Genomic DNA, 1,138,103 nt, shown 5'->3' on the forward strand with positions numbered 1-1,138,103 from the left:
GCCATGTGGGTACGGGGACCCTAACCCCGGTCCTCATCAAGAGAAGGAAGAGCGGTTCATTGCTGGGTCACCTCTCCAAGCCACTACACTTTCTTTAGAGAGAAAACAAGCATATACGTGTAGTGCATGTATCGCTATGGAAAGACAGTCGCAGCCTAGTATGATGGCGAAGTTAAAAAGCCATCAGGCTGACTTCAAAGTTTGAAACAGATCTGTAAGCGGAACCGCGGAGCTATCTGTGGGTGTCCCCGGGACCCACACTTCCACCTTCTTAGGTAACCGAATCGGTGAGGACGGCTGAGAGCGCCTCAGGCCTCCGCTAATATTATCTTGGTTTCTGTTCTTACTGATTTCTGAGATCTCCCGAATAGAAGCCTAAGACTTGGGTGTCCTGGCAACGCCCGACGCGATGCGCGGAGTGGAGCCCCGAGCACCTAACTCGGGAGTGAGTGCGACTTCCAAGTGCACTCGGGAGAGGAGCCGGGGCCGGGGAGCGAGCGGGAAGACGACGGCTGCGCTCCCTGGTCCCCCGTGCCGGAGAGGCGAGGGTGGGCGGCCGGGGACCGCCTGCGGGGACAGGGCGGGGGAGCAGGCGCCAGTCCCGCCGAGCGCGCCCGAGGTTGGGGGTGGTGGCGGCGGGAGGGGACACCGGGGAAGGGGGGCCCGAGGCCTCGGCGGGGCGGGCGGAGGCCGTGCCCTCCAGGCGGTGACTTCAGCGGCCGGCGGGAGCCAGGAACCTGTGAGGTAACAATGGAAGGCTCCGCGTGGCCCGGGCCAGCGCGCGCGGGCGTGGTCGCTAGTAATAAGCAGTCGGGCCGAGCCGCCTCAAGACGCCGCGGGCGTCCCGGGCCGCTCGCCCCACCCCCCGGCCCCGGCGCCAGCCCAGCCCCCGGCCCTCCCGCGCCGAGCCGCGACCCCGGCCCCCCTAGGCTCGCCCGACCCAGCCGAGCTCCTCCGCGGCGCCCAGCGCGCAGGCGCCCGGCCCGCGGCCGTTGACTTTCAAAGGCCGCCCGCGCCCTCTCATTGGCCGAGGCGGCGCGGGCGAAAGCCGCTCGGAGGCGGCGGCGGCGGCGCCCGCAGGCTCCGCCCCTCCCGGGCCGCTGAAGACTCGGGCGAGCGGCTCGCACCGTCGCTCCAGGCTGCCCCGGAGCCTCCGCCGCGCGCGCCGTCGCCAGCCTCGCGGTGAGTACGCGCCGGCTGCGGTCGGGCCCCGACTGGGCGGCTGCGAGCCCGGCTGCCCGGCTGCGTCCGCCCGGGACCGGAGGAGCGGGAGGCGGGGCTGGACGCCGCGGCCGTTGCTCTCGTCCCACGCGCGCCGTGGGGAGCGGCGGCGCGGAGCTGCAGGCGGACTCTTGGCGGCCGCCAGTGGTGGCGGCCGGTGGGTGAGCCGAGCGGACCCCGCAGGACCAGGCGGGACGGTTGAAGCCGGGACATCCCGGAGGAGGGGCGGGGACGACTGCCATCTTGAGCTACTTCTTTGTTTGGGGTTCGTGTAGAGCTTCTGCCCATTTTACAGATGGGCACCTGCGTAGGTGAAATGGAGTCCCACGGCATCGCAGAGACAGGCGGGGGCGCGGGGGAGGCGCGTTGATGCCGATAACCTAGGTTCTTAGTTGCGAACTGGGGAAGTCGGTGCGCGCGGGTGTTTTTCGTGGTTTTGCTGCGTTTCAACAGCCCAGACTTTGTAGCTGGGCATGGTAGTGGACACCGGTAGTCCCAGCGCGGGAGGCAGAGCCAGGGTCCTTGTGAGTTCAAGGCCATCCTGGTAAACTAGCGAGTCCAGGTCCTCGGCGAGGGCAAACCTGGTCTAAGCCAAGCCACCAAGCCGAACCGTGAGTGTTTAGTTCCCGTCATTCCATTGGTTAAAACGGTCCAGACTCACAGATGCCTTATGTTGGAAAAAAGTCCTTTTGTGTGGCAAAATTGTTGGGGTTTTCCAGATGAAAGTTGTGTTCCCTGCAGGCTCTTGTGGCTGTTGGTGTCACTACTTTTCTACTAAACAAAAAATAGCCAGCCAACCATCGGGCTCTAGTGTAGATAAGCCGCAGAGTTCGTGAACAACCTTCCCGATGCAATTTTCCTCTCCTTTTTTTTTCTTCCAAAATCTGAAACATTGTTTTGATTTTAGAATAACAAAAGAACCAGGAAAAGTTGGAGAAGATAAAGTATATTCAGTATCCAGATCAGGAGATCAACAAGCCAGGTAAGCTCCGATAAGTTAGGTGTACATTTTTACAGTGTGTGGTCTGGGCTATGATGTAAAATTTAAAATATCCTGAAAAAAGATGTATAGTGGTGGTGTATAAAATTCTAACCATCGTATGGAGGAGGTGTAATGCGAGAAACAACTGTCATTTGACTTCAAAGACTTTCACCTTTTTTTCCCCCTTATTTATTATATATACAATGTTGTGCCTGCATGTCTCCCTGCAGGTCAGAAGAGGGCACCAGATCTCATTACAAATGGTTTTTGAGCCACCATTTGGTTGCTGGAAATTGAATTCAGGACCTCTGGAAGAGCAGTCAGTGCTCTTAACCTCTGAGCCATCTCTCCAACCCCTTGGGCTTTTTTTTTTTTTTTTTTTTTTCCCAAGGCAGGGTTTCTTGTGTAGCCCTGGCTGTCCCAGAACTTTTACTATAGACCAGGCTAGCCTCAAATTTAGAGCTCCACCTGCTTCTGCCTTCTGGAGTGCTGGGATTAAAGGTGCCACCAGTGCTTCTTCTTAAAAGATTTTCTTCTTTCGTATATGTGTTGGCAGGGTGGACTTGAGACAGGGTTTCTCTGTGTAACAGCCCTAGTGTCCTGGAACTTGCTTTGTAGTTTAGGGTGTCCTTGAACTCACAGAAATTCTCCTGTCGCAGGGTGGTGGTGGCGCACGCCTTTAATCCCAGCACTTGGGAGGCAGAGGCAGGCGGATCTCTGTGAGTTCGAGACCAGCCTGGTCTGCAAGAGCTAGTTCCAGGACAGGCTCCAAAACCACAGAGAAACCCTGTCTCGAAAAACCAAAAAAAAAAAAAAAAAAAAAAAAAAAAAGAAATTATCCCGTCTCTGCTGGGATAAAAGGTGCGTGCCATCACCACTGCCCTGCAAAATTTTCACTTTTATGTAAAGTTACAAGACTGCCTGTACATCTGAAGGCATGCACACAAATGGTGTGTGCACTTTATAATTTATACATTTGCAGACTGGATTTATTATTCAGGTTCCTTTCTGCCAGCATTAACATGCGTCTACATCCATTTCTTGTGACCCAAGGTACTGACTTTAGGAAATGTCTATATGGACTTTGTCTTTAGGTAATGTCTATATGGACTTTGTCTTTAGGTAATGTCTATATGGACTTTGTCTTTAGGTAATGTCTATATGGACTTTGTCTTTAGGAAATGTATATATGGCCGGGCGGTAGTGGCGCACGCTTTTAATCCCAGCACTCGGGAGGTAGAGGCAGGCAGATCTCTGTGAGTTCGAGGCCAGCCTGGTCTACAAGAGCTAGTTCCAGGACAGGCACCAAAGCTACAGAGAAACCCTGTCTCGAAAAACTAAAAAAAAAAAGGAAATGTCTATATGGACTTTGTCTTTAGGAAATGTCTATATGGACTTTGTCTTTAGGAAATGTCTATATGGACTTTGTCTTACTATTTTTTTTTTTTTTTTTTGTTTTTGTTTTTCGAGACAGGGTTTCTCTGTGGCTTTGGAGCCTGTCCTGGAACTAGCTCTGTAGACCAGGCTGGCCTCGAACTCACAGAGATCCGCCTACCTCTGCCTCCCAAGTGCTGGGATTAAAGGCGTGCGCCACCACCGCCCGGCTGGACTTTGTCTTTAGGAAATGTCTATATGGACTTTGTCTTTAGGAAATGTCTATATGGACTTTGTCTTTAGGAAATGTCTATATGGACTTTGTCTTTAGGAAATGTCTATATGGACTTTGTCTTTAGGAAATGTCTATATGGACTTTGTCTTTCAGCAGGTGTTTTCCATCAAATATATTTACACTTTGAAGATTTTTTTTTTTTTGGTTTTCAGGACAGGGTTCTTTGTGTAGCCTTGGCTGTCCTAGAATTAGCTCTGTAGACCAGGCTGACCCCAAACTCCCAGAGGCTTGCCCACTTCGGCACCCCAGGTGTTAGGGTTAAAGGGGTGTACTGGTTAATCGAAGCTGCTCTGAATTAAGTCTGTCATTTCACGAAGAGGTTTTATCAGTTAGGGCCACAGTGCTGTGAGGCCCTGGCAGGGTGGGGGCACCACCAGACTTTTTCCCAGACTTCTGGCTGACTCACCAGAAGGCCTGTGGCAACTAAGTCATTGAGCTCTGCAGTGCTAACTACATTTCTTCAGAGACTGTAAAGTATAATGTGGCGCTGTGCTGCAGTGCGGCTCAGCGCTCAGGAGTTTATAAAGTATTCATTTTTGGAAATTAGTTTCTTTTTAGTTTGTATTATTATCTTTGCAGGTTTTGGGGATCGTACTACATTGTCTTGAAATTTGCATACTTATTTGTATTCTGGTACAGATGAACTAGAAATTGTTTCATGACTTGAAGAACTTAGAGAACTTGCCTTGACCCTCCCTCCCCATTCTAACCTGTAAAATTTCCCACATTGTTTGCTTTATTGTCCGGGGTTAGTTTCAGTCATTTGAACGGGTTTGTTCAGTGGTTTGAACACTGAATTTGTGTAGATTGTGAGATATATTCGTGCAGAGATATGCAAGATACTCTCTAGTTTGGGCTCTCCCTGCTTTTGTTCTTTTTCTATGTATTTTTCCTCTTCTCAATGCATGCAGTGTTCTTTCTCTCTTGGTTAGGATTGTGTGTTAAAGTATTGCTTCATCACGATTTACCCCCAATTCAGGAATGCAGAGTGGCTGTTAGGTGTCTGAGGGTCATGCTTGCTGTGAAGTTGCTCCCGCTGCAGTTGTGGGTTTCGGGGTCTGAAGTGTCTTCACGTATTTGTTTACTGGTTTCTATTCCTTGTTAAGCATTAGGTTTAAATGTGCTGGCTCCTAACAGTACCAGATGACCTTGGAATGTTTAGGTAGTGGGAACTCTGAGGGCGAGAAGAAGAATCCTTTTTGCATTTTGTATGGCAGGAGTCACTATGTCTAATTCACATTCAAGAGGAGGGGAATTGGGGTACCCAAGGGGCTAGAGATTGTTGGTCATCCTAAAGAGATTACCAACACAGTAACTTTTTTTTTTTTTTTTTCCAAGACCGAGTTTATCTGTAGTTTTTGGAGCCTGTCCTGGAACTAGCTCTTGTAGACCAGGCTGGCCTCGAACTCTCAGAGATCCGCCTGCCTCTGCCTCCCGAGTGCTGTGATTAAAGGTGTGCGCCACCACCACCCGGCTACCTGCTTTTTTTTTTTAAATATTTATTTATTTATTATGTATACAATATTCTGTCTACATGTATGCCTGCAGGCTAGGCCAGAAGAGGGCACCAGACCCCATTTCAGATGGTTGTGAGCCACCATGTGGTTACTGGGAATTGAACTCAGGACCTTTGGAAGAGCGGGCAGTGCTCTTAACCTTTGAACCATCTCTCCAGCCCCCTGCTTTGTTTTTTAACTAGAGATTTTGCTAGTGTTTTTATAGTTAGATGTGAATAAGTCACACAGGTACCAGATTCTGGGGTAAAAACTTTTTCTTTTCTTGAATTTATGGATGCTTTGTAATATGTTTTTTTTTTGTTTTTGTTTTTGTTTTTGTTTTTCGAGACAGGGTTTCTCTGTGGCTTTGGAGCCTGTCCTGGAACTAGCTCTTGTAGACCAGGCTGGTCTCGAACTCACAGAGATCCGCCTACCTCTGCCTCCCAAGTGCTGGGATTAAAGGCGTGCGCCACCACCGCCCGGCTTTTGTAATATGTTTTAACAGTAGCATTCCTTGTTGCTTTGTGTGTATGATGGCTATCTGTTTTTGTATAACACTTTAAAGCTTGGCTAGCTATTTCCAAGACGGCCTTTTTACTAATATGTCTGGCATCTTAGTGCTGTTTTTGAAAGTCCAGGTAGCCTAGACTTGTTGTATAGCTGCTAGTTGTTAAGTGTGGTTTGAGTGGGATTAGGCATTTGACATGACACTTGGTCCCCAGTTGGTGGCGCTGTTGTAGAGATTATACAGCCTTGCTGGAGACCGTGTTAGTGGTGCTGGCTTTGAGAGCTGAAAGCTCACTTTTCAGTTCGCTCTGTCCCGTGCCTGCTGCTGTTAAACATCCCTTGGTTTTCTACTCCAGCCGCCCACTGCTGTGCTGTCCCACTGGCGTGGACTCTAACCCTCGAACTGTAAGCCATGGTAAACTGTCTTCTCTAAGTTGCCTTGGTCATAGTGTTTTATAACAACAGAAAAGGAACTGATAGACTTCTTAAGGCGTATATCCAGAAGTCAGAGCGTCGCTCAAAGCAGTCGTTTGACCTATACAAATTTTCTGGGGGTGGTGGTAGTGGTACACAGATTTCATCTCTTAAAAGGAGTAGCAGCTAGGTTATATTACAGAACAGCATGTATAAAGGGTAACTTTAGAAATTACTGTGTTCTTCAGGGTCCCATTTATATAGCTCAGGCTGGCCTCAAACTTTTAATCCTTCTGCCATATCGCATTGTTGATGTTTTCTTGGTTTGCATGGTACATTTCTGCCTGGCCACTTGTAGGATTGTCTCTCTTCTTTTAATCGTTTGTTACATTTTTAGCTGTATGCTGATTAAATAAAATAACTTAGCATTAAAAGTTGGTGGATACTTTTTTCTACTCCCTGTTCTTGTTCTTTAAAACCTATCATATTCATCTCCTAACATTGTTTTTTAGTTTTTACTTTTTTTTTTTTTTTTTGAGATAGGTTCTCTGCCTGTTCTGGAACTCACTGTGAGTCCAGGCTTGCCTTGAACTCGCCGAGAGTCCAACTGCTTCAGTTCCCCAAGTGCTTGGGATGAAAGACATGCAGCTGACTCTGCCCACCTTCACGCCGGAATTTCTAAATAATATGTTTATTTCTGATTTTCTAAATAATGTATGTAAGTTTCTTCCCCCATATTTTTGGGCTGTCAAGATGGCTCAGTGACTGAGTGCTTGTCGCATAAACCTAATTACCAGAATTTAATTATTGGAACCCATGGAAGAAATCGACAGCTGATTTCCGAAAGCTGTCCTCTGATCCCATGCTTACTGAGATGCACATGTATATGCGCATCCTCGCATCTGACTCACATTCAAGATAATAAACAGTTGACATTTTTATTGAGTATTGGCTTCTTTTCTTTTTTCTTTTTCTTTTCTTTCTCTCTCTTTTTTTTTTTTTTTTTTGAGGCAGGGTTTTTCTGTAGCCCTGGCTGCCCTGGAATTCACTCTGACAACCAGGGTGGCCTTAAACTCAGAGATCCCCTGCCTCTGCCTCCTGGGTGCGAGGATTACTGGTGGGCACCACTACACCCAGCTTTGACTTTACTAAGGGAAATTTTAGTGTCTCTCCCAACCCCCGGTCACCCCCAGTGTAATGTCAGTCTGGTAAATCAATATTTGGTATTGCTTCATTTTCTTGTAGAGTCCAGTGTTAAACCATTGATAGTTTGCTTGGAAACTTCTTAACAATTTAAAGGTTGAACTATTGGGTCATCATGGACTCTCAGAGGTCTTTGAGTGTTTGATGGTACGACTATGTTCGCCACCCTCCTAATTCTTGTAGAGTTGGTCTTTTTTTCACTTCTACCTCCATCTTGGTGTCTGAGTGCTTGCTTGGTTTATTGATATGTACTGTGTTCAGCTTTGCATGGCTTCTGGGGATCCAAACTCAGGTCCTCGAGCTTACATTGGTAAATGGTTTACCCACTGAATCATGTTCCAACCCTTCCCTAGATTTCTGTGAGAGATATAAAATAGAACTTTGAAGATTTAATAATAATAGAGGCTATTTAATGTGTAAGCAAACTAGTCCTAAAATCTAATGTCTTCCAGTTTTGCTACCTACACACCAAATAGCCAATGATACTAAATCTGGATCAAATGTATGTCCATTGCTTAAATTTTATTCCTTTCAAAGAACTATTCTGTATTCCTTCATTGTGTATTTTGACATCACTGGTACTCTGAGAAACATGTTTGTTATTCTTGGTAATTTTTGTATGACTTTAGCGCTCTCTGTGGGTGTGGGGTAAAGTTGTAAAGGCTTCTAGGCATGCGTTTACTCGCATTTCTCTTCAGTGGCTGTCGTCTCTGTACTGTTGCCCAATCATTAGTTTCCTGGAATCCTGTGCAGGTCAAGACTTAGTCTCTACATGCCACAACTTGGTAATTATGGATCCTGAATATTGTCAGTCAGACAATACAGGATATATTTCCTGATGGGCTCTTCATAAACTCTAACAGAGTTTATTATTAAAAAGCCCAGATTGCTTTTAAGACTGCTGTTTAGGTACTATTTCTGACCTAATGGGAGGCTTACATTCTAATATGTAATATGTTAAAGAAATTCTTCTAAAATCTCGTAAAGTGCTCAAAGTAAAAATGCCTCCATAGTTAAATTAAATTAAAAAGACACTTACTCTAGGGTATTAGCAGTCCCAGCAGTCTCACTGATGTTAGAGCTAAGGCTAAAACAAATGAAAGGTACTTTCAAATGCTATGGCTACAAACTTTCCTTGGTGATGACAGAATGCCAGACCTCAATGCATGCTTGCCCTGCTCTTATAAACTTCTGATCTGGAGCTAGTTTTATATAGGTTTTGTCAGCTTTTATAGTCTTTGTAAAGAACACCTAGGACTCAGGAGGCAGAGGCAAGTGGATCTCTGTGAGTTTGAGGCCAGCCTGGTCCAACCTGGTCTACACAGTGAGTTCCAGGACAGCCAAGCCTACATAGTAGAGAAACTTCATCTCAAAAAAACAAAAGAACATCTAGGATTTGTTTAAGGTTCTTTAAACAGCGATGTACTTGATTTTTCCCTGTCAGAGGCTAGACAGTTTTAAGGTTTATTGCTGCTGAGAACAATAAAAAGTAAAACTATAAAAGCAGGCTGCAGATCTTCCAGCTTCTGTTGGAAATATCAACAGCTTATGGATGTCACCCTCTGTCAAATGAGTTTCTGAACTATTGCTGGATTCCTTTTTCTGTTTTAGGGATATTCTTGAAATACATTTTTAAAAAGTTATTTTTAGTTATGTGTGTGTGTATGTTGTGGGGCAGGCATATAGAGGTACTAGGAAAGTGGATACTCTGGAGCTGGTTTCGTATGTGGTTGTGAGCTTCTTTATGTGCTGGGAGCTGAGTTCTGATCCTCTGGAAGAACAAGTTTGCAGTCATAACCACCAAGCCATCTCTTCAGCCTCTCAAACATTTTAAATGAGGAAATAGATGAATGGTATCCTTTGGTTTCTTTTCTCATTTATTTTAGATTCTCATTTTTTAGTCAGTACTTGTCACCATCATCAACTCTCATCTTTCACATCTATTTTTATTGTCAATGAACTTTTCCCTTTAAAATTTTCAAGTTAAAATGACTGCTTTAGAAAACCACAGTAAATGTTTGGATCTGGGGCTGTGTTAACTCATAAGGCCTTGAGTTTGATTATTAGCACCGCAAAAGGAAAAGAGAAAAATAGGAATTGCCGTATGCTGATCTTAATAGTAATTTCTAGGAAAGTTAAGAGTTTGTAAGAATTACTGAACCAGTTGTGATGCCTTGTGCCTGCAGCCCTACATTTATCTCAGCCCAAAAAAAAAAAAAAAACACACTTTTTCCCCTTTAAATTGAATAATTTTGCTAAGCCTAATGCTATATAAATATCTATTTAGTCTTGCCTAGTCATTAGTTTTTTATACATTACAGAGTGCCGTTTTACTTTAGTATCTTATAATGTAAAGACTTGCATATAGTAGTTGTAATTATTAAGTTGACTTCAACTGAATATTAGTCTTTGGTACAAAAAGTCAGTTTCACTAATTTCAAGGGCTTTTTTTTTTTTTTCTTTCTTTTAGGGGGGCAGGATTTCTCTGCTTTGGCTTTCCTGAAAACTAGCTCTGTAAACCAGGCTAGCCTAGAACTCAGAGATTTTCTGCCTCTGCCTCCCAAGTGCTGGGACTAAAGGTGTCCCCCACTTCTGCCCAGCAGTGGAATACTTTTAAGATTGTCCTCTTATTCAGTATGTATTAGGAGTTGAACTGCAAAGAGTCATCTAAAAATGCTTTTCTTTTAAATGGCAAATACTGCATTTAATTTGAAGGTCATGCCTAAAACCTTACATAGAATGCCAGATGTATGCTACATATACTTTTTTTTTGTCTTGACAGGAAATGCACAATTTTGAGGACGAGTTAACATGTCCCATTTGTTACAGTATTTTCGAAGATCCTCGAGTCCTACCATGCTCTCATACATTTTGTAGAAATTGTTTGGAAAATGTTCTTCAGGCAACTGGAAACTTTTATATATGGAGGCCTTTGCGAATTCCACTAAAGTGTCCTAACTGCAGAAGTATTATTGAAATTTCTTCAACTGGTATAGAATCCTTACCTGTAAATTTTGCATTGAGAGCAATTATTGAAAAGTACCAGCAAGAAGACCACCCAGATGTTGTCACCTGCCCTGAACACTACAGGCAGCCATTAAATGTTTATTGCCTACTAGATAAAAAATTAGTTTGTGGCCATTGTCTTACTATAGGCCAACATCATGGTCATCCTATAGATGACCTTCAAAGTGCCTATCTGAAAGAAAAGGATACACCTCAGAAGCTGTTTAAACAGTTAACCGACACACACTGGACAGACATCACCCGTCTTATTGAAAAGCTTGAAGAACAGAAGTGTCATTCTGAAAAAATGGTTCAAGGTGATAAGGAATTTGTTCTTCAGTATTTTAAGGAGCTTAGTGATACATTAGAACAGAAAAAGAAATTTTTTTTGGCAGCTCTCTGTGACGTTGGCAAGCTGATCAATCAAGAATACACTCCGCAGATTGAAAGGGTGAAGGAGATCAGAGAACAGCAGCTTGAGTTAATGACAGTGACTACATCTTTACAAGATGAGTCTCCACTTAAATTCCTAGAAAAAATTGATGATGTCCGCCAACGTGTGCAGATGTTGAAGCAGAGACCACTCCCTGAGGTCCAGCCTGTTGAGATTTATCCTCGAGTAAGCAAAGTATTAAAGGAAGAGTGGAGCAGAACAGAAATTGGACATATTAAGAAAGCTGTCATTCCTGAAATGAGAATTTCTTCAAAAAGGATGCCATGTTCCTGGCCTGACAAGGATGAAAAAGAACTCGAATTCTTTAAAATTTTAAATATTGCTGTAGTTTCACTGATTTCAGTGATATTAATGTTGATACTCTTTTTCAACCAACACATAATCACCTTCCTAAATGAAATCACTTCAATATGTTTCTCTGAGGTCTCTTTGTCTGTTTACCAAAGTTTATCTAATAACTTAAATGACTTAAAAAATATGGTACACTACACTTTATATTTGTTAAAGGAAATCATGTTGAAAATAGTTTCTCGTTGAAAACCCAAATGAACAGTTTTAAGTGGGCTTCTCCTGTTTAGCAGAGGCTAACCATTGCTAGATGGAAGTTGGGTAGCATAAGTAGCAAACTTACATAGAAATATGGTAAACCTTCCATGGTTGGATAGAAATGGTGCCAGAAATGATATATTATCTGAAAGATTATTCAAATCAAGTTAGAAAATTATTTTTGATTTGAACATTTTTTGGCTTGATAGTCAAAGTTTTAAATCTAACAAGCATATCTTTTTTTTTTTACTATAACATGCTACAGTAGCTTTACAGTTCTTTGTATGTGTAGATACTAGATTAGAAAAAATTGACAAGATCCTTGACCCACATATCTATCTTGATGTGATTTGAAGCTTTTCAGTGTATAGATGTAGGTGGGAAAAGTTTTAAGATTCAGGCTAGGATTGCTTAAACATCGTTTTGGTCAAACATAAATCAAAGAACATTCATTCCAAATAGAGCTTTTGGATAATGCCAAGTGTCTAGTACTTATTTTATATAAACTTTGATTGTGTTTAGAATTTGAGTTTAATGGCTAGAGAATCTCTTATGTCAGGGTCAGTCTGGATATTGTATTGACATCTCTAAAAACCAAACAAAAAGGTTAAAAACGAGGCGGAGCCTTGCCTTGTCTCCAGCACCAGAAAGCAAAACAATATATTTTGCATTTGTAGTGTTTTAATCTTGTTCTTACATAAAAAGTATATGAAACATGTATATTATGACAATCATGTAAACTATATCTTAAAATGGTCTCACTCTAAGTTGGCGATGGTGGCGCTCTCGGGAGGCAGAGGCAGGCGGATCTCTGAGTTTGAGACCAGCCTGGTCTACAGAGCTAGTTCCAGGACAGGCTCCAAAGCCACAGAGAAACCCTGTCTCAAAACCAAAAAAAAAAAAAAAAAAAAAGTCTCACTCTATAGCCCAAGTACTGGGAATTATGAGTTGCCATAATTAGATAATCTTAAAAGAGCTCAGTAAGGCAACCTTTAATTCCCTTAACAAGGACTAGCATGATGTTTGCAGTATAACTTTGGATCACTGTCACTAAAATACCCAAATGGGCTATTCTTGAATCCCTAGCTCTGGGGATTTCAAAGATCAGATTACAAAACGCTCAGTTTATCATTAGGTCCTGGAGAGATGGCTCTCCCTGAGGTTCTGTGTTTAGTTCCCAGCAGCTATATGGTGTGATCTCATGACCATGTATGAGATCTGGTGCTTTCTTCTGGCATGTAGGCATACATGCCAGCAGGATGCTGTATGCAAAATTTAATCATTAGGTCCACTTACTTAACAGATCAGATTTTACCCAGCATAATTATTATATACGGAGGCCATTTGGAAGATGGAGTGGAGGTGAGGGGGTACAGTGTTCAGTTTTTGACACATAGGTCACACTGAGTGCTATTTTTAAATGTAAATATTAGCAAAGAATGTTAGCTAAGACGTTTTTCAAGGGGCTACTAACTTCTTTGTACAGATGAGCAACAAACCAAAGTAATGCAGTGCCATATTAGGTGGGAGAATGTTCTCATCAGTGTTTATCATGCCTTAAAAGCTGCAGCAGGCCAAGACTGTTATTAACCGAAACTTACGTTCCAAACTAAACAAGCATATGCCGAGTATTACCTTAAAGCCTTGACAATTTTTAGTGCGCAACTGTTTTCTGGTAAGTTATTATATACTGTTTTATATCTTTACTATGAGGCGGAGATTGTACAAAAAACATTTGGAAATTCTGGGTTTTATGTGTAACAATATATTTGAATAAACTTGGTATTTTATTGAATGGCTTAGGAATTGGCTTTGGAATTTTTATACAGAAGTTAGCTCTCAACTCCACCTAGTTATTAAAATGTAATTTCATTCACTTTTATATTTGTAGCATGCTGCCGATTTGTAGTGCTTTATTATGAATCATGATAGGAAGCATTTGACTAATTCCTTAGAAACTGAATAAGGCAAATACTTGGAGACAGGAACTCACTAAGACCAGGCTTCTGACTGCTGGGATTAAAGGTGTATAGCATACCACCACACCTGATGATAGCTGACTTTAAATTCCAATTTATTTCTAATAGCATAATATTCTTTAGGCAATACAGTGAGTACATGATGGTTTTACGAGAGTTAGACACGGAAACATTTGCTTTTATGTTTGGGTTAGCCTATATAGGCAGCCCACAATCCTCAGTCATAATCTGGCCTGCCACCATTACCCCGGGATTGCATTACTTTTGTTTTTTCAAGACAGGGTTTCTCTGTATCTTTGGAGCCTGTCCTGGAACTACCTCTTGTAGACAGCCTAGCCTCGAACTCAGAAATTCGCCTGCCTCTGCCTCCAGAGTGCTGGGATTAAAGGCATATGCCACCACCATGGAACTCTTACCAATCAAAACAAAAAGAACCTGCAGCAGGAGAGTTGATCCTGTCCCCCACGGGAGAAATGGCCCCACCCCTCGCCAAAGGCATGGTAACTGGCCTTGATATCTTGTGCCTACCAGAGCTTGCTCTGCTTCTAGCCTGAGGAGGTAGTCCTAGTGGCTAAAGACTCAGCTACTGCCCAGACTCACATCCTTGGACTTGGGTTGACGTGTCCTAACTATGTCTGTGACCTTCTGGAGTGCTAGAAGGGACTGGTATGGCGGAATAGCCACAGGATCGGCCCCCCCTTCCCTGACAATAAGCAGGATGTCCAAAAGACATTCCAGTGAGGGTCCGGTGATGATGGTGTGCCAGAGACCTTGAGCTAGTGACTCATTGCAATGAACATTTTGTGGGTGGAGCTGATTGGGAAGTGTATACTTCCTGACACACCTTCCTGATGCCACTAGTATGAATTTTGAATAAGTGTTGGAAAGATGGAGAGGTAAGATGGTTACTTTTGTTTTAATTCTTGGGGGCATGCTGTCAATTTGCCAAGGAATTAAGGAATTGTTAAACCAGCCAGACTCATTTTTATAATATAGAAATGGATACAATTTGTTTTAGACATTATCAGTAGTAAAACAGAAACCACTTGTCACACAATGTATAAAAATGTACAACTTAAAATTCGTTACAGACAGAAACCTAGAAATAATAATCTAGGCAATTTAACTGTGAACAATCCTCAATATAAACAAGTTCAACAAAGTCCTTTAGATGCAATTTCTTTTGGGTTCACTGCAACACTTTTTGTAATATTGTATGTTTTGTAAATTCCAATAAGTCTATCTGAAATCTCAAACATATTATTCCGGAGAGAAATTATTATGAACTGGGCATTTTTGGTTTGCTCCTAAAAAGAAAAAGAAAGACAAATTACATAATAGGCAAATATTATTCCATAAAGTTTGTGTGCAGTAACTCTGACATGATTAACATGGGACAATGGCTAATTCATGAAAGCTGATTTTAATAATTTGGGTAAAATGAAAATCCTGATAGCAAGAAATAAAACAGAATTTCCAAAAATTTACTCACATATATGTAAAATGCAACAATTGACACATTTTTAAAATCCAGGGCTGCATCAATCTCATCCATGAAGTAGAGGGGAGTGGGTTTGTAGTGGTGAAGAGCAAACACTAAGGCCAATGAACTAAGGGTTTTCTCTCCTCCTGAAAGGTTAAAGATCTTCTTCCAACTTTTCTTAGGTGGTCGAACACTAAAATAATGAAGAAATGTTACTGAACTGCCTTGTAAAACTCAGGCTAAAACTCCTGAAGTGTTTCCTATAACTAACAACTACTTTTCCTTGCTAAATCTGTATGCTGCATTTCACAAATATTATTTAGATTTTGGCTTTTTGAACAGGGTGACCTCAGTATGTAATGGCCTTTTATTTTTCTTAAAACTTCTGATCCTCCTGCCTAAACCAAATGAGTGCTGGGATTACGTGTATACACCCACCCCATGGCCTGGCTGCTGGTCTTTTATTCCTAGTTTACAGAAATGTTATTGGAAGATGAACATGTTAGAAACAACTACCAGAATTTTTAAAGTTTTTGGACACAGGGTTTCTCTGTATAACCCTGGCTGTCCTGGAACTCAGTCTGTAGATTACACTGGCCCTAAACTCACAAAGATCTGCGTGCCTCTGCCTAATATTAAAGCCATGTGCCACCAGTTATCTACCAGAATTTTAAGATTAAAACAGTAAACTAGCTACTATTTGTTATTTTCTCTTAACCAATTTTGTAATAAATAAAACTATTGAGGGGGGTGTTAAAGAAAGCCTTTCTACTTTGTCATTTCACTGCTGTATAAACCTGGCTACCTGGCCTGTGAGTTTCTGTTTTGCTCCCATCTCCCTGTAGTGATAAGCCAGGATTATAAATGTTGGCATTATTGAATCTAGCATTGAATAAAATATTTTTAAAAGATGAATTAATGAACTAGTCATTGTACATATTTTATGATATAAACTCATAAGGTACATAAACAAGTTAGTACTTATCACCAAATAAAAGAAGTTATAGTTTCAACCTTCACACTTCCCTCACGAGAAATATTAATTCAGGAAACATGGAGGATTCAAATCTTACAAACCTGAACATGATTCCTTCAGAAAAAGGATCCAAACTATCCACAAGCTCGAGTTCAGCGTCCCCTCCCAAAGTAAGCATCTGATAGTTTTCCTTTAACTTATTTGTTATTACATAAAATCCTGCCATAAATTCATTGAGTCTCTGTTTCCGAAGATCTTCATAAGCCTGTCTAAAATTATCTCTTTCAGAAGTGATTTTGTCCAATTCTGCTACTCTTTGCAAATATAATTCTTCCTGTGAAGATTATAAAAAAAGTTTACACAAATCTGAGAATTAGCATTGCTCATTATGCAAAAACCAAAGGTCTTAATTTAAACTAGGCAAAATTCAATTCATTCATACCTTTTTTTTATATTCTGCTATGGCACCAAGATTTGGTTTCATTTCATGACACTGAGCTTCCAAAATTGCAATTTGATTTGTTATAGAATCTGGATTCTTGATTGCTTCAAGATCTTCTGGGCTTAGAACTGATACTGTTTCGACAGGATTATCTTCTATAGGATGCAATTTTATTTTTGAAATCTAAAGAGAATTAAGACATAAAAACAGGATGAATTTACTTTTACTTGTGTATGGGTGTATGTCACCTTTGTAGATGCCATAGATCCCAGAAGAGGGTATCAGATCCTGTGGAGTTGGTTTTAAGCCATTTGATACTGGTTTGAGGAAGCAAGCTGTGAGTCCTCTGTAAAAGCTGCAAGGACTAGTAACCAATGGGCTCTCTCCAGCTACAAGTTTATTAAGTCAAAACATGAACAATGACAGCTATAAAAACAATATCGGGCCGGGCGGTGGTGGTGCACGTCTTTAATCCCAGCACTCGGGAGGCAGAGGCAGGCGGATCTCTGAGTTCGAGACCAGCCTGGTCTACAGAGCTAGTAGTTCCAGGACAGGCTCCAAAGCCACAGAGAAACCCTGTCTCGAAAAACAAACAAACAAACAAACAAAAAACCCCCCCCCCAAAAAAACCAAAAAAAAAAAAAAAACCACACAACAATATTGGAATGAACCATGACTACTTTGCACATAAGCTCTGGGCTGAGAAGGTACTTGCTCTCTTCTAATGATTACTAATTTCTATGTATTAAATAATTCTAAATTGTCTATTAGATCCCTTATAAAAAAGTGATTATAGAATTAAGAATCACAGCATACACTTAAAAACCAGAGAAACACCTGTCCCCACAAAACAAAAAGCAATTTAAAAAAAAAAATGGTACCAGTGTTTCATCTGCATGTGTGCACGCGTGTGTGTGTATTTATATAATTAGACCACTTATGTGCCTGGTGTCCCTGGAGGACAGGAAAGGATGTTAGATTCCCTGGAACTAGAATTATATGGTTGTGATCTGCCATGTAGTGCTAAGAATTGAACCTGGGTCTTCTACAAGAGCGAGTGCTACTGAGCTATCTTTCGAGCCAACAGAAAAGGTTTAAAATCAATTAAATAGGAATAATCTCACCTCTTTTTGCCAGTATTTTATTTTAGAATTATGTTCAGCAATGTGGCCATCTATCTGCTCAAGTTTCAACTTAATACTAAGAGCATCTTTCTGAAGAGCATGTTCATTTTCTTGAATAACTTTAAGTTCCTGAAGTAGATTACGATGCTCTTTCTGGATTTCTGGCAATGACTCCTAAAAACCAAGAACAACTGTGACAAATACCATCTCTACAAGTGAAATAGGTTTTTTTTTTTTTACATTACATAGACATTGTTAGCAATTTTTCTTCATGCTTCACTTTAATAAAATTTGATTCACAGAAAGTTCTCATATTTTAAGTTAATAGTCACAAAAAATTTTAACTTACACAACACTTTAATTGCTTCAAATGACTTCTATCCTGTAAGGCAGAAATAGATCTTACCTCAGCAGCATTTGTTTTTTTTATGACTTCTTCTGCTTTGTCTTCAATAGCTTTTAGTTCTGCTTTTAAGTCATTTGTTTCTTTCTCGGTGTCTTTTATTTCTTTCTCTGTGCGGATGACAGAATCTTGCGCCTTTATAAGATTTCTAAAAAAGCAAACAACACAATTTATGATAATGTGATTTTAAAATTTGTGATTTACTGAACCATCTTAGGTTTCTCTGTTTATATAACTACTTACAGATGGTGTTGTATGTTTTATTAAAGATTTCCATAAGGTCTGTTCATGTAAGCTGCATTTTTGTTTTGTTTTGAGACAGGGTTTCTCTGTGTAGCTTGGCTGTCCTGGAACTAGCTCTGTACACCAGGATGGCCTCAAACTCACAGAGGTCTGCCTGCACCTGCCTCTGCCTCCCGAGTGCTGGGATTAAAGGCATGTGCCACCACTACCTGGCTTCATGTAAACGTGTGCATGAACACACAGAAATACAGCAATTTGCCTGACCCTGTCTTCTCTGGGATTACAAGGTATGTCACCATGTTCAGTTGGTTTAAAAGGAAACAACAGCAACAAAAAGCCAAAACAAACAAAAACTAAACCAAAAGATATTTCTTTTAAACAGACTTTCTGCTCCTAACAAATTTTTTTTCTAGTTTCTTACTTTTAGTCAAATAGATCAATATACAAATAAAGAAAATAAAAGATTTCTTTAGAGCTTTTCCTCATCACTTCTTGTTTATTAAGACCTAGCTCTACTTCTCTATGCCAGAGTAACTTAATGTCTATCCTTGATCTATTCTTGAACAACTGAGTTATGAATCATAACTCCAACTTTTCTAAGGCATACAACTGTTAACCAACTTGTTCTTTTTGAATGAGACAAACAATAAATCTTCATTTTCAGTTTTTTTTTTCCTTTCTCAAAGTGTCCAGACAGGGGTGGGGGCAGGCTGGGGAGGTACACATTCTACCTGTCAGCAGTCTTGATTGCTACTTGGGCTTTAGTAATAGCAGAAGCACATTCATCCAGCTGTTTGTTTATCATATCAAGTTTGTTTTGTTGGGCCTTGAGTTTTCGGTTGTTGATTTCTATGATGGTATCATGTAGTCGTTTAACCTCGGCTTCTACTTTACCAGCTTTCTCAGCCACAGCATCATATTCTAAAATTAAAAAATGACACAGCTGAATTCATTTTGTTAGTAATTATCACTTGTTGGATGTATAATACCCTAAGATCTTTCTCAGGTTTGGAGAAACTGGGTATTTTCTTTGGGTTAAATAAATAGTCCTCCACATTATTACAAAGTTAAGAAACAAGATGAATTGGTGGGTCTCCCCTGTTCCAAAAACACAGCCCAGGTTTACTTAGGTCAAATAAGCTAAAGTTAGCTGTGCAATGTGGAAGGCATAAAAACTGATTGGCTTTTGCTGGCAGTGATTGAGCCTGACGGTGTGGACTCTATTAGGTGGAGTACAAGCTGTTGCCAATTGCAGTGACACTTTCTCATTTGACAGACGGAATTTCAAGTGTAGAAAGAGCAGTAACATAGAATACACTGAAATACATGCTCAAAGGACTCTACGTGAGGTACAGAGACAGCTGCACGTTGCTTTCTTCAGCTTCTATTCTGACAGCTGCGAGTTCTAAGAAAAAGTCGAGGAAAGCATTTTTAGCTAAGTCTTCAAGTAACTAGCTTTACTGTTTACTTGCTGTGTGTTCTTGAGCAATTTACTTTCTTCAAATTCTCAGATTTCTCAATGTATTTTTTCCTTTTAAATTTTGTGGATGTGTCTTTTGCCTGCATGTCCCTAAATGTACCATGTATGCCTTCAGAGGTCAGAAGAGGGTAGTGGGCCCTCTTGAAACTAGAGTTACGAAAATTGAGCTTAGGTCCTCTGGAAGAACAATCAGTGCTCGAATCACTAGACCACCTCTCTAGCCCACACCTATTAATCTAATCGTGACGATCCTGAAGAAACTGAGCAGAAACATAAGGACCTGACTGGCACCAGAGCATGCTACTTACTCCCTTATTGCCACATGTCATGTGGCTGACCGTAGGCAAATTACACAAACCACTTAATGCATTATTTTCCTTATTTGTCACACAAACTTAGACTTGAATGAATTAAACAATATCAAAAGCTAACTTAAGCATATTGCCATGCGAGAGATTTAACTATAATTTATTATTCTACAAATTGTTTGATTATTGCAAATTAAAAAAATATTTTTGAACATACCTTTTTTGAAAGCACTGACATTTTCTTCTAGCAGTTTCTGTTTCTTTTTATCAGGGGCTGTAGTAAGCACATTAGCTTCCAGTTCTTTAATTTGTACAGTCAAATACTCTTCTTGCTCTGATAAACCCTATAAAAATAATTTAGCATTTATATGGTAAGTATTTTAAATTTGTAAGAGTAAATATTTCTTTGAACACTAAGTTTTAAAAAGACATTTAAGCTATCAAGAAAATGATAGAAAACAATATAAAACCTAAAATGATCAGTAAATAAAATGTGTACAAACTCATCACAAAGATAATGAGTTTGAATCAATATTTAGACAATTTGGTATGAGGCAAGAGGTGCTTAAAAACAATGAAACACAGCTAATGACAATTTCAGGAGCCACTTTAAAGAAATAATCAAATGTGTGTGTAAAGACCTAACTATAATCCCAGCACTCGAGAGAGAGCTCTGTGAGTGAGGCCAGCCTGGGCTACAGAGCTAGTTCTAGAACAGCTAGGGCTACACAAAGAAACCCTGTCTTGAGCTCTCCTCCATCCACCTCCCAAAAAAGAGAAAAGGAAAAACATGAATCATGGCAGAGAATCAAGTAAATTTAGATATTAAGCAAAGAAAAGTTAATGGCACTAAAAAGATGTATATTACTCTTTATACAAATATATAAATACATTGCATGCAATTAAATTATAAAAATTGAAGGTTATGCATCGTCGTTAAAAGCTGTAATTTAGGTATTTTCTGAATGCTGCTTTAAAAATAGAAACAACTGGCTGCTGGACATGAGGGTGCACACCTTCAATACTAGCACTCGGGCAGCAGAGGCAGATGGATCTCTATGAGTTCAAGGTCAGCCTGGACTGCGTAGTAAGTTGCAGGACAGCCACAAATACATAGTGAGAGACTCTATCTTCATAAAAACCAAAAGAGAAAAAAAAAAACAAAAAAAAACCTGGTATATAATTAAGAAAACATGCCACTTTTCAAGGAGTGAAGCTGTAACTGGTAATGAAGTTGCTAAAATTACATTGTAATTCTAGAGTGGAAAATAATAATCATCCTTTATATTTCAAAATTGGAAGCAAACCCAAAATGCATCTTCCCACTTGCTGATAGAAAATTCTAACAGTCTCAGCTAATACTTGAACACGAACATAAACACAGTACCTGGATGCTTGCAGCAAACTTTTCTAGTGTATTTCTCATTTCTCGTTCACTATGCCTTAACTTAACGACTGCTTCTTCATGTTGTACTTTCTGTTCTTGAATTTGCCTTGCTTGTTTAGAATGCCTTTCCAACTGAGATTCCATCTTTTTTACCTTCAAAAAAAAAAATTCAAGGGTCATTTTTAACAGAGTGATAGTTATACAGACATATGTATGCATTGGCATGCATATCTAGTATCAGAAGTCAACCTGTGGGAGTTGGTTCTTCTAGGGCTTGAACTCATGAAGTCAGGCTCTGCAGAAAGAGACTTTACCCTCTCAACCATTTTGCCTGCCCTCTTAAGAGGCAGTTTAAAGTTAGTTTACTCACAAAATGAAACAAACAAACAAACAAACAAAACACAGTGCTGGAGAGAGATGGCACAGCAGTTAAGAGCACTTCCTGTGAGCTAGAGTTTAATTCTCAGTCACTATATAATGGCTCACAATCTTCTTTAACTCCAGTTCCAGAGGACCCTATACCCTCTTGTGGCCTCCTGGGACACCAGGCACCCACATGGTAAATAGTCAGCAACACCCATATTCTCAAACAAACAAACAAACAAACAAACAAACAAACAAGAATACCCCAAATTCCAATCTTTTGGGTTTGGAGCCTGTCCTGGAACTAGCTCTTGTAGACCAGGCTGGTCTCGAACTCACAGAGATCTGCCCGCCTCTGCCTCCCAAGTGCTGGGATTAAAGGCGTGCGCCACCACTGCCCGGCTCCAATCATTTTTGTAAAAAATAATTTTTGTATATGTTATGCCCAAATTCGTGGGGTCTCAATAAAAGCCAACAAAGGAGACAGATTCCCATATGTAAAAACAAAGAGCCTTTATTTTAATCAAGTTTGCAAACTCTCGGTCTCTCTGCATGTCCAACTTATTGGAATAGCCGGAGAGCCCTGAGCTCAATTAGAATTGGGTTTTTATAGTAGTAAAGGTGGGGGTGAGGGGTCTCTGATGCTCAGGACCCCTGATTGGCTGACATTTATCTAGGGGTGTCATTGGTGAGGTATGTTGGCAGGTGATCCTATCTACAGTAGTTGGAATGTCAGGCATTTCCTTTGAATGGTCTGCTCTTGGGTGGGGGTCGGGTAATCTCAGTTTGTGGTGTTTTCCTGACACCAGGTATGGCTTCAGGGTAAACTACTGAGACTCAGGCCTCTTATTTAAATTCATGGCCAGAGTTCCAGGTGATAATGGTTGAAAGTAAAGAACTTCCTTTGGGTGACCTGCCCAGACTTAGATTATCATGGCTGGCCCCCCACAGTATACATGTTCAGAATATTGTATACATAATATATAAACAAATATATTTATATTTTATGGCCAGAAGGCACCAGATCTCATTACAGATGGTTGTGAGCCACCATGTGATTGCCGGGAACTGAACTCAGGACCTTTAGAACTGCTGTGTCATTTGTCTACCTCTCACAAACTTCTAACCTTAAAGACTAGAATAAAAGTCAGAAGTAGTGGTACAAAAGCGGATTCCCAGATACTTAGAAGGTTGAGAGGAAGATTATGAGCTTGAGGCCAGCCTAGCCTAACAAAATGAGACATGTAACCAAACAACCCCCAATACCAAAGCTTGAGACACAGTCACCTATATTTTAATGAAAACATAGCATTCAAATAATTTCAAAATATGGGGAGAAATTAACGCATATTTTGGAAAAAGAAATCCAGGCTAAGAGCACATTTTGGTGGCTGAGTTCATACCTCACAAAGGCTACTCCAATTACCTTACCACTAATCTGTACCTCCACATCTCCAAAGTGTTTAAAATAAAATTTAGAAACATGGATAAGAAGTCTTTGAAATACTTGAAGTATTTTGAAATTGAAAAACAAAACAGTAACTCTGCAAAGTAAATAATATTAAGTAATTGACTAAGTTATGAAAAATCTCTATATTAAAAGATTAACTAAAAAGATATGCACTTATTTTTATTTCTAATGGGATGCTAGGGATCAAACCTAGGGCCTTGGGCATGCTAAGCCTGCTCTACTACTCTGACACACCCTTTTTTAAGCACATACTTTTGAATTAATGTGTTTTGCACCCCAGAAAGCACTCAACAAAATAGTTGACATTTAAATAGAAAATCTGTTAAATCAATACTGGGTACAGTTTACAATAGGTAAATTCTGTCTGTTTTACACTGTGCTGACTGACCTCTTCTTCAGAGATTTCCACGATAACTGATGAACCCATTCTTCCTCTCATTACTTTGCTTCCACCGCCAGTCATTGTACCTGGGGAACATGGGAGAATTCAGTTTTAAATGTCTTACCAAAGATTAAAAAAAAAAAAAAAAGAAAAAAGACGGTAGAAATAAAAAAATTCCAACATACCCGACTGTTCTATGATTTGCCCCTGCAGAGTTACAACTCTCCATCGTCTATCTTTTTGATATGCTACTCTTGTAGCTTGATCCAAATTGTCAGCCACTAAGGTATCACGTAAAGCAAAGTAAAAAGCCTGGCGAATTTCCTCATTTTTTACTTTAACTAAGTCAAATAACCGAGGAGTATTTTCAGGAGTTTGAATTTTGGCCATTTTTTTGGCCCACACTGTCATCTAAAAGTTGGAAAAAAATTATGTAGTCTTCTAAGTATTATAATCCTAAATAAAATCTTATCATGCTTCTACATAAAATTCCCAAGTATTAATTTTATTTCTATACAGTAGCAATGAGCAACTTGATAACATAAACTTACCATTAAGCTAAAACATCAAAATGAATTAGACACCTAAATTTAAGAGCTAAAATCTATAAAACTCTCACAAACAGAGCTCTCATATAATCCCACCAGTTGGAAGGCAGAGAGAGGAGGACTGCTTCAAGTTCAAAGTCAGTCTGGGCTAGACACAAAGTCATTCAGGGATAAAGCAAGATCTTGTCTAAACACACCCAAGAAGCTAAAGAAAAATACTGTTAACTGGGCCATTTGTGCTTCAAAGTACACATTCAAGAAAGTGAAAATATGGCCGGGCGGTGGTGGCGCACGCCTTTAATCCCAGCACTTGGGAGGCAGAGGCAGGCGGATCTCTGTGAGTTCGAGACCAGCCTGGTCTACAAAGCTAGTTCCAGGACAGACTCCAAAACCACAGAGAAACCCTGTCTCAAAAAACCAAAAAAAAAAAAAAAAAAAAAAAAAAAAAAAGAAAGTGAAAATATAACCCACCAAATAGCAGATTTAAATTAAAAAAATTTAAAAGTAGGTATCCAACAAGAGACTTGTATACACTATTTTAAGAGTTTTTAACAATTCAATAAGACAAACCAATGAAAACAGGCAAAGACTTCAGTCATTTTTTTTCCAAGAAAGATAAACAAATGATTAATAAACACACAAAATATGTTCAACATTAGGGAAACACAAAAATAAAGTAGTTAGATACCACTTCACATCTATCAAGATGTGCTGTAATAAACAAGGCACACCAACAAACACTCCTTAGGTATCCCAACCCACATTCACAGAAAATCTTGTACACGAATCTTCACCACAGCATTATTGTTAAGTCAGCCAAAAAGGTATGAACAAACAACAGAAGGCCAAAAAAAAAAAAAAAAAAAGGTACCATGCTACAAAACAGATGAGTCTGAAAAATTATGCAAATGCATGTATGTGTAAAAGGCCCCATATTATGATCCCATTCAACCAATGCTCAGAATACATCCATAGAAACCAAAAGCAAATCAATGGTTTTGTTGAGGGTGGGCGAACTGATTGTTAATGCTTACAGAGCAATGAAAATAGTCTGGAATTATATTAAATGGCCATAGTCTAGCAAGTTGTAGATATAGTGAAAATAAATCTATACTTCACAATAGAATTACATAACATACCTTAATAAAGGTTCTATTAAGAAAACAGTGGTCACTGATGCCATTTAGAAACATACTAACAGGTGGTGGTGCATGCAATAATCCCTGTACTGGGAGGCAGACTGACCTCTGTGAGTTAGAGACTAGTTTGTTCTACGGAGCGAGTTATAGGATAGCCAGGGCCGTGCAGAGAAACCCTGTCTCAAACTCCTCCACACCCCACAAGAAACATCATACTTATAGTCATTCATTCACTGGACATCACTTTAACACTGGAATTTCTTTAGTACAGGCATCACGAAACTTATTTTTTTAACCTCCATCCATAATCATGTACACATAGAATATAAATTTCAAAACTTATCAGGGAGTAATTAAATAATGGCTAAGAAAAATCTAATATTCTAAGGGAAAAATATGGCACTTCAAAGTTAAATTATAGGAAACTTATTATAAATGCTTACCTTATCCAAACCTATAAAAGTTGCAACGCCAATATTATGTCTTTTAAGGAAGTTTACACATTCTTGGGCTGTATCAATAGAATCAACAACAATGTAGTCTAATGCATGGCAACAGGATGAAATAGCAATGTCATATTTTTCATCAATAGCTCCCAAGTCTCCCTAATAATTAAAAAAAATAGAAAATCAATTTATAAAGAATTAGGTAAAAAACAAAAAAGTACAAATCATTTCATTACTATTTGGATTTTGAACATTTTTTTTTTAAAAAAAGAATTTATTTTTATCTTATGTGCATTGGTGTTTGGCCTGTATGTGTGTCTGTGTGAGGGTGTCAGATTTTGGAGTTACAGACAGTTGTGAGCTGCCATGTGGGTGCTGGGACTCGAACTGGGGTTCTCTGGAAGAGCAGTCAGTGCTCTTAACCACTGAGCCATTTCTCCAGCTCCCTGAACATTCTTCTTTTCTGGTTTCTGCAACTGAAGACTACACGCAGGACCTTGTCCCACTGAACTGAGCTAAGCCCCCAAGCCCTTGAATGCTATTCTTAAACTATTTTTTCTTTCTTCTTCTTCTTCCTCCTCCTTCCCCTTCTTTTTCTTCAAGACAAAGTTTCTCTGTGGTAGTCTAGACTGTCCTGGAACTTGTTGGGTACACTAGGTTGGCCTTGAACTCACGAGGTCAGCCTGTCTCAGACTGCTGTACTAAAGGCATTTGCCATTGCCTGGCTTTTAAACTATTCTTAATGGAAGATTAAATAAGTATACTTGGTTTACAGAAGCATAAAAGGGGCCATAATGTTTCCTTCTCACCCCAACTTTTCCTTCCTTTCTATAGGACCAATACAGAAGTTACTGTGTGCCTTATAAGCAAGCATTCTACCACCAAGCTATAACCCAAGTCCTATAGTTTCTAATCTACCCTCGAGTGTTCATGGTTATGTGATGTGAATTTTTAATAGATACATGATATAAGAATTGTTTTATGCCATGAAAGCATATAATGTGGAGAGTCAAAGTTTCATATTGAAAGCTGCCTAGAATTAAGTATGTAGTTATGAATTTATCTCTTAGCTATTTTTTATTTGCTGTGAAGAACTACCACAGAAAAACTTTGTCTTGGAAAAAAAAAACCAAAAAGATAAAAAAGAAGAAGGGGAAGCAGGAGGAAGAAGAAGGAAAAAGATCTCTAGCAGCTTTCACTGAATAACTTTAGTTCTTCACAGCAAATAAACAGGACCAATCTGTTTAAGAAAGAAGCCACCTAATATTAGATATAGAAGTAACCATATTGGTTAAATTCCATTTGTCCTTCCAGATCATTTTGTCCCCCTTTCCAGAAGGCTGAGTAGGGAACTCAACAACTGGATATATGAGCTCAAGAAGTTTAAGTAAAGAGGTCTCAGTTATGGTTGAAGAGTTCTAAATTAGCTAGCTCACCTTTCCAAACCATAAACAAATTGTTAAATAAAATGTTATAAAACCTACAATTTTAGGTTTCATATTAAAATCTAAAATCAAATAAAGTATTTAATAAATATTAAATAAACATTTAATATTTACATTAAATCCTTATTTTTGTCTGGAGGTTCTAGCAGGGAAGCACAACTACGGCACATCCTCAACCAAAAAACCCAGTCCTCTTCTATTTGGATGGTCATTCTATTAGATTGTTTTGTGCAGCTTTAGGAAGGACATACTTGGTATGCTGAGGGAGAAATAGAGAATAGGCACAAGCCTGTTCAGCAAGATCAGCCAAACACCAATCCTGGTGATGAACGGGACAACAGATCTCAGCAATACTGCCTCACTATACAACTCTGGCCAGTCTAGAACTCAATATGTAGATCAGGCTGGCCTTGATCTCAGAGATCTGACTGCCTCTACCTCCCAAGTGTTGATATTAAAACATGTACCACCATCAAGACCAACTTCTAAATTATTATTTTTGAAAAAAACTTTTCTTGTATGATGGCAAATGCCCAGCTCTTAGGAAGTTGAGGCAAGAAGATCAGAAGTTCAAGGTCAACCTTAGCTACAGTGTTACTTTAAAGTCCATCTAAGCTACATGGAGTCCTGACTCAAAAATATTCTCAGGTTAGTTTTGGAAAGGCTGGGCAGGAGAGTAATGTATAACATGAATATAAACAGCTCAAAACTACATAAATAACGACAACAGACCTGTAAGGGCAAAATATTTTGTCTGTGCAGTCATGCCTTCAAGTAAAAACTGAACGTTATTTTAGGCAAAGTAACAATATATACTGAAGTCAAATTAAGAATATATTTTATAATGTCTTTTCTGAGTAAAATATAATCTACTTTACCAGTCTTCCATATATTCCTGGGATCCTGCCAGATTTTTTTTCTTGAATTATCGCATCAAGTACTTTCCCTCGACTTCGATTCATTGCTAAGGAACTCTTTGCTTCTTCAACTTTTTGGAAAAGATCATGAACCAAACTTTTCAAGTTTATTTCTTCTTGTGTTAGCTTCTGAAGTTCTTTTTCTTTCTAAAAGTGAGAACAAAATAAAACCTATAAGCATTCAATCTTAGATACACCCAATGACAGCAGAAAACTATAATGCTTCAACAATAAGAGAGGCCCAAAAATTGCATAATGGCACTCAGCTTTCATGTTGCTATTTTGGCCTGGCTTTGAAAATACAGATGAACCTTTCCTATTTTAAAAGAAATGAAAATTATTTGGGTCAGCATGAGGGAATCCAGCTTCTCTTAAAGTAGCTACAGGTATAAAAACCCCAGTCTGGCACCCCACAGGTGGAAGTTTCTACCAGTTCTCAAGTTCTGCCATAAACAAAACCAGATCCAGGTATGTGTAGCTGGGCAGTACCATTGTTATGTTATGGATGTTTGGCTAAGAAACAACAAAACAAAAAGGCAAGTTCCTAAATAGAGGTGGGAAAGATGATTGGGAGAGCTACTAACAGAGGAGCCACACACTCGGATACTTTAGTATCTCAATTTCCAATTTAGAAACCATCTTATCTATTTTCCCCATTCCTTATTAGATAGGCATAAAGTAAAAGCTCAAATTTTAGATAAAACAATCCAAAAAAAATTCACTAGATATAATTTAAATTACACTTAAAATTTATACATTAGGAAACTTTTGATTTTTTTGATGTGCAGATGTACATGCACATGAAATACTCATATACATAAAATAGATAAATCTTAAAACAAACAAGCTCAACTTGTTTTTTTTTTTTTTTAAAGATTTATTTATTTATTATGTATACAGTGTTCTGCCTGTGTGCATACCTGCACCCCAGAAGAGGGCACCAGATCTCATTACAGATAGTTGTGAGCCACCATGTGGTTGCTGGGAATTGAACTCAGGACCTCCGGAAGAATAGTCCATGTTCTTAGCCGCTGAGCCATCTCTCCAGCCCCTCAACTTGTTTTTAATTATGTATACCTGTGTGTGTGTGTGCCCCTGGAGTCCAGAAAAGTACTGGAACCCCTGGACCTAGAGTCACAGGCAGTCATGTACCATCTTATGTGGGTGATGGGGACTAGTCTTTTTAAAGAGCATCAAATCCGGTATCCATTAAGCCATTTCTCCAGTTCCTCAAATAATCACCTTGGCAGTATGAGGGTAAACTTTGTTAAGAAACTTTAAGGTTACAGGCGTAGTAACATTTCTAGTTTTAAGTGGTGCTGGTGGTCATGATCAGGGTTTCATGCTCCCAAGGCAAGTACTCTACCGACTGAACTACATACCCAGTCTGAGAAATCTGTTTAAAATTTTCCCATGGGATTGTGACAGCGGCTATTTATTGCTTGCTTTTGGAGACAGTATAGTTTGTTTCCCTGCATTCCTTTTTTGGGGGATGTATTAAGATGGAACCTGGGGTCATACGCATGCTCCAGAAGCTCTCTACCAGAGTTAATTATCAGTCTATTCAAACACTGAAATACTTTCTCATGGGAGATTATGCTGAAAAAAATTTCTATATGTCAATCACTTTAAACCTCAAAATTACAAACAAACAAAAACAAAAATTACACATATAACTGGGGTTGATAATGTTTAGATGAAATATAGAAGCAAAAATTTACCTCCTTTAATTCTTGTTGAGTCTGAGGGAGTTTTGTGTTTATTTCTCCAATGGCAGCTTTCCTTTCTTTGAGAGTCTCAGAAGCTGTAATTAAAGTTTCCTTTGCTTTACTTAGTTGAGACACCGCTGTATTATGTCGACTGAGATAGATATCAAGTTCTGACTGAGCGACTTCCATCTTTGAACGTGCTTCATTTACTGATTTGTTAAAACCCATAAGTTCCTTTTCTTGATCCTATGAGTTCATTAAATACAAAAATTTTTATTTTCAAGCTTAGACCAAAATGAAAATTATACTTCTTGAAATCAATTTATGAAAGTAAAGTCCATAAATATAGTAGGCATCGATAATTCTTGTAGGTGGAATAGATTAATATAGTCCATGTCTAGTTGTCATTGTACACTATTCTTTCCTAATTGATGTCATATGAGCTTTGAGAAGTGGGTATTAGCATGCTAATTTCAGAAATTAAAAGGTAATAATTAAGGAAAGCCTTGAACTTAAGTCTAGATTCCATACTGTTTCTACATTACCAGATATCAGAAAGTTTCCTCAAATGTATTTATGTTGAAAAAGTTTTCCCAGCACTCGGGAGGCAGAGGCAGGCGGATCTCTGTGAGTTCGAGGCCAGCCTGGTCTAGAAGAGCTAGTTCCAGGACAGGAACCAAAAAAGCTATGGAGAAACCCTGTCTCGAAAGAAAAAAAAAAATTTGTATCATTGTAATTTCATTCATAGCCTTATCAGTAACAAGGGTAAAAGATACACAGAAAAAAAAAAAAACCTCTAAATTAAATAAGAAAATATGGCTGCACAGAATGGCTATATGTCAAAGTATTAACTTCACGTTTTCTATCATAAATTCTTCATTTAACATTTATCTTTCAAAAAGAGAAAACAGAAAAGGAAAATAGTGTAGACTGAAATTTAAAATGTTAACCTAAAAGGTTCAACAGTTTGAGATACAGTCTTGCTACCTAACATAACTTTGCCTCTAACTCCCCTCCCCCCACCTCCAGATAGCTGACATTATAATATAGGCAAGGACCACTGCACTAGGCCAAAACGGCCAAAACTTATTTCCAGAAGCTCACCTTTGGATGTTACTGCAACAACAGTCGAGTTAGGAAAAGACACCAAAACCATCACTGACAAAGACTCTTACCTCCTTTTCTTTCTGAAGCCCTTGTGTTTCCTGTTTGAGGCTATCCATAACCTCTTTTAATTTCTTTTCTTCTTTCTCTTTTTCTTTCTCAAGAGAACTACTTTTAGTTGTTGTTTCATTTATGATATTCTTACTCTTGGCAGGTATACTTTTCAGCTCTTCAACCTGGGATTATAAAACAAATTAAGGCTATGGAAATATATTCCTGAGGGTACCCAATACTATTAAAATTTACCTAAAGAAGTATTTCTTAGGATCTCTATTATAGTTATCTGAAGACAACACAACAAATTATCTGTTTGCTCCCTTAACCCAATAGTAAGACATTTTTACGAACTTTAACCTTTCAGAGGTACTATGTAGAGTTACTATTTTATTTAAACACCTTCAGGTAGTGATCATACATCGACATTTTACTCCTAAAAACTAATGCCTCAGGGCTGGAGAGCTGGCTTGGCAGTTAACAGCACTTTCCGCTTTTCTGGATCTCAGTCCAGTTGCCTTACCCAGCTGCTCACAGCTGCCTGTAACCCCAGCTCGGGGCTCAGTACCTTTTCTGGCACTGTCACACTCACACATAATGAAAAGAAAAAAAATCTTAAAAAATAAAAAGCTAATGTCTTTATAGAATTTGAGCATTACTCCACATTATTTTTGTTTTTCACTATTACATAAAAACCTTTGTTAAGCTATAGTCCCGAAAAATCCAAAAAAAAAAAAATTCCAAAACAAACAAACAAAACAAAAAAACCCCCACAGAACTGTTGATTATGTAGATGACTATTATTATTGTAAGCTCTAAAACTTGCATTGTATAACATAACCCTTGGGACAAAATTGTGTTCAGACAAAATATAAACATCCCAATTTATTTTCTTAGGGAACCAAAGTCAAGCGAACTTGGGGAAAAAAAATTAAATCTGGTATTTAGACTTGAATAATTGATTTCTTCCAATACCTACCTTTTCTTTATCTTTTTGAAGTTGTTTCTCTAGCTTTTTGGCTTTACTTGTAGCATGTTTTAATTTTTCCCTAACTTGAACATCTTCTAAATCTAGCTGTGTAAATTTTTCTTTATTCTCTTCAATAAATTTTGTAGCTTTATTAAGTTTCCTATCAAAGAAAGTAAATTATTAGTCATAGATAGAAGTCTTTCTAGTATATTTCATCTATAGACATGTCAAGACTCTTATTAATTAAAATCCTAAAACTTCCAAGTTGACTTTCCCTGATAGCTGAAGACATTACATTTTTTTTTTTTTTAAGATCAGGAAAGCCATCTTGTGTTCCTTATGTCCAGCTATATAAGAATTTGCCCATAAAAATCCAGAAATGAGTGCCTGGTGGTGATGGTGCATACCTTTAATCCCAGCACTTGGGAGGCAGAGGTCTCCTGTGAGTTTGAGGCCAGCCTGGTCTACAGGAGTTAGTTCCATGACAGGCTCCAAAGCTACAGAGAAACCTTATCTTGAGAGCAAAAAATAAATGAAAATAAATAAAACTTACTTTAGGATACTATTGTCATTTGAAAGCTGGCACAAAATACAGCCATGATAATTTTTAAAGTCTACCTAAACAGAGCTAGTTCCAGGACGTGCTCCAAAGCCACAGAGAAATCCTGTCTCAAAAAAAAAACAAAAAACAAAAAAACACAAAACCAAAAAAAACCAACCAAACAACCCCCCCCCAAAAAAAAAGTCTACCTAAACAAACCAAAATTCTATTTCAAAACCAAATTTGCAAACTATTAGGGCTAATGGGTCAGGTAAAATGCATATGTTTTAGTTTTTTAAGGGGAAAGGCATTTCTTATTGTATGACTGTTGGGCACTCTGTAACAGTAAGTTAGGTACAGGGGGTGGTGGTGCCTAAAAGAGCTATTTACTGAGAAATGTATTACATTCAGACACAAGTGAAAAAAATGAATTTAAATACTTTTGGTATTTTCCCAAAGATTATTACTTTTCTATATCCTTTACAGCTGAATTCTTAGCTTTCATTTCATTTGAAAGCATATTGCTCTTCTCAGTGATTTCTTTAGTATCTTCATGAATTTTTTCCTTTTGGGTTTTCATTTCAGCAATTCTTTTTTGCAGATCATAACTAAAGGGGAAAATTAGAGAATGTAAAGTAACATTAATAAAATCAGCTGCTTCTAAAATATTCATCAATTTATAGCAAGCTAGGGCTATGGAAATGGGTTAAGGCTAGAGAGAATTTAGGAACAAATTGGTTCAGTCAATAAATTAGATCATTCAACACTGTATAGTAGTATTTCATGTTTTTGCTTTTCAAAGCTTCAGTTACTTGTGGTAGACTATCATCTGAATATATTAAATGATAAATTACAGAAATAAACAATTTTAAATTACACAGTGCCTATCATTATTAATCTTTGTTTTATTCAGTATACCAACAGGTGCATATCAACCTTATAGTCACTTAGTAGCCATAATGGTTATCAACTTAAGGTATCATTATGTTTATGTTCACTAACTCTCCTTATACTTCTTAATAATGCAAAGAGCATAAAACACGAAAGGAGGGGCTGAGGAGATGGTTCAATTAAGTGAGAACACTTGATTTTTAAGAATGAAGACCTGAGTATAAACTTCCTGCACCCAAGTAAACTGTACAGCACCATGACTAAGTGGGCTGTTTAACATGACCTTTGGGGGAGGGGTGGAGAGCATGGTAGTACAGAAGCAGAAAGAGGCGAATATCAAGAGCTTGGTGGCTAGCCTGCCTAGCTGGAACAGTGAGTTTCTGCCTTAGGGAACACCCTGCAAAGGAATGAAGTGGAGAGGGATAGAGGAAGACACTCCATATTTTGCTATGGCCTCTATATGTGCACACTTGTGCGTGTACGCACCCCCTCCCCCACCAAACTGTAAAAAAAAAAAAACCCACCCACAATTGATTGGGGAGATGGCTCAGGAGGTGAAGGTGCTTGCAGGACATAACTGCTACCTGAATTCGAACTCTGGAGCCACCTAGTGGAAGGAGAGAATTATCCCTAAAGTTGTCTTCCTACCCGGGGAGTTGGTGCTCACCTACCCTTGCACAGTAATAGTAGTAATTAAAACAGCAGCACCACATCCCAGATTACTCTGATGTTGTGGCACTGCTGAAGGACACCAATAGTATATATAAGGGTTTAGTACTACCTGTGGTTTCTGTTAGGTTCTGAATACTGTCCTTAAATGACAGGGCTACTATATGCAATGCACACGTGAACACACAAACACACAATCATTATTCATAACTGGCACGACTAAAATATGACATTAAAAATTTAGTACTTAGTGACTTTCAGAAAAATTTACATCGTCACAATCATCAAAGAAGGCTTTGATGCTTAGAAATTTATACAAAGTTGACCAGAGTACTTACATGTAATATTGACAGACATGATTCTTTTTTTTAAACATTTCATTTTCTAGGGTAAGGAACTCAATGGCTATGTTCTTCTCTCCTTCTAGGGCATCCTTTTCCTTTTCCACCATTTTAACTCTGTTTAACTACAAAATTTGAAGAGTCAAAACATATTTCATATATAAAATCAGTTTGGAACATAAACACCAAGTAAAATATCTCACCCAAAGGCTAGTATAAAAATAGAGGGTTCAGTAAAAACAAAAAAACCCCAAACATTTCTTCATGAATTATAAAAAGTATGTATTCAACTCAATAAATACAGTTGATCCATAAACAAGACATTCTCATTGGTAATAAATGTCTACTGGAAATTCATTTACCTTTTCTCCTCTGTTTTCATTTAATATTTCAACTCTCCGACATAAGACTTTAATAGGTTCATTTAGCCGTCCACAGCCAATTATATCTTCCAAATACTCAAGCATCCCCTCATCATGTTCAGTCTGGCCTTTTGGTTTCATCATAGCAATCTGTTCAACTTCACCCTTTAAGAGAGTCACATTCACACTCATTGTATATACGACAGCTAAATTTCTCCTGAAAGAAGAGGGTAATCTCAACTAAAATGATATTCTTCAGGCAGGTTAAGGATGTTTTATGCAAGGGTCTAAAACCCCTTTCATATATAAACTTATAAAATGACTGACAGTATATACCAGCACAAAGGCACCCTGTGCTGTAGTCTTAAGTAAACAAATGTTTCTGTTAAGCAAAATTTGAAAAGGTACATTACCAATTATCAATCTCTCATTGAAAAATAATTTTAAAAAATTCCCTTCATAGTTATATAAGGAAACCTGCCAGGGAGCTTATAGTTTCACTATCTATGTAGCTATCTAACTTCTCTATAACCCTAGTAGTAAGTCTAACAAGTGACCCACTTCATAAAAGATGACTAAAGCTTAATGTTTTGGTTTTTCTGAACTGAGAGTTTTAACTGGAAAACTAAATTATCTTTTTCTCTAAGCACCCTTACTACAGAGAGCAAACAGGACTATTATAGGCTACAGAGGAAAACTGTTTGTAATCAATATATGAACCTTGAACTATAATTAAAATCTCTGACTACCTAAAAAGAAGAATCTATAACCAACATCTAAGGTTGGTTCCCAGGTAACCAATTAATCTGAAAGTGAAGAAAATTCTGTAGAAAATTCTATTTGTTCTTTAAACATCTCAATAGCAAATAAACAGGCAAGTGGGGGAAAAATCCTATTTTTAGCTAAATGGTCAAGAAAAGAATTACATGTTGAGATATTTTAGTGATTCCCATTTTTGTAAGCATATGACTAAACCTTAAGAACTAGACTAAAACGTATTGAAGGAAAATAATTTAGTTTAACATTTTACGATCTGGTCATTACTGCAGTTTGCTGATTTTTAAGACAGGGTTTTAATATGTAGTGCAGGCTGGCCTTGAACTTGAAGAGCTCTACCTGTCACTGCCTCCCAAGAGCTATGGGATTAAAGGCTAACAGGTAGTTTTTTATACATCACCACAATGTTAGAACTTTGGTGATCCAGCACCACACGATCACCAAGTAGAGAGTGAAACTGTAAACCAAAATGCCTGTATTTATACTACTATTATATTACGTAGGTACTTATGCAGAGTACTTTCCCATCTAACCCTAATCAACAATTATATAGTGGTATATTACTTGTTTTAATAAATAAAGTTTGCCTGAAGATCAGTGCAAAGCAGTCACATCAGTCAGCCATACAGGCCAGGCAGTGGTTTGCACATACCATTAATCCCAGCAGCTATACTAGTTAGCTGTACAGGCTGGGCAGTGGTGGTACACGTCTTTAATTCCAGCACTAGAAAAGAATATAAGATGGGAGGAGACAGGTCTCACTTCCAGTCTCAATCTGAGAATTGAAAATAGACAATATTGCCCAGTTTTGGTCTGAGCTGAGGTAGAGTTAAGAGCCAGTGGTTGGCTGCTTTGCTTTTCTGGTCTTCGGGTTGAACCCCAATATCTGTCTCTAGATTTTTATTATTCGTGCTACACAATTATAAGTTTAGACAGGACCCATACCTGAAGTATGCCCAAAGCTTTGGATTATAGTATGAATTTCAGTCTTACTCAGAGTTATTTAGGCAAAGTTTATCAACAGTTGCACTGCTGGTATCTAGGCACAATGATTTTGCTGTGGTTATAGTGCTGCACGTTATAAAATGCTTAGTAGTACCCATGACTTATAAAATATAGTACCTGACTCAAGTTGAATTATCTAAATGTCTATTTAAAAATGAAGAAAAATAAGAAAAAAAATGCCAAAAGAACCCACATTTGAGTCAAATGACCACAAGATATTAAGTCTATATTTTTCAAAAAATCAAAACATGGGGTCCAGTAAAACCTGAGATTGGTTCCCAGCATCCTACATTTAAGTAGTATCATGTTTCCTGACCAAACTACTTTTATTTTATTTATTTATTTTTATCTATCTATCTATCTATCTATCTATCTATCTATCTATCTATCTATCTATCTATCTATCTATCTATTTATTTTGGTTTTTCGAGACAGGGTTTCTCTGTGGCTTTGGAGCCTGTCCTGGAACTAGCTCTTGTAGACCAGGCTGGTCTCGAACTCACAGAGATCCGCCTGCCTCTACCTCCCAAGTGCTGGGATTAAAGGCGTGCGCCACCACCGCCCAGCAAGGCAAACTACTTTTAGAAGGTGTCTATAGTTATTAGGAAGTAACCTAGCTTCAAAGAAAGCATGGTAGTCATTTTTATTATTGTTCCTTCTGAAATAAGATGGAGGATGTGGAGCTGATTTCTTCTCATGCTAATAAAGTTAAAGACAAGTTCATTTATGAATCCAAACAGTTCCAAGTCAAGTCTCAGGCAACAGTATGCTTTAGATTGTATTATATTGTATTACTGCTTTTGTTTTTCTTTGAGAAAGAGCCTCTCCTCTCTATGCAGCACTGGCTAGCCTTGAATTTACAGAAATTTGCTTGCCTTTGCCTCCTGAGTTTTAGGATTTAAGGAGAGCATGACCACACCCTACTACTGCATTCAGCCTAAAGACCAGTTATTGAGTGAATAAAGGACAACCAGTAAGCTTTTATTTATCTCTTTTAGGACTGTTGTGGCTTAAAAATATCATTTTATTATTTTATGTGTAGGTTGTAGTGCTGGCATATATGTCTATGTACCACATAAAGGTAGTACTCCCTTCTGTTAAGTCATCTCTCCAGTGCCTCTTTTCTCTCTCATTTTTTTGATTTTCAAAACAGGTTTTCAATATGTAACAGTCCTGGCTGTGCTGAAATTCGCTCTGTAGACGAGGCTGAACTTGAACTCACAGAGATCCACCTGCCTCTTCCTCCCTAGTACTGGGATTACAGGCATGTGCCACCACAGCCCCGCTCTGAAATAGTTTTTTTTTTTTAAAAAGGTTTTAAGTTGGGCATGTATGCCTATGTGCCCACATTAGTGCAGGTGTTTGTCTACACAGTTCAGAAGAGGATGCCGAATCCCCTGGAGCCAGTAACAGGCAGTTGTAAATTGGATGCTGGGCATCAATCTCAGGTTCTCTGCAACAAGAGTAACCACCCAAGATCTTTCGTCTCATTATCCAGAAAAAGTTTATAGCACTTGAACTTAAAAGGGCCACTCTCTCAAACCAAGGTTACAAATCTCATAGTAGTGCAATAGTGATATCTAAAAGACATTTCAAATTGTTATAACTGAAGCTGTTAAAATTTCACACACCCTCAATCATTGCTACTTTCTATAGCTTAAAAGCATACTGGACAGTTTGCTTTTTTTTTTTTGTTTGTTTGTTTTGTTTTTTTGGAGACAGGGTCGCTCTCTATAGGTCAAGAACTCAGAGATCAGTCTGCCTCTGACTTCTGAGAATAAACCCATGTGCCTGAACAAAATTTTCTTTTTTGAGACAGGGTTTCTCTGTGTAGACAAGACTGGCCTTGAACTCAGAGATCTTCCTGCTTCTGCTGTCTGCGTTCTGGAATTAAAGGCATGTGCCACAGCCACTATCATCCCAGTTCTGAACAAAATTTTACCCCCCCCCCCCCACGGTTGTATGAGAGTAGTGGGAATGGGTATACAGCTTAGTGGTAGAGTGCTTGCAGAAGGCCTTGCATTTGATCCCCAGCAACAGAAGGGGGAAAAATAAATTAGAAAGGTGCTTAAGCCCTAACTTAATGAAGGCTTTGCTGGGTATCAAGGATATTGTGATTCAGTTAAACCATTCTTTGAAAATCTTACTTACAGGCACTTAGAACTTAAGAATCTAAGAGAAAGTCGGCTATGGCAGCACACACCTGAAATGCCAGGACTTGGAAGTGAAATTAGTTCTTTTACTTTCATTAAAATGGGGAGGGGCTGGAGAGATGGCTTAGCATTTAAGAGCACTGACCGCTCTTCTAAAAGGACCCCGGCTCAATCCCCAGCCCTGACACTGCGGCTCACAACCATGCAGAACTATAGTTCTAGGGGTTCTGATGGCCTCTCCTGAGCATCTTGGCCCCAGCCACATATACAGTACACATGCATACACTCATACAAAATGTAAAATGCATACACTCATACACATGCAAAACACTCATACACATTAGATATCAAACCAGAGCCTCATGTGTGCTAGACAATCACTATCACCAAAGAATATTCTAATCCCTTGGGCTCTTTAAATTTTCTTTCCTAAATCATTTTAATTTTCCCTGCTATTTGCTACACTATAAGTTAACTTCTATCTTCCTCAAGTAGTTTATCCTAATTTATTTTTACAAGAGGACAAGTAACCAAATCCCCAAGGTTAATATCTGCCCAAAGTACAGAAGTAAAAAAAGAATGCTTTGTGGTTAGTTTTCTTATCTATTCTGGGTGCTTAGGGGCAGCTTCCTAGCTTGTTTTCCATAGTTGAGACACTGGGCCAGACACCTTTGGAAAACTGAAGTTATTACTAGTTAGTAAAAATATTTTTGGAACTTAAGTCATAGATTTGCCATTTTAGATTTCTTATTTCTACAGATTAAGAGATCACAACAAATAGTTTATATGCCATGCCATATACTGTAAAAGTATATGAAAAACATGAGTAATAACTTAGATCTAGGTTAATCAATTCTCCAGAGTAGAAAACATTAACAAAAAATTTTTTTTTTTTTTTGGTTTTTTCGAGACAGGGTTTCTCTGTGGTTTTAGAGCCTGTCCTGGAACTAGCTCTTGTAGACCAGGCTGGTCTCGAACTCACAGAGATCCGCCTGCCTCTGCCTCCCGAGTGCTGGGATTAAAGGCATGCGCCACCACCGAAAAATGTTTTATTTTGTAATATGAAGACAAAACACATACAGAAACTTTTGACAAACTCCAATTTCTGCTTTTTAAGGAATTTACAAAACCTCTCCCAATACACCCATTTATTAATGTAACCTTGAAAGGTAACAAGTCTAGGATTACCATTTCTCTAACTGGAATGGAGCAAAAGCATTAACTAATGGAGCAAACCAATCAAATCTAATTAAGTAATAGTCACCTATGAAATAATACAGACTAATAAAACCTTTCCTGTTTGGACTAATAGTCTTAAAACGTCACAAACTTTTCCAGTAAGATATAAAACTAAGCAAACCAATGGCCAGGCAACTGTAATTGACTACTTCTGCAGTAGACACACCCAGCAGCCTACCAGTCTCCAGGGAAAAGAAAGGGCTTTAACCACCTTCACATTAACCTTCACACACTCCTCAGAAACACATCAGAACGGTTACTGAAAATTTAAATGGATCTATATACTAGAAATGCTTACTTAAAAAAACAAATCCATAACACCAGAAAAGCTTTTAAAAACAATTTCTAAAATTTAGCGCATTTTAATATTAAAAAATTTGCTTTATCTAAATTATATTACAAGTGATGCAATCATCATTACTGTCCAGTCTGTATACTTATGTCTTGGATGCTGATCTTATGATACTGTGTCAATTTTCTCACCATCCTAACCAGGGGTAATTTTTAAGATAAATGTTAGTGATTGGAAGAATGAAATGGAAGCTATAATCTTACCTTCACAAGCTTTAAATCTATTATTAGTTTAAGAGTCAAATATTTTGGTAAAAAGCTAAGAAAAACTCACAAACACTACTTCCACTTTTCCTCAAATTTAAGTTCAATGTCCAGTTTTTTCTCCCTAAAAGGTAACTTGCTAAAGTTCTTATCTAAGTCCAACCAAATCAAACTGAATCTGTTAGTATTGTTTGGTAAATATAAAAATGTAAGGGTACATAAAAGGGTTCAGATAATGACAAATAAGCATCTTAAGGACTTCAGAAGCATATTTTTAAATATAAACTCGACACTTTGTAATTTATGTCTTTGGGAAGTTGCTTTATCACTTTTTTTCATTATCAATTTGTATAAATAAGCTGTATAAAAACTTTACCTAAAATATAGTTTATTTTGCACTGGCACAAAACTGATTATTTCAGGATAAAGTTAAGCAAATAGCAAAGAATAAACAAATGGTAAGTATAATTCTTTACAAAAATGTTACCATCATTAAATTTAGTATTATAAAGTAATACAAGTTGTTATTCATAGTTAATCAAGCTAAATTCCCAGATATGAAAATCCACAAAACAGAACAATTCATTTAAAAAAGAAAGCAAAACCAACCATGGCTTAAGACACATCTATATAAATTCAAATTTTATTTACATGCATGTGATTATTTTCAATATTTATTTTTAAGTGGTTCATTGAAGTATTGTAAATGCACTGTTCTGATAGTTAAGGGTAGTAAAAGTTATTCCAGAAAATTATTATTTGCCTTCTATACAATGTATGTTTACAATAAAAAAAATCCTTAGGAATATAGTTTAAAATGTGTGAAAAATTATATATATTATTAATGGGAACACTTAGTCCTCACAACAAAACATTTTGTATCAAATCAAAACTCCTAACTTACTTTAAAATCAGTAGCATATGATAGAACATATCAGTAGCTACCTCTACATAATAAGCAACATCTCTCTAAATTTTATATGCTCTTAGAAGCTTGGGAGAGAACAAAAGAATAAGATATTTTTAAATCAAAATAGGAATTTCATAATACCTAACAAAGGCATAGTTTCACCAAAGCAAACAAACCAACTAACCAAAACCCTACCACCACGAAAAAACAAACAAAAACCTAATCAACCAACAGCTCCTTTCCCCAGTGACAATATTTTCCTTGCAACAAGTTATACTAGCAGGACATACTTTTACTTACACATACTCCCAAAGAAAGGGGGGGGGGGATAGAAAAAAAAGAGACAAACAACAAAATGCAGGGTTTAATAAAAATTACCTTTAAATCAAAACAGGAATTTCAAATTAAAAATCAAATTAATACCAGACACTTAATTTTTATACTTTCTTTTAAAAAAGACTTCTCTAAGAGATGATACTAACATTACTGGTTTAAAAATCAGGCCACTGTAAACAAAAGAAGACCCATTTTAAGTAAACCTTTATTAACACTATAGATGTTAAAAATACTGTATTAGGAGTTCAGGGAAACTTGTTAAATATAAAGTATATAGTTTTTATGTTAGAGAAAAACGAGAATAAACAAAAAGGGCAGACTATTAAAAGATCTCATTTAAAATGTTATTTTAAAGGGAAATACAAACAGAAGTGATAGTTGCTGTATGCCTGTCACACTAAAGCAGCACAATAATATTGGTGTTTAATATTTATTTCACTACGCCAATATTTACGTGCTGCTAGAGCGGAACAAGTATGTCCAATATCAAAACATAAAATGAACATACAACGATAACCATAAAATTCTGAACGAATTTCCTTAAATTTCTAGAGCAGCAAATAATGATTCGCATCTTGACTACAGCATGTAAACCATGATGTGCTGCTACAGTACTTTAAGGCTCCAAACACAGGATTCAGTAAAGAGAAGAACATGCTTTCAAGCTTGATTACAAAACAAAAATTAAAAACCAAGAACCTTAGAAGTGTTTATTAACTTACCTGCAAGATTAAAAATCGATTATGGTCCAAGTCAATTCCATGGCTTCTCAGAAGATTTCCAACATCCTTAAATGTCCTCTTCTTCCCACTGATATGATAGACAGAAGTGTTATCTCTGTAGGCTGTTCTAGATACACAGAAGTTACTGTTAGGGATGACTTCATAATCATCCCCTTCCTGTTTTTGGAAAAACAAAACCAGAAAACAGTTGGTATTAAAGTCACAGGTCTGATCTCAATTTCATTTACTTTATACTGAAACTAATCCAATGGACTAAATATTTCTTAAATTAACAAATTCAGTCATACATGTATATAAAGAATTTAGTCCTTATTTCCCTGAATTAAGTTATGTACACAAACTGACAATTGCTCTAAAATTAAAAAAATAAAAACAAAAACATTGCTTTAGTGAGGACTAGATACTTCTCCAAGTCGTTCGGTTACTTTCTCAAAGATCTCTAAAACCAAAAAGCCAAAATCCAGCAAATAAAACTTTAGCTCCAAACAAGCCAAAAAAATATATTTGAATAAGAACCAAGGACAGTAGACAAAAGTCCGGACATATCTAAAACAACCCGACCTCACTCAAACTAATAACTATGCTGACTGGTTAAAAAGTTATACAGAAAGAGATGACTTAAGGAACATATTAAGGGAAAATACATTTTTGATGGTGGTCTTGTCGGGGAGAACAGGCTGTTAGTCGGGTTTAGTGGGGGTAGGGTGGTACAACACAAGATACCCCTTTGCACCTTCCTGAACAGCATCCCCTATCATCAACTGAAAGCAAAACAAACCGTAAAAAAAAAAAAACAAAAAAAACAAAGAAACTTCACAATTATATACCCAATAAAAGAAAGCAATTATCTATTTTAGCATAAGTTCTCTATTCTCTAACTCAGGTGCTCAACAGAATGCATTAAGAAGCAAAATTAAGATAGAAAAAAAAAAACCCACCACCTAAATTATCTAACCACTTCATCATGTGCATTTCCTTATTTTGTAGGTTCTTTTCAGTTGCTTTTTGAATCAACTGTCTAATATAATAAGTAAATAGATGAGAAAAACACCCACAGAACCATGTAAATAATCTGGTCATTATTTATAATTGTCTGCATCTAGAAAACAAAAATGCTAGCTTGGCCCCTACCACTTCAAAAAAGCATCACAGTAGTTCAAACCATAGAAAAGTTCTTTTATATCACACAGATACACACATTGCTATTAATAACAAATGTACATTGAAAGAATGGGAGTAGCAACTCAGTAAACCATTACATTTTAAAGATTAAAATGTTTATTCTAAAGCAATAAAAAGTGTAACTTTGAAAATCGAGTCTGTATTTATAGTGAATGAATGTTTATTTAGCACTCAGGGTTCCTCAAAAATCACTGTTTTCTTCCAAAAAGCTGAAGTAAATATGGTCACAGAAGCAATGTTTCTTTTGCTTTAATTATACACAAATAGTAAAGAAACAATTCAGGCCCACAATAACAAAATGTGCCCAGCTGTTTTTCTTGCTTGAAATTGCAAATAGAAAATAATTTCTTACCTTATCAATTATCTTTTGAAAATGAACTTCTACAGTACAACTCTGAATATCCTTATGTTCATCAGAATTATGTATCAATACTGACAGCTTTTTAGACCTTATTTTTTGTGCTCGATAGCCAAAGACAAAAAGCATGGAATCAATAACATTGGATTTTCCACTGCCATTTGGCCCAATAATACAGGAAAAGCGCTGCATAAAAATAATTTAAAAGTTTAAATTTAAGCAATCACATTAAAACTATTAATTTTAAACTACCCAATACCTTAATTTGTAGTAAAAAACTAGAGGCACTTAAAAGTTTTCATTCTTAGACTATACATGAGTTTTCTTCTTTTTTTCTCTTTAGAATTAAGCATAAGGAGAGCTCTCCAAGAATGAGAGTGAGCTGGTGCTCGGAGGGAAACCACGTACTCCAAAAATCCACTTTGAGTTTTCTTACAGCATGCTCTGCTCTAGCACAAGCTTTAGTATCTTCAATAAAACTATATTCAAATTCTAATTCCAACATTTTGCAGAAGGCCTTACAACAGCCAACGAGAAAACATTTCCTTCTAATAAAAACACAGATTCAACATGAAAACGTCATCACTAAAGAGATGAAAATATATCCGATGAAGAAAAACTAATTCCTGCTGTTGTATGTGTGTCTACTAGGGTGTGTGTGGCAGTGTAAAGAGTCAGGATAGATAGAAAACTGAAATATCTTACAATAAAAATGTATTATAAGTTCTTTAAAAGGGCAAATACCTTATGGAAAGGTCCCAGAATTTTCTCTCCAGCATAGGATTTGAAGTTTTGGTTTACAATATGGGTTATCATTAGACGAGGAGCTCCGGCTTCACTGGCCATTGCTGGAGGTGGGGGTGGAGGGATACTACTCAAAATCTCTTCTAAACTTCTGTTATCAAGTTCCTCCTCACCTGGAGTCTCTAGGTTAACGGAAAGGCAAAGAGGCGAAAGCCTACATTAGTGTAATTGGGTGGAGGTCTATTTAAAGAACGGAATCGAGGGATGCTACATATGAAACCCAGGAAACTATTGTCCACACAAATATCCTAAACTCACGGGGATGGATAATCTTTTAGCTTAGTTTTATGAAAAGTAAAATTCGTGAAAGAAATACCCCGTCATAAAATTCACTATATTTCCTAGAGGAGTAAAAACACCACACCATAAATATTCAAACCTGTGACTATCGCAGGGGTCCCTGTTTCCTATAGTAAACAGGAGACACAACCCAAACGATAGCAAATCCAACTGCACATGACTGAGCACTTCAGACAACTCACAAGCTCCAGTAACATGGTCACACGAGTTTCACAATGGCTCTTATTTTCTACACTCGGAATGCTACACGCTCTCTAATTTTTCTCTTAAAGGCAATCGAAGAGGCCCAGCTGTTTTTTTTCTTTTTCTTGCAGGGGACTGGCGTTCGGTTCCTAGCACCCACAATGAGCGGCTCACGACTGCTGAGCCTCGCCTATGTGCATATATTCCTCCCCCCCCCCCCCGCGACGCACTTTAAAAACTAAAAAATATTGCACCAAAAAGGGCAATCCAAGGCAGAGGCTGGAGCGCACAAACTCTGCATCACATTCAGTTCGGTTTAGGGGCGGAGAGGCGCTCAACAACTCTGGGCTGACCGTGCCGCTTTCAGCCAAATACAATAAAGATGTCAGTGCTACTCCCAAACATCACCGAAATCCACAACTCACTCCTGCCGCTCACCCTCATCCCTTCCAGAACCGTTACAGCAAAACTGCCTGGAATTCCTTTGAAAACCGCAGAGTGGCTTTCCGGAGCCGCACTTCTGGCAACACCGACCTTCCGACGTCAACCTGTCGCCCGCGCCCCGGCCACCCCAGCGGGTCCCCGCCGGTCACTCACCTGCAGCTGCAGCGCCGTCCGCTCCGCCGTCCGGTTGCTCCGGGCCCTCATCCCGGTGGTCGCCGTCCGGGGAAGGCGGAGGCTCTCCCTCCTGGCGGCAGACGGAGGGCTTGGTACCCTTCCGCCGCATCGTGGCTGCGGCAGGAGAGAGCCGGGAGTCGGGTCAGCTCCGCGGCTCGCCGAGGCCCCGCGGCCGCAGGACGGGCTCCGCCCGTGTCCCACCCCCACCCGCCAGCGCGTCCCCCGACCCCGCTAGCAGCAGGTAGCGGGTCCTCCGGAGAGCGGCTACCGCCACCACCGCGGGAGCCACCGGGCGGGACGGGGTCTCCGACGACCCAGGGAAGTGGGGAAACCTAGTTCAAGCCTGCAAACGCGTCCCCCGGCCCCGGGAAGCCATCTGATGACATTCCCACGCCGTCGGGGCTGGGGATGCTCGCGCTCCGAGTTACAGAGAAGAGTTCGTCACTAGAGCAGCCGCGACTGCCCGGCGGCGGACCCGTTACCCGCTCTCCTCTCCCCCAACCCCCGCCATTTAGGTCCGGACGCCCGGACAGTCGGGGGAGTCGAGGTCTCTTCTCCTCACCGTCCCAGCGGAAAGGCTGGAGTCCCCCGCCACACGCTGTCTGTTAAAGGGGACTCGGGCAGCGTCTGCCCGGGAAGGGTCAATTTCCGCGCCAGCGGGGGTCCATCCCTCCCGGGTTCGGGGTGGAGTCCCGCCCAACAGTCGAAACCGTGCCAAGTCCCCGGGAGAGGCTGTGCGGGACTGCGGTCCCCCTCGGAAGACGAGACGGGCAGGCCAGGGGGGGGACGCCCCGGCCCCGACGGGTTCGCAGCCTCCCCCAGGAGGAGGCGCCGGAGCCGCCGCCCGGCGGCCGAGGGGGAGGGGTGACAGGCAGCGGAGCTCCCCCAACCGCCTCCGCCGCACTCGGCCGCTCGGGCTCCAGGCCTGTGCCGCCGGGAGAACCGAGGGACAGCACGGTAAAGTGTGACAACCCGATCCGGGAGGGAACTCCTTTACCTGTCGGCGGCTGTGCTCCGAGCAGAAGGCTGCAAACCGTGCGACGGCCGCCCCCGCCCGCCCCCCGCCTCGCTCCTACCGGTGTCTCAGCTCCGGGTCCTTCACTCGAAAATGGCGCCTAAAATCCAAACTCGAACGGAAATTCGTTACAAATGCGCGCAATGGTTTCTGGGACCCGCGAATTTGAAAAAAAAAGTGCGGCGGGTCCCACCGCCGTCGCCGGGCCGTTCGTGCGCATGCGCGGGTCCGGCAGGGGAGGGGGGGGACAGTGGCGCGAGGGGGAGGTCGCGGCTGAGGAGGGACAGCGAGGAGAGTGGCGCCTCTCCTAGGGTCGCCCCCAGAAACAGAGCCGTGGGAACTACAGCCCTTTGCGTCGTTGGGACGACAGCATTTGGGAAACTGAGGAATTTTGATAAAAAGGAGAAAAAAAAACCCACCCAGCAGGGTTCCCCCCCCCCCACAACTGATGTCCAATGACAGCCTTCGGTGAGAGGGCGGGCTCACTCGGGGGCGGGGTCTAGGGCCCGCTCGGGTTTCTGCAACTGGCAAGTATCGCGGGAACAGGGAAGGAGTGGGGAACGCTTTCAGCGCTTAGAAATCACTATGGTGACGGGAAGGTCGGGAGGCTTCTTGGTAACTGAGAGCTCTGAGAGCAATCGCCGCCGCTTTCCGGGAACTTGAGGTAAATTTCTTCACCTCCAGAGCCTTCGAAGGAAGGGCTTGGAAGCGTGGCGGCCACTGGGACCTACCTTCCCCCACGCCGAAGTCACGAGCTTTGCGGAGGATCAGTTGTCCCCCATCTCCTTCCAGCCCGCAGGGCTCTCTCTGGGTGTAGATCTTGGGATGTGGAGTTTCCCGGGAAAGCGAGGAGACCGGGGTTAGTGAGTAATCTGGTGGTCCACGTATGAAGAGCTGTGGTTTGGGAACTGTTTTGTGTTAGTGTCACTAATGAAAGGTTTGGATTTAAAGTAATTATTTGGCCGACAGGGCTCTTAATGGGAGAAACGGTTTGCTCGTGTTAACTAGTTACCATTATGGTGGAATTAGTTCATAAATGCATTTCTGTGCCTTGCACTCTGAAAGGAATAGCCAGGATTATTAATCAGATGTAACAGTTCCTTTTCCCGGAGAACTAGTTTCGTTAATGGGCTTTTAACCTGAGTTTGAGGATAATGGTGATGGGGACATCGTTTCTAACTCCCCGAAAATTGAATATAAAGTTTTGTGTGTCTGTGCTTTGCTTTTCTGGAGAGTTAGTTTTTCTTTAATCTTGTAAAACTGTCCGACTCACCCCACCTCCATGTTAAAGAACCACAGATTGGTTTTACTGCCTTCAATATTTATACAGCAACTTTTAAATTCAGAACTGTTGGCCTCTCCTTTTCTCTTTACCCATTTAGGGTCTGGCCTATTAGAGCAGCAATAAGCCTGTTTTATGAATGAATTTATATTGTTGCTCTGAAATGTATTATGGCTCTTAGATGCATAAAACCTAGTTGCAGTGATTCTCAGAAAGTACTGGGGAGAATTCCCCCTCCCCACCCAAGTGTAAACGTTTGCTGGGGTTTGGAGATTGGTGTGGTTTGAATACACATTTACTTAATATTATAATGTACCTTTATATTTGTAGTTGAAAACAAATTTTCTTCATAGAACAAAAGTCACCAAAAAACTCAGTGAGTTTTTGGGGTGTGTGTGGAGGACTGGTAGGGATGACAAGAGGGTAAAGGGATTATCGTTAGGGGCTTCTGGACTCTTGTATTTTGGGGTGTTGTAAGATACCTACTATGAGAACGGTAGACTGGGCCAGGGTGGATGGTTCAGTGGTTAAAGGCACTTAATGTTCTTTCAGAGGACCCAGGTTCAGTCCCAGCACCCACACAGCTGCTTATAACCATCTGGATTTCCAGTTCTAGGGGATCCAGTGTCTTCTTCTGGCCTCCTCAGGCAAGAGGCATGCATGTAGTACACATACACACATGCAGATAAGACCGTCATACAAGTAAAATCACTATAATAAAAAGGTAGACTAGACCGCACTGAAAGGTGTGTGTGCTAGTCAGAGCAGAATTTAGTAGAAAAATACAAATGGAAAACAGGGAGACTGGAGAGATCATTCAGCAATAGGAGCACTTGCTGCTCTCGCAGAGGACCTGGCTTTGGTTCCCAGAACCCACATGGGGCAGTTCACACTTTCCTGTAATTCCAGTCCAGGGGATCTGATACCCTCTTCTGGACACCATCAATACTAGGCACACATACGTACATACATACATACATACTTACTTGCAGGCACTCATTATACACTCATTATACACATTAAAAAATAGAAAACAACCCCAAATTCTATTATTTCTTTGGCTATATGATTGGGCAGTTTCCTCACAAAGTATCTCTGGGAGAGTTTATTTATAAAACTCAACAGCTAATGTCTATCTCATCGAATTGTTTGTAATTGTTCATCTAGTACATATAAGTAATTGATACTGCAATGTGATGACATATTTAAAGTGTGTGCTAATTATCAATAATGCCATAGCAAATTTGAGGAAGAGTAGCTTATGAAGGATCTTGAAAGGCCAGTCAAGAGTATAGCTATAAACTGAGTGTGGTAGCCATTTCTGTAATTCCAGCACTTGGGAAAGGAGGCAGGAAGCTTGCTGTGAGTTTAGTCTACATAGTGAGTTGGAGCCAGTGCTATACAATGATGAGGGAGGGAAGAATGAGAAGGAAAACAAATGATTAACAAGTAACTGAGGTGGGAGTGGGATAGTTACAGGAAGAGATCAGTGATAGCTTTAGTTAGATTGTTATTAAACAGTCTTCACATGGCAGGTTAGGAGTGCCTATGCAATAGAAAGGAAAGAATTCAGTTATTTTATGCAGAATATTTTTTCTAGACAGAATATTGCTTTCTTATGGTTTGATGGTTGAGTATAAACCCTTAAAGACAGTCCGAAATCTTTAAAAATTTGTAACTGTAAACTTTAAATCATCTAGATATTGGCTAATAAGCATACATTTATTTGAATAATGCATATTTAGACACTATTGTGCAAAGTTACTGTTAACAGAGATAGGAATGAACATCCTGTTGATAATAACAGTCCGCTGAAGGATGTAGCTTGGTGATGATGTGCTTGTCTGGAATGACTGACATTTTGGGCTATATCCCCTAGCACAGGGGATTAACAAAGCTTTGTGGTATTGTAATCACACTGAAATGTTTACAGATCTCATCGCTGCAAAAATACCTCTGAGAAGATAGGAAGTAGAACAGTTATTTTCTGGAAACTTCACTTGGAAGATAGAATTGTGTCTTTTCCTGTGTGTTAATTATGGGAAGATATATCGAGGAAGAGAAAATAGGATCAGATAATTGGAATACTAGCCTAGTCTGGTGGCATTTGCCTGTAATCCTAACACTAGAGTGGCAGAGGCAAGACGATTGGGGTACAAGATCATTCTTGCCTACATAGCTAGTTTGAGGCCAGCCTGGGCTACATAAGGCTCTGTCTCAGAAACAAAAGTAAAAACGAAATAAAACAATGGAAAGGGAAAAATAGATAAGGATTTTATGGTTTAAATACAGAGAGGTTAGTACCACCGGAACAACTGAGGAAATGCCATCTTTAGAATGTAAAAAGAACAAAGTCATATCTCAGGCCTTCTTAGATGACAAGTGACAGATGACCCAATTGAAGGTCCTTGAGAAAAAATAAATTGTATCCTATAATTAGAAAAATTCTGTAAGCCAGCCCTAACCCCTTTCCTAGTATCCAGAAGGCCATGGATTCCACACATACACACACACAAACTCACACACACACACACGCACACCCCTTTGTAACAATTAGACACCAGAGTTTGGTTTCTTACTTGCTTTGCATTCTATTTTAGCAGTATAGCATTATGTTCATGGTGCTAGTTGGCACCTCCAGGCCCTCTGCTTCCTGGGATAAGATAGGTATAGTTACTAGAGCCGAAAACCTTGAAAGTTGAAGACCCAGGTAAGCTGAATTTTTCTTTCCATCTTTTATTTTAGAAGCAGTCTGGGCCACCTGTGAAATAGTGTCTGTACAGACAGACTAGAAGGCTCCAGTTGGCTTAAGTGTGGGTCTCCTGCGCTGGCTCTACTCCACCCACATTGAGTGGGTTTTCTATAGGTAATTTCCTTTTGTCTAGAAAAGAGTGAGTATATACTGGGGGACCAAAACAGTGGTTTCTGTTCAAATACATAGCAATTACTAAGTGCTTCCTACGTGTCGTGTGCTCTGTTGGGCATTTCATAAACACCTCATTATAACTGCTTATGGAGTAGGTTAAGCATGAGCACTCTTCCAGAGGTCCTGAGTTCAATGCCCAGCACCCACATGACTGCTCAAAACCATCTATCTGTAATGGGCTGGATGCCCTTTTCTGGTGGTAGATGTACTTTGCAATCAAAGTGCCCCAATAAATTAATAATAAGAAAATAAAATAGTTTCAAAAAAAGATTTATTTATTAATGTATAAAATGTTCTGCCCACATGTATGCTTGCACACCAGAAGGCGGCACTGGATCTCATTATGATGGTTGTGAGCCACCATGTGGTTGCTGGGAATTGTACTTGGGACCTGTGGAAGAGCAGCCAGTGCTCTTAACCTCTGAGTAATCTCTCCAGCTCCAATCAATAAATTTTAGAAAATGAAAAGGATCAAGTACAGAGATTAGTAATCTTATGAAATTTTTTTTTCTTTTTTCTCCCTCCCTCCCTCCCTTTCTTTCCTTTTTTGTTGATCATCTGTATCCCCTGCTATCTTTCTCCAACTTCAACTGGATCCATCCCCACATTCACCCTCCCAAGTACATGTTCTCCCCTCCTTTGATAACACACTGACTCTAATGCTGCATGGATGTGGGGCCGTCTACTAGAGAGCGTGGTCAGTCTACCAGGGACCACAGCCCTCAGGGAACTGACTACTCCAGATGCAGTCACTTGCAAATGGCTCCTTAGCTGGGGTGAGGGCTCATGGGCCCCCATGTTGGGATGTTGACTGTTTGGTCTTGTGAAGGCCCTCTGCAGGCCACCACAGATGCTTTGAGTTCACGAGTGCAGTGGCCCTGCTAGTCCGGAAGATCCTGTTTTGCCCCAGTTCTCTCTGACCTCTGACTCTTACAACCTTTCTGCCTTCCTTTTTTGATGTTCCCCGAGCCTTGGAAAGAGGGGGTGTTATTGGGTCATAATCTTATTACTCACGACACACACACACACACACACACACACACACACACACACACACTTGCCTGGTACCAAAAATGGGGGAAATAGTTATCACTTCTCTTTGGCCTGGACACTATTGGGGAACTTTATAGTCTAAATACTTGCATTTCCTTCTGGATTATGGAAATCCTATCCATTCTCTTGCCCCAGTCCTATTCATCGCTCCTGCCCCCATTTTTTCTTTCTTAAGTTTTATTTATTTATTTATTTATTTATTTATTTATTTTGTTTTTTTTTTCTGAGACAAGGTTTCTCTGTAACTTTGAAGCCTGTCCTGGCACTTGTTCTGTAGACCAGGCTGGCCTCGAACTCACAGAGATCTACCTGCCTCTGCCTCCTGAGTGCTAGGATTAAAGACCTCTGCCACCATGCCCTGCTCCCCCATTGTTTTTTATATTTACTTTATAGAACTCAGGTCAGAGTATGAAGCAAATAAGTTTTTAAAAAAAGTGTAAGTCAGATCATATCATTCCTTCAGTCACACCCCCTGTATTCAATCAGTTCATCAAGGAGAAAATGGAAGCTTTTGACTTTCCAGACGCTGATCCTTTCCTGATTGGCTGCTAATCTTGTCACTTTTGCTTTTGTGTTTTGAGTTGGCCTACAAAGTATAGTAGCTGGTGTGTTTAGAAGGCTCTGAAGGGGAAAGATCAGGGGCAAAATGATCAGTTCTGCCTTCTGTACCCCACTACTCAGACACCACTGGTTGGTCAGACCCTTCACATATTGAAAGAATGCATTCCGTCCTGGTCTGGAAGACGTGATGGCAGAGCAGCTTTGTTGTGCCACTGGCTAGGAAACAGAAAGGGGAGTGCAGACTCAGCTGGCTCTCTCCAGCATTTTTGTTTTTTAACCAGTTTGGGATCCAAGCCAGAACAAGGTGCCTCAAGCCTGTGTTCAGGGTAGGATTTCCTTCCTCAGCTAAACCCATGGAAACATCCTCACAGACACCTTTTGGTGTGAATCATTAATGCCCTAGGTGTTCCTTATTCCAGCCAAGTTGACTATTGAAATTTACCAGACACGTGAGCAGATAAAAAATACCTCAGTGTAGCATTCAGACTGTTCTGCACTTCTTCAAATAGGCTATTCACTAATATTCATTTCCTTTATTTTCTTATTCAATACTGTATCCAAGTGTACATGTCCTCCAGCTAAACGGAATATATAGGGAAAAATCGTTCTGAGCCAGGGAGACTCTTCCCTGTCTTAGGTCGTCATTCTCCTCTGACTCTTTGACTGGTGAACCATTAACAAAAACATACTGCTTTTACTGTGTAAAGGTTGATTTTGGTTTCTTCTGGTGAGGAAGTATCCTAACTATTATGGATGTAATTACATTTTGCCATTCCAAATATCTTTTGGATTTCTGATTGTAGTAGTATAATATGTAAATATCTTATCCATGGTTTGTCAATTCTAGAAGCAACAAGAATTCTGTAATTCTTTTGTACTTCTTTTAATTTGAATAAATATGAAGAACCAGGTCTTTATAAAATATTATCCCCCTTCTCCTTCTCATAATGATGAACCAGCCTGCCTCATCTTAGGTTTAAAAGCCATCTTATAGTAAAGACAAACTAGACTCATTGTTGTTTATGATTAAATTTGCTATTTAAGGATTGGGCTATGCCCCACCTGTAACCTTAACTACAAATGGTTCTGTACTGTCTGTTCAGGAAACGACAACCATGTCTATATTTCAAAAAGTTGTAATGACTATCTTGCAGCCCAACTTTTGTTTCAAAAGGTTGTTTGCTGTGGGATATTTGATTGCACTGTGAAAACTCCAACATTGTGTCAATAAAATTAACCTAGGATCAGGGCGCAGAACCAGCAACTAGTTGACAGGACCCAGGAATATGGACAGAGAGATGCACAGGAAGGAGTAGGGAGGGACTTAAAGATTTGTGGTCTTTTTGGTTTGGGGTGGTTGGAGAAATGCTTCTCTTGCTGGGTCTCTGGCCAAAAAGTCTTCTCTGATCTAGCAGGTTTTCACCCCAACATCTGACTCCTGAGTCTTTATTGGTACATAGAATGACAAAGACTTAGTGGCCTCTGCTTAAGCCAATGCCAGCACGAATCCTGCCAGGCCACAGTCTGAGCAACAAGGCGCTGACTGTGGGGATGTGGGGTACAGATGATAGTTAAAATATCAGTCGATTCAGGTGCGGCCACTAAATTGAAAGAAAACAGCAGTTGTTCTGACCACCTTGTGCTTACTGCTTGTTGTTATGTTCTGTAACTCAGCCTACTTTTCCCACCAAGACCCCCATGAAGAACTCCCCTACCCTGAGTTATAATACCAATTCTTGGCTTCGTTGTGATACCCACTGGCTTTCCTCCTCTTTCCAGGTATTAGAGGAATTGAAGATGCAGTTGTGTTCCGTAGGATGCAGTGGATGTTGGTGTGTGCATTCGTGTGCACGTGCATGTGTATGTGCACCATTGTTAATGTGGCTGTGTGTCTTCTTTTTATCTTTATAGTGGCTACAATCAAGTGGTATTTAAGATCTCTCTGGAACTGGAGACATGAGGCTAAAGATATCTCTCTTAAAAGAACCAAAGCATATCCTTTTAATACTGTAACCCTCACTGCATTCAGCTTGCTATGATACTGTCAAAGGTCTTCTTCTGCTTTTTTTTTGTCTACTTACTGGTTATTTTTCATTTCTTGAATGGTATTTTATAGACAAATTGCTTTCAAAATATTTAAGACCCCAATTACAGGTATTTCTCCAAAGTATACTATGAGCCCAAAGTCTTACTTTGAAATATTTACTGACATTTTTATTATTCTACTTCTTAAGTGTTTAAAAAATATCCTTTGTATAATCTAATATACTAAAAAGAATCTTTAACAAAATCTGAATAATTGGCCAGACAGTGGTGGTGCATGTCTTTAAGCCCAGCACTTGGGAGGCAGAGGCAGGTGGATTTCTGAGTTCAAGGCCAACATGGTCTATAGAATGAGTTCCAGGCCAGCCTGGGCCACACAGAGAAACCCTGTCTGGAGAAACAAAGAACAAACAACACAGAGTCTGACTAATGCGCTAATGTGATCTGACACGCATGTGCTCTTTTAGTTTTGCTTTATTTCTTTGTACTCTGAGAAAGTAGGGAAAGTCTGAAACAACTAGGGAAGTCTGAGCAATCAGTCCTTTATTACTTCACACAGGAAGGTGGCAGTCGTTAATCTTCCTTAGGTATATGACTCCTTTGTTTGTCAGAGATCCTTCTGTTAAGATGGATGTTAAGAAGGCAGGACTGGCCGACTCTTCTCCCTCTTAGTCCTTTCAGTCAGATCTCAAGCTGTTCCCTGGGGAGTCGATTGCAGCTTTGTGAGGGAATAAGCTCAACACGGTGTGAGACGTAAGTGTTTGGACAGGGAGAAATGCTGTGTCCAGGCACACAGTTCTGCCCGGGGAACCAGGCTGTCCTGAAAGGCATGTGGGATTTTCACTTACATTTTCATTCATTTAGGATGAATCAGAGACTTAAAAACCAAATGAAATGAAGAATTTGGGGATCGTATTTCATCTATCCCTATGCGTCTTGTAGGTGCAGTAAATTGTAACTGAATTGTTCTTGACTTCAGTGTCAGAATTATGGATTGTTGGAGTGGTGAGATGGTTCACGGGGTAAAGGTACCTGGCACCAAGCCCGATCTGAGCTCCATTCTTGGGGCTACATGGTGAAAGGAGAAAACTAATTCCTGCCAGATGTCCTGTGACCTTTATATAAGCATGGTGGCGGTGCACACACACACAATAACCCATAATAAATAGTAAATATAATGTAAAAGTTTAAAACACTGTATTGTCAATTAACCATAAATAACTAAGGCTGAGGATGTAGCCATCATACACTCAACCCTAGGTTTTCTCTTAGACCATAAGTGAAAACATAAAAATAGGTAACTAAAATGAAAGCAGGAGAAACAGTAAGACGGTAGTTCCAGCCATGGGCCTAGCATCTCTAGAGGATTACCATCGTAATATGTAACTGCACAAGACAGTTCACTGTTGGAGTTTAGTCTTTTTAAAAATTAATGTTTTTAACTTATTAAAGTAGTATGTGTTACCAGGCATTACATGCCTTTAATCTCAGCACTTGGGAGGCAGAGGCAAATGGGTCCAGCCTGATCTACATAGTAAGTTTTAGACCAGCCATGGCTACACAGGGAGACCTTGTCTGAGAAAGAGGGAGAGGGCTGGTGAGATGGCTCAGAGGCTAAGGGTAGTTACTGTTCTTGCAGAGGACCCAGCTCAATTCCCAGCACTCGGTGGCTCACAATCATCCATAACTCCATATCTTAGTTAGGGTTTGTTTCATCTTCCAGTTCCACATCACAGTCCATCACTAACGAAAGTCAGGGTTGAACTCAAACTGGAGGAGCCTGGAGGCAGGCGCTAATGTGGAGGCTATAGAGGGAGGCTGCTTGCTGATTGTCTCTCATGGCTTGCTTGGCATCCTTCCTATGGCACCCAGACCACCATCCCAGAGGTATCATTGCCCACAGTAAGCAGGGCCCTATATGTCATCCATCAAGAAAAACACATCACAGCCCAATCTGGTGGGTTATTTTCTCAGAATTTTGAAGTTCCTTCCTTCCAGATGACTCTAGCTATGTCAAATTGACATAGAATTAGCCAGCACACTCCAGTTCCAGTAGACCTGAAGCCCTCTTCTGACTTCCACAGGTATCAGGCATGTATATGGTGCACAGACATACATGCAAGCAAAACACTCATTCACATTAAATAAATCATACATGTTAGATAAATCGAAAACAATCTTAAAATTATAACAATATATATGCATTTTAATAACTTAAGTAATAAGATCTATCTATCTATCTATCTATCTATCTATCTATCTATCTATCTATCTATCTATCTATCTATGTATCGTTAGTCCCCCTTTCTTCCTGTCTATCTCTCAACATAATTTTCTACCTTTTGATTTTTTACTTATTGATTTTGAGTGTTTGTAGTATCTTTTGGCCATACTTAAGGAATATCTTCTATGACAAATTTTCTTCCCTTTCTGACTGACTTTCTTTGATTTCTATCCTTACAACTTGTTTGGGAGACTTTTTCCTTTATATGGAAAAAGAATTATTAAAAGTCACACAATGAGCTGGGTAGCGGTGGCACATGCTTTTAATCCCAGCACTCAGGAGGCAGAGGCAGGTGAATCTCTGTGAGTTCCAGGGCAGCCAGGGCTGTTACACAGAGAAACCCTGTCTAGGGGGGGAAAAAGCACACAATGAAAATAGACTTTTAGAAGCTAGAAACTATTCGGCTATTTTTTATGTCTCCTTAACCAAACACCACATCAAGAGTTAGTGAGCTGTGTGGGTTGGACGACCGCTGAGGAGCTGTACTCGTGCAGTGACGATCACCAGATAGTGAAGTGGAACCTGCTGACCAGTGAGACCAGCCTGATCGTAAAGCTGCCTGATGACATCTACCCCATAGATCTTCACTGGTTTCCCAAAAGCTTAGGCATGAAGAAACAGACTCAGGCAGAAAGTTTTGTCCTCACGAGTTCTGATGGTAAGTTTTGTTTGTTTGTTTGATGTGCCTTGGTATTTTGCCTGCATGTATGTCTATGTGAGGGTATTGGATCCTGGAGTTACAGACAGTTGTGAGCTGCGGTGTGGGTGCTGGGAATGGAATCCAGGTCCACTGGAAGAGCAGCCAGTGCTCTTAACCACTGAGTCATCCCTCCAGCCAGCCCTACGAGTGGCAAACTTTCAATGAATGTCCTATGCACATCTGTGTATTGAAGATATAGTCTAGTACTATGATTTGTGCCTGGGGTTGTTTTCCAAGACTGCTGTTTGATGTAGATAAACTGTCATCTGCACATTTTATTTCCCTGTATGACCTTGGTGATTTTGAAGGATTCAGGCCAGTTATTTTATAGAAAACTCCTTAACTTGACTTTTTCACTGTTTCTTTATGATTTGATTCAGCTTACAAGTTTTTAGTGGGAATACTGGGAGACTCATGGTGTTGATTTGACACGTTATTGTGGTGTTAATGCCGTACCCAAGAGCAAGTGCTTTCTAAGTTAATCTGTGATGTTACTATTTCTTCCCCAGCTTTTGATTTGTTCTACTTTATGCATATGAGTATTTTGCCTACATATATGTATGTGTACCACATGTATGCTTGATGCTTGCAGAGGTTAGACAAGGGTGTCCAATGTCTGTAACTGGAATTAAAGATGGTTGTGAACCAGCATGTGGATGCTGGTCTTCTGCAAGAGCAACAAGTGCTCTTAGCCGCTGAGCCATCTTCCAGCCTCTATGTTCTCCTTTTAATAGCTTATTTATAAAACATATTTTGAGACTACATAGACATAGTCTGTTTCTTAGACTTCCTCCCAGTTCTAAAAATCTACTGATGATTCTTGGCTAGATCATTTATCATTTAGAGAAGCTGCCGAATCATGCTTTTCTATCTCTATAATCCTGTCCCTTGTTAAATAGTTGGTATTCTGCTTCAAGGAAAAACTTTCTGTCCCATGGCCACTTGTCTTACTTGGTTAAATGTTAGGTTAGCCTCATAGAAGTTTATTTTATTTCATAAATATTCTATTATTATAATTTTTAATCTTGATTTTGAAATTGTCCCATATTTGGCCTCTGAGAGCCCCATCAGTGAAGCCAGCCACACTGATTTTTGTTTTTGCTTTGTACATGTATTCATCATTTCTTGAGTATTTCCTTACTGGCACAAGATGTCCCAAACTAATCTAGTTCTTAATCCCATTTTCTAAATTAGTCTTTTTCCAAACAGGCCTGTTTTTAGATGGTTAATGATATTTAAAAGCCAAGATAGGGACATTGCTAGCCGTATTTGTTCTAATGGGTGTGTCTCCTCTTCACACTCTTCATCAAACAGAACTAAGACATGGGATTACAAATGTATACTTAAAAAATTAGGGCCATTCAGTGGGTAAAGGCACTTGCTGCCAAGCCTGGTGGCCTGAATTCAATCCCTAGAACCCACATTGTGGGAAGGAGAAACTGACTTCTGCACGCTGTCCTCTGACCTCCACATGCATTCTTTGGTGCATGCTCCTTCCCCAATAAATAAATCAATGTAAAAACTTATTTTTAGATGCATGCCAGTAGCTAGTTCTCTATCTCTTTCTATCTAAACCTTGTATATATTTTGGTAACACCAATTCTAATTCAGTACCACAGGGTTTATTTTAGTTTTCCTTTTTCTGATACTTGGAAACATTGAGGAACTACAGTTATCATTGTCAGTATATACACTTATTTGTTTAATTCTGTAATAGGTAATTTTCAATGTTGTAATAAGAGCGGCAGGGCTGTGTCCCTGGCACCCGGCCGCCCGCATGGCTTAGCTTATGCCCCGAAATAATTACACGGAAACTGTATTCTTTTAATCACTGCCTGGCCCCTTAGTTCCAGTCTCTTATTGGCTAGCTTTTACATATTGATCTAACCCATTTCTGATATTCTGTGTAGTACCACGAGCTGGCTTACCAGGAAAGATCTTAACCTGCGTCTGTCTGGAGTGGGAGAATCATGGCGACTCCTGACTCGGCTTCTTTCTCCCAGCATTCTGTTCTGTCTACTCCGCCTACCTAATTTTCTGTCCTATTAAAGGGGCCAAGGCAGTTTCTTTATTACTTAACCAATGAAACAACAGATAGAAAGATGACCCACCTCCATCATTTCCCCTTTTTCTGTTTAAACAAAAAATGGCTTTCACTTTAACATAGTAAGATTACATATAACAAAATAGTTATCAAGCAAGAATTACAGTTATAATATTTATATCTATTTTATTATAACTAAGGAAAACTATAACTATCTATCCATTTTTTAACTCTATCAAAGACTCCAGAAGGATATAATATTACCTAAGTAAACAAGAAATCCAAAACTCTAGAAATGACAGAGACATCTCGCTGCCTGGACAATCACCCAAAGTTCTTTTGTACCGTGGGGCATCCATCTTTAGCCTTCAGGCCCATAGTATCCAGCAGACATTTTCATCAAGCAGGAAATTCCAAAGACAGTTTAGTCACTTTTTGCTGTGTCCTGTAGAATGTCTCGTAGACTCTTTTATGAATCAGGAACCCCAAAAGACCATCTCACCTTTAGGCAAGTTTAGCAGTCCTCTCTCTGTGGGTTCTCTGTGTCGTTTATGCATCAGTCCAGGCAAGAGCAGTTTCTTGCCCAAATGGCTATTAAACTCCATAAGGAGCCTCTTCGATGCCCATCTTCCTCTTGAAGTAGATTGGTGCTGTCAGGAGCAGATGTGTCTCATTGTCATAAAAAGCCCTAAGTTATTAAAACATTAAATGCCATATTCTGTAGCCTTTGAAAGATATGAAGAATGCCTATCTGAAATATATCTATGTACATCTAGAAAATCTAACTAACATGACTACAAGCTTGACAATTATCGATGATTATCCATTAACAACCTATATACATTACATTTTTTAATGAACTATACAATCACAATACCTTAATCAAGATTAGAAATATGCATACACATATAACAAAATTGACCTTTAAATCCACACCCAAGCAAATTATTCATATCTATATCATATCCCCCTTTAAATGTAAAAGAACATTTATAAACCATATTTGGGAACATGGGCGCAGTTTTTTTCTTTAAACTGTTTTCTGCTGAATGGGGGCGCTGTATTTAGATCTTTTATGGTGTAACCTGTGTGTCAGGGTCATCTCAGTCGGCAGTTGAATGAAGTAATTTTTTGAAGGTGTTTACAGCAACCTTTCAGGAGGGCGTGGTCTATCATACCATATCGGGATAGACGCAATCCACAGAGTCTCATCCTCTGTGAAAACAAAAGAAGACCCTCTCTAAAGCATCATATCCTTAGACCCATATTTTGAAATCATAATATCCTTATATCCATTTTGGTTTAGCTTGGCAGCCCATATAATGAAATGTCTCTCTGTACTTAGCTCCTTTACAGTCAAAAATTTTAAAGAAAACACAATAATACAAAGAATTTAGACTCTCTGTGAATTTTTTATTTTTACGTGGCTTATTTTTTTTTATTTTTTTTAATCTATAACTATCTGTACTCTGTCTCTTTAAAGACTTTACCCTTTTTTAAGACATTAACTTTATTTTTTATATATATATTTTTTCTCTCTCTCAAGCCTACGTACATTCATCCAACAGTGCCTGAATCAGTTCTATTGTGGCGACGAATAGGACAAAAAATTAGGTAGGCGGAGTAAACAGAACAGAATGCTGAAAAAAAAAAGCCGAGTCAAGGAGTCGCCATGATTCTCCCATTCCAGACAGACGCAGGTTAAGATCTTCCCTGGTAAGCCAGCTCATGGTGCTACACAGAATATTAGAAATGGGTTAGAGCAATATGTAAGAGCTAGCCAATAAAAGGCTGGAACTAATGGGCCAGGCAATGTTCAAAAAAATACAGTTTCCGTGTAATTATTTCGGGACATAAGCTAGCCATGCGGGCGGCCGGGTGCCGGGGACGCAGCCCTGCCGCTCATATTACAACATTTCAAAGTTAATAACCCAGACTCACTGTGTAACCTAGGCTGTTCTGGAATTCACTATCCTTCTGCCTCTGCCTCCTAAGTGCTGACATTACAGCTGTGTCCCAACATTTGTAGGGCATCTGTGATCTCTCAAAATGTGTTTTACATCTTTCAAATGTATTTAATTATTTTCTCATTTGTAATTAATTTGGATTAGTCCAAAAAAGTTAGAATTAATTTATCTTTTATTTAGTAAGAGATTACGTTTGTTATTTAGGGCTTAAGTATATTTTCAAATCCAAATCACCCATTTTTTTGCTTACTAAATGAAATGTACTATATGTGAATATCTATCATGTCACATTTTTTGCATCTTTTTTATTAGATTTGTGTTCCTTGAGATTAAGAATTACGACATTTTCTCTTATGCCTTTAGTGTCCAGTAACTAATTATTAGTTAACTCATGCTAATTAACCTATGGTGGTATATTATTTGTGACTTAATAAAGCTTTCCTGAAGATCAGAGGGCAAAGCAGCCACATTAATCAGCCATACATGCCAGGGAAAGGTGGCATACACCTTTAATTCCAGGACTTGGGAGACAGAGGCAGATGGATCTTTGTGAGCTCTAGGCTACACTGGGCTACACGAGATTGATACAGAAACAGATCCAGGTGGTGCTGGTTCACATCTTTAATCCCAGTTCTTGGGAGACACACACTTTTAATCCCAATACTAGGGAGGTGGAGACAGGAGTGACGTGGCTAGGGGAAGGGACAGGAACTCACTGGAGTGTGGAGTCTGAGGATTTGTGGAGACAGGATCTCACCTTTTCAGTCTGAAGGTTTGGTAGAGATAAAAGTTCTCCCTAGTGCTTGGCTGCTTTGCTTTTCTGATCCTCAGGTTGAACCCCAATATCTGCCTTGGGTTTTATTATTCATGCTACAGAACTCAACAGATGTTTTCGTATAAATTAATTTAATGGAGTAGGTTCTCACATGTAATTTCCTTTAGGTAAGTTTCATCTGATTTCCAAGTTAGGAAGAGTAGAGAAGAGTGTGGAAGCTCACTGCGGGGCCGTGCTTGCAGGAAGGTGGAATTACGAAGGAACGGCGCTGGTGACAGGTAAGTTCTCTGCACCCCTGTCTCTCCCATGTGCCGGGGTTAAGACCAGGCCCTCACATGCTAGGTAAGCATCTACTGCCTAGCGATAGCCTCCAGCTCCAGGATAACATTTGAAATGGGTTTGTAGAGAAAAGGTTTCCAAGAAAATATTTTCATTGTTCTAGTTTTGTTTCTATGCTGTGATAAAATATTGTGACCGAGAACAACATCTGGGAGCTGAGGGTCTAAGGGTTTGATTGAGGTTATGGGTCCAGATTTTAGTGTGTTTTAGTGGGGAAGTCAAGGTAGGAATTCAAGAAATTATATCCACAATCCAGAGCAGAGAGAAAGCTTTTTTTGCTGTTGGTAGTTCTGGGCCCAGCCATGAAGTGGTGCTGCCCACAGTGGGCTGGGTCTCCCCACATCGATGAACAGTCAAGATTGCCCTCACAGGCGTGACCCCCGGTCAGCTTGATCTAGATAAGTTTTCAGTGAGATTCTCTTCCCAGGTGGCTCTAGATGGGCAAGTCGACATTTAAAACTAACCACCCGTGCGTTTAGCAGTAGCCTTTTTCACCGTCTAGTAGCCACAGTTGTCACAGCACTAATTTAGACTGCTGTGTCAATGGCATCATTCAGAATATTTTATTTTTTCTTCATTTTCTATCTTGAGATAGTGTCTTAATACGTAGTACAGGCTGGCCTGGTATTCATTTTGTAGGTTAGTCTGGACTCCTCCTGCCTCAGCTTTGTGACTGTTGGAGCTATGGTACCATTATGTCCATTTCTTGAGTATCATATTGTTACTTTTATTTGTGACTTTTGGAATATGTTCTATCAAAGAAGGCTTTTAGGATCAAGTCCACGAGGTGTGGTGGCGCATGCCTGAGAGGCAGAGGCAGCTGGATCTGAGTTTGAAGCCAGCTTGATCTACAAAATGAACAGCCAGGGCTACATAGTGAGACCTTGTCTCGAAAAACTAAGAACAAACAAAACAAAACAAAAAGATCAAGTCCCTACAGTAAGTAACAGTTACAATTTTAGAAAATTCTGAAATTGAAAGTATTCTCCTATAACTTACCTTCATCTCGCTTCTCTCTCCCATTCCAGCTCTGCCCCAGGTAGGACTTACTGTTTTAGTCACCAACTGCTGCACTAGTTACTCAACACTTAAACAGCAAGCGTTGAATATGTGGCCATTTCCGTAGGTCTGGGAGCAGCTTTTGTGGGTGGGTATTTCGGCTTAGTGTGTCGTGAGGTTCCTTCAAGTTGTGACTTGTGGCTGCAGTAGAAGAACCCTCGACCACGCTGTGAGGTCTACTTCCAGCGTGGCTCACACACGGGTGTTAGCAGCAGGCCTTAGTTCTTCTCTAGCTTTGGCAAGAGACCTTAATTCCTTGCCACATGGGCAATTCCATAGGGGTAGAAGAATATTTTTATGACATGGTGTCTGGCTTCCCAGGGATCCAAAAATGAGCAGGTTAGAAGCCACTCTATCTTTTCTGACTCACCCTCCGAAATTATACTCTGCTGTTTCCACTGCACTGTGCTCGCTAGAAGCAACTCCCTAAGTACAGACCACACTGAGGGAGGGCGAGGGTAGGCTGCACCCCGTGAAGAAGGGAATAGCAAAGACTGCGCACACGGCTGTAGTCTATACTGTAGGGCTTCTCTAGGAGGGTCTGTTTTTTTAGTGACATGTTCTCTGTCTCACCTGTCCCTTTAACTTCTTTTCCTATGGCTTCTTTTTCAGCATATAAATGTATTTACATGTGAATTATTTTAAAAATTAGGGAATATGTCCTAGGCTAGAATGGAGTTCTGTAGTAGAGTATTCGCCTACTATGTGCAAGGTTCTAGGTTTGAGCTCTAGTAACACAAAAATAAAATGTAATAACTAATGAAAAAAAAATCCTGTTGGGTATAGTGGTGCACACCTTTAATCCCAGCACTTGGGGGCAGAGGCAGATGGATCTCTGTGAGGTCGAGGTCAGCCTGGACTGCGTAATGAGTTTTAGGGACAGCCAGAGCTACATAGTGAGACGCTGCCTTGAAAAAACTCAGAAAACAACCAAATCAAAACCAACCAACCAAACACAACTCCCTTTCTTAAATGACTCTCTATAGCACCAGGCTTTTCTCCCTCTTTCAGCTAAGATGGTCACTGTGGATTTCATTTCTTCTCGTTTCACTCATTCCTTCTGTTCCCTGGAGGTCAGCTGCAGTAGACGGGGCACTAAGAATACTCTCCCTGGAGGTCAGCTGCGGTAGGCAGGACACTGAGAATACTCTCCCTGGAGGTCAGCTGCGGTAGACGGGGCACTGAGAATACTCTCCCTGGAGGTCAGCTGCGGTAGGCAGGACACTGAGAATACTCTCCCTGGTGGTCAGCTGCGGTAGACAGTACACTGAGAATACTCTCCCTGGTGGTCAGCTGCGGTAGACTGTACACTGAGAATACTCTCCCTGGTGGTCAGCTGCGGTAGACTGTACACTGAGAATACTCTCTTTGGAATATTCTAAGTGGAGATTATAGTGAGAATGGAAGTAGTGTTTGAGTAATATATTCCTAAGTTTTAAGGAAAAATAAAATTTTGGCTATGGAAGTTAGGTTATGTTGATGAAAGTTTTTTCATGTAAGTTTTTAAAAATCTACTGCTAAGCCGGGCGATGGTGGCGCACGCCTTTAATCCCAGCACTCGGGAGGCAGAGGCAGGCGGATCTCTGTGAGTTCGAGACCAGCCTGGTCTACAAAGCTAGTTCCAGGACAGGCTCCAAAGCCACAGAGAAACCCTGTCTCGAAAAAAACCAAAAAAAAAAAAAAAAAAAAAAAAAAATCTACTGCTAAAACACACCCTTTTACACTTTGAATGAATTGTATCTGAATTTTAAACATTTAGATTTTTACTTCTATGTGCAAATGTAAACCTGAGATATTTTCTACAGATAATGTTTTTCCCTCCTTCACAGTTGGAGAAGATGGACAAGTGAAAATCTGGTCAAAGACGGGGATGCTTAGGTCAACATTAGCTCAGCAAGGTATGCTTTACAACTGGTCATTGAATTTCCAAGATTGTACAACACACGTGTCTCAACATTTTATATATTTATAGTCTAGTATAGGGCTAGAGAGATGGCTCAGAAGTTAAGAGCATTTGCTGCTCTTGCAGAAGACCTGGGCTCAATTCCCAGCACCCACATGGCAGCTCATAACTGTCTGTAACTTCAGTTCCAGGGAATCTGATATGCTCTTCTGATTTCCAAGTGCACTAGACATGCACATGGTCTACATATGTGCATGTAAATAGACAAAATATTCATACATATAAAATGCTAAAGTAAGTAAATCTAAGAAAATACTTTTTCCTTAAAAAAGAATCTACTATAGTGGTTGAAACTGACTTTGGTCACATTCAAAACCTGAATTCTCTTACTTCACTTGGGACTTAGGAACGATTTTTTAAAAAAGATTTACTTATGTTATGTATGTGAATGTTTTACTTACATGTTTGTCAGTGCACCACGTGCATGCCTGGTGCCTCTGGAGGTAAGAGGAGGGCAAGGGTGTCAGATACCCTGGAACCGGAGTTACTTGTGGGTGCTAGAACTTGAATGTGGGTCCTCTGCAAGAGCAACAAATACTCATAATGGTTGAGCCATCTCTCTAGTCCCTATACTTTTTTATTATTACATTTATGTATCCATTTATTTGTGGGTTCACATATCTTCACCCATGTGGCGGTTACAGATCAGTTTGTGGGAGTTAGTTTTCTCATTCACCGTGTAGATTCTAGGGATGGGACTCAGGTCACAGGCTTGGTGGCAGGTTTCTTTTCCTGCCAAGTCATCTCATTGACCCTGAACTCTCTTACTTTCTGTGATGCCTGATGGACCATGGTAATATTATTTAAATTAAAATACTTTTTTTTTTTTTTGGTTTTTTCGAGACAGGGTTTCTCTGTGGTTTTGGAGCCTCTCCTGGAACTAGCTCTTGTAGACCAGGCTGGTCTCGAACTCACAGAGATCCGCCTGCCTCTGCCTCCCAAGTGCTGGGATTAAAGGAGTGTGCCACCACCGCCTGGCATTAAAATACATTTAAAAAGCCAGGCATGGCGTGGTGGGCATTCTGGAGGCAGAAGGAGGTAGATCTCAAAGGTAGCTCTACATAGTGAGTTCCTGAATACGCAGAGCTACATTATTGACAAACACACTTTTTCTTTCTGTTAGTAAATCTATATAAAGGCAATTGTAGGCTAAATACTCTTCTTAAATGATTATGAAATATTTAGAGCATCTTATGCATAAGGAAGGTCTGGGTGTAGTGCTGCATGCCTGTAATCCTAACACTTAAGAGACAAAGGCAGGAAGATTGTGAATTTGAGGCCATCTTGAAATATATAGCAAGGATTTGTCTCAAAAATAGCTCATTGGTAGAACACTTACATAGTATGCAGAAGGCCTTGGGTTCACTCCATGGTACTGAAAAGAAAGGATAAACACCACATATGAGAAGATATTAAACATATTCTCTTCATTTTAAAGTCCCAATAGCCAGGCATAGTGAACCGTGCTCTCTCTCTCTCTCTCTCTCTCTCTCTCTCTCTCTCTCTCTCTCTCTTTAATTTAACTTCTTTCTTGATTCTTTTGGAGTTTCACACCATGCACCCCAATTTCACTTATCTTCAGGTCCCCCCATCCTCCCCTCACCTCTGCAGTGTGCCCCCCACAAAAGAAAACAAAGTAAGCAAGCAAATAAAAATAAGAGAACAACCTCCCCCCCCCAAAAAAAAAATCAAAAACTGCTTTGCTTCTCCTTCTTTCCCTCCTCTCCAACACCTCCTCATTCATCTTAGTGGCACTGGGGGCCTCAGTGTGGCATGTAGTATGTTCTTTTGATGTGGGATTTCCTCTGTGTGCTGTGAATACCACTGGTTAATGAAGGGAGCCTCAGTGTGGCATGTAGTATGTTCTTTTGATGTGGGATTTCCTCTGTGTGCTGTGAATACCACTGGTTAATGAAGCGGGCCTCAGTGTGGCATGTAGTATGTTCTTTTGATGTGGGATTCCCCTCTGTGTGCTGTGAATACCATTGGTTAATGAAGGGGGCCTCAGTGTGGCATGTAGTATGTTCTTTTTTTTTTTTTTTTTTTTTTTTTGGTTTTTCGAGACAGGGTTTCTCTGTGGCTTTGGAGCCTGTCCTGGAACTAGCTCTGTAGACCAGGCTGGTCTCGAACTCACAGAGATCCGCCTGCCTCTGCCTCCCAAGTGCTGTAGTATGTTCTTTTGATGTGGGATTCCCCTCTGTGTGCTGTGAATACCATTGGTTAATGAAGGAACTCTCTTGGCCTGTCATAGGGCAAAAGAGTAGAGCAAGGCAGGGAAAGCTAAACTGAATGCTGGGAGAAGGAAGGAAGAGTTTAGAGATGCCATGGAGCCTCCAGAGGAGAAAGATGCAAGCCGCCAGCTAGAACCTTGTCGGTAAGCCACGAGCCTCGTGGTAAAATATAAAATAATTGAAATGGGTTGATTTAATATGTAAGAGCTTGCTAGGAATATGCTAGAGTCATTGGTTAAGCAGTGTATTAATATAATACAGTTTCTGTATGGTTATTTTGAGTCTGGGCAGTGGGGAACGAACAAGCGGCCCTCCTTACAACACCCTTTTGTCCTATCAGCTTTACTAGCAAACGTTCATTGCAATGAGTCAGTGAACCATGCTTTTAATCCCAGTACTTGGAGCCTGAGACATGAGGATGCCCAATAGTCTGAGGCTTGTTCTAAGTAGCCAGTTCCTGTCTAGCCTGGCTATTCTGTCTCAAAACAACAACAAGAAGTCCCAGTAATTTGATAATATTAGCACACCTTGTAACTGATGTTCACCTGTGATTTCTATCCTGGTAAAGGGGAATAGGTAATGAGTGAAACTTGGTAATTGATACTGTTTAAAGGAATATCTCAGTATTCTGTGTGGGGAAAGGAGGGCAGTAATCAATATGGCGGCCGTTCCTGTTGGGGCTTAAATTGCATGTAAATTCTTATGATATAATAGACTAATGACCAAGAACACGAAACAGTCTTATGTTTACCTAAGCATGTATGAGCTGATCTTGCAGATGATTGTTCAGAATTGTAAAGTTATAGTATAGAGCATCTATAACTAATGCATTATAAAACTGGTGTTCACTCTGGGATTAATGTTAAAGTTACATTTGTTTAGTTCTTCATTAAACAAATGTTAACAGAAGTGATCAGAATTACTAAGAAGTCTTTTTCTTTTGAAGTAAAATCTTTTTACCCATATCTCTAAGTAGAATGTTCATTGATGAGTAAAACTTTTAGGATTCTTGGGAACAGTCATAGGTATGTTTCTGTTTTAAAGTTGTTTATTACTTCAGTAGTAAAGTGATGAAATATGTCTTTAGAGAGTAAGTCTTACTTTAGTGGGCACAATGTTTTTCTTTTGGCTTTATAGATTTTCTTTTTTTTTAATGCTGGAGCTGGAACTCCAATCAAGGCTTTGTAACTTCTTGGCAAGTACTACCACCATGCTACCTCTAGGTCTAGGCTCCATAGATTTCGTTATATCATGTCATCGAAGAGGGTGCCAGATCCCTTGGAACTGAAGTTACAAATGGTTGTGAGCCACCATGTGGGTGCTGGGAGCCAAACCCAGGTTTTCTGCTAATGGTCTTAACTACTGAGGCATTTCTTCAGCACCTTCCTGAGTGTTTTCTTTGCCACATATTATCCTTGAGTCTATTATTTTGTTGTTTCAAACTTTCTAAGTCTAAAGTCGGAACTTGGAATAAATTGCTTAATATTATTTATGAGAGGATAGTGATATAGAGCGATTTATTAGTTCTGTGCTGTGCTTTATATGTTAGGGATCTGGGAACTGAACTACTGCTTAGTTTACAAACAAGGAAATGTTTTAAATTAGTAATGGCACTATTCATCATCATTCTAAATAGCAATAATTTCTTTGGTATAAAAATGATTTTGAGAGCCAGGTGGTTGCAGAGGCAGAGGCAGGTGGATCTCTGAATTTGAGGCCAGCCTGGTCTATGCAGCAAGTTCTGGGACAGTTAGGACTACACAGAGAAACCCTGTTGGGAATGGGGGGGTGACGACGACTTTGAAAGTGTTAATCATTTTTGTCTTATTTAACCTTATTCTCATTTAAGGCTTATATTCATTATTAAATTGATAAATATTGTTATATTTTCCTATTTTAGTTATCCTGTAAATATTTCAATCGAATAATCTGCTTCTTTTTTTACATTTAATACTGCAGAACTGTGCATTTAATTCTTGATGTTTTAATTACTGGTGTACTTTTCTAGCAAGGCAGACTTTTCCTGTTTCATCTCTGGAAAAATCATTAGAGACATTAACTTGCCATAATGACCTATTCCAGAAGAAACAGGTCTTGATGACATCAAGTGAGTTAGAGACCAAATTTTGAGAACAGTTATGTCTAGACTACTTGTAGGTTAGGTGTTAATGTCTAAAATCAGAAAGTCAGGCAAGTCATCCTCCTTTACAAAAGGGTCTGGAAATTTGATACAGAAATATATTAAATCCAATTTACTCTAAAATTCAGAATTCTATCAACAGTGTTGAGAGTATCCTTGTTATTCCATCCACACATTTGTATTAATTACACTTCTTTCTTTTTAAAAAAGTTTATTCTCTGGCATATGTGCACACACATATGTGTATATATTACATTTATTTAGTATGTGTATATGTGTGTGGGTAAATGCATGCCATGGCACACATGTGGAGGTCAGACCTTAGCAGATGTGCAGGCCCCCAGGCCTTAGTAGACCCCCCACCCCCGCCAAGACCTTAGCACAACTGATGCCACATTGGAAGCATCGTTCAGGCCTTGGAGCTCAGCATGTAGGCTGCAACACCTGCCAGCAAGGAACAAAGGCTAAGTCAAGAATTCCAGGAAAGTCCCCAATATATTAACCCTGCCTTTTTGGCTTCTGTAGTTCCTTTTCTTACTAACTGAAATGCAGCAACCAGGATGTGGGTTTTGTGCATATAAGACAAAATTGGGGGGTTCGGGGCTGCATCGTCTAGGCATTCCCGTGAAGTCACCAGCCAGCAAGTCACCAGCCAGCAACAAAGACTTCCCCCTTTGGCTTTACGAGTGTCCGTGTGGTGGTCTCCGGTGTGCTAACCTCATGACTTACAAAAGTTGATTTCCCTTCCAGCACGTGGGTCCTGGGGTTCAAAATCAGGTCATCAGACTTGGTGGTGTGTGCATTTCCTATTTGTTGATGAAGAGAAATTAGTTCCTGAATTCATTTCTTTTTTTTCTTTTTTTTTTTTTTTTTTTTTTTTTTGAGGCAGAGTCACTCTACCCCCTGGCTGAAGCACAATTAATAAAAGTTCAGAGACAGAAATTTTGGTTCAGCCTGAAGGTCAGAAAAACGAAAGAGCCAGCCACTGTCTCTTACTTCTACCTCAGATACAAATGAAATGCCACTACACTGGCTCTCTTTGAACTCAGAGAGATCCTCCTGACTCTGAGTCTGGAGCATAGGGATTAAAAGTACATGCCACTATAGCTGGTCCTGTTTCATTTGTTGACTATTAGAGCTTTTCATGTATAAAGTTTATAACTACTAGGTCTTTGCATAGAAAATGATATTGAATATTAAAGATAATCCCAACTTGAGTGGGATGCAGTTAGACTTGGTTTAGAAATGATTTTCACTGGTGCCTATGAGGAGTTACCATCCTTGAGAAAAATACATTAAGTTGTGAATAATTACAATTGAGTCCTTTCTGTGCTGCGTTGTCTATTTTGATTATGGATTGAGATATTCAGTTAAATATGTAAGGACATTTCTTCCTATTTTCAAATAGAAGTGAAATAATAAAAGGTGGAACTGTATATGATGAAATTAGCCAAGATGTCTTGGGGTTAATGGAAATATGTTGAAGATCAGAAATAAAGGCTGAAATTTAACTTGGGAGTCAGGTAAAAGATGAAAGAAATTGGGAGGTAGGTGAGGATAAAAAGTGAAGAAAAAAATTCTTTTGTTTAAGCTTTTTTCCTGACCCAGTGACATTCATAAAGAAGATGTTGTCTTTTTTGGAATGAGTCCCTCTTGATTATCTATAGTTAGTTCATGTCTTCTATAAGTAGGACAAAAGGGAAAGTTGTTTATTGTTGTTGTTGTTATTATTATTATTATTATTGACAGAACCTTGCACAGGGACTCCAGCTTGTCTAGAATGCACTGTGCCGCAGTCCTGTGTCAACCTCTCCAGTGCTACTGGCATTGCAGGTGTGGGCCACTATTGTCCACGGGCAACTAAATCTTGAGTGCTTGCTGCAGTGAAGAGCAAAGGAAGCTACTGGTTGATTACTGCAGAACAAAGCCTTTGCTAGTCATTAACAGTGGTTAACAGACATTGTTTACTCAGTGCTGCACTTCATTCTAGTATTTCCATCCCTCTAACATCCTCACTGCATCGATTAGTGAGCATTTGTTTCTAATGCATCCTTTAGGAACAGAAAAGCAGCACTTGGACGTGATGCTGTTATGGTGTGAATGTGAAAAACATGTTACATTTGACCAGGTACTTCCTTAAAACAATCGAAATACACTTTCTCAACTTCCCTGTGGTTTAAAGTGCTTTCAGCGGGTTGAAAGAATTTAGAGAATTTGTTTTACAGAGAGATAAGGGTCTGACATTTAACACAACCCCAGGTGCGTGTGGTTTCTTAAAAAATGTCAAAAAGATCACATGACTTTTAGTGTAACGAGTCAGAAAAACAAGATGATCTTGAGTATTTTAATGATATGGAGCATAAATAAAAATTTTCTATATAAAAGGCCAGACATTATTAGAAAATGATTATGTGTTTCTGTTTTTGTTAATGATAAAATTAATCCTATTGTATAATTTACTAAATTCTTATTTTGAAATAATTCAGTCTGGTGCCTAGAGGTGTCATTTTTCTACTTTGTACTATGAAGTGCAGCACCAGGGATGGTTGGTGCTGTGCTCTGTAATCTGAAGTGCAACACCAGGGATGGTCGGTGCTGTGCTCTGTACTATGAAGTGCAGCACCAGGGATGGTCGGTGCTGTGCTCTGTAATCTGAAGTGCAGCACCAGGGATGGTTGGTGCTGTGCTCTGTAATCTGAAGTGCAACACCAGGGATGGTCGGTGCTGTGCTCTGTACTATGAAGTGCAGCACCAGGGATGGTCGGTGCTGTGCTCTGTAATCTGAAGTGCAGCTCTAGGGATGGTTGGTGCTGTGCTCTGTAATCTGAAGTGCAGCACCAGGGATGGTTGGTGCTGTGCTCTGTAATCTGAAGTGCAGCACCAGGGATGGTCGGTGCTGTGCTCTGTAATCTGAAGTGCAGCACCAGGGATGGTCGGTGCTGTGCTCTTTTGTGTTTTCTTGATGTAAAGCCCTGGCTGGCCTGGCCTTGCTCTCGGGGTGGCCTTGAACTTGGAGTAGTCCTCTTGTCGCAGCCTCTGAGGTGCTGGGATCTCACACATGCACTATTGCCTGACTAGTTTTTCTTTAATACATATACTTTTAACAGTAGTGTAAGTATTATGAATTTGTCTCATGCTAGTTGGAGGGATTCAGCATGAAGGAACCATTTTCTTTGTGAAGCTGATCATCTACCTTAATAAATGATCTTCATGCAGAGTGCCCAGATGGGATGTTCTGAGTGCCCACCCGACTGAAAGAATGTGGTATAAACCCTAACAGAGGGACTACTTGTTTCAGTTTTTAAGCTTGCTTTGTTTTATACTCGAAATCATGTTTCTGAAACACTATTATTTAAAAACTGTATAGCAGGAAATAAATGATCTTCTTGTCCTAACATAGTAGGCAGATGAGAGTTCTGAGAGAAGGTTTGAAAACAAGGAAATGGTGACACAGCCACCTCAAGAGGCCTCAATTCAGATGTTAAAGTGAAGAGGACAAAAACATCCCTGGCTCCTCATCCTACACCCCAGCTGTGCCTTTGACCACAACTAAAGGCCTAAAGTCACATCCTGTGTAACTCAATGGGAGCTGTTCTTACAGAATTGTTTCCTTGGGGCAGGTGTTTATCATTGGTTAGTGTATAACTCAGCAAAGTGTGCTTTTACTGAGTGTTGTGAATATTTGATAACAGAAATAAAAACAAATTAATTTCCCTTTTGCACAAAAATGTAACTATAATCATAGAAATTAGAAAGCATGTACCAGGTTACTATACTCCTAACTACATCATTTTTTTAATTGAAGAATTTTGAGAATTTTATACATGAGCACACTGTGTTTGCATCATTTCCCCCTTCTCCTATCCTCTTCTACTTCTCCCATGTCCCCTCTATCTTGAAGTCATAACCTATTCTATAAACATTGTTAATTTTGTTTTGTTATGTTTTGTTTGAAACGGTCTCACTATGTACCATTGGCTGGCATTGAACTTGATAAATAGATCAAGCTAGCCTTGAACTCACCTGCCAGAGTGGGAATAAAGACGTGTATCGCCACCATGCCTCATACTGTTGTTGTTTTTGTATAAAACCTATTGTTGTGTGTGTACACAGCCTCCTGAGTCCATTTAGTATTGCCAGCATGCACCTGTATTTAGGGCTGATCATTTGAGGTTGTATAACCTATCAGGGGGCTCATCCCTGCAGAAAATATCTGCTGTGATTCTTCCTGTATCAACCTCTCTAATGCTGGATTATAGGCATTAGCCCATCCAGCCTGGCTGGGAATCTGCTTTTGAATCCCAGGCCAAGTCCAGGTTACTCTTAGAGAGGAGGAGAGGGACCCTTTGAGTCTGATCCTCTCCTTGAGCTGAGTTTCATGGCTTGCTGCCATACTGACAAAACCCAGGTGCTGTTGACCAAGCAGGATTATTAGAGCTTTTATACCATTAAATGTAAGCTGTGGAAACCATCCTGAAGAGTTAGTATGAACAGGTGTAAACTAGACTATTCAATTGCTCACTTAGACACTTATTTGGGGAAAATGCACAAAATAAGTAGTGTATTAGTCTTAGTGAAATTCAATCCCTCTTGATTATAGCATGTTGAATTTTCTAAGTAATTAAATCATGCTGTGTAGTGGTGGTGCACACCTTTAATCCCAGCACTAGGGAGTCAGACACAGGTGGATCTCTGTGAATTCGAGGCCAGCCTGGTCTACAAAGCAAGTCCCAGGACAGCCAGGGCTACAAAGAAACTCTGTCTTGAAAAACCAACCAAACAAACAAATAAATCTTATTGATTGACCATGAATCGTCAAATTCAGATTTTATTTTCCTGGGAATGTAAATTTCTTTAACATTCATTCATTTGAAAGACCTGGATTAATCCAGACCCCTCTAGCAGGAAGAATAGAGCAAAAAATCTAGGTTAGCCGGTCCAGTGACTCTGTTCCAGGAACTAGCTGACCATAAAGTTAGATTATAATCTTGAGAAATGGGGAGTTAGCCCCTTGTGATTATCACTGGTGTTTTCAGAATTTTCCAATGACGCCCTCCCTACCCCCTTTGGGTTGTGGTTTCTTCCCCTAAATACTCCTTCTTCCAACTACTTGGGTCGAACTCCTCCACCCCTGCGTGGGAAATGAGTCTCAACCCAGGGTGCTGGTTCCTGTCAATAAACCTCATGTGATTGCAGCAAGGATGGTCTCTCCTGAGTTCTTGGGAGGTTGTGTTATCCCGAGAATTGGGTGAGAGTCTCCCTACTCCAGGGGTCTTTCACATTCATTCATTCATTTCTTCATAGAAGCCAAATGCTATAAAATATATATTTCTAGTTTTCAAAGGCTTGGTTTTATAATTATAAATGGGTAATGGTTCATGGATTAACTTTGATTATATAACTTTGATTAATTTTTCTAGTGACTAGGTAGCTAGACCAAGGCAAGGAGATTACAGTTTATTACTATATAACCAATCTTTCAATAAGTTTATATACAAATGTATATTGTGTGTGTGCGCGCACGCGTGTGATAAAATCTTACTATGTAACCTAGGCTGACCTATAACTCTGTGTAGTCCAGCATAGCTTCCAGTTTGTAATCTTCCTGTCTCAGCCTTCTGAGTGCTGAGATTATAGGCACACACCACTTACTTGGCTGTTATACTCATTTTTTAAAGTGAAGGTCACATAAAGCATAGATTTCTAGAAGATATTAGATATCCCAGAGAGTAATCCAGTTAAGAATACTGTCGCTACCAAGCATGATGGTGAACCGCCTCCCTGAACTTAGTGTTTAGGGGGCAAGTGCAGCAGGATCAGGAGTCTGAGGCCAGCCTGGCTGTATGGCAAGATCCTGTGTCACGAAGAAAGCGGGTAGGGTGGAGAGATGGTTCATTTGGTAAACTGCTTGTCACACAAAGGAAGACCTGAATTCTTATCTCTAACACCCTCATAGAGGAGCTGGGTGTGGTGGACGCCTGTAATCCCATCCCTGTGGATTCTCTGCCCAGGAGGATCCATGGCTCTTACTGGCCAGCCAGTTTAGCCAAATCAGTGGGCTCTAGCTTCAGTGAAAGACTGTGTGTTAGTCTTAGAAAACACGGTGGAGAACGATAACACATACTCAGTGTATATTTTATGTAGGAATATACCAGTCCACAGTGCATGCAGTCAGTAGGCAGAAGCACGTTGATCTCTGTGAGTTCGAGGCTGGCCTGGTCTACATAGGGAGTCTAGGATAGCCAGGGCTACACAAAGAAACCCTAAATATACTCAGACACACATATAAATAATGGTATATATAATTTAAATTTATTTATGGTGTTTACGTATATAATGAGTGTGTGTGTGAATTATATATTTACCTTGTACATCTAGGCAGTTTCAGCTACATTGGCTACTCATGGGAGGTGAAAAGCCATGAATTTTATAAAACCTTTATCCTATATTTTAATAGACTAGTATCTGGAATGTCTGAAAAATGTTGTATATTCTCAGCAAGATTTAAATTGGTTGAAAAATATTGTATCATTGGTAAGGTGGGGCACACTTGTAATCCCAGTGGAAAAGTCAGGAAGTGAGGCCAGTCTGGGCTACACAGGAGGCTCATTTCTCAAAAATATTACAAAGTTAACCAGACAAATTCAAAATATAAAGCCTGACAGTGGTGGCGCACGCCTTTAATCCCAGCACTTGGGAGGCAGAGGCAGGCGGATCTCTGTGAGTTCGAGACCAGCCTGGTCTACAAGCGCTAGTTCCAGGACAAGCTCCAAAGCTACAGAGAAACCCTGTCTCAAAAAAACCAAAAACCAACCAACCAAACAAACAAAAACAAATACAAAATATAGCTTGTCAGCGGCTCACAGTAAATCTTTAATATTTTTATTTAGAAATATTAGATCAGTTGTGATTCAGCCTCAGAGTATTCTCCAATATGAAAGGACTACTAAGGGGGAAATGAAAATAACACACAGATTCTTTATGCATCCTGTTTGAGATGGGGTTACTCCATAGCTCAGACCTTGAATTTAGGATTATCCTGCCTCAGTCTCCCTAGTATTCAGATTGCAGGCCTGTGCCACCATACCACGATTTTAATCCTCTTAACATTACGGTATTTTTTAAGGCCATGAAAATATACATTTATCATTTTCTCCTTTCTTTTCTGCAGGAATACCAGTATATTCAGTAGCATGGGGCCCCGATTCCGAAAAGGTTCTTTATACAGCAGGCAAGCAGCTCATCATTAAACCTCTTCAGCCAAATGCTAAAATTTTACAGGTATGTCTCCAGCCTTTGTAAGTTGCTATCTGGCGCCGTGTCCCTGAGAAGCTGGGTGGTTCTTGCAGTCCCCGCCTTCTGGTTAGTCCCCTGCCGGCCGGAGAGCTTTGCACTTGCAGTTTTATCAGACTTTCTTACAGATCAGTGAATCCGCGTTCACGTTTCCCAGAAGGCTCACGTTTCTGTTGTTTCAGCTCACGTTGGTCTAGTCAGTCCTGCAGGTGTGTTGAGTTACTGCGTTGGCCTGTGAGTCAGCACAGGTGAGCATCCTGCAGTTTACAGAGTTGGCCTCCTGTGTGTAGGTCTGAGACCAAACAAAGCGAAGTGAGACTCTTAAGAGTGCTTAGATCTTGCTTTTAATCATCATTATCTGTCAAACACTTGTGCTCTCTTGAAGGCCTGGCATTGTTTTAGTATTTTTTTAGAATGGTGGAGGAGTCAGTATAAGACTGAGAACCAATTATGTACATATAACGTTATGAATCATATAGAGAACATTTGGCATAAGGATAGATGCTGAGCTGACATTTGCTTGTGTGCTATTCAGAAAAGGAGGAAGTTTTTAGGGGCTAAATCTTAAAGAATAGGTGGGGAGGTGATCCTAAACCCAGGGAGTAGAAAAACACTGGTTATTTAAAAATGCGAGGAAAAGGGTTAAACAATCACCCCAAAGCAAGCAAAACAACCATGGCTGTTGAGACTGGTTGGGCAGGACCAAATGAAGGACACCCTTTAAGCTAGGATGCACAATTTAGTTATTGATTCTAGTACTGGAAGGCAGAATGGTCCCTTACATTTTGGTGAAGACATAGTGTGGTTTGGCTGTTGTCTTGGTTACTTTTCTGTTGGGGGCATAGCACAAAAATATTTGGTGAACCATAAAACAAAAATGAAACCCAGCAGGGCAAACTCCAACTCCTGTAGCCCCATGTCTGTTGTCTAAGGGCTTCGATGGCTTACATTTCTCTCTCTTGAGCTGGCTCTAGTCCTTCTCTGCAGCTCTGCTTGGCAGGTGTTTTGTGACTCTGGCGTCTCTACTGTCTTGTGGTCTCCAGTGCAAAGCAAGCTTCATCACAGCTTCATGGAGTAGCCTCTCGGGGCCTCCATACAGGCCCTGCCACATACCTGCCTCAGAGCTTTTCTTTAACCACAGAAGACATTCCCACAGCCCTTTGCTCCTGTACCCTTCAGGGCTCTAAAGCCAGAACTGTGTGGATAACATTGTCAAATTAAGCTGCTCTCGATTAAACTGCTGCAGGCGCCAGGTCAGGTCTTCACTTGCTTCCTCTGTGTGATGACAGAAAGTTTGAGTCTCTTTGCATATCAGCCTTCCTGTCTATGACAGTAATACCCGCTGACTAGATGGTTTGTGAGATCTGGTAATGTCTGGCATGTAGTAAGCACTTGATATTGAGTAGCTGTTACTGATGCTGTTACGTTGTCATGAACTAATATGTCTTCCTCCCCTTTTAATAAGCTAGAGAGCTCACATGAAAAAAGATGGAAAGGGGGCTGGAGCAGTGGCTCAGCCGTTAAGAGCACTGGAGGACCCAGATTAGATTCCCAGCACCCACATGGCTCACAACTGCTTGAAACTATAGTTCCAGGGAATCTGATGCCCTCTTCTGACCCCGAGGCATGCATGTGGTATCCAGACATACATGTAGGGAAATGCATATAAAATGATAAAATAAATTAAAAATGATTTTTAAAAGATATAAAGAACTTGGTGATGGAGATTGACAGCCTACATCAGGTGTAAGAGTGTTTTAAGAAATCTAAGTGTGGGGGCTGGAAAGATGGCTCAGCAGTTAAGCACATTTACTGCTCTTGTAGAGGATCCTGGCTCTGTTCCCAGCACCCACACAGCAGGTAGCATCTGTGGATTTGGTGCCTTCCTCTGGCTTCTATGGGTACCGCACACATGTAGTCCACATACCTGCGTGCAGGCAGTTGAACACACAGAATTAAAAACAAAAACAAAGAGCACCTGCTTTAGAAATTGGGTAAATGTAGATTTCAAGCAAAAAGAGGTTAAGGAAACTTTGATGTTACATACTATAATTTCTGTATAGACCACATGTGTTATTTCCCATCTGTCTTTCTGTCTATCAATTATTAATCAAAGTAGCCCACAGGCCTACAGACTACTCTACATTTTCTGAATGTAGGCTCCCTCTTCTCTTCAGGCTTGTATTAAACTGACAAAAAACTAACCAATAAATCTGCAATGAAATTAGGCAGCAAAAACAGGAACATGAAATCTTTTCATTTATACCTTTGGTTTATATTCAAGTGTGTTAAGACATCTGTAATTAGGTTTATATAAATGAAACTTTGAAACTATGTGCATCATCATAAAATGTACTTTAAGGCTTGCATATAGGCCAGAATAGAAGAGAAAGAAAATAAACCCATTATCACAGTTCACTGGAGCGAAAGAGGAGTTGGAGTATAATTAGAAATTTAATGCAAATTATCCATTCCTTTTGTAACTCTAAACTTGTAGCAATTCTCCAGGAGTATAAGCACATGCAGGTATGGATGGCCCATGAAAAGAAATGCAGTTTAGAATTGTAAGCCCCATTTCCACACACTCAGAATCCTGTTTTATATGAGGAAGCATATTTATTCATTCAGTATAAATATACTACGTGCCAGCTGTATGCCAGTATGCTGAGTATTGTATATTAAATAGATAGACCAGCATGTGTGAGGCCCTGGGTTTGATCACAGCATCACACACACAAAACAAGCAAGCAAACAAAATGTGTCCTCATTTTATTTTATAAGAAAGAGAAATAGAAGATGTTTTCTGCCATAAGGAGCTTGTTGTTCAAATGGATCTTAAATTTAAAAAAAAGCCTAATTACATGAATGGTAATAGCAGACAGGAACATGAATTACATTTAACAGTAATGCAGCCATGCTTATTGTCTACACAGGTTCTGTGTGACATATATATATATATCCATATATATGGATATGCATTCTATATGTCTCTATCATTTATGTTTAAGAGCAAGAAAACCATGCTTGTCTTATAGATTGCAAATTTCTGGGTAACTTGTATATGTCTGTCTGTAGGGATTTTGTATGTATAGAATATATTTTTATTACAGGAAGCATTTCATTATATAGTGAATCAGCAGAGGATTTGTGATATACTGTTGTGACATAGACCCATTAAAGTAAAGAGAATAAAGCTTAGGAGATGTGCAGGAAGAGAGAGAGAGAGAGAGAGAGAGAGAGAGAGAGAGAGAGAGAGAATATACTGAAGATGTTTATACAGTAGAGGTTGAAATAAAAGAACAAAACAGTCTGGCATATCCCTAACTGGTAAAGCGTATTTTATGTGTGAGGCCCCAGGATCAACTTCTAGCCCTTTCTTGAGTTTGTAGATAAAGCACGAAGACAGTATCACTGAAAGGACTAGCAGTACAAAGGAGATTTGAAGTCAGCTGATAGCTTAGATTATATCACTTTTATTCCAGCTTATTACGCTGAAGTCAAACTTGAAACAATTTAGCAGCAAGCAGTTTTCCCATTGGCGTCCAGGCAGCAGGGCAGATTCCTAGGATGTAAACTGTAATCTGAGTGTCAGTGGTGCCAGCTGCCTTCCTTATGTAAACTGGAACGAAGCAAGCCAATGAGGAGCTGCACAGTGACTATTGGAGCATGATAGGAACCCGTGAAAGGATGAGGAGGAAAAAGAAAGAGGTGACAAGCTGAGCATGACAGTGGTCTACAGTCACCCTAGCTACTAAGCAGGGTGTGGCAGGGGTACCACTTGCGTCTAGTAGTTTAGGCCAAGCTGAGCAACACAGTAAGACCCTCATCTCTTAAGAAAAACAAAACAAACCAAAAACAAAAAGAAAACAGAAAGCAGTTTTTTTTATAGAAAAAAATTTCACTTCTAAGGTTGTAATATCTTTCCCCTTCACAGTGGAAAGCCCATGAAGGCATTATTTTAAAAGTCGATTGGAACTCAGTCAATGACCTCATTTTATCTGCTGGTGAAGACTGTAAGTATAAGGTGTGTGTCTTAGCTTCATTCCCTGTTACAGTGCTAAAGCTTCCCGATAAACGCAGCTGTAAGAGGGCAAGGGTTTGTGTGTCGTACAGTGGTTGGTTACATCATTGTGGGGAAGGCAGGGCAGGGACTTGAAGCAGCTAGTCACACCAGCAGTCAAGAGCAGAGAGAGGATGCATGCATGCATGCTTGCATTCAGCTCATTCAGGCTTAACACTTAGAGTCCAGGACACAAACCCAGAGAGTCATGCTGCCCACGTGGGTGGGTCTTCCCTCTTCATTTGACATAATCAAGACAGAAGCCCACCAACATCCCCAGACCAACCTGGTAGACAGTCTTTTCTCACATGGCTCTATATTGTGTTGACAAATAAGACTGGCCATGATAATATATACTGTTTAGACTTAATGTCAGCTTCAAAGAATAAAGTTTAGGGGAAAAATGTTTAGCATATAAGACTATTCTCTTAGTCTTTTATCTGTAACAATTGAGCTAACTGGTTTTCAGCTTTAAGTGCTATTTAAAGTTCTCATAATAAAATTTCAATTTAATAAACAGCAACATCAGCTCAGCTCCTTTTCTGTGCTTCAATTTAAATCAGCTCATTTCTTTAGTCACTTAAAACTTGAAAACTCAGTCCGAGTAGCTTCTTAAATGTTAGTCCATCTCATTCAAAATACCTTGTGAGTGCTCAGATGTCTCCCCTTTCTGCAGTACTGGGACCATTGATAGGCTAGGCAAAAGGTACCCCTATTGCGGAATCCCTAGCTCCAACAGTAAAGTGTCGTGTAACTGTAGTCGCAGGGACTTCAAGTGAAATAAATGTTAGAGAAGTCAATAGAAATCTCATTTGGCAAAAAGAGATTCTAGGACGGGCCAGCCATCACCAGATTTTCCTATTAAACTTAAAGTACTTAAAATGGGTGGATGTCCTGTTTAATCCAGGGTTAGCAGTGTGAAATTCTTCTTTCTGAGGCATGTAAGTTTCCAGGAGTTCTGCGTTGTCCTCCTTGTATGACGGTAAAGTATCTAGGTGCTAATTCACTATGATCATGATTTCTTAGTCTTCACTTGATATTTTATTGGAGGACAATTTTTTTTGTAGTAATGTGGTGACATTATAAAACATGTAAAATGTTTGGTTTTGTAGGTTTGGGATAGTTATGGTCGCGTGCTATACAGTTCTCAGCCTCACGAGCACCCCATTACCTCAGTGGCCTGGGCTCCGGACGGAGAGTTGTTTGCCGTTGGATCCTTTCATACTTTACGCCTGTGTGATAAAACTGGGGTAAGTCGCAGCAGGAGTACTCCCAGAAGTGCACCGTAGATGTGGAGTTGAACCACACAGCCTTCCCCCTCTAGGAAAGCATTTGACTTAACCCCTCTTGTTTGTCTTGGTAAGGTGGTTCAGTCACTTCCTGATTATGAGATTAAACGGTTTGCAGCTGAAGAGTGGACATATTCTCTATTACTTATCTTTTGGAAATATTTGTTTTGAGCATGGCTCTGAAGGGTGTTCAGCTTTTTGCCCACTTCGTGTGGAAAGCACAGCTTTAAGTTTATTTTTGGTATCAATACGGTTCAAAAAAAATTTTAGTTGGGCATTTTTTGCAGGCATTAATAGGAAATTTAAAAATTGATTTTGTGCCAGGCACGATGGTGCACACCTTTAATCCCAATTCTTGTAAGGCAGAGGCAGGCAGATCTCTGTGAGTTGGAGGCCAGCTGTTATACACAGCAAGTTCCAGGCTAGCCAGGAAAAGTGAGGCCCTGTTTCTAAAAGTAAGCAAACAGACAAATCTCTAAAAGTCCCCAAAGGATATATATTTCTTAAGGATGTGTGTTTAGGGAGCTGGGGAGGTGACTTGGTTGGTCTGTTCCTGCTGCCCATACGTGGAGGTTTGCATTTGGATCCCTTACACACATATAAAAGCCAAGCATGGTGCACACTTCTGCCCAGTACTGGTGGGTGGTCTTGCCTCTGCCTCCTGGCTGCTGGGACAGGTTTGTGCTCACTTTTGTGGTGCAGGCACTTTGGCATGCTAGATAAGCACTCTGCTAACTGAACTGCAGCTCATGCCTCTGAAGGATTCCTCAGCATAGAATATTCTACCTGTGGGAATTTACCTTATGAAATACTTACTGTAAGTATATGAAGTATACGATGATGTTTGTATAACTTATCCCACATTTTATCATAGTATTATTCTAGCAAAATGCGGAGTAAATGACTGTGAGTAGTAAATTGATTGACAGCTGTTCTATTTTCCTAAAGTGCTTTGCCCTTAACTCTTTTTGTTTGCTTTTTTGCTTTGTTTTTATGTTATTTTGGAGACAGGGTTTCTCGGTGTAACGTGTCTGGCTGTCCTGGAACTTGCTTGGTAGACCAGGGTGGCCTTGAACTCACAGAGATCCACCTGCCTCTGCCTCCCAATTGCTGGGATTAAAGACGTGCACCGCCACTGCCCGGCTACCCTAAACTTTTTAAGAGTGGGAAAAAAAGAGTGTGCTCAATTATTAGGAGAGATTCCCATGAAAAGCCAGCTAGCCTTACTACCTGCCTCCTTCCCTCCCTTTGTCCCTCCCTTCGTCCCTCCCTTCGTCCCTCCCTTGATCCCTCCCTTGATCCCTTCCTTGATCCCTCCCTTCCTCCCTTCCTCCCTTCCTCCCTTCCTTCCTTCCTTCCTCAAATGGCTACCTCATAAAAAACAACCCATTAAGGTGAAGGGTAGCAGATGAAGCAGGTAATAGACAGTCCCCACCCCTACCTCCCCAAAAAAAAGAGCTAGGAAGGAGGAGAGAGGGAGCTAGATAAAGAATAAGGCTTTGGTGGGCTCTCATTTTCACTCAGGAATTCTTTATACAATACAAGACCAGGGTCAGACACACATTGGAAAACTCGGGAAGGCATTTAGCATCTGTCACTGGTGGCTCATGAGTGATGCATGAACAGAAGGAGAGGGCCAAATAAGAATTGCTGGTGGCATGGCTAGATGCTATAGGAGTGTCCCAGGCTCAGCCAACTGGCCAGGGGTGGTGAGTTGACTTTTTTTTTTGTTTGACTGTATCAGGTTGTTGAGTAAATGTTGAGTTATAGAACAAAGACTACATTACTATACAGGAGAGAAATAAGAAATAGTCTGTGGGAAGACAGTCTGGAAAAGTCACTAAGTGGGCAGGTGCCCAGACTGAGAGAAGAGTCTAATTTCCAGTTACCCACATGGTGGTATTCCGAATATCTAGTTAAAAAAAAAAAAAAAAAGATGGGCTGGAGAGATGGTTCAGCCGTTAAGAGTGTTGGCTGCTTTTCTAGAGGACCTGGGTTCAGTTCCCAACACCCACATGACAACTCACTGCTATTTATAACCCCAGCTCCTGGAGACCCGACATTCCCAGACTTGCATGCAGGCAAAACACCAATGCACATAAAAAAAGATACGAGGCACACTGAAGAGTGTAACACAGTGGCCCATTCATAGGGGGAAAGAAGTTGACAAAACCATTCCCAAGACATCAGACACTGAACCTGTTAGACAAAGACCATGCTCAAAATAATTAAGAACTATAATAAATAAACTGATTGTTTCGAGACAGGGTCCCATTGTGTAGCTCTTGTTGACCACACAAGACCAGGCCTCAAACTCAAAAGAAATCTGCCTACCACTGACCCCCACGTGCTAGGATTAAAGGCATGCACCACCATACCAATCAAAGGAATTATTTTAAAAGAACCTAATTGAAATTCTATAGTTAAAAATATGAGCAAGGTCTTAAAGAAATATAAACACTCCCAGAATGCCAAAATACCTTCTCTTTGGTAACAAGCCTCATGCATCTCAAATCTACAAAGCAGTACATTTTCACTCACAGAAAACATGTAAATGGACTTCCTTGAAGCACATGGATAGAGACACCAACCAGTGTAATCGTCTCAAGTATGACTTGACACTTTGACACTGTGGTTATGCATTCAGGAAAGTGTAAAATGTGCACCGAGAGGACTTAGCGGCTGATGGTCTTTGCTGCTGTCCTGATGGCCTGATTCTGATGCCAGACCCGCATGGCGGAAGGAGAGAACACACACAAATAAGTAAATAAATATAATAGAAGAATTAAGACTTAAGCTTGGAAAGAGCATTATTTTGACGATGTATATTTATTTATGTGTATGTCTGTGTGTGCCACATGTGCATGGGTGCCTGCAGAGGCCAGAGATGGGATTGGAGCTCCTGGAGCAGGACAGTTACAGACAGTTCTGAGTCACCCAGTGTGGGTGTTGAGCACTAAACTACAGTCACAGCGAGTGTTCTTAACCACCAAGGTATTTGTTCAGTCTGAGATAGCACTATTTTAAGTGAAACGATCCAAAAATAAATATGTAAGGAAAATGAGCACCACTGGATGATCAGTAAGCTAAAGCGTGGTCTAAAATCTAGACTCGTGGTGCCATATTTTTTTTCTAGGTTCTATAATAAACTTTATTTTTGTCTTTGATGTCTAAAAATGTGATTCAAATTAAGCATAGATATTTTAAGTAAATATTCAGAACATGTTAATGAATTCCACTACTTATTAAACAGAATAGGATTCAAGGAGAAAGACCTGAAGATGCAAGGTGCTTTTGGCTTCTTAGTTAATTGGTAATGTAGCATTTATGTATCAGTAGGGGGCACTGTTGGGTATGCAGAAGACAACTGTTTTGTAATTCTTGTTTTTTCTGTGAACATTTAGACTTTCTTCTGTTCTTTCCCTCATCCACTCAATTAAAATAAATTTAATAATTTGCTAGCTGCAGGAACTTAGTGTCTTATGTAACTTTTCATTGGCAATGATGCATATAAATTGCAATTTGAGCATATTAGAGGTAATATATGAGAATCCTAAACACTTGTCTTCCATAAGGAGCGTAGGAACTGCTTCTCCTGTCTCTTTATCTTAAGCAAAATTTATGAGCATGTAATTTTGTGAGTTGAAATTTTTGAACTAAGGCAAACAATTGTGCTTTTGAGGGTCCTTTCAGTGTGGTATATGTGTACAGGGAACATGCAGAAAGGATACAGTTGGCCTTGAGACTTGAGTCATTGTTTTACATTTAAATAAGTATTTCTCCGCTGGGAAATAACTTGAATGAGCAATTTCAGAGAACACAGGAAAATAGGTCTCATCTTTCAAAGGGATGCTTCAATACCATAGCATTTAAAAATTATTTATTTTTTGTGTATGGGTGTTTAGCTTACATTTGTGTTTGTTCTCCATATGCACCCATGATGCCCTTGGAGACACTGTGAGCACATTGTCCTCTGGAATTGGATTGGCAGAGGGCTGTGAGGGGCCAGTGAATTCTGCTCATTAGGCTTGGGTCCTCTGGATGAACACCCAGCGCTGAGCCCTCTCCACTGAGCCCTCTCCTTAGCCCCAATCTCGTAACCTTTTGTAGAGGCATCCTCAGCTACTTCAAAAAATATTGTGGTGTTCAATATGGCTGCTTACTTTATTTTAAAATTTAATTTAACTTTTATTTTGAAATTTAAATTACTCTTTAAAATTTTGCTTAATGTGGGCATAGCTTTGGCATATTTCTAGAGTTGTGGGGTCAAAACTCCAGTGGCAAAGGTACAAAATCAAAGACTTCTGACTTTTTCTTCCCCATGTATGAAGTCAGTGGTCAGGGCGGACGAGCATCTCTCCTCCACTAGCTCTGCTGTGCTGTGCTGTCTTCCCCTGCTCACTGGACATGCCACTTGTTTCTTCTTCTAAGTGCTAATTGTTTGTTTCATTGCCTTTTAATACAAGAAGCAAAACTGCCCAGGGCAAAACAAACATGAAAAAATCTCAAGCTGTATTGGAGCAATGTGGCTGATCCATGACTTTAGATTTCTACATTTTACTGCTGCTGTGTGCAAGAAGATGAAACCATTAAATAAAGAGAAGAACTGGTTGAGACGGTACAGGGATATCTTTTAGAGGTCCAGAGAACATTGTAGGCAGGCCTTAGGAGCCAAGAAACCTGAAAGCACTGTTGTCTCGTGTCTTTTATCTTGACTTCTGTGTGCATACCCAGAGTCTTTTATTTTCTTTCCCACTGACCTGGCTCACACCACCTCTTCCCCTCCGGTTTCCATGCTGAAAAGTGACTTAAGTGTACAACCCTTCCATTGAAGAGTGTAGGCTGCATCAAAAGGCCACGTCTGAATTTTGCATGTCCCCAGAGGAGAGATTGGTAGCCTGGTCTAGCGAAAGTAAAAGCGTGGGCCACCACACCTCCATGTGCAGAAAAATGATTGTATTTCATGTTTGAAGTTTACAGTTTTCACTTATTTTTTAAAAGATCTCTTGAAGTGTGTGTGTGTGTGTTGTGTCTGTGTGTATGTGTGCATTTGTGTGTGTGTGTGTGTGTGTGTGTTTTCTTTTCCTTCATGGTTGTTAGAGCGAAGCTGCAGCCAGTAGTGTCAGCTGCAGCCAGTAGTGCCAGCTGCAGCCAGTAGTGCTGCAATTTCTTGCGCCCTTTCTGTGGTTTTGGTCCTGGGGATTGAATGCAGGATCACACCTGTGCTGAGTAAGTGTCCTGCTGTTGAGCTTCATTCTCATCCCCAAATAATGAAACTTCTGGAAAGTAGTAACACGAGCCATGGCAGAAACACCCCGTAAAAGCACAGCAGCAAGCAAGACTTCATTTGATTATAAGGTTGGAAGAATGGGTAGAGAATATGGAAGTTCAGTCAAATAAATTAATCATTCTAGAGGAAATTATATTACATCTCAAAAGTAAAAATGAAATGTATTTGATGTAGTCTGCTAAAAATGATTGTTTTCTGAAATACACAGAGAAGATTCTACTGACTACTGATGTCTACATAGTTCCCTCAAGTCCAGGATGGGCTATAGACTACACTCTGGGGAAACAGGAAAACATAGGCTTGTGTACTTGATGCTTTCATGGTTTAGAATGCATAGCAGATGTTTTGCAATGTTTTTGTAGTGACATTCTCGAACTATTATAATCAGAACTTTAAAAAAAGATTATAGAAAACCTTCAAGTAAATGTCTTTTCCTACAGGATATTTTCCACATTATTACCTAAAAGTTAAAGTGGTTTGCTTTTTGGCAGTTCTTGAGCTATTTGATATACTGTTTTATTTTGTTTCTACTGTATACTTGAGAAAATTATGTCTGTATTTCATTATGCATGTTATAATTGTGTTCAGAAAAGCACCTTTAATAATTTCAGATAAAAGTACATTTTTTCGCCGGGCGGTGGTGCCTCCCAGCACTCGAGAGGCAGAGGCAGGCGGATCTCTGTGAGTTCGAGACCAGCCTGGTCTACAGAGCTAGTTCCAGGACAGGCTCCAAAACTACAGAGAAACCCTGTCTCGAAAAACCAAAAAAAAAAAAAAAGTACATTTTTTTCGTCTGGCCCAACAGACAAGGGCACTGAATTACAAGAGTAAACAAATTTTAGCATTCATCGTATCTCAGTCAACTTTAGAAGTTGTCTGTGTCTGTGGATTTTCATGCAGCAGCTCCTTTTAGATAGTGGTTCTCAGCTTTCCTAAGTCCACGACCATTTATTTACTACAGTGCCTCATGTTGTGAGGACCCCAACCATAATATTATTTTCATTGCTACTTCGTAACTGTAATTTTGCTGCTGTTATGAGTTGTAATGTAAATATATGATATGCAACCCCTGTGAAAGACCTGTTTGATCCCAGGGGGTTGCAATTCACAGGTTGAGAACCACTACTTTAAGTCATCAATATCTTCCCTAATGGAATTAGTGTGTTCCAAAGAGATATGTATTTTTACCATTAGCTTCACTGCAAAATATTTAAATTCTAAGAAATAAAACTATGAATGCCCCCAAAAGATACTCCTTCAATATCACCTTCGTATCTTAATATGTATATGTGTGTGCAATTTAAAAGTTCTCAGTGTTTTTTTTTTGTTTGTTTTTTGGTAATACATTTTTCTCCCTCCTCTTATTCCATCTAGTGGTCATATGCTTTAGAAAAACCCAACACAGGCAGCATATTTAATATCGCGTGGTCTATTGATGGCACTCAGATCGCTGGAGCCTGTGGAAATGGGCATGTTGTCTTTGCACACGTGGTAGAGCAGCGCTGGGAGTGGAAGAACTTTCAAGTGACACTAACAAAGAGAAGGACCATGCAGGTGAGAGCATGCTGCGAGCTGACTGAATCTGCCTCTTTCCTCTCTATAGAAACTATACTATACTAGACTCAACTTCTTCCAAGGTCTGTAAAGAGTTGTGTAGGGATTTTAATGGGGATTACATTGAATCTGTATATTGCTTTTGGTAAGATGGCCATTTTTGCTATGTTAACTCTACTGATTGATGTGCACGGGAGATCTTTCCATCTTCTGGTATCTTCTTCAATTCCTTTTTTCAAAGACTTGAAGTTCTTGACATACAGGTCTTGCGCTTGCTTGGTTAGCGTTACACCAAGGTATTATATTGCTCTCACTTCTTTTGATGTGTCTTCAGTGACATCCTTGCTTTCTGGTGGGACAAGATAGTTCAAGCCTCTTTTGTGTATTTCCTCAGGACAAAGTATAAGGTGATGTAAGCATCAAGAGATTAATTGAGAGCAGCCCTGCCCTGAGCAGAAAGGTGGGCACACCTTACGATACAGCACAGAGCAGCTTTGCTGTGGTTCTAAGATCGTGAGAGTGATTACCGTATACTCTCCATTTGCTCTTATGGAGCTGAGGTGCTGGTTTCAGTTTGGTCTGCTCTGCCGTAATTGGAGTCATCCATTTTCCCACGAAGGCCTGGCTTCTGTGAAGACTTGTTTGTATGGAGACTAAAGTTAGGTACTGCATACAATGATCATGACTTCTAGACAAAATGGATTTGATTTTCATAACTAAAAATAAATCATAAATTTAAACATACTAAAAGTCCATACTTTTAAGTATGTATTTTAGTACATACTTAAGGTTATAGAGATTTTATTTTTTTTTACTTTTTATTTGCTGTTCTTATCTCAAAAGAAAAATTTGATTCCCAAAGACATTAACAATCCTGCATATATAAAAATAACACCTTCTTCTTCTTCTTCTTCTTCTTCTTCTTCTTCTTCTTCTTCTTCTTCTTCTTCTTCTTCTTCTTCTTCTTCTTCTTCTTCTTCTTCTTCTTCTTCTCCTCCTCCTCCTCCTCCTCCTCCTCCTCCTCCTCCTCCTCCTCCTCCTCCTCTTCTTTCTTCTTTCTTCTTTTTAGATAGAGTTTCTCAGTGTAGCCCTGGCTGCCCTGGAACTCATTCTCTAGACCAGGCTGGCCTGAAATTCACAGAGATCTGCCTGCCTTTGCCTTTTGAGTGCTGGGATCAAAGGCATGCACCACCACCGCCCAGCCACATTATTCTTATAATATGTTATTAAGTTCTAATTAATATTTTTTGTACTTGAAAAAATATAACCATGCCCATATATGTAAACTCCCTTTCACTTTTGGATAGAAGATAATGTATTAAACATGCTACTCTGTATCTTTTATTGTTGCTTTACAGTTCTTCATTTTTTTCCCACTATACAGCATGTGTAAATTCACAGTGGTTTATTCAAGCTTCTGGCAGACATTTGGGCTGTCTCAAGTCTTTCGCTGTTATTGATAGTGCTGTTGTGAGTAGCCTGCACAGCTGCTTATGTAACTGTCAGTGTTGTAACCAAGAGTGCATGGGCATGCATATCCCATGTCATGATGATATTTGGGGAACACATATGTAGCAGCTGGCCAAGCTTTCAGGTTAACTTTTTGTATTTTATACCAAAACTTGGTAGCTTGTCAACAACAGTCTTTTTCCCTTATAGGGCTAGAGGCTGGGAAGTCCAAAGCCAAAATGCCAATAGACATAGTGTCCAAATAGGGTCCCTGCTCTCATTGCTGGAGCTTTGTAGCTGTGTCCTTACTGGAAAGTGGCAAGTGCCTCTTTTTTAAAGGCATAAATTGATTTCCTCAACACCCCATGAAAGGAGTTGAGGGGCCACCAACACTCAGAACACAGACATTTGAAGACATACGCAGAAGATGACTTCCTGTCATTGCACTGGTAGTTAGCGCTTCACGTTATTATTTTCATCTGAGGAAAGAGCATTTGGAAGAGGATTTAGAGTGGCTGGTTTGCAGGTGTCAGGCATTGCTTTTCCTGATTCCCCCACCGTGTGATGCGCCTGCCACCTTGTGCATCTTGTTCTCATCCACAGCTTAGAGAGCTTAGCTTACCCGCACTCTTTCCTGATTTATTGTTTGTTCCTCGACTTCAGTACTTTTGACCAATATGGCCAAATGCTAAAATCCTTGCAAATTTGTCTGTTATAAATGTTTGTAAGATTTTTTCTCACAATGGAATTTCATTCAGCTGTAAAGAAAATAAAATGATGAAATTTCCAGAAAGTGAAAATACTCTGCTGCTGTCAGCTCTTCCTAGAGCATCTTCTTCTCCAGAGGTTAGTGCCGACTGCGCAGACTCAGAACTTATGGGTGTAGGTGCATTAGCTCCCAGGGGGACTGACCAGCAGGGTACTAAAGATCAGAAGTGAAGAATGGACAAGTCGGCTCAAGATCCTGCTAACAGGGTGTGAGATAATGGTGTTGATGGGCTGATTGTCAGGATGCAGACAGTAATGGTGTTGATTGACTTCAGATAGGCAGCTCAGTAACTTAAAAACTGGATGTAAGGGGCAGTTAGTCCATGCAAGCTACGGCAGACTAAGGCAGCTTCAAGACCGCAGAGTGGGATTGCACTTTTTCCTAGTAAGTGTTTTGAATCTCCCCCTTCCAGTTGCTTCTTTTGTTGTTATTGTTCTTTGTTTTTGAGACAGGCTTTCTCTGTGTAGCCCTGGCCTTGAACTCCAAGGTCTCTGTGTGTCTACCTCCTGAGTGCAGGGATTTAAAGGCCTGCATCACCACGCTTGACTCCAGTTTGCTCCTTAACCTTCTTTCTTACCTGTTTCCATCTATGGAGGTACTTTCCTTTTTCTCTGCAGTTTGACTTCTTTACTGTACATTAAAAAACAAAACAAAACAATACCTCCTCCACTTTTAATCTTTGAAAGCAATTATATCTCTTTTTCTAGAACTTAAAACATGAAGTAAAATCTAACCAGAAAAGAGATATTCTTACTCTTTTGGACAGAAATCATATGGTCTCTTTCCAGCTTCTATAAGTCACCCTCCTCTAACTGCTTCTCACTGCTGGAGCATTTTTAACTTTATCCCATCCCTACATTGCTTAGTTTGGCATGAAGATTCAAAATCCTTATAGGTCTTTTCTATTTATTTCTAAGGAAATTTTTTGTATCTGTACTTTCATAGTTGACTTTTATATCAAAGTATATCAGTTTGTGCCTAGATGAATACTTTTTATATTCTTAGCTAATTAAGGGTTCGTTGAATTTTTGTGCATATTAAAATCTTACTAGCTTATCTAAAATTTGATTTTTTAAAAATGTTGATTTTTTTTTTCCTTTTCTTTCTGCTTAGGTTCGTAATGTTCTCAACGATGCCGTGGATTTACTGGAGTTCCGAGACAGAGTCATCAAAGCGTCTTTGAACCACGCACACTTAGTTGTTTCCACGTCTCTTCAGTGCTATGTGTTCTCGTAAGCATCTTACATTTCCTAAAAATCCAGAGTTTTTGTTTGAAACAGAGGTTTATTTTCAAGTTTTCATATCAATACCATTTGGTGTGACCTTTCTCAAAACTTTACTGATAAGCACCATATCTTAGACCAGGATATAAGGAAACACTCTGAGCTTATAATGAAAATAGATCTGATGAGGTTTGTGCTTCAAAGGTTAATACTCACTTCTGAAACTGGAACTATCTCATGGGATATGGTGTTTACTTACAGTTCCTAAGGCTTTGGTATAATCTGAACTCAAAGCCCAGGGCTTAGGACAGCCGAGGAGAGGAGCCAGCAGATTCACTGTAGCAGGATGACTAGCAGCTAAAGAGTTCAGTAAGGATATGGGGTTCTGGTAATCCTAAATGTTCGCTGATGGCCCAGAGCTGTTAGAATGTGAAAGTAAAATACATTCAGTGTCCTCCTTACTAGAGCAAAGAATGGGAATATGCTAAGAGCTTGGCTGAGAATTTGAAGCACACTTGGTATCAGGGTGGAAGCAGACAGACCTCATTCACGGGCTGTGATTACAATGATGTAGAAGCGTATGCTGTGACCGGTTGTAAGCTACCAGCGTGACTTTGCTGAATGGGAGAGGAGATGCCAGTCAGCATACACTGCTGCCACCATGTAGTTCACGTGGATGCTCATGTGTATCGTGTGTATAATACACTGGGGCAGATGAAGCTGGAGGGATAAATCCGAGCTTTTGTTACCTTTGTTTTGAATATAATTTGCCTATCATAGTAAATTTATATAATTTCATTTTGGGCAATGGCTATATTTAATAGTCAACTTCCAGCCAGATGGTGGTGGCACATGCCTTTAATCCCAGCACTTGGGAGGCAGGCAGATCTTTGTGAGTCTGAGGGCAGCCTGGTCTAGAAGAGCTAGTTCCAGGACATGCTACATAGCTACAGAGAAACCCTGTCTCAAAAAAACCAAAAAAGAAAAAAAAAGAGAGAGAGAAGGAATTATTTGTGCATCTACTCGTCACTTTATTGAGTAAGCATGATTACAGCTTACATTTACAGACTACTTTACAGAAATAAGTTTGTTTTAATCCAACAAAACACTAGAAGATCTATAGGAAGAATAATTATGTTCAATGTGTTATTTTTGGATTTGTGTGTATGGGGTTCTGGGGGATGACAGGGTCTTACTATGTAGATTTGGCTGACCTAGAACTCACTTTGCAGATCAGGCTAGCCTCAAGCTCAGAGCTCCACCTGCTTCTGCCTCTTGAGTGCTAGGGTCAAAGCTGTGTGCCACCATACCTAGTGCCATCATGCTATTACTACATTCTTTTGTTCAGTCCTGATCTATATCAGCAGCTTGTTAGACACCTCTCTAGCTCTTTATTATCTTCAACAAAGACTCTTAGTTTACAGAAGCCAAGCTTGTTAAAGTCATGTGACTGGGATGACGCAGCCCGATATTTAACCCAGATCTGCCTCACCCATCCTCAGCATGCCATGCTGCTGCTGCTTCTCGGAAGAGGAACTGTTAGATAGCCTGGCCAGACTCAGAGGTAATGGCCAGCAGAACAAAGGGCTAGCTCTTCGAAGTCCTAAGTTCATGAGCCGTAACTCCAGTGAGCACTTATTTATGGAAAGACTGTTGTACTAGTTGCTGGGGACACAAAATCTCTGCTTTTTAGTTGAGGATACATAAATGCGAGTGAATAATTTTAGAGTAATATGTCAGGTGGTTTAATAGAAATATGTATGTGACAATTTGTGAAATTAAACTTACCATTTAAGATGAGTAACTGCTTGCTTACTAAAATGTATTTAGTATTTGAAATGCTGATAAAATTTATTTTATTCATCTTTTAGTACGAAAAACTGGAATACACCACTTATATTTGACCTCAAAGAAGGAACTGTTAGTTTAATTCTCCAGGCTGAAAGGTAATTTGTTTATATCTTAACTGTTGGGTAGCTCATGCAGCAGTAAAACACTCTTTAAAACATCTTAAAGGACTGGAGAGATGATGAAGTGGCTGAGAGCACTGGCTGCTCTTGCCGGGACCTGTGTTCAGTCCCCAGCACCCACATGGTGGCTCGCACCATCTATAACTCCAGTTCTAGGGGCTCCGGTGTCCTCTGATGGCCTCCTTGGGAATTGCATGTGTGCCATACATTTATATACATGCAGGCAAAACATGAATATACCTAAGATAAAATTAACTTTTTTCAAGACAGTGTATATCTGTGTAGCAGCTCTGGCTGTCCTAGAACTCACTTTGTAGACCTGGCTGGCTTCAAACCCACAGTGATCCAATCATCTCTACCTCATGAGTGCTGGAATTGAAGGTATACGGAAAAATACATCTTTTAAAAAAAATCTCATGAAATGATGTGGTAGTCATTTGGGATCAGTCTGTTTCTATTATTTGTTTAAGAATTAAAAATAAAGTAGATCAGTGAAAAAGAAAAAAGCAAATGAACAGAAAGCAGGGGACCAAGCTAATTGTCCCATCAGTCTCTCATATTGATACGCTAATGTTACTTGTGTTGAACTTTTCATACATTTAAGATTAATATCTAATAAATTTCTTGATAATAAATTTAATATAATGGATATATAATCTACATGTTACTTTTAGTATCTTTTTAGAATATAAATTCTGAGAAGAAACTATTTTATGACTACTGATCTTTGCCAGTAAGCCACATTCATGTGGCGATACACAGATGAATGGAGATGGACTAGTTTAAGATATAAGAGTTAGCCAGAAATACGCTTAAGCTATTGGACAAACAGTATTGCAAATAATATAGCTTCTGTGTGGTCATTTCAGGGCTGAGCAGCCGAGAAACAAACAAACAGGCTCTTAGAATAATCCATGACTGGAAAACTTTGCCTTTGCATGGGGTTTCCTGCCCAAGAGAAGAAATGAGTTGAGGATTTTAGGAGATAGGCTTGTGATTTTGGCCATTTTTATTTTCTTTCCCCACCTGTATTTAAAAACAAAACAAAAAACCCATCAAACAAATCAAAACAAATCCTTTCATTTTTTAAACTATTTCAGTCTTCGTCTCTATACTTATTGCAGTTGTAGGATTTATCAAAGGATAAACTCTTCTTTAATAGAGAAATGAAAATACAGTTATCTTCCCGTTTGTTTCTCTCTTAGACATTTTCTCCTGGTGGATGGTGGTGGTATCTATTTGCACTCCTATGAAGGGCGCTTCATTTCTTCTCCAAAGTTTCCTGGGATGAGAACAGATATTCTGAATGCACAGACTGTGTCCCTGAGTAATGACACTGTAGCAATAAAAGACAAAGCTGATGAAAAGAGTAAGTCTAGCCTTGTACAGTCTCTCATGCCAACTTTTCATGCAGCTCATAATTCTGTAAAATTTTCATGAACTTTCATTCCTTCATCTCTTTCTCTTGTTTTAAAATGTGCACTGGTGTTTGGCCTGCATGTGTGTCTGTGTGAGGGTGTCAGATCTTGGTGTTACAGACAGTTGTGAGCTGCCATGTGGGTGCTGGGCATTGAACCTTTGTCCTCTGGAAGAACAGTCAGTGCTCTTAACTTCTGAGCCAAATCTCCAGCCTTCTTTATCTCTTAGTATGTTAGCATTATGTGGGAAAATTATGAATTCCATGATTTGTCCTAAACATGAGTTAAATAAGAACTAAAATTGTCATACTAACAGAATAACTATATGTTGTCTCAATATCTAAGACCAGTGATAAATAAATCTTTATATATTCATCAGGGAATTTTTTTCAAGATTATGGTTCTAAAATATGTATTGATTTTCAAGGTTTTCAACTTGTTTAACACTCCCTTTCTGTTTATTTAGTAATACTGTAAATGTTCCTCCTTGTGCCACGTATTTTATTTACATATTTTCAGCTAATACTTTAAGTCAATGAAGTAGAAGAAAGGTGTGAATACGTGATCAGCTGTTGGCTGTGGCTGTGCAGGGCACTACTGTGACAGCACAAACAAGCAGAGCGATTCTGGGGTGGGCTAACCAGCATGTTAGAGAAACCAAAGGCCACATCCTTGGGTCAGCATGAGCCAGGCTGTAGGAGAGGAGGGCGGAGAGATGGCAGACCCAGAGTCTCAACCCTACTGGGCACTCTGCCGCTGAGTTATACCTCCAGCCCCATTTCCTATTTTCATTTGTCATAACGCAGTGCTGGACTGAGGAGCTTTAGACATCATTCATCCTGCATTACTGAAACTTTACATCCGTTCTATCCCCTGCTTCTGGCAACTGCTGTGCTGCTATCTGCTTCTCTAAGAGTCATTGGGATAGGCCTCACACTGGGAGAACTGTGCACTACTTGGCTACCTTATTTCCCCTACCCTGTCTTCCAGATGTGCAGGGATTTCTTTTCTGTCTTTAATTCTTTTCTTTCTTTTTTGTTTGTTTTTTGTTTTAAAAAATTTATTTATTTTATGTATGTGAGTGTTTATCTGTATGTATGCCTTCATTTCAGAAGAGGGCATCAGATCCCACTGTAGATGGTTGTGAGCCACCATGTGGTTGCTGGGAATTGAACTCAGGACCCCTGCAAGAGCAGTAGTCAGTGCTCTTAACCACTATGCCATCTCTCCAGTCCCTGTTTTCTTCTTCTTCTTCTTCTTCTTCTTCTTCTTCTTCTTCTTCTTCTTCTTCTTCTTCTTCTTCTTCTTCTTCTTCTTCTTCTTCTTCTTCTTCCTCCTCCTCCTCCTCCTCCTCCTCCTCCTCCTCCTCCTCCTCCTCCTTCTTCTAAATAATCTCTCTCTCTCCCTCTCCTCCCCTCCCTTCCCTTCTGTCATGGGATCTGTCACTCACACCACATTTTCTTTATCTACTGATCAGACTAATTCCATATTATGGCTGTTGTGAGTAGTGACGCAATGGCTATGAGAATGCTAATGTTTCTTTGAGCTGCTGAGACCATTGCTTCTCACAAGTGGTATTAATTCTTAGCTCACTTGGAGTTCTATTTATAATCTTTTGAGATTCCTCCGTGCTGTTTTCTATGCAGCAACACCATTTTACATTACTAACAATTTTCAGTTTTCCCACATTTTCACCAGCATTTTTGTCTTAGTTATTGTGACTTTTATAATAGCCATTCCAACAGATGTGAAGTAGTATAGTGGTTTAGAATTTTAAAACATCGCAGTTTCTTTTCATAGAACTGTTGGCCCTAGAAAACGTCCTGTCTTAAAACCAACTCTTGATCTAGGGAAATTATTTAATCTTGACATATTTTCTGCATTTCTTCATGGGAGTTAAGTCTTTTAACTAATATTTAGGAGAATAAATCATTGCTAACAACCTTCAAAAAGAAAATTTCCTAAGAAATAATTCTAAAATAGTCATCTAATAGAAAGTAAGTATTTTATAAGCTGCATCTTATTTAGAGATGCACTAGCTCTGTCTACCTGCAGTAATAAATTACAAGACAGAAAGGTTTATTTGTGTTCACAGTACCAGAGGTTTTAGTCCATGGTCACTTGACCCTGTTGCTTTGGGCCTATGACAAGTCACAACATTATAGGAGGGAATGCATGGTAGAGCAAACCACTCATGCGTGGTGTCTGGAAGCCAAGAAAGAGGCAAGGACTAGGGTCCCACCATTCCCCACAGAGGCACATCCTTAACACCTGGCTTCCTTGTTAGACTCTAGCACCTCCTGTTGTAGGCTGGCAATCAAACTTCTTTTTCTTTTTATGTGCATAAGAACATATTTATTTGTTTTATTTACCAGATTCAAGTGAAAAATAAATTTCAAACTTAAAAAAACCAAACAAACAGATCCTGGGGTTCATTAGCCAGTCAGACTTCCTTCACACATGAAGCTTAAGAGTGTTTCATACATTTCAGTCTTTCCAAGTAGTCAGTGATTACCACTTCTTTTACCTTCAGACATAAGCTTTTATGTTTGGCCTTTAAAAAAAATATATTGTTGTTATTGAGCTATATATTTTTCTCCGCTCCTCTCCCCTTCTCTCCCCTCCCATTCTACCTTCTCCTATGGTACCCATGTTCCCAATTTACTCAGGAGATCTTGTCTTTTTCTAGGTAACAAGCTTCTGATTCCTTGCTTTGCTTCTGATTCCTTGCTTTGGGGAGCTTTGGGGAAACAGTTATGATCCAGTCCATAATAGCACTCATTTTTTTTCTCTAAGTTAGTTCTAAAAATTAGTAAGTTCACTGGAAATATGGAAGGCACAGTTCTGGAACCTTCCCTCGAGTTCAGGGAAGTTCTCGGGCTGAGAAGTGACTGAGCCCCCAAAGCATGTGTCTATAAAAGTATAGGCTGCTTATGACCTCCTATAGTTCTGAGGCAAGCCGGCCGATACTCTGTGAAGCTGGGAGCTGAGTGTTTTTCAAGGTCATCAGTTTGTAAAAACATAAATGATTTATGGAGTTTCTTAATTATTGGCAGTCCATTTCCTCCCAAACCTGATATACTGCAATTTTGTTCAAACTCTGAATATTCAGAATTCATACAACCCCCAAATTGAGGGTATTCTGCATGAGACTGCCATCACTTTCCCCATCAGCTGCTTGTTTTTCTGAACCTTGGGGATTTATCACATTGTGTGGCTGGCTAAATCATCAGCCACTCACTTGAACTCGGTCTCTAGACCCCTTCGTATTCATAGAAGCCAGGGACCTTAAAGCTCCGTCCTGTTAACTGCTGCTTGTGAACCCTTATCTTGTAGTAAAGAAAGTGCCCATGAGGAATCTGTTGTTCTAACATAGCAAAGAAACTTGTGTGTTCTGGAAAGGTTAAGGGGTTTTGAAGCTCCTAGCCAGGAACCCAGGATAAATTGCTTATTTTACCACATGAGTGTATAAGAGAAACAGCATATAGTACACTGTCTGGAATCATGGTAGGTAGGTACTTAATGCATATTTTCTTTTATGTATTACAGAGATTTAAATCAGAGATACCAGAATTTAATATTACATCTATATTTAGACTTGCCATGATAAACCTGTGGGCCATTAATCCTTAATCATTAATAACAGTTTTAATTAGGCAATATGTATTAGGAAAAATTTTAGTTCTACTATTTTCATAAAAAATGTTACCTCATTAATAATTAGAAATTTTGTGTCCTTTATTTTCTGGGCTAATAGGGGCTCTGTGATCCATAAAGTTAAATAATTTCTCCTAAGAATTATGGTAGTGCCACTGAAATTTACCAACAGTGGCTCTAATATAACACACTAATGTTCTGCTCTTTGTTTCAAGTAATCTTCCTCTTTGAAGCATCAACTGGAAAACCCTTAGGGGATGGGAAACTTCTTTCTCATAAGGTAATAAACATTTGCTGTGTTAGTATAAATGACCACTGTTTAGTTAATTCCCTTTTGAAATTAGTAGCTATCCTTTAAGGAAGAAAACAGGGTAATTTTATATTTAAAAATGAGTGTATATCCTACATGATTTCTCTAAAAGTGCCATAGCTGAAGACTAAGCCCGGGGAACCCTGACAGAGGACACTGGCAGGCGTGCCAAGTGAGCCAATGGTGTGGCGGGTGTCTGCCGATCAGACTGCCGCTCTTTCCAACGACATGTTCTGATAAAGATGTCTTTATGCGCTTGTGTGGTTTTCTTACTGACCTGTCGTTAGGCAACATTTTCTTTAGCTTTCAAGACTGTATTAGAGAGGGGAATTATTCTCTGTAAAAGTACAAAGCACCATGAATTGTAATGTGTGTATTGGATTTGGTTTTTAGTCTTAAGTAAAGGAGCACATTGTATTACAGTTATCTTTTTAACAAAAACCAAGTGATATTTCAGAGCATAAGGATGTTTTTAGTATTACTTAACAATTCTGATGAATTGTTACTTTATTTCCTCCTTTAGTCATGAGTTGTTTTACATTTATATAATGTATAAATTCATGTAAGTCGGAAATGTAAAATACATTAAAATGTGTGGTAAAACAATTTCTTCCTACCAAACTAGTTTTCAATATTCTCCCATATGAGTACCACCATCGCTAGTATTAGAGGCCACCAGCACTGGAATGTCTTTTCCCTCTGCTTACCAACAATGGAGCACATAGGTCTACGTTTTTTTTTTTTTCTTCACAGAAAGCCATATTTGGAGGTCCTTCCATATGGTTACATAACGTTCTTTCTCCCAACACCCATCATATAAGGTAACATTGTCCGGCAGTATCCGTTTATTTACTCTGCCAGCTGATGGGTGTCCAAGTTTCCAGTCTGGCTGGCCATAGTGCTTCCCCTCTGTCACCCCAGCACGGGACGTTAAAGGAGGACACAGGTTTAAGGCTTAAATCTATGTTCCCTGGGCTTAAAAAAATAGTTTAATAGGGACATTTTATTATTTCAGGTAGGTAATTGACATTAATTGATTTGTTTATTGTTGTAATATGAGCGGCGGGGCTGCGTCCCCGGCACCCAGCCGCCCACATGGCTAGCTTATGCCCCGAAATAATTACACGGAAACTGTATTCTTTTAATCACTGCCTGGCCCATTAGTTCCAGCCTCTTATTGGCTAGCTCTTACATATTGATCTAACCCATTTCTAATATTTTGTGTAGTACCACGAGCTGGCTTACCAGGAAAGATCTTAACCTGCGTCTGTCTGGAGTGGGAGAATCATGGCGACTCCTCACTCGGCTTCTTTCTCCCAGCATTCTGTTCTGTCTACTCCGCCTACCTAATTTTCTGTCCTATTAAAGGGGCCAAGGCAGTTTCTTTATTACTTAACCAATGAAACAACAGATAGAAAGATGACCCACCTCCATCATTTCCCCTTTTTCTGTTTAAACAAAAAAGAAAGGCTTTCACTTTAACATAGTAAGATTACATATAGCAAAACAGTTATCAAGCAAGAATTACAGTTATAATATTTATATATATTTTATCATAACTAAGGAAAACTATAACTATCTATCCATTCTTCAATTCCATCAAAGACTCCAGAAGGATATAATATTACCTAAGTAAACAAGAAATCCAAAACTCTAGAAATGACAGAGACATTTCGCTGCCTGGACAGTCACTCAAAGTTCTTTTGTGCTGTTGGGGCATCCATCTTCAGCCTTCAGGCCCATAGTTTCCAGCAGACATTTTCATGAAGCAGGAAAATTCCAAAGACAGTTCAGTCACTTTCTGCTGTGTCCTGCAGAATGTCTCGTAGACTCTTTCATGAACCAGGAACCCCAAAAGACCATCTCACCTTTAGGCAAGTTCAGCAGTCCTCTTTCTGCGGGTTCTTTGTGTCGTTTATGCATCAGTCCGGGCAAGAGCAGTTTCTTGCCCAAATGTCTATCAAACTCCATAAGGAGCCTCTTCGATGCCCATCATCCTCTTGAAGTAGATTGGTGCTGCCAGGAGCAGACGTGTCTCATTGTCATGAAAAGCCCTAAGTTATTAAAATTTTTTAAATGCCATATTCTGCAGTCTTTGAAAGATATGAAGAATGTCTATCTAACTGAAATATATATCTCTATATATCTAGAAAATCTAACATGACTACAAGCTTGACTTGTTGATTATCCATTAACCTATATTTCTTAATTATACATTATATTTTTAAATGAACTACAGAATCACAATACCTTAATCAAGATCAGAAATACATATACACATAACAAAATTGACCTTATAATCCATACCAATGCAAATTATTTATATCTATATCATATCCCCCTTTAAATGTAAAAGAACATTTATAAACCATATTTGGGAACATGGGCGCAGTTTTTCTCTCCAAACTGCTTCCTGCTGAATGGGGGCGCTGTTATTTGGGTCTTTTATGGGATAATCTGTCTGCTAGGTTCATCACAGTCGGCAGTTGAGCGAAGTAATTTTTTGAAGGTGTTCACAGCAACCTTTCAGGAGGGCGTGGTCTATCATACCATATCGGGATAGACGCAATCCACAGAGTCTCATCCTCTGTGAAAACAAAAGAAGACCCTCTCCAAAGCATCATATCCTTAGACCCATATTCTGAAATCATAATACCCTTATATCCATTCTGGTTTAGCTTGGCAGCCCATATAATGAAATGTCTCTCTGCAGTTAGCTCCTTTACAGTCAAAAATTTTAAAGAAAACACAATAATACAAAGAATCCAGACTCTCTGTGAATTTTCCATTTTTACGTGGCTTATTTTTCTTTATTTCTTTTAATCTATAACTATCTGTACTCTGTCTCTTTAAAGACTTTACCCTTTTTTAAGACATTAACTTTATTCTTTATATATATTTTTTCTCTCTCTCAAGCCTTCGTACATTCATCCAACAGTGTCTGAATCAGTTCTATTGTGAATCTGTAATTTTTTTACTATCCAGGAGCACTTTGTTTTGCGCTTTTAAATCGCTAAGCACTTAAGAATCTAAGCTGTGTCATTCCTAGGTCAAAAACAGGTACTGCCTGCTTGCCCCGCCCAGTCCAACATGGCGGAGCCGCTCGTGCCTCTGATTCTTGCACATTGCACCAGTAGCATGGTGGAGCTGCTTGTGCCTCTGAGCCGCAGCACAAAATGACTTCCTTTTAGGCACACAGTGAGTCTAGTTGCCATCAAACAAATCGTAGCACTTTACTCCAAATGCTCCATTCAAAAGCTCTGTCTCCCGCAGGAGTCAGACAGAGATTGCGATGGCGGCACAGCCCAGAAATGGCGGCATTTTAAAACAGCCAGTTTTTTCCTGTTGCTGAGTCAGGACAATTTCTTTGCCGCACGCAACCCACAAACAGCAAAAAGCTGTCTTAAATTCTCTCTGTGTCCTTTTTAAGCCCTCTCAGGTTTTACGTGGAGTTCATTAGCACGTTGGGTGCCACTCTGTTGTAATATGTGCGGCGGGGCTGCGTTCCACCACCCGGCTAGCTTTACCCGAAATAATTACACGGAAACTGTATTCTTTTAATCACTGCCTGGCCCATTAGTTCCAGCCTCTTATTGGCTAGCTCTTACATATTGATCTAACCCATTTCTAATATTTTGTGTAGTACCACGAGCTGGCTTACCAGGAAAGATCTTAACCTGCGTCTGTCTGGAGTGGGAGAATCATGGCGACTCCTCACTCGGCTTCTTTCTCCCAGCATTCTGTTCTGTCTACTCCGCCTACCTAATTTTCTGTCCTATTAAAGGGGCCAAGGCAGTTTCTTTATTACTTAACCAATGAAACAACAGATAGAAAGATGACCCACCTCCATCAGTTTATTGTTGTTTTGTTATGTTTTATTTTTTTTGCTCAATACTGTATCTCGCACTGTAGCCCTGGCTGGCCTCAGATTCATAATCCTCTGTCTCTGGCTCCTGAGTGCTAGGAGTATAGGCATTTGCCACCACAATTGGTTTAATTGATCTTTAAAAACAGAAATTGTACTGATAGTTAATTTAAATGGTCATATGCCAAACACTAAAATGAAGTCAATACTTACATACTTTTTGAAATTTTAGAATGAAATCTCAGAAATTGCTCTGGATCAAAAAGGACTTACCAATGACAGAAAAATTGCTTTCATTGATAAAAATAGAGACCTCTACATCACCTCAGTGAAACGATTTGGGAAAGAGGAACAGATTATTAAACTTGGTAAAGTAATTTTAATTATTCTCAGTTTTCTTAGACTGTCTATTATGTGCTAACTGCCTTTATAGTTGAATGAATGTATGAATTCTAGGCTGCATTTCTTCACTGCTTAGTAACTCGATTTTAATAGCAAATCTTAGTTCTGTGACTAAATCAGCATGGAAACACCAGGTGATTAAAGGCAGACGATTCTCGGTAGAACATTCAAGGATTTTCATGTCTGAGTTTTTGGTTTTTTTTTTTTTTTTTTTTTTTGGTTTTTCAAGACAGGGTTTCTCTGTGGTTTTGGAGCCTGTCCTGGAACTAGCTCTGTAGACCAGGCTGGTCTCGAACTCACCGAGATCCGCCTGCCTCTGCCTCCCAAGTGCTGGGATTAAAGGCGTGCGCCACCACCGCCCGGCCATGTCTGAGTTTTTGTGTCTGTTCACTGTTACACAGGCAGAATGTAGAGCTATGCCCATTCCACTAATTAGGATCTTGTTTGCCAGCTGTTTTTAAAGATAGATTCCAATATCTGTTGACACTAATGGACCATGACTGTTGTTTCTGAATTAAGGAACCATGGTGCATACATTGGCATGGTGTGATACGTGCAATATCCTTTGTGGACTTCAAGATACTCGATTCACGGTGTGGTATTACCCTAATACCATTTATGTGGACAGAGACATCCTGCCTAAAACGTTGTATGAACGAGATGCAAGGTAACGTGTAGCTCCGGATTCTGGGCGGTGAATGAAGCTCTAATTGCCATGCATTTTTCTGGGTGTGTTTTTAAAGTTTAATCAGAGTCAGCTAAATAAATTGTTCGGCTAAGCTGGTTTGTTAAGATTTAAGTGAAGGACTCAATTTGAAAATAAAATATGAACTACTTGTTCATCTTTTATAAACGAGTATAGTTTTCAAGCTCAGTCTTGTCTAGTGGTAGCTCAGGTGAGGCTCTTTGGTGTGACCTAGGGCTCTTTAGCCTGCGGTCTCCTCAGCTGACTATGTGGGTGATGATGAAGGTAGATTAAATGACAGTTGTTGAAAATCTGCACATTGAGTCTGTGCTTATGTTTCCCGGCCACCCAGACCCGAATAATCACACAGAAACTATGTTAATTACAACGCTGTTTGGCCAAGGACTCAAGCATATTTTAGCTACCTCATATCTTAAATTAACCCATTTCTATTTGTCTGTGTATCGCCATAAGGATATGGCCTACCAGTAAGGTTCTGGCATCTTTCTCCTTCAGCAACTAGATGGCATCTGCCTGACTCTGCCTTCTTTCTCCCTGCATTCAGTTTAGTTTTCCCTCCTACCTATATTCTACCTTGCCATAGGCCAAAATAGTTTCTTTATTAACAATGGTAATAAAATATATTCATAGCATGTAGAGGGAAATTCCACATCAAAAATCTTTTTTTTTCTTTTTTGTTTGCTTTCTTCATTTAAGAAATTTAAAATTTTACTTGCTTGCCCCAGTTCTCCCTACCTCCCCTTCTTCTGCCCTTCTCCCCACCTACCCCTATCCTACCACCCACCTACTCAGAGGAGGTAAGGCCTCCCTTGGGGAGTCAGCAAAGTCTGGTATACCAAGCTGAGGCAGGGCCAAGTCCCTCCGCCCTGTATCAAGGCAGAGCAAGGTATCCTACCATAGAGAATGGGCTTCAAAAAGCCAGTTCGTGCACCCAGGATATATCCTGATTCCACTGCCGCCCCAAAGATAATGAAAAATCTTTAAAAATAATAAAACTTATATGTATCAGGAAAATTGTTCCTACATTCTCAAGAGAAATTTTCTTATTCTCCACAAAAGCAGCAAGTTAGATTTCTCAGGTCTCAGCTTTACTTTGCTTTTCAAATCTGTTTTGAGTTTATTTTTAGTGTTTAAGTTCACAAACTATAATAACACCAGAAAAGCACCAAAACAAAAGTTTATTTTAAAAAGTATTTATAAATTAACTAGATATGGTGGTGCTTGCCTTTGATCCCAGCACTTGGGAGGCAGAGCAGGAGGATCTGTGTGAGTTCTAGCCCAGCCTGGTGAGCATAGGCCAGGCAAGGCTATACAGTAGGATTCTGTCTCAGGAAAACAACAAAAGTATTCCTGATTTAATGAAAATATATCCATCTCCTTACTTTAAGTTCATCTGGGTTTTTAAAAGTAGTTTATTTAACTTTATTTTATGTGCATTGGTGTGAAGGTGTCAGGTCCCCAGGAACTGGAGTTACAGACAGTTGTGAGCTGCCGTGTGGGTGCCGGGAATTGAACCTGAGTCCTCTGGGAGAGGACTCTTAATGACTAAACCATTTCTCCAGCCCCAAGTTCATCTGTTTTTACTTTGAGACAATTAATTTTTCCATTTTCCCTTTAAATATTTTCAAAACCAACAGCTAAGTTATTTGTTCTCATAATTTATCTTCAGATTTAAGGAAAGCTTCCTGTTACTAGAACAGTCCTTGAGACAGGCACCTTGGAAAAAGAAGTAGATATTTAGGGCAGCGTTTCAGAGGTTCTAGTCCTTGACAAGCGGCCCCATCGCTTTTAGGCCTGCGGCAATAGATTGCGTGTGGCAGGATTGGGTCCTGGGGCAGAGCTGCTCCCTCAAGGCTGGGAAGGAGGGAGTGGAAGGAGCTGGGTCCTAGGAGCTTTCACTGGCAGTGTCCTTCCTCCTGAGCACATCCCTGGGCTCCACTGCTGTCACACTGCACAGGGGAACATCCTTTACCACAGGGACCCAAACAGCCAAGGCTTGCTGCCAGTGCTATCAGGGGAGTAAATGAGTATGGAGTAGCTTTTGCCATTTTAGATTGTTGGTGTATTTCTATCATCTACATGTTATATTGAAATATTTATTTGAATATGCATTCTGTTTGGAGTTAAATGGGTGGGGTGAATTTTGAAGATTATATATGAGAGTTATTTTCCAAATTTAATACATGTAAAATTTTGCAAAACATAGTTTAAGTTTTTCGTTTGTTTTCAACAGCGAATACAGTAAAAACCCCCATATAGTGAGCTTTGTTGGAAATCAGGTGACTATAAGAAGAGCCGATGGCTCCCTGGTGCACGTGAGCATTTCTCCGTACCCTGCCATCCTCCATGAGTACGTGAGCAGCTCAAAATGGGAAGACGCTGTGAGGCTTTGTCGCTTTGTCAAGGTATCGTGCATGCTGTGGATATGTTCTGCTTTAGTTTCTTTAGAAAGACGAGTCCTAACAGCAGTGCAGGGCTGAGAGCCCTGTGAGCAGGACCATATCTTCTGTTAGCCGCCCGAACAGCTTGTGCATTACAGAGGAGCAGCGCTGCCTTGTCTTTGAAGAAGCTCTGACTAGATGGGTCCTTGCTCCACATGGCACATGGAGCCATTCAGCGACTCTTTCCTGACTTCCCTCCTCCCTGAGTAGAAGCTGGGTCAGACAGTCCTTGGCTTCCTCTGATAGCCCTTTTATAGCTTAGGAAGAATCTTTACCACACCTTTAATCCCAGCATTCCTGAGGCAGAGACGGGCGGGGTTTGAGGCCAGCATGGTCTACAGACCAAGTTCCAGGGCAGTCAGGTTTACACAGAGAAAATTGTCTTGAAAAAGACCAGCCAAAGAATCTTTGTTTTAGATCAACATTTCCTAACTTGGTTGTATCTGGTATCTTCTAAACATGTTTGGACACAACCCTTTTTATTGACTGTCGGGTAACAGCCCTTAGAATAGATGTTTTTCCTCATAGTGGCTTAGTGGTGGCGTCCTGTGAGACGCTCTCTATCCCTCTTATTCCCTCTAAGGTATAGTCCTTGTCCCTTCTTCAGCTCACCATCTTGAGTTATAAAGTAGAAAAGAAATCCTTAGTGACTAGAAATAAAAAAGCTTAGAGAATTTTGTTCAAAAGTTCTCTATCTGATGATAATGTTTTAAAGTAGAGACCCAGAGTGAATTTTGCTGGCCTTGAACTTGCTGCTCAGGCCAAACTGGCCTTGAACTGCCAGAGACTTGCTTTCTACTTCTGCCTCACAAGTGCTGAGATTAAAAGTGTGCTACCATGTCTGGCTTCTATAAAACTTTTTTATTATTAGTTTCTTTTCAATGCCATGTTTTATAATTTTTTATTGGTAAATTAATTACTCAGTTATATCACCATTAGAATTCAGACCATTGCTTATAGGTAGTTTGACTACCTATATAAGATACCTACTCTCATGTTTCACTGTAGGAGCAAAGCTTGTGGGCTTGCCTAGCGGCTATGGCAGTTGCTAATCGAGATATGATTACTGCGGAAATAGCCTATGCAGCAATTGGTGAAGTAAGTAAATCACGTTTATGTACATGCTTGTGAGTTTTTCTTAAGGTAATTTATTAGATTCATACTATTACTGACTTACAATATGTTTCTCATCCTTTTTTAGATTGATAAAGTTCGATACATCAATGCTATAAAAGATCTTCCATCTAAAGAGTCAAAAATGGCCCACATACTAATGTTTAGTGGGAACATACAGGAGGCTGAGACACTACTTCTCCAGGCTGGCCTCGTTTATCAGGCAATCCAGATCAACATTGATCTCTATAACTGGGAAAGGTAATAAGAACCCTTCCGCAGTTCCAAGACCCTTTTGACCTTCATGTGTTCTTCTGTCTGCAACTTAGATAATTATTGTTTCAAACTTAGATATGATTGTTTTCATATGCTACAAGAGAATGTGATCATTTTATATTTGTGAGTATTCTGTCTGGTGGATCTTAACATTTTCCACCCTGGAAAATGTCATTTGTGGAAATTAATCCTTCGTCTGAGGAAGAAAAGAGTCTTATGATGCCTCCGAAATGTATAATTTTAGTGCTGGGGAAGTGATACTATTAATAGATTTGGGAGGGAGGATCGTGCATCCGTGTCAGGCAGGTTAACTTTAAAAGGTGTATTATGAACTGGGCAGTATAATCAGCTGAGGACTTGAACTCTAAGGTGGGAAGTAGACTGGAGACTGAGAGCTCAGAGGCTAAGGGAGCAGTCGAAACAAAGATTCAGTCGACTGGAGAGTGTATACAGTGAAGCCATCTCAACTAGACTTGTGGGTAGATGAAAGAGAAACCTGATCCCATAAACCACAAGGGCTGGAAGGGTAGTGTGCTGAGAGGAAGGAAGAAAGGTTTGTAGTAGGGAGTGCTGAGAGGCAGCCTTCATCCCTGCTGAGAGTGCGCCAGGTGCCTCCTGTCACTCCCTTAGGTGCCCATCTCACAGTGAACATGACTGTTACTATGTGACCCAGAAATTTCTGTATCGTGAAACATACTTTCACATGTTCAAAGTGTCTTTTACTGGCTTGTCTTCCCTGGGCTCAAAACCCCCCACATATCTTCCTTTTTACCCCTTTTACTGAAAAGATCATTTTCTCACGTGATGTATCCTGAGTAGTCCCCCTCCCTCTGCTCCTCCCAGTTCCCCACCTGCCCTCCTACTGGAGCCATTTTGTTACTTCCCTCAGTGCAAGAGAACAGGCTTCTGTGAGATGATATTAAGATATAACAAGGTAAAATATAGCAAGATCAAACAAAAACTAGTGTACTAGAATTGGCACAGATGAACGGAGCCTGAGAAGGCACCGGGAACAGAGACCACTCATTCTCACACTCACAACTTCCGTAAACACTGAACTGGAAGCCATAACATACGCAGAGGACCTGGTACAGGCTCGTGCAGACCCTGTGCGTGCTGCCTCAGTCTCTGTGAGTTCACATGAGCCTTGCTCATGTTATTTAGAGGGTCTTATTTTCTTGGTGTCCTCCGTCCCCGCTGGTTCTTTTTTTTTTTTTGGTTTTTCGAGACAGGGTTTCTCTGTGGTTTTGGAGCCTGTCCTGGAACTAGCTCTTGTAGACCAGGCTGGTCTCGAACTCAACAGAGATCCGCCTGCCTCTGCCTCCCGAGTGCTGGGATTAAAGGCGTGCGCCACCACCGCCCAGCTTCCCATCTATTTTTTAACTTCAGTGATTTATAACTTGACAGAAGTTTCTGTCCTGCCCAGTGCTACAGCTGTTCAATCCCAAAGAAACACACAGAAGCTTATATTGATTATAATCTGCTTGACGTATTGCTCAGGCTTATTGCTAACTAGCTCTTACAGCTTAAATTAACCCATAATTCTTGTTTGTGTTTAGCCACATTGCTTGGTACCTTTTCTCAATAAGGCATTCTCATCCTGCTTCCTCTGTGTCTGGGTGGTGACTGTGTCTCTGCCTTTCCTCTTCCTAGAATTCTCCCAGTCTGGTCACCCACCTATATTTCCTGCCTAGCTACTGGTCAGTCAGCATTTTATTAAACCAATATGAATGACAAATCTTTAGAGTGTACAAGAGCATTCTCCCACAGCAATATCTCTCTTAGACTATAAACTCTGTAGTCATTCCATCTTTACATTTCCCTTGAATAGAAGAAACAAAATGTATTTTGCCAATTTTGTGATAAATATGCTATGATCTGTTTATGCTCTCATGCTATAACCATCTATATAATTCAGCTGATCTGCCTTTGTGCTTTATTTACATGAGTTTGTTACTATTGTATAGTGAATAGAAGATCAGGAAAAATGTTGGTTCTGGAAGAATGAATAACCTATTTAAATTTTAAGCTAATTAGTTTGGAAAGAGATAAGTTATGAGTAATATTATTGAACTATATTAAATAACTAACAGAACATTATACACCATTAGAATTCTGTGAAAAATATGGAAAACTGGTATTTAAAATGTTGTTTCCACCATCTTTTTTTGGTAGGGGAGCAGTTGAGATGGTCTTGCTGTATAGCCTATTTTTGCCTCAAGCTCGCAGCGGCCCTCCAAGAAACAATTTAGTAGAGAAAGTGATGTGTGTGTGTTTAGAAAAAGGGGTTTATTTGGCTTACATTTCCAAGTTACAGCTCATCATTTTGGGGAAGTGAAGGAAAATCTAAGCTCTGTTATTGTATCTGTAAGCCTAGGAGCAAAGCAAGAATAGACACGTTGCTTGCTTGCTTGCTGTTGTTCGTGCTCAGGCAGTTTCTTCACCTCTCTGCCCTTCAGGCCCAGCCAATAAAATGGTGCCACAAACATTCAGGCTCAGTCTTCCTACCTCAGGTAACAATTAAGAAAACCCCTGAGAGACGTACCCAAAGCCAACCTAATGCAGACAGTTCCTCATTTTAAAACTCTTCCAGGGTGATCCTAGGTTGTGTCAAGTTGACAACTAAGTAAAACACAGTAATCTTTTCTAAAATATCTTATTTTTACTTCATTTATATTTCTGATTTTTCTTAGGACTGGGCAGGTCTCACAAACACTGTAGCTGAGGTATGCTATCAAATGATGGTTAAAAAATGCTTAGGTATTGTGTATATAAAAGGAAAGGCTATTAGGGTATAAGTTATTTGTGTACTTTTAGCAGCAGAAAAAGCCCATATTTTTGTGGAGCATTGTGCAGGCTTGAACTCTACTTTGTGGTGGATTATTTGTTTTGTGGGAAGTATGACATAATGGTTTATCTGCATGAAAATCTTTTAAAGATTCATTTATTTTATGTATATGAATGCTCTATTTGCATGTATGCATTTATTCCACAAGAGGGCATCAGATTCCACTGTAGATGATTGTGAGCCACCATTTGGTTACTGGGAATTGAACTCAGGACCTCTGGAAGTACTCTTAGCCACTGAGTCATCTCTCCAGCCCTTATACAAAAATTTTGATCATTTCATTTAAATTGCCATTGTCAAGGTCATGAAGCCCTATAAGAGAGTAGGATTACAGGTGTAAAGTTCAAGGGCATTCCCAGACTTTGAAGTAAAGCTTTGAAGGGGTTGTCAGTCAGTAGAGGATGAGGCCATCTGCAGAGAGAGCAGAGAGGAGTGCAGCTCTACTAAGTGCCCACATTTTAGGGTTGCCTTAAGGAAAGGACTCAGTGCAGTTAGGAAGACAACTCACTTGGGAAAGTGCTTGTCCTTCAAGCGTGTGAGGTCCTGAGTTTGGATTCCAAATGCCCACATAAAAACTGGGTGGAGCAGCATGCCTGTAATCATGTTGGAGAGGTGGAGAAGGATGCTGGGGTTGCTGGCTGGCCAGCTTAGCTGTTGCAAGCCCATGTTCAGTGAGAAACCTCGTGTTTAAAAAGTAAGGTAGAGTGACAGACGAGTGGTCAGATCTAGCAAGATGCAAGATGTTTATAACATCCCCTCAGAAGAGGGAGCCAGAAGATGGGGAGAGCTGCTTCTGAATGCTCTCTTCTGGGCATGACCGTCACTGTATGTAATCTTGAACTCACAGCAGCTCTGGTTACTTGCCATATCAGCAATCAGGTGTGGCCCTTGTGGCCATACCTCTTCTTGCTCTAATATAGATTATTGAAAGATTCTGGGATATGGGGAGTCATTGAGTAATTCTCTACTCATGGTAACACCGAGGACCCTGGTTAAACTTAGTGCGTCATAAACACACACAAAAAGACATGAATGTGGGAAAGAGATTTGTAGGAGGGAAGGAGGGAGGGAGATGAGGGAGTGGAAGGTGAGAATAATAAGAATGCATTTCATACATGTTTGAAAATGTCAAAGAACAAATTTAACAAATTATACAAAACATTTTTTAAAAGTAGTATAGTGCAGACCATTTGAGGATGAGACCCAGTATCATACCTTCTGACTTACACACACACACACACACACACACACACACACACACACACACACACGAGACAATAATTGGGAGTAGCTCTTGATTTGTAGAATACTTGCCTAGTATATGCAAGGAAGAAAAAGAGTATTTAGGAAAATACATTGGGAGGAACCAAAAAGATGAAATTGAAAAAAATCCTTGTTATGGAAAAGCACAAAAAATAGTGTGATGAATACTATCAGTCAGCTTCAACACTGATTGAGTTCTGTGCCGTCTCCACATTCCCCCTTCTCTTACATTTATTTTAAGACAGACTATAATTATCACATTTTATCTATGTTTAAGGGTATCTCTAAAAGATTTTAGCAGCCATAATGCCACAATCATACTTAAAAATTATCAGCAATTATAGTGTTCTTATTTCTCTGTTACCTAATAAGTATTTTTTAAATTTTATTTTAATTGAGCTATACATTTTTCCTCAGTCCTCTTCCTTCCTTCCTTCCTTCCTTCCTTCCTTCCTTCCTTCCTTCCTTCCTTCCTTCCTTTCCTCTCTCTCCCTCTTGTTCCCCATGCTCCCAATTTATTCAGATTTTGTCTTTTTCTCCTTCCTAGGCATATCCATGTACATCTCTCTTAGGGTCTTCTTTGTTGTCTAGGTTCTCTGGGGTTGTGGACTATAGTTTGGTTATTCTTTTCTTTATGTCTAAAAGCCACTTATGAGTGAGAACATTATATTTGTCTTTCTGGGTCTGGGTTACTTTGCTCAGTATGTTTTTTTCTAGTTCCGTCCATTTGCCTGCAAATTTCAAGATGTATTATTTTGTACTACTGAGTAGTACTCCATTGTGTAAATGTACCACATTTTCTTTATCCATTCTTCAGTTGAGGGGCATCTAGGTTGTTTCTGGGTTCTGGCTATTACGAATAATGCTTCTATGACCATATTTGAGCAAATGTCCTTGTGATATGATTGAACATCCTTTGGGTATATGCCCAAAAGTGGTATTGCTGGGTCTTGGATAGATTGATTCCTAATTTTCTGAGAAATTGTCATATTTATTTCCAAAATGGTTGTTCAATTTGCACTCCCACCAGCAATGGAGGAGTGTTCCCCTTATTCCACATCCTCTCCAGCATAAGTTATCATCAGTTATATCAGTTTTTGATCTTGGGGCCATTTGGACAGGTTTAAGATGTTATCTCAGAGTTGTTTTGATTTGCATTTCTCAATGACTAAAGATGTTGAGCATTTCCTTAAGTATCTTTCAGCCATTTGAAATTCCTCTGTTGAGAGTTCTCTGTTTAAAAGGTCTGTACCCCATTTTTTAAATTTGATTATTTGGTATTTTGGTGTCCAGTTTCTTGAGTTCTTTGTATATTTTGGCGATCAGTCCTCTGTCAGATGTGGGGTTGGTGAAGATCTATTCCCATTTTGTAGGCTGCTGTTTTGTCTTGTTGGCCATGTCCTTTGCTAAAGAGCAAGAAGCTTCTCAGTTTCAGGAGGTACTATTTATTAATTGCTGCTCTCAGTGTCCATGCTATTGGAATTATATTTAGGAAGTGGTCTTCTGTGCCAATACATTTAAGGCTACTTCTCACTTTCTCACCTATGAGGTTCAGTGTGGTTGGTTCTGGGTTGGGGTCTTTGATCCATCTGAACTTGAGTTTTGTGCATGGTGATAGATTTGGATCTATTTGCATCTGTCTACATGTTGATATCCAGTCATACCAGCACCCTTTGTTGAAGATACTTTCTTTTTTCCATTTTATAATTTTAGCTTCTTTGTCAAAAACCAGGTATTCATAGGTGTGTGGGATGATATATGGGTCTTTGATTTGATTCCATTAGCCCACTATCTGTTTTTATGCCAATACCAACTGGTTTTCGTTACTGTGGCTCTATACAGAAAAGTTTGAAGTCAGGGATGGTGATGCCTCCAGAAGTTCCTTTATTGTGTAGGATTTTTTTGTCTATCTTGGGTTTTTTGTTTTTCCTTATGAAGTTGCGTATTTTTTCGAGGTCTGTGAAGAATTGCACTGGGATTTTGATGGGCATTGCATTGAGTCTGTAGATTGCTTTTGGTAAGATTGTCATTTTTACTATGTTAGTTCTACCTTCCCAAGGGCATGGAAGATCTTTCTATTTTCTGGTGTTTTCTTCCACTTCTTTCTTCGGAGATTTAAAGTTCTTTGTATTGTTTACTATTTTGTTAATTTTGGCTCTCAATTTGATTATTTCCTGTTGTCTAGACTTTCTGGGTGAGTTTGCTTCTTTTTGTTCCGGGGCTTTCAGGTGTTCTGTTAATTTGTTGGTGTGGGATTTTTCCAGCTTCTTTATGTAGGCATTTAGTGCTATGAACTTTCCTCTTAGCACCGCTTTCATTGTGTCCCCTAAGTTTGGGTAGATTGTCCAGTCTTGAACAATTTCTTTCGCCTGTTTGATTGCTTTTTCTTGGTTATGTTTAAGGGATTCATTGATTTCTTCCAATATTTTGGTTGTCCTTTCCTCCATTTCTTTAAGGGAATTTTTCAAATCCTCTTTAAGGACCTCAATCAGCTTCATGAAGTTATTTTTAAGGTTTCTTCTGCTTCATCTGCTTTGGGATGCTCAGGTCTTGCTGGTGTAGAACCACTACTTTCTGGTGGCACCGTGTTGCTCTTTATGTCGTTGAATATATTCTTGCACTGTTGCCTACCTATCTCTTCCTCCACTTGGAACACTTGGAGCCTGTGCTTCAGGGGTACCTTTTCCTCCAGCGGATGTAGCTGGGGGCTAGGGCTCTGTTAATTTCCCCTTCAGGTGTAGGCAGAGGAGAGCCTTTGGTGATTGTCTCTCCAGGTGCCTACAGGCCCAAGGCTCAAATGGTCGTTCCTTCTCGTGTTGGCAGGGCTCAGGCTCCAGTGGTCAGATTATTTCTGGAGGCCACTGCTGTTGGTGGCCCCGCACTGCTGCTCATGGTTCTCCTCTCTGCGGCCTGGGCTGGCCTGCCCGCTGTGCTGCTACTCACTCTTCTCCTCCTGGCGGTCTGGCCCAGCCCACCACGCAGCTGCTCTCACTTGAGAGGTACTTTTCAAGCACTGCTATGTTAAGACTTAAGTTTGTTCTAATTCAGCATCATGAATGGCTGGGTGTTCATGGTGATAATTAAGTTAGCAACAATCAAATGCTTGCACATTCCCTAGGGCTCTCTAATAAGTGTTTTATGGGTTGAATGGAGACCCAGAAAAGACCGCTATGTTGTGAGTAGTTGATGCATTCTTAGATAGGTTTTGTTTCTTTTTGTGTTTGCTTATAATTTCCACATTGAAGAAACCAGACCTTTAGAATTTCCCATCATCTCGACATTGTTGATTACATCATTTTGGGGACTGTCTCCTGAATTAGCTACAAATTGGTCATGAATCAAGAGCCTTAAACTTAGAGATTTAAGTTTATTTGGGGGATAGGGAGAGGGAGACTAAATACTGGTGATATGTCTTTCCACAGTGTCTGGGTCACCTGTGGTTTTCAGGAATCAGCAAGTGTTGATCAGCTCACTGCTAGATCTCTTAATTCTTGAATGATGGAAGTGTTGGGTGGTGTATTAGATTGCTTTTGAGGTCCCTGAACTCCCTCTGTTGAGACCATCTAGAGTGGGATAGGTTTTCATTCATTCGAGTGTTACTCTGCTTGAGAAGCATGCTCTTACTGGCTGTGCATCTGTTTTTCATAACCTGAATTCAGAGCCCAAAGACTTGTGGGTAGGCTTAGCTGTTTGGTGTCTACTTTGGACACTGAGTGTTAATGTTCTCTGAGAAACTGAAGTTAGGAGAGGAAGAAATGAATGCTCCAGGTAACCACATTGACCTTGTGTATAAGTGTTAATAGAATAATTTCTAATTGTCTGCCAGTTATATAAAGTGCTTTTGATTTGTTCAAGTTATGCAAAAGATCTTATTTAGAAGTTATCATATCTTTTTATATAACTTCTTCCTATTTAAAATACATGGACTTATTCCAGCCCTAGAATCTAATGTCACATTTGTTTGGTTGCCAAACCATTTTAAAACTAGAGACACACTGTTCCCAAAACCCTTATATAATTTGAAGTAAGTTCCCTCCTAAATGTGGTAGAGAATCATTTTTTACCCAGTGTGTATGCATTTAGAGATTACTTAAAATAGCACATATGTAAATCTTTTAGCCATTACTCTTCAAATAATTAATGCATGTTTTATTATTATAATAATGACAGGAATGTAGATAATACTCAGAACCTAACCTCAGAATACCCAATTAGACATTATATTGTCTTTTCTGCATGACTAAATGTATTGATGTTTGCATACCAAATTACTTCCTTAGAAGTTTTGAAAAGCCCCAGTACAGAACAGCTCCCTATGTATGTCTGCTTTTACTGTTGCAGGTAAGATGTTCCAACCCATCACTACTGTCAGAGCCAGTAGTGTGACTCACCAGAGTTTCCAGGGACACACAGCCCACAGGCTCAGGCTTGGGTAAATAGAGCTCTAGAAGGAACAAGGCACCTTGATTATCACTGCTCATCATAGAGCCTCTGTTACTTAATTGTTGCCTTTTGTTCTTCACTTCAGTCCCCATCTGCTTGGCTCGTTTTTCTCTGAAAGACTTAAAGTTGCAAAAACAGGAGAATTCTGGGAGTCCATGACAGTCGATCTCCTATTGCTGTGAAGAGACGCTGACCAGAGCAGCGCCTTTAAAAGACAACACTAAATGGGTCTTGCTTTCAGTTTCAGTTAGTCCATTTCATCATTGTGGGGAATGTGGTGGCATTCAGGCAGACATGGTGCAGGGGAAATAGTTGAGAATTCTACATTCAGACCCACAGGCAGCAGGAAGAGTGAGCCACTGGGCCTGGCTTGGACTCTTGAAACCTCAAAATCCATCCCCAGTGACACTTCCTCCAACAAGACCACACCCACTTCAACAAGGCCACCCCCCAATCCTTTCAATAGTGCATTCAGATCTGTGAACCTATGGGGCCATTCTCATTCAAACCACCGCAGTAATATATAGCGTATGTTGATTTGTTTTATAAGAAATCATGTTTCATCATCTTGGCTTTCCTATTTGTGGTATTACTGAGTTACATTCATATTTTTATATTGTCTTTGATAGCTCCTTCAATTGTCTACCAATTGTCAAAACACACAGTATTATCCAAAATACTTGAAAATCTTAAGAGTTTAGAGTAAATGTGTATGGGAGAGAGAAAGAAAGAGAGAGGGAGGGAGAGAGAGAGGTGGGAGAGTACACATGCCACCGTGCAAACATGGAGGTTAGAGGACCAGTTTGTGAAATTGGTTCTCTCTCTTCATCTTTATCTTGGTTGAAACACAGGTTGTCAGATTTTTATGGCTGAGACATCTTTCTGGCCCCCAAAATTCTTTCTGAAGATATTATTTAGTTTGGCTAATACTGAAGAGTCAGAAGTTATAAAATAGTAATGTCCAGTTTTATCTAAAATAACAGATCCATAATAGTTATATCAGATCAATTGTAATTGTCCTGATCATGTCATGGTGTAGGAGAACACCCGAGAGCTCGAGAATTGATGCCCTTTTGACTACTTTGGTGATGTTATCCATGCATGAAAACAAGAGTTAACAGTGTAGAGATGCGTGCTGCACTTCACTTTTCTTGACTTACGTCCTGAGTCATGCACAGGACTTTGACGAGGCTGAGGCCCGAGTCAAACATACATGGAATCCTGGGCTGAGACAATCTGTTTACCTCCTTGCCGGTTATCACCAGGATAAATATATCTCTTTGGTGTGATGCTACTGTTTTTAGTAATTCTTTTACAATTTAAATAAAGGCTTACCTTAAAATCGCATAGATACATTGGTTAAACTATAAAATTTCAATGACTTCTTAACATTTTCTTTAAGTTTTTAAAAATTAGTTGATTGATTGCTTTGTGACATGTACATAGGTGGAAGTCAGAAGACAACTTGGGGAAGTTGTTTTTTTCCATCATGTGGGTCCTATGAATTAAACTCAGGTCATTGGGCGTGGTGGCAAGTTCCTATACCTGCTAAGACACCTTGCCATCGTAGCATGGCATTTTCCAAGATTCAAATAGTAATAACATTTGTCGTACTGGTTTTAATATTAATTTTCTATTTTATATGATTTTAATTTTGATATAGTCGTCTCACGTTTTTTTCCATAAGCTTATTGTAGATTCATAAAAATATCATGTATTTACTTTTTATGATTTACCAAAATATTACTGTTTTACATACATGTACTCTGCAGTACTCAGCAAAGGAGATGGAGACTGTATAAGCTAGTTAGGGTCTGGGAGCACACCTCATAAGCAGTGCTGACACCGTAGTCTGCAGCAATGCACAGAGCACTATACTTTGTATTTGTACAAGAGCAGCATCTCGCCTGGGCTTTGAAAAGATACACAGATGGCTAAAGCAGAAGGCGGCTTTCCAGACTGTGGGGTAAACAGAGCAGTCGTTTGTCCTACCTCTAATTTCAAAACAGTGATATTGATAATCTGTGTAATTTCTCATTATAGGGCACTGGAGTTGGCTGTGAAATACAAAACTCATGTTGATACAGTTCTTGCTTATCGTCAAAAGTTTTTGGAGACATTTGGTAAACAGGAAACTAATAAACGATATTTGCAGTATGCAGAAGGTGTAAGTATTGCACCGTGTCTTATAATAGTATCTATGCTTTATATAAGACATTCATCTTATGACAGAGCCGTGTGATTCATACTCTAATTTCTAAAAGCATTATTTTTCTCTTGTGACATTGTCATTTTATTTTGTGATGATATGATTTAGTCTCTTTTTTTAGGCTCTTGACTGTTTGTTAACAGAATCTTACTTTGTAGTCTAAGCTGTAGTCTTGAAGCTCACTATCTAGCTGAAGATGGCATCTAAACTGGAGGACCTCTCTTGCCTCAATTTCCTGAAGGCTGGGATTATAAGCATGAGTCATTAGTCCCAGTGGTTTTGGTTTTTTTCTAGATGCTTTAGCTTTTATTTTCAACTTACATCAGTTTTTTATGATAACTTGTCTTGAGGTTGTATGTTATTTGATATTTTTAGATAAATAATACAGATGTCTAGGAAGAAAGCTAGCTCTTAAATTTGTTTCCCCCATTTGAAAAAACATAAAATACAGCCCTTCCTTTAGTGAAATCTTAATTTATTTATAAAATATTTTTATTTTAAGTTATGTGTCTATGTGTGAGTTTGTGCTCATGAGTGCAGTGCCTGCAGAGGAAGGGAGAGGGCATCAGATTCCCTGGAGCTGGCGTTCCAGGCAGTTGTGAGAGGCCCTGCATGGGTGCTAGGACCCAAACTTACACCTTCTGCAAGAGCATCAGGTGCCACTGAGCCATCTCCAGCTCAAATAGCAAAAACTTAGCATCCTTCTTTTCTTTCCTTTTTTTGCCTATGTAATTTATGTGAATTATGTAATTCAGCAATGTCTAAAGCACAATACCTCAGTTGTGTGTGGTAGCTCAGCCAGAGCAGCAGGGGTTTCTCCCTGTTCCTCTCCTTAAACTGTGCGACAGGTTTCTTTGACTCCCTTTGGTGTTCTAGTCTGCTTTTCTTCCTCACAGGTGCCATTTTGAAAGTTAACAAGAACAGCAGCAAAGTAACAAAACAGTATTTTTAAAAGAAAAAATGTGATTTTAAAATTTCTGAGTATTGGCAGGCAGTGGTGGCACATGCCTTTAATCCCAACACTTGGGAGGCAGAGACAGGTGAATCTCTGTGAGTTCGAGGCCAGCCTGGTCTACAAGAGCTAGTTCCAGGACGGCCAGGGCTGTTACACAGAGAAACCCTGTCTCAAAAAGAATTTTTTTTTCTGAGTATTGATATAAAAGTTAACCCTAGGAAAATAGCTTACATGGCTAACATCTACTTGCTGATTGCATGGTATCATTTGGGTTTATAGTCTAGTCATAATCTATTATCCATATTTATGTGTTTTACCAAAATTGTAGCCATATATACTATTTCAGAATGAAGAACTGCATAGATATGTCATTAACAGCATAAGGAAGAGTTCTGTTCTCTGCCCATTACAACAGAGCACAGGATAAAAGGATCGAAATTCTGCTGCACTAAAGACAACTCTTTTAAAAAAAGATTTTATTATTATTTATTTTATGATGATGATGGTGGTGGTGGTGGTGGTGGTGGTGGTGGTGGTGGTGGTGTGTGTGTGTGTGTGTCTGCATATGTGTGTGTATACAAGTGCTTGTGGAACCCAGAAGAGGGCATTGGAACCCCTGGAGCTGCAGTTGTGGGTTACTGTAGTCATGTAATGTGGGTGCTGGGAATTGAACTCTTAATTCTTGCCAGTGCAGAAAGCTCTCTTAGCTGCTGAGCCACCTCTCCAGCCTTCTGGAGACAACATAGAATCAGCTCAGAGATGGCACCAGAAAGAGGAATTTCCGGTCCTTGCTCCATTGGTTTGTTCCCATTTTGTTGCCTCTCCTTGGCTTCCTGTCTCTGGATCTAAAAGCTGCAATTCTTTGTCTTGTCATTTCCTTACAGTCTCTTGTTATAAGACGCTATATTAACCAGAGTTTTAAGCCACTGCTCTGAGTTACCTTTCACTGCGGTTCCCTGAGCCATGTCACTGCACACACTGATAAATTGGCTTGTTTCTCTCGTTTATCTGCCCGTTGCTCCCTGAATCTGTACCTCTGTGAATAGGAGAGCGGGGAAGAATTTGCACGTTCTGACATTCTCTGAAGTGGCTGAGGAGGGAGGGGCATTTGGAAGGGACAGAAACTGAAGAGAGGCAGGGTGGGTGCACTGTGATAGGAGAGATGTTAGTGGCGGCAGTAAACAAGGTCCCAAGAAGGCTCCAATGGTAAGGCCCCTTCTTCCCATCCGCTGTTACTAATTCATCTCTAAACCGTAGTGTCCGTTTTCTGGGCCATCAGCTTCTCTGACTGCTACATTTGAAAACACCAAGAAATTCATCAAGCCATTAGATGGCCATGTACCATGCTTTGTGCCTCACACTACAGTCTCCCCTGCATTCAAAAAACCTTTACCATGTGTGACATACACATTTAAAAAAATTGTTTATTATCTGTCTCTTTCACCATGATCTTTCGTTTTTATCACTCTATGCAGGTAGTTTTTTTTTTTAAACAAAACAAAACAAAACAAGTTTTAATCCTTTATTGAACCCTGTACTTAGGACAAGGCTTAACATAAGCAACTGTTAAATATTTATTGAACAGAGAGGACATATAGGATAAGAACTGAAGACAGCAGATAGTGTTTTAGTGAAGTTTCTAGGCCCACCAAGGATATGGTTCAGTAATGTAGCCCTTGCCTAGCATGTGTGAGGTGTTGGGCCTGATCACTGGCTCCGCAGTAAACGACGTTTTCTGAAGGGTGGCTGATGGGCATTCGTATTGCAGTGCTCTGGAGAGAGAATGGGAGTCCTGAGTGAGAATGAGCTGGAAGCGCTCAGAGACAGAATTAAGAAAGGCAGGAAGCCAAAGAGGATTTGAGTCTGTGATTACTGAAGGCAGTGTCCTAGAGGAGTCAAGACAAATGGACTCAGAGACCCGTGGGACGAGGTTAGCCAGGGGCAGAAGGAACACAGATGGGGTGAGGGTAAGTATAGGTCAGTTTATGAGGATGAAGACACGTGAATTCATGCCTGATTGCCATTTTATTCTCTGTTAAGTTAGGCAGCCAATCTCTACTAAGAGTAGGCTAGATGGGAACTGGACAGAGCTGTTAGCTATGGAGTTTCAAATGCTTTTATGTGACTGACCATTGACTAGGGATCAAAATAAGAGGGTCCAAACAATTTGACACTCCCTAGAGGAGAAAGTATGACTTTTGATGTAGAAGTCACTTGAAACTGTCCGAAAACAAGCACCTTTACCTTAAACATACTGTAAAAATATTCTTATTTAGGGCGAAATTATCCGTAGAACACAGACCTAAAGCTGGATAAACGCCAAGTGAGGTGAGTCAGTCAGCTTCTGCAGGAGACCCTCATGTACATTTCAGCAGTAGCTAGTAACGTCGCCGGTCAGTGACAGACGGACTGCTGCAGCACTGTGCAGTACTGTGACCGCCTAGAGAGCAAACAGAAGTCAGATTAAGGCGGGAAGAAGGCAAAGGTGGTCACCTAAGTTTGTCTTCAGGAAATGTGTGCATTGCCATTTAAAAATACCAAGTTGTGGCCTGATTGGAAGTCAGTCTTCCAATAATCTAATATCTGCACTGCTTTTCAGCAGGCTGCCATTGGATTCTTAGCACAGACGGTTATCTTCTAGGCTAAAAGAAATTCTATTAATTATTAACAAGTCCATCTGATATATTATAGATAAATATGGACAATTATTTTAAGGTCATCAAAATATCAACAAATTACTTATTGGAAATTTAGACATAGCATATTGGAACACGAAAGAACCAAATGGGCCAATCAACTACTAGCATAAAATAGGTATGCGGTTCTATTAAGGTCAAGCTAATCTCCAGTTTCTTCAGCTGAATCTTCTTGGGCAACAGCAACTGCTTTGGTCTAATTTCATGCTGTTTATCCCTATGTGGAGGTAAAAAGCCTCTTCATTTCTGACCAAGTTTTAGAGCTCTGGGTCTATTTCATAGTTTAAGCTTAGCCTAGGACCCAATTTTTCCTATGTTTTGTCTCAGAGGACACCCATTCCTAAATAAGTGATCTCCAGATTTGTTTAACAATGGATTCCTAAACAAATAAATATTCCTAAAGAAATAAATCTTCCCAAAGAACTTGCTTGTAGAACTCGGGCAGAGGAGTCCTTTCTTAACATCAAGTCTTAGGAACTTTGGAAAGGATAGGTCTAGGCCAGGTAGGCTTGCCCTCGTCATAGATAAAAGAAAAGCAAACATGGAAGTCTTTTCCGGCTCTCAGGTGTCCCCAGGCCTCCTCTGCTCCTCTGATGGCTTTCATCAGTTGGCGACTGCCCTCCTTCTGTCACTGTACAAGTGTGCAGTGCACCCACTCGTGGAGCAACCTTCCCTTGTCTTTCCTAGCAGCTGAGCTTCTGCCGGGAAACTCAGCTTCTGAGATATCCAGAGCAGAGCTGATGCAGTCACACCTTAGGTGCTGCCCTGCCCAGTTTGCTTTTGTTGGAGCAGAGCAGAGTGGCTCCTTTATGTTGTTCCTAAGCTCTAGTACAGAATGCTGCAGTGCTGTGAACTGTTCCCATGCACTTTGTAAAGAGCTGCACAGAATGGGGGTCTTGCCTGTGCTCTGGACACACTCTCCTGATCCTAAAGGAGCTCGTGGGTTTTCAGCATTGCTTCCCATTAACTTCTCATTATACCTTCTCTCTCTCTGTTTCAGGAGCCATATATTCTGTTTTGTTTACTCTGGGTTACTTTGGATTAAATGAAACATAAGATGTAAGCACGACTCTCCTTTCCCTTCTGTTGTAGCTCCAAATAGACTGGGAGAAAATCAAAGCGAAAATTGAGATGGAAATTACTAAGGAACGTGACCGATCGTCCAGCAGCCAGTCTGTCAAGAATGTGGGCTTAAAGCACTAAATGCCACGCTGACCTCTAAACTAGTTCAGAATAACCAAAGATGTGCATGTTTTGTTTGCTTTTTAAAAAAAGGCATAATTTTAAGGCTAGTGTTGTCTCTGAATGGTAGAGTCCTTGCCTAGCATGCATGAGGCCCTGGGTTTGATCCCGGCACTATCCATAAAAGGCATTATCTTTAAATTATTGTATGCACTGTCTGTGTATTTAGTACTGAAAGTACATTCAGGAAGATTAAGTACAAAATATTGATATAATTCCATCATTTATATTTTTCTAGTCTAATAATTAACAAAATATTCCTATATGCTTATCTATGCCCAAGTAATGTTGATTACATTCCAGTTTTTTATTTCTTTATTCCTGGTTCTTTAGTATGAATAGTTATTAATGCTTATAATAAAGCCTTGAGTTTTTTTTGCAATGTATGTTATTGTTATTTCTATTTGATCTATAAACTGTAAAGTATCTCACATATGTCATAAAATAAAAATACAAGAGGATGGTGTGAGGAGATGGTGCACTGCAGACACTTATACACACAGTCAAAGTTGAAAGAAAAGCGGGAACAACTCGGATGTCCGTCCGCTGGCAATTGCATGAAGCAGTGTGGTGTTCTCATGCAGTGGGGTTATGCTCTCACGACAAGATTGCACTGTGACACATGCAGCGCAGATGTGCCTTGGGAAATGTATTCTCTGTGAAGTGAACCTTCCACAGAAGTCAGTGCTGGGAGACTGACTTACACGGGGCGCCTACAGGAAGCAGGTTCTTCCAGGCAGAAAAGAGAAGGGGACTGGGACTGGGGAGGGCTGGGGTTTAGTTGTGTAATGTGTGCCGAGTTTCTATTTGGGGTGAGTAAGTTCTAGCAATGGATGATGATGATGTCTGCATAACATTGCAGACATTAATGAACCTCACTTCTCCTCGTAAAAGGGTTAAAATGATAAATTTTATTTATTTATTTATTTTTTTTACCACACTGAAAAAGAAGTGGGCAAATTTCCTTCATTCCTCTCAGACCTAGAGTTTGAATTTTCAACGCCAGCCTCAGTGGGTAAGCCTGTTTGGCTACCCTTAATCTAGCACATCCCAAATTGCTGTCCATCAAAGCTTTATAGCAGTGGCACGAGCGTCTCTCTGAGTGTCCCTGAACTTGGAACTGGTGTATTATGGAGCGCGTGCACATTCCCTGGGAAACACTGTCTCTTCCCCTCCATTGTAATTTCTCACGTAGGTGTCTTTCATAGAAATACTCCTTCCCAGTATGTTCCTGTTCTTTTATGAAATGCTGCACTGTTCAATTCTTGGTCCAGAACTTAGATACAAGAGTGTGTGTTCAGTTCATGTAATCTTAGGAATTTATTTATATGTTGTATATGTTTTCTACATTGTTAAGTTTCAGTGTAATGTTTAAAAAGAAAAAAATGGTTAAAAGGTTAAATTTTATGTTTAGTATATTTTACCACAATAAAATGTGAAAAATAACGAAGTAGGTCTATATTCTTTGATATTTTACAATTAATTCATTTTGACACTGACTACCTAGACTTAGCAACAGTCACCACAAAGACCATGAACCACAGCTGGATTGCCTTGAGTTTCTGGAGTCCCTGGGTACCTGCACTTGTGTCTGACATGGCTATACATTTAATAGAGTTGTTTATGGAACTCACCGGAAGTCTTTACTTGGGTTTTATTTAGAAGGATAAATGGAAATGTAAACAGGTTTGTTGAAGAGGCACATAGGGAAGGCCTGGGAAGAGGACGGTCACAAAGGAACTTGCACATCCTGACCTTGTGGAGTTCAGGAGACTGACCATCTTCTCCACTCATGAATGTATTCCACAGGAAGCTTCTTCCCCAAGTCTTGATGTCTTGGAGTGTTGTAGAATATTATTTTAAGATGTGTTATATTTGTTTATGCTGTGGAACATTTGTTTAATGATGCAAAGATATGTTGTATTTGTTTAACTCTGTGAAGTTGTGTTATTGTGCCTGTCTAAAACACCTGATTGGTCTAATAAAGAGCTGAACAGCCAATAGCAAGGCAGGAGAAAGGATAGACAGGACTGGCTGACAGAGAAAATAAATAGAAGAAAAAGGAAGGAAGAACAGGAACAAGGAGAGGAAATGCTAGCGGCCTACCATAGCCAGCCACGGAATAAGAATGGAAGTAAGGAAAGGAAAAAGCCCACAGTCAGAAGGTGGATGAGATACTTTAATTTAAGAAGTAAGGAAAGGAAAAAGTCCACAGTCAGAACGTGGATAAGATACTTTAATTTAAGAACTGGTTAGAAACAAACCAAGCTAAGGCCAGGCAGTCGTAAGTAATAATAAACCTCTGTGTGTGTTTTCTTTGGGAGCTGGATGGCAAGCCCCACAAAAGAACAAAGAGCCAAAAGAGTAAGAGTAAAAAACAACCAACATCATTGGGTTTCTGTTTTGTTTTTAAAGTCAACGAGTTCGACTATACACACCAAAATCATTAAAACATTGACTTCTGTCTTACACTTTATATTCCCCAAAATCAACTTGGGGAAGAAAAAGGCTATTTCAATTTTCATTTCACATCACAGTCCATTATTGAAGGAAGTCTTGTCAGGAACTCAAACATGGCAGGAATTTGTAGACAGGAGCTGATGCGGAGACCATCTGCTTACTGATGTTGCTTACTGGCTTGCTCCTCCTGGCTTGCTCAGCCTGCTTTTTTATAGCACCCCAGAACTAATTCCTCCTCAGGGGTTGTACCACCCACAATGAGCTTGGCTCTTTCATATCAATCACTGATTAAGAAAATGCACTACAGGCTTGCCAACAGGCCAATCTTCTGGAGGCATTTTCTCAATTGAGAATTCCTCTTTCCAAACAGCTGACTTGTGTCAACCTGACATAAACTTGCCAGGACAGCCATGCAGCTGAACTTCATCTCTAGGCCTCCACCTACTTCTTCCCTGTGGTTGAAAGTTCTGGCAACCATACCCCTTCTAGGTTCTTTTCCCCAAAGTCACCCCATTTATTATAACAGATACCCTTTTGTACAGGACAGTTTTGGGACTTTGGAAGTTCTGTGCCAGTTACCCCCTCAGGTAGATTCTTTATAGACCACTCCCTGGTCTTTGACATTGTATCTTTTATAGTAAGAAATAAAATTCATACCCTGATGAGCATAGCAGAAGCCACATTTGTAATTTCCCAGTGCAGATGACAGCATTGATATTGAACTCTTAACCAACCAGGCCGGTGTGAATCACCAATTGTACTGATACATGTAACTAAAGAAGATACTGGTGTATTACTGGAGCCCCAGCTAACCTCTGTTAGTATGCACCTTCATCATCATCTCAACGACCAACATGCCTCTCAGATAAATTCCCTCAGGCTTGCAAGCCACATTCGATCTCGTCAACTTCCAAAGTCAGGAGAGGTCTCAGCAGCACAAGGCCTCACCCCTTTGGCCATCAGGTATAGCTAAAACGAGACATGCCATGTCCACTAAGCTCCTTTTCTTGGCATTCTCTATAGTCACGGATTCAGTCCTGCTCTGTATCATCCATTTTCCACCTTTGGGAAGGACATTGACCACTGTTGCTGATGTAGATTATAAGCAATGATGCTGGCTGGGCAAGTGCTGCTCCCTCAGTCCACTCCATACAGTGTAAGATTCCTTGAGTAATCTTATGTGTAGAGTTATTGAGCTATTTCTATCCACAAACAGCACAGTACTTGTTAACCTATAGAGTGCCGTGGCTTCAACACCCTCTTCAAATCTCATGTTGAAATTTAATTGCCACAGTAAAAGTAGTAGGAGGTAGGACCTCTAAGAAGTGTTTAGGTCAGGAGGACCCTGCCCTCACAAATACACAAATCCACTTTAACAGGAGGGTGGAATTGTTAGAAAGGTTTTCTCCCACAGCACAGACTTGTGTTCCCTTGTTCTCACCTGGAGCACGATTGATATAAACTCAGAGACAGTTATTGGGGTCAGTCTGAAGATCAGAAAAGCAAAGCAGCCAGTCACTGGTTCTTACCTCAGCCTCAGTCCGAAAATGCAGGAAACCTCAGAATGAGACTGAGACTGAGAGCTGTCTCTTCCATTTTATAATCCTCTCTAGTTCTGGGATTAAGGGCATGCATCACCATTGCCTGGTTTCTATGGCAAGCTAGTGTGGCTACTGGGATTAAAGGTGTGTGTCATTGCTGCCTGGTCTGTAAGGCTGGCCAGTGTGTCTGTTTTACTTTGCTGATCCTCAAGCAAGCTTTATTTATTAAAATACAAATGAAATACCACTGCACTCACCCATGCTGTCTGTTTTCTTACGTGGCAGCCTTCCATCCAGTTAGAATGTAAAGAGAAGGACCTCACCAGATCCCAGCACCTTGATAGGAGACCCTTCAACCTCCAAAGTCATGAGAAAGACATTTCTTGGTAATTCACCCGTTCTGCAGTATTTTGTTATAGCAGCAAAGAACATATTAAGACAAACATGCACGCACACCTGTCAGATGTAAAGGGATTTAGATAACAAAGGTTTAAAGGCAGATTTCTTAGGGAGCAGCTCCTCTTCCATACGAGCAGCTGCAGCCCTGGTCCTGGCCACTGTGTGTGACAGTGTTCTGGGTTTTTTTTTTTTTTTTTTTTTGGCACAGTCTATGGTGGTTTGAAAGAAAATGGCCCCTTTGTAAGAGTTGCTGTGGTCATGGTGTCTCCACAGCCATAGAAACCCTAAGATAGATATTAATATAACTGATTTTGAAACCAAAGCCATAGAAACCTTCACAGTCCATTTAACATAAGCATTCTGAGCTGGACCTGTGGAAGCAGGGAGATTTCAAGGCTATCATGGGCTGCACAGCAAGGTCCAGAACAGCTTCACTACATCATGAGTTTGTCTCAATAAACTAAAAGCCAAAGCAAAGCTATGCCAGTTCCCCAGGGAGCTGATGCCAAGTACCCACAAAATGAGATGGTGTCTTCATTTAACACGTACTGATCTCACCCGCTTCTTGGTTTTGCACTGTTTGTGGAAAATCTTCTTGGTGAAGAGAGGCCTTACTAACCCTTTTGCTGTGCCGGGATAAGTTCTCTTGATATGGTAAGCAACCATGTTTTAGACTTCTCAAAGTCTGACCTTGGTTTAGGGTCTTAGTGTTCTCTTTACTCTCATTTTAACCATTATATATAGCAACAGGAAGTGATCGTGCACATGTAGGTGTTTCTTCTTTTGCACCTCCTTACATATCCAAACGTGCCACCTTCTCTAATGCTGAGTCTGCCACCAGTTTTCAGTTCCATTGATAAAATTACATTTTACCTTTATCAGTGGCTGTAACACAGTTGCATATCATGGATGACTAGTTTCCTTCTACGGTTTCATATGTAGAAATTTAATCCCTACTGTCCGGTATAGACAGTAACTATGTGCTATGGTTTGAAGGTCCCCAGAGGCTTCATGCATTGAAAATTAACCTCCATTGCTAGGTATTTAGAGGGCGAAAACCACCTAGCTGGTATTGACTAAGGGGGTTGGGAGGTAGGGTTAGATAAAGTCATTAAATGGCATCTTGGCGATGGGACAAAGCCTGGAGGACAAACACGTGCATGCGCACTTCCTATCATCACGTGCTGTGTGATGTCCTGTATGCCCTGGGGTTCACCCAGCTGGTTCATTGTCAGCTGTGAGCCCCGGAACCTCCAAGACTGGGAGCTGAGTAACCAGGTTGGGCTGGTGATTAGCAACAGAAAGTGGACTAACATGGTAACCATCTAGAAACAAAAGCTCCTCCTGCTATCCAAATTCAGCCTTTCTCTTTACCATTGGTATCATTATGAATTAGAACCACTTAAGCAAGTCCTTTCACGGCACAAATGTGTTCTAACCACAGTTTTCTGGCACCAGCTGCTGTCCTACAATTCAATTTTGATAGGAACCGTCAGCAAATTAGTGTCAGATCCCACAAGTTAAAGAGAGCGAGAGTGATTTCATGGAGCCCACCAAAACACTAGCCATACTTTGAGTTTTAGTATGCAAGATGCAGTTTGAGAATAACCAAAAGAGAGAAGTGCATCTGCTCAGTTCAGAGTGGGGTGGATGTGGGTGGGGGTGAGGATCAGGGTGAGACCCCACCCTTTCAGAGCTGCCGTGTCTTTCCTTGTGGAGTCTGCTGTTGTCTTTCCAGGACATCGGTGCATTTACCAACCCACCCCAAGTCCTCAGTCTGCTTCAGTTATTTCATCAGGGTTTCATTGCACAGGCATGACTAAATAACCCATTGACCAAATAAATGAATGCAATCTCCAAACCTATTTTGTCCCCAGAGTCCAGGTGACTGAGAGATCTAGCCGGCTGATCACGGAAGGGTACTTCAGGTGGCCAGCCCCATCTTGAAGCTGTCTAGAGGTCTCTTGAGTGTTCCTTATCATACTGCCAGAGTCATGCCTGTCACTCAGGATGTTCACCAGGACCAGATCTATTCTGTGTTGTATCAGAAAGCCATGTTCCCTGTCGTTTCAAACACTGTGTTTATAGGCGATTCTGTCTCACATTAAAAAAAGATACTTAAGTCAGGTGTGGCGGCACATTCTTAGAACTTTAGCACTTGGGAGGCAGAGGCAGAAGGAAGCTTGGTCTGCATAGAGAATTCAGGTCAGTCAGGGGTGAAGAATAAGATGCTGTCTCAAAATATGCAATAAAAGTAAAAACTAACCAAACACCCCACCACTCCACATTTATCACAGAAGCTTCTCAGTTGCTTCAACACTAAAACTTTTATCATTTTGATAGAATTTTTGTAGAGATATATATCAATATTTTGTGCATTTTATAAGCATAACAAGTGAAGAAGAATGAGAATGCCTGTCACTGGTCTCTGCTACAGACCAATGGTTCCAAAGTAATAATAGCATGGTGTATGGAATAGAACACATGTGTTAAGTTTATACCTGCTCAAGATTTTGCATATGTGCCTGCTGTGTGTGGTATTCACACATGTGCATGTGGATCCATGTGTGTGTGCATATGTGTGGAGGTCCAGCGTTGACACTCTTGTCTCTCCCTGTCTCTTCACCTTGATTGTTTCAGTCGGGGTTTCTCATTGAACTGGAAGCTCATCAGTTCAGCTAGGCTGGGCGGCTAGGGCGCTATAGGGATTCGTCTCTCTGTCTACCTTTGACCCCAAGGCTGGGTGACAGCACAGGCTACCACACCTGGCTTTTTCATACATACTGGTCAGAACTCAGGTCCTTGTACTTGCCTGGAAGGCACATTATGAGCGAGCTATCTCTCCAGCCTATGTTATGATAAGTTTCAAAGCACATATATTTTAGGACATGATTTATTATAGTAAAAAAATTGTTTAAGGGTATACTGAAGAAGATTTTCAAACTTCTCTTTGTATATACAGACCATGCATGCCTTTAGACAGGGGCTATTGCCCAGGGGCTATTGCCCGGCATGTGCAAGTCCACAAGTGAGATCCCCACTGCGACAAAAAGCAAACATCGAAAAGACACATTAAGCTTTTCTGAAAGCAAAGTACGTAAGCTATATAAATCCTATCCAGGACCACACTGTTCCTTAGGTCCATTTCCCTTAAAATCCTTATTAATAATGAAACGAAACAGAAGCATCGTGTACATACCGCAAAAAGATGTTATGCAATAAGAAAATAAACGGATTAGTACGCTTTGCTGAACAGTCCTTGTTGATCTGTAGAGAAGATTGTGGGAAATCGCTGGTCAGGGCTTAGCACCGTGTACTCAACACCAAAGAGAAGCTGACACCTCAGCTCTTTAGAGGAGACTCTCCCGCACCTTCCACTCTGGCCTGCACCGCTCCAGTAGCATCTATACACTGCTGGTAAATGACCATTTGGACTCCAAGACGTGTGCGACGTGCCTAACCTTTAACGGCCTCTGTCAAAGCCGTTTTTATTCTGCCTGCTTCTTCACTCTGTCCCCTCTATGTGGCTCAAACCGCTGGTGTATTGTCACCTTAGCGGTGCAGCCCTGTGTGCCACATGCTCACCATAACCTTCACGCAGTTCAAGTTTTCAGATATTCTCACACGTTCCAGATTATCTGAAACTCACTTGTACTATAATAATCCACAGCAAAACAAAACTTTTATGCAATGTCAATGGAAAAACAATATAATTTAATGACAATGACTTGCAATGCATTATTTTTCTTGTGAGTATAAAATGTCTCTATGCTTATCTTCATTTTGGGAGTATTACAATCAAAAGACAGAATTTAAACAAATTACTTCAGAAGTAGTTAAAACATTTGCCCAAAGGATATTTTTTTCCTCAAGCTGACCAGAGTTGTAGCAGAACTATTTGCAGTGAGCAAATAAATATATTTCCTTCTATAAGAAATCAGTGAATCAGAATTCATAAACCAAGAGGCTCCATACTTCTACCATAAAGTTAGATTGTATCTAGGTGTGGTGGCCCATGCCTATCCTAGCACAGGGGAGGCTGAGGCAGGGGCATTACAAGCATGAAGTCAACCTAATCTCTATAGTGAGACCTGTTTTAAAATAGAAAACAAAAGTTTAGTGGCACAAATGAATTTTTTAAATGCATTTTCTCTAGGAAGTGTTGAAAAGACAACAAAATATGATGTTGTTGGTTGGGCTGAAGGATCCAGGGTTAGAACTTCAGGACTGGATTATTCGCTTCTCTTGAGAAATGGCTTTCCTTTGGTCTGTGCCCATGGTACACCATTGGCCTACAGTGAGGATGTAAATTTGAGAAGCCCCATTCATGTGCTTACTGTAGAGATTTTTACACACGTTAGCCCTGACTCGACGGTGTCCTCTTTATGAGAACCTTCACAAGCTTTCCTACCCCCAGTTTCTAGCCCCCCGTGATTCTCCTCAAATACGAATCTGGGTTTCTTTGATGTGATCAGTGTTTTAAGTCTTTTAGCAGATAGGATTCTTTCTTTGTGTGTCCATCTAAAACATCCAGAGTCAAAGTGGAGCCCAACCTTCTAACTATGCTTCCCTTCACCTTAGATTTTATGTTGTTTTCAGGATGTCTTATCTAGAATGTGCTCTTTGTAAACACCCCTGTATCTATTCTATTGTAAGCTGTAGAAAGTGTGGATAAGTCAAAAAAGAGTAAATGAGTTTATCTTCTAATTTCTTTACAAGAATACTATTTCTACAAGTCCATCTCTTAACTGAAATAGTTATTTTCTCCTGGCAGCCAGCTAGTCTAACTGGACCTGTGCGTTGAGGAATGTGACAGTGGGCTGGACAGTGTCCTGGCTAGCTTGCTTTGTTTGCTTGTTTTTATCAACTTGACATACATTACAGTCATCTGGGAAGAAGGACCCTCAATTGAGAAACTGTTCTCATCAAACGGATTGCCTATGAACAAGTCAGTGGGGGGCATTTTTCTTTATTAATGATTGCTGTCCCACTGTGGGTGGTCCCACTCCTGGGCTGGTGGTCCTACACTATATAAAAAGCCAGCTAGGAGAGCCACGAGGAGGAAGCCAGAAAGCAGCTTTCCTCCATGGTTCTTGCCTCCACTCCTCCTGAGTTTCTGTCCCTATTTACCTCAGAGACTGACTGTGTTGGAGAGGACTTCTAGTCAAATAAACCCTTTTCTCTGCAAACTGCTTTGGTTGTGGTGTTTATTGTAGCAACAGAAAGCAAACTAAAACAAAGAGTTTGCATCAAAGTTAAGCCTATAAATTAAGAGTTGACACTAGCTTGTTCATTTTTTGAGACAGGGTTTCCTTGTAGCTTTTGGAGCCTGTCCTAGAACTAGCTCTTGTAGACCAGGCTGGCCTCAAACTCACAGAAATATGCGGTCCTCTGCCTTCCAAGTGCTGGGATTAAAGATGCACACTGCCCAACTCAAGAGATGACACTTTTAAGACCTAGAAAAATAACCAAAATTAATTTTGATCTGGTAACATCTTTGGTCGATAAGAAAAATAAAACTCATACAAATAGAAGAACAAATGAATATATCTGGAAGGTTCTAATTCCATTATCTCGTGAACTAAATATGACCAACAAAGAGGCAAAAGATAAAATCTTAATGAGATTATTAAAATTGTAAGATCATGTAGAAGCATAGAAACAGGCAGGGGTAATTTCTAGTCTAGCGAATTAAACAGATACTCGGAAAAGCTTTCTGAAGAACATGATGAAGTGTGCAAGAGACAGCAAGCATCCTAAATCAAGTTACTTTGGAGCTCTCTAGGCTTCATATAACAAACAGGAGGACGGGATCCTTTCTCCAGTGCAACAAATAGACTATTGGCAAGCCAAGGTGGTTTACTGTTACTTACATAAAACAGTATGCACCAAGGGAACCACAAAGCTGACTGAGAAAAACTGAGCAGAAAGATACATCAGTCTATGAAGAAGCAATATACATATATCTCTATTTGATAGTTTGGAAGCAAAATAAGGTCCCTGTTATGAAGAAAACGCAAAGATCAAATTCTTTCCCCCAACACAGCAAAGAACGTGTATTTGGAGCAAGATTGGGAGAAGTGCTGACCATCTTTTCCACCATCCCTAGGTGAAGGACAACAAAGAGACAGATGTCAGGGTGCATTGTGCTAGAAACACGAAGATCCCACTCACCCAGAGTGGCAGAGAGCGTTCTATACATAAAAATCAAAGAGGAAAAAAGTTTATAGCCCTTTAATGGATAAAGAGGAAAAACTTCTTGGCTCAAAGTACAAGCCTACAGAAGTCAGATGCAAAGAGTAAACAAAGAAAATTCTAGAAAGACTCTGATTTGTAAGAGTTCTGTACAAACGGTGCAGTGGTAACTAGAGTGCTGTTGGACCCTGTGGAAGGGCCTCTAAAGAAGCCTTCTAGAGACAGCTCAGAGCAAGCTAAGAGCACAGGGGAGAAGAGAGGAGTACGAGATACCAGAACAGTGGGGATATTTAACCCCATTTAACTAAGTTCAGGGGGATGCTGGTACTATTTAGATTACTGACACGCACTAAGTGTCGTACCCCACCATGATGTAATTTTTGTGACAAAATTAAAAGTAAATTTTGTAAGTAAAAGTATATAAATAATATCTGGTTCTATATGATTTTGTGAATAACCAAGGTACTGGTTTATTTAACAGCTGATTTTGACAGTGTTTTGAAAGGGAGTAAGTACCACAATTTCTCTGTGATTGACCACATGAAAGGAAGGGTTGTCTGTGCTACTGCTAATGGGGTTCTCGAGTCACTCTGGAGAGGCGGTTAAGGCTTGCTACTCAAAATCCAATGCACATCCCTGTTGCTCTCAACAAGGACGTCCGAGTTACTTTCAATTTATGAAAAGTCATTTCGGAATATTGTATAGATCTGAACATCATATTTGTGCTTACAATGTATCAGTTTCAGCACCAAATTGCTTATTAATTCCTCTCGAGAGAAGCGGTATACGAAAAAGGACATCAAGGTACTTAGCATATTGCCTTTTAAACCGTTGAGGGAGGCCATTTCCTTCGTAATCCCGTTGGCCTTTACAATTGAGTCTTCTTTTCCTTACATAGCACACCTTATGCCCTTTGGCAGAATTGTCAATGCAATTTTCCACGCTCGGAGCACCTTGCTTTTGCTGGATGTAGCTATTAATGGCTTTTTAAAACTCATTGTATCTCGAGAAGACATTTACCCTTTGGTTGTGATTCTCGAACTCCCATAACAAATTGCATTGCTGGTGATTACCCATGTACGCTATGTGTATGTAACACATTTGTTTATCTAGCATGTAAACTTCTGCATTCCAGATGAGCTACCGGTAATATTTGGAATTATTATTATTGATGAGAAGAAAAGGCCTGAGCCTTTTCTGGAAAACACAGCACTCATGGATATATTTGGCCAAGATATATACGGCCTAAAATTCAACTCATTTTTTGGTATTAATTGTATGGATAGCCACATGTAACACAAATTTTCCACATCTGAGTAACATAAATATATAATGCAGTGTAATTATGTTTGATTAAATCTTGTATTGTTTTCAATTAGTAGAATCTTAACTCCTAATGCTTTCTGTCTGTCAGTTGACAGTTTAAAATTGCTTTTAAGCAAGAGATACATATTTCATATTTTAATATGTTACTCTATAGTCATACACTAAATAAAATTGTACGAAGAGCCAGTTATGGTGGCTCACACCTACAATCTCAGGACTTGGGAGGGAGGGGCATAGTTGAGACCAGCCTTGATTGTAGAGCGAGTGAGTCCCAGATCAATGTGGATTACAAACTGAGATCCTGTCTTTAAAAAAAGGAAAAAAAAATACACAGAGAAATATTTTAGTGTTTTTTTTTTCTGTTTTAATGCACTTCAGATGGTTTTCTTCAATGATAGGGTCATTAGCTTTGAGAAGTTTAAAGCAAACCACCATTTATTATAATTCATACATTAAAAATATTTCCCAGGACATCAGACATTTTCAATCAGTCTTTAAAAGTTAAAAGTAATCAAATCTTTTTTTTTTAAAAAATACAAATCAGACACTTGAAGATTTTCTAGGCCTGCTCAGCTTCTTCATAGACCCAGTGAATAATCTCTCTTGACAATTGGTGCTGTTCATACTTCTCCAGGGAAAGTGACTGGCATTCCTTTCCACCCCTTCCACTCATGCTAGCGGTATGCTGTGATAGCTACGTGGCATACAATGTATACGTTGTACACTGATGATTCCACTATATGATGCATTAAAATGTGTCTTGTTACTTAAAGGGGATGTCCCAGAACTAGTAAAATGATACTGCTTAATTTTTAATAAAGATAGGTTGGACAAATCCTTCTTTGCACATTACTGCAAAGTTACAGGTCTAAATAAAAGTTACAATTCTGTTTTTTATGTTTGGAATCACGTTGCAGAAGTAAAACATAAAGAAGGACATACTGGCAAGCCATCTTGCTCCACGGTGTGTCATACATGTACCAATGGCCTTTTTACACAGAATTCCATGATACAGTTAAGACCCAGACTACACAATGTACACAGTTATTATAAAAGTTATGTATTATGCTTCGGTACTAAAAATAAACTATATTCTCAAATAGTGAAAATAAGATATCCTTCATGCTTTATGTCACATTTCCTGTTTGACCATCCCCCACACCTTTAATGGAATTATGTCCAACACCGTATTAAGCAATGGCAGATTGTGGGTGACTTCTTGATGGTTAACGGGTCTAAAACAGAACGGTGATTACCCTGCCAATTTGTTGAACTACCTTCCCGATGTGTTCAGGGCATGATAAAACATAAAAATAAAAGACAAACACCTTACTGACAAAACCCAAAAGTTCATCGGTACCAGATTACAAATCCGGTCTGGATTAATTAGTTGCTACATCTTGCTGCAACTAAACCTTTTATCCATGATGATATCCCTCCCCCCACTTAACTGTGAGCCATCAGCAGTGACTATTTGATTGGCTAGGAAGACACCAAAGGGTTTTCTGGGGTCTTTCTCAAGAAAGGGATCCCATCACAGACAAGCGCTGCCTCCACAAACCTCATGCAGCAGTCACTGGTCGTGGCCCAGAGCCAAAGACCTCACTTTCCAGTCCGGGGAGACTGGGACCCGTCCAAGCAGGAAGGCAAGGAATGGACCTGCGCTCCTTCCTTTTCGGACATAAAGCAAGCCGCGGGTCTACAGACACACCAAAGGTTAACGTGTTCTTTTGGATTGGAGAAGCAGGCACTTACAGTGAACACAAGGGGAGGCATTGGCAGAGGGCGGGGACGGGTGTCCAGGAGGAGCTGCTAGCTGGTCCAAAGCCGTCGCCCTCGCCGAGCTGCCAACCTTGAGCCCAAAGAAACATAGAAAAACACAGGATCCCCAGGGAGAGAGAGGGAGGGGACTGACCCCAACCCAGGCGCGGGGCTACAGGTTGTGCAGGGATACTAGGTATGGTCAGAGGCAGCCAGGGGCGACCGCCAACACACCAGCTGTTGCGTGCCACACGCAGCTCCCAGCCTTGTACGATCCCGTTGATCCCTGTGAGGCTCGGGCGTTCAGATGAGCGGGAAGCGGCCCTGGTCGCCGTCGGGGTCGCCGGCACTACCGCCTCGCGGATGCCCGAGAACCGACACAGGCAAAACGACCTCCGCAGGGTTGAGCTGCTGCAGCCTCATGGACTCCTCATAGGTGGGCAGGTATTTGACCTCCTCGTAGCTGGGCAGCTGAAGGAAGACCGGCGACACCACTCGCAGCTCGTGCTCGGAAACGCAGGCAGGAGGCAGGCGTCCCCCACCTCCTCGGCCCCGGCCGCCGCCACTGTCCAGCAGTGAGTCCTGCGAGCCCGCGGCCACTTCATCGCGCAATAGAGCAGGCGAGTCGTCGTCGTCGTGTGGCCCCGCGGTCCCCGGCGGCCCGGATCCCCCGGCAGGCCCGGGTCGTGCCTGCCCAGGACGCGCCTGGCCACGCGGGTACCTGCGTGGGCTGGGACAGATGATGCGCTGCAGGAAGTAGCCGATGGCGAAAAGCACCAGCAGGATGAGCAGCCCAGAAAGCTTGCGGACGAACCAGCCCACGTTGTCCAGGAAGGCGTGGAGCGGCAGCTTGCAGCAGCGCACGGCCGTGGCGTTGGCCGAGTCGCAGCAGCGCTCCCGCTCGCCACATGCCAGCTCCGCGCAGCCCCCGCTGCCCCGCGAGGGCGCCACTAGCGCCAGCGCGAGCAGCAGTAGCAGCGGTAGCAGTGGCGGTGGCGCTGGAGCCATCGACAGGCCCTCGGCCGTGACCCCCGGGCCCCACATGGCCGGTGCAGAGATCTCCGCCGGCGTCCGGGACCGCGAGGATCGGAGCTGGGCGCTGCGATGGGTCCCGCGCGCGCCACCTCCCGCGGCCCGGCTACCTGCGGCCCGAGCGGTGCTCAGTTGGCCACGCTGGGGCGGGAGGAGGAGCCCGGGGCGCGCTGAGGCTGCGGGAGGCGGCTGTTGCTCACCGCCGAAGCCACCTCGGGAGCTCTCCCGTGACCTCGAGTTGGGGTGCCGAGCTGCCTGGGCGCTGGGGTCCCGGGCGAAGCGTGCGGAGTCGCGGGGATCAGCAGAGATGGCCTGTGCGGGGTCGCTCTGGGCATCTCGGCCGTCGCCCGCCGCGCTCTTCCTCCGGCGCCGGGGAACCCCGCGGCGCTGGAAGGGTTAAGGCTGAGTGAGCTCTCAGCCCCGGAGCCCCTTGATCTTGATTAATTCAGCCGGCGCGCTCTTCCCCGCCAGACGGGCGGGGCGCTCTCTCACTAGCGTAGGTGTCTCAGTTTTAAGTGATTGGATTTCCCCAGGAATATTATTTAAATTGACTCGCGACCGGGTTTCGCTTATCATCTTTCTTGTGATCTTTCTGATTAAAAATGGATGATGGCCATTAATGGCCAGTGCAGCCCGATTGCTGCCCTAGTGCTCCGGGGTGGGAACTGCTGGATGACAGGTAGGTCCAGGTTGTTGGGGAGCCGGGACCCTAAGAAACTCCAGACAGGTAAGAATTCTTCGGAGAGGTTCAAGTTACAGCCTCAGAAGTAGCCCCAGAGGGACAGAGATGCACTCTGTTGAGATGAGCCCAGCTCGCTGAGAAGGGAGAAGACCCTTGTTTCTCAGAGGCTTACTCGACCCAGCCCTCCGCTCCGCCATGCCCAGACTGGAGGGCAGGGATTTGAGCTGCAGGGTGCAAAGAGCCCTCTCCTGCAGCATAAATAACTGATCCGGAGGGGAGCGGTAAGCGGCTGGCCAAGTTCCTGAGCAGAACGTGAAGGAAGGTCTTTTTCAAGGTTATTCGTGTTTGTAAAGTCTGACTTTAGAGGACATCGGCGCGTTTCCACTTAGTACTTGGATCAGTTTACCTTAGTGCCACCAACCGCTGGGAAAGTCTCAGGGCACCCAGACCCATGGGGCACATCGGTAGGGTGGTGGATCACCCTGAAGAAGCCACTTTGATGGAGGCAGTATACAAAAGGCATCACTTACACAGGAGGGACTCCCTGAAGAGAAAAAACTAATGCGGGGAAATTTCAAGGTCGTTGTGAGAAAAAAGAAAAAAAGTCAAAGAACGTACAGACTTAGCTCTGATCCAAGCTTTCTCTCCTGAAAAGAGAAACAAACCCAGACTGGGATGCGTAGGGGCTGGGTCAATGGAGATGGGCCGCGGCCCTGCCTACAGGAAGACTTTCCTAGAACTTCTTTTGGTGGGAACACCTTGCTTTGCTTCAACTCCAAAATGATGCTTTCTCTTCCGGGAGAAGTGTCTAAGTATCACTAAGACAAGAGTGTGTCCTTGAGCACAGAGTTTTTTTTTTTTTTTTTTTTTTTTAAGCTTTTGTGAAGTCAAAGCATTTCTCAGGCCGTACTCCACGGGGAGTACTGAACTAGTCTGTAAAGCTTAGTTCACAATGCTGTCAACGATAGCCAGGCAGGGAGATAGAAGAGATCACCGCGGGTTGTGCTGGTTTCTGTTCCCCGTCCTCTTGCCGAACTGACATTGAAAATGTATACTAAGTGTGTTCTGTATTCAGGGAGCCCTGCTGGATGCTCACCATAATTGATAAAATACGTTTAAAAAACAATACCTCCCAAGAATGGAGTGACCCCAGTTCTGCATACCGCTTTCAACTGAACAGAGCCAGGATGAGATTCACGGAGAGAACAAATGCCAAATGTCTTCCTTCTTCGTGCCTTTCCCAAAACAAAAATAAAACTGGTGCAGTTCAGATAGTCTCAGGGCTAAGGGAAACCTCTGGCTTGAGATGGACGGGGAGTACAAAATGAGAGGAATGCAAGTTGTCCCTCTAGGCTTTTAGAATCCGAGGTCTCGGGATTTCTGCTGGGCATAGCAGAAGCAATGGCAGAAGGAGCGGGTGCTGATGATGAGGAAGGAGGGTGGCTGCTTGGTGTTGATTTAAAACAAAAGCATTAAATTTTAAGTTACATTTTATGTATTTATTTTGGGGAAAAGGGTATGTTTTATATAGTTTTTTGGGGGAAGGGGTCTATTCTCTCCTTCACTCATGTAGGTCCCAGGAATCAAATTCACGTCTCTGGCCTGGTCAGCAGACACTTTATAGTTTGAGCCATCTCCCTGGTTCCTAAACAACAGCATAAATTGTTTCTGTCTTCTTTTAATGAGTTAGAATTTGTCTGCAGAATTTTAGGGCACAGTTAAAGAACATAGGGCCTGGCATACAATAAAACATTGAGAGGCCTCGCTTACACGAAAGCAAAGAATGAACCCTGGGAAGTGAGTGTGGGATGGAGTTTTTATTTTTGCTTTCCAAACTGATCGTTCCCAAAGCACCACCCATGAGACTCCTCTACAGGAGCTGCTGCCTCTTTAGTCTCTCAGCGCTCACTGTTGCTTAGTCCGTCGTTATCTGTGGTGTAATTTATCGCGTGCAACCCTTTCAAGGGAAGAAAAGAAATCCTAGCACCTGTAAAGTCTCGCAAGAGCGTTGTTCATTACTCAGATTCTCTTTTTAAAAAAGTGTATCTAACGTATAACTAGAGTAAGCCGTTTAGTGAGGAAGACAGAAGTTAATTACACGTTCCATAGGAAAGAGTACATCTTGTTATGGTTTGCGCCTGATTGTGTTACTCAGCGCATAGGAGAAGGGGGAAAACAGATAGCAAAAGGTGACTGTGGTGGTTTGAATGGAACTGGGCCTCATAAACTCATAGGAAGTGGCACTATTAGGAGGTGTGGTCTTGGTGGAGGAGGTGGGGTCTTGGTGGAGGAGGTGTGGTCTTGTTGGAGGAAGTATGTCACTACAGGGGCGGGCTTTGAGGTCTCTTCTGCTCAAGCTTTGCTCGGTGTGATTGAGTCCACTTCCTGATGCCTGCAAGAGGTAGGACTCTAAGCTCCTCCAGGACCACATCTACCTGCACACCACCATGCTTGCTGTCATGCTCGCCAGTGTGACGATCATGAATGGAACTTCTGAAACTTTTAAGTGAGCCCCTTCAATTAAATGTTCTCCTTAAAAAGGTTTACATGGTCTCAATGTCTCTTCCCAGCAATAGAAACCCTAAGACAGTGGCTGTCTTAGGTGTGCTGGAATGTAGCTCGCTAAAAACTAAGAACATTGTGGGCTGGGGAGATGACTCAGTTGGTGAAATTATTCCTGTGAGAGCATGAGAAACTGAGTTTGGATCCCCTGCAGCCATGTAAAAAGCTGGGTGGCACAGCACATGTCTGAGGAGGTGGAGGAAGGCAGAGCCCACGGTTTGCTAGGCAGCTGCGTAGCCTAATTAGTGAGCTATGGGTTTAGCAAGAGCCTCTCCAAAAATAAGGTGGCAAACTACTAGGGAAGACACTTGATGTCAACCTATGGCTTACACATGCGTACACACGCATGTATACTTACAAATGCATGTGCACACAAACAGACACACACACACACACACACTTAAGTTAAGAACATGAACTGAGCTACTCGCAGTGGTATACGTGTTCCTGGAAGCTGTCCTGATAGTTTGAGACAAACCAAGTGTATCCAAGCATGAAACCCCTTCCAGCACATCACACTGGGGCAGAAGGACACATTTCCTCCCTTCTGTCTGCTGACTAGGGGCTCTTGCCTTCAGGCCAGAGACACAACCACCCTAACCTTTTCATGTCCCTTCTTCAAAATGGGCAGTTAGGAAGTGTCAACGATCCTGTCTGTAAGAAGTTCTTAGCATATGCAACGTGGTCCTTCCTATTGATATTACATTACTGAAATTGATTTATTAAATACCCCCTTTTGTGGAGTCCCTTCACCTGTAATAAGTTAATTAAGGGTTTTATGTATATTTGCATAAATGTGCCTTCCTAGAAGTGATTTGTGACCTGAGATGATCTGCATTGGAGGTTTTTTTTTTTTTAATTTTATCATATTTCTTCCATCACTACTCAGTAAATATTTAATGTGGGCCCTTCTCTGAGCTAGACACTCCGTCCCGCTCTGGGATGTTATGAAATCAAACCCTTCTCTGTCCTCTGGGAGCTTAATGGAGAGGGGTGAGGGCACAACAGAAAACAGTCACAATGATGAATCGACATCCCATTGATGAAGGCCTATGATGGGAAAGTTCAATGCTCTCAAGGTTTTTACCCAGGCCTGTTATGGGACCATTGGCTTGGAAGACCTCTCCAGAAAAGACCTCTATAAAACAGGACAAAAAAGCAGGAGGCAGCAATCTCTAGGCAAAGGAAACTTTATAAAGAGACATCTCCAGGGTGGCAAGATCCTTCATCTGCCATCTCTTAGGTCTGGAAAAGGCAGTGTGGCTTCTGCTGCAGCATTTGCCGCTATAGATAGGTTTCAAGCAGCTGAAGCCTCCCTACAACCAGCCTTCTTCCCTCCAGTGGTCTAGGAGGTAATTATTGTCTTTGGTTCCCTTGAAACCAGGAAGGAGATCACAGGATTTCCTGTACTTCCTGTCATCCCACCCTTCACTCAGGTAGAATTCAGATTTCCTCTTTCAAGGTTGCAAACTCCCAACCTGCCGACAAAAGGCTTCCTCGGGCCACATGCTAGGAGAAAAAATCAAAGTCACAGGTTTTGGCTCTTCTTTTCAAATAATGTGCAAAGGGAAAAGGGGTTTTTCCTCCAGGATTGAAGCCAGTAACAAAGGGTCGAGAAATTACAGGCCCCTAGGAACATAAGGGTCTCACTGTGTAACCACGGGTCAGCCTTAAATTCACGTTTGTATTTGGTTTTACAATTTTCCAGAGAATTTTCATGTACGTTAGTTTGTTTCTCTGCTTATTTAATGTCTATGAGATAAGTAGGTTATTATTATCCTTTCACAACATAGGTTAAACCATCTGCATAGGACTGGGGATGTAGCTCATTGGCAAAGTAGCTGCTTAGCATGTGCAAGGCCCACTCCAGTCACTAGAACCAGAGACAGACAGATGGACAGACAGACGCACATCTGAATCACAGAATAAGTTAGTGGTAGTTCTGAAAGCGAAACCCAAAGCCAATCAGGCTAAGTCTAGCTAAAATGGCGGTGTGGGCATCTCGGCCCCTGTTGAGTTGGACCAGTGTCCACAGGAGATTGTTCCTCACAGTCCCTGAAGCATGGAAAAGATGAGTCCTAAGACTAGCAAGGAAGCTGGGCATGGTCTCCTTTAATCCCAGCCCTCAGAGGCAGGTGGATCTCTGAGTTCGAGGCCAGCCTGGTCTACAGATCGAGCTCTACAACATCCGGGGCTAGGCAGAGAGACCCTGTCTTGAAAACAAAACAAAAGAAAGATAGACTCATGAGGATGAAGCTGGGATTAGTCTAGACCATGAATATAAAATTCTTCTAAAGAAATAAAATGTTTATTTCTGTCATTTTATGGCCACTTTTAGTAACCCGTTACTAATGCTGTAGGTAACAGTGTGAGGTCTTAGCTGTTTTTGTTTTTATGTCTGTAAACAAATTCTCTTCTCCATTAAAATTGATCCTGAACAACGAACCAAGTCACCTGTTGCTAATCCATACAAAATTATATATGCTTCTGAAAATAAGGATATGCTGAGTTCGAAAACAAATGAATATACAATATTATTTACTAATGACTTAAATTTCTACGTTTATTATATATTTGTTTTATAATTGTAGGCATTGAACCTAGGGCTTTGTGCATGCTAGGCAAGAATTCTACCTCTGAGCTCAATTACCAGCTCTGAATTTTTAAAGACAGACTTATTTATTATTTTATGTGTTTGTGCATGTACCTGAGTGTATGGATGTGCAACACAGGTATGCAGGTGATTAGAAAGTCTGCAAAAAGTTCCCAGCATCCCTAGCACTGAAGCCACGTGATGTGGGTGCCGGGAATTGAACCTGGTTCCGCTGAGGGAGCAGCGAGTACTCTGAACTGCTGGGCCATCTTTCCAGACTCCAGCTCCGAGTCTTGGCTCTGTAATAATTTATCGGTTAATTTATCATAGCAAATGTAGAAGAGGTTAATAATGTTCATGTTATTGCTGACACTATGAAAACTAAACCATAAATATTATGAGAAATAGTAGGCCCTGGATGTCTGAAATGAGAATTCCGATTCTGATGGCTGAATGAGTTTCTCTCTCATGCTGATTTTCAATTGTTAGCCTGTTGAAGCTGGAATGTATTTTTTCAGAGACTGATGGAGGAGCCAGGTGCTCACATTGGCAGAAAAATCATATAGCATGAAATTATTTCTTCTTATGAGGTGAAACATTTTTATGCTCCATTATTTTCAATTGAAGCTGGTAATATACTTTTGCCTCCTTATAACAAGGGGAAATTGCTTGTTACATCCCACCCTGCGCAGTCCTTGTCAACCTGGGTGCACCATGCAGTGACAGCTCAGGCTCTGCCCCATGCCCAGGCTGTGGATTTACAACAGCACTGGTGGCCTCACTCTGAGCTTGCCGTGTATCCTCATTGCTGGGACATAACATCAGTCAAACAGCCTAAGAGGGGAAGGATTTACTGTCTCATGTTTTGAAAGTTTCAGTTCATAGTCTTTGGTGATGATGCAGAACATGATGGTGAGAACCCAAGGCATGGTGGACAGGAAGCAGAGAGAGAGGGATTCAGAACAAGATGCAGTCACCATGATGTGCCACTTCCTCCAGGTAGGCTCGACCTCCCAAAGCTTTCACGGTCTCTCAAAATTGCTCCACAGGCTGGGGACTTCAATCCTTCAAGACAGGATCCTTTTGCGGGGCAGACCGTGTATGTGAACGTATCAAGGACTGTGGTCCATCTAGCCAGCGTACTTCTCCCTGGGCTGAACATAATGAATAATGTCTTAAAAGATTGTGAATCTACCCCAACTGGTGTAGGAAGCCCTTCTGTATATGTGTTGCTTTTATTGGGTACTGAATAAAGAAGCCATGTAGTCCCTGGAAACAGGCACACCACACCGGAGCCTTGCCAGTAAGCCACAGCCATGTGATGATACACAGATTAATAAAAATGGGTTAACTTAAGATGTAAGAGCTAGCCAATAAGAAGCTAGAGCTAATAGGTCTAGCAGTGATTTAATTAGTAGTTCCTGTGTGCTTATTTTGGTCTGGGCAGCCGGGAAAGAACAAGTGGCCTCTGCCTACACCACATATTTGAAAATTCTGCTAGCAATTCCCATTGGAGGTATATCCCATTATGGGTCTGAAAAAGCACCTCAAATATACTCTTGATCTTCCTTTCCCTTCCTCTTCTATTCCTTTCAGCACCCTGGCTTCCGTAAGTGGCTACCTGCTACACCTGCTCCATGCCTCGTTCTGAAATGTCACATAGCTTTCTCTGTGAGTGCCGAGTTCTCCTCCCCTGTCCCTGCAGGTCTGATGCCATCTCCTCCCCAAAGCCTCACTCATCCTAGTTCTACCTTCCCCAGCCGGAAGCTGTGCTTCTCTCTTCATGGAATCCTCCAGTACCATCTGTCTCCTCAGGGAGTCATCTTCCACCTCCTCTTTCTGGTGGGCATGTGCACATGTAACCTTTGGAGCTTGAGAAATAGACTTCTTCTATCAGAAATGTGTTCTATTAGAAATTCATGAGGCAAAGTGCTCAGATGGTCTGCAGACACCACCTTAGACCTCATTGTTAGAGTAGTCTTTTAGCGATAAGACTGCTGGACACAGGGCATAGGCCCAAAGTGCCCTTCTTTCTCACAGGCATTACCCAGGCATGTAGAGACCCCTCCCCCCAGCTGAAATGAAGGCAGCATATCCATGAATGGCCAGGAGGACACAGACTGTCACAGCCACACTTTCCCAGACCCTTTGCCAAGTTGTTTATCATTGCCACAGAAAACATTTTTTATGGAATTTGCCTATATTTACAAAATTGGGTTTTCAGTATGTATTTCCTCACATGTAACAAAAATTCTATGGCTCTAATACCTGCAAAATGCAGTGGTTTTTTTCCCCCTGTGGTTTCTTCTTTCAAACACAAAGTGGATTTCTGCCATGCTCCAGAGACCTGGGATTTGGAGAGTGAGCATTAAATTAGCCCGTGATTTGCCTCCTGGAGGCCCAGGTGCTCCAGCTCCTAGAAGATGAAAACTTCATGTTAATGCTGTCAGCACCTGAGCCAGGCTTGAAGGCTTTGTTTTTGGATTTCTTAATCTCTTCAGCTCAGCCCTCTATCGAAGGGTGGCTCAACCTCGGAGGGTACGCTTGTCCGTGGGTAGAATTCCGGCCATGTTCTGCCCGTGAGATGGTGGAAGGCAGACCAGGGAGGGTCCTAACAGCTCCCATGTGGCTCTCTCTAGGCTAGTGGATGTCCTGGATTCTGCAGGAACCCCACCCCAAGACCAGGACCTTCCTTCTTCCAATTGGTGGCAGTCTCAAGGCCGCCTATCTTTCCCTGGCAGGTTCTTAGCACTTCTTGTAACCATTCTCTTGTTCATTTATTTGTTGGGACTCTACATTAATTACTTGTCTTGGTGCTGTGATAAATTCCCGGCAAAAAGCAATTTAAGGGAGAAGTTGGAGAGTACAGTCTGTCATGATGGGGAAGCATCGCCACTGGAGCTTGAGGCATTGGCCCTATCACGTCCTCCAGTCAGGGAGCAGAGAATAGCTAACGCTGGCACTCACTCATGGTCTCCTTTTCATTCAGTCCAGGACTCCAGCTCACAGGGTGGAGGCACCCAAGTCAATGAACCTAATCTAGATAACCCATGAGAGACACGCCCAGAGTCGTGTGCTCCAGTGAGTCCGGATCCCATCAGACCGGCAGTCAAGAGTAGCGGGCACAGATTCTGACTGAGGCAGTGCCGCTGAAGCATCTGGAATGCAGACATTTTCGAGACAGGGTTTTTCTGTAGCTTGGAGCCTATCCTGGAGCTAGCTCTTGTAGTCCAGGTTGACCTTGAGCTAACAGAGAGCTGCCTGCCTCTGCCTCCGGAAAGCTGGCTGGGATTAAAGGCGTGCGCCACCACCTCTGGTTTTATCTTCGGATTCTGCAAACTTCCCGGAACGTTTTTTCCCTTCCCCTGTCAACAAGGTGGAAAGCTGACTGTAGATACTGGCCACAACACACAGTCGCCTCACTAGCTCTGTGACGTTGGGCACTTGGTCTCTAGGTTTGCAATCTTAATCTGTGAAATAGAGAGCCCGCGCTGTGTGCCTTATGGAGATGTGAGGATTAGGCAGATGGATTCTTACCAAGAGCTAAGAGCACCCCTGGGCATGGCAGCTCACTGTGAGTGTTAGCCAGTAATTACTATTCAGCCACAGAGAGTATGTATCCTCTCCTGACTTGGCTGTTATTTTGACTCTTAAAATGGTGAGTTACAAAAGTAATTTTTCTTAGGCTGCCCATCAATTAGATTTGGATCTTGTCTATCTGAATCAGCTACGGAACTCATTAATTTTGTAAAATGTAATATTTGGCTCTCAGGCTTATCACGGGCAATACTCTAAGAATTAGCAACGCGTGTCTTTTACAGTGTTTGAGAAATGGTTGGTGGTACTGGGTCTCCTATGAAATTCTCCTTTTAAGTGATTTCCTTTAGAATTCTAAGCCCTAACACTGTTTTCCTTACGCACCTGTGGACACTTGATCATCATGGTAATTGTGTAAATGTTTGTGAATCCCATTCTGTTTCAGTCACTAGAAAATGTAGAACTAAATTTAAGGTTATAATATTTATGCTGGGCATTCTTTTTTATATTTATTCTTCCACTTGAATAGGACCTTGGTTTTCTTACTCTGTTGATCGGTTGATGATTGATTGATTGAAGCAGGGACTCACGTATCACAGGCTGGTCGCAAACCTGCTATGGAACTGAAGATGGCCTTGAACTTCTGATCTTCCACCTCCCAAGTTCTGGGATTATAGTCGTGCAGCACCATGCCTGGTTTCTACGGTGCTGGGGATGGAACCTGGGGTGTCGTGTGTGTTACGGAAGCATTCTACCAACTAAGCTGTAATCTTGATTTCTTTATTCCATTCCTTATTTGTATTTTGCCACTTATATTCAGGTTATGATTCTTTGTGATAAGGTATAATGTAAATAACACTAAATCTGTAGGATTTTCAGAACGTGTTATAAATTTTCTTTACCATCAGAGTCCTTTCAGAATACAATCTCAACGCAAAAAAATAGTTACCTTCTTCGTGACCTTTCCTCCGCTTCACGTGTTCTGGCTTGCGCAAGTGTTTTGGCCACGTGTTGGTGATTTTGTTTCCGAATCAATTGTAATAGCCTTTACCAAACTTTCAGAAGGCATGAATTCCGTGATATGCTATTCTTGTTTAGAAAAAAAATGGTCTGTGGTCAAGGCAGCTTGGGAAGTGCCCAGTGAACTTAATTACCTCATCGTTTTCTAGAACCTTTATTTTCTTAAGGAATACTGCGGTTCTCTAAGGGGAAACGAAGTAGGGTAGCATTTAAGTGACCAGGAAACTCCCCACCCCCTGCCTCCTCTGAAAGTTTTTCTTCCCCAAAATTCCAATTAGACTTTGAGTCTGCAGGGCTCTCTACCGTGGGGCTAACACTGTTAAGGTTTGGCTCATCCAGGCTGGCGCTTGTTCATGAAGTCCATAGGAGAAGAAAAGGGGTGTTGTTAGGGTTGGAATGTGAAATGTCCCCCGGAGTCTCATGGTTTTGACTTGTCCGCAGTTACTAGGACCTGTTTTGGGAGAGTCGTGAGACCCTTTGCAGGAGGGGTCTCACTGCAGGTAGTGAGGTAGTTTTAACAGGCCTTGAGATTTTACCCTGCTTCCTGCCAGGTCTCAATTTCCTGGTCCAGGGACTGCTCCAGCCGTGAACTGTTTCCACCGCCACGCTCTCCACATGGCAATGGGCTATACTCTCCAGCGGGACACCCAGATAAACTCTCCTTTAAAAGCTGTGGATTGTTGGGTATTGGTATTCAGCAGTGAGGAAAGGAATAAATGAAATTGCTTGCCCTCAGGAGTGTTCCTAAGGTGAGGAATTGTAAAGACACTTGAATTAATTTAAAGAAAAGGATTATACGCTAGGCAGTGGTGGCACACACTGTTAATCCCAGCACTTGGGAGGCAGAGACAGGCTGATCTCCAAGTTCCTGGTCTACAGAGCTACTCAAAGAAACCCTGTCTCGAAAAACAAGAACAAAAAAATTATAATGGTAAAAGTCAATTGTTTGAAAGTAAATGCACACTTTAAATGAAGAACCTCCACTGTTTTTGCCTAAAATCTACTAGTCTAGGCAGAGATAAAAATACAGAGGCCTCACCATTCATGGGATACATCAGCTGTTGCTATTAGACAGCCATAGTTTAGTGTTAGACAGAGCCAGGTTACATATGAGTCCGGGGGGGGGGGCACGACTTAGAGAGATTAACTGAGATTTCTTTGACTGACATGTTTGGGAAATGAAAGAAATTACTTTAGGCACATTTCTGTATATATAACCCTCAAACACCAGACACAATTTTATTAAGATTGTCAAGTCTAATCTCTAACCAAGTTGTTCAGAAAGACATTTCACCTTGATTTCATTTCTGTTTAAAGCAGAATGAAAAAAGATACCACCAAGTGAACCGCGTAGGTTGAGCATTGCGCCTGACTTTGACTCCACAGCGTAGCAGTGCAGCGCCAGCATTCTAAATTCCTCTTTTATAAGATGAACAGTCTCACAAAGTTGACAGCCTCTTTTTAAAAATTATTCATTTATTTTTATCTACATGTACGTGTGAGGTTTTATGCACTGTGCGTGCTACAGAGGACAGAAGAGGGTGTTAGATCCCCCTGAACTGAAGGTAGATGGTTGTGAGCTACCACAGAGTGCTAGGAACCAATAGAGCCTCTGGAAAAGCAGCCGTTGCTCTTAGCCTCTGAGCCATCTCTCCTGCTCCAGCTGACAACCTCCTGCAGCATAGGCTACCCGTCATAGTAAATACTTTGTTTCATGCAAAGTATTTACAAAGTCTTTGCATGTATATCACCTCCTCATTGCAATGGCAAGAGGGACCAAGAGAGCCTTGGTAGGCCCAGTTTGGCAGGTATAAGGCTAAGAGTTAAAGCCATGAACTCAGATAGATCTGATCTTTAAATTTAGTTCTGACACCACCTCTATGACCTTGGTCAGGTCACCTAGATGCTTTGAGTCTCCCTTCTGTTCCCTGTGAAGTGAGAGTAATAATAAAATCTAATTTATAAGACTTTTATGAGGCTTAAACCAGAATCCAAAGATCTTGGTGCACAGTAAGTGCTCAGTTAATTCATTATTGTAGAGAATTTAGAAGAAAATGAGATTCAAGAAGTGTCCTCTATTCAAGGTGACAGAAACAGGGGGAGCTATAATTCCGACTGTAGTGTTCTTATTCACAGTAGGAAAATCTTAGGGGCCCTGTGCTGGGTCAGCTGTGAGTCTGGGGTATCACTGCTGGCTCTGCTCAACAATACTCTAGGGCCAGCTCGACTGCTGCACCAGGAAAGAATTGTGTGTGTGTGTGTGTGAATGAGTGTGCGTGTGTGTCTGAGTGGTAGTTACAAGTTAAAACCCAAGTGTGGTCACTTAGGATGAGCTCGGGGCAATGGTTCCTAATCACTGGGAGAAGTGTGTCCACAGAGATAGCCTTCATACAGGGAGCAGGGGGATGTTAGCTCTGGCTGAGGCGTCCTCGTCCTCGTGGGTTAAGCCCCTGCTCTGCAGCGATTTGGAGTGGGCCCAGTACATACCCAGCAGGGTAGAGGTGCAGATAAGCTGTGTTTTACTCCCTCTATTCAGATGTAAAGGAAGAAGTAGAAAGGTCTTCTCACACTCAGTATCTTTTTAACAATCATGTTTATAAGCTTTATCTACATAATCCAAAATAAAATATTTAAGCTCCTTAATAGGCTCTTAGAAGCAAAGATTTGGCAAGCTCTTCGGAGTATGTTTACTGCCTTGGGTTTGTAGTTACAGTAAGCCAATATGTATTTTTAGGTGGAACTTGAAGTTTACACTTACATATTAGATCCATAAAAGAACACCAGAGAATAAGATATTCCCAGGATGCCCCACTCACATTTGCTATTCACTACCATTAATTGGGACTAACAAAAGCATCGGATACTGTAGAACTGATATCTTGGACTCTGTGAGGCTGGGGAAAAGGGAGGGGCCCCTGGGGAGGAGGCTGGTCCCAGCATAGAGGTGAGAATGGAAGGCTGAGGAGGAGTCAGGAAAAGGACAGGCCTGTGGGTGGTTGTAAAGTGTAACAGATCTGATGATCAAGCAAGTACACCTACAATAGCTGGGTGTGATGGGCACTTGTTATTCCAGCACGTGGGGAGCCAGGCAGGGACACAGCCGTGGGCTGAGTTGCAGATATACTGGGCTACAGAGTAAAATACTGAAATAAAAATGAAATAAGGGAGACAGAATAGACACAGCTACCAGCCAGGTATCAGAGCACATGTACTATACAACTGAGTAGGTGGTGCTTTTCTCAGATCTATGGTAATATGCATATACACTTGCCTCTTGACTCACCTCTAGGGAAAACTGTGGCTATCTTTGATATGCTCCATTTTACGTGGTTGTGGTTTTGTTTTGAGACAAGGTCTTACCTTGTAACTTAGGCTGGCCTTGAACCCAGAATGTTTCTGCCCAGCCCCCCAGTGCTGGGGTCATAGGTGAGTGCCACCAGACTCATAACCTCTCTCTCTTCTGCTTTTCCCTTTGAACCAAAAGAGCACAACAGGGATGAATAGCAACAACTTTCAAGGTTAGGCTATGAAATACAACATGGCTTTCATGACCCCTTTCTTTCCCTCCCCTCCCCTTCTTCCGCACCTCCATCTTTCTCCTTCTCCATCTTGATAGGACATAGAGAGAGACCACATGTAGATGGTATAATTGGCAGACCCACTCAGGTTGTTAATCCATATCCTGTATCTTGTGAGTTAACGAGCCTGCCAAAGATTCCTGCTCTCATGTCCTTGCTGAGGTCCCTGGGGAACAGCCATATAACACTGTCCCTATGCTCCCTTTCAGTCCAGAAAGAAAAAGAAAAGGAACCTTACAGCATTGAAAGGTCTGAACATCTAAACACAGAAGCAAAGCAAAGACATAACTGCTGAGCTGACCATAGATGATGCTCACGATTAAGATAGTGCCAGTTGTCAACTTGACTGAGTCATCTGGAGAGAGACATATCTTGGTGACATTAATTGATTTGGAAAGGCCCCTCTTTAATTGTAGGAAGGATCTCTCCCTCTGGGAAGAGAGTCCAGGCAACCAAGGAATGGAATAAGTGGCTACTATTATTTCAAGGTGATTTGTTATAAAACCACAGGACTCAGAGGGAGATCTCTTATTCCAGCTACATATGAGAACTCATAAGGCCATCAAGTGTGCCCTGTGACCATCTGTTCAGGTATATCAGCTTTGTCTTCTGTTCAATTGTCACTGCTCAAGAAGCTGTCCCAAGCACGGCACCACCAACTGTCTCAACTGCAGTGGGCACAATCAGAGCCAGCTCTGGCTTGTTGCGACCATCACCTGCAGCAGAACTGTGCTCAGCTTTGCAAATCAGCGGGAGAGAAACTGAAAGAGGAACAGCAAGGGTGGTGAGCCCCTGCTCTGCATGGATAAGGGCTTTCTGGGGCCCTTTGTATACAGAGCTGGTGGCATGTAGACGACTTCTAAACAGGAAGAAGAAGAACAAAATTGAAAACGCACACACCAGTTTTTAAAATGGTGTCTGCCATTGCCTTAAGAGAGTCACACCCAAGCCATGCTTTATATTACAAGGAGGTGAAGATGTCCCCACTACCAGTTTGTAAGGAACTGGATGTGGAGTTTGATAGGTGATTCTTTTCTCCCAAACCAGATGGAGGGACTGGCTTAAAAACAGAAACGTTGCGTATCATACAGCTTGTGAAGTTCCCGTTGTATGCTTCCTGGGGCCAATTTTATCGAGGCTCGAGAAGAATGTGCATGACTGTGGGACTACGCCTGACCCAGAATGAGGGTCTCACAGAAGATAAGGAACATTTGAGAGTGTTCAGATGAAGTGAGGACGGAACTGAGACTTAGACACAATCCTGTCAGACTCCCAAGCACCTCCTGGTCTCTAGGGCAAGCTGTCATTCCCGGTCATCCCCATCACAGTTAGCACTACTCCCATGATGCCCCAGCACCCCATGGCACTGGCCTCTTGTAGGAAGTTAAGGCCTACCAGGCCAAGAGGAGCCAGGCTGGAGTCTGCCTGGTGCTGCCAGAGGGCCTGGTTGTGCCTAGCCAGTGCATGGCAATCATGTAGTGCTGCCTGAGGGCCTAGCCACAGGCATCAGCAGAGGTCCTGACTGTGCCTAGCCAATGAGGGGCGACTGCGACCAGGCAATGTCACTGGATCGGAACACCTGGGTGCTGGTATATGGATTTTCCCCCATTGTTAAATAAAGGAGTCTGCTGTATCCCTTTCACCGGATTTCTGATGTCTGTCTGTTGATGTCACACCTTCACACCTCCTCCCCCAAGGAAGATGTTAGGGCCTACCTACAGCCTCTGACACTTGCTATAACCATACATTTGAGTAAAGATATGATATGCAGTGATGTCTAGTGAGAGGGCCTTTATGAGGATGAGGAGGTGGCTCAGCAGTCAAGAGCACTGTCTACTCTGTCCGAGAACCCACATTTGTTTCCAAGTACCCACATAATGGCTAATAAGCATCTGTAGCTCCAGGGCCAGGAAATCTGCTGCTCCTCTGACCTTTGCGGGTTATGCATGTGCATAAGTGCACAGACATATAGGAAGGCAGAGTACCCAGACTCATTAGATGAAAATAGAATCGTAAAACAAATTTTTAGAAAGAGGGCCTTGCCTTGCTGATATCATAGTGGCTCAACTGTGATGGTGATCATTTGTTTACCTTGTACCACTGATATACAGTGCATTGGGGGATCTATACACCATGACCTATAAACTCCAGGTTCCATATGAAATTACAAGGGCATAACATGATTATGGACCAGCTGTGAGATTCAGTAGCAGTTGTTAGAACTCAGTGTTTTATGATCTCCAACTATTGTGCCAATCTAAAACAAAAATAATTTGAATAATTGTTGGAAATATAACCTATATAAGTTAATGTGATTTCTTTTTTAAAAAAAAATTTAGTGTGTGTGTGTGTGTGTGTGTGTGTGTGTGTGTGAATATCACAGGTTCTTTGGCATGTATGTGGAGGTCAGAGGACAACTTGTGGTGATCAGCTCTCTCCCACCACCATGTGGGTCCCAGGGATCAAACTCAGGTGACCAGGCTTGGTGGCAAACATTTTATCTGCTAAACCATCTCACCAGCCATAGTAAACGCAATTGATTTAGGTTTTAGATATGTTGGATAGGGGCATCTCATCCCCAGCTTTCGGCTAGAAAAAAAAGGCCATGAGTTCATACTTTAAAGAAAAAGAAGAGAAACAAGAATTTTATATTTTCTTTAAGTTTTCACTCATGAGACAGTGTTAGGCCGGGAAGCAGTCGATCATAACTCAAGCTATTTGGTGTAATTATCCTTCATCTGCTAATTTCTAGGAAGGGAAAGATATGATTTAAATGTACTTCCGCACAGCTGTTGATTGGGCATAATGGCATAGTAATCACGGGACTGCTGATAGAGTGGAGTTAATGTTGGAACATCATTGTCTGACGAACCAAGGGCTCCAAAGCAGAAACAACATCCAGCTAACCAGCGATTCCCCACACACACTTTCTCTTTGTCTGTACTTCAAAGTCAATTAAACAGAGCAAACAAAAGCCAGTTAATTACATCAATTTTGAGGTCAGCTCCAACAACCTAAATCTCTATGACAAACAAACCACAATTTTAAAAGCTGTTTTTTTTTAAATCAATACATAGACAACAATCATAATAAGAGAAGCTGCAAGACATTTACCAATACATCAATAAATTCCAAACAAGTCTTGTGCTTTGATGGCCCCTTCTGCTCCCAGATGAAAACCTCCCCATTCCAGGCAGGCTCAGTGACTGTGACCCAGGGAAGCTGCAGCTTGGCAGCCATTAAAGTCCTCCAAGGAATGACACTTGGCAAATGTCTCAACATAACTGGAAAGCAGATGAATGTGCTCACAAATGGGACAGCACCTGGTTTCAGACCTCAGGGGTGGACACAAGAGGAGGCTCTTTGGAATGCTTAATAACACAGCTGTGGTCATTCTTTGTAACCCAGAAGTTTTCCTTTCTCTTCTCAATGATCAACCTCTTCTTCCTTACCACGTTGTTGCCATTGGTGGACAGATGAGTCCTGAAGAAAAGATGTCACCTCTTTGAATCCACATCTTTCTTGCTGCTTCCATTTCTCTTACTAGTGCCATGTGGATGGTGGGGACGTGGGGGCTGGGGAACACTTCCTGCTTCTGAAAGGACTATAAATGTGTTTCTTTTGGTTTAAGTACAAATGTATTTTTAGTGCAACGGCCATTTTCAAACAAAGAAGCTTGTCTCTAAGGCTCCGTGTTGTAAGGCTGAGGTGGTCTTGAGAAGGGGCCATGTTTATGGTCAACGCCTTATTGGTTCCACATCTTCGGCAGCATGCACGAGGGATGCCATCCAGGTAGGGGCCGAAACAAGTGCAGCGATTACCCACCTCATGGTTCCAGGCAGAGAGCAGGGTAGATGCCACTGGCTAAGATGTCTCCAGAAGTCGAGGCCTTTCTTTCTATTCTAAGACAGTCATTCACCCACTTTACCGAAACACGGCTCTGTAGCTCCAGCTACATCTGTGCTTCAGACGTGAGCTCACAAAGGGCGAAGGCTAAGGTGAAGGGCCAGATGCTGGCCATGCTGGATCCCCTTTAAAAGGCCTTCTCAGACCTCTAACCGGTAAACTCCACTTATATTCCACTGTTCAGTGTGGGCTCCTTACATATAAGGAAGAACAGAGCAATGCATGTTTTGGTTGTCTAGCTTTTTAGGAAAAGAGAAAGGAAAACTGGGCTTGGGTGACCTTTTTGTAGCTGTGTGTGTCATATATCCCATGTGTGGACATGCCTCACTGTTCATTACAGCACCCCGGGGAGTATTCGAAATGATGGTCAGGTAACCCTTGGGCCAATTAAAGCAGGTCACTGGGTAGGACACAACATGGGTCATTTAAAAAGGATCTTTAGGCAGCTTCAGTACATAGCTGAGGGCTAGAATTTCTCTCTAAATGCTGCCTCAAGTAGTAATTCTGACCCAGTTCTCATTGGAAACCAGAGATGCATTAAAAAGTGCTAGCGAGGGAAGGAGGGGTCTTATTGATTAGAGAAAAAGAAATGCAGATGGTGAAGTCCAAAGTGAGGCAAGAGGGCACCCTCCCTACCTCCCACAAGCGGTGGCAGTCAGCCCTTGGGCCTTTTCCATCACTCCCAGGCAAAGGTGGGTCTGGGGAGGATCTCGCCTTGATCCAGCCTGCAGTCAAGGTTGAACAGAGCAGATAACCTGGTTCTACAGGCTCAACTCCTCCACGCCAGTGACGACGCTCAGCCAAGATCCTATTTGGGACAAGTGGGTAATTTAAATGTCTGTTTAATCCCAAGCCACTTTTGACTGAATAGGATGCTTAGGGTTTGAATGCCAGGGCGCTCTCTACCCAAGTCCCTCTGCCTAAACTGCAGACATTAGATCCACTGGCTGGGCAGCTGCCAAAAAGCCCAGTGCTAAAACGCCCTCACTCTTCTGGGAGCTTGGTTATTTTGAAGCCAAACAGCTGGTCTGTCTGAGTCCCTGGTGGTGTCAATTAGCATGGGATTTTCCAGACTCTTGGCGCTGAGCATCCATCCAGACGGAAGCTTGAGGAGGTGGAAGGACTTGTCCAAGGTCACCCGAGCTATTGATTTCAGCATTGGGATACCAGCACCAACCTTGAAATGAAATAGAATGGGTGTTTCGTGTGAAGCAGAAATTAAACACATGTGCCCAAAGACACATCAGTATCTAATTACTGCTCTCAACCTTTCAAGGCCCCAAAGGAGGCCCATCTTGCAGGAGTAACTCAGCAAGCAAAGGGAAATATAGCCGCCGCATACTTTCTGTCTCAGCCAGAGCTGTGTACTACACAGAAGCCCCAGCAGCATCTCCCGCAGCCTGGGTTCCCCCAGATGCTCGGCTGAGCAGATGCCTGCAAGCCTCTGCTCCACTGCCCAGTATTTAGAATGCCTCGACAGGGTTGCATGCATTCCAAGCGAGGCAACAAGAACTCAACCATCTTTGGGATTTATGTGGAAAGGACTGGTGGTAGCTGAAGTCATGCACAGACTAATGAGCGCTTACGGTAATGGGCTCTTCGAGTTCAGTGTCGTAAGCTCTCTAGGTGACTGCAAAATGATTGATTCTGAAGATGAACACTGAAGAAATACATTGATTCCTCTGAAGTAAGAGGACCATTAATTCTTGACCTTAGTATCTCTAAAATGTTTTAAAAGAAGTTGACTTAGCAGTTACTTCGTTTTATGGAATTAACTCTTACTTTTCCTCCTTCTTTGGTTAAATTATCTTTTGGGAGGCCTAGCCAACAAACTTCATAAGTCCCAGGAAAATAAGATAGAGCCAGCTATTAATCATGATGTCCCTTAACGCCTTACATGCACGTGAACTTGAGGTTGAAGTCCTAGCAGGTGAGTCAGGTGTGATGGGGTGAATCTCTGAAAGCTTAGAAAAACCTCCCAGCTACCCTGGAAATGGATGGAGCCCTTGGTCTAAGGAGAGCTCCTTGCTGAGGTTGGCAGACTCAGCGGCTGCCTGGTGTAAACTCCCCGAGAGACACACTTGTTGCTTGGGTCATGCACTTTCAGCTGAGGTAGCGGGAGGCTTTGCTTTATTGGCTGTAGTGACTCCCTCAAGGCTGACCCTGAGGGAGTTCTGGTGATGAGTTTAGCCTCTATTCCTTCTTATGTTTTTTAAAGATTTATTTATTTTATGTATATAGGTGTTCTATCTGTATGTATGACTTTATGCCTGAAGAAGAGGGCATCAGATCACTCTACAGATGGTTGTGAGCCACCATGTGGTTGCTGGGAATTGAACTCAGGTCCTCCGGAAGAGCAGCCAGTGCTCTTAACCACTGAGTCATCTCTCCAGCCCCCTATTCCTTCTTCTTGAGAATGTCTTCGTTCATTGCATATTTACTGAAACAGTACCTCCTGGTTGTCTGCAGAGGTTAACACTTGCCCGTTCTGTGTCAGTAAACAATTGGAGGCTCACATGCCATCTCTCTCTCTCTCTCTCTCTCTCTCTCTCTCTCTCTCTCTCTCTCTCTCTCTCACACACACACACACACACACACACACACACACAGAGTTACAAGTCAAATGGACAAACTGTTCAAGATGATAAAGACATGTTCTAGAGCTCTTTGAGCCCTGTATTGAAAGTTGATGGTGTGTGGTTCGCACCCTCATCCTCAGCCCTGGTCCCTTCTCAACTGTCCAGTAAGTGGGAGAACACTACCAGTAGGAATTGCCATTTGGCTACCAGTTGAGCCCTGTTAAGCATCTTGCCTTGGGGAAGAGGTGCATGTGAGCCTTAGAAGTGGGTTTAGGGCTATTTAGTCAGGAAATTTCTGACTCCCGGGTACCATTTGGAAGGAAAGGCAGAGCTCTGGATGGGCACATTCCCTTAGCCTTGTAATTCCTCAGCTCTGAGAAGCCCTCTGGGCATTACTTCAGGGTTGAGCAAAGTGGTCCCAGCTTCCTCCATCTGCGCATGGGGCTGTGTGACAGGCTGGGAGGTCTCTTTAAATACCCAAGATGCTTTTTGTTTCAATCACGGGGAATGCTTTATTGATTCTCAAATAAACTGTCATTTTCTAGAACAGACTCAAACCAGCTCCTAGGTTGGCTCTTGATGCCCTTGTCATGTCCCATCTATCCTGGGAGATTACTCTATTGGCAGGACAGAGGACGTGGCAGGCTGTGGAGCTGATTCAGTCTGGACAGAGTGTCTCCTCTGCAGCCTCTCTTCCTCACCCATAAGCGAAGTCCAATCTCCTCAGAATGTTCCTGATCCAAGGTTCTGAGCAATGACAAAGATACCATGCCAGGGATTCAAACCAAGATGTCAACCCTCTGCTTGGTCCAAAATAGTGTAATTCCACCAAACACAAACTTGCCAGGTTCAGCAGTGAAACTGTTAGCCCAGCCACCCTGCCTAGGACGCTGCCTAGCAAGAAGAAACAGGAGGCTGACCTCCGAGCATGTGGCTTCTGTCTAGTCTATTGTTCTTCCTCTGCCTTCTGAGTTGCCTGTCAACTTCAGTTCAGAGTGAGGGCAAACATCTCCACAATATCTTTGACATCTTTAGAAGGTCTTAAGTTAAAGAATTTCTTAATGGACTGGGCATGTAGCATTTGCCTAGCACACTCAAGACCCCGGGTTTGATCTCCCAGCACTATAGAACACACCACAAAAATCCATCTTTCTGGGAATTATATAACAGCAATGGTGATGTCAACAATAGCAATAATGTCCCCGTGTTGGGCATTTACCATATTCCAGTACACACACTGAATACCTAATTTCATAGCCACCCTACAAGAAGGTATTATTAGCATATTATTTCCAGGAGACCTTTTTAAAACTTCCAATGTTTGTGCTCAAACGTAGGGCCTCATGGTGCAAAGCATGTATGACATGGCATGGCATGATGGTATAGCACAGCACGGCACGGCACAGCACAGCACAGCACGGCACAGCGCAGTATGGCATAGCACAGCACGGCACAGCAAGCACGGCACGGCACAGCACGGCACGGCACGGCACAGCACAGCACAGCACGGCACAGCGCAGTATGGCATAGCACAGCACGGCACAGCACAGCACGGCACAGCGCAGTATGGCATAGCACAGCACGGCACAGCACAGCACGGCACAGCATGGCATGGCACGGCACGGTACGGCACAGCACGGCACGGCACGGCACAGCACGGCACAGCGCAGTATGGCATAACATGGCACAGCACGGCAGGCAAGACCTCTGTTGCTGATCTACAACCTAGTCCAGGAAAAGTAATCTTTTTTCTAAAGTTTTGTGTTTAACTACATTTATTCATGTGTATAGGTGATGCCCACATGGCATGTACGCATGTGGCGGTCAACAGACAACTATGGGAGTTCTCTACTTCCACTATGTGAGCCCTGAGAATCAAACTTAGGTCATCAGGCTAGGCGCCAAGAGTCTTTCTTTGCTGAGCTGTCTCGCCAGTCTCAGGAAAATAAATATTAAAAGAGATTAAGCAGCATCCCCAAGGTCGTGCATTTAAGATTTGAACCAAGGTTTGTGTGACTCTAATGTGAGTTTCCTAATCATTGTGACCTAGAACCTGCAATTGCCCAAGGCTTTCTCCCAACGGCTTTCAACATTTCTTTGCAGGAAAGACATCACCCGTCAACTCAATGGAGAGAAACATGGTTCCAGGCTAGAGGCATTTATTTCTCCTATCTCTGGACTTAGAGGGGTGCAGCAGCTCCGGCCTCCGGCACTGGCCTCACACAGGTCACATGGTGGAGGAGGCTGCTACTTCTGTTGAATGTAGGTGCCTTTCACTCTGACTTCCTCTTTTCCTGGCCGTTTTCCTTCACGTGTCTTAGGAACCTGTGTCAGCTCTTTAGGGTACTTTAATATGCTGGATGCCCAAGTCTGGACTCTTCCGGTTTTGCGATGTGACATCTGCCAGGCTTTTCCTTTTGAATAGCATCCACTCCGTTGATGACCTCAGCGTTTCCCATGTATGTGGTCAACAGGAGACAGGTTTTCTAGGAGTCACAGAGCTGAGGGAACCAAAAGAACTATCTGGAGAAGGGAGCTCCTGAAGCTACATTTAGGCCGGGCCCTGTTTGCTGAAGCCGGAGAAAAGACACTGGGGCTGGGATGGGGGTGAGGGCAGGGGAGTGGGCCGGAAGTGGGGGTATGAGGGTGGCTGAGGAAGGCTGGGACAGCAGGAATGAGGTAAGAAGTGGGGCAACGGCTGGGGAAGGGCTTTAAACTTGAGCCTCCTGTCAAATTCACAAGTGCAGAGCATTGCTATCCGCAGTGCCAGCAACAAATGAAGGAAGACAGACCAGGCAAGATGTTGGATAGCTGGGAGTTGCCATGACTCTGCCCCCTATAGCTGAAATTCTGCTGTCCATCCCAATGCCTTCCTCCTTCCCACAATTCTACACTGATAGGCTGAAATCATTCCACAACTCCTGGGCAAGGCTGCCAACCCTGATGAGCTGTAACTTTGACCAGGGCTTTTAAGAGTGTACTCTCTGAGTCTAGAGGAAGCAGGAGGGTGCTGGGTCCTCGGCGTGGGCCCTGAGAGGAAGCTGTAAGAGCAAAGGGCAGGGCTCTGGGCCTATTGTGCTCCCCAGGCTAGCTCTTGATGGACAGCTGCACTAATTGCAGATTATGTTGCTGATGCATTATCCATATGGCTCAATTGATAATGTTTTGGCAGCTAAATGCTTTCTAACTAAAGACTCCCAAGGTGAAGGTAACCAATTAGGAAACAGCATCCGTGGAAACACACCCTCCTACTGTCTGTGGGCATGGATATGTGTGGGGGTCAGTGTTGGTCAGTGCTCTGTGCTATATAAAGTCTGTGAACCCACATTTCATTGTAGTCCTGACCTGTCTGTCCCCAGGGCTCTCTTGGAGGGACTTCTCTGCTTCCTGCCTCCCAAAGCCCTGTGCTCAGCATTAAACTTTGGCAATAGAGTCGAAAGGGTTTATTCCCATTATTTAAGAGCTTTCTTCTTTTGGGTCCAGACTCACATAGTCATGTGTTAGTGTTTACATGTGAACTGTGAAATACTTGTCATTCATTCATTCATTCATTCATTCATGCATTTATCCTGTTTCTACTCAAGCTAAAGACTGCCTAGTCCACAGCTCAACAGTTTGGCACATTTTCTGGGGTATTTGCTCAAGACAAGCGAGTGGATATGTTTACAAAAAAACACCTGGATGGAGTCTTTTTTTAAAAAAATAAAGATTTATTTTATTTTAAGTCATGTGTACATGTTTGTGCCTCCGTGGGATTATGTGCATGTGGGAATGCAGGTGTCAGTAGGGGTCAGAGAGAGCAATGCAACCCGTAAATCTGGAGTTACAGATGAGTTGATGTGGGTGCTGGGAACTGAACTCTGGCCCACTGCAAGAGCAACAAGTGCCCCTAATTGCTAAGCCATCTCTCCAGCCCACGCATGGGAATGTTATGGAAGATTACGTATAATGGTCTCAAGTCAGAAACACACTCAAGACTATTAAGGTGAACAGACACACGGACACTGTGACCATACAGCATCACACCAGCAGATGAAGGCAACAAACTGCCAGCAATGTGGCTGCACGGGTGAATCTCTGCCACGGTGTTGAACAAAATAATCCAGATGCTGATGACTGCATAGACTTGACTACACACCAAGTTCAAAGCCGGTGAATCAGACTGCTCTAAGTCAGAGTGCTGATCACCCCCAAGGCCGTTGGTTATTGACTGAACAACGAATGAACAAAATAACTTCTGGTTCTGCCCTGGCTTGTCTCCTGCTTAGATGCAGGCTTTCTTTGAACAAGGTTCTAGAAATTTTAATAAGCTTATTTTCAACAATGGCTCTACTGTAAGGTACTGTTGCCTCTGTACCATGGGGTAATCTTCAGGGCAAACACTTCGGTCCAAACACTCACAAAGCCAAAGTCGCAGTTTGTCACTATGTGGTTGAGGGAGATCTCAGTCTCATGTGTCTGATGCCTGAGTTGGGGGGATTTGAACACAGACCAACAGCCCAGAGCACTGGCATTATCTCTCCAATAGCTTGGATATTCTCCATGCATGGCAGACTCAGAGAAGCTGGGCTGTCCTATGTGGCAGTGGGTATACCAACGGTACATCACAAGGCTCCTAAACCAACCAGAAAGGGGAAGTTGAGACAGTGAAGAGGTTCTCCCTGAGAAGAGAACAGAATTGTGTCTGATCCAGGAGCTTGGAAGATACGGAAGCATGAGTTTGGGAGGAGGGTAGAGAGAAGAGTCTAGCACTTCATATTCAGTATAGTAACCAGCATTTGAAGCCAGGCCCTACTCTGATTCAGGCATACTCATGTTTGGCAGCTGTGTTAGTTAGGGATTCTATTGCTTTTAAGAGACACCATGACCATGGCAACTCTTATAAGGAAAACATTTAAGTGGGGTTAACCTACAGCTTCTGAGGTTCAGTCCATCATGGCAGGACATGGTGGCATGCAGGCAGACATGGGGCTGGAGAAGGAGCTGAGAGTTTTACACGTTTATTCACAGGCATCAAGAAGAGACTGCATGCTGCACTGGGCATGCTTGAGCATATAAGACCTCAAAGCCTGCCACACAGTGACACGCTTCCCCCAACAAGGTCATACACACTCCAAAAAAGCCACACCTCCTAATAGTGCCCTTTGGGGGCTATTTTCTTTCAAACCACTGCATGGCCAGAGGAAACTACCAATAGATAGGCTAAGTTTTCATGAGTACATGCTGGCTGACTAAATGAAAGACATCCCAGGAGGCAGTTTAGGATGTCTGGTGTGGTGTTAGGGGCAACAGAATCAATTAGGCCTCTCAAGGTAAAGTTTTTCATCTATTTATTACTACTGCATATTTGTGCATGTGTATCCATGCACGCACACACATGTGTATGCACATGTGTATTCACCAATCTGATCACAGGAGAAAGCCAATTCAGGTACCCTCTCCACTATTGCTAGGAGTCTTAGCTGGGGTCATGTTGGCGGAGGCTGCTTGTTCGTTTTCTGGCTGCAATACTGTTTGGTCAATGGCTTAAGCGTATTTCTGGCTTACTCTTATATCTTAAATTAACCCATTTGTGTTAATCTGTGTATCGCCACGTGGCAGTGGCTTACTGGCAAGGTTCCATCATATCTGTCTCTGGCAGCAGCTACATGGCATCTCTATGACTCTGCCTTCTTCCTCCCAGCATTCAGTTTAGTTTTCCCACCTAGCTCTATTCTGATAAGCCACTGGGAGAAAGAGATTTATTCATTAACCGATAAAAGCAACACATATACAGACGGACTTCCCACACCACCTATTCTTCTCTTAGTGTGCAACAGTTCTCCCCTGCCCTCCTTGCAAATCTACAGTGAGCCCAGCTCTAATTACAGGCCACAGTGACAGGTGAAAAGAATGGAACTCTCCATAGAGACTAAGATCTGTGTGTGGGAAGTCCTTCACATTCCCTAATTAGAGTGCTAGGCCCCCAGTGGCATCACCTTCCTCCCCACCAATGCTCTCAGCATTAGCTAACCATGTGCAATCACACAGATTAAGTAACTACCTTGTAAAATCCAGCGCCAAGGGAAGTCCTTTCTGTTGTCTGTGGACTTTGAAACTCGGGTTCTACTAAGAACTCCAACTGTCCCAGCTTTATGACCACATTTCTATAGCAACCTCTTCAGGCTCCTGCAAACTAAGCCATCAGGCACTGTGGCTCCACCAGAGGCGTGGGTGGCGTGCTTAGCACCTGACCTTTAAGTGCCATCACCTGTCCCCTGCCGTGTTTAAACTTGCCCATTTGTTACCAGCCAAGAGCAGGAACAGAGCTTAAAAGGTTATTTGGCAGCAGCTGTAACACATAGCTCAGTTTGTCCTGGTAAAAAATCGATTGAGTATCATAAATCAGCATGACAGAGGAAGGACCGTGGACTTGAGGAGATTTCTCATCTGTTGAGAAATACATTTGAATTTTTACATTTGCCTTGTGGCTCCTACTCTGTTCACATGGGCCTTTGTTCATGCTGAACAGCAGTGTGGACTCCAGACAGGGTGGATCTAACTTCCAGAATCTGTCTCCCCTTGAAATGCTGGAGTACCTGGTCCCCCTGGTCCCTAGCTGTCAATAACAGTGTACTCTCTTGCATGGTGATGCTTGTAGTTCTGCCCTCTTGCATGGTGTGGCTCTGACATGTTTTCATACTGTTGCTTGCTTTCTTCCCCTCTGGGATAAAAACTACATATAATGACATACACAGATTCTGTATGTATTCAATAAGACTGGTCAGTGTTAATCTTAAAGGTGAGCTATTATTTCCAAGCACAAGGTGATTAGTCTTTGTTTAGCTTAAGTTTGATAAATCAGTCATGAAAAACAGATATGAAAACTAGATGTCCATCAGCTGTCCTTTTGCTCTCTATCTTGATATCAAGTGCATTTCTCAAGGACGCGGGATCTACACGCATCCTTCTGAGAGCACCTTTACAACGAGATGGCAGCTCTATTTCAACACTGCATGGCTGTATGATCGATAGAGTCACTCCTGTGCAATCTCCAAATAAATGTTTACCACCTGCTGAGTGTAGCCTATGAAAACTTTAAAAAATGGAAAACACAGCTATACACTTGGCTTCTAAGCTTCGCATGCTGAAAAGGCTCATACTCATGGACGAAGGGTGTTTCTTTGTGACTCAAAAACCTCCCATCTCTGGCTAGAAACCAATTTAGAAGCAAGATGACTCTGCAAGTCAAAACTGAACAAAAGGGGATGGGAAACATTTTGCTGTAAGCAAGTATTTTCTTTCACGCCTTGAAGAAAGGCAATTTCAGCACTCGTATAAGATTGTGGTATTTTTTCTCTCGCAGAATATGCCTTTTTTTTTTTTAACCTAACAAGTTGGAGAGTGTCTAAAAGCAAATTTAATGACCTAACTTTATTAAAATTTGAAAAATACTGCAATGAAATCACGTCAATGTCATGGAGACTGTCAAATTTCCCAGACTCCAGTCTTGGGCCTGCCGTTTAATGTCTTCATTAATGAGTATATGCAGAACTAATCAGGAGGATAATGCGAACTGTCAATAATAAGTTTCTTGTCATTGTAAGAACTATTCAGTGTAAAATAATCAGTGTGTGTATGCACACTTGCTGCGAAAGCATACCACATGATAACATATGACACATGATAAAAACCGCACACATGTAGAATTCCTGAAATGTATAAAATGAGTTCTTACATTTATAAGGTGGGAAAACCTCAGGAAAATGAGTTGATGTAGTAACAATCAAAAGGCATTCATTTCTACAATGGTCAGGACTTCCAGACCAGAGTTTAAGGGGTGGCATTGCTCAGGCTGTGGTGATGCTATCACCATGGATGTTGCAGAGATCATTTCACTTCTGATATTTATAACTTAGCACTGCCTCTTTCTATTATTTATATTTAAATATAGAAAGAAATCTTTTCCTGTTCCTCTTCCTTTGGATTTTTCTTTTTCAACACCCACACAAAACCATGAGTCATAAATGAGACTATGAGAATGGATGGTCCCCATCACCCGGGAACACATGCTGGCTACCCACATGAACTCAGATGTCCCAACTGTCAAGGTGGGTAAAAACTGCTGACACAGTTTCTATGTGAGCACCATTCAGTAAATCCAGACGTTGTAAAAGTGACACATTACTCTCATTCAACAAAATACATTTATACACATGCACACTTTTCCCCTGAACTTTCACATAAATACTGCAGAACGTATGTAACTAACAGATGGAATAAGAGGTCCAGCTTCTGGTCTTAGCTTTCTAATTCCTGGTTAGCTGATCTAGGTATAGCCACGTATAAGACAAACATTAGCCGGGCGGTGGTGGTGCACGCCTTTAATCCCAGCACTTGGGAGGCAGAGGCAGGCGGATCTCTGGGAGTTCAAGGCCAGCCTGGTCTATAAGAGCTAGTTCTGGGACTGGCACCAAAGCTACAGAGAAACCTGGTCTTGAAAAACCAAAAAAAAAAAAAAAAAAAAAAAAAAGATAGACATGTCTGTTTGTTTCCTGTACGTGGTTGCAAACAGAGCCTGGTTTGATAAAATACATAAAGTATTTTGTGAACTGTATCGTTAAGTTTAAGATATGGCTATTACGAATAATGCTGCTATGAACATAGTTGAGCAAATGTCCTTCTAGTGGTATGAGTGTGCATCCTTTGGGTATCTGCTCAAGAGTGGTATTGCTGGGTCTTGAGGTAGATTGATCCCCAGTTTTCTGAGAAACCGCCATACTGATTTCCAAAGTGGCTGTACAAGTTTATAGTCCCACCAGCAATGGAAGAGTGTTCCCTTACTCCACATCCTCTTCAGTATAAGCCGTCATCAGTGTTTTTGATCTTAGCCATTTTGACCATGTAAGATGGTATCTCAGAGTTGTTTTGAATTGTATTTCTCTGATGGCTAAGGATGTTGAGCAATTCCTTCAGTGCCTTTGGGCTATTTGAGATTCTTCTATTAGAATTCTCTGTTTAGATCTATACCCCATTTTTAAATTGGACTATTTGATACTTTGATGTCTAGTTTCTTGAGTTCATTGGATATTTTGGAAATCAGCCCTCTGCCAGATGTGGGATTGGTGAAGATTTTTTTCCCATTCTGTAGGCTGCGTTTTAATCTTATTGACTGAGTCCTTTGCCTTACAGAAGCTTCTCAGTTTCAGGAGGTCCCATTTATTAATTGTTGATCTCAGTGTCTGTGATACTTGTGTTATATTCAGGAAGTGGTCTCCTGTGCTAATGCATCTGAAGCTATTTCCCACTTTCTCTTCTATGAGGTTCAATTTGGCTGGATTTTTGTTGAGGTCTTTGATCCATTTGGACTTGAGTTTTGTGTGTGCGTATAGATATGGATCTATTTGCATTCTTCTAGATGTTGATGAACCTGGAAACAACCTAGATATTCCTCAGTCAAAGACTGGATAAAGAAAACATGGTACATTTACACACTGGAGTACTAGTCAGTGGCAAAAAAAAAATTGATATCTTGAAATTTGCATGCAAATGGGTATAAAAAATATCCTGAGTGAGGTAACCCGGACCCAGAAAGACAAACACGGCATGTACTCACTCATAAGTGGATATTAGACATAAAAGCAAAGGACAACCAACCTACAGTTCACAACCCCAGAAAAGCAAGGAAACAAAGAGAACCCAAAGAGAGACATACATGGATCCCCCAGGATGGCGAATAAACAAAATCTCTTGAGTAAAGTGGGAGTGTGGGGGAGGGGGAGGGTTGGAGGGGAGTTGAGAAGGGAGAAGGGGAGGGGAAGGAGAACAGGAGGGATTGGGAAGGTTAAATTGGGGGAAGGACAGACGGAGAGAAAGGAAAGAGATATCTTGGTAGAGGGACTCATTACGAGAAACCTGGCTGTAGGGATTTTCCCAGGAATCCACGAGAAAGACCCCAACTAAGAATCTAAGCAATAGTGGAGAGGGTGCCTGAACTGCCCTTCCCCTGTGATCAGACTGATGACCACCTTAATTGTCATCATAGAACCTTTACCCAGAAACCGATGGGAGCAGATGCAGAGATCCACAACCAAGATCCTGGACCAAGCTCCCGGAGTTCAGTCATAGAGAGAGGGGAACGATAATATGAGCAAATGGATCAAGACCACAATGGGAAAACCCACAGAGGCAGCTGACCCGAGCTAGTGGGAGCTCACTGACTCTGGACTGACAACTGGGGAACCTGCATAGGACTGAACTAGGCCCACTGAATGTGGGTGACAGTTGTGTGGCTTGGGCAGTCTGTGGGGCCACTGTCCATGGAACCAGTATTTATCCTTAGTGCATAAACTGGCTTTTTGAAGCCCATACCCTATGGAGAAATACCTTGCTCAGCCTGGATATGGGGAGGAGGGCCTTTGTCCAGCCTCAAATGATGTGACAGACTCTGTTGACGCCTCATGGAAGGCCTCACCCTCTCTAAAGAATGGATGGGGGTGGAGTGGGGGGTAAGGTGAGGGGAAGGGAGCAGGAGGAGAGGAGGGAGAAGGAACTGGAATTGGGATGAAAAATAAAAAAGATGGTTTTTATTGTTTTTAAAGTGTAAGACACGTATTACTGTTTCTTAAGTGATTGTAGAGGCAGAAGAATGACCAAGCAGAGGACTGAGCAGACAAGTGGGTTATTTTTGCCGGCTACTTCAAGCATAATTCATGCTAAACTTCGTCCCTAGGGATCTGATAATAAATTAAGTTCTATAATACCAAAAGACATAATTGATCAATGTAAGTTAAGTCCAATCCAACCTGAATGATCCAACGATGAGTTAAGTACCAAATGTCCAGGACAGAGAGATCCATCACTTTCTGAACTCAGTTTACAGAGACTCAGGAGAGAGCGCCCCTGTCAAGCTTCATTACCATCACTCTGAGTGATTTATGAACAGTTTGTGCAAATGATATGCTCCAGGCTTCATGATGATCTCTGCTTTGGGGATGGGCAAATCAAATTCTTAAATTACATTGAAACGTGATCAGACGTGATTACATGCTGCTATTATTGCATTGGGATAAAGAATTTTGGGTGTTTTTTTTTTTTTTGGGGGGGGGAACCTTTTGGTTGCTTTTTTTTTGCTTTTTTGCTTTTTTTTTTTTTTTTTTTTTTTTATTGAGACAGGGTTTCTCTATGTAGTCCTGGCTATCCTGAAGTTCACTATGTAGCCCGCCCTGCCTCTGCCCTTCTGAGTACTGGGATTAAAGGCCCATGCCACCACACCTGGCTTAGGGCAAGGGTTGTTAGAGCATTTGAATTGCTTTTGTAAATGTTTTTAGAATAAAACTATTGACTGAGCTGGGTTGGCCATTTGTAGGACTGAAGTTGTAAAACATTTTAAAAATCAAGGGATGATAATATAAATGGTGAAGATTCCAACAGTATTAAAGATTATATAATGAAAAATTCATCTTTAATCTCAAAGGACCTAATTTTCTTACTTTTGAGAACATACTTTTACCAATCTGGTGTGCATGTGTGCCTACATACTTAAATATTTGCAAATGTGTGTGTTTATATATTATAGAGGCTACTGTGGCAATACTCTTTCTCTCCCCCCCTTACCTTCTCTCATTTGATTTTTGATACTTTATCTTATTCTGCTGCAAAGACTAACTCGGGCCTCACTCTGTAGCTCAGTCTGGCCTTAAATATAATCATCCTCCTGTGTCAACATCTCAAGTTATGGGATCACAGCATGAGCAACTTTGCCAGCTCTGCACACAGTTTTTTCATATATATGAAACACTATATATATATATATATATAATTGTATATGTAAATATAATATAATTTATATATAAAACCGTGTATCTTGGGGTTGTTCTACAATAATTTCTATAGATTTGGGTCTATATTTTTAATAGATTCATGGTACTTTATTCCATATTTGAAATTAGTGTAATTTATTTAACCAGTGTTTTATTTTTGGATAGTACTTTGTTACTTCCAATAAGGCTAAATCTTTGTGTATATTTATCAATACAATATTTAAAAATATGAATTGATATTCTCTGATTTTATAAATACAAACACAGGCATAGTAAAATTAAGGGATTATCCACTACCATTTTTAAAGTCTGAGAAGCCCTCCGAATAACTTCTTAACCAAATGCAAAAGCAGGATTGAATGCCATAGTTTTGATAAATTTGACCTTGCACTTATGAACATTTGGATATTGTGCCTGGCCATTCAAAAACGAATTATTTTGTAATTAACATCACAGGAAACTCCAGGATTTAGGCAGAAACATATGTCTCTTTAAAAGAAAAATCAAAACAACAAACCAAAGTTACCTTTTAGCAAGGGAAATAGGAAGAGAATTGATTTGTGAACTCAAATGTCCTAGCATTTTTCTGCTTGGACTTGCTGTTGGGAATGGTCTTCAGGCAGCCCTGGAGAGGTTCTAATTTCACAAAAATGGTGCTCCATGGAGGCCTGTTGTTTTGTGTTGTTTATTTTGTTGTTGTTGTTGTTGTTGTTTCTAGCTCTTAGGAAGGAACCGTAGTCCTCCAAAGAAAACTGGGATGGAGAGGGCCTTCATAGGATCCTCCTCTGCAGGTTGCTTGTCTGGGGACCCTGGAGACCCACAGCCGCGGGAGAAACAGGACTTTATGATGTGTCCATGGAACATGCTTCCTGGAACTGTCCCCACACTCGGATCTCGTCCGAGCCGGTCCCTGGCATCCCGAAGGACTGTTGGGCATCTCTCCTCCTCTGCAGCCCAGCACACCCCCATTTCCCCCATCAGCTTCTGCATCACTCTCACGGCCCTTTAACTCAGACATTGTTTATCCGCCTTTCAGGGAGAGAACGGTATTGTCACGACTGGGTGTAATTCGGGGTGATAGCCGCGCTGACCGGCTGTGCTAGTGGGTGTATGAAAGCCTGTCTCTGATCCTGCTGCGTCAGAATCAGTGCCCCCATCTGGAAATCCTGTGCACCCACGTTTCTGGAAGAGACAGACAACGGCAGTGGGGCATGAAATGGATGTGAATCACTGTGACATTTGTGGACCGCTGTAAAGATATCAGCTTCCTAGCGATTATTTATCTTATCTCTGCTGCTTTTACGGCTCAGTACGTCCCAAGGCCTGATGGGAAGGGAGTTCATTGGAGATGGATTGCACTAACCAGCTTCTCGGCTTCTCGTTCTCTCTGCAACCCAGCCAGTTTCTTTCTTAATGATCCCAATTCCTTTCACGGCCTTAATGACTGCATTTCTTTCTACCACGGAGAGAGACTCGGGGGATGGGGAATTTTTATGGATTTTCCCCCCTTTGGCCATCGTTCCAAGCGATAATGCCTATTAGGCTTTTGTTAAAATTCTTTCAAGGAAGATTTCTAACGTCCCTGCTTGCCAATGTCCTGTTGGCCCGGAGGCTGCATCGTGAGCCAGCCAGTCATAAAATCCCGCTGCCAGGAACCCAGGCTGCAGCTGACAGGCTTGGGGAGCAGAGCCACGCTTCAGGCTGCATCTTCTCTGTCCCATCGCTGACGGACCTCGTCTCTTCTCCCTGCCGAGGCAATACATTGTTTTCTTATGATATCGAAAACAAATTAGTGCTAATAAATAATTCAAACAACTCAGTGTAATTTAGGCAGCCAAAAAGTCACCCGATTCCTTCTTCACAACACTGTTGGGAGCTTGTGGGCTGTTCCTCCAGCTTTCTCTCTGTGCTTCCTCAATCCGTGACAGTCGTCTTAAATTTAGAATCAAATCAGACTTAGTTCTGCGTGTCTCATTTTCACTTCAGTCACATGTGGGACTTTCTCCCCTCCTTGAAATTTGTCTCATTCTTGTTGAAGACTGCACGGTACTTCAGAGATTGGATCACACTTTAATTAGACTTCTATGAGCGTCTTTGCGGTCCTTGTAATGTTTTAATATGGCCGCCATAAGGATTTTGTTCCTGTTTCTTTGAAGGAGTGTAGTAATGTTTTGGCTGGGGAAGTTACTGGGATTTTCAGCCCATTCCTCTTGATTAATCTTAAAATCCGAGCTGTGAAATGAAAGAGTGGGTCGTATTTATTATTAGAGCAACTCGCGCCGAGACAAGGCAGTCTGTCATGCCAAAGCATGTCAGTCAGAGGCGTGGACTGTTGTTCGCACCTACAGCGGGCTCCCATGGTCGTGGAGAGAACATTTCAGAAGTCTCCTGGCTTACTTCCAGGGTCTCTCGTTAACAGAGAAAGTGGATCTGAGGTAGCAGGACAGTGCTGCCCCTGGCCTGGCGTGAGTCCATTCATAATTACGATCCATACCACAAGGCAGAGCCGGAGCCTGGTCTCTGCAGCAGGAAGGCCTCATTCCACACGCTCGCCCTACCGCTTGGTTAGCCTAGCTTTCAGTGTGTGGAACGGGAACCCCTAGATAGCTGCAGAGAGGCCCCTGGAGCTGCCTGGGTCATCGGCATTGGCGGCAGTCCTTGAGACATGGTGACTAGCCATAAAATCGACACCATTTCTGACTCAGGCACAGCCTGGTCACTTCTCACGCATATAATCCTCAACAAGCAAGGCATTGCCGTCCTTCATTGCAAGTGGGGACACGGAGCCTGCAGAGCCCACATGGCTGATTAAGGTCTTTCTGCCAACTATGAGGAGATGTCCTCACTGCTATGCCTTATGGGAAGGGGTCCCAGGCTGCTCCAGGAGGGCTGTGACAAGAGGATTTCATGATTTTTCACCAATATACATGGTGGATTGCCCAGAAACTATTTAAAATTGTCCTACTGAGATGGCTCAGTCAGTAAAGTGGCTGCCATACAAGACCTAAGTTTAGATCTTTGGCACCCATGTTAAAAAAAGCTAGATGTGTTGGCCTAGGGCTATAAACCTAGTATGGGCCAGAGACAGATATCTCAGGACCCCACTGGCTAGGTAGTCTAACCTAATTGGTGAACTCTGGGTTCAGTGAGAGATCCTGTCTCAAAAGATAAAGTAGAGAGGGATAGTGGAAGACACCCAACATAAGCCTCTGACTGCCACACATATGCAAATGCTCAAGAATGCCATCATACGACAGCATACACACACACATGCACACACATGCACACACATGCATACACATGCACACACATGCACACACATGCACACACATGCATTATACCATTGACAGTACAAGAGCAAGCAGGGTGGAAGGGAAAAGAATGGGATTACCATGCCTCTGAGCGTGCTTTTTCCCTATCGTTTTGACTTTTGAATTTCCCTCATTTTGAAACAAACTGAAGAATCAAATTAAACAAACCAAGAATAATAATTAGTATATCAATATAAGTTATCACTGCATATTGATAGCTTGGAGCCAGGCTTGGTGACATATGCTTGTAATCTCTGCTGGGAGGCAGAGGCAGGAGGATCATCGGAACTGGAGGGCAGAGCATGAGTTTGTCTTGAAAATCCAAGGGAAGGGAACCAGATGGGGGAGAAATAAATTTATAGCGTGAAAATAAAGGTACAGATAACTTTTTAGCACAAACTTTCAGATGTATATTCTCAGTGGAGCATATTCTAAGGTGGCAAAAATGTTCTGGACCTAACAGTAACTTTGTGGTTAAAATGGCGCTGATAATGAAATTCTAGGCAGTCTTTATGCATTATCAGACAGAAGAAGTGAATGAACATATTTTTTATGAGTGAAGGGTGACATAGGGACAGAGACAGAGTTTGGAGAATGGGTAGAAGAACCCTGCACCATTGGATCTGAATCGGAGGAATCCATATAAATGCCTGCGGGTGAGATAGAGGGGGCGTGGCAGAGGGATGTTTCCTTGTCTGCCCACCAATAGAGACTAGAAGCAAGGATGGGCTTGACTAGACATGAGCACATCAAAGCACCTGGACTGGGTTCTGCATCCCATGCCCCATTGAAGGGATCAGTGTTCCCAGAATGGCAGAATCTGTCATGAACAGGAAAAACACAAATCCAGCTGGGATTAAAGGTGTGTGCCTACAATGGAGATAATGGTGTTTCAGCATATAGACAATTCTGAGGCGATTTCAGGATAAAGTGTTATATTTACCACAGTTTACTTTCAACTGATTTAACAGAAAAGAAACAAATGTCTGTTAACTTTTTTTTGAATCCTAGCAAGTTTTGAATCTATCTATGGGTATAGCAGCAGCTTGAGTGTTTATCTTCTCCCAAACTCATTTAGAAACTTAATTGCCATTGTTGCAACATGAAAAGGAGGGACTTTTGGTGTACACCTTTAATTCCAGTACGAGGGAGGCTAAAGGAGGTGGATCTCTGTGAGTTCAAGGCAGCCTCGCCTATAATGAGTTACAGGCCAGGCATAGCTAAAAGACCTTGTTTCAAAAACAAAAGCCAATTGGACTTGAGTTTTGTGCATGGTGATAGATATGGATCTATTTTCATTCTTCTACACGTTGACAACCAGTTCTGCCAGCACCATTTGTTGAAGATGCTCTCTTTTTTCCATTGAATACTTTTAGCTCCTTTATCAAAAATTAGGTGTTCATAAGTTTGTGGGTTAAAATCAGGGTCTTCTACTCGGTTCCATTGGTCGACTTCTCTGTTTTTATGCCAATACCAAACTGTTTTCAATACTGAGGCTCTGTAATAGAGTTTGAGGTCAGGGATGGTAATGCCTCCAGACGATCCTTTATTATATAAGATTGTTTTGGCTATCCTGGGTTTTTTGTTTCTCCATATAAAGTTGATTATTGTCCTCTCAAGATCTGTGAAGAATTTTGATGGGATTTTAATGGGGATTGCATTGAATCTATAAATTGCCCTTGGTAGAATTGCCATGTTTACTATGTTGATCCTCCCTATCCAAGAGCAAGGGAGATCCTTCCATTTTCTGGTATCCTCCTCAATTTCTTTCTTCATTGACTTAAAGTTCTTGTCAAATAGATCCTTTACTTCCTTGGTTAGGGTTACCCCAAGATATTTTATGCTATTTGTGGCTATCGTGAAGGGTGATGCTTCTCTCTGAACACACTGAACCTGATAGAAGAAAAAGTTGGAAGTACTCTACAACATATGGGTACAGGAGATCACTTCCTACGTTTATCCCCAGCAGCACAGACATTAAGGGCAACATTGAATAAATGGGACCTCCTGAAACTGAGTAGCTTCTGTAAAGCAAAGGACACTGTCACTAAGACAAAAAGGCAACCCACTGACTGGGAGAAGATCTTCACCAACCCTGCAACAGACAAAGGTCTGATCACCAAAATATATAAAGAACTCAAGAAACTAAACTTTAAAATGCTAATGAACCCAATAAAAAAATGGGGCACTGATCTGAACAGAGAATTCTCAACAGAAGAAATTCAAATGGCCAAAAGACACCTAAGGTCATGCTCAACCTCCTTAGCGATAAGGGAAATGCAAATTAAAACAACTTTGAGATACCATCTTACACCTGTCAGAATGGCTAAAATCAAGAACACCAATGATAGCCTTTGCTGGAGAGGTTGTGGAGAAAGAGGCACACTCATTCATTGCTGGTGGGAATGCAAACTTGTGCAACCACTTTGGAAATCAGTGTGGCGATTTCTCAGGAAATTTGGGATCAACCTACCCCAAGATCCAGTAATACCACTATTGGGAATATACCCAAGAGATGCCACATCAAATGACAAAAGTATCTGTTCAACTATGTTCATAGCAGCATTGTTTGTAATAGCCAAAACCTGGAAACAACCTAGATGCCCTTCAATGGAGGAATGGATGAAGAAAGTGTGGAATATATACATATTAGAGTACTACTCAGCAGTAAAAAACAATGACTTCTCGAATTTTGCGTGCAAATGGATGGAAATAGAAAACACTATCCTGAGTGAGGTATCCCAGACTCAAAAAGAGGAACATGGGATGTACTCACTCATAATCGGTTTCTAGCCATAAAATAAAAGACATTAAGCATATAATGTGTGATCCTATAGAAGCTAAATAAGAAAGTGAACCCAAAGAAAATCATATAGTCATCCGCATGGAGAGGGGGAAGTAGACAAGATTCCAGGGCAAAAACTGGGAACTTGCGGGTGAGGTGGCATGGGGCAAAGGGGAAATGGGATGAGAAATATGAGAAGGGGAGGATGGGAGGAGCTCGGAGGATTGGGATGGTTGGGATATAGGAAGGATGGATACGGGAGCAGCGAAGTATATATCCTATCTAAGGGAGCCATCTTAGGGTTGGCAAGAGACTTGACTCTTGAGGGGTTCGCAGGTGTCCAGGAATATGTCCCCAGCTGGTACCTTGGGCAACTAAGGAGAGGGAACCTGAAATGACCCTATCCTATACTGATGAATATCTTGCATATCACCTTAGAACCTTCATCTGGCGATGGATCGAGGTAGAGACAGAGTCTCAATTTGGAGCAACGGTCTGAGCTCTTAAGGTCCAAATGAGGAGCAGAAGGAGGGAGAACATGAGCAAAAAATCAGGACCACGAGGGATGCACCCACCCACTGTGACAGTGGAACTGATTTATTGGGAGCCCACCAAGGCCAGCTGGTCTGGGACTGAATAAGCATGGATTGAAACTGGACTCTCTGAGCATGGCGGTCAATGAAGACTGATGAGAAGCCAAGGACAATGGCACTAGGTTTCGATCCTAATACATGAACTGGCTTTGTGGGAGCTTAGCCTGTTTGGACGCTCACATTTCTGGACGTAGATAGAAGGACCTTGGTCTTCCCGCAGGGCAGGGAATTTGGACTGCTCTTCAGTAACGAGAGGGAGGGGGAATGGAGTGGGGGGAGGAGAAGAGGAGTGGGGATAGGGGGAGGGAAGTGGGGGGAGGGCAATATTTGGGAGGAGGGGAGGGAAATGGGAAATGGGGAGCAGGTGGAAATTTTAATTAAAAAAGAATAAAAATAAATAAATAAGTAAAAAAAAACAAAAACAAAAACAAAAACAAAAACAAAAGCCAAGAAGTGGGACCTTTAGTTAGGCTGTGGAGGTGTAGCTCTCATTAACATATTAGTGTTATTTTCACGGAAATAGATTCATCATCCCAGCAACAAATTCCTTATAAAACATTGTTTCCTGTGCTTTTTGTGGTTTTCCTCCACTCTAGCTCTTCCAGCCTACCCTTTACCATCCTGGGCTACTGAGCCCGTCCATTTCCTCTGGTGAGAGTTACCCAGTCTCAGGTATTGTTAGAGCAGAACAAAGCAGACTAGAACAGGCCCATGGGACAGGGAAGGACATGTCCTTTCTCCTCCTCTGTCTCCTTCCTACGGTGAAAAACTTCCCACCTAAAACAAACCACAAACCTTAACTTGAACTTTGCACTGTTTCTCTCCGTTCTGACTTACTAGTCCCACCTTCATGAGACTGTCCTGATGTGACCCCCTAGTTCAGAGTCTTGTCTCTCGCCTGATTCTATGAGTTCTTTGTAGACACAACTGTTCAGATCCCGAACTCTATGTTATGGGCATCTTGTTCCCACACTGCTTTGCTGTAATACTGGAGAGCCTGGCCTGGGTCTCTTTGCTCTGTCCTTCCAGCTTCATGAAGAACTTGCTGGGGTCTGGATCCCAAAGTGTGAGTTTTCAAGGTGGTTGTTTTTATTTTCCTGGAGCTGTCTTCCCTTGTTTCTTCTTGGGTGGTGTATCCCATTCAGTTCTAAGAACTCCATGTGCAATTCCTTAGAAGCCTTCTCTCAGGCCGTCTCTAGGAACATCCTTATCTACACCCATGTAAAAGTTTTTTCCACACCAACCATAACCAGTTGATCTTCCAAGTCTCTTCTTCCTTGTCAAACCTCGAGTCACATCTAAACCTCTTGAGTGTCTTCCTCCGTGTGCCTTTCTTTCATAATTCACTTAATGACAATACCTCAAACCCAGGCAGGTTTTTGAATACTTTTTTGAGACAAGGTCTTGCTGCGTGGCCCTGGCTGGCCTAGAACTCACAATAGACTGGTTGACCTAAATTTGGTGATCCTCCTGCCTCTGCATTCCTGAGTGCTGACAGTACATTCCATGCCACCATGCTGAACCCAAGAAGAGCTCTTGATGAAGCCATTGATGTTAGCATCCATCCAGAATTACATTCTGGTTTTCTTTAGTGGCGGGAGCAATGTGGAGAAGGGTCCTCAGGAAGCAGACCTTGATCTACTAGTTGTATCAGAGAGGTGGCGTTTGTGGAGAGAAATGGTGTGTGTGTATGTGTGTATGTGTGTGTATATGTGCATGTGTGTGTATGTGTGTATATGTGCATATGTGTGTGTATGTGTGTATGTATGTGTATGTGTGTGTATATGTGCATATGTGTGTATGTGTATATATGTGCATATGTATGTGTGTGTACGTGTGCGTATGTTTGTGTGTGTATATGTATGTGTATGTTTGTGTCTGTATGTGTGTGTCTCAGTCAGAAGTTGAAGTCACATGTCCTCTTTGATCACCCTCCACCTTACTTTTTGAGGTGAGCAATTGAGGGGGGCATCTTGGAAGAGGAGCTGGGTCATGCCTAGCTTCTTACGCTCCTGTGGTACACGGGCAGTGTGTGCTTATTCATATGCAGGAAAACCTGACTTCTCACTGTGCCAGATAACAAAGGGTTTGCATTTTTGCCAGTGGCGCCACTCCCAGGCAGTTCCATTGTCCTGTCCTTCAAGATCTTGAAATCTGGCAGTGACAGATTTCAGTGGTTATCTTTGGGGGATGACCGTTCTCTTGGCTGTTATTTTCAAAGCATGGAGATTTCATCTAGATTACAGATTGGCTTCGGTGACTTTTCCTTCATGACCAGTTTATAATTTTCAAAATTCTCTGCCTGGCTTCACACCAGCGCTGGCAGATTCCACCCTGTCTGTCTCACCTGGTAGCGAATGAATCGGGGTTCCTGAGTAGTTTAAACCATCATGGCTAATTGTAAATTCAGCATAGTCACTGGGTCATTCCTTTCCTTTAACTCCATAGACAACCTTCCCCCTTGTTTCCCCCATCAGAGTGCACAGAGGAATATGCTCTTGTGCTTTGTCCTTAATCTGGGTCGTTGAGTCTGTTCACGCACACTGTAGGTCCTTCCCAAACCTTAGTTTGTTTTGTTGTCTTGAATGAAGTAGGTGCTTCAGTGGAATCTGTCACTTGGTTCTTGCTCAGGTTCATAGCTATGGTGAAACACGACAAGCCTGGCCAGTGAGCAATAACCAGCATGGAGTTTTCATCCTGCAGTTCTTAAATCGCTTCAAATTCTGTCTCCAGGTCAATCACTCAATGTAATAGTAGCAGTGGGGTCCATGTGGTTAGGGATCACAGAGAACGAAACAACACAAAATTAAGTTCAGCACAAGAGAGAGTGATGTATAAAGGAGCAGTAAGCCCAAGACGAGTGAAGCCGCCCATGACATTGAAGGGCCTACTGTAATCTTTTTTCAATTTATTCATGGGGATGCTCAGACATATGTATAATATATTTTTATCATGTCCACTCCTTACTTCTTATTCCAGCTCCTTCCACCATGTTCCATATTCCTCTCCCAACTCTTAAGTCCCCTTCCCCACAGCACACTTAGTGCTGCTCATACACTCAACTGGAGAACTGTTGACATGCCAGGAATCGTTCTCTGGAAAACCAGCTCTCTCTCCTCCAGCAGTCTTTAACAATAACTTCTCAGCTAGGGGTGAGACTTTGTTAGCCCCTCCCCTGCCCACACTGCCATGGTCTTGTGCAGGTCTTATTCAGACAATGACAGCTAGTTGAGCTCATGAGTTGAGCACCCTGTTATATCTGTAAAACACTATTGAGCACGCCTCCTCAACCTCCGGCTCAACCTCTTCTGCTTCTCAGCCTTCTGCTCCCTCTTTCTGGATGTTGCCTGAGATTTAAGGGGGCAGGGTATGATATAGATGTCTTGTGTGTGGCCGAACACTCCATAGTCACTTCTGATCTGCACTCTGATCTTGTGTGAGTCTCTGTATTAACCGCTGTCTATTGCTGATGAGGGTTGAGATAAGTATTTAGGAGGCGGGTTCCTTCTACGTCCACTTAAACTAGTAGTAGAAGTTTCTTCTTTAGGGTCCAAGAACTCACTAGCTTTGGGTTCTTGGCCAGGCTTATAGTTCCAGAAGGATTATAATCTAAAGTAACAATAAAAGGCCCAGGACAGTAGGTACACAGTTAGCCAGTGTATGGAGTATTTTGCATTGTTCATAATAGCATATTCCATGCTTATATAAAGCCTGTGATGTTGTACTTTGTTTACATCAGCATGATACCACCATACGAGAAATGCATTTCACTACATGGCTCTGACATTTTACATCTCCAATGTAATCTTCTGTGACCATCACTAACCAGGACATCACTTTCAATTAATCAATATAACTTTAAAATAATAGGTTGCTTAATAGTTGCCTTATAAGAGCTGGAAAGATGGCTCAGAAGGTAAAGGTGATTGCTGCCAAGCTTGATGACCTGAATTTAATCCCTGGGACCCATATGGTGGAAGAAATGAACTATCACAAGTTATCCTTTGATCTACACAGGCCTGCTGGAGGATTGTGTGATCCCCCACAATAATAAGTAATGATAAATGTAAAAGATACAAGTAGCTCACACAGTCTCTGAAAATGAGATAGTAGCTGCCATGCTCCCAGCATACTCCTCCTTGCCTTTTAATGAACTACTATGCAGTTTAATTCAGGATCGGATCCCGCTGTGGCAACGAAGAGTCATGCGGGACACTGGGGATGGTGAAGGTGCGGATGGGATACAGCTGAGGCATCAGCTCCCTGAAAGAGGAAACAGGTAGCAAAAAGGAGGCTGGCATCCTGAAACAGATCCTACAAGGCTGGCCTACTAGGCAACTGGGCATCCATGATGAGCGATGGTCTTTGAATCGCGAGGGAAGGCAGTCTCAGGGCATCCTAAATTCCAGAGTTGCCACGGTAACTGCTTGAGAATCTCTGAGCTCTGAGAGGCCGGTTCTAGGTGGGGCTGCCTAGGAAGGCTGAGAGGACTCTGGAGTGGAGCTGGCTTGGAGAGGCAGCAGGATCTGATAATGATGCTGCTCTCAGAAGTGCAGATACGTGATTGGAAAAAGCTGCCCTGAGAGAGCTTAGCCTTGTTAACTAATGAGCCTCATGGAGATGAGATTCTAGAATTCAGGGAAGGAAAAATGTGGATAAGGAGAGTTTGGAAACCCCACGTTTGTTTTCCCTTGTAGTTTTGTTAGATAAATGCAAGTACCTTAATGAGTGGTGTGTGTGTGCGTGCATGTGTGTTTATGTGTGTGTGTGTGTGTGTGTGTTTGTGTGTGAAGGTCAGAAGCCAGTGTTGGGCATCCTCCCTAGTTGTTCTCCTCTCTCAGATAACCTGGAGAGCATCAGCTCAGCTAGACAGGTTGGCCAGCAAGCTCCAGGTATCCTCCCGTTTCTGCCTCCCCAGCACAGGGACTACAGGGGCACACTGCCACATTCAGTTGTTTTTTTGTTTGTTGTTTGTTTTCGAGACCGGGTTTCTCTGTAGCTTTGGAGCCTGTCCTGGAAGTAGCTCTTGTAGACCAGGCTGGCCCCAAACTCACAGAGATCTGCCTGCCTCTGCCTCCCGAGAGCTGGGATTAAAGGCGTGTGCCACTACCGCCTGGCTCACACTCAGTTTTTTAATCTGGATGAGGGTTCTGAAGTCTGGTGTGGCAAACCCTTTACCAATAGAGCCATCGCCATAGTCCTGATTTTCTGATCCCTTCAGACACATCCTCCCTGAGCAGCTGTCTCCTAAGGTTATTCTCACTCCCAGAGAAGGAACCAGAAGCACAGAAAGGCTCATAATGTGCCCAAGGTCCAGAGCTTGAGAGTGTGGGATTGGATTCATCATGAATTCTCATCTGTGATGTAGACACTGCCTGCTCTGCTTTGGCGTTAGCAAGAATGAGGTGGGATAAGTGCCTTCTGTCTCCATCCCAGACTACCTGGACCATGGAAATTCTCTATGCTGAGTCTATCAGGTGAGCCACTAAGCAATGACAAACAAAAATGCGTGGCTTTACCCTCCCAGAATATGTTGTTGGCCTGTAAGTCCTTACTCTACATGGGTGGGTTTGTGGCATGAGCAGTCAGCATAGGGACACTGGGGTGTGACCCCATGGAGAGCAAAGGCCTTGTCTTAGTTTGCAGAAAGCAGGTACTAATGTGGACATTAATTGCAAAAAGGCATTATCTGGAGTCTTTAGAGAGATGAATGTCTAAGACAATGAGTGGATCCATGACCTAAGATCATTCTTAATGGAGCAAGGTATTCATCTGGCCCCACTGAAGTTCTTAAAATCAAAATGAAATTATGGCTAGACCACATTGATGGGTTTCTTGCCAAGTCGCACCTCCAGAAGGGATTCGGCTGACCTGCAGGATCTCAGTTTGCTAAGGTCATCCGTCTCAGGGGGACACAGAGGAAGGATGTGACAACAATATATGAGACCTCAGGACCTTCAGGCTGTCTTCCCTGATGGGGAAGAAAATATGTTTATTGTTTCTCATATTGTAACTGGTTTAAGAAGAATCAAGGGGCTAGAAAGGTGGCTTAGCAGTTAAGGGTGTTTACTGCTCCTTCAAGGGACTTGGGTTCAGTTCCCAGCATCCACATTGGGCAGTTCACAACTGCTTTTAACTCCAGTTTTAGGTCTCTGTCAGTCCCTGCATGCATGTGGTGCGTGCAAGTGCACACACACACATACATGCACACATGCACACTCATGCATGCACACATAAATAAATACACAAATCTTAAAAGCAGAATTGAATCAGAAGGGAATGCTTTATTTCTAGGGTAGACTTTGCAAATGACATCTATTTTATTTAACCTCTTAGCTTCTGTTCCCTGTTCTTGCAGCTTCAATATATCCTCTTCAAGCACATACAATCCACTGAGTATCCAGCTCAAATTCCATTGAGCTGAATGAACAAAGAAGCAAGGAGAAGGGTGTGCCATGTGACAATTCAACAATCATAAGGTAGATGGATTTTCAGGCCATTTGAGGTACTGAAAGGAGTGAGATTTGTCAGAGCTTAGGTAACAATACCCTCAAAGCACTCAACCTTGGACAGTTAAGTACTTTGAATTAGAAGAGATTAGAAGCTTCAAAGACAAAGTGAGGAATAGAAACAGAATTTCATTTCCCCAAGGATGTCCATAGAAACTAGAATGTCACCCTACCACTAGAAGGTTCTCAAAGCTACCTACCACAGCCAGTCACAAAGCCTGGAAATGTCACTCATCTCCTTTCTTTTCTTCTCTCTCAAAGATTCTCATTCCAGAGGGGTTCTTCTCCATACCTAGGAGGATTATAGTTCAGGGGGGCTTAATACTGCAAAATATGCCCCTTTATCTAGTGACACATTCTCAAAGCCGTCCATTTGCTTTAGAATCTCAGGCTAAAGGTAGACCATTTTCCCTGGATCTTTAGATCGTCCTTTCTGGAGTCTTCTGGATCATATCATTCATCCTGACTTTTTCTTATTAATCTTTGTTACAGGAATGTTGGTTGTGACCCTTGGTGGGTGAGAACAGGAATTGTCCCTTCTGCTCCTGATTACAGAGGGGCTGTCATTGTTGATAGGTTGAGACATGATTCTGGCAAGGAATAGCTGGGATGGGAGTATGGACAAGATCACAGGAGAAAGAGATAGGAACTGGGAGGGTGGGGCTTTAGGAGAGTCATCATGTCAGATCAAATTCCCAAGAGAGGAGCAATGTGACAGGAAGCTTGATGTGGGAGTCCCCTCTGTATGCTGTGAATATATTTTATTACCATTAATAAAGAAGCTGCTTTGGCTTATGGAAGGGCAGAATAAAGTCAGGTGAGAAATCTGAAAAGAGATATATAGAGAGAGTAGCTGCAGTCAGAGAGACCCCATGTAGCTGCTGAAGGAGAGAGAAATGCCAGAACCTTACTGATAAGCCACAACCTTGTGCTGATGCACAGATTAATAGAAATGGGTTAATTTAAGATGTAAGAGCTAGCTAGGAATATACCTAAGCTATTGGCCAAACAGTGTTGTAATGAATATAGTTTCTGTGTCATTATTTGGGTCTGGGCAGCTAGGAAATGAATGAGCAGGCTCTGTTTACAGAAGCTGATAGCTAATGGGTGGTGGAGGGTTGGTGGGGGTGGTGGAGGGTTTGTGGGGGTAGTGGAGGGTTGGTGGGGGTAGTGGAGCTGGACAGTCAGCAACATTTACACCTGCGGAAGAGGTGGAGCTAGTGGAGCAGCAGCTGCCAGCAACAGAAGCAGCAGTAGCCCAAAACGGGGAGGGGGCCGTGGATGTTGGTTCCTGAGCCATGGCATCAGGAACAGCGACATAGTATAGCACAGCCGTCAGGGCAAGAGGAACAGCGGAAGCAGAGAGAGCGAGAGCGAGAGAGGCAGATGTACAGAGGCTACAAAGAGAGAAGAGAAACAGCCCTGGTCACTGGAGAATCCAGAGAGCTGGAACTCGAAGGTCTCAGACTCTGCAGACCAGGGAACCGTCATGTTGGCCCTTGTCATAGGCTTGCAGCAATAGACAGAACTAGGAGAGATGGTCTTTGCCAACCCACGGTTTCTGTCTGGGTAGAGGTAAAGGACTTCAGCCAGCTGACTGTAACATACGTACAGGCAAGAACAGCACAGTGCTTTAAATCAAATGGATGAGACCATTTTATACATAAGTTCTTTATGGCTCAGTTTTATCCATTAACAACATGCTTAGTATACATTGCACACATATGTAAGCCATCTCATTCTTGGGGACAGCATTTTCTGTGTACACAGTTCATCTATCCCCTGTTGTTGGACACGCATTTCTGCTTTTGGCCTTACAAACCATGTTCAGAGAACATCCCGAAGTCTAAGTTTTGGTTTACTTCCCTTTGATGTGGTTAAACTCACTCATGAGCTCTATTAGTATTGTTAAAATAGTAAGACTTTATTATCACAGAGTGAAGGAGAATCACGCAGAAGTTTCTGGGACTGAATCTACGTTGTGTAGCCTAAGCACTTTAAATCTTTGACTTTACAAGGGAGTTATCACCTTCTCGCTCTTCAAAGTAGATGTCCAGCCTGTCTCTTGGCCCACAGCTGCTCCCCAAATTGCATGGCACTGGCTTGTCATCATTTGGAGATTTTTTTTCCTCTTCCTCCTCCTCCTCCTCCTCCTCCTCCTCCTCCTCCTCCTCCTCCTCCTCCTCCTCCTCCTCCTCCTCCTCCTCCTCCTCCTCCTCCTCCTCCTCCTCTTCTTCTTCTTCTTCTTCTTCTTCTTCTTCTTCTTCTTCTTCTTCTTCTTTTCAAGACAGGGTTTCTCAGTGTAGCTTTGGTGTCTGTCCTGGTACTTTCTCTGTAGCCCAGGCTGGTCTTGAACTCACCGAGATCCATCTGCCTTTGTCCCTCGAGTGCTGGCATTAAAAGTATGCATCACCACCACCTGACTTTGGAAAAATTTCATCTACTGTATCTTTAAGGATTATTTTCTGCTTAATTCTTTCCTTTCCCTTCTGGGACTCCTAAAGTATTTCCCTGGGCCTTTTGATATTTTGATATTGTCCCATAAGGCTCCAAGAGTTCATTAAGTTTTTACATTTTCCTCCTGTTCTTTAAACTGAATGCTTTTCAACGATAAATATTCAAGTTCATTGGCTTTTCCACCATCATTACCATTCTGCTAGGAAATTTAATTTAAGTTTTTGAGATAGGGTCTTCTCAGAGATCCAGACAACCTTGGACTCTCAAATCTCCTTCCTCGGCCTCCCAAGCACTGGGACTGTAGGTAGGTATTCTCACCACACTCGGCTTGAAAATTTAACTTTAATGTAAAGTTTATTCTTCTAGTGATTTTTACATTTCAGATTGTTGTTTGTGCATTTTTTTTTTTGATTTTCAAGACAGGGTTTCTCTGTAGTTTTTGGTGCCTGTCCTGGAACTAGCTCTTGTAGACCAGGCTGGCATCGAATTCCCAGAGATCCGCCTGCCTCTGCCTCCCGAGTGCTGGGATTGTTTGTGTACTTCTGTTGCTATTCTTATTATTCTTTTGAGAGTTCTCAGTTGTGCCTTTACTGGGGAAATGTGCTACTCTATTTTGTTGGGCAGAATGGATGCTTTTAAATCCTTGGCTGCTCAGTCTATCTTATGGCAATGCTGGTGTTGGTATCCTCTGATTGGCTTTCCCCTTGAGACTGGATAATAATTTTCTCGCTTTTTAAATGTCAAGTAATCATCTTGAAATTGTGGTGTGCGTTTTATGTTGTTTAGTCTTTGAAATCTGTTATAGAGTTTAGAGTTTTCATAATTTTGTATTTGAAGGCAATTAACTTAATTGGACTGAAGCAGAAACCTGCCTTTTCATCCAGTTCTGCGTCTTCAAGTGGGTGTAACACACAACCCGAGACTTCTTGCTGAAAACGGGCAACAGGAAGGGGACACAGGAGAGGGGGGCTGGGAATGAATATGGTCAGAATACATTATTTACATGTATGGAAATGTCAACATGAAACTTATTATTATGCATAATTAATATAGCATAAAATGTAAGTTTTTCCTGGCTGGTTCATCAGTTCATTCTACTTTGTGCTCTTTCTAGCATGGCTTTCCTGGCTTCCTTTGTTAGTCTAAACTCTGCTATCCCAGCTTTTAAGTAACTATACTATCTTTTCAGATTTTATTCCATCTCCTGAATTTCTTTGAGTTTTGTTTTTCCATGAGTTCATATCAAGTCTTTGGAGCACAGAGAGGAACTTGGCTGAGTTTCTTCTGTTTCTGAAGTGGGCTGTCTGCTGTGCACCTTTAATTTGTCTTTCCCCACCCAGCCCTACAGGCTTGAACTGAATCCTGGTGTCAAGTCTCAAGGTACCCCAGAGGAGGATAGGATGTCACGGGTGATCTGCAGACCCTGGAGCACACAGGCTGAGACTGAAATCTCCTCTCTATCACATACCACATACTCTGCCACTGTGACCCTGGACAAATAGATTTCTATCTCTTGCAGAGCTGTTGTAGGAGTTAAGTGTGGACTACCGTGCCTTGTGCACAGTACTCAATATATATGGAAGAAAGATAACCCTTATTACCTGAGTAAGGGAGCAAGGGGCTGGAGATTGAAACACACAAAGACACACAGACAGAGACACGGGTCATCCTTGAAACAAGAATGTTCCCTTTATTGTATCTAGGGGCTTATATAGGGATCCTTAACTGATAGCCACGCCCAGCCAAACCCACCAGAAACCACTCCCCTGCCATCAGGAACTCCTGAGGGTCTTGTGCTCAGAGCAGCTGCAAGCTGTCTCAGAGCAGAGGAAAACAAGTTGTTTACAAGAAATTCAGGATCTGGGGGTTCACAGCTCCCAACACAGATTGATTCCCATTTTCCTAAGAAACTTTCACATTGATTTCCATAGTGCCTGTAAAAGTTTGCACTCCCACCAGCAACGGACGGGTGTTCTCCTTACTTCATAGGGACCTATGATAAAACCAAATACTGCTGTTCTGAACATCAACAACATAGGAATAAAGTGACTTCTAATTACATTCTGCTATATTCATAGGGGCCTTGCTAGGTCATCACCAGAGAAGCTTTCTCCTGTAGCAGATGGGACCAAATATAGAGACTCACAGCCAGACGTTATGGAGAGAGTGAAGACCTAGGAACACACAGCTCTAAATGAGATGTCTCCATCAAATCCCCACCCTAAGGGCTCAGGAAATCTGTGTAAGAGGAGGCGGAAAGAGCGAAAGAGCCAGAGGGGATGGAGGACCCCTCTAAATCAACACTGATGCACACATGGACTCACAGAGCCTAGGGCGCACACACAGGGCCTGCACAGGTCTACAGAGCTCTGGAACTGAAAGGGGAAATGGACACACGCTCCCATCCCTAAAGCAGAAGCAGTTTCTGATGGATGACTGCTTGCGAACGGAAATTTGGTTTACTCCAAGGGAGTTTCCCTGGGGAAGCCAACTACTCTTTTTCTCTCTCTTTCTAACAAACTCCTCTTAAGACAGGCTGCAAGTCCAGCGGTAGACGACCAACAGAAAATAAACTCAGTGGCATATTTGGGGCTTCTTCGTCTCATAATGTCAGGGGTCTCCATTTGTGGTTTTGTTTTTTAATTTAACCATATGTATATTCTTATCTCTTTTTACTCTGCATGTCCTTTGCACTTATATGATGGTTTCAGTTTAGTGTTTTTATCGGATTCCTGAGTGTGTTAACAAGTCTGTGTCTGTTTCTATTTTGTGTTCTTTGTTGGGCTCTTTCCCTTTCCTTCGTTTGTTTTGATCTATTCTGATGTGTTAGTTTTTGTTTTATAGTATTTTATTTTATTATTATCCCTTAGAAGCCTGTTTGTTCTCTAATGAGAGACAGGAAGAGGGTGGATCTGGATGGAAGGGGCATTGGGGGCAGGGAGTTGAGAGAGAGGAAGTAGTAATTAGGATATATTATGTGAAAAAAATCTGTTTCCAATAAAATTTTTAAAAGAATTTAAAGGAAAAATCTGCTCATACACAGATACTTCACATTGTAGCTGTGACTGTCAATCACCCCTCCCTCACCCCTCCCCTTCCTGTTACATCAGCACACACTTGCACACTCTCAGATGGACCAGCACCTTGACTTAGTGCTGGCTAATCACTGACATACGTGTTTGTTTGTTTCCAATGTGGATCTGTTTGTCTTGGATTCAAGCCACACAAGTTTCCCTTTCTGCGGGCTCAGCCCTCCAAGTCTGGCAGCACCGCCCCAGGAAAGAGACCCTCTGTTAATGCTATTTCCAGTTTTCCTTCTTTGTGCTGGCTGCTGCCGCTCACGAGAGCCATTAGCTCTGTAGCCAATGCATACAGAATTTCATCAGTGGTTCATGAAAGAGAGAATATCTTTAAACTAGTCTTTAAAAAACAGATGTTATAGAGTGCTGTAGTTAATTTTGCCGATAATCTCTTCAGTCTGCCTTGGCTCCGAGACTTGGACCTTCTGAGATTCAGGCCTTTAGTCAGAGCTTCCCTTAGGCAGAGCAAAGCCGTAATCCATCCCTGGCTCCTGGGGATTCTCCTATTGCTGTGTGGGTCGCACACTCTGGCTCAGAGCAGGGACTCGGGAAAGAGGAGACAAAACCAACACCAGCCCAGGATGGATGCTTAGGCTCCAGACCTTGCCTGGGGAGTTCCTACATCACTGGTTACAGCTTTTCTGCTCTTCTTGCTACCTTCTTGTTGTCAAGGTAACACTGGCTGACAAGTCAATGGTCTTCCAAGAAGCCATCATTTCCCCTCTTCACATCGGCATGAACTCAGTGTGGTTCTGCTCCCAACGCTCTCCAACTCTGTATCTGTCTACTTCTCAGGGGCTCACCCCCTCCACTTAGGCATTGACAAACTCTCACATCCTCATTCTCAGGGATGAAGCTCCTGTCGTTCACCCTTTCTCTGTACCCCTGACCTCACCATTTTCCTGCTACATATACACCTTTAACCATGTTCTCTCCAGATGCCCCCAAAACCCTCTTCTGTCCCCTGGCCGCTCTGCTATGCTTCCCTGACTGTTTCCTGACACTGGGTCTTTCTCTCCACAGGGCTGTCTTTCTCAGGGTTGTGTAATGTCTCAGGCTCTTTGGCGCCATATTCAATATATCCTGTTTTTTTTTTTATTTTTCTACTTTCCTTTTACATTCAAGTTCCCAGTGACCCCCAGCACAGCATTCTGCAGTATAACTGCACGCTGCTAATCCCCACCAAGGCTGCTTCTCAGGGTAGCATCTCTACCATGACAGCCACTGGCCTGCAAAAAAAAAAAAAAAAAAAAAAAAAAAAAAAACCTGTTCACCGAGGGAATAATCATTTCTTGTCATTCTAAACCAATATTTGTTGATCCAGTTTGCTCTGGTGTTTCTTTTCCCCCATGATTTCATCAGGGTCCAAAATTTTTTTTTAATTTAAATTTTGAAACACTTTCAGACTTTCAAAATAAATGACTGAACTCCTATACCCTTATCAGTCCCCAAAGGTCAGCACCCCATAACTATAGTACAAGGATCGAAACCAGACATTTGGTGATAATTTCTGCAGCTTCTGTGAGCTGTCTCATCGATGTCATCTTCCGAAACAGGATCCAGATCCAGGCTCACGTGTTACATCAAGTGTCGTGTCTGCTTCTTAGTCTCTCTAAGCTAGGCAGTTCCTTCTTCCTTTCTCTTTTAAGATCCCGAAGTTTTGAAGGATATTGTTTTTTTCAGTTTTGTAGGACGTTTCTCATATTTGTTTTGTGCAACATCTCCTCATGGTCATACGTAGGCTTTTATATATTTGCCAAGAGAATTCTTTGTGGGTACCACGCATGATAGCACGTGCCTATAATCTTAGCATCTGGGCCGTGAAAGCCAGAAGATCAGAGCGCAAGGTCAATCCTGAGCCATCTAGGAAGACCTTGTGTCAAAAATCAAAACAACCAACTACACAAGCAATACACTCAAAGACTGGAGATGGCTCCGTGGCAGGGTACTTGTCTCGTAGCACAAGGCCGAGGGCTCCGTTCTTGTTACACAGAACAAATGACAACAGAGGTAACTCCCATCACACTGCTTCAGAGGCCACGAGATGTCTCCCTGCGCATCGCTGATAACGTGGCTGTGGACCATTTGACCAAGGTGGCGCCGACAGAGTTGGCTACTCCACAGCTGTGCTTTTCTCTGCACGATCAATGGGACCCTTGTGGGAGTCTGTGCAGCACTCCTGGTTCTCATCACACTCCTGTACATTGGTTTTTAGTGTCTTTTGGTTATTTTGGGCTCCGGTGATTATTGTTGCAGTGGCTTTCCGAATCCCAGATTTTAAATGGGGCTGGGGAAGTAATTTACCCATGGTTTACCACGCAGTGCCCAGACCTAGGATGACCACAAGGCTTCCTGCAAATGAATCTCAGGCATTTCAGGTAGACTCTGGGACCCAGGGTTCTTTAATATGAATTGCTCCCTTTCCCTTTTCTCCCCTGCCCACCCCCAATCTCTTATTTGTGGAGACAAAGAGGCTCTCCCGACGGGATGGCGATGTTCCTGATGAGACACCAAGAAGGGCTATCACAAGTAAATTGGTCATGACTTAATTATTAATTCATGCCCCTAAAGTACATACTGTGGAGATTAGTGCTCGAAGCCAAAAGATCCTTGGCTCCCGTTTTCAGAACTACTGTCTTAAAGGACAATTGCCCAAGCTAAGATCATCAAGGTAGAATAAAATCAAGACCTAATGTCTTTAGGGAGAACACGTCTCAATCCATTTGGGGCTATGTCATAGAACTGGTGACCTTGGGGATCTTTGCGCAAACACTCGGGCAGTGTTGTTGAATTTGGGGCAGGGGGTGGAGGATCTATGAAATGTCTAAAGTGCTGTAACTCTGGGCACTTGAGAGAATGCCCGCTAGATTCTGTTTATTCCTGAAATGTGGATGTTTTTTCACTGGAACTAAGTTCAAGTTTAAGCTCATAAACAGTGTGAGTTACAATAATCTTTCTTTGGTGATGTATGCCACAGCTAGATCTCGCGGTGATGGAGTTGGGGTAAACTCTCTGGCTAGGGAGGCCAAGACGATACAGATCCAGACAGAGGATTGGGGTCCCTGCTTGTGTGGAGACTCATTTGGTGCGTGGATTCTGTACGCTACAGTCAGGGCTGGGAAGAAGAAGAAAGAAGAGACTGCCTCTGTTCTTGAACAGGGGCCAGCACGCTGCCCAGAGGGCAGAGAGCCTCAATGAAGTCGAGAGGGGATGAGGCTGACTAACACTGATTTCAGTGGACCTGTCGAGCGTAACTCTATACAACTGTGAGCCAGTGCACGCATGAGCTAAGATTTTCCTAGTGATTTAGGAAGATTCTGCTCAGGACCTCATCAGCCTGACCTGTCTACAGACCTGGAAGCACCTTGCCACAGCACGATTCAGAAGGACACTTAGAACTGAGTGTAGGCTCATGTACTTACAATCTCAGCACTAGGGAAGCTTGAGACAAAAGAATTGAGAGTTCCGAGTCTAACTCACTCCACAGTGAGTTTTAGCTTGCCTGGTCTAGATAATAAAACTTTTTCTTCCTCCTTCTCCCATCCTCTAAAGATACATAATAGGCCTGGAAACCCAGGATAGAGGGTGTGGAGTGACCAAGCCTCTGTCAGGATCATCCTTAATTTGGATTCCTATTTAGGGACCATTATACGATTCCTCCTCTTCTAGAATACTCTGAGTCACATTGGAAGAGAAGACAGGGCAAAAATGACCTTACAATGACATATCATTCCCATATTAAACAAATCATGCTATTGTTCAACAGACATTTACTGAGTGCCCAGGCCCTGTGCTGGGTCCAAAAATGAGGTCAACGAACAAGACAGATGAGATCTCACGACTGGAAAGTCAAATGGCTAGTGGAGGGAGAAATGAGAGAAGAAATAAATGAGCTAGTGTATTATATATTATAGCTATATATTATAGATAATAAGCAGAGGAGAGGGTACTGACAGATGTCCAGAGCCAAGCTGTACCACCAGCTCCAGCCACCATAGTAGCCATTCTGGTAATGGAGAACGGTGCTGGGCATTCTGTCTCCTGCCCACATCCTACTGAGCAGAAACACCAATCCTGGGGACCTTGCTGTGGGCCTTGGTATGGTGACCACATGAAATGGTGGCTGTTTTCATCCACTCGGTGCTGGGTATTTTTACACACAGCTAGAGATCACTGGAGGAAAACTTGGAATGAAGAATTGGGATATCACTTCTCTGAGCAAAACCAGTGGTTGAATCAAGAAATCAAACAGCTCGGCTTGGGCAGTTGAGAGGGGACAGGGACAGGTTATCAGACTTCAAAGGGAGGATTGTCCCAGGCTGGAATCATGGTTTTAGCTAGGTTCTGAGCTTCTTGGTTTTGGACAATAATCCATTCTTTAGAGCTTGCATGCCAAACACCAACATGAGAGCTTGGTTGGTAATAAGAGTTTAATAAATGCCACTACTCGTCAGTGCCTTCCCAAGGATGCTCTTAGCAGGGTACTTGGTGAGACAACCGCTCAAAGAAGCAATCTCCTGACACTGCTGGAGTCTTTGGAAAACAGGCTGGGTGTGGAGGAGGAGCCAGGGCTCAGAAGACGCAAGTTTGGTTCCTAGCACCCACACCTCACTTTGAGTTGTCACAGTCGAAAAAAAGCTGATAGAATCCCTGAGTGCATCTGCTCTCCCTCTGGGTACACTACAGTGTATCCTGAACTCAGTGGAGGCAGCATGGAGAGCCAGCAGGGGCCAACAGTGTCATCTCTAAGCCTAGAATGTGCAGCTAGTTGGTAGATCCCTCAACCTAGCTGGCCGGTGAGCTACCACACCTGCGCTGGGACTTCTGCCCCGGCAGTGGTGTTAGCTCAGCTCTCTCTGACCTTCCCCCTGTCTGCAGTTCTTGCCTCCTTAATGCGCTCAGCACTTTTAGCTGTTCTGTGATAGTCTCTGAGGGCACGGGGAGGAGAGCCTTGCTGAAAATGTGCATCTTCTGCAGAAAAGGGCCACGGAACACTTAGAAAGGAAAAGGGCAAAAGATCAAAGCGGTTTTGGAACAGAAGAGGGAAGAGGGGGCTATAAAATTTGAATGAAGAGCCTGGAAAAAAGGAGCAGGAGAAGGGAGACGAGGTTTTGTTTGCAATTAGGAGCTAAGGGGAGAGAAAAGAGGAGGATGGGAGCCGTTTCAATGGCGGGGCTGTTTAAAAGCTTCAGATGCTGAAGCGTCCGGTGAAAGCATCCCAGACTACCCGTGCTGTTGATCTTGGGTACTGAATGGACCTACGGCATTTTCCTCTGGCACACGGCAGGCGCCTTGGTGGCTCCTTTATCCTCCCAGGTGTCAGCTCTGTGAAGTCTCCTGAACTCGGAATCTAAGACAGAACTCTCCTTGCTCCACAGTTCTGATCTCACCCTGGGTTTCTTTATTACTTGTCAACAGTTGGTTTTATTTGGTCATAACTGACTGACATTTCCCATAAGGTGGTAGCTCTGTAAAGGCAGGCAGGCAGGCACCTTTCCTGTCTTTATTTTCTCATCCAGAGAGGCATCAACAAATAAATATTTGGAGAACTAATTCCTAAATATCTAAGACAACACGAGGAGTGAAAGATGAATCAAACAAGAATTTCCCCTAACAATATATATATATATAACAATATATGTATATATGTATATATCATGACTAGTTCCAGAGGCTCACTGTGTGCTAGACATTTTACACACACTGTGCCGTATTTGATAACTAGAGGTGATTTACAGTACAAATACACGAGTGGCAGGTACTGTCCACGCTGACCTATCATGAGCAGCACAGAGATACAAAAGACAAGGAGGTAGGTGTGGCCTACCCCCCATCCCGCTGCAGGAGCAGCGCTGTCTTTGCATCCTTCCGTGTGCACAGCAAGAAAACGACCTTTGTTGTTCAAACATCTTTGTGAGAACCTGGGCCCAGGTGGGGGTGGAGGGATCTAGTCTCCTTTCAGGCTGTTGTCTTGGTTTTAGCGGGTACCCGGTTCAAGGTTCAGCTAACTGGAAATGTGAGAGAGAGAAGAGTGAAGGGCAAGGCTGCGAGAGATGCACAGACAGGCATCTTTAGGGGGCGTTTACAGGGAACAGAGAGTTCCATGGAACAGTGCCTCCTCTGATGTCCTCTGGGTAACCTTGTCCTAAGAGTGTCTGCCCTTTGGGATGGCACACCTCTCAAGGCTGAGACACCTTGCAAGGCTTCTAGGCCAAATGGTTCTACACGTGTTTTCTTAGATGAGCGGTTATGGCGGTGACAGAGCACACTGCTGTCTGCTCGTTCCTTCTGTTCACCAGACCAAGTTCGCAGTTACAAGATGGAAGCCATTCTCCTGTCTCAGCTTGGCAACTACAACAGACTTCCCTTGGGTTAGCCACCGAGAGCTCAGGCTTACCTGGCCCAGCAGCTCAAGATTACCGCAGATAGGATGTCTTCCTAACGCTTGCTTCTCTGCTGGCTGACTCGGTTCTGACTGCTCCAAACACCGCCGTCCATCACTCCCTTCCAGTATTTACAGTGCCTCCCTTAGTGCTTGTGGGCGAGGCTGATGGCACGCACGGCTTTATTCTAGACTCCCTTTTGAGAAAGTTAATGATGATGGAATTAAATCTGGGCTCATGTCTGCACACTGTCCACTGGCTTTCCGAGACAAACCTATGAATTATAAATATGCGGGTTAGCAGGTATTTTTGTATCTATCCTGCTAGGTAGGTCTTATTTTCCGATCTTATACTATGAGTTTGAGACTTAGGAAGGCCAAGGAACCTGCCACAGTCTTGTGGGTACCCAGCAGTGGCCATCTGAACAGGGAGCTCTGACCCCAGATCTCGTGGCTCAACTCAATGTGTCCTCTGTTAGATTCAGTGTGGGAGCTAATTCACAGGAAGACCTGGATGTTTACTTAAAGAAGAGCAGAGACCAGATGAATGTCTAAATTAGTCAGGGTAGGATAGTTTAAAGGCAATATTAAGAATCTCCAGGGTGAATAAATCAGACAAGAAATATTACAGGCATCAGACTTTGGCAGTTCGGGGGTTATTGGATACAACTTTCAAAAGCTTAGTGAGTTGAGGGAGGTCAAGAAAGACAGACACATCCTAGGAACAAGAGGAGGTAAGAATGAAATTCGAGGTGGGCAGGGAACCAGCCTGAGGCATCGGAGACAGAGAAAGAACCAGGGAGACAACCCAAGAACTTCGTTTGGAAATGAGCTGTGTGGATCTGTGGGGCGGGAGAAGAGTGTGCTGGGAGTTTGGACTCCAGGCAGGCCAGAGCCACGGGAGCGGAGCCTGCTGCTCATGGAGGGAGACAGTCTGAAGATCCGGGCTGTGCTGTTTTGTCTTCAGTGAGACTCACAGGAACATGACTGGAAACTGAAGCTACAGAATGCTGCTTTACAGACACGCCACGAGCGTGCCTGGCGCCGTGATGAGTCTGCCCTTCCTATGCAGGCCACACTTGCTTCTCTGCTTCTCCCCTCACTGGCTTGGAAGTGTATTCATGCACTGCATAAATTCTGTGGCCCGGGGAAAAGCAGAACTGTCACCTTCCAAGTTTCACTTACCTCCTCTGTATAAGGACCGCGCTGGTCCAGGCATTTTCTAACGGTCACATTGTGGGCCACGGCAACGGAGATCTCCCTAATTGTCAACCATGTCCTATTTCTCTTTAAAACTCTGATCTGTTTCCCTTCCTCTCTCCACCTTAAAAGCTATTCTGGGCTGTGTGATTAGCTTCTGTTTTGAGGTCTTGCAGCAGAAAGCATCTGGCTGATTTTTATGAAGCCTGACACATTCTTGATGCTTCGAGTCTCAGTGCAGTTCTCTGCAGAGCAGCGTGAGGCCCAGACTTGAAGGCAACTGGCAGAGGCAGAGGCAACTGGCAACTGAGTACATGCTGATACGCCTGCTGTCAAAGGAGACGCTGTCTCAGGAGGGAGAGCACGTGCCTAACCAGCTCGGTCCTTGAAGATAGAGGAGAAACCACGGAGCTTCATGGTTTGCCAGCTATTTAAAATTCTCCATAATAAAATGCTAAAACCAACACACGTGCGTGCGTTCTGAAAGCCAGCTTGTAGAGGACCCAGGGTGGTGGCTGAGCGCTCAAATACAGCATCCACAAGACAGCCTGGCAATGCGGGGGAACAGCAAAGTTGATAAAAATGATTGATTGTGCATGACAAGGTCTCTCTAAGGACCCCGGCCTACGATCACTCGCTGACGAGAATATTTCCTGAAGATGTGTCTGACTGACGTTGTGGCTCAACATTGTAATCTACAAAAATTATGCTGAAGAATCATGAAGTTGAGTTACAACATTTTTTTTGTGGGGAAAAAAAATTTCATATTTATGGTCTGTATTGGGTCACATTTGTAGCTGTCCCCAGCCATATGCAACCTGGGTGACATATCCACCAGCATGAGCTGTTATCTTCCTGCCTGTGTCTTCATTCCTTTGGGGGTTTATTGGTTTCTGTTTGCAAGTCCACTTTCTTCCATGGGCCACGGTAGCTGTTCCATCCATCAGGGACCACAGAGGAATGATAACACAGGTTTCCCTGAAGCAGGTCTTCCCAAGTTTTTGGCACAAAATCCAATGTGAGTGTCTGTGTGTGTGCATATACCTGTATTTTTTTTTATCATGTATAATCAGAAATGAGATAGGATGTATGTTTCTCCAAAAACACTTTTTGCTAAATAAAAACATTCTGGTATTTCCTGTTTTGTTCGAGCCTGTCCATTTTAGTTCAATATTAGAAAAGGCTATTTCGCTGTCCTAATGTGATCTCAAGATCACTAGTGGATTATAGCCTGCTTGCTGCTTAAAAACCAAACCGGTTGCGGCGGGGTGGGGTGGGGGTATGTACTGGGCAGGAAACTTAACACTCAAAACATCTGGTGTGGGGAGGTGAAGTCCCCTGCAGCTGGAAACCATTTGTGGCTAATGGTGGAAAATCTTCCTTTAAAGGAGCGCAGGGTCAACTCTGCAGCCTAGCCAAGGATTGACTGAAAGACTACATTTCGCAGATGTGCTAATGGTTGATCAATAGGGAGGGATCACAAGACCTAACAGGGTGAGGATTCAGCTGAACTGGGCTGTTACATGTGAGCTTAGAGTATCAGGACAGGACAACAAGAGATAGTGATTGATTGTTGTTTGGTGGGGGGGCTTGTGGCAGTGTGGTAAGGCAGTGAGTATCTGAATCTGGACCCCATGAGCCGTGTGATTTCAGTCATATCAAGCATTTCATCTTTGCTCACTAAAATATAAGAACAGCATTTTCTGTGGTAATGAGATAATGTTTGCATCTTTATCTCTCATTATGTTTAATTGTGGATGTCAGGACGGGGGTGCCCTTTGCCGTGGGTGTGCATGTTGAGGTCAGAGGACAATTTGAGGGAGCCGGTCCTCGCCGCCAAGTGGAATGCAGGTCATCAGACTGAGCTGCAGCTGCCTTTTGCCTGTTGACCCATCTTGCTGGCTTGAAAGGAGACAATTTTAGCATCTATTCCAAAATGCAACAAAGAGACAGACCTTTAGTGATCGTTCACGTCTCCTCCTGGCACAGAGGGCTGGTGAAGTTTTCTTCAGTGGCTGCTCAATCCAGTGATAAATTACCCACAGGATAAATCTGTCACCTCTGTTTTGTCCAGAGCCTCACTGGAAAGGGGACAAAATCCAACAGACAAGCAGGAAGTGCCCAGAGACTTCCAGACTAAAGGCCATCACTTGCCAGGTTGAGGTCTCTAGTTCCTCCATCACAGGGTGAAAAGGTGAAACAAAACCATCCTCAAAATTCTCAGCTTGTGATTTTGGTAAACATTTAGTTTCCTGGGTACCCTTAGACTCAGGGGCTCCCAGATATTCTAGCGCAGTCCCATAGCTCAGCACGTCTTTTCTAGTCTGAACACTAACCAGCTTCCCAGACACCTAATTCTCACCCCCATACCCCCACCTCTCCTGCATCTCCTTTCCTCTTGCCAAACGGACTGCTGGTCCAATTGCTTCATCCCCACTCAGTCTCCACTTTGCTGTCCGAGAGGTGGCCACATAAGCCAAACTGCCACAGGTACCACTGTGTAAAACCTCTGTTGAGTTCCCTGCGATCTCTGTGCCCCCCTAAAGAGCACAAATTCCTGTCCCATCTGTCCCCTGGGGCTCATCTTGATCTTGCCAGGACTTTGTATCTTCTGCTTTGTCCATGTGTCCCACTTAACCCCCGATTTGGGACCGCAGGAACAGTGTCTCGTGCTTCTGAAGGAGGCTCAGTGTCTGGCACGTGAAAGAGCAGATCCTAGGCTCCTGTCAAACAACGCCTTGTTATTTTCCTGCCAGTCGTCTAGAGATAAAACCAAGTGTATTCCAGTCCCACCATTTAGGTGCAAGAACGGCTCTAAGATATTCCGTGGGTTCTGAAGAGCAGATAAAATTTAGGTATCGTTCCCATACTCCCCTCCCCCATGACACCCTAATTGATACTGATTTCTCAGTCAAGATCAATTGTTTTAGCTAATTTTTTCCCCCACTCACCGTGGAGATTGTCATGCATCGTGGTTGTACTTCCATTTATTGGGTTAAGTATGTATTTTTAAAGTGCTTTGTGCTTGATTAGGGATGTCTGTATAGGAAGTGCTCTTGAACTAAAGTTATGGGTAGTCAAAAGGGACGTAATTGAATAATGGCCCATCATTAAAGCAAAACCACTTCAGTTTAAATAATTCGCTTGATGCCGTTTTGCTAGCAGAGTTAATAGGTTTGCTTTCGTTTCCTCTCTGTCGGTGGTGCTACTTAACAACAAAACACCTGTGACGCAGTGACAGTGGACACCCTAAGCTTGGCAATGTAGCCAAGCCCGACCCGAACATCTCAGGAAGCACCAGAGAGGGCATCAAAGAGCAAGGCGTGTGGATGATTTGTTCATAAGCGTGAATAAGCTTTCCCATCAGCGTGCTCCCGATACAATGTGGGCAGTCTCCCCAAACACAGCAGGACACAAACCTCTCGCTCGCAGGGTTTTCTAAAGTGGTGGCTGCCTCAACATGACTGATTTAGGGGGTGCTCCCAGGTCATTTGGGGTATCAGACGAGATCAACTAGCTCAAGAGATAGGGTGGACAGGAGATCAATAGGTTATCAGTTAGACATATGCTTGGAAGCAAGATACAGAAAACTTCTTACGCTGCCTTCAGCAAGTCTTCTCACACACTTGGCTTTAGGGCTTTCTTTTTCTTTTCTTTTTTTCCCCATTGGTTCAATACATTCAGGACATCACCCGGGCCTGTAGGTACCTCTCCTCCAACTCTTCCGTCCTTATTAAATTGTTCCATCTTTGGGATCCTTGCCCTATCAACCGTGTATCGGCATGGCAGATGACAGGAAGATGGGAGGAAGTGGGAGGTAGTGGATGAGCTGTACGTGTCTAGGACAGGTGGGCAGGGGCAGTAGGAGGTGGGACTGTCACGTTTTGCTGAGATCTGGTCCTACCAGGACAAACCTTCCCCCTTTACTTTCTCTCTTTAAAACAAAAGGACACTCCCTCCAACAACAAAAATATCATTCTGTAGGGGTTGGTGGCTTACACCTGTAATCCCAGCACTTGGGTGGCTGAGGAAGGAAGTCCATGAATTACACAACAGCTTGGACTATATAGTAAAATACTAATTCTAACAAATGAAGAAACAAAAGCACCCCCTGAAATCAGTTTGATGGTCACCTTGATTATCATCACAGAACTTTCATCCAGCAACTGATGGAAGCAGATGCAGAGATCCACAGAGAAGCACTGGGCTGAGCTCCCAAAGTCCAGTCAAAGAGAGAGAGGAGGGATAATATGAGCAAAGGGGTCAAGACCATGATGGGGACACCCACTGACACAGCTGACCTGAGCTAGTGGGAGCTCACTGACTCTGGACTGATAGTAAGGAAACCAGCACAGGACCAAACTAGGCCCTTTGAATGTAGGTGACAGTTGTATGGCTGGGGCAGTCTGTGGGGCAGTGGGGCCAGGATTTGTCCCTACTCCTTGTTCTGTCTTTTTGTGGCCCATTCTCTCTGGAGGGATACCTGGCTCAGCCTAGATATAGTGGGGAGGGTCTTGATCCTGCCTCAAAGTGGTGTGCTAGACTTTGTTGACTCCCAATGGGGGTCTTACCCTCTCTGAGGAGTGGATGGGGATGGGGTGGGAGAAAGGTGGGGGAGTGGGGAAGAGGGAATGAGAACTGGGATTGGTATGAGAAAAGATAATTTTTTAAAAGCAAATTAACTAATAAAAAGATAAAAAAAGAAACAAAAGCCCTTAAAATTCTGCTTCATTGTGAAAGGCAATAAGTAGATCATATAACTTTTTTATCCATTTTTATCTATAATTTCAAAGGATTCCCTTACTGTAACATGGAAATCATCAAAGAAATAGCCCAAGCACATGTTGGCAGAGACCTGAGTGTCATGATGGGGGGGGGGGAGATGATGGGGGCACCTTAGGCTTAGAGTTAAATCTGAGAGCCTGGTGAAAGCTCCCAGTGGCAGGGTGGGGTGGGTGAGTGGTGGGGGTGGGGGTTAGATGTGGACTCTGTGGTGTGGGCTGTTCAGCAGACTAGGGGCGGCAACAGTGTGAAGCTGCCTCACCGTCAGGCCTCAGCCACTGCCCACCAGAAATGTGGAAAAGCTGACAGTAGGAAACCTAGCGTCTGCTGACTGGGCCTGTGGGATCTGACCAGAGAGCCACACGGTGCTGCTCTCAGCAGCAGTGGGCACGGACTGGAGATACTGAGCAGCCTGGGCCTTTCTGGAGAGCCTCACTCAGATAAAGCCAGGTACTTGACACACCATAAAAGGGAATTTGAGGATGAGCCAGCAATGAGGCAAAGCTACAATTCATCAAAAGGCGCTGTTTTTGTAACTATGTATATTCGCATTTTCATGTGTGTGGACGTGCATGTGTGTGAGCACACAATCTGTGTGAAAGCCAGAGGTGACATGGGGCACTTTCCCCCATCACTCTCTATGGAGGCAAGGTCTGTCACTCAAACCTGGAGCGCCCCAATTCTGCTAGTCTCGAGAGCCTGCTTGCTCCCCAGGTTCCCTGAGATTACAGGTGGTTTGCCATGTCCACGCAGTGTTTACAGGGATGCTGGACAGACATCCACTTGGTCTGTCCATTGGTCCTCAGGGTCAAGCAGCAAACACTTTACCCAGAGAGCCATCTCTCCAGCTCTTACAGGGCACAGCATTTTAGGGGTTAATAGAAAAAGAGGCGCTGGGGAGGTAGTGGTGGAGGAGGTTAAGTGAGGGGGTGGTGGCAGGACACACAGACAGGATAAGACATACCCAAGTGTGGGTGTGGGCCTCTCAAAGGACCGTGACTTTTCATCAGGTGCCATCTGGTATACCTCCTGTCTCTTCTCCATCAGGTCAACGTCTGACCTCGAAAGGTACCTTCCTAGAATAACGCAGTTTCCTGACGATGCACAATCTTCAGGAATTCTTTTCTGCTTTTCATTTCATACAATATGGAGGACACCGTGAACTGGGTGCCACTCCCTTGCCACACGCAGAAAGAAGGAAAACGAATTGTCCTTGGAACTAAATGGACTGAAAGTAGCAATCTGCAAAGTTATCTTATTAGTCAGGTTTCTTGACTATCACAAAATACTCGAGATAATCAACTCTAAAGAGAAAAGGGTTATTTGGGCCTACCCTCTGAGAAGTTTCGCACCATGGTGGGAACGTACGGTGGGCCAAAATCAGAGTAAGGGAAACGGCACGTTCAGGACAAAACCTTGTTTTGTTATAGTTATAGTTGGTGATACATAATCTTGGGACCTAGAGCGAAGATGCAGAGAAAAATCAGGCCCAGGCCCAAGTATCTTTGTCATTTGGTTGTGTTGATGATGTTCATCCAATGTCAAGGCTAGGGAAATTCTCAGAGGAAATCTAGGTAGCATGATCTTTGAATAACTATATTATATTTAGTTATATGAGACTAACGAGCTGCTATGGTATAATTAGTCTCTTCTGGGTTAGGAAAAAAAATCACATTTGGTCACCTAATAACTCAAGAAAAGCTATTTTTTTCTCAGGTGCAGAAAAATTAGAAAGGATTGTGAAGAGTAGAAGAATCTAGGTAAGTATATTTATCACAAGTGTGTTTGATGGATAACGCCTGTATTCTGTGGTACTTTCAAAGCTGACCCTCCAGAACCCATGCTGAAGCTGTGCATTTCAAAACTCCAAGAGGCCATCTGTATGTGGACCGTTCATGCAGTTTCCACTTCGCTCATAAGTGACTCAATTAATTGCTCAGGGCTCATTGATTTAAAGTGTATGTGTGAGGCTGTGTGTGTGTGTGTGTGTGGCTGTGTGTGTGTATGTTTTCATGACTTCTCCTTCCTCCCGCTTTGTGGTGACTCATGAAAATGTTATTGCTTATTTGACCTTGTGCGTTTTATAAAGGTTCTGTTATACCATAAAGGCTTGTTTATTGGGCATTTACTTTGGGTCACCTTGACCAATAAACTGGCCTTGGATGACAGCATTCTGAAAGGTGTTCTCTGCTGGGCACGGGCTGAGATAAACAAACTGCTATGGTATAATTAGTCTCTTCTGGGTTGAGGAAAAAAAAATCACATTTGGTCACCTAATAACTCAAGAAAAGCTATTTTTTCTCAGGTGCAGAAAAATTAGAAAGGATTGTGAAGAGTAGAAGAATCTAGATTTCCTGTGATGTCTACAGTGTTCCAGAAGAAAAACTAGTATCAGGCTGAAGCAAATTGTTTAATTCTATTATCTTGAGTGTAATCTCTAGTACAGTCTTCCTTCCCTTATTGACTAATTGAATATATATCCCATTAAACAGCACAGGATTCTTTTTTTATTTAAATGAAAGGAGCTCAATTGCCTAGAGGAATTGGTTCATGAAGAATTCCTAACACAAGGCTCCACATGCTGGAAATTTGCAATGAAAATCACAAGCACCCTGTCTCAGGTGACAAGCATCCACACGCCATGAGTTAAATGTAAGATTATTTGCTCCATATAATATTATTAGTTGCTATGCCCTTACAATCAGTTCAATGCCAGTTCTAGACCCCACACAGGATAGCTTGATCTAATAGCTTCCCTTTCCCCTCTAACAAGTGATCTAGGCTTACGAAGGACACGCCAATGAAATAACACTGTAAGGATAATTATCAAAGTTCAAACATATGGAGATTTTGGTTAGTGGGGGGAATGAATTAAAAAGCACACCATAATCCAGAAACCAGAAACCTGGGATTTTAATTGAGACTGTATTTGAACAGGGAGAATCTCAATACAAACATGGATAAATTTGATGTGTATTTGAGAATGAATACTTATGAAGCAACAATGTTATCACCCCCTCGCTTTATTTTCTATTTTTTATGTTATGACAAAAGAAACAGAAACAAAAGAATCTGTCACAAAAATGTGGAGCATGATTGAGGAGATCATCCAAGGCTGACTGACCTCTGGCCTACTCCCCCCCCCCCCCCACAGGGCAGGGAGAGGGAGAATTATATGAATGCACATAATAACATGCACACTAGATAGGTTAAAAAAATTGAAATTGAAAATGGCACACAACTGTCTAAGGCTTTCTCCCATGGAAAGCCATACCCATTCTTCTGTTCCCTGAACAGCTTGCCGGAACCTCATGTGCTTACACAGTTAATGGAAGGGTCAGAGTAGCTGGAATCCTCAAGGGGAAAAAGCTGAGTCGTGAGGTTGCGTCTGGCAGGAGAATGCAGTTAGACTGGACCGTCTTACCCGTCTTACCTGTGTTCTACAAGGAAGTTTCGGCCTCCAGCTTGAACTCAGGCCGGGTGGGGGTAGAAGGGGAAAGACTTCTAAAACACCCCTAAGCGTGCCTCTGCAGAGGTTTACACCTTGATAGTTGTCTGCACCTTGCTACTTATAGCTCCTGCATCTTCAGGTCCCGCACCCCTCCAACTCCATCACTCTTCATGATGTCTTTGCTCTCAATGGCCCCCGCTTTTCCATGGAATCATACTATCTTTTAGGATAGGCAAAGAGACTCTTTCCCTCTGGTCTTGGGTCCTAGAAGCTGGATTCTTTCTTCCTTTCTTCTCTCCAGAACAGGAGGAAAGGCGGAATGATCGGTGGGAAGGAGTTTTACCTGGACAAGGGAAGGTGCAGTGACAGCTGGCAGGGAGTTTGGGTGAATTCTTTGAAGAGTTTGTCAACGGGTCACTGGAAGTTATTAGGTAAGGAGCTTTGTGCCATCTGAAACAGGTAGCCCAGGCAGGCAAAGAGCAGGTTTCTTCAGCTCCAGAAACAAAGAGAGCTTTGTTTATCAACTGTCCTAGCCACATACCAAGCCAGAAAGAAGGGTTGTACTTGAGGAAATGCCAGCCCTGGATGTCATGTGGGTTTTAGTTTTAAGCATCTTCACCCATCATATACAGCGTGTATGGGAGAATAAGAAACCCCACGCTCAGTGGGCTGGATGCCAATTTTAGCCCTAAATCCATTTCTATCCCTTAAAGGAGTGTTCTTCTGGAGAGAGGTCCACCAGGGGTTTCTTACCCAGCCAGAGTGATGACAGTATCCACACCTTGCCTAAATTGTCAATCAAGTCTATTGGCCATTGTCCCTGATGTCACCCATACCGTGAGTTCAGGGGAATCTGTAAGGGCATTTCTGTCTTCTTAGAACAGGCAGAGGGCATGGTGGGTCCTCATGTGACATTCCCAGAGCTATCCCCAGCTCTCTTCAACCTCCACCTAGTAATGCTAACTTCCAGGTGGGAAAGTGCCCACAGACTCCTGGGTGGTACACCTGCAGCTTGAGTGTCTCAGACTTCTCCATAAGAAATATATAGCTCAAAAATGTTTTGACAGGTATGACCTCACCACATATTAATTTTTTATATGCCATCTTTTTCATTTTACATACCAATCCCAGTTCCCATTCTCTCCCCTCCTCCCATTTCCTCCACCTTCTCCCCTACCCATCCCAGCCCCCATCCACTCCTCAGAAAGAGTAAGGCACATTGCTTTGGGGAAGGTCCAAGGTCCTCCCTACTAGATCTAGGCTGAGCAAGGTATCCATCCAAAGAAAATGGGTTCCCAAAAAAGCCAGTACAAGCAGTAGGGATAAATTCTGGTTCCACTGCCAGGGATCCAGCAGTCTGCACCAGTCACATAACTGTCACCACATTCTGAGGGACTAGTTTGGACCTATGCTGGTTCCTTCCCTATCCAGCTGGAGTTGATGAGCTCCCATTAGCTCAGGTAAACCGTTTCAGTGGGTGTCCCCATCATGGTCTTGACCCCTTTGCTCATATTCTCGCTCCTTCCACTCTTTAACCGGACTTTGGGAGCTCAGCTCCGTGCTCCAATGCAGATCTTTGCCTCTGTTGCTACCAGTTGCTGGATGAAAGTTCTATGGTGAGATTTAAGAGATTCATCAATCTGACTACAGGGCAAGACTAGTTTGGGCACCCTCTCCTCTATCACTTAGGGTCTCAACCGGGGTCATACTTGTGAATTCCTGGGAATTTCTCTAGTGTCAAGTGTCTTGTTAGCCCCATAGTGGCTCCTTCAATCAAAATATCTCTTTCCTTGCTCTCTTTCCTTCCTCCATCTCGACTATCCCATCCCCTCAAGTCCTCCCCCACGTCCTCTTCTCCCCTCCTTTCACCCTCTCTCCTATCTCACCCCAACATTATTAATTTTCAACTCCACTATAACTGCATGAGACTAGCATGACCCACGCTATCCACCAATAACCTGAGAGATACAGTGATGCGCAACTGTATCTCTTCCAGAGATACACCCCTGTGCTGTCCATTTGTTCAAATCAATACATGCTGAACAATCCCTTCCCAGGCACACTGGAATCAATACCAACTATCAATCACAGTCTTTCTGATCACCTGTCACATTCTATAATGGCATCTGCCATTCTCTGGGGCTGGCGTGATTATGAAGCCCACATGAACCCCACAGTGAAGTGCGATTGTGAGTTTCCTATACAGCGTAGCTCACACAAGGCAGCGGGCGTGACACTGGAGAGCTGGACTCACACGTGTGCACAACAGACAGGAGGGAACAGCTAACAGCGGAGGACAGGAAAGTTGGCCAGCGAGATTTGGCAGGCCACTGGTGACTCGGTCAACAGCTCCCAATTTTCCTTCCTTGCCTCTAAAGTAAAGACTGGGGAGACTCAACCCCTTTTTCCAGTTTTTGCAGCTGCCTGGAACCAGAACGCCAGGGTTCAAGTCCACTTTTGCCTTTTACGATCTGTGTGCCCTTGGTAAGTTCAAGATACCTCCATTTGCAACTGTGACATGCAGTTGCCTAGCCTGTCATGAAGATTAAGTGAACTATTGCATTTCCTGTTCTCACAATGGGTCCGTTGAGTGGTAGCGTCATCGTGGATCTCGGAAGAGAGGCGATTTCTGAAGTTTACTCTGGAGACTGGGCAGTCAGAAACCTAGAGATCCACAGGCCCTAAGTCATTCAGTCATCCTTGGCCAGAGAGAGGGATGCTAATACCCAGATTGCTGAGTCCAGAAGAGGGCGCCAGATCTCATTACAGATGGTTTAGGTTGCTGGGAATTGTACTCAGGACCTTTGGAAGGGCAAGCAATGCTCTTAACCGCTGAGCCATCTCTCCAGCCCCCCTTACCTTTTCTTTTGGTTAGTTTTCTCAGCTCTGGATTTCCCGACACAGGGCTGTCATTCACGTCCCTTTCCCCTCTGTATTGTTGATCCACGACTGTAATGCATAATCTTGCCGGAGCTCAGTCAGTTTTGTCTCACAGTTATTGACGGTCTTTAGCAGTGGTCCGGCCACGCTTGTACGTTTCTACTGAAAGATTTCTGCTTTGGGACTCAAGAGGGACTCTAAGTCGGACTGTCGCCTGGGGTAAGAGATTGTTAGAAGGGTTATTGATGCCACAGACAGACAGGCAGACAGCAGGAAGGCTGGGCTTCTGAGGAGAGTTCAGGCCCACGCGTCAGAGTAAGCAGGGAGGTTCCACGCCACGTGACTGATGATCGGCCCATAGTGTGTGCCTTCAGTCAGGCCGTCTCGGAGTCAGTTGTGAATTGAGGGAGGACGAGACTAGAAAAATAACTTACTTTGGAAACCCAATGACTGTACTTTGGGGAATTGTCACAGCTCAACGAAAATGGAGGAGTTTTACAAAATGGTATGGCCCTGGCTAACACCTACTATTGATTTTGTACTCAATACTTACTCTCCCTTAGTTAGCCTGGGATGGAGGGAGCTGGAGAGATGGCCCAGTAGTTAAGAACCAGTACTTCTCTAGCAGAGGACCCGGGTCTGGTTCTCAGAACCCACAGGAAAAGCCAGGTGGCTGTGACAGCCGCTGGTACATCCTAGCTTCTGGAGATGAAGAAAACAGGATTCCCAGAGCAAGCTGGTTCAGTGAGAAACCCTTCTTCCGTCTATGGTGGCGCAGGGAGATGCAGGGAGGCACGCAACATCAACCTCTGGCCTCCCCACACACACTCTCATACATGCACACACGTATACTACATACGCACACATGTGCACGCCGGTGTTCAGCCATTTTCTTCCTGCAGTGGAGATGTCTTCCAGGTACAGCCCACAGATATGGCTTAATCCCTTCAGCACGAGGAGGGTGGGCCCAGCAGGTATTCCATGTTATAAGGGGAGATCCATGACAGAGGGACTAAGTGAATCCTGACGGTCACCAGCTGGTAAGCTTCCTAGCCCAAGTTGGAAGCCAGCAATCTGTGACTACAGCTGCTCTTGTTGCTTACGGCACAGCCTAGGCCCAATCTCCTCTTCTATTAATAGGAAAATGCGATCATCATCTTTTTTTTTTTTTTAAGCCCTGACGTTCTGGGCCGCTTCTCTAATGCAATTTGCAATTCTAAGGAAGCATCAGACAAGCTTGTGAGTTCTACTCCACTTCACTCGTTTAGAAAAGAAAGCTTTTACGCTCACTCTCAAGACGGTTGGCTGGTTTATTTTTTTTAAGCCGTTGACTCCTTCTGGTGCAGAATCTAAAATGACAGTTGAGACCTCAAGAGAGACAAAGATGGAAAAAAAAAGGAGAGAGAGAGAGAGAGAGAGAGAGAGAGAGAGAGAGAGAGAGAAGCATTATTTTACTGAGCTGACGTTCAAGGAGCAAGACTGATCAATTCTAAACAACTGTTTTTAACTCACCAAGCTGCCTCTTCTCTTATGCATAATAAAGATGACCAGAGATGGGATAAACTTTAATTTCTACAAACGTTTCTCCCTCAGTCACAGGTAACAGCCGCTGTCAGAACTGGGGCCCCAGCACCCCACAGGCTACTCGGCCAGTTTTTGCTTCTTCCAGGCAGCTTGTCTCATCTTAGAGTCTTCTTCACAGTCTGACTTGTCTGAGAGTTACTCAACCTTTATTGCTTATTGTGGCAGGGAGGGACCTAGTGAATCTGGTCAGTTTCAGGGGCTTCCTGAAGCTCCTTGGAATTGCTCACCTTCCTGCAGAAAGAGCTTCAGCACAGAGTGGAACGTTTCAATCTTGGAAGAAACTGTTAGAAAACATGGCTCAGGTCTGACTGCTTACTTCTCAAAAGTCAGTCTCAGGAAATCAGTTCTGCTCCAAGGTTTCCATGCTGGAAGATGAAACAGAATGCTGTCCTCAAAGCCCTGTGTTAGGAAACTCAAAGGTACCAAGAGTCCATACAAGAAGGGGAGGGAAGGGCAGGGGCAGAGTCGGAAGGTACATGCTAGGCATGGTAGCATTGGGAGCTGTCTGCTCTTTCTAGTGTTGCAGCTAACCTTGACCTCCTGGGACTAGTAACAAAATGCTACTTTTCTGCAAGTTAAAATTCACAGGATTTCTTGTGGTTGTGTACTCAGCACGCAGAATGAACAAACACGGACGAGCGCCTCGCATCAGGGCGGTTAGTGCTAGGTGACTTGTGGTACTGGTGTGTCTGCATTCAGTAAATCTAGAGAACATTTACTATCGTCATTAAAAATGTTGGTTTTCTTCTAAAAATTAAACTTAAAAGCATATATATGTAAGGGTGTTTTATCTGTACATATGTTTATGTGCCATGTGCATTTGGTCTATGCAGAGGCCAGAAGAGGACGCTGGATTCCTTGAAACTGGAGTTACAGATAGTTATGAGCTACCATGTGGGTACTGGGACTCGAACCTGGGTCTTTTGGAAGAACAGTCAGCGCTAACTGCTGAACCATCTCCCCAGGCTGGAGAAAAGTTATGCTGCAGTTAATATCTTAGTCATTTAGGTACAGCTTCTCTTTAGGGAGCAGTAGCCCAACTCTGTTACAGAGTTTAGAAAGGTCACCCCATTTTGATAAAATTGTGCACGTCGGCCCCGTACCTTCTTACATATAGCATCAGCTGGTGTTCCTGAAAGGGGGAGTTGGGGGAGTTTTCATCCTTAACTCACGACAATTAGAAGAGTTGTTTTCAGAAAGTAGAAAAAGACAAGATCTCCTGAGTAAATTGGGAGCATGGGGACCTTGGGAGTAGGTTGAAGGGGGGGGAGAAGCAGGGAGGGGAGCAGAGAAAAATGTAGAAGTCAATAAAAAACAATAAAAAAGTGAACACTAAAAAATAAACAAATAAATAAAAATGTAAAATGAAAAAAAAAGAAGAGTTGCTTTCAGTTGCCCATGCCCCGTTGTTAAATTTCTTTAAATCCAAATTGTGGTTACATAAAATTGCCACTAGATGTCACTATGAATCAAAACTATTTTTAGACAGTACACCCCCAAACCAGCCTAAACATGCACTTTTAAACTCAAGTGATTCTCCCTCACAAATACATCAATCCACAGGATTCTTTTTACCCTACTGGAAAACATCAACTCCATCACTCCCTGGTTTTCCACATTGGTGTCTATGCCACAGGAGTCAAGGGCAGCCACTTAAAGGTGACCAGAAACAGATGACCCAGCGGACCAGATTGAGATGCCCATGAGCTGTGGTGAGAAAGAGGATGCTTGCCCAGGTCTGATGAGACTCAGAGACACAATATTGCTGCACTTAGCCCCCTAGCATCATGTCTATATCTACGTCTTCAATGACCAGGTCCTAGATTCTGCTGCTGTCACCACAGTGGTGAACAAAACTCTAGAGACCAAATGAGCTCAGGAGCCGAAGGCTTACTGGGTAGAGCTTTGGGGAGAGGAGTAATTACTTAGCCTACATTCACCATAGAGTGAATAGGCAATGGGAGTAGAACTTTGGGAAAGGATGGGGCGTAAGGACTTTTTTGATCCTGGATGGCCTGGGGTTATAAGCAGGATGCTATGCAAGGGATTGCAGTGTTAACCTCCTGGACCTTCCTCCCTCCATCTTAGACCTTTCTCATCAAATTTAGGACCTCTCAGGATTTCCCTTTTATCACAGTAGCAATTAGTGTAAGAAACCAAAGAGAAATGGCTCTTCAAGATGAGCCATTATCAAATGGGGGTGTCGTATTTTCTTGCCTCCCAGCAAGACTCTCAGCTACTGTGACTGGATAAGACTCTCGCTTGCAGATTCCATTTTTTCCTTGTGCCTTGCCTTACTACAGGAATTATATTTTTCTACAGTTTGTGATTAAAAGCTCAGAAGGTTGAGAATCTGGGAAGACAGCCAAAAACATGTCACCTTCTGAAAAGCAAAAGCCATCGGGGTGAAAAAAGCACGACATGAACTGACTTCTGAGGAAACGACACTGTAATGATAATTGGTGAGTGGGAAGCTGGCTTAGACCAAAGCAGCACCTCTCAAAATAAACGGAAATGGGAACCTTCTGGAAAGAAACTGACTTATGGGAAAACAGCTTCTTCATACAGTGGGTAAAAAAAAAATATGGAAACGTTTGTTTATTGCAGGCCCCCTCATCTGCACTCGTGTGTGTGTGTGTGTGTGTGTGTGTGTGTGCACTATATACATGTGAATATGTTTGTGGGGCTGAGTGAGCTTGTGTATATATTTATGTGCGTAGGTCAGAGGGTGATGTCAGCTATCCACATTCCGTGAAACTCACTCCTTCCTCTTTTTATATCGTCTGTCTGTCTGTCTGTCTGTCTGTCTGTCTATCTATCTATCTATCTATCTATCTATCTATCTATCTATCTATCTAGTGAGCTCTAGAGATCTCTGCTTCTGCTTCCCCAGCACTATGATTGCAAGTGTGCACTACCACACCCCGCTTTTAAAAATGTGGTTCTGGAGACCTGCATTAGATGCTCATTCTTTCCCAGCATGCACTTTACCACCTGAGCCATCTCTTAGCTGAATTTTTGGTGTGTGAATGTACATCTCCTCCCTGACAGGAGCACCTAGCTCTCGGGCGTCTATACTGGCCCGGGTTGTTGAGAATCTTCACTGGGAAGAGGGTACAGTAAGGATGGATTACTCGGTCCTCTTAACCAACCTTCTGGGTTGTGAGTAAACTTTGGCTAAATCACCCTGAACCTTCTCCTAGTGTCCTGACATGAAAGTGTCCTAATTTCTTTTCTGTTGTTATGCTTAAATACCCCAAGAAAATCTACTTAAGTTTGACTGATAGCTGAGGTTATAGTCTGTCATGGGTTAAGTCATAGAGGCAAGAGTTAGGGACGCATCTCACCCACATCCCGATCAGAGCACAATGAGTTGATACATGCATGCCGGTGATAAGACCGTCTCTCACTTAGTCCAGGGCCCAGTCATCCAATCGAGCCACCCAGATCCCATGGTGCATCCATTCCTCACACCACTGGGTGTAAGAAACACGGAAGGAGCAGGGTGAGAACCACACGTGAACAGGGGCCCTCGGGATCTGGCCTCAGGGCTTTGCACCTTGATGAACTGTCCAGCGTCGTAAACAGTGAGGAAAGAGTAACCATCTTCTTTTAACGTTGCTTCCTGTGAAGTGTTTTGTCATAGCCTGGAGACAAAGTAGCTAGTAACCAGTACCGGCCTCTGGGCTTTAAGGGCATCTGTAGGAAGGGGCTGCAGAGCTGGCTGAGGGAAAAGCATGATGTTGCCAGGGACCCAGATCTGGGTTTTAAGTGGACATCTTTGGTATAAGATTGGCTTACTGCATACTCCTATAATGGGTTTGATAAAATTAACAACTGTGGTAACTATATCACAAGAGGCAAATGTTGCAGCGGCTGGGTTATTTTTCAGGCCTTTCACTTTGATTTTGAAGCATTTCCCAGTTTCAGGCTCAAACTTCCTCTACACCTTTTGAACAGGAACTTAAACAGGATTAAAGAGCCAGAGGACCTAGAGATGAAACGCATTTTCTAGAACCACGAAGCTTGAGAAATACTATGTGGAGGGGTCTGTGTAACAAGTTCCGCTGGGAAGGTGACTGAACCAAGCTACCAGGGCTGGAGTGATGGGGAATGAAGAGCAGACAGGGCAGGAACTGTTAGTGGCTTGTGGAGAAACACTTACGATCCGTATTCAAGCTGTGTGATCATGATGTAGTTAATTAACCTTTCTGAGCCCAGGTCTCTGCCTTGATAAAACGGCCCTCGTAGACTTCTTGAGACAAGGAAGTGGGAACGTGAAGCTTCTAAACGCCCCTAAGTTCAAACACTGTATTTTTCCATCTCTTCCCCCATCCCCCAGAGTCAGACTCAGTGAGCCCAGGAATGGTCTTCCCAAGACACAAGGACGCAGTTTCCACTCTGGTCCTCAGGGCGCATCTTAAGAAATGAGGTTCTGGAGATTGAGCAGTCAGTTTCTGTGTCTTCAGCCAGCTGGTTCCTTAGGCAGCACTGAACCTGGCCAGCTCCGAGCGTGGGTTCCTTAATATCTTTTTTGAAAGTTAATTTTAAGATAGCAGGCATAGTTCCGCTATGTCCTCTCCCCACCTCCAGCGGCTCTCTGTGGTGTCTGTCTGCCCTTGTTTCTTCAGCAAGGTACTTTCTAACCCTGCTGCCACCGGCCACCATAACCTTTCTTTAAAGCCATTCTGTGACCTGTATGTCACCGTGTGAACCTGATGTGTAATCTGAGAGTTAACGTTGGTAATTAAGACTGGTGGGGGGCTGGAGAGATGGCTCAGAGGTTAAGAGCACTGACTGCTCTTCCAGAGGTCCTGAGTTCAATTCCCAGCAACCACATGGTGGCTCACAACCATCTGTAATGAGATCTGGCGCCCTCTTCTGGTGTGTGGGAAGCAGAATGTTGTACACATAATAAATAAATAAATTAAAAAAAAAAAAAAGACTGGTGGGAATACAGACCCCGTGTTTTCAGTGGCCACTAGCACCATGGGAAAGCAACTCCCAGAGACTTAAAGCCTGGCCATAGCCCACGGATTCACTGCTTTTAAGTAAGCCTGACACGGGAAGAGGTGAGAGCATTCATCTATGTTACCAACATAGCTAGCTCGCAGCAACATGCCCCACAGATATTCACAGCTGTTGTGTTAATCAAAAAAAAAAAAAAAAAAAAAGACAAGTTTAACATGATGGAAATGTTGATTCTCCTTATATGGTCACTTTGCATTGTGTGTACATTTCAAATTATTACAGAGTGCCCCATAATTCTGTGCAGTTAAAGCAACTTTTTTCAAGCCCTGTTAAAAACAGGAGCTTGAAAGGGTGACTCACGCCATCTAGTGGTTTTTAGATATATGGCTGATTGCTCCTAGTTCTCAAAACCTCTGCATTGAAAAATGCCCTTGCCTCTGCCTGTGACTGGCAGCTACTACTAATGCATTTCGAAATGGTTCCATTCTGTTCACCATGAACCCAGTCACCTGCAAGATGACAAGTGCCAGTTAGAAAAACCAGCGACACGTTTCAGTTCAAGAAATCAGTCTGGGGGCTGGAGCGCTGTCTCGGCAGGCGAGAGGGCTTCCCAAGCGTGGGGACCTGAGTGTGAGTCCCTAGAACTCACATCAAAAGCTCAGTGTGGTCACATGCACTTGTAACCTCAGCACTGTAAGGGGTGGAGGCAGGAGGATAGCTGGGACTTCCTGGCTGGTAGCTTAGGTACCATCCATATTTGTTCCACAATGCAGGTTACAGGCACTTGTAGCCATGCCTGTCTTTTACAAGGGTGCGGGGGATTTGAACTCAGGTTCTCACACTTGCAGGCACGTGTTCTTATCACTGAGCCACACTCTGGCCTGATTTAATCGTTTTTAAGACAGGTTCTCACTACGTAGCCTGAGATGGTCTTGAACTCATGACTACCCTCTCTCAGTAGACCAACGTCTAGGACTTGGTGTGCCACCAAGCCGAACCAACAGTTTAACTTTGTAGAAACATTTGAAGTGAGTTCCTGCGTTGTGAGATGTTTGTGTCTCCGGCATCTTTCTGAGTAAGACAATGGCCAGTTGATACTACTCACCATGGTTTTAGGCTCTTCCTTCAAGGGATGTGCAAAGTTGTACTAAACACAGACATCTGGTCAAAGAGAGGCTAGATTCAAATGGAGAAAGTGGTGTTAAAACCCATGGAAGTATCCAGAGAGACCTTTGCAGGCGCATTGTCTTCCAGTGTGGAGGATGCTAACACCACCAAAGGCGAAGCCTCCTATGACTCTTCCGTCCTCGGTCGTGCAGGTAGAGGAATGAAATTATTTTTATTTTAATGATTTCTGTCTCATCTGGCAAGTGGTAGCAGTCATCCTCCTGCCTCTGAGATACACCCCTGATTTTATTTCTTCAAGTTTGGGGCCTTTGAACTCTTTCCATGTTGTTCCTCAACAGACATGTAATAGATTCTTGCCAACTCTTGCCACACTGCCTTGGCATAGAACACTAGAAATCATTCCTACTATCTAACATATTTCAGGACAGGCGCCTTACGCCTCACCTACCCTGTTCTGTCTTTCTAGGCTCCAATAGTCATGGCTTGTACTACTTGTTATTGAGGTGTTTTTAAGAACATCGTTGAGGTATCCAGTCAATCCTCCGGTAGTTTTAAACTCAGCACAGCACTGCAGAGAGCTGAGAAGCAGAGCCAGGCTTCACTATTAACGTGAGCACACTGAGATCTCGTTAATCGTTTAGGTTCAGGATCTGACATGGGAGGCTTTAGACAGCCCAAGTACTTATGCCCTTAAGAGACTCGTTTAAAAAATGAGCATTTCAAGTCAGAAGGCTGACTAGCCGTACACCAGGAAGCCACTAGGTGGCATGGGCCACCCTTAGCGTCGTCCTTCAGTCTAGACTCCAGATCCTAGAGCAGATTAAAGGGGAAGTGGGTGGGGGGAGAGAAAGACTCCAGTCCAGATGTTAGGGGTCTGTTAATAAATTGTTGGCTTATGATGGAATGCAGTGATGGGATCAACCATCAGTGATGCTTACGAAGATTCGGGGTGCTTTACTTAACTTTTGCCGCAAGAGGCTTTCCTGTACCCCATTCAGCAAGACCACACAGCGGCAGTGCAAAGGGTAGCCCTGTTTCTATGGACCAACGGCTAGCACTGGCAGGACGCAGGTTCTTCCAACAACACGCTGCTGTTTCCGGGAGATGCCTGAATACCACAAATGAGACACAAACAGCTCTTAACCATCCTGGAGAGGTTTCTGATGATTGTGTTCTTCCCCAGTGCTGGGAAACGGCACAGCAGGGACCAGACCTTGTTCTGTCCTCATTGTGAGCACTGGAGTGAGCTCTGCCTTAGGTTGGAGTTCACAAAGGTACACGGAGCTGGGCACGGCAAAGCTGAGTACTTCTACATTAAGCCACATAAATTACTTTGACTGCCTGGATTTTTTATTTCAATTTAATTTGATTTTCAAAACAGTTTAAACTGACTTTTTTTTCTGTGAACATTATACTTGTTTTAGTTAGGGTTTCTAATTGCTGTGATGAAACACTATCACCAAAAGCAGGTTGGGGAGGAAAGGGTTTATTTGGTTTATGTGTCCTGAATTACAGCCCTTTAAAGAAAGGCAGGAACTCAAGCAGAGCAGGAACCTGGAGGCAGGAACCGATGCAGAGGCCGTGAAGGGTGCTGCTTATTGGCTTGTTCCTTATGACTTGTTCAGCCTGCTTGTTTCTTTGTTTTTGTTTTTTAAGACAGTGTTTCTTTGTAGCTTTGGAGCCTGTCCTGGAACTAGCTCTTGTAGACCAGGCTGGCCTCGAACTCACAGAAATCTGCCTCCCTCTGCCTCCCGAGCGCTGAGATTAAAGGTGTGCGCCACCACTGCCCAGCCGGCCTGCTTTTTTTTTTTTTTTAAACCCAGGATCACTGGCTGGGGATGATCCCGGCCAAAATGGGGTGGGGTTGGGCCCTCCCCCAGCAATCTTTATTTAAGAATATGCCCTAGAGACTTGTCTACAGCTCAGTCTTACAGAGGCATTTTCTCAACTGAGGCTCCCTCCTCTCTGACAACTCAAGCTGATATCAAGTTGACATAAACTAGCCAGCACACCTTCCTAACTAGTATATCACATGAAGGGTCCTGCCTTTCAGTCTTTAAAAATTGTTATGAGGCAATTGGCTTTGGGATATGTAGGTTTAGCTTAAAGGTGGTTAACGTGTACTTCTTAAATAAGGAGAGTTTATCTTGTTATAAGTGAGAGAAACTAGGAAAACCCTCATTCATTCTTACACAGAATAAATGCATGAGCAGATGTGTAGTTAGTGTCCCTGCTGGGAGGCTGCGGAGAGTGGATAAAGATGGCCATCCAGCTGGAGCACTGGATGGAAGTCACAAGATGTTATAATATGTTCATTGAGGACATGGAATTTGAGGCCAGGTAAGGAGCAGTGTGCTGCTCCTGCCCAACCTTCTGATAACTGCTTGAAAGACGCCATCTGTACCCTGAAAGGTGAGCAGGAATTGATCTGAATTAATCACTTACTCGGAATCAAGGTGCGTCTGAGGGAACAGCCACTTTCTAATATGGGAAGTGTTGGTTGCTCGCTCACCAGCCTGAGTTCAGAGAATGATGCAAATGCAGCGGTAAGCGCAGGGCTGCCACCGTGCCTACCACCTGTCAATACAGGTGACTCCTGCGCAGTTAGAGGAAGGGCTGGGATTCCAGTCCAGGTGACCTCAGCAGGGGCTTATTTGCCCCAGGAGTGCAAAATCCCCTTTGCCCTCTGTTGAGAGTGACAGAAGCAGATGCTTGTTAAATTCTAGGCAGGCAAGAAGTCTCAGTAAAGGGTAGATGGGGGCAGTCGAGACCCAGCTAGTATAGACCCAGCTAATATAGACCAGCTAGTATAGACCCAGCTAGTATAGACCAGCTACTATAGACCCAGCTAGTATAGACCAACTAGTATAGACCCAGCTAGTATAGACCCAGCTAGTATAAACCAGCTAGTATAGACCCAGCTAGTATAGACCCAGCTAGTATAGACCCAGCTAGTATAGACCAGCTAGTATAGACCAGCTACTATAGACCTAGCTAGTATAGACCCAGCTAGTATAGACCCAGCTAGTATAGACCCAGCTAGTATAGACCAGCTAGTATAGACCCAGATAGTATAGACCCAGATAGTATAGACCAGCTAGTATAGACCAGTTAGTATAGACCTGCTAGTATAGACCAGCTAGTATAGACACAGCTAGTATAGACTAAGCCTTCTGATCTCTAGTTACTGAAGCAGGGCTTGGGGAGGTCACAGGGTGGCACCAATGAAGCTTGGCCAGCGCCTTACCCAGCCCAGAAAACCAGTAAGGACCGCAATTATTCTGGATTCAATCCAGACCACAGAGTTCCTCCCTTTGTTTTCAAGCTGCCCTCCCTTCGTCTCCCTCTCCTTCTTCCCCATCTCTCCCTCCCTCTCTCTCTCCTCTGTATGAGTGTGTGTGTCATAATGTTACCCTGAGCTCAAACCAATTCAAACCTTTACTTACTGTTTATATGGTTAAGACACACCGAGTTTCTCTTGGCCAGAGGCTCTTATTGGAACTCCACTTGCTCTTTTTCTACTCTAAAAAGGCAAAAGTGTCTAAATGTGCCACTAGGTTACACTAGAAGTCAGAGCAGGTTTGGCCATGTGCGGTTAGATTTTCAACGTGATGGCCTTTAGAATCACCTAGGAGATGGTACCTCTGGCTGTGTCTGTAAAGGTGCTTCCACAGAGGTTTGAAAGAGGAAGGAAGACGCACTCTGAACGTGGACAGCACCGTCTCATGGGCTGAATAAAAATGGGAAAAGGCGAGCCCTAAGTCCTGGCCTCCATCTCTCAGGTCCCCTACTGCTGATCATGCAAGACTTGCTCACACCGCCATGCCAGTCACACCATCCTCACCATTAGCGACTGTAGCCCTATATCCTGACACTGACCCCGAGTTCCGTGGTGGAACAATTGTCTAGCATGTTGGGAGTCTTCAGCAATTCCCTGCAACAGAGAAAAAGCAAAAACAAAACAAAACAAAAACCCCAAGAAACAAACAAAAGTCAAGGGACTTGTTTTCAGAGTGTGTTTTCAGACAGAATGACTGTCATCTTCCTAAAAGGCCAAGTTATTTTCCAGAACAACAGCCAAGGTCTGCTGCCCTCTGGCGTTTGCAAACAGAAGCTTCATCCGGCCTGAGCTGCTGGAATTCTCTAATTCTCTTGCATTAAATAGCTGGGGTATGCTGGTCTCTCTGCACACAAGCGTCTCATGAGAGGACCTTCAAGTTTCATGCCCCCGTCCCCCATAAAACCACAAGGTCAAATTCTGCATGACTTGACTCTCAATTCAAGGCCATTTACTTTAGGAAGAAGGGAGAATGTATAACAGAAATACCTTTAGCCAAACCAGAACCGAGAGAAGAGTGTGTATTCCCCGTTCGCTGTCTCTGTCTTTGCCCGCCCCTGCCTCCTAGGGATCCAGCAAGTATCTCAAGCATGAAAGGACTTTCTCAAGAAAATAATGGACCACATTGACTCTTGGAGTTTGGAAGATGTTTTTGGGGAGAATGGTGGAAGTCAACGCCTCTGGTCATTCTGTTGGTGGCCATTAACATGATAGCTATGTTTATTCAACTGTTTTAAAAGAATTCACAAATTGTAGATGAAGAGAAGAAAAACCACCCGTTAGCAGCTGCTCATGTTTTCTTTATTCTATTATTGATTTACAAGTTAATATGGGTGTGAGGGAGGACTTAGATCAAACCCAGGGCCATGCATTTGCTACTTACATGCTCTACCATGGAGCTTCACTCCCAACTCAGTGAGTCACTTTTTTATTATTTATTTTTCAGTGTGTGTGTGTTTGCAGAGCCCATGGAAGCCAGAAGAGGGTGTCAGATCCCCTGGAGCTATTATGAGTTACAAGTAATTGTGAGTTACCTGATGTGGGTGCTGGGACCCAAACTTGGGTCATGGGCTCTTAATCACTGAGTGTCAAGTTACACAAGTCACCTTTTATTTATTTATTTATTTATTTATTTATTTATTTATTTATTTATTTATTTGGTTTTTTTCGAGACAGGGTTTCTCTGTGGTTTTGGAGCCTGTCCTGGAACTAGCTCTTGTAGACCAGGCTGGTCTCGAACTCACAGAGATCCGCCTGCCTCTGCCTCCCGAGTGCTGGGACTAAAGGCGTGCGCCACCCCCGCCCGGCCACAAGTCACCTTTTAAAGCCTCGTATTCTGAGATTGCTGTCACCTCGGTTCTGCTGGCAGCAGACAGTTTTGCGCTCGGCTCTTTGGTGCTTGGACTGTGGATGCAGATCAGATAAAGTATCTCACACAGATATTTTCATTGGTGTGGGACAGCTGTATGCTTCCCTTGTTCCTCTACTGTGAGACTGACCAGAGCCTCTCCATTTCCAGGATGTTTTTATTTAAAACTAAATATTTTCCTACTAATTCCTGAGCAGAAGAGGAAGAAGGAGGGGAACTGTTCTCTCTTGGCCCACTGGATTAGATTGAGGCACTGGTTTTTCAGGAAGTTTCCTCCTATGAATTCTCATGGGGAAGCATATTTCACACCATTCTCTGAGGACTCCTGTTTGCTGTCTGTGTCCCCATGAGAATGAGGGTTTCTAACAGATGGGGCTGGACATTGTCTATATCTGGAGTCCTTCTTGGGGTAGACCAGTTGGTCCCTGCCTGGCCCTGGGCTAGGGGACCAGAGATACGGGGTTGGGATGGGGGTTTTCAGACAGCGTTTCCAGGTCTCCCTGACACACTGCCTGGTCTAAGGAGTTCTGATGATGGCTTTCCATTGGTGCCTAGTGGGAGGTCCTGTGACTTCTGGGTGATGGTATCTGAGATTCTGGCTGAGGCTGTGCCCTGGAGTCCTTAGATGGAATTAGGTCCATTTTGCTCTGTGTTGATGGACATCCTTGGTTAGAGTCCTTTGAGCCTGCCACCTACCTCCATCCCGTTCTCTGTTGGCTCCTGTCTTGGAAGGGCCACACACATTAGCAACGAGTTTGATTTCCCTGTGAGAGGATGCTCCTTGCACTTATAGCCACATTTTCTTCTCAGGCAAACTTGGAAAGCTGAAAAACAGAAAGAAAGAAAGAAAGAAAGAAAGAAAGAAAGGAAGGAAGGAAGGAAGGAAGGAAGGAAGGAAGGAAGGAAGGAAGGAGAAGGGAAGGGAAGGGAAGGGAAGGGAAGGGAAGGGAAGGGAAGGGAAGGGAAGGGAAGGGAAGGGAAGGGAAGGGAAGGGAAGGGAAGGAAGGAAGAGAAAAAACCAGTAAAGCTAAAGGTTCTGAGATGTACAGCAATTAGTACATGGGAGGCTTGAATGAATTCAGTGAGATTTTCAGTTTGCCTTGGTTTCAAAACCTATTTGAGTAAAAGTATTAGTTCCTCTTCTGGCCTGTGACAGGACACCCGACAAAGCAGCTCTAGAGGGGAGGGATTTCTGCAGCTCGTTGTTGGAGGGGATCCAGTCCAGCGTGGCTGGGATGTGATGCAGCTGGTTGCATGGCGGCTGCAGACGGGTTATAGAGGGCTCAAGCTGGCAGCTGGCTGAACTATAATCCTAAAAGCCTGTACCCAGTGGCCTGTATCTACCAACCAGACCTCATCTCTTAAAATGCCCACAACTCTTTCAAGACGGTGCCAGTAGTTGGGGACCAAGCGCTCAAACATCCGAGCTTTTGTGGGTGCATCATGCATTTAAAACATGATCGAAAATAAAGCCTCCCTGGAACATGTACTGAGAAAACACTCAGAGATGGGGAGTTGCCGTGCAGGTGGTCACTGAGGTAGGGGTGGGGGGTGAGTACCAGGAGTCCTTTGGGACCTGGAGCTGCCTCTGTCAGGAGCAGTGTGGAAAGCAGAGCATCCAGTGTCGACTTGGTGTTGCGATTCAGATCGGAAGCCATGTTTTGTGCTCAGGCTTTGTTGCCTGCTGGTGACATTTTTGGGAGCACAGTTGGAGAACAGAGGTCACAGACACTTGTCCCAGAGGCTTATGCTTCTGGCTCACTGTGAGGAACTCCACTTTCCTCCACCTCTGCTCTTGGTTCTGCCTCCCCATAAAGGGGCTCACGAGCAATGGAGCCGATTCCCTGAAACTTCTAAGACTGCTGGGGATTTCATGACCTCATGAATGCTAGACAAATACTCCACCAACTGAACTTCCAGCCCAACCCAGGATGTGTTTCTAAACCTCCTACAGCCTAACAGAAAGGAAACCACATTCACCCGTGTGGTAGACTCTGCTAGCAGAGAAGTATTTTTAAAATCTGGTAACCACTTAACCCCAAACCAGATATTTAAATTATTTTGACTTAATCAGGAGGCCTACTTCTGCACCTTGGGTGTTATAGCATGCATAGTTATTTCAAAGGAAGCAAGCATATGCATTTTTAATGTTAACCTTTGCTTTTGGTAATTGGAAATAATTTATGAAGAACAAAGACTGTGTTGATTACACTTTGTTTAGAAAAAGAAACGAGAAGCACGCAGAAGCCCTGGAGTGTTCGTATGTGGTTCCTGTCTTTGAGTGCCAGGTGCTAGAGGCACAAAAATATAAGTAATGTGACACCTTCTATGCCAGGTTTCTCCCGGGAAGCGAAGCAGGACAGAGGCCTTGGCCACTGTGGTAACTGCATGGTTGTGTGTGTGCACGTGTGTTCCCTTGACTTGCTGTGTCTTTAATATGGGGAGAGAAAGGTATTTTGGAGACCTGTGCTTGGGTTCACTGGTACTAACATGCATTCGCCAACTTCTCACCTTGAGAACTTCCAGCCTCAGACTCCTTCTATCCAGGGATGGTTGTCGGAGGCTCCATACATACCCTTGAGAGTCTTCTCAGGTTAAAGTGCTGACTCTGACCAGCACAACTCAAAGGGAGGAGTCCCTGCCTGGGAAGAGCCCCTACCTGGGAAGCACTTGCCTAAGAGGAGCCCATTGCCTGGGAGGAGTCTTTTACCTGGGAGGAGACCCTGCCTGGGAGGAGCCCCTACATGGAAGGAGTCTTTTGCCTGGAAGGAGCCTGCAGTTACCCAGCCCTTCAGTGTACCTGGCCTCCACTGATTTTTGTCTGATGATGGGCAGAGAATGAGACCTGGGACAGTGAGTTTGTCACAGAGGAGAGGCCACACTTGTTTCCCTCTGGACCCCTGGAGATGAGTGGGGGGCCTGGTGGGAAGAAATAGAAAAGGCACCTCTCTAAAGAAAGGTCTGAGAGCCTTTTCCTGCTAAGAAGGAGCGTGGTTATCCCAGGACCAAATGATGTGGGACTCTGAAAATTCACAGGGCTTAAAAGACGGAATTAATACTGAGACCAGAAGGAAGACATGTCTTAAGCCAAAGGAAGGCAATTACACGTGGGGCCCAGGAAAGCATGCTGTATAATTTAGGCAAGTAGAGAGCTTTTCTGTTTGTAATTTAAAAAGGATGTCCCTCTGAGAGCCCAAAGGGTCACAAGAATTAGAATAATTCAGAGAGCCCCGAGGCACGTTTTTTCCAAGTTGAAGAGTACGATAATGTGTCTGTTTAATTCACAGCAGGTCGTGGCCTGTGGTTGTCAGGGAGAACATTTTCGTGTGTTTTACTTTGAGACTCAAATGTTGAACAAAAATAGTAAAGTAATTCGTAAAAACCATAATTCACACAAGCACTTGAGTATTGAGGCCTGCCCCATTTTCCTGGGAAAACGAGATTAAGGGGACTGGGAAATGAGTCAGAATACTACGGTCATTTTTTTCTCTTTCTTTCTTTCTTTTTTTCTTTCTTTCTTTCTTTTTCTTTTTCTTTTTATTTTTTTTAGTGTTTGTTACGTACTTTCTGAGTTGCTTTTCTGATGGCTACAATAAATACTCTACCCCTTGAGGAGAGGTTCATCTGGGTTCACAGTTTGAGGGTACATGGCGTCATTATGGGAAGCTTGAAGCAGTAGGTCACCATGTGTCCCAGGTCAGGAGGAACACAGGAATGAATGCTTAGACATGGCTGACCATCCCCTTTGGGGCGAGTCCTGGGACCCCAGCCCCTTGAGTGGTGAATCGTGTACACAGCAATAGAGAACTTGGAGTTTACTACTTAATCCATCCGGTTTTGTGAAAGTTAGTTCATTTTCAGGCAATTCGCTGCCAGACATCCTGCATTAAACACATGCGTACATAATCTATACAGCTAGCTATTAATTCCTGAGGATTGAGGAGGGTCACAGGTCTAAACAAACACTTTGAGATTCTGAGTAAGTATTGTCAAATTTCATTCATGTGTCTATATTCACATTGTCTCCAACATGGATAATCGGTATTTTAAAAATTTAGTACTCATGATACACCCAAAGTATTGCAAGCCATTTCTTTTGCCCTTGGTTGCCTTCCAGAGGTGAAACTATGGCCATTTTTTCCATGTATGTGTCTGTGGTATGTGTTTGTGTCATGTGTTCTGGGGTGTGTGGATGCATGCGCATATGGATGCACATGGATGAGGAGGTCAGAAGTTGGATCTTCCTTGGCCACTCTCCACCTTACACACTGAGCCATAGTCTCTCAGTCTCTCATATTACCTAGAGCTTACGGTTTGGCGAGTCAGGCATCCGGCTTCTCTGCTGCTCCTGTCTCTGAGCACTGGGATTACAGGTGGACTGCATTTACCTCAGTGCTGGGAATTGGGCCTTGGTTGTCACACATGTGAGAGGAACACTTTACTCTCTGAGCCAACTCCCCAGCCCAATTGTGGCCGTCTTTGTAAGGCCATTTTGCTCGAATTTCATGAGAAGTTTTGCACTGGTTAGTCTCTTTGTCAACTTGACACAAACTAGAGACATCTGGAAAGAGGGAACCTGAACTGAAAAAATGTCTTCACCAAATTGGCCTGCCGGCAAGTCTGTAGAGTATTTTCTTAATTAGTGATTGATGGAGGGGTCACGGCACTCTGTGGGTGGTGCCAAAGCTGGGCTGGTGGCTCTGGGTTGTATAGGAAAGCAGGCTGAGCAAGCCATGGAGAGCAAGCTGGTAAGCAGCTCCCTTCCATCCTCTCGGGACCAGTCCCTGCCTCCAGGTTCCTGCCCTCAGTGCTGGACTGTAAACTGTAAGATGGAATAACCCCTCCCCACAAGTTGCTCTTGGTCGTGGCGTTACTTCTCACAGCAATAGAGAACAAACTAACAGTTTTCCTGCAATATATCTTGGACCATTTAATTACTCCAGTTAGATAGGCGCAGGTTTGGCCCCAGCACTCAGAAGGTGGAGGCTGTCTGACCTCCATGAGCTGGAGGCCAGCCTAGTCTACACAGTGAGATTCTGTTTAAATAAATAAATAAACACTCCAAGGACATGTGCGAAATGCTTGTATCACTTTATTGGAACCACATAATAATTGAACATTTCAAATTCATTTGAGAAGAAATATTATAATAAATAGGACATAAATAAATATAAATAAGCTCATATACTTTCATGAACATAAAATATAATAATAAATATTTTTAAATAAGTGGTGATAAGTGTTCTCACAAACACTTGGGTAAAAAAAAATAATAGCTTATCAGTTCTTGCTCTACTGCTGACTATTCAGAAAGGACATTTTCTCTCCTTAACAAGATTTTCATGAACACTTATGAACAATGTGCATAGTAAATAGGAGAGACATGATTGAGGGGACCGTGCTGAGGTAGCTGTGCCACCTCCACAGGGCTGTGAGGCTACGATAGGAGCTTAAGGTTCAGCCAGGCCAAGACTTCCTGGTTCTTAACCTGCCTCTTATTAAAATTTCATTGGTTCATATGTCTGTAAGAAGGGCACGAAGGGGGAGGGGCTTGCGCTCTTCAGGAGGAATTCAGGTAGCTCATCACTCTGCTGATGGTCACGGTGCGGATGCGGAAGGCGTGCAGGAGAATGCAGAGCTTCATCTTCACCCTGTATGGGTCTGCTCCTCCCGGGGAAGGTGTCTGGGGCAGAGGCTCACCACTGAGATTCAGAGACTACAAAGAAACACCAAGGGTCACATATCTACAATTTCAAAAATGGAAACCGTTGTCTGACAAAACAGACGAGGCCAATGCACAGTCCAGAGCCTGCAGCCTGGTCCCGCGTACGCTCTTAGACCCACCCCACATCAACCCTGGTGTGATGCTCCTGCAGGGACAGAGGGAAGAGATGCTCTTTTGCAAGCACACTGAGGTCTTGAATGAGCTCCAAAAGACCCCCAAAGGGCTCAGAAAAGTAATTTTTAGGGCTTGTCTCAGAGAAGGTAAGAGTCTATGTGTGAGGTGGCCTCTGCAGCAATAGCTAGTTAAGTTTTTTAGGTTGTGTTAAGAATTCCAGTCCTGCCGGGCGGTGGTGGCGCACGCCTTTAATCCCAGCACTTGGGAGGCAGAGGCAGGCGGATCTCTGTGAGTTCGAGACCAGCCTGGTCTACAAGAGCTAGTTCCAGGACAGGCTCCAAAACCACAGAGAAACCCTGTCTCGAAAAACCAAAAAAAAAAAAAGAATTCGAATTCCAGTCCTTTGAGAAGAGGGAGCTGAGGGGCTCTATTGATTAGAGCGGTCTATTAGTCGCAGACCTGTTGGAGGTAGAAATGCTATTTGTGTTAGCTAAACCAGCAGCATGTTTCCCATTTGTTCCTTTTGACTTAGTAGACGAACACTCTACCCCTGATACATTCCCAGTTCCCCTTTGGATTTGGTGACACAGAACAAGAACTTATGTCTCTATGAAGCTTGATATTCTTGTCTGCTCCGCAGAATCCCAAGAGAGAGGTGGGGTGTGTGAAGTCACCCCATTTTCAAACAGGAAAAACAGGCATCAGTTCTGTTGGCACAGCTGTCTAGTGCCTAGGAGGCCTCTGTCTCCCACTCAAATCACTTGGCTTCTGGTCTCGCATATGCAGTAGCAATTACAACTCTGTGGATGGTAGATTGTTTGACACCTGTATACATGTTGCTGTCTTTCAAGTAAGTTATCTGGCAACGTATAATGTGATGGCGAGTTTATGTTAACTCGACACAAGCTAGAGTCGTTTTGGAGGAGGAGAACATCAACTGGGAAAACCACCTCCACCAGGCTGGCCTGTGGGCAAACCTGCCATCGTTCTCGATTGATGATTGATGTGGGAGGAGCCAGCTCACCGTAGGCTGGTGTTCTTGGGTGCTATAAGAAGGTGAGCGAGCCAGCACCCAGTACTCCTCTACAGCCTCAGCGTCTGTTCCTGCCTTGATAGCTCTGGATGATGGACTCTCAACAAGCTACAAGGAGAAATAAACCCTTTCCTCCCCAACTTGCTTTTGGTTATGATACTTTGTCAAAGACACAGAAACCATAACAAAGACAGTATGTATGAAAGGAAAAAGACATCAGTTGCTTTTCAGTGACTTCTGAACATATTTTCGCCTCATGCCCCAGTTACCAAGGCGCTCACCTCTCTTATGTGTATATTTCTATGCTTTGTGCTACCATTATGCAGCAAGTTCCCACAAATGAGTAACACTGGATTTCCCTCGATGATAGATGACTTTTCATTTTGTTTACATTTTGTTTCAATATTATAACCCTCACGTTTCCCTAGCAATGTTTTAATATGTATATGTGTGCAGCCTTTGACCGTCCATTCAGCATATTTTTAAAAACAACATGTGTGCATGTATATTTGCGTGTTATATGCACACACACTCATATGCACACGTAACAGATATATAATCTGTGCCTACAACAAGCAGAAGCCAGAGAAGGGGGTCCTGTGTTACTCTCCATCTTATTCCTTTGAGGCAGGGTCTCTCTGAACCTGTAGTTTTCGCGGCTAGGCTTGGAGCAGGAAAGCCTCATTAATCCTCTTGTGTCCACTCTTTGAGGTACAAGCCAGTTCAAGACCACATTCTGTTCAAGACTACATATGTTCTCCCAGCCAAACTCAAGCCCTCATAGTTACACAGCTAGTGCTCTCAATCACTAGACTGTCTCTCCAGGCCTAATCACGAACCCTTAAGAGAAAAAAGGATTAAAAAAAAAACCCTCTGTTTTCCAGGGCACCCTAGTTCTGCCTCTTGCAGACTGTGCGATCTTGGATAAGTGTCGCTGTCCTTCTTTGTACAGACCACTTTTGCTTGTTGTGGGGATGGCCTGAGAAAAACCATTTGCAAAGAGCCCGGTGCATAGCATGAGGTCAACAAGTAGAAGGCTGCTTGCATTTGCCCTGACTGTAGAGGGTCTTAGCAGATGTAACTTTGCAAGGCTTTTCATGGGGGAGGGGGCATGTCCATGTCTCTCCCGACCCAAGAGGAGCTGATTTTATTGCATCTCCTCAAGGACCTCTCTTCAGCACGAGAAAGAACCAGCGTTGATAAGAGGACGCCTTACCTGCATCAGCTCTTCGATGGCTGTCAGCATGTCGTTATCCAGAACGATCTGATTCTGATTGTGATCCAAAAGACTTGCATTGATGGCCTTGAACTCTGCCCAGTACATCTTCAAGTCCTCGTAGATGCCACTGAGGCACAGGGTCTAGGTGAAGGGACCAAATGGGAAGGAAACCATTGGAATGGGTTAGAACTACATCCTGCTGCTGCCTTTGAGGAAAGTGCTGTATCTTACCATCATCAGAGAAGAGTTTTGTGGGGGCAGGCAGCTCCCTCTCTAGAGGAAAGAATAAGCCGGCATCAGTATTATGAATCGGTCGTGGGGAAGGAACCTTTAGTTTGCTTACTTACTGTTATGGAAGAAATCTCTCTAGAAGCCAGACAACTCTCGTTCTAGAGGAAAAAATATACACCGAGGATATTAATTTTTAGTATTAAAACTTTTCATTACAGCAAGAAGCATAACAAAATTCAGCATCATAATGACTTTCGTGCGACTATGTGTAGGAATTCATGTGTGCATGAGTGTGCACAGGTATGTGTGTGTGCAAGTATGTGTGTGCAGGTGTGTATGCAGGTGTGTGTGCAGGTGGAAGCTAGAGGACTACCTTTGGCATCTTTCTCAGTGATTTTTGCATCTTATTTTTTTCTGATACAGGGTGTCTCACTGAACCTGAGACTCACAGTTCAGCCAGACTTGCTGGCCCATCAGCCCCTGGGTATCCTCCTGTCTCTCTCTGCCTACCTTGGCACTGAAGCCATGTGGAACCATCACACCCAGCTTTTATATGGTGCTGGGGATCTGAACTTAGGTCCTCGCTCCTATGCAGTGAGCACTTTTACTAACAGCGTCACCAGCCTCATTTTTTTTTTTCTTTCATAATCTTATTGTGTAGCCCTGGCTGTCCTGAACTCACTATGTACCCCAGACTGGCCTCTAACTTAACACAGATTAGCCTGCTCTACCCATCAGATGCTGGAATTAAAGGTATATACTATCATAGCTATTGCGTATATACTTCAGCTTGTTGAAGCCTTCATATTATTGTGACTTTTTTTCCCCCAAAAATCTCACTTTTGCTAGCTATGTGTTAATGTTTGGAGACCACTTACTTTTGATACACAATTCTTAATTGTGTTTAATGATTTCTGCGGGAAAGATCTCTCCATACCTTGGCAAGTTCCAGTGGTAAACAGGCCTGCAGTGTGCTGGTTTGGTCCGCTGTGATGTCTTCATGATCAATGTCTTCAGCAGAGCAGGAATAATCTTTCAAAGTTTCTCTGGCCTGTGAAAACCATCAAGAGAAGCTGAGGAGGTACTCTGAGCAAGAGAGCTGACTCCCTCTGAGGTTAGCATCCCGGGGTACCAGCAGGACCGGAGCTGGCCACCCTTAATTGTCATCTCTTTGAACTGTAGGAAATTGATACATTTCATAAGATGTGAAGAAACAGGCCACCGAATCCTCTCCCTCCCCTCCCCCTTTGCCTAGGCTGTCTGCCAGCAGGATACTGTTTCCACCCAGTGAACTCTAGAGCGGGCTGCGCTAATCAGCCTCAGCACCACACTGTGAGGCTTGCTTCCGGGGATACTGTTGTTTTTCCTTTTGCCAAGCAGTTGCGCTGTGTGCTTATCCTTTTCAAGGCTAACTTCTAAAGAGGAACTGTTAAAGTCACAGCTTGATGGCTGTAACAAACTTGCAAGCCCTAAAGACTGGTTGAGTTTTAATTTACAGTATGCAGGGACCTTGTCTTACCCCCTGGTAGGTTGGGAAACATCGAGGAACAGAATTACACAATATATTAAGACGTCAACAGCTTTTTGATAATCTTCCCACTCAACTATGGAACTAGGGAAGTGAGAAAGAAGGGATAGCGATCGGCCCGACTGGAGTCCAAGTTCGACTTGGTAGCAATAGTAACCCAAACTGAGGCAAGACTGAATTCTGCAATGTCTTGATGGGCAGCGCGGTTGTCTGGAAGTAGCACAGTGGGCTTTTCCAGGGAGCGTCTAGTCGACTTTGAACTTCTCCAACGCCTCCATGCCAAAACTCCCCTGAGGAAAACAGTCACTCATCTCGGCAGGCCTTCCTGAGGGAGCCTCCCTTAAGATTTTTCCTTCATCTTAAAATTTCGTGTGTACAAGTGTTCTGCCTGTGTGTGTATCTGTGTACCAGGAGGGCTCAGCTCCCACAGAAGCCCAGGAAATGACAGATTCCCTAGGACTAGAGTTACAGATGGTTGTGAGCCACCATGGGAACGGCAGAAATTGAACTCGGGTTCATCTGGAAGAGCAGCCAGCATTCTTAACCACTGAGCCATCTTTCCTGCCTAGAATCCTGCATGTAATTACAATTGTTTGGGCAGTGAGGAACAATTGGAGGCACATGAAAGACCAGAGAGAAGGAAAGACCTCTTCAAAGAGGCTTTGTAGAATGGAGCTCATCTTGGCATAGTCATAAAGTAACAAGCTAGAAGTTCCTCAAGATTTTAAAACACAGCAGAAAGAAGGGAGGGGTCTCCCTCCCTCCCTCCTTCCCTTTCTCCGCCCTCCCTCCTCCATTCTTATGTGCTTATGAGTGAATGCCCTGCTGGGGTTGGAACACAGGTCCTCATCCGCAATTAGTAAGAACTCTACCACCAAGCCACAGCCTTAGTAGCTCCAGAATGTCCCGGACACACTATCGTTTGCTGTAGCTTAGTGAGCAACAGTGAGAGAAAGCGGCAGCGATTTTACAACAGAAAAGAATATGGTGCATTCAAATATGAAACCTGAGAAAAACAAACAGAGCTAGAAATAAGATCGGATCACACTTGCCCCAGAAAAACGAAGGTCAGACACAACACGGGATGCCACATTCCTCCCTGAGACGCGTGCATCCAACAAGGAGCTACATCCCTGTGTTGGATGAGCAGCAGGAGATCTAATTAAGAGATCTAATTCATCTTTAAAGCTCGTGAAACAGAGATTGCACCTAGTGACTGTCTCCCTGTTCATCCTGCAGTGAAGCAGAAAGCAGGGAGCGCCTGACCCAAAGCCATACACAAGGCAGGCTGGGTAGCCGCTTTCCTCTGTAAAGACCCAGTCCAAACTGATGCTGATATAATTTATTAGCATCCTTTCTTCCTCTGGAGACACAGTTTCTGCTAGATACTATCTGGGAGGTTTGAAGTTTCCTCTACCGCTCCTGCCGGCTACCCATGAACTGCGGGGGTGGGAGGGGGCAGCAGATACCAGATGGAAATCCTTTCCACAGGGGAGTCTCAAAGCTAGGAGGACCCAAGAAACTCACCTTCTTCAGCATGTGGTTGGTGGTCCTCAGCAGGTTTTGGGACTGGTCAAGACACTTGGCAGGCCTGGAGACGGGTGTGGCCCTGGCCAAACTGAGGTGGATTAGGAGGAGAAGGGTAGCCAAAAACAGGAGGCCTGAAAGGGAAATTGGGGTGGGGGAGTAGATGGAGCTTGTCAGCATGGTTTGGTTTGCCTCTGTCTTCCGCCATTCTGGTCATCTCTTCCAATCATTTCTTTTGGGTATTGGCCTCCCTCTACTTATGTTTTAACCCCTTCCTCAGGGCTGTCAGAGCGAGCAAGACTCCCTAAATCTTGTTTGGGGACTGGACGAGATCTGCATTTTCCTAACTCTAGCTCCAAAGCTGTTCCTTAGTTTTCTTCTTTGAAATGGGCATAACGGGCCCGGCCTGTTTTGTAATGAAGAGACCATGCCAGGTGCAGCAGAGAGCTAACAAAACCCTCCTTCCCATCTTCTTTCTCCTGGCCTGCAATTGCTGACTGCCCTTAAGCCTCCCTTAGCGGATCCAGGGCTCCTGCCTGCTCCTTCGCAGGTCACCTTCCTAGATTCTATCACCCAGGTCCCGGGCCCTGGGCTACTTACAGCGTGAAGGACACATGCTGGGCTGGCAGTGAGCGAGGCAGCTGGATGCTGGAGGTGAGGCTGTTGGAACACTAACCCCAGGGGACACATTTTTATAATTGTCTGGAGACCAAGCAGGACTTTCCCAGGACAGCGTCTCTTGCTTTCTCTCTCTGTCTCTACATGAGCTTCTCAAGGACACGTGCGTAGATCGTCCCCAGGGGGCGGGTGGCGCTTTCGAATTAACTCTCGGAGTGCCCGTCTGCTAGGTTCCGGGACCGCCGCCCACCCCACCGCACTCAGAGCGAAAGCGAAATCCTCCCGCGGTCCCGCGAGTCGCCGCTCTTGTTCTGCAGCAGGTCTGTCCCGCCCCACAACCCCCTTAGTCTAGATGCCCTGCACAGCACGCTGCCCAACGCGCTCTCGGAGGAAGAAGCAAGCGCCACTCACTTGTCTCCGCCTTGGATACTGAGTCTGACTCGATTTGTTTTGCAAAAGTGTCCTGCATTAAACATAAAAAGTGACAAAATCGGTGTGGCTATATATGGCTTAGAACTCAGTTCTGGCAGCTTACTACACAGCATCCTGGGAAAAAAGGCCCAGAGAGAGCAAGCCTAGCGCTCTGCAGGAGCCTAGGAGGCGGCAAGGGCTTCTGCAGCCTCCTGGATCTGCAAGGAGGCTTTTCCATGACTGACGTGGGATGGATTGTGAGCCAGTCCTGGAAACGGGAATCAACACAATAGGCGAAAAGGGGAGATGGGAACAGGGAATGCTGCCCAGTTGTGATCTGGTGGAGATAGGCCGTCACCCGGGTTGGGGATGGCATCCTTAGACTTTCCAGAGTTTTAGCAGAGAGATAACCTTGGATTTGCATGATGATCAGCAATGTAGGGACCAGATGCCAAGGGTCCAACTCAGATCCAGGGGAGTAGATGGCAGGCTAGGACCAATCGGGGATGGAAACGCCCAGACCCCAGATTAAGATGGAGAACCAAGGAGAACAGAAGGGATTCCCAGTAGGGCAACAGGCTAAGACTTGATAACACCCCAGGCTGCATGGGTGTGTTTGGATAACACCCCAGCAGGGGTGTGAGTTTGGAGCTTTCAATGACAAGTATTTTGGAGGTTTGGGGTAGGAGGTCCCCTTGGGACTTCACTCATTTCTACCCCCAAGTCAGTCTCACTGGGTGTGCAGAGGGAGGAAGGCCTGCTTGGTCATCGGGCTGGTCATGTGTCTGACTGCCCCTAGCCCCTAGGGCAGAAGCTGTGAGAGTCCACCTCCTCTAGAGGCAATCATTTCAACAGTAAGAAGCCACTGAGAGCCCAGGAGAGAGGGATGTGTGCTTTCTGAGGTCCACAGAAACGTGGACAGAGGAGCTCATTGTCAGCCGCCAGGAGCACTCAGCAGGGTGGGCCCCCTGAAAAGGGGTAACAAGGCCAATATGAAGAAAACCATAGCAGCTAGGATCTGTAAGGTCCCTGCGGCTGTGAACTGGGGACAAGCATCTGTGATGATGCTTCAGAGACAACTGTGTCATGGGAGTTCTGGCTTAATCAATACATTGATCCCTTGCTGAGTGGCTCATAGGATAGCCTTATTGGGAGGCGGCAAAAGGTAAAAGACTGGCAGGAGCAGGGGTCACTGGAGGTGGGGCTTAGGATGGGGTGGAATTATGGGGTTATGTCTTATCTGGCTCTTTGTGTCTTTTTCTTACTTCACGTCTGTCAATCACACGGTCCTGTCAGAAACACAGAATCGCGGACCATGGACCGTGCGCTCCGCAACCAGCCAAAGCAGGTACTTCTTCCCTTCAGTCCTTCCTGTCAGATATTTTGGTCACAGTCTTACAAAAATAACTGATTCGATTCTCATCTTTTTACAAGAAGAAACTGAGGCACAGGGAATCTTAGCTAGTGCAGGCAGCAGTGCTAAGATTTGAATCCATGCGGTGAAGTCTTCCTTTTCACGCCTGAAGTCTGTAGACAACAGACATAAGCTGGAAAACATTTGGACTTGCAAGGGAACCCAAGCCTAAAGTTGTATTTTACCATTTGTCTCTGTGACTTTTCTCGTATTACTATTGAAAACATACATGAAGGTGAAGCTTAGTGGGACTAGGGAGGTGGCTCAGTGGTTAGGACTACTCTCGAGGACCTGAGTTCGGGTCCCAGTACTTACCTTGGATTAGGAAAGTTTGGCTCATAACTGCCTGTAACTCCATCCTCGGGGGAATCAAGGCCATCTTCTGACCTCTGGGGGCACCTTCACCCATGTGCACGAATCCACACACAAACATACATCTCTAGACACATAATTCAAAATAAAAATTTTCGTGGAGGGGAAAAATTTTATGGGGCTTTACTCTTAGACAAAGAACTGCAGGCAGCTAAGGAGAGCTGGGACTGAGAGAGTTAATCTTCCCCAGGGATGAGCCCCTTTAATTCGCTACCCAGTGCCAACTGGCCATCCCTGAAGTCAGATGTGTACAAGCGACATTAAATGGATGCAGCGGGCTGTGTTTATGTATTTATGCATATATATAATGTAAGAGTAGCACCTAAAGAAAAAGAGGCCATGAATCTGAGAGTGAGTGAGGTGGGATGGGAGGTGGGAAAGTTTGGAGGGAGGAAAGGGAATAAAAATAAAAAATAATTAAAAAGAAAATGATAGTTATGTTTGTGTAGTCCAGGGCGAAGTCTGGACCAGGCTGTGTTCCTTACTGCAGGGTGGACGATGTTCCTCTCTCTAGGCACTGGTTATAGTGACTCTCTGAACGACCTCACTGTGTCGGTGACCCCCTTTGCCGGGATGACAGTCTGAATCTGTGGTTTATTGTTAGACACCTCTGTTTACTCAGTGACCCGCTGCTTGGGAATTTACAGGGAATGATGACATTGGTTTCAAAGAAAGGAGAAGGAGATCAGGACAGGAAAACACTGGGCCAATTTGTGCTTCAGAGGAAAGAGTCGGATTAGCTTTCTGTGCTAAACTCTTCCGTTTGTGGCGGAACAAGGCTTTGTATCTAGTTGATTTCCAGAGCGGAAGTTGCAGGAGGAGACCTTTCCGGCATCCCGTAATTTCATTTCCTCTGTTGTTTTTACCGTGTGAAATGCCCCAGTGTTTCTCTCCTGAGTAAGTATACGAATTTACCTTATGTCAAAGAACTCCAAATATCATCGAACACATTCTGTGTATTTCCCCCTGCTTGTAACAGGTGTGGAACGGCATTGACTGGTTTCTCTCTAGAAACTGGATAGTAATATCCCCACATCCAAAAAATACACAGCTCTATAAAGAGATTAAGCAAACACATTCTTGTAATGCAATAGAAGATGATCTATTTTGTATCTAAATGGGGCTAAACTAATTTCCCACGATTGTTTTAGGGCAGCCATCTGACAAATAGTTTCTACAAATCCTCAAAAATGGATTCTACAAATTGTCGTTTGAGCCAAAAATTGGGAATACGTCAAATAAAACAGCCACTGAGTTGTACACAAAATTCCACAAAGACTTTCAGATTAATAGGAATGCTTTTTCTTGACCAAATTGCCTAAGGAATTTTTTATTTTTATCTTTTTAAAGCCTCATAACTTGGGTCTCTTTGGGAAGATGCAGCAGACAGATGTCTCTGGGGTTGAACTGTGAGACCTTTTACATAAATCCCATGCCTTTCTGAAAAAGCGTGTTTTCTAAATTGGATCCGGAGTTGTTTCCCTCAAAACAACAATAACAACAACAAAACCAAAGGCTGTTGCCTTGGGAATAATAAAGAAAAATATGCCATCGTTAAGACAACACATAGGATGGAGGCAATGCCTTTCAGAAAGACCCCGTGTTCTCCAGTAGAAACCAACAAGTTGCCAGATCGTTAATGCCTGGGTCTGTCATGTAAATAAAATAGTCGGGCATCTTTAGTCGCTGAGCAGAGCTGCTCTTCAGGGAAGCTTGGTACTTTTCCCACTCGTGTTTAGGGGATTTTTTTCACCCCAAAATGATTCTAGGTGAGACCGATCCAAGGTGGAGTGAGTGACATTACTGCTCGCTGGTGGCAGATGCTGACATTTATTGAGTGCACGTTGTGGCCAGGGACAGTCCCAGACCATTTTCCGTGATTGTTTCGTTCAGTCCTCACAAACCCTGTGTGCCAGATGTCATTGCCGTCACCGGAAAGCTCCCTGTAATCTCCTGAGGTAGCATGGGAGGTGGGATTTGAACCCAGCACACTGCTGTTGATCTCTTAAAATACCGTGTGCTGAGAGGAGAGTATTATGCAAATACAGCCTTTTTTTTTTGACAAATGTTTTTGGAGTACCCAAGTAAAAGCCTTTTAAAACGGCTTTAAGATACAAAAACCAAATAAGTGTACTTTTAAGACCCTGGTGAAGAACATTAGTCAGAAATTTAGACAGTGATTATATACGGGAACAACATTGGCATCATCCTAAGACTTTACTGTATAAACACATAAAGGACAGAAGCAAGGTGACCGCTTTCCCTCTAATCTAATACTCAACACAAATGTAATACACTTTTGGCCATGTTTCTCATTGACTTAGCTACTAATATCTGTTATGGATCATTGTTTGTGTGTAGCCTGTGTAATTGTTCACCCGCCATCACCTTGCACTACTACATACACCCCAGGACACAGGAACATGGCTCATCTTATTTTCCTCTGTAGTCCCAACTGGTACGACAGTACTTGGGCAAAAGACAAAATTGGAACAATTGAGTTCAACGGTCTTGTCTTTGTTTTTCATTCTGGAGTTGGGGAGTATTTCATTAATGAAATAAAGGGGTTATGATGAACTGAGCAGAGGAAGTTGGCTTTGTGGACAGAAGAGGGCTGAAGAGATTAATGTGGTGGTCTAACCTTCTAATCTCAGCATTCTGGAAGCTGAGGCGGGAGCATCTCAGGTTGAGCCAGCCTTGCCTACATCACGAGGCTTGCCCCAAATAAAACAATACAAAGCAGAAGAACTCAGGACTGGCAAAAGTAAAAACTTCCCTGTCCAAACAAACAAACAAACAAACAAACAAACAAACAAACCAGAAGGAAATCAGTCCTATATTTTAAGAAGTGAAAAGGCAGTTTGGGAGAAGCCTTCACGTGCAGCAAGATCGTCTAAACCTGAAGCAGTGGAGGAACCGAGAAGACGGATTGGGCCAGGATAGGAAGCGGAAGAACATGCGACCTAAGTTACCGTCGATAATTGTTGGTGTCACAACTTTGGCCGCAGCTGAGTTTGAACACCACCGGGCGCAACTTCCTGTGGAGGCAACGGGAGACAAAGACACGGCTACTCCAGCTATGTAAGGTTTGGCTCTCTGGTTTCGTGTAGGGTCCAGCTGGCAGATGTCTGTGGTTTTCTCTACATCAGAGGCCGACAGACATGCATGTTGGGTAAATTCAAGTTTGGAAGTGGGCAAAAGTCAGGGTATTGATGGCATCTGGGGGCGCTTGTCTGAGCTATTAGTTGTTCAACAGAAAGTCACTAAGCATGTACTATGTGCTGTGTACCAGGCGCTGGCTCACTGGCACCCGGGAGTATATCAGGAGCTAATACAAAATGCTACCCCTGGGGATGGCTGGCAAGAGGAAACAGACTGCATAACAAGCTCCGTAGGCTTGTGCCTAGGAAACGGCAGAGCTTAGAAGCCTCAAACTGCACACATTTATTTTAAACCCAGTCCTTTTCCTCCCTTAACTATTTCCGAGTTATTTGGACTATTTCTGATAATATGTATAAAAACATGTATAAACTATGCACGAAAGGTGTAGGCAGTTCTTTTCCTGCCTTGATCTCTGACCAAGCGCTGAGTGGGCACAGCAAAAAGTAAGATTTGGTAAGAGAGAAGTGCTCAATGAACTATTTACAAAAGTAATTTCCTGGCACATGTGCCAAAAGCTGCCTTCTTTAGAGGGCTAACGGTGTCTCTGAGTGGCAGTGCCTACCTAGCGCACACAAAGCCCCTGGATTTGCTTCTGTAACTGGTACCCCGCAAATTAATAACATAAGCAAATGTAGAATTGTGCCAAATATGGTGATTGCAACTTTATCGGATGAGAACACCCAAGTGTAGTGCATCGGGTGGGGGAGGGGCGGAGTGGTAGGGAGGCAGAGAGGGTAAACATCAGAAAACTCACTGCTGCTGACTGCCTCTTTTCTTTATTCATTTCTAACTTGTTTACCTTTGAAATGGCTGATGACAGCTGGGCACCCTGGTGCGTGCCAGCGGTTTCAGCTTGGGGACCCTGGTGAGGGCCAGCTTGGGAGGTTCCAGTTTGGGAGGCTGAGGCAGAAGAATTTTGAGTTCTAGGCTAGCTGGTCTAAGAAGACAACAAACAAAATTTTAAAAAGCAAACAAAAGGCAAAGGACTGGTTACTCAATTCACCCCCCAGTGTTGGCTTAAGTACAGTCCTAATAGAAAGAGCAGGAATACAGGGGGCAAAGGAGGCTGAGGGTTACAGACTGCCCCTGGGATAAGGTAGGAAGGCTGATTGCTACCCCACGGAGTAAATACCAAAAAAAGAAAAAAAAAGTTTTTTTAAATGAATATATTTTTGCTTATTAGCTCAACAGTTTCAAAAAAGTTTGGCAATGTAGGACTAAAAATTTAGCAAACAAAAGAACAACCCTGAGGTAGGGGCTGGAGAGATGGCTCAGCAACTAAGAGCACAGGCTGCTCCTACAAAGGACTAGGTTCGCGTCCAGCATTCACATGCCTCCTACATCAAGCACAGAACCCGACTCTGAATGTTACTGATATGGATACACTGACTGCTACCTTTCAAGGATATTTCATTTGCTTGCCAAAGAATTGGTTAAAAAAGGGGGGGGGCTTGTGAACAGTGTCCTGGTATACCTCTGTGAGCCCGAAAATGGGCCAGGGAAGCATTAAACCGAATTAGATTGTCCCTAGATGATATGTAAGAACACTAGCATAAAAAGCTTTTATGTCTGTCTCAATTATTTAATTTCTGCCAGTTCAGATGAGCGTCCTCTGCCTTGGTGCTGATAAACACCGACATGTGAAATGAAGCAAGCTATTTCTGTGGCATTCGGGAAGGGAAACGGAGGTGTCAGAGGTGCTTGGAAAGCAGAAATGGAGAAACGCTGTCCACCCTAAGAGCTGCTGTTTAAAAATGCACTGTGATATCCACCGAGAGGGCTGCGTGGGCCTTGTGAAGTGCTGATCATGTCGAGTCGTTTGCTCTGATGCTACAAAGGGCTCCAAGCGTGGAGGCTGTGTCTGTAGGTAATTTCTGAGATTGATTTTCTAAACTGTGCTTTCAAGGTAATCACAAAGGTATGGGTGGTCCTTGTTGGAAGGAACCTTAAAGGCCTTCGGGTCCAAACCTGCTGGTCAGTGGAGGTAATGATATGACCCAGAGTGAGGAGGTAAACTGCTAAAGTCAGGGTCCAGAAGAAATCCGAGACCCCTGAATTGCCGCTAGAGGCCTTTCTCCTGCTCTGCAAGGACCCGCTTAGTCAACTACCCTGCTGTCTGAAATCTCACCTGCATGGGTCACTCTCACGTGGTGCTGTTTGAGTTCCTGTTTAAAGCTTGGTGGGCTGTTCCGTAGGAGCTTGTTAAGAAAGTTGAGAGCAGGTGTAGATGGTGGAGGCCTGGGTTGTGACATTTCGGATAAAAGTAAAAACTCTGCTGGGCCTTTTGGGTGAAGAATGTGTATGTTTTGTCAGTTGAAACTGAAGAACTAACCATGAGTAATAAGAGACAAACATCACTGAAGTGGAACCTTTACTTTGCAGGGGTAATCAATGCTGGTCAGCTGGAGCTGAGAAATTAGTGGTGATTAAGAAGAGACCAGATCGTTGAGGTAAAGTCTTCTGGGAAGCGTTTCCTCAACGTCAGAACACACAAGCCATGCTCCAGAAGTGCCATGCTGGTAACCACACTTAAGCAGTCTGAGAGTCATCCCTGTGGCGCTGGCTTTGAAGGCATGAAGGAGTCATACAGAGAAGCAGAAGCTTGACCCTGTAGCAGGGCTGGAGTTCCCGAAGCGAGCCCAGGAGAGGCTATTGGTGAAGATGTAGCTGAGTTGTAGCAGAAGATGCCAGTACCGAGGGGTGCCCACCAAGAACAGGAGCAGCCATGGGGTGGAGCTAGTCGGAGCCCAGAATATAAGCTGTGTGTGCTGCAGAGGGCGGAGCCAGAGAGATGACCGAAGCCCTTTGGAGGGCTCAGAAGATAGTCAGTGGATCCAAGACGTTGGACATTGCATTATTTACACTATCAGAACTCGCTTTGTCTTTGATCTGATTGTGACTGTGTCCTGGTTCTTCCCTCCTGAAGTAAGAAAACATTTAACTAAATTTTGATTTTTATGGGAGCCCTCAATTGAAAGATTTTGAACTTCTAAAAGAGATTTGGGTTTTTTTTAAAAAGACTGGATATTTTAAAGGACATTACTTTTAATGTGTCGGGTTTATTTTATTGAGACTGTGGGGCTTCTGAAGTTTAACGAGGACGATCCCAATGTAGAGGAATAATAGACTGAGCTAATAAACATGACTATTATTCTGATTGTCTTACATCATATATGTCACACCTTACATCAAGCATACAATTATGTGCTGATCTAAAAAGTAGTGCGCAGCAGTGTGGTGCTGCAATACTATGAAGAGAACCCTTACATCCTGAGAGACTTGAACTGTTCCTGGACCTCACGGCCGGGTTAGTAATACACTTACGGTCTCTGTTTACTCAGTCAATTTGTTTAATTCAGTTTTACAAGAACAATGTAACAATCAGCCTCACTTGTCTTGAATTCCCCATAAAGTCAAGTTTTCCGACCTAAGCTAATGTGTAGCTGCAGTCTTAAGTTATGAGCTCTCCCTTGCCCCTGACCCAAGAGCAATGCATGGATGTTTGCAGGTGTGTTATAACAATCATTTCCCGAAGATAGCAAAAATAGAGATGGGAAGCAGTCTTATAAAATGAGTATACACCCTAACATTGAACACAATGTACAGATGTTGCTTGACAAGCGATGATGTTTGTAGTACTGTTTGCTGGGTCAGTTAGGGTCAGAGACTTAATCCCTTGTAAACTCTGCTCAAGAGTTCTGTAAAGCAGCCCATCCCTTCCCCCATGTGATGCTTCCTATGGGGTTCAATAAACGAGAGAGTCAAGCCCTTTGTTAGGAGACAGGCATGGGCAGACACATTCACACAGACACTCTCAGACACAGGAACAGATTCCCAAGCCAGCCTTCAGGCAGGCACGGATTCAGACTCGTCCCACAGACAGACAGACAGACAGGACAGAAGAACAAAGTAGAGTGATCAAAGAAGCAAAGAGGATGCTGACCATCTGGAGGAGGCTGACAACGGACATGTCATGAGAGCTGAGGAAGAGAAGGGTCAGTGTAACCAGGACATGTTAAGAAGTAACTCCATCCACCTTTGGTGTGAATAGCTGTTCTGTTTTGAAAACAGCTGGTAAGTGAGGTAAGTCTGATGGAAACATCTAGGCTTAGTGCAGCCTCAGACAAAGCTCTTTTCACTGCCCGTCTCTCACGGCTTGCAATTTCCAGCATGGGCTATCCTATGAGAAAATTATTTTTCTCCAGATAGCTAAGAGAGGCCTGTTACTGAATGAGCTCATAGTATCTCAGATTCCCCTGACAGCTAACCCCAGGTCGTGTCTCCCACATGACCTTACCTCACAGCCCTAACCACTCAAGTCCTTGAGTTCCTCCTCCACATCCCTCACATCTGTTCCTTTTCCCAACTCCCACATCATTGTTTGCCTTTGGGCAGTGTGGTCCCCAGGACTGTTTTCTTGACTCCGGTCTCTCCCCACTGTGATCTCTACCACCTGCTGTATCGACTGAACACTGATAATTCTGTATCCAAAAATCATTAGTGGTTTGCTTGCTCCTTTTAAATCTTGTCTTCGGGGCTCTTTGTGAACTAATTCCAGCTGCCCTTTTAAGTTCTGTGTGGTGGGGATTTAACCAGGATGCCGACTAAACAGCTGTAAGGAAACGACCTCGATTCTGGTAACATAAAAAGGATGGATGTTCCGCGTTCTCCCTGGGCCTCCAGAGTGTTGGGATTGGAGTGGTAGGTGTGCATCAACTATGCTTGGCTTCTTTCTCACTTCTTGATCTGAGGCCTCCATTGCTTCCTGCCCTCAAACATCAGAGAAACTTTTTTTTTTCTCCTGAGATGCTTAGATCTGAGGAATTAGGCCACGGTCCTACCCACATCCTCTTCTGTCCGTCCCCCCAGTCTCTGAATTCCGGCTGAACAGTCAACTCTCCTGGGTCTCAAAGTTGCAGATGGAAGATGATGGGACTTCTTGGCATCCACAGTCACATGAGCCATTTCCAATAAAAGCAGCAGTGTGTGTGTGTGTGTGTGTGTGTGTGTGTGCATGCACACGTATGTACGAGTGCCCTTGCACATGGTGCAATTGGCTCTATGTCTCTCAGATCCATGACCATTATCTACACAAACAAGCTGATAGTCTAAGAAGTTGAGTGATTTGTTAATAAACTGGGATAAAGGTAGCCAGGTGTGTGTGTGTACTTGGGAGACACGGCAAGAGCATTTTCATGTCTTCAATGTAATCCAGAACTGCACAGAAAGTACCAGGGAAGCCAGGGCTCCATAGCAAGACCCAAAGCAAAGAGAAGGGGAGGGTGTTTTGATATCACCTGATACTACATCTGTCTTAGGGTTTTACTGCTGTGAAGAGACACCACGACCACGGCAACTCTTATAAAGGAAAACATTTCATTGGGGCTGGATTATAATTCAGAGGTTGTGTCCCTTATCATCATGGTGGGACGCATGGCCGCACACAGGCAGGCATGGTGCCTGAGAGGAGCTGAGAGTTCCACATCTGGATCCACAGGCAGCAGGAAGAGACTGTGAGCTTCCTAGGCCTGGCTTGAGCTTCTGAGACCTCTAAGCCCGCCTCTAGTGACCCGCTCCCTCAACAAGCCCACACCTCCCAATAGCGCCAGTCCCTATGAGCCACAGTGTCCAGCACTTTGTTCTTCCTTTCAGAAGGAGAGAAGTACTTTTCACTCATCCGTGGGCTTGCTCTCAGGATGAAGCTGTACTTTCATACCCAAAGGTGATGTGCAAACACACTCACCCTTCAAAGTTACTTTCACTTAGCTGTATTAGTAGGTGACAAGCAACACCAAGAGAGACATGAGTGCCCCCGTGTTTTAAATAAACCCCTGGGGGTTGGCTTAGTGACAGAAAGATTTGCACAGTATCCTGGTTACGTGGTTGATAAACATCCTCTTCATTAGTTAACTCTTAATGGAGAAGTCATGCAAAAGCCCGTAAATGACCACATGAATTATGTATAAAGGACTCAACACAAGCCATGCATATAAAATGGACATTACAACCCAACCCGGCTTTATTACTCTTTTATAAACAGTCCCACGCAGGGCTCACTAGCACAGCCATAGCCGTTTCCTGGCACAAAAATAGAGTTTGAATGACTGGTTTGAACCAATTTACAAAACGGAGACAGCTAACTACGAAAATAAAGCTTTTAAATGCAGCTGGCATCTGGCTAATAATTATACTAACGCCTCTTAAAACTCGGGATATCTCGCGTAATGTTCTGTACATTCGGTGACTTGTGAAAGAGGATCCTGCCTTTGCCCATTTCGCTAAGGAAAACGAATTTTAGATTGGTGCATAATTTGTTGAGGCACTCAGAGGGACCCTGAGGGATCCATAACTGGACTAGTTCAGGAGTCCGGGAGAAATAGCACAAGCAGGGGGTGGCTGGGAGTGTGGTAAGCATCACGCCTGAGGACCAGAGGTGCTGATATGGCTCAGCACTAAGTGCATAGCAAAAGACAGATGTCCCAGGCCAGGTAGAAGAAACTCCTCCTTCTGTCCTTTGGATGGTGCCAGGCTGCAGGGGTGAGAGTGGCTAGTTTTACATACAATCCGTTGATGTGGATACTAGCCTCTTTCGGAAACAACCTCATAATACACTCGTAAACAATATTTTGCCAATTATCTGTGCAACAGTGATATTGATTTTTCATTATATTTTAGTGACCCGTGCGTGCATGCATGTGTGCGTGTATACATGCGTGTATGTGTGTGTGTGTGTGTGTGTGTGTGCAATCACAAGCATGGCTGTGCATGCGTCACAGCACACATGTGGAGGTCAGGGAACCGCTTGTGTGAGTCAATTCTCTCCGTCCACCGTGCAGGTCCCAGGACTAGAACTCAGATCATCAAGCTGAGTTCTCCAGCTGGCCCTGGGATGCTAACCTTTACTATTACGCTGAGGGAAATCAATTGAGAGTTACCAAGGAGACAATCTCTAAGCATGTCTGTGAGGGCAATTCCAGAGAAATCTAACAGAAGTGAGAAAACCTCACTCTAAAGGAAGGTTCTGCGTTCCCTGGGGGAAGATAACCTGTCAGCATTTGCTCCCCTCTGCCTCCTCATTATGGAGGTACTGTGTCCAGGCTCTGCAAGCACCTGCTGCCGAGACTTCCCTGCCATGATGCCCCCTCAGATTGTGAGTCCAAACAGCAGTCCTCCTTCACACTAAGTGGATTTTGTCAGGGTTTTTTTTTTTTTTTTTTTTTTTTCACAGTGGCAGAAAGAGCCATGGCACAGGGTCTGCATCTACTTAAGGTCCGTTATGCTTCTTCCTTTTGTCCAGAGCTACCCCATCTTCCTTTTGTCCAGAGCTACCCCATCACCCTGGCTTTGCTTTGTGTGCCTCTTGTCATTTCCATTTTTTTAAAATTTTTAAATATGTTTCATTTCTTTTTTTTTTTTTTTTTTTTCAGACAGGGTCTCACTTTGTATTCCTGACTGGGATGGAACTCACTGGGTAGACCAGATTGGTCCGGAACTCACAGAAACCTGCCTGTCCCTGCTCTGAAGTGCTGGGATTAAAGGCCTGTGCCCTCACTCCCTACTCTCATTTCTTATTAACTGTCACTTCCCCGAGATCCTTTCCTTGACAGCTCAGTCTGAGTTAGGAGTCCATGCATAATTCAGGGTTTTTTCTTTTTTTTTTTTCCTGCCAGATTTCCTTCGTTTGTTTCTCCCTCTTTTCCTCTCTCCCTCCTTCCCTCTCTTCCTCCCTCCCTCCCTCTCTCCTTCTCTCCCTCCCTCCTTCCTTCCCTCCCTCCCTCCCTCCCTCCTTCCCTCCCTCATTATCTTCTTTTATTTTCTGTTTTATCTAACGCCATGTTTGCCACACAGGCTGGACTGTTATATACCGTCTTTCTCACTGTGTCTCTGTTACAACATTGCCTGTCATGGACAGACACAGTGTTTGTCAAATGAATACATATCTTTGTTTTCATTTGGCTCAGTCATGTTAAAAAATATCGGCTTATTTCCACTTGAATTACTTCATCCATTTTATAAAAACAAGAATTTCCCAGTTAACATCCACTCATAGTTCAATAATAATGGATAGGCGAGCTGTCTCAAACTTCAGCAGATTAATGTGCTGCATTCCTTCCGTGTTCAGTTCAAATTCCTGGCTCAGGTCCCAGAAAAGGTCACCTGAGTTGCAATTGCCCCGTGTCTTCTGTGACCCTTCTTCCCACAGGACTGTCCTGCTCACCTTCCTTGTCCCTTGTGCTGCGTTTATTGTACAAGTGGCTCCTAATTCCTTGGACGGAGGTGACTGTGCAGGAGGCTGTGGCTGAAGCTGTGTTTACAGTGAGGTTACTACCTCCTTGAGGACACGGTAAAGATCTGTGTCTTTCATCTCTTCTAGGCTGTGGCCTGAGCTCTTTCACACAGCATTCGTCTTTGTATATACCATTGGCCTACACAAATAACACTGTTTTGCTGTTGTTTCTTGTAAAAATAAGTACCTGCTCTTAGCAGGACCTTGGTCACAGGAAGACAGGACCCTAATTTTGGTTATGATCAGTGGCACTGGGAGAGCTCAAGTCTCTTTCCAGGATGCCCCAAGCAAGAAGAGCGCTTCCCCTTTTGTTTGAGGTTGCGATTACCCCGTGAAGTCACTCTTAGCCAGAAATGGGCTGTCAAAATGCAAGAACCAGAACCCTTTGCCTCTCAGCAAAGATTTCCCCTCAGCAAAAGAGGATGATTCTGACAGCTGAGATAATGCCTAATTTTAGCAGATGTTACCAAAGAGACCCGAGACCACCTTCCTTCATACCCAGGAAACCCATTACCAGATAAATGATGATCTGTTAGCACGGTACTCTGACATCATCTTCCCTTGGAAAGTGGCTTGAATTTTGGAAGAAATCTTGCCCTTAGTGTCGAGACATGGTAAAAGTCTCACTTTTCTGAATTCCCTAACCTATGGAGAAAGATGTCGCTTTGGGGGACTTTGGCTAAGACACTCGTAGGTATGGTGACTTTTGAGGGACAAGCAAAGGTCCTTGTACTGCTTCCTTAAGAAGATTGCCCACAGAGGCAGCTGACCCGAGCTAGTGGAAGCTCACTGATTCTGGACTGACAGCTGGGGAATCTGCATAGGACCAAACTAGGCCCTCTGAGTGTGAGTGTAACAGTTGTGTGACTTGGGCAGTCTGTGTGGCCACTGGAAGTGGGACCAGGATGTATCCCCAGTACATGAACTGGCTTTTTGGAGCCCATTCCCTGTGGAGGGATACGATGCTCAACCCTCAGGGGGGAGGGACTAAATATTTCATCCCCAGCCACATAAATATGTGTGGAGGCAGGAGAATGGCTTCCGTGGGAAAAACTGGGAAGTCTAGGCTCTCAGGTCTGCCTACTTTTCCGGCACTTATTTCCTCACTGGACCCACAGCTGGGGCTCTTGCACTTGTGACCATGAAGAATTGGGCACAGTAGTTTCATCTACGGCTAATCCGTAAAACCCTCTCCTTGCTTGGACATCTGGGGTGTGGACTCTAAAGATAAGTCCGGAAGATGCTCCGTTATTAAACCCGGGGGATTGGTGTGGGCTCCCCGCTTTCCTGTGCCAAGACAACAGCAACCTGATTTTCTCAGGTTACAGCTGCCTTTGCAAGAAGATAGCAGCAGGCAATGCAACTGGGCAGTGGTCCTCAGATCCAAACTGTGACAGAACAGAAGACCCTAGGCCTGGGCAGCCCTTCTGGGGCTTTCTAGCCACTCTGTGCCGAGACTTGCGTCAGAGTTCTCTGGCTTGGTTGGGAATGTGGAGCAAAGGCAATGAGCTCCACTGGGCGCTAGCTGCGCAGTAAAACGCTGCGTATTTGAGTGGTTGTGGGTGCTTTGGGTGGCCTCCTTCTTAGGACCTGTGCTGCTGCTCTTCCTGTCTAGAAACAATAGCAACAAAAGCTAATGTTTTTGAGCTGGTGCCAAGCTGCTTTGCAAGTGCTTATGTATGCATGGATTTTCCTAATCCTCACAGAAGCCCTACAGCGCAGATACCACTGGTATCCCAACTTAACACTTTTAGGAACTATATGAAGCAAGGCACAGTTGAAGACCTGCACCAGAACTGTCCTCTCCACCCTGAAGAACAATGCTTTAGTTCTTGGGTTTCTCATCTCACAGGGTCTCCCCCAGTTTCCCAATTTGCCTCCTTCTTCATTGTCCCGGCCCTGACCCTTCATTTCCACTGTAGGGTCTGACTATTAATCAGACTTTTGTCTGAGTAGCCAAGGCTCCGAACTCATGGCCTTACCACCCTCCCCTTATGTCTCTGTCCTCTCAAACCCTTACCTAGGGTCAGTCAACTGGTTTGAGAGGGCGTGGAAATAGAGAAAATGGTTGGGTGGAAACCCTGCCCTCTTGCTACAACAGGCACTCAATGCCAAGTGCATAGCCACTTAGGGGGCATGAGAAGCACAGTGATGGTCCATTTTCTTCATCTGTAAGTTCCTCCCCAATTTCTGTGACTCTAGAAAGTCAAAAGGAGTCCATCCATATATAGTACAATTACTTCCCTGAAAATCTGTGTTTAGAATATCACTTGGAGCCAAGCGGTGGTATACGCCTTTAATCCCAGCACTCAGGAGGCAGAGTCAGGTGGATCTCTGTGAGTTCAGGGCCAGCCTGGTCTACAGAGTGAGTTCCAGGACAGTCATGGCTACACAGAGAAACCCTCTCTCAAAAAACAAACAAACAAACAACAGAACATCACTGGAACGCAGCTTCTTTAGGCGTTGTTCACTTGAGTCTCCACCACCCACATCTGCATCCTTCACCGTAGGTTGTCTCAGCACACTGCATCTTCCTCTACTGCGGCAATGCTTGTCTTCTTAGTCCCCCGCATACTGGCCACACGCCCACCCCCACCCTCCTCACATTCTGGCACTTCCATCCTGAGTGGCACTGGTTGTTCCTGCTCCTCCTCCTCCTGTAATCACACTGCTCCTTAGGGCTGCAGGGACTGTGCCCCCACCGGCTGCGGGGACTGTGCTCCCACCGTCTGCAGCATCCAGCTCAAGGCTGAGAAACACGGAGCCAAGAAGTCTATGGTTCTGGATAAGACTCTGCTGTGGTTCTCGCGTCCTGGTGGCCGTACTGTGATGCTAGATTTAGAAGTGTCCTAAAATCCATAGATTCCCTACTCGCTCTGTCTCTACTTAAGACAGTGTATGTGTCTAGAGGAGCCTTCTCTTCAAAAAGTTTCATCACTAAGTGCAGTTTTACATTTTTATACACTTTAAAAAGGACAGTTTAGGTTCACAGCAACACTGAGTAGGAAGCACAGAAACATCCCATGCACCCTCTACATCTCCTGATACAGTTTCCCTGTGTCTGCATACTACACTGCAGTCACACATCTGGTGCCACTGTTGAGCTTATGCTGACATCATTGTCACCCAAGAATACCACTGTACACCGTGTGGACATAATACACAGTGCCACCCATTCATATCATATGGAATGCTTTGTTACTATTTAGATAGAAATCACAAGGAGGCAAGGAGCAGCTTCCTTAGTGTTGGCAGCCCCACGCCCCAGAGTGCTGGTGGTCAGGCACTCAGGTCAAGGCAGTATCTGAATCTCCAAAGCCAGCAAGCAGCCCTGCACGCAGCCGCTGGTAGTGTGGGCCTGAGTCTGGAGAGTGGGGACTGGCAGCTGTTGAAACTCCTCCCGGAAGCAAGGCTCATGGTTTATCTTCTTAGAGCCTCTGTAACCCTTTGTAGTCTCTGTAATCACCATCTCCCAGCCACTCTGGAACTCTTTTTATATATTTTTTTATTTTTCTATACCGTTTATCTTATGATTACATATTTTGTGGGGTAGTTTTGACTTTTGACCCGCTTAACATCTTGGTGCTGTGTGTGGTTTCTGGCTGAGCTAAATGGCCGTCTCTCATGATGCCACAGTGTCTGTGGGACTGTCTGCTGATCCCCTTGGACGGTTTTCGTCTTCTTGGGGAATTATTTTCAGGTTTTATAACTGCCGTGGCGACTGTCCTTGGAGATGTTTTTCTCCCTAGCTTCTATTTTTCAACCTCCAAATAACTCCATGGCAACGCATAGCAGGTGAAGGATGCTGCTATGATGTCAGAAAGAATACATCTGTAGGAAAGGCACTGTTGTTGAAGGGAAGCTACCACTTCCTCCACTGGAAAGGATTTCAGGTCTCAGGGCTGTGGCATGCCTAAGAGTTTCCCTCTCTGTTTTGTGAGAGCAGTTTCTCCTCCTCCGAGGGACAAGGTTTCAGAATAAGACGCGCGAGGAACGGCCCGAGGCAGCCGTGTTTACACACGTTGTTTTGCTCAGGTTGAAAACACTGACCTAAACTTCAGAATCCATATTTAAAACAGAGTTCTTGGGGGCTGGAGAGATGGCTCAGTGGTTAGGAGCATTGCCTGCTCTTCCAAAGGTCCTGAGTTCAATTCCCAGCAACCACATGGTGGCTCACAACCATCTGTAATGAGGTCTGGTGCCCTCTTCTGGCCTGCAGGCATACACACAGACAGAATATTGTACTCATAATAAATAAATAAATAAATAAATAAATAAATATTTTTTAAAAAAACAGAGTTCTTCTGTCCCTTTTTATTGTTTTTATTGACCTATATATTTTTCTCCACTCCCTTCCCATCCTCTTCCCTCTTCCTCCTATCCTCTCCCATGATACCCACACTCCCAGTTTATTTAGGAGATCTTGTCTTTTTCTACTTCCCATGTAGATTAGACCCATGTATGTCTCTCTCTTAGGGTCCTCATTGTTGTCTGTTTTTGTTGTTGTTGTTTTTTCCTTTATGTCTAAAAGCCACTTGTGAGTACATATTATATTTGTCTTTCTGGGTCTGGGTTACTTCACTCAATATGATGTTTTCTAGATCCATCCATTTGCCCACAGATTTCAAGATGTCATTTTTTTCTACTGTGTAGTACTCCATTGGGTAAATGTACCACATCTTCTTTATCCATCCTTCTTCAGTCAAGGGGCATTTAGGTTGTTTCCAGGTTCTGGCTATGACAAACAATGCTGCTATGAACATAGCTGTGTACATATCCTTGTGGCACGATCGAGCATCCTTTGGGTATATACCCAAAAGTGGTATTGCTGGGTCTTAAGGTAGGTTGTTTCCTAATTTTCTGAGAAATCGCCAACTGCTGGAGAGATGGCTCAGCTGTTAAAGGCTAGGCTCACAACCAAAAAACACTCTGGAACTCTTACGTTACCACGTAAATGTGGAGGAAACCGAGGGCTGACAGGGTTGCTGGAGCTTTACAGCCTCTGGGGCCACTCTCCAAGCAGTTTCTAGCTGTTGCTGTCTGGTACCTGGGTTTGAAGTCCAGGGTCTCCCCTGCTTGGAGTTAGCAGCTTACCTTGCAATACAGCAATAAAAGGGCTTTCAGGAAAAGCTCAGCTGGGGCTCAGTGTTGTAATCCTAGCGGCACTCCCTGAAGGCCAGCCTGTTTATATGCTAGGGAAGTCTGTGACTCATGTGTTTGGATCACAGTCCCACCAGTCACAGCCGTGTATGTATGTGCACGGCTTCTGGTTCTATTAACCACGGGCCTCTCTTGAAGTCAATCAGAAGTGGTACCTTGTATCACTCATGGCCTTTCAGCCTAGTCAATGAGGAGATGCCCTCTTCCCTACTGAGTGGAACACGCGGCAAGGTGAGGGAAAACATTTACGGTTTACTTGGGGCTTATGTCACCCGCGGTAGAGTCTTCCAAAACTGGGACAAGTTGCCCAAAGCAAGTCCTGGCCTCATCCACAGCTGTGGCTGCAGAGGCTCTTCCAAGCGGAAAGGCATTTCCGTAGAGTGGCCCTCGTGTGTTTGGAACTGCTGCAGTGCCCTGAGGGCAGCCGGATTCAGCACCGAAGAAGGGGCTACTTGGTCGACAGCTTCCCGTTCCAGGCCACCAGGCACAGAGCAAAGGCCCCGAAGCTGCCAGGCAAGTGAGAGTTTTCAGAAGAAATCCGAGATGAGCCCCCAGAATGATACAGCCTAGGGGTAGAGATCGGTTCATTTTCTCTGTCGTTAAAGATCAAAAGGCAGGAAAATCCGGAGCGGGACAGGTAGCCACAGAGAAATCTCCAGCCTCTCAGGCAGAACCAGCAGTTAAGGATGGCGTTTCGGGCCGTGAGGACACATGCAGCAGGCGCGCAGAGAAAAAGACCCTCTGGGAAGCAGAGCGGAGACTCGGAAAGCTGAACATCCTGTCCATTCCCCAGGGGCTGGGGGTTTAAAATCTTCCCTAAAGAAGAGTCTTCCCTAATTTAGGGCTGGTCAGATTGAAGAAAGCTAGGATGGCTGATTGGCCCAAAAACTGCTGTATAGAGCAGGGGTGAGGTGCCGGGTTGAGTGGGATTGGTGGCTGAACCCTAGTTCATCAACGGGGGGCTTGTTGCTCGGAGACAAAAGCCAACAAGGTCTTTGTTTTAAGCTGTCAGGCTTTTACCTCAATTCCGGACTTAGAAACCCAGCATCTTTATTAGTCACGACTCTTCTCCTCTCCATACCTGTCTACCTACCAGGGAGTCTATTCAACCCCTAGTCTCTCACACACGGCCTAAAGACTTGCTCCTAACTGCTTGGTTTATTTAAAGAAACAGCGCCCAAACGCAAAATAAATGCACAGATACTTCACTCTCAACAATCCATATGGATCAGAATGAAGAACGCTAGATACCGACCAGTTTTTGGCGTATTTATTATCTATAGTTGCGTAAATTGTGCTTTTATTGCTCGTTTCTCTGTGTCAGGAGTTGGGAGTAGCCTAGTTCTGTTCTGGCTTAGTCGATCAGGATCTAAGCCAGACTCAGTCACCTGAACACGTGACTAAGGCTATATTACCCTTCTCTGTCTTCTGTAGAGGCTTTTGTGTGGCCCTTTACCATTGCTGAAGGGGGCTTAGCTCTGGGTCTTGGGTTGCTGTGTCCTCTCTAGACTGGCTGCAGGCTCTCCGAGGACAGTGATCAAAGGTGAGCTGACTAACCATTTCCCATATATGCTGGTTGCCAGAAGTAAGTCACCAAATACAGTTAATGTTGATAGCAAAAGGAATTCATTTTATATTCTCAGGGGAGAAATTTTGAATATGTTTCATAACTACCATACCTTTATCCTACGCATGCTGCTAAGAGTTATCTAGAAGGGTAAATGCCATGCATTGCGCAGTGTGAATGCAGATTTAGGCTACTCTGTTTACTTACATGGGCCTGTGTGCTGCTGAAGGAAACAGCCACGCAAAATTTCTCCGTATGTGTTCCCTCTTCGCCTGTGGGCAGAACCCAAGACCCGGACCTTCTCCATCACTGTGTGCAGGTCTAAACTCCTGCCCAGGTCTATGGCAGGTCAGATACCAAGAAGGAATTCTTATGGTCGGGCCTTAATAATAATACTTAATAATACTGTGTCCTGCCTCTGGAAGCCAGGGTAGGATGTTCCGTGCTGGCTTTATTCGTATAATCAACTGATATTGCATATAAAGTTCTGGGTAAATACAGAACAGACAGCAGTTAGTTTTGTCATGGCTCTTTTTGCTAATTTTCCATTCTGACATGAAACATAAACTTAAAAATCTTGAACCCAGAAGAGTTTAGTTTTTAGCAAAAGAGTAGGCTTACCATGGCGCATCATGGATCTCTAAGCTAAGAAATAGATGATATTTCATTGATTCCTGACTTTTCTTTGTTTGGTTACTATAAAAACTCCGTGAATCTTCTTCCGCATTGGAGCATGGAATTTGGGGTAACCTAAACTTGTGTTTCCAGGCCATGGTTTCTCAGATTTGGTTCTAGAATAAACTATCCTTTTGAAGTGAGAGCTGTGTCTTTGTGTCAACCCCTAGCAACCTGAGTTTGCACCCCAGAAGCCACACATATCATGGCAGCTCCCCAACCCATTCATACACAACAATTAATAGTAATAGAATATCTTTTATTCGAAAGAAAAAAAAGACAAATAGCTAGTATGAGAAATTGGAAGTTCTCTCTAGAAGCCCCAAAGTGAGTAGCAGCATTGCTCTGTGTGAGTTGTTCCAACAGTCACACCAAGTGTAAAAATTCCTGAATATTTTCTTACCATGTTAGAGAACATGGTAGCAGAATAGAAACAAAAGCACATTGCTCGGCTGTGATTTCAGAAGGGATTTCTGTGGCTTCATAGAGAAATGTGCTTCGCACCTTCCAGTCTCATATCCTAAAACTAGAAGAGGCAGAAAGAGACACCGTCCCCATCTCTAGTTCCTCCCAGGACAGGAACACTCTTTAATAATGAGATTAGGCTCACAGGCTCTGACTCATGAACCAGTTTCCTCAGCATGAATGAACTCCCCGGGTCGGGCTGACAGATACTTTGATTCTCTGGAAAGGGGCTGATTTACACAGCAGGGTTTTCCACAGTGTTGGGTAGCGGATCCGCTGTGAAAGGTTAAATGAACAAAACAAAACAAGGTATCAAAGTTTGCTTGATACCTGTTGTGGTCATGGGAACCAAAGCTAACTTTAGATTTGAGTGGCTTCCCCATAATCTGGACGGAAGCCCCTCAGGATTCTCCTTTCTTCACTTTCCGGGAGTCCGCACTCTCTGGTGCCTTTTAGGGTATTTCTGAGGTTGATGGTAGTTCCAATCTTTGTCTCCTGCTGGGAGATCCGAGTTACAGCTCTTTCTGCTAATACTTCATACCCCTAAGGCTGCCTTTAGGAGCATTGCATGGGAGACGCTCCAAATGTACGGACTGAAAGGAGATGTCTCTTCCGGCTGGCATTACAAATCCTGAATTAGCACGGAGTGGTCGGTCTTGGGAGATGGCACAGTGGGTGAAGTGCTTGGTGCACAAGTGTAAGGACCTGAGTTCAGATCCCTTGCTTACTTGCGTAAGTGCAGGTGAGCATGGAGGCCTGTCTGTAATCCAAGAGCTGGTGGAGCAGAGACGGGATCCCAGAGCAAGCACGTGTTTTAGACTAGCCGAGGGGTTGATCTCTAGGTTTAGGTGGGAGACCTGCCTCAAAATTGAGGAAGACATCTGTGAATGAGAACTCCAGGAAAGAAGCTGATGGACTAATTAGGACCTTAAGGATGTGGGGAGAATGGAATGTTGCCGGCCTAGAGCCCAGTTTCTGTTTATCTTGGGCTTCCTTTAGCTCCCAAATTGCTATCACCTGTGACCCAACACCCTGACATTAACAAATAAAGCTGGACCTAACTTCCTAAAGGATAAAACCTTTTTTGGAATGTATAAACGTAACAAAAACCCTAGCTTTCCACCAACCAAAGGGCTAAGAGTGTTATCAGTCAGCACCTGAGTCCTATAGCTGAGACACTCTGCCTGGCTGCACCCCAACTCTGATAACTGAGACACTCTGCCTGGCTGCACCCCAACTCTGATAACTGAGACACTCTGCCTGGCTGCACCCCAACTCTGATAACTGAGACACTCTGCCTGGCTGCACCCCAACTCTTGGATGTTTCCACCAATGTATTCTAAAAGCTGCTGTGCAAGTTGCCAAGGGAGGAAAACACCCAGGAGTCCTAACCAGTTGTGACACCTATGAATCACTATCCGCCCCCCACAGAGCAAGATATCCCTAAAGGGTCAATAGTGGTTCCTACAGCTTGGTGGTGATTGACAGCTGTCTACTTGGAGGCCCACTCAGCAGGAGGAGAGTCATGCCTGGTATTATCAACTTAGCCAACCTCCTGAAGTCATAGATCTTAGAGGACAGCCTACCACTACTATTTTTTTCTAGACCAGCATAATCTCTAACCACACTTTAAATAGTCGTCCTTATACCCACAGCTAAATGTACTGCTCACCAATCATCAGAGAAACTTCTCTTTGCATCAGACGGAGACCATTACAGAAAACTACAACTGGTCGAAATGTGGAGAGTGACTGACTGTGGGGTGCCGAACCCAACAGGTACATTTACAATATATCTTCTGCACCTAAGGCTCAGAGAATACCACAGAGGTGTGGGCAGGAGGATCATAAAAGACCAGAAAGTCTGCTGCAGGATTTTTTTTTAAAAAAAATATGATAGGGAAGCTACCACCATGAAATCTCAACAATATGGCTGTCTAAACAAGACCTGAATACCAGTTGTCATGCCTATGTGGACGGGGGGAATGGCAGAGGGCTCCGCCCCTATGAAGGGGTACAGGCAATTAATGACTATTGGGAGATAGAGAATCAGTCTTCCCATTTGGCTGCCCACTACCAAGTGGTCATTCCTGAAAATATCCACATCCAAACAATGCTAAGCGGACTCAGCAGGGGGTTGTGTAGCTCTTCATTTATTCACACACACATGCATGTCACAATAATTAAAGAAGAGTCCATGAGTGTGAGAGGAGTGATGGGCATGGCAGGAGTGTGGGGCAGGGATGTAATTGTATTTTAATGAGGAAATAAAATAAAAAATTTTAAAGCCTTAATTTATGCTTTCTTCATTTTGTTTCGCTTCATGAAACTACTACTCGTTTTTATATCACTCTTAGCAAACATTAACTTTAAATTATTTTTAATTATATTTTAATTATTTAAAAATACTTCAATTGAAAACTTGTTTGCAAAACACTTCTTTGTTAAAGCTGGATGGAATGTGCCTATTTCCTCTCCCCCTTTCTCCTTCTTTCTTTCCTTCTGTTAGAAATAAAGAGTGATCTTGATTTAGCACAAGGGAACATATGAACAACTGTCACCGTTAAAGCCTGGTTAGTGAGCACCTGGGGCAGGAAGTTCACTTGGTTTTACGGTGATGTAGATGGAGACTGTGTCTCATCTCTATCAGCTGGGGTCTGACCTCATGGTCTTTCAAGATTGACTGGTTCTAAAAATCATCTGTGCAAAAGAAACAAAGAAATGGGGGAAAGGAGGGTCTCTAGGCTGTCAAGTTCCAGAATAAGCGAGGCCCTTTTTTAAACAAAAGTTTTATAAGGAGGGGGAGATTTATGGTGGACTAACTTTTACACAAACAGCATGGTTCATATTTCCTTTCCTTCTCCCTTCTTCCTCTCCTCTTCTCTCTTTCTATCATGCTTGAACTAACCTAACAGGTAAGTTTGAATTTTAAAAACAGGGCTCTAAAATATTGAGCCTAAAACCCTTCCTGAAATGACAATCCTGTCTTCCAGCAGCTGAGTGTAACAAAACATTGCCATTTCGTCACTGGAGTCCTGTCAATCTCATCAAATCCGTAGCAGAGGCACTTAGAGCCCGCAGTCAAGGTTAGGCCACAGAAGGGTCTGTTCAGATTTTCTATAGTGCTTCTGTGCTCTGTTCAACTGAATGAATTAAATTTTCTGCATATGGTTGATGAGGCTGTTGACCAAAACAAGCAATAGGTTTTATTGACTGAAAAATTTACTGTAATTTTCAAAGCTTTTCAGAACACACTGAACTCAAATACTTGATATTACTTTAACATGTACTTAGAGCCATTTAAGGAACTTTGATACTAAAATCTGTTTATGGTCATGAAGAATACTCAGGTCACGCTCTGTGTAATTTTCTTTCTGGGGGTGAGCTTCAGGAATTGGCAAAAAGGGGGCTGGAGAGATGGCTCAGCAGTTAAGAGCACTGGTTGATCATCCAGGGGATCCGGTTCAATTCCTAGCCCCTCATGGCAACTCACAACTTTCTATAACTCCAGTTCCCTCAGACACCCTCACAGAGACACATTTGCAGGTGAAACACCAATGCATGTGTGTAAATAAATCATTAAAATAAAGAAGAATTGGTAGAAAACCCCCACAGTGTGACGCGATGAATGAAGTCAGGCTTTCACGCCCCTTAAATCTGCATCCCAGTGAGCTTCAGTGTCCTCAGTTCTTCGGGCACTCAGTGGCTGCAGAGGCTTTTGGTCCTTGTACTGCCTGATTTCACAATCACCTCCTTGTACATCATGGTTGGGTCTACAGGCCATGTCTTTGGCTTTGAACATGGGATTCTGCTGACTATTGCTATTTGAGACTTCCTCTTGATCCTCTCGGTTCCTCTCCCACACTACCTGCCTCCATTTGTTGAGTAATGAGAGGGAACCACACACTAACAAGGAAGGGAGAGTTTCCTGCCCTTCAAGAGGACAGGCCAGCAAAGGTGCCAGGTTCAAAGTGCCATGAATATCTTTGTTTGAATTTTTTTTGGAAATTTTCCCAATGACTTGTCCCTGAGTAAGAAATACCGAGAAAAGAAGAACTGAATCTGGCTGAATTTGGATTAAAGAATGAAACTAAAGATCTGCTGTGTGTGTGTGTGTGTGTGTGTATAAATGAGAGATAGTAGTCCAAAGAATATTAGAAATCTAGAGAGTAGTTTTTACAAACATTTTTTTTTTTGGTGTGTGTGTGTTTATTGCTCAGTACCACAAAAGACAGACCTGAACTAGCAACAACTGGCTATTGGGTCCGGAGGTCATGCAATGATGGATGCGGGCTAGACCACCAAAGTCTATTAAACCAGAGGCAAACTTTATTCCAGAAAAAGAAAAAAATCTCCATCGGGGCACACGAAGCTTATCAGCTATAGCTGTGACCACAGCCAGAGATTGGACTTCTATAGCTAAGGCTATGGGCAGTTTCAGGACTCCCCTTTTTATAGCAAGAGGCAAGCACTAGGCATAAACAAAAGAATGTTTACAATCTCAAGGTAAAACTCGGATACAAATTGCTTTTTTTTTTTTTTTTTTACAATTTTCATTAACAGTGTTTTTTAGTTAAACTAGTGTTTATGTTTAGACCATTGTTTCTCTCTAGCACTTTCTGATGGTGTTTACCAAAGCTCTACACTCTCTGATACTGCCAGTTTTACGTGGCAGGAAAGAGTATGGGACAATGCACAACCAAAAAGTCACATACAACCCACCATTTAAAGATTAACTCAGTTCATGTCAGTTGCTGGTCATGAGTGGCTTGCGGGGAGTTATCTAAAAGCAGACCCTCAGTTTGCAGAGGGTCACTTTAGCCTTGTAGATGAAGCTGTGGGTTGCAAAACAAAGTAACTCGCTGTTAACAGTTAATCCTAAAGCTGCTGAGAGAGCTGCTGACAGTCTGCTCTCATGCTCCTAGACTTACAACTTTATATTTGCTTATTTCTAAATTCCTATTTCTGGAACCTACATTCTATATTCTTATTCCTGGACTCTTCACTGACCATGAGTAATCAAACATAATCCATACATATATTAACAATGCATAACAATCCAACACAACCCATGTGTCTGTGGACACGTGTGTGCGCATGTAGGTGCATGTGCGCTGCTAGAGAATAAACCCACAGGATGCTCAAGCCAGACAAGTACTTTGCTATGGATGCTCGGTCACCCGACCTTCAGTTTATTTATTTATTTATTTAGCCACAGCATCAATAGAAAGTTGTAATTCTTTTACAACTTGTTAAAAAATACTTTCAAACTTAGTTTATTTTTCTTACTAAGATGCCTGTCCTGGGAGAACGTGAGCATGCCTGTGCTTCCCCACAGTACCACATCCTAACACAAGCTGTACGAGCTTGAGGAAGTGCTTGGTGACTGAATTATTGAATAAAAAGGTGCAATTCAATCCCCCAAGAACAAGGCTGTTTGTTAATGTGTCTTTCTGATTTTTTTTTAAGGGAGAAAATGAGGGGGGAAACATCAGTTTACCCCTTAAGTTTTATCATTCTCCTTTGTCAATAGTCGGTTACTCGTTGTCCTGGCTAATTCTATGTCAACTTGACACAAGTTAGGGTCATCTGAAAGGAGGGAACCCTGTTCTTCAACATTTATTTGGATCAAAGTCACATATTTGAAAATCCGTGCTTTTCTTTTGTTAGTGAAAGGACAAATTGTCTTGAAACCACTGACAGCCCTGAAACTTACCTTCTTGATTAAAATTAACGTGGGTTTGCATCTTAAAGATGAAAGCCGTTTAGTGTTAAGTTCTTGTGGCCAATTAGAGTTCTATGCCTTGGCAGATGGCACACGGTGGCCCTGACTGTAAATAATGAGAGCAGCAATAGCTGAAGATTAGAAGCATCAGAGATGTGGGGAGCACTGTTTTAAGGGTGTCACACACACGCCTTTCACTTCCTAAAACTACTGCAGGAGACAGACATTCCTGTTAACCTTGCTTTCCAGATGGAAGAGCAGGCCCGGGGCTTTGATTCACATAGCTGCCTTGTAGATAAAGACATTTGTATACTGTGCTCACTGGCTGAACCGTAGACCACTTTATACATTGCTTTCCTACTGCAATGCTATTCTTTGCTTTGCTGCCTTAATCTTGGGGTGTGCATGCATGCATGCTGTATGTACATGAGAGTATGCTGGTGCGTGTACCCCTGCATCCTGCATACCTGTGCAAAGGCCAGAACGGTGGTCCAATGCCTCCCTCTCTTACTCTCCACCTTATTACCTTGAAACAGTCTGTCACTAAAAGGGCATCTCTCTGTTTTTGGCTAGGCTGGCTGACAGCAAGCTCTCGTCTCCAAATGCTTGAGTTGCAGGCATGTACAACCATGTTTGAGTTTTTTACCTGGGGGTTATGGGTTGCAACTCAGGTCCACATATTTGCAGAGCAAAATCTCTTACCCACTGAGACATTGCCCTGGACCTAAACCTTGATCTTATCAAGTAAATATATAGGGCATAGATCTACATTTATGTCCTATTACATGAACATGAGATCCAGCGTGATAAGGGCTGTTAGTATGTATGTCTTAGTCTCTCAAAACGGATTGTATTTCTAAATGATGGAGAGTTGTTTAAAATATCCTGTAGTGGGTAATACTAAGCATGAACTATAGTCAATTAGTAATGATAATTTTTCTCCGTATGAAAACGATGGGAACACATGGGCTTTTTGCTTTCAACTGAGCTTTGACTGGTTAGTTCAGATGACTAGAAAGGCAAATCTGTGAGGTCTTGGTAAGATTCTGCGGCTCCCAAGTGTTATCTCAGTGAGCACTGGCCATGATCAGGCTTCCAAATTCAAGCAGGCACTCATCTATCTACCAGGCAATCATGTGAGCTTCGGCAAGCCAATAAACTCATTGAGCTGCCTGGGCAGGGGTAAGGCTACAAGACCTGAATAGAAAGGCTGGACACACCCAAGCCAGGAGACCTGTGATTCTTGGATGCTCAGCTGGAAGGAGTTGCAGGTGGTTAGGGGCCTGAGACCCAGGAACAAGGGAGGCAGATGGCTTGGGGGAAAGGCTCATGAAGGAGGTGAGATGGCTCCTTCACGCGCGTCTCTGAGGAGTAGAATGGGAAGGACCATTCGCAATGGATTCACTCAAACTTCATGGGGTGCCTGGCTGCATCTGAAAGCAGTTCCAGTCCACTGCTTCTCTTTCCCTGCTGAGGTCCAGGGCTGACCAGAAGATTCTTCTGGCCAATGGCTTCTTACCAGGGATACACTGAGAAACCCTAGAAATAGTGATGATTAAAGATATTAATAAGAACTAACATTTATTAAACTGATATTATGGGTCAGGCACAAATCAAAGAAGTGCTGCATGAACCAACCCCTCTAGGGAAAGCCTTTATTAACCACACCCTGTTCCTCACTGTACAGCTGTTGAAGGCAAGGCGAAGGAAGCTTGTGGAAGCTGCCCAAGAGTTCAGATAACACAGAGAAAGGGTGTGCTTAGGGGCAAAGGTTCAATCTGACGGAATTTGGCTCCAGATCCCGGGCACCAAGCTAGTGTGTGTTTGTTCCTACACTGTCATTTTGGTATATTCATAAAGAAATCTTTCTCTCTGGATTTGCTACATTGCTTCGAATACAGTATGCCAACAACAAAGTCTTGTTGATCTTTCAGCTCCGTCTCAGGATTCCAACTGTATACGGTTCCATAAGCAGCTGTCTTCGGTCGGAAGGCCTCCATGTCAAGATTTTGTTGGGAACGGACAAGAATTAGGTTTTAGCTTTTGATCTCCCAGGAGAGGTTATTAACTACCTTATAAATACACCATGCACATTTTAAAAAATATATTTATTTTTATTAAATTTAACATTATGTGTATGAGTGTGTATGTGAATGCAATGTCCACAGAGATCAGAAGCAATGGAAGCAACTCTTCCAGAGGCAGGAGTTAGACACACATACACACACACACACACACACACACTCTGAAGATACTTTTGCAGATCATTCATTTAACTCATTTTTTTTTTTGTGAACACTCATTTCTACAAACATCCCAGAGACGAAATTCTCAGAGCAAAGAATATACATCATTCATTTGACTGTATTGAATTTTCTTCCAGAGGAACTTTACAGTGGACGATGTTACTGACCAATAATTGTGTGAGTAGCTGAGTCAACCTGAGCTGGGAGGTGAGGTGCATTGCCATAAATAGCATTCTTATCTCCTTAGGAAGCCCTTCATGGGCCGGCGGGTGCTCCACCTACCCCCTGAATCTCCTTTGCAAAGTCCCAACCTTAGGCCAGGGAGATCTCTTCTGATCTGTATTATTCAGATGGCTGCATCTGTGGGGGATTTTACAAGCCCCACCAACTAACTCCCTGTTGGAATTCTCAGCTGTCCTCTTCTGTGACATTCCCCAATAAGGGCTCCATTGAGTTACTGAAGCAATGGCCTTCCCTTTGCACTTGCCACCAAGGTCAGATGTCCCCTGACAATCTGGGAGGAAGTGGCTTCCATCGGTGAACACTCACATACTTTAGACTCTGACCAACTATAGCAGTTCCTCAAGGGCAAGGAACTGCTTCTCAGCTTCTAGTCTGCTCCTGGCAAGCTTCCAGGGTGAGCCCTGAAATCCTTAGTGACAATATTGTCTGGTTTTGTCATTGTGTTCTAGAGAGAAGATGCACTGACTTGGTCCACCCCAGGAGATGTCTACAATCTAGGTTTCATAATAAGTAACTCTCCTTTGTTCAGCTTCTCGGTGTACTGGGTGGCTTTGCATGTCAAGTTGACCCAGTTAAGAGTCATCAGAGGAAGAAGCCTCAGCTGAGGAAATGCCTCCTTGAGATCCAGCTGTAAGGCATTTTCTCATTTAGTGATTAATAGGGGAAGGCCCAGCCCATGGTAAGTGGTGCCAACTCTGGGCTGTTGGTCCCAGGTTCTAAAAGAAGGTGGGCTTGCTGTGGGATTTTCCTCTGTATGCTGTGATTACCATTCATGAATAAAGAAACTGCTTTGGGCCTATAGCAGAGCTATAGGGGAACAGAGCTAGGTGGGGAATACTAAACAGAATGCTGGGAGAAAGAAGGGTGGAGTCAGAGAGAAGCCATGAAGCTGCTGCCGGAGACAGACATGCTGCAGCCTTGCTGGTAGGCCACAAGCCTCATGGTAAAATCTAAAATACAGGTTCCTATCCCATTGCCAAAGACTGTAGCAGGATTGGAATGCCAGGTTAGGTTCGAAGACTTAACCAGCCTCTGCCATCGTGTTCTGTAACTGCCCTGGTTGTCATAGCTACCACAGGAGCGGAAGGGTGAGTATTTGAGTTTTCCATTTGGAAAGATCACAAGGGACATTGTCAAGGATGGATGAAAGGTGACTCATACAGAGAATGGCACTTTGGGGAGGTTTTATAGCAGCCCTGAAGAGAACTGGCAATGCCCAGAAGGCTTTGGTGCTCGACCTGCTCAGGAGGAGAGTATGGGATTCATTCAGAAGCAGCAGTGGGTGGCGGTGGCGGTAGCGGCAGCGGCAGCAGCAGGAGGACCTGGTGATGGTCGCATTGGAACTGATGACAGACAACAGATGTGTCCAACATCAGCTCCAAGTTTTAGGCTTGGATTCCTTGATGGAAAGTGCGGCTACCGCTTAGCAGGAAGAAGCAGAAGGTGGGACGTTGTAGGGGCAATGACAGTGGGAACAGGCTTGAAATGACTTTGGACATTTGAAGCAGAGACCTCTACAAGCAAGTGGGAATCCCAGGCCCAGGATACAAGGGAGGTTAGCCAGCCATAGAGCCAAGAATCTGGGAGAGCTCTCCGCAGCCTGAAGGCCAGCTATAAGCTGACCTCCTCTTCGGAGTTAGTTCAGCCACTACTCCACAGTGTTTCCAGGGATTCTTGTTAAAATGCCATCAGCAGGAACTATTCAGGCAATGTCTCCTCACCCAAATGCCACAGAAATGAAAAGTGAAACCACGGGGCAGGCATGAAAACCAAAGCAAACTCCCTTCTTAGAAACACTTTCTTTGTTTGGGTCTTCGGTTTCCATTTGTGCCAATGTAGCTAAACTGCTTTGTTTTTTTTTTTTTTTTTTTCTTCCGAGGAACCTCTTTATCTGACCGCAGGGATTTCCCTCTGGAGGAGAAGGCAGACCCTAAGACCTCAGAACACAGGAACCTTCCTGACCGTCATCCTGCTAATCCCTGATGGGAAATTTAGCCTCTCTGGTCCAGACTCCAGGTGTGGAATTCACTATGAAAACGTGGATGCTGCCCATTCATGAACCATCCCATTCACAACTGTTCAGACTGAAAACAAGAAACCACATTCTGGGGTGAGGAGTCATTCTGAATGACCTAGTTATTTTCCTGCGATTCAAAGGAACTTAAAAAGAAAGTCACCTTACTGGACCAGTTGTCCTTCATTGGCCACTTCAAGAAAAGGAGAAACGGGGCCAGGGAGACAGTTCAGTAAGTGGAGGCACTTTTAAAAGTGATTTTATTCATATAAAAAAGTTTGACAGAGAAATAAAACATTTCTAAAAAATGGAACACAGAGACAATTAGGACTGAAATATGAGGAGAAAGTAAAATGGGAAACAAAAAGTTTTGTCTTCTAACGAATAAATGTTCTTTCTCTCTGATTAGACAAGAATTCATATAGATGTATATATATTTGCATGTATGTATGTTTATATACATACACATTTTCTTAAAGTCTGCAGGAGGAAAAACCTGGAGCCTCAGGCAGGCTAGGCAAGTGTTCTGCTGTCAATCACACACTCAGTCCACTTTTCAAACTGGATCTCATGATCAAATGGCTCTAGAATCCACATCTCACTGTATGCATCTAGAGAGCACACATGGTTGGCAATGTGAGATATGTTTAATTCTTTTTACATTTAGGAAATTGTGGAAATAATGTTATTTCCAATTCTTTAAACATAGGGCATAAAATTTGAGGCCAGCTTAAACATGAGTAGGGAATATGCCGTTTTATTTCAGGGGAGAGGGGATTTGCAAAGAAGTGGCCCAGTGATACAGACGTACACACTTGGCCATCTAATTCTGATCCTACGGTTACTGTGAGGCTTTGGGAAATGCCCTTCTTACCCCCTAGATATATTTCCCTTTCTGCAAAATAAAGATCACACCAGCTTGCCTTTCCTTGTTCTTAGGAAAATTCTGTAATCATATGAGATAATGAAGTGTCGTGAAAAGACCTGAAGTGTTTCCTAGGGGTGAGATGAACATCTCTGGGAAGTTTCAATAACTTTTTGGGGCTGTAAAAATACCAGTTAGTTCCCCAAAAGAGGTAAAGAAAGATCACCTTATTTCTACCTGTGTTCTGGACTGACTCCCCACCTGTTCCAGGATCAATTAGGTCATTTGAACACTGAAAAGCAACCTAAAGCCACAGGATGAGACTTGCCTCTGCAGAGTGAATCCACTATCTATCGAGGCTAAATCCAAAGCCTCACCCTGATGATCAACAGGAACAACCAAAAATGTACACAAGACAGTCAGGAAGTTGAAACTCTCTTCTCAGATGGCCACAAAGACATGGCCACCTACACTCAAAACCATTGATGAAGTTCTGAGTATTGTTACCCTCATGCATGTTTGGATACCTGAGGATGGTCAGTTCGTAATACACGATTCATTTCCTCTTTAAAAAAAATGCCTAAAATTTTGTAACTCATTGATAAAGCACACTAGGTTCTGATAATCAGTATGCCTAACGTACTTTAGAACTAAGTTTTGTTCAAGATCTTATGAAAAGATTGACTGCCTTACAACGGCTTGGGAATGCCTTCATCTGAGAAGATACAGAGTGTGGGGCCAGTGAGATGGCTTAGTGAGTAAAGGTGTTTCCTGTTAAGTCTGACAACCTGAGTTCAAGCCCCAGGACCCACCATGTAGAAGGAGAGAACTGAAAAATTGTCCTATGACCTTCCTGTATACATCTTGGAACATGTGGGCATATACTCATATATACATACACAAATTTAAAAAAGTAATTTTAAAACATATATAAAATTTTAAGCAGATGTGTTTGCCTCAGAACTTATGGAAGAAATGATGCAAGGAAGCTGAGAGGTGAGAAGTAGGATTTCCCAGTAGGATTATATGGGACATTCATTTACTCTTTCGGTCCTGTAAATTATATGTATATCTAGGTAAGTGTCATTTGCTGGAATGGAAATAAAGAAGCAAAGACAAATGATGTTCCCTGTGCACAGGGAGCAGGAAAACCTAGACAATGAGGGAGCAGTTACTGAAGGAGGAAGACAGTGGAAGCAGAGGGGACTAAGCCGCAGAAGGAGGGAGGGAGGAAGGAGAAAAGGGAGAAGGAAGGAAGGAAGGAAGGAAGGAAGGAAGGAAGGAAGGAAGGAAGGAAACCAAGTTAGGAGGGGACTATATTGAGGAGTCTGTAGGGGAGAAATGTCATGTGTATATAATTATCTATCTATCTATCTATCTATCTATCTATCTATCTATCTATCTATCCATGAGCCATGTTTTATTGTATGTATACAGGAAATATGACAGAGATGCTCGCAGAGGTGTAATTGATAGCAAGACTTGAGTCTTATTTCCATGGTCTTGAAAAGAGACTTTCACCTCCAGTAGCTCCCTGCCCCGGAAGCTGCCCTAGGAGAAGATTCTGAATGCTAGTAGCCAGCCAGGCCTGAGTTAATACATAAATACGTGAGTTAAAAACAGACAAGTCAAAGATAGATTGACTTACTTAGCCAACTCTTTCGGTTCCCGAAAAATAATTTGAAGCAACTTAGAGTAATAATACAACGAAGTCAAGACTGTTACCTGGAGCCTTTACTCAGTGTACCAGAGACAGATTGCAAGCTTACTCATTGCTTCCTGGAAGCCCGTGATGAGACCGCAGCTTTATCAAAGAGCAGCAGGGAAAGCCGAGTATTCCTGGTACCGACGTCACAAAGGAGCATCTGTCTTGTGCTCCTAAAGCTGTCATTGGATAACATGACAAGTAGCAGTAAATGCGAGTTCTGTCCAGACTTAAAGATATTTTCAGTGATTAATGCCATTCCGCCAAGCATTGACTGGTAGAAGAAATGTGTTCTCAGAATCTAGATTTATTTTCATACAATTAATGAATTAAATTTCTTCTGCGACAGGGCCTCTTGTGTCCAAGGATAGCTCCAAACTCCCTGTACACTTTAACATGACTTTGGACCCCTGATCACCCTTCCTTTACCTCCCAAGTGCCTGCTACCATGTCTCTTTTTATGTCACACTGGGGATGAGGCCAGGACCTTGTGAATGCAGGACAAGCTCCCTATCAGAATTCCCTAGAATTACGGGTGTTTTCTTAAGCCACGTTCTCATTCTGCATCCATAGCTGGTCTGAAGCCCTCTATAGCCCAGGCAACTTTCAGACACTTGGCAGTCCTCTGACTCCCAACTTTTGGAGCTATAGGTGTGTACCACCATCCATGGATAAATCAAGACTGTTTTGAAATCTCAGAAGGAGTGTGGCAGAAATCAGGGCAGCTCAGCACACAGACTAAGCTAGCATTTGCTTGGCTATGAATCCCCTTGGTCTGTATAAGGACTCTTTATCGTTCCCATTGCCTTACCATTAACTTGCTTCATCTGTTTGATTACTTTTATCAGCCTGGTCCCTACATGCTTTCGTGACCCCTGGCATGGTGTGTGTAATCACGGTAGTCCAAGCTTTCACGTATACTATGAACACACAGAATCATTTTGATGTCCTCTTCCCTTCTTTGCAGATGTCTCTAATACTAGTCTCATCAAACCTATCTTCTGTTCTCATCTAGAATTTGGAGGATGACGTCCTCACATAGTTCACCCTTTTTCTGATTTTGGCTGCAAGCTCTGTGGGGCGAAGCCGCTGTTTTCCTAACGGTTCCTTATCTGCAGTGGGTTGAGAACTGTCCCTGTTTGTGATGGCACGCATAACTGGCTTGGAAACCAAAGCCCAAGGAATTTCCAGTGAAAACCCTTTCAGTCTTTAGCTTGGGGCAAATCTGAGATGGGAATGGCAAGGAGCACTAGTCTTAGAACTCTGAAGAAGTCCTGAGCTCTGCCTTTCATTTTCTGGTGCACTGGGAAAGCAATGCTACTGGTCTGCTTTGTCGGAAGAAAGGCAACTGCGTGGTTTCAAAATCCTGAGAAGGGTGTCCATCTGGACTCAGCTTGTCCGTCCAGAGGGTCCCGGCGCACGACGTCAAGGCATTGGTGATGTTTGACAGGAGTAGTCAGTAGTGTTAAGACACCAACCAAGGCTTCTACGATTCTGTAGCCCCCAGTCCTTCACAAAAAGCACAATTGAGGAAATGATACATATATGCATACTAAAAAAAGGAAGTGGGCATTTTTTTTTTTTTAGTGGCTTAGCAAGGACATTCTTACTACATTATTGACACATCATCTATGCAAATCAGGGGACTACGCTGATTAGAAAAGAAACAAGAAAAACAAAAAGCAAGGCAAAGAATTTAGAATTAAAAGGAAGATGGTTTGCCTAGGGCTCTTTTATATATGACGCAAATGAACACTAAGCTTGAAGTGTGGCCAAAAAACGGTGTTAATCAGCCCCTTAGTGTTCTCTTTCTTTTGTTACTGGTTTTGTCTCTTCTTTCCAAATTACATTGATTTATATTTCTCAAATGATGTTTGCATCAGTGTTTGGGAGGAGACAGACCCTAAGATCAGCTTGGGGAGGGAGCACTCAAGACTTTTCAACACGGTGAAGGAGATTGGACACCTCTGTATGCTAGGCAAGTTCTCTACACTGGGCTATAATCAAGCTGCAGCAAAAGAGGCTTTTGGTTGTTTATATGCCGCCTACAATATGTACAATTATTCAGCCACCTTTGACAAATGCCCTTCTGGATCCTGGAACTGGGTGGGCTCAGGTCAGTGGGTACCACTGTGCTGACTAGAGACTGTTTCCTTGGCAACTGCAGACTGATGAAAGGTAGGCTTTGATCTTCCGGCTCTCTCAGCAACTGGTTTCATCCAGCAATAGGTTGCTTGGCCTGACTGTTCAACGTACCAAGGTGTGTTTAGACGAAACTGCTGTGGCGAGGCCTCAGATGAAGCTGACAAGGTCTAGAGGTGCCACTGGGTGTCCAGGCCTTGCACTGAGTCACACTTCCATTCTCCAGAGTCCTTATGTTTGGCTAGGTTCCTTCTTCTGCTCTTGGGGGAGACCTGACCGTTGAAGCTGTGTTTCCATGCAAACCCCACACTCTACCTTGCATTGTGTAACACTGCCTGGGAACTCCAGAAAGGCCCATGCGCCATTTCACGCCCACTCTTGGTTTAGCCGGAAATGCATTTATGACTCTCACGGGCTGACTTGCAAACATCCCCACTTCCAATGATTTTTCTGAAGCACTCATTACTTCCCTTAAAGAGTTGTTTAGTAGGGTACCTCAGCCATAGACAAAGAACTGTGGCCAGCTGGAGAATGCTGACCGTGGAGAAATGGTTTTTCCAGGGAAGAACCTCCCCTCTCAACTGGTTATCTAATACCATGCAAGCTTCCCTGAGGTCAGTACATACAGGTGACATTGTACAGACTGTGTTTATGTATATAGGAATACATATATGTATAGATATACATGTATATATGTATACACACATACATTATATACATATGTATATACACACATGTATGTGTACACACATACATATATATGTGTGCGTGTGTGTATAGTGAAAAAGAGGCCAAGAATTTGAGAAAGAATGAGGATAGATAAATAAATAGGAGGGCTTGAAGGGAAGAAAGGGAACGGGAGAGATTATATAAATATAATTTAAAGAATGGTATTGAAGAAGTTGCTCAGTCTGACAGAGCTGCCTGGTGCTGCGCTCTTGGTCTGACCTGTGTCTGAGATAGTGACATGCTTTATAATAAACTGTCTTATCACTGGGGACAAGCGTCTTTTAGTTCACTGGAAAAAGAAAATGGATGTTTCGCGATAAACAGAAAAGCCCCGTCTCCTGATAGCATCCTTACTGTCTTCTCCATAAACTGTTTGAGAGGTGATGGGCGCTAGGCCCATTAAAATGCCACGCATAACGCACAGCGATGCTCAGGGACCAAAAGAGCCCACACATAAGGGGAGATGGTGTGTCACTATGGGCTGTGATTTCTTCTGAGAATGGACATCAGGAAGGAGGTAACTTTATGAAGCGGAAAATTAAGGGACCCATTTTTACCCTCACTGTGCCTTGCCGCAGTCAAAACACATACGTCTAGTTTCTAAGAAGCCAGAAAACAAAGTATTGATTAAATATAAAAGATGAGGGAACCTTGTAATAATCAAAACTAAAGTTCAGTCCGGACTGTGAAACCAGAATCACTTTCCCCATAACCATCCCCTGTCTACTTTGTACTTTAGCCTGGTGCAGGGAAATGGATTTCCTAACCTTTAAAGCGAGGACCTGTGGAATGACTGGAGCCCAACGGGGGAACCCAGAAGGGAAACGTACAAAGAAGTGTGTTCCGCAAGAGAACTCACTGCGACCGATCACTCTTGGCAATTCTTCATAAACCAAAGCTTCAGATGGGAAAGCTCTTTGGCTTCTTATTTTCATTCTATACAGTCAGGTGATTAATTCATAAATTTCTGATATTATTTCATACTGACAACCGACTAAAAGCTTCAACTAAAATATCCGGAAAAGCTCATCACCCAACTTATGTCAGAATGAACGCGCCGTGTCGTAGTGTAGACGAAATAAGTGAGCGTCGGTGCAAATGGCATTTTGTACTGCTCAGAATTCAGCTGGGACCGAAATAATCAGTGTGGTCACAAGGATTAGAGGAATCTAGGCTTTCCAAGATGGCTATCAGAGACCTCTTGCAGTCATAACATCATTATACAATCTGTATTCTTATTTCTAGGAAGGATTGTTTGTTCATAAATCTTGCCTTGATCTTCTTTTGGTTTGTGCCCCAGGGGCAAAAGACAGAATGGGAAACGGGATTTAAACTAAGCTGAGGAGGTTAATGGATAGAAAGCATGACTCATTTTCCAGAAAAATGAAACACTGTGGTATATTGGTTAACAGTTTGTTCTCAGAGGCCAGAACTGGTTTTCTGGGTTTCTTAAGTATGGTTGCCCTTACTGAGGGCTTATATTTACTGGGGTAGCACTCATTTAAAAGACAGATTCAACTAAGAGTATGTTAGTTCAGATGCCACTTTCTCTTCCTCACTCCTGTAACACCCGAAGGAAAAGCCTACTAAAATAGCAGGCCCCAAATCAGGAACCCACGTTCCTTCCATCTTGTGGCTCTGACATCTTCTAGGGCCTTGGGGTTGCAGCTGGTGTGAGGAGCAAGATGTTGGGACAGATTCTCTTCAGTGCCTAAGCTGGAACTAAGACACATCACAGCCAGTCACTCACAATTTATAGGGGAAAAAAATCAATTAGTCACAGAGCCCCTTAGATAGGGAGCTGGGAAGGTCTCAGTCTGATGAGCCATATCCTACGGGTAACTCTGCAATGATGGACATAGAGAGGTGTGGATTTTAGTAGCTGGATAGCTATATCTGTGATGGGCATACCCATTAGAGATGACAGATTCAGTAGAAGAAATCAACAGATAAGGGTTTAAGACCAAGTACTTAAGGGAGAAAAATGAACCAATCACTGTAATTAAGCCTGACACCCGTGAGAGGAACCCAAGCGAAAGCCAATCTACAGGGCACATCCCTCAGCTACGAGGCACTGCCCGTTAGGAAGAGGGGAGAGGTGTCAGTCAGTCCAAGCGTCTTCAAGTGATGACAGTTGTCAGCTCGGTTCTTTGCCGAGAGCTGCATTTACTCAAGTGAGGCAGGATTGCCTCTGCTCTTCAACGAATTACAGAAAAGCCTGACAGAACTCTTGAAGGCTATGGAGGCAGGTGTGAGAGAGTTTCAGCACCAAAGAGTCATTCAGGCTCGGTGTTTAAACGGTGAACTGAGCTGCACGTTTGTCAGACGGGAGGTCTAACGCTGTTGCAAAGCGTCAAACGTCTCTGCAGTGGCCTTCCCTGTGATAGTTCCCGGTACTCTGAGGTGGAACCCGGACACTAGGTGACAGGAGAAGAAGGGCAACAGGGCAGCACAGACTAAAAGTCAAAACATATGACGTAGTGGCAGGATTTTGGGACGCTCCCCCAAGGAAAAGGGACCAGCAGCGCAGGGATTGTATGCAGCTGAAAAACAATAGCTTGGACCCGCGGTTAAATGGCATGGACATACAGTTAAAAAAGAGTGCCTGAATGTTTGCAGAAAGAGACGGAAATGGAAATTATCGCGTTGAGCAAAACAACGCAGACTCAGATGCAAACGCCACATTCCTGTATTTAATGGGTGTGCACTTCCAGGGACAGAGCAAGTCACAAAGTGCTGTTTTATGGAACCCCACTTTGTAGGAACGAATTGGAACACAAAGCCTACACATGTGTATCTGTTTATGTAGGCACAGAGGAAGGGTTATCCAAGTACACCCCACGGCCTGGCATGGATATTTGGAGGGAGGAAGACTGTCTGGACACGGACGTGGCTGGATTAATGTTTTCCGTCAGCATCTCCACTTTGTACATTCAATGGTTCTCATCGCGCTTCTTGTGAGTGCCGGGTGCTTTTATGAACACGGTTGTTCTGTCCAGTCTTGGCAGTGGTTCCAGAGACAGCATTAACAGGTGACAAGACACAGCGCCTCAGTGGCTCTCTTGAGATCGATCACACCCCTAGGAAGCTGGCAGAGCATTTCTTAGCCAGCTGGCCCTAGGGCCTGAGTACTCGTGAGTGTCCCTACTCTTCATATAGGAAAGAGAGGCAGTGAATTATCTTTGAGTCAGTTCACCCAGCTGGCTTAACTTGCAAGCATCCTAGTGCATGTGTGGAAGGGTGACCTAGTGTGGGTGAGGATGCTGCTGAGATTAGCCCAGTCTTCGTTGGCACACCTCAGCAGAAGGACCGAGAAGGCCTCAAAAGACTATCCTTGGAGGTGAGTCTCCTGGGGCAAGGAAAGGGCTTGAAATGGCTACCAGCAAACTGAGAGTGCCCCCCTTTGAAATTCTCAGGGGTCTTGAGAACCACTTTAACGTTAGCAAGACTGACCCGGGAGTATCTTGAGAGGCCCCTTCTGGTGCATTCTCACGCCTTTTTCCTTCCTGAGTTGGGGTTCTTTGGTGATAGTTATGGGCTGGGGGAGGGGTGAAGAGGCTGCGGATTTCTTCAGCTGTGTGGGTGCAGCTACGGAGAGTGCATTGCTTAAGACAGGAGACCTTCCTCAAGTTTATCAGAGTTGGTTAATTCTGGCAAGGGTTTTTAAAAGTTAAGACTGTCTTTCTGGGCAAGTGAGCTTCAGCATCAGCTCCAGCTGCAGAAGTCGGAGCGGGAGGCACAGACGGACAAACTACTCTCTCTTGCTTGGACAGAGGCATTGTTCATGCTTTTTCTAAGTTCATACTCTCCCAAAGGTGCAAAATAATAGCCTGAAAAAATTAGTCACTTGACTGTTAAAAACGTGGTTTAACAAAAGCTAGAAAAGAAACTTCATGATGGGGGTTCTCAACATGAGCACTTGGGGACCTTCAGGAGGTACCCAGGGGCAAATGAGATGGCTCAGTGGGCAAAGGCACTTGCTGCCAACTGGTGACCTGAGCTCAATGCCTGGAAGCCACAGAGTGGAAAGGAGAGAATCAGCTCCTGAAAGTTGTCCCGATTGCCATCCCATGCAGTGCGGTGCCTGCCCACTCACCCCCAATCAATCAATCAATCAATCAATCAATCAATCAATCAATGTTATACTACTAGAGACAGCGAGGCTGCAGTAAGACCAGTGTGCACAGCTGCATGTGAGAGCCGTAGGCCTGCCCTGTGGGAGCAGCAAAGGGCCAGCGGATCGCTGACTTCTGCTGTGGGCTTGATGCATGGCAGAGAGAATTGGGTGGAGTTCAATAGTCAACAGCAATCAGGCCTGGCCACACCGGGCCACAGTCAGTCAGGCATGCATGCTTTTTTTCTATTTGGAATGGAAGTGCTGACGAAGACCATAAAAAGTGATGAGTGTTACAACTTGAGATGGTCCATTCTGCTAAACATGACCCGCGGTGATGCCTTTGGTGACTCCGGATGCTTGATTCCTTCTGAGAAAAGGGGATGCTATAATGGTGTCTAAAGTCTTGTCATAGTGATATTTTGTTTGTGTTTTAACAAATAAAGCTTGCCTGAAGATCAGTGTGCAGAGCTAAGACACAAGAGTCCAGGCAGTGGTGGCACACACCTTTAACCTCAGGACTTGGAGCATATACGCTCTCTCTGTTAGTTCAAGGCCACCCTGGGCTACTTGAAATGGATTCAGTCTAAAAGAAAACAGCTCACACAAAGGTGGGAGTCACAGGCCTTGAATCTCAGCACTAGGGAGTTGGAGACAGGAGTGATATGGCTGGGCAGAGAGAGGACTATAAGGCGGGAGGAGACAGGAGCTCAGTGCAGTCTGAGGAGGCAGTCTGAGGACAGGATTGCCCTTTGGTCTGAGCAATGGCAGAGGTAAGAACTCTCTAGTAGCTGGCTACTCCACCTCTGCTTCTTTCATCCTTCAGGTTTCAGCCCTGATAGCTGACTCCAGGTTTTTAGTATTAAAACCAATTAGAATTCATGCTACATCTTGCCTTATACTGTGGACTTTACAGAGAAGCCAGGTGACCGAGGGGTGAAACTGGGCTGGTGAACTGTTCATCTCTCAGCTGATGGTTTTTTAATCCGCCTGTGCACACCAGCTAATTAAGGGTACACTCTGACTCTCTCCTTACCAGGAAACAGCCTACAACCTCCTTTAGGGCTGATAAACTTTGAGATCAGTGAAAATTCTTCAAGGATGATAAGCAGCAATAAGCAGCCTTAGAAACACAGTCATCAGGTTGCATTGGTTTTCCTGTGGAGCCTGGACAAATGCCTGCCTTTACTTCAGACAGGGCACCAACAACAGACCAGCAAAATGATTCCACCTGTGTCTAACCTGATGAACCAGGGAGCTGAATTAGAGGGGCCATTTGCAGACAGCTACATCCCCAAGGACAGTCCTGCTAACACCCAGCAACTACTACCTGTTCATACATCCCCAGGCAGAGGGGTGTACTCGGTGAGCCCTCCCCCACTTTAGGAGAGAATGCCAAAGGGCCCAGTCTTGTGCAGGTAACCACAGGCCCCGAGTTCCACAAAAAAGCTGCAAACACCGTTTGTCTTTGTGGTAAACTGGTAAATGTTTGATTGCCAGGGATTGCCTTGGCCCCAACAAAATGAGCAGTCATTACAGAGGTGGCGACGTTCCAAGTGGGCAGCTTAGTCGACCCCGGAAGTGCCGGTTCTGACATCCTCCACATTCTGTTCTCTCTCCTGCCTAGCCGCCTTTGCAACAACTGGCGGCTTTCACCGACGGGAGACTTCCGGTGGGGATTCAGCCACAAAGGGAAAGGGGCGAGAAGGCCCGGCCAGTTTTTGTTAGTGAGCCAAAGGACATATCATATGAAACAAAGTTTTAATTTTTATTTTACATATTTATACATAAAACTTTCAAGGAACCACGTGGATCCAAGAGAATGTTAATAGCACGTCTAAGAATGAACCTCCGGTAGTCCAACATTCACGAAATGTTGAAAACTGATTAAAATATACGTAGTATGGAGAGCTACGACTTCACTACGAGGCAGGCATGTATTTTGACTTGTATAGCACCGTCATTTACAGTTCCGCTTCAAAACTACGGTGGAGAATGAAAGGAGTCAATGGTAAAATACTGCTCCAACTTAAAGTCTCTAAACAATAAAATAAAGTTAAACTGCTCTCTCCTTATCCACGGTTGGTGGTGGTGTAAGTACTGTACATTTCTGGTAACAACAGTTTATTAAAAGGCCTGATATTAAGTGGCACGAGTAAAAAAATTAAAATAAATTAAGAAGCGAAGGCCAGTCACGGGACAGTAAGCTCGGACGTTACCAATGACTAACACTGATGTCTGTTTTCAAGCCGCCTTTAGCAACAGCGTTTTTGTTTTTTGTTTTTTTTTTTTTTCACAACCACAGAAGCAAAATAAATTCTAGCTCGTCCTCTGGCGGATGACCCCTTTCACTTCGCGGGCATTTTCTCTGCCAGGTGCTTCTGCTGACTCTCAGCGTGTCTGCAAAATAAAGAATACAAAAAAAAAAAAAAATCAAGAATACAAGAATACAGTTACTCAGCACAATGAAGATCTGGACTGCTTTTCAACCAACAGTTACAATATACTCGCGTGAAACACACGTGAGCCCGGGCAGAGCACTCCCCTCCAAGCTCAGTCGACTCACGTGAAAGACACGTGAGTGCTGTTTCGCCTTTACTAAGTTTGAACTTATTCTGGCTCTTTCAAAGTTGTTGACAACTGGTGTGGCTACAAACAAGATGTCCTAACCTAGGGTGTGGTTACTTGGGGTTTTGGACGTTAAGAGGGTTCACAGAGGTGGACCTGCTCCACCTTGAACAAAGGTCAGAGAATTCAAGCCTATTCCTGCTCCTTCAAACAGGAGGTTTGACAGAGGGAGTGGGCGCCTACAGGGTACTTGGTCTAATGTGTATTCATTGCATATCCTGCCCAAAACAACAGAAAGCTTCACTCAGGAAATAGCGGCTTGATATCTCAAGTATTGAAGCAATTAACTGTTGTGGTTGTTCTTTGTGTCATGGTAAAGCAGTCTTATGCCTTCTTACCCCCTTTGGATTGGGGTACAGACACATGTGGAAAAGAAACGCAGACAAGACAGATTCAGTATTCACTGAATGCCCCCCCCCCCCCCGGTTCTATCCTACGTCTCTGTATTTCTTTTATTTCTCAGTTCCTCTTATCTAACATTTCTAATCCACACGCCCTACCCTGAAATGTATGAACCCGTTGTGATTGGACTAAACAAACATAACCCCAATACGTGGTTTATGACAACTGCCCTAGTTTTTATATTAGGCGATCATGGTCCCTTGGTTTTGGGACACACAGGACTAACGTGAGGCTGACAGATATTAATACTGCGAAGAGAAAATCTCTGTGTTTAAAAGATGCCAAGAGGCGAGCACCTGGGATCCTTGCCTCCATGAATTCTGAATCTGTGTTTCCTACATGCCAGGCATTGCACCCGGGGCTGAGGAAGGCTGTGGGGTCTTTGGAGGAAAATATTCCAGTGAAGACAGTCAGGAAGGGAACCCATGGTGAAGGAAGAAAGAACAGAGAGGAACCAGACATTAAAGGTGGGACCGCAGCTCAATAGGAACAGAAGGATGCCCCAGCAGTTACTCCAGAAAAGAAAAAGGTGAAACAAGTCAAAACCAGGTGCTGCAACTGAGTGGCTGGGTGTTAGCTGAGCAACCATTTAAATGCACATAGAGTTGAGGTGTTAACTGAGGCTGACAGGAACCTGGAGCTAGCCATCTCACTTGCTCTTATGAAAGCTTACGTCAAATACGCGCTGCAAAGCTCTCTGTGTTAGCATACATTCCCCATCCCCAGTTAATCCAAAGAGCACAGTTATGACAATAAAACAGGGCAAAAGAGGGTGCAATGTGAAACTCGGCCAATCCAGAAGGTGGGTCACGCGGACAGGAGGGGAGGAATGGCCGGGTTCTTGGCAACCCCTGAACAGGCACAACCCAAAGAACTGTTGGATCTGCAGGCTGCAAAAGTGAAACGTTTTGAAGAAGGATTTTAAGAAATGACAAATATTGTGGGAGACGAAGGCTGTGGTTTCTAGCTGTCATCAAGGTTTGGGGACAATATGTGTGCTGTCTGGATGTGGGGAGCCGGCGACGCCACACCTAAAGCCCTGGTTTCACACAGAATGCCTCCTATCTGTGGTGCAGAGAAGACAAACCACACACAGTTTCAAAAACTAGGGCAGTGACAACAGCATCCTTGCCACATGCAGAAACTCAGGAACAAGCAGCAAGGCGCGTTTAGCAATCAAGGAGCCCAGGGAAAGGCTGTGTTTGGCTTTTCCTCCCCCTCACAAAGAAGGCCGTGGCCCTTTTGATGGGGATGAAGAGCTCTGGTTCATTTTCATAGAACAGTTGGTGTGCATCTCGGGCAAATTCAATTCGAGAAACATTCTGATGTTCTGTGATGGAAGATTCACTCCAGCTAATTGAATCACAGTTCTGGTTTTAATGTACATCTATGCGCTTGCGTACACAGGTGCACACCTCAGGAGACTTTCTGCAAAGGGAAGAAAAAGGGGCAGCAAACGGCTTTAGAAAATAATGCGCGCGTTATGTTCTTTTGGGACACATATAGGAAGGATTTCATTAAAGTTTTAGGAGGGAAAGGATTTCAATCAACCCCTTCATTAATCATTTTTACACTGAAGTCCTTTACAAGATGTGCCTCATCCGAGCCTTGCAAAAACTTCTTTTTTATAGGCAGCCACTACGGAGGACCTACTACTTGCAAGGTAGGCCCAGTACTAGGCTCTGGAGACACGACAAAGAATTCAGATGGTATCATCTCTGCTTTCAGGGCGGAGAATTTACCGTCATCTGGGGAGAAACAGCATGACGATAATCACAGGGAGGATGGGCAGTGGCGAGGACCCAGAGGAGGGACACAAGCTGGTCTTGGCATCCTGACAGCTGGTGCCCCTCTATGATACCCATCATGGGCTTGTGTGTGGGAAACACGGCGGCACAGGGCCTGTCTCCAGGGATGGTCTTTTAGAATCAAGCACTCCAAGGTCACAACAGTTGACCAGAGTTAGGAGGTGGTGTAGGGTCCTGACAGTCAGCACAGGGGAAAATAACTACCAAGAAGTAAGCTCTTGTGGAGAGGGGCAGAGAGAACTTAAAGAGATGTAAGTGATTTTCAAATCACCTGGAAACTTTTAAGCCCAATTCCTAGTCTAGGCCAAGAACAATTAAATCAGAGTCTCTGGGGGGTGGGACCCTGGCGTCTGTGCCTTAGAAATATCCCCAGGTACTTCCGGTGAGAGGAGCAGAACTGACCGGATTTGAGTTTTCAAAACTGACGGTAGAACAGATAGAGGAAACCGGGGATACAAACTTCCCAGAAGTCTCTCTGATACTAACTACCCTTGGGAATGGCTAAGCACCCTTTGGTTGTTCCCTGATGGTCCCCCACCCCAGCGGGAACCGTAGGATGGCCCTCTCCTTCCACGTGGAGAGTTTCAAGGGGTCACCACGTCCCTGCCTATTAAAAAACTGCTCCAATGGAAAAGCTTCCTCCGTCACCTCCAAGCTAGCGACTCCTCACCTCCTGACCCCAAGATCTGTCTTTTAATCACCCCGTCTACACACACAGGCCCACTAAGAAACTGAGATGAAGCTTAACACCTTGAGAAAAGGGGGGTGGGTTCCCTCAGTGTCCTCCTCAGCAAGGAATGCCGGCACCACCTATAGATGGGAGCCTTTGGAAGCTGCAGGCTTCTTTTGTGAGCTACAGGGCCTGGCTGCGTATTTCACTGCTGATTTTCTACCCTTTCAATTCCATGACTCTTGAATTCTCAGGCAATAGAATGGGGATCCCTACAGTTGCTGACGTGCGATGGCCCAACAGGTCTCCAGGTGGTAACAGTATAATTTGAGTTTTCAGATGAAGGGCACGATGACTTAGAGCACGCAGAACGGGGGTCTGGGGAGTGGCTAGAACACTTGCCATTCAAGTGTGAGACCTGGAGTCTGGATCCCACAGTGCATGTGCATGCTGGGTGAGGGGTGTAATTGTCGTCTGGGTGTAATTGCAGTCTGTCTCGGAAGGCAGAGATGGGGGCCCCAGAGCAAGCTGGTTAGCCAGACTAGCCATGGCGGGAGAGCAGAGATCAAGCACAGTTCCTGATATCACCTTCGGGCTTTCACATCAAGTGCTGACTTTGGGTCTTAAAACTGAGCCTCAACAGCATGCAGCTTTTGTTTATTAGAAATACTGTTTCAGTGATACTGTGTGATTGGAAACACATTTTACCACGCATTCCCCATTGAGGGGAAGTCCCGTGGCAGGGCTGAGGGCGCTGGCACTGCTTGTGTTTTTGAGCTTCCGGGACACATTCTTAATGTCTTTATGCCATTGTGATAAACAAAGTTCTTTCTTGGGAGCCTCTCTCTTCTCTCTCACATGTCTGGGCTTCACAGCAACTGCGATCTCTCGGTTTAAGAATGTCACGTGGACTATCTTGGGAAAGGAGCCACGGTCCACTTGAAACCACCGGGATACTTGCAGTATTTCATGTGTGTGTGTACCTCATTACAACACACACGTACGATACATTCTGTGTATGTATGGCAGGCTGTCCTAAGAGAAGAGCTGCTAAGAAGTGGAATTCCCTGACCAGCACTAGCCTGATTCATTACCTCTAACCTGCAAGGCGGCTGGAGCCATGTCCAGCTTGACACTCAGATCTCAGCATTCCCCATCTCCCCTCCCCTGGTGAGAACAATCTGGTGGCACCCAGGCAGTGGAAAGTTGCCAGGACCCCTAACTTCCAGGCATGGCAGTCATGAGCGAGAGCTGGGCCACATAACAGCTGGCATCCCTTTTTGGCACCCACCACGTGGCTACTCCTGTGCTAGGGACAATAGAATGGAGTGGATGAGCGTCAACTGTCTTGGGGGGAACAGTTTTGCAGGATGAAGTCCTTCTAGGTTAGAATTGTTGCCCCGTGGAGTGACAGCTGTCACCATTCCTGGGCTTGGAGAGGGCTCAGCGAGTAGAGGGTTCATTTAGAAAGTGTAGGGACTGGAGTTTCGAACCACGGGCCTTGTTACCTTTCACTGTTGACCTAACACAGCCTGGAGTTATCTGAGAAGAAAGCTTTGATGCAAGAATTGCCAAGATCAGATGGGTGGGAGTTGTCCCCATTGCTAATTGATGCAGGAAGGCCCAGCCCACTGTGGGTGGCGTCACTCCCTAGGCAAGTGGTCCAGGACCATGCAAAGAAGCAAAGAAATGAGCCTAGCATAACGCGAGAGAGTGGGACAGTGAATGAGCCAGCAAACAGCGTTCCTCCATGGTTTCTGCCTTAGAGCTCTTGCCCCGACTTCCTTCAGTGATGGACTATAACCTGTAAGATGATATAAACTCTCTCCTCCGTTAAGTTGCATTAGTCACAGGAATTGTTGCAGCAACAGAAACAATAGTATCACAGAAAGCTGGACACAGTAGCATACTGTGCCGTCCCAGGACTGTTCCCATGAGATGGGACCTGGAGATGGGCTTCCAACAGAGAACAAGAGATCCTGTCTCCAACAGAGAGGAAGACAAGGGCAGACACTCAGGGTTGTCCTTTGACCTCCACGTGTACGGTGGAGCATAAGCATTCCACGCCCCAAACATAGAGATTAAAGATAATGTGGTTCCTAAAGGGGACTTTGGGCCTCTTCCTCTTTCTTCTATGGCAAACGGAACAGCTGCTTGGTGAATAGGTACAAAAGGAATTAATCTACCGAAAGATAATTCTTGCCCTCGGTGACAACTTTAGTTCAACCTCAGTTTGCCTAGACTGACCTGGTTAAGTCTTCGATGTCCACCAGCATGGCATCTTGCTCTGTGTGCAACTCGTCTCGGATGAGGAGCAGCTGGACCAACTCTTCATTCAGACCTGGGTCAAAAGAGGGAGCGTTAAAAACCACATCAACAAAGGCCTCAACATAAAGCCAGCCACACTGAACCTCATAGAAGACAAAGTGGAAAGTACACTTGAATGCATTGGCACAGAAGACTACTTCCTAAATATAACCCCAATAGCACAGTCACTGAGAGAAACAATTAATAAATGGGACCTCTGAAACAGAGAAGTATCTGTAAAGCAAAGGACATGGAAAACAAGACAAAATGGCAGCCTACAGAATGGAAAAAGATTTTCACCAACCCCATATCAGACAGAGGTCTGATCTCCAAAATATGCAAAGAACTCAAGAACAAATATCCAATAAAAGAACAAATAATCCAATAAAAAAAATTGGGTACAGACCTAAACAGACAACTCTCAACAGAGGAATCTAAAATGGCTGAAAGACACTTAAGGAAATGTTCAACATCCTTAGTCATCAGAGAAATGCAAATCAAAACTACTCTGAGATTCCATCTTACACCTGTAACAATAGCCAAGATCAAAAACACTGATGACAACTTATGCTGGAGAGGTTGTGGGGTAAAGGGAACACTCCTGCATTGCTGGTGGGAGTGCAAAATGGTACAACCCCTTTGGATAACAGTATGGCGATTTCTCAGAAAATTAGGAAACAACCTTCCTCAAGACCCAGCAATACCACTTTTGGGTATATATCCAAAGGATGCTCAATCGTGCCACAAGGACATGTGCTCAGCTATGTTCATAGCAGCATTGTTAGTCACAGCCAGAACCTGGAAACAACCTAGATGCCCCTTGACTGAAAAATGGATAAGGAAATTGTGGTACATTTACACAATGAAGTACTACACAGCAGAAAAAAAAACCATCTTGAAATTTGCAGGCAAATGGATGGATCTAGAAAACATCATATTGAGTGAGGTAACCCAGACCCAGAAAGACAATTATCACATGTACTCACTCATAAGTGGTTTTCAGACATAAAGCAAAGAAAACCAGCCTACAAATCACAATCCCAGAGAACCTAGACAACAATGAGGACGCTAAGAAAGAAATACATGGATCTAACCTACATGGGAAGTAGAAATAGACAAGATCTCCTGAGTAAATTGGGAGCATGGGGACCATGGGAGAGGTTTGAAGGGGAGGGGGCAGGCAGGGACGGGAGCAGAGAAAAATTTATGATCTCAATAAAATCAATTAAAAAAAAAACACAGATCAAGCCACACCCAAATCAGAACCCGCAATTATGTATGGCCCATTATGCATGTTCACAGACACAAAAGTATATATACATATATAGCAGAATTAAACATCATAGGAAAGAATCTTTTTCTACTTGTTATGTGTGTGTGTGTGCGTGCATGTGTGATTTGTATGTTTGTATATGTATGATTTTGCATGTATAGGTGCATAGACATTCATGTGAAGGCCCAAAATTTATGTAGGGAAAGATTAATAATTAATCAAATCCACCGCTCACTCACACAGTTAGTCCTGCTAGCCAGTTCACTCTGGGAATCTGCTGTCTCTACCTCCTGAGGTGGGATTATGGGTGGCGTAGTACCCACCCAGCACCTACATAGGTTTCTGGGAATCTGAATTCCAGTGGTCTCTTATATTAGCTTCTTACATGTGCAGATGAAACACCCATTGGAGCAACACGACCTGTCTGTAAAATTAAAGAGGCGCCAAAGAGGAGAACAAACCACTGGTTGATTATCTCCTACCCAAAATGTTCAGGGCCAGGAATGTCTCTGCTCTCCAAGTTTTTTGAGTCTTAGAATATTTACACAATTGTTTATATTTAGATGATTATATAAAAGATTTGGTCAATTAAGTGCCCCTAGACCAAAATATCAAACTCTTTGGATATTTCACAACATTTGAGATTTAGAAATACCCAACCTTTATTTTCAGTTCCTTCATAATACAGTCAGAAAAGAAACTGCTAGCCGCTAGAAGAAAAGCTTGTTAGGAAAAGCGGGGCTTTAGAGGCTGGAGAGATGGCCCATTGATTAAGAGCACTTGTTGCTCTTGCAGAGGGCCTGGGTTCTGTTCCCAGCATCCACCTGGCAGCTCACAACCACATGTAAATCCAGTGCCAGGGGACCTGACGCCCTGTTCTGTTCTCTACAGGGACTGCATGTGTGTGGTGTGCTGACATCCATGTGGGCAAGAGTCATACAGATGCGATAAAAACAAAATCTAAAAACTATGTGCTAAATAAGATGTCTTTAAAAGAAAAATCGGGCTTTGAGGAAGTGCGGAGAACAGATTTTAGGTGGTATTAATTTATGCACCCTTCATCTTTAGGAGCTCCCCGCTCTCTAACGGTACTACATGTGAGACCTAGCTGGGAGAGGTGGGCACATCCAGAATTCCCAGAGCCTTCACATGGCCCAAAGGAAGGGTGCTGTTCTGGGAACATTGTCTGAAATATTGGAAAGTTAGATTTCTGATATAGCAGGATGTGTAAGATGTGAAGAAAGGTATCCGGAAGACAGTGTAGTGAGAATATTCCCGAGCCCGGGCCCTTACGGCCAGAAACTAAGCCTATGACTATGGTAACGTGCTGGGTCAATGTGGTTCGGGAAAAAGCAAAGAGGTCATACTTAGAGAAGCTGAGAGTTACAGCTGCTAGGTCCCACACAGGGAAAACACGCACTGAAGACAACTGTGAGCTAAGAGACAAAGGGAGGGGGTGGGTTTGTTGCGACGGGCCCCTTGGACGTGTTTTCAAAGATTCTGCCTTCAAATGAGCCCTCTGTGCTTTCAGTTCAGAAGAGATCAAATCTTGAAGGAAAAATAAATCACACATGAGCTCTAAAAACTCCACGTGCTCCTAAAAAGCTTTAGACAGCAACTTTATTACTGAAAAGTCTTGAGTTAGCTGTTTGGGTGGTGAAATCCTGCAAGTCCTCTCAGCCCTTAGATGAGTGGTCAAACAAAACTGAAGTTAATTTACATCCTGCGAATCTAGGGTTTTAAAATTAAAACCCTAAATAGCCAGGTGGTGGTAGTACACACCTTTAATCCCGGTAGAAGCAGAGGCAGGCTGATCTCTGAGTTCAAGGCTGGCCTGGTCTACAGAGCGAGTTCTAGGACAGTCAGGGCTACACAGAGAGACCCTGTTTTGTAAAACAAACAACAAAACACAACAAAAATGTTAAAATTCTAGATCCTTTCTCTGGATTGTAAAACAGTATTACTTAGATAATCTCAGTTTTTATTTGGATCTAGTGGGGAAAAAATTATCTTTCTCAGCTGCTCCTGGGCGGCCTTCTCCACCACCACCAAACAGAGTGCCTGTATATTCAAACCCTTAGTGCACGGGAGATTTGCTTTTGCACCCATATCAGACCCATATTAAGCTTCAAACTTTCTTTTTTTTTAGTTTTTTCGAGACAGGGTTTCTCTGTGGTTTTGGAGCCTGTCCTGGAACTAGCTCTTGTAGACCAGGCTGGTCTCGAACTCACAGAGATCCGCCTGCCTCTGCCTCCCGAGTGCTTGGATTAAAGGCATGCGCCACCACCGCCCAGCTAAGCTTCAAACTTTCTATTATAAAAAATTTCAAACTAACAGCAGGGAAATCTTTGTAATGAATCCCCACAGACTCCATTAGGCGTCAACAACAAGGACCAGTTTGAATTATGGCTCTCCTGAGTCTCCATGACCATTTACAGCAATTACAGAAACACATGGTCTTGTTTGTAAATGTGCATCTCTAAAAGAAAGAGCTTTTAAGACTCACAAGATTTCCATGCCTTTAGCAAACCTATAATAATAACAATAGCAATAATATGTCTGTTTGAATGCATTTGATGGTATTGTAAATCCATAGGATTATACAGTCATATTCTAGGGGCTGGAGGGATGGGGACATTATCTGGCTGACCATGCTGCCTCGTGGGGCCAACCACTGCTTGCTCTCTCCAGTGAGTGCCACCCCCACCAACTCCCCACCCTCTCTCGATGCTTCTATTAAGGCCCTTTATACTGAGGGAGAAATCTTATATTTCGCAATTTTTCTATATATGTAAATATACATGCACTCACCACCTTAAATAGAAGTGTCATCTGATATGAGCGAAGGTCATGATCCCTCAAACAAACAGGCACACGAGTAAAGTAGAGGGGTAACTGTGTAAAATCACAGCTGTAGAAGTTTATTCCAGAAACAGAGGCATGTTAAATACATGTCCCATGCTAGGAGCTAGTAATTTAAAAAGGCCCCGTAAGCACGGTGAACCTTGGACAAGTCTGAAAGCGCCTGGCATTTTATAGCTAGAAAGGAGACAACAGAAAGAGTCCTGTGGTTGTCTCGATTGTGCGCACGCTCAGCCAGCCCAGGGAAGACACCCCCCAGAAGGATTGAACCCCACAAAGCAGCCTCGCCCCTCAACGTTTTCCGTACTGGGCACATGGCCCCACTTACTTTCAATCTGTGAGTGGAGGTCATTGACGATGACTTGGAGCTGCCCAATAGTCATGTCTCTCAGGTCCGTGGGCTTCAGACTTCTCTTCATCAGACATTCACTTATGTGAGGCATATGTGGTAGCTGAAGACACAAAAGGGGCAGCGAGGGTCTGAGCAGAGCCGCAAAGACCCCAGGAAAGACCCTGTCCGCTCTTAGGAGACCCACCCTCATCCACCCGCTTCTCTCCAGGTTTGGAGCCTAAACGTCCCAGCCTCTGAGCTTCCCACATCCATTTCTTACAGTGATGCCCTGTGCGTCCCAAATGATACACTGTCTGCATGGCAGACTTTCTGGTTGGCCTCTGACACACACGAGGTATGGGGAAGGTAAGTAACAGGAATGAGTAAAATGAACAGAATCGGCTGCTATTTAATACGTGATAGCCTGTCACCGTCCCTGTGTGATGTACTCTCAACGCTTTTCTCACTGCGGCTTCGACAATCATACCGTCACCTAGGCGCTGCTGTCCACACCACACACGAGAAAACACACACGTGAGTCACGTGTCAGACCCCTGCAGCAGGTCAGAGGCAGAGCCTATTGCGACTGCTAAGCCCACTGATGCACTACATCACATGGCGTCCCTCAAAAGGCAGGGGCGAGACTTGATAGCAAGAGTGTGCTGTGGTATTAACTCAGGAACACGGGCAGAGTTTTTTTGTTTTTTGTTTTTTGTTTTTCGAGACAGGGTTTCTCTGTGGTTTTGGAGCCTGTCCTGGAACTAGCTCTTGTAGACCAGGCTGGTCTTGAACTCACAGAGATCCTCCTGCCTCTGCCTCCCGAGTGCTGGGATTAAAGGCGTGCGCCACCACCGCCCGGCTCAGAGTTTACGTCTGTGAAATGCTGCCCCATGTGTTTTTTGTGTGACAGTAGAAGGGAAAAAGAAACAGACTTCGTTCTTTCTCAATTGCCAGTGCTTCTGACAAACTGCCTCAGAGAAACCCAAGTTTGCATAACTCTGGGAAAGAACCCATCTTGGGCCCCGAACGCTTGCTGGCAGGCCAGCCTGCGCTGCTTACAAGGTCAGCGACGGGAGACTTTTTCCTGTTCTGTTTTTCCACTTCTACTTGCATTTTGGCCATGGGTTTGGCCATGGCAAGGGCCATTTTGGCTTCGGCTTGTAGCTTCTTTTGCCGCGTGAGGAAGTCCATGTCGTCCAGGGATTCAGAATCCTCCTCGGTCGTGTCTCTATCGGAATAGGACGAACTCTGCTTGCTCTGTGAGGTGAGAAAGAGCAGCTTCAAATTTCACTCCAGTTGCCCAGCACTCCGAGAAGGAAACTAGCAACTGGGTCCTCTCTCAGCATGGCTGGTGTGTGTGTGTGTGTCTGTCTGTCTGTCCTGGAAACAATTCCACTATCCACTTGACCTCACTGTGGCCAGTCAGTCACACAACGCCTTAAAAAGGGCCCAATTTAGAATGGTTCTGTTTTGAGCACAAACAGAAAGAGTGGCAGAAGTTATCATGGGGTCATGTTTAGTTACAGAACCCAGAGCCAAGGTCAGAGACAGTCTTTAGGGAGCATGGCCTTTTGCGCCATGCTCAGAGGCCAACACACACTTGCTGGCCATTGGTACAAAGGAACAACACAGAGGGGGGGAACATCCTAGCTGCTAGCATCTGTGATGATTCGTAACTTCTAGAACGTGTGAGAAAGGGCTGAGCTCCTAGTTCTAAATCCAGCAGGGAAGGATTCTTTCATATGTTTATTAATGAGAAACAGAGTTTTCTGTTGAGCCCCGGTCAGCTTTGAACTCACTATGTGGCCTCGGTTGACTTTGAATTTGTGATCCTCCTTCCACAGCCCCCTAAGCACACACCACCACGCTCACCCTCCTTTTATACTCTCTAAAAGCATTAGGCAATTTCCTTCATAGTCAATAACTTTAATAAACCTTATGTACCCCTACTGTGTCATGACTTTGATTTTGCAGTCAGTCATGGTCAAATTCTCGAAGCACGCGATCCCAAAGATGCTTCCAATTCCCGGGAATGGCTCTTCCTGGGTCCCAATGAGTACAAGCCCAACAGCCAGGAAAGAGAAGGCGGTGATGGCTTAGCCGGTGGTCGTGTGGACTTACCATGGGAGACAAGGGGGTGTCCAGGCTGGTTTCAGTCTTGCTGTCATCGGCATCGCTGTCCTTGTCACTGCTGCTGTCGTTGACAAAGCATATTTGGAGGTTCATCCCACTTTGTAACCTGGGCAGAAACAGCCAGGACGTGAGTTCCGAGCAGCTGCCTGTGACCTGGCCGTAGAGACTCAAGCTGGGCAGAAACAGCCAGGACATGAGTTCTGAGCAGCTACCTGTGACCTGGCCATAGAGACTCAAGCTGTGAGTTTACTAACAGAAAAGAGTCGCATGTGTTCTTCACGTGGAGAAATAAGTGACCCAAATCATCTATTTCCTTTTCGGTTGTAATTGTTGAGAAAGGGTTTTGCTACTGTAGGCCAGGCTGGCAATCCAGCCTCAGCCTATCTCTCCTACAAATGGAAATCTTATGAGAGGACCTCCCAGGATTCCATTCTTCTCCCCACATCCGGTTGGGTTTTAAAGGCATATGTTATAGTATCCCATGAAGAGCAAACATGTAGTTGGCACACACACACAAGGGTGCTTTGTGTTTACAATTCTGTCAATCAAGATGACAACGTTGTGTGATGTTACTTAGGGTTCTGTTTAAAAGGACAACCCAAAGGAGCTCGCCGGAGCCGGTATGCCAGGACTCCAGCTCTCTGCAGAAAGTCTCCTTCCCCTCCAGCAAGACCAGATCACGTGATAGAAGCCTCTAAAGCTGGTGTCAAAAGCCAACAGAGAAAGCACACTTATGTTACACAAAGACAAAGACACTGGCTTGTCCTCGCCAAGAAATGTAAGGAAACCCCAACATGTTCAGTCTTAAACACACGTGCTTCTGCACAGCGCCTCTGACACCCAGCTTAAGGACATTCACCTCTCGAGAGCTCATCACACCAGGATTCTGGAACTCCAGTAAGGATGCTCTTGGCAACAGAATCAGAAAGGACAAGCACTGGCGATGAACACGGCCAGACCGCGGGTTCGGTTCTAAGTCCTGACCAGTTTTCGAAGGTGAACCACATTTTCGTACTATTTGATGAGTCTCAGCATCTCTAATATGCCAGTCTTGTGGAGAAGCAAGTCTCATAGAGGGAGAGACTCCTGTGGCAGAAGGGACCACAGCGAGCCAGTCTAAGCCAGCTTTGGGGCAGAGGACATCAAATTTGCTCTGGTGTCATTACTTACCACAGGGAACTAACTAATATCTGACATTTATGTATGCTTTTCTTTATCCTAAATAGATAAACTTTGCATGCATTGCTCATATGGCTGATTTTTAAAATGTTTATTTGATTGAAAACACACGGAAATCCATTTAACTGCTCCCCCAGCCTGCACTGCAATTAAGGTGGGTATGTACTGCCACCTACTGTTAAACTCTATAATTACACAAGCTCAAACTTATTTTTCCCTTCAGGAAAAGGCAGCCCCTCTCCCTATTAGGTTCGGTATCATCCTCTTCCAATCCTCTCAACACAGCTATTGGGTGATGGGGGCCACTAGGTCTTCTGAAGGCCTCTGTGTCACAGCGATAATCCCCATCCCAGCCTTGCAGCCTGGCAGCTGTCTGAAAGGCTGACTTCTAAAAACTGCACTTCCCGGGGTCTCCAGCCTCAGGCTCCCTCACTTGGAAGAACTGGGCAGTTCATTCCGGATCATCGCTTCCTCGATCTCTCGAGCATGGTGCTAAGTGAAAACATTTCAGCATATCCCATTCAGGGTCATCTGATGTTTTATAGGGATTATTGGTGTGTTTGTGTCTAAACAAGTGTATGCACGCATGAGTATGAGGGCCCCTGGACACCAGAAGAGGGTGTCAGATGCCGAAGAGATGGAGTTGCAGGCATCTGAGAGCCACCAGAAATGGGTGCTTGGATCTAACTCTGGTCTGAGCTGTCTCTATAAAGTCCCGAACTGATGTTCTGAGTGATATTTGGCAGAATATGGCATAACATTACTGGCAGTCTGTTTTACTGGCTGACCACTGGAGTGGGAGGGATATTGCACGGGGGAGACTCAGCAGCTGCGGCTTCCAGCAAGATCAGCTCTCAGACAGACAAGGGCCGCATTGACTTCAAGTGCAGTTAGGAGGAAAATTATTCAAACGTACACGGGACTGAGATATCAGACAGAAGGTTCTCTGCTGCCATAGGAGATCTCAAAAACACACTCAGTGGTAGACAATTGGGTAAACAATAACAAAACTCAAAAAACCCCCAAAACAGCTCTTCAGGCACAGTGATACACCCCTGTAATCCTAGCCGGGCAGCGGAAGCAGGATGGCTGAGAGCTGAGGTTATCCAGGCCTGCATGAGGAGTTTTGTCTCCAAAAGCAAAGGGACTGGCATAGGGCTCAGTGGGAGAACACTTGGTTAGGACATGGAATGCCCGAGGTCTGATCGTCAGTGCTGCGGGTGGGGTGGTCTTGGATCTTAGGCCAGGGTGATTAAGGGCTCGTCTGAGGGTGGCTCTGAAGCCCAGGACTCCTTGTGAAATGAGAATCTGGCTTAGGTAGCAATACACGAAAATATAAGATTCTATGTGTGTGTGTGTGTGTGTGTGTGAGAGAGAGAGAGAGAGAGAGAGAGAGAGAGAGAGAGAGCACATGTGGAGTCAGAGGAGGTTTTCTTCTATCTCTATCCATTTTATTCTTTTGAGCCAGGGTCTTCCACTGCACCTGAAATTTTGACTAGGCTGGTCGGTCGCTGAACTTCTGGGATCCACCTGACTACGCCTCCAATTCTGGAGTTAGAGTCACTGTTGTCAAGCCCAGCTTTTGTGTGGGTGCCGGGGATTTGAACTCAGCTTCTTATGCTTGCACAGCAACCATCCTCACTCACTGAGCCATCACCTTGACCCATTTTTATGATCCTCTTAACATTTTCCAGTCTGCTCTTGTGCCTCAACTCTGCCATCACTCTCTGAATGGACTCTCTGGCTGGTGGATGTGTGAATTCATCTCAGAGCTCAGAACCAATGCACCAGGCACATACAAGAACTCCGGCGAGAGCAGTAAAGGGACTTTAGCGGCCTCTAGCTGAATGATGATGCTGAAGTCCAACTCAGAGGGGCAGAAGTGCCCGGAGAATGGCAGGCTCCCGTGCAGAACTACACGCTTACCTTGTGTGCTCCTGAGGGCAGAGCATTTCATAATGTATCATCACTGTGGCAATGACATCATCACTGTCATAATGACATCATCACTGTGGCAATGGCATCATCATTGTGACAATGGCGTCATTACTGTGGCCATGGGTAGATGCCTCAAGGCTGCAGAGCCTGAGATCACCTGCTGGACTTCTGGCTTTTGAATCCAGTGGCATTTCTCCCCACGCTACTCTTAATCATGGGTTTTAATTTACTAGATCCTGCCTATGTCTGGGAGCATAATTCTACAGGGCTCAGGCCTCCTTTTGTTGCTCACAATTTCAAGGGAATTGTATGGCTTCACTCAGGAAACAGCAAGAAAGAACTTCCATGTGCCCATGGGTTTCAAGCTTGCATTGCTCATTAAGTGTCTATAGCCAGTGTGGCTTATGAGTCATAGGCGTGCTGGGCCATTCATAACTCAACATCTCCAACTAGTTTGTGGCCAAGCTGTTAGAATACATTATTTCCATTTATTTGAATGGATCTTTGATGCATTATTCAAAGGTTTTATACATAATGAATAATCATCCATATTTTTCATGCCATTTTTCTGTTTCATATTGATTTCAAAGGGGATGGAGCATAAAATATGAATTATAACTCCCCAAGGGGATGCATAAATGCGTTTCATTTTTCTGGGACTACGTCACGATGAAAGCGAGAACAGAGTTGTGGGTGATCTTTAGCTACACTCTAAGTGGGATGGCGGCAGATCAAGAGGCGGCACCGCTGCTTCGTAAGGAGCTGCAAAATGCTTCTCAATCCCACAAAATCTGCCTCTTTCTCTCCCCATTCGCTGTAGACATTTACCTTGAAAACTAAGAAACGCCTATTGATGTTTTAAAAAACAATGGAAAGGAAACGTGGTTTCTACTTTTCCACATTTGTTAGGAAAATACAATGCTATGTCTTATTCTGTTCTAGTAGGATTATGTAAGCTTCCTCTTGCTATGAGGTATAGTTGAGAAACAGGAAACACTCTATTGAGCTTTTAAAAATCATGCTGTCTACGTACCAGCTACAAACGTTGCTGGTTAAACACATGGCATCATCACACAAAAGCAACATAAATAATTTTCTTAAACATGTATGTAGAGAAAAGGATTGCTTGATTATCCATCCACCCACCCACCTATTCATCCATCAATCCATCTACCCATCCATCCTCCCATCATCTATCCACCCATCCACTCACCAACCTACCCACCCATCTACTGATCCATCTACCCATCCATCCACCCACCCACCCATTCATCCATCCACCCATCCACCTGTCTGTCTGTCCATCCATCCACCCACCCACCCATCCACCCATCCACACATCCCTAGCATCAGCATCCTGGTGCTGAACACTACTGTCCCCTTTTGGACAGGGCACACACTTTCTAATTCGCTACAGTCCTGCTCCACTCCGTTGGTTTTTATTTGGCTTACTTCACTCATTCCAGCTTTCTGTTGGGCCCTCCAGGCATGTGATGGTCTCGACTCTATCAGTGGAGGCATGGCAGTTAAGTAAGGAGTAAAAAGCAGATCTTCCAACAGGCAGCAAGTGCTCACCAATCAATCATCATCAATCAGACTCAATCAGTCAAGGTGTGTGGAAACACACACATTGAAAGGGAACTCAGAAATGCTTGGTGGATGCTGCCTGTTCCATACATGTGAAAGTAAATACTTTTGCTACCTGGACATTAATAAAATAAGGTGTTAGCCAGGAATGTTAGAGCAGAGAGCTTCAGGTGAAAGGAAGTAAGGCTGGCAGAGGGAGGAACCCAGGGGAGAACCTGGAGGACCAGAGAAGCTAATGGGTATCTCTAACTATGTGCCAAAGAATGGGTAATTTGATGGGGGAACGTGCCATCTTATGTCTTGTCCTGACCTGGCATCTTAAAAGAAAATGAAATAACTCTAAAGGCAGTGCATGTGTGACCGACCCTCACAGGGTCTTATAAACCCTCCCCTTTCCCCCCCCTTTCTGCTTCCATCTCTGGTTCCCAAGCCTTCTGTTTGTATAGCTAAGAGGCTACTAAGACCTCACGGTCACAGAATCTTCTCAGCGGCTTAAGCAGCTAGACTAGGGGCTCCATCCACCAGCTTTCCTGTGGAGGAGCATCGGCCTGTTCCCTAACCTGGGCTCCGGAGAGCTGTAAATACTTCGCCTTTCTCGGGCAGCTGCTGGTTCTCACTCCCCATCAGTGTCAATTTCCTCTGCTAATGACCACTTCCATGTAATTGAATTTGGAATTACAGGATTTTAATGTCAGGGAAATGTATTTTCAAGAGAAAGACTTGCCAGTATGAATGGAAGGCCAGAATGGGGCCTCTTAGGATACTAGGCATAAAATAGCCGTCTCTCCCAGATGTCAAATGTGCTCTATTTTCATCTTAATTGAGTTCAGATGATTTCCGAGCAGCCTATTTATGAAATAAAAAGTTGCCATTTGCGAACATCTATTATGTGCCCGGCACTTTACCTACCCCACTCAGAGGGGAAGCGTGGGGTGGAGGCCTTGCTTTACATAGGAAAAACAAAGTCCCAGATGGGCAAAACCCGCACAAGGTCACAGTGGTATGCGTCCTCCCTCTTGAGGGGTTAGGGCACTTTAAGAAGGTTAGAATAAATTCATAAATGATTAAAGAAAGGAAAGATTTAAAAAGGAAGCAAAATAAAACCAAACATGGAACAAAAAGCTGGAAACTGAAAAGTCTAAAAATACAAGATGAAATATGAGCTATTGTTCAACTATCAAATACACATGTATACACACACACACACACACACAGAATGTAATAGCTGTGAAAGTGGCTGAAACATCCTGATATCGTCTTAAGTGGAGAAAAAGGGCCATAAACAGTAGCTACAGAGTGATTTCAATTTTATAAATAAGAATGCATAGGTAGAGGCCAATGGGGTAGCTCTTTGGCAAAAGTCACCTCCTGCCAAGTATGATGAGTTCAGTCCCCAGGACTCACCATAATGGAAGGAACGGACTCCCACAAGCTGTCATCTCCACACGGCACACCTGTGCTCCTCACCCCACAAACACACACAGACACAGAGTAGTATTTCCTAAGCATATGCAAAACGGGAGGCGATCTACTTAAGTTCTTTTTGACGGAAGACATTAAGTTAACATGAGCTTGTCTCTTTTGAATGCCTCTGAGTTGTCATGTGTGGGCCGTTAACAAGGATTAAAAAAGGAAAAGGAGCGGCCAGGAGAGTTGGCGGCGGAGTCTCTGTGTTGGAGGAAAGGTGAGTGGGGCCCAACGTTTGACAGCTGCAGTCTGACTCAGACCACACTGAAGCAGGGGCTGTGACTCACACATGAGTCAGCCCCGGCTCTGATTTTGGCAGCTGCTATGGAGAGTGGGAGATGTTACGTGGGCAGTGGGCAGCCGGGAACCAGCTTCCTTGTAAGTGAACATCTCTGCGGACAGTCTCTTCCACTCGCCCAAGCTGCCCCTCCCAACCTCTTCTCCCAATGCCTTCAGGAAACCATAGCCCCTAGGTAACTGGCAGCAACGGAACTGTTTTCCTGGTATGACATCCAGGCACTGTGTGCTAGAGCCGTGCAGGGTCAAGATGCTTTCCTTTGTTGGGTGTCTAAGTGGTTCCTGAAAACACGGCAGAGAAGGGTCAGTGCTTGGTGATTTTTGACAGTGACTGGATTAGTTGGATTGTTGTTTGTTTTGGTGATGGGCTGGGACCTGGAGCCTCACACACACCAAGCTCAAGCTCCACTCTACTTGTAGGCGAATGCTTCAAGTTATCTTACACTCTTCGATGTGGAATCACAGCTTTCTCCTCGCTAACGATCACACCGAGACACATTCAGAGGTTGTTGCTTAGGCTTGGCTCCGTAGTAAGCTTTACCTTAACAACACCCCTTTTCAAGACTGGGGGCTGAGGAGAGGGCTCAGTGGCTAAGGGCCTCTTTTCTTGCAGAGGGCCTACGTTCTGTTCCCAGCATCCACCCAGCGAGGGTGTCACCGTTGAGGCAAGCAAGGCCCTGGCGCCACACATGATGGAGGTTCATGGAGAGTTCAACTCTGATGTGACCTTCATCAGATGCTCAAGTGTCTGTCTAGGCTAGGATTGCTTTGCCCAGAAGCTCACAGCCTTACTGTTGCTTACACATGACCTGGATATGATCACGCAGGTCAGCATTTTAGCACGGAGGAGAGAAGGGGGTGTGTGAGTCCCTACCCTCAACTGAGAAGCTAACAGGTGATGTAGCTTCTGAGGCAGGGACAGTTGGTTTTTGTTACAAGTGTGGCCCCCGGGAGGTTGACCATACTTCAATGGATGCCCTCAAGCATATATGAACAACACACGCGTTTTTACTGATACTTTCTATTTAACTGTGGGTCTGTTATACATCTGAAAAGATGTAACAAATTATGGCCACCAGAGCCCATCCCATAATCTGTTTAAATAACAACATGCAAGGGTTTGTGTTCTCAGTAAAAACAACTTCCATGGATTTCATGCATGTGTTAATCTGCAAGAGAACAATTTGGAGGGCATGGGGAAGTTTTGTACGATTGAATTGAAGGATGGCGTTGCCTGGGGATGTAGCTCGCTTGACGAATAAGCACCAGACTCTGAGCTCAGTCACCAGCAGTGAAAGAGAAGACAAGATGCTCTCAGTCCTCTAGAGGGCCAGCTCACTGCCGTCAGTGGGCTTCTCTTCTAGTAGTATCTGCACACCCAAGGCCCAACTCACGCGCATGACCACTGTCTAAAGGGAGTGCAAACTTCACTGATGGTATCAGGAGAACCTGTCAAAGATTATGCAAAACGAAAGCTAACTCCTAGAAGCTCTTTTAATTAAACATTCAGCTGTCCAGCGAAGCCAACTTTTAATATAACATGTAACCCTATGCCCACCCCAGCCCTTTTTGCAATAGCTCAGGCAATTGAATTCTCATTGTTGATAAAAAAAAAATTCATAAGACAGGGCACAGCTGGTTATGCCTTTAGCAAGATGTCAAATTCAGCCTGCACAAAATTAATTGCACCTAATTAATCTGGGGTCACAGGCATTATTGTAAAGCAAGGCTATTTATTAGACAAAGAAAACTTCACAGATACCAATTTGCTTTTCTTTCAGATTTGTGAAGGAGAAGAATTGCTTACATAATTAAATTTGTTTTGCTATTTTAATCTTACTACTTCTGAAAAGATCCACTTCAAGTCCTGGCTCCCTTTTGGAGTTGTATAATATTTGAGAATACCAGCGGTCTCCTTGAAGCAAGGTGTTCAGAAAAGACGAGCTTTCGGTAGAGTGCCAGGTGAGCGGACAAAAAGAAACAAAAGCAGACGCCGCGCCACAGTGTGATGTGACGCTGGTGCCACCAACGTCAAGATTAAAAAAACAGAAACAGAAAAAAACAGAAAAACAAATGAAGAGCATGTGCATGAGATTCACGTGAGGTCTAAACGATACACCACACATGACAAATAAGTCCCTTCAGTATGCACTTCTTATCTCATGGAAGATGCCGCAGAGTGAATCTCACCGCGTTTAGACAGGTCAGCCTTTCTCTCAATCTGGGCTGACACAAACCACTCCGCTTACTTCTAGGAAATTATGCAAAAATTATTACTGTTAGATGCAAGACCGTGATTCATTTTCTTGGCAAATGATGTTGGCTCAGTGCTACGCACACGCACGCACACACGCACACACTCTCAAAGCTCCTGTGAATCTCTTTTTTTTAAAGCCTCCTGGGTTCATTCTTACAGGTTTAGTAGAACTGGCCTTGCTTCCCGCCCTCCGGCCCAAATGTGGAGGAGGAACCAGGTGTTTGCTATTGCCTCTGCCATTCACCAATAAACATTCACCAAGGAAGAAATGAATTTTGATTTGGGGATGTTGGGATGGTCGAGATAAGTAAACAGTAATCATTATTCAAACCAGCTGCTCAAAGACACTCTGGGGAGTCTGTTTTTATCATACAGCCTGGAGGAGGGATACGGCTCGCCTAGGCTACTCCATCGCTCTGCAAGAGCAATAAAGAGGACGGTTATTTAGGATGTCTTTATACTGATGTATGTTAAAGAAAACTTACCTTGAGTTTCAGTAAGAAGGGAGTGAAAACCCAGACTTCTCTGTGGCTACTGTGAGGAAAGGAGAAGGGAGAGAAGGGGGAAGTTTTCTTTGCCATGTCAAGTTGGGTTGTAATGCTTGAAAATGATAGCTTTCCTAGATGCCTATTGACCTTTCCACCCTGTGTCCTCACAGCAGCCAGGCCTGTTCCCATCCCCTCAAGCTCAAAATGTAGACACAGAATAGTAACTCACCATTAATGAGACCAGTGAAAAGTCCTACAGGGAAGCATTATGCTAGAAGTATAAGGAAAGCTGGAAAGCAAGGCCTGTCGGTACTCTCGGCACGTAGGGGATTGCGGTAGGAGGATGGAGAGGTGAAGGCCAGTCTTGGCCTTATAGCAAGACCTTTCCCTGTCCCCCAAGAATATTATGAAACCTGCTATTTCTTGGAAATCTTACTTCAAAAAAATTGGTAATCCATTTTTCTTATTTCCTATTAAGCAGTTAAGACCCTTTTCAAAACGATAAAAGATCAGACAGTCTCAGTTTAAGAAGGTGATTATCACTGGATTAGCAAATTTTGAAGGAAAATGTGACACTCTGTGTAAGCCACACTCAGTACAGTCAGGTCTAATGGGCTGTGCTACGCAGCAATATCCAACGTTCTCTGGCTATAATATTAGGCATAAAACGTCTTTATGGGATTATGGTAAGCCTAGCTTACATTTAACCGCTTGGCACTTTTTTAAAAAAACTGCATTAAGTGAGCTGACACTTCTAGAAAAATCCAGCACTGCTGAAACCTAGTGGACCACTGCAAATTCGAACTCGAAAGCACAGGGGGCATGCCAAGGCTTGACACACGCAGATGTGCACACCCCTTCAGAATCTCTCGTGTGCTGAATATGACTTTTTGCAGGTAAATTGGTATCCACCCTTTAAAAAACACGAGCAGGAAGCGGATGGGTTTCCCAGAGATCCCATTCGCGTCTGTAGACCCCGTCTTAAAAGCAAGTTTACAACTTTGGAGTCCAATACTTGGGTGCTTTGGAGAGGGTCTCACTTGGTGGCCGCAGTTTGCCTGATGCTTACTGTATTGGCCTCAAACTCACTTTAATCTTTCTGCCCCAGTCTTCTCTGTGCTTGGCCGGCGTTCCCGTGCCTGGCTCTGCCAACTAACCTTAAATCCAGCATTCCATTTCATGCTGAGGCCTGAGCTCTTCAGGGCAGCAGATTCACGACAGGTCTCCCTGGTTCTGGTTGCTTAACTAGCCTAACGCATACGCTCTGGCACATTTTGGAGTCCTGTCCTGCGGAGCCGACACCCTCAAATACTTCTGCAAGAGGCAAGGTATTTGCAGCCCAGTAAAAAAGCTTTTGGAATAACTAGTAGTGATTGGGGTAGGGTTTGGTGGGGGTGGGAGAGGAACAGAGAAGGTGTTGGGAGATAGTAACCAGAATGTATTATAAACATGTATAAAATTAACATGGAACAAAAGTAATCAATAAAAACACTTAGAAAGAAAAAAAAATACATCCCAATAGTCTAAATGATCACATTAGATAATAGCAACTGAGCTTTCCTGGAGTCTGCCCCCATCCCCACATTATGGCTGATGAAGGTGACGATAGTCTACCAGAGGAGATTTTCTATTGACAAGATATAGAGATGTTTCTTAGAAACATTTAGGATGCTTATTAAATATCATCTTGAGGGGAAACTAGAAAAGTCATCCTGTTCTCACAGCGGATGAGCTCATCTGAGAACAGAGATGAGCCCATCTGAAGGAACAGGCTATAAATAATCTCCCCACGGCACGCCAACAAGCGCAGCTCGTTATGTGCTACCGCGAAGCACATTTGTGTTTGCAGCGCTGTCTCCAGGGGGAAGAGGAGCCGGTGCTTTTCCAGTTTGGCTCTGCTGTAAGTCTCGAGTGGCTCTGGGAATTCTAGGGCGGGGAGGTAGAGAGGCACCAAAGGGTGGGGAGGGCGGAAGAGGAAGGAACAGAGGCAGCATCCTCTGGACATCAGTATTCCAGGCACCCCAGTTCCCGACGTTCCGTACTCCTCGATCAGAGAAGGAACATTTTCTTTTTTAAACATATGGGGTTTCTTCATAGAATTTTATTTGAGAAGATATTTCTGCTGAAGTCGGGTCCCGGCACTAAGAGGCAGAGGCAGGATGCTCTTTCTGAGTTCAAGGTCAGCCAAAGGGACATAGTGAGGTCCTGTCTTAAAAAGAAACAAACAAACCAAAACAAGACAAATATTGAAAACCTCCATGAGACCTAACCATAGCATAGGGAATACCACTAACTACCCATTCTACTGAAACCCTATTAGACCAATATCTGTCAAGGGAAGAAAGACTCAAAGGAAGGGAAGCAACAGCACAGGAGTATGGAAACTATAGAATGAATATAAATGGAACACACAGAGAAATCTAAGTGCTGCTTCAGCTGCCTTCAGACTGGCTGGCAGGGGAGGGGCCACACGAACGGCATGCTATGAATCGATCCCACAGAAGCCTGCAGTATCAGGGGAGCAGGGAAGAGCTCCGCACAGACTCAGGGCTCAGGCCATTCAAACCAGCTCTCTTCCTGGCTAATCTCCGGCCTGGAACAACCAGAAAGTTTCTTGTCAGATCAGAAGTGCTCCTTAGATACATGCTAAACTTCCAAACATTGCCCTCCTGGGTCATCAGACACTGCCGGACAGGCTTACAACCCCTCACCGGACAGTTGGAAGCTTCTTTTCTATTACAATTCACAGGCCAAGATAAAAGTCCAGGAGATACTTTCACTTCCAATCTGGTGGCATTCCGGGGCAAAAGTGCCCCAGTTTGGCCAGTTTCACAGTGAGGATCCCCATTCATTTGTTCAACCGCACTCAGAGAGTCTGCATTACTTCATGTGGTTGTCTTGGAAACAAATACAACCAAGACTTGTTTACCGGTAATTTATACCTGAGTGATACAGAACAGATTTGAATATATTATATAATGTCTTAATACGAGTAACAAGGGCTAAGGAGAAAACCAAATCAAGGAAAGTGGATAAGGAGGATGAGAGAGAAAACGGTAAGAGCATGTCTGTTTGTTCCTAATAAGGGAAGGTCTCTCTGAGGAGATGGTATATGTTAAAAAAAAAAAAAATCCAACCCACAGTGTAATACAGTAAAATAGCCTTTATTATCTTATACTTAATAATTGTCAGATGGAAAGAAAAATAAAGAAACTTAAGAAAAAATTATGGGCAATATAATGTTCAGTAACGACTAGTTAGGACAGTTAAAATAAAACTTTAAAAGTTTTAGTGAAATAAACCATGCTAGCAATTCTGAAAGTGTAGAAAAAAGTGTAGAGAAATGCCTAGAAAAATACATCTCATTAGAAGTGACTCAAGAGGGCTGGAGAGATGCCTCCGAGGCTAAGAGCACTGGCTGCTCTGCCGAAGGACCCAGGTTCTATCCCCAGCAAGCACATGGCAGCTCACAACCATCTATAATGAGATCTGGTGCCCTCTTCTGGTGTGCAGGCATACATCAGGCAGAACACTGTCTACATAATAAATAAACAAACTTTAAGAAAACACTATGTACTCAGTAGGGCAACAACAGGATGTCCAAGAAGAGTCCCAGTGAGTGCAGTGTCAATAGGGTGGCAGAGACCAGGGGCCTCAAACCAAGCCAATAATTCTTTGCAATGAGTACCTGCTTGTAAAGATGTATGTATAAAGAGTTTACCACATGACTCACTGTGCCACACTGCAGCTTCCATGAGATTCCCTTTCTTCCTTTTTCCCCTGTTTTCCTCCTTTTTTTATCTTAAATTTTATTTTATTTTTTATTGAAGTCAGGGAGGTTGCAGAGGCAGATGGCGGACGCAAGGGGACAGGAGACCCATGGGATCAGGATGTATGATATGAAAGACACAAAGAGTAAATAAGAAAGAAAGGAATGGATAGTAAAGAAAAGGAAAGAAAAAGGAAGGAAAGGAAAGGAGAGGAAGGAAGAAGAAAGGAAGAAAGGAAGGAAGGAAGGAAGGAAGGAAGGAAGGAAGGAAAAAGTGCAAAGTAGGTACAATCAAGTATCTTCTAAGGAATGGAAGCAGTTGTTGACCAGACACACAAACACCAGAGCAATGCAGGTGAGCTCTACTGACTTCCCAGAAGCAGACTATTACAATTTTATGTAGACATTGTTGGGGACAATAGGAAAAAAACGTAAGTCCCAGCCCAATTTTAAGGCAGCATAATTCTAAACCCAGACAAAATATTTTAAGAATATGAAAGACCATGTCAACCCTGAACATAAATGTTATAATCTTAAGCAAGATATTAAAAATAAAAAATATGAAAAAAATAATCAGCTTAGGTTCCTACTGGATATGCAAGGATGGTTCAATGTTCCGAAAATCTATGATGTACTTCACTGATTCATTAACAGATCAAAATAAAATGACAAAGTTTTTCAGCAATGAAGAAAAGTCATGTGATAATATTAAATTATTAATAAGCATTACTAATTATATAAAGAGAATAATTAGATGTGACATATAATTAACATCAATCTGAACAGGGAAACTGTAGAAATAGTCTTTCAATACGAGGAATGAGCTAATGATTCCGACCACTGTGGTCTCTAATTCTCGCTGTATTGAAATCCCTTGTCAAGTACAAAAGAAACAGAGGAAGAAAACAGAGGCCAGGGACTGGAGAGCAATCAACTGAGCCACTGTACTTTGTAGAAGATGTTATTGTTTAAAATCCCCCAAAGAATCTTTGTAGCCCATAGACAACTCTTAGAGACCACAGAAGGAATACCAGCAGTATAGTAAAGCGGTATAAGACCTACTGATAAAACGGAGCACGGGGGGAGCACCCACAGGACTGGATTTGACCCTCTCCCCCACAGGAGAGGGGCTAAAGGGGAGTTAGCTAGCTTAAGAAGTTAATTGTATTTCTTTCTCTTTGACAGCAAGCAACAAGAAAGCTTTATTACAAAGAATTTAAGAAGTCAGAACAGGAAGTCTCTAAGCCTTCAAAAGTCTAACAAAACAGGTGCAACATCTCTAAAGGGAAAACCACAAATCCTTGATTTTTAAAAAGGCTTAATAAATGGAAAGACAGACCCTGTTCATGGATAAGAATATTTCATACTGTGAAAATGTCATTCTTCCTAAATTGGTCTGTACACGGATTCAATGAGAATCTTAAGAAAATAAAAATCTGTGAAATTATTTTGCTGTACTTAATAATATGACAAATCTATATACAGGAATAAAAAAACTAGATCTATTCTCTCGTTTTAATAAAAGTTTTAATTTTCTTTTTATCTGATTGAAAAGATTTAGAAAGGCTTGACTGTCCAAACACTGGAATGTTTTCTGAAGCTATAGTAATAGTTTTGGAGCAAGAATAGAAACAAGAAATGAACAAGTAAAATAAATATTCTCTTGATTGTAAAGCATGGGAAGGAGCGATCTACAAGGTCAGGGAGTGAAGGAGGCAATTAATTAATTATCTAATTAATTTTATTATGTTTAATGTTCAATGGCAGTAGTTTATATAGCCACTATTGTAATGATGAGCTTTGGCATGTTCTGGAATGCTTGCTATTGTCACATTGCTGCTCATAAACCCTCTTGTCCATGTCTCTGCACAGGCTGGAGAATGTCTCTTTAATTTAAAAGTAATAAAATGGTTGCTATAAGGGGAAATAAGAAAGCAGTCTTCTCTCACATGCCTTATAAAGAAATCAACCAACTGATGACAGATGTCTAAAAACCAACACTTTCAACTTTTGGTAGGACTAGCAAATATCTATTAGGCCATGGGTAGAGAAAATTTTGTCTGTTTATTGAGACAGGGTTTAATGTAACACAGGTTTGCCTTAAACTTGCTACCTAATCAGGTGGGCCTTGAGCAGTTGACCCTTCTGCCTACACCTCCTGGGCACCAGGATTATTGGTAAGCATTACCAGGCCCAGTTGTAGAAGACTCTTACACAAAATTACAGGCAACACTGACCAGAAAAAAAAAAACAAACTTGTATTAAATTCAGGTCTTATTGTCACAAAACACATAAGGAAGTGAAGAAAAAGCTGAGTAAAACATATTTGCAATATTTATTTAGGATTCACAATTCATAATATGGAATAATATTACGATGAACTAACCTTGACAAGGAAAAGCACGAAGAAGAGGAGGAGGAAGAGAAAAGAAAAGCAGAAATATGAAATATGATACAGACGGGGCTGGAGAGATGGCTCAGTGGTTAAGAGCATTGCCTGCTCTTCCAAAGGTCCTGAGTTCAATTCCCAGCAACCACATGGTGGCTCACAACCATCTATGGTGAGGTCTGGTGCCCTCTTCTGGCTTGCAGGCATATACACACAGACAGAATATTGTATACATAATAAATAAATAAATATTTTTAAAAAAAGAAAAGAAAAGAAATATGATACAGACATTTTACAGAAGAGGAAACGGAACTAGTTAATAAATACAAAGATAAGCTGCCATAGCTCTGTTTAACTAACAAATAGGTTTTTAACAGCATTATGAAACGCTGTAAGTTCTCAAAGCCACAGGATCCCTGAAAGACTGCTGCTAAGGGAGTATCCTGTGACGACCATGGGAAGATGACTGTCATTGTCTCATGAGTGTGAACACATGTGTATTAGCCTCACAAGTCCACCCTCGTGTGCACACCAAAGAGAAATTCTCCAGCCAGGCAGAAGACATGGACAAGGGTTTATGAGCAGCAATGGAACAAAGGCAAGCGTTCCAAGAACATCCCAATGTCCGTCATTACAGACGTGGCTATAGGAGCTACTGCATTTGCTTAGTAGATAGACAGTGGAATTCAAAACCACACAAGCATGGGCAGAGGGTACAAACGAGACAGTTCCTACTCATGTCAAACAGTAACATGTCTCAAGTAACTGAAACATGCTATATGGGTCGGGCGGAATAGTGTCTGATCTCAAGAACACACATTAGATAGTTAACTGATCCTAAATCATGCTGTAACTACATAGGGAGAATGAGGGGAAGAACGTGGGCATATTTATGGGCAGAGTGTGATAAAGATACATCCCAATTTTCTTTCTTCCTTCTTTTACTCTTAGACAGGACTTCTCTGTGTAGCCCAAGCTGTCCCGGAACTCACTCTGCACACCAGGGTGACCTCAAACTCGTAGAATAGAGAGCCACCTGCCTCTGCCTCCCGAGAGCTGGGACTAAAGGAGTGTGCCTCCACCACCTAGTCTGATAAATTCCAATATTTTATAGTTGAAACTACAGATGGTTATTTGAAATAAAACCCAAGAACATACAAGCATTTTATTTAGACATATGTGTGTAAACACCTGAAGTAGCGACCAAGGAGCTAGAGCGGACTGCTTCCAGAGTGGAGCAAGATGCAGGCACGTGCGGTACACACATTACAATATATAGTTTCGTACATTATAATAGAGCAGGGTGTGGGGGGGTCAAGGAATGATGAATACGGTCACTGCCGCTTCCACGAATACATGCAAACACGTATTTGATTAATGTGCAAATACATTATACCAAAACACATGACATGTATTAAATACATCGGATAAGAATGCACAGGTACAAACTTACAGTCTCCCCATTTGTACCAGATGGATGAGACACAGCTAAGTAGACAGATGGGGCCTCTAGAGAAGACATTCTGGCCCCCTGAGGTGTAGCACAGCAATAGCAAAATCCGTAAGGCCATGCACAATGCCAAACCTCCTCATTTCAGACTCAGAAAAATAAGGACGAGTAAAACAAAATGAGCTACTATCCTCATAATGCAAAGTAGATTAAGACAAACCTGCAGGTCTCCAGGCCAGAAGGCTTTCTGCCACAGCCCCTAGGAGGTGAAAGGCCAGGGGGTGGACCAACTTTCTGGCTCCTGTGGGCAATCCTGCCACAGGAGGCTGGTACCCAGCTAAGGAAGAGATAGATGCCTTAACATTCCGTGGGCAAACTCGAGCGAGCCTCATGATGCACCCACCTACCTGTACTGTTCAGAAAATAAGCACTCGTGTGAGCATGTGTCTGCTCTCTGATCTCTGCTGATTCACACGACTCTCTAAGGACCAGACAAGGCTTATTAAAATCAAACGGGGCAGGATTAGGTGAATATTGAGTTGCCTAATTCTGGGCCTTGCATGAAGCAGAGATACAGCGTTATCATTTGTTGCCAGCACTGAAATTAACGTTGTCAATATATGCAGTATTTACATAGGGTGTGTTTGCGTTAGGCTCAAAAGACGGGAAACAGACATGGTGGCGGTGGAGGGGATGGAGACGTGTTGATGGGTCTGTATTTACTACCCTCTTCATGTAAACAATGTTCTATAGGCTTTCCTCAATCACTTGGTATGTAATACTTTTGAAAATGATCTAGACTTGCACTAATCAAAGTAACCCACCAAATGGTGGCACAGTTATCAGCTAGGCATGGCACAGAAATGCAGGGTTTCAAGCTCCGCCGAGAGATATGGAATTCGAGCCTTCACCTTAGTTCCCAGCGACACATAAACATGTTAAAGGTTCAGAAGCCTTTTCTGCTTTCCTGGCAAAATCAGAACCTTATCATATTTTATCTGGAAAGGAAAGCTCTGCAAATGACCAATAACATCTTGAAAGAAGTAATGGTAAGTGAATTATGATATCCTAAAATAAAGATCAAGAAAAATCACCTGGGCCGGGCGGCAGAGGCAGGCGGATCTCTGTGAGTTCGAGGCCAGCCTGGTCTACAAGAGCTAGTTCCAGGACAGGAACCAAAAGCTACGGAGAAACCTAGTCTCGAAACCACCCCCCCCCAAAAAAAAAGGAAAAAAAAGAAAAAAGAAAAATCACCTGGGAGGCAAGATAAGAACAGTAATAAACACTGAATGATCAAAATGAGAATTATATTTCTTACGTAATAGTATTCATTGCAATCAAATATATTGTGTGTGTGTAGGGGGGAAGACACTGGGTAACTTGGGGCTGCTTAAGGGAAAATCTAGTGGTCTGTCCCAGGCATAAGGCATCAGTTGCTTAGGCCTGTTACCTGATCACGCATTCCCCAACACTGTGCTATCCGTGTTCTCTTCAAAGAAAAATGATATATAAAAATATGACCTCATGTAACTGGGCAATGGGCCATAGCAACAACCACCACTGAAAATGAGCCAGCGCACAGGTGGAAAAGGGTCCGCCTAAAAGCGTGCACTAACCATGCAAGGACATAAGGCTGCCATTTACTGGACATGCAGTCACCACATGGCACATGCCAGAAAATCGACCCCCAGGTGCACTCACCTCGAGGAAAGGCTTGGCTTCCCGCTCTTGCTGCAGCTGGTATAGATTCCCGGGCCATCGTCGAAGAAGCTCCCGAGTGCCAACTTCTGTCTGATAGACTCTCTCTCATTTTTTTGTGCCTAAAATTTTGAGAGGAAAAAAAAAAGTGCTGATCAGTAGGCAGACATATGACACACATAGGCTGTCCACCTTGGACTGTAACATTAGACAAGAAATAAATGGGCTAGCTGGGCGGTGGTGGCGCACACCTTTAATCCCAGCACTCGGGAGGCAGAGGCAGGTGGATCTCTGTGAGTTCGAGGCCAGCCTGGTCTACAAGAGCTAGTTCCAGGACAGGAACCAAAAGCTATGGAGAAACCCTGTCTCGAAAAATCAAAAAAAAAAAAAAAAAAAAAAAAAAAAAAAAAAAAAAAAAAAAAAAAAAGAAAGAAAGAAAGAAAGAAAGAAAGAAAGAAAGAAATACATGGGCTGCAGTCCAGAGAGGTTTCAATTCTTAAAAGCTGAAATGAAACCAGGTTCTTCTGACTCCAAGTCCAGTTCTTTGGTGCCTTTTGTGATCTCTAGGTTAGGTGATCACTGTGGTGCCAATCCATCTCCCTGGGCTAGCTAGAGTTGGTTTGTAAACACCACCTTAGTTACTTTCTAGTCAGGGCTGACCAACAGTTTCTTCTAAATTCAATCACCCTGGTCCCAAATGAGGCTTGTCCCCAGCTCGTTCCTTCTCTGTCCCTTGTATGCCCCTTTAGCCCACACCCTCGATCACAAGAATAATAACTCATTCAGCCACGCACACTGGATTCTGTGAACTGGCTGATGGCACAGAGCCTACAAACACGACCGGTGCCACATCTGCCTGGCTTGGGCTTACGGCTTTGCTGGGTATAACTGTTTCTGTCTGGGAGTTTGCCTCCTGTTACCAGAATATGTATGAGCACGGATGTAATGCCTGTGATAGCTGGAGAGCTGTAATTGGCCCCATCGGTCTCATCCTTTTGATTCGAAGCATGCCTAGCAAAAAGACTTGAGCAATTGCTACCGTGATCATTTGGGTATGTTTACAATACTCGGCTTCCTATTAAAAGCCCCATAAAAACTCGCCATGCTGAACTTTTAAGCCCTTTAAACAATGGGGGAGAAGATTAGAAATAATTTCCTTAGTTAAGAAATTGAACTGCTACAAAAACAACCAGGAAACCTGGGCTGAGAAGATTTGGGGGTTTCTGGGCTGAGAAGATTTGGGGGTTCCTGGGCTGAGAAGATTTGGGGGTTTCTGTTTCGTGGGATGAAAAGGTTGAGTGGGACCACGAGTCAGGTGCTAAACCCTGCTCCCACCCCTGCTGGCTACAGGACTTGGGGGTGCCAGTGTTCTTCCTAGAGACGGTTCTAGGGTCCCATATGTACACCCCTGTGTCACAGAGATGAGCTGGACCTCCAGTTGGAAGGATGGGCTGACGCATGACTCACTTCACTCCCACGTGAGAGGCAGAAGGCAGCTAGGGTCGCTGTGTCTCACAGCACACGCAGGTCACGTGTGGCTGTCTGCATTTCAATCTAACAATTGGTTAATTAAAATTTAAATTCAGCTCCTTAGTCAATCTGGCCTCATTTCAGGAGCTCAAAAGCCATCGGGATGAGTATTGGATATCATATTGCACAGCACAATCAAATGTGACAGTGCAGCATTCTGTAGCGGTTCCCACATTCTGGCTTCAACAAGCTATGTTAGAACGAACTAGGGCTTTTAAAAGACACACCATGGGGTGCTGGATCCAGACACTTAATTTCAGAATGTTTGAAAATTTGTAACCCAAAAGGAGCTCACCTCTCCTCTCCTGTTCTCCAACACTTTAATTCTTGAACCCCAAAAGCATTCTTCTAACCGACGCTCAGCAATGCCATCTATCTATGCATCAGTCACGCCCCCCCATTTTGGCACATACCAAGATACTATGTAATACCAGGAGCATGTGTGTGTGTGCGATACATGTGCATGCGCACACAATATAGCCACAAAGTGTTTCCATGCAGGTATTTCTTACAAGGAAGATGCTGATTTCATTCTGCTTGTTGCCCTGCTCCAACACCAAGCGCTAAGAAAGTCACCATGAGACTGTCAAGGGAAGCAGGAATGCCTTTTATTTGACTAGCCACTCACAACTGTATATCTGGCACCCCCATCAAGGCTTACTGCCTTCTGAAATACAGACCAACCTGTGACACACACTCCCAACCATCTGCATTTAGCAAAATTTAGCTCAAATCAGTGAGCCTGTGTCTCAACCACAAGTCCTCAGCAGCCAGGAAACTATTAAGAAGAGCTGAATATCGAAACAAAAACCAAGAGGTATTGTAATAGTCAACACCTTGTTGGTCCAAAATCAGTCTGGACCTGGAACAGGTGTTGAGGAAGGGCAACTCCTACCACTACTGTAACTGTGTGTCCACACCCTTGCTTTCTTGTCCGTCCTTTCTGGAATACACAATGCTACAGATATTGCCATTGGAGGGGGAGGGGGCACAAAAACATATTCCTCCTGTTTCCCTTTCTGGATCTCACTGAACAAATTAAGGCAAACAGAGGGAATACAAATGTTAACGATAATGCTGTTACTTAGATCATTGCTAACAGTTGGTGGTATATTTCCTCCTCGTCTTTAAAAATTTTGTGGCGTATACTGAAGACTTCCCATATAGCACTTCACGCTCTTTGAAAACACACTTTCAAATGATTGCTCACCATCCCCCCTCTATGGAGTTTCCCTCTACGGTTAGCCACTTGGGGTTGTGTCAAATTAAAAATAACATCTTTCCATAAATCCCTGCCCACATGTCTGATGATTTCCCAGGGATAAGTTCCTGGAAGTGGGACTGCCAGATCAGCTGTGTGTGAACATTTGTTGAAGCTCCTGACACATCTCGTCACACTGCTCCAAAGAAAGGCTGCTCCAGTTCACATGCCCACCAGCAATGCGAAGTGGGCTTCTGTTGTGTGTGGGCTAATATGGAGCGCTTGCCGTTGCTTTTAGTTTGACAGGCACTGGCATCCTGTTTGCTTCAATTCCTTCCATTTATCAGTGAGAATAAATGTTTAAGTGTTTGTGTGACTGTATTTTCTTTCCTCTGAATTACTTATTCCTAGATTTGTTTATTTTTCTACAGTGATCTCAGAGTTTAAAATCTGCTGTATTATGGAAATTTGTCCTTTTGACTTTTAGCTGTGATTTGCGGTTAAGCCAATGGTTTGCTTCCTCTGACACATTGCTGGTGGCTTTTGTGCATGGAAGGTTCTTCTCATTCAGACTGGGAAATAACCTCCATAGATGACAGAGAGTTAACTGAGAGAGTTCTCAGCAGCTGGCTGGTGGCAAGGTGGCCCCTGATACATGGTAACATAATGGTTAATCCTCCAATAACTTCCATTTAGAAGACGAGAAACTGCGGGTAACAAAAGGTTGCCCCATTGTAAGGGAGAAGATCTAGGGTTTGAATATATGCTTCCTGGTTCCAGACCTTTCTTCTCTTCTACAGGGGAAGAACAGTGTATGGGCTAGTGGTAATAGCGGGCACTGTGGTGAAGACACATGGTGAGACTAGAGTTAAATAGATTAATTTCTTCTCTGACCTGGATGTGAATCCTTCCCAGAAACGCATAGAACACTGCATTGCAGGGCATCTATTACCACAAACCAACTGTAAACAGAGATGCTTACAAACGCCTTCCCAGCCACCCCCCTCACCACCACAGGTCGGCCCTCTTTCTGGAACATCTGATCCCAAGTATCTCAAGTACTCCAATGCTACTTACTAGCAAAGCCAGAATCTTTTACCCAGGATGAAGCCATCAGAGAATGGGAGAAGCTAACACAAAATGACACTGTCTGGATGCATTATGACCAGCAGGGCCATGTTTGCTACCAAAAAGCCTTGGGAAACACCCTCACAAAACAACATTTAAATGTCTAAAATGGATCTTGTTAGCAAGAAGCCAAAGAGCAGCTGAGGAACAGTGGCTCATGACCACAAGATAGAAAAGATGTTTAAAACCAAGATGGAAGTGAAACCACTCTTAAATGTTAACCCTTCATCAGCCTCAGGCAGTTTCGTCCCCGGCTGTGACTTCATTCCTTACTGCTACATACTGTGTCTGGGCCGGGAAGACTTACAATGGCCTTCATGTGTGTCATGCAAGCTACAGGGGACTCACAGGGCACTTAGACTCCTCTCTCAGTGTGAAATAGATCTACCGCAATTCCCTAAGAGTGGGAGGAAGAGCACTTCCTAAAGGAAATAATAGAACCTTCTGCTAGGGTAGACATTATCTGCTCGAAACCCAGCTGTCTCCAGATCTTTCCTATGCTGTTTTCAGGGCACAGTGTGAACCCATCCCTTATAGTAACACAACTATATCATTCCTGCATTCTCTCCTAGGTTCCTCCTTATATGAATTCTTTGTTATATACACACAACCTCTGCCTAAAAATCCCAGGACCTAGTGGGCAGGAGCCGCACAGAAATGCTGTGGAATGATGTTGCCAGCGCTAGAGAAGGACTCAGTGCTAAGAGTGCCGGCGGCCTGTGAGCCTTGACTGCCCTTTCTCCATCTCCTATGCTGCTACAAGCAGAAAGCATCTCTAGCAAAAGCAATGCTGGAAATTCGGCAGCTTTCCTTATCAACTCCTTCCACTGTGTCTGAGATTCAACCATCAAGGGTTGGGAGGGGGACATCCGTCTGGACGACCTGTATTGCACTAAGAATGACAAATAAGAATATAAGACTCTATGCAAACTCTGCATTACTTTATATTGGAGACGTGAACTTGAGTTTGCTCTCTGTGTGTGAGTGCGGGGGTATTAGAAGCAATGCCCTATGGATACTATGGACAAGGCTAGCAAGGACAATGGTATTCACAGAGGAAGAACTTCCTAAGCAATAACACAGGCTGCATCATCTCAGGAGCCACTGATCTCCCTCACCCTGTGGGAGTCAGGGTTCCAGGAGCTGCTGAGACATCAGTGCGCTGAGTAGAGATGCTGCATGTGTGCACACACACGCCCTCTGTGTAGGTGACACATTTCTCGGAGTCTGTAGTTCCCTAACTTGAATGTGCATGGCAGTCACCCAGAGGGCTTGTGAAAAGCACAGGCTATGCTTCTGCTTCAGGCCTGGGCTGGAGCTGAGACGGTGCATGCCTAACAAGCTTCCAGATACTGCTGTTCTAGGCGCCGTGCTGATTCCCCTTTCCCCATGCCCACATCTGTTCCATGCAGCGTGTCCAGCCTCTATAGCTAGGGCCACGTGATCTGCAGCCAGCTGGCCTCCCCCAAGGCCCCGTGAAGATGCCTGTTTGAAGCCATTAAGGATCTTCTTGTAAGCTGAGTGCCATCTATCACCTTGTGGTACCTGGTTCATCACCATTAGCAGCATCCACCAGGGAACCTAACTGGGATTCTGAAGGTCCCTGTGGAAAAGCGCTCTTCCTTTATAAAATGGCGGTCACTTGCTTCTCTCCTCTGCCTGGAAGACAGCTGGGCTGTAATAATTGGAGGCGGCTCTCCAGGGTGGGCGAGGCTGAGGCTTTGAAAGATCAGGGAGCACAAGGCGTATTTGTTCACTGGCAAACTTCAGTGACTTTGTTTTAAGTTAAAGAGAAAAGAGAAAACTTGGGTATATGGCCAAATGGCTGATACTTCTTAATTATTTTTCTGGCTGAGATAAACCATGGATTTGTAACAAGATCCAAATAGGAAAATAGCATTCTATAAGAAAAGAAATGAAATACTTTTGAATGCCAAAGTGCATAAATACTCGTAGAGTGGAGGTTATTTCAAATTCTTGCACTTTATTGGATTCCCTGGGAAGCGCTTTTAAATTATGAGTGGATAGAGTAGTTAAAATGGCACTGGATCTTTCCACCATACGGCCGCATGGTTATTAAGCCTGGACACTTTGTTTCATTCAGTATTCCCGACATTTTCCATCTCCCTCACTTACACTAAACATTCTACCAAAGGTCACGATGAAATGTCAGCTACAGGGTTCCTGGCTTGCCTTTGAAATTTCAGGGCCACTACTTGGGAAAGCTGATCTTGAATATCTATTATCCAAGAGGGGCATCATGGGGGCAAGTTCATCTGTTTTGCCCAAGAATGGCTGACATCAAAAGTGCTGGGCTATTCATTTCTAGGACCAGATGTTTACATTAGTGTAACTGTGCCGGCAGTTTTGAACAATGTCGCTGACTAGCTGCCTTCTCAAGCTATGGGGATACGAGTGTTGTCATACAGATGACCTGACACTGGCACATCCTGACTGGTAAGGACCGGAGCAAGGGTATTTAATGAAAACCTATCATGGTTAGTTCAGTAGCTACTTACGAATGGGAACTTTGGTGATGTGCAACCATCAAATACGACGGCTAGAGGTGTGTAAGCGAAACCCTGGTGGGGTGCAGTTGGCTCCCCACCCTCTGAGCAGCGTCTTCCAAACAGAAACTCTTGGGAACAGCCTGCACTCATTTCTAGTTCCTAAACTGCGGCTTGCACAGATGACTTCTACACATGGGACAGTGTTATCTGGCAACTCTATTTTTAACAGGTGCCATTTTAGAAGCCTGTAAGCCTATCGCAGTCTTTAAAATCAGCCCCAGGAACACAACAGTCCCAAACACTGCCTGGTTATGAAACGGCCCTGGTCAATTGCCAGGAAGTTGGTGTCTTCAACCTACAGGCAGGATGGACATGGGATCTGGGAGAGTGGGGACAGGTGGATGACCTGCAAGAGGGTGGGACAGGAACTAGGCCAGAGGATCCAGAGTAGAGACTGATACTATTTCAGGTTACAGAAACTCCTTGAGGTTCAGGCTCTTTTTCATTTTTTAAGGAGATAATATCTACTTCTCAGGTTGTTTAAACCACTAAAAGAAATCTGGGAAGTGTTCGCCATGTCTGATGCACAGAGAAAATGATAGCCGATAGTTTATTGTGGTGCTTGCTACTGACATTTAAGGAAGAGTGGGCAAGATGCGGAGTATAAAAAAAGTCAAAAAATTAAAATGCTAGAAATATGTGCAACAAGTATATCCATAAAGACAGAAAGTGGCTGTCAAAGGCTAATTGGACAAAGGATGTGGACTGGTTGCTAATGGCTCCAGGTTTCTTTGGAGGGAAACAAAATGTCCTTGAACTTAATAGGAGTTTGCACCAGCTTGTGAGTATACTAAAAATAAAGAAGTGTTTTATTTTGAGACAATGTCTCAATATGTAGCCTTGGCTGGCCTGGAACTTGCTATGTCGGTCAGGCTGGCCTTAAACTTGCACTCACAGAGATCTGCCTGCCTCTGTCTCCCAAGTGCTGATATTAAAGGCATGTGCTACATATTTGTTTTTTTGTTTGTCCGAGACAGAGTTTCTCGGTATAACAGCACTGGCTGGCCTGGAACTTGCTTTGTAGTTCAGGTCGGTCTCAAACTCACGGAGATCCATCCACCTACCTCTGTCACCTGCGTGCTGGAATTAAAGGTGTGGACGACCACCGCCCAGGCTTATATTTCAGTTGTAATAAAAATACTATGTTGTTCCTCAAAAGAAAAGAGCTAGAGGCCTAAAGAAATTCCTGAGAAGAGAAGCAGAGGAGAAGGAAGGAGGCCATGTCAAGAAAGGGCTGTGTATGGTTTGCTGAACAAGAATAAGTCTTATGTGTGTGGTGTTTCACTGAACATTCTAGAAACAGCCCACTTCCTGACCATGATGGCTGACTGAGGTGTGGCAATTGGCTGACCCCAATCATGAACTGGGGGCTTCCTATTAAGAACACTGGATCCCTCACTCTGAAGAAAAGGAGATCCTGGCCCCCAAAACTGGAAGAGATTTTCCCCAGGTGGCCAAGGGTAAGGCAGGAGGGCCCAGGCTCAGATGAGTAACACGGTTCTTCAAGCGCATTCATGCCTCTGAGACAGGGAGCTGCGAGGGTTAATGGAGGTTGCAGTGGCTGCTTTTCCTCAGTAATTGTGTGGGGAGGGAGCAGAGCTTGTCAGGAATGGCAGCTGGCATTCCTGGTCCTGTTTATTGCAGTTTATCTGAGGCAGTCATTTCCATTCACCTTTGAAAAAAACATGAGGCACAGCTGTGGCTTCACTTTAAATATTTTCCCTTCCAGCCTTTTCATTTTTTTTTCCCGCGGGGTACTCCCTAATCTTTCACTGTAATTAGATGTAAGACACGAGGGACAACATCTCCGTAGGACAAAGCTGAGCCTGCCAGGTCCTGGGACAGCGTTGGTTATTGTGTGCACAGTGGCCTGGGAACAGAAGGCAAAACCCAGCTTCTCCGAGCTTCGACCAAGCCGGAGCCTGTCTTAGGCAGTGCTGAACCGTTCTCATGACTTCCTCTCGCCTGTCTGCTAATGTTCACTGAGATATCCCCTACCTCGGCACAGCCTGGGGTAAAAATTTTGGAGGTCCTCGTTGGCTGTTTACATTCTTTTAGGCAACGCCTATTCCTGTAGCATATTTTTCTACGTCTGCCCACCTGGATCCTAAGCTCCTAGGGGAAAGACTCAGCTCCCTTCCAAGACCCCGGTGCACTGTATAAGCGATGAACAAGAATGTTGACGGATGATGGGGGGGGTGAGTGAGGTTGGTGACCATATGCTGAAGGTCTCCTGGTCCCGACACAAGCTGTGTGGTTCTTCCTCTTTTTAAGAGTTATTAATATTTTTATGAGTATGTGTGTTTGCCAGTACACATGTGTGCCTGGTATCTGAGGAGGCCAGAAGACAGTGTCAGATCCCTGGGGACTGACCTTACGGGTCCTTGGAAGCTGCCATGTGGGTGCTGGGAGCCACACCTGGGTCCTGTGTGAGGTGTATGCTGCTGAGCTGCTGCTCCAGCTTCTGTGGGATTCTTGGGCAGCGACTTGGAAGTCGCCTCAGCGCAGCAGGAAGTGGTGGGCTACTGGGCTAAGAACATGCCCTCCGCACGGCTAAGATTACCACGTTTCCTCCCCAGCACTAGGATCTTCTCTCTATTGGGTGTGGCTTGACTCTCGTTATTGAATAAACCAGGTTCTTAATGAAGCCTCTTTTCTACAAGCAGGGCCTTCCCCAAGGAGAAGGGACAGATGCATACGCTTTTCCGCCCTCTGCCTTGGTGAATCTAATTTTAGTCATCGGAAAAGTGACCTTTCCCCCCGAAGGATCTTTGTCTGCTTTAAAACAGCTCTGTGAAACAAGCCCTATGCGCATGTGGTATTTATTAATGTGATGCATTCAGGGAATTGTATGGCACCTGGGCAGCAGCACTGACTGCCTGTTTTGATGATGGACTTCAGTGATGGAAGAGGTCACAGAAAAAGAAAGAAGGTCTCATTTATAAGTGTTTTATTCTCTCAATTAGCTATCTGCGTGTATGTTTCAGACATTTATATTTACAATGAATGGTAAATTAATGTAATTTTGGAATAAAATAAATGTATACTTTAAGCACAGGCTCTGATAAATTTAACTGATGGATGCAAGGTCAAAATACGTGTTAGAGTACCCTTTTTTAATGGGTATTTTTTTTCATTAGTCAACCAAAGACCAAGAATATTAGAGGAAAAAAAATCTTTGAAAAGGAACATTCCAGTTAAAGGGATTTTTATAACTTTTTTCTCAGCTTTGCACTTTGAAAAAAGGCCTATGCCGCTCTACTTCACTAGAATCTCTTAGGGAAGTTACGCTTTTCCCCCAAGCGTAATGAAGTCTTCACCGTGACCACGAGCATCAGTAACACTACACAAACGTGAAGGCAAGCCGACGTGGCGAGGAGCCAACTCATGTTTAGGGTCCCGAACACGGTACCTACCTCGGAGCACGCCACATGTCTACAAGTTTCACCTGATAGGTTGTTTGTTTTGAACTAACCCGCTAGGTACTATCTCTCCTGAAATCACACATGGCTTTCCTTGCCTCTGTTTCATGGTGGGCGATGCTATATTTCATTGAAGGTGGCACCTCAGAGCTCCTTGGGCCCTACATGTCTGCCGCTTTGGCCAGCCCTGTCTCAGGTTGCTAGCGTAGCACTTATTCTGGGCATCTGGTTCCTTGGCTGTTTCTGGGTAGGACCCAAGGACAGTGCTCAGGATTTTATCGTTAGCGAATTAGCAACACTATACCTTTCATTTTCCTTTAGTGTGAACTTGACTTTTTTTTTTTAAATCTGAAAAAAAAAAGAATTGACAAAGAAAACTGTGACCTGTTCTATGGCACCGAAAACAGGACACAAGAGACCGACACCCTTGCTCTGCAGGGCTGGGTAAGCGATCTGACCGATAGCAGAGAGTCCTGAGTGTCTTCTGTAGCCCAGCTTCCGCCAAGCGGGGGAAGGGTGGACAGCTGGGGTTTCAGGACACCAGCTCAACACACTTGAGCACTTAGCCCCTTGGTGGAGATCAGAAGGGCTGAAAAATTCACGGGGTAACATGGCCCAGTCAGAGACCTCCTGCATATATAAGTTTTACCCACTGGAAAAATAATACAATTATGAAATAATAAGAAAGTAAATCTCTTAAAGAGCCGCCATTCTCACACACAGTCTTGGGTTTAAGATGGAGATATCACAGCTGACTGTATTGAAGAATGAACATACTAGAACCTTCTTCCTAATTCTCACTCTGAGGGAAAACACTAAAGACATCTTTGATGGATTTTTTTTTTTAAAGATCAGCAAATTTTACTGTTCTGCCAGACTGTAGTCATCGAAATTTACTTCTGAAGGAAAATAAAATCTTTGTTTCCAGGTCCACAATGGAGGTTCCTATTCTTCATGCTGTCCAGCTATGAACTACACTTGACTTTTGTCAAATAATAACAGAAGGGCAGTTTGTGTTTGGGTTTCTGTGGACAGACAAGTATATATTTGTAGCTTGATTTCATGACCTCACCCATATAACTAAAGCTATTTTTACTTGGGCCTGTTATTACTAGACAATCACCACATAAAACATTCCCAAAATATATTTGCTGGCTTTCAAAATAAAAGGCGAGCAGAAAATTCACCTTGTATTGACTGTTTTAAGACCCCAAACTTCTCTGTAAAACTTTCTGTTTTTTCATTGTTAAGAACAAACTTAGATCAGTTAGCCCTACCCAGTAATGAACCTACCTTGTACCAAACTGTTAAAATATCAATAATTAAAAAGGAATTCCTTTGCACAAAATGCTGCTTAGCAATGAAGTAATAGTAGAATTTCTCTCAACTTGAGAACAGTAACATGTATGGCTTAGCTGTTGTTATAGTAAAGACTATAGGCTGGGAAAATGGGGAACTCTCAGAGCTTACTGTGGTTAATTCTGTGCATTTAGTTTTTTTCTTTACCGTGTGTGGAATTTGGCAACTTTCCTCCCACTTAGAAAAATGGTCCAATTGTTTATAAACAAAAGAGCCCCCCCCCCTTACCTTTTTATAATTCCCCTCCAAATCCAATGGGGATTCTTGGCTGATGATGTCATCCATTCCATCACTGTCCAAATTCATCTTTTAACTCTTTAGAATTTCACTTAAGAAATAACGTCCCATGAATTCTGACGGGCTGACGTGCCAACTGCCCAGCACCTTGGTTACCACTCATGCTGGCATGGAGAGCCAGCTAAGCGCCTGGCCTGTGCCTGGTGGCAGTGTCCTTGCCCCCTTCTGCCTCAGACGCTGCCCCGCCCGCCCGGCTTGCCTGGCTTCTTTCTCCAGGGCGCTGGGCAGCTGCCTGCTCTCAGGCTCTCTCGGTCCCTGACAATCGGCTTGTTGAGAGTCCAGCCTTCCCACCATCTGCTGTCACCTTCCCTGAGTGATCTGGCCCAGATTCTTCTTCACAGCACCTTTCCTGCTCCCATAAAGGGACAAGAGAGACACCGAGCTCCAGCTAGCCAGCTGACCCGAGTCCAGTTCAGGGCCCGATGGGAGCTGGAGCTTGGTGAGGCAAGGAACCTACCCTGCAGCCAGTAGACCGTGGGATAAAAATAGATGCGAAAACCTGCAGCCTGAGAGATCCCACTGTGAGCCGTGTCGGCTGCTCCACGCAGAATAAAAACTGTCATTTAGAGTGACCTGTGAGACAGATGTTCACCATTCTTCTTTTTCCCAGAGCCACCAGGAACCACTTCATTTCTTTCTTCCCCTTCCCCCCCCCCCCAAATGATTTCTTAAAGTGAGAGTAAAAGTTTCATCATCTGGAATGAGCACTAGCCCAAGACTTAAGTTGATTCCTATCCAGAGAAAACCTTCTTTGCCCCAGGAGCTTGGCTTTGTTCTCGCAATGTAGGCAAGAGAAAGGGACCCATCAACTTTTCTTTAAGATTCAGCCAGTGTCGGGCTTTTCCACAGACGCTTGTTTTCTTTTCTATGGCTCCCTTTACCCTTTTCCCATGGCTTCTGGTTTTGTTTATGGGTTTTGCATGCAGTCAGGGAAAGGGCCACAGCTGGAGGATGTTTGGCTCAAAGGAGCAGACAAACAGGAGTTCACAGGCTCACGCTTGAGCATAAACACACACATCAAATTAATACGTCCATAAACTAAAAAATATATATACCATTACTTCAAAACAACAGTTTGCAGGAAAAGCCAGCCACAGAGGAATGCAAAGGCCAAGCCTCCACTTAGCAACAGGCCTTACCTTCTGACATGCTCACACAGAAAACTGCAAATGTACCAGTCAGTCAATTCTCCAATACGCATTCCCTAGCAACTGCAACATTGTTAAGAACAGTTCTGAAGCAAAATGCCATCCGATATGACCTTGCTTGGCATCTTAACCTCTTCTGACAGGCTCACCTTTAGTTGTTTACCTATTTCTCTCCACAAATATTTTTAAATTCAATTTGTGTTGGACTTGGGCTATAAACATGTCTCCGTGTGCTTTACGGCAGCACTGCTTCTATCAAGCGAATATTTTCCTCTTGCAGCCCAGATCCAAATCTAAATCCTTTTATTCCATCCTCCTCCCAGCCAGCCCTCTCCCCTCCCATGGGGATGAATAGCCCTTTTGTCAAGTATCATGGAGACAAGTTTCATCTTGTGGGCCACACTTGCATGGGCTTCCTCCTTTCCTGAGGTCTCCCTGTCTTAGGCAGGTCCAAACCCAAGGACCCTCATTCCGGATGGGATCCCCTATTTGCAGGCTGGAAGTGTCCTGGATTGTGCAACAATGGCTAGGGCTGGCAGTCACAATGCAGAGCAGTCACGGAGATCAAGGCTATGGGGTTAAAGCGATGCTCTGCTTTGAACGGTCCTCTGTCTCCTAGTGTGGACAGAGGAGGCGGGGTTGAAACGAAAGAAGCAGGAAGCATCCATCTTCTTACACGGCATGTGACCACATGACAATAGCTGTCATTTACTGGGGCCAGGTACCTTACCTGTGCCTCCAGAGTATGTATTATTGTGAGCTCCATTTTATAGTGGGGGGGGGACACACAGCGATGTTAAAACACTCGCAAGGCGTGGTAGCTAGGCAGTAGTCAGGCAGGAATTTGAACCTAGGTCCTCTGCCTTGGTGGCCCCCATTGTAAATGGGTGTGCTACAGCCCCCTGCTGGCCGTCCCAGTAAAAATAAACAAGCATGATGAAAGTGTATTTTTTAAAAAATTAGGATGCACTGAAGAGAAATCCAGCAGCCCTCCCCAGTAACCATGTTAGATACTGAGTTGTTTTCAAAATCATACATCTGGAACCCTCAGCACGCTCTGCCACACACCTCCACCTCCTCCTGCTACTGCTGCTGCTGCCTCAGGAAATAAAAGGAAAGCTGCTGCCCTCCCTACCCGGCACACAGTCTGGTAAATCTTCCTCTCTGCTTCACCATGGCACGCTCAGAGTCACAGTGGCCCCTTTCAGGCAGTTTTTTACCATTTGAGGCTTTTTTTTTTTTCTACAGACAGGGATTTACGCTTGCTCATTTGATTCATCCCACAGTGTCTGGGACATGGCCTTGCATATGCTAAGTGGTCAGCGCAGAGCTGACACACATGTGAACAGTGAGAAGCAGTCACAGCTAACATTAGTGTTTTCCAACCCATGTCGTCTGTGGGACCCGCGTGAGTCTGGCCAGCGGAACAGCCACTTGCCTGGAGGTTGTTTATCCTAGCCATTACCTCAGCGTGCAGGGTAGCTCGGTCAGGAAGACTGTACACACCCTACAAGGTAGAGCCTAGAACTGACTTCTCCATAGCAGAGACAATGTTACCATAGCCGGACTCACTTCTAGATCCCCCTCCCCCATTTGAGGTTCAATTTTAGTCTCTTATTTGGGTTCCCATCCTGCCACTAAGCAACCTACAACCAATAACAAGCGTGACAAAAGCGTGACAAGAGCTGAGACATTAAGGACATTAAGACACACAAAGTTCTAACAATACCTTTTTACCTTCATCTCAACTGGTACACGGTTGAAATCAGGAGAACTAAGCTTTTATCATTAATTATACGTACAAATTCTACAAAAAATACATTTGTATTTTGCATGTATATAATACACAATATGTTACTAACAATGCATTGACTGTATGCATGCTTACAAACATATAAACACATATGTCAATAATGTTTTCTCTTTTTAGAAACAGGACCTTTGAATCCACCCTGGAAAGTTCTCAGACTGTACAACGAGGAGGAGGATGAGGGTCGGGAACGCAGGAAGGACCTTCCTGGTCCACCGCTCCTTTCTCATCGCACGTGTAAGAGCTGTACTTAGACAAGCAGCCCCATGCCACCGCCTGAAGCAGGGATGCGGAAGCTTGCCGGAGTCTGCAGAAGCAGGGCCACTGCTCTACAGCTCCCTAGGTGAGTTCTCAGCACACAGGCTCACTGCCCAAACCCCTTCCGGGTGACCTGACAATCAGTGTCCTGTCATGAATGACAAAAGCCATCTTGGACGCGTTCTAGAGTTTTCTTACTCTAGGTCACTCTTGGAGCAGAGCATCGACAAAGCATAGAGGCCTCTAGAACACAAACTCTCAGGTCCCGCTGGAGGTCCCCACATCAGAGGCTGCACGTCGGAAAAGAAAGCTCTGTGATTTCTTTCTTTAAAAAAATATTTATTTATTTATTTACTTATTATGTATACAATATTCTGCTTGGGTGTATGTCTGCAGGTCAGAAGAGGGCACCAGACCTCATTATAGATGGTTGTGAGCCACCATGTGGTTGCTGGGAATTGAACTCAGGACCTTTGGAAGAGCAGGCAATGCTCTTAACCACTGAGCCGTTCTCTCCAGCCCCAGCTCTGTGATTTCTAAATGCATCTTCCATTTCTGAAGTACTGCTGGGGAGCATAGGAAAAAGAAATCATCACTTGCTGTCTTTCTTCTGCTTCAGACTGCATTTCCAAGCAAGCTGGCAAGACTCTGCTTTTTGTTGCCTAAGATCAACACTGTAATAAATTTCATTTGCAAAAAGTGGCCCTAACGCACACAGAAGTGGATGAACAAAACCAGCCACCACCCTGGCAGACAGGAACTGAACAAACATGGGGGGCTTTGAAGTAGCTACGTAAGCTAAGGCCAACACTGCATGTCCTTCTTGCAGAGAATGGCCTAAAGGGAATTACCCGGGAAGAAGCGAGGCCCAGATACGAATGCTCTCTCTTAGAAAACATGCTCACAGCCTCTCAGAATCTCTCCCTACCCTGAAATCCAAGACCGCCAAGCCATGCTCTGAACAGCAAGGCGTATTTCTCATGTGATCTAATGCTTTTAAATAATCATTATCAGCCATTGGTGGAAATTATTGACTCCGAGAACCCTGAGTGCATTACTGGGAAATCACTTACAGACTGCCAAAAGCCTCTCCTGTTCAAAGGTGGAAACTCCAGCTAATCGTCTTTAACCCTTCAGCCTTCCAACCCCCCCTTTTAACATCCCATTCTACCTTCAGCGCTATAATCTCCTTCCAAATAAATTTTTTAATGTAAAGCTCATTTGAATTTGGTTAGATTTTCAACAAAGATACTCTTATGGCTAGAAAATCCACGAAAAATTGCAGCGCTTTTTAAATGTAGGTTAAAAACATTAAAATAATGACATTGGGAGGCGTGGGGGAGGGGGAGCAGAACTGGAAGCAGCCAGTATCAAATGTGTTTCCACATCCAAAGAGCGAGGACCACGTTCATAAATCTTCCCGCCAGGCTAAAATCCCGCGTACCAGAAACACCTCTGCACTCCTTCTGCCAGCCGACAGCCCAGCTCCCAGGTAGGACCACTAATGTCCTCATTACGTGTCTCTCTGTGTCCAGCCCCATAATGGTTCTCCTCCACTGACTGCCACCAGGCTTCCCTAGGGCTGCTTTCTGTTGAATGCCAGCAGTTTTGTCAAATTACTTTCTATTTCGGGAGCCTTAGTGGTTTCTGATGCTGCCACACAGTGTGCATCAAAGTTTCAAATTTTCCCCGGTAGAGAGAATATAAATATATAATGGAAAATGGCTCAGTTGGTATATAGCTCTATTAATGCTTCCCTCTGTTTGTGAGACTGTGAGTGCTCATCCAAGATTATGTATTTATATGTGCATCCACATATATATATGCATATCTATATATCTATATCTGTATCTCTCTCTCTATACACACACATCTATATGTATATATGTGAATGTGTATATATATATATATATATATATATATATATATATATATATATATATATGAATGTGGGGTTTCTACTCTCCAAAAAGCTCTGGTACTTTGTACCGCAGAGATGTCACATTTCCCCCGCCCCCCATCACCACCATCCCTTCCAAGAGAAAATAACTGATCTTTGGATTAGAATGGGCTTTAAAACTTTACTTCTTTAGATGGTGACGTATGACTCATGAAGATGGAGCTCTGACAAGAATGCCCTGTGCTACCTGTCTGTGTCTGATGAAGTCCACAGTGGGAGCCCAGCTGACCCTTTGCCATCTCCCCAGCACCTGTCACTTGCCAGTAGTTTTGCGAGGGAGCCCAGAATTAGACTTTTTCAGACATCTTGGCTCAAAACAAACATAGAGGTATTTATACCCTGAATTATTACCGTTACCACTTTCTTAGAAAGGAAACTGTATCACAACAGGCAGAAAGCATCTCTTCTCTAGTCAGGCAAAACAGCTCTGTCTACCATGAAAACAAAAACTTTCCAGCTAGGGCAAAATCTACAGACTCATCAAGAAAATGACTTCACTGAACTTGTATTTAAAACCCTGCATCAAAACCGAGCATTAAAAAGCTTGAAGTGTTGTTTTCTTCCCCTGTGCAGACGAACCCAGGCTTATCCTGGGACCCTAGGGTGAACTTCATCTTGATACCCTGTTCTCTCATTCTCAGGAAGGAAGAAGAAAAGGAGCTGGTGCCAATGGGGATAGATGGATTTCTCTGCTTCTGTCAACCATCACACAATCCACAGGAATCTGAGCGTGCACGACTGTTTACTGCTTTCTCTACTGAGAGTCTGAGGGTATCTTGATGAACTACTTACATGGCTCGGCTCCTTAGGCTTAGCATCTGAGACCAAGATAGGGTATCTTGTTTTGTGAGCTGGGCATGCCACTACCACAACATTTTGCTCCAGAAAACTAAGTGCTCAGGAGGCAGTGAAATTACCCCTCTGTATTGTAGGGGACGCAGTAAAATGCTGGGGGGGGGGTGAGTTGAGAGGGCTCAGCAGGAGAAAGTGTTGGCTGTCAAGCCTGACGACCTGAGTTCACAAGGTGGTGGGGAGAACCAGCCCTCCCGCAAATCCTGCACCATACCCCCCACCTGTCTCCCACAAGAAAACAAATAAATACAGAAACACAAAACTTTAGGAAACTTCATGTATTAGCAGAAGCAGCAGCTGGGCTTGGTAGGGCGAGACTTTCATTTCAGCTACCTGGGAGGCTAAGGCACCAGGATCATTGGGCTGCAGTGTTTCAAAGTCAAAACTAAAAAAAGACTGGAGATAGATGAGACAGCTCAGCGGAAGGGCAGTAGCCTTGTACCCAGGAGGCCCTGGGTTTGGTCCTGAGCAGAGGTGCAGGTAGGGAGAGGGACTGAGGAGAAGCGGGGGCGGTGGGAGAAGGGTATTTCTGAGTAAGTATGGAAGTGCCTGGAGAGAGGCCATGAGCTTTGCCTTGGCAAAATCCTTGATGTGAGCCAGGAAAGCTAAGTGTAGAGAGGGATGGGGAGGGATGAGGAGGGATGGGAGGGCAGAGAGCATGAGTTAGGAAAGAGAATGCAGAACTCATTGTTTTCCTAGTTCTAATAGTCGTGGGTTTGTTTGCTCGTTTGTTTGACTGGGTGGTTGATAGGTGCATAAAATAAATAAAACATATTTAACACTGAAAGCATAAAATTTTCATGCGAAGCTTCACCGTTTCTGTTTTGAATGTCCATTCTAATTGTATAGAAGTTCATTAAGTTTGTGTAGACTTTGGGTCTGGTTAATTTTGGTGTGTGATATTTTTATTTATTTGCATAGGTTTTTAAATAATAAACTTTATAGAAAAAGTACAAAAGTGCCTGAGAGTAGAGCACGGGTTTCACCCTGGCAAAATCCTGGGGTGAAATGAGTGGGCATGCAGGTGCTTCATGCATTATCCCTTGGTGGGCTTGGGTGTGTGTGCATCTCCTTTACTCATTGGCTGCACACTGCCCCGTGTCTTGTTCTGGCATACAGCATGTCCAGAGCATTAGTGACGAAAACTCAGAAGCCTGGTAGCTGCTCTGTGTAGTCCTGGGGTCAGCTTTGCTGGTTCCCTGCTGCAAGGGAGAGATATGCATAGCTCTCCAATTCTTGGGGCTCCGAACATACCAGCGGCAGCAAATGCAGTTCAGTCCAGCAGGCATTTAACAGACACATGCTCTCTGTGTAAGGCAGAGCCTTCTAGAAATTGATACAGGGGCTTGTCTCTAGTCAGAGAGGCAGATCCCTGGTTAAGCACTGTACAGAGGTCCTAATAGAAGGAAGAGTGCTGAGGAGACATTTTCATGGGGAGGAGGAAGCTTTCTGCGGGGGTGGTGGTGGCATTTGCGCCTTGAAAGTTGCTGGCACAAGGTGTGGGCAGGTGGTGTGTGGGTGGAAGGCATCCTGGCTGGAGGCAGCACAGCAGGGAGAAAATGTGGGGAGATCATCAGATCTGGAGGGAGGGAGGGAGGGAGGGAGGGAGGAGTACTTTGTCCAGGGTTTGGATCTCTGCCAGGCTTGGAATGCCAGGCAAAGGGTCTGCAAACTCTCTGAAGGGAACGGAGAAACGTTAAAGATTCCTGCTCATACCAGAAGGAGGGACTTTATGCTGGGGAGGACGCAGAAGAGGGCTGGCTAGTCACAGGCCATTTTATCTTTCCTCCATTCCCACAGTAGCTCGGAATTCAAGGGTGTGATCTGGATCAGAGCCCGTCATTTAAGCGACAGCAAGGGAGGGATGAAAGCCTGCCGTTGTTTTCACAGCGTGCACTTACCCCCAAAACAAAACTGCAGGAGAAGAGAAAAAAAATATTTGGGAATTTTTAAGCTTAGTGGACCCCTTGACCTAAATGTGTGCTTACAAGTTAACAATATTTCTAAGCTGTCTATCAAAAAGCATTTAGAAGAATTTGGGCCTTCTGAAGGCTTCCAGGCCTGAAGCAGTGGGCAAGATTCTTTCATGAGGAGATTGGCTTCCTCCCAAGACTGGAAAAAATGGAAGTCGACAGCTCTTTCTTCCAACAGGGTGAAGACCGAAAATGTCAACACATGTCTCTGGGAGGGGCATGACCTGAAACTACCATGAAAAATTCTGCATCAGGATTCCTCTGCCCACTCACCCTTGGTTTCAGTTGCTTGGAGCACAGAAGATACTTGCTTTGGCAGAGGCACACAAAATTGTGGGCAGCACAATCATCAGTAGGGGAGAATTGATTCTATCAGCCTGAGCCAGTTGAGACCGAAGTGACACATGGCTTGACGAGGGTCCAAAACTACAGAAGACACAGTTGCACAGGCAAGGTGGCTCTGAATTAATGAGGGATGACCGGTTTGTGCAGACGGGTGGCCTCTGGAAGGAGACCAGACAACTCTCATGTGGTGTCAACAGGCAAAAACCCCATTTCAGAGATGAGAAAATTAACATACGGGGGAAAGGGGAACCTGCTTGTCTCAGAATAACAGCCGAGTCCATGGAAGGAGATGAGTGTGTACAATGCCTTTTCCACTTGGTCAGACACATCTGTCTGTGGTACCTGAGGACTTAGACAAGAACCCATCTTCATACAGCAATGGAAACAGACCACGGACAAACAGTTAGGTCAAATCTGCACCGATCAATGGTAGGTAATAAACGCTCAGTAGAAAAACAAAATTGGGAACTGCAATCAAAATGTTGGAATAGAACTAGGAAAACTTGATGCTTGTGGAGCGCCGTATACAGATACCACCCAAAGATGTGATACTCCAGAAAAGTCCAGAAGAAAGAGAGCAAGGTGTCAGGGAAGGTTGTCTGGTGCCCCGCCCCCCCATGACTGCTCGGAGCATTGTGAATTTCAGACAAAGGGTGAACAATGTTTTAGCACAAGTGTGTACCCAACGCCAAATAAAACAACCCTACAGAAGGCGTAAGGGCGTGGGGTGCGCCAGGGAGACCAGAGGGGCTGACAGAGGAAGAGTAAAGGCAAATAGAACAAGGAGGAAATGGGGGGGGGGTGCAGGAGACACTGGTGTAAGTCCAGGCCCTGTGAACAACTGGGTTCCTCTTCTAAGTGGGATGATAAACTTTCAAAAAAACTGGAGACGTGGTACCTGCTCAGACTTTAACAACTTTGTCTGGATACTGTGTTGAAAACAAGCTGTGGGTTATGGAAGAGTAAGTACTGAAACAAGGAAGTATTGAAAAGGGCTTTGTTGCCATATGAGGGTTACAGCAACGGCAGTGGTCTCTCTCTCTCTCTCTCTGTATGTTGTATGTATGTATGTATGTATGTATGTATGTATGTATATGTGTATGAAGCAAAACATGCACGTAAAATTCAGGAGAGTGGGGTCTAAACTCCCACTCATGACCACTAGAATGTTCTCTAGAAATCTTGTTTTAGAAAGGACTGATGGGAGAAAGTAATCAATCCTCCAATAAAATTCTGTTAACTCATTAAAAATGCTAGCCTGTGCCGGGCGGTGGTGGCGCACGCCTTTAATCCCAGCACTTGGGAGGCAGAGGCAGGTGGATCTCTGTGAGTTTGAGACCAGCCTGGTTTACAAGAGCTAGTTCCAGGACAGGCTTCAAAACCACAGAGAAACCCTGTCTCGAAAAAAGCAAAAAATAAAATAAAATAAAATAAAATAAAATGCTAGCCTGCTGGGAGCAGTTTGCACAGGGGTAGGATGATCTCTATTAGTTCAAAGCCAGCCTTGTATACATAGTGAGTTTCATAGTAGCTAGGGCGACATAGTGAGATTCTGTTTAAAAAACAAAACACCCCCAAACCCAAACCCCACTAACCTAAGCAATATGCCACAACCACGCTGCATTATCATTTCTAACAAATAAATAGGCCCTAATTTTTAAAAAGGGAGGGGGGAACGGGGAAGTTTCTGGAGAAAAAATCAGTTTGTTGATATCACCAGTTACTTAAGACCATATCAAGCTAAGACTGTAGAGAAATCACTTTTTCTAAACCCAGTCATACGGGAAGCCAGATGGGCTCTGAAACTCAGGTTTCTAAGCAGGATTGAGACTTGGCTCCAACGCCAACGCTCCTGTTTTTGTTAGTTGTCTCTGAAGGGAAGCATTTCAAGAGTCCACACACAGGCCTCTTCTACCAACCTCCATTGTTGATACGCTGTCTATTAGCTACCGTTATCAACCTATCACACGTCATCTTCCTGTGGAAATAAGCAATAGAGACCTCAAGACTATTAACTACACGGTGGCACTGTTAAATATTGAGTTCCTATCAAGTCAGAGCTATCTGTCTTCCTTTGGAAGAAACATTTGACTAACACGGCCCCTCCCTCTCCAGATGAAATCGCTGATGCTGACCATTTTTTCACCTCCCCCCCAAAAACAATGACTTCATGTTCGACCTAATGAGAAAATATAGGGGGTGATCCTCTAGTAATCTGCCCTTCAACATAAATTACAGAGCTTCTCTGAAAAGAGAGATGAAAAACTATTTTAATTATGACAATAATTTAATCTCCCGCAGCCATATGGTGCCACCCACACCACACACTAGACTCTCTGTGGCTGCCTGGCGTTCCCCACCCTAAATATGTGGCTCTTTTCTCGGCTCTCTGTCTCTCTCTGAAAGAATCCCATGAAGAACAAACCTTGATACTTAAGGATTCATGCATGTAACTAAATGCCCCATAAGATGAAAACACTACAAAACAGGTCCCTGATTATAAAATTCCAATTACTAAGCACACACACAAAAATAGCATACAAACATCTCTTACGGGCATGCGTCTCTAGGCTAGCAACAGCTGCCTGGAGTCCTGTGAAATGAACCGTTCTGCCTGCAGACATGCACCCTGTGAAATCTGACCCTCAGAGAAACACCTGTTCGAGGTAACCTGTCTCAAGTAGCCCTACCGCTCATGAGGAAGAGGCATTGTTAGGATGGCTGGTCTCTGAGAAACTCGGTCAGGTGAGTGAGACCCCAAGACCAGCACCCAGGATGTGGGCCAATCACGCCTGCCCACGGCCCAGAGTGATTTCTCTGAGAATGGCGCTTGCTGTTACAGTGTTGTCTCCACAGTACAAGTGGGAGGGAGGAGTTATGGAACATTCTAGAAGGGAGCTTTGGAAATTGTCTGAAGTGTTTAATTCCTAGCTCCAGATAGCCAATTGGCACATTAAGAGATGAACATGTGTTATTAATTTTTTTCTATATGAAGTTTTTAATCCACACAGGCACTGCCGTGCTTACCTACTAACCATTTAAAAGAGCATGCTGGTAAAAACAGGTTCGTTAAAGGCATACGAGTACCACTTGAAATGCCAAACGCCTGCTGACTGGTTTATGAAAAATTCTAAGATTATCAATTAGGACCCTTGACATACATAATTTTGTCATAGACAGTCTTAAAAACTGGATACTAACTAATGTACCTCTTATGCAATGAGCAACGATCCTGTTTTTCAGTGTTGTGCCTATGAACCCTTTAAATTCAATTACAGTTCAGAGCAGTTTCTCATTTGCACAGACCTACAGTGTGCATGCCTTACCTCCCTGTGCTCCACAAACGCTTTAAAGGCCAAAGAAACAGTGTTTCTGCCCCATTACTCCCCAGAAAGCCTCATTAGAATTCAGATACTGTATGCGATGAAGGCCGGGAGTGGAGCCCAGGATGGCAAAATCCCCTGAAAATCCAGCAAGAGGCAACCTGCTGTCCTAGAAGAGGAAGGCCTCTCCCGTAAGGCGAGGGCCTCAACATCAGGCTTTTCTAACCTTACCTGGTACGAGCAGTTCTCCTGATGTACCATCTCAGAGCATCCTAGGGCGCGGACCCTAAAACTGAACTGCTGGGCGAGGCTGCGCAGGGGAAGCGCCGAGCATCCACAGGCGCGGGAGGGAGAACGCCCTGGTTAGGCAGGGGCTCCCCGCAGATTAAAATGGATGCTGTTCCGCTGAGCAACCTGCGCAGTGGCACTGCCTGTGCTGGGAAGCGCGCAGCCACCGAGCTCACTCACGCTCGTTCGGCAGCGACTGAGCTGCTCTGCTCCTCCGGAACCGGGAGGCAGGCTGCTGAGCCGAGCTGGGACCTGCCTGGGGGAGGGGGCGGGCGCATCACCCGCACAATCAGCCAATTATATTATAGGCACAAAGAAAAGGATCTGTCTGGGGCTGGTGTGACCTTCTGGTGCTTTATGAAGGCAGTTAACTGATGTGGAAACATTCTAGTACTCATTAAAGAGAAAAAGGCCAGCGAGGGAGAGAGAGAGAGGGGAGACAGACACAAATCAATGCTGCAGTTGGACATTCCTAACCTGAGGCAGCATCCTTCCTGCCCACTAATGCTGCTTGGTTTATGCTTACGAAAGCCAAGCCTTAAAGATCCGTTCAGAACTTCTACCGTGCTAAAGGGTATACTAACATGCAAGGTTTGTATTCATGCTTCAGAGACGCGTTTTTTACAGTGTCTTGTCAACTTTCCAACTGAAAAACAGGCTTTCTTTAAAGTAAGTATTGTTTTGTAGTTTAAAAAAATGATATCTCATTTAATTTTTTCTTAACTGTTTTAAGACAAACAAAAAATATAATGCAACCATTATTTCTATAATTTTGGGGTAAACTCATTAAAATGTCAGAATCACTATAATGGAAGAATCCAAGAAGTTCTCTTTATAAGGTTAACTCTATTGCTTTTGAGATAGTTGCTATTAATTTCTCCCAAAAAATTAGCACAAGCTCTTTGCCATTGTTCATTGTCTTCCCATAACTTTTTTTATTTCATCAGTACTGAAAGGCACTATAATTTCTGCTGAGTCTATACCTGCTAGTTGACGAAGTCTCAATTTACCTTTTATAATTAATTCAGAGACTTTCTCCACATAAGTTTTTAATTTTTTACTTGGTTTATGTGGTAAAAAGATCCACTCTAAAATAATATCTTCCCTTTGCATTGAAACTGAACTGTAATTTGCAGGTCTTTTTTTTCCCTTTAAAGTAGGGCCTTGCATGTGTCCATTATCCAGTACTATGACTGAATAGACAGACACCCCAACCTAGCATAGATAAACCCTGGGATAGATCATCAAATAAAATAAATACCAGTTGGAGCATATATTTCTGGGAGAAAACGAGGGCCAATCAGAATGGTCTCAAGCGCCACTCTAGGACTGGGGTAGCTAGGAGGCTTGTAAATTCTTCAACCTGGTTATATAAAATTAAGGGCAAAAACAATGAAATTTCCTTATTTATATTCCTTGGTTGCCCCCGAAGAATTCATATTGTTGTCTCTTTATTTGTGTCTCCCTGTAGGATGGGTGTGCACATACAAGCCCTGGAACGTGGTAGGTGGGTAGGTCAGTTTTTCCCCCTCTACCATATGGATTCCAAGGATAAAACCAAGGTCATCAGCCTTGGTGACAAGCACATTAACTCAACAAACTATGTATCTTGTTGACGTAATTGGTCCTCAGAACAGACATGACTAGCTTCAAACCATCATACCTTAAAGGAGAAAGTTCTCGAGGCTAACATTTTAAGCTACTTTTTTATTTAGCTTTACGGTCACCCATGTGTACACCCATTTCAGGTCCCTTATCTCGCTAGTAGAATAAATAGGATAGGAGTGGCCCAACCCCTGTGTTCTCACAGGCTCTAAATTAGAACAGTGGGGTACAGGAAGAGGCACTGTATCCTGTGTCCTGCAGAATCCCTTGCCTCATTTCCCTCCAGTACAGAAAGAGGTAGCCATGCTGGACAAGGAGTAGGCACTAGTAAAGCCAGAGTCTGGGGATAGTAACAAGTCTGCTCAAACACAAGATGGAGGAAAGACAAAGGCTACAGGAAAGCAAATCAACTAACTCAGGCTGCCCAAGCTGTAGCCTTCCCTGCTGTCTGCACAGAGCAGAGAGTCATATGGGGAGTGCAGGGAGTAGGTGTGTGGCTCGTACTCCCTGCTGTCCAAGACAGGGCAGCCCACTGCAAAGGCCATCAATCTCCTGACTCAGGTTCCTGACAATGGCCTTGATCTCCTGACTCAGGTTCCCAAGTCTAAGACCCGGAAAGGAATCTATGACATAGGAATAGATTTCCACACAGAGCTGGAAAAAAAACCAATCCCTTTCTGGACTCTGTTTTCTAAAAAATTTCAGGTTCTGGGATATATTATTACATAAGCTCCTGGAGACATTTGTCAAGTGTTGTGTTTTTTTCCTTTTTTAAAGTCTAAACATGATCGGGCTCTTCATAGTTGCTGTTCCAGAGACAGTGGAAGTGACTCAGAGGGCTTTGGAGAGAACAGATTTCTGACCCTTGCATCCCAAATGCTGTCAAATCACACCCCTCCCAAAAAGTATAAACAAGACAAAAAGAGATGGATTTAGCAGGCCCATCTGAGTAACTTTATGTTATGATTTAAATTATGATTTGCCAGTACAGGAAAGAGAAAGCAAGAAAGTTTTAAACAAAAAACAGCTGCCCCAAGAACATTTAAACTAAAACAAGCCAGCAACCATGAATATCTGTTACTTTTGTCTAAAAAGACTGACAACCTTTCTGTTTTAAGTGCAGTCTATAGAACACTGATTCTTACAATTCTTTTTAGTTTCACTTCCCATTGAAACCATTTGAGCTGAAGGACAGCTAGGATGTCTCAGCCGGTGGATGCTCTTGCTGGGTAACTCCGACCTCAGTTTGATTCCTGGAACCCCCATAAAGGTAGAAGAGAAGAACAGATTTGGCAAAGTTGTCTGCTGATCTACACACGTGCGCGTGTGCACGCACACATACACACGTACTTAAAAAAATTTAAGTGTGGAGTTGAGTAGCAGACACTGCGCTGTGCTGTGCATCTGTGATTCCAGTATGGAAAAAGCTGAGGTATGAGGATTAAGTTTGAGGACAGCCTGGCCTACACAATGAAATCGAAAAACAAATAAAGGAAAAAAAAAAACTAAGCTATTGATATTTCCTATTTAGATGGGACCTCCAGAAACTATTTCATCCAAAATGGTTGCCTTCCTTTTGTAAACTAAGTTTGAAGGGTGTTACTAAAAAGAGTGTTCAAGGAAGGAAAAGCAAGAAAGGAATTCTGTTTTCCAGGTTCCTATCAATGGAATGGCCTCTATGCCCAACGAGGCTGCTTTCCTGATAAACAGACAGTTTATCTGCAATATGAAGATATTAGCAGGAGCAGCCCCCGTGAACGGGATCTGTGTCCTCTCAAAAGACAGTCCAGGCTTAGGGTTAGGTCAGCCTTGCACCTCTACCACATTAGATCGCAGTGAGAACTGGCTATCTGTGACAGCAAGCAGGGCCTTGCTAGCACCGACCCTGCAGGGATCCGGTCAGGGATTACCAAGCTTCTAGAAGGACAAGAATAAATTTCTATTGTTTAGGAGCCCCTGAACGTCCAGCGTACAGCAGCCTGGCTAGAATAAGAGATACGTTCAGTAGGGCGTGGCAGAAACAAACTCACCTGGACTAGGCCAAAGCAGGTACAAACCAAAATCAGTGAGTGTGGTTTCATTTAAATTTGATTCAAGGTATGTGTGCAAGGAAAAAAAAGTTAGAGTGTTTCTCAATTAACATTCATGTTGATGCCACTGTAAAATAGTTGGGCTTTTAAATCTCAAAAAAACTGCTTTTTTTTTTCTTTTGCGGTAAATAGGAGAAACACAATGCACAATGGTTTTAATAATTTTTCTCTTACATTTATGGTGTAGGAGGTCTTTCGGTCTATGCATTGCTTTTATTGGTTAATGAATAAAGCTATTCCGGCCAATGGCTTAACAGAATATAGCCAGGCAGGAAAAGATATATAGAGAGAGTAGGCAGAGTCAGAGAGAAGCCATGTAGCTGCCACAGGAGACAGACACCTAAGCCAGAGCCTGCCAGGCCAAAATATTGTAGTGATGCACAGATTAATATAGATAGGTTAGTTTTAGATATAAGAGCTAGCTAGAAATACGCTTAAGCTATTGGCCAAACAGTATTGCAAATAATATAGTTTCTGTGTGATTATTTTGGGTCTGAGCGACCTCCGCCAACACATTTATTACTTATTTTATGTGTATAGGTGTTTACTTGCATGTATGTCTGTGCACCAGACGCATTCTGAGCCCATGGAGGCCAGGAGAGGGTCAAAGACCCCAGGAGTGGAGTTACAGTTAGTTATGAACAGCTTGTGAGAGCTGGGACTGGAATTTGGGTCCTCTGGAAGAGCAGCAAGTGCTCTTAACTTCTGAGCATCTTTCTAGCCCCAGAGAACTGTTTTGAATGGTACCTATAAGATTTAAAAGTCACATTCAGGGGTCATTTCAGTTCAGAGGTGAACTTGGGTCAGAGACTGATGTGCAGGGGCATGAAAGGCTTTCTGGCAGAGGCTACAAAAGCAGACTGTTTGCTTCCCTAGATACATGCATTTGTCAACCTTCACTGAGTAAGATATCTAAGATTTGTGCATTTTATTATATATAGTAATTACCTCAAAAGATCAAAAAAGTTAATTACTCATTTTTCTTTTTACTCCAGTGAAGTATATATAGGCTAAAGTATTTACAGGGACATTTATTGATACTTGAAACTCACACTGAGATGAATCAAATAAATGCAATGAACTGACGGATGAGCAGAGAACCACGCTATGGGAAGCTCTGACAAGGCGTGTTTAGCAAAACATCCATTTCAGACTCGTAAGTGGGCTATAAATCCGCATTTGTAAAGGGCAAAGAGTCCTGGGCTCTGAAAAGAAACTAATACATAAATTAGTACACGTGACAGAAATCTCTACCTCAAAATATTCCCAGTGAAATGTCAGGGGTCGGAAAGGAAGCAACAAGGCTGGCCAGGAAGGCAGTAACTGTCTTCTGCAATGTGGGAAGCCAGCCGCTGGATGTCCTGTAGCTTTAACGTCTGCGACTTTTTAGGATGATAAAGGAAGAGAGGTTAGGAGTGAAATTAGTCCTTTGGCCATCAGAGTCCTTGAATGTCCAGTCTAAAGAAGGGGGGAAGGTTCCTGTATTGTCACCAATCCTGGTGTCCATGTGTCACAAATTCTTTGAAGATGCTTCGCAGTCCTGCAAGGACTTTCCCCGACGGCTCCCTTGATTCTTACAACCTTGTAATAAAAATAAATTTCTAGTAGGTGCAATTCAAAGCAGGGGGTCTGCCCTCATGGTTTGGTAGGATTACAGTCCACAGTAACTGTACAGAACCAGGAGCAAACCAAAGGCTTCTGAAGAGATTCTGTGTGTGTGCTCACTAGGAATTGAGACAAGATAGAGAACCCTCAGCGAGGGTGAACATGAGACTGCAAAAATGTTGCTCACTTCTTGAATTTCCATTTTTCTAAGAGTGACTTAAATTTTCTTAGAGCTTCTATCTCAACAGACACAATGGTAAATGACTGTAATCCTGTTATTGAAGAGACTGGGGGTAGCCTGGGATATCCAGCAAGTCCTTATCTCAGAATCTAGCAACAAATAAATAAATAACACACACACACACATGCATGCACACGCTCACACGCACACAAACACAAGCACACACGCACACATGCACACCAAAAAATACCAAACAAAACCCAGGGTTTTTTTTCCCCCATATGAGAAAGGTTTGCCTGGTGATGTCAGCTTTGAAGACAGAGGAAGATGCACAAGCAAAGGATGACCAGCTGCTCAGAAGTAGGAGGTGAATTTTCTCCAGAACCTCCCAAAGGAGCACAGTTCAGTTAGCATCCTGATATTTGCCGAGTCAGAATCCCATTGGAGTTTTAAAGTTCATAACTGTAATACAATAAATTCACATATTTGTACTGACTGAAGCTGACTTGGGGTGATTTATAATTGAATTGCTTACACCTAAGGCTAGTCTTTGGGTGAAAGTCCACAGTTTCAGGGCAAGCGGCCATTGGGATGTGGTCAGCAAGGCAAGAGGAAGATGACGCACCAGGCAAGGGTACAGGAGAGAGAGGTAGGAACTGACAGACATCAGGACAGGAGGACAGAGTCAGCCAGAGCCCTGTGCTCTGACAAAGAGGAAGCTGTAGGTTATTCCTCTGAAACTGTGAGCAAACTAGTGTTAGGGCAGAAAGCCCTGCAGCTGCGGTTAAGAAGCTGAGAGACTGAGTCAAGAGGGCAGTTTGTAAACCATCTTGTTGAACATTCAGAGTACCAGGGTGGTTTCAGGAACATATTACAGAACCTTGCTGGTGTTTATGAGTGCAGGACTAGGGGCTGGAGAGAAGGGTCAGTAGTTCAGAGCATTGGCTTCTCTTCTAGAGGACCTTGGTTAGATTCCAGAAACTACACGGTGGTTAACAACTGTCTGTAACTCTAGTGCCAGGGGATCTGACCTCCTCTCTTGGTCTCCACAGGCACCAAGCACACACAGACATGCAGGCAAAGCATACAAACATACATAAAATAAAAATAAAGGTTAAAAGAGAGTGGAGAGCCACATGGGAGGTGGGCATCAGGGAAGGAAGCAACCAGAAGGGGTAGTGTGATGATGCCGTAAAATAATCCCACACCAGTTCAGAATTAGGATAATAAAAGGGATTATTTATTTGAGGGGAAAACTTACAGATCACCGTCCTAAACAACAGTCCTCTAAGCTCAAACAGGAACAGAGTCTAGCAGCCTGAAAGGAAGCCGGAAGCAAAAGAGAATAGGTGCAAGGTCCCTGCTGCTTTTTAAAGTTTAAGGGACCACGCCCCAGTGGCTGGTATCTTAAAGGCTATTGGCTGAAGGAGCAGTGTGAGGGCGATGGCTGGAAGTAGCTGAAAAGCCACATAGTAGAGGAGTTGATGAGGCACACCTGGTGTGCGTTCATTCCATTTTGGAAATGAACTCGTGAATGCCAGGTTACAGAGGAACGCTCACTAGGGAGGATGTTCTGGTGGGTTTGGGATACAGATGGCGGAACAGCCCTCACCGGCAGCTGGACACTAAGGCTTGAAGGAGATCCGAGAGGCAGGATGATTGTAGGGGAAACTTTTCCGAAGATTCTCTAGTGGTTCTGCTGAGTTCCCTGAGAGCTCTGATACAGAAGGACAACAAAAACAGACAGGACAGTTGAAACTCCTAAGACACACGAAGCAAAGGTAATGAACATGCAGGAGTGGACTAGGCGAAAGGCAGTATACGTGTTAGGAATTAGACAACGGTTAGACAAGTAGACACAGTCAGATTTCACAGAATACATCCAGGATTAAACCAAGTGTGAACGCTGAGCATAGAAAGGGACGGGGAAGGCTCAAGGACCACTTGCCATTCGCACACTGACCCACCTGGTACATTTGGGGCAGCTGGTGATCACTAGACTCAAGGGCTGCCCACCGGTCACTCCCGTTCTTGCCCCGTTTGTCCTCTGGATGAGAGGTGAAGCAGAAATGTCAGTAGAAGCTGCCCCTCTCTCTGATGAAGGAAGTATGTGTCACTGGCAGATGCATTATGTTTAATTGAGAATCATCTTCGAAACCTCGACTCTTGGAGCACAGTTTCATCATCTACCATCCATCTGCTGGGGAGAGGTTGGGCACACAGACTGCAAATTCCTAGGTGTGGGCAGTGCAGCCCTTCCCAGCCCTTAACTTCTTGGTATGTCAGTGCCCCCATCTCTTTCTTGCCTTTGCTTTGTGTTTTTAACTATCTTGTCAAATGAGCATCTTTACTGGGGTTGTGACGTCTCAGATAGGGACCCTCATAGTTCGCTTGTAGGCTACTACTGTATCAAAGTCATTCTCCGTGTTACAGAGAAGGGCAAGAGTCCCCAAATAAGCAGGATAACTGTACACTCCCCCCCCCCCCCGCAACATTTGAAAGACCAGAATGGGAACTTAGTGGAAGATAAAAATGAGATATATTATATTTTTTTATACTTGTAACTACGAACAAGAAACCTGAGACTCATAAATAACATAAAATAATTTGTTTGGATGTCTGACTATTCTGACTCCGGCTTAACACTTATTATTTTAAGCTACAGTGAAAAAGTAGCTTCCTCCGAAAATCATTACTGTGAATCAGTGGTGCTGATAAAAATGATAACGTTTTTATGAGGATAAAATTAACTTGAGCTCAAGCTTGCATTTCACTTGATGAAAACACGCAGCAGCTCTTCTTACACACTGACATCCAAAGGCATAGCATTAAAGATGTCTATTATACGCTTATTCCAACCGGAGCCTGATATTCTTTTTGCAGGCCTCTCTTCTGTGCCTCATCTAAAGAATTCCATTCCACAGAGGCAAGGAGCTGTAGAGGAATCAGGTCTCTGTAATGGTGTATGCTACAGCCTCTAGCTAACTCCTCGTGGAGCAGAGCATATGCAAAAGCGTGGAGGCAAAAAAGTGAGAATCATACCCACAGGTGAGGCAAAAATGTGAGACTGGTACCCACAGGTAATTTAGTGATGATTGATAGCAATTGCTCACACTTCTTACAAACATGACAATGAAAGACAGAATATTTGCAACAAGACATCTATCTGTAACAACACCTCCTTATTTGATGGGTTGGGCATTCCCTTGTTATTGTGCAAGCTGTATCAAGCAGATGAGGACCCCACGGTTGTCCCACACAACCGTCTTGTACCCTGTAAAGATTTGTCACTTGTATTGGTTTAACAAAACGCCGACTGGCCAGTAGCCAAGCAGGAAGTGTAGGCGGGGCAACCAGGCAGGAAGTATAGGCACAGGGTGACTAGAATAGAAGAATTCCAGGAAGAGGAAAGGTTCAGTCTGCAGTCATCACCCAGATGCAGAAGACTCAAGATGAGAATGCCTCACTGATTGAGGACCAAGCCACGTGGCTAACACAGACAAGAATTATGGATTAATGTAAGAAGTAAGAGTTAATTAATAAGAAGCCAGAGCTAATAGGCCAACCAGTTTATAATTAATGTAGGCCTCGGTGTGTTTCTTTGAACGGCTGCGGGACCAGGCAGGACAAAAACCTCAGTCAACAGACGGACGAGCCTGACCTTAGCCTGTCACTGAACCAAACCTGGCTCCTTGGACAACTTAGATCACTCTTCCTGCCTAGGGTTTGCAAGGATGAAGTTTTCAGAAAAGCTGGCATCGAGCTGGCACTTACACAGTCAAAAGCATATCGACTAGTTCAACCACCTGAGGACCTGGCATGGAAAACTCAGTCCGCTGATGTCAAAGATGGAGGTGGAGACAAACAAATAAATAAGGGGACACGCTCCATGGTATGGACTGAAATGTTATATTCTTCTTAACATAACTTCATTGACAACTTTTCTACCAAGTCCTACAGACAACCTCATTTTTATATGGATTATTTTTATAGTTTAGGACTCTAATTTTCAGTTGTATGTTTTGGGGACTTGAAGATGAGGTGTTTAGCAGATCATTATAATAGGTGCAAATCAGTCTCTAAAAATACCTGCTGCTGGCCTGGGTTTCTATAGACACCGTTTGAAAGTAGGTAGTGTGGCAGCAGCCCCCTCCCTGCAGAATAACGAGCCGGTTCTATTTCCACAGGAACTGCCAAGGCTCCTGTTTACTGCACAGTCTTAGGCTTCTCCCCAGTGTGTTTTCTGCCCAAGGCAAGATGAGATTTGCATGCTGCAGGAAATCAGCAGCTGATATACAGGTACACGGTGTGATGTCTGGTTTCTTCCTCGATTGTTTATATAATGATGGTCTTACCTCCACTCCAGGGGGTGTGGGGAAACTAGTGAGGCTTTCTAAATTTCCAAATAAAATCTAACAGGTTTTCCAGGAGAAGTCCAGAGTAGCAAAAAGTAAGTGTGTGTGTGTCTGTGTGTGTGTGCACGAGCATATGGATACAAGGGGTGGATGGGAGACTGGGCATGCTTCCCCTCTGCCCTCTAGGTCTTTGAGTAGTCCTGAATCTTGTCTACCAGTATGGTGACATTTACCTAAAGGACTCCATGGAATCTCTGAAAAACAAAACAAAAAAAAAAAAAAAAAAGAAAAAGAAAAAAAGAAAGAAAGGAAGGAAGGAAGGAAGGAGCGAGGAAGAGAGGGAGGGAAGGAAGGAAGAAAGAAGAGAAAAAAGAAAAATAAAAAATAAAAAAAGAGAAAAGGCTAGAATTTACTCCTCTAAAGTGAAGGTAGTTGTTTAAAACCAGCTTGAAAGGCGACCTCTAGTGGACAATTTTGTTTATTCCATTAGTTTCAACTACGAATATGGAAACAAAACAAAAAGACTCTCAAAGGGAAGATATAAATCTAAGTGACATCTCAGTGATATCTTAAGAAACAACAATAAGATGAGCACACAAGTCTTCGGTTGTGTTAGGAAAGAACTAGAAAGTTCACAACACTGTTGATAGTCCCAAAGCGACCAATCAAGGGACTCTAGACCTGTCACAGCTGATACAGCCTTCGACCAGGACTCAAAGAAGTATTTGGAGCTCATGGTCATTTTTGGCCACATGGTACTTAGGGAGCCTGGGCTCCATGAGACCTGCCACAAAACAAAACAAGAACTGCTTCTAGGCTTGACTGTATTTATCTTTCCTTGGTCAACTGCTTCATATCCAAGGCCTTCTGTGTCCCAACGTATTAAACAGGCTGAACTGCCCTCTCCCCTTTGGAGGCTGTGAGATGACTGTATTTTAAAGCCAGGTTGATTTTATATTCCAAGTTTTCCAAATTAGCAATACAAAATTCCTATCACAATCTATGTTATCACCATTGGATGAGTCAGAAAAAGAAACTAGACCTCAAGTGAAGTTAAATTTCATTCAGGTAAAATCAGCTACTATATTTGTGCGCTGGTGAGTTGTATGTGTGCATGCACTCAGGTGTGTAACTGCAGGCGCGTCTGTCATGGCAGTCGTGTGGAAGTCAGGGGACAGCCTTGGGCCTTGGGCCTTGGCTTCCACCTTGTTTGAAACAGGCTCTCTCCTTTCCTGTTCTCCTGGTGTACACCAGGCTCCCGAGGTTCTCCAGCCTGCTATAGGAGCACCGAGATCACACTCACAAGTTACCGAGACCAGCTTTTCCATGGGTCGCAGGAATCTGAACATAGGCCCTCACATTTCCACGGCAAATGCTTTGCCCATGGCTGAGCCATTCCAGCCCTCAGTTACTATTCTATTACCAGTGTAGAACATTGTAATATATGATTAAACTGTTAATATAATCCGTAAGGAACTATTAAAACTCATCAATGATCCTTAAATATACATTTTAAAATGCTGTTGAAATGCTATTATTTACAATGGGATGGTGCCTAAGAGTTTCTTCAGGAACATTCTCTGTCAGCTTTTCTAGGACCCATTAGGCAACAACATGGACAGACTTGGCGGTCCTTCGTGGTCTCTTGGCCGCGCCTGATTTTAGCTTAGAGCACGCTCTAGTCTGAATTTTCTGATGTGTAGCAAAATTGCCTGAAACATATTTAATGATCTAATGAAGTTGCTTCACTTAGAGCAACGGAACAAAGATGCTCCTCCCGATGTAGAGGCTTATCCTCCGGGAATGTGAGAGGGCTGGCCAGGGAACCGTGTGCTGGGAACAGGTCTGGAAGGTGAGCTCAGAGGAGGGCTGACATCACTCACGGGCAGTTCGGAAGCATTCAAGTGAATCGGAACGTTAACTCCAACTTCTCTAAAACTCAACTTTAAATCAGTTCTCCTTTGAGGATGGCAAAGACAGACTCCTTCAGACACACAACCTGGGCCCTTAGCATGCTCTCTTGTAGAAACTGTCTGGGCTTCTTCATCATTTACCGGCTCTGCCAAAGCAGAAATTAGCAGCCATTTTGAAGTTGAGTGTTCTGTGGATAACCCTGCTTGATTCTGACATGTCTCCCCTCTCCTCATGAGCTGACAGTAGAGGAGGCAGGGTTGTTTGAGTGTGTGTGTGTGTGTGTGTGTGTGTGTGTGTGTACCCTCTGTGTGTACCGGCATGTGAGGGACAGAGGTGACTATCTTCCTCAACTGTGTCCCATCTGATGGTTTTGAGGCAGGGTCTCCCACAGAACGGGACTGTCACCGGACAGGCTGACCAGGGGGTAAACCTGTGGTCCTCCCATCTTGTCTTCTGCAGCACTGGGTCTGCTGCACCAGTTTCCAGCCCCTCCCTGTCTGCCGGGGGCATGCTGAGGATTGAACTCGGCCCTCGTGACTGTGTGGCCAACACTTAGCCACCTGAGCCGTATCTCCTGCCTGTTTTCACTCTTGACATCAGTCAATGAGAGGGACACTAGAAAGAAAACCGCGTCCACTGTGCCAACACCCCACCCTCCCCTTCCTCTTGTTGCTGTCAGTCGTCGTGACCATACACGGTGAGCGGCTGAAGGCATCTGCTTTGCAGACGTCAGGGGGAACCCGCTGATGAGAGTGTAATGCTGCCCAGAAGCCTTTTCCGGAGCACAGAAGAGATTTCCTTCAGAGAGCTGTCACTACCAGTGCGGCAATCAAACCTTTAGCCTATTTTTGATGTTATAAATGTATAAGATACCATTTGGAAAGAAATTAAACCCACTCCTCCTTGCCTTGTTCCCCTGACTTGATAATTTCTTGCTTCTTGATTTAGTTCCCCGTGCTATAAAAAATGAAGGGCTGGCAGCCTTACCCTTTCAAATTAAATATACTTCTCAAACCATAACAGATGATGGCACGTCTTGGTTGAAGCCCCCATTCTTTTTCCACAACACTTAAGATCGCCTCCTCAAACCTACCGCCAACACTGCGTTCACCTCCAGACTTCCTCGTTACGTCTCAAAACCGTGCTCACTCCTGCAGCTTAGATCTCAAACATCCTCCAAAGCCTTAAAGGCTTGGGTACCAGTTTGCAGCTCATTGGAACTGATGGATCCTTTAGCACCTAATGGAAGGAAATTAGGTCCTTGGGAGACAGCCCTTGAAGGGGGTATTAGGACCCTGGTTCTTTCCTGGGTCTTTCCTTTTTGCATCCTGGGCACTGTGAGGCAAACAGGCCTCCTTTTCTTTGCTGCCACAGGGCCCAGCAACCATATGCTGAAAACTTTGAAAATGGTAGGAAAAGTAAACCTTTCTTTCCCCCTTTATACGCTGATTTCCTCAGGTGCTTTCTCAGAGTGACACATAGTGAACATACTCACTGAGCCGTAGGCCACTCATGGCCTTTGGATGCCCAGGAAAAGCCAGGCTTGTGCCTGCTCACAGTCCTCACACAAGCGGCTTCTCACCCAGCACACAAGTCCTCTACCACACAAGACACTTTTACTGCCTAAGATAGAAGTCTTTCCTCAGTCCCTGTCTGAAATAAGGTTCTACTGGGTTTCTTCTCCAGACCTTAGAACGACAGGTAACTAGTCAGTTGCTTTGGAGATGTGCGGTGTTGAACTGCTCACAAGACAGTCAGAGTCCTACTGCTCATAACTATCTTCCTACATGCAGTGTCTAGCAGTACCGGATACACAGTAGGTATCGACGAATATCTGAATGAGCTAATGAACACAAATCCCAGGAAGTCTCTCACTTGAGGGAAGGGAAGTGCCCGTAGCCAGCTGTTATGACTGCAATCGAGCCAAGCTGTCCAAGTGGCTACTTGTCTGTCTGAAGTCAGTCGAGGCTCACCTGGGAGCCAAGTGGCTGACGGCCAGCTTGGAACTAAGCCTGGGAGGCATTTTGGCCACAATTCCCTCTTCACTTTGAGCCGTGATGATGGCAGGCTTTAGGGGGACTCCCTAACTTTATAGATCTACCTACCACAGGGCCAAGCCTGACTACATCTATTGGACCAAAGGGCATCTAATTATTTACAGGACTTCAAGTGAGGTTAGCAATTACTAAACTGCTGTAGCTGACTGTTCCAATCCAGTATCAAATTAGTAAGAGGAATAAGATGAGTTACCGAGTCTTCCTCCCTCTTCTCCCTAGTTTTCCTCCTTACGGGATGGATTTTGGTTCCAGGGAATAACCTGGTTTTTAAAAAGCAGCCGATTTACTATCACCAACTTGTACACCCTCCCAAAGCATACTGATAAATAAAGTCGATTCTACCTTGAAGAATGATAAAGTACCCTCAACGACTTTCTAATCAAGAGAATAGGATGCTAAAAGATCAGTCTGAAGACAACCTGGGCCTGTGAAAGATGGACCCTTTTATTTTGGGGTACATTAAAAAGGAGATGAAAATAATAAAGAGAACAAAAAGAATTGTTGACACCAAGGAAAAACCTGCAGTTTAAGCTGTGGCTTTCCACAAAATACTCTAATGTGTTATAGAGACAGTGAGCAGGACTTGTGTCTCTATGACCCATATTCTCTTTCTTTTCTTGGTGTGTGTGTATGTGTAAGACAGAAGTTCATGTCAAGTACCTTCCTTAATCACTCTCTGCTGTAATTTTTGGGACAGTGGCTCTCACTAACTTGAGGATTGCTGATTCAGCTAGACTGGCTGGCCAGCAAGCCCCAGGGACCAGGCTGTTTCTACCTCCGTGGGGCATGAATTCTAAGAGCACACTGGTGTGCATGGTTTTTTAAACCCGGGTTTTAGAGAGTCAGACCCAGGTCCTTATGCCTGTGTGACCTGACGCTCTGAGCCGTCTCCTCACCTCCTACATTCCCTCTGTAGAAAATGGTCGGTGTCCTCACCACGGCACCACCAGAGAGGGATCAGGCGGAACTCCTGAGAGGGTCTCCTCCTCCTCCAGGATGTGGGGACAATTAAGATGGGTCTGGGTTTGGTTCAGTGAATGCAGACCTGGCCAGGCTGTATAAAGGCTTTGTGAACTCTTTGTGACCCTCAGTCCCCATGAACTACACCTGGGGAGGGACTTGGGATTTTCCCAGATGGTAAGTAGGTTAGAATCCCATTTATCTGTCTAAATGAGGACAGTCTGGTATGCACCCCTGCACAACCCTACCCCTGTTATCTTCTTGAGATAACACACTACAGGAAATCGATGTTGCTTGTGCAAACAGGAGAGCTCCCGAATCCAGGCAGCCTCAACCCATCGGCAGACAATCCTTGTGCTCAGTTGTTTCAAGCTTCCAGACATTGCACAACACCGGGACATTGCTTCATACGGGGTCTCTGACTGAGCATGATGGGCAGAGAGATGCCCACAATGCCTTTGTTCTTCCTGCTCAGGTTCAGATACTTAGTTCCTACAATCACGTCTCGCCCTCATGTGTAATCATTTAATATGAGACCGAAGGAAAATTACAGATTTGAAATTTTTCTATAATCTACTGACTTGACTACGCATATATTTTCCCTGAAGAAGAACTTATCATCTGTAATTATTATTTTTAGAGGTTTTAATCATTCCTTCTCTCAGGAAGCTATAATTCTGAGTGCTTGGTCCTGGTGTCTGAATTCTCTTTGGAAGGGAGTTCCTAGAACATATTCTGATTAAGGTGGGTATCGTGGCTGGGAGAAACACTCTGACTCTTGAGCTGGTTCTGCAACTTTACAGGTAACTTTGGGATTACAGAAGGCTTTTACACGGCGCCCATCTGGAGTCTGATGCAGAGCTGGGAATGGCCAGCAACAGGCCTGTCACTAGGACGGCTTCATTCAAACCTCTGTGCTGGCCTCCCGGAAGACCTGACCAGGCCCAACCAAGACCACGTGAGTCAGGGAGAGATGAGAGCCACCCAGAAGCTGATTCCTGCCAGGCAGGGTGGTACATGTCTTTAACCCCAGAACCCAGGAGGCAGAGGCGGGCAGATCTCTGTGAATGCAAGGGCAGCCTGGCCTACAGAGCGAGTTCCAGGACATCCAGGGTTACACAGAGAAGCTCTGTCTTGAAAAATCAAAAGAAGAAAAAGGTGGAGAAAGAGGGAAAAGAAGCAGAAGTAGAAGGAGGAGGAAAAAAGAAGGGAAGAGGGAGGAAGGAAGAAGAAGAGGAAGGAGAAGGAAAGAGGAAAGAGGAGGAAGAAGAGAAAGGAGGAAGGAGAAGGGAGGAAGGAAAGAGTAGGAAGAAGAGGAAGAGGAGGAAGAGGAAGAAGAAGAAAGAGAGAGAGACAGAGAAAGGGAGGGAGGGAGGGAGGGAGACTGATTCCCTGGGCCTCCATCTACCTGCATTGAGGGAGGGAAAACCAGGGCACAACCCCCCCCATCTGAGGCCGGCTCTAGGAAAAACACACCTAGTAGTGTCTGGTGGAGTTTTGCTGGCACTGGCTCTGTCACTTGCTGGTTCCCTTGGGCCACTGGCAAGGAGGAGACTTGAAATCAGGTTCAAGAAGTACTCCCTGATCCTTCAGGACTCCTTCAAGATGAGCCGTGATTACCTCTACACTACCCCAGTCCCTCTAGATTCCTCTGAAGGGTATGAATTTCTCTGCCCGGCAAACATTTCCATTAGGAAGCAGAACAGGGGTGGGGGAAGCGCCTTCCCAACTGGAACCACTGGTGGCCAGTACACAGAAGTGGCAGCGGAGGAGAGAAAGAACACTGGGATTTAACTCCAGGGGCTGGCGCTTGCTGCTCGCTGCTTTGTTTGTTTGCTGCAGAAAAAGTACGCAAAGGACCAGGGAGGGCTGAGGAACTTTTAAAATACACCCATAAACCCCTTGATGCCTTTTCATGAAGAAGTGGGATCGAATTCTCTCCCTCTTGAGTCTGGGCTGGACTTAAAGACTGTTCTACAGAACAGACACCCAAAGCAGAACACACCAGCTGCTTTAGGGATGAGATTAAAAGAGACACAACAGATGGCTCTTCAGAGGGAACTCGCACCACGTCATAGGAACAAACAACCTGTGGAGAAGGCCAAGGAGGAGGAACTGAGGCTTCTAGCCATCAGCCTTCAGACACATGGCTCTCCGTCCCCCCCCCCCCCAGCCACGCCTTCAGACTACTGAGACCTGAGTCGCCTGAGACCTGAGTCGCCCAGAGCTCTGGGTCAGATTCCTGGGAGATAAGAGTCTGTGAGGCTTGGCTGAGGTAAACTTTTAAAGCAAACAGGTAACTAGGCCATGGGATAAGGATCACACTTCCGATAACCTGGAACACAGAACTCTGCGAAAATGAAGAGGAAACTGCGTGGCTGTGCGCTGGAGGAGGGGCTTCCGCGTGGATCCCGGGTGATCCCCGTCTGTGGCACGGCCCGCTCAGGGTGAGGTACAGAGGTTTCACAAGACTAGGAATGCCAAGCCCTTGTCAGAGGTCCCCTCAGCGATGAACTATGATATCCCTGGAGGCATAAAATGAAATAGACCCTTTCCTCCTGTGGTACCTATGTGACTGGCCCCATAATCTCACAGGGAGTGGCACTATTAGAAGCGGCGGCGGTGTTGGAGTGGGTGTGGTCTTGTTGAGGGAAGTGTGTCACTGTGGGGATGGGCTTCGATACCACCCAGTGTGATAGTCAACTTCCTGTTGCCTGCAGGATGTGGGACTCTCAGCTTCTACTCCAGCACCACGTTTGTCTGTGTGCTACCGTGATGATAACGGACTGAACCTCTAAAGCTGTAATCACGTATCCCCATTTAAATGCCAAGGTCATGGTGTCTTTTCACAGCAATAGAAACCTTAAGTAAGGCATCTGCCAAGCTGTTTTGGGTCAAAGTGTTTTAGCACAGCAATAGAGAAGCAAACTAGGCTGCTACCTTCCAAAGTAGCACCATTAACTTAGGAACAAGTATTAAAACTTATATACATCTACATCTAAACCATAACAGGTCATCTCCAGTGTTTTACTTGGCAACATATACCCATGGGGGCCAGCTAAGGCTTTCTGGAATGTTCTCCACTGAGAACATTTTCCTTTGTCTTTCAAAGTTCCCTATTATTGGTCCCTTATTCTCTGGCCTCTGGAAAGCATCCATCCCTATATCCATGAAAGGAATTCTGGCTCTAGCCCTTCGTACTTAGAAATGGGTCTTCAGGTGCGGGAAGCAGAATCTCAGGGAAGACGTACGCTGAAGACTGCCCTATATAAATCAACAACTGAGAGGGAATGAGCCAGTAAGACAGAGCAGAGGTCTGAACTCTGAGGCATCTGTAAACAGGAGGCTCAGTGATGCAGCCAGGGGGGGCAGGCAGAGCTAGGCTGGCCCTTCTACGTTGTTCCAACCCTGGAGGAAGAGGGCAGACTTTTGTTTCCTAGTATCAACGAGTCACTAGATATAGCCTTATCTGGAGAAGGAGGCAAAACAGTCCCATTCAGCCCCAAAGAGGGTCTCAACTGAGAGCTGTCAGCTGCCAATAATTCCTGGCAGCTGAAGGCGGGCTGCACTCCTGACAGGGGAGGGCAGAGTGTCATGGATACAGGCTATCTCCCCGGTCCTTGTCTACATTGTTCAGGTAGTGCTTTCCCCTTCATTACTCAGTCTGCCTCCCATCAAGCAGAACTTAGGGGCTGTGTTTGGGGCTCTCTCATATTGACTCTAGATTCAGTGTGTCTTGTGGAATTAGATCTCTCTCTCTATTGTGACTTCAGAGTCTCCAGAAGTTTTACACTTATATCCTAGCACGGTTTGCAAAGATTACTAATAATCAATATCTGTGTTGGCTAGTTTAATGTCAACATGACACAGCCTATAGCATTCCGAAAGGAGGGAACTTCAATTGAGAAAATGCCTTCATAAGATCGAGCTATTAGGCATTTTCTTGATTAGTGATTGATGGGGGAGGGCCCAGGCCATTGATGGTGGGGTCACCCCTGGGCTGCTGGACCTTGGTTCTATAAGAAAGCAGGCTGAGCCATCCATGAGGAATAAGCCAGCAAGGAGAAACTTTCAGTCTTTGCCACCAGCTCTTGCTTTCAGGTTCTTACTTGGTTTGGGATCTAGCCTTGGTTTCCCTCCTGGGATGCAATCCGGATACGTAAGCCTTTTAAACCCTTCACTCCCCAAATTCCTTTTGGTCATGGCATTTCATCAAAGCAATAGTGACTCTAAGACAAAATGCATCCAGGGGCAAGAGCAATGGTTTGGAAACTAAACAGCCACTTACAGATGTACCAAACTACATACGCCACTTAGTTCCGTGAATCTCATCTCACCATTTAGAGAGTAATTAAAACCAATCTTATTTTATACAAGCTCCAGGACGGCTGTGAAGACCCTGAGATGAGGTAGAACTTAGTTCTTTGTCAACTCGACACAAGCTGGAGTCATCCGGGAAGAGGGAACCTCAACTGAGAAAAGGCCTCTATCAGACTGGTGCGTAGGCAAGACAGTGGGGCATTTTCTCGATTAATGATGAATGTGGCATGTCCTAGCCCATCTAGGTGCCACTTCTGAGCAAGCAGCCCTGGTATTTAAAAGGTAAGCTCAGGAAGCCCTGGAGAGACAGCGAGCCGTTAGCAATGTTTCCCACGGCCTCTGCTTTGCCCCTGGCTCCAGGTGCCCCCTGCCTTTACTCTTTCATAACAGGCTGGAAGCAGTGATAAAATACACGCTCTCCTCCCACATCGCTTTGGCCATGGAGTTTATCACAGGAATGAAAGTAAGCTACAGTAGATGATAAATTCAAAGTGCTTCTGAAAAGATAAACGCTAAAACTAGTGTTTCACAAGGCTAGAAAAAAAGTACACAGCCATGCAAGGGGGAAAATGCCGGGCTGAGGAGCGAGAAATAGATATTTCTAAATAGTTATTTTTATAAATATTTCTCAAGAAGTAGGGTAGAAGAGTCAGTATTATTAGGACATAAATCCTCTTCACGTATCTATGAACCCAACAAAAGTCTTTAAAATTCCAAGTGTTTTGAACAGAAATTGATGTAACTGATTCTAAAATACAAATGAAACATGAACAATCAAAAAACAAAAAGCCAAAATGAACTTCGAAGGCAGAAAGGAGAAAACCTATATACTTCTCATTTTAAAATTTACCAATAAGCAACCATAGTTCAGATACCGCGGTGCCGCATGGGGTGAGCATATGGATCTGAGCAGCAGAACTGCGATTCTAGAAGCAAGCCTTTGCTGTCAGAGTCCACTGAGTTGAGGCAAAAGTACCATGGCAACAGGACAGAGAAAGGGCAGTCTTCCTAGCACACGGGACATGAGATAGTGGAATGCAAAAAGCTGGACTCCGGGGATAAACTTTCAGGGGAGGAATGGAAGCCCACGTGATAAATTTGTTAAATGTACTTTAAGAAATTGCCAGACTATTCTAAAATGAGCTTAAAATGAATCAGAACATAATGTTGGTTTTCAAAAAATGAAGAAGAAAACACAGAAGATATTTACAACCTTGGGTTAAGCAAAATTAAAAATAGGCTTCAGATACCTCAGGAAAAAAATGAAAAGACAGCCACAACCTGAATATATATGCACATATGTGTGTATATCTGTGTGTGTATATATTATATATATGTATATTTTATATACACATTCACACACACATACATACATACATGGTATTCCATCTTAGGAAAGATTTATATTCATAATCTTCAAGAGTTCTTACTGTTTAATAATAAATCAATTAAAAATGAGCAACAATGGCATCAATATTCACCAGAGAAGAATCTGGAGTGACTAAAAGGTGCTAATAATCATTAGCCATAAAAGAAATCAAAGTGAGACCCACTTCATGCTCAAAAGAGTAGAGTCAAAAGCAAGTAGCTGTGGGTAAAGGTAAAGACTGGGGCCTCTTATCCTTGGTGGTTCTGTAAGAAGCACAGCAGTTTGGGGACACTTTTTCAGTTTCTTTCTAAAAAAAAAAATTAATCAAATTTACTAACTGGGAAACTTATATGTATCTACCCAAGAGATCTACACACACACACACACACACATACACACACACAGTGCAGCTATCTTACTTTGGTTTCTGTTGCTTTGATAAATACTATGACCAAAAGCAATATGGGCAGAAAAAGTTTATCTCCTCTGACAACTGTCAAGTACCAGTCCCGGCCCAAGGGAACTCAGGGCAGGAACTCAAGGCAGGAACAGAAGCACAGACCACAGAGGAACGCTGCTTGATGACTTGTTCCCAGTCTCATGTTTAGTTGCTTTCCTTAAGTCACTCAAGATGACCTGCCAAGAAGTGGTACTGCCCACATGGCAATCGAGAAATGCCCCCCACAGACATGCCCACCGTCATCTGATAGTAACTCCTCCACTGGGGTTCCCTCTTCCCAGCTGGGTCAGGTTGGCAGCCAAGATTAGTCCTTGCAGTGCTGTTATTCATAATGTCTAGAAAGTGAAGAAAACATGAACACTTACCAATGAATAGACTAACTGTGCTGCAGACACACAATAATGTATTATTTAAGTATTAGGAAGGAAACAGATGCATGCTACATACTACAACACAGGTGGCTACAGGAACCAGAAATCGGGTAGGTGACAGCAGCAACAGGCATCTGTCCCAGTATAGATGATACACCATATAAATCTATTTAAACAAAATGCCCAGAAAACACAAATCCACAGAGCCAGAAGGCACATAAGTGGTTGCCTGAACTGGAAGTGGAATAGAGTGTGACAGCCAATGGGTAGAAGTGATACTTTAGGGTGACAGAAATGCTAAGTTTGGGTTCTGTGGTGTCTGAATAACCCTATGCATTTACTGAAATAGGTCATTTCCTAAACAGGTCAATGGTGTAGCATTATCGTATCTCAGTAAAATTGTTAAAAATTAGAGAGCTTGTTTTGCCCACCCAGTGAGGACAGGCTAGTCGGAGCTGGTATGATGGTGTTTGATCGTCACTCTAGGGACGCTTTCTATCCGTGTCTGAGGCTATCTGTATCTGTGTCTCCTCTGTGCTCTTGCCTTCATAGTCACAAACCAATTTCTTTACCAGAGAAGAAACTAGACAGCGAGGAAGACACTGGTCACTGCTTCTTAGCCTTCTGGATAAGACCGACTGCGGTATCTGTTTTCACCAGCCGACTTCCTCAGGCATCATGACAATCATTTAAGATGATTTTTAAGGCACGGAGGGACACTTCACACATAATTCTGGTATTACAGTACCTTGAGAAATAGTATTTCCCCCCTAGTAGAATTAAGACAGACAAACCAAAAAAGATACTGGCCAGTTAAGCCAGCCGCTTTAATAGGTATCTCAGAGAAACTCCAATCATCAGCCAGAACATGTCATACGATCATTTTAAAAGAATTCTATTTGTTTACTTGAAAGTGGGTCTCTCTCACTATGTATGCTAGGTAGCCTGGAACACAGTACATAGACCAGGCTAGCCTCAACCTCATGGAGATCTGCCTACCTCTGCCTTCTGAGTGCTGAGATTAAGGCATGTGCCACCACACCCTGTGATTTTACCACCCACCCCGTGTGTATGTGTGTGTGTGTGTGTGTGTGACATGCAGGTGCCCAAAGATGCCAGAAGATGGCATCTGGAGCTGGTCTAGACTTACAGGTAGTGAGCTATCCAACATGGCAGCGCTCTAAACCACTGAGCTAGCTCTCTAGTTTACTGGTTCTCAACCTGTGGGTCATGACCCTTTCAGGTTGCATCTCAGATCTCCTGCAGATCAGCTATTTACATTACCATTCATAACAGTAGCAAAATTACAGTTATGAAGTAACAACAAAATAATGTTATGGGTCACCATAACATTGGGAACTGTATCAAAGAAGGTTGAGAACCACTGTGCTAGCCCCACTTACGAGCATTCTTTTCGTTGCTGTTTTTGTTTCTGGAGACAGGGTTTCTCTGTCTATCCCTGGCTATCCTGGAACTCACTCCACAGGGCAGGCTGGCCTTGAACTAAGAGATCCAACCGCCTCCGCTTCTGCCTCTGAGTGTTGGGCCGCCACCACTGCCCAGCAACCATTCTTAACCGCAGAAAAAGCGCGACATGGCTGCTGGCAGTCACCTCAGGTTCCCTTAGCAAGAAGGAATGGAAGAACAGTGTGCAGTCTCAGTGCTGAGAAACAGTCCCTGCTGTCACTCTAAACCCAAACTGGGCCAGCACTGTCACACTGTAGTGGTGTCTGGTCAGCAGGCCACGAACCAGGAAGTGCTTATTATTCATGGCTGTTAATTAAAATGAGAGATAAACAAATCCTTAGCAAAAACAGAAGGTCTCTAAAGAAGCCGTCTGCTAGTTGAACAAACGTTCACTGTTCTTCATATTTTTAGCTCCAAGACAAAAACCCGAAGGCTGGGACATTTGGTACGGTAGAAAAACAGGATTCTCAAGTTAGCAAGGCCTGCGTTTTGAAACTTGGGGGTGTCTCTAGGTAACTACGCCTTGGGCCAATGTCAGCGCAGCTCGGCCTCAGTTTCTTCATCGGCCCAAAGGGACTGTGGCTATTCGTGCAGGCGTGTGGAGGAATTTACAGACGGAGTCAAGCCCTTGCCTTGGTGCTTAGCGGCCTCCCTGCAGGCTCAAGCAGCAGAGCGGTAGCGCTGCCTCCCACAGCCAGGAAGGGTGAGGACTCACTACTTTTCTTGCCAAAATTAAACAGCTTTCCAGCCACACTTTCTCTACATTTCCCAGGCTGATTATGCTTCTCTAGGGAATTCCTAATTAGAGATCAGCCATTCAACGCAGACACAAACACACGCTAATTCGGAGAAGGGGAGGGAAAAAAAACCCTCAACGTTAAAAAAAAAGAAAACAAAATAAAACAAAAACCCAGAAAAACAACAATAACGATAAAAGCTACAAAGAACAAAACTCTAAAAATAATTAAAAAAAAAAATGGGAGTTCGAGGCCAGACTGGTCTACAAGAGCTAGTTCCGGAATAGGCACCAAAGCTACAGAGAAACCCTGTCTCGAAAAAACAAAACAAAACAAACAAACAAACAAACAAAAAAACCCAAAGTGTTCTAGCCCTCCTAATGGTCGATTCTCTCACAAAATCATAGACAGCCCTTGGAAGAACACTCTGATCTGTCCGTGCATTGGGCACGTGACAGAAGGTAGATGCTGGGTAAGGTGCTTGTGAAAGCGGAAGGGCAGGTCATCAGATCCAAGTTCAGGTCATCCATACAAGGTGGAGAGGGATGGGAGGGAGCGGGAGAGACAGCATGTGTCTATGTAGTGTGTGTGTGTGTGAGAGAGAGAGAGAGAGAGACAGAGAGAGAGAGGGAGAGAGAGAGAGAGAGAGGGAGAGAGGAGAGAGAGAGAGAGAGAGAGAGAGAGAGAGAGAGAGAGAGAGAGAGAGGATATGACTACGAGCCTATAAAAGATCTAGTCAGGGCAGGTAAGACAGTTCAGCAGGTAAAGGCCCTTGCTGCCAAGACTAAAGACCTGAGTTTGATCCTCAAGATCCACTCGTGGAAAAAGAGAACTGAATTCCAAAGTCTTGACTTCCACATGTGTTTGTTCTCATTCTTTCTTTCTCCCCCCCCCCCCACACTAAGGAGGTAAACACAAAAGAACAACAACAAAAAAGATCCTATTCAAACCGACAAGATAAGCCTACCACTCTCAAGTGGTTGCAAGCGTAGCAGCTTCTCCCAGCCCTCAGTGAACACTTATGGAATAGAGCCTCAGCTCCCATTTCTGCAAGAAAGCTAAGCGTCACAAAGGTAAACTCCAAAGTTATCAATGGAAAGATAGAACAAATATTTAATACGTCTACTTACTGTCTACAAAGTATCAAAGATGTCACCGTGGTAAACCCGCTTGGTGGGCCTAACCTGGTGACAGGCACAAACCATGCTGAGGCCAGCTTGGCTTTTCCAGTCACTGAACCAGTGGCTTTGCTTCTTCCCACGGCCTCGAGACCACCGCTCGCCTGCGATGCTCTCCTCCCATGTGGGAGGAGGCAGCAAAGGTGGGCAGGGTCACCTCAGAAGTAGTTGAACGAAACCTGGACAGCTAGCCGGACAGCGAGCCGTGCAACCCTTGGTCAGCAGCAGTAGCTCTGCTTGCTAAAGCCAACAGCTGTCACATGCCTGCCCCTGTTTCCCAGAACTTCCCTCAGACCCCAATCAAGAAATCCTCCCTGTCCTTCAGTGCCCACCGCAGCTAATAGCAGTTAATTTCCAATCCTCGCTTTGTGCAACACTCCTCCTAGCTGGAGAGCTGCCTCATTTCACACTTGAATTAGAAGTCAGTTACATGCGAAACAAATCAAAGACACATTCTCTCTTTTTCTTGGGCATCATCAATTTGTATGATTATCAGGCCTCCGCCTTTCCTTTTTTCCCTACGGCCCAAACCAGGGGAAGCGGTTAAAGTCTTGTACCTCCAAGTGCACAACCTGGAGGAAGGTGGCATGTATCTTCACCTACGGCTCAGGTCCGGCTTCCTGCAGTAGTACAAGCTGATTCAGTGGGACAAAAGCCTTACACAGGGAGCGCTGGCGCAGCACAGAACAGCTGCTCAGGGGGCCTTCTGGGTTGTTGGAACGCTTTGTATAACACAGTTCACAAACACAACTGACTGCTCACTTTGTTACTTTGTGTGCATTTTAGGCCTATAGACCTGCCATTAATGGGCAACGCCATAGCTGAATAACACCTGCACTCTTGTTGGTTGGTTAGTTTGTTATTTATTTATTTATCTTTATTTAAAGTAACTCTACATAGTCCTGACTGGTGGGGAACATGCTCTTATGTGACCCAGGCTGGATTCCTACTTGAGACCCTCCTGCCTCTGCATCTTCGATGTGGGAGGGGCTTCATCTTTCCAGGCAACCTGCACTAAGAGTGGAGGTGCTCACCTTCAAAAGCGTACCCTGCATCCGGGGAAGAGACCCACTTACACGTAACTGACAGGAGTGACCAGGATTGCAGAAAGTTCTCTGATGCTGATGAGGAAGGCCCCTAAGTGTATGCTCAGCCTTTTGTTTTTGAGACAGGGATCTCACTCTGTACACCAGGCTGGCCTGGAACTCACAGAAATTCTGCCTTCTCCCGCTAAATGTTGAGATTAAAAGAGTCACCGCCCTGGACTCCGTGTGCTGGTGTCTTCAAGGGTCTTAGAGGGCTCCTCTTAAAATTCATGGCTGGTTGAAGCTCTACAGGTTTTATTTTGCTCACAACCTCCCCTTATGGGACCAGGGCAAAGCTCCGAGGCTTCTGTAAGGGCATGTTGGGAAGTAGGGCTCTAGACTTCAGATCCAATGCTGTACTGAAGACACTAGGGGTCAGCAGATTCCCAAGAGTGGTGAGCGAGATTAGCGCCCCAGTGCCTAGGGCGTTGCTGGAGAGTAGCCCACCACAAGAAGCATCCAACCGGCACCGTAGCTGCTTTCTAACCCGGTTTAACAGTAGTTTTAACCTTTCCTTGGACACACTGAAGTCCTCCTGCAATCCCTGGACACTCGGAGACACTGATCTGGTGGTAGAGTTTGTGGCCCAGCCAAGCTAACTGATTTGTATCATACCTTCCCACAGCTCCAACCGTGCCTGCCAGTACCGAGAAATATGACCTTATTTGGGCAATGAATTCCAAGAGACTGCTTCGGGGACTTTTGTTTAAGATCAAATAGGGATGGAGGTGGGAATGAGGGTAGGGGCGGGGCCAGAAGAGATGGCTCAGCAGTTAAACTGAAGGTGTTCTGGCGCAAGGAGGGGTGGGTGTTCAGTTCCCAGCACTCACTAGTACCCCCTTCATGAGGCTCCAGCTGTCTGTAAAGATCCAGGGATCTAGCACTTTCTTCTGGACCCTACAGGCACTTGAACTCACACATTTGTGTACAGGCACACACAATTAAATAATTAAAATTAATGAAAGATTAAATGGGGAAGTAGCAGAGAAATTTGCTAAGGACACCCGGTTCTTCTGACAGTTCCTGGAAGCCTCTCCCCGTACCCCTCTCTTCTAATTGGGATGAGAAACCCAAAAGCCCTGGAGACATATGATTGACAGTCAGGCAGCAGCAGGGTGTGGCAAGGAGGGACACTTAGGAAATGAAGCTGACTGCAAGAAACACAGCAGAGGTGTTAATAAAATCAAGCAAGTTCCAGGTAAAATCCAACAGAGTGAAAGAAGAAAACATTCTAAATCATCAGTGTGTGTGTATGTGTGTGTATGTATGTGTATGTGAGTGTATGTATATGTGTGTGTATTGTGTATTTGTGTGTGTATGTATGTGTGTATGTGTGTGTGTGTGTGTGTGTGTGTGTATGTGTCCTGCCTGTGCTGGAAATAGAACCCAGAGCTTTGTATAGGAGCGTCCTTCCCTTCAGCTTCAGCCACATTTCCATAAGTGTTTTCTCAAGAACCTTCTAGCTACTTAAAATCTAAATCTCATCACTGTAAAGCTAAGTTTATTTTTTTTTCACATTTGCATTTAGTGGCGTCTTACATAACACACAAGGGGACAAAGCATTTTAAACCCGGAAATCTGAGAGCAAGTGACACGCACATTCAAACTTTCTGAGTTTCATGCCAGCCCTACTCATGCTGTGACACCAAAGCTCTGCACGGTGACTAAGAGGCCATGGTCCCAGAGCCCGTGACTGAGGAAGAGGGCTTTATGTGCTCAAGGCCTCGCTTCTTTCTTCCAGTGACTGCAAAGTCCATTTTCACTACTGGTTCCTTTTCCTTCCCCAGTGTTTAGAAGTAGAAGAAACTTTTCTGGAGATGTGCCGATCAGAGGGGGCACAGGCCTTTAATCCCAGCACTTGGGAGGCAGAGGCAGGCGGATCTCTGAGTTTGAGGCCAGCCTGGTCTACAGAGCGAATCCCAGGATAGGCTTCACATCTACAGAGAAACCCTGTCTCAAAAACAAAACCAAACCAAACAAACCAATGGGAGACTGCTGCCAGGCCACTGAAAAGCAGAGTGGAGAGGGAACAGGCCTCCACTCCAGCTGCCTGCTGATGTTTATCCCCTGCTCAGCCCTAAGTGGTTTCCATGTCCTCGGAGGTCAAAAGCCTGCGCATTTCCTTCATGTCTGAAAATGGTTTTATTTGGTACTCATTTGAGAAGCAGTGAGGGAAACAAGGGACCACCAAAGTCAGCTCTGCGGGTCAATTGCAGACAAATATTTCTACGAGGGCTGGAGAGTGGGTTCAGTGGCTAAGAGCACTGGCTGTTCTTCAGGGGACCAGGGTGTGCTTCCCAGAACCTAATCGGTGATTTACAACTAGCCTTAACACCGCCAGGTCCAACACCCTTTTCTGACCTCCTTCGGCACCTGGCAATGGGTGCACATGCATAATGAAATCAAAACATTCATACACATAAATAAATCTTAAAAAAAAACAAACAAAAAACCACTTAGGGATGCTGAGATGGTTCATGGACTACAGCAGGTGCTTGCTGCCAAGCCTGATGACCTAGGATCAATCCCCAGGACCCACTTCATCAATAGAGAAAACTGTCTTTGACCTCCACACACGGGCTGTGGCACAGACACAAAGACAGAAATAAATGCAATAACTTTGAAGTTGTGTCTGTGCTGACCACAGACAGACTTCAATCTTGTGATTATTCTCTAAAGAGCTCGGTATAAAGATCCTTTGCAGCATGTTTGCTGTGTGTTTGTGATTATAAGCAACCGACCAAGGACTCGGCATTTAGGAGACCATATATAACGGGCTGCGTATAAACAATTCTTGGGAAATGAGCACCTGTGCATCTTGGTAACCATGGGGAGTCTTGGAATAGTCCCCCAGGACACCGAGGGATGAGACAGGACTCCAGAGAACAGGCAAAACTGACTCCACCTCTCGACTTTCCTTAGTTTATTGCATACTGCGAAACACGGCAAAGGTCGTGTGCTTTTGAGGAGGGAAAGTTACATCTATAAAGGGTACAGATGCCAGAGTTCCTCACCTCAGTTCAAATCTTTTTTTTTTTTTTTTTTTGGATTTTCGAGACAGAGTTTCTCTGTAGTTTTTGGTGCCTGTCCTGGAACTAGCTCTTGTAGACCAGGTTGGCCTCGAACTCACAGAGATTCTCCTGCCTCTGCCTCCGGAGTGCTGGGATTAAAGGCGTGCGCCACCACCGCCCGGCCTCAGTTCAAATCTTGGCAACTCCCTTGGAACTGGGTGATGGATGAAGCCCGTCCTTCAGGTCACCCTCGGGTTTACAGTCACAACACAGGCAACGATTTTAGCATTAAAAAACCATAGTCGCCAGGACTCTAATCTCCATACTCCTTGGGAAGAAGGCACGCTGTGACCTACAGTCGGAGAAGCTGCCAGCTCTCAGCTCTCCATGGATTCCCAATGTCTGTGTTTATTTCCACCTGTGACAGACTCCCCAGGCATGCACTGATGAAAGTCGGCTGCAAGAACTTCAAAATGCAGAGCCCCCACACTGGACCTGTGTCTCTGACGGCAATCTTAAGATAAGGCGCAGGATTCTGAGAGCAATCACAGGGTTAATGTTTTGATTGGGGAACGATCCAACTCCTTAGGTTGAGTCCCAACAGCAGTCACAAAGGAGCTACTGAGAACTTAAGGTCTTGGCGCTCCTGGCAAAGCCTCTGCTGTGTCTGTGTGCTGATGTCTGTGTGTGCCCCTGTGTGTGGATGCTGCAATCTGGGGCATCATCCTCAAGAATGCCATCCCCTTCTTTGAGGCTAGGTCTCTCGTTAGCCTGGAGGTCACCAATTAGGTTAGAGTGGCTGGCCAGTGAGCGCAAGATCTTCCTGCCTCTACCTCCCCAGAACTGGGATCCTAAGACCAACACCACCAGGTCTGGCACTTCCACGTGGGTTCTGAGGATAAATCTCATCCTCAGATGAAGTTGAGCCTAAAAGGCAAGGTATTTACTGCTCAGCCCCTGCTGTCCTTTTTTTAATAAATAAATAAATAAATAAAGAAAGAAAGAAAGAAAGAAAGAAAGAAAGAAAGATACAGGTTTCTAAGGACTTTAGTCATTCACTCAAAATCAGGTGCCTGGAGGGGGAAAAGTTTAGGCCCCAGCTGTTCCAGGATTCCTGTTCTCTCTCTCTCTCTCTCTCTCTCTCTCTCTCTCTCTCTCTCTCTCTCTCTCTCTCTCTCTCTCTCTCTCTTGCAAGGCTACTAGCTTTCCACATCTATAAAATGTGCTTTCTTCCTACCAGCTGGAAGGCATGAGAGCAGGTGCTTAAGCCGTTGGTGTGGACCATGAGGCAGGAAGCGGTAAACTGAGGGTGGGCGGAAGACACTGCTAACTCCAAAGCAGAGAGACACCAGCCGACTTAAAGCTGCCCTGGGGTGGCAGACCTCCACCCTTCTTCCTGATTTCTCACGACAAGAAATCCTACGTCATTAAAGCTTTGGCGTTTGGAGCATCAGTCACTCGGCGCTAACGATAATCATCTGAACCGAGACTGCTGAGTCTACCGTTGATGCTTCCTCGCTCAGCCTGTGGTACCAGAGCCACACCGACTTAATACGGTGAATCCCTTGTAAACGGGATCCCGGGCCATCAGTCATTGGCATCATACCTCTAGAACCCACCTCACACGCGATGGGATGCATCCCATCTACACATTATACCGGAAAGGTTGTCTCTCGGAAGTGGAAAGGAATTGGGACTTGGAGGAAACTAGTCTATTCAAGACCTCCGCGTTTGCCTACCACGACTGGCGATTTTATGGAGTCAAGAAACTGTTCTCCGGCTGCAGCAGGGACACTTCTTAAATTCCTGCTACAAATAAGTAATATAGACTCTTATTTCCAGTTTCTTCACCTACAAAATAATAGCTCAAATCATACTCACAAAAAATGAAATTAAATGATTAAATGAACTAATATGTGCAGGTCTCCCAGTATTTAAAAGGTGTTTTAGTAATGTACTGGCTAATTTTATGTCAGCTTGATTCAACTTAGTTATTTAAGGGGACCCCAACTGAGAAAATGCCCCTACTAGGCTGGCCTGTGGGCAAGCCTGTGGTACATTTTCTTGACTGATGATTAATGGGAAGGCGGGAAGCGGAGGCATCTCATGTGGGTGCTGCCACCCCTGGGCTAGAGGTCCTGATATATAAAAGAAAGCAGGCTGAGCAAGCCATGGCGTAGGGGGAGCAAGCCAGTAAGCAGCCCTCCTGCGTGACCTCTGCATCAGCTCCTGCCGCCTCCAGTTCTTGAAGGACTGTGATCAGAACATGTCAACCCTCTCCTCCCCAAGCTGCTTTTGGTCTTGGTGTTCCATCACAGCAGCAGAAAACCGTAACTCAGACGAAGGACACGTGCTTGTTTGTTCTTTTGGTTTTTAATTGGCACAAGTGACAGACTACTGTAAATTTGGAGAATCGCATTTTTATGCGTGAGTTTTATAATCATGGTACCCTAATCACTGAAGATTCGGTTTCTTCCATCAGAGTTTGACAACAGCTATGATATGATTAATTGTAATCATAAAAACTGTTAACATGTTGTGTGATTATCAGATACCAGGCGCTGCGCCAAGTTCTTTATTTTCATTATTGCATTAAAATCTGTTTTCCCCTCCTCTCCTTCCTCTAGAGATGTTTTGAGGAATGGGGATAAAAATGAAGAAATGTATAGACACTGTTTATAAAAAAAATTTCAAGTCAGACATGGTAGGTGGTGGTGCATGCCTTTAATCTCTGCACTCAGGAGGCAGAAGCTGGTGGGTATCTGAGTTTGAGGCCAGTCTGCTCTCCACAGTGAGTGTTCTAACCCAGTCAAGACTACACATTGATGATAAGATACACACAAATATGGAATTATTACTGATTGAATAGCCAACTTCTTTTAGGGGAAAGAGACCCCAAAAGATTTAAACTAAAAAGAGAGGGTCTGTTTTCTTTAAAGACTTCAGACAACATACTAACAAAAAAAAATGTATGAAATTGCTTACTATAGAAAAGATGTTAAAATGCATATGAAGAACATATTGGATGCCCTTTCTCTTCATTTTGAATAATCTTCATCATCTGATCCAGCAAAAGCTAAGTATCAGGCAATCCTTGAGAAAAATATGGTACTGGTCAGATGACTGCATGGTGAGAAACTCCTGCTCTTCCAGAGGTCCTGTTCCCAGCACACCAGCCCCAGGAGACCCAGGACCCTCTTCTGGTCTTCATAGGCAGCTGCTGTCACATACACATTCATATACAGATACAATACATACACATAATTTAGAGCAAACAACAAAATATGACTGACATGTGCTGAATATAGATATGGTTTTTTTCTATTTTACTTATGAATAATTGCATATGTTTCAGAAGAATGTTTAAGTTGACTGAAATTCTAAAATTTCTCCCCTTAGAGAAAGAACATTCATAACAACATCTTACCTAACCGCTATCACCTCCAGCTGAAAGTTTCTCCATATATGTGTGTGTGCTTAACTGTCCCATAAATGCAAGAGGAAAAAAAATAGAATTGTCATTCATCTTTACTGCATACAAAGGGGGACACAAGCTCTAGGGTTGGAAAATGAAGGGGAAGGAAATGCCCAGCTTCTAAAACGGGATTTTTTTTTGGTAAAAAGCAGGCACTTGGCATTTTTAGCACAGCCAGAACATTGAGCATGAACGCTGCCCTCCATGGAGAGCAACTTCCTTTTCCAACATCTGCTTGGTCTATATTGCAGGGGTGTGAATCCGTGCCTGTGAGCAGAAGGCCTCTGAGCTGGCAGGTCACTCTTCCCTATGAGCTCTGAGCCGGCAGGTCCCTCTTCCCTGGGAGAACACAGAAGGGGCTGCAACCGTGGGGACCCACGGAAACTGAAGAAAGGATCTGCCACGGCTCAGCTCCTCGTCTGTCACCAAGACCCTCTCAGCCAAGCGCTCGGCAAACAGAGTACAAGCGCTACTGTCGGTGCTTCTTAAACCCGAGGTCTGCTAGATGATGCCATCTGTGTTACAGGAACTGATAATGACTTCCTGTCCTCATAGTGGGCTACAGTTGGGACCCCTGTGAGAAGCAGGGGATGCCCCAAGTGAGTGAAGCCCCGAGGGAATGTGTATTGTTTACGATGCGACCGTGTCAAGGACCAATATCTCAGCCCTGTGCGAGTGGCTCAGAGAGAGAGAGCAAAGCCTTCCTCTGGTCTGACTGTGTGCAGAAAATGCCCACCACAGCTTTCCCCCAGATTTTTGTTATATCTCCCCAGACGTTTACAGCTTGCAGACTGCTTACTGAGACTGCTAACCCCATTCCTTGCTCATCTGTGTGTTGTTTATCTGTGTGTAATAACCCTGTCTCCCTGTTCCACCGTATAATGGACAGGCTGAACTTCTGGGATGCTGTGGCTCCTTCATCAGAGAGCCCAGTGCACCCAGTCCCGGCTTTTCTGTGTATCCATCCAGGTTAGTCTTTCCTTCGTTCCCTTGACACCCCAGGAGGCCAATCCTTGAAGCTATGACTGACACAGCAAATGCTCCTTCAAGCGCTTTGAGTCAGTTCCTGTCCTGCATCCATTGGTAGGAAAGAGCAGATTCAGGGGAGGCTCAGAACCCATCAAAGTCTCAGGATCTTGGGACTCGGTGTGCTCTGCAGGGCTCTGGGGAGGTGACACACTGACTTACCTACGCCTGACTTCTCATTTTATGGTAGAGACTTTGGAGATGGATTATCATCAGCATGGTCACAACATCACTGTAACACGTGGTCATTTACATCATTATCTTGTGACTGTAGCTCCTCTGAGGTGGCGACATTGTTCTGCAGGTGAGTATGTGGCCCCCGGCAGATGTTCCAGTCACACATGGAGGATAAGTGAGTGAGTAAAAGCAGAGCTTTCCTTCCTGGAAACCTCCTTTCCAGGCCCAAGCCTCTTCCCCCTCAAAAGACTTCAACTCAGACATTCTAGCTCAAGTGGATTTTGCTGCTGCTTCCTCACCCAACCCAATCTCTGCCCTGAGTTATTGTTCCAGACTCCAAACCAACTGCTTCGCTTTTCTGAAAATGCCTCAAGAAGTCTTCATCGTTCCTGGGGCGGTCAAGAAGAACCTGGCTTTAACAGGTCCCTCCCACACCAGGCAGAATTCTTGATCAATTTCTTGATGCCCAGCCCTTCTTTCCATCTTCCCAGAAGCCGTGTGGGGAACTCCTAGCTCAGACATGGGGTCTCAGTGACGCCTTCCACATTTGTCACCTTTTAACTCCTCCCATTGCCCTTGCGGTGTTTCTTGCAACCCCTGATGGGCTGTCTGTCAGGTGTCCAGTTCACTCTACCCTGCTTTTCTGTGACCTTGGTCCTGTGTCCCAGGCCTTTGCCCACAGGAAGCAGCTTGGCAACTCTTACTGGATAAACATATTTGATTTTGTGCCAATTTCAATCCCACACTATGACTTCACGGAGGAGAAAGCGAGGCTTTGAAAGGTTAAGCCATTTGCATGGGGCTAAGATTCCTAGGGCCGAAACTTGGCTTTCTTCCCATCACTTGGCAGCATTTCGCCAAGTAAGAGCAAAAGCTGCATACCTGAGCCCCACTGCCCTGCGCGGTGCTGGTCCCCTTTACCTCAGAAAGAAGGAATGCCTGGGGAGAAGGAATTTGCTGCTGGTGGTTCAAAGCCTCCAGAACAACAGCGTGAAGGAATGTAGGTCAAATAACTGCCCTGCCCAGTCTCTCTAGTGGTTGCCTAACTTTCGTCATTTGCATATGTGAGGTCACAATCTAAAAATCATCAGATGGAAAATTCCAACTTAGTAACTGTCATTAAAAGCAAGAGTTTTCAAGTCCTCGGTTTTAGTTCATGCTCATTCTCATTTAAAATTTCAGTCATCGACTTGTGAACGGCCAACCAGGTCCAGAAACCATGGCAAGGGTCTGCAAAAAACAGTCTTGTTCGGCAACTGTAAGTGTGGAATAGGGCTAAGATACAGCTCAGTGGTACAGGGCTTGATTGACAGACGAGGGTCCTTGGCATGGGAGACGAGGAACAGATAACGATTATAAAGACAAGGAAAATTGGCTAACGTTAGTTATGGACCAGGTACATCCTTCTATCAACACTGCTATTAATAGCCCCACCCCACAGATGTAGAAATCAGGGCAAAGAAAGTTCGAGGGACTTTGTTCAAGACTGGACAGATAAAGGGATTAGAGGGGACTTGCGAAGAGAGCTTGTCAGTAAAGTGTTTGCCTCGCAAGAGTGAGAACCTAAGTCTTGATCTCCAGCACACACACGAAAATGTGGGCATGGCAGTGCACCCCTGTAGTCCCAACTCTGGGGGGACAGAGACAAGAGGATCCTGGGGGTTCCTGGCTAGGAAGTGAGCTCCAGGTTGAGGGAGAGATCTTAAAAAATAAGGTGAAAGGCAATTGAGGAAGAACCTGATGTCAGTCTTGGGCTTCTACATGCACCCCAGACAAACACATACAAATATGTAAACACACATGCATGCACATACAGAAAGAGAGAGAGAGAGAGACCCAGACAAACATAAACACACACACACACACACACACACACACACACACAGAGTACAACTCTGTCTGGTCTGTCTGGTTCCAAGCCTGTTTTTTGTTTTTGTTTTCTTTTGTTTTTCCCAAGCCTGCTCCCCCACTCCTTCCACTTTCTAGTTTGTATAATGGCAACAACGAATAGTGATACGAATAAATCATTTTAGGTTTATATTTTCCCAAAAGAACCAATTTAAAATTTAACGATGTCTGACAACATTTCAATAAAAATCTGTATCCTATCCACATGCTGTTTTCAGGAAGAAACTTCACAATGTTGATATTCTGCTTGATCCTTTCAAAGTAAAAATGGAAAAGATGAAGGAAAAATGCCTTGTTAGAAGAATCTGAGGACAAGATCTAGGAAAGTATAAATGACTGTAGAAATCCCACATTTGAAAACAAGACTGCTAATAAAATCAAGTTTTAGAGTGATCAGCAGAATACTATTATTGACATACAAAGAGTTCATATTCAGGTTCAAGGGCATGTGATGAACTGTCGATAAGAAGCTGCGGGAATGAGTGGTGCCAGTGCCCCCACAATCAGAAAGGAGGCTGTGTGCCAGCTTCTTCCGAGATTAAAACCTTCCATCTTGGAAGGAAGCTCATAAAGACACACTATATTGAAGTGAATTTCAAACAACAGGATAGTCTAAAGAAAGTGTTAAAACACAGGATGCTCTAAGGAGAGGTGAAACATTCCATCCTGCAAGGAAGTTTGCTAGGTTCAGAAAGTAAACAACTCAGAATGGCTTCAGGAAGTCCCTGAAACTGACCAGATTCACTGGGCTCATCTGTCCCCAAGTGATATAAGCTGTCAGGACTCCTGAGAGACTCAACCACAAGCTGAGCTGCTTCAAAGAGGCTCAGACCAATTCATCTACCTGGGAAAGATGGACACTCTCCAACTTGTTGAGCTGTCTGGAGTCTGTGCAGTGGGCTCCAGGTATCCACCTTTGGTGAGCTGTCACCCATGCTGAGGTGGGTTTGGTGATACAGCTGTCTTTGAGTCATTTCTGCTTCTGGTAAATAACCCTTTACTTTTATTTCTGCAAGTAGCCCCTGTGAAACTCATTGGCTCATCAAGCTGGATTAGCCTGTCATGTGTTCCCCAACTGGGGCGAGTAGATATTTATTCACTCCTTCCCAGGAACAGAACCACACAACAGAAGAATTGTTAAGAACGGCTTTGAAGGGTTTGAGGTTGAAGAAGTAGACACCAATCTCTTTGGCAACAAGGGTCCAAAGACAATAGTGTCAAAGTCGGTTGGTTAGTCATGGAAACACAGACTAATTCTGGGGCTGGCCCTTAGCGTCCTTGTTCTAATGCCATGACATCATCTGGAGAAAGACACTGCAGAGCTTGTCCAGAAACTTCCATTCGTTCCCCCCCTTGGATACAGAATGGACGGCTTTAATCTTTGTCTCCATCTGTGGCTGTCGGTCCTGGTGCTCCTTAAGTTACCACTTTGTCTCTCCACCGTCAATGCAGAGTGTGTCACCAAAGTACTGGGAATGGAGGACGTTGCTTTAGCAGGATGTGGCCCCACTGCAACTTATGTCCCAAACTAAAACTCTGAATCTTTTTTCTTCTATGTAGCATCACCTAACAAGTACTAGATGGTAAGGGCCTTGTTTGCCCCCATTATCCACAGGTGTCCTTGCTGGAATCATGCTCTGTTTACATCTCTAAGGAATCTGGGAAGCAGTAAGTCTCCCTTGTAAGAAGTAGTAAATACTACATATCCCAACCTTGGGTCTGTCTTAGTTAGGGTTTCTATTGCTTTGAAGGAACACCATGACCAAAAAGCAAGTTAGGGAGGAAAGGGTTTATTTGCCTTAGACTTCAGCATTGCTGTTCATCACTAAAGGAAGTCAGGACAGGATCTCGAGCAGGGCAGGATCCCTGAGGCAGGAGCTGATGCAGAGGCCATGAAGGGGAGATGCTTACTAGTTTGCTTCCCATGGCTTGCTCAGCCTGCTTTCTTAGAGAACCCAGGACCACCAGCCCAGGGATGGCAGCACCCACCATGGGCTGGGCCCTCTCTCAGCCCCTCCCTCACTGATCACCAATTGAGAAAATGCCTTACAGCTGGCTTTTCATCACCTGAGGCTCCTCCTGATGGCTCTGATGACTCTAGCTTCTGTCGGGTTGGCACACAAAACCAGCCAGTGCGGTGTCAATTACTCTCCCAAACCAGACTTCTGTCTGGTTCCCTGGTGTCCCCCAAGGCTGTCTTCATGCACAGATCACCTCTCACCAAGCTATGATGGTCCTATCTGTTTTATATGGACTGTTTTCCTGCCCTCCTGTCTACTGCTACTGCTTCTCCTAGTTCCGGAGTCTTCACTGAGGACTGTGGTCTCCCTGCTGGAATAGACTCACGGCTCCACAAGTCCCTTTCACGGGTCTCCCACACTTGTGGAGGGGGAGATTCCTGAAAACCCAATCTGACCTGCAGGGGCTCCGCTCTTCCATGACAAGGTGATCTAACTCTTGCCTAAACCCTTGTCTGTGTTCATTCCTACATTCAAGTGATTTGCTTATTTAAAATGCAGATTTCAGGGCTGGAGAGATGACTGAGGTTAAGAACAGTTACTGTTCATTCGGAGGAGCAGAGTTCAGTTCCCAGCACTTATACCAGAAGGCTCCCAACATGACATAACTTCAGCTCTAAGGCGTCCAAATACCTTCTTCTGTCCTCTGTGGGCACCCATCACCCAGCCACATGCGCGCATACACACACACACACACACACACACACACACACACACACACACAATTTTAAGATCTTTTTTTAAATTAAAAACTAAAGTGCCTAGTCCCAGGTTCTAACCTCAGTTAGATTTCTGATCCATTATGCCTGGGGAAAGGCACAGAATCTATGTCTAAATACAGAGACAGGACTCTCCTTATCCCGCCCATCCTCACTCATAGTTGAACATATGCTAGTCCCTCTGCCTGGGATATCTTCCACACATTCCTGTCACCAGTGAGGAAACCAAGGCAGAGATTAAGTAACTTTCCAAAGATCACATGCTTAGTAAGTATAAACTGGGATTCCGAGTTTATAGCAACAGCCTAGACTCCTTAAGACCTATCTCCCCAGTCAGGAAACCAGCTAAAGGAGCAGGCGCTAGTGAAGTGTAGGATCTCAGTTTGGGTCTGTCCTACCCAAAGGTCAGAGTCTTCACCACACAGTCTGGTAGAAGTGGGGAAGAACCAGGATGGGAAGAATGGGCAGAACTTGTACTAAGCATGTGTATGCACACAGAAAACATCTACGACTCCTTATTGAGTCCTTGAGCTCTCTCTGAGGAGCTTTCTTAGGTTTTTCCATTGTTTTACTTATAAAAAAACCAAACTCAACATCATTACTTCCATGACAGATGCCTAAGCCCTCTCCTAATTAAATTAAATCGCTAAGAGTAGGTTCCAGGAACCAGGAGTTTTAAAAGGGGTAACACTCCTTTCTTCCCACAATTCCAATAAGTCAGAAGTCACTGTTGAAGCCTCTTCTCCTTGGGACCCGCTTCCTGTATTTCCAGGTCATCCTTTTGCTATGTTCTACCATTTTATTAAAGGCCCACTTGTTGGCCTCTCATGGAAGTTTTTAATTGTTTTGATGCCACAAAGGCTCTCTTTTCAGGAGGTCCTTTTCATGTGTAAATATTGAAAAACCAAGAACAATAACAAAAACAAATCCTAACAAAGCAAAAGCAGGTTTACAAAGAGAGCCAGCCGCACTGAACTACTGGCCACCAGTAGTCACTTCCCTGCCCCTGACCTTGAAAGCCTGCCTGAGCCATTCATCGCATTTTCTGTCTAGGAGGCCAACACACGGTAAGTGGCAAGAGTAAGTTCCGTAACGAGCCGCACCCACCGCACATACTTCAGGAAGAGAACCTTCGGTCTGGTAGTTGAGAAGCATCCCATGGGGAGAAACCAGCAGGGCGCCAGGGCTCATGAGATTCAAATGTTACATATCTATTTCGAGAAATTCTCAAGACATCTGAACATTTTAAAACTGGTAGCCTTTTAGAAAATCAATAAAATTAAAATTCTGAACACAGTGTTATCACTTCTAGTCTTTGCAGGGTGTTCGTTCCTGTCTTGTCGTCAGATGCTGGAGGGAAAGGAAGCGGGGACATGGGTCTGACTCAGAGGTTCTCTGCGCAGGAGAGAACAGTTGGGGGGCATGTGATTGCCTTCCTGCTTAGCTAAGCAGAGTACTGCCTGCCCCAGCATGTCTAAGTCTAAATCCTCAGACCCCATGATTATGTCTTCATGTTTTCTTGCACAGCAGAGCAGACTTCACAGATATGGGTAAATTAAATCTTGAGATAAGATTAGCCTGGATAATCTGGATGGTCCTGACATAATTACAAGTGTCTCTATAACAGGGATGCAGGAGAGGTGGGAGGGGTATAACGGCTAAAGCTGATGTGAGAGCTATGTAGAGGGATATTCCAATGCATGCAGTAATGCAGGGGGTAGTCCAATGCATGTAGCAATGCAGGGGATACTCCAATGCATGCAGTAATGCAGGGGGGGTAGTCCAATGCATGTAGCAATGCAGGGGATACTCCAGTGCATGTAGACGCTGTCTAAAAGCTGGAAAGGGCTAGAGAATCTCGAGATCCTGCAGAAATATTGCCTTTGGCCCTGTACAACCATTTCAGATTTCTGACTTCAGAACTGTAAGATAATAAATATGCACAGGTTGTTTGTGGCAATTTGTTACAGCAGTCATTAAAAAAAAAAAAAAAAAACCAAATGCATCTGCCCTTCCATAAACAACAAAATGGCAACACACACAAACAATGAGCAAGAGCCAAACATATAATTTCATCTTTTATTTATATGCTATGCCAGTATTTTTGACCCTGAGTGCTTGTTAGAACCATCTGAGAAGCTGCAATAGACAGACATAGGCATAGAGATGAGCAGATTCTGACAGAGTTCACACTACAGATATACTAATGCTGGGGCCCCAAATGAAGCAGAATCTATGGTGGGGTGCATGATACTTCGGACAAGAACATGTTAAAGGAACAGCTAAGAACCCTGCCTCATACTGACAAAGCCAGGATGGGTTATAGCCTTTACGACCAAGGTAAATTTATCTAATATTCACTTTGAAAAATTTGCACATGCGTATGCAACAGCCCAAGGAAACTGGATGTCTATCTCTCTTGCCCTCAGTCCAAAGGTCACTATTTCAGTTAGGCTATCTGGCTGGCCGGTAGTAAGCTCTTGGGATTGCCTGTCTCTGTCTCCCAGCGCTGGGGATAGGCACATTTGTAAACAGTTTCATTAATTAGCGAATTAAGAAGGTGACAGGCATACACTGAAAAAAGAGAGGAGAAATGGTTTACTTAAGGTTATAAAAAGCTTCTATGTGATTCTAACCAGAATCTTGCTTAACTTTCAAGTCAGTACTGCAGTCAGTGACAGACGGTACCCACCCAACCACACATCACACCTCTACTCTGATGAGCAAACCATCAGCCTCTAAGTCAGTACCAAACCCCCGGCCAAAGCAAATGGTCAAAGCAAATCGCCTCAGCTCCTTTCTACAGGTGAACAAATCCTAAGCTACCGATTCAAAACAAACCTTCCCACGGATGGAAATGGTAAAAAGTGATAAACAACTAAAATGTCGGTTGTGGGGTTAAGTCCTAGCAAATGAAATTTCTACTAGATTGAATAGTGAGTAAAATATCTGGACCAAAACTGTGAATGGTTATCGAAATTTTAACACATTACCACTGGTGGAACATGGTTGTGGGATGTCTGTACACCGTGTGAAGATGCTTTGCCGTGGTCGGTGTAAAGAAGAGCTGACTGGACAATAGCTAGGCAGAAAGAGAATAAGACAGGATTTCCATGGAACTCTGGGAAGAAGAGAGGCGGGGAGACGCCAGGGAGACTCTGAAGAAGTGTGACACACAGTACAGAGGAGAGGTGACCGAGTCACATGGCAGAACACAGAGTAATAAGTTTGAGTGAGAAGAGCTAGTTGGGGACAAGCCTGAGCTAAAGGCCAAACTTTGATAATTAATAAGTTTCTAGGTTGTGATTTGTGGGCCAGTGGCCCCAACAACAACAACAACAACAACAACAAAATACTACTACAGAGCATTACAGTGGCCCACACTGATGGTGGCTCCATTATAATCCATGCCTTAGCAACCCTGTGTACTAATGTTTGCCCTCACAGCATATAGGGCACAAAGGTTAAGTATCATATATGGACCACTGCTGGAACTCAAGGCCTAAGCCATGCTCCACCTCGTCCCTTTGGCTCCTCGCCTCTGAGGTACAGCCTAGCGTTTGACAGACCCAAACAAAGGCTTACTGGGAAGACTCGGATATGAGACGGGAGAACATCAGCAATGCCAACTTCATCATCTTTAGAACTGAAGAAGGGAACTGCAGTAAAGACATTAAGAACAGTGTGTGATATCTGTCACAAAAAGCTTCGGGGGGGGGCTGGGGAGGTGGTTCGGTCAGTCAAGTACTTGCTCTGCAAGTGTGGGGCTAGAATTCAGATTCCAGCACCCGTGTAAAAGCTGGGTATGGCGACCTGAGCCTGTAAATCTGAGCGCTGGATGTGGAGACGGGACGACCCTCAGAGCCTGCTGGCTAGCCAGTTCAGACGCTCACCAGCTGCAGGTTAGCGGAAGGCCAAACTGAAGGGCTGAGGAGAATGACTGAGGATGGCTGGAGGGTGACAGCTAACACTGCCCTCCGGCCTCCACATGCATCCTGTGTGCACATGCATGCACATGAACACGCACAAACACACACTGCTGTAAAAAGTAGCATCTTACTGACGCACCAGAAGCACTCCTCATCTCAGCCCTCTGAACCCCACTGCTGAGTGGAGTTTCCAGAGCAGAGAGGAGCACCCACTTCACAGCGCTGAAACCTGAGGTGTCTACTCTCTGAGTGCGGAGAGTGTCTTCCTCCCTCCCAGTAGTGGGTGTGGCTGTGGCAAACTCTCAAATCCTGACTGTTCCTGGGTTCTGACCCCCTAACTCTTCAGGCTTCTTCAGGGCTGCCTCTACTACAGACTGGCTCTGCACCCCCATGCTGGTGGGATTATTTTACCCTTTGTTTTGGTGTGGATAGAAAACGTCCTTACAGTTAGCACTGGGTGCTTGATCTTCAGATACTGTGCTGTTTTGGGAGGCTCTGGAGGCTTCAGGAGGTGGGACCTACACTGGAGGATGTAGGTCACTGAAGGTCATATCTCCTAACTCTGCTTCCTGTCCAGCATGCCCCTGCCTCTATGATGTCACCATGATCTCACAATCGGCCCTGGACTGACATCTCTGCCACTGTGAGCCATTCTTCCCAGCTTGCAGTTTTTTCTATCAGGCATTTGGTGGCAGTGGCGGCTTCATTTCTTACTGCAGACCAGCAACTTAGCATAGATATTTTATGCATTAGCAGTGTAATCTTGATTTACCTGGGCCCATCCCTGAGAAAGAAACCTAACTTTCTTCCCGTCACGAAGTCAGTTTCTGAGTCGTGAAGCTAAAGTGCAGATCCTGGATTAGAGATCACCGGCAGTTCCCAAAGTGTGGCCCCCAGGCGAACAGTATCAGCCTCACCCGGGCCTCGTTAGAAGCACGAGTTCCTGGACCTGCCTTCCACAGTGTTTTAACAAGAGTTCCAGGGGATGCTTAATGCGTGCTCAAGTTGAAGAGGTATTAAATGAAATAGTGTCGTTATAAGGAGGCGGGGGTGGGGCAGGGGAAGGTCGGGAGTGAAGAGTAACTTGATGTGCCAACTTTACTTGGCCAAAGTGTCCCCACTGTTCGGTCCAACATTAGGCAAGGTGTCTTTGTGAAGGTGTCATCAGATGGGAACAACATTTAAACTAGCTGACTGGCAGTACAGAAGCTTCTTTCCATCCAGCAGCCAGCCTCACTCATTCAGCTGAAAAGGAGACAGCGCAGCTTCTAGAAGTGGAGACTCCCTCTCAGCTTTGGACTCCACCATACAACATCAACTCTTGCTGCTGGCCTGAACAGTTCCATCAACCAACTCCTTAAAATCCGTCTCTCCTGTTCTTTCCCCCCTTACACACACACACACACACACACACACACACACACACACACTTTGGTTCTGTTTCTTTGGTGGACCATGATTGATATGGGTCTGGAGGGGAGTGCCACGGATTTAAAGTAACCTACATTAAGTGTAAGAATTTATTCTCTTCTTTTCTCCCCCCCACCTCCGGTACCGTATGTTCAACAATTAGTAAACTCCCATATATTTTTGGTAAACTCACTGAGAAAGGGCAATCGATAATTTGGCCCTGAGAGGCACCTCCTGGAAAAGAGCCAGCCCTGAAGACCCCTCCTCAGGAATCTTCTAGACTGTACTGTGAGCCAACAGGAAGTCACACCCAGGGGCATGTTGAGTGTGCCCGTGTTTAATTTCTCACGAGTGGAGGGACACTTGGCACCCGCAGGCCTTCTTAAGCTTTGTTTGCAGCCGCCGGCCCCACTGTTTTAAGTGCACTGGCGTAGTGGCTGAATCTCGTCACTTCCACCAGGTTTAATATCCCGGAAGAGCACTTTAGGTTAGGTTTGTACCAGTGCGTTGCTCTTCCAGAAGAGCGACAGTGAAAATCCAGCCTTAAAGTGTTGTGTATTTTATCGCCTTCCACAAGACACCATGTAAAGAATGTAGTTTCCTGCCAAGAGAACCGAATCCATGACTTCCACATTGCATGCTTCTGGGGAGCGAAGGGCCACAGAAACAAACAACAAAAAACCCAGGGCTATCCAGGCTTTGAAGACTGTTTTCAGCAGACGGAAAGTCATCTTAACGAAGTTATTACGCACCTCCAGGATGGTAATTTTATCTATCACATATGATTAAAAAGGAGAAAACACATACCTTGGTTCATTTCCTTCATTCCTCCTGCTTAAGCCTAAATCAAGTTTCTCTGAAGCCATGCCAGGTTCTCGGTGCTTGCTGATCATGTTCAGACTCAGCTGAGAAGACCTAGGCCCAGTGTGGTGGGCAGATGAAGGCAGCTGGCCTGAGGGAGCACTTGAGACTGCACCTATGCCACCCAAAACACCACTAGTCCTTAGGCTGAACCTTTGAGAACTTTGTTCAAGCTCAGGTGTGGTAGGGAGGGAGGAGTTTTTAAAACCACTATGAATTATTTTTGTTGAATCTGTTTTTCAGTCCCACATAAAAAAAGTACTACAAAAATGAGAAAAGGATTCCTTATTACACTACACATTCTTTCAATTCACCTAGTGTTCACAGCTGTCCCAACACTCTTAAGCAGCTGAGGCCTGGTTAAGGATCACCCAAGGTTCAAAGAAAGAACACAAAGACCAGAGTCGATACTGAGTACCTGGAGATGTAGAGAAGGTAGCTCAGCAGCCTTTAGCATTTACAGAGACCAAATGCAGGCCATACAAACAGATTGGAGACTAGGCAGATGCAAAGATTCTCCAGTCATGATGTGGGATGTTCTTCTGTATATGTATTGATTTTATTGGTTGATGAATAAAGCTGTTTCGGCCAATGGCTTAGCAGAGTAAAACCAGGTGGGAAATCCAGAGATAGAAAGAATAGGTGGAATCGAGGAGATGCCACACAGTCACTGAAGGAGAAAGATGCCAGAACATTACTGGTATAAGCCATATCCTTGTGGCGATACATAGATTAATAGAAATGGGTTAATCTAAGATGTAAGAGCTAGCTAGGATTACTCCTAAGCCACTGGCCAAACAGTGTTGTGATTAATATAGTTTCTGTGTGACTATTCCCAACTGGGTGGTCAGGAACCAGTGTGCGGTCTCTGTTTACAAGTCAACTAACTCATGCAGGGACCACTTTAAAATAAACTTAAAGACAAATCACTCAGATTTGGCATTGTAATCTAAGTACTTGCTATCTTTGTGGAATCTTCTTCCCCAACGCTGCATCTTCACTGGTCTTTTCTCCACATCCTTTTACTTAAAATGTCCACACAATCAGATCCAGAGGCAGACCTTCTCACGTCCATCAGTACCAAGGTTGACTGACCATGCTCCTATGCTCGCTCCAGCTCCCTTGCCATACTGTCTCTCTGGGAGTTCTCCGTGGTGTTCAACACTATCCCCACGAGCTTTCTTCCGTGATACCATGTCTATTAGTGGCACCCTTGTTCACGTCAAGAATGACAAGCAACTAAGGAATTCTGAAAGTGGGAAAATAATCTTCCACGGAGAATACTCCAAATGGTTGTCCAATACCGAGTGTTGGCCCTGAAAACACACACCCTAGTAACATTATACAGACTGAGCAGGTTGTGTTTATTATTTAGGAATACACACACACACCTATTAAAGAAAAAGAGGCCATGAATCTGAAAGTGATCAAGGGATGACATAGGCGGGGCTAGAGGGAGGAAAGGAAGGAAGGGGTGATGTAATTATACTCTCAAAAACTAAAATATTTTTTAAAAAACAGTCGTTAATGCCAATATTAAGCTATTTTTCATAAAACCTTCTGTTTTCCTAAAGGACAAAGGGGTCATTGCAAAAAGAAGGGTTGCATATGTGTCTGGCCTCGCTGTGGGACCTTGTGCCCGTAAACTTCTCAGTCCCACAACACACACACTGACTGGTTCCTGTGGGACTCGTTCTGTGCTCCTGAATGAGGGCAAACCATACCCCACTACGGCCGCTCCGCTCCCCTCCTGCCAATTTCATTCTCTCTAAGTACACGATTTCAAACGAGCATGGAATCATCAATATTTAAGAAAAATAAATTTTTGAATACGCATGTGGCTCCTCTAAGGTACACTATTTTTTAAACCCCTCAAATGCATACAAGTCCATCTTGGCTAAATATGCTGGGGAATATTATTTTAAGGTGTGATCTTTGTTCATGCTGCATTTGTTTAACTCTGTGATGCTGTGATTCTTTGTCTAAAATACCTGATGGTCTTAATAAAAAGCTGAATGGCCAATAGTGAGGCAGGAACAAGGATAGGTGGGACTGGAAGGCAGAGAGGATAAATACGAGGAGAAATCTGGGAAGAGAGGAAGGAGGACAAGGAGAGGAGGACACCTGAGGCCAACCACCCAGCTACATAGCAAGCCACAGAGAAAGAAGTAAATTAAGGTACACAGAAACAGAGAATGATAGAAGCCCAGAGGCAAAAGGTAGATGGGATAATTCAAGATAAGACAAGCTGGCCAGAAACAAGCCAAATTAAGGCCAGGCATTCATAACTAAGGATAAGCCTTCATGCGTGATTTATCAGGGAGCTGGGTGATTGTGTCCTCAAAAAGTTAAAAGAGTAAAACATCACATAATATAAATAGAATCATTTGAGAGACACAATTGAAAAAAATCGTGGTTCTGGGAATCAGCCCCAAGACCTGGTTGGTATACACCGGGCAACACTCTATCACTGAGCTGCTGAGCGACATCTTGAGTCTTTGATTTTTGGAGACAAGGTCTTCCTGTGTAGTTCAGGGTGGCTTCATACTGTTGATCCTCTGGCCTCTGCATCCCAGCTGCTGTCTTTACAGTTGTGAATACCTCGCCTAGCTGAGTAATACAATGTTTCCAGCAAGCTCTTGTTAAGTTCAGGAGACCTTGAAGACGGTGATGCTGACGCTCAGACAACTGTCACCACACAGGTGGTCCAGGCAGCTCAGAGGAAAGCTTGCCGGAATAGCATGCAGACATTTAGATGACTGCACTTACTGAGGAGACTTGTGTTTAAATCATTTTAAGGAGACAACAGTTTCACAACATGCGGGAACCACTGTGGAGTTATTCTTCTCGGTGCTTATTACAAGACTGACAAGACGGCTTGGTCTGTAAACTGCCGGCTGTGCAAGCAGGAAGAATGGATGTCCATCTCTAGAACCCATGGGAAAAGGATCTTGGAGCATGCTAATCAGACAGCAAGTAGACTTGGCAAGTCTCATCTCAAAAAAAAAAAAAAAAAAAAACCTGACTGAAAAAATATCTTGCTTGCTTATTACACTCTGTTAAGCTGTAACAAACAAGTTACTTGAGTGTGAATGTAGGTAGGTTCTAGGGACAATTCGTTTTTCGCCTATAATATATAAAATATTTTATCATGCAAAAAAATAAGAAATTTAAAGAAACAACAACACCTTATTTTCCTTTAGAAACCAAGCTAAACATCTGTCTCCCATAAAGGGGGAAAAACAATTCCGTGATTTAAATGGCCAACCTATGTACAACCGTAACAAGAAAGTATACAGACAACAAACACGAAGTAGAAAGATATATTGAAATTTCCCAATCAAATATTCATGGCCCAGAAGTAAATCTGATGATTTCAGTTTGTTTCACATTAACCAAACAATCAGAGTCTTTGAAAGTAAGAGGGGGGAAGGGGATGGGAGGAGGGGAGGAGGTGAAAATTTGTAATAATAATAATAATAATAGAAAGAAAGTTAGAGCAGACCCCGTGATGGAGAGCTCTTTTGTTCTCACAAACAGGGACATTCAGTGGGCACCCTGGATGTTCGGTTAAACCTCACCGACATCCTCTTTATTATTCAAATTGATTAGGAAAATATATTTTCTTTTGACAGAACTGGGTTGCTTTCTAAGAAATTACTTGTTTCAAATTACACCCTTCTATTGGAGCAGTTGAATCTGACACCTTATGCATAACTTCGGGCTTGCCCACTTCCCAGGAAAAAGGCTGGGCCCTGCGGGGATGGCTGTGTGTTTACACTCGGCCTCACACAGCAGCGTTTACCAGGGTGAGGCTGCTGGCTGTCAAATGCTGGCTCTTAGTCAATATTTAATCACGGGCGGTTATGCAGGGAAAGGGAGGCCTTCCATGCCCCAATAATGTGGCTTTAATATAAAAAAAAAAGAAGAAGAAGAAGCTCTCATTTGTCTATAGAAGCATGGCTCTGCCTTTTGGCGAAGTGATCAAACCGAGGGTCTGTAGAGTGCCCGTTGCTGCAGCATTTGAAGCAGTAACTGGTACAAGTGTACGATGAGTCATGCTTAAGGTGTTTTTTTTTTTTTTTTTTAAGTATTATAGAGTGTGGGATTCTCTCTAAAGCTTTTCATTTTTTAAATTTTATGGGTGGAGAAGGTAGAAACCCTCCCCCCGCCATCCTCACCTAGCTCTTAGCACTCAGCCAGGCCCGGGTCATGAGGTTACAGAGCAGGCACCCATTATCAAGGTCAAAGGTCAAGTTGTTTCTCACCTTTACTTGGGGTTAAAGTCCATTGTTCTTACTCTCCCCTTTTTCTGTGTGTGTGTGTGTGTGTTGCGTGTGCCCTTGTGCCCATTGTCTTCTTTGATCTTTCACATACTGAAGCAAGGTCTCTCATTGAACCTAGAGCCCATCATTTTGGCTGGTCTGGCCAGTTCTCTACTTCCCAGCACACCAGAGTGTAGGCAGGCCGCCACACCCTCCCAACCTTTTCTCTGGGTTCTAGGGACTGGAACTCAGATCCTAATGTCTACACAGCAAGCATTTGTGAAGCCAATCTTCTTGGCCTGAAGTTTTGCTCTTGACTGATCCGCAAACCATTTTCTCCAGCCAAGCAGGACACTATGAAGCCATTCACTATCCCGTTCCTTCGGCAAGCTAACGAAACGAGTGTGAGCCACTGGTTAAAGGAACACGGCAAAGGAAATAAATGGGAGATGCCCACCATCCAAGGAGTCCTTCGCCTCAGTCCAACCAAACTTTCCTGCTTCCAGTGTAGCCGGCAGCCCCTCTGATAAGAGGTCAGCTGAGCAGGAGAGGCTCTGCCCTGTCCAGGGGAGCGTGTCTGCATCAGTTGGAGCCGAGATGGGAGGCGCACCACGGAGACAGAAAGCTGGCCAGGGAACCTGATGACTTGCTAAACAATGGCTTGACTCCAAGACACAGTTTCTCTCGCTCATTCTTCCCACTAGCCAACGGCTGAGTGAACAGGTGTGACCTTGTTCCACTAGCTGATGTGTGGAGGGAAACATTTTCACTTCCGTGTTGCAAACCAGATTTGACATTCCACAGCAGGGGGGAAGAGGGAGGCTTCTCCTTCCACGGCATTGCTACGATTCACTCACTGGTCATGCTCTGACAGATTGAGCTCCCTTCCCTCCAAACCCAGGCTCCAGAATCCAATCACTGCAAACCCAGTGGTTGGGTTGGGGAAGGGATGGCCTCTCCTGCTTCTCCTGCAGCACACTGTGGATTTCCAGATTGGATGTGGTCATGAAGAAGACACAACAGCATCTAGCAAGGAAATGCTTGACAACCGTCACTTCATCAGCTTGCATTCCTGCTTCCCGGAAACAACTTCAAACCATCACCCTCAATTCAAAACAGACTGAGCACGTTAATCCCTTCAGATCTCAGAGGCTCGAGTCTTAGAACACATGCCAAAACACATCCCGCAAAACAAGGAAAACGGTTTTTAACTAAGATTTAAAACGAGATCTAGCCTGTGCTATTACCTGGTGTCACTCCCAATAAGCGTGAGGAGGCTGCTGTCTGGCTCCAGGGCAGGCTAATAACCCTTTCCTTATGGGAAGACCATCTGCATCAAAGGCCTGCCTGGGCTGAAGTCACAGAGGACACATGCTTCCTCAGTGAGCAAACTCTGCCCCGTCTGAATGATGCTACTAACATTACTAACACAGCAGGCCGAATCTCCATGTGCAAGTCACTGCTGTCACCTCATAAATGTCATGATGGCGCACAGTGGAGAAAGGCGAGGGTGTGTGGGCAGATGCCCTGGGGTAGATGAGTCCTGTGGTCTGTGTAGGCATTCTCGGATCGTGTTCAGTTTACGACAGCTTCAGTATTTCTTGCACTTTGTGTGGTTACTTCCCGCCTGCAGTATGAAGGGCACTGGGCCAGGTGGGCTTTGGAGGCCGACAAAGATTCAAAGTTCCATGGTTTTGTTAACGTCATCTATTTAAGTGATAGCAGGCCTACAGCTGTCACAGTCTGAGTTTGATGTCAAAAGACTATCTGCTGCTTGGCAGTGGTGGTGCACGCTTTTAATCCCAGAACTCAAGAGGCAGAGACAGGTGGATCTCTGTGAGTTCGAGGCCAGCCTGGTCTACAGCGTGAGTTCCAGGACAGGCTCTAAAACTACACAGGGAAACCCTGTCTTGAAAACAAACCCTCTCAACAACAACAACAAAGAAAGAAAGAAAGAAAGAAAGAAAGAAAGAAAGAAAGAAAGAAAGAAAGAGGGAGGGAGGGAGGGAGGGAGGGAGGGAGGGAGGGAGGGAGGAAAGAAGAAAGGAAGAAAGGAAAAAAGAAAGGAAAAGAAAGAAAGAAAGAGAAAGAAAGAAAAGAAGAAAGGAAAAAAGAAAGAAAAAGAAAGAAAGAAAGAAAAGAAAAGAAAAGAAAAAAAGATGATCTACCGTTATTAGTAGGGTAATCTTGTAATTAAAGCCAATTGCGCTGACATTAAAGTACAGAATGGACAGGAGATGAGCACAGAGCAGCACCTTGGACACAAGCAGGAGTTGAGGAGAAGGAAGGGCTCCCCGGGGAGAAGCCACAGCCACATTTCCTTCAGGATGCAGGCAGGTCCCATGACAGACAGCTCAGGGACTGACTCACAGCCAGAACTCTGAACCTATAGTCCAAGGAGCTCTCCCGCAGCCCTTGGCAGAGCTGGAGGAGGAACAGCTGAGGTAGAAGCTCCCAGAGTGTGAGTCACTAACCAGAAGCACACACCACACAAAGGAAAGAGGTCACCCCCCCCCCAAAGGAAACTCCAGAGCTTTGGGAAGGGAACTCCCGCTGGCCTTCACAGTCAGCATCCTCTCCAGGAGGGAGAGCTGAAGATTAGGTCTTAGGCGCCAACGCTTTCCGTTGCTAATGAATTGAAAAAAGCACAGAAACCGAAGCAGTCATTCAAAACAGTTTGTTTGGGAAACAGTTCTGCTGAAAGAAATGTTGGGTTTGTGATATCATAATCTACAATACATCAAACATAATTAGAAAAAGAATTTTTGCAAGCCCTAGGGAAGAATTCACTGATCCTGTCAGCCAAAGACAAAGAGTGAGTAAACAGGAAACCCATTTTTATGAGACTACACTGAGTCACCGGGACAATCTTCTACTGGTGACACGCTACACCTAGCACCCATTCAGGGTTTAACTTTAAAAACTCTGATCATCAGGTCAGTCAACAAATGTTGAACATCCCAGTTTGCCAATTTCTCCTCCTCGTTCCATGTCTGCAGGGTCCCAACATTCTTTCTATGCCATCTCCAGTCTGTGAAATCTCCCAGACATGGGCCTTATCACTAACTAATTCAGGCCTCTGAGCCACAGGCCACTTCCGCCCATCCATTAAAACTGTCACTCACCCCCCTTTGTCACTCTTTACCCCGTTCTGACTTAGTTTTGAAGACTACACTCGCACATGGTTCTCTGGTTGCCGAGCCAAAGAACAGCGAGAGCTTGTGGCTGTTCACAGCCCATTTAGAAAATGCACTGCGGGCAGGCATGAGGGGTGCCTCTGTGCTTAGGGACTCTTTCTGACACCCCTCACTCTGCACCGGGCGAGAGGGGCTCACCACCGGTCCTGTTCATGGGTTTCTCTTTCTTCCTAGCTGTTTTGTTTGGTTTTTTAGACAAGTCCTCCAGAGTTGCCCAGGTTTTTCTCAATGCTTTGGGATCAAACTATCCTTCCATCTCTGCCTCCAAGCTCGCATCTGATGCATGGTTTGGTCTTTCTTTCTGCCCCTTTCTCACACTGGCCTTCTCCACAGAGGCAGCTGCAGGGCTCCCTGCCAGAGGAGCTTAGGGAAAACAGCTGGCTGGAAGAAAGACCAGAAGCCCCATCTTCCAAATGCGGTTACAAAACAAATGCTATCCAGTAGTGTTAACTTGTACTTACATAAAGACTTCGGGCGTTACACCGGCGGTTGTTCATTAATTTTGCCATATAGTTGTAATATAACTTCAAAATGTTTAAAGTCACTATAAATCCAAATAAAATCTGTAATTTAGGTCATGGTATCTACCATTGCTCACTTCTTGGTTGTGACAGATGTCCTATGGTTACTTAATAGGTAACATTAGAAGAAGCAAGCAAACAATACTCAAAACTTTCTGAACAAGTTTTGCTACTTTTCTATAACTTCACAGTCATTCCAGAATGAGTTTTGAAAGAAATTTGATATTAATGTTTCTTATTTTTTTGAAAGCAGTAAAAGAATAACTCAAACTTGTCTACTTTGTTGACTGTATTGACTCTACTTAAAGCCAGAAGTGCTAAGGAGAAAAGATCCAAATGGTTGTGTTTTCAATAAATCCTTCTCCATATTAAGAAGGAAAACTGTATTAAATAAAATCTCAATACCATTCAGCAATGTTCACATTTCACTAGATTGTGAAATGGATTTTAGTAAGTTTTGTGGTTAAAGACTATAAATTTTGTCAAAGCCAATAAATAAACGGTAGAAGGTTGGGGATGGTAAAGTCCTTGTCCAGCAAGAACAAAGCCCTGAGTTCAATCCCCAGCACCATACAAACTAGGGATGGCCACCCTTGGCTTCCCAAAGAAGAAAGAAGAGGGAGGAAAGAGGAGGAAAGAGGGGAAAGGCTGAAGCAGGAGACTCCCAAATTCAAGGCCTTCCTGGACTACTGAGTTCAAGGGCTGTTGGAACAACTTACTGAGACCCTGTGCCAAAATAAACAGTGAGGGCTAGGGAAAGAACTCGGTGGGGCAGAGCAGCCGGCTGGCATGTGTGAGGAGGTCCTAAGCTCAACCTCCGATAGCCCCGTCCAAAATAAAAAAGACATTTTTTTCAGCACTCCCCACCGCCGACCCTTGGAGTGAAATGGCCTCAGGTGACTTTCCAACAGATATAAGAACAGGACCGCTCAGCCCACGATGCGTTCTTTTACCTTTCTTTCTTTTTTTTTTTGTTATTCATTATAATAAAAGATTGAACACCGATGCATCTTCCTGATCTAAACAGCAAATCACTGTGGGAAGTGCTCTGAAGAGGAAAGAGGTAGATGCCCTAAAGGACATAGAGTAGACGGATCGTACTTCCTGTTGCTTTCATCATTTTAACTCTTGTCACCCCTGAAAAGAGAGAAGGAAACCAAAGCCTCCTTCATTAAATCAGAACAGCTTCCCGCATGGGTTCTCTCTGAAATCTCCACGCCTAGAAGCTCTAGGAGACTTCTCCATAAAATGCCCCTCTTGCCCCAACGCACCTCACTTCAGGTACAGCATGTCACCTGCTTGGGCTTCAGTTTTCTCAGCTGTAACCTCAGGCAGCTGAAGTGTGGGGGGAGAAACTGGCAGTCTGAAGTCATAGTCTGACCTGCAGTCAGTAGTTAAGACGCATGGATAGATGTGTATTTATGGTTCCTTTCTAGTATTTCATAGTCAAGGTGTTTATTTTATTAATTACATGGGGGGGTACATGTCTGGTGGAGCATATGTGTGGAAGTCAAGAGACAACTTGTTTTGTTCCCTTTCACCACGTGGGTTCTGGAAGCCCAAGCCAGGTGGTCAGGCTTGGCCACGGGCTCTTTTAGCCTTGGATTTTTGGTAGTTAAGATATTTCTTATAAAAATCTGAGTTTGGCTTTTCCTGATGTGTCAGAATGCCAAGACTACATCATGATGTGTAATTAAGTACTCAGCAAGGAAGAACAGCCTCCCCTTCTTCTTAGGACACATCCTGCAGCATACCATGGTCTGCTCACATGGAAGAGGTTCTTTACTTATCTGGAAGCATTTGAATGGACCACTCTTGTATGGGGTACTTGTCTGGAAGCCTTTGAATGGACCACTCATGCATGGGGTACTTGTCTGGAAGCGTTAGAATGGACCACTCTTGCTCTGAGTGTGATTGCTTCCAAAAGACATGACTCAACGCAGCTTCAAGCACAGTGGAACTTCTGGAGAGGTTTTATTCATGTCCTAGCACAAACAGTACCGTACATCTGTCTTCTTAAGGATTTCTGTATGCCACACCGGAAAAGGGAATCTAAAAATTAAATCGTTATATTCCATAATAAATCAGGGTTTTTTTTTTTTCCCCTTACCGTGTTTTTCTTACTCATTCCTTCCAGAACAAGGTCTTATTTTAAGGGCTATTTGGGTCAGACTATGGAGCCTCTGCAGGCTGGATAAAAACACAGATCACTGGTTACATAATCTAAGTGTTCAAAAATAAAATCCCGAGGGTCTGCTCCTTTGCTCCTTATGGAACCAATTGAGGAGGTGAAACAGAGTGGACATGAGCACATAAAATGAAGCTACCCATAATAAGTGGGCAGACCAGATCAGAATAAGCCAAAAATTGGTAAGATTGCATAAGGGCAAAAAATTTGCAATTTTCATAAGTGGGATAATACTTAGCTACTGGGGCCACAAGAAAAAACACAGAGAACTAAATTGATCTTGAAGCTATTTATGAACCTGTTATTTCTAGCGAAGGGAAGGTTAGCCTTAAGGTCTAAGGCACGGTGGCAGGCTCCCAGAGGTTCAGACCTTTACTCTGGATATAACTGAACATTGCACTCTCTTTGGGTGAGAGAGAGGAGCAAGAGATATTGCAGTGCTGATCTTGACATTAAAATCACCAACATTCCATAACACAGATGTTTTCCTGACATTGTTTTTAATTTTGTTGCTGTTTTTTTTTTTTAAATAACCTAACTTCAAATCTAAATTTATACCACTGCCAGGGATTTTAGGAATTGTCAATAAATTACCTCATTCCTTTTCAACTTTTTTAGAAAACTAAGCTCTTTCCATTTGTGGCAAAAGAAGAAGGAAACAGAATCAAGTCACCTTGGGTTGGGTTCTGAAACAACTTAATATTTTGCTGCTGTTGTTGTTCCTTGTAACCCAACTTGTTAGCTGACAGATCCTGGCCGTGACTGCTGGCCAGGGAGAAGGGTGACCTTTCTTACCATCCTGTAGCAGAACATGAGGAGACCCGGCAAAGGGTCCTAGCCACCAGGGGTGCCCCACGGTAGGCAAATCATTTCCTCGGGGACTTTGGATTGGCTCTCAGCACAGAGAGGTAACTTGCCAAGGGGTGGAAAGGACAAACAGGAAGGCGGAAGACCACAGCGGAAGGATGCTTGTGGAGGAAGAATGGACACCCTGGGAAGACACTGCCGGGCAGGCCACTGTACAGGGAGAGGCCTGGCTGCTAGGCCATAGCAATAGAGATACCAAGTTTCTGTCCTTTGCCACGTATCTGAAAACCCAGCATCATCCACCTATGCTGCATCCTTTGCCTATGTGCCAAAAACCCTAACCTACACACTTTATTTTTTTCTTTTATATTCACATGTATGGTTGTTTTGTCTGCATCTGTGCACCACACACATGCAGTGCCCAAGGCAGAGAGAAGAGAGCATGGGATCCCCTGGAATTAGAGTACAGACTATTGTTAGCCTCTATCTGGATGCTGGGAATCAAACCCAGGTCCTCTGAGAGAGCAAACAGTACTCTTAACCACTAAGCTACCACTCATCCCAACACACACCTTCTTGATAAAAAAATATTTTTGTAATATTTATGAAACAAGAACAAAACAAAACAGGAACAACAAAAACCGATCACACAAAGAGCAAAGACATTTCTATACCTTGGAGTTTTGAGAGATCAATCACCTCTCTTCTGACACAAGAAATCAAGACCTTTGAACTGGTAATTTTGCATAAGTCAGCTGCTAACTAATGTCATTGAAGACACAAAGAAACAGAAGAAAATACTACAAAAACAAAAAGACCTTCCATGCGACATTCCTCACCGAATTAGAGAAAACAGTCCTAAAGTTCATGTGGAAACACAAAAGACCCCAATAGCAAAAGCCGTCCTAAGCAAACAGAACAATGCTGGGCATATCACATACCGGACCTCACGTTATAGTACAGAGAGAGCCACTGTCATATGTGGTGCTGGGGAAACTAGGTGTCCACATGCTGCGAGAAATCACAATCGTATCTCTTACTGTGTACAAAAATCAACGCAAAATGAACCAAAGACCTCAATATGAAACCTGAAACATTGAAAACTGTTAGAGGAGAAGAGAAAACACTTCAGGATAGAGGTGTAGGCAAGAGCTTTCTGAAGGGGACTCCAGTGTCACAGGAGACAGCCCCAAGTGCCGACAAATTAGACAAAAGGACACCAAAAAGCTCTGAACAGCAAAGGAAACTATCAGGAGAGTGAGCATACACATGACTTACAGAGTTGGAGAAAACCTTCATTAACTATCAGACCAGAGGTGGGGTGGGTGCTACTGTTGATAGCTAGAACATACAAAGAACTATAACGCCAAACCCCACAAATTCCCCCACTAACACATGAGCTAAATGTTCTCAAAAGAAGTATCACAAATGACTAATTACCAAAAAAGTCCAACATCTTTAGTCACCCAGAGATATAACTGGAAACTTTTTGGAGGGTCCATCTAACCTCCATGCTGTGGAGGATGGAGGGGAGGGACTTTATTGACTGCTGGAAGGGGTATAAACTATGCATGTAAACCGATGGAAATAAACATGATCCATATGTACCATATGATCTCAGGAGTATACACCCAAAGACCCTGTATCCCGCCATGGACACTGGTATGTGTGTGTGTTTGCTGCTGTACTAGTCACAGTAGCTAAGAAGTGGAAATCATCTAGGTGTCCAATACATGATAGATCAAATGCTGTACTAACCACATGATGGAATTTTATTCAGCCATAAAGCACAAGGGAACCACGACATTCGCTGGGCAATGGATGGAAGTGTGATGAGCCATATAAGGAAGTCAGAGGGACAAATGCCAAGACCTCTCAGAGTGTGTGTGTGTGTGTGTGTGTGTGTGAAACTAAGCCATGAAGCCCTCTCAGAGTCAGTGTGTGTGTGTGCGTGCACACACATGTATGTAGGAAGCTAAGCCGTGAAACTAGAAAGGACAGCATAAGAAAGGAAGACCTTAAACAGAGGAGGAAAGAAGGCTGATGGAGTCTCTGTGACAGGGAGGCAGAAAGGGAGCAGTGGGGAGAGACAAGGACTAAGCAGGAGGAGCAGGGAGGTGGGAAAAGAGGGTGGTGAAGGACAAAGCTGTATGACGACTTCATAAGGAAACACATTACTTTAGATGCTTACTTTTAAACTAATGAAGAACAAAGCCACATAAAAATGAAACAAGTTAAGGATATAAGGGATGAGAAGATTAAAGTTATGCTCAAACCCTGAAAGTATGGCTGTTTTAGAGTTGAAATATGTTTGAGAAATCTTTGTAGTAGTACAAAGCAAACTAATTAAAAGTTAAAAAAAAATCCATTGGAAAATGGAGTAACATCATACAGGAAGCAGAAACCTCACACATGCCTCCTTCTCCTTATGCCCGTTTTTCTGTTCCTTGCTCTCACCCATATTCTAAGCCAAGTGTTCCGATTTAGACTATTTCATGGACCTCACAAATCACAAATACTTTTTGTTACTGCATGAGCAAATCTTACTTCTAAATGATTACCAGTAGACCATAGACCAATTGACATATGACAAGCTCTTGAGTCCCGTCATCTAGTCATTTGGATTGCGATACACCTAAGGCAGCCTGAGCAAATGTGTTAGCATTCACTAACCAGAACAGACCAGCAAGGCTGGCTGACACTTCACAGAGTTACAAGACACTGCTCACTGCTTTTTCATAGATAAAGTCTTTGAGAACAAGTCTATCCTTTTCTTTCTTCAAATAACTTCCTGGTTACCTACTAGACCAAAAATCAAAGTCAACATGGATGTGTGTTGTCTTTGAGAACATGAAAAACAGACAACAAATACTGATTGCATTTCTAAGACACAGGATAAAGAGGACCTTTCAGTGGTAAGTCTGTATAAAGGGCTCATTACTATTCTTATGTCAGTTTTCTTAAATTAATTAATTAATTTATTTTACGTGCACTGGTGTCTTGCCTTCATGTGTGTCTGTGTAAGGCTGTTGGATGCCCTGGAACTGGAGTTGCAGACAGTTGTGAGCTACCATGTGGGCTCCAGAAATTGAACCCAGATCCTTTGGAAGAGAAGCCAGTGCTGTTAACCTCTGAGCCATCTCTCCAGCCCCTAGTTACTTCTGTTACAACGATGGACCTACTACAGAATAGAATAATTTAATGTCTTTCAGAAGACTAGAACTCAAGCTTCATGGTAGCTTCCTGGTCCGCACTGGTGTCTCCACTGCCAACCTTCACAATGGGCATTTCTAACAGTTCATGTCGCAGCTTTCCTGGATTCCTGGCCTGATGTCACTCACACAAAGGCTAGGAAATGGAGGAAGGGCCTCTGACCTTGGATCTCTCAGTGCTGCAGCCTCCTAGGCCCCTCCCCTTTGCAGGTCTCCAGTACTCCCCAAATTCCCTCAGTTCTCAGTCAGCCTGCAGTCTCTGCTGAATCCTTTTCAAAGGGACTTGGGACATGCCTTGAATTTAGGAAGGTGACCTTAAACTTATGCAATCCTTATGCCTCAAACTCCCAACTGGTGGGATTTCAGGTTGCAAATCACACTAGGTTTGCAAATACTTTTTTTTCTAATATAAAACCCTTTCTTGTTTGTGTACTTTCGTTTGTTTTATGTTTTTGTTCATAACAAAATAGCCACTTAAAACATCTAAATCATATGAAGTTGAGTACCATTCTTTCGAGGCCTATGAAAACTTTTACTGGGATTTTGATGATCATTGAATTGGATCTGTAGATTGCTTTTGGCAAGATTGCCATTAAGAGCATGGGAGATCTTTCCACTTTCTGGTATCTTCTTCAGTTTCTTTCTTTAAAGATTTAAAGTTCTTGTCATACAAGTCTTCCATTGTTTGGTTAGAGTTACTCCAAGGTATTTTATGCTACTTGTGGTTATTGTGAAGGGTGATGTTTCTCTGATTCCTTTCTCAGCCCATTTATCATCTGTGTAAAGAAGGGCTACTGATCATTTTGAGTTAATCTTGTATACTGCTACATTACTGAAAGTGTTTATGAGTTGTAGGAGTTCCCTAGCAGAATTTTTGGGGTTGCTTATGTAAACTATCATACTATCAGCAAACAGTGAGAGTTTGACTTCTTCTTTTCTGATTTGTATCTTCTTGATCTCCTATTGGTGTCTTATTGCTCTAGCTAAGACCTCAAGAACTATATTAAATAGATATGGTGTCTTGTTCCTGATTTCAGTGGGATCACTGTGAGTTTCTTTTGTTTTTTTTGTTTTGTTTTGTTTTTTATATTTATTTATTTATTACGTATACAATATTCTGTCTGCGTGTATGCCTGCAGGCCAGAAGAGGGCACCAGACCTCATTAGAGATGGTTGTGAGCCACCATGTGGTTGCTGGGAATTGAACTCAGGACTTTTGGAAGAGCAGGCAATGCTCTTAACCACTGAGCCATCTCTCCAGCCCCCTCACTGTGAGTTTCTCTCCATTTAGTTTGATGTTGGCTGTTGACTTGCTGAATATTGCCTTTATTATGTTTAGGTATGTTTTTTGTATCCCTGCTCTCTCTAAGACCTTTATCACGAAGGGATGTTGTATTTTGTCAAAGCCTGTTTCAGCATCTGGTGAGATGATAATGTAGCTCTTACTTTTCAGTTTGTTTATATGGTGGATTACATTGATAGATTTTCGTATGTTGAACCAACATAAAATCAACCACACTAAACCTCATAGAAGGAAAGTGAGAAGTACACTTGAATGCATTGGCACAGGAGACCATTTCCTAAATATAATCCCAGCAGCACAGACTGAGAGAAACAATTAATAAATGAGACCTCCTGAAACTGAAAAGCTTCTGTAAAGCAAAGGACATGGTCAGCGAGACAAAATGACAGCCTACATCAGACAGATCTCTAAAATATACAAAGAGCTTAAGAAATTGGTCATCAAAAGAACAACAACAAAATGAAGTATAGACCTAAAAAAAATGGAGTATAGACCTAAACAGAGAAACTCTCAACAGAGGAATCTAAAATGGCTGAAAGGCACTTAAGGAAATGCCCAACATCCTTAGTTATCAGAGAAATGAAAATCAAAACAACACTGAGATTCCATCTTACACCTGTAAGAACGACCAAGATCAAAAACACCGATGACAACTTATACTGGAGAGGATGTGGGGCAAAGGGAACACTCCTGTACTGCTGGTGGGAATGCAAACTGGTGCAGCCCCTTTGGATGTCAGTGTGGCGATTTCTCAGAAAATTAGGAAATAACCTTCTCAAGACCCAGCAATACCACTTTCAGGTATATATCCAAAGGATGCTCAATCGTACCACAAGGACACGTGCTCAACTATGTTCATAGCAGCATTGTTTGTCATAGTCAGAACCTGGAAACAACCTAAATGCCCCTTGACTGAAGAATGGATAAGGAAAATGCGGTACATTAACGCCATGGAGTACTACACAGCAATAATAATAATAATAATGACATCTTGAATTTTGCAGGCAAATGGATAGATCTTGAAAATAACATATTAAGTGAGGTAACCCAGACCCAGAAAGACAATTATCACATGTACTCACTCATAAGTGGCTTTTAGACATAAAGCAAAGAAAACCAGCCTACAAATCACAATCCCAGAAAACCTAGACAACAATGAGGACCCTAAGAGAGACATACCTGGATCTAAACTACATGGGATATAGAAAAAGACAAGATCTCCTGAGTAAATTGGGAGGGTGGGGATCATGGGAGTGGGTAGAAGGGACAGGGGAAGAAGGGAGGAGAACAGAGAAAAATGTATGCTCAACAAAAGCAATAAAAAAAATAAAAAAAAACTAAATCAGTGGATCTCAATCTGTGGGTCACGACCCCTTTGGAAGGGGGTTGCATATCAGATACTTTCATTACAGTTCATAACAGTAGCAAAGTTACAGTTACAACGTAGCAATGAAATAATTTTATGGTTGAGGTAACCACAACATGGGGACCTGTATTAAAGGGTTGTAGCATTAGGAAGATTGAGAACCCCTGATCTAGCTGGAACAAACCGGCTCCATTTACAGAATGAGGCACAGAGATCACATTCCATTAGGGCTGTCAGCCTTAGTGTATCTGGAGGATGGTCAGGCCTGGACTAGGCTGTGGTGAACATAGTCCATTTCCACCTTCAGAGACGGAGAGGGTTGCTGAGGGGGCCTCTCAGGCTCTCCCTCGAAAATCTTACTTTCCTATTGAGAAGGCTCAAATTTACAACTGGCCCTTGAATCACCCCAGAAGTCAAGTCTCCAACAGACTCGCAGTAGCCAAGAGTCAAGAATGTCCCAGTCCTAGGGGCTCCAGAATCACAGTCCTGAGGCCCAGCAGCTGCCGAAGCATCTCTTAATTTAACCAGGACTGAATTTCATAATTCAGCAAGTGAAATCACACAAGTGCTCAGGGCCCAAGGCCCAGGAGTGCAAACTTCTATTTTAATATGCAAATGCAATAGCACACAATTTGAGCAAAGTTTTACGGAATAATAACGGAATTATGGCTATTAGCATTAATAAGAGAGTTCATGATATCTTTCAGCTTTGAGACAATTAAAGAAGCGAGACACAAGTATGGTACCAAATACACTAATCAACCAACTAGATAGCGAGGGACCACCAGACATCTGCTCTCCAGGGAATTCTGGGACTCCCTGCTCTGTGTGTTTACAAGAGTGGAGGAGTGGGGTGGGGTGGACTAGAACACCTGTGTAGATAAGAGACACACCTGTAGGAAGAGAACAGCCAACCACAACCACAGTGGCTAGGTTGTCACTGAAAGCTGGGGACCAGAGGCAGAGCCTAAGGAGGTCTGATCTGAGCATGGCCAGTCACAAGGCTTCAGCCAAGTTCGGGACCTGACTGGAGCCTAAGTTGTCCTCTAAGTTTAAGGATGGCCTTTTACTCTGGCCCTCCCTTTTCCCTCTTAAAGTGGGAACCCTGAATTTGTCCAGTTTGGGGATTTAGCATGAAATCAAATATGAAAACCTGGGAGCCCATTATGGCTCGGGTAGTAGTGAATGGTGCCTATGTATAATACAAATTTACAACTGGCCCTTGAATCATCCCAGAAGTCCAGGAGGAGAGGGGCTGCTCAGGGCTCAGCTGACCAGGCAGAGGAGGGTCGGATTTCAAAGAGCCCTGTTGGAGGCTGGTGTGAACCTGTGGATTTGCCACTGAGTAAGCAAAAGCCTCTAGGACTGAGGCTTCCCAGTAAGGAACCCCAGGTGAGATCTGCAGTTAGAAGAGTTACGGAGGGCGGAGCCAGGCAGAGACGGTGATGGTATGCCAGTGGTGAGCTGCTAAGAGCTCAATCAGATGGCTATGATAGCATACATCTGCATCCGGATTTCAGATAAACATTTTCCTTCGGAGGATTTAAAGACTGTTACACACGAACCTATTAGTCCAGTTACAACAGTTCAAAGGGCCCTTCTGCAACATACACACACACATATGCACACATGCACACACACACACACTGTACACACACTGAGAGTTGATATATTTTTATTCTTTTAAATAATTGTTCACCTATTATATTAATAGCATGCACTGTGGTTAATATAGAAACTCGCAACTGGACAAAGTGCATAGTGTCATGGAGAGTGTGCAGCTACACATGGGACACCTGTATTCCACCCCCTCCAAAGGCTCAGGGATCACAGAGAAAGAGGGGCCAGAAAGATGGTAAAAGTCAGAGGCTGCGAAGGGCCAGAGAGAGAGGGTGTCCTTTGGACGGGACTAGCGTGCCACACTCGTGAGTTCATGGCAGCTCTGGTGGCCTCCACAGGACCACAGTACACAGAATGAAGCCAGTGAGAATTCTAGCAGGGAACTCAGGAGCCACATACCGAACTGAGGACTCTGGGCAGATAAGGGCTGCTGAGGAAGGGAAGATCAGTTTTCTTTAAGGGTGAGACCCACCCTAGTAGGTGGAGCAGTGGATGCTCCAAATTACACTCAATGGTTATATATAAATGAATGAATGAATAAATAAATAAACCACAAAACTAGGGTGCATATGAATACGATCAAAATACATTGTACAAAATTCTCAAAGAACTAATAAAATTATTTTATTAAAAAAGTTACTCACTTTGGGTATTCCTTAAATCTATTTCTTTACTTCACTGTTAGGTATCGAACCCAGAGCCTCGAGCACAATTAGACAAGGACCCTATAACTAATGTTAGATATCGAACTCAAGGCCTTGAGCAGGGCCCTACAACAGAGCTGCAGCTTCAGTTCTGGCAAGCTGATATGTTTAAAGGCAAAACATTTTTCTTCAAAGTCTTAAAAATTTTTTTTTTCAAGCTGTGTGTGGCACCACACACCTTTGATCTTAGCGCTCCGGAGGCAGAGGCAGGAGCATCTCCAAGTTTGAGGTCAGTTTGGTCTAAGCAGTGAGTTCTAGGACAACCAGGACAGTATAACAGAGTGTACGCGTACATACAGTTTATACGTACATACATATTATCTCTTTGTTACTATTGCTATGTGTGGGTACGTGTGTATATGATGTGTATGTTGTATGCGTTGTGTGGGTCTATGGAGATCAAATTCAGGTAATCAGGCTTGGCGGCAAGCACCCTTTTCACTGGGCCACCAGTTCCTTGAAGTATTAGTTTATGCTGACACAGAGATCAGCCTCTGTGCTCTTAAGAATTAGCACACATTAGCCAAGCAGGCAAAGAAAGTTTGACTGTGGTACTAGATATTTCAGAGTAAATTGTTTAGCTATAGAATACAAATAGCCCTCATAATTTCTAATACCAGAATGAAAAAACAAACCAACCTTTACCACCGTTGTTACATAGTGTGTTCTCTGATAGAAACGATACTTGTAAGTTTCCAATGTTATTAAGCTTCAGACTGCATAATCAGCTAACTTTACATTTAAACCTTCCTATATTTTGTAGGACTAATAAGGGATTTTAATTCAGCCTACAAAACATGCAGTTTAACCGTAGCCCAAGTAAGTAAGAGAAGAACTGCTCAACCATTCAGTGACTTCTGTAGCACTATGCAGAATAACTAGGTTGTAACTCTTACAGAACAATACGCTGACTATAACTGGTAATTAGCACTATTCTAGGGAGAGATGTAGGTAATTTAAAGTTTGCTACTAGCTAATAGTATAAACAAATAAAAAGACAAATTATTTCTAAGTACTTTAGAAATAACCTCATCAGAGAGTTCACTTTCAATTAATGTGACAATTAACATAATTCTTAACTTCTCATTAAATGAGGAAAATACACCTGACAAGGGCACTGAAATATAATAAAACTGCACTTTAAAAGGATGGGTCACCAGTCCTGGTGACATGCACCTTCAGTCCAAGAACTCTGGCAGTCAGATCTCTGCGAGTTCGAGGCCAGCCTGGTCTACAGGGTGAGTTCCAGGAAAGCCAGGGATACTCAGAGAAACCCTGTCTCGAGAAACAAATAAACAAAAAACAAAACAAACAAACAAAAGGAGAGGTCTCAACTGAACCTAATTTAAAACTGACACCTCTCTTCTTTGGAACAATAACGGAGTGAGTTGGATAGAGATAATGGATGATGTCTTTGCTACCAGTCAACTGAACAGAGATGTCCTGGGAAATCCAAGAAGTCAAATAACAGATGCGCTGCTAGGAAGGGGAGCCAAAGCTCTATAGCCAGTGGTCTAAGAGTCACAACAGTGGCTCGAGGAGATGGCTCTGTAGGTAAGAGCACTTGCTACCACGCCTGATGGCCCGACTTCAACCTCTGGTACCCAGACATGTGCATGTGTACACAGAAAGAGAGAGGGAGACAGAGAGAGGGGAGAGAGGGAGAGAGAATAAACAAATCAAAAGATAACTAAAATACAAAATATTTTAGAGTCAAGGCAGTTGCCTTCTAAAACGGTACTGCTTTGGAAGGCAGCTTCTCAAGAAGCTGAACACAGGCCTACCGTATGATCCAATCTTACTCTCACATTTGTATCCAGAGGAAATGGAATGCAGGTTCACATAAAGATTTATGGGCAACTGGCCATAGAAAATTTACATACAACGGCTAAAACCTAGTACCAATCCAAGTGCCCATCAGGCGTATCTGAAAACGTAAGTCAACTTACCGTACAAAAATCAAGCCAAGGATTACCAAGGGAGAAGATGGGGGAATAGAAAGGGACACAAAGCAACTCTTGGGGGTGTTGGACTCAATGCCTTCATTTTGATGGTGGTTTCACAGCTGTGTCAAAAGTCACGCAAGTACTATAGAGAACATCACATTACATTATAAATACATGTAATTGATTTTATACATGGGTCAGGCTGCTATGTGTATGGGGTAAGGGTGATGGGTGTGTGAATGACTATGGGCACACGTGATGATGTGGAGGAAGCAGTCAAAGGATAACCTCAGTGTCGGTCTTCACTTCCAGCCTTGTTTGAGACGGGCTCTCTCTTGTTTGCAGCTCTGTGTTCCATGCTAGTTGGCCTATATTGGCCTACATGCTTCCCACCGTTCTCCTGGCTCTGCCTCCTATGCCACGGTGGGAATGCCGAGATTACATGCAGGAACTACCTATCTGGTTTTACTGAGCCAAATGCCCAGCCTAACATATCTGTTTTTAGAGAAAAATACACAAGATGATGGTGTGTGTGTGTGGAGGGGGGGCAGCAAAGCTTCTAGAGACAGGCTACATATGAAAGGTCACCTACACCAATTTCGAAGGATTTTAAATAAAGGTGGAGGGGAGGTGTTGCTCCTGTGTGGGAAGGAAAGATTAAAAAAAAAGAAAAGAAAAATCCTTTCACAGGTTTCTCATTGGAACCTCAGGCACTCAGGGCCTCAACTGTAGGGTGAGGGCTTTGGTTAAGATCTGGGATTTGTGGTTGCTATAAATACTTTTTTGGGGGCTGGGCAGATGTAGCTTTAGCCCAGCCCATTTGGGGGGCGTGTTCGCCTCGGGCTAATGTTTACGTATAAATCTGGCGAGCGTGAGCCCCTCCGCTTCTTTTTTTTTTGTATTTCTTGCTCATCTCTGGATCCCTGGTGTTGTAAGCTATCCCTTCATTAAAATTTGCTGTTTCATATTAAGCTAGCCTGGTTATTATGTCGTTACAGGCAGTGGTGGTGTATACCTTTAATCCCAGCACTTGAGAGGCAGAGGCAGGCGGATCTCTATGAGTTCAAGGACAGCCTGGTCTATAAGAGCGAGTTCCAGGACAGGCTTCAAAGCTACAGAGAAACCCTGTCTTGAAAAACCTAAATAAATGAATGAATACATACATACATACATACATACATACATACATACATACTTTGCTGGCTAGATGAGAACCTCAAACATCCCAGGCACCACGGCACAGCAGGCACACACCTGTGATCACCAGGGAACCAGACTCAAGAGCAACATGAGATCAAGACCAGTTTCTGCTCCTCAAGGAGCCTCGGGCAGCAAGCCTGGGCTACCTAACAGCCTAATTCAAAAATCCAGAGGACCTGGGTTCGGTCCCCAGCACCCACATGATGGCTGTGGTCATTTGAATGAGATGTCCCCCATAAGTCTAGGGCATTTGAGTTGCTTCCCAGATGGTACCTGTTTAGAGAGGATCGGAGGTGTAGCCTTGGCCAAAGTAAGTGTGTCACTGGAAAAGACTTCAAAAGATTCCTGCATTTCACGTTAGTTCCCTCTGCCTCCTGCTTAGAGATATGTCATTAGATCGTCTCCTTCAAGGTAGGCCTTCTATACCAATTACTTGCTGTTCTTAGGTTCCTACACTCATGGTTGCTTATCCCAGGCACTGCTAAACAGGCTGTAAGTGGTGTTTTAAAAACTCTTATAATAGGGACCCACTGTAACAACTTTAGCTCATCACACAGTGCACACACAAGTCACAGAGACCACCAAGCTTTCTGTGGTTGTGTATATCTGCATACAACGCTTCTAAGCATTAAGGTGATTTCACGGATAACTTAGTTTGAGAGTGCCATTCTAAGAAAACATGCAGTAATAACTTTATTCAACCACAAGCCAAAACCAGACTGTTATGTCCATCGCTTAATCCTCAGGGTCCACATGAAGAGAGAACAGACTCCCAAAAGTTTTTCTCTGACCTTTGCTTATGAACTGTGGCACACATATATGTATGTATATATAGGGATATATTATATAAAATATAGATAATGTATAATACACAAAATATATAGGGGAACTTCTTTAAAAATAAAAACAAAAATGAGTTAACTTATAAAATTACCAAGAGCCTCCATTTTTAGGAGAGCCCGGGGCCTGGGCATCTGAGAAATTAGGAGGAAGAAACTCCAAACTGTTGATGAAGTGAGAGGATAGCGTGGGTCTTAAAGATGACCCAATAACAAAGCCACAATAACAAGAGAATGTGTGAGCCCTGGGATGAGAACCTGTCAGGTAAGCCTTCAAATGTCACGTTCCTAGAGGGCAGACAGTCTTCCGTATCTCACTTACCAGAATCTCAGCCCAGTTACAGCTGTGTAACTGCTTGTCTGCACTCCCTGAGAGTGTAATGGGGAAAGGATGTTTCCTATTGCCAGGACTAGAAAGAGATTCCACGTCTGTTACTGAGACGTGGTAAACGTATAAAGAGCCACGATTATTAATTTAATAGGTAATCTCTCGAGGGACACTAACCGATGGGCTCTGTCAACCAAGGGCTCTGACTGACAGAGACTGTGCCAATTGCTCTGTGAAACCCCTGTTACCACCCTCACCCCTGAAGTCAAAAGTGCATGCACCCAATTTCCAGAAGCCCCGGAGACTCCGAGTAGCCAGATTACACCTGCGAGGCAAGCATTTCCCCGCACTGCTACACAGCTGCCACACACGCAAAGCAGCTCCTTTAAACTGTACCCTTCAGCCCTGTTTAGGGCTATCACTAATGATTTCAAATTACAACTGTTGCTTTATCTCAAACAGTGATAAAGGGGGGAGCTACATTCGTGATGTTCTCCTTTTGAGTCATTTATCTGCTCTCCTCTCAGGGGCAAAGAAAAAAAAAAAGATGTTGAGACAAGTACAAACCTGCCTGAGCTTATTATAGATGCAGCCCTCCTCTCCCTCCTTCCCCTCCACGCCGGCACCCCTCCCTGTCTGGCTTTTCCTGAATTGAGGCAGTAGCCTCCGGTAAGGAAATCTAAGTGGTTCTTTTATCAAAACAAGAAGGGATTCGCCGACAGGGAGTGAGTCAGGCAACAGAGGCAACGACCCCCTCCCTCATTCTGGCAGTTCAATTCACCCGGTTCCTCCAGGTCAGCAATCGCTCAGGTTTCATGGAAGAAAGTCAGGAGGGCCTATAATCCATACGAATCCAGGAGCCGGGATGGAACACACCCGGTTGCCAGATCTGAGGTGTGGGCAGGCGAGTGCGTGCATGTGCACAGGCGTGCACAGGCATAGCCTGGCTAAGGGCGAGACGTGAGTGGCAACTCAGGAAGACCCACCAGGATGGACAAAGCCACAACTATTACAGTGTGAAACAGCCCCCGCAGGGACTTTTCTTCGGCGAGGAAATCTCCCTAGATTTATTTTCAGGCAAGTGACTCACAACCTAGTCTCCATAAGTAGTTCCATCAAAAATGAGTCGCGGGTTCCTCTAGCCCGACTTTCCGCTGCCCTCTGGCTGCCCCTCCCTTTTCTCCGCCCATCCTGTAAACCCAGACAGCTCACAGACAGCAAGCGTACCCCAGGGGAACAGGAGGCAGGCTCTCCGGCCCAGCCCCCAACCCTTGGGAAAGGATGAATGGGGCCACCACCGGCGGGAGCGCGGAGAAGGGGCGTGTGGGCTGCGCGCGAGGTGTATACGCGGGTGTGCGCGCGTGGGCACGCACCCAGGCCAACTTACAGAGGTGGAGTTGGTCCTCGCTTGACCCTGGTTTCGCACCTCCTGCTCCCGGAACTGCAGCCCGGCCAGATGCTTCTCCAACGCCTCCCAGTCCATCGGGGGCACCGGAGGCTCTTCTGGGACGCACGTCCCGCCGTCCGGAGGCTGAACGCAGAGCCCCCCAGTTGCCCGGCTTCGGCCTCCGCGCCGGCTCCCGGGAGGCTGGGTCTTCTGGATGGCTCGGTGGGGAGCCCGGGAGGCGCTCGGCCGGCCGGCCACAACCACGTTGCCATTGTGCCTGAGGTCTTGGGGGTCGTGAGGATGGAGGTTGCCGTTAGGCATCGGGGACGGCATGGTGGTGGTGGCGCTCTTGCTCCCGCCTCCGCTGCTGCAGATCCTGGCGCTCACGTCCCCGGGCTCCCGGGCCGGACAGCGGTCATCCCGATACCCTCGATCGTCCTCCTCTTCCTCCTCCTCCCCGTCCTCCTCCGGAGCCCACTCATCAATCACCTTCTTCTGGTAGACCGGGAAGGGCTCTTCATAGTCCTCCAGAGCAGACACCAAGTCCAGGCTGCCCCCCGGCGACGATGAGGATTTGCATTCGGAGCAAGGGGTCACTTTGGTGGAGTTGGACTGTGAGCTGGCGCGGCTGCTGCTGCTGCTGCCGGCGTCACTGCCTAGATCCATCCCATCCTCTCGGTAATCCTGGGGGGAGGAGGCAGAGAGAGAGAGAAAGAGTGAGTGGCCCTGTCGAGCCTGCTCCGGCCGCTCGCTGCCCGCCCCGATCTCCCCGCGCGCGGCTCCCGCCTGCCGCGAGGTGCGAGCGCCCTAAGAGGCCTGGGCGGGAGCCAGCAGCAGCCTGAGCTGCTCCCACCCCTCCCCACACAAGTTGACTTCCTCCGGGTAACTAACCCGCAAATTGGCAAAGGGGTGCGCAGCCACGGGCGCGCACTTTTCACCCTCATAGCCCAGGGGCGCGCGCGGACTTGGTGTTAACCATTTTGCGCCAGGAGCGCCCTAGCACTCCACCCCAAGGATTTTCCCAGACACTTTCCCACTAAATTCTGATTCCCCGGGGGCGGGACCCAAGAAGAGGGAGGTAGAATCTGATTTCGCACCTCGCCGGGCCACTGGGACCACCCTCCACCTGGCCCCGCCCCGCCCCGCCCCCTCCCGGCACCGACTGGCAGCCCTGCGCCGGGCGAGCTCAGCTTTACTTTCTAAGGCACCGCAGTAGTCGCCGGGCGCATCCCGCCCGCGCGCCTCCTCGGCCAGTCCCTCTCTGGAAGGATGGGCACGGGGGGCGCTCTCGGCCCACGCCCGGCGGGATGGCACCCCTCAGCTACCGCCAAAGGTGTACGGGGCCGGGGTGCAGCGATAGTCGCTGCAGGCGCCGCCGCCCTGGGGAGGGAGGACGCGCCCTCCCGGCGGCGGCGGCTGAGCCGGTCCCGCCACGGAGCATGCCCAGAGGCGGCGGGGTGCGGCGCAGTCCGCTCGCCCGGTTTTCCCCGCCGGAGGCTGGAGCTAGAGGCCCGCTAGGAGAGCTCTGAAAGGCCGGAGGGCGGCGGACGGAGACTACCGGGCGCTAGGCTTGCAGACCTCGCCGAGTGTGAGGGCCGCGCCCTGGGGAGGGTGCTGTGTGCCTGAACGCACCTCAAGGCCTCTTCGCTGGGTTCTTTACCCAGCCGAAACCTCCTGGAGGGCCGCGCGGGTCCGATGCCTCCCAGTCCACGCGGAAGTCCCCAAGTGACCCTGGAAAGGCACTCCTGTCACCCTCACAAGCAAAAACACAAACCGTTTGGGAGCTCAAGTGACCAGTGCCCAGCGATCAAGCCCATTATTTCCTTTCCACCTTCCTCCCCCTTGCTGCTTCCTCTCCCTTCACCGCCCCTGGTATCCACTTCCAAGTTCAGGCAGTGGGTGGAACCTGTTGCTTTCGCTCACGTTTCCTTCCCCTTCCCAGCGACTCTAAGGATGACCTCAGCGAGGTGTGTGTGTGGCTACAGGGGCGGGGGGGGGGGGGGGGGACTGCTATCTGCCCTGGGGGTCGGGAAGTGGGGTGGAGAGCTGTCCTGAAGGTGGGGGCCAAAAATCCCTTCCGACCTAAGGGATCCAGAGGACCGAAAAGGAGAAGGAAGGGCGGTCTTGAGTGGTGGTGCCCCCGGCACATTGGTTGGCTTTGCTTCCTTGATTTTTTTCCCCCTTCAAGAAATCGAATCAAAGAAAATCTATAGGGAATTTTTCAGAACCACACACGGGATACCTGAATTCTCTTTAGGAAGAGGGTTGATGTGAAAATATTTGCTTGGAAAACGTAGGTGGACTGCAGAATACTTTTTAAGGACTAAAAATTTCCTCTGAACAGCCTTGCCCTGTAAGAAGTGAATTAGGAAATGCCCTCCTCAGCAGAGAGGCGGGAAGAATGCTTAACTCTACAACGGAATGGAGAAGACCAGTTTCCCTAAACTTCCAGATTTAGGCCTGTAACTAATTTATTCCAGCAGGGCTAGTCTCGACCAAACCCCCACCCTTGCTTGGCACCTTCCAAATGGAGCAGCAGAAGCATGTTTGAAATTCTTTGGTTGGGAGTGGCTGCCACCCTGGCCGCCAAGGCTCTTGTGGGGACTTGGTGCTGAGACCCTTTGTCTCAGAGATTTCCTCTCCGAAGGTAAGCCCCTGGCCAGGAAACGTAAGCAAACCTTTTAACTTGTCTGGAAGCAGCGATCCTGTGAATAACAGGAAAAGAGGCCTTCTCATCTGGTCAGTCAAGAGGGACTGGCTATGACTTAAAATACAGTTCACGCTGGGCAGTGGTGGCGCTCGCCTTTAATCTCAGCACTCGGGAGGCAGAGGCAGGAGGATCTCTGTGAGTTCGAGGCTAGCCTGGACTACAAGAGCTAGGTCCAGGACAGGCTCCAAAGCTACAGAGAAACCCTGTCTGGAAAAACAAAATACAATTCACATTAACAACAGCCTGCTTGGTGCCTCAAATATAGTTTGCTGTGAGGTTGCCGTGGAGTGCTGACTGCCGCTCAGGAGTATGGAGGAGTTTCCGTATTCTGTGACGTGCACCGGCGCATGTGAAGATCACGTGACATGACAGAGCTGAGGTCAGAAAAGCTACCTAGAGGGCCGGAGAAATGGCTCAGTGAGTCAAGTGCTTTCTGTAAAAGCCAGGATCTGGGTGCTGTCTGTAACCCCAGCATTCTGGGGTTGGCTGGGCGGGGGGGGGGTGTGGAGACATACAGATCCCTGATACTGAGAATCAGGCTACCCCAAACTGCAAGCCTCAGGCTCAGAGAGAGACCCTGTCTCAAAATAATCCACTAACTAAATAAATAAACAAATAGGGTGAAGTAACTGAGGAAGTCATCCTGATGTCAACCTCTGGCCTCACACATTCCTACAAAGGCAGATACACCTGTATGTACACACATGCAGACACCACACACGTATGCATCATCCGTGGCAGATCCAAGCGGACAAATATTGATCACTTGGGGTGACAGATGCATTAAAGTGACAGTCCAGGTTTTAAACCTCAGGAGCCACCCACCCACCCACCCACACAGCTGGCGCACTTACTCCCAGACTGCTCAGATGGTCTGCGATCAGGAAATGTAAAATAAAACCTAAATGAAACATTTGACAAGGTAACTGCACTGCCAAGAATGCTTGGCATGTCAAAGTCAACTCTAAATATCTGGGAATTATCTGTACTTTCATATTATTTTCAAACCAGATAATCTGGATCAGATGGGAAGTACCCAGTTTCCTTTTCCTCCAGTCGACATGGAAGGTGCTTGGCCAACCCAGTTACCATTCTGTTTCCAGCCTGCCGCCTCCTGCCAAGACCCCTCCCGCTTTGGAACAGGAAGGCCTGCCAAAGGCTGCGGTAGTTAGCAGCTAGGTCCAGCAGGATGGAGAAATGATTTGCAAGGTGGTTGAAAAGTCTTGTCTTCCTCTTTAGGGAGCTCTTCCCAGATATCAGAGATATAGGACAAGAGAGAGAGCCCTGCTTCCAGAACCTTCCCCACCAATGCGATGCTGTCAGGTCTGCAAATGAAGAGTCAGTTTCTCATCACACCCATTGCCCTCACCCCAAGGATGCAGCCGAGAGTAGCCTTCCTAGCTGGGCGCTGGTGGCGCCTGCCTTTAATCCCAGCACTTGGGAGGCAGAGGCAGTTCAAGGACAGCCTGGTCTACAGAGTGAGTTCTGGGACAAGTTCTCAAGCTACACAGAGGAACCTGGCAAAAGCAAAAGAAGAGTAACCTTTCTAAGAACCCTCTCTGACTATCAATACTCAACAAAAGAACCGAATCTGCTTCATCATCGCTTCCAACTTATTTGGACAATTTTTATTCATGGTGAGTCTAAGCCAACATGTCACTTCCTGGATGGTTTGACTGATTGTTCCTGTTCCCCTGGGTCAGAGGACATTCTCCTGAGCCCAGGGCGTTCACTGCAGGCTGACACACACAGTCAATGTTGCTGTTTAGCAACTTCGCTTCTCTAGCCTCACAGTAAGAATCACATATGATGTTAAAGCTCAGGCCACACATCTGTATAAAAACTAGTGTAAGTTTCATGAACTCCTACTTGGTAAAAACCCTATTTGAGGATGCTAGAGGTGTAACCCAGTGGTTAGAAGGCTGATCTAGTGTCCCAGATGCCCTGAGTTCGATTCCCAAGAACACCTGAAATGGGGTGGTAGGAACAGAGACTCAGACTCAGGTGGAAGCTGAGGCCTTTAGGCTCATCCCTGGCCTCAACCACTCCGGTTCCTAATTTTAGGCCTAGTCTCAACAATCTTGTTCTAGTTATATCTTTGTACCATGGTATAGTGACTTTAAGATCCTTAAATGGGAGGAGGTCCCAGTGTGGCCAAGAAAATACTCTGAACCCCATGGACAGGCTGTGCAAAGAATAAAAGCTTAATAGATTTTGTTGCTGGGGTTATTGTTAACACTTTCTAACTCATTTGATCCTCGAAATTTCCATGAGGAAACTATTTTCCCACTCATTTGCTTATGAAGAGATCAAGGACAGTGATTTGTTTTTTATTTTATTTTATTTTTTACTTTGGTTTTTCAAGACAGGGTTTCTCTGTAGCTTTGGAGCCTGTCCTGGAACTAGCTCTTGTACACCAGGCTGGCCTCGAACTCATAGAGATCCTCCTGCCTCTGCCTCCCGAGTGTGCCACCACCACCCGGCTAAGGGCAGTGGTTTGTAATTTGCCCCATGTCACAAACTGGCTGAGCCAGAACTTGTCACTGGGTAATTTCGGTTTAGAATTCTTATTCCCTAATCTACAAACTCAGTAGCTCTTGGTCCCATGTGGATCAATTTACTAGGGAAAAAAAAATCTCAGAAAGGGTTGCCTTGTAGCAACCTCAGTCTAGTTCTTGGCCTCTTACTTGGAAAGGCTCAGAGGGCAGCGTTTGTGTCTGTGTCTAAGACAGTTGGTAGGCTCAGTTCTTGGCCTTTGCTAAACTCAGCAATATTCAGCAAATTAGGAGACTAAGTTGTAAAAGGAGGAGTGTAGGGGCTGGAGGGATGACTCAGGGGTTAAGAGTATTTTCTGGACAGTTTCCTGCCCTTTCACTGAGGCTACCAACCCAGAGTAGTGAGGGCCTGACTAGAGGGCAGGCCTCAAGGTCCCCGCCAGGGAAAGCGGGCCCCCGCTGCTGGGGCTGCAGTCTCTGCTGTGATCTCCTGGACCTGCTCTGCCTGCGCCCTACTTCCCTTTGTCCCTGGCTCATTGGGGCATCCAGGAGTTCCTGTGTAGGTGCCGAGAAGTTTCATCGGGACGGGTCATTGGAATACCACGCATCCATGTTTTGGTGTTGAGGAGTTCACCTGGAAGGGAACGGTTCCTGCCCCTACACTGAGGAGATACACCTAGAGAGTTAGTCACAGCAAAGACTGGTCCAAGACATCAGGCCTCTCCTGGCTCCATTTGAAGGAAAAGATGGGCAGGCGCCAATGCAAGAATTCCCCCAACAACTTGAAAGGCAACGTGACATCACCAGGATCCAGGAATCCCGAAATGAGAAGTGTACACCCTAATCCAGAAGAATTAGAAGAATTCGACTCAAAAGTGAATTTTATGAAAATAATAGAGGACCTTAAACAGGAGGTGAAAAACTGCCACAACCAATTAGAGATTACAAACAAAAAGGTAGAGGAAATGAATAAATCTCTCAAAGATACCCAAGAAAACCAAGAGAAACAAGAAAAAGTAATCAAACAGGTAAGGGAAACGGTTCAAGACTTGAAGAATGAAGTGGAAGTAATAAAGAAAACACAAACCGAGGGAAGGATGGAGATGGAAAATTTGAATAAACGAACAGGAACTACAGAGACAAGTACCACCAACAGATTACAAGAGATAGAAGAAAGAATCTCAGACACTGAAGATACCATAGAGAAAATAAACACTCTCATCAAAGAAAACAGCATAACCAACAAATTCTCATCACAAAACATTCAGGAAATCTGGGACACAATAAAAAGACCAAACCTAAGAATAATAGGGATAGAAGAAGGAGAAGATCTACAGCTCAATGGTCCAGAAAATATATTTAATAAAATTATAGAAGAAAACTTTCCCAACCTTAAGAAAGATATTCCTTTGAAGGTCCAAGAAGCATACAGAACACCAAATCGACTGGATCAAAAAAAAACATCTCCTCGTCATATAATAATCAAAACACAAAACATACAGAATAAAGAAAGAATATTAAGAGCTGCAAAGGAAAAAGGTCAAGTTACCTATAAAGGTAAACCTATCAGACTTACACCTGATTTCTCTATGGAAACCATGAAAGCCAGAAGGTCCTGGATAGATATACTGCAGAAACTACGAGACCATGGATGCAAGCCCAGACTTCTATACCCAGCCAAGCTTTCGTTCACTATAAATGGAGAAAACAAAATTTTCCAGGATAAAAACAAATTTAAACAATACGTAGCCACAAATCCAGCCCTTCAGAAAGTAATTGAAGGAAAATCACAAACCAAGGAGTCCAACAATGCCCACAATAACTCAGACATCTAATGACCCTTCACCAGCACAACTTGAAGAAGGGAAACACACAAACTCTACTACCAAAGGAAAGAAGGAAAGAAAGGAAAAATGACTGGAGTTAACAACCACTGGTCATTAATATCACTTAATATCAATGGACTCAACTCACCTATAAAGAGGCACAGGCTAAGAGATTGGATACGAAAACAGGATCCAACATTCTGCTGCTTACAAGAAACACACCTCAACCACAAAGACAGACATCTACTCAGAGTAAAGGGCTGGGAAAATGTTTATCAAGCAAACGGACCTAAGAAACAAGCAGGTGTGGCCATACTAATTTCTAAGAAAGTTGACTTCAAACTAAAATCAATCAAAAGAGATGGAGATGGACATTTTTTACTCATAACAGGAACAATTCACCAGGATGAAGTCTCAATCCTGAATATCTATGCCCCTAATATAAAAGCACCCACTTATGTAAAAGAAACGTTACTAAAACTCAAGGCAGTCATCAAACCACACACACTAATAGTAGGAGATTTCAACACTCCTCTCTCACCAATGGACAGGTCAATCAGACAGAAACCTAACAGAGAAATAAGAGGATTAAGGGAGGTAATGAATCAAATGGACTTAACAGACATCTATAGAACATTCCACTCAAATAAGAAAGAATATACCTTCTTCTCTGCAGCTCATGGAACCTTCTCGAAAATAGACCACATACTCGGTAACAAAGCAAACTTACACAGTTACAAAAAAATATCGGTAACCACCTGTGTCTTATCAGATCACCATGGATTAAAGTTAGAATTCAACAACAATGCTATCCCCAGAAAGCCTATGAACTCATGGAAATTGGACAGTCAACTACTGAACCACACCTGGATCAAGGAAGAAATAAAGAAAGAAATTAAAGTCTTTCTTGAATTCAATGAAAACGAAGACTCATCATACTCAAACCTATGGGACACTATGAAAGCAGTGCTAAGAGGAAAGTTCATAGCATTAAGTGCCCACATAAAGAAAACGGAGAAAGCACACATTGGAGACCTAATAGCCCACCTTAAAGCTTTAGAAAGAAAAGAAGCAGACTCACCTAGGAGAAGTAGAAGACTGGAAATAATCAAATTGAGGGCTGAAATCAACAAAATAGAAACACAGAAAACAATCCAAAGAATCAATGAAACAAAAAGCTGGTTCTTGGAGAAAATCAATAAGATTGATAAACCCCTATCCAAACTAATCAAACGGCGGAGAGAGAATACGCAAATTAACAAAATCAGAAACGAAAAGGGAGACATAACCACAGACACAGACGAAATTCAGAGAATCATTAGATCTTACTACAAAAACCTGTATGCCACAAAATTGGAAAATGTAAAAGAAATGGACACTTTTTTAGATAAGTACCATATACCAAAGTTAAACCAGGACCAGGTGAACAATCTAAATAGACCCGTTAGTCGCGAAGAATTAGAAGTTGTTATAAAAAACCTTCCCACCAAAAAAAGCCCAGGTCCAGACGGCTTTAATGCAGAATTCTACCAGAACTTCCAAGAAGACCTAATACCTATACTCCTTAATGTATTTCACAATATTGAAACAGAGAAGTCATTGCCAAATTCCTTTTATGAAGCTGAAGTTACTCTGATACCAAAACCACACAAAGACACAACCAAGAAAGAGAACTACAGGCCAATCTCACTCATGAACATCGACGCAAAAATACTCAATAAAATACTGGCAAACCGAATCCAAGAACACATTAGAAAAATTATCCATTATGATCAAGTAGGCTTCATCCCAGAGATGCAGGGCTGGTTCAACATACGAAAATCTATCAATGTAATCCATCATATAAATAATCTGAAAGAAAAAAACCATATGATCATTTCATTAGATGCGGAAAAAGCATTTGACAAAATTCAACATCCCTTTATGATAAAGGTCTTAGAGAGATTAGGAATACAAGGGTCGTTCCTAAATATAATAAAAGCTATTTATAGCAAGCCGTCAGCTAACATCAAATTAAATGGAGAGAAACTCAAAGCTATTCCACTAAAATCAGGAACACGACAAGGTTGTCCACTCTCTCCATACCTCTTTAATATAGTGCTTGAAATTCTAGCAATAGCAATAAGACAACATAAGGGGATCAAAGGGATTCAAATCGGAAAGGAAGAAGTTAAACTTTCATTATTTGCAGACGATATGATAGTGTACATAAGCGACCCCAAAAACTCCAGCAAAGAACTCCTTCAGCTGATAAACACCTTTAGTAGCGTTGCAGGATACAAGATCAATTCCAAAAAATCAGTTGCCCTCCTATACACAAAGGATAAGGAAGCAGAGATGGAAATCAGAGAAGCATCACCCTTCACGATAGCCACAAATAGCATAAAATATCTTGGGGTAACCCTAACCAAGGAAGTAAAGGATCTATTTGACAAGAACTTTAAGTCATTGAAGAAAGAAATTGAGGAGGATACCAGAAAATGGAAGGATCTCCCTTGCTCTTGGATAGGGAGGATCAACATAGTAAAAATGGCAATTCTACCAAGGGCAATTTATAGATTCAATGCAATCCCCATTAAAATCCCATCAAAATTCTTCACAGATCTTGAGAGGACAATAATCAACTTTATATGGAGAAACAAAAAACCCAGGATAGCCAAAACAATCTTATATAATAAAGGATCGTCTGGAGGCATTACCATCCCTGACCTCAAACTCTATTACAGAGCCTCAGTATTGAAAACAGCTTGGTATTGGCATAAAAACAGAGAAGTCGATCAATGGAACCGAGTAGAAGACCCTGATTTTAACCCACAAACTTATGAACACCTAATTTTTGATAAAGGAGCTAAAAGTATTCAATGGAAAAAAGAGAGCATCTTCAACAAATGGTGCTGGCAGAACTGGTTGTCAACGTGTAGAAGAATGAAAATAGATCCATATCTATCACCATGCACAAAACTCAAGTCCAAATGGATTAAAGACCTCAATATTAGTCTGAACACACTGAACCTGATAGAAGAAAAAGTTGGAAGTACTCTACAACATATGGGTACAGGAGATCACTTCCTACGTTTATCCCCAGCAGCACAGACATTAAGGGCAACATTGAATAAATGGGACCTCCTGAAACTGAGTAGCTTCTGTAAAGCAAAGGACACTGTCACTAAGACAAAAAGGCAACCCACTGACTGGGAGAAGATCTTCACCAACCCTGCAACAGACAAAGGTCTGATCACCAAAATATATAAAGAACTCAAGAAACTAAACTTTAAAATGCTAATGAACCCAATAAAAAAATGGGGCACTGATCTGAACAGAGAATTCTCAACAGAAGAAATTCAAATGGCCAAAAGACACCTAAGGTCATGCTCAACCTCCTTAGCGATAAGGGAAATGCAAATTAAAACAACTTTGAGATACCATCTTACACCTGTCAGAATGGCTAAAATCAAAAACACCAATGATAGCCTTTGCTGGAGAGGTTGTGGAGAAAGAGGCACACTCATTCATTGCTGGTGGGAATGCAAACTTGTGCAACCACTTTGGAAATCAGTGTGGCGATTTCTCAGGAAATTAGGGATCAACCTACCCCAAGATCCAGTAATACCACTATTGGGAATATACCCAAGAGATGCCACATCAAATGACAAAAGTATCTGTTCAACTATGTTCATAGCAGCATTGTTTGTAATAGCCAAAACCTGGAAACAACCTAGATGCCCTTCAATGGAGGAATGGATGAAGAAAGTGTGGAATATATACATATTAGAGTACTACTCAGCAGTAAAAAACAATGACTTCTCGAATTTTGCGTGCAAATGGATGGAAATAGAAAACACTATCCTGAGTGAGGTATCCCAGACCCAAAAAGAGGAACATGGGATGTACTCACTCATAATCGGTTTCTAGCCATAAGTAAAAGACATTAAGCATATAATGTGCGATCCTATAGAAGTTAAATAAGAAAGTGAACCCAAATAAAATCATATAGTCATCCGCATGGAGAGGGGGAAGTAGACAAGATTGCAGGGCAAAAAATGGGAACTTGCGGGTGAGGTGGCATGGGGCAAAGGGGAAATGGGATGAGAAATATGAGAAGGGGAGGATGGGAGGAGCTCGGGGGATTGGGATGGTTGGGATATAGGAAGGATGGATACGGGAGCAGCGAAGTATATATCCTATCTAAGGGAGCCATCTTAGGGTTGGCAAGAGACTTGACTCTAGAGGGGTTCGCAGGTGTCCAGGAATATGTCCCCAGCTGGTACCTTGGGCAACTAAGGAGAGGGAACCTGAAATGACCCTATCCTATACTGATGAATATCTTGCATATCACCTTAGAACCTTCATCTGGCGATGGATCAAGGTAGAGACAGAGTCTCAATTTGGAGCAACGGTCTGAGCTCTTAAGGTCCAAATGAGGAGCAGAAGGAGGGAGAACAAGAGCAAAAAATCAGGACCACGAGGGATGCACCCACCCACTGTGACAGTGGAACTGATTTATTAGGAGCCCACCAAGGCCAGCTGGTCTGGGACTGAATAAGCATGGGTTGATTCCGGACTCTCTGAGCATGGCGGTCAACGAAGACTGATGAGAAGCCAAGGACAATGGCACTAGGTTTCAATCCTAATACATGAACTGGCTTTGTGGGAGCTTAGCGTGTTTAGAAGCTCACCTTCCTGGACGTAGATAGAAGACCTTCGTCTTCCCGCAGGGCAGAGAATTTGGACTGCTCTTCAGTATCGAGAGGGAGGGGGAATGGTGTGGGGGGAGGAGAAGAGGAGTGGGGATAGGGGGAGGGGAGTGGGGGGAGGGGGCAATATTTGGGAGGAGGGGAGGGAAATGGGAAACGGGGAGCAGGTGGAAATTTTAATTAAAAAAGAATAAAAAATAAAAAAAAATAAAAAAAAAAAAAAAAAAAAAAAAAAAAAAAGAGTATTTTCTGGTCTTGCAGAAACCCTGGATTCCCTTTCCAGCATCCACATGATTGCTCACAGTCTCTTTAACTCCCACTCTGGCCTCCAAGAGCATGGCATGCTGAAGGTACACACACATACATGCAGGCAAAACACTCATACGAATAAATACATGTTTTTAAGGAAGAGTGTAGACACTTCAGGAAAGGAAATGCCATGTTGCTGTTGGCTATGTGTGCGAAATTCCTCCCTTCTCCTAAACAAAACTTTTAAGGAGGAAGCCACCCAAGGTCAGCTTAGGGTATTCATTTGTCAGGGGTGAGAAACTGGATTTGTTACCCCAATGGTGGAACTGGGAATGGTCACGCCCGTCAGAATTAGTTCTGTTTCCAGGATTTTAATTTGTGGGGGTCAGCATCTGAGCAAGGATATGATTGACATGAGTCGTAAGGAGCATGAGTAGGGAGGAGAAGAACTGTCTGTAAAACCTCCATGCTGATTCTGAAATGATTAGCCCTGACACAGAAGCTTCTTTACGTTGTGGCGTGAATAGCACTGACGAGGTGGCTTGCAAAGGGTCTGTGTTTCATCTTTACTGCGTGAATTCCATGCGAGTCACACACAGGACGCAGATGTTCCTCTGTTTCATCACCTGTGTGTCGCTGTGGGGACAGTAAACAGCCCTGTAGGGCGAAGTGTCCGAGATGTAGAACATCTGGGCCTTGCTTCCAGTCCAGTCTCTCAACAACTTTATGACCGCAGTTTGCAGAGGAAAGAGGGTGGACATGCATCTGACAAATAGCAGGGACTGGTTCACTGGAAGTAAATACGCTTCTTCCCATCTAAAAAAGACCCTGTGGACTTCATCTAGAAAAGATGGGAAATGGCATGCAGAAATGTCTCACGGTCTTTTTATCACCTTCCTTATCATTTCCTGCACTAATCTAAAACCGAAGTCTATGTCTGCTCAGCAGGCAGAGCCTCTTGGGTGTGTGGAACCTCCACAGGGAATCAGTTTTCACTTACTAGCCTATCTGTGTAGACATTTTGGAGATGGGGCCTCAGTATATCTAAGATTATATCGCCCCCCCCCCCCCCATTTGACAGTGCTATACTTTAACAGAGAAAAAAGATCAGTTAAAACTCACCTCTGGGGCCAGCACGAGATAACTCAGCAGATAGAGAAACTGGCTACGGAAACCTGACAATGTGCGTTTGCTCCTAAAACACATATAGCGGTGGAAGGAGAGAGAAGCTATTCCCTAAAGCTGTCCTCTGTCTTCCACACATACTACACAGCACGTACCCCCACACACCACACACACATTATAATAAAAAAAGCTAAAAAAAAATACCTCTTAAAGGTTTTGGTTTTCCATTAAATGATGCAATCACACATTCTACATTCTTCAGTGGCTACAGCCAGATCAAATAGCATTTGCAAGATAGAATACAGTGACGTGTTTTCCAAATCTGACCCCAGGAGCCCTAGGCTAGTAGTTTTGATCTTACAGAAATGGGAAGAGTGTGTGTTTATGACAAAGACTACCCTGCATGGTTGGTAGGCATTAGTGAAGAGAAAGGGCTAGGCTCAGCAAAGACAGTGTCTTTATCAGAGAAAAGTCACATAAAGATGTCCATCAAACCCTCAACCTGCACAACAGGTCCCTATCAGTGGAATCCTTTGGCACTGTTCACGTGGATGTCAATGTGATCGGCACCCCTGGGGAATGTGCATTGTGCAATACGCACAACAGTATCCACGGGCCCTGCTGGGATTCCATTAGTAGGAAGTTTGAGGAGAACAGGAGCTGGGAGCTTGCTATACTTCTAATACAAGTCACTGTTTAAACTTTATTTTTGCAGAAGTTTTCTGCCATCATCTCCCACAGTCTTAAGCCCTCAGCAGCTGAAAAGCTAAGTCTGGAAGCAACCCTGGCTAATTTTTGGAGTTCCCTGAAAGGTGTACTTTAGGACCAACTGAGGAGAGTTGTAGGTGCGCTTCCTCCAAGGGCTCACGGTAGCATCCCGCGCAATAGGTGCTGGGATAAGCTGCCCCAGAGGCCTTGTGCCTTGGGTTTCTCTATCTTATGCTCACCAAAGAGCATCTCAGCAGGAGACTCAGAGAGGTGAGAACACCGTTCTTGCCACTTCAGGAAAGACTTGGCTGCTGACTTTGCGGACGCCATAGACAGTGGACACAGCTTGGAGAGGAGGAAGGAACTTGGTCAAGAGCATTAGCACTGGCTCTGAACAGCCCTGCATCTGCAGACAAGGCAATCCCTGCAGCTCTCTGGCCCAATGGCACCCTGTGAAACTGTCTCAGCCTAGAAGCTACTGGAGCTTCACTGGCAGTGACTCAGATGCCTGCAAGAACCAGGCAAATGCATGAAGTGAGCACTAGGGCAACAGGGAGGCCCGGGCAGAGTCATGGTGTCGGTGAGACACACAGCTACCTGTATCTGGGTTTGTTCCCTACTAAAAAAGAAAAAGAGAGAGCCAGCCGAGGGTGACGGAGCTCGTCTGTTTTCCACAGGAAGCAGACTAAGTGAGAAAGGTCAAAAGAGCAATAATTTAAACGCTTATGTGCTTTTAATGGGAAATTGATTCTATGCAAATTTGCCAAGGAGTTGGCATTTTAACTTTCTGGGCTAAATCCTAAAGGAAAAGGTAAAGAAAAAAAATTAAGAGAAAATCTTTTCCTCTTTTTTCTATAATGTTTAAGTTTCGGGGGTCATGAGAGGAAATACTATACACTTTTGTATAATGTTCTGAGCCCAGTGCTTCATGGTGCAAACATGGAAGCCACTCTGTCTCCCTCCCTTCCAATCACACCACCATGGAGTTTGAGCTACTTTTGTTCCAAGTAGGCCTGGATGGCTACTCCCCAGCTGCTGCACTTGGCCACAGGACTCCCAGCTCTCCTCCAGGATGGAATTTATTCTGTGCCTCCATCAGGCTGAGAGTGGACTTTTTGATTACATACATTCTTACCGTTTCTCAGCAAACCCCTGTGCCCAAATCCTTGAGAGCCTGACCCTGAGACGCTAAGACAAAGGCTTGGCATGGTGGTGGCGCACGCCTTTCATCCCAACACTGGGAAGGCAGAGGCAGGTGTCCTGGAACTCGCTCTGTAGACCAGGCTGTCCTTGAACTCACAGAGATCCGCCTGCCTCTGCCTCCTGGGTGCTGGGATTAAAGGTGTGTGCCACCACCGGCCCAGCTGACTTAGATATTCTTATAAATTTATTTTTCTATGTCTAACTTTTAAAATTTAGTATATGATGCTGATGACCTTTAAAACTATCAGGAAATATTCCTTATAAAGTTATCCCATGAGAGAATCCGTGAAGATGAAGGACTTAGAGGACACAGTGTTGACCTGTTGTGACTTTTTAGAGCTATTTCTAGGACCATTAGTACCAAGGAGCAGGAACCACTGCAGACACATTATCAGCTTTGTTAATTGTTACTGATTATATAGTAAAATCACAGTAATGGCCCATGGCCTCTGTGTGATTTCCTTGGACCTTCTGATTTTATCCTAATGTAACCGGCCCACTGAGCTCAGCACTGAGCGACTACTCGCTGACTCCAGAGACTGTCTTCATTAGGCTATGGGGCTGTGTTCCACGTCTCTCTCAGTTACACCCACATCAGAACCCTCACAGTGAACGAAGTGCACAAAAGCTGGCTATGTGCATGCGGTGGAGCCTGTATTCCTTGTGACCTCCTGCACTGGGGTCAGTGACTCATCGTAACCTTCAGGAATAGTGCAGGTTAAAAGAAGGGATTTTGTTTAGCTCTTTGGGAAGTACTGCCCTGTGTACAGCAGTTGGAGGCCGGGCTGAGGACAGGATAGGAGCAACAAGGCTGAGAAACTCAAAGCCGTGTACCGGTGAGGGAGTCCTAACAGAAACCACAGAAACCGCAGTTTCCTGAAACACCACTAAAGCCATTCTTGCCTTGCTTTTCTTATTCCAGAAACAGGAATTCATCCATGCCTTGCACTTTCCCAGTGAAATATGTTTCGATGGAAGTTCCTCATAATCTCAATGGCAAATCTATTATCGAAAAGGGGAGTAGACCATGATTTGATTTTATAATCCCCAGAGATTATAATGTATTGTTGGCCAATTTTCTTTAATAAATAACTAATTTTTAAAAACCAGCAACATGTCCCCCCTCCTTGTTAGAGAATGGATTCAAAACAAAGCAAATCTCTGAGTGTGCTTTTACATAAGCAGAAGCAGGTCTGGATTGCTCGAGATCATGCAATGAGTCTACCTTCTAGTCCTTTCTTTGTGTGGCCATGTTCCTCTATGATGTAGACCCAAGCCCTTCTTTCATGCTCCTTGGAGCAGTTGGTGCTCTGCAGCAGATGAAGTGAAAAGGGAGTTAGGCCAAGACCTGGGTACCACTTCTGGGGTCCTGCCGTATCCAAGTCCATACTAATTTTTTCTTTAAATTGGCTTGTTTTAAAATTAAACTCGCTCAAAGGGAAAACATGGCACCACTGATATCAATAGAGCACAGCCATCCTTTTGCTAAAAAGTAGCAGCCATGTGCGTATTCTGTATCCCGCCAATTAGAAGTTAGGAGGCCTCTGGCCATGAGCAGCATCTCGCAGTTGTGGTAATTGCGGTGCTAGAATCAGATCTGCTGCTGAGCCACACCCCTTGCCATTATGATTGATAAATAGATAACAGACATGTGTGGGTCAGTGCTGGGGATTAAACCTACGGCCTCATGCGCACTAGGCAAGTTTTCTACCCTTAGAACACACCCCCAGACCATTTCTGTTCTTTTTAAAAAACTGTGTGATTGTGGGGTGGGGGATGGGGTGGGTAGTGTGTGTGAGTGCTGGTGCTCACAGGGGTTGCAGGTTGATGGCATTGGATCCCTCGAGGCTGGAATTACAGGCAGTCCTGAGATGCTCAAAGGGGTGCTGGGATCTGAGCTGAGGTCCCTGGAAAGAGCAGGACATGTTCTTTATCACCAAGCCACCGCTCCAGTGCCACTCCTGTTGTTAGTGGCCCCTAAAATGATGATGTCTTTTTATATATTAGTAACACATCAGACTTGATGAAATATAGTGAATTTTATATAAGGGGCATTGTTAACAGACTTTTATAAACAGAAACTCAAACCCTTGAGAACACAATCAATTAAAGAGATGGATCAACACCGGCTCTCCTGCTGGATCATTACTGACCAAGATAAGAATTCACATCAGTGACACCATCTGCCAGCTTTTGGTTTAACCCGTGTTAACTCTGAGCTTGTGTGAGGATGTGGGTGGACAGCTTAAAAGGTTTGCTAGCCATTTCATCTCTTGTAATTCGATTTACATGTAGAGCTGGATATAGTAGCACAAGCCTGAGGTCCCAGCCGTTGGGAGATGGGAGCAGGAAGATGAGTTCAAGGCCTGGCTTGGGTACATAGTGAGTTCAAGGTAACCTGGGCGATACAAGATGCTGTCTCAAGAGAAAAAAAGTATGTGTTTATATTTTGTAGTTTCAGAAAGTGACATTTCAATGTGTCTGTGATCCTGCTGTCTGCTTCTAACAGGCATGGCCAAGAGTTCAGTTATAGAGGTGCTTGAGATCTCTATGATTACCCCCGAGCATTTTTTGCCTGATTTATGATGCTGGATAAAGTTGATTAACACAGCGCTACCTACACTCACGTTATCCTAAACAGCATTCTCTGTGAAATCACAGGTTTGGTGACTAATTCCTCTTCCCAGTGTAGGAATGTAAATAGAAGACTGTCAAAACACATGTATCTGAATAGCATCAAAAAATAAGTGTATGTCACACTGTAGAACAAGATCATCTGCTGGCACACCAAATGGGAAGGGTTTAGCCGAGACCGGGACAATTGGTTGGTAGCTGGGTCATCAGGTGGCTGCAGAGGGATGCTAAAAGGCAGGGGATGGTGAGGCTGCAGAAAGTCCTTGCATGTGGGTGGAGCTGCTGGCTCAAGGAGACAATGCAGCATACATTCTCGCATTCTTCCTGTTTATTTGGTTTTTATTCAGATACCTAGGTGTCAGGCACCGGGTTCTGGAGAAAGAATTGAAAAAGACCAAAAGAGCTGGATGGTGGTGGCGCACGCCTTTAATCCCGGCACTCGGGAGGCAGTGGCGGGCAGATCTCTGTGAGTTCAAGACCAGCCTGATCTACAAGAGCTAGTTCTCGGACGGGCTCCAAAGCTACACAGAGAAACCCTGTCTCGAAAAACCAAAAAAAAAAAAAAAAAAAAAAAAAAGAAAGAAAAAAGAAAAAGGCCAAAGAGCTTAGGAACCAGGAAGGAAAAAGAAAGTCAGAAATTGCAACTGGGGTTCTAAATCTCAGAGGATGCATTATGGAAGAGTGTTATGCAAAAGATGCCAATGAGAGATTAAACTCTCTTAGGAAACTCCTCAGAAAGAGATGCTTGAAACAAACAAAATCTGGAAATAAACAAAAGTTGTTGTCCTCCAGAGTATCAGTGACCAGGTTGAGGAGGGCAGAGGACTCCCTGTGGGTAAAGTCTGATTTCAGCCTGTTTATACCCTTTTCTGCTCCTTTAAAAACAGTCCCACACTGGATGTGGTGGCCCAGCACTCAAGAGGCAGAGGCAGGTGGATCTCTGAGTTCCAGGATCCAGGACAGCCAGGACTACACAGAGAAACCCTCCCTCAACCTCCCAACACCAAAGTAAAAAACAAACCAAAAAAAAAATTCCTTTTTAAACCCCCTTTGAATATGGAAACACTTGTAGTGCTTGAATCATTGAGGAGCAGGACGAGTCTCATGCGGCTCTCCTGACTGCAGCAATGCTGCGGGACAGTGGTCTTTTATCCTGTCACTTGTATTATTTTAATAAAACGCTGGTTGTCCAGTAACCGGGCAGAAAGTACAGGCGGGGCAACCAGGCAGGAAGTAGAGATGGGGGCGACAAGAACAGGAGAATTCTGGGAGGAGGAAAGAGTCAGTTTGCAGTTGACCCAGAGGAAGCCAGACACAGAGCAAGCAAGATGTGAAGGCATCACTGATAAAAGGTACCAAGCCACGTGGCTAATGCAGACAAGAATTATGGGCTAATATAAGTTATAAGAGTTAATAAGAAGCCGGAGCTCCTAGGCCAACCAGTTTATGATTAATGTAGACCTCTGTGTGTTTCTTTGGGACTGAACGGCTATGGGACCAGGCAAGACAGAAACCTCTGTCAACATAGCAACTCCCGCACAATCTTACTCCCCAGAGCTTCTCACCTTCCTCACCCTACTGGGTTATTTGGAAGTGAGTTCCAGATAACTGATTTTCCATCTCCTCAGCCCAAACTGTCACAATCGAAGCCGCACGAATCTTGCTTCGTAGGTCATTAACTGAAAATTAACAAACACTGAGGCCAATTCTGCTCTCTAATAGAATTCAAAAATAGGAGAATATTGATATGACTGGGAGTCATTTCTGGCCAGGGATAAAGCAGAATAATTCATAAATAATGTTAATCTAACAAATTCCTATCACAGGAATTAAACTAATTAACTATATGGGGAAAAATCAAAGGAATTTCAATTTTCGAATGCACAAACTACCCTATCAAAGAAATAATTATTGAAATAACTATTAAACTGGGGGGGGGACTAAGAACGGAAAGAGTCCAGAGCTGGGGGGTGGGGGGTGGGAAGCGCATTAAATGCCAGCTGGAGCGTGCCAGCTACTTAGGAGCCGTCGTAATAGATTCCTCCCGTTGGTAGTATTTGCTGTGTGCCACCTGTGAGCCAGGCCGGCTTGGCTCTCCAGCAGGGGTGGGAGGGGATGCTTTGGCAAGCCATCTTAGCTCCTTAAGGAGGTGAGCAGCTGCCTCTACCTGACTCCGCCTGAACCTCACCCAGATTCTGTATTAGACACCTGAGGATGGAAGCGATTGGAAGGGGTTCAAAGAAATGGAGCAGAAGATAATTAGAAGAGATTGAGTTTAGCAGAAAGATCAGAGAAACCAAATGCAGGGAGCTTGGCTAAGCCCAGACTGGGGAGGGGGCGGGGGGGAGAGCTATCTGAGGCATTTGAAGAGGGACAGACAAGGAAACATTGAGCTGGTACCCCGAGCACAGTGCTCAGTGTGACCACAGAGCGACACCAGGCAGGGCAGCCAAGGGCACAGAGCTCGCTGGTGCCAGCTGGTACCACAGTCACAGCCTACATGCTCTGATCCGATCCAGGCTTCCACCCAAGGGCAGCCTTGTACCAGAGGCCCAGCTTCTAGGGAGGGGAGGTGGTCCTTGGACCTTTCCTCCCTGGGAGAGAGCGTGTGCTGCGTCTCCCTAGCAAGCAGGGTGATCAAGGAAAGTACTGTTCCTTAAATGCAATTATGCTTTCCACTCCCACAACGTATCTTCCAGTCATCATGTGATATGTGCGTGTGAGAGACAGAGACAGTGGCATCTGGGAGGCTGAGGCAGGAGGATCAGAATTTCAAGGCTAGCCTTAGCTACATAATGAGTTTCAGACCAATATGGGCTACATGAGACCTTGTTGCAAAAATCAAACAAACAAACAAAAAAACAAAAACAAAAACAAAAACCCACTCACATGGTTGAAGATGCACCTCATGGCAGAGCACTTGTTCAGGTCGCCCAAGTCCCTGGGTCAAATCTCCCCTACCAAACATACATACTCACTGAAAAAGAATATGTCCAAAATGATCCAGAATAAGGTTTACCATTGCCATTTGTCTTAGTCAGGGTTCCTATTGCTGTGATAAAACACCATGGCCAATGCAAGCTGGGGAGGAGAGGGTTTATCTGGCTTACACTTCCACACTGTAGTCTATCACTGAAGGAAGCCTCGACAGGAATGGTAAGAACCTAGAGTCAGGAGCTGATGTGGAGACCATGGAGGGGTACTGTTTACTGACTTGGTCCTTCTGACTTTCTAGGTCTGCTTTCTTAGAGAACCCAGGACCTCCAGCCCAGGGATGACCTGACTCACAATGGTCTGGGCCTCCCTCATCAATCACTGGTTAAGAAAATGCCCTACAGCCAGATTCATGGAGGCATCTTCTCAATTGAGGTTCCCTCATTTCAGGGACCTCCAGTCAGTGTTGAGCCGACACAGATTCAGCCAGCACACCTTCCAACCTCCATCTGGACCATGGTTCCCTTCCAGCACAGAATTACTAAGTGTCCAAGGAACTTCCTTCTTACAAATTGAGCAGGAAAATAAAAATAATTGTGTTCGAAACCTTTGCCATCCACGTTGCCAATAGGACTTAGAAAATGGACGGACGAGTCCTCCATAGCACACCAAGATGATGAGGTTGTAGACGCCACTCTTCTGCTTCAAGTTCAGCGACATGTTCCAGGAAATATCCATGTGGTTGTCCTGAGGGAGCACCGCTGGAGATGCCACACTCTGAAGGGCCATGCTCCTGCTGTGATTCTGGGGTGGCAGCACCCCCCCCCCCCAGCACAGGGCGTTTCTGTGCAACAGCAGCAAGGGTGGCTGCATTGGACCCTTTCCTGCAGCCCGACACTCTGGTGCAAGGCATCTCTGCTCTAAGACACAGAGTTCAGTCACGGGTCCTATTTCAGACTTAAGTCCAAGCTGCAAGAACCCATCCAGATGTGGGTTTGCCCCCTTGTTCCTGGCTCCCACACCAGCCATGCCTTACCATTTTAGGCAACTTCAGTGGGCAGGCCAGGCATTTGAACTGCATTCTTTAGTAATTCTAATGGTGAGTCTTGGTAGTTCTGTTTTTCAATGAATGAAAGGCTCCAAGCTTATGCTAAGAGGCAGGACATTTTATACTCTCTAATTTAGAATTTGGTTTTGTTTATTCCAAGTAGGAAGAGCTCAGAGAGGCATAAATTTAAGTAAGCAATCTGGAAATTTTTATTAGTTAGCTTATACTATATATACACATATATGTATGTATGTACATACATATATACATATATATATATAAATATATATATATATAATGTCCCATGAAGGCTACTATTTCTTTTTATTTTTCTTTTATTTTAGTTTTTTGAGACAGGGTTTCTCTGTGTAGCTTTGGAGCCTGTCCTGGAACTCATTCTGTAGACCAGGCTGGCCTTGAACTCACAAAAATCTGCCTGCCTCTACCTCCTGAGTGCTGGGATTAAAGGCATGCACCATCACTGCATGGCAAGGCTATTATTTCTAACATTTCTGTGAAATGTGTACCTCAAGACATTGGGTATTAAAACTGTGGTATCTGAAAAATTACTGTTATCATATCAAAAACTCCCTTCTCTCTTGCTTGCTTTCTTATTCTAAGGAGTTCAGATGGAAGGAAAACATGATTTTAATGAAAAAAAAAACACCACCCCCCACCAACAAAACGCTCTTATAGCTTTGTATTGGGTGGGCGTATTCTCTAGCTTCAACTTCTTCCCTTCCCTTCACTCAACTGTAAACATTTACAGAACATTAACTCAGTTTCAGGGACACAGCGAAATGTTGGGAATTCATACCAACAACAAGAGCCTAGGGATTAGCTCCCTTCGGCCCTTGAGTATTGGTGGAGGAAGAGAGGCACCAGGAAAGGGGAAGCCTGGTCATGCTAGGGAGTGGCAAGGGAAGTGTAGCTCTTTTGGTTTGGTTTGATCTGGTGTGCAAGAAGTCTAGGGGAGCCTGAGAGGATGCAGACACTAGCCTCGTGCATCTCAACCTTGAAAGAGCCCTCCCTCCCTGAGCGTCTGGTTTTTGAAAACTAAGGTGACCTTATCCAAATTTTGTGTGATTAGCTACAAGGTAAGACTCCCTCTCTCTCTTTATCAGCGCTGTGGCTCAGCCAGTGGTTAGGGATAGAGAGAAATGGGCCCTCTGAAGGTGAATCAACAGGTTCCCACCGCTCCACAAAGCTCCGCGATTAGAGATAAGATAGCCTGGGGGAAGTCTGGAGGCCACTTGCTTAGGGATGCAGAAGATAGAGCTGTGGGAAGAGGCAGTAGGGGGTCTAAGCCCTGGAAGCTAAACTGCCAGGGTTGGGAGCCAGTTTATGCACCTGGAAGCTATTTGCAAGGCTTTAAAACTGTAGTGAAATTAGCACTAAAATGCCTGCAATCTCGGCAAGACATTTTGATGTTGCCCTTTCAGCGGAATCTGGTACCTGATATTCATGGGACTAGACACAGGTTTTGTAAAATGAAGCAAGAAGGCTCATTCCTGTGGACCCTTCGTGGCGGGAAATTACATATTGTTGTTCAAGGGGCACGTGTGACTTCACCTCTCCCTATGAGCTAGAAGCAAATTGCTTCTCTCTCAGAGGAAAGGACATCTTGAAACGCTAGGGATCTGGCTTACATCGGAAAGATTAAGTTCTAGAATTTGGTACCACAGATACTCCTTAATGTATAGAGGAAAGCAACTAATTTTAAAATGGAAAAGTCTCTCAGGAAAAGAGGTAACTTCGGGGTGTCGTGAGAAACAGTTTATATTTACCCAGTAGACTTTTGTTTGAGAAAGGGTCTCACTCTATAGCCCCGGCTGGCCTGGAATTTACAGAGATCCACCTGCCTCTGCTTCAGCAGTGCTGGGATTATAGACCTGTGACCCTGGGAACTGACAACACCCTTCCTTTTGAAGGCAGGCTCTTCTGGAATGAACCCTTCCTATCGTGAGCCTCAGCCAGGTCACTATCCTCTCTGTAGTGACCGGCGGGAATGACTTCCCATTGAATCGTGGTGTTCTGATTTCTGTGCTCTTCCGGTTCTCCTTTCACTTCCCAGCCCAAACCCCATATTCATTCATTAGCCATATTCACTCATTTCAGACAGGGGTCTCACATTGTGCCCTTGGCTTTCCTAGAACTCAGAAAGTAGTTTGTAGCCCCGAGCTGGCTGAAAACCCAGGATAGGCTTCCTCCTCTCTCAGCCACCTGAGTACTGGGATCACAGGTAAGAACTTCCAAACTATATTTTTTTCTTTGAGAGATGGCCTTACTATGTAACCCTGGTTGTCCTGGAACCTATTATGTAGACAAGGCTAGCCTCAAGCTCAAAGAGATCTGCCTACCTCCTGACTGCAGGGATTAAAGGTATGAGCCACCATGTCTGACTCAAACATATATATATATATATATATATATATATATATATATATATATATATATATTGGTTTTTCGAGACAGGGTTTCTCTGTGTATCCCTGGCTGTCCTGGAACTCATGCTGCAGACCAGGCTAGCCCCAAATTTGAAGATCTGCTTTCCTCTGCCTCCAGAGTGCTGGGATTAAAGGCCTGTGCCTCCACCGCTCAGCTCAAACACATCTTTTCTTTTTTCTTTTTTTCTTTTTGGTTTTTTGAGACAGGGTTTCTCAGTGTAGCTTTGGTGCCTGTCCTGGAACTAGCTCTTGTAGGCCATGCTAGCCTTGAACTCACAGATCCACTTGCCTCTGCCTCTTGAGTGCTGGGATTAAAGGCGCATGACTACATCTTGGCCCTGGATGAGTTTTAAAGCTCACAATGCTTCAATAGCCTCCCACTGAACTAAGACACAGTTCTTAATTGAGCTGCCCTTAGGTTTCTAGAGAATTTCTCAATAGAGACCACTTCTGCTGTGTAGCCTGAGCGGGATAAACCTGAGCGGGATAAACCTGAGCGGGAGATAAACCTGAGCACATCTAAGCAACACAATGAATGAGATTCAACACTAGACGCTGCCTCCTAAACGCTGATAGTTTAATGTAGCCCAGGCTGGCCTCAGACTCATGCCCCTCTTTCCTCAGGATCTTGAGTGCTGAAGTTAGTTATAAGGGTGACCAGACTGGTTATAGAGAGACCTTTTTTCAAAAGGAAAGAAAAAGGAACAAAGGAAAGGAGGGAGGGAGAGAACACAGGAGGGTACAACCCCCCCCTCCAAGAGAAGGTATTACATACAATGTCTTCATTCCTTCTTTCTTTTTTGTTATTTTTCTTCTCTAGAATGTAAATTTTGTGAGAATAATCTGTTTTCTTTCTGCTGTATCTTTAGTTTTTAGGAATACATTTTATAAACAACTTTTTAAAAGATCAGTTTTATGTACCTACATGTATACCTTATGCCAGAAGAAGGCATCAGACCCCACTATAGATGGTTGTGATCCACCGTGTAACGGGTTGCTGGGAATTGAACTCAAGACCTCAGTCAGTGCTCTTAACCATGAGCTATCATGCCAGCATCCTATGGATACATTTTAATAAATGGTCTTGAGTGAACATAATGGATGCCATTAAGTTATATCATTTTATTATTCGTATCAGCTGTTAAGATGAGCTAGCCATGGTGGGTCACACCTATAATCCCAGCACTCAGGAGGCTGAGGCAGGACGATTACCATGAGTTTAAGTACATTCTGGGTTACATGAGAGATCCAGGCTAGGGTGGGTGGGCTACAGAGGGGGAGATATTCTTTTTTTTTATTATTCTTTGAGACAGGGTTTCTCCGTAGCTCTTTTGGTTCCTGTCCTGGAACTAGCTCTTCTGCCTCTGCCTCCCGAGTGCTGGGATTAAAGGCGTGTGCCACCACCGCCCGGTGGGGGGGAGACATTCTTAAAAAAAAAAAAAAAGAAAAAAAAAAGACCAAAACCCCAAAACAACCAGCCAACCAGACTGTTAAGATGAAGTAAAATGGTATTTCAAGTTCATTTCTGTATAAGCACTGAGAAGAAAATGTCCCACGCTGTCTGTGAATGATGGAGGGAGGGACTAAATGGAGCACGTCATTACCTCCTTATTAAATCATATTGCAATGCTTCACTACAAGGCCACCAGTTGTGTCATAGTGGAAGGCTTTTGCATGCAAGGCTATAATTAATGTGTTTCTCTTGTCCCCACCAGGTGACAGTAGAATGTTTACGCGAGTGACCACTGCCTATTACTCAGTTGCAGCTCGCTTCTCTTTACCGTTTATGATGCCTTCTCAAAGAAAGTGGGCTCTTCCGTCTGGATAGAGAGGGAAAGGCAAGTTGTGTTGCTCTTTACTGAGCAGCCATCAAAATATAAAGAGCTTTGGTTTCCTACTTGGGTCTGAGATGTAGCAGAAGTGATGTGGAAGAGCACACAGCTGGGCTCTGTTCCGGAGCCTTCACAGGTGTGGCTTGCCAGCCTAGAGCTCCCAACAGCCACGGAGCCCACCCGTGACTCCTAACCCAGCACCTAGGCCTCTACTACCAAGGAAATGGAGTTGACAAGTTAATTTTCTAGTCCAACACAAGTGGAAAGAAGGAAACCTTCTGGGCACGTCTGACTGGAGGATCAAATCGCCCTCTTGCTACTAGTGAGAACTTACCTATTTAATCTCTTTCAGCTTGCTTTAGGATACCAAGCACATTGGGCTGTTGGGAGAATTTCAGATCATACAGGTAAGACACAATGCTTGCATAATTAGAGTTCAATTACACAATGCTAAGTATTTGGTGAGGGTGCGAGAAAGGGACTCTGATTTCCTGAACTCATTAACTGATGTGGCCAGATTGTGAAGTTGAGCTCCGGCCAATGGGATGAGATGCTGTCACCTGACCTATATAGATCCAGGATTAAAGGTGGAAATCATCCTATCCCAATGCTATCTAGACTGGTTTGGGTTTGGACATAGTCTTTTTACAAAATTGCCTTGCTGAGCGACTCTCAATTTGTTCTGTGTTTCTTGTGTAATACTAAGATTATTCTTTGTTTTCAACAAGGAGATGGCTGTATTACACACACACACACACACACACACACACACACACACACACACACACCAGAATACCAAAATAGAAGAGGCATAGGGCCTGGGAGGACTGGAGCTGAAATTTACTGTGGGGTTATAGGACCTGTTCCCAAAGTGGGGCTCCCAGACGGTCAGCAACGACAAGAAATTGCAGATATTCTGGTCCCAGGCCAGATCTGCCTATAGTAACGCAAGGGATGCAGTCACCACCTAACCTTAAGGAATGTTTTACACTCTTTCTAGTTTGGGAGTTATTGCAACAGAGAGAAGGAAGTCAGAGTAGGCGAGGGTGGATGCGATGAAATGGGAAGAAGGTCTGCTCCTCCGCCCCTGTGATGGTTAAAAGAGAGAAAGCCAGGAAGTCCTGCCAAGCACACATCTCTGGCAAGATCCATGTGCCTCCCTCTAGTGACAGTTTCCCACTGGCGGATATTCGCTTGCCACAAGCAGAAAGCATACTAGACAAGTGTGTGCTCGATTGACAAGACTAGGTAGGGAGAAAGCATCTCGAAGGCAGCCCCAAGGCAGGTAGGCAACAACCAGCAACTGTCCCTTTCTCTGCGAGGGTGGTGGTGGTGGTGGTGGTGGTGGTGTGCCCTTATTCTTGACTGTTCCAAGTGCAGCTTTAGCTGAAGGCGAGACTTGAGTCAAGACAGTTCCCCATGTTTCCCCGGTGTGGCTGCTTCAGGAACAAATGAAGTCATCGGCAGATGTCAAAACAAATAGTTGAAGATGTTTTAGGAGATTCAGATCAGCTCCACCCAAGTCTCCAGTTCACCTGCCTAGTGTAAGGCTACTTCCTGTTCTTCATTCCAAGGCTTTCTACTCGTAGCCTTGGGGTAAAAGGCATTAAAGAACACAGTCGAACCCCATGAGATCCAGCAGCTGAAGCCACATTCACAGATCTACCACCATCCCCATGACTTTTTCAGTCCTACATAAGCACCCACTTTATTATTATTATTAAAAATAAGCCTATGGGGGCTGGAGAGATTCTCCATCGTTCAGAGTACTTGCTGCTCTTGCAGAGGACCTAAGGTTTGATTCTCAGGACCCACGTGGTTGTTCGCAACCATCTGTAACTCCTGTTTCTGGAGATCCGATATTCTCTCCTGATCTCCACAGGCACCAAGCATGCATGCAGTACACATATATACATGCAGGCAAAACATTCATACACATAAAATGAAATTTTAAAAAATTCAAATTTCATTCATGTATTCTTAGAAATATACCTATATTTGTAAATAGTTTGAAGGGTCAGAAGATCCAGGGCTAGTCATAGCCTTAAAACTTCATTTTCATGTATATATATGGTGTGTGTGTATGTGTGTGTGTGTATGTGTGTGTGTGGTGTATGAGCACGTATGTTTTCAGGTGTGTGTGCATGCAGAATTCAGAGGAAGACATTGGGTGTCTGGCTCAATTGTTTTCCACCTTATTTATTTTTTTTTTTTTTTGATGACAGGATCTCCCACTGAACCAGAAGCTGGCCAGCTACATCCTGGGATCCGCCTGTCTCTGCCTTTCAGTATCAATACTGGGAAGACAGATTTGTCTGTGAGTGCTGGGTATTGCACTCAGGTTCTTTTGACTTCACAGCAAGTGCATTCTTGCCAGCCAAGCCCCCAGAACCACTGTTTTATGAATGAGCTACAGCAATTCTGTTAGGAACTGTTAGGCATTGGAATGCGACAGACGGGGCCACCTGCACTGGCCGTGTTTTCGACTCTCCCCAGCTGTGTGCTCAGGTACCATGATCATTCCTTATGCACATGAGCTGAGACTCAGATGCACAAAGGAAGAAGCCCAGTCTCTTGAGGTGTTAGCCCAGAACTGGAGGTTGGCTGGTGGTGGTGGTGGCGGGGTGTGTGTGTGGGGGTGTGTGGGGTCATTCTGCTTCCCCCGCTGTTGAATGTGATGTGATGTGATGTGTGTGCTTGGAGCATTTCTGCTGCTGAAATGTCTCTCTGCCTTCCAAAGATGGCAGAGAGATTGCCTTCCGTATAGAAGTATGTCATGTCATACACATCTTTATTACAGTAAAAACACTCCTGCCTTCCGTACAGAAACATTGTCATGTCATACACATCCCTGTTACAGTACAACACTCCTGCTCTCAAAGCGGCCTGAACAACAGAGACCACACGGGAACGAGGGGCGCATTCTTTAGAACGGTGGTGAATGTGATCCAAGATTGTATAGAATGGCAGCAATTGCTGTTATTGAAGCACGTGTGTGCTGTATACTAACAAAAGTTCCCTCAAAATGCTTTTTATCGGGATGAACTACTTCTATAGAGATGCTCAGATGGTTTATGGTTGCTTGCCAAGTATATGGTTTTATACCAAAGGGAAATGTCATCTATCCTTTGTCTCTGAACGCAAAAATAAGTGGAAGTGGGTTTGCTTTAGGAGCACCCTCAGTAAGCCCGGTTAATGGCTAGGGATGGATTTCCCAGGGAGGTGGGTGTCCTTGTTTAAAGGGGGCTGGGAGGAGGAAAATGAACACAAATGTGGTTTTGAACTTGTGCTAGAGAGTGGTTTCCATTTCCAAGCCTTGTCTCCTCCTCCAGGGATGATGTATTTCCCCAGGTCGCAGGGAGAGAAGAAAAAAAAAATGAGTTACTCATTAACTTTGCAAACAAGGACCCTGAGGTGCACGCTAGTTAGGGGACGAGTCTGCCGTCACAGAATGGGGGAAAGGCCTGGACATGGATCCCAGACCTCAGTTCTAATTGGTCTTCCCGAGTCGTTGGAAAGTCGCTTCCAATCCACGTGTTTGTAGTGAGGAAACTGAAGCGTGCTTCAAATAAATGGCCTTGTGAAGCCACACAGCTGGTATGTGACTGAAGGTCACTGTGTGAGATGGTTAAGAAGCCATGCTTTTAAAATGCTTTGATTTAGTTTACAAAAGATCACAGTGTCTGCCCCGTAGAGACTGCCCAGCTCTGGTGGATGGGATTTTTCTTTTCTTGGCTGCATGCAATTTGAAAGCAGTATTCATACTTGTACCTATGCATGTTTGTGTGTGTGTGTGTGTATGTCTGTTTGTGTGTGCAGACTTATACCATGGTGCCTGTGGAAGTCACCGGACAACCCTCAGGAATCACTTCTCTCCCGCCACCTTGTGAGACCCAGGGGTTGAATTCAAATCATCAGGCCTCAGTGCATCTGACACATCCTTGTGTAGCATCGTGATACAGAATGAAGCAGAACTGGGCCCATAAGCTCAGATCTCGCCTATGTTGTGACTATGAACTTTCCTGCTTGGATACTAGCATTCCTAAAGAGGGTCCTTTATGAATTGAGAGCTCAGTGTAGCAAGCCAGGGTCAGACCTCGCTCACCCATCAGAAGTCAGGCAAGAGGAGAAGCCCTTGTATGGAGGAGGCACTGTTGATAAAAACAGAATCTTCTCCAAGGAGTCTCTAGGAAGCTCTGACGAGTGCATGGGGCACTCATTACTTAATAAAGGATTCTTTAGTGACTACTCAGATATGTGAATATTTTTACAAGACGTGGAATATGTAGGGAATTTTAATCCAATTTTAAACCTTCCTACCACCAAGCTCTGCGCAGAAACTGGCCTCGGAGTGATGAATAGCCCCTGTCTGAGCAAGGAGGAGAGGCAACCCCACGCCCTGCAACACACCATCTCCCTTTTTAAATTCCTGGGCGGACTTCTTTCCCGGCAGTAGCTGACGAATGGGCTTGCTTAAAAGGTCTGGGACAGGAGATGAAATGACCATCTAGTATTTTCCGCCTCTGCCACACCCACTTCTCCTTAGGCTATCAATAAAATCCCAGTCCCAGATGAATGAATGCACCTTAGCTTTTCCCAGACACACACGGGGTAGCAAGTATTTAGGTCTTCAAAAGTTCTGTTAGTTGACTTCGGGTTGGTAACTGAAGAGGCTATGGACCGGGGGAAGAAACATCTGGAAGCCAAATTTGTAAATGATGGAGGTGCAATCGGCTTAAGTCTTCCAGCCTTGTGCTGGCGGAGGACAGGATTCCTGAGGCAACAGGGACACTACTTACTCACACGCGGAGTCTTCTCACAGGTCGCCCTCTCCAGTCTCACCTTGAGTCTGTGACAGCCAAGCCTCACTGCTCTCCAGACAAAGGGTTAAGTCTGCAGCCTTTCCTGCCCTCACCGCTGCGAACAACAGCCTGTACTTTCTCCTCTGCAGTCAGTCCTGGTCTCCAGCTTCTACAAAGCCATCAGCACTGGCAAAAGCCTCCCCCCCCCCCCCCCCCGCTGTCCCCGGTGGCTTTAAACTTGTAGCTCACCAGATTATATAGCTCAAGAGTCTGAATTTACCCCTCAGGGCGTTGCCGTAGCCTAGAACCTGCTCTCACTTTTCCTGTGTGAAGGTCTCCATGCCTCCGGCCTCTGGAACCTGACTGCTCCCTAGCTGCCGGCATCCTAGCTGGCTGCCTTACTGCACATTTCTCTAGTAACCTTGCTGTTTCCTTCAACTCAAACTTCTGCAAGCACCCCCCTCTGCTGCTGACCCTCAAGTTCTCTAGCCTTTCATAAGAGTATTGTCAACCCATCTTGGGGACAATTCTGGGAGGGGTACAGATGGGGAGAGAAGGTTTGGGACTCACCTGCACAGCAGCAAGGATCACACACTGGATGGGGCTGCCCGCAAACTTCTCAGGGACTGTCCGCAGCCAAGTATCTTAGCCTTAAAGGGGCAGGGCGCTTTTCACCATATAAGGAAGATAGTTTTGCTTGTCAGCCGCTGGGGCAAAGCAGCTGGTCTCTCTGTGTTGAGGAGGTTTAAGCCTTCTGGGGGCATCTGGAGTCTGTGAGTTCCCGAGGCAGGTTAATTGAGCCTTGATAAGACCCAAGAATAATGCTTGGGTGGGCATTTTAAAGGACAGAAAGCCCTTTCTAGGGACTTATCTTCTTATAAAGAGAGTTTCTGGCAACTTGGAAGGTTCCCTGAATGCCGTGAAAGGGTTTCTGCTTCTAGTTCATCTTTAGCTTTCTGGAAATGAGTGGCCCTGCTTCTCCTCAGCCAGGCAAGGCAGACTGCACCTCCTTCCTCCTGACAAGGAGGTGTAGAATACTGGGGGTTGGTGAGGTTTGTGGTGTGATTTAAGACACCTCTATACCGGAGGTAGAAAAAGATGACAGAGTGAGGTCTGAGAGAAATTAGGGTCAGTGTATGAGAGCCACCAGTGGCTGAGAGAAAGGCTGGAAGCCCCAGGCTCTGGCTTACAGGTAACAAAATAAAGCACGGACAGAAAGCAAAATAAAAACCAAGGTGAATAAAAATAACCCGCGAAGAGGGCAAAAGCTCTTTTGTGGCATTCAGGAAAGCTTCCATGGTTCTCGACCTGGAGCCATTGAGCCTGGACCCTTTTCCATCTCTAGCTCTTCTACTGTCAAAGTGTTTTTTTTTTTTTTTTTTTTTTTTCCCTTAACGAATCAACCATCCACAGGTGTGAGTCTAATTTCTTGTTCTAGGATGTAGGGACCTAGAAATACCACCGGGTGTCTGTCAACCCCTATATCTACCGTAACACACCCTGAAAACAAGTGCTGTTTATTTTGCTTCTTTCCTCCCCCAGAGCCCCCAGTCTTTGCTTCAGGGGCCACCACTCCTGAGAGCCCCTCTTGGACTTAGCCTCCAGCTGAAGCTGGCAGCTGTCTTCCAACAGGGGAGCCAGAGAAAGCATTACCTGCTGCTGGTATTTAAATGCAAAGCTGTCCTGTTCATTTGGGGGTGGATTAAAGGCAATTATAAAAGGCTAGATGCTAAGAAAAAAGTGAAGTTTAATTTAGTCATCACTTGGGTGGTAACACACTTCTTCCTTTGCAGCCAACTGGCTGTGCTCCTTTGAAAACGCTTTTAAGTCTGCCAGGTAGCGCTAGCTAGCACCCACTCTACACTTAGCTAATTTGCCTGCTCTGTGGATCTGGGATTCTTTAATAATGGAATTTGGCGCCTGCTTAGAGAGTCTTGCATTACCTTCTTACACAGATTTGTGAGTGTGTGTTTAAGGACAAAGAGCACTTGGTTTTCTTCTGTACTCTGGTTACATCCAGTAGGGAACAGGCCTAGGGCAGACCAGGAAACAACCGAGGAGAACCTGGGGTTGCTGTTTGGTGTCCACTGTTTTGTGAAGAAAGTGAATTTTCGCTAAATTATTGTGGTTGTTGTCAAATAGGCATGGGTCTCTCTGCCTCATTGTTTCTTTGTAGCTCAGTTAGTGTTTCGTTTCCACACCATTAAGTTTTCCTCAAGGGCAGAGAGCAAAGGCAATTCTTTTAAAAGTTTTCCTTCTGTGTGGAGGCCCAAAAAATGTGAGCCTATTTCCACCTTGTCTGAAGGTCAGAGAGTTAGAGGAGCCCAGTCCTGCCAGCAACAATCAGAGCTACACAACATCCCGAATCAGTACACATTTGGTGACTTGGTTCTTTGACACTTAGATGGCACCGACAGGTAGAGCCTACTCCACCCTGACAGAAGGTCAGGACATGCACGCAGACTTCTGCTTCTTCTTTCCTAACAGGAGGGTTAACCTGAGGAAGGGCTGCTTTCAGGATACTTGGTCGAGGGTGGCTTCACTGCCTAAACAACAGAATGCCAATGACTTGGTGTCTCAAAGTGTTGGAACAATTAACTGCTCTAGCTGTCCTTTGTATCATGTTAAAGAAGTCTCTTGTTGCCTTCTTGCCCCTTTTGTATTAGGGTATAAAACTGTATGGAAAATTAAATGCAGGTGATTTCAGTATTCACTGGAACTCGCTCCCGGTACTCTTCTATGGTTTCTGTTTTGTTATTTTTGCATTTTTGTACTCTTCTATTTCTGATCCCCACACCCCTAAATAATCCGATTTCCAGGAACTAACCAATCAGAAACAACACGTTATGGGAAGGTGTTCCTTATTTTGTTATTTGTAATGCAGGGCATAAAAAGTGACTCAGGCTCCAAGGTCACTGCATGCACCAGTAATAACACCTCTTGCTTGATGATTGCTCCTTAAACAATCACTATTCTATGACCTGCTCAGAGACAGCTTAGCCCTCAGGACAAGCCTCAAATGGGATGGCCATTATATGTCTTCCTAGGCCGTAAAACAGAGGTAGGGAGATTAAACAACTGGTATTCGAATTGAGGTATTTTCATTCTGCACTGAGCATCATGGTAGGCACTAGGGATAATCAGACTGACAATGCAGAGAGTGAAATTACCTGGCGTGAGTGAGAAGAAAACACGGAACATGCAACAAACCCACTTAGGAGTTTATTAGAGGGAGTGTGTACAGGCCTGGGGAAGTCAGTGTGCAGAGAGAGAGAGAGAGAGAGAGAGAGAGAGAGAGAGAGACAGAGAGAGAGAGAGAGAGAGACAGAGAGAGGGAGGGAGGAGAGGGCGCATCGAGCTTTTAAAAGCTGCCTAGCGCGTGCGCACAGGGGGTTGACGTGGTTACGTTGTGTGCAGATGGGGCTCACGCATGCGCACAATGGCTTAGCTGAGTCATACATGGATGATGTAATCCATTCCACATGTGGGTCATATGGGGCCCTTTAACATCCCCGGGGGCCCTTACTTCTGCCTGAGGGCTTGTCTGCACATGCATGGCCCCTAGTACCGGGAAGTATTAGCTTTATTGTGGCTGAAATCATTACAGATACGACTCTGCTTTCTGTGTAATGGTTAGGAATAGAAACTATACTAGGCATGTTGATTACAATCCCAGCATGCCAAAGATTGAGACAGAAAGACTGAGTGAATTTGAAGCCAGCCTCTGCTACATGGTGAGGCCTTTCCAAGAAAATACAAAACAACGAAACAGGAGAATAGCTATGCGGCGTGAGGGGATAATGCAGATGGGAAAGTGCTTACCAGGCAAGCATGAATCCCCGAGTTTAACCTCAGAATCCATAGAAAAAGCTGGCCCTGGGGCTGGGGAGATGAATAGTGATGAGGAACACTTATGCTCTCCAGAGGACCCAGGACTGATTCCCAGCACCCAGCTAGTGGCTCACAACTACCTGTAACTCCAGTTCCAAGGGATCCAACACCTTCCTCCAGTCTGCAAGGGCACCAGGTACACATTTGGTACACATACATACATGCAGGCTAAACACACCCACACACCCTAGCATGGTAGCCTGACAGCAATCTTAGCACTGGGGAGTGATACTTTCCCCAAATTAAAATAGATCTTTTGTTTGATTGTATTTGAGACAAAGCCTTTCTACGTAGCCCTGGCTACACAGAAAGTTGAAACTTGCTATGCAAACTAGGCTGGCCTCGAACTCACAAATTCTCTGCCTCCCAAGTTCTGGGATTAAAGGCACAAGTCAATAAACCTGGTTTAAAGAAGATTTTTAAAGGGAATTTTCTTTTTTCTCATATTTTTTATTATAAAATTTACTCCTTGTTTTACATACCAACCCCAGCTCCCCTTCTTCCTCTTTTCCTGCCCCCCATTCCCCCTTCCCATCCCCCATCCACTCCTCAGAGGGGGTAAAGCCTGAGGGCAACAAGTTCTGGCATACCAACGTGAAGCAGGATCAAGCAAGGTATTCCAACATAGAAAATGGGCTCCAAAAAGCCAGTTCACGCCCCTGGGATAGATCCTGGTGCCACTGCCAGGGGCCCAGCCAACAGATCAAGCCACACACTGTCACCCAGATTCACACAGTCTAGTTCAGTCCCATGCAGGTTCCCCCGTGGTCAGTCCATAGCCCATGCGCTCCCACTAGCTCAGGTCAGCTGTCTCTGTGGTTTTCCCCATCATCCTCATGACTCCTGTGTTCATATGATCCTTCCTTAAAAGGAATTTTCACTGAAAGATTACAAAACTTGGACTAGCCTTCTTACTGCTTCCAGTTCGTGGCCTCGTTCCAGCACCCAGTGTGTCGTGCCAGAGCTAGATTCCAGAGTAACAGGAGTGTCTCTTCATGTTGCCTGTTATGGTTAGATGTGAAATGTTCCCTACATGTTCCAGTGTTTGAACACTTGGTCCCTAGCTGGTGGCATTATTTCGGGTATTTGTGGAACCTTTAAGTGGTTCCTAGCTAGAGGACATGAGTCTTGGACTTTTAGGGTTATACCCTGATTCTGTTTTGGTCCCAGCTGTCTACTTCCTGGTTCATAGCAGGCAGGATAGGAAGACAGAAAACATTAAGGTCAAGTTGGAGGGGAAAGGAGGTCCTCACTCTGGAGTCTAGTTGAAGTTTCTCCCAAGCAAAATCCAAGCATAAATACAACCAGAAGAAAGGCAATACCAATAGACATGCTAAACAGGAAGGGGATAACTCCACAAGGCTCCACCCCTAGTCAAGTAACTATAGGCAACCAGGGAATGCTGAGCACAGAAAAACTGGTCTTCCCCAAGGATAAGCCTCCTAATTGGCTTCCAGTACCAACCCAATAACCCTGAAATCATATACATACAAATAATACCAAATGGACTCAGCAGGTATATTTTTGTATTAATACAATCATATATATATTATATGTATGTTTATATACATATAATACATAATATGTTTCATATACAAACACACATACTGTGTGTGTATGAGTGTGTGTAATAATAACAAAGAAAAACAGGACATGAATTTGAAAGGGAGCGAGGAACAGGAAGAGGGGAAATAATTTAATTATATTTTAGTAAAAAAACTCTAGGCAAATTAACATCTAACTCAAAAGTTGCCTACGCAGAGATAATATATATCCTTTTTACATAGAGATATTTTCAAATAAGAATTTTATAAGGCCTCAGAACATACAGTATTGGAATATGGCCTTACTCTTTCCTCAATTGTTAGCCAAATGTAATTTTTTAGAAATTTTAGTGGTGTTTCATTCATATTTTAATAAGTAAAGCTTGCCTAAAGATCAGAGAGTAAAACAGCTCCATTGATCAGTCTTACAGACCAGGCAGTGGTCACACACACCTTTAATCCCAGTAACCATACTAGTTGCCATCGAAACTGGGCAGTGCGTGCCTTTAATCCTAATGATGCACACCTTTAATCCCAGAACTAGAGTGAAATATAAGACTGGAGGAGAAATTATTTATATTATATTATATTCTTGAAACAATGTTTCTTTGGGGAATCACCCAAATAGAAGGCCCCAGACTTCTGGGTTATGCAGAAGATGTGGCAAAGGCCAACACTGAACCAATGAATGTAGAGCAAAAAGATACAAACAAGGCAACCCTTTATCATTGGGAAACTCCTTGAGCCTCTTGCAGACCCCCAAGTTGAATGTGGCCCAGTTATTCCCAGTCACTGTGGTGGACATGACTTTCCAGGAAAATTAGAAAAATCTAATGTCTGTTATAAAAAAGCATACTGCTCTGAATGATAGAATAATCATGGAGGATGCACCAAAAATACCAATAGAAAATAGAAAATGTATATTTTGGTAGACTTCTATAAATAATCTAAGACCAAAGCTAAGAGTTTGAATAAATAACATTATAATGGAAGGATTATTAGACACAGGTACAGATGTGACTATTATTACTGCAGAATCATGGCATCTGAATTGACCTCTTCAGGAGTTAGATGTTCAATTCTTAGGAATTGGAACCCTATCTCAGGTAAAACAAAGTACAAGATGGGTTGAATGAAAGGGCCAGAAGGACAGAGAGGAAGGCTGAGGCCATATGTGGCTAGTATAACAGTGAGTCTATGGGGTCTCAATCTGTTACAGTAGTGGAATACCCAGATAAAAATTCGCGTAGTCTCACAAACAGACCATAAACCAACTCAATAAAGAAAACTGTGACTTCATCAATTAGCAGGAATAGACACAGCAAAAATTATAGCACCTTTTACTAAAGAAGAAATTAACAAATTATGGACAGACAGTGAATCCTGGCAAAGAATTTTTATTAATATTTTGGAAGAGATTAATAAGAACTATCCCAAAAGATGAGAGAATTTGACTTTTAAAGAAAGCTAATTGGATCCTTCCTCACATTACATGGGACACACCAATAACTGGAGCCCCTACATTCTATAGTGATACAAACAAGTCAGGAAGGACAGGTTAAAAATCAGAAGATTTAAGTAAAGTGGAACAAAGTTCTTATGGTTCTTTCTAAAAGTTAGAATTATATGCTATTCTCATCATACTAAGGGATTTTAAAGAAACTCTCAACATAGTTACCAATTCCCAATATGCAGAAAGTTGTTTTGCATATTGAAACTGATAAATTTACACCAGATGACACAGAACTAACTTTATTATTTATTCAGGTTCAATACATAATCAGGAATATGCTTCATCTCATATATATAACATACAACTGATCTCATACAGGTCTGCCAGGTTCTCTAGCATTGCCTAATGCAGAAATTGATCAGTTATATATTGGAAATGTGCTGAAGGCCTCAGAATTTTGCAAAAAACATTATGTCAATTGCAAATGTTTAAAAAAGGACTTTTCCATTACATGACAATAAGCCAAGGAAATTATAAGGAGATGTCCCTACTTGTTATTTATTCAACTAAACACCACTACCTCCAGGAAGTAATCCAAAGCGTACTCAAAGGAATGAAATATGGCAGATGAATATATTCCATTTTGTATAATTTGGAAAACTAAAATATGTACCCCACACCATTCATACCTATTCCTGTTTCAGTGGGAAACTGCTTTGAGTTCAGAAAATGCTGATTAAGTAATCACACATTTACTATAAGTTATGGCCATCATGGGTATACCTGCACAAATAAACACAGACAATGCTCCAGCATATGTCTCTAAGAACATGAAACAGTTTCTTGCTTATTATAATATAAAACAGTACATGTTAAACAAACAGATAGGGATGAAGAAGACCCCCAGAAATAGATTGCATAATGCTCTATTAACTTTGAATTTTCTTAATGCTAATGAGAAAGAAACAACAACTGCAGAGAGACATTGGATAATAGGAAAAAACTGAATTAAATCAGCCAGTGTATTTCAAGAATGTGTTCATCTCAGAATGGAAACCAGGAGATGAGCTACACTGGGGAAAGTGCTCTTGTTTCCACAGGACAAGAAAAGCTATGAATACCATCAAAATTAATCAAGATAGTTTGAAAAAGAGAAATTTCTTGATAAAGAGAAATGTCAGCTTACCCACAAAAGTGACAATTCTACAGATTGTAAGAAAACCTCAGCCTGGCAGTCGCCTTTAATCCCAGCACTTGGGAGGCAGAGGCAGGCGGATCTCTGTGAGTTCGAGACCAGCCTGGTCTACAGAGCAAGTTCCAGGACAGGCTCCAAAGCCACAGAGAAACCCAGTCTCGAAAAACCAAAAAAGAAAAAAAAAAAAAAAAAAAGAAAACCTCTTAAGGATTGGATTGGGACAGGGTTCTGTTCTTGTATTTGCAGGAAAATACCCATCTTCAAAACATCAAGAGACCTTGGTCATCTAGATGCCTAAAGAAGAAAAGATAGCTATCCAGAAAGAATCACCAAGCAAAAAAAATCTGACTTAGGATACCAATATTCTCTGCAGGGTAAAATCTAACTATCTAACATATGTATTTTCCTACTTCTCAGTGTAATGGTAGTCACCACTCACTTAAAAATCAAAGCTGGCTTTGGAGTAGAATGGTGGCTCTCTTTCTTTAAATCCAAGCATGCTGTTAAAAGAAAAGTTTAGAGTTTCTGTCTCATATCAGGAGCCACCTGGTGTGGGACAGAAGGAAGATAAAATCTAAGGACCAAGGTTATCAAAACTCTACTTTCAAAAATTTTACTTCTCCCCATACCTATAGTACCTTTCTTTGAATATATGATCTATTGAAATGCAAATTTAACATTTTGATAAAAATAATGTTTAAGTTTTCCACAGTGAACAATAAATCTTCCTACAGTAATTTTTGTAGTCTCCAGAAAGAAGGTGGAACCCCACAACAAAGATTCCACTTGGTTCATATGATACTATTCAGCTCATAGAACTGCTTAAAGATTGGCTTTGGACTACAAACTGCTCAGAACAATCTTGAGGTGGCTAGCTGAGATGATCCAGCATTACAGACTGCTCTAGTCAGGACTTGAGACAAGCCCCGCACTTTCCCATTATACATAGACAGTACAAAAATTGATACAACTACCTCTCCCAGGACTTGACAATTAACCAAAATTTTTTCTTTCAGAATTCCCTAAAGGTACCATCGCCCCCAGACAGCAGGAAATAAATTTAAGAATGCAACATCCACTTTCTCAAGAGGTGGGGTGGGTGGTTTTCAGTCATTCAATGAATTATGGATATTATAGGTATGATAGGATAAATGGGTAGATTATTGAATCTGCTCTGATAGACAGGTCATCTCCAAACACTTCAGAGATCTACAGAATACGGAATTTAGGATGTTTTAATAACCTAGGTTTTTCTTTTTTTACGACAATGAAACATGTCTGCTCCTGGCGGCACCAATCTACTTCAGATTAGATAATAGACATTGAAGAAACTTTACATGGAATTTACTTTCTTTGTGGCAAAAGTAAGCCACTGGGTAAGAAAATGCTGTTGCCTTGACATCTGACAGTATGCTGTCTTAATTGGACAAACAGGACACAGAATAAATGTATTTCTTTTTTTTTTTTTTTTTTTTTTTTTGGTTTTTTCGAGACAGGGTTTCTCTGTGGTTTTGGAGCCTGTCCTGGAACTAGCTCTTGTAGACCAGGCTGGTCTCGAACTCACAGAGATCCGCCTGCCTCTGCCTCCTGAGTGCTGGGATTAAAGGCGTGCGCCACCACCGCCCGGCAGAATAAATGTATTTCTAATATGGTTATTGGCTGGATATATATCACTCTTAGTTGCTTGAAATGGGATATCTTCCCTTGAAAGCAGCTGGCACCCAGGGGAGTCAACCCCAAAGAGAGTCCGTTGCTGAAGTCACCAGAGCTATGTGAACAGGACTACCCAGGCTGGTTGGAGCCCAGATGATGACATCATGTGCCATGAATACTGGACATGGAACGATAGGATTTGGTGTTTGCCCTGCTGGATTTTGGTCTTGTTTTGGTCAACTTTTCCTTGTCATGCCCCATTTATCTTGTGTCTTCCTTGGAATGGGACTGTTTAGTTCTGTGCCATGGCACAGAAGTGTGTGACTTCTTTGTTTTTTTTTTTTTCTGTTTTTCTTTTTTGTTTGTTTTTAAATTTTATTTTACAGGTGCTCGCAGTTAAAAGGTTGCCTTGAGTTGAACTGTGAAGCTATTGGGCTTTCAAAATTGAACTAAATGTGCTTGAAATTATGAGATAGCCATAATCTTATATGAGGACCAGGAGTGAGACATTATAGTTTGAATATCAAATGTCTCCCACAGGCTCATGTGTTTGAATGCTTAGTCCCTAGCTGCTGCTGGTGTTTTGGGAGGCTGTGGAAACTTTAGGTGGTAGGGCCTAGCTTGAATCCATGGGTCACTTTAGGGGGTGTCTATCCCAGCCTCGCCTCTGACCCGAGAGCTCTCTTTCTTTCTAATTCCTGATCTGAGGAGTTTGGAGGGAGCCATATCACGTGTTCTCACCATCATGAAAACATCACGCCTTCCCCATGGCGATGGAAAGTACCCTCTGAGCCACAATGAGCCCTTCCCCATTTGAGTTGCTTCTGTTAGGCAGCTTGTCACAGTAATGGGAAGAGTAATCAATACAGTCATGGTATAGGGACATTATATATATATTGGAAAATAAAAAGCGAGTATAATAAAGAATGAGCTAAGCATCAGTGTGAGTCATGTGTTTATTAGTTCTTTGATGGACACACTTTTCGGCTTTTACCGTGAGAACTATTCCTAACAGGTATTTTATGTGTGAATTTCTTATTTGTGTTTTGTTTTTTCAAGACAGGGCCTTACTATGTAGTTCTTACTATTCTGGAACTTGCTCTGTAGATCCACACTGGCTTCGAACTCATAGAGATTTGTCTGCCTCTGCCTCCTGAGTGGTAGGATTGAAGGTGTAATTTATGTTATTTTTTAAAGTTTGTCCTTAATATTATCCTTAAGGATATCGTAATTGTTTAGCTTCAATACACTTAATTTTTATTTAAAAAATATTTTTGGAAGACATTTTTCTGTTTCTTTCTCTGTGGCTTTTAGTTTCTGTGGTTCAGAGTCTGATTTCTTTTTGATGACCAGGTCAGATGGAGCTATCGGTGCGGCTTTAACCTAAGCACCTCTCCTGCTTCTGGAATCTTGTCAGTTGACACTCTAGAAACAAAGCAGAAATGCAAAAATAGTGATCTCAAATTCTGGCCAAGAAACACCTGCTAAATAGTTGCCAATATCCTTTGACTATTTTCTCTTCAAGCAATTTTGGAAGCTCTGGTTGTATTTCTGTAAAGGTTTGCACCTGGGCAATGGCACAGGCTTTTATGAGGAGTGCTATTACCAGGGCTCTGAGCAGAACTGAGCAGGGAAAGGCTACAGGGAGCCCTGTTTTATAGTACAGTAAGGTTACCCATTTACTGTTCCCATAAGCTAGTTCACTTGCAATAAAGGTCAATGGACCTTTTTAGGGAGGGGAGCTGGACCCCTGTCTCAAACTGCCGTCTACAGCAGTCAAAATGACAGGCTTTTCTGGAAAGAGGTGGGTTGTTTAGCTTGGAGAGTGGTTCAGTCTGGCCAGCGGATGGCCAAGGCTATAAGAAAATTCACTGATGTTGGTGCAGAATTCCGAAGTCTTACAGAAGCATGACCTTGAGCACAAAGCTATGATGTAGCAGACTGTGGCTCTGGTTGTTGTCTTGATAATGTGAACCAAGAGAGTACCATTTCTAAACCTGGAACTATCTATCCCTAGATTCCCAGGAAGCTAATATTCCAAACACCTGTGCTTTGAAGACAATGGAGAGGCAAAGTATGGCTTAGTAGGGTGGGTCTGCTAACCGTTACTTTATTTTTTTTTCCAGAATTATAGGATCCCACCATGACTCCCAGTTTACTTAGCACAGGGGACTGAACCCAGGACTTCAGGATGCTAGGCAGGCACTCTGATAGTTTAACTGTATTTCCAGTCTGTTTTTTTTTTAAAAGAGTTTTATTTTATTTTTAGTTTTGTGTATGTGTGGTTATGTGCACATGTGTGTGGGTGCCAGAGAAAGTCAAGGGCATCAGCTACCCCTGGAGCTGTAATCACAGGCAGCTGTGAACCATCTGACACGGGTTCTTGGAACTGAGCTTAGGTCTTCTCTAGGAGTAGTGTGTGCTCTTAGCTGCTGGGCCATCTCTTCAGCCAGATCCCCACATTAAGATATTAAATAATGAAATAACACTGAGTGAGGACTTGCACAAATACAGTGGTGTTCAATATTTCCTAAAGAAATTTCAGAGATTTAATTGTGTGTGTGTGTATGTGTGTCTGTCTATATGAGTGTATGTCATATGTGTGCAGGTGCCCATGGATTCCAGAAGAGGCCCTCAGATCTCCTGGAGCTGGAGTCTAGGTGATTGTGACCTGCTAAACTTCTAGCCCTTATGAAACGGTTTCTTCCTAAATTAATTACAAGTAATATTTGAAAGCATTTTCACACACACACACTTTTTTTTTTTTTTTTTTTTGGTTTTTCGAGACAGGGTTTCTCTGTGGTTTTGGAGCCTGTCCTGGAACCAGCTCTTGTAGACCAGGCTGGTCTCGAACTCACAGACATCCGCCTGCCTCTGCCTCCCGAGTGCTGTGATTAAAGACATGCGCCACCACCGCCCGGCCACACACAAAATTTGTGTGAGTCCTTTGACTTTGAAAGGACTGGAAACAAAGTAGAGACCAATTCTTGGTAGAGAGATGCTGGCCAGGGACTCAAGCAAGAGGCTGCAAGCCCTTGTCACTGTTCCTGAGCAGAGGGCACAAGGCAGGCTTGGCCACAATGGCAAGCTACTGAGTGCTGTGAGCGGGAAGACACAGCCACCCAGCTTCTCTTTATGCTCGCCACTTTTCTCTGACAACTTTCGAGCCCTTCGGCTATATTTAATGAATGCTGTGTGAAGCCAAGCGGAGTAGGGAAAAGAGTATGGGATCCAGTCACAGAGGACCCAAATCAGGCTCACTAATGTCTTAATGAAGCCATAAGACTCTTTGAGCTAGAGTAAGATGGAGACAATTTGCTTCTTTTTATGGTTGTACAAATTACAAACATATACACTGTATGTATCTCCCCCATCTATCTATCCATCTAACTTAGCTAGTTACAAAATACATATATTACAAATGTTGCAAGTATATATATATATGAACACACACACATACACACACCAGTTACATCATTAAAACCAGAAGCCCAAACCTAAACCCTTGATTTGGCCTTGGCTTAATTTCAATGATGTAGATCGCTAGACTTCTTGGGATTCTGAAGAAGTCTGGAAAAACCTAAGGCTTTGAGAAGTGTTCATTATGAGTCTTCTTCAAGGTAAGAAAGAAAAGGTTACAGAATATGTATTTCTGATGAAAGCAGGAGCCCCATAAACAAGAAATGTTGCCGAGAGACAAGCCATGGAAACAAAGGTCTTATTCAAATTCAAACATTTGCTGACAGCATTTTAGAATATAATAAATTGCAGCTCTTTTCTTTTAATATTCATGGAGACATCTTTAAGGTATTCAAATTTCAGCGAGAAATGTGGGCATTAACCACGGAATCTGAGATTACCACGAAACTCATAAAATACATTATGCAGCAAATGGTATTTGTTTTCGTGACTCTAAGAAGTTGTGTCTGCTTTCTCTGCATTCTGGAGGGTCAACCCACCTTGTGGTTGTTGACCCACCCAGTGGAATCAAACCTCCTCCATATATACTGCAGGGCATCTCTTTTCGCTCCACTGTTTTGCTTTTATACTTCCTTAGCTGGATTCCTGGAAACAAAGGATGCTTCTAAAAGACCCCATTTCAAACCCAGGAAGTCCAATTGAGTTCTTTCACATCTAGGGGATGGCAGTGGGCAGAGAGAGGGGAAAACCCACCACTGTTTTACTTCCTGTGTTCTATCGACGGCATTTCACCTAGCACTTCCTGCCTTTGTAATACAGAATGCAGCGGTAGGTGCTTCGATCCCTGTGTGGTGCTCTGTGGATGTGTTCACACAAGGCTGGGGTCTGGCTCGAGGCCCTGTCACTTCTTGCCCTGAAGCACACTCTGCCAGTGACGGTTGCATTTCTCAACTTCCACGTTTTAGCTGACCCACAAATTATCCTTCAAGAGGATTGTACTGCTGGTGCTGTGATTTGAATATATCCACTCCGAAACGTATATTAAAACCTAATCCCCATTATGAGAAATTACGAGAGGATCAGAAGGAACCCTGAAGGAAGGAGAATGTCTGTACTCTTATCTGATTAATGGATTAATAGGTCAATGAGCTTGTTTCCAACGTGAGTCTTATATAAACATTAGTTAGCCTAGGTCTCATAAATGCCCTCCACACCCTCCCTGGACTCCGACAAGAAAGCCATCACCAGATGTGGCTCCTTGACCTTGGAGCAGAACTATGAACCAAAATAATCTTTTTGTGTGTGTTTGTGTGTAGGCTACCTGATCAGTAACACCATGTTATTAGGAACAGAAATGGATTTTTATAGCAACATTCTTGCCGTGAGCTTTGTAGGGTCAGGGGGTGGGGCTGGGGGGCAGTGGCATCTTTTAGCTGTGGCTATCGCTATCTAGATGGCTGTTGTGGGCGTGACAGGCGGGGAGCAGCTCTGGGGTCAACAGAGTCTGCAGCAGGGCTTCCTGATCCTCCGTGTTCCTTCTGAGCTGCCGTGGGTTGAGGTCTTTCTGATCTCCCATCAGCCTGAAGGGAGGCATGGCTCTGAGTTTCCCTGGCTGGTTCCTCCTTGCTCTTCTGGCAGCACGGTCTCAGTTCATTTTAAGCGCCTCATTTCCTGCACTGAAGTGCTTTGCCCTTTGTGCTTAAAATAGAGTGAGTCCTGTCGTCTGTAACAGAGCCATAATCCACGGGAGACAGATGAGAGCTGGTAACATCTGGTGCCTGTTTTGGTTGTGAAGATAGTGTCTGGGGAGGAGTAGGGGACTCTTAGGTGGCAGAGTCTCCCCTGTACCTTACTGTGCTTCCAAAATCGAGGCAATTTGTCAGCTGCCACTTTGCTCATTGTCTTTTAAGAGTTTATTCTTACAGACATTTGATTTCTCTTAGTTATTTTGCCTTCATGCCCTACAGTGAGTTGAATTCTTACTGGTTCTTATCCAAACTTGGTTGAAAATAAGGTTTATTTTATTTTTTTATTTCCAGGGTTGGAGAGACAACTCAAAAGTTAAGAACGCTTACTGCTCTTCTAGAAGAGTTCAGTGCTGTGGAACTGTAAAGATTGGTCACTTCTATTGGTTTAATAAAGCACCGATTGACCAGTAGCCAGGCAGGAAGTATAGGCAGGTCGACCAAACTAAGGATGATGGGAAGAAGAGCAAAGTCAGGGGTCAACAGCCAGACACAGAGGAAGCAGGAGATGTGCCAAGCTAATAATTTTGGGTGTACCATCACCCAAAAGAATATAAATAAGGAATACGGGTTATCGTAATATGTAAGAGCTAGTTAGTAATAAGCCTGAGCTATTGACCAAATATTTATATATATAATTTATATAAGTTTCTCTGTGTTTATTTGGGACCAGGCAGTTCAGTTCAGTTCAGTTCCCAGCACCCACTTCAGGCAGTTGGTAATTTCCTGCAACTCCAGCTCTAAGGATTTTCTGAAGCTTCTGACCTCCACAGGTACCCACACCACACTCATGTGCGCACACACATACACATACACACACACACACACCACACCACACTTTAAAAGTAAAATACAGTCAGGGAATTCTGACTTTAATTGCTGATATAACTGCCTAATACCAAGTAATAGTTTTTCATTCAAAAAAATGATCCACTAATGAAATATTTATGAAATTACTTTTAGGTGCCAGAAGATTTGCTCTTCTACTTTCTTTATTAAAAAAAAGCATGTACCCGGGAACCACAGAAATCGATGTGCCGTTTAGTTCCTCCTAATAAGCTAACATTCTAGCACATTTTTTTTGGGGGGGGTGAAAAATTTTACACATTTATCCACCGAGCATGTTTTCTTTAGTCTCAGCTCAACTTTCAGCACACAGCTGGGAAGGCAAAGAGCATGAACATGGGCAGATAACATAGTAAGTACTCTCATCATACTTAGGTTATTTGATACAAAGAAGGCCACCGGAAGGGAAGTCAGAAAAGGCTTCCCAGAGCAGGTAAGGTTTGGGCTTTAACTGCTGAAATAAGTGAGAATTTGCCAAGTGAAGAAATGCAGGAGAGAGACCCCAGAGACTGCAACACGCAGAGGCAAGAGAATAAAGATTATATTTGGAGAACAGCAAACTGCATGGAGTGTAGCCAAGTTGAAAGACCTTTGCTCAAACGTAGTTCAACACAGGAGAGAACTCAGGTTCTCTGAAAGTCCTGTTTTTTCTCTCCCCTGCTGATAAAAGCTTGGCTGGGTAAGCGAGTGTCACCCAGTGCTTGCTGTGTGGTTGAACTGAATAACGCCAGGAGGCAGCTGAGTTTCAGAAATGTGTCAGGGTACGAGGAAGCAGAGGTACATTAGGGGTAGGCTCCACTATGGAGATGGTTTGGGGACCCACTTTTGCTAATGTCTTGTGATATGTTTTGCTAAGGGACCTCTGTTTCAGCTCTACAGCATATGTGTAACACAATTTACCCTAATTTCTGTGTTGGTTTGCTACAAATCTGGAGTGAAATCCATTTCAGGCTATTTTGGTACATTTTCTCACTGGCAAGCACCAACTCAACTTTTCCTCTATCACGTGTGCTTAGGTTGGATCCCATATAGTCCAGGCTGGCCTGAAACTTGTTCTATAGACAAAGTTGACCTCGAACTTCTGCTCCTTCTACCCTAACTCTTGAGGGCTACAATTACAGGTGCCCTACCGTACCCAGGTTACTTGGAGTTGGGGATAGAAACCAGGGCACTGTGCATGGTAAGTAAGTCGTTTAATAACTGAGCTACATTTCCGGTTCCTGGTGAAGTAGGCTTTTTATCCATTCAGCCAAATTCCCCAGAACTGTGTTTTGCGTTGTAAGTCAAGTTCTCAAATCTTTTGCTTATGTTCTATCCTTCTTTTCTACTTTAGTCCAAGAAGAAAAGTATCACATTGTGTGATATTTTGTTTGTGTTTTGACAAATAAAGCTTGCCTGGAGATCAGAGGGTGGAGTTGGTTACTAATTAACCATAAAAACCGGGCAGTGGTGGCACACCCCTTTAATCCCAGCACCCCAGAGGTGGAGACAGGAAGTGATAAGGTGGGTGGGGGTGGAGACAGGATCTCAACTTTCTTTTTTTTTTTTTTTTTTTGTTTTTTTCGAGACAGGGTTTCTCTGTGTTTTTTTGGAGCCTGTCCTGGAACTAACTCTTGTAGACCAGGCTGATCTCGAACTCAGAGATCCGCCTGCCTCTGCCTCCCAAGTGCTGGGATTAAAGGCGTGCGCCATCACTGCCCGGCCTAGGATCTCAACTTTCTTGGATGCAGGGACAACACAGGTAGGAAGCAACTAGTGGCTGCTCCTGGTTCTCTGACCTTCCAGGTTTTCGCCCTGATATCTGACTCCTGGCTTTTATTGGTTAAGATTAAAAGAACTAATGCTGCAGAATGGCACTGGATTCTAGACACTGGGTTAAACTCAAATCAAAATCATGCATCAGCAAAGGTTTTAGCAATAGTACCCTCCTTTACCTCCTCAGGGAGAGGACGAGGCACACAGATCTGGTGAATGCGTAGACACTGGCAGTTCCAGTTATTTAAGGAGGTTTTGTGATGTCTAGGAACGGAAGTGAAATGGCAGGGTTGCTTTGTGCGTTTTAATGGACAAATCTACTGGCTTCAAAAGTTAACATCCCTGGCTCTTGCCGTGCCTTGGTTTTGAAAATAACCCTTACACTGAACTGAAAAATAATATATATTTTAAAGTTCTTAAATGTACAAATCATGTAATCCTTGGTGCAGTTGAAGCCTGGAAAATGAAGCTCATGAACGCAACAGCGTTTTCGGTTTTAAATGAGTTCTTGTTTTCCGAAAACTCCAGCCAGGACTAACATCATCAAGGAAATTCACCTGCTCCAGGGAATACGGGCAATGTTTTCAGAGTGTCTTTTATTTTTTTACCTTTCAGCTTCTTCCTCTTGCGGGCTGATGTTTTTAGATACAGAGAGTTCTGCACCAGGCACCTGACGTTAGGATGGGACGCTATGGGTAATGACTTCGCAGATGCTTCCTAGTGAACGCATTTTTTTTTTTTCTCATGTACACTCACAGGCTATTTGCCGAGAGGAAGACAAAAGGATAAATGTGTGGTTTTGCCATTGTGAACCAACATTAACCCGGGAAGTGCATTTTGAAAGAGTAACTCACTGTGGACAATTTCATATGCGCAAAACTAAAGGGTCTCAAGGTTGTTTCTTGTCTAGGATCTCCTGTTGTGTATGCTGCGTTGGTTTCTCTGCTGATTAAAGTAAGCTCGTCTGCTTAGCAGGCATGAACCTATTCCCAGACCTGTATAACATAAAATGGATGGTTCTACATCTGTAATCCCAGCATTCAGGAGGTGGAGGCAAGGGGATCAGAAATTCAAGATTAGCGTGGACTACATAAGACCCTGTTGAAAACTCATTTTTTTTTTTTTAAAGTGACCGACATGGTAGGTCACAGCCATTAGTCGCTGTAGTTCTAGACAATCCAACACCAGGCATGCACATTGCGCACATACATACACGAAAGCAAAACAGTCACATACATAAAATAAAACCTTAAAAATGTAAGGGCAGCTAGAGAGATGGTTCAGCGGTTCAGAGGACTTGTCGCTCTTGTAGAGGACCTGGGTTGGATTCTCAGCACACAAATGGTGCCTCACAACTGAGGTTAGCTCCATTCCAGGGGATCTGCCACCCTCTTCTGACATGCACATAGCACACGCATGTACATACAGTCAAGACATTCACAGATATAAAATCAATCTCAACAATAAGACATAGACAGGAAGTGCCATATAGGTGAACACTGCTTATTCAGAAAACCAGCTTGTGTGTGATTGTTCGGTGTGGGACGGGGCGACCAGGAAGATAACCCAAGGAGTGAGACGGGCAGACTGGTGCAGACTCAGGGATAGAGACCAGAACTTTCTCATTATCACTGATTGCAGGAATGTGGGTGCTATACTTCTACACTTATAGATTCTTTCAGAGAACCCCCAAACTCATAAAAGTATGTAAAAATAAATAAGAATATATAATTAAAATTTAAATTAAAATATTATTAATATTAAAAAAATATATTATGTGGGCTGTTTGTGAGCTACCTATTTTCAGCCATGAGTATAAACTCACATGGTTTGTTCTTTTTTTTTTTTTTTTTTAAGATTTATTTTTATTTATTATGAGTACAGTACGTCTGCATGTATGCCTGCAGGCCAGCAGAGGGCACCAGATTTCATTACAGATGGTTGTGAGCCACCATGTGGTTGCTGGGAATTGAACACAGGACCTCCTGAAGAGCAGTCAGTGCTCTTAACCTCTGAGCCATCTCTCCAGCCCCACATGGTTTGTTCTTTACACAGTTTAGGGTTCCTTTTAGTTTGGCTCAGGCCTTGCCAGTTTTTTTCCCTTGGGCTCACAGGCCACAAAGGACAGCCAAATTAGAGAGTTCCAGGTTCATTGTCTAAAAACAAAAGGTGGAGAAGAAGACACTTAGCAATGATCATCGGCCTCCACATGTGTATTTTCAGGCACTCCGCTACACACACCTACATATATAACACACATGTAGTCCCACACCTATGTAGATTACATAGGCAACAAACAAACAAGAACTGTAAAGCATACAGATTACATAATCTATAATTAGTTGACATTGTTATTATACACATGAAATGAAAATATAAGTGTTTTCTTTTGCAGTGCTGAGGAGCAAACCTAGGATCCCGTTGCATGCTAGACAGGTACTTTGCCACTGGGCTACCAGCCCCAAATAGAAATTCTTCAAAGATGAAATTTGTTAACATACACTTTTCTGATGGGTTTGCAACTGAACATTATATTCATGACAAAAGCATCCGTTTCTTTGGATATTTAAGGATTCCACCTACATAACTCAGTTTCAAGAGGGTACACCTTTGCTGATGTGGGGTTGGCGCATGTGGCTGGGACGTGTGGGAACTCTGCACTGTTGGCTTAGCGTTGCTGTGCAGATGAAACTGTTCTGCAAATAAAGTCTGGAGGAGAAGATGATACATATGCGTGGGCTCTCTGTCTCTCTCTCTCTGTCTCTCTCTCTCTGTCTCTCATTTTTTTTTTTTTTTTTTTAGATTTTGTTTTCCCTTGAGTCTGAAAAGGTGCTGGTTGAAGGTGCACAACAGAGAACACTCTCATTTGAATCTGACAGTTTTAGAGCTGAAAGATGACGGCAGGCTATTTAAAAGAGAGTGGGTAAAATCCTCCCACAGTTCCCTTTCTGGAGAGGGGCGATCAGTCTAGGAAGCTGTGTAGGCATTCCCGCAGGATATGCTGAATGTTTACACTGCCAGGCCTTGTGCTTAACATTTAATTTCATAGCAGGAGATGTAAATAATAATTATCTTCGTTTGTAGATGAGGAAAAGTCTCAAGCTAATTTACCCCAGATCTAATAGTAGGATGTGGCCTTTACATTCAAATCTAGGTTTTCTGATTACAGTACCATGTTGAATCATACTGTGGTCTGTAATTTGTGCCCTTGCTCAGTCTTAACTTAGGTCTTAGTAACACCTTTTCCAACTCATGAAGAGATTTCTACCTCTGCAAATAATGAGGCGATGAACACCCCAATGCACAACTACACTGTCTGGTCCAGAAATATGTTTAGGAGAAATATCAAAATGTGCACTATCCCCTGGACAATGGCTAACTCAGAAAACACATGACTGGTCAAAGCACAGAGACTAGAGGCTGTGAGAGAATGCTCTTGTACACTGGAAAGATTTGTCACTCATATTGGTTTAAAAAAACGCTGATTGGTCAGTAGCCAGGCAGGAAGTCTAAGTGGGGCAGCCAGATTAAGAGAATTCTGGGAAGAGGAAAGGCAGAGAGTCAGTCACCAGTAAGACGCAGGACCCTGTCAAGAGATCAGATATATAAGAACATCGCAGTCAAGAAATCAGACTCTGCAAGCAGGTAGACCTGGGGTCAAAACCCAGCCAAGGTATTGTCCAGCTGTTAAACAAATATCAGTTTTGTTTCTTTCTGCTTTTTGTTTCTCGAGACAGGGTTTCTCTGTGTAGTCCTGGCTCTGTAGACCAGGCCAGCCTGGAACTCAGAGACTGCCTGCCTCTGTCTCCTGAGTGTTGGCTTAGTTTCATCCTTTGTAATACTGTTAATATTCACTACATAGTTTCTTGTGAAGATGAGACAGAGTAAATGCATATGCAGATGCTTGGATCATGGAAAATTCGGAGGATGGGAGCACTATCATTAGCTAGGCCATCTTAGATCATAAAGACTGGTGTTATGTCTCTAGGCCTTTAACTCCACTGGGCATGGAGGCATAGTGTTATCAACTGTTGGCATTTAACGGAGAGCAACTATAATAAAATAATGATGTAAAGTCAAATTTGATAAAACTGAGATAGTTTAACACAATAAAATGTTCCTGGGGTTAGAATTGTAAAATTACAGAGCGAGAAGGGAGTTTAGAAGGAGACAACTTAATCTCTCAATTTAGAGTCAAGACAAGGGAGGCCCAGACAAGCTGCCAGATCACTCTTCAATTCTTTCTCCCCGCTGCAGTCCATTGCTACATGAATCTGATGCCCTCCAGAGTCACCTAAGATTGTGACTTGAGGCTTCTCTGGCAGTCTCACATGGGTGATGGGATTATCTACAAAAACTGAAAGAAAACTCCAAGTAATGCCTTCCAATAGATGGAAAGAATAAATAATGATTTAATTAGGGGGTGGGATTAGGGAAATGACTCATTAGGTAAGGCTTCTTATACAAACTCAAGGACATGAGTTCAATGTAAGAAGCCAGGTATGGCTGAATACGCCTATACCCCTCACTCCGTCGGAAACAAGATTGAAAGATTGTTGGCATTTTGACTGCCAGCATAGCTCCAGGTCTAGTGAGAGAGCCTAACTCAGGAAAATAGGCTGGGAATGACAGACGAGGACAGCTGACATTATCATCTGGCCTCTATACTTTGAGCACAAGCCTCCCTCCCAAATGCTCATACACATACAACATACTACACACATACATGCACACACATGCACGTATGTGCCCACACACATGCACGCACCCACCCACACTCACACACACACACTCTCAGAGCCAGGAGGAGGGAAAAGAGACATGCTTAAAAACTCGGGACATACCTGTTCATGGAATGCTGAAGCCAGTATCTGTTACTATTGTGGCAGACATTGGTCCCAGAGAACGGATTCATAATCTCAGTAAAAGAGCAAAAAAAATACAATGGGTTCCCTTTGAAAATAACTGCAAAATTACCATAATAATACACAGAGGAGTTTTGTTGTCTTGCCACGTTTAAACTCTGTGAGGGGAACTGTGGAGGATGCCGAGAAAGCCTCCATGACAGACCTTTGACGAAGGCAAGCTTGGGTGGAGGCGCCAAGCTTAGGGCTTAATGGTTGCTAGATTTTTTGTTTCTTTTTATCCCTTTACTCTCTTTGTCTCTAGCTAATTATTATACACAGACAAATACGATTATCAAATTTTAATTGCGCCGTCACAGACTCTGTACAAATGATCATAATAAAGTAACGTTTGCAATCTGCTTTGGTAATTTTGGGCTGTAGCTGCGCCTTAATTTGTATAAGTGAAATGCATTTTATTTGTCTTCAAAGAAGTTATTATTCCGCCCAACTCCCACCACCCCCCGTTTAGATTTTTCATTCCAGTATTGCTTTCCTAGAAGTTTTGTGGATTCATAAAAAGACAAGAACACATTCTGTTTTCAGTATCATATACTCAAAATGCTTTATAATTTAAGCCAATGGTTTGCCACATTTCATTATTTCAACAAAATTCCCAAAGAATCTACTGTATTCTAGACACAGTAGTAGAACCCGAGTATTGGAGACACAGAGGTGAATACTCCTGTCCTTACCTCAGTAGACCTAGAGTCTAATGAGATCTTTTTATCTTCTTGGCACTAATTGCGATCTATTTAATAATAGTCAGCAACTTTCCAGGCTTACTTCTCTCTCTTTTTTCAACTTCCAGATCCATGCATATTCAAGACCATATCAGACAACTCTCCTGTTTTAAAGTCTTTTCACATGAGCACGTCCTGACCTGAGGTTGTCATCTTTGTTACACAGTGGGTCTTCATCCATTGTCATATAGTGGGTCTTCATTCAAACACTCCAGTGCTTACGACTATCAGAATCTAGACATTTGGATTGGAGTTCTCTGTCACTGCTTATTCTCAAGTGCTCGTTCCCCCCACAAGTCAGTAAAATTCTTGTGAGCAGTAAAGAAAAGTCCCACAGTTCTTCAGTTCTCCAGGTGCCAAATGATCCAGCCCACTGCCATCCTGCGCTTGGTTCTAGGTGGGTCCTAATTGGTTTCTTTTTCTCTCAAGGACAACCACAGGGACCTCTCAGAAAAGGAAAGTCTCACCATGTCACCCTCATCCTAAAAACCACAGAAGCCTTCCCATTGTTTAAGCGCTAAAGATCTAATTTCCTTAACTAAATCTCTGCAGAACCCACCACTCAACATGCCTACCTCTCCATCCTACTAATGTCTTGCCAATTTCCTGCCTTTCTCTGTTTGCAATGAGTGTCTGTCACCCAGGAGATGGACCTCTACCAGTGTACCCTCGTATCTAGGCCCTTCACGGGATAATGCTTTCCTTTCCTGAAATGCCCTTGACACCTAAAGGATGGCTCCCCTCCTTTGGGAAAGGGAAGCCTTTGATGACCCTCAGAGTTGAATTAAACACCCCCCAAATACACGAAGACTTTCATTTTGCCTCTGGAGGAGTGGGACACACCATGTCTAGATCCTCAACACGAAGCTCACGAAACCAGTGTGTAGCTGTGGGGACTTAAATACTAGTCTTACCCTGGCTCTGCATATTCGTTAAGCTTCAAAGTCCTCCATGATGCGCTAGGCCAGTGGTTCTCAACCTTCTTAATTCTGCGACCCTTTAATGCAGTTCCTCATATTGTGGTGACCCCCAATCATAGAATTATTTTCACTGCTACTTCATAACTGTAATTTTATTGCTGCTGAAAATCATAATGTTGATATCTGTGTTTTCTGATGGTCTCAGGTTACCCCCCCAAGGCAGCTGTGCCCCACAAGTTGAGATCTCTGCTCTATGTCCTCTTGTGTGTCTTCAACATTTCAGAATCCTCAGTAAAGAAACAGATGAAAGTAGGAAAATGCCTCCATGAACAATCTGAACAACAATATACAAATCAAACAAAGCATCTAGGCATCAGATGGGAAAAGCTGGGTGCTTCTAGAAAAACTACCACCTTTCTAGAGATGAAAAAGCAGGATTTGGGTGCGAGTGGGGTGCAAACTGGCATTTTTGGGGGGTAAGAGAAATGCATGAGAATAAGGAAGCCTTTAAGATAAGACATTGGGATGTAATAAGAATGTTACAGAGGGAGAGGGCTGCATAGCAGTGACCGTTTTAAAGCCATTTTAAGGACTGGCCTGGCGTGAGTAGGAACTTCCTGTGTTACTATTCTTTGTGCTGTGTGCACCTGATTCCCATTGGAACTGCTCAGTTACAGGGTCAGCATAGGGCCCCCAAAGCTCCTTCTTTGATACGGCAGGCATTCCACAAATGTTGGATATGTTAATTAACACCAAAGTTGCAAAGAGCAATTTTATTTGGAAGGAAAACTTGTCATAGAGAACAGGCAGTTGGGATGGAGCTTGTCATTCACGGTGGGGACCAGCTTTCTAAGTAAGCCACCCTGCTAATTGTACTACATAGCAATCAGCCCAGCACCGGGACCTGGTGTGACGGACACATTGAGCTTGTTCAACCAATTTATCAAGAATCAGAAAGCAATTGAGAAGCTCAGTTGGAAGGGATTGAAGGCTGCCGCGTGAACCCCACAGACCAGGTTTCAAGGCAAATTGAGCTGAAATATCCATTTATCCTATCAGCACAGTTTCTGGAATTAACCGTGGGTCAAGGGGGGACTTTTGTATCTTGAACCAATGGCAGGATTTGTTGTAAGGCTAGGGAGTTCAGGTAATTTTTACTGTGTGATCATTTGTTTTTCTTGAAAATAAGCAGTTGTTCATAATTTTCAGTACAAAAATATTGTGTTACTCTGCATGGGATTTGACAGTTCTGGAAAAGGCCCCATGTGTTCTAAGGTTGAGTAGATCCTGACATGATGAAAAAAAACCTCTGCTCTTGAGAAGGACTTGTCCACAGTGGAGTGTGTGTGAACTCACCTGTGTGTGTTCACCAGGGACTGGGGTTACTGGCCCAGACTGAGTAAGGCCCAAAGTGAAGGCTGAAGCAGACCGTGGCTGCTGCTTTGGAAATCTAACATGAATCACCATATACCTGCCCTCAGCTATCACGTTCTGTAAATGACTTAGTAATGGGTGGATTCACTTCCGAAGCAATATCTAAAACCTATTAACTGAAACCGTATGAAAGAGAAAGACTCTGTAGTCCTATTTTTGTGAAGTTCATTTCTAGTTGAACCTTAAATCCCCGCAGCAACAAGAGGATTTTCACTGTTGCTTGCTTGGGTTGCAGATGTGGAAAATAAATGCTGGTTCTACAGGACTGATGTGGACTCTACCTATTGGCGTATCTGGAACATGCCCACAGAATCCTGAATGTTTCCACTTATTCCTAGTGCTCTCCCCAGTTTGTCTTTGTGGCATTTCAACGCTAGCTGGAAAGGTACTGTACATCCCTCTGGAACAGGAAGAACCAGGTACCCAAGCTACAGCTCAATTATGTGAAGGTTGAGATTCAATTAACCATTTCTGATAATTGTATCTACTTGGTCTATATCTAGTACCGCTGGCAGAAAAATGCTCTCTCAGTTTCTTTCCAAATGTAAAGTTGGAAGATTTCCCCAGCTCTCTTTTTATGTGTGGCTTTTACATTCGAAGGAAAAAGAGGTCTTAAAATTTACATTGTTCTGTAGCAAAATTTCTCCTCCAAAGAAACGCAGAGGACTTTTTAGACTACCAAAAAAACTGCAGTATTTCAGTTGATGATTTTTTCAGTTGACGATTAGAGCTATTTTTGTATTGTCAATTTATGGCATCAATTTTTCGAAAGGTTTATTTATTTTACTTAATGTGCAGGTGTAGTTTGTATGCATGCATGTGTACTATATGTATCTTTGACGCTCTTAGAAGTCAGATGAGGGCATAAGAGTCCCTGGAGCTGGACTTACGGATGACTGTGAGACACCATGTAGTGTTGGAAACCAAACCTGGGTCCTCTACCAGAGCCCTAGTTTCCTTAACCGCTGAGCCACCTCTCCATCCCTCTGGCATGAATTCTAATTAAGGATAACATCCCTCCATTGGTACTCAGGGTTGAAATAAGAAGCTCTGTGATGTTAAGGGTAGCATTCCCAATTCTGTCGCTTGAGTCAGATTTATGATCGAAGACACCAGAGGATCATACAAATGAAAACCCTGGTTTGAAACTTGGTAGATAAACTTTTTTTTTTTTTTTTGAAATACATTGGCAGAAGTAACTGTAGTTGCTGGACCTAGATCAAGATGGTCAGGCAAAGATGCCGATCCTTTGTTAGCGTCCTCATGGGGCTGATTCCTAACTAGTTTATGGTAACATGCTCAAAGGGTTTCTAGGTAAACGAACATAGTTTCCCTCTGCGTAGATTTAATCCTAAAAAAGTCACAACCCCAAAAGGTGAACCCTTGAAAGATGAGAACCCCCGGAGATTTTCATTAAAAAAATCTTAATTCTGAATAATTAAAACCCCAAATGTTGAAACCCTGACACTCAGATTCTTTCAAGATTTTTGTAGTTTTGACTGTAGTTCTCACTGTGGGGAAATGTTATATGAGGGATATATAAAAGCTAACTGTGGGCAGGGTTAATGCATTTTTTTGGTTGTATACAGGATAGTTGTCACTATGATTATTCAGTTGTCACAATTCTGCCCCTTCATTCCTTCATACATAGAGTCCTGTTTGCCTTGAGACGAAACAGCAAAAAGCTACATTTTATCAGAAAAATCAAAGTAATTAAAAAAAGCACATTCTTCATAAGGTTTTATGGCTGGTTTGGTGTCCCAGTTCCTTCACTGGAAGTCTTGCCTGGTTACAGGAGATGGTCAGCTCAGGTTCCATATTCCCCTTACATGTCTGAATAAATCATACAGCCCCACACTACAGAAAGGACAGTCGCACTTACATGCCCAAGTACCAAGAAACCATTACCAAGGGGCCAGAACCGAGGAACCAGCATTGAGAGCCATCACTGAGGAATCAGTGACTCTTTGTGATGCACAATACTTTGCTACTTTCTCTCAAGTAAATTAAGAATAAGTGGATTGCAAGTCCTTCATTCTAGCAGCTAATACCTGAAATATATGCAGCAATGTGATTTCTTAGTCATATTGATATTAAATAGAAATGACAATGACACTTTAATATGTGTATTTTAGACTGAGCATTCAGAAAAGAATGAGGAACACAGTTTCTTAGATCTGTTCATAAGGTTCTGTGTAAAACTGCAAAAAAAAAACAACAGTTACTGTAGTAAGCAGCTCTAACAATGGTGTCAATGCTATGTACTTTTTTTTGTCTAAAAGCGTTACTGCAGAGCTACTAAGAGCCAGGTAGAGTTCACATTCTAATGGTGAGTTGTGTAAGAAACTGGTTAAATAAGAAATACATAACGTATACTTGTGTTGGGATTGTTAAGGACAAACTAAAGCATAGAAGGGAGATTGATGGGAAAAAAAAGCTATTGGAAAAGGTGGAATTTGACAGGCTGTATGGAAATGGGAGGCTGGAAGAGGCTTCAGGAAAGCAGTAACAGGTGCAAAGGCCCTGAGTTCTGAGCGTGATGCCTGAAGAGCCAGGTGCCAGGGAGAGGATAAAACAGATGCTACCTTTGAGGTCTAGGGACAGGGACACAGTGCACACTTTCTCTAGGATCCTGAGTCCCCCAGCCCACTTTTCTGGAAAACAGACAGGGAAGGGATACTCTTCCTTTTGACTTCTGGAAAACAAGACTAGGAAGAGTGAGCCTTCTCTAGATGGTTCAGTTAGCACTCCCGGCTGACCCTTTGGCTCACCTATGGTGATGTCAGACCAGGCTCTTTCAATTCCTCTGATATGTCTCAGAAATGTTTGGTTGATGCCCAGGCATGGCACACACCTTTATTTTCCCACTCGGAAGCTGGAGGTAAAAGAGTCAAGTGTTCTAGACCAGCTCAGCTATATAGCAAGTTCAAAGTCAGCCTGGGCTGCTTGAGATTCCACCTCAAAAAAATTAAATTTATGTGTGTTGAGTGTGTGTGTGTGTGTATGGAGAGAGATAAAAATAGATAATAGGTAGACAGATAGACAGACAGACAGGTAGAATGAGGGTGAACTCTTTGTCTCCTCACTCCCAACTACCTAGTTACAGGCAAACTGCTCTGTAACTGAGGACAAATAAGGCAGACTGTGAAGTCACAAAATTTGCATCTTGGGTGTCTTCCCTTCAAAGCCAGGGAAAGCCCACCCTGATACCTGCCACGGTCTTCAGATCTGGATGGCTCTCCCTGTTGTGTAGTGAGGCTGAAATCAATTATCTTCTTCCATCTGCTTAGGCCTTTGCAAACGTATTGGCTGTATTAGAAACCCTCCTGGGGAATCCCTCCCCTCTTCATAACACATATTTGCCAATAAATGCTCTCAAGTTTAAAAGTAATTCTCTAGGGATAAAATCACCTTCCCACAGGCTTGAAGAATTGAGAGGGTTGTAATGTAAATTTAATTACGACTTCCTACACTGGTACTCTGAGAATTAGCAGGGGGATTAGAGGAAAGAGCTCACCCAAAGCATCTTCTGGGCAGCATTGACTACCGTGCAAGTGTCTCCTGCATTTTGTCAGATTATATCCCTGGCTTAATAAAATAGTCAAGTTTATAATTAGCTTGCATTTTTTTTATTGGGGCATTTTTTCCATGTTGGTCTTAAATGTAAATAAATTGTAGCTATATTTTTTTCTCAATATCAAATATTCTTACCCTTCTTGCTCCCAATATATATGCATAATAACTACCTTCTGAAATTACTTTATTTAATCCAAGTTTTTTGGAGACAGTCTCATTATATATCCTAGGCTGTCCTTGAACTTGTGATCCCCAGCCTCAGCCTCCCAAGTGTTGGAACTGCAAGTATGAGCCACCATGCCTGGCCAATCAGAACTCTATAAAATAGTCAGTTGTACTTGAAATGAAGAAGGTGATTGCCAATCATCCATACTTTAGTGTGAATCGGAGTCCGTAGATTGCTTTTCTTCCTTTTGGAAGACATAATTTTCAGTGTGGAAATGGGACTTTGTAACAGGGTTGTGTATCAAGGGGGAGATGAGGACAGGTTAAGAGAGTTCAGGTGCCGGTGTGGATGCTGTTGTAGAGTCAAATCACTGGGTACTCAGGAAAACACATATGTAAGCCATGTGCTCAAAAAGATGAGCTGTACTTTAAAGGCTGATAAGATTCTTCAAAATGTCCCTACCCCTGTTCCTAGAGCTCTCAAGCTTTTGTGAAATAGCCAGAGGAAGAAATAGGTGTCTGGAAAAGTCCGCTGAAAGCTGAGTTTTTTTACGCGGAGACAGATGGGGCAGTAAGAACTCTGCTCAGAAGAGGTGGCTGGAGGCGTGTCCACAGCACAGTGGAGCAGGCTCCTGGAGAGTCCCCTGGCTACCCCATTTCTCTGACACTGGGGAGCTCCAGGTCAGGCGAAGCCTGCAGAAGTATCTAGAAGTTGTCAATTAGGACATCTATTGACGGTTGATGTATACACTCTTGGGGCATGGAGGCAGGAGGTTCAAGAGTTCTAGATCATCCTTAGCTACATAGTGAATTTGGAGCTAGCCTGGGATACAAAAACTATTTATCCTAAGCAATATATTCTAATGCATATAAGTACCTGGGAGATTAGGCTCAGATTTAGAATTCTAACACTCCTTGGATTTTCCCCAGAGCATGGTGCAGCCGGGAGGAAGATCTACTTCCATTCATCTTGTAGACTGCTCTTTCTCTCCTCACTTCTGCACCCCAGGGCTGTGTGAGCATGCATGTCGACACCCTCAATCCCCTACTACACCTGCAAGTTCTGTCTAGATTCCTCCTTAGGCTTCTGAGTGTGCATACTCGTGGCAGAGTCTGACTTTGGGGAAAACTGGTGGGGCTCACAAAGGGCCTTTGTGAGCTAGGAAATTAGGCTGAGGTCACTGAGTAGAGAGAATCCTAGGGTGTCTTCCTCCTTACCTACCTGTAGGTAGACACTTACCCCTAGACACGCCCAGAACTTTGTCTCTTATGTGTTTCTAAATCCAATCAAGTTGGCAATAATGGGGAAGTCTACCTGCAAAAAGGATATTCACCTGAACACTTGACATTTCAGAGAAATTTTACTGTTTGTTCACGAGATCAGTAGAAAACAAAAAGATTCGCTGTTTGTGCCAGGGTGCTAATATCCTATGTTGAGAAATAACCCCACAATGGGGAACTGCTTAAACATCCATTCTAACAATGACGCAGGCATTGTGAAGTGCGTGATGAATTGAATGTGCTAAATAATAATTAGCTATGACTTGAATAGGAGATATTTAAAGACATGAGCAGAACAGGCCTGTTTATAGGCAGAATAATTTACTAATGAGTAATCGAGTGTTCTTAACTACTGATGCAGAGGGAGCTTAGGAAGAGCATTCTTGTTAGGAAAAAAATACTTTTAAGGATAAAAACTATAGAGGATCAATCCTTCTAGAACCTTCCACAGCAAAGAAAAACTTTCATTCCATCATAAAGGTAGCACACTATTCTTTGCCTAGCCACAGCTACATGCTTTCTGACATGGGTAAAGGCAGGCAGCCTCCACAGATCTGCAGACACGGTTTTATTGCCAGGTAGGAAGGACTTTTCTTCCTGCTGTTCCACGGAGAACATTTGTGCCGGCAACTACTGACTGCTACCTGAAGTCGGGGCTGTTTCTGAGTTGTCCTCACCAGAGCTGAGAAAACATCTCGCCTTGCCCCAGATTATGGCTTCCAAACCGGTTCACGCAGGCCCAGAGAGCAGATCCCTGGCTTTGCGTAGCGCAGTCCCGGAAGACTGTGTGGTGACGCACGCTGTGCGTCTCCGGTGCACAATAACTGTTCTTAGAGTGTGAGAAGCAAGGAGCATAATTTGACTAGCGCTTGAGCTAATGGCCTCATTGTCTCCTTTGGGGATGGCATGCTGGCAGCGTCACGAGTGTTTCGGGACGCGTTGGCACGCGTGCACAGCTGGGCTTTTGTTCCTCCGCGGAGAGCGTTATTTATGTATGCCTTTGTCCTCTTCTTATTGTTAGTCACGGCAAACATGGGATTTTGCAGAACAGAAAGAAGCTTGCCCTGCAGTCTTCAGTCTTCCAGTCTTTGTCGGGAAAGGCGCAAGTGTGTCGGAGCCGAAGGTCCGCGTGTCTGCCCTGATTTCTCTACAGATACGCAACAGCAGCCTTTCTAGACCTGAAAGCCTTGCTTCCCACCCTCTGAGCACAAGCTCATGCCTGTGTCCTGCACTCTGTTCTTGGGCTGTCTGGTCTGATGCAGGATGACCACTGACAGCATTCTCTTCTCTCTTCCAGATGTTGAAACAGAAGTGTGACCAGCTTGAGCCCTGCAGGCCCTGCTGCCTTGGTAGGGTTCTTTGCTGTCTTCCTCTCTAGTGCCAGCTATTTCTTCATGAATCATTACTGGTTAGAGCTAGGCCCATATGTTCAAGAGGTTTGTCCCTTGGACCCAGGTCCTCCAGCTCCATATCATAATAGGAAGTGGCTTAGTCCTTGGGTCTGTATTTTTCTTGGTTCTAATGTACTGATCAGTGAATTTGTTATAGAATCTACACTTTCCTCTTTTGCCTATTCTCAAATCAAATCCATTTCTTTTTTCGGGGCTTAGATCTTCTGAGTGCTTGCTGGATGCATGGATCTTGGGTCCGAATCTAACACAACAGATCAAGGTCTTGCCTTGTGTGGACCAGTCTTTTACTAAGTAAGTACTAAGTGTTTGAACTTGAACTTTCAAAAAAACGTTTGCATTCCAAACTTTGGGGTCTAGCTCCCTGCTGGATGTGGCAGGCACAGACAAGGGCAATGAGTCCCTTTAGAGCACTTCTGTACCTGGGATGTGCTTCCGAGGTTTTCTCCACCCAATGAGAGCAACTTAGCTTAGTGTCCCTCCCCCGATCCTTCCTTCCTCAGATTGAGGTCAACGGTTACGCCTTGTCCTAGGTCATAACATAAGCGTGTCTGATTTACAGACATTTGAAAATTACATTTTGTGCATATAATAAGCGAATGGAAGAGGGGAAGAGAGTGAATTTGCCACACGAATCGAGCATATGTGTTAGCTGGCAGAGGGTTTGCTGATGGTTTAGATTTGGGACTGACTTTGATGGAGTAAGGAAACATCCTTGCCAGACAGAGAGGTTGTTTTAGGTAGGTTGAATAACTTTCTGGAAATGACTGGGAAGCTGATCTCACACCCCCAGGGAGTAGGAGAGGGCTGCACAGCGAAGGTCCTGGGAATAGGATGGCGAATTGCTCATTGTTGTCCTTAGGCTACAGTGTCTGAGTAGGGACGGGATTTGGAATGTATTTATTTTATCTTTGGAAACAGGCTCTCTCTACATAGCCTTGGCTGTTCTGGAGCTCACCATGTAGACCAGGTTGTCCTCAGACTCACAGATAACCTCTTGCCTCTGCCTCCTGAGTGCTGGGATTAAAGGTGTGCAGCACCACACCCTTTCACTGAATGAAACCTCTGCATGGAGTCCTTTATGTGAAGCCTCTTCCTGGTGGGAATAGCACATGCAAACGTAAGCCATCTTCCTTGTGTCTTCCCTCTGGTAAGCGGCAAGTAGACCTATGCATTTCTAAAGATATGTCTTGTTTCCATTAGGGAGGAAGGATTTCACTTTTCTTCCAGAGGAAGTTTTCATCTCCTGGGTCTGTTCAAGTGCCCCCATGATCACTTGTTAAGTCAGCCTTGGTTCCACCTTTTGATAAATACAATCAAAAAAAGTAATTCTGATGTCCGCACATCTGAGTTGTATAGAACAGGGTTGGGAGGTCGGAAGCATGGGGAGTAACTTGCACTTGTTTTTGGGGTGCTGGCAGAGTGACTGGTGGAATCCTGCAGACTGCTCTTGTGTGGTACCATGGTCCTCCACCTGCTCGGTTGCCTATACCTTCTGGGAACTGAACCTGGATTCTCTGTATGAGCAGTGTGTGCTCTTAATTGCTGAGCTATCTCTCCAACCCTTCGAAAGACATTTCTGGAACAGAGACAATATGAATTTTAAAGAAGAATTTAAAAAGAAAAAAAAGACTTGATATCATTTTAGAAAATCCTGTAGAGCAGAGTCTTCAGCAACTACTTTGTCTTGGAAACAGTATATGTATGGCGCTATGCTTTCTGTTTGGTGTGGCGAAGTCTCAAGGACAGTGAGCAGGACTGCCACATACAAGCGTGTGAATTACGTGCTGTGCGACTTCAAGGGGTGACGTTCACTTTGTCATCTGTGGGCTAACTCAGTGTGCCGTCTGCTGTAAAGCAGCTCAAGGCTTCCCTGGGCTCCTCGCCACTTTCTGTTTTTCCGTCTGTTAACTGACTGGAGCTGGAGCTCTTTGAAGGAGCTGTGGCTGTGGAACAGGGAGGTGCGCCATGGCTCCCATCTCTCTCTGTAGACAGCATGATTCCGTGTATTCTCCCACAGAGTCCCAGAAAGTGCTGGTGAGGAGGATGCGTCCCCCACTTTCTTTGCAGAATTGCAAGGAGGCTGAGCAGTGACAGTTGGAGCGGAATTGGGGAGCCAAGGAGATGTTAATCTGAGCAGGCAGCTCGTCACCCTAGAACCCTTCCTGAGTGAAAGACCTGCCCCTTCAGAGTCTGTTTTATTCCGAGAAAGGAAAGAAGATTCCAGCCCAGCCCAGAGATACTGAGAAAGGAGGGACTGACTGCCTTTTCAGAACATGGGCACGTGAAGGTTAATACTGATGTCAACTATTAAGGACATAGAACCACCTAGGGAACAAGCTCTTGGGCATGTCTGAGAAAGATTTTCAAGATGTGGAAAAAGTCACCGTGCACAAGGGTGCCACCATCCTTCGGGCTGGAGCCTTGTGCTGAACGAAAGGAGAAAGTGAGCTGAGCAGCAGCGCCTGTTGCTAACTGCTTCCTGACTGGGTGCAGTGTGGTCGGCTGCCTCACGTTCTTGTCACCGTGCCTTCCCTGCCACGGAGCTAAATCAATTCTTCCTCCCAGAAGCTATTTGTACCAGGCATTTTCTCACATCAATGAGAGACAGAGCTAATCGGTACCCCCAGGTCCTTATGTCTTTGGGGTGCTCTTATGCACGGTCTATCAGCTGTAAGAACGGTCCCCTGCAAATGGTGTTCACTCTCTAGAGACCAAAAGGGTGCTAGACATACGGCCTCCAAAAGTGCATATAAACACAGCCTTGTATTTGCACTGTATGCTTGTCCATGGAAAGGAGGAATACAGCTGGTTCTTAGCACACGAGAAGCAAAGCATCCGAATCACTGGGTGCTCTTGCAAAATACACTGCAGAGCTCACCCCAGAGCCTTTATTCACTAGATCAGGGATGGAATGGAGGATTTAGGTTGCTCACAAGTTCCTGGCCTCTTCTCTGATTCCAAGCCGTATCTCAGGGGTCATTTGTACACCCAGATAATACCCATCAAGATTCAGGTTCTCTCTAGTCTCAGCTCTTGCCTGTCACCTTTTCTCACTCTCTCTTCCTCCCACCTGAGAGTCTCAGTGTGCTTGCTCCGCCCTGCAGGTGGGCCTCTGAATGCACCTTTCCCTGCAGCGCCATTTCAAGTGGCCAAGGTAACAAACCGCTACCCTCAAAAGACTCCAGAATGCCATTTCCCTGCTGTAATTGGCACTAGGTTTCTTCCAATCACCATAAATTAGGGAAATTGTATTGAATTTGTTGATGTTAATATACATACTTTTGCAACATGCTGTTTTTCATTAAACAAGGTTTTCAGTCCCCCATGGAAGTGCATCCGAAATGAGCTATGATTGTCCTCTTGTGAAAAAGCACCAGAGGAGGTTTTAATACATTTTACGTCACTCTGAGCCTTTTCAGACCATAATTTGTAAGGAATCAATGGGAGAGTCGAATTGTTGTATAATTAATAGTAGAAACACAAGCGTGACATCGGCTGAGTACAGACGCAGTAGGTCCAGGGTCTCTGTCCTCCACCTACACTGGCCACAGCCCCTTCTCTTTTGTAGTGATGATGATATTGCCCCAGGAGAAGGGCAGGCTGGGCTGAGTGGGAGGAAAGAGTGGAGCATCCTTCTCTCCTGCTTCCATTAAATTCCAGGGAAAGGACCAAACCAAAAAAACCAAACAAACCAACGAGCAAGGAAACAAATGCAGATGAATTCAAATGATGGAATTCATGATGTTGTCCTGTTTAACTTTCGCCTTTTCACTATGAGCTGGTGATTTTAGAAGTAGGGAGAACGTGTCAGGCTGTCAAATTGAGGTCTGAAGGAATTCTATTTTACATGTTACATATCACTCTACATTGTCAAAGTGGATAACTTTGATTTTTTGTGAGTGAGAAATTATGATTAAAGCATTTATAATCTATACCATCTATTATATTTTTAGCTATGGCATCTATATGTTATAGGTAAATACATAAATATATATATATATGCCATAGAGAAACACAATACACACATAAATAAAAGCTTATATATTATAAATAAATGTATACTATCACATATTAATAGAAAGAAAGTATTTGTGTTCATATATATCTATCTTTGCTAGAGGAAACATCCAATCAAGGAAAATAGCTACTATATAGCAGCTATTAGCAACCTAGTCTTTGTTCTAGGTGATGGGTATGTATGTGTGTGTATGATACATACACACATACATATATCACTTGATTTATACTGTCTGTGAGGAGGGTACTTATTATCTACATGCCACACAGGAAATTGAAACACCTGGAGGTAGATAATGCACTTAAGGCCTGACAGCTGTTGAGAGAAGATTTGTCATGTGAATTCAGCAGAAATAATTTTTAAAAGGCTTATTATTTTTTCTTATTTTTAATGTGTGTGTCTCTATGTCAATGTATGCATATATGTGCACAGGTACCTACAGAGGCCATGTGACATGTAAATGTGTGCATACATGTGCGCAGATGCCTACAGAGGCCATGTGACATGTGAATGTGTGCACACATGTGCGCAGATGCCTACAGAGGCCATGTGACATGTGAATGTGTGCACACACATGTGCAGGTGCCTACGGAGGCCATGTGACATGTGAATGTGTGCACACACATGTGCAGGTGCCTATGGAGGCCATGTGACATGTGAATGTGTGCACACACATGTGCAGGTGCCTACAGAGGCCATGTGACATGTGAATGTGTGCACACACATGTGCAGGTGCCTACGGAGGCCATGTGACATGTGAATGTGTGCATACATGTGCAGGTGCCTACAGATGCCAGAGGAGGGCTTTGGAATGTCTGGATCTTGAGTTATAGGTGGTCACAAATTGCCTGATGTGGGTGCTAGGATCTAAACTCTTTGTTTCTCATGGTGGAATAGCAACTGCTCTTAACCACTGAGCCGTCTCTCCAGTTCTGGTCTTCTTTTCTATTTTTAAATCATTTTTTTTGAAAATTTTATACGTATTACAATGTACTCTATCTACATAACATAAATACATCATGTAGATCTGGTAGAAATTTGACTTTGCATATATTAACTATGACAACCCATATATAATAAAACAGACAGTTAATTAGTTAATTAATTTATTGTGACAGAATCTCACTGTGCAGCTCTGACTGTCCCCGCATTTGTAATCTTCCTGCATAAGCACTCCATGTGCTGGGATTACAGCTGTGCACACCACATCTGGCTTAAGTTCTACTTTTCTCTGATATGCTATAGTTTTGCTTTCAAAAGCAGCTTAAGAGGGAAAGGCCCAAAGGGATCACGGTAAAGCGAAGAGGTGGCCCTATGGGTTTGTACCACTGACCAGTACATAGTTACTGTCGCCTAGGGCATCCTTTCTGATCCAGCCCCCCACTCTCTGGTGAGGTTGCTGGCACGGTGGAGATAAGCAGAGAATGTATTAAACCCAAAGCCCTCACTGCTGTTTCCTCTTTCCTTTATTCCTGGGCATCATTCCTTCAGGATTTGGAGATCTGGGCTCAAAAATAGACTCGAACTTACCGGTCATCAAATATACAGTCTTAACTCTCTCCAACAGCTGCCGGAGTGAGAAAGAACTCAATGTGGCGTCAAGAGATTTCAGTATCATCCCCTTGAACTGACTTGATGGTGGCTGTTGCTTGAACTTGTATTAACCCTCAACTGCAAGGAGATCACAGGACGTGTAATACATAAGCCCATCTTTCTGCCTGTTCCCCGCCCCCATTTTCACAGTTTAACCTTTTACGTGAAGGAACAACCATTGATGTCTTGTGTGAATTATTCATGTCACTTTCAGTTCTGCCAATTCTAGCTCAGCACACATGTGCAATCATGAATATATCATGACTTTGGTTCCTCTGATTGACTCACACTGTTTTTATTCAAAACAATACAGCAGCACAAAAGGCATTATGACTCATTAGTATAGGTATTATTTTTAGATTTTTAGTGTATTCTTCTCAACATTACTAATACAAGTTTAGGAGTACTGAATGTTTTAGGAGGCAGATACTAAAGACTCTCCACCTTCAGTAGGCTCTTGTGAACGGTGTTAGCAGACTCAGGGTAGCAGCTGGCAATGGAGATGTGCAGTTTGACAGCCCATGGAGCAGTGACGTGATGGTAAGTGGCTCACCCTGCTTGTTTGTAAACATAAATAATATAACAGCGAAGGCACATCATTTAAATTGACTGGGTACCATCCTGGGGACACTCGAAATGACTTCAAACCACGCCGGAACTGGCACAAGCAGGGTGGCAGGCATGTTTGGTCTGTCCTCATGCTTTTATCTCAAGAACTGGATCACCGCAGCATTTGGGATCTTTACACCAAGTCCACATATACACCAGTGCAGAACAGCCATGAAGGCAGCTTCTTGGTAGCTTATTGATAAAGCCTGCCTGGTGTTGGGGAGATGACTCAGCAAGGAAAGTGCTTGCCAGTCAAGCTTAAAGACCGATCGTCTTCTCTAGTATCCATGTAAAGAGCTGGGGTCTGTTCTGCATGTCTGAAACCCCAGCACTGGGAGATCCCTGGAGAGACAGGCAGATCTCTGGAGCTCATTTATCAGTCAATGAGATCCAGGTTCATTGAAGGATCTTGTCTAAAAAATAATGTGGAGGGCTATGGAGGAAGACACCCAATATCAACCTCTGGTTTCCACATATAGGTGCATAGATAGTTACACATGCTCACAGCACACATATACACACTAATGCACACACATACATATACACAGAATAAATAAAAAAGAAAATCAAAAACTAGTATATCTGAAGTCTGATCAAACAAAACTCGCATTCCAATTCCAGTTAAAACTTACTTTGTACATAGTTTATGTCAGGTACCACACGCCTTTCACAAGTATAATCTAATGTCTTCTATACTACAAGACTGCATTTGCTACCTATTGAGTCAGAGGGTATAGACCTAAGGGTGCAGACTGTTGGGTTGTTCAATGGTATTTGTTCTTGGATTAGATGCGATTAGATGTGGGGTGCTTGAGTGAGAGAAACCCCAATGTCGGGGCTATGGAGGTGCAATGGGACTAGTCAGAGAGAAGATCAGGCCTTACAGTAGGTCAGGTGAACACCCAAGTAGAAGCTAGGTAGATGGATCTGGAGTTGCTCTCAAGGCCTCTGTTTGGAGGTGGGTGGAGTTAAAGCTGAGAGGCTGGACTAGGTCTCCCAAGGAAGGAGTCAGGTGGGAACAGTTGGGAGCAGAGCTCAGCTTCTAAGAGGCTGGGAGATGAGGAGTAGGAGCAGAGGATTGTGGGAGCATGGAGCAGAACATTCCTCCTTTCCTCTCTGCCGTTTCAGACTTAAATATGCCCTAGTCTCTCTCTCTCTCTCTCTCTCTCTCTCTCTCTCTCTCTTTCTCTCTCTCTCTCCCTCCACCCATGTGTGGAGTGCTATATGAGATTTGCAGTTCAACACTATTCAGCCCCCTCCAAAGACTATCCAGCCAATATATGTGTGTGTGTGTGTGTATGTGTGTGTGAGAGAGACAGAGACAGAGAGACAGAGGCAAAGACGACAGAGACAGAGATTGATTTGGAAATGAGTCCACAGCTTGGGCTCTTGTCTATCACGGTCACAGAAGTGCTGGGTGATAGAGCTGAGTTCTCCCATTAGTTCTGTGTCTTAGGAGGAACTGGATCTGCAGCTCCCTTTCTGACATCAGGGCTCCTGCTCACCTCCTGCTCGCATTGGCAGGCAACTCACAGCCATGTCTAGTGGGAGGAAGTGAGCCAGGCTCTGCTGTTGGAATGTTAGCCACACTTCATGGCATTAGCCCACAGGCCTCTGGCTCACAATGCTGGACCCCCAAACAACCTCTGGTGTGACCTCAGAAGCTTCATGGCTGTAAGACAAGGCAAAGGGCTTTATGCAGACAATGGCATTCTTGGTTCCAAGCATCCTGTGTTCCAGCTCCTGTCTCCTGGAGAACAAACCTATCACCATAGCAACCACATTCATGTAATGCACAACTGAGTGCCCCTCAGATCCTTCCAGTCGCTTCTTCCCCATGGATGGCACTTATTAATTCAACATCAGATCTAACAATTAGCTTGTCTTCAGGATGCTAATATTGCTCTCGATTCCCGCTGTCGCACCTAAGCCCAGGAGCTTCTGGGTTCTAATCACTGCTCCCCGGAGAGTTAAACGACATTCCGGCAGCAGGAGACTTCTGCCAATAAAAATCAAAATTTAAACTGGGTGCCTTTTATTATCACTTAAATTATCCTCTCCACTTGACGTGGATTTATTGGTCAGTTTAGACTGTGTGACAGATTTGGTTGTAGTCACATGGAGCGTGACGAACAGCCTTAACTACAAGCCTGTAAACCGAGCGTGATGCGCCCCGACATGATCACCACCTAATAATACCTGCAGGCTAATTATGCACAGGCTGGAGGAACTGGGCACCCCAGCGGCTGCTGCATGGGTCCAGAGGAGGTTGCAGATGTGCTCTGGTGGTTGTCCTGGGCTTCAGGTGAGGCTGGGGACACTGGTCTGTGTGTCTGTTGGAAGAGGGTCACCTTCATCTATTTCCTAGCGATTCGGTGTTGTTTTGAAGCTTATTTCGTCCAAAATAATGGACACAATGTTTTCTGGCTCTTCATGTGTATAGGCTTCTAATAAGAGTATAATATGCAGGGCAAACCCATGACATTTCTATGTATTTCTCTGCTGTGTGCTTTGAGAGGAAGTGTCCTCCAAGAGGTGATGCCTACCCAGTTATCATGACTGTTTCAGGGTAGTGATACAATCAGGGGTCCTTAAGGGCCCCAAGATGCCACTCGAAGAAAGGAGGCTGTCTTGTGGATGTGGAAGAGGTGGTGCGGGAGGGAGGGAGCCCTGAGGACCGGGATTGGGGTCCCATCTCCACTGTGCAGCTCTGTTGTTGGGTGGTTTATATAGCTTTCTGAGATGGTTTCTTATCTGGAAACTGCACACAGGATTTTATCCATGTAGTGTTAAGGAGCAATAAAGGTAACAGCAGCTTTACGATGAGCAAATGAGTGTGTCAAGACTTTGAGCACACGCACTGTGGAAGGATATTTCCTATGAGATTTTATTTTCCCCAGGGAGACCATTTGAGGTGGGCATCATGTAATCCAGGTGAGAAAACCAAGGCACTGAGGGAGCTGAGTGACTTTCCCAAGGTCACCAACCCAAAGTGCTTTGTAGCCTTTGCCATGCTGTTGTGTGAACTTTGGAAGGAGTTAGTATAAGTGACACGGTGACGAAGCTATTAATTTTCACCTGGGGAGTGCAGGAACCTGGGAAGGGCAAGGTGAGCCCAAAGGGCCTTCCCTCCCTCAGTACCTCTCTGGGGTCCAGGAGGCAGCTGTGGGTAGCAGTGTTCAGGAGTCAGAAACATCAATCATCTGATGGCTGTGCTGATGGGCTATGTGGTCCAGGCCACTGGGGCTCTGTCGGATCCAATTTGTACTGTACATGGGAGATCATGACAAACCTCATGGATATTCAGAGTTCAGTGAGGTCACCTGTGGACATGCCCCTTTCCTGTTCCTTAGTGTACAAACTAGTCACACCAAATCTGTGTCCTACCTTTCTCGCTGACTGCACAGTTAGACCTCTGACCCATCCTCGAACAGTCGGACTACTCCCGGCATCCACTTCACACTCGCTGGCCACTGTGCTGGGAACACACCTCCTCTCCTTCCTTTCTGGAAGACTCTTGTTCACCCTTCAGGACCTAGTCCACCATGCCCTGGCTATGACAGCCACTCCATCCCTCACAGTGTCTCCTTTGACCTTCTCTCTCTGGGTGGCATTTCTACCTTTTGCTGTGACAGAGGATGGAGTGCAAAGAGGGACTGTGTAAGAGGGAACGAGTTGGCTGTGGGTAAGTGCTTGGTGTCCCTTTAACACTGTTCTCAGTCACCTGCTTCAGGTTCCAAAAGATTGACGTCTGAAAGTCATTCACAGCCTTTACCCATCACTTAGAGATGCAAATGAAGCTAATTTACACCAAGGTCTAGTCACCTCCCCAGTAGCCAATCCTACTAACGAAGTAGTTACTGCGTGTTGGATGTTTCATTTTCCATTTCATAAAAGAGGGCCGGAGGGTTCGAGAGACTTGCTTATGTGCACAGAACAAAACCGAGGTTTCGGTCAGGAGGCACACATAGATTTCATGCCCTTGACGGCTTCATTGTACTTTCTGGAGAGAATCTGTAGATGACAGGAAGCCCAGGCAAGGGAAGGTGACACCAAGGGCCTAGGAGGTAGCCGTAGTGCCGCTGGTCAGCACAGCTCACTGTCAACTGCTTGGAGAGAAACCAATGAGCTGCTTCGAATGCACACAGATTGCCTTTGCGTGATTTTGTTACTTAAAGTCACAGCCTGCATTGGGAAGGCGCTTCATTTCTAAAGGAGCTAGAAACTGACATGGGATGGCTCCTGTCCACACCGAGGCTCCACCTAGATCTTTATTCCTCAGTACACATGCACGTGCACACACACGCATGAGCATGCACACACACATGCCACAGAGAGGCATACACATGCATGCTGCCCATGACTCCATTTCCCGAGTCTCCACATCATAGGCATCTAGGATGCACACGGATGGGTTAGACTTTAGATATAATTTCCTCTGAAGATTCTCCCTGACAGTGATCCTAGGCATCTGCAATGGCCCTGCAGCCTTCACTTCCCTTTATGCTGCCTCCGGCACATCCTTCACAGCACCCGTGCTGACCGTGACAGGTGTAATGAATGCATTTGCTCTCTGGATCCTGGGCTGCCATTTGGTAAGAGCAAATCCTAGCCGAGAGCAGACCACACGGGGGTTCACCCGCCAGCTCAGAGAAGGCTCCTCAACGTTAGCAGGGACTTGTTGCTTTTATCCCTCTTTATGTACATATCAGGGGCCATGGCTTTTGCACTAACTACATCTGTGAAGATAATAAATGCAGCAAATACATACTCGCAAAAGAATGAAAGCAATTTCTCCTGATAGTATCTTGAGGCTGTAAGGGGTCCTAATGAAGGCAGGAGGCTGGATGATGAAGAAACTGCCCATAGCCAGCCAGTGTGGCCCATGTACACAAAGGCACAGCCCGAGTATGCTGTGCATTCCATGTGATGTAAACAACTTTGCTGCATGTAAACAACTTTGCTCCATGCTGCACTGAAGAGTGCCACAATACACTGGTTTTGCTTGTACTTTGTGCCTTTATTTTTTAGTAAAAAGAAAGTTTACTGAGCTAAAAGTAATAGAAAAATGACAAGAAAAATTGGTCGAATGCTTTCGCAATTATTATATGATTTTCCCTTTTATTTTGCCATTTCTCTGCAGAGGTGCAAATGGAAATTGTCAGATCTTTAGAGCACTTATGGAAACAAAAGAGCATTTTAACATAGTTGAGGCAATCACTGAAGGAGCACCGCATAAGCAGCCGTGGTGGCGGCAGTTTAAAAGGTGGCTCTTACAGACAATGGCCTCCATCTTTGCTCCAAGTGCTGCCGGGAGTTTGGGTGTCTGCACTGTTCACTTAATGGAGATTCAAGCTAGCATTTCTTTCCAGAGTGACCTACTAGCCTATGAAACACATCTCTTCCTATTATTCTTTTAATGTTTTCGGTTATCAAAAGTATAAAAGTGATACACCCTGACACAATAGTTCAAAATATCTATGTGAAATTTGTAGTCATTGTTTTCTGATTTGACCTGTAACTACTTTGGCTATAAGTTCTATATTTCTCTTTTGCTTGCAAGTATAAATGTCAAGTATAATAATATTAATAATAATTATAATAATAATGATAATAATGAAAACTATGGCAAATAACATGTAATGCTTAGGCCACATCTAGTGGTTTTTTTTTAAAGGACAAGACAGATAGTGTATTATATTATTCGCATGACTCTATGAAAGAAGTATTTATTCATTCACTTTATTTTGTAGATTAGGAAGCTGGAGACATAGAGAGGTCAATTAATTTGTCAAATGTCACACAACTCCTGAATAGCAGATAGAACACTCAGGTGCACATAGTCCTAACTGCTAAGTTCTGTGGTCTCTTATGCCCAGTGCTTCTGGCTCACTTACAGGAGAGAACTGCCCATCATCTGTCTTAGGACCTTGTCACACACCTGGCGGTATCACCACTCTCTTTCTGGTGTGATACAGACTGGTCAAGTAAATTCTGTGAATGGCTACTCTGCTTCCAGTCTGCGATGAGCACAGAGATTGTTTTAACACCGCACTGTACAGGAAACCTATGCACTGGCACTTTTAGTTTTACTCAGAACTGGGCTTTTGGGACAGGGGGAGTCAAAGAATATGAACATTTTTAGATCCCAATTAATGTTGCATTGGCTCCCCCAGATGTGGGAATTTGAAGTTGTGCCAGGAGGGGACTGAGGTACCTGTTCTCTCTACTCACCCTCAGTCTCTTGCTATCTAGTCTTTGGAGTAAAGGTATTTTATGGGGGCAGCAGGATGGTTCAACAGGTAGAGGTACTTGCTACCAAGCCTGTTGACCTGGGTTTCTACCAAGAGCTACGTAGTGGAAGGAAGGGACTGACCCTGTGGGTTTTGCTCTGACTTCCACACATGTCCTGTGGCATGTGCTTGCTCACTCATGCGTCTGCACACCCATGTCTGTGTGTACACAGATAAGTGAATGAATTACTTAAAAAATTAGAAGTACTTTTGTGAACATATCATTTTATAATTGTTGTAATAAGAGCGGCAGGGCTGCGTCCCCGGCACCCAGCCGCCCGCATGGCTAGCTTATGCCCCGAAATAATTACACGGAAACTGTATTCATTTAATCACTGCCTGGCCCATTAGTTCCAGCCTCTTATTGGCTAGCTCTTACATATTGATCTAACCCATTTCTAATACTCTGTGTAGTACCACGAGCTGGCTTACCAGGAAAGATCTTAACCTGCGTCTGTCTGGAGTGGGAGAATCATGGCGACTCCTGACTTGGCTTCTTTCTCCCAGCATTCTGTTCTGTCTACTCCGCCTACCTAATTTTCTGTCCTATTAAAGGGGCCAAGGCAGTTTCTTTATTACTTAACCAATGAAACAACAGATAGATAGATGACCCACCTCCATCATATAATGGTTGGCATTTTATAATATTTTCTATTTTATTTTATTTCTGAAACAATGTTTGTGGACTCATCATAAAATGCTTAAGTACATAGAAACAAAATTTGGAATTTTCTGAGTGTGGTGGTGAAAGCCTTTAATCTCAGCACTCTGGAGACCAGAGTTCAAGGCCAGGCTGGTCTACAGAGTGAGTTCTAGAACAGTCACTGCTATACAGAGAAACTCTGTCTTGGAAAAAAACCAATAAAACAAATTAAAATAACAACAACAAAAGTTGGAACTTTTCCAGTTTTGAGATTTGTTTGTACCTGGCAACCATATTAATTTTTTGCTATTCATACTTGTCCACCTCTCTCATGCTACAGGGGGCCAGGAAGGGGCAGACCACCATCTGTCCCAGGCATGTTTGTGCCAGATGATTTTCCAAGTCAATGCCAGCTCAACAATTCTTAGGAATATGAATTTAAAAAAAGTCAAGCTACAAACTCAGGATGCTGGCTTGTAATTTTATAGGGAATGTGGAGGTCTCTTAAAAAAAAAAAAACCCAGCTAATCTATTAAAACAAGCACTGTGTCCCTAGGTCTTGGGAAATAGAATCTCTAGAAACAACAGCAGTGGGAACTGTCTAGAGGTGGTCCAGCTGGGTTGCCGCAGTGGGCACAGCATGCCTGAGTCCTTCTGCACTGATGCTACCATTTCAACTCAAAAGACACATTAATTAGGCATATTAAATGAGACATTGATGGATATTCATTGAGAAACTGTGATAGACTTCATTAAGCGGATATAAATCCTTTGATCTATTTTTCATAGTTTTGAAATTTGTTCTATCCAATGTGAACTTCATTGTGTTTTGCTTTTTACCTGTTTCCAAGTTTCTTTCACCCTTTGAATGGGCACATGTGTGGTGTATGGTCTAGTCACACCTAGATACACACATCCACTCTGCAGTGACATACTGTTCCCTACACAGCTGGCGTTTCTTTGTGTTGAGAGGCTCCCAGTGCCTCTCTCTAGTTCTCTATGACCCTGCAGCTGACATTGTCACTTGTGGTCTCCCTACTGTACCTCAGACAATCCGCTCTCACCCCAACTGTCCACTGGGATTTTGGTAACTAACCTTACTCCATCTTATCTCTTGCTCTGAGTCTTTAGTGGACAATATTTTACAATCTACTTTAACAAACTTTATTTATTATCAGCGTGTGTATGTATTTATGTGTGTGTATGATATGTGTGTGGATTTACATTTAGCATAGCATTCATGTGGGGGGTCAGAGGACACCTAGAGTTCACTCTCTTCTTCCACCTTTACACGGGTTCTGGGGATCTAACTCAGGTCTTCAAGTTTTTGGAGCAACTGCTTTTACCCATTGAGTCATCTTGTCTGAGTTTTTTTTTTTTTTTTTAAATTATTTTGAGTTACGGCTTCAATTTTTTTTTACTACATACCCATGGGTGAACTTAGATTCCTAATCCTGCTGCCTCCATTTCTCAACTGCTGCAAGATGCCCTGCTATACTCAGCTTCTATTGTTATCTTCTACAAAAGCAACTTTGTAAGAGTTCAAAAATGAGAACAGGCAGTATCTCTTTTGAATGTTTGGCTTATTTCTTGCACGATGATGTATTTTTCTGTACAATGATTTTCATTTGTTTCCCCACCATGGTTGTCTGAAAAAGAATGCCCCCCTCCCATAGGTCCATGTATTTAAATACCTAGTTACCAGGGTCTGGAACTGTTTGAAAGGGTTAGGAGGTGTGGCCTTGTTGGAGTAGGTGTGGCCTTGTTAGAGGAAGTGTGCCACTGAGGATGGGCTTTGGGGTCTCAAAAGCCCAGGCCCAGTCTCTTTCTCTCTGTCTCTGACTCTCTGTCTCTCTGTCTCTCTGTTTCCATCTCTCTGTCTCTCTCTGACTGTGGATCATGATGTAACTATCAGCTACTTCTCCAGCACAGCGCCTGCCTGTCATCACATTCCCTCCCAAGATGATAATGGACTAAGCCTCTGAAACTGTAAGCAAACCCCAAATTAAATGTTCTCTTTTTTAAGAGTTGCCATGCTCATGATGTCTCTTCACAGCAGTAGAACAGTGACTTCGACACCTACCCACCAGTTTTGCAAATAAAACCTAGGCCTTTACTCAAGCTAGATATGTGCTCTATCACTGATTTATATCACCAGCTCAGGGTCTAATTACTGTCTATTCAAACCCTATAGATTTAGCCCATCAGCTAACTATCTATCTAAATTATACTAATCCTAACTGCTATTTTTTATGGTTATTGTTTCCCCCATTCAATTTTAAAATCTACTTTTGTAAGTCTGAGTTTTCTCACAGTGTGTGTGTATGCGTGTGTGTGTGTGTGTGTGAGTGATTGCTTTCCATTCTAATTTCATGGTGTCCCTTTTTAGCCATTGTCAATTTTACATTGATTTTTTTTCAGTAGTCAGCATTCACTGTTATGAATTTGAACTGAGTTTTCATCCATTGCCCGGGTCATCCATGATAACACTGTGCTCAAGCAAGCAATAGAGAGAGGAGCTCAAGCGAGGCAGAGGTTAAGGAGCTAGTACTGACACTGAGGAAGGCTTTGTGAGATCGCAGGTATTGAGCAATGGAGGCAAATGCCTGGGAGCTGAGATGGCAGAAACCAAGCCTCCTATCTCATGGCTGCTAAAGTAAGTGCGGATGTCTAAGTCGCCCTTTTCTCCCCAGCAAGAGAACACAGAAAACACTTGGTTCCTGAACACGGACAGATAGAACAAAAGACGACTTTGGGAGGAGTTATTGCATAATCCTAATTATGGGTAGCAAGGCCTTGCGATGGAGCCTGAACAATCGGAGAGTCCATGGAGGGAGTTCCAATGTAGCTGTTCTCTGTGATGTATGTGGTTATAAGCTTCCCTGATATGATAGTGGTCTCATGTGTCTTGTTGTTGTTGTGGTCAATGAGAGGTGTAACCAAAGCTAAGCAACAGAAAGCGGAGTGTTTGTGGTGGGATGTTCACGGATGGCAATATTCCTCTATGTAGTATAGTGTGGCATGCCTGCTTGAACAAGTGGGGTTCACTGTGCGAGTCTGGAGATGCCTGAGAATGATTTAAAGCTTATATTAAATTCTGTAGTCCCTGAGAATAACATAAAAGGGATGAGAGTATTATAAACTGCCACAGAGTTTGCTTGGCCACGGCTATGTTTAATAAGAAATATATCTGGGGTTGCAATGACTACCCAGAGGCTTCTTATTTAAGTAAAGGAAAAAATCATAATGGAAAAGTACACCTAGATGTCATCCTCTATGTTGGCCTCTGGTTCATGAGTAAATGGGACAAAAGGAAGGATGATATAGTTGTGCTGGCTTGTCATATCTTATGACAGGGGGCGGCTCACTTAGATCAATGAGTCTATGTATGCTAAAAGGTCCTTCCAGGGATCCAAACAACTGGAAACCCACAGGCAGAATCAGCGAGTGAGGAGGAAGAGGTCAAGATAGAGGTAACAGAAGATATCCAGCAGGTCTCTCCTTTAAGAGAGGAGAAGGATAATCCGTGATTCAGCATGCAGACCTGGCCTTAACAATGGTCTGGTACAAGAAACTGTGATAACCAAAGACTACTCAACACCTGAACTGCTGGAACTGGGAAAGACTTTCTAGCCAAGAGTGAAAGTCCACTTGTGACTCCGTGGGACAGATGAGATCAAGGTGAGTGTTTGGAGGCAGAAGAACTATCCAGTGTAACTACCCATGCCTACTTAAGGCCAAGAAAGGCTGGATAACTTGAGGAAATATGAGAGAGATTTGTCCGCCATGGCCTGGCTTATATCAATCGGCATACTTGTTTGCCACAAGCTGAGGTTCCTACGAACATCATGGAGTGAAATACAACGGAGGATGTATTCCTGAGGGACGGGGAAGAGGCAGCATTTTCAGCCTAAGATCAGATAGGACTGCGCTCTCAGGAGAGTTAAGAAAGAAGTTAATTCAGCCAGGCCTGCGAGGCTGGTGTGGGGGCTTGCGCTGCTCTGCTGAGTCCTATGTGGTATGTAAACTTGATGCGGTAGGAGGGGCTTTCAAAGCCTATGTGATCTAGATGATCACTGAAATTTAATTTGTATGGTGATGTTTTGGTTAGTTTTATGTCGGTATGGCACAAGCTGGAGTCAGCTGGGAAGAGGGACTCTCAATTGAGAAAGTGCCTCCACAAGATTGGCCTGTGGGCAAGTCTGTCAGGCATTTTCTTGATTAACGATTGATGGGGGCTGTGCCAATAGGAATGTTTGACCCGAGAGTTGTAGGATGGAATAAGCCCTTCCCTCCCCAAGTTGCTTTGGGTCATGGTATTTATCACAGCCATGGAAACCTTAACTGAGTCAGCTGTTAAAGCATGCAGGAGATGACAGAGGAAACAGACAGTGGGTTCTGTCAAAATCACGTGAAAATGAAGGTGTTAAAATTTGTATTGTGGTGAACTCCTAGGGAAAAATGATCTAGGCCCAAATGCTGTGCCTGTGAGTGTCTGGAAGGCTTTAAAGTTTGGCCAGCAGCTACCAAAGGGTTGAAAAGGAGAGGAAAGCAGGGACGTAGGTTGTCCCCACTCACCTCTTGTTATGACAGAAGGAGGTGTCCTGAGGTGGAAAGCACCTAAGCCACTCCTCTGATGGGTGATGAAGATTCCTTCAAGTGAGGGCCATACATGTCGACCTCATTGGTTCACTATTAATGTGCAGAACACTTGGACTCTGGTAAGAACTGAAGCTGAGTGTAGCGTAATTCATTGCAGCACCCACAACCAATATGTACAGGTGCATATGTAGCATATATATATAGGACATATATGATGGGTACGGGACTAAAACAACACAGGTAAAAGGACCAAGCTTGTCCTAGCTATGGACAACTGTCCTTCCCAATTGTATATGTGTGTATTTCTCCACTTCAGAAGAACATTCTGGGGGCATATGTATTGCTCGGGTACACCGTGCAAACCACCTTTCTAGAGTTTTGCCTAAGGGTGCCCACTGTGAAGAATATTATGTGTGATTGGATGAAATGGGAACCTATAATGTTGCCTACCCGGAGTAGGGCGGTGAATATCAACCAGTCCAGACTTCCTGGGGACTACGATGAATTTACAGAAATCATCAAGGAATTAAAGGAGGTAGAGATGATTTGCTCAGCCTAAAACTCTTTGAACAACCCAGAATGCCTGTGAAGAAGACATATGGGTCCTGGAAAATGACCATGGGTTATGGAGAGCTAAATAAGTCAGTCGCCTCCATACTGTCTGTGGTGCCCCACACAGCTCCTTTAACTTGACAGCTGATACAAGCAATGGGGTCTTCCTGTGCTGCGTTAGACTTCGTTAATGGATTTTTTAGTATTCCCTTAGCTTCTGGTTCTGAAGAACAGCTTGCATTCACTTGGGAGGCTTACCACTAGGGGACCTTCGGAGCACCCCCTCAAGTTTACCTTACAGTCTTGCTGATCATCCAGGGATGGTGGTCTGGGATCTTGCTTTGTTCTCCTGCTCAGACTATGTAAAAACCATTGTCATTATACAGATGACATAATAAAACCACTGCGAGATTTACAGATTTAGAAAAGCACCCAAAATAGACAAAGGTGCATCTAAAAGAATGAGGACAGAGCTAGCTATACAGCACGGAAGGTCCATGCTGTAAGATTTGTGTAAGTAGGATGCTGGTCTGGGACCATGCATATTAAGTTTAACAAAGTTTCTACAAAAGTTTTATAGCAACCTGTGTCTGTAAATGTAAATGTTGTATAGTACTTTTGTGGTTCCTGAAACATTGATGGATTTTATCCTAACTCACCCTAACTCACACCAGGTGCTCATCCTCCATATAACTTGATAAGGAGGGATATCATATGGGATTGAGATTTAAAAAAGGTTAAAATGCTTTTGTTTAGACTAAGATCTTTGTGGGGCAAGCTAAACAGAAGTGTGCCCCTGTTATCCCTTGTTCCTTTGTGTTAGAATTACCAGAAGCTTAAAGACTGTTGGTGAGGTCTATGGCAAAAAGCAGCCTAAGTTAAAGGTCTAATAAGATTTTGGCTTTAGTCATGGGAAAGGGCAGAAGCTCGTTGTACGGGGCTAGAACAGCAATTTCTGTCTGTGTACGAAGCTCTACAATAGTTGGGATCCATCTCTGGCCTCACCTCAGTAACAGCGAAATAAACCAAACCACCCCCCCCCCGAAGTATTTGATTAAGAACTGGATTGAAGGCCCTTTAGGGGCATCTCCTTCTGGGGTGACTGAATCAAACTCTATAAGGTGGTTTTTGTATCTACAGCATTGTGGTGTGGTACCTGTAAGCCCTCTCATCAATGACACACAGACTGTCCTGGGACCAGACCACTTTAAACCACTGAGTGCCCTCTCCAATAGTCAAACCAACAGCTAAGCTAGATAAGGTGACAGACAGATACTACCTGCCCCTGGAGATTCTTGGTGCATGGATGGTATGAACAGATGCAGCAAGCAGAAATGAACAGATGTATACATATAAATGAACATGGACACTGTGTGGCTGAAGAAAGAAGGAAATGTAGGCATTGAGCAGAGCAAAGAGCATTCTTGGTGATAAGAGCTCTAGAGACTTGGCCTGTGACAATCTGTATTGATTATCGGACTGTATTCAGAGGCCACGTTTTATGGATAGCCGAGTGGGAAAAGGAGAACTGGCTGGTGTTGGGCTGGCTATCGCAGGGACAACAGATGTGGAGTTCACCAGGAAACAGGGCCAGGGTAGTTTTCTCTGTAGCAGCCTGTAGCCCAATTAGTCCTCTAAAATCAGGAAGCAGATGGCTGTTGGTCGTCTGCTCTCAGGTACCACTAGAGGCTGTTCACTGGGTGCCTATAAATCTGGTCACAGAGTCGCCAACACAGGCTGGAAAGAGCTAAAGCAGTTGCCATTGCTGTAAAATATTTTGCTAACCTGTATGTCATCAGTCACATGAGTTCTTCATGAATGAGTGCTGGGATGGAGCATGGTTATTGATATGAAGGTCACTGTCACTGTTGAGAATTCTCACAAGTACACAGCATCCTCCTAATTCCAAAGACCTTGAAAGAGACCTACAGTCTCTTCCCCAGAGTTCTGTCTCTCTCCTTTACTTCAGTGGCAAAGTTCTTCAAAGAGCATTGGCGACTTCTGGTCTTGCTGCATTTTCTGCTCGACCCTCATCTCTCTGGCAGATTGGCCATCTCTTTCTTCAGTCTTGCGACACACTGAGTTCATTCGACTTATGGCCTTGTTTGACCTTTGGAGCATTTGCTGCTGTCTTTTCCTCCCTTATTTTTGAGTGTTTTGCTCCTCTTGGTTTTTTTCTCTCAGAATAGTTTCTTCTGGTTTTCCTTCCGTTTCCCTGCATCTTCCTAACTTCACTTTTAAGTCCGAACACTTGGTGCAAATACCTTCTGGCTCTTTTTCCAAATGCTGTGTATCTTGTCTTAACACGACACATTTGGTTTGGACACCCTTATCTCCTACTCTTCTCTCTGTACTGAGACTTTCCAGTCTCTAGCACACACTGCTCTCCTGTGTTCCAGACTCACGCACAGTGGTTTCCTTGCTGGGTGGAGCTCATGATGTTCACATTCTGCTCAGACCCCCTCAGGTCCGTTTCTAGAATTTCTGTATGGCACATTCATCCTCTGTACCCCAGGGCCTGTTATGATAGAAGCAACTCAGGGAGAAACTGTTACTTTGCCCTGGCTATAATCCGGGGGGGGGGGGCGGGAAGAGCCATAGAGAGAATTATCCATCATGCCCAGTTAGGCTCAGTTCAAGGAGGAAAAGATCTGAAGCTATGAAGTTTTGCAGATGGACAAAGATATTCCTGTTCTGATACCTCACTGCCATTAGGTGCCCCAAAAGTCTCTTTTCTGATCCCATAACTCTATGTTTACTAAACAATTTTGGTGCAAGCTTGCTTCCCTTGTGGACTTGCTTACATGGAGAGAATGGGTTGGTTGAACCATCTGAGGTGTCTGAGATCTGTGATAGTAACTGCTCCCATCATAACCGAGCCTCTTGGCTCTGCGCCCTTGAGCTTGGCCAATACGAACCTTCCCTGAAGGGTCAGTTGTTCACTTGCTGTGCTCACAGAGCCCAGCTTTAGGAATCAAAAAGATGAAGGCAGGGAATATAGCTTAGTAGGAATTATAACTTAGCTTACAATTGCCAGCTGAGCGAGCAGGAGGGTCTGAACTCAAACCCTCAAAACCCACACAAAAAGCTGGATGTGGCTGTGTGGGAGACAAAGACAGGAAGATGGCTTGGTGCTGAGAGCCATCACCCTAGCTCCAGGCTCAGTCAGAGACTCTCAGGGAATGTGGCTGAGTGAGGTGGAGAAGGATAGTGGTGTTCTCCCCGGGTCTCTGTGTGCATGTCTATGCAGACAGGTTTTCTGGAGAGGTGGGTTCCTATACAGCAACAAGATCGGTCTCTGTTGTATCCTATAGAGCAGGGCAGGGAATTTGGGGGTCAGCATTACTGCCAGCACTATTCATCGTAACAGCTCTGTGCTACTGTTTTGGTTGACTCCCTGTAGTCGACTCAGGGCTATTTCTGTTATGTCTTCTTTAACCCCCCTAGTAAACAGTGAGACCCCCCCCCCTTTTTTTATTGTGCTTAGCCATTCTACAAACAGGGAAATGAAAACACTACAAAGTCAAACACTGACCACAGAGTCAACAAGTGGCAGAAGTAAGATTCGAAGCCAATGCCCCCCCCCATTCCCCCACAGCTGCTCTTCACACACAGTAAATTTGCAAAAATGAGCTGTATGGAGATCCAGCCCAAGTTGAGATCAAAGCGATAAAAGTCATCTCACTCAAAAGCTTGCGGAAATCATTTCCTTTTTCCGCCTTAATGCAGATTTCCTTGGCATTTCACTAAAATGTCCACAAAGAATTTAGCACCGATGATATCTTACTCTTTAGAGTCTGGCCTTTGTTTCCATTCCTGGCAGGGTACCCAACATCAAGAGCAGACCTTTGGGCTTCCCAGTGCACGGCAAAGGGCACACGTGCCACCCCTTTGGGTGAATTACACTCACAGAAGAGCCAAGGCAAATGTCAGGCGCCTGCTTGGCGATCCACACTTGGAGTTCTCGTGGGTTTCCTGTGGAATACTATTTCATTCAAGTGTCTTTCCTCAGTCAGTTCTAGGATGTGATCGCAGTTCTCAAACAGAAGATTTGAGAATAAAAAGCCCCAATCATATCCAGTCACAAAAGCCCATTTCAAAACCACCTCCTTGAAATCGATGTTCAATTTTTAAGGGCACAACTGTGGTAACTCTTAGACAAATGAGAAAACAGGGAAGTGCTGGAAGAATATGGTTCTATACAAATATGAGCAAACGTTGAAATGATTAAAATCTGTACAGAGGCAAATCTTTGGAACACAACCTTGATGTGATAAAAATCACTAATGCTGCATAATTGGTTGGCCAGAGGGACACAAACCCAAGTCAATGACAAATGCTTTTCAAAGGGAACTTAACTTTTCTGTCAAATTCCAGGCTGGAGAGATAAGACACAAACAGGAATAGAAACAGCAGTGATATTTCTTGTCAGTACTGAATGCAAGTCCATAGACACCCAGCAAAGGCTGCCAAGTGCCTCTCTGCAAGGGGCTTTCTCTCGATTGCTCTTCAATCAATTCTCCCCCAAATCATCACCAAATGATAAGATGTGACTCTTAGCATCTCAACAATTTTACATATAAGAAACCCAAAGCTCCTGTTTTAGAACCCCCTCTCCCCCGCCAAGCTCACATAAATGGTAAAGGAAAAAGGAATTCTAACCCAGGTCATCTGATTCTCAGTCAAAAGTGTCTATCCACAGCAACAGGCCACCTTCCAAACAGTTTATACAAATTTAGTCATTGCCTTCCAACCCTGGCAACCCCTGCTTCAGAGCTGATTAACCTTCTGTGTATCTCTTCACGCGGGGTGGGGGGGTGGGAGTGGGGGTGAGTAACTGGAGAAGTCAGTCTTTTCACTGTGTCTGTCAGTCCCAGGGGCACCTCGGGTGGGACTTCCTGGCCATCCCACAGGATGGGATATTGAGATTTGGCATGGCGTCCTGTGTGTATTTCTGACTACGAGCCTGAACTTTCTCTTGGTGTGAAATTTGTGGACAAATCTATCTTCTTGTTTGAAAACTTACAGTAGTAATTCTGGCCTTCGTTCCTAATAAGTTCAGACTGAGACTCCGCACTTAGCTGACGATTTCAGCTATCCTTTTGTGCCTAGACACACCTCATACAGAATTGCATCTCACCACATGTGGCTAGAAAAGCCAACGCTCCCTGCTTTCCTCCTAGGAATAAGATAAGGTTTATCCCTAAAGATGGAGGCCAGAGGATTACCCAAATCACCAAATGGAGAGGATTAGAGCTGACCCCCCCAGATGTGGAGACCTGCATTATGGGGCTGACCCTGAGAAAGGATTTGCAGATCTATCTCACACAGTTGCTGGTAGGATCAGGATTAGAGCACGGCAATTTTTCATTTGTACTTCAGCTCCCAGATAACGTCACACCCTGGAAATTGATGCTCCGTATCCTAGAACAGGTAGGACCTCACTCACGGGTTTTGTGCTTATTGTTATATGCCTGTCAGACAGTTTTATCTTCCATCTCCAACACGCAAGTCGCGCCAGAGCATCTGTTCCTTCTATGGAGCTCAATAAAACTATCAAAGGGTAGAGATTATGTGTATTAGTCAGTGGAAAATATTGAACATTAACTCCAGCTAAGGTGGCTGCTTGCTACGGAGTGGGGTGAAAATAGCAAGCGTAGCTATCATTGTATACGTGTGTGCCTGCTCTTTGTTGACAGTGTCCAAACAGCTCTGTAAACACCAGGTCTTCACAGCAAGGTTAAAGGTAGATGGTGTCCTATTGTGCAGAAGAACCGGGCTTGGCAGGTGAGTCAACGCTCAAGGTTAATTATGTCATCATGGTTTCTAATAAGTTGAAGATAAGATTAGGACTCTGCTTGAAGACCTTTTAAATGACTGGTAAAATGTAAATCTGATGGCCTTCCAGCTTATAAAGAGCGATGGGCATGCATGAAGAGAATCCATGAGGAGGTAAAATAGATTTAAAAATTTTGTTCATACGGTTTCCTTAATGCATGAATTATTTATACAGTGTGGTAAGCATGCTGCCAGTTCTTCTTGGTTCACAGTGACAACTCTGGGACATAGTGTGTCCAGCAGACTCAGGAGGGGACGTTTGCTCCGTAATCTCAAACAAAATGAAATCAGACATCTTCTGTCTGGGTCTGATTTGGAAATTATCAGAAGTGGTTAATGGCACAATCCAGTGAACGAGTTCTATCGTCAAGCTGGGAAATAGAGTTAAAAACTAATAAATGAAAGAAAATAAAGTGTGATTACAAAATAATAAGATGCAGTTATATGCTCATACATATGTATATGTGTTTTATATATATATATATATATATGTATGTATGTATGTGTGTGTATGTATAGCTACCCAGTCAGCTTTACTGTCTTGTCATACTTCATATGTGTGTGTGAGAGTGTCCCAATAAGAAGGAAACTGCATTTAATACCCACTGAATAGCTGGGAAGCAGAGGCAAGAAGATCAGGGCTCCAGGTCATCCTTAGCTACACAGTCACTTGAGGACCATCCCGGCCTCCCCGAAATCCTATGTCTAAAAGTAAATAAATAAAAATATAAAAAAATCACTTGAGTGGTAGAAAAATGAGCTAAAAGCAAGTTTCTTAATTTTCAGATTTATTTCTTGGCAATTTAACACACACAGAAACACACACATGTGCACACACTCATACACACACTCACACAAACACACACTCACTCACGTACTCACACACACTACATTTTACCACTATCTTCCCTCATCCATTTCCATTGCCATTGAACCTCATTTCCCCATTTAGTACCCCTCTGTTTGTTTTGTTTTTTGTTTTTTAGTAAGTTTAATTATGATTACTTGTGTGAGCATGGTGGAGGATTATGAAGCTGAGCTCTGAAGGCTCAGATGGGTGAAGAGGCTTACTGAGAATTACTGAGCCCCCTATGTGTGGTAAACTCGACCTTCAGTTGTTTGCCTTTTGAAAAAAGACAAAACTGACAACTTTTGATAAAAGCATCAAAAGCACAACATTTTAAAAATGAAAACCCAATTTCTGAGATTGTGAACTAACTAGTTTAAGAAAGTTGTTAGGATGCCAGCTATGGTTTGTGAAAGACAAAAGTCCTCACAACAGGCAGAGTGACAATTAGAGCTGAGAAACCTTAGGGATGCATGGGGTGTGTGGAAAGCAAGGCTTGGAGGACCTTACAAAGATTTCAGAGTTGGTCTATGGCATGGACACAGTTGATAGAAGAAAACTAGAAAGCCGTAGACTGAAGCAGTCTAAATCCGGCCACTGCCGCAGGTTCAGAGGCAAGCAAGAGGGTCTGGGGTGATTTGTGACTCATTAGAATACTAAAACATACCCCTGTGTTTAGATTTAAGATATCAATGAAACAAATGAAGTATGAAGTTGTATATAGAAGTACATGTTACATGGTGTGTCCAAGAGAGCTTCCACTGAATCCCAAAGTCAACACTACGTAAGCTATCCAGAAAGACCTTCCAGTGTGACAAAACCCCAATGCTTTGTTTAACATTGTCATTGAGCAACTGAACTATCTCTTTTTGCTTTGGCCTGCTTCCTCCTTTGGAAGTGTATCTTAATAAATTGTCCTTGCTTCTCCTGAAACTGGTGACTTTTTTCAGTTCTCTGTTGTGGTAGTTGTAGTACATAAGAACTTGGAACCCCTCTGGAGGTTTCTAGAAACCCTGCTGTCATGAGCATCATTAGAGCATAATCTGGTCCATCTTTACATTTAGTTAGCCAACCAAGATACCTGATATTAGAGTATCTCATTAATGTAGGATTGAAGATAGTCTAGCTTTTTCTGAGCCAGCCTAAATCTTAGCCAGGCTCAAACGGAAGACATGGTACTTTAGAGCCTGAAAATATTCTATTTTATAAGTGACGCAACAATAGTAATGGCCATTAAGGGAAAACTGTGTCTTTTAGTTAAGAAGATGCAATCTCTGGCTTGGATGGAACTTTCCAAGAAACCCCAAACATAAAAGAGTTAATCCAGTTTAGTCCATCAATTATCTGGCCAAGGGACCATCCTTCAGAAAGGTAGACCATCCATCCCTAGCAAGCCAGGCTTGCCTTAAGTCATGATAAAGTGACAGGCAGAATAATTATCCCTTTATGTACTTTAGTGCTTCTTTCTTTCCCAGAACCCCCCCATCCCCACCTACCCTCCCCACCCCCCCTACCCCCCACCTCTGTGCTGTGCTTGAGCGGCTATGAGACTTTGCTGGGTCAAAAAGGCAAAACAGTTTCTATTTTTCTTCTTTTGGTTTTTCTTTCTAGTACCAGCCAGAGAGAGAGAGCCTAAGTATGCCTTTTTAGGGACTCTGGACTTCTCACGCTTTCCCCGAAGGGCTCTTCTCTGTCACGTGGTTGCTTGTTTCTGTGTGGTTGCCCTCCGTGCTGACTTAATTCAACTGACAAGTCTTTTTCCCCCTTCCTTCCTCCGTTCTCCTCCTCTGGGCAGCTGTTGAAACTTACAGTTTGCTTACCCTGGAGATTTTCCTCAAAATTCTAATAAAACTGTCCACTTTGAATAAACTTGGGGTTTGCTTGATTTTCAAACTGTTCCTGCCTTTTAACTCTTTAATCAAAACTGTTCTTGTATCCCTAGGCAGTGTCAGAAGGAATGTAAATTCCACTTGACATGTTAGTTTTTATTTCCCTTTTTGTATGGAAAACTGTGTGTGTGTGTGTGTGTGTGTGTGTGTGTGTAGAGCGGGAGAGAGAGAGAGAGAGAGAATTGAAGAGGCATGCTCTGACTGGGTAGATTTTCCAAGCTGACTCAGATTAGAGTCATTTGGTAAGGAGGAACCTCAACTGAGAAGACTCCCCATTAAATTGGCCTGTGGGCAAGACTCTGGGGGCATTTTCTCCATTAATGATGATTGTGGGTACACCCATCCCTTAGGGGGCAGTATCACTTCTGGTTGGGTGGTCCTCGATACTACAAGAAAGTGGGATCAGCGAACCATCTGGAACAAGCTAGTAAGCACAATCCCCCATGGCTTCTGCTCCAGTTCCTGCTTCCCTGTTCCTGCCCTGACTTCCCTCAGTGAGGGAGTATGACCTGAGAATTGTGGGATGAAATAAGCCCTTTCCTCTCCAAGTTGACTGTGGTCATGACGATTCAGCACAGCAATAAAAACCCTAATTCAGGCGAGTGTGTATTGTGTTGCATGGATGAACAATATGTAACTTCTAAAAATATCTAAATTCAGCACATCTTGGCCTTAATTCTATAGGCATAAGCCATTTAATATTTTACTTGTTCTCTCAGGGACAGACCATTTTAAATATGATAGAAATATCTTATAATGGCCTAAGCTGGTGCTCTTCCAAGTGTTTTTATAGCTAGTACTTGGAAAGTTTTCCTTTTTTTTTTTTCTTTTTGGAAACCAACTGAGAACATAATGCAATGGTAACTCTCAAAAGAAAAATATTGATTATTCTACTCTCTATGACTTTTACAAAGATGTCTTTCAGCCTTTGTACATTCTATTCATTTAATCATGAGGTTTTCTTAAAGGAATTCTAGGCAGACTTTACACTCCTGAAATTCCAATTCCACATGCATTTAGTGAATTTCCACGCTTCTTGACTAGAATGCACTTCCTATCTGGATAAGGCCTCAATTTTCTGAAACCTAGTAGACATTTGCTCAGATCTCCCCATTCCTCTTACTTCCTATGCTCGAGAGAGAGAGAGAAAGAGAGAGAGAGAGAGAGAGAGAGAGAGAATGAGCACTTATTTTCATATTTATTTTCTTATTTTTCTTGAGGTTTGTGTATGTGTTTGTTGCTCTTATAGAGTTCCTTAGGTTTTGTTGCAGGCACTTGTGTCTTTGTCTGATCTCTAAGTTTTGAACTCCAAAAGAACAACGACTGCATCTCCTCTATTTCTACAATTTCAGTCTCCAGAAGTACTCTATCCCCTGAAACACACTATTAATGAAAAGTGAAATGCAAAAATCTTGTTAAAGAACAATTAAAATGATTCCAAAGTCTAATGTAGGCTAGTCATAGGAATTGACTATTTATTTCAGGTCATCAGCTGCTCTTGCATCCAAGAAACCTTTCAACTACAGTAACTGAAGACTCAGTGTTTGATTCATGGCCGTAGGGGGCCACCAATAATTTAATTCTGTCACAGCCCTAGAATGAACCGGAGAATTCCAGGTAGTTATCACCTGAGAGCATGAATAGCTCAAGCTACAACGGACAAAGTATTAGAAAGGGAAGATAATTTGGCCTTAGTCCCTTCTTTGACAATTGTTTATTTTAGCCTTTCTATCATTTTATATTATTAGCCACAGTACAAAAGGAATTATTACTTTAATATAGCAGAATTCTCTTCTGGTTCCAGGCAGCCATGCAACACATGCTTTAAAACTATAGTCCCTTGATAAATTTATTTCACGCCAATTTTCCTCTGGATAAATATATAAACGTTTTAACCTATGAAGCCACACTTCAGGTCCTGCTGGATTGGCATATTATACATGCCGATTGCTTCCTCACCTAAATTAAAGGAGAGAAACAGCTGTAAATTTTATGACCTAGATAAAAATCATATTCCTTTACAGTCTTTTACCCTTGGAGCTTGATAACTTAGGTCCTGAGAATTGATTTCAAAAACAATCTAATTTCCTGCTTGCTATTTATGGATTTCTCTCCTTTTCTGTTCTTCAATTAGCTCCGGCAGGGGAAGCAGAGTGGCCAGGGTGATGCTTATAGATTGAGTATCTGTGTTAATTCAAACCCGAGATTCTGCAAAATGAGAGAACACCGGCTGATGCTTAATCTTCATTGGTACCTCAATTGGATTTGAATCACCATGGAAACGCGTCTCTGGGTGTGTCTACGAGGGCAGTTACCTAGACAGTTAACTAAGAATGGAAGACCCATCGTAGTACACCAGCCCTGGGGACTGGGGTTCCAGGCAAGAACCAACCTTCACCTTCGCTTCCTAGCCACAATTCAGCGTGTCCTTGGGCCCTGGCCACGGCGGGGGAAGCCACAGACTGTATGCCCCAACTGTAACAAAGCTGGGATAGATCCTTGCTTCCTTAAATTGATTTTGTTAAGTATTTTGTCACAACCACAAGAAAAATGACGACTAGAGCCACCATTGAAATCTTTATCTTCTTCAAGCGACAACATTCGGGTTTGAATCCTTTCTTCCAGACTCTTCACATTGGACTCTAAAGCTATCAAATAAACCATATTGTCATATTTTTCCCAAATATCCATTGTCAATGATAACTATTTTCTGGAAGAAAGACAGTTGAATTTCTGCCTCCTTATTTCTGAGTCTCTTGGTTCCCCTCAAAAAACAATATTTGTGCTTCTAAAATCCTTTCCCACTTGAAAGTCTGGCAAGGTTCAAACCAGACCAAGTTGAACTGCTGAGTTGACACCGCGAGGTTTGTCAGTGGGAGTAAGGAAGTGGGACTGGGAAGCGGGACGTTGTCGTCTATTTATGCGGGCACGCACCCACCCAGAAGCGCTGTGGGTCCCACAGAGGAACTTCATTCCGAGTCTCTCAGGAGGGAACAGACAAGATGGGATGGAAGAAGAGGCCGCATTACAATGTAACTATGCTGCAGCGGAGGAGACCCACGCAGACACGCAGACCAGTACCCACTAATAGGGTACTGCCCGCTGTTCCCACACTTAGATGCACTTCAAGCCTCCAAAATCACTTTTTCCGCCCCTCACTTTCTGGTTGGCGAATATTCTCCCTTCTCCCATAATCCTGCAAATAAAAACCAGGACACATGCCTGGCCAGGAGCACCAACCTTAGGCAGCTGTCTGGATGGCCATTTACTGGGGAATTCTGGTAAGGAACTGTTTGATTGGATGCGCTCAGAAAAATGCTACAAAGGGGACAGATTCACCGGGAAGCACACTGGATGGAACCGCCGTGAAGTCTGAGCTGTATACCACATAGTGGCTCCATTGCGGAGCTCACGTTTGCAGGGTCTCCAGAAATTCCCGTCTTTCCTCATTAAATACAAAAGTCTAAGATGTATGCAGGGCTTTTATGGATCAGATGGAGCTGTGGAAACTCCGGAGTGGAAGTTTAGCTCCTTTGTTTGCCACCCATAATTTCCAGCTTGTGTTGTCAAATTTGCATTTGAAGGCGCTATTAAACCACAGCATCAAAAAATGATAACGGTTGCTGCGAAGCACCAGTAATCACAAGGAACTGGGGGGGGGGGGGGGGGGAGGAAGACACGACTCTCTCAGAAGAATGGCTCCAAATGTGGTAATTATGCAGAGCGGTGACGAACCTCATTCACACATAATGTCTACTTTGGCTGAAGGAGGAAGTGCTGTACAAACAAATCTGAGAGGAACCTACAATTCCCATCAGCGCAACGCTGTGCTGCTGCTCCTGTGGCCAGACAAGGAAGCGTCAATTGCGGTGGAGCACAGGCACCCTGGGAAATCTGTCAAAATCGGTTTGGAAGTCATAACAAAAGGAAGATACGTTTAGTTTGTTTGTCTTTGTTAAACCAGCTACCAAACTGAAAGAGGTGAAGAGGCGGATCTCTAGCTGTGTAGATTATTGGGTTGTAAATCTGTGATTCCATTGTGTGTGTGTTTGTGTGTATGTGTGTTTGTGTGTGTATGTGTTTATGTGTGTGTATGTGTTTATGTGTATGTATATGTGTTTATGTGTGTTTGTGTGTGTGTTTATGTATGTGTTTATGTGTGTTTGTGCGTATGTGTGTTTTGTGTGTGTATGTGTTTATGTGTTTGTGTGTGTATATGTTTATGTATGTGTTTATGTGTGTGCATGTGTTTATGTGTGTGTACATGTGTTTATGTGTGTTTGTGTGTGTGTGTGTGTGTGTGTGTGTAGGCTGGAGGACAATCTTGGGTGTCAGCTTCAGGCGTTCCACCCACGCATCATTGGCTTGGAGTTTCCCCTAGGCTAGACCTTCCGGCCCGAGCCCCAGGGATCCGACTGTCTTCACTTCACTGGGATTCCAAATGCGTGTTTCTTGGTATCGAACTCAGGTCACTGTGCTTGAAGGCAAGCTTTTTACTGACTGGACCATCTGCCCAGCCCCTGCCTTGTACAGAGTAAGACATTCACATCACCTCACCTTTATCCTCTCATTTATAGTGCACCAAACACCCTCTAGTGGCAATTCACATCTGAGGTCACTCATCTTAGCACTTTCACCTGCCCTTCTCTGGGGGATGCGCTCTCTGCACGATTCTAGCTAGCATGTTGATGTTGCTATTGCTTCTTCACCATTTTTTTTTTTTTTTTTTTTATTTTTAAGACAGGGTTTCTCTGTAGCTTTGGTTCCTGTCCCGGAACTAGCTCTTGTAGACCCGGCTGGCCTCGAACTCCCAGAGATCCGCCTGCCTCTGCCTCCCGAGTGCTGGGATTAAAGGCTTGCGCCACCACCGCCCGGCTTTCTTTACCAGTTTTAGAAACTACATCTTTCTTTCCTTTTATTAAGCTCTCCAACTTACCTCCCAAGACTCTTAAAAAAAAAAATCCCTGACTTCCTCCCTAGTGAATGTTCTTTGCATGTCACAACACTTGGTTAAATTAAATAATCTTTGATTTTTTTCACTAAATAATATGTACCAGTGAATCAATAACTTATTCTGAGATCACAGATTTCCCCCAGTAGCTAATTGCTTTCTTCCCTTTATGTGTGGGCGCACATTTGCATTATGGAACTCCCCATTCCACTTTCAGATGCTTAGAGACTAACACTTTCCAGATATGCAGTGACACCAGGCAATCTGATTGCTGTACTCTGTTTTAAATGGATACTGTTCATTGCCTAGCCCTCTGCTTTACCACTTCAAACAGGCTCTTTCCTGCAGGCTCACTGCTGTATGTTAATATCTAAGACTCCCTCCTGACTTGAATTTCTCTGTATTTTACCATCTGTACTGGATAGTTTTATGTCAAACTGGCACGAGTGAGAGCCATCTGAGAGGCGGGAATCTCAGTTAAGAAGATAACTCTGTAAGATCAGGTTGCAGGCAGTCTGTAAGACATTCTGTTAATTAGTGATTGATGGTGGGAGGTCCCTGTTCATTGCGTGCTCTGCTACACCTGGACTGGTGGTCCTGAGTTCTATAAGAAAGCAGGCTGAGCAAGCCATGAGGAGCAAGCCAGTAAGCAGCACCCCTCCATGACCTCTGCATCAGTTCCTGCCTCCAGGTTCCTGCGCTGTTAGAATTCCTGTCCTCCCTTCCTCTGATGATGAACAGATATGGAAGTGTAAGCCAAATTCCTCCTCGATTTGTTTTTGGTCATGGCGTTTCGTCACAGCAATAGAAACCCTAACTAAGACACCCTCCCAGGTGTCTCTGTTTCCGCTCACTCTCTTACAGAGGTCCTGGCAGCAGCTAGCCGAAGGACAGTTAGTGGGATGAGGTAAACCAGTTTCTTTCCTTTCTCTAAACTGAAGCGAGGAAAAGCTTGGTGCCAAGTGTTGGCTCCTGCACAGAGAACATGCACCCCACACCCTCAAAGGAGATGGGGACTCAGGAAAACCCAGCAGGTGCTGGCATCCTTCCTTCTCCTCCATGAGGGCTTCTGTGCTGGCTCGTTCCTTCTCTGTAGAGTCCGCCAGCAGCTGGGTGTCTACTCTCCACTGAGGATCATCTCTTTGAGACTATGGATTTCCTGACTTGTGCAGGACTGGAGGCTGGGACAGAGCTAAATCTCTGAGGATAGTCAACCGATTCTGGGCAAAAGAGGTTTCCTAAGCTACACTTTAATTTTGAAGAGATTGCTGTGCTTTTGACTCAACTTGAAATTCTCATTCATTCAGTGAGAATGAAGCTTTATAAATATTGTAAAATTTCTACATCACTGACATGACTTTTACATTGATTGTACATAGAAAAAAATAGGACATTAGCACATTTTTCTGACATATCTTTAGAAAAAGCTGTTCTGATTAGGCGTTGGTTGATACTGATTCTCTCTCTGTCTCTGTCTCTCTCTGTCTCTCTCTGTCTCTCTCTGTCTCTCTCTCTCTCTCTCTCACACACACACACACACACAGAAAGAGAGAGAGAGAGAGAGAGAGAGAGAAGAAAGCCATTAATAGCTGCAGATATTTTCCTATTTCTTTTTTTTATTTCTAGAAAGCATACATGGACATAAACGTGATCACTGTAACCATCTTTAAGTGTAAAGTTCAGTGGCATCTACACTGTTGTGTTCCCTACTACTACTACCCGCTTGCAGACATTTTAATAATCTTACAGAGGGGTTCTCTAACCCCTATGCAGTACCTCCAGCTCCCCTAGCCTCCGATGACCTTGACTTTGCTCTCGGTGAATCAGACTCTTCCGCAGAGCTCAGAGAAGCAAATTTAGATAACGCTTGGCTTTCCCTCCAGCATAATGTTTTCAAAGTTTATCTACATGGAAACACTTATCAGTATTTAATTCCTCTATCAAAATTGTATTCCACTGTTATTTTCTGTGTTTTGTTTATTCAGTCACTTGTTGCTAGATCTATCTGTCCATCCATCCATCCATCCATCCATCCATCCATCCATCCCATATCTATCTATCTATCTATCTATCTATCTATCTATCTATCTATCTATCTATCTATCTATCTATCTATCCATCTATCTTTTACCGTTTTGCCATAGTGTGTCATGTTGCTGTATATTCTTGTCTTCAAGTGTCTAAGTTTCTGTTTTACATTCTTTGAGGCTATCTGCAGTTATTGAGTATCATGGTAATTTTGTTTTGCTATTGAGAAAACACTATTTTCCCAAGAGCTTCTCCATTCTCTACTCCATTCAACAGTGTGGGTTCCAGTTTCTCCCTATTCTTGCTGACACTTGCCAATATCTTTTAATTTTAAGACGTAATTGTCCTAATGACCATGAAGTGTTGTTTCATTGTGGCATTTGTCTGCATTTTCATAATAAGGTTCAGCAACTTCTCATGTGCTTATTGGTCATTTTTTATGTTGTTTAAAAGTATGTATCTATTTAAGTCTTTTGCCAATTTTGGATTGAGCTATTATTTGCTGTTTTTCCGCCTCTGATTTTTTATAGTTCTATGGCTAAGATAATATTAATATATAATGTTCTGTATAATCATTGAGATTACTTACATACTCATTTGTTCCTCTCAATTCGATTGAGTTAGTGGATACCAGTGACAAAGATCACTGTCTTTGTTAGTGTCTCTATTGCTCTGATGAAACACCATGACTGAAAGCAAGCTGGGGAGGAAGGGGTTTATTTCACTTATACTTCTATATAACAGTTCATTATTGAAAATTGTTTGGGCAGGAATGCAAACTAGGCAAGAACTTGAAGGCAGGAGCTGATGCAGAGGATGCAGAAGTAGGCTGCTTATTGGCTTGCTTCTCATGGTTTGCTCAACCTGCTTTCTTACAGCACCTAGAACCACCAGCCTAGGTGGAGACACCCACAGTGGGCTTGACACAGAGAATTCTCAACAGAAGAATCTCAAATGGCTGAATGACACTTAAGGAAATGTTCAACATCCTTAGCCATCAGGGAAATGCAAATCAAAACAATTCTGAGATACCATCTTACAACAGCCAGAATGGCTAAGATCAAAAACACCAATGATAGCTTATGATGGAGAGGATGTGGATTAAGGGGAACACTCATCCATTGCTGGTGGAAATGCAAACTTATATAACCACTCTGAAAATCAGTGTGGTGATTTCTCAGAAAATTGGGAACCAACCTAGCTCAGGACCCAGCAATACCACACTTGGGCATATACCCAAAAGATGCTCAACCATACTACAAGGACATTTGTTCAGCTATGCCATAGCAGCATTATATTGATAATAAGCAGAACCTGGAAGTAACCTAGATGCCCCTCAACTGAAGAATGGATAAAGAAAATGTGGTACATTTATACATTGGAGCACTACTCAGCGGTAAAAAACAATGACATCTTAAATTTGCACGCAAATGGATGGAACTAGATAAAACCATCCTGAGTGAGGTAACCCAGACCCAGAAAGATGAACATGGTATGTACTCACTCATAAGTGGATATTAGCTGTAAAGCAAAGGATAATGAGCCTATAGGTCATGACTCTAGAGAAGCTTATAACAAGGTGAACCCTAAGAAAAACATATATAGAAGCACCTGGAAAGGGGAAATAGACAAGCTCGCCTGACAAAACTGGGAGAATGTGGGTGGGGGTAGGGGAGGGTAAAAGGGGAAGAGAAGGAGAGAAGGGGAGGGAGGAGAAGAACTTGAGGGAATGGGATAGTCGAAATGGAGGAAGGACAGAGTGAGAGCAAGGAAAGAGATATCTTGATTGAGGGAGCCATTATGGGGCTAGCAAGAAACCTGGCACTAGAGAAATTCCCAGGAATCTACAAGGATGACCCCAGCTAAAAGCATAAGCAATAGAGGAGAGAGTGCCTGAACTGGCCTTAAATGTTACCATAAAACCTTCATTCAGCAATTGATGGAAACAGAGGCAGAGACCCACAGTGAAGCACTGGGCTGAGCTCCCAAAGTCGCGTTGAAGATTGGGAGGAATGAGAATATGAGCAAAGAGGACAAGACCATGATGGGGACACCCTCTGAAACAGTTTACCTGAGCTAATAGGAGCTCACCAATTCCAGCCGGTCAGGGAAGAAACCAGCATAGGTCCAAACTAGATCCACTGAATGTGGGTGAAAGTTGCATGGCTGGGGCAGACTGAGGGGCCACTGGCAGTGGCACCAGGATTTACCCCTACTGCTTGTACTGGCTTTTTGGAACCCATTCTCTTTGGAGGGATACTTTGCTCAGCCTGGATATGGTAGGGAGGGCCCTGGTCCTTTTTCAAAGCAATGTGCCTTCCCCTCTGAGGAGTGGATGGGGATGGGGATGGGGATGGGGTGGGAAGGAAGGTGGAGGGAATGGGAGGAGGGGAGGGAATGGGAACTGGGATTGGTATATAAAATAAAAAAAGATAGTTTGTTTTCTTTTTTCAAAAAAATAAAATTAATTAAAAATAAAAAGAAGGGGAAAACAGCCAAAAAAAAAAAAAAAAAGGATTGTGTGTGTGAGTGTGTGTGTGTGTGTCTGCCTGTGCGTTTGTGTCTATGCACATGTGTGCAGAATGTCTTCCTTTATCGTTCTCTGCTTTTCCTTTGAGTCATAGTCTCTCTCTGAACTGGGAGCTCTTTTATCCTAAGATGGAAGCCAGCAAACCACAGAGGTCATTCAGTCTGCAGGCCTGAGCAGGGAACCTGGCTTCTTAAGCAGCTTCATGGAGGGACCTGAACTTTTACCCTTGTCCTTCTATAGCAAGTAACCTTAGCTGAGGAGCCATCTCTTCAGTCCCTACCTGCTTCCTCAATTTTAGAGCCCAGCTGGTAACTCCCTTTGCCTTCCACCACTCTTCAGGCTATTTTACAACCGTTATTCACTCTTAGTTATTTTACAAACACGAATTGCTTCCATTCTGAGCTATGTTGTTCTTGAGCGCTGAGTGCATGTTGTATTGATGTTTAAAATGTCTTGGATGTTCAGTGAACTAAAGGTGGGAAATTGTTTAAGTAATAGCCCACCCGATGTCTCAGTAACCCTCTTTACAAGAAAGGGCGCAGGGAAGAAAAACAGCAATAAATAGCAGCAAGCAACTAACCACTTACGACTTTGTGATTTACACGGGGCTTTCAGATATTTTGTCTTGTTTTGTCTTTTCCGTGGCCTTGGGAAAGGAACTAGGATCAGGGAAGGGAGTGGCTAGTGTAAGGCTGTAACTGTCCGTACTGAAATCACAGTTGGCTGCTGGTCTGTAGACATCAGGTCTGCTAAGAAGCATGTGTCCTCATTTAAGGAAGTGCCCAAACCTAGTACAAATAAGACTTGGGAACTTCCTGGAGCTTCCTGCTCCAGTTTACTTGTTTCCAGCTTCTCCACTATGACAGATTCTCATCTCTCTAAACTCACAAACCAAATAAATCCTTCCTTCTGTACAGTTGCCTTGGTGTTTATCACAGCAATAGAAAAAGAGTTAATACAGCCGTATTCCCAGGTGATGGTTTCTTTACGCTCCTGTTTGCGATGGAAAGAATGTAAGAAAAGAGATTGGGTAGGAGTATTGTGGAGTGGTGGCTTTTGGACATGAAAGGGCCATAGCACTCAAGAACTAAGTTGGATCCATCAGCACTTCATCAGGTATGGGTCAGGGATCACGAGGTTGGATGCTGGTGGAGAGGATGCCAGTTTCTTCAGTGGCGTACCCACTGATCAGCCACCCATGTTTTAGTAAATAATATCCCCATTCGTGATCGTGCAAGCAACCACAGGTTAAACTCAATGGGGAAAAAGACAGCAAAGCAAGAGGAGACTAGGCAGGAGGATGAGGATGGATGAGGGAGGGTTAGCAGGGCTAGAGAAACTCAGTATACACACGTATGAATGTGTCAAATAACAAAAAGAAAAAATATAGAATACAGGACTCAGTAATAAATCCCCTGTAATGTTTGGCAAATGTGTCAAAAGTATACACCAGACCAAAGAGTTTTTCAATGAACGGTGCTGGAAAATCCTGGTATCCACATGTAGAAGAATGAGATTAGATACACATTTCTCACCTCACACAAAAATCAATTCAACATGGGTCAAAGACCTTAAGGTAAAACCCCAAATGCTGTTCGAGGAGAGCCCTTGAAGACTCAGGCCTAGGCCAGAACTTTCTGAAAAGCACAGCAAAGAGCCCAAGGGTTTAAAACAGGGTTGCATGAAATTAAAAAGCACTACGCAGCAAAGCCATCTATTATGAGAAGGAACAGACTAGACTACGGAATGGAGAGAAACTTTGCCAGGGGTTTAATACTTAGAACATATAAAGACGCGCAAAAATTAAGCACCCTTGAAGCAAATCTAATCAATAAATGAGTCAATGAACCAAACAGAGATCTCCAGAGAAAAAGAGAACTCAAATAGAAACTAAATATTTTAAGTGTTCGACATCCTTAGGCATCAGCAGAACTATTAAAACTGCTCTGGGATCATCACACCTGTCAGGACGATGAACATCAAGAAGACAGTTGGCATAAAAAGCTGGCGAGGATGTGGGAAAGAGGAATCCTTGTTCATTGCTGGTGCAAGGGCAAACTGGTCCAACCACTACGCAAATCAATATGGAGGCTTTTCCCAGAACTAAAGATAGGGCTGGGGTTTTAGCTCAGAGGCCTAGCAATTGCCTGGGTTCAATTTCCAGTATCACCAAACAAATTAACTGTAGCGCACAATGTCTTTGTAAATGGCGTGAGTTCTCTGAGCTCACAGAGGAGCCGGCTGGAGAAGCGGAATGTTATAGAAACCCCTGTGTTTCGTTTCAGACTCAAGCGTATGTCATGAGATGTGCTTCAAGGCCCCTTATATATCTGAGGTGGCGCTGGCTCCCCTACCTCTGTGACAGGGAGCGGAGATAATAAAGCAAGGGTGAAAACATCGTGTCTGAAAATAGCGAGACAGTAAAGCATTCCCAGAAGAGGTCAAAGCATTGCCCACAGAGAATGAAGTCTTGTCTGTCTCCTGATAGAAAGTGCCTCCAGGGGGAAGAAGCCGAGAGTCAGCCACGTGAAGTTCCATGGGGAACCCCAGCTGACTTCTCCCTCTTCCCCAGTCGGTTTCTATGGCGTGTGGAGTGTGCCTAATCAGACGCTTTTGTCTCAGTCTGTTCTTATTTTTTCCTTGACTTGTCACCCTCACCTGAGGAGACAGTCTGCTCTGCCTGCGGCCTGGGGTGGAAAACTCCAGCTGACTGGTTTAGTGGGCCTTCTCAGTTAATTTCTGTTGGATGTTCGAAGTGCCCAACCTGACGATGCTGTGTTATCTACCTATTGTCTCATCTGCCATGTCCATTCTTTCACTTTCGCTTGCTATATGATGTGGGAATGTCTGTATCTATCTGTTGCTTTCATTGGTTAATTAATAAAGAAACTGCTTGGCATCTAATAGGACAGAAAATTAGGTAGGTGGGGTAGACAGAATGCTGGGAGAAAGAAGCCGAGTCAGGCAGTCGCCATGATTTTCCCACTTCAGACAGACGCAGGTTAAGATCTTTCCTGGTAAGCCAGCTCATGGTGCTACACAGAATATTAGAAATGGGTTAGATCAATATGTAAGAGCTAGCCAATGTGAGGCTGGAACTAATGGGCCAGGCAGTGTTTAAAAGAATACAGTTTCCATGTAATTATTTCTGGGTATAAGTTAGCTGGCGGCCAGGAGCCAGGCTGCAGGAACGCGGCCCGCTCACCTCACAACAGCTATAGATTTAGTAAATGCACTAGTTCAAAACCAAAAGCATGACTGTTGTAAGTCATGCTCTGGATTGTACAGAAAACAAGCGAATAAAAAATAAAACCACCGCATGGCTCAATCTTCCTGGTGGGTACACGTAGGGTTTTCAGTCCCGCCCCAGAGACCGTTGCACATCTTGGTCTATTGGCGTACTATATCGATAGCCAAGAAGTAGAACCAGTCTAATTTCTATAATCAAATGAAAGGATTAAAAAAATGTGGTACATACATACCATGGAATTTTATTTAGTTATAAAGAAAACTGAAATTATGACATTTGCCAAAAAAGGGCGTGGAACTGGAAATGATTATCTTAAGCAAGGCAACTCAAAACAACAATGACTTCAAGTTTTCTCTCCTATGCAGATTTCAATTTTTACGTGTGTGTACTTATGTCTGTGTGGATTGGGGGTTGCATGAGTCTGAAGCTAGAAAGAGGGCAGTGAGGGCTGCAAAGAGGTCTGGGTGGAGAAGAGGGAAAATAAGGCCGTGGACTCCATGAGACATGCGGGAAGAGGGGGAGCAGTTGAAGGAGGAAGGGGATGAACAGGAAGAAGCAGGACTGGGGTGGGGGGTAGTGACGTGAAGGATGAACAAAACGAATACATGTATGAAAATGCCATAATGAAACCCATTATTAAGATGCTGATTTAAAAATACCTAATGAAAATGCTCTTGGGACTGGAGAGGGAGGAGAAGAGGAGTGGGGGGAGGGGAAGAGAGGCGGGAGGAGGGGGAGGGAAATGGGAGGCGGGGAGGAGGCGGAAATTTTTTTTTCAATAAAAAAAATAAAAGAAAATGGAACATAATAGTCAAGAAAAGTCTCCTACAATTTTAGTATATTATTTCTAATATTTAAAGATTATTCAGTTGGAAGAGTTAACTATGATTCAATTTTTTGAAGTGGAGAATATAGGTCATTGACAATTTTATAGACAATAGTATAATAAACATCTTTGAATGTGTGTGTGTGTGCACAAATAGCATATCACATGTATCTACACACACAGGTAGCTCTGCGCATATATTGCTACCATTTGAGTTAGTTCCTTGCAAAACACATTTCTGGAATTATGGAGGGGGAAGGGTGGGAAAACATATATAAGCAAATATTTTGGGGGGCTTCAGTTGTGAAAACTACTGCGATTGTAATGGTCTTTCAGATTTAGGGGTAAATCAAACTTTATTTAAGCCTGATATCTTACTCTATGAGATGAAACTACAGTCAGCTTCCACAAAACACCTCAGAAACACGCACCATTTCCTTTGGACTATGAGTCTCTCTAATACATATGAACACTGTTTATATAACTGTGCTAGATCGAAACTAGCAGAGTCCTCTCACCTGAGTAGGACTGTCCTGGGGTGACAACATCTCAGGCCAATATGGAACATACAATGGCATCTGGGATAAATTTCAATAGTTATAAAATTAGCAAGGCATTGCCACACTTTTTAATAGTTGCTTTCATGTGAACTATTAGGCAGCAAAATTAAATGAAGCCCCACCATGCAGTAGGCAGGGAAAGTAGGTGTGGAGAGTAGGGAACCCGCCGCTGTGACAGGGACACTAGTTCACTCACTTCTTGCTGATTTGTGATGTCTCAGTGTATGATCTCAGAACAGGATGGGCACTGACCTGTGTCAACACAGCCATCCATAAAATGGGACAAACACATCTTCTGTTTTCCCAGACACAGAGTGGTTATGAAGATAAATTTACTCTTATTAATGTTTTTACTGCCTGACAAAGAACAGCTTTATACATCACCAGCTTTGTGTACTTAGCTCCCCCTTTCTTAAGATTTGATTTTGACGATGATAAAGCAAACACCAAAAGCTAGGGACCTTGACTGTATAATGCCACACAAAGCATGTCCATTTGTTTGCTTTCTCCAGGGCAAATAAAGCTAGGGAGCAGAGGCTAGCGGCTCACCCATGCCACAAACTTCTGGATGGCTGCCTAGATTAAAAACAATAACGACAAACAAGAAGGGCACAGCTTCCCTAGCTGTAGAAATTTGTTTTATGGGCTCCAATAAATTCTTGGCAAGTAAAAAGGGCAAAGCGAGCAGCAGCCTTTGCTTGGCTACAGCCAAAGGGTATCCACTTATGGGGACAAGAGATAGTTTTCCTCGAAAGAGGGGTACAAAGACTTGGAAGGACTCTGCCTGGTGGGACGGCTTAGGAGCCACTGCTGTTGGCAGCTCTGTTGGCTTCTGTCTCAGGCTCTGTTAATTCCCCTCTATTCAGAGCAGGGCAAACAACCAATGGCAAAGCCTCAAATTGCTCCAGAGGTGAAAGTGAACAGCCATGCAAGTCAGCATCCCCAAGTGCAGGGGCCCAGCGAGGCAACGGTGGTCGCATGGAGGGCCATTTCTTTCTTTCCAGACATTTTGAGACATTGATAAATGATGTTATTGAGGGTTCTGCAGCCAGGTGCTCTTTTTGGGTTGTCAGTTCCTGTTGAAAAAGATGTTTCTGTGCTTTTAATCAAGAGATAAATGCTTGCTCTATCTTCTCTTTTCTTCTTTTTTAATTGAAGCGATTTCCGTGGTTGACCTCAAGTCAGTTTATGGCCAGCCTACCACCCCTGAAGTAGAGATCCGTGCAGATTTACTAAAAGGCACCTTTAAAACTGCTGAAATGGCACTGTTTGCTTGGCTAAGGAATTCTGAGAAAGGAAAGAAAGCAGGAGGGTGGAGAGGAGATGGGTATGATTTATAGGACCAATCAAAGGATGGACAAACTCCCCAGGTAGCTCCTGGGATGTGTCAATAGAACTCTCACAGCAATTCCTAGGACCTTCAAGCCACGCAAGACTCAGGAATGGGAGCTCTGTTTCCCAGTCTCCATCTTATCACCTTGAGGCAGGGTCTGTCACCTGGAACGAACCCGCTAGCCAGAAAACCTGAGTACACCTCTTGTCTCCATAACTCTATACAGTGCTGGGTTGCTGGTATATGCACCCACACCTGGCTTTTACAAGGGTGTTAAAGATTTGAACACATGTCCTTATGCCTGGGAAGTAAGTGACCTCACTCTCTGAGCCATCTCTTTAGGCCTTAAAATTGTTGTTTTTAAGAAGTTAATTCTGAACTCACAACTTATGATATGCTGGAACAAAATGCTAAATTCTTTTTTTAAAAAATCGTATCTATCCAATATCTTCCTCAAATTCCCCTAGTACTCCTCACAATCTCCCTCCCAACTTCATATAGGTGGTGTAACAGGCCACCAGACGTTAGCACAGCTGATGCCACGGTGGAAGTACCACTCTGCCCTTGGAATCCAGCAGTAGGCAGCAGAACCTGCCAAAGCAAGAACAAAGACCGAATCCATCAAAGTCCATAGATTGGGAAGGTCCTTAAATGTACTAGCCCTGCTTTTTGGCTTCTGCATAAGTGTTTCTGCTAAATGAGGGGTGTCAGGATGTGGTTTTTGTGTTTGAAAGCCCACCCCGAGAAAGGCTTGAGACGGCACTCGGGTCCCAAATGCACAGTACACTTGCCAGCTGGCTAGTAAAGACTTTCTATTGGCCTGAGCCTGTGTCTAAATAGTCTTCTCTGGTGGATACCTCACAACAATTGTGGCTTCTCTATCAGTCTGAGCCCAGGAGTGGGGACAGTGTCGTAGTCATCATGCCAGAGACATGCAGCATGAAGGAGAAACAAACCTGTGTCCTACCAAGCCTCTGAGGTTTAGTTTCTTCTCACGGTATAGCCTGTCCTACCCTGTTATGACAGCTATGGAAAGAGATTGCTGTTTCCACCGTTGTCTTCAAAACTTAATAACTAACACTACCGGACCAACTAAATCCCCATATGGAACCATGTCTAGTCCTGGAGTTCCCCAAAGAAAGCATCCCCTCCCGGGCCTTCCTACAGCTGCTGGTCTCCTTGCTCCCTCCTGGTGTGGTAAACCTACTTTTCTAGAGGCCAAATGGGACTCTACTGACTGGAAGAAGAGAAAATACTAGAAATGCTGCACATTCTAGTGCTTTGAAACAATGTCTTTTATCCTGTCACGTGTATTACTTTTTTAATAAAATGCTGATTGGCCAGTAGCCAGGCAGGAAGTATAGGCAGGGTGACAAGAACAGGAGAATTCTGGGAAGAAGAAAGATTCAGTCTGGAGTCATCACCCAGACACAGAGCAAGCAAGATGTGACTGCCTCGCCGAAAAAGGTACTAAGCCACGTGGCTAACATAAACAAGAATTATGGGCTACTAAAGGTTATAAGAGTTAAAAAGCCTGAGCTAATAGGTCAATCAGTTTGTAATTAATGTAGACCTCTGTGTATTTCTTTGGGACTAAATGACTGCGGTACTGGGTGGGACAGAAACTTTGGTCAACAGAAACCTTGGTCAATATTCTAGGAGTTTAGATCCTCAGGCCTAACTTGTCGTGTTCTAGGTCAGCTCTTGGTCAAGGGGTACTGTGACTGTACCTGCCCTCGATGGCTTGTGCTCTGTGTGCTCTATACCTACCTCTATTCCCAACACCAAGGCTTGGAGCAGAGAAGCAGAACCGATGAGATTGGAGAGACCCAAGTCCCAACAGTGACCTGAACTAAGGGGCAGCTGTACGGCACAGAGGGGAGATTTCTGAGTACCCTTGTGCTGATCATCAGGATGTCCCACCAAGCAGATAGCTATGCCTTGTTCCACAGGTATGTGCTCATGAGAATTCCTTTCAGTGTGAATCCAGGCTCTTTCAAATCTATTTTTATCACATTTTCTTCTTGGGAAACCACATATTCATCCTGAGTCAAATCTGGGGGTCAGCTTCAGTTTCACTTCTCGCTGTTTACATCCACCCATGTCTACCATGTCCATCCTGTCCTGCTCATCTGAGCATCACCTACGTTCATGCTGTTATGCTGGGCACAAAAGCACCTTGCTGAGAATGAGGAGTGTCGGTTGCTCCCAAGTCCATGGGGATCCACAGCCTAGGGGGGTGATTTTCCTCCATTTAATAAAGATGTCAGAGAGTTCGACCCCCTCACTTTAATTTTCCCACTCAAATGCAACAGCCTTGTTTTCCTCCTGTCCAACCTTTAGCCACAGAGAGCATCTGCCAGTGCAAATCTGATAGAGACTCTACTCCCTTAGTTACATTCCTAAACAGCCCTCACCTGTCCTCCATCATCACACAACATCTGATCAGGCAGGTTCTTTCACTGAACCTTGAGCTCACATATTCATCTAGACTAGCTAAAGAGCACCTCAAACTTCTCTCTGCCCTATAAGCACCCAGTTACAAATGCATACCGCTATGCCAAGTGTTTACATAGGTGCTGTGGACCCAAACTCAGACCCTCAAGTCTGCAAGACATCTTGGTTTCTTTTCAAGTTGTGATAAAATACTCAGAAGAAATCAGTTACAGTTGGAGGGAGCTGCCTTCCCCACCAAATATAAGGATCATGCCTCAGAGTCTCAATCAGTTATTGCACAAACGGAATCTAAATGTTTTGTATGCAATTAAGGATGAAAGGGTTTCTTCCAGCTCACAGTTTTAGGGTACAGTCCGTCACATGGGGAACACAAGGCATCAGGGGCTTGAAGAAGCTGGTCATATTACACCCCCAGTCAGGGTAGAAAAGTAAGAGCAGTGCATGCATGCCAGAGCTGACTTTAGCTTCTTTCTTTACTCTTACTCAGGCCAGGATCCCCTGCTCTGTGAATGGAGTGAATGGTGCTACCCACATTGGACAGGTCTTCCCACCACAAAGGATATGACAAGGATAATCAACCCCAAAATGACAAAACCCAGATAAGGACATTCACCCAGAATTCTCAGGGGACACTCCACTCTGAGCAGCAGTTTAATTGAAGTTGGTTACGAGAGAAAATCTTACATAAGAGAAGATGAAATCCCTCATTGGAAAGGGCATTTGTAATCCGGTCAAAGAAATCACGCAGTAAAGTTACAGCTGGGGGGAGCTGCCTTCCACACCAAACAGAAGGATCCTGCCTCAGATTCTCAAGCAGTTATTGTGCAAAGGGAATATAAATGTTTTGTATACAATCTTCTTTCTCTAAGGACTCACGAGAGTCTGAGAATCCCCAGCTTCACAGACTCCGGCTACTCACTGCCTTTATGGAAACCCCAGGTCTAATACTTCATACCTGTGTAAACTTTGGCAAGTTATATGATCTCTCCGAGGGTGTGATTCCTCAACCGTGAAATGGAGATAATAGCGGTGTCTTTCCCATAGGGATTCATCCAAGATTTAGTCTCAGTGCACTTAGAATGGTGAACAGTGCAGTGTTAGTTGGCACCATTGCCATTTTCAATGTCACCATTGCCACCAGCAGCCCCATCATCATCACCATCACCTAAAGACCACAGTGGGTACAATAAGCAGAAGAGCACTGTCTCAGTGACCTCTGAGCCACTGCTCTTTAATAATTTTGCATGAAATCCAATTTTTTGTTTAATGCTTATTTTTATATATTACAGTTTGAAAAAATAAGCACAATGGTTATGTTTTCTTATTCTTTTAAAATTACATGCTATTAAATTATAACTGTACATATTTATGGGGGAAAGGAGATATCATTTCAAAAATATAAATGTAAAGGACAAATCATCAACTTTCTTATTTTCCTTATTTTCTTCTTTTTTACTTCATTTTTTAGTGAGTTATAATTCTTCCAGTCTGAGAACAGGAAGGTTGGCCAGCAGTTACAGATCAAGGCTGGTTCTCCCAGTAATGGCCTTGGTGGGCTGCTGTATTCTGATTGTTGCTGCAGAACCAGTAATCTACGTGTTTTGTGGCAGATATTCAAGAGGTACTTGGAGATCAAGTCAATTCCCTCAACAAAAACCATGGGTGTTCATGTATATGACTCAAAGCAGAAATAAAACAATGTTTAATGCTTTAAGTAAAACCATACATCTATGATTATATATTTATATATACGGAAATAAGTATATATAAGATACATAGAATATATATATTATAGTCATACATATGTTGAAGTTAGAGAAAAATACACAAAGCACAAAATAAATTCATAAACCTATTGATTATTTAGTTGCTCAATTTTTATGATCATTCAATTAATAACTGTTTTCAAACTGCCTTCATGTCCTTCGGACGTTTGTAATTGCTCTGAGTGAATTGTGTAGTCGACATGAAGTATAACGTAAACGTTATTTTTCTAGTTAGTAGCATAAAAACAATCCAGTTTCTAGGTCTTTGCCGTATCCTCCGCTATTCAGATAGAGTCCTCCAACAGTATCTGTCACCCCGTCTTACAGAATCTCAGAAGTGAAAAATGGTGATGTTGGTTCCAGTTTATAAAGTAAATTCATTATTTTGTTATTTATCAAAGCCTCAAAATGTCTTCAAAGCTTTAGTAATATCGTTTCTGTGGTTAATTGTTGCTGTCTTCATGCCTGTCCAAAAGGAATTTTTGTTTTTGATGTATTTAAAATTATACTGACTCGGAATTTGGTTTGTAAAGAGTTAGGATATTCAATACTCACCTGCTAACAAACCAAACAAACACAAGGAAAACAATGATGATACATGTGTCTGAATGAGACGAGAACTTAGGTCCAGAGAAAAGACTTGCCTGGCAGAGAAAATCATTCACAGTCATCTGCTATTCAGTATCTCTGGGAAAGTCTTTTGTCTTGACCTCAATGTTCTGGCTCTGAGTACATTTTTAGTGTAATCATTGCAGTCAGGATCACACCAACACGAAGTAAACTGGCTACTGAGTGTGTTTTCTGGATGACGGTCTTTAGGCTAACTCAACTTTCTGATTAATTTCCAATGGAGTGTGTTTAATGATTTGTAATTTCTTTCCATTTTCTTTTCGATTCCACTAAAATTATTTTCACCAAGATCAATTTCTTTTCACTTAAATCTTATGTCAGTATTCATTTTTGTCACTTATAAGTTATTTTAAAAATCATTATAGCCTTGGAAACAATAAATTCTTTTCTTAAGAGTCATTATTTCTGCAAAATGAAGTTTCCTTGGACTAGGTTTTTCCTAACTAAATGTCTCAAGAATAGTTTATATTTTCACTAATTTTTAGGTAGTAAATTTTAGCAGTATATTTTTAGTGCTTGTAGAGTTTTCAGTCTAATAGTAATGCTAATCATTTCTGTCAAGATTAATTCATAAGGAATTTAAAAAGTATTACAAGTGAGTATATAATAACTGTATATATTTTGGAGATGAGTACAATGTGATGATTTGATTTTTATATACACAGTACAATGTTCAGATCAGAACATTCATATCTGTCCCTTCAAATATTATATGTGTTTGAGAAAGAATCCTTAAGATACTTTTTTCTTGGGAATATCAACCACTCTCCAGGGAAAGCACATGTTCAGGAGTAGCTGACCAACACAAAATGGACTTCATGGTTTTGAGGAGATCTTTATTTTGCTGTTTTAGGATAAATGTTAGTGGTGGTTGGGGTATTTATTATTTGATGAGTAAGATCTTGGTTTCCAAATCCTGCCTGTGGACTGTTTGTAGACAAACATGGCAAAGCTTTCACTGGTCCAGCGTGAATTTTAGAAAGAAGGGGCAAGGAGCATTCTGAACTGCATTAACTTAGAGTATTGCATTTTGTCACTACGTTTCTGTGCTACTTACTAGGAAGGTAAAAAGTATTCCTCTTGTACCACATGTGAGTGCTTTTCTTTTTGTCTTTTTTTAAATGTCTTCACTTGGCAAAGGAGAATGGAGCAGTTAGTGTCCTGAATGCGCTAATCTGAAACTGGGAACTTGATGCCTCGTGAACCTCAGGCAGAAGGTGTTTGAGAATCAGTTCTTGCAGAAAGACACAGAGACCAGAAACTGCAGCGTTTTATGAACAGACTCACTGGTGAGATTCAGCAGAGCAGAAGGCCGGGACCACAGGGGCAGGGCATTCCAGAACAGAGCCCAGCAGGCCAGGTCTGAATGTCTTGCACATTCAACATAGAAACTTGGGGCGAAACTGCTCTTGGTCTGTCTCCTGGAGAGTAGCCACTAAGGTGTCACAGGGAAGCAGATGGCATTTGTAGCTACAACTTAACCTTAAGGTGAGTTCCTTGCATGATGAGAATTTCAATCAAGCAGCCCTAACCAGAGTTTCTACTTGAAGATAAAACGTGGCAGGTTAACTAGCTGGGCCATGAAATAGAGCTATGAATTATCACCAATGGAGACTCTGGTTATAAGACTGGTTATTGCCAAGTCCCCAACTCCCACCCCCTGCAAACTCACTGTCCTCATTTAGAGGATTATGTGGTCAGAAAGATCTCCAAAAGTCTATGTCCATGCTAGTCCTAAGTCACACGTATGGAGTCCAAACCAATTTCAAACCTACAAATTAATTTCTGAAATTTAAATTTATCTTGTCTTATCGTGTGTGTGTGTGTGTGTGTGTGTGTGATGGTGCATATGTAAAGACAGCTTTCAGAATCAGTTCTCTTCTTCTACCATGTGGGTCCTTGGGGCTGCCCTCAGGTCATCAAGCTTGGTAGCGAGAGTCTTTATCTATTGAGCGACTACACTCCACTAATTTTGCCAGCTCTTTAATGACTGGTCATGCATTGTTCTGACATTAAATGTGGCAGAATAGAAACGTACCTGTGTAAAAAGCGTGGTGCTCCTTGGAATCCTGAACCCAGCGCTCATAGCCTTCTAATCCTTGGCCCCTTTAAACCTTATCTCTGATATTGGAACTGAAGGTTTCAGCTTCACAGGAAGTCTGATTCTACTGACTGGGAAAGTCCTCACCAGCACACTGGAGCATCTTGGAAGAGCTGTACAAGTTTTGTTCACCCCTGATGAGTTTTTCCAGTAGGAGAGATTATTTTCACTTTTGCTAGATCCGGGACACTGCATTTTGCAGCTGCCTATATTCTGTTCCACATATTTATAAATAATGCCTGCACAAAGTCTCATTACCAGCTTCTGTCTCTAAGGTATTCCTGTTGGAAAGTTCAAGAGAAACTTTTATGTGAGAATGTTAGATATACCACAAAATGTGCTAGAGTTCTAAAATGGATGCTATCCCTTTTCCCAGACTTCTCCTTTGGAAATTCACCCTTTCCAGTCTCTTCTGCCATTGTGGCCAAAGTCCTTCCTCCAGTCTAAATCCCAAGAATTAAATCAGGTGGCTCAGCCTGTTGAAGTTGAAAAGCCTTGGCTAGGGCTCTGAAGTCACTCACTGAGCTGCCATCTGCTCAGTCTACAGCCCTCACCGTGATCAGAGAGCACCCCCTGCCCAGGCTCCCTGCCTTGACAGCTCTCGCCACCCCCTCATCATTCAGAAGACAGTTGGCACGCCGGGGGGTCAGTGGGCACACGGACCACTCTGTGCCTGCCAGCAGCTGCACCCTTGGTCGTCAGGAAAGGGCCTCCCCTCTCTGAACTGGCATTGCGGATGCTCGTGCATGCACGCAGTTCTCTCTACTAGAGGATCTTGCTGCAGCCAGCAACTAATTGAATCTCATTTGCCTTGTCACTGGGTGGTTGTAGAACCTTCCCTGGAATTTATGACAGAGGCTGGGCCAAAGGGCCCTTTAGAAATTGGTAGATTTGGGGCAATTTAAAGAGAATGAGGCCCGGGAGCATATTTTAGGAGAATTAGTCTGTGGGTGGACACTGTATTAGAGATCCCGCATCTTCTCTGTTTTCATCTGTATGGCTCTCACTACACAACAGCCAATTAAGCAAACAGCCAGGCTTCACGGTTTATCAGGCAGTGTTTCCATCATCGAAGGACTTAGCGGACTGAACAATTTGTGTATTTGGGGTAAACATATTTCAGAAATGAATGCACTCGGCCATCTGAGTTTATACTCAGACATGAAATTATGGTTAAATATAGAAACAATTGACTCCCTTCTATGCTGAAGACATTGGCAATGAGTTTTCCAGAGATTAGCTCCATAGATTTCTGAACAGCGGCGATGGCTGGGATTTGTGCTTTATAGACTCCCGCACCATTTGTGATGGGCACGGACTCTCGGATGACTGATGGCTGGTTTATTGGAAGCCAAGCTCTCAGAAGCATTATATATGGGCATATAAAAGTCACTTTGGCTATAATTTCAAATGCTGTCTGCTACTTAGAGTGGCCCAAGTCCAGTGTTTTCATTACCAACTTCCTTCAATTAACTTTGCTTTATCTTAGCAGGTGAACGCGTCTGACTGTCACCCAGTGTCAGAAGGCAATTAACCCACTGACATAACACGAGGAAAAACATGTTCAAAGACAAAGCAAACATGCTCAGGAAAAATTACTCGGTAATTTTTTTCTTCTTAATTGATTTCCCAGCCATCAAAGTGTGCCTTCAGCTTTTGCCCAGCCATTTCCCTTTTGCTGCAAGTTGCCAGTTTAACCACCCTCTAACAAAGGGTGCTGGTATGTCCATATAACCCAGAAAGGATGTGGTAGCTGCTTGCTGGGGCCTCCAGGGTCAGTAGAGAGCAAAGGCTAGAGTGGCCCCAGCGTGACTCACTGAATAATTGGGAAGTTTTCTGTGGTTTGGCTATGCAGGTAGGTGAGGGCCTGGGTGATGGGAGGAATAGCCATGTAGTCAGTCAAGATGAATCAAGTCTGCCTTTTTGGACCTGGTATGCAGGAAGTACTCCTCTGGCTTCTGTTCTATTCTGCATTAGAAACATTTGGAAGAAACAGGTTCCACAGGGGCTTCAGGCTCCACAGGGACTGGAGGAACTATCTGGTTGGTGAGATGCTTGCTGTGTAAGCATGACGACCTGACTGGATCTCCAGCACCTATGTGAAATCTGTGCTTGGTGACACGTGCCTAGGATTAAATTATGTGTGCACGCTTGTCCTATACAGAGTTGCTCAGGATAATGTTCTCTAAATGTCAACAGTGATTATCTATGGTTAATATTTGGTGTAATCATTTCTTATTAATACTTTTTCTAGACTTTTTAAGAGTTGACATGAGAATGTAATGTTTCACCATAAATAATAATAAACATTTCATTTTTAAAAAAAATGTCTTCTTATACTATCAGAAAAAGTCTTTGAAATCTTTGAAATTAAACATCATCCACATCTTCAAAAGTCTTCCTAAGTTTTGTCTTATAACTGAATGAATGGGAAGACCATGTAGCTGCATGAGCCCCTAGAAATTGCACACCACGTCTCCGGTCTCCTCTCTCACTGGTGAATAAGAATTTACAATCAGGGGCCCAGAAATTAGTGTTTTTGGAAAGTCTCCCAAGTGGTTCTGTTGGAGCCAAAGTGGTGTCTGCCCTTGGACTGCCCTTTAGGAGGTAGAGACCAGAAACACATAGTTTAGACTCCCTCCATGTGAAGGAAGCCCTCCTCCTTCTGCTGACAGGGGTGTGACAGTCCTAACGAGGATGAATAGCCACCTGCCCAGTGCTACCTGCTGCCAAGTAAATTTCCTAAACGTGCTGCTGGAACCTTCCTTTGAGCTGTTCTGCTTATTTAGACTAGCAGTCTTACAAAAGGAGAGAGGGAGAGAGAGAGGGGGAGAGAGGCAGGCAGGCAGACAGACAGACAGACAGGCAGACAGACACACACACAGAGAGAGAGAGAGAATGTGTGTGTTTTGTGTTATCTTCATGTATGTGTACACATGTCCATATAGACTTATGTGCTTGTGTGCATGCATGTAGAGGCTGGAGATTGTATGAGGTGTCTTCCTTAATCACTCTTCCCTTTCTTTTTTGAAGCAGGGGTTCACACTGAACCTGGAACTCACTGATTTGGTTCCACTGGCTGGCTGGCCAGACAGTTCCTGGGAATCCTCCTGTCTCTACCTCTAGAGTGACTGGATTATAGATGTACACGGACATGTTTGGGGATCCAACTCAGGTCCCACACTTCTACTGCAAGCACTTTAACAACTAACTGTACTGTCTCCCAGCACTTGGAGTCGTTTCCAGCACATATTTGGAATTTGAAATGGGAGGACCCCAAGCTTTCCCATAGATCTCCGGAGGATGGTTGTGGCCTGTCCTTGGGCCCAGCATGAAGATGGAGGAATATTCCTGTTCCAGCCAACCCAGGATCAAGGCAGGAGAGAGCCAGTGTGCTGTTCTCATGTCAGGACAGGGGAGGGCAAGCTTCAGAGCAACTCCAGGGCTGCTGTCCATTTGTAAGGATGAGTGTCTCAGTATTAACACTGGTTTTCTCACTATAGCATTTAATAGATTGAAAGAACAGAGGGAGATAGTTAGCCTTAAAGTAATCTGTGTCCATTTAACACTTTCCTTTCTTGCCATAGATTTCTAAATTAGTTTTTATCTTTGAGTCCTGATTATTTATGGAAATTAGAGTCCAGGCACTGAGGCTAAAGGGATTCATTCTTCCAGACTTCCACATAGGGGAAAGGGCACTGGCCCCACAAGTTTATGCATCCCCTGCAATTACTACTCCTTATCTTTCTGGGGAAAGGGAGGGGGATAGTTAGAGGAAGAGACATTCCTGTGACCCAAAGTACCTCGAGACAAACATCCTTATCACTGAGTTGCTTTATCTGATCTAACACCGTTTTTTCAATTACAAAACCCCAGGTTTATCTGACAGATTTAATTTGAGAAGAAAAGCAAAACAAAACAAAGCTTTTAATTTGTTTCTGGAGTTTCAAGGAATTTGCTAGTTTTCTTAGAGCTAAATGAATAATCAGCATGAAACTCATCCATCCTTCCGTCCACCATCCACCCATTCATCCATCCGTCCACCATCCACCCATCCATGCATGTATCCAGTAACATTATGCTGAACAAGATCAAAGAAATAGTACACTCTTTAAGATTTTTTTCTCAATCTAGAGGGGAAGATGCAGTTCCTCAGATTGTGTATTTTAAATGCTAACAAGGATAATCATGTAGGAATGATTGATACTGTAGGGAGATGGCTCAGCAAGTAAGAGAGATTGCTGTGCAAGCATTAGGACCTGAATTTGCATCTCCAGCATCCATGTAAAAAGGCTGGCACGACTCCATGTGTCTTCACTGATGTACCAGTAGGAGAAGACAGGAGGATAACTCAGGTTTGCTGGCTGCTGGCCTGGGGTTGGGGTGGTCGAGTTCAATGAAAAAATCCTGTGTCCTAGTTAGGTTTCTGTTCTTATGATACACATCATGACCAAAAGGGTTCATTTTGCTTGTAGCCCCCAATCAGAGTCCACCATTGAAGCAAAGTCAGGGCAGGAGCTGAAGGCAGGAATCTGGAGGCAGGAATCCAAGCAGAGACTGTGGAAGAAAGCTGCAGGCCCTGCGTGAAGGCCTTGAGAGAGCAAGATGCCTTGAGAGATCACTGCAAAAACCTGCAAAAATGATGTCTGCAGAGCCCCGGAGACCCTAAGAGATTTGACATGCCAGAGCTACGAGATATATGCCAATGAACGCTGCATACAAGGAGTGGAACCAGCCAAGAGAGGAGGGTGCTGCAGTCAGCAAAGATGGAAGGGCAGAGCCATCTAAGCCCTTTGGTGTCGGACATGGAACTCTAGCATTTGGAGTTTTCCCTGATGGGTTCTGGGTTTCTATCTTGCTGTAGTCCAGTATTTCTTCACTGTGCCTTGATTCCTCCCTTTCGGAGTGATAATGTATGTTCTGTGCCACTGTATGTTGGATGTATGTAATTTGCTTTTTGGTTTTGTAGGGGTTTAAATCTTGGAAGAGTCTTGTACTTTGTACATCAAAACACCATTAAGACTGTAAAAGACGGGTGGTGATGGCGCACGCCTTTAATCCCAGCACTCGGGAGGCAGAAGCAGGCGGATCTCTGTGAGTTCGAGGCCAGCCTGGTCTACAGGAGCTAGTTCTAGGACAGAAACCCAAAAGCTACGGAGAAACCCTGTCTCGAAAATCCAAAAAAAAAAAAATGTAATTAGCCGGGCGGTGGTGGCACACGTCTTTAATCCCAGCACTTGGGAGGCAGAGACAGGTGGATCTCTGTGAATTCGAGGCCAGCCTGGTCTACAAGAGCTAGTTCCAGGACAGGAACCAAAAGCTACGGAGAAACCCTGTCTCAAAAAATCCAAAAAAAAAAAAAAAAAAAAAAAAAAAAAAAAGATTGTAAAAGACGATGGGGACTTTTGAAGTTGGACTAAATGCATTTTGCATTATGATTTGGCCATGAGCCTATGAGCCTATAATGGCCAGGAAGTGGAATCTGGTAGTTTGAATGAGAATGGCCTCCATACAGTGATATGTTTGACTACTTGGTTCCCACTTGCTGGAACTGTTTGGAAAGGATTAACAAATGCGACCTTTTTGAAGGCGGTGTGTCACTGGTAATGGGCTTCAAGTTTCAAAACTTGTGCCATTCCCAAAGCTCTGCTTCCTGCTTCTACCTGCCTACCTGCCTGACATTGTGCTCTCTTCCATGATGGTGTAGACTTCTCTCCCTCTAAAACTGTAAGCTCCAAATAAATCTTTTCTTCTGTTAGTGTCCTTGGTCATGGTATTGAATCACAGTGATAGGAATGTAACCCATCCACCAAGCAAGCCAGGAGGGCAAGCCTGGAAGAAGCTTTCCCTCATGGCTTCTGCCTCAATCCCCTATCTTGGCATCCCTCTATGACGAACTTGGAAGATGAAATAACCCTTCCCTCCCTGCATTGGTTTTAATCAGCGTTTTATCACAGTAACAGAGGCTCAGTTTCAGCCACCTGGTCTTGCTTTATTCCCTTCATTCAGAGCTCTGCCGTGTCTCCAAGAGGGAAGAGGAAAGACATGGTGTGTCACACGCTGCCCCTCCTCAGCGGGATGGCACTGGGGTCTTGAGGAAAAAGAGGCAACGAATCCCTAGACATCTGAATAATACAGGATCTGTGTAATGCTTTTACGAGAGACGCTGGAGTAGTGCTCAACATCCAGAGGTGTCCTGGCAAGAGCTTGCTGAGAAGAGTGAGTGTGAAGAATGCTAAGTGGGAACCGGGGGAAGGCGAGGGCAGGAATCAGATAACTTAATCACTGCTACATGAGGTCCGCAGCGTGTGCAACCTACTGTGTATTTACTAGCTTTTGCAAATTAGATTGGAGTTTGGTCTATAGGCTGAGCATGGACAATTATGCACCACCCGGACGCTTCAGAGGAGAGGTGCTCAGCCGGAGAACGGAGAGGCAACTGGCATGCCGAGAATGCAAATAGCGAGGACACAGGCATGCGCAATGAGCAGAGGACAACCCGGCAATGATCGAAACCACGCTCAGACTAATGGAATCATTTCCTTATGATACGTACTGCTTGTTCCAGTGAGAAGCTGAGCTAGACAATGTTTTCCGTGAGTCGGGTTTCTGCACCTAACTGATTAACGCCAAGCCTCGTGGGGATTTAAAATAATAAAACAGCGCCTCATATTTTGAAGCAATTACCAAGTCATTTTCACACGCATGTCTCTCTTCGGTTTTCTGTGATGTTTTGCTCTGGGTTTGAACCTAGCTCCCCCTTTGCAGTTGATGGCAAGGTGTCTGTCCACTACCCATTTCAGCAAAGCCCGCATCTTAGTGGAGTACCGTCTATAAAGCTTAGCTGGTGCAGCGCTCACCCAAAGGAACAGTGGCAGGTGACTGTCATTGTGTCTTCATAAAGACACCACCATAGGAATGGCCTTCAATGTGCTGGGCTACTTTATGGGTCTAAAAACTCATAGCTCACGAGTAAGTTCGGTGATGAGGATAAGTCACCAGACTCGGAGCTCTGTCACTTTGCTGTCCCTTATTGTAGGTGCTCTCGGGAGAGTCACTTGTCATCTCAGCAATAATCTTTTCAGCGATTACATCTGAGAGGCTGTGGAGAGATTAAATACAGCATTTAATGTAAATATGTTTTCACATCCTGAAGTACCGTGCCAAGGTTTAGTACCTGTGTGAAAAGCATTTGAAGAGCAAAAGTTTCTATTTTTTTTTCAGAAGTATTGCTGGAAGGCATGAAAATGTTTAAATAAATGGAATGCTTGCATGTCGACAAAGCAGTATATCAACAGTGAAGCATGAATTAAACACCTGGGACATGCTAGCAAATCACAGTGAGTCAAACCGAATATCCGTGTCTGAAAATCACCGCCAACTATATTAATTAACATGAATTTGCATTTAACAAACTTCTTTCAGTTAAAATTAGTTGTCATGAGTGAAGAATAATGACTTTACTGGGCATAGAAGGAGGCAGGGGCATGTGGGCTTCTGTGAGTTCAAGGCCAGATTGGCCTGTGTAGTGAGTTCCAGGACAGTCAGAGCTGCATAGTAAGAGCCGGTCTCAAAAGAAAAGGAAAGGCAGGATAGAAAGAACAGAAAGGAGACAGAGAAGGAAAGACAAATGGCTATCAGTTTTGAGAACATATTTGTTAATTTTGTTTGTAAGTTGATTAGATCTGAGATCAGGCTGACCTCCTGTTGCTCTCCTCTGAAATGGGCGGCACCTTCCTGTAGCGGTCCAGACATAAAGAGGAAAAGCAGGGCAAACAGGGAATGTTTCTCTTGGCTGCCTTTGCTCCTGATGTTGAATGCATCGACCCTGTCACTGCTACTGCTGTTGTTATCCTTTTCCTGAGTTGGAACCCACATTCTACTGCCTTCCCATGTGCACAGAAGATTCGAGGCTCTCTAGACATCCTCATGACTGCCATGGGGATCCAGACTGGGCGACTGGGTCCTCTGCTTCTCCATCACGTTGACAGCCATTGTAGGACTATCCCAGCCCTACAGTGTGAGATGACCTAATGAATTCTTTCTGTTTTGTATGTCCATTTTATCAGGTCTATTGCTGTAGAGAACCTCAGCAAAGACGGGATCCTTAAAACAGCATTTGCCGTATGAATGGCATGCATACATATATTTCAAAGCATAGCCCTGACAATCTTAATGTTATTTGTTGACACCACAAGCAATTGAGTTTTAAGGATTGCCAGAAAACACATGGTTACATTTCAGAGTACAACTGTAAATAGAGCTCACACGTCTGAATTTTCAAATTGTTACTTTGTCCTGTTATAAATTATGCAAACTGTCTAAAATAATTTTCACAGACAGATCTTGAATTTGCATCTGGAAATTTGATTTATAGCCATTCTCAAAATATTTTTAAATGTGGGTTGAGGAAATGGCTCAGCAGCTGTGCAAGACACCCCGAATTTGGATTCTCAAATATAAGTAAAAGCCAGACTTAGTAGTGCAAGCATCTCTAATTCCAGGGTATCCCTGACTGGAGATGGAAGGAGACAGGAGAATTTCTAGAAGTTCATTGACAAGTCGGCCTTGGGTAAGCAGCAGTGACCAAGACAGACGCCATCTCATCAAGATGGAAAGCGAGGATTGAAACCTGAGGTTGCCTGCTAGCCATCACAGGCACACAAATACACACACACACACACACACGTGCACACATGTACACATACAACACCCTCTCCAAATAAATATTTGAAAATGTAATGTTAAGTAATATATAAATGTGTTCCTTTAATTTATAGAGTAAAACAATAATTTCTCCAACTTGTGAAAGTTATTTAGAAGAAACATAACTTCCATGTTTTCTGTTAAACATGAATTCACAGAAAAGAAATAATACTAAATGAGCCTGATTTAAACATGTTGGCTATAGCAGAATACTTTTGAAATTTAGGCCTTTTATTTGAGATAAATGAAGATCTATATTTCTTGGTCTATTTGTCTCCCTCAGTCAACTTCATGCCATCTTGACTATTTAGATATACCCTTTCTGTAAAAACTGTTTTAGATATTTGAGTTCTTTTCCCTTCCCATATGAATTTTAGAATTATCTTCTAGGTAACACTGGGAGTCTAGGCTCTTTATACAGTGGTGTCTGATGTCCAAGGGTGGTACATTGATGTCTGATGTCACAGGCGGGGGCACACTGAGGTCTGATGTCACAGGTAGGGTACACTGAGGTCTGATGTCACAGGTGGGAGGCACATTGATGTTTTAGATCACATGAAGGGCACACTGCTGTCTGATGCCACTGTGGTGGTGGTGGTGATGATGGCCCACTGCTTATTATTGATAAGAATGGACATTCTGGTTCCTTACTTGGTTTCTTGCAACACTCTAATGTGGAGGTCTGGACTCATATGGCTTGTGCTACATGATTAGGCCTGCACAAGTTTCTCTGCAGTATCAGACTGCAGCAATGTGACTATTGTCTGAAGTTCTCTGTCTTACACCTGTCCCATTGGTCAGAGAAAACCTACATCTGTTGAGATTTCTTTTAACTGCATCCACTGGTGTTTCTGGGCTCTCATTTTCTTTTTTCTTAAGTCTGGGATACATGGGGCAAAAGGATGTAGATGGTCCCAGTCACCCCGTCTTCTTTGGTCCCTTTCCGTGAATGCAGAGGTCAGTCACCCCGTCTTCTTTGCTCCCTTCATGTGGATGCAGAGTTCAGTCACCCCGTCTTCTTTGCTTCCTGGGCAATAGCCAGGATTTTATATACACACACAGCACGTCTGTCCAGAAACTGAAGTTCTCCCCACAAGTTTAATATTTATCCATGAAAATGCTATCAGCATGGCTTAGTGTGCGCTGTAACTCGTGAGGTGAAGGTGATGGGAGAGGATGTGGCACCAATCGAGAGGCTTTTCAGATCGGAAGCAGTTTTCCAGACTGACGTGACCCCTCTCTGTGACATGTGGCAGTGATGTTATACTTGCCACATTCTCCAGAAGTCCCCAGATTTACAGAAAGTGCTGGGTAGGAGCCCTATCTTAGACTTTGCCACTAGTTGTGATCCTGAAGAGGCAAGTCCTCCTACTGACTTCCAGTCCTGGCCTGAGCCATGTGGCCTTCCCGGGGTCTTTACACTTCTCTCAGTTCCTTGAAAAGGTAGCCCAACGCGATTTCTCCCAGAAAATTATACAAAGGTAATTCATATCCTTTTGTATCGCCGAAGCTACGCCTTAAACAAGCTGAACACCCACAGGAGTGAGTCCCTTCATGTTAGCCTCCCTTTTGTTGTAAAAACACTCGATACCATTTGAGGGACATTCTCTGCTTTATCCAATAAATATTTCATGAAACGTTCCAGTAGCTTTGTGAGTAGAGACGCGCTTTTCTATTCTGGCTTGTTGACGAGCGCCGATTTTCTCGCTCAGCCTTTACCACATGGCTCAACGCACGGATCGCTCTTGCTCATTCCCCTCTCCAGTTGGGACAAATTGCTGTCCAGTCATCTGTGAGCTCCAAATACAAGGCAGAGTGTGAGGAAGGCCGGCTTCAGGCTCTGGGAATGCCTGTTCTTAGAGATGCTTAATTAATAATCCTGACATGGTTTTCCGGGCTGTTTCCCACGGATTCCTCCGATCGGAATCCTGGTAAAAACCCTCAGGAAAGAGTTGTTTAAGAGATGGAAGGATGAATGCACGGATAGGAGGAGGATGTGCCTATGTATAATTTATGAATATGTAAATGCACTGCAATGGTAGTATATTTAGACTGTAGCAGAATCGTACATGTTTTGAAATGTATAATAAATTAGACCATGTGCCTCCGATATTCCTGAAAATTGGCCAGTTTCAGTTACTTTGACAAGCTCTCAGATCTAAGTTTTGTTCTGTAGATAGGAAGTGTGGAGGCTGCAATAATTTCTATGCCTTCCTTTCGTCCCCTTTGCCCTCATTTTCTGCGTCCTTCGCTTCCTCCATTGATCTAACCTCCAAGGTTAATGCTTAAGAAAAGGAAAAAAAAGAGGAAAATTCAATAAGCTCAGGCCTGGCATTTTAATTTGTGGCTCTAAAACGAAATCGAAGCCAGACAATGCAGTTGTTAGATTTGGTGCTTAAGATTCATTTCAAGTCTTCAAGACCAGGCTCACACCTTTGCTGCGGCTTGAATGTAAAATGTCCCCCCACGCTCTCACGCATTTGACTATGTTGTCCCCAGCTAATGGCACTATTTGGGAAGGTTGTGGAACTATTAGGAGCTGGAGCCTCGCTAGAGGAAGCAGCTCTCTGGGGGTGGGCCTCCAGGCTTTAAAGCCCTATCCTAACTCCTGCTTATACCCTCTTCCCTGAGTGTGGATGCAATGTGACCAGCCAGCCTCCTGCTTCTGCTACCAGGCGTTCCCTGACCACTGCTATGTCTCCCCCACCGTGGGTGGCTGTTTCCCTTTGGGACTATAAACCAAAATAAGCTCTCTCTCCTTGAAGCTGCTTGTAACAGGGTAATATAATCATCACCACAATCTGAAGGTAACTTAGGTACTTTCCTTCTTTTAAGGAATGATCTCGGTCTTGGGTTGTTTTGGTGGAAGAAGAACTTTACAGACAGTCACCCCTTCCCAACTCGTGGTCCCAAATGTGCTTTTTACTTCCTGCCTGACATGTCTGCCACTGGTGTTTGTATCTTATTTCTCCACTAGGTTGTGAGTTCTTCCAGTCCAGACTGGTTCCAGTCTTCCCACAAAGGCTTGGGCATAGGAATCCACCCCCCCACATATTTGTATAATACATTTATAAATAGTTTAAAAAGCAAAGGCTCCCAAAGGAACCCAGTCCTGTAGCTATATTATGCTATAGTTGGACTCTACTCATCTGTCCAAATTTTATCCCTCATTTTACTACTAACTCCTGTTTACCAAGAAACAGAGGGAACTGACTGAGAGTCATGAAACATCCCTTGAACTAGAGCCCAGGATTCTGTATTTTTCTTTTATTTTTCCCTTTTACAGTGTGCATGTGAAAGTCAGAGAACAATATGCCCAAAATAGTTCTCTATTCTGTAGGTCCCAGGATTAAAGTCAGGTGGAAAGCTGGGAAAGAAAGCACCTCTGCACACTGACAGAGCCATCTCACCAATCCCTGGATTCTTGACCATTTGTGATGCTCCTAGTCACAGGGTCTTTGGTACTGTATTGAATCTATGTAAAAATCAGACTTAGGGCTTTGGGAAACATAGATTAATGATAGAAAGGCTCCCTAGTGGTTATTAAGCCCTGAGTTCATATCCCACCACCCACAAACCCCAAACTCAGACAAAACAAACACTAAAAATGAATTGGGTTTTTGGATATAGTACTTGGCATTGTGATATTGAAATAATCAAATCCTGAGTTTATTATTCCCGAATCCACTTATGCAGTGATGAAGTCGTGAGGGCATGAGGAAACACAAGTAGGTTATCCAGAACAGGTGACTATGGTAAGAGGCACGAGGACTGCCCAGTTGCCATGCCCTAATCTCACACGCCCTAGTGCTAATGTAGTTAATGGTCTTGAGATGGGCACATCAGACTGGATTAGTTGGAGGAGCAAGATGCAACTGTAAAGTTCCTTGTAAGGAGGGAGATGGGGCGGGGGTAGAAGGAGATACCACAATAGAGTCAGAAGTAGAGGGGAAAGAGGAAGGGATCTGAAGGCTCTATGCTGTTAGCTGTGTGACTGAAGGTTGAGGCAAAGACCACAGAACAGAAAACACAGGTGACCTGCAGATGCTACAGAAAGTCTCCCTTTGATTTCTTCTGACTCCTAGTACTGTTAGAGGTTGAACCTATGCAGTTTGAAGCCATTTAATTTATAGTCATTTGTCATAGAATTCTTTGCTAACTATATACCATAAATCCTATATAAACAAACATTTTCTACAAGTCATATTAAACCATAATAGCAGGTTAGATTAATTTAAATCATGTATCTCATTTAATTCAATATGTTCAATTATAGTCTTTTAATATTTAATCATAGTTTTATTTTGACATAACATTTTCTTATAGTTTTAAGAATTTTAGACAAGTGGGTAACATATTTTGATCATATTCACCTTCTCATTCATCTTGATATTTTTAAATGAACATTTAATTTTATATACTTTTTTCTTATTAGCTCTTAAAAATTCAGTGTACACTTGACACAGCACAATTCCATTTTCCCCCAGCCAGTTCAAATGCTTCTTTGCTGTCCCTGGCTGGTGGCTATAGTATAGGAAAGTCCAGATGGAGGCCTTTCAATCACAGTCCATTTGATCCCGCTAATTGCCACTCAGTGAGGCTCACTGTCAGCATCAGCATCTCTTAAGTGATTGACAGCACCGCATTTCCTGAGTGATCTCTGTGCCTATTGAATGTCACAATTTCCACCATCCCTATAGAAGCTCCTTGAATCTTTTGTTTCAAATGTCTCACTCCCAAACCATTATCATCTCTGGTGATTTCTTTGCAGAATTTTAACCACTGTAGGGAAAGTTTGGAGCTTTCCTTGGAGATTAGTTAGGCTGCACGTTTGGTTCTTTATAATGAAATATTGTTAGTGCAGTGTGTTGGTGTTTTGTCCAGTTTCCCCCATGATAGTGGACACGAGTCTATTCAAAAAGTTAACCACTCACTGAGTAGACCCCCTGTCAAGCCTAAGAACATGTCTGAAAGCAGCTGTTTTCAATAATGGCACAGATAGTCCATTCAAAATGTCTAACAGTTGCGATATGCTGATTCCAAGACAGACAAGATAATGCAGAGCTTCCTCCATATTGTAGTCTTGCTGAGGCCATTTCAGGTTTAGCTAGAATTCCTTGATAGAGAATTGGGTGGAAAGTCACCCAACTCTTTTAGGAACCCAAGGTCCCGATGCCCCAGCTAATTTACCTTATATCCTGCTAAACTGTCTGCTTTAGCAAACCTCCCCCTCCAGCTAAATGCTTATCTTAGCTTCTGTGCAAAACTTCTCCCTGCTGCTGGTGAGCAAGATACCAGGATATGGGTTTTGCCTTTAAAATTTCTTACTTAACACTCCTCCATTGCTGGTGGGAGTGCAAGCTTATACAGCCACTTTGGAAATCAGCATGGTGGTTTCTCAGAAAACTGGGAATCAATCTACCTCAGCAATACCAGTCTTGGGTATTTACCCAAAGGATGCACACATACCAAAGGGCCATTGCTCAACCATATTCATAGCAGCATTACTCAAAATAGCCAGAACCTGGAAACAACCTAGATGCCCCTCTCTCGCTTCTAGCTCTCGCTTCTGGCTGGCTAGATTTGGTTCCTGTTCCCGGTTTGTGCAGAGGACTGTGATCTAGGACTGTGATTTGTGAGTCTCCCCTAAATAAATAACCCTTTATTATATGTAATTCTGAACTAGTGTGGGATTATTTTATCACTTCCATTATCATGCCACGTTTTCTTTATCTGTTCTTCGGTTGAGGGGCATCTAGGTTGTTTGTTATGATTTTCCCACTTTGAGATGGAAGCCCGTCAATAAACTTAACAGTAAACTTGGTATCCTCACGATCATGGTATATGAACCTTTTGATATGTTCTTGGGTTCAGTTTGTGAGTATTTTATTGAGTATTTTTACATCAATGTTCATGAGGGAAATTGGTCTGTAATTCTCTTTATTTGTTGAATCTTTGTGTGGTTAGGGTGACTGTGACATAAAATGTGTTTGTCAGTGTTCTTCTGTCTCCATTTTATGGAATAATTTAAAAAGTATTAACTCTTTTTTGAAAGTTTGGTATAGTGTGTGTTAAAACCATCTGATCCCGGGCTTTTTATTTATTTGGAGACTTTTAATGACTGCTTCTATTTCCTTAGGGGATACAGGTTTATTTAAATTGGTTTTCTGATCTTGATTTATCTAAAATATATAAAAAGTTCAAGAAACCAGACACTGATAAATCAAATAATCCAATTAAAAAATGGGGTACATATTTAAACAGAATTCTCAGTAGAATAATCCCAAGTTAATGAGAAATACTAAAGAAATGTTCAACACCCTTAGCCATCAGGGAAATGCAAATCAAAATGACTCTGAAATTCCATCTTATACCTGTCAAAGTGGCTAAAATAAATAATACAAGTGACAACTCATGCCGGTGAGAATGTGGAGCAAGGGGAACACTCCTCCATAGCTGGTGGAGTGCAAACTTGTATAGTCATTGTGGAAATCAGTATGGTGGTTCATCGGGAAACTGGGATTCCATCAACCCCAAGATCCAGTTATACCACTCTTGGGCTTATACCCCAAGATGTCCCTTCCTACCACAATGACACTTGCTCAACTGTGTTTACAATGGTTTTACTCATGACAGCCAGAAACTGAAAACAACCTACATGCCTCTCAACTGAAGAATGGGTAAAGAAAATGTGGTGCATTTACACAAAGGAGTATTTTTAACTCAGCTGTTAAAAATTACATCATATAATTTGCAGGCAAATGGAGAGAACTAGAAAAAAATATCACCCTGAGTGATGCAACCGAGACCCAGAAAGACAAACATAATATGTACCTACTTAAAGTGGAAGTTAGTTGTAAAGTAAAATATGAAAAGCCAGCTGGCTCTATTTTTTCTTCCTTTTCCTATCTAAACATGTTAGCCTCTAACCCTGCCCCAGGCTGAAGGCCAACTTGTTTTCTGACTTGTTCTTCCTCTATAACTTTGTGCTTTACACATCCTAAATTGTTTCCATTGCTTCATGATATGTTCTAAGAATTGACTGTCCATAAAACGTTTCATGGTATGTTCTGCTAACTATCTGACCATAACACCATAACATGTACCTTTTCCATGATCATAAAAAGAACTGCATAATTTCACTTTTGTAATCACTAGCTCACCTGCTATGAAGAGGTAACTCTGCTGTAGCCTCTGCTGCTTCATTCTCCGACTGTGGGAGACTGAAAGTTTGACCCAGTTGCAAATAAATCTTTGCCTGGCAACATTTTGTGTTAAGTCCTAAGCTTCAACACCATAACAAAAGGATGGTCATGCTACAATCCACAGAGCCAGAGAAGGAGGGTTCAAGGTGGGGATGCATGGACCTCCGTGGAAAGGGAAAATAGAATCGATTTTACAGGCATACTGGGCATGAGTAGGGACGGTGACAGGAGGGTGGAGAGAGAGATTACTGGGAATTACTAGAATTACTGCAATTGGGGGGTATTTCAGGACTGAGGTAGAAAGTTAGTGCAATGGAAACTCCCTGGAATCTACAAAGGTGACCCAGCAATGACTGCTAGTAGCAGGGGATACAGAGGCCAAACAGGCTGTGTTCCATAACCAGGCAAGGCTTCCAGTGGAGGGATTGGAACATCAGCCCAGCCACAAAAACCTTCAACCTATAATTTGTACTGCCTGCAAGATGTGCAGGGGTTATAGATGGCAAAGAACATCTGGGAGTGGCCAACCAACGACTGGCCCAGCTTGAGAGCCATGGCACGAGTGGCAGTCCACATCTGACACTCCCTGAAGGGCCAGCAACCAGAGGCTGGAGAGTCCAGAGACCTGGGATAGAAGAAAACTTGACTTTAAAAAAAAAACGGTTCCTAATGATATTCTGCTCTACTTGTAGACTAGAGTCTCGCATAATTGTCATTAGCGAGGCTTCATCCAGCGGCTGATAGGAGCAAGTGCACAGACCCACAACCAAACATTAGGCAGAGCTCAGGGAATCCCTGGGATGAGAAGGAGGAAGGATTGTAGGAGACAGAGCGGCCAAGGACACCAGAAGAACATGACCTGTAGAGTCAATTAAGCTGGGTTCCTGGGAGTGCACAGAGCTTGAAGCAGCAATGGAGCCTGCATGAGTCTGTGCTAGGTCCTCTGCATACATGCTATGAGTCTTTAGTATTTTTTTTTTTGCACGACTACAAACAGAGGGAATGGGAATATCTTCAACAATTTTGCCTGCTCACAGTACCCTTTTCTTTCTCCTGGGTTGCCTTGTTCAGTCTTCATATGAGGGTTTGTGCCTAGTTTCATTACATCTTGATATGCCTTGTTTGGTTGATATCCCTGGGAGGTCTACTATTTTCTAAAGGGAAATGGAGGAGCAGTGGTCTGGGGGAGAGTGTAGGGAAGGGGCAGGGACTAGCAGAGGGAGGGGAGGCTGTGTGGTCAGGATATATTGAATGGGAGCATCCATAAAAAGAAAAAAATACAGAAAGAAATATGGAAAATGGGTCTTTCCTGTCAAATACAATAAAATTAGTATTTAGGACAAATAATTGAAATCATTTTTACCTTCTCTACCTTGTGAAAGTTTTATGCAAATGTTTTGCCTCCTCCCCCCACTATAAAACCTTTGTTTACAGTAAGGCTCTAGGAATTTGATGGTCTGGAATAGTGGCAGTCTTCTTCTTGGTACACTGACTCATTTCTCCTTCTTCCTTTCCTAAGTGTCAATTCTTTTCAGACTAGACAACTGAATAAGATCATGAGGTCAGACCTCAGCCAAGGAGCAAAGATACAACCACCGCATGAGGTAGAATAAAAGCCAAATGTAGTTCCTGTCTATTGTGTTGCCTAGCACACTCTGTGGCTCAAGCATCAAGTCTGCCGTGTCCAGACACTTCAGTTGGAATGGTGGTCTTTAGTTGTGACCCTTACAATAGCAAATTCATGCTCTCTGGAAAGGAAGACTAAAGAACTTAGTTTCTAGGAAAAAGAGGTTAAAACCCCTCTAGAAAAGAGGGAAAGTAAGAATGAGGGAGAGTGCAGGTTAAGAAAGATGCTTGCTGACAGAACCAATGAACAACAAAACTATCAGAATGAGGAAGCACAAACAAACCTAGTAGCCAGGACCAAGCAATGACCTGCAAGATAACTCAGAATACAAAGACAAACAAACAAACAAAACAACAACAACATCGAAACCACAAGAGAGAAAAGAACAAATCCAGGGCCAGAAAATGGATTATTCCAACGCCTGAGGTTATAGCTCAGAAGGAAACTGCTTACCCAGAATACACAGAGCCTTAGATTCTAGCTCCAGCATCAGTAAAACAATCAAATGAGAATAATGAGAGAAATAGCAATTAAACTGATAACAGAATGTTATTAAGGTTTTAATTAGTATATAGTAATTACATATGCAATGGGTATCTTTATAGTATTCCCAAGGATGTATATAATGTGTTCTGATCATATACGACCACCACTGCCCACGTTTGTCTTCCTCCCATCCTAGCAGATCCCATTCCTTTTCTTATTTGTACCCTTTTTACTTTCATGGAAAACACAGAAGCTTTCAGACTGGGCACAGAGTGCTGAGGGAGGTGCTAAGAAAAAACACCTGTCAACTCATCGTTCAAAAAAAGATGGTAGTAATAGTCGTTTATGGCAAAAAAAAAAAAAAAACCCAACAAAATAAAAAAGTCCCACACAAAACCTATGTGTTTACCACCCAGAGGCAATCACTAAATGAACTCCCATAAGGCATGTTCCTGAAAAATTAAATTCAACCCAAAAGAGCAGAGTGAGGCATAGAAACGACTAATGAACCATATAATTAGAATATGAAGCTAAATATAAGTAAATACTGGCTGTTAAATCAATAGCAAAAATGGCATTTAACAATTACATTCAGATAAAGGAAAACGGTGGGGAAACAATGGAAAGCATTGGTACGCAGACAGGGGAAGACGGCAGGACTGGTGACTGTTAGAACGAAGGCGAGTTACTTAGAAAACGGTAATACATGGATGGTTTCCCAGCGATTAGAGGAGAGGAAGGCAGAGCGGGATGAAAATGGGTAAATGAACAGCAAAGAAAGAAGAGGGAAAGGCACCAAGAATATCAGGATAACTGCCACAAAGCAATATGGCAGAACTAGAATTCTACACACCACAACACTTCTCTTTGTTATAGACAGAGCACTGGCTCCAGATGAGAGGAGACCCACTCACTGTTTACCAGGGTCGCGCCTACAGCACAGAGGCTTATGAAAGATAAAAGGGGAAAGACCACTGAAACACTAACTCTAAGGCGGTTAGTGTTTAAACACGAGATCCGGTGGTTTCTAGAGTGAAAAGTGCTACCAGAACTAAGGAGAACCATAGCATAAGGAGACAGTGCTCACTTGACTGGAAAGATGATATGTGTAACTAACACAGGCCTACTGACAAGATATTCAGAAAGTTTGCATGCTTACAAGGAGACACTGGAAACTCTTCCTCAGTTGTCTTGCGAGAGTTCAATGTGTTATACTAAGTATCTGGCAGACACAGAAGATAGCTCAGCACCACAACTACCAGCCTTGCTCTGTCCCACAGGGGTTTGCTCACCTTCCCCAACTCATGTCAGACAGCTTATACATTCCAAATAGAAAACATATATCCTTTGCTTCTGTTAAAAAGTCTCAAAGTTCCAATGATCTATTAGAAAGATAGCATACCAATTAAAACCATTGATGTGAAATTTATCTTAAGAAACTCAGCAGGTCAGGTATATAATAAAAGCAGACTGGGCATTTAATAAAAGTCAGTATCATCTTGTGACAAAAATTCCTTGTGAATACAGAAGAAAAAGGGATGTCGTTAGATGGTTGTGTAATGGTGAATACTATATTGACAAGTTTAAAATGACTGTGCTCAAGAGAATCATGAGACAAAAATGTCTCTAACCTGCAAGCCCTGCTTGCCCAAGGACAGATAACTTGCTGGAATGATGGGAACTGGTCTTTTAATTGCCTGTTCTTGTTTATGGAAAGTAACAAACTGCTTGTTTTCTCTTCGGCACATAGGCGGAATGTGTGCCTGATTACGCAGAGACAGGATGTATGCCAGTATGTGTCCTTGCCCTTGATTGCACGACGGAAGGAAGTACATAGCCTCATGAGATTTGCCTTTATAAACCCCTGACTAATATAATTCAGAAATACATCTTGAGACACGTGGCTGCAGTCTGATTTTATAAACATCTGGAGCCAGTATTTGAATAATGTCCCTTCTTTGTTGACATTTATTTATGGTCAAATTGGTGAATCTCTGAAGGATCCTAGCTAGATTCCTAACACATGAAAAGCATCAAATAAAAGTCTTTAAGTACTTGTGGAATGGTAGACTCACTGTTTTTACAAATTAAGTGTGAGAAAACATGTCCATTTCTACTCTGAAATTGTGCCATGGGCCAAGCCAGTAAATTAAAACAAGATAACCAAGATAATTGCAGATTACAGGGACAGAAATACAGGACACAAAGCAAACATGAGAAGTGTCTGATGGGGGAGGGCAGAGACATTGCAGGTGGGGCCACCTCTGTGCTGGTGGTCCTCTGTTCTTTATGAAAACAAGCTAAGCAAGCCATGAGGAGCTAGCCAGCAAGCAGCACCCCTCCATGGCTTCTGCATCAGCTCCTGCCTCCAGCTTCCTGCTCTCTTTGAGCTCCTGGCATGATTTCCTTCAGACCGTGGGTGTGGAAGTGTAAGTCAAATAAACCCTTTCCTTCCAACTTGCTTTTGGTTATGGTGTTTCATCACAGCAATAGTAACCCTAGCTAGGACCACATAAATAAAAATTCATAGACTAGAGAAACACCCAGCAGAGTTTTTAATCTATCAGTTACTGTTAAGAACATAGAAATAAGTGCAAGGCAAGTGAGAATATCAAGAACTGTAAGGGTGTGGAATGACAGCAGCCCAGTAAACAGCTCAAAGACGTGAAAAGGACACAGTTAGGGACAGTTGGGAGACACCTGGGGAACCGCAGCTCCCCCCTCCTACAAACCAGCCATAACCCCTGTGTATCTGGCCAAGGAGCCTAGCCCACATGCCTAGGGCGGTAGAGTCTCCACGCTCATCCTGGTTAACTGATATTTACACCATCCCTCCTCTCCCTGTCTGCTTCAGCCTCTCAGCCACACTGAGCCTCCTTCTTCCTGGTTACAGCAGGCACGTACTTCAACCTCAGGACCTTTTCTGTTTCTTCTTGCTGGTAGCTCCACAGCTCTTTCCATTTTAATCTGAACTTGAATATGCCACTGAGATTTTTTAAATCCTTTCTGACTTACCTTTAATATCAGCAGTATCATAAACATAATGTGTACTTTATTATGTGTAGACGGTAAGTTCATGAAGCCCCTTTTGATCTGCTTTTACTCTCAGAAATGTCTCCAGTATCTAGCACAGGACCAATTTTTCAAAAAGATGGAAGAAATTTGTCGTGTGTGGGAACATTTAAACACTTCCATTTATATCAACATCAATGATCTCTCCTTCTTCACCAAGAGAGGATACAGAATCTACACCGGATGTCAGGAGAGGAAGGAATATGAGCAGCCAGAAAGGAAGCAGGTGTACCAGTGGCCTAGATGACATCCAAGTGGGTTTGAATGCCGCATTACAAGTCTAACAACCTACATTCTCCAAAAGACCTCAAGTGGATGCAGCAAGGGATTAGAAACCCAAAATTTAGCTGGATGAGTAGATTACATTGACTAATACAAATGCTTTGTGCTCTCACCAGCTCCGGCCAGCAAGAGCATGGGAACCATGCCAGGTGGCTCTCAGGGTGTGGAGTGGTGCCATATTACACTGTAAACCGAGCAGTGAGAGCCAGGTGTGCCTTCCTTGACTGTTCCCAGGCTTGGTGCTATTTGGTTGCTTAGCCATGACTAGCCCTGGGGAAATCCAGAGAGAGAGAGAGAGAGCATGTTATAGGACAACATGGCATGTGTTGAGGGCACAAAGGTCCTTGTACTCACAGAGAGAAGCACTAAGGGAACCAGGAATGTTAATCACACAGGGGTGTCTCCTTCAATTGAGGAGATAAAATTCAAATACCTTCATTTCATCTAGAAAGCTAAGAGTGGAGGCTGTTAATGACCCGGTAACCTTTCTGCTAACTGAAGGGATAGATTAGAACTTACCATAATTCCCCAGAATGGTTATCCCAGACTCTTCCCTCCCTGGACCATTATCCATCCTTAGCATAAATGTCACAAGCACTTTATGGCCTGCTAACTTCTATGCTATTGGTCAGAGACCACACTAGATTCTAGGCCTTGTAGTTGTAGAACCCACCCTCATGGTCACATGTACTTTGTTGTAATAAGAGCGGCGGGGCTGCGTCCCTGGCACCCGGCCGCCCACATGGCTTTACCCAAAATAATTACACGGAAACTGTATTCTTTTAATCACTGCCTGGCCCATTAGCTCCAGCCTCTTATTGACTAGCTCTTACATATTGATCTAACCCATTTCTAATATTCTGTGTAGCACCACGAGCTGGCTTACCAGGAAAGATCTTAACCTGCGTCTGTCTGGAGTGAGAGAATCATGGCGACTCCTGACTCGGCTTCTTTCTCCCAGCATTCTGTCTGTTTACTCCACCCATCTAAGGGCTGGCCTATAAATGGGCCAAGGCAGTTTCTTTATTAAATGAAAGTAACTCCTCCATCAGTACTTTGTAAAGGAGTTTCTATGTAATCACACCTTAAGCTTTACTGTGTACCTGGAACTGGACTGACAGTTGCCTGGAAACCTTTTCCTAAGCTGTGCTGTGTTTTAAATATGCTGACAATGAGCTGCCTGGCATTAGACTCCCCGGAGTCTAACCCAGGTTGACGAAGCCACTCTGCACCTGGTTTTCATCCTTATCTCTTTGTGGGGTTGGATTCTCTATGTGACACCTGTAGGCACCTGTAGGGATCCCTTCAATCATGCCTGGAAAGAGCGGTAGAACCTTCACCTTAAAGACGAGCATATGCATAGGCACAATCCAACAACCCCCTCCCTAGTGCACATCAAGAGAAAAGTGTGCCGTGTACTCCATACACTGTGTTTGTAAGTGTGCACTAATGTCTGAGCTAGTTATGAAGCCTGGGAGTGAGCACAGACCACATTCCCATTGAAATTGACATAGCTAGAAACAATCATTTGATAGAATATTATGTAGTGGCAAAACTGAATGAAATATTGCCATATAGGATGCCAGAGGTTAGTGTTAAACTTGCAATATTGAGTGAAAGAGGCAGATAAAATTCAAAATCATCCCATGGGTGGAGGTGGGAAGAAATTACCCAAAATCAAGCCCGGTGAGAGCTGCAGGATTGCTGATGCTGCCAGTGACTTAGATGTCCCATTATGAAAACTCATTTAACTGTGTGCTCACGGTTCATGCGACTGCATGTCAGTGACATGGCTATGCTCCACAATACAGCATGTAGGCAGGTGTCAGTAGGTGCAGAACAAGGAAGTCTGGCAAAGGAAATGGAGATGGGGTTGATCAAACAGTATGGCAGAAGATGGAATGAATGTGAGGTCCGGAGAGCATGTGGTTAGGCTGGGAAGTACGAGGAGGCTAAAAGGAGACAGGGATTAACATTCACATTAAGGATGCTTATTAGGATAAAATGTTCATAGGAGGGATGGGAAAGATATGTGGGCAGAGGCCAGAAAGGCCTTTGTTTAGTCTGAAATCTGATGACGATTAGCCACAAAGGACAAGAACATTTAGATGCAGATGGGCAGCAGTGAATGGAAAATTTCGCACATCTTAACAAAATGTACACCCAGCAGATATTTCTTATGTTGTATAAATTAAGTGTAATGAGAGACATGTTTACATATGGATATGGGTAAGTGGGTATTTTGCATATTACGTTTATATATAAATGCATGTCTAGTTGTGCGTATGTATATATATCCAGTCGTACAAGTAACATGCTATCCATTTATAAAGAAAATGACAAAGTACAGAGAAAAGCAAGACTTACAACTCTGTTCTCCAGATAAGACTTTGTGGAAGGCTTCTTACTGAAAATTGTGACGATGCAATTTGTGACTCGCTATTAATCACATGGAGATTGACAAAGAAAAAATTTGAGCAGAGAACTTAGGTCAGAAGATCTTCATCTTGGTACTCTCTTGTCAACCTTCCTGTCAGGGTCTGCATCACCAGGCAGTGGGACAAGCTGACAAAGACTTTTCCTTTCTTTCTTCCCCCTGATAATTGAGTTATCATATTCGCAGTAAGACGAACACGTCTAAAGGAGTCCAATCCAATTACAACTGCCTCCTTCCCAAATCAAGGTACCCGCGGGAAAGGTGAAGTGTGCTTGTTTTCCACCACAGCTTGTCAATCTGGAGGACAGGTTTTGAGATATTGAACATGGCAAATAAAGGATCTGGGTTCTGGAAGAGCTGAAAAATCAAATAGCAGGTTGAGGTTTTAGAAGGAGACAGGATGTGGGAGTAGGGAGTAAAAATTTCCCAGCTGTTGTATCAAGTTCATTGATTTTGTCTATCCTGGCATACTTTATAAATCTTCGGTGCAGCTGCATCAGTTAGAGGAGAAACTGAGAATAAATAGCCTTGTAAACTTTCTGTAAATCAAGAACTTAAAAATAAAACCTCTTTATGGGCATGACCCAGGTACACTGTGACCTGATTAACAGTATCTCTGAATGTCTGGATACCTGTGACCTGACTAACAGTATCTCTGAATGTCTAGATACCTGTGACCTGACTAACAGTGTCTCTGAATGTCTGGACAGTCTAGGACTTTCTTTCTTGACCAGTTTCATCACATAAACTGTACCATGGCTCTGAGCAAGCCTGGTTGCCAAGACAATTTAACCCTCTTCTCTCATTATTGTGTCTTGCGTATGGACTTCAGAGGGTACTTCCCTCCTTTGCCAACAGTGGCTCTGCTGTTCTTGGGCTGGTTCCTTGGGTAGGACACTCACTTGTGATGGGCACAGGACAGTTCCTGAAGCCCTCTGGGGCCACACCCCACGCTTCCCTCCTCAGGGAGACTTTTCAAGTAGCTTTCTCAGCAATGATGTGATTATTATTTTGATCTAACCTCTTTATGCATATATCGTATATATATGTATATATTTGTCTATATATTGTATGTAAATTTGTATACATATTTCATATTTCTTTTCCAGTGCTGCTGTGGTGGAAGGAAGAAGATCAAAGGCAGGGTGGCTATTTGTCTATGAACTAAAAATGTGCCTGTTTGTTTTCTAATGAGGGAAAGAGGAAGGGTGTGGAGGTGGGTGAGTGGGGAGGTGGGGAGGATCTGGGAGGAGTTGGAGGAGAGGAAACCATGATCAGAATATACTCTATGGAAAAGATTCCATTTTCAAAGGGGAAGAAAAGGTGGGGGAGGAAACTTGGACTAACAGGATTTAGAGTTGATTGCAAGGATGTGAATCAGGAAACACAAAGCCTGCACAATGAGCAGCAGAGACTTCCAGGAAACTTGAACCCCAAGCTCAGGAAACGCGGGAAAACAGGCACCTACCCTTACACGCTAAGGTCAAGGATATTTGATGCCCCTACAGTTTGTTAAAAAAGAACTCCAATGCTAGCACAAACCGAACGCTCAAGTTTACTCTAAGGAAACAATTACCAGGAAAGGAGAAACCACGGTGGGAGAGAGAGGGATCTTCCCTGCTCACAACAATGCATATTAAGAATAATGGCAGAGGTTCATTGTTCCAAAGGGACCAATTTGTCCCTTTGTTTCACTGTGGAGCCCCTCTGAGTAGTTCAGAGGGTGTATCTCAGACCACCATCTACCTTCGTCCATTAAAATTGATGTGGCCTTTGACTCGCTCAGATTCACACATAGAGCCTCAAGTTTGCAAACAGAGCTTGAATGGCTCCTGGTGTAATGAAAGGATTGAGGATTCCTTTCAGTGACATATTTCCCCGGTGTGTTTTACAATGTAATTCTTGGCATGGTAATTTGATCTGCATGTGATGTTTTCAAGACACACACACCTGCTGGGTCAAGAGTGGAACGGTTGTATATTCATGGCGGTGTCTGATAGCACAAAGCATCCCAGCATAGAATGTGTTGGGGTTGGATCAGTTTTTAGAGCACCTTCCTGGCCACTGCTGCTCTGAGACACACCACTTCCTATAAGACAACTCACAGGTTGCTGTGTTTTCTAGCTTCTGATCTCTTGGAGGAAACCCAGCAGGCAATACCAGAATGGTCTTGCCTTAGCTTTCTAGGAAGAGGTAACGTCCTGATTAGCTCCTGGACTGACTCATTAAACATAGTGATTCCGAGTCATTCGCTCAGGGTAATATATGCAGATATTTCTGACTTAAACTGAAAATAATAACCAGGCTGTTATTAGACACTAACAGGACAATCTATGCGGATGTGTTCTAGCGAGAACGCTGGCGTGTTAAGCAGTGCTATTTTATCACTGTGCCTTCTCCCCGCTGCTCAGCACAAAGAACTGTTGATTCTGATAGATGGAGTGGTTAAAGATCGAGGCCACTTTTGCTTCCAAAAGATGGCACCAAAACTAAGGCTGCAGCAGAAATATATTTGCCAAAATATCTAACTCCAGTTTAAAATGGGGAAGATGGGAAACATACGGGTCCATTAACCACAAAGCTGATGGGCTCTTCCGAGGCTCGCACATCACAAGGCAATTCTGTGACAAAATGACTGGACTGCTACCTCCATCTGCTCAGGGCCCAGTGAACTGCCCAGAAGAGCTGCGTGGCCCCTCAGTATTTTGAGCACAGCTTATCAGCTGGAAGAACCATTACACGGCAGGAAAGAAATACAATGAGGACGATAAGCTAATGGGGGTGACCGGAGAGCAACAGGGAAGAGTGGGAGGGATGGGATTTACATGAACAGCCAGTTCAGTGATGGGGGATAAAGTGACGCGGGAAGACAGTGACGGTCTAGGTACAGGGAAACAGACGGTGACTTAAAAGATCACATGGAAGACTGTCGGCTGCCAGGGTCAAGCGAAAACAAAAGCAGAGCAAAGACTGTGTGTTGGAGGTAAAGGTGTCATCAGGCAGGAACTCTATTTTGAGTCTGTAAAATAATGGGTCAGAAAAGCTACTTCTACAGGCAGCTGCCCTATTTTTATTAGAAGTAGGATTCACTCCCCTGAGGCAAGAATTGCCGTTTCCAGCCCAGTACCAGGCACGCTGCGTTGACTCCTCACTCAGCCTCCTCCTGGCCAGCAAGAAGAAATCAAGAGTTCCTGATTTGTAACTTGCACCCAGCAACGGCTTATTAATTTATCAACGTGTATCTGTTATATTTACGTATTCTTCCAGGACCCTGTGCTACCACGGATAAGGGATTATAACTGTCTAGACAAAGAGAACTTGTTGGCAACATTGTAACGGTGGTTGAGTGGGGGCTGAAGAACTTCCTTGACCTGCTACAATGAGACAAAAGAAAAGTGCTGATGTATCAGATAAAGTGTACTTTGTTTCCTAGTGAGATTTTTCAATAGGAATCAGCAAGTGGTGAGGGAGACTTCTACACTATGACATGTCTCCTTTTATTTCTATAGACAACTGTCAGGCATTTAAAAAAAGGTCCAGTTTGTCTTGAGTTGAAGCCAAAGGTCCCTGAAGTTTGACCACAGAGGTTCATGCTAAAACCATTATTGCATAGCTCTTGGGCAAGCACGGAAATGTTCTTATGTAGTAAATGAGTTGTTGGCTCTGGCAGAGGTTGAGGCGGTGACAGACAGGGAAAGGCTGATGCCGGACTGTGGGACACAGTATTGTACATCAACAGGAGCAGAGTCTCATAGTGGACACCTTTTCCCAAACTTAGAGATGAAAGAAACTCAGCAGAGAGACACAACAGTCTCTGAAGTTTGAGCTAACACTTGGAAATGTGAGTCTGTAGTAGGTGACCTCCATGCTAAAGATTTAGGTGTAGGTATTTTGGCTTTGAAATGCATAAGCAGTAGTTCTCCCATACCTAAAAGGATGTGCAAATGTGTAGACTTGTACAAACACACAACAATAGATAAATGATATAATTCACACAGAGGGTTATGACAAACCTTAGCTTGCCTCCTTAGTCTTGAAAGCCATCTGACAGTAAAGACAAACTAGGCTCATTCCTGGTTGTGATTAAACCTCTTCTTCTCAAGGATTGGGGTTTACCCCACTTGTAACCTTAACTACAAATGGTTCTGTACTGCCTGTTCCAAGAATGGCAGCCATGCCTTTGTTTCAGGTTGTTATGACCAACTTGTAACCCTTATGTTCTGTTTCTGTAACCCTGCCGATGTTTCTGCCAAATCCCCCATTTGGAGCCTCCCTACTCCTGAACTACAAAAGCCCTTTTCTCACCCATGTTCAGGGCTGATCTCTTGAATCCCTCTTTTAGGGGGAGACAGACTATGTACATGAATTTTAAAAAGTTCTCTTTAATTAATTGTTTGCTTTAATTAATCTGGCTATGATTTGGGTCAAGGGTCTTTCTCTTTGCATCTGTGGGATTAACAGTTATTTGAGATTCACCCCAAGACTCTTTTAAGTTTATTGCATGTCTGAAAATGTCATAATAAAACATAGCAGTTAAAAAGTGATACTGTTATTTTGAAATGGGTTCTATAGAGAAGGTAAAACCATACTTAATATGAGAAAATTGGAGCTAAAGCCTGGGTCCTTAATGTACTTTCGAGACCCAAACAGGACTTCTCCATCTGTAGTGTTTCCAGTTCTTAGGATATCACTTGGCTCTAAACAAATTTCCTTTATTATCTTAAAAAATTATTTGAGAATTTCGTACATAAGTAAAAATGTTTTTTTAACAAACTGGACCAAGGCCTTGCTGTCCTGACTCTCTTACGTTTCTGTTTCTTCACTTTCTCTCTCTGTCCCTGAGAGAGCGACATAAAAGCATCTTACTACATTGTGGAAACCATGGGGTCCATAGACGTAGATGGTACAGAGCAATGGACAAGAAACGAAGGGGATACAGTGTGCTCTAAAGGAGTTTGGGATGGGACACGGAAGTGGGTTAGAAAACTAAGGTAGAGCTTTAGGTAGAATGATCCCCAAATCACCCACTAGTACCAATAATAACTGGTGTGTCTTAGATCTTGGTTTGGAAAACACAACCATTGCATGGATAGAAGCATGAGGCTCCCTTCATAGCAACATATTCCTGGTTTTCTGATTAGAATTACAGCAAGGATAGTACCTCTTTTTTTCTTCTTATTAGGATTGGCTATGACCAATCTAAGACTTTCAATAGAGATAAAAATTCAAAAGTTGAAAACCAACCTGGGGCTGGAGAGATGGCCCAGTTACTAATAACACTTGCTCCAAAATCTTGAGGGCTCAAGTTCGGATCTCAGACCCAGTGAGGGGAATAAGTCCTTCCCATGGACCTACCAGGAAAAATGAAGACTCAATGCCGTTCTGAACTCACCCATTTTAGTTTTTGACTTAAAGTAGGCACCAAGAAAGATCATAAGCAGAGAAGATAAAGCTTTTTTTCTTTAATTCAATCAGTGTATTGGTGTGTGTGTTGCTATTAAACAAGTAATTATAACTTTTACATTTATTCTCCCTTTATCTGAAAACTTCTGTGTGTCCACATCCAGTTGGATCCGTTCCTTGTTCTCTCCCAGGACTGCAAATTCTTTTCAGCTTAATGAAGAAGCTGGAGGCAGGAGCATATTAAAGAAAGGGTTAGCCTGCTGTCTGCCACAGCATCTGGGGAGCTACAGGAGACACCTGGCTTCCTAAGATGCTGGAGGGTACGTGGGACAGTTGGGTCACCTGGCAGCCTTTACTTTGTAGAGTTCCGAGGAATCTCCACACTGTTGTCCGTGCTGCCGCTGACAGCTCGTGAGGGCATCCTTTCCTTTCCTCTAGATGTTTGTCAGGATTTGTTCCTTTCCTCTAGATGTTTGTTAGGATTTGTCTTGCTTTTGTCGCTAATAGTCTTTTGAACTGGAATAAGGTTGAATTTGGATTTCCATTTCTCTGATTGCGAGATGGCAATATGGTATTCACATATTCATTGGCCATGTGTATTTCTTCTTTTGAACCTTGCAAGCCCTTGTTAATTGCAGGACAATTCACAATAGAATCAATGTAGGTACCCATCAATGGTATATATGTATAAATATATACTTTTATGGCACATAATGTACTAGTTTGATACATATGTATACTCATATACTATTATGGTATATATTACAATAAATACTATTATACACATATATGTGTGTATGTATATATGTATGTATACACATATATACAATGGACTATTACTCAGCTGTAAAGAAGAGTAAAATTCTGCAATTTCAAACAAATGGACAGATACTGTGTTAAGTAAAATAAACCATACACAGCAGACCAATCCCTACATTTCCTTTTATATATCAATGATAGTTTAAAATAGTGATTCCCAGAGGTTGGGAATCTGTGTTAAGAGGGAAAACAGGGGTTGAATTTGGTCAGTTCATGCTGTATGCTTGTGTGCTGCAGAGTTTTATGTCAACTTGACACAGACTAGAGCTACCAGAAAGAAGGGGACCTCAACTGAGAAAAATGCCGCTGTAAGATCCAGGTGTAGGCATTTTCTTAATTAGTGATTGATGGGGGAGGGCCCAGACCATTGTGGGTGGTGCCATCACTTGGGTGAGTGATCTGGGTTCTCTAAGAAAGGAGGCTGAGCAGGCCAATAAGCATCAGTCCTCCATGGCCTCTGCATCAGCTTCTGCTTCCAGGACCCTGCCCTGTATGACTTCCTTTCCTGATTTCCTTTGATGATGAACAGTGCTGTGGAAGTGTAAGCCAAATAAACCCTTTCCTCCCCAACTTGCTATCCTGGTGTTTGATTGCAGCAGTAGGAATTCTAAGACAGCTGGTATCCAAGGGTCACACTGACTACCTCTGATATGCACAGTTAATGCATGTTAATAAAATAAAATGCTTTCCAAGGACTGAGAGTAAGCACAGAAGGCAAGGAGGCTCTGGAGCTTCAGGAAGCCACAAGCACTCCTAAGGCTAGACATACAAAGAAAGTTATAAGTGCTTCAAACCCAGCAGTATGGGGACCACCTGAGCCCACTGAGCATCCCATGGCTTCTCCCCATCCATCACATCCTGTTACTCCCAGCATCCTTCACTGACTAAACCTCTGTGGACAAGACAAAACACCTTCTTAAAGACAGGCAGATGGAATCTGCAATCCTAGCATTCAGGCAACTGAGACAGGAAGACTGAAAGCTGCCAGCCTTTCACTGTCTCAGAAAACCAAACCAACTGGGATCTGTGCTCATGGGATATTTTAGGCTCACCTGTTGTAAAACAGGGCAGCGTTGGGATAATGTGAAATGCAACAGGCATTGCAAAGACACAGAGTGCAAAAGCGCCGCTGAGGTCTGCTTTTGTTCTCACTACCCTCACTCAAAGCCCCGGTCCCACACCAGCTCTTCCTTACAGATACAGCAGGAAAGGCAGGCATAGTACGTGAGCATCATGTGTTTTATGGCACACGCCTTTCATTCAGAACAGCAAGGCCAGGGTGCAGCAGACCTGAGGAATTCTAAAAAAGGAGGATGACTTAGATACATGTGTTATACAAGCTGGAGAGGAAGCAGAGTTCAAATAGTACACACCCACCCACACCCATGCACATACACAAGGAGGGTGAAGATGCTAAATTTTATTTAAATTAAATTTCATTATAAACTTTAAAAAATTGCATGTGTGCCTGAGTATATATGTATGTGCAACATTTCTCTCTCTCTCTCTCTCTCTCTCTCTCTCTCTCTCTCTCTCTCTCTCTCTCTCTCTGTATGTGTGTGTGCATGTGACCACACAGAGGTCAGAAGAGGACACTGGATTTCTGGAACTGGCAGTTGTAAGTCACCTGATGTGGGTGCTAGGACCCAGACCCAGGTCCTCTGTAAGATTAGCAAGCGCTCGCTCTTCACCTCTGAGTCATCTCTCCAGCCCCTCAGTTATCAAATGTCACTTTCTCCTCCTAGGCAGAGTACTAATGGCTGTGCCTACAAAATGTCATTAAAGGCCAAGCAAGGGACATCCAGACAGCAATCAGTTCTTCCTAAAGTCCTCTCCTGCCTGAATCTGTGCCAGATCTTTGTATGGGATAATAAAATAAAAATATAACCTCTTTCTGCCACTTCTCATAAAACAAAAGCATCAATTTCCTTCTTTTCCATGTCCGCCTTTTCATCTTTTACATTTGAATGAGACTTTTTTAAAAAAATAAATAAATCCATTTTGTTTCCTGACATTAACCTAGTTAGGCCATGAGCTGCTGGCTAGAACACACACACAAATAATTTCTAGCTGTATGAAAGTTTTGCAGTGGGAGTATTGGCTTGCTGGAAAGGAAAATTATTTTCCTTACCTGCATTTAATAGGTGTTGCCAACCGTGCATTGTCTTTTGGGTTTCTAATCTGTGAGGCAATATGATGGCACTTTTTGACAGGCGCTAAAATGATGTATGGCCGTAAAGATATAGTCTCATGGTTATAAGAAAGATTTATGATTTGGGTTATAGAAGATATTTTACTCCTCAGCAACACTACAGGCATGCTTGAAAGCCCAACAAAATAGAAATAAATGTTCAGAATGAGCAAGCTTGTCAGGTAATAAAGGAAGTTCTTCAAATCAATGGTAAGGTTACCCAGGGGCTGGTGGCTTCCTTGCCGGGTATAATTTTAATGCTGTTTAATAATTTCACCTCATATGTTTCTAGTCTGTGCCTGTTTATATTTAGGAAGGTAATTTTCCTACGAAAACTGGAAGCCCAAAAAGATCGACTGAGGTTTTGTTTTTTTTTGTTTTTCTTTTTTTTTGCTAAGTATATCATCTTATGCCCAAGAGTTTGTCTTAGGAACACATGCTAAAGATGTTTCCATATATTGTGCCTATTCAAAGCCCTGGTTGTTTGGCAGAACAGCCTTAACACTGAATTGCCTACAGATAAATAGAGCAGTCACAGCACTCCCAGAGTCAGGTCGGAAAACGTCAGCGGCCACTTTTGCTGATTTGCTTGTTATCAGGGAGGGAGGATGGAGATGCTCAAGGTGGACCGAGCTGTTGGGGGTCATCATCCAAACACGGAGTTTCAGTTAGAATGCAGTGTGGCCACTAGAAGGATCGTCTGCTCCTATGGAACTGCTGTGTCAAAAGCAGGCACAAATTAGGCAAGTCCACATTCTATTTTAGCAGGTCCCACAGAGTGCCTAGGCAAAATGTTAATTTTGTCAATAATACTGATGCTTTGTAAAGATAACACATGCTGGGGATGCTGTGTCAGAATGGAATGCTGGAGCCGCTAATGTAGCTTCATATGGTGACTTAATGGAGTCACTTGGACCTCATGATCACTTTGAGTCAATTTTATTCAAATTTGTTAAATCTTTTAAATGGGAAGGACTAGGTCATCATAAATAACCCTTAATGGCCATGTAACTATAAGGTTTCCATAGGGTAAACATTAACAATTGCCATATCTGGAAAACATATGTTAAGTGTCAGACGTTTTACACAGCACACTGTAGGGTTGAGAATATTTTCTTTTTTATAAATATGATTTCTCTTCTACTGGAAGAAAATGTTTTTCCTTTATAATCACAGCCTTTGTGTATTGATCGCCCCACCACACATACACACACACACACACACACACACACTTCCCGCAAGCTGCCGACACAAGGGAGGAGCAGAAGATGTGCCTGCGCCTCTGTGCTCCGTTGCACAGTCTTGGATGCCCCCTTGAAAGCAAACCTTACCACGACTGTCATCTGTAAGAGAATTCTATTCTTTTTTATTCATTTGGGCCAATGGATTTATGTACTCATGGGATATCCATGTTTGTAAATTTTGTGAGGGTTCTTTTAGGAAAAAGATAAAAACATTAGACTCCCATTTCTTGAAAAATAAAGCATGATGTAAAATTTCAGGTTATTCAGGGCTAGTGAAGAGGCTCTTAGCACATCTCTTATGGGTCCTTTAACTGGGGCTTTTGTGGTATTATGACCAAAATGAGGATTCCCATTGAGAATAAATAATATAATTTAAAGACTAACTATAAAGTTAACTTCTCAAGCTTAATAATGTTGTACAAAATGTAAGGCTGTATGTAAAGATGATACACTGTATGTGGGGTTGCTATGATGTAAAGATACACTGTATTTGGGGTTGATACAATGTAAAGATAGAGGCACTGTATGTGGGGTTGATACGATGTAAAGATAGATACACTGTATGTGGGGTTGATATGATGTAAAGATAGATACATTGTATGTGGGGTTGATATGATGTAAAGATAGATACACTGTATATGGGGTTGATATGATGTAAAGATAGATAGACTGTATGTGGGGTTGATTCGATGTAAAGATACACTGTATGTGGGGTTGATACGATGTAAAGATACACTGTATATGGGGTTGCTACGATGTAAAGATACACTGTATGTGGGGTTGATACGATGTAAAGATAGATAGATACACTGTATGTGGGGCTGATGTAAAGATAGATACACTGTATGTGAGGTTGATACTATGGATATCTGGCCTTCATTATCTTCTTAGGTTTGACTTTTCACTTGTGCCCAATGTGGTGTCTATCAATGTGTCATTTCCCAGTGAAATCGCTTCTCCTGCAATAGTTAGGTCTGCGTCGGCAGTTGTGATGCAATACAGTTCACCCTACGCACACAACGATTGTGCCTTAGCATTACAACCCTTAGTCAAAGTTCGCCAGGTAAGTAACAAAATTGGGTATAAGTGAAAGCCATTACGTATAAGAAGTTAGAGATTTTGTATGGAAATGGAGTAGAAAATCTCCAGGTTAGCAGAAACACAGGAAGATACAGAATCCAGCTACAGAATCTTAAGCACTACTGTCTGAGCAAAGAGGTATTGTTAGAGATAAGGAGGTGATTGCACACCATGAACATGCCAGTGCTCCAGAATACAGAAGAAGAAAGACATCATGCAGTTAAATCTAGAGCTATAGGCCAAAAATATATGAGGAAACCCCCACCAAACAAATAACTAAAGAGCAGAACTAAACAAAGTAGGCATTTCCATATGCAGAGTCTGAGGATTTAGTATTCATTTAGTAAATAACAATCAGTCAAAATTAACGAATAATGTAAAAGATAGGGAAAGTGCAATTAATAGCATCAATGTACTAAAAAGAATCCTAAAAAATTCAATGATTTAAGTTCGTTTCAGCAGGCTGGAGGAAAAAGTAAACATCCTACACACACATAAAAAAAGACAAATATAACTATCTTAAATGTCTTAAAGTAAAATGTCATAAAGTAAATACAGCAATTACAGCAAGAGAAAACAAACATATCATGGAAAGAATCAACAATGGCTCTTTAAAAGATGGCTGTATAGCACAACAAATAAATGTGGTATAAACTCCTATGTGCTTACTTCTCACCAGATCAAAAATATGAGCCATGGACAACAACACACAACAGAAACCGACCCCATGCCCGAATTCAAAGTTACTGGACAGTGAACAGAGCCAGGCAGATTCGGCGGACAGGCTGAAACTCAGACGAAAGGAATGAAATGACGTGGATCGACTGGTTTTATAGCTGTCAACATCAACAGCAATAGCAACAACAGCAACAACAAAACCTAGGCAAAACCAGGGCCCCATGGACATGCTGGATGGCTTAGCATATCCATGACAAATATCCCACCCAGAGCAGGTAGCCTAAGCATCAGAAATGCTTACTTTGTAGGCTCATACATCGGAAGTCCCAAAGCAAAGTGGCAGCGGGGCTGTTGTCCAGTAGGGCTTTCTTCTTGGATTGAGGGTGGCTGCTGACCCACTATGTATTCATGTGACCTCTACTAGTGCATGTATGGAGAAAGCAAGCGTGCTCTGAGGGGTTTTATTATGTATATATAAAACTCTAATCCTATTTGAGACAGACTTAACCCTTATAATGAACTCAACATCAGTAAATCTCTTAGAAGCCTATTCCCAAACACAGCCATGCTGGGTTTTAGGGTTTCAACAGAGGGATTGTGGAAACTGTGAAACATTCAGTTCACACCATGGGCTAGCTATCATTCTAGTGGAAAACAGACTTTTCCCTGAAAAATTAGAGATAAGGAAATCGAGGAGGTGGTCACAGAAAGGAGAATGCCTGTGCGTGGAATGCTCAAATTTAAGAGTGATCTTCATCTAAATTTCTAGTTAATGAATTACACCTTTCTGGAAGAGACTCCAGCAAGGTACAAAAGGACTGAACTTAGCTCTGAGCTGCCACCTAAGAGAAGTTTGTAATTTCAGTCCCACCGAGTTAAATGATTGTAAATGTTAGATTTTCATATCCCTCTAAGGAGCAAATCAGAATCCAGAGTCTCAGAATAACCATAATATCCACGGTGCAATTCCCTTCCAACATACGAAGAAAGTAGACAATGGACGCGATCTCAAAAGCAAAGAAAATCAGTGGGGTCTAAATCTGAGACGACTGGGATGCTGAAAGCAGCAACATATCATTTGAAAGCAGCGACTGCACCTATGCTCAAGGATGAAAAGGAAATATGCTGACAATGGACGGAAAGATTTTGAAGACCTCAGCAGAGGAGTGGAAGCTACAAATAATCAAATGGAAGTACAGAACTAAAGACGACAAACCTGAAAGTTTTAAAACAGATGTTCTTAATGGTGAGAAGGAGATGGCAGGAGAAAGGGGAGCGAACTTCAAGAGGGAGAACTACCATGATGTAAGAGACTTGGGAGAACACGGACGGGGCCTCAGAGTTTGTGAGATAATAGCAGGATGCTACCACTGGAGTTCCAGAACGTGGCAAGAGGATGGCATGAAATTGCCTTTGGTGGTGGAGAGAAATGGAGGAAAAGATAAAATGATGGAGGGAGGGAAGGAGGGATGGAGGGAGGGAAGGAGGGAGAGAACACATCATCTTAAAAACAGTTATGTAGATTCTGTAATCATTAAAAACAAGAATAGATGTGGTGATGAATTTAATGACAACGACCTTAAAATTTTAAGTGAAAAACTACAAACTTTCTTTAAATATTTACCAGAACTAACTCTAAAAGGAAGAATAAATACATATTATATCCCAGTGAAGAAATTAAATGGTTTAATACATAGATTACAGTTCTTAGAAAACATCAGTCTAACGACTTCCATAACATTTTCCCAATTATTTAATGGAGAAACAAATCCAGCTGAGTCACAAACCTCTTCAGAGCAGACTAATTCATGGAACGCTGTCCAGTTTGCTTTGTATTTTAAGCCAACTTGACATTAATATAACACTGGAAAGCATATTCTAAGAATAATAAAACAGGTCATTTCTGCTCAACCTTATTTATGAACTTAAGCGTGAAGGAATTCAAACCCAATATTAGTAAATCACATTCCAGGATATAGAAAAGGGATAATATTACTATTTCATGGCAAGGATGTGTTTATGGAAAAAATATAAAAACTGTTCAAATATTCAAAATAAATCATCAATATGACTCATTCCCTGGGGAAAATGAGAAAATGATATAAATATCTTAATCAATAGTAGAGAAGCACTTAAAATCTACACTTATTTGTAATTCCAAAAAGCCTTAGCAAATAATAAAAATTAATTATGCATCATAGAATTTTGATGAAAGAAAGTAATAATAAAAATAAAATGTATTGGTTTGAAAATGAAAGAAAAATATTATGATTGCAGCTGACATGGTTATATATGCAAAATACAGATGAATGTTAGATTATCATTAAAATTAAAAAGTGAATTTTGGGACTGTCCACCCTGTGACCCAGGCCAGGCTACCTAAGACCTCACAGAGGCCTATGCTCCTTCTCCACACTAGGAGAATCTTTACCAAAAACCTGCTAACTCTATAGGGTTTTTCCCTGTGCTCAGAAGCCACACTTGACCTTTGCTGAGCTAGGACCACTTCCAATATCCTAGTCCCACATCAGGACTGAGCTGTCCTAAGACTGAACCTCAAACATTATTCAGCTGGTTCAAAGCCTGGCAAATTATGATAACAGCAAACAGAGATCCAAATGCCCACTGAACGAAGGTGGGGCAGCTATTCATGAGAAAAGTCATGACTAAAGACCTCACTCCAGGTGACCCAGTTCCACTGCAAAAACACAAACAGTACACACACACACACACACACACACACACACATACATCCCAATATATCTCTAACAATTGGCCCTCCCATAGTAATAGCCTCTGAGAAAAAGCAATTTAGATGATACACAACATCATGATCCCTTGAGGAACTTTCATTAAAATGCACCACCTGCTGGGACACAAAAGTTCTTTGAATGGATTAACAAAATTGACAAACCATTAGCCAAAATTATTAAAAAAGAAAAAGCAACAAGAACCTAGGCTAATTAAATTTGAGATGAAGAGGGAGATATTACAACAGGCACTGAGGAAACTCAGAGAATCATAAGGATATATTTTAAAAAGTATTATTTCACTAACCTGAAAATTCTAATAAAAGATGGATGAGTTTCTATCTGCGCATGACCTATCAAAGTTAAATCAGATGAAGTTAATTTAAACAGACCCATAACATAGACCATAATATAAAAGTAGGTATCAAAAAAATCTTTCTAGTAATAAAGCCCAGGGCTACATTGGATTCAGGCAAGGATTCCCCCAAGCCTTTTAAGAAGAACTAATGTCAAATATTCCTTAAATTAACCCATAAAATAGAAAGTGGAAAAAAATTTCCAAGTTCTTTTTTATAAAGCCACTATTATCCTGTCACAAAATCAGATAAAGACTCAAAAAAATAGCAGAAAAAATGACAGAGTATCTTCCTGATGAATACAGACACAAACATTCTCCATGAAATGCTTGCAACCCAAAATTTGAGAACAAAGCTAACATTGATAGTGTGGTTTGAGTAAGAATACTCTCCATAGGCTCATATATCTAAATGCTGGGTCATCAGGGAGTCACACTATATGAGAAAGATTAGGAGGTGTGGCCTCATTAGAATAGGTGTGGCCTTGTTGGAGGAAGTTTAGCACTTGGGCTTTGAGGTTTCAAAAGTCCACTCCAAGGCCAGAGTCTATCTCTTCCTGTTGCTTGTGGATCTGGATGTAGAACGCTCAGTTACTTCTCCATCACCATGCCTGCCTGTGTGCCACCATGCCCCTCCACCCCCACCCATGATGACAATGGACTAAACCAATGAAGCTGTAAAAAAATCCTAACTAAAGACTTTCTTTGGTAAGAATTGCTATGGTCATGGTGTTTTTGCACAGCAAAAAACCCTGACTGAGTTACTTGCCATGATCAATCTAGATTCATCACAGAGATACAGGAATGGTTCAACATATGCCAATCAAATAAATTTAATCTACCACATAGACTCCAGAAGAGAAACCATGAGATAATCTCATTAGATTAAGAAAATGCCTTTGACAAAATGCAGCACCTCTTCACAATAAAAGTCCTGGACTCTAGGAATGCAGGAGTTGTATCTCTGCACAATAAAGGTAATATACAGCAAGCTCACAGCCAACAACATGCTGCATATTCAAAAAATTCAAAGCTTTCACTTAAATAGAGAATAAGACCAGGATGTCTACTCTCTTCACCCCTTCCTCTAACTAAGAACTTGAAGACTTAGGTAGAGGAATAAGGTAAGAGGAGGTGATAAAGGGGATATAGATAGGAAAGAAAATAGTGAACACATTCCTATTTGTAGCTGATACAATTTTAAATATTAAAAACTCCACCAGAAAATTCCTGAAGCTGATAAACACAATCAAAAAAGTAGCAGAATACAAATTAACATGCACAAATGTATAGCCCTCCTAGATACTAACAAAAAGCATACTAATAAGATTAAATTCAAGGAAATAATCCCATTCACAATAGCCTCAAGGACATCTTTTAATAAATCTAACCAAGGAGGTGAAAGATGTGTAATTAAAACTTTAAAGTACTCAAGATAGGAACTGAAGAAGAGACCAGGAGATGGAGAGACCCACCATGCTCATGGACCAGTATACACTAGGAGATCACTGGACACTAGGAGATGAAGAGATGTACTATGCTCACAGACCAGTAGAATTAATATTTTTAAAGTGTCCATCCTGCCAAAAGCAATCTACAGATTTACTGCAATCTCCATAAAAATTCCAATGCAATCTTTCACAGAAATTGAGAAAATAATCTAAAAACTTATATGGAAAACCAAAAGACTAAATCCTAAACAACATCCACAAAATCAAACAAACAAAAACACTGCCAGGGAGATCACTGTCCCTGACTTCAAGTTATACCACAAAACTATAGTAATAAAACCAGCATGGTACCAGTATAAAAATAGACACATTTGCTGGGTGAGAGTGGTTCAGGCAGCACTCAGGAGGCGGACACAGGTGAATCTCTCTGAATTGGAGGCCAGTCTGATATACAAAGCCAGTTTCAAGACAGTCAGAGATGTTACCCAGAGAAATCCTGTCTTGAAAATGCAACCAACCAAACAAACAAAAAAATCAAAGGCAAAACAAAATAAAAAAACAAAAAACAAATTAACAAAAAAAAAAAGCACCACAAAAAAACTCAGAAAAAAAGACAGATTCATCAATGGAGTATAAATGATTACTATATATAAGTCCATGCTTCTACAGCCACCTCATTTTTGACCAATAGAACAAAAATATACCTTCAACAAATGAAGATGGTCTAACTGGATTGTTGCATGTAAAAAAACAAAACTAGACTCTTGTCTCACGGAATGCATAAAACTCAGCTCTAAATCTGTCAAGGACCTCAACATAAGACCTGAAACCCCACATCTGATAGAGGAGAAAGCAGAGAACACCTTTCAACTCACAGGGGCAGGAAAGGGTTTTTGGCCAGGGCTTCAGTACAGGCATTAAGTACAACAGTACAGTACAGGCATTAAGACCAACAGTTGAGAAATGGACCATCATGAAGCTAGAAAGCTTCTGTACAGCTGAGGAAACACATGATTCAGCAAAGAAGTTCCCAGAGTGGAAGGGAATCTTTGCCAGCTACACATCTGATAGAGGATTAATGCCAGAATATACAAAGAGCTCTCTCTCTCTCTCTCTGTCTCTCTGTCTCTGTCTCTCTCTCTCTCTCTCTCTCTCTCTCTCTCTCACACACACACAGACACACACCACAAAACATCAGGGAAACAAATGACCTATTAAAATGGGATACCGATTTGAACAGAGAGTTCTCAAAAGCAGAGAGACAAATGACTAACAAATACTTTTGAAGATGTTTAATATCCTAAGTCATCATAGATATGCAAATTAAAATGACTTTGAAATTACATCTGACCCCAGGCAGAATTTCCATGATAAAAATAAAATGATAACCAACACTTGAGTCGCAGGACATGGAGAAATCCACATGGTACCCACCTGAAGTTTTGTCCCTGCCAGCTATCTTTCACTGTGCTAAGAGACTGGGGGCAAGCTGTAACAGTGGCCGTTCCAGTAAGATATGCCTGCTAGTGCAATAGTAGGACCAGTCAACAGTTTTCTGATTAGATTTATGGCCCCTTCCACATGACAAAAGTCATGCCTGGTACTGTTAATTGAGCCAAGCTAGAAAGATCATAGAACCCAGCAGGGAACCTACCTGTTCTTTTAAAGGTTCTTTTAACTATTTGTTAGGAGGACATAGTATTAAACTGCCCCATGAACTTCTCTTTACATCTGTAGAATTGTGTGTCTTTCCACCCTCATCGGAGAAGCTTCTTTTTGCAGTAGAAGGATATTGATGCAGAGACCCACAACTAGCTAACATTCAGAGAAGCAGTTACCCCTTAAGATACATCCATATCATACCCATTCCTCCCCAGACCCAAGAATCATGGAGGAATTGGGAAGGAAAGATCGCAGGGAACAGAAAGAAGCTGTGGGGAGTCACAAGCAAAGCAGTGTTTTTGGGAAAGAAAATGATGTTTCACATACGACCTCACAGCAGCTGTGGCCGCATGCGCAAGGCCAACGTGCAATCACCCAGATCAAGCCCACGTGTGAGTTGCTGAACACAGCCTAGTTTCACTGTCGTAATATTAAGAAAGCTCTGATGTCTTTTACTTTCATATATAAGGTAAATTGAGAGGAAAGAGGAATTAGAGAAATGAAACCCTGAACATCTTATCTCTAAAATTTTCTGAGAGTCACTTTCATGTGGTACCACCATACAGATCTCTGCTTTATCTACTTTATCTATAAATTGAAGATGGGCAAAGCATCAACCTTGAGAATATGGCTATACATATTTCAAAACAATTTCACAGTTCCTTTAAACTTCATTGTTTCTGATTTTTCTCCTTGAACAAACTTTGAATGTACTATTTTAGGTAAAAGAGAACCTTTTCCTTCGTCTCGTGGGAACCTCATGGAGCACCCCAGCATTAAGAGAGGCTTTGATTTGACTTCGCTTCTAAACGGTTTGCAACCCACAATTCGTTAGAACTGCTTTGCGGAAGAGTGAAGTAGATTGGTGTCGATTCGGATCGATTAAGGAATGGCATGAGTTGCATATGCACGTCTGTTCCCATCCCCCCCCCCCCCCCCCCGGCCCTGCTTTTCCATGCTGAGATTTGGTCTGGAGAGATATCCATAAATCTATCAGTCACCAGGGAGTGTGCCATCGCGCCACTGGATTTGCTACAGTGGATCCATGAAAGCCCCTTTAAGTAACTGCTCTCTGGGAGGTAAATTAATCAGACAGGGGAAGCAGCAAAGAATTCGTCATAATTCGAACGCTTTTAATTCGTTCCACGATCCAAATGTACATGCCTCATAAACAGCTCCCTTAAAAAAACATTTTAGAGTGTTTATGCTCCTGTTGCCATCTGCTCCAACTCTTTTTTGTAGCATCCTGGTTTATGATCCTCCAAAACACATATTACATGTTTTCTGAATGGGCTTGCTGATACTCTCGCCGTCAGTTCCATCTAACTCCCAAGTCCTGTGTATCTGCCATGCACAGGGGCAGCCCGTGTGCCCATTGCTTCGCACTGCATGAGCAGTTCAATCCGCGGGCTTAACCTTCTGGTCGGTGTCTTTATTACCCAGCTCCTCCAGAACGCGGCTGTGGAGTGGGTCTGCTGCTTCCTCGGTCGCCTGTTACACTAATGAGTTTCCAGGCAGTATTTTATCAAGGCAATGTGTCAGAGACTCTGTTATTGCTTCGTGTTTTGATGGGTTAGCATTAGTTATTAAAGGAGCACACACACTTCCCCACCCTCCCCTTGACAGGCACATTGAGGGCTTTCTGCAATAGGTGCCAACACAAGAACATCTGGTGTGGATTTAACGATGCATTGCTGCATTGTTAACTTAAATCTGCTCCGCGCCTTGATAAACGCATAATGGGCCTCAAGAAATTAAAACAGAATTAAACGTAAATGTTTACCCAAACTATATTTCCTTTTCTTTTCATGCAGTCGTCTGTACTTGTACTTAGTGCGTAAGCAAAAGCAAGGGCTACTGCAACACTTCCAGCCTTCCGTGAGTCAGGCTGTAGAAGGTGGGCTCATTGCTCCTCTTCTGGGTAGGAGCTACAGCCGAGGCCCCATGGCGCCATGGTAGTCTTGCTAAATTATTTAAGCTCTGTCTGTGCTTTCTGAAAATTAGCTAGATTGTTAAGAAAAATCTACCTCCCCTTGTTACAAAGGCCCTGTGTGCAGCTAAGTATACTGTAAATTTGCTGAAAAAAAAATATTGTCATATTACCAGCTTGGGCCCCCAATTTGGCCCATGGTTAAATGTTACAATGCAGTGGACTTTTTTTTTCCTGCATTGCTGGGAAAGTGCACCTAATAGACCTCCCCACAGTGAAAACTCGCAGATCCAAGGGAAGAAAGAACATTTCAAAGCCATTCACGATGGTTGGAATTTTTTCAGAATAAATAACTTTTTCTCTTAAACTCTCAGGTCTTTGGCACTGTACATATGGCAGGCCTGTTTGCCTTTCTGAAGGAACATGGGGTCTAAATGCAATTGAATCGTCCATGATTTGAAAGGGGAGAGGGAAGGGCCAGAGGGCAGGTAGAGGAGATGCGGAGAGAGGAGGAGAAAGGAGGTGCAAAGCAGGAAGGAGGGAGCAGAGAAAGGGGAAACAGGAACAAAACAGAGTTAAACAGTTTTATGAAAAGGTATTTCCAAAAAAGAGATGTCCAAGTGACCAAAAATTACACGAAAAAAAGCTCAACGTCACTCATATCAAGAAGATGCAAATTCTAAACGCAGTAAGATATGGTCTCATTCTAGACAGAAAGGCTATACTGCGGACACTTATGTTTTGAAGGGAAGCTGATGTAGCCATTAAGCAAAGCAGTTGAAAGTTCATACAAAAACAGCGTAGAAAACTATATAATTCTGCCACCCTACCACTGGCTCTACATACCCCCCTCTCAAAAATAATCAGTATGTCAGACAGATGCCTACGATTCTGTGTTTATTCCCACACAATTCACAATAGCTAGAGTATGAATTAACTAACGTGTCCTCTGTTGGATGAATGGATACAAAAAAGCATATGTGAATGTTACTCATTCATCCATAGAAGGATATACTGTCATCCTGTCCTTTTAAGAAGCATGGCAGCATAGACAGAACTGAATATGATTATGGGAAGCGAAGTAAGCCAGGCTCTGAAAAACAAATGCACACGATGCGCTCATACATGGAATCTAAAAACGGTTGGTTTCACAGAGGCAGGGAGAATAGTGGTTTCTGGAGATAAGGGAGGGTGGGGGCAGGCAGGATGGAGGCAGAGTGGAAGATGGCTACCACTGCGCAGTGCTGCAGGAAGGGCAAGTTTGACCAGTAGGGTGGCTCGTTGTACTTCATAGTGATTTGTTATGTTTTGTAAAGAGGAAGAGGGGAGTTTGAAAGTTTCCATCACAAATGACTGACAAGTGTTTAAGGAACTGGAGTTACATTGTTGTGCGTGCATCAAGGTATACTACATCCATAGATACACACAATTGTTGTATAAGGATAAAAGCTGCAAAGAAGATTCAGTTCACAGTGTTTTTTACAAAACTCAGCTCTGCCATAATAGTCTTTAAAGTGTGTGACATGCTCAGCTCTATGCTGATTACATTTTGACACATGCACTGGACTTAAGGATCTTATATTTTTATATGCATATACCCCGGGTTTGCTTTATATATTAATAAAAATTTGGTGCCTAGAAGTAGTTTTACAGTATGTGCAGGAGGATTAATTTCCATCTAAGAACACCACTGTATTGAGGCTCGGTCTTCAGTGGTAACACACGACCATGTTCATGACATGTTCAGTGGTAACACATGACCATTCATGTGCGAAGGTATGTCATACTCCAAGAAACAAAAAAATAAATAAGGCATCTTTGAAAATCTAAATTTGAAAAAGAGTTCTCAGACTGAGTTAAAATGAAGAAATGATTTTATAAACTCAGAAGCAGCTGGAATCACTTGCAGATTCCCAACAACTTTCCCAAAGGAATAAGAGAGCAGTGTGGATGATATGGGCCAGTGGGTAAAGGTGCTGGCTGCCGAGCCCGGTGATCTGAGTTCAATTTCTAGGACTCACAGGTGGAAGGAGTCATCTCTACAGTTGTTCTGTGACTTCCGTACTCTCATGATTGCAGAGGCCCGAGCCAGCTCCATGCCCAAATAAGGTATCACGGAAATGAGCTGATTAAATAATGTTCTTTCTAGACTGAGCTCTGAGGATCTACCCAGCCATCATGGTACAGTGGCCGAGAGACCTGAAAGAATCTTTTTGTTGTACACACTCTAAAAGACAATCAGATGTGTTTGTCTTGCTTCTGTACTAAATGCAAACCTGATGGCCAGGCCACTCACACCAGGCCACACATCAATACCCACTTTAAGGTCCTTGTTTGTCTTTTCCGTGATTGAACAGCAAAGATCACTCGTGTCTTTTATCCACAGTCCAGTTTACCTAGGGTAAATATTATATAGATTTTGAAAGTAGACATAGACCCTTCAGAATATGTGGTTTTGAGATCTTCCTGGTATTTCAAGGACATCATGGAAATAAACTGGATACAGCTGGCTGTGCGAGGGGCAAGCAAGGGAGGGGTGAAGTCAGTAACTAAGTGGGAATCTAATTTTCAGAGTCTAAAGATCTTTGAATGTGCTCCTAGGAGAATCGAACCCTTAATTACCTTATTTCTGGCAGCAGGTGGAGAAATTCCTGTGGGTAAGAAGATGTCTCACTCATTTCTAAAATGATGGGAATGAAAAATCGCCAAGGCTCTGACAGCAGAGGAGAGATGTGGAACTCTTTGAAAATTCCTTATTTTATAGCGCAGACCCAATTAAAAGTCAAGAAACAGAAAAAGATAGAGGTGACACCAGGAAAGGGTGAATGTGATAGATACGGTTTTGAGTTTCTTCTTTGAAATAGTGTTTGATTTTTATACTCCAGGAATTAAAAGAGAGAAAGCTAGAATATCTATCTATCTATCTATCTATCTATCTATCTATCTATCTATCTATCTATCTATCTACCTATCATCTCTCTCTATGTAACATCCACCTATCCATCTATATCTCACATCTATTAATATAAGAATATAATATATATATAAATCTAACATCTTACATAGATATAAAAAGACAAGTAGATGACAGACAGACAGATGGATGACAGATTTCTTTATAGAAATTCTCATTGCTTTAGAATGCCACAAGGAGCCACTTTTTCCCAGACTAGAAATGATCGCTTCAGTGTCAGAGATCTCAGGTGAGATTTCCAGCAGAGTAAACATCTATCTTTGTTTTCTGCTGGTTTCAGTGAGTGTGGTGTCAAGGTATGGTTGGATGTTCTTCCCTTTTACTAACTAGCACACTTAGGAATAAGCAAGAAGAATTCAAAGAAAGCAACCAGAAGAAAAAAATGTGTAAAATAAAATTGAATTGAAATAGAAAGCTAAGTCGGGGTTTATCATTACAGAGGTAGTCCCACATGGTACCAGGACATGTAGACATTTCAGAGATACACAGGACTAAGTATATAGTCTCAAGGATAGGCCATTTTGTATAAGATTTTTGAATGAATATAAGAGCTGGCTCCTACAAAGTCAGCTAGGGTTCCTGGATAAGGGATCCTCGAGGCCAAAGAAAAGTCAGAAGAAACAAAAGTCAGGATAGAATTGGGAGGTCTGTCTGGTCATACTGAAGCAGCCAAACACCCCAGAGTTTATTTCAGAGCTTGCTTCTATACAAAAGCAGAACAAAGCACAGCACAGACAGTCAGTATCCAACCACAAGACCATGCCTGTCCTTGAGTGAGCAGCCTCCTCTCCAACATGTGCTTGCTGCTCGGAAGCAGCCTTACTTTTTAGTTTGATGTTTTTGGAGTTCGTTGTTAGCAGTATACTGTCTATTAGATAGAGTGTTCTTTTCTCATGGGCTAAATCAGAAGTCTCTCATAGCCCTCAAGGTTATAGGAAAAAGCAGAGCAGGCAAGCATGAACTCAAATGACTTCTTTAAGTCAGAAATGACTCTAGATGGAAATTGAGTCACATGTGGGCTCCCACAAATAAAGAAAAGTCAGAAAAATGTGCCAAATAAAAACTGCAATGTTGTTGTTGTTGGTGGTGCATGCCTGTAATCCTAGTACTTGGGAGTTGGGAGGCAGAGGCAGGAGGATCTTAGTGAGTTTGAGGCCAGCCTGGTCTAAAGAGTGAGTTCCAGGACAGCTAGGTCTGTTACAAAGAGAAACCCTGTCTCAAAAACAAAAAAAAACAAACAAACAAAAAAAAAAACCCAAGAACAAAACACCCAAAACCTGCAATGTTTTCCACAAACATTCACACCTTTCTCTATTTTCAACTCTAATCAGAGTTTAATCCAGGTAGACAGATTTTTGTTGTGTCAAATTATAGTGCAAGTACATTTCCTCTTTTTAATTAGTTTTTTCTTATTTTCACTCCACTAATGTTCTAATATTATTGATTTGTATGTGTCTTTGTTTGCCCTGAAGTAAAGATTGCTAGATTGTAAGCACAAATTAATTGCTGATTTTGAAAACTGCTTTGTGTTATTGGCTGTTAAAACATTGGAAAAATCCGCTAGGAGTACAGACGGATGTGAATACATGAGACTTTTGTGTATGTGTGGTGGGTGTGTGTGTGGTGTGTGTATGTGTGGTGTACATGGGTAATGCAGACACCCATGAGTATCTGTGGAGAGAGACTAGGGGCTTTTATTGAGTATCTCTATCCATCACTCTAATTTTTGACACAAGTACTCTCACTGAACCTGAAGCTCCCTGACCAGCTGGACCTGCTGGCCAGGGAGAGAGACCCTGGGATCCTTCTGCCTCTGTCACCCAGAGGTGGGATTACAGGCATGATCCCCACGATCAGCTTTTATGTAGTTTTCTGGACCAGAACTCAGGTTGTTCTTTCCCCAGAGCCTAACTCCAAACAACCATTTTTAGTGGGTACTATGTATTTAAATATGTTATCTTTAGAGGTCAATATTGTGTAACAGAATAGCGTTTTTATACTGAGACCTGAATCAAGGCTATGCTTAGAGTCAGGGAATCAGAAAAATGCAGGGAGGTTGAATCCAGTGTTGTAAACATCCATAGGTTAGGTGGAGGACCGTTCCTCAGTGAACAGGGCTGAAGTAACACGGTAGCTAGGATGATTTTGATTGGATACAGCATATTTCTACCAAAGTTAGAGATTATGTTGACTCTAGAGTCCCTTAAAACGAGGACTGTGGCATGAAAGGGCAAATACCTGCCCAACAGAAGCCATCCAAGTTGGTCAGTGGATATCTAGGAAGAACAAAATGGTTTACTCTGTGTACTAGTCAATGAAAAATTGTGGGCAGTTATACAAAATGGTTCACTTGAATGTATAGCTGAAAGCAACGTTTAAAAACAATGGCATGGCCTGGATGTGCAGACATACAACCAGCACTTCCTAAAACACAAGCGTCTACAGCCAGTGTAACGCCCCTGCATCCTCTCCAGCCAGTGTAACGCCCCTGCACCCTCTCCAGCCAGTAAAATACCCCTGCACCCTCTCCAGCCAGTATAACGCCCCTGCATCCTTTTCTGGCTCCGTTTTCACTACTACATCAAGACTGAAACAAAGAAAGGTTTCCTCAGCCTCTTGGTTAACGTGACGATTATGTACAGTAATTTTTTTTCTGTCATCACCTAAGAGGTGTTTTGTCAACAAGGAAGACAATAGCTTCCCAAATGTTTCCAAATTCAAATTCTGTACAAAGGACCTTACAAACAGTACGAATAGCCTTTATTTTTGGCTAATTAAGAGAAAAGCACTTTCTAGGTGAGAAAGATACAAAGAGAGGATTAATTCCTTATATTACACCAGAGAAAGATGTTCAACTTTTAGTCAAATATTCTCTTCTTCCCACCTAATTGTTAGCATAGTCGGTGTCTCTAGCTTGAATAATTTATGGCTATCCCCTCAAATTTCCCTCCTTTTTCTCGATAACCCAACTGTTACTTGGATGACCTTGTTTAAAACTACCTTCTCGTGCTACACCTTTTCCAAGTCCAAGGGCTTTTGCTGTGATTGATGTAGTTATGTGCCATAACGTGCTGTTCTGGATTTCCTCAGAATGAGAATCTCTGGTCTTTTGTTTCAGCAAGGTGGCTAATCTTCCTTGATCCTTGATGGTGTCCAGATCAGGTCATGAAAAAGAACATTTGCAACTTGCATTGAGGGTTAAATGAGTGTGTGACCGCTGGCTTCAAGTTAATCCTTCATGGACTGGTTCTAACACAGAGTGTGTATTTGTTAATGGCATTTGTTGCTTCTCAGACAGGATGGATATTCGTTAATGACATTTGTTACTATTCTTCCGACTGAAATTCTAGTGGTTTAGTCTGATGAGGGGAATCTACTGTTGAAAGCCAGGCCTGGGCTGTAGAGTGAGACCCAGTTTCAAACAAGGAAAGACAAACAAGTCAACAAACAACTGGAAACAGTTCATCTCTTGTAGGTCCCGTGGAGACATTATTCTGGTTTAACAAAACTACACTTTGTAAGTCTAAGTGTAGACACAGAAATTAACCTCTTGCTAGATACCATCCATAAATTGTATATGGGGGCCAGGCCACCCCGCTGGAGAAGCCATGTTTGTGGTTTGTCAACTGAACAAAAGAAAGAGACTCAGTCGGAGCATCTGTGGGACTGTGCCATCCATCAAGGTTAAGGGAGGATGACCAGGTCCAGCTGAGTGGAGCTCTTGCCTGTCTAGGGACAGCACAAGTCCTTCTGCTTTCGTGGTTTATACATAGTTGAATCTAGATTTGTCCACGTCGTCTGCTATTTTATGTCATACATGTATTGTGCTTATAGGTAATATTTTAAATTTTTTTTTTTTTTGGTTTTTCGAGACAGGGTTCTCTGTGTAGCTGTGGAGCCTGTCCTGGAACTTGCTTTGTAGACTAGGCTGGCCTTTGAACTCGTAGAGATCTACCCGGCTCTGCCTCTCGAGGGCCGGGATTAAAGGCGTGCGCCACCACCGCCCAGCTAAATTCTTCTTTATGGCTGAATAGTATACCACATTTTCTTTATTCATTCTTCTGCTAGATGTGCTACAATAAATATGAATGTACAAGTGTCTGTGAAATGTGGACTTGGTTTCCTTTGCGCATGTAAACAATTCTAGGAGTGTAACTAGATCTTAGGATACTTCTATTTTCACAACACTGATTTCCATAATAGCCGTATCGGTTTGCATTCCCATCAGCAGCGAGCAAGGGTCCCCTTTCCTGCATCCTTGACAGCATCTGCTGTCACTGGTTTTCCTGACGGTAGCCGTTCTGACTGGGTCAGATGAACCTCGATGTACTTTTAATTTCACGAAAGGGAAGATCTTCTGATCATTTGTACTTATTCTTTTGAGAACTTTCTGTTTAATCCATTTGTCTACTTGTGGACTAGATGATTTGTTTGTACGGTATTTGATTTTTATAATTGCTTATGGATTTTACATATCAATTTCCTGTTTAATACACAGCAGGTAAAGATTTTCTTCCACCGTGTAAGCCGTCTCTTCATTCTCCTGATTGGTTCAATTGCCGTGCAGAAACATTTGAATTTTATAAATTCCCATTTGACAGTTCTTGTAATTATTTCCTGGGCCACTAAAACCCTTTTTAAAAAAGTCTTACCCAAGCACCACATGTGCTCAGTGTCAACCTACCAACATGGTGCATGGGTGAGGGCAAAGGTGGATGGCAACAAATTGATTGCTACTATACATGCATGATAACACAGTAACCTTAAGATTTAAACAACTGTAAAACAGAGAGATGAGTTTTATGTATTTGTTCTCTTTAGTTTTAAATTCACATTAATTATAAATTCATATAATTAACTCTAAAATAACGACTGTTTACCAATGAGCGCATAAAAATTCCGATGATGTCATTGGCTTTGGCTCACCTGTACGAGATAACTCCTGTTCACCTTGAACTTCTCTCTCTAATTTATCTGCTTTCCTTCCCTGTTACTTTTTAGATGGAAAGTTTAGAGGGACAATTATATTTTATAGTATTCTGGGCTTTTTTTTCATGTTTTTGGAATGTCTACTCTCTGTTTTGATTGGGTTATAGGTAGATACATAAAGCTGAAATTAGTCTTTCTTCCTGTCTGCTGTGAAGGACATTGTGCTGGTTTGAATAAGAATGCCCCCCATATTGTTGGCTGTGAGCCTAGCCTTTAATGACCGAGCCATCTCTCCAGTCCTTGACTCAAAAAAATAAATAATCCAATAAAAATGGGGTACAGACATAAACAGGGAACTTTCAACAGAGGAATCTCAAATAAATGAAAGACACTGAAGGAAATGCTCAACTTCCTTAGCCATCAGAGAAATGCAAATCAAAATAACTCTGAGATTTCTTCTTATATCTGTCAGAATGTTCAAGACCGAAAACACTGATGACAGCTTATGCTGGAGAGCCTGGAAACAACCTAGATGCCCCTCAACCAAAGAATGGATAAAGAAAATGTGTAACATTTACATAATAGAATACTACTCAGCTGTAAAAAATAATGACATCTTGAAATTTGCAGGCAAATGGATGGACCTAGAAAAAAACCAAACATACTGAGTGAGGTAACCCAGACCCAGAAAGATAAATATAATATCTACTTACTCATAAGAGGTGTTTAGACATAAAGCAAAGAAAATCCAGCCTATAATTCACAACCCCAGAGAATCTAGACAACAAAGAGAACCCTAAGAGAGACATTCATGGATCTAATCGACATGGGAAGTAGAAAAAGACAAGATCTACTGAGTAAATTGGGAGCATGGGGGTCACAAAAGAGGGTAGAAGGGGCAGGGAAGGAAGGGAGGGGAACAGAGATATGTAGAGCTAAATAAAAACAATAAAAAAGAATGCCCTCCCATAGAATCATATATCTGAATGCTTGGTTATCGGGGAGTAGCAGTACTTGAGAAGGAATAGGAGGTGTGGTCTTGCTGGAGAAAGTGTGTCACTGGGGAGGGGCACACTGTAAATGTTGGCTATACTCATAACGTGATTTTGTGGTTTGAGTTTGTTTGGTGAGGTAGAACTCATTCAATACTCATTGCCACTTCATTCTCGCTTGCAATGTAAGCACATTGACAATGTAACCACATGATACAATGTAACCACATGATAGCTGCTTAGCCGAGAGCCCTAAGTATCAGTGTCTTTGAGGGAGCACAGAGCTCTGAGAGTCTGCTCAGGCCGCAGGAGCACTTCCTATGGGCAGCACAGACTGAAGTAATGACCCTGTGTGGAATTCATTCATGACAGTAGAACAACACACATTACGACAAGCAAGCCCAGGAACTACATTCCTGGCTTGAGGTTTGGATATCTTTTCTTTAGGAAAATATTATCTTTATTTTCCTTCTATATTTCTTCCTATGATTGAACAATGAAAAATTAAGAGCAGCAATAAAAATAAATTTTCAAATACTAAATATGTTTATAACATTGGATATTCTGAACAAAGCTGGGATAATTCAGTTTTGCATTTTCAATGTGCGCACGAGTGAGTGGAATGATGTTTAGATTTTTCTTGGTTCTTTCTCAATAATGGGTCAGATAAATCACTGTCTGATTGCCTATTACGTTCTTGAGATTGCGCCGAAAATGACTGGCAGTAAAAGGCCCCAATTCAAACTCACTTGTGTGCAAACAATAAACATTGTTTACCATTTTTATATTTATGCCAATGATTATAAAACAGTCAACAGCCAGAAGACACTTAGAAATCAAGTAACATCTTGCCTACAGAAAGCCCTGACAGGAATTTTTCTCCATTTCCATCCGATTATGCTGTTTCACAACGAGGCAAGCGTTTGAGATAGGCAGGACTCCCCAGAGCCACTGATGGCTTTCCTATCAATTACAGTGTAATAAGCTGGAGAACACAAACATGCTGCATATTAAGGAAAAACAATACTTGTCTTGGCTCAATGTTCTATTTCCCTGTGTGTATTTCGAACCCTCATGTCTGACCCGGTACACTGCACAGACTTTCCCATGTCCCTTCCACTCCCTTCATTGAGATGACGCTCATGATTGAGAACATTCCTGCCACTGTGAGCCCGTTCAGCCTCTCCTTTCATTAGATAGTATGCTTTAAAAGGAAAAAAAAAAAAAACCCACCTCAAAACAAGGAAAACACTTTCCAAGACCTGCAAGATAAATCGTCTAATGTTTGGATAAATGTGGAGCCTGGACTTTTGTTTCACTTCTCCAGGTTTGAATCTTTAGTGTCAGGCAATAATAATCTTGTTTGCTAACTTAAGCCCCAGGACATGCAGTTTTGGATCAAACTGCCAAACAAATGTATTTTTCTATTGACTAATGGACAGTTTGATTTTCCTCAGTCATTGTTACTGGCCCATCAGTTTCTGTAGGTGAAATGTCTTTAATGTGGGGTAGTTATCTCCCCTTTTTGTCCTGTGCAGGACACACTACTAAGTAAGCAGAAGAAAGCAAAGGGGGAAGGGATAATGATCACACACAGAGAATGTGGTTACAAGCCCATCCCTGTGCAGGCTTGTTGGGGGGTGGAGAAAGTTTCTTGTAAAAGGTGAAACTTTAGTTGAGTCTTCCAGGACATAATGACCTGACATTGTCAGGAAAAAGCAGATGGCTCTCCCAGGTGGGAGGAACTGCGTGAAATATCTCCAAAAATTATTTTAATGGTTATAGTGAGCAATTAATATAGTTATTCCCTACTATGCTTGCATACTTGCACTTTAAATGATAATTTATCATTATAGGTAGTGTCTGATTCTCACAAGACTTAGTTAAAAATTATTGCATGAAGTTGTATTAATTAAAAGTATCCAACCTTCATTATAAGTTTGAAATCTTTTATGTTCTCTCTTGTGTGTGTGTGTGTGCTATAAGTCAATATACAGACTCCATTAAAGCACGATTAATAAAGACTCAGAGAGAGAAATTGGGGTTCAACCTGAGTACCCGAGAAGCAAAGCAGCCAGCCACTGACTCTTACCTCAACCTCAGTCTGAAATGGTGATCCTATCTTCAGAAATCTCAGAATAAGACTGTGTCTGAGAGATGTCCCCTCCCATTTTATAATCCTCTCTAGGGCCGGGATTAAAGGCATGCACCACTTGGATTAAAGTCATGCACTGCTTGTTTCTATGGCAACTGGAATTAAAGGTGTGTGTTACCATTGCCTGGTTGTAAGACTGACCATTGTGGATGTTTTACTTTCCTGATCCCTAGGCGAGCTTTATTTATTAAAATATAGTTGAAATGCCACTACCCTCCATTTCGCCAGGGCTTTGATAATGGCGGTGAATGATTAAGGGAGGTTTTATTTCTTGGGCTTCTTAATAGATTGACTAGTGAGTGATGTTATGTTAAAGGTCATCATTCCCTGGAGAATATCAATGAGTGTTTCCTGGTAGTTCACACATGGATTTAAGTCTCCTATTCTTTTCTCTCTTGTGAGCAGAACCTGATGTTATTCTGGGTGGTGCAATGCCTACACAGGAAAGAGAAAGGGGCAGTAAAGGACTCTCCAGCAGGGTGCACACAGAATGGGGCAGTGTGAGTTTCTGTTCCCACTGTGAGTGGGATACATTTAAGAAAGCAGAAAATGGGTTTCTGTTAACCTGCAAACTCATTTCTCTCCTTCCACGGAGCCCTCTTAGGCCATAACAGAATGAAGTGATGAGCAACACAGAAGAGTGAATCTGCTGGAGTGTGCCATAGGGAAGTGGGAGCCTGCATGGCAGAGATGAATTGCTAGGCATTAGAGGGATGCTGGAGAAAAGGATTAGAAATCAGAAAGAGGCCAGCCATCTCCTGTGAGGTAATAGGATGGACAGGTACACGAGGTTGGGAAAGGGAGAATGATGGGACTGTGCTGAAGATAGAGCCAGGCAAACAGAGGAGTTCCTGAGCTGGGAGCATCTGGCCCAGTTGCTGTGGAAGAAGAGTGGGGGCAGGGCAAACTTACTCAATGACTTGAGACTGCCTCTTACCGGCAGGAAAGTAGGTGAAAGCAGGCAAGTGTGGGTGGTGTTTTATACCTAGCTCAAATGTCACCTCCTTACTTCCAACCTAGCTTCTAATTTATCATTAGTACTTCAAGCTATTATTTGTTCAAATTTTATTTATTTAAAGAAAGGAGGAAGTAATTCCATATCAATAAGATCATATTATATAATGAAGAATTATTGTGTGTCCTGAGGTTGCCCTCGTTTTCAGTCACTTGGCTCTTTTGACTTCTATAGTGTTCCCATAGTGCGTGCATACAATCCTGAGAGGGCTTAGCATCCACACCCTTCAAACATGGCAGACATATCCCTAGATGTGGTTACTGTAACTTGTTACTACTGAGCAGTAACAAAAGCTTCTGAATATTAGTCCTGGTAACTGACACCAGAAGCACTCAGGTTGCTGGTGTCTGGTTGAGACTTCCTGCAGTAGAAACATTGTTACTTCTGCATGAAAAACTTATTTGGTAGAGGCTGACATATGGCACAGAATATTATTTCAGCTTATTTTTATATGATTCTTTTTCTTTGGGACCAGGATTGAATTGAATTTTGCAGGTTAAACAACTCTGTATAGGAAGTTCCTATGGCAATCCATCTTTTTCTTACCATAATTACTGCTTGAGGTGATGTCCATATCTCTTACCTTGTGTGCAGCCAGGGTGTTGGGCATTCTGTAGCTGGTGTGGGACATTTTGTAGCTGGTATAAGACATTCTGTAGTTAGCATGGTCCATGGACATAACCGTTCTTCAAAACGGGGGAGGATAGCTGAACTCTGGGAGATTTCAAGAGATGTAGTTCCAAAGCACATGTGTCTGTATGTGCTGGCTTGTGTGTATGTGTGTTCTTTGGTGTATCTGTTTTATAAAACTGTGGCCCAAAATCTTGCTTTTTGGTTAGTCTCAATCAGATGTCAGTATGGAATTTTGTTGCAGCAGAAAAGCTATAGTTTAGGAGTAGCCAGCAGCTGTCCATCTGAACTGGGTCAGAAAAATCTAGCCCACTGCTAATTTGCATTTGTAGTAGCCAAACTTGCTAATAGATTGCTTGCAAGGAAAGTGGATTTTAACTGGGGAGGGCAACTAATGTCCGGCATGATTGATCATAAATCTTTTATATGTGAGGTTTTAATATTTCAGCCACGAGATTAGCATTGTTACATTGTGAGCCTTGTTTTAATTGTTTGTCAAAGGCATGAATGAAAAACAGCCTCAGCTTGTAAAAAGTCACCTGACAAACACATGGTGGAGGGTAAATTACAGTGGTTTTCAGAGTCATATCCATCCGGTGAGGTGATTGCCAAGTCAAAACTGGTGCATCTCTCTCGAAGAAAACGTGTGGGGCTATGCTAACTCCCTCAGTAGTTCCTTACTTCACACAGTGTTCAATTAGCTGCATCTGGGGAAGAAACTCTGCTATCTTTGCTGCAATGAATAATATGAAGTTTTGCTGAAATCCACGCAGTCCTCTATGAACGAACACCTGGGAAAAGTTATTTTAAGCTTAGAACAAAACATAAAATTGTTGGGACCATCATACTTAAATGTCCTCATTTACGTGGGCAGAGCAGCAGTGGGAAAGCAGAGTTGCTGACTGTCTTCTCACAGAAAGAAAAAGGGCCAGTTGCTGCGTGCCTGTTAGTGGTGCAGAGGGACAGCACTGGAATTGGAGCCTCTAATTGTGATCTGTTCTTTTCCCACACTTTCAATCCATCCACTCCAGTGCTTGCTGGTCCATTACTAGCAGAAGAATTCTGTTCTCCTCACAAAAAAAGGAAAAGTCAGAATTTTTCCACTTAAGGTTCTGTCTGTTACTTATGTTGGAGACACAGACTTGGGCCTGTGGTTCTATAAGCTACCATCCATCTTCAGAAGTTTCACTTTCACTCTGCTTAAATAGAAAGCAACTTGACCCCTAGGATCAAGTCTCTGTCTTTCTTCTTCAACCTTCAACTCTTTGGAATACATCTTTCATGAAGCTGCCTCATTAAAACACACACACATCTAAAAAGTCAAAGAAAGAAAAGTAGGAAATATTTTGCCAACATGAAGGACAGAAGAAAAGACAATTTAAATATATTTTGAGCATATTCATGGAAATGAACCTTATTTTTGGTGAATTTGATGACTAATTGTAGTTATAAGTGGTGGGAAACCGTGAAATGAAGCGATTTTAAATATGTTTTAAAATGGTATTATTGCAAAGAACGGAATAATCAGCTTAGTCTTAATTTAAATAAAAATCATGCATTTTTATTAATATAGAATAATTTTCTGTAAGCTCATTAAAGAAAATACAGGAAAAAACAATTTACTAATTCAGTCAGGCTGCCCACTTGTCCCCCAGTTCTCTTCAGTCAAATACAAAAGGTACTTGCATTGCCTTACCAGCTGATATTAATTACTTCAGACCATGCTTATTCTAAACCAAAGGAACTGAAAATGGCTCGTAACTGTGGCCCCTCCTCTCTGGCATCATGTCCTCATTGTCCTACGTTTGAGTACCCATAGCTCTCTAAAGGTCTGCAGTGTGAAACATACCCCTTCCCAACCCATCACTTTGTACCAACATTTCCAAGTCATCTCAATAACAACATTATATAAGTCACTGGTATTGCTATTAAACAGCTGTTTCAGCACCCCAAGGCACAGAGCTGTGTCTAGCTTTGCATTCTACAGAGGGCTCCTTAGCTCTTTAGGAGAAAGGGTCATCTCTTTACCCATCCACTCATCCCTTTATTTGGCAAAGATTTACATCTTTTACATGCCAGGGACTCTTTTAGACGTTAGGAATATAGCAGTAAACAAAATGGCCAAAATCTTTGATCATGTAGAGCTCCCATTGTACTGAGCTGGGCAATAAGCAAATAAATGAGAAAAAACATGCTTTATTTTAAAGTAGAGACAGATGAACTAGGGGAACGACACCCAGGCAGCTGGTGTGAATGGGTGTGCATTACACTCTTAAGGAGAAGAATCAGGGTAGGCATCATGAATAAGTGATATGTGAACAAGTTCTGCAGGATGGAGAATGAGCATCAAGGATGCCAAAGGGAAGAACTCCCCGGCAGAGGGAGTTGGAATGGGATGAACTTCCATTGGGAAGGAAGCAAGGCTGTGGTGTTGATCAAGGTGAGTGGTGTTGGTGTCTAGAGGTGGCTGTGTAATGTAGGTCAGGCAGGTGGTTCCATGCTGAGACTACACCGAAGAGTGAGCCCCTGGGGTTGTGTTTGATTGGATATTGGGTGTGGAGGAAGAATACCTCTGCAAATGTTCACCAAGTTTGACAGGTGAACTCATTGGGCCCCTGCACTTGCCCATTCTCACTGGATGGCCAGAGACCTCGTCCACCTTTGGGCTCAGCCTTCTCTTCTGTATGCAGTCCGAAGAGGACAGGTTTCAGAGGCCCACTCTAGACTTCCACCACTTCCTACAGAAGACAGCTGGGGCATTGTGGGATATAATGCCTAAGGAAGACAAACTCACAGGTGGACTTCAAAATCTGCGCATTTTGGATGTTTAAGCAGAGGCTGCAGGAAGACATTTAGCAGACTAAAATTTCCCTTCTGCTTAAATGTCTTATGTATATAAGTGGCTTTAGGTATTTATATAAAACCTAGGATTCACAAATGAGAGAAAACACGAGATTTGTGTTTTCAAGTCTGGCTTATTTCAGCTAATATGATAGCCTTCTGTTGTATTCTGTTATACAAAAACGATAATTTCATTCTACCAGTGGCCGAATAAAACTCCATTGTGTATGTATACCACATGTTTTGAATCCACTCATTTGAAACATCACTCACAGGTGTACTTCCTGTTTGGGTTTTTGTTGCAGGTGTAGTCATATAAACAGCTGAGAATAGAATCACAGATACCTAGGCTGATCTATAGCTTGAGTATTGCGAATATTCCAAGAATAAGCAAAGGTATGCAAGTATCTCCGTGATATATAGAGTATATATCCACAGTGGTATATTTGTGTCTTATGGAAGTTTATTTTTAATTTTTAAAGAAAAATCCATACAAAATTTTATAGCGACTTGTAAATAGAGACTGCTCTTTCATTCCTGGCTGCCCAGACCCAAATAATCACACAGAAACTATATTAATTACAACACGGCTTGGCCAATAGCTTAGGCATATTCCTGCTTGGCTAACTTTTTTTTTTTTTTTTTTTGAGACAGGGTTTCTCTGTAGCTTTGGTGCCTGCCCCGGAACTAGCTCTTGTAGACCAGGCTTGCCTCAAACTCCCAGAGATCCGCCTGCCTCTGCCTCCCGAGTGCTGGGATTAAAGACGTGCACCACCACCGCCCAGCCTTGGCTAACTCTTATACCTTAAATTAGCCCATTTCTATTAATCTGTGCATCACCACGAGGCTGTGTCCTACTGGTAAGGTTCTGGAATTCTGGTGTTGTCTTTCTCTTTTGGCTGCTACACAGCATCTCTCTGACTCTGCCTACTCTCTCTCTCTACATTCTTCCGGGCTTCCCTTAGCTTTGGTATGTGGCCAGGTTTTTAATACTAGGCATTCTTACTTCTTGTTGAGAGGATCTTAAGTTCAGTGAGATAGCTTTGGTTAAGCCTATGGTATGTGTGACACTACTGGACTCTTAGGGTTATCATGTCATGCTTGAATTGCTATGGGTTATAGGTGTCATTGCCGAGTCAAACTGTCGCTTACCTTCTGGTACCATGAAAATTTGTCCTTAGGAAAGAAACATTCAGGTTAGTTCTAGTTCAGGGACTTCTGTGTCCTGAAACTGAAGTGCCTGGTGTCTTTCGCAATAGGTACTAACCTTCCACCTCTGTGGTCAGCCAAGGGCCATAATAGTAGTTTGTAATGTTTGAGGAGTCCTTTGGACAACTTGAACCAACAGCTCGAAAGAGGTCTTCTCATGGCTGGTGGTGGAGTATTTGTTAGGAGGTCTTTAACTTGTGAGAGTATTGCTGTCATTCCAGATAAGAAAATTTCATTTTAACTATATTATGTATACTTATTCACAGATTTATGTGTTTTATAGTCTTTTAGGTAGACAGTTAGTCTCACGAGTTCTATGACATTTTCAAACATCCTCCCTGCTATTTTACCCTCCTGTCTATATTTATTTTCTTCCCCATGCCTAATTAGGGCCCCCTTTTCTCCACTTCCGTGATAAAATCATTGTACTCTGTTGGCCCCCTCACTACTGCTTTCCCCAACTCCCCACCTTTGCAATGGTCCCTTTCGTACTTACTTTCTTGATTTATGCAGCTACTCCAGGCTATGTACCCATATCTGAAGACTTGGAGCTAGGAGCCTCTGATGAGAGAGAACATGCAATGTTGGTCTTTCTGGGTCTGGGTCACCTCATTAAAATGATCTTTCCCAACATAGTTTTAATTTACATTTTGGATAGACTTTTTTTTTTTTTATATATATTGAGTTTCTATGAGCCCCTAATGTATTCTAAAAACCAATTCTCTGTCAGATCTACGGCTATCAGAGATTTTTCTCTGGCTCTGTAGGCTGTCTTTTCACTAAATTAACTATCCATTTGCTGTGTGGAAGCCTTTTAATTTGACACAATTTATCTACCAGTTCTTAGTTTTATTTGCCGAGTTATTGGAGGTGTTTTCAGAAAGTCTGTGTCTATACCTATGTCTTGAGGGATTTTCTTACCTTTTTCCCCCTAATTACATTAAGGTATTACATTAAGATTTCTAAAAGTCTATTTTGAGTTGTTCTTTGTACAAGGTGAGAGTAGAGACTCCAGTTTCATTCCTCTTCAGATGTAGGATCCAGTTTTCCTACCACATTTATTTAAGAAAGCTGCCTTTTCTCCATGAAATTGAATGAAATGTATGTCCTGGCAATGCTGAAGCACGCATGGGCAGCCCATATATGGTGGTTCTGCTGAACTTGTCCATATTGGGTTTCATGGTCTAAGCTAATGAGGATGACTGACCAGGTCTCTTTCTCAAAAGGGCACCAGATCTCATTACAGATGGTTGTGAACCACCGTGTGGTTTCTGGGAATTGAACTCAGGACCTTTGGAAGAGCAGGCAGTGTTCTCAACTATAAGCCATGCTTATGAGAAATTACCTTGGGTCAGTTAATAGAGGTAGAAAGTGTCCCCCCCCCCCGAAAGGAGAGTTGCACCATTCTCTAGGCATGGGTTCAGGAGTGTACTAAAAGGAGAAGGCTAACTAGTCATCAGCATTCTTCGTCCTCTGCTTTCTGACTGTGGAGACCATGTGACCTTGGATACCACGTGACCCGCTGCCTCAAGCTCCTTCTCCCATGACACTCCCAACATTGTGGCTGTTCCATGGAACTGTGAGTCCAAATAAGACCTCCTTCCTTATGTCCCTTTTGTCAGAGTATATTATCACAGCAAGAAAATCAGCTAATACCTGTGTCAGCCTTCCGTCACCTAATCCTATTGCTGGCGTTCTTGCACTTTCACAGAGCAGCAGATGCCTGGGTGAACAGAAGATTTGTTTTTATCTTAACAGTCATCGACATAAAACATACTTGAGCATGGTCTCCTTCTTACCAGTCACATAAATCCCTTAATAAAGGATATCTTAAGCCCCATGCATTATCCTTTAAAGCAACTTTATATTACTTGCAAACTTTAGTATAAATCCTCTTGATATGTTTAACTAAGATTTGCTAAAATAAAACCCTGGGAGTCTTGCTTCTGACAAAACTGTGCTTATATTCCTATCTTCTGGCAAGTTTTCTCCTGAGGGTTTTGCCATCTTTATTCTGCAATGACTGTATTTATGTTGCAATTGGAAAGATTTCAGGACACCTATTTCACATGGTCTTGCATAACTAACTGCCTGCAGAATTATGACACCATGCACGGACATATACCTAATTATGCTTTTGGACTTAGTGGAATGAATATAATTCTGTCCTCTGATCATGAGCTAGATATTTAAAATTTTAATTGCCTATTATTTTTCCAAGTGAGCTTATTATAATTTGAGGCTGAATTATATCAGAAAGTATATGTGAACAAAGTTCTTGTTTTTCAGGTTTGAAATTTAATGTTACATATATTTCTAATAATAGATTAGCAATTATATTGTGTGTAGCTGTGTATACTTTACCCACGAACATTTAGTATTTATTAGTGTACATATTTATTAGTAAAAAATTTCTTTGTCATGTAGAACTGGATAGGACTTACCAACTCAGAGGCCAAGCTTACCACAATTATTGCTATTTTTAAGAGGCTATGGTTTGGCATTCACTATATTAAAACCCATATTATAATGCTGTTTAGAAATCGTTATTACTCCAGCTGCACTCAGGCTTCTCAAACTCTTCAGCTTAAATACTGACGGGGTGAGACAATAGCAAACATGAGTGAGGTTGAATACGCAGTGAACTAGAGGGCAACACACAGCTCTTGTCAGTGACACCTTCAGTGCCAACATGACATTACACAGATTTTCTAGAGCTGCTGCTGACCCCAAGCTTTTGTATTAAACCTCTTAATTTGAAAATACAGGCCAAATAAATCACGTGTGCTCCTTGTGTGACGTGATGCTGATCTGGACTAAGCCACAACGGAAGGACCTTGCATCTGAACACTGCTCTGGAAGTTCTATAGCTTGGTAGCCCATTGGTGTATGGGCATGTTCCTTCTAATTAGGTAAGAATGTCCTCACCCCCTCCCAGGTGCTCCATGTGCCTGCATGTGCCCAGGGAAGACGTGAGGCTCGGCTGAGACCAGTGGATTGAAAACAGCAGAGAAGGTAGTGGAATGAGCATTTTGCTTACAGAATGGCAGGAACGCACTCTGAAACAACTCATAGAGATCAATTTAGCAGTATGTTCAAGAGATTTTATCTTAATATACTGTCTTTCACTCTCTCGTTATACTTTTATAAATTTATTTGTAAGAAAACTACTACTGTCAGATCACATAGGTTTAAAGTGACACATGCATATAAGGTTGGTTGTCCCGGTTATTATCTGGGGTAGCAAATCTTGAAATAACCAGAATGTATAGTGGTTGCAAATTGAGTCAAATGTGATATATTTTTTATGTGTAATATAAAGGTTTGTGTATTTAGATAAACACAAACATCATTGTGAATGAAAGGAACTTGAAGACATTTTAAAATATCACAAAGACGTTCTAAGCCTAACTCATCGGGATAGAGAATTAGTTGGCAGTCGTCGGTCTGACACAATACAAGGATGTACAGATGAAGCATCAAAAAGAAGCAATCTGGGAGAACGAATGTGTGTGTACAAAAATGACCCAGAGTGACATTAAAAGCTAACCTGAGGCTTATAGAATTTACGTGACAGTCAGGACTTTTGCAAGGCTGTGGTGGGGTCGTAAGTCAGGTCTACCTTTGTGAGCACTCACATATGAACTGCGCATGCCCAGTACTCACCACACAGGAAATACACGGACTATTTGCTGTCCTTGGTCTCAGTCACTGCTGCTCACCTCAGAAGCTCCTGACCTCCTCCTCCTCCTGCACCATTCCCTTTCCTTCCAGGTTCGCCATGGTAGACTCTCACCACAACCCTTTACTGAGTTCCCTCCCCCAAGCACAGCCAGGTCTTTCTGCCTGACCTTTATCATTGTGCTCGCTCTCACAGTTTTTCATCTAGTTAGTTTTCCACCTTCCCTATGCCGCTGAGAGCATTCGTTCATACAGGGCAACTGTGATGTACACACACACACACACACACACACACACACACACACGGTATTGTGCCATGTCCAGTCCCCAAGGAAAGCAGTGATTTCAGACTTGCCTTAGTAAGGTCCCCATCAATTGTCAGCTGGAAATGCACTGTGCACCTCCCCCACCCAGACACAACTGTGTGTAGAGTGTGGCCCGGACCTCAGTGACTGTCCATTTCATGCACGTATTTGTCTTTTTTCCATTATTAAAAATATATTTAGGGCTTGCTTTCTGTTTGACTGAGTGATTATGTGCCTGTCCCCAGCTCCTAATTTCCACTACCCAGTGTCCAGGACATTGTTTTGTTCAGTCTTCAGGCAGAGCTTTGTGGGAAAAAAAATGACTATATTTTTAAGCTCAAATTTCTTTTTGTTTGGGACCTCAAAAACCTTCACAATTCTATTTTCAAATGTAGGGAAAAGGGTGGCATTAAAAAATAGGCTATTATATAATTGCAACAAAAAAACTTTTTTTCTGAAAAAAAAATGCCTTCTTTTCTTTACATTATTTTATAAATTGGCAGTAACTCTTCTGGGATAGTTAATCTCAATACTTTGTAGATGAGTAGAAATTTGGAAAATTAGTTCTTGTTGGGATCATTTGGATTTCTTTTCTCTCCTTTTTTGTCCAACATAACATTTTTATTGATTATTTGGGAATTTCACATAATACACCCAATCACACTCACTTCCTAGTTCTCTCAGGTCCACTCTATGACCCCGAGGAAGGAAAAAAAAAAGAAAAAAATATATCAAGTCCAATTTGTGTTGCTATTGTACTCATTGGAGCATGGCTAAACTCCATGTCCAGCCCTTAAAGAGAACGGAGTTCTTCCCCGCCCTCCCACCAGAAGCCACTTCAGTGGAGAGATCCACTTCCATGTCACTGTCACAATCTTAAGAGCTCTCTGCAATGGCTTCCTGTCTGGACGGTTTCCTTTTTGGGGAGTGGTAGGGTAGGGTGGTGGGGTAGAGGTTGTCACAGAAACCTTCAATATCTCTGCCTGTCAAGGTAGTAAGAGAGCTTCAGATGCCCTGGAACTGAAGTTACAAATGATTAGAAACCTGCCACGTGGGTGCTGGGAACCAAACCCAGGTCCTCTGGAAGATGAACATTTCCATTAGGGTAGAGGTTCAGGTATGGGCCCTTATATTTGAACTATCTCTGTTAGGTTTAGAATATTTTGTTTATTAAACATTACTTTTTTGTTCAAAATCATTTATTGTCATTATTATAAAACTTGGTTTTATAAATGAAAGTAATTTATTAAATAAATGAAAGAGAACCAAGTTAATTAAGTAGAAACCATTTGTTATCTTGGCTTAGACATATAGATTTTCTGCTAAAATTTTAGTTGGCTTTTTTAGGAATCAATCTATTTTGAAATCAACCTTGACATAATTTAATAAGTTAATTTATTATTTAAAGTATTTTTGTTACTTCTTTGAGAATTTCAGAAAACATATTTTGATCTTATCTCCTTCTCCCCTGACTCCTTCCAGGTCCAATTCCATTTCCTAACATGCCCAAGTTGGTGTCTTTTTAAAAAGAAATTCACCTAGTCCAGTTTGTGCAGCCTATATATTCTTGGATGTAAAGCCTTCCACTAAAACATGATGGACCTACCCAGGATCACACCCTTAAAGAAAATCCCATTCTCTCTTTCTCCAGCTATCAATCGCCTGTTCCTCCAGATCTAGGAATGAGACTTCATGTCCCCATCTCCTCCCTCCATGCTGGGATTTTATCTGATGTGATCTCGCACAGATCCTGCCTGCTGTTACAACCACTGTGAGTTCTTCTGTGCAGCTGCCCTGCTGGGTGTGGAAACATCTTGTCGTTACCCACTGTCTCTGTGGCATGCAGTCTTTCTTACTGCTTTTTTGCCGTGATCCCTATGCCTTAGAAAGAATGGGTACGATGCAGAGGTTTCATTTAAGACTCAGAGATTCTTTTTTTGAGTCTCTGAGTAAACCACTGTCTATTGTTTTAAAAAGAAAAAGCTTTTCTGATGAAGGCTAAAAGATGCACTATGCTATTTTAGTAAGTCGTTAGGAGCTTGTTTAACACAGTGCTCATTTAGTAGAATAAGAGTTGTGAGTACTTTCCTTGGGCCTGTGGCATGCCTAAACAGGTTCCTAGTCTTGATAAGGGTGCCTGCTCCGGGTTCCATTCCATACAGTGGGCCTTGAGGAACTAAATAACACTAAAAACCTTTTGGGAAAAGCATGGAAACCAACTACTGTAGAAGCTTCCTAAAATATATATCATATACATACACAATACATATATACAACATGCACACACACATTTTACAAGCTTGCTGTAGAAGCTTCCTAAAATATATATCATATACATACACAATACATATATACAACATGCACACACACATTTTACAAGCTTGCTAAAATATATATTATATCATATACATATACAATACACATATACAATATGCACACACACATTTTATAAGCTTACTGTAGAAGCTTCCTAAAATATATATCACATACATATATAATACCATACACAACACACACACGCACATACACACACATACACACATTGGGAGCTGTGAACCCCCAGATCCTGACTTTCTTGTTTTCCCCTGATCTGAGTGCCTACAGCTGCTCTAAGCACTAGACCCTCAGGAGTTCCTGATGGCAGGGGAATGGTTTCTGGTGCGTTTGGCTGGGGTGTGGCTATCCCTATATAAGCTGCCCCTGGACACAATAAAGGGGGCATTCTTAGGGCATTCTGGCATCAAGGATGACCCGTGTCTCTGTCTGTGAGTCTTTGTGTGTTTCAATCTCCAGCCCCTTGCCTGGCTCACGAACTGTACGGTGGCGCATAGAGCACAGATGGGCGTGGTGCGCTGCACACACACTCAAACATACCCTCCAACATCCCAGGCTATTACTATTGCTCTTGGTTACTCTCATAGACTTGATGATAGGATCCTGTTGCTGAAGACATCACACACTTGTGTCACAGAGCACGCAGAGATCAAGGTGGCGCTGATCTGCTTCGTCCCTCCTTGCCAGCTTCCATAGTGTCGCACGATGCTATGCCCCTACTGGAGGACAACGGTCATCATCACACTTGCGCAGCTGTGACCCTGGCAAGCTGCAGTCATGACTGGCCCGATGAGGTCGGTCCACGGGTGCAACCGACGCGACAGGGCAGATGTCATGAGAGTTACTCAACACTCTCTAATTGCTTTATCTTTGTGGACACATTTTGTTTTCCTTGTGCTTATGGAAGACATCGCATTTCTAGAAATCGTTGAAAGAGTACAAAATGGTGATTACAGCCTCCAAGAAGAGAATGCTGCCTGGCTTGCCCCCCCCCCCCCCTTGCATTTTTACCTGCTTTTCAGCCTAGAAGTGATATCTCTCTGGGTTGCTCAGACTTTCAATATTTTATGCTTAACGCTCCAAGGGAATTTTCTCAATGTGTGGGAAATGGGGCAGCATATATTTTTAGGAAGCTACAGCAGCTCCATGACAGCTTTGCAAAATAAGTAGAACATTCCAGAATGCTTTTGCTGTGGGTTTAAGTCTACAAGGTTGTCGCTGTCGTAATTTCTTCAAAGGGATTTTTAAAAGAAAATAATCTCCAATTTTTAAAAACTTTAGTGTCCGCAGGAGTACAGAGAATAACAAAGGAAAGCCTACGTATTCGCCCCCAGCGTGAGTATTCAGACAAGAAATAGCCACTCAAGCCCTTCCAGCACCCTCCCTGGATCTCAGTCCGTTTTTCCAGAAGCCGCCATTATTGAAATCCAGTGCCTGTCCCTTCTGTGCTTGCATTTTCACTTTTATTACATATGAATGTATCGAAAATAACGAACTCAGTATTTCATATTATCCTGTATATTCCTAAATGACGCATAAATGATTTCAACCTTTGTACATCCTTCTGTTGCCTGCGTCTCTTCTTTTCACAAAAATTGTTTCTGAACATTATCCATATTACACAGAGTTCCAGTTTCTTCCTTTGCGGTTATATAGCATCGCATTGTATGGATAGGCCATAATTTCATTTTCCATTTTCAGAATGATGGACATTTAGGCCCATTCATCTTCCTTGTTACTACCATAATATCCCATTGAACAGTTGTTCACAGATGTGCTGTTCCAAATGAGAAGGTACACTGAAGCCTGCATTAAATCTCTCAAAAAATGGCTCCTACTAATTGTGCTAAAGTTTTTTTTTTCCCAAAAAATTTAGCTCCTTTTCCTAAATATATACCTTCAGTGAATGTCAATATCATAAGCGAATAAGATGGTTCTGGTGTGCATTGTATATATTTATATACACACACAGATACATAATTAAACAGATCTCTGTATATAATATAAATACACACATTTACATGTATATATGATGTATATGATCAATGAGTTAAAAACCTAAAAACTCTTTATTTAGAAAATGTTAAGCTAGTGGGAAAATTTAATTTCAAGGCTTGGGGGCATAAAAATCAGACATTTTAACAGATGACACAGTATGTATCAGTAATAACATCTATTATCAATGAAGTCCTGCAAAGTAGTACACATTATAATCCCAGTACTCGGGAGGCAGAAGGAGGGGGATTGACAGAGTCTGTGGCCAGTCTGGTTCACAGAATGAAATCATGTATCAAAAAAAATTCCATGCTTGTACACTATCAAAATGTTCTCTTCATAGCAAAATTTACTTGGACAGTTAATTTTTCATATCTGATCCGAATATCACTTCACTTTGAAGGTGGATATTTATTTTGTATTTTAAGGTATCTTCAGGATAGCTGGTCTGGAAGTAATTTTTCCTCATAGTGAAGGGCAGATATAGGGCTCATCTTTCCTGAATGGGAAAGATGTCAATTCAGCTTTTGATTTGCTAATGTTTCTCTCTTTCTCTCTTTTTTAAATGAAACTTGCATGATAAAAAGATTTTGTGATAATTGCTCATCTTAGTATAAGAAAAATGAAATCCTCCTGCCTCTAATAAGGCAACTCATGGGACATTTGGATAATACTTTGGACTAAACTTTGCCTCACTGTGTTGGAGCCATGAGGGAGCAATAACACCCCATTATCTCCATTTGGGGAGCACCTTTCCACCTCCAGAGCATTGTCTCTGAGCTGTCAGCACCTGCTGCTTCTACAGGATCAAAGCCCGAGGTTGAAAGTAAACAGAAATGAAAACCTGGGTAGGAGGTCCTGGATGATATGAGAAAGCTGAACAAGCAAGTTATGGGGAGCAAGTTAGTAAGCAGCTCCATGGCCTCTGCCTGCTTCAGTTCCTGCCCCCATGTTCCCGCCCTGATTTTCTCGTCTGCTCTGACTTTCTCAGTGAAGGGCTCTGAACTATGAGATGAAATAAACCCTTTCCTCCACAAGTTGCTTTTGGTCATGATATTTTATTGCAGTAATAGAAAGCCTAACTAAGATGTATATAATAATTTGTATATTTACTTGTGATATCATGCAATATTTCAAAGGATATATTTCCTGTATACTCATCAAGCAAGGGAAAGCAGCATTGGTATTTCTGTGTCATTTTCTATGTCTGGAACATTTACGTTAAATCCATTCAGATAAAGAAACTGCAAAATGGATGAGTTGGATTTTAAACTCAAACCTACATACTTCCCACATGGCCACACAAATGCGGGAGTGGAAATAGGTGAAGTTTGGTAGGGGGACACACATCTGGCTTGACTGCTTAATGTGACAGAGACTATTGAAAAGGCTGTCCACTGCTGTGTTGGTTTGTAAAGCACAATTTGAAAACTATATTAAGAATAAACTAAAGAAAAATCAAAGGCAGAAGAAATGATGGTCATTTAGGGACAACCAAATTAATCACGGACCGTGACTTTGAAGATGCTAGGGTGTGAAGAAATTCTCGATGTGTGTGAGGACTGAAGACAGATATGGGGAATTTCTTGAAACATTGGTTATATAAATACATGGATGCAATATGAAGAAGAATTCAGCACATCCCTGAGGTTTTTTACTTGAGTGATGAGATGATGCTTTTTATTAATTGGGCGGGTTTGGGAAGGAGCATAAAGATTTCCATTGGACATGATAAGGCAGAGAAGGCAATTAAATATCCCAATGGAGATGCTGAGTGGTTGGGTACCCAAGCCTAGCATTCAGGGGATAGATTAAGCATATTAATTATATTTCAAGTCATGGACTTAGTTGAGATTCAAACTACATTTAGAAACACCAAAGTAGTAGACTTCAATAAAAATAGTCTGCTTATTTTCTTTAACTCATTCAACAGGATGAGTCGTTGCCAAAACCTAGACAACTGTTTCATGGCCCCTCCTTGTCATTTATGAGACTGATTAATCCATTTATGTAAGGCGGTAGAATTGTGAGGTTTGGTCACACTGATTCCATCAGTAAAGAACTATCTCAATTTGTTACGAAACTGCACATGTCCTGAACGGAATCTTGTTCAGAATTCATGGTAAATCACTTTATAAGCAAATAGGTAATTCCTTTCAGGAATGCCTTAGTGGTAGCCATGTGCATTTTAGTGACTGATTCTATAAGTTTGGAAAATGCGTCAGCAAACACAAACATTCAGAACATCACCAACACAAAGGCTTTCCTGATGCATTCTTGCAGTTTTCCATGTTTTTATCGATTTCCTGCTTTCTTGTGTTCTGGACCTGTGGAGGAGCTGCATCATCTGTGGGAAGTACTTGGACTCAGAAAGGGCAGCTTTCCAGCTACCCAGAAGCTAATCCCACCACACTGACTTGGTCATCACATCTCTGTGCTGATGCAGGCTCACTTCACATCCTCTATCTGAATCATTATTGAGACCAGTCTTCAAATGGAATGCTAAGTCAGACAGACACGGTATTTTATACCAAGAACCCAACCTTGGGCTGGGAAGACATGGCTCAGCTGGTAAAGCACTTGCCACATTAGGTCACTGAATGCTGGGGAGCCTTGTGACCTACCTTTATCCCCAGTGCTTGGGAGGTGGAGAGGGAACATCCCCAGGCCAAACTGGTTGGCTAGAGTAGTTCTTGGTTCAAGTGAGGGACCTTGTCTCAGTGAACAAGGTGGAGAATTTTGAAAGATATATGGTATCAACCTTTAACCTCCACAGGCATGAGTATACACACCTGTACACAATATACATTATACACAAACTCTCTCATCTCTCTCTTATCTTTCCTCATGTCCCAGTGGGTATTTGGAACACGACAGCATTGCTAACAAAGGCTGTTACACCCATGCCTTGAAATGGAAAGAGAGAGAGGCAACTAGCTCCCCACAGCTTGCCAGAAGCATCTCTGTAGCCATTCATGTGGGCAACAGGCGTTAGCCCCCTGACATCCGCATCTGTGATGGAAACAGGCTAGTTGTTCTGCTGTGTCTGAGCACTATGTGGAGAGAACCGCAGTTCCCTTTTCCCTTCAATCAAGCCATTTCAAAGGTTCCCCGCGGCATCAGTGCATGCCCAACACTGAGTGGCAGCTGGGCTGGAGGGAGCCACCACGAAGGCCAAACACCTGGCCCTAGTCCTAGTTCTGTCACTCAATGAGTTGGTTCAGGAAAGACACCCGGTTTAAGTCTCAGCCTGGTTCCTTGTATAGAAAAAAGAAAGTAGGAAGGTAAAAAGGAAAGACGTGTTTCCTGCTAACGTGAAATTTCAATAGTTGTGGAAGCCTCTCTGGTGCAAATAGAATACTGAGCCAAGCTTGTCATTTCTAGTGAGAATAACGAAGCATTTGAAGCGTGCAGAGAGTGCTGTGTAGTAAGCAAATGTGCATCATCCCCTCAGCTTGAGCACAAAGCAAAACAAAACAGGCATGGTCTGTGTCTTCCCCATATAAAAGTAATTGGGAATTTAGCATGCATTCGTTCCAGGCACATATTTTACAATGTACTTATTTGATTATGACTTCTAAATATCACAAACAGAAGAGAGCATCATGGCATACTCTACATTTAAACAAATGACATCTTGTTACACTATTTCGACACTTCCTTGTCTAGTGATGCTCTTTGAGGAAGAATTCTCACCCCTATGTATATTTGAAAATTTGTCTTTCATTGACATATTACTCTTATAGGGATAGAATACTGCATGCTGCTCTTAGTAGGGTTCAGATGCCTTACACTTTTGCCTGAACTTGGTACTGTCCAAATTTGAAATTGCTGGCAAATTGATGGTGTGAGACACTCTCTCTTTATGACAGAGCCTGCATTTTCCCAGTTGGTGATGTTGGCCTTTCAAAATGCCACCTGTCCATTTAAATTTCCTTTTCTGGTGCATTCACATCTGTTTACACCTATCCTCCCATCTCCCTCTCCCTCATCTTCATTCCATATTTACTATTGATTTGGAGAAATTTCCTTATTCTAGATGCTAATATGTTGCTGTGCTTTCACTTTTTCCAGTGGTGATTTTGCTGCATTTGAATTGAAATTTTAACATGGATACATACCAGTGTCTTTCTTCATAGTCTGTACTTTTTGGGCTTAAGACATTCTTCTCTAGTCTCAGTTCACAAATATACCCAATTACAATTTAATTAAAGGTTTACAGTTTTGTTTCTCATGCTTTGGGTTTTCATTAAACTATAATTGGTCTTGTTTATGTCACAAGCTATGAGCCACCATTTTATTTTCCTTATAGTCAATAGTCTCAATACAATTTATTATTATTGTTTATTAACCTATCTATTTATTTATACGTTGGATTTTCAAGACAAGATTTCTCTATGTAGCCCTGTCTATCGCGGAACTTATTCTGCAGACCAGGCTGGCATCAAACTCGGATATCCATCTACCTTTGCCTCCCAAGTACTGGGATTAGCGGCATGAGCTACCACCGCCTGGCTCTAAAAAATTCATTAAACTATTTTCTTTTCTTGTGATCTGCAAAGCAGTTTTACCTAACACTGATATATGATATCACACATGTCACTGATCTCTCTCTCTCTCTCTCTCTCTCTCTCTCTCTCTCTCTGACACACACACACACACACACGCCATACATAAATATGTCCACATGGTCTATTTATCTATCCTTGATTGGAAATTATACTGTTAAAATTACCATGGCTTAATAATGTCCTGACTGGGAATATCAACAAGCTTGGCAACCCTCCCAACCCTGTTCTCCTTCATAATTGTCTTGGCAGTGTGCTTCCTATTGTGTATACATTTTCAAATTATCTTGACAAATAATTTGGAAAAATCCTGTGAAATTTCCACTGGGTTGCATTAAATAATGCACTAATTTGGTTAGAGAGAGAAGATGGGGTGTACATCACTTATATAGTAATTTAAATGCTTGCCCCTTGCTAGAGTCTGTGATAAAATTGTACAGGTGATAAAATTGCACAGGGAGCATCTTATTCTGGACCTGACTTATTAAACCACCTTATTTCTACATCCCACCTGGTTCTCCATTTCCATGTCAGGAGCCTCTTCTCTCTGAGCAAATGTTCTGTCTACTTTCCTCAGTTTTTCTGATCCTTGCAGATTCTTTTCCTTCTCCTTGGGGAACTCTTGGCTCTCATCTCCCTAACTCCCAATGTTCATACATCTTCCTTTCTTTAGAATCCCCTTTTTCTTTTTCAGTGGGGTGATGTGATATTCAGTGGGCATCCTTATTGGTCCTTATGCCTCTATTGCCATAAGCTTCCTACAGAGGAGCAGTGGTTTTCTCTGTTTCCTAGGGATTCTCAGATGAGTGAGGACAGGGATTACTCTGTGTTGCCCTTGGAGGTCTCTCCAGCACTGATGGATTCTTAATACCTGGTCCCTGGCTGGTACTCAACAAACATAGTTTTGTATATTGATTATCTACTAGAAAGAAAGTGCTTGTGATAGACAGCCTTTGTGGGCAGTTAGGATGCACAAAAATTAAACTTGCCTGTAGGGATGACCTAGAGTGTGGTGGCTAACCAGACTCATGTGTATAAATCATCCTAGAGTAGACTGTTGGAACCTGTGAATCAGGGTGGCAAGTGGACTAAAGCCTTCTAAAACTAGACGATGTTCAAATGCCAAGACTCACATGGGAAAAGGGAAGAAATAATTTATACAAATTGGCCTCCTACATCCTCATACTCATGCTGTGGTGTGTGTAACTACATACGTGCATGCAAGTATGTGCACACACATACACAATAAATAAACATAATACTTATAATAAAGAAGAATTAATGTATTAAGTGTAAGTATATGAAAAGTTAGTGTGTTAACAATAAGTTTTTCTCTTGAGTGTATATAGGTTTTAGGATCACTTTTGCTGTTTTGTTTGAAATGTAAGTATACTGTAAAATTTCTTAGACACTTTAGTAATTATAATTATATATCACAATTATAAAAACTTCCAATTCCATGGTAGATAAGAGGTGATTTTATTAAGATCTAAGATATTCTGGGAGGAGAATTTTGACAGTTTCTAGTTAGCTCTGTCTGCCATTCTCCATAATTTCCCCCTGCTACTTCTAATTTGCCTGTACCAGGTTTCAGAATAATGGATGTGACCGTTTCTTATTTTTCGTCACTTGAATTTGAGCCCCCATTGCCCCTCCACCACATGGTCTCTTGCTAGTTTTTCTTCCTTGCTCTCTGACTGCCCTACCCTCAGTTCTGGATCTGAGCAGTCATCCTTTCTGGACCGACTAGTAGGGTAAGATGGAGCCTACACTTTGAAGGCAGCTTATCCTTTATTCTCCATCTCCTCCAGCTCCTCGCCATCTCTTTCCACAGTGCCACCTCCATCTGGATGAGTCACCCAAAGGCAGGATCTTGAGTTATTCTTTCATCTTTGATACCTGGCACCTAGAGGGCCATAACTGCTGATCTTTATCAGATTTATTCATTACTTTAGCAGATTGATTGATTGATTTTTTGCTTTTGATTTTTGTCAAGCATGTTACTGATCTGGCTTTGTCCCCAGCCCTTAAGAGAAATTTGCTAGAGAAATCAAATATATAATTTGTGATTGGATACTTGGATCACCTACATAAGTTACTAGTTTTAATTGCTGTTGATAATCCAATATGCAAAGATGATGTAACCACATCATAAAACGCAGACTAACAATTTTGTTCCAAAGTAAATTTCTAATAATAAAAATTTGCCAACATCTTGCAACATGTTGGTATGTAGAGGGCCAACATCATTGATTCTTCTTAACAGGGGCATAAAGGAAGTGCTTGCTTTCAGGGAGCCAAATCTACTACAATACCAATTAAGATAATTACGTAAAAATATCCCTAGCCTGAAGGCTTTAATGCTATCTCCATGCTAGGCTCCTCTGTGAACTATTTGACTCTTGACAAGTCACTGTGTCTCTGAGAAACAGATTTTACCTATGAGGAGATAAGCTCAACGAGACTGATAGGCTTAGACCTGACCAGGCGACAGCGTGAATGTTGACACTGTTACTGGGAACGCAAACCCGGGAGGAAACCAGAAGTCTGCTCTGAACTCCAGCTTTCTCACTGAGAAAATAGTGGTGGTGTTAGCTTACAGGCTCACTGTTAAAACTAGGCACTACCTGGTACGTAGAATAAGTAGCATAACTAGCCAAATGTTCACAGGCTGATGTTTCAAAATGGGTTGTCGTGATTATCACTTCATGCTAGACATTCTAAACATAGCATCCCAGTGACTCCCAAGCTTTGGAATCCATTAGTCACTTGGAGGTGGCATCTCAATCAGAGTCATAAGTGAAGCAAATACGGCTGATCCAGGACCACGTTGAGAGCAACGTTGCATCTCCTGGTTTCCCCTTCATCAAAGTTTTTGTTATGGACATGTCATGTCACAGCTGCATCAGCTAGGAAAGAAGCACTTGCCCTTGGGTTGAGCACTCTTTCCGTGTAACTTTGCAATGGCTTGATGAGAGTATGATGCCCTTTATTAAGAATAAAAGGCCAGAGGAACATGCATGGGGCAGACTGAGGGAATACCTGACCAAAGAGCTGTCATTGTTTAAGACTGTGATTATAATGGTACAAACTGTCTATTTGACTAGCTCAGTCTGCTTGGTAATACAAAACAATTTGAATTTCACCTTATTCAGTCCTTAAAATGTCCATTTATTTACTTATTTTCGTAAACATGTACACACATGAATACATGCACGCAGAAGCATACACGCTTTCTGTTTCTCTCTCACACACACAATCATGTGTATGTGTACATGCATGTGCTATGGTGCCTAGTCAGTTCTCTTCTTCCATCTTCTGGTTCCGGAGACTGAACTCAAGTAGGTAGCCTTAGCAGCCAGCGCCTTTACTCACTGAGCCACTTCTTGCTGGCCCTAAATGTCTAGTTAAATATGGATTCATAATGGTGACTTAATGTCTTCAAAGAGATCACACAACATGATAGAATTGTGAAAAGAAAAGTTATGGTATATGCAGAAGAAAGTAGTGGAATTAAAGCTATAGAAACTGTCAACATGTATTTTTGATTGGATCTTGGTATTTTCAAAATTGGAAGCATAGACATGACCCATCATGCCTTGCAATGACCTGAGGCACTAAACAACTCTGTGAAAAACTTCCAGATTGGATGTATGACCATCCCTGTCTCTCCCTCTACACACACACACACACACACACACACTCACACACTCACATGCACACTAAAATAGAAACAGTTTCCAAATTGCTCTGATGAGAAGCTACCTAATGTGTGGTTTGATGCAATTAAACCTGAGTATAATATTTGGAAATGCAGACAAAACTCTGCCATACTTCTCTATGCTCAGACATTAAAAAGCCAGACACACAGATACTAACGATGCAGAGCTGAGATCAAAGTATGACTGTGCTCAGCTACAGAAATGGACCGCTAAAAACATCCTAGAAGGTTAGATAATGAAAATAATAGTCTTAATTGTAAGAGGACATAATTATATAGACAAATGACAATGTCAGTAAATTAAAATGCCAAATAATTAATTCACTATGTCATTTCCCTCCCAGGAGCCTATGAAACAAGATTGCACCTCACCACCAATGTCTTCTGCGGCATCTGCAACCAAGGAAATGCCACAGATGTTTACACCAGAACCCGCTGAGTGGCTTCTTCCTTAGAAATTCCAGTCATGGCTGTTATACATAGTTAGCTCTGAAGACTTTGGAACCCAAGTGTTTTTCTGCAACCCATTGTATCTTTAGGAAAAATGTGATTGTACCTGATGAAAGAATATTTTGGAAAATGAAGGTGGAAACATAACAGTCTTCCCTTCTCCCAGTTAAGGATGGAGAGTCCTGAACTTCAACACCAAGACTGCCCCAACGTGGGAGACTCTTCCTCCACTCGGCCCTTTGGGGGATTGCTTTAGGAAGCAGAAAACAGACCAACTCAATTTCCTTTTCGTCTGACATTTATCGAAGTAAAATGATTAGATTATTTTGAGCTAATCTTCCTAACCTTCCCTTTCTTCTGCAACCTGCAGCAATTTTCCCTCACGGCAGAAGGAATCATTTGTTTTTCTTTCCTATCTTTTTCATATTCATGGATAGAACTGTTGCCCTTTGAACAAGACAATTATTCCCTAAAACACAGAAATGAGTTTACTTCCCCCATGGTTCTGGAGGTAATTATATAAACAAAATTTTAGAATGCAAGTGAGGATAGAAAATAGAAAGAGATGTTGCGGAGTTAATTGGCTGGTCTTTTTCTGTAGATCTAATTTGGGATGTCAATTGAATTTTTGGAAATCATTGCTTATTTCCTTTGAGAATTATTTATTGCTCTGCATAATTTGAATGTATAATACACAGTTTGTTCACTCTGCATTATAGCTTGATTGAGAAAAACCATTTTTATCAGGCAGAGATTAAAAAAATATTTTTGAATCAGTTTTCCTACCTTTCCAGTATTGGTTTAGAGAAAATAATATTCAAATTTAAAATGAGTATGTAATAAATTGTTAGACTTAATCATGGTTTAATTCTTTACCCACACTGGAAAGACAGTCAAGGTGCAATGGGAAGATTCTTAGGGCATGTGAACTTTATTTTACATTTTGTCTCTTACCAATTGCGACCTTGACAAACTTGTCCCACTCCCCCCGCCCCCGGCTCTCAAGTACAAACTTGTAAAATAATCTCTGATGCTCCCAATCCTTCTGTCTCCTCTCTCTTCCTTCCCTCTCTCTCCTTCCTTTCTTCTTTTCATCTTTCCTTCTCTGCCTCTCTCTTTTCCCTTCACTTCTTTCTTGGCCTTACTCCCTCTTTCCTTGTAAGAGACATCACACTATCACACTGACTTCAGAATTAGGCAAATGTCTGACAGGTTAATTCTGCAACGTGGTGGCCCTGGCAGTTTGCCTCACCATTCGGGCCCTGTCTCTTGCATCGTAATACGATAATCATCCACACTTTGAAGGTGACTTTCAAGACCGTGTCAACCTAGGAAAAGTACACGGCCTAGGCACACACCAGACCCTCCGTAAACGACAGCTGTTCCTCTGTAATGTGGCTGTGAGGAGCATGTGAGCGGACAGCCATACAAGTCCCGTATCAACATGAAAAATGGTGTCAACTTGAAATGCAGAGTTAGCACCTGCTCCTTTTGTAAGCCGAACTCAGTCTTGAGTGCGGGAGCTGGGCTTCCTGCCAGTACCGCTCCTTTTCTGCATGCTCAGGACTTGCAAAATGCCCACTTTCGAACTACTGTGAATTTTGACAAGTTCATAAACTGGTCGCTCAAATGTCACTTACAGAATGACTCCTTGGCAACTGAAACTCAAGCCAAGATCTTTCTTGGTAAAGCAGACAAGTATTTTTTAAAAAATGATATTCTAGGTAACTGAGTAGGCAATCTCCTTGGTGCAATTGCATTGACTAGCGAATTGTGTCTCCTCCGTATCGGAGCCTCTGTGCAAACGGCCAGGCGCTCTTTAGTCAGAAATTTACTTCCTTTTCCCCCATCCCAGGACAGCTCACACCTTCCTCTTGTGGGGTTTGCACAGTAAATCTTAGTGTTCCCTCCCCCCACACAAGGACTCAGTTCTGTATTCAAAGCGTTGGTAGACCAAACGGGAATAATTCATTCTCAGCCATATCATTTTCCACTGCTTGTGTGTGTGTGTGTGTGTGTGTATGCTCTTGCACCTTACACACTATAGGCAAATAATAAACATCAGTCATGTCAGTGATGGAAGGGAGGGCAATTGTGTGTGTGTGTGTGTGTGTGTGCGTATTCTTCAGTGAAAACACATCTGATTTTAAAGTTCACTCAATTCCTCCCATTTTCTCTCCCCTTATTACATCTTTGCCTGTCAATTCATGGTTGCTCACAAATGCTTTTACTTTCGGAAATAAAACATAGGCGCACTGCTATATTTTTAAACGCTCAAAGGTAAGGCCTAAAATGCTTTGAAATTGCTTTGAAAACTGACCTAACATAAATGTCTTTTGAGTATTTGTATATGTGTGTGTCTATGTATGTGAGTGTGTGTATGCATGTGCGTATATGTATTTATGTATGTGAGTGTGTATATTGTTTGTATTTCTTGCAGGAACTTGTACATCTGGTGTTAGTTTGTTGTCTGAGTCCACTTTCCTCCCTCCCTCTGTCCTCTTCTCTCTTCCTCCCTCCCTCCCTTCCTCCTTCCTTCTTTTCTTTCTTTTCCTTCTCTTCAGTATCTCTCTTCTTTGCATGGAGACATTCGCACTCTTCAGGGTGAGGATTAAATCATAGTAGGGTTTGGGTGTTTTCCCTGTGTGATGCTGCTTAGGCAGTGGGCTCTATCTCCGGTCTTGTTCTGAAAATCAGCTACTCTCTGCCTGGTAGTCATTCTCCAGGACCAATCGACCTCTGGTCACTCCATTTCACTCCCTGCATGTGGCTTCCTGTACCCAGTGCCATACTCTAGTCACTATTTCTTGCTTCTATTGTCCCTATTGTCTCTGAGAGGCGACTCTCAGAGAAGTTTTAATTTCGATTTCCCTAAGACTAAGCATGTTGAATATTATTTCAAATATATATATATATATATATATATTCCATGTGTGCTTTTTTCCAAGAATAGTTTAATCAATTTGATAGCCTGTGTATTGACAAGATGAATTTTTGATATTTAATGTTTGGAGTTATTTTTTTGTTGTTGTTAATATTCTGGATATGAATTCCCCTTTCTTTCATTCTGTAGCCTGGCTGGTGGCTTTTTCTTTATTGGAAAGTACCTTTTAAATTTCATGTAACATAGTTTGCCAATTTTTGGAATTATTTCCTGTGCTGTTGGGCTCTTTGTCTATCTCTGTATTTCAATGTGTATGTCCATGTTCTGCTTTATCAGCTGTAGAGTTTTGGGTCTTACAATAAAATCTTTGACCCATTTGGATTGTTTTTTATTAATTATTTGTAGAGAAAGATAAGGATCTAGGTTCAGTACTCTATCTACTCATACCCAGCATTCCCAGCACAATTTGTTAAATAGTATCCCCCGGCCTTAGTGTATGTTTTTGATGCTTTCTCAAAAATAAGGTGGCTGTAGGTATCTGAGTTTCTTTCTGGGTCTTCTATTCTATTCCAGAAGCATGTTGTTTTTATTACTATGGCTCTGTAATCCAATGTGAGATCAGATATCCTGAAGCTCTTTCTGCTTAGGGTTGACTTGGCTATTTGAGGTATTATGCACTTCCACATACTTTATAGAACTATTTTTTGTCAAATTCTGTCATTAAAATTTTGATGGAGATTATTTTCAACCTATAGATTGCTTGATTAATATAGTAATTCCCGTAATATGAATTCTGCTAATCTCTGAGCGTGGGAGGGTTTTCCATCTCCAGCATTTTCGAGCTTCCTCACATTGGTTACATTCATCCCGGCAATGTCTCACAAAGTCCAGAGCGAGGTGTTCTTTCTTTAAGGGAGAAAAAGGAATTTTCATCTCTCTCTCTCTCTCTCTCTCTCTATATATATATATATATATATATATATATATATATATAACTGAATAAATTCAATGTCTTGTTATTTATATAATGATGAAAGGCCAGCTCTTTTATATCTGACTGACATTAAAAGTATCCTTAAACACATAACAATTTCAGACTCAGTAGTGTCATTTAGAAGGAGACACGAGAGACAGGGAGTTAATAGAAAAAGGGTCGAGCAAACATTTTAGCAGTCATTAAGATATGACTATTAGTGCCCCATTTTAAAGCCAAATTCAAAAGAACGCACCGTAACCAAATTGTATAATTAAAATAAAGATTAGCTAGGACCTTTTTATAATTTAATCAAAATGTGAAATGAATCAGTGTTAGGGCTCACATCCTATCACTGCACACAGAGAAGCAAGAACAATTAAAACCTTGCACTAGCTCAATGCTTCTGAGTTTTGGAAATAAGCATGCACCCAAAACAGGGACCCTAGAAAGAAATGGAGTCTAGGAACTGCCTTTTTATTCAGCATGTTCTCTATTACTTTGGGAACTCCAGAATCAGGGATTAAATTCTCATAGCTAGGCTAATTACTTTAATGAAGTCTGTAATATTTAAACACAAATCTAAGTGGATCTCAGAACTGGATCTGGTGACAAATATTTATCCTCTCCATGGCGCTTCCTCTCTGTGGCACTGAACAGTTGGTTCTTGATCTTTCCTTTGGTGGTGCCAATTGGCTCTTTAACTCTTGCCAAGGTAGAATGCCCGTTCCCCATGGGCAGCCATGGACTCTCTGTGACTCTTTTCCACAGATATCTATTCTTCTCTGCATTGCCAGACTGTCCCTGGCCCTCCGAGAGCCATCTGCCCCTCTGCTCTGCTTTCCTTAACCCCATGCTTCAGCCTTCTCATTGTCTACAGCCAAAACACAACAACATCTGCATTCAATCAAGGATTACGCCAGACCTGCAGATGTGGGAAGAAAGCACAATGCCTGTTGAGAGGAAAATTTCGGTAGGCTGGAATTTCTAGAGGTAATTTGATAAACTTATTGATGGTCAAGGATTGTGGAAGATAAAAAGTAATTTATCACATCCCCTAGATGGACTCTATAGTTTATCAGAGCCTTTCAAGAGTAATACAGAAAGTGGATCAAAGCCAGTACAGGACAGTTTTCATTTCTTTTGTGGCAAGGGGCGGTTTCATGTCTAGCAAACAAGAACTCACTTTTGTTAGGCTACCTTAACTCACACAAGCTTGATTATGGACATTACCCATTTTTATACATTTCCAGGCCCAATTACAGTTTTAAACATTTGTTTTATCTTCATCATATCACAGATAGAGAGTTTTAGATACCCCTATGGCCTGTTGGAGTCAGGATAGGCTCATTTGAATAAGATTTGCATGAGCCAAGAGCATCTTTCACATTGGAGAAAGTGGCACTGATGGGGAAATGTTTGGCGTCAATGGCTGAGCAGTCTGTTCCACTCACTGTACAGAAGTCTACAAATCCCAACAGAGAACCTTTAAAGGGTCCATACTAAGGTGGGAACTTTCCATAAGTTACCTTGTGGAGAGAGAGACTTCACCATAGGCAATAGCATAGAGACAAATGTCTGGATGACACCCGAGCCAACTGTAGGCCCCAAACACAGTGTAACTCAACTCACCTCAACTCAACTCAACTAAAACTACTGGAACAGAGCAATAACCACAGAGGTGAACTGTCCCCTCAACTGCGCACCCAGATTCCTTCTGCTTAATTACAAAGAAAGTTCTTGTGATGAAGTCAAGGAACAGGAAGCCTTATCTTTTGGTGGGAATGCAAATTACTATGGCTATTATGGAAAACAATTTAGAGATTATTCCCCAATAAAATTATAACTGTGCTATAAATTTTAACATGTTCCACCAATCCTACGTATGACCATTTATTGAAAAGAAATGGTACCAGTTTCTCAAAGAGACATTAGCAGTGCTGTAGTAATTGCAGCACGGCGTGCATCAGCTAAGATGCGAAAGCTTAAGTCCGTTGAGATGAAGGCAAAGGAAGTTATTATGTAGAGAAACACATACTACACCACTATTCAGTCTGCAGGAATAAGAAAACTCTACCATTTGCAGTAACACGAATTGACCTGAAAGACATCATGCTAAATGAGATATAGAGACACTGGATAATTTTACTTACATGTGGACTCTAAAATACCAAATGTCTAGAAACAGAGAATTAAATGGTAGCTGTCAGGGATGGAGGCTGAAAGAGATAGAGAGATACCAATAAAAATATACGATTTCAATGATAAGAGTGGATCTTCTAGGGATCTGTTATATAGCGTTGTATATTTGAAAATTTCTAATAGGGTGTATTATGGCTATTCTTGCCACACATCCATGGTAGCTATATGAAGAGATGGGTGTGTTAATTTGCGTCACTATAATAATTTTGCCATACATATCTAAACATCACAACTTAAAGAAGAAACAAATATTAAGTCCACTGAAAGGTAACAATTGCTCAATCACTAAGAGCAATGGGTGGCTGGGGATTTCACCAGGGTGCTGGGCTCCTAAGTCTGTCCCTTCCTTCCATGACTTCTAGCCTCTAAGAGCCACACTAAGCTCAAGCCAGGCAACGCTAGCTCTTCAGGACCTGTGAGGGCGTAGGGGAAAATGGATTTCTTGAAGCCATCATGGAACTGACCATTGATTTTGAGAACTCTGCTTTTATTCGGCTAAGAAAGAAAGCTGGGCACGCTCGCTCCTCAAGGTCGAACACTGTTTAGCGCTGTGAGGGGAGCCCTGAAATGACTGTCCATGTGGAGGATGTAAGATGCCCATTTGCTTTTTAAGAACCAAAGAGAGAGGAGAAAGGAAAACAACTGAAAACTAAATGTTATCATCCTTAATAACACAGCTTGGCAATTAATGGGCTGTAGGAATGGAGAGAGACAGTTTGCCGGGGCTCAGACAGAAAACGGATGGATTCTGTGCTGAGGCATTGTCGAGCTTTTTAATTGTTTCTCTAAATGCTCAATAGTTCTAATTCATACGCAGTACGTGGTTTTAAACAACCAAGCAACTGTTCTGCAGGGTCCTTTGCTTTTTCTCACAGAAAGTGCAACATGGTCAAAAGCAAAGCCCCTCATTAAATTTTTCAAAGCCAAGTGCTTGTATTTAAGAAACTAGAAACTGGGTTCTAAAATTGCATCAGCGATGTGTAGAGGAAATTACCTTGTGTCTCACATAGCCCTGCCCATTCAGCCCTGACTCTGGCTTAGAAAATGTTTTGATGTTAACTGGCTGTTGCCATTTGAATCTCAGAATTTTTTTTTTACATACACATGGAAGATAAAAACTACCATGAGTAATTGAACTCTGGCTCTTCTAATTCCCTGTCATGTGGTAGTCGTAACTCTACTAATTACTTGAGGATGCCGTGCATGTCTTTAGCTACTTTTAAAAACTTCCCATCCAGTTTTGATGACGTCATATTGATATTCACCATGGGAGAACAGGTAGGACATATTTTAAAGACAATGATAGCAAATGTCTTCATTTGCATTACATGGTTGATTAATGAAAGCACTGGCTTGCAGGCTGATCTGGTTTATCAGCAACATGGCATGCAGGAACGATGATTCTTGGTCGGTCAGAATACAACACCAACGATTACAGGTGCTCACTTGTATTAAAATAGAATTGACGGGCTCTGGTCCTAGACACTGCCACCATCAAGGTGTGTGTGTGTGTGTGTGTGTGTGTGTGAGTGTACGTGCATGCCCATGCTGTAGCACATGTGTGGAGCTCAGAGAACGACTTTTGGGGGTCAGTTCTCAATTCCACTCTCTTTGGTCCCTGTTGTTGCTGTGCCATGCATTGCAGGTTAGCTGGCCAGCGGGCTTCTGAGCAATTCTGTTTCAGCCTCCATCTTGCTGGGGGAATGCTAAATTATAGCTGCATCCCATGCACATAGTTTGCCACCGCCATTTTTAAACACGAGAGGAAGGTATTTGCTTTTAGAACTGTCTCAGTTTCCAGTGTATATGATAAGGGCAACAGGACTTTGACCCTCTTTTCAGAAGTGGCCCATGCACTGAGGTAGGAGGACTGAAAATAAGTTTGAGGCCATCCTGAGCTACATCATAGGTTTCAGGCTAGCCTGGGCTTCAGTATGAGACTCAGCCTCAGAATCCCACCAACCATAAAAAAAACATTTTCCCCTTTTTTTCTGTTGAATATTTATGACACTGTCAACCCCGTGAAAACATGTTTTTGCTTTTTTCATTGTGTGGCAGAGTGACTCCACATTCAGACTTTCTGATCTCCATTTCCCACGTCACAACAAGGCTTTGCTCTTCTCATTGACAACAACGGTCACTCTTGATCAGACTGTCTATATGTGACAGAATATTACAGACATGAACACACAAATTTTCATGATTTATAGTCCTACCTGGATCCTTAGACAGCTATGCAGAGTTAGGACTTTAAATCTGTCACCTAGCAGAGAGTAAATATGTGATATTTAAACATAAAATGCTACGAATTTCATTACTTATTTTGTTTCTAATTCAGTGTGCCTTGGGATGGGGAGATGTAAGAGGCTGACGCTAATTCACACTTTTAGACTTTTTGGAGTCTTTGGCTGCATTTGGAGTCCCCATGGTCCTCCTGTCTGGTGAGTGAGACCGATATGAGTCCCACTGCCTATTGTTTCAGCTCTTGGCTTTAATAGCACACATGACCATCTGGGAAACGAGGAACCGTGCATGCCTGCAGAGACAATGTGTGATTGATAATCCATTTACATCACGGGACAGATGAACTTGCTGGTCCCTTAGCTTGTTCCTACTTTCTCACTACTGGCTGCAGGTTAGCTGTCTTATACCTCAGCCTAGCAGAGAAGATGGTACGACATCAGTTCTTTGTCGTTATGCTAGAAATTACCAAATGACATCTTTGACCAAAAAAAAGAGAAACAACAAGAGTCATCTATGAAAGTGCTTGTGAAATTGCAATTCATTTAGGAAAAAAAAAATTCCCCAAACAGCTGCTTGGTTAATGGCTAGTGAAGACTGCGGGAGCTATGTTGGTGGTACCCAAATTGCAATCAAGCTAATTGCTCAGGAGGCTGCTTTGAAGATGCATTGAATTCATGGCTTACAGTTTGTGGAGGGATGACATGAACTGTAAGAGTTCTCTCTTATTTCCTCTTGAACAGGAGCAAGGTAGTCCAGACTACTGAAGCCACACTGCGCTGTCCCCATCCCCTTACCTGGCTCCTTGATCCTTTGTCAGTCAACAGAAAGACACTGCTCACCATTAGGCACTAGAAAGACGACTCTATCACACCAGCTGCAAGGTGTGGGGAGGTTTACAGGTAGAAGAGACCATTCGGGCTTGGCTTGAAACCAAGAATCATTCCTTCCCTTAAGTCCTTTTACATTTTGCAGGTAGGCTAAGTGAGAATGTGATCGCTTTTGCCTCTTCTCTTGCTCCTTAGTAGCTCATGTGTTCATGCAGGAGAAAAACCAACTGAAAACAACAGCTATTTCTATTCCCAGTTAAGTAATACATATTTATGTAAAGTAGTTAATAAGAGAGTCATTTGCCATAATTTTCACAGTGCTTTATAATTAGTACCTGCAGGTCAGGATGCGCAACAAGATTATTAAATCCACGAGCTGTGTTCAGTGAGTCCCTCTTGACTCCTCCGCCACCTCGCAGAATCAGTCAGCTCCAGTGACCTGTGTTTAGAAGACAGTTTCTCAAGACAGCCTCAGAATTTAACTCCTTGTACTTCAGGTCTTCTCTTTCCTCTTAAAAGTATCATTTTTTATTGTTGTTTTGTTTTTGAGAGGTATGGTTAGTAAATAAGGCTAGGTACATGTTTTTACCTTAGCAGGCAAAAGAGACAATGGCTTCACGCAAGAGTGCATGCAGTATCCAAAAGGATAATGTTAACTTCCTTGTCTCCAACATACCTTTCTCCAGGATGCTGTGGGAAAAGCATCAAGTTTCCATCTTGCTTATGCAAGTATCATGTCCAAGCCTTACATTAGGACCACAGTGCCGGCTTCCTGATCTTCCATGGACCCTCACCAGCCCACCATACCCTTGGCCAAATAGACTTCTCTCTAGTTTACTTATTTTCTTTTGGCTCTTTTACAAGCCACCATCCTCAAACTATAACCTCCTTTATCTCTCCGAATGATTTTCTGAAATTCTTTGGCAAGACCAGTGAGTAGGACGTTTTGCATTCTCCTTTTCCGATTGGGTGGGGATTTTCTTTTTCATTCGTGATACAGTTAAATAAGTGATGTTAAGTATAATAATTACTGTTTTCTCAAATCACACCAGGCAACAAAGTGCTTATTAAGAGCAAAGACATGAATTACATGGTGCTTTCTCTTGCCAGCTTGGTGGGCAGGACCGCGGAATCAAACATGAGCCCACCTGGTGCCATCAAACTGGTAGCAACTCTTACCTCTCCGGACTCACAGAACAACGGCATGGTGGTCAGGTTGCCAGACTTGACAGATACAAATACAGGGTGCCTAGCTAAATTGGAATATTAGATAAACAATATATATCCTATATATGGATGCCTCCAAATACTGGATAGAGCACATTTAAAATAAGAAATTCACTTCATTCATTGGAAATCCCACTTTGACTAAGCATTTTGTATGTCCTCTGCCAAACCCAGTAAGTGAAGATGCAAGAATGTCTTAGCAATCATTTGAACCCTTTGGTGTGTGTGCGTGCGTGTGTGCGCGCGCATGTGTGTGTGTCTGTCTGTCTGTCTCTCTGTGTGCCTATGCACCTGTGTGCATGTATATTACAGAGGCCAGTTTTGTGTGTCACCCCTTGGTCACCCTCTACCTTACGTTTTTGAGACAGAGTCTCTCACAGGCCTGGAGCTTGCTGAGTAGGCGGGGCTGTCCAATAGGAGCCCAAGGACTTGCCTATCTCTACGTTTCCAACTCTTTGATCACAGGTATCCCTGCCAAACTTGTTTCTTCTGTGGTACTATACATTAAAATCAGGTCCTCATGCTTGTACAACAAGCACTTTATTGACTCAATTGTCATGCAAGCCCCTAAAATTTCATTTCATTTTATTTCATTTTGCTCTATCTACGATCACATGGAGTATAGACATTGGCATCCTATTTTTTTGTTTAATATTATATTATACGGATTCCCTCATTCATTTGAAAACCTTTGTAAGTATTATTTTAAATATTACTGCATGTTAAGCAAGAGAAAAAGCATCTTAATAAGAAAGCAAGGTGTGAACTTGTCACTGTTTCCTAACGATGTAACGCATGTACAAAACTCCAAAGCCCATATTAAAAAAAAATCAAAACTGAAAAATGAATTTAGCAAAGTTGCAAGTTACAAACTCAACATGCAGAAGTCAGCAATGTTCCCATATGCCACCAATGAATCATCCCAAAGGAACTGAAGAAAAACTGTCCCATTTGCGCTAAGAACTACGAAAAATGGAAGAGTTACATGCTGTGACAGGTTGAATAAGAACAGCCCATAGGCTCATAGATTTGGATGCCTAGGGAGTGGCACTGTTGGAACAGGTGTGGCCTTGCTGGAGGAAGTGTGTCACCAGGGATGGACTTTGAGGTTTCAGAAGCCCAAATCAGGCCCAGTGCCTCTTTCTTCCTGCTGATTATGGTTCTGAATGTAGATTCCCCTCCAGCACCATATCTGCCTGTTAGCTGTTGTGCTTCTCATGATGACAATGGACTAATCCCCTGAAACTGCAAACCAGCTTCCATTAAATGCTTTGCTTTATAAGAACAGACTTGGTCATGGTGTCTCTTCACAGCACAGAACACTTACACATGATAATTTAACCAGGAAGGAGAAAGGCCTGTTTATAAAAATCTCCAAGAAGCTGGGCAGTGGTGGCGCACGCCTTTAATCCCAGCACTCAGGAGGCAGAGGCAGGTGAATCTCTGAGTTCAAGGTCAGCCTGGTCTACAAGAACTAGTTTCAGGGCAGGCTTCAAAGCAAAAAAAAAAAAAAAACCTGTCTCAAAAAACAAAACAACAACAACTCTTGTAAAAGAAAAATATTTAATTGGGGTAGCTTACATTTTCAGACTTTCAGTTCATAATCATCATGGTGGGACATGGCAGTGTGCAAGCAGACATGGTGCTGGCTACATCTTGATATGCATGCAACAGGAAGTCGTCTGACTCATTGAACATGACTTGAGCATATATAAGTCTGTAAATCCTGCCTTCATAGTGACACAGTTCCTCAATAAGGCCACACCTTCTCTAACAAGCCACACCTCCTCATGGTGCCACTTCCTTTGGAGGCAGGCCATTTTTCTTCAAACTACCACAATTAGCTTTAATATTGTAAGAATGACCATCCATTCAAAGTAATATGCAGATACCATGCAATTTCAATAAAAATCCCTATGACATTCTACACAGAAATAGAAAAAAAATCTTAACATTCATATGAAAGCACAAACATCATGATAGCCAAGCAATTTTGAGCAAATTCTGAGCAAGAAGGGTAGTGTTGACCTGATCTCAGGTCACACTCCAGAACCATAGTAATAAAATTGGCACAGATTCCTATGGGGAGTCAACAAAGTCTGGCACATCACTTTGAGGCAGGATCAAGGCCCTCCCCTCTATATCTAGGCTGAGTAAGATACCTTTCCAAAGAGAATGGGCTCCAAAAAACTAGTTCAAGCACTAAAGATAAATCCTCATCCCACTGCCAGTGGCTCTACAGACTGCCTCATGGTAAGTCTTACCCTCTCTGAGAAGTGGATGGGGGTTGGGTTGGTTGGAAGGTGGGGGAGCAGGAGGAGGGGAAGGAGAGGGAACTGGGATTGGTATGTAATATGAGAAAAGACTTGATGGCATGCAAATTCGTGAAGCATTCCATATTTTTGCTATATTGTGCTTTAATAAACAAACAAACAAACAAAATACACAGATATTAAAAATGATGGCACAATATTGGCTTAAAAACAGACATGTAAATCAATGGTATGGAAGTTTCAAATATATTTACACCATTACAGCTACCTGATATTTGACAAAGGTGACAAAATTATACACAGTAAGGAAGACAGTATCTTTAATAATGTTGTTGGGAAAGTTGTATGTCTACATGAAGAAAAACAAGGAAGAATCCATACCTCTCATTCTGTGCAATAAAATGCAACTCCAAATGGATCACATGCCTCAACATAAAATCTGAACCTCTGAAACTTCTAGAAGGTAACTATTGACAAGGACCTTTTAATCTGAGAGTATGGTCACTCAGGGAATAAAGACAACTGACAAGTGTGAGATCATGAGCCTAAAGCCTTCTGTAAACAAAGGAAGCAGTCAAGCAACAAGGCCATCTATAGAATGGGAGAAAATCTTGGCCAGCTCTACATCTAATCGAGAATTGATACTTTGAATACATGGAGAACCCAAAAAACCCAAAAACACCAGGAAGATAAACAACCCAATCCAAAAATATAGCCTACAGAGTTGAACAGAAAATTCTCAAAATAAAAATAAAATTGTCTAATAAACACTTTAAAACATCTTCCACATCATTAGCTGTTAGGAAAAAAAAAGTAAATTGAAACAATTCTTCTCTGGTCAGAAGGGTGAAGATTAAGGATACGAATGGCAAAAAATGCTGTCCAGGTCTTGGAGAAAGAGGAGGCTCAATTATTTATTGGTGGGAGTGGTGCAGCCATATTGCAGATCAGTATGGAAGTTCCTGAAAAAGCTCAAATGGAACTACCATATGTCCTAGGGATCCCACTCTTGGGTTTGTACCAGAAGGATTTTATAGTCTACTCTTCAGACACTTGGTTGTCATGTTTTTTGCCACTCTTCTCCCAATAGCTAGGAAATGGAACCATCCCAAATGTCCATCAACTAATGTATGGTCCATAAAAATATGGTACACATAACAATGGAATTTTATTCATGGAATTTGTGGGTGAATGAGTAAAACTGGAAAACTTTGTGTTGTAGGAGGTAGCCCAAGCACAGAAAAACAAATGCTACGTGCTCTTCCTCATAAGTGGATTTTACCTCTGCATCTCTAATTTGTCTCCGGAGTCAGAGAGAAGCCAGGAGTCTAGAAAGAGGCCACTGGGAGAGGGTGGTTTGATGAAAGGAGGTTGGCAGAATGCAGATAACTAGGAAGTAGACAGGGGGACACTCGGGGCAGGAAGGTTTAAACCCAGAGCAGGTGAGAAAGAAAACAGCTAGGGGCTATCTAATGTATCACCTATCTGTCTGTTGACACATGTATACAATAGAGTATTACTTTAGTTCTAAAAGGAAGGAATTCTATTAGTTTTTTATCATATAAATGAACCTGCATGTCATTACGCTAAACAAAATAAGCTAGGAACAGAAAGGAAATGTGAAATATTATTTGCATATGGCAATATGAAGTTTCATGGTAGAGGCTGGAGTTGTGGGAGAGAGAAAAAATAGGAGGATGTTGGTAAAATGGTACAAAATTTTGTGGAAGTCAATTTCAAATGTTGTGCATAGCATGATGGCTATATCCAATAAAATGTAATACACATTTCATAATAACAAAGAGTAAATTTCAAATGTCTCACCACCATAAAAGTGATAGACAAATGTGTAAATGCACATGTTAAGGAGCTTAATTTGCTCTTCATACATTTTATATAAATCTCAAAACATCACACTGTATATAATTATGCTATACAAATGGAAGTGAATATTAATAAAAATTAAAATAAAAAATGCTGTATAACATCCTAGCACCTAATTTTATCATAGTTTGTATTTTCATAAAGAGATCTATTTTTTGCTTGTTATGGCTTTTGCAGTATAGTCTATGCATCAAAGGATGCGGAGACATACTGTGAAGTGTCTCCACATGTGACATGGCCATTCTAACTGATCTGAAAGAATTAAACACTTCAACATTCTACCACTGGTGGGAGAGGAGCTCAGAGGCACCCTCTGTCCCTGAGGACTACCGACAGTCAAGGGTTGCCAGGGGATGGGGTGTCATTTTATCTAGAGATGTTGCCACTGGTGAATGGCCCATGCTCAAATAAGTAAGTAAGTCACTATCTGTGTTCATACCATCACTCTGTGTTAAACTTAGTTGGCAAAGGAAGAAGGGAAGGAAGGAAGAAAGGAAGGGAGGGAGGGAGGGAGGGAGGGAGAGAGAGAGAAAGGGAAGAAAAGAAAGAAAATAGGAAAAAGGAAAGGAGCTTTTTGGGCTGAGGGGGTCATCGGGAGCAGGAGGGTGATAGGAGGCAATGTAGTAAATATTATTGCACTGAACACATTGTGACTAGCACAATGGCTTCTCCCTGTTTTAGAACATCTCCTTTTGCAGTTCAGGTTACAGACAAAGCAGAAGGAAAATGCTTGCGCATTGACAGGTTCAGCTAAGCCAATGAGCTCCTTGATTCTCAGCATTTTGGTGAACTTGTGCAAGTTCTGTGCTTTGCTGGCTTTGACTTTTTTTTTTTTCTTCCAGATTTTGTCTACACATTTGGAATCCTGCAGCCATCATTTCATGCAGGGTAGATCTGAGCACATTAGAAACTATTTTCTAAATTTGATAAAGCTAGGTTTCAGTATCAGGTACACAATTGTACAGGGCGTAGTGAAATTTGCTGGGAAGAATTAATAGGATTTCCCTAAGGATATATTTTCCTGTCAAACCTAATCCTCGTGATCAACAACTGTAGCTCCAAGTAATACTTGATGATTTCTTTTATTCATGGTTTTCCAAGCTTATTCTTACATATCCTCCAGGGTAACGTTTATTATAGGAATTGCTGGCTTTTTTCTGCCAAAAAGAAACCTGTTTTATATTCAGATGACAGGTAACAGAGCCAATGTGTTTCTTCTGATGGTACTTTAAAAAATATGGGCAATTTTTATAATTCTTATTATTCTCCAATTGCAGCCTGAAGCACTGACCCTGTGTCCTCCTTTTCAGTAAGTGGAGATAGATTAGTCAATTGTAGTCAGTACTGTTCCAGTGGACTTTTGTAAGTACTTAGCTGTCTAGCTACACAGGTATGTACACAGTTGTTACAGCTATTTCCTTTTGAGTTGGGGCAACATGTTACTTTTTAATTGAATTCATTGAGAAAACAGAACTGTATCCATTTTCTATGCAGGTCAAAATCACGACCACACACTGGGCCTGGTGGTTCAGGACTTCTCCACCCTATACAGATGGTATAGATCAGCCAGGGAAAGTCAGAGGTCAGAGGTTTGACTCCTCTGCATCACAAGTCACTGTAGGACGCTCAGCTCTGCAGGGCAACTTAGGCAAGAGCAGGATCATCTCTGTTCTCAACTTCCCCTGCCCCTTACTCAGACAGCCTGTGCCCCAGCTTCCTGCGGCTCTGGACAGGACTAAGGGAGTTTCATTGTGTAGCATAGGGCACTTCCCTTCGGCAGATGGGTAATGGGGGGTCTTTATTCTCCACATTTTCCATCTCTTACACAGAGACCTTAATGCTTCTCCCTCAAATGTTTTAATATGCACCTTTAATTAAGAATATTGCAAGAGGTGTCCGAGTTTATTATTGAGGCCATAGAATACAATGGTTAAAGAGACTGGGAAATGTTCGTCATTGTGCTGTGTGAACCTGGGCAGGTTACTTAGTCTCTCTGTGTCTCAAATTCCTCATTGATGTAATGGAAATCACAGTGTTTGGAGGCATCCATGGGCTACTACAAGGCAAGACTTGGGATAGTGCCTGGCAGAGTGAACATTCACAGCTGTGAAGAAATGTAATGTCTGTCTTATTTTCTCTGTGCCTGCCTCTTTAAATATTCAACTCTGCATCACACTTGCTTTATTTGATAGTTTAACAATTGTTTCCCGTGGTGTTTTATAGTTCTAGAATTCTCAATGACTTTCATGTTCTTTCCCATACAAGGGCTAATGTTCAAGTTGATTTTTTTTTAATTTTTTTTCTCTGAAATCAATGCTGCTGCAATAGTTTTTTTTTATATTTGAAACAATAAAAATAAAAGAGACCAAAGGTGGGCTGTATTTACTTTTCAGATGTGTTTTTCTGAGTGGGGTGTATGAGCTGTTATTAGGGACAAGCAGAGCTCAACAATGTCACGGTCACTTCCTGTCAATATTTATATTTACCACATTCATTTATTTCATAGCTGTTGACATTTGCTTTTGTGTTGCTGGTGACCGTGTGCCCAATTATCTACCGCAGGCATTAGATGTTTCATAGGAACCATATTCTGTTAAAGGAAAAACACACAGCACCCCTTCTGTGGTTGCCTGAAAAACCATCATCTCCCCATGGCTTGTCCTTTGATTTTTATCTATGAGTGATGCATAGGATTAGACAGTAGATTGGCTTTTGTAATTTATTGATAATGTTTTTAAATTTCTTAGAGCTCTGGAAAATGATTGAGCATTTCAGATGTTCTACTGATTGCCTAATAATCGGCACAAAAATAGTTTTTTTTGTGTGTGACCTGAGATACGAACCTAAATGGAGAACCTGTTCCGCCCATGACATGTTCTCCTTTTCCCTTGCTTTGACGAGGCTACCTTAGCAGAGTTCATAGTCACCATGCAGGCAGAAGCTGCTTCGGTCTACCTAGTCTCCAGGATAGGGGGCTGTCTGTCCTTCTGCAGATGGACTCCCACTGCAATCCTTTGGCTTTGAAACACGTTGGAGCATCTGGTAGAACTTGAGCAGCCAGATTCTTTCAGGAGAGACTTGTAACTGTCCCTTCTCTGTTTTGTGTGTGTGCACATGCAGAGACTGTAGAAGGACCTTGGGTGTCTTCTGCTCATTTGTTTCCCAACCGCCTGGACGCGGACAATCACACAGAAACTATATTAATTGCAATACTGTTTGGCCAATGACTCTAGCATATTCCTAGCTAGCTCTTATATCTTAAATTACCCCATTTCTATCAACCTGTGTATCGTCATGAGGCTGTGGCCTCTTGGTAAGTTTCCCAAGGTTCCTGCGTGTGTTTCTCCTTCAGCAACTGCCTGGCGTCTCCTTGACTCCACCTATTTTCTCTATATATCTCTTTTCAGATTTCCTGCCTGGCTTTACTCTGCCAAGTCATTGACAGAAATCAGCTTCTCTATTAACCAATGGTAATAAAACATAATCACAGCATACAGAGGGGAATCCCACATTGGTCTTCCGCTGACACTTTTAGCATTATTCTCTGGAGACTGAATCTCTCACTGAACCTTGCCATTTTGGGCTTTTGGCGGGTTGGGCAGAGAGTTCTTGAGATCTGCCCATCTCTAGGCCCCAGTGCTAGGGCCTTAAGCATGTAAAACCATGTTTGTATTTTTTACCTGAGAGCTTGGGATTTGAACTCAGGTTCTATCTGGATTTTTTACCTGGGTGCTTGGGATTTGAACTCAGGCCCTTATGCTTGGGCACTGACTAATCTCTCCAGTTCTCAGCTTCATTTTAGGGATTTATTTGTGTGTCTTTTAAAAATAAAATGTAATCCACAGACAAGAAATCTAACCTTAGATTACCTACATTTAGGAAAATTTATAAAGTCATAATGATCATCTTCCTTCCAAATTTTCCTGAACCTCTTTTATATGTGTTCTCCTCTCCAAGCCAGATAACTATTTATTTGATTGTTTTTGTCTTCTCCAAAATGCCATGCAAATAGACTCATAGGTTAAAACTGCATTTTGAGTATAGCTCCTTTATTATATTGTAACACTTCTAAAATACATATATATTTGTGTGTATATTGTAAATTTTACCCTAATTATTCCTCCCTTCTTTCCTTCCTTTTGTTTTTTTCTTCTCCCCCCTCTCTCCCTCCCTCTCCCTCTTCCTTTTTCCCTCTTCCCCCACTCTCTTCCTTTTTATGGAGCTAGGCTGTGAACCCAGGGCCTAGGGTATGTGTTTGCTTAGTCCATCATCTCTAATTTGTATGAGTAGTTATGCCACTTATGAATATAGCACAATTGATTTGTCATTCATCAGCTAAGGTACCTGTGGGTTATTTATAGTCTTTGGAAACTGGGAATAAGATTACTATAAACAGCTGCACCTTGGGTTCTGTATAGGCAATTGTCTCTGTTTTCTTCCCACTTGAGTTGTCAAAAATATTATTCAATCATAGGAACAAATCCTGTTAAGAATTGGTTGGTATCTACATAGCTATTTTTAGGGGCAATAAATGACATATTTTGACATTTGTTTTTCTCAACTAGAAAAGTAACTTGAAGGGTTTATATTTTCCAAACTCTTATATATATGTGCATGTTATTTTCTTCAGATAGGATATAGACTATTACCTAGGATTATTATTTGATAACACTTCAATTCTGTTGTTAATGTGAACAGAATTTTTAGAATACTATATTTTAGCAGTTATCTCTAGAAGACATAGTATAGCAATTGTTTATGCATCTTAAATTTAATACTTGTGTGAATATTTGCTTTGACAAGCTGTTGCTTGCAAAGACATAATGCACAATTACTTTGGGAATTCTCTTCACTGTGATTAATAAGGAGTGTAATTAATTTTTGTTTGTTTCTGATTTTAGTGAAAATCCTGCTGGTCATTCATAATTAAATATATTTATAATTTGTAATAATAGAATTCTAGTTAAAGACATTTTTTTGTGTGTTTTGAGCCAGGGTCTTGCTATATAGCCTGAGGTGACACTGAATTTAGCCCTTCTACTTCAATATCGTAAGTGCTGGAATCACAAGTGTGTATCATTGCAGCTGGCTTTAATAGCTTTCTATTACCCCTTTCTACTGTGTGGGGATGGAACCACATTCTATTAAGTCATTTGCTTTATCTATTGATGATCGGGTGAGTTTTCAAAGTTAATATGTTAGCTTTTTATAAAAATATTTCATTATATTAAATTATCATCGCATTACTAGGATGAAAATTACTTGGATACTATTTAGCTATATTTGAATTTTTATAACTAGTATTTAGCATAACATTTCAACATTTTGTATTAGGAAAGGAATAAACCTGGATTTGTGCAATATGTCTTTGTGTTGTACAATTATTCTTGCTTTGTAGTTTGAACTGGGCAGACTTTATAGATAATCTGTCCTGAAATAGTTTGTGACAGTGGAGTTATTTGAATAAATGCAAAATTGATTAGAAGCTCATTCAGAAGTGTGTGTGTGTGTGTAGATGTTAATGTTGAGAGTCCTTGGTCCCTCTCCATCTTCTCTTCTTCAGACAGTGTTTCACTGACCCTGGCACCCACAGATTTGGTGACTCTGGCTTACTGGTAAATCCCGGAAAGGCTCTTGTGTCCACCACCCTAGGACTGGGACTACAGTCACAGGCCGCCACGCCTGTCTTTTTTTATGGTCCGTGGGGATCTGAACTCAGACTTGTGCGTCAATCAGGTTATGAACTGAACCATCTCTCCAGACCAGAAGCTTTCTGAGGAATGAATTAAGGAAGACCCTTTTGTTTGACCAAACTCCTGGATTATTTTTTTCCTGGATGTTGTTTTCCCTGATCTGCCTGTTGCCCTCTGCTAGTGGGGACCTTTTTGTAAAGATGGCCTGCTCCTGCACACATTTCTCCCCATGAGAGGAAATAAGCACTTACTGGATGACTATTAGTAATTTTGATAGTTAGCAATTACCTTCTCATAATTGCTGGTGCGAACGATACTCTCAGTATTCCATGAAGTGGTATCTCATAGTGGTCAGGGAGTTTCTTGGCGCTACGTGGAATCCTACCAGTAACCACACTTAGCTAGAGTGCCGGTGTGGCTCCTCTGGTAACGGCAGCAATGGCATCCAAACCAGGTTCCTTTCCCCACTGTGCTGTGTTCCACCGTTTCTCCCCCACACATGGGTGTTAACGGCTATGCCCTCAGCTCTCTGCCTGTGTTTCATGTAGGGAACCCTGTTCATTTTCGGATTTTGGTTAGCCGTGAGTGTTTTTCCAGTGAAGCTGGTTCCCAAGGGCTGCAAAGACTCCAAACATATTTTGCTTATAACTGCATAGAACAGGGCTGCTAATAATTACAGTTCTTAGTGATGTTGCTTAAGATCTCTCTATTGACCATTAATTAATATTCACCATGTAATAATTGCTGCCATTGTAAAAGAATTTACTGAATTTGGGGGAGTGGGCTAGGGATTGAGGATGCCCTTGAGCCCAGGGAGGGCTTAGTTGGTTAATTACAGATGTGAGTCCTTGGATCCTCGTTACGTGGTGCTGAGGATGAGCCCAGGGTTTCATGCACACAACACAAGCACTCCACCAGCTAAGCTATACATCTCTAACCATGTTTTCTTTTGTTTTCATATCAATATTTTTTAAAAAGATATTGGCATTGCTTAATCTTTTGGTTAAGTGAGGAGATGGGGCTGTCTGTGCATCCCATCTAGCACCACAAATAGCCCTACTGTGTACCCTATGGAAATGAACCGAGTCTGTGGATTTGGGTACATGCCAGTTCAAAGTTGTTCATTGGAAAACTTGCCTGCTACTCATCCCAGAGTCTCTTGGGTTGACTTACACCTGTTCATTTACATTCCTTTGCTAGATACCACCAATAATTTTATTATCAGAAAATATATGTGTCTCGAGGGACAAACTTGGAGTGATTGTGGGCCTGAAATTTTTCTAGTTCCCAAATTCCAACAATGACATAAAATGTTTTAGGGTTTAAAAACTAAGGTTTAAGCCCCATGAGGGTTTTATACCTATAGGGCAGAAAACAAAATAAACCATCAAATCCAGTCTACAAAGATAAGGCCAAGGATTACTTAAAAAAATGATAGAGATCCTGACAAAGACATCTAAATTTCTCATTTATCAAAAGTGATAGCTACTAAGCATCCCAAGAGACAAGCAAGTCTCATCAAGAAGACAGATTTTGACGAACCAAGTCACACCAGCAGGAAGCTTTTGATGTGACCAGACAGCCGACAACAAGCAGAAGGTCCAGTTTTCAATATTCTCCTGGGAGATTAGAGAGAACCACACTGAGTCAAACCAGTGTTAGTTACAAGACCTCCTCAGTAGGGCCTTAAAACTGTTTGGCCCAGCTCGACAATCCACAGTAATTCCAGAACGTCAAATGCCTGCACAGGAGAGTCAGTTCATCTAGTTATGAAGTCAGACACTAAACTAAAAAGCTTAGTTGCTTTAATTGCTGAGACTTCCTAGAGGTAAGTGAACTTGGCCATGTTCACAAATTGTCTTATTGTTAAGCTATTGCTTTGTAGCAAATCATATAAGTAGGATAACTTTATGATTCTTTGAAAAAGTTTTCAAATTTTTGTTTACAAAATTAATTTCAAAAAGAAGGTTGCTTTGTGCACAAAGGTTAAGACTGTGCCACTCATTTATTTTTAGGGAAAACATCAAGGAAAAAGTATGTTGTAATATGAGCGGTGGGGCTGCATCCCCGGCACCCGGCCACCCGCATGGCTTATGCCCCAAAATAATTACACAGAAACTGTATTCTTTTAATCACTGTCTGGCCCATTAGTTTTAGTCTCTTATTGGCTAGCTCTTACATATTGATCTAACCCATTTTTAATATTTTGTGTAGTACCACGAGTTGGCTTACCAGGAAAGATCTTGATCTGCGTCGGTCGGTCTGGAGTGGGAGAATCATGGTGACTTTCTGACTTAGCTTTTTTTTCCCCAGTATTTTGTTCTGTTTACTCCACCCACCTAAGTGTTGGCCTATCAAATGGGCCTGGGCAGTTTTTTTATTAATTAACCAATGAAAGCAACAGATAAATATAAGACCCACCTCCATCAAAAGTATAGTGGCCAAACTTGTCATTTCTGTACGTAAACACCAATAATGCAAGGATGAAATTGGCCAATCAACGCACTTCTAGAAAATATCGAGATGATGATAAAAGCAGCTAAAAGAATGTGCCAAGATGGCTATCATAGGCATATGACCTGATTTTTGACAAAACCTAGAAATTAAAATGCTCATCGAAGGGTGTATTAATATGCTAACACCTATACAGTCAATTTCAATGCAGAGAGACAATGCAGCATTTCAACGTAGAAAGACTCTTAAGCCTCTCTACCTAGTGAGTGCAAACTAAGAAAAATGGGGCTGAGAAGATGGTTTAGAACACGTGTTTCTCTTGCAGAGGATCTGGACTTGGATTTCCAGGACCCACATGACTGCTCACACCAATCCATGACTCCATTCCTCCTCCGACTCCTTGTGCACCAAGCATGCGCAAGGTGCATATACAGAAATGCAGGCAAAAAAATTCTTCTTACATGATAAATAAATTGTTAAAAAAGAAAGTTGAAATTAAATGAACAGGTGTATGCCTGTGTGCAGCTGTGGGTTTGCAGAGAGGTGGAGGTGGAGACACAGAAGGTCTAGTGAGAATTTCAACAGCCGAATGTCACATAGAACAGGAAGGAGTCTGTCGAGTTTCATCTTTATTTTATTCCTTTAAAGTATTTTAAATTACATTTATTTTATTATTTATTATATTACTTATTAGTGTGTGTGCACATGCAGGTATAGAGGTAAGAGAACAACTTGCAGGAAGCTAGATCTCTCTTTCCACTCTTTGGGTTCAGGGGATGGAACTCAGGTCATAAGTCTTGACAGCAAGCCCTTTTATCCGCTTAGCAATCTCATTGGCCAATAGTATTTTATTCTTAATATTGTTTGCTATTTAAAGTGACTTTTCACTCGGAGGTACAAAAAACAAACAAAACCAAAATAAAACATCAACAACCACACACACACACACACACACACACACACACACACACACACACACACCAAGCAAAGTGACATCTTGAAAGAACATTGAGAATAACTGGTAGAAGGCATTAGAAGAGTAGTGACTCAGAGGGGGTGTTCTCAGACCATAGCTGGAGAGACGGCTGTTCTGTTGACAGTTGTGTGCTCATTCCTCTCTTCTACAGCTAATGAAACTATTCCTCTGTCAATCTCTGGTTCAAATCTTACCCCTTCTTACAAGTATTGACAGACCTGGCAAGAGAGTTGGGAGAGTGGCTTGGCTCTCCACTTCATTCCAAATCTAGTAACTTTGCATCTCCTTGACTCCTGTCTGAGGGTGTTTTCATCCGTCCCTTAAACACTATGTCATCTAAAGATGCCGCTTATGGGACATTCTCCTTAGTACTTTTCAGAGCTCCTGGGACTTCTATTCTCTGGGAGCAACCATTTTATCCTGTTTATACTGATCAGGAAATCGAGGCTCAGGAAATCTTGTCAGCTAGAACGGAAACCCACGGAGATTCCAAACCCCTTGTTCTTAGCCACCACATAGTGCTATGCTGGCTAGGACCTCCTCTTGTGCCTACAGAAATTACAACCTTCTTGGAATTCATTTCTGAATTATTCCTTGTCTCCAAATAAAAAAAAGCTTTTTATAATCACTTTTGAAACAAATTTTTTTTCTAAAATTTGCTTACAAAAATAAATTGCCTAAGACTGTATGTGCTGGAAATGCATACAGGAAGTAGTCAACTCAGTCACTAGTCAGGCCATATTTAAAGTCTTGCTAGAGTTTGGTGTTCATTTTATCAATACTGCTTGATCTTTGTTTCATTTAAGTACTTGGAAATTCTTGTGAATGAATCCTGTTTCCCATCTCAAAATGGGACACAGGCATTCACTAGTCATTATGGCAACGGCTACCACCTGATTCTAACGGAGCCAACAGCTATAGGCATAAAAAAAGATGTCTTCAGATTAGTTTGTGACACTGTATAATGTTGAGTCATGGGCCTCAACATAAAATCTTATTTTAGCATAGAGAAATATTTATGAGTTCAAAATAAATATTGACCTTGGTTTTGCCTTAGCCAGAATTTATTTCTGGTGCCAACAAATTTCAGTATTTACCTGAAAAGTGCAAACCTATTTACTGGAAGCCTAGAATGTCTCATTTAGTCCTATTCCAAGTACTCACACAGTGCCTAGCAGCTGCAATTCAATTACTGAAGTGTCTTACTTCCAAAATTCTAACCGTGTGTCAAAACAAATCCCCTCCCCGCCATTCTTGCACACATGCACACACTACACTATACACAAACCTAGAAATGTAAGAAAACTTTGTCTTTCTAGTTCATGCTTCCTTTTGTTCATATCATCTTTGGCCCCAGAACAGGAGAGAGACTAAGGTGAGTATGGTAGGACACGCAGCTTCATACCACGAGAAGAAACCTCTGCATACAGAAGAATTACCTTCTAGACAGCCTCCCATGGCTCCCTATATTAGCCCAGTTTCCTGATGTGAAGAACCTGATCCCTGCTGTGAAATCCCTAGGGACTGGAGGGGAAGGGGAACATCTTCATGTGGAGAGGAAACTATGGTGCCTACAGTGTACTGCTTCAGGGAGCACTGCTTCTGATTAGAGAAGATCAAGCCCATACCTTCAGGGAGCGTTGTTTTTAACACGAGAAGATTCAAACCCTCATATTACCCCATGGAAACAAAAAGCCTGCATTTCAGGGAAAATTCTGTAATCCCTATGCCAGCATTTATTACAAGTCTATTCAAATATTAGATACATAAGCCAAAGAGGCAATGCCATGGAGAAGTCCAGCTCGGCCCTGTTCTCATGTCTGAGCACCAAGCAAAACAAACAGATGAGTTTGGATAAATGAAAATCAATACACTTGAAAAGGCCTCTTTCATTCAATTGATTCAAGCTCAGTGGATAATAGCACAGCAGAAAGCGAGATGGTGTTAACATGGCCCTGGCGCAAATCCCACTTACAGGAATTACAGTAAGTAAATCAAAGCATGAGAGGATTTAATGGACCACAATGAACTCTTTACTGTGGCGCTTTACAGATGTTTTTAATATGGTCTTATCACCATACTATTGGTACTTCGAGGCAAGATAACACTTTACGGTACACATGTTATTCTTCAAAATCTAGGATGCCAGAATAGCAACACGTGACTTCACACCAGGAAAGGCAGACTGTTGGCATTAGACGTTGGAAGGAATTACTTACAGGACTTTCCAGAGTCATCCTTTGTTGCCTGAGGTGGCATAGCAACTTGCTGCCTTAGCTCCCCAGACTGACACGATTGACAACCCAGTGCTGCTTTCTTTTTCTCCCAAAACATCAGTTAGTGGATGCTGGCCTAAGTATGCAGGCTGTGAGAGATGAAACCGCAGAAACACAACAGCTGGTTGCTAGGCTGGAGTCTCCCCTTGCTGCAAAACTTTCAGAAATTCCAATGATGAAACAAGTCCATTTTTATAACAGTAAAATTTACAGACAGCATAAATGGTAACCATGGGTACCAGTTAAATGATTATAGCACACTCATGCAATATATTATTATAAAATTATTGACATATAAATTGAGGAAGATCAATATGTAAAGATATGAAGACAGTGTTTATTTTTTTCCATTTCTTTTTGAGACATGATCTCACGTAGCTCAGGGTGGCCTTAAATATAGTATTTTGCTGAGGATGGCTTTGAAATTCATTTCCTCCTGCATCTACTTCCCTAGGCATGTGCTTTTAAATGTAAACAACTAGCTCAAAAAATAATATTCAAAGTGATATCATTTATATTAACCCCCAAAAGTTTCCTATATGCATCTGTGATCTGTTTTATATCTATGTGTCTCATCTTCTTGTGAGGTCATCTTTCTGGATGTATCAATAAGGTTTGGGGGAACAAAAAACTTTGACGATGATGATGATGGTGATGATGATGATGGTGGTGATGATGATGATGATGTGATGATGATGATGGTGATGGTGATGATGATGACAATTGTGATGATGATGATGGTGACGATGATGTGATGATGATGATGGTGATGGTGATGATGATGACAATTGTGATGATGATCATGGTGATGATGATGATGACAATGGTGATGATGATGACAATTGTGATGATGATATGGTGATGATGATGATGATGACAATTGTGATGATGGTGATGATGATGACAATGGTGATGGTGATGATGGTGACTCCTTCACTGATACTAGGGCCAGGTTTTCAGGCTTTCATCATGAACTAAAAACAAGAGGTTTTCCAGGAACCTTTCAAGTTTTTGGAGCCACATTGGGCCTGTTGAGGGACCCTGCCTTGTGCACTGAGCAACTACTGGGTTCTTGGCTTCCCTGGTGTGAGACTACTCCAATTTCTGAGGCATTCAAACTTAAGGACCTAGGAACTATAGTTTCTCAGTCTGTCAGGTATGAGACAACTGTTTTTACTATTTCATCATAAGCTGGTTTAATAATACATATATATATATATATATGTATATATATATATATATATTCATATACATACACACTTGCTTCCCAGTAGACAAGACCAGAAGGTCCTAGTAACGATGGGGCAGGCCGATCACTACCAAACACCACAGACCAACTCTCTTGCATCTTTTATGTCTCTCATGCATTGTCTCCTTTGTCTAGGTTGTCCTTTGAATCCCTCTCCACAGAACATTACTTATTTACCAAGAACCATCCCAGACTCCCCTAAGGGCTACTTCTGTTCAGGGTTCCTAGGTAGGCTTCATTTGATCTTTCCATTTTGGTTATCCCCATTGACTAACAGAACAGTTTTCCATTGGGGACATTACCTCGTGTGGTTGGGACAGAACTGATCTCAGAGTCATTTTTCTGGGATGTGCCCTTGTTGAGTCAAGCCAGTATGTGAGTCACATCCCGAAGCCAGAGCAGGTGTCCAGACAAAGGCAGAGGAGAGGACTCTTAAAACACATACTAAAGGGTCTAGAAGCTGCCTCTTAGGGCACACCATGATGGAGTGAGAAAGTCTGTGCAGAACTGCCAGCCTTGCTTTGTAGCCACGATTGTGGCCCCAGAAGTCAGCAGGGGGAGCTGCTGGGAGGCCTGATGTGGTATCCCGAGTTGGTGTTCTAGGGTTGCCATGGTAACGTGAACAAACAGGTGACCTAATGTCTTCATGCAACCCTCTGCTGTCCTAATCTCTTCATGTAAAGCTATCCTGCACTTGGGTTATGGTGCACTGACAATCTGATTTTAACGTAATTATGCCTCTAAAAAGCACGTGTCTAAGCATAGTTTTAGTCTCTGTGCTGGGACCTAGCCTCAAATATTTCTGATTTAGTCATGGAAACCAATGAACTAACTTTGCTGAGGAGAGGGGCTACCCTCTGTTTAATTTTGGCTGTTTCATTTTCATGGAAACATTCCTCTGCATACAGTTCTTTCAGATTCGTTAAATACAGCTTTCACATAGCACTAAAATAATTTGTTCCGATGTCAGCCCTCTCTCCTAGGCTGTATGCAGACTTCTCCAGGTGAAGGCTGTTAATCTCATCTCTAGTTCTAGCCACTCAGGTTCTGACGTGCACTATGTGAAAGGGTGTCAATAATTGTCAAATGTATAGACAACTGATTTATATTCCATCTTACACCTGTAAGAATGGCCAAGATCAAAAACACTGATAACAACTTATCCTAGAGAGATTGTGGGGAAAAGGGAACACTTCTGCATTGCATCCTTTGGATGTCAATGTGGTGATTTCTCAGAAATTAGGAAACAACCTTCCTCAAGACCCAGAAATACTTCTTTTGGGTATATATCCAAAGGATGCTCAATTGTGCCACAAGGACATGTGCTCAGTTATGTTCATAGCAGCATGGTCAGTCCTTGAGAGAACAATGGATAAGGAAAATGTGATACATTCATGCAATGTACGAAAAAAACCTGACATCCTGAAATTTGTGGATCTAGAAAACATCATATTGAGTGAGGTAACTCAGACCTAGAAAGACAAATATCATATGTACTCACTCATAAGTGGCTTTAAGACATAAAACAAAGAAAAATCAGCCTACAATTTATAATTACAGAGAATGTAGACAACAATGAGGACCCTAAGAGAGACACACATGGATCTAATCTACATGGGAAGTAGAAAAAGACAAGATCTCCTGAGTAAATTGGGAGCATGGGGACCTTGGAATTGTGTAGAAGGGGAGGAAGGAGGAAGGGAAGGGAGCGGAGAAAAATATATAGATCAATAAAAACAATAAATAATAATGATAATAATTATAATGATAATAATAATAAACCAGAAAAGTGAGGTTCCTTTTACTCTTCACTTTACGTGTCTAGATCAGTAGTTTCTGGGCCATAACCTTAAGACGGTTGGTTACAAGTAAATCTCAGAGCTCTGAGCTCAGTGTAATTCTACCACCAGAAGACCCAGGAGACAAAGGCGGTAGCCCTGGCAAGCAGAGAGGCTATTAGAGGGGCAGGCATGTTTGCAGAGACCACATACTTTCATTACATGCTGCATAATAAACTTAAAGATAAGAGAGGCTATCATCTTTTCTCCGAATTGTCAAAGTGGTTTTAGATGCCAAGGTTTAGAACAACAAGGAAGAATATGTGTACAGAAACAGAAAGTTACTCCACAGAATCTCAGATGCCTGTGGAAATGTTAAAGTACTTGATTCTCCTGTACTTCCCAGAGAAAATGGCCTCTCTCTCTCTCTCTCTCTCTCTCTCTCTCTCTCTCTCTCTCTCTCTCAGATGAAAAACAACCATTTGAAGCAGTTTTCTTTCTAAGGTTTTGAGCTCACAAGGGTTAAAGATGAATTCCCTAGAGGCATTTCACCATCATTTATCAAGTTCAGACGTCATGAGCCATTCTTCTTCTTCAGTGCACACATTCTCTGAGCAATTATCTCTCTGTGCTTTCCACGGAAGGTGAGTTTGGCTTTCATCCAAGAACCTCTTTTACTACCGATTACAAGTAGCTATTACAATTCTCCCAAACCATTAACTTAAAAAAAAAGACAACTGCCTGTTAGGAGGTTAAACTGAATGTGTAACTTTCAACAGTTGTCTTTGTTTTCAGGAGTCAAAGAAGCAAAGGAGCCAGGAGGCAGCAGATACCTGGCTTGCTGGTTGGGATTGTCTTCCTGGATTGAAGGTTGGTTTAGGGAGGATATTGCTGTCAAGAGTGGCTTAAGGATTGTGTATGAGCAGGGAGGGTATCCTGGGAAGAGGTGAGTCTTTTTCAAGAGATGGATAGATGTGAGAGAGAGAGAGAGAGAGAGAGAGAGAGAGAGAGAGAGAGAGAGAGAGAGAGAGAGAGAGAGAGATTGGTACCCAGTCCTGAGAAAGGACAGTCATGCAAATGAATACACTTGCCAGAAATCTGCCTGAGTTCATCTCATAATATTTTAAATTTCTTTTGGGTTATTTCTCCAGAACTCTTTAGCATTTTGTAAGCGCATGCAAGATAAAGTGCTCTTTGAAAAAAATTTTAATGTGTTTATACACATGGGCAAGCCACATATGTGTGTGGATTCATGTGTATGCACTTGCATGAATGGGGTGAGAGGATAAACTTGGATGTTGCTCCTCAGGTTTTGTCCACATAGGCTTTGTAACAGGATCTCTCATGGGCCTGGTTCTCAAAGATTAGCCTAGGGCATGTGGCCAGCAAGCCTCAAGGACCCGCACGTCTCTGCCTCCCTATTACCAGTGTTATAAGCATGTATCACCATGCCCAATGTTTAACATGGGTTCTATGGACTGAACTCAGGTCTTCTTGGTTGCACAACAGGGCATTACCAACTCTTCTATCTTCCCAGGCTGATAATTTTTTTACACATCCTTCATAGAAGACATCCTTAAAAGTTTTATCACTTGCAAAGTTAGTCTTTAAGCTCAATATATTTGGACATTAACTGTACATTAAGGGGCTTGGGGAATGGCTGAGCAGTTAAAGCACTTCTTGCATAAACTTGAGGACACGAGTTTGGTTCCCCAGTCACACATATATAAATACTGGTGGGCGTGGTGACCTGCCTGTAATTCAAGCCTCAGCGGTGTAGACTTGGGGATCCCCAGAGCACACTCATCAGCAAAAGTAACTATATTTGCAAACTCTGAGTTTGATTGAGATACCTTGCCTTAAGGTGTGATGAGGAAGACGGATTATTATTCCTGACATGAACTTCACATGTACACACTTGTACACCACACACACACAAACACACACACACACACACACGCATACACACACACATGGAAAAAGAAGAATTTATCTAGTATTTATTAAAAATATATAGATTTTTTTCTCTTGCTATAATATATTTTAGTGCTAAATCAATATCTAATATATGCCATTTACAACAGTAAAACCAATCATTTCCTCTATAGGTTTCTTCATTCTTTTTAATAAAGATTCTACAATTACGATCTCTTGTTCATATAGTTCAACTCATATCTACTTACAATAGAGTTCCCAAAGTGCTGCACTAACTTTGCAACTTCCCCACCCTCTATTTATATATCCACATCCATACATCATTTGTTTATCTATGTACCCATCCATCCATCCATTTATCCATGCATCCATCCATTTTTTCATCCATCATCTATCCACCCACCCACCCACCCATCCATCATCCATCCATCCATCCATCCACCCACCCATCCATCCATCCATTTATCCATCCATCCACCCATCCATCCATCATCCATCCACTCATCCATCCATAATACATATATTCATCCATCATCCATCCACCTACCCATCTACCTACATATCCATCCATCCATCCATCCATCCATCCATCCATCCATCCATCCATCCTTCTGTCTATCTGAAAAAAGATAATTATAATAAAATTATAATAAAAATTACTAAGAATATATAAGACAAAGATATTCACCATATTTATTCACCAAATCATCTCTTCACACAGTTACCACGCATCATTAACACAACACAGAATACATTCTAATTTGCTGGTAATGATCACCAATTAGATAAGCCATCATTCTAGGAAATGCCCTAATTATTAAAGCAACATTCCTTAATGAGAAAGTTGAGCTAATTACAAGCGTGGTCATCAGTAGACATATTCAGTTTTTCCTATTAAAAATAATGTAAAAATGAATCTAAAAGGAAATGTGCCTACAAGTTTTTTTTTAATTTTTGTCACTTTTAAAAATTCCTAATAAAAATTATATAGATTATTTATTTTGCCACTTTAACAAACATGGACTGTGTGAAGATGATATAGCTTTCACAACCCTTTTTGGAGTATTGGTTTCTAACAATTTTTAAATAAAAGTTATGATCTTGACCTTTTTCTGCTTAGTTTTGTGAAGATACACACCCAGAGATTGACACACTCAAGTTTCTTCCTCTTACTTTCATGGTCAGAGTCTATGCAAATAGAACGGAGTGTTTCTGTATAGAAGAAGGCCCATCAAGATCTTGACTTATTTTATGAAGTGAAGTATTTCACTCATTCTGTTTAACTCTCCTTTCCTGACCCACCTTCTCTTTCCTGAGCTCTTCTGCCCTCCGCCATGTTCTAAACAGTTCATATAATTATAATTATACAGATAGAGTGATATATTTACGCATGCGAGGTGAGGTGTATGGTTTCTCGTAAGATCTTTTTTTCATGGAGGGAACTCTCTGAGCTATAAGGCATTTAGTCAGCTGTGAATTTTGCTCATCTTTTCGCATCAAAGTGTGAAAATTCCTTGTAGCCATATAAATGAAAAGATCAATTTATCTGATTTTCTTTAAAATGAAGCCCATTATTCTCTCTTATCATTTTCTCAACATGGAATAAAAAAAACACAGGAACGCTTTATTCGTTACATTAAACAGCTTCTGTGAGTCTCACTATATTCATCTGACTAAAACAGAGACACAAACCGTGAGGCGACGGCCCTGAAATCCTGTCACTCTTGTCTACCCAACTCCTGAGGAGGGAGGAGGAATGAGCCTGCGGAGAGAATGTGATCAGTCATCCTAAACTGGGCCTGAAACCGTCGGGTCAGAGTGAAAAATTCCATTAAGTTATTTTATTAGGTTAAAGCTTTATCTGAGTGGCCATTTCAGAGAGACTTAATACTGCTCAGTTGGCTCAGATGATCTCCAGTGCAATACAGGTACAACCCGGGCACACAGGCCACCGAAACCACTCTCTGTAGGCATGTCTGCCTCTGAGAGAGTTGACTTCAGTCCCAGGCCTCTGCCTCCCTCCAGCCCAGGACAGCTTATACCCAGAATTAGAATCACCAAACCTGCTTTCTGAGATTGTTCTCACTGATATGTTAGATTTTCATTACCTAAGAAATTAACAGAGAGGAAGAATTTCTTGGCTCAAAGTTTTGCATATTTCATCTTGACTGCTATGGTGTGGTGTAGGACAGTTCATGTGGTGGCCAGGGAGCGGAGGAGAGAATGCCCACACGGCCTGCTTTCTTACTTTTCTGCTTTGTCTTCCCTCTGCCTCAACCTGGGGAGTGATAGGTCTTCCTCTGTTGTGGGATCTTTGTACACAGTGTGAAGATAGATTGCGGTGATTGGTTTGTAAAGAGCTGAATGGTCAAGAGCTAGACCGAAGATGAGAGGTGGGACTTCTAGGCAGACAGAGAAAGCAGGAAGAGGTAATCTAGGGAGAAGGGAGATGCCAGGAGACATGGGGGTGGCGGAGTTCTACATATAGAATGAGTGGAAGGTAAAAAGTCATGAGACAGAATGGAGATTAATATAAATGGGTTAATTTAAGTTATAAGAGCTAACACAACAATCCTAAACTAAGGCCTAGCTTTTGTAATTAGTAAGAAGTCCCCATGTGGGCTGGCAGGCCCATGAGAAAGCTTACTATGTTCCCCACTCGGTATTTCCTCTCTGCAAACGCCCTCACAGACACTCATTGACAGGTATTTTTTACTAAGCTCCTGAGAAGTTTTCAGTCTAATGAAGTTGACAATCAAAGTTAGCTGTACGTATCTGGTGTTTGGACCTCTCCACCCTGACTGTATTTCTTTGCTGAACAGAATTTGCATTGAGACAGTAAGATAGACTCTAGACATGAAATAAGAGCTATAGCCATTAGGATTTAACTTATTGTTACTATTGCATCACAAGGACAAATATCTTGGTATTACTGACTGAACTCAGTTTCAACAGCTATAAAATGGGTTCTGCCAGCCGGAGGACCATCATACCATACTGATTCTTTCTCTGTCACTTAGCTGTTCTGTGACTCTGGCTAGACTTCTACTCCTTTGTGAGGCATGACTCTAATTCCTTAGTGTCCCAGAAACCATAAAACACAACGCTGTATACCATTGTTCCTATGCTGCCTGTCTTCCTTGGCCATCTGTAGGTGGAATCTGTCAGGTTCCATTCTGTGTAGATGGAGCCTTCCAGGCATACAGAAAGTATAATGATCAGTCCTGGCCTAAGGTTTACATAAAAGATACATCCAACTTCTCTAAACAGCATCTTAGTATAGTGTAAATCCTTAGAGGGACCAGTATCCTGGCTAGAGGAGAAAAAACACATTTTAACTATGCAATTGCCTTCCTCCAGAAACTAAAGAACACATATATAAGACATTTAAAACTTATATCCTGATACTTGAAGAAAATCGAGTACTTAAGTCCACGTTCTCTCCATCTTCCCCTTCAAATTAAGCACCAAGCACCTCGATCTTACCTGCTGGGCTCCTGCCCTTAGCATTGTATGTTGTTAACAGTTTCAGAACGGAGGGAGAGGGTTTGTTTTTATATCTGTGTTATTTAGAAAAATTTCTGCATATCAATCAATCTGAGGACACTTTCTGCATAGTCCTTGACTCAGCAGCTGAAGCAGCTGGTACCGAGCCAATTCCATGCTTGCTGGGGCTTGGTGGCAGGCACCTCTGCTCCATGCTTGCTGGGGGTTGGTGGCAGGCACCTGTGCTCCAGTCTTCTGAGTCCACATCACAGACAGAATTTGGACAAATCGTCGATTTTTCTGGGCTTCAATTGCTCCAAGTGTAAAATGAAAAGTTTGGACTTTCAGGCCCCTTCTTCTTTCATCTCTGGTTCTTGATCAAATTATTTGAACATGAGAAAAGCAAAGACACCTTGAGTACCAAACGTGCAAATTTGTATATGTACACAGAGACACACCGAAAGGTAACTCTTATGTCTATAGAAATCTTATTTTGTTCTAAAGAAATTGTTTTCTTTAACTACAGGGCCACTGTTCTATTCTCAAATCCAAGGAAAAAAATTTAAGCAATTGGTACTTAGGGACATAGAGATCTGGATCGCCTGCCTTGTCCTCTCTTTACTGAATCCATCACCTGAGACCTGGTGATTTGGTCCATTTAGTCCATGTGTTTTGAATTGGTTTTCTTACGATTTGACTCAACAACTGATAACACACTGCTGTGGAGTACAGCGACTGCTTCTCAGGCAGATGAGAGATACGTTGTTAACCAGTCCTTGTCCTTAGCCCAGAATACAACTTGGCTGAGAACAGCTGCATAGTTTGACTCTCATCACTGGCTATTCATCGGATTCCCATAAGTCATCTTTAAAAATTCCTTATAATCCATTCTCCTCGTTCCATTCTTATCATAGTCCTTTGAGAACTCTGTGTTCCCACTCGTATTTTTTTTCTTTTTCAAGACAGGGTTTCTCTGTGGTTTTGGAGCCTGTCCTGGAACTAGCTCTTGTAGACCAGGCTGGTCTCGAACTCACAGAGATCCGCCTGCCTCTGCCTCCCAAGTGCTGGGATTAAAGGCGTGCGCCACCACCGCCTGGCTCCCACTCGTATTTTAAATTATAAATCTCAAGGTGTCAATGCCAGCCAATGAGGAGAATCATTACCTCGCTTGAATCTTCAAAGAACAAAATGAGAAGAAATGAGAGATGGGAGTCGCGAGAGTCCAGGCAAGAAGGGACAGACCCAAGGCAAAGAAATCTGGAATTCTCAGGTTCTGAAAATACCATGCCCTGTCTTGCACTCAGGGACAGGGTGACAGAGGAGAAAGAAGGTGGGTTTGAAACAGCTACCCTGAGATGAAGTGCAGGTTGAAGAGGGCTCTGTGCAGCGGGGGCCTGTGTCCATCAATGCCTAGCTAACTAAGCCCATGTCCATCACTGCTGAGTGCTCTAGAGTCTAAAAGGTTAACAAGACGTGGAGGAGTGGAAGTCTTGCGTACTTGAAGGTCAGAGCCAGAGATGTGCTGCACTAAGGCCGTAGAATGAGGAGCAAGGGTGAGGCACTTAAGCAGGAATGTGTGTCACTGGAAACTCTGGGCATAAGGATGTCCACAGTGTGCTTATATTTGTAATTTGTTTGTGCATGAATTCATATAGTGGGTCTCTAGGATACACAGTCCAGGGATTATTATGTTGCCCATTCCACAGGGGATTAAAATGAGGCTCAAAAATTACAAACTAGATGTTGTGGTGTAATATTTTAATAACTTTTTTGTATTATTTTTCTCTTGCATTGATAGTGGAGCCAATCTGCTCTAAGACATACTTTGAGACTTTGGGGCACTTGCTGTCATGGTTAAAAGAGGTAAGGAGCATTTAGGCAAAATAATTCCACAAACACAGATCCCAGGACCCATAGTGTTTACTCTCTAGAGTACTTCTTTGTATAACTATTCTCACAGTGAAATTAGAAGAGCCAGGGTTCCTTGTCCAGAAAGGGACAAATAAGTGAATATTTTTAGCCATCATAAATTCATTCAACCTTTTAGTATCAACCATTTGTGCTCCTACCTTGTCTTCCAGGCTTTCCTTGTCTAGAGAGTTCCATGTGCTCTAGGCAAACCTCTTCTCAGCTCTGCCCCCACTGTGTTCTTATGACACAATCCCAGTTTACGTAGAGATGTAAGAGTTTGAAATCTTATCACCAGCAGAACAGTACAGGTTTTGCGAAATTGGGTATTGTCACATTCTCAGATGAAATGATTTAGATCCAGAAAAGGCTTTGAAATTGTGACAGAGGATGGAGTCACAGGAGGTCACTGTGTTGAAGGAGAGAGCAGCTTTGGTCTGAAGCAGGATTTGTGTAGTAAGCAGCACACTTCTGATTATGTCCATTTGAGAAGGCGTTGAGTACAGCGGCTCCCAGAGATAAGCCAATGGCATTTTACCACCATCCACCAAAACCTGTGATCTGTAGCACATGTCTCATGAAAACGGTCCTTCTTGTCCTGAGTCCAACTTGGTTCCAAAGACCTTAGCTACTCTGAAGACACAGCAAGACAGTGTGTGATTCTCCTGGGACCCCAAGGTGCTGGCACTTTTGGCGCTTACATTCAGGCAGTAGAATCCACGGGTGAGAGACAGCGCTCATTCCATATGCCTTGCAGCAACACTGAATTGTGAATTTATGGTAGGAATCCCTTGCTGTGATTTTGACTGTCAGTCATAAACACGGTCATGTAGAACATGACTGAATCTGGGACAATCTATTAGCACAGGGAGGGTAAGGACTCTTGTAAACGAAGCCGGAAATTTATTGAGCTGGAAACCCTGAACTGTTCGTTAAAAGCAAGTCTGTTCCTGCCCATGAGAACAATGTAAAAGCTTGCTACGAAAGGACTTTGTTCTCTGTGATCTAGAGACACATCCTTCCCCACTCACAGTGCCGCAGAGGCAGGTGATTGCCACGTGCTGTATCTGCATGTTTCCCGTTTTGCGTTGACCACAGTGATAGTTTCTAACACACCCGCCTCTTCCCTTCCTCTTCCCTTTCTTTCTTCCTCCCTGTCTCACTTGTTTCACCATCTCCATTCTGTAGACAACAGCATCCTTCCAAGATTGATAAGCTCGATCAGTTTCTAAAAGATCAGACCAAGAGCCCAGGCCATTTCTTGCTTCAAGCTAACGCTTCCATGTCATCGGACCAATCACTTTGAACCAATAGCTGTTTCAGCTACATAATTAATGAACTACTTAAGTTTCCTTTAGTATCCATGTGCTTATTTCTTACTTTATTAAATAGAAAAATGCCACGCAGAGTGCTGTTTCTTTTCCAAGTACTGAGAATATCTTGAGAAGAATTATAATATGGGATTGAAAAGAATTCTTACTCCTATTATTAAAGTATTTTTCTTCATTATTTCAATGTCTTTGGGCCTGTTGGAATCTCAAGCTTCATTTGCAAAGACACAATTAACCAACTATTGACTTCGTTTTTTTTTTTTTTTTCTATATCTTAATAAAAAGGAAAGGACAAAGAGATACAGAGCTTTGCTCCTTGCCAAGGAAACCTCCCCTTTTCTTCTCTGTTTCTTATCAGGTCTCTTGCTTGAGTTTACTGCCCAGCAAATGGCTTTGGTTCAGCTTGCAGGCTTCGGTTCTTATCCAAGATCTACACAGCATTTTACAAATGGAGTCAAGAGAGGTACATTAGATTAAATATTGATTTAACTGTAAATCCGTCCTTCTAACATTTGGGCAAAGCAGAAGGGCAGCAGGTTAGCAGCAGGGAGCTCCAGGCCCACAGGATGATTAAAGCGGTGTGTGACTGAGTCAAGGGCACCTTGCTGACCTGTGCAGAGGCGTGTTGTGCTTTGAATCTTCCTTTCGGTTCTCCCCCATCTCAAAGACCCTTTAGAAACTTCTTCAGTTAAACAATTTGTTGTTGTTGTTGTTGTTGTTTTATCCATGGTGGAGAAGGATACTGGCAAGGCTGTTAGGAAGTTGCAAAGCCTAAATCCACTTCCTAGCCCCCTTGCTGACAGTTCAGAGTAATCGTCCCCCTCTGCATCACTCCATGCCGTTCTGAGGACCACATTACTCCCAAAAGAGATGAGGCTGTGGCATGAAGTGCCATTCTCTGTCACACGGGGTGACACACCTGACATGTAAAACGATGACCTTTTTTTCCTCCTCTTTATCTCTATTCCTCTTGTTCAATATCAACAAGCAGGTTTCCTTGCGAAGGTGGCTCTTTTGGTTTGTCCGGCGTCCTATCAAATTAACTTTCAAGAGCAAATCTTTTTTTGTGGGGGCTACACAGAAACTCCCGGTGGAGCCCTGACTGTCCAGGAGCTCTGGTAGGCCCCAGACTTGTGTAATTGTCCTGCCCCTGTCTCCTTGGTGCGCGGATGAGAAACAGGCATCACTATGCACAGCTTCTACAGCGACTTCTGAAACGATACAATTTAGTCAACACACAGCGGTGTCATTAGACACATGCTGCCACCCCAACTTGTTGCCGGAAGGCTAGACTGAACAGTGAGGAACGACCGCCAAACCTTTCCATATTCATGAAGCCATTTCACCCTCATGGTGACATCATAATAGCAGAATGGGTCAAAGGCAAGATGGTGATGCTGACTGAAAAGTGAGGAAACCGAGAGTCAGAGAAGTTACAGACGGCTCCAACAGTTATCTTGAGGATTCTGGGGGCGTGGCAGTGAGAGCCTAGAAAATGGTCTGGGAAGTGGATCGAATCCATGGTCTAGTTAATATTTGCTCTGGAGGCATGGCTGGTTTGGAAATCCCAGTGTTTCAGATATTCTCGAATTCTAACATCTATTTCCCCACCATCTCTACCACTCCAGTTTCTTGGTCCACAAACCTGTAAACTTCTGAAGGCGTGCGGGTCATGATCCTGACTGTAGGCCAGATTGCTGGAATGTGTGTTGACACTGACCTGACTTGTTTTGTACTATCCCATGGCTCTTTAGTTCCTAGACAGCTCTCTTATTGTTCCCCTGTTTGGTCAGACCAGCAGCAAGGCCCTATATGATGGTCGTTCAGCCATTCAACCATTCTTCAAGGAACTGAATTAGTCTCTGTAGCTTCCAAAAAAAAAAAAAAATCTTAATCATTACAACCCAGGCTCGGTAAACAATTATAGTACTGGTGGATCCTTAATAACCAGTGCTTCAGCTTTTGATTTTCCTCCTATAATGTGATGCAAAACCAATACACATTCCAGCGAAATCTTACATTGAATTTATTTATCTATTTTCTGCAGCGCTAGAGATTGAATGGGTTTTTAATTAGATTTTTTTTTTCTGAGCTAGAGACACATGGTGTGATATTCCCTCACCACGCTGGGCAGCAGCAATGAACCTCATTTCTCAGTCAGCCTTGCTATCACCAGGGTAACTGATGGATGCTCTCCAATGTACCGGGATGCTAAGCTGGGATCTTTAAGACATTCTGCCTTATGACACGTGTATCAAATGCTTTTTCAAATTACAATATGTTTATTGGGACACAACCCATTTAAGTCAAAGAGCATCTTTATTTATCATCATGCAGTTAATTATTGTTTCAACTTATACCATTTGATAACATTATTTAACTGTTCACACAATGTATATTGTATAAATCATTATTATATTCCTTTATTTCATATTTGTACATCTATTAATATGTATACATATATTATCTTTACATATAGATTACATGATACAGTGATTTATATTTTTGGTGCCTCCTTCATATTTAGGGCTTATAGTATATTCTTACAAATGGTTAGGGAATGAATGCCTTAAGCCATCAAAATATGTGAAATGATATACTATTCACCATTATTAGCCAAGTATTATGAAAACATGTATCCCATTTCCCTTGAACTCTGAGCCCCAAATTAGCAGCTACAAACTGTAGTGTGCCAGGAATTTTGTACAGAAGACCTTATTGCGTTTCTGAAAAGATATTCTGATTTCACTAAGAATTTCTGTGACTTTTTACCTAGAATGGTTTTTAAGATATCTTCCTAATGACACTTAATAAAATATCCATGATTTCTCACTTATGAAGCTTCTATCAAGGCCCAAGAGGTTTTATTAGATCATCTTTTTAATAACGTGCATGCATGTTGGGGTGTCCATGAGAGCATCACTGCCAGTGGAGGCCGGAGGCGGCAGATAAACCTGGAGTTGGAGTCACAGACAGTGGAAAGCAAGACAATGCGGGTGATGGGAACGGAAGCTGAGTCCTTCACCAGAGCAGTGTGACCTCTGTACTGCTGTCTCTGGCCCCGGACTAAGAGTTTCAACAAACCATGTCATTCAATCTTCTCACTAGGTCTCATTTTTTCTTCACTGGTAAGCAAACTGGGATAAGGATTAGTATCTTGCCAAAGTCACCCAGTGGTGTCTTTTGCTGCCAGTGCTTAAAACAAAACAAAACAAAACCCTTCAGGTGTAGAGCACAGTCCAGCACGTCAATGTCAAAACCGTATTGATGATGTTCATGTGGAAGCCGAGGTCTTTACTTCTAAGCCTCTCTAGTCATCCTTTCTTCCCAGCATGTCCTGTTTTGTTCCATTTGTCCCACACATAAGCAACAGTAAGTGGCCTGCACACGTACTCCATCACAGAAATTTTTCCTCATGTACAGCGCTTAGCAACAGAGCCACGAGCAGGTTGCTTTCTTCTGAAAATCAGAATGGGTAAACTTTTAAATTTTTTAGCTCACTTCTAAATGCTAACGGGAGAGCCAGCTCTCCAGGTTCCTTGGTGACTGTGGCAGGAGGATTTTGAGTTTGAGCCTAGCCTGAACTAGGTAGCAAGACTTGATGAAAAAAGAAAAGGAGAATGAGAGCGAGAACGAAGAAAATGAAGGAGATAGGCATGATGGGAGGAAGGAGGGGTTGAAGGGTGCAGGACGGGAGCCACAGTTGGTGAACTATTTACCGAGTTTGGTGAACTATTTACCGAGTTGCACGCATACGGTTGAGGCAAGCTTGCAGTCTCACATCATCTGGCTTAGGGTTGTTTATACGCACGCAGGGCAGCACCCCCTATATTACAGTCAATATTGCCTTGCTGTTCTGTTTTACTCTTTATCTGTTCCTCACAAGGAGTGTTCTGCCAAACACTAAGGCATGTGACCCACTAGGCTTAATTAGGAGATATCATCATAACAGTATTAGGTCTGTGTACGTGTGTGTGCGTACATGCATGCACGCGCGTGCAAGCAATTGCTGTAATAAAAACATTCCTTTTACTTTGATACAAAAAGGAAAGGGGTGGATTGCACCCTTATCTGAGTTGAAAGAACCTGTGTGCGTTGTAGATCAGTTGGAAGCCACTGGTCTGCAGGGCAAAGGTCAATACCCTGAGATTTTACAATTTCTGTCCAGTAGAATTTTTTATATGACCCCTAAATCCCTACCTTCACCACCCAAAGATCATGTTGTTTTGATTAAATTTTGCTCTTTGCTTTCCAGTCTCTGTGTTATTTCTGTTTCCCTGCATCTGTGATTCTGTTGCCTCTGTAAGGAATGCTCATCCTTCCTGATTCTGAATGTGAAAGCCAGTTTCTCCCTTCTCTAAAAAATCACTCTTGTGTCTCCCATCTCCTGCCTAGAGTTCATCTGTGTCGTCTCCCTCTACATGTGACTTGGTCTGTCTCTCTTCATTCATTTCTCATATTAAGACATCTTAATTCCTGTCTTAGAATGTAGGACCGTAAACACTTTCAAAATATGCACGATTGAATATAAACTCTGAGGGCTTCGCACAGAGAGCCAACGCACGTCAATTAATGCCATGGAAATTTCTTTAGAAATACATTGGCTTTTTGAATGATAGAACAATTCATTTTCCCAGGTCATTCTGCGTCATCTGTTCTTTTCACTCCATCATATCCCCTGGGTATATCCTGGAGCATCCCCGTGGATGGTTCTTGCACAGGAACATGGCTTCTCAAGGGCATTCTGATTCCCTGATGCAGATGTGTCCTGCTGTACACTTGCAGAATCGCCTGGAAGTCCTTATGTCCTCAGGAGTAACTGTCCACTAAGAGGAGCTGCACAAATGTTTGGCCTTCCTGTCCTGTCAGTGACACTGCTCTCCAGTGAGCTTCACATAGTCCCCTTGGAGGTGCTGGGTCACTGAGTTCCTTGTGTCCATGCTGTTCCATACACTGATGGATCTTTCTGTCTTCCACATGTTCTTACTCTCCCCTCAGTGGTCCCACTGTTTCACCTAAAAGGTTTAGTGCTCCTAGATTCTCTCCTCAGGGTCTGTAGTTGAAGGATTAAAACTGTCCAGATTCTCTCCCTTTCTTACACTCTTTGGGAAACTGGATTCAAACTTTTGCTGCATGTTCCTGGGATTAGAATATGGAGTATAGTGAACTTGACTGAGAGAGACTGGGCTCATTGTCCTCTGCAGACACCATAGGTAGGTCTTGTCCTACCTACAATGAAGGCAACCTAGCTGTAGATTAGTTACATCAAAGCCATTAGAGCCTGCCGAGGTTATAGCCAGAGCCCATCAGAGAATTCACCTTGAAATCATTCCTGTTTTCAGCATTGAGAAAAGTGACAGGCTGTATTGGCGGACCTAAGAAATTTCCCTATTACTGTTTGGATAATAAGACAAAACTTGTTGCCATATATTTAAGAGTTCTCAAACGTGCTTGCCCAGAATGCTGAGGATGACAGAACCAGCAGGCGCCTGAAGATGGAATGCCTGATCAGAAAGGTTCGCACCCTTAACAGTAATGACATTTCTGCTACTCAAAAAGAGCAATTTGCTTTCCCAACTTCCTCCTCTCCGTATCCCCGCCCGCTCGAGAAAAATCACAGTCTCACACATGAAATATTTTTGAGCTAGAGGTGGCAGGTTTATGGAGGATGATACTGAATGTATTTGGGCTCCGACCAACTCTCCCAGCTCTGTGTTATTCGTGATAAGCATGACTTCCAAGTCCCGAGTTGTCAGATTTCCCCATTAATTGCTAATATAACAGCGAAGTCTCCCTTGGCTGCGCATTATTTTCTCATTTATAAAAATCACCAGGCTCGGGATAATCCCTCATTAGATCAATAATATTCTCATCAAATGGATGTAACGTTGTCCATGTGAGACTATTCTGACTAACTGTGGTGGGAAACACTGTGCCTTTGTCTCCTCAGCTTCGTCTTTGCATCCTTTTTCTGAAGATTTAGCAGCTTTGACCTGGGGACCGACGTGGTCATCTCTCAGTGAGACCACAGCTCTTCCCCCAGACCCCTCTATATCATCTTCCATGCTGTCATGGAGTTCCCTGCTCTTTGAAGTGCATATCTGACCACGTCGTCAGCCTGGTCTTAAATGCCTGATAGTTTTTGTGGAGGAAGTTTGAAGTTCACCCTGAATCCATTCTCCCCTAGCAGAGCAAGCAAGGCCCTCTGCTTCCTTTTAGAGGACTTTCCCTCCCACATTGTGGGTGTTCCTCCTGGCCTCTCCACCCTCTCAGGTGTAGGAAGGCAGCTGAATGCTGTTTGTGAAATTTGGCTCTTCACCTGGTTGCCCAGGCTACAGCTCGTGCATCCTGACCAGATGCCCCTCTTTACAGGGCCCGTGGCGGCGTGATGCTAGCTCATGGCATGCTCCCATGTTCTCTTTAGCTTAAACACAGTCTGTTTCTGCTGTTGACAAGAGAGAAGCCTTGACTGCTAGAGCGCATCATGGATTTTAGAACTGAGATTTACTTAGACTTTCCACCAGGTCACCAGGTTTTGTGCTTTATCCTATCAGTCTCTGAACACAAGGATGACCACACGATGGTTCAGGCTATTTCTTAGAAAGAGAGTTACTGTTCCTTACTTAAAGAACCTTGCCACCTTCCACTGAGGTTCAAGGTTAAGTGTCTGAATCTGGCTTTTGCTGTCTTTGCTATTTACTCTCAAAATAGATGGGATTCATCCCTAGGTGTGGCCTATGCTTTATTGTTCTCCTTCCTAACCCTTATCATTCATTCTCTTATCATATATATATATATATATATATATATATATATATCCACACCCATACACACACACACACACACACACACACGTATGAGATCATCCTTAAGACAGGATCTATGACTGCTTTTGTTCTTCATTATCCAAGGGACACTATGTAATGCATGTGTCACCCTGTCACATGGTGGTTAGGAGTTGAACATCTTGGGTTTAAATTTCATCTCTCTACCACTCCTCCCCTGCCAAGAAGCTGCTTTTTAGTTCATTTCATTTAAAGATGGGGCAACACTGCTTACTTTACATTATTTGTGGGAAACTGAGAGCAGATAGGCAGGGAGTTAGACGTGAAGTATCGAGGAAAAATGAGATGGATCGTGGTGGCTATGTCTCCTAATTACGTAGGGAGTTACATGTGTGTAACCAAGGAAACTACAGTTGCATCTTGGTACTCTATCTCCTGATTGTTAAAATTCCTCTTTGTGCTTAGATAGCCTTAAAACACCAACTTGGTTCTGCCTAATATGTCAGAAATGAGGAGCCTGGTGCTTTCCCAACGCTGCACATGTATAGCAATGGGTTATCCTGATAAGCACGGAAGGAAAATCTCAGGGATATCTTGGCCTGTGGCCTACACAGTAGAGTTGGAGGAGATGAAACCAGAAGGAATTTGACAATGATCTCACAAGAGGGAGGAGACTATACAAAACTACTTAAAAGTCTACAATGCAGACACAACGGGCTATCTGACCACCGTAACATGAACCTGCTCCAATCTCTCTTTAGAAATGTTGTTTTGACAAATAAACTTCTGCTTAGACTACCTGTGTCACACAACTGATTTCTTTCTGTCAAGTAGACAAGGACACAGGAAAATCCTAGCCCAACGATGAAAGTGAGGAGCTAGTTCCTATCATCATGCGGATTCAGAACCCAAATGTTTGCTTAGAGAATGGTGGTCCCTTACTTCCTTTACCGCTTGTAAAGTTTACTGTAATAAATAATCCACAAATAAATGTTAGAGAGAGAGAAGGAAAGAGAGAGAGAGACAGAGAGGAGAGAGAGACAGAGAGTAGAGATGGGGAGAGAGGAGAGAGAGAGAGAGGAGAGAGAGAGGGAATAGAGAGAGAGAAAGAGAGGGAAGAGGAGAGAGAGAGAGAGAGAGAGAGAGAGAGAGCGAGAGAGAGAGAGATGCTATTTGAAGGCCACTCTTTGGTCAAACTCTAAGAAAACAAAAGGAAACACCTGTTTTCTGTGATACATCCCCATATTCTCACACAAAACAATGAAGCTATAAATGTCTACACTAAAGTCATTGTGATTATGCTTTCCAAATGTAGTCACACTAATGCAGTTTCTTTTTCTCTTGAGAAAATGCCTATGCAGCTCTACTGTAGCTCTGGTCAGAAGACACAGAGATGCCAAATATTTTTGCTGAGTCAATCAAGCAGGCAACAGTGTCTATATGTGAGTGTAGGCTGGTTTATGAATATATGTGATTATATAATAAAACAATGTTTCCGTTCAAATATAGCATAGCTCTATATAGTACAGTCATAACCTATCTGCGGACATGTTCAAATGATACTATGTTAATAATAAAAGAAAGTCATGCAGCATGATTGTTAGTGTGGTCCTCTTGAGTCTGTAGAATCACCTGGGAAGACAGACCTCTGGGCATTTCTGAGGCGGGTTTTCTGTATTGCTTTAACTGAGGTGGGTGAGAGAAGAAGCTAAGACACACAGGAAAAAATTGAAGAAAAGAAAATGTAAAGATATTTATCAATAGAATTCTAGTTTCACTAAGACGGGTGGAAGCCCACACCTTCACTAGCCGTGCACATTACTTCCAACTTTGAGACACAGAAACTTGGAGTCTATATAAGCCAAGTGCATCAATGGAAAAAAGACAGCAAGATGAGGCAAAAAAATCTCTGAGGAGTCACTCAGAAATGACGATAGAAGGAAAACAGAGAACCTTCCTTTCTTCAGTCTAGTTCATCTGAGCACTTGGCTAGCTGAGGGCATTTTGTTTTGTTTTGTTTTTGAGAAGACTGAACAGGATTAAGGGCTGGGTGGCCAGGGTTGGAGGGTCCCTGGTGCTCAGTGGGTTCTCTTTGGGACCTTCGACTATCAGATCAAGGCTTGGTGTCAGTTTTCCTAAGAAGTGTTAGGCCACGTGAGGGTCAGAACTTCTCAGCCGGGCACCCGCAGTTCTGAGAGTTCTAAGGAATTTTCCATGAGTAGAAAGGAGAAAGCTCTGGATCTCATCCTGGACCCCTGCTTAGCACCATGGTTCTACATTTTATCCTGTATATACGAACTTCTATTAAGATTGTTTCTTAATATTTGGGGGGCATGGAATATTAATCTACACAATCAAGAATGAAAATAAACATTCATGTAGTGCTTACTGTGTACTGAGCTTTTTTCCTAAGCTTTTTTTTAAACATTCATCAAATTGCTCCATTTTAATAACAACTTCTGAGAAGCAATGTTATTATCCGCACTTTACAGTTAAAGAAACTGAACTGTTAAACAATTTGCCCAAGGTAAGAAATCCTGTAGGAAATAAAGCCTGGATTCGAACCAAAACAATCTGGCTCCATTACTGGTTCATAATACCTACACCACTACTTCTCATGGCTAGCATTGCTGCTCAAAGATTCTGTGACTCCAGTATTAGCAACTTGGTCTCATCTTTAAATACGAACCTTATTTTGTGAAACTAACCTTCATTCACAAATTATTCTCCATTATAAGGCTTCTTTTGATCAAGAATTCAAGCTTATTACTTTTCAGCAAAGGGCAGTTCAGAGAAAGACTTTTAGTTTCCTTAGCAGACGTTGGAAAGACAAATGAGGATCAACTTTCACTCTCTACTCTTTCTTCCCTTTCACATTTCCTGTCAGATCCCATCGGTTAACACAGATGCTTAGGACTTTCTTAGCGTGCAGGCAGATGTTCTTTTGCCACTTGGTCTGGCTGCCCACATCTCCTGCGGGGTGATACCGGTCATTCAGCAAGCTTGGCTCTGAAGCAGAAGTCAGTTTCATAAAATCCTTATACCCATCGTCTCTCCAATGTCTGCAAGGAATTTGAGCTTGGTGGGAGCGAAAGTCACCTGTGTTTAGTGTGAGGAACATCCCACATTTGGTCTAGGGTGGTGATATCCCCTGGAGTAGAATTTATTTTATTAGTATGTACCAAGTGTTCAGCAGGATCAAAACTGCATTTACATGCACAACATCTGAAGGAAGGTTCTTTCTTTATAAATGAACCTTGGAACTGTGAAGAGCCAAAGGCAGCGAGCTCTTCACCTGCCTTTCTGGGTTTACATTTGATCATTCCAAAGAATGATCCTAGAAGTCCAAGGGGACGTGCTAAAGGAAGAACACACAAAGCAGCATCTAAAGTTCGAAAAGTGACAGCCCTGAATTTTTGCATGGGAGTTAGCATGTGTCCCTTTAGATTTGGGGAAAATACTTGGAACTTGTTTTGAATTGCCTGTTGCTTTGATATGCTTTGATAGCTGAATACATAAAGAAGCAGGATAATAATAGTTTATAAAGTTTATAAAGAACATCACATCAAGCATTCTGTGAAACTATGCAGTCTATAAAAAAATCAACTGCATATTGTGTCGGGTATTTTATTTAGCTCAAACAGCAACCTTGTTCTTTGTTGTTGAGACAGTATCTCTCTAGATTGTGCTTGCTGCCTGAAGCCCACTATGTAGCCCAAGTTGACCTCCAATTCAGCATGAGTTTGCCTCAGTCAGAGAGCTGGGATTATAGGCAGTGCCATCCTGTCTTGCTACAGCCTTGCTCTTGAATGTAACTATTATTTACACAACAAAAATGCTGAAGCTTCGAGAAGATATGTGATTTATCAAGGCTCTGTCTAGCACCATGGCACACTAACCCCGAAGATTCTGCTCTTGGGAATAAAGTATTCACCGTCCCTGATGTGCCGATGTGTAAGGTGGCTGCGGTCAGGTCTCGTCACCCACAGTCACAAAGTAACGGACTCTAGACCACCAAAGCTGAAGAAACCCATGAGCACAAATCCCTTCTCATCCCACAGCTTGAGGTTAGAATGGACGTGGTAGCAAAGCATCACTCAGGGCCTAATTTTATTTCTTTAACGTTTACGGGAATGGGGACGGCGAGTAAAAACGAGCAGCCAGAGAATGCTACACAGCCTTGTTCAGTTTTTTAAATTTAATTTTATTTTTGTGGATGTGTGTGAACACCTGTGTGTGGATGGCTGTGGAGAACAGAAGAAGGTGTCTGATTCCCTGCAGTGGCAAGCTGCTCACCGTGGGTACCTCTGCTAGAGCAGCGGGGGTTTTGAACAGCAGCATTTCTGCAGGCAGTAGAGTGGCCAGCACCCAGGAGGTACTTAATAGTTATTTTCTGATTAATTTGAATTCATTCCCACAAATATTGTCTGTGCACTCCTTTTTAAATATAAGACATGGAGATAAATGTAAACAAGAAGTTATTAAGTATGCGGTTAGAAGAGGTGGCCAAGGATACACACAGTTTTGACATGTTGGAAGTGCCATATCACAGGTTCACAGCAAAGTATTACTTGAGAATGGTGTGTGTATGTGTGTGTGTGTGTGTACACATGTGTATACAGAGAAACCAATGATGGTAATGAGTGCATGTAAAGACAAAAGAGAAGCCGGACAGACTTTGATATAGTCTCTCTCTCTCTACACACACACACACACACAAACACACACACAAACACACACACAACCATCTTAGTGTGCTGTTTCAAGAGCAAGTGTTTATTCAGCATGTCCTTGGTTCGCAACACCACTCCTTTGAGCCTCTAGCATCTTTGTGACAGTACCTCCTCAGTTGCTGCTGCTCTGTGACTCACACCCATGTGATTTCGATATTCACCACAGCCTAGAATGGAGGCGCTGCTCTCTTTCCATTGCACAGACAGGAGGAAACAGAGACAGAGGAGGACTGAGTTAATTCTCCCTCCCCTCACACAGCTAGGAAGAGACAGAGTCAGAACTGAACCCAGGCCATGGGGCACCAGAAGGGCAGCTTTTAACCAGGGTTTGGAGCCATGTTTACTGTTCTCTGTGTGTTTCCAAACATTTGAGAAGAATGATCGTAGATGCTGCTTGCATTTGATCCGAACACGTTTTTCTGGGCTTTCATCCAAGCAGGAAGCAGGCCCGAGCTTGGTACTGAAATCAGTCCCCTTTCTCATACAGCACACACAATAACCTGGCACATGGCTTTGCTGATTCCCACCTTCATCTGAAATGTGGTCAACACAGTTCCAACCCTGGACTGAGAAAGTCTTGCCTGCCTGTGGAACATGAGTTTAAAGACACTTTGGGCTAAAGACATTTTTTTTTCTCTTACAAAATGTGCAAAATGCGAAGTCTAATTACTTATCTACACCAGATATGCTTTTTCAGCTTCTGCTAGACTTAGCTCAACACAAACTCTGCTTATCCTTGCATACACAATGAGCCTCATTAATTCCCTTTCCCGCCAAGCTCACTGAAGGGAAATGGTGGTAGAATGGTGGGGGAGGGCACCCTTGTCTCAATTTAGTGTCTGTCAGGGCAACTTCACCTCAAAGCTGTCTCTTTCCACTTATGCAAAGGTGACCAGCTAGATGAGGCGGTCAGGGCTTACAGACACTAGACTAGAATCTTTGCTTTCCTGAGCACAACAGAGATTACTTGCAGAGGTCTGCAAAGAAGAGGTAAGGCAGAGGGCTGTGGGCTCACTTTCCTTCTCCGTTCCATTAGAAGAGTCCGCATTCCCCAGTCCTGTCTCGGATGCACCATAGACACAATGGAGTGATAGCATTCCTAGAATCGTGCAAGTCCTCCCAGAATTGGGGATGCAGAGTGATGTGGTGTGGGTTAGTTTACACCCAGTGAGTCTCAGAAGTGTATCACATCCCCAGTGGGAGATTCCCTTAACCCCTTTGTAAAGAAGATGCAACTGGGCTTTTTATTACAGCACACCCTTACTATTAGCTGCTTATGGGCATATGAGGCCACGGGATAATTAAATCAAAGAAAGAGAAATATATTTCTATGCTGTTGATATCATTTTTATGGAGAGAAAGCTTAAAGAGGGATCATTTGGTCCTATGGCAATAGAAATCAAGGCATTTTCATTATATGTACATATATTCTTAATTGAACACACATGAATATTGTCTAGCTGCCTGTGCATTCCAGCAACATCATCAGGTTTTTTTGACACTTAAAAAAATACTTAGCCTTCAAATGTTTAACTATGTCTAGCAATTCTTTTGTCCTCTTCATTGACAAAGTAGAGTGTTGTGGAATATTTGTTTAACTAGGCAAAGATGTATTACATTTGTTTCAGTTGAGAAATATTACTTTAACTATGTAAAGATGTGTTACATTTGTTTATGCTGCATTTGTAAAGTTGTATAAATATGTGTTGCTGTTTCACCTTGCCTGCCTAAGGCACCTGATTGGCTTAATAAAAAGCAGACTGGCCAATAGCTTAGGCAGTAGAGGGATAGATGGGGCTGGCAGGTAGAGAGAATAAATATGAGGTGAAATCAAGTAATGAGAGGAATGAGAGAGTAGAAAGACTCGGGGAAAACAGGAGATGGCCGGGGTTAGAAGCCAGGAAGCTGCCAGACAAACAGACAGACACAGAGGAAACAGGAAAGTAAGATACACAGATACACAATGAACAAAAGGCAAAAAGCGCCAAGGCAAAATGTAGATGAAGACAAACAGGTTAAAATAAGTTATAAGGAACAAGAAACAAGCCTAAGCTAAGGCCAAACATTCATAACTAATAATAAGTCTCCTTGTCTTGATTTGGGAGCTGGCTGATGGCCCCAAATGAAAGCCTGTTACAGGAGAGGTTGATGGCCATCCTTTGGGACGTGAACTCTCAGTGAGCACAACATGGTAGCAGGAATGGTGTGTGGTTTCTAATGACAGGACATGGAAGCATTAGTGCTACACTCCATTCCTGTCATCATCTACTTTAGGGAAAGCCAACCGCCACGCTCCAAAGATACAAGCAGCTCTTTGGCGAGGTCCCCCCGGGGGCTCACGTGGCTTTCTACCAACAACCAGCACCAACTTATCAAGTGTCCAGTGACCCATGATGGAGGCAAGTTCTCTCCAGATTGTCACATTGCCTCAGCTAAGCCCACACAGATCTTTAGCCAGAACCACCCTCCTGGGGGACAGCTGGCTCTTGACCCAAACATTGGTGTGAACTTGTGAATGATTTAGTAATTGCCACATTTTAGCATCGCCTGCTCAGTGAAAGAGGCAGTTAACAGAATGTTGGGGTAGAGAGGTAAGTGGCCTGCACCAGAGTGACATCAGAGCTCTCCTGACGCACGTTTGCACCAGCTGCCACACCTGAAGATAATGAAACTTTGTGAACTATTGCCCATAGTTTCCAATGTTAGGCTTGCACCTACTTTTGTGGCCAGTCTTTTCTGTTTCCTCTTGGTTTTTGATGCACCTCTTGCTATCCCTTGCCTCTCTGCCTTTCCCAGACCCCCACTGTCTTCTTTCTTTCATCTGTTTGACCTTCTCCTCTTCCCCTCCCTCCTTCAATCCCTGTGAACACTTTTTATCCTCAACCAAACAAAAAAAGCCTCCATTAATTCTATTTCACCTTTTCTGTTTCTCTCCTCAATCCCTGCTACTCTTCCAGTCACTGGCCTCTACTTCCTGACAGGACATTCATTTTTGAGAACCCTCCATCTCCATGGCTTCTCTCAGAGCCCACCTCCCCTTCTTTGCCTGTTAGTGACTGCTCTGTTCAGACTGATGCTCTCAGACCGCCCCTCCTGCCTTTTCTGCATCCCCATTGGTGGATCTTCTCTCTGGGGCTGTCTGTTTTGTTTTCCTTCCCTGAATCAGATACTTTCTTTAAAAGCTGCTCCTTTTCATAGAAGTCGTTCACTGTGTACTTGTTTGGTGTTGAAAGTCCAGGCCGTGAATTAGATTTCCTTTCTTGGAGCTTTTGGCTTCAGTTTCACCCACAATTCCAGCTCTGCCTTCCCTGTTTGTTTCTTGCACCCCATTGTCTCCCTTATTTGCTGAAGTCTTGCTGTGTGTTTCTGTCATGGGGAACAGGGATTTGGGGTTTTACTGGTAACTCGGTTGCTCTACTGAATAGCACAATTCTCTTGGTCTACCTTGTAGACTAGACATATCCTTTCACCGTTTACAAAGCCTCGGGGTACAGGGATTCTGTTGTAATATTTAGCAGCTCCCATTGTGGGGTTCTCACCCCAACAGGGCCGAGATGGACAGGAAAGAGAGACTAACAGCACATCTTACTTTCTCCGATCACTCACTTTGCCTTCTCTGTCTCCTGTTTAATGACTTAAGGTATCTCCAGTGCCCTCAATATTCACAGAAGACCCTTGGGAATCCAGAGCAAGCTGTCAACACAGAACCAGAGCAGAACACTGCCTGGGGAAGAGTTCCTTCTTGTCTGGAACAATCACTAGTTCTGATTACTTTTCCAGTCTCCTGGTTCTACAAATGTAGGTTGTATCTAAAATTAAAACAGATGACTCATTTTAACAAATTGTAAATATAAAATGGTGAACGTTTTCTACAGATCCCTTACCCCTGGGAAACAACACTTTAAACCAAACACATTTACTGATTAATAGACAATCAGAATTACTACGGAGCAGCTATTTTATAAAAGTTGGGAAATTCAGAGCAAGATGTCCATTTCTGTTCTTAGATCACAAAGGCACACACTGTTTTTTTGTTTTTGTCTGGATTCAGAAACCCGCCTCATTCACGCACGCTTTTTTGTCTAAGTATTTATTTTTAATTACTTGAGTTGGGGGTGGAGGAAGCTCAGTGGAACCACTTAGTATTTGCTGGGTTTCATATTTGAAAACACTTAGCACTTTTTTTCCCCCCTTCTGCCTCTTTGAGGGCTTTCTCAGGGATTGGAGCATCATTGATCTTCATGAGCGGCCACGTGACAGTTTAGTAAATAAACCGGATGATGAATCCATCTCCCCATCACATGCAGTAGAAGTTCTTCAGAGGCTTTATTTATGCAATTTAGATTTCCAGGCTTAAAATATGTGGCAATTTTCTTTCACAAAGGCCCCAGGCGGCAAAGCATTCATTTTACACTCCTGGACCTCCTTGATGATGTGGCGTAACCTGCTCCTGTGTTTATCTTCCTGCAAATGAGTGACATAATATGGAGGTGCCACCTGTTTCCTGGTGGGAGAGCAGGAGAGAAGCGGAGGATTAATTAGTTAATATCTACAGAGCGCTCTGCAGATGGAAAGTGATTCGCAAGTGTGAATTTCCACTAAGGTTCGCTGCTCTCCTTGGTGCTGGCTGGGGAGGCAGAAACAAATGATGTCTTGGAACGAGAAGCGCAGCTCTAATTTATCACTTAGCTGCCTTGATTTTAGGGAAGTTCTGTCGTGATGATGGGAATATTTACTCCCCACCCTGACTCTTCAGTGAGAAAGATAAAGAATTTGCATCCTCCAAGAGACCAGAAATAGGAACCTGGAGGAAAGCTTTCACGAAAGCCTTGGGAGTGAACAGCTATCGGTGGATTACATCCTGAGCAGGCACACTTTGCTCTTCCTTGCTTTGGGGAAAACAACCGGTTCACATGTAAAAGAGTATATAGGACCCAAAATTGTGCTCCTCGGCACATGGCTAGCATAATTGCCTGTGCACCTCCACCCTTGTTTCAAACCATGCCTGAGATGGCATTACTCAAAATTGCCCACACTCTGGAAACTGCCCAGATAGCCTCTGAGAGTTGAAGAGATGGGTAAATAATGGTACAGTCACATAGAACAGCAGTGGAGACGAACGGCTGTAACGAAACCAACCCAAAACATAGACTTTATAAACATAATGAAAACAGAAGGAAGACACACAGAGGAGCACACACTTTATGATTCTATCCATACAGAGAATAGAACGCAGGGAGAATGAAGCTCTAGTGTTGTTAGTGAGCCCATGAATTACTCTCTGACTGGGGCTCGTGACGGGAAGGGTTCACAGGGTTAGTACTGCTGGAAATGTTCTGCTTCTTGGTGGGGGTGTGGTGTGGTTGATAGGTGTTGCCTGATGGTGAAATTATGGTAGAACTTATGTTTATTTGTATGTAAAATTCTCAATTCTCAAAAACATACATAAAGATTAAATAAAATCTCAAATTCTACTGAAATATTTAACGAAATTAACAAAATTATTTCATTAACTTTAGGTGACCTGTGTTTCCAAATGTCTATAATAAAATCATATGGAGAAGGTTATGCTGATACATGTCATATGAGGGCTATGCTACATATGTGTCATTTGAGGGCTATGCTAGAAACATGTGACAGAAAGCACACAAACTAGGGCATTTCAGGTGAAATTCAAAGAATTTTGTCAAAAGCATTTATGTCAGAGGATAAGGTAGTGACATGCTCCCCCTTTTTATCCCATAACAACCAGGCACCCTCATATTTCTGCTAGGCCTTTCACTATATACACAGGATTGACAGACAGCCTCGAAAGATTACCCTTCGAATTTAATTCAATAATTAAATAGCAAAATATAATGGAATGCTCACCTAAATATCCCACATTTGATCTCAAAATTTATCATTGGCAAAGTTTGTCCTAGGTCCTCATTTACCCTACTTTCTCTCTTGAGTGTCTTTCTGAACTACTGTGGTATTTAAATGATTACAGCGTGATTCAGCATCTCTCTGAAGACTTGGGAGTAACAGTGGACTTAAAAATTTGGGGATGAGTGAAAAATAAGGAACTCTATAAAAACTAAAGTCACTGGATAAACTAAGTACCCAATTTGATTATTTTTTCCAGGACACATAATCTAATCCTAAACTATAGTTGTTAAAAGCCATAACTGAAATCTTTAATGGCAAATCAGAGATGTGGTAATATACTTATGACTTCCTCTGTTGGCTTTTCTAAACCAAAACTTTATCCCGGGTATTGATCAAGTAAGATCTACCCTGATATCACCAGATATTCCTATGTCTGGTTACCATGCACACACTCAGTCAATATTGAGACAATTCAGAAGCTGGGTCAGTCCAAGAGTGTAGTTCAGGGGCCTATGTGACTGTCTATTATAAGTGAGACCCTGGGTTTAGTCTTCAGCACCCCACTCTGCAATTGGCTTATTTTTCTCTTTCTGTGTTGAATAGAGTCATTGATTTTTAAAATAATGTAAAACCTGTCACTACAGAATGCAGTGCAGAGCTGATCTCTCGATAGGAGGACAAGGGTTCCCTTCACAGTCTCAGGCTACATGGGGCTGAGATTGCTAAGGAAAGTAAACAGTGATTCAAACATCTGACATTTGTGATCCTTCCCATGATGCAAACACAGAAGAGACTAACATTCTTGCCATTACAAAGTGCCTATGTCAGTAAAGACATATGATACACCATGAACTTAATAAATAAGAATATCATATCATGTAAGAGAAGGCAAAAAACCCTTTGGGGCAGGAACACAACAGCCACCAGGAAAAGGGCTATAGTGTTTACAGACTCGTGGTGGGACAGTTGCAAGGTGGAATGTTCAGTAGATTGGGAAGAATCTTCAGTCTCACTGAAAAGGGAAGTTGCCCCCTGATGGACCCTGAACAATCCTGGCCCTGCTTCCTTTCTTCACATGAAATAGGCTTGCCTAAAGCTCTACTCCACAAACAATTGTTCCATCTAAAAAACCAAGTGTATGCTATACAGTCATATTGGCTATCTTGATTGTCAAAGCAGGTGGCACCAATCGCCTACCCCAGCCACTGACAGATTTTAATAAAACTTCTCAATGACCAACAAACTAACTTGCTCTTTGGGAGTCGATCATACTTAAGGACACCTGCCAAAAATAATGCTTTTCGACTCTGAGTGGCTGATAACTATGCCGTTGTTCCCAGTAACAGCAGGACAAGATATCTTTTGAGAACTCTTCAAGTTCTGAACAATCAGAATGACACATGGAGAAGAGATTTCCCTCTTATCTCAGCAGCCTAAGGAGCAACTGTTCTCGAGCATCCACATCATTAACTTGTGAATTAAAAATAAGGAGGGGCCCACAGTGCGACTTTAAATCCATAATCTCGCCTGAACGTAACGCTCTTCTCCTATACGCCATCCTATTCCTGTCACGTGACGAACCAGATACAGCCATGCAGAGTTTATTTATCTTTGCATGTTCCTTGACTCTAACAATAAACGTATGCCTTTGTTCTAGCTATCCCTCACCACAGAAAGACCAAAAATTCTTTCTTTGTTTTGAATTTTCGTGGTGTTTTAATCCTCTTTGGTGAGGTCTTGCTCTCCCCGTCATTTCTCTTTTCTTTACCCCATCCAAGCATTTATATGGTGTCTGCACTATTTCTTGGCACCAGCCATAGACTTCCCTGGAAGTTAATTATGTTTTATGTCTGTACCCTTGTTCCCTGGTGACGCTGAAAGACCCTCAAGGGCTTTGCCTTTCTGGGTCTCAGCCCAGATTCCTTCACCTGCTACCGCTTTGACTGATGGTAATGAGATGGCATTAGTGGGGAGAATCAGTTGCAGGCAATAAGAATGGATTCTCCTTCTTCCCCAAGAGTTCTTTGATGGCCTGTGAATGGAGGCTGTGTGTGAGAGAGTCTAGTTGTTAAGTCTTGCCACCAAGTTCTCAGATGTCCAGTCAACAGTGATGCCATTATGACCATGGGCTATTTTACATACAAGATATTGACCTGAGTCTAGAGGCAATTTTATGAAGATGCTAAACTGTGGGTGAAACAATGTGCTCCCAAATGAGACAAAATATCAAGGGACACAGCACTGAGTTAAGATGACATGGCAGCCTGCTCACTTATGGTCACTACAGCTGCATGACACTGACTACGAGCCTTATCTGAAGCTAAAGTGCCTGCAATCCTTAGGCCAGCCTATTGGCGATGAGAAACATGAACAGAGGGGTTAACTGTTTATGTTCAAGGCTCCTCAAGAAGAGGTACCTGGACACAGCCAGGTCAGGTTTGGAACGCTGCTTTACCATAGTTATGTGAGTCTCCCTCTAGGTACTTCCTGCTCTTGTGTTCATAAGCAGTCAAAGATTTGAGAAGTGGGCAAGTTTCACACATTAAATCCTCATTTTCCTGTGCAAACGAGGAAACTGAGGCTGTTTAGGAGCATGCTCGGGCTGATGCAACACGTAGAGAGCAAACACTGACTAAATCTGTTTTGTTTTGTTATGCTTTTCAAGACAGGGTTTCTCTGTGTAACAGTCCTAGCTGCTCTGGAACTAACTCTTATAGACCAGGGCTGACCTCAAACTCACAGAGATCCACCAACCTCTGCCTCCCAAGTGCTGGGATTAAAAGCACCACCACTGCCTGGCTAAATCTGGGTCTTAGTGAACTAGATCTCCCATTCTTTCCATTGCTGTCATAGTTTGAATATATACCATCCCCCATAGGCTCAGGGTTTGAGTGTTTGGCTTCCAGATAATGGCGCTAATTTGGGAGGTTCAAGAACCAAGAGATAGATGAGGCAGAGTTAGAGGAAGCAGGATATTGCAGGGGGTATAGTACCCCTGGCCACTTCCTGTCTTGTTTTCAGCTTTCTGGATAAGGTGAAATAAAGAACTGTCTTCTGTTTCCCTACAGATACATGCACACACACACACACACACACGCATACATAAACACATACACACACACAAACACATACACACACAAACACACACACAAACACACACAAACACACACACAAACACAAACACATACACACATGCACTGACAGATATGCATACTCACCACATATACATACATACAGAGTACCTAATATGCACAGACACATAAAAAACCTGCCAGAGCATGAGTAATAGCTGTTATAGTCAATAATTTGATCAATCTGAAGGGAAAAACATTTTAAGCTAGAATTCAAAAAAATTAGAAGTAAATAAATATCAAAATTCTATACCCTTCAAAAAATGCATTTTGCCAGAAGAAGCTAAAAGGCTCTCTCATCCTTAAAATAACGACTTGGTGCAGACAACTTAAATGCAAGTTTTATGTGCCCTACAGCAGCCAGGGTCTGAGCTGATTCCATGGCTCCTGTGTTACCACCAATAGCTCTGCCTAGGATCTGGTCAGTGACCTGAGACTGTGCTGGTGTCTGAGGTGCCGCTGGCATCATACTGGTCTGGGGGGCCTATGCTGCTACCTGGGTCCATGGTAAAATCTGGGCCCAAGCTGCTGCAGAGGACCATGTCTGGGTCCATGTTTCGACTGTAGCTGGCATCTGTGTCCATGGCCCATGATGCCACCAAAGTCCACAAGGATGCCCAAGGTCTGGGCCATCACCTGTGGCTATGCTGGTGTCTGAGGGCCATGGTGCTTCCGAAGCTGCTGTGAAGGAGGATCATGTCTAGATCTGTGACCCTACACCAGCCAGTGTCTGAGTTGATGTCCATGGCTCCTGTTAGCACTGAGGACTGTGAAGATATCTGGGGTCTGGTCAGCCACCTGAGACCATGTTGGTGTTTGAGGACCACGCTGCTGCCTGGATCACACTGATCTAGATAGCCTGTGCTGCCACCAGGGCCACTGTGATGCCCAGGCACAAGATGCTACTGAGAGCCAATGTCTGGGTTTGTGGTCCTGCTGCAGCGGGGGGTCTGTGTTGATCTCCATAACCCATGTTCCTACAGAGGAACCTTGTGTGTTGAAATCTAAGGGCCATGCTGAACTGGCCCTGCTATTTATTGGCCCTGGGAGAGCTGGTTCAGCTCCTCTCAGGAGAACTGGCCCCACACTTGGGAGAGATGGCCCTGATGGCATGGGTATAGAAGAGCTGACTCTGCCATCTGAGGGGATGGTCCCAGTGGTTCAGACCAACCAAGTCACCTACCACCAAGTCACCAGATCCACATCTATGGCTTTGAGTTGGCCCATCCCAACATCTACCCCATCTATGACCTGCTAGAGGACATGAAGGGACTGGTCCTACAAATCCATAGGCACAGGATCTCCATGACTTAGGGCAACAGCAGGAGGTCAAAGAGGTGTGTCTATGTAGGTCCAGTATTGATGGTATACCAGAAGACAGAGGCCTGAACATGACCGACAACTCATTACAAGGAACATTTGTAAGTAAAGCTGAATGGACCAAAGGGTGTACTGCGTGACACACCACAGCTCCCAATGCCACTAAGGCAAATGAAGAGGTGTGGGAGATGTAGGAAAGATGGAGGAACAATCATGTTTTTTACAAAAACAGAAAATACCTATTATAAGGGGAAGGGATGAAGTAAAGATCCTGAAATGGTGTGAAGTAGGGTCCGGAACTCAGGTGGGAACACTGAGGCAGAGAATGGAAAACATCACTATGAGCAGATGGGCCTGCCAGCAGGCCGACTGGGATTCAAGGACTTGATTAAGCTTGCTTCTATTGTTTAAACAAAGCAAGTTTTAGTAGAAGTTGCTAGCAGAAGCTGGAAGACAAACATCCTTTGCCCTAGTGATTCTACCTCTAGGAATATGTCTTTTATATCGGGGTGCCAAATGTACAAAGATATCTACGTAGTGTATTCTTGGCAATGTTGTTTGGCTGGCAAAAATCTGGAAACAACTTAGATTTCTTGGTGGCAAAGAATGGATTAAATCGTAGTCTTTACCTGGAATTTGGCAGTTGGTTCCATGCATTAGATCTTTGGTGGTGACATAGCTTTAGGACATACCAGTCACCTACTATCACAGAATTGTTGCTTAGCTAATCACTGACCCCAAAGTCCATGCAGCAAGTGACCACCTCCCAAGACTCGGTAGTCACATGTGGACGAGGTAGCTACAAGGCTTGGCCCCACTCACATAGTTGAAGGCTGCCAGACCATTGGGCTTACATAGCCTGGGTAATTTACTCTGCTCGTGTGTCTCAAAGGTGAATTAGGCAAACTTGCAAGATGATGCGGGAAGTGGACAGTGCATAAGCTTGCTTTAGATCTCTGCTCTTTCAATTATGTTGCCATACTACTCGCCAAAAGAAGGGGCACGGCTGTGTCCAGTGCCAACAGGGTCGGTAATGTCACAGATCAGCTTCCCACAGCAGGTGAGCCCTGCAAAGTGCCAGGATGGAGTGAGCATCTGGCGCCACAGCAGCAGTCTCTGATGACTCCCATCGCTGTATTTCTGTTTATTTGTCCATGCGCAGGTGTATATAGGTATTATGAATATATACTCATAATATATATGTGTGTATATGTATACACACACATATACATCTTTCAAGAAAACTTATGAGACGTTTTTTCTTGGGAATGTGAGTTTGTAAAAGTGTTGTGTGATGTGATTTTAGAATCTCTATGGCTTGATGTCATTTGCAGGATTATCACGAACTAATTCATTTTTATTGGGTTATTGAGGCCGTGAGGTCCAGGGTGAATGCGCAACTCTGACTTTGAATCTCAAATCCCTTCTATTGGTTCAGTCTCCTAGGTTCTAAACAGTCCTTTAGATCCTTCTGCTAATGACCAAACTCACAGCCCAGGAGTCAGTGCTCTGCTGAGGAAGAGCTCATTAGCAGGCAGGATAAATCATGCCGACCTGCCTTAAACAAACCCTGCCAGAGGAGGTGGACAAAAGGCGTTGAAATATGACATAAATAATAGCCAGCGCGAAGGGAACCTCTCTTGGCCTGAAATTGCGCGCACAACCCCTGTCCATTTCTAGCTGCATAATAGATTGGCATTGACCCAAATCATCACCAAGTTTCTATTTTTTACATGTGACGGTGTCTGGCTGCAGCTTTCTGCCATAGAACCAGGCTAGCTCTCATGCCGCAGGATGCTCTCTATCGAAGAGAGCACAACCCGTCTCACAGAGTTGCTACTATACCATCTGTATTCTCTTATTGTTACATAATTTAATGCCTGCTGGGCTAATGCACATAGCCACACCACATGTGTGTGCTAGACGCTGAGAAACTGAAAAATTAATGTCTTCCTACTTTCATTGGATTCTTCTATGCTAACAATACTAAATCAAAATTTTAAATGGGGAAATCAATCCAGATTTAAAATTTACTAAAGTAGGTTGATGAATTATTGACTGTTTGGGAGACCAGAGACTAAAAAAAAAGGCAATTAAGTGAAAAAATGGTATTTATGGATATTGTTTTAGTAAAAATAAGAAAAGAATTCAAATAAGTGAGCTGCGAGGGCTTAGCCTGTTGGTGCCAGGCGTTATTCTAGGCTTGGGGGAGATCACAGTAGGTGCTGCTGTACTGGATACAATAGATACCAAATGTGATAAAATAACTAGATAAATATAATAATAATATCAAATGGTGATAAGCACTATGAGTGAACATGAGAACACACGAGGAAGAGATGGGCCAGGACCTGAGGCGGGGGATAAGGGAGACTTGTCTAGGAAGACCACACCTGTCATCTGTCACATGTCTTCCAAGCTCCCCAACCATGAGGAGATTCTGTGAGAGAGGCACGGGAAATACAATGTCCCTGCAACTGGAGATTTGGAGCAGACATTAGAAATACTCAAGCAGGGCAGAAGAGTCGTGAAGTGAGCAGAAGGGTGGGAAGGGATGGATCATGGAAGCCTTGGAGGCCATCAGTTCGACTTTGTCATACAGTGGATTTTAGCTCTTTGTAATCTCATCAGCAACTTCCACTGATGAGGACATGATTGTTTTCCATTTTTTGCCTCTTTGTTCTCTAAATAAGAAAAGAAAGAAAGCACGGAACTGAATGGATGGAGAGGTAGAAAAGATATGGGAGGAGCTGGGAGAGTGGAACCTGTGATCAGAATACATTCTACTGGACAAAAAGAAAAAATTGTTTCCTAAAAGAAAGAATGAAAGGAAAAGAAAACAAAACCAGCACTGTAAGATGGTCAGTTCTCTATCGAATTTAGAATCTCTAAGAGACCAGGCCACCCCTCTGAGTATGTGGTTGAGGATGCTTCCAGAGGATTAAGTGAGGGAGAAGACCCACCTGAATTCAGATGGCATTACCCACATGCTGGAGGCCCGTCGGAACAAAATGGCATCAGGAGGAAATGGCATTGCCTTTTCTCTACTTCCTGGCTGCCACTCAGAAACTGAATCCTCTGAAACTGGGAGCCAAAAAGGAACAATTACCCCTGAAGTTGTTTAGTGATAGTGGCCAGGAAGTCCTAATACAGCTCACATACTGGAAGTGTTACTGAGGCGCTTGTCTTTTCATAGCTTATCATTCCTGGAGCATGTGTTTGCTTAAAGGGTAGTAAAAATAAAAATATTCATTTAGTAGCTTCTATACTCTGAGTAAATTGCTTTATATATCCATTGTACTCATTTATTTATATATTTCAATTTCAGTATCAACTTTGTTATGATTTAGTTCTCACAATACCCAGTGTGATAGTATTTTTACCATCTTACAGAGCATGAGACAGAAACTCAGATGGTCACACTCATTTACTCAAAGTCATTCACTATTAAGTATAGAAAATAGTATTTGAGACATACATAATTTGGTCTCCAGGTCCAGACTTCCTCAACATGTTAATGTCAAATCAACTGTATTCTCACTCAGCCTAGCTACTGGTCTGACCTTGGCTTGGATTTAGTGGGGAGAGGAAGGCACAAGCATGGCCCTTTAAAGAGAGAAGCTGGTATTTGTGAGCATCCACAGGTACTTGGAAGTGTGTTGACATTTACAAAGACCTTTCCAATTCAGTAGCATAGGAACTAGGGATGGGAGTATTTTTAAAAAGCTGAAACTGAAGCAATAGAAGCTAATATGAGCAGAAGGTATGGTGTCTCTGCGTTGTTATCAGTTAAAGGCACAGCAACAACATTCCCCATAGACCTGAAAAAGACCCAGAGCTCCGGAGGCTGAAGTTCCAGGAATTCAGTAAATAATTAAAAACCAAACCATCCTCCCATGAGAAAACTCACGACCCACTAGGGGAACAAACCACCAACAATACCAATAACTTCAGTATACTCAGTTCAGTATACTGTTTTTAATATATATGACAACAATAGGGTGCATTTATACTTTTAATTTTTATATTTACTTTTTAGTATTTAATTTTATAAGACTAAATACAAAAACTAGCATTTAAAAGTTTTTGAATTTGTAATTAAATGTGGAGTTCTTTGATTGGAGTAGCCGCACAAAGGGAGTAGCCAGCTTTCCGCGGCTCTAGATTCAGACAGCATCTCAACCGCCTGTGGAGGACAGGCCATTGATAAGTGACCACCAAGATGGAATGAGCCCCATCATGGAATTATCAGGGGCCTCTTCTTGCAGTCTCAGACACAGAAACCTCACCTGGGGCAGAGCTGCAAGCACCAAGGGCGGCAGCTGGATATCACAGAACTTCAGCCCCGTTCTTTATGACTTGAACCTTCGCCCAGCACCCAACCTGGTCAAGCAGGACTGCTTTGATTTGTGTGACAGAGATGGCACAAGTGGAAGCGAGGGGCATGCGTTTCATGATAAGCTCCCAGAACCACACACCTTTCTTCTGGACTGCCCCACGTTAGAGGAGTCTATCCCAGAAAACGGCACATAAAGTAATTAACCCTAAATGAACAAGGGCTTCTCAGTGTGAAGACCCCAAGCTCCACTGCCTTCGGCTACAAGGACCACATCCATCTCTCAGCCTACGACCTCTTGCAATGGACCTAATACCCCTGTTTATTTTCTTTCTACTCTCTTTTCAAGGGCCCATCAATTCTTTGTCCACAATTCCCTTGCCACCACTGTGCTGGCCAGTCCAACACACTGTAACTGTCCTAGAACTTAGTGTTATAAAATTTACCTTTTCCTCCTTGATCTGTTTCCTCATCTTCCATTTCTCTGAATCTGTTTCATTTTTGAGCTTGTATATGAGTTTGCATATGTGAACATAAGTGCAGGTGCTGCTGGAGGCCAGAGGCATCAGATCCCCCGCAGCTAGAGTTGTAACTGCTGACATGGGTGCTCGGAACAAAATTGGGTTCCTCTGTAAGAGCGGTTGCTATCAGCTGTCGCACTAGCCTCCACTTCCTCATTTTAAAGTGGAAGACAGCAATGTTTACCAGACAGACTTTTTGTAAGGCTTGAGGTCACGAATGTAAGCCTCTGCAAAGGCCTGACAAGTACGGGGCCTATGGATGTTCACTTTCCCTTCCTTATACTAGCTTGGCGAACGTTTCCAGTCCCTTGAAATGAGGTTTTCATCTTATTTTGTAAAGGGGCAATAATTTCTCCATTTCCAATGTAATAATAATAGAAAGAAAAATGGAATTTCTCCTTCAGCCATTGTTCTCTGCCACTAACTGGCTTCCATGGAGTTGCTGGGTCACACAAGACCCACAAAGAACAGTCAGTCTTCCATTGTGATGTCCCCAGAAGAGGCCCCCGGGATGATTCATTACACAGTGGTTGTATAGCCACACCTCTAGATCAGCTCCAGAGTTGATTTATGTGTTCTCCTTTTGATTTGTATACTACAGAAAATGCCCAAGATGATGCATTGAGGTAAATTTAGACTTTTAATACTGAGAAGGGGAAAGCTGAATAATGCATTTTCAATTGCTTCTCGGCGTTTTGGCTAAGATCAACTGTGGAAAAACACCATCCTGAAGGCTGACTTGATAAGAGAGACAGCAGCAAAGTCATCAGACTTTAGAGTTAGAAGAGACCTTTGCAGGTGACCACCAGGAGGCTGGAAGGTTGGAGAAGAGGAGGGACATCCATGATTTGGAAAATGGTTGCTTATAGAAATAACATCTAAATTGCGCTGCTTGGTAAGAGCACTTAGATATACAAGAGGGGGTGGCTTTTTGTGTCCACTCGAGCCCATAACTCCTAGAACGTTTCAGCAACACTTTTCATCCTTCAGCAAGGATCTGTTGCTGGACCTGATGCTGGTGGCCTGCAATCCCAGTTACTTAGGAGACAGAGGAAGGAGAACTGCAAAGTCTAGACTTTCTGTGGCTGTAATAAATAACATCCCAGGTCAGCCAGGCAATTTCTAGAGACTCCATATGAATAAAAATTAACATGAATGAAAAGAGGGCAGAGGATACAGGTCTGGGGCAAGTAGAGTGCCTGCCGCGCATGCGTGAATTCGCAGTACTCTAGCACAGGTGTAGGGTGGGAAGACCTGTTGAACAAGTTTAAGAGTCTTCAGCTCCCTGAAGATTCTGCATGCTTTATGTTGGTTTAAAACACTAACTGAGTAGATAGGCTTATCACTTTAAACTGTTCTTTTTTATAGTTAATAAATATAATAAATTTTCATAGGAAGGCTTGAATACTTGAAACTGTAAAGAATCTGCATGGCAACTGAAGGCACCTTTTTTTTTCCCGCTGTTTCATTTTCTCCTGTCCTCCTCCACGCTTGCCTCTGCCTCTGTTTCCTCTTCTTCCATCCATCCCTAGTCCATCCTGCACCCAGGCAACGGGATAGGATGCTACGGTTGGGTGTGCCACCTTTATGACAGAACTGAATTGCTTTTCCTGCTGACTGATGGGCATTAGGCCCTGGCTTTGCAACTTAGGTACCAGCCTTCCATCACCTATATAAAGGTTCTTGCTTTCCTGAAATTTCACAGTGCACCGTGACTCTGCAGAGACCCCAAAGCACCAGTTTGGACCCCTACAATTGATTGGTCCCATTCAAGCCAGGAAAATAGATTTTCTCTAAGTGCTCCAGGACTCTCTTAATGTACTGCTGTATATCACAATGGTACCCTGCAGGTGTTTGTGGTATACTGTCTAAGCTTCTATGCCCTACTAAATTACAAACTGATTCTTGAAGTCTTTAGACAGACAGACAGACAGACAGACAGATACTGTTTGGATGTTGATTTGAAAGATAATGAATAGACTCATAGACCGTGTTTGCCTAGCGTAATTCTAGGAAATGTACAACAAAATTATGAATGAAACCTCCTTTACTGTCAAAAGAATCTCAGTTTGGACAATAGCCCTAAATGAAGAAAGCCAGTCTTCCCTTTGATTGCATGTCGGCTTGATAGAGCATTAAACCTGAATGCAGTGGTGGGAGGTACTTCAGGACCGTGGACTTGGGATTGAAAATCCAGCTTCATCTCTTCCTCAGCTAAGTGATCTTGGGAGAGGTTGCTTGCCCTTTCTAAAGCCCAGTTCCTTAACTGTAACTGTGGATGAGAACAATGACCTTCTGCTTGCTCTGCAAGGCAGTTAGCACAGTCTCCCTCCATGAAACCAAAGTAACACTTTTAGGAATAACAATGTATCAATATTTGTAAAGTGATAAGTGCCCTTAATTCTGGTTCTGATTTTCTTGTTTTATTCTAAGTTATCTGGTCTGTAAAATTTTAATTTTATTTTAATAGAATTGTTCAATTATTATAGTCCATTCTTCCTAATAATAAATCAATTTCCCCTATGAGTCTTGGGCACCGTACTTCATAACAGTGTCTTGTTAAAGACCTTGAACTTTACAAAGTGACTTTTGAGCCATGAGAACATAGAGCTCAATTCTAGTTGTGCTTACATTGCTATAAGACAGCAATTCTCATTGGCCTGAGAACTAGACAGAAGGGCAGGTGTTGAGTTATACTTCTGTAAATGAAGGACAGGGGAACTCAGGGGCTTCAGGTTAAACAGAAATTTAGAGTTTCTTAGCACTGTCTTTAGAGACTTCTATTTAATCGGGCTATTATCAGTCTTTCAGTACATATTGGTACGACACTATTCTTTGCCTTTCTGTTTTCTAACTGCTCCTCTTGTGGCTGTGCTGTGGTTCAGGTGAGAATCATTCATACTCTCACTGATGCAACAGACACACCTTTAATCCTCCCCAGGTTTTGCTTCTGCAGACACATCTCTAAGTCCTAACAAGAGATAGGGCGGTGACTGTAGGATATTTTGAACCTTGCAAATGAACTTTTTTATCACTTTGAAAGTTTCCAATGCTTCTCAGTTTAGACACAGCATTATCTTTGGGTTGAGGGCCCCCTAACACTGATAAATTCTTGGCGATTTTGGAATGTGTTTCTATAGCTAACTCACAATGCATGCAGAAAAGAAGATAAAACAGTTTAAAGTTGAAAGCGCATTTCCCTGAATTGGAATCCCAGTTCTTCATTTCAATAGCTGTCCTCTCTGCAAAATGCTTTTTTAATTACTTGTACTAGAGCAATCCATGTAACTTTTCTTTTAAGTAAGGGATAAAATAGTACCTATCAGATAGACTTGGTGTAAGGAGTAAATGTGTGTGTGTATGTATATATATATATATATGTACATGTGTGTATACACACATATATATACATATATATATATAATTAGACATAAATCAATATGATAAAGACATACAAGTATAAGGTAAAGAATGGTAATCATTTATATGATCATTCATAATGACTGATGCCAAGAAGGTATCATTCAATATTGTGTAAAATGTCAAGTACAGGCCACTTGTCATTTAGCCATACTCCCATCTGCTCACGCTCTTGCCATCAGACACCGGGCATTGCTGGAAATGAAAATATGTACTGGACTCAGTGGAAGAAGAGGCAGATCCGTCTATATGACCATAAATGAAACATCAGTCTCCTCCCCTACACCTGTGACTGTCTTCCAAGCTTCTCCATACTTCCTAAGAGTCTATCTACACAGCCCGCCGAAGCAGGATGCTTGGAGTCACCCCAAATCTCCTGACATTGCCATCTCCGTGTCACCAAATTCAGTCAGTGACCACGCCCCGCCTCTTTACCCGAGGACTCTCGGTGCTCTGGTTCTTCGGCAGGCCCTCAATGTCTGAGACCGTCAGGCCATAACACAGACCTCCAGCTTCACAGCGGCTGTGCAGACAATCCTCGTGCCTTCTTGCCAGCATGAGCACTGTCACTTTCCCCGCGTTACAGAGCCAATCAGTTACTTTCCATCCCTTCCATGGAAATTCCCCTATGACCACTGCTAATCCAGCAGGGTCTCCACGGTGCTTCTCAAGGCCTTTGCTTCGTTGTTCTAACTTAGAAGAGTTCTGGACAGGGCATTTGCTTAAAATGTAGCTGTGTTTTCGGTCTTGGCCAGAATTCACTCACACTGCCTCTCGGGCTGATGCACTGAGGGCTTGGAAATGGCTCCAGTTGTTAGGAACTGGCACAGGCAAGAGCACGAGACAGCCAGGAGATGGGCACCAGCCCTGAGGTGCAAGTTTGGGCACTGAACGGATAACAAAGAAGAAAGAGGTTCTGAGGGAGTTCCCTCCCTCTTCCAAATAGAAACAAAGCCAAGTGTCCTAGCCCAGGTTTCCAGAGTCTACCTTCCCTAAGGACATAAGCAAACAGCCTGGAGCCAGTCTAGTGGAGCTGGGTTTATCATTCAAAGGCTGGGCTTGCCATCTGCCTTACTGTACAGTCACCTTTCCATTTAAGAGCTGGAAGCCACTCAAAACTCAGACCTCATTGTCCCATTTGTAAAATGTAAAAATCAGCTTTAAGGGCTCTGAAACCAGCCGTGCTGTGGCACCGTAGACAGGGTGAGCATCAGCAGAAAAGAAGGGCAAAGGGGAAGGAGCAGGTCCATTCACTGCAGGGGCGGAAGAGCAGGTGAGGCTTTCCACATGCCCACTGGTTCAATAAGTATTTATTAGACATCTACTGCCCTCCAGCTCTGTGTCTAAGGCCTTGATCTAGGCACTGGTCTAGAATCAAATCCGACCCAATTGTAGAAATGGTTTGTCTATAGACACACACGCCACAGCTTAATTGCTTCCGGGCGAATGCCCCACCGAGCCTACACAGCTCAAGGTTTTCCTTAGAAAACGTACCATATTTTTACATTATGTCTTCAGGACCATGTATTAAAACCTGGCAATAAAAGGAAAAGAGGTCCCTAACCGCCACCTTGAAATTTAACATTTCGATGAAATAATTTCAACTCATGAATTTATCAGGATTGCTATCAAAATGATTGAGAGCAGCAGCAGCAACAACAAAACGTCTAGGAGAACCAGACCTTTAAGAACTGATTTTTTTTTTTTTTTTTTTGGTCGGCAGTAGAAACTTGTCCACTATAATGGGACAATTTAAATGCATAACTGTTAAAACAAACTCCTTAAAGTATTCCCTGTCTGCCTCAGCATTCATCATGTTGGCTAGAAAGACATCAATTTTTCATAAAATACCGTATAACTGAAGGGGAGACATTTAAAGGAGAGGGAAAAATTGAATTTGCTGTTTCAGCTCAGGCTCAGATGATTATGGCATTTCATAAGGTGATTAGTGGATTGGGTGACCGGAAGAGGCAAGCGTCACTGGGCAGAGCTCAAGACTGACTGCCATTTCACATTTCTGAATTTCCCATTCTTTAGGCTCCTTGGTTGTTCTTCCCCGCTCACAGGCATTTCTTATGTGGCAAAAGGAGCTGGTTGCATGACAAGGTCTACACTATTGCCCCTCCACTTTTGCCTCCATAGATAACCTGTACCTGAAGCTGACACGTGGCAGGTTGGGTTAGAACAGGTGCGTTATTTAATACCTGTGCTGCATTTCATCTTGGTAAAGAGAAAGAAAGGAGAGACTGTTAGGTGTTTTCTTTCAAGGGCTCTTCTTAGACATTCATGTTTATGGAGCTAAAGGGTGTGTTGCTTGCTTGTTCAGATCATTTTTTATGATGTCTTTTTATTGAAAATACATTTTTTCATATGATATCTTGGACTGTAGTTTGCCCTCCCCCACTCCCTCCCAGATCCTCCCCATCTCCCTACTTACCCAAATCCACAGACTTCCTTTCTCTCTCACTAGAAAACAGTCACCTAATAATACTAACAACATCAGTGACAATAATAATTACAATAATAAAAACAAGCACAGTGGAACAGGACCAAACAAACAAACAAACAGAAAAAGGAGCCAAAAGGAAAGCACTAGAAACAGCCTTGGCAGGTTGATGACTATAACCTTCTCTCAACTCCCAGAAATTTCATCTTTAGTCTAGAAAAAAATAACACAGGATCTCCAGAAGATGTTTTCTGGCTCTTTTTGTTTTTACAGACAATAAATGATCTTAATCCATGTCCCAAAATAGAATGTCACAATATCATAAAGTAAAATCTTACTCTTGTTCAGGGCAGAGTAAAGTTCAGTTTGATTTTTTATAAGAACAGAAGGCTAGAGTTAATAGCAACCTTAAAAAATCAAAACTACTTATAATAAGCAAATACTTTAATATAGTTCTAAAATATCATTTTGGCTTATCTTTCAGAGTTGGAAAACCGCCAGGCACACTGCCCAGAGAAGCCCTCTCTACCCTACCTCAGCCAGTATTAATTGTATTTTTTGAAAGTCATTTGTGCAAAGCCCAGACAAGGATTGCAATGCCAGCTTACTCTTAAATGTCAGCCAAGTGCCACTTTGCTCTAATATGAAATCTTTCACTTGTACAGCATAAAGCGTGTTTACAAAATACCAGCCAGGTGTTGAGATGGAAAATAAACCACTCGTGATTGTCCTCTTTCCCCTTGCTGTAGAGTCTTTGTTCCCACTTAGCAATTCAACAGTGGCAAATGTTTATTGAGCAGCTACTATGTAACAGGCCTTCTTTGCCTCCTTGAGATATTGATGTGGGATTTCCCTCTCTGTGCTGTGATTACCACTAGTAAATAAAGAAACTGCTTTGGACCTATAGGAAAGCAGAACTTAGCTAGGTGGGGAAAACTAAACTGAATGCTGGGAGAAAGAAAAGTGGAGTCAGAGAGAAGTCATGTAGCCCCACCAGAAACAGACACCAGAACTTTACCCGGTAAGCCACAGCCATATGGCGATATACAGATTAATAGAAATAGGGTAAATTAATATGTAAGAATCAGCCTACAAGAAGCTAGAGCTAATGAGACAAGGAGTGATTTAATTAATACAGTTTCTGTGTGATTATTTCAGGTCTAAGCTAGCCAAGTGACCAGGAACCAAGAAGCCTGGCCCTCCTCCAACAAATTGGCACACCACCATGGGTAACTACATCCACATAAAAACCTGAGAAAACTTAAAAAGTAATCATAGACACAAAAGAACAGAGTTAACCATGGAACATAGTATGGTAGTAAGGTTTTCTTGGGTGAGCTCTGTTTGTTAGAAGCAAGCAGAGGCATGACTCCTTTAAGAGAGGTTTTCCTGATTCAGCCATGGCAGGAAAAAAAATCCATGCAGTTTAAAAATACAGCTTCCTGGGCCTTGCTGCCAGTGCAAAGTATGGCTATAAAGCATTTGAATGGCATTTGTGAGCTTGGGAGTTTGTGTGCCACTCAGGGTTAGGAAGAAAGTAGCTATTACCATGCCCAGAGCTCAGTGCTCCGTGCCTGGGCAGGTGCGGGATCAAGCCTACAAGGCATGCACAGGCAGGAGAGCATGGTGGATTTCTGCCGCCAATCACAGAGATATTTCCAGGCTGCGCAGTGCTCTGCATGGCAGATTTAGCTATTACCCAGATAAAAAAGGTTTATGTGCTGCACACTCATTCTCAGAGTTAAAGTGCTGGGCATGGCTCCTGCCTGGCAGCCCCAGACCTGGTAGTAATGGTACCTCCACCATTTTGAAAATGGAGAGAGGTGGAGCCAGCATCCAGAGCAGCTGCAAGCAAGCTGCTTACCATTTTAAGAGCTCTTTAAGATGGTAAAGAATTACAGATAATGCAATAAGGACAGATTCAGACATAAAAGAACTCTAAATGTGTCACAGTGTTGGATAAATGTACATAGGCTTGGGAGAGAGAAGAAAAAGAGTATGGAGATTTGGAAAAGAAGTAAATCATTAAAAAAAAGTCTTTAAAGAGACAGAGTACAGACAGTTATAGATTAAAAGGAGTAAAGAAAAATAAGCCACATAAAGATGAAATATACAGAGAGTCTGGGTTATGTATATTATTGTGTCTTCTTTCAATAGTTTGATTGTAAAGGAGCTAAGTACAGAGAGACATTTCATGGTACAGACTACTAAGCTAAACCAACATATATGTCTTAAAGGTTTCTTGACTTCAAATTTTGAGTCTAAGGATATGTTGCTTTGGAAAGGAGGTTCTTCTTTTGTTTCCACAGAGGATGAGAACCTGTGGATTGCTTCCAGATTAATAGGGCTTGATAGGCAACAACCCCCTCAAAGGTCGCTGTGAACACTCTCAAAAAATTACTTTGCCCAACTGCTGACTGAGATGAACCTAGCACACAGGATACACCAGGAAAGAACCTATTAACAGAACCCCCAAATAGCAGGAAGCAGTTTGGAGAAAACTATGCCCATATTCCCAAATATTGTCTATAAATGTTTGTTTACATTTAAAGGGGACTATGCTATTGAGATTTGCATTGGTATAGATCTTGGTTTATTGATACAAATTTAATTGGAGAGATTTGCCTGAAATCCTTGTCTGTGTTTTGTTAATGCACTTCTTGGTTAACTTTCAGCATCAACTGCCTTAAACGACCAATCTCACACAAGAACACCCATAAACAAATGGTAGTAAATTAAGCGCGTCCTTGTAAATCCAGTTCATGGGGGTAGTTACAACTTGCCCGCATGAAAGTCACACTTATTTGGCAAATTTACTGCATTAGCAGTGACTTAACTGGCTGTTACAAACTATCTTGGACTCTGTTATCCCTCGCATAAGATGCCTTCAACTAGAGCACAGCCCACTGCTCCTGAGAGAGTCAGCAGTCAGCAAACGGCTTGGAATTTGGAGTCAGAAGAGATTGAGTAACAGCCTGGTGGGTTGCAAACTGTTTGGCAGTGGAAGAATTGCCAAGCCTTCCCTTCTTTTCTGTAGCTTTGGGCAACAATTTCAACTTGCATGGAACTTGTGAAGATTTTCAACTACATATATAAAGACAGGAATTTGGTAGATACCAGCAATAGAGTTGCTATTATAGCCTGAATTATGTAAGCGTTGGTGACTATTATACATTGTTGTGTTTTAATGTTGATGCTTATATATGAGCACATTCTCTATATGATTTGGTCAAGAGACCAATGATACAACAATGTCATGCAGCAGATTCAAAGCAGATTTAATTACTTTTTATCAGAATACAATATGAAAGTTCTATGTGGCCCTGCAGTGGCTTGAGTTTTGGTGACCCTTGTATTGCTATGGGTTGTGATGGAAAGGAGACACACAAATCAGAAACATGCCAGTCTTAAAGACATCAGCAGTTGATGGGAAGCAAGGCAACTGACAGCTGTTTCCCCGTGTGGTGATCTTGCACAGATGACAATACAGAGGATGAAACTCCACTATAGTCCTCCGCTCTACCAACTGAGCTATCGAAGGAGATGACAATACAGAGGAAAACTGTCTGCCAGAGGCCCGTCATAAATGCAATTTGTGTCACCAACCACCCCACATTTTAGAACTGCTCATCTTTACGCATTATTTCAGAAACCTTTATCCCTGAAGGCTTCCTGACTCAGCATTTCAAAGGGGTTGTGTTTTTAAACTTCCCTTCCTAGAAGAATCAGTTTCCTTTAAGACTCTTTCCTGGTGGATCAGGCACGCCCCAGTGGAAGGCCACACGCCCAAAGTATGGGGGTGGCACAAATTGACCTCAATGGGATTAACTAACAAACAAACAAAAAAGAGGACACAATGTTGGGTAGGTAGGGAAGTGGGAGAGGATCTGGGAAGAGTTTGGAAAGGGGGGAGATATACGATCAAAACACATTGTACGAAATTGTAAAAGAAATTACGTAAAAAAATAATCCTTACTGTCTTTCTCTCTAACAGAGACTCTTATACTGGGATAGAAGGTAAATTAAACCCATATTCTAGGCATCAAAATCAGAGCTCTGAAATGTCAGCGTTTGTGTCTTTTTAGCAGAAGATCCAAGGGAGGTTCTTGGGAAATTGACGGCGTTCATACAATTCTCAACCTTCCACGCAGTTCTCTGGGAAGAGATGAGGTAAAATAAAACCAAATCCTCTCAGGCTGAGGTTACAGTGGACAGATGGAAAACCTGACCCACTGAGGTAGCCGTGGTGCTAGCATCATCCCAGATGTGGTCTGGCCCACCCGACAAGGTGAATGCTGTTGGCACTGGAGCAGGGAGAGATTAGGTAAGAAAGCCGGCTCCATGCATCCTGTACACAGTGGGGCTGAGAGGTGAGCATAAGAGTTCCTGCTGTCTCACAGGGTGTGCTGAACCCCAGTTCTCAGAGATGTATCACTCTGACTGTCTCCTCTATGTGTCCATTCCCCAGGAGACCAGGAAGCTTTTCTTTCTGCCATTTTGTTTGGGACCCACATTGCCACTAAATTAGCCAGCTCTGTTCTGAATTACAGAAATCGGTTAATCCTGCCAAAAGCTTGAGAAGACTCTCATGCATACCCAGACACACCACGGTAGACTGTACTCATTAACAGGACAGCAACTGTGTGACTGTAACATTTAGACTTCTGTGAAAGCCCTGAAGACCTTTTGGGGAAATTAAAACTCACTTTTTGCCGTAATTACAATTGATATCACTCTATTTTATGCGTCAATGTTTAACCGCCACAGGCTATAAAACTGTTGGCTAATGAAAAGAGCATCCTAGGTTTTGATTTACTGCCCTCGCTATCGGAGCCGACCACAGCCACCTTTACAAATGTATAAACAACCTCAGTGAAGGTTTAGTGTGCCTTTATCAGGGGCCTCCATTGTCTGTGGCCTGGAGATGGAGCGTCGTGTGCCTGAGATCGTGTAATTAAAACCCTTTCACTCAGAAACAAAGCGATGCAGTTATCAACTAATTTATGAAAGCTGCAGGAAGACCCTTCGATTACCAGCAAGGACCTCAGCAGGAATTCTGACTGAGGTGTGGGCATTATTAATTGCCACTGTGACTTTTCAGGTACTGACTTTTAAGACATTAAACCTTCCCAAGAGGCTGTGCTGAGGATCACAGATGGTAGTGAAAGGATCCAATGACCAGCGTCGCTTTCCACTCCCTGCCTTCCTGGCTGAGCAAGTGAAACCAAGTTTTGATTCAGGGCGTTTTTTCCTTCTAGCTTCTCTCCACTTGCGGGCATAGGTCTGTGGGCCACCATGAACTAAATAGAAAATAGAAAAGGCAGGCACATCTTGGCCTTGACTGGTGACAGACAAACCCTGGGCATGGCCAGGAGGAAAGTGCTGGCAGAACGTGAGTCAGCCGTTCCGTTCTTTGGTGACGAAGAGCAGGGTACTCTTTGGGGACAAATCGAAGTTGTGCGACTTGTCTCAACTGGAAGCCAGGCAAGTAGCAGGTGTGTACAGAGAATTGGAGGTTCGTGTCACGTGGGTGTTGACGTTCAGAACTCTCCACCTAAACGACTAGTTCATTCACCTCCAACCTGAGCAATCAAGACTTCATTTTAGGTCAAACAAGACTCTGAAGAAGAAGAATAAAGTAATAATTGAAAAGTTCAGACAACTGTGAAGATTTAACTTTAATCAGATTCAAACTTAAAGTTTTTCTAAAAACTTTGCCCCACTTTCAAAGTTCCTCGGTGGTTTCTGCTGCTGTCTGTAGTGTGTTTTCCCTATCCCCTAAAACCCAACCAGTTTTAATGTGCCAAATTAACTAGGAATTATCTAACTGCGGTAAAGCTATTCCAAACTACTGTGCCATGGTGTATGTACCGTCAATGAAATGAGTTCCATTGAAAGGAATGTTGTCCCCTGACCATCCTTGAGATTCAGGCCCAGCATTGCCTCTTACGGTGGGATATCCCAACCCTCTTGGCTTCTGTCTTCTAGGCACTGTGCCTGGATGCTGCCAATGCTTACACCATGGTCATCTGCCATTGAGGAGTTTATTTTGCGGTCTGCCTCATTGAACTTGAACTCACTTTAGGATGCTCACTCTTTCATGCGACTCAGTGTTGTGCAGCAAAAATGAGATAGTAGCCATGTGCGCGTTTGAAACTTCAGTAGCCACATCATTAAAGTCTGAATATATCGAGCAAATTAATTTCAGTAACATTTATATAGTGCAATGACATATAGTCAAATATTACTTTAAAATATGTAACTAATTAAGAGGCAGTTTAGAATAAAAAATACGTTTTTATGGTAAGTATCCAAGATTCAATGTATCACTGGATCACTGGGCAGTGGTGGTGCACACCTTTAATTCCAGAACTCAGGAGGTAGAGGCAGATGAATCTCTGAGTTTGAGGCTAGCCTAGTCTACTGAGTGAGTTCTAGGACAGCCAGAGCTACACAGAGAATCCCTGCCTCAACCCTCTCCCCCAAATCTACTGTGTCTTAAATACCTGGAACACATGTCAGCGTAGACAAGCCATACATAGCTGAAGTGCTCAGAAGTCCCATGCACTAAGTGGCCCCCATGTAGGAATACACAGCTGTATTTTTGGAGGGGCAGGGCTTGGTACATGGATTGACTCAGTCCCATGACCACTTTACAGTATGACAATTAATGCAACTATGCTTTTATCTGTCTCTTGGTGATATGTGGGAGGTGCAGCTTTCCTCATGGTCACTTTGTTTTCAGGAACTGGAGATCATCGTGTTAAGAAAAGATAGACCAGTCACACAAAAATAAGCACTTCATAGTCATAAATATGTGTGGAATCTAAAACGACAGAACTCCAAGCAACAGGGCAAAGAAAGGAGGTCAGTAAAGATCCAGAGGGAAGCAGGGAAATGATCAGCAAAGAGCACAGGCCTGGCTGGACAGGGAGCAAAGATTTGTACCCGGGACATATCATCCAGCAGACAAATCAAGCAATGACTATGAGCTTGATGTGTCAAAATTCCAACAGGAGTAAGTTTCAAAAGTCCTCATCTCAAAACTGATAAGCATTTGAAATGCCAAACTTATTCATCAGATCAATTTTATCATTTCACATTGTATTCTTAGATCATAACATCACAATTATAATTTACCTATTTATAATTCAGAAAACTAAAAGACAAATAGAGGATATTTAGTCTTTTAGTTACTTTAGCTTCAGTATAAAAAAAAAACTTTCCTTTTATTTAAAGAGACTATGTTCCTGTGGTCTAGTGTGTCTTGTTCCAGGGGTCAATAAAATATGATCTCTTCCTCACAAATATTTTAATTGAAACATAAAATTAAATATAAGTAGTTCATAAATAATTCATCACTGTTGTTTTCTGTCAGATGTTCTATTATTATAATCAAGGCCTCTGTGTCATCTGTGTCCTTTTGATGTTAATGATCTACAGTGGGAGGCAGCCGACCTTTGCTGGGAGGCACAAACAGGACTCTCAGCACTGTGGCCACAGGCCTCTGTTGTCACTGCTCAGAGCTGCTGAGAAACAGGCGGACAGCATGTGTGCAGACCATTGTGGCTGTGCTATTTATAAACACTAAAATCACAATGTCCTGTAAGTTTTTTTCATAGCACAAACGCTATCACTCTTTTGGCAATTTTTAAATAAACTATTTCAAAAGGTAAAGAAAAAACTGTACAGCTTATGTAGATCAGATTAGTTCTTCACAGTAGACACTGCTGAATTTTAACCCAAATGACTAGAAATGCCATGAAATTTGTTTCAGAGTCTACTAGACTCGAACATGTTATAAAATCAATGGAAAAAATATAAAAATTACTTTCTCTATACTTTATTAAAATTGTTTTTGTTCTCTATACTTTATTAAAATTGTTCTGGTCATAGATGCACAGCATGTGGAAGGTAAGACAATCAGTAGTTCAAGGCCATTCTTGGGTGTGCAGTGAGTTATGTCAAAGCCAATCCTGGCTACCTAAAATCCTGTTTAGAAGATCCTGAAACATCCACAATAAATGAATGCATGAACAAATAAAAACATTTCATCCTGAAATGTTAAAAATCTATCAAAATAAAATAGAAAAATATGCACGTCAGTCAACAAGTATAAAAAGTTAAACCAAAATTACTTAAATATTTCAGAAGTACTCAGCTCACATTTTCACTCCTATAATACTTAGCTCTTTATTAATGCCAGTTCCAAACACAGTGTGATCTACTTTCTATTAATTTGAAATTGAAGGTCTCTGTTTTAAGTCCCTTCTGTTCACTTCTCAACTCTATTTAACAATTTGTACACTTGGGAAATATGGCATGACTTAAAGACTAATTCTTTCCATGTCCTATTTAATTTGCACGCAGTCTTAGAAATCAGAGATAACAGCTAATTACTGGAGAAATACTTAAAATGCTTAGGCATGGTAAATATTTCATATATTCTTTTATCAATATGAATATATTCATTTTGATCATTTACTCCAATAAAATTCAAACATGTCACTTTTGATTCAAAAATGTCGTTTGCTGTAAAGTTGCATAATAGAGTATCTTAAAAGATGATGCCGATGACATAAAAACTAACACAGGGAAATAATGATGGTACACCATATATTTCGTCATTCCACACTTCACAGAGCATTTCCATATGCCTTTCATTTTCATTTTAAAACTCCATGGTGAGGGAAATGGCGCATCTATGACTGTTTCTCATCCAATTGGTGACATGCCACCTAGCTGAACTAGAACAATCTTTCATCCAAGAAACTTTTCCAGTCTTTTCTTAGAAGAGTTGGATGTTCTGACTTCTGGGTGACCAACAGATCTCATAACCATCAAATCTACTCAGTTGTCTTGATAAGGGTAGGCTCATATTTGCAGGATTAGGATCACAATTTTTTTCATCTTGGAGTCTTCAACAACCATGATGATGACTAGGAAGCAGTGTGTGTTTAGGGGATGCATGCCAAATTCATTTGTATGTTCAACGTATATTGTTAAGTGCCTTTTATCTTCTAGGAATGATACTCAGTGCTGGATATGCAAAAGTAAATTAAACATATAAAGTCCCCATTTTCATTCATTTCATTCTAAAAAAGTAAGACAGACAATAAACAAATGAGAGAATTAGCCACAGAAAGAGAACTAATAAGAGATCAATAGACAGGTAGATAGAAATGACACATAATAGATAAACATAGACATATGATAGGCTGATGGTGATGGATGATAGATATAGATCAGAGGCAAACGATTGATAACAGATATAAAGGATTGATAACAAATATATGCAGATTGATAGATGATAGACAAATGCAGATAAATTATAGGTAATAGATAAATATAAGTTATAGATGGCAGATATAGGTAGGTAAATAGACAAAAGACCCATTATAAGATTTGGCTTGTGTGACCACGTAAGAAGATACATCACTATTTGTCATCTTGTGCTAGAGAACCTTGAAAACTGGCTGTGTAATTTAGTCCAAAGCCTGAGGATCAAGATGGCAATGGTATATTTCTTAACATGGAGAAGGTGATAGGGAATATTGGTGTTTCTGGAGTTCAAAGACCAAAGAACAAAGGAGCTGCCATGTCAGAGGGCAGAATACTGAGGTTCAAACTCAAGAAAAGAGAGAGAACTGAACATTCTTCTGCCATTGTGAAGTCACTGAGCCCTTGTTGGGGTGAATCATTTTTTATGTCATCTATTATTCAAATGCTTTCCTCCAGAAATGCTTTCAAAGACATTCCCAGCTCATTCAAATTGACACAGAATTGCCTACTGTCGGCTGTTAAATAGGTAACATGTTTGAAAATCCTCAGTGTCCTATAGATAAAAGTTGATCAGGGAAGGTTGGAAGGCATCTTGAGTTTGTGAAGACTCAGCAAGATTGTTACATTTAAATAAGAATTCAGGAAGGATGGATACTCACCCTATTCATGGAAAACTAGAGAAAAAGAAATAGTAGAAACACTGTTGAAGACAGAGTTGGAAGTGAGGAAGAAGAGAAATGAAGGCAAAATGGAACACTGCTACAGAGACAGATCTTTGACCCACTTGAGAGCATTGGAGGTTTTGAGCATAGTATTTACATATTAGATACATATTTTAGCAGCTAGACCTGTTAAAATTATTTCTATTAGGAAACTTGATGCATAAAGGATATATCGTTTGCCCAAGGTCATACAACTGGTACGCAGAACATATAAGACCTAAATATAAACTTTGGGGTCTATGAGCCTCATATTGCTCACTCAGAAATAGTTCTCAGGAATGTGATTATGGTTGAAAAGAATGATTTAGTTTCTTTGAAAATTGCCCATTGATTATGTCTAGGGCCTGATGATTACCTTCAAGGAAAATAAGAAAAGAAATTAATAAATCCCAATAATCTAAGCTGTCAACCCCAACATTCTTCATGTATTTAAATGGTATGTTTCTGATTGTCCAGACAGAGCATCAAGACATGAGTCCAAATTTCTCACTCTTCAGTTGTCTGCCAATGGGTCATTTATGTCCCAACACGTCCTTTTCAATTTTATATACATACAAGCATCACTTGGAAGAAGTTAGCAATGAATTTGAAAGTGCTTCATCATTCCTTCCTTTCAGAAATAAAAATCAAAGACCCAAACCACCATATTATTGCATGTAAGTACCACACACATTTATTTTATTTTTTGACCTAATCTGAGATTCCATATCTGCAAATGTTTGACCTGATGTTAGTACTATATCAGCACAGTATTGACCACCACTGTGTTCTGAAATCTGTATTCTTGGAATGAGAAAGAATATCTACCTATATAGCCGACTAATAACCCACAACATGGCAAAGTATCATCATTATTTATAGAGTGTATACATATGTATCAGTAATAATTAAAAGATAAAAGGCCATGGATCTGAGGCCTTGGGTGAGTCGTGTGAAGAGTTAGAAGGAGGAGAGGGAGGGACCCATATATGAAATTAAGAAAAAAAAAAAAGACAAAAAATCCACTCTAAAAAGTAAGGAAAGACTGCTAAGATGAGGAATTAGACAAGAGCTAGAATTTTGCAGTCGGAATAAAGAGAAACATCTTAAGAAACTAAAGAAAGCAATGTACTATTTGCCAATTAAGGTCATGGGGCAAGGGAGTCCAGTGCCCATGGAGTGGGGGAATCGCCATTGCATTCTTTGTGAAGTAACGGTAGTTAAACTGAAAATTTGAAGTGTTACTGTAATAGTTGCCTTAACGATGCTATGGTCAAATTGCTGACAAAGCAATTCACAGGCCTCCTTATTCTGGTTCACACTTCAGAGGGTAACATAGTACATTGTGACAGGAAAGGCATGGTGGTTAAAAGTGTGTGCGTGGATTCTATCTATAGCTTGTTTTTTTCTTCTATTTGCTGTTCACATATAAACAAACGATCGAGTCTGAAGGCATGTGTCTACCACTCAACTGGCAGTGAGAAGAGATTAACATATACTAAAACAAGGAACAAGTTAAAACATATAGGTCACAAGTCTCTTGCAGACTGGAGCTTCTAACTGGGTAGGACTGATCATTAGAAAGATCATTTGTATGGAAGGGGCTTAATGCAACTCCCTGCCATAAGTAGTTACCAGAGAGAAGGGCAATGGGGCAAAAAGCAAGACTAGTCTCAAACCCTCAAATCCTACCACCTAGATGTTGCTACAACAGCCAGATAGTCCCACGTCCCCAAGCTCCCTAAACAATCTTGCTGGCTGGGAACAAAGTGTTCAAACACAAGAGCATATGAAGGACATCCAGGCACAAGCACTATTGTCAAAATAATGACTGTTTTTCCTATATGTAAACTTTCTGCTGAGCTGGGTGACATGTAAGAAGATTCCTTTGATCTAGACGCTGATGGGTAAGTAACAGTGAGATAATGTGGCTTGCCTTTTACCTCACGATGGTTAATTTAAGATCCAGTGGGGATGGTGAGAGACAGTTCTGGAGAACCGGAAAGGAATGTGTAGGCAGACATTATTAGTAACATTAATAAAACCATGAACATTGAATGTTGACTCTGTGCCACAAAGGAGTCAGATGCTACCATTAACATTTACAGGTGAGGATGCTTAATGATAGGAAAAAGAGCCGCTCCTGCCTGGGAACTGGCTGACAAGGAGATCTGAACCTATTATGTGTTTGAATTTAGTGCTGAATGTCTTAGTCATTGAGGTATACCGGCTTTCATTAGTGTTAAAATGACCGTTGAAAATAGCGAGTCTAGGCATGCTTGCCGAGATCCAGTGTGGAAGATAAATTCAATCCAAGTAGATATTCCGTAGCAAGATTCAGTGGTGACTTAGTTTGAGAACTAAAGCACAGGTGCTATGACTTTTGGTCACGTGAGTTCACAGGTGCTGAGGGTGAGATCTTTATGGGATTATTGGGCTGGAAGTTAGACCAGAAGGAATACAGACTCTGGCAGTCCTACAGTACAATGAATAAGATAAGATCAACCAAATAAAAAAAAATAAGATCGACCAAACTGTCCAGAGGTAATGGGAGATCAGGCTTGGGACTGTCCCAGTGAATAACATTTATTAATTTTGCAAATGTTTGAAGTACTTATCACATACCAGAAGACACTGATGAAGTGGGAGACTAACTACCTGCTCCCCTGAAACTAATTCTCTAGAACAAGTAATGGTGACAAATTGCATAGGTGTGTGTGGGGGGCCAGAGACACAGACACAGCAAGACAGTCAGACACACACACACACACACACGTGTGTGTGTGTGTGTGAGAGAGAGATAGAGACAGAGATAGAGACACAGACAGACACAGCAAGGCAGACAGACACATATGTGCGTGTGTGTGTGTGGGGGGGGTGTAATTGTACCAGACAATGGTGTTAGTTTGTTGTTATATACATCATAGGCTCCTGACCCTGAACCCTGAGCATTAATACATCTCAACATACAGTCCCATAACAGACGATGTTATATAATAGTCTGTGCCATTCAGTACCGTTATGTTTTTCTAAAAGTAGAATATCTGTCTACAGAGAAATATCAAGTCTGGCCGATATGACTTCATTTCACACCAGAAGACAGGCTATCTATCTCTTAGGCACCACCTCAACCTTTCTCTCTTCAGGGTGTGGAGACGGGAATGGATTTGTTGGTGCTGCTCACAGCCTACTGCCAGGTTGTTTTAGCTGAGATACTAAGTGAGATGGTCGAAAGCCAATTTTGGGGGGGGTGCCTGAATTCTAAAGCTCATTAAGACTTTATTCTACACTGAAACGTTTTTAAAAACATCACCAATTAAATAGGGACACTAAGGAAATGAATAGCCACCTTCCCCTCCAGTCCTGTGTATGAGGCACGAAAACAGCTGACATGGAATTTGATAGGCTCTCTCTCAGTTCTAGTCCATCCTGATGGGGAAAAGCTGTGTAAACTCATGTGTGATTAAAGGATAAACTGGTCAAGATGTCTTGGGAGCTTGAACCCATGACCTGCTTCTGCATTGCCTTCCCAACTTGTTTGGCTCAAGTGATGTCCCTCATCAGTGTTGTCAAGACTGACAATATTTTCTGTTTCTTCCTGTTTAAAACCACTAAGTTCTTTTAAATCCCTGACAATAGAGACTCTATTCTTTCTGGGCAAGCAACAGAGAGAATATCAACACATTTTGTTTTATTTTTTCCATCTGTAGATCCAATCCACCAATGCTCATGGAATACCTATACGGCAGCCACAAAGGCCTTAAGACACCAGTCTTTGCAGTGCAGACAGCAGAAACAAGTTTCTTCCCTCTGTGATCCTGAATTTGATTGCCTAGAATGGCTTCATCATCACAATGCCGCTTTCATTCATGTACCAGTGGTTCTAGGAAATCCATATCTTTGTGGGCACTGAGCCCTACCTAATAAATCAGCAAGTCTTTTCATCGACTATCTACTATGACCTAAAAGTAGCATTCTCATACATTATGATTTATGCCCCACTTGGAAGCTGGTATCAAACTCTAGATTTCTGCTTCCTCTGCCATGCTAATATGCAGGGCTTCTCCTGAGATCAATAGAATGTTATCAGAGCTATGGTAGCAAGACATGGGATTGACATGGTATAGTAAAATGTCTCTTCCTTGACAAAAGTCCCCAACTCTGTTTCAAGTTATTATAATATTATAATCAACAATGAGCACAGTGGTCATGAGACTTGTGAATGAAACCAAGGAACAAGATTGGCTAACTTCATTAACATGGCCAAAGAAATTCATAGTACACACTAAAAGAAATATTACAGAATTTCTAATTTTTTTTCTTATTTGGCTTCAGGTATGTTCTAAATTTTTTAAGAATGTCTTTATAGCACCTAATAAAAATAAAACTCATTATAGTTTTCAGTAACTAGATGTTTATTTTTCTGGCGGAATGGAACTGAATAAGAGTAAGCAAAGACCCTCAATAAGACACCAGCATCAGCCCACGCAGGAGCAAACTGGGGCCCGGATTGGTGCAGCTGAACAGCCGTCAAGTTCTTTGGAGTAGAGTAATCATCCTGTTAAGATGTAAAAGTAGTGGTTTGGCGTGTCGATTGAGCTGTGGGGCATTTTTGCTAGGGGTCATGAATGATGGAGGAATTACTTTCATTTAATAAAGAAACTGCCTTGGCCCATTTATAGGCCAGCCCTTAGGTGGGTGGAGTAAACAGACAGAATGCTGGGAGAAAGAAGCCGAGTGAGGAGTTGCCATGATTCTCCCACTCCAGACAGACACAGGTTAAGATTCTCCCTGGTAAGCCAGCTCATGGTACTACACAGAATATTAGAAATGGGTTAGATCAATATGTAAGAGCTAGCCAATAAGAGACTGGAACTAATGGGCCAGGCAGTGATTAAAAGATACAGTTTCCGTGTAATTATTTCGGGGCATAAGCCAGCCATGCTGGCGGCCGGGTGCCGGGGACACAGCCACGCCGCTCCCACTGCAACACATGAAGACACACGAGTCAACGAGGCATGAACGTTTCTAGTACCAACCCTTTTGGCAGGTGGCTACTTGCACAGCTCTGAATCTATCTGGTGTGTGTGTGGGGGGGAGCAATGTCTATTGTATTTATTCAATATTTCATCATTAGACAACTTGCAATGGCCCACAACTCTTTGGGCTCATTAAATCCCATTACAAACTTTAAAGCCAATGGCTGCTCAATCCACTCATTATTTTTGTATGGCTCTCTGCTCTTTGTGAATGTAGGAATTTTGCTTGATATCTAAATATTAGGTCTTTGTTCATCTTTTTCATCCATTGTAGATGATTTTACTACTAACGTGATTTACTTCTTAGACTATATTTTTTGCAAAATTTTTAAAATTTTCTCATTTTACTTTCAACATTGTCCTATGGGACTAGTTTTTTGAAAGCAGGCCTTGGTTATCATCAGCTAACTCTACCCAAGGGGGAGTGAGAATAATACAGGAAGGCTAATGCTCAAAATTATAACTGAGCATATGGAATGTGAGAGGCTGAATGGAGGCATCAATATGGCACGTGGGTATCCATGAGGCTCTTTAGATCGTGACTCTGATTGTAGCTTTCCATGGTGGGACCCAGTTACCCCAGAGCAGAAGAGGGGAATGTGTGTCACTCATGTCATAGTGGAAATATTTGTGTGACACAGAAGTCAAAGCCCACGGAGTATTCTCCTAATATGAAAAGCCTTGTGGAAAGAACAATTTAAGGAGGGGGGGGGCAATGGACAATGGAAAAGCAGACAGAACCCAGTGCCCCCAACTTGAGAGGGCATGCTCAGGGTTGGCTGGTAGCCAGAGGTGGGCTGTTTCTGAGCCCACCATGGTTATGAGTAGCTGAAGAAAAATGGTGATGGACACACAGACATTTTCCATATCAAGGTGGTTTGGTTTGGGGAAAGCAAAGATAGTTCTTGGTAAGACATTAATATTGCATTCTACATTATGAATATTCTGCCTATTCCAGAACCTTGGTCACATTGGGAAACTTTAATTATCCAGATACATGAGAACTTCAAAGTGTCATGAAAACAATCAAGCAACCATGGTGCCAAGAAAGATTCAACAGTAAATCTTAGTGGCAGCCTCCTCTTTCCCAGTGAAGACAAGAAAATTTCATACCATATTTCTGAATAAAAATTGCAAGTGGAAATGTACATTTAATGAATGAGGGAAACGTTCATTTTTGCTCACTTGGCTCTTTAGACATATGAATAATTTAAAATCATCTTCATTATTAATCAGTGCTCACAGAGATTTAGTGACTGGCAAATATTTCATTGTAAAAGTAGGAGAAACATGATGAGATGATTAAAATGCAGCAGTATGCAAAAGTCTCTCCTCCCCTTCCCTCTCCTGGAATGAAGATGGCAGTGCTGATGGAGATGAATATCCTGTGGAAGTGGAAAGAAGAAGGAAGGAAGGAAGGAAGGGAGGGAAGGAGGGAGGGAGGGAGGGAGGGAGGGAGGGAAGGAAGGAAGGAAGGAAGGAAGGAAGGAAGGAAGGAAGGAAGGAGATTGGAGGGGGGAAGAGAGGGAAACAGGAATGGAGCAAGGGAGGGGCACTACAAAAAAAAAAAAAAAAAAAAAAAAAAGGCCAGGCTAATTTGTAGGGAGAATTTACTATGCAAAGGACTATGGCTTCTCCACCTTGCTTCAGATATATAGTCAGTGCAGCTGTGCGACTCAAGAGGCAAGGATGATCAGATGTCATCTTGGTGACTGTCATCATTTACAACCATGACAAAGGGAGGTCTCTGAGTTGAGAGAGAAGCAGACATAAGCACCCAAAGTCAGACACAAGGAAACTGACTTATCACAGAAGAGTTCTAGTCAAAGTATGTTCTTACAGATCACGTTTGTGGTTAACAAAACTGCCCCGTAAACCAGGTGTCTGCAGAGTTTTAAGTGCTTACTAAAGACCCGGTGGATTCTGTCAGGTCTCCAGGAGTCAGTAGCCAAACCTGAAGAGTCATTCACCTTGCAAACTCTACCTAGAAGCATTGCTTCCAGAAAAACTCCAGTGCAACAGATATGTAATCTACTTTTGCTCTTGCAACTAGACAGGATATGGGCTCAATGTGGTCAGCACAGGTAGGATGCATGAGGCTTGGAAGAAGAAAGGACACAGCTATCCTTGAAGAGCAGGATAGCGATTAGGTGTTGTAAAGACAAGAAAAGTACCAACTGAAGACAAGCAGCTAAAGGCCATCTGGACAGCAGAAAATGTCGTGTGCCTTCATTCCCTGTGGTAGCAGGGCAGAGGGCAGAGGGGACAATTATATAAACTACCTAAGAGGAGAATCAGACAAATGTCTAGCAGTTGCTTATCCATCCACCTACTCCTCTATCTATCCACTCACCCATTTTATAAATATTGATACTTATGGTCCCTTGGACACCAAAGTTGGCAACATGTTCCCAACTGCTTGACATATTCTTTTGATACTTTCCTATTTTCTTTTTAGTAAAGTTCTCTTTATTGACTCATCAAAGGCTTTTTGGGGAGATTTAGTTGCCAAGGATGGAAGTCTAAGGATGGGCAGTAAGCATACAAGAAGCCAAATGGAAAAAAATCCAATGTGGTCACGACTCTGCTACTGCTCTTTTCTTGGTGATGAATTTACAAGTCATCTCTATTTGCTATCTCCAGTTCCCACTCTTTTCCCTTTTCATTTCCTCCCCCCCTCTTCTCCCCTTCTTCATTCTTTTTGCTCTTACCGTTCTGGAGCTGAAAACCAGAACCTTGTATGTTCTGGGTAAATTATTTTACTACTGAGATGCAGATCTGGTCCATTTCTCATTAAACACGGCCAGTTGGGCTTTCGCCTACACTACTACACCAAAACTACTTTTAATAAAGATATCAGCTCCCACCTTCCCATCATTAAAACTAGTGGTTTATCCTATCCTTCTCCTTGATACATGTCCTCCATCAGCTCCCATGAAGTCATGTGATCTCTTATTTCAACCTCCACCCTCTCTGTCCTCTATCTGTGTATTGTATTTGTAGTTTTCTTTGGGCCACCAACCAGCTCCCAAGTAAAGACACAGAGACTTATTATTAATTATGAATGCCTGGTCTTAATTTAGCTTCTCCCACTACCTCTTTTAACTAAATTTAACCTGTTTCTATTCATCTATGTTTTCACTTCGGATTTTTACCTTTCTTTCAGTCTGTATGTCCTGCCTTCCCGATTATTCCTCCCCGCCTGGCTGGCTGGCTCTTGGCATTTCCTTGGTGTCTTTTTATTCCCCACCTAGAGCCTAAATTCCTCCTCCTCCTTACTCTCCCTACTTAGAAGTCCCACCTATGCCTGTTCTTTCGATATTAGCAATTTAGCTTTTTATTAGAACAATCAGGTGCCTTAGGCAGGCAAGCTAAAATAGCAACACATCTTTATATAGTTAAACAAATATTCCACACCAATGTGTCTCCAGTTAGTTCTGTCTTTCTTCCCAACTCTCCATGCTGGAAACTTTAAGCCTGCTTTTTTTGGCCCTGGTTTTTATTCTGCAGTTCTCATGTCTTATGGGATTTAGTACGGTCTGATGATACCATATAACATTTATACATGATGATAGTTCTAAATGTGTATCCAGCTATCCAGCTCCCAAATTCCACATACAGCCCAAATAAATATGGTTATCTGACATTTCTCTTATATTAACCTGAAGCTAGTGATGTAGGTTCAGTAGATACATAAGACACTGGGTTGGATTCCCAGCACATATACACTGAGTGTGGTGGTACATGCCTCTTATCCCTGCATTCAAGTTATAGTGGCAGAATAATCAGAAGTTCAAGATTATTCTAACTATATAGTGAGTTCAAGGCTAGCCTTGGATACACAAGACTGTCACACAAAACAAAACCTCTCTCTCTCTCCCTCTCCCTCTCCCTCTCCCTCTCCCTCTCTCTCTCTCTCTCTCTCTCTCTCTCTCTCTCTCACACACACACACACACACACACACACACACACACACACCAGATGGCTCAGCAGCTAAAGGCATTTTCTGTAGAGAGAGAAAATTGACTTCCCCAAGTTGTCCTCTGATTTCATATGCACACACAAAGTAAATAAGTATAAAATTAAAACCCATATATTGCCTTTCCCTGTGTCTGTTATATTCACATTCTTTCTGATAACTGTAAAAGCATTCCAGTTTTCCAGTTCTCTGGCTCAGAAGCAAATTATTTCTTTTAACGATAAGGTTTCCCAGAATGGTCTCAAACTTGTGGCCTCAAGTGTTTCTTCTGCCTCAACCTCCTAAACAGTTGATAGTACAGGCATATATCACCATAAAGATGATGTTAATTCTCAATAGTGTTCCCTGGTCACAACCTATGTTCTATATTCCTATCTAGAACCTAGCTTCTGCTTATACCATGGTCTGTCTCTTTCTCTTAAATTTCTACAATAAATCCTTTATATTCATTGCATTCTACGGTCTATTATCCCAAAATTGTCAGAGAAATCATTCTAAAACCTAAGTTGCACTAAGTAATGTTCTTCGTCAAACCCTGCAATATTTTCCATCTCCCTCAGAGTATACCCAGGTCCTAGGGTCTGTACAATGGTCTGCCTATATGACCTCATTCCCTATCCTCAGTTACTTTTATAGCTTCACTATCTCTTAGCCCCTGCTCCAGCCAAGGACTGTTTCCATGTCCCAGTCTTTTTGGCTGTATCTCAGGCTGGGTGTACTCTTTCACAAGAAGCTTCATACTTAACCTCCTTCCCCTTATGAGGTCTTTGTAAAATGCCCCTCCTGTAAAACTGTCCCTGACGATCATTTAATAGGACACTACTATCGTTTAGGAGTTTCTTTCCATCTTTTCTTTGCATATAGCTCTTCACTTGCTAATGTGCCATGCGATTTACTGAGCTGTTATTCATGATTTATGATTTTCCTCTACCAGTTGGACTGTAAATTTCACATGGATGAAGATTTGGGTTTGTTTTGCTCAGTGTTTCATCCCAAGTGCCAAGAATGGTGGGTAGTATTTTATACACGCTCATGTGTTAAATAAATGAGGATGAAAATAAGCCAGATGTTGTGTAAGGAAGATCAAGAATTCCATAGCAGACATCTGGCCCCAGGGAGGGGTTGGTGAAGCACAGACATGAGGGCCGTTCACCTCCAAATCACTTGCGTTGTGTAGTACATTGGACATTAAAATTGATTGATCAATTATTACAGGATAAAAACTTTGCTTCATTAGTGATGTTCTTGATCAGAAAGGCCCAGTGCAAAGCACACTTATGAGGCTATAAGAGCCTGCCAACCTCATGTAGCAAAAGAATGAAGAGAGAAACATGGTTTCCAAAACTATCAGCTTGAATCAGAGCTTAGCTTTCTATGGATGCACTGGTCATGAACACATTTATAATAACCTGCCATACCTCAGAATCAGCCTCAAGCAACAAAGAACTACACAATGAGTAATCCCATTCATGTGTTTCCTGGGAAAAGCAAGAGAATAGACATAAAGAACAGAGCAGCAATCGCCACATTTTAGCACAGGAGAAGGGGCCAACAATAAAGGGTCAGTAAGTTTAAGGAAATTCTTTGGGTGTTAGGGCTGGTCTGTTTCCTGTTTTGCATGCTGGTGACAAGAATCTCTGCATATATTAAGCTTCTCAGCACTGTGAAAGAGAAAAAAAAAAGTTGAATACCACCACATGTAAATTTGCTTAAAATGACATCCCCGTTTACAAGATACTGCTGATGCGTTGCTAAAATCTAAGCTGGAGGCCACACGCTCATAAATTTGAAAGAAAGTGGAAGCTTAATGGTCCCTGGGCTCCTCGTGATGCTTGCATTGAGCATCTTTAGATGATCAGGGAGGACTCCTCTGGGTCCAGATATTTACATTTGTCCAGTCACGCACTATTTGGCAACGGAACGTTCTGGGTATGTGTTTGCTCTACAGTGTCATTTGTCAGAGGTGGCTGGGCGTCTCTCTGTGTGTTGTCAGCTAACAAATAAAAGAGGTATACAGAAGTCATCTGCATGGCTGTTCTCACAACAGGCCTGCTGTTCTCAGTGATGGCATGTGCTTACTTAGATCTGCCTTTAGACGTCCTGACTTCGGGTTTCTATTAACTGGTTCTTTTGTACAAGGCTGGTTTCCTGAAGCTGCATTGTGTTTGATATTTGCTTAAAGTGCAAGCCGCTGTCTTTTACAATCCCTACTTCCCCACCTTACATTTTTCTTCTATTTTAATTCCAAGTTAAAATGTGGTATTAATTTATTTTCAAATAAACTTCATTCTGCTTGTTTCAAAGTTATTGCATTTATTAGTATGATAATTCCTTGTTTTGTGTATATCTTACAGTCTGCCAGATAGGTTTTTTTTTTCTGTGCAGTATCTTTTCATCTAATAATAAGAAATGAATTGACATTCAGGTAGTATCATTTTCATTTTAAAATTCTGACTCAGAGGTCTAAATTGCTTAAGTAACTTTCTCAAGGTCACATGATCCATCAGCCAAGCAGTGCCAGAATTAGATTCCATTAAGTGCCTGAGATCAGTCATCTTCGTTTCTTTTATGAAAAATGAATTCTCACACCATCCTGTGCCACTCTGAAACCTATCAGCATACAATCACGTCTTTGCCTTGTCCTTTATAATGTGGGTGAATACTAAGTAACATAGACGTTTGACCCAATTACCATATGAAATTCCATATGCTTTTCAGCACCAAACCACGCTTACGTTTTTTATTCATGCTGCCCAGAGGCTCTCTTTGTAAGCCTTGTAGAAGGACCTGATCACCAAAACTGCACCAATTTTGTAGGCTGACTTCTAGACTTTAGTAGGTTGTGGAATTGTGTGTCCATATAACATACCATCTATGATTTCATCTGATTAGTGGGCAGGTGTTCTGGGTACACGTGATGTGTTTCTGTTTGTTTAGGGAGTTTGAAAGGCAATCAAGTCCTCTTGAAAGCAGATTCTTCAGTAGCAATTGGTTTTTGGAAGGATGCAAAGAAACTGGGTTAGGGTTCTGGGTTCCTTGCTTGCTCCTGAAGCCTACCCTGTATACACACAACTCCTATCAGAGGCACTGTTTCCCCAGAGGAAGCGCGTGATAACATACACTTTACACATGCTTTATACTGAAGCCACAAAGGCCCCTTTGCCATCACCCAACAACAATTCACTTTGATTCAACTCTTTCCTCTCCTGGTGAGGAGGATTCTCAGGAATGACTGAGAAAATCTAGGGATAGCCGGGCGGTGGTGGTGCACGCCTTTAATCCCAGCACTCGGGAGGCAGAGGCAGGCAGATCTCTGGGAGTTCGAGGCCAGCCTGGTCTACAATAGCTGGGACAGGCACCAAAGCTACAGAGAAACCCTGTCTCAAAAAACCAAAAAAAAAAAAAAAAAAAGAAAAAAAGAAAATCTAGAGATAAAAACAGTGTGGCAGACACGTACATCCCACAGAAATGAGTCGTATGGCCCTTTGGCTCCATCTTCTTCCCTCTCTGTTCTCTTCAGGTTATATGTCTGTGTCCATGGCAGACCATGCTTGCTCCTGGGACTTGAGTATATCAGCCTCTTCTAGTTTTATCCTCTTGCTTCTGTTCATCTGTGACTGTTCCCTAGGCATGGTATTTTATTGTTCAAAATGTGGTTCAAGTGATGCCATCCACCTCATTTCCGAGGGGACAGAATCAATTGCACTTGACTCTGGGTCCCACCTTCTGCACAGCATCCTTCCAGCTCCTTACTACACACTTTTAACATAAGCCACTGCCTGGCAGATGAGAAATCCCTAGAGTACTGGTTACTATATATGTCTGAGTTTTCATCCGATATCCAGGAAATTACCCGATGATTATTAAATGTCTGATAAATATTTTGATTTCATAAGTAAATACTGTTTTATAATTCATACATATTAATATAAAAGAGGAAACAAAACTAATGAAATAGACATGCCAACTCTATAACAATGAATGAAACACTTGTTTTAAGAAATCATCTGTTAGACTCCACTCAGGACCCCTGGTTAGTGAGTCACCTAATCTACACAGTAATTTCTCCCTCAAGATGATCTGTTCAGAAGGGCGTGCATTCTGTCCTTTCACTGATAAACTCACCAGAGTCTATTTGACTGGTTATCCAGCTTCTGTGTGCCTCGTGTGTGTGTGTGCTCACACATGTTTAACTGTGTCAATTCCATCATTTGAAAAATATGCATCATTCTAGAATATGTAATTCTCATTGATCTTGAAGTATACCTACATGGAGAACTTCTCCTTTCTCTGTCCTGTGTCTTCACCTTTAGGTATCTGTAATACTCCAGGAATGTCTGTAGTCCACCACCTCAACTCCTGGTTTCTTAGCTTTGTTTTACTAACAAAGCCTAGCGGAGTGGACAGTGAAACATTATGAATTAAAGTGATATTCAATTATAAAAACGTCAGCTGGGCAGTGGTGGTGCATGCCTTTAATCCCAGCACTTGGGAGGCAGAGGCAGGCGGATCTCTGTGAGTTCGAGACCAGCCTGGTCTACAAGAGCTAGTTCCAGGACAGGCTCCAAAACCACAGAGAAACCCTGTCTCGAAAAACCAAAAAAAAAAAAAAAAAAAAAAATTATAAAAACGTCATCTCTTTATCCTGAAATGCCTTTCATCTTTCAATAGCTCATTTTCCAAATTTGTAGTAAGGTGTATTTTATCTTAAATTTGATCTAACCCAATTCAAATAGTGCAGTGAAATTATGGGAAAGGAATGTATAAAACTCAGTTGGTTGTTCAGATTTATTTTCCTTCAAATATTCAATTTAGTTTAGAAGAATTGAATTCATTTGCCATGTTCTCTTTGGGAAGCATTGTGAGAAGTATAATTTAAAGCTGCACTCTCTTCTGCATGGCGTGTGCAAGAAATAAAGGGGGCTCACAATGTGTATTTCTCCTATAATGAGGGCTCTGTTCTGTCTGTCTGCCTCTGTGTGAAATGCTCCTTCACACAGAAACTTAAAACTAAAACGAGTCAAAATTCTCCCAGGGCCTAGACCACTCCTAGGGAGTAAATGAGGCATCTTTTTATGCTTAACTCTTTCAGTCCCTAAGACACTTTGGGAAACCATTTGTTCATGGTTCATGAAACCCAATTTTGCTGTCAAAGCTGTCTGTCTCATCAGCTAGTGGGGGGTGATCTCTCCAGACTTTTCTTTTTCCAAATTAAAATACCTAGGTCAGATTCTAGTAGCAACGACAGAAACCTCTGTATTTCTCTGTCTACTGCTCTCTAAAAAGGGCTGTAAGAGCAATTCCCTAAATAGTGCAACTCTACTGCTTAAACCCAAACAAAAATGCTCACCAAAGCCCACACGGGATGACCAGCCTGAGGGACCAAACTAGGGGAGGAGGCAGAGGAGCATGGCTAAAAGGAGAACGTTGAGTACAACGCAAGTTGAATATTTTCTTGGCCTACACAGCAAATTTAAAGGAGCAGCACAACTGAACCCCAAGAGGAAGGATTCTTATGGACAGAACTTTTTTTCGCTAAAGAGTTTTGAATCAAATTATCCCTTTCAAATTCTAAAACAAAGCAGAGAATTTTTTTTTTTTTAAACAAAAAGACTTTATGGAGTAGCAGGGGTGGGAGGAGTCTTATTCTAATTCACTGGGATTTAACAACTATTAAGAAAATTCTATTTTATGCGTCTAGGTCGAATTTGCCTTCACTGGGAGAAATAAAGTATGGTAAGATTTTGGGGTGAGCCCAAAGCAGGGTGGGCTGGAGAATTGCAGACAGGAGGGCCAGGAGAAGGTAGAGTCACTAAAGGAAGAAACTCTCCAAGAAACGGAGCACAATTTTAGATTCAGGATAAGCAGTGAATACCAGACACGCAATAGATTATTATCCAGTCTCTATTCATGCATCTCAGAAAATTGATTTCCAGATTGTGAGTTCATAGCTATCTGCTTTTATGTAATGTCACCTTCCTGTGCTCTAATGACTAAGATGAATGTTCCCAGCCCCGGCTAGTTTGATTAGTCATTTCCTTATTTGGCTCTGACATTTCCTTATTTGTACTCGGTAACAGTGTTGGGAGGCTCAATGCAAGAGAGATGCTGGATTCAGAAAAGTGGCAATGATGTGTGCCTTTTGTCAGACTTCCAGGGAGCAAATTATTAGGTTCCTTTTCATAGTTTTAGAAGATGTACTTCATTCTAAAAATCTCTTCTCTAGTGTATTTGGGGTGTGTGTAGAGGGATGTCTTTTTGTCTATGTATGTGAAAATCGTCAGACACATACAGCCCAAGCTGGATTGCTACAATGTCTTCAAGGTAGAACTCCAAGCAGCTGCTGATGAAACTCTGCCTCCCTTCACCCGTAACCAGGGCACAAGTCTGGTAGACCCTCTAGGAGTCTGGCAAATGCTTTGTTCAGTTTACACTGGGGATTCAAATGGAGTTGGCCTGCTTAATCTCGATTCATTTTTAATTTTTTGTGTGCATGGATGCTTGTGTGTGAATGTGTAGTTATGTATATGCATGTTCATGTGTATGAGGGTAAACATACACATGCATGCATGTGAGCAGCCTTAGAAGTCATCATCCTTACGCACTAAGCACTTGGCTGTTTTTCCCTGAGACAGAGCTCTCACTATCCCAGGGTTTGATGAGTGTGTCAAGCTGACTGACGAGTGAGCTGGGGTCTGCCTGTCACTGACTCTCCAGTGTCACTGACTCACCAGTGCTGGAATTACAAACCCCCAGGGCTGTTCTGTTTGCACACGGGTTCTGGAAACTGAACTCAGGTTTGTGCTCTTGCATGTTGTGCTGGCTGGTTTTGTGTCAACTTGACCAAAGCTAGTTATCCAAAAGGAGGAATCTTCAAGTGAGAAGATGCCTTCATAAGATCAGGCGGTTGGACATCTTATTTTATTTTATTGTTTTTGCTGTTTGTTTGTTGAGACAGGGTTTTTCTGTGTAACTTTGACTGTCCTGGAATCTCTCTGTAGACCAGGCTGGCCTTGAACTCAGAGACTGGTTTGTCTCCACCTCCCAAGTGCTGGCATTAAAGGTGTGTGTCACAACTGCCCCGATATAGGGCATTTTCTTAATTAGTGCTCACTGGAGGAGAGCCCAGTCCACTGTGGGTGATACCATCCCTGGATTGGTAGTTTGGGATTCTATGAGAAATCAGGCTGAACAAGCCTTGAGGAACAAGTCAGTAAGCAGCACCCCTCCATGGCCTCTGCATCAGCTCCTGACTCTGGGTTCCTGCTCTGTTTGAACTCCTGTTCTGGCATTTTTCAGTGATGGATTATGATGTGGAAGTATAAACCAAATAAATGCTTTCCTCCCCAACTTGCTTTTGGATGTGGTGTTTTGTAGCAGCAATAGAAACCCTAAGTCACATGGCAAGCACTTTATCAACGTGAACTTTCTCCTTGGCTTCTCCTGTGACATCTTAATGGCCCAAGGCTGGAGACCCTTCTAGTAGAACTCAGTTCTCCACATGCTTCCTTCCTGCTAATACCACCATAAAAAACAGAAATACTATCTTACGGCATCCTTATGACCTAAAAGTTATAGTCACAATATGGAAATAGTTGCTGCAAGTTAGCTTCATTTAAATATCTACCAATTTATTGTGCAGTTTGTTCATGCTGACCCCAATAGTCTCTTTAAAGAGTTTTCCTCTCCCTATACCTAAACTTAGCAGATGTGGAAATCAGAATTACTTATACATTCTACATCACCATGAAGCCATTTTCACCCTGACTCTCTTCTCAGGAGAATAATCACTTCAGACGCTTCCAAGTTCCATTAAGAACACTGCTAAGATGGCTTCACAAATCCAGAACTTGAAGACTTCTTCTATCCCCAGATAACCATTGAGAAATTCGAAACACATCTTTCTGACAGAGCATACACTACCTCTCACAATACCCAAAAGGAATTTCCTATGAATTAATGCAGCGATAAATACTGCAGATATAGCCTTTCGATATATAGTAACATGGTGTTTTCTAATTAGGACGTTGCAAGATTCTCAAATGTAAAGTCTTTCTTTCATATTAAGAGCCAGAATTAGAATGATGTGTAAAAGACAACACTAACTTGGGCATGTTCTCTCATCATGTATTTTTGGTGAAAGCTGACTAACTTTCGCTTAGAAAGTAATAGAATTATGGAGTGAATCTCACTGAAATCACAAATTGGTTGATTGTCCTGTAAGCCAGAGTTTCCTTTCGAGTTCTTACTGTTTAGGACATCACAGGAAATGAAAACACAGACACAAAAATTATAGCTCTTGGGGACCTTAGATTTTTATCAAATGCAATTTATATTTCACTGGGAAATAAAACAATTTGTAACTTTTGGAATCCCTGTTCAACTAACTGAAATGATTATGAATCCAAGAAGTAACCCACAGAATTACCAGTCTCGCTTTGAGGGCGGCCCTGGTGAATGAAGGGTTTAATGGGACTGGTATTCATTTCCTGGAGACTTAAGCATGTGTGCAGTTTGAGGCTGTTACTGCTATATTTTGGGGGGGAACTAGGGGGAAGGGCCAGGGAAGAAGGGAGATGAGCTGAGCAGTTTGGTTAACATGTGGTGCATGACTGGGAACTTGTGGAACAATAGTATTAACAGTTAACTGATAATTTGGTTCTATGTCCTGAATCTTTTGCCTTTAATTTTTTTCCCATTGACACAGTAAATGAGGGCAGTGAGAGACTATTAAAATGCTGAGTGTGCAGAAGCTACAGGCGAGGCGTTCCTTACCTGAACTCAATGTGGCCCCCAGAAGGCAAAGCCAGTTCCTGAGTTACCAAAGCTACCATTTTGCAGATGGACACTGAAGAGGGGCAGTCTTTTGGTGGAGAGCAGATGGGGTAGAGTGTCCTGCTTCGGGTTCTAATTCCTGAGACTGCAGAAAAGGACCCTTTCCGATTATGAAGTTATGTATGTCAGTTTGCTCATCCAAGCCACTTATTCAAGGAGCTGCTGGGGAGTTTGGGAGATTGGAGAGAGGATGAACTGTATTCTTAGGGTGCAAAGTCTTGGAACTTCCTTTTTTAACTTTGAACCCCAAAACTGCAAGCTCCAGGGTTCAGTTACTGACAGTACAAATGCTGTTTAGTTAGTTCAAGGGTTGAAAGACCCACAAGCCAGATCTCAGATTAACATTCTTTTTTATTGACTTTATTGAGCTATACATTTTTTCTTCTCCCCTCCCCCTTCAAACATCTCCCAAGATCCCCATGTTCCCAATTTACTCAGGAAATCTTCTTATTGGAGTAGTGGTTTACTTGAGAATACAAACTATCCAGACCAACTGATATCCAAATTTCTTTGTCTTAAATCATAGGAGACATCAGTTCTTGGCACCGTGGAGACCTGCATTTAGACATAGCTTTTCAACTATGTGTTAGATGTCTGTGGAAGCCTGTTTAAGTGTAAACTTCACACCACAATATCAGTTTTTGTCATAAATCAAAATACAGATTTTTATAAAAAATTGAAGAACATAATCAAGAAAAGAAGAGCAGAAGCAGTGCATACTCCAGTGCTATAATTTTTAACCCTAATTCTTCCTTCTTTCACATACAGCAAAGGCTTAATTTTGCAGATAGATAGATAGACAGACAGACAGACAGACAGACAGACAGATAAGTAGATAGATGATAGATTATATAGCTGATAGAAGATAGACAGACAGACAGACAGATAGCAGATTATTCCCATTGCCTTAAGGGAAGACTAAAGCCCACACAGTATTCTAATTTATACTCTGTTTTCCTTTTGAACTCAACAAGTATGAATCATAAGTATGGGGGAAGGGCCAGGGAAGAAGGGAGATGAGCCAACGCAAGGGATCTATCTACTCGGGCTTATATGAATCATGGCTGACCCAGTAGGGGGGAAAATACTTTTTATTCTTTAATAGGAAGAATTATAAACAAAGAGGCAGATGCATCAGAGGCTGGAGAGATGACCGAGTGGGTAAAAGTGCGTTTTGTTTAAGTTCAAATCCTGAAACGCATGAAAAGCCAGTTTCAGTGTGTATAGTTCAAGTACATTCCGGGAAGATACGGGAGGTGGAGAGAGGAGATTCTCCTGCCATGCAGGCCAGCTAGCCTGGTATGTGCAGCGGAAAACCAGCAAAGAGAACCTGTCGCAAACAAGGCGGAGACTGAAGTTGTCCTTGGACCTCCATGGATACACCATGACATGTGCCCCCCTACATTCACACACATACACACACTTGCACACACACACATGCACACACACCTGCACGTGCATGCACATGCACACATGCACACACATGCACCCACCCACACGCACGCACACATGTGCACATACCCAAGTGCATGCCAAATGTACTCATACAAAATAGATCAGTAAGACAAAAAAAAGTTTACCTCAATGGTATAGAAAATCTACTGTTTATGGCCTGTAACCCCCTTACTGATAAAGCCAATGGGTGTTTTTGTTTTAATCTGCCACAAATAAGCCGGCTAGCCAGAGCCATTATCCTCCTGTCAAAAATCAGCTCCCTCCTTTTGGATGACAGTAGTTTGACAAATGTTAGCATTCCTTGGCCCATTGATCTATGTTTTTTTTTTTTTTTTCCCATCTTCCTCTGTGCTCCTGTGCAATGAATGACCTGGGTTTTAACCCACCGGGAGATAGTGAAAAACTATTTTTCTAAAATTTCTCTTGCAAACCCATCTCCCATACAATACTGCATCCCACAGATTGCAACAATACGCATGGCTACATGCATTAGCTCTGTAGCTATTCTATGAGATACGCACAGCACAGGGTGCTGGCTACTTTCTTCTGACTCTTGGAAGACACCCAAATGCAAGTAACACTGAAATGGTCACAAGAGTAAGCAGTGTGTTTGGGGAAAGATTGCACTTGGGTAGAAGAACTTTGGGTGTGATTTCTCCAAAAACTGACTTCCTCATGCAAAATGAACATCTTCACACCTGAGCTAATGTCCTCAAGGAACGCAGTGATGCCTGAGAAAGCACATACAATGAGACACGACCACCACAGACTGATTCACAGATGGAGGACTGTGTCTTCAGCCTCCCAACTATGTGAACAAGACAGTCTCTGGAACTGTTCAAGCCAAGATTGACACATCATGGCCTCCATCAGATTCTGAGACTCTTCACCACAAGAGTCTTACTAGAGAAGCAATTTTCAAGCAATGTACACACTTAATCTTAAATGTTTTCTGTCTTGTATTTAGGTCATGGCTCCTAATCATTTTCAGAATAGTATGATTTATCTACTTTTCTTTTATAAATGAAAAGAATTTTTGAAACAATTAATCAGTTTTCCCAAGAAATCTCAGACTTGGTGTCTTAGTTCTCTTTGAAAGTGTATATTAAAAATAACTGGCTAATTTGAAAGATAATGACTGTGCTTTTTAATTCCTATATTAAACACTTCTATTTTGAAATGAAAAAAAAATCTAATGATTTTCAGATTACAAAGTTTAATAGCTTCAAATTCACATTTTAGGATAAACATTTATAAATCCATTTTACTGTATAATTTCCAAACTTTCACACACATAAAATATTTCACAGAAATCTTGATGGAAAGATGTAGAAGAAAGAATAATGCTCACAGTCTTGGAGACACTGTTCACTGTCTGATGTGGGGGGGGGGTCCAGCTCACGGTGGGTGGTGCCACCCTTTGGCTGGTAGTCTTGGGTTCTATAAGAAAGCATGCTGAACTGAGCAAGCCATAGAGAGCAAGTCTGTAGGCAGCACCGTTTGTGACCTCCGCATCAGCTCCTGCCTCCTTGATCCTTCTCTGTTTGAGATCATGTCCTGACTTTTTCCAGTGACGGATTATGATTGGAAGTGTAACCTAAGTAAACTCCTTCTGTGCCACCCAAGTTTTTTTCGGTCATGGTGTTTTGTTGTAGCAATAGAAACCCTAATTAAAGTGTATGCGTGTGTTTGTGTGTGTGCAGGAATGTGTGTGTGTATTATTAGTACTGGTATAAGACCCACTATACGCTCATCAGGAATTCTACCATTGAGCTGTACCACCACTTTCCCCCTGACATTTGAGATGGGGTCTTGAAGTCAGTGGTATAAGACTTATTGAATGGCTCATGATGTCCTCTGTCTTGGAATCCTCCTGCCTCACCCTCCCAAATAGCTGGGGATGAACATAACGTTTCCTTTCTCTTGTTCCTTCAAATTTTGACTTCCTAACTGCAGTGTTATTGAGAAGCTAAAGTGTGATATTATTAAATACAGAGACACATGTAGACCATGGGACAATGGAAGTGACTGTGGGTTAGTAATCAGCTGTGATAGTAATCCTGAATCTGGACCGTAGCATCTGTGGAGCTGTCCTTGGCCCACACTTCCTAGGCAAATTTTGAAAGATTGTTCAGTTCAGTCTTTAAAAATCTCCATTTGGGGCCTAGAGAGATTGCTCAGTGGTTAAAAATACTTGCTGGTCTGGCAGAGTATTAGACTACAGATCCCAGCATCCATGTCGGGTTGTTCACGGGCCCTGTGACTCCAGTTTCAGGGGATCTGACATTATCTTCAGGCAGCTCCATTCATATCTCCTTACTCACATACAGACACACCACACACATACACACACACACACAGTTACATAATTAAAGATGAAATAAATCTTTTAAAATGTTCTACTTGCATTGCTGTGGAACAGGAGCTTTCAGCCTTTATAACATTATATTATTAATAATAACATAGAAACAATATACCCTATACCTTACATATATAGTGATAACAGCACTAAGATGGTTTGAACCTCCATGGATTAAGAAATTACCCAAATCTTTGTCTAAAAACCCCTTAAAGATAACTAGAGGAAGAAGAGAATGGCAATGTCACATTTGTGGAGTCAATACTCCTGCCTTACTGCCTGCTTCATGATCAGACAATAAGAATAGTGCTATTGTGATTTCTCAGAAAATTAAGAAACAACCTACCTCAATACCTGCAATACCACTTTTGGGTATATATCCAAAGGATGCTCACTCATACCTCAAGGTCATGTGCTCAACTATATTCATAGCAGCATTGTTTGTTATAGCCAGAACCTGGAAACAATCTAAATGTCTCTTGACTAAGGAATGAATAAAGAATATGTAGTACATTTACACAATGGAGTACTACACAGCAGAAAAAAATAATGACTCTTGGAATTTGCAGGCAAATGGATGGATCTAGGAAACATCATATTGAGTGAGATAACCCAGACCCAGAAAGACAAATATCATATGTACTTACTCATAAGTGACCTTTAGACACAAAGCAAAGGAAAACAGCCTACAATTCACAATCCCAGAGAATTTAGACAACAAAGAAGACCCTAAGAGAGACATACATGGATCTAACCTACATGGGAAGTAGATCTCCTGAGTAAATTGGGAGTATGGGGACCATGGGAGAAGGTAGAATGGGAGTGGGGAGGGAAGGATGGGAGAGGAGAAAAATATATAGTTAAATAGAAATAATTTAAAAATACATAAAATAAATATTAGATACAGAAAAAATAATAGTGCTATCAAATGAATAAAATTATAGATCTCCAGTTCACAGATGGAACACCCCCCCCCACCAGTTGTCTTGGGGTTTAATACCACAGAGTTCCTCACAAATGTGACTCACGCTGTGCCATAGTCCTTGCTCCTTGACCCTACTCTTTGCATTCCTTTGACAAGCTAATGTAGACAAAGACAACTACAGTTATTCAAAACTTTTAAACCACTAGCCTATATACCTGAAGTATCAGAAAATTAGCTCTCTCCTGATGTCTCTGTGTTGACAAAACCACACGTTCCAGGGAAGCTGATTGATCAATGGTTTCCCTGTAGATTCTGATTTCTTTACATTATAAGGCAAAAAGACTTATAATAACTAGTGCTACATGTAAAGATATGTCACCCAACATTCCTAGTATTCTTTGATAATCCAGAGACCTGCATATACCCACACACTGAATATTATATTTATTTTTTAGGACCAATCATCTTCACTCCGATAAGAGTAGAACTCAGTCATGTCCAGCAAACACGGACTCCTCTCATACGGTCGCAGCAGGAAGGAGGCCAGAATGTTTTGATAGAGGTTAAATGGTTAGAGCTCCAAAATCACTGCTTACTTCTGAAGAAATGCCTTATAGAAAGTTAGGCCTGGAAGGAGTCTTGCCCATTATCTTCAGGCCTCTCCTTGAGGTTCAAGAACATAGATAGCTGCTGGAAGACACTAGAAGGTGATGGGTCTGGAACAGAACTCAAGTGCCTGTGTCTCAGGCCAACACTTTCTCCATTAAATCATGTAAGCTAGCTGTGTATGACAGAAGCTATCTAGCCAAGCTTGGACTCATGGGTATAACGGCAGCAGTATAACTAAAGTGAGAATGGTTTTCGGTAGCAAAACCTTGTGTTTCTTGAATTTTTCCCCATGCCACGCACTGAGCCCTTAACTATGTACCTGACACACACTGTCATCCTCACTCACGGAACAGGTCCAGTGGCTGGTGTTATACAGCCAGTCCTTTGAATTGACCTAAGGGAATAAAATAGTTTTAAGGAACTTGCCAGCGATCACAGAATTAATAGGAAGTAGAATAAAATTCTTAATCCAGTTCTGTCTGAATACTCAAGGAGATCTTTAGCTTCTTCTAACATATAATAATGCTTGCAGAATAAGATTAAGAAAAGCAGCATATGAAGACCCTCTCGTATGCATATCCCCACTTACATCAGAGACTGTGAACATTACCTCAAAATTTGAGGGCAGATGTAAATGCTGTTCATTATCATTGGGGGAAACCAAACAACTGTCTGGAAACTTGATGAGCATACCAATCACCAACAATCCTGGAAATTGTAAATCTGAGGACAAACGTTATCTTTGCACCAAAAACACCAAAGTCATTCATTATACAAAATAGAGAGTTCCTGTCCAATCACAAGCTAGCCCCACTGCACCCTCTGCAGTGACCAAGCCTGAGCACTGTTTCAGGAAAGGCAGCCAGACTAGTAAACATTCATGCATATATTGAGTAGGGCTTTATTTTTCCCAACCAGTCATTCCTCGGGGACAGAAAAGGTAAGATACGAATGAGATACATATTGAAGAAGGAACTGTTCCTGCAGGACAGTACTAATGGGTGGAAACACCATAGTACTTTCCTTACAATTGCACACTTCCTTGGCTTATTAAATTTTGAAGGGGTTATCAATTTGGAATATAACCTAAAGAGTTTATGTTTCATAATTTTACTTTATTGCTGAAATATTTATGCAAATATTCAGTGTAGGAAGATGCTGCCAGATGGAAATGCAATAGTTGTGGAATTCTTTCTGGCATTTCCGACAGAATGTATAATATCGAATCACTTTATGCTAATGTTTTGCCATGGAATACATATTTTATAGCTACTTTGAAATGCAAATTTAAAAGATCTAAAAACCCTCAAAATCATGCCAGTGTAAAGTAAACTAATATAAAAAGTAGGCGTTAGATAGATAAATGGCAGCTATGCCAGATCACCCAGATTTGGCTAAAAGTAATGAATCATTTCTCTTACCCTTTGTGTAAATACACTTTGGTATTTAGAAATTGAACTGTTTGCCAAGGTTAACATTTACCTCAAGATCTGTGACACCAGAACACTGCCTTCTGAGGACACATTCTTCCTCAACCCCGTTCTCATCTGGTAAAACCTGTGATGTGGGATTTGTGTGATTTAGTTGCATCGGAGCCTGAGTGGGAAGCTTGAGCTATGAGCCACAAGTATGTTTGAATCCCAAGAGGAGTAACTTGGTGCTTATCAAAGACCATCACTGCTGACACCTGTTTACTGTAGCTTATCAAGCCAGGCTTTCTGCACACTGTAAAACTTTTAAGAATCATGAGCACATCCTAGACCGGCATTCCTAAAGCCTGTGCTCAGAGTCTGACTTTAACACTCAGACCCGTGAAACAACATTAAAAAGCTCAGTCTTCTCATCAAGTTCCTTGAACTGTTTCCTCTTTTCACTTTGGGATATATACCTTCCAGGATTAAAAAAGAAGGCATTGAATTTTGAAAGGCGTGATTGTTCTTGACAATGACTTCCATTTATATTCTTCCCTTTGAGCTATTTTACCACTAATTATGACTCAGAGATTGGATCTGGGCAAGAAAAAAAAAACCTTTCTTATGAATGATTAAAATGATAAACCCCAAAGCTTGATTAAAACAACCACTTTTGTTTTCTTCATCTCCCAAATATACTCTAGATTATTTTTTCTTGTCCCACTCTCCCTGCCCATCCCAAAGATATTAAAGAAAAACAAATACATCAATGCCACTGGGATTTTTACTGATAGCAGAATATTTGAATCCAGTAGAACTAACTGAAAGATGTTACTGGATTACCTATTAATGAAATATTTTGCACTATTAAGAAAGCATACTGCATTTAGAACTGGTCATTATACCACCCGTGAGACTGCAGTTTCACAGGGAGGCATGTGCCTGTGATTTTGTATCACTAAAGAACTGACTGATGGAGGTGAAGTGTCTACTAAGACGGGTTTCCTGTATGATGCGTCGACTCTGATCATTTTTCTATGCTATAACTACATGCAAGGGCTGTGATTCATGATTCCTCATGGTCAGTTCCATCTGCTCCCTCTCACTGGGAGTCGCTTTCTGCCCACCCGTTTCCCTGCCAGAGCCCACAGACACAGAGCTACTGTGACATAGTTGCTATAGCTGCATTGCAAGCTTCTGCAGTCCGTACATGTGGACTCTATGGGGTATCTCTGTGGAGGACAGAGCTTGTGAAGAACTCTGTTGGACGGATGTGAAGCTGTAGGGAAACGTCAAGGAAGAGCAGCAGGATCCCCCGCCCTGCCCTATTAGAAGCCCCGTCCACCGCCATAAATGGGCCCCTACCCCGCAGGATGCTCTGGTTCTGAGGAATTGCACTTTAAGTCACCTCGCATTTGCGAATCCCAAACTGAGATCTCAGGTGTTTTATTTATTAACGAAGAAATAGACTTCTATTCTTCCCCGAGAGTGCAGGCATTAAACTTTAACACAAAACTCTTGCTCATGCCCTTAGAATTCTAGGGGCGAATCGCTACAAGGTACAGCGACACATGCCAGGGACCACACCAACTTCCCTCTCTTCGAAGGGATGCTGGGAGCGATTATTCTTCATAATAAAATTACTATTCTTGACAGCACACAAGCCCAAGCTAATGCAAAGTGAATCATGGCTCCCGACACATTTGAGGTAAATTAGGAATCGCCATCTGGCAGAGAGCGTCTCTTCTTAAAATTGCTCTCTCCTTTTTTAATTAAAATGTGTTTTAATTAAAAATAGACATGTCAAGAAGTGCTGTATATCAATTACATGACTGACAATATGCTTCCATTTCTTTCTAGAACATATGAACCAGAAATGGGATGTCATGCTATCTCTCAAGAAAACAATGAAATCCATCATATAGAAGGTGAGGTTTGCTACCAAGAGTCACTGTAGCTACGTCAGAATTCAAGCAGATATTTTCTGAAATGTTTCATTGCTCTGAAAAGGAACAGGGAAAGGATGTTTACTACTCATTTTATGCAAATAATGGGGTTTTCATTCATTCCTCATCATGAATGGTTGGGAAAAAGCTCTCAAATGTTCTCAGCAGCCTAGTGAGTGATCATAGATATTCAAAGACATATCCTTACTGCCCAGTCCTGTCTTGTGTGTATGTGTGAGTGTGTATGTGTGCTCATGTGTGTGTGTGTGTGTGGTACATGCACGCGTACATGTGAATACAGAAGCCAGAGTTTAGTTGCTTCTGTTTCTCATCAGGAGCTGTTCATACAGCTTTTTGAGTCAGGTTTTCTCATTGGGATATAAGGCTCGTCAATTCAACTAGGCTGTCTGGCCAGCGAGCCCCACATATTCACTCACAGGTCTTTGGGGAGTACGAAAGGCAATATGTCTAAAGCAAGGAGACCAAAGGAAGAAGCTGAGGGTGATGGCTCTTTGAGGAACATAGATATTGTCCCAGGCCAAACTCCCAGGAGAATTGAAAGTGTTCCACAGGAACTGCTGACAGAAATATATTAGAGGCTCTCAGAGCTTTCAGCTCCCAAACGCCAGCAGCCAGCAAAATAACTAAGGGGGTTCCTTCCAGGCCATTCCAGGCCTCTTCCAAGCAGAGAGCAGCAACATTGCTGCAGGCAGGTAGGCTAAAGACATTGTCCCTGCTGCAGAATGGAAAGAACAGGACTAGATAATGAGAGCTGCTCCCAGTTGACACAAAACCAGCAGCAGCAGGGCTGTAAGCAGGGAGGTATCGCCAATGGCTCCAGAAGTTGGCAGCTGAACATGAAAGCCCAGGAAAACTTCTGAAATCTTTCCAAGGCTTTGACATGAAGCCCTGTTGAAAAGAGAGTCTAGGTTGTCCCTCTCAGCTGTCTGCAGTCAGGGTTGAACCGCATGGAGAGACAGGTGCAGACAGCCCCGGGTCTGTTCGAACACAGTTCAGAGCTACAGGTGAGCTTCAAAGCCAAGGGGGTACTATCTTTGCTTCAGTCTCGAGTGATCGCTTGCATAAGATGCAATGTACAATAAAAAATAGAAGAAAATAAGAATCATGATGGAGGGAGGAAAGAATCAAAAGTAGGTTCCGAACTGGCCTAGAGGTAGGGTTTTCCACCTGAGGTGAAATTAGCTCCATTAACCTTGCTGAAAGATATAGCAGACAGATGGACACCAGAATGAGGGGGTGAGAAGTTTCATTGCTAAATTCACCTATTAAGGACAATACGAATTTTATACTGTGAAATCCTTCATTGATTACTCCAGCTACTTCTTGTAAAAGTGTGAATGATTCCAAGTCATGTCCTGACTATAAAGATTCCAGGACCTTCAAAATCTCATTTGTTATCTATCATTTTAATTATCATCATTATAGGTGATGGGCATTTTGATTAAAACAACAAATTTGACACATAATGATTAAAGGTCAAGTTTTTTTCTTATTGGAATACTATCATTTGTGAACTGAATCAAATCATGTTCCCATTTGATCATCTATTATTGAGTAAGAATCACCTCTTAACAAAAAAATAGGGTTTATTCATTGATTCTTCTTCTATTTATCATCCTTAATAAGCCTGAAAATCTATATGGGAATGGATAAGAATTTAGTTGCGGACCAAGTCACTACACAACCAAATTAGACTCTTACAACAAGCATTTGTCATCAAATAATACAACTGGCAATTGTATTGGATTCTCTTTCATTTTATTGAAGACAAATAATTAGAAACTAATTGGCTTGTGATGCTATTTGTTGCCTGGTGTCTTAGGGTCTCTATCGCTGTGATGAAACACCATGAGTAAAGCAACGTGGGGAGGAAAGGGTTGATTCGGTTCACATTTTCCCATCACAGTTCATCCTCAAAGGAAGTTAGGACAGGAACCAAAGCACACCAGGAACTTGGAGGCAGGAGCCAATGGAGATGTCAGAGGAGTACTGCTTACTGACTTTCGCCCCATGGCTTACTCAGTCTGCTTTCTCAGAGAACCCAGGACCACCAACCTGGTGATGGCACCTCCCACAATGAGCTGGGCCCTCCCCCATCAATCACTAATTAAGAAAATTCCCTATAGATTTGCCTACAGCCTGATCTTATGGAGGGATTTTCTTAATTGAGGCTCCCTCCTTTCCGACGACTCTAGCCTGTGTCAAGTTGTCATGAAACTAGTCAGCACACCTCGTTATTAGACTAAGTCTTCCTTAAAATCAACATAAACACTTCTTTATTTTGGAGATAAACATGCTGGTAAATTCAGTGGACATAATTTGGGATGAATGTAGGATACAACTTTTTAATCTTTTTTTTTTCTGTTTGAGCAGTCTCTAATGAAAGCTGTGTATGAGACACCCCTGCTCCTGCATCTTCTCGGTTGTTTCTTCCTGCTATTTGCCCCTCTCCTTTCCTACTTGTCACGATTTGACTTTCCTTTCCGGGATCTTTTCGCAGTCTTTGTCCAGCTGTAGCCTGGTGAGAACCACCTTGCTGGGGTGGATGCCCGCATGGACAGCTGTGCCACTAGCCTTTTCTTGCTGCACTTGTTCAACATCGATATGTTTCTTACTGTGCACTTGGACCACTTTACCAATCTGTTGACCTTTGTAGTGTCCTAGAACAACCTGAATTTCACCACCCTTTTGAATGGACATAGATTGAACATTGTACTCCTGCCTCAGCTCTTTGGAAAGAGGGGAAGACATGATTGCTCTTCCTTCGAATGTGAGAAGGAGCATGGAAATGCTATTTGCAGTTCTTGGTTTGGTCAGAAGTCACAAATAGATTAAACTTCATTTTGGTGGCTGCAGTCACTTTTTTTTAAAAAAAGTAGAAGGGTAGTTATGGAAGGAAAAGGAAGTAAAAATAATCAAAAGAATGTTCTTGAACATATTCATTATAGAGAATGATTAACAAAAAGGTGGAATACCATGGTTTTTAGTTCGTTAAGTTCCATCCATGCCCTCTCAGTCTTTGGAAAATATTTTTGTATATCACTACTTTGAGGAAAAAAAAGGAAAGACTACATGTTTCTCTATCCAATATCATGGAAAGGAACTTTGTTCTTAGACAACATGAATCATGACCTCAAATACAGCTTCATGTTTGCTATAAAACACAACCATTTCTACCCACGGAGAAGCACTTCATAATTCTGTTCCTACCTCCTGATGACACTTCCTGAGGAAGGTGATGCTTGTGACTATGGATGGATTTTTGAAAGCCCACTGATGGAAATTAACAACAATGCTCATGCATGTAAAAACAAGGAGTTTCTTTCTTTACCAAAAATAGCAAGAAAACAGATGTGTGATCAAACATCACAGTGCTGTCATCCTAGTCAAAAATGCCAAGGGTTTTTCCTTCTAATTATGTTATACTTGGCAAAGATAGTATTCTTCATTTTGAGATACCGAAAACTTTTGCATGTTCTGAAGGGCTCAACAGGGAAATTCTTTGATATAAAGGTGTGGATGCAACAGAAGAGACCCAGAGCTAGCTTCGTTTGACTGTCTCATCAAACTGCTTGTGGATAACTACAGAATCAAGGGGTATTCACTTGGTTGGTTATATCAGGAAAAGGCCTCTCAACATGAAAGATGGACCATGCTAGCAAAATGAAGCAAAATGAAATATCATGTTTCTTCCTCAGTTAGAAGCTATCTCCAGATTATGTGGGTTCAGGTTTCCAGTGAAATACCTTTGGCTGGGAATTGCAATATAGTTAATATATATTTTTAAGTCCAGACTTTATATTTGGTAAAATAAAAGCATTGGTAATATTCCAATGTGCTGAAAACAAGCCTTGGGAATAGCCACAGAATTCAATACTCTAATAGATTATTCAGATAGTGAAACAGCGGGTGGATGGATTTGGGTTTCCCTTGGCTAATAACCTGATTCACACCGTTGTTATCTTTGACCTGGATTACAACAATAACCTCTAAGTTGGTTTTTCTACTTACACTTCTGGACCCGAGCCTGTGTTCTGCTTGCAATGGTCACTTCAGTGGCTTTAGGGTACCATTCACTATGATCTACCATGTCCTCTGCCTTTTCATCGACTGCTACGCTCTTACTTCCCTCTGTAACAGCCACCAGTATTTCAGATGTCACTCTGAGGTTATGGTAGTGGTTTCAGAATGTTCTTTGTCCTTGCTATGTAGGCTGCTGTCTTAGAGCCCACCCTCTTCTTTCCTTAGCCTACCCTCAGTAGCAGAGATATCTGCAAGGTTGACCATCATCTCTCTCAAGCATAAACTTCACGGAAGCTTTCCCTAGCTCTCCTATCTAAGATTACAGAGCTTAATAATTTCCCAATATCTTTTCACTGTTTTATTATTTCTTAATTTTTTGCAGTTGAAGGTAAGCATTTATATTTATTTTTTATCACCGTTGTATTTCCAATAACCAGCAAAATTTCTGGCCCATAGAAAGAACTCGGCAAATACTTATTGATTTAAGGTTGTGAAAGAAGCCACCAGACTTCTGTTTCATCAAAAGTGGTAATGAAAAAAGAACACATACGGAGCGTTCCTTGACTTTCCTTTTCCGTATGTGTGTGTGTGAATGCATGTGTGCACGTGGATGTGCATGGGTGTGGAGGCCAGATAGTAATCTTGGGTGTCGTTTCTTAGTAACCATCTGTCTTTTTTCTTTAAGACAAGGTCTCTCACCGAGATCTGGACCTCTCCAACTAGGCCAGACTGGCTGACCAGCAAATATCGGCATACACCTGTCTCCACCTCACAGGCCTAGAATTATAAGGAAATACCAACCAACATGTTTCACTTTTCTCATTTTGGTTCTCAAGAGCAAATGCAGGTGCTCATGCTTACACAACAAGTACTTTACCAACTAAGCCAACATTTAAGCCAACCCAGTGTAAGTAAAGATGAACGCTATCTAGATAATGTAGGGTGTGTTTATGACTAGCAATAAGAAGTATTTTTGATGTCACTCCAAGGTTATGGTAGTGGTTTCAGAATGCTTGATGATTTTCTGCATCCAAAGACTTGTTTGAATTGAAACAAGATAAATAGTACCAACTAAAGAATGAGTTTCAAGATTTCTTGACAATGATTGAAGCACAAAATTGTTGCTTGACTCTTAATTGTACAAAGAAGAGAAACCATGACCCATGTTTCTAGACAATCTTGACTAAGTAAGTACTGGTTAATAATTTTCTAAGGTCCAATGTTTACTGGAAAAATTACATTAGCAACTGCTATGATAAAATAAAACTGACTGACCCTAGAAGGGCTGACTAGGGTATAAAATCTCTCAGGCATTGTTCACATGACTGCATAACTAGAGTCATTCCAGAAGACAGTTTGATAATGTCATATATAAATAATGTATCCTAGCAATCCACCTAGTGATTTTACTCAAGGGAAATAAAAACCTACATTCATACAAAACCTATATATGCATATTTATGACAGCATTTTGCATAAACTGTTACCAATTGTACATAAACTGCAAACAACTCAAATATTTAATGGGAGACTAAGCCAACAAAATTTCAGCCAGGAAATGGAATAGTATTCATCAACATAAAGGCTCAAACTACTGATATTTGCCAAAACATGATGCCCTTCGGAGGCAACCAACTAGGTGGTAGAAGCCAGTCAGTCATACATAGTGGATAGCTCCATTTGTATGCCATTTAGAGAAGGCATGGGGTGGAGAACAGATTAACAATTGCTAAGAGTTGGGGAATGTAGGCTGGTTTGACTGAAGAATCAATGTAAGAAAACCATGGGATGTGTATATCATTGCTTTTCATCCTATCCATAGTGGTGAACTGAACGCATGCCTGTGCTAAAGCTCACAGGGCTTCCATCAAAGCAAAAACCTTTCATTAAAAATGTCATAAATGCAAGCTATTGAAAAACAGGGAAGGCAGGGCAGGATCTTTTAGCACAGGATCTGGGCAGTTTGAAGGAATGTGCATCAAATCCTGTGTCCAGCGCTGCTGGCGGATGAATGAGCCTTGCACATCCCCTTACTTGTCCCTCCCCTGGGCCACATGCACAATCAGAGGGCGAGCAGTTCCACTTGCTATGTCTTCCACACTCTCGGGTGACCTAGAAGGTCAACCAGAAGGCAGGTGTTGTCAAACAGCATTCTCACGTGATGGCCGTCACTCTCTCAGGATACGTTATCGGCAGCTTTATGAGGTAAGGGTGTGCAATCTTCTTTTTTTTTTTTTTTTTTCATTTTCAGCTTACGGTCTTGGGAAGCATGTTTGACTAAGTCATTGAACTTCATGTTTCCATGTTTCAATACTGACATCAATGAGTTTAGGTATGGTCTTTTTTCCTATTCGCTTTTGGCTCATCAGAATATATAAATATATATGTATATATCTATATACATATAAATATTTCATTCTTGGAGTTCAGATACAACTACTTAGAACATGTTACTAGTCCATCACGACTAAACGCTAATTAATAACCTCATAATGCCAATGTTTACTTGAGAAATTATGTAAGTTTTTATGTAATATAAACTTTAAGTATTTCTCAGCTCCAAGGTAATATGAAGTTTTCCCAATGTTGATATAAAGGGATCCTGTTATGTTTTGGTGATACCAAGCTAATTCAAGAATTTGGCCTAATGGTTGGCTTCAAGCTAGTGTGTCTAAAATGACTGTTGAAAGGAGGTACACGTCTGTAGCTACAATCTTTGATACCTTCTATTTTTCATTCATGGCTTCTGTGACATTGTCAAATGAAAGCATAACCACTGGATAAATTCTGAATTTTAATTTTATTTTCACAAGAATCATCAATGGTATCTCCCACTCTCTCTCTTTCTCTCTCTCCCCAATAGCTGGATATTGATTGGTTTCCACATAACAGAAGAAGATCATATTAGTGATGCCCACAGCAAACATTTGTTTATTCTAGATACTGTAAGAAGAGTTTTATTTCATGTTTTCAATTATTCATCCTCTAAATTCTCATAGAGCTTGAATTTCTAAGTCTTCTATCTCTCCTTGGGGATCTAACTGTCCCAGCACATAAATGGATGTAAAGAAAACATGCTTGCAATTTTAAGTTTATAGACCATTCAGTAAATATTGCTTAGTTTGAAAATAAGGGAACTGATGAATTTTGTTGCACAATATAGAAAAGAAAAAGAAAGCCCCTTTGAGGCTGACACAATTTCTTTTTGGGAAATTATTTCTTTATACTTTCCAAGGTTTGAGCTGCATTTCAGAAGTAGCATGCTCCGGTACCACCCTTCTTTGTGTGCCGCTTGCTAGGCTTAAACCCAGGAACCACTCTGCACTGTCAACGTACTCTGAAGACAACGATGACCAGAAAACGAGGACTGAGGTGGGTGACAACTCTGCTGGGGACTCGAGTCCATAAACCATGCAGAAACTCCCAGAAACATCCACACAACTGCTCCGTAACTGGTGGAGAAGCATCTCTCTTCTACAGTCAGCGATGTGTAAAAAATTTCCTGCCATGTTCCAAGTCTGATCACCCTGCTCCCTCCCCCGCATTCCTCATATAAATCCTCCCCACTGTCCAATGGACCCAAGGTTATTTAAATTCTCAAGTGCAGAGGTATCTCATGAGCTAAGCACTCCATAGGAGTTCTGCTACAAAGCCCCAAGCCCTTCTCAGCAAGATGTACACCAACCAGTCATGCAGCTCTTATGCTCCTGGTAGATGAACACATCATTTCTAGAAGAAATTTGTGATTCGATTCAGTTCTAAAAATGATGAATAAACCTATTTAGACTGTTTTCTTGCAAGTTGCAAAATACAAAGTGGAAGAAGAGTTTGGTGTTTTATGGTATGTATATCAACATGGTTTAAGAGGTTCTTGTTTGTTTTCAAATGATAATCAGTGTCAGGAAAGTTTTCTGGAAATACTGGACTAATTATTTTATAGTTATATAATCAATCTAATTTATGGTTCCTCTGCTGTACCTTGAAAATTGAGTATTTACAGACTTTATGATATGTGTATCAACATGATTCAATGGAAAAAGAAATTAGACTGTTGAGACCAACTTTAGGTCAAATCCCATTTGATAGTTTATTAATTATGATCTTTGAGCAAAGTGTTTGAATTACTAGTACCAAGATAAGGGTGGCTTATATAGTGTTATTTCAAGGATTAATAAAAGTTACATAAGCAAAGTAATTAAAAAATTTAATGAGCACCTACTGTAAAATAATTGGCAAAGTCCTTGAAATTTGAGTTAATGGAGAACCAGTCTGCAGGGAACTTATTCTGAGTTGAGGATATGCACAAACAGGAAGACAATAGGGGGAGTTTCGCCTTGGCAGGGAGAGATGAGGTGTCAAGGAGACTCTTGAGGAGGAGAAATCTGCTGTAGTTCCACTGATGAGCAAGGACCAGCAGAGCCTGTGCAAAGACCCTGGAGCTGCACATGTGGCCAATAGGAAGGCCAGGAACGTGACCTGAGATGGGGATGGCAGGAAGGGCCCTCGGTGCAGTGTCCTACGCTGTCACTGCTGATTTTGATCAGAGGAAGGTCGTGGGAAAGCTGTGTTTTGGTACGCTCACTATGGCTGTAGGACCCGAGGCAGAGAGACATACCAGGAGGTGAGTGCACGAAGTGTGGAGAAAAAATGAGGGTCACGTAACATAGCGTCAGTGGTGTTGGTGAGAGAGGAAAAAAAATGGTTCAAGTTAGAGCTGCAGAGGAGGCAAGATGGGTAAGACTTTTGAGGAAGTTGGTGACGGAGAAAGGATAGTACCTCTCTCCTGGACAGAGGTGTACCTGGGTGCACCTTCCCCAGATGGAGCTAAAACAAGTTTTGGGGCAAGCCTTGGACATGCAGAGCGTGAATCATGAGGAATGCGAATAAATCTAAGATGCCGTTCATGCTGTCTCCCAGAGCTCCCTGTTCAAATCCATCACAGGAATCTTCTCTATGGCTTTTCCTCCATCTCGTGTCGCTTGCTCAAGCTCCCACTGGAAATATCTGAGACACCTCCCTCAGTTAACTGCTTTCCTTCAAGCCCCGGCATGCGAGCCTGCTTACCGAGAGCTACCAAGCCAGGCACACACAGCAGACACGAGGCACACAGGTCTGTGTAGTAGAAGAGGTCTGTGCAGGACAGGTAAGCTAAATATCACCACATATAAGAGGCAATGGGAGCCAGAGTAAGGAAAGAGTTCACCTTGAGCAAATGAACCTGGGAGAGTGATTGTGCCATAAAGGAAATGAAAAATAATCTCAATGAGATTTGGGAACTGGATAGCTTTAAGAGGTTCTTGCTTGTTTTCAAATGATAATCAGTGTCAGGAAAGTTTTCTGGAAATACCGGACTAATTATTTTATAGTTATATAATCAATCTAATTTATGGTTCCTCTGCTGTACCTTGAAAATTGAGTATTTACTGGTTCTTTATGAGCTGTAACATTTTATGGCCTGTCAGGGCCTTGATTGATACAGTGCACTGAAAATAATCATATAAGATTACCTTAAAATACTTATCAGTATCTGTCATTTTGACAGTGAAATTGCAATACTATAAATCTACAAAGATTAAAATGTTTAAGTGGAGTGTTCTAAGTCAAATATTTATTAAAATATCTCAATAAGAAAGATATACCCAAGAAAGAAACAGAAACATTTCTAATTTGACCCAAAGAAAAGTTAGCCCTGGGATTGTGGAATCATAACAAATCTTGTATTTTTTTTAATGGAACTTAAAGTTGCCCATCATTCTTTTTATGTATCTCATGACAGATATTTTCCAAGCTAGTATACAATTTTAGAAGATACTATCTATCTAATTTCATTTCTAAGCAACATCTGGAAATAGCAAAAGGAATTACTGATCTGTATATTCTTTAATAAGTCTACTATAAAAATCTGGATAAAATGTAACATGTGGATGATAGATTTTTCAATGACCTGAACTAGTGAGTTGTATCTAGTTAGTCTTGCTATAGCCTTTGTTCATCTTCTATATTTGACAGTCATCTTGCATAGACCCCCTCACCTGGTCCCTAACATCCCCACAATAGTATAAAGACCAACTTGTATAATGCAACATTATGACTTATAAAACTGCAAAAATAGAATTTACTCAAAAATAGAAGTAAGCTCTTAGCCATACACATACTTTAGTGGTGCAACTGCCTATAGAATTTTCTGGAATGAAGGGAATATTCTCCATCTCATCAATACTATGGTTATTTGTCATGTTTTCTGTGTGTTAAGATATGGTTAATATACTGGAAGACTTGAACTATCAATTTTCTTTAAGAAATTTAAACACAAATAGGTACAAGTGACTAAGGGCTACCATATTGAATAGTACAGCTAAGTGCTTATCAAGGGTCTGCTTGACATAGCAGGTATAGCATTTACTGAAATGGACAAGATTCCTTTTGTTTGGTGACCCAGATTTTCCCTCTAGCCTAGCTCAAGTCTTTGCTCCATCTTAAATTCTTCTCAATCACTTCACTGATGGAAATTTCTGAAATATCTTTCATTTTGCCCATGACCCTCCAGGCCTGGCTGATGGAGCATCTTTCTCTGTCCCAGAACCCCTTCAGAACACACGTTTGTTTCTTCTGCTTGTTTCTCCCCTGTTCCTCATCTTCACAGAGGCTATAAAACAGGATTGTATTTCCATCAGAGTCCCTACCACAGCATGCAACCATAAAACACAGAAACAGCGTCATTCAAGCCTCAAAGAAAAATGCATGAACAAAGTATCAGCCTGATTCATTATGAACAGTTATTGCAAACAGTGGACTTCCTAGCAAATGACAGGAAAACTCATTTGCATTTGCAACAAAATTATGTCACACACATCCACTGCAGCTCCTATCCTCTTGTACGTTGAATTACTGAGATTTTGTAATTAAAGAAATTCTGTTAACTTAGAAGGCTTTGGGGTTCATGGCTCCTGTGTGGGGCTTGACTTGAAGTCTTTGCTAACAATCTGGGTTAGCAAAAAAAATTTGAGGTAGATAAAAAGTCCTCTCGATACCCACAAGGACAAACAGCTCTAAATTATTAGGTACTGACAACATTCTAGGCAATGTGTTAAGAAAAAAATTCTCTACCCCTATCCTGGAACTTCTGAGTATTCCAAGGAGAGGTTTATCTTTCCATTTGACTAAGGAGGAAGAATAAACCTTACTAGTCCCTCTACAATAGGAGCTGCCTAGCTCCAAATCCTTCCTACTGTATTCTTTCTACTAAACCTTTTGGCCCCTCTTAAGCATCAGTCTGTCAGTCAGTCCAGTAGTTAATAAATTCCAGAGCCAATAATTTAAATTGTAATCATTTCCCTCTTAATATAAAAATGTTATCATAAATCATGTTTTTAAAGATATCTTTGATTTTTTATCGTCAAATAACTATATCCTAATTTCCTCCTTTTTCCTTTAAGGTTCCTATTTTGTAACATTTCTAAACTCTTCCTAACCATGTAGCAAGGAGCCCCGGAGGAGGCCCACACTGTCTTGGTTGGCTTAGTGGGCCTGGCAGCTGGGATTACCACTTGCTGAACTCAAGCAATTTTCTTTTTGAAGGAAGAAGAACCAGCTATGAACACACGGAGCACAAAGCTGAACTTAGTCAGATACTAGTTTGGGTATCCACTGTTGCCTTTGGTCCTCAAATCCCCCATTTATAAAGTTATCAAAACAATAGCAGGATCTATATGGTAAGTGTCATGAGAACTGAATTAATATTCTATGCATACAAGACTGCTGCAACATCAAACAAATCTAATCTCAATGTCACTTTATCACTAATATATATAATTTACATAATTAGCATGCATTATTTTTAAATTAGTGAAAGACTTCAACTTAATAACGAGGCATTCTTGGTAAGGGTAGGACAGAAGGATGGAGAAAGAGAACCTTCACCCTACAATATAATGTTTAGACATAACTATAATAGCAAAATGTATGAAGCAATGTTACATAAGAGAAGAATGAGTATCATAGTTATGGAGCCAAGATTGGCTTAATAAACCTTTCGTATATGTATTTTAATCTGCAAAAAAATAAGATATAGAATAATGAGCCCAGATTCTGTATTAATTAGGTAGTGTTTGATTCTCTCTCTAAGGTCTAGATAATAGGATTCATCAAATTCTGCTATACCCATAGATCAGTGCCTAGTGCAATCATCATCGGAGAGGGAGCAGGTGGAGAGAGAGAGCACAAATTGGAGATCTTCACCAGGTGCCTCTCCTTGGAACTTGAAAAAACTCAAGGAAGAGAGGGAGGAAGAAGGGTAGGAGCCTTAGGGGTAGTGGATACTAGGAGAACAATACCCACAAAAATCAACTAAGCCGGGCTCACAAGGGTTCAAAGAGACTGGCATGGCAAGCACAGGGCCTGCATGGGTCTTCATTAGGTCCTGTGTTTATATGTTATGGTTATTAGCTTGATATTCTTGCGGGACTCCTAACAGTGGGGATGAGGGTAGCTCTGACTCCTTCTTTTGCTCTTGGCACACTTTTCCTCCTACTGAGTTTCCTCTTTCAGCCCTGAAATGAGGGTTTGTGTCTAGTCTTGTATCTTGTTATGCTGTGTTTGGCTGATAACCCTGGGAGGACTGTTCTTTTCTGAATGAAAACAGAGTGGATTTGGGGAAGCAGGAAGGTGGAGAGGGGAGATGGGGAGGGGTGGAGGGAGGAGAACCCATGGTCAAAATGCATGGTATGAGAGGAGAATAAATGAAATATACAATTTTCATCAAATTAAACTGTATTTTCACAAGAAGGAGTAGTGAATTAAAGCTGCAAAGTAGAATAATAGTCGAGAATGGCCCTTGTGAACTAGTCCCACCATCTGCTCACAATCTTGGGCAGCTACTTAGTATCTATCTCTTTGCTTTAGTGCTACTGTCTATCAGAGAGAATAATAATGCTAACTAGAAACAGGGTTGCTATGAGGATGCATGAAGCAGTACTTGTAAACCTCTTAAAGCAATGCTGGAAACACTCTAAGAGCCCAATCGTTCACTGTAAACATGAAAGTTAAATTACTGCAGGCATTTCAGATGTAAAAGTCTGTAGCTATAATCATCCATGGCTTTTCAATATTAAGCCTATTACTACTGTTCAAATTGTTAGGAAGGTCTTATGGAATATTAACTGTGTAAAGATGTGTTATTTTATGTTGCAGAATATTACTCTATGTAAAGGGGTGTTGCATTTGTTCAGTTGCATTTGTATAACTCTATAAAGACATGTTACATTTGTTTCATCTTGCCTGCCAAAGCCACCTGACAGATCTAATAAAAAGCTGAGTGGTTAATAGCTCCGTAGTAGAGAGACAGGTGGGGCTGGTGGGCAGAGGGAATGAGCGGAAGAGAAATCTAGGCTGGAGGGGAAAGAATGAGGAAGAAAGAAAGGAAGACACCAGGGTCCTGCCAGTCAGGTAGCTGCTAACCATTCAGACACAGAGTAAGCAGGACAGGTAGGATACAAACAGAATGAAAGAAAGGAAAATGCCCAAGGCAAAACATAGATGAAGAGAAACAGGCCAAATTAAATTATAAGAGCTAGTGGGACAAGCATACTATAAGTTCAAGCATTCATAATTGCTAATAAGTGTCTTGATTTGGGAGCTAGTTGTCAGTTCAAGAAAGCCTGCTACAGGAGGGTAATGGTCCTTACTTTCAAAACTAAAAATATTAAAGGAAAAAATGTAAAAATATGATACATCCTGCAAGCATATGATTTTTTTGTTTTTAATAAAAAATAATTTAACATTCCTACAGTGGGGTGCAGATACTGTACGGAGAAGTAACAGCAAAGGAACAGCAGACATTCTCGAGGTGTGATGATGATGAATGAATAAACAATGGACACAAAAGTCGGTGCACATAAGAATCAGCACTCCCCTGAACCGAGAAGATGCCTTAGTTCTCATGAGCATATTCTGTCCCTTAAACCCACTTTCCCAGACTAAGGAAGCGAGGCTTCAGGAGAACTCTGGAAACATGTTTTCCCATGCATGTGTATGAGAGAGCTCAGGCACATGTATTGTCCGCCTTTCCTCATCTAGCAAACACAGTAGTGTACACTAAAGGTAAATGATTTATGATTAGCTTCCAAAGAACAAGTGTGTTGCCTTAGCCAAAAAACTGGAGCTACTAAAACAAATATTTGGGGGGAAGATCTTTGTAATTATCCAGATAAAGTTGGGATAAATAAATGCATCTGATGTAAAATTCTGCCAAAGTATATCTCAATAACTAAGAGGGCTTGTAGAGACTGGACCAGGATTCATTCCTCTCTAAAGACTGGCTCAGTGGTAGGTACATTACAACTGTATGGAACATGTGGAATTGATTGTATTATATGTATTGGAAGCTATCCAGTCAGAACTTGATTCAAGTTATAACATAGCTACCTTGTAAAGATAGAACTGTTTGCAAAATTAAACAAACACATGATCAGGATTTTCAAATTATGTTAAATGAAAGTGTCTAAGACAATCTTTTCTTTCATTATTTTTACACCAATGAGATGAGTGAGATTCTAGTTCTTGTGAAATTGCTGTCTCTCTCAGTTGCTTCAATTGTAATGCCAAATTTCGGCCCTATTTTCATCACAAACATTTTTTGTCCCTCTGTTACCAATTTTCTGTGAGAAAAAGATTTTTTAAAGATGGGTACTGATAAGGGATAAGGTAAAGAATCCTGTGGTCTAATATCCATGTTTCAGACATGTCCCTTCTTGGTTTTAGGTTGAATTTTTAGGACAATATTCCAAATGCCAGGGAGTTATTCTTTTATCAATATGTTCCTTGGTCTGGGAGAAATTACAAACAATACATATCAGGAACATTATATAATATTCAAAGAAAAATATAGTTTAACAAAAATTATTAACCTCAAACATAAATTAAATTGTCCTTAGATACTATTGTTTTTACCTGTCAGAAGCACAAGGGTGAAAAGGGCTGGTGATATAACCTGCTGCTTCACTACCATATAAGGATACTATACGCTCATCTAACCCATCCCTTCCCCCGTCTCTTCTCTGTAGATAGACAGATGATAGATAGACATAGATAGATGATAGATAAATAGATGGTAGATAGGTAAATGATAAAGAAAAAGAAAGAAAGAAAGAAAGAAAGAAAGAAAGAAAGAAAGAAAGAACAAAGGAAGGAAGGAAAGAAAGAGAAAGAAAGAAATGGGTGGGTAAATAGACAAATAGGTAGATAACTTCTGCTAATAATTTTAATTTAAGGAATTGTATTATAAATATATATCCACAGAGAGGCTGAATATATCAGCAGATAACAGTTAGATCATATATAAAAATAGGGCTCTAACCCACGACAACATAATCAGGAAACTAATCCCTTCTCTCCAGTAAACAGACTGCTATGAGTCAGGTTTTCAGGAAGCCAGATTGCTTTCTCTGGTAACAATCCAGGAAGCTAAACAGTAATTTCTGCAGCAATCATTGCCAAACAACCTTTTATTGATTAAAATCTAATAGTGTTCCTAATTTTTGTTCCCTCTTCTAACTTAGGGCCAATCAGAGAAAGCCCAGTTTGCACTCCTAACCAATCAAATAGGTTGTCCCTCTCCTAGCTAGCCCGCATGTCCAGGCCAACAGTCTCTAACCAGCCTTTGTATGAGAAATCTGCCTCTTTCCCTGTTTCAAAATTTCCCTTTCGCCTGCCAAACACAAATGTCAATGGCCAGCTTGGAACAGACTTAGCTTTTTTCAGTTAATCTTCATTTATTTCATTGCACACGGCAGTGTGCAAAAGCTACAATCTAGGATATCTCCTCCAGTACTATGTAATATATCAAAGGGCTAAAAACTAAATGTCCATCTACAGAAGTATCCCATTTATGAAAGTGGTCTATTCAGAAGTGGAATTGCATACACATATTAACTAGGCAGAGATAGAGATATGTGTATGTACCTGGATATTCACTAAGGTAGATCGTTTAATCAGCACATTTTAAAATGTGTTCTAGAAAATATGCATTGTCTATGATGATACAAAGTTAACATCTCTGAGTCAGTTCACAGGACATTGATAAGAAAAGTTTTTGGAGGAAGAATGAGAAGTGAAAACAGGGTGCAAATATCCTTTCTTCTTTGATTTTTATTATATGTATGGTTACCTGTCATGAAAAATAAACGTGATCCATATTTTTAATACAGGGTCTGACATTGCCCATTGTAGCTATGTCATTGAGCATGACCTTGAACTTGATGATCCTGCTGCCTATACCCCCTCAGTATTAGAATCACAGGTACATATCATCAGCCTAGTCACCGAAATCAAAGCTTCTATGTGGTAGGCAAAGACTTTAGCAACTGAGCCACAGGATGTTTTAATAACCTCTGCAATATCTGACATAACAATAAAGTGGCCATTTTCTCATTAAAATTCTTAAATCACTAAATAACTTCCACCATCAAAAGTAGAAGAGAACTGGGGAGACAAATCAGCAGACAGAAATGCTTTCTGTCAAGGTTGAGGGTATGGGTTCAAATGTGGGAGGAAAGGACCAACTTCTGTGAGTTTCCCTGTGATCTCTACATGGCATGCATGCCACACAGGTGCACAGGTGTACACACACACAATAAAAGAATGAAAATGGGGAAAAAAAACTCAAACATACTACAATAATTTTAATGCTAGGTCTTTGACTAGGGCACCAAAACTAGGGCAGTGAGGCCATGTTTTGAATATTCAAGAGTAGTTGTGGTGTGGGAGGTCCTTCTGTCTATGTGTTGATTTTATTGATTAATGAATAAAGAAAACTGGCTTGGTCTAAAGCATGGGAGGAGGAAGTGGAGTTAAGAGAAGCCATGGAGCCGCCGCCAGAGACAGATGCTGGGAATTTTACCCAGTAAACCACAGCCACATGGAGACACACAGATTAATGAAGATGAGTTAAATTAATATGTAAGAGTTAGCCAATAAGAAGCTAGAGCTAATGGGTCAAGCAGTGATTTTATGGTTTCTGTGTGATTATTTCGGGGCTAAGCGGACGGGAACTAACTAGCAGCCTCCCTCCTATATGGTTGCAGTTGGAAGTGTGGTTGACAGCTGAGGTATGCCCTAAGTTATCTCTGATGGCCACTCAGACGCCATCAGTGGCAGACAGAAATGCCTGACAGTCTCAATTTGTGCCTTCAGAGCAAATCTCCACCGGCTCCCGTGTGTTCAGTAACAGCCATATCATTATGTGGTCCCACTGTCACTTTTCTCCCTTCTATTTCTAGAAAGCAAAGTTCAAACTGCTTCACAAAGCCACTTAGATACCTACTACATCCTGTATCTGTGGTACAGGGAGGATGAAAGAGGGCATTAAAAGTATAAATCGTGCCTGGTAGCTGTCTTCCAAAGCATTCCAGATAATCTTTATGAAGAACATAAGAGGATTCCCCACTCCCAACACAGCACACACTACACACTGAATCATTAATGAACTCCTAACTAAACATGACCTCCCATCTCTGACAGGCTAACTCATGAGCTCTGTTGAGCTTCAGAAGGATTTTAGTTGGACACAGACTTGGTGTCACCCCCATGGGGATTTTATTTCGCAGTGATGCTGAGTGATCCGGCTGGTAATGGCATTGAGTCCTCAGACCCAAACAACAGAGACGGGCTGCAAGGCAGGCAGAAAATTGGATGTGTGTGGGTTCTTCTCACCATAGATATAAATGACAGCCCCTGCACCAGAATTCAGGCACTACACACTCTGTCCTAATGATTAACACCACTGGAACAACTAGAGACTGCCACGCGGTGGGTGCTCAACACAAACGAGACAGGTGAGAAGTCCCAGCACCCCACAGATACTGTTAGGAAACCCAACCAGCCTTTTGTTTGTTCATGAATGACTCAAATCTAGCGCTTTATCATTTTTCTTTATTGTCGTGTGTTTATGTGTGTGGTGTGCACACTTTCTGTCTCTGTCTCTCTGTCTCTCTGTGTGTGTGTGTTCATGTGCATTGAGTACTGAGGTTGATATCAAGCCCCTCCCTTGATGACTCTTGCACCTTATTATTTGAAGGAAGTCTCTCAGTGAAAATCAAAGCTCAGCAAGCTGGCTAGTTTTGACAGAAAGCTTGCTCTGGGAACCCCACCTTAGCAAAGCTGGAATAGGTAGGCCTCCACAATTTATGGAGGGGTCTGGGGGCCTTAATCTGATGCTCTGACTCCAGTCTCATCTGCCTGGACAAAGTTATATGAAGTATTGCCCAAGCCAGATCCTACAATAATGCTTTGTGCATGGATATATACTGAATTGAAAGCAAAGATATCTGTATATATTCTCTGTCCAAAATTTTGCTTAGAAAAAACAACCCATAAAATATTTTCTGTCACTACAGTTACTGAATATAATGTTGAAATCATGTCACTGCAGTTCAGAGAATTATAAAGAAAAATTCCAAAATCTGCATTTAATATTAATGTTTAAATGCAAACATTTGTCTAGAAAATCTTATAGATGTTCTTTTAAAAATTTATCACAATAGACAATTTTATCTTATCTAAATAGCACACATTTCTTGAGAGGGAAGGTTAAATGCCAATAAAAATATAGCTTTGAAAAATTAAATTTTTTCAGATTAAATTCTTTCCTGTGAGAATAAAATCACAGATGGGGCCACCTAGATTCAGTGGGTAAAGGCACTGCCTGCCAAACCTGTCAACTTGAGCGTAATCCCCTGGATCCACGTGGTAGGAGGAGAGAACAGCCTGCTGTGAGTTGACCTCTGAACTCCACATATGTACCTTGTATGCATGCGCACACACACACATATGAACATATTCACAATAAATAAATACATGTAAAGAAAATGTTTAAAGAATAAATCAATCGTCGTCGTGAATTCTTTAACTATCTTAACATAATGTGCTTCATATAAGAAGATGTTATCTTGCCGGGTGGTGGTGGCGCATGCCTTTAATCCCAGCACTCGGGAGGCAGAGGCAGGCGGATCTCTGTGAGTTCGAGACCAGCCTGGTCTACAAGAGTTAGTTCCAGGACAGGCTCCAAAGCTACATAGAAACCCTGTCTCGAAAAACCAAAAAAAAAAAAAAAAAAAAAAAAAAAAAAAAATGTTGTCTTTATGGTCTGCCATCTCTGGAAATGGTAGGAGCTTTTATTTCTCAGATTCTCAGTTATTTATTCAATTAAGATGAAGAGATCTTCATATCATCACAGAAACCTGGGCAGGCTTAGCATCGAAGACTCGATATGTGCAAAAACAAAAGGGATGTTCCTTGAAATTAAAATAAGCATGGAATATTGAGTTTCCTCTTTGTAACTGGGTGCTTTAAATCGATTATGTTTAAGTCTGCAGTGCCTTCCCCAGCAGATTTGTGGAGTTCCCAGGAGCCAACTGCTGGTAGCAAAGAAGCTATCACTGGTATCACAACTATGGGGTTCTGTGGTGGCATTTCATTTGTATTTTAATAAATAAAGCTTGCCTGAGGATCAGAAAAGTAAAACAGCCACACTGGCCAGCCTTACAGACCAGGCAGCATTGACGCACACCTTTAATCCCAGTAGCCACACTAGCTTGGCATAGAAACCAAGCGGTAGTGGTGCATGCCCTTAATCCCAGAACTAGAGAGGATTATAAAATGGGAGGAGACAGCTCTCAGATACAGTCTCGTTCTGAAATTCCTGGAGGCAGGGTCGCTATTTTGGACTGAGGTAGAGGTAAGAGCCAGCGGCTGGCTGTTTTGCTTTTCTGACCTTCACGTTGAACCCCAGTGTCTATCTCTGGGTTTTTATTAATCATGCATCAATGTTCAATGGCTCAAACTCATTCCTTGATGCCCTTTGCGAACATTGGCAAATTATAGAAATTAAGGATGTAGCTTGTGAGTAAAACTGCACTTTCTCAGTAGAGTTTCTCATTCTACCAGCCAGGATTCTACCATTTCCAACAGAAATCCTATAACTCAGGACAACGTGTCTGAGATTAAACAGTCCTCAAAGACAAAACGCCAAGAAGATCTGGGCTGGCATTTGACTGATGCTCGGGATGAACCACCAGAACCAGGTAGCAAAGGCTATTCATCTGTTTTGGCTGCTATAACTAAATACCACAGACTGACTGACTTATAAACAGCAGGAACTCATTGTTCTTAGTGTTCAAGGTTGGAAGTCTGAGATCAAAGTGTCTGTATGCTTGGGTCCCAGTGAGGGACCTCTCTTGCCTGCATTCTGTCAATTGCTCTTTGTGCCCCCACATGGTGGAAGGGACAAGGCAGCTTTCCAGGTTCTCTGTGATAAAGACACTAAATTCATTTGCGAGGGCCCTATCTGATTGGCCAGTTCACGACCCCCAAGTTCCTCACCTCTTAATAACATCACACTGGTTATTAGGCTTCCCCATAGCAATTTAAATGGTGCTAAGCAATCGCACCAGAAGCCAAGCCAGCTTTCCTCCCTATGTGTGCCTCGAAGCATTGCGGGGAAAGTGTCAACAGAGCAAACCTGTGAAATACTTCAACACTTAATTGGCCAACATTAAATACTGTTTGACAGATTCAAATGCAAAGTAAGTCATGAGTATAAAAGACCCCAAGACAAGGCTCTTTATCACTAATTATGCCTGGGAAGTAGAAAACAGCATGTGGATGGGGGTGGGTGGGTGCTTCTTTATAAAAGAAAAAAAAAGAGTCGCAAATTGTAAATCAAATAGAATTGAGCCTTAATGTTAGAGAAAGTATCTGCTTGCTCAACTAGGCTTTAAATATTAATATCCATGCCCAGAAAAAGTTGCTAACTGTCGACGTTTTAATGGGGCTTCAATGGGCTGGGCAAATGATCTGACCCCATTTTTGGCTGCAGCACATGGTCTTAAGATCACACCTTCAGGAAGTGTGCAGACTTGTGTGGGCATTTAAAACAGCGAGAAAAATGGTTTACATCAGGGTTCTGTTGTGTTTGCTTTTCCCAAGTTTTTAAGTCCAAACAGTTGTCTCCTGTTTGGCTCTTCCTTCTGCAATCAAGCAGCTGGGGCTTTTGTGTCTCAGTGTTTGTCATGGTGACCTTGACTACTGCTCATTGGTTTGAGCTCAAAACAGCAGAAAAATTACTACTTTTCTCCAGAAAATGTTCTACACCTCCTGTCACCAAACTACATTTATATGTGGTCCAAAAAGACACTAGCATCAGGGTCAGTGAGCCCTCTTCATCTCTGACAGGGTTTGGGGGCTTCATATGGACTATGACTAATATCTGGATTTTTTTAAAAAAATGCAAAATCAAATATGGAAATTATTCAGACCAATCCTCCACATAAGAGATAAGCAAATGGTTTGATGTTGTACCCTTTTTTCCACTGAGTATTTGTATGCTTGTGCCACTGGCTGGCTTGTTTAGTTTTTCACAGGTCATAGGCTTAAGCAGATTCTGTTCTACAAAACAATTCAAATTTTTAAGAACAATGGTGAGCACACACACACGGAAAAATAAACAGATGAGAAGCATGGATAAGAAAGAACTCACTCATTTAACATACATAGCTTTTGTGTTTCTCTTCTGACACTTTTAAGTACAGTAGGAAGAAACAGTATTGTTTCTGCTTATTAACTGTTTCATGTGTTTTTGCAGCAGTTTATATTTGGGTCACAGGGTTGACCAGAACAACAACTATGGAAGTTATTAAGATGAATTGTTATCTAATTATTTTTCCTTTAGAGGGTACGACCTCATAACTTCACCTCATATCTCATTAGCTAAAAGTCAAAGACAGATCTGTTCCAAAGGAAGCCACTGGAAGAAGAAATAGAACGATGTGATTTGGCCAATAATGACATCTAGAATGGAATCATAGAGGACTGACCACTAGAACAACTCAATATAACAGCCAATGTGACTAGACTACATTTGAACTCCAAATACTGAATTTCTGCCTCCCTCTGAGAAGTAGAAACAGGACTTGTTGCAAACAAACACAACAACATTACAGAGAAAGCAGCCACTTTCCAGATTTTCTATTACCTACAAAGGAAGGTCAACCAATGACCCTCAATCTAGGAAGAACCAAGTATCTACAAAGGAAGACAAGATGCAAGTGTTGGACTGAACGTTCCCTCTCAAAATATCTGTTAATTACAAGGAAAGCCATAGGAGTGATCTTACAAGCTAGACAGGGTAGAAGCTCTTCACCAATGACAACACCTTACTGTTGGCCCAGGTGACCTTTTCTGCGATGCAACTAGACAGAAGTTATATTGCAGGTTGTTCTTCATCCCAAGCCACGTCTTCAATGTGACTCCAATAAAACAGCAGACGCTTCAAAATTATGGGGTATCTTTAAAATGCTAAGCAGTGTTCTTAAAAGATGGCAAGGCGATAGAAGACTAGGGAATGACTGAGAACAGTTACAGATTGGTGGGAATGAAGGCAGCGGGTAAGGCAGTACAACTCGGACCCTGGGCCAGATGCAGAAGTGGAAAGAGTCAGCAGCAGAAGACAGAATGAGACCCACCAGGCTTGTTGGTGCCATTATATCAACTTAAACGTTTTCTTTGTTAGAGCTGTGGTTTTGTTGGAAGTGCTAAGAAAAATAAAGTTCAGGGCATAAAAACTCTCTGTCCTATACTTACAAATCTTCTAAATCTAAAATTTTTCTGAATTAAAATCGAAACAACAATTCTAAAAATTCTGTTATTCTTATTCCTGAGTCGGAAAATAATTCTGTAGATACTATCCAACTCCTATTCTCCTAGTTATTCACCACAGTGGCCTCTGTGAATGTCACTCTGCTACCTAAGAAGTAAACAAACATAATAACAGACTAATACACCATGCATCCCTGTTTTGTGAGATGCAGTAAGAATTCAAAAGCAAGCGATTCTGTTCACGCACGGTGCCCTTCTTCACTACGTATCTTGCTTCAGAAATAATTTTCTCAACTCTGTTTGGGCTCATAAATCTTCTTCCATAATCCTCATAATCACTGATAAAGAGGCTCCTCTTTTTGCTAACTCTATTATGTGCTTTTAATAATAAGGACTGCAGAGGGTTTTGCTAAGTGACTTTGAAGTTGTTAATCTGGGCTAGAAGAGAGCCAAGAGATTACTGTGTTCGTTATATGACACAAATACATTGGCAGTTTCTCAAGAGGAGTAAGAGCAAAGAAAGAAGATGACATTTGCCACCGAGGCGAAAGAATAATACAAGGTTCTGTGAGAGCAAAGGAAAGAAAAAGTGCTCTACCTGAATATTGAACGTCTGCTTTTCTGTGCAAGCGATGTCAACCATGAGGCTAGCCTGGTCTACAAGAGCTAGGTCCAGGACAGACTCCCAAGCTATGTAGAGAAACCCAGTCTCAAAAAACCAAAATAATAATAATAATAATAACAAATAATAATAAAGAACGATTAAGATAGACCTATCACAAAGAATATTTTTGTTTTGTATGTGGTTACATGTTTCTTCTGTTATTTTTAGATAACCAAAATATGTGCTCTCTGTCCAAGATATTACATGCATACCATTTCTTTATAAGTGTAGCAGTTGCGATGATTAGAAGAAGAACAAATGATGGGCTCATAGAATATCACATTGAAATTCTTTCAATGGCTTAAAAATTGTTTTACTGTATGGAGATTGTATGGTACATTATAATTATTATCATGGGGTGATAAATTCAGCTATCAAATAATAATAATTTTAAAAATATGATGTAATGGTTTGGGATAAAGAGAATCTACCCATGGGCTTAGAATTCTCATGAGAAACGCAAGCGGAAAGAGAAACTCATCACCTGTTTATCCGTAAACTTAGGCTTGCATTAAAGGCTATGCATTAAAATTAATTCCATGTGAATTTTTTCATTTAAAGGAATTTCAAACTGATAAAAAATATTTTATTGGCAAACAGGGAGTAATTCTTATTTTATGCACCATTAATTGCAAATAGACATTTCTTCACACTCCGTAGAGACAGTTTGAAGAAGACACTTTAATTTTAACTATTTTTTATTTCCAAAACAGGTTTTAATATGTAACAATAAAATGGAAACTCTAATGATAATGATGATGTCAGGGTTAATCAGAAATTGACCTTAAAATGGCTTCTTCTTAAACAATTACCACAAAGGCCCTTCCCTTTCAGGAAAAGACAGTGTGGAAATGGGAGTGGGCTTTGTGATTATGGAATCGTGACTATCATCTCATGCTATGAATACATAAGTAGCGAGTTCACCTTTCCTCTACTTCCCCAGTAATCCAAATCCTTGCCGTTCGGAAGAGAGATCACAATCTATTTTAATTCTGACATGTAAATGTGATTGATTTTATTCAGGTCACCACCTGACCCTACATGATTGAAATCTCCCTCACCTTAGCTCAAATTTAGTGTCAAAATGTCACTAACCGTTCATGAGAATTAATCACAAAACACGCTGGAATTTTGTGTTAAAGCTTGTACCTGTAGACCTATTTGAAACGTGTCCTACTACATTGAGTTTCTGTCTGAAATAGCTGATTTAAGCCCTTGATATAGTAGAGCTGGTCCCCCATTCATTGTGTTATCATTTCATACAGTCTGTCCATAAAAACCCCAGGAGAAGAATGCACTGTCTGTCCATGAAAAATAGCCCACCCTCTGCGGCTTACGGAGACAACAATAGAATTTTAAATACCTTGAAAAAGCAAGGCATGGCTATTTATATGATTTTGTCCGTGTTCCTCTGGGTGAATGGCAATGCTCAAATATAATGAACAAGGGAGCACAATTAAACATGCACACTTATAAGAAACGGTGGGCTGATAAGTTTTTGTTCCATTTTAAAAACAAAAGCTTCCAAAACTTAAAATAATGAAATAGCATGGCCGCTGGAGAGTAAGGGATGCATTATTAGACACAGTAGTAAATGTCAAATATAATATACTGTGGCAATATTCTTCAGTTTGACTATGGTTCTTTTACTTCTCATTCCCATGTATCTCCTGCTATTAACTGTTCCTCTCCCATCAATTTTATTCTCATCAGTAGATGCCCTGGTCAGGCACAAAGACTATCTTGCTTTAATTAAATGTCCCCACTAATAAGAAGAAGCAAAGCAGGCTTTGCTATGCCTAAAGAACCAACTTTCACATTTGAACAGGTGGTAACAAGCCTTGGGCTTATGTTTAACTCTGGATTTTATATCTTCTTGAGCTGAAGACTCAGAAAAACTTCTCTGAATCTTAGGCCTTGCAGAATGAAAATAATTTATGTCAAGACAATTATTATTGATTTTTTCCACCTGGAACTCTATCATGATGGCATCAGATATATTAAGCAACCTGTGATTTTGCTTTCAGTTAAGTTGTGACACAAACATTTCACTGTGGACTTTTTGAGGTGTTCAGCCAAATTATATTTATTGAATCTATGGGTTAGGTGTTGAAACATTATTAATCACTTTCAGATCAAGGGATAATAGCATTGGCATCTTTGCTTCATCTATACCCATTTTAGTCCTGTGGAAGAAAATTAGACAAAGAGGAAGAAAAATAGTTGAGTATGATCTAGTAACCTGAAAGGAATAGGACACCCTGCTCAAAGGGAAAGGCACCCTTCTCGTGTGAATGGGAATCCCAAGGTTCATCACCATTACTAGATGATGTAACTCTATTCACAATTTGATCATACAGATCAGTATAATGCCACAACTGTGAAGTGAACACTGGACAAACCGAAAAATGGTTGCATAATTTCAAGAGTCTGGAAGAAGCAGGAAGCAGAGGCATCAGTCTGACAGACATGTGGCTGCCATTGCAATCATGGTGGTGCTCTAATGGCTGATTGCACCTGTTTGAACTGATTACACCTAAATTCGAGACAAGCCTAATTCATAGTACACTTTTAAGGGATCTCTTTTTCTGCTTGTTTCTACCTATTCCTTATGTGTTATATAATACAAAATTATTTGAAACTTAACCCTCAAATCTTCCACCCCAAAGTATTATGTTTTTCTTATCGGTTTTCCCTGTCAGTCCCTATGTAGCAAATCAATGTACTATGCTTTGTTTGTGGCCCTCTAAATACTTGTTTATTAAATTCCCACAACAGCAACATCAAAAAACCCAAGTGATGTAGGATGTAGGATGTCCTTCTGTATGCTGTGAATGTGTGTTTCTCTCATTGGTTGTTGAATAAAGCTGTTTTGGCTAATGACCAGGCAGAATAGAGCCAGGTGGGAAATCCAAACAAAGATATAGAGAAAAAGAAGGCAGAGTCAAGGAGTAATTGTTAAAGGAGTAACATGCCAGGGCATCACTGGTAAGCCACGGCCATGTAGCAATACACAGATTAGTAGAAATGAGTTAATTTAATTGTGAGAGCTAGTTAGTAATATGCCCAAGTCATTGACCAAACAATTACAATTAATATTAAGCCTCTGAGTGGTTATCTTATAAGCAACTAAAGGGACTGGTAGACAGAAAAAAACCAGACTGGATTGGCAAGATGGAGAAGTCTCCATTTACAACCAAGAATGTTGCTTCCATATGAAGAAGGGAATTAAACTCTAGGAAAGCTTAGCAATTGCCATAGGTTGTCTGACAAATTAAAAGATCCCAAGACTGGGTTCTGGTAGGTTTGAATACAACGTCCACTATACCCTTGGCTGTTCTAGAATGTAGCTCTTATCTTACATGAAATGAACATGAATAATCACCTATACTCTGCTTTTGTCTTTACATCTTACTAAATCAGCTTCTCATCTCTATTACTGGATGACTAAATGTCACTTGAAAGAATTATTTAATTTAATGGATCCACTCTCCAAGGATATTTATGTACATCTCATTGCTCTTCCTATTCAGTTAGCACTGCAATGAATATTTCTTACAAAACTCTGTTTTCTTCTTCTTGGTGTATAATTTGTTGTTAAAGATAAGTTCTCCCAAAATTGTATTCTTTGCTTTAGCAAGAGATAAAACCATAAGACATTTAATTATTTATAATATATATTACATATATATCTTATAGAATTTTTATAACACTTTTAGTAAAAGGGTAAGAATTATAGTACATTATTTCAGCATTACCTAAGATTTCTGTTGTATGCTGGGCATACAGCTGATGCTGGGTTTACAAACCCACCAGAATATCAAATCCATCCTTTCTGATATGTAATTATACTGAGGTAAATAAAATTATCTAAGTATTCATATTCCAACCAATCAAATGGACAATTTATCTTTTGTTCTCTGGATATTTATACTGGAAATTCTGAAAATAAAAATTACACTATCCTATTAGTTAATAAAAAGTTATTCTGACCTATACAGGAAGAAAAGTAACTAAAAGCATTATATCCAAATTGATAATGCCACAAAAGATAATGAGAATTCAGTACATCATGACAAACTCTTCTTATGGTCTTGCACTTGGCTTCAAATTTGTTCTAATTGGGCTCTATGTGTTGGATAGGATGTGACATGAAATGATTGGAATAATTATGATTAAACTCTCCCTCCCTCCTTCCCTTCCTCTCTCTCTCTCCCTCCCTCTCTCTCTCTCTCTCTTTCTCTGTCTCTTTCTTTTCAAGTGTGTAACTTAGGAGAAGTCATATTTTATTAATAAGTCTTGAGTTGTGATGACAAGTAGAATCACAAGCTAGATCAAACATTGAAAATTACACAGAAAAATGTGAGAAGAAGAGAATGGTTGTCAACAGTTAGAGAGGAAGAGAGAGGGGGGAGATAAAAAAAGCTTGCTTTTTTTTGCCTAAAATATTATTCATTGTAGGTGACTACAATAAAGTAGCACCACACTAACTCAGAATGGAGTATAATAAAGGGTTCTTTATTTAGGGGGTAGACTCACAGATCAACAGTACTCTGCATGAGTGGATAACAGGAACTGAATCCATCAGCTAAGAGAGGCTACGCAAGCTTTACATCTGCATTTATAGTGCAAGAGACCATGCCCAAGTGGGCTGATATTTTAAAGGCTATTGGCAGAAGGAGTTCCCACAATAATTAATAAATTTATAAGTAATGATTTATGGGCCAAATTTTTCAATTGAAAATATTAATAGAAGAGTTTGACTGTTAATACAAATTGTCTAATTGATTCCCATTTCCCATGAGTTATATCTTAACAAAACTCAAAATAGTTCCTTCTAAATTATTAGAAATCCAAAGGTTAGCATGGTGAGGTATTTGTAATTTTTTTCAGGAAGGAAAGTGGCAGCTTTAGATGTTCAATACAATTTAATGAATCTCTGATTGCTCCTCTGTGCAATATGTAGGAATGTGCTGTAGCAGCTATAATATCATGAACTTTGAATGGTGTGCAGCACTTGGTAAGTGTTCAATAGTGGTTATATTAGTCAGGGTTTTCTAGAAGATCAGAACTTACAGACTAAATATCTTTATAAATAAAGAAAAGGATTATAAGATGTGGTCCAGGTAATGCAACAAAGGTTGACTCTATAATTGGAAGGTCCAAGAATCCAGTAGTTGTTCAGTCCATGATGCTGGATATCTCAGCTGGTCTTTAGAATATGCAGAATCCTGAAGAAGTAGGCTCTAACATCAGTGAAGGAACAAATTTACCATTCAAAATGAGAGCAAGCAGGTTCCTTCTTCCAAATCCCTTATATAGTCTGCCAGCAGAAGATGTGGTCCAGATTCAAAGTGGATCTTCCCACTTCAAACATCTGTATTAGAAGTGGGTATTCCCACTTAAAATGATTTAATTAAGAAAAATGTCCCTTATAGTTGCGACTGTTCATTTGGGTTTAGTTAATTCCAGATGTAGTCAACTTTACAACCAAGAAGACCCATCATAGTCACTGTAATAGTGTCCTGGGGGTGCTTAGACAGGCCTCAGGAGGGCAGTGTTTATACCACACGATTAGCCAACAGTACTCACCAAGAACTTTCGTTCAGATAGCATTCACTACCACACCACTGATGGCTATTCCTGTACAGGGGTTATTTTCATCCACCCTATGGGCAAGGTTGCTATGGGTGGTGATTTGTGCGAGTCATGTAGCAAGCAGAAGTCACTAACATTAGCAAGGCCCTCCTTCCATACCACATCCTGGCCAAGTGTCCTCTGGTTGGGTGAGAAGCTACTGTATTCAACATAAAGGCTCATTTTAACAATTCTGGCAGAAACAATTCACATAGCAAACCCCATTGAGGTGGAAGTATCTTTCACATCTTTGCCTTAGACCATGCCAATTTCAATCCTGACACTGACATTTGCTGCTTACTTTATTCCACTCACCTTCCTACATCTCAATTTTCTGATCTGCCCCAAAATGGAAACAATAAGAACTACCATATTCAATTGGGATGGAGATTAAATAAGGCACTATGTTCTCAAGAGACCAGAATGCATTTGATACTATTCAATCTTTATTTTTTTTTAAGAAAAGAGAGTCTTAAATATGCTTTCATGTTATAAGAAGAAACTCAGAGAACTTCTTAGTGATGAGACATGGTTTCTGGAGAATATGAAGGATGGTGACAGATACATCCAGTCTGTGGCCAACATACTGTATATACCCAGGATAGCTATAGATGCTGCCCAATGCAGAACTATAAACTTACTTCAAGCCTTATGAGACTGTAGTGTGTGTGTGTGTGTGTGTGTGTGTGTGTGTGTGTGTTAATAAGGTCTTAATTAAGCCAGTGCTAATTTTCTAAGGGTTAGTCTTCTAAGACAGGAGGTGATATAGTCAAGTAAAACTGGAGAATATAGCTAAATTATAACATACGCATCTGGAGTAGCTAAAAATGTATCTAGGGGAATCAGAAAGAAGGAAATGGAATCACAAATTCAAAGTAATCAAAATTCCATTGAAATCAGTATTTAATAAAACACCTTTTTTTACTTCACAAAAGGCAAATTTATTCATGTATTTATGTGAAGAGCAAGGCTTGTTCCTTCATAGGTGTGTGGTTACTGAAAATGACATGAAAGTTGTGTGAGTTAGCCTCTGTGAGGGAGGGAGGCTAGACACAATCGTGAAGACATGGGTCTCTCATCTTTTATGAAAGTAAATTTTCAGAAGTATCAGTAAAATCTAGAAACTAAGAGAATTGTGAAATATATGAAACATGAATATTAATCCCCTAGAATTATTTAACTATTCCTTGAGGAGAAAACAAAAACCAAAACTCTTTGTCCTAAACTCTGAATCCGAAACTCACAGGATTGAGTCTTGTAAAGTGTCAAATTTCCTCCCAGCCTTAGAACAGAACTAGATTTTAATTTAATCATTCTGTAGTATGAATTATTTCTGTAAGTTAAAAATCAAGCTGTTATCATGGCAGAGGGCTAAAGATTCTTCATCTCAGAAAATCATCAGCCGATGGGATGTTGGGTTGAACCAACTTGTCATGCTGACATCACAAGCTTAACTCTCCTTGGTACTCCTAGCAACCGACCAGCAAGCATAGCAACCGCAGCTGGTACACCGGAATGGCATTGTTTAAAATAAACATTCTTCCTAGTTGGCATTTGCAAGTGATCTTTCCATTTCCAGTGTTTAAAATATAAGTGTGAACATGTCTGAAGAAAACAAACTAAAAAGAAAAGCACTTAGGTATGAGGGAACGGTCTGACTTCCAGAAGAAATCCATGTATTATCCTTTCCTACCGGCAGAAATTCCCCTCTCAGAAAAACCAGAAGATGTATCTCCAAAGGCTCTCCAAATTTAGAAGGTGACACCCCCCAAAAAAAATTATCTAGGTTATTTCTCTCCTCAAGCACTTGGAGAATACTTTCTATGTGCCAAGAGCCACAGACTGCCAAGAGAGAAGAAACACTACACGCAAACCTACAAGTACCTATCAAGAAACTATGGCCTCCAGCTGGATTGAGAGTAGGTCTGCATTTGGTTAACTCCTTAGTAATGGCGTGAGTGGCTAAGTAACTCCCCTGAGGTTTACACTTTCATCAGTGAAGTGGGGAGTAACAGTGACAGTTCCAAAGGCTGGCATGAGGCTCAAGTGAGCTAATTTATATGAAGTGCTGCTTAAAATAATACCTGGCATAGCAAGTGCTGTATGCGACTGTGCTCTTATAACTTTTAAGATAAAATGTGGTGGGTGTCCTAAGATTGGTTAAGAAGACACACATGGCTAGCTAAGAAAGAGGTGGCTTGGAAACTGGGCAAAACTCTAACTAGGAGGCAAGTTGGGTTTTCTGTGGAGAATGATGATAAAGGCATTCCTCAGCAGGTAGGAAGAAAAGACTTGGAAGTGACTGAGGAGAGGGAGAAGGCAAAGGGAATACAGAGCGTCAGGAGGGAGGACAGGGTCATCACCAGACATGCGGCTCTTCACTGGATTTCCTAAGTGACAATCAGCCACTGAAGTCAGTAAATTTTGCTGGAACTCAACGTGCTTGATCTAACAGTTATGTTTTAGCCAAAGACAAATGCAAGGAGTTGAGATTGGGTGTGGAGACAGAGAAGAACTGTGGAGCGGGGAGGAGGGGGCTGCAAACCCCAGCAACGCCATGCTGAGGAGCTGGACTCAGCCAGTGTTCCTCAGCGTGCCACAGCTTCTTCTCATGTTACCAACTTCAGAACCTTTTAATATGCTGCTTAAAAACATGGATTTCTTAGGTGAAGGACAGGATTTTGAGATTAAAAAAAGATTGCAAGGGGAAAGAAAAGCAAAGGTCTTCTTCCCTCTCCTTCCCCTAAGAGACAAGCAATCACAATCAATGCAGTTAGCAAGGTGTGGGTCTCTTGCGTCCACAGTGGATTTGCAAATTTCAATGTCACCCTTTCATACATGCTTTGAGATCCCAGTACCTAGGAGGAAGAAGCAGCCAGATCTCTGAGTTCAATGCCAGCTTGGTCTACATGGTGAATTCCAGGTCAGCCAGAGACATATAGTGAAATGCTGTCTTGAAAACCAAAAAACAACAACAAAACACTCAACCCTTTTGAGGTGGGTACATTGTGTGTGAGGTAACTCCATGTAACATGTAATAGTCACAGCAGCATCAGAGATGAGCTTGCCTGTGGTCATTTGTGACATTTCAGAACATATCGTGCAAGATCAGGAGGGGCTTGAGACATGCGGAACCACCATCGTAACCATTGTCCCACATGGAGTGACCCACTCTGACAGTCCAAAAGGAATCCTACTGCTTAGACCACACTGTACCATGTGAAAGTGATGTAATGCCCGCTGAACAGCTGGATAAAAGTTACAGAATTTCAGGAATGACAAGCACGTTTCTTTCCTTTTCTTCTTCTTCTTCTTCTTCTTCTTCTTCTTCTTCTTCTTCTTCTTCTTCTTCTTCTTCTTCTTCTTCTTCTTCTTCTTCTTCTTTTCTTTTTTTCCTGAGGTCTTGGTGACTAATCTAGAGAATCTTCTCGGGACAGTGGCTGTCTGTGTAGAAGTGTCTTCATTCTTTAGCTGTTGCTTTTCAAACTCTTCTCATCTCTGGAAGTTTGGTTGTTATATTTAAAGAGCCACCTGTGTCTTTAATTCGACAGAATAGCTTTTGGGTTTGTTGTAATTCATACAAAGCAGTACATGGCATTCCTATTCATGTGTTCGTGTTCATGGGTGAAAAGCCAGCCTCTGCTGAAGCTCAGACTGCCAGCGGTAAGTGATGTTTGGCTGACTGAAACACAAAGGGCAAGCTTCCTGTGCAGACTTCAGTGACTGGTTCTGGGAGGGCACAGTGTGAACACACGCACACACTCATGCCTGCACACACATGCTCATTCACACTCACATACACATTTATGCACACACTCACAAACACACTCATGCCTGCACACACATGCTCATGCGCACTCACACACTTATGCACACACTCACAAACACACTCATGTATGTGCTCACACACAAAATTAAACTTCTTAAGTCCTGAGGTCTGTAAATTGTGTGTTTTAAAAGTAAATCATGTGCTGACTTTGTTAGGAGGCTTGCCAAGCTTCGCGCCCATGAATAGAATTTGTATTAAGGAAATGCAGAACGTTGAGTAGAGCCTTAGAGGATAAGGACACTAAGGCACGGTGTGAAGCAGAAGGCATCTAAATTTCACCAGCACCTGGGACGTCCACATGTCAGACCTCTTCATCTTTGTCTCCTCACTTCATCCCCACAAAACAATTTCTTAGAGTGGTTTTTATCCCCAGGACCCTACAAAACATACCTTCCAATATCTAGTACCACAAACAAGTGCAGAGGTAAGAACAACCCTAAAAGTAACTGTGCTTGTGGGCTGTTTTTGTATTTAATTTGATCTTTCCCACCCGGAAATCCTATGCCATGGAGAGATAAGAGCAGTATCTTTCCTTATCTGTGCATTTCTAAATGAAACAAACACACTCCTAGCCAGTGAAACCAGCTGAGTATGGACCCCTAGTACTGGGGGTTTCTGGGTCTGTGGTCTTTGTCTTCCAAACATTACAGCAGTGTTGAAACACCAGAAGTCACCGAATCTGGGGCTGTAACATCCCCTCTTCCCCTTTCTTCCTCCACCCCAACTCTTGCCACACTCGCTAGCGTGAGCTTTCTAGTTCAACTAACTGTTTGCAGGCTATTACAAGGATGTGCACAGAATTTCCTTCATCTTAGCAGACTGATTGAAAGATCCACAGTATAGAATATCATTTTTTAAAGTATACACACAGTAAACACAAGTAGATGGTATGTAAAAGCTTTTGTTATAGGTAAATATTAAAGATAAGCAGAAAAAAAGCAAGCTATAATGAAATGTAATTCTTTCAGGAAAAAATGAGGTTGCCTGCTTCTTACTGGACTACAGAAATGGCTGGAGCAGTAGACTCAGGTAATGGGGAGTTATACATCTGGGAAAGTGTGGCAGGTACTAAAACGACTGTGGTTACTTCCATGGTTTGGGGATGGGAGTCAACCAGACTACGATTACAGGGTGTTTCAGAGCTCAGGCCCTGGATTCACGCTGAGGTTTTGATTCCCTGACTGTCTTATAATATCTATCTAGCCAGAGGGGAGTTACTATCTCATCTTTCTACGTTCTCATCTGTAAAATGCCACCGTTATTAGAGTAAGTCACACTGGGGACTAAATGAAACGCCCTGCGAGGCACGTCGAGTCTCTCCCGCCCACCGTAGCTTAGCTTTCTATAAATGGCAGGCCCTGTATTATTCCAGTTTTAATAGGAGATTGTATTTCTCACATAATTTGAAAATTTAAGAAGAGACTAAGATAATAAGATAGAAGAAGAATGATTTAGCTCCCGAGGGTTGTCACAGTGAAGTACTACAAACTAGAATGGTAGGACTCCAAGATTAATCAGCAGGGATGGAACTTCTGAGAAAAAAAAAATCAGCCTTTGGTTCTCCTCTCGCTTCTAGCAGTTAGTGGGCAACCCACGGCATTCCTCTGCTTCCAGAAGCCCCATCCAGCTCTTTGCCATCATGTCCATGTGAAATTCTCCCTGTACACAAGTCTATCTCTGCCCAATATCTTTCTCCTTTAACATTGCTGACAATTATAACAGCTATAATTCTCAGTTTGGCTCCTATGCACCAACATATAAACAGTCTGAAGTACATATATACTACATACATGACTCCTGCCACTATGCAATTCTCTCCAAATTTATGGAGCCAGTGGACTGTGGACAGAACTTGTCCACAGTCTGCAATCGTGAGTTAAAGTGAGAATTACAATAAAGACCGTGATAAATTTATCTCCAAAACCCATTCACAATGGCCTACTACCATCAACTAGGCCCAGCTCCTAAAGCCTCCAGATCATCCTAAAATAGTACCGCTAAGTGAGGACAAAGTTTTCACATCAGTGGGATAGTTCATATTCAAATGGATTATTCTTCTAAGTCACTGTTACCAGTGGCCAAAACTTCAATGTTTTGGGGCAGACACGATTCAACCTAAATTGTAGAGGAAATTAAAGTAGAAATTCCTATAGTTGTCCAGATTTTATCTAGGGCTAGCCAACAGGATGAAAAGTGCAAAGGAGAAAACACAATGAGAACTTGTGATTGGACCCTTGATAAACGCTTCCAGGAAAAGCTATTGGAGTAATAAAGTTAGGCAACAGGGAGGGATTTGCAACGAAGCACTGTTGTTGCAGAGATCCTAAGTTCTTTGGTGAATCATACATTGTAGGATCAACAGGTTCTGTGGGTGACACACATGTATGATTTGGTACAAGAAATCTTGTGTGGGTGAGTGTGGTAAAAGTTGCCTGGCAGAAAGAAGGGAAGACTTGTAGGAAATGGTTTGGAAAGTAATCAAGAAAGAGGCGGAACCTTCTGGAAACAGGAAAGAGACTCCAGGCTTTCCAGGTTCTGAGAAGTTTTCAAGAACACTGGTTTGGATTCAGCTGAGTGACCTGCAGACTAGTACTGTCTAATCATGTGCTCATCACGTATGTTCTTATAGTCTTAATCAGCTGGAAAACCTGGGTGCAAAGGAGACATCAGTGAATAAACTAAAAAAGAGTACTGTCTTCCTAGTGGGCAAAGGATAGGCAACACACACACTTACATACAGATGCACATACAAACACATCCACACAGAGATGCACACACACTTACATACACATGCATATACACATACACACACAAGCATATACACAGAGATATGCATAAACACACACACAAACATGCATACACACAGACACATACACTTATATTCACATATATATTACACACACAAGCACATGCACACACACACACAAAAGATATCCTGTGGAGGAGGTTTCTCTGACTATGAGAGGCAGACATAGGGCTTCACTGATGGGGTTGGAGCTGACAGCTGGCAAAGGTATGTTCACTGCCTCTGCTAGCCATGATCACCACTCCAGTTCCAGGTCTATGTCGTCATTAAGTAACTAGTAGCATGCTGCTCACAAACCCCATTTTAGTGCAGGACCTCCCAAAAGAGCCAGAGCCATTTGTGCTGCCAGCATGAACCAGGAAGCCATCTCTTAAAGAAACCATGCAGTTTTTGCTGCTAATACTGAGTTAGGAAGCCTTCTCTTAAAGAAGCTGTGCCTCTGCTTGCTGCCAGCAAACAGAATCAATCTGGAAAAATGCAGCTACCAAGAAACTGCCCTTGGTTCCCATTTTTTGTTTGTCTAGAAGCCCCCTTTTTTAAGAAAAAGCTTTTTAAGGTCTTACGTGGATCCACGCCCCAGATGGTGGGCACCATTATGTAGTGGGAGACTGCTAGCTTGTTTCCCGGTTGCCCATAGCCAAATAATCACACAGAAACTATATTAATTACAACACTGTTTAGCCAATTGCTTAGGCATATTCCTAGCTAACTCTTACATCTTTTTTTTTTTGTTTGTTTTGGTTTTTTCGAGACAGGGTTTCTCTGTGGTTTTGGAGCCTGTCCTGGAACTAGCTCTTATAGACCAGGCTGGTCTCGAACTCCCAGAGATCCGCCTGCCTCTGCCTCCCAAGTGCTGGGATTAAAGGCGTGCGCCACCACCGCCCAGCTAACTCTTACATCTTAACTTAATCCATTTCAATTAATCTATGTATAATCATGAGGTTGTGGCCTACTGGTAAGATTCTAGTGTCTGTTTCCTTCGGCAGCTACAAGGTGTCTGCTTGACTCTGCCTTCTTTCCTCCTCTATATCTGCTTGGATTTCCTGCCTTGCTATAGTCTACCTGCCATAGGTTGAAGCAGTTTCTTTATTAACCAATGGTAATACAGCATATTCACAGCATACAGAGGGGAATCCTACATCATGACATTTGACATTTGAGCAGAGCTTTGGGGATAGTGAGGGGGCGAAGGTAAAACTAAGAGACTTCTGGAAAAAAAAAAAAAAGAGTGAAAATCTTCAGGGTAAGAACATTGACTGGAAAAGCCCAACATGTCCTTTAGAATTTACAATTTTTAGAATATGGGAGCAACTTATAAAAGAAATTTGTGCTGCCTTGGGAAGCAACATATCTGTCACTTTTTATTTCTCTTAAAACATTAAATTCACCAGTTTTGGGGAGGTCCATGTATGTAATGAAAGGCCATTACCAACTATGGTAAGCCCAGCTGGTAACTTAACCACCTCTTAAAAGCCAGAGTGGCAACACCTGTCTTAAAGCAACAAGTAGAAATGTCAGTGGGAATGTCAGAAGGCAAACCAGTACAGAGAGCAGAATGGCAATGCCCCGAATGATTAAAAACAGCACTCATGTATAGGTCAGCAATCATACTTCTGTGTTTACGTTGAAGCAGCTCTGCCCCACCCAGGTTCATTGCTGTACCACTCACAATACCCAGGATACAGATGCTAAATGGCAGTGAATGAAAGAACGCAGAAGAAAATACAGTACAGTGGAGCATGACTCAGCATCGAAAGGAAAGAAGCCCTTCCCTTTGTGACACGGGGAACAAAGACGGACAGCAATGCTGCTGAATGAGGTCAGTCAGACATTGGAAGACAAATACAGCATGATCTTCTTTCTCTGTTGACTCTGAAAGGCAGAGAGTGGAGTGGTGGTTCCCAGGACCTACAAAGTAAAGAACACTGGGAAATGGTCGAAGAATAAAACCTTATGAGTCTGAGGGTGTGATTAATGTATGCCATGATAATCATAATGATTAATAACTTACTGCTTGCTTGAAATTTGATAAAGGGGCAGAATTAACCATTCTTAAGTCTAAACCATTCCTAAGTCTAACCATTCTAGTCCATTAACTTAAACATTCTAACCACACAGACAGACAAAATAATAATTATAGGTAACACCAGAAATGGTAACCAATTAGAGGATGGCAATTAGTATAATACATATGTGCATTAAATCTTCATGCTGAATATATATGAACTTTTTGTCAAATGCTTTAAAACAAAATGTTCCGTGGTTAAGAGCATTTACTGCTTTGTGCAGGTTCCCTGCACCACAATGATGGCTCACAACCGTCTGTAGCTCCAGCTGTGAAGGATCTGATGCCCTCTTTTGGCTTTGACCGTACTGAATGCATGTGGCGCACTGATATATATGCGGGTAAAACAAATACACACAATAAAAATAAATAAAACATTAAAAAATTAATTAATTAATAAAGCATTCTCTACAGGATCTGAGGTACATGAAATTTTAGGTTGCGTCAAAAGGAGGGTGGCTATACACATGTATGTACTCAGTATATACAGTTTGTTGCTATGTGAACCAATTTTGATTCACATGTTCTTACCTATAAAGAACAAAGACTTCCAAGTATAGGAACTGTCTCTCTAAACCTTGCTTGTTTTCTTCTTTTCTTCTCTCAGGAAAATTATCGTTTATTATTGAAAACTGAAATTTGGTACAGTGAAATATAGCTGTGCAACCTGGCACAAAACCCAAGCATTGGTAATCTCTGAGATTTCTGGTCTTACTGCTTTCCCCCACATATTTATCCTTCATTTTGTTTAAGTATCTCAGTAATTGACATACACCGGTACATTATTAATTACATATTAAGGATAACTAAATGCAAGCAAGTTCCATTAAAATGTACACAATATATGTTCTGTATAATTTTTGAGAGACCAACACCAATCACATCTCCCTTTCAGTCCCAGTCCAGAAGAAAATCATGAACACATACACTTCCACTCAGGACGCAGGATATGGGAGGGAAGCAAGACCTGTTCTATTAAGCAGATCTGGTTCTTGATCCCGGTGCCTCCATAAAAAGCATGGCATGTGCAGGCATTCTCCTGTAACCCTCAGTGCTGGGAGGGCTGGAGGCAGGAGGATTGCTGAGGTTAGGAACTGCCAACAAAGCTCCACGTTGAATGAGAGGCCCTGTCTCAGCTCAGGGGAATAAGGCAAAGAGTGATGTTTGATATCTTCCACTGTCCTCCATAATCCATAAGCATGTGTACACACACATGTGCATACACCACACATGCACACCAAACTACACACACACACACACACACACACACCTAGAACACCTGAGAGATGTAAATAAAAGTGAGAAAGAAGGATTCTTTAGGCGATTAAACCAACAGGGATGAGAAAGGACCCTATGGAGGACAGAGATAAAAGGAGGAGGAGCTTGCGGAAGAATTCCCAGGAGATAGGAAGGTGGAAACAGCAAATCTTACTATCATTTTGAAAACTGAATCAACTCCAGTATGCGACTGGACAGTTGCAAATGTTCTTATTGGACTCTTCATGCAAGGCTGGAGTTTTCCCTTGAGACACACTTGATATGATAAGCTGTAGGTGTTTGCTTTTCTTTCTTTCTTTCTTTCTTTCTTTCTTTCTTTCTTTCTTTCTTTCTTTCTTTCTTTCTTCTTTCTTTCCTTTTTCTTTCTTTTTGGCTTTTTAAGATGTTTCTCCATGTAGCCCTTACTGTCCTGAAACTTACTCTGTAGACCAGGCTGGTCTTGAACTCACAGAGAGAGCTGATTACCTCTGCCTCCCAAGTGCTGGGATTAAAGGTGTGCACCATCATGCCTGCATTTCTTCCTATCTCCAAAGACTGAAAGTCAATTGCCAAAATAAAACCATAGTTATGTGAGGAACCATGGAAACTCTCCCTCCATTCTCCTGCCCCCTCCCTTCCCCCTCTCTCTTTTCTTCCTCCCTCTAGTAGTGTTCTGGTTTGGAGTCAATTACAAGATTCTTAGCCTATGCGTTCCTAACTCTTATGGACCAGACAGACACAGTGCATAAGGTATCTGTATAGACTGGGTAGTCTCCATTGCAAATGGAGAATTATTGCCTGCACTCCCCAGCCCTTTGTTCTATGAGCACCTAAGACCTCCCTCTACTTTCTATGATAAAGACAGCAACCTGGTTTTCTCTCATTCCATCTCTCCCTCTTTGAGAAGTTGGATCTTGATTCTCTGTGAAGACTTTAAAATATTTTGAGGGGAGAATCTTAAAAATAACTGTAAATATACTTGGCAGGATTTGAATAATTTTTCAACTTTCTGCAGCGTATGCAGACAACAGACAAATAAAATATAAATCATGGTGTGCCACTAGAGAACTTGTTGAAAGAAAAATGTCATCTCAAATCTTAGCCCAAAGGTGGGCTATAAATAATTGCCCATATATTCTGAAGTTACAATTTCTGAAGTAGCTTTTTCATGCAAGATGGGGGTTGGGGGGCTATTTTAAAAGTATCTCATTAGCAGCCTTGGTTTGTAAAAGCTTATGGAAAAACCCAAATCAGCATGATGATAACAGTGTTTGCCAATTCTTGTTGATGAGGAAGTAGAAACACACAGACATTTTATGCTGGCAGACTGAAACTAGTCCACATTTTTCTACATTGCTTTAAACAAATGCCTGTGGCCTTTGGAAATGTGTCACCTGACTTAGTATACAAAGCCATCAGAGGGGCACTTCCTAAAGATCGGAAGAAGCAACTAATCCGGCTGTCTCATTCTACCAATGTCAAAACCGACCCCTATAGTGCTTAAATACTTGGTCTACACTGTTCACCAGCACATGATACACTCAGGATGGACGACCACACAGTCCCCAGAGGCATGTTCCTGTAGAGTACTGGCTTTGAAAGGACAGGCATAGGATGGATGATCACAGATCGAGAGGCATGCTCCTGAAGAGTACTGGCTTTGATAGGACAGACATAGGATGGATGATCACAGATCCAGGGGCATGCTCCTGTGGAAGACTGTCTTTGGTACAGGACATATCCAGCTTGTTCAGTGGTTTCTAATCTGAATTTTAAAGCATGAATCTTCCATTAATTCCGGAGCCTGTTGACTATTGGCAGTCTCCTGTGTTACTTTAATTTTCTCTAAGGGAATAATCCTGGGGAAATGAATGAGCTTCTCCTCATGGCATGTTTCTGACCACTTCATACCCTCCTACTAGAGCAGGGGTGGGGGTGGGGACTATTCATTACCTCAACTATTGAATTAACTAGTCTGAAAGACATCCTGGGTAGGATAGGCTGCCAATCTCCAGAAGGTAATTTGATATTAGGGCAATAAACAGAAGGAAGGATGGAGAAAAGGATGCATGCCTCTGACTTGTCTGAGATTCCTTTTACATTAACCACCCGCTCCTTGCATCATTTCTAATTCCTGCAGTCAGACGGCCTCTCTGCATTGTTGACAGCGATGTCTCAGGATTGCGGCGGTGCTTCAGACCACAGGTTAGAACAGAAGCAAAACTGACTGTCACATCTCCTTCCCTCGCCGCTTTACCCCTCTTCTGGAGAAACATGGGCACTCATCAAGATGAAGGGACGAAGCAAATTTGGTTGCCTAGCTACAGTCACAAAAACCTCAGAGACAGCCTTGCATAATGGTAGCTATCTTCCCTTTAGGTTTCAAAGCATGTGAGCACAGTTAATTCTTTACTTAAGAAGACACAGCAGCATTCAAACAAGTAACTTCAAAAGTGATATCAGAGTTTATTTTAACTTATTTGGAGAGAATATTTTGATAAGTCTTCATGCATCCATTAGCCAGATCAAACAGCTGTCAAGACCTTCCTATCCTTTACATCCCTCTTTCCATAGCTCTCTCTTCCCTTGTCATTTTATGATTTCATGTGAATGGTATATGTCCTGTGACTCCCTAAAAGTTCTCAATAGAAGTTGATGCAAATGCTCATTCTGTGCATTAGATGAACACACCAATGAACATGCAAACACACAGAATGAAGTAATCTGAAAGGTTAGAAAATCATCTTAGTTATTTAACTAGTATTTACATTCTAAACACTACTGTGAGCAATTGGGAAACAGGAACCCATTAATTACTTCTAGAGACTTTTTTCCTACTAAAAATATGCTAACTCAATTCTTAGTTCTACTCTTTGGGTTCTCCTACTCTCTGAAATCTCAGCAATGCAATTCCTTTCTTTCTTGACATTTATTTAACTCTTCCTTTAAAAATCATCGTAGTCCTGATAGTATTATAATGAATGGCTGAAAAGGACAAAGAATATATATATGTATCACTCACAACAAGGAACAGAATATTTGCCTCAATTAACTAGTTAGCTAGCTAAGATTCTTCAGCTCTTTGATTCTATTGTTGATGCATATCTAGTAAGAATGGCAAAAAGTTGATAGCTCATCTGTGTTTGCAGTGCAGGAAGCTCTGCCATCTATTAGGGTGACTCCATGGATTTCTAAATGAAAAATAAGTGAAGTCATGAGGGATGATAGCATCCCAAGAATCATTTTACTCTGGAATCTATCAGTTAGTTTCTAAGAAATGTTATCATCACTAAAGGAGGCTTGATTCATTATAGCAAGTTTGCTTGTATCTTTGTTTCATTTTTTTCTTTATAGTCCGCACAGAGTCTTACTTCAGAATCACAGAGCAGGGGTAATAATGGACTCGGACTCATGTGACATGACTTTAAATAGTTTCAGTTCCTGTAATGTATCTCGATGTGATATTGAGAAGATTAAATCCAACTCATACATCACATCTGACAGAACACTGCTTTTCCTCCCTTTTCCCTTCATTTCCTACTTGCCCAGGAAGCTCCACTTTCATCAACTGTCTGATATTCTGACAGCACCTCAGAAATTGACTTTGTGTGTGAAGCTCTGTGTTAAACTCGACAGAAAGCCATCGAATATTGTCATTTACTTTCTCACCATAAATTAGAAAAATTTATCTGTTCATTTTTTGCCTAGGCACAAAAGCAAAGAAGTTAAGAAGTGAAATTCCGAGCCAGGCTGCCTTTGGGTTTCGTCTCTTACCAACCACGTGACTAGGTGACATTAATGTCTCTATGCATAGATCAGAGCGCCTATAGTGTCTACTCCAGAGGGTTGCTATTAGGTGGAGTCAGTACATCACTTACTTAGGGGAGCTTTAGCATGGTCATCTTCCATACACCTCAGCTGGCACAATTACCACCACAGTTGTGTGCTAAATAGTCATTGAAAATGGAATCTAGTTTACCCTCTTGATTAAAATTGTCCAAAAATTAAAATGTGTTTTTCTTTAAAATTCCTTTTGACAAAGATAGCCAAAGAATGTCTACAGAATACCAAGACTCAATAATCCCATATCCATCCTTGTTGCAATTCATTCATAAAAATTTTAAAAAGCATACTCTCATATTCAAGTAATAAAACTATTTTAGAGAAGAACACAAATAAAAATAAGAATGGTAAAATTGTACTAACTGTGGTCAAGCAGTAGGAGAAAGAGGGTGATAGGAATAAAGACTAAAATTCATCATAAATATGCATGAAAATTTCAGAGAAGAAAAATAAATTTTAAATGAAATGAATAATATATATTAAACCTAGTTAGTTTTTATTATGATGTTTTAAAACAAACTATAAATATCAAAACACAGTTCTTGCAAAGGTCAAATTAAAAAGTTTTAAATACATAGGGACAATCTGAGTTTCATCACCCAAATTGCATCAATGAAATCTGAGGAGTGTAAAAGGGAATACTGAGAGGGAATAGGATTCACACCAAATGTGGTGTGCATTGTATCTCTAGCATCAGTCAGTGTCCAGCAAGGGACAGAACCTCCATATATATTCCTCAGATAAGTCAACACATTCAAAATATTGCAGAGAGATGACTAAAAGATGTAATTTCATTTTATTTTTAAAATTATATACATATTTGTAACTACCAGTAGGACAAAATGTAAGCAGAATAGCTCTAAAATTATGAAAATATTTATAAATATCCTTTAAAAGTTGTAAAAATCTAATACTCATGAGATCTTGTATATAATTTTGAAAACAGAAATGAAAACTTGATCTCTTGCACTTTTTTTAAAATTAAGTTCACTTTATTAACTGATAAATAAAAGTGAAACAAGGTTATGCCATGTTACATGTGATGTTTTGGTATGTTTATACTTTGAATAATGATCTGGGATTGCCCTCTGTATGTTGTAAATACCATTGGTTAATAAAGAAACTTTGGGCCCATTGCAGCACAGAATAGGGCAAGACAGGAATTCTAAGCAGATAGAGGAGGAGAAAGAAGGCAGAGTCACAGAAGCCGTGTAGCCATTGGAGGAGAAAGATGTCCACACACCAGTAACTGTAAACCATGAGCCTCATGGTATAACATAAAATATTAGAAATGGGTTAATTTAAGATATAAGAGCTAGCTAGCAATATGCCTAAGTGATTGGCCAAGCAGTGTTTTAATTAATAGAGTTTCTGTGTGATTATTTCAAGTTTGGTCAGCTGGGAACAAATGAACAGTCTCCACCTACAGTATAATTCTTAAATATAAAGTAAAAAGTAAAGTCCAGAATATTGCAAATACTTCCTCTAGGGCATAAAAAATAAACAGTTTTCCATAAGTTATTTATTTGATTTCACCGAAATCCATCAAAATACTGAAAATAATGGTCTATTTTTGATTAAAGGTGAGATAGTTTATTCAGCTTTGTCTATATTTCCTAAAATGAACATAGACACATATTATAATTGGAGATTAATAAACATTGATTTAAATGTGACAGGAAATTTTATAGTACAGAAACAACCCTTAGAATATGTTGACCCTGTGTCAAAAAAGCCAAAAAAATATGTATTGGCTACTGAAAAGTAACTTGCCATTATTTACATATTTCAGTTACAAAGAGGCTAAAAAGCTTCAGGTAAACCTGAGGTTGCTGCTCTTTGAGTGGAGAGCATATTCTGTTGACAAATCTCATACCTGTTGGTCTTAATGAAGATGTACAATTTATTTAAAAGAGTGAATGGGTTTCTGAAGAAGAGGGCATGGAAATACTGGAGGGGCCCAAGGTTGAGGAAGACTGAGGCAAGAGAGCGTTTTTTGGACACAAGAAGAGCTGTGAACCCAGGAACTCACAGCAGCTATGATTGCCTACATAAGATTTACAAGATCAAAGCAGCCAATATTTTATCGTGGATGGGAGAGGGGTACATGAGCTTCCACTCCTAGCTGAGGAGTTGTAGACAACTGTTGGCTAGGGAGAATCAGTTTTCTTTAGGAATGTGGTTTCTTGCGAGTTGACCATGCTTTAATATATGGAACCACACCCATGCTATATGGGCAGCACTGGTTGGATTGTTTATTAAAAAAAAAAAAAAAAAAGAGGAATGGTGATACAGAGTTGGCTTAGTGGTTAGAAGTCCTGAATTCAATTCTCAGCATTCACATGGTAGCTCACATGCCCTCTTCTGGCAGACAGAGCACTCATACCCTTAAAAAATGTAATAAATAAAATTTAAAAACAACAAAATAAGAGGGGTGAAGTCGGGAATGGGACGAGTTGGAGCGGAAGAGTGGGGGGAGGGAGCATGATTGGAATGTATTCTATGCACTGTCAAGTTCTCTGAGTTAAAAAATAAAAAGAACAAGTAGATTTTAAACAGTGCTGTGTAGTCCTTGGCACTGAATGATTCTTCCTAACTCCTTACACTCTGATACATGAATGTTACATCACTATCCTCAAATCTAAGGAAGTTTGTGTTTTAGGCATAAATATGGGCTCCTAAGAACTGAAAATGAACCTTATCCAAACGGAAGAAGCCATTTGGAACCAACTTCTTTGGACCAGGCGAGTTTTCCTGCCTTCTCTCTTCCAAAATCATTAAAGTGAAGCTCCAAAAGGGTGAACATCTCTGCGCTACATTTTAATTAGCCCATTCTGTGCTTGAGTTGCCAAGGGCAACACTTGAAAAAGCCTAAAACATTCCTGAGATTGCTAGTAGGGTCCACATGACCACGCGGAAGCCACCCAGCCACAAACAGCCCATGGGGCACAGGGAACTTCCATGACACATGAATGTGTGAATGGCTGCTTCCCCAGCCTTACCCTACTGGCACAAGTCAGAGGTGCTATGCCAAGTGTGAACAGTGGATGCCGGCAACGATTTACAGCGTGTCATTTTCCTGTGACTGCTGGAAGATGACCTGGCACAGTTCACCCCTCACAAATGCTGAATGCCATCCCTTAGGGACAGGACCATCAGGAACCCAGAAAAAAAACACAGCTTTTAGCTGCTTGGTGATGAAAATTGAAGGCAAGATTCCAAAAACCCTCAAAGCTAATGTCGAATTGACAAAGTGCCAATAACCTCTCTGGCATTAAATTTTCACTCTTTCTTCTCCTCCCTTCAGGTTAACAGCTTGTGGATATAATAAAGTGATAATGCCACCCTGTGTTCCAAATATCTTGAAGCACCATCTCGTTAAGCCTGGTGTCCTTTTGAGACTAATGGGAATGAAGCCGACTTACTCATTCTACAGAAGAAATAACCCCCACAGGAGATGGGTCAAAAGTCTGGGCAATGGCCAAAGAGACTTATCATACATGTCAGAGGTCTGAATGAAGTCCTCAAACAAGGCCAAGTGTTGTAGAAAAAGATCTGCAAAGCTCAGCTAGCATAAAGAAGGAGCAGAGCCGGGGTGCTTTATGGATTAGAGTAATCAGCTGGTGAACGTGATCAAAACTCCTGGGAGAGGCAACGAGGCAATGTCTTAGGCACAGCAACAAAGCAGTTTGGGCATATGGCCAACTGGGATGGGTGAAAACCAGTGTGGGCCATCACAAGATCTAATGAGGCAGCAGGGGACTCTTGTAGACCCAAGCACGGTAGTGGTGTGCGTGTGTGTGTGTGTGTTTGTGTGTGTGTGTGTGGTGTCTGAGTTCCCCTTTCCTATGGCTACAAAGCCTATTATGGAAGTTATTCTTTGGAAGGGGACTCTAGCCCCTAACTACAGTAGCATCTGCCTCTTTCTGCATTTTTAGCAATCTAACTCAGGTGATGGGATGTTGGGTGAGCTCAAAATCCTTAATCCAAATGAAGCATCTCTCAGAGGAGCAAGTAACAATTCAGAATACCATGGCTTTTGCGTCCAATGTACTTCAACAATATTGTACCTTGCCTGGGGTTCTGGACAATCAAATTCTTTTAGTTACCATTTAATTGGTAATGCTAACTCTCCAGACTTCCCACCAGTTGGTGTCTTTTTAATGCATCACCTTATGTCTGAAACTAACCCCTGGCAGCTTCCATGGTTTTAGCCTGGAAGATGTAGACCCAAAGCAGAGCTCAAGGCATTGAAGAAAATACCGTGTGCTCTAGAGTTCCTTTTCTTTTCTTGTTGCTCTGGAAATGAATTAATTTCTGAAATCTTCCAGGCAGTTAGGTGTGCCGTGTGGTCTGGGTTCAGTCAGAGGTGCCGTGGGTGCAGTGGTGTGTGCCCTTCTCAAAGAGGCTCGCGAAGGTCTTTCACGTGTGCCACTCTTCCTTCTGCGTCGTCTCTTCTGGTTTTCTGGTTGCCACTTCTGGTTTTCACAGCATGTTATCTCTGACAGCCTCGTTCTAGAGATGGCGGAGCTCATGACATTCTGAGCTTTCTGAACAACTGTAGGGGGAAAGGGTGAGCCACTGGCTGGCTCATCAATCCAGTGCAAACGTCTAATTAAGAAATAAACCTCTGGGTCGGGGAGATGGTTCCGCAGACAGAAACATTAGCTACACAAGACTGATGACCTGAGTTCCATCTCCCAAACCCAAGTAAAAAAAAAATGAATGTGGAGTGTTCGTCTGTAATCCTGGTGTTTAGAAACGGCGAGATGGGTAGAGGAGACAGGAGAGCTGACCAGAAGCTCACAAGCCAGTGATACAGATGTGGGAGTTCAGTGGTGAAAACAAGAGAGACCCTGCCTCAGCAAGATGGAGGGGCAGAATTGATCCCCAGAAGTTATCCTCTGACCTCCATGAGAATTAGGGCATGTGCAGACTTCTGCATGTGCTCTCTATCCACCTTCCCCCCCTCTTTCTCTCTCTCTGCCCCCCCACATACATTAGTTAATATTTTTAAAAGAAGTCTAATTTCTGTTATATCTGAGCTTTTATACCTTTTGTGTTCCATTTGTTGTGAATGAGCCCCAAATAATTATATTTTCCCATACATTTAAAGATAAACACACAGAGATTCACATTCAGAGCAAAGCTGACAGTGTGGAGCTTCTGAATTGGTTGCACACAGTTTCAGAATTCCTTCAATTATAAAAAAGAAGTGCTGACAGCTGGGACTCTCGTGGTCTGCAGACTGGGTGGATACCAGTACAGAAGCACAGTGGTCCACTGGAGGTTACAAGACTTGGAGCGCAACCGTCGAGATGGTTAGAGATCAATAGTTCTGTCTGTCTTTTCCCTACATTACATCATCATCATACTACTGTGGCGATGGAATAACAAGGATATAGGTTGTATTTCTGGCTTGTTTGTTCCCTTTTATTCCATTGTTTTTCTTGTCTAACAGCTCCAAGTCATGTGTCTTACTCTACTTCCTAGATGTTTCTTAACTCCTGGGGTTTAAAACAGAACCATTAGTTTCATTTCAGCTTATTTTTCAGTCTACCGCTTCTTTCTCATCATTCTTAAGTGATTGGTTTCTTGGAGGGCTCGGGAATGGTCAGTTAATCATGTTAGTCCTTAGACCGATAGAGTGGTCTGAGTACATAACCAGCAAACCCATGAAGGTTTGTTTTCTATTTTATTTACTTATTTATTATTCATTCATTTAGTTCGTGTGTGCACACATGTGTGCCTCTCTCTCTCTCTCTCTCTCTCTCTCTCTCTCTCTCTTTGTGTGTGTGTGTGTGCCTGTGTAGGCCAGAAGAGAGAATCAGGTTCCCTGTGACTAAAGTTATAGTAGTTGTGAGCTACCCAAGATGGGGTGCAAGGCACCAAATGGGGTCCTCTGAAAGAGCAGCAAGAACTCTTTAACTTCTGAGCTATCTCATGAGTCCTTTCTATTTCTAAGGAGAAAACATTACATCTTTCCCTCCCCTCTTTGTTCAAATTTGAGGAGACCTTAGGGATTATTTAGTCCAACACATGTGCATGCGTACACGGATGTATGAGCATGAGCACGTATGTGATTGTGCATGGGCACACTTGACAACACATAATGTGCATGAGAGACTTGACTCCAGATCACTCAGATCCTTACTTAATACTTCTCTGGTAAGACTACTTAACTAACCAAAACTATGCTCAGTTAGAGTTACAATTCCATTCACAAAGACATGAAATAATCAAAGTAAATTTAGGTACAGTGCCTGTATTGACATTTCTAGCAAACCCAACACAAATGAAACATGGACAAAACTGGTGTGGCTTTCTCTAAGGTATTGAAGTTTTATGTCCTTGTTGGATTACTCTCAAGTCATTTCACTCAACCAATCTTTGACCATTTTGAAAGTCAAAGTGATCCACCACGAAGAGTCAACACGCTTGTTTAACCAACTGCAGTCTCGTCGATTCCAATGCACCCAAAACAAATCTAGGTGGAGAAACATTTTTCCCTACCATTGTGGTGAGAAAAACTCCAGAGATGAAGACTCCAAGAGGCATCCTGGCCATGACTGGAGCAGATGTCACTGTAGAGTCCTGGATTCTGAATGTCTGTCACAGGAAAGATGTTTTTAGAGGAGGCAGGCTATTCATGGCAGTGTATTAAATGAAGAAGTACAGATGAGAGGATGTAAGAACCCTCCAAGTAAGATGAGACTTCAAAGCATGTGATAATGTCATCAGGTAATCAAGGCATGGTACGTGTGGAGTCCCATGACACGCTCTAGCCACATGGGTTTAAGCTTGTGTGTTCTGTATTTTGGCAAGGCTTTTTTTTTTTTTGCTTTGTTTTGTTTTTGCTTGTTTACTTGTTTGTTTTATGAGAGAAAACCAGGTTTGTTTACAGTATCTTGGGTGTAAAATCCAAATAATTAAAATGAGAAAATTATAGTAGCCAGACTTTAGTCTCATTTTTAATCTTTTAGCAGCATAGATGACCTCCATGGAAAGTCTCTAAGTTCTTTTGGGTTCAGCTCTCTGAAACAGTTCAGATGACTCCATTATTTCTAATAATGATTAATATAAATCTTAAATTTTTATTATATATATTTTATGTAGGTCTAGCGTGTAAGATGGAATTAGAATGTTTCCTATGTGTATAACTGCAAAGGTGAAAGATCAACATGAAAATATAGCAGCCAAGACAAAACTCACTGGAGAATCTGCAACTGAAATATTCCAAGTTCAAAATTCTTAAAAATATAAGACTTGAGTTATAGTATCATGTCATGTTATAACTTTATTTAATGCACAAATTGTTTGAAATAGCTATATTGTCTTCAAATTATAGACATAAAGTATATATAAGAAAAGTTATATATGCATGCTTAGAATTGAGTCTGAAATTCAAAATCTGTGATGGTAGGCATTTCAGATAATGGGTACTTTGCATGTGAGAGCTAAGTGAATCTATGCTGGTGTGTAAATTCTGACCTATTCTTTGGGAATTTGAGTTCTGCCCTTAGGACCCTGACCTCCATTGACATCCAGTGCTATTCATACTGGGAGAAACCTTTTAGAGTAAGTCTAGAAATCACCTGGGATAAAACAACATCCCAATTTAAATAACCCCAGGGCTCCAGTACCCCTCTAAACATACTTCCTTTCGCCGCAATTTACTCTCAAGGTCTCCCCAGTGAGGAGGACTCAACTGGAGAGGTCACTTCTGGAAGAAATTTCAATGAAGACCGATGTAACAGGAAGAACCATTTCTAGCCTGTAAGAACCATTTCTAAGTCAACTTCTCCAAAGCCTTAAAAGCGTTAAAAAAAAAACAACCAGTGAAAACATACCTATTATCCCCTTCGATGCCAGCATCCCTACAAAGGATTTTTGCTACAGTGATTTTGTTAAACAAATACATCCCCCATTTTTTGCAGCCAAAGGTTATAGAGCTCTGCCAGGGTGCATGGACCATAAAACTATGAGCATATTTTTACATTGGCAAGAGAAACAAAATGTCAGTCAACTAAATTTAAGGTTGTTCACACACATCTGCTACCAACAGAATGCTGTAAAAGGAAAAAGAAAAATAAAGAAGTGGGGATAACTCACAGTCTAAATAGCCCTGAATCTTCTCTATTGTTCGGGTGATTTGTACTCTTTCAGCAATGATTGAAAGGCTATCAGAACAGCGGCTAACATCTGTTGGTGGCGTGTCATGTAGCAACAATTTCTAGTTAAGCAAATACATAAACAACCATATTTCAAAATGTCTAAGCTAGGTAGCCGTGGTTATAAATACATCACTAAAATGTTTTCCGAAGAGGAACAAATGTAAAATGTTACGCTCCTGGCAATATCATCCTGTATCATGTCCTTGAGAGACTGAGAAAGAGAAAAAGATTGACAGATAACAGATCTCTGAATCCAGCATGCTTCACATGCCCAGTCTTAGAACATATGGCAGGTGCTGGTTATGACATGAAGCCCACATTGTGTATTATTGAATGACACCCTCACCACCCAAGGCTTGTCCAAGGTCCACCTCTCTGGGGAATAGACATAGCCCATGAGAGAGGGGAAACTTAAGCTTGAAGTTACACAGTATGCTTACTACGGAAAAAAATCACCACTAAAAATCCATGCGGAATCACACATTTCAAAAGTCTTAGTTCTTTGAAATATTGAGATAAACTTAGGAAAACACTCGTCTATCCGCTGGGCAATGCTGACAAAATATAGGCCACAATATCACCTTAATACAAAATTAAGTCACATCTTTTAAAATTGCACATTCCATAAACTGTCAAGAATAAGTACCGTTTATCGAAAAATCAAGTGCCAAGTTACTGAAGAGCTAAGATTAACAGCAATTCACCTGAAAATTATGAATTATAGAAAGAAATGTCTAAACGAGTTTGAGGTTCTCAAATATAAGAACTGTCGAGATAGCAAGTCTTATATGACAATAACGTTAAAAGAGCTTCATTAGGCTTCAAAGCAAAAGGCTCAGTGTAAATGTCTGGGACTATGTTTAACTGGTCTGTGGAAAGATAATGTTCTCTTAGACAACTCTGAATATCTTCTGGATAGTAAATCAAAGTGCCTTCTCCATTGGTTATATGAGATCACACTATATTATTATCTCGAGGACGTTAAGGAAGTGGACCAAAGAATTATTTTGGGGAATAAACGTGTTTTTGTAATTTTTATTTAAACAGTTAAGTTCGAAAATTTTGAAACTAAATAAATATTTCTAATGTTGCTAAAACGGCAACTTCAGCAGCCCGTGTTTAAGCATTGACTAAAAAAGCTGCTTGTAACTTCCACCAGTGTTCGCTGCGTACCTGTGATGAACTGTATACATTAATGCCAATACGTTAAGTCATTGAGTATTCCCCGTGTGTTTCGGCAATAACACAGATAAGAGCTCTTTCAGAAACAAAACTCTGACCTATGTTGAAAGAGTTTAACTGCTCTTTGAAATAACAACAAACCAGAAACCACTTTCGAGAACCTTCTGTTCACAAAGGGCAACAAACTGCACACTTAAAACTATTTGTGTATGTTTATAAAATGCTATTTCCAAGACAACTTTTGTCTAATTTCAGTGTAATTAATTGATGTTGAATTTTTTATGTCTTTATATTCTTAAAATTCAAGGTACAGACATTTACATATCAAAGACACAAATTAAAACATTCTTTAAACTAGCATCGTAAATAGCGGCTCTCAGCCTGTGGGGTCATGACCCCCATCAAAACCGTGTTGTCAAAACTATTTATGTTACAACTCATAACAGCAGAAAAATTACAACTATGAAGTAGCCACGAAAGTAATTTTATGATTGGTGGTCAGCACATTAGCTACTGTGTTAAATGGTGTCGGCATTAGGAAGGTTGCACACTACCTAAAATAATATGTAAGTGGTTGTTTCTAAACTTAAAAACCTCTCTTGCCTTAAATGGTCTCATCTTTATAGCGTCTGTTGAGTCACTTGCTTGGACTTTGGGGGTTGCCTCTCCCCATATGTCTAGAATAGGGAGAATACTTAATAGATGATTGAATATGGAAAACTTACTCTGTCGGGTCGCTTGTCTGGGTCACCGTCCCACGCAGCCCCTAAGCGCTGCTCAGAACTCTCCATGGTGCTGAACCGTTACCCTGGTCCATATGAGAAGGAAGAGGCGCTCAGGGACCCTGGCTTGGAAAAGCATCCATAGAGGGCCACTTTGTTAGCGATAAAGTTACCTGGTGAGGTCCCACAGCCCTGCTGCGGGGAGGGGGGATTGATCCTCCCCTCTGGTTAGCAACCCAGGCAGCTCAAAGCAGATTTTAGAGCAAAAATCTTCAACACTGAAATAAAAGAGTACATCCCCTGAGAGACGCCGCTGGCTAGGTTTTGTCTGTCTTCTTCTAACTGGGGGGAAATAAACACATAGACAACCAGACGGCTCAGAGAGCAGAGGACTCCAGACAAACTCTTGATCTTTATGATGAGAACAAGCCCCTGTTAATCCAAAGCAGCTGATTCACTTCATCTACATTAGTTAAAAAATGGAAATAAAGTCGAGAATTCCACAAGGCTCCATACGCACTGTGCACACAGCCTCCCCCTAGCCCCGGCTCCTGTCTGCTGAAGCTTCTCACAGCAGAGAGCAGACCCTTCTGTCTCTCACAGAGTGTCTCTTCCTGAGGCTGGAGTGCATAAAGACCACATGACACCCAATGATGTCATTTTGAAAGCGGGTCACAGTTACGGCCATATGTAGATGAAGTCCTTCTATTAAGTATTTAGCATAATGATTTTCTTGAAAATCTATTTGCAGCAAATAACTTGGTATTCTATCAATATGCTTAACCCTATCAAGCCGGTGCCTCCAAGAGAAAATCAATTCACGGCTCACACGTGCGGCAGCCTCTGGGTGAGTGAGGATGAGCTTCGGGTGCTGCCAGAGGAGATGAGTAATTAAAATTAACTCTCAAAGAACCTGGTGATGAAGCCCCTTTTCCATTCCCCAAGAGCCGTAGCAGAAATGAGAGGATTTCTTCAGATACAGAATCGACTTCGAAAATAACTCAGACTTTTTAGCGTGTTAAAAACTGCAGTCTTTTCCAAATCAGACCACGATGAATACAAAATAAAACTTAAAGCCACTTTCTCTGATTCCTAACACTATGTTTTGTAATGGACTAGAACATCTTAGAAGCATTAAAAACTTGCTTTTTCTGAAAGGATTTGATTTTTTTTCAAAAGTTGGTAGAGAACTTTAACTACTTTGTAGACGTTTTAAATTGAGAATGAAGAAATAATTAAAATGTTATCTATACTATGATCAATTTGTATAAATCAGTAGTAACAGGTAACATATAGGCATAGTTTTAAGGGGTTTATGAGGAGAAAGCCTATTTTTATTCTGAGTAGCTTGTTTCTTTTCTACTTCTATTTAGTTACATATCCTAATTAAAGATTTTTCAGTATAGTTGACAAACCCGCCACTCAGTAGATTATAAAAGGGTGGGGAGCATGCGTGTGGGGGGGAAAGGAGAAGAGGAGGGAGGGAAGAACTAAAGCAGAGGGAATGGAGATGGACTTGGTTAAAACACATTAAACACATGCATAAAATTATCAATGAAAGAGTTGTCGCAGAGGTTTTTATTGCTACAACACTGAAATGGTTAATATACTACAATGTACATAAACACATAAAAATAAAAGCAAATGAAAAAGAAAAATGCTATGTATCATGTTCCCTGGAGTGTGTGGATTTCCTTCCTCCAGTTTCAGGTTTAAAAAAATCAAACAAACAAAAAAAAAAACCACAACCTTTCCTAAAAGCCCAGGGCCACTGATCTCTCTCCCTTACTCCTCTTCAAAGAGCTAGAAGGAGTTACCTAGGTTGAAGGATTAGCCAGAGAAGCCAGAGCCCCTGTGGTCCAGATTTACCTCATGCTCAGGACTCCCTTGGCCTTGCTTGTGCAGGAGGCTCATGGCTTTCAGTGCTACCTGCGGCTGCTAACATTTCTGATTCTAGACTCCAGTAGGAGGAAACTCAGTGTGGGGATCTCTGTCCGAGTTATACCCAGCGTTCCAGTTTTTGTGAGAAATAAATCTTAGATTTGGATCTCCCTCTGCCTATCTCTCTCATCTCCCAGGAAGAAGTTTCTAAATAGGGAAGGAGAAAAGAGCTACGTGCTAACTTCTGAAAACCACCTTCCAACCATATCGCTCTGTTCGCCAGACTTGATGTGTATACATGCTACAAGCCAGGTAATGTAAGAAGTTTTGTGTGCAAACTAAATAAATAAAATGCCCATTTGTATAATATATCTCTATAACATTGGCCTATAAACGGAATGCCAAAGTCTTAACTAGAAGTATTATACATGCATTGTTCCACTCATATAAACTTGATTATTGAGCCATTTATGAATGCCAATGCATGGAATTTTTCTTAACCTTGCTCCAACTGAGCTCCATGGATCAATTGTCTGACAATATAAAATTAATATTGCTTACGTGCAAATTTGAGTATCTCCCTTAAGCTACCAGTTTGTTACAGGAACTGCCAACCATGCATAGGGAATTGTAGGGATCCTGCAAAGGCACAGGTTGTAAGGATTGCTTGATTTAATGGTGATTGCTGTGTCCCAGTGTCTAGTGCAGTGGTCTAGCACACAAGAGGCACTCAGAGAGGAGCTACAGGAAGAGTGAGGTCAATTAACAAGGTGGATCTAATCTTGCCTAACCTGTGGAAGCAAAAAAAGAGGGCATTCGATTCCCTGAAGTCACAGATAGTTGAGAGCTACAATGTATGGACTAATACTCAAACCCAGGTCCTTTGGAAGGGCAGCCAGTGCATTTAAATGCAGAGTCACCTCTCCAACCTCATGTCATTTTACCATTTATTTCAATTAAAATATAATTGCATCATTTTTTTCCTTCCTCTCTTTCTTCAAATTCCTCCCAGGTCTCCTCCTGTACCCTCTCAAATCCCTGGCCTCTTTTTCCTTAATTATTCTTGGTATGTGTTGGGGTATGGTTGTTTAGGTGTTTATGTTCATAATTATGCAAATGCAACTTGCTAGGTCAGTTTGGTGTTGCTTGTATTATATGACTTCAGGGATGACCGAGAGGTGTTGGGTAACCAGGTCGAGGCTCATCCCTAGGGAAGACTAATTCTCCCTTTTTCAGCTGGTATTACTTGGCTGTAGTTTTTTAATTAGAGCCCCATGAGAATTTCCCCTTGCACGTTAGCATGCCTATTAATGTCTTTATTGCTTAGGTCCTGTTTAGGCAGCCATGTCGTTGTAGTATCGTGGGTGAAGCCTCCTTGTTGTAAAACTAGGAGACACAAACAGCAGATTTCCTGGTCCTTTGACTCCTATAATCTCCACACCCCCCCCCCAGTTCTTCCACAATGTTACCTGAGCCTCGAAGATTTATAAACCCCTAAACCAAAACAACTTGCTCATTTTCAAACACTTCTAGGGGGAAAATATCCTCAAACAATGAAGTTAAGGAATATTGGAAAAAGGAACCTGTATTATCAGTGAATACTGAAAGACATAATATGGAAATGTGTGAAGACACTTTCATACAAAAACATCTTTTACACGCTGTCATTCATGGTTACGTATTATTAAAATAATTTCTGAAACTGCAAATGTATTTTCAACGACTCAGATTTAATGAGAATTGCATCTGCTCCTGTGTAACTATCAAGAATGCTTCCTTTGTTTCATAATGGTCCTCCATTCCCTGTGCTATTGGAGGGTCTGAGACAAAAGGTGGAAGATGGAATTTGGGTCCTGGAACACTAAGACTCAAGGGATCTAAATCCATACAGGCTGGGTACTTGTCCCTGACCTGGAAAATTTAGGTTATTAAATTATTAAGCATCGCAAGGCTTGCAGTCTGTGCAATTACAACACTGGAGATCATACTGGAAAGGGGCACTGCAAAGTCTCTTTGAGTGCCAAGTGTGCCCTCCCCCTGAGTGGGCTTGCCATGATTGTCAACCCCTTTAGTCACCAGATTCCTCCTGGTGTATTTAAAGTTGGATATTAGAGATACAAAATGAGCAATAAGACTTGAGGGTGATATGAGACAGGCTGTGGATCTGACTTCAGGGGCATCACTGGCCTTTAGAATATTTGGAAAGTTTTGGTGGCTCTAATGGCCACCAATCAGTGAATGTCTAGACACTCTTGCTAAAAGCTAGGGCCACTAAAACAACACCAGAAATCAAACTGGCTGGCAGCCCTTCTCTCTATGCTGACTAAGGCTAACTAGAACAATCAGGTGGTCCAGACCTCCGTCCTTGCACTTGCTCAGAACTATAATCCTCCGCCTTAGGACTGTGGTGACCCCTCGGGGCTGGGCTTCCACAGCTAAGGGAATGGAATTTACCCCTCATTCCTGTGGACAAGGGTCTTCATACTCCTCTGGAAGGAGGAGAATAATCTGCCATGCCTTTACTGTGTGTGAAATATAATCTCTCAGGAGATGCCTGCTCATGCTAACACAGACACTCAAATCCTGTTTCATTCTCAGAAATTGAAAGTCTTTGGTAAGAGTAACACTAAAATCTATGCTTAATTATGTACTCTTTCTATTATGTAGATCACGTGTGTGTGTGTGTGCGCGCACACGTGCGCGCGTGTGTGCACATTTAAATGTAATGTATATGCACCCACATATGTTCATTCTAGGACAAATTCTGATAAATTCATCTGGAGAATCTCAAATGGGTCCTGGGCCCAATCAGTACCAAATCACAAACTCCCTTTCTGTAGTGTGTAAGTTTTCTGCAGTGCTATGAGAAAAATGCATTGAATATTACCAAGAACAGATTCAACCAAACATGTCTGTGAGAGCCCGGGGGCCCAGGCTCCATGCTGAGATTACAGATGGCATGCCATTTAGTCTTCATAGCAATGCCGATCCATCTGTGAGGTGGGTGTTACTTCCAGTTGCAGATGAAGAAGTACTGCTCAAGAGATGTCTTAGACTCAGGAACATAGTGGGTGAACTCCAGAAAGATAATAGAAGACCCAACAAGAAGTAGGCGTGGTTAAAAGGTCAGGATGGGTTTTGGTGACAAGTCAAGCCAAATGATACAAAACCACCTCCTAACCACCTGGGAGGGCTTTTTGAGTTTGCAGGAATACATGCTAGTGATGCTTCACAGGTTACCAGTCTCAGAGACTGTATTCTATTAGTCAAATAACAAATTATTCAGAGCTGAGAACTAAGTGCGTTTTAACACAGGGGTCTGACTACTAAAAAGTGCATGGTGTAACCTCTGCTGTTCTTACAAATTAGTGCATGTTTTTGAGGCCGAAACGTTAACTCTTTCTTGCTTGGACACCTACAATTTCCATTTCCCAATGGCAGTTCCTATTCAAGTTTCTTATTTCTCAAACAAAACTTCCCAGTTACCACATGATACACTACAGTATGAGGGCACTTAATATGCAAATTACCCACATAACTTAATATTATCCTCCCTCCTGTTGCTCTTTAATTTGGCGTCGAACAGCTGAGGTTTGAGATTTTAATCAAAGAGCATGGAATAAGGCGATTTATAAAATCAGACGGCCTTCCCCCCCCCCCCAATTGTTTCATTCACTGTTTAGAGCTATCAAATTGGAGGGTCGTCTTACAAATGCGTTAGCTGATTGCTACCCCTCTGGCTTGACCGTGCCTAAATGCAGGCTTGCTTTCAAGTGCTAGGAAATGATGGGAGAAGTGGAGCCTGCGAGCTCCAGCCCATTGCATAATCCAAGGATGGCTACTTATGTTTTAAGTCTCATTTTCATCGTCTGTGACATGGAAATTAATGATTGTGCCTCCTTCACATGGTCCTCAAGAGGACAGAATGAGGAACCCAGAGAAAGTCTTAGCCAAGGGCTCAGCACACAAGTCTTCAGCTCTTCTTAAGCTGAAGCTGGGAGCTCGTGCTTAAACGTGGCTGCTGTTTTGTATTTTAAAGCAGACGTATTCTGAGAACTATATCACCTGCTACACCCTGCCAAAGCAATGAGCAGAGTGTCAGAAATGCCATTCTTTCATCAGGGGGCGGATTCAGTAACTGCAGCTGTGACAATGTAGGGGTGGGGTGTAACTGGTCTGGCTCAGGAGACAAGACAGGCAGTTAGTTGACCAGGCTCAGGAAAACCGAGAATGCTCTAGGCAGTAATAGGTTCGGCAAAATGGAAGAGAAGAAGCACCCGCCAGGCCCAGGAAATTCTCCAATAGTATTTGACTTTGGCTGAGGACTTGAGGAAGTAAAGACCACACAATTATAATATGACTTGGCTGCGTGCGACCTGATTGCTCAAAGCACCAAAGTTCAGAATGATATTTGCTGAACCTCCTGTCTTTAAGACAGCCTTAGACCAGGCAATGGTGGCCCACACCTTTAATCCCAGCACTCAGGAGGTAGAAGCAGGCAAATCTCTCTGAGTTTGAGGCCAGCCTGGTCTACAAAGTGAGTTGCAGGACAGCCAGGGCTGTTACACAGAAAAACCTTGCTTCACCCCCACCCCCACAAAAGCCTTAGTCCTTGTTTGATCAGGGATCATCCTATGCCTTGTATAAACTTGTACCCCACTCACAGTGGGCAGGAAACCAAACCTCCCAGTGACCTTCCTGAGGATGTTGGGGCAGCGTGTCTGGCAGGTGACTCAAAGTAAATCAAAATTAATTTCTACTTTGTTCCCCCAAAAGATATAAAGATAATGTTCCTGTTAGGAAACTTTCTACTTTGATCCCATGTGGGTTTTTGTTAGGGAACCTGTCAATGTGATAATCATGGAAGTGAAGAGAATATTTATCCATCTATACTGATTTCAAGCCAGGAAGCATGGATTGTTTTTTTAAATGCCTTGTAGGGCTAGGGATGTAGTTCAGTGGTAGAGTACTTTTAGGGCCCGCGTAGGCTTGATGCTCAGCACTGAAGGACTTCAATGAAGTCTTGGATGTTTGCCTTCCTGGCAGCCTGGAGGCTTGGAAGCAGTTCAAATCGAGCATTGCATATGTCTTATATTCTGGATGTATCTTCGTGTCTTATTTTTGTACAGTTAGTGTCAGATGACTGCCATTACTAATCCGGAAGTCACTGTTATAATCAATAACCTCTATCAGAATCTAGCAGTCTCTGTTTGCTTTCTGATAGGAGAGGGAAATAATGATTCTTTTTTAAAAAAACTGTTTGACTATTATTTTTATAGATGTCTAGACATTTCTTTGTCCCTCAACCCACAGAGCTAAAAGATGACACTGGATCGACACCCTTGATGAAAAACTCAATTGATAGAAAACAACTAGACAAGGCAAAGCTCCTCTGTTAGAAAAAAGATCCAGGGAACTCATGGACTATGCTGGTTTAAAGAACTCAACACCATGAGCAGACACAAAAAAAAACCCAGGAAGACCCACAGGTACGGACAAACCAGTGTTTACTCACTGAACACTTGAGATGCAAAGGTTAAACACGGAATCGGTGAAAATCGTAGGGCTAAGATATAATCTAACCTTTCAACAACTCCAAAAGGCTAAAGAACACAGACAAGCAGTGGGTTGCCAGACTCGATCTAATTGTCCTGAATCGGGAGCTTTAGAACAGTGAGTGAGTGGTTCTCAACCTTCCTGACGCTGCGACCCTTAATACAGTTCCTCATGCTGTTGTGATTCCACCCCAAACCATAAAAAAAAAAATGTTTTTGTTGCTATTCATTACTGTAATTTTGCTACCGTCATGAATCATAATGTAAATAATTTTGGAGAAGGGGGTTCCGCGACCCAAAGGTTGAGAAGCACTGCTTTCGCTGGCAAATCTGAACCCCTAATTCACGGATAAAAATGGTTTCTGAAATCGAGTTTCCGTCCTTCATACAAAAATCTTTAAATCATTTAATTGCATTTTCTATTGGCATTCACAGCAAAGGCATCCAAAGGACTCAATTTTCACTTTCTCTTTTTCTCATAAATCAAGAACACTGCCTAACTTGGAGACGCAGCATTTCCCAACGTGGTTCCCAGGCGCCCTCTAGTGGCCGGGATACCAGTGAGCGCGGCAGCTTTCTCCAAAGATCCTGATCTGGGGCCAGATGGAAACGGATCTTCCTCTTCTACTTCAACAGCTGTAAAACCAGCTTACTCTTTCTTTTAAAGAACTCATACCCACACAAAATCATCAGATAACATGCCAAGCCATGCCGTCTTCTGAAAACATTTCCAAGAAAGTAACTTTTGCCTGATCTCATTACAAGACTGAAAAAAACAGGACAGCAAGGTAGCGAAGGAAAAAAAAATTAAAGAAAACAACATTCTTTACATAATCACCTCTTCCCAACTTTTTATCATTTCATTGATTGCTTATAACTAGACAATCATAATGGCGAAACTCACTGATCTCCAGTTTGCCCGTGCCTAATGACGAACTCTCCGCCTCGTTTAACCTTATGCCCTAACCGAGAGTTCATAACTGGTGGTCAGCGAGCCAATTTCAGAGTACAAAACCATGCTTCCCTTTCAATCACTTAAAACTCTGGACTTCTCGCATCTCCTCCTGGAGAGCTGTGCTCCTTTACCGTCTGTCCTGCACCTACTCAGGTGCAGGTTTCCCGGAGCCCCTTTTGGAAGGGGCACCTGGTACCCATTTAGTCATGGGCATACTCAACCCCTATCAGCCCGTTTCAGTCTAGGATTGCCTTCAACATTTCAAGCCAGCCGAGCATCGCACAGGCACATACCGGAGCAAACACACCATAAGAAAAGCAGGGAGGGTAGGCAGCGCCCACCTCAGTGACAGAGAAACGCGATCTCGCAAAATCTGTGGACACGGTCAAGTTCATTCTGGGCCCACGAATCTTGTCTTAGTTCAAAGATGTCAAGAGCCTCACTGTGGGTTCCCTTGTGGCAAATAAGCGACACAGACACCACCCCCACCCCCATCACAAACCACCTCAAGATATTTTCTGGGAATAAGTGCCGGCGCGGGGGGGGGGGGGCATCCATATGCGGCGCAAGCCAGTCCAAGCAAGCTGGCAGGGACACTCACGGGTGTGCTGCTGTCGGAGAAGGTGTTCATGCTGACAGAGCTGCTCAGCTTGTCTGAAGAGACGGAGGGTGGGGACGGGCTCCTCTTCTCCAGGGGGTCTTGCCTCTGCAAGTACTCTCGCCATGCTCGCTGAATGCTGCGGAGAAACGCGACAATATGTCACTGCCAGTCATCACCCACAGACTCAGAAGGGCACGGAGGCGGGGACTGGTTTTAGAGATTGAGAAACTCTAAGATAAATTGTGCTTCAAGAAAGAACACTTGGGCTTTAGCTGCGTTGTTTGGCCATCAAGGCCGGATCTTAAAAACACAGCAAAACCGACCAGACTGTCTTTCTCAGACTTGACTAGGCTAACTCAGCCTGAAAAAAAGTCAATTAAGTCAAAGGTCGGAGGGTGGGGGATAGGGAGGAGCATCAGTCAAAGTCAAAGTAGTTTGGGCACTAAACGATCTTGGATTTAGGGTACAACAAATATTTCAATTTCTCATCTTTGAGAAAAGCGAATAGTTGAGGATGATACATTGATTCCCTCACTGCATGACTTCAGAGGGTTCACCCGATGTCAACACTCTGGACATAGACCACAGAGCTCACTTCTGGGACTGTACTCACCTAGACCTCAAGGTGGCATTCACAACACTGGGCAGGAGGCCTGCACGGCCAGATGCCGTGGTCTGGTGGCCCTGACATGGGGACAAGTCCCCAACAACATTGCAGTCATTTACCTGACACACTGTGGGTTGACACAGGTAATGAAGACTCTCTGAGTGTCCTGTGCTATTGAAGACATGAAGGTAACAGGTCCTTAGGTGGCTTTTTACTATTTCACTTTAGGGAGTTTATTATTTTTAACCTGGGGCCAATGTCAGGAAAAAACAAAACAAAACAAAAAAAACAAAAAACAAAAAACAAACAAACAAAAAAAGACTGTCCTGAAAAATAGGCACCTGTCCCGTTTCTGAGCTGAAGTTAAGGAATTTTTCATGAACCACCAGCTCCACACTCAGACAGTGAAATGTCCAAGTTCGTGGGTCATCAGGGAAAGTGCTGGAACTTTTCCTGGGCATTTGGACGTGCACACCAGCTGCCAGGACTCAGTTTTCTAAAGTGATAAGTCAGTATCTGTCACTGCCTCTGCTAGACGCCTAGATGTACCAGGTCTTCTACTCTCTCCATGTGAACTGGGTCATCAAAGTTATTGACAAAGTATGAGCAAACTCAGACCTCTTCCTCAGGCAGAATTGAATACCATCAATTCTCAATAGCCAGTGGATAGAAGGAACACAAAATGTCATCATATTATTGGACTGCATTGTTTTCCTAATAAATTGAGATTTTATGAGTTATAATATTCAAGGAAAAGTCCAGAAGGTACCAGGAAAGCAATGTCTTGGTCTCAGAGGCCTATCTTGAGCTGTGGAGCTTAAGAACAGGGGCTCGTGCTTGGATGTCAGATTACTCTTCTGGGACCTTTTTTCTAGGTTCCTTGTAGTTTGTGTAGAATTCTAAAGTAAGAGTTTTAATGGCTATGGTGGTTTGAGTAAAAATGGACCCAATAGGCTTATATACTTGAATTCCTAGTCACCAGGGACTGTCAATAATACTAGGTGTGGTGGCCTTGTTGGAAGAAGCATGTAACTGGAGGTGGGCTTCGAGGTTTCAAATGCTCAAGCTAGGCCAGTCTTCTCTCTCTCTCTCTCTCTCTCTCTCTCTCTCTCTCCCCACTCTCTCTTTCTTTTTCTCTCTCCTTGCTGCCTGCTGATCCAGATGTAGAATCTCTCAGCACCATGTCTGCCTGCACGCCTTCATGCTTCCCGCCATGGTGACTGGTGTTGGGGTTTGCTTGTTCATTCCCAGCTTCCCAGATATGAAATAATCACTCAGAAACCATATTATTTGTAATACTGTTTAGCCAATAGCTCAAGCATATTTCTGGCTAACTCTGATATCTTAAATTAATCCATTTCTATTATTTTATATTTTACCACAAGGCTCATGGCCTACCGGCAAGGTTCCAGCTGGCAGCTCATGTCTTTCTCCTCTGGCGGCTCTATGGCTTCTCTGACTCTCCCTACTCTCTCTGTATCTCTTTCAGCCTGGCTTTACTCTCTTAAGCCATTGGCCGCAAGCAGCTTCTATATTAACCAATAAAAGCAACACATAGGCAGAAGGACTTCCCACACCAGGTGACAATGGACTAAACCCCTGAACCTGTAGGCCAGCTCAAATGAAATACTTTCTTTTATAAGAGTTGCTGTGGTCACAGTGTTTCTGGGCAGCCATAAAACCCTAACCAAGATAAGTGTCTGTCATAAACTCTTCAGCCCCCTAAAGCAAGCTCTGACTCTGCTATGAATGATAATTGCTCACTGTTTTATTGCTCGCTGCTTGAACAGAATCTGTCCTTGTTGATTTTTTCTCAGCTTTAAGGTTTTAAGCAGAATTTTAAAGACCTACAAGTGGCTGGTCATCTCACAGCTTCTTTGGGGACAATCTTCATTAGAGAGCTAAAAACTTTTGGAAACCATCAGTGAGTCATGAGATCTGAAGTTATGGAGGTCCTCCAGGGCTTAGCAAATACTTAGGGGCACTTGGGATAAACACTGACCATTAAGGTCTCAAAAGACATTCCATGTAAAAGAAGTGAAAAGTTAAATAATGTATCTATAATCCATATAAGATCCAAGAGTTTATAAGACTCCAAAGAATCCTTCCCTAGCCTTTGTCTTAAACAACAAAGAAGCAAACCAAGAAAAAAAAAAAAAAAAAAACCTGCCTTGACCATTCAAACGTGTCATTTGAAGCGATGCTGTACTTTAACATGTCGAACACCAGGGGGCGGTGTAACTCTTTAGCGACCCAAACAATGAGGGCTTCACAAAGTGAACTTGGTTAAGCATCCCCTTTCCTTAGTTTTGCGGAATCCAGAGGATGACATTTTAATTTTCTGTAAGTCGGAGATTAAGAAAGCAGGATTCATTTCTTCTAAGCGAATAGACAGCTTCTTTCATTGATAAATACTTCAACAATGTCTAATGCCTTTTAAATTGTACAAAAATATATTTATATTTATTTTAAAATATGTTTTGGAACATCTCTATGCCCTCTTAATCCCTTAATACATTTTGTATCATTTTTGAACACTTAAATTATAGCCATTGTGGGCATACACAGAAACAATTCTATGTAGATGAAAGCATATTACCCTATTATTCTTGATCTCAATAATTGTAGTTTTAAAGACTGCATTGCAGATTGGATAATGCCTTCTTTCAGAGGTTAAGAATAGCAAGCCATTTATGTCATCTTAGCCTACTGTACTAAGTTATGGCATTATTATATTTTAATGGTGCAGTCACGATATCAGTAGTCTCTGGGCCTAAGAAAAGTGTTTTTAGCCAACACTACCTCTGTCATGCCCTTCAAACAGTAAAGTGTTTAAATATTGAGCCTTGCTAGTACCGTCTCCAACTGCTGGGGGAGGGGATTAAAAGGGAATGTAGAAGATGCTCAGCCACTCATGCTAGCTCTACCATAATTCCAACTCACAAATCTCTCTCTTATGGATACAGCATACAGACTACCTTGACATTTTAATTTTAAAGTTAAACTATGCTATTAATATAATGCTTTTAAAAACTGGTTGATATAAGGGAGGGTATCTTGTTCAGTCCGACATCTTGAAGTACAAGCATTATTTGTAATAGAAGCTGAACATTTTTTGAGTTTTTTTTTTTTTTTTTTTTTTGTCTCTCAGTTCTTATGTCTCTTTCCTCAGGCTGTTTGCTGCTTCTGATCTAAGTTTGTTTATTTATGTCTGTCTGCAGATGGGGGATAACGGTGGGTACCACCCTCATTGCTACCGAATATGGTAGGAGAGAGAAGAAGAAAGGGCTTCCATAGGAAAACTGAGATGCTCAGAGAAGGTTTGGGGAGCTTTAGGATTTGAATTGGGTCCTAGAGAAGACATGAAAATGAGGATAGCTATCAGGCGGAAGGCCCAGGGAAGGTGGTGAAGCTAACTGGCTGTTGAAGACGGCTTCCTCACAGGTTATGATTTAGACAGCCTGGGTCTGTAACACTCTTCATGAGAAAGACAGAGATCTTCTGAAATGAGGAGCCAGGAGTCCAGCACAGAAGAGAGCTTCCCCAAGATGGCATTAAACACGAAAAGCACAGTCTATCAGACTAGGTCTCTTTCCTAGCAAGTCCAATTTCCTCCACAAGACTAAATTCCCCCGAGCAACGACCTCCCACATATATGCATCACTGTCTAGGTAGTTCCGGGATAATTGCGAGGAGCGATGAACAAATGTGTTTTTTCTAACATCATGTCCTAGAAATAGCTCAGATAAAAAGCTCTACCTCACAAGGAAGTGTGTTGAGCATGATAGATGGTCCTGACTGGCTTGACTTCTCATTAGCTGTGGCCTTAAGCAAAATGCTAAACAGTCTGGCCTACATCTTGCTCTTCCACAACAGGAACATGCAATAATGCATTCGTTCGAACCCTTTCAAGAGGGCAGCTGATGACATATGCAGATGGTTGAGCCCCACATTCGACAAACAGACCAGGCCTGGGTAAACTAGCATTATTGCTTCAGAAAACAAAAGACGCAGCAAAGGTTTTCAGGTGATGTGTAAACCCCACATCAAGGTGCTCTTCTGGGCTCCCAAAGAACCCATGGCTTCTTTTGGAGGACCAGGTGGACGTATGAATACATTTGGAAAAGACACACTTGGATAGGAAAGCTAGAATAGTCTGAACATTTTTCTCTGCTGTTCTCCCAGAAAACCCTTATGATCCTGTTCGGGGCAGAGCGCCAGGGAGGACAGAGACTGCCAGGGTTCCCAATGCCTCACGGGAGGTGAGAACTGGGTTGGGATTTGAATTCAAAGCTTGCACTCCTAATCGCCCTTTTCACATAACTTCTACATACTGTATGTTTGGCTGCAGCCATGTTTCAGTTGCTGTGATAAAACCTGACCAGAAGCAACTTTGGGAGGATGGGGTTTCTTTCAGTGCATGGGTCCATCATCGAGAGAAGAATAGGAATTCAAGGCCAGAACCTGGAGGCAAGAACCGAAGCAGAGAACATGGAGAACGCCGCTTGCGAGCTTGCTTCTCCTGACTTCTGGTACCACTTAAGATCTCCTGCTAAGGTATGGCATCACCTACCGTCAGCTGGGTCACGGCGAACTCTGACATCAATCATTAACCAAGAAAATGCTTCCCCAAATGCTCACAGGCCACTCGGTGAAGGTGATTCCTCAATTGAGGGTCTCTCTTCCCAGGTGACTCTGGCTTGGGTCAAGCTGATATAAACTAACCAGCATAAGTAAGCCAAAATTGTGCTTAAGTAATGAGGTTTAATGTCATTTTTTTTATGAAATAGTCTCACAAATTCTAAAAGCCCAACAGGTATTTTCCCCCTTGCAACTTATCAAATACATTTTCAAATGAAAAAGTAATTAATGTTCAATATATCAATATGTCGTTCTATCATAAAATATTATCAAAGCATAAATAGTGGTTTAAATTGGGAGGAATTTTTTGACATTCACCAATAACCTGTAAACTGTGGCCCAGACATGAAGAGTGACTCTCGGGGGCCTGAGGGGTGACTCCTTTTGCCTCAGGACTTTGCTACTCATTCGTTGCACACTTTTATGACCAAACCGTTCTAGCCTCCACTCAGAGAGGGCTCAGCCAGACTCCTCGGGCTGTGCTGGCATCCCTCATCCGGGTGTATTCACTTGGCTGTCTGATGGAGGCTTGTTCTCTCCTGGTGTGTGGGGAACCTGCCTTTCACTGCCCCCAAATGCCTTCCATGAATCCTGTGTGATCCTGATTATTTTCCTCTTGACACAGTTCATCGATCATCGAAGTCTAAAACTTAGAATGACCTCTTAACAGCTGTGTGAGGTAGGTAATATCCTTTGTTGACACTTTAATCTCCCTCTCTACCTCCCTCTGTCCTCCTTCCCTCCCTCCCTTTCTCCTTCCTCTCAGTGGGTCACCTATTGAGGCCTCCACTTCCTTCTTCTGACTTTGCCTTACCAAATGCCTGGTTTGGCCCTTTTTTCAAATGCTTTCCTTTTCGCAATGTCTGGAGTGTGAGAAGCCAACATAAGGAATCTTATCCTGCTCCACAGTCCATGGTGGGGTTCACACTCACGCAGGACAAGCTGCCCACACTGAGACAACTTCTCTTCTTGCTTGTCTTTTTCATTTGGTAATCCTCTCACCCGAGAGTCTCTCTGCCTTTGCGGTTCAGGGCTCACCATCAGTTGGTTGTACCCTGCTCTGGAGCCTACAATATGTCTTCATCAGGGTGGAGGGGTACATCCCCAGAAGACTGTATGAGAAAAAGACCTTCCTCTTCTCTTTCATTGGGAGAAGGGAGATGTTTACATTGTCACTACCAAAAGGGGTCAGAAGCCCTAAGACAAAGCCTGTGACTTTGGAGGGTGACTCTAAGAGCTCAGACAAAGGCCCTTGTATTAGTTCTCTTCATGCCTGAACACCTGTCCCTTGGAAAGCAAGGACGGCCATGTCCCCCCTGTAAGGAGGCCAAGGTTTGTGGGAAAGGTCGTCACAAAAAATATGCTTAGAAGAGCAAGAAACACAGCCAATGAGGAGGTAAAAGTCTGCGTTGTGAGGACTCCTGGGAGACCCTGTGGTCCCGTTCTCCAAGATTCCAAGCCTTGGAGCCACTTTAAAGGAGACAGCTGCCTAGGAGCCCGAGTGCTCATCATTGGCAGGAAATCTAGGGGTTTAGCACAGGGGAGGTAGAACAGTTTGCAGTAGAAAGGAGAACAGGGAAGGAGCAGGGAAGGGAGGGAGGTGGGCATAGAGGGGGTGAAGGTGTGGTCAATAGGACATGCATTCTGTGTGTGTATGTGTCTGTCTGTCCATCTCCCTCTCCCTCCCTCCCTCCTTCTTCTCTCTCTCTCTCCCTCTCTCCCTCTCCCTCTCTCCCTCTCTCTCCCTCTCTCCCTCTCTCCCTCTCTCCCTCTCTCCCTCTCTCCCTCTCTCCCTCTCTCCCTCTCTCCTCTCTCTCTCTCTCTCTCTCTCTCTCTCTCTCTCTCTCTCTCTCTCTCTCTCTGTGTAAGATATGGAACCTACCCTGGGAGTTACAAATTTAATAACCAAATTAGACAAAACTTACTGAGCTGGAGTAAATTCTCTGATAGGACTCAAATTCCATTATTGGGCAACATTAAGCTCTCTCCTCTCTGTCCCCACCAGTGACTGGAAATGGGGTTCTGAGTTATTAGGAGTGATAAAAAAGCATTAATTTATACTTCACTGAGCTGAGACTCTTCCAGCAAACCAGCAAGCATAAACTCACAAGACCTGAGCTCTCTCAGCTGGCTGACTCGCAAACCGAGAGAATTGATTTTTTTTTCTCTACTTATTCCTCCTCTTGGCACCTACTCTTCTACTACCTTGATATATTGGAGATGATGAAAACTTAAAAAAAAACTTAAAAACATTTCCTAACTTATTTCTATTGTCCAACGAGTCCTTCACAATTTTTCCCCGTACGGTAGCTTTCCTCTGTAGCACCTTCTCATTTAAAACGACCTCATCTTAAAGAGATTCCTAACAACCCAGCAACCTGCGCTCACACTTCAGAATGTTCAATAGCCAGATTCCTTCTATCAGGAAGCGAGGCACAGAGCTTCCTAGCAGGATACCCAGCTGCTTCAGAAGCTGCCTCTGGGCTGATCCTGAAGAGTAGGCTGGATGCTCACACGGTGGCCATCTTCTTAAGGATGTGTAAGGCTGGCACAGACTCACAGTGGTGTGGACGCCCATAAATCAGGATACCATAAATCTGTCATTCCATTCCTGGCTAAATGCCTTCATCCGGCAATGACTTACTGTTCAAATTCACACACACACACACACACACACACACACACACACACACACCCTTCTTCAGAGAGACTTCCTTGGGCTTCTCTGCAAACAATCTGTGGTTCTCAAGTTCAGACATGTTTGTGGGTGTTAAACTTTTTGGGTTTTAACAGGGAAGGGAAGATTGCGTGTACCAACCAGCATTGATAATTCTTATTTGTGCCTCTGAGTGAGACTCAGAGTATGGAAGAAACACAGGAATTAGTCATGAATGGGATACTCTGTGGCACAGTGAGATTCTGATAGCTTCCTTCTCTACTTATGAATACCTTTAAAAGGCTGATAACTTGTCTTCTTGTCAGGGGCCATGAGAGTCACAGCAGGTGGCACCTAGTTGTTCCGATGTCACCCACCAGAGGAATGCTTATCTGATGGAGGTTAATCCTGTCCTGGCAAGGCCTGCAGGACCATAAACTTTGGAAGCTGTCGGTCATTCTGCTAAAGCAGTTTGGTGTCTCCCCAAACTACCGTCATTGTAGTGTGTAATCTCATGTGATGTGTGTATGTAGTCTTAAGATTGCATCTCCATCTTACGGGCACATATATCTGTGGGTGGTCAGAAAGATGACTTTTCATTTAGCTTTATGGTTTTGATATATAGAGTATATATTAGGACATGCTTCATAACTAGATCTATTTGTCCCATGAGGACTGTAGACACTTAAAAGCCTGCTTTGTTCCTTTTGGCTCAGACTAACTGCACACGATTAGCTCACTTTCACCTCGGAGCAAGTTCAAACTAAACTAAAGGCTTTTTGTAAATAGATCATGAGTTTGGAATTTTGCAGCTGTGCACAAGGTCAGAGTTGCAGATGTGCAACCAAGGTTAGAAGAAAAGCATGGCAATTCTGGGCTTGCCACTCTGTTAACAAAAGACCAATGTCTCAAAGCTGATCTCACTTCGGTAACGATGGACCCTTGTGTTGCCATGGCAATGGCTCAACTCCCTATTGCTTGCTCTGGGAATGTGCTTTTGACCAATGAGAGACAACTTTTGTATTTTCTTTATCTCTTCAAGGCTCATGGAAAAAAGAAAGTTTTGGGACTGGAGAGAGAAGAAGAGAGGAGGAAAAGCTAGGAGAAGTTAGAAGTGGGATAAAAGAATTAGAATAGACGCAGATGAATAAAGAGACTGATTTGGAAAAGCACAAAGAGCTTGTTCATTCACCCTCAGGTTAGCCAGAGAAGAAAAGTCCCTTTCATTTCTTGTGACTTCCAATTTAGACCCTGAAAGGGCATTGAGGCTGCCCCCCAAAGCCCTCATTACCTTATAATAGGGTTCGCTTCGCTTTGGGTCTTGCTAGTGTCATTTTATTGATCCTGCAGTGGGGTTAGGACAGTTTCATTGTTATCATCACTTAGAGCAGGAGGTGGTCTCACACTGGTCTTTATTGGGAGAGACTATGCAGAAGCATCATCCACCATCGTAAGAGCAGGGAAGATGTGTTTTCCCCCAACACTGGTGGTGGGAATGGGATCAGGAAGTAAGAAGGATGTGAGAGAGCAGTGATTTCACACGCATGGAAGGTGGGGCCTCAAGGACAAGATGAAAGAATGAAACATGATAGAAAGAGCTGCACGAGACCTGAAGGAAAACCCCAAACTGAGTGAATATTCCATCAAATACTTCCTACCATCACCCACAGATGGTGGTGTGAGCTAGAAGCACCTTGGTTTCTGCCTCGGCCCTGGCTGGACCTGTAGCACGCCAATGAGAAATGGAGAAGAGTGTGGTTCTGTGCCGATGCACTCCGAGTGTGTTCAGGAGTACAAGCGCACACACCTGTAGAACGAATTGATTCGTGTAACTCTGCAAGGACTCACATTTTCACTTTTGACTCCAAGGGCTGTAGACTGAGGGGGAACTTCTCAATGTTGTTCTCCGCATCCATGGCCAGCTGGTGACTAGAAAGAGAAAGAGCTCGTCAGTAACTCAGCCCGGGAAGTCGTTGTTTATGGTGAAAACACTCCAAACTTATGTGGTTTTTAAAAAGGTGATGTGGATTTATTAACAGAATCCTAAACACTGGTGACCTCACTCTAGAAAGAAAATATTGCCTTTCTCTGCTGCCTCTCTTACCCTGTGTTCTCTACTACTCAACAAAACGTTCACAGCTAATACATGAAAAATGGCCTTTTTGGGATAAATATAGAGGAAATGTGAACCTTTCCTAGAGGGGTTAGACCAAAAGAGAATAGTACACACTCTGAAATGACTGGGCAGTTGTAGAAAACGCAGTTTAACCTCTTACTTTTTTCTTTTTTCTACCCTTTATTCATCCTCAAGAGCGCCACTGCCAAGGAACTTCCCCCTTCGTCTTGTAAGCTGTTTCTGAGCTCACACCGAGGAGAGCATGAGCTATGAGTTCATGGTCACAGCTTCTTGTGGATGTTGTGGCCCCTGACTGGCTGCTCACTGGTTAGGCTGAAGGCTGTCCTTGGCCAGGTTTTGCAGAGCGGATGCAAAGTTGAAACATAAAGCGGAGGTAATTTAACAGAAGTGGATGTCAAAGGGGAAGGCTAGAAAGAGATGATATGGAGTAGGCAGGACATGCAAAGATTTCACTGTCATAATGTAGCTGGGAAACCCAAAGCTCTGTGAAGTTTATCTCACACTGCTGAGAGAACTGTACTGACCCTGTCTTGCTACTCATCCCTTGCAAGACACTGGCTGGAAGAGCTGATACCAGGCTTGAGATACTTGCTGCAACCATATGCAGTTGAGAGGTTGAGTCTTTTTATAGTTTTCTACAGCACTGTCCAGGACCCATGCCTGTTCTGCTGTCTAGTTGCCTGTCAACTGGGCACATAGTTAGAGTCATACAGGAAGAGAGAAACTCAACAGAAAAAGGACCTCTGTCAGATTGGCCTGTTGGCAAGTATGTGGGGGCATTTCCTTGATTACTGATTGATGTGAAAGGGTCCGCTCCACTGTGGGCAGTGCCACCCCTGGGCAGGTGGGCATGGGAGGTAGCTGACCATGAGCCAGGAATTAGGTCAGGAAAAACATTCCTCTAGGCGTAGGGTCTCTGCTACAGTCCTTGCCTCCCGGTTTTTGCCTTGAGCTGATTTCTCACAAAGACAGCTGGTTACCCAGGAGTTGTAAAGAACCTTTACCTCCCCAAGCTGTTTCCAGTCAGTGCTTTATCACGGCAACAGAAAATCAAACTAGGGCATCCTTTGTAAAGTACAGGCAAGGGGGGTGTGGAGCCCCAAAGATGTGAGCCCGTTTCCGCGGTGACCAAAGGTCAGAGTTGGAACTCACCTCTAGTTCCTTCAAGGTTATTGTGCTTCTACCTCAAAAATCCCACCTAGGTGTAGACCAGAGAGTTGGCCTCTCTCAAGGTTATCGCCAACAGGTGTGGTTAATAGCCAGCCCTTGTGCTCCAGGAATAGAGAAGTAAACCTGTTTCTAAGGATCCAACTAAGTTCTTGCTCCCTTAAAGAGGTAACTTTGGATTCCACCCAGGGATTGGTTTGCCTACAGAAGGTGTTCTAAGGTGTGAGCATGACTTGTTCTGTTCCAGCAGCAGAATGTTTAACTATGGCTATAGCTCACAACTTTCAACTGCTTTGTTCATTTCCTTAGATCATGTTGAAGCAAGTTTTTTGTCTTACTCCTACCTTTTGGGGTCAGGGGTATTTTAAGCAGTTGGAAATTAAATGCGAGTGAATTTTCACTGCTCACTGAAACTCCTCCCTACCGATACTATTCTATATGTTTCTCCATTTTATTACTTCAATTCACGTCATCATATTCTTTACTATACTTCTAAATCCACACACCTCTACCCTGGTGAGAGGTGTTTTTGTCGAGGCTGGTCCCCAACAGGTGTGTGTGTGTATGTATGTGTGTCTGACAAAATTGATGCAGTACTTTGATATTTTTGTGTAGCTAGGTTTTTTCAAAGGCCGGTGGTGTCCTGCCAAGTTGTGAAATGCCACCAGTATATGGGGACCTCCAGTAAGAAAGCCAGTGCTGCCAGGGAGCAAAGATTTAGAGCAGGGAGTTTGGAGGGGGATCTTCGAGACTGGTGCAGGGGACCCATCAGGGAAAGGGAGATAAACTAGCTAGAAGGCCACTCAAATTAGTGAGAACCATGACTGGGACCGCAGGAAAGAACAGTGACACCGAAGGAGGAACCTGTCCTAGCCCTAATGTCACGTGGGTACGTCTTCCTTTAGCCTCCTAGTGAGGAACCGCGAAGAGACAGGCGAATTCTGTACGACCACTAGGTGGTGCCACGAGCCCAAAAGAGCTCTTCTGCGGCACCGCCTGATGGTTGAGGGGTAGAAAAACATTCTTTTGCTCTGCAGCACCAATTTACAGCATTTGCTGTTAATTCTTTATTATCCAGTCATGTGTGCCCCAGGAATGATTCCAAGCATGGGGTCAAAACGGTGAAAAGACTACCCATAGTCCCTGTTCTTTCAGCCTGGGAGGTGTGTGTTATAAATGTGTGCAATGTGTACGATTATGTGTAAGTGTAATCGATGTTATTAAAGAGGAGGCATAAATGGACCCCATCCAGAAAAGAGGATCATACAATGATGTTCTTCGCAATCACGTGATCTGGTAGGGGTAGCAGCCTTATAACCAGGGCCTTTTAAAGTTTGATTCTATTAAGCATCCCATTAATTACAAATTAGCAAATTTGCAAAGAGTACCTGCAATATAGGGAATATAGCCTGTGATCACCAAAGACAATGATAGTGAATTTTTGCTTAATAAAGAAAATACTTATATGGCCTAATTTTGGCATATAAGTTACACATTACCAACAAGCTATAAATGACAAACATCTATTGGCTTAAGCTAGCTAGTACTAGAGCATCTTATCAATAGTTTCCCATGGTTAATCAAGTCATTATATATCATTACAATGGTGGAACAAGCAATCACAAGTCTTCCACCAGAGAAAGAGCCTGGTTCAATAATCACAAAAAAGCAAGGCACTCAGACTAAGGTCTTACATAAGTTAATAAGTAATTATCATTAACAATCAACTCCCAAGAAGCCTCCTAATTAATAGCGTACCAATTAATTGCCTCTATTTTTGGACACGAGCCAAGCTCTATTGTGTCTGTGTGTATGTGTGCACGTGTGCGCATGCGTGCACATGCAGGTAAATGCTCTCAACCGGCCTTCCACGGTATGGAGCTGTAGCCTCCCTGCCCTTCACACTGTTTACAACAAAACCCTGTTGAGCACTTGGAATAAATGTGATATTCCAAGGGGGAATAATCGATCAACGGCTACGGCACCATGATCACTTAACTTACGGTCATTTTGAATAGCAGAGGTGATTTACATGGACAACTAAGTCAGCTACAGCTGTAACGAAATGCCTACACTGCTCCCTTGAAGCACCCGAGGTTTTTCAATCAACTCTGACAGTTATCAAGGACACAGTGCAGCCTGGAAGCAGACCAGGAAAAATTTCCAGCAATCTATGCAAATGTAGCAAGAAATCCATGTAAATGTTGTGGTCTGGTGCCCATTGCATTTTTTTCCCCTCTGTAACTGATAAGCGGGAAAGAGACGGTTTCTTTGGAAACTTTCCCTGTGTGGTAGGACTTGTGCTTGTCTGTGTTCTTTGAGGGGAACCAATTCCCATCCCTAGACTCTTCCATCCTCACAGGAGAACAGAACAAATCTGCAAGACAGCCAGGCCATTCTCAGCAGCTTTTAGCTTTCCTGGGTCTCTGGCTGGCATAAGATAAAGAGTAAGCTGGTATTGACTGGAGTGGGGGAGGGGTTGGGGGAGGGGTGGGGGAAGGGTGAGGGAACAAGTTCCTCCCCCCCACACACGTGCTTCACCAATGTCCACATGTCTTCCTGAGAGCAGAGAGCTGGGGAATTTTCATGTTGGTCGTACTGAGAGATTTAATAGGGAGCTGTGGTCAATTAGCAAGGAAAGAAAAAAAAAACAACTTTTGGAGTTCATTTCCTACATTTAAATCAATAATGAAAGCCAGATGTAGCCAGGTTGGATAAAGGAACGGGCTGAACATCACAGAGGCAGTGCGTCCTCAGAGAGCGCGGCTGCTCTGGTTGTTTACTGAGTGACTGCACAGACTGAAAAGAAAAACTGTGCACTGGTCCTCACCCAGCTCCTCCTCAGAACCACTTGAAGAGGCCAAATGCTGTCTCCAGGACTGCAGACTCAATTTGTCTGGGGTGGGGCTTGAGTCAGAGCATTTTTGTGAAGCTGGCTCGAAACACCTAAATGAAGAAGCATGGTTAGAGCTCATGTCATTGCAACATGAGACTCCATAGAAGAAAAATCTTTCCAGAATGAGCCAAATCGTCATTATTATTGCTAACATATACCTAGTGAACGTGTTCATAAGAAAGGATTAACTAGTCTTAAAATTAAGTTTATTTTCAACTAATAGGTAATCCTTGGACATGTTAAGGTTGGCAGGTGGCTCAGCTGTTACTAATAGTTGCCCTGCCATCATGAGGCCTAGGATCTGACACCAGCATTCCTGAAACAAACACAGAGCCTGGTACAGCCCTGTAACTTCAGCTCCCACAGGCTAGATAGAGACAGGACAACCTTTGGGGTCCTCAGGATTTCAGCCGAGTCAAGAAAACACTGGCCAAAGGTCCGTGGAGAGACCCTACTCAAAGGAATAGACAGAGAGATCAGAGGAGGCCCAGTGCCTTCTTCTAGACTCTGTGTTCCCACAGAGGAGTGAGCACGCACACGCATGTGTGCATAAACTCACAAACACAGAGACTCACACAGACAAGTAAGTTTCTAAATCATATGTATTAATGTGATATTTTCCAAATAGGCAAACATTGTATGGTATTTAAATTACTTTAATCTGTCCTTTTGAACGTATTATCATTTCTTTATGATAAACTATTTTACTATAAATTCTTCTGGCATTCTTTTGAAATATACCAAAGTGCATCATTAGCACGCACTTCCGCACCCCTCTGGGCTGCCTCCTCCTTGCCCCCCGGCCTGTGGAAACTCCATTCCAATCTCCACTCCCATGAGTTGAAAGGGTTCTTCCAGCACCTGACTTGCTTATTTAATAGAGTCTCTCTAAGCTTATCCATATTATAACAAATGACAGGATTTTATTTTGTGGATGCGTAATATTCCATTCTGTATATGAGCACTTTGTCTTTATCCGCTCACTGCCCCTGAGGCTGCCTCCATGTCTTGGTGGTATTAAGCCAGGCTGCAGAAGGCGTGGGAGTCTCTTGGTACACTCTACTCATTTCTTTGGATGTATATTTAGTAATGGAATTTATAGATCATGAAGTAGTTCTACTTTTTTTAATTTTTGAGGGACTTTCACAACATTTTCCATAATGGATAAGTTCCTTTATTCTTATTTACTCATCTTATGAGGCCAGGCATAACTATAATGCCCTAAATCAAATGAGCAAGAAACTCAGAAATATCATCTAATCAATGGTGAGAAACTTTCCTTCAGTGATGACATGGCAAGGCCATGGACAGCAGAAATGGAAAAATCTGTGAGTCCCTGTCCAAACATCCAGCCAATGGAAAGGGGAGGGAGCGGGCACTAAGGCTCCCATTGTCTCATTTGATGCCTTCAGGAAGATTTCCCAGCCAGCAATGACTTCTTCTCTTTAAAGATACTTGACCCTGGAGCTCTGGTGGTTTAAATGGTGCATCCAGAGTCACAGGGGCAGGAAAAGGCTGGAAGAGAAACCACACCTGAGGTGTTGCACCTACAGGAGTCTTTTCTACACCCTGACTGTTTTCATTCCTCTCTTCTAGGACACGTTTTGTGCCTGTCTCCCAATTTTGAAGGAAAACGTCTGTTCTGGTGTGGCTCGAGATGGCACTTCAAAATCACTGTCCTTCTTGTTACTAACATGGCTGTTTCCATAAACCCTGTTCCCTAATAGTTGTTCCGCTTTCTAGAACAGAAGAGCAACTTAGCTGCTCCTTAAGGACCATCCCTGCAAGCGTTTAACAACAGCCATTGTGTTCCTGCTGAGAGTCTCCTTCTTTTCCCCAAGCCTCTCGTCCTTACTTCTTCATAGTCGTTTGTGTGACTTGAGAGCTCTCGTGGTTGCAATTTACCTACTTTTGTATTCTCGAGGGTACAAACATTCTTCTTTAGTGTCCAGAACTGCACAGGACACACATCCATGCCGGTAGTATGTGAGAACTCAGTTGAGGATTCAGCTGATGGTTGATGTAAAAAGGCCTCCAGAGCCGGGTTTCATCCTCATCTGTACAAACTAACCAGCTGAATATACTGGTAACCAGCTGAGTATACTGGTAACCAGCTAAGTATACTGGGACTATAACTGGTCCTTCTCTGAGTCTCCTCGTTTATTGGCGAAAAGGTCACAATCCTGCCTATGTCAAGGCCAGAGTCCGAATCTGTTGAGCAAAGGTCTGCTAAGCAGTAATTCAGACTGCATTGTAAGTCCTCAGTAATGGATGGCTATCTTCTCTTCCTTTGTCTTGATGAACCGTCTTTGTTCATCAGTTGGATACATTAATGTTTCAGAATCCTTACAAAACTACAAACCATGCTAAAGTTTGATAAACCCTTGAAGTCTTTGGCCTCAAGTTGAAATCAGGATAGAATTCTCATACACTCTAAATAGTATTTGATTTCAAAATGTAACTGTAAGATACTTTTATCTTTTTGTTTTTAATTTTATTTCATGTTGAAGTGCTATTTTGAATGTATACTCTATTAGCCCAGATTGTCCTTGCCTTGTGTCCAAAATTATGCTTGCCTCTTGTGACTAAAACCAAGCAGAAAATGGGACAAGCTTTAGGCTCTCGGACCTGGACAGCGGGCGTCTGTGCATTTTACTTTTCAGCTAAGCAGCGGGACCAGCCCTAAGCTATCTAACTGTCTCTCAAACACAGCATACTTCTTAGCCAAAAGACACCATATGCAACTGTCAAATTTGCTTGTTCACTTTTGCCTGGTCAGGATTTATTTTTCGGGTCACCCTTTCAAGCTTGCAAATAGTTTAACTTCCTCTGAACTCTTACTTACTTCTCAAGCAAGTATTTTCCATCGTCCACTTGTTCTAAAGGATTCTGTAGTCTTTTTAGTTCTTCCTGTAAAAAAGAAAAATAAATCAATAATTGCTAACTTGTAATTTTGACAATATTATCTGAGGGTGGCTGTTAGCAGCACTGAGACAAGTCACCGCTGAGTCTGGAGGGGAAGCAGCCATTGTTAGGTCCTTAAACACTCATTACGGTATAAGCCCTGCTTGAATTCAAATACAGTGCTATCTTGTAAATGGACTGATGTTTTCATCAGTAAGGAAAATGCTTCCTGTTATTTTTCCAGGATGGCTATGTTTTTATGGATATACATACATACACTTGTCCCAAACTGATGAGTCCACAGTAGTATGTTGTTTGCTGAATTCGGCTCTCATGGGTGTGTGCTGTGTTTGGCCATATGACAAACCTTCTCTCTTTTCTCTTGGTAACATTTTCTATGTAGTCCACATGAGCACACACACACACACACACACACACACCTCCTCTACATTTTGAATATCTGCAGTCACTGTGGTCTCATTAACTACAGGGATAGTACAGCAGTTGACATGGGTTCTTGATGGCACTGCCAGCAGGTCTTCAGTCTTAAAGTCATGGAAGAGGAAATATAAAGCAGGTCCATAGTTTTCGGTTGCTGAGAAGACCATTCCCTGAGGCAGCCATGCTATGCAACCTGTTTCCTGAAAGTGCTGAAGTGACCAGTTCCCAAAGCAAGGCACAATCGGAACTGAAATGATCCCTCGCTGTTGGAGGGGTATTGGTCTAGGATTTTGAAGGACTCCAATACCCCAGGTGCCCAAGCCTCTTATGCAAAGTGGTGTAATGTTTGCCTATCTTTGTATGTACCCTACACATCTCTTGGCGCATACTTGAAATCACACCAGCACTCAGGTTCTGCAATTCCAGAACTTGACCCTCCCCCACCTCTCTCCAGTCCCTCTAACCTTCGCACTGGGCAGTTTGCAACTTCAGTCCATCAGTAGCAGAAGCCTCTTCCTTGAATTCCTTTGAACACTCCCTAAATTATCTTGTTTTAGCTGAACCATGCCTTGTGGTTCTGGGAACAGCTCAGTTCCTCTGAGAGCAAAATCAACAGACTGTTTAGAAAAGAGTTTCAGCATTTAGGAGATTTTACCAATGACAAACTTGGCTGAGTCTGTCAGGATGCCTTTTCCCAAAGCCCTCTGAAGAGGGAACCATTTCTTCTATGTGAGCTACATGCTACGTGGTCCTGATTGTGTCTTCTTGATTCCCTCAACTCCTCCATAACCTCAGTTCCTCCGCAACATGCCAGCTACCCACTCTGGGTTTTGTTTGCCCTGTCTGTCATCCTTACTGCTATTGACCCAACTTCTTACAGGATTTCATCTGGTTTAGATAGAAAAATAGATAGATGATTGACAGGTAGGTAGGTGACAAACCTATATAGAACATCCTCAAATTTGTATTTAGCATTTTGCTTTTACAGTAAAATTCCTCCTTCAGTTTTAGAAACTTATTCTTTACATCTGTCTTCTTTTCTCTAATCCTTCCCTCTTACTCTGTTGTCCCACGATGCCTTCAATGCCATAATCAGTAAATGCAAGTTATATAAATGGTAGTTATGAGACCTGCTTTTACAGAGAATCAATATGAGGTGGCGGCGGTGGGGCAGGGGGGAGGAAGTTAGTCCTTAATTATCTTCGAAAGCCAGAGGTGAATTTGTAGGTGTTACTCGTTCCTTTTTACCCCCCACATTATGGTTAAGAAAGAGCGCCAGTGCTTGGCAGAACTTGTCCTTTCTTATCCGTGGTGTGCTGTGGTGTGCACCGTTAGTCTCCTATCCTGGGGCACACAGAGAGGGGAGCAGGAAGGAAAGGGTTTGCCACTCTGTGTCACTCACTTTCCTCCGTCTTTTCAGTTCTGGGAGTCTTCTGGGTGGGACAGGCTGTGACAGCTTCGTGCTTCCTTCAATCTGACTCTCAGTGTTCCGGGAAATTATAGCAAACATACGGTCAAAGACTAACCCAGGATTTCTGAGCAGCTGCTCTGCTGACTGTTTGGAGATTGATTTCGTCATCTGGTTATTTAAGCTCACTATACAAAGCACCCCACTTCAGTTGACCTGGAAGTTGCAAAGCCTATCCTCACTTTCTCAGAAATGAATTAGGAAGTTGGCTTGCTCAACAATCCCATGGGGAGTTTTGTCTTGGGAAGTTTTGTGTTGTCGCTAAACACATCAACAGAGAGGCTCTGCCATCATGGCTTTCTCCCGTAAGTCTCACCTGCGTCTGCTTTTGTATTTGGCAACATTATTTGTTGTCATTGTTATTTTTCTTTTCAGAAACCATCAGTAGCTCCTTGATGCTGTTGGATGGATTCTGTCCCACAGCTGAGGTCTTCAAACGGTAGAAGCCAGCCTGCCTCTCTCTGTTTTACCTCCTCTCTTCCTGTACTCCTGTAAGCCTGCTCAGGGGAAAGGCCACACAGTTCCAGAAGCCACATGTTCTCCTCCATGACATTCAATGATCGAGTCTTCTCACCTTTCTATTAGTTCAATCCCATCTTCCTTCAGGAAGACTCTAACCCCATGCCTCTCCACGGAGATCTTCCCAGTCCTCTAGAAGGGTTCTTGTCTCCAGCCCCAGTTCCTCAGCAACGTGCCGCCATTTCAGTTTTCATTTTACGCTTTGCCTGCCTCCCCCACGGTATTCCTGGGGGCCAGGGCTGCTGTCTCAGTCACCTGGCATACCTACCCCCAGAAGGAAGCATTTATGGCTTACTAAACACATGTGGAGTGAATGAATCGAATCTCTTGTGGCAATGATGCAGACACTTTATGGCCCGAGGCTCGCAGCCTCTGCTCTCCGCTCTCCTCTGCAGCCTGGGAAACTTATGACTTGGGTTTCTATCAGCTATGTCCCTGTGTTCACAGCTCTTGGGAGGCGGTCACCAAGACAAATGAGAGGAGCCGAAGGAAGAAGTCAGCAGATTTATGCTCTTGCTGGAACACAGCTTGACAGGAAGCGAAGGCCGCAGCTCCCAGTGGCCTCTCTCTCTCATGCCATTTTCAGCCCTGGTCTCATTACTTCTCCCTCTCCTTCCTCCTCCGGCATCTTCTTTTCCCTCCAGCCCTTCCCTTACTTTCTCTCCCTTCCTTTTCTTTCCCTTCTCCTCTTCCTTTCCCTTCTTTCACACAACCTCTGGATGGCTCCAGATTCGTCCCCAAGCCTGGAGTATTAACCATGACCCTGCCCTCACTACCTTGTACTTTGGAAATCACCCTTTTAAATCAGTTATCTGTTTTAGTCCCAGACCCAAGCTAAAATGCCAAGAATCCCATGTTGCTTTTGTTTGTCCTACCTGGCCATCCCAACAAGCACAAGGAACAAAATTAATCAGTCATGTTAAATAACAAAGTAGTACATCCACACAAAGATGGTCCCTTGTAGGAGAAGCTGTCCCAACCCAAAGCTCCAAACTCACTTCACAGTTCATGTTCACCCCTCCCCCCAAAATAATAGGGCAATTCCTACCCTACTCTATTTGGCTACAAAAAATGGTAAGCTCAATGTCTCTGCAAAATAGAGGTTGAATTATTCAGTACAACCCACATACACAGCCCTGCAAATTCTTCCAAATGAAATCTGTTATGAGTGGTGAGGGAGCGTAAGCTATACTGTTGTGGTAAGTAATCGGCCAGCTACTTGTCATGCCTTCCACTGCCAAGAGAGTTTTTCTGAAGTAACTTGCGAGTGAAATATTAGAATGAATGTCCGATAGGGTATTTGACTTCCTGCATCTGGCTTCCTCCTCCCACCCTAATCTTGCCAAATGTCCTGTCAAACACAGTGGGACAGAGGCAGGAGACTCTGGCAAATTCATCTCTGTGGCTCTATGCTCAGCTACTGGACCTGCTCAATAATCAAACGGTCTTGTCTGTTTGTTTTCTTTATCTTTATACCATCTGTGTTCTAGATAAGTAGGCTATGTTGTTTGGACGGATTTAAAATCAAAAATCTTTTCAATATTGCTTTTCCTCTAACGTGCACTTATGTCTAAATACAACCTCTTAACTCTTCGGAGCCACACTATTCCCAGCATGCCCCAGAGCATCTAGGGAAAGCTAAAATGTGAACACAGTCTATAGTTTAGTTCATTCTGTGGCGATGGGACAAAGCCAGTGACACTCACATAAATCAGCTTTTTTCTGTGTGCGTGTTGGGAATAATTTCATATTAACCTAAGGGTAACTATTTAACAAAAGTTAAAAGCTATGTGTGTTTTTGATGCTTTTGACTACTTAATCATTCAATTAAATATTAATAGGTTTCCTCACCAATGCCCCCACCAGATCCTTTTTTTTAATGGAAGTATAATAAGAGCTCTAAAAGGGAGGCTACTAATGTTTGCATAATTTTGAAGAGTAGAAGACATAAAATCTATACTAATTTTGGCTCTGCGTCATTAAACATGAAATATTGATTATTGCACTTTGTAATAGGGTTTATGAAGCTAGCTAGGCTTCTGTGTCCATATAAAGTAGGTCTGATGTCTTGCCCTCGAACCCCAGTGGCTGTAAATGATGCCCCTTGGTGGCAGCTGGGAGGCAGGCGATCTGATCCACAGCCTTAAGAGATGCATTTCCCAGATTAGACCAGGGATGACCCAGCTGCACAGCGCAACTTCAGAAAATTAAATTGGAGGGAGTCCAACCTCTGTTGAAATAACTGTGTGAATTACAACGCGTCCACGGGCCTTGTTATAATGTAAATGTGCTTACAATTTACCACCATTTCCCCCACCCCTGCTGTGAATATGGGCATTAATAGTCATCCCATATATTTAAAGGCAAAAGGCCATCAAAAATAAAAATGCAAGACTTATGCTTTGGAAAGACTCCCTTTGGAAGAAGGGAGACGAGTTTTCTTCTTCTTTTTGCTGTTTTCTTTTTAACGTTTTTTCTGTAAAAAGAGCACGCAGTTTGTTTATGTATTATGCATTCAGGATCTTTATGGCTGGCAGACCTCTAAATCTCACACCGGGAAGTTACCTAGCAGCTGAACATGAATTTCCGTGGGAGGAAAAGAATGGCTAATGCGACATCAACAGCTCATTTAAGGGGCGCATTCGGGTAAGTTATGGGCACATCGGTGAGTGGTAGACTTTAAAAGACACTCTCCTGTTTTCCAGCACTCAGAGGACAGCTTGACAGTCAGTCACTCTGCTTGCAGGGCGACTGTGACTTTATGGCCATGGCTATCAATCAGGAGAGGGACTGAGTGAGTGTGGGCCTCTCTGTGCCTGTTCACAGCAGGGTTTCTATCCACAGTAAACTTAGGGACTCACTGAAGACACACAGGAAGTATATCATCGCTCACTCTAGTCCTGTCTGGCATTCAGGGAGATGTTATGAGCCACCGAAGGAACCTGGAACCTTACTGGTAAACCATGAGCCTTGTGGTAAAACATAAAATAATAGAAATGGGTTAATTTAAGATGTAAGAGTTAGTTAATAGACCTAAGCTAATAGACCAAGCAGTGTTTTAATTAATACAATTTCTGTGTGATTATTTTGGGTCTGGGCAGCCAGGAAATGAATAAGTAGCCTCCATTTACAGAACTGGCACCAACATGGGCAACTACATCCACATAAAACCCGAGAGAACTTGGGAAGTAATTCTAGACACAAAAGAACAGAGTTAAACACAGCTTCTTGGTAGCTGCATATTTTCAGATAGGCTCTGTCTGCTGGTGGTGGGCAGGTATGTCTTGGCTCCTTTAAGAGAAGGCTTATTGACTCGGCATAAGAAACGTACAAGAATCCTGGCTCTTTCAGGAGGCTGAGCACTTGAATGGGGTTTGTGGGCAGCATGTTACAAGTTACTTGGTGGTAGCATGGGCCAACTGCTTCTCAGTGTTGAGGTGGTGAGCAAGGCTCCCTCCCTGTGGTCCCAGAGCTGGCAGTGAACAACCTCTGCCATGTTAAAAGGCTGAGAGAGGAGTGCCAGTATCCATGGCCATCTTCCTTACCATCTTAAAATGTTCTTTGTCAGAAAAGGATTTCAGATACACAATAGGACAGATTCAGACATAAAATCCTCTAAACAAGACACAGTGTGTTTAAAAATATGTACATAGGCTTGGGAGAGAGAAGAAAAAGAGTAAAGAAACAGTAAATGTAATATAAAAGAGCACAGACAATTATAGATTAAAAGAGTAAAGACAAAAAAATAAATAAGCCCAAGCAGTGTTTGAATTAGTATAGTTTCTGTGTGATTATTTCAGGTTTGGGAGGCTGGGAAACAAACAAGCAGCCTCCAGCTACACTGGTCAGTCATATTACATGCACAGGATGCCCTAGATTTTGACTGCCAAATAGGAGTGTTGAACAGTCAAACTCATCTGAACAAATGCCAAGGGACCATGTTATATAAAACCCATTTTAAACTTCTGAGTCATTGTCCTAGGTCCCTGGGTGTGAGATGATTTCAGTCCTTGGGAGTATCTTGGAGTGTATGGTGTTTTTAGACAGACACACTGACAATGATGTCATCCGGGCCAGCCCTTCATCCATATTCGAATAAGCTGCAGGGGTCAGTCAGCCCCATGGTATTTTGAAAACTATGCTTCAGAATGAAAAGCCCTCTCTGTTCTTTTGTGAGCTGGAGTGTGCTCTCACGAGTGAGCTTTTGCTAACTTCAGGTCACCGATATTCTATTGCTATCCCTGTAAAATCAAAATGTTAACTGTAAAGAATCTTACACATGCTAATAAATCCAGAATGTAAAACTGTTAAGCATTATTAGTAATGATTTCAAGTTGTCCCTTTACTCAAAGTTTACTTAGGGGGCTGATGAGGAGACTCGGAGAATAAAGGCACGCTGTCAAGCCCAACAGCCAGAGTTCGATCCCAGGGTCCCCAGGGTAGAAGGAGAGAATGGGTTCCCACTAGTTGTCCTTCCATTTCAACACTCATACCTTGGTACTCACACACATGCATACAGGCTTCTGTGTGTGTACACACTCGAACACACACACAATGTTTTCAAAAAAGTGTATTCAGTCTAACAGCAGGATAGCCATAAAAAGTAAATCAGCTGAAACTGAACTACTAGGTACAAGTATTTTGCACTTTCTGTATTTTTACATTCTGGAGGGAAAAATCACAGAGACCACACTTCAGACTGAGAACTCAAATACAAAAAGCACACAATCTCACACAGAACGCAGACGGAATAACAAATGTGGATAAGCGAGTCCATGTTGCAACTCCACTTCCTATGTGCTGTGGGCCACAGCAAAGCACTGGCAATCAGAGCAGCACGTGGTCCCCCACTGACTTACACCTGATTCAGGGGTGCTTCCTTTTGTGCAGTAAACCTGTATCAGGAGATGTCTTTCCTAGTGCAACTGGAAAGTGAGTTTGTGTTCCTTACGTGCTCACTGAATGATAGTGTAGAAACCCCCACACCCTCCCTCCCACCCACTCTCCTTCCCTTCCTTCTACCCCCACCATCACTCTGGGCCTCATTATTCACCTATATTATCCACCGAACTCTCATAGAAGGGCCACATTGCCTTTATTTCCAGTAATTTAATCTCTGATCTTAAAACTCACTGTTGGCCTAAATCAAAATAATCTTCAGGACTAAAACCACCCTGGCTCCCCAATGTACAGTTTTGTTCCTTTATCACCAGAAATCCTTCAAATTTCCTTTCAAAGCGTGATTTATATACAAGGATATTACCTTCTGCAGCTAATTTCATTTCGTTTCTTTGAACTACCGTTATTACAACTAACTGATGAATTTTATTACTTGCACCAAGTAACTTTAAAAATCATGTGTGCCGGCTGGAAGTCCAGTCAGTGTGTGTTTATCACACATGCGAGGACCTGAGGCCAATCTACAGTAGCCACATAGAAAGCTCAGTATGGTGCACAAGCCTGTAGTATCAATATTGGGGAGGTGACTCTGAGAGATTACTAGAGCTTGCAGGCAGGTCAGCCTAGGCTAATCAGGAAGCCCCAGATCTCCCAGAGAATCTCTGACTCAAACAATAACTTGAGCGACTCCTGAGAAACGACAGCCAAAGATGACCTCTGGTCACCAAAACATCGATAAAAGCATGCACAATGCATGGGTGTGGGCATACCCTCATACACCTGGACATAACTGAGCGAGCATTCACCCATTCCCATATACACTCAAAATCACGTCTGCAAAAGATGCAATTAGACACAATCTGAGCAGCCCGATTCCATAACCCCAACCCTACCTTACCACTCCAGTCCCATGAATGAGGTAATCAGTGACATTACCTCACCAAGGGTGCTCATAAAGAAGACCTTGCAATAATTTGCAACCTGCTCAGATTGACGGTCTGGCACATTCACGTTACCTGCCTGCTTGCCGTCTGATCTTAGATAACTGGCTTCCTCCCCTCTAGGTCTCAGCTTCATCATTCATTGGGTGATGGTATCAGTGGCTACCATGCATTTTACGAATGATTGATTACAATGATAAATTTGAAAGTGTTCTGCATATTCTTTGGTGCTGACCGTCCATAGGGAGAGTCCTTAAATTTCACAGTGAAGATAGCAGTCATGTTTCATTTATCATTCCTATGGTACACTGTACTGCTCTTCTGTTTGTATGATCCCTCTGAAGCTAAGTGGCATCTTCTATTAAACGCGTATATTATTTGTATGAAATTCCAAGCGTTGCTAAGAAGGTTGATGCTCTAAAGTCGCACAAATCGTTGTACATTTTGAGGCTGGGAACAGGGTGCAGATCTGTTGCATAAGCACGGAGCTTGAAAGGCATTATTCTGGAGAGGGCTAAGAAAGGAGGGCTCAAGAGCTCCTGGCACTGCTGCTCCTCGCTGGCTAAGTTGAATGGTGTGCCAACAGGTAGAAAGTGAGAGGGAAAGACAAAGCCCCTGGAGCTTATATGTTAACGGCTATGGGTGGGAATTAGGGGTGATGAGTACATTTTTTGACCAAGAAAAGTCATGCACAAAAGACGTTGTGTCAGAGGGGCTTTGTTATGAGCCATGACACCATTGCCAATACAAATGCCCACTTTATCCCTGTGTTTTTTAATTGATTAGCAACCACCGAGTACCACATTTTGACTATTGACACCTGGAGGTCAGAACTTGTGGGAAAAAAATAGCCCTTTGGAGTCATACATTCTAAACCAAGTGATTATTTTCTTGAATAGACAAATCCACACAAGGAGAGAGCAATAGGTGAATTATGGAAACAGAATATCATCACTTAAAATCAACAGGAAATTTCCAGCAATCTAGTATTATTCTGCTCACATGGGAGAGTCCCCTATCAGTGCTCACTACACTTCAGAGTCCCTGCTATTCCCAAAGCTGCGTCGCAATAAGTAGGTGAAACCCTTTGATACAGACAAGTGTTTTATCCTAAAGCCAAGCCAAACCAGAACTGATGGTTCTTCTTCAGACTGTAGTAGCCGTCTGGAATATGTGGAAAGAAGACATTAAGCCTCAGTTGCCCCCCTGCCATTACAGCTGCTTTTAGGGTGTTTAAATGTTAATCTCTATGTGATCATGAGATTGACACAACTGCCTAAAATATTTTTTTTACAAGACAAGTAGAGATATATTCAGGGAAAAGTGAGTCATCTAAAGATGGAGGACAAAGAAGGAAAGAGAACAGCGAGAGAAAAGCATGCAACGCCGTCCCCACTGTCCAGCACTGCCCAAGTCCCTAAGTGTGACCCGAGCTTCAGTGCGGAGCCCCAGGAAGCTCTCATCTTCAGCTTGGTTAGTATTCTTCTTTCTCCTCCTCATTCTACCCCTCACCAGGCTTCCTTCTTCTGCATTTGGCATGACGTTGTCACAGTTGGTATCAGTGATGTCCTCATAGCTAGCGTACTAAGTTCTCCACTGACTGAAGCCTCCGGTGCCTTTGTAGGCATCATATTCTCTCTGCGGTGGGAAGCCCCTGGAAGACTGCTTTCCTTCTTTCCCATGAAGCCGCTATAGCACATATTCACTCCAACTGTCTACTTTGCTCTTTGGAAATCTTTCAGAATCCTCTCCGTGGGATGTGCTAGCCAGAATGAGCAAGAAGACCCCGACACATAGAGTTGTTTCCAGGTAACCAGCGTCTGTTGAGGTGCATTCTGGTCCTGCCTATCAACAACTATGAAGTAGAGAGATAGTCCCTGAATCCATAATGCCACTTTTAGAGGCTATTGTATTACCCAGCATTAACCGAGTTGTAAATTGAGCAGAGTCAAATACATTCTGGAACATTCCCTTAAGGGAAAGAATCTGATATTTCGCCCTACCACGCCACATACAGAATAATAAAGGTTCTTACTCTGGGCAATAGGGTTTTGAAGATATCAATAGAGGAGTTATAAGCTTTAATATGCCTTGAAATTCAGTAGCTACAATTTTATGGTGGCTAAATAATTTATAGCAATTGACAATTCATTAGATTGTAATTCACCATCGCCAAACCTATGGATTTCCCAATATCTTTTGAAACACACATTTTCTAGGTGAAACGTGGCAATTGCTATGTTCGTTGTTCCCACAACTGTCTGATTTTATTAGGTTAGAATGTATGCTATTACTTAAACCTGGATCATTTGAAGGTTTTCCCATCATATAGAGACATAAACCTAGGAGCAATGCACTGTCTCATCCAGCCTCCCGATTCCAGCAGCTGCTGGCATTAGCTGAAAGCAATCTGCTCCGTGTGCTCCAGCAGCACCCTGTTCACCCTGCTCCACAAACTTAAGCACAGGCAGAGTAGACGTGTCTGCTGATGCACATGCCACGTGCGCAACTCGTGGGCAGCCTGGTGGATTATCAAGTAAATTATTGTAATTGTTCTCCAAGGCAAGAAAGGAAACCTTGCCTAACGTGTCCCACCCTGATTACAGTTCCCTCGCCTCCTTCTTGCTATGTCTTCCTTACAGAGCTCAGGATGACTTTGAACTTCTGGTCATCTTGCCTCTGACCCTTCAGTCCTGGTGTCACGGGCATGTGCCATTATGCCTAGTGTGATGCAGTGCCGGGGATCCAACCCAGCTATTAGTGCAGACGAGGAGAGCTCTTAGCAATTCAGCTACGTTGCTCTTCATTTTGAAATAATTACAGATTCATAGAAAGTTATGAAAAGTGCTCAATGGGAACATGCATTTTGTTGTTGGTAAAAGTATTTGTTTTAAAGCCGACGTTACTGCGTAGATCAGGCTCATCTCAAACCTGTAACAGTTTCCCTCTCTCTGCCTCCCAAGTTCTGGGATAACAGGCCAGGGCCACAGCACTTGGGAAGCATCTTTTATTTTAATAAATGGCCTTAATCCTGTCTCTTGATATAAAGGCTTATAAGACCTTTGACATCTCCAAGTTTTAACAATGCCTTTCATATGTTAATGAGATAATTGGTAATTGGGTCCCTAGATAGTTTCAGGATGAGGCTGGTTGTTTATTAATAATAAGCACTAATAAAATAATCAGTAATAAAGGGTCTAGTCAATCATGCTTATGTAATGGAACCTACATAAAAATTCTAACCAATGGGGGTGGGGAGGTACAAGGACCTGGCAAAGATGTGGAGATCCTGGAAGGCATCTCGTCTGGAGAGGGCCTCCTCACCATAAAATTCCTCACAGTATCCGTTTATAGCCTCAAACAACTGCTGTCATCTTAAATCTCCTGACTCTTGACAATTAGTCATCTATTTTCCATCTTCACTACCTCTTTTTAGGATATCAAGAGTGAACAGCATCAACCTTTGAGAATACCTTTTCTCACAAAGCACCATTTCCTTTTTTTATTTTTGGTTATTCAAGACAGGATTTCTCTGTAGCTTTGGAGCCTGTCCTGGAACTAGCTCTTGTAGACCAGGCTGGCCTCGAACTCACAGAGATCCGCCTGAACCTGCACATTTACTGACACCAACCCGGAATCAACCATTGTCTCCCAAGAAGCACTGGCTCCTTCCAGAGGGAAAGAAACTTATGCTCAGTGGACATGGCCTTTGTAACTCCAATGTTCTATTTCTTTGCTTCCAGGCTCGCTCTTGGGGACGCACTTCCTTGGCTCTTTCCGTGTATTTTCAATATTTGGTCTATTGTCTAAGACTCTGTTTTCTCCTATCCATCATCACCATCGTCATTATTATTATTATTTTCATCATTTTTTTAACTTTCCTTTTCTCTTATGAAATTACCTATGTGCTTATTCTGTCTTGTGTTTCTGTTAGCTTAATGTTCAGATCTACTAGTTTAAATTCTTTTTTTTTTTTTTTTTGATTCTGTCACCTCCTTGGCAGAGATGAGGACTCTTAGAAAACCCCTCCAATACAGAAAAGAGTAAATGAAATTGAAACGATTTTGAAAAGCTGCTTCAAAAAACATCCCTTTTTTGGTCTGCTTCAGGGACTGAGACTTCGGTTGTCTATGGCTTAGAAAACTCTAGACTGTGGGAAAGACAGAAAAGCTGACAGGTGGGCCACATCTGAATCTCCATGGAGCCTTTGAGGTGGCATCAGGACCTTAGTGCCCTTCAAAGCCCCGGTGTTTGTCTCTACTTAGGGGAAATTGTTATAATTTATAATGACTTTGCTCTCTGTGGGAAACACTCTGGAGCAATCACCTGCAGGGCCATTCCCTTCAGAATTCTATGGCCAGGGCAGGCTCTTTCAAGAACAGGTTTTCAGAAAAGAATTACTTAACCCTTGAAAGTCTGTTGTCAAGCCTCTGCAGTATTGGGGAAAGCAGCCTACAGAGTGTGGTGCCCTTGGTGGCAAGTTTCCATCGTTATTATATTTAGTAAATTGCCCCCAAAGTATAAAACCCTCTGTCGGTCAGTGATGTCTCAAAGATGCAATTACAACACCACAAAATTGACCCAGAGTCACACAAAGCAGCCCAGTTATTGAAGGCAGGCTTGGTCCAATCTGTGGGCACCAATCGCGTTACTTTCATTTGAAAACAACAACAACAAAAAGCCCAATTGAACAGAATGGAGAGCGAGAGGTCAGCCCACGCACGTGCAACCGACTGACCTTGACAAAACTGCTAAGAACAGTGTCTAATGAAGGGCAGTGTTTTCAGGAAATGCAACGGGGATAGGAGCATTAGCCACATGCTAAGGAGTTGTCCAAGATCTTTATCTGCCACGAGTTATAAGAAAAAAAACTCAAAAAGGATAAAATTCTTAAATATAAAACACGGCACTGTGAAACTACCAGAAGAACCCATAGAGGAAATGCTTCAGGACAGGAAGTTTAGCAATGACCCCCAGGATTAGGGAAGACAAGCAAAAGTAGGCAAATGGGATTTTCTCAAACCTTGTACAACAGAAGACACCATTGACAGAGTTCAGAAATAATCTACAGAATGTTGGAAGATATTCTTGCAAATACTGCCTGGCTAGAAGTTATCATGTCGGTCGGGCGGTGGTGGCGCACGCCTTTAATCCCAGCACTTGGGAGGCAGAGGCAGGCGGATCTCTGTGAGTTCGAGACCAGCCTGGTCTACAAGAGCTAGTTCCAGGACAGGCTCCAAAGCCACAGAGAAACCCTGTCTCGAAAAACCAAAAAAAAAAAAAAAAAAAAAAATTTAGAAGTTATCATGTCAAATACAAAAGGAACTGTAAAAACTCAGTAGCAAGAATCAATTAAAAATTGCTGGTAGGTCTCTTTATGACATATAGATGTCCAGGAAGCACATGGAAAAAAATGCTCAACACCACTGATCTCAGAAAAATGCTAGTCAGCATCCCAAGACGGTATAACTATGCTCCAGGAAGACTAGCTGGTCTCAGAAAGTGCTAGTGAAGATATGGAGGACACAGGACTCTTCCCTTGCTGATGAAAACGTAAATTAGTATAACCATGTAGAAAAGAGCATGAAGGTTCTTCAAAAGATTAAAACTGTGATTATCACATGGTTATTAATGTCACTCTTTGGTGTATTGCCAAAGAAATTGAAATCAGTATGTGGAAGAGACTACATCCTTAATCTGTGTTCATTGCTGAACTACTCACATAAGGCAAGAGACAGAAACAATCTAAGTGTCTTTCTGCTGGGGAATGGACAAATTCACGATGGAACACATTCAGACACAGGAAGAATGAAATATGCTCATGGTGGCAGCATGGGTAGAACTGGAGGTTATTAGGCTAAATTAAATAAATCAGGCACAGAAGAGACATGTGATGTGATGCCACCCATGTGGAACCTAAGAGCTGACGTCATAGACATTAAAGTAGAATGGTGTTTATCAGAAGCTACGGAAGGCAGCAGGCGCAGGGATGGGCAAAGACTGATACAGTTTCAAAGAAGAAGTGAGTCCTGCTGCTGTACTGATGGCATGGTGACTGTAGGCAGAAAGAATGCTGTGTGCTGCCCAAGAAGAAAGCAGAATTTCAACATTTGCATCATAAAGAAATGACAAACAAGGAAATAGACTTGATAATCCTGATTTAAATGCTATGCAATTTGTCAAAACATTATACTGTAATGTATAATGTAATATATATAATTGCATTATATGTAACATTATATATATATTTATATATACAACTATATTGTATAACTATAACAATAAGTCTATTTAATATATAAGTATATATAAGGATATGTGCATGTACACAATATATTGCTAAGAAAAACCTCTCTACTGGCACAAAGAACTCCAATCAATCCAGATAAAGCCAAATTGAATGCCTGTGTTTAATAGACGACACCGGGAGAGCATGGCAAGGAAAAGACAGAAGGAGCACACAGGCAAACTCAAAACCAGATGTTCCTTGTTCCTGCATGACCCTAAATACCCTGTAGGAGTGGTCAGTGCTTGGCAGGCTAGGAGTGACACTTTCCACTCAATATTACATTCCAGCCTCTTTGGATATAGGGGTGTTAGAGGACTGGGGTCTCAGATTTGACCAAACATCTATAAATTACAACTGTTAAATATATTCTATATACATATATGTATATAAACACATATATAATATATATATATTTGTTTTTATATATTGGTTACTTGTCTTATGTTTTGGTAAGACAAATACAAGAATCTGAAAACAGCCAAGCAAAAAAGCAGGTGTTTTCAACTTCAGTGGCTCAACTGTCATCAGCTGTTTTATTCTACATTTTCAAATGCTGGTGTCTCTTTTTTTCAGAATACATGAGGTTTCTTTGAAATCAACTTCTAGAACAACTGAGCACTCAAACAATAACTGATATGGCTGCATCATGGAATCACAACAGACAGTTATGCGGAAACTGTTACCTGAAGGTCTGATAGTTTGGCAAGTTACATGAACTATCACCTTCGTTTCCTAGCTCGGCAGATAAAAATAACAGTCAAAGGACTGGGGAGATGGGCCAGTGAGTTAGGAAGGCAAGAGGGCCCGATTCTAACCTCTCACACCTATGTGAGAAGCTGGGCGTGGTCGAGCATGCCTGCAACCCCAGCATTGCAAGTCAGGTCAGGCAGATCCCTGGAGGTCATGGGTCAGCCAGCCTAGCAGTCAGCAAACTTCAGCCCCAGTGAGAGACACTGTCTCAAAAGATCTAAGATGTACTACAGTAGAAGACTTTTGACATTCTTCTCTAGCTTCCAATGCCTGTGTATAAGCATACAATCACAGAGACCAAATGATAGTCCAAGGCTAAAGCTATGGAACTCCTGAAGCCTTAGTGTTTTAAAACCATATGCCTGGTATCTGTGTGTGGTCCATGGTCACCGTGGACCCACTTTGGCTGCTGGGTTTCACTGCACTGATGCTGGAAATGAAGTATCCAGCTGCCAGCAGTCTCCATCCTTCAAGGCCAGATAAACAAGCAATTGCACTGGTTTCCTGGGCTGCTCTGACAACATACAGAGATGTACTTGCTTATTTTTTTTAAATAATGCTGGAAGCTAAAAGCCCAAGGTGGGGTGCCAGCAGGATTAGTTTCTTCTGAAGCCTCTCATGGACTTGCAATGGATTGTTCCGCAGCTGTGTCCTGACGACCCTCCTGCTGTGCGTACTTCCATTCTGTCTTTCCCTCTGCTTATTAGGACGCCAGCCTGGCAGGACTAGAGCTTCATCTTGATGACCCTCAGCTGAAGTATCTGTCTCCAAATACATTCTAAAATTCTGGGGTTAGACTTCAGCCTAGGAACCTGAAGGAGCACAGCTCAGTTCTCAGATGCCCGAGCACACAATGTCTCTTCTCTGTCTCGAAAGCTCCCTCCCCTTTGCCTGCTGCTGAAGCTGCCTTTTAAAGTCCGATAAAGTGTGAGTGAAAAGGGTTATCAAAGCCTCTTAAGAGTGCGGTAGTCGTTGAAACCTGTGCTGTGGGAAGAATGGAGCACACTGCCTGAATGCCATCTCTCTTCCATGAGGCTGCTTTCATGCCTCAACAGGAGGAATTTCAAAACTACAAAGAGAAACCTGTCAAACTTCTTCCAAGAGACGCCACTGCGCATGCAGGAAAGCATCCCATTAGACAGGCTTTTCCCCTCTCCTACCTGGGGTCTTGCCCATCAAGGAAGAATTGCAGGTTTGGGTATGAAGTGGAACTATGAAAAGTCATTTCAACCTGGGCCTGGACTTATTCATGGATACATGAATCCCACCCCTCCCAACGCTGCTGTCCTAATGAGACCAAACCTTCCACATCACTAAGACAGGACAACAGAGTCAGAAGGAAAGCATTAGACTCTCTAGCAATAGAGAGATTATTAATAGTTTACTCTAAAACCTTGGGGTTCTTTTGAGAGATCTTGGAATTGGCTTTTTAATGTTTAGCAAATTACAACCAAAAGTTCTATTTAGACCATTTCTTCTGGGCATCAGATGGTCTGGTGTTTTCTAAATGTCAAAGGATTGTCTCCTCTGCTGACCACTCAATGCTTAGAGAGGGTGCTACACTAGTCTCACATAGACACATGCTATACAGTTCACTTTTTCTTCCCCTGGCTGGGGAAGAACTCCTTTATCCCTCTTCAACACATCTCTATTTAAACAGCCCTTTCCTTACAAAGATCAAAGTTTGGAGAAAAAGTTCTGTGTCTCCTTTTGTCTTCCACAGTGCTCTTTAAACTGGCACAGGAAGTGGGGATAGCTATCTATCAGAGATGTTTTTCTTAGTAATTTTGACTGGAGGTTCTAGGAGATACAGTAAGGCCAACCAAATAGTACCACAACTGTGAATGTGTTAACCTGTAAGACACGGGGACTTTGCAGACACTGAGATGGGGAGGTTATTTTAGGCCTGTTGGGATCACAAGAGTCCACATGTGATAGCAGCCAGGCCAGAGTCAGGTAACCTCTGGAGATGCTATACTACTTGTTAGCAGAGGTTGTTTGTTCGTTTCTGGCTGCCCAGAACCAAAATAATCACACAGAAACTGTATTAACTAAATCACTGCTTGGCCTATTAGCTCTAGCTTCTTATTGACTAGCTCTTACATATTAATTTAACCCATTTCTATTAATCTGTGTATTGCCACATGGCTGTAGCTTACCAGCAAGGTTCCAGCACATCTTTTGCTGGCAGCAGTGGCTACATGGCTTCTCACTGACTCCATCTTCTTTCTCTCAGCATTCAGTTTAATTTTCCCCACCTAGCTCTATTCTGCCCTGTTTAGGCCCAAAGCAGTTTCTTTATTAACTAATGGTATTCATAGCATACAGAGCAGAATCCCACATCAACTAAGGGTTTCAGTGTTGGAAGAAGGAGCCAAGCCTAAACACAGCCTCTCTCCCAGAGCTTCCAGGAAAAGACAGCCTTGCACAGATCTTGATTTTAATTAGTGAAGCCCATTTCATACTTCTGACTTTCAGAACCGTCATCTGACTTATTTGTGTTGGCTTAGGATACTTAGAGATCATTTGTTCTAGTAGCAGTAGAAAATAAATAGAAAGATTCACTCATAGAGTCCCTAAATGGGGACTACTTTATATTCATCTATTAACATTATGAGCAAATCGTAAAAGCTCACAGATCTATTTTCCCAGACCAGGTTATCCAAGGAGCATCATATTGCAAAACTAAGTCTTGAGCAGATGTTGTCATTTGTTATATGTCATGGTTACCTACTATACGTATATGCATACAATAAAAATACATGTCAAACTTATGACACGGTTACACAGTGATGCTACCTGTCTGACATTCAGGCCTATCACAAGCACGCCCAAAATGACTTCCTACCCACCCTTGTGCTCAAATTAAATCAACCCCCCAGAACATTTGAGCCTCTACTGGGAAACTATATCTACACTATGCCTAAATTTCAGCACAATCTCTAGGGCAGCACTCAGTAAGAGCCATGACCCCTAGGACCTGTGACTACATTTTTCTTATCTACAATTTTGTTCAACAGTATTTAAGAACCCGTGGGCTTTGGGGCACAATACTTGGATTCAGATCTCAGCAATTTTAATTGATAGCTCTGTGAACTACAATATTCAATATAATGAACTGGGGGAAGGAGAGATGAATGCTCGTTTCATCATGTTTAAAATGGGAATAATAGCAAGAATTACCATGTGTGGTTGCTGTTGAGGCTTGTATGCATAAATAATTAAAAGTACTTAGAGCAGTAACTGCTACATAGTGAGAGCCACCTGATACTTTATCATTATTTATTATTGCTGTTAATCACCATTACCCTGGTGTGTTGCCACCACCAAAAGCTATAGTAATGAAGATAACATAGTCCCTGTCCTCAAGTCGCCTTTTATTCTAGTGGAAGATCTGGGAAAGGAAGAAAGTCAATGTGAATAGGTGACCATCTTTACATAGGAGTCAGCCCTGCAAGCTTGTATGTGGACACGGAAGTAATGAGGTGAGGACAGGTGTGGAAGTCAGTCTACAGAAGATAATGTTTCAGCTGTGACCTGGGATGGAAGGACTTGGTTGGTGGTACAGTTTAGATATAAAATGTCCCTCAGGACTCGCATTATTGAATACTTGATCTCCAGTTGGCACACCATGATGGGATGTTCTAGAACCTTTAGGAGGCCCAGCTGAATGAAGTGCATCATTCAAGGCAAACCTTGCATTTATGCAGCCTAGCTTCATCTTCTGTCCTGTTCCTCTGCTACCTGGGCTGCGTAGACAAGACACACAGCCTCAAGCTCCTACCTTCACGCTTTCTCTGCAACCCCAAACCATGAGTCAGAAGCAATGCTTCCTCCCTTAAAATGGTTGCTTTTTGTCGGTATTGGGTCACAGAGGTAGGAAAAGTTAGTAACGTGAGAGATTAAATGAGTCAGAGGAAGGGGCTTGTGAGGCAGCCTGGAAAATGGGAGACTGGGGAGAGCTAAAAGAGGGGTGTCCGCTGAAGGAGGAAGAATGCCTTAAGTAAGAGGCCAATCTCCTTGATTTACATTCAAGAGGAACCCTATTTTTAGTATGCATGTAAATTCAAGATCATTATTCCTAGATAGTATGTGTAAGGGGGAATCCACACTCCAGATTAAGGCCAACTAAGCATGAAGGAATGCCCAGCAGACACAGAAGACAAAGCGCTGCTTTTCTAAAGGGGCACGTCTTCAAGAAACATTTTGAAATCTGGACGATAACTTAGTCATTTGATAATGAGAAACTAACAACTAAATGTTGCAAGAGTGGTAGAAAACAAAATTTCCAGAAACATGCCGACTCTGGTTACATACCAAACATACTAGACACCTACGGAAATTCACAAGTTGCTAGGCTGCATCCTAAGCCTATTGAGTGAAAGTACTGTAGACGGGGTGTCCTCAGAAGCATCAGCGATGATAGCACGCAGAGGGGTGCACACTGTAAGCTTTTCATTGTCTGTAAAGTGTTAAGAGTCTGAGAAGAGTCCAAACATTTCTATTGAATGATCTAACTCTATGAACTTCTATTAACAAGCAACCCAAACTTGTTGCGTAAACTTGAAGAACTAATCAAGCTGTTAAAGTGGTAAAAACAGAAGGTGCGCTGTCAACGGGTAAATCAAGCCTGGGATCTGGGTTGTCCGTTCACCTTCACACAGACTCTCAGATCATTGACTTCTATCTTTACATCACATTGCTTTGTTTTCAAAGATAACTTTAGGGGTTGTTTTGATAATATGCCTGTGACCTTTCATTTGTACCAACAAAGTGAACACACCATTAACAGATGATGGAAAGTGTGCCACTGTGCGGTTATTTATCCTGCAAAACAGAAATGCATGAGTGCCAGTCAAGGAGCAAGTCACGGGCTGCAGAAAAAATGTCCCGCTGAACAGAAAATTAGGCAGTGGCCAGGAAACAAAGGGCAGTGTAATGGAGATCTTTCAAGCTTGAATTAGGTTCCTGACTAATGAGAATCCTGCAGGGATGGGGATGCGGGGGCTGGATGGTTATTAAAGAACTACTCATGCAAATTACCTGACTGATGGTGTTACTGGCAAGGCCTCGAAGATCGCCCTGATAGGGCAGGACCTAAGGGCAGCAGCCATTAGGCAATTTAGACGTGGAAGCAGCAGAAACAGAAGTAATTAAGAATCTTCTTTACCTGGATTCCAGGAGGATAAAGGCAGCATCAGTTTTCAAGAGAAGGAGAGTTCAGCAAGGATGGCTTAGCAATTATATCCGGCTGGCAGTTTCAGAGGAAAGATCTTTCATTTGTTGTTTACCAACAAGAGTGTGGCAGAGTGAGGATGAGTGACAGGGAGCCAGGGGACAAGACCTCTGTGTGCCTGGATTAGCATCAGAAGGGGAACAACGGAGGAGAGAAGAGCCTCTAGGGTTCTTTACACACACACACACACACACACACACACACACACCCTACATATTTACTTATTATTTTGAAATGTCTCCCTTTTTTAGGAGAGGAGAGAAAACCCTCCAGGTCCCACCAGAGGTGAGTGTGTTCTTTCAATCCCATGCATCCAGTGAGACATGCTCAAGTAGCCAAGTGGTCAGCCACTCAGAGCTCTGGAGATCTCCAGTGACTTGAACCAGCCCAGTTCAAGACAGAAATTTCATCAGGTGGGAACAAGACCCATGATACCGTTACAGTTTAGTAGATGGGTAGGCTGTGCTTCAACCAGGAATCTGCATTGCCGACATACTCAGCACATTTTGGGGGGCTACCTAGTCCAGGTATTCATCAACTTTGAGGTATTTGACAGCTCCATAGTCCACAGAAAATGCACAGTGATGCAGAGTGATCTTTCTCTCTAGAGACATAGACTGTCCAGTCCAGCACAGGCTCAACCAACTTCCCTCTCAGTGTAGAAGAAGGTAGATTTGCCTCCACTTGAATTCACATTTCAATATTGCTAACCTAAGTACCCTCTTTCCCCTCTGCCTTGTCCTTTCCCTCTCTAGCTCCTTTTGTTTGACCCAATCGTAACAGAACGCTTCTACTAGTTTTTACACTTTTAGATGGATGGGAACTTCGGTTTTGCCCTTGATCAGTTCAAGACACGTTACCCCCAAATTATGGCATTGTGATATGCTGAGAACTTTATGCTGAAGAAGTTTAAGAAGCTGCTGTGGAGAAGGAACTTTCTGGCCTTTGTGTGACTGAGACCACCACTTGCTTCTCTGCCTAGAGAGGGGTCTTATACCAAGGGAAGGAGCAGCTTTATTGATGCTGATAAAGACACAGAGAGGAATTCAAGTCAGGCTTGCTACCCCTCTGACTGGTTTATCACACTTAACTCTGATCGAATTTCTTTGTGACATTCCGCATTTCATCCACCCTAAGCAAAACACCTTCTAGGATTAGCCACGTATTCAGGTATAAGGCCTGTTGTCACGCAAAATTTGTATTAAATAAACTTGTATACTTTTATTTTATTAACTAACTTTAAAAAAACAAACAAACAAACAAACAAAAAAACCCAAAAACTGGAGTTCCAGTACCATGAATATTTTGTGCTGGAGGAATTTAAGAAAAAAAGAAATTATAGAAGAAAAAGATGTTTTTCTTCCCAAAGCCTTCTTTTGGATAGGTCTTAAAGCAGGCAGTAGATTTCCCTGAGGGGCAGCAGAGGCAGGAGAGCTAATAGCATAATAACATAATAATAATAACCCTCCGGGTCCAAACATGTGCACTTTCAGATGAACTTGAAGAAAAACTACAGACATCTAGCCAAACTCAAAGCTAAGAAAGGAAAAAACCCTAGATTCCTGAAAAGAAGAAAAAAGAGCCAAGAGCCGCAGCAGGAGGCATTGTTGGAGTCCCCAAGTTCCCAGAGAAACAGGGGCTACCACCTCTCAGTGTACACATCTGCGGCCTAGTAATAGGCTGAAAAGGGGTGACTTTCATTGGCCTGAGGCCAGCAGGCAGTCCTCCTACATGTAAATCCAGGGAGGCAAATGTCTTCTAGCCGCCTACTTTGGCACCTAGAGAAACTGAGTCATCACTGGAAGATGGAGACATGTAGCCTGGGCTGGAATGTATTTTGGAAACTTGAATTTGAAACTGAGAGATAGAGGAGGGGTGGGGGGAGAGACCAAGATCCACATGTGAGAATTTGTTTTTCTGGCCTTGGAATACTTCACCTAGATAACAATTTCCAGTTCTACCCATTTTCTTGTGAATACCATGATTTCATTTTTGTTTGCAGCGGAATAAATTTCTGCTGTGTGTATGTCCCACCTGCTCCTTATCCTTCATCTGTCCATGGATCTGGAGTGGTGCCGTTTCCTAGCCATTGTAGGTAGCACTAAGCACAGATGAGCAACTAAGTCTCTGGTGGGATCAGAGTCCTCTATGTCCGTGCCCATTGCACAACTCAAATTCGATCCAGTGCAGAATGCTTTACATACAAAAGTAAAAACTAAAAAAAAAAAAAAAAAATGTGCCTATTTTTTGATTTATATACATGCCATCTAAACTTAAAAGTTTTGTAGAGGTTGCATAAAATTATTATTAACAAAATATTGAGAGGGACTATTTTGTCACTGATATCATTTATAACTGTTTGCTGTTGATAAATCATTAAGAACTGACTTTTAGTTGGTCTTACAAATTTAATGAATTTTGGGTAGATGAGGTGGCTCTATTGTCTAGCAGTGACCACTCGCCTTGGTCCACTCTTGGTTGGGTTCATCCTCCATGAGGCCATGGTAGCCCATAGCCTGGTTCTTTTTTCTGTTCACAGACTCACTTCTTATTTTTTGTCAATTTATTTAGATACACATTGTGTCCTTGGACTTATTTATGTCCTACTATATCATCTAAAATGTAATCTCTAGAATCCAGGGTCCTCAAAAGCAGAGGCAAAATGTCACCTCTTGGCTTCAGAGTAGTGGCAGCTGTACACCTTTTCCCCAGTGCTCCAGTGGAGAATCTTTGCTTGCCTTTGCTGATGAATCCAGGTCTTCCTTGGCTTGTCTACAGAACTCCAAATCCTTCCTCCATCTTCTCTGGTCCCTTCTCTGCTTCTTTTCCTATATTGGTCTTGTTGTTTGTAAGCAAACTTTCCATTGGATGTGACATCATTTAATCTGAAATAATCTCAAAGTCAGAGATCCACATGCCCATAGACATCTGCAAAGATTAATTTTCCAAATTATATCAGTTTTATGTTGCTGGGGTTGGGACATAGACATGTCTTTAGGAAAGCCATTATTCAGGCTGCCTGAATTAACTCAAGGGCTTCTTGTGAATAGAAATTTGGAGAAAATGAAATTGTTCTTTGTAAATTGAAGAATGTTATCTAGGAGCAATGCTCTGTGTGAGGGAAGAATGCCCTGTGAAAGGACTGAAAAATATAAGGAATGCAAAATGTGGAAAAGAAAGGTTTCTATTTAGCCTTATCTCAAAGGAGAACAGCGGAGTTCAGAATACCACAGAGAGCTTGTCATCAGGCAGAGGGCACACGGGACAATTTGGGAACTGTCAAGCACATGAGCTGAGGCCTCTTCTGGCAGAAAGAACTGGTGGAACAGCTTAGAAGCCAGAGGCACCAGCAGGACTATTTAGAATGAGCATAGCGCAACTACTTTGGTGATGGCTTTGAGGAATAGTCCAGGCCCTTTTCTGTCATCTGTCAGGAACTCCCCGGCAGCATCCACACAGGGCACTTTCACAGGGACAGGTCTCTGGACTTGATGGTCCATGAAGACTCAATGAGCTCATTTTCCTCCCCTCTAAGTTGCTCCACTCCCACACCAGCAAAGGCACATTCATTATCTTGTCAAAACTGTGCTAAGGGATAATTTTTAAAATAATGGTGCAGTGCACCGTGGCCCTAATTGCTTCCAAACCACTGTGTATTACTTTCTTAGCAAGTGTACAAATGAAGTCCGATCTGGCGGCATTTGTTTCCGGCTTGTTCAGCCGAGGAGGCTCACTAGAAAAAAAAAAAAAAAAACAGCACAGTTCTCAAGTGTCTCGAAGGGTCAGGAGGAAATTGGTTATCACCTCTCCCCCTGCCAAGCAGATGGAGCTAGAATTCTAATAACTATCACAAATGTCCCCCTAAAGATAGATTGTTTCAAAATCATTTTCTTAGACATGTTTTACGACATTCCTCAAACACGGACTTCCCTTCTTATCGGTGTTTGATGAATGATCAGAAATCCTATTTACAAGTTCCGTGAGTGAGAATATGATGTCTTATCCCCATGACTCCAGAGCAGAAATAGCTCTAAAAACCATATATTGTAGCGGTCAAGTGATTCTCAAAGTCATCTTTTGATTTTTTTTTATATCAAAATAGTATACTGGACATTTACTTGTCTTTGATGATTTTTTTTTTTTGGTATCTTGATAAGCCATAGCTCTTCATTTCAAAATGACATGGCTTTTATCTTTCATATATTATTGATAAGAAAATTGCTGATAGAAAAAAAAAAAAAGCTATTGTCTGTATTGTTTCATGCCCATGCGCAGATTGATGCTTAAACCTCTAGGGTTTTACAAGTGAGTTTCTGAAGCAGGTAAAAAAAAAAATGCAGACTGTTAACTATGAGGTTAATTCTTTGACTTTATAGTGAAAAAATAGAAAGGGCATTTATCTATTTAGATATGGAACCAGCTGGTTTTTATTGTCAACTTGAAGAAACTAGACTCAATTGGGAAGAGTGACCCTCATTTGAAGAATTGCCTGGGTCAGAATGACCAGTGGTCATGCCTGTGAGGAATGGTTCTGACTGATGATTGACATAGGATAGTCTATCCCACTGTGCACGGTGGCATCCCTAGGCAGATAGTTCTGAGCTCTATAAGGAGATAGCTAATTTATAGCTCTGTAAGGAATTATCTAGGGGAGCAAACCAATAAGCAATATTCTTCCATGGTTTCTGCCTCAGTTCTTGCTTAAAGCCTAAGGCAATTAAATTTTTGCCTTCCTTAGTTAGTCAGGGTTTTCTAAAAAAAAAAAAAAAAAGTGAAATATATATATATATATATATATATATATATCCTGCTTATATTAAAATAGCAACAACAGCTGAATCACACCCAAAAAGCTGAGAACTCTGTAGCTGCTTAGTCCTTGAGACTGGGTACCACTCCCTAAGGAGGCCAACAACCCAGTAGTTGCTCAGTCTACAGCTGCATGCCTGAGTAGTACCAATCTGTCACTGAAACTTGCAACGTTCCTGAGAGCCACTGATGGTTGGTATGTAATGGAAGCCTGAACATGCTGGCTCTAATGTCAGTGAAGGAATCAGCAGTAATGGCAACAGGGTAAAGCAGCTTGGTGGCAAGGAGGGAGGCGTGTGGGCAAAAGATGACTCTTCCTTCTGTCCTGCCCTTTTATTTGCATTGCTACCAGAAGCTGCTGCCCACAGCTGAGATGTTTCATCCTACATCACTTAAGGCAATCAGGACAGTTTTTCAGTTGAAGCCCTCTACTGAGGTGATCAAATTAGCAGCAAGTTGACATTTTGGTCATAGTGTTTTTTTTATAGCAATAGAAAAAAACCTAGAACATACACTCTGTATGAAAATTCCTTTTTTTAGAATAGTATGTTGTAGACAGAAGTTTCTGTATCACCAAGTTCCATAGCCATTCAGTCCCAAAGAAATACAGAGACTTACATTAATTATAAACTGTGTGGCCTATTAGCTCAGGCTTATTATTAACTAGCTCTTACAATTTAAATTAACCCGTAATTTTTATCTATATTTAGCTACATGGCTTGGTACCTTTTCTTAGTGAGGCATTCTCATCTTGCCTCCTCTGCCGCTAGCTGATGACTCCATTTCTTGACTCATATATTGTGAGATGAAGTTTCAGGTTTTAGGAAGTTAGCTACAGCTGTAGCACTCTCTCCTAAGTGGGCATTCACACAAGGAGGTCCAGATGTTTTACGCCCATGGACGTCCACCTCCTCTCACCTATTAGAGCTCATTCTTATACGCAGAACCATGACCCTGTGTCTTCCATAAGCCACCCAGAGCTGACTCTCATACATAAGAGTTCTATTGTCTTACCTTGTTAATCTGCTTTCTCACACAAGGATAGTTTACCTTCTTAGACACAGAAATAATTTGCCATTAAAACACCCCCACACCCCATAACATGCATGCACACACACACACAAGAGGAGGGTGTCTTTCTCCTCAGATACCACATATACTTGGCAAAGTTATTGATATACAAATGACAGATTTTAGACCTCTTAGGATAGGGCAGGGATGTATTAGTCTTTGGGACAGATGACTAAGGCTTACTGTAATGTTTGGGACCACATTGTGACTGCAAGACACAAACTAAATCAGAAAATCCGAGAGCTGGACTGCCCATCCTCTTCACTGCTGTGAACTGAAGTTCTTGTTACCACTTAACAGTGAGTCCCGAAGTTGTCATTCAAGGCAAGCATAATCACCCCGGGTCCCACCCTCTTCTTAACTGTTTCTGACATGCGCAAACCTCTGCCTCATATCCCTTCAGGAAATACACCTAGGTTGATTGACTTGGGCAGACAGAGAATACCCATGCCAACTCACTCAGTGATGCTGGGGGCTTAGTCTTTGCATAAAAGAAGAAAAGTCCAGATAAGATAACAGAAGTCAGGCAACACATCTGTAAGAATAAACTGCCCATAGAAAGAGATTTAGTTAATGACATTTCCCAGAATTCTAGACGCACCAACGGTTAGCAAGTATGGGTCCAAAAGCAGTTAGAAATGTAGGCGTCAATTAAAAATCCATTGTACCTTCTCTAAGAGGAAAAAAAGGAATTGTTACTTGTCTGGGCTCAGCTGTGCTCACTGGGCTGAAAAGAAAGCTGACTGAGAGGCAGCTCCCTCCCTACCCGAAGCTCCACGCAGCAATCTGCACAGTTGTGCTCAGCTGCCACTTAGCCCCAGAACAAATGCGGTGATTGAGCCTGAAATGTTGGCTCAGCTTGCCACTGCGGAGCTTGACACTGCACTGTGTCAGTTAAGGTGTGGATCGGGGAGCGCCAAGAAGACCAGAAGCAACCAGGAAGGAGTGGCCACCATTTTACCCTCACTTCTAGAGAAAACCAACTTGCACCCTGAGGGCCTCCTCAGGTGTAGAGAGAAGTCATGCATAGGAGGGGTGTGGAGAACAAATCCTCCCAGGGAGTAGAAACAGAGAAACCTGCTACAAAATCACGTGCTTTCTTTCATTTGATTCTGCTTTTATAAGACACCTGGACTTTAGTTTTCATGTTTAGAATATGATACCAATCTGCCAAATAATTCCTACCTGCCTTCAACTCTCAGACTATTCTACTCTTCTCTTGGATTATTCCAAAAGTGATGAGAAGATACATAATCGCTAGAATATTACAATTAAAGGAACACACACACACAGCTTTGCATATAATTTCAAATAGCCTCTGAATTAATATGACCTCTTTGGGACATCAGATGACCTTGAATGGGGCAGGAAAGAACCCATCCTCATCCTGTTTCCCAGTGTATTGTATTTCATTACCCAATCCTCCGTATGTTGAGGAAGGAGGTCTTTACTCATGAGTCAACTGACCCATAAATGCCATAAAGGCAAATCCTGCAACCAAATAAACATCAATGTGACAAAGGAACAAGCAACTTGTCTCCTCACTTCATGGCTGAAGAACTGCAGAAGTAAGAAAAGGGATGGAAAGTCACTATAGCCTGGGTGAGATGGTGGATTCGGAGCTGCCTCTATGTGATCTGATGTATTAATACTGTGACCTGACAAGAAGCAACTTGGGAGGAAGGGTTTGCTTGGGTTCATAGTTTAAGGGTGGAGTCTGTCATTGCAGGAAAGCTGTGACAGCAGAAGGGCCAGGGAACCAGCTTGGACATAACTTGAGGCTGCTTGTTCGCATCACTGTGGACCAGGAAGCAGAGACAAGGGATGACATTGCTTAGATGGGTTTTCTCCTTTTTCCTTTCTATTCAGACTAGTATCACAACCTGAGCGGTTATGCAGTCGCACTCAGGGGAGGATTTCTTCCTTTGTTAATCTGTGGATAAGACTTCACAGACACACCTAAAGGTGGATTTTCCTAATGCCCTAGGTATTTCTTAATCCAATAAAGTGAAAAAATTAAAATAAAAACAAAACAAAGAACAAAGCATTACAAGGGGCAAGGAAGAGGAGCCAAGACTTAGACTCCTAGGATAGGATAACTATTGAAACATTTAGCATTTTTTTCTTGATGTTGCTCATGCTGGTTGTAATTCTAATTTTTGCATATGTTTTTGCCTCTTCTTTTTCCTGGACAATACTTGATATTTGTTCTTATTGTATATAGTTTTGTATTAGGCTTAGAACTCTCTTATTCAAATGAAAGTTGGCATGCTGTGGGAACTCCTTCAGCCAATAACCTTTAAGATACTAGCCCACTTTGGGCATAATTTCATGTACTATAAATGCAGACAAAAAGCATGTGTGAGCCTCTTGACTGTTGGATTTGGTTCTGGTTCCCAACACACACAGAGGACTGCAAACTGCTACTCTTTCTGTGAGTTTATCCTCAGATAAGTAAACTTTTACTGTATTTCATTCCAAGCTATTGTGAAACTCTTTTGTACACCAACGAAAGTCCACTTATATAACCTACAAATCTCAAATTCTTTAACTTAATCACACACAAAGTCCCCTTTACCATATTGTGTTAGGTTGAATGAGAATGTGTCCCACAGACTCATATTTTTGATTGAATCCATGTTCCTGGTTGGTGGAATTGTTTGGGAAGATTGGGAAGTGGGACCATGATGGAGGATGTGTATCCCTGAGGGTGGACTTTGAAGTTTCAAAAGACTCACACCATTTCCAGAAAGCACTTTCTCTGCCTCTCACTTGCACATCAACACATGAGCTCTCAACTGTTCTTTCACTCTGCCATCCTGGACTCTATCTGAAACTGTGAGCAAAATTAAATGCTTTCTTTCAATGCCTTGACCATATGTTTTATTGCAGCAATAGTTAAGTAACTAAGACACACATACATTCAAGAGATAAAGATATAGAGTATCTTTATAATGGGTGAGTATTATTATACCTATTATACTACCTGTATAATAGGTATACAAGAATTAAATCACCTAAAAATAATAGAAAGCACTTTACATATCTATCTCCATATTCTTTTGGGGGAAATTCCTTATCGCTCAGAATAATGGAAGTTAATATTTCTCTTTCTCTCTCCTTTTTTGATCATAGTCCTCTGTGTCTTTGTGCCTATGTGTTCAGGGACACATGCATCTGGAGTCTAGAGGTTGACTTCACATGTATTCTTTAAGGGCTCCCCACATCATACATGGAGGCAAGGTCTCTCATACTTGAACCCAGAGCTCTCTGATTCACCTCGTCTAGTTAGTTGGCTTTCTCCAGGGACCTCTTGTCTTTATCAAGGTGCCATACTCATTTAGCATCTTTGTGGGTACTGAGTATCCTAACTGTGGTCCCCATGCTTGCAGATCCAGTCCTTACCCAGTGACCCATCTTCCTGGCCCATAAAGTAATGCTTCTTGAAGTCTAGTCACTCTGGGTACTTAGAGACAGGCATCCAGAAGAAGGCAAAGATTACAATTGGAAGTCTTTATATCTTTGTTGTGCACTGCACTCTTTGTTGTATATTTTATTACATAATCCCTGATAAATGGCTTTTAAAGCCTGTTAAGTCCCAAATTTTTGAAATTCCCTAAATTTCTTCCTGTTTTAAATCTCAAATTGACATTTGGTTGAATGCCACGCATACAGCAGAGCAGAACGGCGAACGCACAGCATTGCTTCGTTTCTGTGCAGTCACTGTGCTCAACACTGTTCCTGTGAGCACACACCTTCCATCTTACAAGTAACGCCTTTGCCTAATGCTCCACCTCTGAGTATCCAACCTGCCTGTCGTAAATCTTGATCCCCTTTCTGCCTGGCTGCAAATTCAGAGAAACGCATGGGGAATGTCTGTTATGGTCACACTTGACTGTGGCATCAACTTTTACTCAGTTAGAGGAAGGGTTGCTCTCTGTAGTCAGACTGAAGTGTCTTCTTGATGACACAAGCCAATGTGGACTTTCTTTTATGTGGTAACTCAGTGGCCTGGGCTCTCTTTCCATCTCCTGGAAGGAGCTCCCTCACTACCTCTGGTTCGGCTTCCATACAGCTGCTTGAATCCCTTTTTCACACAGGTCTGTGAGGGAGGCCCTAGTTTTGTTTATGAAGAAAATGAGACACTGGATTCTGATGGGCTTTTCTAATCAACACTCAGAAGTCCGAGCTGATGGTGCCACTTGCTCCACCATGTGAGAAAACCAGAAGATTTACAATTTAGAACTCTACTTGTAGGCTTTGCAATCTAGGATTTCGTTTACGTTTTCTCTGGGTCACTGAAATTATTTTACCATTGCCCAACATTCAACCTCCTTCACTAGAAAGAGAAATACTGGCAATGGAAGGGACGCATATTTTAGCATTCCCCAAGGTTATTCTTGAATTTTATTACTAGTTAGAACTAGCTCTAAAGTCTTTGGGGAGCTATTTTATCACTTCTCCCTACCTCTCCACTAGCGAATGAACCCGGAATCTGCTGGATAGGCCATTAAATCCACCCTCTACCACTGAGTCACATCCTGGCCTGAACTCACAACTTTCTCAAGGAAAAGATTCTTTTTTGAGATATTTACCTCAGAAACAATCACTAATGTCTTATTGGCAAAACTTGCAGCTCCTGGTCATGTCAGTTTATTGCCTAAATGGAAACTTTCCCAGAGGAAGTAAGTTCTCCATCACTAAAAGTTCCACCATGCCAACGAGAATTGGGTGCTTATTTTGCTTGGGACATGCTTTGCATACATTAGATGCCTAGTAGTGTTAGATGCTGTCTTTTTCTCCTTCCCTCTTTCTAGTTGCCAAGACTCAGAGAATCTCACTTTTGTGAGGCAATGATGGTACGGGAAAGAACCATTGTACCCATTGTACACATGCTTTGCTGCTTGATTAGAATGTCACAGTCCATCTAGTAAGCCTATAACCTATGAGGAAACATCTCTGCTTTTGCCACACAGTTGTTGTTTAATAGGATAATGCTCATGTCAGAGCTTGCTGGAGAGCACTTCTCATTAGAATTTACAAGACCTACTTTTAAAATGCATGATCTTAGGGCATTTACAACTCAATCAGAGAGTTAGAGTACGAAGAGGAGAAAACAAGTTCCCTTGGACCGCTGGTCACAAACCAGAGTCCATAGAACACAATGACCCAGCAAGCAGTTTGTTTACCTTCATTCTGATAGTGAAAAATAGGAATGGGTTTCCACCACTGAAAGACCAAAACACTGCATTGGGATTTCTGGCTTGGTATGTGCTACCAAGCAATGATTTGGTCAGAGAGCCACTTCACTCTTGTATACCCACACAACACCTACATGCCCTGCTCTTTGGCTTTGGGTATGAACCCCACGGTCCTTAAGTATTTACTTTTATATTTCTGGTTCTTGCTGAACACATTGACATCATTTCCTAAGTTTTCTAATGATATTTTGTAAATTGTGCTCAGATTTGATAATGCATTTTTTTCCAACTGACCTAGAAAGGCTCATATGATTGCTTTTAAGTCATCATTATCTGGATCAAAGACAGTTTTAAGAAGGAGCAAGGAATCAAAAGACATGAACAATGGCTTAGAAGCCAAGAAACGGTGGGTGGGGCTGGGGCAAAGACAATCACCATAAAAAACGACAGAGGTTAGACATTTCAGAGGGGGCAGAATCAATGAGAAGTGGTATCTGGATGGATTTCAACATTTGCTAACTTGTCTCTGCCTCCAGGAAGGACTGAGCAGATTTCACACATTCTCAATCTCATTTCAACCAGCTCTATGGCTCCTATTTTTCTCTCGAATGGTTTGCTTATATACATGTAGCAAAGGGAGCACAGGAATTAAAGATAAACTTTACATTTCAAGTGGGAAGATGAGTCAGGCACCTTTAACAAAAGAAGACAAAAAGGAATGTTGGAAAAATAAACTGCACTTTGTTGTTTTGTGTTTTTAATGGGCTGGGGCACAGAAGAAAGCTGAATGTGGAAAAGTCTATTTTAGTTTAGCAAATAAGACTCAAGACATGGATGCAATCAGTAGTGTGGTTTAATAGTCACTTGGCCTATAGGATCAGAATGCTTAGGTTTGAAGCCTAGCTGTGTGGCAGCCAATCCTTCCAGTGTCTTTGTTTCCTCTGAGAGATGACAAATTAATAATGTTTCCTGCTTCATAAAGCAGTGCAGGCATAGACTGGTACTTGAGAAAGAGTAGAGCCACCACAGGTTTAGAAAAATGAAGATGCCCGCCTTGGGAAAATACTCCCCACTGAAGAGGGAAGAAAGCCAATTGCAGAGCCCTGTGGTGAGGCAGAACTGGCAGATGGGCCCCAGAACAGCAGTTTCCAACGTGACTGCATATTGCAATCACCTGGAGAAATTCCAAACCTACTGACGCCTGGGTCTCCTGGCCCCGGAGATTCTGATTGAATTGTTCTGGCGTGTGGCCCAGAGTCTGGGGAGTTTTAAAAGTTACTCGGGTGATTCCAACATGCAGCCCATTTGGAAGACCATGCTTCTAAAAGACACACACAAGCTCTGGAACCCCCAGGGTTTAAATAAGATTGTCCACCACAACGCAGATCTAAAGGTAAATACTGCGGAGCCTTCTCTCGTTAAATTGCCATATGTCAAAGACTTGTTGAAAGATATTAAACATAGAAGCTACCACTTGCTAGCAATTACAGTAAAATAATGCAGCGACAGTGAGCACGGGCCCTGACATCGGTTAAAATCATAGCTCTAGCTCTTGCTTCACAAATCTGAGGAAGTTACTTGTCCATTTTTTATGTTTCCGATCTGTAAAATGGGGATTACATTGCTATCTGTCATAATGGGTAATGCAAATAACATGCAGAAGGACTTAGACTTGAGCATTGGTACTGAGCAGGTACTCCTGAAAGATTCGCCATTTGTATCTTTGATATCATTATTGAGTATTCTCTTTCAGACACTACCATACCATGAACTTATAAGCAACAGGAAGACTAGTTAAAATTATACTTGGAATCTTATATTTCTCCTACCCAAGATCCATCAATAAAAATACATTCATTTTTTCTTTTCCTCCCAAGAGATAGTCTGACAGACCTCTGTGTATTAAGCCTATACTCACCTTCACAGTGGGGGAGGGGTGCCTTGTCTTTGTGTCCCCAGCCCAGCTAAGCTAGTAGATGCTGCAGTGTGTTCCCAAGATGGCCTTCAAGACACCGAGGTACTCATTTCCCTGACGTCAGGGATGTTGCTTCTGTTGAGTAACCGTGGACCATGGCTGTCATCCTTCCTACGAAACACTGTTGAGTTGAAAGAACTGTTTCCACACAGGATCACACCCCTTTCTTGGGAGTGTCCTATGACTGGTGACTGTAGCGATGTACCAGTCTGGTTCCCTGTCCTAAAGTTAAGACATCACCGAGGAACATCAGTACTCGGAGCTCTCAATGTTGATCAACTGATTCATCTTTGCTGGCTTTTTAAAAAAAATGCTATTCTATCTCTCTCGGATGGAAACCATTCTCAAAAGCACACTCAAATAAATTGCTGTACTAGATTCTTCATTTCAAATTCAATTCCCTGGAATCTAACCTAAGTTATGGGTGACCCAACTAAGAGATTCTTAAATGGGATTTTTCAGATGATCCGTCTTCAGTCATCTGACTTTCTAATTCTACCTCTAGCAGAAGGAGGAATGTACAATCCCGGTAAAGCCTCTCAGTGCAGTTGTTGAATGATCATCAGTTGTGAGCTGGAAAGGGGAACGGAGAGGGAAGGACTAGCAGATGCTGGGAAAGTGTCAGTAGTATGAACAACTGTGTTGCATAGGCATGTATGACCAATGTGTTAGAAGAAGATGAAGGGCGACTGGCTACTAATTTAAGAAGTGTTTTTCATTGATGCTAGACTTATTTTATTTTAGGGAGGGTGAAAGGAAGATCAGGACTAGGAATTGAATCCAGGCCCAGGCATACCAGGAAAGATAGAAAATTTAGTATTTTTCTTGAATGAAGAAGTAAAGGGTAAGAAAGTCAGAAGAAGCCTAAAGACCAGAGTTGAATCATACTGGAAGTGACATTTCAAGGAGGCTTGTGTTTACTAGTCTGCTAGTCTGCAGCTAAGGTCTTAAGAAGAAATAGGACCCTGACGTTTGGAGTAGGGAAATCTGGTTTAACGTGCTTAAAAGCCTTGTAACTCCAGACACCAGTGAATCATTTAGGTAATCAAGGGTGCCCATATCTTCCTATCATGGACTTGATCATAATGTGACAGATAACTTGACCACAAAGAAACATGTGCTTCCTGGGTCCTCCATGGTGCGTCCCTCCCATGCCCTCTCTTGGCTACTAGCCAACAGCTCGAGCCCAGTTCTAACATAAGCAACAGAAGAAGGGACGTGAATGTGTAGAATCGTATTCTACAGGTGCTGGTTCAGGCTCGATAAGAGATAACTTAGTTATGGGATTATTCTCCAGTGTCATAAGATTGAAAGTCCTTGTGATGATTCTGGAAGATTTGTTCATGTGCTGATAGAATGGTTGCCATGGCATAAGACAGAGGAAAAGATCAAGGATCTGAAGGTAGGAGTAGGCTGAAAGGGGTAGCCTCAGGATAGACCTCCTGTCACTCAGCTACTATATCCAATAGACTCGACTCAGAACATGCAGCATCTAGGATGTTGCTGTGCAGCGGATGGGGGTATAAACATTTCAAGAGGCTCGATGACATCTAACCATTATAGCTTAGCACTGATGCTAACAAACTGGACTCTCCATGGTAATGGATTTGATAAAATCCCCGTATGATACAGACTGAGTGGTAATACTTAAACATCAGAAACAATGTCAAATCACAGTGGCTTCAGAAAGCATTTATCATAGAGAACAGATATGGTTAACACAACATACATCTCCAGGAACAAGACAGACGAGAAGTCAGCCAATGCATTACATAGTCCATATAACACAAAGACATTCAGAATAGAGTACCAGGATGTTCAAGATAGTGACGTGTGTTTGTGTGTGTGCATGCATGTGTGTGTGTACGCAAATTTCTTACATAATTTTCATTTTGAGAAAGTTCTTAAAGCTTCACCACATTGACTGAAAGAGAGGTTGAACTAGGAGAAAGAATGGCAATATATCACAGCAAGTACAAAGTTTAGTTTACTTAATCCGTCCTCTGAACGGTCTTTTCCCAAAACTGTTCATATAGTCTCCAGATACAGAAGAAAGGCAAACATCAAAGCCTTTTAAGGACTTTACCACTTTATTTCAGGACGCCTCTGTCACTGGCTACACTGATTTTGGCAGAACAGTTGTATTACCTAGTAGCCATGGTGGCAGAGATGGAGAGTACACATGAGTTCAACAGCAGGGGCAGTCTCAGCTACTAAGTTTTATTGAGCTCTTGCCACTGACAAATGCCCCACATGCCAGTTAAAAAGAAAAGACCAATAATCTTCCTTATGGCATGGTCCCTTGGAAGACTAAACATTCGCTTGGTGGCAAGTTTATTGCACTGAACCCCTTCTATTTAAAAGGGACTTGTGATTCATTACGATTAACATTGACATGTGTTCTGAGTATAGATTTGCCTTTTCTGCTTCCGGTATATAAAAGCTCACATGGCGTTTGATCATGCAGCATGAAATCCTGCATAGGTAACATCACACCAAACCACAGAACACACTCTGCACCAAGGGACACCAGAACATGTGCTTGTCATATATGGAGCAGGTTAGAATTCTCTGGTCTCAGATAACCATCCTAAAACTCATGGGAGCTCTCATCACCTTAGAGATGACACCCTTCAGGACAGTGTGACAACAGATATGATCTGTAACCATGGGTGGGAGGGATGAACTGTCATCATTCCTAGTGACTTCAACTTGGGGACACTGTGTCCCTCATCCTCATCTCTCCTGGCCCTTCAAGTCTGCATGTTTCCACTTGAGGAGATTGGATATTTCCCTATGGCTCAGGCTGCAGTTCTCTCCTACCCATGTTTGGAGGTCAGGTGTGACTGCCTCAAATAGAAAAGTCGGTGGTCCAGGATTCAACTCCATCAGGGATGAGAGTCTGGGATACCTCATGACCTAAGGGCCATTTGGACTTTCTAACATCAACCATTGTATTGCATAGTCCACACAACACAAAGAAATTATGGATAGATTACAAGGAAGCTCAAGTCAAGTGTGACTGAAGGTCAGCAGCTTTGTCCCCAAGAACAGCTACATTACAGACATCAGGATTCTTTTTCAAACCTTCAGTCAATGAGATGTTTCTGGAACCAGAATTCTTAAGAACCTGTTCCCAGGTTAGGTGAACTTAATATCTGAAGACAGCAGATCTACACACACAAAGGAAGAGCTACAGCAAGCATTTGGTGTGCTTTGAAAAGCATACTTCAGTATCAAGACACTTATACCCACAACCTCACATGTTGGCCACTGATCATATACAATTACCCCTTCTAGAAATGGTTCTTAACCAAAGAGAACTTCCTTATCCAAGTTTATAACACCCTTCATGGGCAGTCAACATCCAATAGTTGATCATGACAAAGGATGTTTTCTTACAATACCCATCTTGATCAAGTCTAAACCACTATGAAGGTCCTTCCCAGCTCCAGAGTTCTCAGTGGGACTAGGCACAAGAGCTACACAGCTCAGCTTGTATCTCTGTGCAGTTCTTTCTTCTTACTTCTTGGGCACTTGTCTTAGATGATTGCACCACCATAAGTTCTCGACATGGAAATATCCGTGTTAAGTCAGAGGGCATACATCCATAGCATCCCAATAGGAAGTTTGAGTGTAAAAGATAAAAGACGTTTCTCCCAGTTCAATTTCACCCTTGATCGTAGTGGAAGGTTTGTCTGCCTGCTTAAAAAGGCTATCTATGATCAAAGTGAGGACGAGAGTGTAGAACACACACTTAGCCTGCAGGAGGCATGGCCTCAATCTCCAGCACCAAACACAAAATAGGCAACAGAGTGAGTCTAAGGAGACCAATATTCCAGCTCTTCCAAGCACAAGACTATATACAAATCTACCTTCAATAGCAATCGCCTCTAAATCTCTGGGCATGAACTAATGTGTAAATTTAGCTAAAAGAAAAGACCTTTTTTTTTTTGTCTTCCTCAACTTAGATGACACGGTGTCACCCCCTTGGGAAAGCAGGCAAGCTTCCTAAGGGAAATCATTTCCTGCTGAAGTGTGAGAAAGACCTCCAATGGCCTCAGTGGTTTCCTATGTGCTGAAAGGTACTGGGGATGCTGGCAAGAAATCATCATAATGATAAAATATAAGTGTCTATAGAGTCCCTAATGGGGAGCATGGGAAATGGGATTTGGGTCCCTCTGTTTCTTGAATAGAATTTTTAACCTTGGCCTGAGTGTTTTCACAACGGCTTTATACTAGCTCATAAGAGAGATACAATCTCCCTGTTAAAATAGCTGTAATATTAGTCACCCCAGGGGCTGCTGACAGGCTTTGTGAAGTACTTTGTAGTTCCTCAGATAAAAGCGGAGATAAAACTGCACTGTTATTATTTTTCAACGTGGAGGGCTATTTGGCTAACCCTCTGCGAGAACTCCTCTAATAAACCAACTGAGATGCTATCAATCCCATCGTCCACTTCATCTCAGTGGTGACAGGGGAAACAAGATGACTGATTTCTCCAAGGACCCTGGAGAATGTCACATCACCCTGGGGAGTAGAGACACCAGGCAGTGAAAGCTGCAGGGTCTCCAATAAGACAAAGCTTTGCTGACCCCCAGCATTCTGGGGCCAAGTCATTTTAGAGACCCAGCCCGGGAAGTAAGAATTCCACAATCCAATCTTCATCCCCCTCATCTCCTCCGTAGAGGCAAGGATGGCTAAGTATACCAAATGTCACTCTTCAATGAGCACAGTCAGGCCCAGGGCTCCTTATTCCTCACTAGCCAAGGCCAGGCTGAGGGACCTGTTCTCATCAGATAAATATTGTTCTTGGGCATGGATAAATATTAAGAGAAATTGATTTTTTTCTTTACTACCTGCTTCTGACTAAATATCAAGTCTCTGGCATCCTGGGAGCTAGTGATTTGAAGAATTTTCCAGAGCAACAACATTTGTACAGGATGTTACATGAGAAAAAAATCAGACTTTTAATTGTGTTGACACTGGAATTGACTGGGTACAGTGTGTAGCATTACCCAAAATTACCCAGAGATACTATTTGAACTATTGAGACGTAGCAGATACTTTTCCAAGCAATGAGCCCATGGGTACTCCTAATCCTGATGGTAGCCTGCAAGGCAGCTACTAAAATGATCCTCATTTAATAGATGAGAAGATGAGACCCAGAACAACTCAACAAAATGCCCAAGCTATCATGCAAACAGGCAGTAAGACCAGAGCTGGGACCACGTCTCTCTGAGCTCACTGCTAAGCTTTTCTCAACCCCAGGACACCGTGTCCACCCATCTCCCTGCTTTCATCATTTTAGCTCTTGCTTCAAAGGCTGCAACCTCTCCAGGTCACACACCTGTGGCTAACTTACTGCCTCTAGTAGGTGCTTTTTGTCCCCGCCACGTCAATATCTGGCAGGGACACCCTATGGAAGAAAAGGTTTATTTTAGCTTTGGCTCACAGTTTCCGGGGGTCCAGGAAAGTGTGGAGAGCATCTCAGATAAAGGTGGCCGTCCTTCACATCCTGACGGATCAGGAAGTCGAGGCCAGACTTCCTGAGCACCCCACACAGACCCATACATAAGAACAAAATAATGAGGATGCAGGGTAAGGGCACGTGGAGGAATAGCACTTGGTTAAAGAGGACCAGCCTTGGCCACTTCATCCGTCTGCTCAGAGAGACTCTCAGCCCCAGGTCATATTCACAGAGGCCCAGGAGCGTATCTTCAGAAGAGGGACAGTGTGGCAGCCTCTTTGCGTGACTCAAAACTGGTTCTTCCTGAAAGCAACTTGGAAAACTCAACCCTTCCACCAAACTCAACACCAATGGGCTTTGGTAAAGACGCCTTTGTGGTTAGGAGTGAGCCAGTCACCAGAACGGGCCCAGGGCAGAAAAGTCCATACAATTCTCTCTAAAGCTTCCTTTCCTATTTCTTTCGGCTTCAGAGTCACCTATCACTAGCCCCCTGGTTTCAGCATCGCCTGCCACTAGCCCCCTCTAGTGCAGGAGGTTGAGGTTTGCATTGTAGAAAAGGATGAAAGAGTCAAAATATTTGACTTGGAATGTTCCAAGACCAGCATTAACTAGCTGCTAGCGAACTGAAAATTATACATTGATTTTTTTTTTTAATTACAGGCATCTGAAGTTGGCAAGAATGATCAATCCTAATCCCCAGCCACAGAAATAGAGCAACAGAAGGAACAATGCCACTTGTCATACATTTGATCCCCAGCCTTGACTTCCAAACTTACCTTCCCTTTGACAGGATGAAGCCAGGTACTCCAACCGTTGTGCCCCCACCCCAAGTGTCCATCTCCGGCTCTGTGTTCAAGTTCTTCCCCATGGCATGGGACCTCACATAGGCCTGACCTAACATTACTGTGTAAATTCAGACGCACCATTAAGTCTCAGGTGGACGAATGAAATACTCCTTCTTCCAATCCCATTCCCGTCGACCTGTCATTTTTATTCTGTCTTGGATCACATTCTAGTTTAAGGCACAAATTACTCTGGAGAAAAATCCCTCCTGTTAAATAAACAAAATGTTTAAATTGCTTTTAATAATTCAACAAATACTTCCTCGACTCCTACTTCGAGATGGGCGCACTGGCTTTGCAGAGGTGGTGACCTTTGATTTAAATCACAAGAATAAAACGAGGATAGCAAAAAGAAAGGAGAATAAAAGTCCGTCACAGTGAAGAGCATCTAAGGACACACGGGGGTGAGGAAGAATCCTGAATGAACCTAGGAGCAGAAGAGGGAGAGCTAGTAAAGTTTAGATAACCGGAATAAGGTATGGCCCTTACTTACAAATGCTGATTCATTAATTGTATTAAAAGTCTTATATAATATGAGAGATTAATAGGGAAATTAGGTGTTGATAGGAATTCCCTCTGTAATCTCGCATCGATTTTTTTTGACAATCTGAAAATAGTCTATAAAAAGCCTATTTTATAAAATTAAAGAGGACACGGCCTGGAGCACCAAAGGCAGGACACAGCACCCTGCAACCCTCCTTCCCTTCCTTTTTCTCAGAGCCTCTGACCTTCCTTTAAGAAATGGCTTCTTGCTCAGCCTGTCAGTAGCTTGGGAGGTTGATCCATTCCCAGTTTGGGTGAAATGTTCGCCTTGGCGTTAGCTGGCAGCACATCCCACCCACCCTGCCCAGGCAACTTGTGCCAGATCTGGTGGCACCGGCATGTAATCTCAGTTTCTCTGGACACCGAGGCAGGAGGACCACAAGCTCAAGGAAGGCCTGGCCTACAGAATGGGTTCAAAACCTGCCTGGGCAAGGTAGCGAGACCCTACCTCAAACTAGAAAGAGTAAAAATGAGGACAGGATAGACATAATGGTAGAGACCTTGCCAGGCATGTACAAAGGCACCAGGTTCAGCCTCTAGTCCCCCAAATCAAACCAAATGAACAACAGACCCAAAGGCCTGTAACAAGGCAGCGCTGCAGAACCCAAGGAGTCCTTCTTACTTCCCATTGAAGTCTTTCCTCTTCCTCCAGATAGGAATGTGAGGACATGGGGTGCCTGGGGCTCCAGATTTCTTGTCACCATAAGGAGAGGAAGGAAGGACTCATGAGAGGGTTTGGTGGGAGGACAGGGATGGGGAAATGATTTTATTATATTATAATCTCAAAGATAAAAGATGAATATATATAAAAAAAAAAGAAAATGAGAGCCCAAGACGCCATGATTGTGAGCACATGTAGGGGAGGGGAGGTGGAGAAAGGAACCTTTGGTGTCACTCTTTGAGCATTCCCAGCAGGGCCGGCCAAAGAGGACATTGCCACCAGAGACAGGCATGAAAATTCCAGCTGAACTTTTGTATCTACTTCAAGGCTGGCAGGTGGTCACTAGACTGAGGATTCTAGGGCATGCAGGAAGAGAAATCTCCTTTGGACAAAGACAAGGTCGCTGAAAGGGACACAACCTTTATGGTGCTTGTGAATTAGTTTGACAACATCAAGTCTGTAGCATAAGGAGTCATAATGTAACTCAAAAGGATGAAGATGGTAAGCCATAGAGTCCTAAGTTTTCACTTCAGGACATCTACCTAAAGCGCCTTGTCTTTCATTTCTAGGCTTGCAGCAGTAAAGGTCAGGAGGTTTATTTGGGTCCACAGTGAGTTTCTAGTCAGGAATAAACAGCTGGACTTAAATGCCATGGAAGAAAATGCCGCTCTTCTGTTCACCTTTTTATTCCAGGGCTGAGCACACCAACAAATGTTTAATCAGAGCTCTGTAAATATGTGCTGAATAAAATAAATACTGCAAAATGTCTTCAACTGTAGAATAAATTATCTAAAGAAAAAGAAAAAAAAAACAGTGAGAACTGTGTGTCTGATCCAGTGTCTTTAGAACAGAAACTCCAAGGCAAATCAGAGAACTCAGTGCCCCCCACATCAGCGTCTGGAGGCAAAGCTTGCAGGATTCCTCGGGTGCTGTCTGCACATCTGAGTGGTCTCACACTAAGGCTTGCCTTTCTCAGAAAATGAGCCCCGAGACTGAAGATAGCCTTCCAGAGATGGCCAGTCTGACATCGTGCTCGCTCTCATCCTCAGCACATTCAACCCATGCTGAGCTGGCTCAGACCTGCTGGCTCAGATTGACAAGTGAGAAATTGCTCTTCTCTCATTAGCTGCATCTTGCTAGATGGGAAACAGTTTTTCAAAACAACCAATGATTCAGCCTGTTAAAAACAATCAAACCAAAAGCAGCTAAGATGGAATGATAATGTCACCTTTCCTCCCCTCTGAAGGTGGCTGAGCACCTTGCTGATGCTCTGGAGTAATGCCCAGTGCCCTAATAACGTCATAGCATGGCGGGGCTTTTGACCTGCTCTTGCCTAGAGTACCCTGTTGCTGCTTACAAACACAGAATGACAGACACACAGGGAAACTCTAACTGCTTTCCATGGTGTTTCGAGTTTTGTAAACCATTGCCAGGTGTGTTATCTTCTTGTTAAATGAACGACCCACCGACCCTAAAATATGCAGACTCGTCAATCCATCCCTTTATTAATTTTTAAAACAACATTAAACTTGGTTTAATTATGGCATAGGATACTTAAAATTGGGATAGTTTAATATCCTCCTCTTATTCAATCAGTCCTTTCCTCATCATTCACTTGATAAATTGAGTCAAGAGTATGTATCACAGAGTTGTGTTATGCTGGAATCTGGGATCACTCAGGCTCCTCAGACATCTGATGCAGATCCATTAGGGCTGGTCCAGACCCTGAAAGTCCTGTCCTCACTGGCATTGCCCCTCTTCACTGCAGCATTATCTCAATCTGGCTAATTCCTTTCAGCACCCTTCCCTGTCAACCCTTGACGGGTAAATCTCACTAGTGATTTCAAACACGCACACATACACTCTCTGGTACCCTTCTCTCAGAAGGGGGAGGCTATAATTCTTCCCCTTTGAGAAGAGACTGTTTAGCAGCTTGTGTCTCACAAATGAAATGCATCAGAATTGGCAACGAGTAACTTCCAGCAAAGTCTTAAGACATCTATGGTCTCCTGGTTATTTCTCTTGGAACGTCTGCTCTCAGGGACAACATCAGCTACCATACTTCATTCAGTAAGTATTCACCAAGTACTGTATGGAAATAAATTTTCTGGCTTCCTAGAATTCTCATTTGAAGATGGAGCAAGGCTTGAAACAAATGATTTCCGCCTCCCCTTGTGGGTGCAGAGTGCTGTGGACATGTCTGTAATTGAGGGTATATGGAAGGTACCTTGTTGTGTTTGAAATGGTGTTGTTGATAAAAAAAATAAAATTATCCTATTAAAAAAGTAAGAAGAGATCATTATTAATTTATATATATATATATATATATATATATATATATATATATATATATCATTTGTGTGTGTTTCTGTGGGTAAGTTCGCTCATGCACACAGATAGCTATGCAGGCCAGAAGAGGGCGTCAGAGTTTCTAGAGTTGGAATTACAGGTGTTGTGCGCTGCCAGACCTATGTACTGGGAAGTGAACTAGGGCTCTCTGAAGGGGCAGCAAACCTTAACTGCTGAGTCACCTCTCCAGAGCACTATTTTAAAAGTGCATCTGTGTGTGTGTGTGTGTGTGTGTGTGTGTGTGTGAGAGAGAGAGAGAGAGAGAGAGAGAGAGAGAGAGAGAGAGATCTGGTTCTTTCCTTCTCGCATGTGTTTCCTGGGGATTGAATACAGGTCATCTGGGTTGGTGGCAAGCTAGGTGATCTCATAAGCCCAGAAAAGACATCTTTTTTTTTTTTTTGATACTGACAGTGGAGCTGCGAGTTAAAATAATTGTCAAACTATAACCCTAGATATCTAGGAGGGACAGTTAAAATCACATGTGGAGGGAGCTGAGTCCAGTGGGCAGGGGAGAGGTCACATAAAGCTTTGGAATGCACAGGAGGACACAGTACTTTGTTTGACAGAAACAATAAGGGGGCATTTAAGAGGGTTCAAAGAGAAGAATGAAAGAGTCAAACTTCCCTTAACCTGTTCCCTCCAGGGCCCACATAATAATGTATAAGTCAAGAGTAGGAAACATCAATGTGGAGATTGTATAAGAATTCAGGACAGAGTCAATGGAAGTCCAAACCAGGACAGTTCAAACACAGAGGATTAGGCAGAAGAGAAAGAGAGAAGGGTCCACAGGACTTAGTTTTGTCAGACATGGAAGGTTCTGAAGGACTCTGTGCTTCTAGGTCAGAAACGTGGGTAGGTGATGGTGCCAACTGTGTTGTGGATAACTCAAGGAAAGTTTGTAGGTAGAATGGGAACATGAGGAGCATGTGGCCACGAAGGGTCTAATTAGGCACGGAATAGAATTAGATATCAAATGGCTACGGGAATCTCCAGAAGAGATCCTCATCAGCCATGAAATAGCAAGATCAAAGTACAGATTTGATCTGTGGATCTGGAGGGAAAGATTTGGAAGTCATCAGGAATATACATGGAAGTCAGTGGCTAAGACCTCCTACCCAGGAGGGAACTCAGAGCCAAAACTAAGAGTTTAAGAAATGATAGGACGCCTGTGAAGTCTGTGAAATGGAATCACGCAAAGCAGGAAAGAAAGTAGGTCGTCACAGAAAAAGGAAATCTAAAGAGGCAAAAACACAGAGGGAGGATGATCATGTGACCCCTGGAACATGCTGGTTTTCATTTCAATCAGATTTCATGAATAGGAAAGATGATGTCAGATTTTAATGGGTGGAAGAGTTGCAGATCCGCTGACTACTTTTGGAGATGTGTAACCGTGAAGGGGAGAGGACAGCAGATGGATAATGACCCAGGAGAACCTTGGTTTCATTGAGGCTGTTATTCGTGTGCTGTACAAAATGCATCAGGTGCAGAAACATATATACAGCTTGGTGACCCAAATTATCTGAATTAAAATTATAACTAGGACTAGCACTATAGACCTGCAATCTCTGCATTCAAGACGAGGACTGAGTGCAAGGTCATGGCCAATCTGTCCAGCTTAGTGAGATCTGTTTCAAAACAGAACATTTTAAAAAGCTGGAGATGTTTCTCCATGAGAGAGTGTTTGTGTAGCATGAGGAAGGCCCTGGCTTCAATCTCCAGGACTGAAAACAAAATAAAACAAAAAATATAACTAGCAAAAAGTCTGCAAAGAAACCCTTCTAATGTTGTAGTGTATCAATGTGGCTACATCAGTTTTGGAAGATTATAGATCATTTTTGCGCCTTCCCCTAAACACATGCACATTCCTATGTTCTCTCCAGACATGTTTCTGATACTGGGAATTGGATGCAGGGATACATGTATGCTATGGTACTGCTCTACCACAAAAATACATCCTCAGCCTCTCCCAACTTTTCTTTGAAAAAAATTATAGAACAAAGTTTGTCCTCAGGGTTGGGAATACCATTTTAGGGTTGTTGATTATTAGTTGTATTAGGTAGAGGGTTGGGGTGGAAACTATGTAGGTTCCGAGATTAAAAAGGGGGGGGATAATAATAGTAGATAATAGAGGAGTAAATACTTGTGAGCTGTTATTTATGGATAATTTACATTGGTATAATTTTGGTTTTCCTTGCTTGATAATGTTTATGTTGGTTGTAATTTTATACTTGATATCTGTTCCCATTGTATATAGTTTTGTATGGGGTTTGGATTGCTCTTGTTTAGACAAAAGGGGGGTGATGGGGAAGCTTTGTTAGCCAATTTTTTTTTTTTTGATTTTTCGAGACAGGGTTTCTCCGTAGCTTTTGGTTCCTGTCCTGGAACTAGCTCTTATAGACCAGGCTGGCCTCGAACTCACAGAGATCCGCCTGTCTCTGCCTCCCAAGTGCTGGGATTAAAGGCGTGCACCACCACTGCCGGCTAGCCAATTATCTTTAAGAGGTGGGATGAAGTTAGGGCGTGGCTTTTTGGGACCTGGAGAAAAATGGGCGAACAACCCAGGTGCTCGCTCTCTCTCTGTGGTTCCCTCGCAGCACAGCTTGGACTTCTCATTCCTGTCTCATGAGTTCTTCCCTTACAATAAATAAAAAAATATAATTGCTTTATCTTTTAGCTAACCTGGTTATTTCCTGAATCGAGCTAACTTCTACAGGGGTTATGACAGTTTCAACTCTCCTCACAAGATATTTATTGATTAGATTGATATTCCTGGAAACTAATGTGACCACAGAAAATCATGACTTTGAGTCCAAGGATCAGACAGAGTTAAAGCAGGGTTTAGTTCTCTTTCAAGTTTTGGATTATGATTGGAAAATTCTACATGCCCTAATGGTGATCAAAAATAAGATGTAAAGCTGATAGTTTATAATCAATTGATTACCATGTCAACCTTGAAGGACTAAAGGAACTATCAGTTTGAAATGAGTGTTCCTGAAGAGGTTAAAATGTACTTGAGCAGTGTGATAGTTTGAATGCAATTGTCTATCATAGACTCAAAGGGCGTGGTGCTACTAAGAGGTGTGGCTTTGTTGGACTAGGTATGGCTTTGTTGAAGGAAGTATGTAGCTATGGGGGTGAGCTTTGACATTTCCTATACTATGCAGTGACACAATCCACTTCCTGTTTCATTCTGTTCAAGATGTAGCCAGCACCATGTCTGCCTGCCTGCCACCAAGCTCCCTGCCATAATGATAATGGATTGAACCTCTGAACTATAAGCTGCCACTTCAATTAAATGTTTTCCTTTTTATAAAAGGTGCCATGGTCATGGTGTCCCTTCACAGCAATAGAAACACTAACTAAGACAATCAGAAATCAGACCCAAAATTTAAGGAAGTTAAAAAGATTGATGTCATATAAATTCAGACATGCCAAGATTTTATCTTGTATTTAATCCTTCAATAGACCTTTGCAGGCCCTACTTGCACCTACACAGACTCCAAGTACCTGTGACAGCATCACTTAACCCACAGTTATTGACTGCCTACTGCTGAGGTGGACTTATGAACTAAGACCACAGGAGATGCTTGCTGGCATAGCAGTCTCATAGATTGCGGTAACTTCTCTTCTTTAGTGTTAGTACTGTCAAGCTTGGGCATGACAGTGTTAGGATCTGGCCAGAGTTAGGTTCCAGCATCTAAGCCATATCCTTAGTGCTGACTCCCAGCAAACTGAGTTTCCACCACACTATAATGTGTGTGTGTTGGAGTGGTATTATGATGACAGTCCCTTCTCCACTTAAGATGACCTCAAGCTAGTTAGGTTTCATTCTTAAAGCCTCAAAGAGGTATATTCTTAGGTGGGCACTGAGGCCTACCCTACACTAGAGCTAGGCTGATGTAGGTCAAGAAATGATTCAGTTCTACTGAGGCACAAGTCCTTACCTAGTGCTAGGGATGCTGAAGGACCTCACCTATATGGATGCTAGCCCAGGGAGTGCTGTGCCATTGAAGAATGGGTCCCTGGACCACCAAAGGTGATGAGAAGTTGGGCTGCATTAAGACTCACAGCTTAGTAACATACTCAGTCTTGGGACAAGCTCCTGTGTGCCTCGGGCCCACTCCAAGGCTAGAAAGGATGCAAGCAAAGACATGAGTCTATCTCACCTGCACTGGGCAGGGTGGTAAATATATACGTCACAGGTTAACTCTATTGACATTGTTAACTTACTTTGTTCTAAGAAGCTGCTGAGCATCATGGAGCAGCTGGGCATTGTGGTCTCTTCCCACCAGCCATGTCTAAGAGTCTCAGATACTCCACATCCTTGTCAGCACTTGGTATTGCTGGCTGCATTTTCCCAACACTTTTTGCAACAGTCACGTGGCAATTCAGTACATTTTAATACATAGAATATTGAATAGAGGGAAGGAAGCCGAGGATATATCTGGATTCTTTTACTTTCCATGGGCATTTTGTGATACTGACACTCAGGACAAAAATGCTCACGGAACCCTACTGATGTTGATCACTAAGCAAAAACTTTGCTAAACAAAAGGCTTTTGCTCAGAGCAAGAAACTTGCTGTGGACATTCTAGCCTAGAATCTTCCCTACTGTTTTCTGTTTAATGGTTAATTTTTTTAAAAAAGAATTTAAGTGTTGCTGTCTCTACTGGGATCTTTGACCCCAAGATCCATGCTGTGACATGTGGCGAACACAAAGTTATAATTAACTACCCAACTGTGCTTCAGGAAAACTCGTTTTCAAAGTTGAAATTGCTTTTTGCTATTTTCCTGGGAGCACAGTTGCTTCTCATGTGGTTTATCACTGCTTTGCACAATGTTGTGCACATTGCAGGAGATTATTCAATTGAAATCTTTGTCTTCCCTCAAGAACGGCATTGGTCAATGTGATGCTGCCTCCTTAGCTGGGGTAGTTACTGAGATCCTGAAATGCAGATGGTGCCACATTTAAACCATTTTTATAAGATGATTTTTATTTACATGTTTGTATATTTGTCTGTGGAAATGTATTCTACACGTATGAGGGTGCCCACGAAGCTCAGAACACTAGGTCCCCTGGAGCTGAACTTACAGGTGGTTGGAAGTCATTCTGTGTGGGTGCTGGGAACTGAACTTGGGTCCTCTGGAAGAGCAGCAAGCACTCTAATCCACTGAGCCAGCTTTTCAACCCCCTACATTTAAACCTTTAAACTGGTGCAGATTTAAATTGATTTCAATGTATGACTGAAAGAAAGCAAAATATCTTATTAACTTTTATATTGAATATGTGTTGAAATGGTACAAATTGTATATAGTTCAATAAAAATATTTATTTCACTTTTAAATGTAGATAAAATAAATTTAAAATTATAAATAGCATTGTGTGTATGCCCTATAACAGGAATAAGACTATCATTAAAGAATTAAATTTTACTTATATTTTTAAGATCCATGGGTCATTTCAAAATTTACTGTTCCTTTTAAATAAAATATATACTACTACTAAAAACAATATGATGAGTTTGATATTTAATAATCAAACACTGGGTTCTTTAAAACTGAATATATAAAGAGCTTCTACAACTGAGAATTAAGATAAGCAACTTAGTTAAAAGTGGTCAAAGACTTGAGTAGAAGAATCACTAAGGGTCTTAAATGAATGACAAAATAAGAACATGAAAAGATGTTCAACGTGATTAATGAGTCATTAGGGAAATGTATACACCAATTAAAAAGGCTAGAATTAAGAAGACTGATCATCCTAAGTACTGGTGAATACATGAAATAACTGCAACACTAATCATTGATGATAGGATTATAAAATGGTAGAGCCCTTTGGGAAAGAGCATGGCAGTTTGCTGTACATTACACATATGGATATCATATCAATCCTAGCCAAGAACCTTCACCAATCCAGTGACTTGTAAGAGAATGATAACTCCAGTCATGATAGCTTAAACTGAAATCAAACTCTTTCCCTCCGATGAGATGGTAAGTATGTTGTAGAATGTCCAACTATCTCAGTACTACTACTTGACAATAAACAGAATAAACTACAAATCCATACATCAACATGAATGAATGTCAAGCCATGATTCTGAACAAAATTCTAAGAAAAGGAAATCCTAGACAAACTAGTGACAGCCAGAGGCCAGTGATTAGCAAAGGGACTGACCAAAGCAGTACCTGAGGGAACACTTGAAGTGATGGAATGTTCTCTGTCTTGACTGCCACGAGGGCTATATCATGGTCTGAGTTTGTTAGCACACATAGAATCACAATACAAATTAACCAATATGGGGACCAGTAAGGTGGGTAGGTGTTCAAGACATTTGTCACCAATCCTGTTGGCCCAGGTTCAATTCCCAGAACCCACATGGTAGGAGAGCACTGACTTCCACAAGCTGATAAGTCCTCAGACTTCCACATGTGTTCCATGGCATACATGCACATACAAACACATATATACATATAATACACATATTAACATAAACATATAACACCCCCCCACACATTAAAAAGAAAGTAAGGGAAGTAGGGCAATAGTTTTAACTGGAAAATTTATTGTATATAAAGTTAAGTCTCAATTAAGCTGAATTTTTAAGAATAAAATCAGCTTTTGCAGAACCAGGGTCATTCCCTGACTCTTTCCCATGGATCTCAGCATTCTCTTCTAGTCCATCTCCATCCCTTTGCATCAGCCTCCTACCTGAAGAGACATTTTTCTCCCAGAGATCTCTAGTGGCCACACTGGGCTGAGACAAAGATCAGTACCTCCCAACCCACATCAGAAAAACTTCCTCATGCAGTAGATGAGAATTAGCACAGAGCCCACAACTAGGTAATGTCCAGAGAGCTAGAGACTTTGGAGCACTGAGTCCTAAATGGGATGTCTTCATCAAACCCTTCCCTTCAAGATGGAAGAGGAGAAAAGGCTGCAAGAGTCAGAGGTGATAGAAAATTCCAAGGAAATGGTGACTTCCAAACACAACATGACTGGGGCACATATGTGCTCACAGAGACTGTGGCAGCATGGACAAGATCTGCACAGGTTCAAGACAGATGGGGTCCCAGCACTAAGAGGGGAAAGGGGACATGAGGTCCCACGCCTAACCAAGAAGCTATCCACAATAGATACCAATCGATACCAGCTGGCAAAGAGAAAATCAGTTTTCTCCAAGGGAGTGCCAGTGCGTGTGTCATCCACAGTCCAGGACAAGTGCCATGGCCAGGAGTAGTTGGTCAGCACATAACAAACCCAAGAATACCTCATAGATCTTTGACTTAGTTTTGCTTTGTTTGGATTCTTTGTTTAATTGGTCCTTTGCCTGTTAGTTTTCACGAGATTTTGTTTGTTTGCTTGTTTCTAGCTTTTATTGTGTGTCTTATTCTTGTTTTTGTTCTTGAGGGAGGGGGACAAACCTGGGTGGGTATGGAGGAGGGAAGGAGTTGGGGAATGGGAAAAACATGACCAAATATATTGTATTAAAAGATGTTAATAAAAATAATAAAGTCAGCTGGAAACATCAATACTCAAAATTACAAAAAAAGGAAAAATAATGAAAATTTTAAAAGATTGAGTGACAATGAATGAGACAAGAATGAAGTGAAACCCTAAGTGGGGAGTCTTTGGAGAATGGATAAATAAATAAAATGGAACTCCGAGACTTATGAGAGAAGACAAAGGCATGTGGAGGACCTACAGGAATGTTTCACAGGAGTAATGACGTAGAATTTTCTCGAAGTAGAAAAAAGCATAAGTCTTCAGATGAAAAAGTCACAAATGCAAAAATTTAATACGGGTCCACATACTCAGAAGTCAAATGGTGGAAAATTCAGGAAGAATGATGTGAGGACAAGAAGGGTTTCCCACACAGAATGACAAACAGATGGCAGGAAACTGATCAGCAGAATGAAATGTGGAGAACAATGGGAAAAACCTTCAGAGTTCAGAAGAACATCTTGAGATTTCTATCTTAGTTAGCTAAGGAGGGCGAAAATGTTGAGAGAAGCATGGGAAAATTATCACTCATGATCGCTCAAGGAATTACCATGAAGGGACATCGATAAATGGAATAGAAGAAAGAGAAGTTAGCAAAGAAATTTGTAAGACTTGTCTACAAATATAAATGTGTTTTTATTATAAACAGCAATGACAATAGAAAATATACCCTCCAAAAATACAGAGAATGAAATGAATGCTTTGGTTGATACTGAAAATTCCCATTTTGGGTTCTAAAGACAGTTTACCAGAACACTATTAATACAAGTAGCTTAGACAATAAACTATAAAAATAACTGGTATAATTTTTATTTATTTTTATTTTACATACATTTTGCCTGCATGTGTATACAGGCCATGTGTATGCAGTACCTAAAGAGGCCCAAAGATTGCATTAGAATCTCTGAAACTGGAGTTATAGATGGTTGTGAGCCATCATGTGGGTCCTGGATACCCATCTGGGTCCTCTGGAAGAACAGTGGGTATAATTAACCCCTGAGGCATCTCTCCAGCCCCAATTGGTTCAATTTTTGAAAACTGCTATTACTCTCTACTCTTCAGAGATACTAAACAAGTGCAGAGGACAACACAAATACATATTCTTCAGTCTAAATTCAGTGTGCTATTCAAGGGCTGGTCTCTGTCTAGTCCTGAGAGTAGAAAGGTCAAAGCTGAAGGAGGCTTTATTGCAGGTAGTCTAGCCTTAACAAAGTCTTCAAAGCAGGCTGGAGATCTGATTCTCAGATTTATTGCAATTATAGTGAGCAGTCTTTTGATAGAATATTCCCAGTCATGGAAATTGATCTACTACATCAACCCACACAGTAACATATAGAACTAAGTCCTAACTCCTTTGGGGACCCAGGGCAGAAAACGGAATAATTGACGTCTCTTGCAAGTTCTTTAGATACAGCTGGCATGGTGAATAGAGATGAGCTTCATTGGTATGCTCATCACTCCCCATGAAAAGAAAACATGAACAGTCCCACTAATCTCCTTTGGCTGTTCCCTGTCTAAATGGAACCTTGAAGTTCTTTCTGTGTCACCTGTGAGGTAATTAGCATCACTCAGAAGATACCTGAGCAGCCCCTGAGGTGCAGAGGACACTTGCTGCCATTCAAGAAAAGCGACAATTAGGAACTGCAGCGCAGGTGAAATTCTACAGCTTTTACTCGAATCCAGGAGAAAGCTACAGTACCTGAAGGAACTGAGAGAATAATTCGATGCTAAACACATATATATGCATCATATGTTTAAACTGCTGTAGAAAAATTTGAAAAGGACACAATACACAATCCTATTTTGGTAAGGTGACATTTATTGTTCTGGTTTATTTCCTTGTGGTGTTTTTAGTATGTATACTTGTTTTGTGGTCATAATGCAGCATTTATGTTTTTTTTTTTTGTTGTTGTTGTTTTTTTTTTTGGTTTTTTTTTTTTTTTTTTTTTTTGGTTTTTCGAGACAGGGTTTTGGAGCCTGTCCTGGAACTAACTCTGGTCTACAGAGCATTTATGTATTTTTAAATTTGGTTTAAATAACAAGCATTTTTTCCATGTTGCTAACTTCCACAACTTTGCTATTATGGGGTTATATCATGATTTATGAAACCACCCATCTACTCATAAATACTTTTAGCTATGTCATATTTTGATCGTTATAAAAACCAGTTTCAGAAGCATTAAGCTGAAAGCTATATTTCGTATCTAGTTTATTTCTTTAGGTTGATTTTTATAAGTGGAATTACTAGATCAACTGTCACAAAGGTATTTATAGACCTTAATATATTTGCTACAATATTTTCAAAATAGTGTGTAAGGACAGAGAAAGAGTCCTGGAATTGTGACTCAGCTTGCTCTATCTCTGTTAGGGCAGTTGCTCCAAACTTAACAGCAATCTCTTAAGTTATTGTAGTGTTGTTCCTAGGCTTCCAGGTTCTTTGATCAGCTCCATATTACTGAATCAGACCCCTGGGCTAGGGGCAGAAATTTATATTTGACAAGTCCTCCAGGAGGTTTTGAAGTTGATCCAAGTCTGAAGAATAGTGATCTGACAGCAGTGGTTCTGCCTCAACTATACACAAAAATCTTTAGAGTTCTACAAACCACCTGAGGTTTTAGGCACAGTTCCATGATTTCAGATTCAATTCTCCAGAGAATGTGGTTATCAGTGTCTTCTTATAGGATGATAACCCATATCAAAAGCTGGGACCCACCAGTCTCCAGTACTGGTGTCTGCACATGATTCTGGCATCTGTGGCGTGAGGGTCATCTAGAACTTTGTGAGAGTACAAACTCTTGACACTTGCCCAGAATCTTTTGGGGGTCACGATGATTCAGAAATCAACTTTGTATAATAAACTTATAGATGCTGAAGTTTGAGCAAAGCACATCTGTCTGATGGACTATTTAGATAAGGACAGTGTCTGTGTAGCATAAATACCCATGCAGCTGTGATATATGTAACCTCCACCCCTATTCTCTTTATATAATGGCAATCAAAACATCCTACACACATTTAAGAGAGAAGTAATTTGTTTGGGCTCTCAATGCCAGAAGTTTTAGCCAATCATAGCAAGGAGGGCACGGAGAAGTTTCACAGCGGTAGGAACATATGGGAAAGATCTTTTACATCAGAGAACACACCATAAAGCACAACGCAGCCAGAGCTGGGATCAGGCTATAAACGTCAAAGACTTTCCCTTAATGATTTAGTTGTCACAGCTACCCTTATCTCCCAGAAGTTCCACTGCTCTCAAAATATCACGACCAGCTGGGGGAAAGAGTTGAGAACATTGCACGGTGGGGAACCTTCTAAAATGTTCTATCTTCTATCTGTCTGTCTGTCTATCATTTATCTCTATCATTATCAGTCAGCATCCAGAGAAGGCTGGTTCTAAAACACCTGGAATACAACCACAGATGCTCCCATTTTACATCACAAAGCACAACACTTACAAATCGCCTATATTAAAATTCTGAGATAACTTTTTTTTTGAGTTAGGGTCTTTTGCATCCCAAACTGGTTTTGAACTTGCTATGTAGTGGAGGCTGACCTTGAATTTCTTGATACTTCTGCCTGCTGGGATTATAGAAACATCTTCAACATAGATTTATGCTGTGTTGGTTAGCAAACTTGGGGCTTTATGCATGCTAATACTTTACTGAGTTACAACTCAACCTCTTCCGAATGCTTTAAGTCATCTTCAAATTATCAATAATACTCATACAATGCAAATGCTATATAAATGGATGCTATGCTGTATTGGTTAAGAAATGATGACAAGATAAATATTCTGTACCTATGTGCAGTTTTTTTAAAAATACTTTCTTATGTATGTGGTATATACACATATACATGCACATGTGTGGAGGTAAACATAGGGAAACCAGAAGTCACAGTTGGTTGTCCTCTCTATCACCCTTCACCTTAACATTCAGAGGGTCTCCCATAGAAACTGATGCCCACAGACTACCTAGCTTGGCTGATCAGCAAGCTTCAGGTGATGGAGGAAGGTCATTTGTCAATAAACAAACTGCCTTGGCCCATTTGATAGGCTATCCCTTAGGTGGGTGGAGTAGACAGAATAGAATTCTGGGAGGAAGAGGAAGTGAGCTCAGATGCAGGGCAGCTCCTCTGAGAGACAGATGCCATGCTCTCCTCTCCAGAGCAGACACAATGAAGCTCTGACCCAGGATGGACGTAGGCTAGAATCTTCCCGGTAAGCACACCTTGGGGTGCTACACACATGAATAGAAATGGGCCACGCAGTGTTTAAAAGAATACAATGCATGTGTTGTTATTTCGGGTATAAAGCTAACCATGTGGGAGCTGGGCTGTGGGAAGAGGCCCGCAGCTCCCTACTACATTCAGGAATCTGCCTATCCATTCCTCCAGCACTGGGTTTGCAGGAGTGGTGTAGACTTCAGGAACCTGCCTAACTCGCCCCTCCAGCATTGGGGTTGCAGGAGTGACTCCTTGCCTGGGGAAATGAACTCAGTTCTTTACACTTGCACAGAAAGCACTTTGCACATTAAATCATCTTCCCAGTCCCCCTCAAGGATTGTCAGTCAATCTGCAGTTGGTTAAATTCAATGATGTGGAATCCACAGACACCAGGGGACCAGGCAGGCATCTGGTGCATTATGCCCACTTGTATATATGTAATGAACAGAGAAATACATGGACATATGAACTGACCTGAATATGGAGACATGTTGACAAATTTCATGAGGGGTTGATGTTTAGTAATACCTTATTACTGGCTTATTATACTTCTCTAATTTTTAGTTCAACTAACCATTGTCCATATTTATTCAACTACTGATTTTCAAGAATAATGACTTTGAAAATAAAAGTTTGATGATTGATAAAACTATAAAGAACTGTCTGGTTATGAAATTAGTCACTTATAAAGATGAAAACACAGGACACAAAACTTCCCATAATTGTAGAAGGCACCAGAAAAGCTTTTTAAACCTAATCAAGCCCAGGAGAATGACTGAAGAAAACACTGCACCTTAATCAGCTGGGACTGCAAAGCTAATATTAGATGAGACTAAAGTGCTGAATGACATCACTCTCCATTTTTAAATTGGGCTTCAAGAGAGGAACCCAGAGCTGAGGCATTGGGGCCAGGTGCCTGTATGTAGGAAGTATGAGTCCCCAGGTTCACAGCCCCTGTGCTCCACAGCCCAAGACCTCTTTGGAGGGCTTATTGGCTACAATCTTCATTTCAAAATAACAAAGCAGACAAAATTGAATTCAAATACTGTTGTAATATGAACAGCGGGGCTGCGTCCCCGGCACCCCTTTGTTGTAATATGAGCGGCAGGGCTGCGTCCCCAGCACCCGGCCGCCCGCATGGCTAGCTTATGCCCCGAAATAATTACACGGAAACTGTATTCTTTTAAATACTGCCTGGCCCATTAGTTCCAGTCTCTTATTGGCTAGCTCTTACATATTGATCTAACCCATTTCTAATATTCTGTGTAGCACAACAAGCTGGCTTACCAGGGAAGATCTTAACCTGCATCTGTCTGGAGTGGGAGAATCATGGCGACTCCTGACTTGGCTTCTTTCTCCCAGCATTCTGTCTGTTTACTCCACCCACCTAAGGGCTGGCCTATAAATGGGCCAAGGCAGTTTCTTTATTAAATGAAAGTAACTCCTCCATCAAAATACCTTTTGGAGTCTTTAGAACTATCCAAGTTAGTCAAATTATTTATTTACGGAGTCATCATCCCAGCCTGAGACCCATCTACTTACTGTTTTTAAATATGTCATTGAATTCCATAGCTGAGATTCAAATGATACCTAGAAATGACATTTTAACTCAAAGCAACCCAATAAGAATTTAGATGTTTATTTTTATGTCTCTGACTCATCCTGATTGGAATTACAACTTTTAACTTTATGGTTATCCACAAAGAAGATGCTCTTTGATGCAATTATGCTATGGGTTTTGCATTTTGTTCTGCTTTCTGGCTAGTTTGTCACCACTGTAGAGTTCCTCCTGTCACCGAAAACAGTGAGGAAGCCACTACTCCCAATGTTACCTTGTTACAAGAGCAGAGGACCCAGTATCTACAGGATCACAGGGGAAAGATATTCGGTAGCTTAGGCAAGTTAAATGCAATGTCTGTCTCTGATGATTTCAGTATACAGTACCAAGTAACCAATCTCTCAGAACCCACTGACAAAGAGACACAGCACAGAGATAGGAATCATTCCTTGGTCCAACCAGCCCTGCAGAGAGTATGAAGTTCTCAGATCCAAGCTGAACTGCACCTGCAGATGACCTGCCTTCTTATCAGAGACCAAGAATAAGTCCTTCTGCCCTGCTCTGAAGGGGTTGCTCTGGAAACTCATGACATACAGTGCTGTGGAATATCACTTTAACTCTTGCATTTGTTTATGCTGTATTTGTCGAACGAAGTAAAGATGTGCTACATTTGTTTACACTGCATTTATTTAATTATGTAAAGATGTGTTGCCTGCCTAAGACACTTGATTGGTTTAATAAAAAGCTGAATGATCTATAGATAGGCAATTTTATCTAAGGGGGGGGAGTTGTGGAATATTACTTTCACAATGTAAAGGTGTGTTACGTTTGTTAATTCTGCATTTGTTTAATATGTACAGATGTACTGTTGTTTCACCTTGCCTGCCTAAGGTACCTGATTGGTCTAATAAATAGCTGAACAGTCAATAAATAGGTGGGGTTGGCAGGCAGTCAGAATAAGTAGGAGGAATAATAAGAAAGAGAGAGGGGAGAGAGAGAGAGAAAAGAGAAGAGAAGAGAAGAGAAGAGAAGAGAAGAGAAGAGAAGAGAAGAGAAGAGAAGAGAAGAGAAGAGAAGAAGGGAGGGGGATACCTGGGACCAGTCAACCAGACACAGAATAGGACAAACAGAATGAAAGAAAAGTAAAATGTAAATTAAGAGAAACAGGTTAAATATCATGTAAGAGCTAGTAGGACAAGCATGAAATAAGGCTGAGCATTTGTAACTAATAATGTCTCCATGTCATGACTTGGGAGTTGATTGTTGGCCCAAAGAAAGCCTGCTACGATAAAACTTTATGAAGGCAGAAGATTCTCACAGGAGATGAGCCCAGTTGTTCTGCACATGCAAATGGCAGGGAGATTCTGTGCTGGGGTTTCGGGACAGCCAGAATGGCAGCGGAACGGAACAGCACAGGAGAAATCAACACAGGTCAAAGGCAAACTTTGCCAGTCCTCACTTTGTTCAAGACCACCAGTCAGAGTAGGAAACGCCAATGTTGTCCCTCTCAGAATTCAATGACGCTGTGAGAAGGGGGTAATGACTCCCGCATCTCTAGCATCTGGACATGCGTGGAGCACATGCCCTTCAGCAGCAGGTCTGCCTCAGGTGACAGGTGCTTGCAAGTTGTCATTTCCAATGGCCCGCGGGAAGCCATGATGATGGAAACATACAAGGCATGCCAAGGAGCTGTTTTGCCTTCCCTTTGAGCCTCTATGGATATCACGGTCAGGTACAGGGCAATTTGAAGAGGACATTCGACTTTTTCTTTGCATGAAATATGTTTGTAAGCAAAGCTAATCACCCTCCAGGCTTCAGGCAGCACCATGCAAATGCTGCCAGCCCCACATGGTTACTCTTGGTGCAATGACCACCAGTGTTTCAAAATTCTTGAATTCATTTATGGCAAATCAATTGACTTTATTTTTTGCAGAGTTGGGGGTAGGAGGTTGAGGGTTTTTTTTTTTTATATCAGAGAGAAATTACAATCCAGTGCCTACAATGATTTCACTTTTCTGAAGTACCCAAGACTAGCATAGGTATAATTTTAATTCTAAGGACATAGAAAACAAACAGCATTTAAGAATCCTCCTGTCAAGTCAATAGATCTCAAACTCACACAGCTGTAACTGAAAGAGGATTGAGCATTTTTACTCTATTTGCTGCATTCCACAATGAGCCTGACCCAGCCCTAAAACCGTCTTTGAAGAATGTGCCATCACTGATGAAGGATATTACAGAGTGGGAAACAGGACAACAGTGGTGCTACTTTTGTAAACTGCATAGGTTCACTAAAAGTCAAATTCAAGATCACCAATCTTTCTGATATTTAAAAGGAAGGTTTTTAAACACTGAAAATAGTTGCCTAGCAACTCTTTCCTGCCTTGCATGGTTCTATTATGACCTCCACCTGCTAGAGAAAAACATCAATAAAATTATTTCTTTGCAAATCAAAAAGTAGGAAAATGAGCCAGCGACTCAAAGGAATGCGTGATATGCTTGCTTGATTCCAGATTTCCAAAGACATATGTGTGTTTACTTTCCTAGAAGATGCTGATATTTTTCAAACTGCACCTTAACAAATTTTGACAGAGGCCCAGGTTTTCCCAAATGAACCTTGTTTCAGTAGAGTTTCTGTTGTAATTGAAAATACGGAAACAGCCTTCTGTTCAAGCAGCATGTGCGGTTGCCTGAGTGACAGAATTCAAAAGATTAAGCAAAGCCTTCCATCCCCGTACCTCAGAAGGAGAGAACCTGGTGTTATCACACTTTCGGGCACTGTCTGAGTAGAGGTTTTGCAGGAACTAGCTGCTGCTGCAACAATATACTGTCCAGGAGGGCGGGCCCTCTGACACCCTGTGGTATGTGGCAACGTCACACTACATATTTGGATTTGCAGATATAACGTTCAAGGCATTTATTTGTCTTTGTAAGCAACTGAACTTGTGACATGCCACGCCAGTGGTGTCATCAACCATCATTAAGGACATCATTAAGATGTCCAAGTAGTGATTGTAACTAAGGCTGTAAATGAATATTTAGATACAGTTTGTCCTACAGCATAGGAGTACAATCACTGATTTTAAGTTTGGTACATTTAGCATCCCTTACCCAGACTGACCTAGGGCCAATGAAAATTAAAATGTAAATGCAGCATGCCAATAAAACACACTCAGACTACACTCTTTGGGTGTGCCTTTTCCCTCCTCTATCATGTTGAAATAAGCATGATTGTTAGTGCTGAATATTCATATTATATCATACTGTCAGGGACAAAATGTGAGGATAACGGAACTCCAATCTGGAAGATTTCCTTATCATCGTGCACCTTCTAAAACAGCTCTGAACATGCAGAGGAAAGAGTGTGGATGACATGTGACAAAATCTAATATTACTAAGATGGCAGTTCTGGCACATGCAGTTAGGTTTGGCCCCAACTGTAACAGGCTCATACAAAAATCTCAACAGGAAAGTTAATGAGCATATTTTTCTTAATACTTTAAAAGTCATAGTGAAGTCAGTCCTCATTGTACAAATTTCTAATTGCAGTTACTCAGGAGATAAGTCAAGAAGATTTCAAGAGGGGTCTTCCTGATTCAGCATTAGCATAAAAAAAATAAAATATAAAATATAAAATTAAAGAGTGTAGCTTTGAAATGGCGGCTTCCTGGTTCGTGCTAGTTGCAAGAACAACTTTGTCTCTTTCAGGAGGCCAAGAACTTAAATGGGGTTTGTGAGTAGCATGTTACAAATTGCTCAATGGTGACAAGACCTGCTGCAACCCTGTAGCTGGAGCAATGTGCGTGGCTTTCAGAGGCAGTGAACATGCCTCCGCCATTAGGAAGGGGTGGAGCCAACAGGCAGTGCCATGGAGTTGGTCCTAGCCATGTCTACTTAGCATTTTTTTTTTAAAAGAGCTCATGGTCAAAAAATAATTACAGATATGCAATAAAGACAAATCCAGATGGGAAAGATCTCTAAATGGGTTACGGTGTTGAGATAAATGTACGTAGGCTTGGGACAGAGAAGAAATAGTTATAAAAAGAAGTAAATGGTTTAAAAAGAAAAAGTAAAGTCTTTAAACAGACACAGTACAGACAGTCATAGATTAAAGGAGTAAAGTAAAATAAGCCAGGTAAACATGAAATATATACAGAGAATCTGGATTATGCATATTATTGTGTTTTTCTTTGAATTTTTTGACTGTGAATGAGCTAAGTACAAAGAGATATTTTATTGTATGGGCTGCTAAGCTAAAACAACATATATACTTTAAAGGTAGCTTGATTTCAAAATTTGAGTCTAAGGATATATTGCTTTGGAAAAGAGGTTCTGCTTTTATTTTCACAGAGGATGAGAACCTGTGGATTCCTTCCAGAATAATGTGGTTTGGTGGACTAAGACCCCCCTGAAGGGTCTCTGTGATCCCCAAAAAGAAAATACTTCATCCAACAAAAAGAAGGAAGCAGTCTGGAAATACCAATACCCAAATTCTCAATTATTGTTTATAAATATTTGTTTACATTTAAAGGGGGATATGATATAGAGATGAATAGCTTGGATTGGTATGGATCTTGGTCTAGATACAAATTTAAGGTCAATTTTCAAGCAGATAGAGGAGGAGAGAAGAGACAGAATCAGAGAGATACCATGTAGCTGCCAGAAAAGTCTACAATGCAGCAGTCACCCACTCCTGTGCAGGAAGGAGTCTCCCTCTCCAGTGCAGCAGTTCCCACTCCAGTGCAGCAGTTCCCACTCCAGTGCAGCAGTCTCCCTCTCCAGTGCAGCAGTTCCCACTCCAGTGCAGTCTTCACCTACTCCAGTGCAGCAGTCACCTACTCCAGTGCAGCAGTCTCCCTCTCCAGTGCAGCAGTTCCCACTCCAGTGCAGCAGTTCCCACTCCAGTGCAGCAGTCACCCACTCCAGTGCAGCAGTCACCCACTCCAGTGCAGCAATCCCACAAGTCTTTGATGTACAGCAGGTGTGACAGGGAAGGGCCAATACTCAATTCAAAGACACACGTGTAGTTTTTAGTCACATAACAGTGCCTTATAAATATTTTGAAACAGAAAATCCAGTTTACGTTATGCACTGTGTGCATGTTTCATTAGCACACACAAAGTAATAAGAAAAAGAAAATTTGATATGAAAGAACGTCTTACATGTGCATACTCATTTTTTAAAACAGACAACTGTGTCCTAACAATTCTCCTAGGAAATGGTGACCTACACTAGTCACAGATATATTCTTTTCACAGTGGCTGTAATGGGAAAGAAATGGAGACAGTCCAGAGACCTATCTTCAGGGAGCTGGTTAAAAAAACAACTAGTCCATTCATGCATGCTATTCGGATATTTCAGAAAAACAAGGAGGCTTTATGGAGTGAAGTGGAAATGTCTTCACAATATGTTATGTGAAGAAGAACATGCATGACATGCACTGTGCCCACTCATGTGTAAATGAGAGAGAGAGAGAGAGAGAGAGAGAGAGAGAGAGAGAGAGAGAGAGAAAGGAGACTTGGAGATGGACCACTGGGAATCCTGCAGATGTTAGACAAAGAAAGAAAGGAAGGAAAGCCTTCATGCTGCTCTATCTCTGTCTCTAGGTACACATTTCTGCTAAGTTCATATGACGTAATGCCTCAGCCAGGATGGTTTTGCTAAACTGCCTTCAGAGTTGCACCTCACACACACGAATAGGCTAGCATAAGCTCATTACCTACACTATGAAAAGACAAATGGCTCCTTAACAAGCCACATTGCCTAGGGCTTCCTTTGACCTGAAACAGTATATGTTTTGTTGTTGTTTGTTTTCAGGCAATAAAGCCAGTGTCCAGAAACGGATAACTGCAACACAGAGGCGAGAAATATGATCCGACACTCACGAATTTTAAAGGCGGCTACTTGTAAACACGTTTATTTGTAGCAGACCTAACACAGAAACTTGTCAAAGGAATAGTCAGTTTTCTAGACCCTGATTGTAATTACCTGTGAGGGGATTGTCCCCAGAGCAAATGATGTGCATCTGACTCCCCCACACCTCCTCTTTACAGCCCCATCCTTCAAGGCCCACCCGCTTCAAGAAATCTTCCTCCTGAATTAGTTCTTCCTTGGCCACAGCCCATTTTACTCCTAAACAAACAAGCAAAAACTGCATTCAGCTTCCCAGCAGAATTGGAAATACCTCCCAAAGAGAACCTCATTTGCTGTTTCCTCTCATTTCTATCATCTTCCACATAGCAGAACTTAAAAAAATATTAAACAAAAACACATAGGAAACTAGATGAAGGCAGGGGGCTGTGGAAAGGGCTAGACACATGAGCGCATTTAGAGGTGAGAAGGCACGTGTTCCTCTCCTTCGTTCTTTTCAGGTGTGTATGTTACAACTACAACTCAATTTTAACACGAGGCAAAAGAGCCAAATTTCACTACTCCAAAAATTATCTGCAAATGACTGAATAAATGTTTGCCGATGCCCATCTGCTGTCTGTGCTGTTTGGGTGCATGAATAATACATATTTTCGAAGATTTCAGAATTATTTCATGTTTCTGAAACAGTATCTATCCTCTCGAATTAAAATTTATACTGAAGACTTCAGGTATTGAGTTCTCTCAGTAAATTGTAGGAAAGCAAAATAAAATTGAAATGTTGAAAGTTATTGTGAAAGCAAAATAAAATTGAAATGTTGAAAGTTATTGTGAATGGCTAGAAATTTACTGCCAGTATTTGTTTTCTCTTGTCAAAGGTTAAGGCAAACTTGTTCTAAGGGGATGGGGAGGAGGAAGCAGGAGGGACAGATTAAGAGAGAATATGCTCAAAATATATTATATGAAAATGGCTTTATCTCTCTCTTTCTCTGTCTCTTTCTGTCTCTCTGTTTCTCTCTCTCTCACACACACACGCATACAGAATCATCTTCCACACAATTTCCTGTCACCAAATCCTTTGTAATCAGAGCCTACAGAAGACCAGATGAAGACACTGAGACAGTGTTTATACCTAGCAGCGCTATGTGTCATCTCCTAAGTTGGTAAAGCTGACAGGTGGGGCCTTCATCACCTACAGATTTGGCAGGAATAAATGACCAACATTACTGCCCTTCATTGGAAGTGATCTAGAAACATCATTCACAAGAATCACGGAAGGAACTGGCTCCTCGTGCCTACTGGAGGCAATTTGTGCTTCATTTTTTACAGAACCTCAGCCACAGTGGGCCTGAAAGAAGGAAGGACAAAAAGCTGAGGTGGAATACAGATATGAAGGGGGAAAAGTCATGTGGGAAAGAAGAAGAGAAGAGAGAGGGGAGAGATCAAAAGAAAACTGTGGAAAATAAGAAATCTGGGCATGTGTCAGAAGACGGAAGTGTTGAACGTGACCAGTGACTACCACAAGGCATCGGGCAGTTGTGGCCACAAGATTACGTTCTGACTAGAAAGAGGATGACAATTCCCAACTTCAGGCACAGATTTCCAATCCCAAGAGACTTTGCTTGGAGCTCTCAGAGATGGTTGACCAAAAGAATGTTTCTCTATTGGAAACTAGGCTTTGATCACTGGTGGCCACGTTTCTACAACTGAAGTAGAGGAGCTAAAGGCCAGTGGTAGAGCAATGGGGCAGCTCCCTTCTGTAGAGACTCTCTGAGCTTGGATACCTCAACAGGCTAGAGAAGGAATCTTCACTTGGAAAAGGATTGATACAGACTGGTCAATCAAACTGATTAAGGGTATAACCATAGGGAGTAATTCTCAACTGCTTTAACTATTTAGTTCTGAATCAAATCATAGGATGTGTATTCATCCCACACCCCATTTCATCACAATGATTTAAGATTTAAGACTCCTCTTTGCACGGAGGACACTGATCAATCCTGGCAGACTGCGTTCCCTCCTACAGCGCCCCCACAAGGCTCTGCTTGACACTGTCCTCTAAAGTGGAGCCAAAACTAATAAGAAACAATTATGATGTCATTGAAGTGTAACCAGGGAACCGATCTCCTAGGAAACTGCCTCTACTGCTGACCCTGGAGTCACAGCACTGGACTTGTCCTGACACCACTTAGCTAGCCAAACGATGGCAGATACAGACCCACGGATGCTGTCACAGGCACACGAGATGGCAGAGGCTGCAAACCTGGAAACATAGACACATGGAAATGGGAAGAGGTCCCCTAGAGTAGTCACAAAAGCCCACATACCTTCTCACTTGATATTTAGAAAGCTCAGCAATTTTCCCTTTGTGTTCATTTTCATTCCTTAGTTGTTGGACAAATCATCTAAATTCCATAATTAGAAAAGTAAATGCCATGTGTGTTGGTCACTGTTTCATCTTCTGTACCCAAAGCAATGGCTACCGTGGATTAGAGGGTCAAGTCACGTTGGTTGAACAAGAGTGAAGAATAGATACCTTAACCAGTATTCTCAGCAGGCACACAGCTCAATTAACTGCAGCGGGACTTCATGAACTTAATAACTTTGGGCTTTCATGATGCCATGGGCATCCATCAATCATTATATAGTGGAGAACTTTTGGTCCTATAAGGGAAAGTTAGTTAATGATATGTAAAAGATGATTTGTAAAGAGTGTGTGTGTGTTTGTATGTTTGTATGTGTACGTTTTGTGTGTGTGCTTGTTTGTGTGTGTGTGCTTGTATGTGTGTGTGTGCTTGTATGTGTGTGTGTGTTTGTATGTGTGTTTGTATGTGTGCGTGTTTGTATGTATGTTTGTATGTGTACGTTTGTGTTTGTGTGTTTGTATGTGTGTGTTTTTGTGTGTGTGCGTGTGTTTGTATGTGTGTGCTATCCTGAAGATTGAACCCATGGCCTTCACACATTTGTACATGTTCTGTCATCACTCCACCGCAGAATTACACCCAAACCCAGATCTGTAAGGGTCTTTACCTCATTTTTCCTAAAATAAGTTTAGATATGATTCTACAACTTTCTCACAGCTACATCAAACATACTTAAGAATATATGCAAATTTGTTTCAGAAATTTATATTTTGATATGAAAAATTTATCAGTCCTTGAAGAATTTCATAAAATATATTTTGGTCATTCCGCTCCCTCTGTTAGTTTCTCCAAGATCTCCCATTTTCTATTCATAAAAATGATGTCCCTTTTAAGCCATCAAATCCAATTTGTGATGCTCCCATACTGTTGGGTGTGTGGCTATCCACTGGAGCTTGGTTGACCTACCAGAGGGTCCCACCCTCAAAGAGAGTTGACTTTCCATCTTCCCCAGCCTCTTTCAGTTACTAACAGCCCCTCAGCTAAAAACAGAACCTCATTCCTGCTTCCCATTCCACACTGCAATTTCGTCTGATTTGAGTCTGTGCGGGAATTGAACATACTGTCACAACTGCTATGACTTCATATGAGAAACTGTCTTGCTAGGTTTTGAAAATACTGTACCATGCAATCATCTGCCACATCTGGCTTTTCCAATATGGCTGTGCCCTGGTCTGCAATGATCCATGAGCCTTGTAAATACAGGATGTGATATAAAGGTCCTAATTGAGTATTTTGAGATTAAAAACTTTTCTAAAATATATTCTTTATTTCCTCATTTCTTTAATATCATTTCACCTTTTATAATGACTAAGGTTATGGAAATGACTTACTATCATGGGACTCAAAGTAATTCCTGTCTGTAAGTGTGAAGGATGAGAGTCATCAGCTTGCGTGCAGAATGGCCCAGACAGCACTTCAGTGGCAGTGGCCTGTGATGTGCTACTTTAGATCATCTTTCAGTGGTGTATTTTTTTTTCCTACTGAGGAAGGAGATAAAAGATAAATTTTATTGACATTTGCCCACAGTCTTTCTATGAAAATGAGTCATTCATTTTATTTATTGTTACATTTCCACAGAATATTATCACTATTATTTCTATCTCCCTTACTGGAATTTGAGTTGAAGGCAGAGTAATGACTACATTTGACTTCCTTTGTGTCCCTTCTCCACAAACACGTTAATCTAGTCCATGGTAAGCACTCAATTACTATTTATGAGATGAATTCCATGTAATTCTTAAAAAGCAGGCTTTATCCACTTGTGTTAAGTGAAGAAAGTGAGATTCAAAGAAGTAAAGATAACCACACACACTCAGTGAGTGATGAGGCTTGTATTTAATAAGGTCTTCGGTCTGGATTTAAGGTCCATGGTCTCTTTGGGTATAGAATCATAGTTACTTATAGTGGACAGTATTTCAGAACATTCAGGGTATGTTCACCCCTGTAATTCCATGATCCTCACAGAGTGTGACGGTGGAGATCAGGATCTCCAAAAAAAGAAACGCCCTCAGTTAAGATGAACAGCCATTTGCAGTTTAGCTCTTATTGCTGAGCACAGCACAAGCTCCACTAAGGCCAGCATGACCTGATTCACTGTCTTTGCAGACCACTCATGAACATCACAGGGTGGCTCCTGAGGGTAGCTGTCCTTGCTGCTCACCTCGTGTGCCTCTGTGCCCTGGAGAGGATTTTGTACCATTTGAAGTTAGATACATTCAGGACAGCTGATAAACCTAGAAATGAGTTCTCCGTAGTGGGTGGGAACAGCTCAAGTCACAGAATTTGGTGCCAAAGTTGGAAGGAGTTTTACCAATCGCTTAGTTTAAATTCCTTCTGTTTTATTCTGTTTTCATAAAGAAACGGAGACCAGAGCAGCTAAGTGACTTGACTGGACTCTATGAGAGCGCTGATCATGAGAGATATGATGCCATCAATGGGTGGCGGGGGGGGGGGGAGAGAGGGGATGGGGGACAAAGCAGGCTGAACACAGTTGTGGGAGGAGATGGCAATAAAGCTGCAGTAATTCTGAGGACACGATCCACCCAATCAAGTCAAAATAAGAGACTCTGGCCAAGTTTGCTGGATCCAGGGAATCCTGGCAGGGTACCCTGGCCGCCAAAGAACAGGATGGCTGCCATTCAAACTGGACATATGCAAAAATGAAGCTTGGTTAAGAGAGTACAGTGGCTCCCACACTACCAAGCTAGGCCAGACATCTGTCTCTACTGTGGACTTGGGTAAACTCACCATGGAAGAGATATTCTGCTCCTTCCAGAGAGCCAGACCTCTGAGGACATTGGCCACATCACCCCAAGACAATACAGGGGAAACAGGAAAATGCACCAATGCTTTCCCATCCCTGCATCTTCTTGCCCACATGTCCCATACTGCAACCTCTTCTAGCTGAAAAGCTTGCCTGAAGGGCATCCACAGAGAAGTGGATTGGAGAGGCTGCCATATTGCTCTCAGGGTAGGAGTATAAAAGTACAAGGGTTGTCATTCAGAAACACGTACACGATTCTGAACCATGACAGCTGGTTAGAAAGAAGGAAGGAGTCACTCTAGCGATACATTCAGGAGAGGGACCGGAAATCAAGTTCAGGTGGGTCTAAGAGCCATTCAATCATTTGCTGCTTTGGCAAAGCAGCGCCTGTGCCCTGGTACTACACTAGGGCATAGCGGGTGTCAGGACAAGAAAGCAGTGCCCGCCTTGGAGACACTCAGCACCCCGGGTATTTGCACATACATGTGTATGAGGTTGGGAGTGCAATGCAGCAGATGCTCCTCATGCACCCTAAATGTCTTCCTTGGGGCTTGCTCCTTCAACACATGCCTGTGGGTCATGCTGAGCCTATGGGCGGTACTCTGCTATCACCTGTTCAAAACAAAGCTCAGTCCAGGCTCCTGGGGTCGATTCTGTGCCTCAAAAAACAGCCTGTAGTCCCAGCCTTCCGCCATGAACAGAGCTACAGTGCTCCCATCAGCTGGTTCTTTCCAGGCTGGCCTGACTCTGCATGACTTCTCATCAGGGCCCTGCCTGGTAAACAGATCATAGCATGACACACATCAGTTCGTTGCACCTCTCTAGCATGTATGCAGTTTTCCTACCTGGAATCTCTCTCAAGAAACTACCTCCACTCTTAGCTCCAGGGTGATTCTTGGGCAGGGAGGGATGCGGCAATCCAACCCACAACCACTGGGGAGTGGGAACGCGAACTCATCTGAGGGATTGAAATGGAGGAAAAGCAGGGAGTCAGGTGCTGTTAGGTTAGCCCTGCTGGGCTTGTTAGGCAAAGGGATCTGCATCAAGGAAAGCAAGAGAGACTCTCCCTGGTGCAGAAGACAGTATAAAGGGCTCAGGCTTGAGGGGATGGGGAGTGAATAGAACAGACTGTAGGAAGGGAGGGAAGGGAGGGGACCTGTCTCGTACCCTTGGAGGGCTCCCTATAGAGCTTTGCATTTCTCTTGAAAGCTGAAAAGGCAGATGCCAGGCTTGGTGTCAAATGGGGCATAAGAGCAATAGGATCTGCAGAGCGAATCCCTTAAATCCAATTTGCCGGCGTTAAGATTGTAATGAATGAAAATAAGTGTTGACTCCCCTCTTTTAAACACACTGGGAGACAACCCAGATTTTCCAAAACCGAAGCAAAGCAAACTCTTCCCCAGGAATAGTTCATTTCCATCCCAATTCTCCACTCTCTTCTCTCTTACCTGGAGGAGCCTTAGCATTTCCCCCAAACAGCCTCTTAATGTTTAATGTTTGGCTAATATAACTCACCCAGAACTACCTGAGAGCTATCTGGGATAGAAAAAAAATGTTCTATTTTTAAAACACCATGAGAAAAGACCCTAGCATAGAAGCTGCTCCTATCCAATATCTGAGAGCGCTAGTGTCGGTATGAATAATTCAGAAACAGCTTCAGACAAATGATCCTGGGATTAGATGGAAATATAAAATTCCCTCCAGAGTCTGCCGCTCCTTTTATTAAAGCTCAGCTCACACTGAACACTGTTTTCTCTGGGGTCATTTCTGGTCCAAATGAACAGTCAATATGGTGGGATCTGCTCACTATCGTACCCACATGAGAGAAGGCATTGGGAGTTTTAAGTCATTTGTATCTTGTAACTTATTAACCATTGTGGGTTGGGCAAAAATTAAGTGTAAAAAATTAGTCTTCATTTGTTTATTTAATTATTAAGGGGACTCCTAAGCTACATTGCAAAACATACAGGGACATGCAACTCTTATTAAATGCATGCGCTAACTGCACAGATGTGACACAATTAAGCAGTGAGAAAGGTGTCATCTAAGAGGGAACTAAAAGAGCCTTGTCAGTCGCCCTGCTGAAGGAGCTGGCAGGAGGCCCCATCCTGACTTTGTTCATTAGATATCATTACAAGATGAGTCAGACTAGAACCCTGTAAGAGTGGATGCTGAGAACTAGACTTCCCCTGAAACGGCATGTAACCTTTGGCATCATCCTCCCTAAACAAAGGCACTTTTAAGAAAAAATCCATTGTTGACAATCACATTTGGCATCCAGTGTGTTGATAAAGCTACGAGGTGGGCATAATTTAGCAATGTCGAAAGGAATGACTTTGATGGCAAGGTAATCCTTGAAGAAAATTTCAGTGCAATTCGGGGAAAAGGCTGCTTGTGAGGCTCAAAAAGACTTCTTGGTTTCCATGTATTTAAGTTAACGGATCACTTTGTGCTAGGAAGATGTCAGGATGGGGCTGCTATCAGACCAAATGAGCTCAGTTATTTAAACTTATGTCTTACAGAGTCTCTTGAGAGCATCTCACCTCAAGTGAAAATTTGACTTTGCAGACAGAATGAACAAGCGAAGAACTAGTGCCATGAAGTAGTATTAGGGATTTCATTCATTTCCCAAGCCAATGAACACATTTGTTGTTGTTGTTGTTTTTGCTACATCATCTTTCCATGGCAAAATAATTGTATGGAAGAGAAGAAAGCAAAGATGATAAGGGTGAGAAAGAAATAGAGACCCAGAAAGGAAAGCTGAAAGATGGAGAGCCAAGATTCATTGTTTGTGTAATTCCTAGCAGTCAGAAACAAAGAGAGGAAACCTATGATCTCCATAGGAACCATAAACAGTGAACAAGGATGCATAATGTAGCCAAGATATCTACTTTCCTAAAACTAGGTGCTAATTTTAATTTAGCAAACAGACATAAATGCCATGAATTGTTGTTTTTCAAGACATTGGCAGACCTACTTGGGAAAGCATGGCCATTGGGATCTTACTCTTACTCCAATTCTAATTCAGTGTGCGCACACGCATGAGCATGTTTGTGTGTGTGTGTGTGTGTGTGCATGTGCACCCGTGCATATGTGTTTGCTAGATGTATTAGATGTATGCAGGGGTCCAAAACAGCCAGAAGAGGGTATTACATCCCTTGGAGGTGAAGTTACAAATGAGCCACCCACTTAGGTGCTGGGAACTCAGCTCCTCTGGATGAACAATAAGTGCTCTTAACTGCTGAGCCAGCTCTCCTACCCCTTCTTTTTACTTATCATCATCATCAGTACTAGTAGTATTTATTATTTTGATGATGATGACGATGATGATGTATATATGAGCACACAAGCACATGGTGTATTTGCGTAGGCACACGCCATGGCAGAGGACAACTTTGTGAAATTACTTCTCTTCTCCCACCCCCCGCCCCTTTCTGTGGGTTCTGGGAATCAACCTCAGGTTGCCAGGTGTGTGTAGCCAGTGCCTCCACCTGCTCAGCCATCTCTCTGACCTTAATCTTCAGTTGCTGCATCTCAGATACTATTAATACTCCTGGTCTAAGGGATGGCCTTTGAAAACTGCCGGCATAAATGGATTCAGCAGAATAGCTAACAAACAAGTACACCGTTCTCTCGCTATGGTTAGCATCCTCAGAAATGATACCATGCCATCAACTGCCTATTTCCAGCATGGGTTCAGTCGGAAAAAGTCTGTAGACAAGACAAGTACAAAGACTGCACATATTGGTTATCTGGTATAAGCTGAGGCAATTATCAAGATTTGAACAGCAGTCATTATTTTATAACAGTGCTTGTCATGCTACTTCCCTCCCCTTCCGTTTCCTCCCCCAATCAATGCACTCAAAAGAAAGAAGAGCTGAAGGTTTATCTGAGGTCATGGTCAGTTTGCCGGGTGGTTCAGGATCTGGGTCAAGGTCAGCACCCAGCAGGAAGTTCTGAAAAAGCAGAGATGTTGGTACTTTGTCTCTGAGGACTGTATATTTTCTGTCTTGATGTGAGAATAAACCACTATTCTGTCCCATGATGAACAGCTTAAGGAAGATGAGGAGCGAAGTCATAGACTGGTGGAGTTATTGCAACCTGATGAGAAGTCAGGACTTCAAGTTCAGTCCAGACTCCAGGAGAAAATATAAAACAGCACTTCCCTTTTCACTGAACAAGTGTCTCCTCTCTCTCTCTCGCTCCTTCTGTAAGGAGCTCCAAACAAACCTCATTTTGACAAGAAGGCCTGACTTCATCAAAATTAGTATAAATTTCCCACAGACACAGTGAAGAGAAATTGCACAAATGTGAAAATGATTCTAAAGTTCTCAAGGCTAAATTCTGGAATTGAATGGAGTGTGAACTTACTGATGAGGGAAACATCATATGAGACAGGAATAAAACATTTTAAAATTATTTTTAATAACTGACATTGATTTTAATTATTTATGATAATCACTCAAAGTATATTTTAGCATCAATGAAGGCTGAGGAAGCCGAGCCCACTAGACAGTCCTTGACAACTTAATCTTAGCTGGAAAAGGTGATAGAGCCACACCATTCTCCACAAGAATGTCCCATATCATGAACCAGTAGGGTCCAAATCATTCTATGCAATTACATACTTCATGCCTGGGGTTCTTATTTACATGTTTGAAAGCAAAATTTAAGCCACTATAGTCCTTCTCAACTCAACTCCCATGCTTTTATGGAGTACTCTGGCTTTAAATGTGTATTATCCAGTAGATGAGGGCTCTAAGATCCCTAGAAATTAAATGCTTTGCTGAGATTAAATACAGAATAAGGTCAAGGTCAGACTTGAGGTATAAGGGTGTCCTTAATTCTTGCCCCTCACCATCCAAGGTACTAGTTCTATGGGGAGGCAGGTGAAGGCGAGGCTGTATTAGAAGGTTAAGTGCCGAACAACTCTCTTCTAATTCTCAATATGTAGAAGGTCTCTTCAGAGGTCACAGGCAGAGAAGGTCTAAAGAAGGGAGTCCATGACTTCCCCCACAAATGGCGTTATGTTTTGTCGCATTTCTCTGCATCCTTCTCCTCTTACCCTTTGATCCCGAGCCGCAGCAAGTGATTCACACAAACTCCTTCCTGCCTTTCCCTCCACCGGAACCAACGGCATCTGCAGCTTGCCACTACTTCAGCTGGAACGAATTAGCGGACCTTTCTACAAACACCACCCATAGCCGGGGAATCCGATGTTATCTCCTTCTCATTCCAACTCCTTGCTTTTCCTATTGATTCCCTGTCTGTTATCCCACTTTAGTGAGTGGGTCAAATTCCTCCTCACCCCAATTTGTATCCGACGTCTCCTTTGTCTCCTTCTCTAATACAAAAATGGCTTTGCAGTGGCTCTGATTACTAAGATGGGTCACACCAACTCTGTGCTCGGTGGCTGCGGGTCTAGCCTTTCCTCCTGCCCATAGTCCTCAGAGTTGCATGCCACTGTGATCTTGAAGCCGCCTTGAAGGCAGGTGAGCCTCAATAAGCATTTGCTAACTTTATCAATATTTATTAAATTTACTATTATATATCTAGAGCCAGATGGTTTTGTCGAGTTGAAAGGGTGAGTGGAAAATAGGAGAAAACAAGAACTAATAGAAAACATAAAGAATGCCAGGCAGCATGAAAATGAGTGGATTATACATGTTTTCTGCAAGCAGTGATTTCCTTAGTATTTCAAAAATATATTTAATAAAGCACAATCAAGAAAAGTATGTGAAGAATCAAAATGCTTCTGGTCATAAAAAAATCTTTAAAAATTAATTTCTCTATCCCAATAATAAAATTCTTTCGACATTTTAAAGCCACTTATGGTATGCTTTATTACATCTTTGATGAAAACACTATTTACTGAAATTAAAATGAACTGTTTGTGATTGCCACAAAGGAACTTCTAGAAAGCCCAGAAGATGCTTGGCTCCACCCACAGCCATGTGGCCCTGGGTGCCTTCCACATCCCGCAGACCCTTCCCTGTTCTGCCTCCTTCATCCTTCTCACCAGGTTCCTTTCTCATCTCCATTTTCTGTCTGTATAGGTAGACAAATCACCATAGCAACAATCTGGAATAAATCAATTCGGCTCCTGCTTCCTGGATGGCACAGCCTTGTTCAGGGGTCAGATTTCAAAAGAAAGCAAAGAACTGAAGCTCCTATCAGATGAAGAGAGCCGAATTTCCTGCTAACCCAGGCAGCATTGATGAAAGGGAGCAGAAGATGATCTCATCATCATTACAGGCCCAGAGTGAGAAAGAGAAAGAGAGACTCAAGCAATTTTCTTGTAAGGAAACTTCTAGACATCCCTGAAGCCAACTGGAAACGATTTAAGCAAAGAAAAAGAGCACACAGGTTTCTTTATTCAAAATGAAGCTACTTTTTTTGTAGCCGATTCTTTAAGGAAAGCAGTCGTCTGTTTTCTGAAGTTACCAAGATCGTCTTTCCTACCCAGAGTACCAAGAACTTATAACATCTGACCCATTTCAAATATATATGTTTTTAAATATATGTTCTGTGTGCTGGCATGTGCACGTGCTGTGCAAGTGCATGCTCGTGTGTGTGTGTGTGTGTGTGTGTGTGAGAGAGAGAGAGAGAGAGAGAGAGAGAGAGAGAGAGAGAGAGAAGATTGAAAAGCACACCAGAAGTCAGGGGTTCTAGGAATTAGCTCAATTGTTTACACAGAAACCTGAAAAGGTTGCCCCACACACCTGCCTGTCTTATCCTGTAGTAGAACAGGCTATTCATGTCTGTGAACCTGCCTCATAGGATTATTGTGAGGATTTGTATAGGAAAAAAAAAATCTGTCAATCATGTCTGTTCTGCTTAGGACTAAGAGCAGAAATCTTGGTAACTCTTAAAAAATGCCAAAGTATGTGAGACATCCTGGGCCTTCACACAACACCCAGTCTTGTGTACTTGCAAAGATATCTTTAGAGGACCTGGGGAAAAGGATCATGAGCTAAAGGGGAGATTACGAGGCTTAGATTCCATCCTAGACCTACAAGTGAACAACTGTCCCAACTTGTAAAGGCACCTGCTCTGGCATCATTCCCTCTCTGATTTCTGATGTGCTTTCCTTGGCCCAAATGCTTATGTTCTCTCTAAAAATGGTACTGAAAACTCCCAATAGATTTGTATCTACTAATTAGGGCTTTGGGGAACTGATTAAGTCATGGAGCAGAGCCATTATGAATGAATTACTACTGCCCAGCTAAAGGCTTGGGCACATGGAACCAGTTGTTGCCTTTGTGATCCCTTTACCTGGTGGGGACGTTTCAGTTGAGCACCTAAGGTGAAAGTCATCCTCATCAGACCCAAGCCAACCTGACCGCAATTTGATTTCTTAAACCCCTGCTTCCAAAACTGCAGCAAGCAAATATAGTAAATTCCCGAAGAGCCCGTGAAAATAAACTGGTTTGAGGGCTGGAGAGATGAGATGACTCAGAGGTTAAGAGCACTGACTACTCTTCCAGAGGACCTGAGTTCAATTCCCAGCAACCACATGGTGGCTCACAACCATCTGTAATGAAATCTGGTGCCCTCTTCTGGCCTGCAGGCATACATGCAGACAGAACACTGTAAATAAAATAAATAAATAAATCTTTTTAAAAAAAAAATTGGGGCTGGAGAGATAGCTCAGTGGTTAAGAGTACTGCCTGCTGTTCCAGAGGTTCTGAGTTCAATTCCAGCAACCACATGATGGCTCACAACCATCTGTAGTAAGATCTGGTGCCCTCTTCTGGCCTTCGGAACACTGTATATATAATGAATAAATAAATATAGTTTTTTTAAAAAATGACCTGGCTAGAATTTTTGAAATTGACAAAATTATTGACCACTGATTTTGTAGAAAAATATTACTGTGACGTTTCACCACCTGGCCTTTCTCCAACCTGTCAAGACCACCCAGTGGTCATTCAGCTTCTCTTTCTGCTTCTTTGAAAATAATGACAAGTGTTCTAGGTTTCGGAGAACAGGAGGAGTGTCCATGGATCATTTGTGGTGAGGGGGGGAACATGAAGTAAAAACTACAGATCTGGGCCAGTTTGCCAACACATTTCCCCTAAAGAAAAGACCCAGCTCTCTTAGTACACGGCCTTTCAACGAGACCTGACTGCCTTCGTCAGTCTGTCAACAGCACATTTTTTTCACTGATGGCCCACGTGGCTTTCCTGCCTGTTTTGATGAACACAAGACCTTGCGTTTTCATGGGACACAAACAACAGGCATTCTTACTTCGGGTTAGTCTGAACCCTCAGGAAATGAGTTGAACCATCGTCAGCATAGGACGCAAGAATAGTTTTATACCAGCGACTGCAGAGTGAAACACAATCAATCAGATGTCCACCTTCCCCTTCAAGGGAACTGTAAGGATGCATATTCAAGTAAAGCAGCCGAGCAATAATGCAGTTAGCACAGAGCCAGAACCCATGAGGCTGCTGCAAAGAAGTAAGGAAGGACCATTCTGTCCCCTACACTGTCAAACCAACCAGACAGCACTGCTTTTTGTATTTATTTCCTTTGCTACACAAAGGTATATATCCATGGCCCTGGTTCATTGTGAGCAGCAATGGAAGGACAGTAGAGCACGGGCTAATGTACTCACACGGAGAGCTTTTTTCCCTGAAAGTGGCCATGATTGTGGCTTACAACAGTTAGAGTTCATGTGTGGAAGTGATTCCTAGCAGAAGCCATCAGTGCTCTTTTCCACACAGGGAATGCTTAGATGATTTGGAAGAAAACAGGGCTTTGGATGGAGCACTCCTGCTAGAGCTGTGTCCAGACCCTTAAATACCTCTGCTTCTAGTTCAAACTATCGCTTTCATGTTTGATCATAAGTGCCTTAATGAAAATGGCCTAAACATTTCATACTGGATTGGCATGTAATTTTTATTATTTTATGAAAATTTTCACATAATATATTTTTATCATATTTCTTCCCCTCCCCCGACTCTTCCTAGATCCTCCCCAGCAACCTGCTCACCTGACTTTATGCTCTAGCTCTTGATTTCAAAACTAAAAACAATTAATAAAAACAAAACAAAACCCCACGGATATAAAAATGAAAATCAAAACAAACAATCAAAGGATAATAATAATAGCCAAAGTTTAAAAAAACTTTACAAAAATACCTCTGAGTTCACTTTGTGTTAGCCAACTCCTCCTGAGCATAACCCACACCAACTGAGGTACTTAACCCTCTCCGTTACCGTGTCTGGATGTAAAATCAACACATAAAGGCATATATGGGTGTGTCTATGAGGGCAGTCCCAGAACAGTTTAACTAAGTGGGAAGGACCACCTCGAAGGTGGTGGGAAGGACCACCTCGAAGGTGGGCACCAGCATCCCATATGCTAGAGCCCTAAAGGGGAGAGGGTGGGCTGCGCACTACTGTTCATCTTTCTCTGCTTCCTGACTGTGGATGCGATGTGACCATCCATCTTGAACTTCTACCCCTCTGCCTTTCCTCCCACAAAGACAGAAACCCTTCCCAAACTACAATCCAAAGGAGCCCTTCCTCCCTTAAGTTGCTTCCTGTCAAGGATTTGGACATAGAAAGGAGAAAAATGAAGAAAGCAGTCTGTTTGTATAAGATTCATTCTTTTACCCAAACCTTGTTTTGGCTAGCCAGTAGGTGAGCGGCACACAGCACACTTAAAACAGAAGTTCTACTTTGAAAGAAACCAGAAAAGCATAGGATTTCAACCTACGTTTGAATTCTAGCTCCTTGGTACTACCCATGTACCTTTGGGAAACATCATAACCTTTCTAAATTTTATGCCTTTGTGCCAATAAAGCGGATAAGAACTTGGATTGTTAGGGGAATGGAGATCTTTGGACTTTTCTATGAGAAGGAATAAATGCTCAGCAGATTTCTGGGAACACACGAAGACCCTCTAGTCTTCTGCTGACCCTAAGGAACCTCCAGGAGAATTGTCATAAGAATCTTTGGCCAACAAGAGCAGGCAGGGAAACTCAGATCTCCAGTTCTTGAAAAAAGCCTGGGTCTCAAGCTATTCCATGTATTCTGTGTCATTCAGCACGGTGCTTAGAGGGTAAGTGAGCATGCTCACTACATTCACCTCCCAGACATGCTTATGAAATTGATCGCTTAATCCTGCAGCGCTATAATGTGTGATATTTTTAATCATGCATGATTTTTGTAATCATACATGGGAGACCAAAGGGAATCATATGGCAAGATGAAGTGCTAAGCTGGGATGATTTAAATCATATTTAAAAAAAAAAATATTATGCTTGTGTGCTTTGCTTTTGAATTGTTTGAAACATCTCAAGTTTAGCAAATCCTTGTTTGATTACCGAGATTTATATTACTTTGTCTACTGAGAGCATCAGGGATGAAACGCAATAGATTACTCAAGATATGACCGTTTGTTACTGATGTCAGACTGGCGTCTCTCTTACATGGGCACTAACCAGTTTGTGATTTAATCCACAGTAACCAAGTAATGACAGCTGAATTTAAATAAATCTGGAAGTACAGAAGGGCTGAAGTTACAGAACTGTTAGATGACTATGATTAGTGAGCTGTGGAAATACTCTTCTGTTCTTGTTTTATTCTTAAAGACACCACTGCTCTATGGTAAGTCTGACGCAGGTCTGAAGATCCAAGGCAAAAGATTAAAAAAGACTGATCCTTATATAATTTTTCCTACATTGATCCAAGAATCACAAAGGTCAGTGCACTGGCTGGGAAATGATCTTTAATATTCTTTGTAACTCCCTTCATAAAGAAGCGTGAAGGTCACATCAATAGCGCTGGGTATTATTTTTCAACAATAAGTAAGCCTGACTTGTGTGAAGGATTTAGTAAAGTGCCCTGTATTTCTTGATACCAGTGGCTGCTGGCTTCACCTGATACAGAAACACATTTTAAACCTGTGCAGCCAATTCACACCACGCCTGAGCCCATAACAGCTGGAGGTCTGAGGTGACAACATCTGTATTTCATTGATAGCTTCATCCTGCCATTCTCGGATTAAGTAAGGGGCTGCTGTCTTAATGTTTACTGTTGTTCCTTCAAAGTTTGTGGATGGAACTGTTGGCCGGTAAAGCAATAGTCTGAGGAGGTAGGACTGTGGAGAGGAGATTAGAAATGGAGTTGTTCTGAGTGTTCGGTGTCCTTACAAAAGAGACCCCAGATAGCTTTCACTCGTGTACCACACAAAGACAGAGAAAAGAGTCACACAGGCAGCAGACGCCCAGTGGTCACTCAACCTCTACTTGCTCTAGAAGTCCGAGAAATTCATTTTATAAGTCACCCAGTCTATGGCACTTTGTCACGGTGGCTCAACTTGACTAAGATACAAGCCTTCGGCCTCAGGTAAAGCATTCTGAGTTGCACCTATAAACCAGCACCGCAATAGGCTCTGCTGAGAACACCCTTGAAGCACCCAACGAAAGCCACACAAGGTTGTGGAGAGCTCTGAGTTTAATTCGAAGTGTAAATCTCCCCATGTGAGCACAGAGATTAACTACCTCTGGTTGTGTGGTGTGGGACATTGCACACATATACACGGATGGCGCTGTGTAATCTACAAAGGAAATATCATAATTACATCTTCCCTGGCTGAGGATGCAGCCCAATGAGAGCGCTTCCATGAGTGTGCCTGGGACTTTAACCCCCAGCACCACAGAGAGAAGGGAGGTGTCTTCCCTTTTCGGGAGAAGCTTGCTAAGATACCCAACTTCCTCACTGATAATAATGTCTTCGCTGATGTGTTACAGGTCCCATGAAGTTAAGAAGTTCTGGAATTGTCATGAAGACTCTGGCTCTGAAATCAGGGTGTCTGAGTTCAAATCCCTTCTCCTGCCCCCGCTGTCCTGTCAGCTTGAGAAATCTTCTCAACTACCGTGCACCTTAGTTTCCCATCTATAAATGCAGATAACAGTACCTAGTTCTTTAAGATACATATCTTTAACAGAGCTATCATTTCAACAGTGGTTCATGGTGGCATACAGAACACATGAAGATCTATACAAATATTTAGTGGATAAATCACTGGACATTGGTGTTCTCCCCAAAGATGTCACCCAGTTTGCTGGTTCACTGTGGAATATGAACAGCCAGCTTCATGGCTGTCAAAGCTTCTGTGTGGCAGAAATGGACGGCTTCATTTTCTCTTCTCCCTGGCCACACAGACTATGTGTTCCCAACTAATTTGTACTCAGGCATGTCCGGCAAAGGTGAGAAATGGTTGGTACCATGCCAAGGTGAGTGCACAGTATCTTACATGTAGTCTTTTATATTTCTTCCCTAACAACTTGCTACAAATAAGGAGAGCGATAGGAGAAGCTTGGGTTAGAGGAAGGAACTTGAGTGCCAGTATGCTGTATCTACAGGAGAGAGAGGCTGGACCTGAGCCTGACCTGGCCTAGTATGTCATCAAGGAATAAATTAATCCTGCGGTAAGCTACACCTTCATGACAGCAGCTAGCAATTCATGTTAATCACACACCCTAGTATTCACAGCTGGGACTGTGTGCTGTAGCGGAGGCAGAGTGATTGCCAGTTAGGTTGAGCTGAGGTTAGATGTCAGGAGAACATGGTGATTCTGAAGAGGCACATCCAGAAAGGAAATCAGAGTGCTAGGTCAGCCATTGGGAGAAATCCAGTAAGCAGCATACCTCTGTTGTTTCTGTTCTAGTTCCTGTCTCCAGGTTCCTGTTCTGAGTTCTTGCCCTGACTTCTCCTGGTGATGGATACAGATGATAATCTGCAGAGGGAAATAAATCCTTTACTCCCTAAGCTGCTCACGGTCATGGTGTTCTCACACGGTAACAGAAGCCCTAAGTAAGACAGTGGGTACACACATGTGTGTAGACATATATGCAGGGATCAGGTGTCTTTCTTCATTGCTCTTGTCCTTCTTTTATTTATTTTTTAAATTCATTTATTTATTTGGATGCAGGGGCATGGAGCAGTTAGAGGACACACTACAGGAACTGGTTTCCTTCTTCTTCGACGTGGGTCCTGGTGATTAGATTAAGATCGTCTAGGCTTGGTGGCAGGGATCTTTACACACTACACCCTCCCACCCCGCTTCTCAGCGCATGGGATCAGCTAGACAGGCTGGATAGTAAGTTCCTGGAATCTACCTGTCTCCAGCGTTTTGGCGCCATGGCGCAGACGTACTCCGGCAGTGGCGAGGATGAATCAGGTCCTCCTGCTCATGTACCAAGCCCACGACTGACCATGCCATCTTCCTAGCCATCCTCATTACTGCTTTCGGTTTCTTTTTATTTTTGTTACGGCATCTGTATCCTTGCATGTAAGGTACGCAGGCTCCACAAATGAGCTGTACCCTTAGACCCTGGATAAACTTAATGTCCCTCAAAGATTGCATATCGTTTGCTTTCAGAGACGCCATTTCACATACCACAGGGACCATCATTTGTATCCACATCACATATTAAGTATAATTTTCTCCGTGGGGAAAGTAAAGTGAGAAACATTATTTACAGTTTTGCCTTGGAAATTAGTTGGCTCGAAACCTGGTTTAACAGGAATGTCAAAGATTTCTTGGCAATTTTTATGGTAGTTGGGAATTTGTGAAAGAGGAGCCTCTAACCTTCAAATGTTTTCCAAGATCATGAAATTTTCATAAATACTAAATTGAACGACTAATGAAGCTGGCATAATGTTAGTTTAGGAGATGCGTAATTAAATATTTATTAATTTCACTTCTGAAGAGTTCTCTAAGAATTTTGGAACCAATGATTTCTTATTCAGGCTCCAGTCTGCTCTGTTTTCTCCTGAGAGCCTCATGTGTCCTGGGCTCTATGCCAATGCCATATGATAAATAAAAGGGACCCGCCTATTTTCTTTTTACATGCCTTTTTTCCTTTCTTACTGAACTGATAATTACTCATACTCGTGAATGTCATACATAGGTCGAAGATAGCTACTCTTGAGGAAAGGTAAAAGAACACACAGAAAAATCTGAAACCAAAGGCTGTATAACTAAAAACAAAAGCTAAGCAAGCTCACGCGTGCGTACACACATAGCAGGATTATTTACTATTTTTTTCTCTGGAAAAATAGTGACCGCTGGATTTTCTTAATTCCAAACTAAGGAGCGTAGCAGGCTGGTTTCTCAGCCGTGTTTCTATTTCCAAAAGAGTCAGTGGAAATCTCTTTCTCACCTTTAATAATTCTTATGCTTTTGAATTTATCATCCATAAAAATGAGAAAGTGGATGTCCTTCCAAATAACCAAATCGGTGCCTAACTTTGAGCCTTTGATATTAGGAGTGATGAATGGGTGATCAATAAAGTTTCCTTCATCTCTGAAATCCTTCAAGTCCCCATGTCTATGCACAGCAAGTAGGTACCCAGAATACCAGCAATCATGTTGTTTGTCTTTGTTCATCAGCTTCATAATGCGGATCTTTCTCATGGAAATTGTGCAATAAGATGATTTATGAAAACCAAAGCAGATGTAAAGCTATGCTGTCTCCACCTAACCAGAGGGGCCTTGAAATGACTGCATCTGAACCCTTGTATGTGTGTCTGGAGCAAGTATGGTTCTTGTCTCTACAAATACTTCTCGTTTTGCTTGGCTTGGCTTTGCTTTGCTTTGCTTTGCTTAGGGGTAGGGTCTCCTGTATCACAGAATGGCCTGTACCTCACCATAGTGCCAATGATGCCCTTACACTTTGATGCTCCAGCCTCCACTTTGGATGTTGCAGGCATTCGTTACCACAACCCCATTTATGTAGTGCTAGGAATGAACCTACAGCTTCTTGCATAGGATGCAAGTACTTTACCAACTGAGCTATGTCCCTAGTCCCCAAATCATAGTCCATAGTTGCCTTGGGTTTGAAAGGGCTGGATTGTGTATTAAAGAGAAGTAAAAGAACAGGATCTGAAGGAAACCTCCAGCTCAGTCTTGAGTCTTAAAACAGCTGCTGAAATTACTCAGCTGAAAACTAGTCTCTAGAATTTCTTGGAGAAACTGTTAATTAGCACCAGATCTTTGGTATTTAATATTAAAACATGTAAGTTTGCAAGCGGAAGGGCAGGTCTGTGTGTTGGCTGGAAGGCTGGCATAGCGGGACCACAGTTTGCTTGTCTAGGGGTGTGCGTGATCTTAGTGTAAAGAGAGAGGGTTTGATGTGAGGCATGGGTAATGAAAGGAAGTTGCCCTCCCCACCAAAAGAAAGTAAAGTCATGTAGACAAATGAGAGCTGGAGACTCTTGTTTTTTACTACCACTTGCCAGATCCTGGAGTAAGTTATGTGCCTTTATGTTTAAATTAATCCTTTCCCACCTTCACCAGTGGGGATCTGAGTAAAAATAAACCACACAGCTGCTTCCGAGTAAAGACCGTAGGAAGAGCAGAGAGGTGTAGGGAGGGTTCAGGGCAGAAGTAAGGGGCAGAGAAGGTGCTCAGAGCCTAGCATGAGGCCACGCCTACCAACCCTCAGGAAACACAGTGCATTTATAACTGCGCTCTGTGTAGAATGGACCACAACTCTTGCCGGAACCTAGCCACAACCTTCGCCAGAATACAGCCACCGAGGTAGGAAGAAAGCAAAGGGCCCTTTGCTTTTCCCCCATTGTCTTCTGAGCTTCGGTGCCTCCCCTGGCCAATCTCAACAGGTAGCCAGCTGGCCAGAAAGTTGAACAATGCATTTATAAAGATCTGACTGCAGGGAAAGTGAAGAAGAGGTAAGAACAGGAATAGAGGAACAAGGGAGAGCAACCAGAATGCAACTTTGACACACACAGAAAGCAGACAGCAGAAAGGAGCAATTGAATTGCTCCTTTCAGGGAACAGACCAGCAAGTGTCTGAAGTCAGGGCTTCCACCCCAAGTGTATACTCAATCCCCTATGCCAGCTCCACAGCACTGTGCCTTTCCATTACCAGCCCTCTGCTGCCTACTGGTTCTTCCAAGTGTTCCCCTGGTAATAACCTGCAGGAGTAAGAGCCTTAGATTTTCGTTCTGTTTTACAGATGAAGCAGCCCAGGCTCAAAAAGGTAATTAACACTCTTCTTCTAAAAGGTAGGTGATAATTAACGACTCTGATCCGCTGAATGGAGTCTGCCTAGTGCCTAAGTTAGCAGAATAGATGAGATTAAGTGAGGATTTGATGATATTTAAATTTTTAAATGAGAAAGACACTAACGAGTATTTATTATGATAATCCTTATTAAGTTTGCAAATATCTTCCATCATTAGTCTAAATTTTATTTTCCCTAAGAACTTATAAACAAAGAATTAGCATCCGGTTAATTAAGTGTTTTGAGCTTCTAAAACAATCGGCTGTAAAGCAGATTGTGTACAAAGGTGGATGTCCCTTTTCTATTCCTACAAGAACACTGGCTGGCAGTCTATGCTACTTAACAAAATGGAAAAGACAGTCAGTTTGTAACAAAGGGGGCATAATTTTAATTCATTTATTAAAAAAAAACATTAACCAGAAGTCTGATCACTAAAATATGTTTCCATGCAGATGTAAATCAGACTAGACTACTCCATTTCAGCCTCTGCAATCATACTGCACTAACTGAAAGTGGGTGTTTCGAAGATTGAACTCCCATTGCTGACCCTCTCTATTTGACCCTAGTTCTTCTCAGCATACAGTAGATGTGGGTGAGATAAAGCCATACCCTTGGAGCTGCTGTGTCTCAAGACCAGATGCATATGTGTGCCACCTCATCCTCATCCCATAAGCCTAATGTCCCGTACCACTCACCAGGGGTGTGGCCGGGAGACACTCCCATCCCCGATCACCCTGCTTCTTCAACTCTCATCTAATACACCGCCACGTGTATCCCATTTGCCCTCGGAAAATCTAGAAAGAGGTTTGAAGCAAGGTATGAGAAGTAGGAGGAAATTACTCTCATGGGGGCTGGAGGGATGCCTCCCTGCTTGAAATACCTGTTGCACAGCATGAGGCCTGGAGTCCAGATCCCAAGTACCCACACAAAAAAGCAGAACATAGGTCCACCATCTGTAACTCTAACACTGAGGATGGAGACAAGCGAAGCCCTAGAGTTCCCGGACCAGCCAGTCTTGTCAGTCAGTGCGCACCGGGTCCAGTGAGACATTCTGTCTCAAGAAAGCAAGGTGAAGAGTAGCGGTGAAGGATGCCCAACATCCACAATCACACATGTGCAAGTGCATGCGCACGTGCACACACATACACACTATATATGCACATGCACACACATGCATACTTTTACACACGTACATGCACGCGAAAACACACACGCAGAGAGAATTTACTCTGGACACACAGAAAGACAACCATGCAGACAGGCGAAAGCCCAAGAAGCTTGTTTATCGCTCCTTGCCAGATCCAGGAGTAAATAATGAACCTTCTTAGTTAATTAATTCCTTCCCAACTGCACCAGTTAGGATCTCTGTAGGAATAATCAGGATAGCTGCTTCCGAGAAAAGGCCTTAGAGAACCTAGAGATCTGGAGGGGGCTAAGGACGGAAGTCAGGGATAGTGGACGCCTCAGAGACTGGTTGTAAAGGTCTGTTACAGCCAGAGAAAATGTCAGCCTTAATGAGACAAGTAAGAACTCCACCTGCATAGGTGGACCAGACCTGTCTCTCGGGAGCTTGGCGGGGATAAACTCTGTGACCTTTGAAGGTCAAAACTCTCACTAATACTTGTGTCTACTCCCAAGGTCTTGCATCCCCTCCCAGACAGTCTTTGCCCTCCCCATCCACAAGGTGCATTTGTGTAATGCTAAGCACATGTGTAGGGACACATCCATCCTGGTGTGCCCATGCACAAGAGTGGCTGTTAAGTCTGGCAGATTATGGAGACAGTCAGTGTGCTGTGTTGCTGTCAGTACTTGGCATGAGAGTGAACTGTGCTCGGTCGAGATGCTGTCATTGGAAGAAACTGAGTGAAGGTTACCTGGGGCTCAAAATTTTATGTAAATCTAAAATTCCCTCAGAATGCAGCAACATTTTTAATTGTTTTGGAACTAAGAACACTGGTGCCTCTAAGTACTAAACGTTTTCTCGCTGAGATTTGCTTTCCTGCCACACTCTCTTCGGCCTTCTCCCTCTTGACTCCTCCTCCCTCCCCCCTCGGTTTTTCTCCTGAGAACCCTTTCTGGCCTATTATGCAGAGAAAACTGGCCTAGCCCTGTTTCTGTGACTAAAGCAGCAGAGCTTCAAACTGGGAATGGTAACGATTACATCAGGGACTTGTGAGTTTTCTTCCGTATTTCCTCCAAGTTGGTAATGTTGTTATGGCGAATTATTTTTAGTTAAAATTTAAAAAAAATGCATTTCTGTGTTGATAAACAGATGAGGAGTTGATAGATAAGACTGTTTTCAGTGGTGAGTAGAACTTAATAGTTAGAAATGAAGATAAGACAGAAAGGATGCTCTAGGTTATAGCACAGGCAGAAAGCCAGGGACATATGTTTAAGAAAGAACATCGAGGAGTGTGTAAAAAATGTACCATAGGCAGGCACAAAAAATGCTGAGTTTGCCTGGAGAGAAATTTGTTTCTTTTAAGCATGGAAGATGGGGGATGTGGTTCATGGATAAAACGCAGGTGCTGCGTAAGCCCAAGGACCCACTCCAAATCCCTAGAACACACAGGAAAGCCAGGAGCCAAGCGTCTGTCATTCCAGGACTCCCAGAAAACTCCTAGAAACCTGGGGGCAGTTAGTCTGGAGTTTGCAGTAGAAACACAACAAGAATAACAACAAAATGTTTCAAACAAAACAAGATGGAAGGCAAGGAAACACCCAAGGCTGTCCTCTGACCTCTATACATGTGCTGTGACGCATGTAGACCCACACTGACATCTGTGAACACACACACACACACAAACGCACACATGCATGTGCACACACGCGCACACACCAGACAAATGGGCACTGTAGAGAAAGAGGCATTTTCTTTATGTTTGGATAGAAGAAGGGAAAGCCATGCGTTTGTCACCGACCCCAGGGAAGACCGGCTTGGCTATGGCGGCAGGAAGGACTGGCACGTGTGTGACTTGGAAGAAGAGGACAACCAGTCCCACCAGGGCCTGAGCACAACAGAGCAAGATACGGAAACCAGGAGAGTGGTGCGACATCACTGTAGAGACTAGAATCCATGGGTGGAGCTTCAGAAGGGAATTCCAACAGACCTTTCTAGAGAAACATATGAAGGCTGATGGCCTGGACCAGATAACAAGAGAGGGAAAATGTATTTCTAACTAACATTCCAATAAATTCATAATTCCATTCATGTATGGAACTGTCACATAGATAAGAAGCACATACTTGCTTCTACAGGTGAAATACAGTACTAGTGTGAAATTAATTCTTCAGGTCTGGATTTCTGTCCATTCTACAGATTCTTCTAGAAGCATGTTCACAAACATGTCTGATCTCCGCCCTAAAAACACCCCTCAAGTTAACGGCCCCTCTAATTTTTTCTATAAATATGCTCTTTGATAATCTCCCTCACTTTTCCCTGAATTTTAGCATGTGTCTGACAGTAAAACTGAATCATCTCTCTAGATTGTGGTATATTCAACCAAAAAGAAATAAAAGTAAATCTGAGTAGCGGTATAGGTTTGTGGAGATCGTAACCAGTAACTAGGAATCAAGAATTTACTCTTTTCTTCGCAACTGATAAAATGTAATAGAATAAAAGTGACCTGGCTCTCTCTCTCTCTCTCTCTCTCTCTCTCTCTCTCTCAGCAGTAAAAACTTACAAAGGATCAATGACAATCGTTTATCACCTAAACAAACACTGGAGTCCCAGAAACCCCAGATTAAAGCGGAAGCATTTGTTACAGTTCTGCAATGCAGCGAATTCTTCTGCATCTAACAGGAAACACAGAGGCATCCCCACTGGTTTTTAATTAAGTGTCCTTCCCACTGAGTTAATAAGCATGTTATCAATAATGCAACTTTCCTTTAAAGTTTTGATAATTGCTCAAGCTACATTTAACAATTACTGATAATAGCTCGGATAAAATGCTCTACTTCCCACCCTCTTCTCCACACACGTGACTAAATGTATTTTGCTTCCATGCTCAGGAACAATCCAGCTCTCCCTTCCTTGAGCTTTAATAAGTGCAAGTCACAAGAAATTGATGTTCACCCGGAGAATAACATACAACTGGGAAGTTCAATCTTGAAACACAAACAGATTGCTTTACGGCTAAAAGAATAGGTACTGCCAAGATTAAAAACAACTTCAGTTTCCTGAGCTCTTATTTTGTACCAGGGCTGTGCTAGGAGATTTTATGGGCATTTCATGAGTGTTCACTGTGAATAACAATCAATACAATATACAGAGGCCTAAGGGAGGCAAGGATTAGAAACCTGGTCCAGATTCCACAACTGGCCCGTGGAGCCGGGATACCAGAACACGTGCCATTTCCAGAAGCCTCCAATGTTCTCTATTTGATGGAATGAAGAAGCTATAATCGGTTCCAGAAGAACCATAGCACAGACAATACCCTGTCTACCTGGCCATCTTGATGGGGTAGGAGCAGATATGGAAAGACCAAAGCGACTGTGGTGGCCCTGGGGAGATGACGGCAGCCTTTTCCAGACAGGTTTGGTGACATGAGCAACCAGAGGTCTGGAACACCTGGGAGCAATCTGTGAAGGAAACGAGGGACCTGGAACCATGGGAGATCACACTGCTTTTTGTTCTAGGGCATGAAATTTCAGGCAACGATATTTAGGAAAAGCTGGACAGCAATGTAAGACGGGCATGAGATACAGGATTCTTTCCAAAGTGGTTGGGGACCCGGTGGTAAAGGTCCCCGAAGAGCAGTGAAGGAGCTTGGACATCCTATGTGAGAACCTAGGAAGGGGAACGACTTAAGCAGAATTGTTCCTAATATTCTCATGGCCCACAGCAAGAATGGGGGGGGGAGTGTTTCTAATTTCATACGTATTTAAGTTTCTTGCTCCCTTTTAGGCAGGCCAGTTCTTTCTCTTTTTTTTTTTTTTTTTTTTTTGGTTTTTCAAGACAGGGTTTCTCTGTGGTTTTGGAGCCGGTCCTGGAGCTAGCTCTTGTAGACTGGGCTGGTCTCGAACTCACAGAGATCCACCTGCCTCTGCCTCCCAAGTGCTGGGATTAAAGGCGTGCGCCACCACCGCCCGGCGCGGCCAGTTCTTTCTTTAGGAAAGCCTCCAGTCCCTTTGCTCTTTCAAGGTCTCTAAACAGCCTGCACCTGGAAGGTTAAAATGTCAAATCCAAGGGCTTTTAAGAGCTTTAGTGCTTGAATACAGGGGAGCAGAAAGTGCCGGGCCTAGCTCATGGCTCCTAAACCCTGGTCTACTTAGGCATCCTGTTTCCTCCTAAGGACCCATCCAAAGGACTCAGTGCAAGGACACGGAAACCTGAGCACATCCAACCTCTATCTTAAGTACCCACTATTTCTACCCAAGAGAAGCAGCTACCCCTTTGCCCCCCACAACACAGATCTAAGCAGCTGATTAGGAAGAAGCATCCAGGAGCCTAAGCATCTGCAGTGAGATCTGCAGGAAGCTCATACAGCTACTTTGAGTGAGATGAGGGTCACTAGAAGCATGATGGAGCAAAAGAAATTTACTAATGCATAAAAATATGACCTTTCATATTTATTTCATTTTAATTGTATTTCCCACTAACAACACTCTAGCATTCTGGACCATGACTTATTTGCTGCCTGTCATATTTAAAATGTAAGATTTTGGAAGAAGGGGGAAATCTAGTGTTTCTATTTACCAAGTTCAGTGACTGACTGAGATAAGCATATCCTTCCTCTGAAATTCCTCAAATAGAGGAGAACTGTTGCCGTAATAAACACCATCACCGTTCATCTTGGTAGTAATCACCCATTCACGACAAACCCCCTCAAGATTTAAGCTCTGGTTAAAATGCAGGGAGACGCACAGATTGAAGAGTGAAGCTTATTTATTTACTTCCGAAGTGAGAGTGCGGTTCTGCCACCCAAAGACTTTAAGACAAAACTGACAGCCCAAATTTCTCCCACCTCAGGAAATGGCTGTGGTGGAAGAAGACGTTAATAAACAATCTGGAGTTGTCTTTTTTATGCTTGCCTTATTTATTTGTCAGTTCTAGTTCATCTATATTTCCAAAGTCAGTTTTCTGTAAAAGTCCATAGCCTATAGAAGATGGGTAAAAGCAATGCTATGAAAAAAGATATCAAGATCTTTTTAGAGAAAATAGAATATAATTTTATCAAGAATCCAACGTACAACATTACTCATGGGAGCAGCAACTTGGCTCTGAGTTTCCTAGAAACAAAAACAAATGAAAGGTGGAAGAAGGTCATGTATTTCTTGACCCTCACTAAGAAGTATACATTATTCTTAAAAGAGGGCCATGTTCCCCTGTCACCAATCTCTCCTCAAACAACGGCTGCAGAAAATAAGGTTTGGGGTTAGGAAACTTTTGCTTCCTTATTACCCATGTCTGTAATATCTCAGAATTTTTTTTTTGGAGACATCCTTAGCAAACTCATGTGTTGAAAGTCTAACCCTCATGTGATGTTATTTGCCTTCGTGAATGGATCCGTGTCTTCATAACAGGGACCCAGAGAGACCTGTTTTCCTTTTCACAGTGTAAAGACCCTGTACAAAGCCAGCCACCTACAATGCAAAGGGATTCCTCAGTAAAACATATCTGTTATAGAACGAGACCCTGAACTTCTGGCCTCCCTCCCAAACTAGGGAACACAAAACTATTGTTTATAAGCCTCCCAGCCTGAGATAGTTTGTTATAGCACCCTGTTCTCACAAAGACAGAATCCTCATGTCTAGTAAGTCTGTAGAAACTACCGTGTTGAGTGCATTCTTCTGAAAGAAACAGGCTCAGGGTTCAATGTTGGGCAGTGCAGAAGACAGAGAGCCAGTATGTCTCTTCTCCTCTGTCACACGTCAGTTTCTCAAGGACAGTGGTAACCAACAAAGGTCAGAATTTCAAGGTTAAGATTCCTGTCAAGAGACTCTTTATCTCATTTTATCATTGTCAATTAAGTGAAGATACACATATAAAAATTAATCTTTAAAGAAACTATAGCTCAATTTGTAATTCCAGTCATGCATGTGTGTGAGAGCTCAGTTTCATTAAATAGGGGTGAACAAATGACTGGCTTGCAGACAGTGCAGTACCACAATGCCTGGCTCTTGGTGTTAACTCCACTGATATACTAAATATTTTGTTTTTTAAAATTTCATCTATTTACATTACACCTCAGTCACAGCCTCTCCTCCCACCCTCCCATTCCTACTCCCTTCTCCATTCTCCCCTCTCCCCCCAATATCTTCCTTTTCTATCTCCATCCAGAAAAGGGCAGGTCTGTAATGAGTATCAATAAGCCATGGCATATCAAGCTGCAGTAAGACTAAGAACCTTCCCGTGTATTAAGGCTGGGCAAGGCGACCCAGTGTGAGAAATCGGGTCCCAAAAGAAGAGCAAGTTCTCTTGAAGGCTCGGACAGATTCTGCTCTCATGGACACCACGCCTCTGTCTTATTCCTCTACAGGGAGCCTTGAATGCGCCTAACAGTTCTCAGCGCTTCTATCCCCCTGTCTCAAACCCACACTGCCAACATTTGATTCTAGTTCCTCGAAGTTTCATTTTGCAATGCTGTCGGTATATTGCTAACAATTTAGAAAGCTTGTTTTGCTTTGGGAGACATTGATGCACTTATAAGCAACATTTATAAATACATTCCGAGTGAATAGCATTACTTCTTACCTTTTAAAAGAATTGTTATTGTAAGCCACTTTGCACCTAAGTCTGGTTATCTTAAGGCAGGGTTGTCAGATAATGGTACAGCCCAGAATAACAATGGTTGGTGAGTAGAAGAATGGATATGAAAATAATGTCTACTTAAAATGCCTAAGACATATGAAAGTATATATATCATATACATATACACATAGTTTAAATGAGATTATCCCACCTGGACTTACAATACTTCCCCAACACAAGAACTAGAGACTCCCTAAAAAACTCCCAACACCAGACATGAGAAGCCTTCTTTTGATTTGTTGGTCAAGGTTACCAAGAGGCTCCAAAAACACGATAGACTATTGCTGTTGCTCTTGGGTGATCCCCATTTCCAAGTGAAAGGGTACCTCGCTGTTGCTGAAGATACCGTGCATCTCAGACATTGGACCCAGAGGGCCTGAGCTGAATCTGGCCTGAAACCCTTCTTCCTGAGGACTAGCTTTTCTAGTGTCAGAAGGTAGTTGTCATGCAAGCTTCCAAAGAGGGGGGGAAGCAATCTGTTATAATCCTACCCAGCTATGATACCTATAAGTCCCAACAGCAGCAAGAGCATGGCATAATAACCCTAAGGGTGTGAGAGAGGCAAGCTTGCCTTGGCAATAACCAATAGCTCTCTAGTTAGATTTAAGAACTGCTCAGCTAGAGGGAAACCATCCCTTTACTGGAAGCCTCGTCAACTGCCTGGGCATAGTGAACTCATGAATCTTGGAGGAGAACCTACAACTATCACTGTGTTAAACCAGCAAAATTCCTATCTTCAGTATAAATATGTATCCTTTAATCCCTAATTTCGGTATAAATATTTATCCTTATGCTTACAGATTAGTAGAGTTTTCAGTGTTCCACAAGGAAATGTCTCCTTTCAACAGACAGAGAACCTAACAGAAAACCACAACTGATCAAAATGCCATGTTGTGGAACCCAGTTCAGACTGGATCACCTGCACCACAACCCCTGCACCTAAGGCTCATGGATCTGTGGTAAAAGGCACAGAAAGCTTGTCCCAGCCAGAGAAACTGTGGGTTGTGTCTCCTAGAAATGTCTCCTAGACACCCTAGTGTCTCCTGGAAGCTACAATCATGTCGTCTCACAAATCGGGTTGCTAAGCATGACCCAAACAAGGACCACACCAAGAGACATGGTAATGTGGAGGAGGGAGCGCTCTTGGGGCCTCAAGCCTCAACAAAGAGCTACAGTCAACTAGGGAAAGCTGAGAGTAGGCTAAGTGGTTTTCCCCAGGGAAGAGGAAGTCAGCTGGTTATTCCACACCGAGTGGTCAGCTCCGAAAGCATAATACAAACAACAATGTACAGACTGCACAGATTATATTTTTCTATTTAGGAACACACAGAGAGACATATAACAACAACTGAAGGAACACAGGGCGTGAGTTTGAAAGAGAACAAGGGACATATGAGAGGATCGGACAGGAGAGCAAGGGAGAGGGCAAATGATGTCATCATGTTATAATCTCAAGAAACAAAAAAATTGTAATTAAAAAGAATGTATGTGGGTGATACCCAGCAGATAGCAGTGGCCCAGGGTCTTCTATAGACACCATGAAGCTGCCATACTTTGTTTATCAATGAGTTGCTAGAATTGTCCATGATTCACAGCTGTCTTCTCCGGCAGACTATGCACTCTCTGAAGACAGGAGCCATTTCTGTTGCTTGGTTCTGTAGTTCTGGGCTTAGTATGTTATATAACAAATAGCAGACACTCCATAACTGTCTGTTGAAAGACTTGCCGAGCAAGTTACTAATACTGGACAATTCACAGCCCAAAGAGAAGCCTTAGTGCAGAGCCCTTTCTACTCTGTACCGTGAATGAGTCTTTAATATCTCTTCACAAAACTTTAGCCACTTTTATCTGTTGCCAAGTTCTTAGTAGACAGTATCCTTTGCACAAAAAGAAGATTCAATTTTAGTTTGTTAAATAAATTAGCGAGTGAGCTAAGCAGAACACAAGGGAAAAATTAAGCATGAATGGGGGAATAACAGAGTCTACAGTAGGAGACTGAACAGGTCCTGGGCAAATGCTTGCAGTCTTCCCCTGATACAAAGATTCTCTGTGTAAGCTTGTGACTGGTCACATGCTTTCCTTTTAAAGAGTTTCAGCAGCAGACATGGCTTTTAGTAGAACATGGATGGAGGAAAAGAGACGTTCAAACATCTGCAGGTTTCAAAAACCTAGGGAGTTCAGTGATTGGGGTCCATTAGTGACATTTGTGGGGACTTCAATTGAGGGTGCACTGAAGGCTGAGGTTAGGTGTGCATCCTTAATGAAACTAGGCAAGAAGGAAAGGCAGAAGCAAGGGTTGTGCTTTCCAACAGCTTTATAGGACAGACTTGGAAGTGATTAATAAAAAACAATCATTGAATGTTAGCTAAAGGAGTCTGTGTGGTCAACTTCTACCCTTATTTCCATATAACTCCAATCACTTGAGCCTCCTGTTTCTCCTAACCCTTTTCCTGCACCAATTTCCCCAGGGTTAATTGCAAACAATGATCCTCTCTGGGGACACTTTACTCAAACAGAGAGCTGAAGGTAAGCCCTCTGCTAAGGGGAAGTGTTTAGGTTCTATTTCTCCCATAGACCTTTAAAAGGAGACAATGTTGAAGAAAGCAGATAGTCTTCAGTCTTTCTCTTAGCCAACTCCAGTGTAAGCTCTGAAAGATGTTTTCTTACAGGATTCCTGGATGCAGTAACGGCACTAGACAAGCATAACGCACAGGAGGATGGATTGGAAAAGACCTAAGGCAAAACCTCACTAAACTGAGCAGGCTAGGCAGTGCATGTTTGCCACCATGACTTCCAATTGTCCCAATCCCCCTCATCAGAATGAACTAGACAAATGTCAAATTTCCCTATCTGTGGCATGGAAAATGTCGCCTGTTCACTACAGTTTGCATCCATCCAAAGATTCACAGCTCATCTCCCATCTTCCCCTGCAGTTAGATTGAGTCTCCAAGACATGGTTTGTCCATGACAACTGAGCAGAAATTCTACAATCTGCTCAGAACCCTTGCCTCCAAGATCACGCACGCAGTTCTTTGTGCTCACTCTGTTTTTGCTGTCCTTAGGCTAACTGGGCAAGATGAGACCTAGGCAATGACAGAGCCACATGGGAAAGAGGCCTTCATTCCAGAACACCCACAGGAAGCAGGTCCCCTCCCCTTCACAGCTGCAAAGCAGACAGTAGCCGGCAAGAAATAATTTTTGTTTTGAAACTCCTAAGCAATGGGTGTTGCTTGTCAGCTAGCATCCTGACCCAGGAAGGCAGCTGAAAGTAGATTTTTCTTTTATTCGGGAGTAGAACAGAACCACATGACGTGCTTCCCAGGAGAGGCAGTAGGGCCGCGGAAAATCTGCAGACCTTACGTGCAACTGATATAGTATGTTCACGTATGGGCTATTTTTATATACACACTAACCCCCAAGGCACAGAGTGCCAAAAGACCCAGTCGCTTGCATTTGTTTGGTTTTGTTGCTGACTTGCCTCATTTTTACCTAAGTTATGGGGACAGACTGGAGGTGGGGAAAGAACGGAAAAGCCAAAGTTAAGAAAAAGGGTGTGGCTTCTGAAAGAACCAGGAAGATCTCAGGAGTGAGGTGTCTCCTCACACAGACAGGAAGAGCTCACAAACCCCGGTTAGCCCCTTCCCTTCCTTCCCTGTACTGTTTTCACAAGGTTGAGGGCATAAAGGAACTCAGAAGCTAGCCAAAGAAACTACTTAAACCTCTTAGAAATAAGAAGTCTTGTGTGAAATTAAACCCATGTTGCTGATAAGTATAAAGTACAAGAGAATTACCCACACACCAAAGAACTTCCCAAAATACAGTGCTCTGTTTTCGCACAGACTAGCCGTATGCCTCACACACGCAGAGAAAGTGGGGTCTGATTGCTTCACCCTTCACCCTGGAAAATGGGTGAGCAGCTTAACCGGCATCTGCTTCGCAGGGCACCCTGACAAGTGTCTTCTTCTTCATAGTGGAGAGAAGAAGAAAATAACAGAATTATCCCTGGCAGGGGAGAACAAAGCTGAAAATGAATCAGCCAGAATTATTATTCGACCTTCTATTGTCTCTAGCAAGCTTATGCCTTCCAATATTTGCCCTGTTCTTAAACCACCCCTGCCTCTTCATTTCCCAGTGCATACAAAGAAATATTTGGGTGCCTTTCTTTCTACCACGGCGTCATCTGTCTTGTTCACTACTCCAGGCTCCATAGAGTCGGCACAATTTATATGGTCAGAGATCATTGAATAAGCAGTGCTAATTAGAGCCGTGAGTCTTCCATCTCTAAGTGCCTTCCCCATCCAGCTCCTCTGCTCTCCCAACTGGTTTCTGACAGGTACCGATGATGTAATTACTGTCTCAGCCCATTGTACCGAGGTGCCAAGAATATCACTTCCTATTGCAAGTGTTGGAAGGGCAGAGCTATCTTTAAGCTCAATGTTGCTTATTAAATGAACATAAAGCAACTCAGAGGACAATAAAAGACAATTCTTTCAATAGAATGTTCCTGTAAGGATATTCGCTTGCTTCTCTGTGACAGATGCTGTTACAGGGATCATATGTAACTTCTCTTTCTTTTCCTCCCCTTGGATATGGTTGCTGTCCCGATGATAAATCTGCCGAGTATGTCGAACAGAAGAATAACAGCCAGGGCTTTCCTGTATGCCAAGGCTGAGGGTCACATCGATCATCCCTCCACCTCTGTCTTCCTGCTAATGATCTCACTTCAGTCAGAAATTTGACTTCAAATCATAAGCTTAAGGAGAAGCTACATTTTAATTTACAGAAGCACCATTAAACATTTTTGTTCGAAGACAATATTTCATAAGAGAGTTGGGTGTTGGGTGTCTCGGGGCTCTTTAAACCAAATGCTAATTATAAACATTTTTCTTTGTGGCATTTTTGTTTTTATTTTGGCTTCGGATCCGAGTCAAACTCACCTATCGTCAACCAAAAAGTTATTTTTTTTTTTTATAAGAGTAAATTCCCTTTTCTAATCTGCCGCCTAGCATGAAGTAACCTGAATCAATCACACATTACAGGGGACTTTTCTTAAATGGGTCACATCTTTGGCAACTTCTGAGGTTGATTTGGGCTCTATTTGAGGTTAGTTGACCAGTTCAGAGAAGTGTTTTTCCTTTCTCAATGTCTGTCCATGTCTGCAGGCCCTAAGCAAGCCCCACAGTCTAAGCCCACGGTGTGACTGCTCAAACAAGCTCACACATTCATTCAGTCCTGGGGTTGTATTGAAGTGCCTCAGCATGTGTCTCCCAGACCAGAGGCCTTCAGACTGTAAAGCAAGCTTCCAGGTCTGTCACACTCTTGGGGAGATTTCACACCAATTAAGAGTTCTGATGCCTCAGGATCAGAGGCAGGGAGGGGCTGATACTGTTCTTCAGCTTTGGCCCAGCCATCTTTGACAGAGACAGTAAAGCCTTTTCCAAAGGGATTTATTAGGCCTATGTGTCCAAAGGTCTAGGTTAAGTGTTTCCCTTTTATTTTATTTTATTTTCTCTTTCAAGGAGGGAAAAGGGTTTCAACTTCCAACAAGGAAGGCGAGTCCATGTTTCAAGAAAACTGATTGAATGAACTCAAACGTGGCATTGTAGTTGCCAGTGTCTGAGAGCCTTAAAAAAAAAAATCCAATTTTACGGGTCAGGTTAGGCGACACTGTGAGGCCCCAAACTAAATGAATGGCAGAAGTCTCTAGAGTTTATATACTCAGTGTTAGAGGCAGAAGGATGCTTAAAGCCCATCACTGTTTCAGTCAGAGAGCTAGCACAAATCGGTCACAGAATTAGGACATAACCAAGGATTCTCCTCAGTTCGCCAAGCCCATGTTGTGAGCCTTTTGCTTACAGGACACCATGTAAAGCTAACTGAATGAATTTTCCAGAAAAATTAGCCCTGTAAATAGAATTCATTGCAGTCTGTTACAACATGTACTAATTAAATAATTCACTTCCAGAAAATTGGGGGTGGGGGCGGGAATCAAGACACAAAGCTGCATTAAAAGTTAGAGTTATTTAAATAAGCATATATGTAAAACTAAACCCTGTATGCTTATTTTTCTTTTAAGAGACTATTAAACCAGATCAAATTTTCAAATTAAATGCAAATAGAAATTTACCCAAATGATCCAATTAATAACATCACTTCAATGTGACGGATCTGTAGGCTTCTGCTGGAGCTGAATGAGGTCTGGGTGCTAGGACCCAAGTTCCACAAGGCTGAAGAGTCCCATGCCACTGTGCAATGTGGCAGGCTTTTTGATTGCTTGTTTGTGTGTTTGTTTTGCTTTGTCTTTTGTTTTTTAAATAGCAAAAGCAAATTTTTTAACTTTTTAAATTGATTTTTTGGAATGTCACATCATACACCCCAGCCTAACCCATCTCCCAATCCCTCCACATCGGCTCCTCACCTTTGCAGTGTCCCCTCTCCACTGCCACAAGGAAAACTAATTAACGGGGCAGTCTGTTGTTTCAGTCTGGTCTTTTCCTCTGAATGGGAAGGAGATGACTGATGTCTGTTCTATTGCTGTGAAGAGACACCACCCACGACCAAAGACACCATGACTTCTTACAAAAGAAAGCACTTAATTAGGGGCTTGTTTATAACTTTGGAGGATGAGTATGTAACCATCATAAAAGGAAGTGTGGCTGTAGGCAGGCAGGCATGGAGCCTAGGCAGTAGCTGAGAGTTTACATTTGATCTACAAGCAGGAGACAGAGAGAGGTACTGGACCAGGTATGGGATTTTTGAAACCTCAGAGCCCAACCCCAGTGACTCCTTTTCCAACAAGGCCACATCCTTATAAGCAACCCACCAACTGGGAACCACGCATTCAAATATATGAGCCTATGGGGGACATTCTCATTCGAACCACCAGAATCACAAAAACAAAACCCCTTGCCTTTAAGATCCTCAAAGAATAGACATACAGCCCCATGAATATGGTCCAAAACCAGACTGAGAGAACAGTATATTTATCACTTAAAGCTTAGATTGCTGAACATTTATAACTCCATAATCAAAGAGCAGAAACCTAGATCAAATAGCAATATGTTCAACATAATCTAAAATCTTTTGGAATATTTTATATCATTCCAAATTAGAGCATGGTTTTAATATGCCAAACTCTACCACCAATGGACTCTATTTGGCGGTCGGAGATTAGGGGATATACATTATATATCCATACAGGCTTTGCTCTAGAATGGAGAACACTAGAATTACAGATGTAAGTCACAATGGGGCAGTTACATAAAGCCTCCAATGAGAGCCTCAACTTGGAATCCGGAACACCAATAGCTCCATGGCAACATCAAAAGCACCACACCCTACACAAAGCACTTGAGGAGGTGACTAGCGAAGGAAGCCACATCAGTAAGCATAGTTGTGTGTTATGATGTCTTAAAGAACTAGTCATTTTCTAATGTAAGTATTTTTTAAGCTTTATTACGTATAGTATCAACATAAAATTTCTTTAATTATTTCAGCGTGGCATTTCCTATTGGTCGGTGGCAGATGTTCGCTGATAGTGGAGAGAAGAATGTCCTCCATATTTAGTGATTCGCACTTCCACTTCCTCTGGGTCCCTTTGCAATAGGTGCTGCCCCTTAAATCAACATGAGCTATCTAAAAATCATGCTTGATTGGATGAGACTGCTTTTCCTCAGCTGCCCAGGGCTCCACTCTTTCTTGAGCAAAAATATGAGCTGTTCTAAAGTTAGTTAAGCTACTGAGATTTTTCTAGTCCTTGGCATTTTGAATTAATAAGGCTTTATTATTTTGCAAATTGAACACACCAAGTCCAATATTGATTATAATCTACTATTGACACAAGTATTTTTTTTTAAAAAAAAAAACAAAAACAACAACAACAACAACAACAAAAACCCTGTTTGTTTAAGTAGAAAGAAAGAAAAGAAATCCAGTTGGGAAGCCATTCCAGAACACTTTATCTCCCTCGAGCTGTGCTGGGGAAAGACACAATACTGAGACAAGCCAGCTCTGCAGAGTGAGCCAGACTACACCGAAAGGCCTGCCCTGAAAATAGGCAGGGTGACAGTCTGGTAATGCCACAGAGGAATCAAGCGAAAGGGGAGGAAGAGGCTCTGGAGGATGAGTGTTGTGCCTGGCCTGAATATAAGGAAAGTGACCTTTGAAATTATGGGAGGGTGTTTCCTATAAGGAAGACCAAGTGGGAGAAGATGCCGAAGAGACGCACGCAAAGGCCAAATAGCCTAAGCGTGTAACAGAACGACAACAAGAAGAAACAGCACAGCCATTTGTCACAGAGTAATTACATGTCCCAGGCACTGTGACAGCCACTTTGGTGCATTATTCCATGTAAGCTTCACAACACAGCTGCCCTGTTTGATTGCTAAAAAACTTGAGTCTTAAGGAGATCAGTCTACCCAAGCTCCTGCAGCTAGCAAGCAGCATGGCTCAGGTCAAAGCTAGAGGGAGGGCTTCACAGCTGCTTTTCCAGCTCTCCGCTCTGCTGCACAGAAGGTTATAAATAGCCAGCTATTGCTAAAGCATGAAGCCGAAGGAAGAGAGAAAAAGCACACCTGGTTGCTAGAAGACCGCATAGGCTCTTGTATGGGTGACTGCTGAGTCACATGGCTCGGTTAGAAACACTGCTTCACTCGCAGGCCACACTGCCAATGTGTTAGAGACTCTTGTGATGCCGATTCTTTATTCTTGTCAGGGATAGTAGAGAAATGGTCTGCCTATTGTTTTAAATCCTAAAGTGGAGATAATGCGTCTCTCCTGAAAATTTTCACCTATTTTACAAAACGACAGATTCTAACACAAACAATGGGGCAGGTACAGTTTCTATCAACATCAATGAGGTCTGTGTGTGTGAGGCTCAATGGATCCTAGCATTCAGGTGGATACAGTTCCTATCAACCTCATGAAGCTTCGTGTGCGTGAGGCTCACTGGGCTCTAATTCCAAAGCTAGTTCTACTCCACAGCTCAAAGTGGAGTCTAATAGACCTGTGATTCCCATGTGGAAGCCTGGAATATACATCCCAGAACTGTTGAAAGGATTAATTTTGTTCATTTGTGCAGTGTCTTGCGCAGCTCTGGGTCCAAAAGCTACTCGGTATGAGGTGAGCCCCACTCCATCCCACCCAAACCCAACCACATGAGGTAGGCGGTGCTGTTTTTCAATGCAGTGGTTTCGGCTATCTAAAGACAAACAGCAACCCCCACAAACAGAAAGGAGAAGATGTTCCCAGCATAATCATTTGATGTTTGGAGACGTGAGCTAGATGTTCCTGTGACTAAATACTGGGTATATGAAAGTATTAAAGACGATGGGATTTTACAGCTGAGCCCCACCTTAGGGAGTGAAAGTCCCCAGTAAATTATTGCTGTAGTTTCTTAGGCAGTTCAGTTATGCGAATCCTGGAGGGCTTTGTTTGGTTGGTTTTTTTTAATAGACTTTATTTAAGCCATCAAGAGTATAACAGTTTCCAAACAAGCCGCCTCCTCCCCATGTCTGCACCCAACAGTCCCAACCTTTCCTTCCCTCACCGTGCTTGTACAGGAGGAAAACACTCAGCATCTAAGAGTCCAAAACATTGCCTTGGCCTTCCAATAAACAAGGACTATTACATGTTTAGGGATTCATATCTTCTGGTGTAGTTGCTGGCTTTAAAATGTTTTACTCTACAAGGTGAGAATAGAGTCAGGTTTATATGGAGCAAGTAACTAACAGAAGATATGAAAATCAAGTAATTAATTCTAACCAAATCTTTAGTGTCCTCATTGCTGGCAGAAAAAGGGAATGAGGACATTTAATGCCAATTTGTCAATATTGGCAATCGCTAAATAAGCTATAATCACAATCACTGTTTCTTAGGACTCCTTGCAGGCTGTTTATGGTGGTAAAGTTCTGTTTGCTTACGCCACCTAGAAATCAATGTCCTCTAAAATCCTCTTTATGCAGACTGATTATCCTCTACAAAGTTTTTGAAAACCCCAGATGCAACATCTTAGGTATTCATCCACAGGGCTATGTTGAGGGAGCAAGAGTTGGGTTTCAGGGAGCAACTGGGGTTTGGGAGCTATCTGCTATCCTCAGTAGCTGACACATTCAAAGTATTCTGTGAGTATGTGCATGTGCTCAGGAATAAAGCTCATATTTGGGGACCTAGGCCTTTCTCCAACTCCACGTCTCATGTTTGGTAATGTGTCTGTTTTCTGCTCCATGGAGCTCAGTGTTGGCTCATGACTGTGAGGATCCACTAAGGTAGTAGGTGGAGCACTCTTAGAGGGATTCCCAGAACATTGCTTTACCAAAGAAAGGATTGCAACCACTGTCACACTTATTGGTCTATTTAAGCGACCATTAGCAGATAGATGGTCACTTCTAGGGAAAAAAGGTTTTTATCCCTCTCTATAGCTCCTTCTACACTGCCACTTCCTTCCCACTTACTACACTACTTGCTAGCCCATCTTATTGTGTTTTGTTTTGCTTGCTTATATATAAGCATTGTGTTCTCTGTGTCTAAGCCCTTTGCTCTCAATTTTCTTCTGTGCCCTTCCCTTTCATGTGTGGACAAGCTCCTCAAAGATCTTGGCTTTAGCACAATCCACATACAGCTGACTATCTTGCATATATATCCCAAGACCTAACCTCTCCTCTAGGCCTAGGGCTGTTATTGTAACTCCCTGCTTGGCAAGGTCCCTGAAAGACCTTCTGGCTCTCTACCTGACACCCTTAGTCTTTGTCATCTCAGTTAATGGCTGTGTTGGTCTTCTAGGCTCTGCACATCTTCCTTGCTCTCACTCCCCAACCTCATCCATTGCGCTTCTGCCACACAAATGTATCAATTAGCAAACTGTATTTGCTGTACTTTTAAACCATATCCAGGACACCCCATCACTTCTCACCATTCCATGGCTACTACCTTGAGGTATTGTCACACTTTCCTAGCTGGTAACTCTCCTCCCACCTTTTTTTTTTACTATAATAACCAAAATGATCTTTTAAAACACAAGTAAATGACTCCATGGCTTAAAACTTCCAAATAACTACGTCATATCCTCAATTCCCGAAGTCTTCATCATGTCCTATAAGGCTCTACAAAATGTGTCAACCACATGTCCAGCTACCCCATCTCCTCCAATGCTCTCATTTCTTCATCAGGCTGCATTCTCATGGTCCTTCCTGTCATTTGCCAAGTCATTGTGCTTGTCCTCTCCCCAACCCCCAGCTTTGATTCTAGATTGTTCTCTCCTTGGCTTTTCCCAAGGCTTCCTCCTTCTCATTCACATCTTTGGTCAAATGTCCTGATCCACCAATGTGAATTGCCTTCCATCAGCAGAGGCTCATTCCAAAGTCCCTTAACACCACCAAAAACTATGCCTTTATTATATTTATTTGTGTTCATCATGAGAATCTTAACTCCAGCAGAACAGAGATTTGCCTGTTAACTTCAGCAATGTTTGTGTTCAGATTCTCCAAGACAATTCAGAATGTGGTAGGCACATGAATGAAAATGTTTTCATGATTCAATCTATTATCTTCCTCCACAACATACATCTTCAGATGAGGGGAGATAAAAATAACCCTTATGATAGTGATGACTGTAACTAAATTCTCAAAACCTTCTGATTTTACAAGACTACCTCACAGCAACAAAAATTTCTTCAAGACCCCTCCTTGAATTCATCTGGGTGTGACATTTACCAGTCATTTCATCTTCTTGAGTCTCACAACCTCAGTGAAATGAGCACGTTATCATGTACTGGCTGGGTTGTTTGAGTGCATTGAGAACTTCTTGGATTCAGCGCTGAAGTCTTGATTTCATTCGTGCACATGTTCATTCAACTACAACACACTTAAAATAAGAATCTACTAGATTGTAGATTAGAGTCACTGCTGAGAAGTCAGCCACTCAAGAAAGAAGAAAGCAGACATGAACTAGACCCTTGGTTGTTGAAAGACACAGCAGCATAATAAAACGATTTTGGCATCACCAAAAGAAGGAGGATTCCAATGGGCACACAATGGATGGGGGGAATCTATTGTTGTGATAAAAACCATGCTCAAAGGCAGTTAGGGTAACTAACCCAACACAGCATTGCCAATTTTCTAACATTTAAAAAAAAAAACTCATTTAAGAATGAGCACAGCAAATGCCATTGGGTGGGCGAGCATGGAGACCAAAGAGCAATTTCAGAGCCTTTCTGCTACCATAGAGTAACATAAAGAAGGCAAGAGAGCTAGAACCAGGCATAGAGAAATGGTGAGGAAAGAGGACTGGGAGGGCAGAGGCTCGGGGGCAAGGGTAAGCAGTACATGATGGAGCTGTACCAGAGAGACTCTGGGTAGATATTTTAAATGCCTTGAGTCAAAGGAGCAAGAAAATGAAGGTCAAATCATAGTAACTGCCAATTAAAATACACACCAAAATGACATGTTTCATAAAGAATCACATATTACCCTATCCAAGGAGATGCCTTGGGGAGGAGGGGGTGAGCATGTTCGCAAGGACTCAGAGGAAAATAAATTAATACAATAAGAGAGAGATCTTCATGGTTTGCTGATTAGAGTCCAGTGAACTGAGGAGGAGGTTTGCTTCATTCTAAACATCAGACCCACAGGGAATGATCAACCGAATAACTGAGTGGCTGAGGTGGAGGAAACGCCTGAGATCTGATAATCCAGAATTTGAAGAAAGAACATGCCAGGCACATTGGGGGAAGAGGAAATGCTCTTGTACAGCTTTTTCTTTTCCCCGAGACCAGTTCACATTTTATTTTGTTTGCTTATGCGTTTTCTGCAATGCTGGGTCTTGAACCTGGAGCCTTGTGCCTGCTGGTCAAGGGCACTATCACTGACTGCACCCTCTTTCCCTTCGCTCATTCCTGAACTCATGAAGAAACATTAGGTTTCGACTAACTCGTAAGTAACTTCCAGAATATTCATGAGCAAAACAGATTTTCTCAATGATGAAAATGACAAACACATCAAAAATAACATCAATTCATAGTACCCTGACGGCTGGTATAAAAAGAAATGAAAAGAGTTGTACTATAGCGAATTAAGATTTAGGGGGATTGGAAATGTACTTGGACTTGGAACAAAATTGCAGAGAAAATCCTGTGGCAATAGAAAAATGATTTTTACGCAGCTTTTCCATAAATGAAGTTGGATCAATGCAGGTGGTCATATCAGGAATAGGAAACTCAGCTTCACTGCCAAAGGGAGGGAGGAGAGGAGAGAAGTTAGAAAGGGAGGGAAGTAGAAGGGGGGAAATTAAGGAAGGGAGGGGAAAAGGAAGAACCGAAGGAAGGGGAAGAGGAAGGAGGGAAGGAGAGAGGGGGAGGCAGGGAGGGAGGGAGAAGCCCCTCATTGAAGGCAAGGATTTTATAATTCATGAGGAATTTCACTTGTTCCTCCACAATGAACTGAAGAAAGAATAATATTTATATCAATTAAAAACTGAAAATCAACTAGTGTTTTCAGCAAAGGGACTTCAATGACTGTGGCTTGGCTTAAGCATAGCCTGAAATCGCACAGATGAGTGAGGTACTTCCTGCCATGCTCAGGTTAGCCAATGCTTTCTTGTGATCCAGACAGGATATTTCAGTGGAAGAATTATCATCTCCCATAATCACAGCCTAAAAGAAGCTTAATTCATGAATTAATGGTTATTCTTTCCTGCTTTGCACGTTAGTTGCTATTCATCCCCAGGTCTTATCATACCTGCTCAGTTTCTACAACTGTTTATTTCCTTAAAATTTTGAATAGATTTGGCTTTTATCATTCCTCTCTTCGAGCACTTAGAAGGATAAATACTATTATGGAGGCATGCCACAGAAGTGAGTACATTTTTAATAGGGTTATGATAACAGGATCTTTATCCCTGGACTGCTGCAACAAGCAGAGGAGGAGACTTCTGTTTCCAGATTAGAGCTCAGGCTTTGAAAATGAAAAGCGGATTATCTTATTAGCTTGGAAGCCGATGTATAGCACTCCAAGTCTTGTTTCTTGTTTGTGAAAGGAACCGTTCCGGGTGAACTTGCTGCGGGCTGGCTACTGCTAAGACAGATGTTCCCCCAAAGCCATCAAACCAACCCCTCAGTAGCTAAAACCTGCGCAGCTGCCGCGTGTAAATTGTCGATGAGTGAAACTATAGAGAGGCACGCTCTTGCAGAGACTTGACTAGAGATATTTTCACTTCGACTGCAAAATAGTCCAATGGGTTTAGCCTTTGCTATGCTTCAGAAAAACTGTGTTCAACTGAACATGAAATAGCAACAAGGAGGCTTAGATTCCAAATGATTTGGGGCTGCATCTGGTGGAACTCCCTAAGGAAGGTACGAGTATGGCGGTGGTGAAGGGACCGGCCCGAGAGTATGTTACGGGAATCAGCGAAGATCAGTCTCAGGTGCTCTCTTCGTAACTGTTGCTCTGTTGGTAATGGTGAAATCTAAGTAAGTCAACAACCGGAGAAACATTCAGGATGGCAGGCGACACTCTTTAAGCAGCTCCTCCTCCCTATGGAGTAGCATTGCTCTCAACAGGACAAACTGACAACATGCACAGAATATCCCAGCACATCAAATTTCACTGTACGCGATTCCTTTCAAGTTTGCATATTTACGGATGATCTCTATACCCCCAAGGCAAGGACCTGCAGCATCAAGCACTCGGCAATAAAGACATTACCTGTGTTCATAGGCATGTATTAATTGCTTTTCATGCCATAACAGAAGTATTTGACAAAAGTAACTTAAAGAGAAAGGTTAACTTTGACATTTTGAGGAACTACAAACCACCATGGCAGGAAGGTGTGGATCAGGACTCAGCTGATCACGTGGCGATGCAGTCAGGAAGCAGAGAGAGAGAGAGATGAACGCTGGTGCTCAGCTCACTTTCATCTTTTATTCAGTCCAGGACCTCAGTCTATCAGTGGTGCCACTCGTTTTCAGGAGGGTGGATCACTGCCCGTCATCAGCTAAACTTCATGGAGAAATCCTCATAGATATACTTTAGAATTGTGTTTCCATGGTGATTCTAAATCAAGTCAAGCTGATAAACAGTATTAACTATCATAACACATTTTGACAATTTTAAGTAGAAAATATGAAGATTTCATGCTTTCATCTGATGCTGTGGTTTTGAAAGGTGGCCTTAAATATCAAGGTGCCAAGTTCTAGGACATAAGATTATTTTTAAAGAATTATGTGATTTATTAGCAATAAAATTAGAAATGACAGAATGCCTGGGAAAACGGAGATGTTCAAAATACGTAATGGTTTCCTCACTGCACCAATCGCTGAGCATCCAGATTTGTGGCATGGATATTGGGGGGAGGTATTTTCAGAGGAGACACTGGGTGAGTGGATCTGAGGGCTCTCAAAGTAGTGGCTATATTACCAGTGATGAGGGATAATTTCATATCACAATTATTAGTATGAGTGTAGACTAGTTAAATATTAATTTGATTATGGAAAAATAGAGTTATGACAACCAACTACAGATAACAAAGATCACTTTACAGTATCATTTGACCCATGCAAAGTCAAATTCTGTTTCCCCCTAATATAATTGCATGAAGTTCAGATCTAGTAGTTATCCATGTCTTCCACTGTGTTAAGCTCATCTCTCTGTTCTAACAAGGATTCTAAGGGACTCACGGAAGTTTCCTGCCATCCTGTGTCCCTCACTATATCAACTCGAGATGATACATTGGGCTCTCTCCATCTTGTAGATGTGCACACACAACAGTAGCGAAGGAGACTAAGCTCACATTTTGCTCTGGGGACTGCTCTCAGCTTTTCCTGAGGCCTACACTTGGTTCTAGAACCAACAGAATTACCAGGGAGGCATGGTGTAACTAATACTGATGGTTAACCTAGCAAAATCTAGAATTACCAAGACTATATGCCTCTGGCCATGTCTGGAAGGGAATTCCAACATTAGGATAAATAATACGGAACAACTCACCCTAACTGTGAGTATCACTATTTCATAAACTGAGGTTCCAACCTGTGTAAAAGGAAAAGCTAGCTAAGCACAGGTTCATCTCTTCTGCTTCAGAATTGTGAAGTAACCAGCTTGCACAATCTCCTGCCTTTGTGACTTTCCAGACACACTGAATTGTATCCTTGGAACCATGAGCCCAAATAAACCCTTCCTCCTTTAAATCACTCTTGTGAGACATTGTGTTGTAACGGCCAGGATAATAACCAGCAGCATGCTAACTAGACTCTGTTTGTTCCTCACCAAAATTGTACTTTTATTAATTCTTTGAGGTTTTTATTCAATATATTTTTTATCAAATTGAACTCCCAACTTCAACACCTCCTAGACCTAACTCTACCTCCCTAATTTCATGTCTTCTTTTCCTTCTTTAAGCCTGTCTAATACAGTTTATGTCGTTCAAATAGTCTGATTCCTCTCCCTTACAGGATGATCTACCTACAAGAGGTCATACCACCTCTCAGAACTGACTCTCCCTTTCTCAGAAGCTATAATACACCAATGTCTCCTCAGCTTCAAATAAGACTTAATGCTCGCAACCTCCATCTGTGGTGGGATTTTATTGGCCTTGTGTTTTAGAGGGTCTTGTGCACACTGTCCCAATGACTAAAATATTTACAATTGCCCCTTTGTATCCTGAAAACACTGTTTCCTTGGGCAGTCACCACCTTGGCTCTTATAATCTTTCTTTCCCTCCATTCCTCAATGATTTCTCATGCTTGGGGGGAGGAATATAATACTGATGTCCCATTTATGGTAAAGTACTTTATATTCTCTTACTTGCTGCATATTGACCAGCTGTGAAATTTTGTGTTAATGACCACTTACTGGTGGGGGAGGGGAGCATCTCGGATGATGGCTGAAAGATGCAAGAATTTACGGCAAAATGACAAGTCATTAGGAGCCAGTTTAATGCTATGTCAACTCAACAAACAATAATATGTTCTTCCCTAGGGTATATGACCTATATAGCCACAGATCCTTGACCCCAATAATTGTGTTGGGTATGGGTTGCATCCTTACCCAGTTGTGGAGCAAACCTTAAATCCGAATCAGAAAGTGTTCAGTTACTCCCCTAACATTTGTGCCACTGCTGCACAAGTGGTTACATCTTGTCAGAACAGCCATTATTGCAACTCTCAGGTTCCACAGCTGGATATGATCGGTGATTGCTTTTCTCTTCTGGTGGTGTTCAAGCACCTTCTAGTACTGTGAAAGCTAGCTAGTAGGCAAGAAGCTTCGAGGTCAGTACTAGCTTGATTCTTCCATGTCTTATGACCCAAGAATATGTTATTTTCAGCAACAGGCTCTTATCACCCAATTCTGTAAGGTAATCAAGAGCAGTGGCAATAGACTGTGAAGTTTTGGGGGGATCCTATGTTCTAACCTATACTTACGGTTGTAATGAAAATAAAGGATACTGAAGGACACCAGTGGTTAATACAAATTCAGGCATCTGCTTCATCATTGTGGAGGAGGCATGAAGTTTGTTAAAAGCAACCAAGAAGCAGTTAAATGTAAGAGATAAAACATGGACTGCCAAGAGGTATTTTAAAATAAACTATTGGAACTTCAGGAATAAGGAGAGTCTAAATAAGCAAACAATAAACTAAAGATGTTAGGGAACATCATAAACCCACCAAAACATCATTTGGAGGTACATCGTAGAGATGATGATCCTGTTCCTCTAAATACTTCAGGGTGTGTCTCCTAATTATAAGAGCATTCCTTTACATGATCACAATATGATATCCAGCTAAAAAACCAATTAACTTAATAACATCTCATACAGATTCAAGGAATGATTTAAGTCTCCTATTTCTCCTAGGCTGTCTCCTATGGTCTTTGTCATAGTGAAGGTAAAGGAAGAATCTGGGGTCCAGTTAAGACTCACAGGGTACATTTTGATGCTGCCCTCCTCTTTGTCTTTCCCACCCTTTCCCCTCCCCTTCTGTCTTTCTGGTTCCTCTACAGCCAAAATAGCATCATTGCCTCTGGCTTATCATGTTTCATGGCTTCGATTTCCAGAATGATGTAAGTCGCTAGTCTCATAAAATGTCTGACATTTTGAGTTTATCTGATTATTGACATATGACTACATCCTGGTTTGACATTTTTGTCGAGAGCACTATGGAGATGACGCTATTCCCTTCTTCCTGGAACACATTAAAGAGTAGATAGCATCAGGCTGTTCCACTCTCGATGACACTGAGCTGAGCAATGCAATGTTCTTGGGATCTTTCCATTTCGGAGGCACGTATTCCCCTAGAAATAACCTACATCAACAGAGGAGTGCAACGTGGAGAGGAGAGCAGTTGGAACTCATGACATGATTTTAGTGCACAGTGATAGTCTTTGTCGCCACATTTTACAAGTCTCAGTTGATATTGCATGAGGAATAGCGGTCTGCATCCCTCTGCCCCCTTTCCTTTCAGTTTCAGTCTCTCCTTCCTGGGGACTATTATCACCCACAGCGCATAGGTCTCGCATCCTCAATCAAAGAACTGGACAGATCCTTGCATCCTCGATAAGGGTGGACAGATGGGCTCACAGGCCAACTTCATCTGGATGACCCCTCATTGAGATTGTGTCACTTTGATATTTCAAGCTAGCCATCACTCAGTCTAAGCAGACCCAAACCCTCTTTCTGGCATTTTCCCTGCACACATTATCAGTCATCTCTTCCAGGAGTATTATATCCAATCAGTGTGATAGCAATTACTGATGAATCGATAAAGTATAAATGACAGCCAGCTCTAGACCTCACAGATGGGAGGTCACTGGAAGCTCGGCTCCAGAATCAAGTCATTTCATCTACTCAAAGCTGGCCTGCATTTGCCCCAACCATCTCTCTTCCTGAATCCTCTCTCCCTGAATCCTCCAATATGACACCCTTGTAACATGCCTCCCACTTCCCAAGCTCAAACCCGTCTAACTACCCTTATTTGCTACTGATTCCATGAATGATGGATCCTGGACCAACCTCAACTACTCGTTATCTGAACAGCATACTTACAAGAAACAACTCCCTCCTCCTGCAACCTTATGACCATGGAATCTATGCATTTCCATTGAAAACAAGTCACTAGTGTGCATTGAAAACCTCAAGTTGAAAGCCAAGAATTAAACTTCATTAAATCTGACATTATAGAAATTGGGTCTAAACTAGGGGTAACTTCTCCTCTTGCTTCCTTGAGTTTTTTTTCCTGCCAAAACTTTAAGTGAACGAAATGAAGCTGTACTCTCATTCACTCCTGTTCTTTCATCCTGGCCTCTCTAGTGCTAACGATGATCCTCGTGAGATCATAGCCTAGCGCCTCTGATTACCAGCTGGGTAGCAAACTTAGTTGATATCCCTAGTATTTATTTCCTCATTCGTAAAATATTTAGTAATATCAGTGACAACAGAGACCTGTTATGAAGATATAATGAAAACCCTGCTAAAGAGATCTTATGTCTGGTATTTCATCAGTCAACAGTATGCCGCCATCTTGTTATTATAGGATGACTTTACTCTCCCTGGGCAAGATCAAAAAAGACTTACCAATTTTAATGGGAATAGCCTGATTTTCTGGTATTCTTCATCTCAATATCCTAGAAACACTCTGCTAGACGATCCCAGTTTCTCAGAACCAAGCATGTTTACACTGCACTTCCCGTCTCTATAATATTCATCTTTATTCCCTCACATTTTTAAAAGACTTGTGTATGTTTGTACGTATTATTTGTTTTTGTTTGATTTTTGTGTAGTTTTCTTCCTGCATGTATCTCTGCAGGCCAGAAGAGGGCACCAGACTTCATTATAAATGGTTGTGAGCCACCATGTGGCTGCTGGGAATTGAATTCAAGACTTCTGGAAGAGCGGCCAGTGCTCTTAACCTCTGACTCACCTCTCCAGCCTCCTTCCCTCACCCTTTTTAAACTTTTTATTTAAAAAAAATTGGAAAATTGAAGATTTACAGAGTTGTAAAAAAAAAAAAACCACAATGAGATACTGTATACTGTTCACTGAGTTGTTTTACATACATATAGTGCAATATCATAACCAGGAAACTAACACTAATACAATCCTCCGACCTTAACCAGATTTCTCCAGGCGCCACGCTCTTTAGTGCTGTGCAGTTTTATCAGCTGTACAGGTTCATGTTGTCACAGAACTCCATCACAGGCATCCATCCCTCATGCTACCCTTTCATAGCATCCTCTCTCTCCCTCCCCCACCCAACTCTAGGCAACCACTTATCTACTCCTTATCTCTATAATTTTGTCACTCCACTATACTTTTAAGAATGGAGTCACAAGATAAAGTTTTGAGATTTCCTTTTGTAAAACTCTCTATGGTTCCCTAGAAATAGTCAACACAGTCAGAACATGGTGGAAAGAATGAACCACGGTGAACAATGCCTTGGGGTACTGTGAGGTGAGGGACACTCCAGGCAAAGAGCCAGAGGGCCTTTGACCTCAGGTGCAGTTCATTCCCTGGGATGTTCTTGGAAGTGATTTCATGCCTGTAGCAAGCATTTACGTTCAATTGATAAGACATGTTTATTCTTGTTGAATGTCAGAACGCAGCTATAGAGCCCAATCCGGTCAGTGTACCCTCAATCTGGATATGACCTTCTGCCTTGCTTCCATACTTTCCCAGATAAAGTCTACAGCACATGGCAGGGAATTGTGTTTAAACTCGTCTGTCCTGAGAAAGTTCTGGGGAAGGGCTCCTCTGTCAATATTGAGTATATGCTCACTGGTGTTTATTTATACGTTTTATGAACATGTATTTCTAATCGTGTTTTTCTGAACTCACACAACCTTCCTTGGATCATTGCTCCCTCTGTTATGTTCATGTATGAAGCACACTGACATTGAAGTAAGGCTGTCTACAGTGTTAGCCTGCAGTCCACTCCATTCTTTCAGGTGCTCAGATGCCAGGTCCATCAGACAACATCTGCACAGGTTGGCCGAAAATCAACAAAGGTCGTGATTAGCAATGGCCCTTTAATTCTCACTGCTACATAGAGCACCATGATCTGATGTACCACAAGTTAGGCTAACCACCCACACCTTTAAGTTTATTGGAATAGCTTTCAGGTTGTATGTGTTGTGAAGAAATCTGACGTGAGCATTTGCTCTTGTGTTTCAGTGGGATACAAATGAAGCAAAGCAAATGCTGTGGTGTATGATAGACACACATTTAGGTTTGCACACTGACCTATTTCACTTGAGTGGTTATCCCATAATGCATCCCCACCAGAAATATGTGAGCAATCCATGTCTTTGCATATTTCTCAATGTTTATTGCTATCACTAAATCTTATAATAACCATTTTGATCAGTGTTTAGCGATATCTCTCATTTTAATTTGGATTTGTGCCAATTGCTCATGGGTGTACCATGTTTTCACATGCTTTTTTATAATTCCTAAACCTCATTAGTGAAAGGAATGTCTTTTTTTTTTCCATTTTCCAATTGGTTTATTTGAGTCTTACATTGTTGGCTTCTAAGATTTTAAATATATTCTAGACACAAGTTCTTTGTTAAATATGTGACTTGCAAACACTACATCCCAGCCTGCAGCTTGTTTTTTCTTCCAAAGTCTTTCACAGGGTAAGTGTTGATGAACCCTGCTTGCTAATTTTCTTCTTTTTGTGGATTGTGCTTTTTTAGCATCAGCTCTTCACTCAGCCTTAGGTCCCAAAGATTTACTCCTAAGACATTTCCCTAAATTACTCTTAGGGAGTTGTTTTTTACATTTAAGTGTCCAGGGCACTATAAAAGGTTTTTCTGTAAGACCTGTGAGCATGTAGAGAGGCATGGATCCTTAGCTTGTCACACGGGGTCCAGAACCTGGTGGGTCCCCTCAACTTCACTTACAATGACGTTCACAGAGCTTTACCCACACAGACAACCTAAGACTTTCAGGTGTAGCTATTCCCATTGTCAAGCTAGATTTTCTTGGTCCCTCCCCTCAACCCTGATAGAAGGTCACCTGATGTGGGATTCCCCTCTGTATGCTGTGAATATGTTTTATTACATTGGTTGATATAGAAGCTGCTTCAGCCTATAGCAGAGTAGAATATAGCCAGGCTGGAAGGGATATAGAGAGAGAGAGTAGGCAGAGTCAGGAGACACCATGTAGCTGCTGAAGGAGACCGATGCCCCAGAACCTTACCTGTAAACCATGAGCCTCATGGTAAAATGCAAAATACTAGGAATGGGTTAATTTAATGTGTAAGAGTTAGTTAATAAGAAGGCTAAGATAATGGTGCGAGCAGTGTTGTAATTCATATAGTTTCTGGGTGATTATTTTGGGTCTGGGCGGCCGGGAAATGAACGAGCGGTCTCCATCTACAGTCACCTTCTCTGTACTTTCCCCCATAACATTGCCCCTCCTCTTCCTCAGACAAAGCTGTCTGCACCCCTTTCTTCATGCCCCCAAGATTCTTGTGTTCTTTCTATCGCATACAACTTTCCCTCTACAAAATGGGGCTCACAGAAAACAACTTATTTTATGGAGTATTTGGAGAACTAAATGAAATCACATGTAAAGTTTAATAAAAGCTAACCTAGATTTCAATCGCTTCTCAATGTATTAATCATTGTGATTGAATGTATAATTGTGATAAAGTCTTTGGCAAATCTCATGTGATAGTTTATTATAGCTGTTGGTTATGTATTGATTATGTACTCCTCCTCTTCACCAATCACACAACATTTTCTTACTTATCCATTGCAACATGGCACCATAGGCTCTGAAAAAAACATTTGTTTGAACTGAATTGCATGTCTAATTTCAATTATTATGCCATCAAACAAAACAAAACAAAAATCAAGCAATTAATTTCTACCTCTAATCAACAGATTGTTTAATTGAACTAATTATTTTGGACATTGATAAATAGCCCTCTTCTTCAACTGTTTTGTGTTATTGCAACTTTGAAAGTTAAAAGGCTTATGTAAAGGAAGGATAATCATGTTACTCAAAGAGACAGAAAGGTAGGCACCAGCAGTGGTGGATGCTGCTGCTTTCTCTCCTCCTTCTTCTCATCTTCCTCCTCATCTTCTTCCTCCTCCTCCTTCTTCCTTTGCATCTTCTTTTGCTTCTTTAGAATCCCCAATACAACAGTATTCTTTTTATTAAGAGCAAGACCAATATTATGCAAAACTTATTAGACATATACTACTGAGGCCATTTTCACTTTCCATCACACATGTTTGTAAGAAGGGTTAGTGACAGAGAATTAGTTGAACATTGAGGTAAAGAATGAGAACTTAGAATTCTAGAAAATATGGCTGATGGAAATGGGAAGGGTTTGACAGACAGCACTGAAAAAAAATGGCAAATTCATTTGTAGAAAGTGGTTATATAAAAATAAAAATTTCCAGAAAAGCATCAAATCTCTTATGCCACTGAGAAGTCTCAGAATATAGATGTAATCAACTACAAAAGGAGAGCTCAGAATGTTTGGGTACAAAGTTAAAGCTGGGTGGGAGGAATAAGTTCTGGTGTTCTGCTGGGTGTCTATAATTAACACAGCAGAACATGTACTCCATCATAGACAGGAGAGGATTCAGAGTGTTTTACCACAGAGAAATGATAAACATTTACAGAGATGGTTATGAAAATTGTCTAATTCGATTATCATAGAGTGCACATCTGTATCAGAATATCACACCATTCTACCCAGCTTTACAACTATAGAGCCACAGAAAACAAAACATAAAAATAACCTCAAAATCTCTCCAAAGCTGTTATGTAAGATTTTGGGTTTGCCACTTGCTGCCAAAATCCGGATTTGGTTTCAAGATGCACCATCTCCAGCCCAATGGAGTAAATCTTGGCTAAGCCATCCCCAGGGCCAGTATCTGGTTCAGGGAGAGGCACATGACACGTTCTGGGTAACAAATGGGGTATGAAAGAGGGTCACCTAAGAAGTTTGTCTTGTTCTTAAAAGAAATAGATGTGAGAAAGAAACCATTCTACTCTCGGTCTTTATGAGGATGCTCTGAGCTCTTGAAGTCATCACACAAACATAATGACATTTACAAGCCAATGCAGGATGGAAGGCCAGAAATCTTGAAAGGACAATGGTGTATAACGAAACATCACAGTCTCTGAAAATAAATGAGAACACCTCTAGCCCCAGATATCTTGTTAGATCAGCTAGGCCCTCCTCTCCTGTCAGCTTTATGGATTTTCTCTTTCTAGTCTACAAATCTATCTTGATGGACACTGGTTTGGGGTGATCTTCTGGTGCTACAGTTTGAATGTAAAATGTCTCCTCCAGACTCATGTGCTGTATGCCTCGTCTCCAAACGAGGGTGCTCTTTGTGGGGATTGGGGGCCAATCACTGGGAACAGGTCCTTAAGTCTATCTTATCTCTAGACTTTTCCCGTCTTTCTCTCTACTTTTGTCAGCCATGAAATAAACTGTTCTGCTCCAATCTCCCAACCATGATGAACTGAAACCTTCCAAACCAAAGGTTGAGTGTCTCTCCTCTCTCTCTCTCTCTCTCTCTCTCTCTCTCTCTCTCTCTCTCTCTCTCTCTTTCTCATCGTCCACTCAAGTAGTTTTGTCATGGTGATATAAAGTCTGACACACTGAGTCTGCCTGTTAGAGATTTTAAACAGGAAACCTGCAATTTAGTTGACCTAAAGTGTGTTTAGGCTTTCAGTTAATATTCTAGAAGAGAAACACCTTGGTTTGCTATACATATCGTGAGAAGAAGAATAAAAAAGCACAGACATAAGACACAGGAGGCCTGGATTCAAAACCCACCTCAGTACCTCACTAAGCCCTGGGCAAGACGTTTTGTTTGCCAGAACATAAGATCATTTATTTTTTTGTTTGTTTGTTTGTTTATTTATTTTTGGATTTTTTTCGAGACAGGGTTTCTCCCTAGCTTTTTGGTTCCTGTCCTGGAACTAGCTCTTGTAGACCAGGCTGGCCTCGAACTCACAGAGATCTGCCTGCCTCTGCCTCCCGAGTGCTGGGATTAAAGGTGTGCGCCACCACCGCCCGGCATGTCAGATCATTTATTGTAAAATGCCTACAGCAAAGCCTACACTCGAAGTTGGTGCAGAGTATTAAACGCAATCATGCAATAATAAAAGGCCTGTCAAATAGGAAACAGAATAAATGTTAGTTTCTTCTCCCCTAATTAATCCTCTGTTAAGATGAAACACAAACTCAGTTTATTAGACTGTTAATTCAGATGCTGTCTTTCTGGCAGGAATTACTCTGACAGCAGGGCTGTGCCATCAAGAGTAATTTCCGATGAAAATCTCCCAATCTTAACGCTTCTCCCCTGAAGCCTGATGTGCTACCGAGGACTCAGGCTGGGTTACTTTCAGCCCTGAAGAAAATTGGTGTGAGGATTCACAGTTGGAGGGTTTCTACACCTTGATTGTTGTATTTTCACACCTTACAGAAGGTATGTGGGTAGAAATAATGGACTACAGGGAACATGCAAGAACTATCCCTTCGAGTTATTTCCACACTTTCTGTGACATTGCACCACAAGCTAATCTCCTGGTAATTATCACCAACCTCCTGAATACAATTAATTAACATACTATCCTAAGGATATATTGTATCTAGAACATAGAAAGAAAAGTAGGGCTTGGTTTTTACAAGAAGCATTTTTTTTTGATACTATCTTAGAAATATAGGCTATTGTGAAGGTACTCACTTTTATGATGAATAGAATTCATATTTACTTAGTTACTAATCTGCTTGAATGATACACAAAAGGGGTTAATATTGGTTAAAAATAACAAGAAGATAATTGTTATCAAAAGTTTTAAAAATGCATTGACACTTTGACATAGAGAATTTACTTCTAGAAATTTATTTTAAAGAAAGAATTGAGTGTTTATCCAATAATTGTTCCTTTTTATTTTACATGTATGGGCATTTGCCTGCATATATGAGTTTGCATGTGCACTGGATGTGTGTCTAAGTCCACAGAGGCCAAGTGACAGTGCTGGGTCCTCTGGAACTGGAGTCAGGACAGCTGTACATCACCAGTGGAAGCTGAGAACTGATCCTGGGTCCTCTGCAAGAGCAGCAAGTGCTCCAAACTCCCCGCCTCCATAGTAATTTTTTGTTTGTTTGTTTGTTTGTTTGAGACAGGGTTTCTCTGTGTCACAGCCCTGGCAGTGCTGGAACTCACTATGTAGACCAGGCTGACCTCAAACTCACAGAGATCCACCTGTCTCTGCCTCCCGAGTGCTGGGATTAAAGGTGTGTGCCACCACAATGATTTTTAAAGAATATTATTACAAGAAAACAGTCTACCAATTTAAACTTAAAAGATCTAAGAGAGTTTCAGAATGTCTATCACTGGAATGCAGTATAACACGGACAATGGAATTATCAAAAGGAAGATATTTATTGCCATGCAAAGGTTCACATGACATGCTACTGGATTCTGAGAGGTTATACTCCATGTGCAGTGTATCATCATTTAACTAAATTAATATACTTATACATAAAACTTCCAATATTGTAAACCAAACAAATGTGAACACTAATCCTATTTTCTTCCATTTTGATTCATTGGGTCTTTTTTTTTTTTGTAGTAAGCAAGAAGAAATTGTATAGAAAAGAAAAGTAATATTTAAAAACTCAAAATAAAAAATCATCTTTTTAGGTTGAAACAGCAGAAAGAGTTTGTCATTATCTACTCTATAGATTGATTTTGCTTTCTGTGACTGTGATAAAACATTCTGAGCAAAAGCAACCTGGGGAGGCAAGTTTTGTTCAGCTCACACTTCCACATCACGGTTTTTCACTGAGGGAACAGAGGCAGGACCTGGAGGCAGGAAGAGAGGCAGGTGGTGCTAGGGATGCAGCTTACTGGCTTGCTCAGTTTGCTCCTTTAATAGAACCCCAGACCACCTGCCCTGGGGTGGTATCTTCCACCATGGGCTAGACCCTCCCACATCAATCCAGAAAACACTCCCCAGACTTGTCTAGAGGTCAAACTGGTGGAGGCGTTTTCTCAGTGGAGGTTCCCTCTTCCCAGATAACTCTAACGTGCATAAGCTGAGAACAACTGACCAGCACATGGAATCTCAATTCTAGCTTCTTAGATGTCTCCCATGGTCTGACGTAGGAGACTCCAGACAAACTGAGGATAAGGAAGTGTTAGGCTGTTTTCATGAGGGATATACTTCTTCTGAGGCTCAAAGACCTGGGTTATCTGTCTCTTCCTTCTCACTCACGAACCAGATGCTAATGTACAGATTCGGCACTGGTGGCAGACGGAGCATCAGGAAAATTGTGTCCCTATGTTTGGTTGGTTCTTTGTGTTTTCTTGATGATGTCCTTCACTAGGATAAAACCTGGTTTGTATCCACACTGGGAAGCAGCTCCTGACTGACATTTCCAAGCAGACTCTAGTGGAACCCTGCCTACTGACCTAGATTCAGATGTATTTATAATATTTGTAATTGTTATTGTCACCAGTTTTTACCCATACTCTGCTATTTACTCTGTCAAGTACTTCCAAACATATTTCACCAAAAGTCTTAACAACAATGTTGGAAGATTTAAGCTGCAATTATTCATTTTATAGATGAACGGTAATGTTGTCCAAGATTATATGGGTAGTAAGCCAGAGTCAAAATGAGAAGCCAGTTTTACTTGGATTGACTTAGAGATCTTATAACTCAGCAGTTTTCAACCTGTGGGTCTAGACCCTGTTGGGGTCCCATGTCACATAGCCTGCATATCAGATATTTCCATTACAATTCACAACGGTAGCAAAAATTCAGTTATGAAGTAGCAGGAAAATAATGTAATGGTTGAGAGTCACCACACCATGTGTTAAAGAGTCACAGCACCAAGAAGGTTAAGAACCACTGCTAAATATAGTTGTCTAAATAATAATATTTCCATTATTTTAATGATTGTCTCTGGGGAGAGAGTTCAGGTGACCACTGCTGGGTGTTCGTAGCTCTGAACGCATGATTCCAATAATAATAATAATAATAATAATAATAATAATATCAAACCACTTCGCAGCCACATAAATGATTTGCTCCAAGTCAAGGCTCTTAACTGCTGGTGACAGGGATGCCCAAGATATAACCGGAGGCCCTGTGTGTTCAGCTCCATGCTGGCTGACTGCCTCTCAGTCTCCGCAACCTGAGAACCATGTGTAGAAAACAATTATACTACATGTTCTAAATATCTCATCTGTAAGTATAAAGTGAGACTGTGCATGCAAGCACTTTCCAGTATACGAAGGTCGTGAAGCAGTATGCCAACTGCTTCTTTCCTCAAACCCAGACAATGTCACTTTTAAGTGGCATTTTATAAAAGAACTGAGTGAAGGGTTTTAGAAATACGGAAAAACTTTAATGTGAAGATGTCCTATGGGTACTTTTTCCCTAGGTTTACTGTTATTAAGTCCTGAGGAAAGTTATTGGCTCAGTGTCCCTATTTCCCATCTAATGCCTTTAATTTAATGTTTCCATGCTAGGTAAGAAGGTCTTTGCCACAGGACTTAAGACTCTCCTGTGAGTTGCTGTGAGAAAATCTCCTTACTCGTTTTGGTTTCTGCTCCCTAGGAGCAAATTAGAGCTTTGGTGGAGATTTGCTATGCACTTCAGTTTAACTTCATGTGAGAGTTGGCACAATTATTCAAGAACAGCACAACAAGGTTTAGGATTATAACAGCACGCAGACTACTCTTAAACCAAAACAAAAATCTAATAACTTGGGGTTGGGGAAAGCAAGAGACTTTTCTTGGCTATATTTCAAATTTTGCTTAAGTTATAAAACTGATATATGGTCTTATTTAAAAATGTGACTGCTCTACATGGGGCAGAATGCAGAGAGCTCACTATCGTGAGCTTCCTATTGACAATTTCTCATATGGACTTTGAATGTCCTCTATGAGTACACAAGCAAGTAACTGTAAATATCTATTTTAACACGGCACCACTCTGGTAGACTACTCTTGAAATGCTTTATTTTTTCTCTCCTGAAAGTTTGATCTTACAATTTTCATGTCCATATGCATGGCTGTAACCATTTTAAACTTTCCTCCACAGCATCTCATAAATTATGGACGTGTTTTTCCCAGCATTGAGATTGGACTATTTATAGAGATTTTAGTATCACAAATAGTGCTATAGGCAATCTCACTACATCTTCATTCGATCATGTGAGTATATCAAAGAATTGTTGGGGGGTGCTGTCTGTGTGTGCACGTGTATGCATGTGTGCACATTTGCTACACACATGTAAATACAGGGATGCGTGGGTTCTTGTGTGTGAACACAGGGGCCAGAGCAAGACATCAGATGCTTTCTCTATTACTCTTTTCCTTAACACCTTATCGCCTGGACAAAGGGTTTCTTCCTCATCCGGAAGCTTGACTTTTCAGTTAGACTGCCCAGACAGCCAGTTCTCCAGAACTGCCTGAATCTTGTCTCCAGTTCTAGGGTTACAGGCATAGTTGGCCATGCCTGGCTCTTTTATTGGATTCTAGGGGTTCATATCAGGTCTTCATGTTCTCATACTTGAAGAGAAAGTATCTTACCCACTGAAACATATCTCCAGCCCTTTGCAGGAAACTTCTCAGAAGTAAAATCAAAAAGTAAGTCAAAAGTCACCAAGCCAGGCATGATGGTTCATGTCTGCAATCACAGCAGACGGGAAACTGAGGCAGGGAGATCTCTGTTGGTATGAGGCCAGCTTATGCTGTAGAGTGTGTCCCAGGTCAGCATGCAATTGAGGTCCTTTCTTAAGGCACCAGATACTATGCATTTAAATATTGGCAGATATGTCAAAGTTCCTTCTTTTGGTAGTTGCATTATTTGTTCTTCCCCAAACACAGGAGCGTGAGAACCCTATATGTAGATATAGATGGTACAACACAGAGCTGGACTCCTAAGCTGAAGTACATGATGTTAGTGACTCAGTGGACACTGGATTAAACACCAATAGACTTTGATAATAAGAAGTGGTAAACGCTTGATGTCAGGTACACTGGGGATCACTAAGCCTTTCATGTTGGGAACAGTGTTGAAGAGAACTGAATTTCATGAAGAGATTAACAGTCATGGGATGCCTTCCATGTGTCAGTAAGTGCACTGGCCACATATGTCATCACCCATTCCTCCCAACACACCTGCAGGGAAGGCGCCACTATAGTTCCAGAGGAGAAAAACAAGGCATCAAAAACTTAGGTATATCTGCCAAGGTCACCCAGCTGATGAGTTTCAATCTGGAAAGCCTGGGCTCTGAGTCAGGTACGTTAAACGCTGTGCAATACACCGCTCTCCTCCAACGATACACTAGTCACGCTTGTAAAAACCCAGTCTGGGCCAATAAAAGCAAGAACACAAAAGACAAAACATCATTCCCACCCCAGTCATTTAAAGTGGCTTTCTAGCCCTGTATTCACCCCCATCAGAATGCTGCTAAGACAACAACATGCTCACATTTACTTAATCACACGTGTGTCATCATATATAACACATGGTGGCAAATGGCATTTTCCCACAAAGTCAAGGTCGCTGTGTCCCTTTAGTCTTGGGGCAGGGGTACTAAGAGCCACTGTCTGCTGGACATGACATGGTTGTTGTACACATGAACTCATAGCAGCTGTAGTGACTTACTCAAGGCCTTTACAAGATCAAGCTGGTTTACAAACCAAGGCACGACTAGAGAAGGAGCTACCTAGCTCCTACCATTGTTGAGGGGCTATGGGAAGCGGATGGCTACTGGGGAGGGAGGAGTCACTTTCCTTTGTAAGGGGAGGCACTGGTTAGTTGCCCATGACCAATACTAATTGGACTCTGTGGACAAAAGACAAGTGTTTGCTCAAATTGTCCAGTGTTGACTGAAACTCAATGTATTCAGATGTTGACAGGATTAACATCTTCAAATTTTGAATATTAACAATTCCACCCTGAAAAGAAAGGCATAGCTCAGTGATGAGGGAAAATTCACTCGGTTACAGAAGAATGTTTCCTTGGAGTACAACAGCAACCTCAGTAAGCAGAGCGCTATTCATCCCCAAGTCTAGCGTTTTCGACCAAGTGTCTCCTGTAACAGAGGTGTGAGCAGCAGGAGGAAGAAAAGCCTCTGAGGAGAGTCTTCCAGACAGGACATCTCACCACCGTTCTTCTGCTGGCTCATAGTCTCAGAGCTCAGAACGCAGTTCCAATTCATTTTGCCACCCCCGGCCAACTGTGTGAACTTCACATCTCTAGCCTCATCTACGAGGCCAGTAGTAATCTAGAGGACCAGCATCATCAGTCTCTCATGAAGACTTTTAAAGTCTAGCTCAGGCCTCTACCCCAAAGTTCGCGGGTGAAGCACAGAATAACTGCACTTAAGCTCCCTACTGAAAGATGCCCCACCCCATCTGTCGTTCCTCCTTGCCCCATGTTTTATTCCTTTTTGCTTTGCTAAAGAAGGGAAAGTATGATAACCTATAGCTAGATCTAGAACCAAAAAGAGGCTTGACTTGTAAAAGCCCCAAGATTTTATGGTCAGGGTGGGTGGTACTGTATTTTTGTGCCAGGCAAGCCTAGCAATGAGTGGCCATGAGATCTATGTTATCATCCTCACAAAGCCAATTAGCAAGCAACCGACACATCACCCAACGGTCTTTTTATCATCACAGCTTATTAGGCACAAGTCAGTGCACATGGTTATTTAGGAGGTTTTGAAAGTTAATTTGTTTTATCTCTTTAATTTTTTTTTACTTGAATTATTTTCTGCTGTGGTGGGTGGAGCCCAGGATCTCATGTACGATAACAAGTACTCTACCACTAAGGTGCATTCTCACTCAGAGAAGTTTTCCTTTTTGTACACTCCGATGGTGATGTAATGTTACTTCAGGGCTTGTCCGGCACTGTACGATAAAACATGACAGCCTGAGCGAATATGCAAATTTGACCATCAATTTTAAGGACAATTAAATGTTTGCTCTGAGCATCTCACATTACAGTGCAAGTCTATGAAGCTCACTCCTCATTTTTGTTCTTACACTTATTTAGCATCCACGCTTTGCTGGCCCCTCTCTTCTGTTGAGTATGTCAGTCTCTATTAGAATGCATTTAGTCTTTTTCTTCTTTGCATTTGATCAATTACTTTTGGCCTTTTGTTAGTTAGGCGGTGGCTTTAGATTTCTCTAGGAGAAGGTGTGGACACTGTGTCCACAGTGTTGACCCTTATATCATCCAACAAAGTGAATGGAGACCTTCGGTTAGATGGGCTAGCCTTTGCCAGCATTGCTGGTCAGGATTGGGTCTGTATGATGCCAAGACACATCTGTACAAAATAAATGATAGCAGTTTACTCACACCGCCTGTTAGGAATGTATGGGTTCAAAGAAAGGTGCTTTTACAGTTGAATTTGGAAAGGGAGAGTATACTTTGTCAGAATGATTGGTGTCTAAAAACATAATCTTGATTCCATGCCTTAATCTTTTATATAAGAAAATATATGTTTTAAAGTCTCTAAATAACGGAAATTTAAAGCCAAGCAAAGTTTGAGGAAATGAATAACAGTGCCTAGGATATGTTCAGTTGGAGCAGAGGTTCTCAATTTGTAGGTATTGACCTCTTTGGGGGTTATATATCAGTATATATGACATCCTGCATATCAGATATTGACATTATGATTCACAACAGTAGCAAAATTACAATTACAAAATAGCAATGAAATAATTATATGGTTGGAGTTCACCACAATGTGAGAAACGGGATTAAAGGGTCGCAGCTTTAGGAAGCTTGAGAACCATTGGATTGGAGTGAGTACGAACCAGGTAAGACAGGCAAGGTACCTAGAATGCCAGGCTTCAGGAGACACCATCTGTAACACACCAAGGTGCCTTCACTTCAGTGTTCAGCTCACTTTCCCCTAAATTCATCTGAACTTTATAGAGATGCCACTTTGTCTACCAAAAACATTGCATCAACCAGATCTCTTTATAAAGATGCCACAGTAGACCAAGAACAGATCTCTTTATAGAGATGCCACGCTGTCGACCAAGAACATTGCATCATGCATATCTCTCACAAAACAAAAGACTGTTTTTTTCTTTGATGTGCTTGATGTGCTCATATGGCTTCTTTATCAAGAATCAGCTGGGTGTAGTTACATATGTGTATGTTCTCTATATTAGTCTATCAATCTCTGTATGGTTTATTGTAACACCGTGATGTTTTCCTTACTATGGCTTTATAGCTTATTTTAAAATTAGGTACTAGGATTGCTAATTATTGCTAAGATTTCTTTTCGCTCAGGAGCACTTTTCCATCTTTTATTTATCAGTATGAGTTTAGGATTTTCCCCTAGTACTGTGAAGAATGTCATTGATATTAAAAGGTGTTCACACCAAATCTACAGTTTACATTAATTCTCCTATCTTTGAAAATGGAGGTCTTCCCATCTTCCAGTGTCTTCTTCAGTCTTATTCTTTAGTGTCTTATAGTTTCATCACCATGGTCTTTCATCTGTCTTACTAAGTTGGATCTTAGATACATTTTAGACTATGTACATGGGATGTTTTGCTGATTTCTTTCTTGGTGAATTAATTATTATTGAATAACAAATCTAATAAGGTTGTATATTGAATTTGTAAACAGCCACTTTGAAGAACTACTGTTTCAATTCTAAGAGTCTTTTGTTGAATTCTCTGGGGGTTTCCACATACAGAATGATATCATCTGCAAGCAGGGATAATTTAGTAGAATCAAGAATTGAAATACAGGGCTACATCAAAGTGAAAAGTTTTATCAAAGGAAAGGAAATGCTTAAGTCCCTTTTGATATTTACTCAAAAGACAAATATCACATTTTTCTTCTCCTTACTTCTTCCTTCAATTAATCTCAAAATCATAGGCACACACAAGCACAAACACGAACACACATGTGTACACACACATAAAGGCATACTTTGTATTTTTTGTCTTTCCCATTCCTTCCATACCTACTTCAAGACATCATTCCTTCTTATAACTAATGGTCCCCTAACAGGCGATCCTGTCACCCATTTGTCTCCAGTCATTGCTGCCTCTGTACCATGGCCACATCACACAGACTATGTTGATCACTTAAAAAAAAAAAAAAGAGGTAGCCTACAGAATGGGAAAAGATCTATGACAGGTTTCAATCCAAGAACATACAAAAAAAACTTTAAAAAACCTGAACAGTAGAGCAAAGAATTCATTCAACAAATGGGAAAATAATTTGAGCAGACACATCTCAAAAGAAAAACCACAAACATTCAGTAAATGTGTAGAAAGTGCTCAGCATCTTTAGGATGCAGGAAATGCAACTCAAGACCAAATTCCATTTAATCACAACCAGAATGAATATTACATTAACAGACAGCTGCTGGTGGAGATGATATATTGATGGTGTGGGTATACATTATTATATTCATCATGGAAACCATTGGGGGAAATTCTCACAAAGCTAAAAGTAGAGGTAACTTAAGATCTATCTATACCACCTCTGGGAATATACCTAAAATTAATGCATAAGAAATACCTGAGTATTGAACAAGCATATTGTGATGCTGTTTGCAGTAGCCAAGCTATAGAATCCATCTAACATACATCACTAGATGAATAGATTAAGAAAATAAAATGTGCATACCCAATGGAACATTATTCACCCAAAACAAATAATAAAACTGCATCATTTTCAGGAAAATGAATATAGCTAGTGGCTGTCATGTTAAGTAAAATAACTCAGATGCAAAAATGCATGTACTCCATGTTTTCTCTCAGACAAAATAAGCAGGATGTAGAACAACATCTTTAAAGTGGTAGAGGGATTACTAGGGACAGGAAATGAAGGAAACAGAGGGACAAGGATCATGAGAACACATGTGATAGAGGGATTACTAGGAACAGAGATTGAAGGGAATGAGGAGGGAGGGACATGAATTGTGGGTGCACATGTGGGAGAGTGGATACAAGGAAAGCATGTAACTTGTATGTACAAAGATGTCACATTGAAATACATTAATATTTTCAACTATCACACATTAATAATTACATAAAATATAGTTCATAAAGAAATGCAATTAACTGAGCCTCTAGATATAGAATATTCAGATATGCCTCAGCTGTTAAACCAAAGTCATTCTCTTCCCTGGAACTACTGCCAACCAGTGACAGAGAATAGCACACACACAAGCCCTGAATATTTCTGCCCATTATGGGACTCCAATAATACAGCGGGAAACCATTCTCTGCCTAATTTTGCTTCTTCTCTTTCATCTTTACTGTCTTATGAACCACTTAGTGTACTAAGGCTCTTATCCTTTCTTCCCAGAGGACCAAACTGACATATTCAATAAACACTAGGCATGTCAGTTGGTAACTAGAGCTAGAGATGAGGTGGTACATTCCAATGTTTATGCTATGTAGTGATCAGAAAACCTGACTCTGGAGTCCAGGTTCAAATCCAAGCTCCTCCATTTACCCATTGTAAAATGATACAAACTATATTACTTTTCAGCATCTCATCTATAGACTGGGAATATTAACCATAATTGAAGGCTATGTGGGATAATTCAGCTGAAGTACTTAGCACAGGGGCTGAAGAGCGGGCTCAGAAGTTAAAAGCATTTGTTGCTTTTGCAGAAGATCCAGGTTCAGTTCCTAGCACCCTCATGGTTGACTCACAACAGTCTATCATTCCACTTCCGGGAGCTCTGATGCACTCTTCTGACCTCTGGTCGCACTACACGGACACAGTGCACATACATGCACTCTGGTACATGCACATATACATAAAATAAATAAATATCAAAGATAGAATAGTCAGCATAGTGCCTGTCCCACATCTGACAGACAGAAGAACATGCTCAACAAGTGTATGTCCGTGTGTGCGTGGGCAAGCACACAGATACATACACGTATACACACTAGATCTTTTTCAGAAAGCTTCTCACTTCCTCAAAAAATTTCCTATAGAATCTATCAAGGCAAATGAAGATAATTCAAAACGATTTGAAAGCATTCTTACAATTTGTTTCTCAATTCCTTTTCCTGTTACTTGCAGTGCGGCTCCTCTTTCACACAATTCCCCCCCTTCTTTGTCCACTGCCATCATTTGTCTCCTCCCATCTTCCCTTCTTACCCACCCCAAGTGACTGTCCCTTCCTCTTTTTAACTGAGCAAGGTGTTCCTCCCCATCCCAACTGTGACCGCTCCTCTACTGGCAAACCTATAGACTGCATCATTTTGAAACCAAGTAGAACAAACGAAAAATAATAAAAGTCTCAGACTGAGCTGAAGGTTTCTGTGCCTCCATAACACTGCTATGCAGAAAAATTCTCTGTCATTTCTGTAGAAAAAATAAAGAAAAATCTTCCCTCCCCAGCCCACCCTTCTGTCCCAGTCCAGGAGACAGTCTATTGGTGTGGTGCTTAGTACGTGTTTTAAGATTTGAATGTTTCAAGTTTTCAGTTGAAGATGCATGGTCAGTCTCCAAGGTATATTTTCAGCATACTATACATGGGATCTGAAAATGAAATGTTTAGTAAAGCACTCCCAATTCCCAAATGGGGACAGGATTGTATAGGAGAACAACATGTTTTTAATCACATACATGTGGGAGTCCTAGGAATGGGTTTTATAAAATAAAGACTGGGTCTCGCAAGCATCTAGATGTGAGTGGGAAATCATAACCAGGGACAGATGGCAAATGTGGCGTTCTTTCTTTCCACTATTGAGTACTTACGACATTTCCTTCTAGACAGCGCTGAATGCCAGCACGTTGCCACATAATGCTATCAAAGCTCAGAAAAATGAATCCTCTTTTGTTACCACAAAATTGACTTCACACAAAATCACCAACTTCAGAAGTAGAGCAAAAGTATTTTGTAATATGACTGAGTGCATAAATTGATTTTACAGTTCTTAATACATATATATTAATATTTTATAATACATGCAAAATTGCTACTGATTCATCAGCTGTCTTGGGCATTTAATTGAAGCTGCCATCAAGATATTTATATTCAAAGGAAAGATTTTTTTCCATGATGGAGAACACAGTCAGGTGTATTTAAAGAGCTGGAAATAACTGGTACCTAAAATGAAAATCAGTTCCATATAGAGCAATATATGAACACAACATTGAACGTCTCACACTAATACTTGTGCTGTTTCAAGGAACCACCCTATATATTGAAATTAACCATACTACTGCTTTCAATAATCATTAATTGGACATGGTTGGTTAAAAAATATCACCATTAAAAGTCATATAATTAAAAATCACATGTGGTCCTCTATTGAGTGCAAAAGCTAAGCTATTAAATATTAAATCATGAAAAATAAGAAGCAGAAGTGGTATTCACAGTAACTTTCAGGAATATTAGTGTTTATTATTGCAACTTCATAAGCAGTGTTACTGAAGTTTACAATCATCTTAAATTCAGATAAAATAAATATCTTTGTATTTTATAGTCAATATCATGAAGAAAAATGATTAGTCAATACAGAATAATGAGGCTATTTACTACCTTGCTTACAGTGTACAAAAAACTACAAGCCAGCATAAACACAAACCTAGACTTCCACCCTCCTGTTTATGATTTAAGAAACCCCCTCTTCCAAACACCCATAGCCACTCTGCATTTAGAAATTGCCTCGTAAAGGTGCATTTTGTTTAATCTCTTAGAAAACTGCTTTCTTCGGTGAGTTCTGACCTGCTACATTACTTTCTCATCTTTGCAATGAGTCAATACTGGTCTCAAAGGGCAAGAGGACCATGCAAAACAATATAATAGGGAATCAAGTTGCTGTTACCTTGGTGAGCAAAGCTCAAGACTAGTTGTTTGTCGGTGGCACATAACAGTCATAATTAGCTCACCAACACAATTAGACGCTCACACACATGGTCTCGAAAACAAGCCTAAAATAAAGTGGTGCAAGCATCTTTCAAGCCTACGGATTTGAAATAGCAATTAAGCCTGCACCTTAAATCATTTGTCTCTCTAACTAGAGGAGCAAGTCCCGAGGATGTAAATCTCACCCAATGAGACAAGGGCTGCCGGGTGCATTATTAATTGCCAAGTAATTTCTTAATTTTAGAATTTAACTGTCCACACCAGAAAATAAGCAACGTGATTTATGGAGCCCACACACTCATGCCTCTTTCTGGGAGTTCCACAACCACAGGCACACACCCTGGTATTCAGCATACATGCAATTCCTGCAAGTCAAAATACATGGCCAGATTCAGCTACAGAAAATCTACTCTGTCTACTTATCGTCCGAGCACTAATAGTTAGAGTAGCTAAAATGCCTGCTGAACACTGCAGCGCAATGCCCCCCTGGGCTTACGCCGGAGCACAGCCACGTCTCTTCCCTTAGCGATTGCTGACTTTTAAGAAGGCAGGTGACAGGGGCTGGAAATGTTCTGCAGCCGCCCAGGTAACTCTTGTCTGCAATTCCTCCAAACCCAGAGCCCCCTCCCCCTGCACACACACACACACACACACACACACACACGCCTTTCATTTCTTTAAAGAAAGCAAGCTTTTAAATAGCTATCTAACACATGCCCTCTGCATGGGTTTAAGAATGCATTTTTCTTATACTTATGCTGATGTGTAAGATGTTTCCAGATCTGATTAGGAGACCTGGCTGCTGCGCATAAAAAGTACTGCTTTCAACAAGACTCCTTTAGTGAAATCCGCCTGATCAGACAGACGTATGTGCACATAAATTACCCATATTCTACACACATGCCCGCGTTAACAAGCATGCATGCACACGCACACCAAGACCTGCAATTAATCCCCTGCTCTATAAGCCCCCTTTCACAGGCTTTTGCATGCATGTTATTCAAAAGAGATCTTTAGAAAAAAAAATGGTAAGCAGCTGCATCTGATGCACTCGAAAGTGGCACGTTAGAGAAGCAAATACGTTACCAGTCGCATTTTGAAGTTTCCAGAGCACCTGCAGGTAACAGGAGACAGAATCAGAGGCTGGCGCGCGGTGTTCCTCGGAAACACAGAGCCCGATGTGGCAGTGGGGGAATGTGGAGCGAGTGTGAGCTGAAAACCTTTGAGTTGAGCTCCCTGTAAGCATCAGAGAGCCTCAAAGAGGAGAAAGGAAAAGGCAGCCCACAGACAGCGAGCCGGCAAACTTCTGGCTCGTCTCCAACGCAGGAATGAATTCTCTGTAATTGGGAGATGGATAGTTGATGGAAATGAAGAGAAACTTGGATTTCCCAGCGAATTTGCTCAGTCACGCAGAAATGGGCAGGTAACCGGCGAGCTCATTTGAAGCAGTCATTCAGGAAGCAGTACTGAATAAAAGCATTAACAGAAATTGTTGTTGGGGGAAAATATTAAAAGGCTACTCCAACCAGCCTCCCTGGATGCCTTTACAAACTTCAAATGGATAGTTCCACAGCTATTTGGTGCACGTTTTATTAATCCCACTGCAGAGGTAAACTGGAAAATCTAATTCCTTTTATGTAGAAAAAAAAAAGATTCATTGCTTCTTTTTATAATGCACTCTACACATACAAATGCAGGGGTTTACTTACAGAGCTCTCGTTTCTCCTGAAAAGCCATGAGTGTTTTGTACAGATAAAATGCTAAAAGGCTTATACACAGCTTTTCACAAAGTAGAGAAGAAACTCTCAGTACTCGGGAGCTCAGCTGAGTAGTGGTATTTACACACAGAGTTTGCAGCACTCTGAGTATAAAGACGGGTCCCACACCACGGAGCGGCACACCGGAGATACAGCTATGCATACGCCCTAAGCAGGCAGGTGGCTCGCACTTATAAATATAGACACAATTATGGGCAGAAAGGAAAGAGCTTCAGCAAATTAAGTTCTTTAGGGCAATAGCCATGATTTTGTGAGACTCCCAGACAGGCTAATAATTTTTGAGGAGCACACCTGGACTTCACCTTGTCTGAAGAACTCGACCCCCGACGGAGAGGAGGGTCGGGAGGCGCTGTGTTCTGGCAATCTATATTCAAATGTAATGAGCAGAGGATGGTATTACCATGAGGAATGTTGTCATATTACATTGTGCCTGTGTGGCTTAACTACCCATCCAGCCTTGCAAATGGCCATTTGGCTGGATTCAATAGTGACTATGCTATTGATGCATGGGAGGGAAGGCGGGGAAGCAGGTGGGAGGCTAGTCTTATTTGTTTTTATTGCAGGAGCATCTTTGAGAGGCTCTGGGGTTGAATGCACAGCTGAATGTGAGTTTAATTCTCTCCAAGGCCACACTTACCAGTAATAAATCTATAGAGGAATTAATGGTGACCAATTAAGTTATTTATTATTTTAACTCCTGAGGTCAAGGGCAGCTTGGTGTATGTTTATTGATAAGGGAGGAGTCCATAGCCAGACTGCTAAAGAAAGCTAGATTCACCTTTAAGTGTGTTCAATAAACACACGTTGCCTAGGGGCACTTCTAATCCTCCTCATAGCCCAGTGCACCTTATTGTCCAGGGGATTTTAATTTCCTCTCACTACCATTTGCTTCAACCATTCATCCCACAGATATCTAGTGAGCTAGATGCCCGGTGCTGTACAAAATGGGATGATAGGTAGACCTTCCTTTAGAGTTTGCCACTGTCAGAGTCAACTCTGCAGAGGACACGGGAATTGTTGGTGGAGGTGGCTTGTTCATTCCTGGCTGCTCAGACCCGAAATAATTATACAAAACTGTATTAATTAAAACACTGTTTGGCCTATAGCTTAAGCTTATTGCTAGCTAGCTCTTATATCTTAAATTAACCTATCTCCATTAATCTGTGCATCACTATGAGGTCATGGCCTACCGACAAAGTTCTGGCGAACTCCTGCAGAGGTATCTGTCTCCTGTGGCAGCTACATGGCTTCTCCTGACTCTTTTTTCTCCCATCAATCAATTTAGTTTTCCTGCCTAGCTTTACTCTTTTAAGCCACTGGCCTAAAGCAGCTTCTTTATTAACCAAGGGCAATAAAGCATACTCACAGCATGCAGAGAGGAATCCCACATCACAGAATTACTTGTGAAATGTTGGTGCTCAAAGCCAGCCCTTCCTCTGTCTTGGGATGATGCTTGGGGTTGGTAAGAGATAAGCAGAGCAGCATGTGTGCGTTGAAAATCTCCCCAAATGATTCTAATGGAGCCTCTCCCACCTGCCACAGATGTAACTGCAACTGAAGATCACAGTGATAAAACCCACGAGCCATGGAGAGAGGAGCAAAGCCCATAGCATCAAGACTCAATCAGCAGTTACTTGAACTGACCATTCTTCTGTGTCCTTGTGGGTCACCCTACCACGGAGACGCCCCAGACTTAATCAGTTTGACCCACAGCCTGAATCTGCAAAGTTCTGAGTAGATTTAGAAGCCAAAACTGAAGGCAAAATAAAGCTTAAATCTCATGGTTCATTTGCACAGTCTCTCTACCCATCCCCCACCCATGCCCCTTTGCCCTGTTAAGCAAGTGCACAGGCTTTAAGTCCATAATCAATTCCCATAAGTCAAAACATGTAGGAAATCTCCAACAGAGCCAATATATGCCACTTTTGTGTCCACGAGAGGGCAAGCCTGCGGTAAGAACATGGGATGTATGGCAGAGCTGTACCCGGTTCTAACAACTCATTCTGCTTGGTGACAACCTTGATCCTGAGAAGTGAGGGTCCCAACACTCAGAAGAGTGGCCTATTCACTTCTCCAAGGGCGCACTGAGGAGTCCACACTATTAACAGTGATTTATCAGTCAACTCCCACCGTCCTTTGCTTCAGCAGCTCCCACAGCCCCAACTACAGGGAGCATTGGGGGAGTGGCAGATCTTAGAACTTCGGTCGGGCACACAAACGGCCAGAAACCAAGCTGCCGCACAACGCCTCCGTTAGATCCTCTCCAGATAAGTGCAAGGGCCTGGGAAGATGGGTTCAATCCTCACATGTGTGTCTTCCCTGGACCCTCCTGCTAACTGCTGGCGGTAAGAGATCACTCAGGCTGTTCCTCCGAGATGAAGGAAGAGAATTTGCCTTATAGTCTCAGATGGCCAGACTGCCAGCCCCTCCCCTTAAGTCAGACCCCACCCCACCCCACCCCACACACAGCACCACTGCAGTGAGAATGAGGATAATTCAAAGCAGGGGATCCCTTCTCCTCGTCAAAAAACATCAGTTTATTCACCTGGGAAGACTCCAACCTCTGTAGCACACCATGGCCGTCTGTGCGCTACCAAATAGTTTGTAAACTATGCAAGGGGCTGGAGATTTAAACACACAAAGACACACAGACAGAGACACGGGTCATCCTTGAGACAGGAATGCCCCTTTTATTGTGTCCAGGGGCAGCTTATATAGGGATCCTTAACTGATAGCCACGCCCCAGCCAAACCCACCAAAAACCACTCCCCTGCCATCAGGAACTCCTGAGGGTCTCGTGCTCAGAGCAACTTCAGGCTGTCTCAGAGCAGAGGAAAACAAATTGTTTACAAGAAATTCAAGGTCTGGGGGTTCACAGCTCCCAATAAACCTTGACGTCTTGAAGACAAAGACCATGTGATCAAATGAAACACAAACCACCTCATGTAATAACAGTATTAAAAAATAACGGTTCTCTGCCTCCTTTTGCTTTCTTTTAAGAACACTGGGAATTCTTGAAACAAAAAGATATAACAAAAAGCAGGAATTTTAGCACAGATATTAGAGACAGACAGGCCTGTGGTAAAAGACTGGCTTCTCTATGTAGTTGCCTTATGCCTCGAGGCAAGCCCCAGGCGAGGGCTGCAGCTCAGCTGATAGAGCACTTGCCTGAACAAGCAAAGCTCTGGTGGTCTGCTTGCTTGCACTACATCAACCAGAGTGGTGATGTAAGCCTGTAGTTCCGGCATTCAGGAGGCAGAAATGAGTGGATCCAAGTTCAAGTAGCAAGCTTGGGGCCAACCCAGCAAGACATGGGAGACCCTGACTCAAAAATAAATAAGCAATAAAGTTCATGTTCCAAAGAGCCTGATACATGCTAAGTTACCCAAGAAAGAAATTTACAAGAAGATTCCCACTTGCCTCTGATGCCTATCTGCTGGTGAACTCCTTGAAAGCAGGAACAAATGTCTCTTCCACATTCCTCATTCCCAAGGTAACACAGCGCCCTACAGACTTTGTACAAAATTTGGTTTTTGCCTAGTACCATAATCTGGGGGTAGGGCACCAAGAATATACAGCAGAGAAAGCAAGGGTGGGCTATGCCTCCTGTGGCTCTCAACCTAGTGCCGAGATGAAAGTTAAATAGTGCCATGAATAACTGGAAAAGGTAAATGAATGTGCTAATTAGTTCATGCTAATCTTAGGTTTTTGTTCCTAATGACCCAGACAATGTCAAGGACACAAAAGGAAGACAATCTGTGTGTGCTTTGGGTAATTATCTTCAAATCTGGAGACTCAGGCTGACAGGCTGGCCCTCGTTAAGGGGGCCATCTCTCCCAAGCACAATCCCCTGAGCCTCATCCCAGCAGCCCAGGCAACCTTTGATCTGCCTCACAGTCCCTCGCAGCCACCAACAAACAAAAATCTTCTGCTTCCTGACCTCACGGTTTTGCATCTGCGCTTTATAAAATGCAATAACATGGGTGAGGTTTCTTCCTTTCTTTTCTTTTCTTTTCAGCTGAGATTTTAATTAAAGTTCCCAGGACCCAGCGAAGGATATTTTCTACAAAGAAGCAATATCTGGTTTTGGAGCCCTAGAACATCTTATGACAGAGATCTTGAATGACAGACAGTGACACGGGCTGTGCCCTTCAGTGTGTGTGTGTGTGTGCACTCATATACATGCTCCTGTGTGTGTTCAGCACTCATCCTGCTTAATGAAGACAGAGACAGGGAGACAAATGCACTCCACTTACTTAAGCCATTCAGATGTTTAAGGCAGGCACTTAATGGAACAACATAAGGGCCTGTCTCTCAAAAGGGGAAGATTACCTTTTGTTCTCCCTGATGGTTCTCTCTGATTTAAAAGGCTCGGCTCTCAGACTTGCAGAAAGCAGCAGTGGAGAAGAATGCCCACCAGTGCTGCTTGGCAGATGTCAGCCACACACTTAAACCCCTAGAGTGGCCACCAGGGATGCTTCAGATCGATGCCACCTGTACTGAATCGCAAGTGGATTTAAATTCACATAAAACACCTATCTCACAGGAAGATTAGCAGGCCTGAGCATCCTGTGGTTCTGGTAACTCATTCCAGCTGCTTGGCCAGTTCCTGGCAGTCTCCACTCATCAAGGTAGTTACAGAGAGTGAGCTCCAAGGCTGCCTAGGTCTTTTTCCAAGCCCGAAGAGTGTGCATCTGTGCCAGTGTGGACAGTGCACGCTCCTACTTGTCCTTTTCTGTCTGGGAGAGCTTTGATGCTCTGGGGCTGGGCGTGGGGTGTTTAGGAATGATCTGTTGGGAATTGTCCATCTCAGCCAGAAAGGATCAGCCCATACCCAGAGACCACATAGTGCAGTGATCACAGATCCTTCCCTGCTGAGGGCTGGACTGCTATATGCTAGGGATATGCCGCCCAAACCTCAGCCAAGGTACTGGCTGGTCTCCATACCTAAATCTGTGGACTGGAGGCTGGGATGGTGCTATTAAGTTCCATGCCTCGATACTGTGGATATCATTGCTTAGGTTCAAGAGACAAAGGATAAGGAATTAATCTTATGAGAGAACAATAGACAGACAGCTGCACCCTATGCCCTATTTATCTAGGAGAAAACCGATCTGAAGTCCTCAAATACACACTGCCAAGTTACCAACAGCTCGGCAAAATTATTCCCAACTTAGCTTTGTGTATCAGATCTAGGTGGTGACAACAGCTATAAAATCCCAAGATAGTATAATATATTCTCACGGATATCACTCTATATTTATTGTTACATATTTACTATGAACAAACATATTTTTGAGCTGGGATGTAGCTCAGCGATAGAGTTCTTGCCTACTGTTTGTTCATAGTAAATATGTAACAATAAATATGGGTTCAGTCTCCCCATATTACGTATGCATATATCTTTAAGTGACAACAGAAAGTTAAAATTCTTCCAAGTCCTGAAAAATGAACCAGTGGATATGAAAACCTGGTACAGCCACCACCCACAGGACTCCAAGACCTGGAACATGAAAGTTTAATAATCGGCCAACTAACAACTCAGAATAAAGGAGTTGAGTCTGTAAGGGTCACTGATTCTCGAGTGGCAAAGAGCACACAGGGCACAGAGCTTCCAAAGCCAGGCTGACGAGCCAGCAGGTGTAGGGTGGGATCGCAGATAGAAAGGGCTCAGTTACCCCCATCATCTAACGCTGCAGTTTAGCCTCCAATCTCTTGTCGGTGTGAAGGGACCAGCGTGGTGAGAAGCAGCTTCCTATTTATTTCACAGGGTTGCTGTGCGGGAAAACACTGTGCACACCCAATTTGAACACTAAAAGGAGAGCAGTGTGTAAATAGGGTGCAGCCACACTTCCCAACCTCAAGCCGAGGTATCAGGGCATCTCTAATAAGTCGCTATTGTTTTATCAGCATAATGTCTTAGCAAAGGGGGAAACTGCTTATTAGAATCCAAAGAGAGGGTCCATGTGGAACATGAAGCCATATGAAGAAGAAAGAGAGGGGAAACATCAAATTTCCAATGGCCCAGCCGGGGCAGTGCTAATTTCAATGAAGTGCCAGGCTTCCAGAGAGCCTTCTAGAATGACGATCAAAGTTCTCACTCAACTGAACTGAAGGCTCACAAAGTGGCCACCACTAAGACTCATGAAGGAATTCCTCATATAAACAGTAGTCAATGTCGATTAACCTTCGAGGACATGAAAACTGAGAGGAAAGGTTGAGGAACCAACAAAGAGACGAACCCCGATGTCAGACACGGTGTGGTGTTGCTGTAAATGCTAGAATCACATGGTGGTTAGTTTTAGTATACTAGGAACGGCTCTCATGATAAATAATCTTTCCTAAAACCAAAAGTTTGTTAAAACAGGGGCTGACTCTAATCTCTCTCCTCCATAGAGCACTCTGATTAATCCAGCATCTGCGGTGGGAGTAGAAATATTTATTGGAGTAGCAGTAAATACACTGCTTTCAGCTGTCCGTCACTCAACTTCTTCAATTAAAAATTTCAGCAAAATTAATTAATTTTGTAAATTGTGATGGAGTCACTCCCCTTAGGACAATACAAGATCTTACCGGCAGCAACCTCATTAAAGGCAGTCCTAGAGTGGAGAGGCCATTGCACCTGTACCCCGCTGATGGGGAAGCTCAGCCAATCACATCTGGCTTGGGTGCGGCCACCTGGAGCCAGGTAGATAAACAGGGGAGATAGATCCCGTGCACCTATCTCCTGTGGCACACACACACACACACTTTGAAGGCATTTTTGTTGGGGGGGATTTGTTTTCGTTATTTTTCTATATCTACCTATTGTCTATCTATCATCTAGCATCATAGATAGACAATAGGTAGAAATATATCTATTTCTCTATCATCTGTCTGCCTGTTTTTGCACTTTTATTGACTGCATTAGCCTTGTTGTGCCAACAAACACTTTTGTTCTTACCTAACCCTGTCTCCACCAGCGCTACTTTTCTGTCCTTTTGCTTACATCCGTTTTCTGGAGATGAGTTCTGCTCTAAACCGGAGCCCATCCCAGACATGTACACAGATGGCCACCTAACTCCGATATTTACACCATCTTAGACATGCGTGTTCAAGTTTCTCTAGCCCACAGTGTTTTGCTCCACCTTGGCAATAAACTGATTTTCTTTGTCCGTTTGAGACACGTAAAACTTGTCTTTTCTATGGCGCATTTCTGTGTTGACTCCACTAAAAGCAAATCCGGCTTATTGGATGTAATGATGCCAAGGCCGGGCCTCAGCTTGGGTGAAATGGAGAACGGAAGCTGGTACTGAGGACGTCTCCTGTTTGCCAATCTCACCGCCTATTAGCATCTATTTCTAAAGTGTTTCTCCACATGCTCTGATATACGTGTAATCTCCAGCATCCTTCTAGCACCATATTCTGCTAGAGTAGATCTGAGTTGGTCAGAGAATTTATTTATCAGTGAATCACACTTTGAATATGAAGGGTTATATAGTAATTTTTTTTTTTGAACTTGAGATTAAAGGGCAAGAATGACACGATTGATTAGTGATGTCTGTCCTGAGCACAGAAAGGGAGAATTCCAATACTGATTGTATTGTTCCATGAGTCATTGGTTCATTGATTTATTCAACAAACCTATTGAGCGTATGCTCGACTTGTGAGCGTGTAGATGGTCACTCACTTGCAGATTGCTGAAATAAGACTGAGTTACCCAGTCATCAGCTAAAAAAGCTTTCTGAAGACTTTGTTGTGTAATACTAACCAGTCACCAAAGACATTTGAAAACAACTCTTTTACTTCCATAATTGGCAACATAATTTTAAGAAAATTCATACTCCTCTGTGAGTTTGAGATCGATTTTCTTATTCTAAAACCTTTATCTCCCTGGACTGTAACCTTTAGATTTATGGAACATAATCTTTTCAGCTGTTTGAAACTTCAAAGAGCCCTTTGTCCACACAATATTCAACAGGTTTTCTTTTACCGAGCGCCAAGTAAGTAGATAGGTCTATTATTTGGTGGTTATATTGGAGGCTCTATGTGTGCACATGTTCATGTGTGTGCGCGCACATGCAGCTATGTATGTTCACATGGAGTCCGGAGGTCAGTGTCAGCAGTATTCGTATGTCACTCTCCACATTATTTTTTGAGACAGGGTTTTCCCTGGACCTGGAGCTCACCCGTCCAACAAGACTAGCTGGCCAGTGAGTTCCCAGGATGCTCCTGTCTCCACCTCTCCACACTAAGATTATAAGCTTCTGTCACTGCACTCAACTTTCTACGCGGGTGCTGGGGATTTGAACTCTGGTCCTCATGCTCGTAAAGCAAGTGCTTTACCAACTGAGCCATCTGTTCTGCACCCCCACCCCGTGATTGCATTCCTTGAAAAAGCAAATAAGCATTAACTTTAAAAAAGCAACTAAAATGGTTATAGCAATGTAAGAGAAGATGTGAGGGAAAAGAAGAAACTCTTTTCATTCTCTCTCCCAGTGAGCAGGAGAAGTCTTAATAATGAAGTCTACCCTTCGGGCTAAGGCCTGAGGACTGAAGCTTGTGTGTCTTGAAGGAAGAGCTTTTAGGACAGAGAAATGACATGGGAGAAGCCCCACATGTTTACATGTCTGGGTAACAGCCAGGAGACCATCATGGTAAATTCCCTCATTTTGTAAAAAGGGAAATGGGGTCCTGAAGAAAAGTCTTAGCTGCAACGACAACTACAAAACGACAATGTCTCAAATTCAAACAAATGCATGCCCTCTCTACTCAAAGCACAGTACCACTTTGAGGGAGTAGCAGGGGCCTCTCCTCTCAGTCGTGAGTCAGAGACCCAGGATCCCTCCACACTGTGCCTATCATCTTCAAGATATGCCGTCCAGGGTCCTTTGGGAGCCAACCTCCTATGTCTGACAAGGAGAGGCACGTCACTCCTGATCACATTCATTGGCATAGTACCTTTGGTCACTGTGTCCCAGAGACTGGGAAGATCAGTAGGACAATGGGAAAAGGACTTGGTAAGTACACAGCCAGTCCCCAGCAGGCCGAGCCACCTTTTTCCTGACCCTGAGCTTTCTTCCTTTGCAGTAGGTTCTCTGTGAAGTGCTTGGCCTCTTAGTGATAGTTAACGCTCTTAACTGTGACAAAAAAAAAAAAAATGAATTCTTAGCGAGCTTCTCATAGTCAAATTTCATAATTAGTTTTATAGTTCTGTGGGTAAATGGAAAGGAAACGTGAGCTGAAGTTCCTGGGTGAGGTGCCATACCTGATAAAATATCATCTGTGCCTGGCTGACAGACTATGGCAAGCTGAAATGTTACAGACCAAATTATCTTAGCCTATTTCTAGTCTCCCTCAACAGCTGTCTATTACCCCTTGTGATGACTTGGCAAACACTTGTTGTAACCTCCAAACACAATACCGATCTTCCATCAAGCTAAAGGTTAAGCACCTTGCCAGATAATCTGTAAGGTCTAGAGTAGCGATTGCCCTGCTTTGCTGTGATCTGCCTACCTAGGGTTTCCACTGATACATTTGTGAGATTTCTTTTATTTTATTTTATTGAGTATACAGCCTTGCTAATTTTTTCCTTTTATCTTTTCTTTTCTTTCTATCTTTTCTTTTTTTAAAAAATCTTTTTCTGGTTTTTTGAGACAGGATTTCTCTGCGTAGCTCTGTCGTCCTGGAACTCGCTCTGTAGACCAGGCTGGCCTGAAACTCAGATCCACCTGCCTCTGCTTCCTGAGTATTGGGATTAAAGTTGTGTCCCACCGCTGCCGACACTACTACATTGGAAAATTGCCTTGATTTATGAATTTCTTCTATATCACAGTAGAAAGTTCACTAGGCCATTACTGTGCGGGATCATTGTATTTTCCGAAGTCTGAATCTGCGCTGAACCATGGTGACACATATTCAGCTCCAGAATAAACTATCTCTTGTGCCCTTTATGTCAACAGAAAAACCTCAGTGTGGGGAAGACAGAAATCAGATTCAGACAATGGAACTGGAATACTCTACAAAAAAAATACTTTTAGATATAAAAATAATGTAATTGAAACTTTAAATATATATACATACATAAAGAAAAACAAAATTAGTAGAGAGTATATCAAAATGTAAATAATATTATGAACAGAGCTGAGAACTAAGGAGAAAAGCTACGATTGACAACCCTGACCCTACATCCTAAACTAAGGACTTTCAAAAGATGATTCCTTGGTGCTACAGGTTTCATAGCATGGGCTAAATTAAATCATCAAAGCCAAATGACCTCATCCCATACAGAAACCTATGGAGATCTCAATACCACGAGTAAACATACAGTTGAGACCAATCGAAAGTGATCTAAGTATATATTTTGGTAGAAAATACTACTTAAGACTTTGCTGGGCTTGATTTTATTTAACACACATTAGTGATTAAAAAATAAAAACTGCTGGGCAGTGGTGGCGCAGGCCTTTAATCCCAGCACTCAGGAGGCGGAGACAATTGAATCCCAATGAGTTCAAGGTCAGCCTGGTCTATAGAGTGAGGAGTGCCAGGGCAGCAAAAGCTACACATACAGAAACCCTGTCTCAAAAGAACCAAATAAATAAATAAATGCTGTGTAAAGTAATTCTACTACTGAATTTAAAATGAATAATACAGATTGCTACCAGAAAATCCTGCCAAAATAAAGTTGTGAAAATATTTGAGTACCGTACAACAAAAAGTTAGGACGTTGACTGTTAACTTGAGAAATACTGAGTCTTTAAAGTTAATATTAATACTCATATTTATTTCATTTCAACAGATATTTGTTGGGCACATCCTCTCTGTGCCTTTGCTGTCCACCTCTTGGAACTGACCTATCAGCCTGGACATCTCAAAACAGTTTCGAGTCTTCCAAATCTCAGCATGAACTTTCCGACCTAACTTTTAACTAATGCCCAGTCTTCGCTATCCAAGGGCAGGTTGACGGTGGTGTGAAGAATGGCCATGGGTTTGGAGGCACGCTTGATGGAGTTAATTAAGTTGTAGCCAGTAATAGACACCCAGAGAGGTCGCCTTGCTCAGAACTCATTATTCGAATTTCCTATCCCACTGATTTGCCAATCAATCACGGATCCTGTGTCGCCTGTGGCGCTTCTGGTCTCGCCAATCTGTGCTAAAACTTTATTCTTAGGCTGGCACAATTTTTGCGTTTTACTTCCCTACTCCTGAGAAGAGAGCCATGTACAGCACGCTTTAACTTCTCTGGAGGCATGTTCGCACATGGGAGGCGACAGGCTACAATACTGTTTGGTGCCAACCATTCAGCTAGACCAAGGTAAAACAGAGTCTCGTCTCTGTGACAGAGTCACAGATACTTTTCCGGGAAGGCTTGGGGTGGATGTACTCTGATAACCTTGCTGTGAAAAGCTTTGAACAGAAAAAAAAATGCAGAAATGGCATGAAAAGAAGGGTTTGAGAACAAGAAAAAAAAGAACAGTGGACTGAGAAAAATTTCACAACCAAACTTTGCAAGTTCTATTACCAAGGAATTGGCCAAAATCTCAGGAAAGCTGACGTGCAAATAAATACCAAAACCATTTAAAGGGATAAAATCAAGTGGTCGTTAAGAGAAGGCTTTTAATGATGTCTTCCTAACTAGGAAAAATTAACATTTTACAATGAATCATTCTTTTAAAATGCAAATATACTTTTAGAAAATGTCATATCTGTATAACTAATGGATCTATAACCATTTTGTGATCAATTTATATTTTTACTTGTAAAACTGTATTACTTTGAAAAAAAAAGGACTCTAAAAGACAGATTGATGCCCTCCCCGAAGATATCTACCTCCTAATCTCTAAAAACTGTGACTATGATATATTATATGATACCAGGGACTTAAGAGCGTAGATGAGATTGTTTATTAATGACTACTGTAAATGTATTGATTTACCCAGATGATTCAGATAGCTCCACAGTCACCACCAGTCCCTGAAAGGCAGAGATGGAGGGAGAATTAGGGTCAAACTGATGACCCATGAGAAACACTGCCAGCCACTGGTGGTTTGAAGGTGGAGGTGGAAGGGCAGGAGCCCAGGAATGCTGGAGCCTCTAGAAACCAGAAAGCAAAGAGAAGGAAGTAAAGCAGTCTCCTCCTATAGGGCCTTCAGAAGGAACATAGCCGGGTGGACCACGTCAGCTGAGCTACTGAGAGCTGCGCCAGACTTCTGACCTCCAGAAAAGGGAGATTACCAATAGCCTGGAAACTTTTCACAGTGACCATAGAAAATCCAAGCCAAGAGAAAGATTTTCAAAGCCTTCAGACCACTAAAATTTAATACAAATCTTCATTCACATTTTTAAATGGACAACAGAAGACTGGTTTGCAGTATCAATAAAACAAGGGATCTAAAGAACAAAGAACAAATCAGAAAGATCCATGCAAGCTACTACTTCTTTCCAGAGGCACGGAAGACCCGCAACTCAAAGGTGCGCATGTGACTTTACCTCTGCCCTTCTTGTGTTGCCATGTGGTCCTTTGTCTTTTACAGTGAAGTAAAGTGCCACATGCCATAAGAAAAATATGCTGCAGAACTGCCTCCGGGAGGGCCTTAGATGTGCCCTGCCCTGGCGGGTTGCTTCGGCATTGTCCTGAGCGCTGGTGTCACATTCATTTTAGAACAGGATGTAATATTTGCTTCAGTTCTCTGATGAGAAGACGTATAGCATATCAAGCAGGTAGACTGTGACAAGGACAAAATGAACTGTTCCCAGGGTGATAGCAAAACCCCAGCTGTTCCCCCTTCATCTGATGCAGTGGGGTAGGCGCCGCAGAAGAGGAGGAAGCGGATCCGCACGATCGTTAATCCGCTGAAGTTTAACCTTCAAGAACCCCCAAAATCCACATTCCACATGCACTGGGCTGGAAATCAAGAAAATAAGTGATAAACCCAGTAAGACAGACATACAAGCTGTACATGGCCTACTAGCAAAGGCATCACCCACAGATGCTCATGAGAGATCTTGGGTTGCTCATGCCCGGAATGAACAGGTCGCTCTGAAAAACTTCCCACTTCTGGTTACCATGACAGGGCCAGGAAGGAAAAACCAAGCTCTGTGTTCTCAAGCTCAAATGTTGATCTCTGAAAATTGTAGGTTCTCTAGACTATAACTAAGAGTCTATATCAGCAGAAGTAAAAACCGAGCTGATAATAGGTATTAAACAGTGTTGAATCTCACTGTATGGAAGCTGTTTCCTTTCCAGCATCCCTTTAAGCTTTTCTGTGAAGGTCAAGGTAAAAGTCTAAGCTTGGTGCTAGCCTGGCTTTGACAGTTCCTAATACCAGCAAATCTTCCTTTCAACAAAGAAAGGGCCAGGGTTTAATTCCAGAGTCTTACAAAGGCAGTCTCTAGCTAGAATTTAAATATTCCCTTCTCTTTCTTATATTTGGTTTTTTATTTATAGCACACAAAACTCATTTCTTTACACTTAAGGCATAATATAGTTCACTTAAATAAAAAGAAGCTAATTCAAATATAAATATCAGTAGGGAATAGCTGCAAAAATATGAGGGTTATTTCTCCAGGTCAGGACCTAGCTGACTTGTAGTTAAAGAACTAATGTATTAAATTACCTGCAGTGTTCTTTCGCATTCTAACACTCCATCGCTGGAGCAACTGTCTAGGTGCATTATCTATTTTATTTAAACATTAAGACAATTCCTGGAATTCTGTTAGTGAATTAATGCACACATTTACTCTTTCCACAAAACAAGTAGCAAATCTCCCAATAACAGGAAAGAGTGTGCATGTCATCAATGCAGAGAGTAAATACGTAAGTTCTTGCTTCTCTTACATGTGGATGTTTCTGAACCAGAAACAAATATGAATTTAAATCCAATTTGAGTTAAGATAGCAGCATTGTTTCTCTCTTCTTGATTTCTCCAGTCACCTACCAAAATAAATCAAATGATGAGCCCCGCTCAGGTCAGACAATGAACTTGCAGACAATTGGTGAGGGCTACATGTTTCTGAGAACTTTGGCATCTCTAAATTAGGTAGCTCTTGTTTTTATTTAAAAACAAAACAAACAGAAAAAAGATGGCTATAGAGTGAAAAGACTTGGGATTGAAGAGCTGGCTCAGCAACTTCTCAGGTGTTTCTGCACAGGCAGAGGACCTGACTCTTCCCAGTACCATGTCAGGCAGCTCACAATCGCCTGTTGCTCCAGTTCCAAGGGACCAACACCTTCTTCTGTCCTCCATGGGCACACGATGAACACACAGAGAAGCATGCACACACATTCATATAAAATTAAAATAAGTAAATCTTTTTTAAAAAGTATTTGTGTTCACCCTTAGTTTCACACTTTGCTATGTGCATTGCATCTCATCTAGTGACAGCCTTGAGAGAGGAATTCTGACTTTGCAAAGACCGTCACATGACAAGGCAAAACCTCAGCGCCCATATGTGTGAGTCTTCTTCTTCCTTCTCCTACTTCATTTAAAGTCATGGGTGTTCCACCTTAATGACTTATTTAAACCTAACAGTTTTCTAAATGCCTCACCTCCAAACACCAGGGCAAATTTCCACCTTTCTAATAACATTTGTGTAGTAGAGGGCGGGGCCCCTTGTTCCGACTGCCCAGCTCGCTTATACCTGAAATAATCACAAAGAAAACTATATTCATTTGAGATGAAAATATTGTTAGTGTTTAAACATGATGAAAGTTTGGGTATAGGGGTAAGAGAAGAAATATGCTCAAATATTTACCCATACTTCCCTAAAATAAGGGGGAATTAATTGTGAGCACGGCAGTGTGTGAAGTAGAGCAGGAGCTGGCAACCTGTTGTGTTGTTTACGTGCTATGAAACCACCCGACAATAGACGAATGTTTTATTTTGAGGGATAACTATCTTTAAAGTCAAGGCATACATATTGTAGAATTTTATATACAGCCTTCATCTTTCTGCTGAGCTGATTTCAGTACCCAAGCCCAATCCTGAATATATACATCCTAAAGGTTTGGGTATTTTTTTTTTTTTTTAGTGATAGCCTCAAAATGTCTTCAGAGAATGACAGAACATTGCCTCAGTCATTCCACATAACCAGCACTACTCTGGATATAGAGACTAGAATTAATGTATTTCTACCTTACACCCAAGTCTAGTCTTTGTCAGGGTTTAGATGTAAACTATCCCCTACTGACTCACACATGCATGTGTCTGAACAGTTGGTTCTCAGCTGCTGGTTCTCTGTTAGGAGATTACAAAGCCGTCAGTGTCCGGGACCTGAGCCTTATGAAACTTTGCTCTTCTTCCTCTTCCATCTCTGCTCATATACCTTCTGAGAATTCCTGGTGCCTCCAGGCTTTCCCACCATAGTTGACTGTAATCCTCAAACCAGGAACTAAAGTAAAAAAATAAGTCCCTTCTCTATTAACTTAGTGCCTCTTGGGCATTTGGTCACAGCGATGAGAAAACAATTCATATATAACATTGGAGCTGAGAAGAGGGGTCATTTCCTATCATGAATTTGACCACATTGTTCCATGTGCTATCTGTAGCAGGAGTGTTAAAGAGTTGAAACATGTGGATTAGAGCAAGACTTCTCTAACTCCACTCAAAGGTCCTTCTCACACAAGAAACCCTTAAACAGCCCCAGACAGAGAGAGGTATAAAAGTCTGCAGACCAAACCTTCAGTGATGATAAGTCATAAAGAAACTTATTTTAAAATTATACTTTGTTATGTGTACTCATCTTCCATCTAACTTTACCATTTATTAAAATTATTCAAATTTACATACTAATGAATGAGAGTTTATTTTTACATAATAATAAGTCTTTGCCGAATGTGTAATACTGCACAATCTAGAATATTTTCAGTGTTTCGTAGAGTTAATTGGTATTGTGGTTTTATAGTTCTCAATGCTGAGGCGCCACTTTGCAAAAATACATAGGGCAAAAAAATGTGAGTATATTTAGGACCATTCTAGATACCACTGGAAATGCTGTCCTAACCCAATATTAAAACTCTATTTCTTTTATGAAGCTTGAGTCAAGAATTCAAGAAACAATTTTGAAAATTGCGTCATCTAACAAATAAATGGCAAGGGTAGTTAGCAAGACAAAACAGAAAAACAGTGAAGGCATTTTCTGTAATTCAACCTCTATGCTGTGTAAAAGTAGAACGCCTGAATGTTGGCACAGCCACAGTGATTCCTAACATGTGAGAGTCAACATCTGAGTCAACAGATGACATGACAATATGAGCAGACGTGTATCTATTGTGTGTTCAGCCCCAGACTGTAGCTCAGTCACACAATGGAACCCCTTAAATCGATTACACATTTGATTGTGTTTACATTGCTGCACAGTTAGAAATATTTTACCATTGTGGTTTTTTTTCATGACCTTCACATTTAGTTATGCAGCTCTACATGTGATCATGAGCCAGTAGTTAAGAAGCTGGGGGACTAGAGAAACCCTAGCATACTGTAATCAGGACTTCCTGCAGGGCTGGAGGGAGAGTGGAAGGCAAGAATGCCAACAGAAATGCATACGGAAAAACTACGTACAGGGAGTTCCAGAGGGAAAGAAGGCCTTACTAGGAACCAAGTGAGAGTTCATTCATTTTATATTTTGGCAAAGATTCTGGCTACATTTGCCCTATCCTGAAAACATGACTGCACTGGAGATGAATTCAAAAGTAATGGAGTAGATTGTTTGTCAGGAGAAATCTAAAGACAATATAATATAAATGCAGTGGCATAACTATGGTAGTCCACATTTCCCCAGATGTACAATGAGAGACAGCAGAAAGTATAGCAGAAAAAATGTGTAATTGCAATTGGTTGAGAAAAGGGGTATGAACCCTGTCAAAAATGTGAACAGAATTGTTTAGTTTGGCGAAGAAAGGGGCTTGAATTTGAAGACAGGGTAGGTTCAGACAAATTAAGTACAATTGCTAAAGATAACAGCAACATTAATGAGAAACGTCAGGTGTCAGGAGGGCAAGACCCCGCTCATCAAGAGTTCTGAAATATAGCAGTGCAGATTCATTTGAAAGATGACTCTCTGGAAATCACCCTGCTGGAAATGGCTGCCCAGGTCAATGTCTTCTTAGGTTCAGCCACAGAGGTACAGGGAAGCTATTGCAGTTATGAAGGTTTACACATTAGAATACTCGATCCCCAACTATTGATGCTGTCTGGGGAGGTGTAAAGCCTTTAAAGACATAGGCGAAGGAAACAGATTGCTAGTGACACACCTTGAGAGCCGGCTTAGAGCTTAGGCCTGCTTTCTATGCCATCTTTGCTGAGGTGTGAGCAAGTTGCTGCCAAAGGTTCCCACACCCATGAGTGGCCTGTCCGCATGTAGAATGCGGCATCATAGAGAGCATTTCCTCAAACTGTGAACTAAAACAAACTTATCCTACCTTAAGCTACTTTATGTATTTGCTCACAATGATGGGAAAATAGGTAATCCAGTGTCCTCTCTGTGTAGTGAGGCCAGTCAGCCTTCAAAGAGCCTAGACATTAATATGGAGACTTGGGTCTCAGGAAATAGGCAACATAACTCAATAAATAAAACTAATCTACAGGAAATACTCTGTTCAAAATGAAATCTAATGTCCAATCTAGCTTGCTAGCAAGGCCTCCTTGTTTTCTAATTTACATTAGAAGTGCACTGTAACCCTTGGGAAAACTGAAAAGCTAAATGACCGTTGTCATTTTCTCAGATCGCACAATCCCCCATATCTGTAAATGCTCATCTGAAACTTCAAGCTTTTAACTCAAAGTGATGTTTTCTTTCTTCCCTCTTTCCTGTAAGAGGGAAAAATATATCCCACGCTTACTTTGCTTCCACATCACAAGGTTTTCATCTGTAGACCAATGTTGGTGTTACACAGTCAGGAACACGGAACTGGCCAAAGCTAGGCCAGGAAAGAATAGTTGTAGGAGCACAGGAGCTGGGGGTGAAAACATTGCTCAGTTGGGAGAGAGTGCTTAGCATGTAAAAATCCCAGAGTTTCAGCCCCACACACATCGTATAAACTTATCATGGTTGTGGGTGGAGACTAACATCTGTAGGCAGACAGAAGAAACAGACAGGAGGATCATATGTTCAAGATCATCCACAGTTGTGTGTGTATGTGTTTGTGTGTGTATATGTTTGTGTGTATAAGTGTGGTGTATGCATGTATGTGTGTAGTATGTATATATGTGTGTGTGTATGTGTATTGGGTATTATGGTGTGTGTTTGTATGTGTAGTGTGTGTATGTGTGGTGTGTGTATATGTGTGTGTGGTATGTATGTTTGTATGTGTGTATTTGCATATATATGCATATGCATATATACGCCACCAGCCTGGGATATGTAAGGCACTCTTTCACCAGACAATGACAAGAGTCCATGTCTCCCTTGTGAGATTAATGAAGAACTTGTTCCATGTGTTGGGGAAGGAAGTAGAGAAAGATTTGAGGACCTATGTAAATCAAAGTGTTCAAAACAGAGGCATTGTCCTCCAAAGCAGAAACTAGGTAACTCACGAATCTGATCCCCTAAGTCACCTACTTGTGATTACATGACATTGAATGAGTTACCTGAACACATTTGCTTCATTTTGTTCAAGCTTAAAGTCGGTTGGAAAAAAAAGTAGACGAGTTGCTGAGTTTGGGGATGGTGTGTGAAAGCATGTGACTGCGGCAATCCTTCACCAGGACAAAAGCTATCACTGCTACAGAGCAGCATTGCAAGGTCTTTATCTATGTGTTGGTCTTGTCCTATCTCACTGTACCCTTGACATGGATCTATGCTGTAATCACTCTTGTTTGTAGAAACTTGACTGCCTCTAATTTTTAACTCATGAGGACTTCATGAATTTGTCCTGAATGAATGAATGAACAAATAGGCAGTTAGCGCTGCTGCAATGATTCCTGCCCATCACCCCATGGCTCACATCCTTTAAGTGGGTACCCTAAAGCATGCACTCATTGAAATGAAAAGAATTGGGGGCTGGGGAAGTGGATCAGCAGCTTAGAGGACTTGTTGTGCAAGCATGGGGAGCTCAGTCCAAAGCCTCAGCACTCGTATGAAGTATGATCCCCATGTGTATCTATGACCTCAGCATGGGGGGGGCTGGGGTGCACCTATGACCTTAGCATGAGGGGTTGGGGTAAACTGCACAGGCAGTTAGGGTATACCTATAACTTAATCATAGGGAGTTGAGGTGAACCTATGACCTCAGCATGGGCAGTTAGGGCACAACTATGACCTAATAAAAGAGAGTCTGCAGAGGGCATTGGGGAATAGAAGCAGGAGGATCTCTGGGGCTTAGTGCTCATCAGTGTAACTCCAGGTTCAGTGAGAGACTTTCTTAAAGAAATGAGGCAGAGGGCAACAAGACCTAGGGGCCTTCTCTGACTAGACTTGCACAAGCACACCTACACATAACCCATAGCACATATGTATCCATAAAATTTAAAAAAATAAAAAGTAAAATTGTAAGAAAGTGATGAAAGGTGTAATCCATCCCAATAGGGGTTTGAGAATTGCTATAGAACTGAAAAACAGATTAAAAACACACTCCACACATCATTCCAAAAAAAATGGCACAAAGAGAAAATGGAGGATAACATGGGACACTAGCTCTCTAGGACAAGAGTTTTAAAGCCAAGTTTGCTCTTTCATACACACATTGCAAACGATAAATAATTTTTTCCATAGCCCTTTATTTTTCCAACATTGATAATTAACCTGATGAGAGGGAGATAGCCAAACTGGCTCGTTCAGTGGGGGATTTGGAGGAGGACTTGATGAGGACATTGTTTTCCAACAGTGGACTGAAGAGCTTTGTGTGTATGTGTTGAATAGTCTCCACAGCATTCATTGAGCTTTCTCCTCTGGCTCCCAGGGCTCAAGTCCCAAAAGCCCCCTGTCACTTGGACTTACACTCAGTTTGAGATACAGAGACAGACAGACAGACAGACAGACAGACAGTTAGATAATGATAGATGATAGATAGATAGATAGATAGATAGATAGATAGATAGATAGATAGATAGATGACAGATTAGATATAAACCTTGTGTATGTGTGTGTGACAGTTTGAGATATAGAGACAGACAGACAGACAGACAAATAGATAGATAGATAGATAGATAGATAGATAGATAGATAGATAGATAGATAGATAGATAGATAGATAGATAGGATATACATCGTGTGTGTGTGTGTGTGTGTGTATGTTTCTACATGAGATTCTGAAAGCCTTAAGAAGTAGATGGTGAGTTAGCCATAAGATTAATGAAGTACACTTTATAAGGCCAAGCCAGTTGATCTCCTATGTGCCATGCTATCATGTTTGCTGGTAGGAGGTAGAGAGTTTTAAGCACTACTTTATCTCATTGATGATGGGTGGCTAATGCTGGGGTGGCTCACTATGTTTAAAGCTGAACTTAAAATAAAATCCCAAAAACTCACTCCCCTCGTAGGAACTCATTAGTAGGGAACTTGCGTGCTATAAAAGCCATCTTGAACCACGTGAACTTCATTTAAAATATCAGTTTACCACTGCCATTTGAATTTATCATCAGGCATCTCAGAAATGCATCAATTTGTAGTTGTTGGAAATTAGTATGGTTTGGTATTTTCTGAACTTGTCTTTCAAACCAGCTTTCAAAATGTTCAGGCAGTTACTGTGATGACAACAGAAGATGGCTATTTTCTCTCGCTTTTGATTACACACTTTTAGAAAACAAGACACAAAGACTTCAAACCATCAATCCCGTCCTCTGTCACTAAGAAGGTATAACCTCTCTTTACACTTTTTCTCATATATAAGTTCATTGGTCACTATATTGAATAATACTGAATAAAAGAACAGTCAAAAGAAAATAAATCAAAGTCCCTTAACTGCCACTATGATGCATTCAAATGCCCTCGACGTAGAGCAAATTCAAGGGCGCTTCATTGGCATTCTTTTTTTAAAATTTTTTTATTGATTTTATTAAGCTATACACCTTACTCTGGTCCCCTCCCTGCCTCTTCTCTCCCCTTCTACCCTCTCCCATGGTCCCCATGCTCCCAATTTGCACAGGAGATCTTGTCTTTTTATACTTCCCATGTAGATTAGATCCATGTATGTCTCTCTTAGGGCCATCATTGTTATCTAAGTTCTCTGGGATTGTGGTTTGTAGGCTGGTTTTCTTTGCTTTGTGTTTAAAAACCACTTATGAGTGAGTACATATGATAATTGTCCTTATGGGTCTGGGTTACCTCACTCAAAATGATGTTTTCTAGCTCCAACCATTTGTCCGCAGATTTCAATATGTCATTAACTTTCTCTGCCGTGTATACTCCATTGTGTGAATGGACCACATTTCCCTTATCCATTTTTTCGTCAAGGGGCATGTAGGTTGTTTCCAGGTTCTGGCTGTGACAAACAATGGTACTGTGAACATAGTTGGGTACATGTCCTTGTGGTACAATTGCTCATCCTTTGGGTATTCTTATTACTAATCATAACTGATGTTTAAAATGTAGTCGTGGTGAAGGAAGCCACCTCGAAGCAAATTGCAAGTCACCCTGAGTCTATTAATATAGAGTATGCGTGAGCAGTATATTGTATAATTCACAAATAGGGTTAACAATTCATTCAGGGGGTTCTCTAGAAATTTCTAAATGGCTTGGTTTGAAAGTGTGAAGTTCAGGCATATAAACTGCCTTTATGAGAAAAAAAATTTGATGGTAGTGACTAACTCAATAGAGGGAATCTGTTATTAAAAATAAAATATTCAATGATTCTCAAATTCCAAGGAATCGTTATATTTGTGTGCACAAATGGAAAAGCATCCCACTTTTTTCATTAAATTCTAGAATTTTCTAAATATTATTCCCATAAACCGAATATCGCGGTGCAAGCAATAACAAGTGTACCTGGAAGGGGCAAGCACTTTTAATTTTCTAATTAATTTCATCATCAAGATGGATACTTCCCCTAGGGCATCTGGCTCCTTTCCTCTTGCTTCTAATATCTACGGTTTCAAATGCCTAGCAGTTATACCTAGCAGGGGATGGTATCAATGGCACTTCAAATAAGAATTTTCCTCTCCTCGGTTCTAAACCCTAGAGCGTTTTCTCTTTTCTGCATCTTTCCAATGGAAACACATGGGCAATGCAAACACAGCCTTCAGTTTGGGAGCCTCGTCTCTGTTCCCAGAAGATGGCTGCAAAGAATAAAGGCCCTCCGGATCATTTTTCTGGGTGCTCATACTTCTGCCACTCAAATTCTTAATTATAAAGTGGCATCTAATAAAGCAGAATGTCAGGGAGCTGCTGCCACTACAGTTGCCTTGCCGTATCACCGTGCACCCGCTCTATCAAAAACCTGCCCTGCCGATCATTTTTAATTAAATAAGCGGCAAGCCCTCCCAGACCAAGAATCACAATGAAAATCGGCTTTTCAGTGGAGCAGCTGTGTAAACGGGCTCTAAAATTAGTCTCTTCCAAGCTGCGCTTTCCAGCTTTCATGTGTCTTCCACAGCCCATGTCAGAATGGGAAAATGATTTTTTTTTTCAAGAACATCCCAGCCATTTGGGGTCCCATCCATTTTAATGGTGTCATAGCTAACTCCAATTTCTCAGTCCCAAGTAGTCGGGCCCAGGGAGACATGATCAAAAGGTGCCATATGAGCAGAGTGTTTGCTTTAATTTAGATGGTGTTGACAGAACGATGGGTACTGTAATAAAGCCGCCTGGCCTCTTGCCCGGGGGATGTAAAATCTAAAAAAAGACAAACAAGAATATAATGAACCACTTGGGCTGAGAGGCAGTGGGGCTGTGGATTCCAAACTTCCCAGGAAAGTGTTGGAGGAGGAGGAGGAGGAGGAGGAGGAGGAGGAGGAGGAGGAGGAGGAGGAGGAGGAGGAGGAGGAGAAATCTACAGCTATTTCTCAGCTTCTACAGCTATTTCTCAGCTTCACTTTGTCGGACCCTCAGTATTAGCCCTCTTTTTACCAGCACCCCCACAAAACCCAGAAATGGGATTTACTTCTCTTCTAACCTGTGTTTCCCCGCTGGTGCCCCCGAGGATCAAGATGAGAGACAGGGAGGAGTGAGAGAGACTGAGGAGCAGACGGGTGCTTATAATTACTCACGGTGCTTATATCGCTATTGCTACTGATAATTCCCAGTTTGTTTTTTAATTCACCCTTTAGTTTTCGATAAAGTTTATTTGGGTCACTACAGAACATTATTTTTCAGAAAATCACCTTGAGAATTACATAATTATTAGTTGCTTCAGGGAGGATAAGACCATTGAGCTCAAAGTAAGTAGCAAGTTTATAAATTAAGGCTGTCCATCTGCAGTCTAGAAAGACCTAGTTTGATAAAGTATGTATCACTCAAATGATGAAAGCATTCAAGAGGTAATTGACTGACCAGTCTTCAGCATATGTGATGGACCCTGCATTAGGCAGCTAATCTAACTGGCAACCTTCAAGGTCTTGATCAGTCAAAGATTCCATGCTTTGGGTGAGGATGTAGCCCTGGTAGTAGAATGATTAAGTCAAAAGAAAACCAAAAAGAAACCCCAAACAAACAAAGCAACCCTCTGGTTTCAGACTTCACTACTACAACAACAACAACAAAAAAAAAAGTGAGCATTTATATCACTTGCATGTTTAGGCAGAGCATGGCGTGTCGAACAGTCTCCTGCATTTCTGACATTCTCAGAGGCTCTCTTTGCTGTGGTTAGCACTATGGACTCACCCTGCATTCTGACCTAGAGAATTCTCAGCCTGTCTGGCAGTTTAATCACCTTCCCCGAGGCAAAGATTCAAAATATACAATAAATGCCCAGAAAAATAATAAGATTCCTCAAACTTAAAAATAATAGAAAAGCTGGGCGGTGGTGGTGCACGCCTTTAATCCCAGCACTAGGGAGGCAGAGGCAGGCGGATCTCTGTGAGTTCAAGATCAGCCTGGTCTACAAGAGCTAGTTCCAGGACAGGCTCCAAAACCACAGAGAAACCCTGTCTCAAAAATCAAAAAAAAAAAAAAAAAAAAAAAAAAGAAAGAAAGAAAAGAAAAGAAAAAGCAGAGAGAAAACTTAAAATGTTGAAAGGATACAAGAAACTTTTAGGAAGAGTTTTAAATATTTAATGTATCTTGCAAGGTCTCTTTGAAAGAGAGTAATACTATTAAAATGCAGTTTGTTTGTATTAAAGTATTTAAATGTTATGCCTTTAATGTAAAATACATATTCTTACTTCTTCCTGATCCAAAGGCACATTGGGAATTATGTGATCATGCGTAATTTGTTAAATGCAAATCACTTATTAAATATTCATGTGCCATATTTGCATTTTTATATTATACTTTTTAAAAAGAAGAGCGTATAAGAGGAATAAAATCTAAAGTGCATTATAGTGGAGACTTGACTCCAAGGAAGAAAATTAATATGCATGATAGACAGGGATTTCTGCTGCTACTGGTAAGACAACAGGGGAAATGTGCACAGATCTGAAATGTGAGGATCACATCAAGAGATGGATGAGAAGCTGAGGTCAAATGGTAGCCACGGAGGTGGTTAGCCCTAACGCCTTCACCCTATGAAAGAAGATATCGTGGTTCAAAGATGCTAAGCGACCTGTTCTTTGGTAGACTGAAAGGAAAGAGATGCTGGTTAGAGTCTATGACAGATGTCCAAAGAATTGAGATGCTCTGTACCCTACATGTTTTCAATTGACACTCAGCCCAGCTCTTTCTGATGACTCATTAGGGGGATTGAGTAGACTCCAGCAGCAGAAAATTAAAAATCAATAAGAACGCTAATTGACTAATAGACAAATGATAATGCCTCATGCTGGCTGAATAACCCTGAAATATACTCATACATTGCTGGCAACAATTTGGGCACAGCTTTTTGGAGAGCAATTTGGCAATCCTTATCAAAAAGGCCTTAGCATGCTCATATATTTCTTTACAGTAATTCCAAATTAAGTAAGTGCTAAGAAGTAATACTAAAACTGAGAAAGTCTATGCACACAAAACTTTATCACAATATTATATCCCAAAATTTGGAGATGGCTTAAACTTACAACAGTGAAGGAATAGCTAATAAAAGCATGATTTATTTCCCGCATTAATATCTCGGCATGCACTTTGGAAATCAGTATGGTGGTTTCTCAGAAAACTGGGAATCAATCTACCTCAAGACCCAGCATTACCCCTTCAGGACATATACCTAAAAGATGCTCAATCATACCACAAGGACACTTGTTCAACTATGTTCATAGCAGCATTATTGGTAATAGCTAGAACTTGGAAACAGCTTAGATGCCCCTCAACCAAAGAATGGATAAAGAAAATGTGGTACATTTACACAATGGAATATTATTTAGCTATAAAAAATGACACCAAGCAGGCAAATGAATGGAACTAGAAAAAAAAGTCATCCTGAGTAAGGTAACGCAGGCCCAGAAAGAACAAACATGGTATGTACTCATTCATAAGTGGATACTAGATGTAAAACAAAGAATAACTAGGCTACAATCTATAGCCCCAGAGAAGCTAGGTAACAAGGAGGTCCCTAAGAGGGATGCATGGATCGCCCTAGAAAGGGAAAATAGATGAGATCTCCTGGGTAAACTGAGGGCAGGTGTGGCAGTAGAAGGATGGGAGGTGAGAATATGAGAGAATGGAGTGACTGAGTTGGGGGAGGGGTGCAGAGGGCGAGCAATGAAAGAGATTATCCTGAGAGAGGGAGCCCTTACAGGGTTAGGGAGAAACCTGGTGCTAGAGAAATTCCCAGGAATCCACAAGGATGACCCCACCCCACCCCCGAGACTCCTAGCAATAGTGGAGAGGGTGCTAGAACTGTAATCAGACTTTAGGAGACTACCCTAACTGATATCATAGAACCTTCATCCAGTAACTGATGGAAGCAGAGATCCACAGTTAAGCACTGGACAGAGCTCTGAGAGTCTAGTCCAAGAGAGAAAGGAGGGATTTTATGTGCAGGGGTGGGGAAGGTCGAGGTCATGACTGGGAAAACCCCAGAGACAGCTGGACTAACACCTGGGGAGCCTGCATGGGACTGGTTTGTTTGTGGGGACCCTGGCAGTGGGACCAGCATCTGTCTTTGGTGCATGAGTTAGCTTTTTGAAGCCCATTCCCTATGGTAGGATGCCTTGCTCAGCCTTGACACAGTGGGGAGGACTTGAGTCCTGTCTCATCTTGATATGCCAAGTTTTGACTCCCCATAGGAGGCCCTATCCTTTATGAGGAGTGGATGGGGGTGGAGGGGAGGTAAGAGAAGTAGGAAGGGAGAAACTATGGTTGGAACGTAAAATAAATAAAAATTTAAAATTAAATAAATGAATAAAATCTTGGCATAATTGAAATGATGATGAAGGGTTGGAGAGATGCCTCAGTGGTTAAGAGCACTTGCTGCTCTTGTAGAGGAGCAGGGTTTGATTCCCAGGCCCCACATAGGGGCTGACAAGGGTCTGGAACTCCAGTCCTAAGTGACCTGATGCTTTCTTCTGACCTCCATGAGCACCAGACACACAGGTGATACACCTGCTTCCATGCAGATGAAACATTCATACACACAGAATACTAAAAATAAATGAACATAAACCTCAACTAAACTAAATAAGGCTGCTGTAGAACTTACAAAGTTAAGAATGCATCCATGTTTTAAGAACGATGGCACCTACAATTTAGCATGAGAACTATGTAATATCTACTGATATTAATCTGCAAGAGTCATAATTAAAACAAAAAATCACATCTAGGAAGAGTGTGATATCAACACCTAAATTATCTCCATGAAAAAATTGCTGGAAACTTTTAAGCCAGTGGTTGTAAACTGCTTTGTGAGCATTTCCTCACTTAGAGAATTTTTCAAAACCTCAGATCTCTTTCATCTGAGTAAACTGGGAGCCTAGGATGGAGGTAGAAGGGAGGGCAGAAGGGGAGGAGGAAATGAGAAGAGAAGGGGGAAAGAGAACATGAGGGAACAGGATGATTAAGATGGGGAAGGACAGAGAGGGAGAGCAAAAAAAAGAAATATCTTGATTGAGGGAGGCATTATGGGGTTAGCCAGAAATACGGCACTAGCGAAGTTCCCAGAGATCCACAAGGATGACCCCAGCTAAGACCCTAAGCAATAGTGGAGAAGGTTCCTGTAATCAGATTGATGACTACCTTAATTGTCATCATAGATCCTTCATCCAGCAACTGATGGAAGCAGATACGGAGATCCACAGCTAAGCACTGGGCCAAACTCCTGGAGTCCAGTCATTGAGAGGGAGGAGAGATGATATGAGCAAATGAGTCAAGACCATGATGGGGCTACCCACAGAAACAGCTGACCTGAGCTAGTGGAGCTCACTGACTCTGGACTGACAGCTGGGGAAACTGCATAGGACCAAACTAGGCCCTCTGAATGTGGGTGACAGTTGTGTGGCTTAGGCAGTCTGTGGGGCCACTGACAGTGAAACCAGGATTTATCCCTACTGCATAAATTGGCATTTTGGAGCCCATTTCCTACGGAGGGATATTTTGCTCAGCCTAGACACAGAGGGGAGGACCTTGGTCCTGCCTCAAGTGATGTGACAGCCTGTGTTGACTCTCCACGGGAAGCCTTACCCTCTCTGAGGAGTGGATGGAGAGTGGGGTGGGGGAACGTTGGAGGGAGCAGGAGGAGGGTAGGGAGTAGGAACTGGGATTGGTATATAAAATGAGAAGATTGTTTTAAAAATAAATAAAATAAAATAAACTCAGATCCAAATTGGTAGGCCTTGGACAGGATTTGGGAATAGACATTCCCAACCAGACAGTCTTTGCCTCGGAGTTCCAAGAAGAAGGGTTCTTTGTGCTTCCTTAGATTTTCCTCCCTCCAGGCTTCACGGGTTGCCACTCTCTTGCCTCAGCAGATTGACTTGAAGCAGGGGAAACGCTTGCATCTGAGCTTGTACCTCATCACCACATCTTTTCTATGGATGCTCCACTTCAAAGCTAGTGAGGTAGAATTATCAGCTAGGCTCTGCCCTGATTTTGTTGTACTTTTATTGTTTTGATGAATTTTAGAATAGATTTAAAATTTCTTAAGACGAGTGCTCTTTTGTATCATCTCTAACTCTTGTTGCAAGAAAAGATGTTTAGTTGATGAATGAACTGTCCCGAAACTCTAATAGATTTACTCTCTGGAGGGATGTCAGATGGGGGACAAATGAGTGTGCAGGAAGAGCTTTGGAAATAGCTACTCTTAAGTGTGTGCTTGGGCTTACTGGACACTTTGAACTGAAGGGCATCTAAAGGGCCTCAGAAGTGTTCTCCTTCAGATCGTGTGCCCTTTCTGCTTTCCTCCCCTCTTTCCTCCAAGACAGAACATAAAAGCTAAAATTCCCTCTCTTTCAAAGTAGATATGTTCTCCCCCAAAGGCAGGCATAAACCCTCAAAACTCACTTACTTTTTCCTACCCCTTTATGTAAAAGTTGACCATAAAGAAATTCTCTGAATAGCTTTATCTAAACAATAGACCACAGGACCCTCATTCCAGAGCGGTCCCAACCCCCACCCAGAAAGAAGGATGTTTACAGTGAGTTGCTGTGAAGACTCTGGAGGGGCCTCACTAAATCACCTCACAGCCAGGTCATTTGTCCACTCACATTTCTATATGGTTGTCCATGCTTTTGTGAACGTGAATATAAAATTAGGCCATTACCCAAATCTCCAAGTCTCTCTTTATTAATAGTCTTATGTCACATGAAGTTTTGACTAAGCAAATCTGCTTCATATTGTCATATTCATATTTGTCTTTTATTAATCTATTGTTAAAGGGATGACAATCATGACCCTGTGATAGGGGAGGGAAAGATCACACTTTTCCTGCCTTTATTTCAGTTTGATTTTTTTGAAAAGATACAACTTTAAGGTCTGTTTATTAATGGAACTTTATTGTGATTCTCTGAGTTTGATAGATTTCAAGAACAATTTATAAGATAAATTATTACTTTCAACAGCGAATGACCTTAAATCTAGCAGCATGGTGACCTAGAATCCGACATACAGAAGAAGCTCCCTATTAAGTAAATGAAGGCATCGACAAAGGAACATAGTTTAGGAAGTACATTGAGGCTCAAGAGACACCCAGAGATCAAGAGGAAGGAATAAATAATGAAGAAACCAAAAGCAAGTAACTGAACCTCACATGGTACGATTAACCAAATGAAGGGAGAAACAAAGCCAATGGGTGTGCTGGACCAAATGCCCACAGACAGATAAAAGAATGGCTGAACCTGATGCTCACACCTTAACAAAGGACTTTAAAAGGGAGCAAAGCACTTAAACTTGGCAATACGCCTTCATTTGAGAACTCAAATCCTCAGAGTTTCCACGGAATTAATTAAGTCCAGTCGTTCATGGGATGACAATCAAAGCTCACCACACAAATGCCATGAAACAAGTCTTCATGAGTTAAGAGTGAACAGATTATTTTAAAGCCACCAAGAACTTTGCAAATATTAGAAATGTGTTGAGCATAAAGTCTAATAGTTATTTGGAGTCCCTAAGAAAGAGAATCAAGAGGATGATAAACCGTTTTTGAAAACAGTTTGAAACTAGGTATGGTGGATCAACACTTGGGAGGTTGAGGCCAGAAGACTGCTGTGAGTTTGAGGCTATCCTGGACTACACTGTGAATTCCTGGCCAGCCTGAGCTAATAGTGACATTATAGAAGATACTTATTACTGCATACAAAAATGAATGAGGAAGGAAAGTTTATAACGAAAGAAGAAGTGATAAAGAAAGAAAACTCTAAACCTATACGACTGCAGCAAGACTCACCATGACTAAATTCATCTTTAACAATCAGAGTAAAGAATTATGTGACAGGTAATGTCAGCATGTGAGCCACTCAGATGAAGAGAGTACAGATTGTGTGCTTAGGGTGTGTGTGTGTTCTTAGGGTGTGTGTGTTCTTAAGATGTGTATTCTTAGGGTGTGTGTATGGCTTAGGGTGTCTGTGTGTGTTCTTAGAGAGTGTGTGTGTATGTTCTTAGGGGGTGTGCATGTGTGTTCTTGGGGGGGTGTGTATTCTTAGGGTATGTGTGTGTGTGTTCTTAGGGTGTGTGTGTTCTTAGAATGTATGTGTGTGTTCTTAGGGTATGTACGTTCTTAGGGTGTGTGTGTTCTTAGGCTGTGTGTGTGTATGTGTGTATTTAATTTCTGTTAGATATTAACATACTAATAAACATCACTGGATTGTTAAATATTTAAGGTACAATTTCAAAGAGAAAAAACGGGACTGGTAAGGTGGCTCAGCAGGTAATAATACTTGCCATGCCAGCCTGCCAACCTTAGTTTGATCCCTGGAACTCATTGAAAAAGCTGATTTAGAAGTACACACCTGTAATCCCAAAATTCCTACAGAGAGATGGGAGCAGAGATGTGGAAACCATCAGGAAGCTTGGGAGACAGCTGGCTTGTGGCACACAGTGCAGAGGAACAACAGAGACCCAGCCTCAGCAAGGCAGGGCCAGAAGACTTACTCCCCAAACTGTTCTCTGACCTCAGCATGTGTGCTGTGGAATATGCCCACCTGTGCTTATCACACACACATGCACACACACACACACACACACACACACTCACACTTAATTATAATAATTGTTTAAGAAAGCCCACACACACATTTAGTCCCAGCACTTGGGAAACTGAGGCAGTTGTCTATCTGTGAGTTTGAGGCCATCCTGGTGTGTGTATCCTGAGTTCCAGATCAACTAGGGTTCCAGGGTGAAAACAAGTCCTGAACAACAAAAAAAAAGAGGGGTGAGGGAGGAAAGAATGAAACTCCACCTAAAGAAAAATTACAGGAAATAAAAGGAGGAAAAGGGTTGCTCTCTGCATCCCTAGCTGTCCTGAAACACACTGTGTAGACCATGTTGGCCTCTAACTCAAAGATCATGCTGCCTCTGCCTCCTGAGCCCTGGGATTAAAGGTGTGCGCTACCACACCTGGACAGAGTACTTCTTTTAAGTTAAGGTTATTAAAGTGCTAGGAAAAAGAATTTGAGGGGGGAAAAGCTAGAGTTTTCTCTGAGGTAGAAGTATCATAACTACCCCGAAAGGCTGTACCTTTGACCTTCATTGTAATTGCAGAACAGGGAGCCTTCAAGCTACAAACCAGTGAAACCTATTTTGAGAAATATCTACTGGCTTCTCAGAAACGTTCTTCTCATTTAGTCTATGATAACAAAATCTGTCTCATTAAAATACACTTGGAGGATGACATACTAACCTTATACAAAATTATTGTCTAAAAATGATAAAAAATTTGCCGCAAAATACAATACACAATTAAACAAGAAAAATATACATGATCTGAAAGAAACGGAGAAAACCATTTTGCCGCAGTAAATACACCCATAAACAAAATGGCGAGACAATGAGATGCAAATTTGCTACACTTCAGGAAATAAAAGAGCAATCGAAGAACAAATGGAACAGTAAAAGATGCCGATGGAGTTTTGAGGAGTGAAATACCCAATAAAAAAGAAAATGTGAAGAAAGGTAAAGCAAAGTAGAGAAAACAACAGAAAGATATGAAAAAAAGAAAGCAGAGGCCCAACGTGTATGCAATTTGAGTACCCAAAAGAAAGCGAGATCAATAAAACATAAAAATTACAGAATTCAAGACATGCCTGAAACAAAAGACTCAAATCTTCATGCAAGAAATCCACACAGCACAGCCAGATAAAGCATCCCATGAGACTTACATCCAAAATATCCTCTTGTGAAACTATTGAACCTTGAAGGAAAATGAAAACTATTAGCTGAGCATTGAACAAAAACATCAGGTCACAGATCAGGACATGAAAACAACTGACAGCAGACTTCCACAGCAGCATTTAATGGGAGGAAACAGTGGAACACTCGGAAGAGTCAAGGAAAAGGAGACGGGATGAGAATTTTGTGTGATAAATGCCTTGGCCAAACAGATACAACTGTGCAAAAATTCCAGGATATTCGGGAGCCTTTCCTAAGCATTGTACTAGAAAGTGAACTTGGGACTAATAAGACATCGTTGGAAAAGCTATGGCATAAAGAACAAACTGAGCCCTGACTGTATTTAACTGTAAAATTCATATTTAAAATGGGGAACATAGTGCAAATTAATTTGAAAATGCTGTACAATTTGCCGGTATAAAACTGATAGAGCTGGCAAAAATAGCATGCGGGGGAGGAGTAGATGGAAGGTGGACAAAGGTTCCCAGTTGCTTAGGAAGGGTAGGAGTCAGGTGCAGAAATGTAAAGCTAGTCCCCACTACTCTGTAGTGAGCAGAGCCTAAATAGTGCGTAACACCGTGCATCTGAAGACTACAGAAGCTCTGTGGGGGCGGGGGGAGGCAGAAGTTGGCAGCTGCCGCTTCCCAACTCAGTAGATCAGACAGCAGAGTTCAATATAGCACTCAAGGCTTACCCTCAGGGGTTACGCTTGCTAGCTAAGCTCCAGACCCCAAAGGACCCATAATTCCCAAGCAGGGTCTCCAGTTCAAGACCTCATGTACAAATACATGAGCCTGTGGAGGACATTCATCCCCAAACCACAACAGCTGCTTACACGTACAGAAAAGGAACAGAGTAGAGAGAAGAGAGAGGATGGGTGGTGTAGACACTTCAAATCGTAGCTGCCACTTTGAAATGCATGCAGGAATCACACAGAATAAAAAGTTGAAAGACATAATTTAAAAAAATAAGTAAAACTTGTCCTAAGGTTAAGTTTTAATTGCCAACATCAGTATGAACTCAAGACTGTTTTTTCCTTAAAAGAAAATATGTTTAAAGAAAAGTTAAAAAAAAGAATTTTTCATTCTTCCTACCATAAAGAGATACAAGTAATTATTTCCAAAATATCTAGGTTAGTATACTATTCTCAGTAATAGGAATAAACATTTTGAGATTGTGTCTCAAAACCTAAAGTGGAGAGCAATGGAGAAAGACACTAATCTGACCTCTGGCCTACATATACACATGTGTGCATTCTTACACAGATACATGTATGTAGACACAGCATGGTTTCTCGACAACACATGGGGAAGACATAGGGAAAGATGGAGATGACAAACCAATAATCTTATTGACGATATCCAATGATCTTAACAAGAAGACTAAAAGAAATAAATGTTTTCCAGAGGGAAAAATTAAGACATTTTAAATATGGCTTATTGTAAGTAAAGGAGAAAACAAAAATTAAGAGCCTTGATTTGTTGCCAATTTATATTGAACACGGACATGTAACAAAGAGAGAAAATGATTTTTCTTTCATTTTCCAGCTTCTCAATATTGAAGTTGTAAATGTAGGGTAAATGATAGAAATAAACATATTTCCTTTTTAAATATCAGACAGAATAGTTGATTCAGGTTACAATTATCATTAGTGAAAGATTAAGGAAATGTTTCAGGCTGTGACAACCAATTAATCGTGCATTGTTTTGAGAAGGACAGCTCTCAGCATGTGTCCTGTGGTGGCACAGAGGGGACAATACCACAACACTGAGGAAGAGCTTTGCTTTTAGAAGATGGGGTTGGTCACTGGGCACATTCTTCCTCACCTACAAAAATGACAAGGAACGAAAGTGACACTGTAGTCAACAGGTGAGTGAGTCCCAAGGGCGCCCATTCTACAACTTGGGCAACACATCCATGGCACAGTGAAAATGTAAGGAAAGAAAAGGGATAATAAACAAACAACAACTTGACAAACATGCCAAGATAAATAACATACCCCAGAAGGATGAAAAGCTAAGATACTTTAAACATGATTTATTTTTGGTAAACGAGAGGGCAAACATTAACAGCCGCGATTATCAGGTTCTCGTCCATTTCTTAAAAAAGTCTGACAGTGTGGTGGTCACTAGGACTCAGCATCCTGCTGTTGAAATTGTACATTAGAAATACATATTCTATGATTATGCAATCACATAATGATGATATACACTTAGCACTGTCTAGAACAATGCTCCTAGGGCTTTTTAAAGAGTTCTCCACAACCTACTTCACAAAAGCAAAATACTAGGAGCAGTCTAAATAACTGTAGCTAAGAAAATATGCGGTAAAGTGTGATATATTTGCATGACAGGCTCTCACCTTTCAGTGAAATAAATGAGCTCTGACTAATGAAACAACACAAATAAATCTTTTCAGAATCACAATATTGAGCAGAAAAAGCAGTTCCACAGATTCCATTCAGTCTGAGTACAGAGAAGTGCTGAAGACTGAACGTTGAACAGCATACTACTTGGAAACGTAAGGACTTTCATATTAAAAATGAAAAATCAAGGAAATGAGAAACACAACAACAGTCAAGAAAGTGTTGGCTCTCTTCAAGGTGACAAAGAATGTCAAGAAGGCGGAGGCTTTAACAGCTTTGGTTAAAAAAAAAAAAACTTTATAAGCACGGAGTGAATTCTTGAATGTTTGCTTTATTATCATGGTTCATAATGCACATCTCACACGTATTTGAAAATGTAAAACAAGAGTTTTTCAAGATGCTGGGTTGCCTCCTAGTTACTAGGGTGCTTGACTGCAATCTCTTCAAACAAGCTACCTTTATTTTATTAAAATAAAATAAAGTTTGTGCTTTCTGAAGACAAGCACCTGGAGGCAGCACCCCCTGTGTATGTCTCTCTGCCTCTCTGTCTCTCTCTGTCTCTGTCTCTCCATTTGTTTGTTTGTGTGTGTGTGTGCGTGTGTACCAAAGCATGTACAGATATATATTAGCAGGTAAATTAGTGTTGAGAGAGTTGAGTTCTTGGAGAATTTTAAAACATTCTTTAATCTCTTGCATAATAAGAAGGATTTGTTTTTAGAACAAGTTGGCCAGACACTTGGGAAGCTCAGCCAATAGGCAAGGCATTTGCTTTTAAACCATTCCTCAAACAGAGGAATAGAAAGAAGCCTGAAGCAATGGTATTTCTCCCTTGTAGGTGAAAGTACAAACACTCCTGCTATTAGGGACTGGCTTGGTGCCTTTCTGGTCTGTTGCTTGCCATTTGTGATGTGTTTGACTAGCCAATACCCAATTTTCAAGTTTTGAGCTGTGTGGTCATTTATTCAAACTCTGCAGCTGAAACTGGGACTCACCTTTCTTGATCCTTCATTCTGTGAAGGAAGAGGATAAAGAGGTGGGTAAAAAAGAAACTGGTCCTTCCCAATGCTGAGCAAATCCAGTTGGGGCTTATCTTTTATATTTTTCTCTGAATGCCATTAGATAATGCATAATTGTTCACCAAGCTTCTATATTTCCATACCCTGCCAGAATAATAAACATCTACATCCCCACACTATGGAACTGCCTGCTTACAATCAGTTTCATGGTGGCTATCGCCAGTTGTGACCCAATTTATGCAATTGCATGAATATTTCGCCTAATTTTTGCCCTTATTGGTTCATAAGATAAGTAAAAAATATATAAATGGAAGTTTAGATGCTCCATATAGGAAGCACAATTCTCATAAAACTAACATAACAGGTACCAACTAGAAAATCACTGTGTGTCCTGGAAAATACTGGATCTTTGAGCTTAATTGAAAGCTCACTGAGCTGGAGTTAGTTTCCAGTATTTTCACCTGTGAAGGCAAATAATGAAATGAGAGAAGATGTGCCAATCCCGGCACTGCATAAAGAAAGATGATGTCTATTAGGGTTTGTGCATTTCACTGGATTTACAGAGCAGTAGCAGTGGTGGTGGTTTCCTAGTACCTAGGCTGGGGTTGTGGTTACTTCATTCCTTCCCATCTTCATCCCCGCTCTCTAATCCAAGAGCATCCCTGTGGACTCCCACATCCAAAAGACATCCACACTTCGAGTTTTGATTCCATTTCCTTTCAAATACAGTCCAAGACTTATTTCTCTCTTGTGTCACACAACTAGGGTGAGTCTCAAAATAACCTCCCCACTCCTACGCTTATTCTTCTCTACTCTAGAATAAGACTAATCTGAATTCTGTTCAGATTGTCATATGAAGCTTTGGCGAGTTTTTAGGCTCCAGGCAAAAACTAATAAGGACTTGACTCTACCGAACAAGACAGGAAGTTTCCACACTCGCCCAATTTACTCAGCTGGGTCCCATCATTTTCCTCTTCCTTGCAAGTTCCAGGCTGCTTGACACATTTTTGAGGTATATTCTCTTTTTCCTCAGGGCTACATTTAGTTTTAATGTTAACAAGATTTCATAAAGACAAAAGTATAAGAGAAAATAGGTAGAAGGGAATACTTTGTTTTATTTTGCTTTCATTTTTTCTGTAATAAGTCTTCTGTATATATGTTATGGCTGAGTTGTTTGGTGTCCTTGTGGTACTCCTAATAGTGGGAGCAAGGGCTGTCTCTGACTCTTTGGCCTGCTTGTAGTACCCTTTTCCACCTACTGGGTTGTCTTGTCATCCGGGCTTGATGTGATGGTATGTGCCTTGTCTTATTGTAGCTTGTTATGCCCTGTTTGGTTGATCTTCTCGAGAGGCCTGCTCTTTTTGAAGGAAAGCAGAGGCAGGGTAGTTCTGGAGAAAGGCATTATGAGGGAGAGACTATGGGAGGGGACAAAGGGGAAAATCAGTAATATATGTAATATATGAAAAAAATAAAAATTGAAATAAAAGAAAATATTCTTTTCTCAGGCACTATATCCTGATCGTAGCTTCCACCCTGCTCTACTCCTCCCAGTCCCACTACCTCTCCTCCCATTGGAATCCACTCCCTTTCTGTCTCTCGTTAGAAAAGAACAGACTTCAAAGAGAAAACAACTAAATTTGACAAAATAAAATATAATAATATAAAGCAAAAATGATCACATTGAGGCTGGACAAGACAACCCAGTAAAAGGAAAAGAGCCCCAAGAGCAGGCACAAGAATCAGAGACCCGCTCATTCACACACTCAGGAGTCCCATAAAGATACTAAGCTAATACCCACAATAAACACACAGAGAAAGGACCTGGGACAGACCTGCATAGGCCTTGTGCTCCCTGATTCAATATCTGGGAGTTTATAGGAACCTTGCTTAGTTGATTCAGAGGGCCTTGTTCTCCTGATGTCCTCCATAGCCTCTGGCTGTTACCCTCTTTCTTCTCTTCCCTAGGTTTCTTGAGCTGTGAGGGGAGGGATTTGATGGAGACATCCAATTTAGAGATTTCTGTTCCTAGAACTCTCTCTCCACATTAATGTCTGGCTGTGGGTTTCTGCATCTTTTCCTGTCTGCTGCAGGAGGGAGCTTCTCTGAAGATCACTGAACAAGACACTGATCTATGAGTAGAGCAGAATATCATTAGGAGTCATTTTATTAATTATTGGGGGTTAGGACCAATAGTGCTTGGTTTTACCCTGGGTTCTTGGCCTATCTACTCACTGGTTTTTGGTTACCCAAGTAGTGTTAGGTATGGGCTCCATCTCGTGGAGTGACAAATCACACATTGATTGGATACTCCCACAGATTCTGCGCCGCTATTGCCCCAGCTCATCTTGCAGTCAGGACTAATTGTAAGTCAAAGGTTTGCAGCTGTGTTAGTGTTTATGTTTCTCTTTTGGTAGCCACAGAGTACCTTCCCCCACAAAAGACATTAGAGCATAGGAGTAAAGGCCACATCTAGGCACTTCTCCATCTTCTATGAGTTGTGTGGATGTTGTTGGCAGTAGGGCTGCTCTGCCAGTTTGAAGAGAGCAACCCATTGTCTTAACAACAGCCTGGGTTGTTTGAGGATTTCTGTGGGACTCCAGATGAATATAACATAATCCTATTACTGAAAGCCTTGTTTGGTAACAAGAGATGACAAGTTGGTATTCAGGGTCCCCCATTATGAGAAGATTTCATTAGGATTGCCTTCATATATTTTTAGGAAGTTTTCACTGCACTAGGTTTCCATATTATCCCTCAAATGTTCATCAATTCCATTTGCCTCTCTCCACATTCCCTCCCTCAACCCTGTCTCTCTTCTCCTTCCCTACCCAATCCTTCTGTTCTGTCCCCACATGCCCTCCCATCCATCTGTAAAACTATTCTATTCTAAAATTTATTCTAGCCTTTCAGGGAGATCCATTTCCCCCTAGTCCCTCCCTCTAGACCTAACCTCTCTGGGTTTGTGGGTTGTAGGTTGTTTATCATTAGTTAATGGCTAACATCCACATTTAAGTGAATACATACTGTATTTTTCTGAGTCTGAGTTACCTCACTGGAGATGTTTTTTTCTAGTTCCATCCATTTGCCTGCAAATGTCATGATGTCATTTATTTTCTTAACAGCTAAGTAATACCCCATTGTGTAAATGTACCACATTTTCTTTATCCATTCTTCTGTTGTGGGACATGCAGGTTGTTTCCAGTTTCTGGGTGTTATAAGTATAGCAGCAGTGAATATGAGCAAGTGCCATTGTTTTAGGATGAAGCATGAAGTGTCCTTTGAATGTATGCCCAAGAGTGGTATAGTTGGGTCTTGAGGTAGGTTGATTCACAACTTTCTGAGGAAACATTATATTGACTTCCATAGTGCTGATCAAGTTTGCCATCCCACCAGCAAAGGATGAGTGTTCCTCTCGCTCCACATCCTCACCAGCATGAGCTGTCACTTGTGGTAGTGATCTTAAGCATTCTGACAGCTGTAAGAAGGAATCTCAAAGCTATTTTGATTTGCATTTCCCTGATGACTAAAATTATTGAACATTTCTTAGTGTTTCTCAGTCATTTGAGTTTCCTGTACTGAGAATTTTCTGCTTAGATCTGTACTCAATTTTAATTGGATTTTTTTTTTTTTTTTTTTTTTTGGTTTTTCGAGACAGGGTTTCTCTATAGCTTTGGTTCCTGTCCCGGAACTAGCTCTTGTAGACCAGGCTGGCCTCGAACTTCCAGAGATCCACCTGCCTCTGCCTCCAGAGTGCTGGGATTAAAGGTGAGCGCCACCACCGCCCGGCGATTATTTGGGTTTTAATAGCTACTGTCTTCAGTTCTTCACACGTTTTGGATATTAGTCCTCTATTGGCTGTGGCGCTGATAAAAAAAAAATCATCCCATTCTGTAAGCTGCTGCTCAGTTTAAATGATGGTGTCCTTTGCCTTACAGAAGTTTTCAGTTTCATGAGATCCCACTTATTAACTGTTTGTCGTAGTAACTGGGTGAGAAGGGAAATGTTATTGAGAAAGGATGTGTTCTGAATTTTCCTCAGTCCTCCACTCAGTCAAAGACAATCATGACCCCAAGTGAAATGTCTTCAAAATGCCTACTGATGCAAGTCAGAAAGGTTGCATTCTCTTCAGGCTCAAGAAGGTAAGACTGGGCAGAACTAGCACTAATCCATCCTCTCTACACAGGATGGACTCCTTCAGCTGAGGAACAAGGAAGTCATCTCAAATTATGCCTTGCTGGGAGCAAAAACATTGCAACCGTGTCACCACCCCCGTGATTCTGACAGGTGTCATGAGAATGAAAGTGTGGTGGTTTGAAGGTAATAGACTCCATAGGGACTGGCACTATTAGGAGGCCTGGCTTTGTTGGATTAGGTGTGTCTTTATTGGAAGAAGTGTGTCACTGTGTGGGCAGGCTCCAAGGTCTCCTACGCTCAAGCTATGCCCAGTATCGAAGACAGTTCACTTCCTGCTGCCTGCACATCAAGATGTAGAACTCTCGGTCCGTTTAGCACCATGTTGGCCTGCATGCCATCCACCATGACAATAATAGAGTAAACCTCTGAACTGTACGCCAACCTCAATTAAATGTGCTCCTTTATAAGAACTGCCTTGGTCATGGTGTCTCTTCACATCAATAGAAACCCAAACCACATAATCATGAATCACCAGATGTGGTCTTCAAGGTGAAAAATGGTGGTTCATTACAAACCAGGAATAATGGAGCACAGCAGTTTTCCATATGGAAAGTTCTGATAAGAGCACGTGAGGTCATTGCAAGAATGAAGGACCCATATTTTCTTGGTCCCTAAGAAGAGCCAAGGAGCCAAGATGGCAAAGAAGGTGACTTCTGGTGGCAGCAACAGCAGTAATGAGAGACAAGGGGACCTGACATGGAGGGAGAGCGGCTGAGCCTCAGCTCTTGTTGTCCAGCTCTCTTTCTAACTTCTGTACCCTTTCTGAAGTAATTTACTTCCAGGCGTTCCAACTTTGCCAAGCTCCCAGCTATCTCCGACCTGTACTCCTTCCATGTCTGTTGCCTGGCTGATCTTTCAGAGAAAACACGCAAAGGACATTTTCACTAATAGCAATATGGTTGCCACAAGAGACAATCCTTCCACTGAAAAAGGGAAGCTTCCTGGAAGGATTTCACACATCAAGAGGTAAATGGAGGGCAAAGTCTACAGCTGAAACAGCAACCCTCCTAAATTCTACAGTGTGAGCTCCCCAAGCCTTGCACCCATTAGGAGAGTGAGTGGGAAGACAGCTGAGGAAGAAAAGCTTTAGAGCAGGCAGTGTAAAGAAGAAACAAAATTTTGAACTGTAGACATAGTCAAGGCAGGCATGGAAATACAGTGACCAGCACTGTATTTCTTCCCATTTATCAAGAACCCTGCAGGTGTGTTGGAAAATCTAGAACAGCAGGTACTGTAAGGGAGGGAGAGCAAGTGGGTGGATATGGGGAGAGGGTGCTAGGAAAGGGTGTGGGTGTTAGCCATGGTCCTATGGCTCCTTGACCGAGACATAAACATAGAAACTAGAGCTCTACACCCACCAACTGAGTCTTTTCCTATGTGCCACTTATAAATAGTGTGGAAGTTTTAAAAGTTAGCAAATGCTACCCAACAGAGTTTTCCATTTTATGTAAGATGGAAAAATTGCACCCTAAATTTTAAAGATGCTAAAATCAGAGGCTAGCTCACAAATACTATCATATTTCGATAGCGAACTCTTAACTGTTATAAAATGGCTAAACTCATTCAAAATCTTCAGATCTGAGGACTTGGGTTCAAAATAAGTCTCAAAATATCAACAAATATTCTGTTTTCATTTAACCCTACACAATATATTGTGTGCAATGCTAAGAAGTTTCCGTTAAAGGTCAGTTGCATATGTTTAAGAGATAGATGTAAAATTCCCAAATCATCATTCTGGTCTCCTATACCTTTGAAAATCCTGACATCTAGTGTGGGGGTTTTGGCCATTTTCATGGTCTTTAACATAATTTCCAAGCTGTTCATAAGAAATACCATGTGCTCGACTTCAATGCTACATCACAGAATTGTCCTTCTTGGAGACATCTGAAGCCACAATTAAAGAAGAACCTATGTTAAACACGAGAGAACAGAGGGCAACTATCAGACAGCAGAGCTCAGCTGAGGAAGAACTTAAAGGAACAGGCTCTGCCTGGGCTGTACTCACAAAAGCCAGCGGCCTTGGCAATCTGTCACAGCACAGTCCTCCACGTGACTTGTTGGGGGGAGTCTGGAGAAACATCATGTGTCTCCTGAAATACCTAAGTGCCGATTCAGAAGGAAAAACTGGTTGGCATGGAAACATGAGGACGGGTGAGACCATGCATCCCTTTTCACACTTACATCAGCAGCACCTCCCACTCTGTCTTCTGCCTGTTGTACCTCTGAGCTGTGTTCAGAGAGACCAGGAGCATCCTCCAAAGACATGCATTCTGCGCTCTTCGGGCTTCACTGCTCAGCAGCTATTGGTCCCCACTCACCACGAGTCTCACGGTTCCTCCCATCTCCGTGGTTGATTTCCTCTGCCCTATCTCTCCTAGCTGCTGGCGTTTATTGAGCTTCTTACATACTATTTTCTCTTTTCCTTTTCTTTCCCTCTTGTCCTCAGTTATCATACTTCATCACAATATCTAGGTTTGTAAGAATCTATACATCATGTAATAAAGAGAAAATGAGATATTCTGATTTTCTCTTATCTCCAACAGTAAGTCCCTGTTTATAAAAGGAATAAAGAAATGTAACTCTTCACACACACACACACACTTCACCATGATCTATTGATAAGATAAACATTGACCATTTCCCTTTTTTGGAAGTTGAGCTATAGCCATAAAAATCAGATGTTTGAATTCATACGTAGCAGATAAGCGGGTGGAAGATGGGTAACATGAAAAGGGGAAGAAAGACAGGAAAGAGAGAGTTGGGTTGCGTGACAAGATTAGATTTGATCAAAGACCTGACAGATAATCAATCTGAGGGAAAAGACTGTCCAAAATCCCATAGCTGAGCCCCATCACACACCACAGATCTTTCGCAAGAATCTAGCACAAAATTAATAACATGGTGAAACCCAACAAATATTACTCTGACACCCTAAGAAATGCTTATAAGTAAAGATTACCGATACTTCACCTAGCAGTTCAATACGATAAATAAATGATTAACTTTCAGATGGCGCGCATTTTATTTCTTTCCCAGTAACAGGATTAGGCCCACTGCCTTTAATATGAAGAAATGATATTTGTCTACAAGGTACTTGGTCAATGAATGCAAATTAACTTTTCTGATGTTTGATTTTAGGGGTACCCGAAGGAACCCCTAGATGAAGGAAGAAGACTAAAATGATCAGCACTCAAATCATATTTGGCTTGAAGAATAAATTCCAATTCTAACATTGAAGAATGAGGTATGGATTCCTTTGTCCTGGCGATATGACCTCAAGCTTGTGCATGCTAAACAAGCTCCCTGCCTCTATATCCCTGGACATTTGTTTTCGTTCTTTATTTTGAGATAGTCTTGTTAAGCTACCTTAAGCTTATGGTTCTCCTGTGCCAGCTTCCCAAGTAACTGTGTTTACAGAGTCTTACTGGTAGGACCTAGTGTGCTGTTAATTACCATCCTGCATGTGTGTGACAGCTGTGTATCTTGGTCTGTTTGTAAGGTTCCTACCAGTGAATGGAGACAGAGGAGGAATGGATGGGAGATGGGGGCGGCAAGACTGGAAGGAAAGAAATGAGGGGAAACTGTGGTCAGTATGTAAAATAAATGAAAAAATATTAATTAAATAAAATATTTTAAAAAATCTTTTTCTGAGTTCTAATGTCCCACAGAAGAAATACAAGGTAAAGATTGGGGCAGTGACTTAATTGTCTTAGTTAGGGTTTCTACTGATGTGAAAAGACAGCATGACCACAGCAACTGTTAAAAGGAAAAACATTTAATTGGGTGGCGTACATTTTCAGAGGTTCAGTCCATCATTGTCATGGTGCCACAAAATGCAGGAAGACAAGGTGTTGGAGAAGCAGCCAAGTGTCCCACATCTTGACTTGCAGGCAATGGGAAATGAACTGTCTCACTGGGCCTGGCTTAAGCATATATGAGACCTCAAAGCCCACATCCATAGTGACGCACTTCCTTCAACAAGGCCACGCCCACTTACAAAGCCACACTTCCCAAGAGTGCCACTCCCTTTGGGAGCCACTTTCTTTCAAATCACCACACGGATATACTGTCAATAACATGGCTGAAGTCCTCATTTGTCCAAGTAGAATGCCTCAGCCTTCTGGAAAGAACGCCAGGGAGGATTAACTTGACAGAATCGGAAAATGGACTTTGACATTCACAGGCCTGTGTGACCCAGGCTTCTGAAAGTAAAAACTACGCAGAAGCTAAGAAGTAATGTAAATAGCAACCTGAAGATCAATCTTGTTTAATCCTCTGCCCGTCATGCACCAAGGTCTTACACAGTGATGACCATGCGGGCACTGATTGGCGGTGGCTTCCCTCAGGACACACAATTGCCCCCTTCCTCTGATCCCTAGTGAATAGCAAAGCCCAGAACCAGCAGTGACCATGTCACCCAAAGCCTCAACTCAGATTTATAACACAGCAATAGTCAGTGCTCCTGGTAAAGCAAGCCATGGAGGGAGGAACCCTTCTTGCAGAGGTGCCTACTAGGCCACCCTGCATCTGACTTTCAGAAGAATGAGCAGGTCACCGTCCACAGTGAGCCAACCATGGCTGTGTGGATTGGCCTCTGGGTTCTATATTTCCTCAATAAGGGCCCAGTATTATCTCAAATGCTGCCAACTAGAGACTCAAATGTCCATGTGTCTAGTTTTTGAAGTACCCCAGAGAACAATTTTTTTAGTTAAGACCTACCTGCTTTGCAAGCCCCAAGGAACTTCATCCAACGGATGTGACTTCCTGGCAGGACAGGATCTTGTGGTCATGAAGCTGCTGCAGCCCTTCAGCTGTCTGATCCAGGGAAAGCTGATTACACAAATGGGCAAGTATGGTGATAGGGGACGGAAAAGCGGGGAAGACTTGCCAAAGTAGGGACTCAGACACCACCGGTACAGAAAAGTGGTCTCCAGTGCCAGTGTGTGCTTTTCTTTCTGGAAGGCAACCAGACAGAGATGCCAACAACAGTAAACACAGTGCTGCCTGAGGGCCAACATCTTCTTTAGTCTTGTGTTTCTAGCACCCTATTTCATTCTGTGGCATTGCCCCTCATGAATCTTGACATTGCTCCTTATAAATCTGGGCATTGCCCCTCATAAATCCACCCAGCAATTTTGTTCACAAAGGAAATCCTTTAATCTTTAAACCTTGTTTACATTACGTTCTCTGAGACATGAGACTCAAAATTCCCCATGATTGTGGAAAGCCATTGCAAGCCCTGTAAGGCAGGGCTCTGTGAAGCTCATGCCCTGCACAAGACTGGCTTCTCTTCCCTGAGAATCTTTACTTTTCTCTCCTCCTTCCTCCTCCTCTTCTTCCCCTTCCTTTTTTTATCTGTTTAACCCTCATGCTCAAAATCTCCATCTCCCTTTTAATAAACTCCAACTCTGTTCCATACTGGCTCGCCCTGGAATTCTATTGTGGGATAAAACGAAGAATCCTGAGGTTGTCTGATTAGAGGTCCCTGGGGCCAAAGGAGACTGCACAAGCTGCTGCCCCAAACAACATGGAGCTGTGCCTACACCCTGGCCGCTGACAACAGAGACCCCACGTTGCTCTGTCACCCTCACCATCCTTCTTGAGCTGCTCCTTGGCCCTTGCTTTCCTTCCCCTCTGGACAGCTGCATCGTATAATAAGCCTGTTGACGGTCTCATGATTTAAGGGACTTACCCTCTCAAAAACAAAACCATCCAACTTAAAAACCATTGTTTCATAGTATACTTCCTATGGATCATTATTCCCCTGGGATGTTCCTGTTTATGTATAAGATGTATATACACACAGGTGTATTATAAGATATAGATACATATATGTGCGTGTGTGTTATTATAAGATATAGATACATTTATGTGCGTGTGTGTTATTATAAGATATAGATACATATATGTGCGTCTGTGTTATTATAAGATATAGATACATATATGTGTGTGTTATTATAAGATATAGATACATATATGTGCGTGTGTGTATAAGATATATGTACACAGGGTGGAAATCAATCCTAAACACAGGAGTCTTAATGGGGTTTCCTGAAAAGATACAGGTTTTCCCTTCAGGCTTCTAAAGCTTACTGAGGCTGGCAAAGTGAGACCCTGATACCAAAGGTGTTCGTTTGGTCCCCTTGCAATGCCTCAAGGCTAATGGTTTATTCTCCAAATGAGATAGCATCTGAAGAGCATTACCTGCAATGTAAAATACCAAGCTCTCCTCTGAGAACTAATGATCTGCCATCCTCTTAAATAGAAGTCTAATCACTGAGTCTCCACAAATAAGGCCTGCAATAGGTCCCCAAAGACTCTTATACCAGCACGTTCTCTCTTCTTAATGGGAACAAGCATCCCCTGTATTGTTTGCATGAGATTTTTGGGCAAGCTGTCCCTTCCGGCAGCTGCTTTAAAAAAAGCACTGCACTTTAGCAATATTTTTAATGGAAAAATTACAAATCTTTATGGAAAAATCCATGACGAGGATTCTGGGTGTCATTATCAAAGGCAGCTCACAACAGCATTGAGCCAAAATAATTTTTGCTGAAGGAACATGTCTGTGAAGGACACAGAGAAAGAAGTCAATGCCTCGTATTTAAGAGAGATTCATCAAATGGAAGACAGAAGAAATGTCTCATTTTTGCAGGTGTCATCCCCTGGGCTTCCCCCATGCCACTCAAAGGGCCTTGACCCACAAGGAAAAAAAATGATTCAAATGTAAATCTCATGCATCTTGCTAGGCCTTAAGGTAAAAAGCTGCTTGTTTCTCTTCAAGGGGTCATGTGTCCTTAGCCAGTAACCATGGGTTTATATAGCAGGGTCATCGCTAGCTTGTTTGTAGGCTACAAACATCAGGCCTTTCCAGCTGCCAACAAATAGCAACTAGATGGTTAGGAACTATAAATCTTATTACGCCTACCTAGCTTCACCAACTTAATAGTTTGCCTGAGTCGTTAGGTTAAGCATCCCAGTTTCCCTCCCTAAAACTCAGAGAACATTTTAGAAGAGAAGGTAGAAAGAATGTGAGGTCCAGAGGTGGGGCAGAGTGCTGTGGACCACTTCCTTCATGCCGTAGCTTGGCTGTGACCTTGAACTCACAGACTGAGTGCTGACCTGCACAAGGTGGGCCTGTCAATTCTCAGTCAGAGAGCCAGAAGGCCCAACCTTTCCCTGGGAATGAATTGCTGGGGAAGGAGACATTTTAAGTAGCATAGCTACTGGTGAGATGTCCTCCCTGCTATAACTAATCTTTCTCTCACACTCTTGTAAAGAATCCTAGCAAAATCCTTTGGAGGGAGGGGGGGAAGGAAAGAAGAGGAAAAGGGAAGTTGTTGGGAAGAGAAAAGGGATCTGAGTGCTAGAGGAAAAGAAAGCAATGGAGGGTAAGATGTTCAAATGACATCAGACACCTCTCTGAGAACGTCATAAGGAAGCTCATTCTTATTTATAATTAATATACACGAATAAAAATTTTACGTCTCTGCCCCATCTTAGCAGCTCTGACTGGGACCGCCATCACGTGTTGGCTTTGATGGAACAAAAGTCTCTGCAGGAACAGCGTTTGCCTGGCTTAACTCTCTTCTGAGGCTTGGGCAGCCATAGTCAGCCATTCAGCTCTGACCAGCCAGCTGAGAGCCAGTGACCCAGCTGGTGGCCTACCTTCCTCTCCCAGTAACCTCTATTTTTAGGAGGCACAATGAATGATTATTCACTAAGTGATTAATCACAGATATATTTTTAGAATCGAACACCACTTTGTTAGTTAGAAACTGAAGCCAGGGTCACAGGCAGCAAAGGTTTATACCAAGATAAGATTTCAAAGGAAATTTGTCCACTCCTCATTGGCAGAAAGGGGCCAAGCCACTAAGGGAAGTGTCTGCCCTCCCTTGCAGACTACAGTAGCATACAAAGAATTGAGCTGTATGAGAGAAAAATTTGGTTTGCTGGAAGCTGGGAGCCAGCTCCTTCAAACAAGCTGCTGGCCTGGTTTCAGTACCCACAGAAGCAGATGCCACAGGGTAGAAACAATACCTTTTCTTCACCTAATGCTCAGAGAAGGATGTGCTTAAAGCAAGAGGGAAGTCGCGAAAGCTTAGGCCTTTCTCCCATCAGTCTTTAAGAGAACTCATTCCCCTTCGGCTTTTTAAGAGAAATAAAGATAAAAGGGTCTAAGGTGTGTACTCTAAATGCTAATGGTTACCACTCAATAGCAGAGTTGTGCATGACCTTGTTTTCTTATATTTTAACTAGCAATCCAGAGACTTTCTGGGTGAACAGTTAACACAATCAGGATATTAGCTTTGCACTTGGTCAGATAATACTGACTCAACCCTGATGGCCCAGTGCCAAGGCATGAACACTCCTAAGGATGACGTCACTTCATTCTTGCCTCTGCTTCCTCTCTTTTGCCTCTGCCTTCTAGGGCTGAGGCGCAAGCAACCTTCAAGGAACTAAGTAATGTAATACTTGGTGACCCAAATGAGCACAGCAAATACAAGCATCGCAGGACCCATGTTAAAACATACACAGAGGTTAATCAATTTTGAACACCAACCCAAGATCCAAAGCAATGGCAAGCCCCGTAAATTCCCTAAGGATAGACCAGAAATGCACTGAGTGATGTATAATAGCCATCTTCCCAGAAGAAAATGAGAAGCCATTTATGAAATCTTCCCATGTAGGAAGACTAATGTGTCTATTAAAAGCAAGCATGGGAGCTCCAGGTCCTCTCATTGAGGACTGATTTAAATGCAATTTTGCTAAATTAGCTGTAGCAGAATGTGAAGGGGAAGGCTAGCAATAGAGTCATATAAGACAGCATATCCACGGCTGGAAAACTGTGCGTATGCTGGCGAGTAAACAGCTTTTCAGAGGGAGTTTTTAAAGGTGTTACCAAGTTTTATCCAATCTACGCCATATTAGTGAGACATTATTTTAATGCTCATCTTATCATTAAAAAATAACCCATTTTAACAATGTCAAACATTAATGAAAATCAACTTCACTGTAAAAATGGAATGGTTTTCTACAAAATGTAATTTTAACCCTAGAAAGCCAGTGACACTATTACCAGAGAGACATGAAAAAAATATATGCTCACTCCAGATAGGGAACTGATGCTGGACAAAAGTATGGATACCATTAGTGAAGTCCAGTTTGCTGAACAAACACGTTTTACTGGAGCATGGACTGGAGGTTACTCAAGGAGCAGATAAGAGTTTAAGACAGCTACATCACCAAAAGCCCCCCACCCACCAGCACAGGTGATAGTTGACAATATCTGGAAACCTGGGGCACACGCTGCACAGCCTGCAGGTAGCTCAACAGTTAGAGGGTGTCCTTTGTTGGGACTCTCTTTCCCTGAGCCTCTTGTGAGCTGCTCTTGTTGGTCCTTGTTTATTCTAGGCACTTCGGCTGAACTCTGTCTATTCTAGTCTGCAAGGATTGTCAAGTCTTCTTTCCAACTCAGCCTGTTTGAGAGTGACTCTCAGGAGGCTTTTCTGCTTATATAGTCTTGGGGGGGAGGGAGAAGCCTAGTGAGTTTAGTCAGTTTCAGGGACTTCCTGGAGCTATTTTGAATTGTTTATTTCCTGTCTTAAGGAGTTTCCCTGCAGGATGGAGTGTTTTGCCCTGATGTAGAATATCCAATTATTTCACATCCTGTCCTAAAATACTCGGCTGTTTGGCATCACTGTTACAGCCTGTATCTTAAGAAGTTTCCCTCCGTTGGGGGGCGGGGGTAACGGGATCGACTTGTGTGTATCTGGGGGAAATAGAAGAGCTTTCATGAGTGAACTGTGGGCAAGTGGGAATGGGAACATGAGCATTCAAGTTGGGGATGGGTGAAAGGGGAGAGTACTGGGAGGAGGAGGAGGAGAAGGAGGAGGAGGAGGAGGAGGAGGAGGAGGAGGAGGACGAGGACGAGGACGAGGACGAGGAGGACGAGGAGGAGGACGAGGAGGTTGTTTCTCTCCAAGATGGAAGATTTTAACATCAGACAAAGCTGCTATACAACAGCCAGTAGTAAAAGTCAGTAGAGTGAGGTGATTTCGGACTCTTTGACATAGACTCAGCAGCAACAAACGCTGAAAGGCACACTTTCCACTCCAAAGTCTAATCTCTCTCTTCTTTCCCTGGTATTTTAACATTTAATCATCTGGAGAGCAGTGTGTGCTAACCATTATGGCACCTTTGGGTTAAGTTTGAGTTCCTTTGTGTCTGCTAAACAACATACATAAGAGAAACATGAACTCTGCTTTTAGTTTCCATGAAGACATAACCAAGGGGCTGGAGAGATGGCTCAGTAGCGAAGAGCATTTGTTGCTCTTACAGAGGAGCCGGGTACAATTCCCAGCATCCACATAATGACTCATAACCATCCACAGCTCCCGTTCTGACCTAAAGGGCGCCGGGCATTCACATGGTATGTATCCGTATGTACAGGCAAAATACACAGAAAATAAGATAAATAAATCTAAAGGAATTGAAAGGCTTAATTAAGCAGGGTAATATTTGGCAGTATGGAAGTGTTCTTTCTTAACCCAAGAACATGGGATGTTTCTTCATATGGCAAAACAAAAAGGGATATGTGTTAATCCAGCATCTCTCCTCATCATTTACAATAAGAAAGCTCGGAGGTTCTGTAGTGCAACAAAAACACACACCCCAAGGCACACACGAATGGGAAAAGCAGCCAGTGCACAGGCAGCAGCAACAGCAGGTGGAGAAGGTACCAGGGTACCGAGCTCGGGGCTATGAGCAGCCTCGAGTGTTTTGCAAAACATGAGACTGAATTAGAGCAGATAGTTCTTGGCCACCGGAGAGGCTTGCGTACCACACATGCCTTCCTGCCCAATGAACAAAGCACGGTGGCCCTGAAGAACTGGGACATTCTGTTCAAGGCTCAGGCTCTCTGCAGTCTCTGAAAATTTAAACACAAAGGCAAAGAGAATGAATCAAGTAAGGTCAAGATTATCTGCTTTGGAGAACTGTCCTCCAAGAACACAGCCACTGCTCTGCCTGGAAATCATAAACATATGATGTAATACCCTTTTAGGAACAAGGAGAAAACTATTACATGAGATAACATGCAACAGCCTGGGATAATAAGGCCACGTCATTTGAACAAGCCACATGCAAGACATCATGCTTCATTCCTTCCACTGAAGAACATTTGATGGGTGCCCACAGTATACTGGCACTGTCCTGTGTATAAGAATTTAACCTGGAATATGAACAAGGGGCTTGTCCTCAGGATGTTTATATTCTAGTAGAAGAGACAAAGAAGAAAACTAGGGATACATCAAACCAAGTAGTGTACATATTGGAACATAAAAATTAAATAAGACTGTACCATTCGTACTACTATGTGTACTATGGTACTACATTTACAGTGTGGAGCCTGCACTACAGGACCATTTGCGAGCTGGGCAAGAGCCTGGAGATTTAAACACACAAAGACACACAGACAGAAACACAAATTCTTGAAACAAGAATGCCTACTTAATTGTGTATCAGAGTCGCTTATATAGGGATCCTTAACTGATAGCCACGCCCCAACCAAACCCACCAGAAACCACTCCCCTGCCACCAGGAACTCCTGAGGGTCTCGTGCTCAGAGCAGCTGCAAACACATGAAAAACAAGTTGTTTTACTCAGAGCAGCTGCAAGCCTAACAAGTTGTTTACAAGAAATTCGGGGTCTTGGTCCATAGCCCCCAACATAAGACAAAAGAATGGAGAAAATGCCTGGGCAAGAGTAAGAGAGAGCTAGCTGGCCACGTCTTTAATAGTGACATTCAGAAGGTGGAAGCAGGCGTCTGGAAGTTCAAGGCCAGCCTGGTCTACATAGTGAGTTTCAGGCCAGCCAGGTGTACTTAAAGGAGTGGAAAGGGGGAGCTGGTGGCTGTCTTAGGAAGCCTGGAGGAATCCATATGCAGCGCTCCAGAACACCAGCCTGAAGTTGCTTTGCCATCAGAGACGTGGTGATAAGGTGTATTTCCCACAGAGGACACATTCACTTTTTGATTCAAATAAATGTATGCTGGTAACAGCTACTATTATCAGACAACTACCTGGGGCTCCAGAGATGCAGAATGAGGGGGCGCCCACAGAGGCTCACATCTGAAGGAGGAGGCCTTCCTCAAGTAAAGATTCAAAGAACCAGAGAACCTCTGTTGGTGGTTTTTAGGAACTATAAAAGATGGAGATTGCACTTAGATACAATGAAATTAGAAAGCAACAAAGGGTGACAAGCGATATTGCTCAGTGGATAGAAGTATGAGCTGTTTGTTCCAAGGACAGAGTCCCCAACACCACATCCAGTAGCTCACAGAGGATTGTAGATTTAGCTCCAGAGGATCTGATTCCCTCACCTGGCTTCTGTGGTACCTGCACACATGTGGCACACACACACACACCACACACACACACACGCACACACACACATACCAGCACACACACAAATGCATAAACATAAATAAAAATAAATGTTTAAAGGAACAAAGAAAGAAAGTAAGATGGATGATATGGCTCAATGGATAAAAGTACCTGCCACCAAACCTGATGGCCTGCTTTTAGTCCCTGGAACTCACGTGATAGAAGAAGAGAATCAATTCTGTTGAGTTGTCTGTCCTTGGGCCTCCACACATGTGTTGTGGCACTCTTATGTACAGAGAGAGAGAGAGAGAGAGAGAGAGAGAGAGAGAGAGAGAGAGAGAGAGAGAAGAGAAAGAGAGGCATAAAAAAAGCACTGAAGCCATTGTGAGTCATCAACACTCTGGCATGCACCAGGTTCCTCAGAAAACTGAAGTCACACAGGGAGCAGACAATGGGCAGCAAAAATGTCCACCCACGTGGGAGGCCCAGTGTCTGAACAGACTACAAACATGGATTCCACCTGGAGGAGAATGAATCTGCTTAAATTATAGTAGAGAAATCAAGGGGAGACCCGAGTCTCTGGAAAATTAACAAGGTATTCCCAAAACTTGAGGGGTTCCACCAAAGGCAGGTAATGGTCTATCTCTTGAGATGATGGCTTCATAGAAGATGTCCTGCTAAATCTGTGCCCATTTTCTAGGTAGAGCAACAAAAGCCCGGAGTGGTGAAGTGGCTCACTGAGATCATGTATCTAGACACTGGAAAACCCACAAATACAGTACCACTCTTCACAAAAAGAGTGTTCACGTTAAATCTTATATCCAACTCAAGATGAGAAGGGTTAATGTTTTTTAATTGATAAAAAAATAAGAAAAAAAAGGAATTTTCCCAGTAGACTCGGCATTATCATAAACATGAAAACTATCGAAAGCCTTCTCCATAAGATATAATCAGAATTATATTCTCAAATGGAATCCAAACTCCAGACTTGGTAAACATGATGCCTCTCTGTCAGGTGAGGGGTTTGCTGAGGCTCATTAATTCCAAACAAGACTGTTTCCTGCCCAGCTTCATTCGGCGTGTGTTTTCATTTCTCTTGCATGTACATTTTGGGCATGGAGCCCAGCTCCGAAAGACTCCTGGGTCCAGGCATTTGGAATTTGGAGAGCAGCAGCTGCTGGCTTGAGTGTTGAGCCATCCCACAACAGGAAAAAAAAAAAAAAGCTGCCATTGGTTTCTAAGTGTAAGCCTTTTAGTTACTTAGAGTGGTGATGCTCTAAATAGCTGGGATGTTCTAAGTGGTCACTTGTCTTCATTCCCCTGATGGCGAGCTGTTAACACATCCTGCTGGGGTGGACAGGAGCCTTTCCAAGGCTGGGGATTCCTCGAGACAAACTGAGTAGAAGGTATGGGTTCTGGACTATACTCTACATACCTCATATGACTCACTTGTCCACACCTCTTCTGTGATACTTTGCATTGTAAGTAAATAACTGTAACGATCACTAATGAGGATTGGGTTGCTTGCTGATTCTAGAATTCAACATCAGTGGTCAGCTGTCCAAGCTGTTTCATTGACCACGGGGCATGAGACTTTTAGCCAAGAGCAATGTCATTACACTCTCCTTTTGCCAAGGGTATTTGTTTTAAAAATAAGGGCTGGGAGGCCGCTCACATCATAGGACGTTTGCCCTGCAAACACAAGGACTTGGTTTGGCTCTTCATGTCCTGGTGGCACACTTGTAATCCTCGCACTGAGGAGTCACAGCAAGTGGAGTCTTGGGGCTTGCAGGCAGCCAACAGAGCCTATTCCTTAAACTCTAGAGGCAGAGAGAGGGAGGGAAGGAAGGAAGAAAAAAAGCCAACAGTGCATGGTGTCTGATAAAATGACACCAAACTGCCCTCGTATTATTAATGTGCACATACACACACGCTTGCCTGCCCACAACAATAACAAAACCTTCCGTTTCTATTGTTCTGTTTGTCAGAACCACATAAAGTTGAGGATTTGCTATCGGGGTGGCCAGGTCTCAGCCAGGTGCGGAGTCAGGGCTCACAGCCTCTGCCAAGGACACGCCTCTAGATACACGTGACAGAATACAGACCGCAGCCCGTACTCCGTGCTGGTCCTCCCCTCCGAACACTGCCTGTCCAGTTGGGAAAATCAGCAAGGGACGGGCCTGGAACACATGGCTCTGCTCCACTGATACCCCGCTTTGCTCTCGTTTTCCTCCCACCTCCCAACACAGAAAAGCATCCCTTTCATTTCCCATCTCTAACACCTTCACGTTGCCATGACACGGCACCTAACAGAAGCAACCTCAGGGCAGACTCGCCTTTACCGCCAGAGCCCTGTCTCTGGAGTTGTGTACAACAGAAGGCGTGAAGGAAGCCCAGTGCTCTGTGACACAAGAGAAGAGTAATTTCCAGTTTTTATCCCCCTTTGAAGGAAGGAGGTCTCTCCTGAACCAAGACCCTAACTTTTGAGACCGTTGTCTTATTGGGTGATACCAACGCATGCCTGGAATCCCTTACATTCTCCTCCCAGCGCATCTGCAGCGTAGATACATAAAGACCCTTGTGGACTCAGAAAGAGACACTCGTCAGTGCCACTGCGGTGATTGCACATTCAGATGCTTCCTTTCCTTTATAGATGCATCTGAAAGAAAGGGCGTGCCTATGTGCCTGCGCATGCGCGCTTGACAATAAGAGCAAATCCCAGAAAAAGAACTACCTAAAGCTTTCTATGTCTGGATGTTTACAAAATTTCGGGTCCACTGTGGAAAGCTAGTGGAAACATGAGGACAGTCTTCGACATCACGTACTGGGCTTGACTGTTTGTTTGTTTGTTTGTTTGTTTGTTTGTTTGAGACAAGGTTTTTCTGTAACTTTGGTGCCTGTCCTGGAACTAGTCCTCGTAGGTGAGGCTGACCTCGAACTCACAGAGATCTGCCTGCCTCTGCCTCCCGAGTGCTGGGATTAAAGGCATGTGCCATCACCACCCAGCTGGGCTTGACTTTCTGAAGTTAAGCTCTCACTCCCTGACTACCTTTTCCTCACTTATTGCCTCAGGCTTTACTTCCTCTGGGTATGGAGCTGTCTGCCGTGGTTCATGCTGTCAACTCAAGAAACAACCAGATATGCATACTTGTTGCCCATTCTTTTAGGCATAAGTCTTCAAATACTTAAACTGTACCACACACACATACCTTTATGCTCTTCCAGGCCTTCCCCATCAGTATTCCCATCTATAAATTAACAAAGAAATTACTGTTTTACCCAGTATTACCATTTATAAGAAGGCTTTTCTGTTTTGCTTATCAATAATAAAAATTTCTTCAGTATTACGGATGAGGACGGAGACACAGCAAGCCAAAAAGGTCCACTTCAGTTCTGTTTAAGAAGCTAAACCTGAGAGATACTACATTCAACCTCTTTCTCTCTATGTCCTTAGAGGCATTTACATCTAGCCCTTTAATCGAAAATAAAGGGTCAAATCAAAATATTTTCAGAAAGTGTAATGACTCAGTTCAAGAGGACACACTGCTGATGTGTAGATAATGCAATTATCTCCTGACAAGGACATAAACCCCCGAACCAGATGGCCTTACAATTGAATTTCTCAAGAAATTTGGGAACTTATTACAGGAACCACTGTGTACTTCCAGGAGGAGAGCATAGTCTTCTACCAGAGAGTGGCTCAGAAATGCCAAGTGATTGAGTTTTATGCAAATCAAATTAACATAGACGAAGGACTCTGCATCCTAATTTCCGGGGATAACAATATAAAACCTCCTGGGAGGGAAGGAAAACTCAGCTGATCTTTGCAAGCCTTAGGGAGAGAGCACAGAAGGTCAGTGGTGGAGGAGTGTCCCCGGGAGCAAAGAGAAGGAACTTGGAAGAAGTGACTGTCCTTCCAAGGACAGGTGTCCAGGCTAGACTGACTGTACACTGTGGACACCCTAGGCTCTCTTTTCTCTCTTTTCAACATCATCCCCTTTTTATCAAGATCCTCTTGCCAAGACCAACTCCTTAGCTTGTGGGGAGAGACCATAGGAGGGTAGCTGAGGTCCTGGAGTTGGAGTCACAGGTAGCTGTGGCCGTAGTATGTCCTGGGAAAGGAAGTCTGGTGAGTGGAGCTTGGTTTCGCTCTAACCCTTGTACGTGAATTTTTACAGCAGTGATGATCCCTGTAGCTCTCTGGTGACCGCTGTGCTGAAAGTTCACCTCAGGAATAAGGGAAAGGCCCCTGGAGACCCCTTGACATTGGCAGATGGAAACTCAATCCATTAGCTCAAAACTCTCACACTCAGGTCAGCAAGACGGTTCAGCTGGTGAGGCCATTTGCAGCCACACCTGATGACCTGAGTTTAGTCCCTGGGACCTATATGTGGTACACACACAAAACAAGCTGATGAAAGAAAGGGAGAGAGAGAAAGAGAGAGAGAGAGAGAGAGAGAGAGAGAGAGAGAGAGAGAGAGAGAGAGAGAGAGAGAAGAGAGAACCTCATGCTCCTATTTAGTTTGGGATGCCATTCACAGCTGCAGAAAGAGCATACTTACCCAGATGCACAATTTTCAAGTCTAGGCTTCAGGTGTATGCAGACTGAGTACAGTGGGGGCGTTTTAACTAAACTGCCTTTTCTGATTCCCTTGCTGTTTCCCGGAAGATTTTGTTTCACATAAACCCGCAACAGCAGAGGCTCTGACAGGAACTGATTTGTAGTATTCTGTGGGCAGTGTTACAGAGAAGGCATCTCATCTCAACCACAGGCACCCTGGCCTTGTCCTCTGACCCCCTGAAGTGAGAGCTGACATGGACCATGTGACTTCGCTCGCAAGTGGTCAGTGGGATCCCGACCTCACTGAAGTCAAATCTAGAAGATACTTCGAGCTGCAATAATGTTTGTTTTTGCACCACTGTCTGGCTAATATGATATACTCTGTGTCATTTAAAATGAATAAATTATTCAAGTAAGAAAAAAAGGGAGGTGTTTCAGAGTCTCCATGAAAATGAAAACTTCATACCAGTCCCTTGCTGGCATCTATGACAAAAAGGACAGGACGATCAAAGAAGAGGAGTAATGTTCTCATACGAGCAATTGAAAGTATTGCTAGCATGCATTGCTAGGTGAATAATGCTGATTCTCTTAAATGTGTCCAAAATAGTCTAAATTATGTTGTATGGAAGCAACATTTACATAAATCAAGATGTCGTCTTACTGTAAGTACAAAGCAAGGGTAAGAAAGGAGTATGAAATTTAAAGAAAATTGTTAATGAATTATCAAATAAATGATGAGAATAAATTAAGTAGCAATTAAATTAGATCCCCTGGATGGAATTCTGAAAAAAGAAAGAAGGAAGGAAGGAAGGAAGGAAGGAAGGAAAGAAAGAAAGAAAGAAAGAAAGAAAGAAAGAAAGAAAGAAAGAAAGAAAGAAAGAAAGAAAGCACAATAATTGTTGGACTGGAGAATGGACCAGAATCTTGGGGAAGACAAGATAGCCAAGGGTGTTCCCAGAAGGAAACCTGCAGACTCCTTACCTCAGTGAAGTTCAGGTTCAGATATATATGTATAAACCATATGTGTGTGTATTTGTGTATTTATGTGTTTATGTGTTTATGTGTGTATGTGTGTTTATGTATGTATGTAAGTATGGTGTGTGTGTATATATGCGTGTGTATGTGTGTATATGTATGTTATGTATGTGTATCTATTGTGTGTATGTGTGTAAGTATGTTATGTATGTGTGTATAAATAGCAGATAAAACAACACCCTTCCCAGTGCTGCTCCAGAAGAACACAAGCCTTTGTCAGGAAACTCCCCTGCTTTGTGTGGATAGTAAGAAGAATTCTGAAAGGGTACTCATGGCAATCCCACCACAGGTTCATAGCCTCTCACCAGCACCTCCGGCCCATGACACCTTTGTCCCTTCTGGAAACAAAAAACGGCACCAAAGACCAGCGGCAGACCTAGGTGACATTGGGTGGAAACAAGGGCACCAGATGCCATAGGAATCAGATTCCAGAGGCCAGATGGGAGCTGAGAGCGCTCAGCAGATGCTGCAGAGAGAGATGGGGTAGCAGATGCTGCAGAGAGAGACAGGGTGCTCGGCGAGCAGATGGCAATGATGCTCTCCTCTGCAGACACCAGCCTGGACAAATGGGAGGCACAAACCTGAGCTTCTCCTAGTTCATCATGGCTCCACCCACAGCAAAACCTCTGAGACACACACGGTGGGAGAAAAGATTGACTGGACAGAAAACAAGCAGAAACTTGAATATGGAGGTCTACTGAGTTTTTCAAAAGCTTAGGACTGTGGTCCAGATGTACGACTCAAGGGGCACTTTGAGAACTCTTTACTTCTACAACAAAAACTAAAATTCTCCCATGGATGGCATTCATCAATCTCTTCAGGCAAGGTGTGTTAGGGGAGTGTCACAGTGATTTTTCAAGTTGGTAGCTGCTGATCAAAATGTCAGAGGAAAGCAAACTTGAGGCCTGCGAGAAATAAGACGATGCAAAGGGTGCCTAGTTTGTACCCAGAGGCTTCGTCAAGGTCAGGGCTTGCCTAGTGACTTTGGGCATATCACTGAAGTGCTCCTGGTCTCTGGGTCCTCAGTGACAGAGATGATGGTGATGTTTTACTTCACAGGGCTACTGTGAAGATAAAATGAAATTGTGTGTGTGACAGGGCCATGCCAGCTCTGAAAACCATGATGGCAGGGAGTCTTTATCATCACCTGTGAATAACAAGCAGCCCTGTGACACGCATTCCTACAGACTCCGAACAGGTGCGGGATTCTCCAGCATTCCTCTGATGATGAAAGTACCTGAATGTCTGTTTCTGTCTCTTTGGAAAAACAATGCTATCAAAATCAGTTATTAGATAGATGTGTAAACACATGCTGGATAACTGAATTGAATTAAAAATATAGTCAGGCCGGCTGCTGGAGGCACACGCCTTCAATCCCAGAGGCAGACAGATCTCTGAGTGGAAAGCCAGCCTGGTCTACAGAGTGAGTTCCAGGGCTATATAGAGAAACCCTGTCTCGAAAAACAAGCAAGCAAATAAATAAATGAATAAAATTTTTAAAAAATTAAAAAATGGAGATCTTTTCTTTTTCTACTTACCATGTAGATTAGATCCATGTATATCTCTCTTAGGGTACTTGGCCCATGTTGGTGCCATTACGCAACAAGACGGTTAATCTCAGGGTCATGGGTTGGTGTCCCCACATTAGATGCCAGTTGTACTGGCCACCCATTCCTGAATAGTCACACAGAAACTTTATTAATTATAGCACTGTTTGGCCATTATCTCAGGTGTATTTCTAGGTAGCTCTTACATCTTAAATTAACCCATTTCTATTCATCTGTGTCTAGCCATGAGACTGTGGTGTACAAGTAAGTTTCCAGTGCATCCTTCAGCTTTGGCAGCTGCATGGCATCTCCTTGACTCTGCCTACTCTCTCTCTATCTCCTACCTGGCTTTACTCTGCTAAGCCTTTGGCCAAAACAGCTTTATTCATTAACCAATAAGAGCAAGACTTATACAGAAAGGCATCCCATATCACTCTCTAGTTCTGGCATTAAGGATATGTACCACTATCTCCTGGTTTCTATAGCAAGATAGTATGGCTACTGGGATTAATTATGTGTGTCATTGTTGCTTGGTCTGTAAGACTGGCCAGTGTGGCTATTTTACTTTTCTGATCTTCAGGAAAGCTTTATTTATTAAAATACAAATGAAATGCCACTACAATAATTAAAGAAAAAGAAACCATGAATTTGAGAGTAAATGAGGGGTACAGACAAAAGATAGACGGGAGGAAAAGGAAAGGAGAAACCGATGTGATTATATTTCAGTTCAATATATAGTTAATAAAAACTGAAAAAAATAGTGAAATTCTAAGTTAGAGGGCTATGCATATGGCAAGCATTCAGTGGATACAAAGAAGGGAGCAATTAGAGAATTGTTTTAATCCTCTTCTCCTACTGATTTAGTTCTTGGCACATAGTTGGCTCCTAATAAATACTGTGGAGTGAATTGTATTGGTTAATCAGCTCAGAGCTAAATGACTGTTTGCAGAATGAATAGCCTTTAAAAGCTTACTTCCCACATCATTATCGTCACCTTGGCACCTCCTCTGACATCTGGACCATATCTCCAACTGCCCCCTGGACATTTCCACTCAGATGTTCTGCAGGCAGACAGAAAGATAGGGTATGCGCTAGTAAATTAGAAAGGGTGGAAACAGGTAATTGAATAAGGAGGCTTGAGGGGTTCTCAGCGGGCTCACAAATTTCAAGTTGCCAGGAGTAAGACCACACCATTATGTCCCCAGAAAAGCATGGCCACAGTATTCAGGATTTCCCTCTTTGTAAAAAGATAAAATGGATACGTAGACAAAAACGCAAACTAGAACGTTAACTTTATTTTTATCTTTTTACAGTTAAGATTCATCGCATTCAATGTTTTCATGGGTCTCATGAGCTGCAGTTTTATCACTGGATCTTCATAAAAGCTCTCTTGCCTATGTTACCCTCTTGGGGAGCTGGAGATGCTCAGCATTCATTGTGGTTCTGTTTCCTTCCTACTGTTTTACCCCTTTCCTGCAGCATCTCCCACAGAGTTAAGACTTTTCTCGTCTGTGTGCAGATCTTGTCCACTGTGTCCAACAGCCTCATAATTTGCATTGATCACTTTTACTTTTTTTTCTTTTATTTGGAAACATTCAATCTTGATTCCTGAGAGCAGTCATTGCCAAGTAAGTTCTTTAAAATAAAGGAAGCGTGAAAAGCAAATTTTGTTAGTAACAACAACACGGTAGCCTGAGTTTATTTTTACATTGAAACCTGTTTTGTGAATTCATCTTTTTCAATATGCAGCCTGTCAGCATTTGCCTTTCTCAGTAGGAGACCTCGTAGCTCTGAGGAAAATAAGGCCTGATTTTTGCATATGAAATAGAATGATAGGCAGCTGCAGCTTTGCCTGGAGAAGCTAGCTGAGGTCATCTTGCTGCTGCTAAATGGATAGAGCTATGGCCCACCACCAACACCATCAGACATCTGAAAAGGATGAATCTGAGCAGAAAGTATCAACCAAGTGACCTATGTATCAACTAAATGATGTAGACTCCCTCACTACCTGGAGAGTCAGCCTGGAATCCTATGCTGATCTCTATGGCTTTCTCGGGGGCGGATGTCATCAGTCTGCTCCTATCACACAGGACAGCATCAGCCTTCGGCAGCCGGACCCAGAAGATCTAAGAGATTTTCTTGTAGAGGAGGAGCTTGGGAAAACTGACCCGCCTTGTTGAGCCAGGGCAAAGTAGTCAACCTAACAGTGTCCAGAGTCAGGACAGGGCCCTGGTGGTGGGTAGGCATGGGGCAGTTCTTTGCCACACTTAAAGCAAGTTCCAGATGGAGTCCATCGCAGACCATCTTCTTTGGAAATAGCCTCAGCTGTGACTAGCAGAAGCTGATTTTTTTTTTTTTTTTTTTTTTTTTGTCTATCAGAGGATCCCTTTTTCATTAAACACTTTAAGAGGCCGTATCCAATAGATCTCTCTGAGGGGCTTAAGGGCCATCTAATCTGTTAAGCGCACCTAATTTTAAACAAACTTCACTTATTTTTAGTTCCTTGCTTCAGGCTTATCCTTTAAGACAAATCCTGAAGACCAGAGCTTGTTCCTGTAAATGAATTACAATTTTACTTAGCGGGACTACAAACTTAGTTCTGAGATATTAAAGAATGTGATTATTTATAATCTGATCATGAACTTGTTTGTTTTACTTATTTTTAACAGTTTGAAACAAGTTAGTAGCTTTTCTAAGATTAGGATTTTACTGTTTTATCCCTAAATTTGAGTCTTAAAATTTTGAACTGAAAGAGATTTAACTGAAGATCCTTTAGCATCAAGACAAAACTTAAAATCATAAATCCAATTCAGGGAAAGACTGGAACCTTATTTTTTTCTTGATCCTTTCATGGTGTACCTTTTTAGATTATTATAATTTTTTATTTATTTTATTTTGTTTTTATTATGGCTTAGTTTAACTCAAATAGCTAAAGATTATCAAAGATAGGCAAGACAAAGAGGCTAGAATTTATCTTTAAGTCAGTCTTTACTAGCCAAAACAGATCCTTAGCATTCATAAACTTTATTTAGTAAACATATATTGTTTTTATCTAAAAGAAAAAACTTACGAGCCTAGTGTTGAACACAGAAAAGACAATTTTTAAACATGAATCTCTAAGTCTGTTTTAATTAAGCCAAGTGAACCTTTATAACCTTACAGATTTATAAACCTTAATCATTAAACATATGTGATTTTTAAGTCCTATTTTCCATAAACCTTGTTCATGGTTTTGTCTTCATCTGTCATTTCTTTAACTCTCAAGACAAAAGTCATCAAACAAAAATCTGTCCTTATCCAAAGTACCTTAGAGGTCTACTGTTGCCTCCTTAATCTAAAGAAGGAGACAATAATAAGCAGGATGGGTAGAACTATGGGTGCTTTGTTAGTGCTTTGTACCATGTGGTCAAGTTAACCAAGATGGCAACGAAGTCACACGGCATTTTCTTTCTTTCTTTCTTTCTTTCTTTCTTTCTTTCTTTCTTCCTTTTGTTTTTGTTTTTCTTTTTTAATTTATTTATTATTTTATTATGTATACAGTGTTCTATCTGCATTTATCCCTGCAGGTCAGAGGAGGGCACCATATCTTATTATAGATGGTTATGAACCACCATGTGGTTGCTGGGAATTGAACTCAGGACCTCTGGAAGAGCAGTCAGTGCTCTTAACCTCTGAGCCATCTCTCCAGTCTTTGTTTTTGGTTTTCTCGCCTGTTTTGTTTTGTTCTTCAAGACAGGGTTTCTCTATGCCACCCTGGCTCTCCTGGAACTCACTCTGTAGACCAGGCTGGCCTCGCACTCAGAGAACCACTTGCTCTGCCTCCCGAGTGCTGGGATTACAGCTGTGCACCACCACACCCAGCAGCATATCCTTTCTTTAACCTTAGTAAATATGGCTGTCAGCTGTATGACTGCTTCCATCCTGATAGGTTTCAGCAGCCAAGTTAGCAACATGCTATTTACTCCAAGTTGAGCCCTAAGGCACACAGCCTTTTTAGAAAAAGAAATGCAAACACACAAAAAAACCCACACATTTTTCTAAACAAGAGTGGAATTCAAGTTATGTACAAGTATGCTATAGATTTTTAACTGCCAGCTGCTTCTGTTACAAGATTTAAGCTAACTTTCTGTTGCATATTTTATAGATTTTTACCTAACAAATTCTAAGATAAAGAAAGTTTATACAATGCCCTCACAAATCTTGAGATAAAGTTTATACTTTAGCAAAAGTTTTAGAGATATAAGAGAAAGGAGTCTTTAGAGAGTTAAACAAGACCAAGCAAAGGATTGTGAGATAAGAAGCAGTAATCCCCACTGGGATCTGCTACTGTTGAGCAGTTTCAAAGCAAGTAGTGTATTTCCCTGTGCTGGCATGCTTTGTCCTTCTCCCTGTCACGGAGTCACGTGTTAGCTTAAAAAAATAAATAAGGTAGAACACCATGTGACCATTTTTAATTACCCATACACAAAAGACTTTTAAATCTCTGTAAAATTGAATTTAGTGATCAGAGGGAGAAACTAGACCCAGCAGAGCCAAGTTTTATAGTTGAGAAATTTTGAATGTGGAGAACAGAGAAAGTTTAGAGATAAGAGACTTGGAATCATTTGTTCCTGCAGTGGCAGAAGTTGTTACAAAGTGTGAGGATTTGGAAATGGAGTGAGCCACCTCTGGTCATCAAAGCAAGCTATTTGCAGTAAGACATTGGGACCTTAAAGAAATCTCTGAGTCTGCAGAGGGAAAGAGATTAGGAGCTCATGGAGCTCAATCTCCAGGAGGCCAGGGAGAGGGAGTAAGCCAGCTTCAGGAGCCAACTGAGAGACAGGTAGGGAGGGAGGCGAGATGAAAGGGACTAGGAAAACGTGTAGCATGTGGGAAGGGAGAGCAAAGAATGGAAGAAAGAAGGGCGAGTATCCTGATGATAAAAGTTTCAATTCCATCCAGAGCAGACCCAAGTGGAACTTTGACCTTGAAGAGGCAGCAATTGTGGGAAGACAAATACACAAAGAACTAATGGAAGAGCTAGTTAGCCACAGTTGGCTAAGTGGGCTATTTCTCAGTGTTGGCTCCAGTGATACCTTATGTCCCATTCCTGGGCTGGGGACTGTGGTGAGACGGCTTCACAGGAAGGATTTCTGTTTCCAGGTGTAGAGGGAAGAACAAAGAGCTCATACTGTATCTATTTCTATAATCCTCCAGAGAATGGTGTATTTTACAGTCACAAACTCTGATCTTCTTTAGAGTAAAGGTGTGGTATAGAGTGAAGGACTAAAATCCATGATCAACATAAAATCCAAGAAAATAAAGCTGCCATCCCTTCCTCTGTGTTTCTTCTGTAGGCTTATGCAAATAAAATGTGTGTGGAAGAGACCACAAAGACAGCCTTGCTGGGAAAAGAAATTCCTCACAGACAGAGAAAGCAGCCTGTCAGTAATGGTTAGCCACACTGGAGTTAGCGTGAAAGATTGGTGGGACTTTGCTCCCAGTTCCCATGGATGGCCCCGCCCTGCTATATACAGTTGGCCATTTTCTAGACCCTCTTTTCTGAAGCATGAAGACACCATATATTCTAATGGATCACACAGTTTGCAACGTTGTGTTGCTGGCTGTTGCCATAGCTGCTTTCAGCAATCACCATGGGCATCTACTGCCATAGCCTACAGAAGAAAGGAGTCCTAAATGACTGTACCCATACAAAGGAGAATTCATGGGATTGGTACAATTCTGCTCATTTCAAATATCTACAAACATGAGGTTCTTTTAAAAATAGCAACTAGAAGAAAAAAATAATAGCTAGGTAAGAACATATGGAAAAATAAAAAGCCATTGTATTCACCAAATATCTTTATATCAAACTATAGAGGAGCAATTCCCTCTGTGATTTCAGTAGAATAATCTGGCAGAGGGTCAAAAGAGGACTCGCTTTTAATCCGATCCATAGAAGACAATGGATTAAATAGCCACCCGTTTCAAGGTAATGGACACTAGAAATCTTTCCACTGAAGACTGTGATCCTCATAAACAGTAGGCATTTTTCTGGATTCCTGGATTCCAGATGAACTTTCCATGTGGTAGTGAACATTTAGCTCTTTCTTCCAAGTCCTTTGCAGGGCCTGCTATGGTCTCCGAGACAGCTCCGATTCCTCCGACTCTACCAGGTTAGCTGTGAAGAAATTGTCCCATGGGCCCTACTTTAAGATCCTACTTTTATTTCCTCTAATCTGTCTCTTATTGGATATTTCTTAATTTGGGGCTTATTTTCCAGGCCATCACTTCAATTTTCAGATGATTTACAGTCTTTGGGATTCTCATTTAGAAAGTGGTCAGGTCTATTAATCACCAGTTGGGTCTTCACTTTATCTCTGCTTCACATAGCCTTAAAATAGAGCAGTGAGCTTCATCTCCATTATACTTATTACCCACTCCAGGCGCCTTTAACTGGTTACAAGTGTTTGAACAAGTCTAATTAGGAGAGCCTGAGAAAGAATAGCTAGAGTCCGGGGTGGGTGCATGAGCATACGCGCACCCATGGAGGTCAGAAAACAGAACTGGATATAATCCTTTCTGCCTTGTTGCTTTGAGGCAAAATCTTTCACTGAGTCTAGAACCGGAGTTTTTCAGCAAGGCCCAGAAATCCTCTTGGGAAGATGGCTCAGTGGTTACAAGCACTTTCTAGATCCATACTGGAAAGTTCATAACCACCCATAAATCTAGCTCCAGGGGAACCAAAGCCCTTTCCTGGCCTCCATGGGCACCTACATCCCACAGACACGTATATACATAATTTAAAAAAATAAAAAATAATTTTAAAGAACCAGCAATCCTGCCTCTGCTCATCTGAAGTACTAAAGTTATGGGCATGTGCTCAGCTTTTACCTAGTTCCTCTATCCAAACTCTGACATCATGTTTGCGCAGCCAGAATATTCAATCACTGGACATCTCTCCAGCTGCTAGAATCTTTATAGTATGTTGCAGATTTGCATTAGCTTTTGAAAAATTGTTTTTCCTTCTAAATCAGTGTCACAAAAAAAGAAGATAACTATTACTCTTAAAATATTAAAAAAGAACACCAGGCATGAGGCGGTGCATACCTTTAATCCCAGCAATTGGGAGGCCAAGGTAAGGGGATATCTGTAAGTTCAAGGTCAGCCTGGTCTTACAAAATGAGTTATTGGACAACCAAAGCTATACAGAAAAACCGTGTTTCAAAAAACAGCAACAAATAAAAAAAGCTATTAAAGAGAGCTGGGAGTGGTAAATCATTTGCCTAGTATCCATAAAGACACAGGCTCAATCTCTAGCACTGTAATCAGGAAATTAACTGTTTAGTTAACTAAAAACATTTCTGGAACTCACACGAGTCATACTGAGATCTAACACTCTAGGAATAAGGTCCAGAAACCCACTAATTAGCCCAGCATGACGTGATGCTATGAATTCCAGCAAAGGAACCGAAGGTATATGTATTGAAAAAAATATTTAATAACAAATTAAATGGGGCTAGAGAGATTTTTTTCAGTGGTTAAAAGCACTTGCTGCTCTTACAGGGACCTGGGTTCTGTTCCTAGCAGCCGCAATTGCCTATGGTCCCAGTTTCTTGAGATCCAATACCCTCTTCTGACTACCATGGGCTCTTGCACAAACATGGTACTCATAAACTCACACAGGCAAACACATATACATCTAAAATAACATAAATAAATCGGTTTTTAAAAGAACAAATAGATAATTCTCTAGTAGTAGAAAAATCAAGAACCAAGACATCTTATCCAAGGTAAAGGTTTTCTTGTGGTGAAGACTAACCCATGGACCAGGGAGAAAGCTTCATTCTTTGTTGCAGTTGTACGTCTGTCATGTCTTTGTGATGGTCAGGTCACACCACAGTGACAAAGTCTCTGAGATAAGCAACTTAAAAGAAAGACGGATATCTATTCAAGCCACAGTTCCTGACGTTTCAGGCCACGGTCACTTGGCTCGGTTGTCTCAGGGCCTATGGTGAGGCACAGTGTCACAGCATGGAGCATGTGGGAGCGCAGAGCTGCCCGCTTCAGGAGCCAGTACTCAGAGGAGGAGCACATTCCTTATGTGGCACCTCGGTGGTCAAACTTTCCCTGTTTGGACAGCTCTGCTGAGCTCCAGTAATCACGAAGGACGGACAGTGCCGGAATCTAAACGCCATCCTTTTATTTGTGAGGCAGTTGCAGCTTAACTAATCATCAGCAGAACGTATTATGTAGTTGTGTGCAGCCCACATCTGTGCACTGCCTGAGGCTTTCAGTCAGCTGTCACTTGTGCACCCAATGTGTTTCTCCAGTGGATGCTGGGTACCTTCTGATGCCATCAACAGAAGGCTTTCTGATGAGTTCACTCTCCTCTGAGGGAGCAGCTGACCCTGCTCCTCTTAGTGTTCAGTCTTCTTGCCATTTTGGTGTGTGCCTCACTGGACATGTGATCATAGACATCCATAGACATCAGGGCACATACGTCTGCCATAACTCCAACACATGTCAGCCAGCATTGCGGTGTCTGCAACTTGGAGACAGGTTTGAGGACATTGTCAAGAATAGATTTGCTCAGATGAAGGCGACCTGGTGTGTTTGTGACACTGTCTCCTGAGAAGACTTCTGGGAGAGGTGGTAGAGCCCAGCTTTGACGATGCCACAAGCTGAAAGTGGGGGGATTCTATTTTCATTCGGCGGAAGGTCCAGTGATAGCTAAAGTGGGTTCAAATGGTAGCAACCCAGTCTTGAATTCTTCAGATCTACATGATTACTGCAAGTACTGGAGTTCTTAATGTATCTGGTTACAGCTACAGTCCCTTTCCAATGAGCAGAGCATCCCTTGCTCTTTGTCAGAAGGAGTTTGCTGCTCAACCTGAACTTGCCTCTCAGCCTTCCAGATCCCATGCCTTCCATTGTTTCCTCTGATGGCTTCTGATGGGCAAGACATCATGAGGATTACTCTCAGAGCATCAGTAACAAAGATCAGCAATGCGACCTTATACCAAGTAAACAATTCTACCTGTAAACATTATTGCAGCCATCTTGAGAGTCACTTCTAGCTGAAAAAATTTAGCTTTTTTCTATTATATGTCCCTTGATCGTATTATGCCCTGTTGTCAACACAAGTGTCAGTGATTTTGAGTTCCAGTGCATCTTCATGCCAACATTAAGCCTGATTATTGTACTGTCCTTGAGCCCATGGCAAAGAAGAATGCTTCAGCTGCAGCAGGGTCAGGATTTTCCCCGCATGTCCCCTCCCATCTGTGCACATGCCTCTGAAGGGAGGCCCTGGGAAATTTAGACTAAAAAGTACGAGGCGCATGCTGTGAGTCCTATTACCTGGAACCCATTTGTCTCATTCTCTTCCTAATAAGCTTGGTGCCTGTTTTTCATTGCACTAGAGACTTGCACTAAAGTGAAAAAGAGGGAAAAAATAAACCAAAGCATTTGTATTGATTTCCTTTGATCCAGGTCCTCAATCAAGCTGTAGGCCCAACACTTGCCTTCTCAATCTGCCTTTTAGCTACTGTTTGACTCCTCTACTCCTGTTCATGAATCCAGGCTCCTCACTTCCCTCCACCATTAAAAAGCTATTTCCACCTCTGTGCATTTCTGTAAACTGAAAAGTCAGCAAAATCTTTCCCCATATTTTCATTTACTTTTCAATTACATTTAGACATGAAATAAACCCTATTATGGCATTGACCCAAAAATACCACAGGACCTGGAAATAAATGTTTAAGTTCTGTTTGCTCAGATATCTATACTGGTTCCAATTGAAGCAGCTAAATTTCATTTTTGTAGAGGAAAACAATGTATTTTCACTAATTTTGATTCTTAAATCCTCCAGAAGTTTTAAATCGACTTTTAAGGGGGGAGAAATCGCCGAATGCATCAGCAAGAAACAAGTGCCTCGTTAAATCACAAATATCCTTCACATATTTGCATCTGGACTGTGGGAAAGGGGAGCCTGGAAGGAAACCATAGAACATTAGAAATGAACAAGACTCCAGAACCACGCAGAACAGTATCATTAGACATGCAAGGAAAGTGGAGTTCCTAAGGAATGGAAGTCTTCAACAACAGGGAAGAAAACAAGACAACAGAGGGTGATATCGTGCCCCCACCTAAGCCAGTCACTTTGCCCACGTCTCATTTTCATAATTGCCATCAGTGGTGGTGGCTGCTGAGTGCTAGAATACACTTCAATATAAAGCCAAAAGGACCAAAACATAATATGGTTGCTAAACAGCATCCAGGTCACACAGTGGCTGGACCTGATCTCATTCTACACTCATGGCCTTGCCTCTAATCTGTCAGCTTTCTAGTTCCCAAACTAGCAAGAACTCCCCTTTCTCCCTTCCTCTGAAATGAGCCATCTCTTCTGAAGAGAGAGATGAGAAAAAGAAAGAGCTCTCAAGCTAGAGGAGGAAGGAGAAGTAGACGGGGCTTGTCTGCCTACCATGTAAGTGCCTGATTCCTGGGAGGCCAGAAGCCAGAAGCTACTAGCATCTGATCCCCTAGAACTGGAGTTATGATTGATACTGAAATGGAACTTGGGTCCCCAAATCAAGTCATAAATAAGTACTTTAATTTCTCCCATGACAAAAGTAAATAGATCCAGAAACTATAAACTATAGCTCTCCAGAACCTTTTTTCTACTGAAAATAAGTTTTTTTATGCATTGCCTTCTGGTTATAGTTTCCTTTCCCCCAAATCCTCCTAGACTCTCCCTTCCTCCCCTCTCACCCAAATCCACACCCTTCCTTCCTTCCTTCCTTCCTTCCTTCCTTCCTTCCTTCCTTCCTTCCTTCCTTCCTTATTTCCTTCCTTCCTTCCTTCCTTCCTTCTTTCCTTCTTTCTTTCCTTCCTTTCTCTAGGTTTTAGTGCAAATGGATCCCAGGAAGAAAAGGGTTGGCAATCACTGCTCTAGGGCACCTACTGTTAGCTTCAGCTCTGTTGTGGGGTGATATTTCTCTCTCTCCAACATCAGCTAGGACCCAATAGGACACAAGGGATTCAATACTCTTAGTGCCAAGGAACATTTAAGGAATAATGAACATGAAAATAAAATTCAGGCCATAACTAGAGTTGCTATTTTTCCATATACACAGGCTTGGCGGAAGGGAGAAGAAAGAACTCTGAAGAAAGTCCTAAGAACACCCAGCAGAATAGCTTGTAGAATTGTAATATCCTCAGAAGCAATAAAACATTACAGGGTGGGGTGGAGGGTAGCAGGAGAAATAGCTTAATGGTTAAGAGCACTGGCTGCTCTTCCAAAGAACCTGGATTCAATTCCTAGAACCCAACATAGTGGCTCGCAACCATCTGTCCCAGCTAAGCCACTGCCTTCTGTGGTCTCCACAGGCTTCAGGCATTCATGTGGTACACATACATACATGGAGGCAAAAACACCCATACACATAAAATAAAAAATAATATTTTTAAAATGCCTGCTTTTCTTCTTGGATACTGGGATTTTTGCCACTATTGGGGTTATGGAATTGTATGAAAGTGTTGAGCACATTAAACATCTTAAGACTGACAAAGCAACAGTCCAACTTCTCCTATCGTATTTTGTACCCTTTTCCTCGACTGAAATGCATCCCCATCTGACTGTTGCTTCCTTAGAAGGCATGTGACTCGAGGCAAGCGCTCTCTTCATACTGCTAAGTGCTGGGCCCTATTTTTGTCCTGCTCTGCTACAGGCCAGGCAAAGCAGTTCAGAAGTTCACCTGGAAACTCTTCTTGCAACTCAGAAGGAAGTGGTTTTAGTCAAAGAGTTTTTGTATAGATCTGGTTGGGCTTCTTATATCCTTCTGACTCTGTGGAGAATGCTTTTGGTATTCATTAGTACTTTGGGGACTGGGGACCAATTTTGTAGTCACTTCTTATGTTTCTAGTACCTTTTATAATGCACCAGGTTCACCCGAATTGTAGGAAGGTTATCGACAGAAGGTAAAAAATAGCTGCAGCCACGGTGTGTGCTGTGTGCCAAGTCATGTTCTGCTGCTCCACACATGAGATCTTATTACTCACAGGAGTCCTGGAAGGTGATCATGTCTACTGTTCCCCTTTCCAGACAAACAGAAGCTCAAGCCATGCAACAGCTTGCTCAGACTCACCCAGATGGCTAGTGATGGAGTCGGGAAGATTCTCTCTAGTCCAGAGACAGAGTAAGAGCTCCCAACAGCCAATGTTTCTACTCCATGTCACCAGAGGGGAACCATTGCAAAGGGGACAATTAGATGGCATCGGGCGTGAAATGCAGCCCTGCTGAGTGATGGTCCTGATTCCTGGAAACTTTGCAAAAGTCACCACTGGGAAGACGGATTACCTTCTCTCCTGAGTGGATTTTTGTGTTTCTGCCCATCTCTCACTGGTGCTGCTATATATTTCTTGATTAGAACAGCAGCAGACACTGTAATATCACTTTAAGTTCCACACGGTGCCCCCTCCTTGGCCTTAATTCAATGGAAGAATGATTTACTTGCGCATGGAGCGTGTGTTCCTGTATATCAATGCCACACTTACCCGCTCCCAGAAAGATTTAGTAGACACTATATATTAGAATAGCAATTATCACATAATGTCAGAACATTAAGCATTTTACATTTCCCAAATGATACATGAATAATTTGAGACCTCTGTGTACACAGCCCTAATAAATCAAACATTTAATTTCCAAACACTTTTGAAAGCTATAAACGCATCTCTTAACTTCAAAATGGTCCACAGACTTTGCCTTGCAGCCTGATCTATCTCTCCATGGACACATGATTAATTCCCCGGTCCACACGCGCATGTGCAAATACCTTGAATTTTTAAAAATTTAGATTTATTTCAAATCATCCTCTAATATCAGAAAAGACCAAACATTATTGAAGCCCTCAAATATTTATGATCACAACAAAATGGATCAGCTCTCTAGGCAAAAAGGAATTGGGACGACTGTGTAGTTGGCTGGAGAAAATTTGGTAATAGCAATTGGTCACGAGTCTCATTTCACTGGCACAATTTGAGTGTATGAAGGCAGAAAATGCAGTTCTCCAGATTACTGGCTTTAAGGAATGGATAACTGAGATTCGTTGGTAGATGCTGTCCCTTCTTTACATTTCTACTGCTGAGAGAAAAAAATAATCAAAAGCAACCTGGAGAGGAAAGGGTTTATCTCTCAGGTTCCATCAAGGGACATCAGGGCAGCCCCCCAAAGCAGGAACGGAAGCAATCGGAGAGAAATGGTACTCACTGGCTTTCTTCTTCTAGCTTGCGCAGCTTTCTCAAACAACCCAGACCCATCTGCTTAGGGATGGGTCCACCCACAGTGTGCTAGGCCCTCCTACAGTGATTGGTAATTAAGAGAATGACCACAGACATGGCCAGAGGCCAATAGGATGCAGGGAATTCCTCATTTGAGGTTCCCTTTCTTCAGGTGTCACGTTGACAACCAAGATTAGCCATCACAGATACTAAAGAAAACTATATAAACTAAGGGTTTTTGTTCTGCTTTCTTTCTTATCCTTAAGAAAATGTCCATCCAGGCACAAACTACACAGAGAAACCCTGTCTCAAAAAACAAAAACAAACAAAAGAAAATTTAAAAAGCAAATGTCTATCGATGGCCTTGATTTGAACATTGAGACCACTATGGTAGCCTTAAACCATCTCCAAATGGCACAAAAGTCCAGTTAGGAATTATTACCAATAAAGTAATAAGAAAGTTTTTTTCCAGTGACTTCTACCTTGTGACTTCATGTCATTGATTAATCAATACATTATTTTGATCCAAAAAAGTAAAGATCATAGAGACCCCATGTTCCAAATAAAGACACTTGGGTACAGATATTATTTTATGCAGGTGGCTAACTCCCAGTCAAGAGTCTGGTAGGACTCACAGTAAAAACACAGCAGGAGCTGCCATCTTTAATTCTACTGTTTGGGACAACGTCTTGGCCCTGAAGTCCAGCAGCCTTGAACCCATGCTCCTCAGCCTGAGCTGCGAGTGTCTGTGAGTGCCTGGAGTAAACTGAGAAGCCCAGGCTTTGGAACTCTGGTAATTTGAAAGTTTGAGGCACGTAGGGAAAAGATGGGAACTAGATCTACAGTCTCATAGTGATTGATTCTTCACTGCTGACCAGTGAAGCAGAAGCAATCCTGGCAGCATTTTGATGAGATCTTAACTACAATGGTTGCGATAGTATCTGTGAATCTTTACATCCAAATAAGGACATCACGAATATAGAAGCAAATTTATCTCACATCTATGTCAATATATTTAAATGATGTAAATCAAATAAGATCAGACTTCACAACATAAATAATAAGTTTGCCTCGAATGAGGTGATTTTAGAACCAGTCTGAACAGTATGACAGGAGCTCTAGCTGGCTCTCGGTCAGAGTTGCCTGATGTCCAAGATCACACTAAGCACGTCAACAGAGAATTGAATGTGAGGGATTAGTGTTGGAGAAGGATGTAAACACAAAAAATGGGGTGCTGGTGTCACAGCATGAGGGTGGCATCAGGAAACAGCTAAGGAAATTATATACATCTAAGGAAATAACTACTTAACTGGAAATAATATTTATCTAAGGACAGAGCTACTTAGCTGAACAGAAGAGGACAAAAGAAGATGCTTATAAGTTTTGAAAGGTGGTGGAAAAGACAGGAAGGGAAAGACAAAGCCTATTTGAGTAATAAAAATGAACCATTTGGCTAAAGCTAATATTTATATATGGTATAAATAGGTATTTATGCTGTCCCTAACATTTCAGTTATGAATTTATCTTTGGATGTCAACAAACTAACAAGAACTAAAAGCTAGTCAATACTTATTATGGGATTGTTGGACTCTGTAAAATATTAGAGATAAGAGGCCAACAAGATGACTAAGTGGGAGGAGGGGCTCTGGAGAGATGGCTCCGAGGTTAAGAGCACTGGCTGCTCTTCCAGAGGACCTGAGTTCAATTCTCAGGAACCAACATGGTGGCTCACAACCATCTGTAATGAGATCTGGTGCCCTCTTCTGGCCTGCAGGCACAGTGCAAGCAGAATACTACATAACAAAAATAAGTAAATAAGTTAATAAATAAATAAATCTTCTTTTAAAATGACTAAATGGGTAAAAGAATTTGCCGCCTAGCCTGGCAACCTTAGTTCGATTCTCAGAAGCCACGTGGTAGAAGGAAAGAAAGAAAGAAAGAAAGAAAGAAAGAAAGAAAGAAAGAAAGAAAGAATGAATGAATGAATGAATGGAAAAACATGTTTACACAAATTATCCTTTGACTTACACATTCATGTGGACAAACATGTTCATGTCCATATGCACACAAATGCATACACAATAAGTAAGTGTAGAAAATAGAGATAAGAAAGCATAACATGTTTATGTTATTGACCAAAAAGATATTCTCAGCTAGAATAGATATACCACCTGAAATAGCACAGACTCAAAGAGTTACATTGCCCAAAGACGGTCATCACCATCTTTCCCACAACCTACAGGCTGTTGTGCAGTATGACACATTGTCATCAAGAGCTGGACATTTACTCAGGCCTGCTGAGAGTTTTGATCAACGAAACTTTTCAAATATCAATCTGTCCTGGGCAGTCTTTAACTGGGCTGTGAGAGCTTCTGCTTCTTGCATTTTGGAAGCCAGTTTGGGGCCAGGACTGTGGGCCCCAGAAACCCACCCTGCACAAAGTCCAAGTGGAGCTGGGTGAAGCCTGAAGGAGAAGAAGCCAGTATTAAACAAAGGAAGCAATGAAGTACCAAGGCAGCATTTCTGCAGCTAGCCCCCAGTTACGCCTCATTGTTTGAAGATGAGTCCAATCTGAAATTTCCCTGATCTACCAAGTCACAAATGAAATAAAATGCACATTTTAAGACCCCAAATGCTGAGGTTGTCTGTCTCACAGAAATAAGAAGCCGAACAATGCCTGAGTGTTAAATGATGGAAACATGATTACTTTGTATATTACTGAATATATGCATCTTTATTTGTAACAGGGAAAATATTAAATTCTTCCATTTTAAAAGAAATCTGTTCAAAATAGACAGCACATTCGGGGCTGTAAGAGCTGACCAAGATGTACTGGTTGACAAAGATGTATTCTGTTGATGGCTGAAATGACGTGACCCTGGATTCAAAGTGACTGGAGAAGGCATCTCTCTGTCGGAAAAGACACTCCCAGGGGAGTAGTGTGGGTTTTCCTTCTAGCTCTTTGATCAGCATGCATTGGAACAGAACAGAAGCGGAGAACGCTGTGGGAGTTTCCACACACACGGCCCCAAAAAGGCCATGCTTCAGTTTTTCTCGGTTTGAATAACGTGAGCAGGGCGTTTGTAGCATTTGCAGCTATCACAGAGAGAAACTGTGCCTGAGGCATCCCCTTGGAAGGACTTTGACAGCGAGCTGGCCTGCAGTCCTGGAGCAGGCACCGAGCCCCAGAGGATGGGGATGCCAAGCAATGGTTCTGCAGGAATTAGAGGAAATCTCTTTGGTCCTCAGAGGATCACAGTTACAGTGGTGAGAACTCGGTGATGATTAAACACTAATCTGTTACCTCACTATCCGTGCACTCTTAAATCTGGAGCACATTTCCGCTTATTAGGTGGTACTATGCCTGATCCTTAGCCCACCATTCTAGAATCAAGTGACTTCAATTTGAATCCAGGTCTGCCATGTGCTAACTTGAGACTCCGGGCGTATTGCCTGATGCAGCCCAGATGGCCAGCATGGCAGCCATAACCATGTGTGGCTGTTGCACACTGGGGATGCAACCATTCTGAATGCAGAGGCCCAGTAATTATAAAATACACCCAGGGTGTCTAAGTAAGTATTAAAATTCTGTTAATAGTTCCGCATTGATGCACCTGTTAAGGTGGCATTTCAGATAGTTTAAGTAAAATATCCAACAGATTAACAGTGCTGAAGAGATGGCTCAGTGGTTAACGATGCTCATTGCTCTCACAGAGGGCCTGGGTTTGGTTTCCAGCAGCTATATGGTAGTCACAACTATCTGTCCGTCCAGTTTCAGAGGTTTCATCACCCTCATCTGAACTCCTCAGACACCAGGCACACATGTGGTACACAGAAAAAAAAAGAATAAATAAGAATAAAATATGAATACCATAGACTTCAACCCATATCTGTCTGTCAAATTTCTGCTTTAATGGGATCATAATGAGCTCAGTTTGGGATAAAGTTATCCAGTGTAAGTACCTAGAACGCCATTTGGCTTGCAGGAAAGACTTCTTTCCATCTTCCTTCTCCTCATTCTCCGTTCTCCCCTTCCTTGTTCATTTCCTCCTTTCCCTTCTTTAGTCATCCATTCATCCAGGAAACATTCATCACACCTGGCACTCTTGCAGGTGTTTCGGTAACAGCATTGAGAGCGGGCAAGCAACAAAACAAGATAGTCCCTCTCTCACCAGTAATAAGAATTATTTATTTGCGCACGGTCATTATTCATGTGTGCCAGTGTGCCTGCTCAATGATTCTGAGAGATTCTACTATCTTCTGCCTTGGGGTAACATTTCGTGGAACTGTCTGCTGCCATCCCTTGCTGTTAGCCTTGTCTGTGGAGAACCCAGCTGTTACGTCTTCCTGGGAAGAATGGGAGGCCCACCTGCAGTAAAGGTAGTAAGCACTGACCTTGCAAACCTACAAAGCAAAATGCAGGAAGAGTTCAAAAAGGAGAGGACAAAGCAGCAGATGGTGGGGAAAGGAACCAAGAAAGAAGTGGGATGCAGTGTTGAGGCCTGCAAGATGCTCAGGCAGGAAGTGGAAATGAAGGGGAGCAGCTCTCAGCTACCACGATTTATAATGGATCAGCATGCAAGAGGGGCTCCTTCTTCCATGGCCACGTCTTTTTCTCATGTGCACACATGTCTGGGGAATCAATTTTCCCTTTTCCTTGTTACCTGGCACCAGTTCCCAGAATGGCAGAGAAGACAAATACCCAACCTGTTCATGCCAGCAACCTTCCGATTAACTTTGAACCTCTCTGATTTGCTTCCTCACATTCCCATCTGTCCCACCCACCCCAGTCTTCTCAGGACTTTTCCACATTGTTACCCACACTGTGGTCAATGGTACAAACATACATCTCCCCCTCCACTGTCAACCTCCAGTTTACTTCCTGTTGCTCTCAGAATAAAAGACCATGATCCTTGGTGAGCTGTAAAGGTTTTGTGCCCACCTGATACTAAAGTCATCCCCACAATGTACATATGGGACGATGGCTACTCCCTCATATATTCTATCACAGTGCAATTCACACTTGCGGGTGGGATTAGCTGAGCGATGTCACTCCTTTGTATATGGTGACCACAGAAAGTAGAAGCTGTGTACCCTCTGCTCACCATGAGGTCACATCAATTAGCACAGGCTCTTACACGTGGTAGGTATTTGTTAAGTATGTTTTCATCATTTATCCACAAATTGTGTGAAATTACATAAACACAGGAATGTAAATACTGTTTCCAATAGGGCACAGTACATAAGTACTGTATAGGTGGTTAAATGGTCTTCTTTTTTTCTCAATTACATGAGTTAGCTTTAGGTTTTACTTCACCCAATGGCCTTTTAGCATTCAGCTTGTTCTGTACAAATTCTGAGGTTTATGCTCTTGGTCCCTGGATTAGTCAGGGTTCTCTAGAGTAACAGAACTTATAGAATGAATATAGTTATATATGTATGTATGTATGTATAATTATTGTGTATACTATATCCATTAGAATTTATTTATTAGAATAGATTTATTAGAGTTCCCTACAGGCTGTGGAACAGCTAGCTCAACAATAACTGAGTACAGTGTCAACAAAGGAGAGACCAAAGAATCCGGTAGTTGTTCAGTCTGCAAAGCAGGTGCCTCAGCTGGTCTTCAGTGTATGCTCTAATGTCATTGAAATACTATTTTTATTAGTGGGAGCAAAAGCAAACAGACAAAGAGAGGAAGCAAGAGCCTTTCTTCCATGTCCTTAATAAAGGCTGCCAGAAGAAGGGATGGCTCAGATTAAAGGTGGATCTGCCCACCTCAAAGATCTATCCAGATTAGAAGTGATTCTTACCCCCTTCAAATGACTTAGTTAAGAAAAAAATAAACCTCACAGGTGTGCCCAGACACTTGGGCTTTAGTTAATTCCAGATATAGTCAAGTTGACAATCAAGACTATGTCAACTTGGAACACAATCATATCTCCTTATGTCAAGTTTAATTTCCAAATAAAAACAATACCAGGGACATAATCATGCCTCATACAATGTAACTATCTGTGGCAGTCTGTGAAGTGAGTCCCTTGGTCAGAAGTGATGCTGTGTGGAATTCCATGACAGTGGATAAGGCATTCCATAAGTCCACATATAGTTGTTTTGAGAGAAGTATTGCATTTGCCAGAAAGGCAAATCCATAATCAGAATACGTTTCTACTCCAATAAGGAAGAAGTGTTGTCCTTTCCACAGAAGAAGTAGTCCAATGTAGTCACCAGATTGCTAGCTGGTCACCCTGGGGAATGAGACCATACCTAGGGTTCGTGTTGACTCCTGTTGTTGGCAGTTCTGGCAGTCAGCAGCAGCTGGAACCAGGTCAGCCTTGGTGAATGTAAATCCATGTTGTTGAGCCCATTCCTAACCCCCATCTCTGCCTTGATGGCCACTTGGCTCATGGGTCCACTGGTCAATGACAGGGATGGCTGGGGAAAGAGACTGTCCACAGAACAGGTAGGCAATCCTATGTACTTGATTATTGAACTTCTCTTCAGTTAAGTCGCCTAATGGTGAGCATTTACACAGGAAACAAGTATCATCACATCCGTGCCCATTTCAGAGATCTATCCACATATTTCTTCCCCAGGTGTCTTTCTCCTCAGTTTTCCAGTCCTGTTCTTTGCAAGTCCCTGACCATCCAGCCAACCATTGAAAGAGAGAATTGGGAGGCGTGTGAGCGCTCGAGTTTTTTGTTTTTGTTGTTGTTTGTTTGTTTGGTACCCAAGGCCATGGCCAACCTGGTCCAGCAACTCAAAGGCCTTTGGCTGAAGGTTCCCCAGCAAGTAATGACTCCAAGTGTATACCAGATGTGGTATCCTTACTTGAGCTGGGGAGTAAGCATCCATAGACAAAGGAAGCTTCTTTCTTTCATATCTTTTATATAGGCTGCCAGCAAAAGGGATGACGTAGATTAAAGGCGAATCTTTCCACCTTGAAAGAGTTGGATTAAAGGTGGATCTTCCCATCTCAAAGATCCATCCAGATTAGAAACGGTTCTTTGCACTAAAAATGACTTTATTAAGAAAAAAGTCCTTCACAGGTGAGCTCACCCATTGGGTTTTAGTTAACTCAAGTTTGCAACCAAGAATAGCCATCACAGGTCCCCAAAGAATTCCTGGGATGATCTCCTTGTCATTGTCATTAAAATGCCTTAGGAAATGTTGTGTCAACACCAGAAATTAAGTAATTTTATTCATTAGTATTTAGCAAAGAACATTATTTGAGTTAAACACCAGTAGTTACTATATATTATAATTAAAGGAAAATCACAACAACAAAAAAACAAACAGAATAATAGATAATAAAGAAACGGGCTCTGAGATGAGTGATTGGTTGGAATCAAATCAAGCAAAGCTAAACATGAGCTGGATGTTTGTGTGTTCTACTCCGTGCACTCCTATTAACAAGCAGGCATTTCAATCTCATTTTGCAAAGGAACCTTAAGAATAAAGACAAGATGCCCAACCGCATTAGTCATTAGATAAATGAAAATTGCATAAGTCACTCTCAGGGCTATAAGAGTTTCTAAGTGGAAAATAACAAATGTTGGGAAAAATATGGAGAAGTCACTATTCTCAAGCATTGCTAGTAGGGGTGTAAACATGGCAGCCATTTGGGAAAGCAATCTGGCAGCCCCTCAAACGATCAAACCAGGAGCTATTGCACAACTCAGCATTCTAGTCCCAGGTATATGCCCAAAAGAAATAACCACATGTATGCAGAAACTTTACAGTAATGTTCATGACAATAACAGTCATAATAGTCAAAAGATATAAAGGATCTAAATGTCCATGAACTGAGGAATGGATAAGGAAAACGTAACATTTCCAAACAGTGAAATATTATGAACCACAAATAGAGATGACATTTTGATGTGACCACAGAGATAAACCTTAAAAACATTAGGTTAAAATACACATTATGTTAAGGCAAGAATATTAAATATTATATGATTGTATTTATCTAAAATATTCAAAACAGTGAAATCCATAGAGACAGAAAGTTAATGAGTGGTTGCTTAGGACTGGGAAAGTGAATGGGGATGTGTAAACACACCTAAGGGGTAAAGGGTTTCTCTTTAAGTCATAAAAATTTATAAAACTAATTATGGTTAAAAATGCATATTTTATACATGCCCAAACCCTCTGAGCCATAAGTTTTAAGTGTGTGAATTATATGGCTTGTGCATAAAGTATCAAGGAAATTATTTTAGAAGGTTGAAATCATAAAATCAGGAAAGCTGGTACCTCCTAGCACTTGAGAGGCCTTTGTTTTTCATTTAATTTTAAAATAAAAAGTTTTATTTTATTTCTCAATCATGATGCCAGCTTCTCAACTCACCATCCTTTCTGGAATGCTCCTTAACACCTGTAGGACACATTAGCACTACAGGTCCCCAACCTTTTATGCCTTGATAGTCTCCCTGTATCATTGTCTTCCCATCCACTTGGCTTGCTCTGCAAAGTACTGAATTGTGGCAGGAACTGATAAAGTGAGCCTTTAAATGGACCCTAAGCTGTAGACAGCAAGGGTGTGTGCAGAGGCCGCTCTTTTCACAGTTCCTTGGGCAGGCTGCAGAGGATGTCTGCTGTGTCTGCTCTGCTCTGGGATGGATAGTGTGTAATGAGAGACAGCATGTCCATTTTTAAGGGGCCAGGATCAAAGTGCCATCTCTACCTAAAAGTCAATGTTTGGGATCCATTTACATCTGGGTGCCAGAAAGCTCTCCAGTGGGCAGCTAGTGCCTATGGGTAATATGCCCAGTGGTCTCTGGGTGTTTTTGCCATTGTCTTTGATGAAGTGACCCAAACCAGTCCTACCTACAGATACTCCTAAAGAAACAAGAGATGTTTTTTGCCTGAGGTGGTTAAATGGGCTCTAGCAGGCAAGAAAAAGTACGAAATAACTTTGAAGTCTTTTAAAATTCCAGTTACAAAATCAGACCTCTGGAATTAAAAAGAGAGGAGTATCCAGCAGATGCAGGGAGAAGCAAGATGAACCTACTATGTTGAAGGAAGGTACCAAGCTGTGTGGTAGGATGCAGTTAAGAAGTATGGGTTAATTTAAGGCAAGACAGAAAATTAAGCCTATACCTATACCACCTGTGAACACCTGCCCAGGGGTAGCACTAGCCCCAGTGACCTGGGCCTATCCATATCAATCCTTAATCAAGAAAATGTCCTACAAATTTGGCTAGTGGCAAATCTTATAGGGGCATTTTCTCCATGGAGAGCCCCCCTCCCCAAAGTCTAGCACGAATCAAGTTGACTTAAAACCAATCAGGACACCAAGCACATCATTTGCTTTTCTTTTGTTTAAAATCTCAGGGGCTTACTGAGGGGAATGTATTCACTAAGCAAAAGTTGAAATGTTAGCCCAACACTTGCCGCACAGCAGAGAGAGTTGAGACACTATAAAAGATAAGCCTTTCTCTAGGAGGAGTCTATCTTCTCCCCGTGTGCAGGGAGGACACTGGAACAGGTTCCCGAATGCAAGGTCACACTGACGAAGGATGGACTTGTCCTCTGAGGTGTGCCAGGTGGATCCAGGTGGTAAGATTGTGGCTTCTTTCCCTACTCCAAGGGACAATGTGTGGTAAAGAATTTAGTCCTGCTTTCAAAGACTGGCCTTTCGTCATTAGAACACTGTGTCTGAAAGGGCTGTCCTTTTTCTCCTTCCTAAGCAGGACTCTAAAGGAAAAATCCAAGTGCTAGGTTTGCAACTGGAATGTGCTGCTCACTGCCTTTAATGGGGTTGCATGTCCTACTCAAAGCCACAGTTACAGCCACTTACCATTTTCAAAATGCCCTCAGGTAGCTCCCAGTATCCATGCCCTTCAAGTGAGCATGCATTTCCGGTCTCATTGACATAGTAATTCACCCTGGCCAGTGCAGCTGACCCTCAGTAAGAGAGATTTACAAAAAGCATCCCCATTGCACATAAGGCAGGGTCAGCTCTGAGAAGGCCTTAGGACATTTAGGGATGAAAAAAAGTGTACATAAAATCAGACACCAAAGGGTAAGTGCTCCCCAGGGTGTGTGTGGAAAGGGGAGATCTTCAATGATTTTGTGTTTCTTGTGGTAGACTAACTTTTCTACTTGTCTTTTGGGTTTTGTTACTTTGTTTTGTTTTGTCTGAGACAGGGTTGAGGAGTCTCATGTAGCCCAAGTTAGGCTTGAATGCCTTACAAAGTGGAGGATAACCTTGAAGTCCTGACCCTCCTATCTCCACACCCCTCTACACACGGATGTGTGCCGTCACACAGGGCCTCCTCTAGCTGGCTTTTGCATGGATTATTTATTTAAATCTCAAACACTTTGGGGGTATTAAATCTCTCTTCTGACCAAGCTGAAATGATAAATAGCAACTCTTAAATCCCTTTCGTAAAATGGGATTTGTATTATTTGGCAGGTCCAGGAAAACAGAGGGGAAAGTTAACCCGATTTCTCCTTTTCCAGGAAAGTGACAGGGTGCGATTGGCTGCAAGCTCATCACTCTGGAGGTAGCAGGCCTGTCACCCTGTGTCCATCAGTCCTTCCTCATTCATCACCCGAGCCACTGCCAAGGGGATAAGAATTGCCGATTAGACCTTGCATCTCCCTCAGAGGCCTCCATGAATCTGAAGGCTCCATCTTACTCAGCAACTATAATTTATCTTCCTTTCCATTTTTTTCCTACTCTAGGCTGATATACAGGTATTGATTAACTAGATAAGCTGGGAGAGACAGGGGAGTCAGAGCCTTCCTGCTAGGTTTGTGACTCACTCCTGAAAGAAGAGCCCCTCACTGACTCCCAGAGTCTAGGCAGGGAGCTCTTTATTGGCAGGGCAACCCCAGATTTATTGTGAGACTGAAGGATTAACATCCAGGCTGATTTAGACAGAGGATGGGAGCAGGCATTACTGTGAGTCTTAATGATCAGACTCTAACTATTGGGAAGGTCAAGCCCAACTGGTAAACATATTAGCATACTTTACACAGCTCCTGCTCTCAAGCTAGCCCCGCCCCAGCTGGCCTACCTCACAGACCAGCGTTCCCAATTAAAATATTTCTATCTTTAATTAGGTATATGTGTGGATGTCTGTGGATGGGTGACACGTGAGTGCAGGTGTCAGTGGGGTCTATAAGAGGACATTTGGTCCCCGGGAGCTGGAGTTACACATGGTTGTGAACCACCTTTTGTGGTTGCTGGGAACTGAACTGAGGACCGCCATAAGAGTAATGTTAGTATTCAGGCATCTGTACTGGCCTGCCCTCGGGGTCCTGACAGGATACGTCCTTAGCTGCAGGCACTAAAAGCATCCCCCGTGCACATTCGCTATGTTCATTATAAAAGGCGGGCCTAGCCTACCTCCCATCTCTTTTTCTTCCACCACTCTTGTCCCCAGGGACCAAACTCTGCTCCCTTCTGCCCCCCTCTCTGCCCCCTTTTCTGCCCCTTCTCTCTCCTCGTCCAATAACCTCCTATGTGCCTTGTTGTATGGCATGACTCCTTCCCACTGTTTTTTTTTTTTAATTATAACAAGTATTACATGCTCGTAACCACTGAACCATCTCTCTAGCCCCATAAACTTACCCATCAACCTACTCATAAATCTTAGGCCTTAACTTCTGTCTTAGGGCTTCTATTGCTGTGAAGAAAGCGATAAACACAGTCACTCTTACAACGGAAAACATTTAACTGAGATGGCAGCTAACAGTTCAGTCCAGAGGTTCAGACCGTTATCATCATGGCAGGCAGACACGGTGCTGGCTACATCTTGATCTGAAGGCAACAGGAAATGTACTGAGACACTGGGTAGTATCCTGAGCATAAGAAACCTCAAAGCCCGCCCCTACCGTGTGGCACGTCCTCCAACAAAGCCGTACCTACTCCAACCAAGCCACACTTCCCAATAGTGTCACTCCGTATGAGCTTATGGTGGGACAATTACATTCAAGCTACCACAGGCTTAAAGTTTACTTACATATTCACATATTTATTCACTCCAAGCTGAGGGTTCACATGCTGCCTGCTTTAAGGTGTCTGATAACACTGGTGAAAACTAAGAAAGGACCTCAAATTTTGCTCCTACAGCTGATTAATCTTTAATTCTGCATTTTAACACATGCTATAAATGTCAGGAATTTTACTCACACGCATGTTGAGCTTTCTTCCCTAGATGCTTCTGATGCTCAGAATCGGGGGCTTTCTATAATTCATAGGATATGACAGATATGGTTGTGAAGTGCAGATGGCTATTAAAGAGTTTTTCTTTTCAATGCCTGTTTCAGAGTGAGGATGTGTACTAATTTGTAAAGGGAATTGGCTTATGTTAACATCTTAATACTCTGTATATGGAAGCTGCCATCTATAAATCCGATTGCACTGATACTCTGCATCGCTTAAGTTCAAGTATTACTTTAAAATGACATTGTGAGCCGGGCGGTGGTGGCGCACGCCTTTAATCCCAGCACTTGGGAGGCAGAGGCAGGCGGATCTCTGTGAGTTCGAGGCCAGCCTGGTCTACAAAGGGAGTTCCAGGACAGGCTCCAAAGCTACAGAGAAACCCTGTCTCGAAAAAACCAAAAAAAAAAATAATAAATAAATAAATAAATAAATAAATAAATAAATAAAATGACATTGTGTGTGGTGTGTGTGCATGTTTATGTGTGTGTGTGGACATATGCATATGTGCTCATGTGTGTGTGGAGTGAAAGCTAGAGGTTGGAGTGATGCTGTCATAAGCCAGGAATATACAGAGCCACCAGAAATTGGAAGAAACCAGAAGAAATCCTCCCCTGAAGTCTTCAGGAAGAAAGCAAACCTCCAACCTCTTGGGTGGGCACTTACAGACTCAAGAGATGGGAAGTTTCTGTTATTTTTAAGGACAGCTCTAACAGCTCCAGTGATATACTAGAATGATGAAAATAAATATGAATATCACCGACTATTTTCAAAGACAGTCACTCATACTTGATGCAATTGGCTTACATCCTATAGCTAGACTTACCCCCCTCTCTGACCTCACCATTGCTTCAACGACCTATTTGAAATCTAAAATGTTGCAATTATGTAAAGAAAGGTTTCAAAAACACTAAATTGCTCAGAGACAATATTCATAGAGAATTTATTAAATGGATGCATCATACTTGCTAATTATTAAGTTATGACATGGAAAATGAAGCTGATTTCCCCTGCCAAGGCACCAAGAAAGTCTTTCCTTACACGAACACAGATGGATTTTCATATGTTAAGTAATTTGAAACCTTAAATTTGCATGGCACTCTCAAAAACTTTTTCTGCTAGATAGTAAGTTAATAAAATCCTTTTGACATGCTTAGCTTTTGTGTTTCATAAATAATAGGTGAAGAATAGATTACAAGCTCACATTTTTCCACATATGTGTTTTGGCGTGCAGTCTATAAACAGACAAGCTATAATATACTTCTATGTATGTTATCGACAGTATGTTGACACTGGAATTACTGGTGACTCGTTGCCAGTCTAGTGGAAATAGTTACATGTTTGATGCCATTTCATTCAGGTTATCAGTTAAGTAGAAATAATTAAGTGGCCCTTTTTATTAACCCTTAAATTCCTCATTCACTTTGCCCCAACTGTGAAGAATATCAGATGCTTTATGTTTATGAATTTATATTTATGATTATGTTCTCCAGATGTTCTGAGAAACCTAAGAATATGTATTTTATCTCTACCCATTATAAGCCTAAAGAACTCAAATCACCCTTTTCATGTCAATAAACATCTTCACAGAACTTGAAAGAACTAACTCTTTTCCAAGCCAAGGAAAAAGTACTACCTTCCTCATATGAATGGGCCCACTAGCAATCGCCTAATGTTGCCAAGTGTGGATTCTGGAAACATTTCAACAGCGATCAAAAAAGAAACCACTGGCAAGTTTGAATACTTGTTCTGCCTTCAGTCTTTCCTTCTACTGAAAAGAAAAAATGGTTTCCAATATAAATGAATCTTGATGATCTTTTCACACTCAGGAAGGATAAATAGATTTCTATTCTCACTGCTCTCTATATCCCCCAGTCTGAGGAATCTAGCCAGCGTCTCTGTCATGGAATGCCAAGTAGATTTTCTTTCAACTCGTTTCCCACACTGCCCTCATCGGAGCGCGGCAGAATGAATGCCTGGGGGTTAATACATTCCTGTCTGTCTCAAGCTCCGTGTAACAGCTACTGGCAGGGTAACAGCCAATGACAAGTTTGTCATTAAAAATCAAAACATGAAGATTACAAATGTAAAATTCATTTCCCTTCCCGATAGATATATCCTACAGTTGCTTAGAACCTAGGAAAAGTTGAACCAGAAAAGCAGTATTCAATACTGAGTATCCAGTTCTAGATATTCAGAAAGGATGTCCTGTGTTTGTGTTTCTTAGTGTCCCTGTCAAGCTCTGTTTCTCTTCCTTCTTCCTTCTTACTCCCTTGAGTAGGAACCTGGCCATCTCTGGAGTCTTTCATTCTCCAACTCCCAAATGCCCAATTCTTCAGCCACTCTAGGGAACACTTCCTACAAAACAGAGTTAAATACCTCCGTCCTTCTAACGTCTTCTTCTCTCTTCCAAGACACCCCATCTCCTGTCTAATTCTCAGCAATGGTGTCTTGCTTGCTCATATTTACTTGATTCCAATTTATCTTCCACCATTGTACGACATGACTTCGGAAAATGTTAGCTGTGTTCTCTCTTGCAAGTTATTCAAAAATCCCCTAAGATAAAATCTCAGCTCCTTCCTTTGCCTGCACAGCTCCATCACCCAGTCTTGCTTACTAAGGGCTTGCAGTTTCTTGTCCTGCAGTCCCGCTATCCTTGAACACACCCACTCACCCGCTAGGATTTAACTTAGGTCTGGGCCTACTTCTCACCCACCGCAGCCTGCCCCATCTCCTGAGCTGAACCTCTCCTTCCATTAAAATTTCCATTCTGTATCATATGCCACATACGGACTTTTCTACCACGGTATTTACTTAATATCAATCCTTCCCTACACGGATTTCCCATTTCTCAGGAACAGGAGTATCTCCATTGTTCACAACAGGTGTTGTAGCGCAACACCTGTCATGATGGGCATTTGGTAAAAACTTCTTATGGTTCTCATCAACCAGCACTTTGGCTGGCACTTCCGGGTTCTAGGGCCGCGCATGCGCCAACAAGAGCTCAGGCAATTTACATAGCCCTACCTGACCTACATGCAGCACAGTACTGTTACCTACCTCTGACACAGCTACATAAGCCCTTGTGCATACACATAAGCCCCTGTGTGCATGCGCTAGGCAGCCTTTCAAAGTTGGGCACGTCTCTTCCATGCTCTCCCCGGGCACCAATTTCCTCAGGCCTGCGCACATGTCTTTCTCTCTCAATTCTTAAAGTGGGTTTCAATGCGTGTTTCATGATCCGTTCTCGCTCATCCCCGGGTAATTTCACTTCTTCATATATAGTAGGAACTCCCGCCTTCATCTATTAAAAAGAATCAAACAAACAAAACACTGTCTTTTCCTAAAATTAGGTCACATGCCCTCAGCATTGCTCCATAACCTGAGAATCTGCCGGCCTTGGTGTAGCTTCTACACACAGTACAGCTTCCCCATATTCGATCTGTATGAAATGCGAGGCGTGCAAAGGCAGCACAGGAGGCCTGGGATGGCCAACATTTGGCCAAAACTTCGAGCAGTTAGAGCTAGGATCTTTTACATTTGTGTTGATGATCCATATTTTAGATAATTATGCTCAAAGAAAATACTACTATTGTATACCATTTTATAGGTTAGCAGTTGTCAAATCAAAATATCAAACAGCTTCCGAGGTCGTACAGGTGAACCTATGCTTTCAAATTTTGTGTCCGCCGGGGTAAGCTTTTCCAGTACCCTAAGAAAGAATGCACTTACTCGTCACTCTTTGCCCTTTGTTCAACATCCAGTCACTGACTTCCTCTCGTTCACCAAGGAGCAATCTCAAAGCGAAGACAAGGAGCAGATCTGACCAGGCATTCAGGCTTCATGGCAGACGCTCTCCGGTGGCATTATGGAACGGTTGGGACAGATATTGTCACTTCCCCTTTACAGATGGGGATTACCTGACTGAGAAAAGCGTGTAAGGCACGGCCCCAGCACCCAGAGAGCTTGCCTTCTAACCTGGACGCAGTACCTGCCTATCTCTCAGTGTGGGTGTACTGAATTACAGATTTGAGCTCCATCTGGCAGTTATTCAGATATGCGTGACTCTGTGGAGGTGCCCCCCACTAGGAACTAAGCAAATCACTGGATGCAAATCCTAAGCTTCCAGGCTTAGCAGATGAAGGGGAGATATCTTCTCTGATATAGGGAGAACAAAGAAAATCCCTACAGAGAGCGGATAAAAATCACCTTCTAGACGTGGAGGTTAGCGCAAATAGAGGGCAATGGAAACTGGCTTTTGCTTTCTGCTTCACACCCAGAAGAATTAAAACATAACCCAGTATTATTTGTTTCCTGCCCAGTTTCCCCAGAAGCTGCAAGTGGTTTTACCCAGAGCCTCTTTCTCATAATTTGAACGGATGCTAATGAAACTACGTTCTGGCTAATAGGCCATCTGCTCCATTCTGTGTGCAGAGAGGGAGCGCATGCATTCTCATTTAGTCCCTGTTAGCTCCAGGGAGACCATGGCTCTTCCCGAGTTGACAGCTCCAGCATGGCCTCTGGCTCCAGCATTTTTCTCCTTGTCTCTGAGAGACACACGGAGGTGGCAGAGGAGCTGCTCAGAGATCGCTACTCTGTCAAGGGAGGCCATCTAGGGCAAGAAGAGCTCCTCAGGGGACCTGCCTCTTCCCAAACTATACATCCCTCCTGCTGCTGCCACGGGAGGGTGGGGTCGTGAGGCACCCATTCCTGGAAGAAGGATCCATCAGAGGGCATTGTGTAAGGCTGGTATAAGCATCAGTGAACTCTTCAGTGAAAACCTTAAGTATATCTGAAACCAAACTTTTAGCATTTTCTAAAAGGAATTCTATAAAAGTCTAAAAATTATTCAAAAGGGGGAAGGAAGAGGGTAAGAGAGAACTCTTTCTGTAGTTAAAAATACTTGGGAATCAATAAGAAAACCAGAACTTCCTGAAGAGTCATAGCTATGAGCCAAATTATAATATTCAGCGTTTTCAACATTTTCCTAATCTGTGTAACACTTCTTAACAGAACAGCTCTATCTGTTGGCAGGCTTTTGGCTGGGAGTGGCAATGCAGAATGAGTTCAGAGAGATGATGTCCAGATATGTACAAAAGAAAGAAGATGCCAGGACAGCAATGTAAAATAAACCTGCAAATGTGTCTGTATGTAATTTCTACCCAGTACCCTAAAACCCCACTGACGAATTACTTTAATTGTAAATCTAGCCATGTGTCTGGTTAGGCTCCTTAAAAAAAATATGTTTGCCTGGGTTTTTGCACGCTCTACCTGTTACACAACTGTTGTCAAAGTGTTGGCTTTGGGACCCTGGTGCTTGACCATCACAGAACAAGGCCCGCCCAGGAAAGACTGACTGAGAAGCTTCCATATGCGCACACCAAGCTCCAGCTTTCAAATGTCACCACCCTGAGCAGCTCTGAAGTGAGCAGAACTTCCTATAATTGTAAGTATCTTGAGCATGCCTGATATTAGGGTCTCTCCAAAAATTCCCACGCTAAGCCAAAGTTATGAATCATCCTAAATGGCATCATAAAAGATTCAAAATTACCAAATCCATTCTAAGGAAGAATTGGTCTCATAGATGTGGTGTGCCAGGCACACAGGTTATCATCGCTTGAGCTGTATTTTTACATCAACACACAAATGCTTTTACATTGCACGCACACACACATAACACACACACACACACACGCAAATAACCTCTTTGGTTTTATTCTCTTAAAACGTCTCTTAATTAGGTATGGCTAATGGTTTCAAACGTCGTTTACAGTAGAACGTGTCAGTCCATCTTATAGCTAACTTCCTCCAGCAAGTGATGACTTCAAGAAAGTAGTTTAAGCATTCCTTTTACACTTTTGGTATTGTTTCTACATTCTCAGGTTCCAGGGTATCAAATCTGAGCTTCCTTTAAAAAAGAGGAATGTTAGAAAGAACCAGGAACAATGAAAGGTGACTCCACTTAGCACTCAATAGGTGAAGCTCTCCTTGTCTTCTTGAAACACTCTATAGCGAATTCTGCCTGCCCGGGTTGAGGAGAAATGGCCAAATTAAGCTCATGTTTATTAATTAGCCCATCATATTTATAAGGTAGGAGATAAGCTCGTTAAGGAAAAGATCCAAACCTTTTGTGTTTTGAATTAACTTGTCTGCAGTCAGTTTTCATGGAGAGAAAATAAACTGTCTTTTCATCAAACCACTAGAGTCAAAAAGGCAGTTTATAGACCAGCTGTGGAGAAAAGAACTTGAAAATCAGGACTGCAGTCAATGAACAAGCCATACCTATTTCTGAACTGCTCTTGGCATGTGTATCAAATCTGAGTGGACTCAGATCAAGCTTAAAGCACGCCTTTAATCCCAGCACTCAGAAGGCAGAGGCAGGCGGATCTCTGTGAGTTTGAGGCCAGCCTGGTCTACAAGAGCTAGTTCCAGGACAGGCTCCAAAGCTACAGAGAAAACCTGTCTAAAAAAAAAAAAAAAAGATCGTTTGCATACCTACGCAAACCCACAGCAGGCTTGGGCACTACATCCATCATGAAGCATGCTGTCTATGAAGCGTGTTTGTGTGGAAGAAGTTCCTGTCACAACCTGCACACACCCCACATAAGTTTCCTGGTTCTTACCCCTGCCTACAGTCAGGCACATCTCAGATACTCAAAATGATACAGCTCGAGATGCCGATTTTCCTTATCCCTGGCCTCTTTAGGACACTTAGTATCAAATATGGTCCCTGGCCTATCTAATTACATGTTCTCTGAAAATTGGCCTGAGTTTGGGGCAAAGAGGAACAAGACTGTGGGGAGTCAGAAGGCCCCAAGTTCACATTTCACAGGAGGTGGCTTGCATAGTGTCTTAGTTACTTCACTATTGCTATTATAACACGCCATGTCCAAGGCAACTTATAGAAGAAAGAGTTTATTCGGGACTCAAAGAGTTAAAGTCCATGGCCATCATGATGGCGAGCATGGCCATAAGCAGCCAGCATGATACTACTGTGGCGGTAACTGAGAGCTTATATCTTGAGACGCAAGCACGAGGTAGCGAGAGCCAGCAGGGAATGGCATGATGAGTTTTTAAAACCCCAAAGTCACCAGTCACACACCTCCTAAATCTTCCCAAATGGTTCCGCAACTGGTGCTCAAAGTTTCGGAGGCCATTCTCGCCCAAACGACTACAGATAAGCTGCTTATGCCCTCTGTGGAATGAAGATAGAAATAGCTAGCTCAGAATTTGCTAGGCATTTAATAAACAGAAAGCATCCTGAAGATACAAACGTGTTTGCCTTCATGACTGTCATCAGAAAACGAGAAGAATGGAGTGGTCTCGTGTAGCCAGGGGTTTGACTTCCCTGAGATTTACATCATCCACAGAAGTAATACTCCATCAGCTCTGAGGTGAGCCAAGTTATAAGATACCTGCTCCTTGCCTCTCCCCGCTTCTCCCTTGAGTCCTTGGCATTTTACTCAGTGATGTTGAAATGAGCACTTTTGTACTCTGAACACTTGGAGCTTTATGATTTAATAAGGAAGTGATCAAATTGTCATCGCAATAGCACTTTTGTTTAGTGTGTACTGTGTGCCAGACAAACCTTTGTTTTCATTACTTCAATTACTGTGATGATGAGATAATAATGGCATTATATTAAATAAGAAAGTTGGTACATCCTTTAAGGTTTATTTTTTAACTCTGTGTATATGTGTGCCTGTGTGTGGGAATGTGCACACCTGTGTGCAATGCCTGAGGAGTACAGAATAAGGTGATAAATTCCCCTGGAGCTGATTACAGGTGGTTGTGAGTCACCCATTGTGGGTGCTGGGAACTGAACTCAGGTCCTCTGCAAGAAACATAGGTGTTTCTAACCACTTAGCTATCTCATCAGGCTCCCAAATCACTATTTTTATTCTGAATGATGCTCAAAGAGCCCAGATAATTGTTCAAAAACTTGTACAAAAAGCCAGACGACAGGCTGCACGCTTTGTAACTCCGTGCTATCTTGGCATCCCCAGAGGCTATCACAGTATAATGAAATGGCAGCCGACTATTTACTAATCAGAGAAGTATGACTGAGACCAACAGTGAGCCTCATTTTCTACCTGTGAGAGGACAAGTACTGCAGGATGATCCGGTGACAGGGAGGTGGGCAGTCCAAGGCCCAGTCACGACAGACTGGAGGTGCAGTCATACTGAACAGCAGTCGGCTACTGCAGACTCTAAACAGGAATGCCAGTGTGATGGCCCAGCAAGCCCACTCCCAAGAAATCATCACACATCTGGAAGGAGAGTTTCCAGTTCTTAGCACTGCTTGTTTTGGGGATTGTGATGGTTTGAATGAGAAATTCTCTAGAGGCTCAAGCATTTGGACATGTTTTCCCAAGTTGGTAGTGCTGTTTGGGAAGGTTTAGGAGGTGCAGCGTTGCTGGAGGAAGGGTGTCACTGAGGAGAAGTCCTTACGGTTGTATAGCCTCACCACACTCTCCAGTCCCCCCTTTCAAGCAGATACTGAAGATAGCATGTGCCAGGATGTTCACTGTAGTGCTATGTGGGAGGTGGGGGGTGGGGGCACTCTGGGGCCAAACATTAGGTAAATGAATAGGAGAAATATAAGAGACACCAGCATTAGATAGTAAGCAGCTGTCTAGCTGAATAGATTAGATGTATACAGCAACAACATGGATCTGCCCACACCACTCTGGAGGAAAGGAAGGAACCGGAATGAAGTACAGAATACTGCTTCATTTGTACAAGCCACCGGTTCTTGTTCACAGAACTATATATATTTAAATACTGATGTCCACACCCAGGTGAGCAGAGACAGGGATGGAGGGGGCAGCAGAAAAATAAAGGGGAACAGGACAAGAGAATGGTCTCAGTTGGGCCAATAACAATGGAGGTAAGGAGAACGTAAACTGTACTTTGGAAGGCAAAACTAACATGGTGCCATATGCAGCTATTCTACATAGAATAGACAGGCTTGTAATAGATACAAAAGTGCAAGTGTGTGTGTGTGTGTGTGTGTGTGTGTATAGAGTAACTTGGGAATTTATTTCAGAACTGTTTGTATTGTCACATTGATGATTTTATATATATATATATATATACATTCTGCCTTGCTTCATTTTCTTCATTGGACAATTTGAAATTCAGAGATGTCCCCTTGTATGGGGACACACAGCTTAATCTCTGACTCCAAATGCCATCACTTTTGTGTTATATGTGAGACTTGTTCTTTGGTCAGGGACATCTGAACCGAGCTTCTCAACTTGTTTTTCATGGCGAAGACACTGTTCACTCATCAGGTTCTATGTGAGAAGAATGTTCTGTGGTTGCTAACATTGGTCCTCTATCCTTTCATCAATAGTATGGCTTGATATGGTCCCCCCCCCCCTCAGATTAAGTCAAATTACAACAACAGCTCCCAGCAGGGCTCACGGACCTCAAAGAAAGAAGCCAGGGAAGTTGTGCCTCTGAGTCAAGGCAGGACAGTTTTATAGACCTTAGGCAAGGAAGGATGTGTGCCATCCAGGAGCTGGGACTGTGCCCAGGTATGGTCAGAAGCTGTGCCCCTGGGCAGGCTCGTGGGTGCCGTTCCTTTGTTCAGAGTTTTCTCAGCAAAGGCGGGGTTGGAGGAAGTGGGCAGACGGGGTTTTCCAGCTTGTGCAGGGGTGAGCCAGAAGCTCCAATCAAACAAAGCTAAGCCACCAGATCTCTTAGCTGACACAATTTCTCACAAAAAGAAAAAAGAAAAAAACCCTTATTCCCACTCTGCTTATCCATTAGAATCTTTCTAGAACACTTCTTTTCCTCTTCAAACTGTAGCAGCTACCCATTGCCCTTAGAGTCTACATTTTGACTATAGTTTTCAAATCTTTTTGTGATCTGCCCGAAGGCATGGTTCTTTCCAAAGAATAATGGGACCTGGCTAACTGAACTTTCATTGCAACACTAAACATTCTGTTATTCTTTAGTCAAGAGACTTCACAAGTTATTTGAAAAGTTCTAGTTGGCCCCATTAGCTCTTAAGGGCTATCAAGATTTTATGTAATAATGGAGAAACATTAATAAGCCAGATCACTCAAAGTAAAGAAAACAGTAGATAGAGGTGGTAGAACAGGATGCCACTCATAGATTCATGGTAGTGTTTGTGGCTTCTTAGACCACAAACAGAAAGCACGGACTGGTCAGTTGGTAAGCAACCAGCATGCATAGCGTAAGTTTATGACACTCTGGCTGCTGGGGGGTTCAGGGGTGACAGCAGAGCATAATTTAGCTCTTGCCTCCAGGAGGAAGTCCAGTAAGGAGACAGGTACTATGGTGCCCTGAGTTAAGGACCACCCTAGAGAGGAGTTTAGGGAGTCACAAGACACGATGAAAGAGCACCATCGAGGAGATTGTCAAAAAAGAATGAGAGTCTCAACTAAGATCCAAAGACTGAAGACAAAGATGGGCTAGCCAGTGTGCTGGCACTGCGGGTCAGCAGAGGTCAGGCAGAGGCAATGAATTGCAAGGGTCCAAGGGACAAGGCAGGTGCATGAACAGCAACCTCCAGCGGTAGGCAGACACAGTGAGTGGAAACAAGACAAGAGTTCATCCATGCTAGACAGGCTTCCAGAAAGGCTGTGGGGAGGTGCCAGTGATACAGAGCTACACAGCCCTTGACAAATGTCAGCTGTGGTGCATCAGCCTCTCTCAGGCCCTGAGTTACGGCCAGCATGGTGCCATAAGGGATGCTGTTTTTACTTCAGACGCCCCTGGCATTCCATTTGACAGGGCTGTGGGAGCTGAGCAAAGGGAAGCCTCGCTCAGGCGTTTTGACAGAGAAGACTATCAGACAGAAAAGCGGCAAGTCAAAGGCAGGCATGAGGACAGCGGGAGCTTGGTTAAATGAATAGCCGTGGGAAAAGGCAATTTCTGTGTGGTCTGGAGAGGGCAAGGAAGCCTTAAGAGATTTCCTCCTGTGCCGTTCCAAGTTCACTCATCTGAACTTTGGATCTGCTGCCAGGGACGGCTTACTGAGAAGGAGAACTGTGTAGTCTCAGGAGCGTGGCTGAAGGAGCAATTAATTCTTTAGGTTCTACTGAACAAAGAAATTCTGTGCCCTCCGCCCCCCCCCCCCGTAGTCAGACCTCACAGTGGTCAAGCGATATTCTCTTGTCCAAGCTCTGCAGGGCTTGATCTAGGGAATGATCCTGGACATTACTGAGCAAAGATGGTAAAATTCTAATGACTAGAGGGCTTAACTATGGGATAGCAAGGAAAAAGCAAGTTGGGGAAATCAAGTGAAAGAAAAGCAACTACTTTATTTTTAAATTTTAAATTTAATTTTAGCAGCATTAAAGATTGATCCCAGAGCCTCTCATGCTAGGTATCCTCGTGGCAACTATACCTAGCTATAACCCCAGACCTCTACATTTCTTTTTTTTTTCTTTTTTCTTTTTAAAACAATCTTATTTTACATGCCAATCCCAGTCTCCTCTCCCTCCCATTCTCCTGCTCCCCCCACCTTCTCCCCATCCTAACCCCATCCACTCCTCAGAGAGGGTAAGGCATCCCATGAGGAGTAAACAAAGTCTGTCACATCACTTGAGGCAGGACCAACGCCCTCCACCCTGTATCTAGGCTGAGCAAGGTATCTCTCCATAGAGAATGGTCTCCAAAAAGCCTGTTCATGCACTAAAGATAAATACTGGTTCCATTGCTAGTGGCCCCACATGGTCTTGTCCCCTTTGCTCACAATATAACTTCTCCCTGTCTATGACTGAATTCCAGTTCAGCCCAGTGCTTAGCTGTGGATCTCTGTATCTGCTTCCATCAGTTACTGGATGAAGGTTCTATGATGGCAATTAAGGTAGTCATCAATCTGGTTACAGGAGAAGGCTAGTTCAGGTACCCTCTCCACTATTGCTTAGACTCTTAGCTGAGGTCATCCTTGTGGATTCCTGGGAAATTTCCTAGTGCATGGTTTCTCTCTTACCACATAATGGCTCCCTCTTCAAGGCATCTCTTTCCTTGTTCTCCCTCTCTGTCCTTGACCCAGCTCAACCTTCCCAATCCTTCATGTTCTCTTCCCTGCTCCCCTTCTGGGCTACCACTCTCTTTCCCCACACCACTGACAATTTCCTAAGAAGATCTTCTCTATTTCCCCTTCCCAGGAGGATCCATATAAGTCTCTCTTAGGGTCCTCCTTGCTTCCCATCTTCTCTGGGGTTGTGGGTTGTAGGCTGGTTACCTTTTGCTTTATTTTTAATATCCACTTATGAGTGAGTACAAACCATGTTTGTCTTTTTGAGTGTGGGTTATCTCACTCAGGGTAGTTTGGTTTTCTAGTTCCATCCACATGCCTGCAAATTTCTTGATGTCATTGTTTTTTATTGATGAGTAGTACTCCATTGTGTAAATGAACCACGTTTTCTTTTTCCATTTTTTGGTTGAGGGCATCTATGTTGTTCCCAGGATCTGGCTATTATGAATACTACTACTATAAAACACAGTTGAGCAAATGACCTTGTAGTATGAGTGTACATCATCATTTGGGTATATTGCTGGGTCTTGAGATAGACTGATTCGCAATTTTCTGAGAAACTTCCAAAGTGGCTGTATAAGCTTATACTCCCATCAGCAATGAAGCAGTGTTCCCCTTATTCCATATCCTCTCCTGTGTCTCTGAAAAGTCCATGTGAGCCTGGAGTTCCCTGCACCATTGGTGGCAGCATTACTGGAGTTCCCTGCACCATTGGTGAGAAGAACCACAGAAAGAGACAGGAGAGGAGTGGGGATGGAGACAGAGCCCGAGTCTTATCCAGTTGTGCACATGCTCAGTGCTAGACTGAGAAAAGGGCGGTGATGCTTCAGAAACTTAGAGGAGATGTTCTGTGAGGTCAGCATGATTTCCTCCAGGCTGGATGGAGTTTACTGCACCCCCACTCTCAAGAGGAAACACTGGGGAGAGAAACACGCATTTCCAGACCTGTTTTCTGCTGGGAGTGGGGGGTGCTGGCAAAGTCATGGATGCTGATCACACTGGTTGATACACAGTAAGAGGAACGGAGTCACTTGTTTCTGGGGAAACTTGATGTGGTTGTGGGGCAAATGACCCTGGAAGGAATGGAGGAAGGGTCAACAGGATGGTTGTCTGGTGGAAAACATGAACCTTCCATTCCCCTGAACAAGTACATGGACCAACCGAATTTCAGAAGTATTGAATTGTATTGCCTATCTGTTGACTTCCCAGGAGCCCAATGGCTTTCAAACAAAACATGGGCTTTGGAGTCTGTCATATATCTGGGTCCTGGACTGCCACCTTCAAAGAATGTCTTTGACCTCAACTTCCTGGAATTCAGTTTTACAAATTTAAGGAGTTGCTCTGAAGATGCTGAAAATACCAAATTAAAATAGTGCTAACATGCAAAATACTGTGTGTGTGTTTATGTGTGTGTGTATGTATGTGTGAGTGTGTGTATGTGTATATGTGTGAGTGTGTGTATGTGTATATTGTGAGTGTGTGTATGTGTGTGAGTGTATATGTGTGTGAGTGTGTGTGGTGTGTTTGTGAGTGTGTATGTGTGTGTGGATGTATGTGTATGTATGTGTGAATGTGTAAGTGTGTGAGTGTGTGTATGTGTGTGCATATGTATGTGTGTATGTGTGTAAAATCAATAATGTGAGTTCCTAACTAGGACTTTTTACTGAGAAATATGTTTTTGAATTTCAAGCAACTGACTTAAAATTCTTGTTTATAAATTGTGAAAAATTAAAAAAAAAACTTCAAAGCCCTATCTTAATCGTTCACAACACTTCAGTCATAGGGGAAGTATGGAGTAAGCCCAGCATAGAAGAATGCATTTTATGTAAGAGATAAATTGCTGAAGACTTTGCATAAATCAAAACTTGCATAATTCATGAATAATTTTCCTACTGGAATACATATAAAGTCTGAAGATGCTGGCACATAAATCTACAACCATTGTAGCATCGTTTGCTTTAGTGCGGTCTTCTATTTCCTTGGCATCATCTACTGCGTTCTAGAAAGTGCATTCTCTGAAATTAGCTGCAGTAGGTATGTTCGTGGTTCATGACCACTACCTTCCTTTCCAAGTCTCTTTTTCAGAACTAGTACCGGGAGCAGCGCCATCAGCGGCTAAGTATGTACATGGTATTAATTTCTAGCTACAGAAAGGCCCAATTATACCAGAATGATTGCTCAGACGGAGATGCAGCCGCAATCAGCGTCATTTGCAGAAGTGCCTCTCGCGACAAAGTACAGTGGTTTTCTCCGCTCTTCAGTGCTGAAGTGGCTCCCACGAAACTGGAGGTAAACTTCCCCTTCTCTTTTGAGTTGACAACAATTCGTGAGGCTTTCAGTTGAAGTATTTGAGTAGTCGTTCACACATAAGATGAAATTTTATTACTCTTTGGCAGGTGTTCTTTTGCCTATATGTAAAATGCGGCCTCACAGAATCTCATGAACAAAGGAAACGCAACCTCGTCGATGTATCCGTACCCCTAATTGGTGAATCTACAGCAGCCAGCTCTGACACCATGCGCATTATGTGTACAGGTATTATAAAGAATAGGAACCGACATTCCTTTATTGATTCTTTAGGAATTCGCTTCCTGAACCTCAATTCAGCTGGCCTTCCCCTCGGGCGAAGGGCGGAGCCAGGTCTCCTAGGCCCATCAGCCGGGCTGGTTCTCCCACACCCATGGTAAAGGGCGGGGCTATCTCTCCTGAGTGAGGCAGCTCTCCCGTGAGGGTTGGGACTTGTAGGACTCTTGTGGCAGTGTCCAGTGAGGGGGAGGGCCAGCTTCCCCAGGGCCAGTGAAGGGCAGGGCCGGCTCAACAATGGCCCTCTGATTGCATCACGCATGGTTTCTATGGCTCCCTGTGGTAACACTGGTTACAGACATCAACACAGACCCCAGCTATAGAAGGCCAACAGACCCAGACAGGGCCCTCAGCAGTAGCTCAGTTCCAGAAGACATAGGCCACTAACATGGACCCAGGTGGCGGCCCACACCTCAAGCGTTTGCATTGGGCAGTTTCTTTTCTTTTCTTTTCTTTTCTTTTCTTTTCTTTTCTTTTCTTTTCTTTCTTTCTTTTAATCATTTGCTCATTTACACACCAACTACAACTACAATTCTCCCTCCCATCCCTCCTTCCGTCCCCCCCACACCCCGCCTCTCTCCAGCCCATCCCCCATCCGCTCTTTTGAAAGAGTAAACCCCCCCCCCCCGCCCGCGCGCATAGGGAGTTAACAATGCCTGATACAGTAAGTTGAGGCAGGACCAAGGTCCTCCCTGCTGCATCAAGGCTCCCACCATAGGGGATGGGCTCCAAATGCGAGCTCCTGCACCAGGTCTAGATCCTGATTCCAGTGCCAGGGGCCCCTCAAACAGACCGAGCTATACAACGTGCAGAGGGCCTAGTTTGGTCCCATGCAGGCTCCCCGGGTGTCAGCCTAGAGTTCATGAGTTTATTCGGCTGTCTCTCTGGATTTCCCTGTCGCCCTCTTGACCTCCTCCCTTGTTCATATAATCATTCTCCTCCTCTTCGACTGGACTCCTGGGACTAAACTTTCAACCTGTAGCTTCTTTAAGGGGCATTCATTCCTTCTTAAGGGACATTCATTTCCATTGCAACTGTGACAGTCCTCAAATGAGTGGACCCCTTGCCCCAAGTTAGAGAATCCAATACTAGATGTTCAGGCCACGAAAATTCAATACGTCAGGAACAACTGAACCTTCATTAATCCCAAGCTCATCTCTCCAATACTATATTAATATAATTAATAAAGCTATGAAAGCATTCATTGTGTTTACGCAATGCTGCCGGGACACACTGTGGCATTTCAAAAGGCCCTTTCAGGGGTTTATTGTAGACTCAGGGACTTACAGCTCTCATATCGTCTCACAATTGCAGAAAGAATGCTTTAAAATTATGATGTGAAGACATTTAATTAACTTTTAATTGAAATGACTCCAGGAAGAAAATTATAAATAGCACGGTTGTCTTCACTGTGTTTTCATTAAGAGACCCAGAAAGTGATCTATGGGTGGCAAACGATGAAACGCATTGCACAGAGTGCAGTTGCCAAAAAGCAGAATCACAGAACTTTCTAGAATAATGAACTAGTGAAGCTACACCAGCCATCTAGTCTAGAGTCCTCAGGATAAAACACCTGGGCTCTACTAAGCATTGTTTAAATATGGGAAATGAGCAATTAGATAAAGCCGAGCTGTGACTCAGCAGAATAGAACTTGCCTAACAGACACAAGAGATTGGCATCTAATGAAAAAAAATCCACCAAGAGGTGATTTTAAGTCCAATTTAGTAGAATTCCATGCCCTTCATACTGGAGCACGGAGTTTTAATGTATCACAATGTCATGGGTGGTTTCAGGGTCCAGCTCAAAGTCCCAGAACCCAAGCAAAAGCCAGGCGCTGTACCACAATTGCCTGTGATAACAATGCACTTACAGGGGTATATTAGGTGGAAACAGGACTCCTGGAAGAGCAGATCATGGGGCACCCAGCCTGGCATACACAGAGGAAAACAAAAAAGAGAAGAAGAGGACTGAGACCTGAGGTTGTCCTCATGTCCTCCACAGGGGCTCCATAGCATATGTACTTGTGCGCACGCACACACACACACACACACACACCACAGAAAGGAGAGAAAGAGAGAGAGAGAGAGAGAGAGAGAGAGAGAGAGAGAGAGTATTAATGAGTGACTGAAAAGAAACGCATTCCAGGGAGAACAACGGTAAGACCCTGCAAGCTGTGCTCTCCCACTAACCGTGACATACTGGCCATGCCACCTCCTACAGAATGACTACAGAGCCTACTTCCCGCTCATCACAACCTTTAGCTCCTGCAATACCGAGTTCTTGCCAAGAGCAAAATCCTTGATAGCTATCCATAACTGTTCTTAGGAAGTCTTTGCCATCACAAGAATCTAGAGAGGCAGTGTCCCGGAGGTGGAAACTGACTCTGGAGAAGAGCTGGAGAAATTCATCACAGATTACAGTCTTAAGGCAAAGTGTCAGCTCTGGTTGACCAGCTGATCTGATGCTCAGACTCGTGCTTGTGTGGTTTTGCTGCCCTGCTTCCTCTCGTCTATAATATCATTTGCTAAGAGTAGACTCTAGAATTTTTGCACTCCATGGACCCTGCCCACCAGCAGTACTGGTGTGAAACAACACCCATTGGCCCAGCCATGTCTATGTTTCAGTTCTTGGCCATCTGTTAATAATGCTCCTTTGATGAATTCTACCCTGTAATTTGTGAACCACTCTGGTCTCCGTGGAAGGAAGGCAGTCCATGATGCTCAGAAGTGAACTGTGTGGATCACAGTAAGATATGGGGCTGAGGCTGGACTCGGGGGAGTCTGGGACACAGGCCTGGGGTATATGGCATAGGCTTGGTGGTGACTTAAACTGGTTGTGGATCTTTAACAGAGAAACTAAAATGAATACGGAGTGTAACAGTATCCTGTTAAAGTCATAAGGGAAGCCAAGCAAGAGAACAAAGGTACCTTGACTCAAGTCCCTAACCTCCCTACATAAAGCAATTTCAACCGTTCCCCTTCTCCATGGTTCCCTATACCCGTCCCCCCTCCCCAAGCCACACTGCTCCAACGTCAGCCAGGTGTGAAACTGTAGAAGGAAACATTTTCCAGAGTCAGGAAAGTGAAGTATACTTCGGTGTGTGGCTCTAAGAATACAGTCAGGTAGGTCTGGCAGGTATATCTAAGTCAAAACAACTGTAGCCATTCCTGCGGTCACAAATGGGGGCTTGGGGGCAGGACTGAAGAACTGAGTGTGCAGAGGAGTCTTCTCAGGACCCGGAAGCCTGGGGCTCTAAATGCATCCTGAGAATTATTTTCTGTGAAGCAGTTGTCTTAAAAGAAGTTTGGAAACTTTGGGTTTAAAAGAAAGGAAAATAGATTTGGTTTTTCATTTGACTGTGGTCACTGAGTTGTTACTTAGCCCCATGACATCAAAGGACATCTGACAATGGAACCCTTTTCACTAACATCCAACATGGATATAACGGATCTCTGTGTGGGACATAGTCCACATCACAGAGTACCTTCCTCTATGGTGATGATGATGATGATGATGAAGATGATGATGAACTGAAAACTGTAAGATATAAAAAGTCCTCTCCTTTCCAGGCTGCTCTTGGACAGCATTTTGTCAAGGAAGAGAGAAGGTAACCAGAATGTCCTCAGCCAGTCTCTCTCCCTTACCACTGCCCATGCCAGCTCACTACGTCTGTGCTCTCCTCCTGTGCACATGTGCACGCCAGGAAAGCGGAGATCTTTCTGCCAGCTCACCACCACACTCCCTCACAACTTGGGTGACAAACTCTGGCATAGTAGGGACTCAATAAATATCTGCTGGGTGCATGAATCAGTCGCTCCAGGCCTCCTTCAACCACCTTCTCACTGCAATTATTCATTTGAGAAATACGCGATGAGCGATAAAAATTAAAACTTAATCTTCCTTCGAGGTATAGGGTAGACGTCTATTTAGGGTAAAATGTTAGACCTGACTAGAGACATAGTGGAAATGGATGTTGAGGAAATCAGAAAAAAAAAGACAAATGAAGCCAACAGTGCCATTGTGCGCACGCAATGCTGGCGGGCTCTGCAATTTGCTTTTGTCTTAGTTTTTGTTTAAACCAATGCCACCAAAATTACAGTCTCTGACTGGCTGCCAAATAAATTTCTGACTTTAAGACTGCCTTATTTCAGGCTTGATGAATGGCTTTTGTCACGAGGCAAAGCAATTAAGCAAGCAGTGTTCAGAGTCACCAGGCTGGGCTGACATTGCTGCCTTCCCAGTGTTCCGTTACCTGCCCGACAGCTTGGCAGGGCTCACAGAAGACTCAGGGCTGAGTTACGTGCATCCGTCCTGGTTGGAACTTTGTCAGGAAGATGTATCACTTCCCTTTACCAAATGGTCTCTATGTCCCCAGACGGTGGCAAGATGTCAGCACAAGCTGCGAAGTCTCTCTTGTCAATGGGAGGTGATGTGGGATTTCCCTCTGTATGCTATGAGTATGTTTTTTTATTACCATTGGTTAATAAAGAAGGTGCTTTGGCCTATAGCAGGGCAGAATATAGCCAGGCTGGACGAAATATAGAGAAAGAGTAGGTGGAGTCAGAGAGATGCGATGTAGCTGCCAAAGGAGACAGATGTTGGAACACCAGAACTTTACTCAGTAGGCCACAGCCTCGTGGTGACACACAGATTAGTAGAAATGGGTTAATTCAAGATATAAGTGTTAGCTAGAAACATGCATAAGCTATTGGCCAAACAGTGTTGTAATTAATAGTTTCTGTGCAATTATTTCAGGTCTGGGCAGCCAGGAACCAATGAGCAGTCTCTGCCTATAGGGAGGATTTAGTTGGGGACTTCACTCTTCCTCAACTCCTTACTCTACTATAGCCATATTCTCCACAGGGACACTTTATTAACATGACACTAGAATGACAGCCTTGAAGCAACAAGGACAAGAAGTCCAAAGCACTCTGTAAAGTAAACTCTCTACAGCACATTTCAAGAAACAGATTTCTTGCAGGCTTAACAAGAAATCGACCGTAATGTCTTACAAACAAGGAAGTGGCGTCTCAGAGAGAGAATGTAAAATTTTTGATGATTACGTAGCTAACCAAGAGCAATATGTTCGGCCACATGTCCATGAATGGTAGGGACACATTCTGGAAAATGTGGTGTTAAATGATGTGGTCCTTGGATAACATAAAAGAGGATATTCGCTCAAATTCAGATGGTGAGGGACAATCACTTGGCATGGTAGCTTGATGAAATTAGGGGCTATATTAGACGCAAAATGTGCTGCCCACTGCCAATGCGTGTGATAAAATATGTCAGACACTGTTTCACTGTAAACCTTTGGGGAATGGATGCGGAGTGAAGTGGTACAACGTTTTCCTCTGGGCACAATATGATCAAACCATCACCATCTTGGAGTAGACACTACCTTGACCTGGTAGCCATGACAACCAAATAAACAGGCCAGTACAATGGTAAATAGGTCTATGGTGACCGTAAAGAAGCTAGGGACACTTCCTGTAAAGGAGGGTGGAAGGTCACAGAACCCTTGCCTGGGGTTCTAGGGGTTGTTCCTACCTATCCCACCCTGCCCCGGTTACAAGGAAGCCCAAGAGATGGTAGATAGTATAGGGAGTGAAAGGTCAGCTAAAGGGGGAACCCGATGATTCAGCTTCTGTAACACTAGCATCCATAACATGTGGGACTTTGCAGCAATGCAGCTAATCACAGGTCACCCAATTCCCGAGTAACCATCAGCCACACTAATGCATTCACTGACTCATCAACTTGGATGGAAGCAGAAAGAATCCTTACTTTGGTCTATGGTTGGTGACCCATCTGGAGTGAAAAACCATTTGTTCCCATCTCTATAGAAAAGCAAGTGCTTCTGATACACAGAGGGAAAGTTTTTAAAGTGCATGGCTATTCTTTTTTAAATTTTAAGGACTTCAAGATGGCTGCAGTGTTTTACATTCCGGCTTATGACTGATCCGAGTGTTCAAATTTCTCCACTTCCTCACTAGTGCCTGAGATTTTTATTTGTAGTTTTATTTATTTGATAATGGCCATGATAGTGAATGTGAGCTGTCTAAAGATGCTTTTTAATTTATATTTTCTCAATGATTAATGATATTGAGATTTTTTTTCCCTGTGTGGAGAGCGGCAAACATGTCCTTTTGAAAAAACTTATGGGAGTGTATTGTACGATAAGTCCTGGTGCTTACTCCTCTTCAATTCACAATGTTCCTTAATGATAAAGGGTAAATTCTGTCTACCCATGTGGGCAATCTCAAGGTTCCAATCTGCTATACATTTGCCAGCTGAAATATGTTATTCCTTCACTTCAGAATAGCTATCAAATTTATGAGTGCCGTGCTAGTTATTTATTAATTATGAACATTAGACTCCATTTAAAAAGTGATAAATATGAAAAACCCTAATCACATGGAATGTATACATACCTTACCAGGAGGTGCATTTCTTCATAATCCTTTGAACATGTAAAGCAATGTATAGCTGCACATCGCTCTGCCGAGCTGTTATCTCTTTTATGGGCATGTTCCTCCTCTACAACAGGGGAAGCTCTCTGAAATTTCTATTCCATGACTTGTTAATGGCCAGAGGTATGTAAGAGGGACTTCCTCAGGAGGCCTGGGTTAGCTGGACCAAGCACAGCGGTGCTCTCGCAGGACGATAAGGCTGGACAGCTTCCCAGGCTTGAGCTTAATTAAGGGGCTCAGTTTTGCAACATCAGAAGTTGTCTCGAGTGTGTGCTTATCTTTCCTACTGTAACTCTCTTGAGAACCTTCTCTATGGAAACAGGAAAGGTGTTTGTGCGTCTGGGAAAGTTAGCGGTTCTACTGCAATAAATGAAGCCCTGTGTTCACAGAGCCAAAGAAGGGCTGCAGAGTCCGGCCTTCTAAGCACTACAGGGGATAGCAATCACCAACTCACAGCAGCTGCACTTACTGGCACTGAGCCAACACACAAGGCTATCCCAGCCAATGGTCAGCTGTGGATATGGTGCAGGGGTAGGGATGGGGTGTAGAGGGTATGGAGCCATACTGCTTACTGCTGCTCTATCAGCAAATAATACTTTGGGGGGGGGGGGGAGCATTCTACTGTGTACCCACTGATGAATGCTCCAATGCAGAATTCCAAATTTATAGTCAGACAGACCTCACTCAACCCAGTGGGACAAACAGATTTGTAAGGAAGAAGGTGGGATGCCAGGGGTGAGAGGAAAAACTACAGAGGTTGGGGAAGAGAATAAGCAGAATGCATTGTATACATGTATAAAATTCTCAAAAATAGGTTTGTTATTAAAATAAAACAAAGAAATCTCAGACAAATAACTCAATTCTATACCTTAATATCTTAGACTAACACAAAAACAAGACAAACCCAAAATTACAGGCAGAAAGACACATAAAGGTCAGGTTATAAATCAATGAAATAGAAACAAAAATAGCAATATGAAAAATCAAATAAGCAAAGAGCTGGTTCTTTAAAAAGTTAAACAAGACAGTTGAACTCTTAAGAAAAAGAAAAAAGGAAGAAAGGACACAGCAGATTTAAATTTTATAAATAAAATATTAAAAGTAATGGAACTGGAGAGATGGCTGAGTGTTTAAGAGCACTGACTATTCTTCCAGAGGACCCAGATTCAATTCCCAGCATCCACATGGCAGCTCACAACTTTCTATCTGAAATTCCAATTCCAGGAGACCTGACACCTTCATACTAAATCACATAAATAAAAGTTGATTTTTTAAAGTTGGTTATCATAGTAAACAACAATGAAAATCAATGAAAGTTAAGGAATCATCGGGATATACTTTAAAAACCTATATTCTAACAAATTGGAAAAAGGGGGTGTACCAGTGTGTACCAATCCTCCCATTCTTCAGCTGCCTTAGTTCTTTGTGTACATTGAGGCCTCGTGAGCTTTTCTCTATCCACTTGGGCATGCCCATTGATGTCATTTCTGTTCAGCTCACACTTTGGCAGTCATGTTGGTGAAACTTCATGACTGTGGCTTCTAATGTTACTAGGAGATGCAATCTAACAGCAAACATCCAGAGCCTCTGGCTCTTACAACATTCCTGCCCCCTTATCCTCAGCATTTCCCTGAGCTTTAGGTATGTGGGGGGGGGTTGTAGATATAGCCTTTGAAACAAGGCTCCACAACTCTGCATTGTGATTGGCTGTGATTTTCTGAAGGGGTGTCTGACTGTTGCTAGAAAAAAACTTTGATGAGGGATGAAAACTAATGGCATTTTGGACATAAGGACAAATGTTTAGATTGTTAGGGATTACCCTAGTTTAGTAATGGAGTGGTTGTAGGATCAACAAAATAACAGTTCGTTAATATCTCTCAATATCAATCAAGTCAATTCCCCAACGAAAAGACATACTAACAGAATGGATGTGAAAACAAAATTCATCCCATGGGTTACTTAGCCTCAGGTAATGGATGATAAACTAACACAATACTTAAAATAAAGCACAATTGAATACAATCTTTCAGGATTATATTCTAGTGAAAAGAGCCATAAATCCGGCTCCCTACTCTTGAGTAAGTAGTTACATGGCCACCCCCACTTTCCTCAGGACTTTTCACCAAAGTGAGAAGGACCCTGACCATCCAGTCCGTGGTAATACCCCGGCTCACAATTCTCTGTCCTTACTCTGTCCTCGTTCCCTTTCTCTGCTGTGATGAAATGCCCTGACAAAGGTAATTTAAGGGAGAAAAAGTTCCTTTTAGCTCCTACTTCCAGTCTATAGCTAGGTGTGGTGATGCACACCTTTAATCCCAGCACTCCAGAGGCAGACAGGAGGATCTCAGTGAGTTCCAGGACAGCCAAGAGCTGCATGGTAAGACTCTCTGGAAAAAGAAAAAAAAAAGGAAGCAAAATCAAATCATAGTCCATCATCTTGCAGAAGTCAAGGCAGCAAGAACCTGAAGCAGCTAGTCACATCCACAGTAAAGTACAGATAGAAGATGCCTCAATGCACACATGCCAGTGAACAGATGTCTCCTTTTCATTCAGTCTAGAGTCCAGCCATGAAATGATGTAAGCTACATTCAGTGTGGGTCTGGGCCTTCCCTTCTCAATTACGAACATCCGCCACAGGCTAACTTAATCATATTGAGATTCTAGATTATGTCAAACTGACGATTAAGGTTATCAGGCTAGAGAGATGGCTCTAAAGCTATCAGGCTAGAGAGATGGCTTGGCTCGGTGGTTAAAACCCTTTCATACTCTTCTGGAGATCTCGAGTTCTGCTCCCAGTACCCACACTAGGCAGCTCACAAGGGATCTTACATGTTCTCCTGGCGTCTGTAGGCATGCAAACACAAACATAAACACAAAATGAAATCATTTTAAAAATACATTTAAAAATACCATACTCTGCTGTCATTTTCTGAGTCTTCGTCACCGTGGGACATGTACATTACATATTCTCGGTGCTTCTTTTGTTCATATTTGGTTTCTGGCACCCACCATTACAGTGCAGTTACCGGAAGGGCAATCTTTGTGGATCCTCTACACCAAGAAATAGCCCCTGGCACACAGTACGCAGTCAGCAAATGATTGCTTAGTAACAGAGCAAGTAGATAAAGTTAACAAGAAACAAAATCTTATAACAATAAGAAGTCTAACATTTTTTTAAGGTGTACTCAGATTAGGGAAGAATTATTCCACTCAGGGTGTTAGTTGACCGTGGCAATAAACTAGGTTTCTACGACAACTTTCCATTGAGCAAAAAAGTTACAGGGTAGATCTTTGGCAGCCCAGTCCTTCACGTTCTCCATCTCAAGTCTATAAGGATAATGAACGTAGTTCAGGCCTGTTTCAATAATAAAAGCATTTAAAACTATGGCTGCTTAAAGGTAAGAATCACCAGGAGGCCAGGGGTTGTCAAGAATCTTCCAGATAGAACAGTCCTCTGAGTCAGGCACGGCCCTTTGTGATGGAAGCATGAAACTGTGCGGTGTTTTCCTTGTGAGCGTCTGACCTCTAGCCGTCACACGGGGTGATGGAGTGCTTGTTCTGATTATTATGTACCTTGTGTGGGTAATGGATGGCTTTTTTACTTTCCTGAAGGCAGCGCTTTGTTTACGGGCCACCTCTGAAATCTGTTTCCTTTCTTGGTGGCCTTTCTCTGAGCTCCAGTGTAGTCGGACCTATTCTTCATCCTTGTCGGGCCTGGGCTATGGGAGCATTTTAGAAAATGGATCTGTAGTGGGTTTGCGCCGCAAACAATCTGCATCCCATAATTTTCCAGTACATTCTTACCTACCGTGTTAGGAGCTTTGTGCGGCGATTCAAAGAGCTGTTTCTGACCTGAGGAACCTTCGTGTTTCTCATTCTCTCCCACACAAGTAACTGGGGGCACCAGAAAGAACAGATAGGAACGGCTTTCCTTCGGACGTGGAGGACCTTGACATTGGTGAAATAAACCCTCCCACCACCGACTCCCACCCCCACCCCACTCTGCCCTGCCCCCAAGTGTTGCCATGAGGCAATGTCTTACTTCTGGGAAAACCTTGGAGGGACTGCACAAACTTCACAGGAAATATGTCCTTTTCAAATGGGTCAGACCCACGGACTCCAATTCCACAGGCTCTTCAGAGGGGTCCTGTTGGATTCCGAACGCCCTTCAAGCTGCCACCTATCGAAGGATCCGAAGGATCGGTGACCTCCAACTCAGTTATGCTGCCAGTCGGAAAGCATCCCCAAGCCTCAATGACTAAAGGAGTGTGTGTCCATCTCGTGAATGTGACAACAAGTTCAAGGTCAGCTTCAGCCCTGCCTCTTCATTCCCAGGGATCCCTCCCCTGTCTGGGTTGCATCAGTTAGGGATAAAAGAGTGATGGCAGGGACAGGCAGCGGCTTTGGAAACTTTTGCTCTGAAGCGGCTTGTATCACTGTACTCATACTGCATTGGTCAAATGAAGTCTAATCATAGAACAGTGTCCTTCTGTCAACCGGAGGTCAGCTTCCTCATTGCCACTGAAATCAGCAGCGATTGACAAGTGTCCAAAGAGCTGCAGCTCTCACGTCTGTAAAGCTGGGGATCTTACAGAACAATCAGCTTCTAACCGAACCCTAAGGAAATTCTCAAATACGGACACACAGGGGGGAGATAACAGAGCTGAGAGAAGGGGCCCGGCCATCTGTCACCCTAACCAGAGAGCATTTCTAGCACGATAGCCTCATTCACTGGCAACCTCGATATCAATGCAGTGACATTTTGCCAAATGTCAAACGAGGTAGAATCGTCCTCCTATGGATATCAAAATAAAACTCTCAGAGAATCGTCAGCTGGCTCTTTGTGACAGCCATTTTTTTATTACACAGAATTTCAAGAGCTTTTGCTTTTTTTTTTTTTTGGTTGTTGTTTCTTTGTCTTGTTTTGCTTTTTAATTTTGAAAGTAAGTATGATAGTTTTGTTTTGTTTTTTGTTGTTTTTGTTTTGTTTTTTGTTTTTTGTTTTTGGAAGGGGCATTGGAGCCAAAAGTCCAAGTAAATGTGAGTGTCTGAAGGAACTGTGTATGACCAATGAAAGGGGCAGTCAGAGGGACATAGCACCAGGTATCCTAAGCGGAGAGGCATGGATTTGACTTATGTCCCATACATCTTTCCTTCAAAGCCAAATCATGGAGACAGTATCATTCTAATTTGAAAAAAGAAACATCCTGAGCAGGTTATGATGTCAACTTTCAACGTGAAGCAGCGAAAGTAGAAGCTTCTATGTGCAGAGAGAGACGGCCCATGGGTGAGATGGGGCTGCCCAGGCACTTCCTGTCCCTCTGGAGGGCTAAGAGGCGAAGTCAGCCCAGCAGAGAATTCTCTCATCCTGGAGGACGAAGCTTCACATCTACTTGTAATATTTTTAATATTTATTTTACATTTGTATGTGTGTGTGAGAGAGAGAGACAGAGAGACAGAGAGAGAGAGACAGAGAGAGAGACAGAGAGACGATGCCACACATATGTGACTGCCCATGGAGGCCAGAGGAAAGTATTCAATCCCCTAGACCCAGCGTTGCTGGTGGTTGTGAGCTGCTGCCCAGTGTTGATGCTGGGAACCAAACTCAGATCCTCTGAAAGAGCAGCAAGCCCTTGTAACCACCGAGCTATCTCCACCCCAACTTTTAATTCTAAGATATGCTTTGATTGTACCATGAAAACTCATTGGGAACTAGAACAAAGTCAGTGCACTTTGAAATCTCTCCACCATCAGAACTTGGTTTCTCTTGGATGCTAAATGCACTGGAATTTCATTTGTCATTGTGTACATTGCTCTAAAGAAGCTTGCACTTAAACATCCTCATCAGGACAAGGCCTTTAAGCACTTTTTTAAGGGCAACCTTCTCTGTCAGCACTTGAAAGTCAACTCTTAAAAAGTAAGCACATTTTGGTTAAAATCTGATGCATTAGGAAAGTATCCACCCCCTCACCACTCAGGAATCCTGCTGTTCTGTAAGACTTTGCTATGACATAGATTTCAAAGCGACACCAAAGAAGTCCTGCAAAGTGCAAAGACTAGGCACACTCTGCAGAACATCTTAATAAGAGCAGTAATATTTTCAAAGCTGTATAAAAGTATAAATGCTATTTTTCTGGAAATAGGGACTAACCACCATTAACTTCACTTAACTGAATTAACATCAAAAACAAATGGCGTATTGCAGTTTTGAGTTTTCAACACTCATGGTTTGTGAGATAACCAGGAATGAAAACAGATGCCGCTTTTACCCCTATGGCCTGCTCTAGACTCCAGCTCAGTCATCTCACCCCCCGCACAGTTTCCCATTGCCCTAGAAACACTCCAGTTGTAGACATCAGTGTCACCTCGGGTCCTACCAAGATTCCAAAGCCACTAGCTCTAACATGCTTGCCTTGCCGTGGCTTCAGGAGTAGATAGATGGTTGTGGAGTAGGTGTAATGTAGCACCCAAGCTACTATGGACCAATAAGATGAGAGTCCAGGTACCGGGTCAGGCTAATACTCCAAAGCCTCAGATTCAAACGTCTTTCTCATCATCAGAAAGTCAAAATAAAGGAAGATAGTTTCCCATGATTTATGACTATGCCCTAATATTTTAAAATATCATGTAACCTTTCCTGATTTTTTTTTATTACTCACAGACAAGACGCGCCACATGCTGATATCAGCTGAAAATGGGGATAAAATGGCAGAAGTAGAAGGAACAGGAGGACTTATCAGGAAAGAGGCAGAGTACAGACATCTTCATTAGCAATCACTTCCACCTTGTAATGACTTTCTGGATCACTAGGGGTGAAATTGCATGCCAAAAAAAATCACAATAAATTATCCCTCCTTTGAACACAGACTAGCCATATCATCACCTAGTTCGGAACTTACAAGATTGAACTTATCACACGCGCTGCTGAATGAGAGCTTGCCCTTTTGTCCAGCGCAGCTGGCTGCTTCAGTGATGGATGGAGTGGGGCTGAAGGCCCCATGACACAGAACAGTGATCAGAGGCCATATAACCGCGATCAGGCACACCAAACTGTTACAGCGCCAGTCAGTAAACGCGGTTCTTTAAGGAGCTGCTAGCAACACAGTAGCTCAAGGCTGCCCTGGGCTGGTGTGTAGGGTACCTGCTTCACAGAGATGTTCATGACAAGGCACCACAAGTTTACTGTCCCCTCTCCTAGTTAACACCACCCCATGCTAAGGGGAAGAGTCTACGCCTTTTTGCTGTTTCGAAAGAAAACTGACTCTGGACGCCCTTTGAAGACTTTTAAAGAAACTTCTCCGGTGCTCACGCCTGTATTTACCAGCATCTCGTTTTACTCTTAGGCTTTGGTTTTTATTAACACCACAACAAGAGGATACACACACCCCTTAATGGTACCCAAGAGACATCAGCCTACCCAAGACACTACAAGAATTGCAAAGCCATAGGAGTGTGCTTCCCAGGTCAACACAGTTCCTACCATGATACCAGACATGGAGCTGCGGGATTCAGCATCGCCTACCTGGAGGGAAGCTTCCTCTGACTTGATTCCTGCTTGCTAATATTTCTATTACTTTTTTCCCCCAAAGGAAACATATATCCTGTCCACCATTGTATTTTGGATGCTTTCTTGTTAATTTTACAGAGAGTCATAAGCTAAAGCATCAGGGGAATCTCTAGGTTTGAACCTTTGAGAAATGTTCTAACTTGTTGAGACCTTGAGATAGTGGGGACCAAACCAGAATGTTAGTATTTGGATATGAAGTGTTACCCTCAAAGGCTCACCTGTGAAGAGCTTGTTTTATAGCTCTTGGTGCTATTAACGGGTGATTGGTGTGCTTCCCTTAGCCCCTAATTCCGTCTCAGTATCACATAAATTGGCATGGTAGCACTGTCTTGTGCTCCCAGCTCTTGAAAGGTGAGCGCAAGAGGATCAGGAGTTCAAGGTTGGCTACATAGCAAGCTCGAGTCCTATCTGGCTTAAATTAGACCTATCTTTAAAGAAAAAATTGATTGCATAATGAAGGTGTTAGCTTCAACATATTAAAGATATCTTTAATGCATTGATGAGTTCATAGTTTGGCAGGCTATTAAGTGAGGCCTAGTTAGAGGAAGTTGGTCAGCTATCACCAATCATCACGTAGCTAAGCTCACTGGTAAGGAATGAAGACATTCTAGAAAGGCATTTATCCCCTTCCTTTGAGGATAGACTATTGAAACAACAGACAACGTCTTTCTCCTTCTTCCCTGCTCCCTCCCTTCCCTTCCCTCCCCTGCTACAGACAGAATTTTCCCAGGCAGCTCATGTGAAGAGAAGGAAGAAACTGGCAGAGAAGGAGCTTCCCTCCTGTAATGACTGACTCTCTCTCTCTCTCTCTCTCTCTCTCTCTCTCTCTCTCTCTCTCTCTCTCTCTCTCTCTTTTTTCTCTCTCTCTCTTTCTGGTTTACAGCTGTACCAGGTTGAGCAGCCTCCTTTCCCAGGTGCTTCTCCACCATGATAGTCTATGTTGGATCACACGCTCCTGTTCCATAATGCTTTATGTTGCCCACACACTCCTCCTCCATGACAGTCTGTGTTGTCTTGGGCAAAAGTGATAGACTGAAATCTCTGACACTGCAGACAGAAACAAACCTTTCCCTCTCCATGATTATTCTCAGGTATTCATCACAGTATCGGAAAGATGACTGAGTTTAGACACGGAGGCGCACATCTTTAACCCCAGCACTGGGAAGGCAGAGGCAGGGGGATTATTGTGTGCTCAAGACTGACCCAGTCGATGTAGTAAGGTCCTGATCATTCAGAGATACCTAACAAGATCCTGTCTCAATACAAACAAACAAATACTAAGGGACACAATGACTAAGGGACACAGTGACTAAGGGACACAAGGACATTGTTCTATCATTGAAGTACTTTCTGTGAAAAGTGTGAGGATTGAGAGTGGACCCTCAACACTCGCATAAAAAAGTCCAGGCATGGAAGTGAGCACCTCTAACCCTAGCACTGTGGAGGCAGGTATAGCAGGGGCTCCAATGCCTACTGGACCATCAGTCAGTCTTGCAAAATCTGAAATCTCTGAGTTCAATGTCTCATAACAAAAACAACAACAATGTAGAAAGCGGTAGAGTAAAACACCCGACATCAGCCTTTGGCCTCCACATTCATGCACACACACACACACACACACACACACATGTCCAAACATGTACATGTGTAGTTATGCACACACCACATACAATAATCATATTTTTCAAAGACAACCAAACAAGAGGCCAAGTATGAGGTTCAAGAAGGGAAAAATGAGTGTGCCAAATCAAATAACAGTGAACCGAGTCAGGATCTGGTGTCGCCCTTGCTACCTGCAATGCTTTGTCACCTTGTCCTCCAGATAACACAGAAAAATGATCAGTTGCTGCTGTTAATGAGAATTCCTGAAAGGAAGCTGTGTCTACAGAGACTAATTAAAATTTCAGTGTGAGCTTGGAACACTGCTGGTCCAAAGCCCAGTTACAATTTCTCTTGAGATCATCTTGAGTCCTGCAAAGACTCATCCCTTGCCCATCTCTGGGTCAGACCTAACATTATGATAAACAAGTCTGGAATACATTGGAATGTATTCACTTAGCAAAACCATATTATTTACCAGTCCAAGGACTAAGAATACTATCAGACAGCATCTTAGGCCAATAGCTGAGATTCCTCCAGCCTGGCTACTCTAATACAGCAGTGTACTTTAAAACTGCCTCGATCTATAACTTTCTCTCCATTAAACTATTTCCATGTTGAAACATAGAACATGGAGCAACCTAAATCTTCATTCCTGCACCACGATCAGTCAAATTTGGTTCCAGAATAAACTACCTTGTTCCCTATGAGGTGAGAGCTCCCTCTGCCATAGGCCAGTAGGGCATGGCGGTACACACCTTCTACCCTAGCGTGTGTGTGTGTTAGAGAGAGAGAGAGAGAGAGAGAGAGAGAGAGAGAGAGAGAGAGAGGAAGAAGGAGGAGGAGGAGGAAGAGGAGGAGAAGGAGGAGGAAGAGGAGGAGAAGGAGGAGGAAGAGGAGGAGAAGGAGGAGGAAGAGGTCAATTTCAACTTTAGAATTCTGACTGGGAAAAAAATGTATTTGCATTGATTCACAGCATATTTACCCACAGAGAATACATACATTTACTAAGACTACAGTACACAAACTTCTAAACAATATCCTGCAATAACTAGCAGCTTAAGTGAACAGGAAAGTGACTCTCTCTCTCTCTCTCTCTCTCTCTCTCTCTCTCTCTCTCTCTCTGTGTGTGTGTGTGTGTGTGTGTGTGTGTACACGCACGTGTGTGTAGACAGGACCTTCCCGTGTAACTACAATCAGCTTTGAAGTTGCTTTCTTTTTACTTCTCCTAAGCACTAGAATTATAGGCATATGTCACACACCCGAGCTGGAGTCTTTGGTCTCAGAGAGGAGCTCTGAACTTGGGTGGCCAGCCATTACTTGGAGACCCAAAGGAGTCACAACAACAAACAGCATGTAGCACCAACCTCCCTATCTGCCCCAGGGCACTCCCCAAAGTCTCCCCCAATAAAACTGTCTCTATTCTGTAGCTTCCACCCCTTTCCTTCAGCAGGAGGCGAAGAAGCTGATTCAGTCTGCTCTGATGGAAGTAGATCCTCTCTGGTAGAAACGAACACCTAAGAGGTAGCTAATGCATCAAAAATCAGGAGCCACCCAAACTGAAAGAGAAAGAAGTGATAAAGGCAAAAACAAGTGGGGGTTCCCTTGGCCCTTACAGATGCTTTTCTGTTTATTATAGCACCATAGAAGTCGTATATATGATAAGGAGAAAAGCCAATTAAACCAATACAGAAAAGAATCCAGAATGTAGGTTCCTCACTGAAAAGAATATGAACTGTTTTTAAACATAAGAAAATATTCAATTTCACTTACAATAAATTGAATACAAAATAAAACTCTATTGAAATGTCACTTAATATACTAGATATTAAAGAGCAATACATTTAACAACACAGAATGTAAAAGAGAATGTCATATTTACCATTAAGACTGCAAACTGATACAATGTATAGGCAAGATGAATAATAATAACCATCAAACTTTAAATATGTGTTCTGGGACTAGTGACACAGTGCAGTGGGTAAAATGTTTGCTGGGCAAGCACTAAGACCTGAGTATGGACCCCAACACACACGTAAAAGCCAGGCATGGCAGCTCATGTCTGTAACTCCAGAGCTGGGGTGGAGACAGAGACAGGAAGATCCCCAAAAGTCACTGGCCAACTAGTCTAGCCAATCAGTGAAAAGACTCTACTCTCAAACATAAAGGGAAAACAGCAGAGGAGGACAAGGGTTGGCACATGTGTGCGTGTGGGCACACGTAGCGTGCGCTCGTGTGCACGCGCACACACACACAAAGATAAACTATGCCTACTCTTTGGTTCTGTACATCTACCTCCAAGTGTTTGTATATAAAATATTTGACATCTGTTTTGTGGAAGGAAAACATTACTAGCAATCTAAATGGCCACACATTGGTAACTGGCAAATAGATCATAGATTATTTACATGTTATATGCTCTAAGGCATTAAAAATTGGTATCATTCCCTACAGAGATCAGTATATAGTTGTTACTTTAGATATACAAATAAAATTCTCATATGGCCCAGTTATACCGATCCTAGCTCTTTACCTGAAGGACTGAGTCAACATACCCCAGAGAGTTGAACATTGATGTACTAGTCACACTAGTGAGAAATGAAACCAGCCTAGAGATCCATCAATGTAGATTTAAAAATCATGCTACACATACACAATGGGATTTTATTCATGTGTAAAGAAAAAATGAAATTACATTTGCAGAAAAAGATGGAGAACTGGAAATCATTATGTTAACAAAATAAGCCAGGCTTGAGGAGACAAATATTTCATTTTGTCTCATATGTAAAGCCTGGTTTTGAAAGTGTGTGTGTGTGTATAAAAGAGAGAGAGGGAGGGGGGAGCTAAAAAGGGGTCGTGCACAGGGATGAGCAGACCTTAAGGATGGAAGAGGGAAACAGGACACATAGAACATAACAGCAGAAGGGGGTCCAATCTGGAGGAAGAAGGGGACCACCCAGAATGAGGCATGAGAGAGGGGGCAATGGAGAGGGAATATGTGTCTAACCAAGGACAAAATACAATGACAGACATTTGAAAATGCTGTAAGGAAACCTGCTTCTTTGTATATTTAGTTTAAAATTACTTTACAAAAAAATTGTCTATAAGACACATTAAAACAGGTAATAGCAGCAAAATAACTGAGCTGCCATTTATGTGAGGATTAATGCACACTTGTTTATCGGGTGCATATATTATCTTGGAAAAAATTTTTAAAAATAACTTGATTGCTTTTGGGCAAGTAAGTAGGGGAAATTTATAGTACACTATTTTCTTTCCTTAGAATATTGTGACATGCACTCCTGTCACCTAGTACAGATTAAACATTAAGAATTGTGTCTGGAGGCAAGTGAAAGACATTCATGGGACAGCCCAGGGCCTCGCAGTGCAGACAGGCTGAAGGCATCCACGGGCCCACCTGGCACCTTGCAGCCCTGAGCAGGTGGGCGCCATTGTGATAAGCAAGTGTATGATGGCGAAATAGGAGAGAAAGAGAAGCGGAACTGCCCATGCACTGTGGAGAGAGGCAGATCTGAAGAAGCAAAGGCAAATTGTAGAGATTCTTGATCTACTTTCCTTATTCATTGCCAGGAGAGGACAAGCATATGGGCCTCGGAGCTTAGAACGGCCATCTGCATTGATTCTGATGAATGGGGCTTAAATAATTCATAGGCAACACATCTGAAGTTAATTAGATCATTTGAACCTCTTTAAATTTCTCTTGGAACAGTGTTGAAACAGAATCAATGAACGAAACTCCTATTAGGATATTAGACCTTTACAGCCACCGTATTCACTTGAGACAGAAAGACTTGTGGAGAGAGAATCACTAAATAATCCCAGGGTATATGCATTATCCGGCAAAAACATGTACTTAGTAAAAATGTGTTCAATGGATGGATGGATGAGAATTTTTAAATTTTCATATCTTTTTGATTATTTTTATGTGCATGGGTATGTTGCCTGCATGTATGTATGTACGACATATTGCAGTGCCAGATAAAGCCAGGAGAGGGCGTCAGATTCCTGGAACTAGAGTTACAGACAGCTGTGAGCCACCATATGTGTTCTGGGAATCAAACCTGAGTCCTCTGGAAGAGCAGTTTGTACTCTTAACCACCAAGCCATCTCACCAGTCCCATGAATGAGAAGTTATTATTTAATCTGGAAGAGTCACTGAACACATGGAAGATCTAGTTGAAATGTTTTTCATTTCAGGAATTCTGTCCCACAAATTTTAAAATAATTTTTATTTAGCGTTTGAACATTTCATCCATGGAAGCACTCTATCTAGATCATATACACCCCCCCAAAGCCCCCTCTGACTGCCCACACACCCCCCACCTTTTAAACACACATCTAAACAACAAGCCCTGCTCTGCCCCACTCACCCACAGCCAGCACACCCAACCTTTCCCCAGGCTGGGCACATCCTTGGTTCAATTCCAGTGCCACATAAAACAGTGTGGTGGCACATGCTTATAGTCCCAACACTCTGGCAGTGGAGGCAGGAGGATCAGAAGTCCATGATCATCTTCATCGAGAGGTTGAGGCCAGCCTGGGCTACATGAGACCTTATCTCAAAAAAAAAAAAAAAAGTGGGAAAAAATCTAAAGGAATAAAGCCTTTAACATATAAAGGCAGGTGAAAGACCTCTACAATAAAAACTTTAAATTTCTAAAGAAAATAATTGAAGAAAACACTAGAAAATGGAAAGTCCTCCCATGCCCATGGGTTGGAAAAACTAACACTGTGAAAATGTTTATTCTATCAAAAGAAACGTACAGTTCCAGTGTGGTCCCAATCAAAATTCACCACAACATTCTTCATAGAAATAGAAAAATAATCTAAAACTCATATGAAACCACAGAAGCAATCCGAGATAGCTAAAACAATCTGAAGAAACCAAACAATACTAGGATTACAGTCATAGTTCAAGCTCTATTACAGAGCTTCAGGAAAAAACAAACAGCATGGCATTGGGGAAAAAGGGACATGCAAACCAGTGGAACAAAACTGAGTGAGTTGTCCCCAACTGAATGCACATAGTTACTGTCCTCTCCTATTTGTCAAAAATGCAAACACACACACACACACACAGGAGGAAAAACACATCTCCAGCAAACAGTACTGGAAAAACCGGATGTGCAAAAGTAGAAGAGTGAACTTAGACCTGCACCTATCACCTCACTCAAAAATCAACTCCAGACGATCAAATGCCTTAGGGTCCAACCTGAAATGCTGAAAACCTCTAGCAGAAAATATAAGGTGTGCCCTCCAAGCTATGGATCAAAAAGGGACTTTCTGAACAGGACCCCATCCACTCAGGAATTAAGACCAAAAATTGGCAAATGGAACTTCATAAAACCAAAAGGGAAAGGAAATAATTAGTCCAGTGAAGAGGGAGCCCGCAGAGTGGGGTTTTTCAGGTATACATCCAGCAGAAGATTAACAGCCAGAATACATAAAGAAGAAGAAAAACAAAATCAAGACAATAAACGACCCACTTTTTTAATGAGCTATGGATTGAAACAAAGAATTTTCAAAGAAAGAAATAAAATAACTAAGAAGCATTTTTAAAGTGTTCAATGTTTGTAACAATCCAGAAAGTGCTCATTGAAAGGGTGTTTTTAACCGTCAAGATCATTGTTCCACAGCTGAATCTAAGGCTTTGAATTGACCTTCAAAGCTTCTTCCTATTCACCTTTTGTTCTTGTAGGAATACTGTCTCATGATTAAAATGTCTTCTTAGCAATGCAGAATACACACAACAGCATCAAACCTACTTAGTGATATGATTTACGGTTTTCAAATAAGATTAACCAAAGAAAAACAATCTTTAATCCAAAGCATCAAAGCCATAAATTGGAATTCTAGGCAGCCTACAAGTGGGATGACTCTGAACCAAGGTCTCCTACAGCTGTCTGTAGCCAGGACACACACTGAACATGGTGCAAACCTAAGAGGGGCACACTGACATCTCCCTGGGTGCAAAATAGCAACAATGACAGAACCTTCCGGAAAGCAAGTCTATCTTCCAAAAGATACACAGGCACTCACAGTATGCAAAATCCGTCAGGATGACATCAGAAAGTCACATATGAATACAAGTTACTGAGCAAGAGGGATGCTGAAGAATATCAGCTGCAATTTCATTATCTCATACAATTTCGTGGAATATTGCTGACGCTTCCGGTAGTAATATATTGACCCTAGCCTAGATGAGGAAGGTGGATATGTGGTTAACTTTTAAATTAAAGCATGCTTTGAAAGACTGTTTTATGTTTACTAAAATTCTCCGTGATGCGCCTAATGTTCAGAATTACAATAAAATCCTTCAAAGAGGCCAGTTTTCTAGGACGATGTTCAAGCTTATAAAATGTTCCATTTACCCTTTTCCACCTATTACATTTACAGTTTAAATTCCAAGCTGGAGAAAATAACTGAATACCCAAGTGGCTTTTGTAGAGATTCTGAAAGTACTAAGCTACAATTTCCTCAAGTGGAAAGTGTCTTTTGATAGCACTTAGGAAACGCTACGAGCAGGAACGTGGAAGGTTTGAACAGGTAAAATGCCCTCGGTTCAGCTCCTGGACACATTTCTCACTCTGGAAGCTGATTTGTCAAACCCCCAGAGTCACCAGCCACAGATGTTCCTGGTTCGTTTCATTTGGCACGGGCACTTCTAATATTTTTAGACAATTAGATTAATAATTTAGAGAATTAAAATTATTTGGGCCCATGAAGCGAATTTCCTCTCTGTCTCTAAAATGCAGTACTCTCTGGGAGTTAAATTATACACACTCTTACCACCACTTATGTCTTCTGCTCTAACAGGTAAGACTGATGGTAACATCTGCGGCCATTATGCAAAACCAGAATATAAACAGAACAGCTCTCACAGAACCGTCTCATGTTCCAGCTACAGTAGAATACGGACGTCGCTCTCACGCCTTGAGCAGCTGACTGTCTGGTCCCCATCCTGAGATGCTGACAGTGGAAGACATGACTGAACAGAAGATAAATATGTACCTAAGTAGAACGATGTCTAAAGTCTTATTCATTCCAAATGCTGGAGTTGTAGTTATACAACGGAGCCTCTATTGGCTTTCAGGCGCTCTAATAGCTAGTTGCCTGTAAGATAATGGCAGATCCGATTTTATTCAGAATTGTCAGTCTTACAGGATTTTTTTAATCACTGAAAGTCTCATGCGTGACATCTCCCAGGAGCTAATCCTATAATGGCAATGTGGGAAGAACATGTTTTAAAACTACATGGTGAACAGGCAGTATAAATGCACTGGAATAACATTAATTTTACATCAAACGTGAGCATATTTCAATTTTTGTGGAATTAGAGTTGGAAAGGAGAGGGGGTCGTGCAGAATGAGGTTCTCTCTGACATCACTCCGAGGCCAGGGCAAACAAAAGGAAAGGGAACTCGCAGGAAGCAGAATCATCTTCCGGACTTGAAAGGTAGTCTTTCCCCCTTTTGTATTGGGAGAATCCCCCTCCTACCCTTATCAGATTGAACCACTGACACATTGCAGCATTTGAGAAGTCAGCTCCTTCCAGACTTCAAAGGAAGAGTCTACATGTAAAGTTCCCTTTCATGTCCTTAAATTTTTCCTCAGAACTATTGCCAGCATCACACACAGCCCTGCCACCATGAGGGTCCAGCCTCACAGGAGGACTCAGATTTATAATATGAGGGTGAAGGAAGTTGAAACAGAGCCCTGAGCATCACCTGTGAAGTTAGTGCCCAATCTGAGGTCCCAGCACTGGCTGTTACTCTGGGAAGGCCACCCACATACAAGGACCTCAACACCACCACCACCTCCGATGTCATCCAAGAGAGCCAGGATCACCTCACCCACCCCACCCATGAATCAGTATCCGTTATCTCCACAGCTGAACATCATGTGTGTAGCTACTGGAATCTCAGAGAGTATTGTAGGCTGTTGAAAAACAAACATGGGTTACAGACCAGGACAGGGTTAGTGTTTTCTGTATTGGTGATGGTTGGTTGGCTGGCTGGTTTGGATTGGTTTGATTGATTTGGATTCGTTTGATTGGATGGATGGATGGCTTGAATTAATATTTTAATTTGCATGCTTTTAACTTTGTATTTTGTTGCATTTGGTTGAGTTTCTGATTTGTTACTTTTAATAACTGCTTGAAATTTCATACATCGTTAGACCACAATGTTTCAAACTCTGTCCCATCAGAACTTCCAGTTGTCAATCAGTTTTCCATACCTACAAAATTCTTCTCTTCTGTATTTCTACATCCAAAATGGTCTTTCCACTGTCTCTCAAACCTCCAACCCACATACCTTCCTTCTCGCTTATTCCATACCCCTCCTTTCCTCCTTTCCCTGTTCCTTCTTCAGTTAACTACTTAAAATCGTGATATCCTTTGCTCTCAAAAGCCCTATGAGTTTGCAACCAGGCAGGGCTACATAGGGACAGCCTGTCTGAAAACAAAACAAAACAGTAATGATGAGCCACAAACGATTTCTAACACGATCTTTTGTCTTAAAAATAGAATTGGCAAGCAGAAGAGTAAGATCCATACATGGTATGGCATGGGATTCATTTTCTGAGATTTGTTTTTTCTGTTCTTTTGTTAACTTACAATTAATAACGGGGGTCAAAAGTGGAGCAGAGGAGAAAATAATTCCATGAATGCAGCATCACTAATGTGTTTACTATTTAAAAAAAAAAATGGAAGCAGTCTTAGGAAGCAGCCCAATCTGTGTATCTGTCAGATAAAATATCTAGTAATTACTAATGTCTAGAATTAAATTAGAGTAGGGGGGACTCATGGCTTTAAAATGATCTAAAATTAGAAAGAAGATTATCTTACGAGAGGTCTCAGCAAGGTCTTGGCTGCAAAGACTTAGAATGAGCTATTTTAAATGTGTGGAACCTTTTAACAGTCAGCCCGCCTGAATGGTGAAGGCTCCAGGATGGAGCTCACAGGTCATGCTTTCTCCCAGGAAAGTAATAGCCTCAGCCTGCAGCCCCAGGTGTCTGGACTGTGTTTGTACGGTCCCTTAGATGATCAATTATTTGTCAGGTTTTCCAATTCACACTTTGTTCTCACTGACTTCGAACCAAAAACAATGCACGTTCAGAAAGAGAAGGAAGCCCTCAAGCTAAGGTGTCCAGACGTTATTTGTAGAACTGGTAAACACAGCGGGGTAAACGAGGAATCTTCAGTTTTTAACTGGACCTGGGGACCATCCTCATTTTATTTCTATTGCCTTGCTAAAATATCCTGCAGCATAAGGGAGGAAAGGATTTACTCAACTTATAATTCCAGGCTATAGTCCCTCATTTAGGCAAGTTAAGGCAGAACTCAACAGCAGCATGGAGGCAGCCCTCACGACTCTCCCACACCGTATTAAAACTCGCCTCCCAACCAAAAAAGTCCAACAAGAACTATAGAGAACACGGCTTGCTGGCGGCTCATGGGGCAGCTTATATGTACCCAGCTGGCTTCCTTCCACAGTTCAGGGCCATCTACCTAGAAATGGTGCTGCCCACAGTGGGCTGGGCCTTCCTACATCAATTAGCAATCAAAACAAACCACCTACATTGGCTCTCCTGCCAATTCAATACAGGCAATTCCTCAGCCGATTAACTCCTAGACCGTGACAAATTAACAGTTAAAGCCAACCAGGGCAAGACCAACCCATAGATCTGACATTTCTCCTAAGTTGGCAACATTTTAGGGCATCTTGATTGCTCTAAGTGGGGCGAATTTCATGCTGAGAATGTATAGGCTTCTCTAGAGCTTTATATTTCCAGGTAGTCAGGGAGCACGCCCTTGGCCCATTGCCCTAAATCAAAACGATTTAAGGCAACTTTTTTCAAGGGATTTGCAACGAGAGCCAGGGTGACAAGTTGACCTTTACTGGCTACAAAGGCCTTTGTCCTGATAATCTGGTTTTCTCTGAGCTGAAGGAGAATGATTCTCTTGGCATTCTTACATTTATTGCTTCTAATATCAGCTCTGGATCATTATAAAGACTATTCTGTGAAGGGATAGGGTTTGAGTGGCGATGCCCTTAAAACATCACAGACCTTAACCAGCTGGAAAATCAGGTGAAAACAAGATTTTTTTTTCCAGTGCTGCGTCTTTTGGAGAAATGTTCCTTGTTCAGCTTGCTAAATTAACCCATAAAACTTATCATCAGATAGGCATCCTTTGCAGCACTTGCGAATTTCTTGGCTGCTTAAATTTGTGAAGTGTTTTGCCTCAAAGGAAGCCACATGTTCATACCCTTCCTCTTGCTCTTGGTCATTTTCAATAGTTTTAATGAAATCATAAAAACTAGGTTTTCTATAAGTTTCGATGAAATGCAATGGTTAAAAAATTCATGGTACAAAAAGAACACAATAGTGCATTTAGAAAACAGACATATAAATATAAATCCCATTTTCAAAGGTCAGAGTACATCAATCTCCTGAAAATGTGAAAGGTTTCTCTTTGCAGTTTTGTCTGTTCTATGAAATACTTATATGCATCATTCTATTTTAATAATAAATATTAAACATTTATCAGAGGACACTTTGCAGACTCTCCAAAGGGTCAAATATTTAAGTGCTTGAGATTTATTTTCTTTTAAAAAAAAATATTACTTAGAGAGACACCGTTTTATTTAGAAGGCTAGTTACAGAAATAACTGTAATTGCCTTGTTATTTCATTTCAGTAAGAGTCAAGACCGACATTGTCATGCACGACCCATGTATGAATTCAATTATAGCCCTCCTGATCAATATTTGATTATAACCAAAGGCACTGAATTCTTATTTTTAAGTTCTGAGATAGAACTGTCAACTTACACCTCAATATTCATTTTCTTGGTCTATGTCCCTGAGTTAAATTATTGTTGTAAAAGACAAACCGAGAAACTATTTGTCCTCCATGCCCAAATGCATCCCTTCTCAGAAGGGTTCTCCCTGATAATGGCCCTCAACTCAGGGCAATAGATTACCATAATTGAAAGCACGCGGTTATTTTAATTACATTCCACATTTTCCATTTGCCATCTTGTCAGAAGGATGTATGAATCACAATGAACAATTAGCTCATTGGAAGAAACCATGCATGAGGCCGGAGGAAGACCAGCTCAGTTCATCACGCAGGCCAAGGCTGTAATGGTCCCAATTGTTCCGTCCAAGCTACCAAATTACACTGACTAGTCCTTCACGCAGAGATGAGGTGTGCTAGCCTGGCCACCAAGACCACCTTCTCACTAACACCAGGATCTGGAGAAGTGACTGTCTCGTGAACAATCTCAGCCACTCCACTCCACATCCTCACACCGCCCCTCCTCACCTCACATCCTCGCTCTGCCCAGGGAAGCCCTAGCTGTAAGGAATACAGGACACGTCAACCTATCTATGCAACAAACTCTTTTGATGAGGAGAAAATAAAAACTTGCCAATGGCTCTGATCTCTCTTGTTGTAAGCTAGTAAAAGATAAGGGTGTGTGTCCATAATTAAAATGTGCTATTGCCCAGTCCTTGGGTGATTTAGAGATAAGAAAATTATTTTCTTTTATAGGTCTGAGGTGTGTGTGTGTGTGTGTGTGTGTGTGTGTGTGTGTGTGTGTGTGTATGATTCAAGTCATGGTGGTAAATACATATAATTCTAGCAGTTGGGCACCCAAGTCAGAAGGATGGCAACTTTCATACCACATTGAGTTACACAGTAAGATCTGTCTCAAAAAAAAAAAAGTGGCAAGGGAGGGAAAGGGGGGGTAGAAAGTAAATAAAAAAGAAAGAAAGGAAGGGAGGGAAGGAGGGAGGGAGGGAGGGGAGGGGAGGGGGAGGGAAGGAGAGGAAAGGGGAGGGGAAGGAAAGGGAGAGAATCTCCCCACCAACCCACCCCCAAAATAATATAGACATGGAGACTTTTCCTTACAGACCTGGTTACAGATAGAGTAAACAAACCCCTGTGCTGTTTAGGTTTTGGGAGGATTGGTAGTTTTGATTTTCATCAGTTTGATAAAAGTTAAGTTCATCTAAAGAGGGACACTTAGCTGAAAAAGTGTCCTCATCAGACCAGCCTGTTGGCAAGCCAGTGGTGTATTTTTTTGATTAATGGTTGATGTGGGAAGAGTCAAGCCCATCATATGTGGTGTTACCCCAGGCAGTTGGTTCTGGGTGTATAAGAAAGCAAGGTGAGCAAACCAACCCCATAGATTCTGCTTCAGTTCCTGCCTCTAGGTCGCTGCCTTGAGTTCCTGCCCTGATTTCCCTTCAAGGTGTACTGACAACATTTATAAGGTGAAGTAAATACTTTCCTCCACAAGTTGATTTTGGTCATGATGCCTTTGTCAGAGCAATAGAAATCTAACTAAGGCATCTCCAAAAGAAGCCTTTGAAGAGCAGCAGAATCTTTCCTACTGAAAGGGTTAGTTTTGTCAATATGACACAATCCAGAGTCCCCTGAGAGTACAGTCTTAGCGATGGATCACCCAGAGCAGGTTAACTGGCTACTAGACATGTCTGTGGGAGACGGTCTTAATTGTTAATTGTTAATAGGAAAAGCCAGCCCAATATGTGTGACACCATTCCCTAGGTGTAAACCTTCATCCACCTAAGAATGGAGACAATCAGCTAAAGCTGGGAAGCATACACACGTCCACGTCTCCTCTCCTCTGGACTGTGGAGGTGACATGAGTTGCCATTAGACCGGGAAGCATGCATGCATTCACTTCTCTCTCGCCTGTACTGTGAATGAGATATGATTTGCCATTTCAAGTTGCAGAGTTGCTGGTGCCTTGGTTTTGCTGTGCTAGAGCTGGATTTGTGAGATAAAATAAGCCCCTCTCCCCTAAGTTGCCTTTTTTTAAAAAAAAAAAATCAGAAATGAGAACTAGAATGTCTTCTTCTCTAGTCCTCCGAGGTTTCCTTAAATCACATCATTGTGTCTTTCTTTGGGTTTAATCCCTGACGGTTTATGGTGAGAAGGTGTGCATAGAATCGAGGAGAAAGAGCGAGATGGAATAAAACTATTTCATGGTTTTCTTTATAGAATGCTTTAAATTCTGCTGGATTTGTTTTGGAAATTTACTTGCTGGTTAAGTTTGGATTTGTTCCCAAAAGACACAGTCCCTGTAACAGAAAGTTTGTGTCTGGAACCAAGTTTCTGGTTTGAGCTTCAGTGAAGTAGTTAATGAGTACATCTAACAGTTGTGTTTAAATTATCTGAAGATTGCAGGTATCATCAGGCAAGGTCTGGGGAGAAAAGAAATGTTCTCTCTTAGTAAAAGATTGGAAACTTTCCCACTGCTTAAAAAATATGTTAGTTGCGAAAGTCAGAGCTCAGGCCATATAAAAATTTGCCAGGTTTAAATCGCCATTGGTGCTGCTTCATTGAAATTCAAGGGATGTTGCATCCAGGCATACACACACACACACACTGTACACACTGCATACCTCATCACATGCCTGCATTACATACACGCAAACACATACAAACACACACACACACAGTGCACACATAAAGCTACTTTAACAGAATGCAAAAAAAAAAAGAAAATAGCAATAAGGAAGCTAGAACATGGATAGGGTTATGTCCTTCTTTATCTGGAGTGTGTGGGGGGGTGATGCATGCATGTGATGAATACATGCAGTGTGTGCGCACTCGTAGGAGCTGTCCTCACTCTCTGCCTTGTTTTTTGAGACCAAGCCCTCCACTGAAGTTGGAATTTGCCCTTTCAGTTAGGCTGGCTAGCCAGCAAGTCCCTGAGCTCTGCCTGTCTCCACGCTTTGCACTAGGGTTACAAGACACAGGCCACCATGCCCAGATTGTAGGTGAGTGCCAAGAATCTGAACTCAGCAAGCTCTCCATGCACGGAGCTGCCTCCTTAGCCTCATCTATTGTATTTCTTGGATCAACCATTTATTTCTACCTTTTGAAGCCTTCACAAATGCACTCTCACCATCAGAATCATTTAATCTCTTCTCTGTTCTGCATGCCACACTACTGCAGTGCTTATATTCATCTAACATTTTATTTTATTTAATAATGGCTTCAAAGGTCAAATGTCATGATGCTGGCAATTCGCATATGCCAGAGAGGAGCCATAAAATGTTTCCCTCAAATGAAAAGGTGAAAGTTCTTAACTGATGGGGAAAAAGTGCTGAGGTTGCAAAGTCGGCAGTGAGAATGAATTTTCTCCCGGTGAAATTATGAAGAAGAAAAGAGAAAGTCATGCTAGGTTTGCTGTCACACTTCACACTGCAAAGTTTACAGTGGTGGCACACGATGAGTTAGTTAATATGAACAATACATAAGTCATACGCTTCCTACGAGCTACAGTTGCACGCATCCTCAGGGGGTCTTGAAATGCTTTCTCCATAGTTGGAGGCACCCCGTAGCTTCTATTGCAACCACTGAGCTCTTGCCTGTCAGTGTGAAATCAAGGACAACACAGAGATAAATGACTGTAGCAGATTAATACAAAAAATTGAATGAAAGATTTGGTTTTTTTTCACAAATAGTAACAAATACTACATGATGCATTTGGGTTCTCCCTACTTTGAACATTACACAATGTCTGCATGCATCAAAGCATCACATGGTGCTGCACAAATGCATACTTTTTCAATATTTTTATGATCTGGTTAAATAGATTTAAATTACAATTTCCCACAACAAGTTACTTAATAAAATGGGTTAGCAGCTAGATTTGGCTCACGGGTCATGGTTTGCCAATCCCTGCTTATTTTATGAGTGTTTATATATAGGTTATCTCTCACTAATCCTGTGAATTCCCCAACAGGAAATCTCATTCATCTTTGAATCCTCTACCACCTCATACATGGTGAGACGGCATAGCGTTTCCAAAGATACACAAGAGCAGAAGTTGCCAGAGAGCATTGTCGTACATCTTGCTGAATTCCAAGGTGACAGCTACCGTACTTCTGCCATGGGTGGTCGGTCTAAGATCCATCCAGTCAAAGAAGGAAGTCAGTTTCTCCTCCTTTGATCTCCAGATGAGAGGCGCTGATCTCTGCCACACCTGTATTAACTCCACACTCCTGATGGGTGTCAGCAATGAGATCAGCAGGCGTGTGTTTTATGTATGGGTTTCGCCCTTTTCACAGACCCCTGTTTGAGTCCTGGACAGTGTGTACACTTGTGCCCACCTCTAAACCTCTGGGACTTCTTTCTTCGTGATTCCTCATTGGGTGACTGATGCATAGCTAAATCAGAAGGCAAAAGTCCTCTTGAAATGCCACCTCCCGTCTCCAGTTCCCGGTACTTTTTGCCTCTATTTTATCTTTTGGCATCCAAAGAAAGAATATTCATTATGCAAAAAAAATCAGAGTGTGGACTGAGATCAGATTATTTTTGTTAAACAATCAATAATATGCTAATTTTTATTTGCTCTGAAAATGGATCTACGAAGAAATCTATTTTTGTCCTTGTCATTTCTCTAAGCTCTAATTCAGCTGACATTTCAGCCCTCGTGATAATATACAGACACACACCGCCCTGATAGTACTGTCCCTGTGTATACCTCTCCTTGAATATTTTCATGATTTATTTTTTATTCTGTGTTTGTCAGTGTTATTCCCGCATGTATGTATGTGTGCCTGGTGCTCTCAGAGGCCAGAAGAGACAGTTGGATTCCCTGGAGCTGAAGTTAGAGACAGTTGTGTTAGAGATGCCATGTTGGAACTGGGAATTGAACCCAGGTGCTCTGTAAGAGCAGCAAGGGCTCTAAGCTTCTGAGACATTTCTCCAGCCATATGTTTCATTAAGAATCTGAGTTTGGGATTGGAGAGAGAGTTCAGTGGCTAAGAGGACTTGGGTTCAATTCCCAGCAACTTCCTGGCAGATCACAACCATCTGTAACTCCAGTCCTAAAGGATCGGATGCCACCTTCTTGCTTCTGTGGGCACCAGGCACACACATGGTGCACGGGCATACATAAATGTGAAATACCCATATGCATAATTTTTCTCTAACAAAAGAATCAGAGTTCCTCTTTTCTTTAGCTCCTGCCATTTGCTCATTTAGGTAATTAGCAATTGGGCAGTCGTAGTACTGGCTCCAGAATTGTAGGAATCCACACACAGTGCAAAATAACCACATCTAAGCTCAGCCCTGAAGACATTGCACTAGGTATCAGTAAGACCAGCTTGGTGCTCTATCGAAGATGCTCATGGCTACCAGAATCCCAGACAGTTCCTCCAGCTAGTCCTCTATTGTCCTCTTTCCTCTTCTTTCATTAATTCTCATGTTCCTACTCTCTGCAAAACACCATCTAATTTCACTCACAGGGCCCAGAGGACCCAGCAACCCAGTAAAAATTCCCCTGGGCCATCTTTTTCCTCTGTCACATCCTCTACTTGCCATATGCTAGAACTGACCTCTCTCTCTTTCTTTCTCTCTCTCTCTCTCTCTCTCTCTCTCTCTCTCTCTTTCTCTCTCTCTCTCTCTCCTCCCCCCCTCTTTGGCATCTAGACCTCTCAACAAAACTTTCTCAACTGACCTGAAGAATAGATATCAGAGTGGAATTAGTTCTTGATTAGATTCTTATTACAGGAAGGAAGAACCGCCCTCCATTACAACCATTCCACCCTTATTCCTCTCAATGAAATATGATCCCTTCTCTGGATTTTCATATTTTGCCAGATTCTCTGTGTTAAAGTAACAAACTCTCATCCCTGGAACCCAAGGCTAAAACATTCTGAAACTTGCTACCCAGCTCTGTCTCCCTCAAGCTCATTGAAGCGCCCGTGGAGACCATCGTCTTCTGTCCCCTGAAGGGTTCTTTGCCCCCCCCCACCCCCAAGAACAGAGAAAGAAAACAACAAAAGACACAAATGGGAGGCTCTTGGGTGTCAGTTTGGATTAACAACCTTTAAACAGGAACAAACCTTAAACCGATTGCCGTGTGGAGTTTGACAATCAGAACAGAATAGGTCTGAATTCTCAGAAGCAGGAGCCATTGAGCTCTGAGAAGTAGTACAGCCGCTAAGTTCTCAGCGGGCTTTCAGGTACCCTGCAGAGCACTGCTTCTTCATGTCACCTGTGGGAACAGCCAGATCAGCAGGACTCCTGACTCCAAGCAAGCTGTGAAGATCCCAGCCCCAGGTCTCTGCAGCAGCAGCTCTTGGGAGCTGAAAGCCCCTTCTGGAAGAATTTCCCGTGTTCAGCTCAACCAATTACAGAGTCTTAGAGGATGAGGCAGGGGTCAGTCTAGATCCTAGAAACTGGTTTGAGCAACCTTCCTGCCCAAGGCAGAAGCATCAGGTGCTTCCAACAAACCTTCTCCAGCAGGTCTTGAAGGCAGTCTTCTTTAATGACAAGCTCCTAGGAGCCTCCCTGAAGTCTCCCTTCTCCCTCTCCACTGCTCCGGCAGCCCCGCACTGGCTCTGTAGCCCTGCATTTACACCCTGACTTTACAGCGGTATCAGGGCACCAGCTGGGTCCCTACTGACTGATTGTGGGTATGAAAATAAGGTGGGAGAAAAAGGATTAGTCAAGGAAAAGCTGTCAGACCTGGTGGGGAAACCTGAGCAAGCCAAAAGTTGGCAGCAGTTCACAATGCAGGTATCTGTCTCTGCAGGGAACCGCATCCATTTCTGTCTGCTCCTGGTTGCTCGGCAGGCTGTGCACTCAGCATGGATCTTTGGTGTGTTCATTGCATTCTTGTTCTTTTGTGTTTTTATTTGGTTTGGCTTTGTTTTATCTTCCCTGTGGATGCTATTTCTGCATTAATAGCCACCTGCACCCTATTCTCTGCAGCTCCTTGGCCTCCCAGGCTCAAGCCTGCCAACTGTCCGAAAGCTTCAGATGGGGTTGGAGCAGAGGCCACCTACCCCTCCACCCCCGACATCATGATGTTTCCTCCTTTCTTACCTTGGATTGTCTTCTCACCAGAGATCAGCTTGTGTCCTCCAGCCATTTGCCCAAGTCCTAGCCTAGCTTTCCTCACTCCCTCTTTTTGCCCTGCTACCTCCCTGAGGTAAGTCAAGGCCCTGGGAGGGTGAAACACCCGTCAAAGACTACGGTCCCTGCCCAACCCTTGCCACTTTCATTTAGCTCAAAATCCTCCATTCCGCACGCCCCTTGGTGGCTACTTATCATGCCTTGTCCAGGTTGTTCCTCAAGCTAAATTCTGCTCCCAGAAGAAAGTCCTTTGAGAGCAATGTAGAAATGTGTTGAAGAATATACTAGGGAGGGCCTTGGACCTTCCCCAAAGCAATGTGCCTTACCCTCTCTGAGGAGTGGATGGGAGGTGGGGGTGGGGGTAGGTGCAGAGGAGGGGAGAAGGGGAGGGAGTGGGAACTGGGATTGGTATGTAAAATAGAAAAACATGGTTTGTTTTCTTTTTGCAAAATAAAGCAAATTAATAAAAAATAAACTTCTGAGATCAAAGAAGTTAAGAAGAAAGAAATGTGTTGAAGAAAAGTATGAGAGAATAGCAGAGTCTCAGCATCAACCATTATAGTTCATTGTTCAGCACCAAACAGGCTTATCCTCCCTGCCCAAGGAACTAAAAAGAAAAGGACCAATGTGGAACATATTTTCCCCAAGTATAGTTCTTATCATTAGCTAGTGTGTATAGCACAGATTTTCATATAATATATATTATATATGAAATATAATTATATTATATTTCATATATAATTATATTATATATAATTATAATTATAATATATAATTATATTATATATATTATAATATATATATATATATAGTCTTGCTTTTTTTATATCCCCTTTTATTAGGATCTTAGGATCCTAACTTCATGGAAAGACCAACTTGGTTTTTCTTTTTTAATTTGCTGATTTTCCTAGTTGAGACGAATATCCAACAAGTAGATGATAGATGATAGACTTGGCAGATGAACGAAAACTTGAACAAATGAATGAATATGATCCCACTAAGAATCTAATTTCCTATAAGTTCACAGATGCCCAGTTGAGGTGTTTTTCCCCCCAAGCAAGAGAAACCACTTCTGAGTTGATTAAGAAGAGTGGGGCTCATTTGGAAGGTGTAGTAAGCCTTCATAACGACCACAGGCAAAGTGAGCATGCTTGGGGAACAGAAAAGTAGATGGATAAGCACAGTCTGGCCAGGTTGGAAATGAGGGGTACCACACCTGTTCAGTCCTCTAAGACAGGGAAGAGTGATATCAGACCATAGACCCTTAGAAAGGAGCCTCGTCCTCACAGAATTTGTTAAGACAGAGAAATTAATCCTGAACAACCAAACAGCTAATTCTCCAATCGAATGATCAGGCAATTAGCTTGGCTTTAGCAATTCCCGTTCCCTCACCAGCTCTTAAACAGCTTTCCTTCCTAGAAGAGAATTTTAATGTATTTTCCTCTGCAGCTGCATGCTTAGATAAGCAAAACCAAATTGTATTAGAAACTTATTAAGCACACTGTAGAATGATGTTTTAAATAAGGTTTCAATAAACTTCAGAAGTCAGTACTATAAAGACTTGAGATATATTGAGTCATTCAAAAACATTCGTACTTGAAGCTTTCTCCAGGGCCAATCACAGCTCTGGGTTTCATTGATTTATAAGCTTGGCCATTGTGGCTTAGCCACTTCATCTTATGATCAGCATCAGTCACCAATTTGTATTACAACATTTTGCAGGCTGAGCAAATATATGTATATATGCTCTCTTGAGGACAAATTAGGCACCCCAAAGTGACTCTCGCAAATAAATACTGTGGGCCATAACCCCCCGTACTACAGCTGACTCATAGAGATTCATTCTGTAAGTGCCATGGGCACTAAAGACAATTTTATTGTATATATAAAAAATAAAAGAAATATCCAAAGCAATACATACAGCATAATGGCTATCTGGTGACTGAGTAAAGATTTTAAATGGCTCAATGACAACATGTACTTTCATTTATGCTTCCAATGGTTGTCATCCAAAGATATTAAGTGTGTCCAAATATCCTTCAAGACAGACCATAACTCACCATTAAGATGATGCAAGGCCCTATTAGGTTGACAGGCAGACTGTCCCACTGGTTCAAGGCGTTCATCCCTGAGCTTGCATTCAGGAGTGAGAACGTAATGCCCGAGCCGAAGACACTGTGCAGGGTGGCTAATTGCCAGATAAACCACCCATAAATCAGCTGACCCATTAATATGTAATGGGGCTCAATTTACTGTTAATTCAGATACTCCCAGAAAACCCAAGGAGCTCTTTAAAGGTAACTGCAGTGATAATTCCCCTTTATGGAAGTCAAATAAAATTACCATCCAACCCTGGAGTTGTGTCCTGTAGAAATGGTAGTAATAATAAATTATTTAAGTATTTTTCAGCGCAGATGAAAGGATTTTGGAGTCCTAGGTCTATGACTCCATTCTGGCTATCAACAGCTACCACAGCTCATTGTCTCTGTTTCCTTGTGTTTCTGTTGGTAAAACAGGAAGGCCCAAAGTGTCCCTTGAGCCATATATATGTACGAAATTAATCACGATTAACTGTAATAGCAGAACGGCATACTTCCGTCGGCAATATCTACCTGTCTAAAGGACACACTTTATTCTTTTTTCAAAAAGATAGAGTTAACAGCATGCTCATTGAGGACTCTAAGAGATCCTGATTAAATGTGGAGCAGGGTAATGTTCTCCTCTAATCTGGAAGTTTTTCCTCTTTCTTTCTCCCACTGTCTAGGAGAGATGATGAAATGAAATCTCTTCCCAGGGACTGACACTTCCCAAGCCACTAGGAACTGCTGTGACTCAGTCACTGAAAAGAATGCTTGCATTTCCCTGGCATCTCTTTCTTGTCTCGCATTCCTGGGATTTTATCTCAAGCAAAGGGATTCATTGTCAACACTGTCATGCATCCCCGCTTCCCTCACCGGGCTGTTGGGAGGGGCAAATGAGATGATGTATGTCATTGCACTCCGCATAACAATAAAACCCTGCACACACGCTGGACATGTGTAAGAAATTATTAATACAATTTAGGAATAACAATATTAAACTCTTAAATGCTCCATAAAAATAGTCCTTCGTGGTCTATTAATCCAAGCCTGTCTGCAGCCTGGTATTTATACATGTAGCATCTCCTCTGTGAGCTATTCTGGACCAAATGCACACATTTAAAAATATAATAACTTTCAAATTACAAATTATTTTTCTGAATGCTGCTATAGCTATTAGAATGGGTAGGCATATCCAAACAACCACAATAGCTTGTGAACAGACATGCTTAGCACTGTTATACAATGTATTGGTCTTCAAAGGGCCAAGCAGATGCATAGAACAGGTTGATATGCTAGACTCTGTTTCCCTCTAACAAGTCCAACAGAATTCCCACCACCCATTTCTTCATTCCTCACATTATGTTAGAAAATGGTCGCACTTCCCCTTATCAATATGAACCACATGGATAGACTTAGTTCCTAAAAAGAAAATAGGATTTCCAGTAATGTGTGTTCCTAACACACTAACTGCAAGGACTTCTGTTGGCTTTGTTGTTTCTTTCATACATAGATTTTTCAAAATGAATATATTTAGTTTTTTCTCAGTTCTTCAATACTTGAAATCCATTTTTCTTTAAAAAAAAAAAAACCCTTCTCTTCAAGTTGATAGCTATCCTATGATGTGTATAATTTTTCTTAAGTTCAAAATTCTCAACATCTAAGCATATAAAATAATAACAGATGAATTAGTGTTATAACTTTAAAACTCATTTATATTCATATTCAAGGTGTAATTACCTCTGAAACCAGTCAAGCTAGCATCGCAAATGGGAGACGATCTATAGTTACAAAACAGCTCCTACTGTGAGTTCCTGGAGATGGAGGCTTTAGCCAGCTGGGATGTTTGATCTGTCACAAATCTAAATGAGGAATGAAATGCCTCAGCCTCAAGGAAGAATCACCAGAGGAAACTGGCTCTCCAAGGACCCAGCTTTCACATGTGCTGGGTCTCCCTGTGTTCACCAACACCCCAGCTCTACCTGTGAACAGAAAAGCTGAGGAAAGGGCTGGAAAGATAGCCTGAGGTGAAGAGCGCTGGCTGCACTTCCAAGAGACCCAGGGTTTAATTTCCAGCACCCACTTGGCAGCTCACAATTGTCTGTAAAATTCCAAAACCCTTTTCTGTCCTCTGTGGGCATTGCATGCATGTTGTGCATACATTCAGGCAAACACTCATTCACATAAGAATAAGTAAATAAACCCCTCCCCAAAAAAAAGAGTACTTTTTTAAAGCTGAAGAAGGCTCAGCAGACTGACAGGAACACAGATGTTGGCAAGCCCCGCCCCCATCACCCCATTAATGGTTTTGTTCCACAGGTGTTGTAATATAAATCACAGAACTGATTCAAAGAAGTTCCCCAGTGACTTCAAAGTTGGATAATGAGCATAAAAACGGAGGCGTAAGGAACACATTCAGTGTTCTACTGTACGGTGAGGTGCGTATAGTTCACAAAAGCCTGTTATAAATAGTTCCTAATATTGAGAAAGAGAGCTCTCAAAACCTCCAAAGACAAAAATGACAAGCAGCCGGAACTATTCTAATTTAGTGGATAGCTATTGTATGTGTATTTATGGACAGACATTATAAAACAGAAATATGTACAATTTCATATTACAAGTTCTCATAGGAGAGCGCTTGCCCTTCCCCCCATATACTCGGGAAAGCTGGCACCCACCACTTACCACAGGTGTGGGAGAGCTAACTGTGCCCCTCACCTGAGGCGCATGGTCCCAGGAGCCCTGACCTATCAACTCAACTATGCCCCAGGCACACACTCATGTCTTTGAGTTGGCGTTCCTCAACATCTATCGTCCTATGACCTGCTGGATCACGTGAAGGCCATGGCCCTGTGGAACCATAGCCACAGGATCTCCATGACTCGGGGTCACAGCAGGATATCAAAGAGGAGTTTCAGTGAGGGTCCAGAGATAATGGTGTGCCAGAAGCCAGGGGCCTTGATCCCGATCAACACCATATTACACAATGAACATTTGCAAGTAAAGCCGTTTGGACAGAAGGGTAGACTGCAAAATACACAGAAGCTCCTAATGCCTAAGATGAGTGAAGAGAAGCTGGAGAGACAAGAAGGATGGAGGGGCAAAGTGTTTTGTGTGCTTGCTTGCTTTTTGTTTTGTTTGTTTGTCTGTTTAAGCTTTCCTTTGGGGGATGTTACAAGAGTGACTGAGGGATACAGAGAACTAGGGAATGAGTGGATTGGGTGCATGATGTGCAATTCTCAAAGATTCAATTTTAAAAACTATGTTTAAATAAAAAATTAGAATGGGACTAGAGAGACAGCTCAGTAGTGAAGAGCACTTGCTGGTCTTACCGAGGACCCAAATTTGGTTCCCAACACCCATATTAGAGAGCTTACCTGTAACTCCAGCTCCAAGGAATCCAACATCCATTCTGGTTTTCATGGGCACCAGCACGCATGCTCATACACTCACTCAGACACACACATATACGTAAATAAATGCATAATAAATCCTTTAGAATGCTAGGAATATAATTGCATATACACATAGTCAAAATGATAATGTTTTTGCAAGACTCTGATTATTTAGACATGCAAATGCTCTTTGTCACTAAAAATTGGTATTTTTAATATTATTTCAGGTTACAGAAAATTTAAATCGAGAAATTCTTTAGCCTGAAGAGGCTGACTGTTTTCCCTCTTTGGCGTCTGAATAACAGTGGCAGGGTGAACATAACTGTCAACCCCGAGGTCCTTGAGAGCTAAGCTACATCTGTGGGAGCTTCCAGACAGAGAGAAGCAGTCAGGTTTCAAAATGTGACCTCGCGGCATACAGTATAGCGGCTTTAATTTTGTAAGTGATCACTGTGGGCATTTGATAGCCTGATAGGCTAAGAGACCTTGAAGCATTGGGTGGGTGTGGGTGCACTGTGTCCCTTTTGGGGCTTTATCTGCAAAACAAGGGCAAAGAATACGTGCGACATTCAGTCTCAGCAGAAAGTAAAGGAGTGATTTATGGTGATGGCATTTAAAAATAACTATAAAACAACTGTACTATAATTGTAGCTATTAGTATGCAGAAGGCCCATAATTCCATGAAGGTAAAAATGGTCTCCTCTTACCTCATTGCTCTTATTTTTAGACTGAAATTAAGCTCATCTACAGGGACCTAAGGGGCAGGCAGAAGACTCCAGGGCCAGGCCTGCCTGCAGCAGCTCAGAAGCGACACTGCCAACCGGCAGCCTGGGTTCTGCCAGGAGATAGCTACATCTCTCCTGGGCGCCATCATGTCGTTACTGCCCTCCTTCCTCTTCAGGGAAGTGATGTGTGATTCTGCCCCTGGGAGACAGCAGAGAGCTGGTGGGTAGGGTTCTACAGTAGGAACCCCCAGAGGAAAAGGCTCACTATTTCCCAGGAGGGAGCCCTGGACGACAGGAAATGGCATAAGGGAGGAAGAGTGGCACTGGAGGAGAGAGCTGAATCAAAGGTCTCAAACTCGGATGCTTTCTGGGACTAAGCAGATATGAAATAAAGGAAACCAGCGTGGGCCACGGTGGCAATCAAATTCTGCTGCTGAGAGAATGCTAAGTGCTAGTTCAGTGCTACTGAGTGGAAATTGACGCTTCAGAATTTGGGGGGTCTTGGTGTTTACATAAAACTTTTCACTTATTAATTAGGAAATCGATTGCCATTTGGCTTGCCATCAAGTTCTCTGCAAGCCAAATGGAACAGGTACATAGGCCATGAACTGTTCAAGGTCTACTATTTAGCAAACACTTCTCTCTTAGGAGGGAGGAGACACAAGAAAAAAAATCAGATGAGGAAGTAGTAGCTAGTTTTTAGACATTTTATGAAGACTTTATTATTATTATTTATCGAGACAGGGTTTCTCTGTAGCTTTGAAGCCTGTCTTGTAACGAGCTCTTGTAGACCAGGCTGGCCTCGAATTCACAAAGATCCACCTGCCTCTGCCTCCCCAGTGCCGGGATTAAAGGCGTGCACCACCCCGCCCGGCTTATAAAGACTTTTAAAAACAATAGTCGCTGTTCAGCTTGGGGACCTTGCTCCTTGGAATCAGATGAGTCTGTATTACAATCATCCATCGGGGCAAAGTTTGGGAAGAAGAAGAAAGCAAGAATTTGCCTCACCAAGTAAAGGATGTATGAAGCCAAAGATCCCCCAAAGAAGGGAATTGTAATAAATTCTAGTTTCTGGGTGCTGGATTGCCATTGCAGGAACGTGCAACAAAAGCTAAGCAGGGCAGCATGCTGTCTTAAGTACATCTGTGGTTTGCATAATTTAATATAATTATAAAGGTAACTATACATAAAATAACTAGAGAGAGGTGAGGAGTAGTGTGACCAAAGGTGAGAAAGAGACAAAGTGTCACGTTCAGGAAATGGTGAAACACATGGAAGAAAGAGGAGGAGGAGGAAGAGAAGAAGAGGAAGAGGAAGAAGAGGAGGAAGAGGAGGAGGAGAAAGAGGAGGAGGAAGAGGAGGAGGAGGAGAGGAGGAGGGGAGGAGGAGGAGGCCTGGGCGGGGTTGGTGGTGTGTTCTTCCAGGAGGCCTTAATGCTTCCCATTCTGATCATTCTCTGCAGGTCTGCTCTTCACATCAGAAGTGCCCTCTTTTGGACGTGCCACAGAAGCGCCTCTGGTTGACAGTAGGAGACAGGGTGCAGTGTATGGCTACTTCATGGATATAAATCCAGAAGCCAACCTCCTCAGGGTAGTGCGATTCCCACAGACAAAGGAACTCAGCTCCTGCTGCACACAACTCTAGCCTTCACAAACGAGCATCAGTACAGTCCCAAGAGCAACGCCGTCGGTGACATCTATATCCAGGGAGCAGAAGGAAGACTTGAAAATGGAAGGTCACAGGAGGCCTAGCGGACATGTGAGAGTGATTATCAAAAGTTTCCCAGAACGCTCATCTATAGCATTGTTCAGACTTGAGCAAAGTTTATCTAGCTGCAAGGGAAGTCACACATCCAGCTGGAAACTGGGGATTCGGTTACTGAAGAGAAAGGGAGGACAGTTGGTGGGTACACATGTCAGGTTCTTTCCATAATAATCTTATCAGTCTCTTGCATTTGTAACCAATGGGTTTGGACTTGAGTAGACTACAATATTATCAAGACCAAGAGTTGGATTCTGCTGTGTACAATTCTCCATAACACCCAGTAAATGATGTGGAAAAGAACTGATGATCGCCAAATGAAACAAATACAGTCTTTGCTGTTTCTGGTCTATTTTCTGTTTTATTTTTTAAAGTAAGTATCCAGAGAAATGTATTTCATAGGGGCCTCTTCAGACTGATAGCTATGAGAATTTTATTTTGATATTACCAGGGATTGAACCTAGGACTTTGTGTTAGTCAAATGTTCTACCACACAGTTAGAGCCCTCAACATACTGTAATTAGGGTATTTTCATATTCACTTTGTTTCTGTTGTTAAAACCTTGTATACACTAAAACCTAGTATATATGTTGACTATTTTCATAGCTGAGTTATGAAAAAGTGTGGCTATGATATTGTAAAATTGATTAGACCCAGTATGTATAATGAAAACACTAATATTTTTTAATGTTAGCACAAATACTGATAGCTTTGTTTGTTTGCTTGTTTGTTTGAACAAAATATACTTTAAATTAACAAAGGAGAATTTTCACTTTCAATGCAAAAGTCCACAACACAGTAATTTTTACAATTATCAACAGTGTTTAATCCTAGATGTGCTTAGTATTCAGAAACATGGAATGGAGAGTTTGGGGCATTTGGGTTTTGTCTGTTTGTGTTTATCATATTTAAGTTGTAGTGACAGGAGTTTAACCCAGGGCCTTATACTCGTTAGGTAAACACTACCCCAGTCCAGAATTCGGAAATATAAAAAAAGTTATAGCTCCAAGTCTGACGGATAATAAGATAGATAATCAAGTCTATTACACCAATTAGGGGCTTTAAAAAAAAAGTATGATGACGGAGGGACTATAGAGATGGCTCAGTGGTTAAGAGCACTGTCTGCTCTTCCAGAAGTCCTGAGTTCAATTCCCAGCAACCACGTGTTGGTTCACAATAATCTATAGTAAGATTTGATGCCCTCTTCTTACATAAAGGTGTACATGCAGATAGAACACTCATATAGATAGATAAAGTATGGTGAGGGGGCTGGAAAGATAGCTCAGCAGTTAAGAGTATTGGTTGTTCTTCCAAAGGTCCTGGATTCAGTTTGCAGCACCCACATGTTAGCCAACAATCACCTAGAACTGCAGTTCCAGGGGTTCTGAATCCCTCTTCTGGCCTCCAAGGGCGTCAGGCACACAAATGATACACGAACATACATGCAGGCAAAATATTCATACACATAAAATAAAATCTTTATTTAAGTATGATGATTAAGTGACTGGTCTACACATCTTCCTTACTCATAAAATTCCTGTTGAAAGCCACTTCAGGAATGCAGTTACTAAAATATTTTCAGCAATCCAGAACTGAAGCCAGGCATGGTGGTGCAAACCTGGATTCCCAGCACTCAGGGCATAGAGCAGGAAGATCAGAACTTCAAGGTTATCCTCAACTTTGTAGCAAGTTTTAGGCCAATGGGCTATATAAAACCCAGCCCCCTAAAAATTTAAAATGAAAATAAATAATGCCAAATTGGTTAAATGTCATACTAGCAGTTATTGATTTCAATATAACAATAAATAATATATAAGTATATTAACATAACATACATTGTATATATTTATTTTACATCCTTGATATTTAGCTAACAGAATTGTGCATTGTGGAAAATATTTTATATTTACATGAAACTCACATATACATGTGCCATATACACATCTATGTATACAAGTACACATATGAATATGTGTTTATGTATGCATTCTCCTATTATGTTGTTATGGATAATACAACTAACAATAGCTAAGAAAAATTGATTCCAATCCAGACCTTTCTGAACATGAAGGGTTTACTGGCTCAACTTTATTTCCAATAATTACTAAAAAACAAACCAAAACAATTAACAGAAAATACTCCAATAAGCAAATAGAAGTACAATAGCAAAAATGATCAATTTAAATTGTATAATAATGTCTTTTCCCCCAAGAAACTGGAGGCATTTTATAGACATCAATTTTCCTGAGAGAAAACACAGGCTGCATCTCTCCTGCCAATGACTCTTGGCTGTTGATGCCATGCTGAGCCATTATCTGAAATGTGGGGAATTTTATATTAACCACAAGGAAAAGGCTGAATCAATAATGTTGCTTAGAAGGGACATGGCACCTCTCATCTTCACAGTGCTCTACGGATACTGACAAATTAATCCTCCCAGGGTCCTGTGAGGCTGGGCCGGAGTCACAGTCTGTAACCTAAGGAAGGGAAGAGACAGAGCGCCAATCCGCTGCCCTCAGGATTTTGGGAGCAAAGGGCAGGGCAGGACTGAGGTTAGAACTGGACTTCTGGAGTGAGCTGTGCATCACACCCAGATCACACAAAGCCTCGGCCTTGCCCTGTCTTTAGAAAACAGTGGTCTTGGAGCTCAGGTGCCCCATTGTCTGAGACAGCATAGAGAATGTGTTTTCAAGTCGAATATCTATCAATCAACACATATCGATTTTCTTTTAATTCTCTCCACAGAGCGTTCTTGCTTCTGAAGAGCCTGTGTGGTTTGAAAAATGTATCACCTGTTTGTTAGCATGTATAATTCATGAAGACCCTTTCATTCAAGGTCTGTAGTCCAAAGCCAGCAATGTGTGCGTTATTAACATGTTATTAGATAGACCCTATTGAGACCCGTAGACGTCCAGCCTCTTTCACAAAGGCAAGAGAGACGCTACATAAATTTTCACTTGCATGATTAGGCTTAGAGGATTCTCATTTTAACACCACCCCACGAATCCATCCCACAGAACAGTCTGCCACAATTAAGCCATCAAAAAATTACCCCTGACTTTAAACTCATTAGCTTGAAACGAGTCTGCTCTAGATGGGTCTCTCTCAGAATGTGTGGTTCCTTCCTATGTGTGATGCCTGTCAGTACTAACATACTCAGCCGGAACCCTTGGGGATCAAATAATCTACTTTATAAGTAACCAACTTAAAAATAGCCAGTGGTACTTAATTCATAAGGCAACACGTCCTTCACATTATGTCTCGTTAATGCAAAGCGATGCTGCATTTCAGTGTGTCCAAAGACACGAGGCAGGGATTTCTATTATTCTACTAAGGTAATTCTTTTTATAACTATCTTTGTTTTACATACAGCAAAAGTAGAAGGATCATTGTCACCACTCCTAACAGGTGGGCACCTAGGTGTATCCGTGCGGTGAGCTGCTTCTCTTAAATCCCCACAACTCTAATTTCAGGCTCTTGAGAGATCATAAACACGCATTGTTCGTATGTCCTTGAAAGCAACCTAAAACTAGGGATCCAGCAGGCAGTAAGGACAGCAATGTAGATTAAGTGACTCAAGACAGGCTGCCTCAGGGAAGTACCTAGAGCCTGGAGCCCAAGGGAAATGGGGCTTCCGCTAGCTTGATCTCACACAGGTATTGTGCATGGAGCCACAGCCACTGTGAGCTCCTGCGTGTAACAGTATTATGGAGAGTCAGGTAGGCAGCAGGCAGAGACCTAAAATGAACCCCATGGGAGGCAACAGGGAGTGGCCTGACAGGAAGCTGAGGAAGGAGCCTGGAACTGAATGCTACAGAGCTGCTGGCCACAGTGAGACCTGGGCTTCAGAAGACAGCATGGGGCCAGTGTAGGCTTTTAAGTATGGGGACAGGCCAGAGCAAGAGAGGAGCCTTGGGAATAGCAAAACAAATCATTATAAACAAAAAAGCTCTGAGAGTCTGGCTTCTTCTCAAAATCTATCTTGAATCGGAATTTGAGGTGGCTTTTGCAATTAAAAAGAAAGGTAACCTTCTCAAAAGCTCATGGAAAGAACTCAGTAGCCTACTGCAATGGTACAGTGTCTCTGTGAGGTCATAGGTGAAGCAGGGAGAATCAAAGAGGATGAAGCTGATCAGTGAATGAATTAAATATTCCCCACATGCCAAACATATGAAGAAACCCATTGCAAACACCCTCATGCCCACCACCAAAGTTTAGTCAATGTTCATATTCTGCAATATTTCTTTCTTTCTTTTACTTGCTCAATTCTTTTAAGAAATAAAACATTATAGACAGACATTGACCCTGCTCTGCTTTTTGCCTCTTTCTCGAGAAGCAAACATCTCCAAATTCCTATTTATACATCATGGACATTTATTGTGTGTTTGCATCATATGTGTAGTCTTGTATGTTTGTATAATTTTCTTAATGTTTCATCTTGTAGGTGTGCAATGGCCCTGTCGTAACCAGAAAATGCTGGTTCATAGAAGTCATTGACTGCCTCTGACTCTTACAATCGCTCTGTGCCCTCATCAGTGTTGGTCCCAGAGCCTTTGGTGGAGGGGTGTGGTGCATGTGCCCCATTTAGGGCTGAGTGTTCCACAATGTCTTATTCTTCACATGTGGGGTCATTCATTTTAGGCCCTTTGTGAATATTGTATGCTGATAACACTGGTAGATATTAGCATCTTCCCCCCATTTTTCTCTGATTAGAAACAACACTGCCATGAACATCCTGATGTTTATCTCCTAAATACGCATGTGTAAGAGACACGTATGTAAGCTTTTAAGACACTGGAGAAACACCGCCTATTAAAATGAATCCACAGTCTATTTTCTCACCATAAAAATAGTACAATGACGTGTTCGGGTTTCGGGAAATAGTTTGAAACTGCTGTCTCATTTTCAAGATACGATTTAGATGATATAAAATCATCTAGATGGAGATAAAGAGTACACAGAAGTCACCAGAACTTGAAGTTCTGGTTTCAGTGGCTGAGACTCCGCATGCTCTCATCTAAGCTTTAAGTCTGCTTGAAACAAGAGTTGAGAGCATCTAATTTAAGATATATGTCAAGGAGACTTAAATAGAAAAGGAAATGAGAATAGACGTACTGAGGAAGGCTAAGAAAAAAAAACCCACCTTGACAGGTTCGGGTGTACATTTCATGGAACAAGTTTCAAAGCCCCAGGGGCATACAGCATCACTTATACAACATAAGCTGCAGATGGAGGAGCTCTTCACAGTCTGATTTTTTTTTTCTGTCCTCAAACTATTTCAGGCCAGACTTTGAGTCTGGTTTCCATTCACCCAGCACTGCTGCTTCCTTCACTGTTCCTCAGCGATGATACCCAAGCAGCCACCTTGTCAGAACTTGTCCTTTGCCTAAGTGGACCGAGAGTTGAGATCTCCAAACTGGACAGCAGCCCCCTGTTGGAGAAAGGCTCCACGGGAAGAAACGATATGCAGGATCCATCCTCCCAAGCCAATGAAGGGCAGAGGCTTTACATCTCACCCGCCATGGAATCCAAGAATAATCCATTGTAACAGCTGGAAGACCCTGTGAATTGAGCTGAGGTTTCTGTCACTCCTGTGGCTCAGACACACAACCCATGTATGTGGGTTCAGAAAAATGGCTCTCTTCGATTTATAAGGAACTGTAGATATCTCCTTCAAACCACTTAAGCCTACTATATTGACTATAGTGTTACCCAAGGTTGGCTCAGGGTGCCCCAGGCTATGATGTTCTTCCCTCCTCATAATTCCCTGGACAAGATCACCTTGACAGTGAATACACACCTAGAAAGAAGGAAGACTTGGGGCTAGCTAGGCCCTGGGACTCCACTGTTAGAGGCCACATTTGGGACCGTGACATCACAAACAACACACAGGCGTGGAAGAAGAGACACAGGGTGAATTGACTTTGTAAGAGCAGTCACTGGTGTTGGCTGGGTTTGCTGCATTACATCTTTTGCCAAGATATTCCCTGTTACGTTTTCAGATAATTGCCTCTCTCTGTCTGTGTGTCTGTGTGTCTCTGTCTCTCTGTGTCTCTCTGTCTTTGTCTGTGTGTCTCTGTCTCTCTCTCTCTCTCTCTCTCTCTCTCTCTCTCTCTTTCTCTCTCTGCATAGGATTTGAGTATAGACATTTCTCCCTTGGTTCTTATTGGTGGAGCATACAACAAAGGCCTTGGCAACTAATGCAAATCATCCCCCTGGCCAAGTAGTTTTTCCAGGACAGACACTAAGCCTGGGACAAGATAATAGGACTGACAGGGACCAATCCCAGGACTTTCTGAGACAGTTTTCTCACTGGATTTTCACATGAGTAGATGGAAGAGTTCAGTCAATAGCACAGAAAGGGGAAGCAGAATGCATATTGGCATGGAGAAGATGTAGAGAAAGTGGAGCAAGAAATGGGCAAAGCTAGGGCAGTTCTGGGGGCACTACGTGGGCTCCTGCTGCAGGCCTTACCTAGAGCCAGCCCCACCAGGACACATGGATTATAAGAGTCAATAAATTATTAGTTTCTTGGTCACCTCTGACATGCGTTTTCCTCACCAGCAAGGAAGTCGTTTGTCAATCGACAAACAAGAGAAGGGGCTGGATCCCAGTGTGCTCAACTGTGGTGTGTGGTGACTGAAGGTTTCAGCAGAGTTCACATTATAGCTTGACACCCTGGAGGTCATCAGAGGATTTGGCAAGATCTGTGACTGCACAGTGGTGACTTGGAAACAAGATTCTCTGATACTGTGGTGTGCTCTCCATGCCCGTGTGTTATCACTATGGCTTCTAATCCTCACGTGGACTAAGGGAGCACCCTGGACAGAGAGCCAGAGGTCTTCATTCCAGGTACAGCTCAGCCATTGACTAGCTGTATACATTGGGTAAATCACTTGCTTAACTTAGGTGGTGTACCAGCAACTGTATCTGGCAAGTGATTCCAGCTGTCTTGTGCCCAGGAAACCCTCCCACTATAAACATCCCAGTATTCGCTATTTCCAGCAATTTACGCTGCTTAGACACTGAGCAAGAGGAGCAAATACCCAGGTCTTCTCAGTGTGTGTTGGCATTCTCCCTAAGCTGCTGAAATACATCCTCTTCGGCTCAATTTCATCACATAGTGATTATTTGACCGAAGGCTCCATCGCTATGTGCGTAGCTTGTCCAAAGCTGTGGTGTACAGCCCTTGTCTCCGGCCCCCGGGTTGAGTCTCTGTAGCTGACAGTTTCTCCACGTGTCCTTCATTCTGAAGCGCCCTGCGGTGCTCATGTTCATCACCATAAGACAAGAGTGGTGTCCATCCTGGTCAGGGGGTCAGGAGTGGCATCCTGGGCCTTCTACCCTAAGAGGGTGATTGTTTGCCAAGTACCTGTCTTCTTAGCAGATTTTTCTCTATTGCTGTTATTGCTGCTTCTGCTGCTGCTGCTGCTTCTGTGGTTTTTGCTTTTGTTTTTTATTTTGTTTTGTGTTTTGAGTCAGGGTCTTACTGTACAACCCAGGCTGACTTGAAATTTGATATGTAGATCAGGATGGCCTAGAAGACACAGAAATCCCCCTGCCTCTGCCTTCAGAGCAGTAGGTATAAAGGGTTTTGCCTTCATTCTCAGTTTACAGAGTCTTTTCTGAGGTCCTGGGCGCCCACACCCTCATTTTTCTCTTTTGTTCATATCCTGGGCCACTGGACACTGCCTAAGAAACAAAGCTTGCAGTAAAGGCTGGGCACCAGTAAATGCACCCCTCTCATTTGGCTCAGTTGGGACTAGGCACAGATAGGTTAACTTTCTACCGGGCAGCGTACCGTATATATCAGCACTAACAATGAGGTTTTGATTTTCCTGAGTCAGCTTTAAAAATAATGTTGACTTTTATGGTCGATACATTATAGATCACCATATTTATGTCAAGACATATTGGCATGAAAATAAATCAATGAGAATGTTAATACACAAGCCGTGTGTTTAAATGGAACCCCCTGCAACTCCACACTTTCCCTCATATTTCACTCTAGGGCTCTCAGAAACTTCACCTCTGACGGGTTTTAGTGAACTGGAAATCAGGGCTCATTTTCATTTTCCATGACTTCTGTCCTTAATCAGCTTTATATGTAACCCGTTCCAAAGTTTTCCACTTTGTTCTCTTACCATGAACATCCATAACTGCCTTCCATCATTAATAGGAATGTCAATTCAAATTTATGGCTTCTGCTTAAACAAAACATCTCAGAGCAAAGCTCTGGCTGATATATCTCTTAATAAATGAAACCCTGCATCTGGAGACTGAATAAATCAACTATCATTTTTCCATCCACTTCTTATTTTTACAGTCCTATGTTTCAGAAACCAAGCCCATCATTTAGAAATGATTAAAGAAAAAAATGGGTTGCAAAAATAAATGTGCCCTTTGCATGTGTCTTCTTCTCTGGTGGGTGCTTTGGGTCCTCTCAGGACCCTCCAGGCACCAGTGGCTTACAAGTTCCCTCTGAGGGAACTGTGTTCCCAGAGCAGCAAGGCCTGAGCATTCCTCCACCAAGTGTGCTCTGCTCCCAGCTCCTTAAGTGCCGTCACCCCAGCCCCAGGTTCTATGAAGGACCACACAGCCAAACAATGGGAATGTTAGTCCAACAACTGTTAGTCCACATAGTGTGTGTGGCCTGGCTACCGGGACCAGTCACCATGTCCTGGGATGACCTCTTGGGCTCTGTGCAGAGACTGAGAGACCTCCAACAAGAACCGAAACCAAAGGATGCCCTAGCAGGCTTGTCCAACATTTTGACATTGCAACACATCTAAAAAGTCTGTGCTCTAGAAATGTTCAATAGAGCTATAAAAAAAAAGATTAAATATTTGTGTTGGGCCACATTCATAGCTCTCCTGGGTGCATGCAGCCCAGAGGCCATAGGCTGTCACACCTGCTAGGGCTAGGGAGAATCATGGGACGTTAGGAGAAAGCAAACACTGAACAGAGAAGCATGGAGTAGAGAAAGGAAGAAGGGCGAGGCATCTGTAGTGTGGACAGAAGTCTGTCCCACCTCCCGCATCCCATATTCAGGTCATCACCCATTCAACCTCACTAGCCACCTACACCTTCTCGTGGACTCCACCCATCGCTCATCTCTCTCCCAGACTAGCACAACGGCCCCCTTACCTCAATGAAGTCATTCTCTGTCCTTCAACCAGCAGCACAGTGACTTTTCAAAATGCAAGTCCTACCATATGGTCATGCTGCTCCTGCACACAGGCAGACACACAGCAAGTTTAGAGAGACACTCAGCCTATTAGGAGGGTCAAATCAAGCCCAACTAAAAGGAAAAGGCTTTCACACACTAACACAGGAATGACTCAAAGCACACAGAACTGCAAGCTGTCTCCAAAATCACAGAGCATGAAGAAACAATGAACCAAACTGTAGTCACACAAAGAATGAGGCTGGTGTTGTGACCTCACATAGAGTCAGGAGGGTTGCCAGTCTAAGGTCAGATGGCCATACAGAAAAATCTTGTCAGGAAACAAGATTAAGAACTTTATTTCTCAAAAAAATAAATAAATATGGACATTTATAACCATTAAGTCAGGAAAATAAGGGGAAATGTGACACAAATAGTTGGGAAATTTTTAACCTAAAATATATAAAGAACTGGATTATCAATAGTCAAGAAACAGACAACAGAATAAGAAAAGTTAGAATATGCTGGAACAAAAGCTTCATGCCAAAAGATCCAGGTCAGGGAGTACAAAAAGAAGCCCTTCCTCTCCCAAGCGGAAATAATGAGGGAGGAGAGAAGAATGACACCTCAAGAAATGGTTGTAAAACAAGGCTCAGGACAAAAGCAAAAGCTCTTTCTCCTGGTGAGTCTCCTCTCCCTAGTGCCCCTCTGTATCTGTAGGACACTCCCTGCCTCAGCTGTTACAGATCCATCTGAGGAACTCTCATCTCTACACCAAAGAAAAAGCAGGGTAGATGTCCCTGTGAAGTATGGGCCTGACCACTAAGATGGGGACAGTAACGTGGAGACCACTGTTTCTGTCTTCCTGTCCCTGACCAGCAGATGAAACAGCTCGTGGATACCCATGTTGGCTCCTATTCTCAGAGGACAGTCATAGATCTGGTCACTCTCTTGCCCTCTGTCGGGACTACCTCAGTAACACATATCTCATACTGGCTCCCGCTGTGGGTATGTTGTTCCTCATGCCCCTCTGTCCTCTTTGAAAAATGTTAGCACTTGTAGCCAGGGCTCTGCTTCCTGGGGGACCCAAGCTGACACAACACCATTTGCCCCCTCGCTGAGTGAGTCTTCAAACTGAACAGCTGTGGCTAATCCATGCTATTAGCTTTTACACTGCAAGTTACTGAAGGTGTTCCCTACCTTGGGGTGAGGATGGATAAAGGAAGGGATTCTGGCTCTCTGAGGCCTTGAGTAACTTTACCTCGACCCCTACAGCCAATTTCCTCCTTGCCCCACACCAAACCAATCTTTATTTCTTCAGACCTAGCACACAAGACTCAGACATGGTATATAAAAAGATAATTGGAAAAGGCAAGGAGAAATTTTTCTTAGACATCATCTTTTAGGGTTCTAATTCTAGAGACAGTGATGGATCTTCCACAGCCATACAGTGATTAGCAATGTTGGTTGTTGTTATTGCAATTTCATTTGAAGGGGGGCGGGGTTGGGGAGGTTTTTGTTGTTTTTTTTTAATTTGTTTATTTATTTATTTGTTTATTTTTTCCAGTCAAAAATTTACACTTCCTCTACATCTTACACTGAAACTAAAATTTCTGACTTCAGAGTTCGGTTTAGAGGCAATACTCACGATCAACAAGAGCATAATGGCTTTTTTTTTTTCAGAGCAATAGCAGTTCCAGAACCTTCTTTACTATAACAACACAATATTTCTCATAAACCCCTAAGTCTACACTGACTTGAAACTGCCAGTTAAGTCACATCCTTGTCAACAGAAAACAAAGCCCTAAAACTACTGCCCAAAGTCACTAGTGAAATAAAGTAGTCACTGCATTGGATAGTCTTCAAAATTATTTAAGAATGCAATTTGTTTTTGTTGAGAAAGCATAAATATCCTCGGATTTCCTCATTTCAGAACAATTCATGTGTTGGATCTTTGTCTAGGCGCAGAGCAAGCATGAGCCCATACTGCAAAATACAATACACAATTATTAAGCTAGCTTATGGATTTAAGTCTTAAAGGTAAACTCTAAAGGTGGGTTGTGGATTGCTACTACTTAATCATTTTCAAAAACCGCGCAGACCGTTGTCCCCACTCTGTCTGAGGGGCATACATTCCAAAGCACACACCCCGTGGAGACCAAATCCTGTGTTTAGTACTGACACATACATTTACTATGTTTCTTCCTGCTCACACATATCCAGGACGAAGTTGAGCTTATACATGAAGCACAGGATGGGACTAACAGCAGTAACGAATAACAAAACAAAACAATTAGAGCAACATAATGAAAATGTGTGCTCTGGGGGCATTATTGAGTAAAATGAGGGTTACTTCGACATGAGAACTTCAATACTACGGTAATGCGTCTGATAACCTAAATGACTACCAAGCGACTAACAGGCAGGTAGCTTATGCAGCGTGTATACACACCTGACAGAGCGGGTTCATGGGACAGAACATTCATCAAGAGAACCCGCCATGTGCTCTGAGGGGCACACAAATTAAAAGCTAGGACCTGTGTCTTGCTGGAATTTTCCATTTAATATTTTTGGACTGTAGCTGACTTCATACAACTGTAATCTCAGAAGGTAAAGTCCAGGATAGAGGACGACTACTGTGTTCTTTTTAGTTGTTTTTCTGATGTGTGGTCAGATTCTGTTTTAAATAATGAAGGCATTACATACAGTTGGGGGGGTGACATGTACTTCCTTTCCAAGCCTTGTTCTTTTGGTTTGGGGTCGGGGGACGGGTGCCTGTGGTGTTCCCCTGAAAGCTGGCTTTGTAAAAAAGAAGTCCCAGCTTTCCCTGCATCAATTGCCCCACAATTCCACTGAGCATCTCTGAACCTTAGACTCTTGGCTGTACAATGAAGGGAATAAGGTCTTCTCTGCTTACCTCCCAGAGTAGGCTGCTCTCAGCTAAATCTAACTCTGTTTCTTTGTATGAAACCAACATAGAAACTGTGGATGCAGTGATAAGTGAAAAGTTGATTGACAGGAGCTCAGGGTGGGGACGGGGGTCCTCAATGAACTGTCTTCTCTATAGCTGCCGCTCTGTGGACAGAAGCCCAACTCCAATTCAGCTTTTCATTTACAAGAGATGAGGAAGGAAGGTTGAAAACCGTCTGTGGTCTTTATTGCCCCCCAGTGGTCAGTTGGCAAAATAGCATCAAATGATCTAGTGCTTTTGAAACAAAGTTATTTCCAAGTGAAACATTTCCTACATTAATCTAGCATAGAATTAAATGTACCTGTATTTAAAAGAAACCATAAAAAAATACTTGTGTTGTTATGTGAGGCGTTCCTTTTTGTAAATAAATATTAAATTGATATATATGGTACATATATATGTAAGTGTGTCAACAGGTACATACATTAATTGATATATAAACAGATAAGTATTTGCCAACGGTTTTTAGAAAACAAAACTTGGTAGAAATAAACAATTACGGTCTGGGAATATTCATGAGCCTCCATTAAATAGTTTCATTTGTTAAAGAGAGGTCTCCAGCGACTAGATGTAGCTCAGCGGTGTTTAGCAGGCATGAGGCCTGACTTCAATCCCTTTCACCTTGAATATTTTTCAGACACAGGTAAAATTCTAAACTCTGAAATCAGTTCTTAGATTTAAATTTGCATCTTTACATAAAAGAGTGAGTGAGACTCTGGTGTTTTTATTCTTATCGTTATCATTATCATCATCATCATCATCATCATTATTATTATCTGAAACAGATCCTTGTCATGTACTTTAGAATGACCTATTTCTTGTATGTAGCCTGTGCTAGCCTCAAACTCATTATCCTCCTGCCTCAGCCTTCTGAGTACTATGAACAGCATTCAAGAGTCTCTTGGCTGGGCGGCCGTGGTGCACGCCTTTAATCCCAGCACTCGGGAGGCAGAGGTGGGTGGATCTCTGTGAGTTCGAGGCCAGCCTGGTCTACAAGAGCTAGTTCCAGGAGAGAAATCCTGTCTTGAAAAGCAAAACAAAAGCAAAAATGAACAAACAAACAAAAAGAGTTCTTGTGTGGGGCCAAGGTCACTGACCCAACCAGAGGGCTGCTCCTCAGATTGGGACTCACAATGTACCCTAAAATGTTCTCTGACTTTCACCAGCAAGAAAGAGGCAATCCTTGATTCACAAGGTTAGTCACGTGTGTGAGAGGCCCAGGCTGCCGGAGCCAGCAATGAGTCTCGGCTTCCCGTTGAGAGCCCACACTGAGCTGGGAAGACAGCTTTGCTGGAAATAACTAAGCGCTTGCCAGCACCCCAGCATGAGAGATTATAGGGAATGAAATGAATAAAAACTACATTTATTTCCCTCTCCCAACCAAAAAGCTTTCTTCTTGTTGTTCAGAAGATTTTAAATCCAGACAGAGAAGTGGTTGGCATCCTAACATAGAGATCCTCCATCCCCCACCACCTCGGGAGCCAATCTCCACTGTGCCTCCAAGGCCCGGGCCTCACCATACCGGTCCCCAACACTCAGGAACTTGAAAGTTTCAACTCCTCCTCAGACTTGTGCCAAGGAGTGACACTTCTGTCTCAGTAGTGTGACCCCTGTCAGCTCCCTGCTCTGTGTCCATCCTGACTGGCCCTTCCTGCTCCAGGCTAGGCCTATGGCGTTATTAATATCTTCTTCAAATACACCACTAGTAGGGGTTTCCAGATAATCAGAACTGAGAGAATGCAGATCACCCAGGAATTATTACAGGAGCTGACTCATACCTGAAAATGTGATGCCTGGAAGCTGGGGGCAGCTAATTACAAATGTCTGAGAACTGGGGGTCCCTGAAAAACACCCCAGAGTCTAGAGGCCAGAAAGCCTAGAGTTTACAGAAGGTCACAATTTCAGCCCCAGCGAAAAGGGTGGATGTCTCATGCCATTGCCTTTTTATCCAGTCTGGGCCCTCAACCAATCGGGTGGTGCCACATTGGGTGAGGATCTTCCTTAATGGGTCCGCTGATTCCAATGCAGTTCCCTCTGAAAGCACTTTCTCAGACAAAACTAAAACTGTGTTCCATGGGCACTCTGGGTGCCCTCTAAGCCGTCAGTGCACACCAAGATGAGCCCTCACCAGCCTCACTCCATCACTGCAGCAGTGGGGATCTCCCTCCTCATCGTCCCCAGGGCAGACCCTGCCGTCTGCGGCCACAAGGTACCCACAGGGCTTCCCACCTCATCCTGCCCCGTGCTGCTCACCTTCTGCAGAGCAGGCTCTTCTTTCTCCCTCTTCTGAAAGTTCAACCACTGCCTTTGTAAGAAACCTCACCCAGTGCCCTCAGCGGCTTTGGCCTGCCACATTCCCACAGCTTTGATGACCGCTTCTCAGCTCTAGTTGTGTCTATTTCTAACTTCCCCACTACGGTGTGAGATCCTAGAGAGATCTTCTTCTGTGTGAGTGTGTGTGTGTGTGTGTGTGTGTGTGTGTGCGTGCGCACCTGCACAAATGCTTGCTGAGGCCAGAAGTTAACTTGAGTTGCCACAGGTGACTTGACATTCTACCTTGTTTACAGAAATGAGACCTTCAGCTGGGCAGGAACACATCAAGTAGACTAGACTGGCTTGCCAGTCCCAGGGGCCCTCCTGTCTCCACCTCCCCAACATTGGGACTGTAAGTGGGTGTCCCCTTGTCTGACTTTTGTTTAGATGTGGGAATCAAATTCAGGTCCTCAAGCTTGCATAGCCGGCGCTTACCCACTTGGCTCTCTCCTCAACCTAAATCCTATTGCTTTCTTTGCAAATAAAGCTCTTTAGAGTACAGTTGTGAGCTGCCAACGGAGCCACCGAGCCACCCACCTTAAGCTTTTCTGTCTTGCTGGGCTTTAATTTTCACTGCGGTTTTGTTTGTTTGTCCTGTCATATTGCCCAGTTTGGCCTCAGACTCTTGGGTTCAACTGATCTTGCCAAGCCTCCCTTCTAGCGTGAATCTAAGTATACACCGCAACACTAGCTTTATCCTACTTTTTATTTTAATTGTCTTTCTAAATATTAAGTATTGGTTGTTAAGGCTTGAAATTAGACATGTTTCAAACCCCTGGGTTTCATGCCAATTGGCTGACCACACACTGACTTACCTACAGTGACAGAAACCTTCAGGCTCACAGGCGCTCTCTCTCTTTCTCACACACACACACACACACACACACACACACGGGGGGGGGAGAGAGAGAGAGAGAGAGAGAGAGAGAGAGAGAGAGAGAGAGAGATACAGTCTCTGTTGCCACGGGGGCCCATCCTTTGGGCCTGTTTTGTCAGCCTGAATAGCAATAAGGAAGAAACTGCACCTGGCTTCAGAGCTTCAAGTTGTTTTCTTAAGTGTTCAGGAGGTTGATGGCTAATAAGCAAATTGTCCTCAGTATTCAAACAGGCAGTTAATAAATCCCGAAAGAGAAACAAATCAAAATCCTCCCACAGAGCCTATAGGCAAAACCTCTGTTTTCCCTAATCCTCCTGAAACCTCACAGGTCACTTTCTGCTCCACCATGGTATCATGGCTAGCACCAGATTGTGGGCATACAAAATCACCCCTGGGCACATCGTCCTCTCAGATGGAAAATGTCTCCCCCGAGAGAGTTCCTGAGTCTATGCAAAGGGTTCTAGCAAGTGGGGAGAGGGGGCAGGCATGCAACTGGCATTTCTCTAGGTCCTATTTAAATGACAGTGCTGTCTTCCAGGCCCTGTTACAATTCTGCCAACAACAGAGACAAGACGAAGCAAGGTAAAGACCCCTAAGCCCCCAACATTTGGAGCTCAGTTTGAGATTGGGTTTAATTCTTTTTCCACCTAGAGCAGTTTCTGCTCAAGTAAGGACTCTGAGATTCAGAGCAAAGCTGAATATCACGTCAGCGGAGGTCAGCACCCAGCTGAGGTCCTGATGCTGAACTGGACTTTCCTCCCAGAAGAAAGAGAAATAGAAGCCAACTCAGAGGAAGCCTCCTTAGAGATGAAGAAGCCAGACCTGAATGCCTCAAAGGAGCAAAATGCGTGCAAAGTCTCAGAGAGGTACAAGCAAGTCTACCTTCCGATAACCTACAGCCTCATCTTCATCCTGGGGCTGGTCCTCAATGGGGCTGTCCTCTGGCTCTCCTGCTGCCAAACCAAGCCCTGGAGCTGCGCCACCATCTATCTGATGAACCTGATGGTGTCCGACCTGCTTTATTTGCTGAGCCTGCCTTTCCTCGTAGTCACCTACTCAGTGAGCGACACCTGGTTATTTGGGGAGATGCTATGCAGGTTAGTGCGATTCCTGTTTTACGCCAGCCTCTACAGCAACATCCTTCTGCTGACCTGCATCTCTGTGCACCGCTTCCTAGGTGTGTGCCACCCGCTGAGCTCGCTGCCTTACCGGACTCGCCGGCGTGCCTGGCAAGCTACTGCTGCCACCTGGACCCTGGTGGTCCTCCAGCTCCTCTCCATACTGGTGTACTCCCGCACGAAGTATGTAAATGGCCGAGCGATCTGCTACGACACAACCAGCCCAGATAATTTCGATCGCTTCTTCGCCTATGGCGTGGTTCTGACATTCTCTGGTTTCCTCTTCCCCTCCTTGATCATTCTGGTGTGTTACTCTCTGATGGTCAGGAACCTGACTTCTCCAGTGGAGGCACTCCCAGAGACAGGCTACATAACCCGTGCCAAGTCCATTCGGACCATCCTGCTGGTGTGCAGCCTCTTCGCCCTCTGTTTTGTGCCCTATCACATTGCCCGATTCTTCTACTTCGTCACCCGCTTCCGGAACACACGGGACTGCGAACTCCTGTCGGCAGCCAGCTTAGCCTACAAGATCTGCAGACCCCTGGCCAGCATGAGCAGCTGCCTCAATCCCATCCTGTACTTCCTATCACGGGGCAACAACAGAGCCCAACTCCTCCAGAAGCTGAGACAGAACAAGGTGGGTGAGCATCCCACCGGTGTTGTGGAAGGGGCACCTAGAGTTAGGCAGATCTGGGCACTGCCAGGATGAAGTCTGGAAAGAGAGAGCTGGACCCAGAACGGAGCTGGTTAGTGGGAGAGGAGCAGAAACCTTCCTACAGGGGTGCTGGAAGGAAGGGCTTAATAGAAATGGTGAGAAATTTGAAAATAAGACTATTGAGAAAGCCACCAAAGCAAAGGTGACCAGACATTGATATATTGCCATTGCGGTCTCAGTTCAAAAGGCAGCATCCCAGAAGCCTCTGCTGCTTCCCCGTCCCAGCTCATGCTGGTCTCTCGCCATAACCTAACCACTCTCTTCCTTCCCTGACCTATGGTCTGTGGAGGATTTCTGGCTTGTTCACTCACTGACTTATTTCTGACACGACTTTTCCCATTGGTACACAGGTTCTCACAGGAGAAGGACCTCGTCCTACTGCTGACTCCCAGCATCGGTCTCCACAGCAGGGCCCTGCAGAGCGCTGCTCAGGAGACAGAGGTTGAGCGAATGAGGGGTGGAGGGTGGAATTGGGCAGGACATCTAAGCCTCAGCAGCCCTGAGAAGTGGTGCTATTGGCCTGGTTTTTGCCAACACACACACACACACACATTAGGTTTTTCGCAAGTCCACCCGCTGGAGACCACCCACCCAGATCATAATTGAAGAAAGACTGCAGCAAGGCAGGAACCTTTGAAGCATGTGAGCCTACATGTCAAGCCTAGAACTGTCCAAGTGTTCAACAGCACAGCCTATCCCGGTCGCTCATCCGGCTCATTCCCGTGGTTGGATATTGCCAGATCACTGAGTCTGCCTTCTGTGCTTTTTTTCATTACATCGCTGAACAGCGGCTCCCTCAGGAAAGGGTCCTCCAGACAAGATGGAAGATATGGAGCCTGGGATCTGCCTGAAGAAGGTGCCTCTTATTTTTATTCCAGCATAATTCTTCCATTCACAACAACACACACACACATATGCATACAATTTCCATTTTCTAATTTTTAGTTTTTTACACAGTCCACATAACACATTAGTTTTCTTCTCTGATAATTTCACACACATATATAATGTATTACTCTCACTCTCAACCTTGCCTATGAATTAATTCTTTTAAATTATTTAAGGACTTAAATAATAAAAAATAAATCAATAGCCTTGACACACACACACACATACAAAAAAACCTTTATTTTAAACAATACAATCCCCCTAAGACCTTCCTGATCTAATTTATTACAATCTCTCCAGAAAGGGATGAACAAATCATTTTCATAAAAACCAACCTCCCTTTACGATACCACTCTAATTACGGGGAATGTCTGTATGAGACCGCCCGTATATCTGAATTACGAAGTTTCATTCTGAAAGTACAGCTTATTGCTTTCAAGGCCACTAATAATTAGCTCAAGATTAAGTGTTGCTTCGAAGAATTTCTTAGGTTAGTTGGTCTAATGAACAGGCAAGGATGCTTCCTAATTAGCAGGTAGGCTCTTTTCCATGGGCAAATGTTTCTAGAATAACGGAGAGAGCTTAAAACTGTTTATTCTTTCCACATGTTCTCTCTCTCTCTCTCTCTCTCTCTCTCTCTCTCTCTCTCTCTCTCTCTCTCTTTGCACAGCACATAGGGAAGATTCAGCTAACCTAACAGTTGCAGTTCTTACTGCTTACATTTATACATGACCACATCCCTGCAGAATTAAAGCAGCAAGGCCCCAGTGAAAGTCTGGAGCCATCCCATGTCACAGCAGACTACTATCTATGCCCACAATCGTTCCAACCCTATGGGCAGGAAGAACCCTCCCCTAGAACCCTCAGCACTCACTGCCTTCATCTCAAGAGCGTGTTCACCCCCCAGGAAACGTTTTCCTGCTGTGAAGCCCTGGTTAACCCTTGTGCTTGCTGTCAACTGTAGAGCTGGTTTTGTTTCTGCCAAGATTGTTTGTTTACCTACCTAACAGAAAAGTGCAAACATCCATATTTATCTTACCTGTGCGGTGAGAAATGTCTTAGTTGACCCCACATCCTTGGTTTTCCTGGAATCATGTCTCCAGACACTAGAATCAAATCAGTCTGCTCTCATTGCGATGAAGCTGCAAATCCTCTAACACAGCAGTGTGTTCTACACGTCCTTCATGATTAGTGACAGCCCCTGACACAAGGAAAGCAAGGCCAAATGTCCCTCCTGAGTGTGCCCGGCTCTGCAGGGAAATCCAGGACCCTCAGGTCCCTTAGCTCTTGGCTCCTCGCCACCTTCTGCAGTCGGACCAGTGGTTTGAACAGGTTAAAAGTAAAATTGAAGGTCAGCGAGTGTCACGCTGAAAAGACCATAATTAGCGCTATAATGGATGAAAATGACCATGGCCACCAAGACTGCTGATCATGACCCTGTCCTTCAGGGGGAGATAGATAAGCCGTGGGAGAAACAAAATATAAATACATGCAAGTAACGTGTGAACTCTAATTAACCGCGGAGGCAGCGACAGAGAGCCCTGTCAGCTGTTCATTATCAAACAGAGACCCGTGTGACCGAGGTTTTCAGGGGGCAGGGGGAGCACCCCAGCTGAGCGGAGGGGCTGTGCATATGACGAAAGTCAAATGTGATTTCAATCTAAATACTCTCCCAAGCAGCAAAGAAAAGAGGAAATACAATCCTGATGAGTAAATCCAACCTGTCCAAGATCATCAGTTGACTCCCAACAGGGAGTTAGAGACGTGGCCGGAAGAGCCGGCTGATGCGCGGCAGTGGAGACTTCCAAAGCCAACAGAAGCGTGGCGTCTCAAGGTGTGGGGAACGGCACCTGAGCAGAGCAATCTGAGGAAAATTAGTCACAGCCAGAGTCCTGCCAGGTCTCTTAAATTGGTTTTTCTTCCCTTCAAAGCCATCCTCCCTGCACTTGCAGCTTTGTTTAAAAACAGTATTTCCAAGGGGCTTCCGAGCCGCCTCAGTGGGTCAAGCGTGTGCTGACCAGGTTGTGCGGACCTGAGTTCAGATTTCTCGAAAGCTACGTAAAGGCAGAGACATTAGCACGGTTCTGTAATTCCAACGCTCCTGTGGTGCAGTGGTAAGCAGAGAATCCCGGAGATTAAAGGCCAGAGAGCCTATCACATACAATGTGGTAATTTGAAAAAATGGTCCCCAAAGGGAGTGGTGCTAATAGGTCTGACCTTGTTGGAGGAGGCGTGGTCTTGTTATAGAAGTGAGTCTCCGTGGAGACTCAAGCCACGCCCAGTGAGACAGACAACTTCGTGTTGCCTGAAAGTTACTGGGATGGATACTTTTCCAGCACCATGTCTGCCTGCACGCCACCATGTCGCACCATGATGATAATGGACTAAACCTCTGGAAATGTAAGCCACCCCAATTAAACATTTTTCCTTTATAAGAGCCGCTGTGGTCAGGATGTCTTTTCACAGCGATGGCAACCCTAACTAAGACACAGCGTTAAACAGTCTGTGAAAAAGAAGGGGGGAAATGAGGACCAATAGCTGAGGTTGTCCTCTGGTGTCCATGTATTTACACATATGTGTCGTACACAGGCATGCAGCACACACACACACACACACACACACATTTAAAGTAACACACACAAGTATCTGGGGGCTGGAGATACAGCTCAGTTGGGATAATGCTTCCTTAATAAGCACAGAGCCCTGAGTTTTATCCTCAGCACCACAATGAAAACCATGGAGCAAGCCTGCAATTCCAGGCATTGGGTCCAAGAGGATTGGGAGTCCAAGGTCCCCTTTAACATCAAGTTTGAGGCCAGCCAGGAATACATGAGAAATGACTCAAAGAAAAGAAATTACTTTTGACACATCCCTTCCCCCATTTCTGCCATAGATGCTCTATAGAGAAATGCCCAGCGCCCCCAGGCTGGTCTGCCAGCCCCACCACACGCCTTCCCCACATACTGCTTCACCCTCAACTTCACCATGCTACTAAAAGTGAGAATTCCATCCCCCACCACCATTTTCCTGAGCCTACTCTCTCCCGCTCTGTATCCAGAGAGAACCTTCTCCAAATGTCTGCTTTCCCTTCCCACAGACGAGGGACTCCAGTTTCTCCAGCTGCCCTCGCAGCATTCTTGACTGCTGACTCCACCTTGGAGTTGACACATGTCTTTTTCATCTTGCGTCTCTTTCCTTCCCCCAAGACTCTGTTTTCAATCCATAGAACACAGCTTTTCAATCCATAGGACACAACATTCCAACCGGAGCAGAGAGGAAGCAAGAGGATACTGAGAACGCAGAGGAGGAAGATGGGAATGATGAATATCAGGAGACCATAGTAGGGATCTAAGTGCCCAGACAATGGGCAGAATGAAGGTGGCATGGATAGAATTAAAATATTTAAAATACACTGGAAAGCATAAAAAAAAAATAAAACAGTGGCTTTGACATCATGGGAAGAGAAACAAAAAAAACGACTATGAGCTTCAAGTATCACAAGAATTACCAGAGATGTGGCTCAGTTGGTAGGCTATTTGCCTCCTCTGCGTGACCACCTGGGTCTCTCCCCAGTACCACACAAACTGGGCATGTGCTTGTAACCCTAACACCCTCACTTGGGAGTTAGAGGCAGGAAGACCAGAACCTCCGGGTCATCCTCAGCTGTATAATAAGTTCAAATCCAGCCTGGGATTTGAGAGTCTCTCTGGGGAAACAAAAAGACAGACAATAACCAGCACAAAGCAGACACTCCGTAGCGCCAAGGGAGGACAGATGGAAGAAGGGAACGGGACTTGGCTTGAGAGGGAGAGTTCAGACTTAAACCAGCTGTGTGAACAGCCAGTGAGACCTTAAAATGAGAACACATGCCTCTAGTAGTGGGCAGGGGTGAGGAGCACCTTAAGTGGGGGGTGGAGGGGTGAAGAAAGGAGAGGCCCTGCTGGCGTAACGAATGTCACCAGGGCACGCTCTGAGCTCTTTGCCGACACCTGTTCTGTTTTACTAGATTCACATGACGACCTCGACTTCTGTCTTCGAACTCTTCACGCGTGTGGTATCCCTATGCTGTGTCATTCAATGGCAACTCCGACCCCTGCCTTGCAGTCCGGAGTTGCAGTTTATCCCAGGTCTTCTGTTCTTTCCTTCACTCCTTCCTCAGAGGTGCCATTTATTGGCTCAAGCTGTGGAAGTTTCCGTCATGACGGGGAGGGCACACTGGAGCAGGGTAGTTCATGTCACAGCCTGCCAGGAAACAAAGGGTGCAACCAAAAGTGAGCGAAGGGGTAACGGAGCCTCCAAAGGCCACGCCCTTCCTCCTGTCTCAACCAACACCTACTTCCTGCAGGTGGATCCCACCTCTCGAAGTTTCCAAAACATCTCAAAATAGTGCATCCGCTGGGGCCCAGCACCCACAAGAGCGCATTTACTTCTGGGGGGACATTTCAGACTCAAACTATAATGCCCACCAGTTTCGGTTCCAAAAAAAACCTAGGATACAAACTACCTACACATAGTCTTAGTTTTGCTTTGCAATCTGTATTCCCAAGACAGCAATAAGAGGAAATTCCTGGGAGAAAAGAATCACTTGCAATTGAGCACAACCTGGGCTTGTAAACTTGTGGGTTCTCATCTTTTACTTTCTTATAAACAAGCCAAATCTCTTAAGGGTTTCAATTTCTCAGCATGGGGGTTTGTTATGGGCTTGTTGTATGCTAAAGTACCAAACTGCTTCAAAGGTAATGACTTCATGAAGAATCCCATGCGCAGAAGCAGAACTTACGCTCTCGAAGCAAGCTGTAGCTGGGCATTTTTATGGTGCTTAAATCACAAACACGAAGCAAAAAGTGCCACTTCCAGGAAATTAAAGAATTGCAGCGTCTGAGACTGCGCCACTCAGCAAGCAGAAGAACACATTAGGCAAAAGACCCTTAGAAAGTGTTAGCCCGTCAAGCAATGCAGCCACGGGGAAGGCTCCTGTGTCTTCCTTTTTATGGCCTCATTTCTTACAGGGGTAAGCTACACTTTCTGTCGAAACTCTACCCTGTTACCATTATCTAAATCATTCTCTCTGGCTGCTGCTGCCTATCCCCGCTCCCCATTCCCCAACTGCTCCAACAACACACTAATGACCTGCCAGTTACAATGAACGAATCCCATCGGCCCATGTTTGACTTCTCTGTGCTGTTTTTCCCTACCTACTCCCTTCAGCTAGTTCTTTGGCTTCTACCGATTGCTCTGCTTCCTGTTTTCCAACCTCCTGCCCTTAGGACTGTGACCTTCCCATCCCTTCACCTACCTTGATCTCTGACTGGATCAGCTCACTGCCTCCCCCGCGTTCCCAAACACAAACTTTGTCCCCCTAGGAACCCTGCCCATCATGTCCACTCAGTGTGATAACTTCTCTAAGTGTCTTGGCTGCTTACTGAAGGCTCCATGGAACCAGTGCTGAACCCATTCGACTCCCAAACTGCAGCTCCATCCTGTGGTCTCATTGGTTCAAGGACAGCACCTTCTGTTCAAGCCAGAAATCTGGAAGGTGACCTTCATTTGATCCTTTCTTTCCCACCTCACCTCCCCAAATGGCCACACCTTCAGCTGGACCTCCCAACCACGGTCAGGATCTCTCTCCGTTCCATCCTGCCCCTGCTGAAGTACGTGAACTATCATCTGTCCAGCATCCTTAGCCATGCCTCTGCCTCCACAACCTATTAACCATGCCCCTGCCTCCACAACCTATTAACCATTCCCCTGCCTCTATAACCTATTAACCATTCCCCTGCCTCCACAACCTATTAACCATGCCCCTGCCTCCACAACCTATTAACCATGCCCCTGCCTCTACAACTTATTAACCATGCCCCTGCCTCTATAACCTATTAACCATGCCCCTGCCTCTATAACCTATTAACCCTTCCCCTGCCTCTATAACCTATTAACCATGCCCCTGCCTCTATAACCTATTAACCCTTCCCCTGCCTCTATAACCTATTAACCATTCCCCTGCCTCCACAACCTATTAGCCATTCCCCTGCCTCCACAACCTATTAACCCTTCCCCTGCCTCTACAACCTATTAACCATTCCCCTGCCTCTACAACCTGTTAACCATTCCCCTGCCTCCACAACCTATTAGCCATTCCCCTGCCTCCACAACCTATTAACCATGCCCCTGCCTCCAAATTTGTTCCCTCTAACAATGATTCCCTCCCTTCCTACTGCTTCCAGTTGTCCTAAAATGCAAATTAAGTCTTGGCAATCCCCAGCATAAAATTCTTCCCAGAGCTCTGAAGACCACATGCTCCAAGTTCGCTGAGTCCCTGAAAAACCAACAAGGAGACGGAGTCCTGTATGTAAAAGCAAGGAGCCTTTATTCTAATTCAAGGTGGAAGTCGGACTCTCTGTGGGTTCAGTGCATTGAAACAAACAGAGCCTTGAGCTCAGTTGGGTGGACTACTTAGAATTCTACTTTAGGTATGCTGTTATTATGTATAAGTTTCTTTTGAAACATTCCCTCCAGGAGAGGAACTTCTGAGACTCAGGAAGCTGAGGTTTACTGGATTACCAGAAGACCCCCTCCCTGCTGGGGGAGAAGAACTATCCGCCAAGTACAGACCTCTCTGGACTGTGGAGCTCCCTGCAGGCTGTGCAGAACTCCTGGGCTGAGGCTGTAGCGCTAGATACAGGCTGTGCAGAGATCCCGGCTGCAGACCTCTCTGGGCTGCAGAGCTAGCTGCACGCTGTGCAGGGCTCCGGGCTGCAGATCTCTCTGGAATGTGGAGCTACCTGCAGGCTGGCAGAACTCCCGGGCTGCAGACCTCTCTAGACTGTGGAGCTGGCTACCGGGAACCTGTGCAGACTTTCAGGAAAGCAACTCTGTAAGTCCTTGGCCATGTAGGGTGGGCCTTTGGATAACGCACCCACTCAAATCTCTTTTCAATCTATTCTGATCACACTTTTCCCCTGCCACAGGCCCCATATCCTCCTTACCACCCCATCCAACCAACTCCATGACCCTTTCCTCTTTTCAAAAGTTAGGTCCAAATCGGGCACCCCAAAACAGCAGTGACAATGTCCTGAGCAGAGGGACTCTACTGGGTAAATAGAAGCCTAAATTCAGCATCCCCCGGGAATCTCCTAAAACAGGTTTCTGCTTACCAGGATCCTCTAACCTGCCCCAAGGTCAACCACCTTGGGCAAGGGCACCTAGCTCCCAGTTCAGCCTGTATCCATTCAAAAATCTGCACCCTGATGTCATATAAAATTCTCATTTTCCAAAATTCTGCTCCTTTCTGTCTGTCCCGTCCCCAAGAGATAGTCTGGGCAGTCTGATGTCCAATAAACCTTTCTTGATACCTATATATGGAGCATTCTAGTTTGGTCATTTCACTGCACCCTTGAAGATGCCTAAAGAAGGTGAGGCAGTCCTTCAGGGTTCCTGTCACATGAAAGAGTCTTCCAGACATTCTGCAGGACACAGATGACAAACTGCCAATATAGGCTGAACTGTCTTTGAAATTTCCTGCTTCATGGGAAAGTCTGCCAGATACTGTGGGTCTATAGGATGGAGATGGATGCCCCAATGTTACAGAACTTTGGGTGCCTAAGCAGACAGCGAGATGTCTCTGGCAATTCTAGAGTTTTGAAAGTTGCTTACAATGTACTTCCTGTTTACTTAGGTAATATATCCTTCTGGAGTCTTTGATGGAGTTGAAGAATAGATAGTTATAATTATATTTTCCTAAGTTTTGATAAAAGATAAATTAGATATAACTATTGTAACTGTAATTGCTTGATAACTGTTTTGTTATATGTAATTTTACTATATTAAAGTTAAAACCTTTCTTTTATTTAGACAGAAAATGAGAGGTGATATGGGATTCCCCTTTGTATGCTGTGAATATGTTTTATTACCATTGGTTAATAAAGAAATTACTCTGTGCCTATAGCAAGGCAGAATATAGCCAGGCAGAAAATTCAGAGATAGAGAGGGAAAGTAGGCGAAGCCAAAGAGATGTCATGTAGCTGCTGAAAGAGATGCTTACCAGTAGGCCATAGTCTTGTAGTGATACATAAATAGAAATGGGTTGATTTAAGATATAAGAGTTAGCCAGGAACATGTCTAAGTCATTGGCCAAGCAGTGCTGTAATTAATATAGTTTCTGTGACTATTTTGGGTCTCAGCAACCAGAAAACGAGCAGCCTCCTACTACAGACCCTCACACAAACAAGCAAACAAATGGAATACAGGTTGGGGGGATCAGAATCCAGAATATACAAGCAAAAGAACAATAATAGGCAAAGAATGTCTAAACAAAACAAAATCAGACAAAAAGTCTACAAAAATACTAATGAGTTCATTTTGTGTTGGCCAACCCTGAAGTGTGGCTAATATCCCCAGTGAGATTCCATTAGAGAAAACTAGTTTTTCCTTTGCCAGCAGGTACCAACTGCAGACAGCTTCTTGGTTAGAGGTAGGAGCATATGACCCCTTTCCCTCATCTGCCTTGATTCTGTGCAGACCCTGTATATGTTGCCAGTCTGAGTTCATTCCTGCTCCTGTAACACCAATAAAAACCCGTTGGTTCTTGGGGTGTGGCAGAAATCTGAATTAAGAGCCCAATACAGTCAGCATAGCAAGTTCCAAGCTGGTCAAGTCTATGTAGCAAAACCTTGTCTCAGAAGGGGAGGGGGCAGGTAGGGAGGGAGGGAAGGAAGAAAGGAAGGAGGGAAGGAAGAGAAAACTCATTAGCTCTCCAAGTTGGATTTCAGTCCGTAGTGGGTGCCCCTTTTGGGCTGAGCAGTCATGGGTGCCACACCTCCCATGAAAACTCTGGCTTGTGCTTAGTTTGTCAGATGGGTACAATGTTAAAAGGCTAAATGACACCCTCCAGCACTCACAACCAGCTGGTGGGTAGGCTGGAGCAGTTCTTAGGTGGCTTGTGAACTCTGTCCTTGCCAGCACTACAATGGGATGACCATTACCTGTGAGCTGTCTCTAATCTCCACAGATTGTATTTCCCAAAGTTTGGGACCTGGGGCTGTTCCTCACACTAGCTTAGCATAGGCACGGCCCCAGGTCTGGGCTCACTCCCAGAACCTTAAAATCACGAAAACAACTCTTGGACTTTCATATGTGAATGGCTCCCTATCAGACCATTATAAAACCCAAAAGGAAGATACGTGAGTGCCCGGTGGTTTCCTTACAGTACATAGTAAATATGATTTCTAAACCAGAAGGCAGGCAGCCCACCAACCCTTTTGGGGTCTTATTTGAATTGTCATTTATGTTCCAAACAGGTTATTCCAATTACTTTTTATTTTACATACCATTTTAAAAAAGGAAGGAAACAAGGAAAGTTTTGTACATACATTGTGCTAGGCACAATGGATACATTCACTAACAAACCAGACAGTGTCCCTGCTCTCATGGAGCTGACAATCCGAGGAGGAAACACCACTCCAAACCCACACCAACACCAATTCTTCACAAACTGAGGGGAGTTAAAAAGGCAGAGAAGGTGGTTTTCAAAGTTCATAGCCATCATGGATTGTATACGGCCTGAGTAGTCTGGAGGAGTTTCTGTACGGAAGAAGGTTCTGGGCTAGGAGCTAAGGCTTTTGTTTAAATCAGATGAAACCAGGTTAGAGTGTGCCTAACACACCCTAGAACACACTCTAGGCAAGGGACAAAGCCTGTGAGAGGAGCAGGAGCATAACCCGTTTACAAATACATCAAGGCTCCCTACAGCTGTGTGCAGACACAGGGGAAAGGGCAAGGCCAGCACGCGAGAGCCAGGCAGCGAATGCAGCAGGGATGACGTCATACTTGCTTGGTGCGTGCTACAACAGCCACAGATAGTCAAAGCCTCAAAACTAACAAGTCAATAAAGGCATAATGATAAATCAAAAAGAAAATGAATGCCTGTTTAGATTCTGCACTTTAAAAAGATTATTACTATATTTGTGCGTGCGCAAGAGCCCGAGGAGGTCAGAAGAATGTGCTGGATCTCTTGGAGCTGGAGTTACAGGTGACAGTGAGCTGCCTCATGTAGCTGCTGGGAACTGAACTGGGGTCCTCTTGAAGAGCAGCGAATGTTCTTAGGCACCGCCACCTCCGCAGCCCCTTGGTGCCCAAGCTTTAAAGCATATGACGCTTTGTACCATGTGTCATCATTCAATGAGACTGTGCCTAGGACATTTTCTTATTGCAGCTTTGATTTTTGGAGATTATCTCCTCTGGGAAAGTGAAATCAGCGTTGAAATGTTTTAAAAATATAAGGAAGACATAAAGAATAATTTTTGCACTGATTCTATGTACCCATGTACACAGGTAGCCATCATAAATTGAAGGACACTTTTATCGTCTTTTGGGGGGCGGGTGCTTCAAAAAGTTTGTGCTACAAATCATGTCCCTGATAGAAACGACGACAACAAAGCCCTCCAAAGGTTTGCTGCTCAGCAGCCAACATTTAATGACACCCAGTCTCCTAGTAGAGAACATGAAGCAACCACACACCATTCTCTGAGACAGCACGTGCCTGTGAAAATGTCGTTTATTCTATATGTAACCGCCTTCTCTACCATCCCTCATATTTCTTTTCCCTTTTATAATACATAGAAAATGTTCATCCTGAAAATGCATGTACTAAAAACTACCCCAATAGAATATGCAGACTGACCATTGCCTCTGGTCCTTCTTAAATCTCGTTGAATGTTCCAGACCAATTTTCTAAGTGTTCCCTGTTTAGAATTCTTTAGTAACTCATGCTACAAAACCCACAGTTTAAGTGGTCTCAGAACACACTTTTTGTAGGTATATTTGATATATAAATATATTTTCCACTCTACTTTTTTTCTAAATAACTCTTTTGTAAAAAGAGGAAAAATAAGAAAGAAAAATCTTCATGAAGGTTTCCAGTCAGGGATGCACACTGCCTGTTCTCAAGATGGTCATTTCAGAGTGCTATCTGCAAAACAGAGCACAAGAAATTACCAAAAAGAAGGAAGCTTCATACAATTTTCAAAATGTAACTTTGTGAGACAGAGTGTAAAACATTATCATTTTGTTGGGGTGGAGTGGGGGTGCACATGTGTGCAGGTGGCCCAGAAGAGGCTTCTGGGTCCCCTGGAGCTGGTGAGATACTCAACATGAGGGAAACTGACCGCTGGCCCTCTGTAAGAACGGTCCACACTTTCAATCACTAAGCCAGCTCTGCAGCCTTTCACTTCAGTTCAACATGAAAAACAAGAGCACCACCCTGCTTTAAAAGACGCAGGCTGTTTCCCCAGACTCAAACCTATTCAAGTCACAAAACTGGACATCAGATGATATGCACATTTGCAATAAATCTTTAAATCAGTGGCTAAAATCTTTAGAAATAACAGGAAACAGAATTACCACCATGTTTTAGCACATACTTATAAAAAAAAATAATATAACCCCTTACTACAGTCTTTAATCTGTTAAGAAGAAATCTGAAGAAAGCAAACAGCATACTGATATGAGGATGTCAACTGGACATAGTAGAGGCACCAGGGACATAATGTAATACACATGCTATTTAAACCGAAGAACTGCCGGACCAGACTGGCCTGTGGGCATATCTGTGGGCACTGTCCAGTGCACCGTGGGACAGCATCATGCCGACACAGGCGGCCACGGGCTTTACAAGAAAGGCAGGCAAGCATGAGGCAGTGAGAGGGAGGCAGCAGGCAGCGCCCTGCTTCAGGCTCCTGCCCCGCCTCTCTCGATGACGGATGAGAGGAGACTATGACCTGGAATGATCAGTTCCTCCCCAAGTTGCTTTTGCCCTGAGCATTTTATCCCAGAAACAGGATGAAAGTAGGGCACAGGGCAAGACAAAAAGTTACCTAAACTACTTTAACAGGACAAACTGAGAGAACGGAAGGACACAGTCCAGACAGGAGGCAACATGCCCACTCTTCCTTTTCATTCTTGCATTTAAGCCTTGATATTCATCTTAAATTTTCTGAAACACCTAAGAATTTTGTACTGCTATTTCCAGACCTATTAGCTCTTAAAAATCAGGAAAACAACTGATATCTTTAAAGTCTAAACCTAAATTGAAATGAAATGCTCACAGCTAAAGTTTTCAAGAGACAATTTTTTCCCTTTTAGTACTCACTCGGTATGAGAAAGTTTTAATTCTTCCCTTTGTTTTGCAGAATAATTTAGATTCCCACCTAAAATGTAAATGAGTAGCCATTTTAAGCAACACGAGTAATTAAAATTTAATCATACACATAAATATTTGCATGAAAAGTTATGAAAGACAAAATGAAAAATATATAATCACACTTTAATTTTAGCTTTGTATATTTAAGCTTGAAGTTATATTTTGCTTCAGGTTTTTTAACTGAAACACTGTTAAATGTCAGTACCACTGAAAATTAAGAAAAATTAAAAGAAATTTAAATTTTTTGTGTTATATTCTCTTAAGTAAATCATGCCTTTTAGGGACAAGCAATTAGAAAGATTAATAGACATCAAATTCTTATAAAAATACACTAATGCATACTAGTATGGACTAGTCAAAAATCTGCTATTTCTCATTCTAAACCAAATATACTCAACCTTAAAGTGGAAATTAATTTACTTTTTATTTTTAGAAATGAGATTATGATGGCTTTAGGGATTTTTTGCTAATATACACCTGAGATTTTATATTATGAAACACCGATCTTACTAGAGACGAAAAGGCATAACAGCAATTTTGATTGAAGGGAAGGTTCCGAATGTGTGATTATAAACATGAAATCACTCAGTAAAGCCCGGCCCTCAGGAAGATCCACCAGAGGTGAAGAAGAAATCACGAGAGCTGCTTACCTCGGGCACGATTCACCAAATACAGGCAGACCACAGCTAAAAGTGACACTGGAAAACACAAGGCACCCTTGTAAGTGACGCCTCTGTAATCAAAATTAACGCATAAACCGAATTCCTCTTCCTGGGTGCCGGGGTTTGACTATACGGTCTCCACAGACTCATGTGTTTGAACGCTTGGCCTATAGAGAGTGGCACTATTAGGAGGTGTGGCCTTGTTGGAGTGGGTGTGGCCTTGTTGTGGAAGTGTGTCACTGTGCAGCAGGCTTTGAGGTCTCACATATGCACAAGTTATGCCCAGTGTGGGACAGTTCATTTCCTGCTGCTCAGGGATAAAGACATAGAACTCTCAGCTACCTTTCCACCACCATGTCTGCCTGCATGTGGTCATACTTCCCACCATGATAATGGACTAAACTCTGAAATGTGAGCCACCCCCAATCAAATGCTTTCTTTTATAAGGGTTGCCATGGTTGTGGTGTCTTTTCACAGCTACAGAAACCCTAAGACAATTGGCATTTTAAAAACACAGGTCTTTGTTTCTGAAAGCTCTCAAGTGCTGCAGCGTTTTTCCTACAGGGAACCACTGCTCCTTAGGCTCAGGGATGACACCTCACAGGAGGAAGCCAACACTCCTCCCCTCCTTCCTCACTTCTCGCCCCTAGAACTGTCAGCTCCTGGCCAGTTTGTCACTCCACAGGAGTAGGCTTCGCAGGGATTTTTCATCTGACGACACCATGTGTCTTTACAAATGAACAAATGAAAACATCCCCCTTAACTTCCCACCCGGAGCCAATTCAGAGCCCACAAGGTGGAGCCTGGCTGCCTGCCCTTACTTGCTGAGGCACTGTTTATCTTCCTTTAGATGATATGGCAAACCCAACTGTGAAAATCTGCACATTTTACTCTATATCATAAGAAATGAAATGCTGCCACATGGCACACTCACAAGAAACACAGGCAATGAAGAAAACCTCCAAAAGCAAGTATCCCCGAGAATCCAGTATCATGCCAGCAAGGATGGAAATGACGGCCAGCCCGAGGTTCTGAATGGATTGCATGCTAGGATTTTGGGGTTAAAAAAAAATCATTTCATTCTCCAGAGTCTTCATACGCAGACTAACTTCACTACTAACATTAGTATCGTAGACCACACATTACGGGTGTTACGAAAGACTCTCAGCCAGGGAGCACATGGATAGATTTTGGGTTTTGGAGTCAAGGCAGTTATGTAGCCCTGGCTGTCCTGGAACTCACTCTGTAGACCAAGCTTGCCCCGAACTCACAGAGAACCACCAGGCTCTGACTCCAGAGCGCTGGGATTAAAGGTGTGTGCCACCACTGCCAGCAGATTTGGGGGTTTCTCCTGGACTGTTCCTGCTACTAGACCATCGGCCCCAAGGCAAGGGAAGTGTGAAATGCCTACCTGATGAAGGAAAGGGAGAGCTGCCTGCACAGCAGTCACCGGAGCAGGCGCTCTCCTCCGCCCCCGCCCCCCTTTGTCTTTGGGGGCCTGGGATACCGATCACCCTCTCACAGAGCAGAGCTCAGATGGACAGGAGTGGCCATGTCTCCTGTGGGTTTTAGCTTCCGCCAGCTGTCTTGCAGGGGCTTCCCTTGCTGGATGGTCAAGTGTAACTAACTGTGTTTGTCTGGACTAAGGAGCACCTAACAGAAAAGAACTCTTCTGGGTATGTCTGTTGGTCATGTCTGGAGGAAGGACTTCAGCGGGAAAGCCTGGAAATGGGTAAGCACCACCCATCGGCTGGAGGCCTGAAGAAAATAAAAGGGCTTGTGATGGCTATTCTTGGCTGTCAACTTGAGCACATCTGGAATTATAAAACCCAGAAACGGAGGGGCACACCACGAGGGAATTTTGCTTAATTTGAAGTAAGATCCACCTCTAATCTGGATGTCTGAGTTAGGAAGACACCTTTAATCCAGATCTTTGAGGTGGGAAGACCCACCGCTAATCTGAGCTGGCTTTCTGCTGGAAGCCGATATAAGGACATGGAAGAAGGAAGCTTTTGCTCTTTGCCTGTTTGGTCTCGGCTCCCTAGCAAGACCATTTCTTCACTGGCATTTAAGGCTACATCTTCAGAATCCAGAGTATACTGAAGACCAGCTGAGACATCCAGCCTCATGGACTGAACAGCTACTTGATTCTTGGACTTGGCATTCATAGACAGCCATTGTTGGACTAGCTGGACTGCTGCTGGTAAGCCACCCCACAGGTCCCTTTCTACACAGAGAGATGCATTCCGTGAATTCTGTTACTCTAGAGAGCCCTCAGTAATACAGGAAGAAAGGCCTGAGAGCAGGTGTAGGGTGTGTGTGTGTGTGTGTGTATTGGGATGTTTTCCTCAGATCAATATTAGGGAAAATGACCAGAAACACCACAACAGTTGCTTACAACGGACTAACTGACGTTTCCAGTCACCCACAGGGTCAGCGCTGTCCCAGAGTTACGACACAGAGATCATGATAACTGACACAGTGGAAGGCAGCGTGTGTGACAGGCGATGAAAATGCAGTACTTACAACCCGTACGCAGTTCCCAGCTGGTGTTCCGGAACTACAAATGCCACCATTGGCCACAAAGCACAGGCAAGCAATGAGTAGGAGAGTCCCAGGAGACACTGGACAGGAGGGCAGAAGGATACAGTGTGTATCAGGTGACAGGTGACTTTCCTTGATAAACATTAGTAAAGTCACATACTAGCAATAGGTTTTACTGTAATTAGACTAAAATTTGAAACGCTTGGCCTCTCTCAGTGCCCGGCACTGTCTTAACCATTTTCAATTGTGTGTATAAGCTGCCTGGGCCACTGGGTAGTCAAGGGCATAGACAATTTCTAAGAAGTTCTTATCCAAGCTTCAGGCATGATTTTTACCTGATTTTCCTTAATTACAGATGAAGTAATCAAGGCAGCAGAGTGACGTTATTCTACTGCTGCCCGTACAGGACCAATTCGGAACTGAAAAGCAGAGCAGGGATCCAGCTGCCATCACTTGTTAGGCATTATGTGACAAGGCCCTTTCCGCAATTAAAAAAAAAAAAAGAAAGAAAGAACTTGCTGACTATGCTGGCAACAGGCCTACAGATGTGCAACCCTGAGTGCAAGGCCAGTCAAGTCTACACAGTGAATTTGGAGATAACTTTAGCTGTACACTGCAAGAGTATGTGTCAAATTTAAAAAAGAAAAAAAGAAAATGAAAAAGCATGATTTGAATTTAAATTAAGTATTACGTGTACCTATCAAACTGGAAAATAAGAAAATAATGCTGACACCCAAGATTAGCAAGGCAAACGGACACATCCGGGCACTCCTGGCACAGTCACAAATGAGGAAGGAGTCCCTGAGCATCGTACATAAGACGTTCCCTGTGGGAAGCCTCTAGGGCAGCACTCCTATCCCCAGGACCTGGATGACCGTGTAGGAGACTTCCGTGGAACTGCCCACTGATGTCCAGGGTGCTCCAGTGTGAACAGGTAAGACACACAGCACGTCAGCCTGCACGCTGAAAACGGACACCAGGAAGACGGGAAAACCTTCACGGACTTCCTGCCAGATTTTATTCCTACCAAGGATCAGAAGAATGGCTACTGGGCCAAAAGGTCGGTCACTTTTAATGAAATGACTTATTTTAATGCAGCTCAGAAAAATAAATGGAAGTAATTAGTTTTCCAGTCATGAGACTGTTTTATTTCAAATTCTGCTTCAGCTTTGACGGCTCCCTACTAAATAAGCCAAATGAAAAACAACCCTTATACGTTATTAACTGATAATCCTTTTATTAAAAAAAAGTATTCACTTTGTCAAAATTATCATCAAGTCACGTCCCCCTCGGCACTGCCAGCTGGGTTTGCCAGGCACACCAAGCATACGGGGCTCTCTCTGAAGCCCTGACCATCCCCCGCTAATCACCATAGCGATCCACGGGTTCCAGAAGGTGAAGGCCAGCATCATGTGGGACACGAGAGTGGTAGCTACTGCACACAGGACCCAGATGACGTTCTTCCCAGTTTTGTCCACCAGGAGTCCGAATACTGGGGACATGGGAGCTGATATGACATACACGATACTGCCCAGAGAGCACAGGAATTAACAGAAGGTCACACAGTATCTCTACAAACAGCAGACTAAGCAAGTCCAGCTCGTTAATTCAGCACTCTTCTCAAATGACCGCCAGAAAAGAGAAAGAGAAAAACCAAGGAGAATTCTTTTGCTTTTTTGTTTGTTTTTCCCCTTAATGCAAAGCCAAGTCCCTGGGACTGGGGTCTGCAGTGTTGTGGGGGCTGGGGTCACACAACTTCTCTGGCCTCTCAGGCACAGCCTCTGCTTATGAATACCCCAAATATCACATGCAACAAGAACATACAGAATTAAACCAAATACCTGTTAATTGCACTTGCTGACTGGGGAGAAAATCCAAATTTCTCTATGAAAAAAACTCTAAAATTAAAAAAGTATGCACATTAGAACTACTTTCGCTTCATGAAATAAAGACAAGTTAAAAAACAACTCTAATGTCCGATGGGCTTTCCTTTCCTGATAACATTCTCCCACTGTTATCTTTTATCAATCACGGAGCACTCCGCTGCAGCTTAAGGACTCATGGGACTCCTTCACTGGCTCAACTATGCCTGCGCACATGTCTTCAGAACACCAAAGTAACAGCAGAGCGGTAGAGTCCTTCACTGTGCAACAGAGTTCTTGTCACTGTGACTATGTGTTTTTAAAGGTTATAAAGACATAAAAACACAATTCCTGCAAACACATTTGCACTCTCACACTGCAACAGCCAACGAAAGAGGCGAGAAGCAGAGGAAGCAGGCAAGAACCTGCCTTGAATCCTGACCCTAAGTCTGGCAGGATTAACAGTAAGTGGACAGCCACCAGTGCACAACTTCCATGCATAATAAGCAGCCTCCTGATCCGAGAACGAAAGAAAATTTCAAAGGATTTCTTCAAGACAATAACAAAAGCATTAAAACAGAGCTAAGCCGGGAGCTGTCGATGCCCACTGTATCCCAGAACATGAAATAAGCAGTCTAAATACACTGTGTCCCGAGTGGCAAACTTGACCACAGAAGTACCCATTCATCGACGTGGCTCAGCTCTCGCGATAACCTACAGGTGGACGGGCAGCTGGAGGGTACTCACTTGCCCAGGCCGATGAACGGGAACACCGCCGCATAGTAGCAGACACAGATGAGGAAGACCAGCCACAGGGGCAAGGAGAAGTCCTTTATGTCAGTCAACTTAATGACTTCACCTTGAGAAAGGGAAGACGTGCTGTTTCATAAACCTAAGGACCTTTCATCTATAGTCACCATTTTTACTCACACAATTAAACATTTTTTTCTGGAAAATTCCACAAATAGCATCTCTGAGAACGCTTACAAGTAACAGGGAAAAAAACAGAAGATACAGTTGTTCCCATCTATGGGAACTAAAATAATTTTACTAATATGAAAACAGAATCAAGAATTACGGTCTGGCCGGGCGGTGGTGGCGCACGCCTTTAATCCCAGCACTTGGGAGGCAGAGGCAGGCGGATCTCTGTGAGTTCGAGACCAGCCTGGTCTACAAGAGCTAGTTCCAGGACAGGCTCCAAAACCACAGAGAAACCCTGTCTCGAAAAACCAAAAAAAAAAAAAAAGAATTACGGTATGTCAAAACGTTTAAACGGAGGAATACATACAAAAATTTAGATAGGCAGAAATGAGTCCGAAAATATAAACATTCAGCACCACAGCACTGTACTGTGGGTATGCCACTGTAAAGCAGCTTTAGAGATGCCTTAGTTTAGTTAGAGGCATCACCACAGCCCCAAGCATCCTATAGCCAGAGAGTCTGGAATATTCAGGTGGATGTTCCATCCCAAACTCCCTCCCCTGGGAGTTGCCTCAGCCCAGAGATGCTCAAGACCACTCCTACAGGGTATTTAAACTGCCCCCCTAGAGAACAAACAAGTGGTTTCCTGGTCTTCCTTCCCCATCTCCTCTCTGAGGGCCTGGAAGGTCACTTGGGAGTGTTAGTATCCATTAAGCCTGGGCTTTTTCTAATTCGGTTTGATTTGGTCTGATCTGGATTATTTTCCGTGGCCTCCATCCCCCTCTTCCTCCAGGCTGACGTACCTGTTTTTCCTTGCTCTTTATGAAGGATTTTCTCTGCTCTCCGATCCAAATAGGCAAGGACCAAGGCACAGATTAGTGAAAGAATGCACGTTACACCCCCTAAATAAAGGAGAGAACTTTTAGAAAAGCCCAGAGGCGGGGGAAAGCTGCACCTACACAAAGAGCAGCAGTGTGGCCACTGAGGAAAGGGAAATAGAGTCAGGGCTAAGAAAAGCAGGCCAATGCCAAACACACACACAAGAGGGACAGAGCGGCAGACAGCCAGCAAGCAGGGGTCACCTTTATCACAGTATGGCTCAACAGAAGGTTGGAAACTAGAAAGAAAATACTGGAACAAAACAGCCTGGGTTTGCAGAGACTGGGGAGAGTGGATGGTTGCTACAGGAAGGTGAAGACAGGAGATCCTCGGAGCTTCACTGGCCAGCCAGTCTAACTGAGTAGCTTCAGTGAGAGACCTTGTCTCTAAACCTCAGGTGGGGAGTGACGGTGGAAGACATCTACCACTGACCTCTGGCCTCCACACACATGTAACGTGTTCACCCGTACGCACATGTGCACAGAACAACATGAACACATACATACATCACAGAAAGAGAGGGAGGAACTTCCAGCTGAGCAGCACACTGTGTATGCTCCAATTCAAAGAAAGTGGGTTCTGCTGCTGCCACCGACACGGTGATGCCTTTGGACACAAACTTGGCCTCTCTAAGGCTCAATTCCTCAGGTATAAAATGAAAGGCTTTGATTTGATGACGGCCAATTTCTTTTCTATCTCTGAAATTCTTTAAAATTCTGCGTGTGGAGAAAACTAAATGGAATGTTGACGAGCAATGACAGTAAGAATAACTTTAACTAAGACAGAGCAATTGAGAAGGAGGGTGTGGGGGAAAGCAGCCTGGAGATAGGATTCCTGTTAGCCTCGCCCCCACTACCCTTTTTAACCGCTGTGTGCATCAAGCAATTACAAGGAAAAGAAGACATGCAAAACTAAGCTGCACCTCACTGCTCCACAAGCTGCACCTCACTGCTCCACAAGCCACTGTGAGAAGCCGCTGACACCCGGGGCTCGTCACACATCTGAGCTCTGTGCAGAGCAGGCTGGCAGGTACACACAGACCTTCATATTCCACTCAGTCATTCGGCAACTGGCACCATGGGACTGGCTCAGCGAACCAAGGGACAAGAGGAACCCACCCAGTATGCAAAGACCCGCAAAGACCACTAGTAATGGCAGCAGAGAATGATCCCAGGCTCCCGGCTTTAACTTAGTGGACTTTCCACCGTGCCACACCACTTCTCTCTAGCGGCCTTGCTGAGCCTGAGCAAAAGGGTCCCAGCTTCCTCCTGGTCTCTGTGACTGTGAGCTCACCTGGACACACTCCCTGGCTGACCTCACTTCACACACACAGTCTCTTTGAACATATAATATACAAAAAAAAAAAAAAAACACCGAGGTACACATGGGAAAATCAGGTCCCCCTTCAGAAGTGCCAGTTAAAGAAGAAACAAAGTGCATGACTGTCTATTTCTAACCAGAAGAACTAGTGAACAAAGGAGGCAAAATCACAACCCATAACCACAGTGCCGGCACTGAGCCTAGAGTTCCTTCTCCTTTGGCACAGTATCGCCTACAGCAGCCTTCAGAGGACAAGGCAAGGGACAGAAGGATTCACTTGCCAATCATGAGTGTCACTCCCAGGGTCAGGTGGCCAGCGGCGCCCAGTGAAGTCTCAATCTTAGTATACAGCCATCCCATGAGGTTCATGTTCACTGTGCTCCCCTGAGGAAGGAGAAAACAACAGTATTCTCGATTATATACTCTTGGGGAGGGTTTACTTATTTACTTATAGTATCTCAGTAAAGTAAGTATAACTGGAATCCACATTACACGGAAGATAATCTGGATTAGACTGAGGCAGAAGACCCATCTCTAATCTGGGCAACACCTTCTGCTGGAAGTATATATAAGGACCTGGGGAAAAGGAAGCTTTTGCTCTTTGCCTGCTTGCTCACTCCTTGTTTTCAAGCCCATTTCTTCACTGGCATTGGAGCCTGCTTCTTTGTAGAGCACTTTTGAGGCAGGGTGCCAAAATTGAGGAGAAATTAGACAAGCTATAATTGGTGAGAAATCAGGCAAGCTTTATTAAGGCTCTCTGAACTAATGAATGTTCATTTTACTGTCTTATGCTATTTATGAATGTTTTAGTGAAGACAAAGTGTGGTGGTTTGAATACGTATGGCCCCCATAGACTCATGTGTTTGAATGCTTGACCCAAAGGGAGTGGTAGTATTAGATGTGGCCTTGTCAGAAGAAGTGTGTCACTGTGGGGACAGGCTTTGAGGTCTCATATCTACCCCTAGTGTGGTACAGTCTCTTTTTGCTGCCTGCAGATCAAGATGTAAGACTCTCAGCTCTTTCTCGAGCACCATGTCTGCCTGCATGCTGCCAAGTCACTAATGATAATGAACATTGGATAATGGATAACCTCTGAAACTGTAAGCCAGCCCTAATTAAATGTTTTCCTTTATAAGAGTTGCCATGGTGCATATTAGATGTAAAGCCAAGTATAACCAGGCTACAATTCTCAGCACCAGAAAAGCTAGGTAACAAGGAGGACCCTAAAAGGGACAGATGGCTCTCCCTGGGAAGAGGAAAGAGATGTCCTGGGAAAACTGATGGGGGGATGGGGACATGTGGGATCAGGATGGTCGAGTAGGGGCAGGGCGGAGTGGGAAAGCAATGAAAGAGATGTCTTGATAGAGGGGGCCATTATGAGGTTAGGGAGAAACCTGGACACTCCCAGAACCCACAAGGATGACCCCAGCTAAGACCACTAGCAGATAGTGGAGAGGGTGCCTGAACTGGCCTTCCCCTGTAATCAGATTGGTGACTAACCCTAATTGTCATCACAGAGCCTTCATCCAGTAACTGATGGAAGCAGATGCAGAGACCCAGAGCCAAAAACTGGGCTGAGCTGCAGAAGTCCAGTTGAAGAGAGGCAGAAGGGATTATATGAACAATGGGGGGGGGGGGGGGGGATCAAAAATCATGATGGGGAAACCCACAGAGACAATTGATCTAAACTTGTGGGCACTCACAGAGTCTGGACAGACAGTTAGGGAATCTGCATGGGACTGGCCTAGGCCCTCTGCATCTGAGTGACAGTTGTGTAGCTTGGTCTCTTGTGGGACCCCTAGCAGTGGGACCAGGACCTGTCCCTGATGCATGAGCTGGCTCTTTGAACCTACTCCCTATGGTGGGTGCCTTGCTCAGCCTTGATGCAGAGAGGAGCTTGGTCCTGCTTCAACCTGATATGCCATGCTTTGACGACTCCCATGGGAGGCCCTACCCCTTCTGAATGGAGAGGGAGGAGGAATGGATGAGGGAGCACAGAAGGGATGTGGAGGAGAGAGGGAATGGGAGGAGAGGAGGGAAGGGAAACTGTGGTTGGTATGTAAAATAGTTAACACGGTCATGGTGTCTCTTCACAGCGATAAAACCCTAACTAAGCCACAAAGTCAATGTCACTTTAAGTCCTAGAGAAGTATAAAAACAAAGGCCAGAGAAGTAGCTCCCTGGTTAGGGTCCTTGCTGTGCAATCACGGGGACGAGAGTCCAGATTACAGCACCCATGTAACATCTCAGTGTCCCCTGTATGCCTAATAACACAGCTCTGAGGAGACAGGAGACTGGAGCCTGCTGGCCTCTAGCCGGCATGAGAAAATGCCTAGGTGAACAGGGGGAGTGTGACGGAGTGTGACAGAGAATAACACCCAGTGCCCTCCTCTGACCTCTGGATGCAAAGACACCTACATAGGACCACACACAAACAGGTGTTTTTGAAAGTGATATAAAAACCAATGCCTACTTCCTCACACCCACGCGTGCCCAGCATACTTCTTTCTAAGACCTTGAAGAGATAATTTGCCTTTTATTGGGCCTCATGAGGTCTGGCACCATACTTACAATTCTGGCCATGCTGAGTTGGAGTCCAAACACCAAGTTTAATTCTTTGCCTTTAAACCAACTCACGGCGTATGTATTCTGGGCAACTGCTAAGGACTCTCCTCCAATTCTAAATGTGGGGGAAGAAAAGTCACAGCTTTGAAAGAAACGTCAGTTAGCAATTTAAACACTCCTCCCCAAAAGAAGTAGGACTTCTGTTCCCTCTTGAATGGTGGTAGGCTTGAGGGCTCCAGCCAAGAAGACACAGTGAATGAATGCTGCATGGTCATAAGCATCCCAAAGATGGCATCGGCCATTTCAGCCCGGCACTCACAGCTGGAGTCCTAAGTGACTTTGCATAAACGTTAACCATTCCTATGCTACACGAAAGCAACCCACATGAGAGGCACCACTTGAAAACAAAACGGCTCTTCATGGCCCCCAAGTATCCAATATGCAAAACAGCAAGCTCCAGGTGATTCCAGCCTCTGGCTTCCATGAATCTCTGCAGCAGAGATCCCAGACACCAGGACAGACGGCCTACCCACATACTCCACCTGCCACGAACTGTAAACAAAATGCCATGATTGTCTTCTATTGTGACGTGTTGGAATGATGCGGCAATCATGAGTTCGCGATCATGACACGCAACAAAAGGAACCTGACCTTTGCACCATCTGTCCTACACAAAACACTGAGAGGGCAGAGTGTCCTGCATTCACATTTTGTAAAACCGAAATCTCATTTTTCAGACCAATATGCAAAGCTTTTGCAGAATCAATATTCTTCTGGGGTTCAAATGTTCTTCCACTTATCTCCACACGTCTATCACTACCCCTTGAGACCCATTTCAAAGATGTCACCTCCACATCCTAAAATAGGTCCTGCCATGGCTTTGTCCTAGTCCAAAGGTATCTTTCTCCTCATCTACAAATAAGTTCCCATACTCTCACTTCACCCATGTGGCCATTTTTAGCCACATTTTTGTTCCAGAATCTCTTTCAAGGTCTTCTATATATTTTATTTCCTTCAGAGACATACCACATCTATCTATCCACATGCCCTTGGTACCTCTGAAAAAAGACTTCCTTCTGTCAACTATATGCCTCAGGGTAGGAAGCCCGAGGCTGGACTCAGAACAGGTTTGTGTAGCAGACACTGAAGTGTACCTGGAGACAGTCAGCCTAGAGGTACCACGCTTCAAGACACCTGAACAGAGCAGGAAGACATACATGCCACTCACTCAGGAAAAGACGCCCAGAATAACTGACCTAGAAACTGATGGTCCATACTTTCGTGAATGGAAGCAAGTCTGTCTTAAATGCAATCGGGGAAAACATCGTTTCTGAAGAAGCTTATAATAGCAAACTCTACAGCTAACCACGATCACTCAAAACACTGCGTCTCGGTTAAAACAAGTAACCAAGAACACTACATATTTAGGCTGCATTTCAAGGATGTGAAATAATTCCTCACTGTTGGAACATGGTCCGAGAATGGAGTCATGTGAGGAGAATTCTGAGAGCTTGTGAGAAAACTCCAAGAAAGAAAGAGTACTATGACCTCAGTTTCTTCAAAAACACGAAAATGTTCTTGAACTATTTTCCTGCACCTCCCAGGAATGGCAGATAGGAAAGAGCTTACTTCAGTACAACTGGCTATTGTTGCTTAGATGCCTCTACGGAAAAACATGTTTGGGCCACACGTGGCTTGTCAGTCATCTGAAGCTCAGCCTTGTGAGCGTACACTTTACTCAGGTGACTTCTCCCAACCCTCTGAGTATAAACTGTCTGATGCTCTGAAAAAAGTTACAGCATGAGACTTTAGTCTGCCTCGTTTACGGCTCCATTCTCCCAGGTCCCACGGCCTCTAGAGCAGTAAATACCTCACGAGGGATAATGATGTATTTCTTTTAAATCCTCAATAAAAGACAAGTAGTGTGGGTCAGTGGATAGGTTAAGATATGGAAGGCCCTGGCTTTAGTACTTAGCATTAAACAGATCCTTAATAAACATGCTAAGATAACATTAAATTATGGAATAACTTACCCAAACACAAACCTCCCAAACTCCATCAGCCAAAACGCATTAACTATTCCACCCAGAGCAAAAATAACCTGTAAATAGTAATAGAAAAATAAATTCAGGACATTTGAAAGGAATGAGTAACACAACAAACCCCTATCCTCACAATAATTTTATTAGACAAACTAGAAAATCTGAGAAATTAAAATATCAATGCTCATGCATTTAGGACTTATGCTGGCCAGAAGGCAAACCTCAAGCATAACTGTAGGGGATCTTCCGGATCAGGTTAACCCACAGGCAAATATCCACCCAAATGTGGGTGGTGCCATTCTCTGAGCTGGGTGGCATAAAAGGAGAAAGCTCAAGTTGGGCAGGCACCCTCACTTTCTGCTTCCTGTGACACACATGGCTACAAGCCACAGCATTATACAGTAATTGCTCAGCCAGCTTTTCAGGAAGCGACTCATCAGAGCCAAAAGCTTTGCTGGAGGGTTTACCTCCTGCAGTTCAGTACTATTTGAGCTACGTCTGGAGACAGTCACACAGTCTAGAATCCCACTTCCCACTACCAGGCCTTTGCTCCTCTCTCCTATGTAAGCATAGAGATCTGCTTTCCTGCATTTTTGTTTTTATTGACAGGCATTTGGTCAGCATTTAGGGTCCAGGCAAAAAAAACTCCATTTAAGACATTCCCAGATGTCCAAGGACATAGAATTACTACATGCCTAAAGCTGTTAATTCATAGCTGCTCACATAAACAGAAAAAAAATAAGCATGCTTTGGTTTCACCTCACTTATAGATAAGGAAAGTGATGACCTAAAGCTAACCTTGCATTAAAAGATTCCTAACTCCTCACCTCACCTTTACCTCCATTTACTGATGACTTTAGTTCAGGAGATTAACTATGAGTCTTACTCTCAGAAAAAAATCATTAACCATCTACACATAGTGCAGAGGAAGACAAACCTCCACTGGCGCCTCTGATAAGCACAAGCTTAAGAGTTTGCTAACGCTGAAGCTTTCTAACATTTGTCAAAAACGCTAATGGACCAAGGGTGATAAACTTTCCTTCTCTGTTTATATTGGTTGCCTGGTTACCTACGCCTGCAAGGTTTTGTGGGTCTTTATAGCTGGGTAAGAACAAAGAGAGTTAACACAAGTGGGGACAGAAAGATGCTGGAGCGGAAGAGAGCAGAAGCATCCCAGAAATTAGCAGAGATAGAAAAATAAAATAGAAGAAGAAAAACAATGTAGTAGAGAGTTGGAATTGGAATCAAACTTGAGACAGCGAAGTTACAGACAGAAGAATTGGAATGGACAACAAGAAAGAAATAACAATAAAGAGACATGGATAGAAAGAGCGTGTTGTGAGCAGACATCTTAACCTCCAGACTTTAGCTCCTTTAGCTTATTGTGACATCTTTCTTCTGAACCCCGAAAGGAACCCTTAGAGGCTGGACCTTTACGGTCCCCAATAAGACACGGACTGCTTCATATTCCCACCAACATGCCTTCCCGCCAAACTGTGGGCCAGAATAAACCTTTATCCCTCCTAAATGGCTTCTGCCATTCACAGCAATGAGGAAAGCGACTAAGATGATATAATTAAAGGCTTAAAATAAATTATACCACGTGGCCATTTGTGGGCCTGACTAATCAAGCTGGTCATTCATTAAACATATTTTGCTTGGGGAATTAGATTAGACTTCAAAGTCACTGTCATGAAATGAACAAATATTTTGGCCTTTCTTACCTGTCCAACGCAAACAAAGCAGCTGAAAATAACCGTGCCCCATCTGTGTGAGAGAGAAAATGTCATTTCTTCATCTTATTGTCAGTGACCAGAGTCCTAGACTAACCAGCTGTTCGGGTTTCTTTGCCCACTCTACACGAATGCTCGCCTGCAGCTTTCCTAAACCAGGCACTCATACACAGAAGACCAGCATTCTAATGGGATTGCAGAGGTTCAGCAACAGCCCGGGCTCATGCATGTCATTGTTGCCCCTTAAAACCTGAGCAATCTTCAAAACACTCCCAGGATCGAGCCATTTAGAAATGGAAATTCTTTAATAAACTTCTGTTCAGGGTTAGAGCTGGAGGCTAGTGAGATGGCTTAGCAGCTAAGTGCAGACATCACTCGGGCAGAGGACCCAAGGTCAGGCAGCTCACAACTGCCTGCAATGCCAACTCCTGGGGATCTGGACACTAGCGGTATAAAATAAATCTCTATTTTACGAGTTTAGAATTGGGTCTAGGAAGTTCTACAGTAGATAATTTAAGAGACTATAATTCTTGATAACTAAAAACTAATTTCAGAAGACAAATCTTAGGCAAGTTAATGGAGTTCCAAGTCCAACTTTAGTCGAAGTAACAATATTTCACCAGCTCAATTAAAATAGCAGAATTAGAAGCATCTTCAAAAGTCACCAGAGTCAACTGTATTTCTGAAACTGAAATCCACTCAAAATCCTTGTAAAACCACACACCATCAGCTGAATGTTCTCTACAACTTGAAAATTCAATGTCCCCAGATGATTTATATCACCCCAATGAAAAAGCAAGTTCCTCCTCCGAGTAAGTGGGATTCATTTCCCTGAAAACTCAGCTACTTCTACCCCTTGGGACCCAGCAAAATACTTCCTTCGTAATTAACTATTTAAGATTCTTAAAAGCAAACCCCAAACCAAGCACACGAGAGTGCTGTCAACACTCATCCCTCAGACATGATTTCAATCCACAGCAGCAGCCTCGCTTCTGCCTTCCGTGAGAACTCCCAGCTGTGTTTACCAAGTCTTCACAGCCAGCGAGAAAGGAACAAAGTGACGAAGCTTGCACGACTATTCCTCTTCAGCCTCTAATGTGCATGGCCACAAAAACTTCAATGGCCACAGAAAGGCAAAACAGAGTGGGAAATTCATAAGTCTCACCAGAGCTGAGGGATGTCTCTCTACCTATGCGCAAAGACCTTACATCTCCAGCTCTCCTTTAATCTCTGCAGACACTTGTCAGGCAGGAACTGTCACCCTACTGGGCAATGAGGAAGCCAAAGCTTAGGACGGTAGGGACTTGACCAGATGGCAGTGAGATGACTCACACCTGGATCGTCTGACCAAATTAAGAGCATAATTAACTTCCTGAAAATGATGACCTTACTCCATCAGCAGCATTCACTAGGCCTGACCTGAACTGATCAACCAAGCCTTAAGGATGAAGTCTAGAGACAAAAACAAATCTTCAAAAACAGAGCACAAATCCTCATGTCCATCATTGGTCACTTCTCAAGTCTATCGAGTTCTTAGAAGAAAAACGTCAACCCATTCCTACATTTTCCCAATCACCAGTTAAGTTTGCTCACCAATTAATTTTTTTCTGCAAGCTTACCGTATTCCAAATATTCGGTCTATCAAAAAGCCACCCAAGAAACACAAGACTACATTGGGCCAAGAATACCAGGCATACAGCAGCATGAATTTCGTGGTATTCACTTGCATGTCCTATATGGGAAGAAAAGAAAACTTTTTTCCAAACAGGTTTAGCAATTAACAAATCAAAACAAACAGTGATGACAGTTTTCTAGGGTAAGTCCCTTGAGACATTCGGGGAAGCTCCAATCCTTGCACTCAGAAGAACAGTCACACATGGGTACGGCTTAACTCCACACACTACTGATGGGGCCACATGGATTCCAGGACCAGTCACTGGTATGGGGCACAACTCAGACTGTTTCTATCTCCTACATACTTATGTCTTCATTTCTGCCTGCATTATGGATTCCTCCCACATAGAAAAGAATCATCTTTGCCCAGTCTTATGAACTCTATCCTCTTTAACACCTACAAGAACACAGAAGGACAACCCGTGCACTTTCCCTCTGCTCAATGGCTTAAAAAAATATACTCCCAACAACGGTCTAAGCGCCCAAGAAACAACAAATATCAAATGTAATTTTACAATTCAAAACCAGACTACGGACGCTGATAGGGACAATACTCAGCAAACGGTACCCACATTTATAAAAGTAAATAACAACTAAGCTTATCTAAGAAGGTCAAAGCCAATCCACAGATCACTTATCCAGAGGGGTAGGCATGGGAGTGTAAAATCTCAACAAAAACTGGCATTTTTAGCAACACAACTTCACAATTATCTACCTAAAGAATGAAACTATCTGCCATCTGTGTGTCATCCATGACTTCTTTGGGGAAGCAAATGTGATCCCAAGAAGCCTGTAGCTTGTGGGTCTGCTGATGACACTAGAATGGAAAGTAGGCGGACCTTTCAGACGGGGCACCCTGAGAGCTCATGGTACCTTGGCATCTGTAAGTCAGTGCTCCAAAACAAAGAGCAGCGCAAGAATGTGGAAAATGAACTCACCCGTTTAACCTGAGTCTGGAGGGCAGCGGGGCTGTCATAGCAAAAGTAGCTACCTAGGGAAGAAAGAGCGCATAAGTCAGCCACAATGATCAAGTCTGCTCAGAAGTCTACAAGGCCTAATTACAAGCCCTAATTAGTAACTAGGCTGGGGAGTTGAAGGCTTACACTATTGCTCACGCCATGGAAACGTTTTTAGACACTTCCTCATCTGCCATCCAAAAGAACTTCCACAATTGAGCAATGTGCATACCCAGCAAATAACAGAAACCTAACATCCTCTGTTTTTAATCTTTTTATATTCATGCTTCCCATGCTTATTACTGTATTAATATATTCATGAAATAGCTTCACTTTTCTTTCTTAAAGCCATCAACACTAAAAATCCTACATTCTTTACAGTTGCAAGTTAGCTGCCGTCACTTTTCCTGAAAGCAGAATTAACTTCCACTATTCAAACCAAACCAGTCTTTGAAATAAATTCTGATCCTGTAAACAAAATACCAAGGAGCAAATGACTACGTGAATATGGTACTAGAAACAACACAACCGAGAGACTAAAGGATCAAACGAAAATATAACACAGTCTCCTGAGGAGTTAGAAACTCGAGTGGGGAGAGAAGTGTTATCCATGACCAGAAGTATCTCAACTGTGACTGACAGGCTTGAGGGGCCCCAAGATAACACTGCCTGTTTCCACACTGACTGCAGATACCCAAAGCTACCGGTACCAAGGTGGGCAAGGTAACTAGAGAGGCAGGACTCCGGCTTCTCAAACCCTTAGCCCAATCTACCTACCAAAAATAAGCTGTCAGCTTGAGTAGGGACAGAATCTTCAGGTATTTTGTCTTTGCTTCTTTGTTATTGATTCTAAACCTAGAACTTCTGGTTCCTAGTTTAGTTTTTAGTAAGAGATTCAATACCAAGGTTTGTTTGTTGAGACACAATCTCGCTCTAGTGCTGGCTATCCTCTATAACTAATAGAGTCACCTGTCTCTGCCTCCTAGGACCGGGATTAAAGAAGTACACCACCAAGCCTGGCCCAGTACCACCACGTTTTAAAGCAAAGGAATGGGTTCCATCGTTCCAAAAACTAGTCAACAGCGTGTACAAATTGCAAAGAAACCAAAGCCAAAAGTGTCCGCTATACACAGGAGTATATATTTCTGAATCTGATCCCTGAAATGACACTTTCAAGTCAATCCACTATTTATGAATCGGACCACTTGCAGCGTAAATTGCAGCTGTAACAGAGGAGGGAAATATGTTTTTAAAAGAATCTTAAGAAACTGCTTTCCAAGGATCAGATTTCTTAAGTGAAACCAAAAGCCTCCAAACAGGCGGGGTCTTGCAGGGCTGCTTCACACAGGAAAGGTAAGAAAAGACGCCAACTGTTAGGCTGCCAGCAAGGTATAGTGTCCCAAAGCCGGTGCGAGAGCTCAAGAAACACCAAGAAAAGAGCGCGCAGTGGAGTGGGGAGATGTCGCCTGGGGAAGGGAGGGAGAGGGATTTGAAAGCGCTCAGAAGTCTCCGGGGCAAACAACTGAGATTCCTTCTCACCCCCCGTCCCCAGGGAGGAACTGCTGCACTCTGGGACTTAGCACGAACAAAAGTCGCCAGCTCTATCCCCAGGCCTCGCTCGTGACAAAGATAGAAGGGGGGGAGGGAGAGGTGTCTCAAGCCAGGACGGCAGAGCGGATTGGGGACTCGAACCCCGGAATCCCTCGATCATTCTCCCTAGCCCTCCCGGGCTCACCGAAGCCGAGGAAGCACATCAACAAGAGCACCACGAGCCGGTGCGCCAGGTGGCTGGGGTCGCAGAGCGCGGGCAGAGCGCGCGGGGCGCCCCGGACCGCGCTGTCCCCCTCGGGCCGGTCCCCAAGCAGAGCCTGCGCCTCTTCATCCTCCTCCTCCATCGGACTGTAGCTCGGAACGGAGCGGGAAGCAAAAGCAAGGCTGGAGAGCCGGCGCTCACGTGACCGCGTGCGTTCACGTGACCCCCCGCGAGTCACGCACCGCCGTGCTCACGTGAACTCCTGTTCACATGGTGGCGGGGCATTTGTTTACTGCGCTTTCTGGTCCACTGATGTGGGTGGGATGAGATGAGGTGGATCGGATCCGCCCCCTTCCCGTTAGAGTTTGATTTAAGACCAGGAGGGTGTACGGATGCAAAACTCCCAATGGGCGGCTCGATTTGAGCAGGTAAGGACCTCAAAATCCTTCTGCAGCTGAGTCCCCTCTCTCCCTCATTTCGCCAATTCCTCCTGCTCCCAGACCTTCTGATGTGCCTAGCACTGATGTAGGGGAAAAGGACGAGTTCTCTCACCTCGAGAGTGCGGGTGAGAGAATTTACTTAGGGAGCCAGACAGAAACTAATAATCTGGAGGCTGAATGACTGCAGCGAGAACGGGCATGCCTCACAAATGTCTCATCTGGGTTTTATGCGTTTATAATTACACGTTTATATTGATCCTAGAATAAGAGAAGGAAATCGAGAGTAGCGATGTGAAACGTCCTGAAAGAAGAGCCCTTCTAAGATGGCCAGCAGAGAATCAAGACCACTAGGTTTGTTTTGAGAAATTCGATTTGGCAGCGGAGCCTTCTCCGCCACTTTTCTAGGTGTCCCAAGGCTTTGCCAGTAGAATTTGGAATGTAGTAAGGCTAGGTGCTAAAAATAGCTATGAAACACACGGCAGAACTAAAAGTGAGAGACTTTGAGTCTGACCCTGGAGAGTCCATAGGCTTGGCACAAAGGAAAGTTGCAGGGACTACCTGCAAGGTAAAGTAGGGACGTGCTTAAACAATGGCATATGAGATCTGAAAGAAGAGGGGGGCCTTTTGAGTGTCTACCAGATGTCTAGGTTGGCTCTCCAAAGAGATCCAAATAGAGGGGCCGGGGAAGTAGAGACGGAGTGTCCAAGGAGAGATGATTTGGAATATTTCTACCTCCTGGTCCTCTGACTAACAACTCCAGCGCAGCGGTCACTCCATCTTGGACTTATTCTTTCACTAAACAGCTGTACTGCAGTGAAGGGTCTAGACCATCAATTTACATCTGCTGACCCTGCCCACAAGATACATGACTAAATGTCTTGTGTTAGCTACTTTTATGTCAACTTCACAAGCTGAAGTCACCTAAGAGGAGGGAACCTCAACTAAGAAAAAGCCCCTATACCCCCATCAGTTCTGACCTCTCGCAGGCAGAAGAGCTGGCCCCCGGGATAACGGGAATGGCAGGGCTGGCCCTGCCGGGCATCAGCTGCAGCGCACAGAAGAGCAGGGCCTGCACCTACTGGGCAACACAGTAGAGTTGACCCTGGTGGTGTGGGTGTGAGTGAGCGTGCCCCAGCCCCAGGGCAGGAGAGCAGGAGAACTGGCCCTGCCCCTTGCAGCCTGCTGCATTGGGGGAGCTAATTGGGACAGTGCTGGAGAGTTCACCCTAGGGGTGAGGATAAGGGAGAGCTGGTGGGCTGACTGACCAACCCAGCTACCACCCAGGACGGAAACCACCCCAGCATCCACCCCATCTGTGATCTGCTGGAGCGCGTGAAGGCGCTGGTCCTACAGATCCAAAGCTGCAGGACCTCCATGACACAGAGCAACAACAGGAAGTCCAGGAGAAGTCACAGTGAGGACCCAGTATTGATGGTGTAGCAGAACACAGAGGCATGGAGCCAGACCAATGACTCATTGCAAAGAACACTTGCAAGTGAAGATTATGGGCTAAAGGGTAAACTGTGTGACTCACTGGGCCACACTACAGCTTCCATGACACATTTTTTTCTGCAGGGTTGGGGAGAGATTGCAAGGTCAGATACATGGGTCCATGGGGGGTCATGCAAAGATGGGGACAGGCCACCAAAGTCTAATAAACCAGAAGCAAACTTTATTCCAGAAACTAGATTCAAGGATAAAATAAAAAAATAAAGTAAAAAATCTCCATGGGGCACAAAAAGCTTATCAGCTAGCTGAGACTACAGCCAGAGACAGATTTTGTAAGGCTGTGGCAAAGGCCAGTTTCTGAACCCACCTTTTTATAGTGGGGGCACCAAGCATTAGGTCTGAACATAGGAATTTTTACAATATTGAGGTGAAATTCAGATACAGGTTGCCTTACTTTACAATCTCCACTAACAGAGTTTCTCAGTCACACTAGTGTTTATACTTAATCTACAGTCTTCCCTGGTACTTCCTGGTAGTGTTTACTGAGCCCTGTGCTCTCCTCTTTGATGCTGCCAGTTTCACAGAGCAGGGATAATGTGTAACCCAGAGGTCATATATCTATCTCCTAAAAGTTGACTCAGCTCGTATCCATAGGCTAGCTCTCAGTTTCTAGAGAGATGCTTCGGCCTTGTATATAGAGCTGTGGGTTGTCAAGTGGAGTAACCCATGTTAGTCCTCAAGCTGCTGAGAGAGCTGCTGACAGTCTGTGCTCATTCTCCTAGGCTTACAACTTTATAATTCTTTATTTCCACATTCTTATCTCTGGAATATACATTTTTATATTCTTATTCTTGGACCCTTCAGTCAGGAGATGAATGGGATCAGGATGCATGATGTGAAATCCACAAAGAACCAATAAAAAGTTCTTTTAAGAAAGAAAAATACTTAAAAAAAAAAAAAAGAAACCTCCATAAGATCACGCTGTGAGTAAACCTGTGGGGCACTTTCTTAATTAGTGTTTGATGTGGGAGGGTCCAGCACATTGTGGCTGTTGCCATCCCTGGGCTTATGGTCCTGAGTTCTACAAGAAAGCAGGCTGACTAATGAGGAGCAAGCCAGTTAGCAACACTCCTCCATGGCCTCTGCATCAACTCCTACCTCCAGATTCCTACCCTGCTTGAGTTGCTGTCCTGTCTTCCTTCAGAGATGAACTACAATGTTGAAGTGTAAGCCAAATAAACCTTTTCCTCCCCAACTTGCTTGGGTCATGGTTTTTCATCATAGCAATTCCTATTTACATGTCTGTCAGCAATACAGCTAAGAGCCTATTAGAGTTCTGCTATCTCTAATCCAATTTGTTACTAAATGTTTAAGTCTTTGAAATTCTAAGTAGAAATGGTTATTATAGTCACTTTGTATTTCTGTTGTGTTGAAGGAGGTGGAATTTCTTCTAAATGACCAATTATATAGGGCCCAAAGGAAGCCTTCACGGATTTCTTACAAAGATTAACTCATCGGTAAATAGAATGATACCAAATTCAGAATCTGGACAAATAATTAAATTTCTGACTTTTTAAAATGCTGATTCCCATGCAAAAGGATGATTAGGCCTTTAAAGGTAAGGTCAACACCATTGGAGGAATGGATCTGAGATACAATCAATATTAAATCTCATGAACATGATGATGCTTGGATAGGAGAGGTTACTTATTATATCCTGTAACTTTAAAGGAATTGCCAAATGATAGAGATTCTGTAGGAGATAATCAGACTCCTGTGTCAATGTTAGACTCGAGATTCCAGGAAGTGATAGTCTCATGTGGCGTGCATTCACCTTTTGTGAAGCAGATGTTAAACTGATGGTCAGTTTATAATAGAATTATCCCTAAAGACTGGATAGAATTGGTCAAAGATGCTTTCAGAGCCTGGGCCACAATTACAATGGAGTACCTGGTTCAGAGAAGAGGTTAAGATTATTGAACAGTGGAGGAAAGCTAGAGGTAGGGAAATCTCCCAAGATCAACTTCTTAGAGAAGGAGATTATGCTACTACAGAAGGGCAATCTTTCTATGAGGACCACACCCTGGGTTTACACCAGGCAGCAGCTTTGAATGCTTGGGACAGAATTGGAGAAGTAGGAAAGAAAATCGAGTCATTTACTGAAATTATACAGGGCCCAAAGGAAGCCTTCATGAATTTCTTACAAAGATTCACTTTACCAGTAAAGAGAATGATTCCAAATTCAGAAGCTGGACAAATGATAATTGAATCTCTGACTTTTGAAAACGCTAATTCTCAACGCAAAAGGATGATCAGACCTTTAAAGGCAAGGTCAGCACCTTTGGAGGAATGGATCTGAGATACAATTGTATTGCAGTTCATGAACATGATGATGCTAGGATAGGAGAGGTGATTTTTAATGGTTTGGGGAAAAATCAAAATGTCAAGTGTGGCAAACAAGCTCATCTTAAAAGGGATTATAAACACAGCAGTCCAAGAAACAATTTTTTTCTAAGAATAATCCATTCAGAATGTCCCTCTTTTCCAGATTATGTTGAAAGTACAGCAAAGGCAGGCATTGGACTATTGAATGTAGGTCAATAAGGGATATTCAAGGTAATCTTTGCCATCAGGAAACTCCGTGAGGGGCTTTCAATCATTTCCTGCCATTGTAACAGAAACTCATTTCCAGAGCAATTAAAGAACCTAATGCCTATTGTAAGAAATATGGATAATGGAACAGCTACAGAGGAGAAAACAAAAATTCAGGAGAGCCCATAAAGTGAGTATTTTGGCAAACTTCTATAAATGAACAAAGATCAAAATTAAAAATACGAATAAATGATATTGTCATTGAAGGTCTGGCAGACCTTTTCACCAGAATATTGACATCAAAATTGGCCTCTTCAGGAGGTAACTGTTCAGCTTCTAGAGACTGAAACTTTATCTCAGGTAAAACAAAATGCAAGATGGGTCAAATGTATAGGGCCAGAAAGACAGAGAAGAAAATTAAAGCTGTATCTGGCTAATATAGCAATGAATTTGTGGGGACATAATTTGTTACAGCAATGGAATAATCAGATTGACATTACTCTAATCTTAGAAACCAACCATAAATTAAGGTATGGTTATAAAAATTTAGAAGGTATTATAAAGAACAATCACTGGCCATTCAGGTTGTACAAGAACAGGCACAACAGTGGCTGATTTTTCAGAGGCACTAACAACCCTACCTTTAAAATGGTTGACAGACAAACCTGTTTGTATTGCACAATGGGCTTTAATAACAGAGAAACTTCAGACTTTAGAACAGCTGATTGAGAAGCAACTAAACGCTCAGCATGTTGAAAAATCAACCAGCCCTTGGAATTCTCCTATATTTGTTATTAAAAAAAAATCCAGAAAATTCCAGACAGTATCACATTTAAGTACTGGTAATAAGGTGATTCAGACAATGGGCTTTCTACAGTTTGGCATCCTTTTGCCTTCTCTACTACATAAAAGATGGCCTCTTATAGTTATTGATTTAAAAGATTGTTTTCTCACTATACCTTTACAAGTAAATGAAGAAAAATTTGCCTTCATGGTGCCTACTTACAACAATTCTCAGCCTGCTAAGAGATATCAATGGAAGATTCTCCCACAGGAAATATTAAATAGCCCCACCCTGTATCAATATTTTGTCCAGCAGCCATGGGAAATGATGCATAAGAAATCTCCTCAATCTATAGTTTACCATTACATGGACAACATCATATTAGCTGATTCAAACATAGACGCTTTAGAAAGAATGTTTGAAGACGTAAAGAAAATTTTGCCTTGTTGGGGGTTACAAATTGCTTCTGAAACAAATACAAAGAGGAGATTCTAATATTTATTTAGGCTAGAAAACAGGTTTACAAAAAATTAGACCCCAAAAGATGTTGTGTGAGGTTTTACTCTTTTGGCTTTTTGAGGGGCCTGCCACCCAGCTCCCAAATAGATCATATGGATTTATAAAAAATATAGATTTGTGTTATTTATTATTAAATGTATATTAGTAAAAATTATAAATAATATAAATTAAGTATAAAAAGAATTCATAAGTGAATTCTTATTTATGAATGCCCAGTCTCAGCTTGGCTTTTTTTTCGCCAGTTTTTCTTAACTCATATTATCCCAGCTACCTTCTACCTCTGGGCTTTTATCTTTCTCTAATTCTGTTTATCTTACTTTCTGTCTTACTCTGTGGCTGGCTGTCTGACTGGCCCCTGATGTCCTCTTCTCCTTGTTCTTTCTTCTCTCAGATTTCTCCTTCTATTTATGATCTGCTAGCCCCTCCCATCCTTGCTCCTGCCTTATTATTGGCCATTCATCTCTTTATTAGAACCATCAGGTGTTCTAGACAGGCACAGTAACACAGCTTCACGGAGTTAAACAAATGCAGCATAAACAAAAGTCACATTCCTGAAAAAAATATTTCTCCTTTTTTCTTTCTAAAAAACAAAGGTTTTAATTTTAACATAGTAAAACTGTATACAATAAAAACAATTATCAGGTAAAGATTACATTCACAATGTACTGAATTCCAATTCATTTGTGTCTGGTAAATTTAAAGAAAATACTACATAATCTATCCTATCTTAGTAAATCAAAATTTTTATACCTAACTTACTTTCCATCATTTCTAGGAAAAGCTGCCACTATAACTATCTAGTCTTCAACTCCATCAAAGACACCAGAAGGATATAACATTATTTAAATAAACAAAAAGTGCATTGCAAATGACTTCTAAAACTTCTAGAAATAGCAGAGATATCTGACTGCCTGGATAGTTACCCAAAGTTTCTTTGCAACATTGGGGCACCCATCTTCAGCCTACAGGCCTGTAGTGTCTGGCAGCCACAGAAGGTGCTGTAGAGACACCTGTCGTGGCAGGGGAGGGGGACAGAACACTTGTCACACAAGCATGGAGACCAGAGTTCTTGGCATCAACCTACAGCTCTGAGAGTGGCCTGCATCCATCATGCCAGTGCTGGGGAGCTGAAGACAGGCAGATCCCTGGACCCCAGCCTTACTAAATCAGTGAGCCTTGGCAATAAAAGGCATTGTGCTGGCACAAACTCTGGCATGCAGAGTGGTGGGGTAGAGCAGAGAACCCAGAAAGAAATCCACACGGCTGCACACAGCAATAGCTAAAGTGTCCTCGCTGACCTTCTCCTCTCCACCTCCTCCTGCTTCTTTGGCTTTTTTTTTTCTTCTGAAGGTGTCAAAAGCATACACCGAAGGGCTGGGGACTTGGCTTAGTAGTAGACTGTTTCCTTAGGACACACAAAGCCCCCTGCAAACTCAAAAAGGGGAGGGATTTTCAACAGATGGTGCTAGGAAAAGTGGATATCCACATGCAGAAGAATGGAACTACATTTATATCTTTCACACGCCAAAAACAAACAAACACTCTCAGGAATAAAACCAGAAATTTTGTGACTAAGAAAAACAGGGAAACATTACAGGGTCCCCACAGAGGCAAGCATTTCCTGTAAAGGACTGCAACGATCTATGAAGTCACTCCCAAGAACTGATAAATGTGATTACATTCAGTGAAAAAGCGCAGGAGACAATCCCAAGTGAAGAGAAAGTCTATGAATTATTTTTTTAAAAAAGTTTGTCTCTATATCAGTCAGGGCATTAGTATCTAAAATATATGAAGAACTGCAAGAACTTAATACCCTCATAAACCTTCCAGTTAATAACAGGGCCATTGAGATGAACAGACAGATTGCAAAAGAAGAAGGGAAACTGGCCAATAAGAGTTTGGAAATGGTTTCAACTTTCCATGATGGCTAACAGCAAGGGGGAAAAAAACCTCCACAAATGCTAACCCAGTGGTGGGGAAAGGGGAACCTTTATGTACAGCCACAAAGGAGATCAATATGGAGAAATCTAAGCTAAAAACAGAATTATTGTGGTCCAGTTATAGCACTCCTGGGTACTCATGGAATCTAACCCCACAGAGAAGCTTGCATGATCATGTTCACTGTTATGCTGTCCACAGTAGCTGTGGCCTGGAACAAGCCTGTACGGCTAGAACAGAGTGAGTGGGTGAGTACAATGTGGTACATACACACGATGACCATCTATTCAGTCATAAAGATAAATGGAATAGTGGCATTTACAGAAAAACATATTCAATGGAAACTGTGTGACTGTACCTACTGGAGGGTGTACTTGGGAGCATGCCCTTGGGCCCCTGGCCCCTTTGCTCTTTGCCCTCTTCTTGACTCTTTTTTTCTTTATCTTCTCTGCTCTCCTCTCCCTCCTCCTTCTGTCCCTCTCTCCCAACTCTTGGCCACCATAAGATCAGTAGCTTTCTTCTACCGCACTCTCCTACCCTGGTGTTTCAGCCTCATCACAGACCCCAAAGCAACGAAGTAAATCAGCCACGGACTGAAAACTTCTAAAAGATTCACCAAAACAACCTTTTCCTATAACCACTTGATTTTCTCAAAGCAACAGAAATCTGGAACATACATGGGATTAATACATACAATGAAATGTATATTTCTAATGCAGAAACCTCCAGACTGTCAGTGCCTTTCTATGATCTATTTTGAAAAGCTGGGGAGGAAAGGATGGCTGGGGAGATGACCCAGACCTTTAAGATTTGCTGCTTTCGCAGAGGACCTAGGTTCCATTCCCAGCACATACACAGTGGCCCACAATTATCTGCAACTCTAGTCCAGGGATTCAGTGCCCTCTTCTGGTCTCCACAGGCACCAGGCCCATGTGTGGTGTGCATGCATACATGTAGGCACAACACTCATATACATAAAATTTTAAAAACTTAAGAGGAAGAGGGAGAAATTACGTCCCCTTGAAGACACCCAATTCCTATGCCCTGAAGAACAGAAATGCTGGCATGTTGGGAACACAGACATGTACCGTATTAATTAGTTCCCTCACTGTGTGACCAAATGTCTAACAGAAGAATGCTAAGGGAGAGACATTTATTTTGGCTCACAGTGTGAGAGGATGCGGACCACTGTGACGAGGAAGGCATGGTATCTGAACACATTCAACAGGCACCAGCAGCTCCTGGTGGTAACAACAAGGGACCATAGAACCATCTGGAACCCCAAATAGACACCACCTTTAAAGTCTTCTCCAGTCGTTAACCTCTGCTTCCAGGCCGCCCACCCCAGTCATTCTATGTTGCTCCAAAGCAATGTCAACATCTGGGCACATAGTGTTCAACCAGGTGAGCCTGCAGAGGGTTTTCACAGTCCTGATAGTCACCATGCTGAAGATAAACCATTACCCTAAGTTTCCAGTGTCGTTGGCTAAACTTAGGTCCTATAGAATTTTAATAAATCGGTTTAGAAAATCACTTTCATGAATGTTCTGTATGGTCTCCTTCCCACCTACTTGTGTTTGTTTGTTCTCCTATTTCTCATGTGACCATTGGCATATTCATCCATATGGTTATCAGCTGTCTCCCTACCCAGATGCGTGGAAGTCTGTATTAGAGTCAATTACAAAAATAAACTTATTGGGGGCTGGAGAGTTGGCTCAGAGGTTAAGAGCATTGCCTGCTTTTCCAAAGGTCCTGAGTTCAATTCCCAGCAACCACATGGTGGCTCACAACCATCTGTAATGGGGTCTGGTGCCCTCTTCTGGCCTGCAGGCATACACACAGACAGAGTATTGTATACATAATAAATAAATAAAATAAACTCATTGCATATTTTGCCTGTCTTTCTGGCTCTGGGTTACCTCACCCAGGATGGGTTTTTTCCTAGTTCCATCCATTTGCCTTCAAATTTCCTGATGTCATTGTTTTTAGCAGCCGATTAAGACTCCATTGTGTAAATATACCACATTTCCTTTATTCATTCTTCGGTTCGGGGGCAGCTAGGTGGTTTCCAGGTTCTGGCTATGACAAATAAAGCTGCTATGAACATAGTTGAGCAAGCGTCCTGGAAAGTTTCTAAAGAAACCATTTAAATTGGTAGAGGAAACACATCGTCATAAATTAAACAATGAAAACGGTAAACATACATTTATGAATTAGGTATTGAAGAGAAAGACAAGGCTGGTGCAGGGACAGTTAAGTAGAGTGTCTATAATCACGCTCCACGCGGGTTTTGGATTTATGGTCTTTGGGACCAACATCCCCCTTCCCCTGCCCGGGCTGTGTGAAGGGTTGTTTGACTCTCAACTGTTGTTTTCCTTTGCTGACTGGTACGATGCTCACCTCTGCCAGTAGACGGCGCAGGAAAGACATCCAGAGGGAGGGGCTCCGCCTTTGTTGCTGGCAAAAAGGCTCCGAAGCTCCAGCAGAGTTTGAGGACCACATTGTGCTCTTCTAAGCGAAAATACTACGGAATCTTTGCTTGTGTGCGCGCGGCACACACACACGCACGCACAACTGCGTTCACGCGTCTATATACATAATTTAAAAAAAAAGACTAACACAAAGGACCTGTGGAACACAAGGAGAAATGAGTACTGAATGAGGTTTTTTTTTTTTTTTTTTTTTTTTTTTTTTTTTGGTTTTTCGAGACAGGGTTTCTCTGTGGTTTTGGAGCTTGTCCTGGAACTAGCTCTTGTAGACCAGGCTGGTCTCAAACTCACAGAGATCCGCCTCCCGAGTGCTGGGATTAAAGGCGTGCGCCACCATCGCCCGGCTGAATGAGGTTTTTAAAATGCCACTGGAAGACAGCACCGAGGAGCGTTCCTGTACAGAAGCAGTTTACAACTGAGAAAGTCCCCAAGTGGCGCTAATCACCCTGCTTGTCAGAGTAAAGAGGAACTAATGAGACAAACCTGGCTCCCCACCCCGTGATCTCCTGCTGCCCCCACACCAGCACGACTTGTCTAGGAGAACTGCAACAGAGCAGAGCTGTGTGTGGTTCAACTCCTCCACCTAACCCCAAACGTAGTTCTTATCGCTCTGATCTGTATTTCAGCATGTCTACACAGTGAGTGACCTGCTCTGGTGAGCATGTCAGGAAGGCTGGTAACCTGCTTGGCCTGAAAAGCCATCCGTACCCACCTCCACCATTCCTCACTCCCAAGTTTCATACCTAAAACATACTCGATGCCTGTTTTAGATAAGATAGATAGGGCTGGGGCGTGTGTGTGTGTGTGTATACATATGTGTGTATAAATATGTGTGTATACATATTTGTGTGTATACATATATATGTGTGTGTGTGTGTATATCCCTGTCCAAAAAGCAGTATTGCCTGTTGTTTAAAACTAGCACTGTCTACCTAACTTATATTGAGAAATGCTCTATAGAATTTCACATAGATTTCCCTTCCTCTTACCAGTAGATCTTCATTATTCTTCCACCCCACAATACCTCATCAAGGACATGTGTCCTGGATTGCAGTGCATGTAGGACATTTACAGCACTGTGTTATTACAAAATGTGTTTTGCAATAATCTTGGGTGCATTTACTTTTTTGTTACCCGAAGGAATTGTGACTTTAGGCTACAGTAGGATTCGTGGGTTAAAGTAAAAAAAATGAATTTTGTTAAGTGTTGCCAAATTTTCCCCATTAGAAGCATTGAAGCATTTTGCATTATAAAAATCACCATTTTAGCAAGGGGCTGGAACAAAAACAGGCAGGCACACCATTGAAGTAGAAAATCCATAAACATGCCTTCACAGCTACAGCTCAACAAAAGTGTCTCAACAAAAGGGCTCAGAACATGTCAGAAAAAGGACAGTTCTGCTAACAGGAGGTGGTGGAGAAACTGGACAGCCACAGGCAGAATATTGAAACCAGATCTCTATCTCCCTCTCTGTATGGAAAGCATTCAAAACAGACCAGAAGCCTCAAGATCACAAACCTTGGAACCACTAGAGGTACATATATGGAAAACCCTTCACAAGCAGTGGCTTTTTAAATAGGACTTCAATTCTCTTAAGAAATAATTTAAAAAATTAGCAAATGAGATTGATTGCAGGACATCAAAACGTTTCTGTTAAACAAACAATCACCATAATAGAGATCCTAAGAATGGGAAAACATCTCTGCAGATATTTATATCACACAGGATTATATACCAGAATATATAAAGAACTCAAAAAATAAAGCACACACACATACAAACACACACACAAACACACATCAAATCAATAAATGAGGAAAGTAAGGAAATAGGCAGTTATTTCTCAAAACAAATACCAATGTCCAACAAGTACACCAAAAGATAAATAAATAAAAGTTCAGCAGGGCAGTAGTGGCACAGGCCTTTAATCCCAGTATTTGGGAGGCAGAGGAAGGCAGATCTCTGTGAGTTCAAGGCCAGCCTGGTCTACAGAAGGAGTTCCAGGACAACCAGTGCTGTTATACAGAGAAACCGTGTCTCAAAAACAAACAAAACAAAACAAACCAATAAATAAAGTTTACCATCTTAGTTATCAGAAAAATTAAAATTAATTAAGATTCCATGGAGATAGCTGAGTGTAGCATGTGACACCAATGTGGGGAACTTAGTTTGAACTCATATAACCCATATGATGTGCACATCTGTAATTGCAGAATTAACTGTGGCAAGATGGGAGGGAGCAGGAGACAGAATCCAAGAAACTCTCAAGCACCTGGCCTGGCTCACACTGTGGTGGACGAGAGAGCCTGACATAAACAAGAGAAGTGAGGACGGACACCCAAGGTTGTCCTCTGACTTACACACACACACACACACACAGGTGGGAGTGGGGGTGGTACTTAAAGACTCCACCACAGCTCAGTCAGAATGCCTTTCATCAAGAAAACAATAAAGGGGCTGGAGAAATGGCTCAGAAGTTAAGACAGTGCACTGCTCTTGCAGAGGACCAAAGTTCAGTGTCTAAGATCCAAGTCTGGCAGATCACAACCCCTGTACCTCCAGCTTCAGGGAATCCAATGCCCTGTTCTAGCCTCTGACAAAGCTGAACTCATATGCAAACACGCCCTTCCACTCTGAGCGCTCTCTCTCTCTCTCTCTCTCTCTCTCTCTCTCTCACACACACACACACACACACACATCCAACTGAAAATAAAAATAAAATCTTTTTTCAAAGGCGAGAACAATGCAGCACATGCTGGGGAGGGCTGTGGGGAAAGGAGCCTTTATACGTTGTTGGTGGGAATGCAAATTGCTCGAGCCTCTACTACACATACTAACAAAGGGTGAAATTAAAACGCTACACTTACAAAATGTTCAAAGACAGTCTCTGTTTTCCCACAACTAAAAACAAGAGAATGGGGTGCTTTCGAATGTTTGCCAGCCTGTGGTGCACATATGGTATAAATTTCCAGAAATAAAGAGACCATCTCTAATAACAGGAAGAAATTATGTGCACATTTGGATGCGTGGGTACACAGGCGTGCACATGACATGAAGGCCAGAGAAAAACCTGGGAGTCACATTCTTCACATTTCCCAGGTACCATCTACATTATAAATAAATAAATAAATAAATAAATAAATAAATAAATAAATAAATAAATAAGAGTCCTTAATGGCTGGAAATTTGTCACGTAGGCAAGGATGGTTAGCCAGGATGCCAGCAGCCTCTGTCTTCACCAGGATCATTACGGATGTAATTTGTTTAAAACCGGAAACTGTTCAGCCAGGGATGGATGCGTTCAGATCTTTGGAGCATCTCTGGGATGCTCATCAGAGTCCTGTCACTGCCACTCAGTCACTAAGGCCCCGTGGCCAGCGGATGTCACTCTAGGACTGTTTTCACGTCCTCTTGGCTGGTTTATTTTAGAATAATCATTCTCTTTTAAAATCCACGTCTTCTACCAGGGATGGGCTGGAAGGAGGGAAGGGGGAAATGAGGGAGTTATATTTTAATCTAAAATCTTTTTAGGTAAAACTCATGTGTTCATTGGATGGATAAGGGCAGAACTACCATGAAAAACTGGAGAAGCTCCCTTGAGCACGTTCTCACAAATGTGTGGTGGCTTTGCGGTGGTAACAAATTATCTAAATTATGCAAAATGCATGGTGGTGTGAACGATACCACGGACTCAATATCTGTGCTGCAAACTGCTCGGCATTTTGGTCCTTCGATGAAAAATACACACAGGCACGGAAATCCATCAGGCGTCTTCACCTGCACTCCTAAGACGGCTCTCCACCGGAGGACGAGGGCGCTTCCATCTTAGAGAACAGTAGTCAGTGACAACGGGCAAACAACTTGGGGTTACAGTCCTTCTCCTAGGGTGACATTCCAAAAGCGTTGATTGATGCATAAAGAAGAAAAGTAAAGATGGGGCCCGCAAGGTGGCTCAGGAAGAGAGGTCACTTGCCACCAAGCCTGAGTTCGATCCCCAGAAGAAAAGAGAAAACCCCTACTCTCCTCCCTCGCCCCCCACTGCCACCCGCCCACACACTGAGAGTCCTATGTCTTGCAGGGACATCGACTGACCTTCACATTGAGCGAAGCTGGAATGAAAAGCCTGCCCCCACAGTGACACACTTTCTCCAACAGGACCACACCTCCTGAGAGGGCCACTCCCTATTGGATTGTGGGGCCAATTACATTCAACTACCACACATGTGGATTTATTTAATTTCCGAATGTAGTCTAGGACCTATATAACTAGTCCCTGTTGTAATAACAAGCAAACACAGAGAAGACAACATGGAAGGATGGAAGTTTAAGCTAAAGAAGCAGTATCTTAAATATCTTGTCATCATCAGTCTCTCGAAGGTGCAACACAAATCTTCTCAGTAAGTATAATGGGTAGAGATTTTAAGATATTTCCAAATAATAAAGTTTTTAGTTGCTGGGTTTTGGTGTTGAGGTTGCGTTTTATCCCCCATCCTCTTTATTTCTCTAGCTGCTCTGTTGGTTCACTTTTCCCTGCCATATAACTCAGCCAAGGAAATCCTGTGCTCCTATCTCTGTAACCCACAATCCTAAGGATCACTTAAACTGGCCTCCATGGCTCCAGCTGGAGACACCCTGGGGTGTCCTTAGGTTCCCAGGACACCACCTCACAGACCTCCCAGGAAATGCATGCCAAACTTCAGATCTTCCTCCATTGAGGTTTTGGGGGAAAAATTCTCTTTGTCAACTTTCATTTTATTGTTAAGAAGAAAATTAATCCCACATGCAAATGTATCAAAAATTGTAGCAAGAAATGTGTTCCCATACAACAGAATGCCATTTAAAAGCATGCACCAGCCCATGCAGGTTTGCTTCCCCCAGGAATTTTGGACTTCCTGTATGTGAACTGGATGACCTCAGTAAATGATTATGCTGTGAAATGTATAGATTTTGCAGTGCAAAATGAGAACAATCTTTTTTTCAAACCTTTTTCTAAAGTTTGACTAAAGAAAATTTGACTAAAGAATCTCTCTTAAATTAGTGTTAGGAAAACGGGTGTTATTTAGACATGCTGCCTGCGACCTCACATCTGAACTAGACACAAATACCTGGGAAAACGTACTAGAATGCTGTCTAAAGATAAACCCTCCTTACTCACCACAGGGGCTGGGTTGTAAATTGTATTCCCTGGTTGTGAAATGACCTTGACTTTAAGCTCTTGGGGTGGTGGCAAAGTAATTTTCAGTTAGTTGAATTATTCTGCCCTGCCTGAAATGCATAGGAGTTTGCAACCTACGCGGAACAAAACAGGCCTCCAGGGAATTAGACTGAGATTAAAACAATAAGAAGGCGAAGTTCGAAGGCTGCAAACTCTATGACTCCATTTATACATCACTCTGGAAAGAACAAACTTCTAGATATGGAAAACAGATTGGTTGTTTTCCCGGCTTGAAGATTTGGGGGTCAAGGGTGGAGGTAAAAAAAAAGGGAATAAGCAGAATATTATTAATTGAGGCTATGCAGAGATGAAATCACATATACCACTTTTTACATATTTGTCATTATATATTATGTCTTTTTCATTTTCAACCACATATGGTTTTCACCTTGGCTATGACCTTGCAAGTGGGAAACATAATATCTTTAATACATGAGTTAAATCTAAGATGGTGTTCAAATGAACTACAGGTAACTGTTTATGTCAATAATAAATACAGTAGATTACTTTTTAAACCCATACTTCGGACTTTTTATTACAGATGCAATTGCTGACTTCCCATACATCAATGTGCTTAAAGTGCCATATGATGTCAAATGTTTAGCCTAACAGCATAAAATTGAGAAGAAACTGTAAAATGTGTTTTATGGGTGCCATAAAAGCCTGGGGCTGGAGGTCCCCTCTTTTGCATTACTCGGATCCATCAAGTCCACTGGAAAGCCTAGATAGCCAATGCACTTGGGAATCGAAATTGGCTTTCAGAGTTTTACTGACTTCAGTTGTGACCTCCAAGACACAATTTCCCATCAGAAGTGTGCAGGACAGAGGACAGGCTCCTGCAAGACCCACAAGGTCAAAACCTTGAACCTTATATGGCCCCCTCCTCTACACCTATGTCTCAGCAAACCAAACTGGTTCTCCTCTGTCGAGTACACTGGCTGTCTGGGGTTCTGCTCTGTGCGTTCTTGTGGGCAAGACAAGACAGATGAAGTTAGGGTGTGAGGGCTGAAAGGAGACAGAGATGGTTGGAGGACCAGGGGCTCAAGAGAGGAGCCGATGAGAGCCGCATTCCTGGCATCTATGTAAGCAATGGTACATCTCCCTAAGACAAGAGAACAGAAAAGAGCCAGGGACAACGGGCAGCAAGAAAGGACCATTTCCTTCATTTGAGAAATCTGTATGTCATCCACGTGCAACATTTCAAAAGCAAACAACAAATCCAAAGTCAAAATGAGAAGCCAAGCAGGAGTTGACACAGTGTGTTCCTCCCATGGGCAACCATATTCCAAAATACTACCCTCTGGCTGGCAAGAGGATTGAAAAACACATATTCATTCCCCCAGCTCCTTTGCAGCTAAGACACATGACCTAATCCTGGGTAATGGCTCCACAGAAAACCTGAAAGGGAAGTTTTGAAGTTTCTTTCCCAATCAGAGAGGCTTTTGTGAAAAGGAACTACTCTTTTTTGCTGCCTTTAGACACAATTGTGTGGAGTGGTTGATGTCTGGTGTTATGCAGTCATCTTGCAACCATGAGAATAGAAGATCTTAGATAATTAAGTGTATTGAGAATGGCAGAGCCGAAATAAGAGAAAAAACCTGAATCCTAAATATCTTAGAAAAAACGCTGGGTCTGGCTCTTGGAATGCAGCATTACTTAGACCACTGTAAGTTGTGTTCCCTCTCATTTACAGTTGAAAATATCATAGCTAATATGTTGACAAAGAAATACATGAAGCTAAGAAAGTCCCTCACTGGCAAAATGCTCGCCTAGAATGTGCACGGACCCGGACTGAATCACCAGCACTGAAGTAAAAAGAAATGGGGAGAATGTAATAACTTTTAAAGATTCATTTTTATTTTTCACTATGTGTGACTATATACATGTGCACGTGTGCATGAGTGTGCCTGCATGTGTGCATGCATGCATGTGCGAGCATGTGCACACACGCGTGCGCGCGCACACACACACACACACACACACACGAGGGTTGCCTGAAGAAGTTAGAAGAGGGTGTTGAAGCCCTGGGACTGGAGTAGCTTGCAGGTGGTTGTAGACCATCTAACACGGCTACTGGGAACCAAACTTTTCTGGTCCTCTGCAAGAAGAGTATGCATTCTTAACCACTGAGCTATCTCTCCAGCCTTATAATAAAAAAATTTAATTAAAAAAATTAATTATTTTGTGCTTACGTTCATTAATTCTTAAAGCTGGTGAAATTAAACTTATTAGAGACTCTTCTTTTTAAAGGAATGGAAGACGGTGAAATGGTCTTTCAAACACAAACCAAGACACAGAATGTAGCTCAGAGGGGTACAGAGAACGATCGTTCTGAGAAACTAAAGGGCAGCAGCAAAAATGCCAAAACACTTAGAAGTAGCATTCCAGAGAGGAGGGGCAGGGTGGGAGCAGTGGAGTGGGAATTTGGAGCCTTGTATTGTGATCTCAGTCAAAGGTAGATGGTTTGGGAGGTCATAGGCCCTAGGATAGAGGCTGCAGCTGCCATTTTTCTATATTCCCATGCTGTCAAGCATCCTTCTAAGTACGTGTGCTTGTATCCATAGACCTGGGCTGTTCTCAACCGTGGTCAGAGAAGCTGCTTCTCGTGTGGGCAGTAGTCAATGTGACAAGCTGAGAGCTGGGAATCAGAGGCTGACTGCTCAGCTCTCAGGGGGACGTCCTTATCAACCCATCTCATGCTGCCACCACCAGGGCTCCTCAGAATGTAAGGGCTGGACAATGAGGGAGGCTGGGAAATGCACCCTTCTGGCACGGCTGTCACACTCATGAACTCACACCAGCCGTGGGGAGCAGCGCATGATCAAACCAGCCACATTTCCAGCACACACGGGGTAGATGCTCTCCAAGATCCCTGCCATATTTGTTGAAGGTTTATTGGCCCCTGAGAGTTGCTGGGGGAGGGAGAAGTTGGGAGGAGGATATGTAGGGAAGGATTTGGGGGAGGGGCAGGAGGAAATGGAATGGATACGGTATTTCCTTGTATATGGAATAAATGAAATTTTCAAGAAGAAAGAGAAGTCAGTTTCTTCTTTCTCTTTCTTTTTTTTCTTCTTTCTTTCTTTTTTTTTTTTAGAATAAACAATTTGATGGCTACATTTTGTTACTTGCCACTCAGGCGTCCTCACCAGACAGAAAGGTGAAGGCTCCACGGCTGTGTGCAAAGGCTCATAAATATGGATAGTATTTTAATAAGCACCGGGTTCCTTCCGGCAAGATCATCATCAGCTCCATGGTGTCACGGGTAATCTAGGCTTGAACAGCTCCTGACTCAGGAGGCTCCTTCTCTGGACAGCTCACCAGCCTCTGAGCGGAATCGCCACAGCAGAAGCCCCTTCTCTGGGGACCGCTCACCCAGCTTTTAGTCTCCATGACAAGCTCTGGCCTTCTCCGGGCACCACAATCTACACAGCCTAATTGGTACCCCAAGAAGAAAACACCCCGGGTGAGATTACATCATTTACAACTTCCTCGCTGTGGCTAAGAATGCTGCAGGAGGCTGGAGGACTCTGTCAAGAATCGGGTGTTACGCTCACCTTTCTGGACGTAGATAGAAGGACCTTGGTCTTCCCGCAGGGCAGGGAATTTGGACTGCTCTTCAGTATCGAGAGGGAGGGGGAATGGAGTGGGGGGAGGAGAAGAGGAGTGGGGATAGGGGGAGGGAAGTGGGGGGAGGGCAATATTTGGGAGGAGGGGAGGGAAATGGGAAATGGGGAGGAGGTGGAAATTTTAATTAAAAAAGAATAAAAATAAATAAATAAGTAAAAAAAAAAAAAAAAAAAGAATCGGGTGTTAGCTTACGGTCGGTCGACAGCGTAATTAGCGCGTGCTAATTGTGAAACGAGGATCTCCTTATCTTTTTTTCTTAAAAGACACAAAGTTGGGTGGGTAAAGAAGGGGTGATGGCTGGGAACTAATACCAAAATTACAAATTTTAAACATCTTTCTTGGGTTAATGAGTCAATAAACAGCATTTTGTGAGTCAACATTCCGTTTGTGTGTGTATGGGATGGGATACACTTGAGCATGCGTGCATGCACGCTTGTGTGCCCACATGTATGTGGAGCCTAGAGGAGAACATGATGCGTTGTTCCTCAGGAGTGGACCAATTTTATTTTATTGACTGAAAATGAAGTTATTTTCATGCCATATATATTGATCACAGTTCTCCTCTTACATCTCCCAGATTCTCCCCACCCTTCCAAGTCGATACTCTGCTTCTCTTTCCCTCTCTTAAGAAAATGAACAGGCAGCCGGGCGGTGGTGGCGCACGCCTTTAATCCCAGCACTCGGGAGGCAGAGGCAGGCGGATCTCTGTGAGTTCGAGACCAGCCTGGTCTACAAGAGCTAGTTCCAGGACAGGCTCCAAAACCACAGAGAAACCCTGTCTCGAAAAAACCAAAAAAAAAAAAAAAAAAAAAAAAAAAAAAAAAAAAAAAAGAAAATGAACAGGCAAAAAAAAAATAATAATAAAAAAAGACAAGAAGAATGAAACAAAATTAACAAACTAACAGACAAAAAATTTTAAAATCCACGAGAAATACATGTGCACATACACACCATAAAACTCAAAATCAGAAACCTTAATATACAAAGACTAGTAAAGTTTTAGAAAATGCCTAAACGAAGCAATATAAGACAAAAAGAATCTACAAAACACCATTGAGTTAACTTGGTGTTGCCCAGCTATTTACCTGTGAATTTCGTAGTTTCATTTTCAACAGCTGACTAATATTACATTGTGTAATTTAGCCCATTTTCCTGACTCATTCATCCGCTGATGGACATCTAGGCTGTCTGCAATTTCTGGCTATTATGAATAGGGTAGCAATGAGCATGGCTGAGCAAGTGTCTCTGTAGTAGAGCGTAGAGTCCTTTGGGCATCTGCCTAAGAGCGGTACAGTGGGATTCTGAGATAGATCCATCATCAGCTTCCCAAGGAACCACCACACTGACTTCCAAAGTGACTGTCCAAGTATGCACTCCCACCAGCAATGGATGAGTGTTCTCCTTACCCCACAGCCAGCCTCCCAGCTTGAACTGCCCCCCCTTTTTTCATCCTGACCGTTCTGACTGTCCTCTTTTTGGAGACATGGTCTTACTAAACTGGAATCTAACAAGTAAGCTAGACAGGCGGGCCAGTGAGCCTCCCATTCCCACCTCTTTAGCTATGGATCACAAGTGCACCTCATCGCATGGGATGAGCCAGGTACCTGCAGAAGCAAGATTAAAACGAGCCAATCTCACGGTCAGGGGCTTCACTAAGGTGTCAAGTAACCCAAGAGGAACAGTGGGTCTAGCCTTCAACTTTTGAATATCAGAAATTAAAGAGGTTTGGCTACTGGGTGATTTCTGCAGATCATGTTGCAGCCTTGGAAGCTCCCGAGTCCTGGTCCAGCCCCATATCAACCTATAATACAGCATCCGTCCATAATATCCTCTATGGTCAAAGGCTTTGTCTTTTATTAAGTTACTTCTCCAGACATCTCAGGGAACCACACGTCTCTTGCATGTTCCACCCTTCTCCAGTGCCCAAAGCTGCTCCTCTTGCCTGAGTCCTGAACACAGTTCTTCACTCCCCTTCCTTCTCTCTCTCTCCATCAAGGCCTGACTTCCTTCCGTTTCCTAGGCCACTCCTAGGTGGCACTTCTCATATCAGGACACAGATTCCACTCATGTTCTCAGAGAAGATAGTAGAGCTTTCCCAATACAGTCACTGAGTAGACTGAGGCAAGAACGGACAGTAGTGCCCAACCAAGATTCCCACAAATCTTTACAGCAGTCCTGTAAATGTTAGATTTAAACCTGGAAGCTTTAATTTAACAACAACAACAGCAACAAAAAGACATTATTGCATAGTGGACAAAGGGAGGGAACCAAAGTGTTCAATCTTACTGTTCAGAGGAGGAAGTGAAGAGTCCACACTAAATCTGAAAATCTCCACAGGGGGCAGGTGTGGGAGGGAGGTGTTGTTTGATCACATGGCATGGCCAGAAGCCACAACTGCTGAAAGTGAGTTTCGCTTCTCTGGTGGCAGTGGCAGGGTGGGCAATGGTCATCTTTCAGCCCACAGGGAGTTTTTTCCATCAGCAAACCCCACACATCTATGATTCTTTTCCCTCAGATTTCCCCAGGTCAGCCAAAGTCCTCCCTTGAGGTCTGCAGTGTGTAGGCCCTAGGGATTTCACAACCAGGCAGTGAACTCCAGATGAACTCTGATGGCACTTTCTCTTCCCTAATCCAGCAGTGTCAGAACAGACAGGAAGGAGACGCTGCAGTGGGGAGGAGTCCAAGAATCTCTTCCACGAGCCTTTTTTCTTCTGTTTTTAAACTGTATTGGGCTTTCGCACATGAGTACACTGTATTTGCATCATCCCCCCCCTTCTCTCTCCAACTCTTTCCATGTCCCTCCCACTCCCTCCAAATCCATAACCTCTTCTTCTATAATTATTGTGTTATATAGAGAGATGGATTCACACACATATATAACACAGAAAGACTGAGAGAAAAACCAAAGCACTGAGCCCAGTTAGCATTGCTCTGGTTCTCTTAATTCCACAAGCCCTTTGCATCTTCTTTGCTGTCAATCTGGTGAACGGTGAGCACCTTCTCCACTGACCCAGTATACAGAGAACTCCCTGCAAGTATCAATAAATAAACGGGAATGAATGAGCAGCTGCCTTATGATTCTTCCCACATTGTGAGTGCTTCGCTGGGGTGAGGGACCACACTCATTGGCTCTGGCCATTCTTTCTGATTCCTTCAGAAATGCAATTAGCTATTGTACATCGTGATATATGTGAAGTGGGCATCCCTGATGCTCAAGGGGTTCTTGAGATTTAAAGTTATCAACCCAATGGCACTGTGAGAAATGTGAAGGGGGTAAAATGTAAACTTAGGACCAAGCAGTCAAGCCATGAGTGCAGACAATGGAATAACTGTGAGCCTTGCCTTAACTCCTCAGAGGAGACTGGAAAAGAAGGTGTAGATTTCCCACTACTAGCTTCAAATATCTAGCTCCTTTCTCACGGATTATGTTCATGCTGAGGGTGGGAACACGGTGTTCCACCAAGGCACACTGTTGTTGACAAGTCAACAAAGCACAAATTTGATTGGCATCCCGGAAGGAAGTTTTCTCATATTTACCTTTGGGCTTTAACTGAGGTCAAGTAGCTGTTCGCTTTCCTTTCCAGCAGGACAGTGGGAGGGGCCCCTGCCAGCTGCCTGTACCATCCTGTCCACTCCCATAGCGTTTGCTAATATTGACTGGTTATTTCTCCCCACTAAGAAAATGCCTACACTATTACTTGGGCATGCTGTGACAGCCAGCCTTCATTTATCTGGCTCCACTTGGTGAGTTCTAGCCTGGGGATGTTGCATCTCATCTCCTGTATCTTCAGGAATCCCCAAGACGCAATCCTGGGCCCATCAATCCATGTCAGTTCAGTTCTTCACAAGAACTCTTGGTCTCACCTGGCCCTTGCTCATACGTTCTGTTGTGGAACCTTCGCTAACTCATTTCTTTGGCTACGGCCACTTTGCTTTTCTTCACGTTTGCGAACGTGGCAGGCGGTACAATGCTCTTTCAATTGTTTAAATATCTCCCTTTAGCAGATATGGCCCTGACATCTGAACCCCGGGGTGGAAAAGACAGCTACAGGAACAGCACACTCTGTCCAAGAATCTTGAACTCTTAAATGTGTGTGGGAGGGGGTGCATAGGTGTGCATGCATGCATGCACATTGTGCATGCTGAAATGCTTTTTATAAGTACATGCGTCCTAAACAGGAATCTTGGCACACATTAGACTCATCGGAAGTAATTTAGAATAAAGAACATTTTAAGATCTTGCATCTGGCCATCCCAAGTTTATCCTACCCAGTAAGAGAGTGTTGGGGAGTTTTTCTGCTCTAATTTAATTTGTCCATCTTGTTAACATATGTGGACACCACTTACTTTGCTTGAACCTGCCCTGGGTACTGATGGAGTGGTGTAAGTCTCCGGTTAGGGAGGTTGTGAAGTTTGTTCTCTATGACTTCCTTTGAGAAGTACTCAGCAAGAGGATGAGGTTCCTGATGCCATTTTCCACAATTCACCCATGCTCTATAGTATGATTTGATGTGCAGGAACATTTTTGTGTGGGCAGAAGTCACAGCAAAATGGTCCTCATAAGCCCTGCTCCAACCACATTGAGGTGACTAACAAACATCAGTTCTGCTTTCAGGAAACAGTCCTGTGGAGAAACTGGGGTTTGCAGGGTGCTGTGGAGACACATAGAGAGGCCAGTGGTCCAGACAGAACAACTCGTGGAAGCTGAACCTGGAGAGTCAGAATCGTCAAAGTACAAAAGCAGAAAGCTGCCGGTATCAGACCTTCGGTGATGTGGAGTAAAACTAGAGGAGAGGAGGCAAAGGGAGGAAGTAGCTTCGAATAATGGCAGGCATGGGAGGGAGGGTGGGTCACAGAGGGTTGTGTTAAGGAGGTTTTCTACCATGAGAGTCATGAAGCCACTTAAATATAGAAAGTAAGCAAAACGGATTGCACTCAATAAATCTCCAAGAAGAGCTGACTTCGCAGTGTGGCAGTGGAGAGGATCAGCAGCGACAGAAGCAAGAGCCTTGCATGAGATCATGGGAAAGGACATGGCAGGTGACAGGAGGGTGTCCAGTCAAACCAGACACTTCTAGAATGAGCAGCAGGAGCATGTGGGTGCTGTTCCCTGAGCAAGAGCTCCCAGAAGAGCAAGTTCAGAGAAGATGACCGTGAAGATGCCTGCAGTCTTGATCCTGTTGGGTTCAAGTTACCTGAGGATACCCAATTCTTTTAATGGTTGTTCAAAAAAAATAAGGCACCCATTTCACTGTCGTGACCCCAAGCTGCTAAGCATTTTCATCTGATCAATTTTCATTCTGAGAATAGATCTCACCTCTTCCCCAAACATCAGCTTAGAAAGGACGAATGAAAGACCACTTAGGTCAAAGCAGCCCCGTGAACCCATGGGCAAGCGAGCTAGTGGCGCGTGGGCAAATGCTGAGGATAGGCTCCTCACAGGACCTGAAGAACAGGTCAGAAGGAGGAGCTAAGTATGATGCCCTGACCTCACAGGTCTACGGTCTGTGTTTGTTCCTTTCAGCACAGATATCTGACACCTTCCCAAGAAGACAGGGAAATTACAATGTTGCTTATTTTTCCATGACTTTGATGAGTACAGTACACATGGATTTTGTGCCCAGTGGCATTGGCAGGAGAGTAGCTTAGGAATTTAACATGAACCGTGTCGCTCTTTCCATCTGCACCCTTTGCCTTTCTCCAGTTACTCTGGTTTTGTTTGGTTTGCCATGAGAGCCAATGTTTTCCTGCGTATCTGTACATTTATGTTTTGCCCGGATAGAATTCAGCTTCATCTCCATTTCAAAAGGAGCCACTTGCCCATTTGTTCTTCTGTTTCCTGTCCCCTCTGCTTCCAGAGTTCCCACTTAGAGCCAGGAAAAGAACGGCCTCAGAGCTTGGGCTTAAAGATACATTCACTATTTATCTTCAAGTCCTATTCCAGGAGGGGTCAAGTTCCGAGATGGAGGAAAGAATGAAAGTGATGTCCTCTGATAGACCAAATATCTCTCTTTAATTATTGAACAGAAAAGTGCTTTTTAATATAATTTATCCCTATATCAACTGCTTGATAGCTGAATACGACTCGCAGTTATTATATTTTCTTTAGACTTTAAAAAGATACTTGGAACAAGCTTTAATTTCTAGAAGGTTGGTACCATACTCATAGTGACTAAAAATTAACACTACAAAAAATATCTTTAGATAAAATAACTGCATTTTTCATTATTACAATACAAAAGACAAATACAAGTTTTTGGGGAGCTTCCAGGAAATTCATAATTAGTCTCCAAAGGTGTAAGAAGATCTGGAGGCCAGTGAGATAAACATGGGAATGGATTTCATAGAGTATTAAGATTTTTGGAGAGATGGTCTTAAGTTGAGCCCCCTTTGGGCTATCGGATTGTCCTCAAGCAAAGTGTGTTGGAGTTGCAGAAATCTCCAACAAGACACTTCCAGGAGAGTACTTAAGGTGTGGCAGTACCTAGCACCTGTGTGATTTCTGGAGAGGTCAATACTAACAATATTTAGCACTTGTGGCACTTTTGAGGCCTTAGAAGAACCGCAAAGCCTTTCCACAAACCCAGGACAAGTTTCTGAGGAAGATAACTTCTCCAAATATCATGTAACTTGATGCCCTCAAATTGGTAACAGCATAGGGAGGAAGGTGTTCACAGATGTTTCTGTCCTGCCTGGTCCTGCAGCCGTTCAGTCCCAAAAAGCACACAGAGGTCTACATTAGTCATAAACTGGTTGGCCTATTAGCTCAGGCTTCTTATTAACTCTTACATCCTACATTAACCCATGAGTCTTGTTTGTGTTAGCCACGTGGCTTGGTACCTTTTATCAGTGAGGCGTCCTCATCTCCTCTGCATCTGGGTGACAACTGCAGACGGAACTTTCCTCTTCCCAGAATGCTCCTGTTCTGGTCACCCCGCCTATACTTCCTGCCTGGCTACTGGCCAATCAGCATTTTATTAAACAAATACAACTGACAAAACTTTACAGGGTACCAGACCATTGTCCCATGCTAGGAAGGAGCCCATCTGACTGAAAGCCCTCAGTGTCACCTTCTCACTGAGCCTCCAGCAGCCTCTGCCTCTGGGCACATGCTCACTGCAGGACAGCCCATGCAATGCTCACTGCAGGACAGCCCATGCAATGCCTTCAAACACAGCCTGATCTCAGCTCCATCACTCTTAACAAAGCAGAAACTCATTCTAACAGCACTTTCTGTCTGTCAGTCCATTCACTGAGCCCTAATCACCTGCCTCAGCTTAGGTAACTTACACATAAAAACTTGCTACACACAGCTGTGGATGTTAGCAGATCTGCCGTCTGGTGAAGGCCTGCTTCCTTCTGGATGGATACATTTTTGTTAATCTCTTATAGGCAAATAAGTCCCTTCAGTCACCTTTATAAGGCCACTCATCCCTTTCATGAAAGTTCCACCCAACCACCTAACTACATGGAGCAGAGGGAAAGAGGATGTGGTTGGCAAAACGTTCTGACTACTCATATGTAACTCTCACTCATCCACTTACCCATTGTTCTTCCATTTCCTGTTCCTGCCACATGAGCCTTCTATGAGCTCCTCAAGCACTCCATATGGCCACTTTCCGAGCAGAGAGTTCTAGTCAGGCTGTTCCTCTCTCTACAACACTCTCCTTCTCCGCCCCTTTGCCTAGTCTCATGGGCACGCTTCAGCTCTCTTCAGTAAACTCCTTGTCATCCTGGAGAAGTTTCTTTCCTTGAACCAATGGCTTTTCCTTCAGGAACTTACCACAGCATGCAACTGTATGTGCTCATTCACTAATGTCATCCTCCCCCACAAAGCTTTGATTTCTATATGGGCAAAACCCATATCTATTTTGCTTCCTGTGCTATTTCCTAATGGCCCAGACACATCATAGCCTCTCAGTAAAGACTTAATGGTTCGATGACACACCATCCTTTATAAACAGAATACCTGAGTTCACTGTAGCACAGGATATAAATTTCTATCCTAGAGAGCTACTTTTCTCTTGCATCATGTTCATGAAAATTTATTAATAAATTTTGATTATCTTAATTCATGCATTCCTCTATAGAAGGAAAATAAACGCAGATTTACATACAGTATGAAAGGTTTGCACATCAACACAGTTTGCACATTGGCCAGATGTTGAATGGTCCAGTTTGTATATCTGAGCTTTCTCAAGTTTTCTCTCATGCTAGAGCCTTGATCCCTGCCCTTAGGCAGATAATAATACAGAAGGAAGGTTCTACCACCATCTATCTGAGAGTAGAAGGCAAAGAGAAAGCCTGTGTGGGTTCTATGATGGCTAGTTTTATGTCAGCTTGACAGAGGCTAGAGTCACTGGAGAGAAGGTAGCCTCAAATGAGAAAATGTCTCCATAAGATTTTAGGCCAGAACAGGCATGTAGGTATTTCTTAGTTAGGTTTGATGGGGAGGGCCCAAAAGAAGAAATATAAAGGCCACTGTCTGTCATTTCCATACTTATAACAAGGCAAAATTTAGAAAACATCAGTGCACTCACTCTTGCTTCCATCTGCTCGTTATGTTAACCTTTATTTGAAATACTTTGATGGCTTTACTATGTCAAACTAACTGAAACCATCTTTTTTTTAGATACTCATAGCCAAAGGCAGCAGGAACCTCTCAGAGCCAGTTCCTGTGCCCTTTCAGCATGGTTCCTGAAGTTCTGAAATGTAGTGGTGTATTATTTGTGTTTTGATAACTAAGTCTTGCCTGAAGACCAAAGGCAAAGCTAAAGCCACTAGAGTTCAGGAAGTGGTGGCACACACCTTTAATCCCAGGATTTGGGAGACAGAGGCAGACAGATCTCTGTGAGTTCAAGGCTGTCCTGGACTACACAAGATCAATGCAGAAATAAATCTAGGTGGTGGTGGCCTACACCTTTAATCCCAGTACTAGGGAGTCATATGCCCTTAATCCTAGTACTAGAGGGAATATAAAATCAGAAGAGAGAGAGACTCTCTGTTTGGTTTGAATTCACCAAGCCTTGGTAGAGATAAGACTTCTCTAGTGTCTGGCTACTTTGCTTTTCTGGTTTTCAGAAAATCCAATTTATGTCTCTGAGATTTTATTATTCTTGCTACACTGAAATCACTCTTGTTTTGCTCCAGCTCAATCTTGGGATTTTTCTATGTGTGAGACAGAGAATCTCATTCCATCAAGGTGTTTTGTTTCCTTGTGAAGACCAACTTCCTGGCAGGGCCTGTGTGCAGGGAGTGAGTGAACATAATGACCCACAGCTTCTTTCTGTTCAAGACTGGAGATGTGTCTTTAAGGAATTGCCCTCTGCAGCGCTCTGATGTGCTATCTCGTGGTGTCCTGACCTGGGCTTCTTGTCAGATAAGACTGCGTTGATTTAAGAAAGCTTCCCGCTTTTCTGCTCTTTCTCTCCTCAGGGTTACAGAAATTGATGGAACATACACAGGCAGCGTGCAGGCTGACAATGTCAGTAATGGATGTGGCATCGGACCGGGATTTCCCTAAAACTCCGATTCTCTTCCTACCCCAAACATTCTCTTAATCAGAAGCCCAAGGCAGAGAACTTCTGGCTGTTTGCTCACTTATTCCATGACCCCATCTTCCATGAGATCTGGCTTGTCTCTTTCCTTCTTGGCCATGTGGGTAGAAAGTGATCTAAACATAGCCTGCCCTTTCGGGACACGCAACCTATGGGAAAACGCACTCTGTGTTTACATCATAATGATAAAATTCTTTTTAAGACTGTTTATCCTCATCAAGAACGTTCTTCCTCACCTGGGAAGGGAAGGAGGGATAAGAAGAGGGACTGTGGCAGGGTATGTAAGATGCACACTACAATGAAAGCAGCTCTCCTGTACACTAAGGAAAAGAGAACTACCATCACCGCAAAAGAGCACGACTCTCCCAAGGCACTCACGTTGCTAACCATTCCCACGTCACAGTCAAGGAGCAGCATTCTGAACATGGGGAGAAACTATTTGCACAGTGTGAAGTAGCAGAGAAAGCTTGTAAAGCCCAGGCCTTGCCAAGGTCCAAATCCAGGCTAAATGACGTGTTTGTTCCTCACAGAGGTGGCCAGGATTATGTATGTTCCTGATCTTAGTCTGACACCCGCCACAGAAGGCTGGGAAACGTTGGGTCTCTCTGGTATTACTACTCTCTGCACCAGCTGTTAACATTGTGCCCGTATGGGCTCATGCAATCAGCAAACCTCAACAGTTTAGCACGTTGGTAGTGGAGGAAGTGGTGCCCGCAGGGTGCAAGAGATACTCAAAAATGCTATATCCCTCCAGTGGGGTCCTAAAGCTGACCTAATGGAGTCTTCTGTTTAAAATGGGAGAAGCAATGACAAAACAGTAATCGTGTAATAGTGCCAAATCTTTGAAGTCGTAATAATCTTGACTGAAGAATTAGACAACTAAATCCACCAGTGTATTAAAGTTTCATTTTACTTGTGTCCGTGAGTGTGTGTAGAGGTCAAAGGACAACCACGGTGTCAGTCCTTACCTTCCATCTTGTTTAAGACAGAGTCTCTCTTGTTCCCTGCTGCATATAGCAAGCTGGCTGCTCTGTGAGCTTCCAGCAATTCTAGCTTTGCCTCCTCCTATTCACCAGTGGGAGCACTCTGCAATTGCAGAGGCATGTGCTACTCTGTGTGTGTGCGTGTGTGTGTGTGTGTGTGTGTGTGCGCTCTCTCTCTCTCTCTCTCTCTGTGTGTGTGTGTGTCTGTGTGTGTGTGTGTGTGGTGTGTCTCCATGTGTCCATGTGTCCTCCAGCTTCTACCTGGGTCATCAGGTTTGAATGGCAAATGCTTTGCCCACTGAAACACCATATTGACTTGGTACAAAGTTTATTCCAAAAACAAAATGATCATTTAACTTCAGAAATGTAACCAGCTAAACATGCTAAAAGACAAAACAATATACTTCGATGAAGCTAAAAAATAAATTTAACAAAATTAAAGCGCACTCACAGTCAAGCTGCAAGCTTGAGAAGCAGACTGCACAAGGCTGCACCCTGGACCTCAAGAAAACACTTCCATAGGTGGCCCTGCTGTAGAGGGACACCCTGGGGGCTTTCCTTGGTCACTCTCTTTTCAAATGAAAGTTTTTCAAATGAATTTGCACTGCTAACCTGGAACTCTTGACAGATGTGGCCTTACCTCTTCTGAAGTGTCTTCCCTCTTTCTTAGTGAGAAGTTCACAGCTTCTCTTCATTGGTGCTAATCTCCTTCACACTTTCAGATGTAGGGACATAGCCCCACCCATTGGGGGCGTGTTCGCCTCGGGCTAATGTTTACGGATAAATCTGCCGGGCGTGAGCCCAGCAGCCCTTTTTTTGTCTTTTGCTCCGCCGCGGGAACCTGTGGTCCTGTAAGTCTATTTCCTTATTAAAGCTGTATATATCTATATAATCTGTCTACATTCATTTGCTCCGCCACATTTGGCGTCCCAACGTCGGGCTATTTTGCCCCCGACCCGGCACAGGGGGGGCGCAAGCTCCACCTTTCCCGGCTAGTTGCCTGAGCTCAGGAAGGCGATTTACAGCGTGCTCCCTGCTCGCTTTCCCTTCCCCCACTCCAGGCCACTACGGTCGCAGAGCAGCAACCCCCACAGAGCAGTTAATAGCTCCCTGTTTCTTCCAAACCTTCACTGCCTGATTTAAGTGAAGCACCCGCGGTTTTGAAGTAAAAGCCACCAACCCCTTTCCTTAACAGGCAGTACAATAATTTTTGTTTTGAGTTAATTGTTTCAGACCGGCTCTGGCTTAGACCACGTGGACTCAGGTGCATTTCTTTAGCCACCACTGGCAGGAAAACTTCATTACAGGTACATAATTTTCTTTTATAAATAAGAAAAATGTCTGAAAACATTACCATTCAAGACTTTAACAGCCTTTTCAGTTGTACCATGTGGGAGATTTTACAAGAAGTGTCTGTCAGCCCACAGATATGGATCTTTCTGGGATTCGTAGTTTTCCTTGGTACTGTATGGTTTGATAATAGAAATATGATAAAGTCTTTACGAGACGAGGTTGAACGCTTAAAAATAATTGAGAATGACAACAATCTTCTCAAAAATCAGTTTGAAGTTCTCAAGACAGAGAACAGATCTTTGTTTACCGTCCTCCCCCAGGGTATGTTAAATAGCCCCTCCCTGTGCCAATATTTTGTGAATCAACCATTGCAAATAATACGCAAGAAATTTCCCAAATCGATAGTATATCACTACATGGACGACATTTTGTTATCCGATTCAAACATGGATACCTTGAACAGACTGTTTGAAGAAATAAAAATACTTTTACCAAAATGGGGATTGCAAATTGCTCCTGAAAAGATTCAGAAGGGAGATTCTGTTAATTATTTAGGTTATAAAATAGGTTTACAAAAAATTAAGACACAAAAGGCACAAATTCGGAGAGATCGCCTACGGACTCTTAATGACTTTCAAAGACTATTAGGGGACATTTCCAGTCTACGGCCAGCTATTGGGATAACACCTGATCTAATAATTCATTTGAACAAAACCTTGGATGGTGACAAAGATTTAAACAGTCCCAGAGAATTAACAGCTGAAGCAGAAAAGGAACTGACAATGATTGAGGAAAAATTACAACAGGCGCATGTGGACAGGGTAAATCCAGAGCTCGACTGTATTCTCGTCATACTACCATCAAAAATTTCCCCTACAGGAATTTTAATGCAGAGAGATGATATTATCTTGGAATGGATCTTTTTACCACATAAACCAAGTAAGAAACTGAAAACTTATGTAGAAAAAGTCTCTGAGTTAATTATAAAAGGCAAGTTGAGACTTCGTCAACTAGCAGGCATAGACCCAGCAGAAATTATAGTGCCTTTCACTGCTGATGAACTAAAGAAATTATGGGAAGATAATGAACCATGGCAAAGAGCTTGTGCTAATTTCTTGGGAGACATTAATAACAACTATCCAAAAAGCAAGAGGCTTAACTTCATAAAGAGAACTTCTTGGATCCTTCCTCGAATCGTCCGTGATACTCCAATAACTGGAGCCCGTACGTTCTATACTGATGCCAATAAATCAGGGAAGGCAGGTTACAAATCAGAAGACTTGGGTAAGGTGGAACAAAGTCCTTATGATTCTGTCCAGAAGGCAGAATTATATGCCATTCTTATGGTGCTAAGGGATTTTAAAGAACCTATTAATATAGTTACTGATTCACAATATGCAGAAAGAGTTATTTTACATATTGAAACTGCTGAATTTATACCTGATGATACAGAACTAACCTCTTTGTTTATCCAGGTGCAAGATTTGATTAGGAACAGGCTTTGCCCTATGTACATAACACACATCCGATCCCATACGGGTCTGCCAGGTCCTCTAGCACAAGGTAATGCAGAAATTGATCAATTATTGATTGGTAGTGTGCTACAAGCCTCTGAATTTCATAAAAAACATCATGTTAATAGCAAAGGTTTGAAGAAAGAGTTTTCTATTACATGGCAACAAGCTAGGGAGATTGTAAAGAAATGCCCTACTTGCTCTTTCTATAACCAAACGCCACTGCCTGCAGGGGCTAATCCAAAGGGCACCCAAAGGAATGAAATCTGGCAGATGGATGTGTTCCACTTTGCAGAATTTGGCAAATTAAAATATGTTCATCACACCATTGACACGTATTCAGGCTTTCAGTGGGCAACGGCTTTAAGTTCAGAAAAAGCTGATTCAGTTATCACTCATTTATTAGAAGTCATGGCTATTATGGGTATACCTACACAAATAAAGACAGATAATGGTCCTGCTTATGTCTCTAGAAAAATGAAACGGTTTTTTGATTATTACAATATCAAGCATGTTACAGGTATACCATACAATCCTACAGGTCAAGCAGTCATAGAAAGATCAAATCGAACTATAAAGGATATGTTGAACAAACAGAAAGGGGTGGAAAACACCCCCAGAAATAGGTTACATAATGCTTTGTTAACCTTGAATTTCCTCAACGCTAATGAGAAGGGAACATCGGCTGCAGAAAGACATTGGATAATGGAAAAGTCTACTGAACTAAATCAACCAGTTTATTTCAAGGATGTGCTGACCTCACAATGGAAGCCAGGAGATGTGCTGCGTTGGGGAAGGGGATTTGCTCTTGTCTCCACAGGTGAGGAAAAATTGTGGATTCCAACAAAATTGATAAAGGTTCGTTTTGATGAAGAGAAGCCAGTTGGGAAAGATAAATAACAATTCAATCACATGGATGGCAATCATACTGATGGTAAGTAATACAAATAGGTTGGGGGCAGGGTTCTCTTCTTATCTCCACAGGAAAATACCCATCTTCAAAGAATTTAAGGTACCCCTAATATTTAATTACTGATGGAGGGACTTGTTCTGTAAGTATTAATTTATATATATATATATATGTCTTAAACTTTCTTTGCTTTTCCTCATATCTGTGTCTTTCTTTATATGTCAGTATATGTCCTTGTTGTTAATGTTTAAATTTCCCATAACAAGCAACAAATTTTCCTACAGTAATCTTTGAAGTTTCCAGGATGAAGATGGGGCCCCACAACATCAACTCCATCTGGTTTTTATGACGTCATGATTTTTTTTTTTAAAAAAGCGCTAATATTAGACCTGTTTTTTGGTACCAACTTCAAGAGACAATTTCGAATGGTGCACATTTTTGACAACACTCTGGTCGGACCTTCTCAAAATGCTCTGAGACTAGTTACAATTTTCTTAGGTCAAAGGTTAATTTGGGAATTTTACCATCATTTGCTTTCACAGGACCCCCTAAGAAGAACGTCGCCCCCATGTCAGCTAGAAGCAATCTTAGAGGACGACGTCCCCTCTCCCAACAGAGTTTGCCCTCAGGGTTGGGGACATCTTTTAGTGGTTGGTTTAGGGTTGAGGGGATGGGGTGATAATTTTTTGAAAAAAAAAAAAAAAAAAAAAAAAGAGAGAAGAGGAAGAAGAAGGGGGATTAACTGGTTTTTTGGGATGATTGGTATTTGTGAATTACTGTTTATAGAAAATTGTACTGGTACTGTTTCTTGTATACTGATATGTTGAATATTGAATGTGAGTGTTCCTACCTCTATTTTTGTATGAGTATGCTTATAACTTTGTCTATATTGTATTGATACTTCTACCATATTACATTGTACATTTCTACCTCTGATACTATGACATTGTTTACAGTTGAAGATCATTGTCTTCATATATTGCACAGTTGTTTATTCTTTTAGTCTTCAAAGTTAGATAGGTATTGAGAATTATATGTTTGTCATATTTATTTTTAAGTTTATCAGGTCTTTTAGTTACATAGAGATTATATTTAGTATAGATAGTATGATCTTCAGCCTCTTCGAAGAGCTGTAGAAAATGGCCTTTAATCTAACCTAAAATTTCTATGCCAAAGAGACACAATTACTCCTGGCAACACCACTCTACTCCCGAGAGAACGTTGAGCACCAAAGACACTCCACTGGGAGTTTGTCTTCTTGGCAGAACTGGCCTTTGGGTTAAGAAAAGCCCATACCTCAACTTCTGACAAAGATACAGAATATCCCTAAGTGGATGAAACAGGATTGTCTTATCTTGCCAAGACAGGGTAGGATAGTCCTAAGAAAGTTCCTTGCCTTTAATAATGGTATGCCAGTTATGTTAGGCCTTAGCCAAAGTTGGTTGACTCAACATTACAAACGAGACTTTGGGTGATTGCCCAGGTAGTCAGTTGTCTCTGTCAATTGTTGCACATTTTGGATATCTCTCGATTGTTAAGTAATCTTTATTCCCTTCTCAGATCTTTGACGGAGTTGAAGATTATATAATTGTAGTTACTCTCTATGTTATTTAGACTCCTTGAGATAGAATGTTTAGCAAAAGTTTTGTTCTCAATATTGTTTGTTATATTTATTATTTGTTATTATTGTATATAGTTGTATTTGGTTTGGTTCTATCTTATTTAGACAAAAGGGGGAGATGTAGGGACATAGCCCCACCCATTGGGGGCGTGTTCGCCTCGGGCTAATGTTTACGGATAAATCTGCCGGGCGTGAGCCCAGCAGCCCTTTTTTTGTCTTTTGCTCCGCCGCGGGAACCTGTGGTCCTGTAAGTCTATTTCCTTATTAAAGCTGTATATATCTATATAATCTGTCTACATTCATTTGCTCCGCCACATTCAGATGTCTCCTCTGTACCCAGCACATCCACAACTCAAAACCCACTCCAACTCTTTCCTTCCAAGCTGCATATTTTTATATATTTCTGCTCTGTCTGACTGTAAATCTGGCCTGTAGCAGTAAGCATTAACCATGCCACAGCCTAAAGGTTATCGTGCCTCGAAATTTCCTCCATCCCCCCCCAAACAGCCCATTATTTTTGTTATTGTATTCAGTCCTATTCAAAATTCAAAGACATAATCAGGGTTCATCTGGATCCCTTGTAGGAATAAGAGATGAATAAACCATTCGTCATTTAAAACAAACAAACAGACAACCCTTTACTCCCCTCTGAAAGCAGAGAGCACAGTCTGTTGCCATTCTGGTCTTCTAAGCTCCCACTGAAATGGCTCCTCAAGCTCTGCCTACAGCATTGCACAGTTTCCCTTGCCCATTTCTCCAAATTGCCCCACACTGTCCCCACAGTCCTTGTCCAAACAGCTATGAACTACATGAATGTTGATCACAGCAACCATCCTACTTATCGGTGCCAATTTTCTATGCGAGTTACTGCCCTCTGCTCTTTGACCAAATACACAGCGAGAAGGAGCTGAAGGGAAGAGAGGCTTATTTGGTTTTACTTTGGGATGGAGTCTCACTACAGAGCTCTGGATGGCTTAGAACTTGCTGTGTAGACCAGGCTGGCTTCAAACTCATAGACCACCTGCCTCTGTCTTGTGAGTGCTGGGATTAAATGTATGCTCCACCACATGTAACTCGAGGGGTTTCTTGTATCTCATAGTTTTAAGGGATACAGTCCATGATGTCATAAAAGCCATGGGTGGCAAGTATCTCTATGGTAACAGGAGCTATGGCAACTGTCTGCTCACATCTCTGTAGACTAGGAGAAGCACAAACAGGAATCTAGCCCTTGACTCTCTCTCTCTCCCCTTTGCTCCTTCTTATTCCTTCTAGAACCTTAGCACACAGGATGGACTTGCCATAGGTTAGAAAAGAAGATCCAGTCTTCCTCTTAATAGTGGAGAGATTTGCCTCTACATGTAGAGCTTTTTGTTGTGGAATTAAAAGATCACAATTTAACAGCTTTTGTTTGACAGGTTTTGTTTGTTTGTTTGTTATACAAGGAAGAGTGCACACACCATGGCATGAAGGTGGACATCCAAAGGCAACTTTGTGGAGTTGGATATCACCTTCTGCTTTTACGCAGGTTCCTAGGATCAAACTCAGGCTTGTGTATCAATGGCCTTTACTTCATGAGCCATCTTGCTGACATGGATTTTTAAAATTAATTCATTCCATGTCTGTAGTTGTTTTGTCTGCATATATATCTATGCATCATGTGTGTATCTCGTGCCAGTGAAAACCAGAAAAAGGCATTGGATTCCCTGAGCCTGGCATTATAGAAAATTGTGTGTCACCAGGTAGGTCCTGGGAAATGAACCCTGGTCCTCTGAAAGAGCAGTTTGTGCTCTCAACCACTGAGCCATCTCTCCTGTCCCTTGCTATCATGAATTTAATAGCTTAAAACAACATGTACTTATTATCTCAGAACCCTGTTCTGTGTCCCAGGTCTCAGAGACCACAGTCAAGGGGGATCTAGGATTCTTTTCTTCACTAGAAACAGCTGTCTTTGGCCAGGATTATTTGGTGGTGGCAGAGCTTGTTTTTGATGGACCATTGTTTCCACTTTTAAAATTGTTGTTGCCTCGTGGTTGTCCACAGGTCCTTGAAGCTGCCTACAGTCCCTTACCAGCTTACTTTCTCCCAACCACCAGAGGGACCTCCTCCTTCACAGTTAGAACTGAGTTCTTTAGGCTATTAAAGGAGTGGCTATCCCATAATATACACAGGTCTCCCACACACTCAAGGAAAAGAGTTTATGCAGTATGCATATATCAGGAAGGAAATCTTACTTCTTGTAAGTTAACTATCCTTTTTAGAAGGTCTTGAGCAGCTCTGGAAAACAGATGTTCTACTCAAGGTTATCCACTTTCGGGCATTAAGTGCTATTCTGGATTGCCACAAGATAGAAAATCCACAGACATATATTGTCAATGATTATAACTAAGGTGATAGATTAACAGGCTCCCAAATAAGTAATGGACAAAGGGGAAAAACATTTAGACTAGAAAAAATTGAATAATAACAGGAAAGGAAATTTTCATCCTAAGACAAGGTTAATATTAATCATCACCAACCTGCTGTAGAAAATCTTAGAGCCAGTGGTTACCAGCCCACTGGGGCATGGCCTCTTACACTATATAAGCCCATGTAGAGCATGCAACCATCTCTCTCTTTCCAGTTGCTGGATTCGGTTTCTGTTCTCCGTTCAATCAGAGGATTCTGATTTTTGAGTTTACCCCTAAATAAATAACCATCTATTTCTCAATTCTGAGCTAGTGTAGGATTTCTTTTAAGCATCCTTCCACACCAACCTAGTAGGAACGATTCTTACCAAAACTGGTGTAAGATCCAGAAGCTGTTATGAAACAGACTGATGAAGGACAGAAAGGAGAACTGTAGCAAGTGGATCTATTCCCAGTGGTAAGAAATGCTAGAACTTAGCATATTAAATGCATGCATTTTCTTTAAATTAGTCAATAAACGCAATACAATTCCACTCAAAATGTATAGGTATTCTTCCAGAGAACATGCCAAGCTCATCCTCAAACTAAGAGTTAAAAAAGGAAAAGAATCACTAAGAAAAAACACTGATGAGGAGCAGGAGTGGGAGGAAGGGAATCACACCCAGAAAAATGTGGTCTGTTATAAAGTCCAATAGTATCCAATGGACATGATATCACGGATGGAACAGCAGACAAACAGACCATGGCCCACAGCTACAAATGTAAAGTCAATTATGACAGAAGTGGTTTTGCTATTTAGAATAATTAATGATGCTGAAAAATCTGGCTAATTTATTTGGGGAAAAATTATTTTTCCACAATATTCATGTGTGCTGGGGGTAGATCTTAAGGAAAAGGAACAACAGAACTCATCCTCCGTGTTCCCAGAAAGAGGGACTCTCAGAAGGAAGATGCACCCCAGAAGGGGGCTCTTCTGAGTGTTGTCTTTATAGAAGTCACAGGTGGCACCTTCACGGAGTGTGAAGTTACTGTCTTTAAGGGTTGCCCATGAATCTAAGTTAGATCCAGAGTGGTTCCTAAGAAGGAAGCTGACAGGATTATAACCAGTAAGGTAAAAGTCTATCCCACAGGGATACCAGAAGTAAGCACGCTTTTCCTGTACACCAAGTTAACTGTCCTTTTAAAAGGTCTTGAGCAGCTCTGGAAAACAGATGAAGTTCTACTCAAGGTTATCCACTTTCGGGCATTAAGTATGGTTTACTGCTCCTTAGTATAAAATATTTATATATGTAACTGAATTGTCAGGCCAACAATGGCTGGATGATGTCCCAGTTGCTCTGCAGTCCATGAGGCTGGATGATGTCCCAGTTGGTCTGCAGTCCATGAGGCTGGATGTCCCAGCTTTCTTCAGTCCATGAGGCTGGATGTTTCAGCTGGTCTACAGTCCATGAGACTGGATGTCTCAGCTAGTCTTCAGTGTATGCTGGAATCTGAAGATGCAGGCTGCAATGCCAGGGAAGGAATGGACTTGCTAGCCAGAGCAAGCAGGCTAAGAGAGCAAGCTTCCTTCTTCCGTGCCCTTTATGTAGGCTGCTAGCAGAAGATGTGGCCCAGATTGAAGGTGGATCTTCCCACCGCAAAAAAAAAAAAAAAAATCTTGATTAAGGGTGCGTCTTCCCACATCAAAAGATCCAGATTTGAAATGTGTCTTCCCACTTCAAATGTTTGAAATAAGGAAAAAAAAAACCTCCTTCACGGGTATGCTATCATTAGAGTTTCAGTTAATTCCAGATGTGGTCAAGTTGACAACCAAGAATTGCCATCACAAGACCACTCCTTGTTAAGTTGACACATAATCCTATCTCTTTTTGTCATTTTCCAAATGAAAACAATAACCAGGTTATAATTACACCCAGCATGATATAACTGCCCCCCGTACAACTGCAAACACATTATAAATTAAGAGTAGGTGGCCATGTCTCTTGAGGAACATTTTTTTCAGTACCTCAACTTAAATAAGATAACCACAGATATTCTTTTAATTGGCATTACATTACATGATAAAGAAATAGAGGAAAGAAAACACAATATCTTTACAAACACATTTTTAACAAAATGTGAGAGGAAAAACTCAAGGCAATTATAACTCCCAGTTCTACAACTGGTCATGTGGCCTTAGCTGGTGTTAATAACTACCTTCCTTCCTCTACTGCCCATTCTGTACTTCCTCCACCTTCAGCAAGCACCTCAACAGGTTTTGGCTCTTTCTCTGGAGGAGTGACCCATACCTTCATTCCTGAAGGGTCTGTGCCCCTTGTTATCCTGCCTGGATGAGGCTGTTGTAGTTTCCTGCTGACTTTAATCACAGGACACTGTAGCACCAAGAGATGCCCTACAGGATCTCCTGTACTCCAGACATAATCTTTCTTACCTCCCTTGTGGAGAAGTAGTCCAATGTCCTCATGGTGATCTAGATCCAATCACTCCTCTTAATGCTGCTAGTCCTTTCTTAGCCTGTTTGTTTAAGGGCATCTGTAATGGTTTAAATAAAATGTTGCAGGTCCCCGAGTGGCGGCAGTGGGCACAAGACCACAGAGGGCCACAAAAACAGCCGGGTCCCAGGCAGGGAGCCCCCAAGTGGCCCATAGGCCATGAGGGCCAGCAGGTCCTAGGCAGGGAGCCTAGGCAGGAAGTCAGTTGGTAGGTGAGAGACCGAGATGGATAGGCACACCATGAGACCATGCCACAGGTCTCTGAAGGCAACTGGTCCCAGGCAGGGAGCCACATGGTGGGTAAGACACAGAGACATGGATAGGCACGCCATAAGAATGAGATTGGATATTTATTTATTTAGTGGGTTATGGGAGGGAAGAAGTGGGGAGAGCAGAGAGAGACAGAGAGTAGGGGTACATGTGCTACCAATGAATCCTAAGTGGTTGCCGCCTCCTGCTCACTTGGTTCAATCAGCATAATGTTGCCAATATAGTGAACCAATATGATATTTTGTGGAAGAGGCAGACAGCCAAGTTCCCTTAGCGAGATTATGACACAGGTCTAGAGCGTTAATATATCCTTGAGGTACAACTGTAAAGGTGTACTGCTGACCTTGCCAATTGAAAGCAAATTGTTTCTGGTGATCCTTGTGGACAGGTACTGAGAAAAAGGTGTTTGTTGGATCAGTAGCTATATACCATGTACTAGGACATGTGTTAATCTGCTCCAGTAATGATGCCACATTTGGTACAGCAGCTGCGATCGGAATGACAACCTGATTGAGTTTTCAATAGTCAACTGTCATTCTTTATGATCCATCCATCTGTCTTCTGTGGCCAGAAAGGAGAGTTAAAGGGAGATGTGGTGGAAGCCACCACCACTGCATCTTTCTGTCCTTGATGGTGGCATGAAGTTCTGCAGTTCCTCCAGGGATGTGATCCTGTTTTTGGGTCACTATTTTCTTCGGCAGAAAGAAAATATTACTTTACTAATGGCCTCCATTTCTCCTTTCCAACCATAAGAGCCCTCACTTCAGGTCAGAGAACCAATGTGAGAATTCTAATAACTTCTAAGTATATCTATCCCATTTATACATTCTTGGACTGGGAAAATAACCACAGGATGAGTTCAGAGACCCACCAGACCTATTGTGAGTTGAATTTCAGCCAAAACTCCATTAATCACCTGACCTCCATAAGACCCCACTTTAAATGGAAAGCCATAATGTTTCTTGGGATCTTCCGGAATCAGCATCAATTTAGAACCAATATCCAGTAGACCCCAGAAAGTTTGATTGCTTCCTTTCCCCAAGTGTCCAGTTACCCTCATAAGAGGCCATAAGGTACTTCTGTGGAAGGACTGGAGAAAGAGTAACAATAAAGCTCTTGGGTCTTTTATCAAGGTTTTTTCTCAGGATAATCTAGCCATCCCTCCACTCAAGGGATTCTGGGTCTACAGACTGGCTCAAGTCTGGAAATTGGTTCATGAGCCAAGATTCCCTTTTGCCCATGATCCAATGGAGCCTTCTTTTCATTTGAGAGTTTTCCCACTTCTACAGCTCAAAACAATTTAGTAGGCTTCTTCTCTGCCTCATGCCTGGAAACACCATCATTGATCAGCCAGTACCACAGGTTC

At 42.7% G+C, this 1,138,103-nt stretch overlaps 7 protein-coding genes and 2 pseudogenes across 17 annotated transcripts; 3 read left to right on the forward strand and 6 right to left on the reverse strand.

Annotated features, from left to right (window-relative positions):
• The first annotated feature begins 1,122 nt into the window (after window positions 1-1,122).
• On the forward strand, window positions 1,123-13,474 carry Trim59 (tripartite motif containing 59). Its single transcript, XM_057756710.1, has 3 exons — window positions 1,123-1,182; window positions 2,129-2,203; window positions 10,275-13,474. Exon 3 carries the CDS (start codon window positions 10,278-10,280, stop codon window positions 11,487-11,489), a length of 1,212 nt encoding a protein of 403 aa, XP_057612693.1. The 5' UTR covers window positions 1,123-1,182; window positions 2,129-2,203; window positions 10,275-10,277; the 3' UTR covers window positions 11,490-13,474.
• On the forward strand, window positions 1,159-126,398 carry Ift80 (intraflagellar transport 80). Of its 5 annotated transcripts, none has more exons than XM_057756707.1 (21): window positions 1,159-1,182; window positions 2,129-2,203; window positions 54,587-54,667; window positions 57,438-57,660; window positions 62,656-62,766; window positions 65,716-65,784; window positions 77,392-77,501; window positions 81,448-81,537; window positions 82,686-82,823; window positions 89,527-89,706; window positions 93,038-93,156; window positions 95,019-95,093; window positions 96,323-96,486; window positions 100,408-100,472; window positions 104,600-104,735; window positions 105,289-105,436; window positions 107,709-107,880; window positions 108,925-109,014; window positions 109,118-109,290; window positions 119,903-120,026; window positions 124,812-126,398. In XM_057756707.1, the coding sequence occupies exons 3-21, from the start codon at window positions 54,632-54,634 to the stop codon at window positions 124,920-124,922; spliced, it is 2,334 nt and encodes a 777-aa protein (XP_057612690.1). In that variant the 5' UTR covers window positions 1,159-1,182; window positions 2,129-2,203; window positions 54,587-54,631; the 3' UTR covers window positions 124,923-126,398. The 5 variants fall into 5 exon arrangements, with proteins under 5 accessions (XP_057612690.1, XP_057612691.1, XP_057612688.1 ...); XM_057756706.1 differs by lacking the exons at window positions 1,159-1,182; window positions 2,129-2,203 and adding exons at window positions 47,405-47,517; window positions 50,881-51,001; XM_057756708.1 differs by lacking the exons at window positions 1,159-1,182; window positions 2,129-2,203 and adding an exon at window positions 47,306-47,321.
• On the reverse strand, window positions 13,611-46,963 carry Smc4 (structural maintenance of chromosomes 4). The gene is made up of 24 exons (XM_057756703.1): window positions 46,836-46,963; window positions 45,818-45,952; window positions 44,678-44,859; window positions 43,928-44,119; window positions 42,373-42,549; window positions 34,676-34,840; window positions 34,311-34,438; window positions 32,880-33,020; window positions 31,881-32,031; window positions 30,919-31,083; window positions 29,756-29,989; window positions 27,996-28,181; window positions 25,670-25,831; window positions 23,725-23,950; window positions 23,546-23,625; window positions 21,324-21,476; window positions 20,154-20,280; window positions 18,880-19,069; window positions 17,909-18,053; window positions 17,503-17,676; window positions 16,379-16,561; window positions 16,038-16,270; window positions 14,970-15,153; window positions 13,611-14,784 (listed from the first exon to the last, which is right to left on the reverse strand). Exons 2-24 carry the CDS (start codon window positions 45,945-45,947, stop codon window positions 14,632-14,634), a joined length of 3,861 nt encoding a protein of 1,286 aa, XP_057612686.1. The 5' UTR covers window positions 45,948-45,952; window positions 46,836-46,963; the 3' UTR covers window positions 13,611-14,631.
• A 10,865-nt stretch (window positions 126,399-137,263) lies between the features above and the next one.
• C24H3orf80 (chromosome 24 C3orf80 homolog) lies at window positions 137,264-140,099 on the reverse strand. Its single transcript, XM_057757131.1, has 2 exons — window positions 138,895-140,099; window positions 137,264-138,698 (listed from the first exon to the last, which is right to left on the reverse strand). Exon 1 carries the CDS (start codon window positions 139,685-139,687, stop codon window positions 138,947-138,949), a length of 741 nt encoding a protein of 246 aa, XP_057613114.1. The 5' UTR covers window positions 139,688-140,099; the 3' UTR covers window positions 137,264-138,698; window positions 138,895-138,946.
• Window positions 140,100-227,396: 87,297 nt separating this feature from the next.
• Il12a (interleukin 12A) lies at window positions 227,397-234,360 on the reverse strand. Its single transcript, XM_057757241.1, has 7 exons — window positions 234,231-234,360; window positions 233,631-233,764; window positions 231,513-231,626; window positions 230,692-230,733; window positions 230,576-230,617; window positions 230,342-230,485; window positions 227,397-227,969 (listed from the first exon to the last, which is right to left on the reverse strand). The coding sequence occupies exons 1-7, from the start codon at window positions 234,244-234,246 to the stop codon at window positions 227,814-227,816; spliced, it is 648 nt and encodes a 215-aa protein (XP_057613224.1). The 5' UTR covers window positions 234,247-234,360; the 3' UTR covers window positions 227,397-227,813.
• Window positions 234,361-277,290: 42,930 nt separating this feature from the next.
• On the reverse strand, window positions 277,291-906,489 carry Schip1 (schwannomin interacting protein 1). 6 transcript variants are annotated; one of them, XM_057756791.1, is made up of 11 exons: window positions 906,366-906,489; window positions 775,767-775,831; window positions 768,570-768,650; window positions 758,818-758,953; window positions 401,112-401,795; window positions 308,480-308,598; window positions 289,946-290,063; window positions 288,884-289,081; window positions 287,822-287,945; window positions 283,299-283,392; window positions 277,291-277,943 (listed from the first exon to the last, which is right to left on the reverse strand). In XM_057756791.1, the coding sequence occupies exons 1-11, from the start codon at window positions 906,372-906,374 to the stop codon at window positions 277,892-277,894; spliced, it is 1,680 nt and encodes a 559-aa protein (XP_057612774.1). In that variant the 5' UTR covers window positions 906,375-906,489; the 3' UTR covers window positions 277,291-277,891. The 6 variants fall into 6 exon arrangements, with proteins under 6 accessions (XP_057612774.1, XP_057612776.1, XP_057612775.1 ...); XM_057756793.1 differs by lacking the exons at window positions 758,818-758,953; window positions 768,570-768,650; window positions 775,767-775,831; window positions 906,366-906,489 and adding an exon at window positions 402,308-402,418; XM_057756792.1 differs by lacking the exons at window positions 758,818-758,953; window positions 768,570-768,650; window positions 775,767-775,831; window positions 906,366-906,489 and adding an exon at window positions 402,003-402,140.
• On the reverse strand, window positions 699,352-699,817 carry LOC130865741 (60S ribosomal protein L26-like; annotated as a pseudogene).
• A 155,248-nt stretch (window positions 906,490-1,061,737) lies between the features above and the next one.
• On the forward strand, window positions 1,061,738-1,064,638 carry LOC130865754 (lysophosphatidic acid receptor 4-like; annotated as a pseudogene).
• Window positions 1,064,639-1,074,773: 10,135 nt separating this feature from the next.
• Mfsd1 (major facilitator superfamily domain containing 1) lies at window positions 1,074,774-1,096,853 on the reverse strand. Of its 2 annotated transcripts, XM_057757111.1 has the most exons (16): window positions 1,096,622-1,096,853; window positions 1,094,869-1,094,921; window positions 1,093,876-1,093,988; window positions 1,092,248-1,092,290; window positions 1,090,515-1,090,582; window positions 1,088,488-1,088,596; window positions 1,086,198-1,086,300; window positions 1,084,521-1,084,619; window positions 1,083,544-1,083,655; window positions 1,082,776-1,082,832; window positions 1,082,305-1,082,461; window positions 1,080,917-1,081,014; window positions 1,079,325-1,079,437; window positions 1,078,379-1,078,426; window positions 1,077,678-1,077,735; window positions 1,074,774-1,076,498 (listed from the first exon to the last, which is right to left on the reverse strand). In XM_057757111.1, the coding sequence occupies exons 1-16, from the start codon at window positions 1,096,779-1,096,781 to the stop codon at window positions 1,076,495-1,076,497; spliced, it is 1,395 nt and encodes a 464-aa protein (XP_057613094.1). In that variant the 5' UTR covers window positions 1,096,782-1,096,853; the 3' UTR covers window positions 1,074,774-1,076,494. The 2 variants fall into 2 exon arrangements, with proteins under 2 accessions (XP_057613094.1, XP_057613095.1); XM_057757112.1 differs by lacking the exon at window positions 1,074,774-1,076,498 and having other exon boundaries at window positions 1,077,674-1,077,735.
• Window positions 1,096,854-1,138,103: the final 41,250 nt, after the last annotated feature.

Source organism: Chionomys nivalis, chromosome 24, assembly GCF_950005125.1.
Source record: "Chionomys nivalis chromosome 24, mChiNiv1.1, whole genome shotgun sequence".
Taxonomy (NCBI): Eukaryota; Metazoa; Chordata; class Mammalia; order Rodentia; family Cricetidae; genus Chionomys; species Chionomys nivalis.

Bases quoted from the DNA above. Each gene is read 5' to 3' on its own strand.
- Mfsd1 (XM_057757111.1), bottom strand. From the start codon at position 1,096,781: ATGGAGGAGGAGGATGAAGAGGCGCAGGCTCTGCTTGGGGACCGGCCC. The intron at 1,088,597-1,090,514 runs GTAAGTTATTCC...CCCCACATTTAG, and splicing joins TTTGGGAGGTTTGTGTTTGG to AATTGGAGGAGAGTCCTTAG. The intron at 1,086,301-1,088,487 runs GTAAGTATGGTG...CTCCTTCCTCAG, and splicing joins AACTCAGCATGGCCAGAATT to GGGAGCACAGTGAACATGAA.
- Il12a (XM_057757241.1), bottom strand. The intron at 231,627-233,630 runs GTGAGTTTCTTG...TGGTTTTCACAG, and splicing joins CCAACCACATGCTGAAGAAG to GCCAGAGAAACTTTGAAAGA. The intron at 230,734-231,512 runs GTATGGAGAGAT...TTTTTCCTCTAG, and splicing joins TACCACTGGAACTTGCCAAG to AACGAGAGTTGTCTGGCTTC.
- Schip1 (XM_057756791.1), bottom strand. The intron at 758,954-768,569 runs GTGAGTCCTTGC...GTTTCTCCGCAG, and splicing joins TTGGAGTCAAAAGTGAAAAT to CATTCAGCGAGCATGGCGAG. The intron at 287,946-288,883 runs GTAAGCAGCGCA...TTGTGTCTTCAG, and splicing joins AGTCTCCCGTCGCTGACCTT to CTACCACATATGCCTCACAT.
- C24H3orf80 (XM_057757131.1), bottom strand. From the start codon at position 139,687: ATGTGGGGCCCGGGGGTCACGGCCGAGGGCCTGTCGATGGCTCCAGCG.
- Smc4 (XM_057756703.1), bottom strand. From the start codon at position 45,947: ATGCGGCGGAAGGGTACCAAGCCCTCCGTCTGCCGCCAGGAGGGAGAG. The intron at 32,032-32,879 runs GTAATAATCTTT...TTTCTTTGATAG, and splicing joins GCTGTAAAGGATATAGAAAA to GAAACTTAATAAAGCTACAA. The intron at 14,785-14,969 runs GTGAGTAAATTT...TTTTCTTTTTAG, and splicing joins TTGTTGCATTTTACATATAT to GAGCAAACCAAAAATGCCCA.
- Trim59 (XM_057756710.1), top strand. From the start codon at position 10,278: ATGCACAATTTTGAGGACGAGTTAACATGTCCCATTTGTTACAGTATT.
- Ift80 (XM_057756707.1), top strand. From the start codon at position 54,632: ATGAGGCTAAAGATATCTCTCTTAAAAGAACCAAAG. The intron at 57,661-62,655 runs GTAAGTTTTGTT...AATTTCCTTTAG, and splicing joins TGTCCTCACGAGTTCTGATG to GTAAGTTTCATCTGATTTCC. The intron at 81,538-82,685 runs GTGTGTGTCTTA...TTGGTTTTGTAG, and splicing joins GTGAAGACTGTAAGTATAAG to GTTTGGGATAGTTATGGTCG.